Raw genomic sequence first — 1129184 nt, 5'->3', positions numbered from 1 at the left:
GTGGGCAGCTCCAGGCCAAGTGTGGATCTCTGTGTGAAGGGACACAGTGTATCTTTGCCTGATCTGAGCTTTCCCCCATGGTGCATGACCCTGATCGAAGGTCATTAAACCCACATCCACAGTGTTCTGAGCAGCTGCTCCCAGCGGAGTGTGGGCATCACCTTTATGGACATATGATAACTTCCCCAATATGACAAGCAGACTGGGCAGTCTGTGCTGGCCGTGGGAATCCATGACAGTTGTGCAATGTCAGGGAGGGATGCTTTACTTTCTACCAATTTGACACCAGCCAGATAATCAGTCTGTGATTTCAAGAGATGGTGTTTTCATGAGGACAGAGGATAGGCTACAATGATCCCTGCTGCTCCTTCAGAGGCATTGAGAGATGAATCACCTCCTATGACTCCTTTTCTGCCCACACTCGCTTTGGTTTACTCTGGCAGGAGAAGAACACCGACATTGATCCTGATGTCTACTGAGACCTTGCAGTGTGCCAGGGACTGTGACAAGCATTTTTTCTATGAATTATTTCACTGAATCCTCACCTTACCCCATGAGATGGGAACTGAGGCTCACTGAGGTTAGTAACTTATCTACAGATGCCCAGGAAGGAAGGGACAGAGATGGGGCTTGAACCCTAACCAGTATGGCTCCATAGGCCCTGCTCCCAACCCCTTCACAGCAAAGCCCCTCCAGTCCTTTCCCTTTGGCCTGTTGCAAGGACAATGATGGTCATCAGTATCATCCCTGGGAGAGAGTGACTTCTGAGGGTTTGACTGTTTGCATGTATAAGACACGAAACCATCTTAGCAAACCCCTCTCCCACCCCAACCCCTTGCTATCACTGCCATGTCAGCTAAGGGGAGACTATGTGGAATAATAGTAGCCATTTAGCCAAATTCCTCAAAGCACAGGCTTAGGTTATTAAATCCTCAACATATCCCTGTGGGGTAGGTGTCTGCTATGATCTGAACATTGTGTTCCCCCAAAATCCTCATGTTGAAACATAATCCTCATTGTGACAGTATAGAGGTAGGGCCTTTAGGAGGTGATTAATTAATGAGGGTGAAGACCTCATGAATAGGATTGACTCTCTTATAAAAGAGACTTGGGGAAGCTTGTTCACCCCTTCCTCCATGTGAGGACACATAGAAGGCATCATTTATGAGGAATGGGCCCTCACCCAACACCAAATCTGTTGGCACCTTGACCCTGGATTTCCCAGCGTCCAGAACGGTGAGCAATAAATTTCTGTTGTTTATAAATTACTCAGTCCAAGATATTTTATTATATCAGCCTGAATAGACTAACACAGTACAAGTGTTATCCTTATATTACTGATGAGGAAACTGAGACATCGAGAAAGTAACTTGACCAAGGTCAGCCACTAGTGAGATTTGAATCCAGGCAGGTTGACTCTAAAAAGTGTGCTCCTCCAGGAGTATGAGACCAGCCTGGGCAACACAGTGAGACCTCGTCACTACAGAAATAAATACAATAAAAATAAAACATGTGCTGTTAAATTCCATGCAACACTGCTGGAAATGCAATCCTCCTGGTGGGAAAGAGCAGTGCCTGTGTTGTAAAGCCTGAGTACTGGTCTGGGTAGACTCAGTTATGCTGCAGTAACAAAAGACCCCAGACCACATTGGCTTATTTCTTGCTCATGTGACACATCCATCACAGGTGAGCTGTGGCTGTGCTTATGCTCTTCACTCTGCGACCCAGCAGAGCAGAGCAGTCTCTGCCAGGAACATCATGTTTTGTGGTAGAGGGCAGGCAGACACGGCAATCAGAAGTGATACATGCTACTTTCATCCACATTTCATGGGCAAAACAAATTGCCTGGCTGCTCCTGAGTTCAATAGTGTGGGTAGTGGTGGTGGTATATACCCCACTCCACAGGGAGGGCCACCACAAGGCACAAGGACCAAGCTTATTCCAGCAGGAGTTGTATAAGCTTCCTCTTTGGAAGGGCAGCAAATATTTCGAACAATATGACAACCTACTATAGCCTGGGTTGGGATCTTTGTTCTGCCACTGAGTGGCTGTGTGATATGGGGAAAGTAGCTTGCCTTCTCTGAACCCCCATTCCATCTGTAAAATTTGGACAAAGTGCTAAGGTCTTTTTCATTCTTGACTTTCAATATAGGAGAAACAAAAAAGGAGATACGAAAACAGTTTCTATAGGAATTTGGGCATTCAGAGGGGATTAGAGTGCCCTATAAATGTAATTAAATGTTGTTGTTGTTGTTGTTGTTTTGAGATGTCACCCAGGCTGGAATGCAATGGTGCAATCTCGGCTCACTGCAACCTCCGCCTCCCAGGTTCAAGAGATTCTCCTGCCTCAGCCTGCTGAGTAGCTGGGATTACAGGTGTGCACCACCATGCCTGGCTAATTTTTGTATTTTTAGTGGAGATGGGGTTTTACCATGTTGGCCACGCTGGTCTTGAACTCTTGACCTCAAGTGATCCACCCACCTCGGCCTCCAAAGTGCTGGGATTACAGGCATCAGTCACTGCACCTGGCCTTGAAATTTTTATTCTCATTTATTTCAGTGCCCCAGCTTTGCTGTGCTCTGTTATCATCTGTCTTTTGGGTGATCATATGCTCAATGTTATGAATTAGGACCTTTTGAATAGTCTCTGTTAGATGCCAATAGAGAATGGAATAAGCCACTTACAAGCATTGTGGTTATAAATTAGTAACAAATTGCCTGTGACTTGTTTCATCAACACTTGTATCCTGAAGCTAATTTTGAGGCTACCTGGTCTAGAAAAAGTGTGGACAAATTAGCCCATAGGCCAAATCCAACCAGCCCACCTGTTTTTATAAATAAAATTTCATCAGAATGCAACCATGCTCATTTGTTAATGCATTACCTATGACAGCTTTCACATTCCAACAGCAGAGTGGAGTGATTGTGACCAAATGTATATCCTCAAAGCCCAAAATATTTACTATCTTGTTCCTTTACAGAGAAAGGTTGCTGTCTCCTGATTTGGGGCATTGGCATGGGATATGATTCATACGAGGGGGAAATCTGTTGGTTGTCGGGATGGGATCTGGAAGGCATACCCTCCCGTTGCCTGGTCTATCTGGGGAGTCAGCAGCCTTGTGTGAGCATGAAGGAAGCAAGACAGATGGACAGAGCACAGGGACTTGCTTACTGCACTGAGCTGCTGATATACCAACCCCGAAGTCACCCTACCTCTTGTCTTTTTTTTTTTAATTGTAGATTCAGGGGGTACGCATGCAGGTTTGTCACATGGGTATATTGTGTGATGCTGAGATTTGCACTCCTGGTGTGCCCATTACCCAAGTAGTGAAAACAGTACCCAATAGGCAGTTTTTCAACCCTTGTTCCCTTCCCATGTTTGGAGTCCCAAGTGTCTGTTGTTCCCATCTTTATGTCCATGTGCACCCAATGTTTAGCTCCCACTTACAAGAACATGTGATACTTGGTTTTGTTTCTGCGTTAATTCACTTAGAATGATGGCCTACAGCTGCATCCATGTTGCTGTAAAAGACATGATCTTATTCTTTTGTACAGCTCCTTCTTCTTGTCCTGTTATAGAGGATACATTTTCCTTGTTGTTTAATCCAACTCTAGTTGGTCTTGCTGTTACTTGCAGCCTAAAGTGTTGTAAACAACACAGAAGAGTCGTATTCTCCTCTTCCCTGGGAAGATGCTGATCCTCACCTGAGGAAAAAAGAATCCCAGTCCCCACCCTGCGAGTTACACCGTCTCCCTCCCACTCAGATGTGGCCCAAGTGAGCCAGTTCACATTCAAGCAGGGGGGAGTTTCCGATTCTCATCTGTTCCCCAAGCTTCACGCAAATTATAAATATTCCCCTTGCCTTCCCTCCCTACTGCCTAAGATCAGAAAGACCCAGAGAGAACTCACAGATTTTATTCTTGCTGTTCAAGTGAACAGATCTGAAATTGGCCCAGAATTGTTGGTAAAATATGAAATGTTCTTTGCTAAGAGCTGGAATCACTTTGGCCAGTACAGCATGACTTAAAATGAATTGGAAAACGCAGGAGGTCAGTTTGGGGTCAGATGGACGATCAAAGAAATCACTTTTCTTTTGGCCCTGTGTAGAAGGTCACTTCTGAGTGAGGCCAAATCAAGCATTAACGTCTTCAAATAAATGTCAGTTTCCATGGAGAGGCCCTGCCTAACTTCATGATGTGCACGTTCCTGGCTTCAGCTGAGAGCTTTCCCTCTGCTGAGACCAGCATTCAAGGACCAGACCAAGTCAGTTTCTATTGTTTTAGCACGAACCTGCCTCCTTCACCTCGCAAGAGCCACAATCAAAGAAGCCTCAGCTTGGTTTGTGGCAATTGTTCTGCACTGCTCTAAATAATTTTTTTTATTATGGTAAAATGGAAATAACATAACATTTACCATTTTAGCAATTTTAAGTGTATAGTTCAGTGGCATTAAGTACATTCACATTGCTGTGCAGCCATCACCATCATCCATCTCCAGATATTTTTCATTTTTCCAAACTGAAACTCTGTGCCCACTAAACTCCCCATTCCCCTGTCCCCCTAAAACCCTGCAGCCACTATTCTACTTTCTGTCTGCATGAGGTGCCTTATTTAAATGGAATCGTATAATATTTGTCCTTTTGTGTCTGGCTTATTTCAGTTAAGGTTCGTCCATGTTGCAGCGTGTATCAGAATTTAATTCCTTTTTAAGGCCATCCTAATAAGTATGAAGTGGTATTTCATTGTGGTTTTGATTTGCATTTCCCTAATGAGTTGTGTTGTGCATCTTTTCATGTGCTTATTGGCTTTGCATTTTTTAGAAAGAGAAATTGTGGTAGCCTATCTTGCAAGGTTCCTTTTTTAACATAGCCTTTTTTTTTTTTAAATGGAGTCTTGCTCTGTCACCCAGGCTGGAGTGCAGTGGCGCAATATCGGCTCACTGCCACCTCTGCCTCCCAGGTTCACGCTATTCTCCTGCCTTAGCCTCCCAAGTAGCTGGGATTACAGGTGCTCACCACCACACCCAGCTAATTTTTGTATTTTTAGTAGAGACAGAGTTTCACCATGTTGGCCAGGCTGGTCTTGAACTCCTGACCTCGAGTAATCTGCCCTGATCAGCCTCCCAAAGTGCTGGGATTACAGGCGTGAGCCACTGCGCCTGGCCAATACAGCATTCTCAAATGAATATTCTCACTATGTCAATGTGTACAGGAGCTCAGATACTATAATTATTAGCTATGGGCTAAGAACCTGGCATACATCACATCATTAAGGCTTTAAAACAGCTCATGAGGTAGGAATGACTTTTCTTGTTTGCTCAGAGAGATTGTGTCTTTTCCCAAGGTTACCCAGATGGCAGGGAGAGGAAACTGGACTTTTACCCCAGAGCTGGCTTTCCCAGTCCAATCTCTTCACTTCACACATTGGGAAAAGAAGGCCCAGAAAATCTAAAACTGGTCCAAGTTCATTCAAAGAGTGGTAGGGGGAGGATTGGGCTCCTGAATTCCAACTTAGTGCTATGTCCTTGCAGCCACATTGCATCAGACTGTTCTCCAGAGGGAAGTAAAAATCATAGCTCTTTTCCTCCGGGAAGCTCAACATGTTATTGGGGAAATGACTTAAAAGTACTGAAGTACACACAATAAAATACCAGTGGATGAAGTGTGATGTTATGTGGTGAGCTCATTCATTCATTCTTTCATTTATTTGTTCACTCATTCAGTATTTCACCTGATTTTTCACTCTTTTGATCCTTTCTTCTATTGAAAAAGGGAGGGGTGAACGAAGGCTGGAAGAAGTGAAAACAATTCTGTACATGACCAACAGTCCTTGTAGGGCAAGTATGAGCCATGAAGGTGATGAGACGGGAAGGTGTTGTTTCTGGTTGAGGAAAGCATTCAAACAAAGATTGGGAGTGAGGGTGAGCCTGGCTGGGGAGACAGCCAGCCACTGCCTAACTAGGGCTGAAGACTGCTTGGAAAATTTTCAGGTACTTCACTGTCTGCATCTTCAAACGGTTGGTGAACACCAAAGGCTTGGATACAACTAGTGAAGGGAGAACAGTTTGACGTAGATACAACTAGTGAAGGGAGAACAGTTTGACGTAGAAACAATTAGGTCAGGTGCTGGGGAAAAGCCCATTAGCAATAAAGGGAGTTTGGCCAAGGAAAAGTGGGGCCCCAGACAATCCCCCTGCACAGAGCCAACTATGTTATGGGGAGAGAAATGAGGTTGGTTCCACCACAGCACCCCTCCCAGGACAAGATGGGTGTCCTGAGGGCAGACACTGCCAGTGACACACAAGGGTCATGTGTGCCAGTCTGTAATGATGCATGCTGCCCTTGCCAGGGGAAGCTCTTCTCCAGGCATGAGGTGGAAAAGACGGGAGAGCCAAGTTCCCTCCAGCGCATCCATTTAAATTATTTGCCTCTTTGCTTCTGCAATTGGTAAATCAGAGATCATCTACATAGCAGAATCATTTAGGAAATGATGAGGCCACTCTGTACAGACAGTACATTTGGCTTGGCAACCAAAAGTGTTCTTTGGTAAGTGGTCATAACAGTGCCACACTAATCAAATTCCTCAGTTTTCTCTGATATGGGGATTTTAGAGCCAAGTGACCTCACTCTAAGCAAAGGCAGCATGTTAATATCTGGACTGACAACTGGAGGAAGGGGAAGTGTGACACAGAAAGAAAAGCATGAGCTCTGGGGTTCTAGTAAACACCATCAGTCAATACTCTGCCCAGAGTCCTGGCTGCTGGTGTGTTTCAGGGTGCTTTTGCTACCTGTAGTTGGTACCTTTAACTCTTCTTCCCAGGACTGCCTTGGGCTACTAGAATGAGAGTGTCCACACCCAAGGAAGGGCCAAAGGGGCTAGAAGTGTACCTTCCTCTGGGTGAGCTCTGAGCTGACAGGCCCAGCTCCCTCGTTTTGGGAAGATCCTAAAGTGTAACTTACACTCCAAGTTCCCCTGTGGATTCAGGCTGAAGTTAACCTCCATAGTACTTTGCCTGAAATCGTATCTTTCTTCCTCCTGTGTCACTTAGAAATTTTCCCTGAGAATATATGCTTGATGATATGGTTTGTCTGTGTTTCCACACAAATCTCATCTTGAATTGTAACTCCAACAATTCCCACCTGTTGTGGGAGGAACCCAGTGGCAGGTGATTGGATTATGGGAGCAGGTCTTTCCTGTGCTGTTTTCGTGATAGTGAATGAGTCTCATGAGATCTGATGGTTTTAAAAACGGGAGTTTCCCTGCACAAGCTCTGTCTTTGCCTGCTGCCATCCACGCAAGATGTGACTTGCTCCATCTTGCCTTCTGCCATGATTGTGAGGCCTCCCCAACTATGTGGAACTGTAAGTTTATTAAACCTCTTTTCTTCCCAGACTTGGGTATGCCTTTATCAGCAGCGTGAAAACAGACTAATATACTCGATACGTCAGAAGCATATAAATGCTTGTCCCAGAGTCAATCTTTAGGAAATCTGACCTAGCCCAGGGGGGTCAAAGAAATCTGAGCTCAAATTCAAACCCATCATTTGCAAGTTCCCATCTCCTCTTTGGGGACCACCACCAACTCTATTCTTAGTCTGGAACCTGGGTGGTTCAGATGACACTGACTCTACCAATGGTCCCCAGGTATGGGCCTGGGATCTAGACCAGGCAAATCAGAGGGTCACATATCAGGGGTGGTGTGAGAGGTTTGGGCTGGACACAAACCCAAGACATTAGCTAGAACTCTGGGGGGAAAATGTGAGCTCTTCTTGGATGGTGGGTACCTCAGATGCCATTTTTGACATCACGAGGAGAAATTCTGCCTGTGAATGAAGCCAACACAGAAGAAAGCAGAACAGCGGGGTGGAGAAGAAGCTACTGTGTGCTCAGTCATCCATCACCCTTGAGACAGCACAGTCCCTATGGGGGGATTCACTGCTGATTCCTGGTCGCCCCAGAGCTTCTGAACCCCCAGAACACCGAAGTATCTCCACTGTGCTAAACCCATGCTGTGTTGTGCTCTGAATGGAGTGAAGAACCTTCCCCAGAAGGTCCAGCCCCACCCATGGGGCCAGGCTGTGAACTACTTGCAATTTCACTGAGGATGTTTCCTGAGAAAACATAAAGCCATTTTTCTTTTAGCTGAAACACTATCTAGCTTGTTAGAGGTGACCGTGGCTATCTCTAGGTGGAAGATTTCAGAATGGAACTGAATTTCAGGACACCCAGCTGGTGTCCACTGCTGCAGAATTGTGTGTGGGGAAAACCACCACATATTTGGTCACAGAAGTCTATGTGTTGATTGTTGTAGTGTGACAGCAGATGAAAAATGGGTTGAGTTTTTCCACACTTAGTACCTTTATAAAAGAGGCCCAAGGGGGTGGATCACCTGAGGTCAGGACTTTGAGACCAGCCTGGCCAGCATGGCAAAACCCCATCTGTACTAAAAATACAAAAAAAAAAAAAAAAAATTAGCTGGGTGTGGCGGCGAGTGCCTATAATCCCAGCTACTCAGGAGGCTGAGGTAGGAGAATCACTTGAACCCTGGGGCAGAGGTTGCAGTGAGCTGAGATAGTGCCACTTCACTCCAGCCTGGGCAAAAGAGTGAAACTCTGTCTCAAAAAAAAAAAAAAAAAAAAAAAAAGAGGCCCAGGGAGCTTGTCTGCCCCTTCTGCCATGTGAGGTTATGTAGAAGGCACCATCTATGAGGAGTGGGCTCTCAGCAGACACCAAATCTGCTGGTGCCTTGCTGTTGGACTTCTCGGCCTCCAGAACTGTGAAATTACTCTGTATTATATTTCATTGTTATAGCAGCCTGGGTGGACTACAAGACAGCAAGGCATATAGGCAAGTTAAGTAACTCGCATTTTTAAAGTACCACACAATTTTTTCAGTGTGTTTACATCTTTAATCTCCTTTTATGATCACAACAGTTTCTTGAATTGGGATTATCATCCATTTGGAATTTTTTAAAAAATCTTAAAGCATAAAAAGTTGAAATAAATTGCCCATGGTCGAAAAGTGATGCTGTAGTCAGTGCTCATTCATAAAACCATAGACATTCAGAGTTGGAAGGAACTTTGAAACCATGAAGTTCTGACTGCTCAGGTCACTGGAGGATTGATGGGGTCTCAAAGGCAAGAGTGGTTTGCCTAAGAGCAACTTGAGCAAGTTGGGGTCTGGAGTCTTAATTTTCTCAGTTCTTTCATTCTACTGTGCTCCTCATAGTCTGTTACTCTCTGCCATTCTCTCTCTCTCTCTCTCTCTCTGTCTCTCTCTCTCTCACACACACACACAAACACACACACACACACACCAGGGACTACTCATCTCCACCTCACCTGTGACTCCCCACCCCAGGATGCTCTCCCTCTAAATTCAGACAGAGCAGCGGGGCCGTGCTAGCCTGGTCACCTCTAATAAGCTAGACAGTGTTTCAGCTCAAACCACAACAGCTTTATTTTCCCTCAGGTAGGGTCCTCAGTAGGCAGTGTTTCAGATTTCCCTGAAATTATATTAGAATAAAAGCCAAGGAGGGAGGCAAGCATCCCCAAGTGATGGCCAGGGCACCTCTGCCCTCCAGGGCTGCTGAGAGGCCTCCTGGCTACTCCTGCCCCTCATAAATTGGGAAGATCTGCAACGGGGAAGTAGAGGAAACAAGGGTGGAGTGCTTGATCAATCTGACAGCCAGCAGGCCCTGTACACTCTCATGAGTGCAGGGAAGACATGGTGCCTGCCTGGAAGGAGACTGCAGCCAAGGGGAGCTCATAAGAGGAGATGAGAAAGAGAAACCTACATGGATGCAAACTGTCACCTGCACTGGAGGAGTAAGGAGAAGGCCAATCTGCAGAGGCCATTCAAACTCCCACCACTCAGCCAAACCTCTCCCCTCCCGCTTCCAATAAGCTAACACGTGTGGACTGGTGCATATCCCCTGAGTGAAAGTCTACAGCACATGTAGAGTTAAGGAAGGCAATGGCATTGACATGCACTGTATTAATAGACCTAGGCAGAAAACAAATTTAAACAGCTTTCATAAATGAGTCCAAGCTGAGAACAGAAAGACCATGCCTAGGACACTAGTGTGTAGGAGAGGTGTCAGGCAGGGGTGAGAAGACATTGAAAAATGATTATCAAAAGCGGTTTGTATGAAGCCCCTGGTGACAGGAACCCCAGAGATGAGCTATCTGATTAAACCGAAACATGGAAACATGGCGGTAATTCCAGGAACTGGTATCACAGAAGAGAATGAGAAAGAGAGTGAAGGAAAATCTGAAATATCAAGAGTGAAGAGTACACTGCTACGTGATTGTGTTTTGCGACTGGGAGCAAAGTGAAGCCCCTGGGGGCAGAGTTCACTGGGAAGAGACCTAGGACATTGATGGATGCCATGTCAGGGAAACACTGCCCTATACTGTCTCCTGATGGTGACAGTACCTGTACTATGAAAAGAAGACCAGGATCAGTCAGATCTAGTGATGATTATCATTTCCAAGGAAAATGAACCTAACATAAGGTTTCCTAAGGACTCAGGCTTCACAATGTCCTGTGAATGAATTGGAGCCAGGGCAATGGGATCTCAGGCCTGACAGTATGGGTTGGTGGCTCTCCTTCAATGGTGCCCCTATTCCTCATCTAGTGAAGGAAAGTGGGGGAAATGATAGTCCTACCTGTAGCAGAGTCAGTGGTCTCACCAAACATTCCATCTACTTCTCCCCTCACCATTCCCAGCCCCTTTGCTCTTAGGGAAGGGATTTTTTGCAGTTATCTTGCAATTTTGGTTAACAGGCTTAAATGGAATTGACACATGTCAGCGAGGATGGATGTATGGAAGAGCCAGTGCAAAACCCTCTAGATGTCTCTTTCCTTGCTTTAGTCACAGAGGACATTTCAAATGGAAGAGCCTCCATCCATCATCCTGAGCTCCCAAATGAGTGTGTGAAGAATCCTCCCTTCTCCTCCCGACTCCTACCACTAGCTGATCTGAATAGAACAGCTAGTATGAGCAAAAAGTCAATTTCTGGCAGGTTAAATGAATGATAAATCATTGTTGGGTTGAGATTTTGTTACAGCAGCAGGGCCTAGCACATCTGTCTGGGAGGCAGGGTCATGGGTCCATGGTAATGATGCCGTGGAAGACGTTTATTGTACTGGGTGTTTTATTGTACTCCATTCCCCTCCTCAACCTCCACTTCAAACATAGCCCAGCCTCATCTGGGTTGGTGGTCCACCTCCCCGCCTCTGCAATGCCCCAGCACCCTATAGAACAGCATTTTGCAATTCTCCGCTGGCTTGTCTGTCTTCCCCATCATGCTGGAGCTTCTTGATGTCAAAGACTCACTGTAGTCCCAGTGCCTGCCAGAGGGCTTGGCTCATAGTAGTTACCAAAAAATTTGTGAAAAAAGTAAAGAAAAACGGGAAAAGTGAGCAGTCCAATCAGAAACAACTCAATATTTAATCACAGACCTAAGGAAACCTGGGTTCTATCTGGCTCCAGCTTCTGGGTGAGATGAGGAGGAAGGTGACTGAGGGGAGAGGCTACACAGGCAGGTGTCCAGGGGCCTCAAGAAAGTGCAGCCCAGCTGGGGAAAAATTAGCTGGGCCAGGAGAGGACTGACCTCTAAAAGCAAAAGGAGAAACAGCAATTCAGTGTGGTAAGGTCATGGAGGTCCCATGAGCTATTGACTTGGTTAAATCATTAGATAATTGGCTGTTGATGAGAAAATAACATCTCTTTTCCTCATGATTTCTAATTTATCCAAGAGCCTCTCTAGCTTTCTGGAATTTCTGTTAACACATTTAAGCATCTCAATGGTAAATTCCAAGTGTCACAGTTCTTATTAACATCTCCTCCAGGCTGAGACCTACAGCTGATCTTGTGTCTGGGAATCAACAAATACTCAGTGAACCCTTGTTATGGAACAGAGGCAGTGCTAGGAGCAAGGAAGGATGCAACAATACGACATAGCTCAGTCTACCAGGGAAACAGACATACACTGCACTGTCTCATGGCCCTGCAAGGTGGGAGTGAGATGCAGAACAAGCCCAGTTAACAGGCATTGGGGTGGTTCAGGAACTGGAGCCAGGCTGGGCTGGTGCTCACCCTGGAGGCTTAGGATAGGGGAGAGACAGAAGGGAGGAAAAGATTTTTCTTAAGGAGAGCAAGAGTCAATACCATGAAAGTCAATTTCTGTATTCAAATTCAAAGAGAAATTTTGTAGCCAAAAATGGGAGAACTACTGAAAAGTCAGAAGTCAACACAGAAGACTGGAGTAGACAGTGAGGAGCACAGATAAAAGGAGAGAGAAGATTCAAGACAGTCCCCCCATTTTTATTGGTCTTTAGCTGCACCTATTGTGAGTGGGTAGATTTGTTTAAAGGCTCAGGGTCTAGATGTACATCTCAGTAGTACTTTAAGCCATGACTCACAATACCCAATCCCACGGTGGTTTTGAGGTCAAGAAAGTCCAGTCCAGCAATCAAGAGTAATTTCAAAGCAAGCACTTCTGTCCTGGACTAATATTTTTCAAACACCAAGAAGGACACATATAGACCTCAGCCATTCTATTTTTTAAAGACAGGGTCTTGCTCAGTTGTCTGGGCTGGAGTGCAGTGTTGTGATCATAGCTCACTGCAGCCTCAAATTCCTGGGTTCAAGCAATCCTCCCACCTCAGCCTCCCCAGTAGCTGGAACTACATGCACACCACCACACCTGGCTAACATTTTTTATATTTTGTACAGGTGAGGTCTCACTATCTTGCTCAGGCTGGTCTCAAACTTTTGGCCTCAAGCAATCCTCCTGCCTTGGCCTCCCAAAACACTTGGATTACAGACATGAGTCATCATGCCCTGCCAATGTCAGCCATTCTGAACACACTCCCGTTTTCTCTCTCATCTATTTTGTTCTTGTGCCACTGTGGCTCTGAACTTATTTTTTCCCCCAACTGCCTTGAAAAACTTCATTTTCCAAGCCATACTCCCCAGGCCTTTTGCACTTTCTTCGCTCCTCCTTTCTCCAGATTCTGAGTATAAGCAGCTGGCCTGCCAAGCAGTGCCCTTCTCAGGGGGTAGAGGGCAGTCCCAGTCAGATTGCTTATTCATGGGTAGGAGATCAGGAAGGTCTTGGAACATTTATCTCTTAAACACTTTATCCCATCATGTATAGGACAAACCACCAAATGCCTAATATGTAGCCAGTGCCCAGAGGAAACCCACACACCTGTGTGTGGAGGTGCAGACAGCATTCCCTGAGTCCTCTATGAACCCTCACAGAGATGTTCTGAGCCAGTGCTGGGGGGTGTTCCAGAAAGAACATTCCATGTCCTTCTAGGGGCAAGATAAAGTCTCCTGGTCCATGCAGAAATTTAGAAGACATCTCCCTGTGTCTCTGTGATGTTCTGGACTCCTAATGTAGGGTTGACCCAATGTTCCATGGTTGGTTTCCCTCCTTGCTGCTTCAACATCCTTAGTCAACTTTATTAAATGCCTGTGCTTTGATGATAAGGCACACCTTAGATTTTCCAGCTACCAAATGATCCTATTTTATATCACTGCAGGCACTGAGTCACTTGAATACTTCTCAGTCCTGGAATCAATCCGGTTCGAGCCAAGTTGTTGAGAAAAAGTCTCCAGCCATTTTCCATTCATTTCGAATGTTGAATTTCCTAACATAATTGCCCAATCCTGGGGTGTCTCTGTCTCTCCGTCTTGCAGCTTGAGGAAATTGGTACCATTTCCTTACAGGTAGAAGCAGAGCAGGTGGGTTAATTCTTGCACGGGCAGCTATAGTATTATCTTTTTGTGAAGCATGAATCCACTCCGAATTAGTCTAATCCACACACTGCACTTGAAGTGTGAGAACAAGAATTCAAATCTGTAGCAGCAGATGAACGTATTCAATGCCCACATCAGCCACTTCCTCTGAGACTGTCTCTGAGAGGACTCCGCCCCTGGGGAGTCTCAACTCCAGGTGTTTCTGGGTGGCTGGATATTCCCACTCAACGTCTTTCTTGCTTCACACCGTGATCAGCCATGCCACCATGCTGTCCTTGACTTCTTCCCTCTTATGAACTCCATGACAGGTCTGCATCCTGCCCAGGGGCCAGAACGGAGCTTCCCTATGTGTGTCCTCCAGAACCCTAGTCCCTCCAGGTGAACTGTGAGAAAAGAGTTTCTCAGTCAAATAAATTTTGGAAAGGGCTTGGACTATAGCCCTTGCTTGGAAATTTACAACTTGACTGTGTCTTAGTTTGGGTTCCCCACGAGCATTTACTGAGACAAAGATTCCTGTTTCCTGGAAGGCGTGGGAATGAGATCAGGAAGGAAAGCAGGGGATAAAGGATGTTTTGTGGAGCCAGTTCCCATGGTGAATAGAAGCTTCATGCTGCAGGGTAACTTTGGCAGCCCTCAGAACAAGGGCCTCAGTGTCATCCCACCCAAAGGATTGTGTGGGAGAGCCGGGGTATTTACACACTGTTGTCAGTCTGTTTTCATGATGCTGATAAAGAGATACCTGAGACTGGGTAATTTATAAAGAAAAAGAGGTTTAATGGACTTACAGTTCCATGTGGCTGGGGAGGCCTCACAGTCTTGGCATAGGGGTGGCAAAAGGCGAAAGCCACATCTTATATGGCAGCAGGCAAGACAGAGAAGTTGTGCAGAGGAACTTACCTTTATAAAACCATCAGGTCTCATGAGACTTATGCACAATCATGAGAACAGCATGGGAAAGACTCACCCCAATGATTGAATTACCTCCCACTGGGTCCCTCCCACAACACGTGGGAATTATGGGAGCTACAATTCAAGATGAGATTTGGGTGGGGACACAGCTAAACCATATCACACACCAGCTCCAGTCTGTCTGTGGTTGAGGGCTGCTCCTGGAGAGTTTTGATTCCTTCACACTTCTTGTTGCCTGGGCAGACAAAGTGGGCTCCAAGGACCAGACAGGGCCCTCAGGTAAAGCAGTGCACGTGCTGACAGTGGCAGTGGGGCTGGTGGGTGCCAAAGTGGGAAGAGCCAGAGATGTGGGTGAACACTTAGTGTGACCACCAAAGCTTATTAACCCAGCATTTTCAAAGCTTATTTGACTTCAAAACTTTCTTTGTTCTTTTTCAAAGAACATCAATTCATATACTGTGACACTGTGACAAATTTTGGATAAACCTGGTTCAGATACTTAGCAGGCAGACACATAAAACCCAAAACTGAACGTGGTGCTTATGTTATAAGCAGGATAGAAGATAAAGAAGACACTTGAAAGATGGAGGAAAGTCTACAGGGCTTTGGCAGGCAGGGGCGCAGACCAGGTCTCCTCTTCCTGGAAGCCAGTGGACAGATTTGGCTCAGTGAAAGGAAGAAAATCTGTAATGACTGTGGCAGCCACCAATGGGATGGAGGGTCCTGAGCTTTCCAGTGGTGGAAGTGTTCTAGCAGCATCCGGGATTCTGTGTGTGTGCTTGGGGAAGGATTGGGGAGGGGACGTTTGATAGAAACCTACACGTTCTGGCTCTGAGATTGTGTGGCTTTAAGGTCTTCGTTTTGATTCTTCCTCCAGAGTTGAAGGGCAGGAGAGGGGGAAATCCAGGGTTATTTCTCTTGCAATCGCCAGGCTTACCTGGCATTTCCAGAATTCGCTGTCTCTCAGTTCCCCCTGGAGAGCTTCTGACATAATTTAGTTTCTGCTTGAAGGCTCCAGCTTCTGAACTTTGGACAAAAGATAAAAGATTCCCTTCAGCTCACAAACTAAATATTTCATTTACCCACCAGCAGAACTGGGCCCCCTACTATGCATTTGCCCATTGGCTGAAGGGAAACCTCTTTTTTTCAGAACTGAGGTGGGAAGAGGGCGAGGGAGAGGAGAGGCCCATGGTCCTGAAGTCTTTGCCTGATGTGGCAAAGGCCATCCTCTTCTTTTCTTCCTCTAACACAATATGAAAAGTCCCACAAGAAACACAGCCTGTGCTGAGATTCCCTGACTGTCTCAAGGCTCCAAATTGCCAAGGAGGCTTGCAATTCTTTTGGCTTTTAACTCAGAAAGTTGTGCTTTTCTGTTGATAAGAAATAATAGTTGTTTTTTGTTCAAAGAGTCAGAAAAATGAATTAGCCTCTGTGGTAGTGAAGATTTGGCTTAAATTAATCTTTCAAAGATGTGCAGAGAACATAAAAAAAATCCCAGATTAATAATGAAAAGAACGGAAGCAGTTGTCAGGGAATAAAAATGAAAGAAAACAAGCCACTGCAATCCCCACAATCTCAGCGTCATTCCCTTCCTGCTTTCTCTGTTATTCCAGACCCCAAAAGAACAGTCCTGGGTCTGCATCGTGGTTCCAGCACCCTTCTGCCTTCTGACACTTCCCAGGTAAGAAGTGCCCTTTCGAAGCTTAGTTCAGCCAAAGAGACATAATTCTGTGCTGGCTTCAGGGGAGATTAGGAAGTGGGAAAAGAGCTGTGCTTGTCAGCTACCTGTCTTCCCTCAGATCTATTTCCTGCATTCAATCTCCCTTTTTTAGAGTCAGGGTCTTGCTGTGTCACCCAGGCTGGAGTGCAGTGGCACAGACATAGCTTATTGTAGCCTCAAACTCCTGAGCTCAAGCAATCCTCTCACCCCAGCTTCCTGACTAGCTGGGACTACAGGTGCATGCTATCACGCTTGGCTATTTTTTTTGGTTTGTTTTTTGTTTTTGTAAAGACAGGACCTCACTGTGTTGCCCAATTTGTTTCAAACTCCTGACCTCAAGCAATCCTTCTGACTCAGCCTCCTAAAGTGCTGGGATTACAGGCATAAGCCACCTATCTGGCCTCATTCCCTGTATTCTCTATCTCACTTGGTGTCATAGGAAACCATATCTCCCAGACTCCCTTGCTCCTTGGGACCAAGTGGCGTCATGGAAAATCATACCTTCTTGGTGCTGACTGTTGTCTCTGGCAGTGACTGTGTCCCTTCCACAGCCTCTGCTTCCAAACAGCAGCAGTTTAATATGGGGAACTGGTGACACTGGTAGTGCAAGAACCAAGAAGTCAAGCAGAGGATAGGGACGAGAGCCAGTCCCTCCCTCCATTGCCCCAGGTTCTTTCCAGCAGCCCCTGCCATGGTTTTAGCTCCCCCCTGGAGGCCTGGCTCCTGGACTGTAATCCACTCCTTCCATTGTCCTTGCAGCTCATGGGTGATAGTGACTTCCTGCTCTTGCTAGTTTCTGGCTCTCCTCACTATCCTCTGCTTGACTTCTTGGCTCTTGCATTACCAGTGTCACCAGTTCCCCATATTAAACTGCTGCTGTTTGGAAGTCCTGAAATGGTTTCTGCTTTTCTGACTAAAACCCAATGAGTATAGCATTAGGGTGTGGACAAAAAATCCCTATTACCCTCCATTGGCCAATGAAATGAAAAGCTGGTTCCCTTAAGTAAGTGTGCTAAACAGAAGCCAGGCTGTGGGGAACAAGGATGTGGGTCCACACTGTGACCTGCAATAGCCACAGGGATCCTTAATGCCATGGCTCCCGCAAACCCAATCTCTCTCATGCCTGATGAGATTGTTACTATTACTTGCTATTATTATCCAATTTTACAAATATGGAAACTGAAGCCTCAAGAGGCAAGAGATCTTTAATTTCCAAAGATCAGTGTGGGGTTTGGGAACGGGCAGTTCAACTCCAGAGCTTTGCTCCTGAATACTGCACTACTCTGCCTCCTTGATATATTCTGAATGTTGCCCGAAAAATAAGCACTACCCAAGGCCCTCTGTTTCTGATCTGTTTAGGCCTATCCTAGTTTTTTCTGGCTTTAAATAAAAGTTAAGCTAAAGACGAAGAAAAAACAGGCTTAGTTTTTCCATCCTAAATATCATTTCACTTCTGTATTAGTCCATTCTCACATTGCTATAAAGAACTACCTGAGACTGGGTAATTTATAAAGAAAGGAGGTTTAATTGACTCACAGTTCCACAGGCTGTACAGGAAGCATGGCTGGGGAGGCCTCAGGAAACTTACAGTCATGGTGGAAGGGGAAGCAAGCACGTCTTCACATGACAGCAGGAGAGAGAGAGAGAGTGAAGATGGAGGTGCTACACACTTTCAAACAACCAGATCTCGTGAGAACTCACTCACTATCATGAGAACAGTAAGGGGGAAGTCTGTCCCCATGATTCAGTTACCTCCCACCAGGCCCCTCCTCCAACATGTGGGGATTACAATTTGACATGAAATCTCAGTGGAGACACAGAGCCAAACCATATTACCTTCTAGCCAAGATAATTCTAAATCAGACCTGCTATAAAATGAAACTGTCCCAGTCCTAAATGCTTGGGCTATACCTATGGTGACCTTTTATGGATAAAGATGCTCTCTCCAATCCTCCCCCTCTTTCACCATTTATATGAATACTCCAATGGCATTTGCAAGACTGAGTGAGGTTAGGGGTGAACCCCACTCACAGAATGAAGCAAAACTCCATGCTAAATGAGGGGATGGAGCCATGACTCTTGCCTCATTAGCAAATGAGTAAATGTCTCTAAATGTCTCTAAACAGCTGGCAACAATTATTGAATGAACTTCTGTCCTTCCCAAAACCTTTTAGGCCATAGACTAAAAGGCTGTGTCCCTACCCATTCCCTGGGAGCAATGCCTCGTTAAGAAAGGAACTTAGTTGTGTCCAAAAGTTTCTCACAATGACAAATTAACTAACTTTTTATAAACTGTGGCCTTGGGAATGAGGAGGAACTAGGTTATTCCCAGTGAGTCTGCTCCACTGATCCAGGAAGCCTGTTGTCTTGCAGAGTCCCATCTAGAGTGACTGGAAAGGCACAAGGCACCTCTCAGGGAAGAAAAGAATTTGCAAAAATCGAACCTGGGCTGATCTGATTTCTTTTTGGGGAACTGTTGTCCGGTGCTGAGACTAGAAATGCCAGAATTTGTTTCAGATTTTTATCGTCATCACCATAATCACTGTCAACATCAAGATTACCATCTTCAGCCCCAAACAATATTTATTAAGTCTACTGGGTTAGCCACCTTGTTCTGGTAGCCAAATACATTTGGGTAGTTAATTAGGAAATTTGGGCCCACATTTGGACTCAGGTCAATCAATCAAACATCCATCAAGCATTTTCTGGGTATCTGTGATGTGATAAATCACTGGCTCTAAGCCTGGCTGCACATTAGAATCATTTGGAAAGATTTAAAATATACCAATGCCTGGCTTCATTTCAGAATGATTAAATCTAAATCTCTGGTTTTGGGACCAGGCATTTGTATTTTTTATAAAGCTCCACTGGAGACTCTAATGTGCAGCCAGTGTTGAGAAGAGCTATAATAAGAAGTGTGCTAGGAACTACAGCGGGATTAAGAAAGAGTCCCATCACCTGACTTCCAGGCACTTACTGCCTAGCTAGGGAAATAACATGCAGTTAAATAGCAATGCATTGTACGTGTTAAATAACGAAATATGACAACAATTCAAGACACCCACAATTGAAATAAGACAACAATCTTTCAAAGTAGCAGATAACTGACAGAGAGAGAGAGAGAGAGAGATCACTGGACGAGTGGGAGAAACAAAAAAGTTCAGAAAGTGGGGAGATGAGAGTAGGTGAGGGTATTCAGGAGTGCTTTATGGAAGAATTGGAAATTGAGAACGGACCCAAAAGACAGTCAGAGAGCTGTTGGATCACTTCAAGCAGGAACAGTTTCAATCGTTCCAAAAGAGCAAATTATACTTGCTATTTTCTGGAAGCAGCAGATAGATCAAGAATGTATTAAATGGAGCATTAGGAAGAGCGAAGATAAAAAAGATGAGTTGTGGATATGCTTATTTTCCTGACTGTAGTCAGCATTTAACTATGTATTTGTATATTAAAACACTATGTTGTATACCTTAAATATGGATAACTATGTTTTAAAAGGTAGGTTGTCGGCTGGGTTGAAAATGTCCCTGACTGCCAGCTAAGCTGCTTGGCTTCTATCTTGGAGGAGGAGGTGTTGGTTTCTGAGCAGAGGAGGAAGAAGAGGCAGAAATTTTGTTCCTTCACTGGGGGTTTATATTTACAGTCAGCCCTCGGTATATGTGAGGGAAGGGTTCCAGAACCTCCACATATTCCAAAATCCATACTTACTCAAGTCCCTGCAGTTGGCCCTATAAAACCTGAGTTTACAAAAAGTACCCCCGCCTCCACAGCGGGTTTTGCATCCTGTGAATACTGTGTTTTGGTTGAAAAAAAAAACCTGCTTATAAATGAACTGTGCAGTTCAATCCCATGTTGTTCAAGGGTCAACCATATAACATAATGAAATATAGTATGGACTGGAGTGGACGGGAAGGGCCTGGGAAAAGAGAAGGCATCTAGAAGACTATCTGTTACCTTAGGAATGAGAACCTTGAATAAAACAGTGGCTGTGTAGAAAGGGGAAGATACAAGAGATGTTCTAGAAGAAGAGCTCCTGGCCTTCTTCTTCAGACTGAGTGGCTGATGCTATTAACCGAACAAGGAAGGGCAGCCAGCCTGGTATAGGGGAGGATCGAGGTTGGGGACAGCTGGCCTGAAGTTAAACCACGGCTTAGTCACCTGCTGATCCAATGAGCTTAGGCTCTCAGATTCAGTTTCGTCATCTGTACAATGGGACTTATAATATCTGCCTTGCACGCTAATTAGGAAGATTTGAAATAATATGATGCCTACCACAAGACCTTGCCCAGAGTAATAATAGCTCAGTTGATATTATTAATTAATTAATTAATTTATTTATTCATTTATTTTTTAGACAGGTTTTCACTCTGTCACCCAGGCTGGAGGGCAGTGGTGTGATTTCAGCTCACTGCAGCCTCCATCTCTCGGACTCAGGTATTCCTCCCACCTCAGCCTACTGAGTAGCTAGGACTACAGGTGTGTACCACCACACCTGGCTAACTTTTGTATTATTTTTTGTTTTAGGTAGGGCGGGTTCTCACTATGTTGCCCAGGCTGGTCTTGAACTGCTGGGCTCAAGAGATCCACCCGTTTCAGGCTCCAAATTGCTGGGATTACAGGCATGAGTCACAGTGCCTCTTGGGTATTATTTTTAGTATTCTTACGAAACACAGGAAAAGATGTTTGAAGGGAAAGAGGTTAGGTAATAAGCTGAGTTTTAAAAGGTGAAAGATTTATACCATCCGAAGAGAAACCAGAGTATTGAGTTGAGTTTTAGACATGTTATACTTCCTGGATATCTTAGGCAAAATGTCTAGTAGGCCAGAGGAAATACAGGCTCAGGATTAAAGTTAGAGCCTGAAATAAAGATGTCAGGACTGGGCACAGTGGCTCACATCTATAAAAGCCCAGCTACTCCGAAGGCTAAGGTGGGAGGATTGCTTGAGCCCAGGATTTTGAGACCAGCTTGGGCAACATAGTGAGACTCCAACTCTAAATTTAAAATAAAATAGAAGACCCGGCATAGTGGCTCATGCCTGTAATCCCAGCACATTGGGAGGCTGAGGCAGGTGGATCACTAGAGCTCAGGAGTTCGAGACCAGCATTGGCAACATGGCGAAACCTCATTTCTACTAAAAATACAAAAAAAAAAAAAAAAAAATTAGCCGGGCATGGTTGCACAGGCCTGTGGTCCCAGCTACTAGGGAGGCTGAGGTGGGAGGATTACTTGAGCCTAAGAGGCAGAGGTTGCAGTGAGCCAAGATTGTACCACGGCACTCCAGCCTGCGTGACACAGTGAGACTCTGCCTAAAAAAAAAAAAAAAAAAAAAAAAAAAAGGATTATAAAAGTTCTACTCTAAAGATCCTGTTTTATTATTTCAAAAATAAAATAAAATATATGTCAGGGTTATCTACATAGAGGTGAGAGCAGAAACTCAGGGAGGTAGATGATATTGCCCAGGGAAAACACATAGAGAAAGGAGAAAAGGAGTTCAAGAATGGGTTTGGGTTTGGTATCAGTCAGGACTCTGGTTATCAAAGTGACAGAACCCCAAATCAACCGGCTTTAGCCAAAAAAAAATAATAATAAAAATAAAAGTGGCGGGGAGGGAGAAATGTTTATTGATTCAAAATAACCAAAGGTACAGACGAAAGTATACATCATTTCATATATGATTATCTGGTGGAATCCAGGGGGTCAAAAGATGTCTTGAGGCCAGGCGCGGTGGCTCACGCCTGTAATCCCAGCACTTTGGGAGGCCGAGGCGGGCGGATCACGAGGTCAGGAGATCGAGACCACCCTGGCTAACACGGTGAAACCCCGTCTCTACTAAAAATACAAAAAATTAGCCGGGCGTGGTGGTGGGCGCCTGTAGTCCCAGCTACTCAGGAGGCTGAGGCAGGAGAATGGCGTGAACCCAGGAGGCGGAGCTTGCAGTGAGCCGAGATTGCGCCACTGCACTCCACCCTGGGTGACAGAGGGAGACTCCGTCTCAAAAAAAAAAAAAAAAAAAAAAGATGTCATGAATGCCATGAGGACTCTCCACTCTGCCTTCCCAGGATGGCTTAATTCTCAGGCACCTTCTCCCTGTGTTGCAGCAAAGATGGCCCCTGAGCTTCATTCTCTCAGTTTAGAAATCTCAGCAGAGGCCGAGCACGAGTGGCTTACGCCTATAATCCCAGCACTGTGGGAGTCCGAGGTGGGTGGATCACTTGAGACCAGGAGTTTGAGACCAGCCTGGCCAAACATGGTGAAACCCCTTCTCTACTAAAAATACAAAAATTAGCTGGGCGTTGTGGCACACACCTGTAATCTCAGCTACTCAGGAGGCTGAGGCGGAAGAATCCATTGAACCCGGGAGGTGGAGGCTGCAGTGAGCCAGGATCGTGCCACTGCCCTGGAGTCTGGGCGACAAAGCAAGACTCAGTCTCAAAAAAAAAAAAAAAAAAAAAGAAGAAAAGAAAAAGAAAAAGAAAAGAAATCTCAGCAAAAAGAGAACATGTCTTTCCCAGCAGGCCAAAGCCCTCCTCCTTCCTACAACTTTTTTTTTTTTTTGTAAATAAAGTTTTATTGGAACACGGCCATGCCCATTTGTTTATGTTCTGTCTATGGCTGCTTTAGAGCTGCAGCCACAGATCTGTAGTTACCATGGAGACCATATGGCCTGTAAAGTCTGAAATATTTACTATTTGGTCCTTCACAGAAACGTGTTGCCAACCCTGGCACTAGACTCTAAGGCCATAAGAGCAGAGACTTTTGTCTGTTAAATTCACGGTTGTATCCCCAGTGCTGGAAGAATGCCTGGTAGATTGTAGGCACTCAGTAGATACTCGTAGGATGAATGAAGGGGAAGTGAACACTGGTTTGGTATAAAGAGTGGTCCTAAACCAGAAACGGCGTCAACACTTTCAGGGGATTGGCTGGAAGGGCTCGACGAAGAGCCCAGGAGGAGAGGAGACTTGAGCAGAAGCCACGTCTCAGGAGCTCAGCAAGGACCGCAGCTCAGACAGGGTCCTGATCCCCACAGGACACCTGGAAAGAGGCTAGGGAATCTGGATGTGGAGAGGACTCCAGTGAGCTCCCCAAAAGCCGTTTCAGTGGACGCAGGCTACTGAAAGGTGAGGGGGTGGAAACAGCTAACGTGTGCCTCATTTTGGGACTTGGGTGAAGCAAATATTCATCAACCCGCATTAGATGGAAGGGGGACAGTCTTTTTTCACATTCAAGATTTTAGAAGTAAGGGCAGGCCATTACTGGAGGAGGCTCTGCTCTTAAAATGCCTGGGTCCCTTGGGATCTGGGCTTGAGTTAACCCGTGAGTGCCTGGACTACTCCTCCTGACATGTGTCCCTCAAACAGCTGAGAGGCACACAGCACAGAGCCCAATGTCACACATAAAAACACACACAATAACCAATAAATCATCTATGATGTCTGCATTGACTAACTCACATTTCCCTTTAGGAGCCAGAGCTTTGGGCTTTTCCCAGTGGGTTTAACATCTTCTGAGTCTTTGTAATAAGCCCTGGGGGAATTGCCCTGTATGCGAGCTACCATAATTTAAAACAGAAAGTATAAGGGCCGTATTTCCCACCCCCCCCCCTTTTTTTCCTTGCACTTAATTCAAAGTCCTCTCTGCCAACTTCATCAGAGTATATTAATTGATGTCAAAATCACCCAACTCCCTTTCAGTTGTATTTGAATCCATTTAAACATTTGCAGAGTCAATTAAAGGCAGGATCAAGAGTTAAACAGTTCTATTCTTAAGAGTCAATTCCCTCCCAGAGGAATTCTTAACGTGCTGTTTTTCTCTGTGTGAATCTGAAGTGAGTTCAGGTTGGTGAAGGAAGCACCCAGCAGTCTCAGCACTCACTAGACATCTACAAATCCATTTTCCCTTCCCTTCCAAATAGGCCTGGTGCTCCACTAGCCTTTGGTTCTGGGAAGTGAGATCATGGAGGGACTAGATTCCCTGCGGGGGAAAGCAGTCCGGGCATAAATCCATTACCTGGGCTTAGGTATACAAGGACTCCCTCTTGATGTTGTTTCAAATAAGCTTTTTTTTTGCATTTAGGTTTTTTTGAGAAAAGTTGTTTCAGCTGACATCCAAGCGTGGCATTTGAGGTTTTGTTAAGTCATTCCCTGGGAAGAGAGAAGATATTTAGCTGCTTCATAAAGGGCTCTCTCTCAAGGGTGCCATTATGATTTTCTCACCTTGGCTGGTGGCAGCTGCTTCTGGGGGTGTGATAGGAGCAGAGAGGTGAACCCCTGAGTGAGGCATCCCACCCCTCACTCTTTGACGGCTGATTCTTCTCGACAAAAATCGAGTCACAGCTGGGCCCTGGTTTCACGGGCACCCTGGACCAGAGGACTTGGGGGTGTGCAGAGAGCTCCTCCAGCTCCTACCAGCCCTTCTGTGCTCTCCCCACCCCAGGGGCCCGTTGACCGGCGTGTCTTGCCTCACCCCACACAATGTCAGTATATGCATACGCTTGTGTGCATTCGTGTGTGCTGAAAAACCAAGAGGCTAACCTTAGCCCCTAAGAAATAAAAATCAGATCCATGAAAGTGAGCGGGGAGGGCGGAGGTGGGGGATGCTTAAGGCTCCCGGTGAAGGGCTGGAGACATTTTCGGAACAGTCCTGAGTGTTCCAGCTTGTTGCCACTAGGGGCTGCTGTGGTTAGGCAGGAGTACCAAGAGCAGAGCTGTTTACAAAGAGGGAAAACGGAAAGATACAAAGCAGTGATTATTTCAGTTCATGAATAATTTTGTTATTTCAGAGGATTTGGTGAGTGCGCTTGGCCACTACCCTCATTTTGCAAGTATGTGACTTCTTTCTTACACAGTGGCCCTGCCAGGATGGCTTCATCAGAAAGTCCCCTCCGTTTGATCCGTAGACCTTGCATTGACAGGTGCAGGCTGCTAGGACGGGCACAGGCTGGGCTAGGCTCCCTGCTGCATCTCCTACACAGTTCCCAGGGAGAACAAGCGCTTGTCTCTGGAGAAGGCTTCCAAGGATGGATGGGTGTTGCATTCTCAGTTCCAAGTCTCCGGTAACAAAAGTGGAAGAGAACAAACTAGATTGAGGAGGCAAGGTATGATAGCACATTTCTCAGATTCTGTAATTCTCCATGAGACTAAGACCCAGATAAAGAACTGTCAGTGCTTCAATTTAATTCATCTCAGCACTTACTGAGCACCTACTATATGCAGGATATCTTACTCTGCTTCCACAGTACCTATATATACTCTCTTTGGAAGAGCTGGGTTAGAAATGTGGAGGGAGTGGTAGGGATAGGGCAGAGAGGCTTTTAGAATCAGGGTCCACAGGAGCTGGGAACATAAGAAAGGCCTGTAAATTGCATCTACTTAATTTATCAGGAAGTAGAAAATGAATGGGGGAAACAGTGAATTAAAGGGCAGGGTGCACGCTTTATTTCCTGTGGCTAAAAAAACAAGAAAACTAGAAAAATGAATCCCTGCTGAAGAGTGATTTCCTCCATCTTGCTAAAAGGTCATGGTGGCATTGTTACTCTCCTTATTATTTTTGTCATTCTTATCTTCAGCATTTTTTGCTAGTGTGAGGAATTGACCATGAAGGCCATGCATCATTGCTTATCAATTTAGCGCTTTTCAATCTGAAAAAAACAAAACAAAACAAAAGCCCATTCCTCCTTGATTGGAAATAGGCCTGAAATCAGCAGCATTAATAATAGGGTCTTCATGCCGCACCATTTTGGCCTGGACTCTGACACCCATAGTTTGGCGCTTCAGGCTCCAAGAGAGGATGTGCACGTTTTGTGAGGGCAGAATCCAGGCAGGACTTCTGCATTCACTGTCTGCAGCCTTCCCCCGGGAGTAGACAACGCTGGAAGAAAAACAAACAACTTGGAACCATCACCACTAGATTCTCCTCATGTGGCCAGGCAGCCCTGATCTGGGCAAGCTTTTGTGTCTTGCTCCCCAAAGATGGTAGAGGATTTCAGAACACAGAGTCAAAGTCAGGACCTGTCTGTCAAGCAATAGGAGAGTAGTCTGGGACATGCTTACTTGTCTCTGAAGCCCATGAATATGAGGAGACTTCTTTTTCTCTCTTTAACCTCCATAGTTCTCTAGTGATGGTGCAATAAACATTAGAGGAAATGGGTGGAATGAGTCTGGTTCATTATCTGGCACACAGTAGGTGCTCAACAAATATGATTCCCTACTCCTCGCTTCCCTGTGGACTTGCATTTCCCTAACCAGAAGCTGTCAGTTCAGTGAGCTCAAGACTGCTGCCCCGTGGCTCTGGCTCTCTGGCAAGGCCAGTGTAGTCAGCTCAAGGGGCTGGAGGGCAAATTTCTTGGGCTCTCCAGGGCCAGATGGGGGAGCAGCCTCATGAGGAATGTGAAAATCTGGAAGAAAAGCTGATAACCGGAGAAATAAACTGAATGGAGAGGCTGTGGGAGTATGAAAGACTTCATTTTGCTGAGAATAACAGCATGAGGCTTTAAGTGTCTTATGGATTCTGCATGAGTTATGTATTTTCTGCCTGTAAAGCATTTGACAGGTTTTAAATGCATCAAACTGAGCAGATTTGTTGTGAAATGCAGTAAACATATGCTGAGTATTTTAGTAGAATCACAGCCACCAGGAATGCTTTTTCTTCTTGTGTGAAAATACAAAGAGAAATACCTCCCCTTCTTTTGATCAGTTCCCAGCACAGAGATCTCTGGATTTACATAAATATAAAGATGAATTGTATGTCTGTGAAGGAGTTCAGGAAATGCCACCTCCAAATCTGATGCTTTGGTATTTCTGATTACTTTGAACTGAAGGCACTTGGGAAACAGAAGATTTGAGCTTTCTCTGAGCTCCCTTGATGCGCCTAAAGACTGATCCTCCAAAAGGAACTCAACTGTCATGAATCTTCTCCCTGGGAATCTTAGCAACCAGTGAAGATTAACTTGGACCACAGGAGATAAGATTGGAGGTTGGTGCCACACCCAGACTCTCACCTGCTCTTCTGAGGGCTGCTCTGAGACAACTTTTACTATCTGAGAGATCTCTTAGCTGCATAAAAGCACAACCTTTATTCAACACACATTTCTTCCTTTCACCCTCCCATGGCTTTTCTCCACCAACCCTTAGAAACCCCAAACCCCTATTCCTTTCTATAGCTCAGGATATTATATAAGCTTCAATCATCTGGCCCTCCTTCAACTCACATATGTCTGTGGGACTCTGTGCATCATATGTAATTGAATAAAGTTTTTGTCTTGTTAATCTGTCTTATGTCAATTTAATTAGCAGCCCCGCCAAGGAACCTAGAAGGGTGAAGGGAGCCATTTTCACTCTCCTACATCTGGAAATCACACCCTACCAGATTTCTCAACCTTGTCTGTTTTATGGAAGGCTCAGCACTTAGGGACTCTTAGAAATGGAAGCAACCCGAAATGATTATTGACGTGAAGGAGTGGTCCATGAACAGCAGCATCCACACTGCCTGCAAGCCCATTGGCAATGCAGAATCTCAGCTTCACTGCAGACCTACTGAATCAGAATCTGCCTTTCAACCAGATCTCCAGATAATTCAAGAGCATAATCAAGAATGAGAAGTGCTCTTGTCCTTCAGCTCTGACCTATCCCTCTCACTTCCCCTGAAAGACAGCCAGCTCTCCGAAACTTTCCTTCTCATCAGCTGTCACAGAGCTTTCTGAAGCAGTGTGTATTGTCAGCCCTCTCTTCTCCAAGCAAAAAAATTAACACACTCACTCAACAAATGTGTGTGGGGTGCTCGCTGTGTGTTATGTGTCCATGGGGAGGAGAGATACATGTGTGAGGACCCCCGCACTGTGGCCCATTCTCTCCGTTCTCCCGACTTCAGGTGTCTCAGCCAGTTCTTGGAATGACATGGCTTCCAGACCCCTTTGTCATTGTCCTTCAGCTCATCCATATTGTCAAAAATAATTCTTTAATATTATTTCATTCAAAAACATATTTGACTGAATAATTTTGAATGGATATTTGAATAAGTCCCCCTTAAAGTCTGGCACTCAAACAGGACCCTATATTTCCAAAGTTGCCTGAAAAAATGAGTAATTGAGGGGGACTTTTACTTTTGTGGTCTGGATAGAATAGCCTGGGTGTCTCAACTGTGAACACCATCTCTATCTCTAACTAACTATCTGTGGTGAATGGGGTGGGCATCTTCATCATGAAATGAGGCCCTTGGAGTGCATCACTAAGGTCCCTTGTGTTCCACATTTTATTCCTGATGCTGAAAGGAAGGAACAAGAAATGCTGCCACATTGCACTCCTCGGCCCCTCTGTCCTTCCTTTCCACCAGTTACCAAGCCCCCCATGTCAGGGACATCCCTCGGCCCTGGAGATTCAGCAGTGACATGAGCAAGGATGCAGATTCCATTCTAAAAAGAAAAGACTGAAAACAGAGGAACCCATAAGTAAGCATCTTGACCTGCAGCATTCTGGCCCACTCAGATGGAAACCACCTTTGCAAGAATTATAACAGTAAGAAAATTATGGCAGTAAAAGAGATATGATCTAACCCAGCCTCCATCTTGCCTTTCCCTTAATTATTGCTGGGCTTTTGGGCTGAGCTAACTTTGGAAGACATTTAGGTTATAGTTTAAATGATAATAGCCCTTCCCCCAAACTTGACTCCCTCTATAAAGCTAATGAAAGGCCATGGGGCTATGGGGGTGGAGAGGAGCCTGATTCTGCTAAGGTGCAGACATAGATTGCCAGCCATTCCTGCAGATAACACCACTATTGTAGATTGGCCTTTTGAGGTAGCTTGTCAGATTTTTTGAATGTCTGACACCTATGGCTCCAACCCGACCCACCGATCCCACTCCTGTGGCCCCACCCAGAAGCAATTCAGCATGCAGGAGGACAGCTTCCATTCCCCCTACCCCATATGATTTCATCTCTGACCCAGCCAATCAGCAGCAAGCACTCATTACCTGGCCACCCTCACCTCATCTCCCAAACTGCCTTTGAAAAACCCCTAACTATGGGCCTTCGGGGGGATTGATTTGAGTAATAACTCCATCTCCCACGTGGTATAACTGGCCTCCTGTCAATTAAACTCTTTCTTTACTGCAATGCCATGGTCTTTAATTGTGCAGTGAGCAGGAAGAACCTGTTGGGTGGTTACAAGATGGAGTGTTATTGGAAAGGGAATGAACCGGAGGCAAGTGAAACCACCTTTGCAAAATTATGACTGAGACAGTGAAAGAGATCTAATTTAACTGAATCCATCTTGCTTCTAACTGTCCTTGTTCATTCCTGGGAGTAGGCTGAACTAGCTTTGGGAGAAACTTAGCTTAGTTTATAGTTTAAACAAAGATGGTAACAGCCCTTTCCCAAAGCAGACCTCCTTCTTGCCTGGGGACTAGAGTGCCTTTGTAGGACTAACATTAGCCACAAGATTAGAAATTATGGTTTAGAAGTCATGCAACTGGAGGCTACAAGATTCTGACCCTCCCTAAACTGCTCCTAAGATCAGTGCTTGAGATATTTTACAGACCCTGCACTTGATGGATCAGCTGGCCCCACCCAGATCAATAAACTGGCTCATCTGATCTTGTGGCCTCCACCCAGGAACTGACTCAGCGTTAGAAGACAACTTCAACTCCCTATGATTTCATCTCTGACCAATCAGCCCTCCCGGTTCACTGGCTTTTCCCCACCCACCAAGTTATTCTTAAAAACTCTGCTCCCAGAAAGGTTGGAGAGACTTATTTGAGTAATAATAAAACTCCGGTCTCCCTGACAGCCGGCTCTGTGTGAATTACTCTCTCTGTATTGCACTTCCCCTGTCTTGATGAATTGGCTGTCTAGGCAGTAAGCAAAGTGAACCCCTTGGGCGGTTACAAAAGAGCAGGAGGTGAGACAGAAAAATAGGGTCTGGAGGCAGGGAGCATAAGGCCAACTCACACTTCAGCAATAACAGGAAATATCCTCTCCATAGAGCATACAGCAAGTAAATGACTTTGTAACTTGACTTCATCCTCTTCATTTACATAGGGCATACCCCAAGTTGAGGGTATCTAAACTCTCAAACATTCTGTAACAGAGCCTTTGAGCCCCTATACTCAGACCCGCTCCCACACTGTGGAGTGTACTTTCATTGTCAATAAATCCCTTCATTCCTTCCTTGCTTTGTTTGTACGTTTTGTCCAATTCTTTGTTCAGTACGCCAAGAACTGGACACCCTCCACCAGTAACAGAGGGAAGGATTTGCTTCTTCTCTTGCTGTGGCCCTACCCATTGTGCTTTTTCATCTCTGTTTTGTAAGCAGCCTTCTTAAGAAGGAGGGAATGAATAAAGTAAAATAAAAACTTTTTGGTTTCTACTAGACTCTTTCACTTACCACCAACTTCCACAATGAGCAACCGTGTTCCCTTTCTTCTGCTGTAAGAGTATTAGCAGTAGTGAATACAGGTCTGCAGCAACTCGGTTCTTGTCTCCTCAGAGGAAAGAATTTGTCTGTGGGGCATAAGGCAGAGGGACTGAGGCAAGTTTTAGAGCAGACATGAAAGTTTATTTAAAAAGATTTAGAGCAGGAAATAAAGGAAGTAAAGTACACTTGGAAGAGGGCCAAGCGGGTGACTTGAGAGATCAAGTGTGCGGTTTGACTTTTGACTTGGGATTTCATACACTGGCATGCTTTGGGGGTCTTGCATCTCTTGTCCTCTGATTCTTCCCTTGGAGCGGGCTGTCCACATGCACAGTGGCCTGCCAGCACTTGGGAGGGGCCACATGCACAGCATATTTACTGAAGTGCACATGCTCACTTGAGGCATCCTTCCCTTACCAGATGAGTGTTCCTAGAGGAAGGTCATATACCAGGTAATCTCCACCATCTGCCTCTTAATGCGCATGCTTGAGTCCACTCGCCCAACTCCTGAGATCTTATCAGGAAGCTGCTGATCATCAGCTTCAGGTGTTTTCCATCTATTGGGAGACTGCTTTTCCCTGATGCTGGCTGTGACTAATGATTATTTTAGAGAGACAGTTTAATAACTACCCGACCATCACCTGATGGTCAGCTGACATGCCTGGTAGAGGGGCTCCCTTCTGCCCTGCTTATGTCTTCCTAACTACCTACTCTAATAAAAAGAGTAACAGGTGGAGAGAAGCAGCATCAGGGAGGCAGCCACCCTCCACCTACAGAGGGAAAGTTTGACTCGGCAGCAGGAAAGAGCCCCTTGGAAGTGGGCTTCAAGGTGGGATTTACAGAGGCTTGCCTGCTGGGCTGCTCTGGTGAGCACTCTGGAAGCAAAGCTCTGCCATCAAGTGGAAGATGCACACTGATGGGCAGCCCCAGCAATGGACATTCTGCCCCCATATAGAGTCCAAGGGTGAAAGCTTCACGCTTAACTCTCAGACATTTCCCAGGCAGGTGCTTCCAAGCATCTCTTTGCCATAATAGCAGTGAGAATTGGAGGGTAGCCTTTCTACAGGGAGCCTGCCACTCTGCTGGTGCAGGGAAGTTTTTGCAGGAGGAAATGACATCTTGAATGAGCTTTGTGGTAGAGATGCATCTCTGGAATGTTCCTATATAAAGCCTGTGTCCCTAGGCAACCCCAGCTTAATGGAGCCTTTAGACCCAGGATCCTCCAGGCTTGGCCTTAGTCTGTTCCTGCTGCCATAGAAAAATACCACAGATGGAGTAATTCATAAATGATAAAAGTTTATTTCTTCATCCATCTCCAAAAGCTAGGAAGTCTGAAGCCAAGGTGCCGGCAGATTCAGTGCTCTCTCTGCTTCCTTGTTGCTGTGTTCTCCAGAGAGGATGAATGCTGTGTCCTCACTTGGCGGAAGGGACGGGATGACCAGCCAGCTCTCTGAAGCTTCTTTATAAAGGCATTAATCCCATTCACAACGATGGAGCCCTCATGCCTAATCATCTCCCACCATCACTTGGGATTTAAGTTCCAACGTGAATTTTGGATGGATGCATACATTAAAATCTTAGTAGCCACCAATCCACCATCCTGGAGGCTCCAAGAGCTTCTCATGTGATTCACTGATGACTGCTGTGCACCTGCCAAATTCAGGATCTGCTCACCTGTAGCTGCACGGCCCAGGGAGGAAGGGAGGATCTATTACTCTCTGCCCCCTTCCTAATTCCTTGGCTATCCATTAGGGCCTTAATGACTAAGTATGGGGCTGGAGCTTTGGAAAGATTATGAGTCTGCCAAGCCCCTTTGCATCAGTTAGGGTTCTGGGCTATGTGTGACAGAAAGCAACTTTAGTCTCTTTATATAATTGAAGATATAACAGGCAAGAGCTGTTCTACCACAAAAGAGGATGCCATGGCCCCTACAACCTGCACCATTGCTATGATGAATAACCATTTTCATTTTTGCTTTTAGCATTTCCTCAACATTCAAAGTCTGTGGGGAAGATACCTCTGCCAACTGTCCTGGGATGGGTTTGGCTCCCTTCATCTCTGCAGTAAAAGTGAACATCTAAAATTATTTTGCACCAAGATTACCCACAGTGGGGAGGGAAAGGAGGTAATTCCTCAGTGGGAAAGTGGAAGGCTATTAGGGAAAGGGATGGATGCCAGGTAACCAGAGATGATGGGGGGCCACTACCTAGCTGGCCCCAGCCTCCACCTTGCAAAAGGCAACCAAAGGAAGCACACAGTGGAAGGTGTCTAAACTCTCTAGTTTCATCTTGTTTGCCTTTTTTTCTTTTATTGTCTTTTGACTGTAATAGAGGCAGCATCACATTGAAAAATCCCCCTGGATTAGCAGGTACCACCAGCCCTGCATCTCCCAGCCTGGTGCCTTCTTCTATGAAATGGGGTGAGTCCTGTCAACTCCACAGAGTTGCTGAGAGGCTGAAGGAGGAAACAGGTGTGGACATTCTTGAAGAGCAAAGCACGTCCTGCAATTGAGAGATATGAAGCTTGCTCTGAATGGGCCAGCTGTGCCTGTTCACCAGCTTTTCATTTCCTCCCACCCTCACCGCCTTTTCATTTGCCTTGACTCTGATTTATTTGGTTAGTTTCACCCTGCTTTATTCCACAGAGGGTTTGGCTTTCAGGTGGCAGGATTTCCTTGTTAGTTCCCTGGCAGGCCTGTTTGTGCTCACTTCCTGGCCTCTGGGATTTCATGGGGGCTTTTGTCCTTCTCCTTTGCATTCTATGTGCAGCTGCTCCAAGAGCTGGGACGAATGTGGCGGTGACCTTCTGGTGGGCAGCCTTTTTCTGGCACCCATGAAGGACCAGTCCAGGGGATCCTTTTCCCCTGCGGAGTCAGTGCCCACCCTAACACATGGTCCCACTCTCCCTCCTCTTTTCTCTCCTTCCCTTTGTCCTCCTTCCCCTCCCCTTCCTCCTGTTCCTTTCCCTTCTCCTCTTCTTCCTCCTCTTTCTCCCCTTCCTCTCCCTCCTCCTGCTTCTCCTCCTTCTTTCCTCCTCCCTCCTCCCCTTTCTCTCTTCCCCCTACTCCTCCTCCATTCCCTCCCTCTCCACTCCCTTCTCCTGCTTCCCCTCCTCTTCCCTCTCTCTCCCCCTCCTCCACCTCCTTCTCCTCCTCCTAAATGCAGCTACATTTGGACCCCTGCAACCCAGCAGGCTAAGATGCTGGCAGCACCTCTGTCCTCTCTGGTCACAGGGGCTGGATGTTATGCACCTTCCCAATCTATTGCCTTCAAATACCATGTCCTTCCGATGTCACAGTAGCAGAGATTCTCCACAGGAGAGAACCATGGAAAAGCAACACTCCTGAGTCCTTTTGAAAAGATCACCCAACAACAAAATTCAGCCACTTAAAAGAGGAGTCCAGATAAAGAACTAATGGTGGAGAAACCACAGGAAAGGGGCAGATTCTGAGCATTGGAGCCACACAAATATCAACCAGGACTAAGTAAATTGGAAATTATAATCACAGACTAACTTGTGAATGTCATAAATCTTGAAAACTTAAAAAAACTAACAAAAATAGAGAGAGGTAGTGCTAATTTCCGTGTCTTCCATAGAATAAAATGTACAAATATTATTTTAAATTGATATACATAGCTAAAAATGTGACTTCAACCTTTTCCAGTTTTCATTGTCATGATCATATTATTTATTTTTATTTTTATTATTTTTTGAGACGACATTTTGCTCTGTTGCCCAGGCTGGAGTACAGTGGTGCCATCATGGCTCACTGCAGCCTTGACCTCCCAAGCTCAAGGGATCCTCCCATCTCAGCCTCCCGACTAGGTGGGACTACAGGCATGCACCACCATGTCTGGCTAATTTTATTGTATTTTGTAGAGACAGAGTTTCTCCATGTTGCTCAGGCAGGTCTCAAACTCCTGGGCTCAAGCAATCAATCCAAATCAGCCTCCCAAAGTGCTGGGATTACAGGCATGATCCACCATGCCCAGCTCATTAGCATTTTAAGCTAAGAGCGATCTTTTAGCAATTAATACCTCTGGTGGTTTAGAAAATTTTACTTGAAATTCATAAATATTTTCATTTTAATAACCATTTTTTTCCCTAAATTCAAGTAAAATTAAATAAAATTTATTTTTTAAAATAGTGTGCATCACCTACTTCAGAGAAATGTATTTTAGTTGATTCATCTGCCCTCCTATCTGTATATATGCAAAAGAGAAAGAGGTGTTTGGAGTGATATTCTTGCAACTTTTAAAGTAGTCACATTATTTAATGATATCTATTTCTGGGGGCTAGATTCAGGGTAACTTACTTTCTTCCTCATAGATTTGGCATTGCTTAAAATCTTTATAATAAACACAAACTGTTAAAAATATAATCATTACTCTCAAAAAAAGCATTCATCCAGTAGAAGAGAACTCTGGGTTAATTGGAAAATCTGCTATATGAATGAATAATTTAACATGGATTCTTAGGTAACATGCATAATTATTCATGTTTACGTAGATTATTTGAATATATCTAGAAATCCTGCTGACTTATAACTCAGACGCATATTTTTTAAGTTTAAAGATTTCCAATTTGGGAGTTCCTCCGTCTGCTAATGGATGGCGGTATCATTGTTACAGTGAGACATTTGGGGTTCACTGATTTGTGCTGGGGAGCAGAGCTGGGGATAAAGTTGGGGCAGAAGGGGTAAGAATGAAATCTCTGTGTTAAAAGCAAATGAATGTATTATGATCAGTGCTGCCAGAGTGCAGCATAAAGGAAATAGGCAATGAATTAATGATGTGGCGGAGCAACCGCACAGAAAGGTTCCTGTTAGAGTGACAGCAAGCCTAACATTGTGACTTAAGGCCCTGTTTTTATGCCACGACCACCTCCAGTCTGGGCTTGATATAGTGACAGCCCCATGCTTTAAGACTCTCGCTTGTTCAAGATATTTTTCCCCAGGTGGCAATTTCTCTGCTCTCAATTCAGGGAGAGTGAACGAAGAGCAAGTGGGTTTTGGGACAAGGCTAGGTCTGTGAAAGTCAGAGTGGTAATACACTGCTTTTCCTAATTCTCCGCCCTTACTAAGAAAAAACACTGGAGAAAATTGATAATGTGGTACCCTCTATAAAAGCAGGCGGTTTTAAATTTTAATTGATCTGGAAAAAATACATTTCTACAAATTTATGCCATCATTCTGCCCCAAGCCCAGACATTGCTGCCACCAAAGCGCTGATATTTAACCAGGGACTTTAGATTTAAGCTGTAAAGCAGGGAACAAATGATCCACATTCTCTGTCCATTCCTACTAAAACCATGGGAAACTTTTGAAATTGCTTGCCAGAAAAATATCAGGGAATGCATGTATATATAATTACCCATGGAGAAATGTGGGATATTATTTTGTGTGTATTTTAATACAAGTTATACTGTAAATAAGCATATAAATGCATATAAAAAGGTCTGTAAATTCTGCCTCATAACAATGGTGGCCTTAGGCAAAAGGAGGGGACCATGGTTAGGCCTAGGGAGGAAAGGGATCTTAGCAAAGAGACATTTGTGGTGTTCTCACCTCTATCCTTATCTCTCTCTCTTTTCCTTCCTTTTGTTCTTCTTTTTAAAAGACACATAGTCATACTTTACCTCCACAACTAAAAATTACTTTTAAAGATTTCAGCATAATACTCTGCAGAAAAATCTAATTAAGCCCAGTTATACACTTAATGATTGCCTAGTCAAATTGCTTCTTTGGTTGTTTTAAAAACTGATTTCTGCAGCGTAGCTATGTTTTGTGATGCAGCTGATCCCATATTGTCACTGGGAGGAATGTAAATGTCAAAGAGATGGTGTTTTGATCTGATACTTTTACCTGAATAAATATTACTTGCAGCTGAAAAAAGCAAAGATTCTGTTCATGAGTGGCACACAGCAGTCACTCAACAAAACGCTGAATGCATGAAATGGATGGATGGATGATGTTTGGTTGTTGGATGGATGGATGGATGGTAAATGGATGATAAATGATTGAATGGTGAATGAATGGATGGTGGATAAATGGATGTATGGTGGATCAATTGATGGATGATGGATGGTGAATGGATGGATGTATAGTGGATCAATGAATGGATGATGGGTGGATGATGAATAGATGGATGGATGGTGAATGGATGGATGGATGGATGATGAATGGATGGATGGATGATGGATGGTGAATGGATGGATGGATGATGGATGGTGAATGGATGGCTGGATGGATGGATGGTGAATGGGTGGATGGATGGATGTTGAATGGGTAGTTAGATGGATGGTGGATGGATGGATGGATGGATGGGGGATCAATGGAAAGATGGTGGAATCAATGGATAGATGGATGGATGGGTGGTGAATGGATGGCTGGATGGTGGATCAATGGATGAACTGGGATCAATGGATGGATGGTGGAATCAGTGGATAGATGGATGGATGAATGGATGGATGGATGGTGAATGGATTGATGGTAAATGGGTGGATGGATGATGGATCAATGGATGAATGGATGGATGATGAATGGATAGATGGATGGTGGAATTAATGGATAGATGGATGGATGGATGGATGGTGGGTCAATGGATGGATAGTGGATGAATGGATGAATTAATTTGGTGTGAGAGACAATTGCTGTTAGATTAAGGATTACCTTGAGCACAAGTTATATAAATTTTTTTAAAAAAAGAAAGTTGAAACTCATTCTTACTTACCTTTGGCCAATAGCTGGATTTGACATAGGCAATACTTCTTGCCTTTAGAAAATCAGCACAATGAGGAGTTGAACAAGATGATCATAGTCTAATACAAGCTGAAGCTAAGATTTTTAGGGGTGCAACAAGGGAGCAACAAACTGTTTTCTTCTTTCTCAACAAAATGAGGGGAAAACATACAAATAAACACTGAAATCATTTAGAATTGTAGTGGGATGATTACACAAGGCACAGGGAGAACAATGGTGCCCAGAGGGGCAGCAAAATGGTCAGGAAAACTGAATTCGCTGCATAAATATGCGTTGTTATTCCAAAAGGGACAGCGAAAGGAAACAGACAGTAACTGGCAGCCAGTCTGCTCTCCACCTCAAATATGATAATGGAACCAATAATCCCATAAAAAGAGGCAAGAGACTCATCTTCTCATGGGCACTCAGTGAAATGGGAATGGAGAGAGCCATTTTTGCTTGACTGGCGTGATGCCTTTTCCTCAATGACCACCTCTTGCTCCCTCGCCTTCCACTTCCCAGCTCAGGGTCACTGCCCTCTCCTCTTTACAGTGGTTGCTTATATTTTGGCAGCTTCAGATGTGGAGAAAAATAAAGACTGACTGTGTAATTTAAAACTTTCACCCTGTGTTTGCACCGCCAACACCCCTGTCCCAACAGACGGTCCCCATCCCACTACATGGGGACCCAGTCCTCACCCAGCTGACTGTTCACCTGCAGGTCTGGTGTCACCAAATCTGTGCACCTATTCATTTGCTTCAGGAACAATCATTATCTTGCCCTTTATTTTTCTGAGTTTTATATTTCTTCAGGGTTGCTATTCAGCTTGCAGTAATTATTCCAGTGGCAAAGCTGTGCCATCCTCTATTTTTTAGGAAATTGTTTGGTTTTTCTTGTTTCATGACTTCATGATTTTCCAGAGGCTACTTTACAATCACAATCTCTTCTTTGAGTTCTAGAAAGCTTTCAGCAGGCCTCTTGCCAAAAATCATCTCCTGCCTTATGCAGGAAAGAATCTCTCAGGCCACAGTGGGAAAAGCTTGGAGTTTTGTGGAGCCTGAGGCTTTCCAGGTGCCGCTGGGCATTAGCACAAAGGGAACGTCTGGAAATTAATGGGCACAGGAGAGAAATGGGTTTGCCTATTTCATACAACCATCTACAGAGGGCAGACTGAGGCTCTGGGTGGAAAGAAGGAAGGAGGAAGAAATGAAGCCCCTCTCGCTCCCTTCCCGATCTCTCCCCACACAAAGGCTGGCAGTGATTGACTTTTTACGTGTCATATATGCATCTCTGCTTAAAACACATGCTGTCAAATGTGTTTTTCTGCGCCTTGAAAAATTCTGTCAAATGCCATAAGCCATTCTGTCAAGAAAACTCTGTTTTTAATGACTGGATCCTTTGCCTTGGCTATTTTGTCTTCAAAGCATTAACCTTCACTGGCTGTTGGCCAAATGTGAAGGAGGAAACGGATGCTTTAGTTGGTCTTCCCAGTGATTGACTGTGCTATCTGGCAACACACTAAGCCGCAGGTCTCAAACTCAGATGCCTGTGGGGGCCAGGCAGGTGACATAAATGAGCAAAGCAGGCTGGATGGGAACTTTGGCAAAGTGGACTGTCGCTGTCCCACCTACAGGGGGATCCCAGTCCTCAGCACTGGCTGACAGTTGACCTGAAGGTCTGGTGTCGCTGAATCTGTGCACCTGTTCATTTGCTTCAGGAATAGTCATTATCTTGCCCTTTGTTTTTCTCTGAGTTTTCTATTTCTTCAGGGTGGCTGTTCAGCTTGCGGTAATTACTCCAGCGGCAAAGCTGTGCCATCCTCCATCTTTTAGGGAATTATTATTATTATTATTATTATTATTTAAATTTCATGACTTTAAAATGTGATTTGCTGGAGGCTACTTTATCTCCCCCTTCACAATAACTTATTTAAGGACAGGCACTAAGTGGTTAAACCCAGGCTGAACCAATCCTAATACTTCATCCTCCTGGCCATAGTGATTGATCCAGCCCCTGGGTGTGTGACCTGTTCAGTATTCTTTCCTGTTTTTCTCTTTCTTTTTGTTTGTTAATTGGAGCTTGGGAGCAAGAGCCTCATTTTCACTGTAAGGCTGGGAGGGTCAGCTAAGGAGTAGTTGGTGACCCTGACTTCAGCCTTCAGGAAGAAGCCAGCCTCAGGGTTCTGGGGCACACAAAGAGATCACAGATAAAGTCTTGAGGTCACTCAAGTTTCCAGCTTCAATAGTTTCGGAGGGACTCCCCGTTCTTTTCAAGGTTTGGAAACAAACTCCTCCTTTCTGCCTATTTTGAGTTGAGCTTCTGTTACTTGTGACTCAATAAAGCTTGACAGATGTGGACTCTGGAGCCAAACTAAAACTTGGGTTCAATCTGCATCTGACACTGGCTCACTGTGCAATCTTCAGAAGGTTCATTAGCCTTTCTGTCTCAGTGTCCTCATCTGTAAAGTGGTAACAATAATAGAACCTACCTAATATAGTTCAGATATTTGTCTCTACCCAAATTTCATGTTGAAATGTAATCCTCAATATTGGAGGTGGAGCCTGGTGGGAGGTGTTTGGATTATGGGGCCGGATTCCTCATGAAAGGCTTGGGCCATCCCTAGGTAATAAGTGAGCTCTGGCTCTGAATTCACACGTGATCTGGTGGTTTGAAAGTGTGTGGCATGGCTGGATGTGGTGGCGCACACCTACAATCCCAGCTACTCAGGAGGCTGAGACAGGATAATTGCTTGAATCCAGGAGGTGGAGTTTGCAGTGAGCAGAGATTACACCATTGGACTCCAGCCTGGGTGACAGAGTGAGACTCTGTCTAAAAAAAAAAAAAAAAAAAAGGTCCAGGCACGGTAGCTCACACCTGTAATCCCAGTACTTTAGGAGGCCTAGGCAGGTGGATCACCTGAGATCAGGAGTTTGAAACCAGCCTGGCCAACATGGTGAAACCCCGTCTCTACTAAAAATATAAAAATTAGCTGGACATGGTGGTGGGCACCTGTAATCCCAGCTACCCGGGAGGCTGAGGCAGGAGGCAGGAGAATCGTTTGAACCCGGGACGCAGAGGTTGCAGTGAGCTGGGATGGTGCCATTGCACTCTAGCCTGGGCAACAGACTGAGACTCCATCAAAAAAAAAAAAAAAAAAAAAGAAAAGAAAGTGTGTGGCACCTCTCTCCACTCTCTTGCTCCCGCTTGGCTATGTGACATGCTTGCTCCCCCTTCACCTTCTGCCATGATTGTAACTTTCCTGAAGCCTCCCCAGAAGCTGAGCAGATGCTAGCACCATGCTTCCTGTAAAGCCGCGGAACCACAAGCCAATTAAACCTCTTTTCTTTACAGATTACTCAGACTCAGGTATATCTTTATAGAAATGCAAGAACTGCCTAATACACTATCTTGTAAGGATGCGGTGAGGATTAAAAGAATCAATACATATAAAGCACACAAAACATGTATTGTCATCAAAGTGTGAGTGAGTGGCAAAAAATGATTACACACCCCAGAACAAGGGACCCAATCTGTCTGCGACTGAAGAGCCACTTCTGCTCAAAGACAATTTGAAACCTAAAAGGTAATTCCTCTTCTATCAGTTTTTCACCCTCAGAGAGGAATAGTAACTCCATATCAGAAAGATGTTTCTCTTTTTCTTTCCCAAAGAGAAAGAAAAAAGAACTTTATAAAATCAAATTCATGTTTCATCAAGAAATTAAAAGACAAAATTAGGCAGTCCAGAATGAGGTAGAATTCATCAGTATTCTGAGAGGGATAGAAAATTGAAGAGATAGTAGAGTCATTATAATACATTTAAACACCCACCACAAAGAGAAATTACTAATGGGTGAATGTAGGTATAATTTAATGCTTGCATTTTTGAGAAAAATCCAAAAATGACAGGTCTGTAATTTTGACTTCAGTAGAGGAGGTAATGGAAATACTGTTCAGGCTTGGAGAAGCAGAGTGCTATGAAAGTTATTACTTAATTAGAGATTGTAAGCACAGATTCAAACGAGGGAAGAATTTTCATTGTGTTTGCAGTAGGTTTGTTGGCATCGCAAAGAAATGAAGAGGCAGCCGGGAAGTGAGCTAACAACTTCTCCAAGTGGGACTACCTGAAATCCAGTTCAGGGTGAGAATCTAGGGCCCTGTGCCCAAGGAAACCTTCTCTGCAAGCGGCCTTTATCATCTAGCGCCCTTGGTGCTGGTCTCAGCAGAAACAATGACATCCTCAAAAATAGGAAGGAAAAGGACAAAACTGAGCAGTGATTTTCATGTTTTAGGAAATGAACTGAAAAGGAAGAGATTAAATGAATGTTGAAGGGACTGTAGTTTTGATAGGACAATCAGGATCTATTATTAAAGCATCAGGTTGAGGCTTCAGAGCCAGGAAGTAATGTTGCCCTTCCTGGGGGGTCTGTAGGAAGAGATGTCATGACCGTCCAGCAGACAATGCCAGAAACATTGGGGAGATGGTACACTTAGGATGGAATTTATGGCTATTTTGCCCACTGCCTCCACAACACAACACATCACTGTGAGTTATATTGACATTAACAATATAACTCAAACATGGGTTTTGGTTGTCACAGAAGGTTTTGACACTAAATCCCTCTAAAGAGAAATGAGGATTTCATGCAAAATTCATGATGTCTGGGAAGCCCTCTTCATTAAAATGGTGGAAAAAAGCATAGAAGGCTAGGAAGCGGCTGGTTGACATCACTATTTTTCCAAGAGTGGGCTTTCAAAAAGGGCTTTAAAAATGGTTATTTCCAGGCCAGACATTTTCTCACATTTTCTCTCAGAGGATTAGAAAAAGGGTGGCTCACCAGCCCCAAATTTTATTTCATTCACTCTTAGTTGAAAAGGGAAAGAAAATCACACATTGTGCACTCCATGGGTCAGTCTAATTGGCACCATGACAACCTGGTCTGTCCACAAACCATGGGATCCCGTGCCCAGAAGTATTTTTAGGTTGCCTCCAAGGACAGCAATCTTTTCCCTCTTTTATTATTATTTTTTAATGAATACATAATAATTGTACATATTTATGGGATAGAGTATGACATTTCAATACATGTATACAATGTGTAATGATCAAATCAAAGTAATCAGTATCTCTGTCACTTCAAACATTAATCTTTTTTTGTGTTTGGAGCATTCAAAATCTGCTCTTGTAGTTATTTGAAAGAAAACAATAAACTGTTGTTAACTATAGTCACACTACAACGCTGTGGAACACTAGAACTTATTTCTCCTATCTAGCTGTAATTTTGTATCTGTTAACCAATGTTTAGCTACACCTCTGCCACTTCCCAACCTCTGGTAACCAGTATTCTACTCTCTACTTTTATGACATCAACTTTTTTGGCTTCCGCATAGGAGTGAGAATATGCAGTATTTGTCTTTCCTGGTTTGTTTCACTTAACATAGTGAATAAAGGTTCACCTATGTTGCCATGAATGACAGGATTTCATTATTTTTATGGCTGAATAGTATTCCATTGTGTATATATACCACGTTATTCATTCACCTGTTGATGGGCACTTAGGTCGATTCTATATCTTGGCTACTGTCAACAGTGCTGTAACAAACATGGGAGTGCAGGGAACTCTTCGACGTACTGATTTCCTTTCCTTTGGATATACACCTAGCAATAGGATTGCTGGATCATATAGTAGTTCTATTTTTAGTGTGTGAGGACCCTCCATACCATTTTCCATAATGGCTGTGCTAACTAATTTACATTCCCACCAACACTGTGTAAGAGTTCCTTTTTGTCTGTATCCTCAGCAGCATTTGTTATTTCTTTGTCTTTTTGAGAATAGTCATTCTAATTGGGGTGAGATGATGTCTCATTGTGGGTTTGGTTTGCATTTACCTGATGATTAGTGATGTCAAGCATTTTTTAACACACCTGTTGGCCATTTGTATGTCTTCTTTTGATAGAAGTCTATTCAGCTCATTTGCCCGTTTTTAAATCAGATTATTTGTTTTTTCTGTTGAGTTGTTTGAGTTCTGGATTTTAATCCCTTGTCAGATGAATCATTTGTGAATATCATCTCCCATTCTACTGTTGTCGCTTCACACTGTTGATTGTTTTCTTTGCTGTGAAGAAGCTTTTTTAGTTTAATATAATCCCACTCATCTATTTTTTCTTTTGTTGCCTGTGCTTTTGAGGTCTTTTTCATAAGACCTTTGCCCAGACCAATGTCCTAGAACATTTTCCCTGTGTTTTCTTCTAGTTAGTTCATAGTTTGAAGTCTTACATTTAAGCTTAGTCCATTTTGATTTGCTTTTTGTATACAGTGAGAGAAAGGAGTCTATTTTCATTATTCTGCATCTAGATGTCCAGTTTTCCTAGTATCATTTATTGAAAAGACTGCCCTTTCCCCAGTGGATGTTCTTAGCACCCTTGTTGAAAATCAATTGGCTGTAAATACATGGATTTATTTCTGGGTTCTCTATTCTGCTCCATTGGTCTATGTGTGTGTTTTTATACCAATAGCATACTGTTTTGGTTACCATAGCTTTGGGGTGAATTTTGAAGTCAGGTAATGTGATGCCTCCAGCTTTGTTCTTTTTGCTCAGGATTGCTTTGGCTATTCAGGGTCTTTTGTGGTTCCATATGAATTTTAGGATTGTGTTTGCTATTTCTGTAAAGAATGTCATTGGTATTTTGATAAGGATTGCATTGAATCTGTAAATTGCTTTTGGTAGTATAATTATTTTCATAATATTTATTCTTGGAATTTATAAACATGGGATGTATTTTTTTTTTCTTTTTGCCAAGGACACCAATCTTAATTCAGGGAATAGTTGTGTCTCTTTTTAGTGTCTGAACGGTCATACCTTTGCATAGTTGTCCATTTAACTTTCAGGTTATGCCCACAGGAGGTGGCCTGGTGCAGAGAAGCAGAATTGTTTGAATCAGATGACGTGGATTCTTGTTTCAACTCTGGCTCTGATTCTGGTGACCTTAGGCAAGTCATTTTACCTCTCTAAGCCAGTTTCCTTTCCTGTAAACTTCAGGGGAATAAAGGGTGGTTGGCCTGTAATGTCTTTTTCAGCATTACAGTTCTATAAAGTAATTCCTTTCTATGGTAGAAAGAGAAGTTATATTGTGAATCATACAGAAGTATGTTCGGGAGAAAGCACATTTAATAATGAATGAAATGTGGACTAAGAAGGCCAGAGAGAGCCACGCCAGCACCAGGACTGCTGAAGACCAGGCAGCAGGGGTAGAACGTGGTTCTGGGGATCTTGGAGGCAGGGAAAGGAGTCTTGAAAAGCAAAGTGGCCAGAAAAAAAATCTAGAGAAAGAGGAGTAGAGTCAATGCAGACAGTATGTGAGTTCTACACCAAGCTCAGCCCTGAGTTTTGTTTTTCAAAGCCAAGTTTTAGATTTACCTCCTTGAAGTTTTTCCAGACAAGTCCCACCTAACAATATTCTAGACAGGTCGGGCTTCTCTCAGAAACTATCAGTGGCTCCTCATGGCCTGGAGAAGACTCTAAAATCCACATCTAGTTTCCAAAATTTGTTTACTACCTATCTTTCCAGATCCCTCTCTGACCTGCCTTTGTCAAGAGCTGAAGGCTTCATCCTTTCCAGACTGCTCCTGAACCTTCTCTCCTGTTTATTCTTTCTGTAAAGCCCTTGCTTCCCCTCTGCTGGGGGAAACATTGTCATTTATCAAGACTATTAGGCCTCATAGGATTTTCAGGAGCCTGTGACAATGTTTGGGACCTGCAGTGAAGGAGGTAGAAATAATCAACTCCAAAATATGAAAATTGCAGAATCCGAATAATAATATTTAAAAAACAAAATCATAAAAATGTTTTTGACAACAAAACATTTAGTTAATTTGGGCACTGGATGTATTTTAATATGATTACTATGTCTTGGGGTGGGGTCTTCAAAGGAAATAGTGCATGGGGCCTAGAGGTGTCTCATGTGAGAAGGTGCTTGCTGAGACTTAGCATTGAAGTCTCTCTTTCCATATTGCTTCTTTGTTTTGGGGCTGTATCTATCACAGCACTAATCTTACTCTGCCTTGTGTCAAAGTGGCCAGTGTCCACTGTTGCCTTCTCTGCTAGACCAGATGTGTCTTGAAGGCCAGAATCCTACTGTGTAGGGGTCCAAATTAGCAGCCCATAGGCCAATAGACAGGTGTTTCAAACAATAAGATTTCACCAAATGCCCAGGTTTCTGACTTCTTGTAAAAGTTCAGATGATCTGGCTCCACCAGTCATTCATGCTTTTGCACCGGGTAAGAGGTGACTGGACTTGAGTAGGCGGGGCACGCAGCCTCTCATTTGCCCAGCTTTCCTGTACTCACCTCAGTCATTTGTGTCAACATGAGTCTGAATCCTTCTGTCTTACACTTTTGGTGTAGATCCTCCTCCTCTTCATACCTAGCACAGTGTCTTGCAGAGTGCTTGTGCTTAACATGTATTTGTTGAGTAAATAGGGTTTGGAGCTTCATGTGCCTGGAATACATTGTCAGAATCAGACTTCAAGTTGCACAAAGCAAACTTTTAGCTATTTACTGATAACATGACTCTATTTTCCCTTTTCAGCTGGCTGAGGGAGAGAACCTAATGACAGGCTATGTGGCGTCTAATTGGATCATTTTACTGAAAATGATCACAAGAGTAGCAAATTATATCTGTATGATGGATCCTCAGCATTACCAAATTTTTTGTCAAATTTGCAGGCAAATTATTGTCTTAACTCCAAAATGATGTATCTGAAGATTTGTTAATGTGAGAGCGTCAGATGCGATGGAAATCCGTCATGAAACATAAACTGAAAGCAAGATGAATGTGTATCATCGAGTGCTTCCATTTTTCTTTTATCAAACAAAATTAGCCTTCCCCCATAAACTGATTAAAAAATATCCTTTACAAGATGAGAAATTCAGCTGAAAGGAGTGCTAGAGCAGCCTACATATTGTTGATCAGAGATCTGAGAGCTACCCTTTCAGAAAACCAACATTTCAAATTTGCCCCTGAGAACCAAGCTACAGAGGTCAGGTTTGAGAAACATGCTCAAAAACATGCTATGCTATAGTCTCAGCTGTGAAGTTTAAGGTGATATTTTCAGTGAAATCGCTAGTCTATGTCAATGTGAGTGAGTATCTCCACTTTCCAACCAGACCGTAAGCAGCATTTGAATATAAGCTGTCTCTCACCCTTCAGTCTGTTTTCACTTTCCTGCCATAGTGCCTTGTGCATAACTGGTGCCTAAATACTTAAAATTACTTGGTTGATAAACACACCCAACTAAATTGCCCTTAAATGCAACAAACCTTCTTGCAACCCTCTTAGGAAAGAGGGTTTGCTGCATTTAAGGGCAAATTAGAAAAGTAGCAAGCTCTGAAATATGGGAAGGCCACAGAAAAGTGAGTAGATTTATAAGGAGACCCTTTGTCATTAATAATTCATGCAGGGAGAAAAGTACAATTGGAAAAAACCTGCTCTCACTGCTATGGGTACATTTCTATAGTCATGCAATGGAAATACTGCCAGCTTGGTAATGAGAAATGGGATTTATACTTGGGCTGATTGCATCAGATCAAATGCAGTTGTTCCATTTAGAGATACAGTTTGACTTTTGGAATACTCAATTCAAGGAAATTATGAACTAGGATGTAATAGATACCTGCTATATCCTTATTTCAAAAATCAAGAACATACCCAGTATTGTCTTTTAAGCATGATATATGTTTCCACTCCCTGACCAAATAGTCATTGAAACCAATAGTCATTGAGGCCCAGATCAGTGAATGAACATGGCAGATTAGATTATTCTTCAAAAATGTTTCCTCTCACCTACATTATTTAATCAATCTTTATGGGAGGAATAAACTTCCCCACTCCTTGACTTTGGGCTGGGCCATGTAACTTGCTTTGGCCAATGATAGTGGATTCTTGAGGTATGTTTGAGTGGTGGGTATTACCTACTTGCACTCTGGCCATGATGTGAGAAGAATATGCCCTGGGTGGCCAATGACCCTTCAGTCTGGGGCCTGGGGTGAGACCTGTGAAGTGGGAGCGCCCTAGCGATGTGCACATATGTGAGTGGGCATATATTTAGGGGCAATTTGTTACACAGCAATAACTGACTGATACAGTGCCCTGCCCAAGGTCAAACAGCTAGTGGTGGGGTTGTTCTATGTGTACTGGATGACATGAAGGTTCCCAGCATCTCAATTCTCCATCTTACAGAGGGAGGAGGCACACATGGAACTGGGAAATACTGTCCTCAGGGACTCGGCCAGTGATTGGATAGAGACAGAGGCAGCTATGGATGTTGACTTTAGAATTCTATAACTGGACTTCCATCACACAACTATGCTCAGAAAGAGAGCCCACCTACACTGCTTTGAAAAATTCTATCATCAAAGATCTACATGAACAAACTAATTACAGACCCCAAAGCTCTCTTCCTCTCTCTCTCTCTCTGCCTAACCCTCCCTCTCCACCCATCTCCGCCCTCTCCCTCTCTGCTTCCCTTTCCCTATCCTTCATTTTAGATATGCAGGCAGTGTGGTACAATTGACTGAGCACTGGATAAAGTGTCGAGAACATGGTTCTGGTGCTGACTCTGCCACCATCCCTCTGAAACTTCAGCTAAGTTACTTCACCTCTCCGAGCTTCCTTTTTCTCACCAGTAAAACAGAGTTGATAATAACCTATCCCACAGAGGCATAAAGGGATTTATGAAAGAACAGTCCTCAAGTGCTCATGACAGTGTCTGGCTCAAGCATTGCCTCTGGGGAGAGGCAGATATCTCTTCCTTTCATAGCCTCCTGTAGCAGAAAAGGTTACATATTCTCCCCCTTTGCCAGGTAAAAATGTGCAGAGCCAGCAGATCCTAGCATCTTCCTGTCAAGAAAACCGGCATGTAGCAACCTTCCTGGCTGAGCAAAACAGGTTGCCAGGGTCCTGTATTTCTTCTCTAAGAGTCCTGTGTTCTTCTAAAGACTCTTGAGGTTATTTGTATTAGAAAAGTAGCACCATTTATTTTCCAATCTGGCACTTTGACTTCCCTACCTGTATCCCACATCAGGCCCTGCTAGGTTTTATTTCTGGAGCCTCAGTGAGGCTTCAACCTCCCAAATCACCTTCATTCAGCAAAAGTGTACCCTGCACAACTCTCACTCTATGCTTAGCCTGTGGAAGAGACAGAAGGGTCTCTGTCTTGTTCTCCAAGAACTCACGATCTTCCTGGGGAAAGGACTCCCAGTAGGAAATGCTCCTTTATTCAACAGGTGTTTATTGAGCATCTGCTACATGCCAGGCTCAATGCCAGTTCTGGGGCTTTTATAGCAAATGAAATGGATGGTTGTGGAGACATTCTGTCTGTAGCAGAGCTGTCCAATAGAAATATAATGTGAGTCACATATGTGATTTTAAGTTTTTGAGTAGCTATCTCTAAAAAGTAAAAACAAACAGGTGAAATTAATTTTAATGATATATTTTGTTTAACCCAATACATCCCAAATGTTATCATTTTAATACTAAAATGATAATCAAGTGATCAAGATTTTTATATTCCTTTTTCCCATTAACTCTTTGAAATCAGGTGTGTACTTTGCACTCACAGCATATCTCAATTCGACTGGCCACAGTGCAAGTGCTTAGCAGCCACATTTAGCCAGTGGCTACTACGTTGGACAGTATAAGTCTAGAGAAATAGGTGAGCCCTGGGAGTCAAGGTGCACCTGCCTGCAGAGAGGAATGACAAGGGTAGGAAGGGCAGCTGACACCAGCGAGGCACGAGGGGCAGCAGGCGGGGCCGGATATTGAAGATGGGAGCTTGAGAAAGATGGCAGAAGCACCAGCAGGTGAATCCCACCGCAGTTCCAGGAGTCAGCTCAGCCAGGCATCAGCCTGGCTGTATGGGGAGGCTGTATGGGGAGGCATCAGCCTGGGGAGTATGAGGAGGAGCGGTGCCGGGTGAACCAGAGGTGCTGGCGGGAGGCTGACATGAGAAATTCTCACTCTAGAATGGCACAAATTATCCCAGCCACAGAAGCATTCTGAAGGGAGAAAAAACTGCTGTGGGTTTCGCGAACTCAACATGGAGTTTGGCCTCTAAATATTGATTGATTCATTTATTTATTATGTACAAATATTTATTGAACAGCTACTGTGTGTACTATGTGAACAGGGACTATGAATACAGTAGTGGATGGAATGGTCCAGGTCCCTTTGCCATGGAAATCCCATTATACTGGGGGAAGGTAAACAATAAACGAGCAATAAATAAACAAGACTGTATCTAATTATGGTAAATGTATGATGTGGTGGAGGAGAAATGGCAAAATGACAGGCTTGGGAGGGTAGTGCACACAGTTTAGGTTGGGCGGTAAGCCAGGCTATATCCATTTACCCCTGCGGACTGACTCGTTGTTTCTTTTTTCTGCCTTGCCCTGTGTCCTAAAAGGTTGGCCTATGTGAAGTACACATTAGAGATTAAGGAGCCACGAGGACTGCGTGCCACAAGGTATCCTACGCTGGATCCTGGAAGAGGAAAAAAAAAAAAAAAAAAAGTCTGTAATTTAGTTACTAATATTGCATCAGTGTTGATTTCTTAGTTTTGATCTTTGTACTGTGGTTATGCAAGACGTTAATGTTAGGGGAGGTTGGACGAAGTGTAGGTAGAAACTCTGCTATCTTTGTAACTCATTAAGTCTAAAATTATTTCAAAATAAAAAGTTTTTAAAAGTGCATAAAATACATGTAAATTCACGTAACAGCAAGAAATTTTCATTTAAGCATATTCATAGGACAATATTACTAAATCACAGGAAAATTTTAATAGCATCGTTATTACACTACAGGATATGGTGTTTAAAATCCACTGTCCCAGCAAGATTGCTTTGGTGCAGAAATCAAACTAAGTACTTGCTCAGAGCTTCTCTTTCTGCCAACACACCTTTCAACACAGAGGCAGAGGGATGAATCCACCCACATACACCTTCCCCACTATATTTGCAGTGAGTTTCAGGAGCTCAAGTTTGGCCTCTCTGGGCCTCAGTGATTGCATCTGTAAAGTGGGAGATTGGACAGTGGGATCTTCAAGGCCCTCTGGATCTGAGATGCCCAATGCAGAGGGCAGATTTACTGGATGAGGATGATATCCCAAAGATACTGGGGCCCAGTGGAAACAGCTAGAAACCTTGTTCTGTTTATGGCGTTGGAGGATAGTTCTGGTGGGAGGCAATACTAACAACAACAACTCTGAGGATGCCAAGCACTTCTTGAACTCTTGCTGTGTGCTGGGCACTCCTCTAAGGACTTGCCATGTTTTAACTCACTGAATCCTCACCACAACTATCATCATCAGCCTCTTCATTTTATAGATGAGAATGCTGAGGCCCAGAGAGGTGAAGGGAGTTACCTGGGGTTCCATGGCCCATGAGCTGTATTGCTAGCCCTTGACCTCTGTGTTTTGCAAGGGGCACAGGTTGTCCTGTGCCTGGAAGAAGCAGGGATGGGGCTAGGACAAGATGATGGAGTCCAGGTGAGGGTTTCCCTCTCAGATTTGGGCAGAGCCTGCCTCCTATTGCAAAATGGGCACAGGGCATGTCAGCTGGTTTCTGCCTCCTCTGTATGCAGGGCCCCAGGGGCCTGAGTCCCAGCACTCAGAGGAAGGAGCACTTTAGCAACTTGCTCCCTCCAGGAGCAATTCTCTTCCAGTTGCTGGTCACGGGGAATCGGTCTCCATGTGGATTCTCTCCTGTCCTCTCCTGGTCTTCTCCCAGCCTGGCTGTTTATGGATGGTGTGTGCTCACATGTGCACACAGTTCATTCATTTTGTTTCCTCTATTGGTTTTACAAAAATTACAAACTGATAAATGCACATTGTAAAAATAATTCAAACAGCATAGAAATGTATAATGGATGAAGTGAAAACGCCACCCTCCTCCTTCCCCCATGCCTCTATGCCCTTCCTTGAATCTCATTCTGGGGTAGTCACTGCAAGCAGGCATTTTCTGAGAATGTGGCACCAAGAGTTTTTTACACCAAATATAGGCCCCTTGAGAACAAGGACTGTGTCTGTGTTGTTTGCTGTTGCATTCTTGGGAGAGGGCCTGGCATTAGTAGATGGCCAATCATGTTTATTGATGTTGAATGAATAAATGAATGATTTCTTATGAAACCTATTTTTTCCATGAAACAAAATAAACATTGTATGGCCCTGCTCCATATCAGAGCTTAGACCTAAGCTTCATTCTTTTTTGGGGACTGCCAAGCATTTCATAAATCAGACGTACCTTAACATATTTAACACTCTCCTTCTTAATAAATGCTTAATGTATTTAACACTCTCCTTCATTATAAATGCTTAATAAATGCATTATGTGGTGTTTTTATTACAAATGTGATGCAATGAGCCCTCATTTACATGTGTCTCAGAATGCACAAATGAGTACTTTAGTAAGGGAGATTTTCTGAGTCAGAAGGCACATACAGTTTAAATTTTGTCCTGGATATGTTAAAGGACCTTGTAGGAGCTGGACAGAGGGCATGGGGAGTGGCAGGGTTTTCGAGGCCACAACCCACCCCCAACCCCGGCCCCAATAGAGTTAAATGAACATCTTTCTGCTCAGGCTTGGGTTGGGGCTTATAAGGACAGCAAGTTTCTCCTTCAGCAAGTTTCTCCTTCAGGGCCGTAGCCAACAAAACCCACCTTGGCAGCCTGTAGGGGGCTAAGGGTCAAGATGAGGGTCTTTCTGTCTGTACTTTTGGAATTCCTTCTTGTAACTCTTACTCCAAGGACTTCTGATTTTCAAAATATCTTCACTTGCATTAGCTTCTCTGGATCTTACGATCCCGTGAGGCAGGCTGGAAAGATAAAATCTTCCCCTTTTTAGAGAAGTTAATGACAGCCCAAGGTCACACACTTGTCACACTCATCAGGAGGAGTAAAAGCAACTATTCTCAGTAAGTAGGGGGAAGACAATCAGTATTGAACCTAGAGAGACTTTTTAAGGGTGAAAATATCCTTAGGGTATGTAATATGTGTCTTGTCTTAGAAGGAAAAGAGAGTAAAACTTACCTGGTGTCAAAACTGCAATGTTATTTTGGCCCCCAAATGAGGGTCTCCAAACACCTGAAGATAGTGCCTGACTGGAGAAGAGATATCAGGACAGAGAAATGAGGCATCAGAGACACCAATAAGAAATGAAAGTCCTTTGATTCTTAGCTTGGAGCTTAGGACAGTTCAAGTATTGCCTCACCTAAAAAGACCACTGATGGTTTGAAATTTATTCAATTTTGTTCGGGTTGGTTCTCAATTCTGTTCAGTCTATTCATTTACTTGTACTGGTTGGAGGGTCTGATAACAAGATCAGCAGTCACAACAATAAAAATGCCTCCTGAAACGACACCATTTTTGACTGATGGCTCTTTGGAAAACCCTTCTCTCATTCCCCATCCAATAAGACTCATCAATCAACCCTAGGGTTTTACAGAAGTGGCCCACAAAGAGGCCCCCGCTCTTGTGCTGACCTGCTGGTTGGTAAGTCCAGAGCCACAACAGCTCTCTGGCCACCATGTACAGGAAAGCTCCCCGAGCATGAGGACGATGTGATGGAAAGCAGGTTGGGAGACAGAGAGAGCCTCTGAATCCAGCTGTTCCTGAAGCCAAACTATCCCTGGACTTTCCAGCTAAGAGAGTCAATGCATCCCTCTTTATGTTTAATCTAGTTTGGTGTCCACCACTGAAGGATTCCTCATTAAGAAATTGGATTTTCTTTAATAACAAAACAGATAAGAGGAGGATTTTTGAAACTAATTGAGGATGTCTTTAAAAAGGAAAGACTGAGACAGGAGGATTAGTTGAAGCCAGGAGTTTGGGACCAGCCTGGACAACATAGTGAGACCCTGTCTCTAAAAAACAAAATTTTTTTAAATTATCCAGGTGTGGTGGCATGCTCCTCTAGTCCCAGTTACTTGTGAGCAAAGAATGAATGAGCTCATTTATTCAAGTATTACATATAAGCCTTGGACTGATTTCTGCCTCAGTGAAATGTGGGGTTAGGAGATGCTCTCCAATTTTCTATCAGAAATAAAACATATACCTACTATGGGGGAATTTAAGTGGAATTTGTATACATGTGTAGAGTAGGTTCCCACTAAATGCTAGACACTATTGGTCTTGTTGGAATCAGGCAGGTCTGCGCATAGACCCAGACTTGGTCTGTAACGTACCTCTAGGTCACCTTACTCTTTGGATGCGTCTCTTATCTATGCTTCCCTGTGCATGTGTGCGTGACACACATTCACTTATCTATTCACTTGTTCATGCTCATTCAACAACACATTTGTGAGTATAGGCCATGCTCCAGGTCTCCCTTTTAGGATCTGGGAGTCCAGTGTAGGAAGTCTGAGAATTCAAGTTGCACTCTGTTCTGGTTATGTGAGTGTGAGTTTGATTAGATAGGTGCCAGGGATGTGCCCAGGTGGTCAGAGGAGGGCTGCGTTAGCCGCATGGGAAGCAAGGAAAACACTCTGTCGAGGCCATCACCATCTTTTCCCTGGACTGTTACATACCCCAGTCTTTCCCTTTCCAATCAATCCTCTGTGGTCCTACATTACTTTTCTGAGATGCAACTCTGAGCATTATTTATCCACATACCTTGTAAAGTGCCACATTGCCTCCAGGACAACACAGGCCTGCTAGCCTCTCCCTTCATGTTCCCTACTCTCTGAGCACACTGTGTGCTATGGTTTGAATGTGTCCCCTCCAAAATTCAGGTGTTGAAACTTAATTGCCAATGTAAAGATATTAAGAAGCAGAGCCCTTAAGAGGTGATTAGGTCATGATGATCTCCTCATGAATGAGATTAAGCCCCCTATAAAAGAGGCTTCATGCAGGCCTGGCTCTCTTGCCCTTCTGCTTTCTGCCATGTAAGGACATAGCACTCCTTCCCTCTGGAGTACACAGCAAGAAGGCCCTCACCAGATGCCAAATGCGGGTACCTTGGTCTTGGACTTCCCAGCCTCTAGAACAGTGAGAAATAATTTTTTTTCTTTTTTTTTTCTGTTGTTTATTTAAAACAAAAAAAGAATATTATACTGGGACACAAAATGTTAAGCATAAATAGAATAATAATTGTGTTTTTCTCTGATAATTTTTATGGGAGTATAATTTATTTATAGTAACATTTACAGATCTTAAGCATGTAGTTCAATGCAGGCACACCTCTATTGAGACAGAACAGTACCATCACCCAAGGGAGATCCTTTGTACCCCTTTCTAGTCAATGCCTCCTCATCTCCCACCTCAGTGATAACCACTGTTGTGATTTCTTTTACCGTACACTAGTTTTGTCTCTTCTAGAATTTGAAACCAATGCCCTGCTTTGTGTCTGGCTTTTTTCACTCAGCACAATGTTCTGAATCTCATCCACATGCATGCAAATAACACCTAACATTTTTGAATACTCCTGGTGCACCAGGCACAGTGTTCAAGTCACATATCTTTGTAATAATCCCATGGTGTGTTTTTAATATCCTCATTTTGTAGCTGAGGAAATGGAGACCTAGAGAAGCTAAGTCACTTGCTCAGAGTAGCATGGCTAATAAGTTAATCATCATGATTTTAGCTCAAGTGTCTGCCTCCAGAGCCTGAGGCCCGAAGGAACCTGTAGCTTCTGTCTCCTGCACTGGGCAGATCAAACACTGAGGCAAGTGAGATGTCATTAAACACCTCTCCCAAGTCTGTCCTCAGCTTCCACACACTCCTTCTCATTCTGTTTTTGCTCTCCTTGTACCTGGGCTAAAATCTCATCTTCTATTCTCCTCTTGAAGGTGTCACCTTCACCCACCCTCCACTCCATGGGCTCTGGGGAGAAAAAATAGAGTCCACAAGGGTACCATGCCTGCCCAGAGAGTTACTGCTCTGTCTCTGCTCTCTAAATGATGATTGTGTGCAAAGCCTGACCCATAAATATGGTTACATTTCTCGGCCTGTCTACAGAAAGAAAGATTATCTACAGCTATAAAAAAGGGTAGGGTGAAGTTAAAAAAAATACAACTGCCACCCAGATAACCCAAATTAAACAAAAGCCTTTTCCATCTCAGGTGACACCTGATTCAAAATGGAATGCTTTGGAGGGTGTGAAGCTGTTAGTCATGTCTTACAGATGAGTCCCAGAGCTACGTCCAGCTACACATGTAGCTGAGCCTATCAGATCCGGTCGACATTGGCTTTGAGGTCACTGGGTGGCCGGCATTACACAGAGTGATGAGGAATGGGGACAACTGCATCTGTTTAGAGTCTTCTGGGCTTCCTTCTACACCCAGTCCAGACCAAACTCCTTGAGATCAAGGCCAGGAGAGAACCATGTGGTTTCTTCAGGAAGCAGGTAGGGGTAGGGAGAGAACAGGCAGCTGCGGACAAATGAGAAGGGAGGGTAACAGGGTGGGACAACAGCTCCTATTTTGGCCATGAAGGACAGAGTGCATTTCCTGGCTGTGCCATCTCGAGAAAGTTGCTTAACCTCTCTGTGCCATCTTTTCCACCTCTGTAAAACAGGGATCATAATAGGACATATTGGATTGTTGTGAGAAATAACTGAGCTAATACCACATACTTAGCACAGTTTCTTGTGGATGATACATACTTAATCCATGTTTATTACGTTGCTGGGAACATTCTAGACTGGGAGTCTGTCAACATAGATTCTTATCTCGGATCAGACACTTACTTGCTGTGTGCCCCTGAGCAAGTGACTTTCCCTTCCTGGGTCTCAATTTTGTCCCTATCTAAGAAGCCAAAGAGCCATTCCAGCTCAGATATTGTCCTCTTTGTGCTTATTGGAAGGACAGCATTCAAGCAAGCTCTGCTGGCTCTCCTCCCTGCCCGCCCCACCACTGGAACCTGCCTGAAGGTGTCAGCAACCTCTTTGCATCTCAAGATGGAACCTGGAACAGCTCTGAGCCCAGTTCAGAAAAACCACCTTCTCCCAGATGGAAAACGCATCTGTTGGCTGCCTCCCTGAAGACGATGCTTTCAGTCAAATTGTCCAAATCCTTGCTCGGCCACTGACCAGGCACTTGACCTTGAGTTGGCTGCTTAACTTCTCTGAGCCCCAGATTCCTCTTCTGTAAAGTGGATGTGATAGTAACAGCTGTCTCATACAGTTGTTGGGAAGAGTAAATGTGTTTTTTCAATTAAAGAGTTTAGCACGGTGCCTGGCTCCAAATAATTACTCAACAAATGCTGGTCCTTTTTATATTACTATGATGACGACGATCATCGGGATTTTTGGTTCTTCCTTTCCAGTCCTGGGTCTCAGGTACAAGCAGCAACCATCTCACTCAATGAAAAACAGCCTCCTCCTTCACTGTTCCTGGGAGCCATTTGTTTTTGCTGCTCTCCACGTGGGCATGTGAGAGCACATGTACACACATTCATTCACACATGCACCCCCATGCATGCACACTCACACTCTCTGACAGTCTGGCTCCTAGGAGCACCTGGATTGTCTGTCCCGTGGGGTGAGGGCAGAGGCGAGGGCCTGGCATGCAGCTTCTGGCCTGAATGAACACAGTGATTTGCAGGTCAAACTGGCTATTTTTGCAGGTTCACCAATAATTTCGGCTGCTCAGTAAACACAGCCTGTGAGTCAGGAGTCAGGCAAGCTGTGCACCCAGAACTGTATTTAAGATAATCTTCGGACAGGAGTTGGCAGTCAGAAAATGAAGTGTATAATATTCGATTAGTGCATTACAAGCTTCCAGGTTTGCCTGGGCCATAGCAGTCTCTTCTGGAATTTGTTTTGCAACTTGCTGCCATCTACAAACAAACAGGCCTGGGACTCCCGCAACAAAAGAAAAATATTTTGTATGTGAGGATTTCTGAGGCCAAATATTTCCCACACACCCACCTCTCTCTCTGGTCTCTCTCCTCTCTCTTTCTCTTTCTTTCACACACACACACACACACACACACACACACACACAGCCTTGTGGTGGGGATAACAACCCCTTCCATCCATCCACCCTGGGTCTCCTCATCATGTCTCTCTTCATCTAGGATGCTTTCCTTGTTCTTGCTTTTTCCTGGGACACATCTTCCTCTCTCTTTGGGCGGGGCTTTATTTCTACCTCTGCTTTATTCAGCCTTGAGTTCCCAAATGACCACAATTTGGTGCACATACCACCTTCTATATTCTTTAAAGGCAACACAATCACAATAGCAACAGTAATAGTGATGACAATAACAATGCAGTGGCTGCTTTCTGTATGTCAAGCATGTGATGAGTGCCTCATAGGCATTATTTCACTGCACGTTCAAAGCAGTCTTTGGGGGCTGGGCCCTACACACATTATTCCCAACTGGCTAGTGAGGAACATCTGGATTAGAGAAGTGAAGAACTTGGCTGAAATCTCCATAGCAGTGACTGTTAATGTTGGAGCTTGGATCACGGGGGTCTGACCACAGAATCCAGATTCTTCCCTCCCGGGTCTCACTGTCTTAGGGAGTAACTGGTATTCTTTGACAGTGTGGTTTGAATCTAGACTTGTGACCCATGATGACTTGTGACCCATGAAATCATTTTAGCGGATCATGAGCACCTTAAAAATAGTCTACCCTCAACTATCATAGAAAACATCGAAGTGCATGGTTCACATGAAGGACAAGTATTATTTCAGAACACTTTTATTTAGTTTGACATATACACATGTGCGTGTACCTGTTTACAATGTAAAATGTATCTCCAAGTTTCGTCACAATCAAAAACAGTTTGAAAGTCTCTAGTCTACGGGGTCCCTCTGGAGAAAAACCCCTAGCTGTTTTGAGCTGAGGTTCTGCTGTCCCTCTTCCCTGACTTTTCTAATTATAATAATATTGATGGCAATGATGTCTCTTGGCTATGATGGATATAAAATGGCTTAGTATATTGTAAAATGTTGCCTGTAAGTAACTTCCTGGTTGATTTTTACTTTTGCTGAATGGTTTTGTTCACATACCTGGGGGTGGGGTGGTAGGAGTTAGTCATTCTGGGACCATCATTGCAGCTCCAGCGGAGTTTCCCATCTTACGGCTGCAGCCTGCCAGCCCTCAGGGTACCCCTTCCTCCAATTAGAAGCTCAGTGCCCAGAGGTTAGCAGCTAAGGCGACAGGGATGGAAAAGCTTTCAGTCCTTTGGGAAGTGTTTCCAGGAGGATTTAGCCCTGTCAGCCTTTCCCCAGACATCTGAGGGCTAACCAAGGCCTAAACACACCCGTGCCATTAGCTGGCTCTCAGCTTCTCACAGAGATCAGGGTAGGCATCTACAGGCTCTGTCCCCCAGGCCTGTGCTCCTCTGTCCTTTCACAGGCCAAAGAAAAGCTTGGGACTTGATTCCCAGGACAATCTGGGACTGCACCATCGGTGTCAAGAATAACAACCACTCTCTGGGTCTTCATGGAACCTTTCTTCTAAGTTCAAAGTAATTTCCTAGATGTTGGGCTCATTTCTTCCAAGGTCACCATGGAAGGTTTGGTTCTCCCTGCTGGTTCTTGATCTTGGGGTGGGGTGAAAGGATGCGAGTTTAGAATTACTTGCATGGAGTATGGATCTGCCTGCAATTTGGCTTCCCAAACCTTCCATCTGATTTCTGATTTCTCAACCCTGTTTTCATCATCACCTTCCTAAAGAGGCTTTGCAGACATTTTTCCCCTTTGCCTTCCACCTCTCCCTGCTCATGAAATGTTAATAGCGCAGCTCCACTGTATAGTCATTTATGGACTATATGTCTCTCTGTGCTTTATCCATAAAAAGGGTGATTTTCTTGCATTTACCCCCACTAACCAGGAGCCAATTTTTGCTCCCTTAGGGGTGCTTTTACCCAGCTCCTCATCTGCACACTAGTACAGAACAACAACGGCACCTCCTCTTGGGGTTACTGCAAGAACTAAAGCTCACACTTCAAGTGAAGTGCTTAGCACAGTGCTTGGCATAAACTAGCACTCATTCATTCTCACTATTGTTAATGATCATCATAACAGTTAACATCTACTGGGGGTAACTGTAGGATGGGATTTAGAGCTTTTCATCAATTTGGTGACTTGGTTCTCACAATAACCCTGTAAGGCAGAGACGATTATGATTATCATCATTTTACAGATAAGAAAATCGAGACACAAAGTTATCCAAAGTGACTTATGTGGTTTGGATCTGTGTCCCTGCCCAAATCTCATGTCAAATTGTAATCCCCAGTGTTGGAGGTTGGCCCTGATGGGAGGTGATTGGTTCATGGGGGTGGAGTTCTCATGAATAGGTTAGCACCATCCCCTCACTGCTGTTCTCAAGATAAAGAGAGAGTGAGTTATCACGAGATCTGGTTGTTTTAAAAGTGTGTGGCACCCTCCCCTGGCCCCTTGCTCCTGCTCCACCATGTAAGACACCTGGCTCCCTGTTGCTTGCTGCCATGATTGTAAGTTTCCTGAGGGCTCCCCAGAAGAAGATGCTGCCATGCTTCCTGCACAACCTGTGGAAGTGTAAGCCAACTTATAAAGAAACCTCACTTCTTTGTAAATCACCCAGTCTCAGGTATGTCTTTATAGTAATGTGAGAATGGACTCATACAGTGACACAGCCAGTTAGTGGCAAAGCCAGAATTCCAAACCAGGGAGTCAGGTTCCTGGGCTTATGCTCTTAACCGCAATGCTGTGTGTATTCGTAATGTGAGAACAATGTTAGCATAAACATCAGTATGAACACCTGAACCCTTTCAACAATGACAGGTGGCCTTGCTGGTCTTATGGCTTCCGATGCATTCTGGCCTATATGGTCATCTTAACACTTTGAAAATGAACTTTCTGATTCTTCCATCCCAGGCAGAGCTGCCAGAATTACTGGCAAGGGTCAAGTTATTGAGCTCTCTCTTCCCAGACTGGGGAAAGTATTTGGGTATCCCCAACAGCCGTTCCTCCTCTTCGGAGACAAGATGGCACGGAGCGTGGGCTGCTGCTGTGGAGATGCGTGTTGCTATGACGGTGGCTCATGCCTCCTTCCTACCCTCTCCAACGTGCTGACACAGGCAGTGGTTTCTATGGTAACAGGGCGAGTGGAGGGTCCATAAAGAAAGGACTCATGTGTTCTGACATGAGGGGAATTGAAATGAATCCTGGGCATTTGGAGGGCTACCCTGCCATATGTCAAAGAGAAATGGTCTCATCACTGCAGGAATAGTCCCAGCAAGTACAGTGTCTGAGACAACAGAGTTTCTTACCTTATTCTCCCCCAAAAGTTTGCCTTTTGTCTTTTTTTTTTTTTTTTTTTTGAAACAGGGCCTTGCTCTGTCACCCAAGTTGGAGTGCATTGGCCTGATCTTGGCTCACTGCAGCCTCGACCTCCTAGGCTCAGGTGATCCTTTCGCCTCAGCCTCCCAAGTAGCTGGGACTACAGGAGTACACCACCATGCCCAGCTAGTTATTTTCATATTTTTAGTAGAGATGGGGTTTCACCATGTTGCCCAAGCTGGTCTTGAATTCCTGGGCTCAAGCAATCTACTTGCCTTGGCCTCCCAAAGTGCTGGGATTACAGGCGTGAGCCACCACGCCCAGCCTGTCTTTTTTTTTTATTTTTATAAGGACAATTTAAGACTTCAAAAATTAAGATAAAGAGGTGGAAAACCATAGTGAGACTGAATTCTCAGGGGTGCATAAGTCAATTGCTATGCAGGCAATAGACCCACAAATAACTTTTGAATATGGCTCCAGGCATCTCAGAGAAGTTTCAAAGAATAAAGGTACTTACGTTCTGTCCTCTTTGAAGCTGCTCAATGCCCAGCCTCAGAAAACTCTTCCCATTGACTGACAGCCTCTGCCCTACAGGCTGTGGTGCCCCTTCAGAGCCCACGCCTTTCCTGCTGCCAGAAAGGCAGGGCGGATCCCCCCACCTCCCTGGGGCCATGGCTGGCTGCACCCTGGGATCCTGGCCCACATATCAACACTTACTCACTTTGCCCTTTGCGTGCTTTAAAAGTAACAGGAGGTGTGGGAGGAAAGCCAAGTTTGTGTCAACCCAGCATTCTAAGTGCAGGCTCAGCGGGGGAGACCATTTGGCGGTGGCAACTGTTTTGCATCTCCTCCTGGGTCAGCATGCAGGATAAGACATGGCACCAGCTAGCTAATGCTTATTGAGTGCTTACTATGTGCTAGACACATTTCTAAGCAATTGACATCAATGGCTCATTTAGTTTCCCAGACAACCTGATGAGATAGTGCAGTCCCCATTTTACAGATGACGAAACAGAGAGTTTGAGTAACTCACTCAAAGCCATACATTTAAGAAATAGAAGAGCTAGGATTCAAACCACACATCAAGGCCCTGGATTTGGGCAGTGGCCACGGGAAGAAATCAAACTAGTATACTCAAAAAAACCTGGGCAGAGAGTGAGCTTGCCACCGGAAGAGGTAGAAACCGTATTAAGATGCTTTCAGTGACAGAAATCCAGCTCAGGTATTCTTGAGGAACAACAGGAATGTGGGGACCCATAATTCGGAGATGCCCAAGGATATGTCCAGCCTCAAGCACAGCTGAATCCAGACCCTCAACCCCACCCTCTGCCCCCTCAGCTAAGCCCAGCCTAGGTTCTTCCTATTGTTGCATTCTCACACTCTCCCCACGCAGCAGGAGCTTCAGAATGACATCCTACTTAGCTTAGCCCCAGGAGAAAAAGAAGACCTATCTTCCATCATTCCAGCCAAGTCTTGGAGTTGATAATGTTGGCATGATTGGTCCAGTTTGGGTTCCATGTCAACTTCCAAACCAACCACTTAGTTGATCCTGTATCTCATGGGCAAAACCCAGGTCATGTGCCCAGCTTTGGAGTAATGGTGGAAGGAAGCAAAGCATTGGTAAGGGGGGCTCCCAGATGGAAATCAGGGTGCTATGAGTAGAGGAGGAAGAAATGGATCCTGGGTAGGCAAAATAAAGCAGCTCCCCTTAACTCTTGCTCTCCAGAATATACAGAGAAATGGTGAAGACCAGACAGTCATTAGCCAAATCCTGCACCTATCCCTTCTCCCCACTCGGAGGCCCGAGCCGTACAAGGCACTGAGATGAGCCAATCTCTCCTCTCTCCAAGGAGGGAGCAGCCAGCCAGTGGGAACCCTGCATAGCTGGTCTCTGGCACGCACTTCCCCACCTTTGCACTTCACAGGACACCCTCCTCTTTTGATGCCTGCTCTCTTCCCCACCTGCACTGGCACTGCCTCATTACTTTTGCTTTCTGTGTCTCTCATCCACCTCTTTTCACATGCACCTCACTCTGGCTCTTTCATTAGAGATGCTTAAAATCTTTCATCTTTCTTTTTCTGCCCATCCTTCTCCTGGTGTTTTCCCACCGTCATTAAAAATCAAAGTCTTGATTTCTCGATTGCCTTCTGAGGGGTTTTGTGGCCCAAGTCCAGGTACACAGGAGTCCAGAAGCTTTTCTTGATGGGTCTCTGAGCATTTTCAGGCATGTGCTTTAGGGAACTGAGATTCAGGGAGATTAAGCGTCTCTCTTTTGTGGTTTTATTGCTGAGGGAGCACAGCAGCTGCGTGATCTGTAATACCAAGTTTGTCTCTCTCCGCTCATCGACCCATTTCCTCCAGGCTCCGGACAAGCCATCCCTCAGTGTGAATTTACTTCATCCCTCATTGATCCTTTGTTTCTTTGAACTTCCAGACAATTTTATAGTTACTTTGGCTCCTGGGACCTGTCTCCTGCTGTGGCTCCTATGGTCCTAAAGTAATGGAAATTAAGGTACATTTATTTGGTTGGCAGAATCTTAGGAGATCTTATTGTCTACAGTTCCTCCACTGCAGGGTGATTAGAGTGTTCAGAAATAAAGCCGGCTCTGAAAGGCCACATGATAGGAGGGACTACTGGAGACTGAACGTTTGTACCTCACCCCTAAATTCATATGTTGGAGCAGAAACCCCAGGGTAATGGTGTTTGGAGGTAGGGCCTTTGGGAGGTTATTAGGTAATGATAAGTCCATGAGGGTTGTGCCCTCGTGATGACATTAGTTTATCTTATAAGAAAAGAAGACACAAGAGCTATCCCTTCACAAGTACACAGCAAGAAGGCTGCCATCTACAAGCCAGGAAGCAGGCCCTTGCCAAGCATGGGATGTGCCAGCATGCCAGAACCTTGATCTTGGACTTCCCAGCCTCCAGAACTATAAGAAATAAATTCCTGTCCTTCCAGCCACTCTGTCTATTCTATTCTATTTTGTTATGGAAGCCTAATATGGTTTGGCTCTGTGTCCTCACCCAAACATCATGTTGAATTTTAATCCCCACCTGTTGGGGAAGTGGCCTGATGGGAGGTGATTGAGTTATGGAGAAGGATTTCCCCCTTGCTGTTCTCCTGATGGAGTTCTCATGAGATCTAGTTGTTGGATAAGTGTGCAGTGCATCCCCCTTCTCTCTCTCCCTCTCTCCTACCACCATGTAAGACATGCCTTGCTTCCCCTTTGCCTTCTGCCATGATTGTAAGTTTCCTGAGACCTCCCCAGCCATGCAGAACTGTGAGACAATTAAATCTCTTTTACTTCTTTATAGCAACGTGAAAACGAACTAATACAAAGCCCCAACAGACTAAGACACGTACATTATCAACAAGAGCCAATTTTCTTCCTTTGTGCAGAGAGCTCAGGCTGTGACCAAACTTCCAAATCTGAAATTCTTGATTTCATGTACCAGCTAAGGGAGAAGCAAATTCTTCACCTTTCGCATATGAGCTAGTCATTAGCGCTGCTCACTAAAATTTTCCATTCTCCTGGTACGATGTAGGATTCTACTTCACTCCCCCCTTGCAGTTAGGGGTACACAGGTAGCACTCGTCAGCCAAGGGAATGTCTATGATCTCTTCTAGATGGAAGTTGTAAGAGCTGACACCAGCTGATGTGTGTGGCTGATCGTGTTTTCTCTTCCTTTTATTCCCTCTGCCACAAGATCCGGCTGCTCCATCAGCCTGGGTTCTGGGGTGAGGACACCTGAAGCAGAGCCCACCCCCACACGCACCTCACCTCTGCTCTTCCATGAGCCATGAATGCAATGCAAACCCCCCTCATTATAAACCACTGAGATTTGGAGTTGCTGTTATTGTATCATAACCCAGCATGTCCAGACCAATGGTCAAATCCTTTTAACAAGCAGGCCATAAGTGGATTGAGGCCTGGAGGAACATTTGTTCAATGGAGACTTCTCAACTCTATCAGCCCAGAAGATTCTCTTCTCCTCTACCCACCAACCCTTCATATGGCTCAGTCTTTATCTTTTAGGTCTCTGCTCAGATATCACCTTTTCCAGGGGACTTCCCTGATCAGAATGTGTTCAAAAGCTCCTCCTAATCACTTTATGCCTTCATCAGGTATAAATTTTAGGAATCTGGTGTAATCTTATTTATTTGCTTCCCTATCGTAATAAAAGCTCCTTGAGGCCAGGTGCAATTGCTCACGCCTGTAATCCTAATACTTTGGGAGGCCAAGGCAGGAGGATCACTTGAGTTTGAAACCAGTCTGGGCAACATAATGAGACCCTGCCCCTGGTAAAAAAATAAAAATAAAAAATTAGCTGAATGTGATGGCACATGCCCGTAATCCCAAGCTATTCAGGAGGCTAAGGTGGGAAGATGGCTTGAGCCCAGGAGTTCAAGCCTGCAGTGAGCTATGATTACACCACCGCACTCCAGCCTGGGTGACAGAACAACACCTTATCTCAAAAAATAAAATAAAATAAAATTTTAATTAATCCCCTTGAAAGCAGCGATGTCATCTTGTGCACCTCTATATCCTCAGTACTTAGAATCCTGCCTGGAAACTAGGACTTCAAAACAGTTTGTTGAATGAATGAGTAAGTGAATAGGAAAGAAGGCAACAAAGAAAATCCTTTATGTTGCTATGTTTCCATTCAGAGCCATTTTGGTTTGAGATGTATCATAGAAATTAATAGGGGTGGTAAATCTTCAAACTCCTCCCTTTTTCCAACTTGCTATTGATTCTATTTATTTTGATGTCAGACCTCAGTATAATTAGACTGTTATGTGTAAATGGCAGTTAATTGCCCCAGTTCCTCCCATCATCCCTTCTGAAAGTCTAGCCTGACCTCCAGTGGGCTCAGGATTTGCTTCACTGGGCAACTCCTAATCGCCATGGCCACAGCCTATGGCACTGTTTGGTGGTGAGTCATGTGTATATGGCCCTTAGACCTTCAGCCCTTTGAGGACAGGGACTGAATCTCTTAATTTACATTTTCAGGGACTTCCTCAGCTCCAATCCTATAGAAGGAGTTTTGGAGACGCTTGAGAGGGAATGAGCTGTCTTCTATTGTTTGTACCTATCTCCCTCCAGTCAGGGTTACTTTGCTTTCTTCTTGTCTTCCTTACGTCAAGCATGTAATAAACACTCAGTGACTGTTGCCTGCTTCCTTTTTCTTTGTCAGAGCCCACCATATTTGCCTTTCTCACTGCATGGAGAGGACAGAGCTTGCAGCTTGCTCGTCACTCCATGAGTGGAGTCCCAGGGCTTCTTAGAGAAAAAATTAAGCTGGGGACAAGGGTTACCACATATGGTTAATATCGTGACCTTATTTCCAAAATTTCTAAATCCCACAGTACAACACATTGTCTGATTAAAGATTTTGGTGTCATGTTCAGGTGCATGAAATAATTTAGGAGTTGAAGTTCAGATGCCCAATAAACACCAGCCAGATGAGTAAATGCAGGTATGGCAAGAACCAAGATGAGCTGCAAAATTAAAATTTTCTGTCTCATAAGCAAATGGCATCAAGAAAATCAATCATACCTGGAATGGAGTCTTTCATTTTCAAAAATAAAAATAAAAAAACTTCTGGAACATCAGAATATCCTTCAAATGAAATTGGAAGTAAACAGATTCTCTCCCTTGTTTTGAGATTTTGCTGTGAAGCCCTCAGAAATTCTCCTAAGAAGGCCAGAAAGATCATGGTCACTTGTTATATTGTAGTCAAATGCTCAATGCACACAAATGCATTCCATAGATGGGTGCCTGGGGGGCAGTAGCCATCCTGCATTAATGTTTTCCCCACAGCTGAGTGCCTTCATGCCCCACACAGTGCAGGCTTGTGGCTGCAGGAAGCTCTCTTTTCTGGCATACTCCCTGCTCTCACTGACCCAGCAAAGGAGAGAAAACAATAAATAAATACTGGTTACAAAGGTTGACATTCTATCAGAGAAGGATACAAGGTACAGTGAACGCCAAGAAGGACATGGTTAACTGCCTGATACAGTCAGGGACAGCTTTGAAAGGGATGTCTGAGCTGAGCCTTGAATGATGAACAGGAGAGGACATTCCAGGTAGTCCAGACATGACCGCAAAAACAGAGGAGTGTGGAATGGCATGGTGCCTTTTGGGGAATGGTAGGTGACTCAGCATTGCCAGGGAACAGGACATCTCCATGTTGCCATCAATCTGCTTTGCATCAGGTTTTTTTTGTTGTTGTTGCTGGTTGTTATTATTATTATTATTTTTTGACAGGATCTTGCTCTGTTGCCCAAGCTGGAGTGCAGTGGCACAAATATGACTCATTACAGCCTTGACCTCTTGGGTTCAAGTGGTCCTTCTGCCTCAGCTTCATGTGTAGCTGAGACCACAGGCATGTGCCACTATGACCAGCTAATTTTAGTTATTTGTAGAGATGGGGTCTCGCTTTGTTGCCAAGGTTGGTTTCAAACTTCTGGGCTCAAGCAGTCCTCCCACCTGGGCCTCCTAAACTGCTGGGATTATAGGCGTGAGCCACCATGCCTGGCCTTCATCAGTTTTTATAGTCTTCCCAACATATAACCACACATATGCACACACACAAACATGCACACACAAACACACTTGATGGCATTTACCTAAAATGCACTTTATTTGCTTCTGGTAGCCCATGAAGTCTGTTTAGAAGGCTTAGGACTCTTGTATAATGCACACACACAAGCCCGGCATCTGACCTCCCTCAGGGTCTAAGTTAGCACATCCATTCTGCCTGTTTAACCAAAGGAAGTAGACCTGGATCTTGGTTCAGAGAAATACCGGGAAAGTATCTTATATACAGCAGATATGTAATTCACTGAGTAACTTCTTTGGTTGGTTTTTTTGTTTGTTAAATTTAACAATCTGCTTTTCTCCAAATCTTTTTGTTATACCAAATACTGTAGCAACAGCAGCTGCCAATTGCATTGATCCCATCAAGTGTGTTTGTGTGTCCATGCTTGTGTGTGTGCATATGTGGGTGAGTATGTGTGCTTGGTGCAATCCTGGACCTTCCTAGCTACCTGAAAACCAAACGAGAGCTGACTCCTTCTTGGGACTAGTGATTGAAAGAACCACCATTGCATACGCTTAACCTGACCAATGAATGAATGATCAGGGCTCATTCTGGATGACAGCTTTACAGTTTGTCATATAAAATAAAACTCCCTAAAAAGGTTAGAATTGTCAGGGCTTGTGATAGTGATCTGTTTGTCTCTTTTGCTTCAAAATGACAGGGCCAGAATGCCTTTTCCCCAGCCGCATTCGGTAGGCTGGCTCCACACATACCTGAGCCACACAGATAACATTAGGAAATGTAAAGTGGGAAGAGGGCAGTGAGACTCCCACAAGCTGGCCACTGTCTTGGTTGGTGGGCACACTAGTTTTGCTGCAGTACTGTCATTTTGGTTAAAGTTAGTTGACATGGTTTGGAGCTGTGTCCCCACCAAATCTCATGTCAATTTGTAATCTCCAATGTTTGGATTGGAGCCTAATGGGTAGTGATTGGGTCATGGGGGTGGATTTCTCATGAATGGTTTAGCACCATGTCTTTGATGTTGTTCTCATGATAGTGTGTGAGCTGTCCTGAGATCTGGTTGTTTAAAAGTGTGTGGCACCTCCTCCCTCTTTTTCTCTTGCTCCTGCTCCTGCCATGTAACTCGTGCTTGCTCCCCTTTCACCTTCCACAATGACTGTAAGCTTCCTGAGGCCTCCCCAGAAGCCAAGCAGATGCCAGCATCATGCTTCTTATACAGCCTGTGGAACTGTAAGCCATTATATCTTTTTTGTATACATTACCCAGTCTCAGGAATTTCTTTATAGCAATGCAATAACAGACTAATATAGTAATAATGATTGCCTTATTTAAATATCAGGTGGTTACTTTTGTTTTCAGCAAACCCATGAGCAAAAAAGTAGACTGGTATATTCTGGAGAAAAAGAGGTTAGTCAAATACCAATATTGAAACCCAGCAGCAGCCCACAGACAGAGATGGTGCCATGACACCCGACTGCCTCCAACTCCATCTCTCACAGGATTCCTGCTGTGTTTTAAATACTTACCAATATGGCCAACCGGACTGCAAGAACTTTCAAAAAATGCATGTTCTAACTAAATTAGAGATTTCTTCCTTTGAAAGGCAACCAAGTGAGGTTCATTATCTGGTGATTAAACCATTATCACCTCTTATTCCCTAGAAAAGAGAGGTATCTGCAGAATGGAAAAGAGGTTTAGGAGGTCCATAGCTCACAGGGTGCCAGAGTGAGCTACAGGAAAGCTGCACCAAGGTGATCATGGCAGGGTGATGCCAATGGGATTTGACCTTATCTATTCCATAACTTTGTCCAAGTCCATTTCTAAAGAGTTTGTAAATATAGAATATATATTTCTGTCCATTTTTCTGAGCCTTAAACAACTTCTTTCAGAGCTATTGGCCATCTTGCAAAGGTGAATCACATTTTCTTGGAGGTAGTTACAGATAAACTCCAGTGCCTGTGTGTGTCTTTTGAAATAGAAGAAAAAGATACGAAAAGCGAGAGTAGAGTAGGGGCTCATCTGGACCCAAGCAACACCAAGTGGCAAGCACAGTTGACACCCAGTAGACAGTTGGCTCCAGCAGAGAGAGCTGGTGGTTTTACCATAGCCTTCCAATCAGGATATTCAGAAGGGAACTATTGTAATTTTTGTTTTTTTTTGAGACAAAATTCTGCTCTGTCACCCAGGCTGGACTGCAGTGGCGCAATCTCAGCTCACCGCAACCTCTGCCTCCCGGGTTCAAGCAATTCTCCTATCTCAGCCTCCTGAGTAGCTGGGATTACAGGCGCATGCTGCCACACCTGGCTCGTTTTTTGTATTTTAGTAGAGATGGGATTGCACTGTGTTGCCCAGGCTGGTCTCAAACTCCTGAGCTCATGCAAACCACCCACCTCAACCTCCCAAAGTACTAGGATTACAGGTGTGAGCCACTGCGCCCAGCCTGTAATTTTTTTTTCATGCTGCACAGTTTCGTGAATCTTGCCTTCCCTCAAAGTCCAGCAGCCAGCGTTCTCATGCTGGTGATTTATTTCAATTCTGTTTTTATTAGTAGCTTCTCATACTGGGTAAAATCAAATCATTTTGCTGCTGCTCAGAATGCGAATGTGAGGCACAGGCAGAGGAGCTGGCTTGTCAGGGCATTCTCACAGATAACCACATGCATATATTTAAAGCCAAAGGACTTTTAAAAATTTACACTTTGCACTTTAAAACGCCTTCTGCATTTAGCTTAGAAAAAGAAATATGTTTCAGCAGACTGGTCTCATGCCCTCCTCCCCATTGCTTCTTCCATGTCTTTTAAAACTCAAACTCACTTCCCCACAATATGTTATAAAAATCTCTTTCTATCCACCTCTTTTGGGGGATTTTCACCTCTACAAGTCAATTCCCTTTGAATGAATTTTGAAGATTTGTATATTTTTAATAGCATATTTGGAAAAGCAAAGGATTTGTCAGTTTGTGGATAAGAATATTATACACAAATTCAAAATATTTTGAGGTCTGGAGGACAAAGCTAGGCATTTGGTTTTGCGAGGTCTTTTCAACACAATTCAGCTCTTGAGTTTTCCTTATTGAAATCCTGTCTTTGTTCATTGCTTTGCCTCTGGCTCAGCAATTGGTGAAAAGCTCCCCAAAGCAGGAAGATGTGCTGTTCTATCGCCCTCATCGTCTTCATGCAGCCAACTTGCTGAGGAGTCTGCCGCTGGGGGAGAATGCATTGCATGGATCAGGACCAGATTGTGTTCATTAGAAGCCACTCCCCCCAATTTCAGCTACACAAAAGGATGTTAAAATTGAGCTGTGATTAAAGCCTTTCTCTTGCTGTTAGTGGGACTCATATCCAGACCAAAGACTTCCCTCCCACACATGTGCATCTGCTCAGTCACCTGCTAGTTATCTGAGCTGGTTGGCAGTGGAGCTGAGGACCCCACATTATTTATACATGACTTTGGAGGGAACTGAATGAGTCTGGTTCTGATGGAGCCAATTTATTTTCTGGGTTACTTGTTACAGCTTGGCCTAAGAGACTCCATGCTATTAAAATGAGGTCACACAAGGCAGGGACAACTAACAATGGAATCTACAAGGGCAAGGGAGAGTCAGACTGGAGTTAGACACAAAGCTGATGTCAGGCTCAGACGCAGAGCTGATGTCAAGAAAATAATTGGCAGTGAACTCGCAGCAAAGCTGACCCTTGATTCAGAGATTTGGGAGAGAGGTGTTTTTGTTTTGTTCTTCTTGGGAGCATTTTTAAAGTATTGGGGTAAAATACACATAACATAAAATGTACCTTCTTAACCATTTGTAAGTGTACAGTTCTGTGGTGTTAGGTGCATTCACACTGCTGTGCAACCAATCTCCAGAGCTCTTCTTGCAAAACTGAAATTCTGTCCCCATTAAACAGCAATTCCCCATTCCCCCTTCTCTAAACCCTGGCAACCACCCTCTACTTTCTGTCTTAGGATCATCATGTTAAGTGCCTGTGCTGTTAGGGCTCTTTGAGTCACAAGTAACAGAAGCACTGGAAACTGCAAAAGCAATAAAGGTTTAAGAGAATCCAAGGATTGGTTGAGTGGTCAGCCACAAGACAGGCAGCGACAGGCCTCAGGAACTAATGGAGCCCAGGCCTTAAATGCCATCAAACTCCCGCCCCATCCTGTGCCCCTGCTTCTTTCCACACATCAGCTCCACCTTCCCTCTGCAGACAGGTTTTCTCTACAAGGCAGAGAATGTGGCTGCCAGCAGTTTCTTTTTATTATTATTATTATTATTATTATACTTTAAGTTTTAGGGTACATGTGCACAATGTGCAGATTAGTTACATATGTATACATGTGCCATGCTGGTGTACTGCACCTATTAACTTGCCATTTAGCATTAGGTATATCTCCTAATGCTATCCCTTCCCCCTCCCCCCACCCCACAACAGTCCCCAGAGTGTGATGTTCCCCTTCCTGTGTCCATGTGTTCTCATTGTTCAATTCCCATCTATGAGTGAGAACATGCGGTATTTGGTTTTTTGTCCTTGCGATAGTTTACTGAGAATGATGATTTCCACTTTCATCCATGTCCCTACAAAGGACATGAACTCATCATTTTTTATGGCTGCATAGTATTCCATGGTGTATATGTGCCACATTTTCTTAATCCAGTCTATCATTGTTGGACATTTGGGTTGGTTCCAAGTCTTTGCTGTTGTGAATAGTGCCGCAATAAACATGCATGTGCATGTGTCTTTATAGCAGCATGATTTATAGTCCTTTGGGTATATATCCAGTAATGGGATGGCTGGGTCAAATGGTATTTCTAGTTCTAGATCCCTGAGGAATCGCCATACTGACTTCCACAATGGTTGAACTAGTTTACAGTCCCACCAACAGTGTAAAAGTGTTCCTATTTCTCCACATCCTCTCCAGCACCTGTTGTTTTCTGACTTTTTAATGATCGCCATTCTAACTGGTGTGAGATGGTATCTCATTGTGGTTTTGATTTGCATTTTTCTGATGGCCAGTGATGATGAGCATTTTTTCATGTGTCTGTTGGCTGCATAAATGTCTTCTTTTGAGAAGTGTCTGTTCATATCCTTCACCCACTTTTTGATGGGGTTGTTTTTTTCTTGTAAATTTGTTTGAGTTCATTGTAGATTCTGGATATTAGCCCTTTGTCGGATGAGTAGGTTGCGAAAATTTTCTCCCAATTTGTAGGTTGCCTGTTCACTCTGATAGTAGTTTCTTTTGCTGTGCAGAAGCTCTTTAGTTTAATTAGATCCCATTTGTCAATTTTGGCTTTTGTGGCCATTGCTTTTAGTGTTTTAGACATGAAGTCCTTGCCCATGCCTATGTCCTGAATGGTAATGCCTAGGTTTTCTTCTTGGGTTTTTATGGTTTTAAAGACGTTTAAGTCTTTAATCCATCTGGAATTAATTTTTGTATAAGGTGTAAGGAAGGGATCCAGTTTCAGCTTTCTCCATATGGCTAGCCAGTTTTCCCAGCACCATTTATTAAATAGGGAATCCTTTCCCCATTGCTTGTTTTTCTCAGGTTTGTCAAAGATCAGATAGTTGTAGATATGTGGCATTATTTCTGAGGGCTCTGTTCTGTTCCATTGATCTATATCTCTGTTTTGGTACCAGTACCATGCTGTTTTGGTTACTGTAGCCTTGTAGTTTCATATTAACTTCATCCACCAGAAAGACACTGGATTGACAAACTCTTTGGTTCCAACATAAATTCCTAGGGAAGGGGCTTACTGAGTCAAGTGGATCAGAAATGCATGCCTGGACCAATCAGCCATGACCAGGATGGTAGGGATGCTATAATTGGCCCAGCTTAAGTCAGGTGCCCACCTCTGGCCAAACAACTATGGCTAGGGGAGGGGCATAGAAGATAATGACTGATCCCATGGGAACAATCTGGGTAAAGGGAGGAGCTGAAGAAGTTTCCAGCAGAAACATCAATGGTGCTGGGAGGATGTAACAGAAGGCGTTCATTATCATGCTGCTGGGAATCAGAAAACAATATCCCAAAATGAAAGCCTCAGAAGCAAACATTTTTCTCATTCTCCTGCTTTCCTGTCTCTCAGTCCCATTTTCCCCCAAAGCTACCCATAGAAACTAGAATTCCTCTTCCTCAAGGCAAGTCATGGAAACCAGAACCCTTTTTCCCCAAAGCCAGCCAAAAAATATTAAAATAATATTAAAATATTACTCTAACTTTCCTTTGGCCTTTTCTGTGAAAAAAAAAAAAAAAAAAAAAAGGCTGGCTGGCACGGTGGCTCATGCCTGTAATCCCAGCACTTTGGGAGGCCGAGGTGGGCAGATCACCTGAGGTAAGGAGTTCGAGACCAGACTGGCCAACATGCAGAAACCCCATCTCTACAAAATACAAAAACTAACTGGGTGTGGTGGTGCACATCTGTAATCCCAACTACTTAGGAGGCTGAGGCAGGAGAATCACTTGAACCTGGGAGGCGGAGTTTGCAGTGAGCCGAGATTGCGCCACTGCACTCCAGCCTGGGCAACAGAGCAAGACTCTGTCTCAAAGAAAAAAAAAAAAGCTGGCCATAATGAAATGATTTGACCTACAGTCAAGCAAAGTAGGTCCATACCCAGAAGGATGGAATGCTGCTCAGAGCGGCCAAGAATACAAACAGACAAGACTTGCTGGGCTTCCCTGTTCAGTCTACTAGTGTTAGATCAGGCCATCTTTGTCCATTTGTATTTTCATATGGCTCTTAGTACTCTGTAGAACCTAATCATAAAAATGGACAATTTCCCCTGTATCTTTGGGTCATCATTCTGAAGGCTCCTGTGTCACATACAAGTATGATCAAGTACAATTGTATGCCTTTTCTCCTATTAACTTGCCTCTTATCAGTGATTTTTCAGCAAAACTTTAGAAGATGAAGTTTTTCCTTGGCCCCAACAGTTTCCTTCACTTCTTCTTCCTCCACCAGCTGTCCCTGTATTTCAAAGCCATTTATGCACTGATTAGCTCCCACTGCTTCATGGTGACAAGCCTTCTCCAGGAGGTACCGCCTTCTCCAGATCTTCCTTGCTAGCACAGGAGATGATGAGGTTGTCATCTGCATAGTGCCAGGCACGGTACACACATTTTCTCTCTCTTTCTTTCTCCCTCTCTCTCTCTCAATCTCTCTCTCTCTCTCTCCTTTCCCTTTTCCTTCCCTTCCTCTCTCTTGGTCTCTCTTTATTCCAACAAAAGATGACCTGCTAGGATCTTAAAATGTGCTTTTTATTCCCCAATGGTATTCTTGTACTTTCCAAAAAAGACCAAAACCTTCTAAAGGGTGGTTACCCCAAATTCACTACTCACGGTGGGATCGGAGGCATCTGGTCACCTAATCCCCCTTCCTGAGTCTGCCCAGCAGCACTTCCCTGTTGGAATGGCCTCTGAGCTGCTGGCAAGAAGACAAAGGGAAATTTTCTCCTCGTTCTTGTTATTATCCTAATTCCCTTGTTTTGTGACATTTAACAAGGCAGGCTCCATCTGCGTTTTTATATTGGTCAGATTATCCTTGTCTTTAAAGAACTGTCTCGGCATTTGGGCTGAGCAGATTTACAGGCAGGCAAACACTTCATCCCCACAGCATATTAGCTGAGGAGAACCACCAATTGCATCCTGGGAGGCCTCCATCCAAGGCCGGCCAAGGCCATAAATCTGCTGCAGCAGGGTCCCCACAAACATCCCCAGAGACACTTAGCACTCACCAGACTCCAGAGGCGGGTCAGAGGTCTCCATGGTGTCCACGTGAGAGCCCATTTAAAGTAATACCACTGGGCATGGGTGGTCCCTCATATGTTTTACAGACCCTTATCCGCAACTGAGAGTTTCCAAAGACATTTTCGAGGTCTGCTGCTCCGTCTGAGGCTATTGAAATGCCATTTGCAACTTTCAGCAAAGTCAGAAAAGGGATGTTTAAAGTGTGTATGTTATATTTCTGGCCATAAGTATTGCTTCAGACTTTTCTGCCTAAAAAGTAAGATGGAATCATATCATTTACAGTCAAGAAGTTTTCAATATGAACTAGGCTTGGGACTAGCCAGGGTGAAGCAAAAGTCATTTACTGAGTGCTTACTGCAGGCTCACAAAGCCTAAGACTGCTCAGAAAAGCTGAAGATGTGGTCCCCACCCTCAGGAGGCTCACAGTCACCACAGTGGAGCCATTAGTAAATAACCACTGTTTGTGTCTGCCCAATGTCCATTTTCCTTGATGCTGCTCACAGATGCCTGATGTCCTTCGGAGAACAGTTCCTGCTCCATTTTCAAATTATGCAGCTTATAATGAGCCCCTCTCTGAATTCCATAGATGGTCACACGACTCAGAGCTAACCAATCAGACTGTCCCATCCTTCTGATTGGCTCATAAATGGGCACATGATCCATGGCTGGCCAATCAAACTAATTTCTGGGTCTTTCCCTGGAACTATTGGGAAAGAGCCTTGGTCTTTCTGTTTTTTAGCTGGCAAGAGGGCAATCTGGGATAGCTGATTGTTATATGCTTCTCTGTTTTGCAGATGGGAGAACTAAGGCACAGAGAAGTTAAGTAACTCATCTAAGATTACAAAGTCAGCTGGAGGAAGAGCTGGGATTCAAATCCAGACAGCCTAGTTGCAGAATCCATGCTCTAGTGGATTCCCAGTGTTCCCAGAAGAACCTTAAAAATTGACTTTCCAGCCATAATGTGACTGGAGGTCAGATGTGTCTTGTTATACCCCCTCTCTTTTGCAGATGGAACAACTAACCAGCACTAATGTTAACACAGAGATCATAATACTAGCAGAACAGACTATTTGTGGTAATGAGAAACTTTCATACAATCCATCCACCCTCATTGCCAGCCAACAGGGACCTCTTCACACTTCTCAAAGTTCTTTCTTCCAGGAAGAGGCCCCTTCCAGAACAGTCTCTAAGATCCACCAGAAATGATGATCTCTGGATTTGGTGCATACCATAGGTTAGTAGTGTTAATTAAAAGAAAGAAAGAAAGAAAAAACATGCCTGTAATCCCAGCACTTTGGGAGGCTGAGGCGGATGGATCACCTGAGGTCAGGAGTTGGAGACCAGACTGGCCAATATGGCAAAACCCTGTCTCTCCTAAAAATACAAAAAATTAGCCAGGCGTGGTGGCAGGCGCCTGTAATCCCTGCTACTCAGGAGGCTGAGGCAGAAGAATAGCTTGAACCCAGAAGGCAGAGGTTGCAGTGAGCCGAGATAGTGCCATTGCACTCCAGCCCGGGCAACAATAATGAAACTCCAGTAGAAAAGGAGAGAAATAGACTTTATTTCTTATAAAGGGTTACAGCCTGCAAGGTGGCCATTCTGTAGGCTGGGAAGTGAGTCTTTGGCAAAGAGCCCACAGTCTGGCACTTCAAAGGAGGAGGGGTTGGGGTGGGATCTTTGTGCTGAAGAGGTTGATTAAACACACATATTCAACAGATTATGGGAGGAGCTATGAGTATTCATGAATATTCATAGTCCTGACACATGCATATTGAACAAGCATGCATGTAACATACGGCCCATGTTTGCTTTAGAGCAGAGACTTAACATTTAAATGTATTACAATTAGGTCTTGTATGTCAAAAGGTCTTTTCAGGACATGAAGGCACACAAGTGCACAATCTGTAAACCGGCCAGAACCAGTCCATGGTCAGTGGTCTTCTCATCTGGAGAAAGTGATGGAAATCAGCCTCTTGTCCAATGAAAGCTACAGTTATGGCTGGTTGAACAGGTCCTGGGGGTCAATCAGCATCTGATGGAGCTGCGAATTGTTTTAATATGGCTTATCTCAGGGCCAGCACTTATTTAGCTTTTAGAGAAAAAGAAAAACCTTGTATCAGTTAGAACATAGTTTATTCTTTAAGTTTAGGGGTGCATGACTTAACCCTTGCCTGCCAGAGCCTTAGGTCACATTTGTAATTTGCTACATTACCACAAAGAGTCTGTTCTGTCAGTCTTATGATCTCTGCGTTAATAATAATGTGGTCAGTTGTTCTGTCTGCAAAAGAGAGGGGGTGTAACAAGACACATCTGACCTCCAGTCATATTATGGCTAGAAAGTCAATTTTTAAGGTTCTTTTGGGGTCTCCTTGGCAAAAAGAGGGATTTGTTCAACCAATGGGGACTTAGGAATTTATTTTAGGTTTACAGAGCTTAAGGACCACAAAAAAAGCTAACAGCCCACCAGAGTGTCTAGAAGAAAAAATCTTAACCTGCCTTGGGTTCCTGGCCCCTGTAAGAACTGGATGAAAGCTATGGACCCACTATCCCCAAAAGTTTGTATATACTTGCAGGGTTATACATGACAAGGTTCTTATGATTTCAAGTGACAGAAACCCAATTCAAATCATCTTGCTCAAAAAGGGGAAAGTATTGGTTCACATAACTGTGGTAAGAGCAGAGATGCAGCCAGGTCCTACCAACAACTGGAACCAGGGACAAGGCCTTTCGTTTTTGCTTTTTTCCTCTGCCTCTTTTAACATGTGAGTTTCGTTCTCTCTGATCCATGATAAACAACATGGGTGAAATTGAGTCTCATTGCACATTGAAAAACCACATCTTCACCCCAGCTTCAGCTCAAAAATATCTGAGGAAGGGACTGTAATTGGTGTGAGTGTGGGCTCACACATGTGGCCATAGGAGCAGAGAACTGAGACCACAAATAGTTATCACCCAAGGAAGAAGGTGGGATCCTCAAAAGAAGACAGGATGTGAGGCAGGCAAAACAAAGATAATCTCAATAAACCCAGGTAGGACCCTGGGTCTAGAAGCTAGAACTGTTTCTTACAAAATAAAGTGAAAAACTGAAGATATTATATGACTAATTCAGAAAGACACTGACTTCACACTAAATTATTGGAATAGTTCAAGGGAAATGTTTTGACCACGATTATCCAGAATGTAGCCTCCAAACTTTTTTTTTCTTTGCTGTGAATTAGTAGCACAGCCCATATTCCTGTGACTTATCAAAGAAAAATTACTTTAGAAAACAAAAAGACCTCTCCCTCTCCCCCTCCCCCTCCCCCTCCCTCCTTCTTTCTTTGGTCTCCCTCGACTTCTTTCTCCGGTCTCCCTCGACTTCTTTCTTCGGTCTTCCTCTGTTGCTGAGGCTGGACTGTACTGCTGTGATCTCAGCTCGCTGCAACCTCCCAGCCTCGGGCTCCTGTGATTCTCCTGCCTCGGCCTGCCGAGTCCCTGGGATTGCAGGCGCGCGCCGCCAGGCCTGACTGGTTTTTGTATATTTGGTGGAGACGGGGTTTCGCAGTGTTGACCAGGCTGGTCTCCAGCTCCTGGCCTCGAACGATCTGCCCGCCTCGGCCTCCCGAGGTGCTGGGATTGCAGACGGAGTCTCGCTCACTCAATGTTCAATGTTGCCCAGGCTGGAGTGCAGTGGCGTGATCGTGGCTCGCTACAACCTCCACCTCCCAGCCACCTGCCTTGGCCTCCCAAAGTGCTAAGATTACAGCCTCTGCCCGGCGGCCACCCTGTCTAGGAAGTGAGGAGTGTCTCTGCCTGCCCGCCCATCGTCTGGGATGTGAGGAGCCCCTCTGCCTGGCCGCCCCGTCTGGGAAGTGAGGAGCGCCTCTGCCCGGCCACCATCCCGTATAGGAAGTGAGGAGAGTCTCTGCCTGGCTGCCCATCATCTGGGATGTGAGGAGCACCTCTGCTCGGCCGCCCCGTCTGGGAAGTGAGGAGCGCCTCTGCCCGGCCGCCCCGTCTGGGAAGTGAGGAGGCCTCTGCCCGGCCGCCCCATCTGGGAGGTGAGGAGCGCCTCTGCCCAGCTGCCACCCCGTCTGGGAGGAAGTGAGGAGTGCCTCTGCCTGGCCGCCCCATCTGGGAAGTGAGGAGCGCCTCTGCCCGGCCGCCCTGTCTAAGAGGTGAGGAGCGCCTCTGCCCAGCTGCCACCCCCACTGGGAGGAAGTGAGGAGCACCTCTACCTGGCCGCCCCGTCTGGGAAGTGAGGAGCACCTCTACCTGGCCGTCCCGTCTGGGAAGTGAGGAGCGCCTCTGCTCGGCCACCCCATCTGGGAAGTGAGGAGTGCCTCTGCCTGGCCACCACCACGTCTGGGAGGAAGTGAGGAGCGCCTCTGCCCAGCCGCCCCGTCTGGGAAGTGAGGAGCACCTCTACCTGGCCGTCCCCTCTGGGAAGTGAGGAGCGCCTCTGCCCCGCCGCCCTTCGTCTGGGAGGTGAGGAGCGCCTCTGCCCGGCCGCCCCATCTAGGACGTGAGCGCCTCTGCCTGGCTGCCCCGTCTGGGAGGTGAGGAGCGTCTCTGCCCACCCACCCCATCTGGGAAGTGAGGAGTGCCTCTGCCCGGCCGCCCATCGTCTGGGAAGTGAGGAGCTCCTCTGCCCGGCCGCCCATCGTCTGGGAAGTGAGGAGCTCCTCTGCCCGGCCGCCCCGTCTGGGATGCGAGGAGCGCCTCGACCCGGCCGCCCCGTCTGGGATGCGAGGAGCGCCTCTGCCCGGCCGCCCCGTCTGGGAGGAAGTGAGGAGCGCCTCTGCCCGGCCGCCCCGTCTGGGAGGTGAGGAGTGCCTCTGCCTGGCCGCCACCACGTCTGGGAGGAAGTGAGGAGCGCCTCTGCCCGGCCGCCCCTTCTGGGAGGTGAGGAGTGCCTCTGCCTGGCCGCCACCATATCTGGGAGGAAGTGAGGAGCGCCTCTGCCCGGCCACCCATCATCTGGGAAGTGAGGAGCTCCTCTGCCCGGCCACCCCCTCTGGCAAGTGAGGAGTGCCTCTGCCCGGCCGCCCCGTCTGGGAAGTGAGGAGCGCCTCTGCCTGGCCGCCCCATCTGGGAAGTGTACCCAACAGCTCTGAAGAGACAGCAATCAGCGAGAACAGGCCATGATGACGATGGCGAAAAGAAAAGGGGGAAATTTGGGGAAAAGAAAGAGAGATCAGATTGTTACTGTGTCTGTGTAGAAAGAAGTAGGCATAGGAGACTCCATTTTGTTCTGTACTAGGAGAAATTCTTCTGCCTTGGGATGCTGTTGATCTATGGCCTTGACCCCAGCCCCCTGCTCTCTGAAACATGTGCTGTGTCAACTCAGGGTTAAATGGATTAAGGGCGGTGCAAGATGTGCTTTGTTAAACAGATGCTTGAAGGCAGCACGCTCCTTAAGAGTCATCACCACTCCCTAATCTCAAGTACCCAGAGACACAAACACTGTGGAAGGCCACAGGGACCTCTGCCTAGGAAAACCAGAGACCTTTGTTCATGTGTTTATCTGCTGACCTTCCCTCCACTATTATCCTGTGACCCTGCCACATCCCCCTCTCTGAGAAACACCCAAGAATGATCAATAAATACTTAAAAAAAGAAAAAAAGAAAACAAAAAGAAGATATGGATGTATTTTTGGGAAATATAATGCTCTGCTAGCATGAAGTTTCTTCTGCTTCCAAATTTTAAAAGAGAAATAAAACACATTAGATCAGATTGATTTTGTTCAGGCTTTCTATAGCCAATATTAATTGGGTACAATTGTTCAGAAGTGCTCAATTGTTAGGAAGTGCCTTTCTAAAGACATCCCCAACTCCAATTTTAGCCCCTTTCAACCTGTCCTCTGCACAGATGCCTGGCTAGTTAGCCTAAAACACTACTACTTCATTATGATTCTTCATAAATTCGTGGTTTTCAAAACCACACTCGATGCGGATCCACCTTCCTAAACCAATCTCATCTCCAACTGCTCCATCTGGGATTGCTTCCTCAACTCTTAAAGCCTCATGCTCATCTTCATTTCCAGCATCCTCATCTCCTTTTAACTTACTCTAGACATCCTCCACTGTTGAAAGCTCCATTCCATTTTCACCTTTGTAGAGGACTACCAAGCATCACAGAACATGCCAGTCATTTACCTTTTGCTCTTGATTCATTGCCACCTTTCTTCTGTTCTGCTCCATATGCAGGGAGCTCATCTCTGCAAACTCCATTCCCAGGCACTCTTGTTAACTGGCTTCCAGACAGGTTCATCCATTAAGAGGTGAGATCCAGAAGACATCTCTGGAGTGGCATCTCTGAGGAGTGACTTCCCTCCTTTGTGGCCAACTCTATCTTCTGTGCTCTGGTAATAGCTTTTGCTGTCACTGATCTCTGGACTGCCTCACTAACCCTGTTTGGTTTCCCAGGCCTTCCAACATGGCCATATCTTTGTAATGAGTCCCCCAAAATAAATTCTCTTTATTTGGCTACCTGGTATGGCTTCATTATCCCTGGATGGACTCTGTTTGAAACTTAGGATCACCTCTCTAATCACTCTTTTCTCTGACCTCCCATAATAGATGTTATACAGATTCACTTGTTTCAATAATATTTGTTTACTTTTAAAAAAAGGTACAGTTTCTACTACTTCAAATAATGTAAAATAATGAACAATGGAAACAGTTTTCTTCTCATGCTAAATACCCAGTCCTGTTTAGAGTAAACTAGAGTTAATAATATCTTGTATGTCCTTCCAGTGATTTTTATATGCATGTCCATTGGTACATGTTTTTAACAATGGAACCATACCATACACATAGTTCTGCAACTTTCTATTTTCATTTAATAATATATTTTGTGGAGCATTTCTTAACTGTAGATATAGATCTACTTCAGCCTTTTTAATGGCCACTTGGAATCTCCTTGTATTGGGTACCATAGTTTGTTTAACCAGTCCTCTATGCATGTCATTATAAACCATCCCTGTACATGTTTTTGTATACACCAACAAATTCAGTAAATTTCTAGAAGAATTGCTAAGAAAAAAGATATGTACATTTTTTTTGCCAGACATGGCCAAATTGTCTTTAAAATAAGTTGTACTTTTTACATTCCACCAAGATTATTTGTAAGCACTGTTTACCTACAACCTTTACAAAAATGGGTATTATCAAAAGGTTTTATATTTGCCAATCTGGTAGGTGAAAAATTCTACCTCATCTCCAACCACTCAACTGGCGTTATCTGCTCAGTCCTCCAAAGCTTTATGCTTATTTTAATATGCATTTTCACTATCTACTATTGTGGTTATACAAGTTAACTTGTAGCTCTTATTAGTCTAACCACAATAGTAGATAGTGTATCAGAGCCTGTGCTAAGAGATGCTTTTCCTCCAAATTCAATAATCTTACAAGGAAGATATTTTCCTTGTTTTGTAGAGGAAGAAAATAGAGACTTAGAAAGGCCAAACTCCAGAAATTTGTTCAAGGCCTCACAACTGGGAGGTGGAGGAGCTGGAATCTATCACAGAAGTTTATCCCCTGAGGTTATGATCTTTCCACCACACTACATAATCTATTGAATTACAGTTAGAATGTTAATCTTCTATTTTCAATAAGGTTGTTATCTTCTTCAGCTTCTCAAAATGGGGACAATGTCTTATACTGTTTGGTAAATGAATAAAGTGACAAATACTCAATTAGAATCTGTTAATTGAATAGAATACTTGTCCTAAGATACTACTTACCCACAACAGTGTTTTGTAAATGGTGAAATACTTTATAAATTACCACTATTCGTCCTGGAAGTAAAGAGATGATATGATACTGTAAAAATATGTGATATGAAAAATATGTGATTACAAATAATATTTGTGAAAAAAAATTACCACTATTCTTCCCATGCCAGCAACTAGCACAGCACCTAGTACAATGCAGGAACTTAAAAAGTATTTGCTGAATGAATGAGTGAGTGACTTTTGGCCTGTGTTTAGAGAAGCTTTCCTGTTCTAAAGATGACCCATGAACTAGAAGAAAATTGAAAGATGCTCAGACCCCATTAAGTTCCAAATAGTTTATCCTGGAATCTTCAAAGCCATCCTTTATGGTAGTTCTTTGATGTTTCCCAATAACCAGGCAGAATTCACATTTAGAGTATAAGCTCAGCTCCTTCTAGGTAGTGTGGACAGGTGAAGGGCTAAAGGACATAGCCACATCACACAGATGGGAACCACAGTCCCCCAGCCCAGAGATCTGGATCCCTTCTGACGGGGCATCTATGGATTGGCTGGAGAAGCATGGCCTGTGCCATGACAGTAGGGGGAGCCTCACAATAACCCTAGAAGCCCATGTAAACAAGCCAGAAGTAATCCATCCATAGACTGACCTAAGTTAAAACAATATTTTCAGCCTCAGCCTCCACTCAAGATCAAGAATGTCATGAATTTCTACTATTCTACTGTATATTGCTATACCACGTGTACATTAATTGACTACTATAACACCTGTGTATTAATTGACTACTGGTCTTATTGATTCTCTCCTCAAACATTTTTTTTTTTGGTGGAGGGAGGGACTTACTTTGTTTTTCTTCCTCTGGTTTCTTAAGTTGAATACTGAGTAGTTTATTCTTAAAGTTTTCTAACTATAAAAACATTTAACGTTTGAATTTTTCTATGAATTAACTTTATTTAGTCAGCCAGTGCTTAATTGTTGAGCATCTATTATTTACCTTTAAAATACGATTATGAGAAAGACAAGTTTCTTACCCTGAAAGAGCTTCCATTCCAGAGGAAATGAGAGGAAGACAATAAACAGGTCTAATAAATGCAATGAGAAAAACGAAATAGGTAATGGGATTGAGAGTGACTTGGGAAACTGCTTTAGGCAGGTGATTCAACAAAGCTTTCTAAAGTAGACAACATTTATGTTGAATTATAAATGAAAGGAAACAGCCAGGCAACGGTTTATAGCTGCACTATCCAAAGTGGTAGCAACTAGATAACCAAATTGAATTGATTCAATTTTATACATTCAAATTAAAATTAAATTTAAAACTCAATTCCTCAGTTGTCATAGTCACATTTCAGGTGCTCTGCAGCCTCATGTGGCGAGGGGCTGCTGTATGGGATGTGCCTGGCATGGTATATTTCCATCCCCACAGGAAGTTCTGTTGGACAGCACTGGTCTGAAACAGAGGAAAGGTTAAGACAGGAACTGCCTTGGCACTCTGCTGGATGAAAAAAAGGTGGTGTGCTGAAGGGGAATGATAGAGGGGAGAGAGATAAGTGAGGAGGTTGGAGAGCCAGAGCGAGGTGGGAACAGGCCATAGCAGTCCTTAATCACTGTGGCTCTTTATGCTGATTGCTGTGGAAATCCACAAAGGTGTTTTACACAGGGAGGAAACGATTGTGATTCTACCTCCAAAAGATCATTCTGAAGGTGTTGAAACTAAGAGCTTATGTGTTATTAATCCCAAACAAGTTTTGATTTCAGTTACAATTTTCTCTTTGAACAAAAAAAGTTATTTTAAAGATAGTATTTTTAAAAAATTTCCAAGTGGGAATTTTTTGGCGGGGGCAGCAGGGTAAGGTTATAATTTCATTAATTTATGTTTTTACTGCTTTCTGGTCTGAAAATCAAAACGATTTCAGTTACAATTTTCTCTTTGAACAAAAAAATTATTTTAAAGATAGTATTTAAAAAAAATTTCCATGTGGGAATTTTTTGGGGGGGGCAGCAGGGGAAGGTTGTAATTTCATTAATTTATGTTTTTACTGCATTGTGGTCTGAAAACGTGGCCTAAAAAGTTTATGGTTTGAATAACTAAGGCTTTTGTTTAATTTTTATTTGTTTGTAATTGAGTAAAGGGCCAATTTTTATAAATGGCTTGTGGGTATCAGCAGAAAAGAAAAGCAAGAATGAGTATTCCCTATTTATAGGGTATCAGATATATTTCAAGGTTGTTAATTGTGTTACTCTTCTCATTTATATATTTTTAATGTTTTGTTTAATTGAGCTGTCAAATTTCAAAGGAGATGTACCAAAGTCTTCCAATACTAATATGATTCTGTCAAATTCTTCAGATATTACTAAACATTTCTGCTGCACATACCATCTTGATTAGTTGTTTGTTGCATAAAGATTCATATCTATTATTTTCTTCTCTGCACGTTATATTTTTTGCTAACAAATATTCTTCTGTTCCTGAAAGAAAATTATTCTTCTAGTCACAACACTTCTGACACCAAAGTAGGCACCCACAACACTTCTAACAGCAAAGGGGTGGGTTTTCTCCACACCAAGCAACTCTTTAACTCTCTGCAGACACCAAGTAGGTGTCCTACAGTTTAATTCAATTCCAACACTAACCACCCGGAATTAGTGTAGACCCAAAAGGTTAAGGGCTCAGTCCCACAAAACTGCCCTCATTCAGATACCAGTCGCAAGTCTGGGCCTCCTGTACTTCTGACCAACCAGTTATAAATCAGGAGGGCCCACAACCACTCCTCAGGTCTTCTGACCAACCAGTTATAAATCAGGAGGGCCCACAACCACTCCTCAGGTTTGATCATTTGCTAGAATGGCCCCCAGAACTCAGGAAGTCACTTTGCTTATGTTTTCCAGTTTATTATAAAGGATAAACTCAGGAAGTCACTTTGCTTATGTTTTCCAGTTTATTATAAAGGATACAACTCAGGAACAGCCAAATGGAAGAAATGCATGGGCAAGGTGTTGGGGGAGGAGAACGTGGACACCTTCTGGCACCTCCATGTGTTCGCTAATATGGAAGCTCATCCAATTTAATTGTTCAATAACTTTTTTAGAGTTTACTCTCCTCCACCTCTGTCCCCTTCCTGGAGGTGGGGATGCCCATCTTGAGACTATAAAGGGGCCCCATCCTAAGTCATCTCATTAGCATAAATTCTATGGTAATCAAAAGAGGTTCCTGCCAGGCATAGTGGCTCATGCCTGTAATCCCAGCACTTTGGGAAGTCAAGGGGGGTGGATAACCTGAGGTCAGGAGTTTGAGACCAGCCTGGCCAACATGGTGAAACTCCGCCTCTACTAAAAATATAAAAAATTAGCTGGACGTGGTGGCATGCGCCTGTAATCCCAGTTACTTGGGAGGCTGAGGCAGGAGAATACCTTGCATCTTGGAGGAGGATGTTGCAGTGAGCTGCGATTGTGCCACTGCACTACGGCATAGGCCAAAGAGTGACACTGATATCACTCAGGAAATTCTAAGGGTTTTAGGAGTTCCGTGCCAGGAACTGGGGACAAAGACCACATATATTTCTTGTTATACCATTGTATATGTTTAACCTTTCTTCTATAGGTAGATATTTGAATTGTTTTTAATTTTGCTATCTTCAACAATGTTCTTTATCCTAAACCTCTTTAGGCATATTACTCTCAACTCTGTTGTGTTGATGAAAAAAAAAAGAAAACATGAACCAATGTGTTTTAGGACACTATGAGATGTTTTTATTAGTCAGGACCCTAAGGAATAAGTGTGATGCTTTTTTAAGTTAAACTTTCTCCCTTGTTGACCCCCTTTATAGCTCTTGACACTTGGGAATCGATTTTACTACCATACTGTCAAAACTGGAGGTAACAAAATAAATTATGTTGAACAGCATCCTTTAAGTTAGAAATTTAATACTAGTGATAAATGTACAGAATGATTCACTAGATCACTAAGCGTGAAGTAAGAGTATTCAGAATAGAAGAAATCTTGCAGATGGTACAAAGACAACTTTGACATTTAATCCAACAGCATAAAACTGAATGAGATCAGAGGGACTTTGAAACTACAGTTCCATATGGCTGCTGTTATAGAAAATCACCAGGGACTGTTATCGAGTTTGTTGAATACTACTTATAATAAAAAATTATTATCATCTAAGGAAGGAAGAAAAATCATTGATTGCAAAGGTAGACGCTCCATTGCTGTAATTCAGATGAAATCACTGGCACATTTGTCATGCCACAGAGAATAGCATCTCCTGCCTTTTCCCAATGAATTATTAATGGGGGGTTGGAGATTATCTGATAAAAGGCTGACAGGGAACTACTTTGAGCAAAACAAGTGTCGTTGACACTCAGAGAAGCAGGTGCTAATGAATAAACATTGTGGTGGTAGAGTACAATGAGGCGTGGAGATGATTTGGACATGCAGTGTGTGTGGACTAATTTGAGTGACACAGCCTATTCTGGGTGAAGAAAAACAAAACAATTAGCCTTCAAAGAGGCTAATTCCTGCCAGGGAATCTATAAATATGATTTGTTTTGTGGTGATTCTTCCATTGAGATGCAACTCAGGCCAGCAAAAGATTCAAGGTGAGAATTGAACTGACTGTGAAGATATCTTCCACCCTTACATTCTGGGATGAAATTCAATTAGACTCTCCCCTTGGATCAGAACTCTCCATGGGTCTCCATGCTGAAAGCCTAGCATGCCTGTAGCACACCTATCAGGTAGGGGGAACAGTCCCAAAGAACTAATAGACAAACATGCACTGAAATTTAAAACTACCTTTGCAAAAATTGAGACAGAAAAATCTGACATAGGAAAATTGTGACAGTGAAAGAAATCTGACCTAACCAACTCCATCTTGCTTCTAACCTCTAAGCTGCCTTCGTTCATTCTGAGTGTAGATTGAGCTAAACAAAATTTAGTTTGTAGTATAACTTTGAAACAAAGATAATAACAGCCTTTTCTTAAAACAAACCCTCTCCTTGCTTGGGGTTCAGACCACCTTTCTAAAACCAACAAATTAGCCACAAGATTAGAAATTATGACTCAGGAGTCAGCCAGAGATCACAAGATTACTAGCCTCCCCAGTTGCTCCTATAGAAAACATCACTATTGTAAAACCCGAGATTGGTGTTTGAGGTGTTTTTCACTCATTGCATATTGATGGACCAATTGGTGCCACCCAGGCTGGTAAACTGGCTTATCTGGTCCTGTGGTCTCCTCACCCAGGAACTGACTCAGCACAAGAAGATAAGCTTTGACTCCCTGTGACTTCATGCGTGACTCAATCGCTCTCCATTCCCTAGCTCCCTGCCCACCAAACTATCTTAAAAAACCCTAGCCCCTGAATTTTCAAGGAGGCTAATTTGAGCCACAATAAACTCTTGTCCTTCCACTTAGCTGGCTCTGTGTTTATTAAACTCTTTCTCTATTGCAAAAACCTGCTGTTCTCAGTGTATTGGCTTTTCTGGGTGGCAGGCAAGATGAACCCACTAGGCGATTACAAATTCACTGGCCAACAACTTGTTCAATGTCCAATGCCTTAGGTGAGAAGATTTCTCTGACTTAGTGATATCCATGTCATTTCCTCCTTAGCAGATGTAAATTGCCTCTTTTTCTTGCAGAGCTGGGTTAGCAGTCACTTATTGGCAAGGCTTATGTGGTCACGACACACCTTTAAATTGTGAACTATCACAGTGCATGTACGACTCCAGCGCTAAGGCAGCCCCATCATCTTCCAGGGCTACAGTTCCCTATGTGTCAAGGATAGACAAGCTGGATGGACTGAAAGTTCTTGTAGCTTTTATACTCAACAATAATAAGAGGCTTCACATTGTATAAATCTATTTCCTCCTGAACTCTGAACATATGATTAACAAGCTCTTTTTCCTCTATCTACTCTCAATGTTGAAAAAGCTTGAGCTGCTTTGGTCGAAAAGCCTTAGATTTTGTACCAAATGTACAGTTAACTAGTTCTTTTCAGCAATGTTAACATTGTTACATTTCTAAACAAATAACAAAAACAGCATCCAAAGTAGCTGACCACCCACTTTCTCATATCTCATTTGATACTTATCAAACTCCCTTTGCCCTCATTTAATAAAGAAACCTATGTTCTAAAATGTATGTAATTTGTCTAAGATCATACAACCAACAAGTGGAGAAGCCAGAGTTTGAACCTATATTGGACTCCAAAGCCCAGTATTCCAATAATACCTTACTACTTATAAAGGGAGGTGGACTGTTGTAAAAACACTAATGGCTAACTTTTTTTATTGACAAATCATAGTTGTATACATTTACGGGATATAATGTGATGTTTTGATATATGCACATAATGTGGTATGATTACATTAAGTAAATTAACATATCCATCACTTTACTTACCTATCTTTTTTATGGTGAGACATTTGAGATGTACTGTCTTTGTTATTTTGAAATACATAATACATTATTATTGACTATGGTTACCCTGGTGTGCAATAAATCTCAAAAGCTATTCCTCCTGTCTATCTGAAACATTGTATTCTTTTGACAAGCAAATCCCCAATCCCTCTCTCCCAGTGCCCTCCCCTCAGCCTTTGGTAACCATCATTCTACTCTCCACTTCTATGAGTTCAACTTTATCAGATTCCTCGTATGAGATCATGCAGTATTTGTCTTTCAGTGCCTTGCTTGTTTCACTTAGCATAATGTCCTCCAGATTCATCCATGTTGTTGCAAATGACAAGATTTCCCCATTTTTAAAGGCTGAATGGTATTCTATGTATATATACCACATTTTCTTTATCTATTTATCCATTTATAGGCTCTTATATTGTTTCCATATCTTGGCTATTGTGTATAATGCTGCAATAAACATAGGAGTGCAGATAACTCATTGACATACCGACTCCTTTCATTTGGATGTATACTTAGTAGTGGGATTAGTGAATTATATGGTAGTTTTACCTTTGGGCTTTGAGGAACACCCACACCATTTTCCATAATGCTTGACATTCCTACAAACAACATATAAGAATTCCCTTTTCTCTACATCTTCTCCAACACTTATCTTTCATCTTTTTTATAAAAGTCATTCTAATAGGTATCACATTATATCTCATTGTAGTTATACTTTGCATTTTTCTGATGATTAGTGTTGGTGAGCATTTTTTTTCAGGTACCTATTGGTCATTTGTATGCCTTCTTTTGAAAAATATCTGTTCAAGTCCTTTGCCTATTTTTTAATCTGTTTGTTTTCTTGCTATTGAGTTATTTGAGTTCCTTACATATTTTGCATATTAATCCCTTGTCAGATGTGTGGCTTTTTTCCATCTCTGTGAAAAATGATGCGTTTTTTTCATCTGAGTTTTTTCAGATGAGTTTTTTTTATTTCTGTGAAAAATGACTTTAGTATTTTGATAGGAATTGCATTGAATCTATAGATCACTTTGGGTAGTTTGGACATTTTCACAATATTAATTCTTCTAATCCATGAACACAGATATCTTTTCATTTATTTGTGTCTTCTTCCATTTTTTTAAGCAGTGTTTTATAGTTTCAGTATGCAGATATTTTACCTCTTTGGTTGTATTTACACCTAAGTATTTAAATATTTTTGTTGTTATTATAAAGGGAATTGTGTTCTTAATTTTCTTTTCTGATAGTTCATTAGTACATATAATAGAAACACTACTGATTTTTATATGTTGATTTTGTACCCTGCAACTCTGCTAGATTTATCAGTTTGAATAGCTTTTTTTGGTGGAGTCTTTAGGGTTTTCTATGTATAAGATCATGTCATCAGCAAATATAGATAAGTTCCTTCTTTCCTATGCATATTCCTTTTGCTTCTTTCTCTTGTAATGGCTTTTATTAAGGAGTTTCTGTGTGCCAGAAACTGTGCTGAATCATAATGCATCTATTCCTTACCAAAATCTTGTTAGAAAAGTAGTAGTATTTCACAGAGGGAGAAGACACACTTGGAGAGCTAGAATCTCAGAGCTGAGGACGAAATGAGGTGCATCAGCTCCTAAAGTCCAATCACTGAGCCACTGAGCCATGCTGCCTCCCTCCCAAGGTGAAGAGAAAGGAGGTAGTGTTATCTACTCTCCAAAGCACCAGAAGGCATAGAGTTTTACATCAAATTATTCCCCAGAGAAAACTGGGTTTGCTCTCTCTCTGATAGCTTCCTAAAGCAATGCTGCTTTGGCACTGATGTTGAGAACAGAATGCTTCAGTCTGAGAATCCAAGGCTCAACACAAGCCTTGAGAACACAAGGTTCCAGCTTCTCTGACCCTGAAAACACAAGGCTGAAATGCCCACTTTGGACCACAGCCCTGTGACTTTCTTTTGTATACAACACACAGTTGAGTTCACCATATGTCAAGGGAAAAACAGAAAACATGATGGAGTTTGAGAAGTTCTAGAGAACATTAGAAATGGAAATACAAATTATTAAAGCTTACTGAAGAAGCCTGATATGTAAGAGACCTATTCAGTCTGGAATAAGGAAGGCTGTGAGGATAAATGATTGAGCTGGATGGGAAAGTTGCCCTGCTGACCAAATCCTGCTATAAGATTTAGGGGATCCCCCAATGCCTTGAAAAGTAGTCTCCTACAGTCTTGCAACTTTGGAGGCATGTGTCCTGTGTCTGCAATGCCCTATACGTCTCTTTCCCTATTTCTCAGTCATTTCCAGTCTCATTCATCAATGACTCAGGTATTTGGCTCAGGTCAGCCATCCTTTCCCAGGGCCAATCCTATCAGATTAATGGCTCAAAGCACTCTCTATCTGCCCATGAAATTCTATCTTTTAAGCTGGTTTTACTCAACAACCCTTCAGCACACTTCTCTCCAACCTCTTGGAGACCTCTGGCCATTGACCCCTTTTTTTCCTCCATCTCCAACATTCTACCCCCTTCTCATTTTTCTCCCTATTTTAGCTAGACCCAAAGGACAACAACTCATGCCTACATGTCCCTTCTCTTCTGCCCTTTCAAGCACCTACCCTGACTTCAACCCTGAATGACACTGATTACTTGCCCCCCTCCATGGCTGTATGTGGATTGCTAAGCACCACTGGAGAAAATTACACAAGTGGACTCATTGGTGCCACTAGAAATTCATGATCACCAGCCTTGACTGTCCAGGAAGCCTACCAAGTTTTCCCGGTCAATCCACATTTTTATTATTTTCCAATTTTTCTCATCTCCTTAAATCTTAGATTCCCTTACCTTCTCATTTATTATTTACCCTTGAGCCCAAATATGCAAATGTTCCTGAACTAACACTATAGCATCTGCTGCTTGGGCCCCACCCAGATCTTCTTTTCAGGTATGGTCACTCTTTCCCCAGCTGCTGCAGGAGTTGCCACCCTTCTCTGGAGGATTGTCCTTGGGTTATAGAAGCTGCCTTACTCAAAGATTGCAGGGAGGCTATGCACCCCACTCCACTTCCAGAAAGGCTGTCAATGGCCAGTTACAGACTGATGCAGGAATATAGAAATCAAGCCCGCTTGCTGCAAGGACAAACTCTGTGGAAGCAATTCACACTCCAGAACCTCTGAGGGATGAGGCTGAAGCTTGGTTTCTGAAGCTACACCTAGGCCTAACTTTTACCCTACTACATCCTGCTTCCCCACCCTTTCTTACACATTTTTCTTGAGAACACTTCTCAACAAATCACTTGCACAAAAATCCCCATATCAGGCTCTGCTTAGGGAACTTAACCTCAGATAACCACCTTCTTCTTTGCTCCTCCTTTCCTCCTGTGTTGAAGCTGAGTGATCTTATTCAAGGCCAATGCCTCCTCCTGTGCTTTGGGCCCCATGCTGTTGTGTCTTCCCAGGAACCTTGCACAATCAATAATCCTTATGTGTTTCCCCACTTGGCTCCATCCCATCAGGATTAAAATAAGCTCAAGCTTCTCCCATCTTAAAAAAACAAATCTTCCCTTAACCCTCTCTCCTTTCTAGCTACTGCCCTCTCTCCCTTCTCTTCCACAGCATGAGGTTGTTGAAGCTTTAAAGTAATTTCTTTTATGCTTACCTTTCCACTTCATATGCAGAACATAAAGAGTCCACACTGTGGAAGGATTAGAGATTTTGGAAGACCTCAAGATGTGGTGAGAAGGGAGCCCTTTGAGGACATGCCTGCCATTCTTACTGTTATTTTGAGCATTTCTGGCACCTGTGCTGGTGAATGTTGCCCTACGTGGAGCTGTTTACATGCACCTCCTCCATTTCCTCACCTCATGCTCTTTCCTCAACCCTCTCCGATCTGGTCTCCTCTTTTGCCACTTCTCTTCTGACCTCCGTGTTGCTAAATCCACTGGACATCTTTCAGTGCATGCCCCACTTGATTTTTCTCCTCCACTCTTTGCTGTGTTCACTCTTTTTGGCTTCTCTGTCTTTGTATCCCTCGTGCCTGCCTCGCTGCCCCTTTTTGGCTTCCCTTTCAGTTGCTCTACCTTTAACCACCCATTCAATGTTGCTATCTCTCATAGTTCTGTCTGGAAGCAGATTTTTTTTTCACTCTGCGCCTGCCCTAAGCAACCTTATGCATTTCTAAGGCTTTAATCACCACGTCGATGAAATGGATCCCTAAATATACAGCCCAAGTCTTTCTTCTGAACTCCAGACTCATGTATTCAACAGTCTTTGTCACATTTCCATGGGGATACTTCAAATATGCCTTAAACAGAATATGTCTAGAATTAAATTATATTTTTTTCTACCAAAACTGCTTCAGCTTCAATCTTGATAGCCTTAAGAAATTTTCATCACCACCCACATAATTTCTCGTCAATAATTTATGAGTCAGTTGTTATTTCTCTCCAACCTTGTATTCAATCAATCACCAAGTCCTAATAATTCAATGTCTTAAATATCTCTCAAATATATCTCCTTCCATTCATTCCCCAATGACGGTATGCTAGTTTAAGCCATCATTATTTCTTGTCTCGAGTATTTTAAAAATTTCTGTATCTATTGGGGGTTACTTGTAGGAAATGGAAATCACTTTACCTTTTAAGTCTAAAGGGATTTAATATGGGAAATAAGGAGCTTGCTTGCACAATCCTGGAAGAACTAGAAGGTTCTGGGCTAAGCTTCCTGGAATAACATCCAGAACAGCATCACAGAAAAGGCACAGCAGAGGAACTGCTACCCAGCAGAACAAGGCTTTTAAAAGCACAAGACAGATTATGAAATCCTCCTGAAAAATCACTGGTGGTTTCCCATTGCTTGTTTTTTCTTTTCTTTTTCCCTCTTTGTTTTGGTTGTTTGTTTGTTTGTTTAACATCTTTCTCTGTTGCCTAGGCTGGTGTGCAGTGGCATGATTATAACTCACTGTAGCCTCAAACTCCTGACCTCAAGCGATCCTCCGACCTTGGCCTCCCAAAGCACTGAGATTACAAGAGTGAGCCACTGCCCAACCTTCCCATTACATTTCAATTATAATCCAGATTCCTCATCATGGCCTATAGGTAGTGTTTATCACGTGCTTATGATGTACCAGGCACTGTGCTAAGTGATTTTTGTGGATTAACTCATTTGATCCTCAGAATAAACCTATGAGGCAGATAAATTATCCTAGTTTTTAGAGATGAGTCAATTATGATTTAGGAAGGTTAAGTAACATTCCCAAGGCCACCCACCCAGGAGGCAAGGCCATCAGACTTCCTGACTCATAGCCCGTGCATACTTAGCACACTGCTGTCCCACTGTCTCCATCAAGACAGACCCTGAGAATGTCTCCAGCCTCGCTTCTCATCGCTGCCTCCCTCACTCCCTATTCTCTGCCAATGCCAGCCACCCTCAGTCATAGATGTGCTCTGTCTTGCCTCCAAGCTTTTGCACTTAGCTTCTTCTTCTTCTTCTCTGGAACATTCTTCCACCTCTTTTTTCCCCAGCTCATGTCTGCTCATCCTTCAGGACAACTCAATCAAATTCCCCCTCCTCCAGGAAGCCTCTCTCCTGACCCCTTGGAAGTGGTAGAGTCTCCCAATTACCCCATCTAGGGGTAATTACCCCCACATCTACTCTCCTGCAGCACTTCACACACATGGAATTATACCCTAAATCATCTAGTAATTCTTTAATGTGTGCCCTCCCCATAAAGCTGCATGGTGGCAGCCACTGTGCCTGCTGGGTCCATCTCTCTCCTGGGGACCCAGAATTCTGCCTGCTACAAAATGGGCATCCAATAAATATTTGTCAAGCAACTCACTGATAAGGGGAAAGAAATTTAAATAACTCAATATCTAAAAGAAGGATAATAAAAATAAAAACATCTCAACAAAAAGCGTGGGCAAACTCCCTTTGAAGAAAGAAAGAGGAGTGATTAAGGGAAGGAAGGAAGGCCCACAAGACCTCAACCTCCTGAGTTCATTAGGTGCAGAATGCAGCGGAAGACAGAAGTGGGACTTCAGTGTGACCAGCTCCCTGTGCATAACTTTATTCTCACCCCATGCCCACCTTGAAGCAGGACTCAGATGTTTCACACTCAAGAATTAGACCGAAATCCACAATGGTGTGTCGTTAGATCCAAATACGCAGTGCTATATTTCCAGGAGGTTGGAAGTTTGTGTTTCACACTGTGTGGTCAAATTGTGGTAAATATATCTTTAAACATCACTGCTCTGTCCCCAAAGTCTTCTCTTGATGCCAGCCAATGGATCTCCTCTTTCTCCTCTGGAGTAGCCCTTCCACTCTGCAACCAAGACAGACCCAGCCTCCCTCCCACAGAGGCTGCCCATGTCTGTGTGTCCATCTTTCTCTCTTTGGATAAGGAGTATGTTTCACTCTTACCTTCTCCAGGGCACATCCTCACACTCAGTCCCTGCTCCATAACAAAGGCTTTTTGGGATCCACATCCCCTTGTCATCCAAAGACCAACAAGATGGCTGAACAGAAAGGAGTGCTTTATTGGCAATATCGATTTGCAAGCACAGAAGACAAAGTCTCCAGTGTGGACCAAAGGTGCACTCTCTTTGAAGAGGGGAATGCTGGATTAGGTTTTATGCCTTACAGGGCTGGTATCATATATATTCAGCAGGTTTAAAGGAAAAGCTATGCATATTTATGAGGGGAGCTGAGCGCATGTGGATTGGGTAAACATGTATGTAACATACATATCATACTCACTTTGGAGAGCATCAAAAGGAGACGGAATTTGGCTCTTTACATCAAAAGGTGAATTATAGGATGCAAAGACAGTTTGTGTGCAGTCTCTATAAGCTGCCAAAACTGGCCTAAAATCTGCAGTAGCTTCTCAGAAGAGAATATTTGGAAGGCTGGTCCTCTGTCCAGAGTTGTAGTGGCCTGATAGCTCCTATTTTAGTGAGTTTTGTAAGGGTGTAGTATTTCTTACAGTAGGAATTTAAAAATGTACCATGGCAGCTGGGCCCTGAACTCTCAACTCATAGATACCTTTGCTTCCTTAACCTTAGGGCCTATCTTAGTAGACAAAGGGGTGTCTATTTTGGTCTCTCAGATCACATCCAAGGAGGCAGGGTGGATTGTAAATATAGTAGAGATATTTGGGGGCATATTAAACCTGTGTAACTTTTGGTTTTAATAATATTTTCTTCCCAGCCGTTGTAGACTCTCACATCAAGAACCATGCCTGACAGACTCAGATCACAGTTTCCTCTAGGATGTAGACATAATATGCCCCCTTCTGCTCTTAATGCTGAGCTATAAATCTCAGTGCCCTGGGAAATAGACTAAGAGGCTTCCAGAGAAAAAGTATGAGATGAAACAGCCTTTCCGCCATACTGAAGCGTGGAAAGAAGTCAGATGACAATGTCAGACACGCATCGCCACGTTCTCCCTCATCTGGTAGACACTTTCCTGGGATTGGCAGAAGTATCCCGACAGGTAAAGGAGAGTCAAAGATCGTTGTGGAGCTGGGGGTTGGGCAGTAGCATGCTTCAGTGGGCACAGCCTGGGTAAAAACTACATTTACCTGGCCATATGCCAGGTGGCCCAGGGCAATGATGTGGCATCTCAGAGTGAAAAGTCAGATAGGAGGCTCTGTGGCAGCATTTCCGACTCCGTCAGGCCTGTATGTGGACTCCTGGGGGTCCAGAAGTTCCTACATGCTCCTGTGAAGACCACAAGTACAGAGAGGACTACTGGTGCTGTGGAGGCCTGGGTCAGGAGGAGGGGCCATCGGGGTGGGACCTTGGCTGGGTGTGATGGCTTATGCCTATAATCCCAACACTTTGGGAGGCTGAAGCGGGCGAATCACCTGAGGTCAGGAGTTCGAGACCAGCCTGGCCAACATGGTGGAACCCCATCTCTACTAAAAATACAAAAATTATCTGGGCGTGGTGGCGAGTGCCTGTAACCCCAGCTACTAAGGAGGCTGAGGCAAGAGAATTGCTTGAACCTGGGAGGCAGAGGTTGCAGTGAGCCGAGATTGTGCCACTGCACTCCAGCCTGGGCAACAGGAGCAAAACTCCATCTCAAAATAAAAGGTAGGACCTTGATGACCAGAGGCCATGGCAGTGGTACCCAAGCAAATGGCAGTTTAGCCATCAGACCAGCTGAGCCAGCCAACAGCAAAGATGGGAGGACAAGGATAGCATATGGACCAGGTGTTATGAGCCCCATGCCAGGAGGACTCAAAGCTTTTCCCATATCCAGAAGTAAGGCAGAAGGAGGAGGAAAGAATCAATGGCTTTGAACTGACCAAATATTTACTCCATAGAGACTTGCTGTTTAAATGCTAGAGTTGGTGAAACCATGATTTGGCAAGTTTAATGTGCATTGCCTGCCCCCTATCTCTTGCTCAGCAGAGATGGCTGAAGGCCTGTGAGGGTCTGGCAGCCCTGGAGCAAATGGAGATGCTCAGACAGACCCAGTCCTTCAGGAGCAAGGCACAAGTCATGGGTCTAAATCCCAGCATCTACATAGCCTCAACCAGGATTCCAAGGGAGGCCATGATGGAGCACAGCTCCTACCTTGACCTGAATGATCTGGCTGTTAATGAAACGTCATGCCCAAGATCTCCCAAGATTGTGGCTCCCTGTAGCTAGAAGGCTATTAAAAGAAAAATCCCAACTCTATTTTGAAATCTATATGATTATTTCTAGCAGTGAGCCCCCCATCCCAGGGGATCATGAGGAGGAAGGAGTCACTGCTATTTTCCATGGAGAACAAAGCCCACCAAAGACACCCAGTGGGCTGGGAGAAGAAGTATTTCACAAGGTCATCAGGCTACAGCCTGTCTGCACACAAATTAGAAGTGGCATTGAGTGAAGACAAAGAAAGACAGGGTGAAGACCCCAGTTATAGGCTTCATTTCAACGTGATTGCTGTGGTTTCTGGTTGTGGTCTTCAAAAGATTGTGCGTGGTGGTAGGCAAAACAGAGAAAGAGAGGAGCAGAGTTAGGAAGGGCTGAGCTGTTTAAATGCTATGGATGGTCTTACAAAGTGATTGTTGTCTCGAGGCCTAAATTCTGCTGATTCAATTGCTCTTATTTGGATTTTCAGATTATTCCTGACAAGATAATAAGTCTCTTTCAAAACATTAAATTGGATAAATCTCCCGGCTGGAGGTCTCTTGTTCAATTTAATTTTCTGCAGATATTCTATGAATCTAATGAGAAATCAAAATGAAAGGGCTTAATTGGAATTCCTCTAATTCCCCAACACGAGGTCTCGTGTTAAAGAATGTGGAAGTAGACATGCAGTAAGACGTTTTCTTCTCTCTCTCTCTCTCTCTCTTTCTTTTTCTCTCTCTGGGTTTAGCTGAGTCCCCTCCTGACCTTTAGATGATCCTGTTAAACTTACCAGTCTATAGAAGGCTGAGCATTAATTATAGAGCTTGATTTCTGCTTGTTTCTGTGGCCAATTTTAATACACTCCTCAGTTTTCTTTAGGTCTATTTAAGGCTGCATGTTGTGTCTTCAGCTGAGCTGTGTGGACATAGCAAATCAGATATCAGTTTTCAGAGCTGCTGTTCTGCAGAATGTGGAAGGCTGAGAACCGAGCTTGTAAAGTCCTGTGGGAATTGGTTTGCCAAAATTGACTGCTTCTATTCTTAGGAGCTTTCCCAGATTAGTGCCTTGGGCATCGTTTCCATCCATGTTAGGTAATAACCACTACCCTTTATTGAGCACTTACTATGTGCCAGGCACTTTGCCAAGCCTTTTACATGCCTGCTTTATTTAATCCATCTCCATGCAGCATCCCTGTGAGCCAGATGCTGTGATTATTCCCATTGTATAGAAGAGCAAGTCGGCTCACAGAGTACATGTCATTTATTCTAGGCTGCACCCTTAGTAAACAGTTTATGTACTGACTAATGAGAACTCTCATTCTCATTACTCCAAGAAGAAAACATCTAAGTTAACATGAAAATCACTTTTAATGAGGTCCCAGGAATGATATACCTTTAGTTAACAGAGCACAATCTTTGTCATACATCCACTAACATCCATCCATAGGAACGAACTCTTAATTGCTTTTCAGGACTTTGTAAAAGAGAAGGGGGGAGGGAGGGGTGCTCTTGTTTCCTCACCAAAGAAGCTGCTGTCACCCAGATTGAGAGAGAAATTGACGTGGCAGTAAGCAGCTTCATGTTCCCAGTATTGCAAGAGAAGGCAGAAGCATCACATTCGCTGTTCTTGGCAAAGATCCCACCTCATTAAAGAGGATATTGGTCACTTTAATGGTTTTGAGACAAATATGGAGAAAGTGCCTCACTAGAGAACCAAGTCAACCGACAAAAGAACACCTACCCCAGGCTTTACTTTCTCTCCTGCTTGCTACCTAGGCTGACAGCTCCACCTCCCAGAAGACAGATGCTCCTGTCGCCTGCTATTAATGGTCATTCCAGATTAATGGAACCAAGAGGGTAAAGACCAGCCAGCAACTGCTTTGAATGGGGATTTGAAGTGTGGAGTTTGCTCTTGCCCCATCACTTCTTGACTTTTATTACTGGCCATGATGACACTGCAAAAAAAAAAAAAAGAAAAAAGAAAAAATTCTGGCCAGGAGCCTCTCTTAGACTGGGTTTGCTCACAAAACTTTACTATAAATATAAGATGGTCTGTGCCCTTGCTTCTAAATTCACAAGGAAGAAGTGCAGCGAAGAAGGGCAGAGGAAGCTTACTTTGGCTTAATCAGCACAAAAACTTTCCAAATGAGAAAAACTGTCATTATTCTAGAAGGCAGTGTCCTCCTTATAAATGGGTAACTATGACCTGACAGAGCTCAGCCTCGGCATCTGGAGCTGTAAGAACAGAGCTCTCCCCAACACCTGTCTTCTATCCGCAGCTCTTTTCCTCTCCCGGGCTGCCCCGCACCCTCATTTTTGTCCTCCACTGGCATGGAAGGCATATGTGCAGATGAGTTAAGGGAAATCCCCTTTGAAAAGCTTGACGGCAGGGATTAGAATTTGAGCTCTTCAGTGGACAGAATAGTTTCTCCCAGTTTCCTATGTTATCCAAGAAGCAAACAGAGAACAAATAATTAAAATAGCAACATTACAGCAAGCAAGGATGGAGCTCAGAGGGAAGGTGCTGACACTCATGCCTGTGCTGTGATGCTGTGGGTTGGGGCTTGCTATCTCTGAGATCCAGACCATGGCTGAGTCAAACTCATTATGAACCATTTATTATTTATACTTCTGACTGATTTCCAAGAGACTTGAGGTGGCTTACACCAAAAACCAAGCCTACACTAAGCCTATAAAAACAAGATTCAAATGAAAAGAAATAGGCATTGAAAAAAAGCAAAACTGAAAATATTATTGCAGAAACCTGGACTACAATAACTAATAATTTTACTTTGAGCTTCCTGACATGCAAGGCAAAAAAGAACCATGACAAAGTACCTGCTTTCAACATCTGATTTTAAAAACACACCAAATTTATCAGGATGTAGGGACTACTTTGCTTTTCACTCTGTTCCACAGCTGAACATTATACCCCATGCAAAGGTCAGACAAAATGAGACCTTCCGGGATTTGTCAAGTAAACTCTTCAAAGCTCAAGGGAATCACAAATTCTTTCTCAAACAATGACATTCTTTGATCATTTCTCTTATGAGGGAAGATAGAGTATTTGTTCATTTCTTGACAAACTCACAGTAGGACTTTGAATGGAAGTTCATTTCATCAAAATGCCCCCTGCAGAAGCAGACAAAGTTTTCTGGTAGCAAAAGCTGAAGTTCACTTCTTCTGAGCCCCATGAAAAGAGATTAATTACTGTTTCTGAAGGACTGGTTACAGTGGGACATGATGGTATTCCAGAGAGCTTTGAGCTGGGAGCCAGAATCGCTTGTTCCAACTGAACAGCTAACATAACTAACTGTATGATATTGGGCAAGTCCCTTCTCCTCTCTGAGCTACACTTTCCCATTTGTATCATGACAGGGTTGAAATAGTTCAGTGGTTCTCAACTCTGGCGGCATTTTAGAATCAGCTGGGGGAGGTTTTTGTTTTTGTTTTTGTTTTTTTGAAGACAGGTCACCTAGGCTGGAGTGCAGTGATGAAATCACAGCTCACCGCAGCCTCAGCCTCCTGGCCTCAAGCCATCCTTCTGCTTCAGTCTCCCAAGTAGCTAGAGCTACAGGCACACGCCACCGTGCCTGGCTAATTCATATATTTTTAGTAGAGACAGAGTCTTGCCATGTTCCCCAGGCTGATCTCGATCTCCTGGGCTCAAGCGATCCTCCCTTCTCAGCCTCCCAAAGTGCTGGGATTACAGGCATGAGACACTGTGCCCAGCCTAGGGGGAGCTTTTAAACATACACATGCCTGGTCTCTTCTACAGAGAAATAACATGTAATTTCCTAGGGGTGGAGCCCAGGCATCAGTATTGTTAAAAACACCTTAAGAAATTGTCAAGTGCAGCCAGCACTGAGACAATGCTGAGACCGGATGCAATGATCTCTCAGACACCTCTCCAGATGCCTGCATCCACAGAGACATCCTTATTGTGAGGGACACCTGGGTTATGATTCCCATGGGCGTGGGGCTCTTTCCCACAGAGTCAGCTAGGTTAAAAAGAGCAAAGCAGAAAGGTCCTATAAATCATGCAAAATGAGCTGTCTGCTTATGCAGCTGCACGGCGGAAACGCCTCTGTGTACAGCATGTATTTTCCCTTCTTGATGAGAAGCAGCAGCCTCAAACGCAGAGCATGAGCTCCATCGTCGGTGACCTCAGCCCACCTCTCTGGCTGCCTCCTCTCCCCACATGGGCACTCTTACCTCACTTCACATGCCAGGTCCTCCCCATGGACATGCTGATGAGAAGCTGATACAGCTTGAGCTAAACCTCAAGGGCTGGCTGGCGAAATGTTACTAAAACACCAAATGGCTACTTCTGCCTTTATTTCAAGTAGACATAATTCAGCACCTATGTGGCAGAGGCTGGATTAGGCTTGCTGCCTCATTTTTAAATATTTTACTGCATTTGTGAAGCAGAGGGACGATCTGCCTTCCCCACTGACCACGACCCTGAAAAGAATAGCAGCATCATGCAAGGAAGAGATTTAGACGTAAACTTGATCCAGTGCTGCAGGGGCCCCTGTGGCTGTCCTTGAAGGATGGCCAAGGGACTCGGTGGAGCAGGTTGAGGACGGAGTCTACAAGGCAGTCCTCTCCAGGGAATGTGGTGGCAATGGCTTATCCAAGGACCTGGGGCCCAACTTGCATGGTTGAGCAGTAGGCCCATGCTCCAGCCCTTTACCATATCCCTCAAGTAATTTGATTGGACTGCATCTTAACATCTCAGTTAGGATGTCTTGGCCCTAGACTTTTTTCCTTTTTTCTTTTAAAGACATGGTCTCACTCTGTCACCCAGGCTGGAGTGCAGTGACACAATCACAACTCACTGCAGCCTCAAACTCCTGGGCTCAAGTGATCCTCCTGCCTCAGCATCCCAAGTAGCTGGGACTGCAGGCGTGTGCCACCATGCCTGGCTAATTATAATTTTATTTTTTGTAGAGATGCATTCTCACTACGTTGCCAGGCTGGTCACGAACTCCTGGCCTCAAGCAACCCTCCTGCCTTGGCTTCCCAAAGTGCTGGGATTACAGGCGTGAGCCACGGTGCCCAGCCAAGAATTCTACATTAATTTTAACTCCCTGGACCGTTTGAATAGAACATAATTGGTGTCCATATCATGATACTCTCACCTACTATACCTACCCTCTTCCTGCAAAAAACCAACTTTCTAGAAAACAGAACAAGTGCTATATCCAAAATATCTGACAGGAGTTCACCAACATAGAATAAACACTGAATTATTGAGAGGTTTGTGGTTCCACTGTGGAATATAAAGACACAACACCTTGACAAACTGAAAATAATATAACCAACAAAAAATCAGGAGGCGAGAGGAGGGACACAAAAACATAAACAGGATAAGGGACTCATCCACCATAGTTAGAGTCAAAATCCACTTCAGAAATTGAAATAGAGTTAACAACAGAAACAGAAAATAGAGTTAACAACAGCTTTAGAGTTAACAATTCAAAAGCTTTCCCAATATATTTTCTTGACCATAGAGAAATCCTTTTGGGATTTAATAATACTCGTGGTTTTTTTTCTTTCTGAGATGGAGTCTCACTCTGTCACCCAGGCTAGAGTGCAGTGGCACGATCTTGGCTCACTTGCACCCTCCATCTCCCAGGTTTGAGCGATTCTCCTGACTCAGCCTCCCAAGTAGCTGGGACTACAGGCTGTGCCACCACACCCAGCTAATTTTTGTATTTTTAGTAGAGATGGGGTTTCACCATGTTGGCCAGGCTGGGCTTGAACTCCTGACCTCAGGTGATCCGCCTGCCTTGGCCTCACAAAGTGCTGGGATTACAGGTGTGAGCCACAGCGCCAGGCCAGAATTTAATAATACTTGTAATAAGAAGTGTTTGATAGGAAATTTCTTCAGTTTCTCATCAGCTCTTTCCCATCTGTTGAATTCATACAGCTAAATTTAAATATATATTTTTTGAAGTATATATAGGGCAATTCTTTTTTTTTTTTTTGAGACAGGTTCTCATTCTGTCACCTAGACTGGAGTGCAGTGGCACAATCACAGCTCACTGCAGCCTTGACTGCTCTGGCTCAGGCAATCCTCACACCTCAGGCTCCCAAGTGGGTGGGACTACAGGCATGCACCACCACACCTGGCTACTATTTTTATATTTTTTGTAGAGATGGGGCCTTGCTATGTTGTCCAAGCTGGTCTCAAACTCCTGGACTCAAGCAATCCTCCTGCCTCGGCCTCCCAAAGTGCTGGGATTACAGGTGTGAGCCACCCGTGCCTGTCCTAATTCAATTCTTAAAAGAGTATTTCTGTCTTTTGCTCCATGTATACATTCATTCCAGATGTCTGGAAACATGTTTACAAACTGTTAATACTAGAGAGTGGAAGTTTAACTTGTTTCAAAATTTGTGTTTTTCTGCCTTGTTTGCATTTTTACCATGAGCATGTACTGTATTTATATAAAAAAATGAAACCATGACTCAAAACAAGTCCATGACTAGGGGTCCATGGATAGCTTCAAGATGAACTCTAAAATGATGTGCAATATTTTATATATTCATATGTGCACATTTTTTTTTCAGGAAAATGTGTCATATTTTCATCAAGTTATTAAAAATGTTCATGACTCCTGAGTGTAGTTCTCTGTCTTCTACATTTGTTTCCTTCTTTTTTTTTTTTTTTTTTTTTGAGATGGAGTTTTGCTCTGGCACCTAGGCTGGAGTGCAATGGCATGATCTTGGCTCACCGTAACCTCTGTCTCCCGGGTTCAAGTGATTCTCCTGCCTCAGCTTCCCAAGTAGCTGGGACTACAGGCATGTGCCACCACGCCCGGCTAATTTTATTTTGTATTTTTAGTAGAGACGGGGTTTCACTGTGTTAGCCAGGATGGTCTCGATCTCCTGATCTCGTGATCTGCCCGCCTCGGCCTCCCAAAGTGCTGGGATTACAGGCATGAGCCACTGCGCTCGGCCTCTACATTTCTTATACGTTCGGTTTTTAGGCTTCTAGCCAATAATACAGCTGCTCTTGACTATCATCTAAGTGTCTCGCACTGTACCAGGAACTTTACATGTATTGTCTTTTGGTCCTCAAGCAACCTTATAAGGTAGATATGATCATTCCCATGTTATGGAGAAATAAGGGTCATGAATGCTCAGTCACTTGCCCAAGGTCACACAGCAATCCGAGGTAGGGCCTGTGATCTAAACCCAGCTCTGCTTGTGTCTGAAGTGCACACTTGCCCTCCTACATTCTGCTTCCTCATCAGACAAATCACTGGAAGTCATTCATCTGTCATTATTTGAGGATCTGCAGTGTGCTGGCAGGGTCCCAGGAGCTGGAAACACATCTGTGAACATCAGACAACAATCATGCTCTTCTGGAGCTGATATTTGATCATTATAATTCTCTGAGGCAGGCAGGTATCAGTACCCTTACTTATTAGACCATCCACCTAAACTTTAGAGAAGTTAAAGATTTACCCAAGTTATGCAGCTATTGGGTTATGGAGTCAGAATATCAAACCTGATAAGACTCATCCTTAAGTTTAAAATATGCATTTATTTTTAAATCATGTTATACCTTAATAAAAATGGTGGAAGTGGTAGAATATAAAGTTAAAGATAAGTTCCATCCTTCATTGTCTCTAGCCTCACCTGACGAAGGCTGTTGGACATCCTGAAACAGGCTATGTTTTTCCTCACCTCTCTCACATTTTTCCTTTCAGGGCCCTTCTCTCCATTCAAATTGCCCTATTTTGTCACCCAGGATCCTCAACTTGCTCCCAATTGTTTAAACACAGCTGTCTGTCCTGCTGCCTCTTCTCCTACTCCCCAAAATACTACTTGGCACACTCTTTCTATGCAGTCGTTGATCACTGAATACCTAGAGGATGCTGGGCATGGTGGCAAGTGTAGGGAGGGACATTCAGAAAGAATAAGACACAGGCCGTCTCCCTCCAGGGGCCTGTATTTGCACTTTAAATTGAGATTTTTCAACCCAAAAAAGGCTCTAAGATCTAAAAATGCATCTCAAATAGTAGATTTTTCAGGTACTTTAAAAGATATTCCATTAGACCATTTGTTAATTATCCAGGAGCTTGCCAAAAATGCATATTCCCAGTCTCCCTCCTCAGATATTCTATACTCTATAGTTCTGGGGTTGGGGGCAGGAATCTGCACATTCAGCAAGTTTCCCAGGGTCCACGTACAACATTTTTTGAAAAGCATTGGTGTACTGGGGGAGATTGTATTGTGCACCCCCTCTAGGAATCCCAGTGTGATGGCCACACCCATGATACTTCTGTTGAGGAACTTATCACAATCGATTGCAGCTGTCTGTCTGTGTCTACCACCAGACAGTGGAACCCATTCCTATTCATCTTTGTAGCTCATGTCTCTGGCACATAGTGCCATACCAGAGACATGAGGTAAACATTTATCAGATGTATAAAGATGTGCACAACTCCACATTAGTCACACACACACACACACATCACTGTCATCATCACCATCATCATCATCATCGTCATTGTCATCTACTGTATTCACATGGAAAAAGCTGGTCCTAGCTCCGCCCCACTACACGGTGCCTGGCATGAATACCTGCTTTTGCAACATGCTAAGAAGGAAGGCTTCATAAAGCCATAGTTGACTTGACAGCTGGAGAAAAGTACAAAGGCATATTGCAAGAAGAGAGTTAAACTCTTGATTTATTCCCATGTCCATCTAGAATGAAACCTGCAATAATAAAACTGAGTGTTTTGGTGAGGATCACAGAGCAAGTTGTTCAGATCTAGGGATAGAACTACACATTTTTTTTACTTTCTATGAAGTTCTTATTGCTCTGATCAAATCTAAGAAATCCAAACCCAAACATCTGTGATCTCATGCCACTATCTTGTAGCACTTGTGGCACTAGTAAAAATATAATCATATATTTGTAAAATCTTATTTTTCCTATTGTAGATACAATAAATATAACTAGAATTTCTAATTCTTGATAGCAATGGATCATCTTGCAATCACTCCACTTTGGGAAGCCCTACATTATATCAGGGGTTCATAAATGCTTTTCTAGTTTGGGAGCCACAGGGAAGGAAGCCCAGCATCATATGCAGAAATAAAAATGGAAAGATTTAAAAGAGCGAGAGAGATGAGGGAGAAAAGCAAGAAGGAAGGGAGGGAGAGAGTGGAAGAAGGGAAAGAAAGAAGGAGCAAGAAGAAAAGAAAGGAAGAAAGGGAGAAGAAAAGAAGCAAAGAAGGAAGAGAGGTCTGAAGCCACAGATTTTTATTTGAAGCTAACTGCATTATATGCACAGGGGATCATTTCACAATAGTAACTCACAAACAACAAGCTTGGATTAGTCGAAGGCACACTAAGATCAGATTTGCTGTTTCCCACACTTTCCTCATTGCAATGTATAATTCAGTGAATTTGGTAGGACACAAAGTAAAAATGCTCCTCCTTCATGGCATCCCTAATGCTTCTTGAGAGCCCACGAATGCATTTATGGCCAATATCTCTGTAATCCTGGTGGCAGTGTTTTTCACGTTCAGCTTCCAGGCACTTGATTGAGACTCCAGCACAATGCATCCCTGATAATAAAACAGATAAGGTAGTTACTATGTTTAAATGGAGACAGCCCAATTGTGAATATGCCAGAATTTGCCGTAATAGAATTGAATAAGGAAAATACTATTGTGAACCCAGAAAATCTCCACAAGTGCTGAAACTGTTTATAACACATTGCTCTGTACTTCACATATTTTGAAAAAACTTTAAAGGTCACCTAGTTCAATCTCCAAGCTATAAATTAAATATTAAAAAAAAAAAAAAAAAAAAAAAAAAAAAAAGAAAAACAAAGTCACATTATCTTTTGAAAGGCCTCAGTTTCTTCACCTGTAAAATGAGAGGACTGAACAAGGTTTATTCCAGTTTCAACATCTCATAAGTCAGCAAGAATACCTAGGAGCAGTAATTAGTCATGGTCCCTCTGGTGCATGGTCAAGCATATTGAGTAAGGAATGAAAACTGTCTCTCTCTTATTTGCTTCAAATATTAACTTACAAATGCTAACTTTAACTTGAACTGTGTAATGGCAATCTGATTTAATCTGGAAATTATACCTAGATACATCTAGAAATAGAAACACTTCCACTTCTTTCAGGGATAACCTTTCATTTCTATGATTTTACCTGACCCCCTACCAAATGTGAAACCTCAGTAGAAGTGTCAAAAGGGTAGTAAAGTTTCTAAAGAAAAAAAAAGCAGGTTTTCTCAGACTTCCACAAATGCTAATTACTCATAATGACAAGTCATTACCCAAATCAATTTCTGGAAAGTCACAAGGACTTGACAGGTCAAAGCAGAAATGTCATCTCAGCCTCCAGTAAGAGACTCTGCCAAATTAACCTTCAGCATACCCACACACCCTTTTTCCAAAGAGAGGAAGCACAAATAGAAAGGAAGGTTCAGCTCCTTGGAGAGAGGAAACCGACTCAAGGTACACACATGGGAAGATGAGAGAGGCCACTGAGCTCCAGGAGCTAAGGGCTGGTATAAGGGCGTCCTCCAGCACAACTTAAGCTACATGACATAATTATGGCCTTTTGTGGGGACAGGACTCATGCAACAGACACAAATGCAGCTCTCTGAAATTCAGAAGTGGGGACATGGGAACATCTGAGCCCTTTGGGATAGGAAGAGGCTGAGACACTTGGCTGCCAATAGCACTGGATCTCATTAAAACAAATGCTGGTTCTAGACAGATTTCTATTAACAAATTTATTCATTATTTAATTTATGCATTTGAGCATGTATTTAGTCAACAAATGTTTTCTGAGTATCTACTTCTTGCCAACTACTATTCTAAGTTCTAGGAGTAAAGTGGTGAATGACTTGGGTAGTGCTTGACATCATCAGATTTCCAAAAGGAAAACAAACAGTAACTAAATAATCATTCAAATAAGAAAATATAATTAAGTTCCACACTTTATTGAATACACTAAAGAGAATGAATAGGGGAGAATGAGAGATTTGAACAGACTACTTGACTTAGTCAAGAGAGAGAACATAGATAAGAAGGCAGGATCTCCTAGTAGAGGGGCAGTAACAGGACTAAGAGAAAGGGATAGCAGCATTCCAGGTGGAAGGTACATTTTGTGCAAAGCTCTGAGGTGGGAATATAAGAGAAACAAGAAAGCGAGGACAGTGTGGTCGGAACAGAAAGCAAGTGTAAGGAGTAAGGAGGGCAGAGCCTGGAGTGGCAGGCAGCAGCCTCTGAATTACCAAGGCCAGGTAGGAACAGGAGAGAGGCAGAGGAAGAGGGTGGGAGGCAGCATGCTCTGAAATTCACAGGCCAAGGCTGGCACAGAGAACCAGATCCCTCGAATAAAGGAGGCTGCTTGAGGGCTGTAAGTACCTGAATAAATCATGGAGAACCTTGTAAGTGGAGGTAAAGAGTTTGGAATTTACCCCACATGCAACGGAAGGCCATCAAAGTATTTCAGTTGGAGGGCAATATGATCTGATTATTTTTTAAACATCACACTGGATATACATGGTAGAAATCAAAGGACAAAACCACACAACATGCAGCATCTCAGAAAGATGATGAATTTGAAAAGCAACCCCACAAGTCTACGTACTGTGAGATACCATCTTTATACAGCTCAAAAACAAGAAAACTAAGCAATACATTATTTGAGATAATAAAGTATTTCATTCGATAGATGGGATGAAAGAGTATTTGTAAAAGGGAACTATAAAGATGACATTCAGGATAGTGATTACCTCTGGGAAAAGAAAAGAGGGTGGGGTAGGGGACACAGAGATACTTAAGGTAGTTACTAGGTGCATGTTCTAGTCCTTAGGTTAGATGATGGGTTTTGGAGCATTCATTACATAAATTCATTAGGAGGCAACTGAAGTATTTCACTTGAAGACCAATATGATCTGATTATTTCTAAAAGATCACACTGGGTATAGATGGCAGAAATTTAAAAAAACAAGAAATATACAACAGTTCTATGTATCAATTATTATATTTAAGAAAAAATTACTCATTCTGCCTACTACGTGGAGAATGCATGAGTGGAATCAGTGAGACTAGTTAGGGGGCTGTTTCAGTTTCCTAGATGGAAGCTTCCATTTTACAGACTCCAGAAGGTCTGAGATAAGAGCCATAGCCCACCATCACAGTGGCACCATTCCGTGTAAAATAATGGGATCAGTACATTTTTATTTAATAAGATCATGAATTTTCAAGTAGAAAGAGTGGCTAGATATATTGAAACTCAAGACATAGGCTCATAATCGTTATTGAACTACCAACTCTATAGCAACCGCATGTTTACAAATCACCTTCACATTCATTATCTGTTTTTCTCCAACTATAGGACATTCATTCATCATGCAGGACGGAAAGTGTCTACTCCAAGTTCACACAGCAAGGTGAGGACTGAGCTGCAACTGGAATGCTCCAAGTTGGTGTACTGTTTCCAGGATATTTTGATGCCTTTCAAGCACCAAACATAAATGATTACCTTTAGTACTACCTCACCTCACCTCCCAAACCACTCTGTTTCAGCTCTATCATATTTTGGCAATTATCTTTCAAACTCTGTTGTCTGTATAGTTTGTTACACATGCACACACACATACAGAAATACACACATATATACATATATATATATTTAGCATACCTATTCTCTATAAAATTATCTAATTCTATATGCCCAGCCTCAACAATTTCATTTGTTCATTGAGGATGATATTTAGGCTTTTTCTTTTTTTTTTTTTTGCAACCCATAGTGTTGCAAAGGTAGTGGGCATGTTGAGGTACTACCACCTATCACCCCAGGGAATCCCCAAAATTGATTCAGTTACTCTAGTGACTAGGTGGGTTCTAATTTTCCTCATTGCTCCAGGCTGCATGCTCTGTTACAGATAAAGGCTTTCTTATACATGAGGGGACTGTTATTCAACAAAACTATTCAAAACAAACTTACCCTCCTGCTAGAACTTTCTAAATTATAATCCCTACACCAGACACAGTATAGTTGATGAGAAAATCATCCTCTGCATTCTGGGGCAGCAGTTTCCAATTCGCCGGATGCTAAGACATCTGATTTCTTTTTACAAAGGCCCTAGGTGCCTTCCCTACTCTTTTTAATTAAAATCCTGGATCCACCATTACACTCAAGTCCACCATCAAGAATATAAGAAATCTATTCCTGAGCAAGGGAGTAACTAAGATCAGGGTCTATCCTAGGTCTAGAAGCAGAGCCATCGAAATCAAGAAGTAGGATGCTGAGTATGTAGATGCAAGGATGAAGCAAGGTAAAAAACTGGAGACAATCAGGGCCTCAATGACCAAATCCAGGTAGGAGCTTAAGAGAGCAGTAGCAGGAAGTGTTAGGAAATCCTGTATTCCAAAGTTCACAAACTGAAACAGGAAAAAACACACAGAAGGCCAGTCTCTAGGAGAGATGAATCTTTCTGAGGACCTTAAACATCTAGTGGATTTGTTTTTCTAAGAATAAAAATGTTAATATCTATTAAGCATTACATTCCAGGTACCACTATAATCTATTTCATGCATAGTCTCATTTAATCTGCACAAAAATATGACTTTCCTTTTCTTCCATTTTGCAGATGAGGAAGCTGAGACTTAAGAGAATGAAATGACTTACCCCAGGTTACACAGCTACTGGGAAAGAGAAGAAACAGAGATAGAGAGAAGTTGGGCTGGATTTGAATCTAGACAGTCTCACGTGCAAGCTGTCATTTAGCCAACAATTGATATTACTGTCAGGTGTTCTGTGGCCTTCAACTCCCTCTAAGATTTCCTGACAACATACATCTGTATTATAAACATTTTAAACCAATATATATTGATTTGGCATTGACAATTGCACATGTTTATTCTCAGGGATGACTAGAACGAGTTCAGGATTGAGAACCACTGCTTTGGACTTGAAAAGACCCTGCAGATAAAGACATCAAGATGCTTCACCCTCGAGACCCCTTCGGAGGAGTCACTGTCTCCGTCGTAACTCTGCACAGTCCCTCCAGCAGCTGTTGGATGACTTCCATGCCCTGGAGTGTTAAAGGAGGAGAATGGGGGCAGAATTAGAAGATACAGAAGGACAAGTCGAAGCATCATAATTCTGATTTTAAAAAAATCAGGACACCATAAAAATTATATTTCTGAAGATTTATACTCCACTTAATGCCAGGAGGACTTTAGGTGGCTAAAAAAAAAATCTACTTGTAAAGCAAACAGGATTATTGGATTGTGAAATTGAGAGCCATAAAATTTAAAACAATTTCCTATGAAACTTCAACTTTTTTTTGAATTTCAAAGTAAAAGAGTCAGGCAGTATCAAGAAAATTTGAATCTCAAACGAAGAGGAAAGGAGCCAAAGTTTCCCTTTGCTGACAACTGAAAACCCATCATCAGTCCAGGGTGACTCAGGTTAAACACCTGCTCCGGGGCTGATGCCTGAACTTGCCCCTAATTCTTGCTGTATCAGGTTTGAGACTAAATCAGGCAACTCCTGTCTCCTACATTCCTCTCAGTGTCTGCAGGAGCCCTCTTTCTTTTTTTCCTAATGAAAGGCCGTTATAATGTCTCGCCCACTTTCGCCTCTTTGTGAACATGGCACCAGAACTTTGCATTTCACATGGTCTATAAGGTATCATCTTCTAATTTTTCCCCTTTTGTGTTAAATGTCTTTTTCCAGTTGAAAAGTAAGCTCTTTTAGTGTAAGGGCACTCTCTGATGCCACCCTTGCTTGTTCCATTCTCAAGTGAGCAGTAGCTTAGTGCAGTGACTATGATTTGAGTTTGATTTCTGAACCTCCGTGACACTGAACAGATTCCTTATCCATTTCTTCTGTGAAATAGGATTAAATAGGCAAAAAGTACTTAACCCAGTATCCAGCATATATTCATTCCTCAATAAGCCTTACTTAGCATTACCTTTTATTGACTGGAAGAAATGGCTTTAGGGCTTCATACACAGCTGAGGCACTCTAATGGATGATTTCCTCATTTTTGCCTCTCCAAGTTCCCAGTCCTCCCTTTTCAAGATTAGAAGCTGAACCCTTCTTGTAACCCCTCCCACCCCCATCACTACAGCTCCTCTCCATCTGATTCAAGTATCTATTACCATCTCATTGAGATGCCACTTAGACAAGGCCTTCAAATGTGGAGCTGCAGAAGGGGCTGGGTGTAGGCTGGGGTAGAGGACTGCCCATTAACATTCAATCCATAATAGAGACCATTATCTTGGCAGCAAAATACCCTAGCAGTAGCGATGTGAGGAAAGGGGGGTGGGTTACCAAAGCAACAGGGAGACAGGAGCTGCACTGTTTCTATGGCAACAGAAAGCAAGCACAAGCATTCTTCTAGTTGGAATGATGATTATTTAGGCTCTCACCAACAGCACCAGTGACTCATCAGGTGTATTGTGTTGCAAAGTGTGGATTAGTAAAGGGTTTCTCTTCAAATCCTGGCAAGAATGAAGCCCACAATAGAGATCCTGACTCTTCAAGCTGGAGCCTGGACTCCTTTATTAGGAATAAAGGGTCTCTCTTTGGCTACTGGCCAATTAATTACCTCCCTAATATCAGCAATTCTTATTTATGATCTGCAATCTCCACGAGTAGCCTGCTTGGACAAAACCCATTTATGGAAATCCAATTCATAAGGTACATAAATTAAGCAGTAGAGAAGCGCCCACGCAATTTTCCCTTTTCCCTCAATTTTAATTTTATCAAAGAAACATACTCGCATCATTAAAAAGTCAATTAGTGCTTAAAAGCTTATAACAAGAAACATCAATTCCCACACATATAACACCCCTCCCTCTCCCTGGTTCCTAGAGGCAACCACTTTCAGGAACTTTCGTTTTATATCTTCTATTTACCTCCATATTTTCAAATATCTCCACATTGCCTACAATTTCCTATTAAAGTGGGTAGATAAAGCTCTTCACACCTTGCCTCTTAAACTCAACCTCCTAATATGATTATGCACCATTTAGTCATGCACCACTAAATGACAGGGATACATTCTGAGAAATGAGTTGTTAGGTGATTTTGTCCCTGTGCAAACATCACAGAGTGCACTTACATAAACCCAAATAGTGAAACCTACCACACACCTAGGCTGTATGGTGTGGCCTATGGCTCTGAGGCTACAAACATGTATAGTATGCGACTATACTGAATACTGTGTATAGGCAATTGTAACACAATGGTGTTTGCGTATCTAAACATAACTAACCATAGAAAAGTTACAGTAAAAATATGGTATAAAAGATTAAAAATGGTACAGCTTGGTAGAGTACGTAGTATGAATGGAGCTTACAGGACTGGAAGTTGCTCTGGATGAGTCAGGGAGCTAGTGGTGAGTGAATGGGAAGGTCTAGAACATTACTGTACAATAATGTAGACTTCATAAACACTGTACACTTGGGCTACACTAAATTTATAAAAACTATTTCTCTTTCTTCAACAACAAATTAACCTTGACTTGACTATAACTTTTACACTTTATAAACTTTTAAACCATTTAAAACTTTCTGAGTCTTGCAATAACACTTAGCTCAAGACATAAACATATCGTACAGCTGTACAAAAAATTTTTTTTTTTACATCCTTATTCTATAACGTTTTTCCTATTTAAATATTTTTTAACTTTTTATTAAAAACTAAGACACAGACACACATGCTAGCCTAGGCCTTCACGGGTCAGAATCATCAAGATGTCACTAGGCTATAGGAATTTTTCAGCTCCAATATAACCTTATGGGACCACTGTCACGTATGCATGTGGCCCATTGTTGAGCAAGACATCATTATGCGACACATGACTGTGTATTGCAACTTTTGAATAAATCCTATTTATGGATTATGATGTTTTCATCATTAAGGACATGGAAATATTGGCTCACTGCTGAACCAATTAGGGAAACTCAGTAACATGATTTTACACAGGCTAGGGCTGGAGGCTTCCCCATTCAAGATGCAGACCTGCACCCAGTCCTCTGGGTCTGGTTTGGTACATGGCCCTCCTCTGCACTTGGTGTCCGCATATCCGGAAGCTCTCTGTTCAGTTTCTCTGAAGAATTCCCTCCCGCTTCTTGGCAATTAGATCAGAAGACTCTGGCCCTTACCCAGACCCACATCCCTCTCTTGCTTGCAGCCTGCATTTCCGGCTCACCTTCAGCCGTCGCTGGGGCCGTGGGTTCCCGAGCCTTTAATTAGGCACTTGGTTTGATCTTTCCTGCCACTGCACTCTTGTACAAGCGAGTTCTGAGTTACAGATATCTTCTGGTGTTGTCCAAAATGGAGTTGTGGTTCTGGTTCTTATGCTCTTGTTGTTTGGGGGTGACTTCCATAGAAGAGGGCAGAAACTTCTTTGCCATCATAAACCTGGGAGGTTTTCTTGAAGAAGTTGGCTGCCTGGAAGGTAATTTCCACTGGAGTGATTTTTGCAATGGAACCAAATTATATAAAAATACCTTCATAATTTTTAAATTACAGTACCTTACTTTAAATGTGTGACTATCTAAACCTGTCCAGAGAATGATTTGGTTTGGAAAAAAGTGGATGAAATGTGGGGTTTTTTTAAAAAAACCTTTTTGTTCTAGTATGTTATAAATCAAAGCTAGGCAATTTCACCTTTTGACTGAGGAAGATCACTTTTGAGACTCTATTCTAAGAAAAATAATTCAAGACAAGCACTAAATGAAATTGATCATTGCTCTGTTAAATATGATTGTGGAAAATGGAAATGATCTAAGTATCTAATGAAAAGAAAACTGATATGTGAATACAATGGAATGGTCTATTCAACATGGAAAATATGTCATTGTACTAAGTGAAAGAAGCTGAATGCAAAGTGGACTTCATGCTCTGGTTACAAGTGCATAAAATAGCCATTACAATCTTTGTGTTGCAAATTCTCCATCTGTAAAATGGGATAGTAAATTAATTACCTTATAGAATTGTCATGAGAATTAAAGGAAATAATGCCTCTAAAGTTATCAGCTTATGCCTGACACACAGTAAATGTATAATAAATGCTAGCTACTATTACTACTGCGATTACACAGTGCAATGGTATGTCTGTAAAGGTTGTGGGCTTATGTGTTCCAGTCTCATTTTTCTTGTTCTAGTATTACTTGTTCAATAAATAAAAATCAAGACACACACAAAAACCCTCCATAATAATAAAGAAACATGTATATTATAATGGCATGTTTGCAAGCATTTACATTCCCTGGCTCACTTGTTGGTTTAGAGCAATGGCTCTCAACATGGAGCCCAGGACCAGCAGCAACAGTGTCACCTGCAAAGTTGTTAGAAATGCAGATTCTCAGGCCCCACCCAAACCTCTGGATCAGAGACTCTGGGGTGGGATCCAGCAACCTGTGTTTTAACAAGCCCTCCAGGGAATTCTGTTTAGCCTGGGCTGCACTTTGGAATCATTTTAGGAGCTTAAAAAATAATAATGCCTGGCCCCACTCAGATCAATTAAATCAGACTCACCATGGATAGGGCTCAGGCATTGGTAATTTTATTTTATTTTATTTTATTTTTCTTGAGATGGGGGTCTTGCTCTGTCACCCAGGCTGCAGTGCAGTGATGCAATCTCAGCTCACTGTGGCCTCGACCTCCCGAGCACAAGGGATCCTCCCACCTCAGCCTCCTGAGTAGCTGGGACTGTAGATATGTTCCACTATACCCGCTAATTTTCATATTTTTTTGCAGAGACAGGGTTTCACCATGGTGCCCAGGCTGGTCTCAAACCCCTGGGCTCAAGTGATCCACCACCTTAGCCTCCCAAAGCACTGGGATTACAGGTGTGAGCCACCGCGCCGGGCCCAGGCATTGGTAATTTTAAAAAGGTGATTCTAATGCACAGCCCAAACTGAGAACCATTGATTGATAGAGAGAGAGATCACTATACAGAGAGGCCAAGTCAGATGGGAGGGGCAGATAGCCTTACACACAACCTTTTAACCCTGTTCCCCCATCCTTGGCTTCTGCAGGACTCTCTTTTCCTATTCTTAATTGATACCAAGACCAGAAGAGAAGAAGGGTGATTAGTAAGGCTCTTCCAAGCCTGCCAGACATGTGTTGATAGATCTTAAAGATCAAGTAGAAATAAAAATGAGGGAGGTCTGATGTGGTAATATGAGCCTGTAGAACATGGTTCTCCCTACATTTGAGAAAACTACTTTTTTCTCAAAAAAGGTCTTGGTGCGTTGGTCTGGGTGCAAAGCTCTGGGTGCATTGGCCCCAAGGAAAACATGGTATTTTCTCAGCAGCCAGACCAGAGACAATCCCCAATTCCCTCCATTTTCCGCTCATGACTCCCTCTCCCTTTGAGATTTGAGCTGTGTCCCATCAAAGAGTTTAAGGAATACCCTACAGGAGTAAGTTTTAGTTCTTGGCAAATTTTGTGCTTTCATCTTGGAGATTTGCCGACAAATTTCTATCAAGAAATGACAAAGAAATAAACACCCCTCGTTTTATTTTCCCTTCACTCCAATTTTCTCACTTGTTTGCTTTTATCCTGTTGAATCTTACATATTTGTATAATCCTCCTCAAATCCTGTTTTAGAATTCAGTGGGGTAAAATAAATAAGAAGCTATAAAAGCCAATCAGTCATATTCTACATTTGCTTTTTTTACGGAATCCTTCATTTATTCAATCAGTAAGCATTTATTCAGTTCATTTTAAGACATTTCTATTGAGAACTTCTAGGTGCACTGGGAAAGCTACAAAAGAAATCAAGCTATAATGCCTTTCCTTTCTTTAAGCAATTTATTTACCATTGTTGGTAGATAAGAGAGAAACACCTGAAACAAACAAAGAACAGTATGTGATAAATTACTGAGCTAAATACTATCAACTGTGACAGGAAACTGAGGTCTATAGAGTGCTTACTACAAATCAGGCGGTGGGCTAGATGTTTTCCATACATGGTCCCTCATGTTTTGGGTACGACCCTATAAGGTGGTAATTAGGGCAAGCCAGCTTCACCGGCCAGAGCCTGAGCTTTGGATTGTGCCTGGGCAATTTACTTAACCTGTGTCTCAAGAGTAAAATGAGGATAATAACCATCCTATCTCAATGAGCAGCCCTGAGTCGCAAGTTCACGTAAACCACATAGCACAGTGTTCAGTTTATCTCAATTACTTAACATGCTTTGGTGCCTGGCACATACAGGCTATTCATCATTGTCAGACAGCATTTTAATTCCACTTTAAAGATGAGAAAACTGAGGTTGAAAGAGAATGTTATGCTTTCATGGAACAGCTACTCTCCAAAACCTGTGTGCCTTCTGTTCTTTGTTTCTAAAATCAAGTGCCAAAATATTCAGCAGAGGTCCCAAGTGATTCACTATTTTGTTTGTATTATACAAACACTTTACAGACCCAAGGTTGAGCTCCACAAGGTCAGTTTGATTTGTCTCTTGATGTTTAATAAAGAGATATGTTGTAAGAAATAAGTTCCTCCCAGGCTAACAACCCTACTCAAGGCTCACACATGGCATGAAATCTAAGCCTCTGCAGGTCTCTTCACTGGGCCTTTGATGTTTTTCTCCTCTGGCTCAAGGCAAGCTTTCTTCCTGCCTTTGTGCCTTTTTCTCACTGAAACCTACCTGCCTCTCTCCTCTTCCTTCCATTCCTCCTCTTCCCCATCCTATACCCTCCCACATTCCAAGGCCCAACCCAAGCTCTCCTGTGGCTCCATCTCCTCCCTGCTTTCTCCTTTCTGCCTTCTCAGAGCCCATGCAGCCAGGCTCAGTGCTTGGAACAAGAACCAGCCTTTGCTCAATGTGCACAGCACCCACTGGTATTATCTATTGAATCCTCAAAACCACCTTGATAATTGTGGTTTTAGCGTCCTTACTTTACAGCTGAAGAAACTTAGGCTCAAAGGGGTTAAGAAATGTGTTAGAGGTCCCTCATCTTTTATAGAAACTGGAAGAGCTGACTATAAACCTAGCTCTCTAGCCTCATGCTGCAATCCATGCTGTTCATGCCTGGTAATCTTGGCCCTCCCACTAGACTACAAGTTCCTTGAATTCGGTGAGCACAGGAATGGGACTGTGTATAGAACTAAGCATTTAACAACTAACAGAGCAGTCCTCAGACCGAACTCTATGCCCTGGTAGAACTTTCCTTCCTATCACAGACCCAGATTGTGCAACTGAAGGAACCCCATTGGGCAGTAGACTGACACAGCAGGTGTTGCAAAGACATTCATGATAAAGAGCACAGACCTCAGTAGACCTCAGTGCCCCTCTTCAAATCAGACTTTCTGCGTAACTTGTCCCCTTTTCATTTGTTTCTATGCAAAATCCGAGGTCTTGTGGAGGCTTATCTTGTTCAATGCTTGAATGGCATGACTTCTGGACTTCTGGACTTCCATCTATTATTTATGCATTTAAAAATACCTATGGAACACCTTCTATGTGTATGATCACTGTGCTAGGTGCTGCAACGTGAGGAAAAAAAGAGATGCAGTCCCCACTGTCATGAAATACAGCCATGTAATCAAAGAATCCCACAATTCTACCACAAGAAGTACTGTGATCGAGAGGTACACAATGCCGAGAGCATTTACGAGAGGATGTGGCCTGTCCAGAAGGTAAGGGAAAGCCTGCCTTGAGGAAGTGATCATTGAGCAGAGACCTGAATGAAAGTAAACACTATCTTAGAAAAGGAAATGGTGGGCTGCACACCACAGCTCCTACCTGTGATCTCAACACTTCAGGAGGCTGAGGTGGGAGGATCGCTTGAGCCTAGGGGCTTGAGACCAGCTTGGGCAACATGGGGAGGCTCTGTCTCTACAAAAAATAAGAATAATTAACCAGGCACAATGGCACATGCCTATGGTTCCAGCTACTTGAGAGGCTGAAGTCGGAGGGTTGCATGGGCTCAGGAGGTGGAGGCTGCAGTGAGCTGTGATTGAGCCATTGTACTCCAGCCTGGGTGAGAGAGTGAGGTCCTGTCTAAAAAAAAAAAAAAAGGAAGTTGTGGAGAGAGCAGAGCAAAAGCCTTTTCGTGAAGGCCACAGAAACAGACACAGGTGAAGGGAAAGTGATGGGAGGTGCAGCCAGAGAGGCAGGAGGGGTCATACTGTGAATGGCCTTGTGGACATGTGAAAGATTTGGGTTCTTATTTTAAAATCAATTGGAAAACCCTCAAGGATTTTAGGCAGAGGGTAACATCATAAGACGTAAGTTTCAGAAAGCTTACATCATGGGAAATAGATGGGAGCCATGAACAAAGCAGACCAGGAGACTCAGCCAGAAAGCTGATGTGGGCCAGGATGCTGATGGGAGAGCTCAAACAAGTGGGCCAATGGGAGACATTCAAGGGATACAGTTGCCACGATTCGTGATGGACTGGATGGAACAGAATGGGAGAAAGACATGTCAGGGGAGATACCTCAGTGTGTCATTTGCAGCTTGGTGGATGGGGCTTCCATTCACGGAGATGGGAATATCCTGAAAGACGATGGCTTCTGAGGGAAACTCTTAAGTTCAGCTTTTATCAGGCTGAGTTTGAGGAAACTTTGATATATCCTTAAAGAAATGTCAGGAGGCAGCCAGGTGTATGGGTTTGGGATTCAAAGGACAGGCTTAGGCTTTTCTAACTTAAGGCTTATGAGGCATCTGCCTTTAGGGAGTAATTAAAGGAATGCTAATAGGGACTAGGACTAAGACTTGAGCTTCCTTAATTTTTTTTTTTTTTTTTTTTTTTGAGACAGAGTTTCGCTCTTGTTACTCAGGCTGGAGTGCAATGGCACAATCTCTGGCTCACCGCAACCTCTGTCTCCCGGGTTCAAGTGATTCTCCTGCCTCAGCCTCCCTAGTAGCTGGGATTACAGGCATGTGCCACCACACCTGGCTAATTTTGTATTTTCAGTAGAGACAGGGTTTCTCCAAGTTGGTCAGGGTGGTCTCGAATTTCCACCCTCAGGTGATTCGCCCGCCTCATCCTCCCAAAGTGCTGGGATTACAGGCATGAGCCACTGCGCCCGGCCAGAGCTTCCTCAATATTTAATGGCAAAGATGAACCTATAAAAAGACAGACATCATGGTCAGAGTGGTAAGAGGAAAGTCAGGACAGGACAGGGAGTGTTTTAAGCAGGATTTACAACATAGGGGTCATCTGGGCCCTAAGCTGAGCTTTGCAAGATAGTAATGCTAATAAAGCAATAGAAACATAATCTGTTGTCATCAGTGAATTTCATGGACATAAATGCCAGAAACCTCACATTGCAGCCCCCACCAAACACTCAAAACCTTGGTCTTGTTAATTGAGTTCAAGTCAAGCTGTTTGAAAAAAAAAGGTGGTCACTCATCCAACCTATTCTAGCATTCCAATTCAGCAGAAGAAAAAAGACAAAGGAATCTGAATTTGTTGATAATCTTTGATCTATGGGTCAAGATAAGAAAGAGTAATTATCTGCAGCTAAAATCAAATCTCTCTCTCATCCAAAGGTAGTGAATTCCCAGGTGGGTGCAATGTGCACCTAATGAAGAGTCCATCTGTTACAAGATGAATTGTGGCAAAGCTCTGAGAGCATCGCAGCAGCCTATGACAAGACCACTTTGTCCTTTCAAGCATGTTATAAAGACTTGGGAAAGGCTTCGTTTTGCACCTGACATTAAAGCACCATTAAAGGATTTTGAATACACACTCGAAGCCAGGCAATTCTGAGGATGGCAGGAGTCATGAACTCATCCCATTACTCTTAGTGAGACAGAAAGCATTAAAAAAAATGAAGAAGAACAAAGCTCTGTTTCAAGAACAGAAAAGCCCAGGAATGAAAGAGGAGGATTGTAACTGCATGTGGAATCTCAGCTTAAAATAGCACACAGTGTGCCTGACATCCTGTGAAGTAGCAATAGCTATGAGAGCATCTGTGCTCAAACACATTGTCACATGGATGTGAGGCTTGAGCCCTTTCTTCCAAAACTCGGGTGCAGGCAATTACCACCGCGCTGGGGTGGGCAGGGGCCTCTCTGTCAGCCACATTTCCTCTCTGGTATGTGCTGGGGGTCTGTAATTCACACCAAATTCACACAATGATTGGACCTAAGCATGCCTCTCACCTTTGGATAGCTAGTAGGTTCAACACCCATTGGTGAGGAAGAAGACAAAGGTTCTATGGTGGTGGTAGGGAGGGATAGGGAGGGACAGGTCTGTTGTTTCTCCATCATGAAGAATGATGCAATGGCTGCCACTTACTAAAGGTCTACTGTGGGCCATAGACTGTGCAAAACTCTTTGTAGAGGTAATCTCAAATCCTCATAAGAACTCTGAAAATTAGGTATTATTACCTCCATTTTACAGATAAGGAAACTGAGTCTGGGAGAGATTGTGAGTGCCCATGGTCACCCAACCGATAGCTGACCCAGCCAGGTGTGTCTGGCCCCAAAGTCCATCCTTCTTGGACCTTACCCAGGGTTCATACTTGGTTGTGGATGCAGAATGTGAGATAGGGAGGAGGTGTTAGAAACTCAGTGGAGGAGGCCCGACATGGTGGCTCACACCTGTAATCCCAGCACTTTGGGAGGCCAAGGTGGGTGGATCACAAGGTCAAGAGATTGAGACCATCCTGGCCAACATGGTAAAGCCCCATCTCTACTAAAAATACAAAAATTAGGCTGGGTATGGTGGCTCACACCTGTAATTCCAGCACTTTGGGAGGCCAAGGTGGGCGGATCATCTGGGGTCAGGAGTTCAAGACCATCCTGGCCAACATGGTGAAACCCTGTCTCTACTAAAAATACAAAAATTAGCTGGGCATGGTGGCGCATGCCTGTAATCCCAGCTACTTGGGAGGCTGAGGCAGGAGAATCGTTGGAACCCGGGAGACGGAGGTTGCAGTGAGCTGAGATTGTACCACTGCACTCCAGCCTGGGAGACAGAGCAAGACTCTTTCTCAAAAAATATATATATAATAATAATGCAAAAATTAGCTGGGCGTGGTGGTGCACACCTGTAGTCCCAGCTACTCGGGAGGCTGAGACAGGAAAATCGCTTGAACCCAGGAGGCAGAGGTTGCAGTGAGCCGAGATCATGCCACTGCACTCCAGCTTGGTGACAGAGCGAGACTCTGTCTCTGAAAAAAAACAAAAACAAAAACAAAAACAAAAACAAAAAAACTCAGTGGAGGGGACATGCAGCGTCCATTGTCCCTTTCAGGAGACTGCCCCTCCCCCACGGGGTTAAATCATGCTGGGATGGAAATCTGGGCACCTGCTCTTCCACTGGGGAAGCTATCAGAGTCCCCAGAAGCTCCTTCTGCCAGATCTTTCCTCTGCTCCCACAGACAGGAGTTTGGCTCCTGACCTAAGCTCAGCCGGCCAGGGTCTCTCTCCTGGGACACTGACCCCTGAGCAGAGAAACAAGGACAAAATAAATCATTGAGTTCATTCATTCTCACAGCAGAACCCACAAGAGAGTGCTGAGCACTTCCTGCCTTTTCCAAGCTCCATTCCTTAACCACTCCCCATCCAGTGAATTCTCTACTGTTTGTGACCAGTTTCTCTTGCTTACAGTTGAAGAACCCTAACTAAAATAACCCAGTATATAAAAGAGTTATGATACTTAATAAAACAAGGAGAAGGAACTTGGGAAAACATTTCAAAGACCATATAATGGGGGTAGGGGCCTAGAGGCCTTGGTGGAATCCACTGATGGCTGTGACCAACAGAACAGGGCAGACGGGACAATCGACTGGTTCTAGGAATTGCCCTTAGCTGACCTGGAATCTTCCAGTTTTTCCTTTTTGGAACACTTGTTGAGGAGATACCGCACTTAGGAACCCAGCCACCAAGCTATGAAAGCTCTAAGTTCCGTGAAGAGGCCACGGAAGGGTGGCCCAGCCAGTAGCCCCCACTGAGCCCAGCTGCCAGCCAACACCCACTGCCAGACTCGGAAGTGAGCCACCTTGGATGGCTGGCCTAGCCGAGCCTTCATCTGTCTGTGACCATGTGAGACCCTAAGCAAGAATCTCCGGGTCTACATGCAGAAGTGTGAGCCATAATAATAAATTGTTATTTTAAGATACTAAGTTTTGAAGTGATTTGTTACACAGTCGTAGATAACCAGAATAGACGGCCTCGAATGAGGATTGCTGGATAGAAGGAAAGGTGCTCTTACAATTTGATATTGTCAAATTCTCCTCCTTGAAGGCTATACCAATTCACATATCCACCAAGGGTAAATGACAGTAAAGATGGGATTTTTTAAAGCCAAGCTCCTTATATTTTTCATAGCTATGAGAAATCAAGGGCACTCATATATCACCTACTTACACTCATGATTTCAAAACTCTTGTCAAGGAAAAAGAATAGAGAAAAAGGTATTTGAAAAGAAGGGCAGGCTATTCAGGATTCTTTTTAACACCTTACAATATATCTTTGGCCTGTCACTCAATTTACTGGGCATCCTGGTGATAAATCATGCTAACATTTGTGATAAAGGTAACTAAGCAGCGGCTTCTAATTAAATTTCATTTGTACATCAAATATTTTCTGAGACACAACTCTGTGCAAAGCACGGAGGGACCATGGAGAAGACTGTGGCACGAATGGAGCAGAGTTTACGGTGTCTTATAAATATGTCAAGCCTCCTCCCTCTTTTCTGCAAAATTGGAGCAGCCAGCATTGCCTCCGCACCTTGATCCTGACGCTGGGCCAGCGCCTTGATCCTTGCTCTTACTGCATGTGGGTTTCTTTATTCACCAGCCTTTGTCTGTCTGAGAGGACTGACTGCCTCCAGTCCTGCTCGCTTTGGTTCCTAGCTCCCTAACAACATGACTTTACATAAAGTAGGTATTTTCGCGTTATTTGTTTTGGTTTTGCTTTTTTAGGGACAAGGTCTTACTTTGTCACCCAGGCTGGAGTGCAATGGCACAATCACGGCTCACTTCAGCCTTGAATTCTTGGACTCAAGCGATCCTCCCACCTCAACCTCCTGAGTAATTGGGACTACAGGTATATACCATCACACCTGGCTAGTTTTTTTTTTTTGTTTTAGAAATGGGATCACACTATGTTCCTTACCATTTTAACAAGCTGGTCTCGAACTCCTGGCTTCAAGCAAGCCTCCCACCTCAACCTTCAAAGTGCTGTGATTACAGATGTGAGCCACTGCACCCAACTGGGAAGTGGGGTTTTTACCCCTCCCTTCTTTACATCTGAAGAGACTTCCAGTATGGTCTCATTATCATTTTGTGTGTGTGTGCACGTGCGCGCGCGTGTGTGTATGTGTGTGTATTTATGTGTGTGATTTCCAGATGCTGAGACTTCTAGATATCTGGAAATTAAAGTAGTTGGGAAAAGAAAGAGCGTGAAGTCAGGGAGAGAAGAAGGTGAGTGAGGAAAAGAGAGATGCCTCCTGTATCAGAGAGTGGACAGTTCTTTCACTCCAGGCCAGGGACAGTGAAGGAGAGAAGTCCTTTTTGCACATAATAATAAGAATCTGGACTACAACAAAGATTCCTTGAACGAACACTAATCAGGCTCCTCTGAGCTCTCTTTTCAACCGGCCCTCAACCGCAAAGTCTTGTCTTGTACCTGACCCACCCATTCTTAGCAAAGAGTCCTGCTAAGTCGTCCCCTTACTCATCACCCTTGACATCTGATCAAGTTCTTCATCCCTCACCCTTGGTGTCTAAATCCTTGGCTTGCCTTTAGCGAGAATCCTATCAGGCCAGTGCTAGAGATCAAATGTGTGTGTCCTCTTGCCCCAAGTTATATGTGTCAGCCCTCATCCCCAGTGTGATGATATTTGGAGAAGGGCCTTTTGGGAAGTAATTAAGGTTAGATTAGGTCGTGAGGATATAGCCCTTGTGATGTAATTAATGGCCTTAAAAAAGAAAAAGAACTGACAAGATCTCTCTCTCACTCTCTCTCTCTTCATATGGACAAGAAAGGCCACATGAGGACACAGCAAAACAGCCACAAGCCAGGAGAGAAGCCCTCACCAGAACCTGCCCTTGCTGGCTTCCTGATGTCAGACTTCCAGCCTCCAGAACTGTGAGAAAATCAATGTCTGTTGTTTCAGCCATCCAGTCTATGGCATTTGTTATGGCAGTCCAAGCTAAGACAGTCAGTTTAGCAAGAAGTTCCTTGCCTTTGATGTCTCTCCTCAGTAATTTTCTATCCCCTGACCCCATCACCCTACTGCTTGGCTGTAAATCTCCACTTATCCTTGCTGTATTTGGAGCTGAGCTCAATCTCTGTCTCCTATTACGATACTTCTATTGCAACAGTCTTAAATAAATTCTTCCTTACCATTTTAACAAGCTTCTGAATGTATTTTTCTTTGGCTAACAAACATGAAGGGTCTCTTTGTCTCTTTGTACCTGGCAAAGTTTCATCCATCCTTAAGTTCCAACGTTACCTTGTTTTCCATCTTTCCTTGAGGACCCTGGCCTCCCTTAACAGCAGGAAAGGCTCTCATTTAGCCCCTGTCTCACTGCATCGTGGTTGGGGTTTTTACACGGCTGTCTCCTCTGTGGCAAACCCCTGGAGGCCAGACTGTGTCTGTCTTTGTGTCTGTCTTTGTGTCTCCAGCACCCAGCCCAGACCTCGCATGAGGAGAAGATCACTTCAGTCTGTCTAACTGCACTGCCTCACTGTAGAGTCAAGTCCTGTGCTCAAAGTGCAGACAGACCTTTCTGGGCTGGGGAAGTCAGTGAGGGCTTCATGGTGGATGGGAAGGGCTCAACAAAGCAAAGAACAGGAAGGAGAGCACCACTGGTTTGGGAGCAGCATAGTAAACAAATGGAGGACTGTGGCACAGTCATCACGTGGGGAAGTGGCTCATCAGGCATCATCCGGCGTCCAGAAACAGCTCAAGATTGGAGCAATTTATTGTATATAAATTATAACTTAATTAAAAATTAGGTTCTTATAAATTTATCTCCCGCAATGCAAGACATAGGAAACTTGGCAGGTTGTCAAGACAGACAGTACCAAGGACCTGGAATGTTAGCAAGATCCTGGACGGATGGCCTCTTACCTCTTGCTCTCTCCAAGCTCAACTTCTCTCATACCAGCTGCATTTGTTCCACACACACACACATAGTCCAGCCTGGATATCCCCAACTCACCCCCACAGCCCCACAGTTCATAACACCTTCCAGCCTAACTGCACAGTGGATCTGCAGCATCTCACAGAGACACTAGTTAGTAGCAGAGTTAGGCTGGAAGGTATTATGGTCCCATCAGCTATGCTATGGGAAGGGGGATGCCTAAGAGGATGTGAGGATCTACTTCCATGGTGGTGGAGAGAAGGAGGCCTAGGCTGACACATCCATGGATGCGTCAACAACAGGGCATGCTGTTGAACTTGTGATTGGGACCCTGTATTGAATCAGGACTGCAAATTTGAGCACCAACTGGGCTAGACAGGTAATTTAAATGAGTGACGAGCATAACAAACTGGCAAGTTCATCCTCTGCCCCAAAGGGGAGCACCTGGACCAGAATAGAGAGTTTGCATAAAAAGAATTAAAAAATAAGAGGAAAATTGTGTCCGGAATTGGTTCCTTCCGGTGGGTTCTTGGTCTCGCTGACTTCAAGAATGAGGCCACGGACCCTAGCGGTGAGTGTTACAGTTCTTAAAGATTGTATGTCCGGAGTTTGTTCCTTCAAATGTTCAGATGTGTCCGGAGTTTCTTCCTTCCAGTGGGTTCGTGGTCTCGCTTACTTCAGGAGTGAAGCCGCAGACCTTTGCAGTGAGTGTTAAAGCTCTTAAAGGTGGCGGGTCTGGAGTTGTTTGTTCCTCCCAGTGGGTTCGTGGTGTCACTGCCTTCAGGAGTGAAGCTGCAGACCTTCGCAGTGAGTATTACAGCTCATAAACGCAGTGCAGACCCAAAGAGTAAGCAGCAGAAAGATTCACTGTGAAGACCAAAAGTACAAACATTCCACACCTGGGAAGTGGACCAAAGTGGGTTGCCGCTGCTGGCTCGGGTGGCCAGCTTTTATTCCATGATTTGGCCCCCGCCCACATCCTGGTGTTTGGTCCATTTTACAGAGCAGTGAGTGATTGGTCGGTTTTTACAGAGTGCTGATTGGTGCGTTTACAAACCTTTAGCTAGATGCAGAGCGTTGATTGGTGCGTTTTTACAGAGTGCTGATTGGTGTGTTTACAAACCTTTAGCTAGACACAGAGCACTGATTGGTGTGTTTACAATCCTTTAGCTAGACAGAAAAGTTCTCCAAGTACCCACCTGACCCGGAAGCCCAGCCGGCTTCACCTCTCAAAATTATGTCCTTTGCAGCAACATGGATGGAGTTAGAGGTCATTATGCTAAGCAAATTCATGCAGGAGCAGAAAACCAAATACTGCATGTTCTTACTTGTAAGTGGGAACTAAACAATGAGCAAAGGGGAACAATAGACACTGGGGCCGACTTGAGGGTGGAGGGTGGAGGAGGGTGAGGGTCGAAAAACGACTTCTCAGGTACTATGCTCATTACTTGGATGATGAAATAATCTGCACCCCAAACCCCCACGACACACAATTTACCCATGTAACAAACCTGCATGTGTACCCCCGAACCTAAAAGAAGAGTTTGCAAAAAAATGAAATGAAATACAAACTAAAAATAAAATTAATTTGATTACAAAAAAAAAGAATTGGACCAACTGAAAGCCCCGCAGGGTAATGCACTTTAATACTGGGCTCCACGTTCCTCGGGGGGCGGTATCCTGTACCCCTCTTAGAAATGTCTTTCCAAGCATGAGGACCACAGAGAGCAAGCACAAAGCAATCCAGGGCTCAGCTGCAGAACGGCACTCCATGCACAGAAATGCAGTTATGAGCAGTATAATAGCCTGCCTCCTCTCATTACAGAGGCTACCCTTCCTCACACCCCAGAGGGGCAGAGGCCTTCACATCTCCTGACAGCATTGGCAGGTGCACGTTGAGATTTCCGGGCCTCCAGATGGGGCTGCACCAACCGGCCCTAATTGCCATTTTGAGAAGCGGAGCAGACCTGTCTCATCTGTAAGGGCCCATGCTGGAAGCGGGAGCCTCTGCGTGTGCCCCAGCTGTCTCTCCTGGTGATCAAGCATTACAACAGCACCCAGGAGAGGGCAGGAAGGTGCCGGGGTGAGCTGGCAAGGGCGAGTGTTCAGCAGTGAAGCTCAATCAGATTGCCTTTGTGTAGGTTACGCTCCGAACAGATCCTCTCTGGAGTTGGCTCTGGCAAGAAGCCAAGGAGTGAAGCGCTGTAGGGAGCTCGGGGCCCTGTTTGTCTGCACTTCATCTCTGAGTCTTCAGCACGCCTACTTCATTCTTTTTCCACCCAACAGAGCAGCCAGCCCTACTTTCCTGTCTACAAGGTAGCAGGAGGGACCACCAGTTCCCGGTTCAAATGGCCTCTGTTCCATCTCTTAGCTCTGTCTGTCTCTAGCAGGAAGTGACTAATCAACCCAGCTGGCATTGGCCACCATGGACTGGCAACCAACTGGCCTGTGGGGCATGGCCGCACCACAGGAACATGGCCCTTCTCACTGCACAGAAGAAGTTGGGGGCGGGGAGCGGCAGTTCTCAGAGAAGAGGTAATCGTGCAGTGACTGGGAGACAACCACCAGGCTGTCCTGTACGCCTCCCTGGTGTGGGTACTGAGTACATGAAATCCTACTCTCTAATGTCATCGGTGACTCCTTCGTGCTCTGTGCTCCCCAAGGTTAGTCATCACAAACCATCTTATTTATTTATTTATTTATTTATTTATTTATTGAGATGGAGTCTCACTCCGTTGCCCAGGCTGGAGTGCAGTGGCGCAATCACGGCTCACTGCAACCTCTGCCTCCTGGGTTCAAGCAATTCTCCTGCCTCAGCCTCCCGAGTAGCTGGGATTACAAGCGCGTGCCAGCACGCCTGGCTAATTTTTTTGTGTTTTTAGTAGAGATGGAGTTTCACCATGCTAGCCAGGCTGGTCTCAGACTCCTGACCTCAAATGATCCACCCACCTTGGCCTCCCAAAGTGCTGGGATTACAGGTGTGAGCCACCATGCCCTGCCCCACAAACCATCGTGACAATTCTCGCCATCTTTGAGTACCCTCTCCAGTTATTTACATAACTTTAAAAAATCAACACACATGTTTTATTTAAGTAAAATTTGGCCTTGGCCTAAGCAATAATAGTCATAAAGTATTTTTTTCTAGCCAAGATTATAATAAGGGCATGACATTGAATGAAAAGAGTTTGTCCATGACTTCCTAAAATGATTTCACATCCCCCAGTGATGTGAGTCCTGCACTTTGGGACCATTGTCCCTAGGAGGCCTCAGTAAAGAGGATATCAAAGGACAGTGGTCCTTGGAGCCAGACAGGACTCAGTTAAAATTTCCTTTCTGAGCTGTTCCATCTTTGGCAATTCACAAAACTCTGTAAGCCTCAGTTTTTGCATCTGTAAAGTGGGAATGAACAACGCTTACTTCAAAGGAGTGTTATGAGGATTAAATGGCATGGAGTTTGCAAAGTGCTGGGCACAGTGTAAAGGTTGCAGGGACTCGAAACCACAGATGCTTTCAAGGGTATGTAGAGTCTTCAAAGGATCACCATTGCTACCCACACATCTCAGAAATCATCCTGTACTCTTCAACGTGAACCAGGCTTCTGGGTGAAATCCCACCCTGCCCCTACCCAAAAAAAAAAAGCGCACAGGGATGGCAGCCCAGTGCGGTGGTTAAAGTGTTGGGAGTTGGCAGAGCCAAGTTTAAGTACTAGTTCTTCCATTTACTCACTGGGTGACCTTGGGAAAGTGGCTCAACTTCTCTGTGCTTCTGCTTCTTCATCTGTAAGAATAATGACAATAATGCCTACTTCCAAGAGGTTGTTGTGAGAATGAAAGGAGGGGAGCTGGCGTCCATGGCCTTTCATCTGCCTTTGTTCTAGGCCAGCAGAGTCATGACAACAGTCACCTGCCATTAGTCACCATGACTGCGACATTTGTTCATACCTTGACAAAAGCTACTATTTCAGGGATGTGACGAGCTGAGCCAGCTGCTGGAGAGGGACTCCATGGGAAAATGGGCTCAGCCATCAGCTTCATGAGCTCTGACAGTAATGTGTCTAGCAATGAAAACAGTCATCATTTTCCACAGCAAGAAGGGAAGGGGGAAAAAAGTATCTCCCAAACCTTTGTAAATGAGAAATAATTCATGCATGAAGAAAGTCATTCCAGAGTGATATTATTAAAATTCTGCCCTTTCCTGCTATTAGAAGAACAAAATAGGTAGAAGGAACTAGGGGAGGAGAACGGGGATTCTGCAGCTTCAAAACAAATAGGAAATGGCCTCTCTTTAAATGTTGACCCTAAGTCCTATCTCACTCAGGAGCAGACAGAAAGGAAAAGAGGAGGGGGAAGCAGTCACTAGGGAGCGGATGGGGAGCTGGATGGGGGCCCCTTTAAAGAATTTGTGATTGGGACCCTGCATTGAATCAGGACTGCAAATTTAAGCGCCAACTGGGCTAGGCAGGTAATTTAAATAAGTGAAGAGCATAACAAGCTGGCGAGTTCATGTTCTGCCCAAAAGTGGGCAGCTACTGCTTAATGCAGACAATGCCTCATGTTAGAACACAAGCCCTGAATTGCCAGATCCTCCAATCTTTCCAGAAAAAGCAAACATCTGGATTTTTATTTTCAGTTTCTTTTGAGTGCACCATTTAAATATTTTTTTTTCTTTTTTAGACAGGGTCTTGGTATATCACCCAGGCTGGAGTGCAGTGGTACAATCATAGCTCACTGCAGCCTCAACCTCCCAGGCTCAAGTGATCCTCCTATCTCAGCCTCATGAGTAGCTGGGACTACAGACATGTGCCACCATACCTGGATAATAATAATATTTTCTTATTTTTTTGGAGACGGAACCTCACTCTGAGGCCCAGGCTGGAGTGCAGTGGCGAGATATCAGCTCACTGCAACCTCTGCCTCCTGGGATCAAGTGATTCTTCTGCCTCAGCCTCCCAAGTATCTGGGACTACAGGCATGCGTTACCACACCTGGCTAATTTTTGTATTTTTAGTAAAGGCGGGGTTTCACCGTATTGGCCAGGCGGGTCTCAAACTCCTGACTTCATGATCGGCCTCCCAAAGTGCTGGGATTATAGGTGTGAGCCACTGTGCCTGGCTGTAAATATTTTTTGAACACTAAGCCAGCCAAACAACCAAACAAGCTCCCATACACCTGTGGGCCCCATTTGATCCAGCAGAAACCAGTTTCCATCTCTGTTTTAACCTTTCTGTCTTTGACCCACTATCCCCTCACTGAGATGTCCAGGCTATCCTGCTGGTGCGGAGTCACAGTGCGTGTCCCTGTCTTGGGGCTGACACACACAATACTGAAGGACACCTGCCCCTGTGTCGCTAAAGGAGGGAAAATTTACATCCACACCTGCCTACCAACCCTCTGGAACATTTTTTCCCTTAAAACCACTCAATTTTTTGAGAAGGAACATTTTTCAGCCTCAGATGTGTTTTCAGCCAGAATGTTCTCTTCGACACCAGCATAATCTGCTGTGACATAGCCTGTTTGCTTGACAAACGATGACACAGGGACTTGACAATTGGGATAGATTCCCGCCGCAGGCTCAGCCCACTGCTCCTAGAAGGGTCCTCCTGGGAGAGTGGGGAGGACTGGCCGCCTCTCCCACCCCTGGCTGGTTGCCTGACTCACAGCTCTCCCCAAGACGAAACCTTCAGCTTTCGGTTGTAAATCCAAGAGCTGTGTTTTTTGCTTGAGTCATTTACACATGCAATCCTGAGATGGCGGCAGCCACCCCAAAGGGTGATTTGTTTTGATGTCTGTATTTAGGGCTCGCATTAGAAGGCTTCTGGAGACATAAGCCTTGATATGAAATCCCTTCTGAGTAGATGACACATGGTACACAAACTGCTGCCTGGCTCAGCTATTTTTTTAATTGATAAAAATGGTATATATTTATGGTCTACAACATGATGTTTATATATATACACACACATACACATATTGTGGAAAGGCTAAATAAAGCTAATAACATGTATTACCTCACATACTTCTTTCTATGGTGAGAACACTTAAAACTACTCTCTTGGTAATTTTGAAATATGTAACACATTACTATTAACTGTGATCAACATGTTGTGTGAACAATCTCCTGCACTTATTCCTCCTGTCTAACTGAGATTTCAGCTCACTTTTTATGACTGAGTGGAGACTCAGGCATCTTATAGAATATAAATTATTTTTATCATTATCATTTTAGAGATGCAAGTCTCACTATGTTGCCTAGGCTGGTCTCGAACTCTTGGCCTCAAACAATCCTCCCACTTCAGTCTCCCAAGTAGCTGGGATTAGAGACATGAGACACTGCACCTGGCTTGTTGTAGAATATAAACTATCTCAGGGCCAAAATTGCCTCAGTAACTTAGCTGTAAAATGGGGATAATAACATATATTCTTGGGTCCTTACTGGGATTAACTGAGAAAAGGTGCATATCACATGTAGTTTTACAGGAGGAGATCAAACACTGGTTTCATTCTGGCTTTTTGTTGTTGTTGTTCTTTGTTCGTTTTTGTTTTTGTTTTTTGATTTTTGTTTTTTGAGACAGAGTCTCACTCTGTTGCCCAGGCTTGAGTGCAGTGGCAAAATCTCGGCTCATTGCAACCTCCGCCTCCCCGGGTCAAGCGATTATCCTGCCTCAGTCTCCCGAGTAGCTGGGATTACAGGTGTGTGCCACCATGCCCGGCTAATTTTTGTATTTTTTAGTAGAGACGGGGTTTTACCATGTTGACCAGAGGCTGGTCTCGAACTCCTAACCTCAGGTGACCCTCCTGCCTAGGCCTCCCAAAGTGCTGGGATTACAGACGTGAGCCACCACAGCCAGCTCTGTTTCTTATCTAGAAAATTTTAGCCCCAAATCAAGAGATCATTGGGGATATAAGAATTATATTGATTTAAACATTTTAAACTTTATTACCAGATTTTACAAAAACCTTTTCCTACCATCAGAAAATCTTGGATTTCTCTAACACCTGTCCTCACTAGGTCCCAAAGTGTCGTGTTGTTATTTCACTCACTTCATGTAGAAATGACTAATGACTGAGCATCTGCCCTTGAACGTGTGGTTTATCTCGTGGTTTTGCTTACCTGGGAAGGGGATAACTTATGCTCTGTCTAATGCATGGGGCTGGTGTAGAGAGAAGAGAGTGGTAACCTATGTGGGAGCCCCTTGAAGAACAGGAAAACCAATACAAAAACCCAAGATATCAGTCTGCTTGACTCGCCCGGTGCATTCGAGAGTGCCTGGGAGCCTCCCATCCTGGTGTGACTTGGGCCGTGCTCCTCAGAAGTGGAAGCAATGAAGCCCTACGAGCCTGCTCAGTAAGGAAACAGACAGGGCACTGAGGGGTGGGAGCACTGGCTCTAGGATGACACAGGCTGACAGGGTGAGCACTTTCACTCCCCTATCCCTTCACCCACCCTCAGTCCTTCTCTTTCACCAACGTCCCCACCCAGTCTCTCACAGATGCTGTTGGCTTCCCCTTCAAAATGGACCCTGCCTTGATCATCCTCCCCATCACTAGTCCAAGCCACCACCATGATCACAACAGCCTCCTCCCTGGCCCTGCTTTCCCCTTGCCCCGTTGCAGTTCACCCTCCACAAAACAATGAGAGTTATTTTTCACAGCCTATGTCAGCCTGGGGCCCCCTTTCACTCCACAAGCCCCCAGTGGCCTCCATCTCCCTGGGGGTAACAGCTAAGTCCTGCCATGGACCTGAAGGACCTACCCATGCTGACCCCTGACCCCCGGCTCCCACCCCATGCCCACTCATCCCAGCCACACAGGCCACCCAAGAACTTCACTTTCAGCCCTCAGCAGCCCTATGGGGAGGGGACTTCTCATCCCACAGGCAGGAAACATGGCTTGGAGAAGTCACTTGTATGAAGCCACACAATGAGGAGGTGATGGAGTCAGGATTTGAATCCAAGCATCCCTGCACAAACTGATCATATTTACTTTTATCCTGCTATCCATATTTTAATAAGCCACTTCAAATCCACTTTGGAGTAGGTGAGGAAAAGCGGAAGAAAGACAGGGGGAGGGCACAGTTTTGGGCTCAGGACCAGCTACATCTCTAGACCAAGATTCACTGGAGGCCAAACTATTAAGTTGGTAAAAATCAGTCTAAATATTGTAGGCTGGGTTTGTCTGATGCTGCAGGAATTTGCAGACACAAAGGAAGAAGGCATATTTCTACCAGCAGAGAAATCCTGCCTAACCATGCTAGCATTCGAGTTAACGGCACAGAAAATTTAGTTGAACCATCAGAAAATTGTTCTAATGTCCAGAGTTTCTGCTATTGTGCTGCTATTAACATGATGCTAATGAAATGTAATAAAATGTGGCTTGAAAAGGAAACCCATCTGCTCTGAAACTTCAATTAATATGATTAAGATATAGCTTTTACACAATCAACTTGCATCTGATGCACATTCTGTGCTTTATGGATTATTACAGCAGAGCTAATGCAGTCAAATAAAGTTAAGTTGTGCCCAATTAACATTTGCAGCCCCCTCTATAGCCCAGAGCTTTGCTGAGGAAGATGGAGCAGAAAGTCCTGGGACCTGACTCCGTCCCTGAGGGGCACATCATCTCTGCTCTGCCTTCCACAGGACAGAGCAGCACCAAGCCTCCCCCGTCCTCTCCTTCTCTCCACTCCACAGCACCCAGCAACATGGGTAAGGTGGGGAAGGGGCCATGACAATGGTCTTGTCCAAGAAAATGCAGTGTTCCAGGACTGAAAGAGGAGTGTCCACTCTGCTTTGAATAGAAGGGGCTGAAAGTCGGTTGGGACACTGCCTTCTTTTCCTTTCTTCCCTCAATATTCTATCATCAAATTCAACAGCTTTTGCTGAGCATCTACTATGTGCATGTCACCAGGGAAGAGGGAAAGAGATACAAAGAGAAAAAAAAGACAGCTCTCAGGAAACACGGGGAGGCTTCAAGAGCACAGATGAGGCTGGGTGTGGTGGCTCGTGTCTGTAATCTCAACACTCTGGGAGGCCAAGGCAGGAGGATCACTCAAGACCAAGAGTTTGAGGCCACCCTGAGCAACACAACAAGACCCCCACCTCTACAAAAAATAAAATAAATTAGCCAGTGTGGTGACATGTGCCTGTAGTCCCAGCTACTTCGGAGACTGAGGCAGGAGGATCTCCTGAGCCCAGGAGTCAGAGCTTGCAGTGAGCTAGGATAGTGCCACTGTACTCCAACCTGGGTGACAGAGTGACACAGTTTCTGAAGAAAAAGAAGAAGAAGAAGAAAGGAAGAAGAAGAAGAAGAAGAGGAAGAAGAAGAAAAGAAGAAGAGGAAGAGGAAGAGGAGGAGGAAGAAGAAGAAGAAGGAGGAGGAGGAGGAGGAGGAGAAGAAGAAGAAGGAGAAGAAGAAGAAACAAACAAAAAAAAGGGCCACTGTACAAAAATCTAATGTTGGTCTTCTGCCCTCAGAACAAAGCCCCTTCTCCCTGTCTCCAAATTGCAGCAGAGTTCAGCTAGGCATGGGCAAGGTAGCTGATGGAAGAAGCAAAGTGGGAAGGCTAGTCTTCTCTTCCTTCAGTGGTGCAGAAATCCAGAAGACTGTAATGGATTCTGCTCCAGGCTCATCCCACCCTCTCCATTTCACAGGCATGGCCAAAAGGGTAGTTTATACCTCTGACCATGGCAACTGGCTCAGGCACGTGTGCACGATCAGGTTGGACCAATAAGAATCAGGCCTAGGACTTGCTCTGGGAACTACTGGAAAAGAGGTGCTCTCTTTTCCCTCTGATTGTTCGGCTGGAAGGGGTTGGCCAGGAGCTGCTGGGGGTGTTTTCCATCATGATGGATCCTGCTGAGAAAGAAGCCGACAAAGGAAAGCCAGACCGAGCCTGGGGAAAAAGAGAGTTCTGAAGACATTATCTGAGCACCTGGATCCAGTTGTGCCTGAAGGTGGTCCATCCCTCAGTTGCCTGCTGGCTAGGCTTATGAATTCTCCCTTTGAAAGCTGGTTATAGGCCGGCTCATTGCAGTTCTGGCTGATACCAAGGCAGATGCCACAAGTACCAGAATTTTCAGGGCCCTGGAGCTGCTGGAGGAGCTTCCGCAGACTCCAGGGATGTTGCAGAATGGAGCTGAGGCCTCTCAGTGGCCAGTTTTCTGTTCTGGTCAGTGGGAACTAAGCAGAGGATGCAAACTCACACAGCCCACCCTCCTCCTCCTCACTCCCCCTCCCCCTACTCCTTCCTCTTCCCCAACTCTGTCCCACGGAAATTTCCCAATAACCTTCGAAACAATTGCAGGGATCTTTCTCCAGTTAACCCACACTCTCTGTTTCCATTTGTGCCTAGCCTCCACGCAAGTCACATTTTCAGGAAGCTCATAGCCTGTGAACCCCAAAGCAACACTAGCTGCTCTCCTTGGCTGACTTTTCTCCCAGCTCATGGCCTCGTGTTCAGGAGACATCTCAGGGTAGGAGAATGAGGCAAACATGATCCTACTCTACATATCAGAGGTGTTACCATCAGAGTTAGTAGAGGTGGTGCCTGAGGACCTTACCTGAGAGGCTGCATTCTAGGTTTCTAGCCCCTACAACTGCTTTTGATTTCACTTCCAAACCCACATTGATAGTTCTCAAAGCTGAGTTGAGCAGGAAGACACAGAAATGAAGAAGGAGGAGAGTTGATCAAGATTTTTAATATTGGGTAGGCCTGGAAACAAAGCCCAATCCTGTCTTACAACAGAATGGCCTTCTTCAGTTACCTAACTTCCCCGTGCATTAGTTTCCACCTTGGCAAAATGGTAATACTTTCTCTATAGGTTCATTGTGAGGACTCCATGAGCTAAGGTTGTGTATTGCTTATCTCAGGGTCTGACACATCCTAAGCTTTCTGTAAACCAGTCTGCTTATTCCAGGCACCAAGCTAGGAGTGTTGGCATGCTCTCATGCTTTCTCATTTAATAATCACAAAATCCCTGTGAGGCAGATGTTATTATTCTTACAGGCAAAGGCTATGTCAATCAGACTCTTGGTTGCAAAAAAAAAAAAAAAAAAAAGCAGAAATATTTGGTCTCTTAGGAAAAAAGGGAATGTAGTGAAAGGATATTGGAGGTTCAAAGAATCACCAGGAGGTCAGAGAAACAGGCTTGGGTGGGTCAGGCCACAAGACCTCTCTGGCCTATGCTTCCTTCCACCATGGGCAGGGAGCCAACTGCCAGATGGTCTCCCAGCTTTTCCCAGTCATCAAGGTCATAGAAGACAGAAGCTGATGGACTGAACTTACAGCACATTTCTGTCCCCTGGCTGGGATGGAGGATGGAGGGAAAGTGGAGGAAGGATTTGAGAGCCTCTGCTTCCATGGTAAGAGGTGGACATAAGCACTGTCCTTCTTCAAAAGTGTACAATGAGGTGTTTCCTGAATGGATATCAGAGTGATAATAGGATAAAGGGCATTTGATTCAGGACAGCCTAGAAGTCTAGAGGATCACTCGAAGGAATTAAACTTGGGGATGTTTAGTGACTTGCTCATTTAACAACAGCTCCCATTCACACACACCCATACACATTTGTAGCAGTCAAGGACAACTCGAAGTCTTGATTTCTGATCATCTTTTTTCCCACCCTTCTAGGACAAACTCATGCAAAGTGAGGGGAGGTGTGGTGAAAAGAGGTGCCAAAAGGGAAGTGAATAGGGTGCCCAGGTAAGCCTCACAGTTGTGCAGAGGGAAACCTGAGGCTCGTCAAATTGGCACGACTGATAGGGAGGCTATCTGGGATGGGATGGGAGCAGAGGGCATCTTCTCCAAACTGAGAAGGAGAAAGGAGAGAAATGCTGGGGGTGAAATGGGCATGTAGTGAGAAGCGAAGCACTCCTGGGGTTCCAGGTCTGGACAGGGAGTACATAGACACGCGTTCAGGGGCTAGAACGTTTGGACAGGCTGCCCTCAGGTGCTGAGTCAGTGCAGCCTGCAGCAGCAGCTCCTCAAAACACAGGAGCTCATAAATCACAGCTGACAAAGCAGGGGCTCTCTGCTGTGTACACCTTTTGTTTCAGGTGCAAATGGTCACTGGAATATGCATGTGGACTTTGTGTCGTTAGGAAACTACATATGCACAGTGGAGTAGTTACTGGGCCAGAGAGCTGAAGTTAACAAAGAAAGAGATGATTTCTGCCCCAACCCCTTTGGGCAACAGCACAGTTTCCCAAACTTAAACTATTAGAATACAAATTGTACTATTATTTCATAAAATTGTCCTTTTATTCAGATTCACTTTTTAATCCAAATAAATATATATCTTTTAAATTTTAGATTCAGGAGTCCATGTGCAGATGTACTTCATGGATGTATGGTATAATGCTAAGGCTTGGGCATTTATTGAACCCATCCCCCAAATAGTGAACACAGTACCCGATGGATCCCGATGGATAGTTTTTCAGCCCTTGCCCCACTTCCTCTCTCCCACCTTTTGGAATTCCCTGTGTCTATTGTCATCTTTATGTCCATATGTATTCAATGTTTAGCTCCCACTTATTAGTGAGAACATCCATTATTTGATTTTCTGTTTCCACATTAATTCACTTAGGATAATGGCCTCCAGATGCATCCGTGTTGCTGCAAAGAATGTGATTTTGTTCTTTTTTTTATAATTGCATACTATTCCATGGTATATATGTACCATATTTCCTTCATCCAATCCACCATTGATGGGTTCTTGGGTTGAATCCATGACTTTGCTACTATGAATAGTGCTGCAATAAACATATGAGTGCAGATGTCTTTTGGGTAGAAATATTTCTTTTCATTTGGGTATATAGCCAGTAATGGGATTGCCGGATTTAATGGTAGTTCTATTTTTAGCTCTTTGAGGAATCTCCAAACTGCTTTCCACAAGGGCTAAACTAATTTACATTCCCAACAATATATAAGAGTTCCCTTTTCTCAGCATCCTCACCAGCATCTGTTGTTTTTTGACTTTTTAATAATGGTCATTCTGATTGGTGTGAGATGGTTTCTCATTGCTTTGAATCTGTAGATTGCTTTTGACAGCATGGACATTTTAATGATACCGATTCAATACATGAGCATGGAATTTCTGTTGTCTGTGATTTCTTTCATCAGTGTTTTGTAGTTCTCCTTGTAGAGGTCATTCATCTCTTTAGATGAATTCTTAGGTACTTTTTGTATGTGGCTACTGTAAATGGGATCACATTCTTGACTTGGCTCTCAGCTTGAATGTTATTAATGTATAGAGATACTACTGATTTTTATACATTGATTTTGTATCCTGAAATGTTGCTGAAGTCGTTTTTCAGATCTAGGAGTCTTTTGGAGGAATCTTTGGAGTTTCTAGGTAAAGTCATATCATCAGCAAACAGATAATTTGACTTCCTCTTTTCCTATTTGGATGCTCTTTATTCCTTTCTCTTGCTTGATTGCTCTGGCGAGGACTTCCAGGGCTATGTGGAATATGAGTGGGGAGAGTGGGCATCCTTGTTTTGTTCTGGTTCTGAAGGAGAATAGCTTCAGCTTTTGCTTGTTCAGTATGATGTTGGCTGTGGGTTTGTCATAGATGACTCTTATTATTTTGAAGTATGTTCCTTTGATGCCTAGTTTATTGAGAATTTTTATAATGAATGGATGTTGAATTCTATTGAATACTTTTTCTGCATCCATGATATGATCATACTGTTTTTGTTTTTAATTCTGTTTATGTGGGAAATCCCATTTATTGATTTGCCTATGTTGAATCATGCAAATAAATATATTTTTAAAAATATTTTAGACTTTCCACTACTGATGTGGCATGTAAGGAACTTGGAAATTGACACTCTGCCCCAACAAGTCAAAATCTGAGCAAGCTGAAAAATCAACAACTCTTCTTAGATCCATAAGAGAAGTAAGGCCAGAGGGCAGACTGTTTCCCTCCACATTTGTAGAGACAGACAGGTAAATACAAACAATCAAAACTTCCTGGAGCAGAAACCCATGACCCGAAACCTCAGCAGAATCCAGTACTTGGATAGAAAAACCTGAACTGTAAATGAAAAATTGCTAGAGGCTCCTTGCGGACAAATCTGAAAGTTAAACCTCCAGGGGGACCTAGTCGTGCGGGGCCCTCACACTTGCATGTTTTACACCTCCAGCAGCAATATCAGTTTCTCACAGTGAATATTGGAGAAAAATCCTCTTGTGCTTCCAACAGAGGAAGGAGAAAATGAATCCTTCTGAAATATGCCAGAGCATTCTTCTTAACAAGACCTGTCCTTAGGAGAAACTAGTTTACCAGAATTTATACTTCTGGAATTTTATCCAAACCTAACTGACCTGGGGAAAGAAAAATACCCAACTCTAGCCTACTCTGGCCAGTGTGTCCTACCTAAGGGTGGAGTTAAGGGGGCCTGAGAAGCACTTGTGAAGCCTACCACCCAGGGGTACGAGCTCACCAACAGACTGATCGTAGGACTCAACTGTCCTAATCATAAGACTAGAGCATGCTTCCTATCCCCTACACCTTAACCATTACATTACTAAAGGCTTTGTTACTACAGTTCCTTTTACCCAGTACATCGTGTGCGGCTCTCAAAAAAAAAAATTATAGTCTGGGTGCAGTGGCTCATGCCTGTAATCCCAGCACTTTGGGAGGTTGAGGCAGGAGGGTTACTTGAGCTCAGGAGTTCAATACCAGCCTAGGAAACACAGTGAGACCCTGTCTCTACAAAAAATTAAAAAATTAGCCAGTCATTTTGGCACATGCCTATAGTCACAGCTACTCAGAGGCTAAAGTAGGAAGATTGCTTGAACCCAGGAGATCGAGGCTGCAGTCAGCAGTGATCATACCACTGCATTCCAGCCTGGGCAACAGAGCAAGAGCCTGTTTCTAAAAACAAATTACAAAGCATACAAAAAGGCAAAAAACAGTTTAAAGAGACAGAGCAAGCATCAGAACCAGATTCACATATGGCAGGAATGTTAGAATGAGCAGATTGGGAATTTAAAACAACTATGATTAATATGCTAAAGGCTCTAATGGACAAAGTAGACAGCATGTAAGAACAGATGGGCAATGTAAGCAGAGAGATGGAAATCCTAGGAAAGAATGAAAAAGTAATCAATCAACAGGATATAATAGACGTCTATAGACTACTTAATCCAACAGCAGCAGAATACACATTCTTCTAAAGCTCCCATGGAAAATTTACCAAGTTAGACCACATTTTGAACCATAAAACACACCCATGCACATTTAAAAGAATAGAAATCATACAGTGTCTACTCTCAGACCACAATGGAATTAAACTAGTAATCAACAGAAAGATAGCTGGAAAATCCCAAAATATTTGGAGATTTAAAAATGCATTTCTAACTAACACATTTGTAAAAGAAGAAATCTCAAGAGATATTTTTAAACATTTTGAATAAGACAAAAATAAAAATACAGCTTATCAAAATGTGTAGGATGCAGCAAAAGCAGTGCTTCAAGGGAAATTTATAGCACTAAATGCATATATTAGAAAAGAAGAAAGATCCAAAATTAATAATCTAAGCTTTCATGTGAGAAAATTAGAAAAAGAAGAGCAAATTAAATTCAAGTAAGCAGAATAAAAGAATTAATAAAAATTGTCTTTTGCGCAACATGGATAGAACTGGAGTCCATTATCCTAAGTGAACTAACTCAGAAGCAGAAAGTCAAATAGCACATGTTCTCACTTATAAATGGGAGCTAAACAATGGGTACACATGGATATAAGAATGAAAATAATAGACACTGGGGACTACAGGAGGGGATAAGGTGAAGGAGAGTGAGGGCTGAGAAACTGCTTATTGAAGACTGTGTTCAATATTTGGGTGATGGGTACACTGGAAGCCCAATCCCCACCATTGTGCAATATACCCATGTAAAGCGCATGCACGTGTCTCCCCTTAATCTAAATTTTTTAAATCAATAACACATTTAAAATATATATATAATCTACCTTTAATTCCATCAACTTCTAATACATGCCATAATAAACTGCCATTGAATTTCTACTTGAAAGTTACATTTTTAAAGATCTTGCTCATAAACAGGATTTTCCTTACTCAAATTCTATTCAGTCTCCATGTTACAATATACGAATATCTCTTCTTTTCTTCTAAAAAGATTAAAAAATATTGTCATATCTAAAAAAAGTAATGGATACATTCACTCACCTCCATGATATGTTTGTTTCAATTTAATAATGTAAAATATAATTTATAACGAAAAAGTAGTTCTGTGACAGTCTCAGATAACTGATAAAGTGCTATTGCATTGAGACTCACACTCTGGCAAATGGACTGAATTAGAGCATTGATACCTCACATTAGGATCAGAATGGAAGAAATCCGCTTTTTTGTGTCACAATATTTCAAAATTCAGATTTACATAAAATAAATGCACACAAATAGACTTCTGCTTTAAGCTATGTCAGCACAGTCACTGAGGAGCAATATCTAGAATTCTACCACCAAAGAGGTTTGTGGGATGTGGTTAGGTTTGCAAACTCCTCATGCAGCCTGTGTTGGTCAGTGTGACTTCTTGCTGCAAGAGCCAATTATATGTGGTATATAGTGAGAGTGTCTCTGATCCGTTCTTCCAAATTGCTTTCTTCCTTCCTGTCCGCACTTTTTTGGATGGCCTTTACTATTCATTACTTTATTGCCTATTTAGTAGTTTTCATCACATGTAAATAAACAATGTTCAAATAATTCATGGTACACATGGTCAACTCCCTCAACCTAAACTTCAACTTCATTTTCGTGCCAATAATCTTGTGGGTGCAAAGAACTGTTGTTTCAAATATTCAGTCTTTTCTGTGTCACAGAAAAATCACCTGAGGAATTTTCCAATGACTAAATAAACAAGCAATATATTCTTTCCAAGTTTTAAGCCATGTTTGTATATCAACGATACAATTTGACAAATAATACAAATATGAATTGACAAATAATATTAACAATAATATTGAATGAAGATTCAAGTGGTTTTTATCTTTTAAAGTTTGTTTTTTGTTGCATTGCTTCTGGCCAAGATGTCTCTATTGTAAAAACAAAAAATTAATGGTTATTTTCTTTCAAATATGCATAGTGTATTTTTCAACGTTAGTCCAACAGTTTCATATATTCACTGTTAACAAAAAAGATACTGGAATTTAGGATGTTTTGCATCTCAATAACAATAAAACTTATATTCAAAATAAGGGCATAAAAAATTAAAGCAGAAATCAATGAAATTGAAAACAGGAAATCAATAGAGAAAATCAAGAAAAAACAAAAGTTGTTTCTTTGAAAACATTAATTAAGTCCATAAGCCTCTAGCTAGGCTAAGAGAAATGGAGATTACATATATCTCTACTGTCAGAAGTGAAAGAGGAGACATCAGTACAGATCCTGTGGCCATTACATGGATAATAAAAAAGCTTTATGAATTACTCTATGCCCACAAATTTTATATCTTACATGAATGGACAAATTCTTTGAAATATATAATCTCCAAAAACTTACGAAAGAAGAAATAGACATTCTGAACAGGCGTATATCTACTGAAGAAATTAAACCATGAATTAATAACCTTCCAACTCTGAAAGCACCAGGCCCACATGAGTTCACTGGTGAGCTCTGACAAATATTTAAGAAAGAAATTATACCAATTCTCTACAATGTGTTGCCAAAACTTAGAAGCAATAAAGATGTCCTTCAGTAGGTGAATGGAAAAATAAACTGTGATATATTCAGACAATGGAATATTATTAAGGTCTAAAAAGAAATGAACTATCAAGCCATGAAAAGACATGAAGGAGATTTAAATGCATATTACTAAGTGAAAGAAGCCAATCTTATAATGCTACATACTGTATGATTCCAACTATATGATATTCTGGAAAAGGCAAAACTACAGAAATATGAAGGATCAGTTGCCAGGGGTTGAGGGTAGAGAGGGATAAATAGAGACAGGGAATTTTGAGAGCAATGAAATGACTCCATAAGAACTATAACGGTGAATACATGTTATTATACATTTGTTCAAACCCATGGAATGTACATGATAAGGAGTGAACCCTAATGTAAACCACGGATTTTGGGTGATAATGATGTATTAATGAAGGTTCATCAATTGTAACAAATGTACCACTCTGGTGCAGGACGTTGTTAATGGGGAGACTCTACATGTGCGGAGGCAGTGGGTATACTGAATATCTCCATACCTTCCTCTCAATTTTGCTGTGTATCTAAAACTGCTCTTAAAAAATAAAGTATATTTTTTAAAAAGAACAGCATATATTCTGTAAGTGAAAAATGAATGTTAGCTATTCATTTTTAGAACAGAAAGTAACTATAGCTTTCTTCCTTCCTTCTTTCCTCCTTCCATCCCTTCCTGCCCTCTTTTCTTCCTCTCTCCTTCCTTTCTTTCTGAAAAATTCAGTCCAAAAGCCATCACGTGGTCCCAAGCAAGGTAGGTCTGTGTGGGTTGTGAGGCAGCCCTATGTGAGGTGTCACAAGTGAAAGAAGAAGGGCATCCCTGCAGCATGGGATGAGATGTCAGAGTCAGTGCATGGGGGTGGTAGGCAGTAGTGGTAATGCCCCAATGCAAGGTGTTGAAGCTTGAGAAGAATGAAACACAGCCATGTATCGGGAAGGGGCAGTAACAGGAGGGACCATGGGGTACTCTAAGAGGGCAACCGTATAATCCAGTGTGGAGTGTTGGAGTCCCAGCTTGGTAAAGAGAACATCCATGGAGAGAGATGGCAGCAGTCTGACACGCAGGGTGTCAGGTCCAAGATGGGAGGGCAGTTGTGTGTGTTTAGGGGTGAGGGTAGCAGCAGCTGACAAGAAGTGTTGGAGCCTGAGCAGGGTGAGAAGCAAAAACACATGGGAATAGAGGAGCGATGGCCCAGTGTCAGGTGTCAGAGCCCAAGCACAGTGAGAAGGGCATCTGTGATTGAGGCCGCTATGGGGACTGGCCATGTATAGTGGAAAATGCTCCTAAAGTAAATTTATTGAAGCTTGTGATATTGTGAAATATATATTTGGTCTTCATCACCACTTCCTGTCATACAACTCCTAAACTCTCCAAAGTGCTGTTTTTTTTGTATGTTGATGTTAACTGATAGCTTCAAGTGGGGCTGGTCACTGGAATGACCAAGGCAGGATTAGAGAGTTGGGGCTTTTAGCCCCAACCACCAATTTCTGAGGAGGGAAGAGGGGAGGGGGGCTGAAGGTCAAGTTGATCACCAATGGCCAGTGGTTTAACCAATCATGCCTACATCATGAAGCCTCCATAGAAACCCAAGAAGACAGAGTTGGAGAGCTTCCAGAGAGCTGAACATGGGGAGGTTTCTGGAGGGTGGTGAACCCAGGAGGACATGGAATCTCCACACCCCTTCTCTCATGCCCCACTCTATACATCTCTTCATTAAATCCTTTTAATACACCAGTCAATGTAAGTGTTCCCCAGAGTTCTGTGAGCCACTCCAGCAAATTAATTGAACCCACAGAGGGGTTCAAGGGAACTGCAACTTGAAGCTGATTGGTCAGAAGTTCTGTAGGCCCAGACTTGTGATTGGTGTCTGAAGGAAGGGGGGCAGTCTTGGGGACTGAGCCCTCAGCCTGTGCTATCTGACACTATCACCAGGTAGATAGGGTCAGAATTGAATTGGAAGACACCCAGTTGGTGTCTACTGCAGAATTAACTGCTTGCTTGCTGGTGGGGAGAAATCCCCACATATTTGGGAGTCATAAAAGTTTTCTTTGTTGATTGTTGTTGTGCTGGTGTGAGAGCAGAGGAGAAACACAGTACGAGAGTTTTTCCGAAACAATGCTAATGGAAGCCAGGTTTCTCATGGTTGGAGAAGGAGTTAAGAATATGGAAAGAGAGAAATGAGAATGAAACCTGTGGCATTAGGTTGGAATCAGTATGAACTCATGATAGGCAGAGAGATAACTGGAATTAAAAATAAATATAGACGTTTATATGTATATGTATTTATAAGAGTGTGTGTGTGTGTGTGTGTGTGTGTGTGTGTGTGTGTGTGTGTGTGGGGAGAGAGAGAGAAAGAGCCAAAAGCCATGAGCACATTTAACATCCAGCTCTTACAATTTCTACATACCATTCTCCACTAAAAGTAACCAGGATTCTTTGGAGAAGTGGCAGGTATCAAGGCTGGAGCTGAAGAGCCTGGAGAATCTTGTGCCAGAAAGCAAGGAGTGCTCAGAGAATGATGGAAACCTGAGAGAAGGAGAAAAGACAGACCAGAAAGGCTCTCACTGGTCAAATCTGGGACAGTTTGAACATCAAAATAAATAATTACAGTATTAGATTATAACTAGTTGAATAAAATAAGAATCTATGAGTCCATATAGATATAAATAAATAAATGGAAGAAAGAGAAAGCTTTTTCTCCCAGCAGAAGGAATGACAGAATTAGAAATTCACTGTTTGGCAACTATCAGAGTAATGATTAATTCATCCAAAAAACATCAATGGATGCTAAAAGTAGTCCTTAAAATTTGAGGAGGAACAGGATATTTACATAGTATCAAAGTATCTCCCTATAAAATGCTTATAAATTACAAAGAATAAAAGAGTAGCTTTTTTATGGTGTAGAGACTTGACAGACACCACCTTAATCAAGTAATCAAAGTTAACATTAAAGTAATGGGACACATCGATGTTGTACGCCATTCCATATGATGCAATGGGAGGAACACAGCGTAACTTCTGTGACATTTTGCCAAAGATGCATTATCTTGGTCTAATCATGAAGAAATATCAGACAAATGCAAATTGTGGGACATTCTAAAAATAACTGTCCTGTGATCTTGACAAGTGTCAAGGTCATAAAAGTCAAAGAAAGAGAAACTCTTCCAAATTGAAGAAGACCAAAGAGATCTAACTAAATCTGGTGGTCCTGGGTTGGATTATTTTGCTATAAAGGACATGTGGTATAACTGGTGAAACTTGAATGGGGTCTGGGGCTTGGGGTAACTCATATTTTCATGATTGATTGTGGTTATGAAGAGAATGTTCGTGTTTGTAGAAATTACACACTCAACCATTCGGGGTGATGGGCATCATATCGCTTACCCGCCAATGGTCAAGAAAAATATTTTGTAAATTGCTTAAACTTTTCTGTAAACTTGAAGTTGTTTCAAAATAAAAAATAATTATCTTTAGTATGTAAAAAGAAATTCACTACAAAATAAATACAATAAAAAATAATGTTATGGCTGGGTGGGGTGGCTCATGCCTGTAATCCCAGCACTTTGAGAGGCCGAGGCTGGCAGATCACCTGAGATCAGGAGTTCAAGACCAGCCTGGTAAACATGGTGAAACCCCGTCTCTACTAAAAATACAAAAATTAGCCAGGTGTGGTGGTGGGTGTCTGTAATCCCAGCTACTCGGGAGGCTGAGGCAGGAGAATTGCTTGAACCCAGGAGGTGGAGGTTGCAGTGAGCCGAGATCACGCCACTGCACTCCAGCTTGGGCAACAGAGCAAGATTCTGTCTCAAAAAATAAAAAATTTAAAATAATAACTGTATTTAAATAGCTAGTTCTGTTGCCTACCAAGGGAAGGGCTGGGGGCTTGAGATCTATTTTCCCCTTGTTTTAAATAGAGATTAGCAAGTATTCAGTGTTCAGGACATTCTTACAACAAACTGAGAATTTCTTCTGTCATTGGAAGGGGGAAACAAATTTTTTAAAAAGAATAACTTTCTTATGATATGTCTTCATGTTTGTGTTTACCTAAAATCATTTCCTCTACCACTCATAGTGTTTGGCCCACGCTTTAGGAAACACTGGAAAGCAATTACCCAACTATATATTTAATAAATGGTTATGTGTGAGTAGATACATCAGGATAAACTGTTTCTCTAATATCCCATTAATTGCTTGTAACAGAAGAATGCAGGCAATGAGAACATTGTTAATTGAAAACCTCAACTTATCTCCATGCTTGATCCCATTTATCTCAAATTGTTTCACACTTGACCAATGTAATGTTTAGCCTCCTTCTCTTGATACTCAGTCTTTGAGGCCTAGAGTGTCCATGGAATGTGTTCTGAGCTCCAGACTCCAATATTCAGCTGCCTAATGGCACCTCAGTATGTACACCACACCAGCAACAAAGCTAAACATTTCCTCTCCTCCATCTCAACTCTCAAATATGCTCCTTTCCTGCCCACCCTGCCATGGTGAGTAGTGGCACCCTCATCTACCAGTTTCTCAAGCCAAGATTCTAGGCATCATTCCAGACCCCACCTGATCTCCTTTGTCGTCTCCTTCCTTCTAGATTCTCTCCATAACTGAGGCCTCTGGTGCATACACATTTCCCCACATCCACTACCCTCATTCCAGGCCAAGTTCCTAACTGGCCACTCCACTCCCACCACTTCCCCTGCCCCCTCCAATTCACTCTCCAAGCTGCAGCCAGAGTGATTTTTTTTTTTTAAGAAAATACAATTTTATAGCTCTCTTCCATAAAACCTTTCAAAGCTGTGCTGCCTAATGCAGTAGTCATTAGCCACGTGTGACTATTTAGATTTAAATTAATTAAAATGAGATAAAATTAAACATTCAGTTCCTCCATTGCACTAGCCACATTTCAAATGTTCAATAGTCATGCAGCTAATATAGGACAGCCCAGATGACAGAACACAGAAACTTTTCATAGGATACTGCTGCCTCAAAAGCTTCCCATTGCATTTGGATAAAGCCAAAATTCTTTCCGAGGTCTACAAGGCCATCCTGATTAAATCTGAGCTCCTTTTCCACCCTTCTTGTGTGCCTCTTCCTCCACCATCACCAACTCCAGGCACTCTGGGCTTCTTCTCATTTCCTCAAACAAACCAAGGTCTTTGCTCTCTCAGGGCCTGACTTAAGGTGCTCCCTCTGCCTTGAACATTTCCCCCATTCCCTGTCTCACTAACTCCCACTCACCTTTCAGACTTCAACTTAAACATCACTTCCCCCAAAAGGCCTTTCTTATCTCCCCAAACCAAATAATTAGACTATTATTATAATCTGTTTTTGCATCCTCTTTTTCTTCTTTTGTGTTATTTATTGTACCCACAATGGTGATATATTTATTTGGTGATGTTTAATATATATATCTCTAACACTGTTAGGAGAGAGACCCTAATTTTTTGTTCACCATTGTATCTCTGTTACCGAACCAAACTTGGATCCACTCACTCAGCACGCAGAAAAAGGAAAACACCAATAACAGGATTTGCAGTGAGAGAAATTGAGATGTTTATTGCAGGGTGCTAAGCAAGAAGTGGGCAGCTAACACTTATGATCTGAACTCCTCAATGGATTATAAGGGAGGGTTTTTAAAGGCAGAGTTACATTTTAGGAAAATAGAACTTACAGGCAAAATCATGAATCAATACAGGAAGATTATATATCGCTTTGGCCTGGAAAGGCAGGATATCTTGAAGCAGGGGCTTACAGCTCAGAGTGAGAGGTAAAGCTGGCTGGGCTTCTGGGTCGGTTGGGCCTTGGAGAACTCTTCTGTCTAGCTGAAGGATTGTAAACTCACCAATCAGCACTCTGTAAAAACGGACCGGTCAGCACTCTGCAAGATGGACCAATCAACACTCTGTAAAATGGACCAGTCAGCAGGACGTGGGTGGGGCCAAATAAGGGAATAAAAGCTGGCCACCTGGGTGAGCAGCGGCAACCCACTTAGGTTTCTTTCCATGATGTGGAAGCTTTGTTCTTCACAATAAATCTTGCTGCTGCTTATTCTTTGGGTCTACACTACCTTTATGACTGTAACACTTACCGTGAAGGTCTGCAGCTTCACTCCTGCAGTCAGCGAGACCAGGAACCCACCGGGCATGCCAGAAGCGTGCCACGTTTAAGAGCTGTAACACTCACTGCGAAAGTCTGCCGCTTCATTCCTGAAGTCAGCGAGACCATGAACCCACCGGGAGGAAGGAACAACTCTGCACGTGCCATCTTTGAGAGCTGTAACATTCACTGAGAAGGTCTGTGGCTTCACTCCTGAAGTCAGCAAGACCAAGAACCCACCAGAAAGAAGAAACTTGGGACACATCTGAACATCTGAAGGAACAAACTCCTGACACACCATCTTTAAGAACTGTAACACTCACTGCGAGGGTCCGCGGCGTCCTTCTTGAAGTCAGCAAGACCAAGAACCCACGGAAGGAACCAATTCCGGACACAAGAAGTAGATTTAGAGATTTTTTTTATTTACAATTGGTTAAGGAAGTAAGACTTTGTATAAAACCTTGAGGTAAGCAGAAAGGAATGTTAAGGTTTGGCCTGTGGGCATGACTCTCCAGGCCTCTCAAAAAGAAATTACAACAGAGGACAGTAGTCAGAATTAAGTACATTATTATTATTTTTGTTTAGTGGGTTCTTTATTTGCTTTTTAAATTGCTAGTTGGCCGGCTATCTAGGTGCTTAGAATTTGTGTTGAGGGGATCAGAGAGGAGCTCGACAGGCCCATAAGAGGGGTCCCTGTTCCATCTCATCTCTAGTGCCTAGCATAGTACCTGGCACATAAAATCCACTCAAAGATTATTTAACGAATGAAAAAAAGAGTGATTTTATAGCAATGTAATACTATAATCTACAGGCTTTTGCAGGAATTCGGCTGTGTGTGATGTGAGTAGCAGAAATCAGGAAAAAGTTTTCAACCGCATCTTTCTACTTCACCTCTTCTTAACTATGAGTCCCTGTCTTCAAGGCAAATATTTTCTATTGAGGCAGTCCAAGAAAAGGCATTTTCTCTATTCTCTTGACTTCATAATCCAGTATCAGTTCCTCATCTGTGAAATGGGAATACATTCTCACTGCCTCATGTCTGGAGCTGTACTAGCAGATCTCCTGAGAGCCATTCCTGTTCCAATATATAATAGTATGACCCTGTCTAGGGGAGGCTGGTTCCCCCGACTGGCAAATTTGAAACTTAAGTAGCCTACTACAGAGACTAATTGCACAGGAAATGTAATTCCCAGGTCATCAACTTCCTCCCTTCTCATGGTTCTGCTACTAGGCTGCCATTAACACTTAGCTTGAAAATGGCCTAATAGTATCAAGAAAGAAAAGAGAACAAGAAGAAACCAAATACCTGAAACACCCATAATCTGGATCATGTGCTATCAAAAAGGGATAGTTGATGTTGCTCACCAGAGAGCAGGCGTGAATTGGAGTCATTGCCACACAACCTGATGGGTAAAATTAGCCATCTTTCTTGCCACAAATCCCTCTCCACAGGAGGGAGAAGACTCATCGGTCTCCTACTTAGATTCATAAAACAGTAGAGCTGGAGGGGACATTAGCAGTTCTCATGTCCAAGCATGAATGTTTGCATTCGCAGAAGCGAGCCAGGCTCTCAGGACACCATCCCGGGTCTCCACACTTGCAGCTCAGGGCATTGCCACAGCACCAGGTAACAGGTGGTGAGAGCTGAGTTCATATTGTGTTTCTTTATTGCCTCCCAGACCCAAGGTTGCCCCATCAAGAGTGACAGGCTAGGTGTATGCAATCACGATGCTGTCATACAGGTGTCAGAAGGAAGCTTCCACCCACATTCACCCTGAGGGCCTGACATTTGAGTCTTGCTTTAGATCAAATCAGAGAGTCAGAGGTGCTCCATTTTTAAACCACGCACCTACATCAGGCCATGAGTCAGTAAGACCTCTCATACTCTAGGACTGATTCTTTCATTCCAAATGAGTGAGGGCACAGGATCCCCATTCAGTCACAAATTTCCTCCATCTTGACATATTTAATGCAGAGACCAAGTCCTTTCCTCTATGCCTTCAAGACTCTGTCTTGATCCAGGTCCCAGGGCAGGAAAGTGGCTCTCTTATATCACCATATCCATCCAACAGGAACTGGACAATTGCAATTCACCCAGTCTCCCACTTGCAGAAAGAATAGCTGACAAAAAGACATGTCATTCTTTTTCTGCCTCTCCTGGGTGAATCGACTTAGGCATTGGGGCTGGGGAAAGGAATAGCTGGAGTATGGGGAAATAAAACTTGGAATAACTTCCCTACTGAGATCTCATTCAGACTGCAAACAATACTGATACAGCACAGAAAATTATTAAAGTTCCAGAGTACCCAAAATATGGTTTGGAAATCATGAAAGGAGGACCACAGATCAGAGTTTCTAGAGGTGAAAAGTTACTGATGAACCATTCTCCTCTGTGTCCCCACACCCCTCTCTCTCTCATACACCTGAAGTTACTTTCACAGTACGCTAAAAACCTAGAAAATGGCTGCTCCAATGAAGAAATCTGAGCATTTTCTCAAAAGAAATACATTGGGATTAATGAGTTATTCAGAAGGAATAAGAAGATTAAATTAATGTGGCCAACACAAATTCTGTTCTACCTGCCAAGGTCATGAGTTATAAACAGACAAGTTGCATCCTTTATTCTGCTACATAAACAGTGGCTCCTCTTCGGATTTCCTGCTGTTGGCTTCTGAGAACCATTGCCTGGGCCACCAGCAGGGCTGCTAATTGGAGAGTTGAGCAGGTTTTCTCCTAAAAGTCAGGACAACATGGTGAAACTGGGCACGTTGCCGCGGCTCCCCTAGCATCCTTTTGGAAAGCTTGCTCTTCTTCGCATAAATGAAACTTGCAAGGCACAGTAGACAGAAGGCTGAAGGTCAAATGATAAATTCTGAGTGCTAAGACATGCTTTACTAACTCAACTTCCATGTCCCACTGTGCCTCTGCTTATACAAGGCAAAACTCTGGGGGTAAAGAGCAAAGATGCACAGACTCAGAGAGAGATGCAGATTGCGGTCAAGATTGAGGGAAAAGTGGTCACTGGCTGGGGACTAGTTACTATTGGTTGAACGTCTACAATGTGCCAGGTATAGATAGATGGAAAGGTAGATAGACGGATAAATATAGAGACAGAGATAGATAGAAGATGCATATAGACAGCTAAATATAGCTAGCTAGATATAGATAGATGGTAGATAATAGAGAGGGATAGCTAGATGATAGATAGTGATAGATGATAGATAAATGATAGAGATAGTAGAAAGATATAGATGATAGAGATGATTGATAGATGATAGATATTTCGTTTCACATATGATGTGTATAGATATGTGTGTATAGGCACATATGCTTGTATATGCATATAGATATATATATCTTTCCTTTACTGATGAGAAAATCAAAGCTCAGAAAAGTTGAGTAAGTGTATTGGTTTGTTCCCAAAACAACTTGAGACAAAGACTTGAGCACAGGTAGTTTATGTGGAGGTGACCCCAATAAGTGAGAAAGAGGGAGTGGGAAGAGTGATACAAAAGAAGGAAGAGTCAACACAAAACACATCATTGAGCTGACCATTGCTGTGGGCAGCTAGGCTCAATCCCACTGGATAGTCTCTAGGAAACAGTGTAGAATATGCTTCAGAATTGCCCCTTCAAAGGATGAGAAGTCAGGCATCAATCCCCTGCATTTCTGGGCTGCACCCGTGTGATACTGTAATTTACAATAAGAGATGTATACATATATTGGTCTTCTTCCATGATTCCTGACACAGAGCTTCCAGAATTCTCTCTTAAAACTTAAGAATTTCTGGCATAGGGAAAATGTTGAATTGTCTCCACTAAGGCTTGACATCTTCCCCAAAGCAAGGACCTGTGGGAATGGGCTACAGGACGGTTGCCTAGAAAGTCCAGGCTGTCCTGACACTGCTCATGCCCAAACCCAGAAAAATAACATGACAGAGCGCAAAGAGTATGAGACCTGGAGTTGGGCAGGTCACTCTAGCAGGTTTCTGTGGCCTGGCATCATTTCCACTCAGCCCACCTGTGATTTCAGCTGCAGTTATGGAGGAAAGTTCCATACACATGAACGTTTCCCTCAAAGGCCAGCTGAATCTTAACCTATCAGCTTCCCTGCCTCAGATCTTCTCCAAAGCTGGGGATCCTCTCTCAGCTCACATGCAGGTTACATGATAAAAAATCAAATCAATTACAGAGTAAGAAAAACATTTTTTCCTACTACTGTATACTGTGTACTACTGTATACTCTCAACACAACACTTCTGTGACCAGATGTGTGGGGCTTTTCCCTGACACTAACCAATTATCCAACACCAGCTGGATGACCTAGAATTCAGTTCAATTCTGATGCTGTCTACCTGGAGTTACAGTCAGATTCTACAGATTAAGGACCCAGTAACACAAGACTGTCCCTCACTTTGGATGCCAAATACCAGCCTGGGCCTCCTGGTTATAAATTGGGGTTCCCATGACTTCCTCCTTGGGTTCAATGATCATTTGCTAGAATAGCTCATAGAATTCAGAAAAACATTTCCTTATGTTTGCCAGTTTATTATAAAGAATATTACAGAGGATACAGATGAACAGCCAGATGAAGATATATATAGGGTACGGTATATAAGAAGGGTGAGAAGCTTCCATGCCTTCTCCAGGTGCCTTCTACATGTTCAGCAATGTGGAAGCTCACAGGACCCCACCATTCAGGGACTTTTATGGAGGTTGCATCACATTAGCATGATTGATCATTACCTCAGTCTCCAGCCCCTCTTCCTTTCCAGAGGATGGAGGATGGAGCTGAAAGTTCCAAGCTTCTATCATGGCTTGGTCTTTCTGGTGACCAGCCCTCAACCAGAGACCCACCAGGAGTCACCTCAGTATAACAAAATATGTTTCCATCACTCAGGAAATTCCAAGGGACTGGGAGCTCTATGTCAGGAACCAGAATGAAAGACCAAATACTAGAACAGAAGATGCACCTAGCACCCCTCTCTGCTTAGGAAATTGTAAGGTTTTAGGAACTCTGTGCCAGAAATCAAGGATGAAGAGATATAGACATGTAAAATATGTATAATATATGTTATATATGTAAAATATGTATACCATAGATAATACATGTATGCAATATATATACATTAATATTTATATACATATATGTATATGTAAAATATATATAACATATAATAAAATATATATTATATATATGTTGGTCACAATATAAGGTCTTTTGAGATACACTATGTGCACAAGTAATGAGCTATCTATAAGATGTTCCGTAAGCCCAGGGTGAATGACAGAAAGTCATAATGGGAATGTCTGCACCAGATGGTGAATTAGACTTAGATATTAAAGGAAATTCTAGGGCCCTCAACAGATTGAATGGTGCCCACCCACATTAGTGAGAGCAATATTCTTTACCCAGTCGACTGATATAAGTGCTAATCTCTTCCAGAAACAGCCTCAGACACACACCCAGAAATAACATTTTACCATCTCTCTGGGCATCCCTTAGTCCAGTTAAATTGACACAAAATTAACCATCTCAGTGGCTGAAAACAACCACCGCTTATTTAACACACAGTTCTGCAGGCTGACCATTTAAGGTGGGCTCAGCAGGATGGGTCTTCTGTCTTGAAGGTCACTCATGCAGGTCGTGCTTTGTTGGTTCATCTCTGCTCCATATTGTCTCTTATCCTCCAGCAGACTAGCCTGGGCTCATTCTCATGGAAGCTAGCAGGGTTCCAAAGACAGCGTGAAAGTCTGCAAGGTCTCCTGAGGCTTAGGCTTAGAATTGGCACAGTGTCACTTCTACCACATTCTGTTGCTTAAATCAAGTCCCAAGGCCAGCCCAGACTTAAGGAAGGGGAAAAGACATTGCCCACTGACCTTTTCATGAAAGAAGATGTAAATTCTTAATTTTAGAATTGACATGCATGATTATCTTGTGCAATTCCTTCATTTTATAAGGGAGGAAATGAGATTCAGAGTGAATGCTTAACTCATTCAAGATCACACAGCTTGTTAGTGGATATACCTGCTTCCCTCTAGTGAGCTGACCCAACCAGACCATATGGTAAAGTAATGAAACCAGTGAAACTACCCATCAAGGAGTGCAAGATGAGTCATTTGTGCTGAGAATAATGAAAATTTGTTTCATCTCCTTGCCTAGGGTAAGTCATGAAAAATTGCCCAGCCCACACTTCAAGCCACATTACTGCAATATTCCCTCAGTGAATCTATTCTTTATTGAGAATTAAATGATTTATAGCACAAAGCCCGTAATTACAGGCATCTTTTAAAGATCTCTTCAAGACAAATGGCACAGGTATTGAAATATTCTGCTATGAGCCAATTTGGGTTTTTCAAAACAGGAAAAGGACACAAGGGACAGAAATTTTTAGTAAAGTTGTCATTTTTAGTTAATATACCAAGAAGAATGTAGCAGTTCATTGCATGCAATTCATCATTGTTCTTTCGTATACATTTTGATGAGCTTTCTTAAATTCTCTTGGTAAATCACAAATATTATGGGCTTTTTATTAAAACTTGGGAGCAACTAAGCATAAAATGAAATATGACTAGTTTCCAACAAGCCTGGCATTACCATTAATAGGAACATTTCACCAATGCAGGTTGCACTTGTAGATTTTGCTGAGTTATATTTTTATACTTCACAGTTCTGATTTGGGATAAGGAAAAAAAACAAGCTACCCATTAGGCAGAGTACATAATTCATAACAAGAAACAACAAGGATCCTTAATATGTGCTATTCTCCAGAGACTACAGTCCTCAGCCACTGTCTGTACCTAACCTCAGGGCTGAAAAGGAGTGTGTAAGCAGTTTATTGAACATGTTTGCCTTTTGTTTACATTTAAATTTTACCTGGCACTTGAATTCTCGTGGTTAAAGATTAACACAATATAGACAAACTTGTGAGTGATGTCCACCTCCATATTTCCACCCCCAGCCACCTCCAGTGCCACTTACCTCTCAAGATGTCTTCATTTATGACACAGCATACAAAGGCTTTTTAAACTTTACATAAATGGCATTCTTTTCTACGTTTTTGCACTTAAATTCACTTTTTACATTTAATCATGTGTCTCAGAGATCTTTCCATATTGTCACATATAGATGCACATTTTTTAAAATGCTACATGGTATTTTGTAGTATAAAAGTATCATAATTTGACTCCCCTCTGTTGGTGGGCCTATCGATTATTTCTGATTTTTTTGTTATTACAACTAGTATTACAGTGAATATTCATGTGTGTCTGTGTGTGTGTATGTGTGTGTGTGTGTGAGATTGTGCTAATTCTTATTTCTAAAGTATAACTCCTAGAGATAGAATTGCTTAGTTAGGGAAATAGGCATGCTAAGTTTCAATAGGCTTTGTCCAATTGTGTTTCGAAAAGGCTGCACAAATCATGTTTTGTGTTCAATGCAGACCAGATGGGGTTTGGAAAGCCCTGGAGTCAGACAGATAGAGTTCATATTCAGCCTCCACCACTTCCTAAGTGATGACATAGGAAGTTATTCAAGCTATTTATGCCTCAATTTCCCCACTGCAAACATAGGACTAATGCATATGCTTAAAGAGTCTGGAGAGTTTTTAATGATAGTGAGTTTAAATGGAAGTGCCTGGTCTATGATGGGTTTTCCCAAAAGTAATAATCTAATGTTCAAACATTAGTACGAATTAAAATCCCCTGTTTGCAGCACAGATTCTAAGGCGCCATCCTCAGAGATGTGACTGGGGTGATCAGAAATACGGCCCTGAGTGTCACACTTTTTAACAAGTTTGCCAGAAGATTCTTTGAGAATCACCTCTTTACTAGGTAGGTCTCAAATCCACTGATGACTCCTTCCTCCTGAATGGAATCCTACTTAATGTAGACAAACAGACAACGTCCTACCCTTATTTCGAACTGTCTCTGTCCTTTGCAGTATAAGAGTTAGAGTGAACGAGAGAGGAGCAGGGATGGACATAGCTATGTATATAATTTGTTAACCAGCCCTTTGAACTCCATGGGCTTTGAGCTATTTTTTGCTTTGAGGCAGAAAAAATTTTACATAATAAGTTTATAACAATCATAATTGCTCTTGGAGAGAAATAGTCCTGTATTCAGCTGGAGGAAATGCCATATGTAATCAAACCTAAAATTCTAAGAAATAAAAATGCTGTCACTTATAATTGTAAGATGTCTTTTATTGTAAGTTGCATTCTAATTTCAGAGAAGTTAAAATGTGAGAAAGTCTGTCTTCGAATTGATGAAATACAGAAATTTTTTATAAGTTATTCGACATGCAAGGGGAAAACACAAAATCATGTCCAACTACAAAAAGATGATCACCAAGCCATCTTCTAAATGATGGAGTCTTGCTGCCTGGAGGTCATTTGGTTTGCTGAGCTCCCAGATGAGTTTAGGTATACAAAATGGGGTGAAAGGTAGGCAGAATTGCTATGCTTGATAGAGGATAGAGAATTATGAAGTCCTGGGTGGAATACCAGGAGGTGAAAGAGAAGTGAGGATTCTGAGTACTAGAGGAAAGGAGAGCAAGAACCTTAAACACATGCACTCTCATGAATGTGCACACTCACACACACATTCACCATGCACTTGCTCAAACACAGTCCCTGTGGAATATTCCTTAAATGTGAGAAGTGCAATGAAACCCCTTTCTCCTTTTCCTTACCGGATTTTCGTAAGGTTGCCATTGCTCATGTAAACCAAAAATAAAATCCTAAGCTCCCCAACTGATGAAAGGACACCCCTCTTGGCCAAAGGGCTCCCAGAGAAAACTGAAAAACTAAATTCCAGCCCAAGACAGGAAGGGAGGTCAGACACACTTCATTATACACCTGCCTTTTTTGGAGTTTAGGCACAACTGACTAGCATCAACATTAAAATAGAGATCATAAGGCTTACAAAACCCTCTTTGTGGCAGTTAGATACCAAATTCCAACCTGGCTTTGGTATAGCATCACATGATGGATAGCAGACCCTGAAGGAAATCAAAATATTTTATACCAAAATATATTTATTTGATATATTTTTAAATGGCTGTGCAAAGCCATCGTTTGTGGGGGAGAGATTAACTAGGAGTCTGACACCTTCTAAGGTCCAAAAAGAGACATTTACCATCTATTCTCTCTGAAGCTTATTACCTGGAGGCTTCATCTACATAGTAAGAAGCTTGACTTCCGCAACCTCCTTTGTCTTAGTTCGAGCATTTATTTCCATTGACTTCATCTTTAGACAAAGCTTAACTCTTTCAACCAATTGCTGATCAGAAAACCTTTGACTTAACCTATGACCTATAAGTCATGACACCCCCCACCCCACCCACTCCCCTACTTTACCCCCACCCCCACTCCCACTTCAAAATGATCTGCCTTTGCCAGCCAAACCAATCTATACCTTACAGGTATTGTTTTATTGTTTTGCCTGTATGTTCTGTGTCCCTAAAATGTGTAAAACCAAACTGTAACCTGACTGTCTCAGGCACACTTTCTCAAAACCTCATCAGATTGTTCCCCAGGCCATGGTCACTCATGCTGGCTCAGAGCAAACCCTTTAAATATTTGACAGAGTTTGTTTTTTTTTTCATCAACACTCATTACACTCTTTATGTGAGTGAGTTCTTTGGGGGTACTTAGGTTTTATTTCCACCTTGGTGGTAAGCAAAGGCAGAAATCTCAAGCTGGGGGAACTGAAGGATGAGGAAATGGTTGCCAACTGGTTCACAGTATCAGGTTTTAACCTAATTCATAAGGAAGGAAACTGCATAAGAAGAGCTAAGAGGCTCACCTGACATCATTCAATGCATCCTAACCCCAGCTACAGTGCAGATCCACTTGAGTTATCTCTGTTTCCAGATCTTGCACTCCTCCTAAAATCAAAGAGTTGACCTCTCAGTAGTCAACATCGAATATTTTGCTCATTAAAATTAGCTTTGGGTGAAAATTTTAGACTCCAAGAGACCCGGTACTCCTAGTGAGTTATTCTGCTGTCCATTTCTCTACTCAAGCAATATTATACAACCTCCAGTCACTGACAGTGTGGCTGCACTCCTCTGTGAGATTTGTCTCCCTTTTCCTGGCATGCCCAAAGAGCTATGCTACCCCTGAACATGGCAAAAAGGCATGTGTAGTCAGGGAAATAGAGTTTTGTTCACAGTGGAATATCTGCTACAAAGAAGGATAGCCGTGTTGAGCTCTCTTCTGACCTCTCTTGGAGGAGTTATGACGACTGGATATCTTTGAGTGGACATAGCATTATAATTTGGATGTGCTGCAACTCTTGGCACTCTGGATGCCCCCAATTTAAGACTCAAACTGTCTTTAATAGAAAGGACCAGATCCATAGGCACTGTTAAACTTGGTTCTCAGCAATCATCCCAAAGGAACAAAGCCATCAAGAAAACCTGTTCTGCTTTTGCAAATTAAATGGAATGCTTAATAGTTCACATGAGGAAAATACAAAACCTGTAAACAGCTCTTTCAGGTTTAACAAGCTGAGGACTTAGCTGAATGTTTTCTGCAACTTGACAATCAGAAGTGACATCTACACAATGGGGTGTCACTCTTAGCAGATCCATTCTTTCTCTGCTAATAAATGCAGGTGTCACTTGGAATCCACTTCTTATTTAATTTTCTGCAGCATAATGCAGAACCAAATCACTAGCACCCCAGCAAGCTTCTAACACGCTCCCACAGGATGAATAGAATCTCCAAAAGGACACACGCCTGTGCTGATTCCATTTTCTCACTGGGAAAACAGTAGAGGGAAAGAGACGAGTTGTGCATAGACAAGCATCTCTGGTGGGTCCATGCCTGTTTGGGGGTGTTTTGTTCAACTTTATTGAGGCATAATGCACATTCAAAAGATTGCACACATTTTAAGTGCCCAGATCAATAACTTTGACAAAGGTATACACCCACATAACCAACACAATCAAAATATAGGACATTAAGGTCACCTCAGAAATTTTCCTTTTGACTTTTTGCAGTTAACTCCTCTCCAACCCACAGCCCTGGAAAATCACTGATCTGTTTCTGTCACTGTATGTGAGAGTTCCCTTTTTTATAGTTTCATATAAATGAAACCATGTCACATATAATCTTTCATGTCTGCATTTTTCACTAAGCAAATGTCTGTGAAGTTCATCCATGTTGTGTGTATCAGTTTTTGTCCCTTTTTATGGCTTTGTATGTTCCATAACATGGATGAATTACACTTTGTTTATCCATTCATTGGGTGAGAGACATTTGGATTGTTTCCAGTTTGGTCTATTATAAATAAAGCTGCTATGAACATTTGTATACAACTATTCGTGAGGAAGTATATTTTCCTTTCTCTTGGGTAATAGTCTGAGACTGGAATTTCTGGGTCATGTTGTAAGTGCATGTTTAACTTTACAAAATTTGTCCATTTGCCAATGTGGTTGCACTACTTTATTGTTCTACAGTTCACCAACTCTTGGGATTTTTGTTATTTGTAGCACGTTCTGGTGGATGTAAGAGGTATCTTGCTGGAGTTTTAATTTGCATTTCCCTGAAGACTAATGATATTGAGCATCTTTTCATGTGATTTTTGGTCATTCCTATATAGTGTTTGTTCAAATAATTTGCCCAGTTTTTACACTTTTTATTGAGCTGTATCTCCTTCTTATTGAGTGTGTGTGTATATATATTTCTTATATATTGTGGATGCAACTCCTTTGCCAAGTATGCTTTATATATATTTTCCATATGTTTTCTCCCAGTCTGTGACTTGCCCTTTTAAATTCTTAGTGGTGTTTTTTTGTTGTATTGTTATTGCTGCTGTTGTTGTTGAGGGGCAGATTTTTTTTTTAAATTATACTTTAAGTTCTAGGCCACATGTGCACAACCTGCAGGTTTGTTACATATGTATACATGTACCATGTTGCTGTGCTGCACCCATTAACTCGTCATTTACATTAGGTATATATCCTAATGCTATCCCTCTCCCCTCCCCCCATCCCAAACAGGCCCTGGTGTGTGATGTTCCCCTTCCTGTGTCCAAGTGTTCTCATTGTTCAGTTCCCACCTATGGGTGAGAACATGCGGTGTTTGGTTTTTTGTCCTTGTGATAGTTTGCTGAGAATGATGGTTTCCAGCTTCATCAATGTCCCTACAAAGGACATGAACTCATACTTTTTTATGGCTGCATAGTATTCCATAGTGTATATGTGCCACACTTTCTTAATCCAGTCTATCATTGGTGGACATTTGGGTTGGTTCCAAGTCTTTGCTATTGTGAATAGTGCTGCAATAAACATATGTGTGCATGTGTCTTTATAGCAGCATGATTTAAAATCCTCTGGGTATATACCCAGTAATGGGATGGCTGGGTCAAATGGTATTTCTAGTTCTAGATCCTTGAGGAATCGCCACACTGTCTTCCACAATGATTGAACTAGTTTACAGTCCCACCAACAGTGTAAAAATGTTCCTATTTCTCCACATCCTCTCCAGCACCTGTTGTTTCCTGACTTTTTAATGATCGCCATTCTAACTGGTGTGATATGGTATCTCATTGTGGTTTTGATTTGCATTTCTCTGATGGCCAGTGATGATGAGCATTTTTTCATGTGTCTTTTGGCTGCATAAATGTCTTCTTTTGAGAAGTATCTGTTCATATCCTTTGCCCACTCTTTCATGGGGTTGGTTTTTTTTCTTGTAAATTTCTTTGAGTTCTTTGTAGATTCTGAATATTAGCCCTTTGTCAGATGAGTAGATTGCAAAAATTTTCTCCCATTCTGTAGGTTGCCTGTTCATGCTGATGGTTGTTTCTTTTGCAGTGCAGAAGCTCTTTAGTTTAATTAGATACCATTTGTCTATTTTAGCTTTTGTTGCCATTGCTTTTGGCGTTTTAGACATGAAGTCCTTGCCCATGCCTATGTCCTTAATGGTATTGCCTAGGTTTTCTTCTAGGGTTTTTATGGTTTCAGGTCTATCATTTAAGTCTTTAATCCACCTTGAATTAATTTTTGTGTAAAGTGTAAGGAAGGGATCCAGTTTCAGCTTTCTCCATATGGCTAGCCAATTTTCCCAGCACCATTTATTAAATAGGGAATCCTTTCCCCATTGCTTGTTTTTGTCAGGTTTGTCAAAGATCAGATGGTTGTAGATGTGTGGTATTATTTCTGAGGCCTCTGTTCTGTTCCATTGGTCTATATCTCTGTTTTGGAACCAGAACCATGCTGTTTTGGTTACTGTAGCCTTGTAGTATAGTTTGAAGTCAGGTAGCGTGATGCCTCCAGCTTTGTTCTTTTGGCTTAGGATTGACTTGGCAATGAGGGCTCTTTTCTGGTTCCATATGAACTTTAAAGTGGCTTTTCCCAATTCTGTGAAGAAATTCATTGGTAGCTTGATGGGGATGGCATTGAATCTATAAATTACCTTGGGCAGTATGGCCATTTTCACAATATTGATTCTTCCTATCCATGAGCATGGAATGTTCTTCCATTTGTTTGTGTCTTCTTTCATTTCGTTGAGCAGTGGTTTGTAGTTCTCCTTGAAGGAGTCCTTCACATCCCTTGTAAGTTGGATTCCTAGGTATTTTATTCTCTTTGAAGCCATTGTGAAGAGAATTTTACTCTTGATTTGGCTCTCTGTTTGTTTGTTTGTTATTGGTGTATAAGAATGCTTGTGATTTTTGCGCATTGATTTTGTATCCTGAGACTTTGCTGAAGTTGCTTATCATCTTAAGGAGATTTTGGGCTGAGATGATGGGGTTTTCTAGATATACAGTCATGTCATCTGCAAACAGGGACAATTTGACTTCCTCTTTTCCTAATTGAATGCCCTTTATTTCTTTCTCCTGCCTGATTGCCCTGGCCAGAACTTTCAGCACTATGTTGAATAGGAGTGGTGAGAGAGGGCATCCCTCTCTTGTGCCCGTTTTCAAAGGGAATGCTTCCAGTTTTTGCCCATTCAGTATGATATTGGCTGTGGGTTTGTCATAAATAGCTCGTATTATTTTGAGATATGTTCCATCAATACCTAATTTATTGAGAGTTTTTAGCATGAAGGGTTGTTAAATTTTGTCAAAGGCCTTTTCTGCATCCATTGAGATAATCAGGTGGTTTTTGTCTTTCGTTCTGTTTATATGCTGGATTACGTTTACTGATTTGCATATGTTGAACCAGGCTTGCATCCCAGGGATGAAGCCCACTTGATCATGGTTGATAAGCTTTTTGATGTGCTGCTGGATTTGGTTTGCCAGTATGTTATTGAGGGTTTTTGCATCGATGTTCATCAGGCATATTGGTCTAAAATTCTCTTTTTTTGTTGTGTCTCTGCCAGGCTTTGGTATCAGGATTATGCTGGCCCCATAAAGTGAGTCAGGGAGGATTCCCTCTTTTTCTATTGATTGGAATAGTTTCAGAAGGAATGGTACCAGCTCCTCCTTGTACCTCTGGTAGAATTTGGCTGTGAATCTGTCTGGTCCTGGACTTTTTTTGGTTGGTAAACTATTAATTATTGCCTCAATTTCAGAGCCTGTTATTGGTCTATTCAGAGATTCAACTTCTTCCTGGTTTAGTCTTGGGAGGGTGTATGTGTTGAGGAATTTATCCATTTCTTCTAGATTTTCTAGTTTATTTGCATAGAGGTGTTTATAGTATTCTCTGATGGTAGTTTGTATTTCTGTGGGATCGGTGGTGATATCCCCTTTATCATTTTTTATTGCATCTATTTGATTCTTCTCTCTTTTCTTCTTTATTAGTCTTGCTAGTGGTCTATCAATTTTGTTGATCTTTTCAAAAAACCAGCTCCTGGATTCTTTGATTTTTTTAAGGGTTTTTCATGTCTCTGTCTCCTTCAGTTCTGCTCTGATCTTAGTTATTTTTTGCCTTCTGCCAGTTTGGAATGTGCTTTCTCTTGCTTCTCTAGTTCTTTTAATTGTGATGTTAGGGTGTCAATTTTAGATCTTTCCTGCTTTCTCTTGTGGGCATTTAGTGCTATAAATTTCCCTCTACACAATTCTTTAAATGTGTCCCAGAGATTCTTGTCCATTGTGTCTTTTTTCTCATTGGTTTCAAAAAACATCTTTATTTCTGCCTTCATTTCGTTATTTACCCAGCAGTCATTCAGGAGCAGGTTCTTCAGTTTCCATGTAGTTGAGCGGTTTTGAGTGAGTTCTTAATCCTGAGTTCTAGTTTGATTGCACTGTGATCTGAGAGACAGTTTGTTATAATTTCTTTTCTTTTACTTTTGCTAAGGAGCGCTTTACTTCCAACTATGTGATCAGTTTTGGAATAAGTGTGATGTGGTGCTGAGAAGAATGTATATTCTGTTGATTTGGGGTGGAGAGTTCTGTAGATGTCTATTAGGTCTGCTTGATGTAGAGCTGAGTTAAATTCCTGGATATCCTTGTTAGCCTTCTGTCTCATTGTTCTGTCTAATGTTGACAGTGGGGTGTTAAATTCTCCCATTATTATTGTGTGGGAGTCTAAGTCTCTGTGTAGGTCTCTAAGGACTTGCTTTATGAATCCGTGTGCTCCTGTATTGGGTGCATATATATTTAGGATAGTTAGCTCTTCTTGTTGCATTGATTCCTTTACTGTTATGTAATGGCCTTCTCTCTTTTGATCTTTGTTGGTTTAAACCTGTTTTATCAGAGACTAGGATTGCAACCCCTGCCTTTTTTTGTTTTCTATTTGCTTGGTAAATCTTCCTCCATCCATTTATTTTGAGCCTATGTGTGTCTCTGCAGGTGAGATGGGTCTCCTGAATACAGCACACTGATGGGTCTTGACTCTTTATCCAATTTGCTAGTCTGTGTCTTTTAATTGGAGAATTTAGCCCATTTACATTTAAGGTTAATATTGTTATGTGTGAATTTGATCCTGTCATTATGATGTTAGCTGGTTATTTTGCTCATTAGTTGATGCAGTTTCTTCCTAGCATTGATGGTCTTTACAATTTGGCATGTTTTTGCAGTGGCTGGTACCAGTTGTTCCTTTCCATGTTTAGTGCTTCCTTCAGGAGCTCTTTTAGGGCAAACCTGGTGGTGACAAAATCTCTCAGCATTTGCTTGCTGTAAAGGATTTTATTTCTCCTTCACTTATGAAGCTTAGTTTGGCTGGATATGAAATTCTGGGTTGAAAATTCTTTTCTTTAAGAATGTTGAATATTGGCTCCACTCTCTTCTAGCTTGTAGAGTTTCTGCCGAGAGATCCTCTGTTAGTCTGATTGCTTCCTTTTGTGGGTAACCCGCCCTTTCTCTCTGGCTGCCCTTATCATTTTTTCCTTGATTTCAACTTTGGTGAATCTGACAATTTTGTGTCTTGGAGTTGCTCTTCTCAAGGAGTATCTTTGTGGCATTCTCTATATTTCCTGAATTTGAATGTTGGCCTGCCTTGCTATGTTGGGGAAGTTCTCCTGGATAATATCCTGCAGAGTGTTTTCCAACTTGGCTCCATTCTCCCCGTCACTTTCAGGTACACCAATCATACATACATTTGGTCTTTTCACATAGTCCCATATTTCTTGGAGGCTTTGTTCATTTCTTTTTACTCTTTTTTCTCTGAATTTCTCTTCTTGCTTCATTTCATTCATTTGATCTTCAGTCACTGATACCCTTTCTTCCAGTTGATCGAATCAGCTACTGAAGCTTGTGCATTCATCACATAGTTCTCGTGCCATGGTTTTCAGCTCCATCAGGTCATTTAAGGACTTCTCTACACTGGTTATTCTAGTTAGCCATTCGTCTAATCTTTTTTCAAGGTTTTTAGCTTCTTTGTGATGGATTCAAACTTCCTCCTTTAGCTCGGAGAAATTTGATTGTCTGAAGCCTTCTTCTCTCAACTCGTCAAAGCCATTCTCTGTCCAGCTTTGTTCCGTTGCTGGTGAGGAGCTGCGTTCCTTTGGAGGGGAAGAGGTGCTCTGATTTTTACAATTTTCAGCTTTTCTGCTCTGTTTTTTCCCCATCTTTGTGGTTTTATCTACCTTTGGTCTTTGATGATGGTGATGTACAGATGGGTTTTTGGTGTGGATGTCCTTGCTGTTTGTTAGTTTTCCTTCTAACAGTCAGGACCCTCAGCTGAAGGTCTGTTGGAGTTTGTTGGAGGTCCACTCCAGACCCTGTTTGCCTGGGTGTCAGCAGTGGAGGCTGCAGAACAGCGAATATTGCTGAACAGCAAATGTTGCTGCCTGATTGTTCCTCTGGAAGTTTCATGTCAGACAGGTACCCGGCCGTGTGAGGTGTCAGTCTGCCCCTACTTGGGGGTGCCTCCCAGTTAGGCTACTTGGGGGTCAGGGACCCACTTGAGGAGGCAGTCTGTCCATTCTCAGATCTCAAACTCCATGCTGGGAGAACCACTACTCTCTTCAAAGCTGTCAGACAGGGACATTTAAGTCTGCAGAGGTTTCTGCTGCCTATTGTTTGGCTATGCCCTGCCCCCGGAGGTGGTGTCTACAGAGGCAGGCAGGCCTCCTTGAGCTGTGGTGGGCTCCATCCAGTTTGAGCTTCCCGGCCACTTTGTTTACCTACTCAAGCCTCAGCAATGGCGGGGGCCCCTCCCCAAGCCTCGCTGCCGCCTTGCAGTTCAATCTCAGACTGCTGTGCTAGCACTGAGCTAGGGTCCATGGGCATGGGACCCTCCAAGCCAGGCGCGGGATATAATCTCCTGGTGGGCTGTTTGCTAAGACCATTGGAAAAGCGCAGTATTAGGGTGGGAGTGACCCGATTTTCCAGGTGCCATCTGTCACAGCTTTGCTTGGCTAGGAAAGGGAATTCCCTGACCCCTTGCACTTCCTGGGTGAGGTGATGCCTCGCCCTGCTTCAGCTCATGCTCGGTGCGCTACACCCACTGTCCTGCACTCACTGTCCAACAAGCCCCATTGAGATGAACCCAGTACCTCAGTTGGAAATGCAGAAATCTCCCATCTTGTGCATCACTCATGCTGGGAGCTATAGACTGGAGCTGTTCCTATTTGCCTTCTTGGAATTGCCCTTTTAATTGTGATGAAATCCAGTCTGTCAAGTTTTTAAAAACTTACTTTGTGTAAAAGCAGAGCATCTCCAAAAAACCTTTGTCTACCTCAATGTCATGAAGCTTTCTCTTATGTTTTCATGAAAAATCTTTATAATTTTATCTCTTCTGTTGAAGTCTATGATACATTTGTAATTCATTTTTGGTTATAGTGTAAAATATTGTTTTTTCCAGTTGTCCCAAATTTCAGCACAATTTTTGAAAAGACTGTACTTTTCTCATTGAATTTCCTTGACTTCTTTGTCAAAACTCAATTGACCATAGATGTGTAGGGTTTTTTCCTAGACTCTATTCTGTTTCACTGACATATATGTCTATCTTTATACTAATGTCACATTGTCTTAATCATTGCAACTTTATAGTGAGTATTCAAGTCACATAGTTGAGTCTTCCAACTTTGTTATTTAAAGAACGAAATTGAAAACTTATATTAATAAAACAACTAACAGTAGCATAGCAAATGTGAAACACTTAGGGATAAATTTGACAAAATATGTACAAGACTTGTACAATAAAAACTACAAAACATTTCTTAAATAAATCTAAGATCTAAAAATGAAGAGATATATAATGCTAATAAGATTGGAAGACTCAATATTTTAAAAATATAAGTTATCCCCAAGGTTGATGAGAGTTTTTTTTTTATCATAAATTGATGTTGAGTTTTATCAAATGCTTTTTACGCATCTGTTAAAATAACCTTGTAGTTGCCTTCCTTGGTTTAATTAACATAGTGAATTACAGTGATTGATTGTAGAATATAAAACCAGTCTTGCATTCCTGGGATAGCCACACCTTGTTATGAGGCATTATGTTTTAAAAATATTGCTGGATTGGGCTGGGCGTGGTGGCTCACGCCTGTAATCCCAGCATTTTGGGAGGCTGAGGCGGGCAGATCATGAGGTCAGGAGATCGAGACCATCCTGGCTAACACAGTGAAACCCCGTCTCTACTAAAAATACAAAAAATTAGCCAGGCAGGCGCCTGTAGTCCCAGGAGCTTGCAGTGAGCCAAGATTGTGCCACTGCACTCCAGCCTGGGCAACAGAGTGAGACTCCATCTCAAAAAAAAAAAATATTGCTGGATTGAACAGATACCCATGAAAGATAATATTGAAAAGCCAATAACTACATGAAAATATATGCAATATCATTAGTTATCAGGGAAATGCAAATTTAAGCCACAATGAAATAATTATTTCACTTCCATTGGAATGACTAATGAAGAATAAAAATATCAAACGTTGGCAAGGACATAGAGCAACTGGAATTTTCATGTGATGCTGGTAGGAGTATAAAAATGCTGGAAACCTTGAGAAACTCCAACAGTTTCTTATAAACTTAAACATGTACTTTCTATATAACCTGGCCATTCCTCTCCTAAGTATTTTTTCAAGAAAAATATATGGCACAAAAAGACTTGAACACAAATGTATACAGAAGCTTTATTAAAAATTGACAAAAGCTGTAAACAACCCAAATGTCCATCAACAGGTGAATTGATAAACAAATTGTGGTACATCCTCTGTACATACTCAGCCATATAAAGGAACAGGTCATGTTACACACAGCAACGTGGAGGAATCTCAGAGACATTAGGCTGAGGGAAAGAAAACATACACAAAACAATGTATGCTGTATTATTCCATTTATATGAAATTCTAAAGTAGGCAAAAATAATCAGAGGTGGTAAGCAGATAGTAGGATTTAGATAAGGGGAGATTGACTGGGAAGGTGTATGAGGAAGCTTTTGGAGAGATGGAAATGATGGAAATGTTCTATATCTTAATTAGGATGTTGGTTACATAAATGGTGGCATTTGTCAAAAGTCATTGACCTATAGACTTCATATGTGTGAATTTTATTGTATGTAATTATATCTCAATAATATTGACTTAAATTTGATGTATTAAATTTTGCAATTATCTATTTGTTTAGGTGAATGTCTTCCTCATTTGCCCTCAAGCTCCATGAGGTCAAGGACCATGTCTACTTCGCTCATCATTGAATTCCCAGTGCCTTCAAAGCACGGTATTTAGCAAATGGAAGGTACTCAGCAAATATCTGTTAAAGGAAGGAAAGAGGAGGAACTTACAATCATATTCAGAAATAAAAACATACACCCATAGAAAGTGAAGAAACAAAGCAGGGAATTAAATAACTGCTTGAACTGTTGAATTCACCAAGTAACACAGCAACAGTTCAGGGATAAGAGAAATAAATCTGTGTTCCAACGTCATTGAAGAAGGCACTTGGAAATAAGTGAGTTTTAAAAACTATAGAATTTAGAGGGGAAGAGTAGAAGAGAGATGGAATTTCTGGTAGAGAAAACTTCGTGAATAAAGGCATAGAAGTAAATGAGTGGTGAATGAGGTGCGAGGAGCTTTTCATCTTACTCCGAAGTATGCAAATGAAGAGAGTCATCCTGCAGCTCTAGCCCCATCCCTTAAATCCAGACCACTCTCATTCTCCACTACCCTGTGCCATGCAGCCCCCGGGCAGCTGCTGTGATGGAGCATCCCACCCAGGCTGAGAGCACCACGACTCCAACGTTCTCACCGGTGCTTGGCGAGGCCCTGGTGCTTAATGGAGGTCCCAGGCCTGGGGCGCGCCGCAAATGGGCTTCAAAGAGAGCATCACAGGTCTTCTCAGCACTGCGCTCACCAGAGACAGCAAATTACAAGTTGAAAATTCACTACATTTGTGGAAACCCTGAATTTATTTAGACAAAAGCAGATGGATAGGATGGATAATCTTGTTACATTTCAGCACACCACACTTTATTCAGAGGAAATGAAACAACGCATTACGCGTTCCTTTCTTTCCATCTGCTCTCCCTTCCCTAAGTTCAGGTTTATTATTAATATAATGAACTCATCCTGCCTCCCTTTCCATTCCATTAGCCCGTACTCCTAATTAAGTTTTGTTCACGTTGTCCTTTTCAGCGTCTCAGCAACTCTTTTTTCAACGTAGCTATTTTCCCCCAGACCTCAAATCATTTCTACAGATGAACTGCTGCCACCAGGAATATAAAATGTCTTCATCAAATTATAATTTTTCTCAAATGTTAAGAAATTATCTAGGCCCTTCTGTTCCCCCAAAGCAGATCTGACTTGAAGGACAGATTCTGCAGAGGATTAGAATCAACTCTTGACTTGGGTTTTTGGGAGGAGGAGGCAGGAGTCATCTTCCTCTGATTCCAAGCAGCTTCACCTTGGTTAGTTCACTATTAGCCAGATTATTCATTTTCCCACTGCCCTCCATCCACCACTGGTTTGTTTATTTCCTTTCCCAAAACAAATGTGATGAATGGGTACAGAAAGTGTCTGGAGAAAAACCCACTCTAAAATTAGCTGGGCATGGTGGTGAGCACCTTTAATCCCAGCTACTCAGGAAGCTGAAGCAGGAAAATCACTTGAACCTGGGAGGTGGAGGTTGCAGTGAGCCAAAATCGCACCACTGCACTCCAGCCTGGGCAACAGAGCTAGACTCTGCCAAAAAAGAAAAAAAAAAAAGAAAAAGAAAAACCCACTCAAAAAAAAAAAAAAAAGCCAGGGGTGGTGGTGGCTTACACCTATAATCCCAGGTGTGAGGCTGAGGCAGGAAGATCGCTTGAGCCTAGGAGTTCAAGGCCAGCCTGGGCAATATAGTGAGACCCCATCTCTAGAAACAAATAAATAAATAAAAGAAACAAACAAAAAGCCCAAGCCTCAGAGACAGTAAAGACAGAGAATATGATTGTCAAAAAAGTGCTGAGAGGGATTCAGTGAGTCAAAGACAAGTTACCAGCCCTCCCTAAACTCCAGTCCACGTTCAAACAGGTTGGAACTTGTAGCATTTCTGTTCATAACCACGGCAGCTGGGAAAGCAGATTGTGCATGTGGCATTGTTGTCAACTTCTCTGGCCTGAGGAGTCTGAGTGTAGCTACTGCAATCTCTACCCCAGGCATTTTCCAGACCCCTTGGCACTCTGGTCATTTTCCAGGCCCCAGGCAGGCATGACTCAATGCCAGTGTCCCTCAGGCCAACATTCCTTTAGGTCATGTATGTGCCTACCTGGGAGAGGGAATTCTTCCTGGAGTTCGAAAGAGTGTGCTCTGGAATCTTGACTCTTGCAGTCAAATCCCAGCTCTGCCTCCACCTACCAGGGCAGACTCGATCCAGTGAATTTGTGCCTCTGTTTCCTCACCTGTAAAACAGGGCTAAAGATGCAAACCTACTTCATGGAATTACTGCAAAGATTGATGTGAGAAAGTCTGACAAGCACTCAGCACAGGGCCTGGCACACGAGTGTGCAGAAAATATTGACTGTCTTTACTCATGGCAACTGCTGAGACTCTGATACTATTCAGGGAAAACTTCAGGTGTCCTGATTTGACCCCAGCTCATGCTGGCATACTTACTTCTGCACCCTAAGATCTAGGAAAGCCACATACAACTCAAGCCACAGTAGCTTACACCAGATATTAAGGAGATCGAAATGTCTCCCTTGGGTCAGTTCCATAGTCCACTCAACTGAGGAACTGTCATGCTGATGGAGGTTTTCAGGTAAATTTGAGTGTTATCATGATTCTTCTCCTGGACACCAAACAAACCACAAAGGAAGTTATTCTCGACTACCTTATTTCAACCCTCCTGGAGGTTATTCATGTTTTCAGTTAGAATTTCCTTCCTGTGGCATTGCACTGCTAATAACACCAGGTGAGGCTGGTGTTAAGCATGGGTCAAGGAAGTCTGCTATTGGTGTTTCGAAAATCAGCAAGTAAAATCCATCCACTGCCCTCCACAATGCTAGAACCCAGATCACAGGGAAGCTGACCTGGCCTCTGGCCTTTCACTCTAATTGACTCTGGCCCTCCCCATGGCTGACCCTTGAAATCACCAAGCTATGGCAACTCGGACATTGAAGCCCTGATTAATGAGCTTTTCTGGAGTGCTTTACCTGTTACCTGTTTTGTACCTTGAGCAAGACACCTCTCTGACCAGGTGCTGTCCTTCCTCAAAGCAGGGGCGGAGCAAGCTGCTCAGGTCAGCCCCTGAGGCTGATCCTGCATGCTCAGTGAATGGCAGAGTCACTTCTGCCTTTTTCACAGCCTTTGAAAGGTTCTGGAATGAACCCACATAAACCACTGCTTGCAGAACGGATGGGTGAGCTCTTTATGACTCTGCTCCTGGGCTCTTAGTAAGCGCACGTTTTCCCAAACTTAAATCTTCTAAATTGGAGTTGCCACCTTTAAAGGGTAAGCTGACCCAATGTCCTTGCTGGTCAAAGAAATTTTTTGCAAATGCAGAAAAATACTTAACACTTTCCTTTTCAGACACAGGATGAAAGAGGCCACAAATAGGTCAGAATATTGGCTTAAATCAAATCCAATTGTGGGAGCCGTTTGAATTTACTTTTATAGATAGAAAAACTGGAAAACATCAGTTCCTCCTACCTCCTCCTTCTGCCTATGTCTCTCACTCAGCCATTACATGGATGTGCTCTGGGGCCTCAGAATCTTCCAGGCAGACTGCCCTCCCCACTAAGCAGGCATGATCTGGACACACTGAAGCAGAAAGGCATGCCCCTTCAGAAAAGTCTGCTCCCAGTGCAGTGATTAAGGCAGGACAAAATGTCACTGCAGTGTTCCACCAGCACCTATGCCTGTCTGTCCCCAGGCTGTGCACCCACCCAGGCCAGCCTCATCACTTAGGTAACAGCAAATATGAGCATCGCTGGTTGCTGGGGGAGGTAGAAAGACAGTAAAAGAATACCTCTGACCTGGAAGACTGTGCTGTCTTGGGGGGATCCAGGATATAGTCCTAGAGAAACAACTTTAGGGCACTAAAGGCAAATAACATAAAATCTAGGGCTCTGGAGCCAGAGTCCCTGAGTTCAAATCCTGTCTGCATACTTGTATAACCTTAGAGAAACTGCATTCCTTCCCTGTCCCTAAAACCTCATAGGGTAGTTATAAGGAAAATTCTGAATATGAAAAGTATTCAGTACAGTCTTGATTTTTAAAACTCTTATTGAAAAACTCAACCATCTCACATTACTGCCTGCCAACAGCTTTCACTCCCAGAAGGAAGAAGACCCAACCTCCCTTCATAGGACTGCACAACCTCCCCCTGCCACCTTTATGGTCTTGGTTCCCCAACTCTCACCCTTGCTCACTCAGCCTCAGTCACGCTGGACTTCTGCTCAAACACAGAGGCCTTCCTCCCACCACAGCACCACCACTCTGTCTGCATCTCCATCCTGAGTGCTCTCACCGCCTCCCCAAGCCCCTCACCACTACCGCTGTTCTCTCGGCTTATTCCCTAACTCTATTCAATGCCGTCTTTTCCGTGACCATTTTTTCTAGAATAAAAATGTACCTTGCTTGCTGGTTTGGATGTGGAGAAAGGGAAACCCTTGTCCACTGTTGGTGGGAATGTAAATCAATATAGCCACTACAGGAAACAGTGTGGAGATTTCTTAAAAAAAAAAAGCTAAAAACAGAACTACCATACAATCCTACAGTCCTACCACTGTGTATCTATCCAAAGGAAAAAGAATTCAGCATATCAAAGGAATACCTGCACTCACATATTTATTTACTTTTTAATTTTTATTGATTTAATTATACTTTAAGTTCTAGGGTACGTGGGCACAACGTACAGGTTTGATACATAGGTATACATGTGCCATGTTGGTTTGCTGCACCCATCAACTCATAATTTACATTAGGTATTTCTTCTAATGCCATCCCTCCCCCAACACCCACCCCCCAACAGGCCCCAGTGTGTGATGTTCCCCGTCCTGTGTCTTAGTTATCTCATTGTTCAGTTCCCACCTATGAGTAAGAACATGCAGTGTTCGGTTTTCTGTCCTTGCAATAGTTTGCTCAGAATGATGGTTTCCAGCTTCATCCATGTCCCTACAAAGAACATGAATTCATCTATTTTTATGGCTGCATAGTATTCCATGGTGTATATGTGCCACATTTTCTTAATCCAGTCTATTATTGATGGACATTTGGGTTGGTTCCAAGTCTTTGCTATAGGGAATAGCACCACAATAAACATATGTGTGCATGTGTCTTTATAGTAACATGATTTGTAATCCTTTGGGTATATACCCAGTGATGGGATGGCTGGGTCAAATGGTATTTCTAGTTCTAGATCCCTGAGGAATTGCCACACCAACTTCCACAATGGTTGAACTAGTTTAGAGTCCCACCAATGGTGTAAAAGCATTCCTATTTCTCCACATCCTCTACAGCATCTGTTGTTTCCTGACTTTTTAATGATTGACATTCTAACTGGCATGAGATGGCATCTAATTGTGGTTTTGATTTGCATTTCTCTGATGACCAGTGATGATGAGCATTTTTTCATGTGTCTGTTGGCTGCATAGATGTCTTCTTTTGAGAAGTGTCTGTTCATATCCTTTGCCCACTTTTTGATGGGATTGTTTGTTTTTTTCCTTGTAAATTTGTTTGAGTTCTTTGTAGATTCTGGATATTAGCCCTTTGTCAGATGGGTAGATTGCAAAAATTTTCTCCCATTCTGTAGGTTGCCTGTTCACTCTGATGGTAGTTTCTTTTGCTGTGAAGAAGCTCTTTAGTTTAATTAGATTCCATTTATCTATTTTGGCTTTTGTTGCCATTGATCTTGGTGTTTGAGTCATGAAGTCCTTGCCCATGCCTATGTCCTGAATGGTATTGCCTAGCTTTTCTTCTGGGTTTTTATGGTTTTAGGTCTAACATGTAAGTCTTTAATCCATCTTGAATTAATTTTTATATAAGGTGTAAGGAAGGGATCCAGTTTCAGCTTTCTTCCTATGGCTAGCAAGCACCATTTATTAAATAGGAAATCCTAACCCCATTTCTTTTTTTTCTGTCAGGTTTGTCAAAGATCAGATTGTTTTAGATGTATGGTGTTATTTCTGAGGCCTCTGTTCTGTTCTATTGGTCTTTATATCTGTTTTGGTACCAGTACCATGCTGTTTTGGTTACTGTAGCCTTGTGGTATAGTTCGAAGTCAGATAATGCGATGCTTTGTTCTTTTTGCTTAGGATTGTCTTGGCTATGCAGGCTCTTTTTTGGTTCCATATGAACTTTAAAGTAGCTTTTTCCAATTCTTTGAAAAAAGTCACTGGTAGCTTGAATAGGATGGCATTGAAACTATAAATTACTTTGGGCAGTATGGCCATTTTCATGACATTGATTCTTCCTATCCATGAGCATGGAATGTTCTTCCATTTGTTTGTGTCCTCTTTTATTTCATTGAGCAGTGGTTTGTAGTTCTCCTTGAAGAGGTCCTTCACATCCCTTGTAAGTTGGATTCCTAGGTACTTTATTCTCTTTGTAGCAATTGTGAATGGAAGTTCACTCATGATTTGGCTCTGTGTTTATCTATTAATGGTGTATAAGAATGCTTGTGATTTTTGCACATTGATTTTGTATCCTGAGACTTTGCTGAAGTTGCTTATCTGCTTAGGGAGATATTGGGCTGAGACAATGGAGTTTTCTAAATATACAATCATGTTATCTGCAAACAGTGACAATTTGACTTCCTCTTTTCCTAACTGAATACCCTTTATTTCTTTCTGATTGCCTGATTGCCCTGGCCAGAACTTCCAACACTATGTTGAAAAGTAGTGGTGACAGAGAGCATCCTTGACTTGTGCCGGTTTTCAAAGGGAATGCTTCCAGTTTTTGCCCATTCAGTATTATGTTGGCTGTGGGTTTGTCATAAATAGCTCTTATTATTTTGAGATATGTTCCATCAATACCTATTTTATTGAGAGTTTTTAGCATGAAGGGCTGTTGAATTTTGTCAAAGGCCTTTTCTGCGTCTGTTGAGATAATCATGTGGTTTTTGTCTTTCGTTCTGTTTATGTGATGGATTGCGTTTATTGATTTGCATATGTTGAACCAGCCTTCCATCCCAGGGATGAAGCCAACTTGATCATGGTGGGTAAGCTTTTTGATGTGCTGCTGGATTCAGTTTGCCAGTATTTTATTGAGGATTTTTGCATAGATATTCATCAGGGATATTGGTCTAAAATTCTCCTTTTGTTGTGTCTCTGCCAGGCTTTGGTATCAGAATGATGCTGGTCTCATAAAATGAGTTAGGGAGGATTTCTCTTTTTCTATTGATTGGAATAGTTTCAGAAGGAATGGTACCAGCTCCTCTTTGTACCCCTGGTAGAATTCAGCTGTGGATCTGTCTGGTCCTGGACTTTTTTTGGTTGGTAAACTATTAATTATTGCCTCAATTTCAGAGCCTGTTATTGGTCTATTCAGAGATTCAACTTCTTCCTGGTTTAGTCTTGGGAGGGTGTATGTATCCAGGAATTTATCCATTTCTTCTAGATTTTCTAGTTTATTTGTGTAGAGGTGCTTATAGTATTCTCTGACGGTAGTTTGTATTTCTGTGGGATTGGTGGTGATATCCCCATTATCATTTTTTTTTTTTTTTTGAGATGGAGTCTCACTCTGTTGCCCAGTCTGGAGTGCAGTGGCGTGATCTTGGCTCACTGCAAACGCCACCTCCCGGGTTCACGCCATTCTTCTGCCTCAGCCTCCCGAGTAGCTGGGACTACAGGCACCCGCCACCACGCCTGGCTAATTTTTTGTATTTTTAGTAGAGACGGGGTTTCACCATGTTAGCCAGGATGGTCTCGATCTCCTGACCTCATGATCCGCCCACTTCAGCCTCCCAAAGTGCTGGGATTACAGGTGTGAGCCACCGTGCCCGGCCCTACCATTTTTTATTGCGTTTATTTGATTCTTTTCCCTTTTTTCTTTATTAGTATTGTTAGTGGTCTATCAATTTTGTTGATCTTTTCAAAAAACCAGCTCCTGGATTCATTGATTTTTTTGAAGGGTTTTTTGTGTCTCTGTCTCTTTCTGTTCTGCTCTGATCTTAGTTATTTTTTGCTTTCTACTAGCTTTTGAAAGTGTTTGCTCTTGCTTCTCTAGTTCTTTTAATTGTGATGTTAGGGTGTTGATTTTAGATCTTTCCTGCTTTCTCTTGTGGACATTTAGTGCTACAATTTCCCTCTACACACTGCTTTAAATGTGTCCCAGAGATTCTGGTATATTGTGTCTTTGTTCTCATTGGTTTCAAAGAACATCTTTATTTCTGCCTTCATTTCGTTATTTACCCAGTAGTTATTCAGAAGCAGGTTGTTCAGTTTCCATGTAGTTGTGCGGTTTTGAGTGAGTTTCTTAATCCGGAGTTCTAATTTGATTGCACTGTGGACTGAGAGACAGTTTGTTGTGATTTCTGTTCCTTTACATTTGCTGAGGAGTGTTTTACTTCCAATTATGTGGTCAATTTTAGAATAAGTGCGAAGTGGTGCTGAGAAATGTGTATATTCTGTTGATCTGGGGTGTACAGTTCTGTAGATGTCTATTAGGTCTGTTTGTTGCAGAGGTGAGTTCAGGTCCTGGATATCCTTGCTAACCTTCTGTCTCACTGATCTGTCCAATACTGATGTGGGGTGTTAAAGTCTCCCATTATTATTGTGTGGGTGTCTAAGTCTCTTTGTAGGTCTCTAAGGACTTGCTTTATGAATCTGGGTGCTCCTGTATTGGGTGCATATATATTTAGGATAGTTAGCTCTCCTTGTTGAATTGATCCCTTTACCATTATGTAATGGCCTTCTTTGTCTCTTTTGATCTTTGTTGGTTTAACATCTATTTTTTCAGAGACTAGGATTGCAACCCCTGCTTTTCTCTGCTTTCCATTTCCTTGGTAGATCTTCCTCCATCCCTTTATTTTGAGCCTATGTGTATCTCTGCACGTGAGATGGGTCTCTTGAATACAGCACAGTGATGAGTCTTGACTCTACCTTATTTGCCAGTGTGTCTTTTAATTGGGGCATTTAGCCCATTTACATTTAAGGTTAATACTGTTTTGTGTGAATTTGATTCTGTCATTATGATGTTCGCTGGTTATTTTGCCTGTTAATTGATGCAGTTTCTTCCTAGCATTGATGGTCTTTACAATTTGGCATGTTTTTGCAGTGGCTGGTACCGGTTGTTTCTTTCCATGTTTAGTGCTTCCTTCAGGAGCTCTTGTACAGCAGGCCTGGTGGTGACAAAATCTCTCAGCATTTACTTGTCTGTAAAGGATTTTATTTCTCCTTCACTTATGAAGCTTAGTTTGGCTGGATATGAAATTCTGGGTTGAAAATTCTTTTCTTTAAGAATGTTGAATATTGGCCCCCACTCTCTTCTGGCTTGTAGGATTTCTTCTGAGAGATCCACTGTTAGTCTGATGGGCTTTCCTTTGTGGGTAACTCGACCTTTCTCTCTGGCTGCCTTAACACTTTTTCCTTCATTTCAACCTTAGTGAATCTGACAATTACATGTCTTGGGGTTGCTCTTCTCGAGGAGTATCTTTGTAGTGTTCTCTGTATTTCCTGAATTTGAATGTTGACCTGCCTTGCTAGGTTGGGGAAGCTCTCTTGGATAATATCCTGCAGAGTGTTTTCCAACTTGGTTCCATTCTCCCCATCACTTTCAGGTACACCAATCAAACGTAGATTTGGTCTTTTCCCATAGTCCCATATTTCTTGGAGGCTTTGTTCTTTTCTTTTTACTCTTTTTTCTCCAACCTTGTCTTCTCGCTTTATTAATTTGATCTTCAATCGCTTATACCCTTTGTTCCACTTGATTGAATTGGCTATTGAAGCTTGTGCATGCATCACGTAGTTCTCATGCCAAGGTTTTCAGCTGCATCAGGTCATTTAAGGTCTTCTCTACACTGTTTATTCTAGTTAGCCATTCATCTGACCTTTTTTCAAGGTTTTTAGCTTCCTTGCAATGGGTTCGAACATGCTCCTTTAGCTCGGGGAAGTTTGTTATTACCAACCTTCTGAAGCCTACTTCTGTCAACTTGTCAAAGTCATTCTCTTTCCAGCTTTGTTCCATTGCTGGTGAGGAGCTGTGTTCCTTTGGAGGAGAAGAGGTGCTCTGATTTTTAGAATTTTCAGCTTTTCTGCTCTGGTTTCCCCTCATCTTTGTGTTTTTCTCTACCTTTGGTCTTTGATGTTGGTGACCTACCGATGGTGTTTTGGTGTAGATGACCTTTTTGTTGATGTTGATGCTATTCCTTTCTCTTTGTTAGTTTTCCTTCTAGCAATCAGGTCCCTCAGCTGCAGGTCTGTTGGAGTTTGCTGGAGTTCCACTCCAGGCCCTGTTTGCCTGGGTATCACCAGCAGAGGCTGCAGAACAGCAAATATCTCAGAACAGCAAATATTGCTGCCTGATCGATCTTTCCTCTGGAAGCTTCATCCCAGTGAGGTGGCCACCTATATGAAGTGTCTGTTTGCCCCTACTGGGAGGTGTCTCCCAGTTAGGCTACACAGGGGTCAGGGACCCACTTGAGGAGGCAGTCTGTCTGTTCTCAGTGTGCAAACACTGTGCTGGGAGAACCACTGCTCTCTTCAGAGCTGTCAGACAGAGATGTTTAAGTCTGCAGAAGTTGTCTGCTGCCTTTTGTTCAGCTATGCCCTGCCCACAGAGGTGGAGTCTAGAGGCAGTAGGCCTTGTGGGGCTGCGGTGGGCTCCACCCAGTTCGAGCTTCCCAGACACTTTATTTACCTACTCAAGCCTCAGCAATGGTGGACGCCCCTACCCCAGCCAGGCTGCCGCTTCACAGATCAATCTCAGACTGCTGCACTAGCAGTGAGCAGGACTCCATGGGCTTGGGACAAGCCGAGTCAGGCACAGGAGAGAATCACCTTGTATGCTGGTTGCTAAGACCTTGGGAAAAGCACAGTATTTGGGCAGGAGTGCCCCATTTTTCCAGGCAGTCTGTCACGGCTTCCCTTGGCTAGGAAAGGGAAATCCCCTGACTTGTTGTACTTCTCCAGTGAGGCGACGCCCCACCCTGCTTCAGCTAGCCCTCTGTGGGCTGCACCCACTGTCCAGCCAGTCCCAATGAGATGAACCAGGTACCTCAGTTGGAAATGCAGAAATCATCCATCTTCTGCATTGATCATGCTGGGAGCTGCAGATTGGAGCTGTTCCTATTCAGCCATCTTCCATTTTAGTGTCTGCACTCACGTATTTATTACAGCACTATTCACAATAGTAAAGCTGTGGAATCAATTTAAATATCCATCAGCAGAGAAATGAATAAAGAAAACCTGTTATACCTACACAATTAAATACAATTCATCCATAAAATAGAAGAAAATCATGTCATTTGCAGCAACATGAATAGAACTGGGGGTCATTATATTAAGTAACATAAGCCAGACACAGAATGACAAATTTTCATGTTCTAACTCACATGTGGGAGCTAAAAATGTTGATATCGTGGAGGTGAAAAGTAGAATAGTAGATACCAGAGGCTGGGAAAAATGTGGGGGGCAGAGGATATGAAGAGAGACTGGCCAATGGTTACAAACATACAGTTAGGCAGAAGTGCTAACTGGGCAACACAGTGAGACTTTGTCAAAAAACAAAACAAAACAAAACAAAAAACTATACTCCCTTCCCTCTCTTCAGAACACAAGTTGGCTTCTAGCCATATCTGTGTCTTCCAAATTGCAGTTCTTAAGACTCCAATAAACACCTTCTTATATTGGATTGCAGTCTGGTCTTTTACCTCTTTTGAGTTGACAATTACTATGTGGGAGGTGGCCCAGGTGCTCCTCTTCCTATTGCCCAGCCCCAATTATTTGCCTCTTGCTGACTAGATCTCATCTCAAGTACTCATAGACTTTTCCTTCTGCCCCAGGGTCTTCTCTAATGTCCTAGGATTCCACTACCTCTGAACCCACGTGTCACCCTTGAATGTGAGGTTAATGTTCCCAGAGGAAACCTGCAACCAATGGAGGTGTTGCGAAAGCCATTGCTTCTTCCCTCCATGCTTCAGGCAGACTGCCCTTCAAGGCCTTCTGCAGGCTTCCCCGGAGCAGTGGGATCCAGGCCCTAGGGCCCACAGCAGCAGCCTCAGTGTTGCATCCTTACAGAGGTTTCTTCTCATCCCTGTGTCCCTTTCCCCAGCCTCTCACATCTGCTCCCTGGGATCAATTCCCAGATAAAGCCCTTCCCCCACCAAGTCTTGCCTTAGGCTCTGCTTCTGGGGAAACACTGGATGCTGAGTTCCAGAGTGGTCTGAGGAAGTGGGGTCACAGAGCTGTGACCAGGGTGGATAAACGAAGAGGCTTCCTGGAGGAAGTGAGCTCTCAATTGCATTTCAGAGGAGAGATATGTGACTGGCCACTCAGAAAAGTCCTTCTGGGCTGTGATTCCTAAAGAGCAAAAAAGCTGAGTCCACAGTGACACGGTCTCACTGAGGGAAGACAGTGACAGTGGCCCCAGGTTTCTGGCTTCTTCATCCTCAGCTCTTCTTCAGAGAGACAGATTTATAAGAATGCTTCTGCCTTCCTAATGAAAATCTAGCCTTTGAAGTCTTATTAACTCTAATGGGGAAAAAATACCTCAATTTCATTTTTTCCGGAGGTAAGAGCAACGATATTAAATGATCTAATTTACCCATTTCGAATACCACTCTGGTAGCTAATGAAGATGCATCTGTGACATAATGTGTGGTTCACACACAGGGCGTTGCTACTCAGATGAACACTGTGCAGATGGTTTCGTACAATAGGAAAACATTTCATGCAAATTTAATTTTTGTGAATCAAATGCTGCTTTCTTCTGGACTCACACGATTGTTAGAGAATCATAGTTTCTGTCGGTCAGGGCCTTGGCAGACGGTTCCCCCATACTCTCCTCCCCACTGCCAGGTGGCCAATGGCCCATAGGTAAATAGGTGGACAAGGGAGGGCTCCTTGTGCTGGAGCCATGCAGCACAAGCTCTGGGCAAGCACAAGTTTTTAGTAGTGTGTAAATAATTGCTAAATGTATTAATAATCACAAATAGGCTACCTGCTCCACTGGTAGTATGTCATCACAACTGTCCTATGAGGTAGGCATATTATTATTTTCATTTTCATAACTGGGAAACCTAAGGCTGAGACCTTTCCAGGAGGAGGAATTAAAATCCAAACCTGAGTCCTATGATTCCAAAACCTATGTTTTTGCTACTATGTCATAGAGTTACACAAGCTTCACAAATGATATTATCTTTTATCTGCTTATACTGATAGACAGTAGTGCCCCTTTATCCGTGATTTCGCTTTCCACAGTAACCCATGCTCAGCCACAGTCCGAAAATATTAAATGGCAAATTTCAGAGGTAAACAATTCATCAGTTTCAAATTGCTCACTGTTCTGAGTAGCGTGATAAAATCTAGCACCATGCCACTCAGCCCCACCTGGGATAAGTACCATCCCTTTGTCCAGCATATCCACACCATATAAGTTACCCACCTTATACAATGTGATTGTCTGGGATATGTAGGGTTCAGTACTATCCTGTGCCCCAGATGATAATAATTGAAATTGACAGATTATTCCATTAAGTGTAATCTTCAAATTGAGGTTTTCAGGAATAGCATGCAAGAAGACAGTATGTTAAAGATTTATTGTGCTTATGAAGTATTTTTGTACAATTATTATTATTATTATTTGAGATAGAGTCTCACTCTGTCACCCAGGCTGGAATGCAGTGGCACAATCTCAGCTCACTGCAACCTCCACCTCCCAGGTTCAAGCTATTCTCCAGCCTCAGCCTCCCGAGTAGCTAGGATTACAGGAAAGTGCCAGCACGCCCCACTAATTTTCGTATTTTTTAGTGGAGACGGGGTTTCATCATGTTGGCCAGGCTGGTCTCAAACTCCTGACCCCAGGTGATCCACCCACGCCACACTGGCCTCCCAGAGCTCTGGGATTACAGGAGTGAGCCACCACGCCCGGCCTGTGCAATTATTCATCAGCTACCTTGGTAGTTCTAGCTGCGGTTTCAGGCATCCACTACTGAGGGTCTTGGAACGAATCCCCCAGGGAGAAGGGAGCACTGATGTATATAGTAGTGGCTGTGTTAGTTGATGCTCAGGGCATATTAAAATGGTAGAAAAATTTCTTCACTGAATTCTTCTATCTGACCTAGTGCCCATCACAAGTGAGATTTATGACCTATGTTCTCTATGCTCCTTTTCTTCCACTTATCCTGGAGACATGGTAGATTAAGATGGAAATAATGATATAGGCAGAATTTTGAGAGAAAAACTCATTCCACAAGAGCCGGGGGTTATGCCAAAAAGTTAACCCACTGGGGACAGTACCTTCTCAGAGAAAATCCATTATTCCAAGAGCAAGGCCCGAGGAATGATATGGCTTCTTGAACTCAGGCCCTGTGTATTTGGCCCTGCTTTAGACAAATTTGTCCTCATGAGCCATCAGCTGCCTTGGTGCTTCCAGCTTTCATGGCAGCATGGCACGTATTCCTCTCAAATTCATCATTTATCTAATAAATCCCAAATGAGCTCCATTTCAAATGTGAATACATGAGGTGAACAAATTAACGATGAAAAATTCATCTCTAAATATATTTATTTGTAATGATACATAAAGTCTGGTGTTTAAGAGAAACAATTCTCTAAGCAAAAAGGTACCCTTCACAATGTGAATTGTCGGAAGGCTAACTCCAAAGCAGAAGCAGCACAGTATTTTCCTGCATATTAAATGCACAATCAAAGAGCCATCTGCCCCAGATGATAATGATTGAAATCGACAGACAATTCCATTAAGTATAATCTTCAAATTGAGACTTTCAAGAACAGTATGCAAAAAGATGGTATGTGAAAGATTTATTATGCTTATGAACCATTTTTGTACGATTATTCAGAACAGACTGGGAGTAAATTATTTTATAAAATGTACTTGAAAATGTGTGTACATTTAGACCTTTAAAGCGTAATCATTTACTAAAGAGCTTCTAACAACCTGCCCTTTTATTTGGCATACAGTTTGTGTTTTAAAATGTCAGCTAAGTATTTCTTTGTTTAGGGATTTTTTTCAAGCATTTCTATAAGAAATGGAAAGCAAAATGTGACTGCGAATTCAGTAAAATTACATCCAGAGGGACAGTGAACTCTCTGGGTGTGCTGTCCCCATTTTATAAATGGTGCTCGATGAAACAATGAAGGAGGTTGGTGTATTTTAAATATGGATGAGAAATAAGTAAGACAGGCACTAACGTCTTTATAGATTATTTATGCTGCCCTAATCTTACGCTTTCAGAAACTTTTAGCCACACTCTTACACCATAATTCAAGCTAAACTTCATTATCTTTCATATCTGTTCTCCTAGCGATCTTTCTTATGCCTTTGTTTCTTCAAGCAATTCAGACACTTCGCATTACCTCCTTCACTCCCTCACTTTGATCTTGTAGGACTTCAGGGTAATGCAGCGTATTTCTCCTTCCTCTGAGAAGCCAGCCCTGGAATATTTGGATTTTATATGCACAATTATACCCTCGAATCTGGTCCACCTGCCTGTCTTCTCTTTTTGATAGCATGTTCTTTTTCATGGGGGAAGACCAAGGCAAAGGGGAGAGAAGGGCTACATGGTATTTCTGCTGTTATGGCCAAGAAACATTTCAGAGTCTCTTGTTCTCTGTCCCATCCCCCTCTCGTGAATTCTCAGGGAAAGGAGGAAGAGTTCTTACAAGTCTAGCTTTTGGCAAACCTTTTGGAGGTTTGCCACTGGCTACAAAATAAATTCTGCTAGAATGAAATATCAGCCTAACTAAGAGAGAATGAAGAGGTAAAGCGAATTAGGAGTTGTTGTACCATCAGAGACAGACATGAAGAAGGAGCCAGATTATTAATATTTTTTGTTTAATATTTAACAAACCAAGGCTCTACCCCTGCCAAAATTACTCCCCATGTGTAAATCCGGCCCAGATGGAATGAGAGGTTTCTTTTCCCCACTGCAACATCTGATTTTTATTATTCTCTTTGCCACTCTAGAAATTGTCATGCACTCCAAATTTACTCTCTTCTCTATCTATCCTAGTATACCAAAACTCATCCTGTCCTTTACTTTGCCCTTGAGTTAAATACATTTCCAGTTCTTGAATGAGTGAGTTCAAAGTATTTGCCACAGAGCTCACAAGTCTCCTGCTGTTTTCTCCTCCTTTGTCTAATGGTGACTTCAGATGCAGGGAAAGAACAGGGGTTTGTGACCAAATCAGAAAGCACTAATGAAAGCAATGCAGAGATCAGTTGGGGGAACTGAGGCCCAGAGAAAATGCAGCTGAGCCAAGGTCACATAGTCAGCATGCAGCAGATCTAGGGTCAGCCAATGTGAGGTGGAGATGCATGAACTCTGAGGGCTGGCTACCAGGAATCCCAGCCTGGTTCTACTACTTGCTAGCTGAGTATCCTCTTAGAGCCTCAGTTTTCCCGCCTATAAATTGCGGTTATTAATTGATACCTGTTGTGAGAATTCTGTGGGTAATATAGGAATAGTTCAACTAGTTATAGTTAGGCTCAATAACTGAGACCATGCACATTAAACTAACAAAAGACAGATTAGCAAGAGAAAAAGTATGTGGATTATATCGATATTAATATTTTTATGTTTATAGGTACCTCTCATAGAAAAGGAAGTGAAAATCCAAAGACGTAGTTAGGCCTGAGAGCTTACATACCATTTTAACAAAGAGTGATAAATGTGTGGAGAAGTGACCAGACAAAGGAAAAGAGTTTGGGTTTTTAGGGGTGGTAAATTCTGGAAAGGTCATTATACATGGAAAACTAATGGAAGAAAAGGATTATTTCAGTAAGGTTTGTTTGTGCAGATTCAAGTCAGTGCCATCTCCCATGATAAGAGTCTTCTATTTTTGGTATGGGAGAAATGAGGGGGACACCTTCACAAATGGAAATTTATGCCCTGCATGTAGGCAGAAAGGAGGATGATAGAGAGCTTTGTTTGCACCTGCTGTTTTTGAATTGCCTTCAGCTCAAAATAATCTTCATGCTTAAGTGGCATATTTGGGGGTTGCATACTCCGAACCCCTTTGCAGTGTTAATGATTATACTAACAGAGTGATTAATTACAGAGTGATTATTCACCCAATAAAAGAATCTCCTCTTTACCCAAATGTTGCTACTATGGAACTCAATTTTCCTTTTTACCACCCTAAGATTTAGTGTGCCCACTTACTATTCTGTCTATAAAATTTTTATTCTCCCTATTCAAATTTTAGAATAAATGTTAATGAAGCAATCTGACACTCCTTCTGCCCAAAGTGTTCTCAAAGACATTAAATAATATTCCCTGTTGCCCTTGGTGATTGGCCACATAACTAAGAATAAAAGGGAGGGGGCAGAGAAGGGTCAAAGAAGGAAGGAAAGGGAAAATGCACGTAGTAGGGAAGGAAGGGCACAGGAAGGTAGAGGAAAAGGAAAATAGTGCCCTGTATGATCAAACAGAATTCCCATCTGGATAGAACTTTTCAAAAACCATTTAATCCAACCCTTCTTATTACGTTTGGAGACACTGAGGCACAGACAGAGATGGGTCTCCATAGTGGCAGAGACAGGTTATGAACCCAGGATCCACTTTCTCAAATTTTCCTCTGCCTAGAATGACTTTCATTCTGAACCACTGTCCCAATACCACCCTCTGCCGAGTTAATGTCTATTAATTTTGAAATCTCAGCTCAAACATACTTTCTGGCAAGTCTTCCCTAACCTATCCCCTTCGTATCTGATCCAGGTTCCCCTAATGCACTCTCAGAGCACCTGCCAAGGTGTTTCTTCCCCAGTTCCCCATTCTCCACCCACCACCTCGGGCACATAATCGTCACTCCATAAACTCACGAGTCAATTAGTGAGGTGCAGGCACGAAGCATGTGCTCTATGTGGGATGCCTTTCACTACAGCAAAGAAACATCTCCATACAATTCATTCATAAAGCAAAGGACAGAAATAGCTTCCATTCATGCATCTTTCAATAGGGAGATTCACACAGGATTCATTAAAGGAAACTTTTAATTGTGACATTTACTCCTGCAGAGTCAATATAGCTCTTTCTCTCTAGTCAGCTCCTTCTTTCAAGGCAAGCCCTGCTAGAGAGGACAAGAACTAATAAGCAAATTCCATGAATTGTTCTAGTGCTTTATTTTTTTTCTAACTCTTGCTCTTATCACCCCAGACATACTTTATGTGGAACAAATTGATTAAAACATAAAGTGAGAATTCACTTTCTCTTAGGCTCTGCAGTGTGTCGTTATTGGGATGTAAAAAGATCCATGTGGCTTAACTAAATCCAAAAAAAATCCATCTCACACTGTCTTATCTTCAACTCTAAAGTTTAAGCTCCTTGCTGAGAAATGTGAAGCAAGAGAACTGACATTTATTGAGTTCCTACTATACTCCAAGCACTGGGCAAGGAAATCTTCATCATTTATTCATTCAGGAAATACTTGGGTACCAGGCACTGTTCTAGGAACTGGGGAGACAGCAATGGAAAAATAATAACTCCTGTTATCATGGAGTTTTGTTTTTGCTGTTTGTTTGTTTTTAAGACAGGGTCACCCATACTGGAGTGCAGTAGAGCAATCATGGATCACTGCAGCCTCAAACTCCTAGGCTCAAATGATCCTCCCATCTCAGCCTCCCGAGTAGCTGGGACTACAGGCACAATTACATGTCTTGCCCTTTTTTTTTTTTTCATAGAGATGAGGTTTCTTTATGGTGTCCAGACTGGTCTCAAAACACCTGTCCTCAAGTGATCCTCCCTCCTTGACCTCTCAAAGTGCTGGGATTACAGGTAAAAGCCACTGTGCCCAGCTTTCATCAGAGTTTTCAGACAGACAGGGAGCAAATAGACATATCACATAATGTCAGATAGGAATTATGGCTATGAAGAGAAAGAAAGTAGGTTAAAGAATTCGGAGTGATGGGAGATATTTCAGGCTGGAGGGCAGGAAAGAACTCTTGTGGAGATGCCCCTGGAGGAGAGACTTGATTAATGTGAGCAAAAGGCTTGGGATTATTGGAAGCAAAAGTGTTCCAGCCAGAGGAAGCAGCCAGCACAAAGGTCCTGAGGCAGGAAGATGCTTGGGAGGCTGGAGACGCAGGGAGGAGGCCAGCACACTGGGAGCACACAGAGCAAGGCAGCAAAAACCAGAGAGATGGACAGAGAGGCAGACAAAGGTCAGATCGTGTAGCAGCATAAAGAATTTCGAACTCTATTCCCAATTTCATAACAACCCTTTGGAGGATTTTGAGTGAGGGCATGCGGCGATCTGACTTTCTTTATACATGGTTGTGTCTTATTTAGTCTTCAAAACTATCTTATAAGATAAGCAGCATTAACCTCACTTTACAGATGTAGAAAGTTGGAATGAGGGAGATTAAGCATTTGTCTAAGTTTATGCTGCTGGTAAATGGTAGATTTGTAATTCCAATTTAAAGTGGTGTGATTCCAAACCCCAGGCTCTTCACATCACCCCATGCCATCTGAGGACAGGAACTGTGTCTTGCATGACCCTGAAACATGGTCACAGTACCCAGCACATGGCCACTGCCTGGTAAGTATTCTCTAAATGAATACATAAGACTCAACTCAAACTCTGCCACATTCCTGCAATGCCTGGGCATTTGGGTAATTGACATGGCAAATATGGAGAGTACTGGGATTTTTACAATCCAAAAGAGAGTGGTAAAGAATTAAGATGTTTTGATCTGTGCTCTATTTTGGGCAATACTCTTCCATGGAAAAACATAATTTTTTTTCAGTGATTCCATTTTTTACCCCACTTGATACATTATCTCTTCTACATAAAGAGTTCTGTGTGCACACACAAGTCAACGCTGAAACAGACAATCATCTTGCCCTTTCTAATAGTCCAAGGGTCTGTTGGAAATGACATGCACTACAATTTAGCTGAGTGTTGAGTTTGCTCCTAAAGGCTATTCACATCCATATATCATGTCAAGAAGAGTAAACGTGAATGGGATCCTATGCCTGTTCTCCTTCCTACGCTCAAGTAACCCACCATGTAGCAGCTCCTTTTTTTCACCCTTTCCCAGGGCTAAACTGAAAGACAGAAGACCATTTTCAGGTGAGTACCTATTATATACCCCTCTACTGACTCACAGTTCCCCCACTGAATACCCCAAGGCTACTCCCACACAGCCATTCATGCAATAAAGATGACTAAGGAAAGGAACTTGCATGTGCCAGCCTCTCCTCCCTGCTGAATGTGCCGGTGGGCAGAGCCTCAAGACTGCCCTGGCTCACAGGAGCCTCTCAGGTTCCTTGGGTGGAAGAGGCCCAGCACATTCTCACGCAAATATGAAATAGAAGAAAGGCACTGAAGGAAGCAAACCAGAGGTTCTAAGAGCTTTCCAGCCTGACCTCTTCTGGGGTGGAGGCACAGACGCTTCTCTGATGACTGGTGACAGAGGATGGGTGGACATTGAGGAGATGAAGAGGGGGAAAGGAGTAGCATTCTAGGCTCGGAGCTTTCTCGGGGCTCTGAAAAGCGCAGAATCAAAGGGTGCAGAAGGCTAGCGTGATGGGTCACAGGGTCAGGGAGGGGGCTGCGGGTGGGAGGCAGGGACTTTTAGGTTATGATCTTGACATCTCCTTTACGTCCCCAACACTCACGATACTGGGTGTTGACTCAGCCTCTGTAGGAGATATCACAATGAGTGAGTGAAAACAGGCTCAGGAAATCCTCAGAGCTGCCAGGGTGTCTAGACACAGGTATTCTATAATCCTGCCAGGAAAGTGGGTGGGAGAGGAATTTGCAAAGAAAACCATTAACATCACTTCCCCAGTGCGAGGAACTCCAGGTGAGGCTCTGGGGGAACCTGGCTATGTGCAGTCATTTACAGCCTGGGTCTCCTGGAGCCTATGAAATGAGAAGCAGTCATTAGCACAGCAAGCGGCCCTCATCCTTCCTTGTCGATAATAACACTGTCACCAGAGGATGGAAAATTACCCTGACGTCTCTATATCTCCAAATTGCACTTCAGAGACAGACTGCGTAAGGCAAACAGACCCTGAGTGAAAACCTCCTGGCTAGACTTCCAAGCCAAGGCCTAATAAATAACCCTGAAATATACAAAGTGATGGCAGCTTTGCTCTGTGGCTCGTGGCTTCTGCCCTGGGAAGGACCATGAATTTCAGGGCCTGACAGATGGGGTCAGAAAGTGGAGTCTGCCCGGTGGGTTGAGGATCTGCAAATTAACCCCATGGTGGTGGTTTCAGAACAAGTGTGCCTGCTCAGGCAAAGACTAACCTCTAAGAAAGGAACAGGCCCAGAGGTGAGGCCCCCTGGGCATGAAAGAATCAACCCCAGTCCACAAAGTCCAGAGACGACACATCCTGCCTGGAGGAGGGAGCCCTGTGCATCACAGGATCAAAGAAGCCAAACAGGATCTTTAGTGGTGACTGAAAATGCTCATGAAGAGAAAGGCTGCATGGCATTAAGTGAACCCCATTGAAAGGTGCAAAATTTTCATAGTCTGTATTTTTCTTCCTCTGTCAAAAACACCACGATTTGCCAAAGCACTTTAGCAATCATTTGTAAATTGGTCTGCCAGGGTCTCCATGAGAATGTTAAATGACAACAAGAAGAAATCAATATCTCATCGCTGACGTGGGGGTGGGGATTCAAGTGAAATACAAGATTCAAAGTACCGATAGAAGGATGCAAAGATGTTGATCTCCTGGGAAGAAAAATAGTTAAACAAATGGTGACAAATGCCAAGCTAGAGAGACTCATCTAAATAGCTAATGCAAATAAATCCAACATAGACAGCTATAGATGTTGAAGCTTTTTTTTAATTAGATTTCTTCAGGGACTACTGATAAGCATCACATCAAAAAAGATGATCAAGAATAAATTGGTTCTCACTTAAGCAATGGCTGCAAAAAAAACTGTGATGTGAAAATAAAGAAAATATCCCTAGTGTGAATAATTTAAAAATATAAACAACTTTGGAAATAGGAAATTTACAGAGTTTACTACAAAATCTGTATCCTAGAAGAGGTATTACATTTAGAGGTAGGAGGCTTCATATAGGAAACCAATAATTGTTAGCATTTATAGAGTATTAGTTATGTGCCAGGTACATAACTAATAAGTGACTTTTTGTAAGTAGGTGGGGTTTTTGTGAACACTCAGTGAGCTCTACGGAGTATGTACATTTATAATCCTTATTTTGTAGATGAGGAAATTATGGCATAGAGAGGTTAACTATCTTATCCAAGATCACACAGTAAATCAGATCTAGGATTCCTGTCTCAGTTCCAGAGTTGTTGGTATTTGACTCTACTCTTTATAGGTGTCTATCCATTTGGCTTAGGAGAAAGGGAGTTTAAGGAGGACTAGCAAAAGGTTCTCACTAGAACAAGAAAGAAATAGCTTGAGAGCTTTATCCAAATAAACTTTTTTTTCTGGGAAGAGAGAAGGTAGGTATCATTTTGGGTATGGCCATCACCAAGGCTGAGTTTTGTCTTTGTTTTTGTTTTTCCCTTGATGCCTTTTCAGAGGCTTTAAGGTTCTGGCTGGAACTTCAAAGAGAATCCTGGGTTTTCTCTAAATACAGTTATATTTAGCAAAATAAATAAATAAACATGAATTGGGGAACAAGAGTCAGAACAATCACTTTCACATGTTTATCTCAAGCTACTATAGGAAAAGAAAATTCAGCAAAGTACTCATTTGAAATATTTTAAAATAATTACACAGCAACAAGCCAGAAAGCCAAAACATTTTCTTCTTTTTCAAGATATTCTGACTTCTTTTGCATTTCTACCTCTTGGAATAACAAACCATCCTCTCTTTTTATTTCTTTTCTGTTTTGGAAAAGCTGCAAAAACACCTCTCAAACTCATGCAAATTATCAGTGTCCTGAAATATTTTCCTGAAACATTGCAAAGGCTGGTAATCAGATCTTTCAAGAATAAAACCGGGCTTTTTTTTTCTTTTTGGCTTCTGGTCTTAAACCACCAACATTTTCTTTTTCCTCCCAAATAAATATATGAATAGAATTCTCTTCCCAAACAACAAATGGATCATTTTCTTATTTTATTTTGGAAGGAAGATCTGGAGTCATTGTTGATGCTATTCAAGCCAACAGCGTCTACCAGTAAATGCCAATGGTCCTATTTTCTGTGCATTTGATAGCCACGTTGCTTATTTATGGCTTTTTTATTATCCAGACCTGCTTGGCTGTGGATGAAGGCATTAAGTCAATTAATTGTGTTTGGATGCTGCAGGACTTGTGTTTTGTGAGGCAGCAAAAGATTGCAAGCTTGATTCCGAGGAAAGAGTCTGAGAGAGGGAGAAAGAGGATTAGATGATTTTATGGGGAAGGCAGTGAAAGAGAGCCCACCGGCCAAGAGGCCCAGGTGTGAATTGAATGATGATGCAGAGAAGGCAAGGCGGCCAAAAGGAGCTGGCTCAGCTCAGTGGGTTTCTTCCTCCCAGCCAGCAGATCAGGTCTCCCTTATGAGATCACAGCACTCTCTTTCCTCCTCAGAGGTTTCTTTCTCTTTCTCTTCCCTTCTGTTTCCTTCACTATTCAGAAAGCCTTCTCCTTCACTCCTTCCCCTTTCTCTCACCTTCCCACCTCCCCTGTCTCTGTCTCCTTCTCTCCCATCTTCCTTTTGTCTTGGATGCTTTACAGGACTCACTCCCTTTGGCTGGCAGGGAATTGATATGCAAGCTTTTGTTCTTTCAAGCTGTTTTTCTTTCCGAGAGACAAAACACCTACCTTGTGTCATGTTCTCTTGTGTGTGACTAATGGTAACAGAACAGTTATGAGCTGTACATTTGTATTCTTAGAAAGCTTAAATTACTATGATTTTTAATATAACAATTGTATTAGCACAAATCGTTTGTTTCTAAAACATGACATGTGAAAGCAAATTAAATGGCTTAAATTATATATGTCCATTGACTACTAAACCATTAGAAAGTAGAGACTAGTAATTCTTAGTTCCAAAGGCTGCACGTATTCTGTTGCCCGAAAGCTTCTAAGATGACTGTCTTTGGCTTCTAAGAACAAAAGGGCATCTGGGTGGGAGGAAATGGCAGATACCAAGGCCAGTCATCTGCATCTGATTCCATTTCTAACATTCACTTTCTGTGCTGATTCTCTCTTGACATTTTGGATATAGCAATTAATATCAGTCATAAAATAAAAGGATTTAAAAACTATAGGTTTTCCCACAATTGAACTTTTACTGGGTGAATGAAAGAATGAATGGATGGTAAAGGGATAGATGAACAGGTGATAGATGGCTGGCTGGATGGTGAACAGAGGGATGAATGGTGGGTGAATGAAGAAATGGATAAGATGAATGGTGGATAGATGGATGAATGGATGGTGGATGTGAATAGTCTCTTGGAGTCAAACCAAATCATCTGAGGAACATCAGCAACAAGTTTGCTCGTTTGCAATTAAACGGGTGCCTGTTCTATGCAAGAGATCAAGGAAGTAGATGGATTTTTGTTTTAAAAATTTTTTTTTATCTCCATAGGTCATTGGGGAACAGGTGGTGTTTGGTTACATGAGTAAGTTGTTTAGTGGGGATTTGTGAGATTTTGGTGCACCTATCCTCCGAGCAGTATATACTGCACCCTATTTGTAGTCTTTTATCCCTCATCCCCTTCCCACCCTTTCTCCCTGAGTCCCCAAAGTCCACTGTGTCACTTTTATGCCTTTGCATCCTCATGGCTTAGCTCCCATTTGTTAGTGAGAACATATGATGTTTGGTTTTCCATTCCTGTGTTACTTCACTTAGAATAATAGTCTCCAGTCTCATCCAGGTCACTGTGAATGCCATTAATTCATTCCTTTTTATGGCTGAGTAGTATTCCATCATTCATATATATATATCTCACAGTTTCTTTCTCATTGATTGATGGGCATTTGGGTTGGTTCCAAGTTTTTGCAATTGCAAATTTTGCTGCTATAAACATGCATGTGCAAGTATCTTTTTCATATAATGGATTATTTTAAACAAGGTAGATGTTTTGAGGCAAAAAAGGAGAAGATGTTGTCCATGCCCTCAAAAAAGTTGCAATCTAATTTGGAAATAAGACAAAATAGAAATAACAATACACATTTGATTAAAAATTATATGGTACAGATTGTTCAAAGGAAACTCAGTTGGAAAAATATGGGGGTGGGAATTCCAAGTAAGAAATGGAGTATTCAGGGAAGGCCTCATGGAAGAGACCTCAACCAAGCAAGAGTTTAAAAGACAGATTACTTTTGAACAAGTGAGAAAGAGGGGCCATTCCTAGGGAGAAACAAATAAAATTTGGTGGCATCAAGTCATTTCTCTTTTACAGATAGTCTCCCATTGTTTGTTCAAGGGCTTTGAGGAAGAAACATCAAAATTTTGTCTTTTCTTCAGTTGTATGCTCTGCTGCTAACACAGTATCTTGCACAAATGAGGAGCTGAATTAATTCATAGTGAATGAGTGAGTTGAATGAGTAAATGGAGAGCTATAGCCAAAGTCTCTACTCAGACTATAGTCCCTCCTTGGGATTCTCGGCATGAAATGAAGCTCAACCACACTCTAGCATGGGTTGTATTGGATTAGATTTTTCCTGCACAAAGAGCCCTGATAGCAACTTAAAATATGGATTGGGAGTAAGTTGACAAAATACAACTTGTACTTTGGCAATAATGGAGATAAGCTGGTTTCTTCACATTTTTCTAAGAGGAACCCTTTCATAGTTGAAATGAAAAGAAAAGGACCAAAGGGGAAACCAGAGCCAAGCTTTGACACAATCTTAATTAAATAACTTTACTCGCAGCTTTTTAGAAAAATCAAATCTAATAATATTTTGCCCATCGATTGTTCTTCAAGAGGATAATAACAAATCACTCCACTGGCTTTAGCCTTGCAACCAGCAGTGCGCAGTAATTTAATTAGATGATGTGCCGTATCAGTAGTTTAGAGACTGCAGTAGTCTACTCTCTGAACTACATGGGAAGCTTGACTGGGAAGTGTTATGGCCTCTAAAGGTGAATGTCCTGGCCAACGGGTGGCTCGGGGAGTTTGCTAATGAGTTTTCTTTTCTTTTTTTTGAGACAAGGTCTTGCTATGTTTCCCAGGGTGGAGTGCAATGGCTCAATCATGGCTCACTTGCAACCTCCACCTCCTGGGCTCAAGAAATTCTCCTACCTCTATCTCCTGAGTAGTTGGGACTACACAGGCACATGTCACCATCCCTGGCTATTTTTTAAAAAAATTTTATAGAGATGGGGGTCTCACTATGTTGCCCAGGCTGGTCTCGAACTCCTAGACTCAAGCAATCTTCCCATCTCGGCCTCCCAAAGTGTTGGGATTATAAGCATGAGCCACTGTGCCCATTCTATCTATTTTAACAACCCCATCTCCTATTCTGACTCTCTTTATTCTCTATTCCCTTGCCATGCTTTATTTTTTTCCATTAGCATTTATTATTATACAACATAGCTATATAGTAGTTGTCAGTCATCTCCCATGAGAGTAAATGAGGTGAGAACCTTGTCACTTGTTAGTCGTACTCACTATGACTACTTTATCTTTGCCTGAGGCTAGAACAGTGCCAGGCACACAGAAGGCACTCAATATTTCTTTAAGAATGAGAAAATAAATTTATTGGGTTTTTGCTTTGCATATTTAGCCCTCAAAGAGCTAAGCTGAAAGCAAGAACTCCAACAAGACTTATTGTTTATTGAATACCCATTACGTGTGAGGCACTGTGTTAATCACCTTACATTTGTTAACTCGTCTAATCCTCATGACACTGTGAAGTAAATACTATTATTATCCCTTTTATAGGTGAGCAGAGTAATGAAGTCAGCCTGCTGGGACTTGGGTTGGCAGAGACAGATCCTGTATGAGGGCAATTATATTTAGGGCTATCCCCTTGGCAGCTTGTGTATGTTGAAAGTAAAGAAACCACTTGCATGATGATGATGACCTTGATGATGACGATGACCTTGATGATTACAACAACGATGATGATGACAATGGTGATGATGATGACATTGATGATGACAACAACGCTGATGACGACGATGATGACAACAATGATGATGATGAGCTGATATATGAAGTACTAACCATGTGCTGGGCAGTGCAGTGCAGTGCCCAGCACACAGTAAGTGCTGTGATATTTATTTAATCTGTACTGAAGCCTTAAAAAGTAGATGCTGATATTATCTTCAGATTATATATAAGGAAAATGAGCATGAGATAAGTTAAATAGCTTGTTTAAGGTCACACAGCTACCAAGTGTCACCGTCTGGCTCCAGGGCCATGTAGAAATGCAAATGCCATCAAAGCAAAAAAAGAAAAAGGAAAAAGGAAGTCCAAACAGAAGAGGATTCCAGAACTAGAGTCCACATCAACCTCGCGGATCCACAAGCTGGGACTCAGCAGATGCCCCCATCAGAGTGGAGTTATAAAGAATCCAGAAGCGAGGGCATTCTTTTTCCCTGAATAGAGTTATACAATATTTACAGAAAACTGCTCATTGAAGAGACCATTAAAAGTGGAATCTGTTACCAAAAAGGATTTTTATACCTAATAATCACTAGATAAGTGAAAAAATTCATGCTCCATGGAGCTAAAAACACTCTCCCTAGGGGATGGAAGAAGCCGTCTCTAAAATAATAAAGGACATGTTGGATAATCAGTATACTAAATAATTTACACAAAAAAACACAAAAGGGCCCAGTTCCTTGCACTTAACTGAAGGATTTTTGTTTTTGAATAAGGTTGTTTTACTTGCTTCTAGGTTATTTCTTTTTCCACTTCAACTGCCTCAAAAAGAGAACTTCAAAAGGAAAAGTTACTGGGAATGGAATTCAGTAATATTTAGGAAGAAGTGAAATTAAATATTATTTGATGCCACGATTCCTGGCTGGCCACACATAAGTTCCTGGCAGGGAGCTCACTTAGCTAAGCTTCAGGAAGCATATTCAATGGGTTCGTGAATTCTGCAAACACACCATCGTCACTCACTCACTCACTCTTACAATGTAGGTAGGACTCAAGGACAGGAGAGAAATAACCAAAGTCTGAGTTCTCTAGAAGCTCCCAGAGTAAAGACCAGAGGCTCCAGCTTTCCTATCACTTTTCTTCAGCCAACTAGAGTCTTAATAATTTAAACATTAATAGTTATTATTTGTTGAGCACTTTAATGAGCCAAGAACTATACTAAGTGCTTTCTGGTTATTATATTTTTTAAATTCTCACAATAAGCTCATAAGAGAGATGAAGGAATTAAGGCTAGAAAGGTGAGCAGCATTTACCCCAGCCTCCTAGCTAGTATGAGGTATGGCTGAGAGTTGAACTGTGGCAGATCTCACTCCAGAGCCTGTACTGTCAGCCACCCCACAGTAGTGGTTAAGAACACTTTTGGAGTAGCTTTGGCTCTAGACAGAGCTAAGTTCAATTCCTACCTCTAAACCTCACAGAATGAGGCCAGTTGAGAAATGGTTCCTCCAAATGAAAAGGTGGGCTCTTTGATCAGAAGAGGAAGTGGTGGGAGAAGAAACAGATTCAAACCAGCAGCTGTCATTTACATGTGCATGGATTTGTTTAGGAGGTCACTTTCCTCCTCACAGCTGGCAACGACATGATGGAATATTGACGGGTAGTCAAGGAACACTGTCCAGATGTGACTGCCTTCTGAGAACCTGGGAATTGAGAGATCATTTCAAGGTACAAGAACCCTGAAGACAAGCCACATGCAGTTCAGTGATGCCCAAGGCCACTTCTGCACTGGAAAGAGTGGTTTGTCACCTGTCGTCTCAAGTGTCAGCTGAAATGTCATCTCATAGGGCACTAGAATAGAAAATGCTAGGCAGGGCAAGGTCAGCTGCAAGGCCTTTTTTTGATTTTCCTTTTTGAAAGGAGTCCAGCGTACTGTCTTAAGTTGGGGTCCCCAGAAGCAAAACCTGAGGCAACTATTTAAGTGCAAGTTGCTTATTTGGTAGGTGATTCCAGGAAACCAGGAGGAAAGGGAAGCCAATACAGCATGTTCATGGGTAGGCTCTTGCTGGAGGCATTTAGGGTTCAACCCTACTCAGGACCTCCAGGGGACAATGTAGAGTGTGCCTCGGAGTCCAGGTACTTCTTCACCACCTCCCATCCATCACGTCTTGAGACTTGCTCCCAGGGGCAGCTCCCTGACGTTTCTGGTCCATCCTGTGGTTAGGCTGAGAATACTCAGGTGTCCAAAGAAACCTCCCAGGGAAAAAAGTAGAGGGAATTGCAGTCAGAAGCCACCTGGCTGGTGTGCATGGAGATTGGAGGTGCCAGGGGAGGAGGGCTAGGCACCAACAGTGCCTGCCATGGGTGCAGAAAACTGTTTCTCTACTGGGAGAAAGGTGATAGCCTCTGTGTCAGTGAGAAGCTGAAGAAGCTACTTGGCTTCAACCAATTGTTGGCCATGCGAGAATGTGGACCCATTATTTGAGAGAAAGTATAAATCTAAATTGTATTAGAAATCCCTAGATTTTCAAATGTCTTGGTAGCAAATTGAAAAATTTTAAAACATTGCAGGCTACACAAGCTCATGTGCTGGTCCCAGTTTGTAGCTTCTGATATAAGAGATCCTAATGCCATTACTCAGTGTTGGTAATGCACTTGTTCCTTTCTTGAAAGGGCCTTCCAGCTGCCACCTCAAAAGCCTTTCATCACATCCCAGGGAAGAACTCATTTTCTGAGTGAGGTTACTGCAGAGAACACATCTCAGAGTTGTCCCACCCAAGAGGTAGAATTCAAGGTGAAGGACTTTGCTGAAGGCATCACAGCTAGTTTGTGATACTAGGGTCTCCCAGCTGTCATCTTTTCTGATGATACACCTGATAGTTTTATGATGGTGCCACCTCTTTCAGGTGAGCCTTATCAGAAGTGGCTGCCTTAGATCAGGGCTTCTAGAGAGACAATGTTTTCCCCCTCTTTTCCCACCTACCATACAGAGATAGAAATTTCTCAAGGGTGAATAGCAGCCATTTGATCCTATTTCTCTAATAACTTTCACACTAGGAAATTCTGTTCTCAACAGCCTTTCAACAGCATCCTAAAATGTAGAGTTTAACGGTAGACATGAGAACAATAAAAATGACTGTGGCAATAAAAGTGATTCTCTAAACACCCACAGACCACCTTGCACCTCTTTAAACTTCCTGAGAGGTCATAATCAGGGAATGAGGACCAGACTCATTCATTCATTCAGCAGGTAATTACTAGTGCTGAATGCCGGGCATGGTTCTAGGTGCTGAGGGTGAACCAACAAGCTCCCTTCTCTCATTCACAAACAACTTCTTCAGGGGAACACGCACCCACATTGGAGAAGTTGAGAATGCAGCTCCAGCTTGACTTGAAAGAGCTGGGGCGCCTCCTTGACCAGATGAGGATAACGCTCCTGACCTGCCCACCTTACAGATGTGTGTTGAAGTCAGATGAGGCCACAGGTGTGGAAGGAGTTGGGAAACTGAAGGACTCTTCAAGTTAAGGCATGTTTATTACTTGCCTTGTCTGTCCCTTTGGCCTCTCCCGTGTGAAGGGGAACAATTGCGTCTTGGGATCACACAGGATTAAGTGGTTAGGTAATGTCTTCGGTGTTTACCCAGAAGGAGGAGATGCCTGCTTTATCAATCGTTAGACAAAAAGGACTCCTGTCCACAAAGATTCACTGTTTCACAGCAAATTAAGGTGTTTTGCCTTAAACATTAGTGCTGGGAGATCCAAATCAAAGCCTGCAGCCCTGTGTTTGGATGTTTCTTATAAAGGTGCACTCAATAAATATTCATGCTATTCAAAGGCATGAGGGCCAGAAAGGGTCACCTCAGCCATTCTCATTTTACCAGTGGGAAAATTGAGGTCCAAAGAGAGGAAGTGACTTGCCAGAGGCTGCTCATCGGATTAGGGCAGAACAGAAGGGGAAGCCAGGTTTTAGTCCAAAGCACTTTCCACAACAAATTCAAAAGTGACCTTCCATATGAATGGTCTAGTTTATTCAATACATTTGTGCTGAGCACCTTTGGATGAATTGTCCTTGGGTAAGTGCCTTAGACAAGTGCTTTATTCAAATAAATGTCCCGGGTGCTTTTGGGGTTTTTCTGACTCAGGAGCTCTGAAGTGGAGCCTAGGAACCTACGTATTATGTATTACAGCAAATGCCTCTGGGTTATTCTGGGAGCCAGGCAAGTTTATGGAATGCCAGCCTACATGGCTCAGGGCATGGTCTTAACCAAAGCTGGGCAGGACCATCTCAGAGCACACACTCCCAGGCTTCACCTCCAGCGACACTTCATCATTATTTCACTGCACAGCAAATCCTCACTTCACGTCGCCAATATGTTCTTGGATGCTGCAACTTTAAGCAAAACAATGTATAACGAAACCGATTTTACCATAGGCTAATTGATAGAAATAAGAGTTAAGATCCTATGTTTCTGGTCACAGAAACATCACCAAACCTCTAGAAAAAAACCAAAACACTTCTGATATTAAACACTGAAATAAATGTGAACTATCCATACATTAAGAAAGATTAATTAAAAACAAGCAAGATAATTATTTACCCAATTATTCCAGTTAAGGATTTCAGGAGCCCATCCCAGCAGCTCAGAGCACAAGGAAGGAACTGACCTGGCTAAAATGCCACCCCATGGCAAAGCACACACACCCGCACTCACTCCAGATGGGACAAGGAGACGCACCAGTGAGCCTCCCATGCACAGCTGGGATGTGGAAGGAAACCAGAGTATCTGGAAAAAATCACACAGGTATTGGAAGAACTTGCAGACTCCACACAAACAGTGGCCCCTGACGGGAATCAATTTCTTTTCCTCATCAACATTATAACAAAATGGCATTGAACAAAATGACATTATTTAAGGACCTGCTGTATTTCCAAAACCTTTCCTGGGTGAGCCTGATCCACACCATATGCTCAGGAAATTCTGGCCTCGTTGTTAATTAGATCACTGCCATAGAGGCAGGGACACACCTGGGCTCAAGTCCCAGCTCCCCAGTCACCAGCTGTGTCACCTGAGGTAAAGTTATTTACCCTCTTCAAAACACGGGGGATAATAGCAATAGAGCCCAACTCAGAGGGATGTTTTGAGGATTAAACGGCATGATATGTGTTGGGCCTTTCACACAGTGTCTGGTGTATGGACACCCAAAGAATGCTAGCTATTATTTTTATTTTATGTAGTCTGGGAAACCTATACTTATCTGATAGTTGAAGACTCCACATAAAGCTACAGCCTCATGAAGGTAAATAAGGTTGAAAGGGAGCATGTAACCAAAGGTTTTGTACTGGACAGAAAAAAAGTACAAAAACCTCATAAATCCGAGGCTGGGTATGGTGGCTCATGCCTGTCATCTCAGCACATTGGGAGGCTAAGGCAGGAGGATCACTTGAGCCCAGGAGTTCGAGACAAGCCTGGTCAACATAGTGAGATCCTGTATCTACAAAAAAAAATTGTTCAATGAGCTGGGTATGGTGGCACATCCCTGTAGTCCAGCTACTTGGGAGGCTGAGGTGGGAGGATCACTTGAGCCCAGGAGATTGAGGCTACAGTGAGCCATGATCGTGCCACTGTACTCTGACCTGAAAAAATCCTATAGATAGGGAGTTTCAATAATAAACGTTGACCAAAAAAAAGAATCTGTTCCACTAGGTGAAAACTTCACTCTTTTCCTCCACATCTAAACTCTGTCTTCCTATATATTCTCCCCAGCTAAGGGACAATTCCTAGCATGAGCATTTCAGTATAGGAAGAGCTTGGAATGACCTTTGCATTCAAGTACACATTGTGGATTTCTCAGAAAATCTCCAAATCTTTCAAGGTTACCCAAGCACACACTGTTGAACTGATGGAGATGTTCTGAATCAGGCCACTTTTTTTTTTTTTAGCACCTTCCCTGATGAGGGGTTACCATGAGCCATCCATTTTGTTGTTCTGCAAAGAAATTACCCCATTCCAGGGGATAAAACTGTTTCAAAGGAGCTAAGAAAATAAACACATTTTCTCTGCATTAAAGCCTCTGCCTTCTTTGAACTTCTCATTTTTAGAATATCTCCACTGATAAGGACAAACGTAATTTTCACCATCAGTGGATCTGAACAGACAATTACATTAAGGCAAATAAGACAGGGTGAGGCCAATGATGTGAATCACATTGTATGCATCTCATGTGCAAACAAAACTCTCAGATAACAATGAACACCCTTGAAAAGCAGTCAACATTTTTTTTTTGCATCTAATCAGGGCCCAATTTGCATAAACATTTCTTTACCTACCACCTTCACAAAATCAGTTACTAGCATTTGGAGATGTGGGAAGAGGGGAGAATTCAGTCAACATTTAAGACATTTTCCCTAAGGGAGCTGCTCAACTCTCTTAGGAAGGGCTTACAGGTGCCTGGCAGAAGCCATGCCCTCATTGCTGCAGCAGGGCAGGTTTACAAGGCACTCTCATGCACGTTCCCTGATTGGTCCTCACCACAATACTACAAGCTTGGAAATTCACATCGTTTCTTATCTTTATAACAAAGAGAAACCCAAGATTACAAGTGGTTTCATAGGAAGTGGCAGGACTGGGATTGAAGTCTTACTTTCCTCTGGAGAAGCCTAGGTTTGCCTCTGAAATCTCCATCCATTCAATGAGTATCAACCAATCCAGTAGATTTTCAATGGTCTGATGCTGCTCCTACTCCCAAGCACAGAGGGAGACACTGGTTTAGAACTCTGCAACGAAACAAAAACTTGGAAAGGGGCAGCAGGAACTGAGCTCAGCCCCGCTGAGATTACCATTTTTGCAAGTGGCGTTTGAGCCAGCCAAGTGCGGGAAGCAAAAGGTTAGGCTCACAGAATGAACTCCGTGTTGAGCTTTTGTGTGCAGGAGAAAGGGAAAGAAATGATATTCAGGAAAGGAGTATGAGGGAGACCATGGGGAGGGTAAGACAGGCCTGAAGGCACATGTAGAGAAAGGCAACAGCCTGCTATTTAAAGCCTCCCTAGTGCCTTGGCACCAAACAGAACAGACGTCCAGGCAGATGTGCCTCGGAAAGGAAGTTGGTGGCTCGTGGGGTATTATTTGCAGCCTTCAACAAGCATGGCACTCAACGTTTGATGAGGGCTTTGGGTGCTATCCAATGTGGGGGTGCACTGGTGTCACAAAGCTAAGTGAACTCTCCCAGCCCACCCTCCACTCCTCGGCCGTTGACTTGCTTCTGTCTCCCCCTAGCTGCTGATGTGGGTGGTGGAGGGCACTGATGCTACTTCTCTGTGTATGGGGACAAGCGTGGCACAAGAGGGAGGAAGGGATGAAGGTCGAGGTTTGCAGAATGGGTTTCTTTGGGTTTCTCCAGAGAAACAGAAATCCCATGAAAGGGTTCAGCCCTACGTTTTGCTAGTTTATGCATTGTTCCCAGGGGAAAAAAAGAGACAGAGAGAAAGAGAGAGAGAAGATGACAAAGGGCATTATTGGTGGGGAAAAACAGTTTGCAATCCATGACCTAGATATTTACTGGGGCTCCATCTAGCTCTGAGGCTCTAAGATTTTCCCCTTTCTACCAAAAATGGGCCTGCTTCATTTCTCTAGCCTAGTGTTTTCTTGCAGTGAGGTAAAATATCAGCAGGTATTTTATATGGTACTTGGAAAGCATTATTTTGACAGTTATGCATTTATTTTAAAGTATTGTCTCATGTTTATGGCAACTGATGCTGGATTTGCATTTATGATAGTAATACAAAATATCTTTTTAAAGTCAATTTATTTACACCTTTAAACAATGAGTTGCTTTCATTATTGAGTAATTATTAAGGAGTAGTATATGTCGAACATGGCAATGGCAAAAAGCATGGCATCTGATTCACAACAGTTTGGGTCCTGCTGTGCCAACCCAATTGGTGGAGTCAGCTAAGCACTGGCATAGAAGTCAGTGGAGTACCCAGCAGGACACCCAGACCCACCCAGTCTCATAGCAAGTCAATGGGAAACAATGGCTACTGCACAATAATTCACAATTGGCCATGCATGGCTCCCATCCCAGGGGCAAGGACAGGCTAAAGACACAAGATATAACAGGTGGTGGCAAAGCAAAGGCACTGCCCACAAAGGGCAGAGTTGGGGAAGACCCACGGTGGGGGGGAAGGGATAGGACCCTTTCTGAGTTTGTGTCCAACCTCTGCCCTCTAGCCTAGCTGGTCTATACCATCCTATATCCCTGCTGTTTACTTTCACCTCCTTATTTTTATGTTTCCCATGACTGAAATGGCCTCTGCTCTCCTGTGTATATTTCAGAATTCAAGTCCCACCTCCATAAAACCTTCCCTGAAACTCCAATAGCATAAATGTTCTGGCGCCTCCCTTTGGCAATTTCCATGCTCTGCCCCATATCGCTGCACCCTGCCTAGAGATGGCAGGAAATGCGCCCCATTGATGTGTGAGATGATTTAAGGGTGAGCTGACTCAGTCTTAAATAACATTAAATCGCAAAGTGAGAAAGTCACTCACTTCTGCTTCTGCTTCAGTGTGTCTGATGAAATCAAGAAGAAAGTCTCAGCTTGGGAGTAACACGTCTTTAACAACCACAACATTTGCTAATCTCCTCTTTTAACAAAGAGTTTTGGATGAGAACCCTCATCATGTAATAGTATTTGTCCAGAACTTAACATTATTTTGATATATATATATGTATTTTTTAATTAAAGCAAATTATTCTGGATTTTCTTTTGAAATGGTGATTTTTAAATCAATGTCTTTAAATAAAAATCTAGTCAACTGCAAGAAAACATTAGGCAGTAGCACATAATGCAGCTCCATGTAAGGAAAGGTGCTGTTGTGTGGACGTGGAAAACATTGGGTAGGTGTTATAGCAATGACTAACATTCGGAAAACATGGCAGCTTTTCTGTGGGTACAATTAATCTGTTCATCTCCACATGGCACAGATTGACTGAGATGCCAGGAGTGAGAGCCTGGCATCATCCTATCCTGGCTTGTTGACCCCATCCTCCATCAGCTAGACTCTGTCATCCATAGAATAACAAAAAACAAGCAATAAGCAAAAACACCAAATAGCAGCAACAACAACAACAAAACAGAGAAAAAAAACACACTGGAAGGGGACTGAAGACTCATAGAACCAAGAGGAAGTGTGAAACTAGGGCAACACAGCGACCTCTGAAGACCAAAAAGAGGGAGCATAGGAGTTTTCTGTGGGACGCACCCACCACTACCGTGAAAGAGCCCTGACTGACTATCCATTGGTGTGTTCAAAGTCTGTTGAGAGTGTTTGACTGGCTGAGCCCAAGTCACAAGCTGGTATGTTGCTACCAGGGGACAGAAGAGGAAAGCACAGCCCCTCAGCTCCCACAGCTAGTAGCCAGGCACTGCCTCCTCGCGAGACCACACTCAGTGGGGATTTCCTCTAACGAGGAGGGCTGGGTGGATGCTTAACAGCCCAAACATGACAAATGTTCACAAACACACACACACGCACACACACCTGCCTATGCTGCATTTCATCCCTGCTGCACTACCTAACATACCTCCCTCTCAGTTATCCTCTCTCTCTTGCAGGTATATTCAATGTCTCCCTCTGATATAGTTTGAATGTTTGTCCTCTCCAAATTTCATGTTGAAATGTGACTCCCAATGTTGGAGGTGGGGCCTGGCAGGAGGTGTTGGGGTCATAGGGGTGGATCCCTTATGAATGATTTGGTGCTGCCCTTGTGGTAATGAGTGAGTTCTTGCTCTATTAGTTCGTGTGAAAGTTGGTTGTTTAAAAGAGCCTGGCCTCTCTCTTGCTCCCTCTCTTGCCATGTGACATGCCTACTCCCCCAAGCCTTCCGCCATGAGTAAAAGCTTCCTGAAGCATCACCAGAAGCTGAGCAGATGATGGTTTTATGCTTGTACAGGCTGCAGAGCTGTGAGCCACATAAACCTCTTTATAAATTACCCAGTCTCAGGTATTCCTTCATAGCAACACAAAACAGACTAATGTACCCTCTTTACTTGCCTGTTCCCTTGAGCCTGTAAACACGTTTGAACCTCTCTTATCTCTAAAATCCCTCCTTTACCATACATTACTTATAACCTATTCCCTAAGAGTTGGAAAAGTGGTCTTCACTCACCACCTGTACTTCCTCACCACTCATTCACTGCCCAACCCACTGCAGTCTGACTTCTGACTCCCCAGCCCTGGCACTTCCCTGAAGCTGTATTTTCCAGGGTTAACAATGAACATCAAGTTATTCAATCCAAACAGTACTCTCCAGTCTTGAGGTCCTTTGGGTGTTGATCACTCCTTGTTTTCCTGAAACACTCTTCCACCTTGGCTCTGAGACCCCTCACATCCAATTTTTCATTCAGTAGATGTATATGGATCACCATGACTCACTAGAGCAGGCGCTGTGGTCATAACTGGAGATACCATAATAAGTAAGATGGCCAGGGTCCTGTCCTGAAGGCACTGAGAACCTAGTGGGAAGACAAGCAACTAGGCCAAGGCCATAAACCCTGACACTTAGAGGTGGTGCTCAGCGGTGGAGTAGGTTGGATTGTTGTCCCCAATTCTTCACTTCCTTCCTATGATGAAATTGCATGCCCATGACCTCTGCCTTGTGAATCTGTACTATGGAGTCTGCTTTCCTGCCCCTCTGACTTTGAGCTTGGCCAGGTTCCTTGCTTTGACCAACAGAATGTGAGCAGATGTGATAAAGCAGAGGCTTTCTATGTGCTTACAGCTAGGCTTGGCCTCTAGCACTTCCACCACCTGCAAAAATAAGAGCATGTCCTAGAATGAAAGCACGTCCTAGAATGAGAGACATGAGGAACAGACCTCATCAGCTGCAGCCTGCAGCAGAGCTGCCCCAGCTCGTGCCCCATGATGGGCAAAAAAATGAAATATTTGTTGTTGTGAGACACTGAGATTTGTCAGTTGTCTGTTATATTAGCATTATAGCAGAACCCTGACTTTTTGTGTGGGACTGCTGACCCTCTGAGAGCACAGAGGGTGGGATCTAGCCTTACAGGGGTTGATCTGAGAAGGAGGTGTTGATAGCTAAGCTGAGTCATGAAGGATGAGTAAGAGTTGGCTGAGAGAGTGGGATGGGGGGCAGAGGATTTTGGGTAGTTCCAATGGAAGAAGTAAATGCACTGAGATGAGAGAGGAGCCAGTAGGCTTGGAACAGACTCACTGTTCACTCTAGCTGGAGCGTGGAGTGCAGTACCTTGTTCCTCTGCTTCTCTGGGCCATCTCAGCACCTCCTATGGCTGTCTATCATCTTTGTGCTGACCTCCTGATTTTACAGCTCCAACTCAGACTTCTCTCAAGCTCCAGGATGCCATCTCAATGGGGCTCTCAAAGTCAATGGGGCTCTCAAAGTCAACATGTCAGCACGTCCAATGTTGACCTTCTTAGACCCCTTACACATGTTCTTACTGTGCTCATGATCTCAGTAACAACTCCTGCCCCCACCCTTGCCAGTGCCAAGGCCAGGAAGCTTGGCCTCCTCCTGGAGTTACTTAGTTCCCCGCTTAGCTCAATAGGTTCTGTCTAGTTTACCTCCTTACCTCCCACACTTGCTCCTGACTTTCCAACCCTCTTTCTACTGTGAATAGCCACAGTGTTAGTGGACATCTTGACCTTGTTCCTAATTTTATTGGAAATCCTCTGATATCACCAATAGTAGGATGCATGTTAGAGATTTCTAATGTATACATTTATCAAGCTGAGAATTTCCCTTCTATTCATAGCTAAGACATTTTTTAAATAAGGAGTAGGTGTTAATTTTATAAGTCATTATTTTCCTGAATTGATTGAAATAATCACATAGTGTTTATTTTTTAATGAGTTAATGAGATATCCTGAGCCATCATAAACCATACTTGGTGATGATGTAATATTCTTTCAATTCAATCCTTAATTTTGTAGAGGGACGGGTTCTGTTATCATTCTTGTGTTGATTTCTCCCAGTCAACATCTCCAACTCAGACTTTCTGCATTTATGTTCATGAGGGATATTGACATATCTCTTTCTTTGTAATATATAATATTACATGACATATTTTAGTAATATTATTAAAAACTCATACAATAGGTTAGAGCCTTTTAATCATTTTCTACAATCCAGAAATGGTATGTGTATGTGTAAATAGTAGGTAGATAATGTTTACAGTATGGAAATTATCCATTCCTTAAAGGCTTTATAGAACTCACTTATTAAATTACTGGATCTAGGGTTAATTTAATAAGTGAGTTCTATAAAACCATTAAGGAATGAATAATTTCTAGGGTTATATCTTTGATTGCCTCTTCAATTGCTTGCATGATTATTAGTCTTCTCAAATATTTTCCTAAACTCTAGTCAATTTGATTTTATCAATCAAATTTAATTAGTTTATTTTCTACTTTATTAACATACATTTTTATTAACTTTATTTAGCCTTTTTACTTTCTTTGGTTTATTTTGCTACCTTTTCTAGTTTTCTGTGTTGAAGATGAGCTCATTAATTTTCAATATGTCTTGCTTTTCATTGTATGCACTTAAAGCTGTATATTTTCCTCTGAGTACCACTTCGGCCACCTCCCATTGGTTTTGATTTGTGGTGCCTCTATGACATTTATTTAAAATGGCTTGTAACATCAATTTAGCTATCTTATATGGCAAGCCACTTCAAATTGTTTTTTGGCTCCATTTGGACATTTATGTCTTCCACATATACAGGTTGAGTAACCCTTATCCAAAATGCTTGGGACCAGAGTGTTGCGAATTTTTTATTTTTTCAGATTTTGGAATATTTGCATATACATAATGGGATATCTTGGGAATGGGACCCAAGTCTCAACATAAAATTCATTTATGTTCCATACACCTTACACACATAGCCTGAAGGTAATTTTATATAATATTTTTAATAATTTTGTGCGTGAAACAAAGTTTTGACTGTGACTCATCACATGAGGTCAGGTGTGGGATTTTCCACTTCTGGTATCATGTCAGTGCTAAAAAATTTTTAGATTTTGGGGCATTTTGGATTTCAGATTTTTTGATTAGGGATGCTCAATTTGTACAATAGACAAAATAGTTTGTTTCCTACTGTGGTTTTAATTGAGATTTTATAATTGAGAGTTTATAGTTTAATTGGAAAGAATTAATGAGATTTCCTAAGAATATAGTATATATCTCTACTTGTTTAGATATTCTTTTATGTCCACCAGCAAATTTTAGTATTGCTTTTACATAGGACTTTTGCATCTTATTAAGTTTGTTCTTGCTATTGTGAATGGAGCCTTTCCCCTTTATGTCTTCTAATTGGTTATTAATGATATATAGGATAACTAACAATTTGTACTTGTGACTTTCGTATTTTACTACATTATTAAACTCATCAGAATTAATAGTTATTTGGTTTATTCTCTTGGATTTTCTAGGTAGGTAATCAAATCACCTGCAAACTATTACATAAAATAGGTGCTCAATAAATACTTGTTGAATGTCTGTGCTTATCTTCCAGGAAGTGGAGACAATCTTGTACAATTTAGATGTCCTCTAAGAGCCTTGCCCTACAGAAATCTCTTAACACTCTACATTTTTTCAACGAAGTCTTTGTACCTTTGTGACTTATTTTACCACATCATATTAGCTATATTCTAGCCTTAAGTAATTTAGAAGAATCAGAACATAAACAATTCACACACAGCATTCTCACAAATATTAGGGCCTCAACAGCAGATACTTTCATATTTCTGAAAGGTCTTCCACATCAAATCTACGCTTCAAGAGTGGGAGTGGCACTCTCCTTCCACTTTGCAAAAGGACATTGAGGGAAAAATGCCCTGTCTTCCTCTTTAAAAGCACAGACTGACTTCTTGGCTCTACCAGCCCTTGCACACTCAGACTCTTCCTGCAGAGAATGAGAAGAGAAAAGAAATGCTAAAGCTTGCCTTGGTGGCAACACCTATCCAGGAGGACTTAAAAGATTCGAGAAAGGCAAACTATCCTCCCAGAAACAAATTTGCTTTTTCTATATTTGCTTTAAGCAATCCAAACTTTAAAAAATCAATGCGGTCTAGGGAGAAGAAAGGAGGCAGGAAAATGAGCCCTTTGAAAATTCCTCTAGAGAGCCAACTATAGCCTATTAATATTAACACACAGTACCTCTACCCTTGGATGCTTTTGGAAAGCCATGGCTGACTCTCGGGAGCCCCGCTGTGCACGGTTCTTTTGAGTGTTAGGAATAAAACCCACAGCCTCTGAGTCAGGCAGAAAAATGCCCATTTTCCTTTGTGCTCACACTTTCAGAGGAAGCTGCCTCGGGCAGAGAAAAGAAGAAGGAAAACGATGAGAATTCTTAACAACAGGCTGTTCCTTGGCAAGGAACATCCTTATTTAAGAATCTTGCAAAGTGAAGGATGAACAGAAGACAATGAAGTGAAACTCAAATCCATCTTGAAAAAGTATATCTTTCTGAGATAGACTCAATTACTGATCCTGCGTGGATGGTGACTTGCAACTGTTTGTACCTAAAGCAGCACAGTGAAAACAACAAAGAACCTCGGGTCTAAACAGAAAATGACTAGAGGGAAGGAAGACTTCACAAAATTAGAAGAAAGGGAAATAAATGCCTCAGCTATTCCCTTAGGTACATGAGGCTACTTACTGGAAATTCAGACTTGGCCTTGGACTTGAAATACTCACCAACAGGCTTCCTGAATGGGACCGGACTTACCAAGCAATGCCACGCTTGGCCCTACTGCTCCATATTGAGTCCCCTGAGCTGTGCTCCTTGTTTGCACATCCTTGTTTGCCATGATCTCCCATTCCCCATTAACTTGCTAACTTCTGCGAGTCTTCACAGTCAGCTGAGATGCCACTTCCTCCAAGGACCCTAATCTCCCAGCCCTTGTGTCTGTCTCTAGCGCAGCACCTATCACAGCAGATTCTAATTGTACATTCAGTGGTGTATCTTTTCCCGGTAGACTTCATGTCAGCTGGCATTGAATACTGCTCACCTGACACAGTGCCTGGTATAATACATGGCAAGAACTCAATAAATATTCATTGAATGAATGAATGAGCAAGGTATATAGACCAGCACAACATTCCCAGGGGCATTAAGTTACCCTCTTGCCCTAGGGCTGCATTTCTGTTTGAAATGAAAACATTTTCAAGGTTAAATATATTCTTGGAGCCACATTTAACTGGCTGGCTTCCCGAACACTAAATCATTTAGTTTCAGGAGGAAGAATATTTTCCCCTTGGCAAACATTTCTTAAAGAAAAGTGGATGAGGCAACTGTCAGAAGAAAATGAAGCATTGCTGTGAAGCTGCAGAGGTGTCTAAATACTGCCAAAGATGTCCCACGGCCTTGCCCACTCAGAGAATATCTATAAATATTTTCTGCAGTTAGCCTATTAAGACAAAATTATCTTGAAAACACTTTCTAAACATTAAGTCACAAGTGTTTGCTAATAATTGGTTGCCCTTCCTTCCTCTTCTTTCCAATACAATTGGATATGAAGGGTGCCCTTCATTTCATGACTCCATTTGAAATCTTTGCCCTTCCTTTTCATCTCTGATAAGGAAAGGCAAAATAGTTAAACTTCAGAGTTTGGTTAAAAGAATCTTTCACTCAAGTCAGGGGCTGCCATAATAAACTACCACAGACTGAGTGGCTTAAACAACAGAAATTTATTTTTTCACAGTTCTAGAGGCTGGAAGCCTGAGATCAAGGTGTGAACAGTGTTGGCTTCTGACACTTCTGTCCTTGGCTCTGTAGATAGCCACCTTCTCCCTGGGTCTTCACATAGTCCTGTCTCATACATGTCTGTGTCCAAATTTCCTTCTCTTATGAGGAACCAGTCGTGTTGGATTAGGAGCCACTCTAATGACTTTATTTTAACTTAACTACCTCTTTAAAGACCCTATCTTTAAATACAGTCACATTCTGAGATACCTGGGGTTAGGACTTCAACAGATGAATTTGGGGGGACAGCCCATGACAGCAGGGTACAGTTTATTTCCTCAGACATTTCTGGGCAGGAATGGAAGACACAGGATCACAGACTCATGGACAACTTTTTTTCCAGAGTAAAAAGCTATCATCTCTTGAAAACCCAAGAAAAATGAAACCTGTCCATTCAACATGGGATGATCTCTAGTGGGAAGTGCCAAGATGGGAAAAGCAGTGATTTGATTCTTCTTTGGCTTAAATGACCCCCTCCCCATCTGTGTAGAAATGAGATCACTATAGACTTTCTTGGACTTCTATTCTAGTTTCCCGACCTACCTTTTCATTTCCAAAGTACCTGGAGACCAAGGACAAGGGTGAGAGTCATCAGGGACTGATGAGGGTGGGTCCTTCCTGCCTTTCCCCAGGACTGGGACGCCCTTGTTGTGAGTGCATCACCTTCCTCAGGATTCAGGGCAAGGGTAGGAGGTTGTTCTTCTCTAAGGGAGAGAGAACAGGATGAAAAATGACTTTTGGATGTTGCAAACCACATCTGCCCTGACTTTGATTAAACATGCTGCTGACTGCTTTTAGTAGATAAGCAGTGTTTAATAAGATAGGCTAAACGTGCCATCACTCTTCACCTAGCCATAGAGATTTTTCTAGGCAGATGGGAACGCAGGCTGTCAGGAACATCACTTACCCTCATTTTGGCAACAGCAGGAAGACCTGGAAAGAAGTGTCAGAAGCGCCCGGGACAGGACCCTGCAGTGGACGCCTCTGGTTATTTCTTGTGCCCTGTCTCATTCCCCCCTTATTTTGCTCAGAACATTCTGATTTTCCTTTGGGGAAAATCCCTGATGTTCTTCCTACTGAGAAATTGCTGTGGTTCCTGTCCTTTCCAAAATCATTGGGGTTATTTATTTCCTCCTAATTACCTTTGATTCTGTGAAGTAATCATAGCTCCCACCCAGGCTTCTGTCTCCACCTCGACTCATATATCCAAAGACCTGCTTGACATCTCCACTTAAATATGTAGCAGGCACCCAAACTCGTAATGTAACCCCTGTTCTCTCTTGCAAACTTGTTGTAGCCACAGCCATCCCCATCAGCAGATGGCAACTCTGTTCTTGCAGTTACTTGGACAGAAACCTTGGAATCACCTGGCTCAGGCTTTCACGTTCTACATGCAACCTGCCAGGAAATTCTGTGGACTCTCTCTTCAAAATTGATTCAGGACCCAACTTCTCTCACCTCCCAGCCACCATCACCTCCTGCAGGATTTACCTCCTGGTTCCTCCATCACTTCCTACTGTCTGCTTCCCCCAGAAACCAGAGTGTATCTTCCAAAACAAAAATGAGAGCATGCCCGCCGGACACGGTGGCTCACGCCTGTAATCTCAGCACTTTGGGAGGCCAGGGCAGGTGGATCACTTGAGGTCAGGAGTTGGGGAACAGCATGGGCAATATGGTGAAACCCCGTCTCTACTAAAAATACGAAAATTTACCAGGTGTGGTGGTGCACACCTGTAATGCCAGCTACTCAGGAGGCTGAGGCAGGAGAATCACTTGAGCCTGGGAGGCAGAAGCTGCAGTGAGCTGAGATTGCGCCACTGCACTCCAGTGAGCCAAGATTGCACCACTGCACTCCAGCCTGGGTGACAGAGTGAGACTTGGTCTCAAAAAAGAAAATGAGAGCATGTCAGTCCTCCATTCAGACCCTGCAGGTGCCTCATTTGATTCAAAGTAAGATTGAAAGTGTCTGTCACAGCCCTCAGGGGCCCATGTTATATCAGGCCCCTTTCTGCCTCTCTGACCTGGTCTGTTGCCACTCTCCCAGTTCAATCTGCACCAGCACATTGGCCTTCTTACCGCTTCTAGAACACACCAGCATGTGTCTGCCTTCGGGAGCTCTGGCTGACAGCTCTTCACCCAGAGACCCCATGGCTAACCCCTCACCAACTCAGGTCTCCCCTTGCCTGGGTGGCTGTCCAACCACTCGAGCACTCCTAATACCTTTGCCTTTGCTCAGCTTTTGCTTTTCTTACATATCCCATAGCTTACAGTAATTCCCCACTTAACACTATCCATAGGTTCTTGGAAACTGCAACTTTTAAGCGAAATGACATATAATGAAACCATTTTTACCATAGGCTAATTGATATAAACAAGAGTGATGTTCTTACAGCGTATTTCTGGTCACAAAAACATCACCAGTCTCCTAAATAAGGACCCAAAACACTTCTGATATTAAATATTGAAATAAATGTGATCTATACATCCATTTAAGAATGATTAAGAAAAACAAATAAGATCATTATTTACCCAATTTTTAATTTTTTGATTACGGCTGCATAGGAGCCGTACATATTTATGGGGCACATGATGTTTTGATACAGGCATGCAATGCATACTGATCAGATCTGAGTAACTGGGGTATCCATTACCTCAGATGTTTACCATTTCTTGGTGTTAGGAACATCCCAAGCCCACTCCTTTACTTATTTTTAAATATACCATAAATTATTATTAACTATAGTTGCCCTTTTGTACTACCAAATACTAGATCCTATTCATTCTATTTACCCAATTTTTGGTGAATCAGTGAGTCCCAGTGGTCATAGTCATAGTGGGTTAAACCAGGGAATAAACATTTGCAAAGCAAATGTCTCAGGAGCACCGCCAGCCACCACAAAGTTCACAAATAATCACAAATATGGCAGGCTCACTGAACACATTTATGCCACATCATTTAGTGTCATGCATTTGTGGGATTATCATTGACCTTACACAATTTTTATTTTACAATAATTTGTATTCATTCATTCATTCATTTATTCATTTCCCAACTCACTTATTCCAGTTCAGAGTCGCAGGTGGCCAGAGCTCATCCCAGCAGCTCAGGGCACAAGGCAGGCACCCACTGTGGACAGGACACCATCCCATCGCAGGGCACACTCACCCCCACACACACTCATTTCGACTGCGGCCATTTAGACACGCCAGTGAACCCCATGTGCACAGCTTATGAATGTGGTAGGAAACAGAGTGCCCAGAGAAAACCCATGCAGAAATGGAAAGAATGTGGAAGACTCCACAAAGACAGGGGCCCCGGCCTGGAATTGATTTTTTTTTCTTATCAATGTTATAATTAAACTACATTATTTGAGGACCTGCTGTACTTGCTTTTTCTTTATTGTTTTCTGTCTGTCCACCCACACTTCCCCTTCCCCTCCCCCTTGCTGAACAAGAAACCAAGTTCTACATGCACAAGGATCTTTGTTTTGTTCTCTGAAGTATCTCAGCACCTGGAATTGTGCCTGGCACATATTAGGTGCTCAGTAAATGGTTGTTAAATGAAAAAAATAATAAAGCCCATATCCTTCCAATGAATCCCTCTTACTCAGTTTAGCTCGTGTGCTACCATTGCTTGAAAGCAAAGCCCCCGACTGAGAGAGTGCCCTTCTCAGCATACCATGACTCCAAAAGAGCCTGCTATACCTTTCTGCACTAAGAAAACGATCAAAATCAGACAGAAAAAGAAAAAATACAGACTTCCTGATTGTCTATACATAAATTCGGCTGGTCCTTTTGACCGCCTGTGTTAGTCAGTGTTCCCTAGAGGGACAGAACTAATAGGATATATATATGTGTATATCTATATATATGTAGATATATGTGTATATCTCTATATATGTAGATATATATATGTAGATATGTATATACACATATATATATCTAAATATATGTATATATCCGCATATATATATATCCGTATATATAAGGGAGTTTATCAAGTATTAACTTACATGATCACGAGGTCCCACAGTAGGCCATCTGCAGGCTTGAAGAGCAAGGAGAGCCAGTCAGAGTCCCAAAACTGAAGAACTTGGAGTCGATGTTCTAGGGCAGGAAGCATCCAGCACAGGAGAAAGATATCGGCTGGAGGCTAAGCCAGTCTCGCCTTTTCACGTTTTTCTGCCTGCTTTATATTCATTGGCAACTGATGAGATTGTACCCACCAGATTAAGGGTGGGTCTGCCTTCCCTAGCCCACTGACTCAAATATTAATCTCCTTTGGCAACACCCTCGCAGACACACCCAGGAACAATACTTTGCATCCTTCAATCTGATCAAGTTGATACTCAGTATTAACCATCGTGCAGCCCTTGTGGGTGGAAGTCAGTGGGAAAGTCGCTTGACCCAGGGCCAGGACACCCAGCTGTGCCTGCAGATCCTGCTGCTTCTGGAGGTGTGGCTTTGGGCATCACTAAGCCTCCCTGGACCTCAGTTTCTTCATCTGTAAAGCAGATCTAAAAATCCCTATGCCTCAGGGTTGTTGTGAAGATTAAATAAGATCCTGAACATCTGGGACTCTGAGGAGAGACCCCCCACTCCTTACAGTCAGAGCAGCTCTGCGTTGCAAGAAGGATTTGGACTCTGGGACAGGCAAACCAGTTCAAATCCCACCTTCACCACTTACTGCCATGCAGCCTCAGGCACATCACCTGGCCCCTCTGCGCCTCCATTGCCTGGTCTTTAAAAGGGGGATAATTAGCATAACCTGCATCCGAGGACAGTCATGGGGATTGCTGAGTCCATGCCTGTGTTTTATCCCAGTGCCTGGCACATGCAAAGTGCCCAATAATAATAATTTGTTGTTGCTATTGCAGGGGCTCAATAAATGTCATTTCCCTCCTCAGCTTTGGCACCTGAACCAGATCATTTATTTCTTTTTCTCTTTTGATGCCAATGATGACACATAACTTGCCCCAACAATGTAGCTCCCTGGGAAGATTTTGATGGGATAACAAAAATGTGTTTCTTGGGCTTTCTACAGCTACAGCCCTACGACTCCTGTCATGGAACTGTCAAAACAAGCCTGAAACATGCATGGGCTTTCTGCCAAGTCCTCTTGGAGAGGGAAAGATGTAGCATGCACTCTTTCCTTTCTCTCTGCACTGTCCCTACTCCCACCCACCCCAACTCTTCTGCAGCAACACACTGTGTCAGCCGTGCTTGAGTGGTTTGGTAAAACAGGGCTCATTTTAGCTCCCTTTGGCAGAACACAGGGTGGTGTGGAGATGGCCTGAGAGTAGAGGCACGTGAAAATGGTTCAGAAATGCCTGGGAGATGCCATCAGTTTGTACCAGGTGCTAGATGCTAGGGTTATGGCTGCTGTGCCCTCGTGGCTGACTTTGAGTCATGGCTTATGAAACTCTGCATGCTGATCAGGAATCAGAGCAACAAAGGACAGACAAGGACACCCATCTACCTTGAATCAGGTCCTTCCGAGTGATCTGAGATGCCAGGGGCAGCAGGTGGCTGCCAAACCTTATTGCCAAATTATCATAGCTCCTTTGCCATTTCTGGTTTTGATATGAATCTTGTAAAACAGAGACGCTCCTGCTTCCTAAGGTCTTGGAGTCAGGAACTTGTAAAAAAACAATTTCACTTCAAGCTTCCACAAATACACTGTTTCCCCTGCCTCTGCTTCCCTGTTGTGACCAGGAAGGCGGTACTATCATTCGGTTAACCCTCCACATGAGATAAATAGGACTCTTTTGAAAGCCACTGTATTCCATCCATAAATTATCAGCTGTACAGATGCAAACTTCTGGCTGACACAGAAATCACTCTTCCAAATCCCCACCACGTATAGGCATTTAGAAACAACTCATTGTACTTCACTGGTCCCCTGTTTCCCTTTAGAGAGGTTTATAGTGGTCAAGACTCTTGGGTACAGATGACAGAAACCCACCTGAAATTGACCTAAGCATGAAAGAAGACATACTATTCCCATGATAGAGACATTTGGGGGTAGTTCAGCTTTGGGCACAGCAGGATCCAAATGTCAAAAAAATATTTCCAGTCAGCTGCAGGGGCTCATGCCTATAATCCTAGCACTTTGGGAGGCCAACGTTGAAGGATGGCTTGAGCCATGGGTTTGAGAGCAGCCTGGGCAAGATGGCCAGATCCTGTCTCTACAAAAACTAAAAATAAATTAGCCAGTCACGGGTGGTGTGTGTCTGTAGTGCCAGCTACTCAGGAGGCACAGGTGGGAGAATGCCTTGAGCCCAGGCATTCCAGGTTGCAGTGAGCTATGATCTCACCACTGTACTCCAGTCTGGGCAACAAAGGGAGACCCCATCTCACTCTGTTGAGCTCACATTGTCCAGCTATATATATATCTACATATATAGCTATATATATATATCTACGTATATAGCTATATATATATATCTACGTATATAGCTATATATATATATCTACGTATATAGCTATATATATATATATCTACGTATATAGCTATATATATATCTACGTATATAGCTATATATATATATCTATGTATATAGCTATATATATATATCTATGTATATATATGGATTATATATATATGGATATATATATATATAGCTGGACATATATATATATAGATATATATATAACCATTTTATTACCTACATCTTACATCTTACCTACATCTTACCAGTTTAGCCTCCCCAGGAGAGTGAGGTTTGCTTTGCCAATATTTCCAGCAAAAATCTTAGCAAAGGATGGCCATGTCTCTGAGTGGCCCTACCCGTGTCTCATGCCTATCCAGGACCCAACCTCTGTGGCTAGAGGTATATAATAACACCCTCACACGAGCCCCATGTTAATAGCTGTTATTGACTACTATGTGCCAAGTCTTTAACGATATTATCGCTCATCTCACAACAAAATGAAAGATATCTATTTATTATCCCCATTTTTCAAGTGATGGAACAGGATTAGAGATGTTAAATAACTTGCCCAAGTTCACATCCCCCAAAGGGAGAAACTAAAATTTTGGCCCAGTTCTCCAGGACTCCCTATCAGAGTGCCAAAATGGCCCATCTCCCTGCAGCTGCAGAATAAATGAGCTGTCTCATAAAATGTGCATTCATTCCATAGACATTAATTAGGCACTGCTCTGTGCAGTCACAGGTTATGACTGGAAGATTCCTGGGGCATTTCAGCACTCCAGGCACTAGCTTCCTCAAGCCCCATATGGACCCCTTCTGGAAACTCACCTGGTAATAGTAGGACCCTGGTCTCTTGAGAGACACATGGCTCATCCAGTAATTCTGGGTAGTAGAACCTTTCCAAAGAGGAATAAGTCACCATTTGCAACTTCTGCCCTACCTGTTTGACTCACTCTCAAAAAGTCTACCATCTAGGTAAGATAAAAATAAAAAGGGGGTCACAGACCAAGTTTGCTTGGTCCCTATAATATTTTTTTCTGAATTGGATTTGTTGCCAATGCTGAAAAGACAAGACTTTTATTTCACATTCAAAGCCATGTTTCCGGTTTCTTCTAAATATATCAAATGTGGCAGCACTGAGGCCAGATTCTTACATGGCAAAGGTCAGTGGGAACTGACAAGAGGACTGGCTGCTGCTTTGGGGTGGGGTGTGTGCTCTCCAGTTTGCCCTAGTCCCCTTCATTCCTTATTGCCTTACACCAAGGCTGCCTTACTCATTGACTTTACCTGCTGAGTGAGCAGCACAAATGAAGTGTGAAACAGCACAAAGAAGAGGCAATGATCATGCAGAGAGATGAGCAATGAGTTCCCCTGGGTGGAGAAGGGGAAATGAGAAAGAGGCCCCAGCCTTAAAGGAGGAGTAGGGTTTTAAATATCAAAGTTTCTTCACATGTAGGGTGGATTATTATTGGTAGAGTGGAGCACTGTGGGGAAGGGATTTGCCAAGGTGAGCGATGAGCATGGGGAAAGCTACAGGCAGAACGTCCGCCTGGTGTTTGGGGAGCCCGGCCGGCAGAGGCAGTATGTCAGGAGGTCACATAATGGAGAACAGGCAAGATAAAAGACCAGCTGGACTGGATTCTGCAGCAGCCTCACCAGCCCACTGCGGCGTCCGAACACGCACACACACACACACAACCCCAACACACACAGGAGCTCATGGGTCAGAGGTGCACTAGTGCCCACTGGGCCCTGGGGACCTCCAAGTGGGCCTGGGGCTGGGAAGCTGTGCTCCAGACTCAGGCATACCTCATGCTCCCCATGAAAGTGATTGTATCCTCCACCAGCCTGGTGGGCATCTTGACCCATCCTGCAGGGGTCAGGGCCTCTCGCTGCTCCTCCCAGCATCTTTAACACCTGCCACCCTGGCTGCTCCTGAGCTAGCCTCCTCTCAGAACAGGGCGTGTCCCCAGCTGATTCTGGGTCCCAGGGTTCTGTGTTGCCCTCCTTGGGCTGGGGCCAGTGAGGTGCATGAAGGGAGGGCAGGGAAGAAACAACCATGTGCCCAGCACATCTGGTGCTTCCTCCAGCCCCACTTTGAAGGTTGACATCCTTATTCTGACTCTCCAAGGAAGAGCCTGAAGCTCACAGAGGTTGATGACTGACTGCGGACAAGGCCTCTCAGCATCCATTTCATCCTTTGTAGAATAAGGATCATGTACAAGTCTCCCCAGATTTTTGTGAAATTTAGAAATAGTGTGTAAAGTGCTGGCCTGGTGCCTTGTATGCATTCATTAGTTAAAAATAATTAGTGAGCATCTATTATACCCCAGGCATAGTGCTTGGCATTAAGTTACAACACTCAACAAGGCAGACTGTAGAGAGTTACCATCAGGGGTGTGTGTGTGTCTGTGTCTGTGTCGAAATTCTGTGTGTGTGTGTATGCTGGGGTCGTGTGTGTGTGTTGTATGTCTGTGTGCTGGGTATGTGTGTGTTGGAATTCTGTTTGTTGGGGTGTGCATGTGTGTTGTGTGTGTGTGCTGGGTGTGTGTGTGTTGAGATTGTGCTGGGCTTGTTTGTGTGTATGTTGGGATTCTGTATGGTGTATGTGGTGTGTGTTGGGATTTGTATGTGTGTTATGGTTGTGTGTGTGTGTTGGGTGTGTGTGGTGTGTGTGTGTTGGGTTTGTGTTGAGGTTGTGTGTGTTTTGGGGTGTGTGTGTCGAGATTGTGTGTGTTAGGGTTGTGTGTGCTGGATGTGTGTGTGTGCTGGAGGTGCGTGTGTGTTGGAGTTGTGTGTGTGTGTTGGGGCTGTGCATGTGTGTGCACTGGAGGCATGTGTACGTTAAGGTGGTGTGTGTGTGCTGAGTGTGTGTGTGTTGGGATTCTGTGTGTGTGTTGGGGGGTGCAGGTGTATTCGGGTTGTGTGTGTGTGTGTGCATTGGAGGGGTGTGTGTGTTGGGGTTGTGTGTGTGCGTTGGAGGTGTGTCTGTTGAGCTTGTGTGTGTGCGTTGGAGGTGCATGTGTTGGGGTTGTGTGTGTGTTGGGGTTGTGTGTGTGTGCATTGGAGGTGCGTGTGCTGGGGTTGTGTGTGTGTGTGTGTTGGGGTTGTGTGTGTGTGCATTGGAGGTGCGTGTGCTGGAGTTGTGTGTGTGTGTTGGGGTTGTGTGTGTGCGCATTGGAGGTGTGTGTGTGCGTTGGGGTTGTGTGTGTGCTTTGGAGGTGTGTGTGTGTGTGTGTGTGTTGGGGTTGTGTGTGTGTTGGAGGTGTGTGTGTGTGTGTGTTGGGGTTGTGTGTGTGTTGCAGGTGTGTGTGTTGGGGTTGTGTGTGTGTGTGCGTTTGTGTGCTGGGGTTGGGGAAGTGAAGAGAATAAGTGACCACATACCACACAATGGAAAGGTGGACGCCCTGGGGTTTTCGGGAGGATGGCAGCACATCCCAGGGATAATACTGGATTTGGGAGTTCCGGGAGGATATGCCATCTCCGTGTGTTTACAAAACAAAGAAATTCAGTGTGTCTGCACCAAGAACATGCCTTGGGGAGAGGAGAGAAAGGAGGACAAAGAAGAGCGTGGGTTTAGATGGGGCCAGGTCAGGTGGGACCTCACCCACCGCGCGAAGTGGGTTAGTTTTCATTCCGAGGGCCCTGGACAGCTGTGTGGGGGAGGAAATGAAGAGAGACGGGGGTTTCCATGCAGTAACCTCCCACCTGGTCCTTTGGCCCGCCACGGTTTATCTCAACTCTAGGCAAAGCAATCCTGTTGAAACGTCCAACAGATCACACCGCGCCTCTGCTCAGCACCCTTCAATGGCTCCCTGTTTACCTCTGCCTAAAAGCCGAAGTCCTCACAAGGCCCTGAGTGACCCGGCCATTACCTTCCTGCTCATTTCAGGCAACCCCACTCACCACCCCGCTAAATGAGATGACCCCAGCCACAGTGGCCTGGCTGTTCCTGGAATGACAGGCTTCCCACTTAGGGCTGAGATGGAACAGGGACCCCTCTTAGGGCCTGCTGCACCCCTCACCCCCACCCCCACTGCCCAAGTATGAAAATAAAGGAAAAATATTTAGTACCTTCACGAGAGAGTCCAGGCACCCAGCTAGCCCTGAGGAGTAAAGGAGCCACCTGAGAAGTGAGGAGAAATGCAGATAGATCCCCACCAAATGGATCCACTGGTACACAGACCTCAGACCAGGGGAAACCAAGACAAAGCTCTGACCACCTGTTCTTTGTTCTCAATTTCTTCCCGAGGGGCCTGGAGGAAGTCACGCCCACGGGTCAGATCTTACCATTCCTTTCTGCCGACCCCAAGATTTTAGAAAAACTTCACTTCCTTAACCAACCACAAATCAGAGTCTGAACCCACCTATGACCTTTTTAGCCCCATGACTTCACATATCCCACCTTTTTAGGCCACACCAATGTGTAACCCCCGTGTGCTGATTTATGATTTTACCTGTAACTTCTGCTTTCCTGAAATTTTTCCCTGCTTGAAAAAACCCTTGCATGCAAGCCATCAGGGAGGTCAGGTCTTAAGTGTGAGCTGCCTGATTCTCCTTGCTTGGCGTCCTGCAAATGAATGCCCCTCATTCTCTCACTGCAAACCCTGAGTGTGGACGTTTGGCTTTACTGCACCAGGTAGGAAGACTCCATTCAGCTCCACCCTGGCTGAGCCTCTAGAAGGAATGCTCTCTCTTCTTCCCTCGTCACCTTTACATCTTTGCTCAGATTTTACCTTCCCAGGGAGACTTACGATGACCACCTACTTTTTACTCAAAATTGCTCCCCACGGTACTCCTAATTCCCCCCTTTTTTGTATCTTGCTTTGCTTTTTCTATAACCCTTATCTCCTAACATATTGTCCATGCCCTCTGGCCAAAACCCACCAGTAACACAGACGCTGGGTTGTTTTTTTTTTTCCGGGGAGGTCGGTGGGGTGAGGTGGAGAGGACAGGGTCTCACTGTTGCAGTGAAGGAGATCACATACCAGGGGACCTGAGGGTGCCTCCCTCATTGCAGTCATTGCAGCATGCAGCAGCACCTGTGCTCCTGGTGGCCCTTGCCTGGAGAATATTGACAATCCTATGTACATTACTTGTTTGCTATGTTTTTCTTCTTGTCTTCCCTTCTAGCTTCATGGAGGTAAGGATGTTTTGACTGTTCTGTTAACTGATCCAAGGGCCTAGAGCTATAATCATAGTAGAAGCCCAATTTATGTCATTTACTGAGACAGGGAAGCCTGGAAAATGAGCAGGGTTTGCAGGCTGGGGCAGAATTAGGGAGGAATTGATAAGCTTGAGCTATTTCCAGTCACGGAATCATCGGTTCATCTTCCTATGTCAACCTCACCTACCACTCAGCAGTGATCATAGCCCTGCCCCCCCTCACTCCCCACCACAGGCATGCCTCAGCCCTCAGTGAGCCCCTTAGCAGCAGCATGTGCAGCACCATTAAAACACACCCCAGGTGCCGTTCTAAACACAGCTTGTCTTACCCGGTTGGCACTCCTGTGATTTTTAGAGATGAGGAAACTGGGCAGGGCATGGTGGTTCATACCTATAATCCTAGCATTTGGGGAGGTCCAGGAAGGAGGATCACTTGAGGCCAGGAGTTTGAGACCAGCCTGGGCAACATAGCAAGACCCTACTTTTCCAAAAAAAAGTTTTTAATGAAAAAAATATATTTTCAGAGGTGAGGAAACTGAGCATGAGAAGAATAAATAAGTTTTGAGCAGCCAAGCTGGAATTTGAATATAGATCGTCCAACCTCAGAGCCTAAACCTCTCAGAGCATTTCATGGCCATCAACTTAGATGCCAAGAAAGGAAGATGGGGTGAGGAGGTGCGGCAACACCAAGGCAAACTTGATTTGAGGTGTAGCAAGAGGAGATAGTTGTCTTTCTGTTAGGAGGAGGCTGTCTGCAGCAAACACTGCTCTGTGTCTCGTGGGAAACCCCACAGGCTGCCCAAAGCCCTCACAGATGCCCGGTCCCATTCAGGCCTGACTCGTCCCATTGAGTCAGAAGGGTCTGGTGCCTCTGACACGATGCATCAACTGGGGCATTCATAAAGATGAAAAAGGAGCCAAGCCCGGCCCTTTTCCCCTATCAAAGGAGAGCAGCGGAGATCTGAAAAACAGGGTGATTAACTCCACCAGACACTCGAGTTGCCATGGATACTACCGACAAGCATGACACCTCTTCTGCCCCTTGGTTCTGAGGCTGCTTGTGCTCTTCAGCCCTGGCAGAGAGAGTTTTTCTCCTCACTTCCCCAAAACTGGTTCTAAAAGCGCAAAAGGCATTTGAGGACTCAGAGCAGGGGAGAGCTCACTCCATCCCATGTCATCTTTTTCAAAACTACATTTTTCCGTCTCTGTTGCACATCATGTTAGCTGTATTCATGTTAATGGGAGTTGTGTGTGTGAGTACAGCTGTTCTAGAAAGTAGGTATCTACTCTACGACTTGTGATTAAATAACTTGGAGGTCTGAAGAGAGAGAACTAAGAGGCAAATTAAAGAGTTTTGTGTTTTTTTGTGGGGGGGGGCAGGGGAACAGGGTCTCACTCTGTCACCCCGGCTAGAGTGCAGTGGCGTGATCATAGCTCACTGCAGCCTCCAACTCCTGAGCTCAAGTGATTTTCCCACAGGCACGAGCAACTGTTCCCAGGTCCATGAACCCTTGTGTCTGTGAATATGTCTATTATAATGATTGTCACTGGTGATCTTGACAGCTATATTAAAATTACTGTTATTGGTAAAATGAAACCTAAACTTTGCCATTAAAGTGAAGTGCCCATATATGTCCAATCCAAGGACAGTGACTGATCTTTGTGTCCAGACTCAAGCTCTTACAAAAAACTGTGCCAGTCACTAACATTCTCAATAAACACTGATCAGATAATCTTATTTGAGAGCTGCTTTTAACGTTTCAAATACTCATCTCATTTGAGCTTTACAACTACATGAAATCAACAGTAAGTAACAACTGTCTAACCCAGGCCAAAATCAGTAATATGAATTATAATCATTTTTAAATGCTACAGTGGAAACATATTTGAAATGCACAATCCAAGGTAGATTAATGGAAGGACAGAGGGATGACAGGTGGAGACGTATGTGAACAAGAAGATACAGCAGAATGTCAATAGTAGAATGCCTAGGTTGGACAAATTTCAAAGGTCCTTTCATTCCCCCAATTTCTATGTTTTTATATTGATTTTCTAAGTATTTTTCAGATACTCTAAAATGAAGATAAGTTAACATCAGTCAGCTAAGATCAATTTAAGGTTAATCTCTGCGGCAACTCAGAACTGATCCGAAATTTATCAGTCAGGGGCTAGTGTATGCTGTGGTAGCAAACATTGCCAAAATCTTGGGGCTTAAAACTACAGAGGTTTATCTCTTGCTTACACGATATAGGAACCACAGATGAGCTGGGGGCTTTGTGCCTGCATCGCCATTGACACTGTCCTCTTTGTTGTTCTCTTCCAGGGCCCAGTGAACAGAGAGCCCCTGGACATTGCCGGAAGGAAAGGAGAGAGCCCAGCAAAGCACACAACGTATCAGGCTTTTCATGTGTCATTGGGTGAAAGGAAGTCACATGGGCCAAGAAGGGGAAGCAGGTGTCATCAGAGCAGTTCCACAGTCCTCTAGGCACAGTAACAGGCATGCTTTTCTGTCTTTCTCTCCTTTTAGATTGTAAGCTACCCAAAGTCCATCTCAGTGGGTTTATTTCCTTATATGCAAACTACCATATGACAGGTGTGCCGGACAATAACTCAGGTATACCTGAGAATGATCCTATAGTCCAAGAATGTTGGTTCTGAGCTCCGAACTAAGGAATCTGGGAGCTGCCAACCCAGAGGTTTACTCCTTATCTATGGAGCATAGCTGAACCCCTGGCCCATTTCTTGGAACAGGATGTGCCGGGAACCAAGGCCCTTTGTTTTGAGCTAGGTGGGTGTGGCCAGGTAGAGGTCGCCAGGCAGAGGCGGCCAGGTGGAGGTTGCTAAGCAAAGATTGCTATATTAACTGGGTGCTTTTTACAAACCATAGTCATTACCCCATTCATCCAGCCACTCCTGGACTCCCTGTATGCTTAAGTTCCCCAGTAAAACTTATGTCTTGCTCACTGTCTCTGGGTCTTTTCTTCAGCCTCTCAGACACGGTGCCCTCCCTGGGCTTGGACTCAGTGGGGGTACTACTCCACTACTACAATGCCCAAAAAATGCCCACCTCTCTTTCTGACACTCAGTAAACATCTGCCATTGGCAATGATTGAGCTTCTAACATCTTTACCCTATGAGGAAAAGCAGCTCTTTTCTATGTGTGATATCCTTACTTTGCTGGCTCAAGGATGGTGTTCAGGGTGTGTCTTAGAACCTGTGGCACAAAAGCCTGTTGTTGTTTTCTTTGCCTGGTGGAGATTTCAGGCTCAGCAGTAGGAGGGTCTCTCTTTCTGGAGGCTCCCAACCTGACGCTTTGTTATTGTGCCTCTGCAGCAGGGAGCAGGGAAATAGGGAATCACTTAAGGACCCTGGGGCTTCTGTGGAATTTCTGCAAGAGAGAGGTGATAATAAAGACTCAATGGAGTGGGACAATTGGGAGGGAGGTAGCTATTAGCAGTCTGAATAAAAGGGAAAAGGGGGCTTTAAAGAAACCCTAAGGCTTGTTTTTGAGACAAAGACCTCGTCTCCTCATTCCTGTGGCTCCCTAACCCCCTGTGTACCTCCCCTCCACAGATGTCTTTGAGTCTCTGTCTTGCAGTGATGTACGAGGCCAAGCTCCCTCCCCATAGGCCATCGAGCCAGATGATTCATGCTGAACAATCTAGTACATTCTAACACAGCCTTCTGTGAAAGGCAGCTTGGCTCCAAAGCTGCAAAATACAAAGCCTTTCACAGCAACAGCCAAACAGGTACATAAATGAATCAATACTCAAGCACTCAGCACATTCACGCATATTTACTATGGGAACACGCTGGACCAGGCCCAATACCTGGGCTCCTAACTGTGCTAGTCAATATCACTTGTCAATTAAAACCTAAAGGAGTTTTATCACTCCCCCTGACACCCCAGACTCCTGGCTCATAAAATGGATTTCAAGTCAGTGTAAATAGCTTGCTTTGCCCAGCAGCTGTGTTCCTGAAAAGTTTCTTGTAAATCAAATCCTCTTTTAAAATGCATGAAACTTTCCGCTTAAAAGGAATCCTGTGATTAATCCTTTTGTGAGGCAAAACATCTTCATGTAATATAAAAAATACTACTACCACCTCCCCCCATCTGGCTCTTCCTCCCCTTGCCACCTCGTGGTTGACACCTGCCCACCTCCACTCCATTCCATAGGTCAGCTCTAGGTACAAATACCATTTTTAAAGAGGAATCACGTTTTTGTGACTTGGAAGCAAACCAAAGACCCATCTTTTTAACATGTATCTTACAAATATCCTGGTTGAAAAGCCTGCAGAATATACATCACTTGTTTGCAGATACCACAATACACAATCACCAGAAATGCTGATGAGCTTGGCTATGAAAGAAATGAGCTGATGCTCTCTGAGAGGATGGCTCATCATCCCTTACTCAAAACAAAATCGAAGGCAGCATCTTGGAAAGCAGGTGGAGACACGATTAAGGACGCCTTTATTTCCCCTCCCCAGCTCACGCCACCGCTTCCTGCTAGCGAAGATTGAAAAGTAGATTGAATCATGGAAAATACCATTCTCCAAATGTCATTGGGAACATCAGTCTATACTTCTGCCTAAAAGTGAGACTAAAGACTAGCCCCATGTTTCTCCTTCTTCCAACATTTCAGATTTTCGCCATGCCTGTGAGCCACCTGTAGCATTACTTACTCGGTTTTAGTTAAATTGACTTCTTCTTACTTAGCCTTATGAGAACTGAGGGCCAAGGAAGAGCTTTCCCCTTGACCCTCTGAAGGTCTGCTGAAAAATCAACTCACAAAAGGCAGACAAATGTGTGTAATGTGTATTCACAGGAGCCTTGAGAATGATGATGCAATTCCCTGGTGAGGTTCCAAAGCTTGCATACCATCTCGAGGTTATAGAAAGAATGCATGCTCAGAGCATGGCCCAAAACAGGTTAGGTTGGTAGATCAAGTTTAGTGCCAAGGCAGGTTATGAGACGGGGAGAGGAAGGGGCCTGGTTACCAAAGGGGGTCTCGTTATGTAAAGTAAGCCTCTTAGGTGGCAGCCCTAAAGAGAATATATGGTAAATGTCCCTTTTCTGACATTTAAAGGGTCAGACTCTCAATCTCCCCTAGATCCAGGAAAGGCCTAGAAACGGAAGGCCTGGCTGCATCCATGGAGATTCTCTACAGATGCAAATTTCCCCCACAAAAGACAGCTTTGCAAGCCACTTCTGTCTGTTGGCTCTGTGGCAACCATTTCAAAATATGTCAAAGAAATAGATTTTGGAGTAAAATGTCTTTATTTCCTTCAAGAAGCAATGAGATCCATGAAATCGCAGGTTTGAGATGTAGTTATATCTTTTCTAGAACACGTTAATGTGAGCTTATAACTGAAACCACCTTTGGAAAAATTATAGCAGTGAGAAAATTATGACAGTGAATGAGATCTGATCTAACTCACTTCCATCTTGCCTTTAATCTCCAAACTGCCCTAATTATTCCTGGGCCTGGTCCAAGTTAACTTTGGGAGACATTTAGTTTATACTTCAAATGGTAATATCCCTTCCCCGAAACTCTACCACTTTTATAAAGCTAATGAAAGACCATCAGGAGGATGACAGGAGCCTGAATTTTGCTAACATGTAAAGGATTACCAGTCATTATGCTGGGGTTCACAAGATTTGCAACTTCCCCAATTATTCCTGCAGATAAATCACTCTTGTAGAACATAAGATTAGCCTCTTAAGATGTCTTTTCAGGTTTTTTCATTTCTGATGACAGATGGCTCCACCTGGACCTACCAAGGGATCCGGTGGTCCCACCCAGAAGCAGACTGAGCATGCAGGAGGATCACTTTCCACACCCCTATGATGGCATCCCCAACCAATCAACAGCACCCATTCCCTGGCCTGCCAAACTATCCTTGAAAAACTCTAGTCTCCACATTTTCAGGGAGACTGATTTGGGTAATAAAATTCCAGTCTCCCATTCAGCTGGCTCTTCTTGAATTAAACTCTTACTCTAATGCAATTCCCCCATCTTGATAAGTCAGCTCTGCCTGACCGGCAGGCAAAATTAACACATTGGGCGGTTACATAACTATTTAAAAATGGGTTCATCCAGGTGCTACCTAAAGTCATTCTGTGGGCTACTATTGATACACATACCACACTTTGCCAACACACTTTGAATGGACAAGGTAACCAAACATAATTGAGCCATGCTAGTCTTAATTCCCTTACCAGTGTTTGCCTACCTGCGCCTGCATTCACTCAACAAACATTGGTATCTACTATGTATGGGCATTGTACAAGGCATAAATGAGGAGAGAGGAGAGACTCTGTGCCTTTGAGAGCTTACGGTTTGGTGGAGGAGGCTGAAAGAGAGAGAGTTGTGATCTAGCATGTTGCACAGAGATCTGGAGGAGCACAGAAGAGACATGAGCTCTACTTCAGGAATAGGAACTTCAAAGACAGCACTTTGGCTGGGCTTAGAAGGGTGAACAAGATTCGCTCTGATAAGGGGAGCGAAGAGAAGACATTCCAAGAGAGAAAACAGCATTGTACAAAGGCTCAGAGGTATGTGACAGGAAGATGCAGGCAGAAAGGGTGGGTGCTCTGGCTGGCAGGAGAGGGAACAGTTTTTAAAAATCAAATGATGGGAGTCTTTGGTGTAGACTTGGTGATAATGTCCTCAAAGTTAATCCATATTGTTGCATGTAACAGACTTCATTCCTAAGAAGTCTGAATGATATTCTATTACAAGTTGTTATAGATTGAATTGTGCCCTCACCCAAGTGTAGAAGCCTTAATTAACCCCCAATATAACTACATTTGGAGATAGGGCCTTTAAAGAGGTAGGTAGTGTTACATGAAGTCATAAGTGTAGAGCCCTAATCTAATAGGACTGCTGTCTCTATAGGAAGAGGAAGAGACACCAGGGAGGCACTTACACAGAGAAGGGAGGAATGGGAAGACATGGCAGGAAGGCAGTCCCCTGCCAGCCACGGAGAGAGGCCTCAGATGACCCAACCCTGCCACACCTTGACCTTGGACTTGTAGCATCCGCAGCTGTAAGAGAATAAATTTCTGTTGTTTAAGACACCCAGTTTGTGATATTTGGTTATGGTAGCACTAACAAATTAATAAACATGTATATATGACATTTTGTGTATCCATTAATCTGTCAATGGACATTGGGATTGCTTCCACCTTGGGGCTATTGGGAATCATGCTACTATGAACATGGGTGTGCAAAGATCTCTTCAAGATCCTGCTTTCAATTCTTTTGGATATATATCCAGAAGTGGAATTGCTGAATCATATGGTAATTCTATTTTTAATTTTCTTGAGGAAGTTTCATACTGTTTTCCATAGCAGCTGTGCCATTTTACATTCCCAGCAGCAGTGCACAAGGGTTCCTATTTCTCCACATCCTCACTAACACTTGTTGTTTTCTGTGATTTCTTTTTTTTTTTAATAGCAGCCATTCTAATCGGTGTGAGGTGGTGTCGCATGGCAGTTTTTCTTTGCGTTTCCCTAATGACCAGTAATTCAGTGATATTGGGCATCGTTTCATGTGCTTATTGGCCATCTGTAAATCTTTGGAGATTCAATGTATATTCAAGTCCTTTGAACATTGCTGAATTGTGTTGTTTCCTTTTTTGTTGTTGAGTTTTAGGAGTTTACTATATATTATGGATATTAATCCATTATCAGTGTCTTCTTATATTAATAAGAAAAATAAAATGAAACAGTGGTAAAGTGTTGGGGCAGCAAAAATTTTGGGGGATGGTATGGAGAGATAATGGGCGATGTTTCTCAGAGCTGCTTTGAGTGGGATTAGGGGCAGGGTGGGAACCTAGAGTGGGAAAGATTAAGCTGAAGGAAGATTTTGTGGTAAGGGGTGATATTGTGGGGTTGTTAGAAGGAGCATTTGTCATATAAAATTATTGGTGATGGCCTGGATATGGTTTTGTATGAATTGAAAAACTAAACGGAATAAGAGAAGGAGAAAAACAGGTATTAAAGGAGTAAGAATTGGGAGGACCTAGGACATCCAATTAGAGAGTGCCTAAGGAAGTTCAGCATAGCCCTGCCAGTGAAGATTATTTATTTAAGAGTTAAGAGTGGCAGTTTGGGGATAGCACCAGGAGATATCAGCTGTGATGGCTTGGAGAAACAGTGTAAACCAGCAGTGTAAACAAGGGCAGGGCATTTATGAGTAGTTGAGAATGGTGAATAGGAATATGACTAGACAGAAGATAGTAGAGATGACAAGTTTTTTGGGGCACAGTCCAAATTGGTCTGGTGTCCAGAATGAGACTGGGACCTAATAAAAAGGAGGGTCTACACAGGAGCTCAAATGGGCTGTACCCTGTAGCATTCTGAGGACAGGCCCGAATTCTGAGCCTTAGAAACTGCTTGGGTGAGTTGACTAATAAAGGCTGGTCCATTATCAGACTGTATAGAGGTGGGAAGGCCAAACCAAGGAATTATATCTGACAGAAGGGAAGAAATGACCATGGTGGCCTTCTCAGACCCTGTGGGAAAGGCCTCTACCCATCCAGTGAAAGTGTCTACCCAGACCAAGAGGTATTTTAGTTTCCTGACTCAAGACATGTGAGTAAAGTCAATTTGCCAGTCCTGAGCAGGGGCAAATCCCTGAGTTTGATGTGTAGGGAAGGGTGGGGGGGCCTGAATAATCCCTGAGGAGTAGTAGAATAGCAGCTGGAACACTGAGAAGTGATTTCCTTAAGGATAGATTTCCATGATGGAAAGGAAATGAGAGCTTCTAAGAGGTGGGCTAGCAGCTTGTAACCTACATGGAAGAGGTTATGAAATGATGACAGGATAGAGTGGGCCTGTGAGGCTGGAAGGAGATATTTTCTGTGGTCTAAGAACCATTTGCCTTGTGTGGGAAGAGATTGATAGGTGGAAGTTTTGGTCGGGGAGTAGATGGGAGTGGCCAGATGAGAAGGAGAAAAACTGCCATGAGGGATAGAAGTTGGAATGCTAGCTGCTTTTTTAGCTAACTTATCAGCATAAGCATTGTCCTGAGCCATGGGATCTGATGCCTTTTGATGGCCTTTGCAACGAATGACTCCAGCTTCCTTTGGAAGTAAAGCGGTTTTGAGAAGCATTTTTATTAAAGAGGCATTAATGATGGAGGACCCTTGCGTAGTGAGGAAACCTCTTTCAGCCCATATAAGAGCATGACAGTGCAGGATATGGAAGGCATATTTAGAGTCAGTATAAATATTGACATGTAGTCCCTTTGCAAGAGTGAGGGCCTGAGTTAAGGCAATGAGTTCAGCTTGCTGAGAGATAGTGCAGGGGGCAGAGTGGTAGCCTCAATGATAGGTGTGGAAGATACTATAGCATAGCCTGCCTTTGCTGGTGAGTGGAGATTAGGCCTAGTGGAACTGCCATCAATAAACCAAGTGTGTTCAGGGTGAGGAACAGGAAAGAAGGAAATATGGGGAAATGGAGTGAATGTCAGGTGGATCAGAAAGATACAGTCTTGGTGGTCAGGTGTGGTATCAGGAATAATGTGGGAGGCTGGATTGAAGTCTGGGCCAGGAACAATGGTAATTGTGGGAGCTTAACAAAGAGTGAGTATAGCTGAAGGAGCCGGGGAGCAGAAAGTATATGCATCAGGTGGGAGGAAGAAAATAGATTTTGGAAGTTATGAGAAATGTACAGAGTGAGTTGAGCATAGTTTGTGATTTTGAGGGCCTCTAAAAGTATTAAAACAGTGGCAGCTGCTGCACACAGACATGAGGGCTAGGCTAAAAGAGTAAGGTCAAGTTGTTTGGACAGAAAGGCTATAGGGCATGGTCCCGGTCCTTGTGTAAGAATTGCAACCACACAGCCCTGCACTTCAGCTGTGTGTAATAAAAAAGGTTGGGATGAGTTAGGGAGATCTAGTGTGGGAGCAGCTTTTAGGGCTGTTTTTAAGGAACAGAAAGGGGAGTGGGGAAAGGATTTAGGATCTGTGGGGTCAGCTAGGTTTGCTTTTGTGAGTTTATATAATGGTTTAGTCAGGATGGTAAAACTAGGAATCCAAAGGCAGAAGTACCTAACCATGCCTAAGGAGGAAAGGAGTTGTTTTGTAGAAGGGATTTGGGTTTGGGAGATTAGCTGGACATGATCAGCAGAGAGAGCACTTGTGTTTTCATGAGAATTATGCCGAGATAGGTAACAGATGAGGAAGAAGTTTGGGCTTGACTGAAGTAATGGGGGCTGTCTGTGAAGCCTTGAGGCAGTACAGCCCAGGTAATTTGCTGAGCCTGATGGGTGTCAGGGTCAGTCCAAGTGAAAGTGAAGAGAGGCTGGGATGAAGGGTGCAAAGGAATAGTAAAGAAAGCATGTTTGAGATCCATAACAGAATAATGGGTTGTGGAGGGAGGTATTGAGGATAGGAGAGTATATGGGTTTGGCACTACAGGGTGGATCAGCAAAACAATTTGGTTGATAAGGCACAGATCCTGAACTAACCTGTAAGGCTTGTCTGGTTTTCGAACAGGTAAAATGGGGGAATTGTAAGGAGAGTTTATAGGCTTTAAAAGGCCATGCTGTAACAGGTGAGGGATAACAGGCTTTAATCCTTTTAAAGCATGCTGTGGGATGGAATATTGGCATTGAGCGGGGTAAGAGTGATTTCGTTTTAATGGGATGGTAAGGGGTGTATGATCAGTCACCAAGGAGAGAGTAGAGTTGTACTATACTTGTGGATTAAGGTGGGGAGATACAAGGGGAGGATGTGAAGCAGGCTTTGAACTGGGGAAAAGGGTGGCAGTGAGGTGTGGCTGTAGCCTTGGAATAGTCAGGGAAGCAGATAATTTAGTTAAAATGCCTAGACCTAATAAGGGAACTGGACAGGTTGGGATAACTGAAAAGGAGTGCATAAAAGAATATTGCCCAAGTTGGCATCACAGTTGGGGAGTTTTAAGGGGTTTAGAAGCCTGGCCATCAATACCCACAACAGTTATGGAGGCAAGGGAAACAGGCCCTTGAAAAGAAGGTAATGTGGAGTGGGTAGCCTCCATATTGATTAAGAAGGGGATGGACTTACCCTCCACTGTAAGAGTTACTTAAAGCTGGTGTCTGTAATGGTCCTGTAGGCATCCGAGGCAATCAGGCAGTGTCAGTCTTCAGCCGCTAAGCCGAGAAGATCTGGAAAGGAGTCAGTCACAGAGCCTTGGGCCAGAGTTCCAAGGGCTCTAGGAGTGGCTGCTGGGTGAGTTGGACAGTCCAATTTCCAGTGGGGTCCCACACAGATGGGACACAGCTTAGGAAGAATCCTGGGCTGTGGGCATTCCTTGGCCCAGTGGCCAGATTTCTGGCACTTGTGGAAAGCTCCTGGAGGAACACTTGGCCACTGTTGTTCAGGTGTTTGGAAGTTCTTGTGTGCTGGAGATGTGGCTGGGGTTTGTCTCACAGTGGAGGCAAGGAATTGCAACTCAGAAATACGTTGCTACTTGGCTGCCTTTACTCTATTACTATACACCTTGAAGGCAAGGTTACTTAAGCCCTGTTGTGGGGTTTGAGGGCCAGAATTTAATTTTTGGAGTTTTATTTAATGTTGGGAGCAGATTGGGTAACAAAATATATATTGAGAATAAGACGGCCTTTTGACCTTTTAGGGTCTAGGGCTGTAAAGTGACTCAGGGTTGCTGCCCAACAAGCCAGGAACTGGGCTGGGATTTTATATTTGATGAAAACGAGCCTAAACACCAACTGATTTGGGAGAGGTCAGATAAAGAAAAAGGAGCATTAACCTTGACTATGCCTTCAGATCCAGCCACCTTTTTAAGAGGAAATTGCTGGGCAGGTGGGGGAGGGTTAGTCACAGAATGAAACTGTGACCCAGACCGGGTGTGAGGAGAAGGGGTGATAAAAGGATTATAGGGTGGGGGAGCAGAGGCTGAGGAAAAATTTGGACCTAGCTTGGCCTGGTGATAAGCAGCCTGGGGAGGAGGGGAGAGGTCAGATGGTTCCATAGAAAAGGAAGATTCAAAAGAGGAAAGACTCAGCGATGTTTGGGCTTGGGACTGAGGGGACAGGCAGGAGAGAAAGAAGGAAGATTTGGGATGAGTTGCATGTGAACAGAGACTAGGGAGGGACCGATGTATAAAAGAATGCCTAGACATCAGGCATCTCAGACCATTTGCCCATTTTAAGACAAGAATTATTTAGATCTTGTAGGATGGAAAAATCCAAAGTGCCATTTTCTGGCTATTTGGAACCATTGTCAAGTTTGTACTGGGGTCAAGCAGTGTTGCAGAAAAAAATAAGATGCTTAGATTTTAGGTCAGGCAAGAGTTGAAGAGGTTTTAAGTTCTTGAGAACACAAGCTAAGGGAGAAGAAGGAGGAATGGAGGGTGGAAGGTTGCCCATAATGAAGGAGGCAAGCCCAGAGAGAAGAGTAGAGACATGAAGAGAAGGGGTTGGGGGTGCTTGCCCCCCAGGAAAGTGGAGAAGGGGTAGAGACATGAAGAGAAGGGGTTGGGGGTGCTTGCCCCCCAGGAAAGTGGAGAAGGGGTAGAGACATGGAGAGAAGGGGTCGAGACATGGAGAGAAGGGGTCATGGGGTGCTTGCCCCCCAGAAAAGTGGTACTTGCCACTAAGGGTGAAGGACCAAGGCAGGCGTCCCCACATGGTCAGACACCTCTGAAACATGGGTGAATAATCAGGCAGGCATCCCCACACGATTAAACACCAAAGGAAAACTGTCTTCCTGAGTCCGTGACTGGCACCAGAGTTTTGGGTCCATGGATAAAATGCGTCTCCTTTGTCTCTACCAGAAAAGGAAAGGAACTGAAATTAAGAAAAGGGAGAGATTGAAGTGTGGCACCAAGAGTGAAAGGAGAAAGAGGTTGAGGGATAGTGAGAGAGGTTGGAGAAGAGAGTAAAGAGAGGCCGCTTACTGGATTTAAAATTGGTGAGATGTTCCTTGGGCTGGTTGGTCTGAGGACCCAAGGTCGTAGGTGGATCTTTCTCATGGAGTAAAGAGCAGGAGGACAGGGAATTGATCTCCCAAGGGAGGTCCCCCGATCTGAGTCACGACCCAAATTTCACTTGATTTCACTCGCGTCCATGTGAAGAGACCACCAAACAGACTTTGTGTGAGCAAAAAGGCTGTTTATTTCACCTGGGTGCAGGTGGGCTGAGTCTGAAAGGAGTCAGTGAAGGGAGATAGGGGTAGGGCCATTTTATAAGATTTGGGTAGGTAAAGGAAAATTACAGTCAAATGGGGTTGTTTTCCTTCTGGCAGGGGTGGGGGTCACAAGGTGTTCAGTAGGGGAACTTTTGAGCTAGGATGAGCCAGAAGAAGGAATTTCACAAGATAATGTCATCAGTTAAGGCAGGGACAGGCTATTTTCACTTCTTTTGTGGTGGAATGTAATCAGTTAAGGCAGGAACCGGCCATCTGGATGTGTATGTGCAGGTCACATGGGATATGATGGCTTAGCTTGGGCTCAGAGGCCTGACAATCAGGTATATGATTTGCAAATATTTTCTCCCATTCTATTGGTTGATTTTTTACTCTGTTTATATTTTATTTTGATGCACAATTTTTAAAAACTTTCATGAAGCCTAATTTGTCTATTTTTTTCTTTCGTTACCTGTGCCTTTGAGGTCATTTCCAAGAAATCATGACCAGAACAAATGTAGTAAAGATTTTGTCCTATGTTTTCTTCTAAGAGTCTTATAGTTCTAAGTCTTATATTTAGATCTTTCATCCATTCTGAGTTAATGTTTGCGTATGGTGTTAGGTAAAGGTCCAACTTGATTCTTTTGTGTGTAGATAACCAGTTTTTTCAGCACAATTTGTTGAAAAGACTATTCCCCATTGAATGGTCTTAGCACCCTGAACATCATCTGGCCAGTTTGTTTCTGGGCTTTCTGTTTTATTATATTGGCTTATATGTCTGTCATTATGCCAGTACCACACTGTTTTGATTATTATTGTTTTTTTGAAACAGAGTCTCACTTTGCCACCTAGACTGGAGTGAGGTGGTACAATCATGGCTCACTGCATCCTCTACATCCCTGGGCTCAGGTGATACTCCTACCGCAGCCTCCTGAGTAGCAGGGACACAGGCACACACCACCATGCCCAGCTAATTCTTGTATTTTTTTTTTTTTTTGTAGAGACAGGATTTTGCCATGTTGCCCAGGCTAATCTGGAACTCTTGAGCTCAAGTGATCCTCACACCTCAGCCTCCCTGCTGGGATTATAGGTATGAGGCACCACACCTGGCCAATTACTATAATTTTTTAGTAAGTTTTGAAGCTAGGAAATATGAATCCTCTAGCTGTATTTTTTTTCTTAGGATTGTTATGGCTGTCCAGAATCCCTTGAAATTTCATGAAAATTTTAGAATATACTTTTCTATTTCTGAAAAAAAGTCATAGATTTTGATAGAGGTTTCATTGAATCTGTAGATTATCTGGAGTAGAGTAACATCTTAAAAATATTGTCTTCCAATCCTTGAACATATGATATATTTCCCTTTATTTATGTCTTCTTCCATTTCTTTCAACCATGTTTTATAGTTTATAATGTGTAAAACTTTCACCTCCTTTTAATTCCCAATTGTTTTTATGCTATTGTAAATAGAATTATTCTTGTAATTTCCTTTTCATATTGTTCATTGTTCACACATAGAAATGCAATGAATTTTGTGTATTGATTTTGTATCCTACTACTTTACTGAATTTGTTTATTAGTTCTAACAGGTTTTTTGTGGAATCTTTAAAGTTTTCTACATATAAGATATCATCTGTCGACAGAGATAATTTTACTCCTTCTTTTCCAGTTTGGATGACTTTTGTTTCTTTTTCTTGCCCATTGCTCTGGATAGAACTCCCAGAACTATATTGAACAGAAGTGGCAAAAGTGGGTATCCTAGCCTTGTTCCTGAACTTAGAGGAAAAGCTTTCACTTTTTTACCATTGAGTATCATGTTCACTGTGAATTTTTCATAAATGGCTTTTATTATGTTGAGGTAGTTTTCTTCTAATCTTAGTTTATTTCATGTATTTTATAGCTATTTTATGTTTTGTCTTTAAAATTCTATACAATAATTTAATTTCTCTGCAAGAATTTAAGGTAGATTTATGCACCAAAATTACAATGATACAGGTTTCTATATTTGTCCATATATTTACCTCTACTAGATAACTTTATATTTTCACATGTCTTCACCTTGCTGTCTAGTGTCCTTTCATTTCACCTTAGAAGACTCATTAGCATTTCTTGTAGGGCAGGTTTAGTGGTAATACACTTCCTCAGCTTTTGTTTATTGGGGAAAATCTTAATTTCTCCTTCATTTTTGAAGGACAGTTTTGCCATATCAATTATTCTTAGTCAACAAGTTTTTTCTCCTAGCAGTTTGAATCCCACTGCCTTCTGGTCTGTAAGGTTTCTGCTGAGAAATAACTTGATAATCCTATAGAGGCTCCCTTGTGCATTGTAAGCCAATTTTCTCTTGCTACTGCTTTCTTTGTGATTCACCTGTGGCAATTTAATTAGAATATGTCTCAGTGTGGGTCTCTCTCAACTTATCCTAGTTGGAATTTGTTGAGCTTCCTGAATTTGTTCTTTTCTTTTTTCTTTTTTGAGGTAGGGTCTCACTCTGTTACCTAGGTGGAGTGCAGGGGTGAAATCCTAGCTCACTGCAGCCTCAACCCCCTGGGCTCAAATGATCTTCCCAACTCAGCCTCCTAAGTAGCTGGGACCACAAGCATACACCACTATGCCTGGCTAATTTTTGTATTTTTTTGTAGAGATAGGGGTCTCACAATGTTCCCCAGGCTGGTCTCGAACTCCTGGGCTCAAGCAATCCACCAATCTCAGCCTGCCAAAGTGCTGGGATAACAAGGAATTGCATATCCATTTATTTCCTCAAATTTGGGAAGTTTTCAGCCATCTTTTTTTCAAATAAGTTTCTCCTCTTTTTCTCTCTTCTCCTTCTGGAACTCTCATAATGCCTGTATTGGTCCACTTGGTGGTGTCCCTTAACTCCCTTAGGTTCTCTTCACTTTTCTCCATTCTTTTGTGTTTTTTGTGATTTTTTTTTTTTTTTTTGGTCTTATGACTTGAAAATGTCAAATGACCTGTCCTCAAGTTCACTGATTTTTTCTTCTGCTCGACTAAGTCTGCTATTGAGCCCTTCTGGTGAACTTTTCAATTCAATTATTGTATTTTTCTACTCCAGAATTTGTGTTTAGTTCTTCTTCATAGTTTCTACCTCTTTGTTGATATTCCTAGTCTATCATACATCCTTTTCCTGATTTCTTCTCATTGTCTATGTTCTCTTTTATATGGCTGAACACCTTTAAAACCACTGACAGTTATTTTAAATGCTTTGTCAGATAATTCAGATATCTGAATGTCTTTAGTGTTCATTTCCAAATATTTATTTCATTCCTTTGATTGAGTCGTGTTTCCCTGTTTCTTTGTAAGTCTTGTGATCTTTTGTTGATATTTGGGGATTTGAATAAAAACCTGCCTCTCCCAGTCTTTATAGGCTGGCTTTGTGCAGAAAAAGACCTTTGCCAATGAGTCTGGCTAGAGGCTCTGAGACCTCTCAAACATTTTCTGGTCATATGTCTTCTTTGTACTTGTGAGTGTGCTTTTGTTCCAGTATATATGACTGCTTTTAACTGTCTTAACTTCCCTTACAAGCTTGACCCTGCTTCTTCTCAGGAGCTTTTGGTTTCCATTTCTATTATATTCCTGTGACATAATCTCTTGCTTCCCTAATGCCTGTCAGTGGAACTGCAGACTCCCTGCTGCTAACATGCTGCAGTGTTTGCCTCTATTTTCACTGTGGCCTCCAACCTGTTATCTAAACTATCCTTGGTATCTAAACTGCTGCCATTAGCACTCCAAGTTAGGAGAAACAGAAACCAGTCCCTCAAGCAGCCCCAAATAAGCCAGAATGTTGAATTCAAGTTCCACTCTTTTCTTCCTGTCCCAAGGGAGGAACCAGTAATTGGGAGGTTTCCTCCCAGTGGTGCTACACTGCACCGAGTGGGAAGAGAAGCTAGAGTGAGCAAAATGCCTTCAACTTTCCTTCAGTTTTCAGCTTTTTTTTTCTTGGTTGTGCATTTCCCTGGGTCCTGTAGCTTCCCAAATGGTTTCCAGAATACTCAGAAATGTATTTTCATCCATATATTGCTATTATTTCAGGATCTCTGTAAGGGAATAAGGATGTTGAGCTTCTTAGTCCACCATCTTGCTGATGTCACCCCTATCAGTTGATTTTTGACAGAGGTAAAAAGGTAATTCAATGAATAAATCATAGTTCTTTGATTGAATTATAGGCCAAATTGTAAAACCTAAAATTATGAAACTTCTACAAGAAATCCTAGAAGAAAATTTTTGTGACCTTGGTTATACAAAGATTTTTTTACATGTGATACCAAAAGCATGATCCATAAAAATTGTTTTGATAAACTGGGCTTTATCAAATTTAAAACTTCTGCTCTTTAAATAATTCTATTAAAAGGAAAAGATGTCTAAGATGGTAAATTTTATGTTGTATCTATTTTACCTTAAAAGAAAAATTGGGGAAACAGAAAAAGTCAAGCCATGGACTGGGAGAGTATAGATTAGACTGGAGTAATGTATCAATTTTAATTTCCTGAATTTTATGGTTGTATTGTGGTTACTGTGGTTACTAAATTATTTGAAGGTAATGGAGCATAATATTAGCAACTTACTCTTAAATGGTTCAAGAGAAAATAAGTCTTTGTATTGTTTTTACAGCTTTGCATAAGTTTCAGGTTGTTTCAAAAATGAAGTCTACTCTAACAATTTTAATACTTATTCAGATAAGTCTCAATGAAATTACAAATGTGAAATTATCAGAGCCCTTATCAGAGTAAACACAAGATGATGAGCATGAAATTGGCAAGACTTGGAGACTGTTTGGATGAGGGAGCAGTGATAGCAGATGGTGTCTAAGATGACACTAAATTTTGAGGCCTGGAAGATTGAGAAGATGTTGGTGCCTTATTAGAAAAAGAAGGGAAATATAAATGCATAAGTCAGGAAGAAGATTAGGGTTGAGGAACAAAAAGAATGAGTTTGTTATCATGGAAATATTGAGTTGATAGAGTAGTTCATAGTATGTTTAGATTCCAGGTCCCCATGAGCATTTGGATAATAAGAGCTGCTAGACGCATTGTGTGTTTGTGTGTATATGTGTGTTTGTGTATGTGTGTACAGGTATGCATGTATGTGTGTGTCTTTGGTCGGGGGAGCCAAGCAATGCTTGGCTTGGCTTGCTCTGGGTCCACTCCAATAACTATCTGAATGTGCCGCATCCCTACCATGAATTAGCCCTCTTACCAGTACCCTGGTTGTCCACACCAGTGAGGAGAATGAGCCTAAATATATAATTGATTATTCTTGGAAGATTGCCAAAAACAAAAGCCAGAAACCTCCCATGCTGTTTCCAGAGCATAATGTATTTTCAGCGCACACAAATCTCCGTTGCCAAATGGTCTGTCAATGGCCTGGATTGTTAAAGAGACTGAATGCATTTTGGTTGCACAGATGTGTCCTCTGATTACCTTATTATTTAATGCCCTCTATAAAAGTAACTTATGGCCTAAATACCTTATCTTGGCATTTGAGGTGCTCTCCAAACATAATTTTGTAGACCCCTTTCCTCTTGTCTCCCAACTAAGTCCTCACTCCAGACAGCTTGGTCTCCTTTTCATTGTCAAAGCTTGTCTTGCTGTCTACCACTTTAGAGACCTTACTCACCCTGTTCTGCCACTTGGAATCCCCACTGTGTGCTGGCAGAGCATCATGCTAGGCACTGTGGAGGCACTGAGCTGATTAAGACACAACTTCCATGCTCAAGGAACTTGCATTAACAATAGAAATACAAGGTGCTTACATGAGGGAAATGAAGATCTTTATGAAGTTAGACGTGGGAGAGGAATGGGTGTGTGCACCTCTAGATTGGATAGATGCTTGCTTTTCCAATTATGACTTGCAGTGAAACCAACCTGTCCCCAAATCATCCATTTACAACTGGCTTCTCCCACTTCCTGGAATGTATGCATCATGTTTTGCCATGCTCACTGTCTCTCATTCTTCAGGCCTAAATAAAAAATCTTTTCCTCAGACTGGCCTTTCCTGATGCATTCCTACCACAGTCTACAATATGGTGAGAAAGTCTAAACTCATACTTTCTTTTTTTGTTCTTATCAGGTAAAACACCAGGTGCACTATAAAGAAATGGGGGCAAAAACCAAAGAGTTTCAGAATCTCAGACCTGGAAAGGACCTTAGCCAGCCCAGCCTCTTGTGCAGCAGATGAGGAAACTGAGGTTCAGACAGGGAAAGTAGCTCACCAAACACCACACAGTTCATATGCTTTGGGTTGCAAGAATTAAAATCTCAATCCAAACAGGCTTACACCAAAAGGAATCTGTTAGTTCATATAATTGAACAGTCTAGAGGTATATCTAGCTTTACACCAGACTTGATCTGGGACCCCAATACTAAGATTTGGATTGAGTCAGTCTCTCTCTCTTGCCAGCCTCTCTTCTCTTCTCCTGACTTCTTCCTCCTCTTCCTTCTTCTTCCTCTCTCTCTCTCTCTGTCTGTCTCTCTTTCTCCCTCTGTCTTTCTCTCTTTCTCTCCCTCTGGATCTCCCATTGTAGAACCAAAATGGGCATTAAGGCATCCTACATGCTTCCTTGCTAGGACTCCATTTTCCTCAGCAACTCAATTGAAGCTCCAGAAGTTAGCCTCATTGGCCTGATTCACCTGCCCTGGGACATAGTACATCTCTGAACCCAACACTGTAGCCATTGGAATAAGATGTGCAGATTGGCTTAAGCAAAACAGGGCTTTGCCTTAGAACAGGAGGTAGGATCAGTTCACCAAAATCTCATGGCTGAGAAATGTTGGATGCTATTGTGAAAGGGAGAAGAGAATCAGTGCTGAGGATACAGTCCACAGAAGTTCACCTGAGAAAGTTACTGGCAAAGTCAGGGCTGAAGGTCAGGTCTCTAGGCTCTAGGTCAATGGTTTCATCACATTCTTGGAAAGGTTCAGTGCCAGCTAAGGCTCTGTCTTAGCAAGATGTAGCCAATAGAGCTTTGCATTCAAACAATTCTGTGATGACTCCAAAGTGGGAATGCTAAATTCATCATTCCTCAGGCAGGGAGGGAGAAATAACTCCAGGATCTGTGTCCAGATAGAGACAGGGTACAAGAAGAAAAGGGATGATTACTGGAACAAGCTGTAGATCCAAATCAGGAATTAGAAGTGGAGAACCTGAATAATAATTGTCCTCCATGTGCTGTCAATGGAATAGAATCTGCATAATTGATTTAATCTATACAAAGTGAGACAGGCCTTCTGGAAAGCTGCCCATGAACAGATCAGCAAGACCCATAATTGGCATATTAGATGAAAATAAAGTGAAGGCTAAAGATGGAATCCTTCCAACCTACAGTACTCAGAGCAAGGCAAACAGAGTCTGGCTGGTTGGAGTACAGCAGGAAGAAGGATGGCAGCTGTTAGTGATTCTGAGGCAGCCATAGTTTAGAGCTGGCTTCTTCAGGAATTCTTATCTGTGTGTTGTGTATAAAATGAAGCTCACACACAATACACTCTATTCCCAATAATGTATCATTTAAGATGTGCTTGTTTCTTGGTTTAACCACACAAAAATATTTCATCTGCTAATCCCCTTAGAGTCCTCCTAGTACTGTAACAATAACCACCCCTTGGCACATAATACTGTCACCAAATAAGCAGGAACGACTCATGAGTATTTTGACGATTTCACTTCCATATTTCTTCAGTGTTCTCCTGGAGAGAAGGGCTAGAGAGACACAGGACAGTTCTATCCCACAAGGATCCTATTGTGGCACATATTTAATAAGAAAGAAAATTCACATTTCTTGGCAACTTGCTCCATAATCTAGTCCTGGCCCATCTTCTAAATTCAACCTCTCATGTGTCCTGTTCAGTTCCCATCACAACAAACATCTAGCAAAGAGTTTTCCCATATAACCCCCATGCTTGTTTAATGTGTTACCTTACACAAGTAGTATCCTTTGCTTTACCACACATCTATGGGCTAGACTCAGATGGCGGCCTCCAGTTTTGACTGCCAGATTAAAATACCGCCTTCTTGGTTAACCCTTCTTTGATTCTCAACAAGAAAAAAATGACTGCTCTCTCCTTTAGACACCACATCATTTTGCTTATTTCCCCCTTAGACCATTCATTGCAAGCCTTGTATTGCCATGATTTGTGCATTCATCTTATCTTTCACATGGATCTCTGGATTTCCAAGGCAGATGCCACAGGTGATTTATGTCTTCAGTCCTAGCTTAGCTGGATTTATCAAAGAAAATGCATAGGGCAGGAACTGTGTATTTTGCTAATGGTGGCATCTTGAGCAAGTGTAGTCAGATATCTCATGGAGGTTTTGAGGGCAAGAAAATGGGGAGAGTCCCTGGTTTCATTCTCTGATGAGACTCCCTGAAACCTTCCTTTCATTGCCTCAGTCCTAAGTCTTTCACTGTGGAGCTATTTGTCATCCTCAGCCCAGAGAAACCTTCACTCATTGAGTTACTGTCACCCTGGGCAGTTACTAACCCATGAAGCAATTTCAGGCCAATATTCTTGATGGTACCAATTATCTGTAAAACCATTTGTGAGGTGACATCCAGCCAGTAACATGCCCTGGGGTGGGATGTTTCCAGGAAAGTTGTCTAGATTACAAAAATAGACTCTTAGGCCACCAGTCACAGAATTAGATTCTGGTACCAACGACCATTTTATTTTTATTTTGGATTTTTTTCCCGCTGTGCTGCCACTACCATCTTATGCTGGGACTCCAGCTACCCAAACTGCCCTACCCCTGTGCAAGGTGACAGTGAATCTTCCACTAAGAATATGGGTTCTGGAGTTAAGATGCAAGGTTTGGAACTGGTTCCTTTCATTGAGAGATCTTGAGCAAGTCATTTGACCTCTCTGAGTCTCCATCAATTTATCTGCAAAGCAATGAAAGCAATTGTGTCTATCAATAGGATTGTTTTGAAAATTAAGTTACCATGCAAAGAAAGCTCCTGGCATATAATAGCACTAAAAAATGCTAGCTACTATTTTATTGACTTCAATATCATTATTAGCAGAATTTCTAGTGATAAAATTCCCAGCTTAACATCTAAAGAGAGCCATAAAACAGATTCTTGACCACCCTCTTTCCTGGAGCTAAAACTCTCAAGATATCAAGACCCCTCTTCTGCCTGCAGAAATATCTGTTTTCACGCATCTTTGATAGAATGTACCTCATCCTTTTGTCAATCTGCAAGAACAAGAGCTAGAACCACCAGCTGGAAAATATGAGGATACTGGTGTCAACTTAATGTAACAGAACTTTTCTCACAGACAGGGCTGTCCAATCATGAGATAGGCTGCCCTGGAGGTAGTGAATACCCAAGCATAGGAGATATCTAGGTAAAAACTGGACAAACCCTTGTTGGAAATATTGTGAAATAACCCAGATATCATATCCAGGGATTGAACTAGAAGAACTTTGAGGACTTGACCAACCATAGAATTCAATACTATAGTTATCTTTTCTTTTTTTATTCCTAGCATTTCCTTACAGAAAAATGGTTTGATAACATCAAAAATTAGCCAAAACAGCTACTACAGCTGGAAGTCTGCTATGTGGAGCATGGCATTTGCAAAGCAAAGATCCTGAAACTATGTTTTTTGAATAGTGGAAAAGAATTTCTAGTACACATGCTACCAACACCTACAAAACTCATACTTGAGAAGTCAAAGAAAGCTCTACTTGGTAAGCTATTATTTTAAAAAGGCATTCACTGAATTGCTTAGCTATGTGCACCTTGAATTGAATTGAGTTCAGGAACAAAATGTATCAAAATATGTCTGCCTTCTAGATTTTTAATCTGTTACACCTTCTGGCATTGAATTATGTCCTTTATCTTCTGGGAAGAATAAAATCTCTCATCCTAATCAAAGAGTACTTATTAGATGTCATAAGTATAATACAGAATTTAGTTTTTGTCATGGGAGATTCTAACACCCTTGGAATTTCTTGAGCCATAGGTGTCATTGTTATGCTAATAAGGTTACTCATAGTAGGCCCTTAAATAGCTTGAGGATGGGAACTGGTCACCAGAAAGACCAACAAGGTGATTAAAGTATTGGGATTTTGGCCAGATCAACCTCCAGGATGAGAACAGGGGCTGGAAATTGAGTTCAATCACATGGCCAGTGATTTAATCAAGTGTATCTGTGTAATGAGACTCCAATAAAAACTCTGGATAACAAAGCTCAGTGTAGCTTCTTGGTTGGTAAACACACTGAAGTGCCAGGAAAGTCACAAGCCTTACTCCCTGGAAATAGGGTGTGGAAGCTCTGTGTTCAAGACCTTCCCTTCCCTATGTGCATACTTTAAAATAAATTTGTATTCATAAGTATATTGCCTTCCTAAGTTCTGTGAGTCGTTCTAGTGAACTATCAAAACAGAGAGGGTGGTGGGGACCCCTAAACTTACAGCCAGTTCATCAGAAGTGCAGCCTGAAAACCCCCAGGGTGTTGTTGATATCTGAAGTCAGCACAGTCTTGTGGAGAACTGAGCCCTTAAATCTCTAGAGTTGAACATTAATTCTGGGTGGCTAGAGTCAGAAGTAAATTGTAGGATACCAAGTTGTGGTTGAAATAGAATGGATGCCATAACAGAAAGTTATTACACTGGATAGGTTATGTCTTGGCTTTCCCTTCTATGAAAGTTTGGACCACAAAATATTGACAAGGATGAGGGGAAACCAGGTTTACAGACTAAGAACATAAGTCTTAGGAGGTAATATAAGGAACCAGATGGGAAGAAACTGGGCCAGTGGAGGACACTGCGGAGCATGTAAGTTCTTTACTCCACAGGCAGCACAAGTAGGTCTGGTGTTGGAAATTTAGGAAAGGGTGGGACTATGGGCCAAAAGGAGTGCTTGTTGTAAGTTTTCATTTAATTCTCCTACAAATTTATGATAGTCATCATCACTTTCTCTTTACAGATGAGAAAAATGAAACCCAAAGAGGTTGAGTAATAGGAAAAAGCCTGTACATGTCAGAGTCAAGATTCTTAACCCACATCTATTTGATTTTAAGCCCCTTGGAACATTTCATGCTGCCCTTCCCTGTAAGGGGGACTGGCAATGTCTCAGCACCATGGTCACAATGGGAAGCCTCTGAACAAGAGATTGGAACACAGTCACTCAGCCAAGACTAGGGAGCAGTCTTTCAGTGGTAGGAGAGGGGAGAGGACAGGGGAGGAGAGGGGAAGGTTTTTGTGAGAAACTGAAGCATATGGCAAATCTATAATGACTGAGATTCACGTATGAAAACATAATACCATAAACGGAGTAGAGGGAGGAACCAGTCACAGAATCAAAGTAGAAAAGAGGCAGAGTCACACCAGCAGCATCTCAGTAGCCTGAGTGCTGAGCAAACTTGCTTTCCCCTCTTAGAGGTCAGAATCAATCCCAAAACCCCAGCTGTATGGCTGGAACTCTGTAAAGACAGGGATTGGTGAAATAATGGAGTCATTGTTCTAAAAGGAGCAGCTAACATAAGTACAACAGGCAGTAAGTGCTTGCATTATGATGAAGCCTAAATCCAGCTGGATTTATAAGGAATCAAAACTCTTTTTAAAACTCAGCATAGGCCCCCCAAAAATATATTCATCGTGTACCAGCATGTCATTCCAGGACAAGTGAAAAGTATAATATTCATTTAGGGAAAATAGGAAAAATGGGCGAGCTGGTTTCTTCCATCAGAAGGTGTTACAAGGCAGATACAGACCAGTTTTTTTCTTAATTCACATAAGAATGAAATGTACTGACATCAAAATAGGAAGAATTGTTTGAGTGTCAAGGAAATTAAGAGGAATGAAAGCCGAATGAAAGCTGTGTCAAGAAGACCATAGATGGGTCTACCATTCTTTTGATTATTAACATTTCAGGGGTTTTATCAAGTTCTAACATCATGTTATCCAGTTTTTCAAGCACTATCACATGAAAGGCTGTAAATAGACTTTTTATTTATCTAAATTGAAATTAAAGGTAAGTAACCCCTATCCTTTTAAATTATGTTGCATATTTAGGGTTTCACAAAATTTGAATCCACATATTCATCTGCTTAATAAAAGTTAATAAAGCAACTGACTTACTAGATGACCCTCCAGCCCTGTGATTCTTAACTTTATTTTCAAACTTGTAAACTTTTTTAGTGTGATGTATATCACATATACAGAATGGTACACTATTCAGATTTTCTAATTCTTCTTGTGTCATTTTTAGTAAGTTACATTTTAAAGAAAATTTCCTATTTTATCCATTAATGTTTTATGTCTGTAGGATTTGAAGTGATGCCTGCTTTGTTCATATCTGACATTGGTTATTTGGGTATTCCCTCTTTTTTTTAATCAGCCTCAAGAGAGATATCAAATATTGTTAATCTCCCTAATAATTTAATATTTCATCAATTCTTCTCTTGGAGTTAGTATTTCCTTTCTTCTAATTTCTTCACGTTTGACTTCACATTCTTGTTCCAGCTTCATAGAATAGATGCTTAGTTCATTGATAACAGCCCTTCTTCTTTTTAAATATGCATTTAAAATTATAATTTTTCCTCTAGGCATAGCTTTAGTTACATTCCACAAGAAAGTTTTGAATATATATATATATATATATTTTTTTTTTTCTGAGACAGTCTCACTTTGTCACCCAGGCTGGAGTGCAGTGGCACAATCTCTGTTCACTGCAGCCTCCACGTCCCAGGTTCAACCAATTCTTGTGCCTCAGTAGCTGGGGTTACAGGTATGCGCCACCACGCCTGGCTAATTTTCTATTTTTAGTAGAGATGGGGTTTTGCCATGTTCACCAGGCTGGTCTCAAACTCCTGGCCTCAAATGATCTGCCCACCTTGGCCTCCCAAAGTGCTGGAATAACAGGCATGAACCACCACACTTTTTAAAGGGTCATTAATGCAAGTGAATAACTGAAAATGGTAAAATATTACAAATGATTTGTGTATGATTGAAAAGAATAAATATTTTGCAGTTTTTGTAGTCTTTTAATCTTTATAAAACACAGGTTATTCAAATATTGTATATTCTTACTGGTTTTTTGCCCGCCTTTTCAAGCAGTTGCAGAAGGAAAGATACTTTTAAATCCCCATTATGATTACAGATTTTCCTTTATTATTCTAGCTTTGTCATAATTTACTTTATACATTTTGAGGCTATGTTTTTAGGAGCATACAAATTTGGAACTGTGGTATTTTTCTGGTGATTTGAAAATATTATTATTTTGAGATATAACTCTACTGCTTTTACTATGTCTTATTGTATACTTTTTTTTAAGTGTCTGCTCTAGGAATTATAATAAACATACATCTGATCCTCATTATTTATGAATTTTGTATTTGTGAATTCCCCTACTAACTAAAATTTGTTAACCACAGAGTCAATATTTGTGGCAGGCACTTTTGCAGTCCTTTGCAGACAAGCACAGAATGGTGACAAGTTTGAGTCACTCAATGTGCACATTCTCAGCTGAAGTTGAACCAGGTGACAGTCACTTCCTTGTTTCAGCTTTCATAATGTAGCCAACTGTCCTTTTCATGGTCTACTTAGTGCCACATTTTTTACACTTTTATGCTTTCTTTTTTGTAAATTCAATGTTTAAAATGGCCTCCAATCCTGAAGTGCTGTCTTGTGTCCTTAAGCACAAGAATATTGTGCTGTGCCAAATGGAATTTCTAGTTCTAGATCCCTGAGGAATCGCCACACTGACTTCCACAAGGGTTGAACTAGTTTACAGTCCCACCAACAGGGTAAAAGTGTTCCTATTTCTCCACATCCTCTCCAGCACCTGTTGTTTCCTGACTTTTTAATGATTTGACCCAGCCATCCCATTACTGGGTATATACCCAAAGGACTATAAATTATGCTGCTATAAAGACACATGCACACGTATGTTTATTGCGGCACTATTCACAATAGCAAAGACTTGGAACCAACCCAAATGTCCAACAATGATAGACTGGATTAAGAAAATGTGGCACGTGTACACCATGGAATACTATGCAGCCATAAAAAATGATGAGTTCATGTCCTTTGTAGGGACATGGATGAAATTGGAAATCATCATTCTCAGTAAACTATCGCAAGAACAAAAAACCAAACACCGCATATTCTCACTCATAGGTGGGAATTGAACAATGAGAACACATGGACACAGGAAGAGGAACATCACACTTTGGGGACTGTTGTGGGGTGGAGGGAGGGGGGAGGGATAGCACTGGGAGATATACCTAATGCTAGATGACGAGTTGGTGGGTGCAGTGCACCAGCATGGCACATGTATACATGTGTAACTAACCTGCACATTGTGCACATGTACCATAAAACCTAAAGTATAATAATAATAAATAAATAAATAAATAGCAAAAAAAAAAAAAGAATATTGTGCTGTGCCTTACAAAGAAAAGATGTGTGTTAGATCAGCTTTGCTCAGGAACAAGTTGAAGTGCTGTTGGCTGTGAGTTCAATGTCAATGAATCAACAAAATATATTAAATAAGGCACCTTTAAACAGAAACATACATAAAGCAAGTTTACGTATTGGTCAGTTGCTAAAAATTTTGTGACCAAAGGCTTACAGGGACCTAACCCTGGGAGCAATAGTTTAATATTTGCTAATTCAATGCTCGTGGAGATTTTATAGAACAAAACTACTATAAGTAACAAGAATCAACTGAACTTAAATTTTCACAGTCTACTTAGAATTAGTATTTATCACTTCATTTGGAATGCCAAAACTTTACCACCATACAGATCCCTTTACCCTTCCCTCTTTATCCTGCAATTATCATATGTAGTATATCAATGTATATTGAAAATTCTACTGGACAATTTTTTTTTTTTTTTTTTTTTTTTTTTTTTTTTTTTTTTTTACAGAGTTTCACTCTTGTTGCCCAGGCAGGAGTGCAATGGGCCGGTCTCAGCTCACTGCAGCCTCCACCTCCTGGGTTCAAGTGATTCTCCTGTCTCAGCCTCCCAAGTAGCTGAGATTACAGGCACCCACCACCACATCTGGCTAATTTTTGTATTTTTAGTAGAGATAAGGTTTCACCATATTGGCCAGGCTGGTCTCAAACTCCTGACCTCAGGCGATCTGCCCACCTTGGCCTCCCAAAGTACTGGGATTACAGGCATGAGCCACCATGCCCGGCCTTACAATTTTTACTTTCAACCATCATTCATATCTTGACTTAAAAACTTAAAGGGAGAAAACAGTCTATTACATTTGCCAACAAGGCATTTCTGTTGTTCTTCCTTTAACCTTGAATTTCTTTCTAGTATCATTTTTCTTCCACTTGACAAACATAAACTTATTTTTACATATCTTTTAAAGCAGGTATGCTGGCAGTGAATTATCATAATTTTCCTTCACCCAAAGGTGAATAAATCTTTATTCAAGAAAGATGTTTTCACTGGATACAGAATTCTGGATCTTTGAGCACTTAAAAAATATTGTTCCACTGCTTTATGGCCTCCATGGTTTCCAATGAGAAATCTAAAGTTATTCAACTTACTTATGTCTGTCTTTCTCTGGCTGCTTTCACAATTTTTTCATCTTTGGATTTTAGCAGTCTAATTATGATGTGTTTGTGTGTATATTTCTTTGAGTTTGTCCTGTCTGAGGTTTGCTGAGGTTCTTGAATCTGTAACTTTATATCTTTTACCAAATTTGGGAAGTTGTCAACATAAAATATGTTTCTTCAAACATATTTTATTCACATTTCCTCTTCTGCTTTTTAGAAACTCCAGTGATGTAAGTGTTAGACCTTTTGATATTATCTCATGGGTAATTTTATTTTTTAATCTTTTTCTCCTCTGTCTTTCAGATTGGGTGTTCTCTATTTATCTATCTTCAAGTTCACTTACTCTTTCCTTTGTAATCTCCATTCTGCTACTGAGGATATTAAGTTAATGTTTTATTTCAGTATTTACATTTATATTCTAAATAGTTCTAAAACTTCCATTTGGCTCTTTTTGTTTTATAGCTGTGTTTCTTTCCTGAAACTTTTTATTTGTTTCAAGATCATTCAAGCTTACTTCTTGGAGCATGGTTTTAATAGCCACTTTACAGACTATGTCTAATAATTCTGCCATTGGAATCATCTTGGAGAGGGTATCTGTGGTCTTTCTTCTTGCATGGTGTTTTACTTTTTCTGGTATTTTGTATGTTGAATAATTTCAGGTTGTATACCGAACATTTTGAATATTGTGTTGAGACTCCCAGTCCTATTTAAATCCTATGGAGAATACTTATTTGTTTGTTTATTTATGTTTAGGAGGCAATAGACCCAGTTAGGATCAGCCACAAGTTTTTATCAACTGTAGTTCTAATGTCAGTTCTGTTTTTAAATTATTTGCAATACTATTCAGACATATGCTGTGTGTGTCACCCACACCTAGGCCTGCTGGAGACTAGGGTGGTGGTCTACCCCTATAGTTCAGTTCTCAAAATCATTAGCATGCTGTTTACAATCAGCATGTGCTGCTTAGGGATTGAACCCATGGGTTCATCCATAACCTCATGGAATCCTTTTCTCAAGCTTCCCCCTCTCCACAATCTGATCTCTACACTCTCTCCTGGGGGCTCCTTTCCTGTCCTCTGGCTAGAAACCCTGGGCTTTAGTCTCCTTAAAGTGCTGTGCACTTCCCACCATTGGGTCCACCTCAGAGGCCAAGTGGTTTAAGTCTAGACAGAGAAAAAAGCAATGACGATCTCCCCAGTTCTTCAGACAGCAGTTATAGCCAGAGAGAAGGATTTATGTTCCTTAGAATTTTAGGTGCTGGCCTGGCCACTGCTGCCATCATTGCCACAGGGAACTTTCAGGAATGATGAGAGAAATAAAAAATACAAACAAATTTCCCACACCTTCTCTGCTGTCTCTGTCTGCTAAGGGCTCCTCTGCCTACTTCTCTGACTAGAAAGGGGTTCCCTTGAAGCTAGCTAGCTTGCTTGCTTGCTTTGGGGATAGGATCCTGCTCTGTCTAACCAGGCTGGAGTGCAGTAGCATGAGCTTGGCTCACTGCAATCTCCACCTTCTCGGCTCAAGCAATCCTCCTACTTCAGCCTCTCGAGTAGCTGGGACTACAGGTGTGTACCACCATGGCTGGCTGTTTTTAAAATTTTATTTGGTAGAGACGGGGTCCCACTATGTTACCCGGGTGGGTCTTGAACTCCGGAACTAAAGTGATCCACCCACCTCAGCCTCCCAAATTGCTGGGATTACAGACATGAGCTACTGCACACAGCCTAAGGTTTTTTTTTTTTTTCCCACATTTAGTGAGCTGTTCCAGGATTCTCTTGCTTTTGAGCTAACACTAGAATATATAGATGAGGAAATGGCAGGGACTTCACTGCCACATCAGCCATATTTCAAGTTCAGATTTTCTCCCCAGTCTCCCTGATCCCCATTTACTTTTCAGTCCTTAGATAGTTGCCCCACATATTCTGTTCAAGACTTTTAGTTGCATTCAGTGGGAAAAACAGAATAGCATGTGCTTAGTCCACCTTAATTGGAATTGAAAGTAGTTTGTGTATTTCTAAATTTTATAGAAATTGTATCAGACTATATTATTCACAACATAATATTTCATCTAATTCTGTATTATCACATAGATATGAATAATACAAACATAGAAACTGCTGTATCTGGTCCCCTATTGATGAATATTTAGTTTGCTTCCAGATTTTTACCGTTGCAAGCAATGTTGTAAAGAACATCCTTGTACATGTTTCCTTATCCACGTGTGAGAGTTTCTCCAGGACATATACTTAGAGGTGTGATTGTTGAGTAGAAAGGTATATCCTGTGTTCTACCAAATTGCTTTCTAAAGTAGTTGTATCAATTTACACTTCTGGAAATGGTTTAGCATTCCTCACTCCTTTCCTACATCCTTGCAAGCAAATAGTGTTATCAGATTTTTAAAAACAAATGTTTCACTTTGATGGGTGTGAAATGGCATTGTATGATTGTTTTATTTTTCACTTCTCTTTGAAATTATCTTCTGACCTCGTAAATACATATACACTCTAAAAGTAACACATGCTATTACAGAAATATAGAAAAATTGGGAAAATAGAAAAGTATAAAGAAGATTGTTTTAAAAATCCAATAACCAAAAAAACTCCAGGTATTACCTTAGAATAGGAGGACAGGTAATTAGAACCGGGCATGGTTGTTGAAGGGGATTGAGCGTTAGTGTAATATTTTAATTTTTTATATAAAAATGTACTCATATATTTTATATAATTAAACATTAACTTTAAAACGAATGAGCTTCTTGTTGGGCTATGTCTTTCCATTGTATACATTGTATATTTATATGTTATATTGTTACATAGACATGAGTAATCTATATTTGCAACTTAAAATCTTGATTTTTAAATTAATTATGACATAAAGATTTCTTTATAGAAGAAAACTTTGTGAGCATCTTTAATGATTGCACAAAGTCCCATCTACTATAATTCACTAAATTGTTCACCCCTTATGGGCACTGGAGTTAGTTTCAGTTTTTCCTCCTTGGATGGAAAAATAACACTTCAAGGAACATCCATGCCAACATTCTGGATTGTTTTTGAAAGATAAATTCCTGGAAGAGTAATCAGCGAATTGAAGGATACAAATGTTGTTAAGACTCTTGATATGTTCTACCTTATTGTTCTTCAGAAATATTGGGTCATTTCTAGCAATTCCATTATTGAGTATATATTCAAAAGAAAAAAAAAATCGTTCAACCAAAAAAGACACGTGCGCTCATGTGTTCACCACAACAGTCTTCACAATAGCAAAGTCATGGAATCAACCTAGGTGCCCATCAATGGCGGACTGTATAAAGAAAATGTGGTACATATACACCATGGAATACCACACAGCCATAAAAAGAAGGAAATCATGTCGTTTGCAGCAACATAGATGGAGCTGGAGGCCATTATCCCAAGCAATTTAATGCAGCAACAGAAAATCAAATACCACATGTTCTCACTTATCAGTGGAAGCTAAACATTTGATACTCATGGACATAAAAATGGCAAAAACAGACACTGGAGACTAGTAAAGGGAGGAGAGAGTGGGGGCAAGGGTTGAATAACCATCTATTGGCTACTAGGCTCAATACCTGGGTGATGGGATCAATCGTACTTCTAACCTCAATATTAAGCAATTTACCCATGTAACAAACCTGCACATGTACCCCCTGAATCTAAAAGTTGAATGTATATTTTTTTAAAAAAAGAAGTATTAGGTCATTTCAACCAATAATACATGAGAGCACTTTGTCAGCATTTGAAAGTTTTGTATTTTAACAATTCTCTAATTTCTATTTCATGTTGCTCAGAGAGGAATTCTAAAAAATGTCATTTAATTTGTCTAAAATATAGTACACTAAAGAGAGAGAGAGAGAGAGAGAGTATGGTAGGAGGGAGGGGAAGAAAAAGAGAATGCATTGTACTCCCAACTAAAATATCACAGTGGGCAATCACTGAGTGAATCAGATTTCAGGAAAGACAAAGAGAACAAAATTAATTTCCTCCTTAACAGAAAACTCTGTTTTCCAACTACTTTTTGTAGCAGCAGTCATGTCACTTCTCTTACTTTTAGGACCACCTTCTAAGCCCAGCCACAAGTAGGTAAGACAAAAAATTCCACTGGTAATTCCACTGGGACTTAGTCCACTTGCTCCATCCTGCAGGTGGAGGAAACTGGGAAGCCCAGTCTTGCCCAGCAGCATTCATCCCTGCCCAAAACAACACAGAATGCTCATTTCATTTTACTTTGAGGCATTTTAGATCCCGTGGGAAATGCTATTAAGTCATTGAATTGAAAACAGCATTTTATACTGTATATAAAGAAACAGCTTTTTGCCCACAGTAAACACACTTACAGGTTCTCTTTGCAACATTCAAATTATACAAAAATCAAACACACACAAAATGTAGTCACATAAACCAATTCATAATGCTAGAAGCTAGTATTAAACATTGAACATAGACTTACTTCGCAAAGATGAAAATAATTTGAGTTTACTACAGCATTATTTCTAATTTTTCTCTATGAATATTTTGTTATTGTGAAAAGAGCATAGGATTATTTTTATCATTTTTTTTTACTTAATTTTTTTAAGAGACAGGGTCTTGCTTGCCCTGTCACCCAGGCTGGAGTGCAGTGGCATGATCATACTTCACTGCAGCCTCAAACTCCTGGGCTCAGCATCCCTCCCACTTCAGCCTCCAGAGTAACTGGAACTACAGGTGCATACTACGACACTTGGCTAATTTTTTTTTTTTTTTTTTTGAGACGGAGTTTCACTCTTGTTGCCCAGGCAGGAGTGCAATGGCACAACCTTGGCTCACTGCAACCTCCGCCTTCTAGGTTCAAGCGATTCTCCTGCCTCAGACTCCCAAGTAGCTGGGATTACAGGCATGCACCACCACGCCCAGCTAATTTTGTATTTTTAGTAGAGACGGGGTTTCTCCATGTTGGTCAGGTTGGTCTCGAACTCCTGACTTCATGTGATCTGCCTGCCTCAGCCTCCCAAAGTGCTGGGATTACAGGCATGAGCCACTGCACCTGGCCCACACTTGGCTAATTTTTATCTTTTTTGTAGAGATGTGGTCTTGGGTTCGAGGCCCAGGCTGCTTTCTAACTCCTGGCCTCAAGCAATCTTTCTGCCTCAGTCTCCCAAAGGACTAGGATGACAGGCGTGAGCCTCTATGCCTGGCCTGATTTTTCACTTAACTTTTTAATATATGAAGTTTACCTGCTATTCATCACCCTCCATAATACTATTTTTAATAGCTGTGGAATAAACCATAATTTACCACTTGTCTTTAGTCACCTGGAGAGTTATCAAATATCAGGCCCTGTGCTAACCTCATTTAACCCACGTAATGTTCTTATAAGGCAGGTTCTATTATCATCCCCATTTGACAGATGAAACTGTTGCACGAAGTCTGGTATCTTATCTCGTGGATGAAAAAAGAAATCACGATCTAAACAGTGATCCCTGATTGCTAACTGAGATTTTCATAGAAACTGAGAGTCCAAATAATCTCTGTTTTAAAACTTCAGTTACCTTGTTTTAGCTGAGCTGGTGTCCATTTCTGTGGAAACAGATGTAGCAGCAGAGGAGTGAAAATTGGCTTTGGTGAGCGTCAGAAACAATTGCTGCCTGAAAGCAGGACTGTCGCTTCCTAAATCACACCTGCCCAGCCTGAGACATAAGGTACATGGCTGGAGTTTGTAGATTATTGGCTTTGGAAAGTAAAAAGGAGAGTTCTGCCAAATTTGATGCTTAATTCCTCAGCTAAGTCTCACTAGTCAGTCTAAATAATTCAGGCAAAATTAGGGTGTTTTTTTTTAACCCAGAGTTTGCAGAAACTCTGTCTAGTTGTCTCCAACATTTTTTAGATAATTGCCAAATATTCTATCTCATTCACAAGGAAAAAGCTTGTTTTCACCAAAAAGAAATTACTGTCATTGAGTGACTATTCACTCTGTGCATAGCAATATAGGGTAATAATTTTATAATTACAATCTCACTCCTTAAGAAATTGTCACATATAACTTCAAGCACAAATAGTTTAAAGTTTTAGCATGGAAATTTTGAAACATCTACTAAACTAGATAGAATAAGGCAGAGTCGGAAAATTTTGTCCCATGGGCTAAATCTGGCCTGCCACCTGTTTTTGTAAATAAAGTTTTAGTGGAATGCAGCCACATTTATCCATTTACATATTGTCTATGGCTGCTTTCACGCTGCAATGGCAGAGCTGAATAGTTCTGACAGAGACCATATGGCCTGCAAAGCCTAAAATATTTACTATCTGGCCCTTTAACAAATAGTGTACTGACCACTGATCTAATGAACACCTATAGACCCATCAGTCAGCTTCAGCTCATTAGAAGCATACATTTGCAGATGAACTTGACTGTTTGAAGTCTTTCTTAGTGCCCCTTGTAAGCCATTCAATTATTTATACAACATAAATATCAACAGTTAAAAATTGTTGCAAGTACAGGTACAATAACCAAATCAAGAAAATGTTTAGATAACAACATGGGATTGCTGTGATTTCTTCTTCCCTCTCTCGATGTATGTCACTCTGGAGTTGGGTACTATAGAAAAAGAGAGTAGAACAAAACCCAAGGCTGAGAAAGTGAAAAGGTGCTTCAGAGAGGTGGGTGGCAGTGTAGGAGTGAAGGAAGAGCCGACAAGGAAATCCACAGAATCCTCTCCCCTTAACCCCAAGCTCCAGGAATCTGCCCAGCACACACCCCCAGCACTGATTCCAAGATTTTCTTACACCATAACTTATTTGGGGCACATCCAGACTGTGTGATATGTACAAAAGGACATGGGCCAATGGAGACCTCAGCTCTGCCCTTCGCTTGCTCTGCAGTATAGAGCAGCTCATTCACCGGCTCTGGCCAATAAGTCCGCAGAAGCCTCAAGTTTGCCCTGAAATACAAGGGCACAATCCTTGTCTTATCACAGGATTCTTCAGATCAAATGCATATATGCATAGATGTGTTTCTTCAGAACACTGTAGTTCACACTCACACTGTAGTTCATAGTGTGGTAGATCTGAGAAATCATGTGGCGGGACCACCCAATTAACACTCAAGAATTTGGAGTGATGACATCACTATCATCACAAAAATGCAAATTAAAACCACAATGAGATACCATCTCACACCAGTCAGGGTAGCTATCATTAAAAAGTGAAAAATAACAAATGTTGGCAAGGCCATGGAGAAAAGGGAAAGTTTATAAACTTTTGGTGAGAATGTAAATTAATTCAACCCCATGAAAAATAGTATGGAGGATTTCTCAACGAACAAAAAATGGAACTATCATTAAACTCAGCAGTCAAACTACTTGGTATCTACCCAAAGGAAAGGAAATCACTCTATCAAAAAGACATCCATATTCATATGTTTATCATCACACTGTTCACAATAGAAAAGTCATGGAATCAACCTAAGTACCCATCAACAGTGTATTGGATAAAGAAAATGTGGTCCAGCTACACCATGGAATAGTATGCAGCCATAAAAAAGAACAAAATCATGTCCTCTACAGCAACGTGGATGCAGCTGGAGGTCATTATCCTGAGTAAATTAATGTGGAAACAGAAAATCAAGTACCACGTGTTCTCACTTGTAAGTGGGAGCTCAACAATGGGTACACATGGCCATAAAGATGGAAACAATAGACACTGAGGACTCTGAAATGAGGGACAGGGGGAAGGAGTCAAGGTTTGAAAAACTACCTATTGGGTACTATATTCACTGTCTGAGTGGTGGGTTCAATAGAAGCCCAAACCCCAGCATTATACCATACACCTGTGCAACACATCTGCACATGGACCCCCTGGATCTAAAATTAAAAATAGTCTAGGCACAGTGGTTCATGTCTGTAATCCCAGCACTTTGAGAAGCTGAGGTGGGTGGATCATTTGAAGTCAGGAGTTCAAGACCAGCCTGGCCAACAAGGCAAAACCCTGTCTATAATAAAAAAAAAACAAAACAAACAAACAAACAAAAAAAAAACCACACACACATACACAAAAATTAGCCGGGCACAGTGGCTCATGCCTGTAATCCCAGCACTGTGGGAGGCTGAGGCGGGCAGATCACTTGAGGTCCGGAGTTCAAGATCAGCCTGACCAACATGGTGAAACCCTGTCTCTTCTAAAAATACAAAAAATTAGCCAGGTGTAGTGGCACTTACCTGTAGCACCAGCTACTCGGGAGGCTGAAGCAGGAGAATCGCTTGAACCAGGAAGGCAGAGGTTGCAGTGAACCGAGATCATGCCATTGCATGCCAGCCTGGGCAACAGAGACTCTGTCTAAAAAGAAATAATAATAAAAATTAAATAAATGACATTAAAAAAATGAATTTGGAGCAAAACAAATCAACAACAATAACAACAAAGGGGAGAAGTTCTTCCTTTGTCTTCCCCACATCTTGTAATATTTTTCAATGTGCTTTCAGATTTACCCATTTATTTTATCCTCAGAACCCACTTTGAGGTATGTAGGCAATTTATCTGAATCTGCCTTTCATAGATGAGGAGCTCAAAGCACTGAGAGGGAAACACCATTTCTAAAGGTCATCTGGGGTCAGGATAGTGCTGAAAGCCAGATGGGGAATCCAAGCAATCTGACTTCCACTTCAGATTCTAATGCGTGCCACCTCTGTCTCCTTAAGCAAATTTCTTAACCCCATTTTACGTCTTTTTTTCTCCTTTGTAAAAAGTGGATAACACCTAACAGGTATTTAACAAATTTTTTCCATAACATAGTATCCTAGAGAGAAAAAAAGAAGCTCAACATGATTTTTTAAAACTTGTCTGGAGTGCCCTGTGGGGTGAAGCCAAGATGGCCGAATAGGAACAGCTCCAGTCTACAGCTCCCAGCATGAGCAATGCAGAAGACAGGTGATTTCTGCATTTCCAACTGAGGTACCAGGTTTATCTCACTGGGTAGAGCTGGACAGTGGGTGCAGCACACTGTGCATGAGCCAAAGCAGGGTGAGGCATTGCCTCACCCAGGAAGCACAAGGGGTCAGGGAATTCCCTTTCCTAGTCAAAGAAAGGGGTGACAGACAGCACATGGAAAATCAGGTCACTCCCACCCTAATACTGAGCTTTTCCAATGGGCTTAACAAACAGCAATCCAGGAGATTATATCCTGCACCTGGCTCAGAGGGTCCTACACCCACGGAGACTCACTCATTGCTATCACAGCAGTCTGAGATCAAACTGCATGGTGGCAGCAAGGCTGGGGGAGGGGCGCCCACCACTGCCGAGGCTTGAGTAGTAAACAAAGCAGCCAGGAAGCTCGAACTGGGTGGAGCCCACCACAGCTCAAGGAGCCCTGCCTGCCTCTGTAGGCTCCACTTCTTGGGGCAGGGCACAGACAAACAAAAGGCAGCAGTAACCTCTGCAGACTTCAATATCCCTGTCTGACAGCTTTGAAGAGAGTAGTGGTTCTCCCAGCAAGCAGCTTGAGATCTGAGAACAGGCAGACTGCCTCCTCAAGTGGGTCCCTGACCCCCGAGTAGCCTAACTGGGAGGCACCTCCTATTAGGGGCAGACTGACACCTCACATAGCCAGGTACTCCCCTGAGATAAAACTTCCAGAGGAATGATCGGGCAGCAGCATTTGTGGTTCACCAATATCTGCTGTACTGCAGCCACTGCTGCTGATACCCAGGCAAACAGGATCTGGAGTGCACCTCAAGCAAACTCCAACAGACCTGCAGCTGACAGTCCTGACTGTTAGAAGGAAAACGAACAAACAGAAAGGACATCCACACCAAAAATCCATCTGTACATCACCATCATCAAAGACCAAAGGTAGATAAAACCACAAAGATGGGGAAAAAACAGAGTAGAAAAACTGAAAACTCTAAAAATCAGAGGAACGCAGCTCCTCACCAGCAACGGAACAAAGCTGGATGGAGAATGACTTTGACGAGTTGAGAGAAGAAGGCTTCAGAAGATCAAACTACTCTGAGCTAAAGGAGGAAGTTTGAACCAATGGCAAAGAAGATAAAAACCTTGGAAAAAAATTAGGCAAATGGCTAACTAGAATAACCAATGCAGAGAAGTCCTTAAAGGACCTGATGGAGCTAAAAGCCACAGCACAAGAACTACATGATGAATGCACAAGCCTCAGTAGCTGATGCAATCAACTGGAAGAAAGGGTATCAGCAATGGAAGATGAAACAAATGAAATGAAGAGAGAAGAGAAGTTTAGAGAAAAAAGAATAAAAAGAAATGAACAAAGCCTCCAAGAAATATGGGACTATGTGAAAAGATCAAATCTATGTCTGACTGGTGTACCTGAAAGTGACGGGGAGAATGGAACCAAGTTGCAAAACACTCTGCAGGATATCATCCAGGAGAACTTCCCCAATCTAGCAAGGCAGGCCAACATTCAAATTCAGGAAATACAGAGAATTCCACAAAGCTACTCCCCGAGAAGAGCAACTCCAAGACACATAATTGTCAGATTCACCAAAGTTGAAATGAAGGAAAAAATGTTAAGGGCAGCCAGAGACAAAGGTCGGGTTACCCACAAAGGGAAGCCCATCAGACTAACAGCTGATCTCTCGGCAGAAACTCTACAAGCCAGAAGAGAGTGGGGGCCAATATTCAACATGCTTAAAGAAAAGAATTTTCAACCCAGAATTTCATATCCAGCCAAACTAAGCTTCATAAGTGAAGGAGAAATAAGATACTTTACAGACGAGCAAATGCTGAGAGATTTTGTCACTACCAGGCCGGCCTTACAAGAGCTCCTGAAGGAAGCACTAAACATGGAAAGGAACAGCCACTACCAGCCACTGCAAAAACAAGCCAAATTGTAAGACCATCAAGGCTAGGAAGAAACTGCATCAACTAACGAGCAAAATAACCAGCTAACATCATAATGACAGGATCAAATTCACACATAACAATATTAACCTTAAATGTAAATGGGCTAAATGCTCCAACTAAAAGACACAGACTGGCAAATTGGATAAAGAGTCAAGACCCATCAGTGTGCTCTATTCAGGAAACCCATCTCATGTGCAGAGACACACATAGGCTCAAAATAAAGGGATGGAGGAAGATCTACCAAGCAAATGGAAAACAAAAAAAGGCAGGGGTTGCAATCCTAGTCTCTGATAAAACAGACTTTAAACCAACAAAGATCAAAAGAGACAAAGAGGACCATTACATAATGGTAAAGGGATCAATTCAACTAGAAGATCTAACTATCCTAAATATATATGCACCCAATACAGGAGCACCCAGATTCATAAAGCAAGTCCTGAGTGACCTACAAAGAGACTTAGACTCCCACACAATAACAATGGGAGACTTTAACACCCCACTGTCAATATTAGACAGATCAATGAGACAGAAAGTTAACAAGGATATCCAGGAATTGAACTCAGGTCTGCACCAAGCGGACCTAATAGACAGGTACAGAACTCTCCACCCCAAATCAAGAGAATATACATTTTTTTCAGCACCAAACCACACCTATTCTAAAATTGACCACATAGTTGGAAGTAAAGCACTCCTCAGCAAATGTAAAAGAACAGAAATTATAACAAACTGTCTCTCAGACCACAGTGCAATAAAATTAGAACTCAGGATTAAGAAACTCACTCAAAACTGCTCAACTACATGGAAATTGAACAACCTGCTCCTGAATGAATACTGGGTACATAACGAAATGAAGGCAGAAATAAAGATGTTCTTTGAAACCAATGAGAACAAAGACACAAAATACCAGAATCTCTGGGACACATTTAAAGCAGTGTGTAGAGGGAAATTTATAGCACTAAATGCCCACAAGAGAAAGCAGGAAAGATCTAAAATTGACACCCTAACATCACAATTAAAAGAAGTAGAGAAGCAAGAGCAAACACATTCAAAAGCTAGTAGAAGGCAAGAAATAACTAAGATCAGAGCAGAACTGAAAGAAATAGAGACATAAAAAATCCTTCAAAAAGTCAATGAATCCAGGAACTGGCTTTTTGAAAAGATCAACAAAATTGATAGACCACTAGCAAGACTCATAAAGAAGAAAAGGAGAAGAATCAAATAGACACAATAAAAAATGACAAAGGGGATATCACCACCAATCCCACAGAAATACAAACTACCATCAGAGAATACTATAAACACCTCTACCCAAATAAACTAGAAAATCTAGAAGAAATAGATAAATTCCTCGACATATACACCCTCCCAAGACTAAACCAGGAAGAAGTTGAATCTCTGAATAGACCAATAACAGGCTCTGACATTGAGGCAATAATTAATAGCTTACCAACCAAAAAATGTCCAGGACCAGATGGATTCACAGCCGAATTCTACCAGAGGTACAAAGAGGAGCTGGTACCATTCCTTCTGAAACTATTCCAATCAATAGAAAAAGAGGGAATCCTCCCTAACTCATTTTATGAGGCCAGCATCATCCTGAAACCAAAGCCTGGCAGAGATACAACAAAAAAAGAGAATTTTAGACCAATATCCTTGATGAACATTGATGCAAAAATCCTCAATAAAATACTGGCAAACCGAATCCAGCAACACATCAAAAAGCTTATCCACCATGATCAAGTGGGCTTCATCCCTGGGGTGCAAGGCTGGTTCAACATAAGAAAATCAATCAACGTAATCCAGCATATAAACAGAACCAAAGACAAAAACCACATGATTATCTCAATAGATGCAGAAAAGGCCTTTGACAAAATTTAACAACCCTTCATGCTAAAAACTCTCAATAAATTAGGTATTGATGGAACATATCTCAAAATAATAAGAGCTATCTATGACAAATCCACAGCCAATATCATACTGAATGGGCAAAAACTGGAAGCATTCCCTTTGAAAACGGGCACAAGACAGGGATGCCCTCTCTCACCACTCCTATTCAACATAGTGTTGGAAGTTCAGGCCAGGGCAATCAGGCAGGAGAAGGAAATAAAGGGCCTTCAATTAGGAAAAGAGGAAGTCAAATTGTCCCTGTTTGCAGATGACATGATTGTATATCTAGAAAACCCCATTGCCTCAGCCCAAAATCTCCTGAAGCGATAAGCAACTTCAGCAAAGTCTCAGGATATAAAATCAATGTGCAAAAATCACAAGCATTCTTATACACCAATAACAGACAAACAGAGAGCCAAATCATGAGTGAACTCCCATTCACAATGGCTTCAAAGAGAATAAAATACCTAGGAATCCAACTTACAAGGGGTGTGAAGGACCTCTTCAAGGAGAACTATAAACCACTGCTCAATGAAATAAAAGAGGATACAAACAAATGGAAGAACATTCCATGCTCATAGGTAGGAAGAATCAATATCATGAAAATGGCCATACTGCCCAAAGTAATTTATAGATTCAATGCCATCCCCATCAAGCTACCAATGACTTTCTTCACAGAATTGGAAAAAACTACTTTAACGTTTATATGGAACCAAAAAGAACCCGCATTGCCAAATCAATCGTAAGCCAAAAGAACAAAGCTGGAGGCATCACGCTACCTGACTTCAAACTATACTATAAGGCTACAGTAACCAAAACAGCATGGTACTGGTACCAAAACAGAGATATAGACCAATGGAACAGAACAGAGCCCTCAGAAATAATGCCACATATCTACAACTATCTGATCTTTGACAAACCTGACCAAAAAAATAAATGGGGAAAGGATTCTCTATTTAATAAATGGTGCTGGGAAAACTGGCTAGCCATATGGAGAAAGCTGAAACTGGATCCCTTCCTTACACCTTATACAAAAATTATTTCAAGATGGATTAAAGACTTACATGTTAGACCTAAAACCATAAAAACCCTAGAAGAAAACCTAGGCAATACCATTAACAACATAGGCATTGGCAAGGACTTCATGTCTAAAACACCAAAAGCAATGGCAACAAAAGCCAAAATTGACAAATGAGATCTATTTAAACTAAAGAGCTTCTGCACAGCGAAAGAAACCACCATCAGAGTGAAAAGGCAACCTACAGAATGGGAGAAAATTTTTGCAACCTACTTATCTGACAAAGGGCTAATATCCAGAATCTACAATGAACTCAAACAAATTTACAAGAAAAAAACAAACAACCCCATCAAAAAGTAGACAAAGGATATGAACAGACACTTCTCAAAAGAAGACATTTATGCAGCCAAAAAACACATGAAAAAATGCTCATCATCACTGGCCATCAGAGAAATGCAAATCAAAACCACAATGAGATACCATCTCACACCAGTGAGAATGGAGATCATTAAAAAGTCAGGAAACAACAGGTGCTGGAGAGGATGTGGAGAAATAGGAACAGTTTTACACTGTTGGTGGGACTGTAAACTAGTTCAACCATTGTGGAAGTCAGTGTGGCGATTCCTCAGGGATCTAGAACTAGAAATACCATTTGACCCAGCCATCCCATTACTGGGTATATACCCAAAGGATTATAAATCATGCTACTATAAAGACACATGCACATGTATGTTTATTGAGGCACTATTCACAATAGCAAAGACTTGGAACCAACCCAATGTCCAACAATGATAGACTGGATTAAGAAAATGTGGCACATATACATCATGGAATACTATGCAGCCATAAAAAATGAAGAGTTCATGTCCTTTGTAGGGACATGGATAAAGCTGGAAACCATCATTCTCAGCAAACTATCGCAAGGACAAAAAACCAAACACCGCATGTTCTCCCTCATAGGTGGGAACTGAACAATGAGAACACACAGACACAGGAAGGGGAACATCACACACCAGGACCTGTTGAGGGGTGGGGGGAGGGGGGATGGATAGCATTAGGAAATATACCTAATGCTAAATGACGAGTTAATGGGTGCAGCACACCAACATGGCACATGTATATATATGTAACAAACCTGCACATTGTGCACATGTACCCTAAAACTTAAAGTATAATAATAATAAAAATTTTTTAAAAAAGAAAATATGTGTAAGGCATAGAAGAAGAAAACTATATAACTACTTAAATATACTCCAGAAAACCAACATAAATGGGTAAATATACCATGTTAACGAATTGAAAAACTCAAGATGTCAATTTACAAAAATAGAAAATACAGGTACAGTGAAAAAAAAAAAACTTGTCTGGGGCTTCTATAAGCGAGGTATGTAGGGTTAAGAGAAGCAGTGTCCTGCCCCAACTCTGGGTAAGTATTAGATGTAGATGATCATTCCAAATGGCAGAGAAGGATAGATGCCTGTCGCTGTAGAGAATGCCCGCCATTTACTGGCTCTCATCTCAGACACACTTTCCAAAGCGGCAGCTCTAAATGATCAAACAAAGCAGCAACAGCTTTTAGTCTTGACGTTCAGAAACTTAATCTTCACCAGAAACTTGAGTGAGATGATTTTGGGGCTTAGTGAACAAAGTGACATCTCCATCCAAAAGTCACTAAGGCATCAGGAATACAAGGGTGTTCATGCTTACAGGCTGCTGACAATTGCACCTCCCCAGCCATAGGGCTGCCCTTTGGGGAAGGGGAGATTCTGCAGATTCTGTTGTGAAGACACGCAGTGCAAGCAGAAGCTGTGGCACAAAACTACAGGGCTGCAGGCTGGCACAGAATCGGCTAAACACGCGAACCATCACATTCTCTTCCTTCCGCCTGCTCAGAGTCACACCTCTGCATCCCGTTTGCCAGAGTGAGATTTTCTCCCTGTCAGTCTATTCTCCTAGCATTCATCTGTCCTGTCAACACACCATAAATTGTTTATAATGCATCGCTCCAGAACAGCACTGAAGTCATGAGAATAAATAGATCCTGATAGACATATTGCTACCCACTGAGATTGAACCGTTGAAGAGCTCATGCATATTTAGGAGGTGTTGACTTGCTTCTCACCTCAACAGGCATTTGGGAAATTTTGCCGTAAATGTTCACAAGTGGGGGGTCTGATGTTGAAGGAGCTATGGAGAAGCAACAAAATGAAAGAGTTGGGAGCGGGGCACTTTCTAAGCTCTATCACTAACTGGAGTGGTTGGCTGTGAGTTTCTTCGCAAGTTTCTTACACTCTCTGGGTTTTAATTTGCTTATCTGAAAAGTATCTCAAAGGTCTCTCTAAGGTTTGAAATTCTGATTCTGAAGGAAACAGGTGTTTTCCACACATCCCTTCTGTCCTCTTGCTCTCACCTGTCTCAGGGCCTTGAGTCACTTGTTCGGCCCCAGCCAGCACTGTGATGAGCAGCTCAGCCCAACTCAACCTCAGCCTCACAGGCACATGACCCGACACTGGTTTGCCTTGGGCCTGCAGCACCCACCACTAGCTTCTTACCCCGGGACACCCTCATTTGACACTGAGGCATGAACACCCAGGCTACAAAGTACTAGGCCATTCATGCCCTGTAGGTCAAAGGTTAGGCCAATGAGAGATGGGTATCTGGCAGAAACTCTCTTCCCTTACTCAATCAGATGGACTACACTAAGGATTATCTTTTTATTTGGTCTTGAAGAAGATGGCCCCATGCAATAGAGCAACCAGTTACCCTTACCAAGTAGTGGCCAACTTATCACAGCTCTCCCTCCTTCTCTGGCTCACTCCCCTTGTCCCTGGGATTTTACTCCCTAATAAAGAGGTAACACATGAGCTTTGCCTCAGGCCTTGCTTTCTGTGGATACTAAGCTAAGACATTGGGAAGACCCATGAATCAGATCAGACAATGTGACAATTAATTTATAGTCCAATAGAAACACCCAGAGTCCTATGTTGGGTTTGTGATGACTGTTGGGCATTTATTTGGGGCATTATCATTGAAAATTCACTTTTGTCTGTCTGTCTGTCTATCTATCTATCTATCTATCTATCTAGAGAAAGAGATAAAATTCCTTTTCAAAAATGATCTTAGTGGCCAGGCACAGTGAGTCACGCCTGTAATCCCAATCCTTTGGGAGGCCAAAGGGGTAGGATCATTTGAAGCCAGGAGTTCAAGACTAGCCTGGGCAACACAGCAAAACCCCTGTCTCTGCAATGTTTTTTAATAAATTAGATGAGTACATTTGTGTGCACCTGTAATTCTAACTACTCAGGACACTGAGGTGGGAGGATCACCTGAGCCCAGGAGTTCAAGGCTGCAGTGAGCTTTCATCCTGCCACTGCACTCCACTCTGGATGACAGGGCAAGACTCTGTCTCTAAAAACAAAACAAAACAAACAATCTTCCATCTTTAAGTGAAACAAGAGGAAGATAAGACACGGACCTTCCTATGACTGAGATATCTAAGATAACCAACGTTCTTTCTTCCACGGCTGCCTTGCTTGACTTGAAGCCAAGAAGGCATCAGCCTCACCCCCATCTCCCAAAGGCTTTGACTATCGTCACCATCACCACTCCCTGCCACCATATCTGGGATTTTGATACCGGGTTTCTTCAGAAAATAATTTGACAAGAAATTTTTATGCGTTTCTACATAGCCTCACTGGAGAATAAAGGGTCCTGGTCATGAAAGAAAACACAAGTTCCAAGAATGGAAAACAAAATTCTAAGGTTTTATACAGAATAGTCTCACTTCTCTATACTTTGGGTTATTCTCTCAGGCCCTGGAGATGCTCCTCAAATGTGCATCCTATCATGTATGGATTCTCCGGAGCTACCGCTGCCATCTACGCAGCATGCTTCCCCTGTCCCTACTGTCACCTTCTTCTGGTCACAAACATTTTTCCCTGCACAGGGCAGACTATATGACCCAGGCTGGACCAATCAAGTACCTTTCCCTACTCCTCAAGCCAGCAACAGTTCTGGGGTGATAGGGGTACTTGACCCAATCTAGGTCACTCACAGAATTTCATTGTTGTTTTTCTTAACAGAACTAACATGAAAGACACTCCTTTTCCTTTGACAAAAGCTACAGAAATGAGATCCCAAAGTTTCCAGCAGCAGTGATCACAGCCACACAGAGAAGACATGTCTGCTGTACAAGAGAATGAAGCCAAGACAAGGAGAAAACCAAGGATGAGAGATGAATAGGGACATATAGATCCTTGGTGTCATCAAGTTGCCAGTCTGGTCTCTGAGCTTCACACAGTCCTGCAGCTCATTTTTGTTCTCTGAGATACCACAGTAACTTACCAATAAATTCCCATCTTTGCTTAAGCTGCCTGGAATTGGGTTTCTGTCACTTGCAATCAAAAGTATCCTGGTTAATATAGATGTGTATAAAATGCAAAGCTCTCACTCAGGTAAGCCTTGCTAGTTTTTTCCCTCTGGGCACAAGAATAAATTTGATGTAGAGAGAAAGCAGGACCTTGCAGCTACCTTTGCACTGGTTAGTTAAGTTGGATTTATGGATCATCCTTGGACACTGATCCATCCATCACTTCTTTTTTCATGCTATAGAGAGGTTTTATTTAGATATCTGCATAAACCAGAATAAAAAAACCTTAGCTTAAAATGACAAAGAAGAGTCAACAAAGCCAGTTTGCTCTGCTTGCTAATGTTAAATTTCATTCATGTGTATAGCAGATGGAGAAGGAACCAAGATGTTTAAATTTGTTTTTTGCCTGATTCAGACACACTGTCAGGTAGGTAGAAAGCCTAGGTTTATTCTTTGGATGGAGGCTTTTCAGCATGGACTTTTGTGATCATTTATTTTAATATATTTCAGAGGCACAGTTAGTTAATCATGCAGTATGGAATACCTAATTGCAGTCAATAATTACATGGGAAGCTACAGTGTGGAAAATAAAGAGTTACCAAAATAACACATTGTTTCTGACAAAATAAGAAGAAAGTATGGTTCTGGCTCCAGCAGGAACATCTGCCTGCCATGCACTGCCCACTCACCTGGGCAGCTCTAACCCCGTGCCCATGAATGTGAAATATCCCAAGATACCCGGAGGAGCTGACTCTTGTAGCTAGGACATGTCTTTCTCTGAAACAAATTATGTGGGCTCCTTTCTTGCTTGAAAAGAGCTGTGTTTTAAAAATCAATTCTCAGGCACCTGTCATTCTAGCTTTTGAAACGTCTTCTTCAAAGGTGTAGATGCTTCAGGATGGGGCCTCACAGCTCTACACCTGATGTGTCAGTTATCCAGCTCCAGCAGACCTGCTAGCCATGTGCTCTTGACCCCTGTAGGAGCCCATTCACTCCAATAAACAGCAGGAAATAAAATCCCTTTGCATTTGTGTAGCATTATCTGCGTCTCAAAGTCCTTCCATGTTAAACTTGACTTTCACCTATTAGGTTTATAAGGCAGGGATTATCATCACCATTTGATGGAGAAAAAAAAACTGTGGATCATGAAAAGCTGCAAGATGAGTCAGCTAACTTATACAGATAGTATGACCTCCCTGTTACTCTACACATAGACACACACACATACACACACACACACACACACACACACGAGAGGTGTCAATTAGTAGTTATTATCTGCCACCTGATTATTTACCCTGGAGATGTGAGACCACTCCTAGTCCTTCCTTACCTTGACCATGGTTACTCCATCACTGGATTAAAAAATTTAACTGTATTAATAATCAAAGTATGGATCAGTGACCCCCTTCCTTCCTGCAATCATCAGCCAATTTTGAGTAACTGTGTGTCAATCCTCACGACTTCACAAGAAGAAAAAACTCATAATGTTATCAGTCTACCTCAAGGCTCAGGATTCTTTTGTTTTAATTTATTTCCAACTTTTATTTTAAGTTCAGGGGTACACGTGCAGGATGTGCAGGTTTGTTACATAAGTAAATGTGTGCTATGGTGGTTTGCTGCACAGACCATCCCATCACCTAGGTATTAAGCCCAGTGTCCACTAGTTATTCTTCCTGATCCTCTCCCTCCTCTTACCCTCCCCCAGCCTCCGACAGGCCCCAGTGTGTGTTGTTCCACACCCACCCCCACAATCTGTCCATGTGTTCTCATCATTTAGCTTCCACTTACAAGTAAGAACATGCAGTATTTAGTTTTCTATTCTTGCTTTAGTTTGCTGAGGATAATGGCCTCCAGCTCCATCCATGTCCCTGCAAAGGACATGATCTCATTCCTTTCCATGGCTGCATAGCATTCCATGGTGTATATGTACCACATTTTCTTTATCCAGCCTATCATTGATGGGCATTTAGGTTGATTCCATATCTTTGCTATTGTGAATAGTGCTGCAATAAACATACATATGCATATGTCTTTATAATGGAAAGCTTTATATTCCTTTGGGTATATACACAATGATAGGATTGCTGGGTCTAATGGCATTTCTGCCTTTAGGTCTTTGAGGAATTGCCACACTGTCTTTCACAGTGGTTGAACTAATTTACATTCCCACCAACAGTGTAAAAGCATTCCTTTTTCTCCACAACCTCACCAGCCATCTGTTGTTTTTTTTGACTTTTTAATAACAGCCATTCTGACTTGTGTGAGATGGTATCTCACTGTGGTTTGGATTTGCATTTTTCTAATGATCAGTAATGTTGAACTTTTTTTCATATGTTTCTTGGCCACATAAATGTCTTCTTTTGAGAAGTGTCTGTTCATGTCCTTTGCCCACTTTGTAATGGGGTTGTTTGTTTCTTGTAAATTTGCTTAAGTTTCTTATAGATGCTGGATATTAGACCTTTGTCAGATGCATAGATTGCAGAAATTTTCTCCCATTCTGTAGGTTGTCTGTTTATTCTGTTGATAGTTTCTTTTGCTGTCCAGAAGCTCTTTAGCTTAATTAGATCCTATTTGTCTATTTTTGCTCTTGTTGCAATTGCTTTTGGCGTCTTGTCACAAAATCTTTGCCTGTGCCTATGTCCTGAATGGTATTGCTTAGGTTTTCTTCTAGGGTTTTTATAGTTTTGGGTTTTACATTTAAGTCTTTAAGTCATCTTGAGTCGATTTTTGTACAAGGTGCAAGGAAGGAGTCCACCAGTTTCAATTTTCTGCATATGGCTAGGCAGTTTCCCCAGCACCATTTATTAAATAGGGAATCCTTTCCCACATTGCTTGTTTTTGTAAGGTTTGTCAAAGATCAGATGGCTGTAGGTGTGCAATCTTATTTCTGGGTTCTCTATTTTATTCCATGGGTCTTTATTCCTGTTCTTGTACCAGTACCATGTTGTTTTGGTTACTGTAGCCCTGTAATATAATTTGAAGTTGGGTAGCATGATGCCTCCAGCTTTGGTTTGCTTATGTGTGTGTGTGTGTGTGTGTGTGTGTATGTGTGTGTTTTCTCTCAGAATTTCTTTTGGCTGGCCAGGCATGTGGTGGTGCATGCTTGTAGTCCCAGCTACCTGGGGAGGCTGAGGCAGGAGAATCACTTGAACCCAGGAGGCAGAGGTTGCAGTGAGCCAATATCAGACCTCTCCACTCCAGCCTGGGTGATAGAGGGAGACTCCATCTCAAAAATAAATAAATAAAAATAAAGAATTGCCTTTGGCCATTCAGGCTTTTTTGGTTCCATATGAATTTTAAAATAGATTTTTCTAATTGTGTGAAGAATGTCAATGGTAGTTTTATGGGAATAGCATGGAATCTATAAAATGCATTGGGCAGTATTGCCATTTTCATGATATTGATTCTTCCTATCCATGAGCATGGAATGTTTTTCCATTTGTTTGTGTCCTCTCTCATTTCCTTGAGCAGTGGTTTGTAGTTCTCCTTGAAGAGGTCCTTCACTTCCCTTGTTAGCTGTATTCCTTGGTATTTTATTCTTTTTGTGGCAATTGTGAATGGGAGTTCATTTGTGATTTGGCTTTTGGCTTGCCTGTTGTTGATGTATAGGAATGCTAGTGATTTTTGCACATTGATTTTGTATCCAAGCCTCAGGATTCTTAACATGGGTGTGTCAATTGACAAAAAATTAAAGCACCAACAAAGACCTTTAGAAAATCCCTCAAAAAAGTGGTACAGAGATAGAGGGAATATGGGCAGGGCACTAGATGGTCATTGAAATAAGCAATTTTCTTCAATCATTATTAAAAGAACATGAGCACAATATTACAAAAAAATTCTATAAAAATATCACCAAAAAATTGCAAAGATGCCTCTTTCACAAAACATTTCAAGTCATTGCAGGTGAATCTTACCAAGGAGAAACCTAAGGCAGTGATGTCAGTGGAAGGCCAGCATCTAAGGTGAGGGAGAAACATGCCCTGATAATGTCTTGATGCATCTTTGCGATTTTGTACAATGTGAAATGTCACCATGCAGAAAGCACCAGAGAAGTGGTGATCAGGTCACCCTCACCTGCTATGATGAGGAGGCCTGGTGTCCACTGTGAGTCTATAGTAGATCTGCCACAAAAGGTCACTGGGGAGCTGTGACAAACTGAAGCCTGAATTCATCAGACAGTGAGTCAGTGAGAGGAGCTATCCCTGCTCAGAATTCTGTGACTTTTAAGCCAGCTGCTTATTGTTCCAGGTACTTAGAGATCATTTCTGGGAGCTGCTTACTAACTTGCTAACCTCAGAGAAAAGAGAAGAGTGGTTCTGAATAATTTGTGAAGAACATGGATAAACAGTTTTCAGAGCATAGAAGACTGTTTAAAAATGAGAGAGATAGAGATAAGTAGAGAGAGAAAAAAAAGAGAGAGCTGCCTCTATTTTCTTTCTGTTTTTGGCCTCACATTGTGTATATTCAGGTCATCAAAGTCAGTGTTTCAAGCAACTCATGTTGAGAAGTGTGAAGACCACGCATAGATGAAGTAGGTGGGCACCCACACTGTGATTTAAGGGGTGGGCAGTCTCCAGATCCTAATATAGCTCCTCCCAAGCTTGATGGAGCACATTAAATAGAGATTGCCTCAGGTTCCTCTATTTAAATGCAAATAACTCTGGAAAAGATAATACATTATGAGAGTCATTAAACAGAAGTGTGATTGGCTTATCAGATAATTTTCCCACTAGACCCCTGAGAGAACCTTGTTCAAGGCTCACCTTGGCTTATGCAATAGTTTGTGATCTTGGCCAAATCCATTAGCCTCAATGTGTTTCCATTCCCTGTTGTACAGACACGATGGTTTACCCCATCTGCCTCTCAAAACACTTGTAAGAATTGAATGAGGTGATACATTGGTAACAAAGCAACACAGACATTATGGCGGCATCTGAAGGAGAAGAATCCTGAAAGGTGAGAATCATGTTACACCCTAAGGACCAGTCTTGGACACCTATTTATTTTCATATCAGATGTCCCTTGGGAGTTCAAGGAAACAGCATTGAATTTACAGTTAGAAGATCTGGATTTTAAAACTCTTAAACAGGAAAATAGGAGATTATGAGAAGGAAGTTACAAAATATTTAAACGACAAAAAAAAAAAAAATGCTTGAAAAAATCCAACCTCACCTGTAAGAAAGGCAAATTAAAACACTGAGATGCCTTTTCACCCATAAAATGAAGAAATGTTTTTAAATAATAATACTCAGTGTGTATGAGTGTAGAGAAAAATGGGCTGCTGGTGGGAGTGCAAATTGGGCTATTTAGCAACTTGGATCAAAGGCCTTAAATTGTGTGACCCAGCAGTTCTAATTCTAAGAGTTATCTTGAAGAAATAAATAAGAACACGCATAAACATTTAGCTACAAGAGTTTTCATTACAGTATCGCTTATTGCAAAGACAATAGAAATGATCTAAATGTCCAACAAAAAAATGGCCATAAATCATGGTATAAATCCACAATTATATACTCTTCCTATGTTGAAGTGTTGAAGAACTATGTTTATTAACACAGGGAAAAGTACCTAATAACTTTCTCAGTGAAAAACTTGTTGTAAATAACATAAACGAAGAGTGATGTCAGCAAGATGGCCCTTTGCATTCATCCCCCCTACAAGACATCCAAAGCAATGAATAAACAACTTTATTTTGATGAAAATAACTAAAGGAGAGTGCCAAAGTACAGCAAAGGAGTAGCAGATATCTTGTAGCAGATGCACACCCAGGAAGGCAGTATAGCAAATGGAAGGAAACACCTCTGCTATCCTATTCCCCAGTCAGGACCAGTTGGAACCTGAGGGGAAAAGGTAAGCAAAAGGAACCCAGCATCCCCCATCACCACCCTGGTCACAGTCTTCACCATTGATGACTCCTGTAGTCCTCACAGGTGCCAAGCCCAGCTAAAGGAGCTGTCTGGAGTCCACATAGCTGTGCTTCTCCCAGAGAAGTAACTAATGGTGTTCTCCTCCCTTCCTGGCCCACGTGGCTACTGCTCTGCACCATCCTGGAACCAGAACCATTGCTGGAGTGTGCTCTGCTCCAGGGGCAAGTAGCTATTACACCCTTCCATTTCAGAGGGTTTGTCACCACTGAACACCCCTGCCTGGTGGCTCACCATATACAAGCCAAGCCAGACAGCTGTGCCCTTCCCCTCCCAGTCACTGCTGCACCCTGCCCTTTTGACACCTGTGCTGAAACAGCACCCAACCCCTAGCAAAACAGTGCCTTTGCCTCCCACGGCAGTCACATCCCTTGGCATCAGAGCTGAAATAGTGCCATGCTTCATGAATTTATCAGTGTCTTGGTTGAGGTGAGTAGCTGCACCTCTCAAAGCTGGGCCATTGTGGCACTCTGTGTCCCAGGGAAACAGAGCACTAACTGAGCTGGGACACCTCACCCTCCAGGCCAAGCAACGATAGTACCCTGATTCCCTAGAACTGGACTAGCCCCCAGGGTCTGAGCTGTTGAGGCACCCCACCTCCTTGGGTAGTGGAGTCATTGCTGTACTGTCCCCTGCCCCTCAGGACCCAGGCTACAGCCATGCCACAGCAGTCTTGGATTCTTACTGCCACTGCACTTAGCCTCACAGAGCCTGAGATACTGCTGTGTCCCACCATCCCAGGGTCCAGAGCCACCACTATGTGATGCCTCATCCCCCAAGGCCTGAGTTTCCACTGTGCCCTACTGACTCTGATTCCTGAATTGCTGCTATGCCTTGCTCCCTGGAGCCAGAAACTCTGGAGCACCTTTTCTTCCCCAGAGCTGGGTTAGAGTCATAGCTACAACCTAGCTCCTTAAGTCCAAGTGGCTGGAGTGTGCCCCAGAGTCACAGACTCTGTGTTCTGTGATCAGTCTGCATCTACTCATGCCTGAGACAGTGACCTTACACCTGAAGTACCAGACACCATAGTAGAGTGGTGAGACCCTGAGTCTAGAACCTCCACTCTAGAGCTGCTCTGGGCACCTGCACCCTGGACCCCAGAACCACTATGGCTGACTATGAGCCATAACTGAACTGACACCATAGGGGATCCCTTCAGCCATAAAATCCTGCAATCTAGGCCACTGAGCCACCCACAGTCATCACCAAAATTGATCTCAGCTGAAGAACCTGTACAGAAGCTATGCCACTGCATTCGCTCAGAAACAGATCCACTACACCCTTCCCAACTGTCACCCTAGACCCATCAGCAGGTGAAATTATTTCCTCATGAGAGTTTTCTCTATAAAGTCTAGAATATGTAACAGCTCCGCCAGATGTGCAGACATTAATGCAGGAATATAGAAAACATGAAAAAGCAAGGACATATGATACCACCAAAGGTACACAATAATTATCCAATAATTGACCCACCTTCCAAAAAATGAAAATTTACAAATTGCTTGAAAAAGAACTCAACATAATGATCTTAAGGAAATGCACTGAAATACAAAAGAATACAGTAGACAATTCAATAAAATCAGAAAAAAATTCATGACCTAAGCAAGAAATTCAACAAAGACTTTGACATCATAAAAAGAACCAAATATAAATCTTGGAGCAGAAGAATTCAATGAATGAAATAGAAATAAAATTGGCAGCTTCAACAACAGATAGATTAAGAACAAGAAACAATCTCTGAACCTGAAGACACGTCTTTTGAAATAATCCAGTCAGAGGAAAAAAAAAAAGAATGAAAAAGAGTGAAGAAAACATACAGGATCTATGCAACAGTATAAAGCAAACAAATAGTGATATTATGGAAGAGATAAGAGATAGAGAAAGGCACAGAAAGCTTATTTAATGAAATAATTACTGCAAACTACAAAGTCTTGGGAGAGATATGGACATTCATATGCATAAAGCTCAAAGGTTGGGAACAGATTCAACCCAAAGAGGTCCTCACTGAGGTACATTATAATCAAAATGTCAAAAGTCAAAGACAAAGAGAATTTTAAAGCAACAAGAGCAAAGTGTCAAGTGACACAAGATAATCCCAGTTAGACTATCAATGACTTTCTTAGCAGAAACCTTGTAGGCCAGGAGAGAATGGGATGGTATAGTGAAATCCTGAAAATAAAAAAGACTGTTAGCTGAGAATACTATACCCAGCAAAGCTGTTCTTCAGAAATGAAAGAAAACTAAAGTTTTTCCCAGACAAGCAAAAAGAGAGAAAATTTATTACCACTAAACCTGCCCTATAAGAAATTCTTAAGGGAAGGAATTCTTCAACTAGAAATGAAAGGACAATACTATCATGAAAACATATAAAACTATAAAACTCATTGGTAAAGGTAAATTCGTTGTCAAATTCAGAATACTTCATTACTTTAATGGTGGCGTGTAAATCTTTCAAATCTGTAGTGTAAAAGTTAAAAATCAAAATGGTAAAAGAATAACTATGGCTACAATAAGTGGCTAAGGAATACACAATATAAAAAGATGTAAATTGTAACAATAAAAATATAAATTTTGAGGCAGAGGTAAAAATCTAGAGTATTTTTATGTGACTGCAGTTAAGTTGTTTTCAGCTTAAATAGTCTATTACAACTACAAGAAGTTTTATGTAAGCCCCATGGTCACCACAAAGCATAAACTACAGCAGATACACAAACAAGAAAGAGAAAGGAATTAAAACTTAGCACTATAAGAAAATCACCAAATCACAAAGGTAGACAAAAAGAGAGGAAGAAAAGAACAAAGAAGCTACAAAACAACCATAAGACAACAAAATAGCAGGTATAAATTTTTACCTATCAATAATAACCTTAAATGTAAATTGTTTAAACTCTTAAGACATAAAGTGGCTGCATAGATTTTTTTTTAAAGATCCAATCATATGCTGCATACAAGAGACCCATTTCAGCTTTAAGGACAAACATAGGCTAAAAGTGAAGAGATGCAGATATTCCACGCAAATAATAACCAAAAGAGAGCAAGGGTAGCTATACTTAATATCAGGTAAAATAGATTGCAAGTCAAAACTACTACTAGAAATAAAGAAGGTCATTATTTAATGATAGAGGAGTCAATTATTCAGGAGCACAGAAAAATTAGAAATATGTATGCACCCAATATGAAAGCACCCAAATAAATAAAGCAAAATTAATGACATGAAGGCATAAATAGAATGCAATAATAGTAGGAAACTTTAATATCCCTCTTTCAACAATGAATAGATCAACAAACAGAAAATTAATGAGAAAATACTGGACTTGAACTGCACTTTAGACCAAATGGACCTAACAAACATATATATCATTTTCTACCTAATACCAGCAAAATACATATTCTGTAGTGCACATGAAATGTTTTCCAGGATAGACCATATATAGGACACATGACAAGTCTAAACATGTTCACAAGGATTAACATTATATCTACTATTGTTTCTGATCACAACAGTATGAAACTAGAAATTAATAACAGGAGAAATCTTGGAAATTTTGCAAATATGTGTAAATTAAACAATATCCTTCTGAACAACAAATGGGTCAAAGAATAAATCAAAATGAAAAAAAAATCTTGAGACAAATGAAAATAGAAACACAATACACCAAAAACCTATAAGATTCAGCAAAATCAATTTTTTTTTTTCCTTAGAGGGGGTCTTACTCTGTAACTCGGGCTGGAGTGTGGTGATGTGATCATGATTCACTGATGGATCACTGCAGCCACAACTTCCTGGGTTCAAGTGATCCTCCTGCCTCAGCCCCCTGAGTAACAAGGACTAAAGGCATGTGCCACCACACCCAGCTAATTTTTCAATTTTTTTAGAGAGGGTATCTTGCAATGTTGTCCAGGCTAGTCTCACACTCCTGGCCTTAAGTGAGCCTCCTACCTTAGGCTCCCAAAGTGTTGGGTTTACAGGCATGAGCCACTGTGCCTGGCCAGTAAAAGCATTCTAAGTGGGAACTTTAGAAAAATAAATGCCTCCACTAAAAAGAAAGATTCCAAATGAATAGTCTAACACTGTATCTCAAGGAAATAAAAAAAAAAGACAAAAAAAATAAACTAGCTAGTAGAAAGAAGAAAATAATAAAGATCAGAAGAGAATAAATCAAATAGAGAACAGAAAACCCATAGGAAAAAAATAATAAAAGCAGGAGTTGGTTTTTTGGAAAAATAAACAAAATTCAGCCAGGTGCGGTGGCTCTTGCCTGTAATCTCAGCATTTTGGGAGGCTGAGGTGGGTGCACCATGGCATCGGGAGATCGAGACCAGCCTGGCTAACACAGTGAAACCCCATCTCTACTTTAAATACAGAAAATTAGCCAGGTGTGGTGGCACATGCCTGTAATACTAGCTACTCAGGATGCTGAGGAAGGAGAATCACTTGAACCTGGGAGGCGGAGGTTGCAGTGAGCCAAGATTGCACCACTGCACTCCAGCCTGGGTGACAGAGTGAGACTCTGTCTCTAAATAAATAAATAAATGGAAAACTTCTAGAAGCTAGACTGACTAAAAGAGAGAGAAGACTCAAATCAATAACAAATGAAAGTGGAGACATTACAACACTCAATAAATAAAAAGGATCGTAAGTGACTATTATGAACAATTATATGCCAATAAATTGGATAACCTTGAGAAATGGATAAATTCCTGGGAAATTATAACTTACTGAGATTGAGTTAGGAAGAAACAGAAAACCAGAACAGACTAGTAACAATAAAGAAAAGCCCAGGACCAGACGGCTTCTGATATGGTTTGGCTCTGTGTCCCCACCCAAATATCATGTTGAATTGTAATCCTCAATGTTGGAGGAGAAACCTGGTGGGAGGTGATTTAATCATGGGAGAGAACTTCCCCCTTGATGTTCTTCTGATAGAGTTCTCCCCAGATCTGCTTGTTTAAAAGTGTGTAGCACCACTCCTGCCCTCCTGTCATCAAGTGAAGATGTGCTTGCTTTCCTTTCACCTTCTGCCATGACTTTATGTTTCCTGAGGCTTTCCCAAAAGTGGAAACCTGTACAGCCCACAGAACCATGAGCCAATTAAACCTCTTTTTTAAAAAAATAAATTACCCAGTTTCAGATAGTTCTTTATAGCAGTGTGAGAATAAACTGACACACACAAAAAAACTGGTACCAAGAGTGGGGTATTGCTATAAAGATACCTAAAAATGTGGAAACAACATTGGAACTGGGTAATGGGCAGAGGTTGTAACAGTTTGGAGGGCTCAAAAGAAGACAGGAAGATGAGGGAAAGTTTGGAACTTCCTAGAGACTTGTTAAATAGTTGTGTCCAAAATGCTGATAATGATATGGACACACTGAGGTCTCAGATGGAGATGAGAAACTTTTTGGGAACTGGGGTAAAGGTCACTCTTGCTATGCCTTAGTGAAGAGACAACCAGCTTTAGGCCCCTGCTCTAGAGATCTGTGGAACGTTGAACATGAAAGTGATGATTTAGGGTATCCAGCAGAAGAAATCTCTAAGCAGAAAAACATTCAAGATTTGACCTGGCTGCTTCTAAAAGCCTACACTCATCTGCATAAACAAAGAAATAACCTGAAATTGGAATTTATATTTAAAAGGGAAGCAGAGCATAAAAATTTGGAAAGTGTGCAGCCTGATCATGTGGTAGAAAAGAAAAACTCATTTTCTAAGGAGGAAATCAAGAAGGTTGCAGAAATTTGCATAACCGGGGCTGAAAGTTAATAGCCAAGACAATGGGGAAAGTGCCTTCAGAGACCTTAGCTGCAGCCCCTCCCACCACAGGCCTGAAGACCTAGGAGGGAGAAATGGTTTTGTGGGTAATGCCTAGGGTCCTGCTGCTCTGTGCAGCCTCAGGACATGACATCCTGAATCCCAGACACTCCAGCTGCAGCCATGGCTAAGAGGGCCCAGATACACCTCAGGCCACTGCTCCAAAGCGTGTAATCAGCAAGCCTTGGTGGCTTCCATGTGGTGTTAAGCCTGTGGGTGCACAGAGGGCAGAAGTTGAGGCTTGGGAGCCTCCACCTACATTTCAGAGGATGTATAGAAATGCTTGGATGTCCAGGCAGAAGTCTGCTGTAGGGGCAGAGCCCTCCTGGAAAACCTCTACTAGGGCAGTGCAGAGGGGAAATGTGGGGTTGGAGCCCCCATGCAAAGGTCCCATTGGAGCACTGCCTAGTGGAGCTGTGAGAAGAGGGCCACCGTCCTCCAGACCCCAGAATGGTAGATCCACTGACAGCTTGTACCATGTGCCTGGAAAAGCCACAGGCACTCATCACCAACCTGTAAAAGCAGCCACAGGGGCTATACCCTGTAGAGCCATGGAGCCAGAGCTTCCCAAGGTCTTGGGAGCCCACCCCTTGTGTCAGTGTGGCCTGGATGTAAGACATGGAGTCAAAAGAAGAATATTTTGGGGCTTTAAGATGTAATGACTGCTGGGTTTTGGACTTGCATGGATCCTGTAGCCCCTGGGTTTGGCCAATTTCTTTTTTTTTTTAATTGTATTATTATTATACTTTAAGTTTTAGGGTACACGTGCAAGATGTGCAGGTTTGTAAAATATGTATACATGTGCCATGCTGGTATGCTGCACCAATTAACTCGTCATTTAGCATTAGGTATATCTCCTAATGCTATCCCTCCCCTCTCCCCCACCCCACAACCATCCCCAGTGTGTGATGTTCCCCTTCCTGTGTCCATGTGTTCTCATTGTTCAATTCCCACCTATGAGTGAGAACATGTGGTGTTTGGTTTTTTGTCCTTGCAATAGTTTGCTGAGGATGATGGTTTCCAGCTTCATCCATGTCCCTACAAAGGACACAGACTCTTCATTTTTTATGGCTGCATAGTATTCCATGGTGTATATGTGCCACATTTTCTTAATCCAGTCTATCATTGTTGGACATTTAGGTTGGTTCCAAGTCTTTGCTATTGTGAATAATGTCACTATAAACATACATGTGCATGTGTCTTTATAGCAGCACGATTTATAATCCTTTGGGTATATACCCAGCAATGGGATGGCTGGGTCAAATGGTATTTCTAGTTCTAGATCCCTGAGGAATCGCCACACTGACTTCCACAATGGTTGAACTAGTTTACAGTCCCACCAACAGTGTAAAAGTGTTCCTATTTCTCCACATCCTCTCCAGCACCTGTTGTTTCCTGACTTTTTAATGATCGCCATTCTAACTGGTGTGAGATGGTATCTCATTGTGGTTTTGATTTGCATTTCTCTGATGGCCAGTGATGATGAGCATTTTTTCATGTGTTTTTTGGCTGCACAAAGGTATTCTTTTGAGAAGTGTCTGTTCATATCCTTTGTCCACTTTTTGATGGGTTTGTTTGTTTTTTTCTTGTAAATTTGTTTGAGTTCATTGTAGATTCTGGATATTAGCCCTTTGTCAGATGAGTAGGTTGCAAAAATTTTCTCCCATTCTGTAGGTTGCCTTTTCACTCTGATGGTGGTTTCTTTTGCAGTGCAGAAGCTCTTTAGTTTAATTAGATCCCATTTGTCAATTTTGGCTTTTGTTGCCATTGCTTTTGGTGTTTTAGACATGAAGTTCTTGCCCAAGCCTATGTCCTTAATGGTATTACCTAGGTTTTCTTCTAGGGTTTTTATGGTTTTAGTTCTAACATTTAAGTCTTTAATCCATCTTGAATTAATTTTTGTATAAAGTGTAAGGAAGGGATCCAGTTTCAGCTTTCTGCATATGGCTAGCCAGTTTTCCCAGCACCATTTATTAAATAGGGAATCCTTTCCCCATTTATTGCTTTTGTCAGGTTTGTCAAAGATCAGATAGTTGTAGATATGTAGCATTATTTCTGAGGGCTCTGTTCTGTTCCGTTGGTCTATATCTCTGTTTTGGTACCAGTATCATGCTGTTTTGGTTACTGTAGCCTTGTAGTATAGTTTGAAGTCAGGTAGCGTGATGCCTCCAGCTTTGTTCTTTTGGCTTAGTATTGACTTGGTGATGTGGGCTCTTTTTTGGTTTTAGAATGGGAGAATTTACCCAATGTCTGTAGCCCATTGTATCTTGGAAGGAGCTAATTTGTTTTTTATTTTGCAGGCTCATAGGAGGAAGGAACTTGCCTTCTCTCAGATGAGACTTTGGACCTTCGACTTTTGAGTTAATGTTGGAATGAGTCAAGACTTTGGGAAACTGTTTGGAAGGCATGATTGTGTTTTGACATGTGAGAAGGACATGAGATTTGGGAAAAGGCAGGGGCAGAATGATATGGTTTGCCTCTGTGTCCCCCACCCAAATCTCATGTAGAATTGTATTCCTCAATGTTAGAGGAGGGGCTTGGTGGGAGGTGACTGAATCATGGTGGGAGACTTTCCCCTTGCTGCTCTTGTGATAGAATTCTCTTGAAATCTCTTTGTTTAAAAGCATGTCGTACCTCCCCTTATCTCTCCTGCTGCCATATGAAGATGTGCTTGCTTCCCCTTCACCTTCCACCATGATTGTATGTTTCCTGAGGCCTCCCCAGTAGCAGAAGCCTGTATAGCCCACAGAACCATGAGCTGATTAAACCTCCTTTTTTTAAAAAAAAAACAGTTTTAGGTAGTTCTTTATAGCAGTGTGAGAATGAACTAATACAGCTTCACAGCTGAATCTACCAAATATCTAAAGAAGAATTATTATCAATACTAATTAAAGTCTTGCAAAAAAGAAATAGAGCTAGAGAGAATACTTCCAAACACATTTTACAAGGCAAGTTCATCTTGATACCTAAGCTGGACAAAGGTATTACAAGAAAATAAAACTACAGGCCAATATCTCTGAGATAACTACAGGCCAATATCTCTGATGAATATTGATGCCAAAATCCTCAGTAAAATATTAGCAAACTGAATTCAACCACATGACAATAAGATTTTACATCACAACTAAGTGGGATAAATCTCTAGCATGCAACGCTGGTTTAACATATGCAAATCAATCAATGTAATACATCACATTAACAGAATGAAAAATAAAAACTTTGATCATCTCAACTGATGCAGAAAAAACATTTGACAAAGTCCAGCATCCTTTCTTGATAAAAACTCTTAACAGCTTAGGTATAGAAGGAAAGTCCTTCAACAGAATAGAGGTGTTTTATTAAAAACCTACAGCTAACATCAAAATCAACAGGGAACAACTGAAAGTGTTTTCGCTGAGATTCAGTACAAGGCAGAGATGCCCACTCCCACCATTTCTATTCAACATAGAACTGGAAGTACTAGCAAGAGCAATCAGACAAGAAAAAAAAAAAAAGACACCCAAATCAGAACAAAAGAAGTAAAATTATCTCTATTTGCAGATGACATGGTCTTATACGTAGAAAGCCCCAGATATTTTACAAAACTACTGTTATAACTAATAAGTTAATTCAGTAAAGTTGCAGGGTACAAAATCAAACTGTATACATCAGTAACATTTCTATACACAAATAATAACCTAGCTAAAAAGAAATCAAGAAAATAATCCCATTTATGATAGCATCAAAAAAGATAAGAATAAATTTAATCAAGGAGGTGAAAGATATGTACACTGAAAACTCTAAAATCTTGATTAAAATGAAGGGTATCCCACACTCGTGGATTGAAAGAATTAATGTTGTTAAAGTTTCCATACTACCCAAAGCAATATACAGATTTAATGCAAACCTTATTAAAATTCCGTCATTCTCTATAGAAATAGACAAAAACATTCTAAAATTCAAATAGAATAACAGAAAACCATGAATAGCCAAAGCAATTCTGAGAAAGAAAAACAAAGCTGGAGACAACACACTTCCTGGCTTAAAATTATATTACAAAGCTACAGCAACTTAAACAGTATGGTACTGGCACAAAAACAGAAACATAGACTAATGGAACAGAATAGAGAACCCAGAAATAAGTCCAAACATATATGGTCCACTAATTTTTGACAAGGGCACCAAAAGGACACAATGGGGAAAGGATAGTCTCTTCAATAAATGGTGCTGGGAAAATTTGATTTCCACATGCAAAATAACAAAATTGGACCCTTATCATATACCACTAACAAAAATTAACTCAAAGTGGATAAAAGACCTAAATGCAACACCTGAATCTATAAAACTCCTAAAAGAGAGCATAAGGGGAAAGCTCTTTGATGTTGTTCTTGGAAATGATTTTTGGGGTATCACACCAAAGCTCAGGCTGCAAAAGGAAAAACAAATAAATGAGACTACATCAAACTAAAAAGATTCTCCACAGTGAAGGAAGCAATCAACAAAATGAAAATGAAACCTATGAACTGGAAAAAAAATTTGCCAACCACATATCTGATAAGGGGTTAATGTCCAAAATTTAGTAAGAATTCTTACAACTCAATAGCAGTAAAAGAAATAATCAAATTAAAAAATAAACAAAGGACCTAAACAGACATTTCTCCAAAGAAGACATAAAAATGACCAACAGGTATATGAAAAGGTGCTCAGCATCACTAATCATCAGGTAAATTAAAAACACCATGAGATATTACCTCACACCCATTAGGATGGTTATTCTCAAAAAGGCAAGAAACAACAAATATTGGTGAGAGTGGAGGAAAAGGGGACCCTAGTACACTGTTGATAGAAATGCAGATTTGCACAGCCATTATGGAAAAAAGTATGGAAGTTCCTAAGGAAATTAAAATTAGAACTACCATATGGCTCAGCAATTTATCTTCTGGCCGTATACCCAAATGAGATGAAATCACCACCTCATTAAGATATCTGCAGTCTCATGTTCATTAAAGTGTTGTTCACAGTAGCCACGATATGAAAAACCTAAGTGTTCATCAATGAATGAATGGATAAAGAAAATGTGAGATATAAGTAAAAATAAACACTCACACATATACACACACAGTGCATATAGACAAACAATACAATATTATTCAGCCTCATAAAAAGAGATCCTGCCATTCACCACAACATGAATGGGCTTGGAAGATATCATGCTAAGTAAAATAAGCCAGACACGGAAGAAAAATATTGCATGATCTCACTTATGTGAGGAATCTTTTTAAAAGTCAAATATATAAAGATTGAGAATAAAACTGTGGTTTCCAAAAGCTGGTAGCAGGGAGGAAATGGGAAAATGTAAGTTGAAGGATACAAAGTAGCAGACATGTAGGATGAACAAGTCTAGAGAGCTAATGTACAACATGAAGACTATGGTTTATAAAATTGTACTGTATTTAGAAAAAATAAAAGGCTGATATAACAACTAAAAAGACAATATATGCAGTATTATATCATGTATCTTCTATTAATCTATCTATCTATCTCTATCAAGGGATGTTTACCAAAATGTTAGTAGTTCTCTATGGGTATGGGGCCATATTTTCATTTTATTTTTTGCTATCTGCATTTCTGAAAAATTCCTACAATTAACTTTGCTTGCATATATTAAACATATTTGTTTTATGAGACATCCATCGAAATGAGAGAAATTCCGATAAGAGTAGAGATTTTTAGATTCAAGCCAAGGAATTTTAATCCATAATGTGAGGGGAAAGGGAACTACCTTCCCTACATAGTCTAGAGAACTCTCAGGAAAAAAGCATAAGGTATGTGTGAAAAGATTTTGAAACCCATAAATTTTTCTGTAGTGTGAAAGAAGTGGAAAACCACAGAAATGTTATTTCCATTCAGGTACTCGTGGAAAGAAAATTTGTTTCAGCACCACGGACAGCAAGACAGCCCCATTGCTATGACCAGGGGCTGGGAAAGGTAGTGGGGGTGGGAGGTGGGTTGTCATGGGAGTGAGGAATGGTTAAGGGTACAAAAAATAGAAAGAATGAATAAGATCTATTATTTAATAGTACAACAATGTGACTATAGTCACTAGTAATTACATAGTTTAAAATAACTAAAATAGTATAATTGGATTGTTTATAACACAAAGGATAAATGTTCAAGATAGATACCCCACTTACCCTGATATGATTATTATGCATTGTATGCCTGTATCAAAATAGCTCATGTACCCCATAAATATATACACCTACTATGTATCCACAGAAATTTAAAAATTTTTTAAAGGAAGAAAGGCAAACAACGTTTTAAACCAGCTTTTACATGTGTCAGTTAACTCAAGAACTTATTTCGTTAAAATGGCTGCAGAGTGATTAGTCAATCCAATTAATTACTAAAATTCTCCTTTCCTCCCTCCATAAATATCTGCTCCTTTTACCTCTGGTGAAAATAGGGGACAGCCAGTACTGTTTTGCTATTGCCCAGTGCTGTCCATGCACATAGTTCACTGGAAGCTTCACAATCAGAGAGGAGAGGACACATGCAAGGAACTTTATCCTTTCAACAGCAGCAGAACTACCCTTCCTGCATCCTCAAACTCTAAATCCTCACCAAAATGTAGTTCCTTGCTTCACATGTACCTGACATAATAAAGGGCTCTAAAGCACAATGCAGCCACTGGCATTGTACAACCTCCCACCCATTGAACCTCTCCCTCTGCCCCCTGCCAAGCATTTTGCAGGCAACAGCCACCCACATAGATCAGCTCCCAGACTCCAATCACAGCTCCAGGTCAGCAATAAGGTTCAGAACCAGAGGCAAGAGGGGGCAAGCACATCTAGAGATGGGGAGAAGGAACCGGATGCCTCCAGAGATGTTTTCTGACCTCTAAAGCCCTTTTCTCCTCCATTCTACTCCTACAAAAACCTGAATTTCACCTTCAAAGACATTCATTCATTTTTCAGAAATATAATAAGGAAAATAGCGCCTGGCACTATTCTGGGCATGCAGGATACAGGCAGTGAACAAGGCAGATAAGGTCCCTGCAATCAGGGAATTTACATCCTGATGGAAGAGACAGACAACACACAAATAAATGAGACAGCGATAAATACCATAAAGAAATTAGAAAAGGACCATAAGGAGAAAGAGTGACTGGGTATTGGGTGGAGGTGGGCACCTTTGGATTGGGCAAAAAAGGAAAGCTTATCTAAGGAGACTTGAAAAATTAGAAGGCAGACACGAAAAATATCTGAGGGAGGAGTATTACAGGCAGAGAGATCAGTGAGTTGTAGAGGGTTTGAGTTGTGAATGAGCTCAGTGTTTTCAGGGAACCAGAAAGTTTAGAATCAAGGTGCAAGTGGGATGACATAGGACCAGGGAGTTGGGCAGAGTCCAGATCATATGGGGCCTTGCAGGCCATGGTACAGAACTTGGTACATGCTTCTGTGTACAGTAAGAGGCCAACTGGGAGATTTTAAAGCAGGAAATGACATGACTTTTTGTATATTTCTAAAAGATCCCTCAGGCTGTTGAGTGTACATTTTTTAGTAACTTAAAACTCTACTTTTCCAGGTTCCCATTTAAAATGCAAACACCCTCATGAAGGTAGCATTTTAATAAAAGTCTATTGATCATACCCTCTTTTCCCATTCTCATTACAGTCCAGGAAGGGTGAAATCACTGGATGTCTGACTGGGGGCTCTGAATGCAGGCATAAGTGTTTCAAACAGCAAGAACATACATATATCTAAGACCAAACAAAACTGACAAGAGGAGGTCTTGAAAACAGATTCTCCAGCAGGACAAGAAGGAGAATTGCAAACTGTGGAATCAACCAGTGCTAAATTCAAAATCTGGTCCCCTAGCTCCCCTGCCTACTAACAGTGGGGCCTTAGGTAAATTCCATTCCTAGAGAGTTGGTTACAAAAGCACATGGAATAAGCATTACTTGGAAATGTACTGAAATTCATCTCAGTTATCCCCGTGAATTCCTGAATTGGCTACCACACTATCGAAGCACATTAGGATTTAATTCAATATCATAACAACCAAATGTTTACAATATGCCCAGAACTATGCTAGGTGCTGGTGTTTCAAAGATGAATCAGTCACCAATAATACCCAAATGCTGTTATGCACACTATTTTTCTCAGAAAGTGATAAAATTTTGGAAACAGACTTTGGCAAAGAAACCTTCTTAAGTTAAAAATAACAGGCAGGATAGTTATTCCACCCACCCCAGTTTTCAAGCATTTTTAAATGTCTGTGTGACTCTCCACCAGTATAAAAGAATGTTGCTTTTTGGAATATCTTCTCATTCTGAATTAATTAGCAAGGTGAGTTGGAATCCATATCTAATTCTTAGGCGATTTGGCAAGATGGCAGTAGCTCTGCGGTGTAAACTGTTTACCAACGAAGCTAATGCCTGTTCGTTTGATCTGATGTGTGGCATGCTATTCAATTGCTCCAAGGGAGGGGAGGAGAGGGGATTTCTCCTAATAGTCAATCTTACCCATGATTGCAATGTCTGCATGCCAAATGAATTCACAAATACTAAAAAACAATTCTATGAAACAATCAGTTGTGGAACACACAGAAAATCTGCCATGACATGAATAGGATATGGGTGAAGGAGCAGAACTATAGAGACTGCTGGAGAGAAGGGACCCTGTTGTATTGGGGCTCAAAAATGAGGACAAAGTCCCAGGCAGGATTGGAAAAAAATGGACTAAAGTTCATTCTAAAGAGAAAAGAGAGGAAGGAGGGTCTCATTTTCTAACAGCTTTCCAAAGTTTCCTCCCACAAATTCTATCATCGTTCCAATGCAACACCATAGCCACACACATCCTCAAAGCAAGGAAGGATGTTGTTGAAAGGGGCCATTCAAGGGCACATACCACAGTGTTTGGATGTTTGACCATCTCAGCCTTTGCTGTCCAAATAAACAATTGGCATTCCAACCCATGAATTAAAAATCTCAAATATACTTTATAGCCAGCTCCCTCAAACCACAGCCTATCACCCAGCTGATACAGACAGGCCTTCATCCCTCAAAGTCGACTCACTGGGAATAAAAATATGTCTGGTCAAAATTATTTTTCCTTTAAAATTGGAGTATTCTAAGAAGTTTTAAAAGGTTTTTTCCCTAACAATTTAGCTAATAGAGAGGGGGACCAAAATATCAAAGTTGTCTATACCTTCCTAGTTCAATGCCAATTTGTTTTAATTTCAAACCTCTATATGATGAAATATCATGTAACTCAAGTAAGTAAATAAGTGACACCTTAGCAATCATTACAAAAACAAAAACAAGAAAACATTTACTCAGGTCTTAAGATGAGGAGGTGGGATCATTGGTCAGTAACATTGGGACCAATAACAAAATGATGAAAAAAAAAAACTTCAAAAACCTGGGGAGTGAATGTTGGTAGCTGTGTATAAGGAAGCACTTTCCAATGTAGTAAAAGGATTGGAATAGAAACATAAACGCTTGCAACATCATTTGTCTTAGGTCAGTTATCTGGGAAACAGACTGAGATGGAGATTTTCATGCCAGAAGTTTATTAAAGAGTGACTTAGGAATTAGCACCTGTTTGGGAGTGAAGAAAGTAGAAATGGGTAAGGGGAAAAGGTGAACTTTGTTGCAGAAACAAAAAAGCCTCAACTGATCCCATGTGGAGCTCTGGTGCTAGAGTTACCCTTAGTTGCCCAGCCTGGAGGCAAGCAGGCTGGACCTTTGCATCCCTCATTGGCCAGTCCAGTCATTGACCTCAGGAAGGGGCATGAACTTAGATGAGGCGGCTTTCTTGGGCTGAGGGCAAGTCCTATAAAGCTACTCAACCAAGAGCGGTTGGTTGCCACCCTCCCTGCAGCTAAGGGAACAGATGCCTCAAACCTAAAGCAGATCTGAGCATCAAGTCACCACATTTTCTGTGGTGCCAGGGGTATGCCTGGTTGGTCCAGGATGCAAGTCCACCCTCACCGAATGCCCTCAAACCTTCGACATTTCCATCCTGCCTTCTGCCATTGGAATAGGTTCTCTTCCAACAGCACTCTCCATTCACTGGCTTGGCTCTACCTGTCATCCAAACTGAGTCTACACACACTTTGGTCTGCACTCTTATTTCCATTGAGGAGGGAAAAACATGTTCTGGTGCACACAGACTCTCTGCTTTTCCTCTTTCCTCCATTCTAATGGCACTCACGGGGCTCCCAATGTTCTTGGCACTGCACTCAGCCTGGGATTTGCAAGATGAATAGGACACCAGCCCTGTCCCTGCAGAACTCACAATCTGTTATTACAGGAAACAGTGAAGACAAATTTCAAAGCAATGTGGTAAGAGCAATGATAAATGTCATGAACAAAATATTTTTGAGAAGCTAAAGGAAGGAATGACCAACCTCTGCTTTGAGAACATTAGAGAAAGCTTTCTTCTGGAAGAGATGTTTGACCTTGACTTTGAAAAGTGAGTGGAGAGCTGTGGGATGGGGAGCTGGAGAGTGGATGTGCTAGGCCCGGTATGTGCAAAGATGCAGGGTAGGGGCTAGAGTCATTTAGGTTAGGGTTTGGGGAACTATAAAGTGTGGCATGGCTTGGGTATAGGGTATGAAGAGCCCGTTGTGTCAAGCTAATGAGTTTGGATTTTATTCTGTAAGAAACAGAAAGCTAAGCTAATGGAAATTTTCAAGTCAAGGGTGACATAATCAGACTTATTTATTATTAAAATATTTAACAGAATTGTGAAAGAAGAAGGAGAATGAAGGGGAATTTCCAAAAAGGAGATCAGACAAGAGGCACGAAACATTTTGTTATTAAATATTCCAAATTTAGAGAATGTACTGAATATCTGGTTCATATAATAGATTCAATAAATCCTACCCTTTTGGGATATTTGCTTCAGATATTCTAAAAATAAGAAATAAAAGCATACAGACACTGTTGAAGGCCTTATTGTGTCTCTTCCTTGATACTTCCCCTTCCTTCTCACTCCATACCCCCTGGGACAGGAGACAGGAGATACAGCCTGTGAGAGGAGGCTCTGGAAATAATTGAGAAGTGAGAAAATAAGGGATGGCTTAAAGCAATGGCAATTAGAAAGAAGGTGAGAGAACAGATTCAAGGGGCTTTCCAGGGTATAACTATAAAATTTGAGGGGAATAGATTAAATGAAGGAAAAGAGGAGGAGAGAAATGGATTACAATTCAGTCAGTGATACTGTTAAGGAAACTTAAAAATGGGTGTGGTCTTCAGAATACTACACAGCCACAAAAAAAAAAAAAGAATAAAATCATGCCCTTTGCAGCAACATGCATGGAGCTGGAGGCCATTATCTTAAGTGAATTAATGCAGGAAGAGAAATCCAAATACTACATGCTCTCACTTATAAGTGGAGCTAAACACTGAGTATCCATGGACACAAAGAAGGAGAAACAGACTCCAAGGCCTATTTGGGGGTGGAGGGTGGGAGGAGGCTGAGGATAGAAAAACTACCTATAGGGTATTATGCTGAGTATTGGGGTAATAAAACGATCTGTATACCAAATCCCCACTCCATGCAATTTATCCACATAACAAACCTGCACTTGTACCCCTTGAACCTAAACTAAAAGTTGGAAAGAAAGAAAGAATCAGTGTGGCAAAGCAAGTTTGGATAAAACAATAAAGTTTGACTTGCATAGTTCTGGAGCTCCTTGAGATGTCGGGGCTAGAGTGACCCTCTTGACGTTCACATGTGGATGATGCGCTGAACTTTGGTCTCCTACACCCTCTGCCTTCTTGTTTCTAATTTTTGTCTTTATTGTAAACAGTATATACATGGAGCTTCTGAGAGAACTGATTGCCAGATCAGAATTACAGAGCTACGAGGAGGGGAGCATTTGGCATCCAGAATTTGAACATACCAAGGATGCGCGGGAATTCCTCTCATAGCTCCCTCTTGCCAGAATCAACTATTATCATTTTGACAAACATTTGCTAATCTGATAGGCAAAGAATTGCTTCCCTTACTGTTGTTTAAATTTGCATGTCTTTGATTATACTGGAAGCTGAACATGTTTCCATATGCTTGTTTACTGCTTTGCATTTCTTATTTTGTGAATCATCTGTTCATGTCCTTTGCCCATTTATCTAGTTAGGTTTAAATGTTTTCATCATCAGTTTTAAGAGTCCTTTATATAACAAAGCTATTAACCCAATGTCATGTGGCTGCAAATATTTTTTCCTCTGTGTTTGCCTTTTCATATGAGGTTGGGTTTCATTTTTCTTTTACATGCATATATTTTTCATACTTACGCTTCTGCTTAAAATCTTTCTGCATTCAATTCCTGAGCATGGTATGCAAGGCCCTTCAAGGAACAGCTCCTTCAACCTCTGTTCTGTCTGTTCATCCCACAAAATGCATGGTCTAGTTGTTCTCCTCCCACATAAACGCAAAAAGTCCTCCCATACTTCTAAGATGTAACACATCTTCCCGGGAGTCCTTCCTGCCCTCATTCACCAAAATAATTTCCAGTCCTTCCGGATGCATGGCAAGTCAGTGTGATGGAGGAATTCCGTGCATGGGGTCCGGGTGAGAACTGCTGGCCTGGACTCCCAGCTCTTTGGCTTACTAGCTGCATTTGCCAGTTGACCTAAACTATCCAAGCCTCCATTTCCTTACATATTAAATGAGAAAAAAAAAAGCAGTGGTTCCTCAAAACATGAACCACAGAGTTACCATACAACCCAGAAATTTCACTCTTCAGCACAGTCTCAGGAGAGCCGAAAACCTACTGCCATGGACTGAACGTCTCTGCCCCCAACTCAAAATTCATATGTTGAAAATTAACCCCCAAAGTAATTGTATTAGTGGCCTTTGGGAGGTGATCAGGTCATGACTGGGATTAGTGCTCTTTAAAAAGAGTCCCTAGAGAGCCTATCTAGCCCCTACTGTCATGTGAAGACACAGTAAGAAGGGGCCTTCTATGAACCAGGAAACAGACCCTCATCAGGCACTGAATCAGCTTGCACCTTGCTCTTGGAATTCCACCTCCAGAACTGTAACAAATAAATTTTCCTTCGTTGAAGCCCCCAGTTTGTCATGCTTTGTTATAGCCACTCAGGAGACTCATACAATCACCAAAAGGCTGTTGAATGCCTGCTCAGAATGAACACTCAGGAGAAAAGCAGCCCTAAGTGATGGATCAAGGAAAAGATGAATGTGGAGACAGCCCAGCCTATGGGCCTCCCCATCTATTCCTCTCCTCTCACCTCCTGTCCTTCTTTACCACACCTGCGACCTCTCCAGCTGCAGCAATATTTATCAGGCGTTGTTTAAACAAAAAGGAGAGCTGGTTCTAGGAAGAGGAGGGAAAAATAAGATGGAACCAATCCAGAGGCCAGAACCAGTGTCCTGGCTTATAATTCAGAGCAGCCTCCTCCCTCTCCCACCCCCAGGGTGACCTTATCCTGTAAATTAATCCCATGAATGGTTTAAGACACAGGCACTGAATTAAATGTGGCTCATTTTCTATTGCAAATTCTCCTTACTGACTTAGTTGCTTTATATGCCTGAAATTATTTTATTTTTAGTTAACACATTTTTTAAAAAACAGAATGAAATGCAAATCCTTTCAGAGCTTGTCCGACTCCTGTAAAGCTTAACTACATAAAATTTTCAATGTATTATTTATATCCAGATACGCTGCAGCTGAATTTCACATGTGAATGTTCAGAATTCCAAGTTCCTCAATTGAAAACTTAAAAAAAAAAAAAATCTCTCTTCATCACCACTGGCTTTCTCCCCTCTTTTATGAAAGAGTCTGTTAATATGTTACAACATGGCCCTCTTGCACACCTTGAAAGGAGATCCAAGTCTTGTTCCCTTCTTGGTCCAGCCTTGTGACCTTGTGATGTCACATGATTTCAACAACATGAAGTGAAAGCAGGTGACTGTTCCATGCTCCGTGGAACTCCGGGTTCTAAGAATTTACACGGGGGTTGTAGAACATTCTGGTAGGAAGGGGCCTGGAAGCTCCGTCCTTCCCCCTGCAGCATCGGGGGTATCCCTGCAGGCCCCAGGAATTCCGGTCTCTGGAGGCAGTTTCCTCCTCAAAGCAGGAATATGAGATAAGTGAGCTGGGCTCACAAGTGGGCTGCCTCTCTGGGGAGCTTGTCACTGTGCTGGCAATGACTCAGGGAACATTTCCTGGAGGAGGTGGGTTGCAGGAGCAAGAAGCCACCAGAGAACTTGCCAGAAGAATGAATGAAGAAAGCCAAGGAACCCCAAGCTCTCAGAGCCTAAGGAGAGGAGACTTTGTCCCTGGAAAGTAGGAAGACCAAGGGGATAGAGGCCAGGTGCAGGGGGAGCCCCCGAGGTCATTGTAGCCTCTGCCAAGTGCAGGGCACCCCGAGAGGCACATTCAACTGCATGTATGTGGCTAGCTGGGCGCACAGGGGGTACCTGTGCACTGAGAACCACACCAGGAGACTGTTCCCAACAAAAGGGTGAAGTCCTAGGCATCTCCCCGAGGACTGTAGGGTGGGTGGGAGAGGGCTAGAAAGAGACCTTCCTGAATCCTCAAAGATCATGGGTAAGGAGGGAGTGAAAAGACCCCCTAAGTACAAACACTACCCTAATAATGGTAACACTGAGATAACAACTAGTGTCTCTTAAGCACTTAATATGTCAAGCAACAAAGTCAGCAGCTCACATTTATCTCACTAATCTTCACCTGATTCCCAGGATGTAGATAAGATTACCTCGTATTCCAGATGAGAACCCAGAGGCACAGAAGAATTAAATAATTTGCCCAAGACAATACAGCTAGGAAATTTCCCAACAGGGAGCTGTTCCTAAAGGATCAGAGAGAACTTGAGTTTTCAGGCTTTTGGAAATCCGTGGAGCTTCTTGCTGTTGGTACCTCCTGCCTGAGCCCTCCTGAATAAGTGTTTGGGGGTCCGTCCTGGGAAACCAGAAGTAGGGAGCTAGGGTGGTGCTACCCCCAGGCAGGTGGGGGGAAGAGAGGAAACCCTGAGGGCACAGTGAGGGTGGGGAAGTGCTGGAGAGAAGACGGACACCGACCAGAAGGAAGGGGTCCACTGAGAAGCCTCACCACAACACCTCCTACCTTCCATAAAATAGCAGGAAACATTGCTTGGGAATTTGGGGATTGGATCAGCCCAGGTTCTTGGCAGCGACCAACAAAAACACAGGGAGTCTGTTGAATGCATCAGGACCCTGGAATCTGGGGAAAAGGCAGGAAACCATGACATCTGGATGTTGAGCAAGGCCTGGGGAAGTGCTGCCCCTCCGCGCGCTTGAGCAGCCACTCCAGACGCCTGAGCAGGGGCCTCCAAATGTCCCCTCTGTGTGTGCAGTCCCCGCTCAGAGCCTAACCTCCAAGAAATCCTGTTCCACTGCCGGTTCCCAGCAAACCAGAGGTGGGGAGAGGAAAGAGGGCTCTCTCTGCCCCAGTTCCTGCATTGGGAGCAGGACTGAAACAGGCTTCTCTTACCTAAGGTGGCAAACACTGGGAGAGAGAAAACTCCCTGAAGGAATCTGGTGCTGCTGGGAAGGGAGATGAATTTTGGGCAGGCAAATGTGAGAGATGCACACTTGGGTGTTGGTGCAAATGAGCCTGAGACAGGAGAGTCTGAGGAGGAGAAGCCCATCCTCCCTGGCCCCCTCTGCAGAGGAAACCCACGTCCAAGTGCCCAGAGCATCCTACTAGTGCTCAGAGCCTCTGGGGCAGCAGCAAGTCCCTCCACCCAGGGCACTGTTGTGAGTCCAGATGTGAAAGGTTGGAGGGAAGGGAGGCAACGACCAGTGAGACTCTAGTCTGAGGAAGTGGCTGGCAGGTCAGAAAGGACCCAAAGGTCTGGACTGGACTTCCAGCAAACTCCAACATACCTGCAGCTGAGAGACCTGACTGTTAGAAGGAAAAATAACAAACAGAAAGGAATAGCATCAACATTGACAAAAAGGACATCTACACCAAAACCCCATCTATAGGTTACCAACATCAAAGACCAAAGGTAGATAAAAATCGCAAAGATGGAGAGAAACCACAGCCGAAAAACTGAAAATTCCAAAAATTGGAGCGCATCTTCTCCTCCAGAGGATCGCAACTCCTCACCAGCAATGGAACAGAGCTGGACGGAGAATGACTTTGACAAGTTGACAGAAGTAGGCTTCAGAAGGTAGGTAATAACAAACTCTGAGCTAAAGGAGCATGTTCAAATCCATCATAAGGAAGCTAAAAACCTTGAAAAAAGGTTAGATGAATGGCTAACTAGAAGAAACAGTGTAGAGAAGACCTTAAATGACTTGATGGAGCTGAAAACCATGGCATGAGAACATCGTGACCCATGCACAAGCTTCAATGCTGATTTAATCAAGTGGAACAAAGGGTATCTGTGATCGAAGATCAAATTAATGAAATAAATTGAGAAGACAAAGTTAGAGAAAAAAGAGTGAAAAGAAATGAACAAAGCCTCCAAGAAATGTGAAACTCTGTGAAAAGATGAAATCTACGTCTGATTGGTGTACCTGAAAGTGATGGGGAGAATGGAACCAAATTGGAAAACACTCTTCAGGATATTATCCAGGAGAACTTCCCCAACCTAGCAAGGCAGGCCAACATTCAAATTCATGAAATACAGAGAACACCACAAAGATAATCCTCAAGTAGAGCAACCCCAAGACACATAATTGTCAGATTCTCCAAGGTTGAAATGAAGGAAAAAATGTTAAGGGCAGCCAGAGAGAAAGGTTGGGTTACTCACAAAGGGAAGTCCATCAGACTAACAGCAGATATCTTGGCAGAAACCATACAAGCCAGAAGAGAGTGGGGACCAATATTCAACATTCTTAAGGAAAATAATTTTCAACCCAGAATCTCATATCCAGCCAAACTAAGCTTCATAAGTGAAGGAGAAATAAAATCCTTTACAGACAAGCAAATGCTGAGAGATTTTGTCACCACCAGGCTGGCCTTACAAGAGCTCCTGAAAGAAGCACTAAATATGGAAAGAAATAAGTGGTACCAGCCACGGCAAAAACATGCCAAATGGTAAAGAACATCGAGGCTATGAAGAAACTGCATCAATTAATGGGCAAAATAGCCAGCTAACATCATAATGACAGGATCAAATTCACACATAACAATATTAACCTTAAATGTTAATGGGCCAAATGCTGCAATTAAAAGACACAGACTGGCAAATTGGATAAAGAGTCAAGATCCATCAGTGTGCTGTACTCAGGAGACCTATCTCCCGTGCAAAGATGCACATAGGCTCAAAATAAGGGATGGAGGAAGATCTACCAAGCAAATGGCAAGCAAAAAAAAAAAAAAAAAAAAAGCAGGGGTTGCAATCCTAGTCTCTGATAAAACAGACTTTAAACCAACAAAGATCAAAAGAGACAAAGAAGCCCATTACATAATAGTAAAGGGATCAATTCAACAAGAAGAGCTAACTATCCTAAATATATATGGACCCAATACAGGAGCACCTAGATTCATAAAGCAAGACCTTAGAGACTTACAAAGAGACTTAGACTCCCACACAATAATAATGGGAGATTTTAACAGCCCACTGCCAATATTAGAGAGATCAATGAGACAGAAGGTTAACAAGGTTATCTAGGACATGAACTCAGCACCAAGCAGACCTAATAGACATCTACAGAACTCTCCACCCCAAATCAACAGAATATACATTCTTCTCAGCACCTCATTGCACTTATTCTAAAATTGACCAGATAATTGGAAGTAAAACACTACTTAGCAAAGGTAAAAGAACAGAAATCACAACAAATTGTCTCTCAGACCACAGTACAATCAAATTAGAACTCAGGATTAAGAAACTCACTCAAAACCACACAACTACACGGAAACTGAAGAACCTGCTCCTGAATGACTACTAGGTAATTAATGAAATGAAGGCAGAAATAAAGATGTTCTTTGAAACCAATGAGAACAAAGACACAATGTACAAGAATCTCTGGGACACATTTAAAGCAGTGTGTAGAGAAAATTTATAGCACTAAATGCCCACAAGAGAAAGCAGGAAAGATCTAAAATCAACACCCTAACATCACAATTAAAAGAAGTAGAGAAGCAAGAGCAAACAAATTCAAAAGCTAGCAGAAGGCAAGAAATAACTAAGATCAGAACAGAACTGAAAGAGATAGAGACACAAAAAACCCTTCAAAAAATCAAAGAATCCAGGAGCTGGTTTTTTGAAAAGATCAACAAAATTGATAGACCACTAGCAAGTCTAATAAAGAAGAAAAGAGAGAAGAATCAAATAGACACAATAAAAAATGATAAAGGGGATATCACCACCGATCCCACAAAAATACAAACTACCATCAGAGAAATACTATAAAAACCTCTATGCAAATAAACCAGAAAATCTAGAAGAAATGGATAAATTCCTCGACACATACACCCTCCCAAGATAAAACCAGGAAGAAGTTGAACCTCTGAATAGATGAATTAAAGGCTCTGAAATTGAGGTAATAATTAATAGCCTACCAACCAAAAAAAGTTCAGGACCAGATGGATAGATGGATTCAGAGCTGAATTCAACCAGTGGTACAAGGAGGATCTGGTACCATTTCTTCTGAAGCTATTCCAATCAATAGAAAAAGAGGGAATTCTCCCTAACTCATTTTATGAGGCCAACATCATCCTGTTACCAAAGCCTGGCAGAGACACAACAAAAAAAAGAATTTTAGACCAATATCCCCGATTAACATCGATGCAAAAATCCTCAGTAAAATACTGGCAAACTGAATCCAGCAGCACATCAAACAGCTTATCCACGACGATCAAGTCGCCTTCATACTTGGGATGCGAGGCTGATTCTTCATATGCAAATCAATAAACGTAATACATCACATAAACAGAACCAATGACAAAAACCACATGATTATCTCAATAGATGCAGAAAAGGCCGTCAACAAAATTTAACAGCCCTTCATGCTAAAAATTCACAATGAACTAGATATTGATGGAATGTATCTCAAAATAATAAGAGATATTTATGACAAACCCACAGCCAATATCATACTGAATGGACAAAAACTGGAAGCATTCCCTTTGAAAACCAGCACAAGTCAAGGATGCCCTCTGTCACCACTCCTTTTTAACATAGTGTTGAAAATTCTGGCCAGGGCAATCAGGCAAGAGAAAGAAATAAATGGTATTCGATTAGGAAAAGAGGAGGTCAAATTTCCTCTGTTTGCAGATGACATGATTGTATATTTAGAAAACCCCATCGTCTGAGCCCAAAATCTCCTTAAGCTGATAAGCAATTCCAGCAAAGTCTCAGGATACAAAACCAATGTGCAAAAATCACAAGCATTCTTATACAACAATAACAGACAAACAGAGAGCCAAATCATGAGTGAACTCCCATTCACAATTGCTACAAAGAGAATAAAATACCTAAGAATCCAACTTACAAGGGATGTGAGGATCTCTTCAAGGAGAATTACAAACCACTGCTCAATGAAATAAAAGAGGACACAAACAAATAGAAGAACATTGCATTTTCATGAATAGGAAGAATCAATATGAAAATGGTCATATGGCCCAAGGTAATTTATTGATTCAATGCCATCCCCATCAAGCTACCAATGACTTTCTTCAGAGAATTGGAAAAAACTACTTTAAAGTTCATATGGAACCAAAAAAGAGCCTGCATTGCCAAGACAATCCTAAGCAAAAAGAACAAAGCTGGAGGCATCACATTACCTGACTTCAAACTATACTACAAGGCTACAGTAACCAAAACAGCATGGTACTGGTACCAAAACAGAGATATAGATCAATGGAACAGAACAGAGCCGTCAGAAATAATGCCACATATCTACAACCATCTGATCTTTGACAAACCTGAGAAAAACAAGAAATGGGGAAAGGATTCCCTATTTAATAAATGGTGCTGGGAAAACTGGCTAGCCATATGTAGAAAGCTGAAACTGGATCCCTTCCTTACACCTTATACAAAAATCAATTCAAGATGGATTAAAGACTTAAATGTTAGACCTAAAACCATAAAAACCCTAGAAGAAAACCTAGGCAATACCATTCAGGACATAGGCATGGGCAAGGACTTCATGTCTAAAACACCAAAAGCAATGGCAACAAAAGCCAAAATTGACAAATGGGATCTAATTAAACTAAAGAGCTTCTGCACAGCAAAGGAAACTACCATCAGAGTGAACAGGCAACCTACAAAATGGGAGAAAATTTTCGCAACCTACTCATCTGACAAAGGGCTAATATCCAGAATCTACAATGAACTCCAACAAATTTACAAGAAAAAAACAAACAACCCCATCAAAAAGTGGGCGAAGGACATGAACAGACACTTCTCAAAAGAAGACATTTATGCAGCCAAAAAACACATGAAAAAATGCTCACCATCACTGGCCATCAGAGAAATGCAAATCAAAACCACAATGAGATACCATCTCACACCAGTTAGAATGGCGATCATTAAAAAGTCAGGAAACAACAGGTGCTGGAGAGGATGTGGAGAAATAGGAACACTTTTACACTGTTGGTGGGACTGTAAACTAGTTCAACCCTTGTGGAAGTCAGTGTGGCGATTCCTCAGGGATCTAGAACTAGAAATTCCATTTGACCCAGCCATCCCATTACTGGGTATATACCCAAAGGACTATAAATCATGCTGCTATAAAGACACATGCACACGTATGTTTATTGCGGCATTATTCACAATAGCAAAGACTTGGAACCAACCCAAATGTCCAACAATGATAGACTGGATTAAGAAAATGTGGCACATATACACCATGGAATACTATGCAGCCATAAAAAATGATGAGTTCATGTCCTTTGTAGGGACATGGAGGAAACTGGAAATCATCATTCTCAGTAAACTATCACAAGAACAAAAAACCAAACACCGCATATTCTCACTCATAGGTGGGAATTGAACAATGAGAACACATGGACACAGGAAGGGGAACATCACACTTCGGGGACTGTTGTGGGTTGGGGGGAGGGGGGAGGGATAGCATTGGGAGATATACCTAATGCTAGATGACGAGTTGGTGGGTGCAGCGCACCAGCATGGCACATGTCTACATATGTAACTTACCTGCACATTGGGCACATGTACCATAAAACCTAAAGTATAATAATAATAATAATAATAATAAAAGAAAAAAACAACAAAAAAAAAACAAAAAAACAACATGGTACTGGTACCAAAACAGATATATAGACCAATGGAACTTAGAACAGAAGCCTCAGAAATAACACCACACATGCACAGCCATCTGATCTTTGACAAACCTAAAACAAGCAATGGGGAAAGGATTCCCTATTTAATAAATGGTGCTGGGAAAACTGGCTAGCCATACGCAGAAAGCTGAAACTGGATCCCTTCTTTACACCTTATACAAAAATTAATTCAAGATGGATTAAAGACTTAAATGTTAGACTAACACCATAAAAACCCTAGGAGAAAACCTGGGCAATACCATTCAGGACATAGGCATGGGCAAGGACTTCATGACTAAAACACCAAAAGCAATGGCAACAAAAGCCAAAATAGATAAATGGAATCTAATTAAACTAAAGAGCTTCTACACAGCAAAAGAAACCACCATCAGAGAGAACAGGCAACCTACAGAATGAGAGAAAATTTTTGCAATCTATGCATCTGTCAAAGGGCTAATATCCAGAATCTACAAATAACTCAAACAAATTTACAAGAAAAAAAAACAAACAACCCCATCAAAAAGTGGGCAAAGGATATGAACAGACACTTCTCAAAAGAAGGCATCTATGCAGCCAACAGACACACAAAAAAATGCTCGTCATCACTGGTCATCAGAGAAATGCAAATTGAAACCACAATGAGATACCATCCCACGCCAGTGAGAATGGTGATCATTAAAAAGTCAGGAAACAACAGATGTTGGAGAGGATGTGGAGAAATAGGAATGCTTTTACACTGTTGGTGGGAGGGTAAATTAATTCAACCATTGTGGAAGACAGTGTGATGATTCCTCAAGGATCTAGAACTAGAAATATCATTTGACCCAGCAATCCCATTACTGGGCATATACCCAAAGGATTATAAATCATGCTGCTATAAAGACACATGCACACATATGTTTATTGTGGCGCTATTCACAATAGCAAAGATTTGGAACCAACCCAAATGTCCACTGATGATAGACTGGATTAAGAAAATGTGGCATATATACACCATGGAATACTATGCAACCATAAAAAAGGATGAATTCATGTCCTTTGCAGGGACATGGATGAAGCTGGAAACCATCATTCTCAGCAAACTATCGCAAGGACAGAAAATCAAACACCACATGTTCTCACTCATAGGTGGGAACTGAACAGTGAGATCACTTGGACACAGGGCAGGGAACATCACACAGTGGGTCCTGTCAGGGGGGTAGGGGGCTAGGAGAGGGATAGCGTAAGGAGAAATAATACCTAATGTAAATGACGAGTTGATGGGTACAGCAAACAAACATGGCACATGTATACTTATGTATCAAAACTGCATGTTGTGTTCATGTACCCTAGAACTTAAAGCATAATATAAAAAAAATTTTTTTAAAAAAAGAAAGGACCAAAGGAAGGTTCACCATGGTGAAGTGAATGCACCTACTCCTGGGGAACAGGGAAGTAAAAAGAAACAAGCAAACCACCCATTAAAGAGAAACCATTCAGCTGCACCAGGCAGGGTGCCAGGCGTGGAGAGGCATCAGCAGAGAGGAGAAGCAGCACTCCCCCAGGAGCCACAGGGAGAGTCCCTCCCCACTTCCTCTATTTGCACATCTTTCTGTCCCACCTGGGGAAGCTGCTGATGCTTTTCTAAAGCTTGTTGCATGGCTGTTTTCACTTCCATTTGACTGCCCTTTGCCTTAGGTTTTCTTTCTCTCTCCAAGGCTGTTGGATTTAGAAGGAGGGGGAGGATGGCTCTGGACAGTCAGACACTGAGGGTGGTTGGAGGTGGACAGGGACAGAGGCCATGGACAGTGGGTGGGATAGAAGAGCTGCCAGAGTCTGGAGACCTGGCCTCTCTTCCCAGCCATACCACCTCTCCACCTCCCAACCCTGGGCACCCGGCTGCCTCTAGCCCTAAAGGCACCTTTGTGCAAAACAGAAAAAGCTACCCCTTCCTCCAGGCAGATACAAGCTGTGGATGGTTTGGAAAATCTAGCACAAGCTGTATTTCAGCTCAACTCATGCCCCTCCTAGGTTCCTCATACAGTGAAAAACCTGTACAACTTCCTGTGGCAGTTCTGTCCAAATTACATAACCTCTGTGCCTCTGTTTCCCCATCTGCAAAAATAGGGACTAATATCAGCTGCCCAGCTTGAATTGCATATATGTATTCTTTTACTTTTTTATTGTGAAATATATCATACAAACAGAAAAGTGGAGGAAACGATGTACAATGTCCCAGGGCTGTTTGAGAAGAATAAAACAATGTCAGAGAAGGGACCATGGGAGTTAATGGTGCTGAGTTAACCTAACTGGTCATTGAGTCAGAGCCCGTGGTCTTCCCACCTTCAGAGGAGGTCTAGGCTGAGTATCTGCTCCCGTTCTGAACTGAGTGCCTTCTGGGGACTCAAAGTCAGGGGACTCCTGTAGCTTCCTGGCTAGGCCACAGTGGGGGCTTAGAGCTGAACTACAGCACTGGTCCAAGCAAGTGGGGGTTGGGAAGGGGAGGACAGGGTGTCTGGGAGGGTGAGGGCAGCAGTGAGGAGACAGACCCCTTCCTCCTGCCGGCACTGCTTCCTGTTGTGTGGTGCTGGGTTAAGGGCAGCAGCAGAGACACTGTAGGAGTTGGCTGGCAGCTTGCCCTGTCCTCCTCCCTGCTTCACAGCCAAGGATGACTCTCCTGAGGAGGTGGAGCCTGAGTCACTTGCCAATTCAAACATTCAGCGTCTCTCAGTACAACAGATGAGAACTTCCTGACAGAGTCGGATTGACCTGACCCACTGCCTCGAAGCTGTATGACCTGGGGCACACCACCTTACCTCTCTGAGCCCCAGTGTTTATATCTGCCAACAGGAGTAATAGGACCTGTCTCATAGGATTGTGTCAGTTTTACCTGAGATAAGCAGCCAACAGACTCCAGCTATGGTTATGATTGCAAGGGACTAGAACTCAGTGAGCCCAGAACTAGATTGCAAGGGACTGTGATTGCAAGGGACTAGAACTCAGTGGCTGGGCTCACTGCTTTCCCTGACCTCACTATGTTTCCTAATGGAAGCTCACCATCCTGCTCCTTTGAGAGGAAGCGACTCAAAGAACTTTTTCCTCCTGGTCACAAGGGTGATTTTTAATGAGAATCTTCAACAGCTTGAGAAGTTATGTAGGCATGTGCTGAGCAAAGTCAGTTGATCCTGGCCTCTTGGAAGAACCCCTTGCCCTACTGACACTGAATATGGTTGGGAAGAGCCTTGTCTCTTAGGAATGTTTTTGTTTTTTTTCTGTTTTGTTTTGTTTTTGCAGAAGTCAATCTCTTTCCAGGTCCTTGGGAAAAATGTGTCAAAGACTATAGGGCTGCTGCCCCCAATATTCAACTCAGCTTGCATCTTGCCTGCTCTACATGGGCTGTGTCAGCCCCTCCTTTTAAGCATAGAGGCACAGGGCCTTGGGTATGACAGCTACAAGGTGTTATTCATGGATAGCCATGACTGAGTGGGCTCCACTCCAGAGAAGTGGAGCATTGAAGAGAATCCCCCACTTCCAGCCTGCTAAGGGGGATTAGAGAGCATTTAGATGAAGGGGTTCATATACCTCTTGACATGGGCTCATCTGTGGGTGGACCTAGAGCATTTCTAAAATCCCTGAGATTACTTACAAAATTTTACCTATGTGTAATATGTCAGTGACTTTAGGAAGAGACTGGAGAGTGTGCATTGGTTTTTAAGAGTGTAGAAGTTATGTGGTCACTTGGAATCAAAGGCCTACTGAAATCAACTGTTAGGTGGACAGAATGGCTGATGAGATGCATCATTATGGGCTTATGAAGAATGCAGAATGCAAGGTATTTCTCACAGTATTAGAAAATTTAAAGGAAAAAAGTTATAGGCTCTGAGTTATACATCTTAGGCTCAAGGCACAATAGGAGAACTAGGGAGTTTTTATAACTGCTACAAATGAGTCTTATTTTTTATATCCACAGGGTAGATATAAGCAAAAATGAGAATCAAAATCTGATCCTTATAGGATCAGCTTATAGCTGCTGAATTCTTAAAACCATTTATGATGCTTTGAGTACAAATTAGGGCATTAGATCGGTAAAAAATTGTACCTTGAGAATTAAATTGATAATATTTGGCAGGAGTTAGTTGACTCTGAGTATTCTAAATTCCCAAATCCCACTGATGATCCTCTTGCAGTGGAAATGGCCATTCCTACTCTATCTGAAGAGTGTGATGCTTCCTCTGTTGAAGAGCCCACAATTACCTCACCTGAGGTGGTTACATTGCAAAGGAACATTAATTCTCCTCATATCTCATACTCAACATCTCCCATTGCCTTTAGGCTGCACTCCAGACTCTAGAGTCAGATCAAACTCAAAGTCAAACCCATAAGGGGAAGGGCGTAACACTAAAACTAATTGCAAAATTTGCAGATTCATCAGTAAAAATGGGAAATGTATTAAATGGATTCTGAAAGCACTGTGCACAGGAGGCAGAAGCAGTTGTAGTTCCATCTGCATCCATCAATGTGAATGCACTTACTAGAATCTCTGGATTCAGTGTGCTGGAGACAGCTATGGTTCTAACTGTGGCTTATTTGGTTGAGTGAGACTGGACTAAATGGTGAGTTACACTGAATGTAGTGTAAATGCCAAAAATTCCTTGGTACAATATAGGAGAAGAAATTCACAGACATAGGAGGATGGGAGTGTTGGAAGGGATTTATTATGCTAAATGAGATTTAGAGGAAGCTATTTATTTGTTTGAACTGAGCTCTTGCACCAGGCCCAACAAACCAAACCAAACCAAACTGAAGTTACTCTTGCTGAAGTTCCATACCAGCAAGCTGAAATTAAGCTGTTAATCTAACTTTCCAAGAAATCAGGAGAGAGAGAGAATAACCAAATCTCCAAACAGGCCAGTTTAAGCCAGCATGATTTTAAAAAGTTCTTTCTGCTTTACAAGAAAAGTAACTTTGAAACAACCAACCCACTTTTTGTTCTGTTTCTGCTTTCCTCAGCCCTTTTCTGTCTATAAAACCAACCTCCTTTGCTTGGCTCAATGGAACATTCATTTTGTTTTATGAGTTGTTGCCTTATTCTAGAATTGCAGATAAAAACCAATTAAGATCTTTAAACTGAATTTGTTGTAATTTTGTCTTTTGACAATCTTGTGTGACCTGCTCACCCAGCCCTTAACAATATGTTTCCAGAGGGCTCCAGAGACACTTCCTTCACTGGGGCATTGAGAGTTACATTATATTTCCACATGCCCAATTCGTTGAATCAGTCTCAATTCCTCTTTCTCTCCCATCCCAGATGGAACCCATAAGCAAATCACAGTGATTTTCTCTTCAAAATACATCCATAATCCAAGTGAGGTAGGAAGAGGGCTGACACCGGATCAAATTGAGGACTAGTTAAGACAGGGTCAAGATGAAAGCATCTTTCCATAAGACACCCCACCAGTGTTCCATGTCAGTTTACCATTGCCGTGGCACCACCTAAGGTTTACCGCCCCTTTCCATGGCAACACAAGAAGTTACTGCCCCTTTTCTAGAAATTTCTGAATACCCCATCCCTTAATTTGCATAGAATTAAAAGTGGTTATAAATGTGACTGCAGAACTGCCCCTGAGCTGCTGCTCTGGGCACATTGCCTTATGGGGTAGCCCTGCTCTGCAAGAAGCGGGACCTCTGCTGTGGCCATACACTGCCACTTCAATAACAGCTGCTACCACCACCACCTCACCCTTGAATTATTTCCTGGGTGAAGCCAAGAACTCTCCCTGGCTAAGCCCCAAATTTGGAGCTTGCCTGCATTGCATCACAAGTATGTCTTATCATGACTGCTTCTGTCTCTCCCAGTTACTTACATTAGGTGGCTGATTCTTCTGCTATTGGTCCCCTTCCTACTACCCTCCACACAACAGTCATGGTGATTCTGTGTTTTGTCTCTTTTCCAATAACCAGTTCTCTAGTTCTCTGATACCAACTGAGTTTCCTATAATTCAATTCATTTCTGACACTAACTACCCAGAGTTAGCACAGATCTCCACAAGTTAAGGGTTCTACAAGTCCCACAAGACTGCCTCTACTTCAGGACCCAGCCACAAATGGGATCCCCAGGCTACCTGCACTTCTCCCTGGCCAACTACAAATTCAAGAGTTCCCATGACTGCTCTCTCTCCTTCAGTTTGATAATTCACTAGAGTGATTCACAGAACTAAGGAAAGTGCTATTCTTACCATTACAGTTTTGTTACAAAGGCTACAAGTCAGGAACAGCCAAAGGGAAGAGATGCACAGGTGAAGGCATTGGAAGATTGAGGGTGGGATGTGCAGAATTTCTGTGCCTTCTCCAGGCAGTTGAACTTCCCAGCACATCAATATGTTCATCCAGCTGGAAGCTCCCGTACTCTAGTAGTTTCAGAGTTTTAATGGAGCTTTTATTCCGTAGGCAGGTTTAATTAAATCATTGGCCATTGGAGAATTAACTCCATCTCCAATCCCACTCCTCTCCCTAGAGCTAGAGGTAAGTCTGGAAGTTCTAACCCTCTAAGCAAGGGTTGGTTATTCTGGTGACCAGCCCCACCCTGAAACTCTCTAGGGCTTTCCCACCTTTTGAATCATCTTGTTTACATATAAAAGACACTCCTATCACTCAGCAAATTCCAAAGGTTTTAGGAATTCTGTGCCAGAAACTGGAGATGAAGACCACATGTATTTTTTATATCACCTTCTGCTAAACCACAAGCCATAGTATGTCACAACTCTGTTCAAAATCCTCATTTCCTTCAGAGTGAAAGCCAAGGTTCCTACAATGACCCATAAAACAATACATTCTGGTCCCCCTGCCCTTCCCATAACTAACTCCCTTCCAGCCACAAAGGCCTCAAATAATCTAGGCAGGTTCCCACTACAGGCTCTGCACAGTTGCTATTTCCTCTAACCAGGCACTCTGCCCCCAGAAACCAAGATGGCTCCTTTCCTCTCTCCTTTTCTCAGAGATCAACTGAGTTGTAAGGCCTTATCTGACCTCCCTATTTAAATTGTGACTCTCTTCTAAGACTCTGTTGTTTTATTTTCCTCCAAATCACATATCACCAACTTGCATACTACGTGTTCTGTTTTATTATCTGATTCCCCCCACAAAAATGGGTCTTCTTCTTCTTGTAGTTTTTTTTTTTTAATGTTTTGTTGCTATAATATAGTAGTATATATTTTAGGGGTATGTGTGCTATTTTGATACCTTATACAATGTGTAATAATCAAATTAGTATCATTGGGATATACATCACCTCAAACATTTATCTTTTTTTGTGTTGTAAATGTTAGATTCTTCTCAATGAATTCACTTTATATTCTAGTGAATACTACAACTTATTTCTTCTATCTAACTGTATATTTTTACCCCTTAATCTATTTATCTTCATACCTCCCTTTCCTTTTCCATTCCCAGCCTTTGGTGACCACTATTCTATCCTTTCCTTCCATGACATCCACCTTCTAACCTCTCCCATATGAGTAAAACACATGATGTTTGTCTTTCTGTGCCTGGCTTATTTCACTTACCATAATGACCTCCAGTTCCATCTATGTTGCTTTAAATTATAAGATTTCATTTTTTTCATGCTCAAATAATATTCCATTCTGTGTATGTACATTTTCTTTATCCATTTATTCATTAAGGGACACTTAGATTGATTCCTTATCTTGGGTATTGTGAATAATGAGGCAATAAATATGGGTGTGAAGATATTGCTTTCAGATACTGATTGCCTTTCTTTTGGTTATATACTCAGCAGTGGAATTGCTGGATCATACAGTAGTTTTATTTTTAGTTTTTTTAGGAACCTCCATACTTTTCCCATAATTGTGTACTACTTTCCTCCCCAACAGTGTATGCATGTTCCCTTTCCCCACATCCCCACCAGCATTTGTTATTTTTTGTCTTTTTGATAATAGTCATTCTAACTAAGTGAGATGGCATCTCATTGTGGTTTCAATTTGCTTCCCCTGATGATTAGTGATGTTGGCCATTTTTCATATATCTACTGGCCATTTGTATTTCTTGTTTTGAGAAATGTCAATTCAGGTGTTTAATCCATTTTTAAAATCAGATTGTTTGTTTTTTGGTATTGAGTTGTTTGAGTTTCCTTTATATTCTAGATATTAATCCCTTGTTGGATGAAGAGTTTGCAAATATTTTCCCTCATTCTTCAGGTTATCCCTTTACTTCTTTTACCATTTCCTTTGCTGTGCAGCAGCTTTTTGGCTTGGTGTAATCCCATTTGTATATTTTTGACTTTGTTGCCTGTGCTTTTGAGGTCTTACTCAAAATCTCTTTGCCCAGATCAATGTCCTGTAGTGTTTCCCCAGTGTTTTCTTTTAGTGGTTTCATAGTTTCAGGTCTTACATTTAAGTCTTTAATCCATTTTGAGTTGATTCTTCTTTGTGGTAAAAGATGGAGATCCAGTTTCATTCTTCTGCATACAGATATCCAGTTTTCTCAGCATTATTTATTAGAGATTATCCTTTCTCCCAATGTGTGTTCTTGATGTCTTTGTCAAAAATAGGTTGCCCTAAGTGTATGGATTTATTTCTGGGTTCTCTAGTCTGTTCCAATGGTCTATGGGTCTGTTTTTGTACCAGTACATGCTGTTTTGGTTACTATAGATTTATGGTATAATTTCAAGTCAGATAGTGTGATACCTCCAGCTTTGTTTATTTTATATCCTATAGCTTGTAGAATTCCTTAATCAGTTCTAGTAGTTTTTGGGTGGAGTCTTTAGGTTTTTCTAAATATAAGATTGTTTCATCTGTAAACAAGTACAATTTGACTTCATTCCAGTTTGGATGTCCTTTACTTTTTTTAAATCTTGTCTAATTACTCTAGCTAGGACTTTCAGTACAATGTTGAATAAAACTGATGAAAGTAGGCATTCTTGTCTTGTTCCAGATCTTAGTGGAAAGGCTTTCAATTTTTCCCCATTCAGTATGATATTAACGGTGGATTTGTCATACATGGTCCTTATCAAGTTGAAGTATGTTTCTTCACCAATTTTTTGAGAGTTTTTTTCATTAAGTGATGTTCAATTTTATTGAATGCTTTTTAAATATCTATTGAAATAGGGGGAAGGGCGTCCTCCATTGCTGAGGCTTGAGTAGCTCACAGTGTAAACAAAGAGGCCTGGAAGCACAAACTGGGCGGAGCCCATCCCAGCTCAGCAAGGCCTACTGCCACTATAGATTCCACCTCTGAGGGCAGGGCATAGTAGGACAAAAGGCAACAGACCGCTTCTGCAGACAAACTTCCCTGTCTGACAGCACTGAAGAGAGCAGTGGTTCTCTCAGCACAGCATTCCAGCTCCAAGAATGGACAGACTGCCTCCTCAAGCAGGCCCCTGACCCCCATGTGGCCTGACTGGGGAACACCTCCCAGTACGGGCTGACAGACAACTGAAACAGGTGAGTGCCCCTCCGGGATGAAGCTTCCAGAGGAAGGATCAGACAGCAATACTAGCTGTTCTGCAGCCTCCGCAGGTGATACTTAGGCAAACAGCGTCTGGGGTGGACCTCCAGCAAACTCCAACAGACCTGCAGCTGAGGGACCTGACTGTTAGAAGGAAAACTAACAAACAGAAAGGAATAGCACCAACATCAACAAAAAGGACATCCACACCAAAACCCCATCTGTAGGTCAGCAACATGAAAGAACAAAAGTAGATAAAACCACAAAGATGGGAAGAAACCAGAGCAGAAAAGCTGAAAATTCCAAAAAACAGAGTGTCACTTCTCCTTCAAAGGATTGCAGCTCCTCACCAACAAGAGAACGAAACAGGATGGAGAGTGACTTTGATGAGTTGACAGAAGTAGGCTTCAGAAGGTCGGTAATAACAAACTTCTCCAAACTAAAGGAGGATGGTTGAACCCATTGCAATGAAGCGAAAAAGTTTGAAAAAAAGGTCAGATGAATGGCTAACTAGAATAAACAGTGTAGAGAAGATCTTAAACAACATGATGGAGCTGAAAACCATGGCACGAGAACTTCATGATGCATGCACAACCTTCAATAGCTGATTCAATAAAGTGGAAGAAAGGATATCAGTGATTGAAGATCATATTAATGAAATAAAGCAAGAAGATGAGATTAAAGAAAAAAGAGTGAAAAGAAACGAACAAAGCCTCCAAGAAATATGGGACTATGTGAAAAGACCAAATATACATTTGATTGGTATACTGGAAAGTGACGGGGAGAATGGAACACAGTGTAGAAAACACTATTCAGGATATTATCCAGGAGAACTTCCCCAACCTAGCAAGGCAAGCCAACATTCAAATTCAGGAAATACAGAGAACACCACAAAGATGCTCCTCGAGTAGAGCAAACCCAAGACACGTAATTGTTAGATTCACAAAGGTTGAAATGAAGGAAAAAATGTTAAGAGCAGCCAGAGAGAAAGGTCGGGTTACCCACAAAGGGAAGCCCATCAGACTGACAGCAGATCTCTTGGCAGAAACCACACAAGCCAGAAGAAAGCAGGGGCTAATATTCAACAGTCTTAAAGAAAAGAATTTTCAACTCAGAATTTCATATCCAGCCAAACTAAGCTTCATAAATGAAGGAGAAATAAAATTCTTTACAGAGAAGCAAATGCTGAGAGATTTTGTCACCACCAGGCTGGCCTTACAAGAACTCCTGAAGGAAGTGCTAAACATGGAAAGGAACAACCAGTACCAGCCACTGCAAAAACATGCCAAATGGTAAAGAATATCCATGCTATGAAGAAACTGCACCAACTAACAGGCAAAATAACCAGCTAACATCATAATGACAGGATCAAATTCACACATAACAATATTAACCTTAAATGTAAAAGGGCTAAATGCCCCAATTAAAAGACACAGAATGGCAAATTGGATAAAGAGTCAAGACTCATCAGTATGCTATATTCAGGAGACCCATCTCACATGCAAACACGCGCATAGGCTCAAAATAAAGCAATGGAGGAAGATCTACCAAGCAAATGGAAAGCAAAAACAATAACAACAACAACAAAAAAAAAAACCAGGGGTTGCGATTCTAGTCTCTGATAAAACAGACTTTAAACCAACAAAGATCAAAAAAGACAAGGAGAACACTACATAATGGTAAAGGGATCAATTCAACAAGAAGAGCTAACTATCCTACATATATATGCACCCAATACAGGAGCACCCACATTCATAAAGCAAGTCCTTAGAGACCTACAAAGAGACTTAGACTCCCAGACAGTAATAATGAGAGATTTTAACACCCCACTGTCAATATTAGAGAGATCAAGGAGACAGAAGGTTAACAAGGATATCCAGGACTTGAACTCAGCTCTGGACCAAGAAGGTCTAAAAGATATCTACAGAACTCTACACCCCAAATCAACAGGATATACATTCTCAGCACCACATCACACTTATTCTAAGATTGACCACATAGTTGGAAGTAAAGGACGCCTCAGCAAATGTGAAAGAACAGAAATCACAACAAAATGTCTCTCAGACCACATTGCAATCAAATTAGAACTCAGGATTAAGAAATTCACTCAAAATCACCCAACTACATGGAAATTGAGGAACCTGCTCCTGAATGACTACCAGGTACATAACGAAATGAAGGCAGAAATAAAGGTGTTCTTTGAAACCAGTGAGAACAAAGACACAATGTACAAGGATCTCTGGGACAATTTAAAGCAGTGTGTAGAGGAAAATTTGTAGCACTAAATGCCCACAAGAAAAAGCAGGAAAGATCTAAAATTGACACCCTAACATCACAATTAAAAGAACTAGAGAAGCAAGAGCAAACACATTCAAAAGCTAGCAGAAGGCAAGAAATAACTAAGATCAGAGCAGAAATGAAAGAGACAGAGACACAAAAAACCCTTCAAAAAATCATTGAATCCAGGAGCTGGTTTTTTGAAAAGATCAACAAAATGGATAGACTGCTAGCAAGACTAATAAAGAAGAAAAGAAAGAAGAATCAAATAGATGCAACAAAAAATGATAAAGGGGATATCACCATCAATCCCACAGAAATACAAACTGCCATCAGAGAATACTATAAACACCTCTGCACAAATAAACTAGAAAATCTAGAAGAAATGGATAAATTCCTGGACACATACACCCTCCCAAGACTGAACCAGGAAGAAGTTGAATCTCTGAATAGACCAGTAACAGGCTCTGAAATTGAGGCAATAATTAATAGCCAACCAACCAAAAAAAGTCCAGGACCAGACGGATTCACAGCCAAATTCTACCAGAGGTAAAAAGAGGAGATGGTACCATTCCTTCTGAAACTATTTCAATCAATAGAAAAAGAGCGAATCCTCCCTAACTCTTTTTATGAGGCTAGCATCATCCTGATACCAAAGCCCGGAGGAGACACAATAAAAAAAGGGAATTTTAGACCAATATCCCTGATGAATATCGATGTGAAAATCCTCAATAAAATACTGGCAAACTGAATCCAGCAGCACATCAAAAAGCTTATCCACCATGATCAAGTCACCTTCATCCTTGGGATGTAAGGCTGGTTCAATATATGCAAATCAATCAAAGTAATCCATCACATAAACAGAACCAATGACAAAAATCACATGATTATCTCAATAGATGCAGAAAAGGCCTTTGACAAAATTCAACAGTGCTTCATGCTAAAAACTCTCAATAAACTAGGTATTGATGGAAAGTATCCCAAAATAATAAGAGCTATTTATGACAAACCCACAACCAATATCATACTGAATGGACAAAAACTGGAAGCATTACCTTTGAAAAACAGCACAAGACAAGGATGCCCTCTGTCACAACTCCTATTCAAAATAGTGTTGGAAGTTCTGGCCAGGGCAATCAGGCAAGAGAAACAAATAAAGCATATTCAATTAGGGAAAGAGGAAATCAAATTGTCCGTTTGCAGACGACATGATTGTATATTTAGAAAGCCCCCTCGTCTCAGCCCATAATCTCCTTAAGCTGATAAGCAATTCCAGCAAAGTCTCAGGATACAAAATCAATGTGCAAAAATCACAAGCATTCCTATACACCAATAATAGACACACCAAGAGCCAAATCATGAGTGGACCCTTGTTCACAATTACTACAAAGACAGTAAAATACCTAGGAATCCAACTTACAAGGGATGTGAAGGACCTCTTCAAGGAGAATTACAAACCACTGCTCAACAAAATAAAAGATCACACAAACAAACTGAAGAACATGCCATTCTCGTGGATAGGAAGAGTCAATGTCATGAAAATGGCCATACTGCCCAAAGTATTTTATAGATTCAGTGCTATCCCCATCAAGCTACCACTGACTTTCTTCACAGAATTGGAAAAAACTACTTTAAAGTTCATATGAATCCAAAAAAGAGCCCGCATAGGCAAGACAATCCTAAGCAAAAAGAACAAAGCTGGAGGCATCATGCTACCTGACTTCAAACTACACTACAAGGCTACAGTAACCAAAAGAGCATGATACTGGCACCAAAACAGAGATATAGACCAATGGAACAGAACAGGAATAACAGAAATAACACCACACATCTACAACCATCTGACCTTTGACAAAACTGACAAAAACAAGAAATGGGGAAATGATTCCCTATTTAATAAATGGTGCTGGGAAAACTGGCTAGCCATATGTAGAAAGCTGAAACTGGATCGCTTCCTTACACCATATATAAAAATTAGCTCAAGATGGATTAAAGACTTAAAAGTAAGTCTTAACACCATAAAGACCCTAGAAAAAACCCTAGGCAATACCATTCAGGACATAGGCATGGGCAAAGACTTCATGACAAAACATCAAAAGCAATGGCAACAAAAGCCAAAATAGACAATTGGAATCTAATTAAACTAAAGAGCTTCTCCACAGCAAATAAACTGTCGTCTGAGTGAACAGGCAACTTACAGAATGGGAGAAAATTTTTGCAATCTACCCATCTGACAGAGGGCTAATATCCAGAATCTACAAATAACTTAAACAAACTTACAATTTAAAAAAACACCATCAAAAAGTGGGCAAAGGGTATGAACAGACACTTCTGAAAAGAAGACATTTATGTAGCCAACAGACATGTGAAAAAATGCTCATCATCACTGGTCAACAGAGAAATGCAAATCGAAACCACCATGAGATACCATCCCATGCCAGTGAGAATGGCGATCATTGAAAAGTCGGGAAACAAGAGTTGTTGGAGAGGATGTGGAGAAATAGGAACGCTTTTACACTGTTGGTGGGAGAGTAAACTAGTTCAACCATTGTGGAAGACAGTGGGGTGATTCCTCAAGGATCTAGTACTAGAAATACCATTTGACCCAGCGATCCCATTACTGGATGTATACCCAAAGGGTTAGGTTGATCGTTTCAAAAAACCAGCTCCTGGATTCATTGATTTTTTTTTGAAGGGCTTTTTGTGTCTCCATCTCCTTCAGTTCTGCTCTGATCTTAGTTATTTCTTGCCTTCTGCTAGCTTTTGAATTTGTTTGCTCTTGCTTCTCTACTTCTTTTAATTGTGATGTTAGGGTGTCAATTTTAGATCTTTCCCACTTTTTCTTGTGGGCATTTAGTGCTATAAATTTTCCTCTACACACTGCTTTAAATTGTCCCAGAGATTCTTGTACATTGTGTCTTTGTTCTCACTGGTTTCAAAGAACATCTTTATTTCTGCCTTCATTTCGTTATGTACCCGGTAGTCATTCAGGAGCAGGTTCTTCAGTTTCCATGTAGTTGTGTGGTTTCTATTGAGTTTCTTAATCCTGAGTTCTAATTTGATTGCAATGTGGTCTGAGAGACAGTATGTTGTGATTTCTGTTCTTTTACATTTGCTGAGGAGAGCTTTACTTCCAACTATATGGTCAATTTTGGAATAAGTGTGATGTGGTGCTGAGAAGAATGTACATTCTGTTGATTTGGGGTGTAGAGTTCTGTAGATGTCTATTAGGCCTGCTTGGTGCAGAGCTGAGTTCAAGTCCTGGATATCCTTGTTAACCTTCTGTCTCATTGATCTGTCTAATATTGACAGTGAGATGTTAAAAATCTCCCATGATTATCATGTGGGAGTCTAAGTCTCTTTGTAGGTCTCTAAGGACTTGCTTTATGAATCTGGGTCCTCCTGTGTTGGGTGTATACATATTTAGTATAGTTAGCTCTTCTTGTTGAACTGATCCCTTTACCATTATATAATGGCTTTCTTTGTCTCTTTTGATCTTTGTTGGTTTGAAGTCTGTTTTTTTGGAGACTAGGATTGCAACCCCTGCTTTTTTTTTTTTTTTTTTTTTTTTTTTTTGCTTTCCATTTGCTTGGTAGATCTTCTTCCATCCCTTTATTTTGAGCCTATTTGTGTCTCTGTACATGAGATGGTTCTCCTGAATACAGCACACTGATGGGTCTTGACTCTTTATCCAATTTGCCAGTCTGTGTCTTTTAATTGGGGCATTTAGCCCATTTACATTTAAGGTTAATATTATTTGTGTGAATTTTATCTTGTCATTATGATGTTAGCTGGTTATTTTGCCCATTAGTTGATGCAGTTTCTTCATGGCATCAATGTTCTTTACCGTTTGGCATGTTTTTGCAGCAGCTGGTACCAGTTGTTCCTTTCCATGTTTAGTGCTTACTCCAGGAGCTCTTGTAAGGCCAACTTAGTAGTGACAAAATCTCTCAGCATTTGCTTGTCTGTAAAGGATTTTATTCCTCCTTCACTTATGAAGCTTAGTTTAGCTGGATATGAAATTCTGGGTTGAAAATTCTTTTCTTTAACACTGTTGAATATTAGCCCCTGCTTTCTTCTGGCTTGTGTGGTTTCTGCCAAGAGATCTGCTGTCAGTCTGGTGGGCTTCCCTTTGTGGGTAACCCGACCTTTCTCTCTGGCTGCCCTTAACATTTTTTCCTTCATTTCAACCTTTGTGAATCAGACAATTACGTGTCTTGGGGTTGCTCTACTTGAGGAGTATCTTTGTGGTGTTCTTTGTATTTCCTGAATTTGAATGTTGGCCTGCCTTGCTAGGTTGGGGAAGTTCTCCTGGATAATATCCTGAAGAGTGTTTTCCAACTTGGTTCCATTCTCCCGGTCACTTTCAGGTACACCAATCAAACATAGATTTGGTCTTTTCACAGTCCCATGTTTCTTGGAGGCTTTGTTCGTTTCTTTTTATTCTTTTATCTCTAACCTAGTCTTCTCACTTTATTTCACTAATTTGATCTTCAATTACTGATACCCTTTGTTCCACTTGATCGAATCAGCTATTGAAGGTTGTGCATGCATCACGAAGTTCTCATGCCATGGTTTTCAGCTCCATCAGGTCATTTAAGATCTTCTCTACACTGTTTATTCTAGTTAGCCATTCATCTAACCTTATTTCAAGGTTTTTAGCTTCATTGCAATGGGTTCAAATGTCCTCCTTTAGCTCGGAGAAGTTTGTTGTTACCGACCTTCTGAAGCCTACTTCTGTCAACTCATGAAAATCATTCTCCATCAAGCTTTGTTCCATTGCTGATGAAGAACTGTGATCCTTTGGAGGAGAAGAGGCACTCTGGTTTTCAGAATTTTCAGCTTTTCTACTCTGGTTTCACCTTATCTTTGTGGTTTTATCTACCTTTGCTCTTTGATATTGGTGACCTACAGATGGGGTTTTGGTATGGATGTCCTTATTGTTGATGTTTATACTATTCCTTTCTGTTTGTTAGTTTTCCTTCTAACAATCAGGTCCCTCAGCTGCAGGTCTGTTGGAGGTTTCTAGAGGTCTACTCCAAACCCTGTTTGCCTGGGTATCACCAGCAGAGGCTCAGTTGGAAATGCAGAAATCACCGATCTTCTGCGTCAATCACGCTGGGAGCTGCAGACTGGAGCTGTTCATATTTGGCCATCTTGGAACGTAACCTGGTTGTTTTCCCAGTTTAAATATGATATCCCTACATGTAGACACTTTTGATATAGGCCCTACCTAAGCTTCCTGGACCTGTGGTTTGGCATATCTGTCATTAATTTTTGAAAATTCTCAACCATTATTGCTTCAAATAGTTCTGTTGTTTTCTCCTCATTCTGGAATTCACATTACATATATGTTATGTCTTTTGTTATTGCCCCACGGTTCCCGGATATTCTGCTTCCTTTTTTTATTCTTTATTTTCTTTGTATTTCAGTTTGAGGAGTTTTCTAGTGATGTATCTTTTTTTCCCTTACTTCTGCTTGTTTTGGATTTATTTTGCTCTTTTTTAAATTTAGGCTTCTGAAATGAGAGCTTAGATTATTTGTTTTAGACTTTTCCTCTTTTCTAATGGCACTTTGTACTACAAATTTAGCTTTCAGCATGTTTTTAGCTTTGTGATATAAAGTTTTATATGTTATATTTTCATTTCCATTTAGTTTGGTGTATTTTTTATTTATCTAAGAACTTCATCTTTGATGTGTGAGTTATTTAGAAATATATTGTTTAGTTGTCAAATGCCTGACAATTTTTCTGTTATATTTATCTTACTGATTTCTAGTTTGATTCTATTGTGGTTAGAAAATATGTTCTTTGGCTATTATATAAAAATCAACAATAACAAATGCTGGAAAAGTTGTGGCAAAAAGGGAACACTTATATACTGTTGGTGGGAGTGTAAGTTAGTTTAACCACTGTGGAAAGAAGTATGGCAACTCCTTAAAGACCTAAAAGCAGAACTACCATTCAACCCAACAATCCTATTACTGGATATATATCCAGAGGAATATAAAGCATTCCACCATAAGACACATGCACAGAAATGTTCACTGCAGCACTGTTCACAATAGCAAAGACATGGAATCAACTTAAATGCCTATCAAAGACAGACTGGATAAAGAAAATGTGGTACATATACACCATAATTATGCAGCCATAAAAAGACGAGATCATGTTTTTTGCAGGAAAATGGATGGAGCTGCAGGCCATCATCCTAAGCAAACAAAGAAACCAAATACCACATATTCTCACTTATATGTGGGAGCTAAATGATAAAAACTTATAAACACAAAAAAGGAAGCAATAGATACTGGGGTCTACTTGAGTGGGGATGGAAGGAGGGAGAAGAACAGAAAAGATAACTATTAGGTATTGAGCTTAATACCTGGGTGATGTAATAATATGTACACCAAACCCCTGTAACACATGTTTATCTGTGTAACAAGCCTTCACATGTACCCCAAAACCTAAAATAAAAATTAAAAAATACACATTCTGTATGATTTTAATTTTATAATTTTTGTTGGCATTTGTTCTATGGTTCAGGACATGGACTATCTTGGAATATACTCCACAGGCACTTGAAAATAATGTGTATTCTGCTGTTATGGGTAGAATCTGCTATAAATTAGATCCTGTTGGTTGATGGTTTTGTTCAGTTCTTTTATAACTTGCTGCTTTTCTGTCTAGTTGTCCTATTGTGGATGTGTGTATTTCTCCTTTTAGTTCTATCAGTTTCTGCTGCATATCTTTTTCAGCTGCATTATTTTATGCATATGGCTTTAGAATTGCAATGTTTTGTTGGTGGATTGGCCCTTTTATCATTATATAATGCCTCTCTCTGTCACCGATAATTTTATTTGCTCTGAATTCTACTTTGTATGATATTAATACAGCCACATCAGGCTGGGCCCAGTGGCTCACGCCTGTAATCCCAGCACTTTGGGAGGCCAAGGCAGGCAGATCACAAGGTCAGGAGATCAAGACCATCCTGGCTAACATGGTGAAACCCCATCTCTACTAAAAATACAAAAAATTAGCCAGGCGTGGTGGTGGGAGCCTGTAGTCCCAGCTACTCGGGAGGCTGATGCAGGAGAATGGCGTGAACCTGCGAGGCGGAGCTTGCAGTGAGCCGAAATTGCGCTGCTGCACTCCAGCCTGGGTGACAGAGCTAGATGCTGTCTCAAAAAAAAAAAAAAAATTACATCCACATTGGCTTTCTTTTGATTAATGCTTACATGGTATATATTTTCCATCATTTTACTTCTAATTTACCTGTGTTGTTACATTTGAAATGAGTTTCTAATAGATTTTGTATACTTAGGTCATGTTTTTTATTCACTCTGCAGATTTATCTTTTACTTGGAGTAGATATACACTATTTATATTCAACATAATTGTTTATATGTTAGGGCTTAACTCTGTGTATTTACCTTTCATTTGCTTTTTTGTTTGTTCTCTCCATTCTGTTTTCTTTTGCATTCTTTCCTGTGGGTTACAGGAATTTTTTTGAGAATTCCATTTTGATTTATCTATGGTGATCTTCAGTGTATCTCTTACTATAGCTTCTTTAATGGTTATTCTAGGTATTATGTTGTGTGTGTGTGTACACACACACACACATATATGTACGTGTATATATATATACACTAGAGTCATTGTTTTACTAGCTTGCATGGCATACAGAAATCTCACCTTTCTTTAGTTTCTTTCACCCTCCCGTATTTATAATATAATTGTCTTAAATATTTTCTGTATATATATTTAGAATTCAAGAGGATAGCAAAGTGTATTGCCTTAGCCATATTTTTCCTTACCATGTCCCTTCTTCTTTCCTGATGTTTCTAGATTTCTACTTTTATAATTTCCTTTCTGTTTAGAGAATATCCTTTAGCCATTCTTTGAGGATAGGTCTACTGGCAACAAATTTACTTAGGTTTACCTTGTCTGAGAATATCATGATTTCCCCTTCATGTTTGAAAAATATTTTCACTGGGTATAGGATTATTGGTTGACAGTTTTGTTTTCTCTCAGCACCTGAAAAATATTGTGCCACTTCCTTCTGACATTCATTATTTCTTTCAGAAAAATGCTGTTGTTCTAATTTTTTCCTAATAGTGAAAGTGTCATTTTTCTTTTGAATTTCAAGATTTTTTTTCTTTGGTTCTCAGAAGTTTAATCATGGTGCATCTTGGAATGAATTGTGAAGGTCTATCTTATTTGGGATCTGTAGGTTTATATCTCTTGACAAATTTGGGGACATTTTCAGTCATTATTCTTCAAATACTTTTTCAGCTATACTCTTTTTTTCCTCCTTCTGAGACTCCAATGCCACAAATATTAGATCTTTTGTGATAGTCTTATAAGTCCTGAAATCCTGTTCAGGTTTTTAATTCTGTTTTCTCTCTGTTGTTTGGATTAATTTCTATTGTACTCTTTTCACTTATTCTCTCCTCTGTTTTCTTCATCTGATGTTGGTCTCATCCACTGGGGGTTTTTCTAGTCATTGTGTTTTTCAGTTCTAAAATTGCATTTGGTTGGTTTTTATGTTTTCTATTTATTTGCTGAGACTTTTTATTTTTTTCACTTATCACAAGCATATTCATAATTGCCCATGGAAGTATTTTTATCATGGCTGCTGTAAAATCTTTGTCAGATAATTCTAAAATGTCTGTCATCTGGTATTAATATGTACTAATTATCTTTTTTACTCAGTTTGAGCTCTTTCTGGTTCTTTTTATTTTGATTAGTAATTTTCAATTGAAAATTTGACATTTTCATATTATGTAATGAAACTCAAGATATCCTTTTAAATTTCTTTAAGCTGTATTTTTCTGACACTACTCTGGAAGGGGAAGTAGGGGGGCTGCCCTGTTACTACTGGATGGGAGTAAAAGTTCAGGTTTCTCACTCAGCCTCCACTGACTCCTGCGTGTTGAGAGTTCTTTGTTATTGCTTAGCAGGACTGTGATTTTCAGTTCCTCACATGGTCTCCACTGACACTAGTGGGGGTGGCCTCATTATCACTAAGCTATAGTAAAGGTCTTGACTCCTCTAGTTTTGATTTAACACCTAACCAATGGGGAGAGGATGACTACCTCATAACTGCTGAATGTGATGTAAGCTCAGGTACTCCACATAATCTTTGCTGATACACAAAGCATACAGTCCTAGCTCCCTGCTTGTCTTCCCCTGACACCACCTTTTTGGGGTGGTATTGGGTTTCTTTCCACAGCCACACAAGGGTGAAAGTCTAAGATTCCATTTGCCCCATGATGGCATGGCCGGGTGGGGCAGGGGTGGTGCATGGAAGGACGGAGACCACAGATGTTTTTCATGGTGTTTGGCTGAAGTGAAGAGATCATTGCCTGAATATTTTTTTCTTTTGAAAAACTTGTTTTTTCTGATAATTTAATAAACCAATTAAATGTTTTAAATTTCTTTTTCTTTTCATATTCAAGGGTGGGTTTGTTACATAGATATATTGCATGATGCTAAGGTTTGGGCTTCAATTAAACCGATTATGCATATAGTGGCCACAGTACCAAATAGGTAGTTTTTCAACCCTTGCCCTACTTCCTCCCTCTTTTGGAGTCCCCAGTGTCTATTATTCCCATCTTTGTGTCTGTGTATACCCAATATTTACCTCCTACTTATAAGTGAAAACATGTGATACCTGGTTTTTTGTTTCTGTGTTTTGTTTTTTGTTTCTTTATCCAATCTTGGATAAAGAAAATGTGGTACATGCAAACCATGGAATATTACACAGTCATAAAAAGGAATGAAATCATGCCCTTTGCAGCAACATGGATGCCGCTGGAGGCCATTATCTTAAGTGAATTAACACATAAACAAAAAACCAAATACCACATGTTTTGGGGCATCTAAGTTGATTCTATGTCTTTACTATTGTGAATAGTGCTGGGATGAACATACAAGTTCAGGTGTCTTTTTGATAGAACAATGTATTTTCTTTAGAATATATACCCAGTAATGAGATTGCTGAGTCTAATGGTAATTCTATTTTTAGTTCTTTGAGAAATCTCCAAATTGCTTTCCACAGGAGCTGAACTAATTCACAGTCCTACCAAAAATGTCTGAGTGTTCCCTTTTCTCCACAACTTTGCCAACATCTGTTCTTTTTTGAATTTTTAATAATAGCCATTCTGACTGGTGTGAGATGGTATCTCAATGTGGTTTTGATTTGCATTTCTCTGATGATTTGTGATATTGAGCAGTTTTTTATACGTTTGTTGGTCACTTGTACATCTTCTTTTGAGAAGTGTCTGTTCAGTCTGTTCATGTCCTTTGCCCTCTTTTTAATGGGGTTGTTTGTTTTTACTTATCAATTTGTTTAAATTCCTTATAGATTCTGAATTTTTCCCTTGTCAGATGCATAGTGTGCAAATATTTTCTCCCATTTTGTAAGCTGTCTGTTTCTTTTCTTTTCTTTTTTTTCTTTTCTTTTTTTTTTTTTTGAGACAGAGTCTTGCTCTGTCACCAGGCTGGAGTGCAGTGGCACAATCTCAGCTCACTGCAACCTCCACCTCCCAGGTTCAAGCGATTATCCTGCCTCAGCCTCCCAAGTAGCTGGGGACTACAGGTGCATGGCACCATACTATACAGAAGTTCTTTAGTTTAATTAGGTCCCAACCGTCAATATTTGTTTTTGTTGCATTTGCTTTTGAGTACTGAGTTATAAATTCTTTGCTTGGTTGTCTACATATTTTCTATCTTCATAGGCTACCCCTTTCCTAGACCTTTATTGAGGCTTTTGTTGGTTTGTTTGTTTGCACTTATTATTATTTATAGGTTGTCAGCTTCTTCAGCTCCAAGTCTAGGATGTATCCGGCCAAAAGGATGCCCAGAGTGCTCATCATCATGATGTTCATCAGGCCCAGAGTTCCCTAGCAGGCCTCCCTGATTCTCTTCATGTTTCTTTGTCTTCTTGTACTTATTTTATATATAATGTCATGGATTTTAATTGTACTTAGAAAGAGGAATAGTGGGCCGGGAGCAGTGGCTCATGCTTATAATCCCAGCACTTTGGGAGGCTGAGGCAGCTGGATCACCTGAGATCAGGAGTTGGAGACCAGCCTGACCAACATGGAGAAATCCCATCTCCACTAAAAAAAAAAAAAAATACAAAATTAGCCAGCCATGGTGGCACATGCCTGTAACCCCAGCTACTCAGGAGGCTGAGGTAGGAGAATCGCTTGAACCCAGGAGGCGGAGGTTGCAGTGAGACAAGATAGCGCCATTGTATTCCAGCCTGGGCAAAAAGAGTGAAACTCTGTCTCAAAAAAAAGAAAGAAAGAAAGAAAAAGAAAGAAAGAAAGAGAAAGAAAGAAAGAAAGAAAGAAAGAAAGAAAGAAAGAAAGGAAGAATGGAAGAAAGGAAGGAATAGAGAAAAGTACACTTACTCCATCTTCCCAGATATGGAAGAACCACTTTTGCATTTGTCTTATTGAGTTCTATGTATAAAAAGCTTTTGACAGAATCTAACATCTAGTTATATTTAACTAGCTGTTTTATGACTTTTATGACTATAAGTCCTTTTTTAATATTTTTATTACAGTTTTTTTCTTTCAGTCTGTGGTCTTTTTTTAAGAGTGTCTTTTTTTTGGATAAAAATAACTTCTATTCTTTTTAAATGTTAGTTTGCATCTGAATGAAAGGTGTGATCCAGAGAGTATAACATCACTGGTTAAGCAGCACATCTCTGATGTCAAATTGACAGCACAAAGTGAAGAAAAAGTTGTATACATTTTGCCTTTGGAAAGGACAAACAAATTTCCAGGTAACAAAATGTAAAGATGACAGAATGATTTGGGAATGGTGTTGTTAACAATAACAGTGGTGATAAGAATGATGGCTAGCTTTTTTTTTTTATTACTATACTTTATGTTCTAGTGTACAAGTGCACAACGTACAGGTTTCTTACATATGTATACATGTGCCATGTTGGTGTCCTGCACCCATTAACTCATCATTTACATTGGGTATATCTCCTAATGCTTTCCCTTCCCCCTCCCCCCACTCTTCAACAGGCACCGGTGTGTGATGTTCCCCTTCCTGTGTCCAAGTGTTCTCATTGTTCAATTCCCACCTATGAGTGAGAACATGCAGTGTCTGGTTTTTTGTCCTTGCGATAGTTTGCTCAGAATGATGGTTTCCAGCTTCATTCATGTCCCTACAAAGGACATGAACTCATCCTTTTTTATGGCTGCATAGTATTCCATGGTGTATATGTGCCACATTTTCTTAATCCAGTCAATCATTGATGGACATTTGGGTTGGTTCCAAGTCTTTGCTATTGTGAATAGTGCCACAATAAACATACGTGTGCATGTGTCTTTATAGTGGCATGATTTATAATCCTTTGGGTATATACCCAGTAATGGGATGGCTGGGTCAAATGGTATTTCTAGTTCTAGATCCTTAAAGAATCACCACATGGTCTTCCACAATGGTTGAACTAGTTTACAGTCCCACGAACAGTGTAAAAGTGCTCCTATTTCTCCACATCCTCTCCAGCACCTGTTGTTTCCTGACTTTTTAATGGTCGCCATTCTCACTGGTGTGAGATGGCATCTCATTGTGGTTTTGATTTGCATAACTCTGATGGCCAGTGATGATAAGCATTTTTTCATATGTCTTTGGCTGCATAAATGTCTTCTTTTGAGAAGTGTCTGTTCATATCCTTTGCCCACTTTTTGATGGGGTTGTTTGATTTTTTCTTGTAAATTTGTTTGAGTTCATTGTAGATTCTGGATATTAGCCCTTGTCAGATGAGTAGATTGCAAAAATTTTCTCCCATTCTGTAGGTTGCCTGTTCACTCTGATGGTAGTTTCTTTTGCTGTGCAGAAGCTCTTTAGTTTAATTAGATCCCATTTGTCAATTTTGGCTTTTGTTGCCATTGCTTTTGGTGTTTTAGACATGAAGTCCTTGCCCATGCCTGTGTCCTGAATGGTATTGCCTAGGTTTTCTTTTCGGGTTTTTATGGTTTTAGGAAGTTCTGGCCAGGGCAATCAGGCAAGAGAAAGAAATAAAGGGTATCCAATTAGTGAAAAGAGGAAGTCAAATTGTCCCTGTTTGCAGATGACATGATTGTATATTTAGAAAACCCCATCATTTCAGCCCAAAATCTCCTTAAGCTGATAAGCAACTTCAGCAAAGTCTCAGGATACAAAATCAATGTGCAAAAATCACAAGCATTCTTATACACCAATAACAGACAAACAGAGAGCCAAATCATGAGTGAACTCCCATTCACAATGGCTTCAAAGAGAATAAAATACCTAGGAATCCAATTTACAAGGGATGTGAAGGACCTCTTCAAGGAGAACTACAAACCACTGCTCAATGAAATAAAAGAGGATACTAACAAATGGAAGAACATTCCATGCTCATGGATAGGAAGAATCAATATTGTGAAAATGGCCATACTGCCCAAAGTAATTTATAGATTCAATGCCATCCCCATCAAGCTACCAATGATTTTCTTCACAGAATTGGAAAAAACTACCTTAAAGTTCATATGGAACCAAAAAAGAGCCCGCATTGCCAAGATAATCCTAAGCCAAAAGAATAAAGCTGGAGGCATCACACTACCTGACTTCAAACTATACTACAAGGCTACAGTAACCAAAACAGCATGGTACTGGTACCAAAACAGAGATATAGACCAATGGAACAGAACAGAGCCCTCAGAAATAATACCATACATCTACAACCATCTGATCTTTGACAAACCTGACAAAAACAAGCAATGGGGAAAGGATTCCCTATTTAATAAATGGTGCTGGGAAAACTGGCTAGCCATATGGAGAAAGCTGAAACTGGATCCCTTCCTTATGCCTTATACAAAAATTAATTCAAGATAGTTAAAGACTTAAATGTTAGATCTAAAGAGTGTCTTTTGAAAAGTAAATGAATGGGTTTAATTGTGATGAAATAGAATTTATAATTTGGTGTGCTTTTTGTGTCATATTTAAGAAATCTCCCCAAATCCAAGGTAACTAAAATTTGGGTCAGTGTTTTCAAGGTTTTAACATTGTAGGTTTTACATGTAGATCTATCACTTTCTTGTACTATAAACCATTGCTATGTATTTGTATATGCCATGAAGTGAGGGTCAAGGATCTCCCCCACCCATGAAGATACTCCATTCTTCAAGCACAATTTGTCAAATATTAAATGGCCATATGTCTATGGATCTATTTCTGGACTCTATTCTGTTCCACTATTCTATACATCTGTCTTTAGACAAGTGTCACATTATTTGATTCTTGCAGCTTTATAATAGGTCTGGAAATAGGTAGGAAAGTCTTCTCACTTTGTTCTTTTTCTTCAAAATAATTTTGGTTACTTTATGTCCTTTGTATTTTAACATAAATTTAAAATCAGTTTGTCAATTTCAACAAAAAAATGCCTGTAGATTTTGATTGTATTGACTATATACACCAATTTGGGAAGAAATAATGTCCTAATAATATTGAGTCTTCCAGTGCATGGGTGTGGACCCCATTTCTTTCTGTTGGCAATGTTTTGTAGTTTTCAGAGCACAGGTCTTCATATCCTTTGTCAATTTTGTCCCTAGGTGTTTTCATATATTTTGAGGTTATGGTAAGTGGTATCTTTTTTTTTTTTTTTTTTTTTGAGATGGAGGCTTGCTCTGTCACCCAGGCTGGAGTGCAGTGGCATGATCTTGGTTCACTGCAACCTCCACCTCCTGGGTTCAAGCAATTCTCCTGCCTCAGCCTCTGGAGTAGCTGGGATTACAGGCATGCACCACCATGCCTGGCTAATTTTTGTATTTTTAGTATAGATGGGGTTTCACCATGTTGAACAGGCTGGCCTCGAACTCCCGAACTCAAGTGATCCACCCGCCTCGGCCTCCCAAAATGCTAGGATTAGCTGCGTGAACCACCACGCCCAGCCAATATTTGTTTTTAAATTTAAATTGTGATAGTTTATTGTAAACATATAAAAACAAAGTGTATTTTTTCCATATTGATCTTGTACTCTGCAACTTTGCTAAACTCATTTATTTGTTCTAATAGATATTTGTAGATTTTTAGGATTATCTGCATAGATGATTACATCATATGCCAATAAAGACAGTTTACTTACTCCTTTTCAATCTTTTTTTTTTTTTTCTTTCTTCTTGTGCTGGCTTAGACCTCCAATAAAATGTTCAACTGAAGTGGTGAGGATAGACATTCTTGTTTTGTTCTGTATTGCATGGAGAAAGTATGCAGTTTTTCACCATTAAATATGTTATTAGTTGTATGTGGGGTTTTTTTTGTAGTTGTCCTTTGCAAGTTTGCTAGAGGTTATCATTTTTATTATAACTAGATGTTAGATTTTGTCAAATGCTTTTTACACATTTGCTGAAATGATCATGTCATATGTTTTCTTTTTTCTGTTAATAAGATGTTAATAAGGTGAATTACAGTTTGATTTTCAAATATTTAATGAGCTTTTCATTTCTTACATAAGAATTTTTTTCTGTATCTATTGAGATTTTTTCACTTCTAATTTTTTAATATAGTGAATTGCATTGATTTTCTTTTTTAAATTTGTATATATTCATGGGGTACTAGTGCCATTTTGTTACATTCATATATTGCATTGTGGTGAGGTCAGCGCCTTCAGGGCATCCATCACTGGAGCAATACACATTGTGCCCACCAAGCAACTCCATCTTTGCCTACCTCCCACTCACTCCCATCCCTCCGAGTCCCCACTGCTCATCATTCCACACTCAACTTCCATGTGTACATGTCACTTAGCCCCCACTTAGGAGTGACAACACGTGGTATTTGTGTGTCTGAGTTGTTTCACTTAAGATAATGGTCTCCAGGCCAAGGCAGGCAAATCACCTGAGCTTGGGAGTTCGAGACCATCCCGACCAACACGGCAAAACCCCGTCTCTACTAAAAGTACAAAAATTAGCTGGGTGTGGTGCTGGACACCTGTAATCCCAGCTACTTGGGAGGCTGAGGCAGGAGAATCACTTGAATCCGGGAGGCGGAGGTTGTAGTGAGCCAAGATTGCACCACTACACTCCAGCCTGGGTAACAGAGTGAGACTCCATCTCAAAAAAAAGAAAAAGATAATGGCCTCCAGTTCCATCTTTGTTGCTTCAAAAGATGTTACTTCAGAACACACTTATTTTTGAAAAGAGACTTAGAAGTTATCCTTTGTGGGCAGGGGATTAAGATAAAGTCCACTCATAAAATGAGATCTTCCTTTTTCAATTAGAATGATGCCATCCAGGAGTCACAGAAGACAGGTGGCAGCACTTAAAGACCTGAAGCAAACTGGGCACAGTTTCTGTAATTGGCAGCAGAGCCCAAGTGGTAATTAGAAATATGCAAAATAACATTTGATGGAAGTTATTTAATCATTGGGCTCTCTAAGATCAAAACAATGGGTAACTCTATGGTCCTACCTGCTCTGTGTGATTGATCATGCTGTGGGTCTAGCAAATAGGACTCATTTGAGTCATTATTTAAAAAGAATCACAGTCCCTTACTCAATTCCAAGGCCTGAGTCAATTCATAGACCCAGAGCCCCTGGAACAAAGGGAAAACCAGGTAAACATTGAGTAAGAATAGTAAGATAACACAAATGTATACTGAGAATCTTCTTCCTTGCCATGGCCAAGAGGACTAGAGACCAGAGTAACTGATAATTAAGAAAATGAAAATACCAGAAAATACTAGTGAGTAAGCACTAGTTCCTGGGAAATTCTAGAGTGCACTATGATCCACTTGTCAAAGTGTGGACTTAGAAAATTTTCTTCCCATCTCTGTAACTTCGGACTTTGTTAATTTAGAGGTTTTAGAATTCAAGAGGAAAATACTTCTAGCAGGGGGTTGCAGCAGCACTTCCATTAAGCTGAAAATAGAAAATTCCGGCTGATCATTTTGACCTCTTCATGCTACTGGAAAACAACCAAAAAATTATTGCGTTGATTGAAGTAATTGATTCTAACGTTCAAGAGGAAATAGGGGTGTTGTTACAATAACAAGAACAAGAAGGAATATTTCTGGAACCAGAAGGTCTTTGAGAGAAACTCCTGGCCAGTATTGCACTGGGAACAGTCTTAGTGGGAATGTAAATCCAGATGTAAAAAGAGGTTTCATGATCCTTTTCCTACCTCCCCAAAAGCTATTAAGGAGTGAGTACATGGCCTAAGCCTAACTGATTGGAAAATCTCTTCTTTCTTTTTTTCTTTCTTTCTTTCTCTTTCTTTCTCTCTTTCTTTCATTCTCTTTCTTTCTTCTTTTTCTTTATTTCTCTCTCTCTTCTTTCTTTTTCTTTCTTCTTTTTCTTTCTCTCTCTCTTTCTCTGTCTCTCTCATCTTTTAGTCAAAGGTGATAGGATGAAAGAAATGGTTGGAGCTCAGACATTCTAGCTGGCTACGCCGCAGAGAAAACCACTAGCTGCCCACTAATACCCATGCTCCCATCTCCCATAGTAAGCAAATCTTCATCAACATTGGACAATACATTTCAGATAATTAGGAGAAAAAGAAATAGACATATTTGTTCTTACAGCCACTAACTTGGAGGGTTTCTCTTACAATCCTAATACATACTGTAATGGTCAATTAACTTCTATCTTGATCTTAGACCTTAGTGTCCAATCTTTGTACCAATTCAGTGATTTCTATAATAAGTATGGTAATTACCATTGTAATTACCCTTGGGTAAATGAATACCACAGTCTTCAGCCATTGCATTAGCTGAAAGGAAATTAGTTGACAGTCCTCTGAAAACAATGCTCTGTCATAGGGGATGCAAGTGTGGCAGAGATTACTGGTTGTTGCCAAATCTGTTTTGTCCTTCTCTTGTAATAATAGATCCCCCACATTTGCAGAATACATGGCTATTCAGCATTCCTTGAAACAAGGTATATGACTAAGTCCTGGCCAATGGAATGTAAGCAGAAGTGATTTGTGCAGCTTTCCAATTGTGCTCTTAAAAGACAGGAGAACACCCTCTCCTTACTCTGTCTGGAAAATAAATACAGTATGTGATGTGCTGTACTAGTGTATCAGGGTGGCACAGCAGAGATGCAAAAAATATGTATATATATATTATATGCACATAAACACACACAGCCTGACACCATGGACTGCTATGAGAGAGAAAAACTTCTATCTTACTTAAAACACTTTTTGGGGTGGCAGTGGAGGGGGTCTCATTAGAACCAATGTCCTAATTGATACACACGTGTTCTCAGCATAAAACGGAGATGTTGAAAGGGACACTCAAATGTGCGGATTAGGTGTCAGGAGAAGGGCTCTGGCTTCCCCAGGGCCGCTTACTTGCTAGGTGAGTTGGGCAAGTCCATTCCCTTCTCTGGATCTCAACTCCCCCATTGGTAAATGCAGCCCCTGACAGCCTGAACAGCCAAGACTAAGATGAGAACATGCCATGCCAAACATAACAATGAAAAAGAAAGTATAGGCACACTATAGGCACAAGCAAGTCCTGCCAAAGGCGAACAAATCCTCAGAAAACATCTTTTGAAATGCATGTAGTCGGGGCAACTCCACGCCTTTTTATTTATTTATTTATTTATTTATTTATTTATTTATTTATTTTGCTTGGTGTTATTCTCCAAGATATTTGTGTTTTTGAATAAATCTTGCACATTCAGTGCCAAACTTCCATCTGCCTCCTCCTGCTGAGAAGTCATAATGCCATGTTTATGACACCAGCCTCTGTTTCCATGGGGATGATTGTATCAATGTAATTCCAGCATTATGACTTCTGGGTACGTTTGAGAAGATGGGTGAAAGCAATGAAAAATTTTCAAGTGTAGACATTTATTGTGATCCTGATAACTCACAGGAATGATACTGCTGAAAATAGAGACTAGGAATCAGACAGATGTCCACTAAAGGCTGAGGTCATTTTTTTCTGATGGCTAAAAAGGATGTTTAACCCCTAAGTCCTTCCTTCTTGAAATCTTTGGTCTGCTTTATTTTAAATGTTTTGTTTTAGTTTTTAATATGACATAATTTGCATTAGGCATCTGTAAGGCTTTTGTCTGCTCATTGCCTAAATCTTTCATCTGGATGGGGACTGCATTAAGCTCATCCTGAAAAATGGCCTCTATTATTTAAATCCATTATTCAAATTCAATTTTTCTAAGAAGCTATCACTCCTATTCCATCTGCAAATATGAAAACTTAAATGTAAAGGTCCCTCTTCAAATTTTCCACAGGAAAAAAACATGTCATCCATTTAAATGCATGCTTCAGGCACTGCACATTCTGTAAGAAGGCAATTTTAAACAACCTATTTCTTTTTAATATCAAAATCGAGATTTTAAAAAATTTTGCTGATTACAAAAGTAATTCATATTTACCATGAAAAAGAAAATCAAACACTGAAGAATTTGAAGTAGAAAGTAGCTACCCAAAATTCTATCCAAAATTGCTATAACCCACAGAAACATTGTTTTATCTCTATATTTTTCTAAATGTTTAAATATTAAAATCATGACTATTTACACAAATTGAATCATATGATTCTGTGGCAGACAATTTTCCAAAGATGGTCACAACAATATCCCTCATCCTGCATGCTTTTCTGCAAGTTCCTTGCCACTCTCCCATCAAGAAATGTTACTTTGCCACCTCCCTGAATCTCAGCAGGACTTTGGATTGCTTCAATCAATAGAATAGAGCTGATACAATGTTATACTAATTCTGTGTATAGCCTTTAACTGGCCTGGCAACTTCCACTTCCTGCTTTTCGGAAGGTAGACATGTTAAGAAGTAGGACTACCCTGAGACCATCATGCTAAGAAGAACTGGAAGATGAGATTCCTTGTTGAGAAGTAAAGAAATCAAAGGGCACCCAGGCACTAGACATGCTTTTCAAACGCAGATTTGTTTGTTGTGTGGTTGGTTTGTTGCTTGACTCTACTCTTACCTACATACATATCAACACACACAACATGTAAGACTTGTAAGTGAAGAAGCCATCTTGGAAGCAGATCCTTCTCTCCCAGCTGACCCGGCTGACTGTAACACAAACCACCCAACCAAGCCCTTCTTGAATGCTGATCTATTAAACCAGAAGCAGAAAAAAAGAGTTACTTTAAGCCCTTAAGTTCTGGCATTGTTTGTACCATTAACATTTAAATAACCAAAACACATGGTTGGAGCACTTTTTATTTTAAAACAAATTAAATTCATCTCACCTATTTTAGTAGCTCTCATAGTATTCTATCATGTACATTTACCCTATGTTAACTCAGCTTCAACAGATGTACTTTTAGACTATTTTCCATTTTTATTATGCTGTAGCAAATATTTCTTTACATTTATCTGTATCTATCTGATTGTTTTCAAAAATAAATTCTTCTAAGTCATATTATTGGGCCATATGAGAATTCAAATATTACATTTTGATGTCTTCAGCCTGATTATATTTCAGAAATGTACAAATTTATTCTCACACCAGGAGCATGTAAGAGTTTCTCTCTCCCACACTTTCATCATCACTGGATTTTATCAATCTTTATAATTTTAGCCAATCTGCTGACATATACATAGTTTCATTTTTATTGTTCACTTCTTATATTTGGTAAGTTGCTTACTTATCAAGTATAAACCATTTCAAAATCATTTTAAAGCTTAGTTTCTTATATAAATAAATAATTTTATAAATGTATGTGCAGCATATAGATAGTATATCGTATATATTGTATATATAATTGCTACTCACCAGTATTTCCATTCCTTCTTCCCCTCTAGAGGACCACAAGAGGAACAGATTTCCCTGACTCCTCGAGCTTATCTATGACCACGTGCTTTGATTTGGGGGTTGGGGGGTCAGGGGAACAAGTTAATATGCATCAATTCCAGATGAAAATCTTTAATTGCTGGTAAATAATTCTTTATGTTCTCTCTTCCCTGGCTGCAGTCATCCTAAAAACATGTGTGGACAGAAAGAGTCCATAAGACTTAAATGTCCTGGAAGGTGAAGTCAAACCATTGAGAAAATTACTTGGAGAGTCTTCCGGAGGCTGAGACTTCACGTGAGCAAGAAATAAATGCTTGTTACATTAATGCATTGTGATATTGGATTGTTTTAGAATAAGAATACTCTAACCTACCCTGACTGATATATATACGTATGTTCCTAGATACACCTTTCAAATGCAGACTTGGTTGGTTGGTTGGTTTTTAAGTTGCTTGACTCTACCCTTACCTACACATATATCAACACACATGACATAGGTCATCTTAGTAGAAGGGTTTCAAAATCTGATATGTATCTTTCTATATTTTTCCTTTATACTCATAATACTATACAAATATTCATAGGAATGTGTGCATGTAAAGTGGGATCCTAGTCTTCGTTTTACGAAAAGAAAGTAGACTATTTTACACCTGTCTCTGTATCTCTCTGTATTTCTTACTCAGTAAGTGGTAGCCATCTTACAGCTCTAATTCACTCATTTACTGATTGCCAAGCAGAATGCCGTATGCATGATGCAGTAGACTTTATTCAACCAGTATTCCCCCACTATGGACATCCACTTTGATCTAGCTTTGTGGCATTAAAAACAACGCTGCAATAAACATTTTAGTGCATTAATACATCCATTAATACATCTACTTTTACGTCATTGTGGTTTTTTTGTTTTGTTTTGTTTTGTTTTTTTGGCAGAGTCTGGCACTGTCAGCCAAGCTGGAGTGCAGTGGCATGATCATGGCCCGCTGCAACCTCCACCTCCCATCTCAGCCTCCCAAGTAGCTGGGACTATGGGCACATGCCACCATGCCTGGCTAGTTTTTGTATTTTTTGTAGAGACGGAGTCTCCCTATGTTGCCCAAGCTGGTCTCAAACTCCTGGGCTCCAGTGATCCGCCCTCCTCAACCTCCCAAAGTGGTGGGATTATAGGCATGGGCCACCATGCCCAGCCATCTGCTTTTATTTCTATTGGCATTCTCAGGAGAGGCCTGGTAAGGTTAAAGGATACGTGTGTTTTTGCTTTTCATACATGCCACAAAATTACTTTAGCCAAAGGCTATGACACTGCACATTTCCACCAGGAATATGAGAGTATTATATTCTTATATCCCTAAGAGCATTAAGTGTTGTAGCTCTTTCCAATGAATTTAAACTGAAATCTCACTGCTCTTTAAATTGCCATTCTCTTGGCTACCAGTGAATTTAAGCATCTTTTTCTACATCCGCGGCCATTAAAACTTGCTCTTCTGTGACTTTTTGTTAGCCTGTTTTTCTAACAATGTTGTGTTTTTCTTGTCAGTTTGGAGAAGCAGTTTGAATAGTATAGACAACTTACCCCTATCTGACATTTGCATTACACTATTTTTTCTTGATCTATGTGTCTATTGATTTTAATTGCTTCTTTAGCCACACAAAGGTCATTATCTACTTTTTTTTCTTTTTCTTTTTTCTTTTTTTTTTTTTTTTTAAGAGATAGGAACCTCACTCTGTTGCCCAGGCTGGAGTGCGGTGGCACAATCACAGCTCACTGCAGCCTCAAACTTTTGGGCTCAAACTGTCCTCCCAAGTAACTGGGATCACAGGCACATGCCACCACACCAGCCATTATCATTTCTCTTATAGCATCTAAGTTTCTTGCCCTTGTTAAGAAACTCACAATGCCTATGTTACAAGATTTACAAGATTTTCTTAAAAGAGTTTTTGTTTGTTTGGTCAGTTTTGTTTTTTACACTTGAGCATTTTAATCCTAAGAAACCTATTTTAAAATTAAGATATTATTTATATAAAATAAAATGCACCTATTTTAAGTGTAGAGTTTGATGGCTGTGGTAACTGTATGAGATCGAGTAATCACAGTCAAGAGTTAAAGCAGTTCCCCCACCATGTTTTCCTCTGGCCCCTGCACCTCCACCCCCTTCCAGGAAATCACTGGCCTGCTTTCCATTATGATAGCTTTGTCTTTTTCTGGAATTTTGTATAAATGGAATCACTCAGTATAGACTTATGTTTGATTTTTTTCACTTAGCATAATGATGTTTTTGAAATTCATCCATGATTTTGAGTACATTAATCTTTTGTTACTTCTTATTACATACCAACTAAACACAGTATAGAGAAATCACAATTTGTTTATTCACCAGTTTTTGTCTATTATAAATTATCAGCTATAAATATTTATGTACGTGTCTCTGTGAACATGCATTTATTTCTCTTGGGCAACTACCTAGGAATGGAACTTCTGGGTCATATGGTAAGGGTGTGTCATGAAGTTCAAGATACTACCATATCTTGTTTTCCAAAGTGACTGCACTATTTTGCATTTTAGCCAGCAATGAGTGAGACTTACAATTGTTCTACATCCTCATCAACACTTGGTATTGTCAGTATTTTTCAGTTGAGCCATTCTAGCAGGTGAGTCATGGTAGTTTTTAATAAGCTCTGATGACTAGTGATGTTGAATCTTTTCACATGCTTATCAGCCATGCACATATCTTCATTTGTAAAATGTCTGTTCACAAATTTGGTCCTTGTTTTACAAAACCTTCTTCCCCCTCCTTTTTCTTGGGAGGTGGGGACAAAGTCTTGCTCTATCACCCAGGCTGGAGTGCAGTGGCATAATCTCAGCTCACTGCAACTTCTTGTGCCTCAGCCTCCTGAGTAGCTGGGATTACAGGCGTGCACCACCACACCTGGCTAATTTTTGTATTTTTAGTAGAGACAGTGTTTCACCATGTTGGCCAGGCCAGTCTCGAACTCCTGACCTCAGGTGATCCGCCCGCCTTGGCCTCCCAAAGTGCTGGGATTACAGGCATGGGCCATGGTGCCTGGCCTATGAATATCTTTATGCCAATCTTGATTGCTATAGATTTATAGTAGGTCATAAAATCAGATAGTTTAGGTCTTCTAAATTGATTCCTATTTTTCAGATTATATTAGCTAAGTTCTTTTTATGTAAATTTTTAAATCTACTTGTAAATTTCTTCCAAAAGCCTATTGGTTTTTACTGTTCTCAGAGCCAGGAGCATCCCAGATGCAGAGTCCAGAACTAGGGGGATGTGGTACTGAGGAAGCCCAGAGCGGATGGAATAACAAGGAAGGGATTTGCCTTCCTGCTTGAAGCAGCTAATGAATCTGACAAAGCATATCACAGAAAGTGTCTCAAGACACTGGACATCAGGTAAAGATGAACAAGGATCCCTGAGAGATGGGATACAAATTAGATGAGCCCTACCTTTGAGGTGCTCTCCTAACTATGGCCTGGAGAGCATTTCCACACACAGCACACGGACAGGCAACCCAGGAGGAGCACAAGAGTCTCCCTAAGCTGAACTAGGATGGGGCATGGAGGGCCCTGGGGCTGAGGCTGCTAGAATTCACAAGACAAGATACTGAAGAGAAGAGAGCTGCAAAGAAATAGAACTCCAGAGATCTACAAAAGTTTCAATACTCCAGCGTGTGCATGTGAGAAAACTATCAAAAGGATTAGAGGGAAAAATCCCTACACGGGGTGGGAATAGTGCCTGTTCATACCATCTGGAGTGGAAAATCTTCGTAATTACAGGGATTGGTAGAATATTCAAAAGTCTTGCCTCACAGTGGAGAAAATTTTACCCTAGACTAAACGTTGCTCTGCTCTCTCCTTACAAAGCTTAAAGGAAGACCCAACAGGATGAATTTGTTTCCAAGTCACTTAACTGCATCCTAGAATGAACTCAAGTATATTTATAGGAATACAATAATGTACAGCCCTCAACAAGAGAAATTTCACGAAGCTTGGCACACATTCAAGAATAACGAGGCATGCAAAGAAGTAGGACACATGCAACCATAATACAGAGAAAAGCCAATCAAACAGACCCAGTAATGACACTGATGATGGAGTTAGTAGACAAAGCCATTAAAACAGTCATTATAACTGCGTTCCATATGTTTGAGAAACTTGAACATGATAAGTAGAGACATGGAAGGTAAGAAAACACTCAAATTGAACTATTTTTTCCCCTCTTCTTTTGTTCATCTTTGTTGTCATTTTATTTCTCATTCTGTCTTCAAATCCATTTACCTTTCTTCTGTCATAGCCATTTGGATTTTCATTTCATTCAGTGAATTTATTTTTATTTCAGAGATTGTATTTTTCTAGAATTTTAAAATTCTAGAATTTTTATTTCTGTTTATCTGCTGAGAGTTCTTTTTCTATGCTGAGATTTTCATTGACAATATGTTTTGTTTTACTTCACTGAGAATACTTAGAAGAGTTACAGTCTCTTGAGAATATGTTCTATTTTCTTAGTTCTATGTATGTTAATGTTGGATTATATCCTAGATATTATGAATGTTAAGTGAAAATTTTTGATTCTATTATTTGTTCTAAGTGTTTTTTCCTTTGCTTTAGCAGATAATTTTGTTGCCTGGGCTTAACCTTCAGACTCTGCTTCCTGAACAGTGTCAGTGGCTGTAACCTCAGTTTAGATCCTTCATCTTTAACTGAGCTGCTTTGAGTCTTCTACATAGGTGTGGTTTCAGAGTCGGTCAGACTGGGTACACAGAACAGCCCCCACCACCACAATTCTCTTCAGTGTTCATAGTAGTCCAGCTTCAATTTTCTGGTTCCCCAGGCCAGAAAGAAGGGAGGTTTGTCCACATGCACCCCAACAGCTGCTGTGTGCACTATATGGAGCCACAGACATGGGACCTTTCCTGGGCAACTTCTCATCTCCCCTCTCCAAGTAGGTGGACACTTCACATTGGTGTCTGTCTGCTTCTCTTCCTCTCCCACACTTTCAGGCAATTACTTTTGTATTATGTCCAGGTTTAATATTTGCTTCCCCATAAGAGGGAGGGTGGGTGAGTTACTCAGTATGGCCTTGGTCCATCATAACTGGAACCTGGACCGGGGAGAAATGTATTTTTGGAAAGAGTATTAGATGAGAGTCAGTAAGCTGGATGGCAAAATGTTCTAACACATTTATTACGTAACTTCTTTTTTCCCCATGGAGTTAACCAGTTTTGTCATATGTTAAATTCTCAAGTACTGATACTTATTTTGAAGTCTCTTTCCTATTTTCCTGATCTGTTTATTCCAACCCAACTATAACATTGATTTTAAAACAGTGACTTCCTGGTATAATCTTAAAAGGTGAATTTTCCATCATGGTTAGTCTTCATAGCTTTCTAGCTTATTCCTAGGTACTTTTTTTTAATACATATTCTAGGATTATTCATCTAGATTTTAAAAATATTTCTAGTAGTAATTGGAATTACATAAGGTTTACATATTTACTTAGAAAAAACTGATACTTAAAATAAGTCATTCCCTTCAAGAACAAGTTTCTTGGGGAGACCTTCCTATTATCAATATAATTTTCTAGTTATTTTCAGATGGTCCTGTGCCTTTAAAATAATGTAAATTTTATTCTAAATACTATATAACCTGTCTTTTATAAATAATGCTTTCATATTTTTATGTACTGATTTTTAGGGTAATGTAATTCATTTTTTTTATTATTCATATCCAGCCATCTTTCTAAAATTTGCTAGCTTTTTTAAAAACAATTTAAAAAATCCTCATAACCCAACCTTTGAATTTTCTGAGTTTATAGATAACCATTAGCAAAACATAGCTATAACTCTTTGTTTTCCCAATATTTTACCACTTTTATTTCATGCTTTGCATTGTTGCCATTTTTACAGACTTAGTACTAAATACTGACCACACTATACATCCCTTATCAATTGTCAGATTAATCAAAATGAGTTTATTTGCTGTTCATTTTTGCTGTTGGAATTTTAGATTATGATTTATTTTCATAATTCAAGTAGTTTCTTTTTATTGCATAGCTACTGAATTTTATTAAATATTTCTGTATCTGTTAATATAATATGACTTTCTCCTTTACTGCATTATTATAATGGATTACACTGATAGATTACAATATTGACCTTGCATTCCTTGAATAAATCATATTTAGTTATTATTTTTATACATAAATTCTGCAAGTATTAGCAAATAGAGTTTAGCAATGCTTCTATATTCATAAGGAATATTGGTTTAAATAAATTTTATACAAGAATTATCACAAATTGGTGTTCAAATTATGCTGGTTTCATAACGTGAATGCATGAGGTTTGCATTTTCCATGGCCTGAAATATCTAAATAACATGGGAATGATCTATTCTTTAAAGAATAAATTCATCTTGAGAATGGTACCAATTATAGAACTTGAATCAACTTTGAGGTTTTCCTATGGCCATTAGTTTATTCAAGTTTTCCAATTTCTGAGTAAAATTTAGTGATTTTTATTTTGCTGGGAGCTATTTCCTTTGGGTGTTAAATCTGGATAACATAGAGTTGCACACAGTATTATTTTGTAATTTTTAAAATGGTTATAGTCTCTTGTGCCTTCCAAATCTTGCCTATTTTTGTCCTCTTTTTCTTGCCTTAATTAAGCTTGCAAGTGTTTTCTGCTTTATTGGTTTTTGTCAAAGAAACTATTTTTTGGATTTATCTTTTCCTTTTTCTGTTTCATTATTTCAACTTTTATCTCTATTAATTCCCTCTTCTTACTTAGTTTATTCCATTCCTTCTTCTAACTTTATGTAAAGAATATTTTGCTCCTTTAATATTTTTGTCTTTCTTTTTTTAAAAATGAAGGCATTTAAAGCTCTAGATTTTGGAGTTCAGCTTTTGATGGGTTCTTTTATTTTGTCTGTGATTTTTTAAAAAAATTCTTATCTACTTCAACGGTTTTCTAAAAATATGCTTTTACTTTCCAAATAAAATTTTTCTTTATTATTGTTTTATTATTTACTGCTAATTTTATTGCATTATTGGAACTGCCAAGTAAAAAGGGGTCCCTGGAGAATCTCCCACCCGTCTGAGCACTAAGAGGATGGGGTGGAGCCTCGGGAAGTTTGTGCTTTGCAGGAGGGAGAATCCTGGCCTCTCCTGTTCCTGGGTGGTGACCTGAGATTCATTTGCTGAGGTGGAGAGCCTGTTAGGAGGACTCCATCTCACTTTGCTAAGTTGTTTTTCCTTGTTCTTTTTCACCCAATAAATTCCACTCCTCACCCTTCTGTGTGTCCACGAGCCTAATCTTTCCTGGTTGTGTGACAAGAACCCAGTTTTTTCTACAACATTATAATCAGAGAATGGTCAGAAAATTTTAAGGTTTTCTTCATGGTCAAGACCATTTTTTAAACATGTATTCAGACATAGAAAAAAACTCCTTTTGTATTCAAATGATGCAAAGTTCTACATACAATTATCATATCAAGTTTGAGTGTGACCAAATTCCTTTTCAAATGATTTTTTTTTTTAATTTTGCTCAAAGGTACACTGGAACCAACTGGAAGAGCACTAAATGGTCAAAGCTGGAACATTTTGAGCAACAAAATAAATAAATTAGTACAGAGTGATAGCCTAATGTGTAAAATAAATAACCACAAATTCATTCTGATATAAATAAATGATTGAATAAATAAATGATTGGGGGAAAACAGATAAATCTCCCTGGAGAATTCCAAATAATCTACATAGCAATTCTAGCCTTGAGTATATATGGAAACTAACTACCCACCTCTTCAGTGTGGGCTGTGCCTAGTGACTTCCTTCCACAAAGTATAGAACAGACGGGGGAAGGATGGAGAGCAACTTTACAGTGGAGAAACATGACAGATGCTACTTTGTCCAGGTGATCAGGGTTAGCATCTGCATGATAACTCATGCTAATAGTATGTCCCCTTGATATAATGTACTGGGAGTGGCACTTTACCTCTGCAGTACTCTCACAAAAACTCCAGTCTAATCATGAGAAAAATATCAGACAAATATCACTGGAGGCGCCCTGCAAACTATCTGACTAGTACTCAAAACTGTCAAGGTTGACACATCAGCAAAAATGTCAGAATAAGGACCTGCCGAAGCTCTCTCTCCATAAATGCAACTTTTAAAACTGGCAAAAATCGTCATCAGTCAACTCTTTCAAAACCCTGGAAATTAATGTCAGGCTTGCAGCAACTTTGAAAGCATTTAGCCAAAATTAAGAACAAACAAACAAAAACTCTGAATCTCAGTAAGAATAGCAAGCTTTGTGGCATTTTAGCTTCTTATTTCCATTCCCCATTCCACAGCACTGGGGAAGCCTTGAAAAATAACAGCCTGCACTCCTGGTATAAGAAGGGGCAGAATGCACTTATAAGTGAGAGCTGAGTGATGAGGACACATGGACACATTAGGGGCACAACACACACTGGAGCCTGTCTGAGGGGAGGGGATGGGGGTAGGGAGAGCATCAGGAAGAATAGCTAATGGATGCTGCTCTTAATACCTGGGCGATGGGATGATCTGTGCAGCAAACCACCATGGCACATGTTTACCTATGTACAAACCTGCATATCCCACACGTGTAACCCTGAACTTAAAATAAAAGTTGAAGAAAAAAAGAAACAAGGAGAAGAATGGGGCTGGAACTCTTTCTCAAGGCCTCAGTACCAAAGAGAAGTCATTATTTGACCATTCTAGTAGATTCTTGGAAGACCCCACTCAAAGGTTTGTCTTTATTTGACTTCACTAGAATTATCCCAGTGCTAGAAGTTTCTCTCTGGAAGACATTTGTCAAACATTTTAAAATCTTGGCTACTTCAGGCAATGGATAACAGTTGGGGCAAACAATAAACTAATCCACAGCTTAAAAGGAAATGCAGGCCGGGTGCGGTGGCTCATGCCTGTAATCTCAGCACTTTGGGAGGCCGAGACGGGTGGATCACGAGGTCAGGAGATCGAGACCATCCTGGCTAACACGGTGAAACCCCATCTCTACTAAAAATACAAAAAAAAATTAGCTGGGCATGGTGGTGGGCGCCTGTAGTCCCAGCTACTGGTGAGGCTGAGGCAGGAGAATGGCAAGAACCCAGGAGGCAGAGCTTGCAGTGAGCTGAGATCACGCCACTGCACTCCAGCCTGGGCGACAGAGCAAGACTCTGTCTCAAAAAAAAAAAAAAAAAAAAAAAGGAAAGGCTGAGGAATGAGATTTCCATAGATTCCAAAAGACCATGGACTAGACATGGAGCTGTGCACATGCTCAGGAAAGACCTGAGACTTGAGGCGCTAAGCTCTCAAAGCAGAATGATTTTGAGGCTTTGTGAAAGCAGAAAGTGAAAGCTGAGGCAGAGTTGTAAATTGCTTTGCTGAGTTTTGAAGCTGTGCTTCAACATGCACTCAGAGCCCATTGGCAAATACACAGAGATTTATTGGCTCCAGGCATTTAAGGTAATGTCTGTCTAATCAGCTGACCACTAAGCTAATCAAGTAGAGACTTCAATGTTCACATATGAAAAAGATAGACTTTAGAGGATTCATTCAGAAGTCACTAAATAGATAATATAAACTACAACAAGCAGCACCAGCAAACCCTGGGTAATAGAGAGAATCTGATTTCCAGAGTTACCATATATATTATTTGAAATGTCCAATTTTCAACAAAAAATTATGAGATGCACAAAAGAAGCTATGATCCATACACAGGAATCAAACGAAAATTGTCTCTGAGGAAATCCAGACACTGGACTTACTACACCAGCAATTTTAAATATGTTCAAAAAGTAAAACAAACAAACAAAACATCCTGTCTAAAGAGCAAAAGGAATCAGAAGAGCAATGTGTCACCAAAGAGAAAATATCAATAAAGGGATAGTAATTATAAAAAGGAACCAAGTAAAAAAGTTGGAGTTAGAAGTGTAACTGAAATGAAAAAGTCACTAGATGGGCACAATATAGGATGTAATGCAGATGTAAGCAGGCAGAAGAAAGAATCAGTAAATGTGAAAATAGCTCAATTAATATTATTCATTCTGAGGAATAGAAAGAAAAAAGAATGTAGAAAAATGAACAGAGCCTCAAAGACCTATGAAATCCTGTCAAGCACACCAACACAAGCATAATGAGAGTCGCAGACAGAGAGAGGGGGAGAGGAAGAAGGAGAAGAGGGGATGAGCAAGGGCAGAAAAATATTTGAATAATGAGTGAAAACTTTCCAAATTTAATGAAAGACATTGAATCTACACATCTAAGAAGCTCAATGACCTCTACATAGTATAAACTCAGAGATCCACATCTAGACACACCTTAAATGGTCAAAAGACAAAGAGGGAATATTGAAAGCAACAAGAGAAAAGTGACACTTAACAAATGAGGAATCCTCAATAAGATTAATAGCTGATTTCTTATCAGAAGCCTTGGATATTAGCAGGCAATGCAATGACATATTGAAAATGCTAAAGACAAAAACTATTAAACAAAAATTCTATATCCAGAAAAACTCTTTCGAAAAATGAAGGGGAATTCTAGGATAAACAAAAACTGAGATAATTCATTACTAGTAGATCTGCTCTACAAGAAATACTGAAGAAAGTCCTTCAGGCTGGAATGAAAGGACATAGGACAGTAACTCAAATCCACATGAAGAAATAAAGCATATCAGTAAAGTTAACCACATAGTTAAATATAAATGACATTTTAAATGTATTTTTTGTTTGTAACTCCATTTTTTTCCTGTCTGATTTAAAAGACAACTGCATAAGGCAATGATTATAAACCTGAGTTGATGGGTACAAAGTGTATAAAGATGTAATTTTGGACAAAAACATAAAGAAAAAGGGAAAAGAGATACTTAGGAGCAAAGTCTGTATACATTATTGAAAATAAGTTGGTATTAAGCTGAATTCTCTTGTTATAAATTAAGATTTTAATGGTAATTTTCAGGGCAACCACCAAGACAAAACTCAAAAATCTATAGTAAAAGAAGTGATCATGGAATTTAAATGATTCACTGAAAATATCTAGCACAAAAGAAGGAGGTAATGAAGGAAATGAGAACCAAAAAATACATGGAATATAGAATACAAGTAGTAAAATGGCAGACATAAATCCTACCTTATCAGTAACTACATTAACTGTACATGGATTAAATGCTTCAATTAAAGATACAGATTGGCTGAATGGATTTTTAAAATATGATTCAACTATATGCTACCTGCAAGAGACTCATTTTACATTCAAAGATGAATAGGTTGAAAGTAAAATGTAAAGAAAGCTAGACCATGAAAACAGCAACAAAAAGAGAGCTGGAGTTGCCATACCAATATGAGACAAAATATTCCTTAAGACAATATTATTACTAGAGACAAATTGTAACAACTTATTTAGGAGTGTATTATTTACTTTCCAAATATTTGTGAATTTTTCAAATTTCCTTCTGTTATTGATTTATAATTTCACTCCATTGTGATCAGAAAACATACTTTGTATGATTTCAATTATTTTAAGTCTACTGAGACTTATTTTATGGCCTAACATGTATTCTATCCTGGTAAATGCTCTATACACACTTGCAAAGTATATGTATTCTGCTGTCATTGAGTGGAGGGCTGTATAAATATGTATGTATGTATGTATGTATGTATGTATGTATGTTAGGTCTGGTTGGTCTATAATGGTGTTCAAGTTTTATATTTCCTTTTTTATCTTTTACTTAGTTGTTCTATCCATTATTGAAAATGGAGTATTGGAACTCCAATAATTCTGCCATTGATGGGAGAAATAGCAGATGGAAGGAAATAATAAACATTAAAGTGAAACTATATTAAGAGTGGAAAAAATAAAAATCAATGAAACCAAAAGCCAGTTATATGGAAAAATCAACAAAATTGAAAACTTTGATCTAGACTGACAGAGAAAAAGAGAGTAAAATTACTAAATCAGCAATGAAAGAGAGGACATTACTATCAACCTTACGAAACCAAAATAATTATAAGGGGATACTATCAACAAATGTATATCAACAAACTATATAACTTAGGGGAAGTTTGTCTTAGAGACAAACTACCAAAACTGACTCAAAAAGAAATAGAAAATCAGAATAGACCTATAATAAATAAAGAGATTGAGTTGGTAACCAACCAGAAAGTAAAGCCCAGAACCAGGTGGCTTCCTTGGTGAATTCTACAAAACATTTAAATACATGAATTCACACCAATTCTTCACACAGTCTTTCAAAAAAAATAGAAGAGAGAGGCCAGGAACAGTGGTTTACACTGTAATCCAGTGCTTTGGGAAGCCAAGGCAGAATTGCTTGAGGTCAGGAGTTAAAGACCAGCCTGGACAACATCGTGAGACCCTGTCTCTACAAAAAATTTAAAAATTAGCCAGATGTGGTAGCAAGCACCTGTAGTCCCAGCTGCTCAGTTGGCTGAGGCAGAAAGACCACTGGAGCCCAAGGATTTGAGCCTACAGTGAGCTATGATTGTGCCACCGCACTACAGTCTACATGACAGGGCAAGACCCTGTCTCTCTAAAAAAAAAAAAAAAAAAAAAAAAAGGAAGGAAGATTCATTATCCTAATACCAAAACAAGACAAAGACATCACAAGAAAAGGAAATTACATGGAAATGGATGCAGATGTCCTCAAAAAAGTACTAGGAAACCAAATCCAGTAGCATATAAAAAGGATTATAAATCCTGACCAACTGGAATTTATCCCAGGAATCCAAGGTCAGCTCAATATCTGAAAATTAATCAACGTAATACATTTCATCAATAGAATAATAAACAAAAACCAAATGATTACCTCAATAAATGCTGAAAACCACTTGACAAAATCCAGCACCCTTTCACAACAAACTAGTTTTAGGGCTCAGAAAATGCTACCCCAAAGTGAAGGCCTCAGAGCAAGCCTCAGAAGTAAGGTTTCTCTCTGACCTTCTGCCCTCCTGTCTCTCACCCCTCTTTCTCTCCAGCAAGCCATAGAAACTAGAATTCCTCTTTCTCAAAGTGGATCATAGAACCCTTTTTCCCAGAAGCTAGTTGTAAAACATGAAAACATTACTCTAATCTTCCCTCCACCTTTCTGTGTAAAAGCTGGCCATAAAGAAATTATCTAACCTACCTTGTTTGATAGTAGATCATAAGACCCCCATTCCAGAAAGGGATGCCTCATACCTGAGAAGAATTAATGCTGTATAGAGAGAGTCCAAGAAGAATCTGAACAGACAGGCCTTGCTGGGTTTCCCCACCTCAATCTACTAGCATTAAATCAGAGCCTTGATGTTCAATCATATTTCTATACTGCTGTTCTTTCTTTATCAAATCTAAGCATAAAAATGGGTAGTTTTCCCTGTATCTTTGGGTCTTTATTCTAAAGCCTCTAGTGTTATATAAAACTATAATTAAATAAGTCTGTTATGCTTTTCTCTTTTTAACCTGTCTTTTGTTATAGGAGTGTTGGCTGTGACCCTTATGATGTCGGGGGAAAGGGATAATCTTTTTGCCCCTAGACTAGGAATACAAGGGCTCTTACTTAACCTGATGAAGGGCATCTGGAAACCCACAGCTTACATAATACTTAAAGGCAAAAGACTGAGTGCTTTCCCCCAAATCAGAAATAAGACATGGATGCCCACTCTCACCACTTCTATTCAATATCGTAGTGGAGGTTCAAACCAGGTGACTGGTCAAGAAAAAGAAACAAAGGACTTCCAGACTGGAAAGGAAGAAGTAAAATGATTTCTATTCATGGATGACATGATCTTAGAGAAAACTCTAAAGCATCCACAAAAAACTATTAGCACTAATAAACGAGTTCAGCAGGGGTGCAGGATACAAGATCAAAATGCAAAAATGATTGTGTTTCTCTACTCTTTCTTTTTCTTTTCTTTTTTTCTTTTTTTTTTTTTGACACAGAGTCTCACTCTATTGCCTAGGCCAGAGTGCAGTGGTACAATCTTAGCTCACTGCAACCACCACCTTCTGGGTTCAAGTGATTATCCTGCCTCAGCTTCCCAAGCAGCTGAGATTACAGGTGTGCACAACTACACCCAGCTAATTTTTTCTTTTTTTTTTAAGTAGAGATGGGGTTTTGCCATGTTGGCCGGGCTGGTCTCAAAATCCCGACCTCAGGTGATCCAACCACCTCAGGCTCCCAAAGTGTTGGGATTACAGGCGTGAGATACCACACCTGGCCTATACTCTTCCAATGAGAAATTCAAAAATGAAATTAAGAAAAGCAATTCCATTTACAATAGCATAAAAAAGAATAAAATACTTTGAAATAAATCAAACAAAAGAAATGCAAGATTTGCACACTGAAAACTATAAAACATAGTGAAAGAAATTAACCTAATTATTCCTAATAATCAAAAAGTGAAAATCATCCAAATGTCTATCAACTGATGAATGGATAAACAAAATATAGTTTATATACATATACACATTAGAATGTTATTCAGCCATAAAAAGGATTGAAGTATGATACCTGCTATACTGTGAATGTGTCTTGAAACCATTATGCTAAGTGAAAAAATCCAGTTACAAAAGGCCACATATCATATTATTCAATGTATTTAAAATATCCAGATTAGGCAACTCTATAGATATGGAAAGTAAATTAGTTGTTGCCTAAGGCTGAGAGGATGAGGTGACTGGAGGGTGATAAAGGGTACAGGGTTTCTTTCTAGGGTGATTTAAATGTTTTTAAATTGATTGTGATGATTATTTCACAACTCTGTGAATACTAAAAAACATTGAACTGTACACTTCAAATGGATGAATTATATGGCATGTGAATCATATCTCAATAAAGATGTTACCAAAAAATAAACAACTGTCACAGTCATCAAAAACAAGGAAAGTCTGAGAAACTGTCACAGCTAAGAGGAGACTGAGGACACTTGATGACTTACTATAATGAGGGATCCTGATGGGATCATGCAATAGAAAAATTAAGGAAATGTGAATAAAGTATGTATTTACTTAATAATAATATATCAACATTGGCTTCTTAATCACAATAAATGTACCATCCTATTGTTAAGACGTTAACAAGAGCAGAAACCGCCTATGGGGTCTATGTACTATCTTTGCAATTTTTCTTTCATCTAAAACTATGCTAAAATTACAGTTTATTTATTTATTTAGAGACAGAGTCTCACTCTGTCACCCAGGCTGTATAGTAGTGGCACAATCTCGGCTCATTGCAACCTCTGCCTCCCAGGTTCAAGCGATTCTCCTGCCTCAGCTTCCTGAATTGCTGGGACTCCAGGCGTGCGCCACCACACTCAGCTAATTTTTGTACTTTTAGTAGAGACGGGGTTTCACCATGTTGGCCAGGCTGGTCTCAAACTCCTGACATCAAGTGATCCACCTGCCTTGGCCTCCCAAAGTGCTGGGATTACAGGTGTGAGCCACCATGCCCGGCCAAGTTTATTTTTAAAAAGACATCTTTGCAATTTTGAAAGAGTGCTTGAGAAGTCCTTTTAATTACATTGTATCAATTCTCCCTTGCTTTACATATTTAGTTGCTATTGTTTTTGGTGCACACAGATTTGACTTATTCACACACCATAGCTTTTATCGGTAGCTTTTTATGTTGTTCAGTGCTCTTTCCCCTAAATCCCATGTTAATTTTAATAAGGCTATTTTAGCAGCCCCATGGCACACATGGTTTCTGCGTGGCCACAGTGAAGTGGCATCTTTGGTACTCTTACTCACCTTCTGTCCTCATCATAGACTACTTCGGAGTCTCCACCACTTTAAGACTTTGGGAATTTTTTTGCTTCACCTGTGTCCCCACCTCCCAGTTCATAAATTTGCTGAATACTTATTAGAATCCCCCACATCCCTTCTATTTCAAGGATTTTTGCCTTTGCTCGCTCGTGTTTCATGACAGCAACCTTTCCACATCCATCCATAGTGCTTTTGTTATTTGCCTCATTTTTCTGGTTTCCTGCAACTTGAGTTGCGGGGGGCAGTTAGTGATTTCTTAACTATTTTCTTCAGATGGAGCATGTGGGTGACATACACCAACGTTTGCATAAAGAGAATATTTTTAGATCCTTTTTTAACATTTTATATCCATTTTTAAACCCTTCACTACTTCAGAAATCAAAGGAATCCTGAAGTTTATGAACAATTGAAGAAGGCGTTAATGAAGAGAGATCGCGATTCAAACTGTCTCTCCATCCCTTGATTTCTGCAGAAGGGTGGGAAGATCTGTTTCCAGTCTGGGAAAGGTGGAGGTTTTTCTCTTCCTTGAAAGACTCAGAAATCTCCAGGAGTGGTCTGAGTGCAGTGGCTCACGCCTGTAATCCCAGCACTTTGGGAGGCTGAGGTGGGCGGATCACCTGAGGTCAGGAGTTTGAGACTAGCCTGGCTAACATGACAAAACCCTGTCTCTACTAAAAATACAAAAATTAGCTGGGTGTGATGGCACACACGTGTCATCCCAGCTACTCAGGAGGCTGAGGTAGAATTGCTTGAACCTGGGAGGCAGAGGTTGCAGTGACTAGAGATTGCACCACTGCACTCCAGCCTGGGCAACAGAGTGAGACTCAGTCACAAAAATTAAAAAAGAAATCTCCAGGAGTGAAGACAGAAACTGAAGGAGCAGCCAGAAAGTATTTAATGCAAATGTCAATACAGTCAGCCTAAGCAGAGGCCAGCTCAGCCCATTGGAAAGGGAGTTGAGAGTAAATAGAGCAGAGGCTCTGGGAATGGAGCCAGCCAAGCCAGCCCAGGTGATAAGAGGTAGACAGTCCTTTTTTGCTCTCACCTCAGAGCCCTCACCATGCAAGGCCTGGTTTTTCAAATAGCCTTCCTTACAGATAAAAGCCATGCCTCAGTACAAATGAATTCTTGCTCTGATACCACTCAGATGTATTTTAAAGCATTGTTCCAACAGACTGATTTCACAGTAAAAGAGAGGAAGGGCGGGGTGAGAGAAAGGAGCCCAGAAGTTTCCTTGTCTGTCTCTATATGAATCTGCCAGGCCTTTGTAACAATCACACTTAACTTGAGAGTATCTGGAAGAACAGGCCATTTTTCGTTTTCCAGAAAGAATGGCCAGCACCTATAGATTTAATAGATCCAGAGAAAGACTAAACATAACATTTAGGATCTCTGACAAGTTTAACTGAAGATTGCACCCCAGGACAAGTGGGATGAGTTACTTTGCTATTTCCTCCTATATATGATATAATTTTTAGTATAATCACATTTTCTCAGATCTCAAGGAAGAGCCCTAGGGGATATTTTTAATTACAAGGTAGACTTAGCATTTGGCCCTATGTATTATGAAACATCTTTGCCAACGTCAGATAGTTGAGTCCTAGGACCAGATGGGAGCATTCGTACAGGCTTATACAAGGCACTTCAGTTTCTTATCCTCAAATCTGCTCTCACCTCATCGTCTGAATGTACAACATCTGTGGCTTTGTTCTCCCTCGCCCTTTCTGATGGGAAGCTGTATAATTCGATCCGTTGTACATTAAAGGTGTTTCGTTAGGATGATCATTTAAAATACACACACACAAAGGCACACTCCAGGGTGCCACATATTAAACACTTTATCTTTTCTTTTAAAACAATCAGAGCTAAATGTTTTTACAGATAATCCCAGAGTTCATTATAGGGGAGTAAGTGCACACTCTTATAAACCATTCTTTCTCAATAACCTGGCTTATGAATATCTTCCTCTGCTCTCTTCCCATTTTCACATTTAACCCAGTTTCCTACCTTTTGAAATTCAGCAGAATCTTCTCTGTCTTGTGTAGCCTTGGCTGTGTTCTCCTGACCTCAGATCCAGAGATGATTCCTGTGGGTTATCTACCTAATGCCACCCACAACATGAAAGCCGGCCTGTAGCTGACTGTCAGGAGCTGCTGCCTTCACGTGATTATCATGCTCTGCATGTCTTTTGGAAAGGAAAAAAAATCAGTGAAGCACTGCTGGTCTTGCTGCATCTTCAGGATTATTATTATTATTATCATTATTGAGAAATAGTTGACTCTGCAATTGGACAGATTCTCCTTCAAAAGGCAAAGATGCCATAGGAGCAAAGGAGTCGAGATACCTTGTTGTCTATCCCCTGCCTCTGGGATGGGCTGGGGCCATTCTAGAATTTCAGCACATTCATTCTCTCCACATAGGATGGCTCGATGTTTATGCTTAATTGCAATAAGTCTCCTTAGCATAACAGAAGCTTCGCTGGACATCCTCCAGTTCTCCCAGTTAACAGCGGTGTCCCTCCTCCTCTACCAGGCTGAGCCATTATAACCTCTTCCTCAGGAATATGGATTGGGAATGTATAGCAAGGCCCCTGGTATGTAAATGCAGGTACTGCTGGTGGCTGTGTTTTCTACCGTGTGGACTGGAGAATGAGGAAGCAAAGACACAGGAGAAGGAGAATGGACAGAGAGGAGTGAGATGAAAGCAAAGAAAGGGTCCCCCTTGCTGACAGCCAGGCCCCTCCCTGGTCCCATTCTTCCCTGAAAACCTTGCTGCATCACGGGTCCGTGAGTACCGTTCTATGCTTACAATTCTCCCTCACTTATTTTTTGTTTTTGTTTTTTGAGACAGGGTCTCACTCTGTCATCCAGGTTGGAGTGCAATGGTGCAATCTCAGCTCATTGCAACCTCTACCTGCCAGATTCAAGCGATTCTCCTGCCTCAGCATCCAGAGTAGCTGGGACTACAGGCATGCACCACCACACCCAGCTAATTTTTTGTAGTTTTAGTAGAGACGGGGTTTCACTGTGTTGGTCAGGCTGGTCTCAAACTCCTGACCTCAAGTGATACGCCTGCCTTGGCCTCCCAAAGTGCTGGGATTAAGGTGTGAGCCACCGCACCCAGCCTCTCCCTTATTTACTTTTTCCCTTAAAACAGCTCAAGTAAGCTTCTGATATAACCAAAAGCTTCCTTACTGATAAACACATGTAACTTTTAAAGAATTGTTATTCTTTCTCTTCTCCTTTTGCCTCTTCCACTTTATTATCTGGTGTTTTGCCTTCGTGGTTTTGCTGTGGACGCACATGTACACTTGTGCGTTCTAAGTCGACTTGCCAGTCCATATGGAAAAAATGAAAGACAGATTCATCCTACTCATAAACAAATGCAGGGAAAGGCATTTCAGAGCCTGCCCTGGTGAGTCACCTGCACCCCCTCCTGTGGGGCAGTCACTCTTTAGCACAAGTCTGTGTGGAAAGGCAGAGCTGGGGATTTTAGGCGCTTTCATTTTTTTTTCAAGAGAAACCAGAAATAATCATTTTTATGAGAAATCTCTTAATTTTGAATTGTCGACTCAAATTATGTTTATGCAGTAGACCAGCCCCCTCCCCCCGGCAAAAAAAGTTTGCAGGCTGCTTGAGCTCTCTACTTTGCATCCTGTTAGTCATACTGTGGTCTGAGGACCCACAGCATCAGCAGCACTCAGGAACTTACCAAAAATGCAGAATCTCAGGCCTACCCCAGACAGGATGAGTCAGAATCTGTATTTTAACAGGGTCCCCAGGTCATTTGTTGGCACATTAAAGATGGAGAAATCCTGGCTTAGTTCACTAGTTCCTAAATTTGGCTGCATATTAAAACTGCCCAAGGAACTTAAAAAAAAATAGTAATACCTGAATTCCACTCCCAGGGATTTTGTTTTAATTAGTCTGGAATGTAGCCTGGGCATAAAAAAATAAAAAACTCCCTGGGTGATGTTAACAAGTAGCAAATGTAAATGTAAAGAACTGCTGGTCTACCACAGGACCCAACACCACTTCCTACTGCCTCCCAGGTACTGTCCAACAGTTCACTCAGACCTTATCCGCCTTGGCTCCTGAATTGGCAGCTCCAGGTCTGGAGTCTCAAGACTTTCACAGGAGATGCAAGTTGTAGCTCCACAAATATTGCCAGAAGATAATTTTGGGAGAGGAGTGGGGAAGAGCGTTTCGATTTTTTTTAATTTAATGATCCTAAATTAGAAGACAGGACTTTCTCAAATGCCACAAAGAAATAGTGAGTATGAACATCTTAGAAAAATAACTATTATAGTCAAAAGTACTCAATTGCACAGTACAAAGATTCCAAACACACAGGATTTAAACCTGTATCTTAAACGATCTTAGGCTTCTGAAAATCCCAGTTCTTTGAACATGTGGCCAAATAAGACGGGAGAGAATAACAACAGCAAAATAACCAAGGTTGAACCCTGAGAGAAAGGATGCTTAAAATTAGAGTGCAGGAAAAACATCTTCTTTTACATTCTGACCCCTCGTCTCACCACTCTGATCATTGCTTCTTTAACACATTCCAGTGGCTAAAACAAGCTTTTGTTTGTATCTGAGTGTCTGTATAAAATTCTTCCAGTGTGATAAACTGCAAACAAAAACCAAACCCCCAATTTTTTATCCCCCCTGTATCAATGCCCTGTGCAATGTGATCTGTGGCTCCTCCCCTCATGAGGTAGAGTCTTTCACCCCATCCTTTGAATCTGGGCTTCCTGTAGCCAATAGAATGTGTGGAAACTGTGCTCCCAGTCCTGAACCTAAGCTTCAAGAGACCTTGCATGCTGCTGCTCTCTCTCCTGAAGCACCAGTACTGCAAAGTGAGCAAGCTGGATTCTCTGGATTTGGAGAAGACTCAAGGCCCTCCTAGACCTCTCAACAGCCAGTCAACCCCCAGCAGTTGAGAAAGCCCTGCCAATATCGGCAGTCACCTGCCTAACCCACAGCTGACCAAAAATGCATGAGCAAGCCCAGTCAAGGCCAGAGGAATTACCCAGCTGGCCCACAGCATAGTGAGTTAAGTAAATACTTCGTTGGTTACATAGCAATAGCTAACAGACATACCCAGCTTAGAGAATTTCAATTTAAACATTAATGTTCTAAAGAAATGGAGTTCAAAGAAATAACTGGAAAATAGTTAAGCAAAACTCGGGAACACTAAGGAAAGAATAAGCTTCTTTTGTCAATTGTGTTCCTCCATTGAGTCATCTAGGGACTGCTGTGTTACTTTGCTAAGTCAAGGAGCTGAGCAAAATTGAGGCCAGCTGGTTGGAGGTGGTGCATATTGAGAGGATGTCCCTGGGCACCAGCATCTGACAATGACTTCCTATCCACTTCCTAATTCCACCTCCACTACTGCTCCTTTTATATTTTCATCTACATTATTGAGCATTGTAATTTGAAGACCAAATTTAAATATGAACAATGTTCATGTCCTGAATAACGTCACGTTTATGGATTCCTTAGATAATTCTTATGACTGAGTACGATTTCCAAAAAGATAAAAACATCACATGTCCTAGGGCTTTCTGCAAACTTCCTAAGAAAACAGAACTGTTTCATAAGAAACTGCTTTCAATATTCTTGTTAGAAAATCAGTTTAAAATTTAGCTCAAATGGCAAAAGAAAAAAAAGTCAGCATTTATAAGATACCATATGTATCACAGACTCAGTCTTCTCCCTCCTCTAACAAATTAGAAGTAGTGTTCAATCCTTGGGCAGTAGGCAGCTTTGTAGACGAGAGAATTATTCTGCTTGTAGCTCCCTATGACACAGGATTAAGGCTGGATTTCTGCAAACTTCTCCTTGCCTTCATAGCTGACTTGATTTGCCAAGAAGTGAACAGAATCAGCCACATAATCCTATTCTAGGGCCATTCATAGTTTCTGAAGAAGGCCGGTGGCTGCCCCAGATCATGGGATAGCCCCAAGATGAACAATATTTGTATTGAGAAGCCAGATCTACTTTCAGGAGGTAAATAGAAGACTCACTTCCAGGTAAATACAAGATTAATGAAGGAAATTGCATTTTTCTCTTAATAGTGAGATTGGCAAGCTAAGCACATGGCATATTTATGGATCTCTGTCCTGGGCATTATGAAGAATAAAGAAGCCATCTCCCACGCAGTGACTGCTCTCAAGGAGTTCACAATCTGGTTAAGGAGACATGATGTTCATATCCAAGAATGAGGCATGTAGATCAATACTTCCAAGAGGTGTCATTCAGATGGTAAATGGCACCTGAGTGACCAGAGTTAGAAGACACAAGACTATGCTGTGAGCTGGATAAGTCATGGAAGGCCATGGGAAAAAATCAAGAAATCAATGGCAAGGTTGAGCATGCTGTTTATTAACTACTCCTCTAGAAGTATGTCCTGGCTGGCTGACTCGTTCATACACACACACACACACACACGCAATGATAATGCTGTATTTGTCCCATCAAACCACCCGTCTACTGAGAGTCTCAGGGTAGGTCGCTATTGTCATTTCTTCACATTATCTTGTGCTAGACACCACCTAGGACAGGTAAGCTCCTAGAGAAGGAAATGGTCCCAGGTGTTACCAGTGAGACGAGAGCAACCCAGGCATGTGAATCAGGAGCACACAACAAAGCATCTTTTGATACGTCCTTGTGAATAGCAATTCTTAGAAAGCTTTCCATCGGGCACCATCTGGATGCATAACTACCATTATGACAAAATAGCACTTGCTTCCACTCCAGCCATGCTTATATCATTGGCTCATAAAACTCCCAAGTTTTATGAGCCTTTATTTATTTCATTTATTTTTTTTTTAGGCAGAGTCTCACTCTGTTGCCAGGCTGGAGTGCAGTGGTACGATCTCGGCTCACTGCAATCTCCACCTCCCATGTTCATGCAATTCCCCTGCCTCAGCCTACTGAGTGGCTGGACTACAGGTGCCCGCCACCACACCCAGCTAATTTTTTGTATTTTAGTAGAGACACAGTTTCACCATGTTGGCCAGGATAGTCTCGATCTTCTGACCTCATGATCTGCCTGCCTCAGCCTCCCAAAGTGCTGGGATTACAGGCGTGAGCCACCGCACCCAGCCAAGCCTTTATTTTTAAAAATTAAGAAAAACTTTATCTTTACACAGTTGGTTTTCAATACGATCGTAGCACATTTTCCAAAATGCCAAGTAATCTCAAAGTAATTTACATCTGAGCTAGGAATATGTCAGATTTTCAGGATATTTCTCTTCCTACTTCCTAAATTGTGCTCTGACGAATCTAGTAGTAAAATTAGTTAAGTATTCAACTAGGCACAAACTGCATGATTAGAGAGGATAGCTGTGAGAGCTGGAAGGAAACCAGCCTGATTTAAAATTTATCAAGAGATGATTTAATTCCACACAATGAGCATTTCCTGCACTGTGAGGGAACTGGTCATCATTATTCATTAAGACACAACCCACATGCAGTTAGATTAAGGGATGATCATTTGGGGACCTCACTAGTTTTTCCATACAAATTTGACCCCATAGTCCTAGCAGCACAGACCAACCTATAGATGGCAATTTTACCTTGTGGGTCATTAAAACAAGCCTCTCCTTCTAGTTTTATCCAGCAGACACTGCCTAGCCATGCTACAATCAACCTGAAATGTGCTGCACGTTGCATCTTGCTGCCTTAATTAAAGTACACCAATCATCCAATTACACTGCGTGATTTCTCAAGCCTCTCTTAAAACAAGCCCCATGAAAGCCAGGAGGAAAAATCCAACTGAAGAAGGAAGCCCCAGGATTTCAATAGGTTCTAACCACAAAGGCTTCAATTTGTTCCTAGGTGTATAACAAGGAGAAATGAAACAAGATTCTTAATCTCCTGCATGGCCTTCAACAGGAAGGAAACACAGCTCAGCTGAAGGAGGTAAACACGAAGCTGCTCACCCAGCTTCATGCTACGCTACGTCTGGCCTCTCCAGTTGTTTCTCTCCCTCTAGGCTGACCAAGCTGGATGGCCTCACCTTGACTGCTAACACATAAATCTTTGCAAGGAAACAGTTCACTTAACTGACTATATCATCTACTAGCAAAGTCATTCTTTACATTTGATAAAGTGACCTACAAAAGGGATCTTTTGCAGAATGAGTGCAACAAAAATGTCTCTTTACAAATAAAAGCCAAGTGTCCATGTATAGACTTATATTGATAAATGTAACCAAGACTTTCTGACACAACACAAATCACTCAGTACCCATGATCTCATTTAATCTCAATCGTCCTACATGGGGAACTTGACATTCAGAGTGAGTAAATAATGTGCTTACAGACAGACAGGAGGTAAGCAGCAGAATAAGACAATGTTGTTGGACAATTTGAGAAAACAAGGCCAGATTCCATCCACTTCTTCTCAGAGGACTGTGAGACATGGTTGGGAGCATGGACTCCAGCAGCAGATCAACTTGGGTTTGAATTCTGTGTTTATTGCTTTCTAGCTCCATGGCCTTGACAAAGCTATTGAACTTCCCCTCAGCCTCAGCTTCTTCATCTCTAAGATGGAAAAACTCCCCTCTATCTTAAAAGATTGCAACGAGGATGAGATGCAGTAAGAATGCATGTGCAGTATCTGACATGACGAGCATATTCAATCGATGCTGGCTATTATTATTTATGGAACAATTGTCCTTGGTTTCATCTCCTTTCAGTCTCTTACTGAAGTAGCTTGAGAGCTTTAGGTAAAACAACTTCCAACAGATGGATCTAAGAAGCAACTGGAGATCATTTGCCACGATGGTGATGAAGCATTAATTAAGTTGGAATTACCACCCAAACTCAACCAGGCAGGAGAGATCCAGGAGGAAATCCAGTCTATTGGTTTCTCAGCAGAAGAAGAGCTCTGCTTATGGTAAGACTAGAGCTGGAGGCAGAGGGATGTGGAGTTGAGTGGAGGTGGGGAGCCCTTATCACCTGTGGCTTTCACTTTGGTTAAGACTGCGTTCTTTTTTTTTTGAGATGGAGTTTCACTCTTGTTGCCCAGGCTAGAGTGCAGTGGTGCAATCTAGGCTCACTGCAACCAACGCCTGCCAGATTCAAGCGATTCTCCTGCCTCAGCCTCTCCTGAGACTACCTGTGGGCACGTGCCCCAATGCCCGGCTAATTTTTTTGGTATTTTTAGTAGAGACAGGTTTTTGCTATGTTGGCCAGGCTGGTCTCAAACTCCTGACCTCAAGTGATCCGCCCACCTCAGCCTCCCAAAGTGCTAGGATTACAGGCGTGAGCCACTGCGTCCGGCCTAAGACTACATTCTTTGCACTACACCCTTGACCAAGATGAATCTTGAACACAGAGTGCTGCAAGAGACTCCATTTCAATCCACTGGCTCCCAGGGCCAGCCATCTGCCTTATCCAATTGGGAAGCAGAGATGAAATTAAATTGCTGCGGCATCTCTCCCCCACTCCTGAGAAACCAGTGAAGGATGGCAGACTGGCTGGCTACGGCCATTTAGAAAGCAGACCATTCTGTGTTAATGAGGCAGAAACCAGCCAGACTGCAAAGCCTGGAAAGATGCATCTTTTCTGTGTTCTTGTAGCAGGACCTTGGGGAAAGACAATATCCTACAGCAAAGTGCATGGAAGGAACCAGTATCTTGTTAGTACAGTGACATCTCTATCCGTTCAAAGTTTCCCAAACCAGAAAGGGCATGAAAAACTTTTCAAAGAGTTAGAAGAGTAACCAAAAATAAGATAAAAGAATTATATATGAGCCCACTGCCCAAACTTCAAAGCAGCACAGTTCACCCACAGCATGGAGATGAAAGGAGTTGGATTGGATCTGAGAGCCGTCATGAAAGACATAGGTGGACCAGAAGCCAAGGAAGCATCCAGTCCCATCCAGAGGCACCATGGGGAGGGGAGGGAGAAGAGGCTGAGGATGCTCTTTCTCCCAAGGCAATGCTTCCCCAGTGTTTCTTGTCGTTGTTCTGCATTCTATGTTCTATGTTGACATAGGTGAAAGACAACAAAGAGCCTGAATGTGAAAGAAAGACCACAAGATACAGCATTCTTTTCACAAGAAATGCAGAGAAACAGCCCGGAGGTGACCTGTGCTTGCTGCAGCCCATTCCCCAAACAGTGGGCCAGGGACCTCTGTCATAATCATGCTTGCAACTCAGCGATGTATTTCATCACCCGGTAGTGGGGCTGCTGCCAATTCCACTTCTACGAAATGTTGCAGAGTAGAGACATTTTACAGGAAGAATGTTGTCAGAGTGCTGTTCATCTCCACCGAGGCACAGACAAGAATAAATAAACCCAGGCTTGGAAAGTGGGGGTTGGTTATGGTCTCACCCTCTTTCTCCATCCCTTTTGAGTGAGACCACCATGGCTTGGGAGAGTTAACCAATTTCTGTAAGGTTTCGCAGCCAAGGTCAGAAATAGGACTAGGACTAGAATCTATACAGATTTAGAGGAACAAAACTCTTCATCGTTAGGAAGTTAAACCCAGGAGTGTGACTGAATGGATGGGAAATGAAAAACAGGATTGATTTTCTTACCATTGTGACAGCTCACAAGAATCTTTCAAAATCCTTCCCAGGCCTAAGAGGCTACAAACCATGAAAACAACAACAATGAAAAGGAAAAGCCAGGAGTTGGGTGGCATGTGGGCAGGAGATACTGGAGGATGCAAGGCAGGCAGATCATCGAGGAAGACCGCTGGGCTGAAATTTTACCACAGTTTGGCCTCAAGCAGAGAAATGAGAGCTTCCAATACACAAGGCGCCCTTCTGGTTGCTGCTGAGCACATAGAGATGAAGAAGCACCCGCCAGAGGGCAGGGAGAGGAATAATGCTGCAGTGTCAGACACAGATCTGACAGAGTCACTTTCATGTACGTTTCCTCATAGTGAGCCCCTGAGCTAAGTATTGTTTTCTCTATTTTACAGAGAGAAACATCAAACCGTGACAGAAAAAGAGTCAGTGTGATGTATTTGCGCATTCTTTTCCTGTCTCTCTATGTAAGAATTTAGGCGGAAATAGGTAAATACATAGAGAAACTAGGATGTGTTCATGAAAACTGATGTTTCAACAAATCTAAAGACAGTAATATGAGAAAATGAAAGAAGCTCTCTGGTGTCTGCAGCCTCGCCATATCCTCACGCACAAGGATGTGTCTCCTCGAAAGCGCCCTTGCTCTGCAGCTGAACCAGAGGCTGCCTGACCCTCTCCACCGCAGGGAGTGAGGCAGAGCATCACTGTGAGGCTTCCCTGAGGCACAGGTTAAGACAGGTGGACATTCTTCTGTAAACAGTGGAGAAGTCACAAAAGGTTTCTGAACAGAAGAAGAATCTGATTGGATATGATGCTTATAAGGGAGCTGGACTGTGAAGACAAAACTCAGGTTTGAAAAGCTGGTGGGAAGATGTGGAGCAGTCAAGATGAGAGGTAGCAAAGAGAGGTGCTGAAAGTGGAAAAAGAAACAGGGCCCTACCTTTAGACAGCCTGCAGGGTGAATCCACGTAGATGTGGTCATGTGGTACGGTACCATTAGGCCAATGCATGCATTTAGCAAGACTCTTCTAGAGATGATGGCTTCAAGCCAAAGGGCTATTATGGGGGGAAGTGTACCATAGCTTCCCACTGGGGAAGTAGGTACTGGGGAAGGGTGTCTTTCTGGGAGGGAAGACACTGGAGCCTCTCAAATCCTGGCAAAGCGACTCCTGCTTTCCTTAGCTTCCCATCACCAGAGAGCACCTTTCTCAACCACATCAACCAGATAAGAAATGAAAAGACAGGGTTTTTTTTTGTTCTGTTCCATCATTGGTGTCCTTGTCTCTTTCCCTTGTGCCCATGTTCTAACCCAGAAGTGTTGTTCTACCAAAGCCACCTTGCTGGTTCCCTGAAAAGCAGGCAAAATCCTGTCTTGCTCCTGAGAGACTATTAGAAAAGCACTTTGATGATTACCTTTTGTTAATGTGCAGAATAGATTTTTAAATCGTCAGTTCTATTACCCAGCCCTATCCCTGGGCTTCCTGCAGAGCTGACCCCGTGCCCTGCTTTCTTCATCTATCACAAACATAAAAACTCTTTAAAGATCCATTACCTCCTCCTGCACCCCCCATTATCATAACCTTCATTCTAGCTGTCAAGAGACCTTGCTACAGAAAAGAATGCTATAATTCAGCATTAGCTTACCAGAAAACACTGGTGGGAGTTGAAATCACAAGCAGGCAGAGAATAAAGTAGAATCAAAATTCATCATGAAGCCATTTTCACCTCCCACTCTCCTCTCTAACCAAGACAATAACCCTTGTTTGTGAGGAGCATAAAGATTTGCTCCTGTGTATCTTAGGAAGAACATTGTGATGGTTAGCCCCTGTTATTTTTTTTAAGTGTCAGGATTCTCACTCCTGCCCTGGAAAAGAGCCATATGTTTTAGAAATGCTCTGATCTCTTATCCACAATCAGCAGGGGAAAAAAATGTGTAATTTAGCTAACTTTCAGCAGACGATATTTGGACTGGATTCCAAAAGCAGATGACATGGGTAACTGGCAATTCTCTGCCACTGAGGACCATGACAAATGTTGCAGAAGGGCTTGGCCAACGCTTCGGCAAGAAGTCCTTTGGAAGCCCTCAGGTGCCTGCCTGCGCCCTGATTGGGAGATGGGGAAAACAGCTTTTGGAGTAGGCTGCTGGCTTCAGGCACCTAGCGATTGGATGACAGCAGTTTTAAAGGTAGAGAGCTAACTCTACTAATGTGGCCAAGTCATCTTAATTAAAGGCAGAATCACTTTATTAAAAAGAAATGGCGTTTGAGTTCGGAAATCCAGTCTAAGTTGCCACCATGAATTGAAAAGGATGGAGGGCACTGGCTGATGATGCAGCAAAAGGCACATGGGATTTTCAGTTGCCTTTTTTTTTTTTTCCGTTTTTGAGATAGAGTCTCATTTTGTTGCCTAGGCTGGAGTGCAGTGGTGCGATCTCAGCTGACCACACTCCTGGGCTCAAGCGATTCTCCTACTTCAGACTCCCAAGCAGCTGGGATTACAGGCTGCACCACCACACCTGGTTATTTTTTGTATTTTTAGTAGAGATGGGGTTTTGCCATGTTGGCCAAGCTGGTCTTGAACTCCTGACCTCAAATGATCCGCCTGCCCCAGCCTCACAAAGTGCTGGGATTACAGGCATAAGCCACCACAGCCTAGTTGCCTTTTCTTAAAGCTAGTCTTAGATCAAAGGCCAAGTGGCTAACTAGGGCCAGGGGTGGTGGTCTGCTGAGAACTAGTGACTCTGGGACTTGGCTTAGATACTGCACAAACCCCCATGAGCTTTTTACCAGGAGCTGTCCCTCTTTGTTCCCAACCCCTCAGAGTCCCTTAAACTCTTATTCCCCATACCAAGGCATTCATGTTGACCCTTCCACCCCTTGCACACTTAAAAACCTCCAGTGTTTTCCCACTGTACTTAGATCAAAACCCAAACTTCTAGCCAAGTCCTGCAGGGTTCATAGCTAGCTCCTGCCCCACCCTTGAAACACATCTACCCAGTCCCTTCTGTTCACTCCAGTTCAGCAACTCTGGACTTCTTTCTATGAACACAACAGACTTGCTCCTGCCTGGGACCCTTGCAATTATAAAACTTTCTCTTCCTGGATGGCTCTTCGCTCAGAGCATGGCTGATTCCTTGCTATAATTCAGCTCAGATGTTACCTGTTCATGAAGCTTTTCTGACCCACCCTGTATCAATATCCCTCACTCCTTCTTTAACTTTCTAACCACTACTCTGCTATTTTTCTTTGTCAGCCATCTCCAACATTACTGTGTATCTTCACTGTTTATTATTCTGTTTCTCCACACTAGAATATAAGCTCCTTGAGAACAGAGACCTTGCATGTCTTGGCCACTACTAAATCCCTAACAAGTGCTCAATCGATATTTTTGAATGAATGAATGAATGAACCAGTCAATCTGTTAGGAGAATCACTGCCACAAATAATTGAAAATTCAGAAGCAAGTCTTTAAAAATCTTGCAGCAATCAAGCAAGTCCATGTGATGCCAGTCTGGTTATACTGTAGAGAGAATTCCGCATGCGTTTGGATGGGAGCCACCACTGAAGCTCCAGCCAGCCCTGTGCTCCTGGCTGGCACTTGACAGAAGTAATTTGTAGGAACTCGCTTTATAGCCAAAATCAGGAGTTCTAGTTTTTGCTCCCCAGAGCCATTGACATGCACTTATGGGTATTTTTACCCAGAGATGCATCCCGCAGCCGGCCCATTAATATCTTACATAAACAAGCAGCAAGGAGCATCAGTTGAAAGTCTTTAAAATAATGTCTCAAGCAGTCTGTGCACAGGCAGTAATCTCAAAGCCAGAGTGATGCCTCTACTTGGGAAGAGGGGTCTGCCATAAAAAAGAGGCTGGAATTGAACCCTCCTTCTGAAGTCCACTTACCTACCCTCTCTTCTTACACATCTATTTAAATGTTGTCCACACGCACACCCAGGGAACACAAAAATAAGGCAATTTTTCCAGTTACCATGCTCACTGGAGCATATTTTGCTTCATCTTGAGTCATCGATCTGGAAAGGAAAGTAGAATGAGATGAAACCAAATGGGGCCAAACACATCGATCAAGTTTGGTTCCCTTTAGAGCCATTCTAAATAAATAAAGGTGAGTGCTTTGTAGAAAGAAGAAGATATGGACAGGCTGAACTCTCCCCTATAGCATTTACTTTCCCTAGAAATTGTAGGCCATAACTCTGTGGAGTGAGTTGTGCACAGAGCTTTAAATGTTCCCTCGGTATGAGGACTGTGACACGTGGAAGCATTTGGCTGTATCTGTAGGTTTGGAGCTGGCCATGTGATGGAAGAGGAAGGCTTTGGGAAGGGAAACCAGGCAACAGCTCCAGGGCTCTGATGGGCTTGGAGCCTCTAGATTCAGGTCACTGCTTTCAGCATGACAGAGGTCTCAGGGCATTTCCATAAAAAGCATTAAAATAGTAGGGTGTAACACATTTAAAGCCGATCTTTCTCAAATCTAAGAAACACAAAACATTGACAAAGCCACACCCACTCAGAAGGGCAGCCTTGTCATTTACTCACCTTCACCACCACTCAACCAATATTTAAGCACATACCTCATACGAGTCACCATGTTGTATGCTAGGTATCAATGCTAAGCAAAACAGACAAGTTCCCTGCCTCTTCTAGAGCTTTCGTTCAAATGTAGGCCTGTCTTTTTTTTCTTTTTAAGACAGTTTTATGGAGATATAATTCACATACCACACAACTCACCCACTGGAAGTATACAATTCAAGGCTTTCAGTATTTTCACAGAGTTGTTCAACCATTACCATAATCAATTCTAGAATATTTTCATTATCCTAAAAGGTAATGTGTCCGGAATTGGTGGGTTCTTGGTCTCACTGACTTCAAGAATGAAGCCGCGGACCCTGGTGGTGAGTGTTACAGCTCTTAAGGTGGCGCGTCTGGAGTTTGTTCCTTCTGATGTTCGGATATGTTCGGAGTTTCTTCCTTCTGGTGGGTTCGTAGTCTTGCTGGCTCAGGAGTGAAGCTGCAGACCTTCACGGTGAGTGTTACAGCTCTTAAGGCAGTGTGTCTGGAGTTGTTCGTTCCTCCCGGTGGGCTTGTGGTCTCGCTGGGTTCAGGAGTGAAGCTGCAGATCTTTGCGGTGAGTGTTACAGCTCATAAAAGCAGCGTGGACCCAAAGAGTGAGCAGTAGCAAGATTTATTGCGAAGAGCGAAAGAACAAAGCTTCCACAGTGTGGAAGGGGACCTGAGCAGGTTGCCAATGTTGGCTCGGGCAGCCTGCTTTTATTCTCTTATCTGGCCCCACCCACAACCTGCTGATTGGTAGAGCCTAGTGGCCTGTTTTGACAGGGCGCTGATTGGTGCGTTTACAATCCCTGAGCTAGATACAAAGGTTCTCTGCATCCCCATCAGATTAGTTAGATACAGAGTTTCCACACACAGGTTCTCCAAGGCCCCACCAGAGCAGCTAGATACAGTGTCGATTGGTGCATTCACAAACCTTGAGCTAAACACAGGGTGCTGATTGGTGTGTTTACAATCCTTGAGCTAGATACAGAGTGCCAATTGGTGTGTTTACAATCCCTGAGCTAGACATAAAGGTTCTCCAAGGCCCCACCAGAGCAGCTAGATACAGAGTGTCGATTGGTGCACTCACAAACCTTGAGCTAAACACAAGGTGCTGATTGGTGTGTTCACAAACCTTGAGCTAGATACAGAGTGCCGATTGGTGTGTTTACAATCCCTGAGCTAGACATAAAGGTTCTCCAAGGCCCCACCAGAGCAGCTAGATACAGAGTGTCGATTGGTGCACTCACAAACCTTGAGCTAAACACAGGGTGCTGATTGGTGTGTTTACAAACCTTGAGCTAGATACAGAGTGCTCATTGGTGTGTTTACAATCCCTGAGCTAGACATAAAGGTTCTCCAAGGCCCCACCAGAGCAGCTAGATACAGAGTGTCGCTTGGTGTACTCATAAACCCTGAGCTAGACACAGAGTGCTGATTGGTGTGTTTACAATCCCTGAGCTAGACATAAAGACTCTCCACGTCCTCACCAGACTCAGGAGCCCAGCTGGCTTCACCTAGTGGATCCTGCACCTGGGCTGCAGGTGGAGCTGCCTGCCACTCCCCCACCCTGCGCTCGCACTCCTCAGCCCTTGGGTGGTCGATGGGACTGGGCACTGTGGAGCAGGGGGCGGCGCTCGTTGGGGAGGCTCCGGCTGCACAGGAACCCACAGAGGCGGGGGAAGGCTCAGGCATGGCGGGCTGCAGTCCCGAGGCCTGCCCCGCGGGAAGGCAGCTAAGGAGAAATCCAGCACAGCGCCAGTGGGCTGGCACTACTGGGGGACCCAGTACACCCTCCGCAGCCGCTGGCCCGGGTGCTAAGTCCTTCATTGCCGGAGGCCAGCAGGGCCGGCCAGCTGCTCCGAGTGCGGGCCCGCCAAGCTCACGCCCACCAGGAACTCCAGCTGGCCCGCAAGCGCCGCACGCAACCCTGGTTCCCGCTCGCGCCTCTCCCTCCACACCTCCCTGCAAGCTGAGGGAGTGGGCTTCGGCCTTGGCCAGCCCAGAAAGGGGCTCCCACAGTGCAGCGGTGGGCTGAAGGGCTCCTCAAGTGCCGCCAAAGTGGTAGCCCAGGCAGAGGAGGCGCCGAGAGTGAGCGAGGGCTGTGAGGACTGCCAGCACGCCTCACCTCTCAGTAACACATGGTTTTAAGGAACTAATCACTTAATTATTGAGTTGCAATCATGATTATTCCTTCTACTTCCCTGAAAGAATAAAGCATGTATCATGAAGAGGCCTCTGGTCTTGGGGTTTCGATAAGGCTCTCAACAAAGTGACATTTGCACTGAGAGCCGATGGCGGAGTAGGAGAAAGCCAGTCAAAAGGAGCGAAGTGAACAAGAGGAGGTAGCAAAAAACACAGGTGTAAATTAGGCTTTGTGGTGGATCTATGGAACTGAGAAAAGGACATTGAATTTTATTTTAGAGCAATGGGTTTTCAATTGTTTAAAGAGTTTTAAGTTTTCCTGTCTACTCCCATCCTCCATGTCCAGATTTTCATTTCAAAAAAATATCTCCCGCCGATGGTGAGAGAACAGATTGGAGGGAGGCAAGCATGAAGGCAGGAAGATCAGTCAGGAGCCCATCACAGAAGTCCAGCGAGGAGATGAGAGTGGCCTGGATCAGGACAGTGGAAATGGGGGCAGTGAGTTCATTCAAGATTTATTAGGAACAGAACTGAAAGACCTTGGCAATTGATTCATTGGGAGGAGTGATGACTTCTAAATTTGATGCCTCTACCGCTGGGTATATGGGTTACAGAAGGAAAACTGGAAGAAAAGTAAGATTTTTGAAGTTGGCAGAAAAATCATTACGGTTTGTGAGTTTGTGACCAAGCAATTAATGGGTTCGCTGTCCAATGCACAGAGGCCAATACCATGGCACTGGCTTTTGAGAAAAGAAAAGTTTTATTGTGAGTCAACCAGCAAGGAGACAGGAGGAAATGCTCAAATCTGTCTCCCCAACCTGGGGTTTTGGTTGGGTTTTATAAGTGTAGTTTAATGAGGTGTGATCTGATTAGACCTCGCAATGAGGTGATGTTGGGAAGAATGATCTGACTGGATTCTGCCATGGGGTGACTCTAGAGCTCGATCTGATTGGATCCTAGATCCTGCCATGTGGTGTCCGCTTCTTAATTCTGTCCCCACTCCTTCACCCAAGCACTTAGGTTCCCGCTTTGGCTGCACATTTGGTTCATCTGGGCATGCTCAGGTTATATGACCTCAACCTGGAGATCCATGGCAAATGAAAAACAACTCACAGCTTTGTCACAAAAAGCCAAGCCAGATTGGTCTGGTGTGGTTACAGGCTCAACATTGGATATATTGACTGAGCTATGAGGTAGGTAGTTCAATATGACTCTGATATCAGAGGTGAGATCTGGGCTGAAGAAATAAATGTAAGAGTCATTGTTGCACATTGGCCATTGATGTTCTGCAAGTAGGTGAGGCCACCCAGGGAGAGACGACAAAGCAGAGAAGGGGCCTCAGGCCAGGCCAAGGGAAGCTCCAACATGTCAATGGTAAATGGAAGAGGTTGCATTGGTAAACAGGCTGAGGGAGAGCTGCCAAGGAGGAGGAGGTCAACCAGGAGCATGTGATGACCTGGAGCCAAGGGAAGATGGTACTTTAAATGGGGAGAGGCTATTTGTTTAAAAGTTGCTGAGAGATGAAGGCTAAGAGAATGTCCTTTGAACTTGACGACATGAAAATTATTGGTGCCCTTAGCAAGAGTCATTTCAGTGACAGAGCAGTTGGTGGAAGAATGAAGAGAACATGTGCAGACAACTCTTCTGAGAACTGTGGCTGCACATGGGAGGAGGAAGATGGCCTGGATGGAGGGCCACGTGGAATGAGGGAGAAAGGGTTATTTTAAGATGGGGGCGATATAAGCAAACTGTAATGCTGATAGAAAGGATCCAGTGAAAAAGCGGGTAAAAGAGATGACTGTTGGATGAGGTGCTTGAGATGGGGGAGTGGGGCTGAGACCCCAGCATATCCACAGGAACTGGCATTAGTTGGAAGGGAAACTTGCTTTTGCCTGGTGGGTCCTAGAGCAACAAACCTTGGTTTCACTACAGCCAGCACTGAACCCGGGCCACACTGGAGGCAGAGATGTTCTCCAGAAGCCTCACTGGACATCATCTGCTACTCACCTACTCGCCATGCCACTGGGGGTGGGATGAAAGGTCTTCTCTTTGCCCCTCACCAAACACAACTCCCTCTTTCTCTCTTGCATTAAACACATGTTTTGACAGCAGGACATCAGAGGTATCCAGGAACCTCATGGATGGAGAACCTATATCTACCTCCTGCCTCCTTGCACAGCTGAGACTTCAATTTATGCCTCACATATCAAAATACCCTTTCTCGATGCCCCCTGCTCCTCAGAGTTCAGATTTCTATCCTTCACCTCCTCGGGATAGAAATAAATGGCCACACCCCATGGTGTGTCAGAAGTATCATATCCCTCCAGAGAGGCAATGTCACCCCAAGACATCATTTCCCCAAACGCGGCAAGACCGGCCTTGAAAGGGATTGTGGCAACAGAAGAAAGTGGCTGCCGCCTGACTCCGCGCCCCACTTCTGGTTCATGGGGTTCATAAAGCTTCAAGCCTGAGCTGTGAGGGGGGCCACTCCCTGTCACTTCCACCTGCACCCACCACTGGGCACACTTTTGGCCCAGCCCTGGCCACAGAGGTCAAGTGCATTGGCCTTCCGTGCAGCTGCACCATGGTCAGGCAGGGGCAAGAACTGAGCTAGACATTGGGCCACAGGTTTAGGAGGAAGGGAACCACCTGGGCCCCAGAGCAGGAACCCAGTAGTTGTGAGGACACAGGGAATGATGCCTGTGAAGGGTCCTTGAACAGGGAACTACTGTGGTGAATTATTGTAATTGTTATTTTGGAAATTTTTTCTGCATTCTCCTTTTTTAAAAAAGTTATTGTGGGTACAGAGTAGGCATATATATATTTATATATATATAATGGGGTACATGAGATAGTGGTGTGTGCCTGTAGACCCAGCTACTTGGGTGGCTGAGGCAGGAGAATGGCTTGAGCCCAGGAAGTCAAGGCTGCATGATAATGCCACTGCACTCCAGCCTGGGTGACAGAGTAAGACCTTGTCTCAAAATAATAATAATAACAATAATAATAGGCTGGGTGCCATGACTCACACCTGTAATCCCAGCACTTTGGGAGGCTAAGGCAGGCGGATCACCTGAACTCAGGAGTTCAAAACCCGCCTGGCCAACATGGTGAAACCCCGTCTCTACTAAAAATACAAAAATTAGCCAGGCATGGTGGTGGGCACCTGGAATCCCAGCTACTTGGGAGGCTGAGGCAGGAGAATTGCTTGAACCCGGGAGGCAGAGGTTGCAGTGAGCCGAGATTGCATCCTTGTACTCCAACCTGGGTGACAAGAACGAAACTCGGTCTCAAAATAATAATAATAATATTAATAATAACAACAACAATAGGTATTATTCATTCTCTCTAACTATATTTTTGTACCTGTCAAGTGAAGTATTAACATTGGGAGGATTTGGCAGAGATTCCTGTGTGGGAGGGCTGAGGTCAGCCCCAAGGCCCATGCAATCACTCTCCTTCATGCCAACATGGACATATTAAAGTCAGGCTCCCACATGTACATCAATGCAGTGTCTGTTAAAAGATTCAAAAATGGTCAAGCTTCATTCTTCCGCAGCGTGTGATAGGATAACCACCCTGCAGACCTGCTGTCTTATGGCAAGTAAACTTCGATAATTATATACCATATATTAAAGTGTTATAATACTTTTCAGGGTCCTTTCTCATTTATGATCCTAATTTTAGACTCTGATTAGGGTCACTCCTGGTTCCTCTGCTTCTGATGAGGAGAGGGAGCCGAGAGATTTAAGGAAGAGCACCTTTCCTCCAGTTGATGGGAAAGCGCGAAGAGGGAAGCCGGCCGTTTGCTTCACCTCACACTCTGCACTCCTGCTCTGGGCCTCTTCTCAGTTAACAGAAAAACCAAACTCTATACGGTGTTTTAAAGAGGTTGATTCTGACCAATAGGAGTGACCATGGCTCAGGGAAATACAGTCTCAAAGAGTCCTGAGGAAGTGAACCCCATGCGATTGGATTACAGTTCAGTTTTATAATGAGGGAGGCAGGAGTTACAGGCAGAGACATACTTCAGCACTGGGAACCAACACACTGGTTTGGCCCAAAAAGGTGGAATATCTTGAAGCAGGGGCTTAGCGGTTATAAGTGGATTCAGAGATTACTTGATTAAAAGTGTAAGGCTGTTTCTAAAACTTGGAGTCAGCAGAAAGGAATGTTTTAAATTAAGATAAGGATGCTATGTAGCAATATTGAGGGCCTGCAGGTATGACTTAACCCTTGCCTTGCATGGCCTTAGATCTTGTCTATAATTTGGTATCTTATTGTCACAAAGAGTCCATTTTGCTAGTCTTATGATCTCTATTTTAACACTAATGCTGGTCAGCTGGGTATTAAAAGGGAGAGGGGATAATGAGGTATGTCCAGCCTCCCTCCCCATCATTGCTGTGAACCTCTTTTTTTTTTTTTTTGCAACGGAGTCTTGCTCTGTCACCCGGGCTGGAGTGCAGTGGTGCAATCTCAGCTCACTGCAACCTTGGCCTCCCTGGTTCAAGCGATTCTCCTGCCTCAGCCTCCTGAGTAGCTGGGATTACAGATATGTGCCACCACGCCCAGCTAATTTTGGTATTTTTAGTAGACATGGGGTTTCACCATGTTGGCCAGGCTGGTCTCGAACTCCTGACCTCAGGTGATCTGCCTGCCTTGGCCTCCCAAAGCACTGGGATTACAGGCATGAACCACCATGCCCGGCCCAGGAACTCCATTTTTAAGTTTTTTTCTGGGGTTCCCTTGGCCTAGGGAGGGTTTGTTCCATCATTAAGGGGCTTAGGATTTTAGTTTTAGTTGACAAATCCCAGGAAGCTTTCACAGTACAATGTATTTAATCAAAGAGCTGTGACTAAGCTCTATCAAGGATATAAGGGGCCAAGTCAAAGGAAGAAGGAATTGTTTTGGGATCATCCTCCACCTCCACAGCAGAGAAAATTAATGGCACAGTCCTTGATGCATTTGAGAGAACCACTTAGCTAACTGCTGATTCTGCTAGTTCAGGTTATTTACTTACCCACTCAACATAAGTTGAAAAATCACCTGTATTATTAATTTGCGTAAAACCTTCCAGCTTCAGAATGTGACTCAAGCTATTTTTACAAAGCAAAGTTGGAATTCTAAGCTTTTTGCTTACAAATTACTAAAGTCATTCATCACCTGTTCACATAAACGCCAGGCTTAGAATTTTTTTTAACCTTCCATATTTCAGATAAGATCAACATGCACAGGTTTACTGAATTGCTCTAATTCTGATTTGCACACTCATAAAACTACCAAAACAGCCTTTAGTCACTTTCCTGTTTTCAGCCAATCAGATAATTCTATCTCCCTTTAGGCAAATCCCCATTCATAATAGATATTTATTGTCCAGTCTTTTTTTTTTTTTTAATCAATTAGCAAGCATTTATTTAGCCTCTACGACACGTTCAGCTCTGTAGTGGGCACTGGGTGAAGACACCGAACTTATTTAGCCTTTATTGGATGCTGGGCCTCAGAAGGCTTCTACTTCAGCTAAAGAAAGTGCTGACCTTCTGAATCATTAATTCACCAGGGAATCGTCTGTGGTCTATAATTGTATGGAGTTACATGGAATCCCTGAATTCAAAGATAAAACCCAGTAGAAACTCTAGAGTTATGGAAGACAAGAGGAAACAAGAAAGGAAGGACTGAATAAGACAGAAGGAGAAGTGCATTTCAGACAAGGGGACCCCCCAGAGTGTGTTTGTTTTGAAGGCTGTGAATGGCTGGGACTGACTCATAGAGGCAGAAAATAGGGAGCCAGTGAAGGTTTATGAGTGAGGTGATTATAGATATTCAATTCTGCTGCAGTGGATAGAAGGTTTTCCTGACAGAACCCTGACTCAATTGTCAATGAGAGCTGTTCTAGTAGGCAGCTCCCTCGTGTAGGGAACAGATAGTGAGACTCGAGTCCTACAAATGGATGGGCAGAAGACATAGTACTTATCGGTGGGATAGATCCCCTTAGCAACAGGAAGTTACCTGCTCATCCTCTCAGTGGAAGAACCCAGGAACAAAGGAACCCGCAAGAATATTTGGGGTATGGGAGAAAAAGGGAAGGGGCACATTCATTCCCAACAGTATTGATGTGAGCAGTCCCACCGTTTGATCACACGTTCCTTAAAGGATTCTAAACTCGCCAGGATAGCATCATTATTTTCTAATGCAGCAAGAAAAATATCAGGACAACCCAATCTAGGTCACTGTTTTTTTTAGTGGGGCCCAGGGAGGATGGGGACTGGGTGGTGGACTCTAAGGTAAAAATAAAATGTGCCCTCCCCTATGGAAGATGTGCTCCTCCAGGCGCAGGTCTGAGTTGTTAGGGACTAAACCTCTGGGTTCAAAAGAACCATCTTGCATGAGTACAACCCTGGAAATGCCAGGGCCTGCGTGTAGTCTCTGCCGCCCACCTCCCCTGACCCCTCTGCGGTGCCCCTCAGGGGTTTCACTCCATGTGGGTCCTCACCAGGATCAGGGCAGGGCACAGCCTGGGAAGAAGCCCCTGTCTCTCCTCCTAATCATGGCATACAAACTGCATGGTTTCAACCAAATCCAGGTTTTTCTTTAGAAACCATGGATCTTAAAAGGTGTTGAGTCCTGGACAGGAAGAGATGTTTACAAGCCCTTCTGTATTTGTCAGTCAAAGGTGCCATGCCCATGGGAAGCAATGACCCGAGAGACGACTCCCCCAACCAAATCTCTGGAATTCTGAGAGCCATCCTGAACTGAGCTCAAGAGCTCCATTAAGGGTGCGGAGGGAAGATGCAATGGAGCAGAGGCAGAGGCAACAGAAATAGAAGAAAGTTTCCATTTTTAGAACAGGGGGGCTCTCAGGCAGGGCACGGTGGCTCACGCCTGTAATCCCAGCACTTCGGGAGGCTGAGGTGGGCGGATCACCTGAGCTCAGCGGTTCCGGACCAGCCTGGCCAACATGGTGACCCCATCTCTACTAAAAATACAAAAATTACCCTCGCATGGTGGCGCACGCCTGTAGTCCCAGCTACTTGGGAGGCTGAGGCACGAGAATCACTTGAACCCAAGAGGCAGAGGTGGCAGTGAGCTGAGATCACACCACTGCACTCCAGCCTGGGAGACAGAGCAAGACTCTGTCTCAAAAAAAAAAAAAAAAAAAAAAAAAAAAAATGAAGAACAGGGGGACTGACTCTCCCTCCACTGAGGACACCACTTCAGACTTGCTTTTTCTTAGCCATTGTTGTTGTTGACTAAAGACAAAAATTAAGCTTTTAAAGAATTAAAATTAGTTTTATTCAGAAGTCTTAATGAGGACAACAGGCTGAGACCTAGGGCCCAGAGCAGATGGGTCAGATTGCTCCAAAGCAGTTTCAGCCACAGCTTATATGCAAGTGGCGGGGGTTAAGTATGTGCAAAATCATGTCAAAGTTTGGATGTGAGAGTACATCTGGTTCTAGATGACTACCCTTTCAGACGTTATCTTATGTGCAGGCAAAGGCAAAGGATCAGGTCATTTATCTTTTCAAGGATGTAGTGACTCAGGGACAGACGTGGGTGGCCGCGGGCTCCGTCCTGCCTTGTCCTCAAGGCATTGTTCCAGAGGACTGCATTTCATCACAGTGAGGGGTTCAAGCAGAAATGAGCAAACGTGGCTTTTTATGTTTGCTATCTTGTCTCACAATTGTCATTTAAAAAAAGAATACAGAAGTTAAAAAATAAACCAAAAGGAGCTGGTTTAAAAGGTAAGGCAGATTAGTGCAGGGAGTTGAGAGCCCAGATCTGGAATCCTGCAGAACTTGGCTCTAACCCCCACCCTGCCACAGGCCTGTTTAAAAACCTCTTAGCTACTCAGCTTTGTCATTTCTCAAACAGAAGCAGCAACAGTTCCTTCCTCACAGAAATGGTGTCAGGGCTAAATGAAATCAATCACAAAAAGCGTTTAGCAAAGATGGAGCCAAAACTCCTGATGGACACTGGGCCAGGTGTCCCAGGGAGTGGGTGGCCGGGCCCTGCGCAGGATCTGACAGACACTGGGGTTAGTGTCCTGGGCAGTGGGTAGCCAGGCTCCGGGCAGGGTCTCATGGACTCTGGGGCGGGTGTCCCGGGCAGTGGGTGGCCAGGCTATGGGCAGGGTCTGACAGACACTGGGGTGGGTTTCCAGGCAGTTTGTGGCCAGGCTCAGGGCAGGGTCTGACGGACACTGGGGTGGGCGTCCCGGGCAATCGGTGGCTGAGCTCTGGGCAGGGTCCCATGGGATGTGTCTGGCTCCCTGGCTTTTCAATTTCTTCCTGGGGCTGCAGGCATCCATTCCTCTGAACTGAAAGCTGAGTCCTAAACCGCATTATCTCTTTGTCTCATTTGTTGTTTACGATGACAGCGAGACAGGCAAGTGAGCAGTCCCCACTCCCTGTTGGGGAACTTTCTCCTGGTTTGAGCCAGATATCAAGTGAGTGGTTACTGAGAAACGAAGCCACTGGGTCCCGGGAGTGGGAGCAGAAAGGAGACGTCAGATTCCGAAGACAGAAGACAACAATAGGACTTGGCAATTGATGAAGAAGGATATTAAGTATGAGTGCAGGCTCTGGGATAATGGGGAGGCCATAGAGAAGAGACCTTAAATCCAGAATGGAGAACGTCTATATTGGGAGGAAATAGCAAGTTCTACAAAATTTGGATAAGGGGTTTGATGAAAGATAGTAGGACAGATAAGTGGAAGTTTCTGGTGGTTAAATAGCAATACAGGATCCATATCTATTCATATCTAGATGCATGTGTCTATACATCAAGATGTGTGTGTGTAGGAGTTATCAGCATAGAAGTGAAATTTAAGGCAAGGGAATGAGAAGCTCTTCGAAAGACAGACACAAGGGAGTGAAACACTTAAAGGAAAGGGGATGCAGTTACAGAAATGGAAGATGAACTGATAAAAAGGTAGAGGTGGAGGGGAGCTTTGCAAAAATCCAGCCCAATTCACTCACTTAAAGGATAAGGAGACTGCGGTTCAGAGAGCATCAGTGATTTGCCGAACAGTCGACCATGTCCAGAAAAAGGGAGATATGGGGCCTGAACCCGTATTCTCAGACTCTCAGAGAATTCTCAGACTCTGTCCTTTCCCACTGGAGACCTGGACATGGCTACTTGCAAGTGAAAGTTAATTAATGTTGATCATCAGGATGAAATTGGTGATCGTGAAGGTCTAAATTGGCATAAAATAAACTTATGGGTCAAGAAATTGTGAATACTAAAAATGTGAATACACCTTTTCCTTTCACATAGGTCAATAAACAAACACACACACATAAAAGCAAAACAAGAAAGAAATCTTTTTTTTTTTTTTTTTGAGACGGAGTCTCGGTCTGTCGCCCAGGCTGGAGTGCAGTGGTGCAATCTCGGCTCACTGCAAGCTCCGCCTCCCAGGTTCATGCCATTCTCCTGCCTCAGCCTCCCAAGTAGCTGGGACTACAGACGCCCGCCACCACACCCGGCTAATTTTTGTATTTTTAGTAGAGATGGGGTTTCAACATGTTAGCCAGGATGGTCTAAATCTCCTGACCTCGTGATCCACCAGCCTTGGCCTCCCAGAGTGCTGGGATTACAGGCGTGAGCCACGACGCCCGGCCAGAAATCTTAAAACTAAACAGAATCTTGTTAATTGAGGGCAGACTAATGATTTCAATGGCTGGAGAATCATTCCGCTATTTTTTTTTTTTTTTTTGGAAAAGGAAGTTGCAGGAAAAAATCAGATTCGAAGCATCTCCTTTCTGCCTGGATTCATCCTGCTGTTTTCAACCCAGAGTCTTGTAGGAATTTGTCCAGAAGGGAAACGATCGTGCTGCCACACTTCTAGGTCATGAGCTGTGCTTTCATAATTTGCAATGTCTCTATCAAAAAACAATTGAATCTGAAGAACCAGAAACACGTCTTGCATGAAAGGTTCCTGATTACAGCTCCCACTTTCAGCCTCAGAAAACAAACACTTCTCTAAATGATCCCAACCCTTCTGAACCCATCATCTTTACTGGTGGCTCAGCTGGCATTTGAGCCAAAATTGCCACTTAAACCTGCCCCATTTAGTTCACTGTACTGATTGCATAAGATGGGACCGTTAATTACCTACCTTGCATTCTGTTTCTCCTCCACCATGGTAGGTGGACACCTGACAGTGGGCAACTGATGTTATCGAGTTTCTTCACTTTCATTTTATGGTGGGATCTCAAAGGGAATGAAATACACTCATGCTGGGAATGTCTGGGCTTATTTAGTAGCTCTTAGTGCTTTCCACAAGATGGAATTGGGGCTTGCTTTTTCTGTCAGATATGCCTCAGGTAATCTTGTTGCAAGAAAGGATTAAGCCAGGTTTCAGAATAAATACACTTCTCTCAGAGCCGCAAGGTTGCCATCTTCCTCATTTAGGGAAGCTGCTCCCCGTTGCCCCCATTCTGTTGTCCACAAGATACCGTACCTGTCACAGAGGAGCCAAGGCTATGGTAAACCGGGGCACAAGCCTGGTGACAGCGGGTCACTCCAGCCCTACCCCGGGCTTCTCAGCTCTTGGAAAACAGATGAGCCTGGTTCTTCATGAAGCACCTTTGAGGCAGTCATGTCACAAGTTTGAGAATTTTCTAATGTTGCTATGTATCATTTAAATTTAAAATTTAAAATGTCTTCTACATCTGTGATGACTTCCTCTTTTGAGCTCTAATTTGGTGACTTGGAATCTGACTGTTGAGTCATTTACTACTTGTGAGACCTTGGGCAAAATGCTTAAACCCCGTGCCTCAGTTTCCTCATATGCAAAATGAGAATAATAGTTCTTACCTTATAAAGTAGAGCTGATATACATAGGGCACTAAGCACAGCACGTAGTATATTAGGTGTTCAAAGCTATTATTAGTCTCCATCATTAATTAGGCTGACTGGGGGTATAGCTATCTAAGAGTTTCTTCAAAAAACAGTTTTTGGGGACTAGTTAATAATAATGTCTACTTGAAAATTACTAAAGGAATAGACCTTAAATGTTCTCACCATTAAAAAATGTGAGGTGATAGATATGTTAATTAGCTCAATTCATTTCACATTGTACATCATAAATAGATATAACTTTTGTCAATTACACCTTAATAAAGCTGGGGGGAACCCAGATCTTGGATATATTCTGTTTTCCTGTTATCAAATTGTTTCACTTTATCATTTTCATTCTTGTGCTTATGTTTACTTTGTCATAATTTTAAAAGTTTTTTTGAAATTAACATTTAGTCAATTTATTTCCATTCTGTCTTATTTAGTAGGACATTTAAAGCTGTGGATTTTTTCTCTGAATATGGTTTTAGCCATCTTATATATAGAAATTCGATCATAGTCTAGATATTCTGAAATTTTAGTTTTAGTTTCAATCTAGAAAGGAATTTCAAAATTTCCAAAAGGTTGGGTTTTGTTTTTTTCTATTTTGGATATTAAACTGTAGATTTTTTTTCTTTTGTTTGACATAAGAGAATGCAATCTGTACTATTTCTAATTTTGCAATGCTGGAGGCTTTCTTTGGCACCCAAAATATGATCAGTTTCAAGAAATGTCTCAGGGGCAATAGAAGATACAATCTGTTTGAATATGGAATTAAATGGAATCTTTGTTTGGATATGGAATTAAATATTTATATATTAATATGTAATGATAATTACATATTATTCCCATCCTCTATATCACTATTTATATTCATGGATTTTATTTGTTATAGGTGTTAAATTATCTCTGATTATGTTTTTGTTTCTCTTTGGATTTGCAGGTACTTGTATGTGTGTGTGTGTATATATTTAATTAATGTATTTATTTATTTGAGAGACAGGGTCTCTCTCTGCCACTCAAGCTAGAGTGCAGCAGTGCGATCATGGCTCACTGCAGCCTCAAACTCCTGGGCTCAGGTTATCCTCTTGCCTCAACTTCCCTAGTTGCTGAGACTACAAGCTCAAGCCACTGCACCTGCCCACTTTATATATTTTGATACTTATACTTTGTAAACTGCTAGAACAAGTAGAACCTTGCCTCCTTGCCCCCAAGTAAATATAATAGTTTACGTTTTCCATTTCCTATTTTAGATCGAGTTAAACAAATCTTTGAATTCTTTCCATCCAGATAACTGGGATACATTTTCTACTTTCTGCTAGAACCCTGGCTCAATTGTCAATGAGAGCTGATCTTGTAGGCAGAGTGGGTGTGGAGAAAAGAGAGACAGCCTCACAGGAAGCTGGGCTGAAGCCTTGTGGCCATCTTCAATGCCATCACCTTGGTCATTGTCATTCCAACCTACGAGGAAAGGGACAAGCACAGAGGGCAGGCAGGAAGGTTTATGGGCCAGGCCTGGGGTGGCACTCACCTCTGCTCACATTCCATTGAAATCCCAAGCAAATGCAGGGTGTATCTGAACGGCTATATACTTACCTATAATTTTGGGTCATGCAAGGGCAGAATAGGTTTTGGTGGACAGCTAGCAGTTTCTGCCAGAATGCTGTTTTGTGTTGTATAGAGATTTAGGCCATTTACATTCTTGTTACAGATGCACACTTTTTTTTTTTACCTTTAATTCAACGCTGTCTGATATTAAAGTGGAGAATCCCAGTTATATTGGATCTGGAGACTGTCATTTCTCTATTTTTTTATCTTGAGCTATATGGTCAATTTTCTGATGCATTCTCACCCCTGCCACCCTTCTGATAATTTACAATTATTTAAAAATTTAATTTTTTTTTTTTTTAGAGGCAGAGTCTTGCTATGTTGCCCAGGCTGGCCTTGAACTCCTCCTGGGCTCAAGTGATCCTCCCACCTCTGCCTCCCAAGTAGTTAGGACTACAGGCACATACCATTCCACCTGGCCACTTTTGTATTTTAAAAGATAAACTTTAAAAACTTTTAATATTTTGATTAACTTTAAAAAACGAAGTGAATATTGACTTCTTGCTGTGAAAGACAAGGAAGTTAGCTCACTTACACTGGCCGCTCAAGCCCCTACTGAGTTGTCAACAAGCTCTAGGATTTTTGTCCCAGCCCATTAGTTATATTATTTTAAATTGTGAAACTTGTTTTTCATTCTTACATTCTTTGCTGTAACTGTAAATCTCATTATTAATTTTAAATTTTAATGGAGTCATAGTTCATAGTTTTGTTTGTTTGTTTTGTTTTGTTTTTGAGACAGGGTCTCACTCTGTGGCCCAGGCTGGAGTGTAGTGGTGCTGTCACAGCCCTCTGCAGCCTTGAACTCCTGGGCTCAGGCAATCCTCCTGCCTCAGCCTCCCTGGTAGCTGGGACTATAACTGGGACTACAGGCACCTACCACCACACCTAGCTAATTTTTAAATGTTTATTTTGTAGAGACGGAGTTTCGCCATGTTGCCCGGGCTGGTCTTGAACTCCTGGACTCAAGTGGTCTGCCTGCCTCAGACTCCCAAAGTGCTGAGATTACAGGTATGAGCCACTGCGCCCAGTCCATAATTACTTCTTATGTTTTGTGTCTTCTTGGTTACTATACTCTTCACACCAATTCTCTTGGTTGACTGGATTTCATCAAATATTATTTTCAAGAGAGGCTTGCAGGTGTTATATGATTCCTGAGTCCTTGCATATTTTAAGAATTCTTCATTTGCCTTTATAAGTATTTGGGGAAAAAAAATCTCAGGTCACATTGTACAACATTGAATTGATGTGGAGAAATTGAGTGATAGATGACTTTTTTTGGCATAAACTTCTCCAAGTAAATTCTCCCAATATATGTTTCAATGTTGCTCATTCTGTATTAAATTTTTCTGAAACATGATGTGTTCTCCTGATCTGCAGATTTAGTTATTTAGGGAAAACATCATTTATTTGAATTTTTTTCTGTGCCAGTCTCGTGTCCTTCTCTACCTACCAGTTTTCTTTATGTTGGATCAAACTTGTCTACCCCCATCTCTATTTTTTTTTCCACCTGATCAAATATTCCCTTATCAGAGGCCTTCCCACAACCCCAGGAAATCTAATAACCTTTGTCACTCTTTCCTCCTCATCCTCCCTTATTTTCTTCCACAGCATTTATCATCAGTACATACCACCTATGTCCTCACCCCAGTGAGAACATAGCTCCACAAGGACAGGGGATTGTCTTTTTTTTTCTTTTAACCCTGTGCCAGAACAGTGTCAGGTGCATATAGATGATGCTCAATAAGCACTTGATTGAATTATCTCAAGGGTTCTGTGTGTTGGCAACTCAATTTTTAGCTGTGTGTATTTTGTTCTTTGCTGTTTCTAATTTATGAAACTCATTTCCTTAGCTCTAAGTTTCCTTTCTATTTTATTGTAGTGTCTTATTTTGTCTTTGACTTGTTTTTTCATTGATCCTTTTTCTCTTTAATTTCTTTTAGACTATAGGGCATTTGATGTGGAGGATGTTCTATTTCCTAGAGTAAATTTTCTTTCAGAATGGGTTCTATATCTATCTTTTTAATTCTGTAGTATTATTTACATTGTTTACAGGCATAAGGCTGGGTATGGTGGTTCACACCTAATCCCAGCACTTTGGGAAGCCAAGGTGGGCAGACCGCCTGAGGCCAGGAGTAAGAGACCAGCCTGGGCAACATAGTGAGACCCTGTCTCTACAAAAAATAATTGATGGGCAGTTTCTCTGCATCTTTCTCATGGCTGCACAGCAGCCTTGTGGGTCCCCAGTTACAGTGTGCGTGGTCTTTGAAACTCTCCCACCCAACCTGAACTCTTTGGTCTTCTCCAAGCTGCTTCCAGCTGAGTCCCTTCCTCTTAGACAATAAGACACAAGTCAGGAATATGCAGTCCTCAGAAGACAGAGAACTCAAAGAGAAAAAGTACCAGCACAAGAACCAACCGAGCAGAGGGGAAAGGGACTGACAGACAGCCCTGCCCTAAGTTCCCCACTCCCATGAGGAGGAAAGCCCCAAAGCCATCTGTTTCCCCCACTTTTCCTCCCTGGCTAGGAGAGGAGGAGCAACTTCTGGAGAGATGGGAGTGAAGGAGGTGGGATTTATCCCTGAAGCTAAGCATTTCTGTCACAAGTGAAAAAGTTTACCCTGTTTGGCAGAACCACCCACATTGGAAGATGCTGTCCTTGGAAACAGGATATGCCCTGGACTAGGCAGAGTGAATTCTGTCCAGTTTTAAACAACATTACAGAAAAAAATAAGAAGAGGGGACAGTCAACTCCAATCACCACTCCTCATAAGCCTCACCCTCTCAGCTAACAAGAACCAGGTCAGGACCAGCTCCCAGACCGCCTGCCATCGGAGACAATGAGTTCTGGGGAGCCTTGCTCCTCATCTGCCTCCCTCCCAGACAGAGTCAGAATGCCACTCCCAACAGCTTTCCCTTCCTTGGGGAGCAGGACTGAGACAGTCATGAGGTCAGTGCACCGCACAAGGGAGCCAATGAGAATGCAGCTGGGGGCTGAAATCCAGTTTACTCTGAGCCATGTGTCCTGGTGTGGGGTTGCATCTGCTCAGAGAAAGGGCCTTTCTCTGTACAAAGGTGCCACTCACTCACACACAGCGCTGAGCGTGGGAGCTGGCAGTAGCCCTGCTATATGATGCCGGATGATGGTATGTGTGGTGGGGCAGGAGCTTCCACCTTGGAGAAACACTTTCTGAATTTTCCCCTAAGTGCCGACTCAACAGGCATCCGATTCCCTCCAAATGCATTTGGTTTTTCACAAATTAACTAACCTTGTCCTTGCCCATGCACAGCTTCTAGGAAGCCAAAGTATAGGAGCCAAATCCTAATTCTAGTAGGTCTTTTGTCCGCTGCTGCTTTTCAGAGTTTATGGTGCGAGGCTGTACTACCCGCTTCCTTTGTTTGAATGCTGCCGGTAAGGTTTTGCTGGTCCATTCTGCCTCAGTTTTCATTCATGTTTTTAGTTTCTGAGATGGGGGACTTTTATTATATGGCTGCATACTGCTATATGCTACTTTCAACCTGTCCTTGATTTAAATGTGGTCTTTCTGTGCTGCTATAACTGTTGCCACATTGTGAAGTGTGGATATGCACTTTCATATGCCATCTATTTAATATACATGCTCATAAAGGCTTAAAGCATCTGCATCTACTTTTTTTTTTTTTAAGAGACAAGAGTCTTGCTCTTTCACCGAGGTTAGAGTGCAATAGTGTGACCCTAGCTCACTACAGCCTCCAACTCCTGGACTCAAGCAATCCTCCTGCCTCAGCCTCCTGAGTGGCTGGAACTACAGGAGTGAGCCACCACACCTGGCCCTGAATTTACTGTTTAAGAGTTTTGGTGAAAAGCTAAATGTATTCAGGTGTCCAATAAATGTTATTTGGTGTGAATAAGGCACCACAGGCTTATAACATATTGAAGAGGACATCAAGTTGATCCCACATTCTGATTTTTTAAATAATTTAAATTCTGGGATACAAGTGCAGGATGTGCAGGCTTGTTACATAGGTAAACTTGTGCCATGGTGATTTGCTGCACCTATCAACCCATCACCTAGGTATTAAGCACCACATGCATTAGCTATTTATCCTGATGCTCTCCCTCCTCCCCACCCCTCTGACAGGCCCCAGTATGTGTTGTTCCCCTCCCTGTGTCCATGTGTTCTCATTGTTCAGCTCCCACTTATAAGTGAGAACATGCGGTATTTGGTTTTCTGTTCCTGCGTTAGTTTGCTGAGGATAATGGCTTCCAGCTCCATCCATGTCCCTGCAAAGGACGTGATGTTGTTTTTATGGCTGCACAGTATTCTGTAGTGTATATGTACCACATTTTCTTTATCCAGTCTATCATTGATGGGCATTTGGTTGATTCCATGTCGTTGCTATTGCAAATAGTAGTGCAATGAATATAGGTGTGCATGTATCTTTATAATAGAATGATTTATATTTCTTTGGGTATATACCCAGTAATGGGATTGCTGGGTCAAATGGTATTTCTGGTTCTAGATCTTTGAGGAATCACATTGTCTTCCACAATGGCTGAACTAATTTACACTCCCACCAACAGTGCATAAGGGTTCCCTTTTCTTGATAATCTTGCCAGCATCTGTTTTTTCTTGACTTTTTAATAATCGTCATTCCGACTGGTGTGAGATGGTTATCTCATTGTGGTTTTGATTTGCATTTCTCTAATGATCAGTGATGTTGAGCTTTTTTTTATACGTTTATTGGCCGCACAAATGTCTTCTTTTGAGAAGTATCTGTTCATGTCCTTCGCCCCCTCCCCCACCTTTTTTTTTTTTTGAGACAGAGTCTTGCTCTGTCGCCCAGGCTGGAATGCAGTGGCACAATCTCGGCTCACTGCAAGCTCTGCCTCCTGGGTTCATGCCATTCTCCTGCCTCAGCCTCCCCAGTAGCTGGGACTACAGGCGCCCGCCACCACGCCTGGTTAATTTTTTGTATTTTTTAGTAGAGACAGGGTTTCACTGTTAGCCAGGATGGTCTCGATCTCCTGACCTCGTGATCTGCCCGCCTTGGCCTCCCAAAGTGCTGGGATTACAGGCGTGAGCCACCGTACCCAGCCCCTTTGCCCCCCTTTTAATGGGGTTGTTTTTACTTGTAAATTTGTTTAAATTCCTTGTAGCTTCTGGATATTAGACCTTTGTCAGATGGATAGATTGCAAAAGTTTTCTCCTATTCTGGCTGTCTGTTCATTCTGATGATAGTTTCTTTTGCTGTGCAGGAGCTCTTTAGTTTAATTATATCCCATTTGTCAATTTCTGCTTTTGCTGCAATTGCTTCTGATGTTTTGATCATGAAATCTTTGCCCATGCTTATGTCCTGTATGGCATTGCCTAGATTTTCTTCTAGAGTTGTTATAGTTTTGGGTTTTACATTTAAGTATTTAATCCATCTTGATTTAATTTTTGTGTAAGATGCAAGGAAGAGGTCCAATTTCAGTTTTCTGTATATGGCTAGCCAGTTTCCCCAGCACCATTTATTAAATAGGGAATCCTTTCCCCATTGCTTGTTTTTATCAGGTTTGTTGAAGATCAGATGGTTGTAGATGTGCAGTCTTACTTCTGAGATCTCTATTCTGTTCCATTGGTCTATGTGTCTGTTTTTGTACCAGGACCATACTGTTTTGGTTACTGTAGACTTGTAGTATAGTTTGAAGTCAGGTAGTGTGATGCCTCCAGTTTTGTTCTTTTTGCTTAGGATTGTCTTGGCTATATGTGCTCTTTTTTGGTTCCATATGAATTTTAAAGTAGGTTTTTTCTGATTCTATGAAGAATGTCAATGATAGTTTAATGGGAATAGCATTGAATCTATAAATTACTTTGGGCAGTATGGCCATTTTCACAATATTGATTCTTCCTATCCATGAGCATGGAATGTTCTTCCATTTGTTTCTTTCCTCTCTTATTTCCTTGAGCAGTGGTTTGTAGTTCTCCTTGAAAAGGTCCTTCACTCCCCTTGTTAGCTGTATTCCTAGATATTTTATTCTCTTTGTAGCAATTGTGAATGGGAGTTCATTCATGATTTGGCCCTCTGCTTGTCTATTGTTGGTGTATAGGAATGCCTGTGATTTCTGCACATTGATTTTGTATCCTGAGACTTTGTTGAAGTTGCTTATCAGCTTAAGAAGCTTTTGGAATGAGATGACGATGAGGTTTTCTAGATATAGGCTCATGTCATCTGCAGACACAGTCTGACTTCCTCTCTTCCTATATGAATACCCTTTATTTCTTTCTCTTGCCTGATTGCCCTGGCCAGAACTTCCAATATTATGTTGAATAGGAGTGGTGAGAGACAGCATCCTTGTCTAGTGCCAGTTTTCAATGGGAATGCTTCCAGCTTTTGCTCATTCAGTATGATATTGGCTGTGGGTTTGTCATAAATGCCTCTTATTTTTTGAATATATTCCATCAATACCTAGTTTATCAAGAGTTTTTAGCATGAAGGGGTGTTGAATTTTATCGAAGGCCTTTTCTGCATCTATTGAGATAATCATGTGGTTTTCGTCATTGGTTGTTTCCCCATTTTGATTTTTAAAAATTGAAATATGATGTTTTCAGGCTTAAAAAACATAGCAAAAAATCTGGAAAACATCCTGTTTCTTAAAATGATGCTCTGAAAATGTAGTTGAACTTGATATTCAGTCAGGAGTTTCCAACAGACGTTGCTTGTACAATAAACTTACGCAGTGAATCTGCCATTGTGATAGAGGAGGCTTTAAATCAGATTTAAATCTTGTCATGCCTAAATAAATGTGCTAATATTTTCTGTCGGTCTCTAGTGCAGCTGTTAAAACATTTGGGCTCTGTAGACCAAATGAGACTTCTAAATTTCATATGAGTTCTGTGTTCTAATTCTTATTATTTTTTGCTTTTCTAATTAGAAAACAGGCATTGGCTTTTGTAAAGGTGAATATCAAGATTTACTGATTCTAAATATAACTTTCAGAACAATAAATTTTGAATCTCAAAGCACAAAGTCAATACATGTCACAGATTCTGAATGCTTTCACTAGTAGCACAGGAAAACTTCAGAATTTTGCATATGTAACATTTAAGCAGGAAGCTAACACTCAGAAAACACATTTGCAAGTAATGTTTGATTTCAACTAGGATAGCAGTTTTCTGGTAACTTTGCTCAGCTAATCAGATTTTTAAAAAAAATTCTTAAAACTACAACACAGTTGACTTTCCTACAAATTTCGGCAAACAAAAATTTTAAGTCTTTTTTTCCCTTTCTTTAATTTCCAGTTTCCCCAGTTATGAAGTGTCAGTTCTCAATTCCCTCTCCATGGACTTCATGCTTAAGTTTTTTTCAGGCATAAGTTTTACAAATTAGCTTCACCCTTCACGACTATCTTTTCATAAACTCTCTTAACATATTGAGTCAAGTAGTTTAATTCTATTCTTTGTCAACCCCCCTCCTTAGTTCTTTAGCGTCCAACTGTGTCTCATTCATCTCAATTTTGCCAACTAATATCCATACAATTTCTTATGCAAGATCTCGGCACTGTACCTCAATGTTATGAGAAATGTGACTGACAGCAGATTTTTCCATGTGCTCACACATCCATTCATTTGATATCAATTGACTCAATACTGAAGCCACTCACCCTTTCTTACATCCTTTCAAAACTCTACAAATAAGCTGCATTTTTTATGTGACAAATCTATCTTCTCAGGTGAAACTCCAGTAAGATTGATCAGAAAAACAACTCTCTTTGGGGCAAGGGCTCAAACTCATGGGCCTTTTTTTTTTTCTATTTAGGAAAGAAATAAATACAATTTAAATGTTTAATCTACTTTCTACTTTTATTAAAGTTTAAGTAAACTGGGCAACTAAATGTGTATAATGGTAGGTACCATAGATTCTCTTCCATTCTACCTCTAAATCAATTAAATGAAAACACTCGGGAGTTTGAAGCTCAATCTTGTGAACCTAGGAACAAAGAATGTCCAGATACGTTCATTAATTCAGAAATAAAATTTAATGACTCTTAATGTTGTTTTTACTAGTAGAAAGCAGGTTAACAGTCCTTAAATTTAACATATTTATTTTTCTTTCTTTTTTTTTTTTTTTTTTGAGATGGAGTCTCGCTCTGTCACCCAGGCTGGTGTGCAGTGGCAGGATTTCAGCTCACTGCAACCTCCGTCTCCTGGTTCAAGCAATTCTCATGCCTCAGCCTCCTCAGTAGCTGGGTTTAAAGGCATGCACCATCATGCCTGGCTAATTTTTGTATTTTTAGTGGAGACAGGGTTTTCACCATGCTGGCTGGGCTGGTCTTGAACTCCTGACCTCAAGTGATCCACCTGCCTCAGCCTCCCAAAGTGGTGAGATTTCAGGTGTGAGCTACTGTGCTGAGCCTAAATTTAACATATTTTTGAACAATCATAGACATGTCCTATTTTTAGTAGGAGCTCAAAGAAAATGTTTGATAAGGTACAGATTTATTATATTTTAGTCCAACCCCTATATTTAGCAAATACAAAACCACAGTCATGTTTACAATGTAAAAACTGTAGAATAGCTCTGTATACTAAAATATTATTAATAATGCAGTTTTTGAGAACCAAAATATCAGCTGGCTGACTTTGCTTTTATGATGTATATTAACATCTTTTAGCATGACAATACCACTAGGAGAAGTTCACCATTCTTTCAACATCTTTTGATTTCCAGTATGCATTACTAGTTGGCAAATTTATTTTAATGGCAGTATGGTAAGAATTCAGTCCAAAGAGCAAAGATTCATTTTGATGAACTATTTGATCATAAAACATGCAGTGGCAAATTTTCAATTCATAAACTATTTTTATCACTCAGTGAGGATTACTATTGTAGTTGGCATAATCATGAGAACTTTTTCCTGCTTGATTAAAAGCATTTACCATTACCCTTAGATTGGCTATGACATGCAAGAGGTCCATAACCCTGCCAAGGATGTGGCATTCACCTCCCCAGCATGCTCAGTTCGTGTATTAATGGCTGCCTTGATTAAGCTTGAACATGACACACAACACACTTCAGAACATGTGTCTCAACAGAGCTTCCTACACCTTCCCCACTAGCTAATCAGACACGGGTCATCATTGTTTGGCTTGACTTCTCCTTCCAGCAGCAGATTCATCACTGCCTTTGTCAAATAGCTGCATGTTCCTCTTTTTCCCAGGGGAGGAGTGTTGTAAAAGGAAGTCATGTCATCCTACAAAGGAAAACAGTAAGCAAGGCATTTGATCTGTTTGTAAAGAGTTGACAGGTAAAATCAGTGTCAGCTTAGGGGGAAAAATAAATTCACATAAAGATTTCCTTATGGAAAATATGAGATTCCCGAGCTTTTCTTTCATTTTCCTGAGGTGTATATAAAACAAGGACAGATATTTTTGGTATTCTCTCCTTTGTTGATAATTTTTATTTACTTAGAGAACCTCTTTACAGTTGAACACAAAATATTAAACAGAGAACCTGGAAGGGCCTATATTAGGCAGTACACAGCACCAACGTAGCCTGTCACTGCATTCTATTGTCCCCAGAATTTAATTTTATAGCCTTCTGGAGTCTATGCCTCCTCTCTGATAAAACATTTTTATGCTAACCATATAAAGGAAATTTATCTTTTTCTAGATCTCTTTTTTGTCAGAACTTCACAGCTGAACTGCCTAGTAATTAACTAAAAAGTAACATTAATTCCTGGAAAAAGGCAGACTGCCCCTCAAGTATCCTATTTTGCACCTGTGAATCTGTTTTATAAAGTAAATGAAAAGAGATTAGGGATATTTTAAAGAATTGAGACAATGAAAAAATTCTCAAAAAAAAAAAAAAAAAGCTGTGTACTTACTTGTTTTTCAGTTTCCTTTAGCTGACTCTGATCTTTTTGAAATTCATTAAATGCTTCTTTGACCAGTCTGTCTAGATCTACTTTGTCTTGAAATTCTAGCTCGGGGTTTCTTTCCAGTACAATGGATACAACCATAAGTAACTAGAAGAGACAGACATTGAAAGCCAACTATATGAACCATAATAGTGACATGTTTTCACCCTTTGATCAGATGGATGGGTGATCCAAAGGATATTCTATATGATGAGAGGCTCAGGGATCACCTATCGAAGGAATCTTCCTAATTTTGCAAGTTATTTGCATAAATTCTGTTTGGAAAGTGCACCTTTTTTTTTCATTGTGTGTATCCCTAGAAATGTTTTTTAGTCAGTTAAATAAAACCGTTAACTTAGAAAAATGACTTTCCTAACCCATCGTGTACATAATACATGATACCCTATTCACCCAAAGTGTCTGAACTCTTTCTGGGCCTTTGGGTGTCGATCCTTGCTGGCAAGACACCAAAACACTGTCTGTGGAGAGAGGGGTCAGGGACCAAAGCCAGAGAAGCCAGGTAGGTTCAATGGAGACTCTGGACCTAGGTTCAGGATCAAACGACCTGGAGCCCAGGACTCAAATGAGTATAAGTCTGTGATGCCACAGTAGTTTCTCAAGGGATGGCCATGTTTTAAAAAATATGTTTAACTCTGACCCCTGTGACAAAAGTCCTATTTGGTCTGTATGAACCATCTTAGTTTAATGAATCACTCTATTGCTTGGCCATCACATACACCTATCCTAAGTGGTAATGTTCATTTTAGATGCTAAATTCCTATAAGCAAAAATAGTATCTGCATATGCAATAATTGGTAAAGGCTCTCTGATGATGTTTATGGCTCCTAATTTGTATACTGAACAGGAAACACGCCTCATAGTTCCCAATTTTGGATTCTTATTGACTGTATTTTATCTCGATGCTTTGAAAACAGAACCTGAAAGAACCAAAGGAAACACAGTAAAATCCAGGGGTCACAATGTGGGAAACCTTAGGGCAGGCCTTTAGCCATGAGAATATGAAGTTTTGCTGTAGGTCTAAAGGAAAATGTCTTCTGCAAAGGGAATGACCTCACTGTGGTCAACAAGAAGGATCTCTATGTCCACTGTATGTCCCAGATGCTGGGTACTAGACATGGAAGGCATTCACCTGTCTAATAACCCCATCTTTTCGCGACCCAGTCTGCCTCATGCTGTGAAAATGATTGGCTGATACTATTCCACATCCTGGGACATCAAAGAGGAGGCTAAATCGACTCAGCTCTGACTGCAGCTCCAGACATGCTAGATTTTAGGAGGTGCCATGTCCAGGTTGGCAGTCACACAGAGCTTCTGTAGCAATAAGACATATTATCTACCCTTAAGAAACACAAAAGTCGGATGGATACATTCCCGTGGAAAGAGACAAAGTGCGGATGAGCTAAATATTAAACTCATCAATTGGTGGCTTCTCTATGTATTTGGGGTGATGTTTAACATGACAAAAGGGCATATGTGTTCTGTTAATTTTACAGGTAACTTTATACAGGGCAGTGATACAGCATGCAATGACATGTCTTCTCTGCACATAGAGATGTCTAGAAAGATGTCCCTCAAAATATTAACAGCAATGATCTCTTGCTAGTGAGTGTGGGGGAAACTCATATTCTTTTCTATAATTTTCTAAACTGCTGAAACTTTCTACAATAGTTGTGCTTATTTCTGTGAATAGAAAAAAAAAGAAAAGAAAGTGAATAGAAAAAGGTCACTTCCTGTACTTTTATGATGTGGCTGATACACTTGATGCTGAGGGGTGATTGTGTGGCTGAAAAGCAGGGGTCGGTTCTCCCTTCCTGGAGGAGCCTGAGGTGTCTGAATTGCTCGTGTGCCTTGCCTTGGGTCAGGGGTGGCCATCTTCTTGAGGACTCGGCTGGGAGAGATCAAGGTTCCGGAAAGAATAGGGTTCTGGGTCTCACAGGAGAGATCAGGGTACCAGAAAGAATAGGATTCTGGGTCTCATAGGCAGTTTCCCTTATACTAGTTTTCACGGAGCAGAGAGAAGGCATTTCTTCAGCAATCTTCCCTTCTTACTACTCACCTCTACAACGATCTGTCTGTACTGTGGCTGGTCAATATTTCCCAACGTGTCTTCAACAAGGAGAGAGAAATTCATCTCATACATGGTCATATCTGACAGGGTTGGTTGCTGAAAAAAATAACTCCACACTAACATGCTGAACCGTTATGCTCTGGTTCTCATTTAATAGAAGAATTTCATTTTCTAATCATTAATAGTTTTCAGTTTTTATAAAACCTTGGAGAACATTTTCAGCTACACAACTGGATTTTATATATGTCAAACTACTAAAGCCAACCAGCTGACTATTGTGATAAATTAAACCTCCCATTTTTAGTAGTTACCTTCACTATATTAATGTTTTTGAGAAAAAGGACTATATTAGAAGGCCACTTCAATACACAAAAGGAATAGCCAAACACTGAGACAACAAATAGTGTACATATTGCTTTCAGAAGTTACACGAGAAGTTATGCTTGCTGTTAGGCTCCCGCACGGAAGTCACCTGCTATTGAATTTACATCATTTCTGTGGCAGGTCCTTTCTGAGCTGGCAGCATAAAAATGCATACAAACAAGCAAAAACAATATTATGTACAGAACCGGGAAGGAAACAGGAAAAAAGCGAAGCTAAAAGAATTTCCTCTACTCTGCCCTTTATCTTTCATTTAAAACAAGAATATTATGTAGTTTTCCATTCATTTTTTCACAATCCAAATGAAAGCAGAAAATAAACTAAAATTCAAATCCAAATCTGGGCATGGGGAATATTCCTCAGAGGATGGAAGGGAAGGCTCTGAACATTAGGCTTGTATGGTGGAAAGCACATGGGGTGACTAGATCATTACCAGAGAGGCAGAAATGATGAGACATACTTGTTTTCACCTCAATGATAGTTTACAGTGAACTCAATCAGGTTCAGAACCATGTCTATCTACTTACCACTCAAAATGGGACCCAATGTCCTCTTTCAATCAAGTGACAGCAAAGTTGTTCAGCCTGTATAATAATGCCTTAGTCCTATATTCAATAGATATTCAATACAACTAACTACTGTATTTCATAGTCAATATAATCCAACATATTATTAATGTTTACAGGTAGGACCTAATTTGGGGAAAATAAAGCCTCATTGCTAAACACAGTTATAATTGGCTAGATCTCTAGCAACGGGCTTAATGGGGTTACAGAAGGAAAGGAAGACCCTTTCTTGGTTTCACATTAATTTTTTCTTAATATATCTCATTAAAAAAGTCAACCTAGCTACTGTGCAACTACAGAAGAGATACCAAGCTTACCTTATTTCCCACTCTTCTGAAAGGACTTAGGGTAAGTAGTGTAGCAGAGAAGTTAAGAGAAAAGGCTCAGCAGCTACACTGCCAGGGGTCACACCCTGGGGCAGCTACTTACTAGATGTGTGACCTTGAGGAAATCATTTATCTGTGTTTCAGTGTCCTCTTCTGTCAAACTGGAATACTAATAACAAAGCATCTGCCTCAAAAAATTGTCTAACGGATTAAATGAGCACTTAGAAAAGTGCTTGGTGCATAAAAATATTTAACATGTATTTATTGTCATTATTGTTATTTTTAGCAAAGAGAGGATATTAGCAAAGCAAGGATACTACATGTTAAGTGGCCCAGGCTGCCAGACAATTAAATGAAAATCTGGTTAAGTATTAGTGGGGGCTGAGAAAGAAGCTAACAAGTGGTTGTGAGTGTGCACTGCCCAGGTAGGCAGACAGGAGGCCTTGCCAGAGGGTTTGAACTCCAGCAATGAGGCGCTGCTCTCTGCTCTCAAGAGATGGTGCTGCTCCTGAACAGTAATCATAGGGCACCCAGGAGAGGGCTGGGCCCTGCACTGACAGTCAAATAAAACTACTTGCAGTCTGTGAACAGTATAAATACTTTTTAAAAGTTTTTATGCATTTTTTTGAATAAGTAATATATTCACAGCATTCAGACTTTGAAAGGTTTAAAAGGGTTCCAGGGAAGAGCCCACACCATCCTCCCAGTCACACAGTTCCTTTTACCAAAGACTAAGAAAAGAATACTACCAATTTCCTATGGGTCCTCATAGAGACACTCTTAGGTAGATACAAGCAAAATGAGTGTGGGTCTGTGCCTTTGAGAATACTTTATTTGTATAAAGAGCTACATCAAAATTTATTTGGTTGAGATTCAACACTAAAAACAATTACAGTACTCTATTTCCAAAAGGCTAATCCTTCTCTTTTGTGTATAAGTAGAATGACTTAGATGCCAGGATTAAATAATCACATCAAAGAAGCAGGCCAGTGTATATCACATGGGAAACCATCAGAAGGAGAGGGCACTAACTCACTTGGACCACAGGTAAGGTACACCTGGAGTGAAGTAAGTGATTGTCGGTCCAATGACCTAAAAAGTTACTGCATTTTTCACATTCAACACAATTCCTAAGTGGTGACTTCCTCATCCACAGCACTACTAGGCCCCGTTGTTTCTTGGGTCTGCTCTGGTTCTGTCTTTCCAACGCATGCTTTACTGTTTGTGAGGCCCCCCAGCACTGACCCACCACCACTTGGGGTAGTGAATGAAGGGGTACCCACGCTTAAAGTAAAGCCAATATAGGAAACTCTAAGCTGGTAAGTAAACAAAGGAATGACAGCTTGCTCAGCAAGAAGTTTGGCTACGTGGTTTTTAAAAAGGGAATATCCTCAAAATATCTAAAATATGACAATACCAACAATTTTTTTTTATTAAATATGACTTCCAGCAATATATCCATTTGGTGAAGTGAGCCTTTTCTGCCTACAGGGACACCAAACTTGAAAAATAAAAGTAACTCAGATTGGGGAAAAAAATTTTCAGTCCAATTGATTAGACGTCTTATTTTCTAGTATTTCATTCCTTCTTTGAAAATACTCTTAGAACGCTGAAAAGGAGAAAAGTTATTTGCAGTGCAAGAGGAAAGGATTCACTATCCTTTGCGAAGTCTCCTTTCTTTATGTGAACATGGTGGGGCTTTACCTGAGGCAAATGCTTCCCAGCAACAATGATCCCATTGGGCGTGCGTTCCAGAATCTGCCACACTCGGTCATAGAACCCGGTGGGAGTTCTATTCAAAGACCCATCGATCTGACGCCTGTTCAGCCAACATCTGTAACAAAAGGCAAATGTCTCAGAGTTGAAGAACAAGCTTGTTCTGGTAGACAGCAGGGCTTTCAATATGAACTAATTGTTCCGATAGGGTAAGCAATAAAAGCCAAAGCCCATCAATGATGCATATCTCCGTGTGTTACAAAGGCTAGTAAATATTTCATAATGAAAACAGGGCTGGCAGGACAGGAGGAAGTCTCCAAGATTCTAAAAAATTTAACAGACAAAATGTTATTCTGTAAGTAAGCTATGAATTGCTTACTACATGCTCAAATGATTTTCAAGAATACAAAGCAGCTCTCTTTAAAAACGCAGCAGCTGTGAATTTCATAATAACTTGATGTTGTTTTCACATATAATAAAATGTAAGCTCCATGAATGCATGGAAATCACATAATTTGATCACTCCTATACACCTCTCCCAGAAAGGTGCTTAGTAAACACTTAAAAAGTGAATGAATAAATGATGTTCAAAAAAGCATTTTATATAGAATAAAATTACCTTATTTTAAACCTTATAGAAGTTTGCTATTTAAACATAGCTAAAGTTCTCTTGCTAAAAAAAGATATAAAATCTTACATTATAATAACAGAATGTAGTGATACACCAAAATTTTAGATCTTTTATTTTCATGGATTAAGCATTTAAGTATTAAATCTTAAAGATATAATACATCATTCACAAACTGCTAAAAATATTCTTGCAAAAGCTGAAGAAAGGATGGATACATTTATTTATTTATTTATTTATTTGACAAGGTCTTGCTGTGTCACCCAGGTGGAGTGCCATGGCTCGATCATAGCTCACTGCAACCTCTAACTCCTGGGCTCAAGCGATCCTCCCACCTCAGCCTTTCCGGTGGCTAAGATTACAGGCATGCACCACCATGTCTGGTTAATTTTTAAATTTTTTGTTGAGATGGGGTCTGGCTATGTTGTCCAGGCTGGTCTTGAGCTCCTGGCCTCAAGTAATCCTCCTGCCTTGGCCTCCCAAAGTGCTGGGATTATAGGCATGAACCACGGCACACAGCCCAGATACACGTTTTTTACACTTAGTATTTTAAAAGACAGCAGAGTGAAATGTATACTCAATTACAAGGGAAATATGTCATGACCAACACTATTTCTAGGTATGACAATAGCTATGTAGGATACAGTAAACAGAAAAAGACATTTTTGCTCTGGAGAAAGAGGACCAATGAAAATTTATCACTACATAGGTAAGAGGGGCATCTATTTTTGGATACATAAAATTTCTTTTAATAGGCACAGGCTTGCATTGCTGGGTTTAGTGTTTCACCAAAGTGACAAAGCTCAAACGTCTAAGGGTTCCTTGGTGATGTTTTACTTTAGATAACTGGATACCCCACTGCCTGCATTTTATTTTCCCCTCATTCCCTTTGTTTGGCAATTAAAAAATATGTTTTTGGAGTTATATGAAGTTATGATTAATACTTTAAAAAGGAGATATTTGGTGGGACAACAGAAAAAGTAGAGACGTGAGAATACTCATAATGGAGGTAGAAAATTATTTTGAAAGATCCTTTATTTTTTGTCTTTTCATTTTGAAAAATTTCAGACTTACAGAAAAGTCATGAATATAAACCATAAAGTTCCTGTATACTCTTTACGTAACTTCCCTTTTCCTTTTTTTTTTTTTTTTTTTTTTTGGGACAGGGTCTCCCTCTATCACTGAGGCTGGAGTGCAGTGGTGCGATCTCGACTCTGCAGCCTCAACTTACTGGGTTCAGGTGATCCTCCCACATCGGCCTCCTGAGTAGCTGGAACTACAGGCATGTGCCGCCATACCCAGCTAATTTTTGTGTTTTTTGTAGAGATGGGGTCTTGCCATGTTGCCCAGCCTGGTCTCAAACTCCTGGGCTCAAGCAATCTGCCTGCTTCAGCCTCCCAAATTGTTGGGATCACAGGTGTGAGCCATCGTGCCTGGCCTTCCTCTACTCTTGTTATCTTACACAACCATAGTAGAAAACTAGGGAGTAAACAATGACACAATACTATTAATTAATCTATGGATCTAATTCAAATTTTGTCAATTTTACCACTAATATTCTTGTTTTGATCCAGAATCCAATCCACAATTGGTGTTTAGTTTCCATGTCTCCTGAGGCTCCTCTAGCAGTTTCTTGGTTGTCCTTTATCTTTCATAACTTTGACACTTTAGAAATGTCAGTTATTTTGTAAGATGTACCTCAATTTGGGTTGGTCTGATGTTTCCTGATGAATAGATTGAGATTAATGCATTTTTGGCAAGAGTATCTAGAAGTGATGTTGTGCACTTTTCTTATTTATTTACTTATTTTTATAGAGATGGGGTCTCAGAATGTTGCCCAGGCTAGTCTCAAACTCGTGGGCTTAAAGGACCCTCCTGCTCCAGCCTCCCAAAGTGCTAGGATCACAAGCTTGAGCCACCATGCCCGGCCCATCATGCCCTTTTCAATGCATCATATCAGGGGATACATGATGTTGATGTGTCTTATTACTGGCGATGTTCATCTTAATCTTTTGGTTAAGGTAGAGTCAGCTGGGTTTCTCCACTGTAAAATCACTATTTTTTCCTTTACAATTTAAGCATCTTGAGTGGAAACACATTGGAATGATGAAACTCTCCATTTTTCATCATACTTCCATGCAATGACAGTTTTTGCCGGCAACAATGATAACTATTGTATTTGTCTATTTTTGTCATCCTATCTACATTTATAATTGGAACTCTATTATAAGAAAGGTCTCTTCACTCCCATTTGTCTATTTATATTAGCATAGACTCATGGGTATGTAAGAATGTTTCTTTCCATTTTCCTTTGGGATTTTGGTTGTCTGTCCCTCAATTTTTAAGAATTCTTGGTTATAAGCTCTTTGTGGCATATGTTTTGTTGCAGTTTCTCAGTTATCTTTTGACATTGGTTGTCTACTTTTTGCCATACAAAGTGTTGTTTTTAATTTTCATATAGTCTTATTAACTTTTTATTTTGTTGTCCTTGGGTTGAGCCATTATTAGAAGGTCTTTCCCACACTAGGGGTAAAAAGGAATTTAACCATGTCTTCTTGTTTTCTATTATTTCATTTTTACATTTAGATTTCTAATCTATTTGGAGTGTATTCTTATGTGTGGTATAAACTACAGGTGTGATTATATCTTTTTGCAAATGGCTATCCAGTTGTCTCATCACTATTTAAAAAGTCCATCCTTGGCCTTTGTCACACATTAAATTTCCATATATACTTGGAGGTCTATTTCTGGACTTTCTATTCTGTTCAACTCTTCTATTTGTCTGTTGTGCACCAATATCACACTGTTTTAATTACAGAGGCTTTATAGTATGTTTTAATGTCTAGCAGGGCAAGTCCTTCTTTTATGTTTTTCTGATATGTTTGTTTTTCCATGTGAAGTTTTGTATTAACTTGTCTTAACCTCATAAAAACAGCTAGTTGAAATGTTATTGGAATTAAATTATATTTACAACTGACATCTTTATAACATGAATGTTCCTATTTAAGAACAAGGATGCCTTTCCATTTATTCAAATTTACTTTTGTGGAAGACAGCTTTTGTAAAAGGCCTAGGCAGATTTTTCTAGGCATATAACTATACCACTTTGGTAAATGCCAGGCACAAAAGTACTCAATAAATACTTTCCTAAATACTTACATTAAAGCTATTTCTGTAATAAAAAATTCTTCAAGTCAACACGATCCACAAGTATTTGTTTTGTTCTTAGTGTAAGCTTAGCACAAGTCTAGGAAAGGGTTTAGCACTGAAGTCTATTTAGGGAGACAAAGTCACAGGCAACATATTTAAATGTTACCAAACCCAATCCTATCTGCCAAAATGCTGGGAGGAGATGGTGAGTGCCACAAAGGTTCAGAAAGGAAACTGACTTCAGAAAGTGGTATGAGGTGTTACATTTTGCACAGAATAATAAAAATGAAGAAATGCTTGTAAACTATACTGGAAAAAAAGCATAAATTCAAATCAATGCAAAATAATAATTGAAGAGACATTTTGATTGGTCTTTCTGTTTACCCTTTCCATCTAGTGGGGTGGCCTCTGATACTCTGTTGAATTTTATTTCTTATCAATATCTTATCAATTTCATAGATATATCAAGCTAAAAATTATGATGTTATTGTAAATCCAGAGTATCATGTAGGTAACAAGGGGCCCTCATTACCTTCCATTCTGTTGAGGTTGCAGAATATCCAGCAGAAGCTGTTTAACTTCACTAGGTGATAGCTGATACAAGTCTAAGGCTGGCTTGTCTCCGCCACGGATCTGAAGTTCATACTCCATGGCATGGATGATCCACCTGAAGCAAAACAGGGGAAGCATGAATCAATAACTCTTGAAATAAAATCACCTTCTGCTTCTCTCAGTAATGCCCTTAATAGCACTGACCCATTCAAAGGAGAATGAAGAAGAGGCCATTTGAGTTTCCTGAACCGTTGATACAATTACTTTCATCAAGATTATGTGACATGATCAGACTCTTAAAAATGAGGCCTGCCCTTGCACAGGTGGTGAGCTTGTACAACATTAAAATAGGTAAGTACTTAGGTTCTTAGCAAGTGAGACTTTACCCATCCATTGTGGTATTACTCTGTACATAAACAGCTGCCACACTGTATTTTCTTAACACTAGATACATGCCAAAAAAAAAAAAAAAAAAGGAAAGAGAGCTAGAGAGAAACAATGCATTTCAAGAAATAGGCTGAGATATGCTATTATGTAAATGTTCCTTTCTCTGAAATCTCAAGCTTTTTGTTTTAAACCAATTTCCTTTACTTTGTAGTCATTCCTTTGGGGTGAGAGGAGACAGACAAGTACCTGTCTTTGAAATCTAAGGACACAATTAGTTATAACTTAGTTATAGTTGTACATTAAAGATGTACTTTAACCAATAGGTTGCAGAAGAGCCAAAATATTTAATTATTTTATGTGTAAATAATTTTTTGAGGAGGTTTTAAAAAGCATTTTTGTAGATTCATCTCATTTCTTTCATTTACTATATTCTGAGGACAGAATTCAGATAAACTAGTTATGAAAACCAAAGAAAACTCTGGAAATAATACTGTGCCTTAGGGAATGAGAAATTTACACACCATTAGGAAAAGCCAGGGAATTAGTTTACACAGCAGATTCCTATGCTTCATCCTTAAATCCTTCAGTGAACCCTGCACAAAGAGAGGCAGTGCAACTGAGCATCTGGAAAGAATGCATCTTTATTCACCCATGCTGCCTTTCTCCCCCATGCCTTCTCTTTCTCTTGATACACTTCCTTGAAAGGCAACCTACAAGGATATTGCAGGTACAGAGATGAAAATGTTAGGGTAGATGTATTCAAAAGATTGAAGTCCTTCTTTCTGCCAACGCTGGTTTGCAAAACAAGTGATGCATCCTCATGGGATGACTAATGTCTCTCAATGTAGAGAACAGTAAGAAAAAATGCTAAGCCTTACCAGTTGATCCAGAGAGGGTGTCAACCAGGCCTGATGGGCCAGGCCATAAGCCACAGGGTAACATGTATCAAGTTCTATGACAGTTCTAATCTCCATTGCCCTGAGCTCAGACAACTCTCAGCTCTTCCTACCTTCTCCCCTATTGTTTGTTGTTGCCATTTCTGGAAGTTGGGAGTTTAGTCTAGGGTAACACTGAGATGGATTATAAGGGCATGAGAGATACACAAGGATGAAACATACTAATTTTTAGAAATCAAAACTATTGTTGTTGATACTATGGAATGAATATTTAATAGCTGCTCATTGGTAAGAGCAATAAAGATGAAGTATTTACAAACAACAAATGCCTGAAAGCTTCCTGTTATATACAACAAACAGAACATGTAACAGAATTAAGATTTACTATTTATATTTCTCTTGTCAGTCGAAAAGAAAAACTGGACTACACCTATGTTACTGGCAAAGACTAGGCTTTCTCTACATGGTCCTCATTCTTATTGACTGTATTTAGCAAAAATGTTACACAAGCATAAAAGTAACAAGAACATAGTTCTTTTGGATGCTTTGATGCTAAGCTGCTTATGAAATTAGCTATTATAGCAACATTTTAGTTACAATAAACTACTCAGTGGGCCTCTTCTTTAAAATAAAAAGTTATATTTTTATTTTATAGACCAGGCATAGAATTGTCTTCTATTTATTTTATTCATTTCTTTACTTAGATTTAAAACTTACATTTGAGGCAGCTTAGAATAACAGAAGGAATACTGAATTAAAAATCGAAAGACCTGCCTGTTGGTCTCCTCAATAAGTCAATGGAATGAAAAGGAAAGTGGGAGTTCCTGTTGTAGATGAAGTGATTTAAGAGACATAACCACTAATACCATGAGTCTTGTTTTATGTCATGATTCAAAAACAGACCAACTGTAAAAAGTCATTTTGGGGATAACCCAGAGAAATTTAAATAAGAATTGAGTATCTGGTGATATTAAAAAAAATTACTGCTAATTTTTGTGGGTATGATAATGGTATTGGGATTATTGAGATAATGTCCTTTTTTAGAGCTATATACTCACTAAAATACTCACAGGTAAAAGTTAAATGTCTGGGATTTGCTTCATAATATACTATAGCAAAATAAAAGATAAAGCAAATATAGCAAATACAAATAGCTAAGCACTGCTTATACCCACTAAATAATGAGTATATGGGAATGTACCAAATAAGTCATTATACACTTAAAATTTTTCATAATGAAAAGCAAAGACAGACTTAAATACCAATTCTGTCACTTATCAACTGTGCCCCATTGGCAGATTATTTTTCAAGGGAATACTATTGCTCATTGAACTTACTTTATGAAATTATTTTGAGGAACAAATAATGTCTATAAAAAGGCTCTGAAATGTTAATGAGTCATAAAAATGTTAGTAAATTATTGTTATGTGACTTCTTAAACTCAGTTTAGAGGAAGGTAATGCAAATTTTTAATTCAAGTCTTGGAGTTACTTAAGCAAGTGTCACAGTCAATTAACTTCAGGAAGTATCTTCTAAAATAAATAACATTTTTATTTTTAAAAGGCTTACTTTTTAAAGTCTGCCACTAACTTGAGTTATTAAAACTAAACATAGTTTATCACATTTATGTTTTGAAATCCTTAGTATCACGCACAAAGATAGCTGGAGACCTTAATGTTTTCCCTTAGACTTCCTTCTATTTACAAAATCTCAGCAGTTTTGTGAGCAAATTATTCACAACATTGTTCTCAAAAATCATCAAAGAAAGAAGGTTTTTCACTCATTCAAGCACAAATAAATACAATCTGTCATATTATTAAAATACATTTATTGGCCGGGTACGGTGGCTCATGCCGGTAATCCCAGCACTCTGAGAGGCTGAGGCGGCGGATCACGAGGTCAGGAGATTGAGACCATCCTGGCGAACACAGTGAAACCCTGTCTCCACTAAAAATACAAAAAATCAGCCAGGTGTGGTGGCAGGCGCCTGTAGTCCCAGCTACTCAGGAGGCTGAAGCAGGAGAATGGTGTGAACCCAGGAGGCAGACCTTGCAGTGAGCCGAGATCACGCCACTGCACTCCAGCCTGGGCAACAGAGTGAGACTGTCTCAAAAAAAAAAAGAAAAAGAAAAAAAACCACATTTATTCATTAAAATTGTTGGTCAAACTAATCTTTTTATACCTTGGAATTCTTCAAATAAAAACAGCAAAACAGCCTTAGACATAAACTATAAAACTATTAATAGCTGTCAGAAATCTACAGAAAGTAAATTACCAAGGAGTAACACAGTTAAGAATATCAAAGACATTTTATCCATTTGTAGGACTACTAATAAAAGAGGACATAGGAAAATCAGGCTAATTATCCCTCATTCCCAATGACAAGGCCATAAAATCTGATTTGATCATTTTAGTACAAAAGCATTTTTTTTTTGAGGAGGAGTCTCGCCCTGTCACCCACGCTGGAGTGCAATGGCGTGATCTTGGCTCACCGCAACCTCCGGCTCCCAGGTTAAAGTGATTCTCCTGCCTAAATCTCCTGAGTAGCTGGGATTACAGGCATGCGCCACCACGCCCGGCTAATTTTTGTATTTTTAGTACAGACGAGGTTTCACCATGTTGGACAGGCCGGTCTTGAACTCCTAACCTCGTGATCCGCCCACCTCGGCCTCCCAAAGTGCTGGGATTACAGGCATAAGCCACTGTGCCTGGCCAGTACAAAAGCATTTAAACACAAAATAGGGAAAGGAAAAGATGGACGGAAGGAAGGAGGAAGGAAGGAAGGAAGGAAGGAAGAAAATGTGGAAGGTCAAAATAATGAAGGTTATGGATGGCCCAGAGCCTTATACATTCAGTCTGTGTAAGAGCCAGAGATGCTCTGCTCGCCAATAAGCAAATGAGAAAGTGGTAGATACACACAACTGATCAAATCAACCTTCATATATATCCAGGTTTGACTTGAGGACAATGAATTCTTTGGGACTGCTGGAAAAGTGCAAAAGGGAATGTTAGTATTCTTCAGACAGTTCTGGGAATAAGCTTATCCTTTTAAAAACACTTTTTTTTTTTTTTTTTTTTGAGGCGGAGTCTCGCTCTGTTGCCCAGGCTGGAGCGCCGGAGTGTAATGGCATGAACTTGGCTCACTGCAAGCTCTGCCTCCCAGGCTCACGCCATTCTCCTGCCTCAGCTTCCCGAGTAGCTGGGACTACAGGCACCCACCACTACGCCCAGCTAATTTTTTGTATTTTTTAGTAGAGACGGGGTTTCACTGTGTTAGCCAGGATGGGCTTGATCTCCTGACCTCGTGATCCGCCTACCTTGGCCTCCCAGAGTGCTGGGATTATAGGCGTGAGCCACCGCGCCCGGCCTAAAAACACTCTTGTTTGGAGGTTAGTAAGGATACAGTGTGTATATTGGCATGTTTCTTTCCGATATGCCCCAATTAAGAAGTATAATAAGAAATAAAGTACATGGAAATCTGACAGCAGTGGTAAACCAGAACACCTGAAATTTTCTTTTTTTCTTTCTTGAGACATGGTCTTACTTGTCGCCCAGGGTGGAGTGCAGCTGTGTGATCTTGGCTTACTGCAGTGTCCACCTCCTAGACTCAAGCAATCCTCCCACCTCAGCCTCCCAAGTAACTGGGACTACAGGCAGGCACTGCTACACCCAGCTAATTTTTAATTTTTTTGTAGAGAAGGGGTTTTGCCATGTTGCCCAACTGGTCTCAAACTCCTGGGCTCAAGTGATTCATCCACCTTGGCCCCTCAAAGTGCTGGGATTACAGGTATGAGCCACTGCACCTGACCAGCTGAAATTTTCTGGAAAAAAAAAAAGCCATAAAGAATAGAACTGATCGTTTGAAAAAAAAAATTTTTTTTAAATAATCATTTTAAGATTTCAAGATAATACAAGGATCTGCTAAGTTTGCTGTTAAACAAATGATTGGAGTTGGAGCCAAGATGGCCGAATAGGAACAGCTTCAGTCTACAGCTCCCAGCGTGAGCGATGCAGAAGACGGGTGATTTCTGCATTTCCATCTGAGGTACCGGGTTCATCTCCCTAGGGAGTGCCAGACAGTGGGTGCAGGACAGTGGGTGCAGTGCACTGTGCACGAGCCGAAGCAGGGCGAGGCATTGCCTCACTCGAGAAGTGCAAGGGGTCAGGGAGTTCCCTTGCCTAGTCAAAGAAAGGGGTGACAGACAGCACCTGGAAAATCGGGTCACTCCCACCCTAATACTGCGCTTTTCCAACGGGCTTAAAAAACGGCACACCAGATTATATCTCACACCTGGCTCGGAGGGTCCTATGCCCACGGAGTCTCGCTGATTGCTAGCACAGCAGTCTGAGATCAAACTGCAAGGTGGCAGCGAGCCTGGGAGAGGAGTGCCTGCCATTGCCCAGGCTTGATTAGGTAAACAAAGCAGCCGGGAAGCTCCAACTGGGTGGAGCCCACCACAGCTCAAGGAGGCCTGCCTGCCTCTGTAAGCTCCACCTCTGGGGGCAGGGCACAGACAAATAAAAAGACAGCAGTAACCTCTGCAGACTTAAATGTCCCTGTCTGACAGCTTTGAAGAGAGTAGTGGTTCTCCCAGCATGCAGGTGGAGATCTGAGAACAGGCAGACTGCCTCCTCAAGTGGGTCCTTGACCCCTGAGCAGCCTAACTGGGAGGCACCCCCCATTAGGGGCAGACTGACACCTCCCACGGCCGGGTACTCCTCTGAGACAAAACTTCCAGAGGAACGATCAGGCAGCAGCATTTGCAGTTCACCAAGATCTGCTGTTCTACAGCCTCCGCTGTTCTGCAGCTACCGCTACTGATACCCAGGCAAACAGGGTCTGGAGTGGACCTCTAGCAAACTCCAACAGACGTGCAGCTGAGGGTCCTGTCTGTTAGAAGGAAAACTAACAAACAGAAAGGACATCCACACCAAAAACTCTTCTGTACATCACCATCATCAAAGACCAAAAGTAGATAAAACCACAAAGATGGGGAAAAAACAGAGCAGAAAAACTGGAAACTAAAAAGCAGAGCACCTCTCCTCCTCCAAAGGAATGCAGCTCCTCACCACCAACGAAACAAAGCTGGACGGAGAATGACTTTGACGAGCTGAGAGAAGAAGGCTTCAGATGATCAAACTACTCTGAGCTACAGGAGGAAATTCAAACCAACGGCAAAGAAGTTAAAAACTGTGAAAAAAAATTAGACAAATGGATAACTAGAATAACCAACACAGAGAAGTCCTTAAAGGAGCTGATGGAGCTGAAAGCCAAGGCTCGAGAACTATGTGAAGAATGCAGAAGCCTCAGGAGCCAATGCGATCAACTGGAAGAAAGGGTATCACTGATGGAAGATGAAATGAATGAAATGAAGCGAGAAGGGAAGTTCAGAGAAAAAAGAATACAAAGAAACGAACAAAGCCTCCGAGAAATATGGGACTATGTGAAAAGACCAAATCTATGTCTGATTGGTGTACCTGAAAGTGACGGGGAGAATGGAACCAAGTTGGAAAACACTCTGCAGGATATTATCCAGGAGAACTTCCCTAATCTAGCAAGGCAGGCCAACATTCAGATTCAGGAAATACAGAGAACGCCACAAAGCTACTGCTCGAGAAGAGCAACTCCAAGACACATAATTGTCAGATTCACCAAAGTTGAAATGAAGGAAAAAATGTTAAGGGCAGCCAGAGACAAAGGTCGGGTTACCCACAAAGGGAAGGCCATCAGACTAACAGCGGATCTCTCGGCAGAAACTCTACAAGCCAAAAGAGAGTGGGGGCCAATATTCAACATTCTTAAAGAAAAGAATTTTCAACCCAGAATTTCATATCCAGCCAAATTAAGCTTCATAAGTGAAGGAGAAATAAAATCCTTTACAGACAAGCAAATGCTGAGAGATTTTGTCACCACCAGGCCTGCCCTAAAAGAGCTCCTGAAGGAAGCGCTAAACATGGAAAGGAACAACTGGTACCAGCCACTGCAAAAACATGCCAAAATGTAAAAGACCATCAAGGCTAGGAAGAAACTGCATCAACTAACGAGCAAAATAACCAGCTAACATCATAATGACAGGACCAAATACACACATAACAATATTAACTTTAAATGTAAATGGGCTAAATGCTCCAGTTAAAAGACACAGACTGGCAAATTGGATAAAGAGTCAAGACCCATCAGTGTGCTGTATTCAGGAAACCCATCTCACAGGCAGAGACACACATAGGCTCAAAATAAAGGGATGGAGGAAGATCTACCAAGCAAATGGAAAACAAAAAAAGGCAGGGGTTGCAATCCTAGTCTCGGATAAAACAGACTTTAAACCAACAAAGATCAAAAGAGACAAAGAACGCCATTACATAATGGTAAAGGGATCAATTCAACAAGAAGAGCTACCTATCCTAAATATATATGCACCCAATACAGAAGCACCCAGATTCATAAAGCAAGTCCTTAGTGACCTACAAAGAGACTTAGACACCCACACAATAATAATGGGAGACTTTAACACCCCACTGTCAACATTAGACAGATCAACGAGACAGAAAGTTAACAAGGATACCCAGGAATTGAACTCAGCTCTGCACCAAGCAGACCTAATAGACATCTACAGAACTCTCCACCCCAAATCAAGAGAATATACATTTTATTCAGCACCACACCACACCTATTCCAAAATTGACCACACAGTTGGAAGTAAAGCACGCCTCAGCAAATGTAAAACAACAGAAATTATAACAAACTGTTTCTCAGACCACAGTGCAACCAAACTAGAACTCAGGACTAAGAAACTCACTCAAAACCACACAACTACATGGAAACTGAACAACCTGCTCCTGAATGACTACTGGGTACATAACAAAATGAAGGCAGAAATAAAGATGTTCTTTGAAACCAACGAGAACAAAGACACAACATACCAGAATCTCTGGGACACATTCAAAGCAGTGTGTAGAGGGAAATTTATAGCACTAAATGCCCACAAGAGAAAGCAGAAAAGATCCAAAATTGACACCCTAACATCACAATTAAAAGAACTAGAAAAGCAAGAGCAAACACATTCAAAAGCTAGCAGAAGGCAAGAAATAACTAAAACCAGTGCAGAACTGAAGGAAATAGAGACACAAAAAACCCTTCAAAAAATTAATGAATCCAGGAGCTGGTTTTTTGAAAAGATCAACAAAATTGATAGACCGCTAGTAAGACTAATAAAGAAGAAAAGAGAGAAGAATCAAATAGATGCAATAAAAAATGACAAAGGGGATATCATCACCGATCCAACAGAAATACAAACTACCATCAGAGAATACTACAAACACCTCTATGCAAATAAACTAGAAAATCAATAAGAAATGGATAAATTCCTCCACACATAGACTCTCCCAAGACTAAACCAGGAAGAAGCTGAATCTCTGAATAGACCAATAACAGGCTCTGAAATTGTGGCAATAATCAATAGCTTACCAACCAAAAAACGTCCAGGACCAGATGGATTCACAGCCGAATTCTACCAGAGGTACAAGGAGGAGCTGGTACCATTCCTTCTGAAACTATTTCAATCAATAGAAAAAGAGGGAATCCTCCCTAACTCATTTTATGAGGCCAACATCATCCTGATACCAAAGCCTGGCAGAGACACAACAAAAAAAGAGAATTTTAGACCAATATCCTTGATGAACATTGATGCAAAAATCCTCAATAAAATACTGGCAAACCGAATCCAGCGGCACATCAAAAAGGTTATCCACCATGATCAAGTGGGCTTCATCCCTGGGATGCAAGGCTGGTTCAACATATGCAAATCAATAAATGTAATCCAGCATATAAACAGAACCAAAGACAAAAACCTCATGATTATCTCAATAGATGCAGAAAAGGCCTTTGACAAAATTCAACAACCTTCATGCTAAAAACTCTCAATAAATTAGGTATTGATGGGATGTATCTCAAAATAATAAGAGCTATCTATGACAAACCCACAGCCAATATCATACTGAATGGACAAAAACTGGAAGCATTCCCTTTGAAAACGGGCACAAGACAGGGATCCCCTCTCTCACCACTCCTATTCAATATAGTGTTGGAAGTTCTGGCCAGGGCAATTAGGCAGGAGAAGGCAATAATAAAAGGTATTCAATTAGGAAAAGAAGAAGACAAATTGTCCCTGTTTGCAGATGACATGATTGTATATCTAGAAAACCCCATCGTCTCAGCCTAAAATCTCCTTAAGCTGATAAGCAACTTCAGCAAAGTCTCAGGATACAAAATCAATGTACAAAAATCACAAGCATTCTTATACACCAGTAACAGACAAACAGAGAGCCAAATCATGAGTGAACTCCCATTCACAATGGCTTCAAAGAGAATAAAATATCTAGGAATCCAACTTACAAGGGATGTGAAGGACCTCTTCAAGGAGAACTACAAACCACTGCTCAAGGAAATAAAAGAGGATACAAACAAATGGAAGAAGATTCCATGCTCATGGGTAGGAAGAATCAATATTGTGAAAATGGCCATACTGCCCAAGGTAATTTATAGATTCAATGACATCCCCATCAAGCTACCAATGACTTTCTTCACAGAATTGGAAAAAACTACTTTAAAGTTCATATGGAACCAAAAAAGAGCCCGCATCGCCAAGTCAATCCTAAGCCAAAAGAACAAAGCTGGAGGCATCACGCTACCTGACTTCAAACTATACTACAAGGCTACAGTAACCAAAACAGCATGGTACTGGTACCAAAACAGAGACATAGACCAATGGAACAGAACAGAGCCCTCAGAAATAATACCACACATCTACAACCATCTGATCTTTGACAAACCTGACAAAAACAAGCAATGGGGAAAGGATTCCCTATTTAATAAATGGTGCTGGGAAAACTGGCTAGCCATATGGAGAAAGCTGAAACTGGATCCCTTCCTTACACCTTATACAAAAATTTATTCAAGATGGATTAAAGACTTACATGTTAGACCTAAAACCATTAAAACCCTAGAAGAAAACCTAGGCAATACCATTAAGGACATAAGCATGGGCAAGGACTTCATGTCTAAAACACCAAAAGCAACGGTAACAAAAGCCAAAATTGACAAATGGGATCTCATTAAACTAAAGAGCTTCTGCACAGCAAAAGAAACTACCATCAGAGTGAACAGGCAACCTACAAAATGGGAGAAAATTTTCGCAACCTACTCATCTGACAAAGGGCTAATATCCAGAATCTACAATGAACTCAAACAAATTTACAAGAAAAAAACAAACAACCCCATCAAAAAGTGGGTGAAGGATATGAACAGACACTTCTCAAAAGAAGACATTTATGCAGCCGAAAAACAGATGAAATAATGCTCATCATCACTGGGGTTCAGAGAAATGCAAATCAAATCCACAATGAGATACCATCTCACACCAGTTAGAATGGCGATCATTAAAAAGTCAGGAAACAACAGGTGCTGGAGAGGATGTGGAGAAATAGGAACACTTTTACACTGTTGGTGGGACTGTAAACTAGTTCAACCATTGTGGAAGTCGGTGTGGCGATTCCTCAGGGATCTAGAACTAGAAATACCATTTGACCCAGCCATCCCATTACTGGGTATATACCCAAAGGATTATAAATCATGCTGCTATAAAGACACATGCACACGTATGTTTATTGCAACACTATTCACAATAGCAAAGACTTGGAACCAACCCAAATGTGCAACAACGATAGACTGGATTAAGAAAATGTGGCACATATACACTGTGGAATACTATGCAGCCATAAAAAATGAAGAGTTTGTGTCCTTTGTAGGGACATGGATGAAACTGGAAACCATAATTCTCAGGAAACTATCTCAAGGACAAAAAACCAAACACTGCATGTTCTCACTCATAGGTGGGAACTGAACAATGAGAACACATGGACACAGGAAGGGGAACATCACACTCCAGAGACTGTTGTGGGGTCGGGGGAGGGGGGAGGGATAGCATTAGGAGATATACCTAATGCTAAATGACGAGTTAATGGGTGCAGCACACCAACATGGCACATGTATACATATGTAACAAACCTGCACATTGTGCACATGTACCCTAAAACTTAAAATGTAATAATAATAACAATAAAAAAACAAAAAAACAAAAAAAAAATGATTAGATGATTTTGTGCATTTAACTAAGCCATATGCTATGGACTGAATTCTTTCTCCCCCTCCAAATTCATATGTTGAAGCCCTAACTCCAGTGTGATGGTATCTGGAGATGGGGTATTTGGGAGGTAATTAGGTTTAGATGAGGTCATGAGGTTGGGGCCCTTATGCTGGGATTAGTACCCTTATAAGAAGATACACCAGAGAGCTCTCTCTCTCCATCAGAGGACACAGGACACAGAAGGCAGCCATCTGCAAGCCAGTTGGAGAGCCCTCACCAGAAACCAAATCGGGAGGGACTCTGACCTTGGCCTTTCCAGCCTGCAGATTGTGACAAAATAAATTTCTGTGTTTAAGCCATTCCATCTATGGCATTTTGTTATGGAAGCCAGAGCTGACACACCAAATGACAGACGATGGGAAAGTTGCAAGAAGGGACTTTTTTTGCTTGATTCATATTAATATGGAGAGGAGTACAATTTGATGAGGCAAACTGAGCTATCTGTTTGGTGACTGAAGGATGTGGATTCACTCTATCACTGATCCAATCACAATAGAATAGAGGTTGGGGAGCTTCATCATCTTACCTCCTTACCTCATATCAAATGTCAAAAGCAAAGACCTCGGAATGAGTATCAGAACCGTGCTAATGAACTTGGTGCTGTAATTATTTCCTCTTTCCTTTAATGTACAAGCAATGTTATAGTCTGCTATCTGTGACAACAATGGCTCTCTCTAAGCTTCGAATGTGTGATCCACAGATACAGTTTTGGGCATCAGAGGACAAGGTACGTCTGGATCATAATTGCTTACAGAGGATGCCCTAGCAGTATGAAAAGCAGAGATGAAAAAGGCTTGATAACATATATCCTCTGGGGTTATCTCTAAGTAAAGCTTGACTGACAGACCTGCAGCAGAAAGCAGTTGATTGGAGGTCTTTACAGTAATGGGCCTGTCAGGAACTTGATCTATTTCAACAGGAAAGCTGGAGCACAAATCAATAATGAGACAGCAAATCAAATCATTATCAGATCAGAATACCATTCCCGTGAGCAGGTTAATTTTGTTCACTGGAGTGCCTGATAGCAGTAAAGTTGAAGAAATTGCATTGGCAAGATTAACCTTGGAAAAAAGAGAAAAGAGACACGGTGCTATTGGCTTAAAAGCAATTGAAGTAGTGAGTAATGTAAATAAATAAAATTTAAAAAAACACTAAGAGTAGTTAAACCTGAGATAAAAGTATACTCAGTGCAAGGGAATTCTGGTTAAGATGTACCATGATTAAGGCAAATGTTTTTATTTCTTATGTCCATTCAGCCTAGTGAATGCTGGCATCCAAGAAGAATATGGTATCAAAACATGACCAATCAATCAATCTCTTTAATCATAATTAACATTTAAAGGAGAGAAACAATAGCAAAAAGCCAAGTAAGAATGAGTCTGATGTGCTTATTGTACCATAAGGCAGTAAAAAAAGAATACATTCTATAAATCTCTTCCCTTTCTTTTAAAATTGTGCTACAACCACAATACACAAAGGACTAACTCAGAATCAGTTACATGTTCAACAATTTATAGGAAATTTGACATTCAAAGACTCTATAAATGAATAATTTGCTCACCAATTTTAAGCAAACTAAAAACCTTCCAGGGACTAATTCAAGGTAAAATTTGTAAAGAAACATACTGAGTATTTATTTGCTGCTGCTAATAACAAATATGCAAGGGGCCCATTCACTTAAAGGGGTTGAGGCCTTAGTATAATTTATTGAGGATGAAGTCTAATAAAAACATAGAAGACACAAAAGTATCTTTTTACTCTTCAGAGGGGCACTATCACAAGCCCCACAGACAGGATGACAGTTATCTGAAGTTGTCTGATATCCCTAGGGGAGAAACAGCATTCCCAAGCCTTTATTACTGTGGTGAATGAGTGCTGTGGGCATAGGTCTGAAGGGATTTTAGGGTGTTTGCCACAGGTGTCGTGAGTGTCTACCAGGTGACGGAAAGGTGACACCATGTTAGATGGCAAGAGATCATCCCAATGGGATTCTGAGATGGAGTTTCCATATGAGATGCTTTGGGATCATTCCACTGGGCCTACAGGGGACTCAACCATGGCTGAAAGGGCCCCCTCCTCCAAGGTGAACTTCTCTTGTGAGAGCATACGGCCTTTCAAACCTAGGACCAGAAGACAAGAGTGAGTGAGACAGAAACAGACAGAGAGAGAGAGAGAGGGAGAGTGTGTGTGTGTGTGTGTGTGTGTGTATGTGTGTGTGTGTTGGGAGAAGAGGGAGGTTCCTCCTACGGCACCTTGAGATTTGTGGTGTGTAAAAAGCACTCCCCAGATGGAGCTGTTCTCCAAATGTCATGGGGAGAAGACCTCAAATTATCAAATACCACAGTGATAATGCTGAAGCTTTGCCCTTGCAAAACATCTTCACATTTTTTACCCAGAATCACCACATCCAATGAGGACACCAAAGCAGGGATAGCCCCACTGTTACTGACCAGGGTAAGAGGGGTGGAAGAGGGAGGGGTTGGGGAGCATGAACTCTGCATCACTCACACTAGTTCCAAATCCTGGTTCTTGGCCCGTGACCTTGGGAAAGTTATCTAATTTTGCAGAATTTCAAGCAGCTTGTGTGTAAACTTACAGAGTTTTTGTTGACGACTATCTGAGATAACCCAAAGGGTAAGCACCTAGAAAATGGGCCCTCAGCAAACATTAGATCTCTTCCTCTGAACATAAGAAACGGGAACTCATTTGCCTGAGATAGTCACTTAAGTTACTGGCAGAAACAGGAATAAAATTCAAGGCTTTCCACTTGTAACTCTCAAACTGGTGTTATCCAGAGAGCTGAATTCAGTGGCAGGGGTGGTTTTGCCTTAGGGGAGGTGGAAGATTTTCCGTAGAGGAGTTACGTGGCAACTGTCTACCATTTGTCCTTATCCCAGTGTCTCTATCTTTGCTGGTTCCAGTAAACAGCGCCAAGGGCTCACTGCATATTCACTAGCTCACACATTTTGGACTGGCTGTTAACTTCGAACAATGACATCTGCCCTGGACCTACAAAGAAGGGTTTAGTCTTCAGGAAAATATTATTTCCTCTGCAAATACTGACCTTGAAAGTATGACAAAATATAATTTCGAATTATTCTTATGCTTTCCCTCCTAAACCAATGTTGATGCAGCAACAGGCAGGCAGGTTTATATTTCAGAAAGCTTTTTTTGTGTGGTTAACATAATGAGGCTCTGTATTTGCCAGAGGTAACCTAGAATATTACAAGGAAGTGAAAAGTCTGCTCTAGACTTTTCTGAACTTTTCATAGCATCTTAATATTAGGTTAGTGCAAAAGCAATTGTGGTTTCAGCCACTACTTTCAATGGCAAAAACCACAATTACTTTTACACCAACACAATATATCTACTGTAGTATACAAGCGGCCAACTTAGAATCATCCCATTTTCTCTGTCTTGTGATGAATAAAGGTGCAAAATCTCATTTATTTGGTCTGTTAACTTGTACCTACTCAAGTTCCTTACACTGTAAAATGCTAAACAGTACTGATCCTAGATTGGAGGCCTGGCAGACAAAAGACCAAAAAAAAAAAAAAAGAAAAAGTCTGGCATCTGGCACATCATAGTTACTACGTGAACTTGAATACAATATGGATCATAAATTGAAATCATGTATGAGAGATCATAAAGGCCATAAAGTTTTAGAAATAAACACTAAAGCCTGTTTCTGTGAGATAATGGCAATAGTACACAGAAGCAAAAACATGCAGAAAGTACTTAAGACTGAAGAATAAGAACACTGGAGTCAGGCAGACCTGGGTGTAAATCCCAGTTCTTCCACTTACTGACAAAGACAGCCCATGTACACTCTCCAAATCTCAATTTCTTTGCTGTAAAATGGTGGTTCTAGTGCCTACTTCAAAGTTGTTGTAGGGATTAAATCAGATAACATATGTGAAGAATTTTTATTCTTCTTCTATTATTCATTGCTTAGCATATAACGGATATTCAATGAATAATATTTGTGGCTATAGTGATGGAGGAAGAGAAGGAGGATGGTTTACTAGAGTGATCTTTTGAGTGCAATGATCACATGTTATTTAAACTTGTCTCCTCTTAGATCGTTACTGGAAACACTGCTAAGAGATGTACGATTGTAAGGCAACCTGTCCTATACTCTGATATGATTAACTACACCATTCCATTAATAACTCCGTGGAGAAAAGTGCTACATCCTGATATCTTCTGTATATATGACTGGACTTTCATAAAAACAAGGCCCTGTTTAACTTGGTCATTTCCTGAAGGACACGATTTAATTAAATCTTCTTTTATACTTAATTCCAATATCATGTGGCACAAAGCCAAGTATGTTTACCAAAATTAAGAGCCATTTACTTCTCTAAGAGTACAGAGACATGCTTTCTTTTTGCTTTTCCTAAATTCCACATTACTAGCTCAAATCAAACCACCTGACTCTGCTTATATACCATATGTTAAACAATCCAATATTTATTGAGTATCTCTGATGAAAGAGACTATAAGACAGACGGGAAGTAATACAAGATCTAGTTCCTATCCTTAGCAGAAGGAAATTTCTTAAATAAATCACTCCTTAATTAAAAAAAAATACCAGATTGCTCCCCAACTGAAATTGTCCCAGCGGTTAGAACTGATCTTGTGAGACCCACATAAGAGTGAAATGTACATCGTAAGTCAGGCAGGGACACTATTAATATTCGCAATGAGAATATAATGCCACAATTCCCGAATGAGTTTCAGGACGGTGAATAATTAAGGTTTCATAGCAAATTTCTTTATGAATCAGTTGACTGTTAAATACTAAGTCACATGCTGCCACCTGACATGTTTACTTTGGGTAACACAGTATAAGGAAAAATGGTATGTCATTTCTCATGGAAAGCATCGAACATACAGAGTAGCAGATATAAAAACAGAAAGAATGCTATTTTTAGAATAAATACCCATTCCCATGAATAGAAAGAAGCATCAGGTTAGAGTTGAATTCAAGAAAGGGAATTACATGAGATTTGTAGAGGACCTAAATTAGCTTAAAATGCTGAATAAGCAGTAAAGGAAAAACTACTATAGACTGAAAAACACAGCAGTGTAAAATCTTGGGAAACTGTTTACCTTCACTCTAAGGCTTTGTTGAAACCTCTGCAAGGATGGCTGTCACTTGAAAAGGCTCCCTGAACACTTATTACACTTATTTCAAACAATGTGCTTTGGAAGACTTATAACCTATACTTCTCGGTCTGTCTCAGATCAATGCCTGAGTCTGTGACAATAGAGTACTTTTATACCATGTACAGAGATGGAGAATCACATTTCTTTTCATTTAGAGTTAACTCACATGAAAGAACCATTTCTCTATCCTTATATGGAGTCAAGAGGTTGGAGTTGAAAATATCAGGGCAAACAGACTGAACAAATCAGGATATAACTCAAAGTTCTTATAACTGATTCAAAATAGCTCCGAATCTTTGAAAGAAACTATTTTAAGGGATAAGAGTGAAGGTCAAATTCTATGCAGGTAATTTACTTTCAATCAAAAGAAAGAAGAGATAAAGATAAGGAAATTTGACTGAAATATACTGTAGTTGAAATCAGGCAAATCACTTAAAAATAATAAGCTAAAGTAATTTTTAAAATAATACTGAAAAATGTATCTTAGAAAGTAGAAACCTCCTAGAGAAAGTAACTGACACCAATTTGATATATGTTTTTCAGATACTTTTGCACACATACATTACACAGATATATGTATGGTATTATTATTGTTCTTTTATAAAAAGTGGAACAATACACTGCATCTTTTTTTACATTTATCTAGGACATTCATAAATGTCGGTATATAGGACTTTATCTTGTTCACTGTACGTAGCACAGCATTTTTTATATGGCTAAAAACCAATTTATTCAAACTATGTCCTACTAATGAACATCTACTATTTCGGATAATGCTGAAAGGAAGACTGCAGCAAAATATATCTTTATGGTACTTGTGTGAATACTGTGAACTCCTTGGATGAGAACTGATGAATTACGATGTATGCAGATATTGCCAAATAGGCAATGCGTTTTTCACATGTGATTTTGAAGGAAAAAAATGGGTAATAATGTTTTTAAAAAAGTACGTCACATTTACATGTAAAACTAGTGGAATGAAAAGGAGCTCAACCCAACAATAAACAGAAAAGGAAAAAAGTTATAAGAAAGCATGGTAAATATAAAGTATAAAATGTAGAAATAGGTCAAAATGTAAAAGAAAGAAAACAAATATGAAATATATATTTCTATTAAAAGACAACATTATGTATATAGTTAATACTACTGTACTGTATATTTAAAAATGGTTAAGATGGTAAATTTCATGTTACATGCTTCTTATAAGATGCTCTCAGTATATTAATAAATACAGCATAGTGCTGAATATAAAAACATAAATAATACATACAAAATTATAAAAGAACATTGAATGCAAAAAGGATGGAAGACAATATAGCAAGCTAATAATGACAGATGGAGAAAGGTATGGCAATAATATTTGATAAACATAATTCAATTGTTTTTTATGCATGGTAACAGTACCATGTTTATGCTTTGAAAAAGTTCTTATGTTTTTGAGATACAAATTTAAGTAGTTACAGATTAGAAGATATGGATTTGCCTTTCAAAACTGACAGGGTACTGTGGGGGCAGGTGGGTAGTAGATGGGGATATGGGTGAAGTAAGACGGACCAGATGATAATATTGTTGAGGCTGGCTGATAGTATGGGCACATAAGTCTGTATTATACTAGTCTCTGTATTTTTGTAAATGTTTGAAGTTTAAAAAAAAAGTTGAAAAGTAATCAATGACATGAAGATACACTGGTAAAAGTTATGAAGAGACATGGACAAAACCAAAGTTTTAAACTACATAAAGCAGCCAGGTGAGCTGGCTCACACCTGTAATCCCAGTACTTTGGGAGGCTGAGGCAGGCAGATCACTAATAGTAAAGAGTTCAAGACCAGCTTGGCCAACATGGTGAAACCATGTCTCTACTAAAAATACAAAAATTAGCTGGGTGTGGTGGCGCATGCTTGTAATCCCAGCTACTTGGGAGGCTGAGGTGGGAGGATTGCTTGAACCCAGGAGGCAGCAGTTGCAGTGAGCTGAGATCGCACCACTGCACTCTAGCCTGTGTGATAGGAATGAGACTCCATCTCAAAAAACAAAAAACAACCACATAAAGCAAAACTGATACAAATAAAAATGCAAGGAGAAATTGATACAACCACAATTATAATGAGAAATTAAGAGTTTTATCAGCAATGATCAAATACAGATAGCAAAGATATTAAAATTCCAATTTTACAGTTAGCAAGCTACATATACTTATTTCACACTCATACACATACGTGTATGTTTGCCCTCAACAGAGAATGCATATTCTTTTCAAACACTTGAGAAACACCCTCCAAAGTTGGCCACCTGTTAGATTGCACTATAAGCTCAGATATCATTGGGCTCTTTTACAATCAGGACATACTCACATGATACTTATACAATAAAAAATGTATTTAAAAAAGAAACATTTATACTTCCTTAGCTTGTCATAGACTTTTAAAACATATCTCATTTCATTTTCATATAAAACAAAGAAACTGGTATTAAAGTGAGGCTAGAGAGGTTCAGTCATTTATCCAAGGTTACTGAGACGACAATGGCAGTTGGAACTTGGAACTCAGTTCTGCTGAATTCCAGAGCCTGGTTAATTTTTCCTACACCATGCTGCCTCATAAAATTCTTGATTACGAATATTCAAGATCGTCACAGCCTTATTTTGATTTCTTCTCCAAGAACAACAATATTAAAAATCAATAAGTATATTTTGGTAGAAAATGGGTATAGAATATTCTTAAAAGGACCAAATTTTTATCTGAACATGTCCTTCTGACAGTTTTACTGAAAATCATTCTTCTCTTAAGGCCTATCCATTTTATTTCTAGGAATTTTTGCAAGTACTGTGCTTAGCATTTTACACGACACAGCTGTTGAAATTTCTGGGGTTTGATTTTACCAGACAAAGGAGTTACTTCACTATGTCTAACTCGGGTGTGAAATAAACCTTAAGGATTCTTTCAGCCTAGTGGCATGTATTTTTCATACCCCCAGATATTGCCTGCATGGCTTAGAGGACAGGTGCTCTTTGCTGAATACTCACCAGACACCAGGAACATTGCTTCACTTAGAGAGGCCGGGTTTGTTAGAGGACAACTTGAACAATTCTCTTTATGCAAATGCAAAGGACTTCACTCACCCAATTCGTATTTTCAGCATGCCACTGAATAACTCAGGGTTATTGGAGATGATCCAGCCAATATGGATGACCAGTTCTTGCTGAATGACCGCTTCCCTCTCATCATGGGTGTTACACTTATAATAGATGATGTTTTGAATCACTCTTGGAGACAAAGGATTAGAGATAACTTCTTCTTCATGCCCAAAGGCACCCAGAGTTACCTATGAGTGGCAGAATTTTATTGTAAAATTCTCCTAGCTACTAAAAGATAAAAATTAAAAAAATTCAAGGCTCAGAATGACTGGCAGGCTGAAATTACTCTATATAAGCTAGGGAATTAGGTAGAATAACTGTTCCTGGTATTTATTAAAATGGGTTTCAAAGCGTGACTCCCACTGGAATTCATGATGGTTCACAGTCTAGTCTAAAATATAAGGGCAGGTGAGGGTTCCAGTTAGGGGAGTGGAGGTGAGTGGATGAAAGCAGGGAAGGAATATAAATAACTATTAAGTTAAAATTACTCTGAATGACTTCAGTACTAGAAACTCCCCAGAGAAACCAGAGTAGGTTGAAGAGTTTCACTTTACTGCAGTCTACACAGTTTGGTATTTGAGAGATAAACTTTTTGATTCTTTTATAGTTTCTCAGGCAGATCCTTTTGCCTCAGCAACACTATAACGTTTCAAAGGCAGGTATGAGGCCACCCAGTTCCTGTGTAGCCCTCATTTTTCTGGGCATAATGCAAGGTGCCTGGTGAGGGTTAAAATACGTGGTGACAGATCTCTCACCTGTGGAGGGGAAGGAACAGGCTGCCCACAGCCTGGGACAGGAGACAGCACAGAGTGAAATGGCCAAAAAAACTCCAGGCAGAATGCTGCTGAAGCTGGCAAGGGGAATAAGCTGGTCTCTCTCTCTCCTCTATACCTGGTATTCTTCTCCCAGGGGACTCTGCAGGATGCCCTTCTCCCTGAGTACCCCTTTCCATCTCTTTTCCATGTACAGTGTACAATTATAAAAGGCAGGAAAAAAGAATAGCATATCAAAGGCCACAGAGATGAGGGGAGAGAGCAGAACATGGAGTCTATTGCCTCAATTTTGTAATGGAGTGAAAACTGTGAACTGCTGGTTTATTGTATCACAAGTGGCACGAACCAGTTAGTCTGAGTGTGAATACTTTTATTAAAATGTCAGTGTGTAAAGAAGAAAACAAACAGAAGGCACATCATTGCCTCTGGAAGCAATGATGACTAAGCCATGATTTCATTCCACAGAGCTTGAGGTGATCCAAATGTGCTTGGTAGAAACAATATTACTTCAGTGCTTAGGGCAGCATTTGAAAAACACACGAGTAAAAATTCTGAATGCTCCCTTCTCATTTATTTTTTGTAAAGAGGTAAGATGCAGTCAGAGAATGGACTTCATGCCTCTGGTAATGAAGCTGAGCTACTGGACTCCGAGTCTCGCCCAGCTCTGTAAGTGACTGTTACCTGGGAGACACGCTAGTGTGATGAGCAATGGTCCAGGCACAACCTTAGGGCAGGCTCTGAGGCTTCCAGGATGTAGGAGCAGGATCTCAGGACCACAGGCTGCAAGCCCCCTTTAGATATTGTGTAGATTGGACAGGACCAACCCTAACCCACCCTTTCTCCCAGTGTCAGGTGCTGATGACCTTGAAGATCTCCAAAAGCTTCTGAATGTTCATATGCAGAGTTAACTCTCTTTTCAGATATGCTACAAGGATCTAAAATCCAAGAAAAAATATCTTCTCAAAGCCTGTTTAACTTTCTTTCAGAGGTGGCTTGGTTCAGGGTAAAAACACAAGACTCTAGCTGGAGGTGAGAATTCTTGTGAGAAAAGGCACTAGATAAGTTACTTTCTGTATTTTGGTCTGTTTTAGCCAACAAACAGGGATAAAAATTCTACCTCTCAATAATTTGGAGAAAATAACATATATGAAGTGATTTAACTTTTTCTTAGGAGTTTTTGTATTTTTTCTTTTTAATTTCTTTAAACGACAGGGTATTGCTCTGTTGCCCAGGCTGGAGTGTATGATCACAGCTCACTACAGCCTCAAACTCTTGGGCTCAAGCAATCCTCCTACCTCAGCTTCCCAAGGCACTGAAACCAAAGGCATGTGACACCAGGCCCAACGATATTTTTATTTTATTTTATTTTATTTTTGCAGAGATAGGGTCTCGCTATGTGCTCAGGCTGGTCTCGAATTCCTGGCCTCAAGTGATCCTCCCGCCTTGGCCCCCAAAGTGTTTGGATTACAGGTGTGAGCCACCATGCCCAGCAGGAATCTTTTATTAGTACAATTATTTTTAATTATTAAATATTACAGGAAAAAATAAATAGCTTATTATTCTAACATTTCAAAAGCTAAATGTAAGGATGAATAATTTTAATCTTAATGAATTAAGAGCCCTGAAATATGACCAATGGGTTGATTCCATTGAAGAGTGTTAAAGTACATCATATTACTAAAGATTATTATATCCCCAGATTAACTCTCAGGAAAACACAATAAAGCACATATATTCCCAGAGAAGAGACAGAGAGTAAGTGGACAGGTTTTCATTCTAATCAAAGCATGATTCAGCCAGGTAAATTAGAGCTTATAGAAAACAAAACAGAAAATGAGCAGCCACACCCCACATGCACAGGCTCAATTCAACAAACATTCACCAAGTGCTTTTTTCCAAGCAAGGCCCCATGCTGGGCACACTGGGACGTGTACTGGACAAGACCCAGACTCTGACCCCTGGGGGCTCACAGCCTACCATGAGGTGAGAGACACACATTCAAATGAACTGGGACCCAGGGCAGATTGTAGGAATTGTCACAGACCTATTGTGAGAATCCAGAGAGAGAGACCACTGCTAACTGGAGATGGCTCCGTGAGGAGGAGGTGACAGAGTTGGCCCTGGTGAATGGGGAGGAGCTGGGGTTAGAGATGGCCTGGGGCAGAGGATCTGGGGAGCAGCACTGGCATGCAGAGACCCTGGCTGGGCATGAACACCATGCTTTCTAAGGGGGGAGATCTCATGTGGAGCAGAAGGGAAGATGTGCCCTTCGCTGTTCACCTACCTCTGCTCTGCCTATCCGAAACCTGTCTGGAGTACTTCAGTAGTTATTGGTCCATTTTCTACATTAGCATCTGCATTGATCTCAACACAGGAGTTGAAGATTATAGCTCTAAGGTGCAGCAGGAAAGGGGAAGGCCCATTTAATAACTTTCTGACTAGATTTTGCTTGGGGAAGGAGACTTTCATAGAAATGCCTGAGCCCTTATAAATCTGATTGTAAGAGGCCTATGACATTGAGGCTTGCCAGACTTAAAATTAAGGGTCCTAGCCAGAAATCTTTGCAACTGGGACCAAATAAGTGTCTGAAAAGCAAATACTTACCTGTTTGCCCTGCACTAAAACATTAGTAATGGATGGGGCCAGGCTGTCCACTACTTTACTTAAAAGACTTGCTGCACGGCGTACAACCGACCTGGGGGCAAAGAAGAGAGCAGGCCAGATGTTCACAAATCTAAAAGATGAGGAATGCATGGAGCCCTGATTGGGTAGTCTTTAAAATATACACGGTGGAATCCTCACATCATCATTTGGAGGAAACACTGCCCAGGACATTGAACCTAACAGCTGAAATTTCCCAGACTGCAGGACCATTCAGAATTAGGGAGGGATCCCTCCACCTCATCCCTGCCACCAAGCTGTGACAAATATATTATTGATGATACTATCAATATAAAAAGCAAAAAAAGAAAACCTAATTATTATTTTGATTAGGGAGGGAGGGTGTATAGGAGGGATTAAGAGGGTATTCTGATTTTGCATTAACAAGTTCATTACTAAATCTGTCACTAGTACATGTGACCTATTTCCATAACCACTTTAAATCATGTTTCTTTTGGTGTCTAGATAACCAAATCTCTGGATTAGAGGATTCACTTAGTACTGAATTTTAGAAAGTGCTACAATGAAATACCAGTATTTCTTTTTACTGATAAAGCCATAATGTTGGGGGAAGGAATTCACACTGCTATTTTTATATTACTGAAAAAGTCTTAGAACCTAGGGAGAACAGATTTTTTTTTTAAAGTACAGCACATGCAATACATAAGACAATTTTTTTCCCTCAAAAGTAAAAATTCACGTGGAACTTTTAGATAGAGAAATAAAAATGTAGGTTTGAGACTGGCTGCAATCTTCATGTATTTCAGGATATCCACAGAAGCTGACTTATAAAAAGCATTTATATTCCTTAATTTCAACATAGATGACTAAAAGAAAATTAAGTCAATAACTAATAAAGTTAGTGAAACAAACACTTCCTACTTCTAGAGAAGCTTTCACCCACACACTATAAGACCAAAAGACATGTTTAACCTTCAGAGTGCAAATAAGCCCACACATTTCAAGCAGCTTGGGTTTTCAAATTCTGTGCATGTTACCTGTTTCCCATGTACCAGAAAAGTAGTAATGTGTGGGGCTATAGAGGAAGAAAATTTCTGGGTAAATGCAGCCCCGTAGCGCACCGCCAACCTGGGTGTGTCAGTGGAAAGCCATAAAAGGGAAAATAGAGTAAATAAAACTTCCAGGAGTTCTTCCAAACATAACAGTCAGCATTCTAAATGTTTGCTAGTTAATGATTTATCTGAAATGCATAAAGTGTAATACATAAAGCAAGAACAGATGTGCTTAATCAAAAATAAGACTACAGACCACACTTGAAACTTACTGGCTAAGAAAGTTTACCAGAACTATCACTTATTGGCTCGATGTCTTACTGTACTGAGAATTTACAGTGAAAATTTGAAAGATTTAACTATAGGATTATTACATTATTTCTTCTGAGGAGGAATGGCATATTTATTATAAAAATAGAATTGAAAAATTCTAAGAGATTGTTTTGTTTAATCCCCTTATTTTAGGGATTAGAAACCTGAGGCTCACTGAGGTTAAGGGAGTTTCTTATGACATTCTTGAGACTTTTTTTTTTAAAGTGGATAACGTATCATTAAAAAAATGTGTGCATGTGTATATCTATCTATACATACACTCTGACTTTCAAAATTTGTTAAGATTCTGCTAGTAAAACTGTTAGAATTACATCAAAATGCAGAGGGCCATGCATTTAGGCATTCCTACTCCACTGCGAATTTAAACAATTTTATTTATTTAAACTTTCCTACTTCTTTTTTTTTTCAATCTCTGGGAACAGATTACCTCTGTAGAACAAATTGGTTATTTTTCATGAAGCAACTACAATCACTGGGATTCATTCAACTTAAGTGACAAGAGAATAGCCTTCTAAGTATATTATTTTTGCTTATGATTAGATGAATCACTGATCTCTTTTCATGGCCTTCTATAATAGCAGAACAGGTTTCCTAAATTAAAAAACAGAACTTAAAGCACCTTGCTGGGGCAGAGGAGGTGTACAGCAGGAAAGAAACCTTAGCATACCATTCCAGCGAATACTCTTCAGGTTCAATCCCTACAGTGTCTTTGTTCTCAGAATTTTGGTGGAGGCGGTGGGGGGAGAGACATGCTACATAGGCACATTCTTAGAAAGTGCTGTAACCTTGGAGGTTAAAAGTAAAAATTAGGATGAATAACTATCTTTAATATTGGTCCATTTTCTTTAGGCTATCGAATATGACAACACAAAAATAAAACATAACAACAAGGACACTAATACAAACCAAAGTTTTTGGCTGCCAGCTCTTCTATAGACTCTCTCAATGTGATCAGAAACGGTACCTAGATGTTGGATAATAGAGTCTTTGTTGAACAAAGCTTTTAATTAAATGCACAACATTTATTCCTCTTAAAAGTACTCATTTTCACTGTGCTTCACTACAGTTGATACATCGATCCATTAATGTTCTGAACTGACATATTTAAATATGTAACTCAAATATATAGAGTGTGACTATCCCCAGCACTTGATAGTATTTAGTCTGAGTATGTAATATTGGTATTTTATTTCTCGAAATTCAACTGTTTTCCTAATTAATATGCAATCTAAACTTTCAACAAATACAAATGCTATTTTAACTTACGGTAGAAAAGAAGAAAAGAGAATATAGTAAAATAATTAGCAATTGAACAAATACTGTAGACTCTAATATATATGAGTTTTCATTTATTTGTTCAATAAACCTTTACTGAGGCCTTGTTATGTACATGGGGCTATGATCATTCCAACATATGCTACTGCTCAAAAGACACCAGTGGGTTTCATTATTTGGCCACTGATTTTGCCCGTAAAATCACAATGTGACAGGAAAGAGCGCCAAAAAGAAAACAAAGATAAAAAACAAGATCTTTAACATTTTACTCTAAAATTTTTACAGCCTTTTAACAAATTGGATAAAATTATATTCAGATTCTGTAGATGCATATGATTTTCAATGTTTCACATAAGGTTTTATAGATTTAAAACATTTAATGAATATTATTCTCAAATTTATAAAAATGGTTTAAAAAATCATTCCCTTAGCATTTTCATGATAAACTATTTTATATAAATTTTCTTTTATTTAAAAGCACTAAAACTTTTAAATTAAAAAAACAGCCATTCTGAATTCTAGGTTTCTAATGAAATGTTTGATTTTTTAAAATCCTACTGTTTTAGATAAAGTGCAAATTTCAATGAATGTCCTAAATATAACTGAGATTCTGCTTATAGTTTTAAGACTAATTAGAAACATGCAAGATTCTGTTTGAAATTTGCTAAAAGTTCCTCTGCGTTTAACAAGCTAAGAAATTGAAAACTATTCAATTCACATCTATAATACTCAAGAAGATTATCTCTTAGCTATAATAAGGCAAAAACCAAGTAGATCTCATTTGAATAAATAACTATGTTCGGTTAATTGCCAGAACTATATGTATTATTAATTCCACTGCTGTTTTTCAGTTCTAACCATATCAACACACACCTCTTAACAGAGTATTTTCAAATAAGCCAAACATTTTTGAATAGCTAGACATTAAGTACTTGAGCTGTGTTCTGTATTATTCTGTATTATAAAATGTCAGAAGTGGACCATGGTGGAGAACTTAAAGATTCCTTACAGTGGTGACTCCACATGCAAGTGTGAATCTGGGGGATAACTGGTTTTCATCCTTAATGCAGAGTGGATATAGACATGATTACAAATGAATTTATTTTTATTAGCCATCTTCAGAGCACAATTCTATTAAATGCCATGTTCCATTTCAAATAGCTGCTGCAGACCATGAGAGAGCTAATTTTTATAGACATAACAATCAATGTTATTCTTGAAAAATTAGAGAAGATAAAACTGGAAACAGAAACTGTCAATAAACAACTATGGAATTCATCAGAGGTTAACAGTCACAGGCACAATCCAAGCTCCAATACTTTTCAGACAATCAGAGAAACAATCAAGCATCACTGCATGAAAGCCAGTTAGGGGTTCATACATACATCAGTCTCCTCCACTCTAGGGGGTATGAATGAACGTTTTCCATTCAAAAGTGAAAAAGAAGGTTTAATGAAAGGGGAAATAACTTGTAACATTTTAGTGGATAGCTTATGCATTTTTGATATATGTTCAAGGCTAGAGAGGTCCTCTTAAAATGTTCTCCTAGACATGCACGCTTACCTTCCTTTGTGATGAAGTTGGGGCCTTCTCTTTTGAGCAGTATACCCAGCAGGATGGCTTGGCTAGCCAGACAACTGCAATCCTGAAAATATAAATCACGGTAAGGAACTGGAATGAAATGGGTACAGCAGTCACCACAGAGGGTAACTAATCACAAAACCACAAGATGCAGAGAAGAAATACTTTACTATGTAACTGAGGAAAGATAAAATGTCATTGATATAATATCAAGCATAAGATGACATTATACGATTCATATTTATCTTAGATATCTTAGAGATAGAGGGTAGACAAGTGACAAGCTGGCTTCCTGGGGTGGTAGAATTTAATAATTAAATTTGCCAGAAAACAAGATAAGTAATGAACAGAAAATATTTTATCTACAAGCATTAATATTGATTTTGCCACTCTCTGAGAGACTTGGCCAGGTCATTTAACCACTCCCTTCTTGATTCTTCTTATTGGTAAATGGGAGACCATGTTGCTAGCAAACTGTTGTGAAGCGATGGATGATAGGAGGAGGCTTGTTTAGAGTGTTTATTACATATTAGGGCACTGTGCTATAAGCACAGTGAAAGGATTGCTTTACTCAGTGACAGGACTGACCTAAAGCAAGTATTAGACCTAAACACTGGGGCAGGGGACAAGATGGGGACAGAAAGGGAGAAAGAGGGCACTGAAAGGGAAATCTGGAGAACCCAAAGGTAACTATCATTGACTTCTTTAATGGCTCATACCATACTTGTATATCCAAGACAAACATATTCACCTGCACTTCTTAAGCATTTTTAAAGATATCCATGCAGATGTTAGACCAAGAGAACAATTTCTCATGATTGCCCTGGGGGTAGACAAGTCATCCACCTCCAGATTAATTGGTACCTTCACTGACAGGACAAAAAGACATATGGTCTGATTCTGGGAGCTTCTGCTCCAGCAACCTCACTTAGGGCCATGTGGGAACTGCATCTGTCTCACATTCAGTTTTTGAAGAATTTCGTGGGTGGGTTTGTCCTTCCATTCACTAATGTTGACATCCGGCTGCTGTCCCAGTTCAGGAGCACTAGGGGTGCTGCTTTGCCGTTTGACTTTTGAATGTTTGGGAGGTTCTAGTTCCTCAAAACTCTTAAATTCTGGAAGCCTAAAAATTAAAAGAAAAGGTTTCATATTTTCTGCTTTTCTAATGTAATTTCAAAAAACCCAAAAATGCAATAACCCAAAGGGACTTACTCTTCTGTGTCACTGATTCGTAGGAAATCAAGTTGTTCTACTACAGCTCCAGATATTAGTGTCTGAAACGTGATTGAAAAAGATTAGAAACTCTTAGATACATCAAGCCATACTCTTATGGCCTGTGTGCATACCTTTCTGTAATTAAGTAATACTTCAAAAAATTGCTTAAAAATATATACAGTTCTGAAGCAATTCTTAAATGAACATTCTAAAATCACACAGGTTTCTACACACACAAAAAATCCCTAAAATAGAATATACACATCAAGTTACAAGTTTATGAGTCATTATAAATAGGTCAACATGAGATGGACTCTCTGTTCTTAGAATTGCAGGCATTTACTTTTAATCTGGAATTAAAATAATTCAGTAACCATTAAAATGTTAAAAAAAATAACATTTCTGACTGGGTGCAGTGGCTCATGCCTGTAATCCCAGCACTTTGGGGTGCCAAGGCGGGTGGATCACGAGGTCAAGAGATCAAGACTATCTTGGCTGTCCTGGTGAAACCCCATCTCTACTAAAAATACAAAAATTAGCTGGGTGTGGTGGCATGCGCCTGTAGTCCCAGCTACTCGGGAGGCTGAGGCAGAAGAATCACTTGAACCTGGAAGGTGGAGGTTGCAGTGAGCCAAGATTGCACCACTGTACTCTGGCCTGGCAACAGAGTGAGACTCCATCTCAAAAAATAAATAAATAAATAAATAAATAAAACAAAATAAAATACAATAAAATATCCAAATTAGAAAAAGCATAAAATACTAAAATTGCTTTGGGAAAAGATGTGAAATTGCACTGTGGATTCTGCTACTGTAATGTATTTCTAGGCCATCCAATGATAGGATAACGACAAGTCTCCATTTTTTTCAGGAACATGAAGGTATTGGTTATCCAGGCTAATGCTTCTCTGCATTCTGGCATATGGCTACCCATATTTGGCCATTTTATTTTCCATTAGTTTCTGATTATAGGTTGAACAAACTAAATGAACTTAAACACTGTTTGTGTTTGTCAGTGGTTCATGGTGAACAGTATGAACAGTATAAATGAACGATAAACCTACAATGATTTTTAGCATTATGTGTCACTTCTAATTATCCGATGAACTGTCAGAGAAAATTGAGAAATGTACTCATAAAAAGCAAGCCATAAATTATTACTTAAAAGTAAGGCAAGACTTATTACATATTTATAAAATATTTATAACATATATTATTTTCTCTATTTTCTCACTGTTCATCTCAAATGTGAAGAAACAGGACACAGGGAATGTTGCTTTTGTTGGCTAACTACCCAGAGTAGTAGTGCCTTCTCCTCTAGCGGAAACTCATAAACAAAGTAGATCAACAAATGCCCATTTACAGATGGCAGGATGGACATATTAATAGCAATCATAATAAAGCTTCCTTGAGTTTGAGTGAGAAAGGCCAAATATGCAGTTGATCTACACATTTTTACTAGCCTGGCTATAGTCAGGTCACTCTTGAACAGTAAGTTCCCTAAGAGCAGGGTCTGTGCCTAGGCAGGTTCATTGAATGATATTTCCTAATATGTAGGCTAGCATGTATACATCTTGCTCTTTAGTTAAATAATTTGTTAGACAAATATTTATTGAAGGCCTACTAGGTACTATGTTAGGTATTGAGGATACAGCATGAACAAAATACATAACATTCTTGCCTTCTTGAAACTGTTCTTATAGGTATGTGTAGGGGACAGACAATAAAAAAGCTACACACACACACACACACACACACACACACACACACACACACACAGTCATGCATTGCTTAATGACCAAGATACATTCTGAGAAATGCATCATTAGGCAATCTCGTTGTTGTGTGAACACCCATAGAGTGTACTTACACAAACCTAGGTGGCATAGCCCACTAAGCACTAAGCTATATGGCACAGCCTATTGCTCTTAGGCTACAAACATGTACTGAATACTGTAGGCAACTGTAATACGATGGTATTTGTGTATCTAAAGATAGAAACGGTACAGTAAAAATACAGTATTAAAATCTTATGAGACCTCCATTGTATACGTGGTCCATCATTGACTAAAACGCATATGACTCTGTGTATACAATAATTATTATAATATATATTAATGCTACATATATGTATTTATTATGTCAGATGGTGATAAGTGCAAAGTAGAAATAAGAAAGGTAGGGGATGGGGAGTACCAGGGCAGGGGAGTAGGATGAGGGTTGTTAGCCATTTCATATAGGTGATCAGAAAGGATTTCTCTAATAAAGTAACATGTAATCAGAAACTGAAGAAAGGACTATAGTCAATGATATGGATCTGAAGGAAGAGTGTACAGGGCTGGGAGTGGCAAGTGCAAAGGTCCTGAGGCAGGAGCATGCTTAGTGTCTTTGAGAGCAGCAAGGAGGAAAGTGTGGTTGAAACAGAGTAGATGGGGCAGCTGGTAGGAGATGAAATCAGAGATGCAGGTCCAGACCATGGAGAGCACATAGACCATTTGAAGAACTTTGATTTCCACTTTGTGTGAGAGAGGAAGTCATTGGAGGCTTATGATAAATGACCTAATCTGTCTATGACCAGGTAGAGCATGAACAGACTGTCTTATTAGTTGGAATTTAGGAGATGACTGGAAACCTAGGTGAGGGATAATGGTAGCTTGGACCATGATAATAGCACTGAAGGTGATGGGAAGTGGTTAGATTCTGGATACAATCTGAGGATAGAGACAACAGGATTTAATAATAAATTGTAACACAGGGTATGAGAGAAAGAGTGAGTCAAGAATTACTTAATTCTTAAAGCTGATAGCTAATGCTGAAACAGAAAAAAATTCTATTTAATAATTTCCATTTTATTAGCCTACTCACCCTTATATTCTAATTCAGCCCATAAAATAAATGTTTACTCTGAGTTAATAGACAAATGCTAAATTCCATTAATAATCTATAGGGCTTTTGATTAAAAAAAATTCAGTCGGTTGTAGAAGCGCCTATATTAGTATTGGAAAAAGCATACTTAACAACAAATTTGCTAGGCATTAGTATTCTATTTCTGATGGTAATTAAATAATATTGTATGTGTCAAATGCAATATAATATTTAAAACACTCAATTATATCCCACCGGGTCCTTTCCAACAGACCATCCTACCTAAGATTGCATTCCTTCCCATCACTCTCCCAACCTACCTTTGTTTTCTGTTAGGTTTTCCCTTTAGAATTTAAGTCCCATATGGTCAAAAACCCTGTGTATCATATTCACCACTACATCCCTAGTGCCTACAGTCGGAGCACAATAAATATTTGTTGAATCAATGAGCCAATATTTAAATATTTCCCACAGGTAACAGTAGTGAGGAGAGTACTCTGGGGATGCAGAGATGAGTGAACCTTGAGCTGAAAAAGATTACAAACCACAGAGCGAGGCAGGCAGAAGAAACCAGCTAAACATAAAATGAAAGAAGAGCTATAGCAAATATTCAAGCAAAATGTCATAGAAGGACAATGAAAGGAGAAATTAATTCCAGTCCCCGAGGCTTCACTAAAGAGGAAACATTCCCCTAAGCTGTAAAATTAAAGTATGACATAGAAACAAAAAAAGAAAAAGGCAACTCTAAAATACCATCATAGCATGAGGGGAAAAAACTCCAATTACATTTAGAGATTTGGAAACCAAGTATATTTGGGGCATGGAAAGCATGGCTAGCAACAAACTGCATGGAGAGATGTCCTGGGTAATGGGGCTGGGAGAGAAGGCTGGGATCCTAGTAATGAATGAAACTGTGGATCAGGGGATAAGGAAATTTGAAAGGATCTGAAATAAAACCCAAGAGGAGCATATAGATGCCATTTTCATTTATTATATTAGTAAAAAAAAAAAATGAAGGCTGGAGTGTGGGGGGAATGAGGAACTGTTGTTTATGAGCATAGAGTTTGAGTTCTGCAAGATGAAAACAGTTCTAGAGATTGTTTGCACAACAAGGTGAATGTAGTTAACACCACTAAACTGGACACTTAAAAATGATTAACATGGCAAATTTTATGTTATGTATGTTTCACCACAATTTTTAGAGATGGCAAAGTACATATTTAAATTCAGAAGATCTTCAAAGATATTGTTGACATTTTGGGTTACTGATGACTGTAAGTCTAGAACAGTTATGTACTTACATTTTGCTTTTGATAAATATTTTTAATTTAAATAAAAGAAGGAAAAAGTAAAAACACAAATGGTGAACTTCCATTTACATTTTTTTAAAAATGCAAAACTCAGCCAGGCGCAGTGGCTCACGCCTGTAATCCCTGCACTTGGGGAGGCTGAGGCGGGTGGATCATGAGGTCAGGAGATCGAGACCATGCTGGCTAAAACGGTGAAACCCCATCTCTACTAAAAATACGAAAAATTACCCTGGCGTGGTGGCACGTGCCTGTAGTCCCAGCTACTCGGTAGGCTGAGGGAGGAGAATCGCTTGAACCTGGGAGGTGGAGGTTGCAGTGAGCCAAGATCGTGCCACCGCACTCCAGCCTGGGCGACAGAGTGAGACTCAGTCTCAATTAAAAAAAAAAAAAAAAAAGAAAGTAAAACTCTTTGAATCATGACAAAACTACTGACCTCTTTCTCCTATAATTTCTGAAACACAACTAAAAATGGGAAAATGAGATAGGTAGTGAAGTAGACATTAAACTCTGCTGCTGAAAAGAAAGTGATGAAAGTTCAGGTGCTTGAGTATAAAAAGTAGTGAACTAGGAATAGGAAACCATGAATTCTATTCCCTTCTGCAGTAACTAGTCTTAGGACTACAGACAGTTACTGTCCTACAAAGAGCTCTAGCTCTGTTTGTAAAATGAGAAGATTAGATGAAATATCTTAAGGTCTTGACCAACTTGAGCTTTGTGTATAAGGATATATAAGCAAAAAGTTTCCCAATTTCAGATGACGCAGGATTAAAAAGGATATCATTCTAACTTTAAAACTCTATGCTGTGCTTGACATTAAAATAAAACAAAAAGAAAAGGAGAAACTTTCAATTTGACTTGAGAGAAAATCACCACACTTTTCACTGTCTTTGTAATTTGTCTATGACTCTTCAAATAAAATGAAAACTCTCCACAGCATGGCAGAACATTAAACTTTAAAGTAAAATTATTTTCAACTCAAAGTCATCACAAAACTAAGAATTTGTTAACATCAGAGGCTAAAACTGATAGCTTATGATATGCCCAAAGTAAAAGCTTGAAAGTATTTTGATTTCTTCTTAAAATAAACATCTTTTAAAATTAAGTCATTTAATCCACTTGAAATGTATTTTGGTGTACGATGTGAGGTGATACTCTAACTTCCTTAATTTTTCCCAAAGTATATATTAAATAATCTATACATCCACCATTAATTCATTGTTTCCTTGATTACATATTATTTTAAGTTCCTGTGTGTATACTGGGGTGTTTTTCAGAGTTACCTATCCTCTGCCATCAATTATATTGAATAAGTACTACATTGTTTCACTGACTTCTCAATTTTGGTGACTGAATTTTTCATTTAGAATTCCTATTTGATTCTTTTTAAATGTACTATCAAAGTTTCTAATAAAATCTTCCAACTTGTTATCTAATTTTTTTCTTTAATTAATTAATTTATTTTTTTATTATACTTTAAGTTTTTGGGGTACATGTGCACAACGTGCAGGGTTTGTTACATATGTATACATGTGCCATGTTGGTGTGCTGCACCCATTAACTCGTCATTTAGCATTAGGTATATCTCCTAATGCTATCCCTGCCCCCTCCCCCCACCACACAACAGGCCCTGGTGTGTGATGTTCCCCACCTTGTGTCCAAGTATTCTCATTGTTCAATTTGCACCTATGAGTGAGAACATGTGGTGTTTCATTTTCTGTCCTTGCGATAGTTTGCTGAGAATGATGGTTTCCAGCTTCATCCATGTCCCTACAAAGGACATGAACTCATCCTTTTTTATGGCTGCATAGTATTCCATGGTGTATATGTGCCACATTTTCTTAATCCAGTCTATCATTGTTGGACATTTGGGTTGGTTCCAAGTCTTTGCTATTGTGAATAGTGTTGCAACAAACATACGTGTGCATGTGTCTTTATAGCAGCATGATTTATAATCCTTTGGGTATATACCTGGTAATGGTATGGCTGGGTCAAATGGTATTTCTAGTTCTAGATCCCTGAGGAATCGCCACACTGACTTCCACAATGGCTGAACTAGTTTACAGTCCCACCAACAGTGTAAAAGTGTTCCTATTTCTCCACATCCTCTCCAGCACCTGTTGTTTCCTGACTTTTTAATGATCGCCATTTTAACTGGTGTGAGATGGTATCTCATTGTGGTTTTGATTTGCATTTCTCTGATGGCCAGTTAAGCATATTGATCGTAGTTATTCTGAAGTCTATGTCTGATAACTCTAATATCTGAACCAATGTAGGTGGCTCTCTGTTGTTTGATCACTCCTGGCATGCCTGATAATTTTGAATGAAAGACAGACACTGTACATATTTGTAGAAATACTTTGAGGTTCTGGATAATGTTATCTACTACTCTTTGTGAGGAGTGAACTATTTTTGATTCCCTTTTAGTCAAAGGTATAGCTTTTCAAGAGGGTCATCTGGAAGTCTGAAGTATTTACTGAAATCCCTCTTCCCTGGTGGGCCCTGAACTCTAATTTTTGTCCTTAACCATATGAAATTGCCGAAAGCTCTACTCCACTGAAATTACAATGATTATAATAAACTAATAGACTAATTTAGGAGGTACTCACATTTTTGTAATAGTCTTTTCATCCAAGAATATGGTATAGCCCATCATTTATTCAAATCTTATATTTCTCTTCAAAATTATCTAGGTCTTTTTTTTCCATATAGGCCCACATATTTCTTAAAAGGAATAGAAAAATGCCTAGGTACATCCTGGAATGGGAGGGACACTTAAGCATAAAATCAAAAGTAGATTTCTGGTTAATATGACCAAGACATATCTTTAACTCCTATTTTTCCTAAAATCCCAAAAATGATAGTGGAAAAAAATATTTAAGGTATAAACCCACTAAGGTATAAATCCATTAGGACAAAGCGAACAGGAAAGAGCCTCAGGACCCTGAGACCCAGACACTGCTGGGATTCACAGACACTCCACATAGGAAGACTGGGTCCAAAAGTTCCTTTCCATTCCCTAAACACTTAGGGTGTTACTATCTGCTTCCAGCTCCCTGATTTTTGAGAGACAAAAGGCTTTTTCTCTGGTTAAAGACACTGCACTCAAGAGTATAAGGCACAGTGGAGAGCAGGAGACACAAAGATTAAACAGTGGATTTGGCTGGAGACTGCATACTTCACAGTGGGATCCCTGGTTCCCTTCCTCCACCCTGCTTTCGGGACACGGAAACAAAGTTTATGTCCTTTGGTCATGAGGTTAGAGATGTACTTTCTGGGTAGAGTGAAAAGCCTTAGAGAAAAGAATTTCAAATATTGGCATCTGAGGCTTTCTACAACAAAAAGGAGCTTTTGCCATCAGATCACCTTATAAGTGAATTCATCAAGAATCTTTCTCCTACACACAGGAAGAAACATAAAAAAAAAAAAGCTCAATATCACTAAGCATCAGAGAAATGCAAATCAAAGCCACAATGAGGTTGGGTGCAGTGGCTTATGCCTGTAATCCTAGCACTTTGGGAGGCCGAGGCAGGAGGATCACTTGAGCCCAGGAGTTTGAGAACAGCCTGGGCAACATAGCAAGATGCTGTCTCTACAAAAAACTAAAAAATTAGTTGGGCATGGCGGCAGGTACCTGTAGTCCCAGCTACTTGGGAGACTGAGGTGGGAGGATCCCTTGAGCTTGGGTGGTTGAGGGAGCAGTGAGCTGTGTACTCTACTGCACTCCAGCCTGGGGGACAGAGTGAGACCCTGTCTCTCAAACAAACAAAAGAAATAAACAACAACAACAACAACAAAAACAACCCACAACAAGATACCATCTCACACCAGTCAGAATGGCTAGTATTAAAAGTCAAAAAACAATAGATGCTGGTGAGGCTGTAGAGAAAAAGGAATGTTTATACACTGTTTGGTGGGAATGTCAATTAGTTTAGCCACTGTGGAAAACAGTTTGGAGATTTCTCAGAGAACTTAAAACAGAACTACCATTCAACCCAGCAATCCTATTATTGGGTATGTATTAGAAAAAAAAAAAAAAAAGACCACTAGAGCGGGAAGGAGGGCAAGAATGAGAAACTATTGGGAACTGTGCTTAGAACCTAGATGATGGGACCACTCACACCCCAAATCTCAGCATCATGCATATACCCAGGTATATGTATCCCCCTGAATCAAAAATAAAAGCTGAAATAGTAAGAAAAGAAAAAAATAATCTTTGTACCCAAGCACACAGCTTCCTATGAACGTTTTACTCCTTCACTTTTAAAAATGAATAAATAGTTAAAGAATACCGGATATCTGACAAATGCCTCCAACATGAAAGACTGAGGGAAAAAACCCCGAAAGAGATAATACAGAGGAAAGGAAAATTGAAGAAAAAAAAGAAAACCTCTAGTTGATATCCTCAGAAAAGATAAAATACGACATCCATGAAACATCCATAGGACAGAATACTAAGAAAAATGAAAATTTAAAACATGATAGCCAACATGCAAAACTCAATAGAAGAATTGCAAGATAAAAATCAAAGAAATTGCCCCAGGAGGCATTACAAAAAGACAAAGCAACAGAAAATAAAGGAAAAAAGACAAATGCCTAGGTAAAAATCAAGTATGCAAAACACAATCACCAGTGAATGAGTATATAAACATGCCATTTATAATACTATGTAGGTCTTTCTTTATAAACTTTCCTCTGTCTTATTTAACACTGAGCACCTACTATGTGAAAGACCCCATGGAATAATCACTATTATTTTACAGAAATAAAGTATATAAGCCTATATAATAGACCGCAGCCTTAGTAGTTTAAGTTAAAGGTCACAAAAGCATGGTGAAGAATAGAAGTATATTTATGGTCTGCATGATTTTGTAGAGCTGCCCTTAAAGTCTGGTAAGACCTCAAAGCCCAGTGACCTTGAAAGAAGGAAGGATAGTCCAGGCAAAGAAAATGGTGTGAGCAGAGGCACAGAACCCCACAAAATTCAAGACACAGTAATTATTGTATTGGCTGAAGCACAAAGAGTGTTTAGTAGGAGAGAACTGTGGACAGAGAGGCTGTTATGACCAGCAGTGAACCAAAGAATATTTCTGTAATTTAGGAGCTATGAAGATAATGCTGTGAAGTTCTGAATGGAACAAGGTTTATTCCCAGGTTGGATGTTAGTATAGAGCAGGGAAAAGAGTACTGGACCAACAGTCAGCCAACTTGCCCCTAAAAGCCCAAGGTTATAAAGCAGGTCACTACACCACTATGGACCTAGCTTTTAGAGACGAGCTACTGAAGTCTAAAATTCTGCACAGGAAATTGCTGCAAGTGTTCAAGCATCTGACTTGGTGGGATCAGATAAACTGGAAAAGTGACAATAGGAATAGGAAGATAGGTAGAGAATAAAACCTTAAGTCAAAACCCTTAAATAGACCATATATTAAGAAACATAGCTGTATTGTAGATTAACTGTCCTGAAAATAGATGCATACTGAAAATCAGAAGGTTACCTGTAGACGATCCACATGAACTTTGACTCCTCCAATTATTCCTTTTTTAAGGGCTGCCAGCATATCTAATATGGGGTTGAACCGGCTACCCCTAAAAAAAATAAATAAACAAAATGTACAGATTAACAACAGAACGGTAAATTAATAATCTAATACTAAGTGCCCCTTATATATACAAAGTATTCCACCACATACTAAGAAGGATACAAAAACATCCAAGGAGGCCTTTCTTCCCAAGGGCTCACTGCGTTCATGGCAGTGAAGACACACGCACCTTACTTCTTTTATCAACCTACCTTATATTGTCTTCCCGGATGAGAACAAGGAAAAGTGGACGTCCATGCATTTTCCAATATTGTTTAATGAATTGCAGTGCATTCTGTCAAACAGAATGAGGTAGGATGTAATGGCACAGTATCCAAGATGAACATGATGCTCAACCATGAGTGCCAAAGAGCCAACGAAATTCTTATGTAGCAAGACAGTTCACAATCCAACCCTGAATAACTTAGACTACTTAGGGGTAGAAGTACTCTAGCAGGTTCTCTGGGTACACGCAAGTTATGCTGAACACCACTTTGAGTTCAATGATTTCAAACTTTATTCTTAAAAGTAATCACATTACATTTGTTTTAATGTTTTTCCCCCTCTTTTTTTAAATTTTAATCTATTTATTTGTTTATTTATTTAGAGACTGCCAAGACTGGTCTAGAACTCCTGGGCTCAAGTGATCCACCTGCCTCAGCCTCCCAAAGTGCTGGGATTACAGGTATGAGCCAATGCGCTTGGCCTCCTTTTTTAAAAAAGCCTACAAAATACAGTTCAAGAATGGCCTCAGGGGGAACAATCATGCCAGCCGTCCAGAAGATTAACTCACTTCATATTACTAGGGATTTATATTACAGCAGGTAGAGGAGACTGGACTGAATTTATACAGACCATTAGCAATGTAGAGGGAGTTCTTTATTTGACTAAATATCTATTTATCTATCTGTCAATCAATCAGTCATCTCAAAGACTTACATATAATTATCATCATCACATCAAAAACTTACATAATACTTCACCATATGCCAGGCACTATTCTTAGTACTTTACATATATTAATTCTTTTAATCTTCAGAACACCCTTTAACTATTATTCAGTTTTACAGATGGGAAAACAAGGCACAGAGGAGTTAAGTAACTTGCCCAAAAACACACAGCTGGCAAGTGGCAGAGCCAAAATTTTAACGAATGCAGTCTGGCTCCAGATTTCACGCTCTAAATCATGATTCTAACCTTCTCTGCTCTGTCAGTAGAAAAGGGAGTGAAGATTTTAACTCATGGAGTTATGAGTTAGTTGAGTTTTTACTGGATATTTTTCATAAATAAAATTATTTTGCTAATTTACCTTTTGTTCAAAAAGACATAAACTGTCATATGAACATATTTTTCAAAATAGGTCCCCCTGTTTTTCTGAATTGTATCTTTTCATTTCATTTGTATAAAGGCACAAGGAGCAGTCATACAACTGTATATAAGACAGAGGTCATCTATTATGCCATTGCTGCAAGCAATTTACACTCTCCAAAGCTATGCAGGTGGTTTTACTGTCATGCTTTACACTGTGTTAACCCAATGTCACAGATACCTGGGAGTACTCAATATAGTAACATATGATAAAATCAGTGGAAACAAAGTCATTCCATTTTTAAGAAAGGTGTTCTGAAGCTACCTTTATGTCATCTATCAGCAGAAAAACATCCTGAGACATGTAGAAATCACTTAGGTCGAAAATAATCGGGTAACAAACCACGGTCTTTCCTAGAATGCGATAAATCTGTAAGGGAAAAAGTTTTAAAACAAATAACTAAAGAACATACCAAAGGCAAAGATGCAGTGCTGTAAGTCTCAATAAAAATAAAAACTGATGTCTAATTCTGAATAAGCACATAAATTAATAGCTTGTGACATCCACATAATATTTAAAAATTTTAAAGTTTCTTGATTGAATCAGTATACTAATAAACTTAAAGCGGTCTACCTCTAATATGATGGAAAAGTCTGTGAGTAAATATTGTTATAATTAGATATTTTACAAAGCTTAGAAATAATATATTTAGCAGTGAGGTGCTCCTTCATATTTATAAGACTTCCATGATATGATGCAAAATAAGTAATGTTCACTAGCAGAAAATAATACTTCAGATAAGTAGTCTGAGTACATAATGAAAATGAAAAAGGATGCATAGCAGGTCAAACACCATTTCAGTATGTGGTATTAGAATCCAAAAACTACTTTTTGAGGACATTTCATGAGTACCTTTGATGTACCGAGGCAGCCAATGGGCCTATCTGGCCTTCCAGAAAGTCCTAACTTTTCATTGATACCCAGCTGGAAATAAGCCTGTAAGACACAAGTTTGTAAATTAGAGTCAGGTAAGAATCCATGTCACTTTCTCACCCCTGAGTATTGCCCTGTTAGTTTTTTATCTTTCCAGAGAGAAAGAAGCTAGGGAACCCTAATCCAAAAACTTGTAGGAAGACAAGCTAGCCAAAGATGTCAACTTAGATTTTGGATTACTGAGAGATTTGAGAGCAAAACTTTTGCAGATCTATTAGCAACATTCTTAAATTTGATATTGTTCCTACACTGCTATAAATGAACAACTTGCATGGTTCTGATTCGTAAAAGAACACAAAGAGGCTAATGCTTCCTGTATCATTAAAAAAATCTAGTTGTTTAACATTTTAAAAACTAGGGCCATAATCTCCTACTAAATTTCCACCTTCAACTATTTCCCACCAAAATGAAAATGGCTTCATTGATTTTTTCTGATTATATACATTTTATGAAATATTCAAACCATGTACTCAAAGTGAATGTTCCTGTTTATTTTCACAATCCCTTTTGCAACAACTATTTCTCTGGTATACGCTAAAAGGGGTATAGTTCATTGTATGATCCCTAAGGGGCACCAAGATAGGGTTAAAGACTCTTAAAAGTACATCAATAAATATATACTCATACACAGGTCAATATGTGTGTATATTTACATAAATGGGTTCATATAACACATATTCCGTGTCCCATTTTTTAAACTTAATATTGTAGTATTCCAGTTTCAAGATGTTAAAATGGGCTGGGCGTGGTGGCTCACGCCTGTAATCCCAGCACTTTGGGAGGCCGAGGCGGGCAGATCAGGAGGTCAGGAGATCGAGACCACCCTGACTAACACGGTGAAACCCCGTCTCTACTAAAAATACAAAAAGTTAGCCAGGCGTGGTGGCGGGTGCCTGTAGTCCCAGCTACTAGGGAGGCTGAGAAAGGAAAATGGCATGAACCCAGGAGGCGGAGCTTGCAGTGAGCCATGATCGTGCCACTGCACTCCAGCCTGGGCGACAGAGCGAGACTCCGGTCTCAAAAAAAAAAAAAAAAGATGTTAAAATGAGTCTATGCATTTTCTGTACATTTCAATGTTGAAATGATTGAAGAAATATTAAAACTGAAGGGGAAAGCTGGGCGCAGTGGCTCATGCCTGTAATCCCAGCACTTTGGGAGGCTGAGGCAGGTGGATCACCTGAGGTCAGGAGTTCAAGACCAGCCTGGCCGACATGGTGAAACCCTGTCTCTATTAATAATACAAAAATTAGCCAGGTGTGGTGACACATGCCTGTAATCCTAGCTACTCGGGAGGCTGAGGCAGGAGAATTGCTTGAACCCAGGAGGCAGAGGTTGCAGTGAACCAAGATGGCGCCATTGCACTCCAGTCTGGGCAACAACAGAGAAACTACATTTCAAAAATAAATAAATAAATAAATACAAACTGAGGGGGAAAGTCTGCAGAAGTATTACAAAATAGGGAAGGGTGCCACAGTGGAGCAGAAACTTCTAGAATGTCTATAAGGTTAAAAACAGTCTTGGAATGAATTAGGAGTTAATCAATGTCAGAGCTGAGCACTTAATCTAATCAAGAAGCCCCTTTACCTTTTTAAACTCCTATCTCCTGATAAAGATAGCTCCCAATTTTTTGTTATTTTAAAAATAATTCAATAAACATCTTTGGACAGTGTGTTATTATATCTGCAGGATAATTTCCTAGACTTGCTGGATCAAACAGAATACATTCTCTTTGAAATATAATGTGAGGTTAGTCACCCTCTAGAAATAATGTACCAATTTACATTGGTATTAACTGTGTACAGGCCTTGCCACTTTCTTGGGTCAAAATAATATTTCATTTTACTTTTAAACTACTATATTAAAATATTTTGTGGTTCAGCATTTTCTAATATATTTAATGACTCTTTGTATGTTCTGTAACTTTTTTCATTTGTTCCCTTTTCTATGGGGAATTTGGCATTCTTTTTTATTTCAAGAAATCTTGGTATATTAAGAGTATTGCCCCTTAAATCAAATACTTTGCCCAGTTTTCTCCTTTTCAGTGTTGTTATGAAATGTGAGAATGACTGCACAGTAGATGGAATCTCATTTCAACATGTGGTATTTCAATATAAACATTTTTCTACTAGGAAATTTCACAAGCACCTTTGATATGCCAGGCTGTTTGCTATATTTAGTTATACCGTATTTGTCAATCATTTCCTCAATGGCTTTTTGGCACTGGTATCATTCTAAAAATGGACTTCCTTTCCCAACAGCTAAAACATATTCTCTTATTTTTTTATTCTAGTGCTTTTATATTTAAATAATTTTAAAAGTTTTCAATTTTTGATCTGTCTGCAATTTATTTTTACATTTAATGACAGAAATACATATAACCTATATTTTCCTAAATGGAAAATCAAACCAACTATCTCTACACAATCTACTGATTGTGATTTGGACCGATTTCAAATAACAACTTCATTGTATACAAAATTAATGGTGTTGCCAGAGCTCTCTGTTCACTGACATAGTGCACACATCTATGTGAGAGTTGGGTTTGTATCTCTTTCTCCTTTCGAATTGTACATTCCTGTAGAACAGCAGCCCAAGTTGGCACTGTGCCTAGTATGTAGCTGGTGCTCAGGAAATACTTGATAGATGAATGAGGGAGCAACTGAATGTTCTCCTGAGCCACACCTGCTGTGAATATTGATTCTGGAATAGCAGTGGTTTTAGACAAAGTCAACTGGCCAGAAACAGTGCTTTATAAGCATTATTTTGCATAGCTGCACTGAAACCATAGCACATAACACTAGATGCAGCCCCCTTTCCCTCATATATTAATAGTTTCAAATTTTCAGAAATAAATGTATGGTAAAATGTGTTGATCTAGGTGGGTTTCCTTTAAATACTACTCTTTATTACAGTAAAAGGATTCTCCTTAACTTTCTGAACCATGGTATGGCAGGTCTGTGACAATTTATTTAGTGTTCCCCACATTCCAGGGTGCATATAACACTGCCCCCATGTTGTACACGTTCATACCATTTAGTGCACCGAAAGACACAGTAGTGACCAAACTACCTGGAAATACAGAAGTACTTCATACTAGGTCTGTACCATAGAGCAGAACTCTGTATTCAGATCCCCATGAAGCAAATCACACTACAGTCATCACATCATGAATATTAACCACATGCTGTGTAAAAGCCCTGCTCTCAGCTGTCTGCCCTCACATCCTCTTCAGTGGGCTGAGGGAGGGAGTGGCTTCTCAGAAGAAAGGGAGCAACCGCTCGCATAAGAACATGTGCATCAGCTAAGATTTGAGGGAACACCTTTACTTTTAAAAGGCAGACTTATAAGGAGCAGAATACTAGGCAATATATCTTAGTATATATCCAAAGAGTAGCTACTTAGGAACACAGAGGCTACAGCTACAACCAAAAAACAATCTTCCATCTCAACACATGCACAGGAAGGTTGGCTTTTGCTCACAAGTCTGTCTTTTCAGCCACACTACAACAAAATTGCAAGTCATTTGTTAACACCATTTTTAAAACAAGATATAAAATAAGCCAGGAACTGCTGTAAGTCTTTACTTGCTCTGTAACAGAATGCCTTCTACTGCCTCTGATTCACAAGCACTTTGTATGAACATCTATTGTAACAGTTATCAAAGTGAACTGTAATTCACTGTTTTTTCCTGTCAAACCAGTAAACTCAGAGGTCATTGAGAACAGGGACAAAGTCATTTCATATGAGTGTCCTACACAGTGCTCTGCATATAGCATGTGTTTATTGCTGAATGAATGAATACCACATTCAAGTCATTTGCTCACCATGTTAGCCTTTTAAATCTTGACTGCATGTTGTCTGGTAGGATATAAACTCACCTACTATTAAAATAAGTTGCTAACATTAATTAGACTAGAAAAAACAGATTTGGGTTAATTTGTTTTAAGACTATGTTTATCAAAGAATAAGCTTTGTTGGCGTTCTCTAGAGCTTTCAGGAGAGCATAAAAGTGTATTAGCAGCCGACAGCCTGCAGCTGAATACTAAGAGCACAGCGTGAGAGCCTTAGATTTTGGCATCCTTCTCTCTCCCTCCACGTTGCCTCCGAACCTTGCCTCGTACCATTATGTACATCTGGGCGTGAGTTTAAATTGTTACCTACTCTAGGGATCCTTGTATTTTCAGCTTTATCTCTTGGCAGGGTGGTGGTGGTTAAATTTATTGGAGAAGGTGTTAGCTGGTGCTCTTGGTGACCTGACACCCAGGTTCTGGCTTGTGTTGCCTAATGTCAAGATCCAGCCCTGATACTGGAGTCCTGCATTTTCCCATGTAACATGTACCTCTCTTCTCTAAGCCTTCATTTTTCTGTTATAGCAACAAGACTTTGACTACAACCATTTATATTTAACCTAATAAACTTAATCATGTCCATTTGAGATACACTGTTATAAAGACTTCTACTAAACACTGAGCAGTTTGTTCTTATGTTGTCTTTAACAATTACTAAATAAAAATGGCAGTTTATAAATAAGTAGTGGGTAGGAGTCAACAATGTCCTGTCTCTAACAAGCAAGAATATTCACAAGCACAGGCAATAATGGATCCATCTGCAGAGCACTGCGTGCAAAAGGCCTCAAATGTCACCTTTTAATTCCATCCCAAATAGGCATGGAACTACATCAATGATAAATACAGATGTTACTTTTACTTTATAATTGCTTTGAGACCCAGCAAACCAAAGGGGTTGAAATTACTTCAGACACCAAACAGTAAGGCAAGAGAAAAAAAGGAAAGTAGTGAATATCAAAAATATTTAGGTATGAGTAGGTTTTTTTTTAAACAAACCTTCTCACATCTAAGTATTTTTTGATAATCAAAGACGAAAAAATCAAAGATAAAAAGATGAAAAAACCAAATAAAAATGTAAGAATACATTTTGATAAAGGAGGAAAAAAATCAAATCAAAATACAAGAATAATTTTATTCCTATTAAAATTAAGACTAACTTGTTATTTAACTGCTCAGCCTAGGTTAGTAATAGAGTTTAGAAAGAAGTAGGAATCAACAAGACCTATAAACATAATGTACACACACATGCACACACACACATATACAGTGCAAAGTTTTTTTTAGTAACAATGTCCATTGAAGTGGACTTCTCAGTTTAATTAGAAGCTTTTGGATTACTGGTCCTATATCAGAATCAGATTTTAACTGTGTGACTTGTCTGTAAACTAAGTCCAACCATCAAGCTCTAGTACCTCTACAAAGTAAGGAAAGTAAAAGGCAGAATCACTTACTTTCACAAGCTCCTGCTGAGGCCATATCTGAATGGGTTCTACTTGTTGAGGAGTTTGAGTTTGAATACCATATGTGTTCAGAAAAACTTGAAGTCTAAAGAGCATAGGGATAAAAAGAGACATTTTTAGACAATGCATTTACAGTTTAGGAAGCAGTGAAGGAGGAGGATAAAAGGGAACATGTTAACTTGGAGGGCATTATTAATTTGTTAGTATTAGCAATTGGCCATCTGCACTAGACTTCAGAGGCCCTTATGGATCCTCCATGAAGCATCAGATGGAAACATTAGGGGCTGACAGGGAGGGTAAGCACTGATTTTTGGTAATCCCCATGTGTTTGCATGAATTTCTCAAAACTACAACCCAGGCAACACTGGCACTGGTCACAGTCTTTAATATTCACCTCAACTAAAACAAAATTATTTTTAAACACGAAAAGAATATGCTGGCCATTTAAAGTGACATTAATGATATCCTTGAAAGCCTTTAAAGGAGTTTCTGAAGTTATTCTCTTCTACCATAATCAATATTGTAAACATAAAGCAATCATTTCCCCTCCCCTCCCCACAAAAAAACACACCACCCACTTGGATTTCATACCTTTGGCTTTCTGCTATAAGTGCCACATGAACTACCAAGTCATTTTCCAGTGGGCCCTGTAATGCAGAATAAGGGAGGGGGAAAACATTTTAAAAGATCTGGTCATCATCAGCTACAATGAGAATCAAGGACAATATTAACCATCTCTAAGCAGTTCATTAAAATGATGGACACCAGCTGGTTCTCAGCGGCCACCTTTCTTTCCTTGCTCGCCACTGTCTACTAATCAATTTGATGGTATAGACAGAGTAATGGAACACAAAGGAATGGAAAGCCATAAACCTCATCACTACCACAGGGGCTAGCCTCTCAGGGCTATTTTGAATGATGCATAAGAGCAGTTTGGGGACCGAGAGTCATTTTCCATCATTTAACTCTAAAGGGAAGAGGAGGAACTAAAAATAAAAACCCAATTTATGTGTTCTCTGTAAAAAAAATGATAGTTAAAATTGTTCATTTGACATCTTAAACCACATAGAAGGTTATTCCCTTTCTTGTTAGCCAGTTTTCCTTTGGCACCTTATACATCAAAATAACTTTATTCTAATATATAATTCTTATAACAGAGCATGAACTACCCAGTTGACTATGTAATTAACATTATGTTCATTAAATGCAAGCTGTTGGACTTAATAGTTCTAATCAAAGACAGTGTTGGATATTTGCTACTCATTTTTTGTGTGATAAAGATTCACTATAACATGTATTATACATTGTTAAATTGAACCCATTTGAAACCTGTATATAATTAACAGAGAACATTAAGAAGCACCAATAAATTACAGTATTAGGGAGCTCTGAAAATACTGATCAAACATAACTCTTTTATAGTAATTGATCCAACAGTCCCAATAATATGCTGTAAAATATTTGATTTATCATCAATCAGTTCCCCTCTATGGTATTCAATATGCCACTGAAACACCAGCATACATATATCAGCAGTAAATACCATACAATCAAAGGGATGGTTCCCAGAATCATCACACTTTCATGTGATTTAAATGAATGTGTAAGAGAAAATGTGATTTAACAATCCAATAAAAACAAATACCCATTTAAAATGTTATAAATTCTGTTTTTACTTGATAAAGACCTCACAATTAAATGTTTCTCAAAAGGGTGAGAAAAAACTTGTTTTCAAATCCTCATCAAGATTTCTAACAACAAATGAAAAAATTAAGCCCTATTTCTCTTGGATGAGATCTAGTATTTATTGCTTTAAAAGGACGAGTAACCTTAGAACAGGCCATTATGTACAATCTTCAGGACAGTTGTGGGATTCTTAAACAAAAAGCAAATGAAAATATACAGAATACAGATGATATTTCAATAACAATAAATAAGGCAGCTTATAGATTGTAATTGGCAAACTGGAATCTTCTTTTTCAATCATAGGCCTGTTTAGGATATTGTTTCCACTTGTATGACAGAGTACTCAGATCTAAAATGGCCTCTATACATGTTGAATCATACTGAGCACCTAGTTAGGGGACTATTAGATGGCTGAAGAGCTCTTTTGTCATAAAAACTAAGCATTTCAGATAGTCTGGTTCACAAACCATCTACCACAACGAGCTTGGACTTACAACTCCAGCCCAAGTGGGACCTTTTGCCCCATTCACCATTGAGAGAAAGAATTCAGCACGGGCAGCCCCACTCCTAAAACTCTCTTCCTTTCACTGCCAAAGTTGAAACCATCTGTTCTCTTTTTACCATTTTCTTCAAACCACCACCACTGATTTGTTTGTTTGTTTATTTCAGACAGGTTTTCACCCTATTGCCCAGGCTGGAGTGTAGTGGTGTGATCACGGCTCACTGCAGCCTAGACCTCCTGGGCTCAGGTGATCCTCCCACCTCAGCCTCCCAAGTAGCTGGGACTACAGGTGCACACCACCACACCTGGCTAATTTTTATATTTTTTTGTAAAGACAGGTTTCACCATGTTGCCAAGGCTGGTCTTGAACTCCTGGGCTCAAGCGATCTGCCCACACTGGCCTCCCAAAGTGTTGAGATTACAGGTGTGAGCCACTACATCCAGCAAACCACCACCATTGTTGTCCAAAACCCATTAAGTCTCTCTGTTAATTTCCTAATAGTAACTAATACCTTCTTTTCTGAATGGCATTTTTCCTAATAATATTGTAATAATTTCTGCTTACAGGTTACAGACAAACACACACACACACGTATATACACATACTCAAGCCCTGTGTGGTACTAGTAATCTCCATTTTACAGGCATTTGTTGACTCATTCATCTGATCAAGAGGACACTAATCCACAAGACTCCATGTTAGAATATGAATATGACCCAATGTCCCTCCTTGAGGAGTTCAGTCTACTAGGAGAGATGGATAACAGATAAGTTTTCACACGTGTGTTTCTTATCACGTAAAAGTATTTTACTGGTATCTTTCTTTGGCAGATCTACCTCATTAAAAAAAAGTGACTGAAGGACATGATATTCTGTGGATATACCATACTTTATTTTTAAAATGTTTATGTTGATGGATATTTAAGTGGTTTCCAATTTTTCATTTCTGCAGAGAATATAATAATTGTCCTTATCTCAGAGAACTACTGAAGATTTAGGGAGAGAACAAAGTGCTAAGCACAGTATTTCACATAAAAACACTCAATAAAGGACGTTAATTTTTGCTGCAGTTGCACATTTGCTAATTGTTATCTTCACACCTATCCTTGAACAGCTGCTCCCCTCTTCCTTGTCTAGATTTGCTATAATGCCTATGTTGCCCTAGATCCCATTGGCTTCCACCATTCTAAGACATTTGGATTATCTGTCATCCTATTTTTTTATATGGCTAGTTCTTCCCCAAATGATTCTGAACATCTTTTTAAAGACATCCTCAGGTGACTTAACAACTTCTTTAATGCTATGGTCTCAATGTGTATGTTCCTCCTGAAATTCAGGTTGAAATTTTAACCCCCAAGGTGATGGTACTGGCAGGGGATAAGGGGCTGGGGAATGGAGAGGGGTGCTTTGGGAGGTAATTAGGTTATGAGGGCGGAACCCTCATGAGCAGGATTGGTATCCCCATAAAAGAGGCCCTGCACCCTTTCCATCATGTGAGGATACAGGGAGAAGGCACCTTTTATGAACCAGAGAGAAGGCACACACCAGACATTCTACCAGCACCTTGGTCTTGGATCACCCAGCTTTTAGAACTGCGAGAAATAAATTTCTGATGTTGATATGCCACCCAGTTTATGGTATTATAGCAACCTGAACAAACTAAGACACTTAGCTACTACCCATTTTTTTCCTTTCATTTCTCAAATATAAGATTATAACTATGTCCTTACCTTTCTTGCCTCTGTACTTGTGCCCTCTACAATCTATCCTGCCCTGTCTTTGGAGATACATAATCCTAACACAAGTCTATGGTCACATATTCATTCTATTCATTCTCTCTTTCTCAAATCTCATCCACTCTAGTAGATTTAAGCTATTATCTCTAAGTGTCATGGGATCCTTGGGGTGTTGCTTTGCCAGCCAGAAACCTCTGTGGCCAGTGGAGCCTTTTACCTGAATATTGCCCACACCTACTGGGCTTGTTCCACCCACTTGGCCTGGTAGGCTGTGCTCAGCTTGCACTATCAGCCTGGATCCCACACTTGCCAAGGGTGAGCCAGGTGTTGGGTGGGGGGGGGGCGCATGTTTCAGCCTTGTTTGTGTTACAGCTCTTTCAGTCCTGCCATTTGGTGAGTCCCAAGTTCTTGTCCCATGTCCAGAAGAATGAGGTACACAGACAACTGGAGGGTGAGCAAGGCGGAGAGGAGCTTTATTGAGTAACATAATAGCTCTCAGGAGACCCAAAGTGGGTAGCTACTTTTTGCAGGCAGGTCATTCCGATGAGTGTCCAGCTCTCAGCTGAGAAGAGACCCGCAGTGGGAGCTCCTTTCTGCAGGCAGCTCATCCCAATGAGTCAAGGAGACCTGAAGACCTGAAGTGGGTAACTTTCCTGCAGCTGGTAGTCTCTACGTCTGTCCAAGTCTGGCTGAGTCCGGCGGTTTTTATGGGCTCAGAAGGGAGGAAACACATGCTGATTGGTCCATGGGTGGCCACGGGTGGGCCCAGAAAAAGCACAGGTTCTCACTCTGGGCTGCAGACTCCACCCAGGGGTGGCAGCCCGGCCCCCAGGCTTCAGGTCATCCCTAGTTTGAAGGTGGGGTTTCACCAGGGACCCGCCCAGGAGCCTGTTTTCCTCCTGCCATCATCAACGTGCTGTCCATGGTGCCCAGGCTGTTTGTGCCAAGGGATACCTGCAGGCCCACGACAAGCTGCCCTTAGCCCCACCGGCCTCCCTCCTGTGCTCATCGGCGCTCAAAGCCCAGAGGGGGCTGAGGAAGCAGGGGGACGGCATGTCAACACTGCCCTGAGCCTGCACACACCCAGCTGTGTTGCATCAGCACCCAGGCTCAGTCACAACTTTGTCCTGTACTGCTGCAGGTGCTGGGAGTGGGGAGAGGCCAGGGAATGGGAGCAGGCACTTCTGAACCTGTTGGGGCCAGGGGCTTCCCAGGCCCCCACGAGTGCAGTGATGCCTGGGTTTGGAGCTGCGGCTGGGCAGCTGCAGCTGCACCTGAGAGCATGGGGCTCCTGCCCCACCAACTCAGTAGGGAGTGGGGCTCCTGCCTCCTCCTGGCCCCCTCTGGCTCCATGGAGTGTGCAGCCCTGGCCACACTTCCCCTGCTGCAGCTGGTGTCCCCACAGTGGCTGCTCTAGACAGTTTGCCGCTGTTATTATAAGCAGATGCTTCCATGTTTATATTTCTAGTCTTGACCTTTCTCTTAAGTTCTAGTTCCCACATTTTAAACTGTTTTCTGGACATTTTCTCTTGGCTATTTCCAAAGTTAACAGATTTAAAACTCAACTCCTCATCATCAACCCCACCTCCATCCCAAACAGGTTCTTATTCTTTAATCCTCATTTAATGGGTCACTCTAGCTCAGAACCTCAGAATCATCTTTGATGCCTTTTACGTAACCTCCATATGCAATTAGTCACCAGAATCCTGTTAGTCCTTCCTTCACATAGTATCTTGAATGTTGTTTTCTTTGCATTTCTATAGCAATATTCAGGATTTAAAAGTAGCAACAACAGTGAACACTTTATATAACTATACTCCACATGCCAGGAACTGTGCTTTATCAAATTATTATCCCATTTTACAGGTTTAAAAATGAGGCACAGAGAGTTTAAGCAATTTATCCAAGGACACAGACCTAGTGGAGCTAGAATTCAGACCCAGGCAGTCTGGCTGCAGATTCTGTGCTCATAATCACTCACTTACCCTGCCTCTCAAAGAGAAGAAAGCAGGCAGACTTTAGATTGAAAGATCTACCTACAAGTCCTATCTTGTCACTTCCTCCAGCAATGATCCTGCTCATCTGATAGGTGCCTTAGATTACTGTGGACAAAACTGACCTGATCTCCATCCTTAAATCTACTGACTCTCAAAGCATTCCTTATCTCTGTAAGGCCCCATATTATGAGCTCATTTGCTCTGGCCAAAAAATGTGTAAGTCATCCTAAATTCCTTTTTCCTTCAAACCCCATAACCAATAACAGCTAAAAAACCAAAACAAAACAATGACAAAAACTGAGAACACTTATTGAGAATCAGGTGGCTATATTAAATTATATACTCTTAAACACCCCTATTAGGTAGGTTACTATAATTATTCTCATATACTGATGAGAAAACTGAGGCAAAGAGTGGTTAAAAAACTTATCCAACATCATACAGCTAATACATAAAGCTATTAAGTGGCAACATAGAGATTCAAACATGTGCAATCCAATCTACTTATCCATTATAGTATACGGTATGCCTCTGTGATGTGCTGCTAATTCACCAAGAAGTCGTATTGGCTCTACCTCCAAAATATGTCTCAAACACACCACTTCTCTCCTTCTCCACTGCTAATACTACTCTACTTAAAGTAACCATGATCTTTTACTTGGTTAAGTAACTGGTCTACCTACCTCAGTCTTAAACCCCATCCCACCCATTCACAGCAGTCCATCCTGAAAACAGTAATTAAAAAGCGTAAATCAGATCATCTCACTACTATTCCACCCCACCCACACATGCACATTCTTATGAACACCCTGCCTAAAACTCTCCAGTAACTTCCTGTAGAATGATAACAAAACTGCTTATCAGGCCCAAGAGGCCCTCCGTGATCTAGCTCTGGCATGCTTGCCTCTGCTTTCGTATTCTCCCTTCTCTTCTTCACCATGTTTTAGCCACCCTGGGTCCTCTCTGTCCCTTGAACATGCCAACTATATTCCCATCAAATGCACTGGTTACAGCTGTCTGGTGTGTTTTCTCCTCCAGGTTGCAGAATGAATGCTCTCTGGTCATGCAGGTCTCAACCATCATCCCTGCCACATAGGCCTCCTCTCTCCACCATGGCCAAAGTTGTTCTCCTCAGGCATCTCCAACCCCAGTCTACCACTTTACCTTATTTTGTCTGCTTCATAGTACCTGTCCGATAGAGAAATTATATCATTTATTGTTATTCATTCCCTTCAGAAAGTAACTCCCTGAGGGCAGGGAACTTGATCTAGCTGGTCTACTGCCACCTCCCCACACATAGAACATAGTAGGCATCCTTACTATTTGATGAATGACTGCCCAGGCAAGTTTCTCAATTCTTTGCTTATCTGTAAAATGGGAAAAATATTTACAGTGCCTACCACAAAAGGAGAGGATCAAACAAAAGAGGGCATGTAAAATATTTGCAAACTTTGATCTGTTACACAATGATATTTATACTATTATCTGCTGTGTGACTCACTATGTCACTTAACCTCAATAAGTTGCAGTTTCCTCATCTATAAATTGAGAATAATAAAAATATCTATTTCCTAGGGTTATGAGAATAATACATAATATATAAGCATTTAACACTGGCATATAGTAAGTGTCCAAAAAAAATTAGCCATCTATCAATGCCAGCAACACAACCACAACCCTGGGTCACTGCAATAGGCTTCCTCAGCTTTCTGCTCCACACCTGCCTTTGCCCATTGTCTGCGCTTTATGGTCAGGTTCATTTTCTTGTATCAATGATTTGCACAAAGGAGGTGGTCAAAAAATATTTCTTGAATGCATGAAAAAAGGAGACAGAAAAGAGTTAGTAAACAGATATAGTTATGCAATATTTAGGATATTACCTCTCTACCCCAAAACTAATGTTTCCCAAATAAAGCCCAAACTTCTCGAGGACTTTTACAGCTCAGGGACTACCTGCTGTTCCTTGTTGGTCTCCCATCTGTTTTAGAGTACTCCACTAAAAAACAGTTCACTTATGTCCATCTCATGTTTCTGTCCACTGTCCCTTTACTTTTGGACTGCTCTCTCCATTCCTTTATATATCCAGATCCTGACTCGCTCTTTTAACCTAGTCTCCTCCCAAACTACCCCAAACATCAGGGTATCCAAATATCTTTTGTCCCTACTAGGAACAGCTGGCACTGCCTGTATGAGACACTTGGCACGAGTCTTGGACCACCCATGCCATGCCTTTGGAAGGGTTATTTAGCTTTTAGAATGTGTATATGAGTGGTCTGTGAAACTACAGGGGCCCCTCATGCTTACTTTTCTCACTTAGGATGTAGGCAATACCTTGCACTAAAAGAAAAGCAATTGTTATTCATTTGATGGTCTGGAGGAGGAACTTTTTTTTTTTTTAGTATTGCTGGTTACATTTATTAGCAATACACAAATCTTCCCTTGAGCATACCCAACAAATATTTGCAAATATAAACAACGATATTTTTAACAAAAGAAAATAATCAGTAAAATGTACACATTTACATACACTATAAAAGAGTGTACATGTCAGAGTAACAATATGGTTTAGGACCAAAACCCTGTAGTTAGAAATATTCTCATTCAAAATTTTCATTTCTATAAAGTCAGACTGTATTTTTCTAACATTTTTTCATTGTAATAAAAACCCCAGATAACCCAAATTTAACATCTTAACCATTTTTAAGTGTACGGTGGAAGAGGAACTTTTATAGCATAACTTCCCTATAAGCTGGGCACTAACTATATTAATATTGCAACTAATCATGCTCAAAATTTAAAACTATGGTAATTAAGACACTGCATGTCTATATGTCTAGATTCTAGTTTTTAAATTACTCAAATCAGGTCAAAGTAGTAAAGCCAGGATATTTGCAGCTGGGGGCTATAAATAAAACAGTGTAATACAACTTTCAAAGGGCACACAGAGAAAACTTAATGTGAATATGCCCTAATAGTGTTTCTTTTCTTTGTTCTTTTTTTCTAATTTAATTTTTTCAATAGATAATTCATTCATAAGGTTCAAAAATTTAAAAATTATGAAAAAGTTTTTGGTGACATGTCATTCCCATTTGGGGCCTTCATCCCCACAGTTTCCCTCCATCTAACAACCAATCACTGCTATGATTATTTATGCCTTGCTCTAGCGTTTCCTCATGCCTACAACAGCAAATGCAAATATATATTCTTATTTTCTTACATTTCTACACAAAAGTTACTCTCAGCACCTTTTTCTAGTTCATAATTGTATATCATGGAACTCTTTTCATATATTAACACATAGAACACGTCCTCATTTTCACTCTACCTGCTTGGTATTCCGTTTTGTAGATGTACCATATGTATTAATGTCATCTTTACACCTTTTTAATCAATTAAGGCTAGTCAACCTTTTACACTGAAATCTCTGGAAATGGTTATGGTTACATAGTGGCACCATTAAACATCAGGTTTTAATTCTGCTTATAAAAGTAGAATAAGCACTCAAACTAAATCATTCAGAGTCATGGCTACCACTGGATTATGTGGGTAACTGGAGGACTATTATAAGAAAAGATCAGTAGGTTTGGGTTTGGGGAGGCGGTAGTGAGAAGTGTCTGAGTCTTTTCTAGGAGGGTGACACAGAAAGAAGCATAGATGTCCATTTACAACATGTGGAAATACATGACAGCTTGTTGATAAGAGTTATCTCATGGGATTGCTGGGTCAAATGGTGTTGCTGATTCTAGATCCTTGAGGAATCACCACACTGACTTCCTCTATGGTTGAACTAATTGTGGCACTGTTCACAATAGCAACCAACCCAAATGCCCATCAATGATGGACTGGATAAAGAAAATGTGGCACATATACACCATGGAATACTATACAGCCGCAAAAAAGGACGAGTTCATGTCCCTTGCAGGGACATGGATAAAGCTGGAAACCATCATTCTCAGCAAACTAACAGAAGAACAGAAAACCAAACACTGCATGTTTTCGTTCATAAGTGGGAGGTGAACAATGAGAACAAATGGACACAGGGAGGGGAACATCACACACTGGGGCCTGTCGGAGGGTGGGAGGCTAGCGGGGGGACAGCATTGGGAGAAATACCTAATGTAGATGACGAGTTGATAGGTGCAGCAAACCACCATGGCACATGCCTACCAATGTAACAAACCTGCATATTCTGCACATGTACCCCAAAACTTAAAGTACAATAAAAAAAGAGTTATCTCATTATGTTCTTGCTTACATTTGTGTTGTAGTCTAGTTTGGAATGTTAAGGAATTAATACATCTTGACAGCTTGCTATGTGCCACATGTTATTCAAGAGCTTTTTTGAGTATTCTCACAAGAACTCCCATTTTAAAGATGAGGAAACTGAGGTGAAGAGCAGTTTAATAATTTGTCAAAGGTTACACATCTAGTCAGTGATAGTTTAACCTGACTGCACGTATGTCCAGGTCTGAAGTCAATATGGCACATGTCATAGTACGTATTTCACAGATTATGTGCTGCTTGCTATAGTAGGCAGAGATCTCTAGAGAAACAGGAGAGAGAGAGAGGAAGGAAGAAGAAGAAAGAGATTTATCATATGGATTGGCTCACACAATTACGGAGGCAGGCAAGTCTCAGGATATGCAGGTGAGCTGGCAGGTGAGCTACCACGCCTGGCTAATTTTTTGTATTTTTAGTAGAGACGGGGTTTCACCGTGTTAGCCAGGATGGTCTCAATCTCCTGACCTCGTGATCCACCCGCCTCGACCTCCCAAAGTGCTGGGATTACAGGCGTGAGCCACCGCGCCCAGCCAGTAGTTTTATTTTTAATATGCCCTATATTGCACAAAATAATCTACTGTGTCTGGCTTACATAGGTCTTTTATTGAAAGAAAGGCAAGGGAGGAGGGAGAGAAGGAAAGAAAAAGGAGCCAACAAATAAATGCGTCCTCCAGGCTGGTCTTGCTCAAGGGCAGTGTATTTGAAACATTCTATGCCTCTACTTTGGGGGCCTTATAGAACACTCATTTATGCTCATTAGACTTCATCAGTAGGTCCTGCCAACATCCAGCATTTTTTCATTACACTCATTTTTCAGCAAAACCTCATTAGCTGAAGAAATCAGGCAGATGCTTTATACATCTCAATTCCAACTGGAAACACTGCACCCCCAGTATTTTTCCCATAGGAGCCAAGTAACAGGCTACAGTCGTTTGAACACAGCCATGTCCTGACTGAGACACACTGGCATCTTGTTCTGACATTTCCAACCAAGCCAAAGCAGCAACATGTGAAAATTAATAGGAAAGCAGAGGAAAGTTAAGTAGAAATATCAGAGGAATAACAATATCAAGCATGGTTAAAAAGCTAAACTTGGCTCAAGAGTCAACTTGGCCTGGGAGAAAATGGTCCTTTAGGCTCTGTGTATTTATATATTGGATTAGTGATTATATAAGCTTTCTATTTAAGAGGAAAACAAATGAATTTTTAAAAGTATTCCCAGACCTCAAACACATTGTTTCAAATGCCCAAATGAATAAATCAGGCAATGCTTTTTGACAGCAGTTCTTTCAATGACTGCGATTATAGTGGAAGAGAATACCGAACGCTTTGGCACAATGAATTGATTGGTAAAACTGTTTGACCCCTTTCTAAGTACTTGCTGTAACTGGTGTTTCTATATTTTTATCTTAAGGAAATGACAGTGCTAACAGTCTTGCATACTGTGTAGAAACAATGCCAAAATGGCCACATGAACCCAGGTGGAGAAACTTTGACCTACGGTGTTCTCATAGCTTTAATCATGACAAAGGGGAAGAACAAATGACGAGAAGCCCATAGAAACACAACAGGAAAGATCAACATCAGGAAAGATGAGTAAGATGAGGGTGAAACAGAGGAGGAAGAGGCAGAAAGGGGAGAACAGATTCCAAGAATCCAGTCATTTAACTCTCAGGTTTTTTGGTCATTTAGAAACACCTCAGGTGGTGGGTTACAAGCAAAGAAAGGTCCCTAGTGGTAAACCATAAGAAACCAGGTTTTAGAATCATGGGGAAAAAAGAAGCAAGTCCAGTAAACCAATGTGTTTTTAATTTTTCTCCTTCGGATGCTTGTACCAACGGGATCTGTTCCCTGGGATTTCAGTTGAAAATGTCAAAGATGGGAGGGGGCCAATTCTATCATTTGGCTGTAGGAGGGGTCTATGAGAGAGAATAGTGGCAGGACTCCATTTTAGCCAGAGCAGCACAACTATTTTATATGCTGAAATTCTACTTCAGATTTTGTCTGAAAATTGGCTTTCCTTGATAAAATCAGTAATCCACTTGATGGATGAGAAGACTGAGGCCCAGAGAGGGGAAATAGCCCAGGTCCCTTTACAAGTTAGTGGCAGACCCAGAAGCAGAATCTCTGTTTCTGAACTGACTTGTTCTAGAGTTCTCTTCGCTAAGTCAGACTGCTGCATCTTACTGGCTGTACCATAAACTTTTCAGTTCACTAGGGAATTGCCAAGTGCACCATTCCACTTAGGAGTGGAAATGAATGCAAAGGCCATATGTGCAGTTATTACAGTGTGAAAGCCACCTAAGAAGAGAGGCCTTGGAGGGGAAGGGCATGAAAACCTGCTCTACTTCCCTCTTTGGCACTTGATGCTCATCTAAATGACAAAAAGACTGGGCTGGAAAGACAATGCAAGGGCCAACTTGAGGCAAGATTTATCATCACTGGGTCAAACCCAACAACTACAGAGGCACCCAGCAGGCTCTAGAATCCAACAAGCCTTTAGCACCACAGAGCCATCTTCACTGAGTTGAGGCCAAACTGTTTCTAGTGCGGATTCACACAGGGGACCCAACTGCAGAGGAGATACTCTACTATCACTCTTTGCAAGTAAACCTAAGGGTTTTCTATATCAATGAGATAATTCAACAGTTTTGTACACTAGAAAGGTTTCTGCTAGCGAGAAACCTTTGAGAGTTTGCTGAGTTTTTCATGCATCCAGACTTAGTAAGCACTAGGATGGCAGAAAGATGAATGAAACATTTTCTCTATTCTTTATGAACTCACCATATAAGAGAGAAGACAACTACATATGGACTTCAATAGGATATTAAATACGATGCTCTTAATGGGTACTTTGAGGGCAAGACAGGGAGCATCCAACTTAGCCTCAGGGAATTGACAAGGACTTTATAGAAAAGGTATCTGAGCTGGTCTCAAAGATAAAAACTTGCCATTAATGAATTGATTCAGCTAATAGTTATCATTTGCTATGTGTCATTAAGACAATAAAGTCCTCTAATTAAACTTACATTTCAGTGAGAAAGATGATTAAATTTATATAAATAAACATAATAAAAGTAAAGGGTAATATATTAGAGTGACTGAAGACAGAGGCTACTTTAGATTGATGGTCAGAAAGTAACTCTCTTAAAGGGTGTCATTAAATCTGAGACTTAGAGACAAAAAGGAGTGTGCTAACGTCTGGTAATAGGCACTTCAGGCAGAAGGAAGAGTGTGCAAAGGCCCTGAGGAGGAGATAGCCTGAAGTGCTGGAGAAACTGAGAGGAGACCAGTGTGTCTGGAGCATAATAGGCAAGCAAAAGAGTGACAAGAGATAAGGGTGGAGAGAGCTAAGGCTCCACAGGGCCCTACAGGCAACAAGGCATTTGGCTTTCATCTAAGTGGAATGAAAAGCTACTTAAAAGGGTCTCAAACAAGGAAAAGACTCAATATAATCTACATTTCTACAACAATAGTAATAAACACATATATGGTACTTATATGGGCCAGGCCCTGCCTAAGCACTTTACATACATATTAACTCACACGATGGTGGCTCTCTTGCTGCCATATAGAGATGACTTGCACAGGGCAGAGTAGACATATGGAGATTAGTTGGAGCCTGCAGTTGAGAGATAATGGTGACCTGGACTATAGTGAAGTGAAGAGGCGGGAAGAGGGAGCTAGTGAAAATATTTGGGGACTATTTAGAAAACAGAATTCTGATAGGACTGTATTTAGAAGAGAAGAGGTGAGGCAGGCAGACAGGAATCAAAGATTACTTCTATGCTTTTACAGAGTTTAAAGGAGGAAGGAGTGTTCAATTGTGTTGAATGTCTTTGAAGTCAAATAGACTGGCATCTGAAAAGAGATCATTGGAGTTATCAATTAGGAGGAGATTAACAACCCGTTGCATGTGGTTTTTGTAGAGTGACAGTGTAAGAAGCCAGACTGTGCATTACAAGGAGTGACTGAGAACTGAGGACATGAAGATGGTGCAAGCATTTTTCTAAGCTGTCTGAAAGGGAAGGAAAGAAGGGAAGTAAGACAGGCCCTTGAGAGAGGTAAATAGCTGCGGAGCACTTAAATACAGTCAGGGAAAGAAGTAAGTAGAGAGAAAGGTACAAAATATAGAGGAAAGACTGAATATCAATTGAAACAGCCAAAGGTAGAGGGAAAAAAGCTGGGTGAGTTAATGCCTGGGGATAGAGGTTTTTCTTAGTCTTCTGGGATTCAGAGGAAGAGTTCCAATTGTAATTAGAGGCAATGATCTTGGCATGTACTAGAACCCATTAGTCTAGTTTTAATTTTACTTTTATAAACCCTTCTGAGAAATTAAAGCTCCATCTCCCACTTTGCACAATTTTGACTTAAGTACAAGGAAGGGCTCATGTTCTGCTACATAGGGTTATTCATTCTTCTTTGCCATATTAAATTCATCTTCTTGGGCTGAATTTATAGTTTCTTCTGATTAATGATATGATTAGGAGCCATAATCAGTGTCCAGCTACCTGACCATGTTACAGTGTCCCTTTCAATTCATCTTCATAAACCAGTTGGTTCTACAAACCACAGGCTCCCATAAAAGATGTTTTTAAATAAGGTTGGGGAAACAATAAAGATGCTCACAGAAATAAATGAGGAGAACATTAAAATACAAATATTTGCTCAAAACTCATGAAGATTCATAAAGTTTATGAAAATTATTCATGAAAATATACAAAAATTATATGAATTATATGAATATGTAGCCTTCATTGAGCTTCTAAAAATCATTTTCAAAAGGCAGGTTTCTTAGGCATTATATTCTGATATTTCTAATTCAATACCATTCTTAAGAAGTACAGGATACAACAGAATAATGTAATCTGAGAAGAAGAAATAAGCAATTAAGCTGTATCTATCACAAATCAAAACTGTCAGGCTGGGCGAGGTGGCTCACGCCTGTAATCCCAGTACTTTGGAAGGCCAAGGCAGGTGGATCACTTGAGATCAGGAGTTCGAGACCACCCTGGTCAACCTGGTGAAACTCCATCTGTATTAAAAATACAAAAACAAATTAACCAGGCATGGTGGCCGGTCCCTGTAATCTCAGCTACTCAGGAAGCTGAGGCAGGAGAATCACATGAACCCGGGAGGCAGAGATTCCAGTGAGCCAAGATTGCGCCATTGTGCTTCAGCCTGGGCAACAAGAGCAATTCCGTCTCAAGAAAAAAAAAAAAAAATCAAAACTGTCAATATATGGAGCTAATTTTTTAATGGAACAACAACAACAAAAAAAAACCAAGTTCAAAAGCCATTAAAACAATGGCTTCTGTCTATACAGTGATAGTCTTAATCATACAAAGGGATAAAAGAAATCTAACAGGTTAAATGCTAAACATTCAATTTCTTTCTAAGTTGAATACAGCCTAAAAAATATAACCAAAATGTCGAAAATATAATGTTTTCCTCCAGACTTTTTAGGATTTTTTCTCATCTCTTCAATGAGAAAGAAATATTACTTATATAATAAATTATTGAAATAAAAAACAGCAATAATATTTATTTAGCTTGCATAATGTGTCAGACATTTGGTTAAGAGGTTTACATAAACTATCATTCAATCATAAACACAATCCTGAGTTAGGGATCATTATTCCCATTTAAAATATGACAAAAGTGGGGCTTAGAGACTAATTCAATTGTCAAAGGTCACACACTTAATAAGTGGAAGAGACAGGTTTTATAGCTAGGCCTGTATGAGATGCAAAGCCACTATACTATATTACTTCCCTAAAAACAAAAATTTATTACACATATATGCAGGGTTCTTTGATCTTTAAGAAAGTAATTCATGCAAAATTCTATGCATTTGTATTTTTAGAGGAGAAAGCATGAAACTCCCACTTCCTCATTAATGTGAAAAATGAGAGACCAAGTATACTATATGTTTTTAGCTGAGATCTATATAAATATGTACATGATTTAGCAAACAAGTACTGACTTTCATCCTCAATTTGGAAACTTGCAGCACAGAAAATAAGCTCTTATGACTAAAAAGCATTCCTTTCATATTGGCCTTTTCTCCAAAGACTGTCAAAGTAGATCAATACATTTTAATTGGCATATTAAATGGGCTAGTCTACTTCACAGATTCAAAGCTTGGGTATCACTGCATGCGAAACTGAATTCTCTCAAGGGTGTGTCAATACACATGATCTGCTCTATCATAATAATTCTGCCATTAATGTAAAATATTGCCTCAAGTAGCTGACCAAAAATACTTGTATTTTATTCACCTGCATGAAGGCAAAAATACATGGAACTCTCCAAGGACCTCATGAGAGAAAAATCATTCCTCAAGAAAGTAGAGGCTCCCAGAGCCCAATCCTTTGGTTGAGAAGGGGGCAACTTGTCAGGATATAGATTATTAAATAAGGTGGGGCTAGAAGGCATTAATTGATAGGTTTTCTTCAAAGATCACTAGACCTTTAAAACTGTGAATAGATTCAAAACAGGAAAAAAAGTGAAGTAGGTAAATTTCAGGTTAAGTTCACAAATTTATTCATATTTATGAATAACTGAGATTTCTTTCCTCAGAGAAAAATGTCAGAAATATAGATTCATTAAAACAATACTAGATCATAATAATCCTTGTATGTCTTTATTCTGGACCATAAATCTTGCTTTCTTACTTCTATTTTTCCTTCTTTTAAATTTTAGCCATGAGTATAAGAAGTTTCCATCCTGTAGATGAAATATTTCATTATACATCATGCCTATTATTGAAACTTTTAATTTTAATAGGTTAAGTGGGTTAATTAGAATGATGTTATTAAATGTGTTTAAGCTCATTTTTTTTGACTTCCAATTCAAGTTTTCTCAGTTCTGGATTTTTTTTTATCAAGGCATTGAATTTTAATTGGCTCAGGTATAAATACCAACTGATAAGAGACTCTTCATTACCCTTCAAGACGGCAGACAGAATTACCTGAGGAGAAACTCTGTGCAGCTGTGGCATATTCAGGCTAGGCTCTCTCAGAAGCATCTTTGATGCCTTGACTATTTTATTCTGTTTTACTATGATAATCATAAGAACTTCTATTCAGTACTCAAATTCACTCCCATGCTTGGGTTTTTGGTCTCACACACTTTATTTCTTTGCTAAGCTAGTGAAGTTGTTGTTATTTTTTAATCTTTTAAGTAGAAATTATGTCTCAAACTGGTTAAACTATTTGAGAGCATTAGAACACACTGAGCCAGATAAAACTGAGCCACATGCATAATTTCCTTAAATCACCTTAAATATCCTTAAATCTTTTTAAAGACTAATAAATCTTTAAAAACTGAATAGATTTAGAACAAAACTTAAAAAAGGGAAATCGCTACAAGTCCATATTGTAGGAGTGCTATATAATGTATCTACTAAATTAGGAGGGGTTTACAACCTTTCTTGGATTGCAGTAAACTCAACTTCCTGAGCAGATGGTCTTCCACCATATTATTGCTCTTTAACTCCCTACAGTCTGGCTTCTGGGCACACTACTCCACTAAAGTCACTTAAAGGTTACCAATAACCTAGATTATGGAAGCCAGCAACAGAAGCGCTGGAAGGGGATTTACGAATTAAACCCAGCCAAATAATTTTACATATTAGAGAACCACACTCCAGAGATGCTAGGAGTCCTTCCCCAGATTATACTGCAGTGAATCACACAAGGTCTAAAGAACTAGTACCTGAATTTCTGCCAGTGCTTTGCTGCTCCTCCCAGCCAATGAGGTAGTCAGCCTTCCTGAACCAAGAAATCAAAATTCTTTACACTTTACACCGTTTTAACCTTCTTGCTAGATTACACTGTCCTGCCCTTCCTAGAACATCCTTATTTTTTTATTTTTTATTTTTTTGAGACAGAGTCTCACTCTGTTGCCCAGGCTGGACTGCAGTGGCACAATCTTGGCTCACTGCAACCTCTGCCTCCTAGGTTCAAGCAACTCTCCTGCCTCAGCCTCCCAAGTAGCTGGGACTACAGGTGCGCACCACCACACCTGGCTAATTTTTGTATTTTTGGTAGAGACGGGGTTTCACCATGTTGGCCAGGCTGGTCTTGAACTCCCGACCTCGTGATCCACCCGCCTCGGCCTCCCCAAGTGCTGGAATTACAGGCATGAGCCACCGTGCCCGGCCAGAACATCTCTTTACTCCACCATCTGCATCACCTATACTGTGGGAAAGAATGAAGCCTGGAGCCTGGCCTTCCAAGAATTGTCTGCTCCTATAGGTTAATTTCCACCATGAACCATGTTCAACAGAATACAATCTTGCATCTTTTATTTATATTAACTACTGGGCACCTCAATTAATTGTCATGTCTGCATTGGAACTATCAAAATACAAGTAACAACAACTGCTAAGCCCAAGGTTGGATTCAGAAGCATGCAGTGTGCCTCCTGTGTTCTTAACCATTTTGCTAGGCAGAACATCCAACAATATGAAACCTTTCCTACTTGTACTCTTGAATATTGGAATAGCATTTTCATATCAGAATATGTTTTTCTATAATTCTTCCTTTGATACTAGAATGGCTTGTTTATGTAAAAATTCTGCTGCAACCAACAACATCTATTTTGAGAAAAAACATCAATTTTTCTTAAATTGGTTTAAAAAACAAAATGAAGGGAGAAAAAAGCAATTCCTGGCTGGCTATTGCCTGTTAAATATAATAGTTTCAGACAATATTCCAAAAACATTTAAAAAGGTATTAGGTGTATTTTCCTATTTAACCAGGAATCTTCTGTATTCTAATTAGTATAATATACATGTAAAAAGTCCATTTGCTATAGAACTCCAGAAACCCAAACCCTAGTTACTATAAATAGATGTTCTCTAAGGGTCACCTTATACCTAGTGGACAACTGTAATGCAAAATACAATAAATCAATAAAATGCATATGGCCAGCTGCTTGCAGTTTCTGCTGCAACCAGAGCTCTCACAAGTTTGAATGAGCTGCAAAGGCTGGAAACAAACACTCTTGAAGAAACCATTATCTCACATTAGCATGGCAGAGGCGCTGCAGTATGAACAACAAAGGTATCATTCGTAGATAATCAGTGGGCACCAGAATTACCTAGGCAACAGAAGATGATGGGCCCTTTAACAGGAACAAGTTAGGGTGAATGGGGAGAGGGAGTAAACACCTCCTGAAAGGGTTTTCCTTTGGATAAGGAAGAAGAAAATCCCTACTAAAATTACTGTTATAGATTTGTGGACTTGGTTTCATCCTAGCATAACAGGGAAGAAGAAAGAAGGAAATAATTAACATGATGATATAATGAATCCCAGCATACATTTTGTACTGATGGGGCATCTCTGTGTTTAATTTTTCAGATCACTTTCACAGAACTCTCAGCATCCTAAGGCACAGGTGCAACTGTGTTCCTATGATGTGATATTCAGCCAGGCTGTTCAAGAACAAGCTATTTCTCCTGTTAACTCCTTCATACCATTACAAAAATCACCGCTGCCAAATGCTTGACATTCCCTCCTTCCTTTCATTCTTCAGTTAACACCTTCATATTGGTTCTGTCACTTGACAACTGTGTGACCTTGGAGAGATTACTAAACCTCTCTGAGACTCACGTTGTCTACCTGTAAAATGGATATAATATTTGTCTCAGAAAAAAATGTTAAAATCAGATATAATGCGGGTAAAAGTGGCATGTACAGTGCCTATAAACAAAAGAAACACAATCAATAGTAGTTATTGTATCTATCACTTCTATTATCTGGTCCTGTCAAATACCAAACTAGGCTAAGAGAAGGCAAGAGTAAGACACATTCTCTACTCTCAGGAACTCTTTGAGGAAGCCAGGCATGTAAACCAACAACTGCAATAGTGACAAGTGTTGTAACACAAAGTATGCAAAAGAAATCAGTCTTAATGGCACAGCTTCTAAACACATGACTTGTTTTCCGGGAGTAATTTATAGGATGGGATAATATGGTGTTTTGTATAATTTATTTTCCCCAAATCAAATGTGACATAGAAAAGTGGGGGTAGAGAAGCAGACACTGTTACCCTGTTTATAAGAATAAAGGACGGTCCAATGAACAGTTTGGGGTAAATTTTCTTTCAAATATGACTTTCTCAGACAATATAAATAAGCCTGGTGTTTAATTTACTTGGTTTGTATCTATTTGGGGACATCACAACTATTTAGTAAATATCCACTCTATTCATATATACCACAGTGTTCGGTTTATTCCCTAAGATCTGAAGAAACATTGAGTATAGAAGGAGAAAAAGACACTCAACAGAAATAATGAGGAAAGACTCGAGCACAGGAGGTGAGGCCTGGGCTCCTAGTTTCAGAGAGCAGAGTGCACATATGCTCTCAGTTCTCATCTCTCTTTAGACCCCAGAGAAAAGACCAGCTACAGATTTAAAATAAACAAAAAAGACTAAACCAGAGCAATGAAAAAAGAAAGAAGGTCATGAGACAACAAGGTATTTAAACACATTTCTAGTGTAAAAGATGGCAAATAAAAATGCATTAATGAATAAAGCAGAGCAGAGAAAACCTGCATAAAACAAACGATACCACTTAGAGTATCACCAAAGTGCTGCAGCAGGTATGGGAGCTGACTCACCAACTAGAAGGGCCCCAGAGGGGCACTGGGTTTGCAAGCACAATGCAGTAAAGGTGGGAAAAGCAGAAGTGAATAGAAGGACTGATTAAAGGCCACAATGGCCAGCCCCATGTACCACACAGGGAACCACAGTCAGCAATAAAGCAGGGCTTTTCTGCAAATATACAGAACAAGCTGGCTGGTATGAGTTAAGGCTTCCACTGCAAACAACAGATTCTTAAAGCCTTTCATGTTCTGGCATCTGGCAAGGGTGATAAGAGTCTTCTTTGTTCCCAACCAGATCCCTGACTCATCAATAAAGTTAGCCAGGAGACAAAACTCCCATCACATCTCCCTCACCTCTGGATGGGATGGTGGGGGTAGCAGACTACTACTTAATACACTGAGAATAATCAGCCCACTTATCACACTAATATATGATTGAATGATGAGAAATACCAGGTATGTGACAAAATAACCAGTGGGAAGAAAGAAAAACACCATATTAATGAAACACACAAACATTAGTATGGAAATTATGCTTAGTGAAATAAGCCACACGCAGAAAGACAAATATGGCATGATTCCACTTATATGAGGTAACTAGAATAGTCAAATTCATACACACAAAAAGTAGAATAGAGATTACCAGGGGCTGGAGGGAGGAGAGAAAGAGGGTCACTGCTTAATGGGTACAGAAGTTTTGTTGAGGACGATAAAAAAGGTTTTCATATACATAGAGGCAATAGCTACAATGATACATTGTAAATGTACTTATTGGCACTGACTTGTACACTTATGAATGACTGAAATGATATACATCATTTTATATGTAAATATATAAAAAATATATATTTATATTATATATAAATATATATTTTATATACATTATATTATATAAATATATTTATATTACATAATATATACTTATATATAATGTATATTTATACATTATATATTCTTGGGAATAGGCCCCCAAATCTGGCCATAAACTGGCCCCAAAACTGGACATAAACAAAATCTCTGCAGCACTGTGACATGCTCGTGATGGCCTTGATGCCCACACTGGAAGGTTGTTGGTTTACTGGAATGAGGGCAAGGAACATCTGGCCCACCCAGGGCAGAAAACCGCTGAAGGTGTTCTTAAACCACAAACAATAGCACAAGTGATCTGTGCCTTAAGGACATGTTCATGCTGCAGATAACTAGCCAGACCCATCCCTTTATTTCAGCCCATCCCTTTAAATCTTATGACTGGCTTGCTGTCAATCAATATGTGGGTAAATCTCTGTTCAAGGCTCTCAGCTCTGAAGGCTGTGAGATCCCTGATTTCCCACTCCACACTCTATATTTCTGTGTGTGTGTCTTTAATTCCTCTAGCGCCGCTGGGTTAGGGTCTCCACAGCCGAGCTGGTCTGGGCAATATACAATATTTATACATAAAATATTATATATTAATATATATTTTATATTTATATATTATAAATATATATTTATATTTACATATAAATATATAAAATATATATTAATTGATATATTATATATCATATATATTTTACTTTATTTAAAAAAAGAAAAAGTTTACTGTGGAGAATCAACAAATGGTGACAACTGGATAACCACATACAAAGAATGAAGCTGGCTCTATACCTCACACCATATATAAAATTAACTCAGAATGGATCACAGGTCTAAGTATACGAGCTAAAACTATAAAACTAAAACACAAACACAAATCTTCATGACCTTGGATTAGGCAATGGTTTCTTAGACATGACACCATAAGCACAAAAAACTAAAGGAAAAAAATAGATAAATGAGGCTTCTTCAAAATTAGAAACTTCCATGCTTCAAATGACACCAAGAAAAACTGGAATGATAATCCACAGAATGGGAGAAAATATTTGCAATCATATAAAGGTCTCAGAATATATAAAGAACTGTTACAATACAATAATAAAAAGAAACAAATCAATTAAAAAATGGCCACAGTATCTGAATAGTTCCAAATGTTCTAAAATTAGTTCTGGTAAATATACTAAAAACCATTTCATTGTATGCTTTAAATTAGTGAATTGTATGGGATGCAAATTATGCTTCAATAAAGCTGCTATTAAAAATAAATGCTCAATAAATGATAGTCATTATTGTTTAAAAAATTACTCTGAAGAAAAAAGATGAGTAAAGGAACAGAATAAATCTTTTTTACTTGTAGAAAGACTTATGAACATACATTATCCACTATAAAAACTGGAAGTAGGAACAAGATGGCCTAGACAGATAACTATTAAAGGATTCTGAAAGCTGGAAAGAAAGCAGACTGGACTGGCCAGAGGCCTCAGCACTTGAAGAATGGCAATGCAGTGAGACTCTTGAGACTACACATATGCACTTGCAGGAGTCTGTAGCCTGAAATAACCAATAGGCATAGAAAAAAAGAAAAATCTGTTTTCTCTCACCAGAGGACAGTGAAATGGAAAGCACAACAGAGACCAAGTGGGGAGCTCTAATCTCAGCTCTTCAACTGAGGTACCAGTTGGCCAATCTGTCTTTAGCAGCAACTTCAAAGTCCTGGTAAGCCAACCCAACCTCTGCTTCACAACCACAGTGCTGATGGGCCAACATATTTGCAGCATCAACAAAGAAGCCCCAGAGAGCTTTCCTGACTCCATAGTGTTCTACTACTCAGGTACCCTTGGGCAGTCCAATTCACCTGTAGAGGGTTCAAAGCAATGACAGGTCTACTCGACCCTTGCTCCACACCAGGGGCAACAGCAATTAGGCTGATCCTCCCATGTCAGCTGAGCCTGGTGGCTTCTGGCCCTCTACCCAGTGGCATAAGGAGACTTAGGACAAGAAGAAATGGGGCATTACCTGTAGAGGAACACAAATTTGAACTGACAGGGAATTTCTCATTTGAAGCTACGGAAGCCAGAGGAAGTGGCACAATATTTCTTAGTGCTGAAGTAAAACAATTGTTAACTAGGAATCCTATACCCAACGTAACTACCCTTCAGGAATGAAGGTGAAATAAAGATATTCTCAGACAAAAGAAAACTAAGAAATTTGTTGCTAGCAGACCTACCCATAAATAATGTCTAAAGGAAGGTGTCCAAACAGAAAGAAAATGATAACAGAAGAAGGCTGGGACATTCAGAAAGGAAAGAACATGAAATGGTAAAAACTGAGGTCAGCACAATAGACTATCCGTCATCCCATGAACTTCTTTAATCAAAGTTTATGGTTGAAGCAAAAATTTTCACACAATTTGATGTGCTGCTCAATGAAGACAGAGGAAATATTTTAAAAATTGTGTTTAAGAAATGAAGAAGGTAAGGGAAACTAATGGAAGAAGTAAGGTTTCTATAATTCACTTAAAGTGGCAAAATGATACCACTGCACTTTTGATAACTTATGTATGTATACAGTAATTCCTAGAACAACCAACTAACGAAAACTTAAAAAGTGATATATGAAAAAACATTATAAATGAACATTATGAATAATTAAAGTGGAATTCTAAGAAATGTTCGAATAAGCTGTAGGATGTTCGTTAATGTGTGAATGGTTAAACAAAGGTACCACCATACCATGGTGTACAAATCAGCAATAAAAAGAAACAAACTATGTGATATGGTGTGGATCTATGTCTCCACCCAAATTTCATGTCTAGTTGTAATCTCCAGTGTTGAAGGTAGGGACTGGTGGGATGTGATTGGATCATGGAGGTGGAGTTCTCATGAATGGTTTAGCACCATCCCCCTTTGGTACTGCATAGTGAGTGAGTTCTCATAAGATCTGGTTGTTTAAAAGTGTGTAGGCCCTCCCCCTCACTCTCCTGCTCCCGCTTTGCCTTCCTCCATGAGTAAAACCTCCCTGAGGCCTCCCCAGAAGCCTGGAAGCATGGAAGCTGCTATGCTTCCTGTACAGCCTGCAGAACCATGAGCCAATTAAACCTCTTTTCTTTACAAATTACCCAGTCTCAGGTATTTCTTTATAGCAGTTGAGAATGGACTAATACACTGTTGATACATGCAACAACTTGGATGAATCTCATGGAAATTATGTTGAGTGAAAAAAGCCAATCCCAAAAGGTTAGGTACAGTTCAATTTTTATAACATTCCTAAAATGACAAAATTATAAAATAAAGAACAGATTAGTAGTTGCAACGGGTTAAGAACTGGGGTGAAGGAAGTGGGTATGATTATAAAGGAATAACACAAGGAAGCCTTATGGTGATATGGGATGGTACAATTAAGTATTTTGATTGTGACGGTGGTTACACAAAATTACACAAAATTTTAATAAAATGTAATTAATGTAAAAGATAGCCAAAAATAAAGAAACAGAAAACATTTGAGAAAAAGTAAAAGACTCACAAGATGATAAGAGTGTTTTGCATGCCTGAGGCCTTGGGCCACAGTGTACCAGTTTGTCCAGAGAGTTGGCACTAACAATGTGATTTATGATGAACATCTGGTTTTTCCCTGTGGGGCTGGTGCTTAAACAATTGAGATGCTACATGCCTACATAACTGACCTTTAGTAAAAACTATACACAACGAAGCTTGAGCAAGCTTCGCTGGTTGGCAACACTATGCATGTGTTGACCCATCCTCACTAGGGTAATTAAGTGCATCTCATTTGACTCCTCTGGAAGAAGACACTTGGAAGCCTGTGCTGAGGTTCCTCAGGACTTGCCCCATGTGCCTTTTCCCTTCGCTGATTTTATTCTGTATCCTTTCACAGTAATCAACCCTAAGTCTAAGGGTAACAGCTTCTGAGTTCTGTGAGTCCTCTAGTGAATTACAGTGGCTGAGGGTAGTCATGGGATCCCTGACATACCTTCTTTCGGGAACAAGCACTTCTACCATTTTCAGAAACTGCTTGGACTTTACTATTCCCTATTTACTTTCCTAATTTGTGGTAGGGTTTAAAGCACCTAGTGAATTCCCACAGATCAGTTAGTTACAAAATCTGTCCTGGTCAATCATGACTAAGTGGCTACTGACACCAACATTTCAAACAGAGGGCTGCACATCTGGGGACATGTCTGACCCCTCTATTTCATCAGTCCACTTCACCCAGCCCCGGGAACAGACATGGGCATGCCACGTCTTGCCTACTGCTTAAAATGGCTGAGAAAGTGGCAAGGCAGCTTCAGTATTTTATATACCACCACAACCAAGCTGCCAACCACGTGGGGACATATCCACTCCCAGTAGTTTTCTGTTGCAAATCTCCCCATCACCTCCCTCTCAGAAACTGTATACAACACTGCACAGAGGTAATCTGCCATGTGGCTACAGGAGAGGAGCATTTCTCTTAGCTAGGATGTGGCTCCACTTGGGAGGCATGACACAGATAATTCAGTAGCAGCAGTACAAAGTAATTTTGACATAAAACATACCTGTAGAGTGAATTCTCTTTAAAATTCACTCTCCGTCACTCATCTCCTGATAAGCTTTCTTGAGCAGGAGAGAAAGAGTTGCAAGTAGTATATTGTACACCAAAATTTACACATAACCCACAGCCATCATTATATGTGTCAAGCATGAAACAACTGTTTAAACTGATGATTTTGTTAGCCATATGCCTATGAAATGCTTTGATGTTCTCTGGCTCCTGTCTGCACACCTCAAATCGGTGACCTATTAATTTATTTTCTAAGAAAAGGCTTTGAGGTTTCATCGCTCTAGAGAAGTGGGTCACACATGTGAAATACTATTTAAGTGATACACATTAGTCTTAAAATGGTTCAGTCATAGCACTGGTAATATGAAGCTGGATGAATTCTCTATTTTGCCATGTCTTCAAGTAAAATGGTGTATTTTAAATCGGTACAGACTGTACACTTGCACTGTACCTACAAACACTTGTTTTGTTGACACGATACATTCTGAATCCATAGCTACTAAATGCAAAAATTTAAAAACTATTCCTTCCCCAACACGTCGCCAAGTGCTGAGAACAACTCTGCCAATTGTACCAACACGAGCGGTAACTAAGATAAAGGCCAAATACCCCCTTACATAAAGAGCTAACAGGCCAGTGAGAAATTTTCATCACATATTAACACAGGAATTTTATGTTCTTGAGAAAACCATAGCATTTATTTACAAGTCTCTCAAATAGCTTCTTATCCATAAACAACTCAGAGTCATTTCATGTTTTGTTGAAGACAAGCAAAAGAGTCAGAGAAACAGTGCAATAGAATCTAACGGGGCCATTGGCTCTCTCTTTCTCTTATTAAAACAAACACTTATTGCTCTGTGTGTGTGTGTGTGTGTGTGTGTGTGTGTGTGTGTAATACACATTTTTTTTAAAAATATAAGGAACATTTCCATTTATAAGCCTATCTTCTGTAAGCATTGATACCAATCTTATTAAATGCATGTTAACTGCTTAGAATCCCAGGCACACATGCAGGTACATTCCGTTTCTCTTCAGACAGTTTCCACAATCCACAACATTCTAACAGTCCTCATTACTGGTTTCACTTAATACTTGAGGGTTTGCTCAAGTCAATATCAATCTTGCTGATCCTACACACACTTATTTTGTTGACACAACACAGTCTGAATCCATAGCTACTAAATGTAAAAATTTTAAAACTATTCCTTCCCCAACACGTCACCAAGTCGCTGTTGCTGTAACAACTGTCAGTCACGCAGCCCTGTCATGGAGCCACAGTGCAGGAGAGACATCAAGCACAGGCCTTTTGGGGGATCCCCCTCCCTTCAATCATTGGTCCTCCTGCCACCCAGATGCACTGCTTCTTCTCAAAGACACTTGACACCTTAAACTCAACATTCTGAAGATGGAAATGTTTACCTGCAAGGCACTTTGTTGGATCCATCTGAAACCTACTTCCTCATTAACAAATAGCCCTTTACCACAAGTAAATCTTAACTAACCAGAAGAGGGAGAAAGCTTTCCTTCAGAAGGAACAACAAAAACCTATTCAGAACAAAAATTTCCTCTTCAATTAAGCTTAAATGTCTCTGGACGAGTCTAAATCAAGAAATACAATAATTCTTTACCTGATTGGAAAACCTCATGCTCACGTTACGTTGATCCTTTAGTGGGACATAGCGCTGGACAGGATCAATGTCTTTAGGACTGATTAGTTCATCAGCTGAAAAAAAGAAGGGGAATGACGTTATCAAAAATGCATTTGCATAACACTATAAAACAACTAGACTTTTAGAAAATACTCCAACAAGAGAAGAATATACATTTTTCTCAGTGTGCATGAAACATCCTCCAACAGGATATACCACATACTAGGCCATAAAATAAGCCTCAATATATAGAAAAGGACTGAAATCATAAAAAGTATATTGTCTGACCACAAGGGAATGGAATTAGGCATCAATAACAGAAAGAAATATTATAAATTCACACATACGTGGAAATGAAAACATACTACTAAATAACTAATGGGTCAAATAATAAACCAAAAGGGAAATGAGAAAATATATTCTAATATACTTTCTGATGAGATGAATGAAAGACAAACACCAAAATCAATGGGATGTGGGTAAAACAATGCTCAGAGAAAAAATTATAGCTATAAATTCCTATATTAAACAGAAGAAAAATCTCAAATCAATAACCTATTTTTCCACCTTAAGACAGTGGATGAGACGGCTGGGCACGGTGGGTCATGCCTGTAATCCCAGCACTTTGGGAGGCCGAGGTGGGTGGATCACAAGGTCAGGAGTTTGAGACCAGCCTGGCCAACATGGTAAAACTCCATCTCTACTAAAAATACAAAAAAAAAAAAAAATTAGCTGGGCATAGTGGTATGCGCCTGTAATCCCAGCTACTCAGGAGGCTGAGGCAGGAGAATTGCTTGAACCCAGGAGGCGGAAGTTGCAGTGAGCCGAGATTGTGCCACTGTACTCCAGCCTGGGCAAAAGAGAGAGACTCCATCTCAAAAAAAAAAAAAAAAAAAAAAAGACAGTGGATGAAAAAGAGCAAACTAAATCAAAAGCAACAGAACGAAGGAAATAATAAAGATTAGAGTGGAAATTAATGAAACAGTACAGAAAAACAATACAGAATCAAGGAAATGAAAAGTAGTTTCTTAAAAAGCTCAATAAAACTTGCAAACCTTTAGCTAGATTGACCAAGAAAAGAAGAAAGAAGACTCAAATTACTAAATCAAGAATTCAAGAAAGAAACATTACTACAGAACTAAAGGATTATAAGAGAATAATATCAACAAATACATGCCATCAAATTAGATAACCTAGATGAAATGGATGAATTATTCCCGGAAAGACACAAACTACCAAAACTGACTCAAGAAGGAATAGAAAATCTAAACAGATTTGTAAAAAGTACACACATGCATCCACACATAGTTCAGGACTAGATGGTGTCACTGGTGAATTCTACCAAGCAGTTAAAGAAAAATTAAAACCAATCTTTCACAAACTGTGCTCCCCCACCCACAAAAAAAGAGGGAACACCTCCCAACTCATTCTAAGAGGTCAGTATTATTCTAATACCAAAATCAAAGTATCACAAGAAAATTACAAAGCAAAATCTGTATGAATATAGACACAAAAATCCTCAACAAAATACTAGCAAACCAAATCTAGTAACATAAAGAAGGGATTACACATCATAACCAAGTAGAATCTATCCCACAAATGCAAGGATGGCTTAACATCACAAAGTTAATTACTAATAGACCATATCAACGAAATAAAGGAGAAAACACTATATGATCACTTCAACAGACTGAGAAAAAGCATTTGACAAAATTCAACGTCCTTGAATAAAAAGCATTCAACAAAGTAGGAACAGAAGAAAATGTATTCAACCTAATATAGGGCATCTATGAAAAAGCTACAGCTAATATCACACTCAATGGTAAAAGACTGAATGCTTTTCCCCCAAAGATCAGGAATAAGACAAGGATGTCCACTCTCACCACTTCTATTCAACATTGAACTGGAGGTTCCAGCCAGGGAAATTGGGAAAGAAAAAGAATAAAAAGTATCAGATTGGAAACGACAAAGGCTATGGTAATTAATAATGTGGTATTAGCATAAGGATAGAGACAGAAATAGAATACAGAGTCCAAAAATAAACCCTTGCATATATAGTCTACTGATTTTTGACAGGGTGCCAAAACTATTCAGTAGGGAGAGAAAGGATTTTTCTTTGTTTTGTTTTGAGACAGAGTCTTGCTCTGTTGCCCACGTGGAGTACAGTGGCACAATCTCAACTTACTGCAACTTTCACCTCCCAAGTTCAAGCAATTCTGGTGCCTCAGTCTCCTGAGTAGCTGGGATTACAGGCATTTACCACCATGCCTGGTTAATTTTTGTGTTTTTTGTAGAGACAAGGTTTTGCCATGTTGGCCAGGCTGGTCTCAAACTCTTGGCCTCAAACCTCAGCCTCCCAAAGTGTTGGGATTACAGGCGTGAGCCACCATGCCCAGCCAAAAAAAGTTTTTTTATTGACAAATAGTGCTGAGACAATTGGATATTCAAATGCAAAAGAATGAAGCTGGACCTTTTTCTCACACCATATATAAAATCAACTCAAAATAGATCAAAGAGTTAAAAATGTAAGAGTTAAAACTATAAAACTGTTAGAAGAAAATATAGAAGTAAGTCTTTGTGACTGATTTAGACAAAACTATGGCATCATAACGAAAGTGATAAAAGCAGTAAAGAGATAAATTGGATTTCATCAAAATTATAACTTTTTTGTGCCACAAAAGATCCATCAAGAAAGTGAAATAACAGCCCAAAGAATGGTGAGAAAACATTCACAAATCAGATATCTTGTAAGGGATTTAAACCTAGAAGATACAAAGAACTCATAACAACATAATAATAAAAACAAAAAAATCCAATTAAAAAATAGCCACAGTGTCTATATAGGCTTTTCTCCAAAGGAGATATACAAATTACCAATAAGCACATGAAAAAATGCACAACATTAGTCATTTGGGAAATGCTAATCAAAACCACAATGAGGTATTACTTCATATCCATTAGGAAGGCTACAATTAAAAAAAGAAAATAGGTAAGAACAAGTGTTGGCAAAGATGTAGAGAAACAGAAACCCTCAAATAGTGTTGATGGGAAAGCAAAATGATACAGCAGCTTTGGAAAACAGTCTGGAAGTTGCTCAAAATGTTAAACGTAAGACTTAGCATAGACCCAGCAATTACATGCCTAGGTATACACCCAAGAGAAATTAAAAATATGTCAAACAATAATTTTATATAAAGTTTATAGCAGCATTATTCATAATAGCTAAGAAGTGCAAACAACCCAAATGTTCATCTCCTGATGAATGGGTAAATAAAATGTAATGTATACATACAATGGAATATTGTTCTGCCATAAAAAAGGAATGAATTGCTGAAACATGCTACAACATGGATAAACCTTGAAAATATTATGTTAAGTGAAAGAAGCCAGACACAAAGGTCCATTATCAGTTTCGAGTTATATAAAAGGTCCCAAATAGGCAAATCTATAGAATTAGAGAGTAGGCTAGCCATTGCCTAGTGCTGGGTGAGAGGGTGAAGTGATGAGAAGGAAATGAGGAGTGACTACTACTGGGCATGAGGTTTTTTGGCAGGGAGATGATGAAAACATTGTAAAACTGCAGTGATGGTTGCACAACTCTATAAATATACCAAAAATCACTGAATTGCAAACTTTAAATAGGTAAAATATATGGTATGTAAATCACATCTCAATAAAGCTATTTTAAAAATAATAGGAAAGAAGTCAGATTTCTTTCAGAAAAATCAGAAAAATAATAGGAAGGAAATCAGTTTGTTAAGAAATAATGTTTCCTGATACAAAATTCTAAAAGAGATTTCTGAGAAGGGGCGTTTTTTTATGGGGCACTGACCAACATGAAGGCAACGTCCTCAATTGCCGTTGCACTGTAAAAATGGAAGCCCTTTTAACATGGTAGTTCCTTATGGCAACTTTTGATAAAATCCTAGGATATAACAAGGATGGAAATTTAGAGTGAGAGGCAGTGGGGAGGAAGGCACTAAGTCTGTGGTTCTCTGCTGTCTTCTGCTGTAACACACTTGAAGGATACCCATCAGCACCGGAGGCTCACTCACTACAGCAGGATTTCTCCATGGGCCTGGAAGAGAATATGCAGGGGAGAGGTGGTGGTGGTAGGAAAATCCCCTGAAATGCAATTCTGCAAAACCTCCTTGGAGTGCAAGTTGTCAGTTATCTACACAAATTTACAGTGAGCATATTTTCCAACCCAGCAAGTCTGTATCTGTAAAGTTATCTTAGTTATGCTCACACATGTGCAAATTAATTGAACAAAAACAAAAACAAAAATCCAACTTCTAAAGTGAGTCGGCACACTTCTTCATTTTTACTGCATGTAAGCTATAAAACATGTTTATTTCATCCTTGATCTTTGGCTCTACACTGATCACTTAAAAACAATACTATGCTGAGTTTTGTATAAATGTACCCATGTATAATATTTACTAAAAAGATTACAGTTCATTTTCCATAGCTTTTTATAAATTGCTTTTAGGTAATGAATATGACAGAGCAAGGAATCAACGGTTATAAATTTCTTTGCAGCTTTAGGAATACTTCTATACTAGATTTCTATCCTGGGGTACCTTCCAGGCACATCTGCATTGTTATTTGAGACAAAATCACCAAAGGATTTTAGTAACTCTTGGAAGATCTTTTCAATAATAATTAAAGTAGTATTAACAGTAGAATAAGAAGAAGAAGGAGGAAGAGCAGCAGCAGAGTCTACCAGAGCCACTGCTGCCTCTGCAGCAGCAGCAATACCTACACAGTTATTAAGCTCCAGGCATTGTTTTAAGTATTTCACATATATTCATTCATTAATCCTCACAACAACCTTATCATTTTACCGATGATGAACCAGAGCAACCTGAGTGTTTAGGCAACTTCCTGGTGGCTGGCATACAGCAAAGCTGAGACACAGTCAGTCGACTCCCAGAGTCTGAGCTCTTAATCACATACTAATCTTGCCCTTTAAGAACACTGACATTCTACACAACATAGGTGAAAATAATACCAGAAGGAGGATGAAATAAAAAAAAAGATTTAGACATGTTATATTTTTCCTAGGACTAAATCAGGTTGCACATTACAAATGTTCTCCTTTCTCTCTGAAAAAAAAAAAATATACTTTTTCAAAATTTAAACCAAACCAATAAAAGCAGATATCAACATATAACTTTAATGTACTAATTTCAGTTTAGCTCATGATACAGGGTTGATTAGTACACTGATATTCTAGATAGGCAGAAAATTATTTCCCTATCTCAATTGTATGATCACCGAGATGTGAAAAAATTTCTAAAACCAACAAGTTTTCACTGTCATGCTATAGAAATTAAATTCTATCTTTATTACAGTATTTTGTTATCTATAAATAGTGACAGATAAATTAAGAAACCTTACATCCTTGTAAAGCATAAATGCTAATCTATTAAAATTGGTAAGAATTGAATGGTTAACCAAGTCTTCCAAAAGCTTATTTCTTTGCATTTCCTTTGTATTTCTCTCTTTGTGCCACACTTCTTTATCTAGCTTGATGTTCCCACTTACACCACGTGCTCATGTATAACCTCATAGACTGGATGCTTCTTATACATGATGCCCAGTACCTAGCACAGCCGCCAGCACCTAGTAGGCACTCAATACACTGACTAAGCAGAATAATAAATTAGTGGGTTAGCAAATACAGAAACACTAACTGCCATAATCATTACTTTAATTTCCATAATGGTAAATGTGAGAAATATCATTAAAAGGTCAAGTTTATGGGCACATTTTTTTCCCCACTGCATTCATTTTTATCATTCAGGAGGCAAAAATAGAGGTCTTTATCGTGCCAATTCAATGAAACTGATTTTCTGGTGAAGAGTGACAATCCTGAAAGAACTTATATCCAACAAACTACAGAATATTTCAAATGAAAATAAAAGAACGAGGGTAAGAGATCAATGGCTTGCTACATTTACAGTACAGCACCACACCTCCAAGATAATCAAGAATTTCTATAAAATGGAGATATCTGTCTTTAAATCCTTAGAAAAGAGGAATTAAGTTAATTAATTTTTTTTCACAGAAGGTTTATAAAATATACCCTGGGCTTACCCCAAGCAAAAATTGTCCAGTGTAAAAAGAAAATATTAAGAAAAATCTGTTTCTTTAATGAAATAATAATTTAAAGAAAATTTAACAGAGTAAGTATTTTTTATCATGACACAAAAATTACATAGGACATACTAAAATAGGCTCAGCAGATATTTACAGGGTAAAATTATGTTCTTCAAAGCCTAGCTGATTCTCAGCTGTGGTGGCACATATTAGTAACACATGTATTATGAAACGAGCTATTTGGAGAAAAAGAAAATGCAGATCCTTAACCTCATATTACACCAGAAAATTCCAAATGTGTGTGTATGTGTGTGTGTGTGTGTGTGTGTGTGTGTGTGTGTATACGCATTTTACTCAACTGATTAACAAGGATGGACTTTCTAAAATTAAATGGTAAATTCCACAGCAAAAACTAAATAGGAAAACACTGGTAGATCTGAGTGTGTAAAGATTTTAACTTCTGCTCATGAAAATATAGCAAAAGCAAAATTTAAAGGCAAACAAACTAGGAAAATATCAGAGAGGTTTTATACACTTAATATATAAAACATTCATGTAGACTGATAAGAAAAACCATAAAACCAAGATTAAATGGACAAAAAAAATTACTAGACAATTCACAGAAGAGTGACTAAGAAATATGTTTCTAATAGAATATAAATGAAAACAAGACTCGATTTATTATCTTATTAGGTTAGCAATGTTTTTATTTTTAATAGGAATATTTAATACCACAGAGGTTACAGGTGACACAAGCACCCTGTAGACTCCTGAATAAATCAATAAACTCTGCTAGTCATGAGCTCTGTAACCTTGGGTGAGTTGTTAAACTCTTATGGGCCTTAGTTTCCTCACCTATGCCACATACTACCCATCTCAGAGAGATGTTAGGAGGATTACTTAGGATGATGTTTGTAAAAGGCAGAGCACAGAATGTGATATATTTTAAGGCAGGTATTATATTAGTGTTTCTGAAAATCTGTGTGACAACATGTACGAAAAGCCCTCTCAGACTCTATTACTACTCTCATATTCAACTTTACTAATATATGTAAGGATGAGAATAATTTCTATGCAAATTTTCTAGCACTTGTACTAATTCAATAAAAACATTTTAGCTTTAAGAAAGTCAGTTATTGGCCAAGCGTGGTGGCTCATGCCTGTAATCCCAGCACTTTGGGAGGCCAAGGCGGGCAGATTGCCTGAGCTCAGGAGTTTGAGACCAGCCTGGGCAACATGGTGAAACCCCGCTTCTAATAAAAATACAAAAAATTAGCCAGGCGTGGTGGCGAGCACCTGTAGCCCCAGCTACTCAGGAGGCTGAGGCAGGAGGATTGCTTGAACCTTGGAGGCAGAGGTTGCAGTGAGCCGAGATAGTGCCACTGCACTCCAGCCTGGGCGACACAGCGAGACTCCATCTCCAAAAAAAAAAAAAAGAAAGTCAGTTATTTATACATAAAGCTAAAGAAAGTCTTCCCAGGTGAAGCCTTTAAAGTAATACTACATGTGCTTCCCGATGTTTATAATGCCTGCTGCACAGAAATCCCACTTTAAGTCACTAGCCATCACATGGGTAACATGAGAAAGATAATGAAAATATTCTTGAAGTTTCCTGAAGTGCAACAACTGGGAAATCTCTTAGCAACCAACATGTAAAAATATACTGTACACTCTTATCTATTCATTTTATCTTGAACTGAGCAGTAAGAAAACCACGTGCTATCCTGAAGAGTCAACTGCATTTGAAGACAACAGACCAAAGAAAATCAAGACCTCAGTTTCTTATGTCCTTATATACACTAGGGGACACTTGATGAATGATTTTAAGTTTAAAAAGCATTAGATTTCCAGGTTTACTCAGTAGCTTTTATATTTGAGATCAATTGGGCAAGAAATGTCATGAATAAAATCAAATGCAAAGGGACTTATTTTTGTTACATACACTGGAATTAGGAGGTAGTGTGTCAGAATAATTAGGTTGCCCTTAGAGAGAGAGAGACAGACAGAGAGAAGTATTTCCTATAATCCTATAACTCTTGCTAGTGAGCTACTGGATATCCACGGTCACTATCAAAGAGTAGGCCTCTATAAAAAAAAAGCAGAGATCAACAAGTAGATGAATGGTAAAGTAGGAACAGACAGTGGAAGAACCATTTAAACATGTATTTGTCCCATAGTAAATGCTTTATGTGTATTTCCTTACCAGCTAATCCTTATAACATAAAAATAAAGAAATCAATGCTCATGGAAGTTAAGAAAACTCAGATCACACAGGTAGTAAGTGACAGATTTTACATTCAAACCCTGGACTGTCTGATTCCTAAGCTCATGATCCGCAAACTCTTGACCTTTCACTACAGCACAAGAAAAATGTAAGAAAAGAAAAAAAAAAAAAAGGAAGAGAAGCTAGGGAGGGAGAAAGTAGAAGAAAAAGATGATAATGTCAGAGAAATAATCTGTATCCCCATGGTTACAAGTTTGCTGGGTGTTAATAATCATTTAAAATATAATTTCTACAGGAAAATAAATTGGCTTCCAAACAATCACTTACCAAAGAACTTTGGGAACCCAAGAAATTAAGTTGGGAACTTCGTATATACATAACACTTTGGATATTTTAAAGTACTTCTATATCTATTTTATCACTTTAAAAGTAGCTTGTTAGTGTTCCAAGGAAATTAAATAATACCCATCCCCAAAAGAAAAAGATCCTGCCAGGCATGGTGATCTGTGGCCGTAGTCCCAGCTCCTCAGGAAGCTGAGGTAGGAGGATCATCACTTGAGCCCAGGAGTTTGGGGCTCCATTGAGCTATGATCGTACCACTGCACTCCAGCCTAGGTGACAGAGTGAAACTCTCTTGTCTCTTAAAAAAAATTCTGTTGTGCGATTCAAGCAAATTTTCATTAACCTGAGTATTCTGGGAGTTTGTGTATATTGGAGAGAAAGTTGTAGTTAACTAAAATTGCTTAATATTCAAGTTTACCAGAGAATATATCTTGTTTTAACCATTAATGTTTATTAATGTTTTCAAAATATCCACCCTAAAAAATTATTGTATTCACCTGCCTTAAATTATACAGTACGTAAAGTTCTAATCTTAATGAGCCGGGATAATGTAGTAGTACCTGAATGAAGATCATCTCTATGAATGTCTGATGTACACGATAAGAAAAGTAAGTTGCATATATGGAAAAGACAAGCTGAAGTCTAGAAGTCAGATTTTTTTTTTTTTTTTTTTTGAGATGGAGTCTTGCTCTGTCACCCAGGCTGGAGTGCAGTGGCATGATCTTGGCTCACTGCAACCTCCGCCTCCCAGGTTCAAGCGATTCTCCTGCCTCAGCCTCCTGAGTAATTGGGACTACAGGTGCGTGCCATCATGGCTGGCTAATTTTTTGTATTTTTAGTAGAGATGGGGTCTCACTGTGTTAGCCAGGATGGTCTTGATCTCCTGACCTCATGATCCGCCTGCCTCGGCCTTCCAAAGTGCTGGGATTACAGGCATGAGCCACCACACCTGGCCCTAGAAGTCAGATTTTTAAAAGCTGATATGTTAGTATCTCTTTTTAGGACATATTGAATAAGAACATATATTAAAGTTATATAATGGCCTTTATAATGGTTATCTAATGGTTTTAGAGTAATGTTATCGTTAACTTTATATTTCTTTAGTTTTCTGAATCTCAAAAAAAATTTCAATTCAAATATCAAGATTTTCAAGCAATTTTTTGAGACAGGGTCTCACTCTATCACCCAGGCTAGAGTGCAGTGGTGCAATCATGGCTCACCACAACCTTGACCTCCAGGGCTCAGGTGATCCTCTGGCCTTAGCCTCCTGAGTAGCTGGGACTACAGCCATGCACCACCATGGCTGGCAGGCAGAGCTCAGGAGTTCGAGACCAGCCTGGGTAACATGGTAAAACCCCGTCTCTACTAAAAATACAAAAAAATTAGCCGGGCGTGGCGGCATGCACCTGTAGTCCCATCTACTAGGGAGGCGAGTTGCGAACTCCCGGGCTCAAGCCTGCCTCAGCCTCCCCAAATGCTGGGACACAGGCGTGAGCCACTGCACCCAGCCTCAAGTGATTTTTAATGCAATAAATACAATCACGTAATGATGCATAAAGATGTCCCATAAGATTACAATACTGTATCTTCACATATAGACATCTTCACGTATAAACATTTTCTATGTTTAAATATGTTAGGTACACAGATACTTACCATTGTGTTACAATTGTCCACAGTACTCAGTATAGTAACATGTTCTACAAGTTTGTAGTCTAGGAGCAATAGGCTATATCATATAGGCTAGGTACATTGTTGGCTAAAAATCACCTAATGACACAATTCTCAGAATGTAGCCCTACCATTAAGCAATGAATGACTGTACTTTTAAGGTTATTTATTTTTGCAAATAGCTCAAAAAGGTTCTCTGCTTTCTTTAGACTGGTCTTACATGAATGGTTTCTAAACTTTCAAATTTGAATAACAGTTGAAGGTATAGCTAATGATCATTTTATTCTAAGACACGTCAAATATATCTTAAGATATGTCTTACGGGGTTTAAAGTGTACATGTTTATAATATATTTACCAGCTATATAGAAAATATTGATTTTCTAAAAGTATAAATTTTATAAGAGAAAAGGAAATACTGTGAATAATTAACTTATTTTTTAAAAGCACAGTGGGGAGTTCAGGCCTTGGTTCAGGAAATAGCATACTGTGTCTTTTCTTTAACAATTGAATAGAAGTCACAGAGTTTTGTTATATAATTATTTACTTAGGCATACACAAAGCAAAATATTATTAGACTTCACTGAGACACAAACTGGCCTGAATTAAAGTCATATACTATATTTTTAAAGATTCACTTATATTATTTTCATGTAAAAATAGTAACCACAATTAGCTGCCCACAAAATGTTGTCAAGCAGAGATCCAACTGAGGCTCCTTTAATGAATAAAGACTTTTTAAGTAAATTTGTATCTGAAATCTTAATGAAAATCCATGGAAGTCTGATGGTTCTTAGGGCTAGTATACAATAGTTAAGAGCAACTAAATGATTCAATCTTCTGAGACGTTATTCGTCTTAACCAGTGGGTTGTTAACCAGATGACACAAAGCTAGGCTAGACTACTAATAAATATGCAATATTTCTTTTTTTCAACTGGAGATATGTATGTGGTTTCATAGTATGCAACATACCTTCTGCATGTTCTCACTGCCTTTTCAGAAGATCAGCAGGGAAAAGAGAACCTGACTTTCTTTAATGGCAGCCCTGCAGTATTTATTCTTCTTTTTGGTCATGAAACAGAAATGGAGGCATGACCTGTACTACTTCTGCTCACTGTGGTCTTAATATGAGAAAACACTATCTTCACTCAAGACCTGTCTACATTCAACACATTTATTATGGAAAGTTCAATGCTTTTTTACTGATACTATTGTCAATCTTTTTCTTTTTTTAAAGCTCAATTTGCTTATGTAGGGTGTAGTCAATTCCACCTTCTCAATTCACTAGGCTTGTCAATTTTATCTAGAGGCTTTGCTCAAACAACATTCTTTCTAGTTGTACTAAACCCAGGCTGGATATACGGCAAAAAGCAGGATAAAGAAGGTTTTAGTTTCATATCCAGATCCCTGGTGCCAGTTTTTAGCCTCAGAATCACAGAAAAAAATTCCTCATTCTCATTTGTAATTTCCAAATGTAGTACATAAAAACCTATAATTCTAATGTTAAAATTAGAATTTTAACATTAAAATTATAAGTTAACTAGTACTCTACTAAAATATGTTTTACTTAACTGTATCAACAAAGCTTCTTTGTAATTATGCTAGTGAGTCAGAAATAACATTCTAACCAGAGATAACCTTCCCAACTTGGGTTGATTCTAAGAAAACTATTTCATGTGTCGATCGAATCGTTGGCGCTGTCATGGCAGGTGTGCTGAGGAAGACCACTGGCCTTGTGGGATTGGCTGTGTGCAATACTCCACACGAGAGGCTAAGAATATTGTACACAAAGATTCTTGATGTTCTTGAGGAAATCCCTAAAAATGCAGCATATAGAAAGTATACAGAACAGATTACAAATGAGAAGCTGGCTATGGTTAAAGCGGAACCAGATGTTAAAAAATTAGAAGGCCAACTTCAAGGCAGTCAATTAGAAGAGGTGATTCTTCAGGCTGAACATGAAAATCTGGCAAGAAAAATGAGGGAGTGGAAACCATGGGAGCCATTAGTAGAAGAGCCTCCTGCCAATCAGTGGAAATGGCCAATATAATTATTAAGTGACTTTGGTGTGTTGATGGGAAACTGATGTAATTAAATATTCTGCTATATTAAGGGCGTGTTCATATTACTGACATTTTATAATCAAGAAAAGTGATATAGAAAATATGTAGGAGAGTGTTAAAATTGGTGATTATGGTAATATGGTCATGTGAATCCATTTTTGATTTATAAAGTATTCACACAAGTTATTTCAAAGATGATATTTCTATGAACAGAGAGGTCACGGGAAGATTTGAAAATTATTAAAGAAAAATTCCTACAAATCTTCAATGCAGAGACCATAATCAAAAAGTAAAGTTTCTTTAGTAGTATGTTCAATACATCATTTAATTTTTTAAGTTATCCTGAAGAAGAAAAGGTCCTTAACTATTATAGTCTAAACAAATTTATAGATCACTGTTTGAAGTAAATAATACGAGTGAATATTTTCAAATGTGATAAAATAGCACAAGTGGCTGGTGATAAAATCTGAAATTATGGTTAACCTCAGCTGTGCTCTTATATATGTAAAGTAAAATTTAAATATATAATTATAGGTTGATTACAAAATCCATAATGTCATTTTATTTTAGTCATTATTTGAATTATACCATTTACTCTATTTTCTTATAGTTTTAATTTTCTTATATTTTGTTGTTACTGTATTATATTTGAAAACCTTCAAATTAGAATACATTGTACAGTTGAAGAAATTGACTTGGTACTTAAAAGAAAGATTTCCCATTGCACAGAGGTTATTGGAGAAACTTTTCCTTTTGTTGCATTTGTGGAAGTTAGTTTTCTGGCCTGTGGCCTTTAATTTTCTTAATCAACCTAATTACATCAGGATAGAGGTAGAGTTTCTGTAAAAGAGACATTAAGAGTTCCTGAAATTTATATCTGGCATACGGATAGGCTTATATTCAAAACATCTTAGTCATACGACTATAAATTAAAAGTGGAATCACTTAAAAAAAAAAAAAAAGAAAACTATTTCATGTGTCTTTCCCCCCACTTAGGAAATTCTAAAAGCAAAGCCTATAAATAATATCAACACCTTGTCAAAAAGCTGTCCCTTTAAAGGAGGAAGAAAATGTTTCTTCATGTTCTTAAATTAGCATTAGGTATATATGGAGACCCAGAAAATATGGTTAGGAAAGGAGCAAACTGAAAACAGCGTTAACTTAGTTTTCACTTATTTGGTTAGCTTCTGCCTGTTCTTACATATCATTTTATGTAAAGCTCAAATTGGAAACCTGTCCTGTGAAATATTCTTCCCTAATGGAATATTTTTTTAAAAACCGAAGATGATTACTCTTATGGCACATATTTATTAGCATTTATGCAGTAATGCTAGAAACAACAAAAATCATAACAGTATTTTATACAGTAGGCAGTTCTTTTAGTGCAGGTACAGTATTTACAGTTAGCCTATTTCATAATATTTTGTAATAAAGGAATTCTGACTCTAAAGTGATAGCCTTTTTGATGTAAATGCTTAACAACATTTAAAATTTGAACAAGGAATGTTGCAGGAAGATGCATAATGCTTTTTCTGTGTTTATCAAATTTGTCTTCATTTCAAAGTGTCCAAGAGTGCTATAATTCAGCTCAAGTTGTAGGAGAAGATGAAAAATAATTCTTCAAAGAACAATGAATAATCGTCCTATTAAACCTCCAACTAAAATTGCCAATATGTATTTATTGGAAAGAAAAGAACTTTGAGATGACCAATACATTTTGCCAAGTGGTCTACTAAAAGGTATGACCAAGCATGACTGTTACTGTTTTCTTAAGTCAGAATTTTTAATATATCATATAAAAGTAACTCAAAGTTTCTATAATCTTCTGCAGGAAACCTACATAGTAAGCCAAATGCAGCCCCCTAAATGATCACAAATGGTACCCATACCTATTTCACTTTCTTTCCAGAAACTGCCCATCACTATTCAGTGAAATAGATATATTAATATACCACTAGATACTAAGAAACTCCCTAAAGACCTCTTAAGACCATGAAACACCACCCAAATCCAACATAAACACCAGCAAAGGCATATTTATTTCTAATAGCTTAATAACAAGGAAAAAAATACCATTCCCAATCTTCTCCACTTACCCAGGAGTTTTGCGATGATATAAAGTGCTTGTCCCCAAAGAAACAGTTTTCCATCACGGCCACAGTTGCTAGGAAATCGTTTTTGACTACCAGGGTTATTTTTTTCATATTCTACAAAGTCAGCTGGCACATAATAGTACTTTGGTACAACAGGATATCCTATGGAGTTTAAAAATAAGTATTTAAAATATAACAAATCTGTATTAGTCCATTCTCATGCTACTAATAAAGATATACCCAAGACTGGGTAATTTATAAAGGAAAGAGTTTTAATGGCCTCACAGTTCCACATGGCTAGGGAGGCCTCACAATCATGGTGGAAGGCGAAGGAAGAGCAAAGGTATGTTTTACATGGTGGCAGGCAAGAGGGCTTATGCATTTACAAAACCATCAGATCTCCTGAGACTTATTCACCACTATGAGAACAGTATGGGGGAACCGCCCCCATGATTCAATTATCTCCACCCGGCCCCACCCTTGACACATGGGAATTACTATAATTCAAGCTGAGCTTTGGGTGGGGATACAGCCAAACCATATCAAAATTAGTGTCTTTCCCAAAATTTCCCTTCAAGACACTGTAATGATTAGAAAGCAGGGAGAGAGAATTCTTATACAGGAGGCAACAGATTTGATAAGCTATAGAAAGCTGGATATTGTGGTTCCTTTCAGATATTGCCAGTGAAAATCATGGAGAAAAAAATTGACTTAAAACACTAATTCAACAGCAGATTGTTATGCTTTGGCTAACAATGAGTACATAATCTCCCTCAACAACATTTAATTTTAATACCTTTAAATGAATCAACAAATACACAGTATGCAAATATTTCTAGCCATAGAGGAAGCTATTTTTAATAGGATTATTCTGTAGAAGCTTCACAAATGAGATACTGTGTAATCTTAAATGAAGAATTATAACTCTGAGCCATTGCTAGAGCAAAGAAATCCCCATTTAAACATTAAGCCCATTATCTACCATTCAACATCACTGAAGAGAAAAAGCCACCCCCCCCCGTGACCATTTAAAAATGGATTGGTAGGAACTAAAATTATTATTTAAGAGTAGAATCTTTGTGGATGATATAATGGGAAAATAATCAACAATCTATGTAGGATGCTACAGGAGACTTTTTGCAATATTAGCCCACAGTAAACTTAATTTTTCTAATGAAATTGCACAGATTTCCCTAAAATTTTGCTTCCTTACATATCAGACAATCAACAATATTTGTGTCTAAAATCAGTAAGAAGGTCTATGATATACAGATAATACTTTGAACATCACTCTCTGAACACGATGAAGCCTGAAGTGAGGTACGTTAAACTACTACACCTCAATGCATCAATGATCTAATACTAAATATTAAAAGATCTGCTTCAAAGGATTTCAAATATTACATGCATTACAAAATTTAATACATTATTTCTCACATTGGACAAGTGATTATTTGTAGCATAAAGACAAAGATAACTTTTAAAAATTAATATTCACTTTGAAATCAATGTTTATCCATAAACATTTCACAACTTTTAACATTACAAGCATGTTAGTGAGCATATAATATTAACTATTTACTCTGAGATATCTGTGGAAAACCCCAAAGAATATCACAAATTTCATGTGAGATAGGAATGGGGCTCAGTGCTGTGATTGTCAATACTTTAAAGCCCCAAAGACATCTAGAACATCTCATTTGGAATTCCTTTGAAAATTGGTTTCCCAGTTATACAGAAAATTCAGTTATGTTTTTTGAGGGTGCCTGCTGGTGTTTGACTGGAACCAATATACCCTTACTCCTAAGACTGGGCCTTCTGACCATTTCTAAAATATTAAATCCATCCTCAAAGGATGATGTTTTAGCACCATGGCAGATGTTCAAAATACAATGCTAAGGACCCTAGAAAAAACTCCAAAGAGGGGGCCAGAATATTCTCGGCAATTCTAGTGCCTTTAGACAAGAGCAGAACCTCTCCAGGCAGCCCTCCGCAGGTGGGTCACTCACCTGACTATAGCATTTTTGGTGACCTGGATAAAAACTAGTCACTTTCTATACAGAGTAATGGAGTTACATAGTAAATAACAGATGGAGGAACTCAGTCCACCTGACAAAACTATTTTGGAATGACTATAGCCATGTCCACCTAGATTCATCTCCATCTTTGTCTTGCTTAATCTTCTTTCTGATTTCATATCAGGGATCATTCTTTTTTTCAATTTAATATAAATTATTGTTTTTTTACAAAGGACTCATACATTTCAAATAAACATTCAGGAAATGTTGGTAGGAAGAATTTCTTAAAAAAACAACTATACCTTCTGTGGTCTGATGAAGTACTGGAATCAAAAGATCCTGATATTCCTGTACTTGCTTAGGATTGCCTCTAAAAACTCCTAAAATATAAAATATAAAATCCAATAGCAGTTGAGATTAATAAGGATCTCAAAAATTTTACCTTAGAAAAAATATATTAGCCCAGTTACAATTATTTTGGTAATTTTCTAGGCAAATGGTAAAATTAAAGTGGAAAAAAAATAACGCAAATCTGTGTGATATTTTTCCAAGAAATTGGTTTTAGAAAGTCATGTTAGCATTTAGAATTAAAAACTGAATTTTAATTGAATTTTCCCTATTCCTAAGTATAAATGTTACAGACATTCACATTATCATGGATTACAATATTAATGATTTCTACTAATAAAAATTTTTCTTTGTAAATATGAATAATATATATACTATCATTTTTTAAATGCTTCCAAGTGTTTTTTTAATTCTTTAAATGATTTAGCATTCACTCAGAAAGCAAAAGAGTAGTATATACAAATGCAGGGCAATTAACATCACTGAAGTGCAGTCTATTTTTCTAGCTGAAAAGAGTCATAATTCATTTCTGCTCTTCTTTAAACCACTTAAATCCTACAGCTTAAATTTCAGGAAAAAGCTTGCTTAAATATCAGGAAAAAGCTTACTTACCATCAATCATCATATAAAGGAAAAATATGGGAAATTCACATTCAATGCCATCAAATAGCTAAAACAGAAAATAAAACATTAAATTTTACACTAACAATTAAATTATTATTATTATTTTGAGACAAGATCTCACTCTGTGGCCCAGGCTGGAGTGCAGTGGCACAATCACAGCTCTCTGCAGCCTTGCCCTCCTGGGCTCAAGGGATCCTTTTTCCTGCCTCAGCCTCCCAAGTGGGAGGGCTGGGACTATAGACGCAAACCACTATTACCTGGCTATCTCTCTCTGTCTCTCTTTCTTTCTTTCTTTTTTCTCAGAGATGTGGTCTCCTCCCTGTGTTGCCCAGGCTGGTCAAACCCCTGGCCTCAAGAGATCCTCTTATCTTGGCCTCCCAAAGTGCTGGGATTACAGGCATTACAGGCATGAACCACTGTGCCCAGCCACTAACAATTAAATTAGAAGAACTATAGTTGGGCGATATGTCAAAGATTTGTTTATAGCAATAAAGTTGAACTGATTTTGTAAGCAGTTTCCTTGTTCTTTTTTTAAAAAAAAATTTCCTCAGGTCTTATTATTCAAAAGCTCACTCATTCAGTCCATCAAACTGCAGTCCTTCAATAAATATTTACTGAATACTTACTAATGCCTGGAACCAACTAGACAGAGAGCTACTAAGACAAAAGACAGAGAACTTCCCTCAGAGGCTCACAGCCTAATAGGGAGGCCAGCATGTAAATAAACAACTACTATGCAGTAGGAAATATCTACACATGGTATGTCAGCCTCATAGGGAGTGGAACACCTGAGTCTGCCTTGGAATCAGGGAATGTTTACAGGAAAGGAGATGTTTCAGCTAACGCTGGATGGACTTCACTGGGGAGATGAGCTAAGGTAACTCAAGGCAAAGGAAATAACAGTTACAAACCACAGATGCACAGAATCACAAAGTATGTTAAAGAATCTACCAGCAATTCAGTATTTCTGGAATAAGCAAGGACAAAGTAGTGAAAACTGAAACCCAACAGATGGGCCAGGCCAGCCAGATCAGGAAGGGCCTTGCAGGTCATGCTAAGTGGCTAACACTTTGGTCTGGAAATAAAAGAGAACCACAGGTGAATACTCAGCAGGATCAGATTTACTCATTATATTTACTTGCTAGACTGAGCAGCTGGTAATACTGAAGAGAGTTGTAGGGCAAAAAAGAGGACCAGCTGGAATTCTGCTGGAGGAAAATCCAAAGAGAAAAGATGACAACCTAAACTGAGGTTTCTCAACTTCGGCACTACTGACATTGTGGCCAAATAATTCTTTGTTGTTGGGCTGTCCTTTGTGGTGCAGGAATGTTTAGTAGCATCCCTAGTATCTACCTTCCAGATGTCAGTAGTACCTACTATATTGTGATAACCCAAAATGTCTCCTGGAGGGCAAAATCACCCCAGATCCACTAGCCTAAAGCAGGGAGTAACAGAGAGGAAAAAACAGAATTTTAGGATTTTTAGGAGGCTAAATCTGCCAGCCTTGGTGATTGACAAAGGTAGATGGGTGAGAAGGAAGTGCCTAGAATGACTCTCAGGTATAGGGCTTGGGCACAGGAGTGGAAGCTGAATACAGGCAAACTGTAAGACATCTAAGCGAGGATGTCCACAAGGCAGCTGCATACAGGGGGTGGGCACTTGAGGAGAGGTATGAGTTAGGGATGGAGATCTGTGGTTAATAGCTACAGCTGAAGCTAAGAGTTCACAACCAGAATGAAGAGAGCTAGGGCTGTGGACGGACCCTAGGAGAAGAGCAATGTTTAAGAGGGGGCAGAAGAAGAGGAACCTGCAAAGGAGACTAAGAAGTAAGTGAGAGAAGTGGAGAATAAAGAATGGGGTCACAGCCAACGGAGAATGTTCCAACAAACAAGACTCAAATGCCAAGAAGTTCTGTGAAATGAGATCAGAAAACCATCCACTCTGACTCAGTAATGTAAATGGATTGAAGCCAGCACAGCTACTGGGGAGTGCTCAGAAGTAAGCCAGTTTATAAGGGGAAAGAGTAAGCAGGATGTAAACAAGGAGACACCAAGCAGAGGCCATGCTTTTCAGATGTGTGGCACCAAGAGAAAGAGGATGGAGGTGGACAGGGAAAGGGCTGAGGAAGGGTTTCATTTGGTTTCTTAATGATAAATATCAATGTGCTTAATGAGGAAAAAAGCTAATTTAAGTTGGGGAAACAAGACAGAGAAGTAGAAATGGGGAAGATGAGGAGAAAAAAGAAAGAGAAATAGATATCCTTCTATCACAGAAGAAAACAAGTGAGGGTGTTAAGAAAGTAAAAGAGAACAGGATGGGGTATACACAGGATAGGTTAGGCTTAGAAAGAACAGAGAGCTCCTTCTGTAAGGCAAGAGAGATGGAGGTAAGTATGGATGAAGGAAAGACACAGTGGAGGAGGCCATGCTGAAATGAAAGGCTATCAAGTAGAAAATAAAAAGGAAAGTCTGCGAACTTGAGTACAAACAGGAAAAAGCTGGAAAAGCTTTCATGGGGAGCTCCTGGCAGAGTCAGATAGCAGGACTGACAAGAAGTGACAGCAATGATGAGGCTGAACCAAGACAGATCTCCTGACTGTGGGGCAGCTCCTACCCACAGTTCTGTGGCTTTCCTTGGTGGTGCTCAGCAGAAGGTGCAGAAAGCTTGCTGGACAGATCAAAAGTTGGAAGTGTGCAAGGTGGTAGTTAGTTGCAGGTGGTCCAATTCAAATGTAAGTGCTGTAAATATTGGCACAGAAAATGTATTAAATAGGAAAGAAACATTTGAAGGTGTTTAAGAGATAAATGGATCTTTTGGCCCAACCTAACAGATTGTAACACTGCCAACACTGCTGAAAATTTCAAAAGTGCACACAATAAAATGGTTTCCAAGTGATAGTCAACTGTGAAATTAAATAAAGCTGGGTGTGGTGGTGTATGCCTGTAGTCCAAGCTACTTGGGAGGCTGAGGCAGGAGAATCACTTGAGCCCTGGAGTTCCAGTCCAGCCTGGGCAACATAGGGGGATCTGGTCTCTATTTAAAAAAAAACAAAAAAAGAAGTTAAATAAAATGATAAATAGCTTGTCTAGTTTTTCTGCAAAAGTGTATGTTAAATTTTAAAATAGTATGTTAATTGCCAAAAAACTTAAAAGGTATAACGTTGCCTACACATTTTCTACATACAGATTCCTAGGGACCTTACCTACCTTCAGTGAGTGAGCCAATTATGCCCATGCACACAAAATACCTTTCAGCCGGGCACAGTGGCTCATGCTTGTAATCCCAGCACTTTGGGAGGCCTAGGAGGGCAGATCACTTGGTCAGGAGTTCAAGACCAGCCTGGCCAACATGGTGAAACCCCATCTCTACTAACACAAAAAAATTAGCTGGGCTGGGCATTGTGGCATGTGCCTGTAATCCCAGCTACTCAGGAGGCTGAGGCAGGAGAATTGCTTGAACCCAGGAGGTGGAGGTTACAGTGAGCTGAGATCATGCCACTGCTCTCCAGCCTGGGCAACAGAGCAAGACTCCATCTCAAAAGGAAAGAAACAAAAAAACAAAATACCTTTCAAAACACTACATTAAAGCAAAATCCTCAGCAATGTGCATGACTTCTTACTTTTTTGGGGTGCTATTTTCTAGATGGCTTAAAAGCAGCTAGTATAAAACTACATATAGTGGTATGTGTGTTTTGAAATACAAAACATTTTAAAACTAAATATTTAGAGGACTATATTTTAAAAGAAAGTGTCTAAATGAAACAGATAAAGGAAGATGGAATGGCCTATCAGTTTTAATGAAAGAATTTGCTTAATAGATTGAAAGGAATATTACAAACAGATATTTAATATTATATAAGACAAATAGTATGGATCAGGCAAGCATAGGACTGAAAATGCAATAGAAAAATTATTCACCCAATAAATCAACATGGCCCATTATCAGTAAACACCTCACTGGTAATAAGAGCTAACACTTACTGAGCATTCACTACGTGCCAAGCACTATTCTAAGCACTTTTATGTAAGTTATTTAATCGTCATAAGAACCTCATGATATAGGTACTATTATTATTTTACCAATGAAAAAAATTAAACACAGAGAGAGATTAATTAACTGGCCCAGGGCCACATAGCTAGTAAGTAGCAGAGCCAGAATTCAAACCCAATGGTCAGTCTCCTGAATCTGTGCTTTTGATTGCTCTGATATGCGATTACCATGGAATATTTTTTAATACCTTAATTTCAGCTGGCTTGTAGTAGCATCTGTTGGGATCTTCCAATGATGTTCTATACCCATCTCTCAAGAAACGTTTAAATCCATATTTTCCTTTTAATTTTCTAACCACTTTATCAAGTGTCTGGCTAAACAGAACTTCATCATCCAGGGCAAATGCAGGATAACTGATGCAGGGGAGCAGGGCAGCATCTGTGTTCTGGAGGCAATGAGAAAGAGAGACTGTGAGTGTCCACAGCGATGTGATCAACACAACCCAAGGAGAATGATAGAGATGAAAAGCCAGTGAGGTTATGCAGTCAAAAGTGAGCACGCTCTGCTCCCAGGATCAGACAGATGTTTCTATGGCATGTTCCAGGAAACCTTACAGAGGAGATAAAACTTTATTTGTTGATAGTATTTTCAAGATTCAATGGGCTCAAACATCAAAATATTAATTAAAATGGTGCACAGAAATTTAATAGTTGTCACAACTTAGTCTTTCACAACAATTTGCTTATAATAATGAAAAAGAGGAAACAACCTAAATGTCCAACAATTAGTTGAGTAAATTAGCAACTATTAAAATTTACATTGTAGAAATCTGTTTACTGGTATGGGACAATATCCATTCACAGAGCTAGGTTATCAATCAATATAAAAAGTACTCTTATAGCTTTGTAAAATAAAAATATTATATATGTCTAAAAATAAGTGAAAACATATATACCCAAATGTTGTCAAGATTGTATTAGAGTAGCGGCATGAGTGGGTGTTATATTATTTGCTTATTTGGGGAGCTTTTTCTTTTTAATGATAATCTTACATTACTTACACAAAAGAGTTGTTTTGAATAACTAATTATTCCACTTTGGGTGTTTTCTAAATAACAGAACCACAAATAGTCCCTAGAAAATTCTGCAATCAGGTAGGATAAGCATACAAAAGTTCATCAGGCAAGGGGGAAAAGTGAATTGAATGAGAGAACAGAAATAAGGAATGGAAGGTTATTTTATCCAAAAGATATATACACTATGAAAAATATTTTTCTAATATACCATGGCAAAAAAATAATTCACCTTGGCCTAATGTTGCTACTCCCCCAGAAGAAAAGTCTATTTTTCTATTCTCCTGCAAAAGATTCAAAGGCCAAAGCAGCCGTGTCCACAACTCTTGTCCAGTTCCTAAGACCTCCCCAGGCCAGAGGAGTAAGGGGCAATATCTACCATGTCTTCTTATCCCTTCTGGACGACCACTAACATTTTAGAGTACTTTATTGGAAATTAAGATAAAACTACATGGAAATCATAAACAACAGTTCATGTTAAATTTATCATTATTAAATGTCTCACATGTGATCTTGATTCTCTGGGTAACAGCGAGCACAAAGTTTGCCTGTTGCGATTGTGAGCATCTAGATCCACAAATATAACTGACCACGAACAGCCCTGGAAAGAGAAAAAGAAAAACATTTCCTAAATTAAGAAAAAAGACTTGTAGAACTTTGGCATTTTGACTGTGAAAACTTCACAAAAATACTGACATTGACTGCATCTTGAGTGTGGAGTTCCAGAAGATTTAAATTTTGTTTGTACTTTCAATATTTCTCAAATATCTTGCAATAAACATTAATTTTATAATCATAAAAATGTTATTTTCATGTTTTCCCTGACTTTCTTATAAATCAAAATGTACTGATTACAAGATAGCCAATATATTAGTGACATTTATTTTAATGGAAATACAATTAGTTTAGCTAACATGAAAAAGAATGAGAATGCAGATTCATAAAATCTGAGTTGTACATTCCTCATAAATACTGACTATATGATCAAACTAAACAAATTTAGATACAATCTAGATGAATGTAAAAGAATACTGGATTATGAAGACAGGAGAATCTCAAATAACAATAAAGCAACTAATCTTGACTAATATTCACCACAACAGGCACTATGCTTTATGTGTCACATGGATTGTCTCATTTAATATCCATATGTAGATATTGTTTTCCCCATTTTACTGAAAAGGACGTTAAGACTTACTTTAACAGAGCAAAGGTTCAAAATCAAGTCTCTGACACAGAGGCCCATTCTTTGAACACTATATTATACAATTCCCCCATATATGTATATTTTATACAATTCCCCCATATATATATATGCACACACACATATATATATTTCAAGTAAGAAAAAAAAGCTTGAATAAAACAAATATGTGTAACAGAAAATGTTAATCTATCTGCTAACCAGGTTAAAACTAGTGCATTCCATATTCAACAGCTTTACTGGGGAGCTAAATATTTGAAATCACATAGAACTGGATGGGAATAAGGAGAATACTCAGAAAAATACATGGGGAAAGGGAAAAGAGAATTATAAATTTCATGTTACTTTAATACTATTTTCTGAATCTCATCCCAATTCTCACCAACTTCACAGATGCATTCAAACTGAAACAAAAATATCTCCAACAAATCACCTAGACTGAACTTCAAAATCTAGCAGCACCAGACCCCATACCCAGATGTCAGATTCACTAGAGGTATTTTTTTCCTAGTAGCCCATTTTTGTACATGAAAATTAGCTCATAAAATAGAATGATTTCTCATTCAGAATATCATTTTAAAATCTTTTTAAAATCTGACAAGTAAATTAATAAATGAACAGTGATTCGGTGAGGCGGTCTCTCAACCACCAGATGAATGGTAAATTGTCCTTTCTATAACTCCAGAGTTCCAACCTCCCATCTCTACTGGTTCATGCAGCAGCTGCCGTTGGCAAGGTACTGTGCACTCTGCTTTGAGGAAAACAAACAAGATCAAATTTGACCTGTGCTCTCAAGGAGCTGACCCAGGCAACAGTCCTGAACAACATTATTAAGAAAACAAAAAGGCAGCACATTGCAACACATGACTTAGTTTCACCAAAGTTAGTGGTTTAAGGGGGAGAAGAAAATTATAAAACAAGTCCCCAGGGAAGTTGGGGCACTTCATAGAGAAGGTGAGGACCATAGCTAGGCTCTGAATTTTGGTGAAATGGGAGCGAGTAGGGTAGTTAGAACAAAACAGCAGAGAAATAAATGGATATAATATGTTAGGAACCTATGAATACACAAAAAATAGGAGCTATAATTTATCTTTAGGCCAAGAATTAATAAAGTTAATTGCATACCAAACTATCTGCCTGGAATTAAATTTTCAAAAGATACAATCTAAGTAGGATAATTTATAAATAATGAAGTGAAATGGCAAATTTGGCAATTTTCTATGTTACTTGATTAATGTAAACAGCCAACTTCTATTTTCTGGCCGCAAATAAATGGCTTATTTGTCTAAATTCATCAAAGTATTTATTCAGCTCTCAATTTTTCTCTGCCAACCTAAGAAATATGCCCAAAGGGAAAAATAATCTCATAATGTTACCATATTTTAACACCGAGACTAAAGGGTGATTAACTATATTGTTTGGCTGTCTTCTCACAAAAATATCCCATGCTTTAGGCATTACGGTCCAGATTTCCAGGAGGGTAAAATCTCCCAAGGTCATGGGCAGCTATTCCCAATCCAAAAGCAAGTCTTTTTAAGAGTCAACAAGGAGAACCCACACATGGAATTAATTATCACCTACTTTAAATCATCAGACACATTAATTTAAGGCCTGTAAATTTCAAAGGAAGCTAGATGTCTGCACTGCTTTGAACACTTTGCATAACATGAGCAATTTCTCTAGTCATTACCTTTTAGATTCTGGCCTCGGCTCATTTGTCAGTATCTTGATTTCCCCAATTAAGGACAGGAATATGAAAGGATGTTTTATATGTATATGTCACTTCAGAGTATCTGATTAGCTTTGGATATTTTATTTTCATCTTCCATTTCCTGAAAACATTATAATTCTGCCATAATATCCTGACTCCACCTAAAGAGCTTATTTTAAGACTGACAGCTCAAACTTTACTCCCTAACCAAGTTTCTATAATGGTTTTAGTCTAGTAAATGCACTGGGACTGGAAGATGATTCTGAAACCTGACCACTGTCATGGGGACTTGAGTTCCAGTGGTGAGGAAGGGTTGCACTGCACTTCCCTTAATCCCATGACCAGAACAACCACTTTTGAGATAGTCCCTAAGGCCAAGGGTACCAACTGTATAAACATAAGACTTTGCTGATCTCACTGGTCTCAATTCAAAAGAAAACAATTTAAAGACTGTCTGATCTTTCTTTTCTTCATTAATCACTTCTCGGAGCCTGAGCTAAGGGACTTGCTGCCCTCATCTAGACTCAAAAAATAAAACAAGGTACAACTGGTCATTGGATCTACCTATCATACATGATCTTCACATTCTTATTCTGGAACAAAACCACACTGCAAAACTATGGTCAGGAGATTTTCTCCCCTAGTTCAGTTATGAGGCTGTCACTGAGCTCTGTAGCAGAGCCTGGAGAAATGTATTCTTCCAGAAATTTACTGATGGGAATTTCCCTTCTGCACCAAGGCTGTGGTGGCAATAGATGTGTAAATAGCCAGCTTTTGCCTACTGACCCAACAGCTCTTTCCAGCAGCCCCTCTCACAACCCAAGCTTCTTTGTCCTCATGCACATACTGTGAAAGGAATTCTCAAACTACAGAGAAAGATAAATTTGAACATGAATTTTCAGGGTCTCAAAAGAGCAGAGCTGAGACTCGAACCCAGGAATCACAAAACTGTTGCTTACTATGATTATGACATTTGATGAAAATAAATTCTGATAGACTAAAATATTACTGTTTAAATATTATCAAACATTATTTAAATAATATTTAAATGTATTTGTCATGAAATTTATACAGAATATATTTGAGATCATGATGAAATATGTGATTCCCATATTGAGGATTATATATGTTTCTAAATGTAGCTCTGCCCCAAATTGGTTTTTATTGTAAACAAATCATTAAGGAAACTAGGCCTTTTTATCACATTTTATTCTCAATGTCCCAAAGAAAAATAAATTTGGAAAATAGTTTCAGAAAAAGACTTAAAGTGTTTTTTTTTCCCTTGAATAATAAGGAAAGTTATTATTGGAAAAAAAGGAGGAAGTATAGGAACGCATAATAATCATAACCAAAGCGAAAAACTTTACCACCCAACAACTGCCCATAAAAATAAAATTAACATTTGTTTTATCTCATATGCTGAAGCCAGGGGCAAAAGGCAAGCCTTTCACACTATTTGTGAAATGGATACCTCTTTCAGCAGCTCAATAATTATTAAGCAAAAAACAGCTTAAGAGTTTCCAAAGAAAATGCACAGCTCCCAATTCTAAAAGTAGAAAGTGTCCAACAGCTGAAATTTCCCGTACCAACAAGTTGATCTTCTATTAATAGATTCATTATGGAGTGGCATTGGTTTAATTCCTAGTTTTGCCCCTGTGTGGTGTGATCTGAGAAACACTACCTCAATCTTCCAATCATTCATTTTGAGAGAGGGGCTCTACTATCTCTCTTGAGTTGCCATCAAGAGGGAATGTACTTTTTGAAAGTTCTAAATTAATTTAATTAAAGACACACAATCAGGTCTTCCAAAACCTTATACCAATGGCCTTTAGGAATAACTGTGAATATCAATATGATCTGAAATCCCCCAAGTCTTGAGGTGGTTTCTATGGATTTTCATTTGAATAAAAGCATTTCTTTATGTCAATTCTTTTCCCAGCAACTGACTTTTAATTAGATTACAGCTCTTTTAAGTATATACAATGACATTATAAAATGATTAAACACTAAAAAGATCACATGCACTTTTAAATGTGCTACTGTTTAGCAGGTACATTATTAATTTAACTGCTGTAGAGGAGGGAATAGTAACATTTTCAAAGTCATATTTCTGCAATTCTCCACATCAGAAAAAAGAGACGAAAGAGAATTTGTAAAACTAGGACACTGACACTACCTTGTAAAAATGGAAGATGACGGGACTTTACTGGCAACATGTGATATTCTTGTGGCTAAAGAAATAAGACATGGCCCGGCGTGGTGGCTCACGGCTGTAATCCCAGCACTTTGGGAGGCCAAGGCGGGCGGATCACCTGAGGTAAGGAGTTCAAGATCAGCCTGGCCAACATGATGAAACCCCACCTCTATTAAAAATCCAAAAATTAGCCGGGTGTGGTGGCACATGCCTGTACTCCCAGCTACTTGGGAGGCTGAGGCAGGAGAATCGCTTGAACCCAGGAGGTGGAGGTTGCAGTGAGCCAAGATCGCGCCACTGCACTCCAGCCTGGGTGATAGAGCAAGAAGCTGTCTCAAAAAAAAAAAAAAAAAAAGAAGATATTATCTGTCCATATTTCTATCTGAAACAATCTGTCCATATTTCTATCTGAAACAATCAAGTAGTAGTCAATTCAGCAAATATTTGGTGCATAGCTCCATTGGAAATAGATGTGACCTGAACAAGGCCAAAACTTAACTCGGCTTAGAGCAGTTGTTCTCACCCTTGATTGTATATTAGAATTCCTGAGGAGTTCCAAAAAATCTCAATGCCAAGGCCTCCCCCTACACCAATTAAATCAGAATCCCTGGAAGTAGAGCTCATATATGAGTATTTTTTTTAATTCCTCAAATAATTCCAATGCGTAGTCAAGATTGAGAAACTGGCTGAGGAACAATATCAGCAATACAGTTATAACTCAGAATCCAAATGCAGAGTAAAGTAATTTCGTGATTTTAGAATTATAGCTGAGCAATTTATGAAAGCTTCCTGGGAAAAATCGAGCACTGAAAGATCGGTAGAGTTAGGAAATGTAGCTTGTATGTATGTGTGTGAGTATACACGCAATTGGAAGGGGTGCATACAGGTATGTAAGCAACATACACTAAGACTCAGGTACTTCAAAGGAGATGACACTATTGCAAAAAAGAGCTGGCTACTACCATATAACAGCCAACCAAGAGACACTCAGCTCCATTCAGCTCAGTATTTGGTATGTCACAGAAGCCAGGTTAGCAAGACCTGTACCTTTCCAGACTGCTGATAACATCAGCTCTGGTTTAATCCATGCCTCCTCTCAGTCTCCTTGATATATGCTCTAGAAAGCTTTCAGTTCTTTCTCATTTCCCTTCCTTTGTATTACTATTATTTCATAAATAATAGCAACAGGAGTCAGCCATGCATAGTGTCTCATGCCTGTAATCCCAGCACTTTGGGAGGCTGAGGTGGGTGGATCACCTGAGGTCAGGAGTTAGAGACCAGCCTGGCCAACATGGTGAAACCCCGTCTCAACTAAAAATACAAAAATTAGCCGGGTGTGGTGGCAGTCGCCTGTAATCCCAGCTACTCGGGGGGCCGAGGCAGAAGAATTGCTTGAACCCGGGAGGCGGAGGTCGCAGTGAGCCGAGATCGCGCCATCGCACTCCAGCCTGGGGGACAAGAGCGAGACCTTTGTCTCAAAAAAATAAAATTAAAAAAAAATAGCAACAAGAGATGGCATTTATTAAAAGTTTAATCTCTGCAAAGCACTATGCTAACTAACTTTTATTTGCATGAAAACCTCCTGAGTTAGGTCCTATTATCATTATCTTTATTTTTTTAGACAAGGAAGCTGAGGCTTAGTTAAATAGCCAAACTCACTGGTGGAATTGAGTACAGAGCATGCAGTGATCCTGTCTCCTAACCCCTAATATAATGCCATTCTTTAAAGTCATTTTATCCTCCTACTCCTGTCTGTCTATCCATCCATCCATCCATCCATCCATCCATCCATCCATCCATCCATCCATCCATCCAGGAATATGAAAATGGGTGATCCAGAGTGTGTGGTAATTCCTCATGACCTTCATATAGACAGAGCCCATCCATCCTCCAGAGGGAGTTGGGATGAGAAGAGTGCTTGTGTACGTAAGGTGGAGAAGAGAGGTAGCTGCATTAATATACTACAATTAAAAACATTCTTAAATTCAAGACTTGAGTAAATAGTATTATAATTGCCATAACAAAAACCATGTCATTTTTTTTTTGCACAACTGTGTAACCTCCTAAAATGTCTCTTTACTGACTTAGCATTTCAGTAGCTTAGGATTAATTATAATATCAGTCAGAAACTTCACTTTACCTCACCATCTTAGGAATCTTTATAAAAACTGCTAAAGAAAATTGGCCTACTTCTTGATCCAAAGTAGTAACCTCTATTCCTACATTTTATTCCTTTCCACTGACAACTCAATCCATGGTCACTTGATTAGATTCTTTCAGTACAAAAACTGGTTAAAGATCTAATGAAAATTTAAGACGACCTTCAGGGTTTCTTTTTCATCCCCAAAGATAATGAGATTTTAGACATTTGATTATAGCCAGTTGAAGGTGAAGCTAGGATCAAAACTCCCAATTATCTGGCTAAACACATCACACAAATTCTCTTCTACATGAGATATACATTGAAATACATTAAATTGAAACCAACATGAAAACTGACATAAAAAAATATATATACAATGCCAAATATATTAAAAAATGTGAAACTCTCTGCAAAATGAGTAATAGACTTGAGGGAAAAGTCACTGAACCAACGAAATCAGAATTCTTTATCAAAAAAATTTTTCTTTCTTTTTTTTTTTTTTTAAAGAAATTAAGCAATGGTCTTTAGTTAGAAAACTAAAATTTAACTGGCAAATCATTTTCAAAGGAAAAGTTCAAGCATGAGCTTCTACATAAATTTTGGACATTCTCTGATTATAAGGAAATGACTTTGTTAATGAAAAGCCAAATTAATTAAATGTGCAATTCAAATAATCAAAGATTCTGGGGGTCTTATTTTTTACCTGGTTGCCAAAAAGGTTGAATCCATTAATTGCTTCTAGAGCTGCTTTTGCTAAGCCAACAGAGCTAAAAGAGAAAAGGAAATACTTTATTACTCTAATGTATGTGGCTACAAAATCAGAACAATTATCTGATGAATATTCACAAGCAAATCTCTTTATTAACATTTATAACAACTTCTGTAAGAAGAAGAATGTCTAAGAGACCTCATTCTGACATTTCACTATTTTAATTTTTCTTTTTTATAGTTAGTGATCACCTGGGAAAAATATTTCTAGGTTCACCTTGATCTAAACTAATGGTCATACTATTGATGGGAGTAGTTTTAATTCCAGAATCATTTTTACTCACTAACTCAAGAAAAAAAGATGAACTTTAGAGGAAGGTATATTATGATGATAAGTGCAGTAATTAGCAGGTTGGGCATCATTAGTTCAGATCAATGTAACAGAGCTTTTCTGACATCAAATCTGAGTCTTAAGAAAGATCTTGCATTATTCACAATAGCAAAGACTTGGAACCAACCCAAATGTCCTACAATGATAGACTGGATTAAGAAAATGTGGCACATATACACCATGGAATACTATGCAGCCATAAAAAATGATGAGTTCACGTCCTTTGTAGGGACATGGATGAAATTGGAAATCATCATTCTCAGTAAACTATCGCAAGAACAAAAAACCAAACACCGCATATTCTCACTCATAGGTGGGAATTGAACAATGAGAACACATGGACACAGGAAGGGGAACATCACACTCTGGGGACTGTTGTGGGGTGGGGGGAGGGGGGAGGGATAGCATTGGGAGATATACCTAATGCTAGATGACGAGTTGGTGGGTGCAGCGCACCAGCATGGCACATGTATACATATGTAACTTACCTGCACATTGCGCACATGTACCATAAAACCTAAAGTATAATAATAATAATAATAATAATAATAATAAAAGAAAAAAAAAAGAAAAATCATAAAAAAAAAATAAATAAAATAAAATAAAATTGAAAAAAAAAAAAAAAGAAAGATCTTGCATATCATACAACTATCAGAGTGTGGCTTAAGGTATCTTTCAAACACTCTTGCCTAAGATCCAAAAAATAGGCATTATTTTATGCTCACAGAACAACTGATCACCTTATCTCTCATTTTTTGCTATATTCTTCCCTTTATAATAAAATGAATACTATTTCCCTTAGTGTCTTAACTCTTTTGGCCTCTCAAATGCCATATACTATAGTGCTGGAAAATGGGAAAACCCATTTCATTAAAAATATGATACCATCTTTTAAGTATACACATTTAAATATTTTATATCTAATACCCAGTTTAATTATTACAAATTTTTATTTGTTTTACTCAAAGCAACTGTATTTGCCATTAATATCATTTAAAGCTAATGATCTGTCATCTATTCAGCATTTCTTTGAAACAGATTATCATACTATGGTCCCCAGAGCAGCACCTTCAGTATTACCTGGGAACTTGTTAGAAATGCTAGTTCTCATTTCTTCTTGGGAGTAGGGCTCCATAATCAGTGTTAAAAAGCCTTCCAGGTGTTTGAATGCACTTTAAGTTTGAGAGCTACTGTTCTAAGCTATTCATGTCATCATCATCTACATCCTATAAGTTGTTTCATAACCTGTTTTTAAGAAATCATCACTTTTATTGCAGGACAATAAATAGATCAGACACTTATTTTAAAGATACATGGATGGGAAGACGGAGTAGACATAATTTTCCCTAGTCTTCTCACTAAGTACTACCAAGAAGCTTGGACATTACATATAAAACAAACATAAAAAGACTTAGAAACATGGGTAGAAGGTAGTCTAGCTATGAACTTCAGGACTCTATGAACGACACTATGGTAAGTGCCCTGGGTTTCCTTTTTGCCTTATTTATACCAGTCTCAAAGTCAAAGGAGCCAACCACTGAGAAATGCCAGCGCATGCATACAAAAAATCCCCAACAAAAGCCTGTCTCTCTAGCCAAAGGACAGGAAAAGAGCAGCCTAGCAAAAATAAAACTTTTAGACAATAACCACTCAGAAAAAACTTTACCCTACCCCCATCCATTCCAGCAAAGGCTGAGTAGAAACCTAGACTTCTACATTCATGAGTCTATCATGAGGCACAATGCTCAACTCCCAACTCTCTTAGTCATGGTGGTGTCAGAAAACTACAAAGAAGAAGTCAACACTTTCATTTCCAATAGGTGATAAGAAACCACTTCATCACCAATCAAGAGGTCACACCTTTTCTCCTGCCCTATAAATGGAGGCCAAATGAGAACCAGTAATGAAGCACTCCTATATTTCCCAGCCAAGGAGGTATTAGTGGAGGCCTACTGGGGAGCTGGATGTCAACAAAAATAATGGCCTTATATTCCTACCTGGCAGTAATGAGGTGATGTGCCCTCACCCCTTCTTCTACCAGAGTGGTATAAAAAAATACAGCTAAAACAGAAAGTTAAAATAAGATCTAGGGTCTTATACTATTATGCCCAAAATACCTATATGTCAATCAAAAAACACTCCTCATACCTGGAACCTGAAAGATCTCAAACCAAATGAAAAAAATACAATCAATTGCTCAATGCTAACATTGAGAAGAAAGAGTTGTTAGAATTATCTGACAAAGATTTTAAAGCAGCCATGATAAAAATGCTTCAATAAGCAATTACGAACATGCTTGAAACAACTCAAAAAACCAGAAATCCTTAAGAAACAGAAAGTATCCGCAAAGTTTTTAAAATTGAGAAATATAATAGTGTAAATAAAAAGTTCAGTAGATAGGCTCAACAGCAGAATGATGAGGACAGAGGAAAGAATAACCAAACTGGAAGACAGAACAACAGAAATTATCCAATTTGATCAAAACAAAGAAAATAGAATGGAAAAAAATGATTAGGGCCTCAGGGATTTGTCGGATCATAACAAAGTATCTAACATTCATGTCACCTGAGTTCCTAAAGGAGAGCGACAGAGGGCAAAGCAGAAAATTCCCACTTAGCAAGACCCATAAACCTACAGATTCAAGAAGCTGAGTGAAACACAAACAGAATAAATTTTAAAATGTCCATGCTAAGACACATCATAACTTCTGAAAATTAAAGACAAAGAAAAAAATCTTGACAGTAGCCAGAGATAACACATTACCTATAGGGGAAAAATAATTAGAATGACAATGGATTGTTTATTAGAAACCATGAAGGCTAGGATGTGGCACAAGAGTTTCCAGTGATTGAAAGAAAAAAACTACCCACTCAGAAAGTTATACCAGTAAATACATCACTTAGCAGTCAAGAAGAAACCAAGACAATCTCACATGAAGGAAAATAAGAGATTCTATCACCAGCAGACCTACTCTGAAAGAACGGCTAAACTCCATTCTCTAAACAGAAAGGTAATTTTTTAAAAAGAGGAAAAAACATATATCAGAACACCAAAAAGAAACAAAAAATATGGTAAGCATAAATATGGGTAAATACAATACATGTTTCTTCTCCTCTTTAATTTTGACAGTTGAAGCAAAAATTATAACACTGTCTGATATGATTCTAAATGTGTATGGAGGAAATATTTAAGATAACTATTATAAATTCAGAATGGTGATAAGACATAAATGAAAGTAAGTTTTCTATACTTCATTTGAACTAATAAAATGATGACATCACTACACTGAAGTGTTACCTACAGCAATCACTAAAAAACTATACAAAATGATACAATCAAAACCACTATTGATAAATCAAAAAGAGATTTTAAAAAAATCTTTAAGTACCCACAGGAAGGTAGGAAAAATAAAACAGAAAAATGAAAAATAGAATAAACAAACAAAAAAATCAATAAAATGGCATCAGCTAAGTTAAGAAAAGGTGGAAAACAGTTAAAAATAACATTAAAAAAGACATAAATAAAAAAGAAAATGGCAGACTTAAGCCCAAACATATGACAAATTAATTAAATTTAAAAGCATGAAATATACCAACTGAAAGAAAGAGATTTGCAGGGTTAAAATATGGCTCACCTATGTACTGTCTATAAAAAAGTACCCTCAAATATAACAATATAGACACGCTGAAAGTTAAAGGATGGAAAAAGATATATCACACAATCAAAATAACGCAGGAGTGACTATATTAATAATAGATAAAGGAGACTTCAGAGCAAAGAAAATTATTAGAGACAGAGAAGGATATTATAATACATAATAAAAAAGGTCAATCTACCAAGAAGACATAGCAATCCTAAATGTGTATGCACCAAACAGAGTTGCAAAATGTGTGAAATAAAACTGATAGAACTGAAAGAATAGACAAAACCACAGTTACGGTTGGATACTTGCACACTTTTCTCCTTTTCTCTCAACAATTGGTAGAACAACTAGACAGAAAACCAGCAAGGATAGAGAGGAACTAAATGAGCATTGACGTTCAAAATCCATAAAAACACATTTGCAAACAATATTCAGCAGTATGTAAGCTGAATTATCACCACGACTAAGTAGGGTTTACTCCAGGGAAACAAGGCCAGTTCAATAATAAAAACCCAATTAATATAATTACCATGTTAACTGGCTAAAGCAAAACAAAATAACATGGTCATATCAACTGATGCAGAAAATGCATCGAACAAAATTCAACATCCATTTATGACAAAACTCTCAGAAAACTAGGAATAGAGGGAAATTCCACAATTTTTTTAATGATGTGTCTTTCTTTTAATCTATAAAAATTTAAGAGGCACAATTGCAGTTTTGTTACATGGAAACAGTGCATAGTGATGAAGTCTGGGGTTTTTTTGTTGTTGTAGTTTTGTTTTGTCTTGTTTTCTGAGACAGAGTTTCGCTCTTGTTGCCCAGGCTGGAGTGCAATGGCGCGATCTCGGCTCACCACAACCTCCCGGGTTCAAGTGATTCTCCTGCCTCAGCCTCCTGAGTAGCTGGGATTACAGGCATGCACCACCACACCCGGCTGATTTTGTATTTTTAGTAGAGACAGGGTTTCTTCATGTTGATCAGGCTGGTCTTGAACTCCCAACCTCAGGTGATCCGCCTGTCTCGGCCTCCCAAAGTGCTGGGATTACAGGCATTAGCCACCACGTCAGGCCTGGGCTTTTAGTGTAACCATTGCCTGAATAATGTACATTGTATCTATTAAGTAATTTCTTATCCTTCAAACTCTTCCCACCCTTCCACCCTCTCCAGGCTCCAATGTCTATCATTCCACACTCTATGTCCATGTGTACACATTATTTAGCTCCCACTTTTAAATGAGAATATGTAGTATTTGACTTTCTCTTTCTGAGTTAGTTTAGTTTTACTAAAGATAATAGCCTCTAGCGTCATCCATGTTGCTATAAAAGATGTGATTTCATTCATTTTATGGCTGAACAGTATTTCTTTGTGTACATATACACATTTTCTTTACCCAATCATCTGTTGATGAATATGTAGGTTGCTTCATATCTTTGCAATTGTGAATTATGCTGCAATAAACATATGAGTACAGGTATCTTTTTGATATAATAATTTCCTTTCTTTTGGGTAGATATCCAGTAGTGGGATTACTGGATTGAAAGGTAGTGCTATTTTAAGTTATTCGAGACACCTCCATCCTGTTTTCCATAGAGGTGGTGCTAATTTACATTCCCACCAACAATGTATCAGTGTTCCCTTTTCTCCAAACCCTTCCAATATGTTAGTTTTTGACTTTTTAATAACAGCCATTCTGACTGGTGTAACAATATATCATTGTGGTTTTAATTTGCATTTCTCTGATGATTAGTGATGTTGAGCATTCTTTCACATGCTTGTTGGCCATTTGTATAAATTCTGCAATTTGATTTACAAAACTTCTACAGCTAACTCTACCTGATGGTGAAAGAAAAACTGAATGCTCCCTCTCAAAACAAAAATGTCTGCTCTCGCCATGACTAACATAGTACTGGAAGTTCTACGTGGTAAAATAGGGCAAGAAAAGGAAATAAAAAGAATATAGCTTAGAAAGGTAGAAATGAAACTGTCTCTTTGCAGATGACATATGCTATGATTTGAATGTGGTTTGTTTGATCCTGCCAAGTCTCATGTTGAAATCTGATCCCCAGTGTTGGAGGTGGGGCAGGGTGGGAGGTGTCAGGATCCTGGAGGCAGATCCCTCATGAATGGATTGGTGTCATTCCCATGGGATTGAGTGAGTTCTTAGTCTGAGTTCCCGTGAGAACTGGTTGTTGAAAAGAACCTGGCACCCACTATTCCCTCTCTTGTCATGTGATTTCTATACTCCGGCTCCACTTAGCCTTCTGTCCTGAGCTTCTTGTATATACAGCCTGCAAAACTGTGAGCCAAATAAACCTTTTTTCTTTATAGACTACCCAGGCTCCAGATTGGAGGCTTTGTTAGCATGCCTCACCCACTTGGAAAGAGCAAAATAACGTGCAGACATTTATGCTGTAAACTTTTATCCAAGAAGAAACACGGAAACTCAACAGAAAAAATGAAAGAAACTTCAGACACTTTGAAAGCTGTGGGTGGCAACCTACATGGTGAGTCAGGTGAAAATCTGTCTCCAGGGTGTGAAAGGGGGGAGACTGCCTCCGTGATAACACACTCACACTGGGGAGCTGGGCAATCCATGCCACAGAGGAATGTCTCAACCCTACCAAGCACTGGTGCTGATTTGATGAGCCACAAGGAGCATATGAGAAGTGATGGCTCATGCCTGTAATCCCAGAACTTTGGGAGGCTGAAGGGGGTGGATTACCTGAGGTCAAGAGTTCAAGACCAGCCTGGTCAACATGGCGAAACCCTGTCTCTACTAAAAATACAAAAATTAGCTGGGTGTGGTGGTGCATGCCTGTAATCTCAGCTACTCAGGAGGCTGAGGCAGGAGAATCGCTTGGACTCAGGAGGTGGAGGTTGCAGTGAGCCAAGATCACACCACTACAATCCAGCTTGGGCAACAGAGCAAGACTCCACATATAAAAGAAAAAAAAATTGTTTTGCGCGCACTCCCACACCCTAGCAGGGATGGAGGGAAGCCATTGCTGATCCTACTTCATAAGGGACCTCGCAGAATTCTGCCAGGTAACTCAGACAGTGGTCACAGGTTGGAAGAAGCTGCCAACTAAAATAAGCAATCTAATCTACTGCGGGTATAAACCCCATTGATCAGAAATAAGAGGTGAGCAGGAAGCAGGCTTTTGCCACAGAGGCAGGTGCTGGGAGCCCCTGCTTTGCAGGCAAACTGGGAGGGGTGTGGCCTGGAAGCCTTGGTCTTTGTCTTGGGCAGGAAGACTTACAACCGGGGGCAGTTTTGCATGCTGAGGGCAGACTGCCTAGGAGCCAGGTGTTGCCAGAAGTCTGTGAGTGTGAGACCCAATGTGTTAAGAAAGTGAGAGCTGGGTGGGTCTCACTGCTGCCTGTTACCCCTCTCCCCTCCCTGAGGATTCTTTTATGCCACAGAGGCAGTTCTGCTCCTCCGTGGAGCATTACCCCAGTGGCCAGGAAACTGCCCTCGGATCACCACTGGGGTTACAGCCTGAGACCACACCTGGTGAGCCAGAGTGAGGACTTGCCTGATCCAGGCCCCACAGGCTATGCCCCTAGCCTAACACCACAGACAGGGACTTTAGGGAGTTCCATGACCCTGCCCATTGCCTGGGATATGAGTGTTTCCCCAGGGTAACATAAACCAAGTATAAATCCCCAAGGCCACCACTGCAGCTGGCTCTCTCCTGCTAGTGCCACTTCACTGTGAATCCTACTGCTCCTCTGAATTTGTCTATCCTGTGCAGCTGTCTCAAGCCAGTCTGGTACTGGGGGCTGTTTACAAGGGATCTAGTGATGAGAAGACACAAGGGTTGAAGGTACTTGAGCAGAACAAACTTCTGCAATGGGTACGCATCCAGTATGGCGCCCACTACTACAGCTTAGGACCAGGCAGAAAGGGAAGGGACCATGGCCTCAACAAGTCCCTAAATTGTAGTTGGAGGTCAACTGACACAGCCCTCTACAATGTCTGCTAACATAATAACACGGTGCTCAGGAAGGAGAAAACTTTTGCATGACCTCAGCTAACACTATTACTCACACCACTCAGGCTGCTCAGGAGGCCTTGGGCCTGTTCATGTACCCAGTACATTACTACTACATCTGACAATTGAGAAAGCCACTGCACTAAGGCTACTTACAACCAATGAAATCTTACAGAGTCCATGCTACTCCCCTACTGCCACCATCAGAGTTGGTGCTTGAACCTGCCCTTATGAGATGAGAGGACAGGTCAGCCTTGCCCAGCTCCACCCAACATCACCCACCTCTGGAGCTAAGAGTGGGGACCAAACCATTACACATCCCGCAGACCTGCCCATAGCCTGAAGCACTAAAGAGCTTCTCCAGATGGTTGACTACAGATGCTAGTAACCAATTCACCTCAGAAGAAAGAAACAAAATCACAAATAAATAGTCACATCCCAAATAGAGTGTTACAGGGAGAGGGCTGGAGTCCATTGGAGAATTCACTGGAAGAATCCACAACAGGCACACAAAAGAAAGTAACAAGAAGCTGCAAGAGTATCAAACCCTGAGAGACTTAGTATTCTGTGGAAAGGGTATTCTCTAGCCTTCGACTGCTGGTATCCAAACTCAAGGAGAGCTTCGCTGCCCTCATGAGTCCAAATGCTGGAGTGGGCTGCAATCTGGGGACTTCTTGGGTCCTTGCTCACACAAAGTCCCCTCCCTTTCCCTCTGGTCCTGAGCTGTAGTAGCAGGCAACATACTGGGTGTGCACCCATTGTGATCATTTGTTTTGCTTGAGGACCTTCAGCCCTTGTGTCTTCCCCATGACTATATCCCTTGCCGAGATTCTCCAGCACAGGCCTGGATTGTGGCAGTCTCTGAGGCGGCTAAACCTAGATAAGCAGCCAGATTCACAGTAGTCTGGCCCGCACAGATCACCATTCCCATGGGAACGGGGAGTGCGCCACACAAAGGGAACACCCCTTGGGACAAAAGAAACCAAAGTATGAACCTTGAGTACCACAACTTCCTGCCTGTGGGAAGTTTCTTTCAGCAGAGGAACAGGTGCAGTACTGGGCTCCGTGGGGAAAGACTAAGGTTCTACCCTAGCAGTGGAGGAGCCCCGGTGCTTGTGAAGGGGCTTCTCTCCCTCTTGTTCAACAACGCAGATACAGCTGGGGCTTCTCCCACAGGAGCTCAGTGAGAGTAGACCTACGGAGGACCTTTCTCAAGCACTTTGGGGTGACTGCATCGCCTTGGGAGGAGTGCCCTCTGGGCTCAGGCTTTCATAAGAGATAGAGTTCCACTGTCTCTGGATATGGAATGTCAGTGTTCCTGCAGATGGACAGAGGTGCTTGTCTGATCTAAATATCCAGAATATAGGGATGTGGGGGGGTGGACGACAGGGAGGTTGCTTTCCTGCTGGCCTGGTAGAGAAGCTGAGGTGGCTCCCTCCCCTCCCACAGTGAAGACCTCAGTGCATTTCACTGGGAGCCCCTCACCCCCAGCTGCCTCTGTCAAGGCTGAGACTTTTGTCCACCACTGGGGTACTGCATATACCCACCACCTGCTTCAGCTGCAGCTGGTTTTCACCCATGGGCGCCTCCTACTGGCCTAAAGGCTGAACTATTCTACCCTAGTGAAAAAAAGACTTGGGGAGGAGAGTAGTGCATACTACTGGGGAACAAGATAAGCTTCCTGAGACCTCTGCCACTCTGGCCCCACAGGAGACAGTGAACCTTCCCACACACTAAGTACACTGCTACTAAAACTAGCGCCTGAGAAAGCCATCACACACAGATTCTCTATAACCAAGAAACTCAACAGAGACTTTGCCACTGAAAGCACCCAGAGCTGAAGCTAGGTGATTACAAATTAAAGTCACATCCTTAACGGAGGAAAAAAAAAGAACCCAGTCAAATCAAAAGTAAATTCAATAATAATAAGAAGAAATAGTTTATCCAGATGGGAAGAAACCAGAAAAATTCTGGCAATATGAAAAAACAGTTTTATTTACAATACCACCCCCTCCCCAATACATACTAACTCTCCAGCAAGGGATCCAAAACAAAATTAAATCTTTGAAATACCAGATAAAGAAGTCAAAATATTCATTATAAAGTTACTCAATGAGATCCAAGAGAAAGTTAAAAACCAATATAAAGAAATAAAAAAATACAGGATATGAATGAAATTTTCTAGAGAGGTCGATATTAAAAAAAAAAAAACAACAGAACTTCTGGAAGTGAAGGACTCATTTAGGGAGTTACAAAATGTAGTGGAAATTTTTAACAACAGACTAGATCAAGTAGAAGAAAGAATTTCAGAGTCTGAAGGCAAGGCTTTTAAATTAAACCAGTCAGACAAAAATTAAGAAAAAAGAATACAAAGAAACAAACAAAATCTCCAAGAAACACGGGACCATGTAAATTAAAACATCCAAATCTAAGAATCAAAGATGTTCCTCAGGGAGAAGAAAAAGCAAAAAGTTTAGAAAACCTACTTCAAGGAATAATTGAGAAAAACTTTCCTAATCTTGCTAGAGATTTAGACATCCAAATACCAGAAGCTCAAAAAACTCCTGGGAGATTCACTGAAAAAAGGAGCTCACGAAGGCATATGGTCATCAGGCTATCTAAAGCCAATGCAAAGGCAAGAATTCTAAGAGCAGTGCAGTGAGATAAAAGCATCAAATAAATGATAAAGGAAAAACTATCAGACTAACTTCTCAGCTGAAATCTTGTGAGGCAGAAGGGATTCAGGTCCTATCTTTAGTCTCCTCAAACAGAAGAACTGTCAGACAAGAATTCTACATAGAGCCAAACTAAGTTTAAGAAATGAAGGCAAAATAAAGACTTTCAAAGAAAAGCAAATGCTGAGGGAATCCGTCACCAGTAGGCCAGCTCTATAAGAAATGCTCAATGGAGTTCTAAACATCTAAATGAAAGGGCTAGGCCAGGCATGGTGGCTCATGCCTGTAATATCAGCACTTTGGGAGGCCAAGGCAGGTGGATCACTTGAGGTCAGAAGTTCAAGACCAGCCTGGTCAACATGGGTGAAACATCGTCTTTACTAAAAATACAGAAATTAGCCGGGCATGGTGGCGTGCACCTGTAAGTCCCAGCTACTTGGGAGGCTGAGGTAGGAGGATCACTTAAGCCTGGGAGGCAGAGGTTGTAGTGAGCCAAGATCATGCCACTGCACTCCAGCTTGGGTGACAGACTGACTCCATCCCAACAAATAAATACATATATAGACACATACATAAATGAAAGGGCTTATAACAATAACACAATAAAGAAAACAAAGCAACTAGGTAACAATCAATATGATGACTGCAAGAGTAGCTCCATATCAATACTATTTTTGAATGTAAATGGTGTAATGCCCCACTTAAAAGATACAGATTGGCTGAATGGATTTTAAAAAACACAGACCAAACATCTGCTGCCTTCAAGAGACCCACCTAACCCATATAAAGATTCTTGTAGAGTCAAGGAAAGATATGGAAAAAAATATATTACACATGAATGGAAACCAAAAGAGAGCAGGAGTAGCTATTTTATATGAGAAAAAAAAGACTTTAAATAAAAAGACAAAGAAAGTCATTATATTATAACAGAACAATTCAACAAGAACATATGATAATTCTGAATACATATGCAGCTAACACTGGAGCACCCATAGTCATCAAACAAATTCTGCTAGACCTAAGAAGAGAGGTAGACAGCAAGACAATAATAGCAGGAGACTTCAACACTTCATTGACAGCACTACATAGATCACTGAGGTAGAATGTCAACAAAGAAACACTGGACATAAACTGGACTCTAGAACAAATGGACCTAACAGACATTCACAGAACATTCTACCTGAAAACTGCAGGGTATACATTCTCATCAGCACATGGAACATTTTCCAAGATAGACCATATAACAGGACACAACACAAATCTCAATAAATTTAAAAAATTAAAATCATACCAAGTATCTTCTTAGACTATAGCAGAATAAAACTAGAAATTAATTCTAAGGGGAACTCTCAAAACTATACAAATACATGAAAATTAAACCATATGCTCCTGAATGATTTTTGAGTCAACAATAAAATCAAGATGAAATTTTTAAAAATTTTGAAATGAATAATAACAGTGACACAAGTTACCCAAATTCCTGGGATGCAGCAAAAGCAGCGCTATGAGAAAAGTTTGTAATGCTAAATGCCTTCATCAAAAAGACAGAAAGATCAAAGAATGGCAACATAATGTCACACCTCAAGAAACCAGAGAAAAAACAAACCAAACCCAAAGCTAGCAGAAGAAAAACAACAGAGATCAGAGTAGAACTAAATGAAATTGAAACCAAAAGACAATACAAAGGATCAATGAAACAACAGGTTGGTTCTTTGAAAACATAAACAAAAATGACAGACCACTAGCTAATCAAGAAAAGAAGAGAGAAGATTCAAACAAGCTGAATCAGAAATGAAAATGCAGACATTATAACTGATACTGCAGAAATACAAAAGATCATGCAAGACTACTATGAACACTTCTATGTGCACAAGCTAGAAAATCTACAGGAAATGGATAGATTCCTAGAAACACACAACCTCCTAAGCTTGACTCAAAAAGATAAAGAAATCTTGAGCTGATCAGTAATAAGGAGTGAAATTGAATCAGTAACAAAACATCTCCCAACAAGATAAAGACTAGGATCAGACATATTCACAGCTGAATTCTACCAGACATTTCAAAGAACTGGTACCAATCCTAGTAAAACTATTCCAAAAGACAGAGCAAGAGGGACTCCTCCCTCACTCATTCTACAAAGTCGGTATCACCCTGATACCAAAGCAAGGAAAGGACATAACAACAACAAAAAAGAACTACAGACCAACATTCCTAATAAATACAGATGCAAAAAGCCTCAATAAAATACTAGCAAACTGAATCCAACAGCATGTTGAAAAGATAATTCAACCTGATCAACTGGGCTTCATTTCAGGGATACAAGGATGGTTCAACAAATGCAAGTCAATAAATTGATTCATCACAGAAACAGAATTAAAAACAGAAACCATATGATTATTTTAAAAGATGCAGAAAAAGCATTCGATAAAATCCAGCATCCCTTCATGATAAAAACCCTGAACAAACTAGACACAGAAGAAATATACCTTAAAATTACAAAAGCCAAAATAAGACAAATCCACAGCCAACATCATATTGAATAGGGAGAAGGTGAAAGCCTTTCCCCTAAGAACTAGAACAAGACAAGAATGCCTGCTTTCATCACTTCTATTCAACATAGCACTGGAAGTCCTAGCCAGAGCAATCAGGCAAAAGAAAGAAATAAAGGGCATGTAAATTGAAAAAGAGGAAGTCAAACTATCTCTGTTTATATCTCTGATTTTATACCTAGAAAACTCTAAAGACTCCTCTAAAAGACTCCCAGATTTTATAAATTCAGTAATGTCTCAGGTTACAAAATCAAAGTACACAAATCCACAGCACTGCTATGTATCAATAACAAACAAGCTGAGAATCAAATCAATAACTCAATCCCATTTACAACAGTTGCGAAGAAAAAAAAAGAACTACACAACAGTGACGAAAGAAATCAAAGATGACACAAATGGAAAAACATGCCATGCTCAGGGATTGGAAGAATCAATATTGTGAAACTGACAATACTGCCCAAAGCAATCTATAGATTCAATGCAACTCCTATCAAAATACTAAGGTCATTTTTTCACAGATTTAGAAAAAAACAATCCTAAGGTTCATATGCAACCAAAAACCATCCTGAATAGTCAAAGTAATCCAAAGCAAAAAGAAGAAATCTGGAGACATCACATCACCTGACTTAAAATTATACTACAAGGCTATAGTAACTAAAACAGTGCAAAAATAGACACACAAAGCCTCTCCCAACATGGCGGCCTCAACAATACCAGTTTCCAGCGTGACCCATTATTGACCTTCAAGAACTAAGCAAAAAAGAATAAGAAGGGGAAGACTATCTCCCTAACAGACTTTCTGGCTAAGGATGTGGGGACTGGTGGAGGAAGCACCTATGTTTCCAAACCAGTCAGCTGGGCTGATGAAACAGATGACCTGGAAGGAGATACTTCAACAACTTGGAACAGTAATGATGAAGATGTGTATAAAGCACCTCCAATTGACCGTTCCATCCTTCCCACTGCTCCAGGGGCTGCTTGGGAACCCAATATCGACTGGAGCCATCTTCCCAAATTGTCACCCTACATTGCTTTTCTAGGGAACCTACCCTATGATGTGACAGAACAGTGCATTAAGGAATTCTTTAGAAGACTAAATATCAGTGCAGTGCGTTTACCACATGAACCCAGCAATCCAGAGAAGTTGAAAGGTTTTGGTTATGCTGAATTTGAGGACCTGGATTCCCTGTTCAGTGCCCTGAGTCTCAATGAAGAATCTCTAGGTAACAGGAGAACTCAAGTGGACGTTGCTGATCAAGCATAGGATAAAGACAGGAATGATCGTTCTTCTGGCTGTGATAGAAATTGGGATTATGACAAAACAGATACAGACTGGAGGGCTCGTCCTGCCACAGACAGCTTTGATGACTACTCACCTAGAAGAGGTGATGATAGCTTTGGAGACAAGTATCGAGATAGTTATGATTCAGACTGGTATTGTGATGAGTATTGGGATGGCCCACGCAGGGATATGGATTGATATGGCGGCTGGGATTGCTATGATGACCAAGGCAGCAGAGACTATGATAGAGGCTATGATTTCCAGATAGGCAATGGCAGAAAAGCATTTGGCAGTGGGTACCACAGGGATGATGTCTACAGAGGAGGTGGGGACTGTGATGAAGACTGATCCAACAGACGGGATGATAGGTCGTAGAGCTCCAGAGATGATTACTCTTGGGATGATTATAGGCGTGATGATAGAGGTCCTCCCCAAAGACCCAAACTGAATCTAAAGCCTCAGAGTACTCCTAAGGAAGATGATTCCTCTGCTAGTACCTCCCAGTCCAGTCGAGCTGCTTCTATCTTTGGAGGGACAAAGCTCATTGACACAGCTGCTAGAGAAAGAGAAGTAGAACAGCTACAGAAGGAACAAGAGAAGTTGCAGCGTCAGCTGGATGAGCCAAAACTAGAACGATGTCCTCGGGAGAGACACCCAAGCTGGCAAAGTGAAGAAACTCAGGAACAGGAATGGTCGAGGACAGGAAGTGAGTCATCACAGACCGGGACCTCTGCCACATCTGGCAGAAATGCACGAAGGAGAGTGAGAAGTCTCTAGAAAATGAAACACTCAATAAAGAGGAAGACTGTCACTCTCCAACTTCTGAAACTCCCAAACCTGATCAGCCCCTAAAGGTAATGCCAGCCCCTCCACCAAAGGAGAATGCTTGGGTGAAGTGAAGTTCTAACCTTCCTGCTCTATCACAGAGCTCAGATACAGAGCAGCAATCCCTACAAGCGGTGGGGGAAAAGTAGCTCCAGCTCAACCATCTGAGGAAGGACCAGCAAGGAAAGATGAAAATAAAGTAGATGGGATGAATGTACCCAAAGGCCAAACTGGGAACTCTAGCCATGGTCCAGGAGACAGAGGGAACAAAGACCACTGGACAGAGTCAGATAGGAAAGATGGCAAAAAGGATCAAGAGTCCAGATCTGCACCTGAGCCAAAGAAACCCGAGGAAACTCTAGCTTCCAAGTTCGGTTCTGCAAGCGAGTATGCTGCTGTCTCCGTTGATGGTGAAAATGAAAATGAGGGAGAAGATTACACCGAATAGACCTCGACATCCTGTGCTTTCTCCTACTTTCTCTGCACCCTGGAACATTCGAGAGCAAATCAAACCTCTATCCAGACAAGACAAAATAAAGCTCACCATCTCCTGGAAAGAAAAAAAAAAAAAAAAAAAAAGACACACAGACCAATGGAACAGAATAAACAGCCCAGAAATAAGCCAAATACCTAAAACCAACTCATCTTTAGCAAAGCACATAAAAACACACACTGGGGAAAGAACACTCCATTCAATAAATGGTGCTGGGAAAATTGAACAACAACATGCAAAGAATGAAACTGGATTCCTATCTTTCACTATATACAAAAATTAACTCAAGATGGATTAAAGACGTAAGTCTAAAACCTGAAACCATAAAAATTCTAGAAGAAAACCTGGAAAAACTCTTCTGGACATTGGCCTAGGCAAAGAACTTATGACTAAGACCCCAAAAGCAAATGTAACAAAAACTTGTAAATGACATGTAACTGAACTACCAGTGGATCCAGCAATCCCACTACAGGGTATCTACAGAGTCCATAAGGAACGCAAGCAAATCAGCAAGAAAGGAAAAATCCCATTAAAAAGTGGGCAAATGACAAGAACAGACATTTCTCAAAAGATATACAAATGGCCAACCAACATGAAAAAAATGCCACTAATGTCAGTAATCATCAGGGAAATGCATATTAAAACCACAGTGAGATACCACCTTACCCCAGCCAGAATTACCGTTATTAAAAAGTCAAAAAACAACAGATGTTGGTGTGGATGCAGTGAAAAGGGAACATTTATACACTATTGATGGGAATGAAAGTTAGTATGATATTTATGAAAGACAGTATGGAAATTTCTCCAAGAACTAAAAGTAGATCTACCATCCAATCCAGCAATCCCACTACTGGGTATCTACCAAAGGAAAAAAAGTCATCATATAAAAAAGATACCTGCATGTCTATTTTTATCACAGCATAATTCAAAATTATAAAGACATGGAATCAACTTAAGTGCCTATCAACCCATAAGTGGATTAAAAAAAAATGTGACATACACACACACACACACACACACCATGGATTGCTACTCAGCCAAAAAAAAAAAAAAAAAAAAAGAATGAAATAATGTCTTTTGCAGCAATGTGGATGCAATTGGGGGCCTTATCCTAGGTGAAGTATCTCAGGAATGAAAAACCAAATGCCACATCTTCTCCCTTGCAAGTGGGAGCTAAATGAAGGGTACACAAAGGCATACAGAATGGTATAGGGGACACTGGAGACTCAGAAGATGGGAGGGTGAGAGGGGGCTGAGGGATAAATAATTACCTACTGAGTACGATGTACATTATTTGGGTGATGGGTACCCTTAACGTCCAGACTTCCTCAGTATAAAATTCATCCATGTAACCAAAAACCATTTGTATCCCTAAATAGAAATACAATTTAAAAAAGAAAAAGAAAAACAGAAAGTAGGGTCCAAATATTAAGAAAGAATGTTAAACCTACTCTGTGCTCTAGAAATGGAACAACAAAGTCTGAATGACAGCACATCTTTTTACAGCATGGTTTCCTGAATATTTTAAGCCCACTGGTAAGACCTGATGCTCAGAAAAAAATGATTCCCTTGAAAATATTACTACTTATTGACAATATACCTGGTCATCCAAGAGCTCTAATGGAGATGCACAAGGAGATTTAATGTTTTCATTTCTACTAACACAACATTCATTCTGCAGTCCATGGATCAAGGATTAATTTTACTTTCAAGTTTTATTATTTAAGAAATGTCTTGCAAGGCAACAGCTGCCATAGATAGTGATTCTTCTGACGGATTTGAGCAAAGTAAATTGAAAATCAGGGAAGGACTCGCCATTCTAGATGCCACTAAGAACATTCAAGATTCATGAGAGAAGTCAAAATATCAATATTAACAGGAGTTTGGAAGAAGCTGATTCCAAATGTCATGGATAAGTGTGAGGAGTTCAAGACTTCAATGGAAGAAGAGTGAGCAGATGTGGTGGAAATAGCAAAAGAACTAGAATTAGAAGTGGACCATAAAATGAGACTAAATTCCTGTAAACTCATGATAAAACTTGAATGGACGAGGAATTGATTCTTACGGATGAGCAAAGAAAGTGGTTCTTGAGATGAAATTTACTCCTGGTAAACAGCTGTGAATATTATTGAGTTGACAACAAAGGATTTAGAATACTTCTCATACTTAGCTGATAAAGCAGTGGCAGGGTTTGGGAGGACTGAGTCCGATTTTGAGAGAAGTTCTAATGTGGGTATAATGCTATCAAACAGCATCATGTGTTACAGAGAAATCTATTGTGAAAGGAAGAGTCCTTCAATGTGGCAAACTTCACTGTTGTCTTATTTTGAGAAATTGTCACAGCCATTCCAATCTTCAGCAACCACCAGCCTGATCAGTCAGCAGCCATCAAGACCGGGGCAAGACCTTCCATCAGCAAGAAGTTTACAACTCACTGAAGGTTCCGATGACTGTTAGCATTTTTAAGCAATAATGTATTTTTAACTAAGGCAAAGTCCTTTTTCCAAGATGGACACCCACAATGACAAAACCACATCACTGGAGGGTGCTGATCCCACCCTGCTGATTCTCAACTCAAAAGAGGCTGGAGGAGGCAGAAGCTGCATCTCTTTTTGTTCAGCGATTTGTTGCTTTTGTCTACCAGTGCAGGAAATCCTTTAAGATAAAAAATAAAATACTGCTGAACAACCTGTGGACAGCTAGCTATGTGGACAAAGTGGGGAATGGCCACATCTCTACTGGGAGGTCCTTTCTCTTGGGCTGGCCCATGGCGAACTTCGTGGCCACATTTTGGGCTCTGAAGATTACCAGCTGTGGGTCACTTCTGGCATGAAAAAGGCCCCACGTCCACTCATTGGGCACAAGCATTCTTACAGAATTAAAATGAGCCATCCTCAAGCCATTATGCTCCTGCCACAGGGATAGGGAACTCCATCTCTCCTTCCATCTTTCAGGAGCCCTTCTTTTGGCAGGGGTCTAACACTTGCCAGGACAACCTGTGCATGACTCTACCAGCCTTAAAGCTAGGTCAGCTCTTCAGCTCTTTGGAGCTTCTCTCACAGATGTTTGTGAGAATGACAACATACCCACCCCTCTCTGGATATGCCTTTTTAAAAAGCAACCAAAAAGGGCCACTCAACAGAAGGTATCTTCAGAAAACTGGCAAATATAAAATCATATCGAGCCCTAAAGGAGAAACTAAATTCTGGAGATAAAGTGAACTCGGACAATTTGAGTCCATTCTTCTGGAAACATCATTCTTAAATGAAAGAATATCCAAGGAACTATATTTTCATCCAATCTCTATGATGAATGCCTTGGTGTATTCATCAAGGGAATGAAGAGGAGAAAATAATTGCTATCCAGAGGCTTTTAGACCAGCTGCCAAAAGCCAATGTTGTTCTCTTGAGATACCTTTTTGGAGTGTACACATTGAACATTCCTCATCCAATCAGATAAAAGCTTATAATTTATCAGCATGTATAGCCCCAAGCATTCTTCAGCTGTCCACTTCCTGCAGCTCAAAACTAGAAAATGCATTCACAAAAAGTCCAGTGTGATGACTCTGATTTTAAAAAAGAGAATTCACAAAAAAGGTTTCTCTTGTACAATTTCTCATTGAAAACTGCCTCATGAGATTTGGAAAAGACATTACTTCCCTCTTTCGGAAGAACTCAGAGTTGTGATAATAGCCAGAAGACTTCAGTGAAAACAGAGCAACCTCTTTAATCCAAGCCAGTGAGAGTCATGGTGGTTTACAAGAAAATCACAACTGTAGAATGATGCCCAGGCCCATCTGGAATGGGTCCACCCAGCTACCTGCCCACTGTTTTTTAAGTCACTGAAGAGTCAAATCTCCATAGTCATATTTCACTCTTCCTTTTCTTTCATTTCCTAAAGTATTCCACTGAGAACAATTTTCCCAAAATGTTTGCAGAATTTTGCTGAATTTGGATTAAATCCTCAGGTTCTTTCCAAAAATAAGTAAATTTCTTGGCAAAAGAATGAACATGTGGCACCTTAAACTAAGACAACCACCATGGATCATGTTTTTAAATCACTTGTTTTTAGTTGAACACCGAATGAGCACCTTCCAACATCCCAGCTCATCCCATTTTCCTTTTCCTTATACCATACATAAATATTTGCAAAAATATTCCCACAAAATATATCTTCTATCTGTCCATCCCTATCATATCGTATTATTACTTTTCAATTGATATAAAATAAATATATATTTTTTTGGAGTAAAAAAGAATTCTATACTTTTAACTCTTACATATAGGTCTTTGATCTATTTCATATTAATTTTTGTATATGGTGTGAAATAGGGGTCCAGATTCATTCCTCTGCATGTGGACATCCAGCTGTCCCAGCACTATTTGTTGACAACTATCCTTTCACCCTGAATTGTCTTTGCACATTCGTGAAAATCGATTGATTACAGATGTGTGGGTTTATTTCTGTACTCTTAATTCTGTTTCACCGATCTCCTTGTCCTTATGCCAGAACCACACTTTTATTTATTGTAGCTTTGTAGTAAGTTTTGAAATTGAAAAGTGTGAGTCCAATTTTGTTCTTTTTCGAGGTTGTTTTGGCTAGTCTGTTTCCTTAACCTTTCCATGTGCATTTTAGAATCAGCTCATCAATTTCTGCAAAGATAGTTGGATTTTTTACATAGATTACATAAACATAGGATGTCTTTCCATTTATTTAGGTCTCCTTTAATATCTCTCAACATTTCTTTGTAGTTTTCAATATACAAGTACAAGAACCTATACAAGTCTCACACTTCTTTTGTGAATCCCCTCTACTTTTAAGATGAGGAAACAAGCCCAGAGCGGCTTTAAAATCCATTCTTACTTCTGCTCTTTGGTGAAAACTTTGTACCCTACTAGAATCTATGCTGACCATTTTACCCTGATTTTTCAAGAATAATTGAGCCAATAATCTGGATTTAAGATGCTATCCTAATGAATCTAATCTGCAGCCTAGCATATCACTGCTAGTGAAGGTTCCCTGCTAGTGAAGGAAGTACTTGCTTCCACAGGTTAAACAAATTTCATGACAATTCATATGGTACTGTTAGCACACTAATAGCAGCAAGCTCTTTGCAGGTCCAAAATTGTTTTAGAGAGAAATAACAAGGGCTGGAACCTAAAGGAATAAAATCCAAGTGAAAGACCTGTGGTGGTTTAAAGCATGTCTGAAATTCTTTGACACTCCTCCCCATCAAGAGATGGAGTCTAATATCCCCTGCTAGAATATGGGCTGGCCTCAATGACTCTAACAAATAGGATGTGGTAGAATTTACACTGTATGACTTCTGAGCCTAGGTCATAGACAGGAAAACAGCTCCCACCTCTCTGCCTGGGATTCTGGGCCTTGGAACCCAGCCACCATGCTGTGAGGGAGCCCATATGGAAAAACATCACATAGGCCTTCCAGTGGAAAGGTCCTGCCAAGGTCTTAGTCAACACTCAGCTACCTGAGTGACAAAGCCTTCAAGATAAGCCTAGCCCCAGTCACAATGATGACAAACACATTAGAGACCCTGAGCACAAACTGCCTAGCTTAACCCAGTCTACCATCTTAACAATAAATAATAATGTAAGACAATAATAATAAAAGATTGTTGTTGTTTTTATGCCTCTAAGTTTGGGTTTATTTGCAACAATAGGTAACTGGAAAAAAGCCTAAGTCAGATTGCAAACTGTACCATGTACCCAGAACAAATACGCCAATTACAATTTTGCATACTGTAAAATAGTAACCAAATTACGGTAGTATCTGAACAAGAATTTTAGAGCCTTAGACCCTAAGGGTTAGAAAAGCCTCTTGGGGTTGTATATTTGGACTGTTTGGGTAAAAACATTCATTGTTAACTTGCTTTCTTCCTTAAGCATGTGTTCCCGATGACCCAGGAGCTCCCTTAGGCCCCAATGCACAAAAACTTACATTCAGTTAACCCAGTAATACCATAAAACTTCCTCCTAGAGTGTGAGGTACATATTTTATTAAATATTTACAGTATTTTGAAATGTCAAGAGAAAATAACTTATTCAAAAGGCGAATACATATGAAATTCAGTACTTAGAAAAACAATGTAGCCAGCCCAAGGTTCTGTCTTTAATGGTACAAAAAAACAGCTATGGGATGAATTTGGAAATTGTCATCTAAATGTGGCATTTTAAAAGAAACAAGGCTGGGCATGGTGGCTCATGCCTGTAATCCCAGCACTTTGGGAGGCCAAGGTGGGAAAGATCACTTGAGGTCAGGAGCTCAAGACCAGCCTGGCCAACATGGCGAAACCCTGTATCTACTACAAATACAAAAATTATCCAGGCTTGGTAGCACATGCCTGTAATCCCAGCTACTAGAGAGGCTGAGGCAGGAGACTTGCCTGAACCCGGGAGCAGAGGTTGCAGTGATCCAAGATCGCACCACTGCACTCCAGCCAGAGCAACAGAGCGAGACTCTGTCTCAAAAAAACAAAAACAAACAAAAAACAGAAACAAATACTGTATCTGAACTAGAGTAAAATTCACAAATATGTTAATTTATTATCCACTAGTTATTCAAATCTCTGGCAACAGCAAGCTATTTAGAAACCCAAACACAATCATAACATGATCTTACGTTTTAATGGCAATTTCTATTGTTGGCAATATATATTGTTGTAAGAAATTTAAAATATTTTAATGGTACAAGACACTCTCAGGAAGCTAAATTATTCTATTATTAGCTATTGAACATATTAATAGTAGATGACTAATATCAATAGAACGTTTACTGATTTGATTATTGCAAGATGGTACCTTAACATCTTTATTCTAATATTCACTGAAGAGAGCTAAAATAAAGCAACATTTGTTTGGGGGATAGTGATTTGTTGCATAAATCAAAGCTTTTATAGAAAAGATAGGTCTGTCTATTTAATTTCACACCTACCATGGAATTCACAAAAGTAACTGGCAGGCATGAGAACTAAATTCACAATCTTCTGCTCATTAACACTGTTTTAAATCCCTGAGCTACTAATCATATTTCCTAGAAGAACAAGGACTTCACAGTACTAAGGTTTCAAAAAATATTCGTGAATTGTTCAGTATGGCAAAGATACATAAAATGAAGCAGAATGGTTGGACAGTAGCTTCTATCATAGTTCGATGATGAAAATATCAAAAATGACTTAAGAAGACTAAGTAGTTACTCTAAGTAATAAGCACCATATGGAATAAAAGGGTCACTGAAAGCCTCTTAAACTGAGTAAAGTGATGCTATGATTGTTATTTATCTGGTATTTTAGTGATGGTTTTATTAGAAAAGTGAAGAGAATAGAACATAAAACCACTTTAAAAAGCTAAAAGTCAGGAGTCTGGCAAGACGGCCAAATAGGAACAGCTCTGGTCTGCAGCTCCCAGCAAGACCAATGCAGAAGGCAGGTGATTTCTGCATTTCCAACTGAGGTATCCGGCTCATCTCACTGGGACTGGTTAGATAGTGGGTGCAGCCCACAGAGAGTGAGCTGAAGCAGGGTGGGGCGTCGCCTCTCCCAGGAAATGCAAGGCTTCAGGGAACTCCCTCCCCTAGCCAAAGGAAGCAGTGAGGGACTCTGCTGTGAGGAACGGTACACTCTGGCCCAGCTACACTTTTCCCACAGTCTTCACAATGCACAGACCAGGAGATTCCCTTAGGTGCCTACACCACCAGGGCCCTGGGTTTCAAGCACAAAACTGGGTGGCCATTTGGGAAGACACCGAGCTAGCTGCAGGAGATTTTTTTCATACCCCAGTGGCACCTGGAACGCCAGGGAGACAGAACCGTTCACTCCCCTGGAAAGGGGGCTGAAGCCAGGGCACCAAGTGGTCTAGCTCAGCAGATCCCACCCCCATAGAGCCCAGCAAGCTAAGATCCACTGGCTTGAAATTCTCGTTGCCAGCACAGCAGTCTGAAGTTGACCTGGGACGCTCCAGCTTGGTGGGGAAAGGGGCGTTCACCATTACTGAGGCTTGAGTAGGTGGTTTTCCCCTCACAGTGTAAACAAAGTCATGGGGAAGTTCCAACTGGGCGGAGCCCACTGCAGCTCAGCAAAGCTGCTGTAGCCAGACTGCCTCTCTAGATTCCTCCTCTCTGGGTAGGGCATCTCTGAAAAAAAGGCAGCAGCCACAGTCAGGGGCTTATACATAAAACTTCCATCTCCCTGGGACAGGGGGAAGGGGCAGCTGTGGGCGCAGCTTCAGCAGACTTAAAGGTCCCTTCTTGCCAGCTGTGAAGAGAGCAGTGGAATTCGAGTCTGCTAAGGGTCAGACTGCCTCCTCAAGTGGGTTCCTGACACCTGTGTCTCCTGACTGGGAGACATTTCCCAGCAGGGGCCGACAGACATCTCATACAGGAGAGATCCAGCTGGCATCTGGCGGGTGCTCCTCTGGGACAAAGCTTCCAGAGGAAGAAACAGGTGGCAATCTTTGCCGTTCTGCAGCCTCCGCTGGTGATACCCAGGCAAACAGGGTCTGGAGTGGACCTCCAGCAAAGTCCAGAAGACCTGTGGCAGACGGCCGTGACTGTTAGAAGCAAAACTAATAAACAGAAAGGAATAGCATCAATATCTTAACAAAAAGGATGTCCACTCAGAGACCCCATCCGAAGGTCACCAACATCAAAGACTAAAGGTAGATAAATCCACGAACAGGGGGAGAAACCAGTGCAAAAAGGCTGAAAATTCCAAAAACCATTAGCCTCTTCTCCTCCAAAGGATCACAACTCCTTGCCAGCAAGGGAACAAAACTGGATGGAGAATGAGTTTGATGAACTGACAGAAGTAGGCTTCAGAATGTGGGTAATAACAAACTCCTCTGAGCTAAAGGAGCATGTTCTAACCAAATGCAAGGAAGCTAACAACTTTGAAAACAGGTTAGATGAATTGCTAACTAGAATAACCGGCTTAGAGAAGAACATAAATGACCTGACGAAACTGAAAAACACAGCACGAGAACTTCATGACACATACACAAGTATCAAGAGCTGACTCGATCAAGCGGAAGAAAGGATATCAGAGATTGAAGATCAACTTAATGAAATAAAGCGAGAAGACAAGATTAGAGAAAAAATAATGAAAATGAATGAACAAAGCCTCCAAAAAATACAGGACTATGTGGAAAGACCAAACCTATGTTTGGTTGGTGTACCTGAAAGTGATGGGGAGAACGGAACCAGGCTGGAAAACACTCTTCGAGATATTATCCAGGAGAACTTCCCCAACCTAGCAAGACTGACCAAATTCAAATTCAGGAAATACAAAGAACACCACAAAGATACTCCTTGAGAAGAACAACCCCAAGACACATAATTGTCAGACTCACCAAGGTTGAAATGAAGGAAAAAATGTTAAGGGCAGCCAGAGAGAAAGGTTGGGTTACCCACAAAGGGAAGCCCATCAGACTAACAGCAGATCTCTGCAGAAACCCTACACACCAGAAGAGAGTGGGGACCAATATTCAACATTCTTTGTTTTTTGGTGTGTGTGTGTGTGTGTGTGTGTGTGTTTTGAGATGGGGTCTTTGTCACAGTGACACAATCTCGGCTCACTGCAAACTCTGCCTCTTGATTTCAATGGGTTCAAGCAATTCTCTGCCTCAGCCTCCCGAATTGCTGGGATTACAGGCACCCGCCACCACACCCGGCTAATTTTTGTATCTTTAGTAGAGACAAGATATCACCATCTTGGCCAGGCTGGTCTCGAACTCCTAACCTTGTGATCCACCTGCCTTGACTTCCCAAAGTGCTGGGATTACAGGTGTGAGCCACCACGGCCTCAACATTCTTAAAGAAAAGAATTTTAAACTCAGAATTTCATATCCAGCCAAACTAAGCTTCATAAGCAAAGGAGAAATAAAATCCTTTACAGACAAGCAAATTCTGAGAGATTTTGTCACCACCAGGCCTGCCTTACAAGAGCTCCTCAAGGAATCACTAAATATGGAAAGGAAAAACCAATACCAGCCACTGCAAAAACATGCCAAATGGTAAACACCATCGACACTATGAAGAAACTGCATGAAGTAACGGGCAAAACAACCAGCTAACATCATAATGACAGGATCCAATTCTCACATACCAATATTAACCTTACATGTAAATGGGCTAAATGCCCCAATTAGAAAACAGAGACTGGAAAACTGGATAAAGAGTAAAGACCCATCAGTTGCTGTATTCAGGAGATCCATCTCATGTGTAAAGACACATAGGCTCAAAATGAAGGGATGGAGGAGTATTTACCAAGCAAATGGAAAGAAAAAAAAAAAGCAGGGGTTGCAATCCTAGTCTCTGATAAAACAGACTTTAAATCAACAAAGATCAAGAGAGACAAAGAACGCCATTACATAATGGTAAAGGGATCAATGCAACAAGAAGAGCTAACTATCCTACTATATCTATATGTGCACCCAATACAGGAGCACCCAGATTCATAAAGCAAGTCCTTAGAGACCTACAAAGAGACTTACACTCCCACACAATAATAGTGGAAGACTTTAACACCCGACTGTCAATATTAGACAGATAACGAGACAGAAAATTAACAAGGATATTCAGGACTTGAACTTAGCTCTGGACCAAGTGGACCTATAGACATCTACAAAACCCTCCCCCTCAAATCAACAGAATATACATTCTTCTCAGCACCACATCGCACTTATTCTAAAACTGACCACATAATTGGAAGTAAAATACTCCTCAGCAAATGTAAAAGAATGGAAATCATAACAAACTGTCTCTCAAACCACAGTGCAATCAAATTAGAACTCAGGATTAAGAAACTCACTCAAAACCACAAAACTACATGGAAACTGAACAACCTGCTCCTGAATGACTGCTGGTTAAATAACGAAATGAAGGCAGAAATAAATAAGTTCTTTGAAACTAACGAGAACAAAGACACAATGTACCAGAATCTCTGGGACACAGCTAAAGCAGTGTTTAGAGGAAAATTTATAGCACTAAATGCCCACAGGAGAAAGTGGGAAAGATCTAAAATCGACACCCTAACATCACAATTAAAAGAACTAGAGAAGCAAGAGCAAACAAATTCAAAAGCTAGCAGAAGGCAAGAAATAACTAAGATCAGAGCAGAACTGAAGGAGATAGAGACACAAAAAACCCTTCAAAAAAATCAAGGAATCCAAGAGCTGGTTTTTCGAAAAGATTAACAAAATAGACCACTACCAAGACTAATAAAGAAGAAAAGAGAGAAGAATCAAATAGACACAATAAAAAATGATAAAGGAGATATCATCACTGACCTCACAGAAATAGAAATTACCATCAGAGAATACTATAAACACCTCTACGCAAATAAACTAGAAAATATAGAAGAAATGGATAAATTCCTGGACACATACACCCTCCCAAGACTAAACCAGGAAGAAGTCGAATCCCTGAATAGACTGATAACAAGTTCTGAAATTGAGGTAGTAATTAATAGCCTACCAATCAAAAAAAGCCCAGGGCCAGATGGATTCACACCTGAATTCTACCAGAGGTACAAAGTGGAGCTGGTACCATTCCTTCTGAAAGTATTCCAAACAACAGAAAAGAGGGACTCCTCCCTAACTCACTTTATGAGGCCAGGATCATCCTGGTAACAGCCAATAACCAATAAAAGCCTACCAACCAACAAAAGCCCAGGACAAAATGGATTCACAGCTTAGAAGGGATGTACTCAGTGTGGCAAGGAAAGGAAGAGCCAGTCACTTCAGCTGAGGCCCTAGTGAGCACCAAGGCAACACTCAGATTACGCTCTGTTCTCTCTCTGACTCCTGGTACAGATGACTGTATAGCACAGAGAAAGGAGAGTGGCAGAGAAAGTGTCAGACTACAGAGGGAAGTGTAAGTACTTACGGCAAGTATTACTATGTATTAATTCAAGCTGTCTGAAATTATGAGAACAGCTTCAGGATATAACAAGGATACTGCACTAAGCAGTAAAGAATAGATCCAATTAATCCCAAATAGTTCTGGGGTATCCTATAGCAGAGACAGACTAAGAGGTGTGACTTGATCCCAGGCTAGTAGCAGCTCTACATTCCACTACACAGGCCTAAGCACAGAAAGATACTGGCCGCCCACTACCACAGCCATCACTACCTCCGTGAGCACATGGAGTTCAATTCTCTCGCAGTTTCAAAAAGTATCCTCTGGACATCAGAGGTGATAGATTCAAAACAGGCTTGTGAAGACCTGACCTTGGAAAATTTCAAATAAAAAATTAAGGTTAAAGTTCTTTTGGGGAATTTTAAAGTGTTATACCATGGACAAGTAGAACATCAATGTCAAATAAAGTATAAAATCCATCATCCAAACTTAAACGACAAACTTCATCTCTCATCCATTTGAACAAAATCGGCCTACTACAATTAACATTAATTTTGCATGCAAACGACGGCAAAAAAAAATCACATAATGATTTTTCAAGCCTTCAAATAAAAACCTTAATGAATCAATTTAAAGACTGGCACCTCAGTTATAGGAATACAAGTTGGAGCCTGTTTTGTCACCAGGGACCTTCTGACATCCTCACTTTCTAGCGTCAGTAGTAACTTTTATTTAAGGTTCTTTCTGAGTTTACTACAGTTTAGCATTTTTTTTTTCTTTCTTTTTGTGATAGAGTCTCATTCTGTCACCCAGGCTGGAGTGCAGTGGCATGATCTGGGCTCACTGCAACCTCCACTTCCCAGGTTCAAGAGATTCTCCTGCCCCAGCTTCCCGAGTAGCTGGGATTACAGACGCATGCCACCATGCCAGGCTAATTTTTGTATTTTTTTTAAGTAGAGACAGGGTGTCACCATGTTGGTCAGGTCAGTCTCAAACCCCCAGTGTCAGGTGATCTGCCCACCTCAGCCTCCCAAAGTGTTGGATTACAGGTGTGAGCCACTGCACCTGGCCTACTACAGTTTCTATAAACAGAAAAACTTCTAGTCCAAATATTTCACGCTGAAAATATGGCAACGGGGTCAGACTGACATATATTAAAGGCTTATTAAAAAACAATGAAGATATCTGATAATCATATGTACTGAAAAGGTAAATTTTAAAAATCATCTTATCTAATCAGATCAAATTTCTTATAATTTGAGTGATAATCTAGAATGTTGAGAACTTAATTTGGATGAGGGCCGAATTATAACATCATCTATCTAATTTTAGTACTTGCCAGAATCTGTTTAATGTCTGAAATGAGCTTTACCACAAATTATTCCTCTACTTCACTGACTTTTTCATTGATTGATACTATTCTGGTCTATACTGTAAAAATTCCTCACATGAATCACAAAACCTATAGAAAAAGGTTTCCATGTTAGTTAAGGATTAATCTGAAAGTCCTTTTAATTTAAATATTTTTTATTTTTTATTAAAATGTTCTTAAATGTGTAAGTACACTAGCATTCTAGTTCTTATGCTAGGCATTCAAATCCTTTATATATACTATCACAACAATGACAACAACTATTATAACAATGACAAAGTAGAAATTATTATCTTTATTTTACAGATGAGAAAACTGAATCATAAAAAGGTCACATAACTTGCTGAGTGTTACACAGCTAGTGATCTGCAGCTGGTTTTGGGTTTACTAAATATCTTATGTCAACTTATTTTTGTGTGTGTGATTAATCTATCACAAAATAGAGAACACTTTGGATTCCTCTTAACCAGTGTTTTCTAGAGTGTTTCTTTTTTTCTTTTTTTTTTTTGAGACGGAGTCGTGCTCTGTCACCCAGGCTGGAGTGCAGTGGCACGATCTTGGTTCACTGCAACCTCTGCCTCCTGGGTTCAAGCCATTCTCCTGCCTCAGCCTCCCCAGTTGCTGGGATTACAGGCACACACCACCATGCCCAGCTACTTTTTGTATTTTTAGTAAAGACGGGGTTTCACCATGTTGGCCACGCTGGTCTTAAACTCCTGGCCTCGTGATCTGCCCACCTTGGCCTCCCAAAGTGCTGGGATTACAGGTGTGAGCCACCATGCCCAGCCTCTAGGCTGTTTCTTTACTTCATTTAAGTCCCAATAATCCAAACTGACAGTGATAACTTTTAGCTTAAATTCTTACATCTTTTAGTGCAACGCGGATAGGACTTATTGAACTATATTATTTTGTTATTAAAATATGATCTTCTAGGCATAAAACTAGGATTTAGGAAAGGTACAATCAGTCACTAAAGCTATTTCCTTAACGCTAAGGATTAAAAGAAATTCATAAACTACTAACATCAGTTATCAGCTATTGTTGCTTATTCAAACGCACTAAACCACAACTCAAGATGTTGATCACAGACCTTACTGATGACAATGAATGTTAAGTTTTACGTGAACAGTGTAAGCATCCGTGGTCAGGATAAAAATCAGCACTATAATATCAAAGGAAATTTTATATTCAGTGCATATAAAACTGGTGTTTGAAAATTTTAACGTACTTGACATTTCAAATGAGGTAATTTCAAAGAGGAAAAAGAAAATGACTTGGTTGAGCAGAAAGGCCAAGCTATGGATTAATGATGAAGGCTGATATGCACGTACTGACACCTTGGGAGGTTGGGAAAGACACCTACTTCTTTCTTGCATCTGTTTATGGGCATTGAGGATGGGCTCTTTTGTGTTACTTTTAAGTGACTTCCATATGCATCATAGGTAGAAAACAATTGCTGCAAATTAACATATGAATCACAGTTCCAATCTAATGCTTCAGTATTTCTTCATATTCAAATTCCATACATTTAATTTAAAAAAAAAAACCTCAGAAATCAGCAAATTACCTCGAATGTAGCTCTGTGCTGCCATTATTATATTTGCTTCCTCTTTCCCAGACACCAAAGTCAGGCACACGGTAAACTCTTTCCACACAAAATACAAGGTTTTGAATAAAAGAGACCTAAAAGAGAAAGAAATGAAACATAAGGACATACTCAATAATAGGACATAGGCTGGGTACGGTGGCTCACACCTGTAATCCCAGCACTTTGGGAGGCTGAGGGGAGGGATTACCTGAGGTTGGGAGTTTGAGACCAGCATGACCAACATGCAGAAACCCGTCTCTACTAAAAAATACAAAAATTAGGGATCCGTTCCAAGATGGCCGAATACGAACAGCTCCGGTCTGCAGCTCCCAGCATGATCAATGCAGAAGACGGGTGATTTCTGCATTTCCAACTGAGATACCCAGTTCACCTCATTGGGAATGGTCGGACAGTGGATGCAGCCCATAGAAGGCGAGCTGAAGCACGGTGGGGCATCGCTTCACCCAGGAAGCTCAAGGGCTCAGGGGATTTCCCTTTCCTAGCCAAGGGAAGCTGTGACAGACTATACCGGAAAAATTGGGACACTGTCACCTAAATACTGCACTTTTCCAGTGGTCTTAGCAAACGGCACACCAGGAGATTTTATCCTGCACCTTGCTCAGCAGGTCCCATGGCCATGGAGCCTTGCTCACTGCTAGAACAGCAGTTCGAGATCGAACTGCAAGGCAGCAAGCCTGGCTGGGGGAGGGGAGTCCACCATTGTGGAGGCTTGAGTAGGTAAACAAAGTGGCCAGGAAGCTACAGGTAGAGCCCACCACAGCTCAAGGAGGACCCCTGCTTCTGTAGACTCCACTTGTAGGGACACGGCATAGGTGAAAAAACGGCAGCTGAAACTTCTGCAGACTTAAACATCCCGGTCCAACAGCTCTGAAGAGGGCAGTGGTTCCCCCAGCACAGTGTTTGCCCTCTAAGAACAGACAGACTGCCTCCTCAAGTGGGTCCCTGACCCCCATGTAGCGTAACTCGGAGACACATCCCAGTAGGGACTGACTGACACCTCATACAGCTGGGTGTCCCTCTGAGTCAAAGCTTCCAGAGGAAGGTTCAGGCAGCAGTATTTGTTGTTCTGCAATATTTGCTGTTCTGCAGCCTCCACTGGTGATACCCAGGGAAACAGGGTCTGGAGTGGACCTCCAGCAAACTCCAACAGACCTGCAGCTGAGGGGCCTGTTAGAAGGAAAACTAACAAACAGAAACGAATAGCATCAACATCAACAAAAAGGACATCCACACCAAAACCCGATCTGTAGGTCACCATCATCAAAGACCAAAGGTAGGTAAAGCCACAAAGACAGGGAGAAACCAGAGCAGAAAAGCTGAAAGTTCTAAAAACAGGAGTGCCCCTTCTCCTCCAAAAGATCACAGCTCCTCACCAGCAACGGAAAAAAGCTGGATGGAGAATGACTTTCACAAGTTCAAAGAAGTAGGCTTCAGAAAGTTGGTAATAACAAACTTATCCGAGCTAAAGGAGGATGTTAGAACCCATTGCAAGGCAGCTAAAAACTTTGAAAAAAGATTATATGAATGGCTAACTAGAATAAACAGTGTAGAGAAGACCTTAACTTACCTGATGGAGCTGAAAACCATGGCACAAGAACTACATGACACAGGCACAAGCTTCAGTAGCCAATTTGATCAAGTGGAAGAAAGGGTATCAGTGACTGAAGATCAAATGAATGAAATGAAGTGAGAAGAGACGTTTAGAGAAAAAAGGGTAAAAAGAAATTAACAAGGCCTCCAAGAAATATGGCACTATGTGAAAAGACCAAATATACATTTGATTCGTGTACTTGAAAGGCATACAGAGAACGGAACCAAGTGGAAAACACGCTTCAGGATATTATCCAGGAGAACTTCCCCAACCTAGCAAGGGAGGCCAACATTAAAATTCAGGAAATATAGAGAACACCACAAAGATACTCCTCGAAAAGAGCAACCCCAAGACACATAATTGTCAAATTCACCAAGGTTGAAATGAAGGAAAAAATGTTAAGGGCAGCCAGAGAGAAAGGTCGGGTTACCCACAAAGGGAAGCCCATCAGACTAACAGCAGATCTCTCGGCAGAAACCATACAAGCCAGAAGAGAGTGGGGGCCAATATTCACCTTTCGTAAAGAAAAGAATTTTCAACCCAGAATTTCATATCCAGCCAAACTAAGTTTCATAAGTGAAGGAGAAATAAAATCCTTTACAAACAAGCAAATGCTGAGAGATTTTATCACCACCACGCCTGCCTTACAAGAGCTCCTGAAGGAAGCAATAAACATGGAAAGGAACAACCAGTACAAGCCACTCCAAAAACATGCCAGATGGTAAAGACCATCGATGCTAGGAAGAAACTGCATCAATTAATGGGCAAAATCACCAGCGAGCATCATAACGACAGGATCAAATTCACATACAACAATATTAACCTTAAATGTAAATGGGCTAAATGCCCCAATGAAAAGACACAGACTGGAAAATTGGATAAAGAGTCAAGACCCATCAGTATGCTGTACTCAGGAGACCCATCTCATGCGCAGAGACGCACATAGGCTCAAAATAAAGGGATGGAGGAAGGTCTACCAAGTAAATGGAAAACAAAAAAAAGCAGGGGTTGCAATCCTAGTCTCTGATAAAACAGACTTTAAACCAACAAAGATCAAAAGAGACAAAGGCGGCGATTACATAATGGTAAAGGGAACAATTCAACAAGAACAGCTAACTATCCTAAATATATGTGCACCCAATACAGGAGCACCCAGATTCATAAAGCAAGTCCTTAGAGACCTACAAAGAGACTTAGACTCCCACACAATAATAATGGGAGACTTTAACACCCCACTGTCAATATTAAACAGATCAACAAGACAGAAGGGTAACAAGGATATCCAGGACTTGAATTCAGCTCTGGAACAATCGCATGTAATAGACATCTACAGAACTCTACACCCCAAATCAACAGAATATACATTCTTCTCAGCAACACATCGCACTTATTCCAAAATTGACCACATATGTGGAAGTAAAGCACTCCTCAGCAAATGCAAAAGAACAGCAATCACAACAACTGTCTCTCAGACCACAGTGCCATCAACTTACAACTCAGGATTAACAAACTCACTCAAAACCACACAACTACATGGAAACTGAAGAACATGCTCCTGAATGACTGCTGGGTAAATAACGAAATGAAGGCAGAAATAAAGATGTTCTTTGAAACCAATGAGAACAAAGACACAACATACCAGCATCTCTGGGACACAATTAAAGCAGTATGTAGAGGGAAATTTATAGCACTAAATGCCTATCGGAGAAAGTGGGAAAGATCCAAAATCGACACCCTAACATCACAATTAAAAGAACTAGAAAAGCAAGAGCAAACACATTCAAAAGCTAGCAGAAGGCAAGAAATAACTAAGATCAGAGCAGAACTAAAGGACATAGAAAAACAAAAAGCCCTTCAAAAAATCAATGAATCCAGGAGCCGGTTTTTTGAAAAGATCAACAAAATTGATAGACAACTAGCAAGACTAATAAAGAAGAAAAGAGAGAAGAATCAAATAGATGTAATAAAAAATGATAAAGGGGATATCACCACCGATCCCACAGAAATACAAACTACCATCAGAGAATACTACAAACACCTCTATGCAAATAAAGTAGAAAATCTAGAAGAAATGGATAAATTCCTGGAGACCTACAGCCTCCCATGACTAAACCAGGAAGAAGTTGAATAGCTGAATGGACCAATAATAGGCTCTGAAATTGAGGCAATAATTAACAGCCTACCAACCAAAAAAAGTCCAGGACCAGACGGATTCACAGCCGAATTGTACCAGAGGTACAAGGAGGAGATGGTACCATTCCTTCTGAAACTATTCCAATCAATAGAGAAAGAGGGAATCCTCCCTAACTCATTTTATGAGGCCAGCATCATCCTGATACTAAAGCCTGGCAGACACAACAAAAAAAAAAAGAGAATTTTAGACCAATATCCCTGATGAACATTGATGCACAAATCCTCAATAAAATACTAGCAAACTGAATCCAGCAGCACATCAAAAAGCTTATCCACCATGATCAAGTTGGCGTCATCCCTGGGATGCAAGGCTGGTTCAACATATGAAAATCATTAAACGTATCCATCACATAAACAGAACCAAAGACAAAAACCACATGATTATCTCAATACATGCAGAAAAGGCCTTCAGCAAAATTCCAACAGCCCTTCATGCTAAAAACTCTCAATAAACTAGGTATTGATGGAATGTATCTCAAAATAATAAGAGCTGTTTATGACAAACCCACAGCCAATATCATACTGAATGGGCAAAAACTGGAAGCATTCCCTTTGAAAACTGGCACAAGACAGGGATGCCCTCTCTCACCACTCCTATCCAACATACTGTTGGAAGTTCTGGCCAGGGCAAATAGGCAAGAGAAAGAAATAAAGGATATTCAATTAGGAAAAGAGGAAGTCAAATTCTCCCTGTTTGCAGATGACATGATTGTATATTTAGAAAACCCCATCGTCTCAGCCCAAAATCTCCTTAAGCTGATAAGCAACTTCAGCAAAGTCTCAGGATACAAAATCAATGTGCAAAAATAACAAGCATTCTTATACACCAATAACAGACAAACAGAGAGCCAAATCATGAGCAAACTTCCATTCACAATTTCTACAAAGAGAATAAAATACCTAGGAATCCAACTTACAAGGGATGTGAAGGACCTCTTTAAGGAAAACTACAAACCACTGCTCAATGAAATAAAAGAGGACACAAACAAATGGAAGAACATTCCATGCTCATGGATAGGAAGAATCAATATTGTGAAAATGGCCATACTGCCCAAGGTAATTTATAGATTCAATGCCATCCCCATCAAGCTACCAATGACTTTCTTCACAGAATTGGAAAAAACTACTTTAAAGTTCATAGGGAACCAAAAAAGAGCCTGCATTGCCAAGAGAATCCTAAGCCAAAAGAACAAAGCTGGAGGCATCATGCTACCTGACTTCAAACTATACTATAAGGCTACAATAACCAAAACAGCATGGTACTGGTACCAAAACAGAGATATACAACAGTGGAACAAAACAGAGCCCTCAGAAATAATACCACACATCTACAAGTATCTGATCTTTGACAAACCTTACAAAAAGAAGAAATGGAGAAAGGATTCCCTATTTAATAAATGGTGCTGGGAAAACTGGCTAGCCATATGTAGAAAGCTGAAACTGGATCCCTTCCTTACACTTTATACAAAAATTAATTCAAGGTGGATTAAAGACTTAAATGTTAGACCTGAAACCATAAAAACCCTAGAAGAAAACCTAGGCAATACCATTCAGGACATAGGCATGGGCAAGGACTTAATGACTAAAACACCAAAAGCAATGGTAACAAAAGCCAAAATAGACAAATGGTATCTAATTAAACTAAAGAGTTTCTGCACAGCAAAAGAAACTACCATCAGAGTGAACAGGCAACTTACAGAATGGGAGAAAAATTTTGCAATCTACCCATCTGACAAAGGGCTAATATCCAGAATCTACAAAGAACTTAAATTTACAAGAAAAAATCAAACAACGCCATCAAGAAGTGGGCAAAGGATATGAACAGACACTTTTCAAAAGAAGACACTTATGCAGCCAACAGACATTAAAAAAATGCTCATCATCACTGGTCGTCAGAGAAATGTAAATCAAAGCCACAATGAGATATCACCTCACACCAGTTAGAATGGCGATCATTAAAAAGTCAGGAAACAATAGATGCTGGAGAGGATGTGCAGAAATAGGAACACTTTTACACTGTTGATGGGAGTGTAAACTAGTTCAACCATTGTGGAAGACCATGTGGTGATTCCTCAAGGATCTAGAACTAGAAATACCATTTGACCCAGCCATCCCATTACTGGGTATATTCCCAAAGGATTGTAAATCATGCTACTATAAAGACACATGCAGACACATGTTTATTGCAGCACTATTCACAATAGCAAAGACTTGGAACCAACCCAAATGTCCAACAATGATAGACTGGATTAAGAAAATGTGGCACATATACACCATGGAATACTATGCAGCCATAAAAAAGAATGAGTTCATGTCCGTTGAAGGGACATGGATGAAGCTGGAAACCATCATTCTCAGCAAACTATTGCAAAGACAGAAAACGAAACACCACATGTTCTCACTCATAGGTGCGAATTGAACAATGAGAACACTTGGACACAGGGTGGGGAACATCACGCACAGGGGCCTGTCGTGTGGTGGTGTGATGGGGGAGGGGTAGCATTAGGAGAAATACCTAATGTAAATGACGAGTTAATGGGTACAGCAAACCAACACGGTACATGTATACATATGTGACAAACTTGCACGTTGTGCACATGTACCCTAGAACTTAAAGTATAATAAAAAAAATATAAAAATTAGCCAGGTGTGGTGATGTATGCCTGTAATCCCAGCTACTTGGGAGGCTGAAGCAGGAGAATCGCTTGAACACAGGAGGCAGAGGTTGTGGTGAGCCAAGATTGCCCCATTGCCACTCCAGCCTGGGCAACAAGAGTGAAACTCTATCTCCACAAAAAAAAAAAAAAACCCAACAGGACATTTAGATACTAAAGAGAATAATTAGATACCATTTGAAATCCAAATACATACTTGTCTCCCAACACATTTTTAATATGCTGAAATATGTGTGATTATTTAACGGGAGAACCCGTCCCCAGTATTTTATCAGGGCCCCTGTCCCCAATATTTCAACATAGGTTCTTTTATTTTCCCTAAGTGTTGGCCAGTCTGAGAAATAAAGACAAAGAGTACAAAGAGAGGAATTTTACAGCTGGGCCGCCCGGGGTGACATCACATATCGGTAGGACCATGATGCCCACTTGAGCCACAAAACCAGCAAGTTTTATTAAGGATTTCAAAAGGGGAGGTGGTGCAAGAACAGGGAGTAGGTCACAAGATCACATGCTTCAAAGGGCAAAAAGGAGAACAAAGATCACATGCTTCTGAGGAAACAGGACAAAAGGCAAAACAGAACTACTGATAAGGGTCTATGTTCAGTTGTGCACGTATTGTCTTGATAAACATTTTAAACAACAGAAAACAGGGTTCAAGAGCAGAGAACCGGTCTGACCTCAAATTTACCAGGGCGGGGTTTTTTCCCCACCCTAATAAACCTGAGGGTACTGCGGGAGACCAGGGCGTATTTCAGTCCTTATCTCAACCCCATAAGACAGACACTCCCAGAGTAGCCGTTTATAGACCTTCTCCAAGGAATGCAATTCTTTTCCTAGGGTCTTAATATTAATATTCTTTGCTAGGAAAAGAATTTAGTGATATCTCTCCTACTTGCACGTCCGTTTATAGGCTCTCTGCAAGAAGAAAAATAAGGCTTTTTTTGCCCGACCCTGCAGGCAGTCAGACCTTACCGGTGTCTTCCCTTGTTCCCTAAAAATCACTGTTATTCTGTTCTTTTTCAAGGTGCACTGATTTCACATTGTTCAAACGCACGTTTTACAATCAACTTGTAGAGTTAACGCAATCATCACAGTGGTCCTGATGTGACGTACGTCCTCAGCTTACAAAGAGAACAGGATTAAGAGATTAAAATAAAGACTGGTGTAAGAAATTATGGAAGTATTATTTGGGAAGTGATAAATGCCCATGAAATCTTCACAATTTATGTTCCTCTGCGGTGGCTCCAGCCGGTCCCTCCGTTCGGGGTCCCTGACTTCCCGCAACAATTATTACATTACTATGAATACTATTATATATTTTTTCTAATATTAAGCTCACTTAAGCTTAGAGTCTGATATACAGTATAGAAATAAAATTTAAATCTTCTCAATGCTCCAATGGAATGTATCCAATAGATACATTCTTCAACAATGTATCTATTATTGTTTACAAGGACTATACATCTTAAGCACTAAGACAAGTATAAAACATTGTTTTTATACTAGATATAATATGTGTAATCTGAAATGTCCATATGAAATGTTAAATAAGTCTAAAACTTTAGATATTAAAAAAAAAAGTACTTATCTGTTCTGTAAAGTGCCAGTTCCATGTTGGGTCAACCTTAAGTTCTGAGTCTATTCATTATCCTGAAATCCAATCTTCCTCCTGCCTTTTGTATAGCTACAGGTACGTTGTTATAAACTCAAAGCTCACAGGTGGAAGTGGGCTCCAACTAAAGGGCCAGGAGTCAGAGCTTCCATGTAAAGATTTCAGACATGTGACAAAATTTATACTCTCAAAAGAAACTATGGAAAACAAAGATTATGGTGAATTCTTAGTTAATAACATTCCTTTATTTTAATGAGGACAATTTCTTATGTGGGCTACAGGTTCTGATTACAGGGTTTGAAATGTAGTCATCATGTTAGGTTCAATATGGCAAACTGAATACATGCATCTGCCTACCCTTCAACACAAAACCCTCCTGAAGTGGCAATACACATGTCTCACCTTCATCCTACACACACATAATTAATATAATGTATATACTTTTAAGAAGGAAACAATAACACAGAAAGCCAAGGTGAGATTCCATCAGTAGACCAGAAACTTTTAGAAACTACAGGAAGCAAGAAAGTACATGGGAGGGAACTGGTGGAGAAATCAATCAGAGGAAACCACAGCCTCTCAAAATGGTGCTTCCTTGTTTTCTAGGGCCTCCAGGAAATCTCTAAGCTCAGAGTCAACAAACACAGAGATAAAGAGTTGATCAGGGATAAGTCTACCCAGGTTATCTCATGAAGGATGAATGGCTGGGGCACCTGAATCCATGATGTTTACATTCTCCTCCCCAACAGAGACATTTGCCCTCAGGGGCAAGAACAACTCCCTCATTTCAGTGAAGGAAAGAGCAAGCAGGGTGTTAAGGCCTCACAGAAATAGAAGAGAGTGTGAGTTATTTCTAGATTTCTCCAAAACATGCACCTATTCCAGAACCTCTTCACCCAGGAGTAGAACAGTACATCCCACAGTAAACTTTTTTAAATTTTGAATATTGATCAATGTCCCCTTCAGCTTACCCAACTCGGGCTACCTTGCCTATATACCTTAAGGGAAACCTTCCTGTGTAAACAACCTGCTCACTTTCATGATGTTAGCTATTTCATGGTCTTCAAAGTTATTTCGATTTTATAATACAACAGAAAATACTTGATAGTTTTTCAGGTCTCTAAGTTTAAAGCTTTGTGGCTGGGTGCAGTGTCTCATGCCTACAATCCTAGCACTTTGGGAGATTGAGGCAGCCAGTTCACTTGAGCCCAGAAGTTCAAGACCAGCCTAGGCAACATAGCAAGACACTGTCTGTACAAAAAAATTTAAAAATTAGCTGGGCATGGTAACATATGCTTGTGGTCCCAGCTGCTCGGGAGGCTGAGGTGGGAAGATTGCTTGAGCCTGGGAGGCTGAGGACAGTGAGCTGTGATCATGCCACTGCACTCCAGCCTGGATGACAGAGAGAGACCTTGTCTCAACTTAAAAAAAAGAGAGAGAGAGATTTGCCATGTATGTTTACAATGCCTGCTTACAATTCAGTGATTTTTCCATTCTAATCCTGAATACATATAACCTGTACCTTTGCTTTGAAATATTTCCACTTGAATTCCCCATTAAACAATATGTTCTAAACCCTTCCACCTAGAAGCACTTTTCAATTCTGCTTTTTTCCCCATCAGACCACTCTTTTCCAGGCTCTCAGTCTAGAAATCTTGAGATCAACTTTGACTACTGTTCAATAAAATTTATATGAGGACACTGATTTGGACTGAGCTCCTGCAGTAGGCCCAAGAGACCAGAACAAACCAGAATGGAGTCACTTATGCTAGGTGACACATAGTCAAACTGAACATTGAAAGGGGCCAGTTTTCTGAAGAAAAACAAACAAACAAACAAAAACAGGAGATTCACAGCAGCCAATCAGAAGGGGCCCAGTTTCCCTGAGCTGGCATGATAAAGAAGTCCTTTCTATTTTAACCCTAAAAGGAAAGTAACTTTGAAACAACCAATCAGCTTTTTGTTCCCTGTTTCTGCTTTCTTCAACCCTTTTCCGCCTATGAAGCCAACCTCTTAAGCATAACTCATTGGAGAGCCTTTGCTAGATCTTTGGAAGAAACACCACTGATTCATGAGTCACTAATAAAAGTCAATTAGATCTTTTGAATTGTTGCAATTTTGTCTTTTGACACTACTATGTTTCCTTTTAACCCCATATTCATTCACAGGAAGCCTGCTATTTCTCACATTGCTTCTTTAATCAAAAAAGTTTTGTGAATCCTGACAGAGCATTACAATTCTCATATTTGACATTCAAACCCTCTATATAATCTTCCCACCCTGTCCCCACAGAACTCTATTTATTCCACAATCCTCCGACAGGAACCTGGGTTCTAATTGGGCTGGATGGCCATTAGTCTTGCTCATTTCCAAATGAAAACACTTTTCTATGAATCTTCCTTCAGCCCCCGCTCAAAACTTTTCTTAGTAAAGTCTCTAATTTCTCCTAACTCTCACTATACTTAGAGCCAAGACCACAGCTCCTAATTTTTGTTCCATGTGTGTTTTTTTTTTCTCACCTCTAATTAGTACACAGGTCTACCATCTCTTATTTGCAATTCTAAAATGCCAGAAGTCCTGAAATCCAATTGTTTTTTCTTAACTCATTTGTCAGCAAAACCCAGAACTGAGATGAGATTAGCTGTCTTATGTTCCTCACTTTGTGTGAATATGTATATGTCTTACTGCAAAAATATTAATGTGCAGATTCTGCCCTAAGCCATGCTGGGGTTATTATATAATAAAAGGTATCAAAACAGTATTACTGTTATTTAAATCCAGCAAGTTTTGAAATCTAAAACATATTTGGTTCTAAATGTTTTTTCACATAAGAAACTGTGGTCCTGTATAACTTCTCTGAGCTCAGAAATGTAAACTTCTTGTAGTTCTCACACAAATAATACTATGATTTAGTAAGAACTGGCCTCTTGAGAAAGTATAACATTGCTAGAATATAAAAATAAAGATCAGCCGGGCGCGGTGGCTCATGCCTGTAATCCCAACACTTTGGGAGGCTGAGGTGGGCAGATCACCTGAGGTTGGAAGTTCGAGACCAGCCTGACCAACATGGAGAAACTTTGTCTCTACTAAAAATACAAAATTAGCTGGGTGTGATGGCGCATGACTGTAATCCCAGCTACTAGGGAGGCTGAGGCAGGAGAATCACTTGAACCCGGGAGGCGGAGGTTGCTGTGGACCGAGATTGCACCACTGTACTCCAGCCTGGGCAACAAGAGTGAAACTCCATCTCTAAATAAATAAATAAATATCATAACCATTTCCATGGTCAGGGTATTCTGTGTATTATTTTCAATCCTGACTCTAGTTTATATACTCAATGTTGTTAGCCCATTGTTCCATCTTCATACCAATTTCTAATTTCTGTTACCTTGCTTTGAAAGCATGTACCTTTGATATCCACTTCTGCAAAAAGTATGTAGAGAAAAATTTCTAATTGGAAAGAGCTAGAATAGTCAGATCCAAACGTCGTCTGTGGTATTTTCAGTATGTTTTAAGAGTATCATTAAAACAATAATGCAAATATCTGAAATACTTTCAAAACAGAGTTAAATGAAATACAACAATAACATTTGAGATTGAATTAGAGTAATACTGTACTAAAAATCAAAATCTTAATGGACTTTATAAAATTTAAGTGTGTGTGCTAAGAAACAAGTTAGAGATTGAGCAGGACTTATATTGTATAAAATACAGTTTTAGTTCACCGCAACGCCAAAAGCAAACAATTATTTAACTCTCTCTCCATATGTTACTAAAAGCAATCAGTATTACAAATCGGTATAACCAAACTGTACAGTAACTCCTTAATTCTGAGGGATAGGCTCCTAAAAACATCTATGGTAATACAATTTGTTAACAAGAAATTTATTATGGAGAAATTAGATAAGGAGATACTGAGTTTATAAATGACCACTGAATGTTCACTAAAGTAAAACAATTCAGACCAAGCACAAATGCTAAGTTTAAAGGAAGTTTTTGTTGTACATGTTAAATTAGTAATACTGGGTACTATACAAATGATTTCCATTTACTGTTCCTTTACCACTAGAAACATTTCAGGATTTCTCTGCCCCAAGTTTCAAAAAGATATTTGTCAGTTAATTTGTCTTAATGAAGATAAGTGCTGATTAAAAGGTTTTCTCCCCTGTGTCTTGTACAGTTAAATGCTTAAGGTTTTTATGATTTCACACACTCTTTAGTGTAACTGAGCCCTACCTGCAGTGAGTAGCTGCTCAGGAACAACAAAGCTTTGCGTAATCTTAATTTATTTCAAAAACTCTCTCCCTGATACCCAAAGTGAAGTAATGTTAGTCCTCCTTGTATTTCACTGTCATTTCTCCTTAGCTTATTTCTTCCTCACTCATTCCTCACTTCTTAGACCTCAATAAATTTTATGTTATTTTGTCACATGTCCCTCAATTTCGATTTGTCTAATACTTTCCCATGAATGGACAGAAGTAATGCATTTTTGGCAAGAATATCACAGAAATAATGTTGTGACTTTCTTAAAGCACCATAGCACAGGATTCATGATGTCAATGTATCTTCTTGCTGGTGGTAACAGCCATGATCACTTAGTTACAGTAGTTCCTACTTTATAATGTTATCATCTTTCCCTTGGTAGTTAATAAATATCTTGAGGGAAATGCTTTGGAACTATGTATAAATCCAGTTTCTCCTGATAATTTTATGCACTAATTTCAGCATTTATCAGTGGATCTTGTTTACAGTAATTATCACTAGTTCTTGCCTAAAGGTTATTTTCTATTTCCCTCTTTATTTCTACATTTATGAATTAAAATCCTACCATAACAGTTTTTTAATGCAACAGTGCTGCAATGAAATTTTAGTATGTCTCTAGGAAAGAGCTTCCCAATCATTTTGACATCATGGTACATATAGAAATATTATTTCTATACATACATTGAAGTAACTGGACAAGACTCCTGGCAGCCAGAGGTTATCGGCCAGTGAGGTATGGCTGAGTCCAGGCCCCACCAACACCTTTAGGATGAAGACTCATTACCATGGCAAATCTGTAACCTGTCTGTGGTACCCTAGTAAGAAAGCTCTAATCTAGTGATGGCAGCGGTGGGCCATCTGGAGTGGCTGCTGTTATCACGCCAGCTGCAACAGGTAGGTACACCCGGGCTGCATGCTCTGTGGGGTCGGCGGGAGCCAGGAACAAGAGGGAGTCTCACCCCTTCCGAGCTTGGGTGGGAGCTCCCCGGATGCCACTGCAGCCACCCAAGCCACAGCTGAAGACCAGGGTATCTCTGTACTCTTGGGGCCCGGAAGAAGCGGGGAGCCCCACCATCCTGGGTGCAGCTGCAGCCGCCCAAGTTGTGGCTGCAGACCCAGGCCTCCTGCTCCACAGAGCAGGCAGGAGCCCCACCCTCCCTGGTGCAGCTGCAGCTGCCCAAGTTGTGGCTGTGGACCCAGGTCTCTCTGTGCTCTTGGGGGGCCAAGAGCAGGCAGGAGCCCTGCACCTCTGGCACAGCTGCGGCCGCCCAAACTGTGGCTGCACACCCAGGCATCTCTATACTCTTGGGGGCCCAAGAAACTCCCTCCCTGCCCTCGCAAGCTTGGAAGTACCTGCTCCTGATGCTTGGCTTCTCCCTGCTGTCAGTACCCACTATGATCTTGGAGCAAAGTCAGGGTTGAGTCCAGATGCTATAACAGCCCAGCCAGGTGTGCACATGCTCAGGGCAGTGCAAACATGCCAGCTCCTTACAGCCTTGGCCCCCTCCAGACTCTGGGCATTGAGGAGCACCTAAGGGAAGCCAAGGCAGGGCTGAGGGCGGCCTGGCGCTGGCCTGCAGGCTCTCTTGGCATCTACAGCCTAGGTGCCATGAACGGGCAGGAGGCAGACAGGTTCCTGGGCAGAAGGGGGCAGGTCCCTGGTGAGGCCCCACTTTCAGGCCAGGGAGGGCCTGAAGGCTGGCGACTGGACTGCCAGTCCTGTGGACTGGAGTGGGAACGTGTGGTGCCTTTTTTGAGCCTGCCTATGGACCAATGGGCATGCACTTCCTCACCCCTGAGGCCCATAAAAGCCCCAGGCTCAGCCAGAGCTGAGCAGGCATCGGGATGACTAGCTGCAGAGAGCAGCTACCCACTCCAAGGCATCCTCTCTGCTAAGAACTGCAGATGTCAGGACAACCAGGTGCAGAGAGGAGCAACCCACTCCAGAAACTCCTCTCTGCTGAGAGCTGCAGAGACGATGGGATGACCTGCTTGCAGAGGGGAGCTTCCCACTCCATGGTTTCCTCCCTGCTAGGAGCTGAACATTTATCAGGATAACCTGGCTGCAGAAAGAAGCTACCCAACGCAGGTCTCCTCTAAATTGTTCCACTGCTCAAAAAAGCTCTTCTTCATTTTGCTCACCCTCCACTTAACTGCATACCTCACTCTTCCCAATCACAGGACAAGAACATGGGACCCATAAAATGGTGAGGCTAAAAGAGCTGTAACACAAATAGGGCTGAAACGTGCCCCTTGCCTGCCACATTGTGGCCCTTTGGGGTGCCCAGACATGGGAGCTCCCTGAGCCAGGGCTGACTCCCTCTCTGGGGTCCTGTAGTTCCTGGCATCTCCAAGCTTCCGGGTGCCACCGCATTTCCCAGTGCCAGCTGTGGAAGCTGCTTACAGTGCACCTGGTCCAGCTGCAGCCTCACAGAGAGCTGGCACCCATGCCAACACCTGGAGCTGCCCACCCCGTTGCAGCAGCCAGCTTGTCTGACTGTGCAGTGTCCAGACCCTACACTTGCTCATACACCCCTCACCACTCCACATCTGGCTCATCCTTGGCAGGCATGGGATCCAGCCTGGTAGCATGAGCCAAGTGGAATAAGCCCAGTGGACTGAAGCAAAACTTTGGCAAAGGTGCCACTGGCCACAGAGGTTTCTGGCCAGAAAAGCAACACCCCAAGGAACCCATAACACTAGGGTATCATCTAAAAGCTGAACTGGTGAATTGTACACCAAGTGCACCTTCAATTTTACTAGATATTGTCAAATTGCTCTCCAAAGTAGTTATAAGAACTTATGCCCACCTCAAGAGGGCAGAGAATTATCAATGCTTTGTATCCTTCACTGATAAGTAGGGTTATCTAACTCTTGTTACACAAGTCTGATGCATGTGAAGTGGCATATAATCGGGGTTTAAATTTGAATTTCCCTAATTAGGGGCCCTAATTTCCTGTTTTTTAAATTGATAAGTAATAGTTCTTTATTCTAGATACATATCTTGTGTCAGATACATGTGTTACAAATGTCTTCTCTCAAGTCTTGGCTTTTCTTTTCACCTTGTTTATTGTTGTTTTTTGATGAGCAGATTGTTACTTTAATGGATCAAATTGATTTTATGTGTGTATGCATTTTATACTTTTATGTCTTACTGAAGAAAGCCTCCCTTCCCTGAAATCAGAAACATATACTCTCCTAAAGTTTCCTCTCCAGTAGTAGTTCTCAGATTGTGATACAGGAAAATTAAGAGACCATGAATTTAAAACTATTTTGCCTCTCATTGTCTCACAAACGTAACATGAGTTTTCTAGTGGCTACATTATACATGTAATATTGCAATACATTGATGGCAAAAGTGGGTAGAGAATCCAAGTGTCTTCTATTAAGCCAAAATTTAGAGATTTCCAAAAATGTAGAGCAATGCTATTATTTTCACTCAATTATTTTTATTTTGGAAAAGTTATTTTTATTAAAAATATAGTATTTATGTCAGCCTGTAATGGATTATTTTAAAATTAATAAAATAAATACACTTAATTTATCTTTTACTTTCTAATATAATAGCTATCAAGAGATGTAAACACACACAAAACAAATATAAGCATATAAGGTCAAACAAAAGCTCTACGGGGTTCTCAAAATTTTAAGAATATAAAGGACCTCGAGATCAAAAAGTTTGAACACCCTTGCTCTAAAATTATAACCTTTGTGCCTTTCACAGTTCACACCTGGGAACTGATTATCACATAAAAAGTGGCTTCCAATATCTTTTATAAAAATAATGGAAACCTATTTATTGATGAGGTCACCCTATGGCTCTGGAAAGCCTACGCTTTCATAAATCTAACTCCACATATGTATGTGTGTGCGGGGGGTGGGCAGGTGTATATAAGTCATTTCTGGGCCCTCAATTCTGTTCCACCGACAATATGTCTAGCACCATACCAATATCACATTGTTGAACTTCCATGGGTGTATGGGGTTTATATCAGGTAAAGTAAGTCTCCCTTCATATTTTTTCTTCTCCAAAATCGCCTTGTGTATTTTACAGTTTATTCTTCTAAATAAATTTTAGGATGAGTTTGTCAAATTCCATTAAAATTCTGTTGAGACATCTATGGAAATTTTGTTGAGTTTAGAGATTAATAATATAGCAAGAATCAATATCTTTACATTATTAAGCATTCTTGTGTATTGACATTATTTATGCTAATATTTATTTAGATCTTCATTTTATGATCCAAGTTTTATAATTTTGTCCATCTGCTATTAGGTTCTTTCCCAAGTACTTTAGAGTATAATATTTACTTTACATTAGACCAATTTTCTAACTAGTTATTGCTGCTCTATAGATAAAATTATTGCTCTCCATATGTTGATCATGTATCCAGCTTTACAACTATATTTTTAATGACTTTTAGTAGTTTATCTAAGAATTCATTTCAATTTACTAGAAATTCATTTTAATTCACTAGAAATGCAAACTTGTTCATTTCTGCCATTGTCATCCACACCTATTACTTCTTGCCTTATTGCTTTGGCTAGGTCACCTGTACAATGTTAAACAGGAGTTTATTGGCCAGGCGCAGTGGCTTTCCCCTGTAATCATAGCACTTTGGGAGGCTGAGGCAGGAGGATCACTTGAGGCCAGGAGTTCAAAAACAGTCTGGGCAAAACCCATCTCTACTGGGTTGGCGAAACCCCATCTCTACTAAAAATACAAAAATTAGTTGCGCATGGTGGCACATGCCTGTAATCCCAGCTACTTAAGTGGCTGAGACATGAGAATTACTTGAACCCAGGAGGCAGAGGTTGCAGTAAGCCGAGATCATGCCACTGCAATCTAGCTTGGGTGACAGAGCAAGACTCTGTCTGGAAAAAAAAAAAAAAGGAGTTTATATAATCAGTATCTCCTTTTCTTGTCCCTCAAACTAAAGGGTCTGATTCTAATGTGATATCTGCTGTAGATTTTTGGTAGATGTATTTTATTAGACTAAGAAAATTCCACTTTATTAGAATGCTTTTCATGAATAGGTGATGAATTCTTTGCCAAATATGTTTTCTGCGCCTATTGAAATGGTTATATGGTTTTTCTTTCTTCCTTAATTTGCTAATGTGATGAGTTACACTAATAGATGTTCTCATTTTAAATCATCCTTGCATTTCTAAGATTAAACACTACCTGGTCCTGGCACATGATGCTAAGTGACCACCAATATCTAGTCTCTCTTCCTTTCTTGATAATAAAACCCTGATTTTTAACTTCATAAGGCTCCACAGCAGCAGGAATGGTTGTGTGACCAAGTTCTGGCCAATGAGATAACACAGATGTCATGGGACCAAGCTTCTAGAAACTTAAAAAATATGTATGTTTTTTATGCTGGGTGTGGTGGCTCACGCCTGTAATCCCAGCACTTTGGGAAGCCAAGGTGGGCGGATCACGAGGTCAGGAGATTGAGACCATCCTGGCCAACAAGGTGAAACCCTGTCTCTACTAAAATACAAAAAGTTAGCCAGATGTGGTAGCACGTGCCTGTAGTCCCACCTACTCTGGAGGCTGAGGCAGGGGAATTGCTTGAACCCAGAAGGCGGAGATTGCAGTGAGCCAATATCACACCATTGTACTCTAGCCTGGCAACAGAGCAAGACTCTGTCTCCAAAAAAAAAAAAAAAAAAAATTATTTTTTAAAGATTTTTGTAGCAATGAGTTCTTGCTTTATTGCCAAGGCTGGTCTCAAATTTGTGGCTTCAAGTGACCCTCCCACCTCAGCCTCCCAAAGAGTTGGGATTAGAGACGTGAGCCACTGCACCTGGCCTAGAAACTTCTTTAAAGCCTCTTCTTTTTTGATTCTTACAAACAAGTGTAGACATGATACCTAGAGGAATACCACCTATATTATGATTATTGGATAAATGTCTCATGCCAAATACAGCAGAGGGATAGAAAAGGAATCCATATCCTTGATGACTGTTAAAGCCTACGAAAACACTTCCAATCCCCAGAGTTTTTGGTGTATAAAATAAATCCTGGCCAGGCATGGTTGCTCAAGCCTGTAATCCCAGCATTTGGGAGGCTGAGGTGGGTGGATCATGAGATCAAGAGTTCAAGATCACCTTGGCCAAGATGGTGAAACCCCGTCTCTACGAAAAACACAAAAATTACCCGGTGCAGTGGCAGGTGCCTGTAATCCCAGTTACTCGGGAGGCTGAGGCAGAAGAATCACTTGAACCTGGGCGGCAGAGGTTGCAGTGAACTGAGATCGCGCCACTGCACTCCAGCCTGGGAGACAGAGTGAGACTCCGTCAAAAGAAAAAAAAAAGAAAAAATCCTTTATTTATTGAAACCACTGTTCGATGGGTTTTCTTTTATTTGTAACCAAGTGAAACTTTACATGATACCTTATCCATGACTCATTTACATTCTCATTCTCCATGTTTCCAAAAGAATACACACACAAAAAAATATTGAGCCTGGTTTAAAATTTGAATTTTTCATACTAACCTCATCAACTTTCATAAAATTATACCAATCCCATAAAATTTATCGAGGAGCTTTTCCTATTTTATAAGGCAGGAGTTATATCTTCCTTTAAGCTTTGATAAAATGTGCCTATTAACTAGCTAGAGGGCTATTCTCTTTTTGGAGAAGATGAAGAGAAAAAGGAAGATTTCTGAAAAATGATTTACTTTCTTCAAAGGCTACTGATTATGCATTCCTAGGAAGGTGAAATTGGTTCTCAAGAGAGCAAGGGGCAAAAGAAATCTTAGCTATTACAATAAGGTCTGGCCCTTCAAAGCTCAATTCTATCCAACAAAATCTTACTCTTTAGTATTTAATTTCTCACATTAGGGAGAATTTAAATTAAATAGTTTTCCCTTCCTTGGAGGCAACAAAAATAACAACAATAAAAAGCTTAAGAACTGTTTTAAGTCTATTTCATTATTCTATTTCTTTCTAAGTCACTTACAGTAACTATTTCTTTGCTAGGGCTGCCATATAAAATACCATAGTCCGGGTGGCTTAAGTAACAGAAATTTCTCTTTCCACAGTTCTGACAGTGGGAAGTCTAAGACCAAGGTGTTGGCAGGTCTGGTTTCTCCTGAGGCCTTGCTCTTTGGCTAGCAGAAGGCCATCCTCCTGCTGCTTTGTCCTCATGTGGCCTTTCCTTTGTGCACACACACCCCTGGTATCCCTTTCTACATCAAAATTTACTTCCCTCATGAGGACACCAGTCAGACTGGATTAGGTTTCACCCAAGGGCCTCATTTTAATTTACCTCTTTAAAGACCCTACCTTTAAAACACTATGTTTATATCTCCAAATAGTCACATTCTGAGGTAGCAGGGGCTAGAGCTCCAATGTATGAATTTTGAGGGGACATAATTCAACCCAAAACAGTAAATTATGGTGTTTCTAGAACACATTCCATTTGGAAAGTTTTAAAATTTATTGCCGTGCACTTTCTTATAGCAGATTCCTGTTTTCTCTTTTAATCTCTACTTATTTACAGTTATGTTCTCCTTTTCATTGTGAATATTGTTTCTCTGTTTAACTCTTCCTTATTTGCTTGGTAAATTTTTTAAGAGGTCAGTTTATATTGTTAATCTTTTTTAAAAAATAAAGCTGTTGGTTTTGAGAGTCTCTATCTTACCTTTATATTTGATACCATTATTCCTGTATTTATCTTTATTATTTTCTTCCTTCTACTTGCTTTGTGTTTACTAAGGCATACTTTTCCTAACATTTAAAATCTAATATTTAACTTATCACTTTTTCATCATAACTCTTTTCTACTATCTGCATGTGATATAGTTTGGATGTGTGTCCCCTCTAATCTCATGTTGAATTGTAATTCCCAGTGTTGGAGTTGGGGCCTGGTTAGAGGCAAGTAACTCACGGAGGCAGATTTCTTATAAATGGTTTAGCACCATCCCCTTAGTGCTTTCCTCGAGATAGTGGGTGAGTTCTTATGAGATCTGGTGGTTTAAGAGTGTGGCACCTCCCTCCCCACTCTCTCTTGCTCCTGCTCTGGCCATGTGACTTGCCTTCTCCTGTTTTGTCTTCTGCCTTGATGAAAAGCTCCCTGAGGCCTCTCAGAAGCTGAGCTGATGCCAGTGCTATGCTTATGGAGCCTGCAGACCTGTGAGCCAATTAAACCTTTTTTCTTTACAAATCACCCAGTCTCAGGTATTTCTTTATAGCAACGCAAGAACGGCCTAATACAACATTCAAGGCTAAAAACTGCTCACCAATAACACTTCCGCTATACGCTACAAGTATTGATATGATGTGTTTTCATTTTTGTTCCATGGTATTTCTCAATTTCTATTTTCATTTTTTCTTGAAAAACCATACAATAAAAGCTATTTTTTTTTTCTTTTTGCTTTTTTGTTTAAGAGATGGAATCTTGCTCTGTCACTCGGGCTAGAGTTCAGTGGTGTCCTGATAGTTCACTACAGCCTTGAAGTCTTGACGATGGGGGCTGGTTGGGAGAGAAACCAGCTATATGATTAGAGGATTGAAACTTTCAGTCCCAACTCTCAACCTCCAGGAAGGGGACAGGAACTGAAGGTTGAGCTTATCAGCAACGGTGAATAATTTTTTTTTTTTTTTTGGAAGACTCTCACTCTGTTGCCCAGGCTGGAGTGCAATGGCATGATCTCGGCTGACTGCAAACTCTGCCTCTCGGATTCAAGCAATTCTCCCTGCCTCAGCCTCGCGAGCAGCTGGGATTACAGGTGCCCGCCACCATGCCCAGATAATTTTTGCATTTTTAGTAGAGACAGGGTTTCACCATGTTGGCCAGGCTGGTCTTGAACTCCTGACCTCAGATATCCATCCCCCTTGGCCTCCCAAAGTGCTGGGATTATAGGCGTGAGCCACCGCACCCAGATGGCCTAGTCATTTTTTTTTTTTAACCCAATTTTGAGGCCCTGGTTAGAGGCTGGATAGTTCTTCTTGAGTAGCAGATCTATACCCCAACCACTTCCCGGATTAGCTCTCACACTGGACCATTATGTATCTACCCTAACTGCCCCAGGGCCAGCTATCCTACAAAGTGAGAAAACCCCTATACAGGAGCCACAAAAAGTACTCAAATTAGCTAATCCACAGGGAGCCCAAGAAACCTAGCTAACCCTCCCCTCCTCATCATGCTTTTATAAACTGTTCCCTACTCTTGAAGCTTGCTGTTCACCCGGCCTCTGGTACAACTCCCTGTGTGGCCCTACATGGGGGCTTTCTCTCACTCACAGCTATAAATAACAAACAGAGTGCATTTCATCTAAAGATGAATAATGAAGAGTTGGGCATTTCACTTAAGATGAACAAAGATTTGTGCTTTTCATCATTGCGTTGTTTTCGGCTAGCAAAAAAAAACCTTAAAGCTCATAAAACACACGTTGGTGGGGCAGATTAATGGACTAATGCCGTAAGGTCATTTAGGGACCCAAGTTCCTTCCATCTCTTGTTCCCTAGGAGTTTTTTTAGGCAGGGGAGAAAAGAGTTATTTTTATGTATTTTGTACAAGATGTGTTTTGTTCAATTCAGATTCACAGTCATCATCTCTTCGAATAGTGCTTTTCCCCAATTCTCTCCATTTTGAAATAGATTTACCTTATTTCATATATTTTTTCCTATTTATACATCTGTTAACACTGATAGAAAGTAGTTATCTTTTTAATGCTCTGGCATTATTGAAGAAAAAGCCACCCCTTTCCTAAAATAGTGATCATTTGTGGGTAAAAACTCCAGACATATTAAAATCAAAGAATAAATCTTTTCTCAGCTAAACTGTACCTGCCTCCTGCTCAAAGTATTAAAATAGTTTGTCCTTGGGGAATTCTCCCTCTCCTGCAGGTGACAAGTGAACCATATGCAATACTAAAGAACTTTCATCCAAAGATTTCAAGATTTTAGGGAAAAAATGGATAATTTATGTCATTATAATAAAAATTCTACTGAAAAATCACAAACTTTGCCTGATTCAGAATACTAAAGCCAACTAAAAAGTAATAGCCACTTTTCAATACCACTAGATAACAAATAATATAACTTGATTTAAAAATTCCCATAAAAGAATTTTTAAAAAAATTTTAAAAGATTTTTAAAAATCTTAAGTGAGTCAAGTAGAACTTTCATGATACAGTAAAAAGAAAAATATTAAAGTGTTCCCTTTTAAGACTTCCCAGTCAGGCAACATGGGGATACTGAATGAAGGAATTTCAGAACTGGAAAAAATATCCTCAAAGAATGTTATTAGCAGATCAAACAAATGAATACTAAGGTTAGCCCCTAATCTTATTATCAGTAGCTTCATTCCCATGGTGGCTGAGAATATGTGGTCAATAGTAACTGATTCAAAATACACAGATACTGCAAAGAAATGACTAAGGAACAATAAAAAAAATAGATAACTTAAGAAATAGATAACTCAGGAAAAACGAAGAAATATCTCGGAAATGCAGAAACATCTCAGTGACTACATCTCACAGTGCTCATCCAGAACAAATACAGAATAAATTAATCTAACATTTCATAATGAAGTATACTTTGAAGGGCCAAGTTAAAAGATAAATTTCAGTTATTCATAATGACAAGCTTTAATAAACATGAAAACTTTAAATTTATTCAATTAACGGCCATATTACCTAACAAAAACTTCCTGATTCCTGTCCATTTGCATTATGAAAATTTAGTTCAGTATATTGTAAGTGACAGGTAAAGAAAGCAAACAACCACATGCAGTAAATGAGGTAGCCATTGGCTACACGTGAATACTGAGCAGTTGCCACACAGCTGAGCAAAAATGACATGAACTTTCAGCGTAAAACATATTCCAGATTTTGAAGATTTAGCAAAAACTAAAGAATGTGCACTATTTCCTTGACAATCTTTTATACTTATTATATGTTGAAACATTATTATACTGCATTAAATAAAATGTTATTAAAAATAATTTCGGCCAGGCACCATGGCTCACGCCTGTAATCTCAGCACTTTGGGAGGCCGAGGTGGGCAGATCACGAGCTCAGGAGATCGAGACCATCCTGGCTAACACGGTAAAACTCCATCTCTACTAAAAATACAAAAAATTAGCCAGGCCTGGTGGCGGGTGCCTGTAGTCCCAGCTACTCAGGAGGCTGAGGCAGGAGAATGGTGTGAACCTGGGAGGCAGAGCTTGCAGTGAGCCGAGATCTCGCAACTGCACTCCAGTCTGGGCGACAGAGCAAGACTCCACCTCAAAAAAATAATAATAATTTCATCTTCTCTTGGGCCAGGTGTGGTGGCTCATGCGTGTAATCCCAGCACTTTGGGAGGCTGAGGCAGGCAGATGGCTTGAGCTCAGGAGTTTAAGACAAGCCTAGGCAACATAGTGAAACCCCATCTCTACCAAAAAAAAAATACAGAAATTAGCCAACCCCGCTAGCACGCACTTGTACTCCCAGCTACTTGAGAGGCTGAGGCACGAGAATCGACTTGAGCCCAGCAGGCAGGGGTTGCAGTGAGCCGGTATCAAGCCACTGCACTCCCACCTGGGTGACACAGCAAGACCCTGTCTCAAAAAAAAAAAATTATAATAATGATTTCATCTTTTCTTTAATGTGGCTACTAGATATTACACTCATAGTCCACATTATATTTCTATTAAACAGCACAACTATAAGAAGCTGGAAAAGAAATACAGACTTTCCCAGCTTTCTAGTTCAACTGGAGATGGCCTTATAACAGCACAGTCCAATAAGGCATGAGCGGAGGACTGCTACAGACTTTGGATAAGTCTAATAAAAATGGCTACTTCTGATGAAAAGTAGCTAATACTCTTCTTTTATTAACTTTCTTGTTAGCATTTTTTAGAGCAGCCATTTTGAGGTCATAAAGAAAAGGAAAACTAACCAACTAACCAGTTAGCTATCTCCAGGCTTCTCATTAGGTGAGAAAGACAAGCACCTTTTCATTTAAGCCACTGTAGTCATTCCGAACAGACATGTGATGAGTTAATCTAACATTTCATAATGAAGTATAATTTAGAAGGGCCAGTTTGAAAAATAAATTTCAGTCATTCATATGATAAGCTTTATTAAATATGTTAACTTTGAACTTTATTCAGTAAGCCATGTATCCAACAAAAATTACAAAAACATTTCTACATAAATACTTGAGAGTTTAACTTTAGTTCAAAAAAATCAAAGACACTAATTCAGACATAAGTATAAATTCACTGCCCAATTGTAAAATCAATGGAGTGACAGAAATCTCAAAGTAATAGCTGAATTCTAAGAACTTCATAAAAATACTATGCAAAAATGGGTACAAATATCCGGCAGCAAATAGATGATGACAGCATTACTTTTACAATAGAAACATACTGCAGTAAGCCTAAATGTACTAGCAAAGGCCTGGCATACAACAGGGGTTCACTAAATATTTTGAGAATAAATGAACCAGAGGGATTTGGTTGTGTATTTCTTTTCTTTTCTTTTTCTTGAGACAGAGTCTCACTCTGTCACCCAGGCTAGAGTGCAGTGGCACGATCTCGGCTCACTGCAATCTCCACCTCTCAGCTTCAAGCGATTCTCCTGCCTCAGTCTCCTGAGTAGCTGGGATTACAGGCACGCACCACCACTCCCGGGTAATTTTTGTATTTTTAGTAGATACAGGGTTTCACTATGTTGGCCAGTCTGGTCTCGAACTCCTGACCTCAGGTGATCCACCAGCCTCAGCCTCAGCCTCTCAAAGTGCTGGGATTACAGGCGTGAGCCACCCCGCCCAGCCTGGTTGTATATTTCTGACACATGTTACAGAATGTCAGGCAGCCATTAAAAGTGTTGTATATAGATGTTTAAATGTAGCAAAATGTATGCAGCATATTAAAGTTTTTTTTTTTAAGGCAGTTAAAAAATACATTAGGACTCCAGGGTTAATTGATCTTATAAAATGACTGAACTGCAGGATAAAAGGGTTTTCTTTGGCAGTAGGGGAGGGTACAAATATAAAGTTACATAAACAATAATTACTAAAAAACAAACGGAATCCAAATCACGGAATAGCAGAGGAAAGGTCTCAGGAAATCCAATTGTTCACACAAGCAGTAAGAATATTGACAAAAATCATCAAATTTTTTCAGAACTCTGGAAATTAAACAAGAGCATACAACGATCCGAGCATTAAATCAAGAAAAATGGCTGAAATCTCAGTAAGTAGAGTGAGCTTTGGGGTATGTGAAATTGCTCTATTCTCAACCCTTCTCCCCAACTCTGTAGTAGGTTTATATATCAACAGCCACAAAATCATAGTACACATGAAAAACCAGCAGACTAGCAACAACATGAAGGAGGAACAGAACAGCTTTAGAACTCCCCCAAACCACCATCTTAGTAAACTGTTACTATTTGAATGTCTGACAGCTCCTTGAACACAGGCATTCAGAGCTTTTCTTTAAATGACCTCAGAGCTCACACAGATGCAAGTGGCCTTTCTTCTAGGCATATAAAGGAAATAATCAGTTGCAACCGTTTAACACTGCACCTGCCTAAAACAAATTTTCTTAAAACTGGGGGATGAAGTGTCCACGGGGGCCACTGAAAATCTCCAACATATTCCTGGAAAGTCAGAAAGCTATGCACACACATAGGTGTGGGCCTATAGTAAGTAAAGACCTGAGATAATACTCCCACACCTCTGGCTGAAATGGATGCTCTACAAAAGCAGGAAGTGAAAGCTCAAGTAGAATTGGGCACTTCCTATGAGAGCTTTCAAGTTACGCCTAACACACACAGTGAGAACCTCTGCAAAGGCGAGGAGACTGATTCGTTCAAAGCATTTAAGTAAATTTCAATCATTAACTGACCAGTAAGCTAACTCAGCAAAGACCTCAATGGCCACCTATGACAAAGAATACATAATTCACAGAAAATTTTCAGGAAAGATGCTAAACAAACAGGCAACTCCACAAATATAAACATCAACACCACCACACTTTGAAGTAGGGAGACTTGATTTCTGGAATTAATATATTATTCTAAATGTCCAGTTTTAACGAAGAAAGATGACACATGCAAAGAAACAAGAAATTGTGGTCTGTATACCTGAAAAATGAAATTAATAGACACTGTCCCTGATAAAGTCCAAACACTGGACTTACTAGACAAAGACTTTAAATCAAATATTCTAAATATGTTCAAAGGGCTGAAGGAAATCATGTACAAAGAACAAAAGGAACTCCTGAGAAAGATGTCACACCAAATAGACAAAATCAATAGAGATAGAAATTACCAAAAAAAAAAAAAAAAAAAAAAATTGAGTTGAAAAGGGCAATAATGTGAATACCCATGTTCAATAATGTACAGAGATCATACAAGGATGTTTTCCCACCATCATGGAATGAAATTATAAATCAGTAACAGAAAGAAATTTAAAAATTCACAAATATGTGAAAATTAAAAACTGTACTATTAAATAAACAATGGGTCAAAGAAAAACTCACAAGAGAAATCAAAAAACACATTGAGATGAACGAATAAAAAACCACAGAATATCAAAACTAATGGCATGCAGATAAGTAGAGGGAAATTTATAATTGAAAATGCGTCTATTTTAAAAAGAAGAATGATCTCAAGTCAGTAATTTAATCTTTCAGCACAAGAAACTAGAAAAAATAAAAGAAAAATGAACCTAAACCAACCAGAAGGAAAAAAATAATAGACTAAAAAAATAAATAAAATAGAGAAGAGAAAAATAATTTTAAAAATAAATAAAACCAAAAATTGATTTTTTGAAAAGGCTTAACAAAAATCAAACCTTTAGCTAGGCTGACCAAGAAAAAAAGGGATAAGACTCAAACTAGTAAAGGAAGGATGAAATAAGGGACATTAACATCAATCTTAGGGAAATAAAGAGGACTTAAATAGGATACTATGAACTAATATGTGCCAACAAATTAGATAATTAGATAATCTAGATTAAATAGACAAATTCCTGGAGAAACACAAACTACTAAAACTGACTGAGGAAGAAATAGAAAATCTGAAGAGAAATGGTGATCAAAAACATTTCCATAAAGAAAATCCCAGACCCAGCAAGCTTTACTGATAAAATCTACCAAACATTTAAAAAATTAATACCAATCCTTCAAAAAATAGAAGAGGAAACATTTCCTAACCCATCCTAGGAGTCCATTATTGGCCCTGGTACCAACACCAGACAAAGGTATCTCATTCACATATATAAACCAACAAAACACAGAATAGATATATGGCAATATCCATCATGACTATTAATGTAAAAATACTCAACAAAGTATCAGCAAATGAATGCAGTGACATTTAAAAAGGATTATACATCATGACCAAGTAGGATTTATTCCAGATATTTTAGGTAGGTTCAAAATAAGAAAATCAATAGATGAAGTAGTATATATTAATTAAATAAAAAACAAAAATCACATAATCATCTCAACAGATATAGAAAAAAATATTAAAAATCTAACAACTTTTCATGGTGAAAGCACTCAAGAAAGAAGGAATAGAAGGAAACTTTCTCAATCTGATGAAGGGCATCTCCAAAAAAACCCACAGGTAACATTTTTCTTTTCTTTTCTTTTCTTTTCTTTTCTGAGACGTAGTTTTGCTCTTGTTTCCCAGGCTGGAGTGCAATGGCATGATCTCAGCTTACCACAACCTCTGCCTCCCGGGTTCAAGCAATTCTCCTGTCTCAGCCTCTCCAGTAGCTGGGATTATAGGTGTACGCCACCATGCCAAGCTAATTTTTGTATTTTTAGTAGAGACAGGGTTTCATCACATTGGTCAGGCTAGTCTTGAACTCCTGACCTCATATGATCCACCTGCCTCGGCTTCCCAAAGTGCTGGGATTACAGGGGTGAGCCACCGCACCCAGCCCACAGGTAACATTTAATGGTGAAAGATTAAAAGGTTTCGCCCTAAAATCAGGAACAAGACAAGGATGTCCACGCGCAGCCCTTATTTTCAAGATTGTATTGGAGCATCTATCCAGGGAAATTAGTTAAGAAAAAGATTTAAAAGCCATCCATATTGGATATGAAGAAGTAAACTATTACTATATGCAAATGACATAATATTCTACATAGAAAACCTAAAGAATTCATAAAAACGATTAAAGCTTAAACACGAGTTCAAGATTGCAGAACACAAGATCAATTTATAAAAATCAAATGAATTTCTATATGATAGCAATGAACATTCTGATAATAAAATTAAGAAGCTCAATTTAACCTAGTATACAAAATAAAATATGCAGAAAGAATTTAAAAGAATGAAAGAATAATGTATTAAAAACTACAAAACCACATTAGAAGAAATTTTAAAAGACCTACGACACCTAAAGCACAAGCAACAACAACAAAAAATTAGATAAATGGGACTTAATCAAAATAAATAAAAAGCTTTGAGCTTCAAATGATATCAAGAAAATGAAAACACAACCCATTCTCTGTTTTCCCCACAATAATATGGACGGCATGATGTTACAGACTAATCTCTTTTTTCATTTTTATATTCTCACTGTTTGGCCCATTACAGAAACTCAATAAATGTTTATCAGATAGTTGTATAATCCATGCAAGGATGCATGAACAAATAGAAACAACTAAACATGAATAAACCTGTAAGCCTTAGGCCTCTTTGGCTGCCTTTGAAGCTTGAATATGATGTTGCCACATGACATATATGTCACTCATATCTGTACAGGTTAAACAGAGATCTAAAACACTCACTGTCAGCATAGAAAATGAACTCTTGAGTCAGACTACTTGGTTTAAATCCAAGCCCTGCCACGTACTACATGTGCGACCTTGATAAGCCACTTAGTGGCTCTCTGCATTATTTTGGTCATTTGTAAAATGAAGATAGTAACTGTACCTACCTGATAGAGTTGCTGTAAGGATTAAATAAGTTTTTATATATGCAAAGCACTTTGAACAGTGACAGCACATAAGTTCTATATAATGTTAGTCATTATTACTATTGCTACATATAATTTTAGAAACAAGTACAGTGTTATCTTTCTATTTTTAGAGGAAAAACCATCCATAAATAGTTTTGAGCAACTTACTTATTTCTCTGTGTAAACTGATGACAAGCAGGAGCTAAGAATACCTTATAATGCCTCTAAGATTACTTATAGAAAAGATTTATTCCAACTTTTGAGATAGAAACCCCTCAAGTTCAGCCTGATAACCATCTCATAGCAAAAGGTAGAATCTAGGACACAAAGTTTCCATACAATAAATAAAAGCCAGAAAAAAAATTTAATATTTTAAAGAGAAAACATGTACACAACAACTTAGTAAACAGTAATAGAAAATAATAGAATAAAATACCTATCTTTAAAATAAAAGTCTTAGTACACAAGGAAAAAAAAATCTCACCTTAAAAAATCTCTCTAACGAAGTTCAACTAAAAACTACTGGCTCCCGATCATACATAACTCCTAGTATCTAAGCCCTTGTGTAAATCCGGCCTACACTGAATAGGGATGACTTGTGTAATAAATAGGATACTGTATAAATGTGACTTCTGAGGCTAGGTCATAAAAAGTACTGTATTTTTTATCTTGTTTTCTTGGATCACTTGCTCTGGAGGAAACCACCTGCTATGTCATGAGGACACTCAAAGCAGCTCAGTTGGAAAGGTCTCTTGCTAATAACAGCTGGGGAGAAACTGAGGCTTCCTGCCAACAGCCATATGACTGAGCCATCTCAGAAGTGGGTCTTCCAGTCTCAGTAAACTCTTCAGATGAGTGCAGAGCCAGCTGACATCTTAAGTGCAGCTTCATAAGAGACTCCAAGCCAGCACCACCCAACTTAGCTGCTCCCATATTTCCTGACCCATGGGCTGTGAAATAATAAATGTTTAATCTTTTAAACTAAGTTCTGAGGTAGTTTGTTACACAGCAAAAGATGACTAATACAATAAGAGAGAAATTCCATGTGTCATCCAATCTGAAACATGACATACTTGAAAAGAGCTGCTAGGTCATATGGTAGAAAACATCTTTGCAAAAAAAAGTAAATGACACATGAGTTCATAAAGGGGACTTTCACAGGTCTTATGTTGAACAAGCACCTACAGTTTTGTGCACAATTTTTATTATAAGGCTTGCAACCTAAATGTGCTTTTAACAACTTCGATAAGAGACATAAAAAAGAATCTCAAACACAAAACAAAATTTCACTGTTATACAAATTTGAGGGGGTACTTTGACTTTAAATGAAGTAAGTTTCTCTGGACCCACTTCTAAATGATTTCTTTCTTATTTCTATGAATCTACTTTTAGAATATTTATTAATGGAGAATGTCATGAAATGAGACACGGAACGCCACGTAGCAGTTCATTACTTTGCCCCCCTCCAACAGATGTAAATAAGTCTCTATCAGAAGGACTGATTTAGGTAAATTTATATTTAGGTCTAAGTTTAACATATATGATGAGTTTCTCTCTAGATAAAGAAAGCAAACGGCAGTACAAGGGCAGAACTACAGAACTTTGTCTTTTTCAAAGTTTTTATTTTTAATAAAAAATGAGTATGACCAATGTACACAGCAAGACTATTATAGACACTAGGAAATACTGATACCAAGGAAACATGGTACGCCTGTGTAGGCAATGAAAGATGTTAGAAAATTAGCATACATTACTGTGCCTGCCCTTAGGAAATACATTCTGCAGTAAAGTTCATCACCACAAACATGGCCACTTAGTAGGTTCACTGCCCCTTTGTAAAGGTGCACATGACCCTTAAGACCATGGCCCTCTCCCAAAGGAACTACAGTATAGATACAAATTTTATAAAAACAATAGAACCAGTAAAGATATAATGAGCTGCAAAAGAAAGGCTTATCAAAAACCCCAAAGTCCAGACAATGCAGTACCTATATTCCATTATGTATGTATGTATATGTGTGTGTGTATATGTGTGTGTGCACATATGTATATCTCCAAACTCTGAATTCTTCACTCCTAAGAAAAAGAAGCGTTATGGCAAATTTTAAATTTTATAGTAAATAGAGAAGGAAATAAACGGTAATCCCACTGACATCCTGGGTCCTTAGATTGTCTTAACATGTGAGTGTAACTAGGAACTGAAGATGTGGTAGGGTTATGAACTAGCCAAACCAGAACCTAAGATACAGTTAAAAAAGAAAAGGTTTCCAAGTCATACCACTTTTCAAAGAATTGAATCCTCTGAGATCTTTAGATAAAAAGAATTTCATTAACTGATTCTATGCAGGTCCATTTACTGCCTCTCCATATGATCCAACACATTATATAGAATCTCAAGGAAAAAGATGGTGAGCAGAAATGACATGTTTTATTACTCTAGGATTTTTAAGTGTACATATTGAAGGCTATTGATAATTAGTTACATAAAAACTTCACATATAGTAAATAAAAACCATAAGGCCAAGAAAAACCACAAATAAGAAATTTTTTTTAAAAAAGCAGTTTAAGAAGGTAAGGAAATATCCAAAAATTTTAAAGCTTATATAAGCCATATAAAACCAAATGGAATGGCTAAAGTAAATATAATATTCATGAAAAATGGCAGTTGACAAATAAAAATACAAAATGAATTATGACATATATTGAGAAAGCAAAAAGTAAAATTTTTACAATTAAAAATAAATTACTGAACAAGGCCAGGTGCGGTGGCTGTCAGATGTAATCCCAGTACTTTAGGAGACTGAGGTGGGCTAATTGCTTGAGCCCAGGAGTTCGAGAACAGCCTGGGCAACATGGTAAACCCATCTCTACAAAAAATACAAAAGAAATTAGCCGGGCATAGTGGTGTGCATCTGCAGTCCCAGCTACTGAGGAGTCTGAGGTGGGAGAATCACCTGAGCCCAGGAAGTTGAGGCTGCAATGAGCTGAAACGGCGTTACTGCACTCCAGCCTGGGCAGACAGAGTGATACACTGTCTCAAAAAAAAAAAAAAAAAAAAATTACTGAACAAAACAAAGCCACTTGTAAGCAATATTAGTTGCCACTAATTGTAAACGGTTATCATAAGATGTTCCACAGGGATCTAGGATATTTCTCCCAGTGCTTTGGAGATGTTATGGGTGGAAAAAAATGAGAAGCTAAGTGGGCTGGTTCTGGAAGGCCTCCTCTCCTCAGTCAGAGTCATGCCTCTTTTATTTGTTTTATATTTTGGCATGCTCTTTAAGATTGGTCTAAAACAGGAGTTTCCCAGCTCCTCTCCCTTCTTTGTTTTATATTTTAGCATGCTCCTTAAAATTGGACTAAAACAGGAGTTTCCCAGCTCCTCCCTGACCCCAAATGCTTGAATAATCCCACTTCACAATATTATAAACACTAACAACTATTTGGATGAAATGAAACCATAGAATTCTTTGACAAATCAAATAGAAGTAACCATACTGGGTATTATTAATTTCTTACGACCATAATTTCTTCTTCATTATTTATCTTCACTTCTAAATAGAATTTATTTATTGTATGAGACTATAAACTCACACACCATAAGTGTGTATAAGAATATAAACTACTAGAGGGCAGGGCTACATGCACCTATTTTGTAGTACCCTCAGTACGGTCCAGTGACAATTTTGGTGTTAAGTGTCTGATGTAATTGTTCTCCCTTGCATGGATCACAGGAGAGGAATAGCAACAAACATATATAGTACATCTACCCTTTCACAGAGTTCTCACTGCATGTACCAAATAATAAAAGCTTTTTTGCTCCCACTGTGGCACATTTCAAAGTACATCAGCGCATGTGCCTGTGTGTTTGTTCAAGCAATAATGCCTGTGAAAGAAATGCTTCTCATCTTTGGGATATGAATTCCTTACAATTTTCCTAATAAGAATAAGTACATGGTATTTGTCTTTTGAAAAACATGAAGAACCCTACTGAGATCCTACAAATAAAAATAATATAACAGGATAAAAGTTTCTCTTTACTTTTCAAAGGGTGAGTTACGAAATGCAACGATGTAAAACAAAAAAAAGAGGCCAGGCATGGTGGCTCACGCCTGTAATCCCAGCACTTTGGGAGACCGAGGTGGGCAGATCACAAGGTCAGGAGATCGAAACTGCCTTGGCCAACGTGGTGAAACCGCGTCTCTACTAAAATACAAAAAATTAGCCAGGTGGTGTGGCGCGTGCCTGTAATCCCAGATACTTTGGAGGCTGAGGCAGGGGAATCACTTGAACCTGGGAGGCGGAGGTTGCAGTGGGCTGAGATCATACCACTGCACTCCAGCCCCGTGACAGAGCAAGACTCCGTCTCAAAAAAAAAAAAAAAAGACAATAATTGAGAAAATCTGCAAATGTTATTTTTGCTTTCATTGTTACTAAAATTTTTTAAAAGTTACATGTTTTTTTTTAGATTACCTGAAATAGAGTCTTCACGGGAGTAAAGTTTTACAACCTGTTACACATTGTGTTCATTTTAAAAGTGCAATGCATTGAAGATACAAAGACTTTTTCATTCAACAACCAACATCTACTATCTGATTATATAAATGTAACAGGAATACATTTTTCATAAACTAAAAATAAGTTGTGAAAACCAAAAAAAAAAAAAATAGATATTTTCAGAGGTGAAATTTAGTAGTAGAAAATTTGGGGAAATCATACCTCATCAGTGTTGTAGATAATCTGGAGTCCTGAGGAAATCATTTCCACAAGGTAAAGGAGATAGAGTGACACTGCATTTATCTGCAACAAACAGAAACATTAAAAGGTTAAAGGAAACAACCAAAACAAGTTATAAAATTAATTAATTAAGGCTAAAATTACAAGTCATTTGCTCTAATAGTGTCATAAAACTATTTCCTTTCCTACTGTGAAATAAAGGTATTGTGAATTTAGTTCATAATAAAAATCCCAGCTTTGCATGTAAAATTCTAAATTCTCAAATTCATTGTAATGGATAACACTGGATTAGGGAAACGGCTTCAAATAAAACTGTTAACAACTGTTTCTACATCACTTGTTTTCTTTACATGGCAAAAAGAACTTTGAAAAAAACAGGAATATATCATTTGTTTTTTAAGATTTATTTTCAAGCTTTGGGTCTAAAGTACTTCTACTCTACTTTGGAATAGTTTTGCCCCACAGGCAGTATGAAATGCCAATCCATCTCAAATACATGGAAATGAAAAAAGATATTTGGTAATCAAGACACTATGATGATGCCAGTACCCCATAAACAATAGGCAGTGCATCTTGAAAACAGTCTTATATTCAACGAATACAGAATTTCTGTAAACAACTGCAGGAACATATTAATGTTAATGGTACAACATAATTTAAAACATGTTTATGAACAAATTAGTTTTATGAACAAAGGAGGTATTATTTTAGTGTATTAAAAATAGATATTTTATGATCTAAACAAAAAAATACTAATATCACTTTAACAAAAAAGGATATTCACAGAATCCTGAATGGGATGTGTGAATTGTCTCAGGTAAAGAAGCAGGAAACGTACGTGCCACAACAGGCACAACCCTTGTGTGGTTCATTTTAGGTGTCAATTTGACTGGATAAAGGGATACCTAGAAAGCTGGCAAAGCATTATTTCTGGGTACATCTGTGAGGATGTTTCCGGAGGAAGCTGGGATGTGAGTTGGCTGGCTGAGTGGGGAAGAGCTGTTCTCAAGGTCGGCAGGTGCCACCCAATTGACTGGGGGCCACCCAGATGGAACAAAAAGGCAGAGGAAGGGTGAATTCTTGCTCTCATACACTCTTCTTCTCCTGCCTTTGGACATCAGAACTCCAGGTTATCCAGCTTTAGGCTCCAGGGCTTCCATCAGTGGCTCACTGGGCTTTTGGGCCTTCATCCTCCAACAGAGAGTTACGCCACTGGCTTGTATGGTTCTGAGGCTTTCAGATGTGGACTAAGCCACATTAGTGGCATCCTTGCTTTTGCAGCTTGCAGATGGCCTCTCATGGTACTTCTCAGCCTCCATAATTGTATGGGTCAATTCCTCTAACCTCTCCTTCCCTCCCTTCCTCTCTCTCTCTGTCCCTCTCTCCTCTCCTCATCCTATTAGTTCTGTCCCTTTGGAGAATCCTGACCAATACACCTTGAAAACACAATGCTAAATTTAAAACGCCAGTCACAAAAAGATCATTTATTGTATATGAAATGCCAAGAGTAGGCAAATCCACAGGGACAGAAAGACTAGTTGCTGCCTAGAGCTGGGGGGCTTTGGAGAATATAGGGAATACAAAGTTTCTTTTTGCAGCCTAATGGGTATAATGTTTCTTTCTGGGGTGATGACAATGTTCTAAAATTTATAGTGATAAAATGGTTGAGAAATTCTGAATATACTAAAAACCATCAAATTATATACTTTAAATAGGTGAATTACATGTTATGTGAATTATATCTCAATAAAACTGTTATTAAATAAATTTTTTAAAAGGCAGTGAAAAACTTTCAGCCAGGAAACTGTAAGCCTGAGTTAAAAACAAAGAGAAAGCAAGATGTAATTTTGTTCCCATAGAATTCTAACATAGATTATTTCCCTCTGACAGCCCCAGTGGCTATGTCTCCGATGACTCTCCTCCAGCCCAACTAAGTAATAGATGGAAAACTGGGGCAGAAAATTATTGGTGCCCTGGAGGCTTTGGGCAGAGGAGCCCAGGGCCTGGCACTGCTGGTGGCCCTCTCAGGAACCAGGCTGATTCTGGGTGTCTCCTGACTTCCTGGCACTCAAGAGTCCACTGGATATCAGGGTCTTTTCAAGGTCCAAGTGGGCCACACAGGAAGATGCAGTATTCTGGTTTTAGGTTTTTTAGACTTACACTAACATTTTAGTGACTCTTCTTAAAACATGGTTGCATGGTGAGAAGGGTTTCATCCCACTGCCAGGCTCCCCTAGATGTTCTCTTACATTGACACTAGCCTGTCAAAAATGACTTCAAAGAAATTTCATTCCTATGGGCAGCCTATTACAGGGAACACCTATAAGAGCTCTCTGCTCTGACTTGTGGGATGCTTCTGTAAGAAAATGTCAGTACATGGCAAGTTGTAAAGGGACTGCCACATAACAGGTCGACCAAAATTTATTTAAGGCCAACTATGTGCCAGGCACTGAGCTGAATCTGGGATACAAAGATAAATAAGCTATTACCTTCTGAAAACCCTACTTCTGATAGCAAACACATTTATCAAACGAAAAGGCACATAAAATCTGATTAAAGGTTAAGGTCGAGAAACTACATATTCATATAACACTAACTCTCCAAGGAGCTGTTTACAAATAAGTACAAGAGTTTTTCTTGCATATAAATGAGAGCACCACACTTTCTGTGTTTAGAGAAGACATACTAAAGTAAGACATTTCAGATCTCTAAAGTGAGAGGGACTATAAAAAGGAGATACTCTTAATTTAGTAAGGAATATATGAATAGTAAGTATTCTGTCCCAAAGACAGAGAACCAAATGATGAGCAGAAAATCGATTAAACATAAATAGAATATATTTGTATCCCAGAAACAACAGACTGTCCAGCTAAAAAACAATACACCGATGTGAGAGGGGAATAAACTGAAAAAATATATATAAAACCTCCAGTGTGTTCTAAGCATAGGTATAAAATTTAATATATTGTATAAGACAAAATTTATGGACTTCAGAAATACCTTTTGGAATTACATTTCAGTGGCATGTTTTTAGCTTTACTGAAGGATGATACATTAAGAAATGAACTGCTGTGTAACAAAACTGATTTGCTATTACACCACTGTGAACTGTCTTTTTTCCCCTAGTTCCTAAATGTTGAAATTCTTCTAAATTTGATAACATGTAAAAACTTTTGTCACTGAAAGAACTGTAGGCTTCCTTCTTTTGCACATAAATAATTTTATAATCTATCCATTTACCCTTTTTGCTTGAAGACCAAGAATTCACTCAGATTTCATGTTCAATTGCCGCAATTAACTCAGCCCTGGTGGCTGCCATTTCACTTTCTTCTCTGTTTCAGGGTTGATTCTCTACTTCTATTTTAAACAATTTATAGAATCTAATTTGGAAATTATTTTTAAACAGCCTCAAATCTTCTATGACAGGGCTCCCCCACCCCTGGGCCACAGACTGCTATGGGTCCACGTCCTGTTTGGAATGGGGCCTCACAGCAGGAGGTGAGCAGCAGTGAGCAAGCATTACGCCTGAGCTCTGCCTCCTCTCAAATCAGCAGTGGCATTAGATTCTCAGAGGAGTGCAAACCCTATTGTGAGCCGCACATGCGAGGGATCCAGGTTGTGCTCTCCTTATGAGAATCTAATGCCTGATGATCTGAGATGGAACAGTTTCATCCCAAAACCATCCAGCCCCTACCCCATCCGTGGAAAATTTGTTTTCCACAAAACTAGTCCCTGGTGCCAAAAAGGTTGGGGATCACTGTTCTATGCTATAGAATATAAGGAGAATAAAATTTATAATCTCTTTTTACCTGAAGATGACCATATTCCTCATAGGAGAGCAACTCATCTCCTGTATGCACATTGAAAACAGAGTGAAGACATGTTGTTGGGCGTGGATCCTGCTTAAACTGCTGGACCTAGAATGAAATATAAAATTAAACAACATTAGTAATTCATAAACTTATCCAAGACTATAGATTAAAAGCTATTTTTCATGAAACTTTTTAATGAACAAAGCTAAGGCAGAGGACCGAACAAAGCAGAAATGTTACCTTTTCTCAAGAAAAAATACAAAAAGTTCATAACTACTAACTTGATAGAGTTAACGTGATTCTCAATTGATATTTCACATGCACAGCAACTCAGGTATAGTATGGAGCAGGTTAATGTAGTAGCAATGGCTTTTGCAATGTTTTGCATCTTATTTTGTTTTAGAGTAAAATTCTGCTTTACATTGTGAGACAGGATTTCAGTGATTGTATTCCACTGCACTGTTATTTGGAAATGCCTACATGACACTCATAATGAAAAAGGACCACAGGCCAATTCTAGTTCAGTAAGTGTTCAAACTTCAAATACAATTTCTTTCTCTAAGGGTCGCAAATTTTAATGTATGCTACTGTTAACATGCTTTCATTTCCCCTTCCATATATATTGTACTCTCATTACTAAGGCACCAACTCTAAGAGAATATAGGCCACACCATTATTTATTAGCTAGACATAAAATTTTACCATTTTAGAATAAGTAAATACCTAAATAATCCAACAGAAAAACTCTGGGGACCAAAAAATCCACCCATTTCTTTAGGGCCTGTTCAATTCAACATGGCAAACATTTACTGATGCCAATTACGTGACAAGTACTGTGCTAATTCCTGGAAGTCTGAGATAAGTAAGAACAAAAAAAATGAAATGAAAGATATATAGCTCTAGGTAAATGCAATAATTTACTTCTCTTTTAGAGAGAAATAAGTGACGATAATACCTAAGTGGTTGCAATCTTGCCTTGTTTCAATTCACTACGAAACTATATAGAACCATCTTTTCTTCTCCATCTTTAAAAATTCTTCTTCTCCTTAAAATACTATCTTAAAAAAGTCTTTTTATACTTTTTGAACCCTCACCAAAATTCCTTCCTCTGGACTCCCACATCAATGTAGTTGTCACTCAATTATTTTTCCTGTTTTATACTTTTACTAGTTGTGTGTATCTCCCTGTGAAATTATATAATACACATTTGGTCTACCTTCCTAGTTCTGGGCACATGGCTCCAAGAACCCTTCAAATTTCCTGAGCAACAGGGGCAAAAAGAATGTCTTTTGTTCATATAAGTCCCTTTCAACCATACCTGAGTTTTTGCTAATAATGTGACTCTTGATAGGTCCCTAGATAGCTTCAAGATGGGGGACTGATTGTCAGAGGAACCAACCAAGTGATCAGAGGGTTGGAACTTTCAGCTCCTCACTCCCACTCCTTACTTCAGGGGACATGTGGAAAGGAAAAGCTGGCGATTGAGTCAATCACCAATAGCCAGTGATTTAATCAATCATGCCTACATAACATGGTTGCTATAAAAACCCTAGATGATGATGTCTGGAGGGCTTCTGGGTCAGTGAACACATCTGCATGCCAAGAGGATAATCCACCCCAGATACCACGGGGACAGATGATCCTGTGCTCAGGACCTTCTGCACCTTCTACCACTTCATCTGGTGTTTGTTTATATCCTTTAAAACAAACTGGTAATAGTAAGTAAAGTGTCTCCCAAGTTCTGTGAGCTATTATAACAAAGTATTGACACCAAGGAATTATTGTAGCCAAGTCAGAGAGAATTGTGGGTAGCCTGGGGATCTACTACTTACTATTGGTGTCTGAAGCTGGGGGTAGTCTTATGGGACTGAGTCTGAACCTATAAGATCTGTTTTAACTCCAGGTCGTTATTGGAAGAATTACAACAAACTGTATATACCCAGTTGGTGTCTCAAATTCGAGAACTGCTTGGTATGGAAAATCCATACATTTGGTGTCAGAAGTGTTGTGAGTGGAGAAACAGTATTGCTGTAGAGTCCCAGTATCTTATAAGCTTCTAGAAACTATGCTGTCCAACATGGTAGCCACTAGCTACATGTGACTAATTAAATTAAATTACAATTAATTATATTAAATTAAATAAAAAATTAAGCTCTTCAGTCACAATGGCCACATTTCATGAAATCAATAGCCACATGTCACTAGTGGGTACTGTATTGCTCAAGAGTAACATGGAACATTTGTATGCTCATAAAAAGTTCTATTGGGCAATATCGTTCTAGAGGGAGGTTACATCTTTCACGTCTCCAAGTGCCCTACACAAACAAATACAGCCCTCCTTATGATTAAAGAACCTAATCAGCAAAATAAAAGTCTGAACCTATCAGTATGTAATCAGGACCTAGAGAATGGGTACAGTTAGGAATGTAAGTTCTCTATTGATAAAGTGAGAAAGCCATCTGGTGTTAATTCAGAGAAGATGACTATCCCTTCTCAATATCTGAAACTGCTGGCAGTAATCTGAACCTACACAAATAGAAATCAATGTGGTCACTCTTTTTGCACTATTATCTTGAAGTCCTGAATATTATTCTGAGCTCCTACATAAAAAATAGGTAAAATAGAAGCAAAACACATTTTAACCACTTGATACAGATCTAAAAGGATAAGGTTTTATCAGTTTAATAAAGTGCCTCCTGCAGTTGACAAGGTGGTGCTTGTCATTTGTCTTCAAGACATGCAAGAACCCAGCAGGACAATTTATATTCAATCACTATGTCAGGGGAAAAGCAACTACTAAATGATTAAAGTTGCTCAAATGGGAGATTACATAAGTAAATTTTGAGTTTTAAAGCCATTAAAAGACAAGTAATTTAAAATTTCAGAAAAAAATAAGGTCCAAAGTATAAGCTTTGAAGATTAATGGGGCATGCTGTATGTCAATTACAAACAAAAAGTTCTCTTGAAAGCAGTCAAAAACAAGAGGATGCTAATTAGTATTTTATATGATTCTGGTATCTGGCAAGTAAAAATAAAGATAATAATTAAAGCAAAAGTTTCTAGACTAAAATAAATCTAGAATAATGCCTCTTCCACTTGTATTTTGCTTAGATTTTTCCTGAAAACTTTTATTATTGTGAATAAACAGTTTATCATTTGGGAAGAGGTAATTGAGTGTTTTGTCATCCATTTCTAACTTATAGCCTTAAAACATGCATTTAGAGAAAAAAATCTTCTCATACGGGAATCCTGGAAAAATAAATTTTATAAAAGTTAATGATTTCTCATTAATTAGAAACTAGCATTTAAAAAAATTTTTCAGTAGATAGATACAGCAACATTTATAGCCTATTATAAAGCAAATGTCTGCCCTCCAAACTAATTGCAGATTGAATCAACTCTGAAAAACTCTGAATGCCTCTCTGTAAGCAGAATTATAAAAGACAGTAAATAAGAGAATAGGTATCTGCACACTGAGAGATAAAACATAGCTGACACTAATAAGCAGGCATTAAGATAAGTGTCCAGACAATAAAACCCAGAAAACAGACTGCTCTAAATTCTTTAAATAAATCAAGAATAAGTCTTTGTATTCACTCAAATTCATAATCAACTTAAAATATCTCTTTTAGCTAGTATTTTTAGAAAATACATCAGGAAGCATGTTTTATGATGAGAAATCAATAGAAGTGGAGAAAGGAGACTTTCTAGGTCATGATTTTACTTCAAAAGACAACATGAGGCTAGAGGTCAAACAGTGAATGAACACTACAAATGAGCTTTGCTTTAGTTTCAAGGGAAGACCAACACAGAAATATTTCACATTTTAAGATACGTTTATATTTCCTCTTGCAACAGTATTGTAAAGGAAACAGCCAAGACTGGAGGAAAAGAATGGCAAGCAGCAATAAGATGTGAAGGTATGGTGAGAGGCTTTGAGCTGGGTGCATGCTTCAATCTCCCTGAGTCAGTCCCTCACACTCATATGCACTAGAATAATATACTCCTTACAATTCATATTTACATTAATGGTATATATCATAGCTACATAGGAAAGAAATGACAATCCCTTGTAATTTAAAGAATGTAAGATAGCTTAACTGGGCCAGACATGGTGGCTCATGCCTGTAATCCTAGCACTTTGGGAGGCCGAGGTGGAAGGATTCCTTGAGCCCAGGAGTTCGAGACCAGCTTCGGCAATATAGTGAGACCCTGTCTCTATTTTTAAAATTAAAAAACAAAAACAACCTTAGGTCACACTCAAACTGTATCAAAAGAAAACATATTACAATTGTGATGACTGGTTAATAAGGTTGAGTAAGAAATGCCATTATAAAGTCAAAACGCCTTTGTAAAGTCAAATCTCAGTAGAAAAGGCCACTAACAATTGGCTAATGGCCAGGTGCTAATGGTCTACATCATAGCTACATAGGAAAAAAAATGATAATCCTTTATAATTTAAGGAATTTAAAATAGCTTAAGTTGGCCGGGCATGGTGGCTCACGCCTGTAACCCTTGCACTTTGGGAGGCTTAGGTGGAAGGACTGCTTGAGCCCAGGAGTTCAAGACCAGCTTGGGGAAACATGGAGAAACCCTGTCTCTACAAAAAATACAAAAATTAGCTGGGTGTGTTGGTGCACGCCTGTAGCCCCAGCTACTTGGGAGGCTGAGGTGGGAGGGTTGATTGAGACTGGGAGGTCAAGGCTGCAGTGAGCTGTGATTACACCACTGCATTCCAGTCTGGGTGACCCAGAGAGACCCTGTCTCAAAAAACCAGCCAAAGAACAATAAAAAAACCAACTGGCTAACTGTGCCACAAGGAAAAAACCTTAATCCAAGCTTGTCAACCCGCAGAGCATGACAGCTTTGAAGGCAGTCAAGCACAAACTCGTAAACTTTCTTAAAACATTATGAGATTTGTTTTGCAATTTTTTTTTCTTTTTTTAGCTCATCAGCTACGGTTGGTGTTAGTGTATTTTATGTGTGGCTCGAGACAATTCTTCTCCTTCCCATATGGCCCAGGGAAGCCAAAAGATTGGAAACCCCTGCCTTAAACTAATACATTATTAGACGTCCTTCTGATAATTCTACTTTGTCGGCTTGTTTGGCAAACCCATGAAAGTCATGAGTTTGATTTTCACAATGTGCCCTAGAGAGAAAAGTTGAATTCATAAAGACATTATGGATTGATACAAATGAAATAAACAATAACATCTCACACTTAGGAAAAAATTAACTTTAATCACAATTATTTCAACATAACATATGACATACTAGTTTAATTCCAGTATGTCAATCTGTGACATACTACTTTATTTCAAGCATCTGAAAAACCTTTGCAATATTGATTTGTACAGTCAAATCTCAGCAGACAAATTAAAGGTTTTTCATATGTCTCTATTATCAGCTTATGAATAAATATACTTTTTCTCTATAACATTTTCTTGTTGCCATATTCTGGTAGCAGAAGATTAATGATTTTTTTTTATTTTGACTTGAATTACAGGCCTGAAGAAGATGATTTGTTATCACTCTTTTTATTATTTTTTTCTTTCTTTTCTTTTTCTTTTTTTTTTTTTTTTTTTGAGGTGGAGTCTCACTCTGTTGCCCAGGCTGGTCTCGAACTCCTGACCTCATTACCTGCCTGCCTCAGCCTCCCAAAGTGTTGGGATTACAGGCGTGAGCCACCATGCCCAGCTTATTATTTTCTCTTTCTTTTTTTTTTTTTTTTTTTGAGACAGAGTTTCCCCTCTGTTGCCCATGCTGGGAAGCAATGGAGTGATCTCAGCTCACTGCAACCTCTCCCTCCCAGGTTCAAGTGATTCTTGTGCCTCAGCCTACTGAGCAGCTGGGACTATGGGTGCGCACCACCAAATCTGGCTAATTTTTGTATTTTTGGTAGAGACGGAGTTTCACCATGTTGGCCAGGCTGCTCTCGAATTCCTGGCCTCAAGCGATCCACCCGTCTCAGCCTCTCAAAGTGCTGCGATTTTAGGCATGAGCCACCGTGCCTGGCCTATTATTTTCAAGTGCAAATTAAAACAATATGTTTGTATGATAAAAAATATACAAAATATTAAGTGATCAAAACTGCCTGCAAAGTTACTTGTGTGCATCTCTGCTAAAATACAGAAGTTGGAAATGCATCTGAAACACAGGGTCTAGAAGGGAAAGAGAATACTACTAATGATAACGACACAAATATTTACTGTATGTTCACCTGGTACCAGCCCTTGTGCTATGTGCTCTTTCTCATCCAAGTACTGACCAGGACTGACCCTACTTAGCTTCTGGGATCAGACGAGATAGGGCATTCAGGGTGGTATGGGGGCAGACTCCATGTTCTCTATACATTCTCTGCCCTTCCCCACCCCCACCCATTCTGACTTCCGTGGCCGCCTTCCTCCTGTATCAACCAACACCTTTTCTGGGGTCTGATGAGTGTGTGGGCATTGGGCACCTTAATCCGGCATTTGGTTCATCCCGCAGAGCCAGATCTGCTTACCAGAAGCGGCCCACTAGGCACTCACATTCCACACCCGGCTCCACACGCCAGCAAGCCGGCCTTCTTACCCAACTGAAGTGTGAGAGTAGGTGGAGATCCTTTGGGTCCTAAACCCTCCAATCATTCACTTTACAGATGAAACCATGTGGGGTGGGTTTTGGAAGAGTGCCAGCCATCCTGAGGGACACCTTGGAGGGAACTAGCCACCAGATGGTTCCATCAGTCTTTCGCCCCTATACCCAGGTTGGATGACCGATTGATTTACACGTCAGGACTGCTAGGAACTTCCACTAGTTTCCTCCGGCTTTGCCCTGACCAGGCACAGTTCACCATCTTTCAGGTCCTAACACGTGCCCTGGTGCTCCACCTCTGGGGCACCGCCCTGGGTGAGATGGGCCAGTGGTGCGCCCTCAGGGGACTGGAGAGGCCTCGGGATCCCACCTCAGCCAGTGAGTGCACCGGCCTTCACCTTCACTGCGCCAAGGCGGCTTTCTTGCAAAACACTGACTCACACACATGTGTTATTTCTTAATCCTTACAAAACCTAATAAGGGCAGTATTACTGGTATCCATATTTAACAGATGAAAAAAACGGAGGCACATGGAAATTAAATAATTTGTCCAACATCACACAGCTGGAAACAGACTAGAAACCAGTACATTCATTTATGCAGATTGTCCCGAAAAGAGTTAATATAGTAGGCCTGAGACTGCTAACCACAGAAAGAACTGTTTCTAAGGTTGCCCCTTGGCTGATATGTGGACACTCAGATCATGAAAGGGTTTTCCACTGTTCCCTCACAAGAGTGGCTAAACCTAAATGTAAACCTAAAGTGTTTACATTAACAATGTGGTTGATACTACACACCTGGTTTCCTTCTGGATGTCTGGAACTTTGTGAGTGCTAGACAGAGGATACCCACGTGACCAACCACTAATAAAAACCTTGAGCAATAAAAACCTCAAGCTTCTATTGAACTTCCCTGATAGACATTTTACACATGTTACAATTAGTCACAATCAGTTGCTGGGGGAATGAAGTGCATCTGTGTGACCCCACTGGGGAGGACTCCTAGGTGCTGGCATCTGGCTTCCTCCAGACTGTGTTCCATGCACCTTGACCCTTTGCTGATTATACTTTGTCTCCTCTCATGTAATAAACCATAGCCACAACTATGACTATCTACTGAGTCATGTGAGTCCTCCTAATGAAGCATCAAACCTGTGGGTGGTCTTAGGGACCCATATGCATTGATGTACACGTATGGGCACTTACTATATTAGGACCTGGGATCACAGAGATGTAGGTAAGTAAGGGAATAGCCATTATATTTGTATAGAGCTTTATAGTTTTTTAAATGTTGTTATGTATATTATTTTCTTTAATTTCCACATAACCCTGTAAAGCTGTTTTCTTTTTTTTCTTTTTGTTTTTTGAGACAGAGACTTGCTCTGTCACCAGGCTGGAGTGCATTGGCACGATCTCAGCTCACTGCAACCTCCGCCTCCCAGGTTCAAGCGATTCTCCTGCCTCAGCCTCCCGAGTAGCTGAGACTACAGGTGCACACCACCACGCCTGGCTAATTTTTGTATTTTTAATAGAGACGGGGTTTCACCATGTTGGCCAGGATGGCCTTGATCTCTTGACCTCGTGATCTGCCCAGTTCGGCCTCCCAAAGTGCTGGGATTACAGGCATGAGCCACCGTGCCTGGCCTGTAAAGCTGTTTTCTAAGCCTATAATTCCTAGCCTCTTTGTATGTAAATGAATGAAGTGTTACATTTTTAAACTAAAGTTCACTTAAGCCAGAGCAATTCACATGTCCAAAAGTAATTCTGACAAGGATATTCTTTAATAAAATATTGGTTAGAATTATCGATATTGTGAGGTTCCTGAGAAACTGGGTCTTTATCAAGCAACATCAGATGCAAAACACAAATCCAAGTCTAAATAACAATTCTCAATCACCTCTTGTTTAAGGTGTTCCTTCAATCTCAGGATTTCAAACCCTGGGCTAGAATGGCAAAGGCTGTTAACCTATCTAGGCCGCCCTAGGATGTGGCTTTCCCTTTGAAAAGTACATTCTTCTTCAGAAGAAGCCATTGCAATACTAGTTAAATTAATCCTTCAGAATGATGGGAGAATTCCCGTCCACACCACAGTGTTTTACCTTATCGGCCTGACGCATATAGCAGTAGAGAATTCCTCTCATGCATTTTATAGCTGAGTGCTCCAGCTCATGGGTCCTTCCCTTGTCATCATCAATGCGCCTGGGTGAGAGAGATAACTCATGAAACAAATTGGAAATGCATTTGAAAAGGAAGCAGAGCTTTTGATAATTAAGTATTTAACTATCTGGCTAATCCTGTGTTCTGGTGACGTCTACCAATTCTGTCACAGTGAAACTCCATTTTCCCAGCAAAAGTAGAAATGCTGCAATGAAAAAAAAATCCTACGATGAAACTTAGGCAGATTTTTCCTTCTTTCAAGGAAGTAAGCCAACTTCTTTTAAAAATAGTATACAATATTTCTACAGTGATTTGGCTGAAACTTTAAAGAATATTTCTATTGGAAAAAAATCCACCAACAGATTGTTTTAAATTCACTGTTATGAAATAAAGCCAATTTTTATTACCCATCCCTGTAGGTTATGCAATGGCCACTTGGATTTAAGTAGCAGCCACAAGTTAAGGTAGGCACTGCCTTTCTTTGCTCTGCAGTGTGTTCAATACCGTCAGAGCAGGCATTTAGTCATAGTCATGGATGCCTTCAACTAAACACACATCCAGGATGACACATGATGTATTTTGGCATAAAGCTTTATATTCTTTGGTTTTAATTTAAAATCAATTGAGCATATTTTACATCTCTTGCTTTTAAAAATAAAGAACAGCTAAAATCTAACTATTAAACTAGGTTAAGATGTTCCTTCTGTCCACAAGTTGCCTTTTATTATAGATCAGTAACTTTCCAAAGGTGGATAAGAGTCACCCACTACGAAAAAATAAAAGTGATTTATTCATTGTTTCACTTAATCTTAACTAAAAATATCTGGTAATCATTCTCACATGATTAAAAAGTATCACTTCTCTCCTTAAAAAGTATATTATAATTACCTCCCAGTTAAATCATAGATTGCATATACCATTCACTATTGGGAAGAATGATTATTATTTTGACATAGTATGGTGAATGTCAGTAAAAAGTAAGTTATTCATCATTAGCATATCATACCTTCTTTTTCATGCTGGCATTGCACAAAAATTGGCATGAATTTGCTCTATACAGTACTTTTCCCCTTGAGGTCAGACACAAGTGTTTTAATAGAGGCATATTCTACATAGATAGTGTGCCTGCAAAATAAGGACTTTAAAGTCTCTATCTGATGTTAGAAGCATTCTGGGAAAAGGTTAATATCTGACTTTTGTCCATATGCTGCCTGTACTCTTGTATTTGTTAAAGCAATTTTCCTATAAACATTTTATTTAGAAAAATTTCAAATCTACAAAAAAGTTAAAAGGATGCTATAATGAATAAGCCTTTTGGTCATCACTTAGATTCACCATTTTAACATTAGCTTGCATTCTCTATAATATTTTCTTCATTGTTTGAAAGTAAGCTACGAACATCATGACCCTTCACTCCTACACACTTCAGAAGTATCTCTAGAAAACAAGGAGATTTGCCTACATAACCATAATACCATTATTATACCTAAAAAATTTAATACTGATACTATATGATCTAATACATAGTCTTGGCTCAAATATTGAAGTGTCCCAAAAACATACTTTACAGTATTTTTAAATGCATGATCCAATTAAGGATCATGTATTGCATTTGGCTGTTATGTTTCTTTAGTCTCTTTTAATCTAGCCATCCTCATACCTATTTCCTAGTCATCTGTAATACTGACATTTTTAAAGAGTCCAGGCAAGTTGTCTTATCAACAGCCACAATCCAGCTTTGTCCGATTTTTTGTTCATATGTAGACTCATGTTAGATAACTTGGTAAGATGTTAGCACAAGGTGTATTTCCCATTGTGTCAAATCAGGAACGGCAGTTAACATCAGTCTGTCTCATTATTGGCTTCACCATTTGGTGAAGGTGCTACTGATGCTCCCTGTACTCCTAAGATCAGTACCAGTTTTACATTTAATAAAGCCATATTGTCCTTACCTAGAATATGTAAGGAAATGCTTTTAGTGATGTCAGCATTCAAGTGTGCTAAAGAAGACTACTGCATATTGTCTCAGTGTTTGATTTTCTTTTTAAAACCCAACACATCAGTAATTTCAAACAGATAAATTGTGTTCATGTGGAAGATACAATTTTTAAATCAGAAACATAACTATGGATCACTTTCAGAAAATTAATATTCAGAAAGTTAATCTTACTGATCTTAATTATGGTTAAAATGTATTACAACTATGTGTTAGCATCCACATTCAGTGCTTTCTACATATAATGAAATAAATAAAGGAGAAATTTTGTATTGTCAAACTATTTCTTTCTTTTTTTTTTTTACTTCATACAATTATTTCACTTACGACCAGACTTAATAAGAGATACTTCGCTGAAGTGCAGTGATAAAACCAGAAACTGGGTAGGGGAAAAGAATTCTGACCCTGGCTCTATCATTAATGAGTTGCATCATTTTGAACAAATTTGTTAAGCACTTGGGGCTCTAATTTTATTATCTGCAAAATTTAGTCATCATCAGTTCTCTCCATGATTGAAACCAATCAACACAATGAGAGTGGGTAGGTAGTTCATTCTACCAATGACTAAAAATGATGATTTACAAACCTAGAGACAAGAAGTTTTGGTCACAAAGTCATAAAATCTTAGAACTGGTCTGATACAAGCTCTTAGAAAAATGAAACGGTTTAGGCCGGGCATGGTGGTTCACACCTGTAATCCCAGCACTTTGGGAGGCCGAGGCTGGCAGATCACTTGAGGTCAGGATTTCGAGACCAGCCTGGCCAACAGAAACCCCATCTCTATCAAAAATACAAAAATTAGCCAGGCGTGGTAGTGCATGCCTGTAATCCCAGCTAGTAGGGAGGCTGAGGCAGGAGAATTGCTTGAACCCAGGGGGCAGAGGTTGCAGTGAGCCAAGGTCATGCCACTGCACTGCAGCCTGGGTAACCTCATCTCAAAATAAAACAAGAAAAAGAAAAAGAAAATGAAAAGGTTTAGAGGCCTAAAAAGGGATGTCAGCAGTCATAAGTTGCACAGTGAGTCAGCAGCAGAGTCAAAAGATAGCGGCTCAATTAGTCTTGGTCCTACAAAACCCTATTATCCACTCTCAAAGTTACTAGGAGAACACACACCAGCTCACCTGTATGCAAGAGCCAAAGCCCAGGCCCCAGCAGCGCAGTATAGGCTGTCCTGGATCTTGGCCTTCTGGTCACTACCACATGTTTTAGTGGGAAAGAGACCGGTAGTTGGACTTTGATACAGCAGCAATGTTGACTTGACTGCAATTGAGGACAAGACAAAGAATGAACTGTACAGCCAGTGACTTTCCTTGGGCTAAATGGTTTAATCTTCTTTGGTTTCCTCATCCCACTTCTGACGATTTTGTTTCTAAACTTGCTATAGTACAACACTTCTGAAGATGTGGAAACAACTTCATGTCACTCCAGCCTTAGTGGGAATCCACCCTACATAAAGAAATCTTTCCAGTTTTAGGAAAGGACTCAGCTAATTAGGACTTAAAAAGCCTTTAGCACATCTCCAGTAATGTCAATGTGTGTTAGAAATCTTATTAGGATAACATCAGGTACAGAGGGAAAAAGAGATCAAGCAAAAGACTAAGTATAATATTTTTAAAAAATCAGTTCAACAGGTAAACTTAAAGCAAAGGCACAAGAAAGAGTAGCATACATTTAGTAAATCACAAAGCCACCTCAACTGCTACAGTAAATGACCAACAATGTAGGAAGGGCGAGGGGAAGATCACAGAACAGGCTGGAATCCTGTGTTTCACTGATGATTAAATTGTGCCTGGTCTTCACAGGAGTGTACAGTATTCATTTTACTTTATTGTACAGGTTAGGAAAATGTTTCACATTTTAAAACTGAATTCCATCCATATATAACATGAACACAGCAGCAAGTAAATAATTTTTTATGAACATTTTACTTAAATAAGTCTGAAATTAATGTTTATTATCTTTTATAAACGAGCTCTAAAATAGGAAAACACACACACTAAAATTACATTTATTAAAAGCTATTTTATTGCTATCTAACTACAAATGGATGGGTAATGCTTTTCCTAAAATGCATTACATTAACCTTATCTAGATTGGCAACTACCCTTTTGTTTTGAGACAGGGTCTCGCTCTATAACCCAGGCTGGAATGCAGTTGCATGATCATAAGCTCACTGCAGCCTCTAACCCCTGGGCTTCAGTGATCCTCCCAACTTAGACTCCTAAGTAGCTGGGTCTACAGGCAATCGCCACCATGCCAGGCTAATTTTTAAACTTTTTGTAGAGATGGAGGGCTTGTTATGTTGCCCAGGCTGGTCTCAAACTCTTGGGTTCAAGCAATCCTACCAACCTGGTCTCCCAAAGGGCTAGGATTACAGGCATGAGAGATCACACCCAGCCATGTTATCTACTTTTTAGGATAGTTTTTCAAAGGTCGAAAACATTCTGTTCTGGAGCTGGGATTACAGGAGTGCACCACCACACATGGCTGATTTTTGTATTTTTAGTAGAGACGGGGTTTCTCCATGTTGGTCAGGCTGGTCTCAAACTCCTGACCTTGTGATCCACCCGCCTCAGCCTCCCAAAGTGCTGGGATTACAGGCGTGAGCCACCGTGCCTGGCCTCTAAATTGATCTTATCATAATCATTTCTTTCAGAAAACCAGGGTATTTATTATTTTTCCCAGTGTAAAAAATTAGTCCAAGAGTCCAAAACACACAATTGACACAAAAAAATATAGTTAGTTCTCTTTAGCTAGTTATTGCCAAAAAGATAATAAAACGGGCAACTTAATGCAAGCAAGAATCTTGACCAAAAGAAGTAAGATTGAAGTTTTATATGAAGTTGAAATAGACAAAAAAATCCATCATCTTAGGGGGAAAGAAATCAAATTTTATGTTTTCTGCCATCCTAGTACAAGCAAATGGCATAAATTGTAAACTGACAAAAAGATTAATATGCATTCTAATATATGGTCTGACAAACAAAGAGGAGGCCCTTATACACATATCTGAAAGTTGCTTACTCACATTGAAAAACAAAATTTGCAAGGCTGGTCCTGGAAAAACAAAATAAAACAAACAAAACACCAGGGCCCTGATAGTAATAATACTAACTTGTGATTATCTCTTGTACCTCAATGAATTAGAAATGGATATAAAAAGTTTAGGACTATCTGGGAACCATGTTTAGGTAAATGAGCAAATTAATACTTACGTGAAATATTTGTGTATTAATCAAGAAACATCCTCAAGGTCTCAAATCTGGTAATGTTTAGGAAGATTAAAAAAACACACAAGATATTGGTGACAGTTTTGAAATTCTTCAAGGGCCAGATATGATCTGCCAGATTCCTTGTATAGTCCTGGTATTGACATACAATTGGAATACACAGCTACTCAAGCACTGAAAGTACCCCAACATCCCAATGACAGAACAACATCATCCACATAATGTACATGATTTAACTAGGGCAAGGGGAATACTAATCGCAGATACCTAAGGACACGTTTTCCTCAGGTTTTGCTCACCAATTCTGTAATAATGGTCCAACTTATCCCAGAGAGTTTCATTATCAGGTCTTGGAAGATTAATGCTTTTAAGAGGTTCATAAACTGAGCCTAAAAGAAAAAATAAAAACCCATCAAATTCAGTCATTTTCACAAAGATAAACAAAGAAAAACTCTAAACAAATGAAGAAGCAGTGCTTAATCTAACTTCCATTATTTTATGTGAAGTACCATACTTTACTACTTGTAAACCTTCTTGCTGGGGGAACAAGAGGGGGGATAAAGTACCTTTGAAAATAAATACAGAAGAACTTGAAATGTCATGGGATATTCCCACCCTTACCTCCAGCACTCAATCCAACTAACTGATGTGTACATGGTCCAAACAACTAAGTGTCACTAATACTCATGTGGTAGTCATTTGTCAATAGATTCTAGTTATTAAGAAATATGTCTAATTATGTGACCATAAATCCAAACTTCATTCCTTATGCTAATGTTTCATTACACAATTTTTTCTCAAATAATCATACCCCAAACCCTCAAGGAAAGAAGATAATGTTCACATACTCCAAAGCCATCCACTCCACGAATATTCAGCTAGGTTTCATGCTGAAATTCCTAATCCTCTACTTTCTCCCAGGGAGATGATATTCTTGCCTTATTATCTGGACTATAAGCAGATCATTTCTACTTCTCAGCCTTGAAAACTACTCAAAGGTGTTAGCAGAGTCAGCTGCTCAAAACTACAAAATACACGATAATCATGATAATTTGCCACAAAATGGATATAGAAAATTGTTCACTTGACTAGTGCACTTTCTCAACTGCTAACTGAAAGACAGACATCTGAACCTTCAGCCATCAGACTATGTACTGTCTCTCATTCTTGTTAAAAGCACTCAGAAATTATAAACATCTCAAGGTCACAATTAATCTACCTCTGGATTCAGGTAATGTATACCATATAGCCTAAGAACATAGCACAAAAATGAACCTATAATTTACCTACTTGGGGAAATCACATTGGCATAGATTAAGATTCTGTTTTTAAAGAAAATTAAAGCCTTTATACTCATAAAATTGCTATGTCCAACACGCTAGTTTAAAGCCAAGGTTTTGGGAAGCCTTTATGTTTAGGCAGATAGTAACATTAAGAAGAACGTAAAGAAAGAGCATATACATTCAGGCAACAGTCTCATTATCTTTTGTTGAAAAGACAGACTAAGTACTGTCTCTCATTCTTGTTAAAAGCACTCAGAAATTAAAAACAACTCAAGGTCACAATTAATCCATCTCTGGATTCAGGTAATATATACCATACAGTCTAAGAACATAGCACAAAAATGAACCTATAATTTACCTAGTGGCAGAAATCACATTGGCATGGATTAAGATTCTGTTTTTAAAGAAAATTAAAGCCTTTATGCTCATAAAATTGCTATGTCCAACATCCTAGTTTAAAGCCAAGGTTTTGGGAAGCCTTTATGTTTAGGTAGATAGTAACATTAAGAAGAACGTAAAGAAAGGGCCTATACATTCAGGCAACATTCTCATTATCTTCTGCTGAAAAGATAGGTAATTTGTAGATAAGACTTGCTCTGAGCGAAAAGAAGATTTTCTTACAAGAGTATTCACAATGGCACCAACAGGAATGGGTCCATAGTGAGGAAAGGAGAGACCTATCAACAGACAGAGCATCAGTACTCCTTTCCTGCTTCAAAGGAAAGGACCCAGCCACCCCTCCAGTCATGCCCTTGCCTTCCTGTATTCAGCTAGCTCCAGGCAGGTATAAGTATATGGGTAGCTTGGCAATCAGAAAGGAATAATATGCCACTGCTAGAGCATGAGGTAATAAGCTCTAGGAGTCTATACACTCCCAGTGAAGCTCATTCACTATGAAAGAAAATAAATTAGGTACAAATAATCATAATTTATAAATTGTGCATATGTATATATAAAAATTAAAGGGGAAACCTTCACTGAGGTGGAAGAATTGTGGGTGAGTAACATTTCTGTTTTTATTTAGATCTCTATTAGTAGAGGTAGTATTTTGCTTTACATACAAAAAATAAATCACCAGGAGTTGAGTATATAATTCCATTAAAATTAAATGATACATGAGCATATGGATATAGAATATGCAAACTGAAATCAACCTGCATTACAATGGTAGGTGAATTGATTTTGAGAGATTGTTTTAATGATATTTATACCAAGATTTTAGATTTAAAAATATTTATTTTTAAAAGTGCTAGGATATTTAAGAACTAAGGGACTATAGTGATTCTGTCATCTAATTTTTCTTTAAAAAAAAAAGAGTGTTATTAGAGGCAACAATAAATAAACAAAAGGAAAATCAGACCTCTCAAGAAAATAAGTACCTATTTAGTAAGAGGAAAAATAGATGTTCAAACCATAGCAAAAAAGGGTAAAAGTAAAATCATCTAAATTATACATTCAAAGAACGCCCATGATAAGCCAAGAACAGCTTGGTTAGATAAATGTTATTATTTTAGTGATCACCATTGTATTGTTCCTAAAGTAACTACATAAAATTAAACAAGGGGGAGGAGCCAAGATGGCTGAATAGGAACAGCTCCAGTCTACAGCTCCCAGCGTGATCGACACAGAAGACGGGTGATTTCTGCATTTCCATCTGAGATACCCTGTTCATCTCACTAGGGAGTGCCAGACAGTGGGCGCAGGTCAGTGGGTGAGTGCACTGTGCGCCAGCCGAAGCAGGGGCGTGGCATTGCCTCACTCAGAAGTGCAAGGGGTCAGGGAGTTCCCTTTTCAGGGGTGACAGACAGCACCTGGAAAATTGGGCCACTCCCACCCGAATACTGTGCTTTTCCGACGGGCTTAGGAAACGGTGCCCCAGGAGAGTATAGCCCGCACCTGGCTCAGAGGGTCCTACGCCCACGGAGTCTCGCTGATTGCTAGCACAGCAGTCTGAGATCAAACAGCAAGTCAGCAGCGAGGCTGGGGGCGGGGCGCCCGCCATTGCCCAGGCTCGCTTAGGTAAACAAAGCAACTGGGAAGCTTGAACTGGGTGGAGCCCACCACAGCTCAAGGAGGCCTGCCTGCCTCTGTAGGCTCCACCTCTGGGGGCAGGGCACAGACAAACAAAAAGACAGCAGTAACCTCTGCAGACATAAATGTCCCTTGTCTGACAGCTTTGAGGAGAGCAGTGGTTCTCCCAGCACGCAGCTGGAGATCTGAGAACGGGCAGACTGCCTCCTCAAGTGGGTCCCTGACCCCTGACACCCGAGCAGCCTAACTGGGAGGCACCCCCCAGCAGGGGCAGACTGACACCTCACACGGCCTGCCAGGTACTCCAACGGACCTGCAGCTGAGGGGCCTGTCTGTTAGAAGGAAAACTAACAGAAAGGACATCCACACCAAAAACCCATCTGTACATCACCATCATCAAAGACCAAAAGTAGATAAAACCACAAAGATGGGGAAAAAACAGAGCAGAAAAACTGGAAACTCTAAAAAGCAGAGTACCTCTCCTCCTCCAAAGGAACGCAGTTCCTCACCAGCAACGGAACAAAGCTGGACAGAGAATGACTTTGACGAGCTGAGAGAAGAAGGCTTCAGACGATCAAATTACTCTGAGCTACGGGAGGATATTCAAACCAAAGGCAAAGAAGTTGAAAACTTTGAAAAAAATTTAGAAGAATGTAAAACTAGAATAACCAATACAGAGAAGTGCTTAAAGGAGCTGATGGAGCTGAAAACCAAAGCTCGAGAACTACGTGAAGAATGCAGAAGCCTCAGGAGCCGATGCGATCAAATGGAAGAAAGGGTATCAGCCCTGGAAGACGAAATGAATGAAATGAAGCGAGAAGGGAAGTTTAGAGAAAAAAGATTAAAAAGAAACGAGCAAAGCCTCCAAGAAATGTGGGACTATGTGAAAAGACCAAATCTACGTCTGATTGGTGTACCTGAAAGTGATGGGGAGAATGGAAACAAGTTGGAAAACACTCTTCAGGATATTATCCAGGAGAACTTCCCCAATCTAGCAAGGCAGGCCAACATTCAGATTCAGGAAATACAGAGAACGCCACAAAGATACTCCTCGAGAAGAGCAACTCCAAGACACATAATTGTCAGATTCACCAAAGTTGAAATGAAGGAAAAAATGTTAAGGGCAGCCAGAGAGAAAGGTCGGGTTACCCTCAAAGGGAAGCCCATCAGACTAACAGCGGATCTCTCGGCAGAAACTCTACAAGCCAAAACAGAGTGGGGGCCAATATTCAACATTCTTAAAGAAAAGAATTTTCAACCCAGAATTTCATATCCAGCCAAACTAAGCTTCATAAGTGAAGGAGAAATAAAATACTTTACAGACAAGCAAATGCTGAGAGATTTTGTCACCAGGAGGCCTGCCCTAAAAGAGCTCCTGAAGGAAGCGCTAAACATGGAAAGGCACAACCGGTACCAGCTACTGCAAAATCATACCAAAATGTAAAGACCATCGAGACTAGGAAGAGACTGCATCAACTAACGAGCAAAATAACCAGCTAACATCATAATGACAGGATCAAATTCACACATAACAATATTAACTTTAAATGTAAATGGACTAAATGCTCCAATTAAAAGACACAGACTGGCAAATTGGATAAAGACTCAAGACCCATCAGTGTGCTGTATTCAGGAAACCCATCTCACGTGCAGAGACACACATAGGCTCAAAATAAAAGGATGGAGGAAGATCTACCAAGCAAATGGAAAACAAAAAAAGGCAGGGGTTGCAATCCTAGTCTCTGATAAAACAGACTTTAAACCAACAAAGATCAAAAGAGACAAAGAAGGCCATTACATAATGGAAAAGGGATCAATTCAACAAGAAGAACTAACTATCCTAAATATATATGCACCCAATACAGGAGCACCCAGATTCATAAAGCAAGTCCTGAGTGACCTACAAAGAGACTTAGACTCCCACACATTAATAATGGGAGACTTTAACACCCCACTGTCAATATTAGACAGATCAACGAGACAGAAAGTCAACAAGGATACCCAGGAATTGAACTCAGCTCTGCACCAAGCAGACCTAATAGACATCTACAGAACTCTCCACCCCAAATCAACAGAATATACATTTTTTTCAGCACCACACCACACCTATTCCAAAATTGACCACATACTTGGAAGTAAAGCTCTCCTCAGTAAATGTAAAAGAACAGAAATTATAACAAACTGTCTCTCAGATCACAGTGCAATCAAGCTAGAACTCAGGATTAAGAATCTCACTCAAAACCACTCAACTACATGGAAACTGAACAACCTGCTCCTGAATGACTACTGGGTACATAACAAAATGAAGGCAGAAATAAAGATGTTCTTTGAAACCAACGAGAACAAAGACACAACATACCAGAATCTCTGGGATGCATTCAAAGCAGTGTGTAGAGGGAAATTCATAGCACTAAATGCCCACAAGAGAAAGCAGGAGAGATCCAAAATTGACACCCTAACATCACAATTAAAAGAACTAGGAAAGCAAGAGCAAACACATTCAAAAGCTAGCAGAAGGCAAGAAATAACTAAAATCAGAGCAGAACTGAAGGAAATAGAGACACAAAAAACCCTTCAAAAAATTAATGAATCCAGGAGCTGGTTTTTTGAAAGGATCAACAAAATTGATAGACCGCTAGCAAGATTAATAAAGAAAAAAAGAGAGAAGAATCAAGTAGATGCAATAAAAAATGATAAAGGGGATATCACCACCGATCCCACAGAAATACAAACTACCATCAGAGAATATTACAAACACCTCTACGCAAATAAAGTAGAAAATCTAGAAGAAATGGATAAATTCCTCAACACATACACCCTCCCAAGACTAAACCAGGAAGAAGTTGAATCTCTGAATAGACCAATAACAGGAGCTGAAAATGTGGCAATAATCAATACCTTATCAACCAAAAAAAGTCCAGGACCAGATGGGTTCACAGCCGAATTCTACCAGAGGTACAAGGAGGAGCTGGTACCATTCCTTCTGAAACTATTCCAATCAATAGAAAAAGAGGGAATCCTCCCTAACTCATTTTATGAGGCCAGCATCATCCTGATACCAAAGTCTGGCAGAGACACAACAAAAAAAGAGAATTTTAGACCAATATCCTTGATGAACATTGATGCAAAAATCCTCAATAAAATACTGGCAAACAGAATCCAGCAGCACATCAAAAAGCTTATCCAACATGATCAAGTGGGCTTCATCCCTGGGATGCAAGGCTGGTTCAATATACGCAAATCAATAAACGTAATCCAGCATATAAACAGAACCAAAGACAAAAACCACATGATTATCTCAATAGATGCAGAAAAGGCCTTTGACAAAATTCAACAACCCTTCATGCTAAAAATTCTCAATAAATTAGGTATTGATGGGACGTATCTCAAAATAATAACAGCTATCTATGACAAACCCACAGCCAATATCATACTGAATGGGCAAAAACTGGAAGCATTCCCTTTGAAAACTGGCACAAGACAGGGATGCCCTCTCTCACCACTCCTATTCAACATACTGTTGGAAGTTCTGGCCAGGGCAATTAGGCAGGAGAAGGAAATCAAGGGTATTCAATTAGGAAAAGAGGAAGTCAAATTGTCCCTGTTTGCAGATGACATGATAGTATATCTAGAAAACACCATCGTCTCAGCCCAAAATCTCCTTAAGCTGATAAGCAACTTCAGCAAAGTTTCAGGATACAAAATCAATGTACAAAAATCACAAGCATTCTTATACATCAATAACAGACAAACAGAGAGTCAAATCATGAGTGAACTCCCATTCACAGTGGCTTCAAAGAGAATAAAATACCTAGGAATCCAACTTACAAGGGATGTGAAGGACCTCTTCAAGGAGAACTACAAACCACTGCTCAAGGAAATAAAAGAGGATACAAACAAATGGAAGAACATTCCATGCTCATGGGTAGGAAGAATCAATATTGTGAAAATGGCCATCCTTCCCAAGGTAATTTACAGATTGAATGCCATCCCCATCAAGCTACCAATGACTTTCTTCACAGAATTGGAAAAAACTACTTTAAAGTTCATATGGAACCAAAAAAGAGCCCGCATCGCCAAGTCGATCCTAAGCCAAAAGAACAAAGCTGGAGGCATCACACTACGTGACTTCAAACTATACTACAAGGCTACAGTAACCAAAACAGCATGGTACTGGTACCAAAACAGAGATATAGATCAATGGAACAGAATAGAGCCCTCAGAAATAATGCCACATATCTACAACTATCTGATCTTTGACAAACCTGACAAAAACAAGCAATGGGGAAAGGATTCCCTATTTAATAAATGGTGCTGGGAAAACCGGCTAGCCATATGTAGAAAGCTGAAACTGGATCCCTTCCTTACACCTTATACAAAAATCAATTCAAGATGGATTAAAGACTTAAATGTTAGACCTAAAACCATAAAAACCCTAGAAGAAAACCTAGGCATTACCATTCAGGACATAGGCATGGGCAAGGACTTCATGTCTAAAACACCAAAAGCAATGGCAACAAAAGCCAAAATTGACAAATGGGATCTAATTAAACTAAAGAGCTTCTGCACAGCAAAGGAAACAACCATCAGCATGAACAGGCAACCTACAGAATGGGAGAAAATTTTCGCAACCTACTCATCTGACAAAGGGCTAATATCCAGAATCTACAATGAACTCAAAGAAATTTACATGAAAAAAACAAACAACCCCATCAAAAGTGGGTGAAGGACATGAACAGACACTTCTCAAAAGAAGACATTTATGCAGCCAAAAAACACGTGAAAAAATGCTCACCATCACTGGCCATCAGAGAAATGCAAATCAAAACCACAATGAGATACCATCTCACACCAGTTAGAATGGCAATCATTAAAAAGTCAGGAAAGAACAGGTGCTGGAGAGGATGTGGAGAAATAGGAACACTTTTACACTGTTGGTGGGACTGCAAACTAGTTCAACCCTTGTGAAAGTCAATGTGGCGATTCCTCAGGGATCTAGAACCAGAAATTCCATTCGACCCAGCCATCCCATTACTGGGTATATACCCAAAGGACTATAAATCATGCTGCTATAAAGACACATGCACACGTATGTTTATTGCGGCATTATTCACAATAGCAAAGACTTGGAACCAACCCAAATGTCCAACAATGATAGACTGAATTAAGAAAATGTGGCACATGTACACCATGGAATACTATGCAGCCATAAAAAATGATGAGTTCATGTCCTTTGTAGGGACATGGATGAAATTGGAAATCATCATTCTCAGTAAACTATCGCAAGAACAAAAAACCAAACACCACATATTCTCACTCATAGGTGGGAACTGAACAATGAGAACACATGGACACAGGAAGGGGAACATCACACTTCGGGGACTGTTGTGGGGTGGGGGGAGGGGGGAGGGATAGCATTGGGAGATATACCTAATGCTAGATGATGAGTTAGTGGGTGCAGCGCACCAGCATGGCACATGTATACATATGTAACTTACCTGCACATTGCGCACATGTACCATAAAACCTAAAGTATAATAATAATAATAATAATAATAATAATAATAATAAAATTAAACAAGGATGTTCTACACAATTTATGGTAAACAATACCACAAATCTAAGTCAAAGGAAAAGTAATCAATGTTAACATTTTAAACAAAAATAGGACATCTAGAAAGCATCAATGCCAGTAAAAATGGAGAGAGCAATTAATAGAGCATGAACTCCCAAAGCAAATTAAAGAGCTACAAAATAACAGAAAATTCTACTAAATGTTCCAATTGAAATGAAATTGTAAAATGTTAATTTTTCTTTTCCATGCTTTTCCCATTCGAATTATGTCTACACGCAAACATCACAAAGTAAAATAAAACTTATCAGTGATAGGAGAAAAATAGCTCAGAGCAGACTGAGCTAGGTGAGGTATGCAAAACTTATCAGGCTCAGGAAGACAAGAGTATGGGACTTCAATCACACTTTCCTTCCTATGCACCCACACCCAAGGACCATGTTTACAGGCATTTTTGTTCCTGACTAGCTGCGTTACCCATTATCTTCCAGTTCCTGGAATTTGTGATACAAAGAACAATATACAGCTAATCAATAGCTTTTGTTATATTAATATAAGTTATTGGAAACACAACTTAGAAGCTGCCTCTTTCCTTTAAAATCCACCTGTAACTGATGCTAATCAGAAGATATATTCAGGGCAGCTTCTATCTATGCTTCCACATAGATTTAGGCTTGAATAAATTCTATAATGAATCACATTTTCGGAATCTAGTTATTTAAGGTTAACATTTTGGCACCCTAAACAAGATTGGAAGTGGACCTCCAGAGAGCCCCACCACTTTACCAGCAATCGGCACCTTGGTACCAATGCGATAAGTCCTCCTTCACCCAACCTTGCCAAAGTCAGCAGGAATCTCTGCTAAGGCCCCTGTTGGGATCTGAATCCTCCTGGCTTGATTGAGGATTAAGACTTTATTCAATTTGTACATATTCTTAACTAGTTGAGGTTGGAAGTGAAGCTCTATAAAAGGTAAGAGTTTCATTTGTTATTCTCTAGAGATCTGTTGACCTCGGATTTGTGACTTTCATTTTTCTCTGAAGTTAAGGTTTTATTTTGAACTACTAGTTGGAGTTTTTCAACCTTTTCTGTAGTTTAAACTTTGGTCCTTGAAAAGAGGAAGTGAATCTTTGAGGCTTAAGTGAAAAACATGTAATTTTAAAAACTGGTTAAATTCTGAAGCTTGGTTCAATTGACAAATCTAAAATGTTCTTGAATGACCAAAATAATAAAAGGCGCTCATGAGTCCCACTAGGTTTCTGGTCATTCAGGAAGGAAAACGAAAATTGTGGACAACTATCTCTAAAACCTAGACTTTGTCCTTACAGGGTGACCCACTTTTAGAAACACCAGCTGGATTTATATTTAATGCTTATGGTGCCTCTTCATGCTAACATTTAGAAAACTAGTCACACATAACTAAAGATGACCCCAAATTACAATGGTCGAAATAGTGTACTTTTAAAATACCTCAACTAGTTTATCTGTACTCTCAATTTTAAAAAGCTAGCTCTAAAATAAAACAACTAGGAGAGCTATTTTCAATGATACTTAGAAGTTTCTAAAAGAGGTTCTGACAAAGTTATTTCTTTGCAAAAGGAAAATGTAAAATTTTATAAAGTGACTTTTAAAATGAAAAATGCTGCTGAAATTGTTCCTCTTCCTCTTTCTGTTTATTCTTTATTCTAACTGCTCTTCCCTTCCCCCCCTCCTGCTCCTGGTGTACTGGCCTCATTTCAGGAATGAGACAGCAAGTATAAAGAGGTCCCCAGAGAACTTCCAACTGGCCTGCACACTGGGAGGAGTGTGCAACGGGGTGGGGCCTCGGGAAGTGCGCACTGTTTGCCAGAGGGAGGAGCCTGATCTCCCCTGTTCCAGGGTGGTACCTAGGATTCAATCTATGAGGCGGAAGCCAGCTAGCAGGACTTTCGCTTTGCTGAGACTCTCTGTTTCCCTTTGTTTTCCTTTTTGCCCGATAAATTTTTCTTCCCCTTTAAAGTGCCTGCAAGCCTAATCTCTCATGGTTGTGTGACAAGGACCCCATTTTTAGGCGAACTAAGGAGAAAGTCCTACAACAGTTTAGCACCCAACGTGGGGCTTAAGGGTGAGTGAGATGCAAACCAAATCTATTTTTATCTCATTTTTAAGCCTTTTCATCCTCAGACTTCTGAGGGCAAGGGAAACCATGCCCCGACCCCCATCACTCCCAGGTGTTGAGAAGGTCAGCCTCAGTCTCCATGGCATTTTCCTTTCTTTTTTGTGACAGAAGGGCGAGCAGCGGCTCCCGCCACCCTCCCCTCCCTGCCAAGGCTGGGGTGCGTGAACCAAGGGTGCCCAACAGCAGGCAGCTCTCCCTGCCATGCATCCATAGAGCCTTCCGCTCCCCCAGCCAGAAGGTCCCACTCCCTTGAACAGCAATGAAGTCTTTCTCACTGGTGGAGGAATCCATTTGCATAAAAATAAGAGGTTCCTCTTTAGGCATTTTAAACTGGTTTTTCTCCACCAGATCAGGAGTTGACTTTTAAATTAGCTTTTTTTTCCTTTTAGAAGACATTTTAACTAGGCTAGGAATGATAAGGATCACTGTTTATATTCTCAGTAGAGCTTTAATTGTGAAAAAGGATTTGTGAGGCTGGTCTTAATCTGTAGCCAATCTAGTGTACTTTGTGCATCTTTCCATAGCAAACTTTGCAGCAGGCCTCCATCCTGTTTTACATCTTTGGGAGCAAGGCCTGCAACCACGTGGCAATGTTTTGTTCTAGCCTCACCATTTTACAATGGCAGCCAGGAGTTCAATCCTGCCTTAGGAAATTAGTTCTTTCTAGTTTGATATCTGCATGACCTTTGCCATTTTTTGATTCCCTGCCCCTCCACAAACTGCCTTGGATTTTCCTTTCTCTGAGCCTTTAGTAAAGTTTGAAAGCCAGAAATATCAGCCGTTTGGCCTGGCTAAAGTCAGGTATTAAGAAATTTTAAAAGGACCTTATTAAAGAGTGCTATGGCTAAAAGTCAGTTTAATTAAAAGCAGATATTCAAGCTCCAACAGCCTGGGACTCCTTGGGAAAAACATGGGGCGCCAGATATCCCATTTTGCAAAAAACCTCTGTTTTCCTCATGAAACCCCAGGAACTAGAAGTGGATAAATCCCTCTCAGAATTTAGGGTTCTGTTCGTTTTGCATTGTGTTATCTGGCATTTTTGACTTTTGGGAGTATCAGAAATTACTTCACATTATGAGAGAAACATAAAGACTGGCAAATGAAAGGTCTTGCAACTACTGAATCTTCTTCTGTCTGCCTGCCTGTGTAGCTATATATGTGTTGAGTGTGATGTCTATAAAAAGACCTCTAAGTAATTGGCCTAAAGCAAGAAAAGTGCTTGGATGAAATATTTTTTAAAGGGAAGATAAAAGCTATGGTACCTTTTAGTTCACGTGACTTTAATGTTTGAGAAATAACAACAGCCTTAAAGATTATTAGTAAAATGCAGATGTCACCAAAGTGTAAATAGGAGGACTAAATTATGCAGGTTAGATACTAGGCTCACTAAATGTTTTAAGGTTACAAACTGCCTTTTGGGTTTTAAGAACTATTTGACTTGCTTGCTCCACAACTGGTAAGGCAATTGACATATAGACATAGTTCTATATCTCTGTAAGGGACATATAGTTCCTTACAGACATATAGAATTAACCACACCCTTAATTATGCTGGAAGGAGTCAATTATGCTAGCTGTATCTGGCACACAATTAAAACAACTTGCCAGGATTTACATTAAAGTTCAAATTGCTAGGAGGTACCATTAAAACACATAATTGAAACCACTGGAAATAGATTTACATGCCAGGTGTATAAGAACAGTAAAATGTGTTTTTAACGAAAGATCATTAGAAGATAGGAAAATGTAAAGTATTGGCTAGGGCTAAAGAATTGTTTTGAATTAGATAAGGTAAAGCTGAAGGTTCAAACAAGTGGCAGAAGGATCATCGAAATGATTCTTGCAGAAGAGGCTTTCTGTGTGAACATGTTGACTAGGTTCCAGGGGTTATTATGTGGTTTCTCTGAGGGTTGAGCATTGGAATGAAAGCACAACAGGGTACTCTTGGGGCACTGATCTGCCCTTTGGCAAAATTTGGAAAGGGTTATAAAAGGTTTTGCTTCATTAAAATTTCTGAGTCAAATAATTTATGGTAATCTGGAAATCAATTTCATAAAATCAAGTGTTTTAATCCTCTAACATATTTAACAGGCTTCCCAAAATCAAACTTGAGCCTCAAAATTGCCTTTCCTGACACCTGGCTTTTGGGAGGCTTTAGAGGGCCCCTGGAACCTCCAGAAAAGAGGTAAACAGGATCATTTGACATGTTTAGTTACATGGGATTGCCAAAATGATGTTCAATCTTCTTTAGGTTATATTTTGGTGAATAATACTAATATTTGTTCCAAAACTGTATGGAATTTCTAAAATTCTAATGTCTAAGTATATGTTAGCAAACATAAGGTTAAGCTATTATAAACCACAGAGATCACCAAACTTCTTTGTCAATTATGGTTCTAACTCTAACTACCCTGGACATTTTGCTATTCACAGATAATTGTTGTCTTCTTTTAATTCTTTTCAAAGATGGTTTATAGTAAGTGATAGAACTTTGACAGGTGCTCTCAAATACAGGTTTCTGATAACTTTGTAGATTGTAACATTGGAATAAAGAAAAAATGTACAGGACTCATGAAGAGCTGAAATGTTCACGAATATCAAGAAATCAAGAACTAAATGGACTGAACTCAGAAAGCTGAAGCAATTATTTTTGACTTTTGCTTGAAATATTGCTGATCCTTGTTTTGTTTTTCTGTGTGAAGTAAACTTATTTTAAACTATTTACAGCCTTTAATAATTGAGTAAGGTATATTCCTGTGAACAAAATTTGGAGCATGTTTGTTTCTCTCTGCCTGATTCCTTGCAAACTTGGAAACTATCTGTGAGTATTCTTAACTTATGGCAATACAGTTGTTTGCATCAGTGCAATAAGAATCCATTTTTCTTTTGCAGCAGGACACAACTGGAGAAACTGGTTGTTTTACGAAGATTTCACTGGAAGGGTATGCTTCCCTTTAAAGAGTCGAGCTCAACTTGCATAGCTAATAAAAGCCCCATGGTAAAAACTGGCCTCATACCATTGCCTCCGCAGTTCTTGTACAGTGCTCCTGACCTGTGGTCGGTAAAGAATGTCACTTTCTAACAGGCCTACAAACTCCAAGTTTATCTTGGGACCTTAAGAGGAGAGGGTTACCCAACTCACAGGGTATTTGAGGATACAAACCCATGGCTGGGCTCAGCTTTAAAAGGTCTTATCTGAGATTCCTTGTGGAACAGAGTTCCATCAAAACCAATCTAAAAAGCCTATGTAGAAATAGTTATTCTTGCTGTACTTTATGCAAATAGTCAGGACAAGTATAAGACTAAAGTCTATGTTGCAAACAACTCCATCCTATCATGATTTGTCTCGTTTTGTTTTTTAGCAAAAATGAGTACTGGAGGAAGAGAAATTATATTTCAAAACATATCATACATTTGTCATTAAATTCTAAACTCATTGGAGTTCTCCTCACGAGGTCAGGAGATTGACACCATCCTGGCTAACATGGTGAAACCCCATCTCTACTAAAAATACAAAAAATTAGCCAGCCGTGGTGGCATGCACCTGTAGTCCCAGATACTCAGGAGGCTAAGGCAGGAGACTAGCTTGAACCCGGGAGGTGGAGGTCACAGTGAGCGAAGACTGCACCACTGCACTCCAGTCTGGGCAGCAGAGCGAGACTCCGTCTAAAAAAAATACAAATACAAATAAAAACACAGCCATACTACTCAAAGCAATTTACAAATTCAATGATACCCCTATCAAACTACCATTGACATTTTACATATAATTAGAAAAAAAATTTTTTTAATTCATGTGGAACCAAAAGAGAGGCAATAGCCAAAGCAATCCTAAGAAAAGAACAAAGCTTCACACTACCTGATTTCAAACACACCACAAGGCAGCTATGGTAACCAAAACAGCATGGTACTGGTATAAAAACAGACACATAGACCAATGGAACAGGCTAGAGAAACCAGAAATAAAGCTGCACACCTACAACCACCTGATCTTTGACAACACTGAAGAAAACAAGCATTGGGGAAATGACTCCCTATTCAATAAATGGTACTGGGATAATTGGCTAGTCATATGCAGAAGATTGAAACTGGATCCCTTTCTTTTACCATGTATAAAAATCAGCTCATAGTGGATTAAAGACTTAAATGTAAAATCTAAAGCCATAAAAACCCTAGAAGAAAAGCTAGGAAATACCAATCTGGACATACGCCATGGCAAAGATTTATAACAAAGAATCCAAATGCAATTGCAACAAAAACAAAAACAAAAATTGACAATTGGGACCTAATTAAACTAAAGAGCTTCTTCACAGCAAAAGAAACTAACAATAGAGCAAACAGACAATCTAGAGAATGGGAAAAAAAATTTGCAAACTGTGCATCCAACAAAGGTCTAATATCTAGAATCTGTAAGCAATTTAAACAAATTAATAAGCAAAAACTAAACAACCCTATTAAAAAATGGGCAAAGGACATGAACAGACACTTCTCCAAAGAAGAGATACATGCAGCCAACAAGCATACAAATAAATGCTGAACCTGACAAATTATTAGAGAAATGCAATTCAGAACCACAATGAGATATCATCTCACACCAGTGAGAAGGGTTATTATTAAAAAGTCAAAAAAATAACAGATGCTGGCAAACCTGCCAGCAGTGTATAAAGGGAACATTTATACACTGCTGGTGGGAATATAAATTATTTCAGTCACTGTCGAAAACAGTTTGGAGATGTCTCAAAGAACTTAAAACAGAACTATCATTCGATCCAGCAATCCCATCACTGAGTATATACTCAAAGGAACATAAATCATTCTACCATAAAGACACATGCATGTGTATGTTCACTGCAGCACTATTCACAATAGCAGGGTCATGGACTCAACCCAGGAGCCTATCTACATTGGATTCATTCAAAAGATGGTACCTATATACCATGAAATACCATGCAGCCATAAAAAAATGGAATCACGTCCTTTGTAGCAACATGGATGGAGCTGGAGGCTGTTATTCTAAGCAAATTAATGCAAAGACAGATAACTAAATACCACATATGCTTGTTTATAAGTGAAAGTTAAACACTGAATACCTGTGGACACAAAGAAGGGAACAATAGACACGGAGACCTCTTTGAGGGTGGAAGGGTAGGAGGAGGGTGAAGACTGAAAAACCACCTATTGGGTACTATGCTCATTACCTGGGTGATGAAATAATCTATACACTAAACCCCTGCAACACACAATTTACCCATGTAACAAATCTGCACATGTACTCCCTCAACCTAAAATAAAAGGTGGAAAGAAAAATATATATATATATATGTATAAACTCTAGTACCTAATAATATAACATTTGGCCTATGTATGTTTTCTCACAGACCTAATATTTTAAGGCACGATTTCAAACCTATCACAGGCATATGATGTTTACAAATAGCTTAGATAATAGAGCTTTATGGATAGTTGCATTAATGTCTGCAAAAATCCTCATTGCCTGAAGCAATATATTGATTTAAAAAACATTTTATGTAGCACTCCCTACTGCATACTGATACTGGAAGTTAAAAATATTATACAAACAACATACTTTCAGATTTCTTTGGGTTTTGGGCTCTAGCAGAAAAGTACACCAAATCTGTGAAAATAGAATCTTACCCCAGGGAAGGAATCAGTCAGTGTTTACCATCTGTGTTTCATTAATGATTCTCTAATTTTGGGAACTGAGCAACTTGAGGTTTACCAGTTCTAATTTCCAACTTCAGATTCTTCTCCTGCCTTAGCTAATTGTGACTAGATAATCTTCCAGTTATGGGACATGTAAAGAGTAGTAATTTTTCAGAATCAGGAATAAATCCCTGAAAGCCTGAGGTATACAATTTTTGAAGACTGTGTTGCAGAAGTTAACAAACTAAGAAATATGTACAAAGAAGCAGTGAATAATCCAAATCCCTAGGCTAAGATGTTCCCCAAAAAGATAATCAAGAACTAAGCATAATCCGAAGATCTTTTATCATAGAGGGTCAAAGAGTCCCATAGTTCCATGAGGTTTGTATATTCCGGGTACTCATACATGCACACAGGAGGGTGAGGAGGGCAGGAAGGTTGCAGACGGGGTAGGCATGGGAAAGCAGAGGAAAGAGGCTTGTATATGAACATACAGTCTATCAGCAAACTACATCTGTGGCTTATTAAGTAAATTATTAAGACATTAATATTTGAGCTGCTGAGACAGCAAGCATTCCCATAGAACAATAGTCTATATGTTTGTCCTATGACTCATCTATACAAGATACAATATATTTTCAAGCACTTTTGAAATTTAAATTACATCATCTTCAGGCAATAATTTCTTCTTCTTAAAATTCCGATTTATTCCTTCACTGATACAAACTAGTGAAAGGACAAGTCACCCAATACATTCTCAACTTTGGATCTCTAACGCTGGCACATAGGAGGTTCTCGGTAAATATTTATGAACTGAACTGAGTGATCCACATTATCGGGGAGGCCTTCTTTAATTCCCACAGCAGTTAATTGTTCAATCTTCTGCAACCTTAATCACTGCTTGTTTATCAAAAGTCATCACAATACATTTTATTTTCACCATTTGATTAATGTGTTATTTTCCGTACTACATTGGAAGACGATCAATTACAGGAACAATATCTAGTACATGGTAGGTGACAGTAAATGTTTAGTAGGAAGGAAGAAAAAGGAGAGAAGCTGACAAAATATGTTTCAGGAAACTTTTTTTTCTTTTTACTATTTTTTTTTTTTTTTTAAGCTTGTGTCAACCACTGACTTTCAACAGAAAGTGGTGAGGGACCAGGCACAGTGGCTCACGCCTATAATCCCAGCACTCTGGGAGGCCAAGGCAGGAGGATCATTTGAGCCCAGGAGTTCCAGATCAGCCTTGGCAACATGGCGAAACCCCATCTGTACAAAAAAACTTAAAAATCAGCCAGGTGTGCTGGTACACTCCTGTAGTCCTAGCTACTCAGGAGGCTAAGGTGGGAGGATCGCTTGAGCCCAGGAGGCAGAGGTTGCAGTGAGCAAAGATCACGCACCTGGACTCCAGCCTGGCATCAGAGTGAGACCTTATCTCTAGATAAATAAATATGAACCAACCAAAGAAAGCAGTGAAGTTGCTCTGCTATGTATGAAGTCCTGACCCAGAAGCAGTGTTCAGGAAACTTTTGATGACCAGTTTACAAATTTATTCTCACAGGCTACCCTATCTCCTGCTACTGTCCCATCCACATTCTCTGATTTAATAATGTAGTTCCACCTCCTGAGCAAGATTTCCATGATTAGAGAAATTGGAAAATTTGTCTTCTTCACTTTAGAATGGATGCATCTTAACTTCTATAGTTAAAAAGATTTGAATATACTACACATAGATTCAGCACTGTGAGCATCTTCAAGATGACTGATATCTCTTTGAGAACAAAAGAAACAAAACTTAAATCATGATTTATTTTCTGCACAGTTCCACCATACATGGAAATTTAAAATATTATGGAATAAATGTGCTCTCAATAGAGGAATAAATAAATAAATTATGACACCTTCATTCAATGAAGTATCTTAAGACAGTTTAAGGAATAAGGTAGTTCTATATGTATTATGAAAGACTAAATACAGTGTGGAAAAGTAATGTTACAGAAGAAAAGATGTTTAGCATGATCCTAGGTGTTGCAAAGCTAAGCAACAATAACTATATATGTATAACGTTTGAAATGTACATGCATATATAGATAACTAAGTACTTTAAAATGCCTAGAAGGATACACACCACATTGTTAAAAATGATTACCCCTACGGAAAGGAGTGTGATTTTTATTCTTTATAGTTCTGATTGTAAAAATACTATATGAAAATATTATATGCATTTACTACTTGTGCAATTTTTTAAATGGAAAAAGGAAATTTGAATGCCTAACTACTTATGCATTGCACAAGATAGTTTATATACATTATTCCATCCCATCATCCTGACAAAGCTGTGAGACTGGTATCACAGCTTTGTCATACCACATGGAGGCACAGAGAAGTTATTAAATGGCAGTCTGAATTTGAAAACAGGGCTCTGTGAAGACAAACTGTACATGTGCACTTTTCCTTATACCATGAAACCTCACAAAAAAAAATGCTTCACTGAGAAGCATTGAGTCTTTAATCCTTGCTTTCACTTTCTGCTTTAAACAGGAGATTGCTCCAAAATTATTTGTATATGCATACATACATACATACACACTTTTATTTAACAACTCCTATTTATTATTATACTTCATTTGAACCCTCAAGATTTCGAGTCTACGTTTCTCCATGATGGATAGCAAGGTGGGTAAGAAACATATTTCTCATGTAAAATATGAAATGGCAAATATGAAATAATATAACTTCATAAAAAGGAGGCAAAATTTGCCTATTCAACTTATCCAAATAAGATGTGAAAAGGCCATTCCACCATTCCCATTTTATTTTTAATAAAAAGGTATTAAGTTCTTCCAGTGACCTTTAGAGAAGGAGCATGGCCTATAAAATCTATTTCAGGATATTAAACCTGGTTGATGTTTCATGTGTTGACCTTATGAATGGCAATCACTCAATTAGATATTTCATTTGCCCTTCTTATTTATACTACCTTCCCCATAATATACTATGATTTTGTATGATTTCTGTGAGGTCAGAGCTGTATTCTGACAATTCTAATTTTTCTATAAAGTTTTTGGAACTCCTTTTTAGGAAACAAATGCATTTTCATTCTTTAGTGAATAAGGTTAAACCCAATGTTAAATCAAGTAAAAGAGAGAAACTGCCTTCCCCTACCCCAGCCCTCAGAGTATCAACAAAATGCTGGAGGGGAGAATGTCTTCATAGCTAAAAGGTCATGGAAGGTCTTCATAGCTAAAAGGTCAAGGAAACAACAAGCATTTTGAAAACAGGAAGAACTGGGCTGCAATCACAGCTGTATCACTTTGTAACTTTCAAGACCTGGGCTCTCTCTGAGCTACGTCTTCTCATCTGAAAAGTGGAGAAAATTATATAACCTCACAGGGATGTTGTGAGGCTTAAGTGAAATATTTTAAATAAAGCAACACACAGTGCATATTAAATACGAATTGTCTTCTCTTCTTTGCCTTAAATTTTGTCATCTACTTCAGCACTTAGGACAGGACTGGGGCACAAAGTGGGAAACCAACGATTTCTGGATTAATTGGCTTTGTCAGGTTAATGTCAGAATCCTCTTGATCAATGCAAGAATGGATGACCCACATAATGATTTTTAAATCAGCAAATTAATCAGTAATTTTTAAGAAACAGAAAAAGACAACTAAGTGAAATAATGTGAAGTTAAAGCAGCCTTGGGCTGCAACAGGTAGTTTAGTGATTATGAGCAGGAGCTGCAGAAAACCAAGATTACCACTTTTTCTAACCATGACAGAGGGAAGAGCATTAATTGTGTCAGATGAGGGATAAAAGCGCCAATAAAATATGACCCTGTGCTACACAGGAGTGATGCTAATAAGTCTTCAAGAAAAATTTTATAACCAAAATGAATGATCATTTCTGAAGCATGATTATTCAGAGCTAACCTTAATTTCACCAAAAGTCACTAACAACCGTCATGCCTAACTAAAGCTAGTTGTCAAACATCCCAGAAAACCAAGCTGTCTCTGTGGGAGACAAAGCAAACTCAAGACCCTTGGAAGAGGAATCAAATATCTCATAAAGAAGTATAGAATGAGTATGAAGTTGTCACACCCACACTATAATGAAGACATCAAAATGTAAATTAATCTACTTACTAATAAATACATTTAAAATTACAGAACTGGAAAGCTATAATAGGCATTCTTTAAGTTCTAATTCATCATTCAATATGCTATTCAGACCATCTAGTTTGGCTTAAAATTTTTTTCATGTCTATTCTAAGTGTAGCTTAACTTTACCGTATTTTTATGGACTATTAGTTTTTTATGTAATACGAAACTGAAAGAATGTGACTATGGGTGAACATTACATCTATTAAAATTTTGTAGTACTTTAATTTGCATTATAATTTAGTTATAAGAATTTTATTGTAGCAAAAAATTGAAATGAAAACTGGAGTTATGACAATGGATATTTAAGGTACTCAGCTTATACTACAGCAAATGAAACTAAACTACTTCTGTAACATGAAACTACAATGGAAATCAGCCTTGAACTTGTCAGTTTTTTGTAGTTAGTTTGAAGACTGCTTGCTGTTTCCTCTACTTGTCAAAGAAAATTATATTTCTTGAAGCACCTACCACTATTTTTATGGTCATTCCATAATATTGTTGAATCTTCCAAGGATACCTAGGAAAAAAAGAACTTCTAAAGCCAGTGTTTAACACTATTGTTCTCTTTTAAATGCCAAGCTGCATGAAATATGAAAGAGGCTGGAAGGAACCCAATCCCACCAGCACCAGCAAGAGCCTCCACAAAGACCTTTAAGCAATTAGCACATCAGTTTCTCAAAGATACACATGTGGAAAAATAAACTGGACTCGGGTGGAAATCAGCTTAACTTCTAGTGCTAACCAGTTATACCTCTCATTTCCATCCAACTGGTTAGGCAACTCTCTGAAAATGGAGGCAGTCATTACATCCTGAAGCAGAGCTCCCTACTGAAAGGAGAACTACATGATCCTCAGGATACAGAAGGGATCACCAATTACTGTAGTCATGTATGATAAACAGATGAGACAGGAGATGTATATATATATATATATATATACTCATTTCCAAGAGCAACAGTTGGAAATTTTAACGTTTATAGGAATGTACAGCAATGGCCTCAACATGGAACCCTGAAGTGGGTTCAGATGAGTAAAAGGATCTGGGCCAGGTAAATCCAGGCCAGAAGTCAGAACCTGGAGTACACCAGCAAACTGACAGAAGCAGAGTGCCATACCAGTGAAAGGAAGCTGCAAAAACAGCCATGGATCACACCCAGGAACTGTGGGGTTATGCCCAGTGGGAATCAGGGATGCAGATAATGACATATTTATTCAAAGACTAAGTTCGAGTTTGGAATATGAGGATGCTTAATTCAGAGCCCAAGATCTGCAATCTGAATTAGAAGACAAAGAAGAGATGAGGATGGCACAAAGGACTGCTGCTCAACAAATATGATGCTGTAGATAGACTTCTGCTCTTCAAAGTGCAGGCCATCCACAGGCAGCAAGGGCCTCACCTGGGAGCTTGTTAGAATAGCAGTTCCTCAGGCCCTATCCCAAACCTGCTGAATTGGATCTGCATTTAATTAGATCCAAGGCTCTACAATGATAGTACTACTATCTTGAAAAAAAAAAAAAAAATGAGAGAGAAGAGGGGAGGGAAGAAGAGAGGGTGTGAGATGTTGAAGATGCCAGAGATCAAAATTAGACAGCAGCTTTGTCTTAGGAAAATCTAGCTCTACAATCCCTAGAAAGTAAGATCGTGAACCAACTAAAACAGCTTAAATATCAAAACTAACATCTTGTTCATCAAAGCTTGCTTTAAGATCTTTGCATCACCGTACTGACAAATCCAAAGCTATTATCTCATCAGCTCAACTCTCACAATCACAACCAGTTCTCCATCTTGTAAGATCTACCTTGAAATCATCCAGCCTCAGCCCTAAAACCGTATAAGTACTTTCCCTTAACTCCTCTGACAGTCAATGATTGAGTGCCATAATATTTTGAAGCAGAAAAAAATATTAACAAGTATCTAGTCTAAGTCTCTTATTTCATGGAAGAAATTCACAACTTGCTCAAGGATGCAGAGCTTGTTAAGCATAAAACCAACACCAAAAACAAGATCTCCAGACTCTATTCAGGGATCTGATATTTTTAAAATACATTCATTATTTTGGTCTGTTTGTTCTGGACAAGGTCATTTCTTTATGCTACTGTAATTCACCAGTGTACCCAGAACACCATGCTTAGTGGGTGCTGGTCAATATGCAACATGCCAGAATGAATACAAACACATAAATTTAATTTTAACCAAAGAGCTCAAAAAGGTTAAGAATAATATAATTATAGTATGATTATCAGCATCCTAATAAGAACTAACAATATCAGAACATTTACCACAAGCAAAGTACTGTGTTGAGAGCTATTTACATACGATTTCATTTAATCCTCACAATAACTCTCCTAATAATAATGGTACTATTATTATCGTTCTAAATATTTTTTTTTAAATGGGGTTTAGTAACTTAACCAAGGTCACACTGGTAGCAAGTGGAAGACCTAGGATTTAAACACTGAAATATGCTTTGTTTCTTTTTTTCAGGTAAAGCAAAAAAAAAAAATTTTCACAGCAATATATAACCTGCTTCCAAGGTAACATTTAAATCAGAAATACTGCTTTAATGACAATTTTCCCCAAAATATGAAGGGGTTTCTAAGCAATTCTGGTATTGATCGCTGCACTCTGTCCATGTCAGCCATGTAAATGAACCATTTCAGCTGTCATGTTACTTGACACATCTGTCCTTTACCTAGATTTCACTTCTTTCTATTTCCATTTCAATACCATATTAGTTGAAGACAACTGCAGTTCACAAGAATAAAAATAACTCTCATCTTGTAAATTAAATACATGATAATTGCTAGACTCTGCTTTAAAGAGGTCTAAGGTAAAAACATAGATTTTTTTCTCTAGTGCATTATTTAGCATTATGTTCAAGACTTTTCCAGAAATAGATGTTATATCACTTCTTATTCTGAAACTTACTCTAGATGGCAAGATTTAGGAAGCTTTTCTCTATTTTATTTAAAAGTATATAATTTTCTCTTTCTTTACCATATTCCTGAAATTTAAATGGTTAAGTTCAAATTCCTCAGTATCTTAGGTAAAGTTTACACTATGACACACAAGTCCTATTAAATAGCACTGACTCACCCTATGCATGAAGGAATAAACATGCTACTGGTGACTTACATTTGGATTACAATGTAGATGAATAATCTATGTGATTTCTTCCATTTTCTCTTCAGGGAAAGAAAAAATCAGTACACAGAGCCAGCTCAAAGTTTGTATACAAGGGGTAAAAGCAGTCAGACCCATGTAGTTTGGCCTTGGAGATGCTGTCCACAGTTTAACAGAAAAATCAAAAGTGCCCTCACCACGTCATAAAGCTATTATAAACCTAGGTCAGTATTTTGTTTTATTTATTACACTTATTTTATGAGTCTGAATTTTGAAACTTTTTGGACTTGACCAGTAGAAGACTTTTTTTTACTACGAAAATATGTTCTTATTCAAAATGTGCAGGAAAATAAATAAACTGAATTTTATTCACCAAGTAAAAAGGTTAAATTATTAGACAACACATAGTGCTGGAAAGTTCATTCTGAACCAAAATTGTACTAATTCCTCTAACATGATTAATTAATTCATTCAACTTGTATTCTTATTCAACATTGAGTCCCCAGCACCAAGCCTTGTATCAGGGGCTATACAAAGCTGCAACAAATCTTGTCTGTGACCTGAAGGATTTCATAGCCTAGTAAAGAAGAAAGATACATAATTATCTAATAGCAATGCAGTGACATCAGAGCTAAAAGAAGCCTGTATAAAATGTCATGGGAACCAGTAGAGCAATTAATCGAAACCTGAAATGCAGAGAAGGGAGTTGTCAGAAAATATGTAAAAACAAGAGATCACTAGAGCAGAATAAAAGATTATGGAGTGCACCAAGCTTACAGAGAAAGGCTATTTAATACAGAGGGAACTTCATGATAAAGGTGCAGAAGCCAGAAAAGAGAGTGACCCACTCGGGAACTGCCAGGTACATTAATAACATTGCAGCAGGGAATGTGAGGAAGACAGGAGGCTGGACAGGTATCCAGAAGTCTAATAGGGAGGATGCTGAACAGCAGATTCCAGGTTTGCATTTTATTCTTCAGATACCGAAGAGCCACTGGGGCATCATATGATCCAAACTCTAGAAGATATATCTGTTGGCAGAGCAAAGGACTGCTAGACAGGGAGTAAGCCCTAGGCATAAAAGTCTAGTTTGGGTCAAAACAATCATTCTAGGGCCTTGAATTAAGACAGTGACACCAGTAATGCACAAGGGAGGAAATATTCAAGAAATATTTAAATAGTAGAATTTAAAAAACTAAGAAGGACTTAAATTTGGTATAGGTCTTAGGTATAAGTATCAATATAATGAGAATGAGATACAGCAGAAGAAAGAGTGCATTGATAAATTCTAACACTCAAATAGTGTTTTTATTTCTTCAAATTATAATAACTAAAACCTTACATCCTGATAGATATTTTTATCCTTGAGGTCATTGAACAAATGATTATTACCAAAGCTACAAGCCTATTAAGAATTGGGATAAAGTGGGTATAACAAACTAATTGAGCTTTACTGTGTATTTCCATGAAAAAAATATAACCAAACAAGAGGATCTCTGAATGGGTACAGAGAGAAATTCATATAAAAAGATTCCACAAAACTAAAATAGTTTCCCTCAGAAATACGTAAGTTAAGAAAACATGCTTTTATTTTAAAAACCTCTATATTAAAGATATTTATCATGAAAACTACTTTACCAGTGGACTACATAAAATCTGCTTAACACAAATGAAAGTTAAGGCCTTACATTTTAAAAATCAAGGCTCACTCATATAATCCCAGCACTTTGAGAGGCTGAGAAGAAAGGATTGCTTGAGGACACGAGCTTGAGACCGGCTTGGGCAACACAGCAAGATCCTGTCTCTCAAAAAAGGAAAAAAAAATTAGCTGGGCATGGTGGCACATGCCTGTAGTCCCAGTTACTCAGGAGGCTGAGGCAAGAAGATCACTTGAGCCCAGAAGTTCAAGGCTGCAATGAGCTATGACTGCACGACTGCATTCCAGCCTGGGAGATCAAGGAAGATCCTGACTCTAAAAATAAAATAAACATGTTTATATAAGCTGCAGTTAAAAGGGGCTCAATTTGAACAGGAAAACTGTCAAAGCAGGAATAACATCAACAGAAATGATTAACACTCTCTATCAATGCTTACCACAATACCAAATAAAGCTGCTTAATTAAGATTATTTTTTAAATAATTATTTTAAAAATAAGACGTATTTTTAAACGTTGTTTGGAAGCATGAGAATTTGCTAAGAGAAATGTCACCAAATGGGGCATGGTTCTATTTCCTACATTTAGCAAAGCCTTATGATGCACAGTGTATTTTCTCTAGAGTTCCATCCGGGTTTCTCACTACAAATTTCCAGATGAAGTTCCCTAATCAAATCTATAGCAAGAAGTTGGCCAAAGCCTAAGAGTGATGCCCACTTTGGAATCATTTAGCCATAGAATGTTCCGTTACTCAAAACTTATTAAATGTATTGTTTTTGCTTAAGGACAGAGGAAGTAATAAGGCTGCCTCTATTAAGACATCGAGATCTGTGATCAAGTTCCCGAGATAGAAAAAGAAAGAAAAAGCATGCTATAACTTGAGATGTCCCAACTTCCATCTTCAAAATATATCAGCAAACACTTATATCAAAACATTTAAAATCAAAGATCACAGTAAATTTAAAGGTTTAGTCTCTTGTCCTTAATTTTTGAAGAGTTAGACTTGCATGACTCCCATTTAGTTACAAAGATGGAAATTAATGACAAAACTTATTTAGCAGGCAGGGAAAAAAAGATGAGACTGAAATCATCCTAAATCAGAAGTCATTAAAAGTTTGGATGTGAATTATAAAAAGTTAACAATAAGTTGTCCTGTAAGCAGAAAACCCCATGAAAGAAATAGTCCAGGCGCAGTGGCTCACACCTGTAATCCCAGCACTCTGGGAGGCCAAGGCAGGAGGATCACCTGAAGTCAGGAGTTCAAGACCAGCCTGGCCAAAATGGTGAAACCCTGCCCGTACTAAAAATACAAAATTGGCCGGGCGTGGTGGTGCATGCCTGTAATTCCAGCTACTTGGGAGGCTGAGGCAGGAGAATCGCTTGAACCTGGGAGGTGGAGGTTGCAGTGAGGTGAGATTGCGTCATTGTACCCTAGCCTAGGCAACAAGAGCAAAACTCCATCTCAAAAAAAAAAAAAAACAAGAAATTAGTCCACTGAATGAAGTCACAACAAGCTAATTCTTTTTGACTTATTGTTGATTTATAACTAATCAATCATCAGATATTTACAAGTGAGCCGAGAAAGTTAATGCAACCAAAGTTAATATACAAAGTAAATGTACCAGATTTTTTTTTAGTATACAGAAAATTATTCACTGGTTCAACTACTGGAGGAAGACAGAAATATAATAAAGAATACAAGTTAAGCACCTGATGAGTATATTTTCAAAACATACCAGGAAGCTAAAATATGTATGAAGAGGAACTATCCACAGCTCAATAGCCCAATCCCAGACTCTGTGTCTGTCCTTCCTAGTCTCCATCCACAGCTTTAACAATAAGACTTGATCTATAATCCAAATAACAGCATAAGTGTTCATCTCTATGGCTAGTGCCTATTTCAGTCCTGAGCTACAAGACTTGAATCTTAAATTGCCAAAAAGGAGGGCCATGTAAATACTGTGAGGCTATTGATAACAAAGGGAGTAAAACAATAAACTTTTAAAGATTTTATATGACAAATGAGAAATCAATGATATATATTTTGGAAAAAGAGCACATATGACATATAACATATCAGAACCTATAAAAATGACAAACTTCAATTATTACACAAGATTCTCAAATGTTGACCAAAGGGTACAAAGTTTCAGTTAGATAGAAGGCAAAAGCTTCAGTGACCTACTGCATAGAATGGTGGCTATAATCATAAAGCGTTATATATTTCAAAATTGCTAAAAGAGTAAACTTTAAATGTTTTCATTACGAAAAAAATAGTAAGTATGTGAGGGGCCAGATTTGTTAATTAGCCTGATTTAATTATCCAACACTGTAAGCATATACCAAAACATTATATGGTACCCTGTAAATATATACAATTACTATTCGTCAATTAAAAATAACTTAAAAAAAATTCTCATTAAGGCTGTTGGAAATCACTTAATGTTTAGGTACCACATCTGTTCATCTACACAAACCAACATCCTCAAGAAAATTTGTGAAATATGAACTGAAAGAGAAGAAAGCTATAAACCCAGTAAGTTAAATATAAAGAATAATTCTTTTTTAACGGACTAATAATCATGTGATTGTTGGTAAAATAAACTAATAAAGTCTATAAGAAAAAGGTAACAAATAATAAAATAAAAAACAGCAACAATTGTTTCATCTTTTAAAAACCATTTCTAATCAAGGCAACCAAGGCCTAATGTGAAAAAGAAAATGAGAGCAAGTATGAATGTATTCAAAATACATCATAGAGGCCAGGTGCAGTGGCTCATGCCTATAATCCCAGCACTTTGGGAGGCAGAGTTGGGAGGAGTGCTTGAGCCTGGGAGTTCCAGACCAGCCTGGGCAAAATAGTGAGGACTTGTCTCTACCAAAAAAAAAAAAAAAAATTAGCCAGGTGTGGTAGTGCACACCTATAGGCCCAGCAGAAGGGAATGCTTGAGCACAGGAGACCGAGGCTGCAGTGAACTGTGATAGTGCCACTGTACTCCACTCCAGCCTGGGTGAAAGAGCAAGACCCTGTCGCAAAAACAAAAACAAACAAACAAAAAAACACACATCCTAGAAGCTACAATGAACCATCAGAAAGCATTTTCAAAACTAAATACATAATATATGCAGTTACAATTTTCTTTTACTTGTTTTCTTTTTATTTATTTTTGAGACAGGGTCTCACTCTGTCACCCAGGCTGGAGTGCAGTGGTGCGACCTCATTGCAGCCTCAACCTTTCGGGCTCAAGCTACCCCTCCTGCCACAACCTCCAACCAGCCATTCCAGGCACCACAACACCTGGCTAATTTTTGTTGTTTTTTTTTTGAGACGGAGTCTCGCCCTGTCGCCCAGGCTGGAGTGCAGTGGCATGATCTTGGCTCACTGCAAGCTCTGCCTCCCGGGTTCACGCCATTCTCCTGCCTCGGCCTCCCGAGTAGTTGGGATTACAGGCGCCCACCACCATGCCTGGCTAACTTTTTTGTATTTTTAGTAGAGACGAGGTTTCACAGTGTTAGCTAGGATGGTCTTGATCTCCTGATCTCGTCCTGATCTCCTGATCCGCCCGTCTCGGCTTCCCAAAGTGCTGGGATTACAGGCGTGAGCCACCGCACCCGGCCTAATTTTTGTATTTTTTGTAGAGATAGTTTCGTCATGTTGCACATGCTAGTCTCAAACTGGGCTCAAGCAGTCCACCTGCCTTGGCCTTTTGAAGTGCTAGGATTACAGGCATGAGCCACCGCAATGGGCAGTTGTTTTCTAATCAGGGATTTGAAAATAGATGTGTCCCAAAACCATAAGACATGTCCTAATTGCATATCTTTTCTAAAAGTCCATTATCTTTTCAGAGGTAAATTAAATGTCTAAATGCATCCTTCTGCCTGAATCAAGCAAAGAATCAAGGACCCTGTGTAGCTTTGCAGACTATTCCTCAGAATAGAAGGGTCAATATGCCATTTTAAAATGTGAAAACAGAATAGCATAATGATATAAAACTAACTGTATCTAAGATTTTACTATATACATACACACATGTATTTCACACATATACTTTTTATTTTTTGAGACGGAGTCTCTCTCTGTCACCCAGGCTGGAGTGCAGTGGTGCAATCTCAGCTCAATGCAAGCTCCGCCTCCTGGGTTCACGCCATTCTCCTGCCTCAGCCTCGCGAGTAGCTGGGACTATAGGTGCCCGCCACCACGCCCGGCTAATTTTTTTGTATTTTTAGTAGAGAGGAGGTTTCACCATGTTAGCCAGGATGGTCTCGATCTCCTGACCTCGTCACACATATACATTTTATATTTGTATATATGCACCTTAATTAATTATGCATTAGAACCTACCTACCATTTATACCTCTGACTCAATAAACTCACTTTCTAAAGTTAGTTTATTCTCCGTTTAACAGGAAATGGGCCACAGGAATATTCTTCCAAAAGTGAGTTTATTGAGTCAGAGATATGTAGATTCTAATGCATAATCAAGGTGGCCACATCTTCTGAATCCAGAATGATGATATACTCAATATCTGTGCCTTCACAGCCATTCACTATCAAACATAGATTGAGTGGCCCTATGCACCCAGCATGGTGCCAGGTGTTAAACATAGAGCTATATGACACACAGCTTCTGCCATGAGGTTGCTCCCTGCCTTTTTGTCACCTTTCAGTCTATTTTTACATAACAGACAGAGAATCATCATAAAATACTAATCCAGCCTTACAACTCCACTGCTTCAAATTTTCACATTCCTTCCATTTATAATAAAATTCAAATATCTTCAAGGCTCCCAAGGCCCTGCCCATCTCAGCCCTTCCTCTCACCCATTCCTGTCATTCACAATGCTTTACCCATAATGGCCTTTTCAGTACGCTTTAAATACCCAGCTCTATCTAGCCCCAGGATCCTCAGCCTAGAGCCCTCCTTACCCCAACTTCTCCACTGACTCCTATTTCTAGGAGTTAAATATCACTTCCAGAGAGGCTTTCCTTGAAGTCCCTACTTCAACCCTGCAGGAGATAGAGAGCTGATGAGTGGTGTTAAGCAACCACTTAAGGGTTAGTTCATTTTAGAAAAATCACCCAGGCAACAATAGTGTGCATTGACTAGGGTGATAGTACAAGGAGAGGTTATGGCTCTAGTAGCAAAGTTCAGTAGGAAACAACTGGAGGAGTCCAGGAGAGAGACAGAGTGAATGTATACAAAAGCACTGGTCACCTTGAGCTCTGCATAAATTCCATCAGGCTATTAGCTCTCTCAACCAGTATTATTTATTACAAACTTCCTGCATCAGAGAGGTCCAATAAACATCAGTTAATTAGAAATGAATGAAAGAAGAAGAGTAAACATCAAGAAGACATCAATAGTAACCACTGTTGTTTATTTATGGAGTACTAGGCACTATAGTTGAAGAAGAGAAGGAAGGCAGCAGTGGCTAGGAGAATAGGGTCTGCCAGAGTTTGGGTGACTTTAAGTAAGTTACTTTACTTCCCTGTGCTTTGAGTTTTTCAAAAGGGGATAGTAATAATACCTACAAAAGAGGATGTTGGGAACAGGCCCCCAAAATATGGCCATAAACTAGCCCCAAAACTGGCCATAAACAAAATCTCTGCAGCACTATGATATGTTCATGATGGCCATAACGCCCACGCTGGAAGGTTGTGGGTTTAAGGAATGAGGGCAAGGAACACCTGGCCCGCCCAGGGCAGAAAACCGCTTAAGGGCATTCTTAAGCCACAAACAATACCATGAGCGATCTGTGCCTTAAGGACATGTTCCTGCTGCAGTTAACTAGCCCAACCCATTCCTTTAATTCGGCCCATCCCTTGTTTCCCATAAGGGATACTTTTAGTTAATTTAATATCTATAGAAACAATGCTAATGACTGGCTTGCTGTGAATAAATACGTGGGTAAATCTCTGTTAGAGGCTCTCAGCTCTGAAGGCTGTGAGACCCCTGATTTCCCACTTCACACCTCTGTATTTCTGTGTGTGTGTCTTTAATTCCTCTAGCGCCGCTGGGTTAGGGTCTCCCCAACCGAACTGGTCTATGCAAGAGGATTTCTGTGAGATTTAAATGTAAAGCACTACTTGTAACACATTAAGTACTCAATAAAGATTAGCTGCTTAAAAAGTTGTCACTGCTGTCATCATAGCATGAAAAATCATTATTATCATTAGTACTACTACTACCACCACTAGGTACTTCCTAGACATCACTTCATCTTCACAAAAAAACTATTATCTCCATTCCATAGTATGGAAAATTAAGTGCAAAACATTAGACACAATTTGTTTGGTTTTAGGGGGAAAAACATTTTGTTTATTTATTTCTAATAATTTCAAATTTTGTTTTAGATTTAGGGGTACATGTGCAAGTTTGTTACCTGGGTATATTATGTGATGCTGAGGTTTGGGGTGTGAACGATCCCATCATTCAGGCAGTGAATAAAGAACCCAACAGTTAGTTTTTCAACCCCTTCCCTGTCCCTCTCCCTCACTCTCCCCTCTAGCAGTCCCCAGTTTCTACTGTTGCCATGTTTATGTCCATGAGTACCCAATGTTTAGCTCCCACTTACGAGAACATGCAGTAGTATTTGGTTTTCTGTTCTTGTGTTAATTCACTTAGGATAATGGCCTCCAGCTGTATTCATGTTGCTGCAAAGGACATGATTTAATTCTTTCCACAGCTGTGAATTATTCCCTGTGGAATAAAGAAAATGTGGAATAAAGAAAAATTCCACATTTTCTTTATCCAACCCACTGTTATTGGGCACCTAGGTTGATTCCATGTCTTTGCTATTGAGTTCACACAGTTTGTAAGTATCAGTACTAGTATTTGAACCTAGTTGTATGAGTCTAACATCTATATAATAACCACATTATGACACTGTCTCTCAAAAGAAGCAGGACAGTCTCCAGTGTGATAGATACTATATGATTTACTGAACTTTTTTTATGTTCCAGGCACTCTTCTGGACTCTAGGGATACAGCTATGAAGAAAACAAGTAAGTCTCTGCTTTTATATAGCTTATATTCTAGTGGATGAAGATGAACAGGAAAACTAAGAAGGGGGAAAAAATTACCTAATAATAAGGACACTACAGAGAATTAAAATTAAGAGTGATGTGTCTGGGAGCTACTTAGATTGGGTGGGCAGAAAAAGCCTTTCTAAGGAGGCTACATTTAAGATGAGAACCTAAAACTCAACCAGAAGGAACAAGCTGCCCAAACAGCAGTATAGAGAGCTTTCCAGGCAGATAAAATAGCTATTACAGAGAGCCTAAAAAGCTATACTACAGAGCCTAAAGTGCAAATTAGATTGCATCTCATGGACCCAAAGATAGCAGTGGAGAAGAAGAGGAGAATTCTGTGAAGAGGTCAGAGGGGCAGGCAAAAGCCATGTCACCTGGGACTTTGTCATTCAAAGGAAGGAAATGTATAATTTATTTTTATTTATTTATTTATTTTATTTTTTGAGACACAGTTTCGATCTTGTTGCCCAGGCTGGAGTGCAATGGCATGATCTCAGCTCACTGCAACCTCTACCTCCTGGGTTCAAGTGATTCTTCTGCCTCAGCTTCCCGAGTAGCTGAGATTACAGGTGCATGCCACCATACCTGGCTAATTTTTTGTATTATTAGTAGAGACAGGGTTTCACCATGTTGGCCAGGCTGATCTCGAACTTCTAACCTCGGGTAACCCACCCACCTCAGCCTCCCACAGTGCTGGGATTATAGGCGTGAGCCTGGGAATGTAGATTTTATGCTAAGTAATGACAGATAGAATGGGAGGGCTTTAAGTGGGAAAGTGACATGAGCTGACTTACATTTCTTAAAGACCCATCTCACTGCTGGGCAGAGAACAGACTGTAGCGAGATAAGAATGAGGAGACAGGAAATCAGGCTATTTCTGTAGTGTAGACCAGAGATAAAAGTGGCTTGGACTAGGGAGGTAGGAGTACAGCTGGAGAAAAACAGATTTGATATGTGTTTTAGCGGTGGAGTAGAAAGATTTTACAGATTAACTGAATAAAAAGGTTGAAGGAAAGAGAGGAATAACCTTTTTAGCTTGAGTAGCTGGAAGAATAATGGTTTAGTTTAATGAAATGAAGTATATTTAAGGAGGAACATGATTGGGATAAGAATAAGAGTAGAAAATAAGAGTTCTGTTTTGTTCCGGTTACATTTGAAATGCCCATCATATAACCATTTGGAAATGTGCATAGATACCTGGATCAGAATCATGAATTCTAGGGAGTTCCTCTTACTCTTTCTCTCATTTCACAAAAGACTGAAGATAAAATAGCACAAGGAAAATAGCTTTTAGAATGCACAATGTGAGTACTGGTGATAATCTAAAGCAGTGAGACAAGCTGTTGTGCTCTTCATGAAACCACTTCATTTATGAAATGTGAAGCATCATTTTTGCTGAGCATAATGACACAGCCTGAGGGTCAATGAGATTCATGCCAAGGGGGTTAAGTCATACGATATGGCCTCTATTTCCTAAATCTTGTAAGATTACAGGGCAGGTCCTAGTAAGAGGTCAGAGGTCCAAGTAGGATACAATTAAGGAGTGCTTCTGAGAATTCCATGCTACATGAAGGGAGCCCAGTGCATATCTGAGACAAAAATATCTTTTAAGTATACATAAAATAACAACTGCTCTACCTGCAATCTAATAGGAGTTTCCATGGAAACTACCAGAAACAATTTCTTTAGAGTTACAGTGATTACTGACAAAAATAAGATGGACATAGAGTAAAATAAAAGCTAAATTTACAAAATGAAATGGACCATATTAAATAGCACAGCTCTATTAATATTAAATTCTGAGTAATCTGATTCAAGCTAGTTGTATTTAAGCATGACAGATTTTCTTAAAATGGCTATTTTGAGGGTAGATACCAAAATGAGAGAGATAAGAAATCATATTTGTTGTATATAAGTCATTAGTCTTTAATACACATCAGCAATATTGTAAAAGACACATATTTTTAGGAAAGATAACTAAAATTTATTGAGCAGTTACTAAATATCAGGTGTTTTGCATATAACATCTTGTTTGATCGTCACAATAATCTCTCCAGGTAGGTTTTATTAACATCATTTTTACAAAGCAAGAAGCAGAATCTCAAAAAGATATAGCTTCCTCAGGATCAAATAGGTAGTAAACAACAGAGCCTGAATCAGACCCAGGTGTAGGTGAACACCAAATGTACACCCTTTCATTAGGCTCTTAAAGGAGGCCACAACCCCCAAGAGTTCAGGAGACTCAGGCCTATGTTCTCTTCCAATCACAAGAATCTTTTTGATTAGTTGACGGTTAGATTAGTTAACTGAAAACAAGGCTGCTATATAAATTCCTTAAAAAAACAATATCAGGCATACACAATTGAAAGTTTTGTTTTGCCCAGAATATACAATAAAATTTTAACAGGTACTGATTTGCCCATCAAATTAAATTAACAAAAGAAAGTTAATCAAAGAACATAAAGAGAAACAAGTAAATGAAAAGACTCAAGTCCTATGTTGAAGCTCACTTATCAGCTGGCTGATAAACTTAGGGAGCCAAGGTAGATAAGCTCATGAGCCATTATAAAAAGGAATAATCTCTTAAATTATCTTTGTCATTTAAGAATAAAAGCAAAAATGCCAAGCCGTTTCCTACCTCATCACAATATGCTATAACCATTATTCCAAGTAATTGAACTGTATTGCCAAGGTGATTGCTACAGCTGACCAACTATGCTAACTTAATATAACTGTAGTGGCCACATGAGAAACGGAAGGAATCTAAGGTATTGAATACTACATTCGTTCTCTAATAATTATTTAATTTATTTTGGCTGTTTAATTTCTTTATAAATTCTTGGTTTTGTACATTTGACTCCAAGGGTCTTTAAAGAAAAACCTGAATATCTAGATCCCTCTTTCAGTTTAAGCAGTCAAAACAAACTTCAACCACAGCAAATACTAGTACATTAGTAGTGACAGCACAACTCAAGTATGCACACACAGAAATACAGGATTCACACTAAATTCCATAAAGAGGAGAAACAAAGAAAAAACAAAAAGCAGAAACATATCTAGAAGGAATATGAAGGGTTAAAATACATAAAACAATGCAGGTACATTGAAAATAAATTTTTCAAAATCAAGATACTACTGGCTTTCACTTTTGGCAATACTGGATAGTTTCTGGCCAAAGTACCAATGAAAAGCTCAGCTGTGAAGCAACGATGTGCTTTAAAATAATTGTCAAATGAAATCGCACAATAAAACATATGCCTATAAAGATAATGTCCAAAGAACTACAATAGGGGAAAGCAAATCATTTCCAATATAAATGGAGTATTTCTAAATAAGTAAGAAATTATAAATGCAAACCACTCAGAGTACTTAAATGCAAACACGACAGGCCACATTCAAAACACAATGCAAAGTTAAGCCTAACACCAGCAGGTATGGTACTTATTATTTTAACAAATACAAATTTTAAGTGTGTCTTTATAGTTTTACTAAGTTTTGGTTAGATGAACTCCCAAAAAAGTGTCAACATTGAAAGTAATGTATAAAGAATCATTCTTCAAAATGGATTATAACACTAAAGTTTGATATTTTTCTAGTCTGTTTCTTGGTGCATTCTATTTCAATTTGATGATACAGTACAGGAAAAGCATCTTGTATATGCCTTCAAACACTCTATGTAATGTTAAAGCACAGTTCTTGGGTTTAGAAATTTTCAGGACTGTTGACGCATAAAAGCTATCTTTAAACATTCTATTTCCCCATTACTACTGAATGACTCTGCTAATGCTTAAAACCACTTTCCTTCTTAGTAAAAAAGCCAAGATGGAAAACAGAGCTCGGTGCTTATAAGGAAAGAAAACAGAGTCTAGAGATATATGTCCTCCTGTTCTTTTAGTTCAAAGATAAAATCAGAAATCAATTGGCATTGTTATTATATAATATTTTGTCATTTAGCAGATGACACCTAGAGATAGAAATCATTTTAGTTCCTTAAAGAGTTTTTGTTTTCTCCTGTTTGATTCTTCCTTAAGCTATTTCTTATTTATTTTCTTTAAGATTTTCCTCCTCTATCTTGCCAGAACAGGACTTGAAATATAAATGAAAATGAAGAGGGAGAAACACTTCTGAAAGGCTATGGTGAAGCCAAGGAGTTTTCACTGTGTTTGGGGGTACTCATCTCACATTTGCCTGTTCATGAGTCCTGAGGCTTGAAATATTCTGCTTAAGAGGCATTACAGAAAAGGTAGCCTCTTACCAGCAGGCTTCTCCGAGTTTTCCAGTACATAATAGGTTTTAAATGGCCCAAGTTAGGCCACAACTACAGAAAAGGGCTATAAATGCCTCAGTTTTCATTTCAGCTATGTGGCCACCTAACTAAATGTGTGTCTTGTTCCGTAAAGTGACACCGAATACATCCAAAGGCCTGGTTGCTAATGGGAATGCATAGGTAATCATGTCTGGGTCCATAAATCACCCAGAAATTGTTTTCAAAATCCTGTGCACACGTCTGAAGAGCAATTCCATAGCTTTCATTCAGCTCTCAAAGGGGTGCATCAACACAACGGTCAAAGAGCCATTGTGCCAAAATCTGTTCCAGCCTTTACACCAGGATGCCACAGGATAAAGGCCAAAGCACATGGCCTTAAAATATTCCCTGGGGCAAGTCGCTTCCTGTCTGTGAAAATGTATATATTAATAACCTGCTTCACAGTAAGCTGATGAAGAATAGATAAGTGGGATGTTGACCAAAAATTCCTAATTTGTAGAAGTTACTTCCATTGTGGCAAGAAGACAAAAATCATTTAAGAAATATGCTATGTGCACATTTGACAATGGGAGCTCCCAGACACTAAGGAACTGCCTCTGCTCAAACAGCTTGCAAACACCAGGGCAGGCACTCCACTCTCAGTCCTTTTCACATCCCACATGAGAAGAACACAATAGGCCACATTCAAAACACAATGCAAAGTTAAACAAAACACCAGCCGGGTACTCAGGCCTGGGCCCACCAAAGAAGAAATAAACACATAATGATATCTTATAGAGAAATCAACCTTCAGAAACAAAGGTATTTAAAATTACCAAGTGACCCTTTTGGGGTCTACAACACTTACCAGACCTTAAGAAAGCGGAAGACGGAGAGACGACTGCATCAGGTGAGCAGGCCATTTCAAATTGTTGGCTCTAATCATAAGCGTCTCAGGCTAAGCTATGGCAATTTTAAAACTGTTTAGTAAAGGTTAGAAGCAATCAGTGTTACATTAATTGAAAGCAGTGTGAGCAGTTATTAACATGATGCAGTATGCAACAAAGGCAGCAACTGAGGATCGTTATAATTTTATTTTCTCTTTTATGACTTGAAAATGTGATTTTCTTTGCTTTGATAAATTACACTTGCTCATATGGATGAGGCAGAAACTATATAATATCCACTGATTAAACATTACATAAAAGTAGTATCCTCTAGTGTGCAGCGAAGTAATTATGCTACTATGTAACAATGCTCAGGACTCTGTAGGGAGGACTCTACTGGAGTCAGGTTAGTCAAGTTTCTAACAAAGCTCCATTTATATATTCTTCTAAAAGTAACAAACAGAATCAAGTTGATTGCTTTTAATGACACAGGAAGTTATTAACTCGAGTTATTAGCTTTATCCTCTGTACTTCATATACTTATAAGAATCTGAAACCTCAAATTTAACTATTAATTTGGAGGAATGACTTCAAGTGGTATCTCTTTTTACTACTATGATGTAAACATACAGGAACATTCAACATTGATACCATGCACTTTGCACATAAAAGTGGATTTAAATAACTGCACTCAACAACAGTTAACACTAGAATTTTTTTTCTCAGCTAAGAAAAGAGAAGTAAGATTTTCAAAGCTTACTGTTATGACATGCATTTCAGAGGAAACAAAGACTGACGAAGAAAATAAACTCTATGAGCTTATGAAAGTTAAAGAGAAATGTTGCAAAAATATATGTTGGGGGCAGTACTCAGGTCCCTGTAAGAAAACTCCAGTTACTCTCTTTGTTCAGACATAACCAATCCAATAACACTTTTTATATCCAGATAGCCACATCATTAGTAGCCAACTCAGTATTTCTATATCACACAAAAACAATTTAAGAAAAAGTGTGAAACAAATACATGTGACTATTCCAAGTCACTTTATTGATTCTTAGTAGTACTAAGGACTACTTTTTGAAAAAATTATCTCATACTTCATAGATGGTAATTTTGCTATAACCCTAAGTATATAAAGCTGAACTTTTTGTAAGGTATAAAAAACAGAGTGTTGGGTGTATGATTTCTGAAATTAGATTTTCAGAAATTAGATTTACTTTCTCCAAAAAAAAAAAAAAAAAAAAAAAAGTCAGTGTGCACAACAGACAACTAAGAACTTCACAAATGGGAAAAGCCCAAAACGTAAGGAGGACATATTAGGTGAGAAAATAATTTCTTTTTTTTTTTGAGACGGAGTCTCGCTCTGTCGCTCTGGCTGGAGTGCAGTGGTGCGACCTCCACTCACTGCAGCCTCTGCCTCCCAGGTTCAAGCAATTCTCCTGCCTCAGACTCCCGAGTAGCTGGGGTTACAGGTGCCCGCCACCACGCCCAGGTAATTTTTGTATTTTTAGTAGAGATGGGGTTTTACCAGGTTGGCCAGGCTGGTCTCGAACTCCTGACCTCAGGTGATCCGCCCGCCTCAGCCTCCCAAAGTGCTAGGATTACAGGCGTGAGCCACCGCGCCCGTCCGAAAATAATTTCTTAATATCAATGCAAGTGCAAAGTTAATTTTCCTAGCTAACACCTTTCACACCCGCCTCCCAATAATGACATAGTTCGTCAATTCTTTAAAAGGGAAGCTCCTTAGCTGAAAACCTGCATTCCGCCTTTCACCTTTCCTGTTTAAGTGCATGCCTTTTGTTCAAGATTATATCCAGCCAACCAGGAATACGGGAAGTTTTAATAACGCCACAAGTCATGACGTTGCAATTTGAACAAGTCAGTTCGGGACACCTGGAACTGTTAAAACTGCCTGCAAGGCACCTTCTGACCTCTATGCTTTTGGGTTTGGAAACCACACAACCTGGATCCACTTACGAGCCCTTTTCTTTCTGAGCCCTAACTATACTCTTCAAGATCTGAGGCCCAGTCTCCTTCAGTTTCTGCTAGACAGATGACAGGTCTACTGCTTAGAATCTGTGGGGAATGTAAAAGGGATATAAGACATAAGGCAAGGAGCCCAGACGCCGGCTTTCTGCAGCCAGATCGTAGTTACATCTGACTTGGTCTGATTAAGCTACCTGACTTTTGCAGAGAACATTCACAGGGAGGACACATTCCCTTTCCCAGGAATGTGCCGCCGCCTGATTTTTAAGTTAAGAAGACTCTAAGGGAAGTCCGGACCGCTGCCTACTTTCCGAGTGGGGATCACAAGCGGAATAGAGTCGGGGGCACACACAGAGTGGAGCTGGCTCTGCTACCTAATTTTTAGAGGTGGAGGAAGATATCAGAAACAAGGCCAGGGCCGCCACCTGCTTTCTAAGGGGGAACTCGGGGCACAGGTTCATTCCCAGGGCCCCCACCTGCCTCCCGCCAAGGCGCTTGAGGGGAAGCACCACCCAAGGTACTCGGGTGGGGGGCGGCGCCCCAGCCAGCCAAACCTGAGCGCTTGGTCCGAGCTCTTCGCTCCAAGACCTTCCAGCTCACTTCTGCCGTGAGCCCCGCCGCCCCCGCCATCGCGCTCCGGTCGCCGCCTTGGCCACCGCCCGCGGGGCCTCCTGTCAGCAATGCCGGGCTACGCCCCCCGCACGACACTGTCGGGAGGCGCGCCTGCCGGAAGTGAGCGTGAGGGCGGCTTTCACCCTAGCTCCACTGCCTTTTTAGCGTCGGAAGGGCAGCCCTAGTGGGAGAGAGAAAAAGGAGTCGGCAGCGGCTCTTACGCGTCCCGGGGCTGCGCGCCACTCTCTCGGCCGGTAACGCGGTGCTTTGCGGCTGCCGTCAAGCGCGGCGTTGGGCCGGCGGGCGGGGGCCGAGGGGCTGCCATGGCGGCGGCGGGCCGGCTGCCGAGCTCCTGGGCGCTCTTGTCGCCGCTCCTCGCGGGGCTTACACTACTGGGAGTCGGGCCGGTCCCAGCGCGGGCGCTGCACAACGTCACGGCCGAGCTCTTTGGGGCCGAGGCCTGGGGCACCCTTGCGGCTTTCGGGGACCTCAACTCCGACAAGCAGACGGACCTCTTCGTGCTGCGGGAAAGTCAGTGCTTGCCGGGCCCTCCCTCTGTTCGCTGTCCGTGTGCCCCTCCCGGTGTTCCCCAAACCCATTGCCCAATGGCCGGTCCTTCTGCATTTCCTGGCCCTTCTCTCCCAGCCCTGTGGCCTTCCCTTTAGCATTCTTAACAGCTTGTTCTTTTGCACCACCCTTTCCAACCCGAGGTTCTGACCCAGCTACCCTACAGTTTGACCTACCCCTAAAAGCCCTGACAGCACCCCAGTTTTGTTCCTAAGAAGTCTGCGGCCTTCACTCAGTCACCTTACCTCCTCCTCCCCATGGAATCACTTGTCTTCCAAAGTGCTTCCTGATTCCTAGGAATCTTTGTAGCTTGCCTCAACGTTCGCTCCCAAGGCCCACTCATTCCTATTTTGCTTCAGTCTTCCTTCCCCGTTGATGAACAGGAAAAGGTGCAACTTGACAATCTCTTCTCATAGGGGGTTTCTCCTTGCCTCCCCACCTACCTAATTCGCCCACCCCTCTCTTTGTCAAGGCCACAGCTTTCTATGAAGCGAATGTACCCTTCCAAGGGCCTAAACACTAAACAGGTCACACAAGCATTTTGCAGGGACCACTGATAAACCCAGTGCCCCCTTGGGAAAGCAGTCTCAAACTACAGAAATTTCTCTCTTGAGCTGCCTGTTCTTTCGTGTACTCCTTCCTCACCTTGGTCATCACCTTAGTGTTCCAAATGTCTACTTTCTTTGCTAACTTGTTCTTGGAAATTCTTTGCTTTGACCATCGTTAAACTAACTTTTTTGTAAATCTTGATGCTGACAGTGGGCATTAGGGGGTCTTAGCGTTCTAGAGTACCTACAGAAGCAGGTGCTGCTTAAAGATCAATGCTGTGAAGGAAGGAAGAAAGAGCTACTCAGAGCTTGCCTGACGGGATCCTGAACCAGACTTCTTGGAGCCCTTGCCGGGATGCAGGAGCCTCTTACAGACCCTGAATATTTTCCCAGTCTTTTTGACTCATTTTGCAGTGTACTGCCAAACCTGTTGCTGCTGTGTCCAAACTGGATACAGAGAGTAGCCTTGACTTTAAAGATGGCCTGTGTTTGGTTAAACAATTCCAAAAGTCTGTCTCAATGAGTGCTAATTGAGCGCCAAGAATGTGTCAGCCTCTGGAGGATGGCCCCATAGGAGGAGGGTCTTGGAGGATTCAGCATTTTCTGCTCACATGCTTAATTATGTCCTTGTCAGATATCTACAGTGGGAGTCCCTGCATCCTTGGTGTGATGCATCTGTGTAATGAACCAAACAGCCTTACAAGGGACAGCATTGCTAGATTCGGGGAAGACAAGTCTTGACATGTAGTATAGTTATAAGGCGTCTTCTTTATATGGTTCTTTTAAGTCAACCAATCTGACTCCTTGCAGAATCCACTGGCTTCAGTTTCTCTTAATCAGCTCTTGAAAAGCTCTTGAACAGCTTTTTCCCCTGTTCATCCTTTCTATTCCTCTGCTACTTTGAACATTGAACTTGTGATATAATGTTAGGCATCTCCATTGGACTAGTGGGACTATGCTTGAGAGGGCAGATGAACTGGAGTAGAATAAAAGTTTTCTTGTTGAGAAGAACTGGAGTAGAATAAAAGTTTTCTTGTTGAGAACAGTGCCCAGAAACCTTGTAACCACTGATTAGATATCTTACCAACAAACATTTTTCTAATATCATATATTTGTTTTCTTTAGGAAGTGACTTAATCGTCTTTTTGGCAGACCAGAATGCACCCTATTTTAAACCCAAAGTAAAGGTATCTTTCAGGTAAGTACAAATATGATTATTTTGATAAAACTTTAGTCATTAATGTAATAATGGGTATGCAGTAGCTGATTGGATTGTCTTTAAAGTCAGCCTTACCTATAGTGTTGAGACGCAAAACCACTATTTGCGAGGTATGAGTAGCAAGTGATTTTTTGGAAAAATAGTGAAAATACCAAAGTTTAAAAATGACTTTAAAGAAATAAATTTGAGTGGATCCAGGTTTGTTTCTATATAAACACCCTTTATTTCCTTGCAAGCTCATATCCCTTCTTCAGTGTGTCTCATTCTGTGCCTCATCTTGAGGGAGCAGTCACTCACAGTAGTCTCATTGTATTAACCATGTGTTGTGTTTTGTGGAAGAGGGGCCTATTTTGCAGTGGGGAAAAAGTCAGTGTTCTAATTTTTTTGTGTAATTGACTGATAGATGGTGAGTTTTTAAGGTTGACTTGGAAGGAATTCAAGTTTAATTATCTGAATTTTTTAAATGTTCAGGTAATAGTTATTTTTCTTTTCTGTGGTTGGCATTGCATGAAACAGTGACCACCCCCACACCTCTACCTCCATGATAGTGACCCAACACAGTTTTGAAACTACATTCATTTGAAACTACAAACTACATTTGAAGCAAGCATTTGTGGCTGTCTGAATTCAAGCAAGAAGAGATGGGTCAGTGCAGGCCAAAGGGGCAGCTTCCAGAGTCATGGAACTTGAGCTTGACCTTAGTATAAGTAAAAAGGTGAAGATGTTCAACTTGGAAATTCAACTTTGGGGACAGAGCATTTATAAGAGATAAAAGTAAGAACAGCATGTTATGAAGAGGAGGTAGAAAGATCTGCCTGACAAAAGTGGAAGGTACACTTTGGAGAGTTAAGGACTAAGAACATGAGATAAGAAGGGCAGACTGGGAGCCTTCAGATATAAAAAAGAGTTTGAATGCAGTCCCATTAGAAGAGGGGAATCATCAGGTCCTTGCGCAAAGGAGAGATGATGAAAACAGTATTTTAAATTGATTTACTGGTAAACTATATGCAGAATGAATTGGTTTGTAGAAGATTAAAGACTACTTAGGAAACTGTATTTAAAAAGTCCTTGTGTGGGCTGATTAGTTCTCAGACTCTACAGTATTTTGAGTAAACTCAAACTTATGTTAAAAAAAAAAAATGGCCTTGAACTAGAACTTTGAGGGGAAAGTTATAAATGGATAAACAGGAACTTATTTCCCTTGAGAAGTGTTTTTGGGTAGTGAATGTCAGCATGCTTGGAGTGGGGGAGAAACAAGTTGATGAGTGTATATGAGAAGTGAACTAACTGCATAGAGGTGATTTTTTTTTTTCTGATTAGAAATTAAGGAAATTTAAAAGATGTAAACGGCATGTGTTCTGATAAGTTAAAACAAATATCCCAGTTAATTTTTTTATTAATGCAATATACTTCCAAATTTAGAAACTCTTGTTTGTGTTATAATTTAAAATATTTTTCAAAGTAAAAATAACTATTCTTCACCCTTATTCTCCCCCACACCCCTGTTTCTCTCTCAGATGCAACCACTTTTAAAACCTGTAGCTGATTCTTCTAGTGTTTATTACCATATTTTAAAATAAAATTTTACACTAATTTCTTGAATTATCATTTTTAAATATTCATTTCTTGTTTTTTAACTAACATAAATAATTTATCTACATTGTCCCAGTGTAATTAAATCATAATTTGTTGTTAAATTAGTAATCATTGTTTACCTTTTAACCATGTAGTGTCTATGTACTTCAGAACCAAGTAATGTACAGTATTTCTTTTCTTTTTTTTTTTTTTTTTGAGACAGAGTCTCACTCTGTTGCCCAGGCTGGAGTGCCTTGGCATCATCTCAGCTCACTGCAACCTTTGCCTCCCAGGTTCAAGCGATTCTCCCACCTCAGTCTCCCAAGTAGCTGGGATTACAGGTGCCTGCCACCATGCCTGGCTAATTTTTTGTATTTTTAGTAGAGATGGGATTTCACCATGTTGGCCAGGCTGGTGTCGAACTCCCGAACTCAGGTGATCCACCTGCCTCGGCCTCCCAAAGTGCTGGGACTGTATTTCATTTTTTGTGCAGCTTGCCCTACTGGACTAAATTATTGCTTTTTAAAAAATAGATTGCATAGTTTTCTATGTACATACCCTTAATTTCTTTGCAGATATTCCATCATGTCTGCCATATACCTATCATGCATTTTTGTTTTTCCCATTGGATCCTCTACATTCCTATCCAGTCTGGATTCATTCTCCAGGCCTTTTGTAGACTTACTATATGGGGAATTTCCCCATTTAAAAAAAGAAATTTCCTCATTTACTTCACGGGGGTGTGTCCTTCCGGAAATTTCTGAGAAAGGATGCCTGATAAGTCCTGTCATGTCCAAAAAGTTTTTCTACCCACTTCTTTTTTTTTTTTTTTTTTTTTTTAAGAGACAGAGTCTCGCTCTGTCTCCCAGGCTGGAGTGCAGTGGCACAAGCTCAGCTCACTGGAACCTCCACCTCCCTGGTTCTAGCAATTCTCCTGCCTCAGCCTCCTGAGTAGCTGGGACTACAGGTGCACAACGCCACGCCCAGCGAATTTTTTAGTATTTTAGTAGAAACAGGGTTTCACCGTGTTGCCCGGGCTGGTGTCAAACTCCTGAGCTCAGGCAATCCACCTGCCTTGGCCTCCCAAAGTGCTAGGATTACAGGCATGAGCCACCGCGCCTGGCATCTACCCACTCTTAAAAGTTTAGTTAGCTTATTGTGTTCTAGCTTCATGGGTTGCAGTTTTAAAATTCAATCCTATTCTTTCTCCTAATCTTTTAAATGTAAATTTTTTTAATTTTGGAAGGTATGAGAGTCTCTTCTTTTTCCATTTTGTTCTGATTTCATGATGATGTGCCTTGGTATAGATTTGTTTTTCTTTTTTGATAAAGACAGGGTCTTTCTCTGTCACCCAGGTGACAAAGGAGTGCAGTCACATGATCATAGCTCACTGTAGGCACATAATCCTGGGCTCAAGCTGTCCTCCCACCTTCGCCTCCCAAAGTGCTGCAATTACAGGAATGATTATTCTTTACTTATTATGCTAGGCATTATGTGGGCCCTTTCAAGCTAGAGGCCTCTATCCTTGGGGGCTTTTTGAAATACTCTGACATTATTAAATATTTCTTTGAAAAATTTTTTTGTTTGTCTCTTTTAGGAATTTCTATCAGTTAATTATTAGTCTGCCTGGGTTCATCCTTTATTCCTTTATTTTATCTGTTTCTTATTTTTATCGTTTAGTTTTGTTTTATTTTCCTTTGCAGGAGGTTTTCTCAACTTTCTCTTTTAAATTCCAAGTCCTTTTTTTTTTTTTTTTTTTGGTAGGGGATGGAGTCTTGCTCTGTTGCCCAGGCTAGATAGTGTGCAATGGTCCAATCTCGGCTCACTGCAATCTCCACCTCCTGGGTTCAAGCGATTCTCCTGCCTCAACCTCCCGAGTAGCTGGGATTAGAGATGCACACCACCACGCCTGGCTTCTTTTTGTATTTTTAATAGTGACAGGGTTTTACAACCCTACTGTTGGCCAGGCTGGTCTCAAATTCCTGACCTCAAGTGATCCGCCCACCTCCACCTCCACCTCCCAAAGTGCTGGGATTACAGGCGTGAACCACTGCGCCCAGCCAGGTGTCACATTTTTAATTTCCGAGGTTTTTCTTTTGTTTTCTTACTGATGTTGTCTTTTAGCATACTGTTGTTGGTTTTTTTTTTTTATAGACAGACTTTTTTCTCAAGTGTAATTTTGAAGTTTTCTTTTGTTGCATTAGCTCTGTTTTCTTCAGGTTCCTTATTGCTATTTGTTTTAGCTCTCTTTAATAGTCAAAGTTTTCTTCAGAAGGCAGGTATCTACTCATATTTTCAAGTAAGGTGCAAAAGAAACAATTGGAAATGCATTGCCTAGTGGGACTTGTCTACTATCTTTTGCCCTGCATGTATGTTCTTGACAGACTAACGTTCTAGAAATAGGGTAGAGCTGTGGGCAAGGGTTAAATTGTTCCTTTTGTAGACTTTTGGTTAATTCTTGTGTCTAGCTTAAGGCCAAAACCTTGCCCATTACTGTAATTTAAATCCTTAATTCCTGAGACTTTCCAGAAATACACCACTTGGTTCTTACCTTGCTGAGTGAGAGGGAGAAAGAACTACCACTGATGCATTAAGAAAGTAATTATCTATAGTCTAATTGGAAATTTGCTGTCTTGCTATTTGATCTGAGTAGAATTAAATATAAAATGAATTTAAGGCCTAATATTTGCTTGGGTCTCTCAGACAAGACTGCAGGATGTTAAGTTTTCAAGATTCATATAAATTTAGAATTTTTTTTAATAAAAATATATCAATACCTATGAAAAGGAAAAAATAAAAATATACATATAAAGTTAGATATATATGTTTGGATGCTATATTGATTGCCAAGTTTGGTTAAAAAAAAATTCTATTCTTAATTTACTAGCTTTCAGAAATAAAATGATTTTTTAATTTTTACTATAAATTTTGAATTTATGTTAAAATCCAAACTAAATATTTTATAAATAATATCTTTTAATTGAAAACATCCCAGTGATAATGCTTACTTCTTTAGCAATTATGAGCCTCCATTTGTTAGAAACACCATCCGAATGTCTTGGTGTCCTTGACAAAGGAACTATATAGAAGGGCTATACTAGCCATTGCTTGAACATAATAAACACGTTTTCTCTCGACATATTTCAGATTTGTCTTGTTTCTTGAGACTATTCTGCATTCATTCTGAACTCTTTTTTAGACCAAAAAGGTCTAAATACATGAGGGATGAAAAGATAGGAAAGAGAAGGCAATCAGTTCTGTTAAGTTTGAAGTTTTTCATTGAAAATATTTTTGTATGGTAGAAATACAGAATTGTCCTTTTCCATTACAACTTGTCTGATATTTGTAAATGCTTGTTTCTTTTAGGAATCACAGTGCATTGATAACAAGTGTAGTCCCTGGGGATTATGATGGAGATTCTCAAATGGATGTCCTTCTCACATATCTTCCCAAAAATTATGCCAAGAGTGAATTAGGAGCTGTTATCTTCTGGGGACAAAATCAAACATTAGGTGAATTTATTTTAAAAATTTTTAATATTTATCATTGAATATGAAGGTAAATGTAACAAAATATTGTTCTGAAATCAGTTCAAAAATACTGTTCTTGGGTGTCAATAATTGTAAAACCTTTTTTCAAAGTTTATTTCCTGATTTTTCGTTTTCAGCCCTGAACTGGGCAGGGATCACTTCTACTGACAAACTTCACTCTTACTAGCTTAAAGAGGACAGAGATTTATTAAAGGGTTTTAATGGCTCACAGAATCATTGAGATGGCTAAAGAATAAACTCTAGGTTGAGCTTTCAGGAGCAATCCCAATATCATCAAAAAAGCTACTGCCTCTTTCCCCTATCAGAAGTGGCTAGTTACACAACTGCTGCCAGAATGATGCTGTGCCTGCATTGATTCTCACTAGCAAAATGAATGCTGCACCTGGTCTCTTGATACTCCCAAATTCAGTGAGCAGACACAGTTGGAAATAGCAGAGAAACAGCCTTTACCTCATTCATGCCTTTAAGACTCACAGTGTATCTGATTGGCAAGGCTTAACTTTTATTCAGCATCTCAGATGCAACGATATCTGGAAAATGCTATTTTTGGTTTCTAGTCTCCTCAGCACAGGAAAGCACAAAAAAGTTGAAGTATGGTTTGAGAGTCAGTCTACCATACCTAGTCATAAATCATCAAGCCTTGTCTGAAAAGCCAATTAGTTATACCTAAATAGGCAACTTTGTTCATGGAGCCAAATTTCAGTCATGTTTTCTGCACCATTTGGGAATGTAAACAGTAATATCAATACATTATATTCATTAAGTCAATAAATATTTACAGAGGGAGTACCGTGTACAAAGCTTGTATATAAGCATGTACATTTTAGAACCAGGAAGTTTTGCATATGTGGCCTTCTTTACACCAAAACCTTGTTAATTGTCAGCCTCTCTAGCACTAAATTGTGTAAAGACAAAGACTCAGCTAGCGAATATTTAGATGCGTACCTCAAAAGGAAGTTATTGTAATGCTAGTCTTCACTGTAGAATGTACTCTCCCAATATTTTGTCTTTGCAAGCTTGATGTTCATTTGAACTAGATCTATAGTATTTCATTAATGATAATAGTTGGAATAAATCAGAGATAAATCTAGAAAAGACTAGAAGAATATTTTTTCCTACGTGTAGATATCAAAAGTAATATAGAATACCTGCTAATTCATATATATATATCTTTTTTGCAGATCCTAACAATATGACCATACTCAATAGGACTTTTCAAGATGAGCCACTAATTATGGAGTAAGTATGTGCTTGCTTCCTTTGAAACGATTTTAAACTTAAACATAAAATAAAATCTTCACATAGGAAACTACTTTGCTTAGTAATAAAAACACTAAATTCACTCAGAGGCCTGTACCTTTGATTATATTGTATTTATTTGCCATCAAATAGGACAAAGAAAAATGAAATTTATTATTTTGGAAAGTAGAAGAGATTTGCGTTTTTGTTTCAGTAGCTTCAAATGTGTCCATTATGGATCTATGCTGTCATTACTGAAAGAATTAAGATACCTGTTTTTGAGTAAAACTGTTATATTTGATATGTAGGATACAGTTTCCTCTAGAAATTTAGAAAGATTCCTATATTAAGGAGAAATTTTTGTTCTTTTTATAATATAACTCCTGCTTTGTGTTATCATTTATATTCTCACTGTAGACTCATGTACCAGGATAATTGATTTAAATAATTGATGTAAATTTGGATTTGCAGATTTCTGACAGCGTATTTTGGTAGAGGTCGAGATCATTCCTGGGACTAGAGCAAAGTTTGGCCACATTGTTGTTTCCAATACTGCCTTTCTTACAGTTGTTAAAATCATACCCATACAGCAGTGGGTCAGTGGCCATTAGAAGTCTGAACTGTAAATCCATGGATTAATCTTCTTAACGGTGCCCCACTAGATTTCTTTCATAGTTGTGTATTTTTTCATCGTTGTTAAAATATTCGATGGCCAGTATGAAGTTTTATACCAACTAGGATTATTTTTCTGGGTTATTTCTCTTAAGCCCATCTAAGTAAACAAGTTGGCTTAGGATTCTGAAGTAAGTTTCTAGGAATTAGTGCCATATCCTTATCATTCAAGGATACTCTAGATAATGCAAAGATTACAGACATACCCAAAATCTCACAAAATGAATTTATTTCTTGCTCTTACTATATGTCCAGTGTGGGTCAACAACAGGCTCTGCTCTGTGCTGTTGCTTAGAGTCAGGCCATCAGAGACCCCACTGTCTTTGTAGCTAGTCCATCTGAATCACAATGCCTTCTCATTGCCATGGCAAGCCTGGAGAGGGCTGGAGGGGCTGGTAACAGAAATTATACACTTTGGCCTAAAAGTGACACATGTCACTTGTGCTGACATTGGACTTACTACTTATCACTAGATACTGGTGAGCATTGTAATGTCTACCACACTTTCCAAAAGTTACTGTTTCTTTTAAAGCTAAATTAGAAGTAAGAATTTAAAGAAATAGCTGCTTATTGTTTTAATTTTTTTTCAGTTTCAATGGTGATCTAATTCCTGATATTTTTGGTATCACAAATGAATCCAACCAGCCACAGATACTATTAGGAGGGTGAGTAAATATGATTATAACTATGTAATTAATCATATACATTGCTGCTACTTTAACCATTGGAGAAAAAATAGCTTATTGGAAATCCTTGTTTTTAAAGATTTTTAAGTGGGCATTTGGTTAATATATATAAGCTTTCTCAAATAGTTTGGATTTGGCCAGCACCTGCTTTCCAAGGGCCAGCTTACTCCTTTTATCTCTTTGAAAATTAGAGATTGAAACTTTACAGGTCCCCATTTAAATATTGGTTCATTAAATGTTTTTGAAATGGATAGATTTCACGTAAATAGGGAGGAAACCTGCAGTCTTGAGTGGATCCTCCCTACCTTAGTCATGTTAGCTGCTAGACTTTAATTGATAAGATTTGTTTCTGTCATTTGTTCAGTGAGCAATCAATAATGGTCTAGTAATATAAGCACTCCTCTAAGCTCTGGAAACTTGTCAGTGAATACATTATTCTTCACCAGTATTCTTAGGGAAAAGTGCCTGGAATCTTGCAATTCCAAGATATCCATTGTAATTACTCTGAATTTAAATAGAACTTGTCTCATAGCACAAGAATTCATGATAGCAAGATACTTTTCATAAGATACCTTCAACCTGGTTAATTTTTTTTCTGTATCTGATAAGGTAAAGTTTAGTTCAAGAGTACAGAACACATTTATTTACTTTTTTGTCTTTCTGAAAGTACGAAGGACCACCCTTATCAATCTGTCTTTCCCAGCTACTTGGAACTCTAGTGACTTTTCTCTGTGTTTTATAGAAGTAGTTTGTTTTTATGATTCATTTTTGAAATGTGATTTATAGGTATGCAGAGGAGTAAATTGTGAAAATTTTTAAGGTATTCTGAAGAGACATTTTAACTTTAACATTTCCTATTACTTTTTCTATGCTATGGCCATACCATCCTGAACGCGCCCAATCTCTTCTGATCTCAGAAGCTAACCAAGGTCAGACCTGGTTAGTGCTTGGATGGGAGATCCCCTATTACTTTTTCTGTAGGTTTTTAATAAAGAATATGGGCGCTTTGATGCTAGTAATAGTGAACTTTGAAATAATTATTGTGAATCCTGAATGAGAAACCTGTTTTTTCTCCAAACTTTGAAAAATATCTTGAAGAGAGTCTTGCTTTAGAGACAAATTGGAAGGAGATCCTGATTTGCTTTTGTGGCCGTATCCAAGAGGAATTGAGTGCAGGTAGGGTGCAGGGAAAACACAGTCCACTCCCCACCACCACTCTACTCCTTCCACAGCAAATGGGGACTGCTCAGAAAACCCTGTCCTTTCTTTTCCTCTCTTCAAAGGCAGACATGTGATTGAGGATGTGATGGTGACTTCCGGCCTGTTTTATTTTGTGGTAACTTCACTTTAGTCAGGGAAATAATTGGAATATCTTTAATCTGATGTAGTTTGACCTTTAGAAATTGAAAGTGAAACAGCTATTGTTGATAATTCACAAAGTATCAATAAAACTTCTATTACCTGTACAGATTTTTTACTTAATCTGCGAGAAAACTATTTAGAATATTATGGAATAGTGCCATAGCTTCTTTATTTGTTCTTAATTCTGTTTTAGATTTTTTTTCTCTGCTTCATGAACAAGTTCGGATTTTAAAACATTATGCCTGAAGACATGTCTAACTTTATTTTTTATATGTTATATTCTGGTCCAATATACTAGAGTAATAATACTCTGGTATTTTAGGATATCTGTCATTTGAACCTCAGTTACAAATTAAACAATAGTAGCTAACCATATCTAAGTGATAAGTTTGCATCTAAGATTTGTCTTGATGCCAGTTTGAAGATATATAAGCTGACAGAAATTTGCATTGTTTAGAATGACTGTAGTCTAACAATATCATGCTTCAGACAACAGAAAGCTGAATATGCCCCTGTGGCAGCAAACATCAATATGTTACTAAAATATGAAAAATACATTTAAGCCATGTCAGTTTTATAAACAGATAAGATACATACATAGGTGCATAAGTGAAAAAGTCGTCAGCATTGACATTTTGGGCTATTCACGTGACCTTGATTGGCAGCCTACTCTTATTTATCAAGAAATCTACCTTTTACAACTTAAATATTATGCTTTATGGATATGCCAAACCCAAGATTATCTTTAATTGAATTTGACCAGCGCTTTGGTTTGGGAAGCACGCAATGATATTTAAATTCAGTGTGAAATGCTTCTGTAGAATTATAGCAGAAAGCCCTTGCTATAACCTGGCTTAGTGCAGATATGCAAATCTGAGATAGCACAACCAGTTTGGCTGGACTGAAGGTGCAGATGATCAGTCTAAACAGCAGTGGTGATAAGCAGAAGAATTCCTTATAATTGGTACAGTGGGGTTATCTAACAGGGACAGGAAGGGCACTCACTGCATCTAATGAGGTTCAGGAGATAATTGAAGTGTGTTAAATAGTCAAAGGTGAGACTTCAGTTTGAGCTTCAACTTCACTTATAATGACTTGAAATAATGTAATAATGTGCCATATTACTTAGAAATAACACCTAGCTATTAAGTGTCACTGCAGCTTCTGCAGTGATGTGATGTTATTGTTAATGAGCATTTTCTATAAGAGGACATTGGAAACTGATGTTGCATACTCATTCAGAATATTGTTTTTAATGTTGAAGTGAAAACACTTGTACCTGTAATTTTAGTCAAAACCAAATATAATGTTGGTCTGTTAAAATTTTCTGACTCACGTACTGAGTTCAAATACATTCTGGGTCAGGCCCAAATTGTATACTTGGAGATATTAATGTAGGTATGTGACAGATACATACTTTGCCGTACACTGTTTACATCACAAGTGATCGCATGAAAATATTGAATGTAGTATAAGTAGCACTGAAAGCAATCATTTTTAACTATCGTGTGGGTAGATTTTGCCCCTCCATTATCAAAAAAACTGTATTCTCTATTTAAATGTAGTCAGCTACTATCAATCCAGAAGAAATAAATCTCCATTTTTCCATTTAGCCTTTCATATTTTCTCACATTTAAACCAATGACTGATTTATTAAATCACCCTTCAGTTTTACTGTTGATTTTGTTTGTTTGCTGATACATTACAGAAAATATTATAAATATTTGTTTTAATGAAGTGTGATATTGTATCACTTAAATCTATTGTTCAGTAAGAATATGAAAATTATAATGAGGTTTATAACACAAAATAAAACCAAATAATACTCAAGGCAGCTTTTGACTTTGTAATCAGCATTAATACCCATAACAAAAAAAGATAACTTTGAGATCATTTATATTTTCTTCAGATGCCCCTGGCAGCACCCTCCCTCTCATCCCATACAACATTCATATTTTTAATACTGTTGTTAAAAGGAATCTATTAAAATCTGAGAGATCAGGTATTTTTTTCTAATCAGTATTTCCATGGAAACATTACATCAGTTTTCTAACTTTTCTCTTTTCCTAAAGGAACGGTGCTATTAGAGATACATTAATTTCTTTTCCCAGTGTTTCTCACCCTAACCTTTTTCTTTTCAAAGTTAAACTGCAGAAATGTGAAAAACTTTTAGCAGATGACTTATATGGTGGTTATTTCAAGTGGCATGTTCATTTCTTAAGGGTCTATAATTTTATTTCCTATAGTCCCACCAGATGTGATGGAGGGATCAATTAAATTACCTCAGATTTTTGCTTGAACCTGGGAGGCAGAGGTTGCAGTGAGCCAAGATCACACCACTGCACTTCAGCCTGGGTGACAGCAGAGTGAAACTCTGTCTCAAAGTAAATAAATAAATAAATAATAAATAAAAATTTAAAAGTTAATTACCTCAGATTTCCTGGTGACTTATACTGCTTTATTTTATGTTCTGATTGGTAGTATTATATTTAAGTGAAATTGTTTCTAAGTAAATGGTTTTAAGATGTTATCAAAATTTACTCACCTTGCTTTTAGTTAAATCTTAATAATTTTTAGATGTATATTTGTAATTCAGAAAGATCATCTTCTTTTGAGAAAAGTATAGTGTTACAGTTTCTGTGCAAAAAAAATTGATAGTAACATTTCCTTTTATTGGAATATATTAAAACTTTGTTTCCTTGTTTTGGGAGAAACCATTTTGCTTTATTTCATTACTGTTAATACCTGTGTATGTATTAAAACTAGTATAGGCTAGGGGCAGTGACTCATGCCTTTAATCCCAACACTTTGGGAGGATGAGACAAGAGGATCACCTGAGCCCAGAAGTTCAAGACCAGCCTGGGCAACACAGGGAGACCCCATCTCTACATACAAGAAAAAAGAAAAAATTAATCGAGCATGATAGTGCACTCCTCTGGTCCCTGCTTGGGAGGCTAAGGTGAGAAGATTGTTGATCCAGGAAGGTTAAGGCTGCAGTGAGCCGTGATTGCACCACTGCACTGTAGCCTGGGCAACAGAGTGAGACCCTATCTCAAAAAAAAAAAAAAAAGAAAAAACTGGCATAGTTAAAAAAGCCATGTACATAGCAGGCTTTGAGTAAGATTAGTATCTATTACCATTTCAATTTAGGGTGAGATGAATCAGAATCATAATTTCTGAAAATATAGATTAAGTCCTCTTTCATTAGATTCTAGTTGCATTTTTTCAAAGTGTATACACTGTTGAAAATGCCTTACAAATACTTGATTTTTATCAGTCTGGAAGCCTAAGCTCTGAGTTCCAGTTCCTGAGTGAGTTTCACGGTAGTCCTGACTGCAGGTGTGCATTCAACCGTGGGACGCTTGCTTCTTTTCAGACTGCCTGTTCTTCCACTGTATTTGCCTGTCTTAGTAGTCAGTGCTGTCTCTTAGGTGTGCTCTTACTGTTGCACCCCCTAGGAAAGTGGAAACATTGGGGCAAAGTATAATAAAAACATGACTGAAAGAAATCTTCATATTTCCTCTTATGTAAGAAATCTTCGTATTTTCTCTTATGTACCTTAGACATTATTGCTGAGAGGTCCTTAAGATTTATCCAGAACCGCACCTTTGAGTTCTCATTGAAGCCCAGAGTGAGTGATTCATGAGGAATTTACCGGGGTGACTTTGTTCTCTAGTGAAGCTTTTCCCAGTCTTCTCCTGTGTATCTTGCAGGGGAGGCACACCACGGAATTGTACAACTTATCTGTCGCTTTGGAGGCTCAGAGTTGGACAGGGAAATAAGAGAACAAAGAGTATCTCAAACAAGCTTGTTGTTGTTTCATTAAATGTTAATTAAGTAAGTCTTGGGTTGGCACTTAACATCAGTTGCCTCTTTTTTTTTCTTTCTTACAACAGATAGCTTGTGTGGCTAACAGTGACTGAAGAGTCTAATTCAAAGATTAAGTGACTACCACAGGCTCACAAATATGTAAATAAATGCTAAATCTGGGAATTGAATCTGGATCTTCCAAGTTCTAAAGGCTGTGCTTTTGCCTTCATTCTTGTACCATCGTTATTATAGTCACAGGGGGCCTTTGGTGGTGCTCCTTCATATGGCCTCCTCCTCTCTCTGCATGGCTAGCTTGGATGGACTTCATTGTAGCATAATGGCTGCTTTTCAAAAGCATTCCATGAAACGTAGTCAGAAACTGCATGTCTCTTAAGACCCAATCCTGGAAGTTAAACAAGTGTCATTTCTTCTATATTCTATTGGTCAAAATAGGTCATGGGACTAGCTAAGATTAAGTGGAGTTAGTAGATTATAGACTCTACCTCCTGATATAGGCACGGCAAAGTTGAATGCAAAAGAGCATGTGAGATGGGAAATAATGTGACCATCTTTGAAAACACAATATGGTAGCCTGTGTTTGTTTACTTTATCATAAGTAAAGACTTGCAAAGGAATATGGAAATACAGATCATTTTAAACATGTCAGCTTCTAAAATCTCAGGCTTCATAGGTGTTCTTAGCTAAAATTGATGTGCCTGAGAGTGTACCTGTTTCAATATAACTTTCTCCTTCACATGAGAATGCTGTCTTCCTTACATTTCCTAAATCTTACTAATGGTGATTTGCTGGGGTGTGAAAACCCATAGATATCAAACGCAGGGGAAATTTTTTTTTTTTTTGAGAAGGAGTCTCACTCTCCCAAAGTGCTGGGATTACAGGCATGAGCCACCGCGCCCGGCCTAGGGAATCTCTTATGATTAACTAAGATATCTCAAACTAATAGAACTTCCAGTTTTTCTTTTTTTTTTTTTTTTTTTAAATGTACATTTCTCTTAACATGAAGCTTGCATGCAAAAGCAGACATCATGGTCCACGTTGATGTATTCTGAATTCGGATGCACTGGAGTGGGGTTGTGGTAGCATGACAGTTTTTGTTTTAATGACTTTGCCATTTCATTACGTGAGTATTGTCAAAAAATCCATTATTGTTGAGAGAGACCCTTGGGAGAGCAAAGAAAAGAGAGCATCCATAAGAAAAACCAAATTCCAAAAAGCAGATCTTACAGCTGTTCTTAGCACTGTATCCCAGGACACATCATTAATTGGAAAGAAGGTAACTTTCATGCCAAAGTGATTTTGGACAGTGACAATGATTGTTGCAGATGTGACTGGAATATTCTCTAGGACCATCAAATTCGTAGATAAAGCTTTTGCATAATTTATTTTATATTTGGCATCTTTTTCTATAATGTAGCATATTTTATAAAATCATATCAAGAAAATTCCATTTAAAGTCAAGCATCTTATTTTATCTTCTGAAATTTTATTTTTACTATTTTCTGTATCCTGTTAATGTAATAATACTATCGCCTAATAAATAAATTTACATGTTGGCTTCCGAGCCAAATAGTTTTTTACAGTATGTATTTTTTTCTTTTATTAAATTCATAGGAAAAGTTTGTCATGTTTAAGAAAATGAGAAAGACATGGTGTTATTTCTTTTTTTAATACACTAAGTACTCCAAAAGCCGGACCCCAGAGTTGACTATGCACATACATTTACTGAAGAACTGTTACATCTTTTATCATTTCTTGTAACATAAATTATTTTAGCTGCATTATATTGCATTGCTGTAAGTTAATTAATGAGAAATAGCATGTTGCTTTACAATCTTATTTTTATAACCTATTTTATAAAAGTAGATAAATCAATTTTATCTGATGTACATTATTGTAATCTTGACTGCTTTTAACAATGTGTCCGACAATATACATTGAGTCATTTCTCAGCAGTTTTCATAATATTCCTTGAAACACATATTAGCACATTTATTTGGATTGAAAATAAAAAACAAGGTCACACTCTTTATGGCAGGAAATAACTTTCATTTGGAAACAGCTTTTATAGTAAGGACTGGCTTTGCGAATTGGGTTATATGGCAGATATTTTCTGTAAATTGAATGAACTAGATCAGCAGTTCTAAATTTGTTTTTGCTTTTTCCTTACATTTTATTTTTTTTTAAATTATTATTATACTATAAGTTTTAGGGTACATGTGCACAACGTGCAGGTTTGTTACATATGTATACATGTGCCATGTTGGTGTGCTGCACCCATTAACTCGTCATTTAGCATTAGGTATATCTCCTAATGATATCGCTCCCCCCTACCCCCACCCCCCAACAGTCCCCGGTGTGTGATGTTGCCCTTCCTATGTCCATGTGTTCTCTTTCTTCAATTCCCAACTATGAGTGAGAACATGCGGTGTTTGGTTTTTTGTCCTTGCGATAGTTTGCTGAGAATGATGGTTTCCAGCTTCATCCATGTCCCTACAAAGGACATGAACTCATCATTTTTTATGGCTGCATAGTATTCCATGGTGTATATGTGCCACATTTTCTTAATCCACTCTATCATTGTTGGCCATTTGGGTTGGTTCCAAGTCTTTGCTATTGTGAATAGTGTCGCAATAAACATACGTGTGCATGTGTCTTTATAGCAGCATGATTTATAATCCTTTGCGTATATACCCAGTAATGGGATGGCTGGGTCAAATGGTATTTCTAGTTCTAGATCCCTGAGGAATTGCCACACCAACTTCCACAATGGTTGAACTAGTTTACAGTCCCACCAACAATGTAAAAGTGTTCCTATTTCTCCACATCTCTCCAGCACCTGTTGTTTCCTGACTTTTTAATGATCGCCATTTTAACTGGTGTGAGATGGTATCTCATTGTGGTTTTGATTTGCATGTCTCTGATGGCCAGTGATGATGAGCATTTTTTCGTCTGTTTTTTGGCTGCATAAATGTCTTCTTTTGAGAAGTGTCTGTTCATATCCTTCACCCACTTTTGGATGGGGTTGTTTGTTTTTTTCTTGTAAATTTGTTTGAGTTCATTGTAGGTTCTGGATATTAGCCCTTTGTCAGATGAGTAGGTTGCAAAAATTTTCTCCCATTCTGTAGGTTGCCTGTTCACTCTGATGGTGGTTTCTTTTGCTGTGCAGAAGCTCTTTAGTTTAATTAGATCCCATTTCTCAATTTTAGCTTTTGTTGCCATTGCTTTTGGTGTTATAGACATGAAGTCCTTGACCATGCCTATGTCCTGAATGGTAATGCCTAGGTTTTCTTCTGTGGTTTTTATGGTTTAGGTCTAACATGTAAGTCTTTAATCCATCTTGAATTAATTTTTGTATAAGGTGTAAGGAAGGGATCCAGTTTCAGCTTTCTGCATATGGCTAGCCAGTTTTCCCAGCACCATTTATTAAATAGGGAATCCTTTCCCCTTTGCTTGTTTTTGTAAGGTTTGTCAAAGATCAGATAGTTGTAGATATGCGGCATTATTTCTGAGGGCTCTGTTCTGTTCCATTGGTCTATATCTCTGTTTTGGTACCAGTACCATGCTGTTTTGGTTACTGTAGCCTTGTAGTATAGTTTGAATTCAGGTAGCGTGATGCCTCCGGCTTTGTTCTTTTGGCTTAGGATTGACTTGGCAATGCGGGCTCTTTTTTGATTCCATATGAACTTTAAAGTGGCTTTTCCCAATTCTGTGAAGAAATTCAGTGGTAGCTTGATGGGGATGGCATTGAATCTATAAATTACCTTGGGCAGTATGGCCATTTTCACAATATTGATTCTTCCTACCCATGAGCATGGAATGGTCTTCCATTTGTTTGTATCCTCTTTTATTTCATTGAGCAGTGGTTTGTAGATCTCCTTGAAAAGGTCCTTCACATCCCTTGTAAGTTGGATTCCTAGGTATTTTATTCTCTTTGAAGCCATTGTGAATGGGAGTTCACTCATGATTTGGCTCTCTGTTTGTCTGTTATTGATGTATAAGAATGCTTGTGATTTTTGCACATTGATTTTGTATCCTGAGACTTTCCTGAAGTTGCTTATCAGCTTAAGGAGATTTTGGGCTGAGACGATGGTGTTTTCTAGATATACAATCATGTCATCTGCAAACAGGGAGAATTTGACTCCCTCTTTTCCTAATTGAATGCCCTTTATTTCCTTCTCCTGCCTGATTGCCCTTGCCAGAACTTCCAACACTATGTTGAATAGGAGTGGTGAGAGAGGGCATCCCTGTCTTGTGCCAGTTTTCAAAGGGAATGCTTCCAGTTTTTGTCCATTCAGTATGATATTGGCTGTGGGTTTGTCATAGATAGCTCTTATTATTTTGAGATACGTCCCATCAATACCTAATTTATTGAGAGTTTTTAGCATGAAGCGTTGTTGAATTTTGTCAAAGGCCTTTTCTGCATCTATTGAGATAATCATGTGGTTTTTGTCTTTGGTTCTGTTTATATGCTGGTTTAGGTTTATTGATTTTCATATGTTGAACCAGCCTTGCATCCCAGGGATGAAGCCCACTTGATCATCGTGGATAAGCTTTTTGATGTGTTGCTGGATTCGGTTTGCCAGTATTTTATTGAGGATTTTTGCATCAATGTTCATCAAGGATATTGGTCTAAAATTCTCTTTTTTTGTTGTGTCTCTGCCAGGCTTTGGTATCAGGATGATGCTGGCCTCTTAAAATGAGTTAGGGAGGATTCCCTATTTTTCTGTTGATTTGAATAGTTTCAGAAGTAATGGTACCAGCTCCTCCTTGTACCTCTGGTAGAATTTGGCTGTGAATCCACCTGGTCCTGGACTTTTTTTGGTTGGTAAGGTATTAATTATTGCCTCAATTTCAGAGCGTGTTATTGGTCTATTCAGAGATTCAACTTCTTCCTGGTTTAGTCTTGGGAGAGTCTATGTGTCGAGGAATTTATCCATTTCTTCTAGATTTTCTAGTTTATTTGCGTAAAGGTGTTTGTAGTATTCTCTGATGGTAGTTTGTATTTCTGTGGGATCGGTGGTGATATCCCCTTTATCATTTTTTATTGTGTCTATTTGATTCTTCTCTCTTTTCTTCTTTATTAGTCTTGCTAGCAGTCTATCAATTTTGTTGATCTTTTCAAAAACCAGCTCCTGGATTCACTGATTGTTTGAAGGGTTTTTTGTGTCTCTATCTCCTTCAGTTCTGCTCTGATCTTAGTTATTTCTTGCCTTCTGCTAGCTTTTGAATGTGTTTGCTCTTCCTTCTCTAGTTCTTTTAATTGTGATGTTAGGGTGTCAATTTTAAATCTTTCCTGCTTTCTCTTGTGGGCGTTTAGTGCTATAAATTTCCCTCTACACACTGCTTTGAATGTGTCCCAGAGATTCTGGTATGTTGTGTCTTTGTTCTCATTGGTTTCAAAGAATGTCTTTATTTCTGCCTTCATTTTGTTATGTACCCAGTAGTCATTCAGGAGCAGGTCGTTCAGTTTCCATGTAGTTGAGCGGTTTTGAGTGAGTTTCTTAATCCTGAGTTCTAGTTTGATTGCACTGTGGTCTGAGAAACAGTTTGTTATAATTTCTGTTCTTTTACATTTGCTGAGGAGTGCTTTACTTCTAACTATGTGGTCAATATTGGAATAGGTGTGGTGTGGTGCTGAAAATATATATTCTGTTGATTTGGGGCAGAGAGTTCTGTAGATGTCTATTAGGTCCGCTTGGTGCAGAGCTGAGTTCAATTCCTGGATATCCTTGTTAACTTTCTGTCTCGTTGATCTGTCTAATGTTGACAGTGGGGTGTTAAAGTCTCCCATTATTATTGTGTGGGAGTCTAAGTCTCTTTGTAGGTCACTAATGACTTGCTTTATGAATCTGGGTGCTTCTGTATTGGGTGCATATATATCTAGGATAGTTAGTTCTTCTAGTTGAATTGATCCTTTTACCATTAAGTAATGGTGTTCTTTGTCTCTTTTGATGTTTGTTGGTTTAAAGTTTGTTTTATCCGAGACTAGGATTGTAACCCCTGCCTTTTTTTGTTTTCCATTTGCTTGGTAGATCTTTCTCCATCCCTTTATTTTGAGCCTATATGTGTCTCTGCCTGTGAGATGGGTTTCCTGAATACAGCACACTGATGGGTCTTGACTCTTTATCCTATTTTCCAGTCTGTGCCTTTTAATTGGAGCATTTAGCCCATTTACATTTAAGGTTAGTATTGTTATGTGTGAATTTGATCCTGTCATTATGATGTTAGCTGGTTATTTTGCTTGTTAGTTGATGCAGTTTCTTCCTAGCCTTGACGGTCTTTACGATTTGGCTTGTTTTTTCAGTGGCTGATACCGGTTGTTCCTTTCCATGTTTATTGCTTCCTTCAGGAGCTCTTTTAGGGCAGGCCTGGTGGTGACAAAATCTCTCAGCATTTGCTTGTCTGTAAAGGATTTTATTTCTCCTTCACTTATGAAGCTTAGTTTGGCTGGATTTGAAATTCTGGGTTGAAAATTCTTTTCTTTAAGAATGTTGAATATTGGCCCCCACTCTCTTCTGGCTTGTTGAGTTTCTGCCAAGAGATCAACTGTTAGTCTGATGGGCTTCCCTTTGTGGGTAACCCGACCTTTGTCTCTGGCTGCCCTTAACATTTTTTCCTTCATTTCAACTTTGGTGAATCTGACAATTACGTGTCTTGGAGTTGCTCTTCTCAAGGAGTATCTTTTTGGAGTTCTCTGTATTTCCTGAATCTGAATGTTGGCCTGCCTTGCTAGATTGGGGAAGTTCTCTTGGATAATATCCTGCAGAATGTTTTCCAACTTGGTTCCATTCTCCCCGTCACTTTCAGGTACTCCAATTAGACGTAGATTTGATCTTTTCACATAGTCCCATATTTCTTGGAGGCTTTGTTCGTTTCTTTTTATTCTTTTTTCTCTAAACTTCTCTTCACTCTTCATTTCATTCATTTTGTCTTCCATCGCTGATACCCTTTCTTCCAGTTCATCACATCGGTTACTGAGGCTTGTGCATTCGTCACGTAGTTCTCATGCCGTGGTTTTCAGCTCCATCAGGTCCTTTAAGGACTTCTCTGCCTTGGTTATTCTAGTTATCCATTCGTCTAATTCTTTTTCAAAGTTTTTAACTTGTTTGCCATTGGTTCGAACTTCCTCCTTTAGCTCGGAGTAGTTTGATCTTCTGAAGCCTTCCTCTCTCAACTCGTCAAAGTCAGTCTCTGTCCAGCTTTGTTCCATTGCTGATGAGGAGCTGCGTTCCTTTGGAGGAGGAGAGGCACTCTGATTTTTAGAGTTTCTGGTTTTTCTGTTCTGTTTTTTCCCCATCTTTGTTGTTTTATCTACCTTTGGTCATTGATGATGGTGACGTACAGATGGGTTTTTGGTGTGGATGTCCTTTCTGTTTGTTAGTTTTCCTTCTAACAGTCAGGACCTTCAGCTGCAGATCTGTTGGAGTTTACTGGAGGTCCACTCCAGAGCCTGTTTGCCTGGGTATCAGCAGCGGTGGCTGCAAAACAGCGGATATCGGTGAGCCACAAATGCTGTTGCCTGATCGTTCCTCTGAAGCTTTGTCTCAGAGGAATACCTGGCCGTGTGAGGTGTCAGACCGCCCCTACTGTGGGGTGCCTCCCAGTTAGGCTACTTGGGAGTCAGGGACCCACTTGAGGAGGCAGTTTGCCCGTTCTCAGATCTCAAGCTGCGTGCCTGGAAAACCACTACTCTCTTCAAAGCTGTCAGACAGGGACATTTAAGTCTGCAGAGGTTATTGCTGTCTTTTGTTTGTCTGTGCCTGCCCCCAGAGGTGGAGCCTACAGAGGCAGGCAGGCCTCCTTGAGCTGTGGTGGCCTCCACCCAGTTCGAGCTTCCAGGCCGCTTTGTTTATCTACTCAAGCCTCAGCAATGGTGGGCACCCCTACCCCAGCCGCACTGTGGCCTTACAGTTTGATCTCAGACTGCTGTGCTAGCAGTGATCGAGGCTCCATGGGCATAGGACCCTCCGAGCCAGGTGCAGGATATAATTTCCTGGTGTGCGGTTTGTTAAGCCCATTGGAAAAGCGCAGTATTATGGTGGGAGTGACCCGATTTTCCAGGTGCCGTCTGTCACCCCTTTCTTTGACTAGGAAAAGGAATTCCCTGACCCCTTGCGCTTCCTGGTTGAGGTGATGCCTCACCCTGCTTTAGCTCACACACGGTGCGCTGCACCCACTGTCCTGCACCCGCTGTCCGGCACTCGCCAGTGAGATGATCCCGGTACCTCAGTTGGAAATGCAAAAATCACCCATCTTCTGCGTCGCTCACGCTGGGAGCTGTAGGCTGGAGCTGTTCCTATTCAGCCATCTTGGCTCCACCCCCAACTCCTTACATTTTATTATGCAACATTTCAAACATATAGAAAGGTAGCTGAATGAGACAGTGAATATGCTTCTAATAGAATGTACCTGTCACCCAGCTTTAGCACTTACCAGCTCATACCCAGTTATTTTTTCATCCACAACTTTTCTTCCATTTTCCTTTTTTTACACCTTGGACATTTTGAATCTATAAATATTTCAACATACATCCTTAAGAGATAAGGCATTTTTTTTCTTTTTTTTCTTTTTTTTTTTTTTCAGGAGATGGGGTCTCACTGTGTCACCTAGGCTGAAGTGCAGTGGTACGATCATAGCTCACTGCAGCTTTGAGCTCCTGGCCTCAAGCAGTCCTCCTGCCTCAGCCTCCTGGGTAGCCGGGACTATGGATGCATGCCACTATGCCTGACTAATTTTTTAAAATTGTTGTTGGAGATAGGATCTCACTATATTGCTCAGGCTGGTCTTGAACCGCTAGGCTCAAGTAATCCTCCCACCTCAGCCTCCTGAGTAGCTGGGATTACAGCTGCCAGCCACTGTGCCCAGCTAAAGATTTGTTTTCAAAAACACATAATCACAACATGTTCATCACAGCTAAAAAACTAAGAATAGTTTCTTAATATTACATTCCCAGGAATATTTTGATCAAAATATATTAAAGCATACAAAAATGTTGAAATATTTTATTAAACCGTATATTATTGGCAAAGATACAATAAGAAGATTTCTCAAACCCTTTAATAGCCTACTTTTACTTGATTAAATGAGTTGCCTCTAAATGAAGAGTAATTGGTATAGCTAAGTTATTTTTTTAATAGTGCTTATAGTTATTTGATAAACATTTATAATGCCTTTGGTTTGCTTCTCAAAAATTGAGAAGCAAATGAGTCTAATGAATTGATTATGTATCCTTTTACAACTCAAGGTCTTTCTAGCTGCTTACTTTGAACAGCTTGAAGGAAGAAGACCTAATGGATGGAGCACTGAAAGTTATTTTTGTTGATAAGTAACTGTGATTTTCTATATTTGACTACAGAGGGGTTCAAAAAACTGAGAATCCTTGCTGTAATAAACCTCCTTTCATTCTAATCTACCTTTTCATATGAGCAAGATTTCTTAGCATTTACATCTATGAAAATGAGAAGTAAGAATAGACTGTATGCCTGGATACTGTCTCATTCTAGCAAGAATGCATATTATTTTGAGGATAAATAAACTAATATATTTTAAAGCTTTGTTCATCACTCTTAAAAATGCATTTCCAATAAAATTTTACCTTTGGTTTAATTATCAAACTAATAATATGTATTTTGATCAATTGTATGCTGACAGTTTAAATACTTCAACTTCAAGGAGAGTTTTTTTAAACGCTGAGATCCATGAGCAAAACCAATTAAATGCAAACTTTATTTTTTTTAACTTTTCTTTTTTTTTTTAAATTTTATTATTATTATACTTTAAGTTTTAGGGTACATGTGCACAACGTGCAGGTTAGTTACATATGTATACAAACTTTATTTTATATGGTAGTTCATAGATGTAATTTTTGTTTGGAGAATTATCCCAGAACCATCACTAAAAAGACTCCACATATAAAATCATTTTACATCATGATAAAGTTTTCTGAGAAAAATGGAATGAAAGTACAAATTCAAGGATAAAACGGAAAGATGTACAATTTCTGAATATTCAAGAAGACCTTTATGTGGTTTTTTTTTGTTTTGTTTTGGAATTCTTTTGTGGATGATGGGGGATGGATGACAATTCAATTATATTTATATTCCACTGGATGCATTTTTAAAGTAATCATTTTATTTTAAAATTTCAATAATTATAATAGATTCAAATATGACCTATTTTGCAGCTATTTGTGCTGATGAAAACGTTTAGATTGTTTTCTTAGAAATTATTTAATGTGTTAGCTGGTATATAGTTTTTCAAAATTCAGAATTCTTTCAAAGCATATCTGGGCAAAGATGTTTGAAGACCACAGGACTAAAGAACTAGGCAGCCTGGAGAAGTGGATTCTTCTTCATGCCGGAACCATCTCCTAGTAACTGCTTTTACCTGGATATCTTAAATAATGATAATTCAATATAAGCTGATCATTCAAAAGTGGGTGGATTAGCAGTCATACAAAGAACAGTTACCACAGGCAACCAAAAGCTACAGTTGACATTAATTACATTTAAATTCATTCTTTGACAAATTCATCCTTTGAGATTAAGGATGATGATGCCCACAAATTAGAAAACTTTGACGTAATTTTGTTTCTTGTGCGGGAAAAGCTAGTAATTGGAATTTTCTAGAGGTCAAGAAATGTCAATGAATACACTCAGCGTGGCTTAGAATGGCCCACTTTTTCCTCTGTTTCTCTTTTTTTGTAATCAGAGTAGTTTTTATTTGTGACCTTAGCCTTCAAATGGAGTTGGGCACATATATGAAAAGATTAAACTTTATGTGAGTTCAGTTGCTTGAAAAATATGGTATCTGCTTTTTATTGCTGAAAAACTATAATTTGTACAAAGAGCAACTTTTTTTCTTTAGCTTTTAAGTTCAGGGACACATGTGCAGGATGTGCACATTTGTTACACAGGTAAATGTGTACCATGGTGGTTTGCTGCACGGATCATCTCATCACCTAGGTATTAAGCTCGGCATCCCTTACCTATTCTTCCTGATGCTCTCCCTCCAAGACCCTGCCTCTGAAAGGCCCAAGTTTGTGCTGTTCCCCCCACCCCATGTGTCCATGTGTTCTCATCATTCACCTCCGACTTATAAGTGAGAACATGCAGTGTTTGGTTTTCTGTTCCTGTGTCAGTTTGCTGAGGATAATGGCTTCCAACTACATTCATGTCCCTGCAAAAGACATGATCTCATTCTTTTTATGGCTGCATCATATTCCATGGTGTATACATGTACCACGTTTTCTTTATCCTATCATTGACAAGGGTTTAGGTTGATTCCATGTCTTTGCTATCGTGCATAGTGCTGCAAGGAACATATGTGTGCATGGATCTGTATAATAGAATGATTTATATTCCTTTGTGTGTATACCGAGTAATGGGATTGGTAGATCAAATGGTATTTCTGCCTCTCGGTCTTTGAGGAATCACCACAGTGTCTTCTACAATGATTGAACTAACTTACACTCCCACCAACAGTGTAAAAGTGTTCCTTTTTCTCCACAACCTTGCCAGAATCTGTTGTTTTTTGACTTTTTATTAATCACCATTCTGACAGGCATGAGATGGTATCTCATTGTGGTTTTGATTTGCATTTCTCTAATGATCAGTGATGTTGAGCTTTTTTTCCATGCTTTTGGCCACACGAATGTCTTCTTTTGAGAAGTATCTGTTCACGTTCTTTGCCCACTTTTGAATGGGTTTTTTTAACTTGTAAATTTGTTTAAGTTCTATAGACTCTGGGATAGATTGCAAACATTTTATCCCATTCTGTAGGCTGTCAGTTCACTCTGATGATAGTTTCTTTCACTGTGCAGAAACTCTTTAGTTTAATAGACCCCTTTTGTCAATTTTTACTTTTCTTGTAATGCTGTTGGCATTTTCATCATGAAATATTTGCCTATGCCTGTGTCCTGAGTGGTATTGCCTAGATTTTTCTTCTAGGATGTTTATAGTTTAGGTTTTATATTTTAAGTCTTTAATCTATCTCAAGTTAATTTTTGTATATGGTGTAAGGAAGGGGTCTACTTTCCATTTTCTGAATATGGCTAGCCAATTCCAAAGAGCAACTTCAACGGTAGAAGGATTAATGAATATTATTTTCAACTATAAACCTATTAATACTTTAGTTCTTATTGACAACTATATATATGTATATATATATTCAGTTTTTATTCACTTTAGTTCTTATTGACAACTATATGTGTGTGTGTGTATATATATATATATATTCAGTTTTTATTCATCTTAAAATGCACCACAAAAAGAAACAACTGTTCTTTCATTTTCTGTACATCTTTGGTAAATATCAGAACAGTAAATAGACACTGTATAAAATAAACTCTTAAGGATCAGCTGCTGCCCTTTAAGAGGTGTAACTGTAAAATAGCAAAGCATAGGCAATAAGTATAAAACTTAAGATACTGTGAAGAACTTAAGTGTTGATTTTAAATGTTCAAAACGGCAAGATTGCAATTAATATATTGTTAGGAGTGGCAAATTCATATTTGTTAGGAGCCAGGAAGGAAACCAGAGTGATTGAAGCAATTTGGGAAAATTAACACTTGGGTTGTCTTTAGATGCTAGCTCTGTCTAAACAAAGCCAGTTGGTTGCCAGACCTTCTGATATTTCTGATATTTCCAGAGAAGCTGGAAATCCAGACTTTTATATGAAATCAGATTTTCTTTTTAAGTTATAGCAATGAATTCAAGATTCTTAAAGGAGTATATGGGCCCCAAAAAACACATCTTTATGCTCAATTTGGCTGATGGTCTGTCCCTTTATGACTTCTGATTTATCACGTTTCTAGAGTCTTGATTTGAAATAAACATTTGGTTTATTAGCTCCTAGGAAAAAATGTCACAAGGTAGTTGAGTTTTTCCAAAATTCTAGCTATAATTTATTTCAGAGTAAGCCTACTAAAAATTTTATAAGGAATGAGATCAATAACTGCTCAGGTTAGAGACAGAGCCACATGATCAACCTCATTGAGCTTTACTCTATAAAAGTCTGTGTTTTTAATCTTTCTTGGCCTATAACATGAATTTGATGGCAACATTAGGAAAGTTTTCTGAAATTACCTTGGGTTAAACTTGTCAGAGAATCTTTAACCCGAGTCTGATTATTTTGTTAGTAATTTAAAATACTTTAATGCTTAGAAATTATTGAACTGATGAATAAATGGTCTATCTTAAAAATAAGTTAATCAGGCATTATTAAATTGGATATAAGTGAAACTATTTTAAAGATTTCTAACCTTGTATATGGTGAAAGAATAATCAAATCAGTTGCTTGGCGTGAATTACCTTACAACATATGCTAAATGCAATTTCTCAATTCATTTTAATATTTTCTTATTACCATGACTTTATATTATAGAGCTCAGGTTAAAATAATGAAATTAGTTTGTATGAATACTGCTTGGTTTTGATTTTACTGTCTTATTTAGGTTAAAGTGTGTTTAGGCCCTGCTTGTGCTAAAATATATGTAGAAGGCTATTGGAAAGAGGTTGCTCTTTGTAGAACACATTTTGTGTAGAGAAAATTTTCTCGTGATGAATGCTTATTCTTTTTCCCAGATTCCACCTGCCAAGAACAAATTAGTCCATTGTGTCTTTCTGATTTCCAAAGACATCAAAACCAAATTCACAATTATAAACCTTGTTTGCTATCCAGTCAGTTGGATACTGCGTTGACAATTAAGTTGGACTTAAATAGCCTTAAATTGCTCTATGGAGATGACATATCTGTGATTTCATATTGGACTGGAACGTATTACTATGAAAACGGTAGTGAATTCTAACTGCAGTAGAGAAGAATAGGAAATGCTGCTTGAGACTGAGGTTCAGTCTAGCCAGCATTCGCTGACATTTCATGGGAGCCAGGTCCTGGTTAGGCATTGTGGATACACATATTGATGAGTCAAGGTTTCTGGGGAAGCTTTACAGCATCAAAGAGAAAGTTCCTAAAGTAACTTTAATGCAAACCAAAATGCTATTAGGAAGGAAAAGTGTGGCAGGAAAACAGTAAGAGAAGAGAGAAGATCTTTTGGAGAAAGCTGATTTGAGTAGAGCCTTGGTAAATGGGGGTATTCTCACCTAGTGAGAAATTATAGGGGAATGACTTTATTTAAACTTGCTCTTTCTTCTATAGTTGATAGAGGTACTACCAGTGTTACCTTCTGGTTTTGATATTTATACTGTGGTTATATAAGATGTTAATATTAATGGAAACTGAATGAGAGATAAATGGAAACTTTGTGCTATGGGCTTTTCTTAGTAAGATAAAATTCACATAACATAAAACGTTAAATTTATCATAGAATCCCTAGTTGTATAACTGATAAAGTGTACAATTTAGTATCATTTAGTACATTTACAATTTTGCACAACCATCAGCTCTATGTGGATCCCACACCATTTTATCACTGCAAAGGGAACCCTGTATCCACTAAGCCAGCAGTCCCCAACCTTTTTGGCACCAGGGACCAGTGTCGTGGAAGACAGTTTTTCCATGGACAGGGTCGGAGGCCAGGTGGTGGGGGTGGTTTCGGGATAAAATTGTTCCACCTCAGATCATCAGGCATTAGATTCTCATAAGGAGCACACAACCTAGATCCCTTGAATGTGCATTTCACAATAGGGTTTGCAGTCCTTTGAGAATCCAATGCCACCGCTGATCTGACAGGCGACGGAGCTCATGAGGTAATGCTCACTTGCCTGCCACTCACCTCCTGCTGTGTGGCCTGGTTCCTAAAAGGCCATGGACCTGTAGTGGTCCACAGCCCACGGATTAGGGAACCCTGCATTAAACAATCACTCCCTTTTGTCTCTCAGCACCTGACAACCACAAATTGATTTCTGTCTCTATAGATTTAACTATTATGAATATTTCACATAAATGGAATTCTCCAGTACATAACCTTTTGTTTCTGCCTTTTTTCACATAGTATGTTTTTAAGGATCATCCATTTTGTACTAGTCTGTATTGTATTAGTAATTTAGTTGTTTTTATGGCTTAATAATAGTCCATTGTATAGATATATGACATTTTGTTTATCCATTTATCCACTGATGGGAATTTGTGTTATTTCCACTTACGGGCTATTGTGAATAGCACTGCTAAGAGCATTTATTTTTCAAGTATTTGTTTGTTTACTTATTTTTAATTATCTTGGATATATAGCTGAGTGTAGAAATGCAGGATCATATGGTAATTCTGTGTTTAACTTTTTGAAGAACTGCCAAACTGTTTTCCAGAGATCCTTTTAGTTCTTTCATCCATTCTGAGTTAAATTTTGTATGTAGTGTGAAGTAGGGACTTCAATTTATTCTTCTGCATGGTCCAAAACTTTAGAATTAATATTTGCAAAAGAGAATCATTATTATTTTCCACAATATTAGAAAACCTTCTATGACATTAATCATTTATTTTCTGATTCATTTAAAAAAGATTAAAGATAATAAATATGACTGCTAAAACTATAAAACTCTTAGAAGAAAACAGGCAAATTTTCATGGCCTTGCATTAGGAAATGGATTCTTTGATATGGTACCAAAAGAACAAGCAAGAAATGAAAAATTGATATATTGGACTTAATCAAAATTAAGAACTTGTACTATCAAGAAAGTAAAAAGATGTCCAGGCATGGTGGCTCATGCCTGTAATCCCAACACTTTGGGAGGCCGAGGCGGGTGAATTGCCTGAGCTCCAGAGTTCGAGACCAGTCTGGCCAACATGGTGAAACCCCGTCTCCACTAAAAAAAAAAAAATACAAAAAATTACCCAGGCATGGTGGTACACACCTATAATCCCAGCTACTTGGGTGGCTAAGGCAGGAGAATCGCTTGAACCTTGGAGGCGGAAATTACAGTGAGCAGAAATCGCACCACTGCACTACAACCTGGGTGACAGAGTGAGACTCTGTCTCAAAAAAAAAAAAAAAGAAAGAAAAGTAAAAGGACAACCCACAGCCTAGGAGACTAGTCATATACTAGATAAAGGCCTAATGCCCAGATTATATAAAGAACTCTTAAAACACACCTACAGGGACAGAGGGTAATGGTCTTATAATCCCAGCCCTTTGAGAGGCCAAGGAGGGAAGATCCCTTTAAGCCAGGAGTTGAAGACCAGCCTGGGCAAAAAGGCAAGACCCCTGTATCTAAAAATAAATGGATGGATGGTTGAATGGATCGATGGATGGATAGCAGCAAAGCAATACATAACATACATAACACAATTTAAGAATGGAAAAATAATTTGAGTAGACATTTCTCCAGAGAATATATACGGATGGCCAGTAACCACAGCAAACATGTTCAGCATCATTAGCTATCAGGAAAATACAAATCAAACTGCAATGAAATACTGTATCACACCCTCTAGGATAGCTGTAATAAAATAAATGGACAAGAATAAGACAGGATTTGGAGATACTGGAATTCTCCTACATTGCTGGGTACAAATATAAGATGGTGAAGTGGAAAACAGTTCAACAATTCCTCAAAAAGTTAAACATATATTCCTCTATGACCCAACAATTCCACTCCTAGGTATATACCAAAAAGAATTAAAGACATATGTCCACATAAGAACTTGTACATGAATGTTTGTAGCAGCCAAAAAGTGGAAACAAGCCAAATCTTCAGATGAATGGATAAGCAAAATGTAAACCCATACAATGGAATATTATTCCACCATAGAAAGAACTGAGGCACTGATACATGTTTCAACGTGGATGAACTTGAAAACATTATTCTAACTGAAAGAAGCCAAACACAGAAGACCATATATTGTATGATTTCATTTATGTGAAATGTCCTGAATAGAGACAGAATGCAGATTTGTGGTTGCCAATAAGGGGAAATAGAGTACACAATTTCTTTTTTGGTGTGATGAAAATGCTTTGGAGTTATATAGTAGTGATGATTGTACACTGTGAACATACTGAAAACCACTCACTGCACTTTAAGAGAATGAATTGTATGTTGAATATATCAATAAAAATAAATAAATTTTAAGTGTTTTTCATGCAGAGATTTTTATTTTAAAATAATGCTCATTTGATGTTTACCTTAAGAAAAGTATTTTTATCTTATTTTTTAGGAATTTATCATGGCATCCAGCATTGACCACTACAAGTAAAATGCGAATTCCACATTCTCATGCATTTATTGATCTGACTGAAGATTTTACAGCAGGTGAGTTGCACATAAATCTGGAATTGTTTTGAGTTGCCAAAGAAGTATGGGATTTTATTTACTGTACACTTTGTATTTAATTGCTAATGAAGTAAATGTTGAAATTAATGTTTAAAGGATGTTAGAAAGTCAGTGATTTGGAAACATGGAAAAAGTACTGACTGTAATAAATAAGTCTTTAGCTATTGTTGTTTTTGTTGTTCATTAATAACTGCCTCAGAATTTGAATTCTCTACTTTTTATGAATTCATGATAATTTCAGCACACGTTGCCTGCTGTTTTTTTACCTTTTTTATTAAAAATTTTTTAAATAATATGTGCTACAAGTTGTACAATAAGAAAAATCTTTAGCTTATTTACAAGAATAATTTCACAGGCTTTTAAAACTTATCATGGAAAATTTTAAACAGAAAATTGGACAGAATATTATAATATATGCACATTTAACCATCACCTAGCTTCAACAATTATTGTATGGCCCAATCTTGTTTCCCCTGTAAATGAACCTACAAGTTCCTCCTATCCAAGATAATTTTAAATTAAATCCCAAACATATAATTTCATTTTTAAATATTTCCATCTGTATCTCAAATTGCAAGGACTTTTTTATTTAAAACTGCCAGATCATTTTGAAACCTAAAAAAATTACACAATAATTTCTTTTTTTGAGAGGGTCTCACTCTGTTCCGCAGGCTGGAGCACAGTGGTACATGCGATCACAGCTGATTGCAACCTCTGCCTCCCAGGCTCAAGCTATCCTCCCACCTCAGCCTTGAGAGCATCTAGGACTACAGGCATGTGCCATTAAGCCTGGCTAATTTTTGTATTTTTTGTAGAGACAGAGATTCCCCATGTTGCCTAGACTGGTCTTGAACTCCTTGGCTCAAGCAATCCACCCACGTTGGCTTCCCAAAACGGTGGGATTACCAGCATGAGCCACCACACCCAATCAACAACAATTTCTTAATGTCATTGACTATCTAGTCATTATTCAAAATGCCCAGATTTTCTCCTACATGTTTTTATCAAATCAGGAAGTTAAGGTTCATGCAGAAGTAGAGAAACCATCTGTGCTGTACACATCTGTGCTGTACAGTTGTGTGGATTTTTCAGATTGTATCCCAATGGAGTTAACATGTTACATGTTACTATGTTCCTAGAATCAGAATTCTTTTTTTTGGAGACAGAGTCTTGCTCTGTCACCTAGGCTGTAGTGCAGTGGTGCGATCTCTGCTCACTGCAACCTCTGCCTCCCAAGTAGCTAGGACTACAAGCGCATGCTGCCACGCCCAGCTAATTTTTTTGTATTTTAGTAGAGACGGGGTTTCACCATGTTGGCCAGGCTGGTCTCGAACTCCAGAGCTCAGGCAATTCACCCACCTTGGACTCCCAAAGGGCTGGGATTACAGACATGAACCATCGCACCCAGCCACAGAATCAGAATTCTTTTGTGGGTGGTGGGAGTGGGAATATCAAGAATATTTTCTAGGTGTTGCTGTATGTTTCAGTTCATTAGGTGATGCAGTTTAAGTTCTCTCTCTTCTATGATATTAAAATTGATCAGTAGGTTCAATTTTCCTCAGCATAGATCATCTATTATAGTATTCTCTAATGGTTAGGAGGTATGAATGATTATTGTCAGGCCCATTATTTCAACAGGAGTTGCAAAATTGTGACACACTAAATCTATCACTCTACTGCAGGTATAATTAGCTAAATTTTCTGTTAAAAAAAGGAACTGCCATCCTGAGTTCTTCAGTCACTTGCAGTACAGTTGAGACAGGCAAGATAAATACTTGATTTCCCCACCCCCGCCCCCGCTTCCCACCATTTTTTGTGAGCATCCAAACACTTAACAGTCTGATTTTACAGTTACATTTTTATATAATGTACTAATTGCAAATGAGTAAAGCAGGCCTAGTGGCTGTGAGATGTAATAAAACTTATTTTCTTTAAAAGTATTCCATGATGCAAAACCTAATTTTCATTGAGAAACAGGTAGAAAATAATATTGCGTAATTTAAACCTTTAATTCTGGATTGATTATGACTTTTGCTACAACATTTTCATTATTAATATACAATTTTCAAAGTTAAAAATATTTAGTGCCCAAATACACTGTGGATTTTACTGACTTAAAACCACAAATTTAACCTTTTATCTAGTAAATTTTTTATGAATCTAAGATTCTAGGTACTTGAATATGCTTTGTATGTTTTGGTTGGGAGGAGGGGGAGAATTTAAGAAAAGAAAACAGATTATTTTTAGTGTGGTTTATCTGGTATGCCAAATCACATGAAAACCTCAATAATAAGGTGTTGACTACATTGCAATGGAAGTTGTCTTAGAAACTTGCTTTTCGAGATGAGAACATTCTATACTTATAGGTTCATTTTTTTAATCTTATTTTTGTTATACACACACATCCAAACTTTTGTTTCTTACAATTCCTTTTTAGGAAAAATCTATCTTAATGAAGTTTTAGAAATGTACTTTTAGTTCAATAGTATGAGACTTCCTTAAACAATACTGACTTTGCATTTAAGTAAGCCGCCACCAGGGCTGCTGCTACCCATCTGCACAAGCAAAGTGAATGAAGAAGAATAAGTCTTTCCTAGACATGCAAAAGCTGAGGGAATTCATTACCACTGGAATGGCCCTACATGAAATTAAGTGAGTACCACATTTGGAAGCATAAAGACAGTATCTACCATCATGAGATCACACAAAGTATAAAACTCACTGGTAGCTCAGACACACAAATAAAAAAGAGAAAGGACTCAAATGTTACCAGTAAATGTTAGCAGTACAGAAAACCACCATATCTCATTGATAAACAGTAAGAGATAAAGAAAGGACAAAGGATGCGTATGCAAAACAACCAGAAAACGATTCATAAAATGAAAGGAATAGGCCAGGTGCAGTGACTCACTCCTGTAATCCCATCATTTTGAAAGACTGAGGCAAGCAGATTACTTGAGCTTAGGAGTTTGAGACCAATCTACACAACATGGTGAAACCTTGTCTCTATCAAAAATAAAAATTAGCCAGGCGTGGTGGCACACGCCTGTGATCCCAGCTACTCAAGAAGCTGAGGTAGGAGAATCACTTGATCCTGGGAGGCAGAGGTTGCAGTGAGCTGAGATCATGCCACTGCACTTCAGCCTGGGTAGCAGAGTGCAGACCTTGTCTGGAAAAAAAAAAAAAAAAAAGGAGAGTCGCTTCCAAGATGGCCGAATAGGAACACCTCTGGTCTGCAGCTCCCGGTGAGATCAACGCAGAAGACGGGTGATTTGTGCATTTCCAACTGAGGTACCTGGTTCATCGCATTGGGACTGGTTGGACAGTGGGTGCAGCCCAAGGAGGGCAAGCTGAAGCAGGGTGGGGTGTCGCCTTACCCAGGAAGTGCAGGGGGTCAGGGAATTTCCTTTCCTAGCCAAGGGAAGCCGTGACAGACTGTACCTGGAGAAACAGTTACACTCCTGACCAAATACTGTGCTTTTCCCACGGTCTTAGCAACCAGCAGACCAGAAGATACCCTCCCGTGCCTGGCTCAGTGGGTCCCACACCCACGGAGTGTTGCTCACTGCTAGCGCAGCAGTCTGAGATCAACCTGCGATGCTGCAGCTTGACAGGGAGAAGAGCGTCCGCCTTTGCTGTGGCTTGAGTAGCTTACAGTGCAAACAAAGCAGCCTGGAAGCTCGAACTGGGAGGAGCTCACTACAGCTCAGCAAGGACTACTGCCACTAGATTCTACCACTGGGGGCAGGGCATAGCAGAACAAAAGGCGGCAGACAGCTTCTGCAGACCTAAACATCCCTGTCTGACAGCTCTGAAGAGAGCAGTGGTTCTCTCAGCATGGTGTTCGAGCTCCGAGAACGGACAGACTGCCTCCTCAAGTGGGTCCCTGACCTCCATGTAGCCTGACTAGGAGACACCTCCCAGCAGGAGCCGACAGTCACCTCAAACAGGCAGGTGCCTCTCTGGGACAAAGCTTCTAGAGGAAGGATCAGGCAGCAATATTTGCTGTTCTGCAGCCTTCACTGTTGATACCCAGGCAAACAGGGTCTGGAGTGGACCTCCAGCAAACTCCAACAGACCTGCAGCTGAGGGGTCTGACTGTTAGAAGGAAAACTAACAAACAGAAAGGAATAGCATCAACATGAACAAAAAGGACATCCACACCAAAACCCAATCTGTAAGTCACCAACATCAAAGACCAAAGGTAGATAAAACCATAAAGATTGGGAGAAACCAGAGCAGAAAAGCTGAAAATTCCAAAAACCAGAGCACCTCTTCTCCTCCAAAGGATTGCAGCTCCTCACCAGCAAGAGAACAAAATTGGATGAAGAATGAGTTTGACGAGTTGACAGAAGTAGGCTTCAGAAGGTCGTTAATAGCAAACTTCTCCAAGCTAAAGGAGCATGTTCTAACCCATCGCAGGGAAGCTAAAAACCTTGAAAAAAGGTTAGGCGAATGGCTAACTAGAATAAACAGTGTAAAGAAGACCTTAAATGACTTGATGGAGCTGCAAAACCATGGCATGAGAACTTTGTGACACATGCACAAGCTTCAATAGCTGATTCGATCAAGTGGAACAAAGGGTATCTGTGATCGAAGATCAAATTAATGAAATAAAGTGAGAAGACAATGTTAGAGAAAAAAGAGTAAAGAGAAATGATCAAAGCCTCCAAGAAATATGGGACTATGTGAAAAGACCAAATCTACATTTGATTGGTATACCTGAAAGTGATAGGGAGAATGGAACTAAGTTGGAAAACACTCTTCAGGATATTATCCAGGAGAACTTCCCCAACCTGGCAAGGCAGGCCAACATTCAAATTCAAGAAATACAGAGAATACCACAAAGATACTCCTCGAGAAGAGCAACCCCAAGACGCGTAATTGTCAGATTCACCAAGGTTGAAATGAAGGAAAAAATGTTAAGGGCAACCAGAGAGAAAGGTCAGGTTACCCACAAAGGGAAGGCCATCAGACTAACGGCAGATCTCTCAGCAGAAAACCTACAAGCCAGAAGAGAGTGCAGGCCAGTATTCAACATTCTTAAAGAATTTTCAACCCAGAATCTCATATCCAGCCAAACTAAGCTTCATAAGTGGAGGAGAAATAAAATCCTTTACAGACAAGCAAATGCTGAGAGATTTCTTCACCACCAGGCCTGCCTTACAGGATCTCCTAAAGGAAGCACTAAACGTGGAAAGGAACAACCAGTACAAGCCACTGCAAAAACATGCCAAATGGTAAAGAACATCAATGCTAGGAAGAAACTGCATCAATTAACGGGCAAAATAACCACCGAGCATCATAATGACAGGATCAAATTCAGACATAACAATATCAATCTTAAATGTAAATGAGCTAAATGCCCCAATTTAAAGACACAGACTGGCAAATTGAATAGAGTCAAGACCCACTGATGTGCTGTATTCAGGAGACCTGTCTCATGGGCAAAGATGCACATAGGCTTAAAATAAAGGGATGGAGGAAGATCACCTAGCAAATGGAAAGCAAAAAAAAAAAAGCAAGGATTGCAGTCCTGGTCTCTGATAAAACAGACTTTAAACCAACAAAGATCAAAAGAGACAAAGAAGGCCACTACATAATGGTAAAGGGATCAATTCAACAAGAAGAGCTAACTATCCTAAATATATATGCACCAATACAGGAACACCCAGATTCATAAAGCAAGTCCTTAGTGACCTACAAAGAGACTTAGACTCCCACACAGTAATAATGGGAGACTTTAATACCCCACTGTCAATATCAGACAGATCAACAAGACAGAAGGTTAACAAGGATATCCAGGACTTGAACTCAGCTCTGCACCAAGCGGACCTAATAGACATCTACAGAACTCTCCAACCCAAATCAACAGAATATACATTCTTCTCAGCCCCACATCACACTTATTCTAAAATTGACCACATAATTGGAAGTAAAGCACTCCCACAGAAATACAAACTACCATCAGAGAATACTATAAACACATCTATGCAAAAAAAAACTAGAAAATCTAGAAGAAGTGGATAAATTCCTGGACACATACACCCTCCCAAGACTAAACCAGGAAGAGGTTGAATGTCTGAATAGACCAATAATAGGCTCTGAAATTGAGGCAATAATTAATAGCCTACCAACCAAAAAAAGTCCAGGACTAGACGGACTCACAGCTGAATTCTACCAGAGGTACAAAGAGGAACTGGTACCATTTTTTCTGAAACTATTTCAATCAATAGAGGTAATCCTCCCTAACTCATTTTATGAGGCCAGCATCATCCCGATACCAAAGCCTGGCAGAGACATAACAAAAAAAGAGAATTTTAGGCCAATATCCCTGATGAATATCGATGTGAAAATTCTCAATAAAATACTGGCAAACCATCTCATGCCAGTTAGAATGTTGATCATTAAAAAGTCAGGAAACAACAGATGCTGGAGAGGTTGTGGAGAAATAGGAACACTTTTACACTGTTGGTGTGAGTGTAAGTTAGTTCAACCATTGTGGAAGACAGTGTGGCGATTCCTCAAGGATCTAGAACTAGAAATACCATTTGACCCAGCAATCCCATTACTGGGTATATACCCAAAGATTATAAATCATGCTACTATAAAGACACATGCACACGTATGTTTATTGTGGCACTGTTCACAATAGCAAAGACTTGGAACCAACCCAGATATCCATCAATGATAGACTGGGTTAAGAAAATGTGGCATATATACACCATGAAATACTGTGCATCCATAAAAAAGGATGAGTTCATGTCCTTTGCAGGGACATGGATGAAGCTGGAAATCATCATTCTAAGCAAACTGTCACAAGGACAGAATACCAAACACCACATGTTCTCACTCATAGGTGGAAGTGGAACAATGAGAACACATGGACAGGGGGTGGGGAACATCACACACCAGACCCTGTCGAGGGGTGGGGAACTGTGGGAGGTATAGCATTAGGAGAAATACCTAATGTAAATGATGAGTTGATGGGTGCAGCCAACCAACATGGCACATGTATACCTATGTAACAAACCTGCACGTTGTGCACATGTACCCTAGAACTTAAAGTATAATTTTAAAAAAAAGGAATAATTAATCACCTATCAAATATAACCTTGATTGTAAATGGCTTAAATTTTCCACTTAAAAATATAGACTGGCTAGTCCGGGCATGGTGGCTCACCCCTGTAATCCCAGCACTTTGGGAGGCTAAGGCGGGCGGATCATGAGGTCAGGAGATCAAGACCATCCTTGCCAACATTCTGAAACTCTGTCTCTACTAAAATACAGAAAGTTAGCTGGGTATGTTGGTACGCGCCTGTAGTCCCAGCTACTCAGGAGGCTGAGGCAGGAGAATCACCTGAACTCTGGAGGCGGAGGTTGAGTGACCCAGGATCGCGCCACTGCTCTCCAGCCTGGTGACAGAACGAGACTCCATCTCAAAAAAAAAATATATATATATATGTGTGTGTGTGTGTGCGCGCGTGTGTGTGTACATATATATATGTACATATATACACACACACATACGTTTTTAGACTGGCTAACTGGATTCTTTTAAATGACCTACCTAACTTTATGCTGCCTACACAACACTCACTTCACCTGTAACAACATGTATAGACTGAAAGCTAAGGGGTGAAAAGAGATATTCCGTGAAAACAGAAACCAAAAATGAGCAAGAGTTCTTATACTTATATTCGATGAAAGGTAATTGAACAAAAAGGAGACATATAAGGTCTTTATATAATAATGAGAACAATTCAGCAAGATAATGTAATCTTAATATATACGCATCTAACAGTGGCGCACCCAGATACATAAAGAAAATATTATTATATCTAAAGGCAGAGATAGACTCTGTCTTAATCCATTTGTGTTGCTATGAAGTAGTACCTGAAGCTGTGTAATTTGTAATGGAAAGAGGTTTATTTGGCTCACAAATCTTCATGCTTTACAAGAAACATGGTGCCAGCATTTGCTTCTGGTAAAAGGCTCAGACTGCTTCCACTTGTGGTGGAAGGAGAAAGGGAGCTGATTTGCACAGAGATCATGTAGCAAAAGAAAGGACACGAGAGAGAGAGGGAAGTACCAGTCTCTTTTTAACAGCCAGATCTCGAGGATATTTTTATGGAAATTAACACAGAACTCAGTCATTACCGTGAGGATAGCAGCAAGACATTCATAAGGGATCTGCCCCCATGATCCTCACACTTCCTCTTAGGCCCACCTCCAACACTGTGAATCAGATGTCAACATGCTTTCTAAACTATAGTAGACTCCATCCAATACATTAATAGTTCAGCACTTCAACATCACACTCTCACTGTTGCACAGATCATCTAGACAGTCAATAAAGAAACATTGGATAGAAACTGTACATTAGACCAAATAGGCCTAACAGACATTTACAAAACGTTTTATCCCACAGCTACAGAATACATATTTTTCTCATCAGAATATTATTACTTTTCCAGGAGAGACCAGATGTTAGGCCACATAAAAAAAATCAGCTAATTTTTAAAAATTGGCATCATATCAAGCATCTTCTCATGTCACAATGGAATACAACTAGAAATCAATGACAAGAGGATCTTTGGAAACTGTACAAGTACATGGAAATAAAACAACACGCTCTTGATCAACCATTTACTCAATAAATTAAGGCAGGGCATGGTGGCTCATGCCTGTAATCTCAGCACTTTGTGATTGAGCTGCAGTGAGCTATGATTGCACCATTGTATTGCAGCCTGGGCAGCAAAGCAAAAGCTGGTCTCCAAAAAAAAAAAAAAAAAAAGATAAAAAAAGGTGAAAGAGTCTGCCCAATAAGACCTGAAGTAGGGCGGGTGTCGTGGCTCACACTTATAATCCCAGCACTTTGCGAGGCCGGGGTGATCAGATCACTTGTGTTCAGGAGTTTGAGACCAGCCTCATCAACATAGTGAAACCTCATCTCTACTAAAAATATAAAAATTAGCCGGGCGTGACTGTGGCACCTGTAATCTCAGGTACTTGGGAGGCTGAGGCAGGAGAATTGCTTGAACCTGGGAGGCAGAGGTTGCAGTGAGCTTTGTGCCACCACACTCCAGTCTGGGTGACAGAGTGAGACTCCATCTCAAAAAAAAAAAAAAGACCTGAAGTAAGGCCGTGAAAGTGCAAGGGAACAGGTGCAATGGCTCACACCTATAATCCTAGCAGTTTGAGAGTCCAAGTTGGGTGGATCGCTTGAAGTCAGGAGTTCAAGACCAGCCTGGGCAACATGGCAAAACCCTGTCTTTACAAAAAAGTACTAAAAAATTAGCTGGACTTGGTGGCATGCTCTTACAGTCCCAGCTGCTTGGGAGGCTGAGATGGGAGGATTGCTTGAGCTCAGGAGGTTGAGGCTGCAGTGAGCAATGATTATGCCACTGCACTTTAGCCTGAGTGACAGAGTGAGACCCTGTCTCAAAAAAAAAATTAACAAGGCAGTCCCTTGAGGCCAGGTGGTCAAAGCCACAATACACTATGATTGCAGCTGTGAATAGCAACTGCGCTCCACCTTGGACAACATAGACAGACTGTCTCTAAAACCAAACAAAAAAACTTAGCAAGCCAAATCCAAGAACACATCAAAAAGATAATACAACATGAACTAGTGAGATTTATCTCAGAAATACAAGGATGGTTCAACATATGCATATTAGTAGATTAAAAATAGGTATCTCATGCTCATGGATCATAAGAATTATTATCATTATATGACCATATTTCCAAAAGCAATCTACAAATTCAGTGTAATCTCTATCAAAATAACAATGGCATTCTTCACAGAAATAGGAAAAACAATCCTAAAATTTTTATGAAACAACAAAATATACTGAGTAGTCATAACAATACTGAGCAAAAAGAACAATTCTGGAAGCATCACACTGCCTGAGTTTAAAATGTGCTACAGACATATACTACAAAGTTATAGTAACCAAAACAACATAGAACTAGTATAAAAACAAACACAAACACAAAGACCAGTGGAACAGAATAGAGAACCCAGAAATAATTCCACAGCCAGCTGAATTTTGAGAAAGGCACCGAGATTATACATCATGGAATAGAAACTTTCTTTAATAAATAGTGCTGGGAAAACTGTACATCAGTATGAAAAAGAATGAAATTAGTCCCCCCACCATGATATACAAAAAATTAACTCAAAATGAATGACCCAAAACTATAAAATTACTAGAAGAAAACATAAGGGAAACACTTCAGGATATTGGTCTAGGCAATGATTTTATGGCTAGGAGTTCAAAAGCTCAAAAACAAACAAAAAAAAACAAAGTTTCAAAAACAAAAAAAAGATAAATGGGACTATGTTACGCTAAAAAGCTTCTGCACCTCAAAGGAAACAGCAGAGTAAGAGGCAACCTGTATAATGAGAGAAAATATTTGGAAACTGTTCATTAGACAAGGGACAAATATCCATAATATACAATGAACTCAAAGAATTCAACAGTAAGAAAGCAAATAATCCTATTGAAAAGAGGGCAAAGGATCTGAGTAGACATTTCTCAAGAAAAGATATACAAATGGCCAATAGGTTTATGAAAAAATGCTCAACATCTCTAATCATCAGTGAAATTTAAACTACAGTGAAATACCATCTCATTGTTATTCAAATGGCTGTTATCAAAAAGACCAAAAAAAAAAATCTCAAACAAATCCTGCTGAGGATGCAGAGAAATGAGAAGACTTATACATTGTTTGAAATGTAAATTAGTACAGCTATTATGGAAAACAGTATGAATGTTTCACACAAAAACTAAAAATGAAACTACCATACCATCCAGCAATCCCACCAATGGGTATTTATCCCAGGGAAAGGAAATCAGTATATTGAAGGGATATCTGTACCCCCATGATTATTGCAATAGTACTCAAAATAGGCAATATATGGAGTCAACCTGAGGGTCCTTCAGCTAATGAATGGAAAAAGTATGGCATATATACACAATGGAATCATATTCTGCCATAAAAAAAGAATGAAAGCCTGTTATTTGCATCAACATGTGTATTGAGATCATTATGTTAAGTGAATTGAGCCATGTACAGAAAGTCAAATATCACAAGTTCTCATTCATATATGGGAGCTAAAAGAGTTTATCTCATAGAGATAGTCAATAATAGTTACCAGAAGCAAAGTGTAGAGTGGGAGATGAAAAAAGGGTGGTTAATGGGTATAAATATACAGTTAGAAGAAATAAGTTCTAACATTCAATAGCACATTAGGGTGACTATAGTTAACAACAGTATATTCTGTATTTCAAAGTAGCTAGAAGAGAAGAATTGAAGTGTTCCTGACACACAGAAATAAATATTCAAGATGATAGATGTCCTAAATATCCTAGTTTGATCATTATATATTATACACATATCAGAGGCATTTGCTTAATCTGTTGTATAAAATGTATAGAAATTATCTTTGATGAGTGATCTTTCAGAAATTATATCAGGAAGTTTTAAAATGTTAATTATTATAGTTGTGTTATATAGAACCCTGTTTCTGCTTTTGAAATCATTTCAGCAAACATTCAGAGTACCTGCCTCATGCAAAGGCCTCTCTGCTATTCATTGTATGAGATATAAAGACGACAAGAAGTGCCATCAGCCATCAAAAACAATTTAGTTTACTGGGAGTAGCTGACAAGTCTAGCCATTATATGTGGCAGAATGAAATAAGTGCATATTAGTTACGAACTACTATGTAGCAATAACAGAGGTAATACTAGGCAGTAGTCCCACTATCTTGGGACTGTCATGTCCTACAAATTTAGCTAAGAATTTGGTCAATTTTTTTAAAATGGTATATAGTTCTCATTGTCCAGTATATATTCATTCCTTAGAACACTGTGTTAGTCCTTTTGTGTTGACATAAAGAAGTACCTGAGACTGGATAATTTATAAAGAACGGGTTTATTGTGGCTCATGGTTCTCCATGCTTCTTCTGAGGAAGCCTCAGGAGGCTTCCACCAATGTTGAAAGGCAGAGGGAGAGCAAGCACGTCATATTGTGAGACAGGAACCGAGAGAGAGGGGGGAATGCCAGGCTCCTTTAAACAATCAGCTCTTGAATGAACTCAGAACCATGGGGAGGGCACCAAACCATTCATGAGGGGTCCACTCCCATTACCCAGATAGATACCTCCCACTAGGGCCTACCTCCAACATTGGAGCTCAGATTTTAACATGAGATTTGGAGGGGACAAACATCTAAACTATATCAGACATACAAAACTTTTGCAAACAATAAGCTTTAGCTGAAATTCTTAATATAAAGAGAACTTCCTGTTGAAGAAAAAACAAGTAATATATATGAATTCTCAGTTTTTTCTTTTTAAATATTTTTACTTCTTAATTTTTTTAAATAGTCAAATCTATATGACTTCCAATGATTTATCCACTATATGATTATAACAATTTTTTTAACATCTCTTTTTTTTGAAGTTATGTATGTTGTTTCTGTTTTTTTAAATTTTTATTTTATTTTTATTCCTCTGGTGCCTGATTTTGTGGACATTGCTCATAATCTCACGAAGAGTTTCTGCATATAAAATAAATGGTTAAACAAGTATAAAGGTGTTTTTTTGTTTTGTTTTGTTTTGTTTTTGAGACACAGTTTCGCTCTTGTTGCCCAGGCTGGAGTGCAGTGGTGCGATCTGGGCTCATTGCAACCTCTCCTTCCTGGGTTCAAGGGATTCTCCTGCCTCAGCCCCCTGAGTAGCTGGGATTACAGGCGCCCACCACCATGCCCAGCTAATTTTTGTGTTTTTAGTAGAGACGTGGTTTCACCATGTTGGCCAAGCAGGGCTCGAACTCCCAATCTCAGGTGATCCGCCCACCTCAGCCTCCCAAAATGCTGGGATTATAGGCAGGAGCCACCGCGCACGGCAAGATTTTTAAAGAGGTGAAACACTTATCTTGCCCTGAAGAAAGGCTCATGAGAGTGCTTATTTCTCTCATTTTTGCCAACACTAGGTATTACCTTTTTTGAATTATCATTGGATGATTGGATCCAATCATTGATGATTGGAAAAAATGGTATTTCATTATGATTTTGATATGTATGTCTTACATTATTGAAATGGAATTCCTTTTTCATATGTGAAAATCATTTCGGTTTTTTCTATTACTGATTTTTAGCTTTTCCTAAATTCTCTGCTTTGCAAATTCTGTTATTCTGACAACCAAGGCATTTATATACAACCACAGGCAATTCCGATTCATCTCTGCTACAGCTTTCCAAATAGTCTCAAGGACTGAAGTTCTTTAATACCACATTCTTTATAGTAACCTGATCATGTCATTCTGATCGTCTTTCTTCGATAATCCACTTTAAGAAAATAAATTCTGGCTTTTAGTAACCCCACTCTTCCATGCATAGCAGAAATGGCCATCTGTTACCTAAAGTCGACTCTGTTATATTCCTTTGTTCTTGCAAAAGAAACTCAACCTAATCTTTTCACCTCATTTTATAACTAAAGAATAAGCATCTGCATTGAGGAAACAATGACAAAATATCAGCATCCAGGTTCTTGTCCAACAATGGAATATATGTATCATAAAGACAGCTAAGAATGAAGATTTTTATGGTTGAAACACTGCAGACACATGGGAACATTAATATCCCTTGATATTCTTGATTTGAAGAATTTGATTTTAGGCAACAGTGTATTTGAGGCAATGGATGGGATATTCATGCAGGCAACCAGTTTCAATTTGTCCCTAGAGCCTGAAAAACAGATCAAGGTCAGAGCCTAAAAAGTCTAGGGTTCTTCCAAATTGTTGAAGCCATGAAAATGGCTGAGCATCAATAAGGTGAACTTATAGTGGTAAAAACAGAAGGCTGTGAACTCAATATTTATTTTATTTTATTTTATTTTGAATTATTTAAAAGTAGTATAATTAAGGTAAGAAATTAAAACAGTTCAAAAGTATATAAAGGAGAGGCAACTACTATCTTCATTTTCTTCTTCCTGAAGTGTTCTTTGCAGATACATGCACATTTTCCTTTTTTATCCAAATGGAATTGTGTATAGAATTGTGATTCTTTCTTAATTCAGATATATTAGTATATTGACACATATGGATTGACCTGGGTTTTTGTTGTTGTTGTTGTTTTTGTTTGTTTTTTGTTTTACGACAGAGTCTCACTCAGTCACCCAGGCTTGAGTGCAGTGTCGGGAGCTCAGCTCACTGAAACCTCTGCCTCCCAGGTTCAGGCAATTCTCTTGCCTCAGCCTCCCTAGTAGCTGGAATTACAGGCATGCATCACCACACCCAGCTAATTTTTTTTGTATTTTTAGTAGATACAGGGTTTCACCGTGTTGGCCAGGCTGGTCTTGAACTCCTGACCTCAAGTGATCTGCCCACTTCTGCCCCCCCAGAACTGGGATTAAAAAAAAAAATAGATCCGTGGTATTATTCCATTACATACAGATTGCAAAATTCAGTTAAACATTCATCTCTTGGTGGGCATTTGTGTATTTCTTTTGTTTGTTTGTTTGTTTGCAGCATTGCTCTGTTAAATCTTTTTATAAATACATCTCGGCCGGGCGCAGTGGCTCACGCCTGTAATCCCAAGACTTTGGGAGGCCAAGGCAGGTGGATCAACTGAGGTCAGGAGTTCGAGACCAGCCTGGCCAACATGGTGAAACGCTGACTCTACTAAAAATACAAAAATTAGCCGGGCATGGGGGCAGGTGCCTGTAATCCCAGCTACTCGGGAGGCTGAGGCAGGAGAATCACTTGAACCCGGGAGGTGGAGGTTGCAGTGAGCCAAGATCGCACCATCACACTCTAGCCTGGGGAATGAGAGTGAGAATAAGTACATCTCTATGTTCTTGTGCAATCCTAGGAGTATTAGACAGTCCCTGCATGTTACAGTTTTATTTTTTTGCAAATCAAATGATATTGTATTTGATTTTAGAGTTGCTTTATTGTGTCTGTGGGCTATGTACTACAGTGTTTTTTTCAGACAAAGTGTTGCTCTGTTGCCCAGGCTAGAGTGCAGTGGCACCATCTCAGCTCACTGCAGCTTCAACTTTCTGGGTTCAAGTGATCCTCCCACTTCAGCCTGCCAAGTAGATGGGATTACAGGTGTGTACCATCAACACCAGGCTAATTTTTAAACGTTTTATAGAGACAGGATTTCTCCGTGTTGCCCAGGCAAGTCTCAAACTCCTGGGCTCAAGTGATCTGTCCACCTTGGCCTCCCAAAGTGCTAGGATTACAGGTGTGATCCATTTGACCTGGCCTTAAGTGTTCTTTCATTTCTATATTTAGCACTCCCTTAAAGACCTCTTGTAAGGCTGGCATAGTGGGAATGAATTCCCTTAACATTTGCTTGTCTGAAAAGGATTTTGTTTCTCCTTAGCTTAGAAGAAGTTTTGTTTGGCAGAATATCAAATTCTTGGTTGGTTCTGCTCTTTAATTATCCTGAAAATAGGCCCCCAGTCTCTTCTTGCTTGTAGGTTTCTGCTGAGAGGTCCGCTGCTAGCTTGATGGGGTTTCCTTTGTATGTGACCTGACCCTTCTCTCTAGCTGCTTTTTTCTTTCATGTTGGCCTTGGAGATTCTGATAACTATGTGTCTTGCAGATGGTCATCTTGTATAGTATCTCACAGGAATTATCTGAATATCTTAAATTTGCCTGTCAACCTCTATATCCAGATTAGGGGAAATCTTATGGACTGCATCCTCAAATATGCTTTCCAAGTTGCTTACAGCCTCCTACTGGCTCAGGAATGGCAATGTGTTGTAGGTTTTGTTTCTTTATAAAAGCACATGTTTCTCAGAGGTTTTGTTCATTTTTTAAAATTCTTTTGTCTTTATTTTTGTCTAGCAGAGTTGATTTGAAGGACCAGTCTTCATGCTCTGAGAGTCTTTCCTCAGTTTGTTCTATTCTGTTTTTAATTCTTCCAACTGTTTCTTGTCATTTCTGTAGTGAATTCTTCTTTTTCTTTTTTTTTTTTTTTTTTTTTTTTTGAGACAGAGTCTTGCTCTGTCACCCAGGAGGGAGTGCAGTGGCGCAAATCTTGGCTCACTGCAACCTCCACCTCCTTGGGTTCAAGTCATTCTCATGCCTCAGCCACCCAAGTAGCTGGGACCACAGGCACACACCACCATAATATCCTGCTATTTTTTTACTTTTTTTTTTTTTTAATCTTCAGTGGAGACAGGGTTTTGCCATGTTGGCCAGGCTGGTCTTGAACTCCTGACCTCAAGTGAGCCACCATGCCCAGCCTTTGTAGTGAATTTTTTAAATTGAGAAATTCAGTTTGTTTTTTTCTTAAAATGACTATGTCGTCTTTCAACTCTTGGATTCCTTAGATTGGGTTTCAGTTTTCTCCTGGATCTCATTTAGCTTTTTTGGCCATCCAGATTCTGAATTCTGTGACTGTCATTTCAGCCATTTCAATCTGGTTAAGAAATGTTGCTGGGGATCTAGTGCGGTTGTTTGGAGGTAAGGAGACACTCTGACTGAATTACCAGAGTTCTGTGCTGATTCTTACTCATCTGAGAGGGCTGGTATTCCTTTATCTTTTTGAATTTGCTGTTGTTTGGATGGTGTTTTTTGTTTTTATATTCTGTATTTCCCTTGAGGGTTTGACTGTGGTTTAAGTTGAATATTGGCTTTGTTTCTGGGTTATTTCTGAGGTTCAAAGCTCTGTACAGGATCTTTATTTGTGGCTAGATTTCTGCATTGGGTTTCACAGTCAATGTATGCTGGAAGAATTTTTTTTGGTGGTGTAATATAGGTTGGTATGCAGTAGATGGCACTTAAAAGTAGTGTGTAGCAGGTAAACTTACTCAGCAGTACGCCTCTTTTGTGTGTGACTACATTTGCAAGAGCACTCTGTGACTGGGGAGACTAGGGTGGCAATGATGACCTCCTTGCCAGACCTGTTCCCAGGCCATATGGGAGCCACCTCCAATCATTAGGACTGCACCCATCTTTCCTTGGTTCCAGTGGGGGTCCTGGCGGGCTATACCTCCCCTTCCCTTAGTGGTTGTCCGAGTCAAAGTTTGGTCACTATGAGACCAGCATTCAGAGTCCTGCTGGTCGTGCATCTTTGCTTGGCAGAGTCAGAGCAGGTTGTAGGGTATGTCTGCAAGTGGTCTGTTCACGCAGTAGGTCAAGGGCAGGGAACCTCTGGGCAGGGCGGTATTGCCCTGAGTGTGCAGCTGGTATGGCGCCCACAGCCCAAGGTTTTGTCACTCAGCAAGGCAGTTTTTGGGACCACCCAGCACACCCTCCCTCCACCAGTCTCCTTCTGGTGGCCTCCCCGGTATCTGCCCCAACCAGCTAGTTTTGTCTTCCAAGCCTCCTACCCCCAAATCGCTGGGGTTGTGTTGTAGTTGTAGGACTACCTCAGTCACAGGCTGTGGCTGGCATATGGGCCACACCCTTCCTGGCCCATACCTGTGGAAGGAGGCATGCCCAGTTCCCATGCCAGTCCATAAATCTGTGTCTCATTTTTCTCAGTGTTCTGAGAGTGGGGGCTCCTCCTCCATTCAAGTGCCAGCCACAGATCTCAGCTTGGCACTCCTGAGCTGTGTGCTCTCACCTGGGGCCTGAACCTGCAGCTTTGTCCACTGTCCGCGGGTCACCGGAAGGCCTGCAGGTAGGGCTGGCAGCAAAGCACTTGGACTGCTCAGCAGAGGTTGTGCTGTGGGCATGCTGTGGTGGGAGCGGCCAGGCAGGGGCCTTGGGAGAGGCTGGCGGGTGGGAGGGGGGCAAACAAACATACCCTGGTCCCACAGGACAGACAGCCCTGCTCTTTCCCTGGCCCTGGTTAGAGCTACCCAGAAGAAGATGGAGAGCCTTGGGGAATGGGTCCCCATTGCTGTGTTTTGCCACAGATGCCCTGCACTCAAAACCCCTCAACCTCTGCACAGGCTCAATCTCTGTCTCTGCCTACTCTCCAGGTAGATTGCCTGCCAATTCCAATGTCTGTGGGGGTTGTGGGGTGTCTTGTAGCCAAGATCCCAGAGGTTCGTGGTGAGAGTGGGCTGTGCCACAGTTCCTTCACTCACATCTTCCTTAGGAGCTGTTTAGGTCCAGGAACTCGTCAAGGTGCTCAGTAAGGCCAGGCAAGGGTCCCAACTTCCTCCCACTTCAGACCTGTTGTCTGCGTCACCTCTCTGCCAACTCTCAGTGTTTTCTCTCAAAAGATCTGTTCAAAATATATTGATTTACTCAATATTTTAGTCTTTCTCAGTGGGAGAGGCGCTTCCTGGCTGTGTCTAGTCAGCCGTCTTGTGCTGAATCATTCTATATCTTATTTTGATTACCATTTCCTGAATTATATAATTAATATTAAATAGCTTTTCGTATACTAACTGGCCGTTTACAATTATTTTGCTTGGAATTGCTTATTTACTACATACTTTGCCCATTTTTCTGTTAGAGTGTTTTCTTTTTTTAGAGACAGGGTCTCTGTCACCCAGGCTGGAATGCAGGGGCACCATCACAGCTCACAGGAGCCTCAACCTCCTGGGCTCAAGTAATCCTCCCACCTCAGCCTTCTGAGTAGCTGGGACTACTGGTGCATGCCACCATGCCTGGCTAATTTTTCTTTTTATTTTGTAGTAGAGACGAGGACTCACTATGTTGGCCAGGCTTGTCTTGAACTCCTAAGCTCAAACGATCCTCTTGCCTTGGCCTCCCAGAGTGCTGGGATTATAGGCATGAGCCACTACATCCACCTAAGTTTTTTTCTTGTCTTTTAATAATGTTTATTTCTAAAAGTGCTTTGTGTCTTAAGGAAATTAATCCTGCTTTTTGATATATGCTCTACATATCTCCAGCTTGTTGTAAAACTTTTTACTTTGCGTGAGAGGTTTTTTTGGCTATATAGAATTGTTAAATATTTACTAATCAAATTCATCTTTTCTGTCGTGATATCTGTGTTTTGTGTCATGCTTGGAAAGTGCCATTTGTATGTAAGATTTTTTAAAACAAGTTTTAAAATATTTTTTTGTGGGGTCAGGTGCAGTGGCTCACGCCTGTAATCCCAGAATTTTGGGAGGCCGAGGCGGGTGGATCACAAGGTCAGGAGATCGAGACCGTTCTGGCCAACATGGTGAAACTCCATCTCTACAAAAAAAATACAAAAATTAGCTAGGTGTGGTGGTGCGCGCCTGTAATCCCAGCTACTCGGGAGGCTGAGGCAGGAGAATTGCTTGAACCTGGGAGGTGGAGGTTGCAGTGAGCTGAGATCGTGCCACTGCATGCCAGCCTGGGGGACAGAGCGAGACTCTGTCTCAAAAAAAAAAAAAAAAATATATATATATATATATATATATATATATATGTATAGTGTGTATGTGTGTTGTTATGTATTTGCATTTAAATCTATGATCCAGTTGGATTTTTTTGTTGGTATTTTGGTTATATCTTTAGATATTCATCTCTCTGTTTTGATGACCCTGAGGATTCCTTATTTAGCAGCACAGATCTAATTTTTCCATAGTTTTTCTCTCGAGGGACTCAAAAACTTCAATGCGGAAGTCAAAAGCTGAATTTTGGCTCTTTTTGCAGTCCTGTTATGATAAACCTAATTTTCCCCTAGGCCACAAGCCCTTTGAGAGGATCCAGGAGGTCAAAATAATTTTTCATATAATACATAAAAAATTGTTTGCTTTTTTCGCTCTTTTTCTTTCACAAGTGTATATTAGCATTTTCGAGAGACTTCATAACATTTAATGACTTCGTTACTCTGACACATTACGTATATGTGTATGTATTCATATGTTTTAAAAATGTCTTTTAATTTTTAATATGGTAAAAATCAACAGGTATGGATCACATAAACAAAAGCTCTCTGAGGTCCTCAATAATTTCTAAAAGTATAAAGAGGTCCTAAAACTAAAAGGCTTGCAAACTCCTGCCCTACGTAGTTACCTTTGGCTGACTGGGATCACTGTCCCAAATAATGAGAAAGAATAATCTAATATCTTCAATATAGACATATATCAAGTCAAGATAAGATCTCAGCTGTGACAAGTCACATAAATTAGAACTGTCTCTCTGAGCACCATGCCTGTTTTTGCTTTCTTTTTCTTTTTTTTTTTTTTTTTTTTTGGAAAATAGTTATCATGGTTCTGACTATGGCCCTGAGGTAAAGGAATTAGAGTCTGGTCTATTGATGAGATATTAAATATATAGTCCTCAACCCCAGGGACTCTTTACCTTTTTCTTTATTAGATCATTTGTCTACTTCTTATAAAACTGGAAAGATATCACTTTACATGCCCTTTAGCCTCACATTTATTGGTCAAGCCAAGCATATGTTTTACTTCTAGAACTTGTAAGCTCATACTCAGAATGCCTGCTTAGGAACTTCTTTGTGCAGAGTGGATGGGACCTGTTGGACATTTAAAAGGGCAAGTGTTATATCATTGGCCAAGGGAAACATAACCTGAAAATTTCTTTAATATCACACATACTTTTCATTCATTCATTCATCAAATTCAAAATTATTTGCTGAGACTTTACTCTTCCAAGCATTGTGCTAGGAACCAAAGACGAAAAACAAGATCACCAGACTCAAATAATACTAAAGCATAAACCTCAAGGAAGTGGTTATAGCCTGGCATCACTGTATTCATTCTGTATTGAAAATTTTAAACTTGATTTTTAAAGACACTGATTTGCGTTTTAAAATGCAGTGGAATTTCAGCTCCAGATGTACAGTAATACCCTGAGTGTCAGTTGTTTGTAGTATATTTAGTGGAGCTATACAGGAGTCTTATTTTTCTTTCTTTGCACACTCTTGGTGATCTCATGGCTTTAATAAGCACCATCTACTGGGTCATAACCCTGCGTACTAATAACATATGTCCAAGCTAGACGTCCCACTATGCTCCAAAGCCGCATATCAGCTGCCTACTAGCCATGTCCACTTTTATGTCCATGTCTGATAGACAGTTCAGACTATTTTTCCCAAAATGAATCCCTGATCTTTCCTCCTAAACCACCTCAACCCTTAAGCTTCCCGTCTCACTAAATGGCAGTCCCGTCCTTCCAATTCTGTCAAAACGTTGAGTTGGCTGGGCGCAGTGGCTCACTCCTGTAATCCCAACACGTTCGGAGGCCAAGGCAGGCGGATCACATGAGACCAGGAGTTCTAGACCAGCCTGGCCAACATGGCAAAACCCCATTTCTACTAAAAATACAAAAAGAAAAATTAGCCAGGCGTGTCTGTAATCCCAGTTACTAGGGAGCTGAGGCACGAGATCACTTGAACCCAGGAGGCAGATGTTGCAGTGAGCCGAGATCACGCCACTGCACTCCAGCCTGAGTGACAGAGCAAGACTCTGTCTCAAAACATAAAAAACATTGGAGTCATCCTTGCCGCCTCTTTCTGTCACACCCAACATCAAGTCTGCAAGGAAATCCTGCTCATTCTTCCTTTGAAATATTTCCACAACTTGTTCACTTCTTACCACCTCCACTATAACCTCCTGGTTCAAGTCACCATCATTTCTCACCTGGATTATTTCAGTTACTGGTTTCCTTGCTTCCACCCTTGTCTCCCATTATCCGTTATAAATGTAAATGACTCTTCCCAAAATCTTCCAGTGGCTTCTTCATTACATTTGGATAAATAGCCAAAGTCCTTAAAACAGCCTACTAGGCCACACATACTCAGCCCACCATTATCTCACGACCTTCCATTCTGTTTTCCCACTTGATGCCTTGAGCTAGCCACACCGGCCTCCTTATTGTTTCTTAAATACAAGACAAGGTCCAACCTTAGGACTTGGGTTGAATAACCATTTTCTCTGCCTAGAATATTATTCCTGCGGATATCCAGATCACCTCCCTTAAGTTATTTCTCTAAATATACTTTACCTCCTTCACGTCTTTATTTAAATGTTATGTTCCTTCTCAGTGAGGGTTGCTGTATTCAAAATCACAACTTTCAAACACTCTTCTTTGCCCTTACCCTTCATTAGTTTTTCTTCAAAGCCCTTTCACCTGCTAAAATACTATATACTTAATATTTTTATTGCTTCTTGCCATACTAGAATGTGAACTCCATGAGGGCATAGATTTTTGTTTCTTCAGTTCACTGTCGTTTCTCCAGTGCCCAGAACAGTGCCTGCCACCAAATAGGGACTTGACAGATACCTGTTGAATAGCCACATTTTTGGGGGGAAAAGAGAACCTTAAGGACAGCTAGCATATTTTTAAGTACTCAAACTGTCCCTAATTGGTAGGCCGTTTTCAGCTAAAGATTTAACAACTAACAAAAGGAGCCCTTGATGAAATTGGCGTTAGGTTGCAGAAGTTCAAACATACACTATTGAATGAGCTTCCTTTTAAAAACCCCAGAAGATTTTCAGAAATATATACAATGCTTAGAAACTTTGGCTGTGGGAATTTTATCTGAGCAGACATAGAAAATAACAGACACATTTTTCAAAAATTTTGTTTCTTTTTCTAAAAATACAAATTAAACCACCCCAACCTTAAGATATCATAAGGTTATCATATAAATCGCTTCTAAATGCATCATTTGAACTGATTCAAATTCTGTTCTAAAAAATAGTTGATCTTTATCAGCAAAGATGAAGAGACCTGTTTACTAAAAACTGCAGTTGTTTCTGATATTATCATTATGTTCTCTGATAAGGAAGGGGCACCAGAGAGACAAAAGTAATGGAAAATGTTTTATTTCAAGTATGCTGTAACTTCTCTATGTGTACACACATATATTCCTGGACTAAACACTTCTGAGAGAAACTTCACAGAAATATTCTGTTGTAGCTATATTACATCTGCTTATTTCATAATTATAAGTATCTATTATTAGAACCAGGACTTAATCCAGGAAAGTACCCCCGTTATTCATCCCCCCAAAAAGTCAGAGCATCAAACCTGCAACAAATGTTTAGTCTTTATCTGAAATACAGTCATGAATAAATGAGAATAATAACTACCATTTGTTGAGCATTTAGATGAGGCTAGCACTGTTCTAAGCACTGTATATGTATTTGCTTTTTCATCCTCACAATCACCTTACAGAGTAAGTTCTGTTATTAACCCCAGTACACATATTGTAAAACTGACATACAGAGGTTCAGCAGCTTCTCCATGGAGCCCAAGGGCCTTTCTGCCTCTAAACTTTCATTTGATATAAAATAAATGTTAACATAAAATTTTTTTAACCATTAAATGCACATGTACGTTTTCATTGGCTCAAACAAAGAAGAAAAGAAGTTATGAAAGATATTTTTAAGACAACTAGGAAAATATGGATATATATTGCCCACAAAAATAAAATGTTCTATTCATAAACAGCCTAAAACCTAATTTTAAACTCCCTAGGTGGTCACCTGGTTAAGAATGGAGTAATACATGCTCACTTTAAATACTCAGACGTAACAGACATATGGTGCAGAAAGCAAAAGTTTCATATTAACTGAAACTCTAGATATTAATATAGCTACTGCTTTGGTCTGTGTATACCAGATTGATCTTCTATGCGTATTCTCTACATACAAGAAAATATATGAGGTTTTTGTTTTATGGAGTTTTTTTAAATGATGTAGGGAGTATATCGAAATATAAAACCACTCTTCATCAGATGATGTCATTACAATAAAATGAAAGGAAAGCCACAAATTGGGAGACGATATTTGTGACATATATTATATGACCAGCCATGAATTGAGTTCCAAAGTGGAGAACTCCTATAAATCAAGAAAATAAGATAAACTACTAGAAAAAAATGGGAAAAAAAATAAATGGGCAAATCAAAAATAGGAAAGGCCAATAAACATATGTGTTTAACATCTATAGAAATCAGAGAAATTAAGTTAAAACCACAAGATAACATTTTACATTTGTGACATTTGCAGAAAGTATTAACTGGAAAGACTGCTTTGATTACAAGTGAACAAAATTAAAGAACTAAAGCTTAAATACATTAACATGGATGAGTCACAGAAACAATGTTGAGCAAAAAAAAATTTCAGAAGAGTAATAACATTTAGGTAAAGTTCAAACTCATGCAAAACTAAATACTATGTATATGTGCACATGTGTGTGCATACATGTATGTGTCATAAACTGTAGAGAAGAAGGGAAATAATAAAAAGAAAGTAACCTTTGTAGAGGAGGAAGAAAAAAGATTTATCAGAGACATACTAGATTTGAGTGGCAAAGGGGCTACCTATTTGTTAAGGGAATAGAGTATTTATTAGTCTTTATATCTCTAATATGTTGTTTAGCTTATATGAGTTATTTCACATTTTTAAATGGTTACCAATAAAAGGAGCCATATACTATTTTGTAACTTCATTTTTCACTAAATTTCTTAGAAGTCATTCCATGCCAGTACTTAGATGTACCTTATTTATATCATAGCTGAATTATACTCTCTTATGTGTTATGTATATTTCTTTTAACTTATCAAGTCTTGCCATTAAAGGCAGATTGGAAAGGCTCCCAGTAATAAGTGCACTTACCATAATCTGGTCTGTGAAGGGACTGTCTGTGTTCTTGAGGATTTTTCATATTGTTTCTAGAGCACTAGCCCCCAACCCTTTTGGCACCAGAGAATGGTTTCTTGGTAGACTGTTTTTCCACAGACGAGGCCTAGATTCAAGGATATTACATTTATTGTGCACTTTATTACTATTATTATTATTACATTGTAATATGTAATGAAATAATTATACAACTTACCATAATGTAGAATCAATGGGAACCGTGAGCTTGTTTTCCTGCAACTAGATGGTCCCATCCGAGGGTGATGCCATGCGGCTCAGTTCCTAACCATTTCTGGTCCATGGCCTGGGGGTTAGGGACCCCTGACCTAGAGAAACCACCTAGAGTAAGCGTTTCTGTCTCTCCCTCTGTGTGTGTGTGTGTGTGTGTGTGTGTGTGTGTGTGTGTGTGTACGTGTACCAAGAGAGATCAAAATCAACTTTTTTCCCTGAACTGTCTAAAAGTGAGTGTTAAACATCTTAACACTTCACCTATAAAATTCTTGCACGTGCATCTCTGAAGAGTAAGGATTTTCTCCTGTACAACTACAGTGCCATTAGCACATCTAAGACAATTAATGGTAATTGCATAATGTCATCTAATAACCAACATATATTCATATTTTCCCAGTTGTCTTAAAAATATCTTTCACAACTTTTCTTCTCTATTTAGGAGCCAATGAAAACATACATGTGCATTTAGTGGTTATTTCTCCATAGTCTCTTTTAATGTAGCTAAAGCGTCACCCCCCAACCTCCTTTTTTTAAAAAAAAAAAAATGAAAATGACTTTTTGAAGAGTCCAGGACACTTGTATTATAGAATTGGCCCATATGGGCCAATTATAATATAATACAGTGGACCCTAGAACGGCCCACATTCTGGCTTTATCTGGTTGCTTCCACACAGTGTTTAACTTTTGAGTCCTTACTTACAGTTTAAAAAAAAAAAAAAGGTAAGAAAGCTTGGTATTGTTGGCTTGGTGTAATTAAGTGAGTGAACCAATTATTTTGTGTGTTAATGAGGAAAGGGAGGGGGCAAATTCTATAAATACTGCAAATATGATCTTTTTAAAAAAATTTATCAAGTACAATGAGTGCTTATTACATTACTATAATTTTGCAGACAGCAGTTTGTTGACCGTAAACATTTATAGACCCTCTTTGTGATCTTTTAAAAAGCAGTAAATTTATACTGTTATTTTTCTTCTTATAATAGTGCAGTGTATTAGTTATTTCATAGAAATAACACTGGAATTTCTATGGTTCTTGCTTCGGTTCAGATAGTTTGTAGTTGTTGCATGAAGTATGATTCTTTCCCCATGTATTTAAAAGAATTATATTTCAGCACACAAGATAATAATGTTGTACATTTATTCTTTGGTCCTATGCAAAGATATTTGACACACATTTATATTATATAATTTTAGAAATAAAAAACATAGTTTCCTTATGTGCATGATTAATTTGGTCATTTAAATCACTGACCAGCAGATCGAGTCTATAAAAGCTGTTGAGATAGACAGAATCGTTTTTAGTCAACTGGGCATTTGATACCAAATGGAAATAGTTCTCAGATATTTGTCATCCCAGAGGGATAAGTGAGCATGAACCCCATGTGCACTGGCTCGGGCAGCCAGAGCTGGGATGCTGTGGGGAGCAATGGTTGTGACATCCAAACAGGGCACAGTTTAGGTTCTCCCCACAGCCTTGATTTTGGGCAAGTCCCTTTTGAGACTGTCTCATTTGTAAAAGTGGGGATAATATCATGTAACTTGATGCAGTGGCTTTAAAATGTTTCTGACAGAACTATAATAAGAATTTATTTTATATCACAAACCTGTACACACAGTTACACCATGCACTTTTGCAGATATATACTTATAGACATATAAACATTTTTGTATAACAATGCTTATTTATACTGTGGTACAAGTGAATTTTTAGATGTTGATAAAATTTATTTCATGACCTTCTAAAGGATAATCATCCTCAGTTTGAAAACACTATATAAAGATTCGGTGAGTTTCAGATTCTGCTACAAAAATGATGCTGCCATTTTGAGTTTCAGATTCTGCTACAAAAATGATGCTGCCATTTTGGTTATTCAGTCACCAGATATTTATGCACGGTTGTCATGTGCCTATATGAACAAAACTAGATGTCTCTACCCTGTGGAGTTTGCAGCCTCTTGGGGATGAGAAAATAAACGAGAAAATATGTCATCATGAAGAATATTCTGAGTTGTGAAAAAACACATAAGGTGCTCTGTGAAAGGATACCAAGGAAGATCGGCTTTAGAGTAGACATGGGATGGGGAGTAGTGGGAGTCAGCTGATGCCAGAACGAAAAAAAACCAAAGGAACCAGAGCAAGAATAGGGGAGAGAGTCAGTGGGATGCTGGTGACCAGACAAGCTTGAGAAGTGTGCTTTAAGTCATGACTCCAGAGGTCTCTGATTTTTTTTTTTTTTTAATGAATCTGTTATAATCAAACACATAAAGAGTGCTTTGCACAGATAATTTTCAAAATTGATTTTAATATTTATCTGTTCCATTTAATAGTTACCTGCATTGTCCATCACCTCCACCTTGTTTCAGACACCCAGTCCCATGGACACACCTAGTCCTTACCTCCCAGAACTTTTCACAGCCTCCTGCCCTTCTGGCTCTTAATTAACCTCTAGGTAGCATCTGACACTTCCTACTTTTGTGTCCCTTTTTCTTTTCAATGTCCCATAAGTGTGGGTAAAGCTCAGGATTTTGTACTCAGCCCTTTTCCTTTTTTATGTAAAACACTCTCCTTGAGTACTTCATTGACTTGGCCACTTCCACAGCCTCTATCAGTTACATTAGTTATGCCACCAGCTCCCAAATTTATATATCCTATTGTAGACCTCTCACGGATTTCACCCCATATCCCACAGATATTTCAACACATTATCTTTCCTTAAAACCTCTTCATTCTGCTGTTTCCTATCCTAGTGGGTGACACCATCTTCACAGTTGTCATTTCCAAGAGTCACTCTTGACTCCTCTCTTTCTCACACCTCACATCCAGTCAGTTCCCAGATCTTCCTGATTCCCCCTCCTAAAAACTTTTTGAAACCATCAACTTCTGTGCATTCCATTACAGCTACTCTGGATTCGGCTGCAAGTACCTCCTGCTTACTTTATCATGACAGTTGCCAGACTGGTCTTACAGCCACCAGTCTCCTTCCCTTCCTGTTCAATCTCCAGATGGCCAACATCCTAACATCTAAATTAAAGATGAGATCTTATCACACCCTTTCTTAAAATCTCTGTGTGGCACCTTATAACCAACAGAAAGAATAGCATGCTTTTTGTCATGGTGCAAAAGGCCTTTTCTGGTCTGGTCCCTGCCAAGTGCTCTAGCCGTAGCTCTCTTGAACCCCCATCTCTTCCTTTGTGCTCCTGCCACATGGAGCTTACATGCTGTTTCCTCTGCCCCAGATCTTCCCCTACCTCTTTGCTTCCCCTACCTCCTTTCGCTGAACTGACTTTTACATACCTTTCAGGTCTCAACTGACACCTCTTTTTTCTGGGAAGCCCCCAGAATACAATGACCATTATTCTGTGTACTTGCTTATTTACTTCTTTGTTCCCTAGTAGAATGTCAGCTCTTGGGGAAGGTGACTCTGTCTTCCCTGTTAACTGGTTTTGCTCCAACTCCTGACACAATGCTGGTGTCTAGTGATATGTGTGTGTGTGTGTGTGTGTGTGTGTAAAGTGACTCTCTTCCCTATTGACTGGTTTTGCTCCAAGTCCTGACACAATGCTGGTGTCTAGTGGTGTGTGTGTGTGTGTGTGTGTGTGTGTGTGTGTCTGTCACCCAGCCTGGAGTACAGTGGTATGTTCATAGCTCACTATAGCCTCGAACTCCTGAACTCAAGCAGTCCCCCCAACCTTGGCCTCCCAAAGCACTGGAATTACAGGCCTGAGCCACTGCACCTGGTCTCTAGTAGTACATATTTGAATGAGTGAAGGAAGGAAAGTACAAGCAAGCCAATTGCAAAGGAAGACAGTGGAGCCTCATGGTTAAGAATGCAGGCTCTGGGGTCAGGTGGATCTGGGTGCCAATCCTGGTTCTACCACTGACCAGCTGGGCAAATTTAACCTCATCTGTAGAAATGGGGCTGTTAGTAGTTCCTGCCTTGCAAGGTGAGGAATCGAATGAGAGAACACATGCAAAGTATCCAGTACAGTATCTGGAGCATAATCAGTGTATCATAAAGGTTAGCTGTGATTTCCTTCCATTCTGACCTATAAACAAATAGAATCTAGAAGCCTTCCAATTATCACTGTATTGTTTTTTACAATAAAAGCATACATATGTAGAGAAATAAATGACCCCACTGACAGAGATTGCCTAAGATATAAGGCATGTTATTATATATGGCCTTCAGCCCCTGAAAATATTAGAAAAAGGTAACTGACTTCCCACTTGGATAAAAATACAATTATCTTATGGGACAAAATCTTCACTCATTATAGGGGACCATCAGACTACATTAAATTAAAAATATGCTTTATAAGTGTATTCTGCATGAAATGAAAGGGAGAATTTATTGTAGCCGATAACAGATGGGAAAGAATGTGAGCTTTCTGAACTTTCTTTTTTTTTTTTTTGAGACGGAGTCTCACTCTGTCGCCCAGGCTGGAGTGCAGTGGTGTGATCTCGGCTCACTGCAAGCTCTGCCTTCTGGGTTCACGCCATTCTCCTGCCTCAGCCTCCTGAGTAGCTGGGACTACAGGCACCCGCCAACACGCCCGGCTAATTGTTTGTATTTTTAGTAGAGACGGGGTTTCACTGTGTTAGCCAGGATGGTCTCGATCTCCTGACCTTATGATCCGCCCGCCTCAGCCTCCCAAAGTGCTGGGATTACAGGCGTAAGCCACTGCACCTGGCCACTTTCTTAACTTTCTGTGATGGAAACCACTGTCTACAAAGGTGTGTCTCCTAAAGTGTTCTTTCTTAAAGAAGGAAAATAAAATGTAGCTCTCAGTAAAAATTCGCTTAGTAGAATCCCTCCATTTGCCTTTATCTCATTTTTGCTGAATTTATTATCTATTAGTAGATGATACCAGTTAATTTATTTACACTTTGGTAACATTTCTTATTCTCTGCAATCTCTCTGAGTGCCTCTAGCCCTCTTTTTGGTCTGTAAAGAGAGGGATGTACTCTCATCTCCTTCCTGATAATAGAAGATTCTTCCCATTGTAGGATTTATCTAGCTTGATCCATGCATGTGGGTTGAAGAATTGGGCTTCTCTCTCTAATAAATGTTCCCTGAAATATTGTCTGGTGAATAAGCCTTCCCAAAGTATAAACAAAGTGCCATTGAAATAGTATTAGGTCTTTAACGTCACTAGGGCTTCATTTGGTACACTAGAGAAGGAATAAGTGACTTTTTGGTATTGTGATATTCTGAACAGAAAACCTGCCAGCAGATTAAATTCTTTACCTGACAGAAAAGATCTGATTCATTTTGGGACATTATTGCCTTGCTGACCTTGTTTGGTGTCTAATTTATTTTCAGAGAGAAGAACAGGAAAGGAAACTTAAATCAAGTTTAATATTTTCTTTTTAGAAACAGATTGCCTTGCTTTTTATAAATTACCATCATCACTGAAAGTAATGCTGACTGAAGTGATCCAAACAAACTTACAGAGCAGCTAAAAACTGGTAGAAATCTAGGAGCTTAAGTTGTTAGTAATGATTTCCTTCTTGAAGAGGAGGGTTAAAATAATTGAAGAATAGTGAGCCATGTTTTAGCTTTAGTGAATATTTCCAAAATCTAGCAGTATGGTTTATGCTCACTTTTTTAGGAGGGATCCAGATACTTCTTGATTCAGGCCTTCTTTTTTGTTTTTCTGCCTCATGCTTCCTGCCACTTCTTTTGTTCATCAGCGCCTGTAAATAGACACTGGGGATGAAGACAGAGGAAATTAAAGTTTTTCATATTTTCTCTGTTGTTAGCAGTTGAAGGAGGTGTGTGACAGGCTGTTAAAAGCCATGCAGCTTAAAGTCTGAATTTCAGGCTAGCCTACTGTGTGTGTGGTCAAATGTGGGACATGATGTGTCTCATCCAGGGCTTGACTGCTCTAATAAGGAGATGAGCCATTAATAAAGCATTAAAGAATGATTAAAGACATACTTGAGGGTGCTTGTAAACTGAAAAGATAAATTATTGATAAGGCTCCAAGTGTATATAAAGCCTCCAACTCAGTGATATTGTAACATTGATTTGCTCAAAGACCTTCAGTGGCTCCTCTTCATCCTCTAAGGTAGAGGCTGGTTCCCTTGCCTGCCTACAGTGTGATCCTCTCTTCCTTTCTAGCTTTCTCTCCTGGTTCCCTGCTGGCAACCTATGCTTAAGCCAAACTCTCCTTTTCCCAGTTTCCTCTAGTTTTCCTCATTGCCTTGCCTTTGCTGCTTTGTCCACCTCAGGGTTTCTTAATCGTGGCACTGTTGACACTTTGAGCAGGATCCTTGTTTGTTGTGGGGAGCTGCCATATGCATTGTAGGATGTTTAGTTTAGCACCATACCTGGCTTCTACCATCTGAATACCTGTAGCAACCAAAAATGTCTTTAGACATTGTCCAGTGTCTCCTAAAAGGCAAAATAGTCCCTGGTTGAGAATCATTGTTCTACCTAGTAAGCTGTCAACCTGTCTACATCATACTTGTCTTTCTTTCAAGCTTTATCTCAAATGCTATTTCCTTTAAGATTTGTTACTGTTTTCTCTTTGCTTACTTACCTTGTTAGCCACTGTTGCCCATGCCCAGTAAGAGTGACCATTCCCTTGAGCTCTGTCTCCTAACTTATCCATCCCTGACCCCTGTGCTCCCTCCCCAACACTTCCACTCTGTCTTCTGGAACACCAGCTCTACCATCAGCTCTCATCTGCAGTCTTGCTTCCTTTCAGAAAGTTCCTTTCACAGTTGTGGAAGCATCCCCCGTAGCTGCCTCTAATGGAATATGCCACATGCCTCATATTTTGGTGTTTAGAGATCAGCAACTTTAATCCCCAGTACCACTTTCAAATTATTTCTCCCCGAAATATCTGCAAATCTAGTTCACTGGAGACATAACATCTTCTGGACAGTTGTCTAACTCTTGTCATCATTTTAGGTGATTTCAGTGCCTGCAGAAATGAGTCAGCCCAGCACCAGGACCTCCCCACCTCAGCCAGCTCAGTTCGTTCCCCGCACCTTGTAGGTACCAGAAAATATACCATCTCCAAAACCACCAGTCACATAGCCACTCTCCTACTACCACCCCTTATCCCTCTAGGTTACATGCTTAAGTGCCCTCCCTGCAACACTTTTTGGATCTCACTGGGGCCTGCAGTCCGCTGATCCTGCTACTTTATATCCACTCATCCCCCATCCAGCCTCCATTTCCCTCCTATCCATGGTAAATTATTACTAACCCTCTCTTGCAAATATGCTTGGCTTCTCTCATTCTCTCACATTCAGACACCCTAATTCTAGGTAAACCCAGCCACCTTCCTTCTTTCTCTTTCTCTCTTTCTCTCTCTCTCTCTCTCTCTCTCACACACACACACACACACACACACACACACAATAATTATTAGGTTAGGAGACTGTCCAATCTCAGTCTCACATTCTAAATTCAAGTCCTCATTGTGTTCTTTCTCATAGTTCCTGAACTTTTTCTTCATTTCTTCATTTCTATCACAGTTTGAATTTGAAGTTCCCTTTCTCATCTTCATGTATGGCCGGTGTTCTGTCTTGCTCCTTTCTTCTGCTCTTCTCCTCCTCTCCCCCTCTATTTCCTCCCTCCCTTTTGCTCCCATTGGAGAAGCAAGCAATGCATACATTTTAGCAACAGCTAACAGCTGTACCTGCTCCATTTTGGCATTTAACAATGTATTTGCTCTGAGTTGCAGCAGATTAACTTTTCTTCAGAGGCAAATGTAGACTCATCTCTCCTTCTCCTGACCACCCACCACACTATACTTAAGAAAATGGAAAGGGATAGGTTAGTGTTTTCTGCTACTATCACGTAGACTAAAGTGAAGGAATATCCTTTGGATAACAGATTAGATGTAAATTGGGTCTTCAGATACCTAAAACATTAGGCAGGCTTTTACCAAGAGACTGATATGACATTTAGTAGCAGATCGTGTTACATGGTTTGATATTTCTTCACACCTGCTTTCTGAATATAGATGTGTTCTTAATTTGATATCTAGGATTACATACTGCTGACGATAGACATGAGGCAATAACATTGTATTTTCTGCATAAATGCATGAAAGTTTTTGAAACTTCACTTTTTTGACATTTTGAAATTGTATATTTTCATTATTAAGAGAACTCTAGAAGAGAAACTCCATTTAAAAACAGTATATGGTGCCAGTAAATACTCAGCTCTTACTATAAAGTGAGAACACATTTTTTAAATAACAAAATAGAAATACTGTTTTGCTTTTATTATACAGTGTTTCCCATCTATTAATTTATCCCCAACAGTGATTCTTAGTCACCTAAGGGGATTGCTTTCAATCATAATTGACAGATTTGTTCTGACATTTTAACTTTTACTAGTTATTTCTTCATGGGTTTAGACTGTAATATAGATTTTTGAATCAAGCTTTTTGCCTGGGCATGAAACATGATTTAGACAGTGTGACCTGCCAGATCTTTTAATCAGAATGACAATTTACGGCATCCCTAAGCAGCATATATTATGCCAATGAACATAAATGATCATGGTGTCTCATTGATATTTTCATTTTCTATTTTTATTTTTATCTAATTAGACTCTTTAAAGAGCTGTATATATTGTGGAGCAAAATGTCATCATAATTTTAATATACGATATAATGAATATATGGTAAATAGCTTTAAATTGTTTGAATTCTTATCTAATTAGGTTGAAGATGAACTAAGTCTATTTCTATCCAATATAGTTAGTTTACTGTGAACTAAAGTCTATTAATACTAAATATTCTAGACCACTGATGTGTTTAAGAAGGAAATAAAATTAGCATTCAGCTTCAATAAGCCATGTAAAAAATGTTTTGTCCAAGATGTTCACATTTCTCTTAGTAGAAACTGTCCATAATCATAATGGACTCTTCATATTGTATATTGGCATGAAAAACAAAAAATATCTGAAAAGTATTAGTTAGCTGCACCACTCCTATCTATCTCCCAATACCAACAGAACTAATTTTTTTCATAAATGGTCTTTTGAAAACTAGCTGAAGTCATGGAGTAACATGAAACTTTAGTTTTTAATTACTGGAGATCTCATTTCACCCTTAGCACTCAGGATCTCAGATATCATTCGTAGGAATCGGGTGCTTATTACTTGAGAATGTTTTTGGTATACATTTTTAGAAATACAAGTTAATAAAATATGGGATAAAATGAACTGAAATTATGTAGAATGACCTGTTACAAATTGAGAGATTTATAGAGAGATGTGTCTTTTTTTTTCCACTTAGGTTTTTGGAAGCACCTTAGTTATAGTGCTTCTGGCGAGTAATGAAAACTTGGCCTTTCTGCTCTAGGAAAACATAGTCCACATGACACAGTACTTTTGTCAGAATTCTCAAAGACAGTGTGTGTTTGTGTTTTTGTGGCCTTTACCTAAAGAGAAATAGAATTTTGTTTCTGAAAAAGCTTTAAAAAGTGAAAATAGTGTATGTCGATGAGTCATGAGCGATTATCAAACAAATCTACCAGGAGGGCAAAGTGAGCTAAGGTTGAGGGTACTTTTTAACACCTTAAAATTGCTCAGCTGACTTAAAAGTATATAATATTTTCTCATTGATTTAGTAATTCTGATCAGTATGCTAAATGTACACACACACACTTTTTCTTAAAAGCAGCACAGACTATATCTTCCAGATGGCTTTGATAAATCTAGGTTTAAATTTTTCTGTCCTCTTGGGCCACAGTGAATCTTTTGTGAACATTAAAAATATGATGCAATGGGTTCTCTTACAAAAACATGAAGAGTCTGTACTAAATAAGTTCTTAAATCCTGCTGCTCTGGAGTATATCTTTCCCATTGCTCACAAGCATTTCTAGCATTATCCTGAAATTAATGCCAATTCCAGCGTACAGATCAAAGTATTTTAAAAAGTTGAGCTATCCTTTAGGATGAGTCATAACCTATTCTGTTGACCAAATTTTAATTCACATGAAGAGACTTAAAACATACGTTTTAAATGACACTGATGTGTTAGTGTGTTATGTTTGCCTATAGGCAACCCCTTAATCTCCAAAACATGTAACAGCCAAATGTTTGATGAAGTCTATTGTAATTACATGGTCTTGTATTTAGTGACTTAACTTTGTCACTGTAGAAAAACCAAAAAAAATTTCTTTTTTTTTTTTTTCTTTTAGACAGAGTTTTGCTCTGTTGCCCAGGCTGGAGTGCAGTGGGGTGATCATGGCTCACTGCAACCTCCACCTCCTGAGTTCAAGTGATTCTCATGCCTCAGCCTCCCTAGTAGCTGGAAGTACAAGCCCTTGCCACCATGCCCAGCTAATTTTTATATTTTTAGTAGAGACGATGTTTTGCCATGTTCGCCAGTCTGGTCTCGAACTCCTGGCCTCAAGTGATTCTCCCACCTCGGCCTCCCAAAGTGCTGGGATTACAGGCGTGAGTCACCACACTCGGCTGCCACTGCTCATTCTTGAAGGATCTTTCCAATCTACCAAGGACCTTCTCCTTAACACCTAGGAGTTCAATACCAGTATAGCCCCTTGGATAGTGTATGGTGCACTGCCTCATAGCATCACACTGCTACTTATCTAATTATGCTAAAGGAATACAGGCTCAGGCACCCTAGAGTACAGTGTAGTCAGAAAAGGAGCAGACACATTAAGGGGTGTTGTTGGCTCTTGTTAGAGGGCCAGGAAACTCTGGGGACCGTGTCACCTTCCCTATCTCTTCCTAAGCATCTAAGTTCTAGTTGCCCTAAAATGGCAGTGCTACCTCTTTTCTAGCTCTGCATCTCTTAATATTTGTTTCTCCTCCCTCTACTAGCTGGTCAAATTTATCTGTCTTTCTCCATTTAGAATTCTGGTCCAACAAATAGTTATTATCCATCTTTGGACATAGCTTCTCATGCTTGGCCTCTTCTTTAGTTACCTGCCAGTTGTGGAGGGGTGGCCTTGGATTAAGACACCTGTGAGCTAGTCAGTACTTTTCTGATCAAAAACCTGTGGCTGGGTGATTTTTCTATTATTTACATTTAGGTTGTTAAGTATTTTGTCCCAGAGGGCTCTGTAAATTTTGTGAGACCAGTGTCAGGTATTGTTCCTTACTGTATGTGATAGCACCTCAAAGAAGCTAAGATTTATTAAGCCCCTTACAACAGAGCACTGTGTTAGACAGTCTCCGTACATTATTTCATTTCACCCTTTTCCGATTCATGCGTGAAATCAACTTACTATAAATGGTGATATTATACCCACTTTCTTGATAAATTAATTAAGAAGTAGAGAAAACAAAGGCCCATAAGTCACATAGCTAATGACTGGCACAGCTGACTCTGATTCCCAAACCTGTGTTCTTTGCAGTCTGTACCATAATGTGTAAAACTCAAGTCCTTACAATGGATCACAGGGTTCTGCACAGCCTGACACCTCACATTTCAGACCTGATCTCCTCCTCTCCTGCCCCATTTCCCTGTGCCAGCCACACAGACCTCCATGGCCTATGTTCCTGAGACACACTGTCACCTCCAGCCTTTACACGGCTGAGGCCCAGCAGGACGCTCTTCCCCCAGATATCCACAGGGCTCACTTCCTCATCTCCTTCACATCTATTTGTTTTGTGGTTTTTGTGGGCGTTTGTTGTTTTGGGGGTTTTTTGTAGAGACAGAGTCGCTTTATGTTGCCTGGTGCTGATCTCAAACTCCTGGGCTCAAACGATCCTCCCTTCTCAGCTTCCCAAAGCACTGGGATTACAGGCATTAGCCACCGCACCCAGCCTCCTTCAGATCTTTACTCAATATCACTTTATAAGTTTGCTTTCATTAAATTCCAAACACCCCTCCCACATGGACACTTCTTATCTTTATTTTTCTCTTTAATATGACCTATTTTACTTACTTATATGTAAAAATAAAGGAGCAAAAGTTTCTGCCAAGAAATACTCTTGTATTTCCAGTTAGAACAGTACTTGGCGTATATTAAGCACCCAATAAATATTCCTTGAAAAATGGGCGAAAGGATAGGTGTATATGTCTATGCGTATATGTCCCAATAATGAAATAATTCCTAGGATATTAATGCATCAGAGGTAATATAACTTAATTCTGATTCCCATATGAGAGTGTCAGAGTGGGCAGAAAATAATTTAATAACCAAATCCTTCAGTAATCTAACAAGATGCATCACATATATATTTCTAATATTTATCCTGACTTTCAAAAAGGATCTTCAGAAGCCTTTCACGTAGGTCACATAACAGAATTATACTTAGTGTTTTTATTACTGTTTCTGAAAGAATTTGAAAGAACTTTAAACGCTATGTATGCTGCAAAATACGGCCAAAAAATTTAAAATGTCTCAGAGATGATCTGAAAGATCCCAAGAGTTGTTAGGCCCAGGGCATTAAATACGACCTAAACATTTAAGCAACATTAAAAATTTGTGCACTGAATTTTACTGTGAGCAAATTGGTAGCTAAGACAAAAAAGGAAAGTTATTTGAATGTCTCATAGAAGAAAGTACCCACATTCATCTACAGAGATACGTTTACTTGGAACTTCAATTCTGTGAAAATATAGGTGTCTTTATATAGACTATCTTCAACTGTAGGATTATAAAACAGAAACTTTGCTCAAATGTATACTGCATATAAGTGCCTTGTATAGTAGTCGAGGACATAATATTAAATTATAACTAAGTCAACACATTTCCCTGAGTAACCTGATCTGAAGTTCTCTGCCATGTCCCTTTCCCACCTTTGTGCCTCTGCTTATGGGTTCTCTGTGCACCTGTATGTGTCCAGATAGTCCCTGTGCTTCAAAGCCTGATGAAACTTTCTTAATGCCCCCCAGCTGCTAAGATTCTCTACAGGCTTGGGATTCCCATGGACTTTATTTGTCTCTTCCTAAATGATATTTTTCACTTCAACTTTATATAAAAATTATATAAAATTGAATTACAAGTATTTGAAATAGTTGTCTAATCACTCAAACTAGATTTTTCTTTAAGTATAATGTATTATATGCAGTTATATTTATTAAATATTTGTTAAGAGAGCAAATGAGCCTATTCCAGTATTGGATTTTTAAAGTAATATCTTGTACAGTTCAGGCAAAATATTTCTGTTAATAAACATTATTGGCTGGGCACGGTCACTCACTCCTGTAATCCCAGCACTTTGAGAGGCCGAGGTGGGCGGATCACCTGAGGTGAGGAGTTTGAGACCAGCCTGGCCAACATGGTGAAACCCCATCTCTACTAAAAATAAAAAAATTAGCCAGGCGTGGTGGCGGGTGCCCTGTAGTCCCAGCTACTCGGGAGGCTGAGGCAAGAGAATCGCTTGAACCTGGGAGGTGGAGGTTGCAGTGAACCGAGATCGCGCCACTGCACTCCAGCCTGGGTGACAGAGTAAGACTCTATCTCAAAAAATTAAATAAATAAATAAATAAATAAATAATAAAAAATAAGAATTATTGTATCTGGTTTTATTTCATTCTGAAGTTATGTCAGTTTATGTAAGGTTATTTGCAGCATTCATCTGTTTTTTCCCCTTGATTTCACATACAGAACTCATTACCAAATAAAGAGCAAAGACTTAAAAACCTCACAACAAACTTTCAGCTAATGATGCTTCCTTAGGAATTCTCTGTCACAATGACTGGTGATGTCAGCCTGTGCCATGCCTATGTCAGATTCAGTCCTGATCCTCAGTGATTATCACCTTTATCTAAGTGTATATAACTGTCCATCTGGTGAACTGAATGGATGAGCTCCAGTCTTAACAGATTGAAAAGGAATGCTTCTCCATACACATCTCATGCTGCTTTTCTTTCCACATGGAAGTTCATGGACCTGAAAATGGCTTATTTTAAGCTTCGTACCCAAACTAAAATCTTTGCATTTGGTAGGCACTTTTTATCCAATCTGACAAGCTCTGTCTTTTGGTGAACTTGTTTAATCCACTGACAAGTTATTAATGTTCTTATTGCAACAGTTGAGTTTACATCTGCCTTCTGTTTACTATGCCTCAGTCCTTCTTTGGCATATTCCTACGTTACTGCTTTCTTTTGCTTTCGGTGAATGTTCTCTATTCTAACATCTTAATTCCTTTAATTCCTTTATTAAAGTTATTCCTTTAATAACTTTTTTAACTTTTTATTTTGATTAGTGGTTGCTATAAGGCTTACTACATATATCTTAACTCATCAGAATCTACTTCAGATATGTACTAACTTAACTGCAGTGAGACATGGAAGTGTCACTTGTTTATAGCTCTATTCTCTTTCTCCCTTATTGTAATACATATTACATCTATATATGTTACAAACCCATCATACTTTGTTATAATTATTACTTTATATAACTTTATGTCTCTTAAAGAAGCTTAGAGAAGACAGTAGAGCAGATATTATTTACAATGTTTGTTATATTAACCTTCTTAGTTACTGTTTCTGGTTCTCTTCCTTTATTCCTGTGAATTCAAGTTACCATCTGGTGTCATTTTCTTGGTCTATTGCAGTTTTGCTCCCACTCACCTTCTTAGTGGTGTTGCTGGCAAATATATTACATTTCTATATATTATGGGCCTAGTGATACAATTATATACATATTGTTTTATTACAGTTGCATTTTTAAATCAGTTAAGAAAGGAGAATGAATATATATTTAAACTGTCTTTTATAACTACATAATTCCTTTACTAATTGCACCGTTTTTTCCTGTGGATTTGAATTACTATCAGGGGTCATTTGCTTTCATCCTGAGCAACTTTAGTATTTTTTATAAGGCTGTTGTGGGACAGTCCGACCGAAAAAGGTTCAGGAGAGTTTATTGAATTAAGGTGATCACCGGCTCAGCCAGACATGTCCACAAAGTCTGAGCCCTGAAAAAGGGCTTTTGCTAGTTTTAGACATCTTAAGGTGGGAGCTACATGAGGCGGGAAGCGAGTTACAGAAGCAAGGAACAAAGGCAGCATTACAACATTCCTTGTATCTTGAGGGAAACATGTCTTGCAACCTAAACTTACCAGTCTTGTGATCCTGCAGCCCGTACAGGATGGGCCTGTAATAAACTTTGAGGAATGTGGAGTTGGGGAGTATAGATAAGGTCCACTGTCCATCTCAGAGAGAGGACAGGCTGTTAATATTCTCTTTTAACTTGAATGTAAGACAGGGTCATACTTTGCAGCAACTTTAAGAGGATTTTAAAATTTCTGTTACTACTACTATTAGGTTATAGTTGATTTCATTCATTCCTTCTTCAAGGTGAGTCTGCTGGCAGTGAATTATCTGAGTTTTTCATTATCTAAAAATGTCTTTATTTCCTCTTAAATTTTAAAATTAGTTTTCCTGAATATAGGACTTTTGGTTGACAGGAGCTTTTTTCTTCCATCATTTGGAGTATGTCATCCCACTGCCTTCTGGCCTTCATTGTTTCTGATGAGAAGTCACCCATTAAACTTATTGGGATTCTCTTCTACATGATGAATAGTTTTTCCCTTGCTTCTTTCAAAAATTTTCTTTTTCTTTGGTTTTCAGCATTTTTGCTGTGATTTATCTATCTTGGTCTCGATCTCTTTGCATTTATTCTGCTTCACATTTATTGAGCTTCTTAGATGTGAATATTAATGTTTTTCATCAAATTTAGGAAGGTTTTAGCCATTATTTCTTCAAATTTTTCTTTGTCTTCTCTCTCTCTCACTTCTACTGGAGAACGTCCATTACATATATCTTGGTGTACTTAATTGTGCCCCACATTTCTTCGAGGTTCATTTTTTCCTTATCCTTTTTTCTCTCTGTTTTTCAGGCTGCTTAATCTATCATGAAGTTTGCTAATTCTTCTGGCAGTTCAAAGCTAACGTTGAGCCCCTCAAGTGAATTTTTTATTTCAGTATATTTACTTTCAGTTCCATAATTTCCATTTGGTTTTTTATCATTTCTGTCTACGGATATTTTATATCACACTTCACTTCTTTAAGCATAATTTCCTTTAGTTTTTTTTAACATATTTGTAGTGGCTGCTTTAAAGTTTTTGTCTGAAATTTACGTCTGGTCCCTCTCACAGCACTGTCTGTTGCCAGGTTTTTGGTTTTCTGTTTTCTTGTATATGGATTATACTTTCCTGTTTCTTTATGGGTCTCAAATTTTTTATTGGACATTTAGGTAATTGTTATGGTCATTCCACAGAAAAAGCATGCACAGTCTTCCCTCCAAAATTTGGCTCAGAAGCCAAGAAGGTATGAGAAGGTTTATTAATCACATAAAGAGGCTTCGTGGGAACAGCAAGGCAGGCCTTCCAAACTGGTCTGAAAATAGTTTGAGAGATCAAGGACAGGAGACTGCCTTGGAAGGTTATTTGTGTGCTGTTTGGAGGTGGGGCCTGGGTGAGGTCCCTATGCATGAGCAGGGCTTGAGGGGCATGAACCTCCCACCAACACCAAAGGAGGCTGGCATTTTTACCAGCTTGCCCAGATATAGGGCACAAGAGGAAAAGGGAGGGGTAAGATTTAAAAGCTGTCAACAGACAAATATTAAAAAATGGAGCCAGATTCTTTTCCACAATAATATACTGTAGCAACTTTGGATACTGCCTTCCACTCCCCAAAGCTTGTTATTGTTGTTTGCTTGCTTATTTGTTTAGTGACTGGTTAGACTATTTCAGTGAAGATTATTTTCCCTGTAGTGTGAAGCCTTTGATGTTGCTCCTCAGAGGCTACAGCTTTGGAGACGTACCTTGTCATCCTGGTATGACAGTGGTTTTAGCAGGGCTCTCTTTGTCTCTTTCTGGATCACACTCAGCTGTTAGACTTCAGTAATTGCCAGCTGATTGCTCTATTTTTGACAATACCGTGGGTCATTAATTGCTCCATGGTCTGATATAATTAAGTTTGGATTCCTTTGCAGGTTTGTTCTGTAGGTTGGTAGTGTAGGTTTGTCCAGACTTCAGGAAGGTTATTTGTAGTTCTTCGTTCCCTAGTGCTCTCTGTTAAGCCCTGGTCTGTGATTTAGTTTGATTCTTTCATGAGGCCTTCTCTCTATTGCTTTCCATCAAACCTCCATTTGTTTTGAATATACCCTTAGGCTTGAACTTCCCCACACTCTGTTTTAAATATTAGGGGACTGCTTTGTAGCTGCCTGTTACAGCCTGACGCTTCTCCTGGGCAAAATCCCTGAGCATGGCTCCAGAGGTGAGAGTGAGAACAGTGACACACTTTCCCCTGAGAGGCATCCCTGCTTTAGGAACAGAACACTGCATTGGAGTGGTAGCTTCTGATCTTTGCTTCTCTTTCTGGCATTGAACCAAAGGCCTACAAAAGGGGTGGTGTGTGAGTCGCTAGGCCCCCGCTATTCTTAGTGTGCTGCATGAGAGATAGATCCTCCACCTTTGTGAGTAGGGGCTGAGTTGAAGAAGGGGTGTCCCCGGCCTCTTGGCCTCACACTCTTGGAATTTAGCCTCTACGACATATAGCAGGAGGAGATGAGAAATGGTGGCCTGCCCCGCAAGAAGTTACCACAGTCCTTGACTAGTAGCTGGGTGGAGGGGGAGCCCTGTGTTTTTGGCTGCAGCTTCCTGAAGCAGAGTTTCCTTCACACTGAGCTAGGAGGAGGAGAGAAAGAGCAGGTAGTGGTTCAAAAGTCACAGGCTCTTGCTCTTCTTGTCTGATTTTAGTATATTTTCTTGAATAAATGTTTCTTCATTTGTTATATGCTCTCAGAACGATTTCCAGAGACTGTAAATTTTTTTTAAATAATTTCCCCCAGTTATGCTTGTTTTACTGGAGAGCAGGTCTGTAGGGCTCACACTGTCATTCCAGAAGGGAATTTTTACAATTGGTAGGCATTTGCTGACCTAAAACTCATCAATCCTAATGCCAGATAACAGATGGTTTTTTGTTTAAGTCAATGGCCTTGAATTTTGTTCACTGTTTTGGCTGTGGCTTTTTTAGGATGAAGGTTTTATCATGTATGCTCCAAAGAAATATTCTGCCATGTTATAGATTAGTCTATAAATTAAATATGATCAATTTACAAAACAGCATTAGAATTTTCCTGTCTAGCTTAACAGCCTTTCCTTGTTTTTAGTGCAGTGTTTTAAGTCTTCAGTTTTAGAAGCTCAAAGTTTTGGTTCTCATGTAAGGCCTTTTGACATTAAAAAAGAAAGGTTGAAGTCTTCTCATTGAAGTGAGCACTCAGCATGACCTATAACTAGCATTCTGCTATTACAACAGGCAGAGAAAACTGAGGAAAAAGAAGGTTCATTAGAAGTTCTTAGTCACTGTAAGGTTTACTCTTTGCTGCATTAGAATGATTGAAGATAGACTTTCAGAGTTAACATTGTTTTAAAATTATTTCATGTAGCTTTTGAAAGGAAGCCTCAATATTTTTAATATACATTTCATTTTCATGTTTAATCACTATCATACTTGTTTCTGCTTCAAGAGAATTTTTTATAGTTTCACATGTTAAGTTTAGGGACTACTTTAATCTAATGCCATATGCTGGGGAAATTATTTACTTCTCAGAATTACCAACTTCAGATTATGTACAACTGGAATGCACATAAGAGCAATTTTTATAATTGTTAAGTGTATTTAGTGTGTATTTTACATTAATAAACTCTAATTTTTTTGAACTAACTAGAGGCCATGAGTATGCCTCATTATTTTAATAAATTACTTTAACCTGAAGTTTCTTAATAATCTGATTATTTGATTTTAACTTATTTCAAACATACAAACCTTTATAAACACAATGTCACGTGTTGGTAATGTTAGCATTTCACTAATGTGAATATAATAACTTCTTAAAATGAATTGCACAGTTTCTGACCAGTGCAAATGTCACTTCCTCAGTGAAGCCCTCCTCAAATTCGTCCAACAAGAGAGTACCTCTGCCAGCTCTGTTCCAATAGTATGTATTCATAATTCTAGCAGAGCCATTACCACATAGTATTTGTCAATTTCCACATCTGCCTCCTCAAGGAAGGAGTAGAGAGAACTAGTAGAGACAGTAACCTCACCATGTTGGCCAGGCTGGTCTCGAACTCCTGACCTCAGGTGATCCCCCCCCCCACCTTGACCTCCCAAAGTGCTGGGATTACAGGCGTGAGCCACCATGCCCCGCCATCATCTGTGTTTATCTCTCCAATACCTAGTTGAGTGCCACACAGTCAGAGGTATTTAAAAGATGTTTGAATCAGTTGGTGGATATGACGTGGAAAAAAAATTTGATGATCATTCTTTCACATCATTTTATAGGCAAGTAAGTGAAGTCCAGAAAGGTAACATTTTGCTTTACTTTTTCCAAGTTATCAGACTGTATTACTTCAGGCATTTTATCACTACAGTGCTCTAGATTCAGGAAAAATATTCCCTTCCAGTATGTTCCAGAAATAATGTGTGGAAACCTTAGAGACAGGTTATTTCATTAAGACCAGGGTTAGTCTAGCAGAAAATGCCTCTCTGGTGTGTAGAAAGTGAACTAAGAATAGTTAAAAAAAGAAGACAGTACACAAATCAGGTTTCCAGACTAGATGGAGCATAAGTGCCTGCTGTTAGAGGTTTGATTTTCAGTTACAATGAATTTAAATCATTTTAAATAACTAATTTTGTATTTTTAACCATCCTTCCCTTGGATTTACAAGAGAAATAAACTGCTAACCTTAGCTGACCACCTGTATCATGTTTTGCAGTTCAGTCTGAGTTAGCAGTTATTAGAGAGACCAGCAACTTCTACTCATAACTCTTGGAGCATTATCACCTTGATTGAATTGTGCCACTTAAGAAATAAATCAGTTTGAAGTTGAAGTTGATTTTAAATGTCTGGCCACAATTTTTGTGAATAAAATTAAGAGTTTTTTTCTAACACATACCCCATGACTAGGAGTCCATCATGTAGTGAAAATTTAGAGTTCTGTCAAAAATGTTTCTCTCAGGAGACAGAAATGTATTAAAAAATATAATTTTTGGAAGTCCTTTAACATCAGCATAAACTGACAGTCTTTTTTCTTTTCTTTTCTTTTCTTTTCTTTTCTTTTGAGATGGAGTTTTGCTCTCGTTGCCCAGGTTGGAGTGCAATGGCACGATCTTGGCTCACTGCAACCTCCGCCTCCTGGATTCAAGCAATTCTCCTGCCTCAGCCTCCCGAGTAGCTGGGATTACAGGCATGCGCCACCATGCCCAGCTAATTGTTTGTATTTAGTAGAGACGGGATTTCACCATGTTGGTCAGCTGGTCTCGAACTCCTGACCTCAGGTGATCCACCCGCCTTGGCCTCCCAAAGTGTTGGGATTACAGGCGTGTGCCACCACGCCCGGCCCAGTCTTTTCATTTGGAGGAAATAAATGCTCAGAAATCCAACATGCCATGTTTCAGCTGCTAAAAAAACCATTTTTGGATAGTAGTGCTTGTATAGGCAGCTATTGAGCAACTAGAAAGTGTAACATCTTTGTAAATCTATAATGAGGCACAGGTGGACAAGATAAGAAAGCATCAGGATTTTGGAATGAAAGTGATGAATGAAAGTTAAGTAACCTTAGTGCATAAACCAAATTATTGCAGACTGATTTCATTGCCCTAAGAAAACGCATCAGGGCAAATATAATTCTAAAATTTATATTTTAAAACCTTCATTTAAGTTAATTTACATAAATGAAAGTTGATGGGAAATCAGAAAATCTTAGCAACTATTGATGCCAGGGTCCTGTTCTCCAGTTATTTCCATCATTAAGTATTATCTCTGTTGACTTCTTTACCTTCTGGAACATAGAGGACTTTTTGAGAAAGGGGAGAGTCTTATGTTTGAAGTTTGTATTAATGTCTGTTAACCCATATAAACATTCCAGTATTGAAAATATTAAAGCTACAAAATCTCCCTGAAATTCCTTAAGGTCCTGACCTCACAAGGGTAGAGGAAATATGTGACTTCACTTGATACATATATTTAACACCAGAATTCAAAATATTGCTAAGTCTTTGGGGACCATTAACTTACCACAATTGTCTTGATTACATTTCTCCTAACAATTCAACATACAGGTTATGAAAAATAAATTCCTCTGATAAAAGTGTAGTAATTGGAAAATTTTTACTCCTAATTTGTTAATAACCCTCATCAAGTAAAAATTATAATCCCCTTAGACATTCCATTTCAGTGCGGTTAACAGGTTCCTATCATTATTTGCTGCCAGCAGCCTGTTACTTGGAATTTATTGGTTTTGCCTCAAATTTTTAGTTTATATACAATCTGAAATAAATAAAGCCAGTGATTTCCACCACTCACCCCCACCCCCCAACTTCTGATAATGATTTGACTGACGAGGGAAGACAGGGTAGGAATGTGTTCATTGTTACCATTAGTGGTTTCAGCCTTGTGTGCCTGGATTCCAGAGTGTGGTGTGTGCGTCTCTCTGTATCTTGTTGTGTACCTTCTTGAATTAGAGATCATCAGAGCTGTCTGCTAACTATGGTGAATCTTCATTTTGGACCCCATGTTTCAGAAAATAAAGAGAAAGAAAGTCTAGATAGAAGATAATGAACTCAAAAGTTGAAATTTTAAAATGATTCTTGGAAATGTAGACTTGTGAATGGGGAACAATTCAAGCACATTTCTCATATCATCTTACTAAATTAGTGCATCTTTATAAAATATGATCTGGCAGAATTATTTGATATAGGAAATAGGGTTGATCTTCTGCAAACAAAAATATAACTAATGCAGTCATCTCTATCAGAGGTTTCAAACCAATACTCCTGAGCAAAATCAGCCTGGAGACATGTTTTGAGTTTTTTTGACCCATGCTGTGTTTCAGATATTTTGAATTAAGTTTCAGTATTTCAAAAGTATGATTTTTCATATTAAAAATCATATTTCTGTAACAATTGTCTGGAGCTAATTAATTCTGTCCCTCTGGTCAGTGATGATCTCTTTTGCTTCATCCAGTTCCCTCACTTGCTACTGTCTCTTTTATCCTGAGATGCTTATTCAGTTTGTATGCCCTTGCCTTTTTACTATTTGATCATCCTGTTTGTACCAGGCCCTCTTAACTTATTTAAGTTAAGGCCTTATGCCTTACAGCATTTCAATTGATGACCTCTGAGCTACAGAATGCAATTAAACTGCTGCTTCAAAGAGTGAGAGCTGGCATGACCTGGTTTGTCTTAGTGATTTCAGCAGTCATATGGCCTTCAGTATAGTTTTTAATGAATAAGTGGAGGAAAAGGTGTTTTATTTTAAAGATATTTTTATTATTCTACATTGTTATGCTGCCCTTCCACTAATATAACTGGGCCTAAGAGAAACTGGATAGTACTATAGAACAGATATAAACATGAGCTTGGCATGGCCTCCTAGCTTGAGCATAGAAACAGTATAAGTTATGATACTGCTTTGAGCCATTCTTTGTGGAAATGTCTCCAGACATTTCAGCTTACAGAAAATACTACGAATGTTTTATTAACTATGTTTTTCTAAAATAACCCATAATATTACTCCTTTGTGAATAGTAACTATTATTATCCAAGGAGAATTTCTTCATGCAGGAACTCAAAATAATATTATGAATAGTTTTTTTTTAATTTCCATTGGAATATTTTTCTTAAAACTTGAGACATCACACTGAAGGATATAGTGCCTGAAATCACAATTTTCAACATCTTCTTTTACACCATAGTATATCAAAAGGATATTACATGCTCATGATTAATCATTAAGCTTTGTTTTGAGTTTGAGTTTTTCTAACATGATTTAGTTCATTTAGACTTCCAATTTAAGTTTCTAAAACTCCTGAGGCTTCCTTTTAATGCCAACTTTAACCAGAGAGCTCTTCATTTGAAAGGAAGGCTAAGCTGCAGTTGACGAAGATTAAAATGCAGTAGCTTACTCCTTTCAAGCTATGAATGGAGATAATTGAAGCATAAATTTAATGTTTTTGTACACACTTGTCTATGTCTCTGTAGTTTCTGAGGAAGAAACTGCATGTGCATTGAATATTTTCACTATTTTACTTGTTAAATGAATCTAATGAAAAAGAACTTAATTGAGTTTGGAGTTTACATCCTGAATTTTTCATGAAATCATGATGTGATCTTTTGTTACGGAGTATTTGTTCAAGTGAATACTAGTGATATCAGCTATCATTATGTTGTTTCTATTAGCATTTTTAAACTTAGTTTTTAAAACAGGAAAGACAAACCCATATCCAAAATATATATGGTTCCTGTAAATGAATTGCTGCCACTTCCAGGGTGAAAGGGGTCCAATGTAGTCGCCAAGCCACCAACTGTTTATTCCAAACCACAACTCACCCACTCTCCCTATACCAACTCTGTTCTTCCATCCCCCACCCTGCCTTGATCAAACACATGCAGAACTTAGTCTCATGCACACTCTCCTGGCTCCTGCCAGTACGTGTCCACTAGGTCCTTGACTTAATTCAGAGTGCAGTCCCTTACCTGTTCATCACATTCCTGGCTAAGTTTACACTGTAATTTAACCTTACTTTTTGGCCTAGTGTCCAGGAGATAAGGTGGGCAGAGCATAGGAATGGGGGTGTGACTCACATAATGAGGGCAGGTACTTCTCCGTCATCATCATCAAACAGGAAAGAACACTAGCCATTAACAGCAAAGAGTGGGCTACTTTTACAGACTAGGAAGTTTTGCGTGAATCTGAGGACTCAAAAGTTTCTGCTTCATCAACCTAGATGTTCCCTTTCCATGGATCATGTATTTTGTTTCCAACCTATGGCTCTAACCTTAGCATAGCAGAGGTGCTATGGTTGAGAATTTAACCTTCTTGGGTTCTCTTCTTCTGCTCTTACTGGTCAAAGTCCTCCTTGCCCTTTTGGTGCAGGATGTGAGAACCTCTTTTTTTTTTTTGGCTGCCCAAGAGACCCTCTTCCTTTCACATTTAGCTTTTAATTTCTGATCAATCATGTTCAGCCTTTGTATCTGTCTTGTACTGCCTCAATTGAGCTTAGCAATAGCTGTCTAATTACCCTGTCCTTAGCATTAGTGTTTGCCTCATATTTCTCAAAAAAAAAAAAAAACACAAAATATCACACCCCCACTAGTGTATTTATTTCCACCAGAATACTATCGCAAGACAGCAGCAGTAAAAGATAAGTGGGGGAAAAGGTGTTTTATTTGGGGGCTGTCTCTGCCTTATCCCCAGTGAAGGAACCCATATTGCCTTCCCCATGATAGGTGATCCAACTACAGAATCTCATCTCTTTTTTTTTTTTTTTTTTTTGAGATGGAGTCTCGCCCTTGTCACCCAAGCTGGGGTACAGTGGCGCCGTCTCGGCTCACTGCAACCTCCACCTCCCAGGTTCAAGCAATTCTGCATCAGCCTCCTGAGTAGCTGGGATTACAGGTGCACACCACTACGCCTGGCTAATTTTTGTCTTTTTAGTAGAGACGGGGTTTCACCATGTTGGCCAAGCTGGTCTTAAACTCCTGACGTCAGGTGATCTGCCCACCTCGGCCTCTCAAAGTGCAGGCATTACTGGTGTGAGCCACCGTGCCCAGTCCAGAATCTCATCTTAGTGTCTGTTTTCTCAGATCACTTTTGGTATCAACTATTGTTGGTTGGGTTTCCTGGGAAGCAGACTTTCAGACTGAGATTCAAGGGCATGAAGTTTCATTTTATAGTCAAAACCAGTGGATGGCATGAGACAGAAACAGTTGGGCTGCAATTCAGTGTCAGTAAAAGCCTCAAGTGACCCCTGGGGAGCTCTGAATGTGGAATGGCCCTGTAGAGTTGTCCTGAGTTGTGGTGAGTGGGTCCAGCCGTTATACCTCCAAATTGACGATTGATTGGATGCAGGCTAGTCCAGAAAGGGATGCAACCTTCTGAAAGGTAGCTCCTTTTCAGCCAAAGTTGTTCCAAAGAGGGCTTAACCACTTAGGATTGTCTACCAGCAATATTTCTAGAAGCTGAGAGAATAAATCCTTAATTCCCAAAAGGGCATCTGGTGGCATGTCACATCCATGACAGTTTCTGGAGTGCATTTCCTTAATTTTATTTTATGAATTACTCTTAGCCATGTGAGAGGGTGAGAACTTTATTGCTTCGTTGATTAAAAATTTTCTTTAGGAGTTTCTTCATTCCCGTTTCATTCAAAGTCTGAGGCATGATTCTTTATATTTAACTACTAATAATTAATTTTCTCTATTTTTGTTTCTCCGTGTAATGAATCATTTATTTTTTCTATGGCCCCTTTACATAATTGAATAGTAAAACGATTTTTTTTTTAATCTATTTTACAAGATACTTCCAGTCCCTCAACTAGCTTTACTACTTTTCAAAGTTTTAATAAATAGCTAGCAAAGCCATGGAAATAGAATCAGCATTGTGTGTTATAGTTCCTAAATTCTTTAAATATGCATGAAAGAAGAGGGCAGAATTTTCACCTTCTATGCAAATATAGATTGTGACTAATAGAACACCAGTGGAAAAAAATTTTTGAATTGATTTTCAAGGAGTGGTGATAAATTGCTGGTAGTTACACCACTCCCTCTAACTATCCCCCTTAGCCATATCTTAACCATATGTGGTCACAGAGTCATTCTTCTAATCCCATGACGGTAACTGCCTTATCAAGACACCAGACCTTTGATTTCTTGTTGAAAACATGTCTCCACATTTATTCTATTTTCAAATGGGTTAAGAGTTTCAAAAGTTGGATATTTTCAGTTTGAACAAATTCACCTGTAATGTAGTAGCATGCTTGCCCCTTTTCTCGGTTTTACTTCTTTCAAATAGGTCAGAACTTGCACTCATGCCTCCCTTAGTGATTCTTAGAACTCTCTTTGGCTGTTAATCCCTAATCACTTTCTTACGCTGATTATTCCCATTTTCAGATGCTATAAAATTGTAACACCTTTTAAACATACTTAGTACAGTAGTCACTGTGATTATTTTTAATGAAACACTTTAATGTAGACCCTTCTTTTCCCAAGACTTTCCATTTAAAGACATAATAGAGCAATTATTTTTAGACATCCAAGCAAATTTGCAAGAACTACAATATACATATACAATATAGCATGTCATCCCTAATTATCCAACAATCATTTGAACATGTGATATTTCCTAGCTCATAGAAACAGCAGGGATAAAAAAAATCCGTTAGGCATTATTCCTGCCCTCAGGGAGCTTTGGACAGACAGATGTGAAGCCAGAATACCATGGTAGGTTGTAATCACTGCCGTGACGGAGGTGGCACAGGAGAATAACAGCAGAGGGAAAGCTATGTCTAGGGAGAGGAAGGAACTCTAGAAGGAAGAGGACATTTCAGCCAATTTTGAAGAATCCATTCACCAGGTGGCTGTGAGGTGGAAAGGTACTACAGAGACAAGGAATGACATGTACAGAGGCAATCAGAGGTCAAAAAACATGATAAAATCTGGTGACTACTTTGCTCTGTGTGAACACAGTCTTCTTGTGAGGGAGTAGCACAGAATCGCGGCTGGAAAGGTAGGTAAGGTAGCCTTCACATAACAGCTGAGGGATTTGCCCTTCATCTTGGAAGAAAAGGAATGACATCAAATGACTTTGGAAGTAACACGTCATTGGGAGTACATGAGTAACAGTAAACAAATGACGTTCGTAGAGGACTACATTTGTATATCCACAGGCAAAGCATTTTCCTTGTTGTGGAAATAAATACAGAGCTATTTGATACATGGACAAAAGAATGGTTCCACTTGGAATGAGGAGTTTTGAGTTCAACTAATTATAAAAATAAATTCCTTAGCTGGGTGATTCCATGAAAATCTTTATTATTACAATTATTAGATAAATTAGCTTCATCAAATTCATATGACACCCTTACGGAAAACACATTAAAATGTGAATGATAGTTTTCTAAGCATATCTAATGTAGGAAGGAAAAAAAAACTTTTTTTTTCAGTAGTTATGGCCTTCACATCACTCTGAATTTTTTTTTTTTTTAATTTTTATTTTTTTGGTGAGACGGAGTCTCCCTCTGTCGCCAGGCTGGAGATCAGAATCTCGGCTCACTGCAACCTCCGTCCGCCTCCTGGGTTCAAGTGATTCTTCTGCCTCCGCCTCCCAAGTAGCTGGGACTACAGGCGCACGCCATCACACCCAGCTAATTTTTGTGTTTTTAGTAGAGATGGGGTTTCACCATGTTGGCCAGGATGGTCTTGATCTCCCACCTCGGCTTCCCAAAGTGCTGGGATTGTAGGCGTGAGCCAAAGCGCCCTGCCAGTAATTTGTTTTTTGAAGCATATAACAGTAATGTTATTTTAATATTCCTATAAGCCACCTCATTGTTTTAATACCTTATATATTCACTAAGTAAAATTGCCATGATGCAAACATAATAAATGCTGCTACTAGAATAGATTTGTTTGCAGTAATAGACCTTTACAATAATAGGATGTTTCATTTGACTGTGAACCTTTTTTTTTTCCCAAAGGAATTTTATTAAAATTATTGTACTTTTCAATAAAACAACCATTCGTTAGCTGGAATTTATGAAGACAATTCTATTACTGAAAATTTGAAACATAATTTATTGTTCATTTAACATGAGTGCAAAAACTTTTGGGTGGTGAAATACTGTTATTTAAAATAATGCTGAAAACTATGATATATAGGTAAGTGTAGCTTGCTTTCAGGGTGAGAAAGCAAATGTGATTGCGATCAGAATATCTGTTTTAAAAAATATAGTACACTTTGGAATAAAAAAGATTAAAAGGCACATGATTTAGAAAAAGTGCGACACATAACTATTCTTGGAAATAAGGAATGTTCTTGAAGGACTAATACCAAATATCCTCGTTAAATACATTTCCTTTAATGCAGGGTCATCTGCTCTTTTTTTGATGGGATGAAACTTGTTAAAATATAATTTAAAATATGTTTAAGTAGAATTGTATTAATTCTTTTAATGTATTGCATTTTTTTTCTGTTTTTAAATGTACACATCAGTAAGACTACAAAACTTTACGTTTTTATTATTTTTCCTTCTAGATTTATTCCTGACGACATTGAATGCCACCACTAGTACCTTCCAGTTTGAGATATGGGAAAATTTGGTAAGAAATCTTTTCCTTGAAGCATTTTAAAATGGTGGCTTTCAGTAAAAGCACACAATTTTAGAAAATAAAATGAAAATAATCACTTGGTTGATTTCAACAATAAATAGAAAACTTTAAGAGCCTTTGGTTGCATTGCTGCATTCAAACTACTGAATATTGCTGAAGGAAGTGATTCATTCAGCATCAGTTACTCTTCAGGTTTTTAGGCATGACTGCCAATTAAACCAATCAGGCTGCCCTAATGTGCATGTTAACAGGACCCCTACTATGCTGTCAGCTGTTGAGAGAGTTACTGTCATTTAATTTGTCAGCATGATGGTTTATGAAAAAAACTATTTTTAAAAGACTAATTTTTCCCCTTTGCCTTTAGGCTTATATAAAGGAATAAGACAACAAACACCAAACTTACTGCCAGGTTGACTAGGATTAAGAAATCTTTCCCAATAGGGTTTTTTTTTTTAATTGTAAGTAGAAGATTCCCAAACCAATGTCATGATTTTGTTTTACTTTTAGCTGGATGTGAGTTATATGATGGATTAATTAATGAAGAATAAACCACCTGAAATTTTAAAGTTAAATTTCAGGCTACATAGTAGAAGACAGGAGTTGAGACCAGACAAAACTGGCCATCACAGTGACATTCGTGAAGTATTGGCCAAGTATCGAACCCCACTTTCCACACACAGAAAATGGGCGTAAGAGCCTCTGCTTCACAGGATCTTTATGAAGATCAAATGAAACAGTTTGTGTAACATGCCTGACATGCAGTAGGCATTTATCGAATTTTAATTTTAGGTCTGTTGATTTCCCATCTGCAACTCCTGATTGTATTTTATTCAATCCAAATTAAACCCATAACCTTTTATAAATTTTATTAAAATGCTGATAAAAAATAAGCAGATTTTTGAAATGTAAAGCACAAACTTATGGAAAGAGACTCAGACTCATTATCGGCCATCCCTCATAATACGGTAAGTGATGCTGGTCATGACTCAGATCTTGTCATGGAAGGAAACTACGATGGGGGGTTGCTTTGTTTAGATGAAATCAGAGCTTCCAACTACTTCTAAGCTCAGCAATTTGATTCTTTTTTTTTTTTTTTAAATGGGGCAAGGGGAAGTAAGACGTCTAAATCAAAAAAGACTTATTTAATGTACTACTTTTTTTAAAAAGTAGTTATATTTGTTTTTCTGATAATAGAAATATGGTTGCTATATTTTTATGACTGCCATACATTAAGTCCCCGCTGCTGGGGGAAGTTTGTTTGCAGGTGGCCTTTCATTGCTACCACAAGTGAATCTTGTAGTATTAGAAAATGAGAGGTGTATTTGATTAACTTGTATCTGAGGGTCGGGAGAAGCCTCATTATAAATAAGTAGAATATCTATAGAACATAATGAAACACCCTTAAGTATCTGAGGTTCTTTCAGTCTAGGCTGATTTAAGCTTAATGGAGTGAAGCAACTCAATAGGAGAAGATTCTTGATGAATAAAATAGATTTTGACTGGGTCTTTTGGTATTGTTTTCTTTAAAGAAAACTAATAAATTCACTGTTAGAAAATGGGAACTAAGGGTTTTTCTTCTTATAAAGTGGCTGGATCAGTAACTTTTAAAGAAAAAAGTATTTTTAAACTCTTGTTAAAGATGATAAGGCAGATTTTCTTCGAGAGTGCTCCACAGTGGGGTTTTGCAGTAGTGGGAAGAGATTGGACTCACTTCCAAATACAAGGAAAATCAGGATGTTATAACCAGTGAGCATCATTGGATGGGGATCAGTGGAAGGGAAATTACTTGGGCAGGGTAGTGGTTGGGATAAGTTAAGCAGAGTTCTCGGAGGAGCCTAACCAAAGTTTGGCCAAGGAGATAATCTTTCTCAGTTTCCACAGTAACAATAGTTAATCATTAGTAGATTCAGAATTAACTAGGATAGGTAAAGTTTGGTTTTCATAAAATGAATGATCATTTTCAATTAGAGATTGGACAGAGACTTTACAGTCACATACTAATTTGCCAAAGAAACCTCAAAACCTATAAAACCACATTAGTCAGTAGAAGAATGAAAGCTCAACAAATCTTCTTACGTATCAGTTGCATGTACAGCCCCATGGTAGTGCTCTGGCAGATACAGAAGTGAATAGGGCTTGTAGGCTAGGAGCTGGGATGTGAGTATGGATGATGCTGGCTGGTATGATGAGATATACATTATGCTACAGGAATTCAAAGAGCAGTTGCTTCTGTCAGGTTCCAGAATTATCAGTGAAGGCCTCAAGAAAGATGTGGTATTTAGGCCAGGAGTGGTGGCTCACACCTGTAATCCCATCACTTTGGGAGGCTGAGGCGGCTAGATCACCTGAGGTCAGGAGTTCAAGACCAGCCTTGCCAACATGGTGAAACCCCGTCTCTACTAAAAATACAAAATTAGCCTGGTATAGTGGTGCACGCCTGTAGTCCCAGCTATTCAGAGGCTGAGGCAAGAGAATCACTTGATCCCAGGAGGTGGAGGTTGCAGTGAGCCGAGATTGCACCACTGCACTCCAGCCTGGGCGACAAGAGCAAAACTTCTCAAAAGGAAAAAAAAGAAAAAAAAAGATGTAGTATTCAACATGGCTAGTATGAATTAAAGGATTTTAGTGATTTGGAAGTGAGAAAGAAAGAGGAAAAGGCAGGCAAGGAATTGCACAGGAGACACAGGACACATCCAGATGGTATAAAGTGGCTGATTTAGGCCAGAACATAAAAGAGATATTGAAATGTAAGACTAGAAAAATTGGTTTATACAAGATCAGCAAGAGCTTTGATCTCCAAACTAAGTAATTTGATCTCTTAAAAATCTACTGAGAATCTATTGTTTTAGGACTGAGAGTGAGATGAATAGAACCTTCATTATTACAATTAAATTGGCCACTGTATATCAGATAGGTTAGCATGCAACATCTGGAGGTAGGGAGATTAAAGTTTATAGTAAATTTAGGAGGAATGTATAATAACCTGGGAAAGAGATGAATGATTAAAGAAAGAAGTGTTGGAAATAGACGAGAAGGGTTAGATATGAGAATATAGGATGACCATTAACACAGTGCTTACTTGTGTTTTCTTCTGGTGAGCAATAAGAGAAATAGAGGCCAGGCACAGTAGCTCACACCTGTAATCCCAGTACTTTGGGAGGCTGAGGCAGGCAGATCATTGGAGGCTGGGAGTTTAAGACCAGGCTGGCCAGCTGGTGAAACCCCATCTCTACTAAAAATACAAAAATTAGCTAGGTGTGGTGGCACATGCCTGTAGTCCCAGCTACTTGGGAGGCTGAGGCAGAAGAATCGCTTGAACCCGGGAGGCAGAGGTTGCAGTGAGATCATGCCACTGCACTCCAGCCTGGGAAACAGAGCAAGACTCCATCTCAAAAAAATAAAAAATAAAAATAAAAAAAGAGAGAAATAGAAAAGACAAAAGAAGTAACTAATTTTGGGCAGGAAAAAAATTATTTTAGAGTAGAGATATGTCTCCCAACTACTCAGGAGGCTGAGGCAGGAGGATTGCTTGAGCCGAAGAGTTTGAGGCTGCGGTGAGCTATGATTGCACCACTGCACTCCAGCCTGAGCGACAGAGCAAGACCTCATCTCTATATTAAAATTTTTTTTAAAAAAGCAAAAAAACAGAGACATGTCAAGGAAGTGGTTAGAAATGTAGGAACAGAACTCAAGGAAGAAAGTAGGTAAGTGTCGTGGAGGAAGAGTGAAGAATGGCAAAACCAGAGACCATCCTGGCTAACATGGTGAAACCCTGTCTCTACTAAAAATGCAAAAAATTAACCGGGTGTGGTGGCGGGCGCCTGTAGTCCCAGCTGCTGGGGGGCTGAGGCAGGAGAATGGCATGAACCCGGGAGGCGGAGCTTGCAGTGAGCCAAGATCACACCACTGTACTCCAGCCTGGGTGAAAGAGTGAGACTCCGTCTCAAAAAAAAAAAAAAAAAAAAAAAGAATGGCAAAACCAGATCCTTGGACACCCTTTTGTCAGAATTTTTCAGCCTTACACGTCACCATTTTGAGCCAGATAATTCTTTCTGTGAAGAACTGTCTTGTTCATTGTCAGTTGTTCAGCAGTGTCCCTGACCTCTTCTCACTAGTTCATAGTAACCACCTCCCAGTTGTGACAATCAAAAATGTCTTCAGACATTGCCAGATGTTCTCAGGGGACTAAAATTGCCTCAGTTGAGAACCACTGCTTTACATAAATAAAGATAGGGGCATGCAGTTGTCATTACATACTGCTTCATGGTCAGTTTTTAGCTTTATAAATATGGCAGTTTTAACATTAAATATTAAACATGAAAGCCAAAGCATTGGTAGTCATCCATGAAAGGCTACTTGCTACCACATGACACATTTGGTTGGAATTCAAGTAGAAAATGGCAGAAAGTCTCCTTGTCAACAGGTGTGGGTTAACTGCTTCAGTGGTTTTGGTAGTTGTGGTAGCAGTAGTAACAGCATTACTACTAGTGTTCCTACTACTATTACTAACATTAAATGCATGCTGTGTGCTAGGCACTATACTGAGCATTTTATATGGATTATCTCCTTAATCCTCACAAAATCCTTGTAAAAATACATTTTTTAATAAGTCAAGGAATGCTTAGAGAAGGACTAACTTATTCCTGCCTCATGACTAGCAAACAGTGGAACTGAGAGTTGAGCTAAGAAATCTGTTTCTAAACCTTCTACCCTTAAGTCATTGAAATTAGTACACAATAATTCCAAAAACCAACTCAGAAAAGAAAAGGTAAAGAGATGACTGCAACAGAGCCCCTAGTGAGTTCTTTGAATTTTGGATTGCAGGGAAACAGGACAGATTGGTAAGAACATCACAGTAAAAAATGCTGCAGTCAAAGGATCCAAAATTGCAGCTAACTAGGAATAATTTCTAGTGTTCCATAGCACTGCAGTTGACAGGATGACTGCGGTTAACAATAATATATAGTTTCAAATAGCTAAAATTGACACAGGATTTTTTCAGTGCCACTTCACCAGCTAGAGACCTCTACCACTGGTGGGGCCTCTGCTCAAGTTTCACTTACAACCACTGGGCTGGCTCTGCCCTCTCGACCCGGCAGGCTGTGTTTGGCTCGTGCTACCAGTCCTAATCTCACACCCACTGTGGGCAAGCCAGGCACTGCGTGATGAGGGGTGTATAAGCAAGCGAGTGCAGGGCAGCTGCTCCAGGCACCAACTCCATGCAAGGCTGAGGCTCAACCAGGCATACTACAAGCAGCTTCTGACTTAGGCACCAGAGTTTGGACAACGGGAGCACAGTGGCACCTAAAAACTTGGAGACACCAGCAACTGCAGGGCCCTAAAGGGGGTGTTACAGTGGACAACCAGAGATTTAGCAAGGTGGAGAAGAGTTTTATTAAGCAACAGAATAGCTCTCAGTGGACAGGGGACCTGAAGTGGGCAGCCCCTACCTGAAAGCAGGGAATCACCACGTGTGGCTGAGTCTGGGGTTTTTATGGGCTCAGAATGAGGGAGTGCATGTGGATTGGTCCATGGCTGTCTGGGAAAAGCACCATTTTATTGTCTAAGAGGCATCGAGGAAGTTCTCACTCTGGTCGGGGACTTTACCCGGAACTGGCTGCTTGGTTTCAGGCTTTAGTTTTTCTTCGGTTTGAAGGTCGGGTTTCACCAGGGACCCATCCCTATCTGCCTAGGAATTTGTCTGCCTCCTGCCGCTATTAGAAGGAGGATATTAAGGCCAGGCGCGGTAGCTAACGCCTGTAATCCCAGCACTGTGGGAGGCCAAGGCGGGCGGATCACGAGGTCAGGAGATTAAGACCATCCTGGCTAACACGGTGAAACCCCGTCCCTACTAAAAACACAAAAAAATTAGCTGGGAGTGGTGGCAAGTGTGTGTAGTCCCAGCTACTCAGGAGGCTGAAGCAGGAGAATGGCGTGAACCGGGAAGTGGAGTTGCAGTGAGCCAAGATCGCACCACTGCGCTCCAGCCTGGGCGACACAGCAAGACTCCATCTCAAAAAAAAAAAAAAAAAGAAGGAGGATATTGAATATTCTGAATAGGAAGAAATGATAAATGTTTGAGATGATGGATATGCTAAAAACCCTGATCCAATCACTATACATTACAAGTATCACAACATCACTGTGTGCCCCATGAGTATGTATAATTATTATTTATCAGTTTTTAAAAAATTGTACAGTGTTAAAAAAAGTAGTATTGTTTGTTTCATAGCAAAATTACTCTCATACTAAAGAACATAATTATACAAATAGGTGGAGATTCCAATCCAAAAGTAAAAAAGAGAGTCAGACCGTGGAGTAAATGAGTACCAAATGGCATCCTGTGAAAAAAGTACTTGCAGATCATAAGCACGGGACTGCTATTATGACAGTACCATATAGGTGCCTGATACATTGCATTTTGCAGAACACTGTTATCTTTCATTCCATTTGACCTCTCCAGAACCCTGCAAGTAGACAGTACATTTAATCCCTTCTAACAACTGAAGAACTGAAGCCTAGAACAGTGAGTGGCTGTCCCAAAGTGACATAACTTTTCAGTGAAAAAGGACTGGAACTCACCTCACCTTACTCCAATTCTAGTGTTCTTTGCACCAGACTGTTCTCCCAGAATATGTTCAAAATGAAAAACAGTATTGATCATGTTTCTCCTCCCTCATTAATAGCTACCAAGCAGCTTCATCTTTGAAAATGAGTGTCGTTATGCTGCACTTTAAAATGTATTATCTATTGAGATAAAATATATTGATGACGCAGTTTATTAAATCATTTCATTACATATTAAATATGTAAGTAATCTGAATGGAAATGAAGTTATATATGTTTATACTGCTAAGCAAAGAACAAGTGATGATAATAATGGAAAAGTTGTCTAATAAAGTGTTGTCTTTTCCCCCAACTCTGTCACATGTATAATGTGTTCTGCTTACTCTCACTATGGCCAGAATGTATTCTTTTCCTCCAGCAATTGGAAGTGGGCATTGCTCTTGTATTGATGCTCAGTGTGAAAGTGGCATCTTAGAAGACATGGAAGGCTGTTACTTCAATATTTCTTGATGGAGACAAATCATGAGGTTATATCTATATATTTCTAGATATATTTACCAAAATTCATAGACCTTCAGTGGGGTAATTTGTTCACTTCAGTTAGTATATTGAGTTGATATTCAGCTTTATCTCATAGAAGGCTGATACATTTTAAGAGAGATTTTTCCATTCATTCATGAAACATTCTATCCACTCTACACAATGCTGAATGCTGTGATTTTTTTTTTTTTTTTTTGAGATGGAGTCTTGCTCTGTCACCCAGGCTGGAGTACAGTGACTCAGTCTTGGCTCACTTGCTCGCTCCACCTCCCAGGTTCATGTGATTCTCCTGCCTCAGCCTCCCTAGTAGCTGGGATTACAGCTGTGCACTACCATACCCAGCTAATTTTTTTTGTATTTTTAGTAGAGATGGGGTTTAATCATCTTAGCCAGGCTGGTCTCGATCTCCTAACCTCAAGTGATCTGCCTGCCTCGGCCTTCCAAAGTGCTGGGATTGCAGGTGTGAGCCACCATGCCCAGACAATGCTGTGATCTTTTTTTTTTTTTTTTTTTTTGAGACGGAGTCTCGCTCTGTCACCCAGGCTGGAGTGCAGTGGTGCGATCTCGGCTTACTGCAAGCTCCGCCTCGTGGGTTCACACCATTCTTCTGCCTCAGCCTCCTGAGTATCTGAGACTACATGATACCCACCAACATGCCCGGCTAATTTTTTGTATTTTTAGTAGAGACGGGGTTTCACTGTGTTAGCCAGGATGGTCTTGATCTCCTGACCTTGTGATCCACCTGCCTTGGCCTCCCAAAGTGCTGGGATTACAGGCGTGAGCCACCACGCCAGGCCAATGCTGTGATCTTTCTAAAATGTAAAAGCACTTGACACTTCAGCTAGGGATTTGGCAATTTTGACACATCTCTAGTGCAATTTCAGGTTCTAGGTAAGACTGGAGGGAAAGCCTAAGGCTTAATACCCTTAATAAATAAGATGTCTATAGAAAATCATTGAAAAATACATCAGATGCTTTAATAATGGGAGGGGAAACATGTTTCTGCACAGGGACAATGGAGTGTTAAAGTGGTTGGAACATTGCTTGTCACATGAAAAATCTTATTTCCTTACTCATGGTCCTCAAGCATTTGGGTTTTGTGCTTTCGTTATAGCAGTGCATTTCTCTGTAAAGATCAACAGTGATTTCTTAAGAAACCAAATTGCAGATTGTGATATTATGAAATACAAATTTGACGTTAGTCCCCATTTCCTAACATAGAACTTCTGAAAGACCTAGAATCTCCAAAGGGATGTCTTTTTGTATGCTAATGAGTTGATTGGTGGATGGCAACCCCAAAATAACTTCAGAATGTGGCTGGTCACCAGAATGACCAAGACATGATTAGAGGATTGGGACTTTTAGCCCTTCCCCACAACCTCCAGGAATGGGGGAGAGTCTGAAGGTTAAAGTAATCACCAATGGCCAGCGGTTTAACCAATCATGCCTACATAATGAAGCCATCATAAAAACCTAAAAGAACTAGGTTCTGAGAGCTTCATGATAGCTGAACAGGTGGAAGTTCCTGGAGGGTGGAGTGCCCAGAGAGGGCATGGAAGCTCTGTGACCCTTCCGTACCTTGCCCTACTCATCTCTTCATCTGTATCCTTTGTAATATCCTCTATAATAACTCAGTAAACATGTTTCCCAGAGTTCTGCAAGCCACTCCAGCTGTGAATCCAAAGAGGGGGTGGTGTGAGTCCCAACTTGAAGCTGGTCGGGCAGAAATACTGGAGGTCCAAACTTCAGACTGGTGTCTAGGGTAATTTGAGGGACTGAGCCCTCAACCTGTGGAATTAGAGGACAGCCAGGTGGTATCCACTGCAGAAATGATTGCTTGTTTATGGTGAGGAGAGGTCCCCCACGTTTAGTCACAGAAGTCTTATGTCTGTTGATTCTTGTGTGAGAGCATAAGGGAGAAAACCAGTGCTCGTTTATTCACTCAGACAGATCTACAGTATCCTTAGAGCAGCAAAGAAGGAAAAACTCATTTTAAAGTATACAGATATCCTTTATACAGTATGTAGGAATCAGAGTCAGTATCTCAAACAGAAAATAGAGAGGTCAGTGATAAGAACTCTGTACAAATCTGAGAGCTCAGAATTTCAAATTCATTGTTTTGATTTCTTTTTCTTGTGTAATAATCTAAAATTATAGAAAGGAAAGGCAATAATTTAAAGAAATGCGTATCCTTTTTGGTAATCAGATGTGTGCTGTTTTTGTTTGGAAAGAGTGAGTGAAACAAAGGATCACTGATAAGCTCTCCTTTTCTGTTTAGCTTAGGCACCTCTGCTTCTCAGTCAGCACGTGGCTGCTGTTGTAATCCTTTGCTTCCCTTCTCATTGATACATAAACTTGAGTTGATGGATTGGTCCTTTAAGGATCAATGAAATTCTCCTCTCATTTCAATATCTTTTCTTAATTGTTCCCAACAGAATCTTCTTCCCTTAAAATCTGCAAAACATGTCTTTGTACTTATACTAATTATGTGTTACCATCAGAAATCCTATTTTTCTGACTTATATTCTATCTCCCAACTGAACTGTAAGCTCTTTGAGGGTAGGAACTAGTTTTATAATTCTTTATATTTCCAAAGCCTTCCACAGTACTTGAAATTATTACTCTCTGAAATTATGGTGATGATTTGGTAAAAGATGCCAGAATCGACAGCAAGGAAAGCATACCAGATTCATATTTTCTTCCTCAACTCACAGGAGTTTCCTTTGCTTCAAAATAAAAGTGAAACAGGAGATTGGAATAATTTTTGTGCAATACAACAAAATACTGAAGTTATTTATTTTCCCCGTTCAGTTAGAATGCTTTGTTTTACACTTAACAAATGAGCAGATTAAGATGGTCTAATTCAAAGTTTTCTTCATTTAACAGGATGGAAACTTCTCTGTCAGTACTATATTGGAAAAACCTCAAAATATGATGGTGGTTGGACAGTCAGCATTTGCAGACTTTGGTAAGATTTGGTAAAAAAAAAAAAAAAAAAAGGCTTTTGCCTTTCCAATTCTCTCCCTCTTTCTGATCTATTTATATTAATTCCCCATAGCAGGAAATAACTCCAGGGTCTTCAGAGCTATTATAGCTTCAAAAGATGCCTATTCCATAATAGTATTGTACGTGACATGTCAATTCCTTAATGAAATAAGGAGAAATTTATGATGTGTTTAAAAAATAGTTTGATACTGTTTGCAGAAGTAATATGCAAAACAAGAAAATCTACTGAGACTTTTTCTAGAGAATACCAGGTATTAGGTATTAATTACCGTAAATTCTTCATGTATATCCAACATATGGAACAAATAGAAGTGAAGGAGTTAATCTGACCTCTTAAAACCAACACTAAAAGGCGTTTTTATTTACAACTTAATTTTAAAGCAGAGTAATGTCTATTATGAATTACCCAAAAGAGGACATATGAATTTCTGTTTTCCATAAGATTCTGCACAATCAAGTTCACATTGGTCAGGAACTTCCAAAGCATATGTGGCTCTTTTTATCATTTGTCAGAGTAATTGTATTAGATGGGAAAGTGGTCTGCCCCACCTAAAAGCTGTTCAGTGCTCGTTCCCATCCCACTGATCCTTCATTATGCCAATAAACCACAGTAGGCTTTCCTCAAAATGTAGATGAGACATCACCATGTTCAGATACCTCAGCTTCCTCATATATAAAATGGGAATGACAGTAATATCCACCTCTAAAGGCTATTATGAATAGCACAATGTAAATAAAGCACAGTAACAGGCTTATAGCAAGAGCACAAGAAGTTAGAGTTTGAGCTGGGTACAGTGGCTCTCGCCTGTAGCCCGAGCTGCTTGGTAGGACTGTTTGAGCTCAGTAGTTTAAGTCCATCCTGGGCAACATAGTGGAACCTCATCTCAAATTGTAGTTTGAGTCTATTCATTGGACTTACCTGTTTTTTGTTCTTGTTGCCTCTGCTGCTCTGTATGCAGCTGACTAAATCAAGTCACTGTTCAGTGTCATATGAATGTATCCTGACACAGCTAAACCCAGAGGTTTGATAATGTCATATCATGGAAATTTTAACATGAATCTCTATGTTGTCCTGTATTTTAGTTATATTGAATATTAACTTTAAGTAAATTTCTGTTGCCTTTACAGTTTTTCATGCCAATAGTCAAGTGATAGAACACTTGACGTTATTTTTTGGAATTTGCTGGCTAATTTGATTAGCTAGATTAATAACAGCTCTATCTGCAAGTGTCTGTTTAGGAAAAAAGTGTATATGTACTATATAATTCTCAGGAAGTACAGAGATCTCTTTGACTCCCTTAAGCCGTGGTTAAAAACTCCAAATTAAAGTTATATCTTTTATGATCATGTGTTTTATATCATAAAATGCCTTACTTTTAACAAAATTATTAGTAGCTTTACTTTGAGGATTTTTTACGATTTTGCTAAACATAAACATTTGCATGTTAGTGTTTTTAAGATGTGCAGATTATAAGATACAGTCAAATTAAGAAACATAACTATTGCTCCCTGTTTTTAATAGCTTTGGGTAGTTCATCAGTAAACTTTTTAAATAGTACACTTTTAATAAATATCACACATTGGCTTTTTAAAAGTTCATGTATTTTTAGTTGAATATTGGCAAAAAAGACTGCTGGGTCCAAAAATATGAATATTAACATATCAAAAATACGCATTTTTCCTGTGAAAAGTGTACATTTGAGTATGTTTGTGAATTGCATCCAGCCCTCCATCTTCCTTTCCACCTACTTCCTTTGAACCCAAACAAGAGAAGTGACTGACAGTCAGGAAGTCAGCATGATTCCAGAAATTTACCATTCAGTTGATAAAGAGTGCACATGCTTAAATAAATGATGTAAGTGACAAGAAGTCTATACCAAAGAGAAGTGTTTAAATGGCTCCCAGCTCACTTGTCCAAAAAAAAAAGAGAAGACTAGAAAGGAACAGAGCCAAAGGGTAATAATGGTTTTGTTAAAGTAGGAAAATAGATTATCTTATTCCCTATTTTCCAAATTTTGTTATGTGGCTAGAATAATATGTTAATTTAATAGCGAAAAAGTAAATTATAGAGAAGTAGTAGTCAACAACGGCAAGAAATAAACCAAAGTATATACTTACTGCCCAGTAAAAAAAGTGTTATTTTTATCATAGAACTTTTGAGTTCTTGTAAAATTGATACTATTTTCTGAGTGGCATGAACGACTCATTTAGAAAAGGTCGTGTATGGCTGGGTGTGGTGGTTTTTACCTGTAGTCTCAGCTGCTTGGGGCTGAGGTAGGAGAATTGCTTGCGCACAGGAGGTCAAGGCTGCAGTGAGCTGTGGTCAAGCCACTGCACTCTAGCCTAGGCAACACAAGTGAGACCTCATCTCTAAAAAAAAATTTTTTTAAAGAATGAAAGAAGAGGTTGTGTAGTTTCACAGGGTCTTTAATACCAAATAAAATGCAAAAGTTAGACCTCTGAAAAAAATTAAACTTCTATTATGCTTTAAATATTGTGCTGAATACTATGTAAGAAAACTGATTTTAAAGGTAACATCCTTTTCTTTAGGAATTTTATAGCCTGCTGCAATGGTTCACACCTGTAATGCCAACACTTTGGGAGGCTGAGGCAGGAGGATCACTTGAGCTCAGGAGTTTGAGACCAGCCTGGGCAACATGATGAAACCTCATCTCTACCAAAAATACAAAAAAATTAGCTGGACATGGTGGCACAAGCCTATGGTCCAGGCTACTCAGGAGACTGATGTGGGAGGATCACTTGAGCCTGGGAGGCAGAGGTTGCAGTGAACAGGGATCGTGCCACTGCACTCCAACCTAGGTGGACAGAGTGAGACCCCCTCTCAAAAAATAAATAAATAAAAAAGAAAGAAAGAAATTTATAGTCCAGTTGGAAAGACAGAATATGAATATGTTAAAAAAAAATACAAGAGTAAAGCAGCAAGTAACTGCCACAATATAAGACAAACCAAACTGCATTTCATTGTTGATTATGAAATTAATGCCATGGAAAAAGTGCTAATAAGTCTTGTGGAAACATAGATTATCCTAAGCTGAGAAAGGGTACAAAAGCCTCATGGAAGTGGTGAGATTTTGTACTGGACTTTGGCTAAAAATATGTGGAGATATAAAAATGGTTTGGTTAGTGACTAGTGAATAAACCACTTTGGGTTGAATCGACAGTTTCTGTAAAAATATAGAAGCATAATAAATGGCCTGGGAACCCATTGGATTACCAAATGAATAACAGATGAACAAATGTTGATTTTATTCTGTAGAAGTGATGGGAAATAGTAGAACAATTTCGAACATCTCTTTGTTAATAATACTTTTTTTTATTAACTTCAGAAAGTAAAGTTGAACAAAATCTTCTGGTCTGGTGGGATATGCATAATGTAATGCTTCTTGAGCATGCAGTAGGAGTTCAGAGGAAGATTATTAGAACCTCTGAGGTGCCTGAGATTTTGATGTTAAAAGAGAGGCAGATTTAAACAGTCTTAAAATGCAGTATTTTCTAAAGGTGGAAACCACTCAGGAGACAGGTCAGGGCATGAGGTGGTGAGAGCCAGAGCTGAACTACATCAGTATGTGGAGGGAATCAGTAAATTCGCTGACTGGTTTGACATAGAGAGAGTAAAAAGTAAAAAATTGATTCTGAATTACCTAAAGAAGGGCGATACTATTCACAAAGATAGGTAAATCAGGAGAGAGAGCTGGATTGGGTACTGAGACACTTTAAAGTTATCACATTGATCGTGCTGTAAAGACAACAAAGCCATCACATTTAGCAGACCTAAGATGAGGGAAAAAGCCAAGGCAGGTGTGAGAGCCCTTTAAGAGGGAAGAGGTCAAGACTGAGATGATGAGCCCTCCAAACAAGAAGGTGTAAAATGGAGATTGACAGAGGGCTAAGGAGGGAGAAAAATGGGTGCTAAAAGGTGGTCAGAAACCATCGGCAGATACTAAAATATAATGCAAAAGAAAACCAAGAAAAGAGCTTTGGATTTTCATTTTAGCAGGGTATTAGTGGCCCAAAAGTTATCATTTGCAGAATTCTTAGAGCAGTCCCTGAGTCATAGAAATTACCCAATAAATACTTGCTGCTACTGGTAAGAGTCAGATGAGGTTCTGGGCCCTGGTCTCATATTTGGAACATCTGCAACCCGTAAATGTCTCTCATAGCTAAGAAATAATCAAGGAAGGTGTATCTTCTAGAAGACATGTTTTCTGTCTTGCCCTACTATATCATCCTTTAAACTGGATTTTAATCTTGAATCTCTTTCTACGTAGGCTCTGCATATCAAATTCTAGAATTCCTATAAATAAGGTGTTATCTCTTATTAAATTATATAGAAAAAAAGTCAATAGAAATTAGAGAAAATGGGTATCAATTTTGTATGTAATATTAGATGTAGTGGAAATCAATAAACCTATAAAACTGAAGGGAAAACAGAAACCTTATACAGAATGTCAGCATTTTTTATAGATTGAATTATTGTAAATGTCATATAAATTTATTTATAAATTATACAGATCTCATGCTAACTGCTGTGTATCACATCTTCAGAAGGAGATCACACTTTCTTCAAGTAAAGGGAGAATACTGGGCATGATGAATTGGGCCTTGGAATTTTCAGTCAGATCTAAAAAATCCTATAAAAAATAAAGGAACTAATGCAAATGGAAACTGTCATTTGTGAAAGTTATAAACATACTAGAAAATCTTGAACAACTTAAAGATAGTGTCATTGATGGTTAACCCCAAATATGATTCAATTGAGTACACCCAGTACCTAGTAATCAATGACATTTAGTAAAGTAAAGGAGAAAGGCAGGGACACCCCACATTAAAGTTGTTTTGTGAAGCCTTATAATATTTGGTAAAGATTCAGATGTTAATTCTAAACCATCATGGAGCTGATTTCAAAGCATTTATAACAATTATGCTCCCTTTGTTTTATGGCTAGGTGTATTCAGTAACCATCTGACAAATTAAAATTGTTTCTTGTTCATGTTTGATCTGGAAAGTAAATCAGATGAGCCGTGTGTGGAAATGTAAATTTTATATTTAGTCTGAATGCTAATTGGTAATTGAATGTTCATATTCTCTCTCACAAAAGAATTTTAAAAATCAAATGCCTTCAAATAAACAGGTGATGATTATATTATAAAAGAAGCTAGAAAGCAGAAAGTTCTGGGTGCTATGCTTTCTGTACTTGGTCTTATGTAAATCATTTAAGATTGGCTTTTGGTCCACAGTCTTACATTAATGGCACACTTGTTTGTTTGTATCTTATAGTTGAAAATTGGCTGCTCTTTTGTTAAGTAGCCCCTTTTTCATTAAAAAGGGACATTGAACACTAGTCAAAAATCAATAAAACAGAAAAATGTTTGAAGTTGCAGATATTCTCTCTTAAGTGTACTAATGTACCATATCACTGTCATTGGCAGTCAGAAATTATCAAGTAAATACAAATATAGAGTACATTAATATGTATAATATGGGCAAATTAGATGTAAGTGCTGCATTATAATACTTTGATATTCTTCGAATTGTATGGTACATAGGGTTCAGTCAAATAGTTCAGTCTGTTTATTCTTTAAAATTGTGGAGCAATTCGTTTTTCTTCCATTTAGTTTCCTGTCTGTTTTATAATGAAATATTTCTATTGTGTACAAGGCGTTGGTTAATGAATTCAAAAAATCGTTTTAGAGTTCCTACTATTTGGACTGGCTGTGTATTATATGCTTGGCATATAGCCAAGCCTCAGGCATACAAAAACCCTGTTCTCATGAAGTTTAAATTCTGTTGAGGGAAGAAAGACAAAAACAATTAAATTAATCAGGAATTATTAGAAAGTGGTAAGAGCTCTGAGGGAATTAAACGAAAGGCTATAATAGGAAATGAGAAGGGCTATTTTAAGTAGCTCGTTGGAGGTTACATCTGATCTGAGACTTGAGTGAAGTTGTAGAAGGTTTTTGGGGAAAATGCTCCATACAGACGGAACACATAAGTGAAGATTCTAAGGCAAAAATAAGCTTGATGTTCAAGGAACAAAAAGAAGGCTGGCACTTGGCCAGGTCTTGTAGTGCTTTGTGGACAAAGGTAACAAGGAGTTTGGATTTTATTCTAAATGTAACTGGAAACTTCAAGGAGACTAGTTAAGAGGGAAAAGCTATGGTGACTTGGACCAGGGAAGCCACCAGGAAATGGATAGAAGTAGTCTTATTTAGGACTTATTGGAGACAAAGTTGACAGGAAATGCTGATGGATTAGATGTTGAGGGGAAGAGAAAAAGAAGATTGATTTCTAGATTTTTGGTTTGAACAAATCAGCGCCATTTGATGAGGTAGGAAAGGAGTAGGAAGAGGAAGTCTGGAGTTCTGTTAATTGATAGTTCTGTTTGAGACATGTTAAGTTTGAGATGTCTATTAGAAGACAAAATGAAATACAAATGGGAGATACAAGCTCTGGAGAGACACAGAGTTGGATATTACCATGTCCTTGTTTAACTGCCATTTAGAAGACAGATAATGGATAAATGAAGGAGCACATGTCCAAAGCATCCTGCCTTTGTTTCTAACATTATAAATGCACCTGTGCTCCAGTCACATTGCCTCCTTGGTGTTCTGCAAATTGTCCCTCCTGAGGCCTTTGCCCTTGCTTATCCCTCTGCGTGATATTCCTCATGACTCACCCCCATACCACCTTCTGGTTTTGCCACATCACCCTCTCCTGGCGGCCTTCCCTGACCACTCTATTTAAAACTGTAAACCCTACCCCCAGCACTTCTGCCCTGCTTTCCTGCTTTATTTTTCTCCATTGCAGACTATTGCTGACACGGTATTCATTCTGCTCATGTGCCCTCACCAGAACTCCATTGGTGTATTTTGTACACCATTATATCTCTCAAGCCTATAGCAGTGCCAGTCACATTATAAATACTAATGAATAATATTAAATGAATTATTTAATTAAATGAAAAATATTCAATTGGATATTAACTATTCAGTATTAACATTGAAAATGTTTAAATATTATAAATGGTTTTTAAGAATTAAGCTCAAGTTTAGGAAATCTTAAGACCTTCAACTATAATCCTAAACCAGAACTTCTGAGATTCGTTCATATGATAAAGATTGACATATCATTACTTTTGCTTATTTTGATTAAAGTTAAGTGATTAAAAATTTTTCTTAATCTAAAATGCATGGGTGCTGATTTCAGTAGGAGACATCCTGGATCCTTATAAGTTGTTAATTCTTAGTCTTCCTATTTACATTTTCTAATTCATGAATTCTGACCAGTAGATAACAACATACATTATCTACAGTATTTACTGTTATTTAGCATTTAAATAGACAACTGTATTTGCACAGCTTCTTAATATCCTTTTGTTTTTTTATAGTGCCAGTTCTGTTTCCATGTATTCGAAGTCATCATAATCAGTTTAAACAGTTCTCCCTCTAACCTGCGGGACCTTTGTCTCCCTCAGCCTGCTCCGCTCCTATCCCATCAAAAAAGGACAATGCTATTAGAAATTTTTGGTAAAACAAATATTTTATGTGCACTTATTGCCACAAAGCACCCAAAGTGGTGAGGTGTTCTTAGAGTACTCTTCTAATATTTGCAATACTCTTTCAAACAAATAATAAACCCAGGTCATTAGTATTTCCTTTTCATTCCATGTCTGTGATGATTGCAGTGCAATAGTTACCACAGCAAAAGTGATTAGTTCCTGAGTTTCTACCTTGTAGCAAAGACTTCTCTGAGGCATCTATCTTGGTGAGTCATGGATGCCAGATGTGATTCTGATAAATATTTTGAATGCTTTTTGATTGGAAATCATAATTTATATAAAAATTATAAAATGGCTGCTTCAGAGTCTTGACTTTATACGTATTCAACATCTAAAGCAGACTAGGCTATATTAGTTTCTTTTAAGGTATACAAATATGAGGAAAAACTAGGACTCTATATCCCTGGAGCCATTTTGTACAGGTTTGCATATAATAAATTCTTACCTTTCTAGGTAAGAGTGTTTTTTTCCTAAATATACCTCTGACATATTGTATTCTCAAGACTGTACTGTGCATTGCATTTAATTTTTTTTTTTTTTTTTTGAGATGGAGTCTTGCTCTGTCACCTAGGCTGGAGTGCGGTGGCATGATCTCAGCTCACTGAAAGCTCCGCCTCCCGGGTTCACGCCATTCTCTTGCCTCAGCCTCCCAGGTCGCTGGGACTACAGGTGCCCGCCACCACGCCCGGCTAATTGTTTTGTATTTTTAGTGGAGACGGGGTTTCACCATGTTAGCCAGGTTGGTCTCGATCTCCTGACCTCGCAGTCCGCCTGCCTTGACCTCCCAAAGTGCTGGGATTACAGGCGTGAGCCACTACGCCCAGCCACATTTAATTTTTTTAATGATGAATGGTATTATGAATGTATACTCAGCCTTTTCAATATTAAATTTAACATACTTAAAAATGCTATGAGATAATGTTGTATTTTACATTATTATATTGCTATTTTGTAATTTAATAGCTGGTATGTTTAATACTTTCTAATATAACCCACAAATTAATTGGAATATTTGTCACTCTAAGCCTACCCTAGTTAATATAATTGATCTATGATAAATGGAGCACCCCATGAAACTGTTCTGTTAACTATGCATAGCTCTTTTTTTTTTTTTTTTTTTGCAACAATACTATGGAAGTGATTATTGCAGATAACTTGGCTATTGTTAGACCTTACAAATACATATACCTAGGAAGGACCAAAAGATGGTGAGATTTATTTCTCTATGATGCATTACGCCTGAGAGGAATTCCCTGCCATGAGTCAGAGTGGCATAGAAGTTCATTATGAGGAGCCTAATGCCACTCCTAGGCAGAAAATATCCTGCCCAATTTTCAAACACGTCTGACTTCCATTTCAACCCCATATTTTCCCCTCTGTAACTCCTCATTTTCACTCTGTGTAAATGCCCCATTCATTAATAAGTCATAGTTGTGCTTCTTGGATGTAGGCATGTACACAGCTTTTCTGTGCTTAACCTTAACCTAATGAAGAGCTGAATAATGAATTGATGTGTTAAATGAATGGTGGATGATGGATGGATAGTGACTGAATGGTTGAAAGTGCCCTTTACTACTTATCACTTATTCACAGCAATCCATTCCCTCCGACTCTCTCACAAAGCAATCCTATTTTCCTATTCTGTTCCCCAGTAGCAAGACAGTTCCCTTTTAGTCCTTGTTACACACAGACAAGTGGACATTCTCTGTATTTAACTTGCCCCTGCCTATCATCACATCACCCTGTGTAACCAATATATGTTGAATTTAATCAAGAGAAAGCTTTCAAGTTTTTGTTAATCAGTGACATTGAAAGGATTTACAAGTTTTGTATATTGCACATGTCTCTTTGCTTCTTTTTCATAATGCTCAAAAATAGTTATTTTTGGCAGAAACTATTTTATAGAAAATATTTTACATTTATCTCAAGTAATCTTTCCAAACCTTTCTGAGGTGAACAATATTATTTAGCCACATTATAGAATGTGGTAATAGGGGTTCAGAGAAGTTAAGAAACTTGACCAAGGGCACATAGCTAGGGAGGGAGTGGCAGAGCTGGGACATGATCTTTGGCTCTGTCTCACAAGCTGTATCCTTAAACACCGTACACTCCTTCTTCATCTGCATTAGTTTAGATTTTAAAATATGTTATCATGTTCAATAATGGTCACCAACAGTGACCTACTAGTATATGCTGTTTGCTTTTAGAACCATGTGTTTTGATAGTGAATCTTCTCCATCTGCTCCCTGTGTTTTTCACATATTATTTTTAGAATTTTTATACTCTTTGACCACTCTCCCAAGTCATCCATCTCCAAAATATGATTATGTATATCTATAATTCTAGAATATATAATGTTTATGGATTCCAGAAAAAAACCCAAGCAATAGTGATTTTGATATAAAATTTATTAAAAATTGATTTCTGTTCAAATAAAACAAGCTTTCAGAATATAAATTTTTGTAGGTTTTCGTAAATTTTTAGTTAACATGTAATAATTATACATATTTGTGGGATACAATGTGATGTTTCAATACATGTATACATTGTGTAATGATCAAATCAGAGTAATTAGCAAATCTATCACCTCAAACATCGTTTCTTTGTGGTGAGAACATTAAAAATAATCTCTTTTAGCTATTATGAAATAGACAATACATCACAGTTACTTGTAGTCACCCTACTGTGCAATAGAACACCAGAAAGTATTCTGCCAGTCTTAACTGTAGCTTTGTGCCCTTTGACTAAGCTCTCTCCATATCCTCTCCCCAGCCTCTGATAATCACTATTCTCTCTACTTCTATGAGATCTACTTTTTTTAGATTCCACATATGAGTGAATTCATATGGTATTTATTTTCTGTGTCTAGCTTATATTTCACTTGACAGAATGACCTCCAGGTTCATCCATGTTGTCGTAAATGACAGGACTACATTCCTTTTCATGTCTGAACAATATATCATTGTATATAGATACCAAATTTTTTTAATCCATTCATACATTTGATGGATTCAGGTTGTTTCCTTATCTTGGCTATTGTGAATAGTGCTATAATAAACATAGGGATATAGATATCTCTTAAAATACTGATTTCATTTCTTTTAGCTATATACCCAGTAGTAGGATTGCTGAATCATATGATAGTTCTATTCGTAATTTTTTTTTAGGAAACTCCATACTGTTTTACATAATGGCTGTACTAATTTACATTCCCACCAACAATATGTCAGGGTTCCCTGTTCTCCACTTCTTCACCAACACTTGCTATCGTTTTTCATAATAGCCATTCTAACTAGAGTGAGGTGATATCTCGTTGTCATTTTGATTTGCATTTTCTGATGATTCATGATGTTGAGCATTTTTTCATATACTTATTGGCCATTTCTGTGTTGCATTTAGAGAAATGTCCATTCAGGTCTTTTGCCCATTTTTAATCAGAATTTTTTTTGATATTGAATTCTTTGGGTTCCTCATGAATTCTTATATTAACACTCTGTCAGGTGTATAGGTTGCAAATATCTTTTTCCATTTTTTAGGTTGTCTCATCACTCTTACTTGTCTCCTTTGATGTGCAGAAGCTTTTTAGTTTGCTGTAATCTCATTTGCCTACTTTTGCTTTTGTTGCCTGTGCTTTTGAGGTCTTATCTAAAAAAATCCTTGACAAGACCAATGTCATGAAGTATTTCCCCATGTATTTTCTGAGTAGTTTCAGAGTTCTGAGTCTTACCTTTAAGGCTTTAACCTATTTTGAGTTGATTTTTTTTAAATATGATGAGAAATGGGCGTTGACTTTCATTCTTCTGCATGTAGAAATCCAGTTTTCCCAACACCATTTATTGAAGAGACTGTCCTTTCCCCAGTGTGTGTTCTTGGTACCTTTGTCAAAGATCAGTTGGCTGTAGATGCATGGATTTATATCTGTATTCATATTCTGTTCTATTGGTCTATGTTTCTGTTTTTATGCCAGTATCATGCTGTATTGATTACCATAGCTTTGTAGTATGTTTTAAAGTGAGGTATTACGGTGCCCCCAGCTTTGTTCTTTTTGCTTAAGATTGCTTTGGCTGTTCAAAGTCTGTTGTGGTTCCACACAAACTTTAGGATTTTTTTCTCTACTATTGTCAAGAATGTCATTGGTATTTTGATAGGGATTACAGTGAATCTGTAGATTGCTTTGGGTAGTGTGGTCATTTTAACCATATACCTTTGCTTATATTTATGAATTCTTGCGATTCATGAACACAGGGTATCTTTTCATTATTTGTATCTGATTCAATTTCTTTCAACAATTTTCTAGTTTTGTTATAAAGATCTTTCACCTGCTTAGGTTTAATCTCAGTATCTTATTTTTTTGTAACTATTGTAAGTGGGATTTTTTTCTTGATTTCTTTTTCAGATAGTTTATTATTATGTATAGAAAAGCTACTGATTTTTGCATGTTGATTTGTATCCTGCACCTTTACTGAATTCATTTATTAATTCTAAAAGGTTTTTTTTTGGTGGAGTCTAGGGTTATATAAGATAATGTCATCTGCAAACAAGAACTGTTTGACTGCCTTCTTTCCAATTTGAATATCTTTTAATGTCTGTCTTTCACATAATTGCTCTGGCTAAAATTTCCAAAATTTTTTTAATAGAAGTGGTGAAACTGAGCATCCTTCTCTTCTTCCATATCTTAGGGGAAAAGCTTTCTTTCAACTTTTTCCTTTTCAATTGATGTTAGCTATAGGTTTGTCATATATGGTTTTTATAGTGATGAGATACATACCTGCTATACCTAATTTCTTGAGAGGTTTTTATCACAAAGGGATACTGAATTCTGTCAAATGACTTTTCTTCATCTATTATTGTCAGTCTCATTTATTGATTTGTGTATATTGAACCATTTTTATGCCTCTGGGATGAATACCACTTGATCGTGGTGATTCTTTTTTTTTTAATTTTTTTTTTGTTATACTTTAAGTTCTAGGGTACATGTGCACAATGTGCAGGTTTGTTACATATGTATACATGTGCCATCTTGGTGTGCTGCACCCATTAACTCATCATTTACATTAGGTGTATCTACTAATGCTATCCCTCCCCCATCACCCTACCCAACAAAAGGCCCCGGTGTGTGATATTCCCCTTCCTGTGTCCAAGTGTTCTCATTGTTCAATTCCCACCTATGAGTGAGAACATGCGGTGTTTGGTTTTAAGTCCTTGCAATAGTTTGCTGAGAATGATGGTTTCCAGCTTCATCCATGTCCCTACAAAGGACATGAACTCATCATTTTTTATGGCTGCATAGCATTCCATGGTGTATATGTGCCACATTTTCTTAATCCAGTCTGTCATTGTTGGACATTTCGGTTGGTTCCAAGTCTTTGCTATTGTGAATAGTGTCGCAATAAACATACGTGTGCATGTGTCTTTATAGCAGCATGATTTATATTCCTTTGGGTATATACCCAGTAATGGGATGGCTGGGTCAAATGGTATTTCTAGTTCTAGATCCCTGAGGAATCGCCACACCGACTTCCACAATGGTTGAACTAGTTTACAGTCCCACCAACAGTGTAAAAGTGTTCCTATTTCTCCACATCCTCTCCAGCACCTGTTGTTTCCTGACTTTTTAATGATCGCCATTCTAACTGGTGTGAGATGGTATCTCATTGTGGTTTTGATTTGCATTTCTCTGATGGCCAGTGATGATGAGCATTTTTTCATGTGTCTTTTAGCTGCATAAATGTCTTCTTTTGAGAAGTGTCTGTTCATATCCTTTGCCCACTTTTGGATGGGGTTGTTTGTTTTTTTCTTGTAAATTTGTTTGAGTTCATTGTAGATTCTGGATATTAGCCCTTTGTCAGATGAGTAGATTGCAAAAATTTTCTCCCATTTTATAGGTTTCCTGTTCACTCTCATGGCAGTTTCTTTTGCTGTGCAGAACCTCTTTAGTTTAATTAGATCCCATTTGTCAATTTTGGCTTTTGTTGCCATTGCTTTTGGTATTTGGGACATGAAGTCCTTGCCCATGCCTGTGTCCTGAATGGTATTGCCTAGGTTTTTTCTAGGGTTTTTATGGTTTTAGGTCTAACATTTAAGTCTTTAATCCATCTTGAATTAATTTTTGTATAAGGTGTAAGGAAGGGATCCAGTTTCAGCTTTCTACATATGGCTAGCCAGTTTTCCCAGCATTATTTGTTAAATACAGAATCCTTTCCCCATTTCTTTTTTGTCAGGTTTATCAAATATCAGATAGTTGTAGATGTGTGGTATTATTTCTGAGGGGTCTGTTTTGTTCCATTGGTCTATATCTCTGTTTTGGTACCAGTACCATGCTGTTTTGGTTACTGTAGCCTTGTAGTATAGTTTGAAGTCAGGTAGCGTGATGCCTCCACCTTTCTTCTTTTGGCTTAGGATTAACTTGGCAAAGTGGGCTCTTTTTTGGTTCCATATGAACTTTAAAGTAGTTTTTTCCAATTCTGTGAAGAAAGTCATTGGTAGCTTGATGGGGATGGCATTGAATCTATAAATTACCCTGGGGAGAATGGCCATTTTCACGATATTGATTCTTCCTATCCATGAGCATGGAATGTTCTTCCATTTGTTCGTGTCCTCTTTTATTTCATTGAGCAGTGGTTTGTAGTTCTCCTTGAAGAGGTCCTTCACATCCCTTGTAAGTTGGATTCCTAGGTATTTTATTCTCTTTGAAGCCATTGTGAATGGGAGTTCACTCATGATTTGGCTGTTTGTCTGTTATTGGTGTATAAGAATGCTTGTGATTTTTGCACATTGATTTTGTATCATGAGACTTTGCTGAAGTTGCTTATCAGCTTAAGGAGATTTTAGGTTGAGATGATGGGGTTTTCTAGATATACAATCATGTCATCTGCAAACAGGGACAATTTGACTTCCTCTTTTCCTAATTGAATACCCTTTATTTCTTTCTCCTGCCTGATTGACCTGGCCAGAACTTCCAACACTATGTTGAATATTAGTGGTGACAGAGGGCATCCCTGTCTTGTACCAGTTTTCAAAGGGGAATGCTTCCAGTTTTTGTCCATTCAGTATGATATTGGCTGTGATTTTGTCATACATAGCTCTTATTATTTTGAGATACATCCCATCAATACCTAGTTTATTGAGAGTTTTTAGCATGAAGGGTTGTTGTATTTTGTCAAAGGCCTTTTCTGCATCTATTGAGATAATCATGTGGGTTTTGTCTTTGGTTCTGTTTATATGCTGGGTTACGTTTATTGATTTTCATATGTTGAACCAGCCTTCCATCCCAGGCATGAAGCCCGCTTGATCATGGTGGATAAGCTTTTTGATGTGCTGCTGGATTTGGTTTCCCAGTATTTTATTGAGGATTTTTGCATCAATGCTCATCAGGGATATTGGTCTAAAATTCTCTTTTTTTTGTTGTCTTTGGTATCAGGATGATGCTGGCCTCATAAAATGATTTAGGGAGGATTCCCTCTTTTTCTATTGATTGGAATAGTTTCAGAAGGAATAGTACCAGCTCCTCCTTGTACCTCAGGTAGAATTCGGCTGTGAATCCATCTGGTCCTGGACTGTTATTGGTTGGTAAGCTATGAATTATTGCCTCAATTTCAGAGCCTGTTATTGGTCTATTCAGAGAATCAACTTCTTCCTGGTTTAGTCTTGGGAGGGTGTATGTGTCGAGGAATTTATCCATTTCTACTAGATTTTCTTGTTTATTTGCATAGAGGTGTTTGTAGTATTCTCTGATGGTAGTTTGTATTTCTGTGGGATCGGTGGTGATATCCCCTTTATCATTTTTTATTGTGTCTGTTTGATTCTTCTCTCTTTTCTTCTTTATTAGTCTTGCTAGCAGTCTACCAATTTTGTTGATCTTTTCAAAAAACTAGCTCCCAGATTCATTGATTTTTTTGAAGGGTTTTTTTGTCTCTATCTTCTTCAGTTCTGCTCTGATCTTAGTTATTTCTTGCCTTCTACTAGCTTTTGAATGTGTTTGCTCTTCCTTCTCTAGTTCTTTTAAATGTGATGTTAATTGTGAATTTTAGATCTTTCCTGCTTTCTCTTGTGGGCATTTAGTGCTATAAATTTCCCTCTACACACTGCTTTGAATGTGTCCCAGAGATTCTGGTATGGTGTGTCTTTGTTCTCATTGGTTTCAAAGAACATCTTTATTTCTGCCTTCATTTCGTGATTTACCTACCTAGTAGTCATTCAGGAGCAGGTTGTTCAGTTTCCATGTAGTTGAGTGGTTTTGAGTGAATTTCTTAATCCTGAGTTCTAGTTTGATTGCACTGTGGTCTGAGAGACAGTTTGTTATGATTTCTGTTCTTTTACATTTGCTGAGGAGTGCTTTACTTCCAACTATGTGGTCAATTTTGGAATAGGTGTGGTGTGGTGCTGAGAAGAATGTATATTCTGTTGATTTGGGGTGGAGAGTTCTGTAGATGTCTGTTAGGTCTGCTTGGTCCAGAGCTGAATTCCATTCCTGGATATCCTTGTTAACTTTGTGTCTCATTGATCTGTCTGACATTGACAATGGGGTGTTAAAGTCTCCCATTATTATTGTGTGGGAGTCTAAGTCTCTGTGTAGATCCCTAAGGACTTGCTTTATGAGTCTGGGTGCTCCTGTATTGGGTGCATATATATTTAGGATAGTTAGCTCTTCTTGTTGAATTGATCCCTTTACCATTATGTAATGGCCTTCTTTGTCTCTTTTGATCTTTGTTGGTTTAAAGTCTGTTTTATCAGAGACTAGGATTGCAACCCCTGCCTTTTTTTGTTTTCCATTTGCTTGGTAGATCTTCCTCCATCCCTTTATTTTGAGCCTATTTGTGTCTCTGCACGTGAGATGGGTTTCCTGAATACAGCACACTGATGGGTCTGACTCTTTACCCAATTGGCCAGTCTGTGTCTTTTAATTGGAGCATTTAGCCCATTTACATTTAATGTAAATATTGTTATATGCGAATTTGATCCTGTCATTATCATGTTAGCTGGTTATTTTGCTCGTTAGTTGATGCAGTTTCTTCCTAGCATCAGTGGTCTTTACAACTGGGCATGTTTTTGCAGTGACTGGTACCGGTTGTTCCTTTCCATGTTTATTGCTTCCTTCAGGAGCTCTTTTAGGGCAGGCCTGGTGGTGACAAAATCTCTCAGCATTTGCTTGTCTGTGAAGGATTTTATTTCTCCTTCATTTATGAAGCTTAGTTTGGCTGGATATGAAGTTCTGGGTTAAAAATTATTTTCTCTAAGAATGTTGAATATTGGCCCCCACTCTCTTCTGGCTTGTAGAGTTTCTGCTGAGAGATCAGCTGTTAGTCTGATGGGCTTCCCTTTGTGGGTAACCCAACCTTTTCATCTGGCTGCCCTTAACATTTTTTCCTTCATTTCAGCTTTGGTGAATCTGACAATTATGTGTCTTGGAGTTTCTCTTCTCAAGGAGTATCTTTGTGGTGTTCTCTGTATTTCCTGAATTTGAATGTTGGCCTGCCTTGCTAGGTTGGGGAAGTTCTCCTGGATAATATCCTGCAGAGTGTTTTCCAACCTGGTTCCATTCTCCCTATCACTTTCAGGTACACCAATCAGACGTAGATTTGGTCTTTTCCCATAGTCCCATATTTCTTGGAGGCTTTGTTCGTTTCTTTTTATTCTTTTTTCTCTAAACGTCTCTTCTCACTTCATTTCATTCATTTGATCTTCCATCACTGATACCTTTTCTTCTAGTTGATTGAATAGGCTACTGAAGCTTGTGCATTTGTCACATAGTTCTCCTGCCATGGTTTTCAGCTCCATCAGGTCCTTTAAGGACTTCTCTGCATTGGTTATTCTAGTTAGCCATTCGTCTAATCTTTTTTCAAGGTTTTTAACTTCTTTGCGATGGGTTCAAACTTCCTCCTTTAGCTCAGAGAAGTTTGATCATCTGAAGCCTTCTTCTCTCAACTCATCAAAGTCATTCTCCATCCAGCTTTGTTCCATTGCTGGTGAGGAGCTGCATTCCTTTGGAGGAGGAGAGGCACTCTGATTTTTAGAATTTTCAGTTTTTCTGTTCTGTTGTTTCCCCATCTTTGTGGTTTTATCTACCTTTTGTCTTTGATGATGGTGACGTACAGATGGAGTTTTGGTGTGGATGTCCTTTCTGTTTGTTAGTTTTCCCTTTAACAGTCAGGACCCTCAGCTGCAGGTCTGTTGGAGTTTGTTGGAGGTCCACTCCAGACCCTGTTTGCCTGGGTATCAGCAGTGGAGGCTGCAGAACAGCGAATATTGCTGAACAGCAAATGTTGCTGTCTGATCGTTCATCTGGAGGTTTCGTCTCAGAGGGGTACCCGGCCGTGTGAGGTGTCAGTCTGCCCCTACTTTGGGGTGCCTCCCAGATAGGCTACTTGGGGTTCAGGGACCCACTTGAGGAGGAAGTCTGTCTGTTCTCAGATCTCAAACTCTGTCCTGAGAGAACCACTACTCTCTTCAAAGCTGTCAGACAGGAACAGTTAAGTCTGCAGAGGTTTCTGCTGCCTTTTGTTCGGCTATGCCCTGCCTACAGAGGTGGAGTCTACAGAGGCAGGCAGGCCTCCTTGAGCTGTGGTGGGCTCCACCCATTTCAAGCTTTGCGGCCGCTTTGTTTACTTACTCAATCCTCAGCAATGGCGAGCGCCCCTCCCGCAGCCCTGCTGCTGCCTTGCAGTTCGATCTCAGACTGCTATGCTAGCAATAAGCGAGGCTCCATGGGCGTGGGACCCTCCCAGCCAGGCACAGGATATAATCTCCTGGTGTGCCGTTTGCTAAGACCATTGGAAAAGTGCGGTATTAGGGTGGGAGTGGCCCGATTTTCCAGGTGCCGTCTGTCACAGCTTTGCTTGGCTATGAAGGGGAATTCCCTGACCCCTTGCACTTCCCGGGTGAGGCAATGCCTCGCCCTGCTTCGGCTCACGCTCAGTGCACTGCACCCACTCTCTTGCACCCACTGTCCGACAAGCCCCAGTGAGATGAACTCGGTACCTCAGTTGGAAATGCAGAAATCACCCGTCTTCTGTGTTGCTCACGCTGGGAGCTGTAGGCTGCAGCTGTTCCTATTCCGCCATCTTGGAACCGCCCCAATCGTGGTGAATCTTTAATGTGTTGTTGAATTTGGTTTGCCAGTGTTTTGTTGAGGAATTTTTGATCTATGTTTATCAGGGACATTGGCCTGTAGTTTTGTTGTTGTTGTTGTGTCCTTGGCTGGTTTTGATATCAGAGTAATTTTATTCTTGTAGAATAAGTTTGTAAGAATTCCCTCCTCTCCAGTTTTCTGGAATACTCTGAGAATTGGTATTAGTTCTTCTTTACATGGTTTCGTAGAATTCAGCAGTGAAGCCATCAAGTCCTGGGCTTTTCTTTGATATGAGACTTTATTACTGATTCAATCTCATTACTCATTATTGGCCTGTTTAAATTTTCTGTATTTCTTCAAGAGTCAATCTTGGTAGGTTGTGTATATCCAGAAATTTATCAGTGTCTTCTAGATTTTCCAGTTTGTTCACATATAGTTGTTCATAATAATCTCTTATGTTCCTTTGTATTTCAGTACTATCAGTTATAATGCCTGCTTCTTCACTGATTTTAAGTATTCTCTTTTTTTCTTAGTCTAGTTAACAGTTTGTAGATTTTGCTTATCTTTTCAGAAAACTAACTCTTCCCTTTATTGATCTTTTGTCTTTTCTGATATACATGTTTATTGCTCTAGTCATCCCTCTGACTACTGCTTCTGCTGTAACCCATGTGTTTTGATATGTTGTATTTCATTTTCATTTGTCTGTAGAAATGTTTTAACTACTTCATTGACCATTGGTTCTTCAGGAGCATGTTGTTTAATACCCATGTATTTATATAATTTTCCAAGTTCCTCCCATATCAGTGAGTATTTTTATACAGTTGTGGTTGGAAACAATACCTGATACAATTTCAGTTGTTTAAAATTTATTAAGACTTGTTTTGCGGCCTACCATATGGAGGAGGGAATTCTTCCAAACTCATTCTGTAAGACCAGAATTACTCTGATATCGAAACCAACTGACACATCTTGGAGAATGTTCCATGTGTACCAGCAAAGTATGTGTATTCTGCTGCCATTGGATGGAAAGTTCTGTATATATCTGTTAGGTATATTTTGTTCTAAGTGAAGTTCAATTCTAGTAGTTCCTTATTAATGTTGAAAGTGGGATACTGAAGTCCCCTAGTAGTATTGTATTACTATTTATTTCTCTATTCGTGCCCATTAGTATTTGCTGTATATATTTAGGTGCTCCGAAGTTGGGTGCGTATATGGTCATATTCCACATTGTGCCATTTTGGTCAACCATGGACCACATATACAGTGGTGGTCCCATGAAATTATAGTACCATTTCTTTGCTGTACCTTTTCTATGTTTACATATCTTCAGACACACAAATACTCATCATTATGTTACAAATTGCCTGCAGCAACCTTGTCCAACCTGCAGCCCATGGGCTGCATGTGGCCCAGGACAGCTTTAAATACAGCTCAACACAAATTTGTAAACTTTCTTAAAACATGAGTTTTTTGGCTGGGCGCAGTGGCTGACACCTGTAATTCCAGCACTTTGGGAGGCCAAGGTGGGCGGATCTCTTGAGGTCAGGAGTTCAAGACCAGCCTGGCCAACATGGTGAAACCCCGTCTCTACAAAAAATACAAAATAGCCGGGCATGGTGGTACGCATCTGTAATCCCAGCTACTCAGGAGGCTGAGGCAGGAGAGTTGCTTGAACCCAGGAGGCAGAGGTTGCAGTGAGCCGAGATGGTGCCACTGCACTCCAGCCTGGGCGACAGAGTGAGACTCTGTCTCAAAAAAAAAAAAAAAAAATTGAGTTTTTTTGCAATTTTTTTTTTTTAGCTCATCAGCTATCATTAGTGTTAGTGTATTTCATGTGTAGCCCAAGACCATTTTTCTTCTTCCATTGTGGCCCAGGGAAGCCAAAAGATTGGATACCTCTGAGTTAGATGACTTACTGATTCCTTTTTTGGTCCTGCCTTACCTACTGTTTTAGCCCTTGCTAAACACTGTGGTAATTATTTGTTTACTTGTTTTTTCCCCTACTTACCTGGGAGTTCCTTGAAGACAGAGACCATAACTTTTCATATTTCTATTTCCAGTGTTTAGAATAGTGGCTGGCTAAGTGTCCATCAACAGATGAATGGATAAGAAAATGTGGTACTTATACACAATGGAGTACTATTCAATCATAAAAAAGAATGAGATCCTGTCATTTGCAACAGCATGTATAGCACTGGAAGTCATTATGTTAAGTGAAATAAGCCAGGCACAGAAAGACAAACATCCCATGTTCTCACTTATATGTGGGATCTAAAACTGAAAACAATTGAAAGGCACATAGACAGTAGAAAGATGGTTATCAGAGGCTGAGAAGGGTAATGAGGGGTGTGGGGGAGGTGGGGATGGTTAATGCCTGTACCAAATATTTCAGGTAACCCATTTATACACCTACTATGTACCCACAAACATTAAAACTTAAATAAAATAAAAATAGAATGGTGGATGACACATAGTAACCCTTAATAAATGTTTACTGAATAATTCCTTTGGAAAAAACTCTGTTAAATAAATTATTTTAAGTTTTTAACAGTTTTATTGTAGTAAAATTTACGTATCATAAAAGTCTTCCGTTTTAAGTGTAGAGTTCAGTGAGTTTTAATAAACTATGAGACAGTTATATAAGCATAACAACAATCTCAGTTTTGGAATACTTCCATTAACCCAGAAAGTTCCCTCCTGCCCACATATAGTCAGTCTCCACTCCTACCACAGTCCCAGATGACTACTAATCTACTTTTTAAAAAATCTGGTTAAAATATGTACAACATAAAATTTGCCATTTTAACCATTTTTAAATGTATTAATTCAGTGGCATTAATTACATTCACACTGTTGTGCAATATTAACCACTATGTATTTTCAGAACTTTTTCTATCCCTCTAAGTAGAAACTCAATAACCGTTAAGCAATAATTCCTCATTCTGATAACCTCTAATCTACTTTCTGTCTCAATGAATTTGCCTATTCTAGGTATTTCATCTAAGTGGAATCCTACAATATTTGCCCTTTTGTGTCTGACTTATTTCACCTAGCATAATGTTTCTGCAGTTCATCCGTGTTCTGTCCGGTATCAGAACTTCATTTCCATTTTGATTATCTGTTTATGTGTTGATGAACTCACGAGTTGTTTTTACCTTTTACCTATTGTGAATAATGCTGTAGTCTATATGAATCCCTGCTTTCACTTATTTTTAGTAGGAAGGAAATTGCTGAGATGTAAGGTCATTATATGTTTACCTTTCTGAGGAACTAAAAACTATTTCTATAGCCATTTTACATTCCTGCCAGCAGTGCGGAAGGGTTCCAGTTTCTCCACATCATCACTAACATGTGTTATTTTTCTTTTTAAAAAAATTATTAGAGCCTTCCTGGTAGATGTGAAGTGGTTTTTCATTGTGGCTTTCATTTGTGTTTCTCTAATGACTGATGTTGATCTTCTGTTTATGTTCTTATTGGCCATTTTTATATCTTCTTTGGATAATTGTTAATTCAAGTTCTTTGCCTATTTTTTAACTGGGTGGTTTGTCTTTTTATTATTGAATTTTTCAAGTTATTTATATATTCTACATATTAAATCCTTTATATGCATATTTAAACATATCTATGTAAACAGATGTGATAGGAAAATATTTTCTCCCATTCTGTGAGTTGTCTTTTCACTAAGGGTTTTATGATTTCAGCACTTAAATGGAGATTGTTAGAATCTGTTTTAAGGTAGTTTTTGTACATGGTATGAGTACAAAAGGATGCTGGGTCCTTTTTCATGTGGAAATCCAGTTCTAATATCTGCTGAGGAGACTATTCTTTCTCCAGTGAGTGGACTGGGTACCCTTGTCAGGTGGCCATACATGTATGTGTTTATTTCTATACTGTAAATTATATTCCATTGGTCTGTGTCTGTTCTTATGCCAATACTATATTGTTTTAATTACTGTAGTTTTTACTAAGTTTTAAGGTTCAGAAGTGTGTCTTCCAACTGTATTCTTCTACTTCAGAATTGTTTTCATTATTCAAGGCTCCTGCAATTCCACATGAATTTGAGAGTCTTCTTTTCCATTTCTGCTAAAAAGGCTGTTGAAATTTTGAGTGTGATTGCATTGAAAGTGATGGCTTTGAGTAGTATTGACAAATTAACAATATTTGGTTAGTTCCAGCCTGTGAATACAGACTGTCTTTCCATTTATTTACGTCTTTAATTTGAATTTTCAGGAATGTTATATAGTTTACAAGCATTTCAACTCTTAGGTTAAATTTACTCCTAGGTGTTTTGTTCTTGTAGATATTATTGTAAATGAAGTTGCTTGCTAAATTTTTGGGGGATTGTTCATTGGTGGTTTATAGAAACAAAACTGATTTTTTCTTGTGTATTGATCACAAGATCAACCTGCAACTTTGCTGAATACATTTATTTTAATTCTGTTAGCTTTCTTGTGGATTCTTTGGGATTTTCTCAATATAGCATCATGTCATCTCTAAATAGAGATAGTTTTATTTCTTTCTTTGCAATTTTTATACCATTTATCTCTTTCCCTGTCTAATTGCTCTGGCTAGAATTTTCAGTATGTTGAATAGTAGTGCTTAAAGTGGGCATCCTTAACTTCCTGAACTTAGGGGGAATATTTTTAGTTTTTCACCATTGAGTATATTAGCTGTGGGTTCTTTATAAATTCATGTTCAGAAAATTTCACTCTACTTCCATTTTTCTGAGAGATATGAAAGTGTGTTGAATTTGTCATGTGCCTTTTATGTGTCACTTGAGATGATCATGTAGGTCTTTTTCCTTCGTTCCATTACTGTGATGTATTACATTGATCAATTTTATGTTGAATCACCCTTGCATTTCTGAGATAAATCCCACTTGGTTATGGTGTATAACCATTTTAATATGCTGAGGGTTTTTTTGCATCTATTGCTCAGTAATTTTCCTTTGATGTCATTATCTGACTTTGATATCAGAGTAATGCTGCCTTCATAAAACGAGTTGGGAAGTATTTCTTCCTCTTCTTTTTCTGGAAGAATTTGAGAAGGTTTGATGCTAATTCTTCTTTAAATGGTTGGTGGTATTCAACAGAGAAGCCATCTGGTTGGACTTTTCTTGGGAAATTTTTGATTCATGGTTCAATCTCTTGTTATAGGTCTGATGAGAATGTTAATTTCTTCTTGAGTCAGTTTAGGTAATTTGAGTATTTTTAGGAACTTGTTCATTTCATCTGAGTTATCTGATTTGTTGTCACACAATTGCTAATATTTTTATAATGCATTTTATTTCTCAAAAGTCAACAATAATGTACCCACTTTCATTTTTTACTTTAGTTATGTACATCTCTCTTTTTGTCAATCTAGATAAAAGTTCATCCGTTTTTTAAATCTTTTCTAATAGTCTGTCTATCCTGTTTTCTTTATCTTTCTGCAGTTCTATTGTTTTCTTTCCTCATCTTTGCTCTTTGGACTTGTTCTTTTTCTGATTTCTCAAGGTGTTCTTGATTTGAGATCTTTTTTCTTCTAAAGTTATGAATTCCCCCCAAGTACTGCCTTTGTGGATCCTGTAAATATGGGTATGGGTATGTTATATTTTTATTTTCATTTGTCTCTTAAGTATTTTCTTTCCCCCCCCCCCCCCCAGTGGCGCAGTCCTAGCTCACTGCACCTCCAACTCCTGGGCTCAAGGGATCATCCCACCTCAGCCTCCAGAGTAGCTAGGATTACAAGTGTGCACCACACCTGGCTAATTTTATTATTATTATTATTTTTTTTTTTTTTTTTTACAGATGGGGTCTTGCTTTGTTTGTTGCCCAGTCTGGTCTCAAACTCCTGGCCCCAAGCAATCCTCTTGCCTCAGCCTATTGAAGTACTGGGATTATAGGCCTAAGCTACCATGCCTGGCTTTTAAGTACTTTCTCATTTCCCTAGTGATTCTTCTTTGACCCATTGGTTGTTTAGAGTGTGTTAATTTTCATGTATTCGTGAATTTTCTTGTTTCTCTTCTGCTATTGCTTTTTTGCTTCATTCCATTGTGATTAGAGAATATGCTTCTTATATTTTGAGGCTATGTTTTTAGGTGTATGTATGATTACAGTTGTTATATCTTCTTGGTGAATTGTCCTTTTAGTCATTATATAATGTTCTTATTTGTCTCTCATAACAATTTTTGACTTAAACTTTTGTCTATATGAATATAACCTCTCCGGCACTGTTGCCCATTCTTTCACTTTCAACCTATTTGTGTTTTTCAATGTAGAGTCTCTTATAGACAACATATAGTTGGACCATGTTTTTTTAAAATTCATTCTGCCAATCTCCTTTTTGATTTGGGTGTTTATGTACACTTAAGGTGATTAACTGATAAGGAAGGTTTTGCTTCTGCCATTTTCCTATTTGTTTTCTATATGTCTTTTCACTTTTTTTTCTTTCGTTTCCTCCTCCTTTTATATTTAGTTGATTTGTAGTGAATGCTTTTGATTCTTTTCTTATTTCTTTTTGCACATATTCTATATTTTTGTGTTTGTGGTTACCATGGGTATTACATTTAACAACTAAAGTTGTAGCCTTCTAATTTGAATTGAAACCAGCTTAATGTAATACCACACAAAAACTCTGCTACTATATAGCTCTTTTATTCCTGTTTACGTTATTGATGTCCCAGAATATATCTTTATATAATTTGTGCTCAATTCATAATTTTTATGCATTTGTCTTTTAAATCATATAGCAAATAAAAAGTTGTGTTACAGATAAATAATACAATAATGCTGGCTTTTATACTTGCCCAGGTATATGCTTTTACCAATAATCTTTTTTCTTTATATGGCTTCTTAGCATTTCTCATATAGCAGGTCTGATAGTGGAAAAAACAATTCCCTCTGCCTTTGTTTATCTGGGAATATCTTACATTTCTTCTTTGTTCTTGAAGGAAAGTTTTACATTATGTAAAATTTTGGGTTTACTGTTTTTCTTCGAGTGCTTTAAATACATCATCCCACTGCCTACTGGCCTCTATTGTTTCTGATGGACTGTTAATCTGAGTATCCCTTTTTCATGATGAATTGGTTTTTGTTTCTTTTTTCTGTTCTCAAAATTTTCTTTCTCTTTGGCTTTAATAGTTTGGCTGTGTGTCTTAGTGTGGGTCTCTCTGAGAGTACTGTATGTGGACTTGTTTGAGCTTCTTGGATTTGTAGATTCATGTTTTTTCTCAAATTTCTAAAGGTTTTTGGCCATGATTTCTTCAAGTGTTCTCTTTGTTCTCTTTTCTGGCAGTTTTATAATGCATATGGTGATCCACTTGATGGTGTCCCTTGGGTCCCTTGTGCTTTATTTATTTTTCTTCATCGTTTTTTCTTTGTGCTCCTCACACTTGATGTCATTTGTCCTATTTTCAAGTTCACTGTTTCTTGTGCGTGTTCAAATCTGCTGTTGAGGCCCCCCATTTCTAGAGAACTTTATATTTCAGTTATACATTTCAGCTCCAGAATATCTGTTTGGTTCATTTATAATCTCCTTATTGATATTCTCATTTTGTTCATAAATCATTTTCCTGATTTCTATTAGTTACTTGCCTATATTTTCTTTAGCCCTTTGAACATATTTAAGATAGTTGTTTTGAAGTATTTGTCTAGGAATATACATTATTACATTCATTATAGAGAACAGTTTGGAGGTTCCTCAGGAAACTAAATATAGAGCTACCATGTGGATCCTGCAATCCCACTGCTAGGTATATGCCCAAAAGAAAGGAAATCAGTATGTCACAGAGATATCTGCATTCCCATGTTTATTTTAGCACTCTTCACAATAGCCAAGATATGGAAGTCCATTAACAGATGAATGGATAAAGAAAATATGGTACATCTACGTAACTGAGCACTATTCAGGCATAAGAAAGAATGAGATTACATCATTTGCAACAACGTGGAGGGAACTGAAGGTCATTCTGTTAAATGAAAGAAGCCAGGCACAGAAAGACAAACTTGGCATGTTCTCACTTATTTATGGGATCTGAAAATTAAAACAATTGTGAACTTATGGAAATCATAGAAGGATGGTTACCAGAGTCTGGAAAGAATAGTAGTAGGGAAGTGGCGATGGTTAATGGGTACAAAAACAAATAGAAGGAATGAATAAGACCTAGTATTTGTTAGTGCAGCATTGTGACTATAGTCCATAATAATTTAATTGTACATTTTAAAATAGAAGAGTAGAATTGGATTGTTTGTACACAAAGGACAAATGCGTGAGGTAATGGAGAGACCCCATTTACCCTGATGTGATTATTACACATTGTATGTCTGTATCAAAATACGTCATGTAACCCATGAATGTATATACCTTCTATGTACCCACAAAAATTAAAAATTAAAAAAAAAAAAAAAAGTAAAGTTTTTGTCTGGTAAGTCATGCCTAGGCTTCTTCCAGGATTTTTTCTGTTGGTTAATTTTGTTTCTTTGAATAGGCTATAATTTTTTTGTTCTTTGTATGCCTTGTGATTTTTTTGCTGTAAACTGAACATTTAGATATTATAATGTAACTCTGGAAATCAGATTCTCACCCACTCCCATCGTTTGCTAGGGGTTTTTTTCTTTGTTTATAATGCCATTTGTTTTTTTGTTTGTTTGGTTTTGAGGAGTTTTGCTCTTGTTGCTCAGGCTGGAGTGCAGTGGCGTGATCTCAGCTCACTGTAACCTCCACCTCCTGGGTTCAAGCAATTTTCCTGCCTCAGCCTCCCAAGTAGCTGGGATTACACACGCCTGCCACCACGCCTGGCTAATTTTTTTTATTTTTAGTAGAGACAGGGTTTCACCATGTTGGCCAGGCAGTTCTCGAACTCCTGACCTCAGGTGATCCACCCACCTCGGCCTTCCAAAGTGCTGGGATTACAGGCGTGGGCCACCGTGCCTGGCCTATAGTGCCGTTTGTTTAGTAATTTTCCAAACTATTTTTTTCAAAGACTGTATTCCTTGTCATGTATGTCACTGAAATTTCTGTTCCTTCAGTTCGTGTTCATCTAATGTTTTGACAGAGATTTCCTTGAATAGCAGGAACTAAAAACAAACAAACATGAAACCAAGAAATAAATAAAACAAACAGCAATCATATTTCCCAGTCTTTGCAGACTGGCTCTGTGCTAGGGCACTTCTACAGCACTTGCACTGGGGCTCGCACAGAGTCTAGGGAACAGCCCAGGTGAAAACTCAGGGTCTTCTCAGGTCCCTTTCTGAGCACACATCTTGCCCTGGCAATGCATGTGGTTTTCTAAACACCACCATACCTCTCCCCGCAACCCTCCCCCACTGCATCTCACCATACACGAGTGTTTTTTTGCCTTCTGTCGCAATTGCGATTTTATTGGTTGTGTTGAAGATCACTACACAGACATTTCAGTTTGTTCACAATCCTTAACGTATGTACCAAAAATCTAAAAAGCCATGCATTGTGATTCTTTTTTTATTTTTATTTTATGAGACAGAGTCTCGTTCCGTCATCCAGGCTGGAGTGCAGTGACACAACCTTGGCTCACTGCAACCTCCACCTCCCGGTTTCAGGTGATTCTCCTGCTTCAGCCTCCCCAGTACCTGGGATTATAGACTCCCGCCGCCACGCCCAGCTAAATTTTGTATTTTTAGTAGAGATGGGGTTTTGCCACATTGGCCAGGCTGGTCTTGAACTTCTGACCTCATGATCTGCCTGCCTCGGCCTCCCAAAGTGCTGGGATTACAGGCATGAGCCACCGCGCCTGGCTGTGATTCTTTTTTAAAGTTATTCCACTGACCTTCCAGCTGAAAGTTTGGAGTCAAAATTTCCACAAGAGGATATCAAGTACCTATATCTTCAGCGTTCATCAGCTGTCCTAATTTCTTTCTTTTTTTTTTTCTTTTTTTTTTTTTTGAGACAGAGTTCGCTCCTGTCGCCCAGGTTGGAGTGCAATGGCACCATCTCAGCTCACTGCAACCCCCGCCTCCCTGTGATTCTCCTGCCTCAGCCTCCCGAGTAGCTGGGATTACAGGTGCCCACCACCACACCTGACTGATTTTTGTATTTTTAGTAGAGACAGGGTTTCACCATGTTGGCCAGGTTGGTCTTGAACTCCTGACCTCAGGTGATCCGCCCACCTCGGCCTCCCAAAGTGCTAGGTTTACTGGCGTGAGCCACTGCACCCAGCTGTCTTAATAGGTTTTATAAAAGCATGTATGTTTAATTTTTATCAGGTCAGGTTTATCCAATTTTGCTTTTAGTATCATGTTTCTCATGTCATATCTAAGAATTCTTTGCTTAATAACCTAAGGACAGAAAAATCTTTTCCTGTTTTCTTCTATAAGCTTTCTGATTTTAGCTCTGTAAGTCTATGAGTCATTTTGCATTAATTTTAAATAAATTATTGATAGTTACCAAAAAAATTTTTCTCATCTCAGAACACTATAAGAATATTTTCTAATTATAGTATTGGCATGTATAGAGAGTAATATCATAAAATGGGACCTGTCTGAAAAATTAGACTAATGTTGACTGATGATTATTTGCTATAGCTCAGGGTGGGGAAGGAGCTGCAGGAATTTCTTGTTTGTCAGAGTTGAAATTATATAGACCCAAAAGTCAGTGTTATAATCCAGCTGACAGTTCTCCACCTATATAAAACTGTGTAATTTGCCTTGACAGAGGACTTCAACCAAGCAGTGAATCATTGACCAAAAACAAAATGAAACAAAATCTCAGAAATCACTTGCTCTAGGAATTTTTTGAGGTTCACTGCTCCTATATTTAAGTGTTTGTTTAATATAGAATAAAATGTATTTTCTTTTTTCTTTTTTTTTTTTTTCTTTTTTAAGACAGGGCTCGCTCTGTCACCCAGTTTGGAGTGCAGTAGTGAGATCACAGCTCACTGCAGCCTCAACCTCCCCAGGTCAAGCAATCCTCTCACCTCAGCCTCCCAAGCATTTGGGACTACAGGCACACACCACCACACCCAGCTAACTTTCTTTGGCCATGTTGCCCGGGCTGGTCTTGAACTCCTGGGCTCAAGCAATCCACCTACTTCAGCCTCCCAAAGTGCTGGGATTACAGATGTGAACCACTGCACCCAGCCTGAACTATATTCATGTATTGAGAGGTTCTTTGAATGAGAGTAACATTCATGGATTTCATTGTACTTAGCAAAATCAATGATTAATAAAATAGAACATGATTAAAAGCCTTTTCACATACTAACACTATTATTTCACAACTTTCTTACTGGTAGGCCAAAATACCAATATGGTAAATGGTGTGCCAGATGATATTGTGGGTATCTAAATTGAAAAGGCACTATTTCATATAAAATGAAGTCATGTAAATGTGGTATCACAGTTCATTGAATTTTAAAATCTCAGTTCAAACCATTATATTTTTCAATATTTAATATTGCTTAGTAAAGACCCAGTCTGTGATGAAGACTGTTTTCCTGCTTGAAGAGCAAGGTAAAAAGAGCAGTTCCTTAAAGCACAAAGCGGGTCTTATGTCCACTCTGCTTCTTTTGTGGATTAGAAAACTGACCATAGGGAAGTACGGTAACATACCTCTAGTCCTAAAGCCAAACAGTTCTTGGTATGAATCCCAGCTCTACTGCTTACTAACTTCATGAACTTATAAAAGTTATGTGGCCATTTTATATTATGGTTAATACAGTGCTTATATACTTCATTAAAAGAAAAATTTTATAACGAATGCTTGCTTTTCTTATTTCTAAACTAATCAACTCAAAATAAGGCAAAAAGTCATATTTAAGGGCATATTCTCCAGTATTGGCCATTTACCTTCAATCCAGAGAAAAACCATGTTTTTCAGCTGCTTGCTAGGTCTCTAATTCTGGATGAACCTTTGACAAACACTTTTCAGTTTCAGGAAGAGAAGAGACATCCTTGGATAATGAACTTAGGCAGACTTGAGTTAAAATTCCACTTTTGCCTGCCATGTATTGGCTTTTTCCCTGGGTGATTAATATTACCAAGCATCAATGTCCTCATCTGTAAATTAAAGATAATACTATGGTGCTTCATAGTTTTTGTCAGAATTAAATATTAATATAGTACATATAAAATAACCTCTACTAGGACTTAGTAGATATTCAGGAATTATCAGTTTCCTTCTTCCATCCCAGGACATACCCTTCATGTGTATAGGAATAGAAAAAAAAAATAAGAACAACAGCTTTGGGCATTGTATATTTATTAAAATTGAGACAATTGCATGTGTAGGTGTTTTTCTCCCTTTCGGTGATTAATTCAGTGCTTATGAACACAATTAAAGTATGTTTATAAATATGATAGTAAATGATGTTTCAATTATTTCATAGATGAATAACCTCTTAAATTGCTCTAGTACCTTTGAATAAACTGCTGCTGTAATGCAGAAGTTAGTTGGAAAGCCTGACGTGAAAATCCTGATGTTGTTCAGTGACTTATGCCTAACAAATTGAATAATTACCTGGTTCTGGGCCGTTCCTAAATAGAGCTTGCATGGGTTGAAGGACCCCATGACTGTAGTCAAGTCTTGCCTCTCCCTGTCTGTCTGATCCCAGACAAATGGCTTAACCTTTCTGGGCCTCCATTTTCTCATCTATAAAATGACGGAGATAAAGGACATAATTTCTATGGCCTTTTATAGTTCTAACATATGTGATTTGAAATCAGTGAGAAATAAGTCAAAGCTGATTGTTATATTCTATTGACTGATTATTTAAATTAAAAGGATTGATCATTAGGAAAATATGAACAAAATATGTAAATGAAACACCAAGTTACAGGGATCTTTACACATGTTAATAGTTAGAACATTTTACTTTTAGTGGCCGTGAAGTGCTTGTAGAGGTAAAAGCTGCTATAGAATTCCTTGTGCACCTTGCTTTTGAACATAGCAGCTTCATAATATTTGATTCCCTATTTTTCCCTTGAAAGGATGGATAATAAAGATTTTAATCTTGAAAATGAAAATTCTGTGAAATCCATGGAATATCATTGTTAGCAGCTGTTTATTTCATCCACCTCTACCCTTCTGGCAAAAAGTTCACAGCTACTTGTGACACAAGGATTTAGTCAGAGTGAGAAAACCGCAACACTGATTCAGACATTCATACATAAGAGTCTTTTATTGAAAGAACAAAATGAGCTTCTTAAAGACAAGGTGCTTTGACCTAAGAATTTGATGTCCTAATAACATTTGGGGTATTTGAGAAGATTACGTATTTAGCTGTTTCATAGGTGATCAAAAATACCTGCAAGTGGAAATTATAGTTACAGCTTTGAAGGGAATTAAAGATGTTTATCTTCTGAGTAAAAGTACTAATTAGCTCATAGACTGTACAACAAAAATTACTAACAACACCTCAAATACTTTTCTCATGAAAATTTCAAAATTAGCATGACGAGACTGTTCTTTTATTTTTCAAAAGACTATTTCAAGTTAGTCTACTTATTTCTGAAACTTCTTCTTTTACTTTTAAACTAACCCATGTTTATTTAGAATATTGTGGGTTATAAAAGGATCTGAAAGGTAAATCTCACAAAGATACATATTTCAATGAAAGAAGAATATAAGCAGAAGTTAGGATAACCTTTTTTCACAGTTTTTATCAACGTTCACTTTAATGGAGCCATTTTCTTTGGGTTTTTGTTTTGTTTTATTTAATGGTTAATTTTAGTTTAGATTCAGAGGGTCCATGTGCAGATTTGTTGCATGGGCATGTTTGCATGATGCTGAGATCTGGGCTTCTATTGATCCTGTTACCCAAATAGTGAACACAGTACCCCGTAGGAAGTTTTTCAGCCCTTGCCCTCTTCCCTCTGTCCCTCCCTTCCTCCTTCCTTTTGAAGTCCCCAGTGTCTGTTTCTATCTTTATGTCCATGGGTATCCAGGGTTTAGCTCCCACTTGTAAATGAGAACATGCAGTATTTGGCTGTTTCTGTGTTAATTCACTTAGGATAATGGCCTCCAGCTGCATTTACGCTGCTTCAGAGGACATGATTTTGTTCATTTTTATGGCTACATAGTATTCCATTGGTACCACATTTTCTTTATCCAGTCCACCGTTGATGGGCACCTAGATTGTTTCCATGTCTTTGCTATTGTGAACAGTGCTGTGATGAACATACAAGTACAGATGTCTTTTTGGTAGAACAATTTATTTTCCTTTGAGTATATACACATTAATGGGATTACTGGGTCGAATGGTAGTTCTCTTTTAAGTTCTTTGAGAAATCTCCAAGCTACTTTCCACAGTGGCTGAATTAATTTACATTTCCACCAACAGTGTGTGCTAAGTATTCCCTTTTCTCTACAGCCTTGCCAGCATCTGTTATTTTTTGACTTCTTAATAGCCATTCTGACTGGTGTGAGGTGGTATCTCATTGTGGTTTTGATTTGCATTTCTCTGATGATTAGTGATATTGAGCATTTTTTCATGTTTGTTGGCTGCTCGTCTGTCTTCTTTTGAGAAGTATCTGTTCATGTTCTTTGCCCAGTTTTTAATGGTGTTATTTTTGTTTTTGTTGATTTGCTTAAGTTCCTTATAGATTGTGGATATTAGTCCCTTTTAGAATGCATAGTTTGCAAATATTTTCTCCCATTCTATAGGTTGTCTTTTTACTCTGTTGATAGTTTGGGTTTTTTGTTTTTTGGGTTTGTTTATTTGTTTGTTGGCTATGCAGAAGCTCTTTAATTTCATTAGATTCAACTTGTCAATTTTTATTTTTGTTTCACTTGCTTTTGAGGACTTAGTCATAAATTCTTTTCCTAGGCACATGTCCCAGAGAGTATTTCCTAGGTTTTGTTCTAGGATTTTTTAGGTTGAGGTCTTACATTTATGTCTTTAGTCCATCTTCAGTTATTTTTTATATAAGGTATGAGGTAGGGGTCCAGTTTCATTCTTCTGCATATGGTTAGCCAGTTTTCCCAGCACCATTTATTGAATAGAGAGTCCTTTTTCCCTTGCTTATTTTTCTCAATTTTGTCAAAGATCATTTTTTTATAGGTGTGCAGCTTTATTTCTGGGCTCTCTATTCTGTTTCACTGGCATGCCTGTCTATTTTTTACCAGTACCAGGCATTTTCAGCCCTCTTTAAAGGTCACACTTTCATTTATGCTCTCCAGAAGAAACTAAGAATCTGTAATCCATCCCTGCCCAAATGTTGACATTTGGCTTATGTAAAAGCAACTGTCTTTGATATTGTAGTGTCACCATTTGACACTTTTGAGTGTCTGTTATTCTAACAATTACTACCACATATTTAGCTCTTATGTGCCAAGAACTATGCAAAGGGCAGTAGACGAGAATATGGGCTCTGGACGCAGGCTGCCTGAGTTTGTATTCTCATTCTGCCTCTTACTAAATCTGTGTTCATGGGCAAGGTACTTAACCTCTTATACTTCCATTTCTTCTTTTGTTAAATGGAGGTCATAATACAATTTGAGTTATTATGAAGATTAAAGGAGATAATACATGTATAAAACTCATAACTGTTTTGCACATAGTAAACACTCAGTGACTGCGTATTAGTGTCATCATTGTCATCATCATCATTTAATCTTTACAATAAAACATTGGGATAGTATGCATTTTACAGATAAAGAAACTGAGGCTTAGAAATCATAAATAACTTTCCCAAGGCCACACTACTAGCAAGTGATAGCTGAGATTTGACCTCAAGTCCTTATGATGAACTTAAGCCCATGCTCCTAAACTAGACTGTGGCCTTAGTGGAAGTGGACTGCTGGTAGCATTTTAGAATGTCATACATGGAATCTAGCCTTCTCATTTTGTGGATAGAAAAACTGAATTGACTGAGCACCCTAGTAACACACAGTCCTGAAAGCAGTAACTTTCCCATTGTCCTTTCTGCTGCCCCCAAGCATGACTTCTTTTCTTAAGAATTCTTTATAATAGCTTTAATCATTTGCATTTTGATTCTCATCTTCTGCCCAAATATAAAATCCTAGATTGTTAGGATTAAATGAAAGCTTTTGTGTTTAAAGATTTCATTTTAAAATAATATTACTTTACCATCATTTTATGCTGCTTTATTCTAATCATAATAAGAAGGAACCGTTGTTTAGTCCTTGCTGCCTTAAGCGTGGATTTTTCTATTTAAATACATTTCTGTTCTTTTGATCTTAGGCTTTATTTTGAATGCAACATCGTACTGACGAAGAGACTAGCAGCCACCTTTGCCTACCTTGTATCGTGGGTGTGAATAAATGTATAAAGCAAAAAATAGGATTTTATTTCAGTTTCTTGCTTCTTTTTAGAATTCAGATTATGGGTTTGAGTTAGCTAGTAGTTTGTCATAATAGGTTAGTTTATTAGTAAAATGAGAGACTATTGACAGAAAAAAGTTTAATCTCTTTCATTTAAATGTGCTAATCTTAAAATGATTACCCAACGGAATTTATTTTCTGTCATATTGAGAGCACTCAGAAGTAAATAGACAAAAGAATTAATAGCCCTTAAGTATCACTCTGCTTGGTAGAAAATAAGAATGTTTAAGCTAATTAGTTATATAACAAGGATATACCAAGTATTTTTCTTCTGTTTCAACACCGTATGTAGGAAATGTGTCTAAATTTCCTTCTTCTCAACTATCACATTTACTCCAAATTTTAAGTTATATATGGTTTGTTTTTTTTATTATTATTATACTTTAAGTTTTAGGGTACATGTGCACAATGTGCAGGTTTGTTACATATGTATACATGTGCCATGTTGGTGTGCTGCACCCATTAACTCGTCATTTAGCATTAGGTATATCTCCTAATGCTATTGCTCCCCCTCCCCCCACCCCACAACCGTCCCCAGTGTGTGATGTTCCCCTTCTTGTGTCCATGTGTTCTCATTGTTCAATTCCCACCTATGAGTGAGAACATGCAGCATTTGGCTTTTTGTCCTTGCGATAGTTTGCTGAGAATGATGGTTTCCAGCTTCATCCATGTCCCTACAAAGGACATGAACTCATCATTTTTTATGGCTGCATAGTATTCCATGGTGTATATGTGCCACATTTTCTTAATCCAGTCTATCATTGTTGGACATTTGGGTTGGTTCCAAGTCTTTGCTATTGTGAATAGTGCTGCAATAAACGTACGTGTGCATGTGTCTTTATAGCAGCATGATTTATAATCCTTTGGGTATATACCCAGTAATGGGATGGCTAGGTCAAATGGTATTTCCAGTTCTAGATCCCTGAGGAATCGCCACACCGACTTCCACAAGGGTTGAACTAGTTTACAGTCCCACCAACAGTGTAAAAGTATTCCTGTTTCTCCACATCCTCTCCAGCACCTGTTGTTTCCTGACTTTTTAATGATCGCCATTCTAACTGGTGTGAGATGGTATCTCATTGCGGTTTTGATTTCCATTTCTCTGATGGCCAGTGATGATGAGCATTTTTTCATGTGTCTGTTAGCTGCATAAATGTCTTCTTTTGAGAAGTGTCTGTTCATATCCTTCGCCCACTTTTGGATGGAGTTGTTTGTTTTTTTCTTGTAAATTTGTTTGAGTTCATTGTAGATTCTGGATATTAGCCCTTTGTCAGATGAGTAGGTTGCAAAAATTTTCTCCCATTCTGTAGGTTGCCTGTTCACTCTGATGGTAGTTTCTTTTGCTGTGCAGAAGCTCTTTAGTTTAATTAGATCTCATTTGTCAATTTTGGCTTTTGTTGCCATTGCTTTTGGTGTTTTAGACATGAAGTCCTTGCCCATGCCTATGTCCTGAATGGTATTGCCTGGGTTTTCTTTTAGGGTTTTTATGGTTTTAGGTCTAACATTTAAGTCTTTAATCCATCTTGAATTAATTTTTGTATAAGGTGTAAGGAAGGGATCCAGTTTCAGCTTTCTCCATATGGCTAGCCAGTTTTCCCAGCACCATTTATTAAATAGGAAATCCTTTCCCCATTGCTTGTTTTTGTCAGGTTTGTCAAAGATCAGATAGCTGTAGATATGCGGCATTATTTCTGAGGGCTCTGTTCTGTTCCATTGGTCTATATCTCTGTTTTGGTACCAGTACCATGCTGTTTTGGTTACTGTAGCCTTATAGTATAGTTTGAAGTCAGGTAGCATGATGCCTCCACCTTTCTTCTTTTGGCTTAGGATTGTCTTGGCAATGCGGGCTCTTTTTTGGTTCCATATGAACTTTAAAGTAGCTTTTTCCAATTCTGTGAAGACAGTCATTGGTAGCTTGATGGGGATGGCATTGAATCTATAAATTACCTTGGGCAGTATGGCCATTTTCACGATATTGATTCTTCCTACCCATGAGCATGGAATGTTCTTCCATTTGTTTGTATCCTCTTTTATTTCCTTGAGCAGTGGTTTGTAGTTCTCCTTGAAGAGGTCCTTCATGTCCCTTGTAAGTTGGATTCCTAGGTATTTTATTCTCTTTGAGGCCATTGTGAATGGGAGTTCACTCATGATTTGGCTCTCTGTTTGTCTGTTATTGGTGTATAAGAATGCTTGTTATTTTTGCACATTGATTTTGTATCCTGAGACTTTGCTGAAGTTGTTTATCAGTTTAAGGAGATTTTAGGCTGAGACGATGGGGTTTTCTACATGTACAATCATGTCATCTGCAGACAGGGACAATTTGACTACCTCTTTTCCTAATTGAATGCCCTTTATTTCTTTCTCCTGCCTGATTGCCCTGGCCAGAACTTCCAACAGTATGTTGAATAGGAGTGGTGAGAGAGGGCATCCCTGTCTTGTGCCAGTTTTCAAAGGGAATGCTTCCAGTTTTTGTCCATTCAGTATGATATTGGCTGTGGGTTTGTCATAGATAGCTCTTATTATTTTGAGATACATCCCATCAATACCTAATTTATTGAGAGTTTTTAGCATGAAGGGTTGTTGTATTTTGTCAAAGGCCTTTTCTGCATCTATTGAGATAATCATGTGATTTTTGTCTTTGGTTCTGTTTATATGCTGGATTAGGTTTATTGATTTTCATATGTTGAACCAGCCTTGCATCCCAGGCATGAAGCCCACTTGATCATGGTGGATAAGCTTTTTGATGTGCTGCTGGATTTGGTTTGCCAGTATTTTATTGAGGATTTGTGTGTCAATGTTCATCAAGGATATTGGTCTAAAATTCTCTTTTTTTGTTGTGTCTCTGCCAGGCTTTGGTATCAGGGTGATGCTGGCCTCATAAAATGAGTTAGGGAGGATTCTCTCTTTTTCTATTGATTGGAATAGTTTCAGAAGGAATGGTACCAGCTCCTCCTTGTACCTCAGGTAGAATTCGGCTGTGAATCCATCTGGTCCTGGACTGTTATTGGTTGGTAAGCTATGAATTATTGCCTCAATTTCAGAGCCTGTTATTGGTCTATTCAGAGAATCAACTTCTTCCTGGTTTAGTCTTGGGAGGGTGTGTGTGTCGAGGAATTTATCCATTTCTACTAGATTTTCTAGTTTATTTGCATAGAGGTGTTTGTAGTATTCTCTGATGGTAGTTTGTATTTCTGTGGGATCAGTGGTGATATCCCCTTTATCATTTTTTATTGTGTCTATTTGATTCTTCTCTCTTTTCTTCTTTATTAGTCTTGCTAGCAGTCTACCAATTTTGTTGATCTTTTCAAAAAACTAGCTCCTGGATTCAATGATTTTTTTGAAGGGTTTTTTTGTCTCTATCTTCTTCAGTTCTGCTCTGATCTTAGTTATTTCTTGCCTTCTACTAGCTTTTGAATGTGTTTGCTCTTCCTTCTCTAGTTCTTTTAAATGTGATGTTAATTGTGAATTTTAGATCTTTCCTGCTTTCTCTTGTGGGCATTTAGTGCTATAAATTTCCCTCTACACACTGCTTTGAATGTGTCCCAAAGATTCTGGTATGGTGTGTCTTTGTTCTCATTGGTTTCAAAGAACATCTTTATTTCTACCTTCATTTCGTGATTTACCTACCGAGTAGTCATTCAGGAGCAGGCTGTTCAGTTTCCATGGAGTTGAGTGGTTTTGAGTGAGTTTCTTAATCCTGAGTTCTAGTTTGATTGCACTGTGGTCTGAGAGACAGTTTGTTATGATTTCTGTTCTTTTACATTTGCTAAGGAGTGCTTTACTTCCAAGTATGTGGTCAATTTTGGAATAGGTGTGGTGTGGTGCTGAGAAGAATGTATATTCTGTTGATTTGGGGTGGAGAGTTCTGTAGATGTCTGTTAGGTCTGCTTGGTGCAGAGCTGAGTTCAATTCCTGGATATCCTTGTTAACTTTCTGTCTCGTTGATCTGTCTAATGTTGACAGTGGGGTGTTAAAGTCTCCCATCATTATTGTGTGGGAGTCTAAGTCTCTTTGTAGGTCACTAAGGACTTGCTTTATGAATCTGGGTGCTCCTGTATTGGGTGCATATATATTTAGGATAGTTAGCTCTTCTTGTTGAATTGATCCCTTTACCATTAAGTAATGGTGTTCTCTCTTTTGATCTTTGTTGGTTTAAAGTCTGTTTTATCCGAGACTAGGATTGCAACCCCTGCCTTTTTTTGTTTTCCATTTGCTTGGTAGATCTTCCTCCATCCCTTTATTTTGAGCCTATGTGTGTCTCTGCACATGAGATGGGTTTCCTGAATACAGCACACTGATGGGTCTTGACTCTTTAGCCTATTTTCCAGTCTGTGCCTTTTAATTGGAGCATTTAGCCCATTTACATTTAAGGTTAATATTGTTATGTGTGAATTCGATCCTGTCATTATGATATTAGCTGGTTATTTTGCTCGTTAGTTGATGCAGTTTCTTCCTAGCCTTGATGGTCTTTACCATTGGGCATGTTTTTGCAGTGGCTGGTACCGGTTGTTCCTTTCCATGTTTATTGCTTCCTTCAGGAGCTCTTTTAGGGCAGGCCTGGTGGTGACAAAATCTCTCAGCATTTGCTCGTCTGTAAAGGATTTTATTTCTCCTTCACTTATGAAGCTTAGTTTGGCTGGATATGAAATTCTGGGTTGAAAATTCTTTTCTTTAAGAATGTTGAATATTAGCCCCCACTCTCTTCTAGCTTGTAGATTTTTAAAGATATACCCCAAAATTTTAAAGTACTATTGATAGAAATATTTCTCTTCATTTGTATGACGTATGAACATTATAGAAAAATTATACTGTATCTGTGCATAGTAAATATACACATATTTATTTTTGGTAAGAAAAGCTGAAATGATTATAATTTCATAGCACATTTAATACTTCATATAAAACAATAGCCATAGAGTTTTAGGGTTTAATCATAAGAATTTTAAGAATAATCTAGTCCCATCTTCCTCTCCCTGTTCTCTTCCAGACTTCAGAAAGTAAAATAAGGCTGTTGCCATGTAGAATGTTTAGGAAACATTTCCACCGTCATCATGGTGACTGGGCTGTAATTGGGTATACTGAGACCCAATCTCAGTCCACCCCATTTCTACTCCAACTCACTGAGATAGTCAGCTTTTACCTTGATTCACATATTGGAGAGAAGAGGAGAATCTCAGAGCAGGAAAAAGAATAGGTCATGACTTTGCTTTATAAAATTCTGAGTTAGGAAAAAAAATCATCAAGGTATAATAATTGTGTTACTCCATTGTTGCTTATAAAAGAATTTCTGAAACTGGGTAATTTATAAAGAAAAGAAATTTATTTCTTACAGTTATGTAATCTGAGAAGTCCAAAGTCAAGCAGCCACATCTGATAATAGCTTTCCTCCTGGTGGGGACTCTGCAGAATCCCAGGGCAGCACAGAGAATCAAATTACTAGGGGGCCAAGCCTGCTAATGTGCTAGCTCAGGCCTCTCTTCCTTTTCTTATGGCACTTTATCATCTTCTTCCCAAATATAAAATTCTGTGGTTCTCCTCCCATGATAACCCATGTTCTTTGCCATGATCACCCATGAATTCATTAACATATCAACTAATTAACTCATGAATAAGTTAATCCGTTCATGTGGGGAGAACCCTCCTGACCCAGTCACCTCTTGAAGGCCACGCCTCTCTATAGCGCCTCATTAGGGATTAAATTTCAACATGAGTTTTGGAGGGGAGAAATATTTAAATCATAACAGTAGTGAAAGAATTGGTATACTCAGCAAAACAGAAAAGCATCACTAGATAAGTATCCATGAGATATTATTGAAGCCTGGCAATTATTTGGGAATTTAAATAACAAATAAAAGTATTTATATCAATCAGCACAATAAATAGAATGGTTTATGCCAGACCTTGGCAAGAGAAAAACAATCATCCTGAATGTCCTTTCTGATGGCCAAGTAGTCACAAAGCTTAAGTTTATATTAAATACAATGTGATGACTATAGTTAATAACAATATATACTTGGAAATTGATAAGAGAGTAGATTTTAAGTGCTCTGAACACACAGAAAAAATGTTAAATATGTAAGTAAATACATGTGCTAATTAGCTAGTTTTAGCTGTTCCACAATGTATTAATATTTCTTTTGTGTGTGTGTGTCAGACAGTCTCACTGTATCGCCCAGGCTGGAGTGCAGTGGCATGATCTCAGCTCACTGCAACCTCCATCTCCTGGGTTCAAGCAATTCTCCTGCCTCAAGTAGCTGGGATTACAGGTGCCCGCCACCATGCCTGGCTAACTTTTTGTATTTTTAGTAGAGATGGGGTTTTGCCATGTTGGTCAGGCTGGTCTCAAACTCCTGACCTCAGGTGATCCACCTGCCTTGGTGTCCCAAAGTGCTGGGATTACAGGTTTGAGCCACCGTGCCTGGCCTGTATTCATATTTCAAAACATCACGTTGTAGATTCTAAATTTATAAAGTTTTTGTCAATTAAAAATTAATAATTTTTTTTACAAAAACTTATATTAAAGCTAGTTTAGTTAACTTTCTGTATCCTTGGTACCATGTCACGCTTTCCAGCATTACTATGTCTGACAGTGATTGGCAGCATCTTAAAGAAGTATAGCTTTTCTTTTCTGATCATGTTCAGATTCTTTAATAGTATATATTGCTTATTTTTAAAGTTCCACTAAGGCACTAGTACTTTGTAGACTTCTCTTCAATAACGTAGGTACATTAATTCTGTATATGTGCAGAACTTTAAAATCAACCTGTATGCTATTTAACATCTGAAGCAGAATAAGTAAACCCGTGTACATATTCATAATTCTTTCATTTATGCCATTTAAAAATTAATATTTTGAAGAAATTGTTTATCCCTTCCACATAGTAATGTAGATGATACGATCTTCTTTTTTTTCTTTTTTTCCGTTTATATTAGCACTTGTTTCACATTGTCATAATTTGGTTTATGAGCATTTTAAAAATAAAGAATTGTAAATATGTTCATGCATGGCATATATTTTTATTCTATTCAATTATTTTAAAATTCTTAATTTTATTCCCTAAAAGTATCTAACCTGGTTTATATAATAATTGTTGTTTCCTATGATATCAAAGGTGTAACATTGTGTGTGTTTGTAAAAGATAGAGTCTTGCTGTGTTGCCCAGGCTAGAGTGCAGTGCCCATCTACAGGCACAGTCATAGTACTCTGCAGCCTCCAACTCCTGGGGTCAAGTAGTCCTCCTGCTTTGGCCTCTCAAGTAGCTGGAACTAACATGTACCACCATGACGCACTCTGTATTTTTCTGAGAATAATTTCTCTTATGTTAATGATGTGTTCTGAAAAATATAAAGTTATATTCTTCACTGTTTTCAAAAGTAAAAAGGAAATGGATTTTTAAAAATTTTAGCCTGTATTTCCAGCTTTATATTAATAATGAATCACAAAAGAAAATGTCATTTTATATGTAAATACATTATCTGTCATATATCCCTTATCTCTTGACAAGTATAATGAGAAAGCCATTATTTCTGTCTATATTCAGAGTCCGTTTTAGCAAGAAGTGCAGTTTCAGAGATTCTGTATAGAAATCTTTCAGCCCTGGGTCTCACATATTAAAAGCCTTGAATTCTATTTAAAACCTTCTGCCATTAATTAGTCATGTGATTTGTGGTATTTATAGCTCATCTATGCTACAGTCATCCATGAGTAGATTTTCCAGATGGTGGAAGAAGGCATTTTGACTTGTTCCCTGTGTGAGCTGTCGTGCCATGTTCTACTCTGTAATCAGAAATCACTGATTTATTTTTGTTTTTGAACTCAGAGTTCCAGATTGTAGATAGAAATATTTAGCCATTCCATTTACAATTTTTTTTTGCCATCTATGGAGCAACATTTGTCAAATTCTAAATTGTTAGTTTCATTTTTCATGACCAAGTGTTTTAGTATTTCCACTGACAACTTTGCAGTGGGTTTTTGAAGTGAGAACCCTGAAGAAAAAGTACTTCTGTCCTTCCAGGAGTTAATGCATTTTTTTACTCTTTTACTCTTTTTTACTCTAATGCCTTTTTTACTCTTTTGCCTAGGCAGAGCATACCACTGTATTAAATCCACAGAATACCACAGAATACCACAGTGATAGGGCTAGATAGGGATAATGTACTCCTTTATGTTTGTTTCCTGCTTTAAGGTTTTTTTTCCAAATTCTTTCTTCCACATTTAATCCTTACAGTGATCACATATGGTAGCTAAGTTATGTTCCTTTTAATCATTTTATAGATAAAAGACAAAGCGAAAGAGATTTAGTTTATTTTCTGAAAAGTATATATCATTCAATAATTGGTGTGGAACAGCTAACCAGATATCCATCTGTAAAAAGTGCAGTACAACTCACAATTGTATATCAAAATAAATTTCAGGTTAATCTAAGACTTAAAAGTAACTCCAAAGTACTAGAACAAAACAGGGTGTGGGTGGGGGAAACAGAGTTATATGTGTGTACTGGAAATGCCGTTATAAAATATAAGCAAAACATGGAAGCCATAAAGCAAAATATTAATAAATCACAGATAAAAGAATAATTTTCTTAATTTTGAAAGGGCTGCCACAAAGTGGCAGGTAAAAGACCAACAACATTATTCATTAGAAAACAAAAATTAAAACCACAGTGAGATACCATTTTCACTTATCAGACTGGCAAAAAGTTAAAACATTTGATAATTGAGGTATTGGTGTAACCTCTCTTGTAGTGATTCTGAATGTGTGATCCAAAATATGGGACTCTGCCAGGCGTGGTGGCACACGCCCATAATCCTGGGTACTTGGGAAGCTAAGGCAGGAGAATGGCTTGAACGCAGGAGGCGAAAGTTGCAGTGAGCGGAGATGGCACCACTGCACTCCAGCCTGGGTGACAGAGTGAGATTCCATCTCAAAAAAAATATGTATATATATTTGTGCCTCTGGAGGGGCGGCTCCCTGAACCTCTTTCAAGGATTACACAAGGTGAAAATTATTTTTACACTAATACTAAGATATTGTTTGACTTTTTCACCTGTTGACATTTACAAGGACAAAGCAAAGCAATGGTGGATAAAGCTGCTTCCAGTGTAGCACAAATCAAAGTACTAGCACCAAACTTCACTAGTATTCATTGTGGTCCTCATCACCATATATTCACAATTTTAAAATGAAGGAGGGGGAGGAAGGGAACAAGAAACATGGTCAGTTTCACTTAGTAATTCTTTCGATGAATCTGCAAAAAAACAATAATTTTAATAAGTCTCAACCCTTGAGTATACATCTTTATAATAGTCTGTGTTGGAAAATATGCATAAAACACATCTGCATACCAAGTATGTTGGTTGTGTTGATGAAAAGCACTGGTGAGATTAAGTTGCAAGCTAAACTAGCTACTTCTTAAAATACCATTTCTTAGTTGAAAGAACAACTTGACAGACAAACTACTGTTATTCCAGCTTCGGTAGTTGATGGACATTTTCTCTAAAATAAACAAAGTGAGCTTGTCACATCAAGAAAACAACTGACAGGATTCGGTACCAGTGATAAAATTTGAGCTTTCAAGCAAAAATTTTAATTTTGGAAAACTTCTATCTGCAGTGAGCTGACAGCTTCCCAACATCTAAAGACTTTTGTGATGAGATTGTAGTGATATCAACAAATGTGAATTTTTGATATGGTATAATGAAGTGTATCAACATTTAGAAGGTCCACATAACTAATATTTTTCAAATGATCAATGTGTGATTTCACAAAGTCATGCATTTTACATGAATGCATAGATGGATATGAAGCATTCATTCAAAGTGCAAGATAAACCAATGGTTTTAATTAACAGAGTAGGGAAAATTCATTGATATGGCTTTAGATTCCTCATTGCAAATAACTGTTAAAAAAATTACTTGTTGAGTTTGACGATAGATGGGATAATACCCAGAGTTGTCTGAAAAGGCTATTTTAATACTTCTACCAACTGCATTTTTTCGTATTTGTCAACCAAAACAACATATTACAACAGATTACATATAAAATCAGTGTTAAAATATAATTTTATTTTAAAGCCAGGCAATTCTACTCTTTTTTCAAAAACTTTTTGTTTTGTAAAAGTTATTTTTCATGAAATTGTTATTTGTGTTTACATGTAATATATTTATGGTTATTTTAACTTAATAAAAATATTGAACTATTTCTGTCTTAATTTTTAATACAGTAAATAGGCATAGATATAAGTCACATAAACAAAGCTCTTTGGGGTCTTCAGTTTTTCAGAGTATTTAAAAGTTTGAGAACTATTCTTCTATGGAGCGTAAAATATAAATTTTAATTTAATGTAACAATTGAAAATTTTCATTTTAGGAATTTATACTACAGATATAATCTCACAAAGGTGAGAGTATACAAAATTATTCATGGTTGGATTGTTTGGATTATCAAAAGATTGGAAACAACCCAGCATTTGCATATCAATAGAGAATCCGTTACTGAGATACCTTCATACAAAGTAATAGTATATTATCTATATGACACAAATACAGATTTACCATTATGAAACCATCTCAAAGATTATTAAGTCAGAAATTTAGGATGCTAGAAAATGTGTGGAGTACACTACTATTTGTGCAAAATTATATGTAGTATATGTATTTGCATAGATTGTCTTGGAAGGATAGACAAGAAACTGCTATGGTGGTTGCCACTGGAGGGGAGCCAGGGGATGGAGTAAAATGACTTTTTTTTTTTGGTTTCTTAAGATTGCATGCCTGATTACTCATTATTAGCAGCTAAGCTAGATTAAAAATGCAAATCTAACTGTTCTTAATTTTATCTTCTTTCCATTATGTTAAAATCTCCACATACTGTTACCAAGTGGAAAGACATTCACAGAAAACAGTTTATTTATGTAGTGGTATGTGTTTTATTACTGTAGTGAGCTGACGTGCCTAAAAGACATGAGATTATGTAGAAGATGTCCTGGAGTCCCAAGAGGCTGGAGCAGTGTTCAAAAGGAAGGGATACAGAGAGTCCTAAAGGGGTAATATAATTTGATTAGCAAGAAAAGAAGTTTATTCTAAATGAAGAAACATGATCAAGACATGTAGAAGTCTTGATGCCCACTAGAAGTAGGATGCCCATTGCACCCCCTGGCATCAATGGGGGACCAGTGTAGATTCCTGAGAGCAAGTGTCCCCATCCAGTCAGCTGGAGGACTTAGGAACATACAAGGTGCTGGGCCCCACCTCCTGAGATTGTGATTTGTTAGATCTGGGCAGGAGCCTAAGAATTCTCATGTCCAACAACTTCCCAGCCGATTCAGAGGCTGCAGAACCACTGCGTTAGAGAAATTGTGGTTAACAGAGTTGGAAAGGTAATCTGGGGCCAGAACAATGAGTTCTAATTTGCTTAAACAATTCCACAGGTCAGTTAACTTCATTAGACTGAAAATATTAAGAATGTTTAAGAGAATAAGTGATATATGTGAACTTTTTTATGTGTATCTTTTATTGTTCTCTGCTTAATTAAAAACAAAAATTATATATAAAAATTCATTGTAATCCATTTTTATGACAAGAACAATAACACTTTAGTTTTGCTTTTAAAATTAAAAATTTTCTCTAAATCAGTTTTAGTTTCTCTAAATCAGTTTTAAACCCTTAATTCTATTTCAATAAAGTATTTATATGTTTTAGAGAAGAATTTCATTTGTAATTTGGCTAAAGTTATCATCAAAGGGAAGTTAGCATGTGTTTGTTAGTTTAGGATGATCAGTCCTGAAAAAGGCTGATTTTTACACTGGTTTTTGTAAATATAAGTAAATCAAAATGCTCTTCCATCTGTTGCAGTTTCTCTTGAGTTTTTGAGAAAGAAGTTTGGCCTTCAAGAAAACTTGAGATACGTATTTACTGAAGTCCCAAAGAAAAGACAATCCAAAGTTATAAATTCCTGGTTCTTCTTTAAATACTGTGCCAAGTTCACAGGCTAGCATCTCCATCAGCATGCCCTTCTTTGTAATCTACTCACAAAGAGAGATTATTTCTCTGAGAATTTGCTTAAAGTAATTCTAGCTCCTAGCCTTGTGCCTCTGATTTTTCCCATGTTAAAAGTACTTTCTTCCCCAGGCATAATAATATATTAAAACATAAAATATTCCTGTAGTGTGAGATTTAAAAGATATGCAAATTAAAGACAAAGAAAGGCTATGGAAACATTCCAAATGAAAGGAGGCTATTAAGTAACAGCTTTATACAATTTCTAGTCCTACACTGTATCCTGTGCTGCAGGGACAAAAATGCTGTACGGGACAAGAGGTCAGTGGACAAAATTGAAATATAGATAGCACATTGGATAAATGCATTGTTTGTGTGTAAACTGTGAATTGTTAACTGTATTGTAGTTATATAAGAGAATATCCCTACTCCTAGGGAATGCACACTGATACATTTAGGAACAAAGGACCTTAATGTATGTACTTATATACATAGTTCAGAAAAAAATTTATTTCAAAGAGGGAAAGAACACAAATGATTTTGTAAAAGGGGTAAAATGTTAACAATAGGAAAATGTGGTTAAAGGCTTAACAGATGTTTCTTGTACTATTTCTGTTATTGCAACTTTAAGTATAAATTACTACCAAATAAAAAAGCTTTTAAGAAAGTACAAAAAACTGAAATATGTAAATTTAAAAGCTTCTCTCTTTTAAAAGAGCAAATTTCCTTCAAAATTATACTCTCGAAATTGTACTCTCAAAAAGCATTTCTGTCATTTCACCTAAATATTTTTTAAAAATAAGGCCAGAGGCAGTGGCTCATGCCTGTAATCCCAGCACTTTAGGAGGCCAAGGCAGGCGGATCTCTTGAGGCCAGGATTTTGAGACCAGCCTGGCCAACATGGCGAAACCCGGACTCTTCTGAATATACAAAAATTAGCCGGGCATGGTGGCACATGCCTGTAGTCCCAGCTACTCAGTAGGCTGAGGCAAGAGAATTGCTTGAGCCCAGGAGCGGGAGGTTGCAGTGAGCTGAGATCATGCCACTGCACTCCAGCCTGAGTGGCAGAGCAAGACTCTGCCTCAAAAAAAAATAAATAATAAATTATATATATATATAGCATTTAGAATAGCACAAGAAACACATTTTGTGATTGAGTTTAGTTTTCTGTGACCGTATCTATAAAATACTACTGATAATTTATACTAAAATGCATGATTATGCTGTTATCACGAGTTAGATATATGTTTACTAGGTAGTTGTTAGAGCACTTGAAAAAATACCAGCCAATTCATTGTCAAAAGAGTCATGAGATATATGAAACTACTTGGAAGAAAGAGAAACTAGGGGAGAAGTAAAGTATGCATAAGATTCTAATATGAGCATTTTGTCATTGGGGTAAAAATAAAGGGAAAAGCCATGGTAATGCTCTTCAAATTGTTCTCCCATTAATTTACAGTAGAATGATTTGGTTTTAATGAAGTCTATGTTATCACTCGAGCCAGTTTGTAAATCACATTTTTGTATTAGTTCTTTCTTACTTGGCTAGCTCTCAAACTTTTTTTTTTTTTAAGCCATGATATATGTTTATCTCCTTGGAAAACCTTCTCCTTTTCAAGTATTCCTGCCTAGAATTACATCTTTATCTCTCAACCTATTTAATTCTCAGTAGTCCAAATCTATATGTTGCCAAATTACAGATGTTCTCTACATGTTTTATTATTAATTCAACTATTGTATTTAATGTTGCACTCCTCTAAGGCAGGGTTTATCATCATGAATGTTATTAATCATGAGGATCCTAAGTAATCAAATCATGAAATTAAATGAAAGAAATTCATTTTTTACTTTGTTATGCATTTTTAATTTTCCATGCTGAAGTCAGTTTCCATTGGCTAGATTTTAATTCCACTCAGCCTAAAATTCTTTTTTTTTCTTTTGAATACATTATTGGAGACTTGATAGGCTTTTGATAATTACATAGCTCTCAATATGTAAGTATGCTTCACTAAATATACAGTGAAGCATACTTCTGTATTAATAATCCTTTTATTTTCTTCCAGGTGTATATACTACCTCAGGCACAAGTTAAATAATATAATAAACAATAGCAATAAATCAGTGATTAAAGCAATACAAAATCAGCCCCCAAATTAAAAAACTAAGTGACTGTGCATTGTGAATGTCCACATAAAGAGACTTAACTCTGGGACATCAAAATTACTGTAAACCCCATCAGGTAGCGGTGACATTAGATGGGAGAGAGCACTAGAGGAGCTGACACCTCAGTAATGTCAGTAACTTACTAACTTCCTCCATAACCTCACCTCTGTAGGCCTTAGCAGAATACTGTGCAGCTTTGCAAAAAACAGTCACTCGGAAAGGATATCTATATTCCTTTCATTTGCTTTTTCATTGATAAAAATTTATTGGTGCTTTTAAGAAGCCAGAGTGTTGAGAGCTTTATAGCTCTTGGATCCAAGTTCATCCAGAATAAAGGCTCTTACGTATGTATAAAGATAAGAGTCTCACATTTAAAATACTCTGTATAATAATGGACTACTGTTGATATGCTTATTTTTCTCTTCTATAGCAGCAGTGATAATTACGTAAATAAGTCAAAGCTACATTTTAAAAAATTGATGGTTTTAACATAACAGGCTGAAATGGGGTCTCTTACCAACACTATACATTTTCCTTTTTATAATTTCAACTTTTATTTTAAATTCAAGGAGTCCATGTGTAGGTTTGTTACATAGGTTGGGGTATGACTGATCCCATCACCCAGATAGCATAGGACCCAATAGTTTTTCAGCCCTTGCCCCCCTCCCTCCTATAGAAATACTTAACCACACAGAAGTGTGCAATTTAGAACAAGACACAGTCCAGATAATCAGTTGCAAGGGCCAGAGTAATTTTTTAAATAAAATCATATTCATTTTGAAGCCATGTGTCAAATTCTTCTGTTTTATCCAGATTGATGTAGACTTTGAACAAATAGTAAATTTAATATACCATACAAGAACACTTTATTTTGTGACTATTAATGGACTCTTGAAGTTTCTTTTGGCAGATGGAGATGGACACATGGATCATTTACTGCCAGGCTGTGAAGATAAAAATTGCCAAAAGAGTACCATCTACTTAGTGAGATCTGGGACGAAGCAGGTATATCAAGTTGTTTTTTAATGTAAACTTTTTTTTAATGTGCTTGGAAAAAAATCTTCTAAGGTTAGAAAAGATATCTGTAGAATCAGAACAGAGGGAACCCCAAAATTAAGTTACCGACTTCCTCATTTTAACTTAATGAAATGCATTTAAATATATTATTTTTTAATTTGTTGAGGGAAAAGCATTGTTATAATTATTTCTAGTGAAGAAAACCCATTCTGGATACTATAATTAAATGATCTTTTAGCTTTTTATATGCCAGGAATATGGCAAAACACTATAATAAAAGGTTACGTAGAAGAACGTTGTATCTATTTTCGAAACTGATCTTGTTTTTATTTGTGTTAACTAAACCTATTTTATTATCTCATGCTGACTTTTACCTGTAGCTTGTAGGTAAGCAATTTAGAATCTGACAGTCACAGTGGAGGATTAATATGGGAATGATAGGTTATAACAATCATATTAGAATTAATGTTTCTTTTGGAGGGTAATAAATGATAGAATAACGTATTGACTTTTATAGCCCTTATGGAAAAGGAGCATCATATTTTATGTGAAAACAAATCTTCACACAGTCAGCATTCTAAAAGCATTTAACTGGCCGGTCTGAGTACAGTGGTGTTAAGTGAACACAGCCAGTTACAGATTTCCTTGTTTCTTCTCCACCCGCAAAGCTTCACTTTACTAGCCTTAAAAATAAAATAAATGAAAGCATTTAACGGTTATACTTGTAAGTTTTATCTTGAACTTTTTTTAAGGTTTTGAATCACTTAAAACTTTAGGTCAAGTAATACTTAATCATTGGTTCATAATTATTAGTAATCCTAGTAATTATTGCCTATCGACAGACTACTGTAAGAATATTTTCAAATTATATAGTCATCTCTCTCTGGGAAGATAAATGTCACAGTTCTTTGGTGACTATTATCAGTGTCATATTGATACTGAAAAATCTTTTTACTTTTTAGGCCTTAATAGATTTACCTTAACAGGAATACTTTATTCAATGTGATTTATCCTCATTAATAACCTGTCAGCCTCTTCAGAAATTTGTGATAACGTGGCATTTTGTGAAATTCTCATCTGCTGAAATAAAACCCAACAATTTTTTAAAAACCAAGTGAAACCATTGAAACATTTTAATGATATATAAAATAATACTGTTTTGCTTAAAGATTGAAAAATTATTAAAGATGCATACCAATTTTTTTTAAAAACTCATTTTCTGTAAATATGTCTTTACCAAGTTTCCTTTTTCCCTGGTAAATTATACTTTCTTTGGAAAATACATAAATTGTTGGAGATACCCTGTTTATTCACCCCTTTTCAAGAAACCGTCTTTAATATAATTTGACTTGCAGCCGTATAAATGAGTCACCTGCTTAGAAGGAAAGGAAAGGAATCTCTAAGCATGTTTGGTCTCCTGCCATCTCAAGTCAGCTGTGCCTGCTTCTGCTCGGACATCTTCAGGTTATGTGCCAGCATTCATACGCAGCAAATTGTGGGCACAACTATAACCTTAATGGCATGATTTCCACTCTTCAGATTTCTAGTTATTAAAAAGTGAAGATTTATGTTATCTAAAGAGAAAGGGATTTCCAAAGCTCATTTTCAAATGAGCTTTCTGTTCTCTTTCTGTTCTCTTCATGGCCATTAATATAGAAATAAAGGAATTTACTAAAAATGTAGCTTCCGGCCTTTTTAGTGACAGAGCTCATTCTTCTTGGCTGAGAAGTGCCCTGTCAGTTACTGATAAAGCCTGTCAGGCCTGGTGTTGTTTGGAAAGCCTCAGGAGCTGCTCAGCTGGAAGGTAATGACTGAGGTCATCTGCATGTGTAAGAGGCACAGCAGCAGAATGAACAACGGGGTCTCTGTCATGTTCTAACTTTCCTCCTAAGTTGGTCCTCCCGAAAGCACATCAGTATTAGATGATATTACAGCTTGCTCTAGTTTTTTTTAAATATTCATTTGAGTGTTTCTATGTGACACAGTTTTAAATTATGTAATCTGACTGGATGTGTATTAATATCAGTTCAATCCTAAGATTCGTGTGATATTGTGAAAAACTTTCTAAGGCTTTCTGTGCCAGTTCAGACAAAAATGACTAGGATAAATTCTAAGGGAAAGTACTTTTTTTTTCCCAGAGTGTCACCTATTCATCAGAGTAAATTATGATACCCTACCATATTGTAGAGATAAAGAAGTTAAGTAAAATAATGCTTATCTTGAAAACTTAATTGATCGTTTGTTTTGCAAATTATAAATTTTTTTATAAAATAACTATAAAGTCTGATCTTTTTCTCTTAATCCATAGTGGGTTCCAGTCCTACAAGATTTCAGCAATAAGGGCACACTCTGGGGCTTTGTGCCATTTGTGGATGAACAGCAACCAACTGAAATACCAATTCCAATTACCCTTCATATTGGAGACTACAATATGGATGGCTATCCAGACGCTCTGGTCATACTAAAGAACACATCTGGAAGGTAAGGAAATTAAATCAAGTGAGAAATATTTGTAAACTATATGAGAAATATTTGCAAACCATGGTACTTTGCAACTGAATAGTACCTAAATATGTTATAATCTCTTAAATAAGGAACATGATGAGCTCAGTTCCTGTTTTTTAATTTGGTCCCTGCACTTCTCACAACTGCTTAGTTGTTTTTTTTTTTTTTTTCACAGATTATCTGTAAAACAAAAATGAACATTCATTCTAAAGTAAAAAGTTATATTTCACTCAATAAAACATAATCTTTAAAAGGTCAAAAGTTGTTATAGGCAAATGACCCAATTATATTTTGAGACCAAAGACACTGGTGGTTAAGAACTGACTCTAGGCTTTGATCTCAGTCCTACCACTTACCATCTGTGTGACCTTAGTCATATTACTCGAACTCTTCATGTGTGAAATAAGTGTAATAATTGTACCTCTGTCATGGAGTTATAGTAAAGATTAAATAAGGTAAAAATAAATGAACCACTTAGAAAGATACTCTTGGCATACTGATTTTACATTTAGTAAATGTTGTTACTTGTTGTTGCTTGTTTTGTAATGACGCTGGAAATTCCACCATGACTATTGATACTTTTTGTATATGTCAACTGTGAGTACATTTATTGCATTAGCAGTGACTTCTAATGCTGCAATTACTTTAATTTTTGAAATAGAAGTACCAGTAGATAAACCAATATAGTTAAACTCATAATTAGCTTGAATCCTGACAGATGCCATAAATATGACTATTCCTAAATTTTAATACCTTATCATTTTATTCATCTCACAATTAATTATATTCCTCAGCCCTTATTCTTTCTTTCCTTTTACATTATTTTTCTGAGCATTAATTTATTTGTTGATGCTCGAATTACTAATGATTCAGCTCCATATTTAGAACCAGGCTCATGATACAAAACAACTTCTCCAGAAAAAGTCAGACCTATTACTGCTTTTAACTCCAAACAGTGTTGTCCTGAAATCTGATATTTAGAGAAATATTTATCATTAGTGAGTGTCCCTAAACTATTTACAGAAAAGTATGGAGAGTCTGTACGTTAACTTTCCTAAGCATGTCAGTTTGAAATTATAATGTCTCTGCATCGTGTTTGTAGAGTTTTCCAAGGACATGATCAGGGTGCTCTGTTATGCAGAGTTTAATGTATACTTGTAACCTATGTGTGTGAAACAGATCTGATATAGCCAAAACAAACTCCTGAATGGAACGTGAGTGTTATTCCTTTTAAAAGCATAGTGGCACATAAAAACGAAGAACTGTAAAATTACTTTATTTTAGACATTGGCTCTATTCAGAAGAATAAGAAATTACATTTTAAATTCATTTAATCCTGTGATTACTCATCCTTAGAATATCTAAATAATTTATATTTTACTATAAAAGTTCTTTATCTACAGTGTTTTTGTTAACAATTCCTTTGCCATTCAGCAATACAGATGGTATCAACTGCTAACTCAGCAGTGAACACTTTAGCTCTGCAGGAAAAATAAGTACTAAAGGCAGTTGTACTTTTTTATGAAAGTCTTAATACCATTATAAAAGCAGTTGTGTAAAACTCAGTTATTTCTTTTCTGTTCTTTTAAGATGGATGAGAATTAAAAGATAGATTTCAGTTCATCTCAGTGTTCATTCCATCACAGTTGAGAAGTAGCCCTAACTTTAAATTAAATATAAATATTATTTAGAGTTGCTGTTACATTTCTGTAGGAAAATTTGACAAATCATATGAAAATTAATGTTCTAGACCTTGTTAGATCATTTTCTAAAATTCGAAGACAGATTGTGATTTCCTAGTAATAAGTAAATGTTTGATTAACACTGGTACTATAGAAGTTATGTTAATAGGCCGGGCGCGGTGGCTCACGCCTGTAATCCCAGCACTTTGGGAGGCCAAGGCAGGCAGATCACGAGGTCAAGAGATCGAGGAGACCATCCTGGCCAACATGGTGAAACCCCATCTCTATTAAACATATAAAAATTAGCTGGGCGTGGTGGCGGGCGCCTGTAGTCCCAGCTACTTGGGAGGCTGAGGCAGGAGAATCGCTTGAACCCAGGAGGCAGAGGTTGCAGTGAGCCAAGATCACACCATTGCACTCTAGCCTGGGCGACAGAGCAAGACGCCATGTCAAAAAAAAAAAAAAAGAAGTTATGTTAATAATGTATCATTATGTCAAGCACATAGAGTGAATATTTCTTCCTTCTTTTGAGAATTTAATCTAGTGACTGTGTTTAAGAGTGTGACTCGTAGTCTTCATTCTGAATATTCCTATCACCTTTGTATGATACAGTCAAAATATTGACGTATTTAAGAAGAGTTTTATTGTTACTAATATATTGCAAGTCACAGATGAAACTGGATAGCAAAACCTGAGCTTCCACTGGGCTCTTATCGGAGTTCCAAGCCTAGAAGTAGCTAAAAATACAAAAAGTTTTTGGCAGCAAAGAAGCACACTCAGAAGTCTGAGTATTAGCCATGAGAACATCCCAAGCCTATTAAATGGCAAGTAAATCTGTAAATGGCCAAATGTAATATATTGCCTGTTAGTTAATACTGGGAAGAAAATGGCTTTTGTTTATAAAGTAATTTTAGTTTGTATTACTTTACCATCATTTTTCATGGGCTGGATATTATCTTTATTTTACAAATATGAAAATAGTTTGAGATAAATCAGATAACTTATCCAATATCATGCATCCTAATTCAATTATAATCTGCATTTTCATTAGCATCCTCAGCTTTATACAATAATTTAGCTTTACATTAATGACCCTGACTCATCATTGAAAGGTTACATTATGTTGCAGATGTTCTACTTTTTCAAAAGGCATGGAGGTTGATAGTACAAAGGCCTACATCTGTGGAAACATTTCTAGCCACTATTCTTTTTCACATTCTCTATGAAGTAGAGATGCCGGTGAGGCTGCAGAGAAAAGGGAACACTTATACACTGTTAGTGGGAATCTAGATTAGTCGAGCCACTGTGGAAAGCAGTTTGGAGATTTTTCCAAGAACTTAGAACTGCCATTCAACCCAGCAATCCCATTACTGGGTATATACCCAAAGGAAAATAAACTGTTTTACCGAAAAGACACATGCACACGTATGTTCATTGCAGCACTATTCACAATAGCAGAGATGTGGAATCAATGTAGGTGCCCATCAATAGTGGATTGGATTTTTTAAAATATGATATAAATACATTATGGATACCATGCAGCCATGAAAAATAACAAAATCATGCACTTCATAGAAACATGGATGCAGCTAGAGGCCATTTTCCTAAGCGAATTAACACAGGCACAGAAAATCAAACACTGCATGTTCTCACTAATAAGTGGGAGCTAAACAGTGCATACTCATGGACATAAAAATTCCAACAGTAGACACTGGGAACTACTAGAGAGGGAAGAGAGGAAGGAGATCAAGAGTTGAAAAACTAACAATTGGGTACTGTGCTCAGTACCTGGGTGATGGGATCAGTCACACCCCAAAACTCAGTACCATGCAGTATACCCATGTAATAAATTTGCACATGTACCCTGTGAATCTAAAATAAAAGTTGAAATTATAAATGTTAAAAGAAGAAAGAAATATTGTCCTGGATGTAAACTCATTCTGTGTCATTATTGAAGAAGACCTCATATTGCTATGTTGGCTAGCCTTCACTCAACCAACTCCAACTTCATTAGTTGGAATTTGTAAAGATCAAAAAACTTTCTTTCAATAATATTGCCTATTCATCTGCTATAATGAATCCCATACTAAAATTCTTAGTCCCATAATAAAATGGAAAAAGAACTCCACTAATTAGTTCTGAGGGAAGAAACCTTTGTAGACAGTGAGAGTTAATTCTACCATTAATTCCAGTGGAGATATATTAAAAGATATATTACACATTATTTATCAGCAATCAATTTTTAATTAAAGTATTTGTAAATACCCTTACACACTAAATTTATAGGTATAAAGTTGTATTCCTTTATAATTTTTAAATTTTCTTTAAGTCTTTAGATACGACTCCTTCATGTTTTTAGTATTATTTGCCTTTTTAATTTCTTTCATCAGACTTGATAAAAACTTCTTTCTCCGTTTTTTGTTTTGTTTTTTTTTTTGAGATGGAGTCTTGCTCTGTCACCCAGGCTGGAGTGCAGTGGCACGATCTCCACACACTGCAAGCTCCGCCTCCCGGGTTCACGCCATTCTCCTGCCTCAGCCTGCCCAGTAGCTGAGACTACAGGCGCCCGCCACCACGCCCGGCTAATTTTTTGTATTTTTAGTAGAGACGGGGTTTCACCGTGTTAGCCAGGATGGTCTTGATCTCCTGACCTTGTGATCCACCCGCCTAGGCCTCCCAAACTGCTGGGATTACAGGCGTGAGCCACCGCGCCCGTCCTCTTTCTCCGTTTCATTATTTCAGTCATGTCTGTTTTTGTTAGTATTGTAGAGGTTCAAAGAATCACCTTTATTTTCAGTAAGACGAATTTATTCTATGAATATTTTCTTTATGTTTATTTTTACATTTTTTCCTGTTTTGCTTTCTTCAAGTTTATTTTTATTTTTTATTTTTTACATTATTTCATTGAATACTAAACTAATAGATGTTTACTCTTGTTTTCTATTAAGTGCTTTTAAGACTAAATATTGTGAGCTTGACTTCAGGTCATGTATTTTGATAATAAGTGGTTTCATTGTACTTTTTTATTTAAAATTTTGCATATACACAGAATTATTTAGAAAGGTATTTTAAAGGGTTCACATAAATATGTTTGGGAAGTTGTTTTTATGGTGGTTTTTTGGATTTTAGTCTATCTCTTCATTTTTTATGCTTTTAATATGGCATTACAAATATAAATGTGGCTTGTGCAATACTTTTAGAAACTTGTTGAAATGTTTCTGGTAGTTTAATAGCTCAATCAATGGTTATCTGAAATATCATTCCAGTTAATTATATTATTTAAATCTTTATTTTTATCTTCTTTTCTGCCTTTTGTTGGATTATTCAACATTTTCTTCCTTTTATAGTTCCTATGGTGGTTAACATATTAAAATTTTTATTTTTGTCATTGTGGTTATTAAATATTAATACCTATACTTAAATTTTACCTTTAGTGAACTACTGGAGTTAATATGTAAGGCAAGTATCTTAGGACACTTCTAGTTCTCTCTCTCCCCACCCCAATTACTTCTCGTTCAGTGGTATTATCAATTGATGGAATGATTTTCACATTTTGTTGCTACAGTTATTTACACTTAGCTACAGGGTTTACTGATTTCTCTGATCACCATTGAATATTATATCTTTCGTTCTTTCTTCAGTTTCCATTTTTCTGGACACATTATCAAGTAATTCTATCTGGGACAGCCTCTTTCTGAAACTTTACATGTCTGAAATTTTCTTTATTTTCCCCCAGCCTGAATTGCTAACTTGGCGGAGTATAGGATTCTAGATTCAAAATTATTTTACTTCATATCCTTAAAAACACTTCACCATTAAATTCTGATATTCACTTTTGCTAGTCAAGTCTGGTGATAATCTGATTGTTCATTGCAGGTAACCTCTTATGTTCTTTCTAAGATACTGGATTTGTACTTTATCCATAGTAGTTTGAAATGTTACCATGTGGAGTTGAATTGTGACTCTTGTAAATTTCTATTTGTTATTTTTGTCTTCTGTTTCATTCTCTTAGGTTTTTTTTTCTTTGTTAATTTGTTTCTAAAGCTCATATTAGAACACATGAGGGAAGTTGTAGGTCTGCCCTCCTTGTCTCTCTCCCAATACCGTCACATTTTTTAACTTGTATCTTTTGTGCTGTGTTCTGGAAAAATGTCTTTGTTCAGCTCAATAACTACCCTGATTATAGAAGTGAACAAGACAGAAATGAAATTTACTCACTACAAAGTACTAGTCACCACTGTGAAAGCAACCCAGAAAATATTACTTACTGACAGTGGGTCAGAAGTATCATTTTCCAAGCAGTTTATATGTATAAGACAGCACATCATTAATTACAGAGAGAGAGTAGTAAGTGATATGTGAGTGTATATACTTGTCTTTCCAGACAAATTATGTTGGTAAATTTCATTACTTATACACTAGTGGTACCAAGATAAATTTCATCATTTTCCATATGTCCGTGAAGTGCACTGAGTACACTTCTAAATTTGTTTTTACATAAAATTATACTATGATAAGTAAAGTAAGCTTTTTAGCTGTTGAATCATCAACATATACAGTTAACTTTTGTATTTCATAGGGCAGTGCTGGGAAAGGAGAATGCCATTCTGAGATAATATACTTAAATCCATTTTATTTAATATCAATCAACTTTTTTACAAGAATAGTGGCCACAAAGTTTTATGACTCCTAAGGAATAGTAGCAGTCCTCTTCAAAAGAAGAGTGATATGGAAGATTTTGCACTTTTTTTTGGTAAATCTTAGCCATCTGTATGACTCAGACTAGTGGTTATCGTGTGTGGAATCACCAGGATGACAAGATGGAAAATCCCTCTCCTAATAGTCTGTGAATAGGACAAGACTTAGGTTCAGGCCTCTCTTGTTATATATATACTTTCAGTCGCATATATTAATAAAAGGAGAAGTAAAACACAAATGGAGAAACAAATGTACAGACAACATTTATGCTCAAAGGAATTCAGGTCAGCGTGCATTGTGAAACACGCACTACGTCATCTCTCACATACAGTTAACTGAAAAGTTTATTGTTAAATGCACCTTTGGATAAGAGAATTAAATAAAGATCATGTACTTTGGATCTCAGTTGAAATGCCAGTGCTGCCACTTATACTTCTGTTTCCTTTCGTCACTTACTTGACCTGTCTATGTATCTGTAAATTTATAAAATGAAGGTGGTTATACCTACCCTGAAAGTTCCTTGTGAAGATTGAAATACCATTCCTTTCCCTTTCCCTCTTAAGCTTAACTAAGAAACCTATAATTAAGCTAGACTGGCACAACATGAGCGATGACTTTAATTCCAAGAGATCTGTGACAGCTAAGTAACCTCCTACCAACTGTAGACTACACAGATTATTGATACGGAAAGAACTGATGGCTATTTAATTTCTGTTCTTTTTCTACAACTATAAATCCCAAAGGGTTGTTTATTTATGTTTCAGAACATTTAAAACATGTAAGTTAAAATGTATCAATCTAAGAATTTTTTTTTTCCAAATCCCAGTGACTTAGTCCGATCAGACTAATTTAAGTAAAGGTAGAATCAGTTGAAAACTTGCAATGGAAAATTATTAACAGGCCAGGTGTGGTGGCTCAAGTCTGTAATCCTAGCACTTTCAGAGGCCAAGGTGAGAGGATCACTTGAGCCCAGAAGTTCAACACCAGCCCGGGCAACATAGGGGGACCCCATCTCTACAAAAAATAAAATGAAATAAATTAGCCAGGCATGGTGGCAGGCACCTGTGTTCCTAGGGACTCAGGAGACCTGAGCAGGAGGATCGCCTGAGCCTAGGAATTGAAGGCTGCAGTGAGCTATAATTACACCACTGCATCCCAGCCTGGGTGACAGAGTCAGACCTTGTCTCTAAGGAAATAAAAGGACAAAGAAAATGGCTAACACTAAAAGAGAGAGTTAAAAGGTTTCAGCAGGAAGTGTATTTCTGTAGATTTCCGGAAGTAACTTAAAATGTCCAAATCTTTCTGGATCCTCACTTTACAACCTTTACCCCCTAAGGCTGATAGATTAACTGCTATATTGGGTAACTGTTTTCAATGTTGTGTATGTGAGTTTTTAAAACACATAATAAGTCTTTGGTAGCAAGATACATCTCTTTACATAAGCCCATCACCTTTTCTCACTTTCTTCATGAGCAAAGGCAGAAATAAAGAATATATACTATACAGAAAGAATGTAAAAGGAAAATATAAATCAGCATTATTGTCTTTTTTTTTTGAGACGGAGTCTCACTCTGTCGTCCAGGCTGGAGTGCAGTGGTGCGATCTCGGCTCACTGCAAGCTCCGCCTCCTGGGTTCATGCCATTCTCCTGCCTCAGCCTCCCGAGTACCTGGGACTACAGGCGCCCGCCACCATTCCCGGCTAATCTTTTGTATTTTTAGTAGAGACGGGGTTTCACCGTGTTAGCCAGGATGGTCTTGATCTCCTGACCTCGTGATCCACCTGCCTCAGCCTCCCAAAGTGCTGTGATTACAGGTGTGAGCTACCGCGCCCAGCCTATCGTCTATTTTTCTTCATATATTTGTCACTAAATCTAAATAGAATATCAAGACCTCGTCTCTGTTTTTGCAGAGAAGAAGCTTAGTTCAGAGTGATCTAAGTGTTTTCTTCATAGCAATGTGCAAACATAGCAAATGTAAGTCAGGTAACAAGGCAATGTGGCACAGTGGCATGAGAATTAGATTTGATATAAAAAGATTTGCTTTAAAGGCCTGGCTTAGCGTCATAATTTCTGCATCTGTGAAATGAAGCATATACTTCTGGTGCATTATGGAGAAATTGTCAAAATAAGAGTGTAAATGAGAGAGGAAAGTACGGGGTGTTCCATTAAATTAGGCTTTATTTGTCTTTAATTTCTTGGTAACAGCTTTTTAATCCCACAAAGTAAGTTTTTACAATGTTTAAATTGTCTGTGTCTAGTGATTGCAGCATTAAGATCTTGGACATAGGGCTGAAGGGCTCCTCAAGTGCCGCCAAAGTGGGAGCCCAGGCAGAGGAGGCGCCGAGAGCGAGCGAGGGCTGTGAGGACTGCCAGCACGCTGTCACCTTTCAATAGTATGATCATTTAAATATACTATGTATTAGTCATTAACATTGCTAAAAAAAAATACCAAAAATGTCATACCTAAAGAAGAGGTCTTTTCCTCAGCAGGACTTCTTTTAACTGAAGTATTTGGGAGCAGTGTTTATGACTTATTTTAAAAGACAAATTTCTCTAGTCTTTTAAATATGAATACAAACTTTGACTATTAAAAATGACTGGTAACCCTTCTGTTAATAGAAAAAAAAGCAAGTACAAGTTCTTCGAGAGCAGGAGTCTTAAAGAACCAGAATAATTCTCTCTCTGTTTTAGTAGCAGGTACTTATTTTTTCTTGTGCTTCTTTTCAAATTTACTACACCATAGCACTGCTTTTATAATCAGAAACCTCAGAAACATAAAGATTTTTTTTTTTGAAGACTCATTGGGGAAACCAGACAAGGTCACATCTATATGGTTGGCTGCCTCTTCAGTATCTGGCATCCATGAGAAAATACCTAATGAAGTGAGTTAGTGGGCCAAGTCTTGAGTTTATCCAGTGCTATAGTCTAACAATAAAAAACCTGGTTGATTTTGATCAACCAATAAAATGAGTCCTGTTAAACAAAATTTTAAGTAGGATTTTTGAATAGGTTGTTGGAAATAAGCACCAGATATAGATGAAATCATTTTATAATTGATACTCTGTCAAATCAGGCATTCCCTATATTATTATCATTTGTCAGTCATGAAATATTTAGCTAGAAAAAATTGGAAATAGCTGGGCACGATGGCTCACACCTGTAATCCCAGGACTTTGGGAGGCTGAGGTGGATGGATCACTTGAGGTCAGGAGTTCAAGACCAGCCTGGCCAACATGGTGATCCCTTGTCTCTACTAAAAATGCAAAAATTAGCCAGCATGGTGGCAGGTGCCTGTAGTCCCACCTACTCAGGAGGCTGAGGCAGGAGAATTGCTGGAACCTGGAAGACGGAGGTTGCAGTGAGCTGAACCGTGCCATTGCACTCCAGCCTGGGTGACAGAGTGAGACTCCATCTCAAAAAAGAAAAAAGAAAAGTAAAAGAAAAATTGGAAATACTGCCAGTTTGAAATAGAATTCATGTTTGCTCTAAATCAACAGAGACTCAATAAGGCACTTGCAGGTTTGACCTTTTATATTATAATACATTAATTTACACTTTCTCTAGTTTTTAGTCCCTTGTCTGTCAGTGAAAATCTTCACCAAGAATCATCTTGAACTCTTTGTTCCTGTGGGAAGGAGGATTGTCTAATGGTGGTTGTTTTGTTCACTGATCTGTGTGTTTTATTCTCATTTGTCTTTTAGTAAATCTCTCTAGTCATGAATGTTATTTACTTTTATTAAGGCACATAGATTTCTGTGTTTCAATACTTTTTAAAAATTATACTCGTGGGCTTTTAGGGGTGAAAGGAAATATAAAATCACATAGTCTACTTATTTATGAATTAATTAGGGCACAGAGAACTTAAGTGATTTATCTAAGATCACTCACTTAGTAGTAGAATTGAGTGGATCACTCACTTAGTAGTAGAATTGAGTGGATCACTCACTTAGTAGTAGAATTGAGTGGATCACTCAATTAGAAGTAAATGCAGTTCATTGCATAATCTTTTTTACTGTGCTATGTATTTATTCAATAATTTGTCTATACTTACAAAGGAGCATTTTGCTAGAATCTGAAAATAAATAACTGAAATTCGGTACTCGCTACCAGCACTAACATTCTGTATTCAGAATTCCATCAAGTGTTTCAAGATGTCTTTTTTATATTAAACTGTTTAAGCCATCTGCCTTCTATTTTAATGTATATTATAAGAATCATTAAAGCCAAATTTATTGTTAAAATCTTGGAGATGCATAGACAGCAGCCCTTCAGCTGTGAGTTTTTGCCTCCATGGCTATCCAAACACATCATTTTACCACCAAGTAACAGTCACTGGAATTCAGAACTGTCACTCTAGGAAAGGTGGAATAGTCTCCAGTTCCTCCAGGTCTTTCTTTGCCCAGGGACCTTATACTTCTTCCATTACCTGCTGCCCTCAGGGGTGTGAAGAACTGGACCTTCTCTCAGCCATTCATGTCGGAGGTCTCCAACACACGCTTGTGACCAAGTGGTAGGGATGGCTGACTAGAAGCATTTCAAGCACACCTCATACTTCAAAGAGCAAAATAGCATGTAGACTATTACACTTCGAATACATTTTCCAAGAGGGAACATGAGGAAGTCAACAGAAAAGCAACAAGAAAAAAATAGGAAGCAGAAGGAAAACAGGAAGCCTATTTGACCAGGGTGGGCCAGGAACTGGGAGTGATTCCCCAATACGGGAAAAGGTAAATGAGACTCTTTCTGCAGTCCACTTTCCCACTGGGGAATCATACAATCCAGACCATAGGAGAGTACCATATCCCTCTCAAGTCCTGAATCTAACTTAGGGAGTAGCCAGGAGACTCTCAGAAGGAACTACTCCAGGGAAGGAACATCCCATGCCCTTTCTGAAACATAAGTGGCCACCATAAGACACCACTCTTGATCCTACCTTTTAGCAGACTATGCACAGTCCCGGGAACCAGGCCAGAACTGATAAGCAAGTGTGGCATTGGCTCCAGCCAAGGTTATGGGATTCGGGAACCTCCCCATCCTGGAATTGGGCTGGGAAGAGTTTCACCTGGGAGCCACAGTTTTATGGCCTGGGGCTATATTGCAGTCCAAAGACAAACAGCTTGTGATTTGGCTGGCTGCCTCAGCTCGATGCCAGTGGCAGGCCATAGGATGGTATCCCACTAGGTTGAGAGCATGAGAGCAAGGCAGGTCTCACTACCACCTGCTACGCTATGGAACCTGAGCCACCCCACTTTCCCCATGCTGGTTAGTTGGAACAGAAAGAGTTTGCTCCACTTCTCCCTGAACTATTGCTCCAGTGGCTTGAGAACTGTCCTCCAACCCCCATCAGGGCTGGCACTTGTACTGGCCATTAGGAGGACCAGGTATAAGCCTGCCCATCTCAGCCCCACCCTGCTTTCTCCTCTACCCAACACCATCAGCTTTCCCCCCTATTTCCCACCTTGGAAGCAAAGTACAGGACTGAGACCGCTGAGAATTCCATGGCCCAACCCATTGCCTGGGAGAAACCAAGTACATCTGCAGGTTAACAAAGGTCAAGCCTTAACTCTAATACCACCACTGCAGCTGGCTCTCACCTGGAAGCACTGCCTACTGGCCAGGATATCAATCTGCACAACCACTACAAAGTCTGATGCAGTTTCATCCTAGAAGTAAATAGCATTGCAGCCTAAAAGGAAACAGCATTGTCTAACCTAACCGAATATTCTGAATGTCGGACAAAGGCAAGTAAAGGTAACAGATCCCATTCCTGCCTGTCAAAGCCATGGTGCTGGTACCGCCCTTCACTCCCCAAGTGGAGACCTCAGCACATTTCACCAGAGGCCTGAGGACTCCCCCACCACCCCTCTCAGGGCTGGTGTGTACATCTGCCATGGGGGGCCTGAGTGCAGGGTTCCCCAATCTGGCTTTACTCAGTTTTACCACCCCATCCTAGAGAGAAGGTGACTCAAGCCCTTGAGCACTCCAGGGCCCATCCCACCACCTGGGACACTGAAAGCGCTTCTACAGGTGTTAACAAAGATCACATATAAACCCTACTGCTATCATGGCAGCCTGCTCTAACTGGCATGTACCACCTACTGACCAGGCCAGCCTCCAAAACACAAGGCAAATCTGCTGAAAAAGATGCACAGCACTCAGGAAGGATACAGGCTTCATGTGACCTCTGCATCCACCATCTCCCATGCCACCCTGGCTTCTCAGTATTCTGAAGTGGCTTCTTCATCCACCCAGTACACCACTACTACAACTGCCATTTTATAAAGCCACCACATTAAAGCTATTTATAGCCAGTATTATACAGAGTGTTTGCTACCGAACATACCCAGAAGCAAAGACAAACAGCCCTACGTAACATCATAGTCACATCCTGAAGAGAAAAAAAAAAATTCCCCCCAAAGAAAGTAAATTCAAAAGCAAGAAGAAGTAACTGTTTTCTCATATGCAAAGAAATCAGTGTAATAATGCTGAAGTATTTAATAGCAAAGGGTTATGGCATCCCCAAAGAAACAGTAATTCTCTGGTAATAGATCCTAACCAAAAAGAAATAATCAAAATACCTATTTAAATTATTGATTGTAAAGAATCTCATGGAAATAAAAAGACGAATCTGAAAACCAGTACTGATGAATCAACAAATTAATTTTGAATACGAATGACAAGTGTACCAGCGAGATGGATATCATTATTTCTAAAAAAGCCAGAACTGCTAGAAAATGAAAAATTATTGAAGGAATTAAACAAGACAGTTGAAAGCTTCAGCAAGAGACTAGAGCAAGCAAAGGAAAGAATCTCACTGCTTGAAACAAATCTTTTAAATTAACAGAGTCAGACAAAAAGAAAAAAATGAACAAAGACTTCAATATGTACTACATAATAATGATTACACTTATGAATCCTTGGTATTTCCAAGAGAGAAGAAAAAGCAACAAGACTGGAAAACCTATTTAAGGAAATACAACGTTAAAATTTCCCTAGTCTTGCAAAAGATTTACACATTCAAATATAAGAGGCCCAGCAAATACCAGAAAAGCGCATTGCAAGACATAGTTCACCAAGAAATATAGTCGTCAAACTGTATAAAGTCAACATGTAGGAAAAAATCTGATGTCTAGTTGCCTGTAAGAGAAACCTTATCAGAGTAGCAGTGGACTTCTCAGTGTGAGACTTAACAAGCCAGAATGGATTGAGAGCCTTTTTTCTGAGTTCTTAAAGAGAGAAAAAAAAAAAGCAAACTGTCAGTCAGGAATTTTATATCCTGGTAGAATAAGCTTGATAAATGAAGTTGAAATAAAGTCTTTGCCACAAAAGCAAACATCAAGGGAAGTAGTCACAAATAGACTGGACCTACAAGAAATACTCAAAGGAATTCTAAACATGGAAACAAAAGGTTAGTACTTACCATCACAAAAGTGCAGGAAAGTATAAAATATTAACCTTGAATGTAAATGACATGAATATTCCACTTAAAAGATATAAATTGGTGGAATGGGTTTTTATTTTTTTTAATTAATTTATTTATTTATTTATTATTATTATACTTTAGGTTTTAAGGTACATGTGCACAATGTGCAGGTTAATTATATATGTATACATGTGCCATGCTGGTGCGCTGCACCCACTAACTCGTCATCTAGCATTAGGTATATCTCCCAGTGCTATCCCTCCCCCCTTCCCCTACCCCACAACAGTCCCCAGAGTATGATGTTCCCCTTCCTGTGTCCATGTGTTCTCATTGTTCAGTTCCCACCTATGAGTGAGAATATGCGGTGTTTGGTTTTTTGTTCTTGCGATAGTTTACTGAGAATGATGATTTCCAATTTCATCCATGTCCCTACAAAAGACATGAACTCATCATTTTTTATGGCTGCATAGTATTCCATGGTGTATATGTGCCACATTTTCTTAATCCAGTCTATCATTGTTGGACATTTGGGTTGGTTCCAAGTCTTTGCTATTGTGAATAATGCTGCAATAAACATACGTGTGCATGTGTCTTTATAGCAGCATGATTTATAGTCCTTTGGGTATATACCCAGTAATGGGATGGCTGGGTCAAATGGAATTTCTAGTTCTAGATCCCTGAGGAATCGCCACACTGACTTCCACAAGGGTTGAACTAGTTTACAGTCCCACCAACAGTGTAAAAGTGTTCCTATTTCTCCACATCCTCTCCAGCACCTGTTGTTTCCTGACTTTTTAATGATCGCCATTCTAACTGGTGTGAGATGGTATCTCATTGTGGTTTTGATTTACATTTCTCTGATGGCCAGTGATGGTGAGCATTTTTTCATGTGTTTTCTTTTGCTGCATAAATGTCTTCTTTTGAGAAATGTCTGTTCATGTCCTTTGCCCACTTTTTGATGGGGTTGTTTGTTTTTTTCTTGTAAATTTGTTGGAGTTCATTGTAGATTCTGGATATTAGCCCTTTGTCAGATGAGTAGGTTGCGAAAATTTTCTCCCATTTTGTAGGTTGCCTGTTCACTCTGATGGTAGTTTCTGTTGCTGTGCAGAAGCTCTTTAGTTTAATTAGATCCCATTTGTCAATTTTGGCTTTTGTTGCCATTGCTTTTGGTGTTTTAGACACGAAGTCCTTGCCCATGCCTATGTCCTGAATGGTGATGCCTAGGTTTTCTTCTAGGGTTTTTATGGTTTTAGGTCTAACGTTTAAGTCTTTAATCCATCTTGAATTGATTTTTGTATAAGGTGTAAGGAAGGGATCCAGTTTCAGCTTTCTACATATGGCTAGCCAGTTTTCCCAGCACCATTTATTAAATAGGGAATCCTTCCTCCATTGCTTGTTTTTCTCAGGTTTATCAAAGATCAGATAGTTGTAGATATGTGGCATTATTTCTGAGGACTCTGTTTTGTTCCATTGATCTATATCTCTGTTTTGGTACCAGTACCATGCTGTTTTGGTTACTGTAGCCTTGTAGTATAGTTTGAAGTCAGGTAGTGTGATGCCTCCAGCTTTGTTCTTTTGGCTTAGGATTGACTTGGCAATGCGGGCTCTTTTTTGGTTCCATATGAAGTTTGAAGTAGTTTTTTCCAATTCTGTGAAGACAGTCATTGGTAGCTTGATGGGGATGGCATCAAATCTGTAAATTACCTTGGGCAGTATGGCCATTTTCACAATATTGATTCTTCCTACCCATGAGCATGGAATGGTCTTCCATTTGTTTGTATCCTCTTTTATTTCCTTGAGCAGTGGTTTGTAGTTCTCCTTGAAGAGGTCCTTCATGTCCCTTGTAAGTTGGATTCCTAGGTATTTTATTCTCTTTGAAGCCATTGTGAATGGGAGTTCACTCATGATTTGGCTCTCTGTTTGTCTGTTCTTGGTGTATAAGAATGCTTGTGATTTTTGTACATTGATTTTGTATCCTGAGACTTTGCTGAAGTTGCTTATCAGCTTAAGGAGATTTTGGGCTGAGACGATGGGGTTTTCTAGATATACAGTCATGTCGTCTGCAAACAGGGACAATTTGACTTCCTCTTTTCCTAATTGAATACCCTTTATTTCCTTCTCCTGCCTAATTGCCCTGGCCAGAACTTCTAACACTATGTTGAATAGGAGTGGTGAGAGAGGGCATCCCTGTCTTGTGCCAGTTTTCAAAGGGAATGCTTCCAGTTTTTGTCCATTCAGTATGATATTGGCTGTGGGTTTGTCATAGATAGCTCTTATTATTTAGAGATACGTCCCATCAGTACCTAATTTATTGAGAGTTTTTAGCATGAAGGGTTGTTTAATTTTGTCAAAGGCCTTTTCTGCATCTATTGAGATAATCATGAGGTTTTTGTCTTTGGTTCTGTTTATATGCTGGATTACATTTTTGATTTGCGTGTATTGAACCAGCCTTGCATCCCAGAGATGAAGCCCACTTGATCATGGTGGATAAGCTTTTTGATGTGCTGCTGGATTCTGTTTGCCAGTATTTTATTGAGGATTTTTGCATCAATGTTCATCAAGGATATTGGTCTAAAATTCTCTTTTTTGTTGTGTCTCTGCCCGGCTTTGGTATCAGGATGATGCTGGCCTCATAAAATGAGTTAGGGAGGATTCCCTCTTTTTCTATTGATTGGAATAGTTTCAGAAGGAATGGTACCAGTTCCTCCTTGTACCTCTGGTAGAATTCGGCTGTGAATCCATCTGGTCCTGGACTCTTTTTGGTTGATAAGGTATTGATTATTGCCACAATTTCAGCTCCTGTCATTGGTCTATTCAGAGATTCAACTTCTTCCTGGTTTAGTCTTGGGAGAGTCTATGTGTCGAGGAATTTATCCATTTCTTCTAGATTTTCTAGTTTATTTGCGTAGAGATGTTTGTAGTATTCTCTGATGGTAGTTTGTATTTCTGTGGGATCGGTGGTGATATCCCCTTTATCATTTTTTATTGCATCTATTTGATTCTTCTCTCTTTTTTTCTTTATTAATCTTGCTAGCAGTCTATCAATTTTGTTGATCCTTTCAAAAAACCAGCTCCTGGATTCATTAATTTTTTGAAGGGTTTTTTGTTTCTCTATTTCCTTCAGTTCTGCTCTGATTTTAGCTATTTCTTGCCTTCTACTAGCTTTTGAATGTGTTTGCTCTTGCTTTCCTAGTTCTTTTAATTGTGATGTTAGGGTGTCAATTTTGGATCTCTCCTGCTTTCTCTTGTGGGCATTTAGTGCTATGAATTTCCCTCTACACACTGCTTTGAATGCATCCCAGAGATTCTGGTATGTTGTGTCTTGGTTCTCGTTGGTTTCAAAGAACGTCTTTATTTCTGCCTTCATTTCATTATGTACCCAGTAGTCATTCAGGAGCAGGTTGTTCAGTTTCCATGTAGTTGAGTGGTTTTGAGTGAGATTCTTAATCCTGAGTTCTAGCTTGATTGCACTGTGATCTGAGAGACAGTTTGTTATAATTTCTGTTCTTTTACATTTACTGAGGAGAGCTTTACTTCCAAGTATGTGGTCAATTTTGGAATAGGTGTGGTGTGGTGCTGAAAAAAATGTATATTCTGTTGATTTGGGGTGGAGAGTTCTGTAGATGTCTATTAGGTCTGCTTGGTGCAGAGCTGAGTTCAATTCCTGGATATCCTTGTTGACTTTCTGTCTCGTTGATCTGTCTAATATTGACAGTGGGGTGTTAAAGTCTCCCATTATTAATGTGTGGGAGTCTAAGTCTCTTTGTAGGTCACTCAGGACTTGCTTTATGAATCTGGGTGCTCCTGTATTGGGTGCATATATATTTAGGATAGTTAGTTCTTCTTGTTGAATTGATCCCTTTACCATTATGTAATGGCCTTCTTTGTCTCTTTTGATCTTTGTTGGTTTAAAGTCTGTTTTATCAGAGACTAGGATTGCAACCCCTGCCTTTTTTTGTTTTCCATTTGCTTGGTAGATCTTCCTCCATCCTTTTATTTTGAGCCTATGTGTGTCTCTGCACGTGCGATGGGTTTCCTGAATACAGCACACTGATGGGTCTTGACTCTTTATCCAATTTGCCAGTCTGTGTCTTTTAATTGAAGCATTTAGTCCATTTACATTTAAAGTTAATATTGTTATATGTGAATTTGACCCTGTCATTATGATGTTAGCTGGTTATTTTGCTCGTTAGTTGATGCAGTCTCTTCCTAGTCTCGATGGTCTTTACATTTTGGCATGATTTTGCAGCGGCTGGTACCGGTTGTGCCTTTCCATGTTTAGCGCTCCTTCAGGAGCTCTTTTAGGGCAGGCCTGGTGGTGACGTAATCTCTCAGCATTTGCTTGTCTGTAAAGGATTTTATTTCTCCTTCACTTATGAAGCTTAGTTTGGCTGGATATGAAATTCTGGTTTGAAAATTCTTTTCTTTAAGAATGTTGAATATTGGCCCCCACTCTCTTCTGGCTTGTAGAGTTTCTGCCGAGAGATCCGCTGTTAGTCTGATGGGCTTCCCTTTGAGGGTAACCCGACCTTTCTCTCTGGCTGCCCTTAACATTTTTTCCTTCATTTCAACTTTGGTGAATCTGACAATTATGTGTCTTGGAGTTGCTCTTCTCGAGGAGTATCTTTGTGGCGTTCTCTGTATTTCCTGAATCTGAATGTTGGCCTGCCTTGCTAGATTGGGGAAGTTCTCCTGGATAATATCTTGCAGAGTGTTTTCCAACTTGGTTCCATTCTCCCTGTCACTTTCAGGTACACCAATCAGACGTAGATTTGGTCTTTTCACATAGTCCCATATGTCTTGGAGGCTTTGCTCATTTCTTTTTATTCTTTTTTCTCTAAATTTCTCTTCTCGCTTCATTTCATTCATTTCATCTTCCAATGCTGATACCCTTTCTTCCATTTGATCGCATCGGCTCCTGAGGCTTCTGCATTCTTCACGTAGTTCTTGAGCCTTGGTTTTCAGCTCCATCAGCTCCTTTAAGCACTTCTCTGTATTGGTTATTCTAGTTTTACATTCTTCTAAATTTTTTTCAAAGTTTTCAACTTCTTTGCCTTTGGTTTGAATATCCTCCCGTAGCTCGCAGTAATTTGATCGTCTGAAGCCTTCTTCTCTCAGCTCGTCAAAGTCATTCTCTGTCCAGCTTTGATCCGTTGCTGGTGAGGAACTGCGTTCCTTTGGAGGAGGAGAGGCACTCTGCTTTTTAGAGTTTCCAGTTTTTCTGCTCTATTTTTTACCCATCTTTGTGGTTTTATCTACTTTTGGTCTTTGATGATGGTGATGTACAGATGGGTTTTTGGTGTGGATGTCCTTTCTGTTTGTTAGTTTTCCTTCTAACAGACAGGACCCTCAGCTGCAGGTCTGTTGGAGTACCCGGCTGGCTGTGTGAGGTGTCAGTCTGCCCCTGCTGGGGGGTGCCTCCCAGTTAGGCTGCTCGGGGGTCAGGGGTCAGGGACCCACTTGAGGAGGCAGTCTGCCCGTTCTCAGATCTCCAGCTGCGTGCTGGGAGAACCACTGCTCTCTTCAAAGCTGTCAGACAGGGACATGTAAGTCTGCAGAGGTTACTGCTGTCTTTTTGTTTGTCTGTGCCCTGCCCCCAGAGGTGGAGCCTACAGAGGCAGGCAGGCCTCCTTGAGCTATGGTGGGCTCCACCCAGTTCGAGCTTCCCAGCTGCTTTGTTTACAAACTAAGCAAGCCTGGGCAATGGCGGGCGCACCTCCCCCAGCCTCGCTGCCGCCTTGCAGTTTGATCTCAGACTGCTGTGCTAGCAATCAGCGAGACTCTGTGGGTGTAGGACCCTCTGAGCCAAGTGCGGGATACAATCTCCTGGTGCGCCGTTTTTTAAGCCCGTCGGAAAAGCGCAGTATTCAGGTGGGAGTGACCTGATTTTCCACTTGCCATCTGTCACCTCTTTCTTTCACTAGGAAAGGGAACTCCCTGACCCCTTGCACTTCCCGAGTGAGGCAATGCCTCACCCTTCTTTGGCTCGTGCATGGTGCGCGCACCCACTGACCTGCGCCCACTGTCTGGCACTCCCTAGTGAGATGAACCCGGTACCTCAGATGGAAATGCAGAAATCACCCGTCTTCTGCGTCCCTCACGCTGGGAGCTGTAGACTGGAGCTGTTCCTATTCGGCCATCTTGGCTCCTCCGATCGGAATGGGTTTTTAAAAATCAGCCATCTACATGCTGCTTATAAGAAATCCACTCAGCTGGTAAAGACACTTACAGACTGTGGGTAAAGGAGTTGGAAAAAGATTTTCCTCACATGAATGGAAACCAAAAGCAAGCAGGAGTAACTATATTCATATCAGATAGAACATACTTTAAATCAAAAACAGTAAAAAAGAAAACAAAGGATGTCATTTTATAATGAGAAAGGAATCAAGTCAACAAGAGAACAATCCTAATATATATACACCCAGCATCAGAGCACCCAGATTCATAAAACAAATATTACTACACCTAAAAACAAAGATAGACAATAATGCAATAATAGTGGTGAGCTTCAACATGCCACTCACAGCAACTGACAGAACATTGAGACAGAAAAACCACAAACACTAGACTTAAATTGGACTCTAGACCAAATGGATTTAATAGACACATGTAGAACATTCTAACCATATAATTCTTCTCATCAGAACATGGAACATTCTCCAAAATAGACCATATGTTACCACAAAGCAAGTCTCAAAAATTTTTTAAAAATCAAACTCATGTCAAGTATCTTTTCAGATCACAGCAGAATAAAACTAGAAATCAATACCAACAGAAATTCTCAAAACTATATAAATAGCCGGGCGCGGTGGCCCACGCCTGTAATCCCAGCACTTTGGGAGACCGAGGCCAGCAGATCGCCTGAGGTCAGGAGTTTGAGACCAGCCTGACCAACATGGCGAAACCCCATCTCTACTAAAAATACAAAAATTAACGGGGCGTGATGGTGTGTACCTGTAATCCCAGCTACTCAGGAGGCTGAGGCAGGAGAATTGCTTGAATCTGGGAGGTGGAAGTTTCAGTGAGCCGAGATTGTGCCACTGCACTCCAGCCTGGGCGACAGAGCCAGACTCCATCTCAAAAAAACAAAACAAGAAACTATATAAATAGACAGAATTGACAACACACTCCTGAACAGTCTTTGGATCAACAGTGAAATTAAAAAGGAAATTAAAATTTTTTTGAACAGAATGAAAATGGAAACAATATATTAAAACCTCTGAGATATAGGAAAAGCAGTGCTAAGAGGGAAGTTTATAGTGTTAAATGCCTACATTAAAAAAAAAAAAAAAAAAGGCTGTACTTGGTGGTTCATCTCTGTAGTCTCAGCACCTTTGGGCAGCTGAGGCAGGAGGATCCCTTGAGCCCAGGAGTTCAGGACCAGCCTGGCCAACATAGTGAGACCTACCTCTACAAACAATTTAAAAATAAAATAAAATAATATAAAAAACAAAAAAAAACTTAGCCGGGACATGGTGATGCATGCCTGTAGACTCAGCTACCTGGGAGGCTAAGGTGGGAAGATTGCTTGAGCTCAGAAGGTCTAGGCTGCAATAAGTCACAATTGTGCCACTTGCATTTCAGCCTGGGCAACAGAGTGAGACCCTGCCTCCAAAACAAAGGTAATTAACAAACTAACATCAAACCTGAAGGAACTAGAAACACATGAACAAACCAAACCCAAAGCTAGCAGAGGAAAAGAAATAATAAAAATTAAAGCAGAACTAAATAAAATTGAGACCAAAGAAATACAAAGAATCAACACAACAAAAAGTTGGTTGTTTGAAAAAGTGAACAAAATTGATAAACCACTGCCTCTAATAACCAAGAAACAGAAGATTCAGATAAATACAATCAGAAATGAAAAAGAAGACATTACAACTGATAGAACGTAAATATGAAAGATCATCAGAGAATACTATGAACAACTCTATGCTCACAAACTAGAAAACCTAGGGGAAATGGATAAATTCCTGGAAACATAACCTCTCAAGATAGGAAGAAATATAAATGTTGAACAGATCAATAATGAGTGGTGAGATTAAATCAGTATAAAAACATCTCCCCAAAACAACAACAAAAGAGCTGCATGACCATGTGGATTGACAATCAAATTCTCCCAAATGTACAAAGAAGTACTGGTACCAATTCTACTGAAACTGTTCCAAAAAATCAAGGAGAAGGGAATCTTCCCTAACTCATTGTATGAAACTGTTATCACCCTGATACCAAAGTTAGACAAGTACACAACAAAAAGAGAAAATCTGGTGAACATACATGCAAAAATCCTCAACATAATACTAGCAAATCGAACCAACAGCACAGCAAGATTTATTCCAGAGATGCAAAGATGGTTCAACATATGCAAATTAATAAATGCGATTCAACACATAAACAGTATTAAAAACCGTATGATCATCTCAGTAAATGCAGAAAAAGCATTTGATGAAATTCATCTCTTCATGATAAAAATCATCAAAACCTAGGCATAGTGAGCATACCACAAAATAATAAAATCCATATACAACAAACCCACAATCAACATCATACTGAATGTGGAAACATTGAAAGCTCTTCCCCTAAGAATTGGAACAATACACATATACCCACTTTCACCACTCCTATTCTACATAATACTGGACGTCCTAACCAGAGAAATCAGACAATAGAAAGATATGAAAACCATGCAAATTGGAAAAGAGAAAGTCAAACTATCTGTATTCACTAAAGATATGGTCTGATACCTAGAAAAATCCTCAAGACCTCTCCAGAAAACTCTTAGATTTGATAAACAAATCTAGTATAGTTGCAAGATGCAAAATCAACATACAAAACTCTGTTGCATTTCTATACACCAATACAAATCAAGCCAAAAAACAAATCAAGAAGGCAGTTTCATTTACACTGACTACAAAAGACAAAATAAAATACTTAGGAATATATTTCACTAATGAGTTGAAAGATCTCTACAAGGAAAACTACAAAACTTTGATGAAAGAAATTGTAGATGGCACAAAAAGATGGAAAAACATCCCATGGTCCTGGAGCAGGAGAATCAATGTCATTAAAATGACCATAATGCCCAAAGCAATATATAGATTCAGTGCAATTCCTATGAAAATGCCAATGTCAGTTTTCACAGAATTAGAAAAAAATCCTAAAATTTATGTAGAACAAAAGAAGAGCCCAATGACCAAAGCACTCCTGAGCAAAAACAAACCTGGAGTCATCATATTATCTAATCTCAAATTATGATACAAGGCTATAGTAACCAAAACATAGTACTGGTATTAAGTAAAATAGACACATAGATCAATGAGACAGAATATGGAAACCAGAAATAAAGCCAAAAGCCTACAGTTAACTGATCTTTGTCAAGACAAAAACAATCCCTAAGGACAATCTTTTCAGTAAATGCTGCTGGGAAAATGGGACAGCCATATACAGAATAATGAAAACTAGACCCCTGTGTCCCACCATATATAAAAACTACCTCAACATGGATCAAGAACTGAAATGTAAGATCTGGAATAATAAAAATACTGGAAGAAATCCTGGAGAGAAAACTCTTCTGGCCACCAGGCAGCTAATTCATGACTAAGGCCTCAAAAGCATAATCAACAATGACAAAAATAGACATATGGGACTTAATTGAACTAAAAAGCTTCTGCACAGCAAAAGAAATAATCAACAGGGTGAACAGACCAGCTGGCAAAATGGGAGAAAATATTTTTAAACTACAGATCTGATTAATGATTAAGGACTTATATTAAGAATTTATAAATAACTCAAACAATCCAACAACAACCAAAAAAAAACAAATACAAGTAACCCCATTTAAAAGTGGGCAAAGGACTCAAGTAGACATTTTTCAAAAGAAGACATATAGATGGCCAAGAAGCACATAAAAAAATGTACATTACCAACCCTCAGAAATACGCAAATCTAAACCACAATGAGACATCATCCTACACCAGTCAGAATGGCTATTGCCAAAAACTCTATAATAATAGATTTTGGCAAGGATACAGAATTAAGGGAACTCTTATATGCTGTTGGTATGAATGTTTATTAGTACACCTGTATGGAAATCAGTTTGGAGACTTCACAAAGAACTAAAAATAAACTACCATTCGATGCAGCAGTCCCACTACTGGATATCTACTCAATAGAAAATAAATCATTATACCAAAACAATACCGGCACTTATATATTTATTGTAGCAGTATTCATACTAGCAAAGATATGTAATCAACCTAAGTTCATAAACAGATGACTGCATACAGAAAATATATATATCACATTAATATATCATATTTATATATGATATATATATCATTTGTATATGATATATATTTATATATCATGCTTGTATATGATATATATTATATATGTATATACATATATACACATATACACATATGTATGTATATCTGTATTTGTATATATGATATATGTCATATATAGAGAGAGCATGGAATACTACTCAACCATAAAAAAGAATGAAGTCATGTCTTTTGCACCAACAAGGGTGGAATTGGAGGCCATTATCTTAATTTAAACAATTCAGAAACAAAGTCAGGTTTCTAATGCACAGAATGGACATAGATGGTAAAATAATAGTCACTGAAGACTTGGAAGGGAAGGAGGGTGAGGGGGGTTGAGGGATAAGAAGTTACTTAATGGGTTCAATGTACACTATTCAAGTGATCATTACACTAATGTCCCAGACTTTACCACTGTGCAACATACCCATGTAAAAAAAACTGCACTTTTGTAGCCTTGAGTATTCATGAGTAAATAAAAGAGAGAAAAGTCTGCACAGAGCCTATACTACTACACTCATCCATAAGCAAAATCACCACACTATTCCCAACTGGCACAATAAAATGAAACTCTAAAGTCTTTTTCTAGAACAGGCACACTAGGAAATTTGGAATCACTGATTATTTCATCAAATACAGAGACATCAATATAGGGACACAGAAAAACACACTAAAAAGCAAGGAAAGGCTGGGCACGGTGGCTCACACCTGTAATCCCAGCACTTTGGAAAGCCGAGGCGGGTGGATCACGAGGTCAGGAGTTCTAGACCAGCCTGGTCAACATGATGAAACCCCATCTCTACTAAAAATACAAAACTTAGCTGGGTGTGGTGGCGGGCGCCTGTAATCCCAGCAACTTGGGAGGCTGAAGCAGGAGAATCTCTTGAAACCAGAAGGTGGAGGTTGCAGTGAGCCGAGATCGCGCCACTGCACTCCAGCCTAGACGAAAGAGCGAAACTCTGTCTCAAAAAAAAAAAAAAAGCAAGGAAAAATGACATCATGAATGCCATATCATATCTCTAATAATGTATCCCAATGTAAAAGAAATCAACAGTTACCAGAAAAGGAATTCAAAATAATGATATTACGGAAACTCAGTGTGACAAAAGAAAATACATGTAGACAATTCAACAGTCTCATAAAAACAATACAAGACTTAGATAAGAAATTCACAAAGGGGTACAAATCATAAAAAATAAAAATAAAAACCACACAGAAATCCTGCAGCTTAATTACTCAGTGAATGAAATAAAAAATAAAATAGCTGCAGTAGCAGACTTCATCAGACTTAAGAAAGAACCTCTAAATATGTAGATCTATCATTTCAAATTACCCAGTCAGAGATAAAAAGAAATAAGAATGCAAAAGAGTGAGAGAAATCCTACAAAACTTAAGGTACATCAATAGGCACACAAATGGTAATCTTATGGGAATTCCAGAAGGTGAAGAGAAGGAAAATTACATAGAACATCTGGTTAATGAAATAGTAGATGAACACTTTCCATGTCAGTGGAGAGAGATGGATGTTTCAATTCTGGAATCTCAAAGGTCTCCAAAGAGAATCAACCGCAAATGGTCCTCCCCAAGGCATATTGTAATTAAATGGTCAAATGTCAGAGACAGAAAAAAAATTTAAAAACAGCAAGAGAATGAGGAGAAAAAGAAAAAAAGAACAGCAAGAGAAAATTGTCAAGTCACATACCAAGGAATCCCAATTAGAATAACAGATTTCTTGCAGAAACCTTACAGGCTATGAGTGAGTGGGATGATGTATTCAAAGTGCTGAAAGAAAAAATAATTGTTTTACATGATATGACTGAGAATACTGTAACTGTAAAAACCAAAGAATACTATAACCACCAAAGCTATAGTTCAGCAGAGAGAGAAATAATGTCTTTCCCAGAAAAAAATCTGAGGGAATTTATTACTACTAGATCAGCCTTACAAGAAATAGTCAAGGTAGTCCTAGATCTAGCAGCCACAGGACAATATTCACCATCATGAAAACATGAGAAAGATAATAGAACAGATATTAAAAGAAAACAGAGACAAGAATTAAACCTTGTCACTGCAAAAAAACTGCAAAACCACATTAATAAACAAGATTGGAATAAAGAAACAAAGTATATACAGAAAAAACAGAAAACATTCAGCAAAGTGACAGGAGTAAGTCTTCACCTATCAGTAATAACCTTGAATGTACCTGCATTAAATTTCCCACTTAAAAGATACAGACTGACTGAATGGATTTAAAAACAAATATGGCCCATCTATACCTACTACAAGATACTCACTTTACCTGTAAATACACATATAGACTGCAAGTGAAGAGATGGTAAAAGATGTTCCACACAAACAAGCCAATTGAGCTGGTATCGCTACATTTATTTATAAAAAACAGACTTTTTAAAAACTCTAAAAACAGACAAAGTAATTATTATATAATGATTGAGGAACAGATCCAGCAACAGGATATAATAATTCTAAACGTAAACACACTCAATACCAGAGCACTCCGATATATAAAGCAAATATTCTTAGATCTAAAGGGAAAGGTAGACTTCAATACAATAATAGACGGAGACGTCAGTAACCACTCTTAGCATTAGATAGATCATCTGGACATAAAACCAACAAAAACATTGCTTTCAGATTGTCCTTTAGACCACATGGACCTCACAGACATTTACAGAACATTTTATCCAACAGCTAGAGAACGCACATTCTTTCCATCAGCACTCTCCAGGGTAAGACCACATGGCAGACCACAAAACAAGTCTCAACAAATTTTTTTAAATTAAAATTATATTAAATATCTTTTCTGACCACAGTGCAAAAAAACTAGAAATCTGTAACCAAAGAAACTTTTGAAATTGTACAAATATATGGAAATTAAACAATATGCTCCTGAATGACCAATGGGTCAATAAAGAGATTAAGAAGGTATCTTACATGGGTTTTGAAGCAAATGAAGATAGGAGAACAGCATACCGAAACCTGTGGGATACAGCAAAAGCTGATCAACACCAGCATCAAAAAACTAGAAAGATTTTAAATAAACCACCTAACAATGCATGTCAAAAATAGAAAATCATGAAGAAACCATACCCCAAGTTAGTTGGAGGAATGAAACAATAAAGATCAGAGCAGAAATTTTACAAATTGAGACTACAAAACAACAGGATGAATGAAGCAAAAAGTTGGTTTTTGAAAAGACTGACATAAATTTACCAATAGCTAGACTCATCTAGGTAAAAAAAAAAAGAGGAAAGGCCCAAATAAATAAAATCAAAAAGGAAAGGGAGACATTAAAATTGATATCACAGAAATACAAGGAGCATTAGAGACTATTACAAACAACTATATGCCAACAAATTAGAAAATCTAGTGTAAATGGATGAATTCCTGTGCACATACAATCCACCAAGATTGAACCAAGAAGAAACAGAATACCTGAACAGACCGATTAGAAGTAATGAGATTTAATCCTGAGTAAAATGTCTCCCATTAAAGAAAAGCCCAGGAGCCAGTAGCTTCAGTACTGAATTCTATAAAACATTAAATGAAGAACTAATATCAGTTCTTAAGGTATTTCAAAAAATTTAAGAGGTGGAAATTCTTGCATACTCATTATACAAGGTCACCATTACCCTGATACCAAAACAAAACAAGGATGCAACAGAAAAAGAATAGTACAGTTTAATATGTCAGGTTAGTTGAGATGCAGAAATCCTGAGCTAAATACTCACAAACTGAATTCAGCAGCACATTAGAAAGATCATTTACCATGTTCAAAGTGAATTTATCCCAGGAATATAAGGATGGCTAAACTATACAATTAAGTAAATGTGATACACCACATTAACAAAATGAAAGACAAAAACTATTTGGTCATGTCAATAAATATCGAAAGAGGATGTGATAAAATTCAGCATCCTTCGTCGTAAAAACTCTCAATAATTTAGGTACAGAAGGAATATACCTCAACATAGTAAAGGATATATATGACAAACCCACAGCCAACATTATACTACACGAGGAAAACTTGAAAGCTTTTCCTGTAAGATTTCGAACGAGACAAGGATACCCATTTTACTTCACCTTTTTTAAGAGTCTCGCTCTGTTACCCAGGCTGGAGTGCAGTGGTGCGATCTCAACTCTCTTCAACCTCCACTTCTTGGGTTCAAGCGATTCTCGTGCCTCAGCCCCAAGTAGCTGGGACTACAGGTGTGCACCACCACGCTGGCTAGTTTTTGTGTTTCTGGTAGAGACGGGGTTTCACCATGTTAACCAGGCTGGTCTCGAACTCCTGAGCTCAAGTGATCTTCCTACCTTGGCCTTTGGTCTAAGCGACAGAGCAAGACTTTGTCTCAAAAAAAAAAAAAAGAAAACCAAAAGTAAATGCTGTTGAAGATGCAGAGAATAGGAAACTCTTATACATTGATGGTGGGAAAGTAAATTAGTACAGCCATTATGGAAAACAGTGTGGAGGTTGCTCAAAAAATATAAAAAATAGAACTATCATACCTGCCATACGTTCCAGCAGTCCTGCTACTGAGTATCCCAAGGAAAGGAAATCAAAAGGATACCTGTACCCCCATGTTTATTGCAGCTCTGTTCACAATAACCAAGATATTAAATGAACCTAACTATTCATCAAGAGGTGAATTGATTTTTGCAATATGGTATATAAACACAATGGAAAATATTTAGCCATTAAGAGTGGAAATGTTGTCATTCATAACAGCATGATGAGCTTGGAGGACTTTATATTAAGTGAAATAATCCAAGTGTAGAAAGGTGAATAACCACATTTTCATTCATGTGGAAGCTAAAATAGTTTATCTCAGAAGTAGAGAGTAGAATAGTTGTTACTTCAGATAGAGGTTATTGTGGAATAGCTGAATGCCAAGGGTTGGTTAACAGACTCTTTCTCAAAAAAATAAAAATAAAAATGTACAGCAGAACCATTTCTCCTTGTCTACAGGGATGCAGCTAGGAAGACTTCCTGGAGAAAGTAATGTCAGCAGTTGAAGTTCTTATGTGTGGATAACACTGTATAAGGCAGAAGATAATTGAGTAAATTGAGACATGTATTCTTGCCATTCTTTCTAACAGAAGAGGTTAATGCTCACTTTTCACCTTAAACTGTGAATAGACATTTTTCCAAAGAAGATATGCATAGGACAAAAAGGCACATAAAAATTTGCTTAACATCATTAGTCATTCGTGAAATTCAAAACAAAACCACAATTAGACACCACTTCGTACTCACTAGGATGGCCAGAATCAAAAACTGAGACAACCCTGGTATGGTGGAACACACCTGTAATCACAGCACTTTGGGAGGCTGAGGTGAGAGAATCGCTTGAGCCCAGGATTTCAAGACCAGCCTGGATAACACAGTGAGGCCCTGTCTCTACAAAAAAATTTTTATAATAGCCAGACATAGTGGCAGGTGCCTGTGGTCCCAGCTACTCAGGAGGTTAAGGCAGGAGGATCGCTTGAGCCCAGGAGGTCAAGGCTGCAGTGAGCTGTGTTTGTGCCACTGCACTCCTGCCTGGGTGACAGAGCAAGCCCCTGCCTCAGAAAGAAAAAAAAAATAGAGCATTTGGGCTTGGAGCAGCTGGGCTTGGTGGCTCATGCTTGTAATCCCCCTTTGGGAGGCCAGGGCATGAGAATCACTTAAAGCCAAGAGTTCAAGACCAGTCCGGACAATAGAGCAAGATCCCCACCTCTAATTTAAGAAAAAATTATATGTAAATATATATATATAAAAATAGAGAACATTTCTGTTAACACAACGTTATTCTGGACAGCGTTTCTCTGTATGGTGTACAGAGTTAGAATGGTCTTTGGGTCTAGTTGCAGCATCATTTCTTAACCAAGTGTTCTTGCGTTAGCTCTGATACATCTGATCTTCAGCTTTATCTTACAAATGCAGTTAGCAATTGATGTAGGTCTCGCTTGCCTCAGAAAGCGAAACTTTTGAACAAATTTATTATCTCAACATTGCTTGAATGTGAACTACCTGAGAGGAAGTTGTGATTAAGAGAAAGAATATAGATTTTGTAAGTTTACCACATATTAAATGTGAGATGTTAAGTGAGTTTTTTAACCTCTCTCAGCCTTGCCTATCTCATGAATACAACAGGGATAGTAATCCATACCTCATAAGACTGGAGGAATTAAACTGTATAATGTATCAAAGCTCAGTACCTAGCACATAGTATATAAGTAGTGTGGTGCTACCCAGATCTCTCTTTAGGACTTAAGGACCTATTTCCTGGGCTGCTGAGAAGGCTGCCATCTGACAGCCATTTGCTATTAACACTCTCTAGCAATTATCTTTTTTTTTTTTTTTTTTTTTTGAGGTAGGGTTTCACTCTTGTCGCCCAGGCTGGAGTGCAATGGTATGATCTTGGCTCACCACAACCTCCGCCTCCCGGGTTCAAGTGATTCTCCTGCCTCAGCCTCCCAAGTAGGTGTGATTACAGGTACCCGCCACCATGCCCAGCTAATTTTTGTATTTTTAGTAGAGAGGGGGTTTCACCATGTTGGCCAGGATGGTCTAGAACTCCTGACCTCAGGTGATCTACCCACCTCGGCTTCCCAAAGTGTTGGGATTACAGGTGTGAGCCACCGCGCCCAGCCTCTGGCAATTATCTTTAACAAAGAAGGCCACTTTTTCCAGTGGTATGCCTCCTTTATCATATCATATAATTGATGGGGCAGTTAAAGTCCCAGCCCCTGCACCCATAATGGAGGACAATTTGGAATGGCCATCCCAACTTCAGAGCTTCCTGTGGGGTAGATTGAGGCCTTTGTTAAGACTGCATCACAGTCCAAATTCTCCCTCTACCTATGTAGAGTTCAACGTAATAAATTTACTGCTGTCCTGTTTCCATCTCAGATCTTCTTCCCAGGGAACCCAACTTGCCCCAAGCAATGATGTTACTTCCATCTCCCTATACTGAGCCCCTTCCCTCTGTAGTCTGCCATGTGGAGGAGTCAGGAAAGGCTTTTGGGAGAAGGTGGTACTTACACTGAGTGTCAAAGGAATTACAAATAATTTAGCAGTGGGTAAGTGTAGGGGTGAGTTTCAGGGAGAGCAACACTTGCCAAGGCACAGATGATCAGAGGCAGAGGGTACATGAAGGAATTATAAGCAATATTATTATAACTCGTGTTTACAAAATTCTTTGAATTGACTACTACTGTTTTCTACAGCTCTTATGTAATATAATTGTGTAGGAAAAACTCTCTCTGCCTATGTTTTTCCTCTACTCTCACACAATAGTTACTAACACAGAAGACTTGGGTGACCATATGTGTGGGGTTTTTGTCCCCACACACAAAGCAGCGGACACCAGCTGGGTGTCCTCTAATTCAGTTACAACACTCCTGGAGATAGTGTCAGATCCAACAGGTTAAGGGCTCAATCCCCAAGACCACTGCCACATACACACTAGTTGCAAGCCCAGGCCTCTGAAATTTCTGTCCAACCAGCGTCAGGTTGGGGTTCCCATGACCCCCTCCTTTGGTATGAGTTAATTTGCTGGAGTGGCTCACAGAACTCAGAGAAACACTTACTTATATTGACAGGTTTATTATAAAAGATATAGATGAAGAGAGGCATAGGGTGAGGTACGGGGCAGGGGCTCAGAGCTTCTAAGCCCTCCCTGGGCACAACCCCCTCCAGCAATCTCCACTTATTCAGCTCGGATGCTTACTGAACCCTTTCCTTTTGGGTTTTTATGGAAGCTTCATTGCATCATCATTCTTCCCCCAGGGTATAGGGTGGGACTCTCTCATGGGAGTGTCTTAAGACCCAGGATGAGAAAGGAACATTAGCGTGAACGGAGAGCAGGAGGTCAGAGGCCTGCCTCTGAGGCCTAACACACCCAACATTATAACAAAAGACTGTAACGAGGGCTATGGGAGTTTTGAGCCAGGAACAGTGGAAGAAAACTAATATATATAACACCACAATAATAACAATAATACTTGACATGTGTAGATTAATTTTGATGTTGTTCTATGTAAGTTTCTATAACGTGATAGCTTCAATATTTTTAAATGTTTTCATTCCTTCAGAATAAATATTACACCATAAATTCTAATTAAATATATGTGTGATTCAAGAAAATTATACAAGCCTTGGGTTTTCATCTACAAACTTAAGAATACTTATTTGAGGACCTTTTGTTTTTTGAAGATTCAGCAACAGTTATTCTTCCATGAATTATGCCAAGCACATGAATTTTTTTAAAGATGCATTTCAAAAATAGCACATTCATTCTTCTCTTGACTCTCTAAGGAGCACAGAAAACAATTTTAATGGGGGTGGTTGTGGGGAAGGTGAGCATAGTTGACTTGCCCCATTATGCATTAATCTGACAGGTAGCTAAAGAATGTAATGAAATAGCTGTTTGGATTGTATTTATTGTGTTTATAGATGTATTAAAACATCTATCACTGTTTAGATGATGGCTACACTGTATATTATAACTGCAAAACAGGATAAATTAAACTGAGTTTCATCTATCAACATTAAAACACTTGTGAGTGTGAGGAACGCGTTTTGTAAGGCTACTATATAATGAACACAATATCTATTTAAATAAGTTGCATATCTTCTTGACTAGAGAAATATGTTATATCTTATTGGTGCTCTTTTTTTCCTAGAATTTTTGTGTACTTTTATTCTGCTTCATTAATGTTTTTATAAATGTATAATTGTTTAACACCTTTGTGGAGGTAAATACACATACCATAAAATTCACATGTTGAAAGTGTACAATCTAATGGCTTTTGGTATATCCACAGAGGTGTGCATCCATTGCCACAGTCAGTTTTAAAACATTTTTATTACCCCAAAAAGAAAACCTCACACTTCTAAGCCATCACCTCCCAAGCCATAGACAGCCACAAATCCATTTTCTGTCTCTACAGATTTGCCTATTGTAGTCATTTGACTAAAATTGAATCATTATAATACATGATCCTTCATAATTGGCTTCTTTCACTTAGCATAGTGTTTTCAAGATTTACCCTTAATATCAGATATATGAGTTCTTCATGTCTTTTTATTGCCAAGTAATTTTCCACAGCATGGATATACCACATTTTATTTATCCATTCGTGAGCTTCAAATGTTGACTGACACAATATTGTAGAAAGGTACTAAGAGTGAACCTGGTTTGTGTATTAGTTTCCTATTGCCCTAGTAACAAATTGCCACAAATATAGTGTCTTTCAGGAAAACACGGATTTATTATATTCTGAAGTCAGAAGTCTGAAATAAGTTTCACTGGGCTAAAGTCAAAGTGTTAGCACCACTTGTTCTTCTGGAGGCTTAGGGGAGAACTTGTTTCCCTGCCTTTTCCAGCTTCTTAAGAATACCAGCATTCTTTGACTCATGGCCCCATCCTCTGTCTTCAAATTTCACATTGTAGCATATTGGTTTTAGTCAGAAATCTGCAGAGAAACAAAACCAATATAATGGATAGAGACAGGATTTATTATAAGGAGCTGGCATGGTATTGCTATAAAAATAGACACACAGATCAATGGAACACAATAGAGAACCCAGAAACAAACCCACATACCTTCAACCAACTAATATTCAACAAAGTTGACAAAAATACACAATGGGGAGAGGACAGTCTCTTCAAAGAATAATGCTGGGAAAATTGGCTAGCCATATGCAGAAAAATTAAACTGGACCCCTGTCTCTCACCATATACAAAAATTAACTCAAGGTGGATTAAAATCTTAAATGTAAGACCTGAAACTATAAAAATCCTGGAAGAAAACCTAGGAAAAACTCTTCTAGACATTGGCCTAGGGAAACTTTATGAATAAGTCCTCAAAAGCAAACACAATAAAAACAAAAATAGATACATGGAACTCAATTAAACTAAAAGGCTTCTCTACATAGCAAAATAAATAATGAACAGAGTAGCAGACAGCTTACAGAATGGGAGAAAATATTTGCAAACTGAACATCTGACAAAGGGTTAATATCCAGAATCTACAAGGAATTCAACTCAGCAAGAAAAAAAAGCAACCCCATTAAAAACTGGGCAAAGGACATGAACAAACATTTTTCAGACAAAGACATACAAGTGACTGATAAACATGAAAAAATATTCAACATTACTAGTCATCAGAGAAATAATAATTAAAACCACAATGAAATATACTATCTTTCACCAGTCAGAATGGCTGTTAAGAAGTCAAAAAACAACATGTTGGCGAGGATGTGGAGAAAAGGGGCCACTTATATGCTGTCATTGGGAATGAAAATTAATACAACCTCTGTGGAAAACAGTATGGAGATTCCTCAAAGAACTAAAAATAGAATTACCATTTGATGTAGCAATCCTACTACTGGGTACTTAACCAAAGGCAAAGAAATCATTATACCAAAAGGATACCTGTACTCATATGTTTTTTGCAGCACTATTCACAGTAGCAAAGCTATGGAATCAACCTAAGTTCCCCATCAACAGATGATTGGATAAAAAAATATATATATCGTACACATATACACCATGGAATATGACTCATCTATAAAAAAGAATAAAATCGTGTCTTTTGCAGCAACATGGCTGGAACTGTCTTAAGTGAAACAACTCAGAAACAAAGTCAAATACTGCATGTTCTCACTTGTGAATACAGGCTAAATAATACATACACATGGACATAGAGGATGGAATAATAGTGAAGACTCGCAAGGCTGAGGGGGTGTAAGGGATGAGAAATTACTTAATGGGTACAGTAGTATATATTGTACCAATGAAGTAATTTCTCATCCCTCATACCCGCTCAGCCTCATGGGTACAATATATAGTACTGTACTGTACATGGGTACAATATATCCTATTGTACCCATGAGGCTGAGGGGATGTGAGGGATGAGAAATTATTACATTGTATAACTATTAACTATGTATACAAATAGTATATATTGTACCCATGAAGCTGAGGGTATGTGAGGGATGAGAAATTACTTAATGGGTACAGTATATACTATTGTATACTAAAAGCCCAGACTTCATCACTACATAATTTGTCCATGTAACAAAACTGCACTTGTAGCCCTTAAATCTATAAAAATAAATAAATAGTAAAAACAGAAAAATAACAAAGGCAAATCAAAAGCTGGTTTTTGGAAAATATCAACAACATCTTTAAACCTCTAACAAGACTGACAAAAAAAAAAAGAGAAGATTGTTAGTTTTTAAACAATAACAAAAATGAAACAGAAGATTTTACTACAGATGTTCAGATGCTTAAAGGATTAGTGTTGTTGCAATGAACAACCCTCCATGCATAAATTGACAACTTTGACTTAATTTATCAATTCCTTGAAAACCACACACTATCAAAATTCATTCAAAGTGAAATAGATCATAGGAACCATTGTGTAACTATTAAAGAGATTAAAACTTTTCCCACAACCCTTCTGAAAAAGAAATCTCCAGGCCCAGATAGTTTCACTAACAAATTCTACCAAACCTTTAAATAATTCCAATTCTACATAAGCTCTTCCAGAAAATAGAAGACTAAGGGACACTTCTCAATTCAACTAAATTTAAGAGGCTGATGTTAACCTTAATGCCAAACCAGGCAAAAACAGTACAAAAAAAGAAAACTACAGACTAATACTTCATGAACAGAGATGAAAAATTACCCAACAACAAATTAGCACATTGAATCTCTGATTCTCCAGTACCAATTGTGTGCCCAGTGATCCAAGCCGCTGACACCAAATTCCCAGAGTTAGCGTGCAACTCTACATTTGTTAAGGATTCTGTTCCACAAGACTGCCTTGACTTCATATCCCGATCTCAAGCTCCAGTCCCCAGGATACCCAAATTTCTTTCCAACTTGGCTACAAATTCAGGAATCCTCATTCCTCCCCATGTTCAATAATGTGCTAGTAAGACTCACCAAACTCTGGAAAATGCTATACATTCTATTGTAGTTTATTCTAAAAGAAGCAAGTGAACAGCGAAATGAAGAGGTACATTAGGGTAAGGTCACGAGGGTCACAAGCATGGCCTTTTTTGTCCCCATGGAGTTAGAGTGTCCCACCCTCACAACTGGATGTAGTCACCAAATCCTGTCATTTAGAGGTTTTTAGGGAGGCTTCATTACATAGGCATGATTGATTCAGTCATTGGCCATTGGTCATTGGACTCAAGCTGCTCATCCTCTCTTTTCTGGGACGATTAGGGGGTGAGACTGAAAGTTCCAACTCTCTGATCAAAAATTGTTGTTTCTGGTGGAAGGCCTCATCCTGAAGCTATCTAAGGGCCTTACAGGAGTCATCTCATTAGCATAAACTCAGATAATTGGAAGGGCCTGTTATGAGTAACAAAAGATGCTCCTATTGCTCAGGAAATTCCATTTAGGAGCTCCATGCCAGGAACTAGGGACCAAGACCAAATATATATTTCCCATTATACCAAAGAATCCCAGCAATATATCAAAAATAATATACCACAACCAAGTGGGCTTTATTCCAGGGATGTACGATTATTTAATATTTAAAAATCATTTTATTCCTCCATTTAGTATTTTAAATAAAGGAAAAAGTATATCAATTCATGTAGAAAAATCATTTAACAAAATTCAATGCATTCATGATAAAACCTCTCAGAAATATGGAAATACAAGGGAACTTCATCAACTTGATAAAGAACTATAAAAAATCTACAACCAACCTTATAATTAATGGTGAAAGTAAAAGTAATGCTTTTCTCTAATAGTGAGAATAAGGCAAGTTTGTGTTCTCTCTCTACTCCCATTGAACCTAGTACTGGAAGTCTTACCCAGTGCAGTAAAGCAAGAATATGAAATAAAAGACATACAAATTGTAAGGGAGGAAGTCAGACTTCTCCTATTGAGGTGACATGATTGTTGGTGTAGAAAATTTGAAAGAATTGGGGGAAAAAAACTCATGTAACTATTAAGTGAATTTAAGATAGTTGCAGGATATAAGATCAATACACAAGAATCACTCTTATTTCTATATATTAGCAATGAACAACTAGAAATAGAAATCAATACAATCCAATTTAAAGCAGCATTAAGAAACAAAATACTTAAGTATAAATGAAACATATTAAGTATCTATATGTCATTAACTCCAAAATGCTGATGAAAGAAATCAAAGAAGACCATTGGTGAGACATACCATATTCAGGCACTGGAAGACTCAACATCCAAAAATATCATTTCTCTCAATATATAGAGTTAATTGTCATTCCTATCAAAATCACAGTAGAGTTTTTTTGTAGATACAGACAAATTGATTCTATAATTTATATGAAAAGACAAAGGAACCAAAATAGCTAAATCAGTTTTGAAAAAGAAGATAAAATTAGAGAAATCACACTCCCTAAGTTAAGGATTTTACTATATAGCTACAATAATCAAGACAGTGTGGTATTGGCAATGCAGCAGACACATAGATCAGTGGAATAACTTAGACTGCCAAACAAGTACAGCTTACTGGTACAGCTAACTGGTGTTTAAGAGAAGTGTAGTCGTGGTTCAATGGAGAAAAGATAGTCTTTATAACAGATGGTATTGGAAAAACTGGGCATCCCTAGCAGGGAAAAAAAAACCTTGACTAAATATCGTATCTTACACAAAAACTAACTCAAAATAGATTACAAGCTTAAATGTAAAACATAAAACGATGAAACCTTTAGAAGACATAGAAAGTCTTTGTGACCTAGATTGAGTTAGTTGAAGAGCTCTTAGGCATGACACCAGAAACACAGTCAACAAAAGAAAACGGCTGATAAGTTGACCTTTATCAAAATTTAGACCTTTACTTCTACAAAAGACATTGCAAAGAGGATGAAAAAACAAGCCACAGACTAGGAGAAATAATAATTGCAAATCTCATTCACAAAGGATTTGTATTCACAATATGTAAAAAACTCTAAACTCAAAAAGAAAAAACAAACAGGAAGATTCAGAATGTAACTTGGTTCCTAATTTTTTATGAAGGTTAAACTTTGAATGCAGAAGAAATGTAAGAATTTCAAGTCTTTCGTAAGTATTCACCATTGCTTAAGTTATTCCCTTATCATAAATTGTACATAGCTGTGCTGTCAGTGAGTAATATTTAGGTTGACATAATTCCTATTAGCTGATAATAATCATTTCCACTCCAGTTGCTGAGTTATTTTCCCTTCACATATGGTAAGTCTCTCCCTTCCTCCCCATTGCCACTACTGGCTTTTCCTTAGAGTAACAGCATTAGGAATTCAAAAATATCACTTTCACAACTTTTTTTTCTATACAGAAATATTTTTTATCAAAGCTGTATGTGACAGATCTGTCACAGAATAGCAGTGAAATTGCTGGTCCAGGCAGGAATAGAAAGAGCAGAAACAAGTCGGCCTGCCTCGCATGCTTTCTCATCTCTCTTGCATACTGCCTGGACCATGGACACTTGTGCATAATGCTCTACCATCTGAAATGTGGAGCGAGGTAGCAGCAGCCGCCCCTTCTGTTCCTGCCCCAGAGTGACTCAGCCCTAGTCCCAATGCCTGGAAAGAAACTCCATTTGTAAATGCCCTCTTCCAATCACCTTTCAAATCACCACCACTCTGAGAAATCTTCACTTTTGGTCCCATTTGTTCAGATTATTCCGATACAACTGAGACCCCTGTGACTTGTGTTCTCCTCGACCCCACCACTATTCTTTATGTCTGTTCTGTTTACATGAAAACATGTTAAACACTGACACTTCTATACACAGAATCTCCATTTGTAATCTCCGTTAAGTAAGACTGCTTTAAATAAAGACTGGAAGCAGACCTCAAGACCTATGAACAGATATAAACTGAATCTCTCCTTTAGACAATAGGCGTATGAGGGAACACAGGTAGATATGTGAATAATTGGTTTAACGTTGAAACAAATTTCTTCTGCCTTATATTTTATATATAATTTTGTGATATACTTTAAAGGTTATCTGTTTGCCCAAGATATTTGTTCTGATTATGGGCAATTCTGAGCTTGAACTGGGACATAAGCTTGTCTCTCCCAAATATAACAGCTGAAATAAGTGTATGTGCTAGCATATCACACACAGCCATCTCCTTACAGAATAAGAAATTTAGTAGCATATTCTTCAAAACACAGTTGTGTTGTTGTAGTGTGTATTTTTTGTGTGTACATACTACTTCTTCAAAATGCACTGTGTAGTTTACACTAAAGCACATCTGAGTTCAGAATAGCCACATTTCAGTTCCTTAGTAGCCAAACGTGAATAGTTGGTACTATATTGCATGTTAAAATGGTCATATCTAATTTTCTTTTGAAGCTTCAAGGTACTGTGTTCACTGCCATATTGTAAATATATTCTTATACAGTTGACCACTGAAAAGTACCAGTTTGAACTGTGCTGGTGCACTTATGTGGAATTTTTTCAATAAATACAGTCAGCTCTCCTTACCTGCGGATTCCGCATCCACTACCAAACGCAGATGGAAAATACAGTATTCGTGGGATGCAAACCCTTGTACATATTTCCTGTGGTATCGGACCCCAAAGGGCTGACTATGGACTTCAGTATGTGTGGATTTGGGTATGGGTACTGGGGGCTGGTCCTGGAACCAATCTCCTGTATATACCTAGGGACAATTGTATTCAATTTTTACAATTTGAGAAATTAAAATGCATGGATTATATTTCCAATAAAACAAGCAAACTGATTTTAAGATAATATAATGTTTTTGATGATCTATTATAGCTCAGTTAAAATTATAATCTAGTACATTTTTACATGTAATTGCGTATAAGCTGCCACAATATTAATGATAACTCAGTGGTATTCAGTAGGTTCTTTTCATGTGACAAAACAAAATGGGAGAGAATAGGGATAATTATAGCTAGCTTAATGTTACATATGTGCACAGAATGAATACACGTTATTTTGTATGCAATCTCAGCTTTTCTCGATCTTACTTAGGTAATAATGATCTATCTTGTAGTCATAAAGACATTTTCCTGTATTTTATCATAAAAGTTTTAGAATTTTACTTTTCATATGTAGGCTTTTAATGTACCTAAACTTTATTTTTGTGTATTGCATCAAAAGAACCTAGTTTAATTCATTTCTCTTGGATAACCAGTTGTCCCCATGCTTAATGAGTAGTGTATTTTTCCTTACTGACTTGTAATGCCACGTTTGTGTGTATCCAGTTTCTCTGTGTGTGTGGTCCTATTTCTGTGCCTTCTATTTTGGTGCCTTACCTTGATTATCAGTCTCTGTACTGATTCCACATAGTATTAATCATTCTAGCTCTACATTAATGTTTGATATCTGATAGGGAAATACCTTCCCATGTAATTGTGTCTTCAGAATTGTCTTGACTATTCTTGTCTCTTTGTCCCTTCACATGAATTTAGAATTAATTTTTCTTATTTAAAGATTAATTTCTGAGGAACTATTTGTGATGTTGAATCTTCCATTCCATAACATCTGTTCACATTGTCTTTACATTTCCCCTGGTAATGTTTTGCCATTATCTTCATAAAACTCCTACACAGCTTTTGCTAGATTATTTTTTAAAACTTAGAGATTTCATTGTTATTGAATGAGTTTTTTTTTCCTATTACTTTTCTAATGATTATTATTGAAATTTAAGGAGGCTATTGATTTTGGTATTGATGTGGTATATTCATCAATCTGACTTTATTCTCTTATTCTAATAATTGGCATATTCTCTTGGATTTCCCATATAGATAATTATTTCATTTGAAAATAAAAATGATCTCTTGCTATATAAGTATTGTATCTCTTCTTTCTTTTTTGGTCTTATTGCATTGGCCAGGACCTTCATTACAATGTTGAGTAGTCATGGTGTTATTTGGTATCATTGACTTGTTCATGACCATACATTCTTTTTATTCAGAAGAGTTTATTTTGTAATATGTAACAGAACCATGTATGACTTAATAGAATGTAAATATAGTGCAGTATTTTTTATTTTATTTATACTTCTAATCACAGATTGTAGCAATTTAGGAAGTATAAATTTTAAAAGCTTAAAAATCACCCAGAGATGATCACTGTTTGCATTTTGATATGTGGCAGAATTACAAATTAGGTTTTAAAGTCAGTCTAAAAATGGCAAAATTACTCTTTAAAATCCATTAAATCACTCACAAGTTAAAATATAGATATATGGATTTGTGTCATCTTCCCTATACATATACAGTAATATATATTGTAAGATAAAATGGAGAAGATTACATATGAAAACACAATTCTCTAGCCTTTTTACTATACCTCTACAGTTGGTGAAAAACAGATTATATATTGATCTCCTACAGCATGCCAAGCATGCAGTTGGATTCAGAACGTTGAATCTATGTGGATTAACTCCAGCATGTACGTGATTTTTATCTTACTAGCTTGAGAAGCTATGCTTGTGTGATGCAACTCTCTCATATAAAATGTACTGTATTTTATATAGCTATATTTTATAAATACCTATTATTGTGTATTTACTTGATAGCATTATTATTTAGCCCCATAAGTGACATTTCACAAACAGTGCCCTGTATAATACAAAAACAGCAGTTGAAGAAATATAATAACAAGGGAGAGGACTGGGATTCTCAAATCCAAAGAAAATATATTATTCCAGGTCCTTTCAGGAAGTAGACATTCAATGTCAACTAAACAGAGTAGAATAACAGGTTCATACATGTCAGGTACATGTGGAAATTTAGCAAAAGATTTATGAACATGAACCCAAGCAGAGGAAACTATTAAAAATAACAGACATGTGATATGTAAAATTCACCAGATAAAATCCCTGGTTGTGTTAGCCACACTTTAAAAATTCTATTGTTCATAAGTCTTAGAAATTCCTTCCCTCCCCTTCTTCCCGTAGTGAACAGAGTTTGAATTATATTTCCATTCTTTACATACTACAGAGTTTGAAATAGAATTCTAAAGAGTGAAGGAGCAATCATGGACTTTCTGAAAGGCTTTTTCATTATGGCTAGGGTATTTAAGCAAACTTACTCAGATTTTGTTCCACAAAACATCTATTGGACTCATGGCCTTTCCCACTGTAGTTCGTCTCTCTACGTCTTCAACAGCTTGTTAGCAGAGTATCCTTATATAGAAGTGAGAGTTTATTAGTGGTATTTTCTACAAATTTTCATTATCATAGGTATTCTATTGTTTGGCAGTTTTAAAGCTACCATTATAATAAGAAGAGAGAATTTCATCTCATAGCATGTGAAGCTTAAATCTTCAATTGGGTCACTTGGGGTCACCCAAGGCCAACAGTGACCTGAAAAGGAAAAAAGTTTTCAGTTTTTTATACTAGAAGGGCTAATTGTGTTACAGCTGTTCTTTCTTTCAGCCCAAGTTTTAGTTAATTGTCTAAATGTTCTGTTCTCTGCTTAGCAAAGGATTTAATAGCTGATTTTGTATACGTTCCTGATTTAATCTTACTTTAATACACTTTCATTGATAGGATAAATGCCCCTTCTTAAGGTGTGCAATTCTGTTAACTCAGCATGTTGTCAAACTTTTCTCAAGATGATAAGATTGAATCTTAAATTTGGTTAGTTTTTTTTTTTTTTCTTTTTATGAGATGGAGTCCTTCTGTCCCCCAGGCTGGAGTGCAATGGCGTGATCTTGGCTGACCGCAACCTCCACCTCCCAGGTTCAAGCGATTCTCCTGCCTCAGCCTCCCGAGTAGTTGGGAGTACAGGCACCCACCACCACACCCGGCTAATTTTTGTATTTTTAGTAGAGATGGGGTTTCACCATGTTGGTCAAGCTGGTGTTGAACTCCTGACCTCAAGCAGCCCACCTGCCTCGGTCTCCCAAAGTACTGGGATTACAGGCGTGAGCCACCATGCCCAGCCGATTAATTCTTATGTCTCATAGTTATTAAAGTACCTGGATTTCTTACCTTTTATGAGCTAATGAATATTTGTAGAAACCCTGGAGGAGGAGTTTGCAGTGAGCCAAGATTGCACCACTGCACTCCAGCCTGGGCAACAGAGTGAGACTCCATCTCTAAATAAATAAATAAACAAACAAACAAACTAATACATGCTTTTGAATATAGGTAAATTAAAACATGACAAAATATTTTCTACTCACCTATTTGACAGAAACTTTTCAGCAGTCACAGTGTTATATTCCATTAGGTTTCCCTTTCAGTTGGCCTCCCTCTACAAAAGATGCTCACTTCCTTTTTTCATTCAGGTAACATGTGCTTTCTCCCCCACTGAGTCACATATCCTAGACACTGACTGGGGATAAATGGATTGCATTTGCCCAGAGATAAAGTGAACTTTATTGTGAATATCAATTAATTGCCTTTGACTATTTCTTGTTGTCAGCAGCATATGTTGCAAAACACTTCAATAATATTTAGTATTTCAAAGTGAAAGTTTTATATCAGCTTAGCTAAGCATTCTGCACTTACCGATAGTAGGCAGCATGGGTTTCAGAGCATCATTTTTTTAACGTTTAATTTTTAGAGGATTCCTAATAGACTTATTTGTGTTTCTTCTTAATTTGTTTTTCTTCTCCATGTAGAACTGGCTTTCCTAAGGTTTATACAGTAAGACAGACGTATCCCCACATTGAAGCTCTTTTCATTTGAGTCTAGGCTGATAATGAAATTGGGGAATTAAGGAAGAGAGTTAAAGACAGTCTGGAAGAGGAGAACTCACTGAATATAGAAATGACTAAAATGGACATGAGCTCTAAGGGCAGCCAAGGAGAAAAATCAGACTTTGAGTTAAATGATCCATAAGCTACCTCTCAATGAGAAGTAAGACAGTTGCTCACAGCACATTAACAACCTAGAATAACCCAAACCTCATCAAGTGGTAGTATATTGAGTAACACCACCAATTTTATAGCCTTTGAAGATAAATTAAAACCAGCCTCAAAAAATTGCATACTAGATATACAAATATTGGCATATTCAGAGAAGCAACATTTAATATGTACATTTTACACATTCTGTCACTTAAACATTTACCATGGGTTTTTTAAATAGGTTGAAATGTTCTGCAGTTAACTTTTGTATTAACCGCTTTGTTGAGATATAATTCATACACCATACAATTCACCCATTTACTGTATACAATTTAGTGGCTTTTAAAAGTGTATTCAGGCTAGGGGCAATGGCTCACGCCTGTAATCCCAGCACTTTGGGAGGCTGAGGCAGGCAGATCACTTGAGGTCAGGAGTTCAAGACCAGCCTGGCCAACATGGTGAAACCCCGTCTCTACTAAAAATGCAAAAATTAGCCGGGCATGGTGGCGCATGCCTGTAATCCCAGCTACTCAGGAGGCTGAGGCAGGAGAATCACTTGTACCTGGGAGGCAGAGATTGCAGTGAACCGAGATCACACCACTGTACTCCAGCCTGGGCAACAGAGCTGGACTTCAATTTAAAAAAAAGTGTATTCATATTGTTGTGCATCCATCATCACAAGCAATTTTAGGACATTTTATTACCCTAAAAAGAAGCCCCATTCACCTTAGCTGTTACTCTCCAATTCCCCTATGACTTCATCCACTGCCACCAGGCCTAGGAAACCACTAATCTTCTTTCTGTCTCTATAGCTTTCTGTCTCTGTAGCTTTCTGTCTCTATAGTTGGACCTGTTCTGAACATCTTGTATATGCATTTATACAATATGTGGTACTTTATGACTGGTTTATTTGACTTGGTATAATGTTTTCAAGATTTTTCTATGTCGTAGTGTGTAGCAGTATTCCTTTCTTTCTGTTGTCAACAGACCATTATATGGTTATACTACGTTACATTATTCATCCTTCAGTTGATGGACACATGGGTTTTTTGCACTTTTTGGCTATTATGAATACTGCTGTGAACATTCATATGCAAGTTTTTATGTAGACATGTTTTCATTTCTCTTGAGATATACCTAGGAGTAGAATATTCTTTAGAGATGGAACTCTGGTTTTTGTTGTTTGTTTGTTTGTTTGTTTGTTTGTTTTTGAGACGGAATCTCGCTCTGTCGCCAGGCTGGAGTGCAGTGGTGCGATCTCAGTTCACTGCAAGCTCCACCTCCTGGGTTCACGCCATTCTCCTGCCTCAGCCTCCCGAGTAGCTGGGACTACAGGCGCCCGCCACCACGCCCAGCTAATTGTTTTGTATTTTTAGTAGAGACGGGGTTTCACCATGTTAGCCAGATGGTCTCGATCTCCTGACCTCGTGATCCGCCCACCTCGGCCTCCCAAAGTGCTGGGATCACAGGCGTGAGCCACCGCCCCGGCCAGAACTCTGTTTTTAACTGAGGAACCACCAGACTGTATTTCAAAGCAGGTTTGCCATTTTATATTCCCATCTACATTATACAAGTAGTCTCGTTTTTCTATATCCTCACCAACCTCTGTTACCTGTCTTTTTTATTTTAGCCATCCTGGTGGGTGTGAAGTGTTATTTAATTGTGGTTTTGATTTGCAGTTGTCTAATGGCTAATGATGTTGAGCTTTCTTCATGTACTTGTTGGCCATTTGTATCTCTTCCTTGGAAAACTATTCAGATTCTTTGCTTTTTTAATAATTGAATTATTTGTCTTTTTGCTATTGAGTTGTAAAATTTCTTTAATACATTCTAGATACAAGTCCCCTATTAAATATGAGATTTCAAAAATTTTCTCCCTTTCTATGTGTTGTCATCTTACTTTCTTGACAGTATTTGAAGCACAAACTTGATGATGTCAAGTTTATTTTTGTTATTGTTATTTGTGCTTTTATCATGAGAGTTTCTTGTATTTTTAATAGCTTAATTGGGGTTTAATTGGCAGAGTAAATTACTTATCTTTAAAGGTTGTAAGTTGATATGTTTTGGTATACAAATACATCTATAAAAATATCACCACAATCAAGATAATGAACATATCCATCACTCACAAAAGTTTCCTCTTAACCCTGTGTAATCAGCACTTCCCCATCCCACAGGAAACCACTGATCTGCTTTCTGTCACTGTAGATTAGATTGCATTTTCTAATATTTTATATTAATGGAATCACACAATATCTGTTCCTTTATGTCTGGGTTTTCTTACGCTGCATAATATATTGAGATTTATCCGTGGTTTTACATGTATCTTTAGCTCTTTGCTTATTATTCCTGAGGAATATTCCATTGTATGGATGCATCACAATTTGCTTATATCCATTTACATGTTGATGAGCAATTAGATCTATATCAGGTCTGAATGCTACAAATAGTCAGCTGTGAACATTCATGTGCAAATTATTGTCTGAACATATGCTTTCCTTTGTAAATACCAAGGAATGGAGTAGCTATGTCTTTTGAAACGTGCATGTTTAACTTTTTAAGAAGATGCCAGACATGCCAGTTTCTCCACATTTTCTCCAAAATTGGTATGGTTGGTCTTTTTAATTTTATCTGTTCTGTTTGTAGTAGATGTTCTTGTAGTTTTAATTTTAGTTTATTTAATAAATTAGGATATTTGTTTTCTTGTTATTGAATATTGAAAGTTTTTTATATATTCTGGGTACAAGTCCTTTGTTATTGGATATGTCATTTGCAAATATTTTCTTGCAGATCTCTAGCTTATCTTTTCATTTTCTGAACAATGTCTTTCAAAGGGGAGAAGTACCTAGTTTTGGGAAAGTACCGTATTTCAATTTTTTTTATAGATATGGTTTTAGTGTCGTAACTAAGAAATCATTACCTAACACAATGTTTTGCCCTAGAAATTGAAGAGGTCTGGATTTTACAATTTGGTCCGTGATCCATTATATCCGAGTTCCGAGTTCCTTTTTTGTAAATTGTCCCAGCACCATTTATTGAAAATACTTTCTTTTTCCACTCAATTGCCTTTGATCCATGATGAAAATCAGTTGATAGTATATGTTTGGGTATATTTCTTCATTCTCTTTTCTGTTCCCATGATCTGTTGTCCATCTTTGTGGCAGTACCACACTTGATTACTATTGTTTAAAATGAGTAGTCAATTCAGATAGTATATGCCCTCTTTCTTTTCCAGAGTTATTTTGGCTGTTCTAGTTTCTTTGTATTTCCTATAAATTTTAGGGTCAGTTTGTCAGTTTCTGCAAAAGAAATAAAAATAAAAAGTCTGCTGAGAATTTTATCGGGATTACAATGAAACTATAGGTCAATTTGGGGATAAATGACATCTTAACAATATTGCATCCTCTGACTATGAATGTAGTGCATATATAGCTTTTTTATTTCAGATGTTTAATTTTTTAACAGTGTTTCTAGTTTTCAATGTACAGGTCTTATGCATCTTTTGTCAGATTTATACCTAAGTAGTTTATATTTTTGATGCTATTATGCCTGGTACTTTTTATTTTTTTAAGTGTTTTTGTTTGTTTGTTTGTTTGTTTTTTAATAGAGACAAGGTCTTTCTATGTTGCCCAGGCTGGTCTCAAACTCCTGGGCTCAAGCAATCCTCCTGTCTTGGCCTCCCAAAGTGCTAGGATTACATGTAGGTGTGTGACCCACTGCACCCAGCCAGTATTTTTAATTTCAGTTTCCATTGTTCTTGACTATTGTATTTATATCTGCCACCTAGCCAAACTTAATAGTTCTAGTAATTTTTTCATAGATTTCATATGATTTTTCTAAGTACATGGCCATATAACTTGCAAATAAAGACAGTTTTACCTCTTTCTTTCCAATCCAGATGTCTTTTATTTTTCTTTCCTTTTACAATGGCTAGAACCTGTATATTCATTGCTGAGTGGAAGTGGTGAGAGCAGGCATTCTTGCCTTGTAAGAACAGGGACCTTAGGAGGACAGCATTCAGTCTTCCACCATTAGTATGATGTTCACTGTAGGTCTTCTGTAGATGCCCTTTACAGTGTTGAGAATTTTTCTTCTTTTCCTAGTTTGCTGAGAGTTTAGATCAGAAATGGGTTTTGGATTTTGTCAGGTCCTTTTTCTGCCTTTTATTAGATGATTGTATTATTTTCCTTTTTTCGTTTGTTAAACTAATGAATTACACTGATTTATTTTTGAATATTAAAGGAACTTTGCATTCCTGCAATAAATTCAACTTGGTCATGATTTTAGTATTTATAATATTCCTACAGTGTTCACTTTGCAAGATGCTGTGTTCAGTGAAACATGCTCATATCAGAAATATGTCCTCTCTGTGTGATTGGCCTGGTAATCACAGAGCAGAGACATGGTTCAAAAAATGCACACGTTTCAATGAACACTGAACTATGCAAATCAAGATCTGACTGTATTATTGAATTTGATTGGCTAGAATTTTGTTTTAAAACATTGCATCTATCCTCATGAAGAATATTGGTCTGTAGTTTTCTTATGATGTCTTTCATTTGGGTGTTTAACACTGGTTTCACAGGATGAGTTGAGAAGTATGTGTTTCTCATCTATTTTCTAAAAAGAGTTTTTGTAGTACGTGTATTATTTCTTCTCTCAATATTTGGTAGAATTTATCAGTGAAGCCATTTCTGTCTGGAGTTTTCTTTTTTGGAGACTGTTACGCTGCAATTTCAATTTATCTCTTCTTGAGTAAGCTTTGGTGTTTTGTGACTTCCAGGGAATTCGTCCATTTCATCTAACTTATCGATTGTATTGGCACAATGTTTTTTATAACATTCCCTTATCATCCTTTTAAAATCCCTAAAATTTGTAGTGATGTTAACTCTGTCATTTCTGATATTGGTCCTTTTTACCTTTTCTGCTTTTTATTTTTTTAATGGCCATTCTGAGTGAAGGCTTATCAATTTTTTTGTTTTTTGCAAGAAACCAGCTTTTGTTTTCATTGATTTTTCTCTATTTTTTTCCTGTTTTCTATGTCACTGATTTTCTCCGCTATTATTTACTTTTTTCTCCTTAATTTACATTTTATTTGCTCTTCTATTTTTGGCTTTTAAGAAAGTAACTGAGGTCATTTGTTTGAGGCTTTTCTTCTTTTCTACTATAGGTGTTTAATGATATAAATAGTCCTTTAAATACTACTGTAGTGACATACAACAAATCTTGATGGCTTCATTTTTATGCAGCTCAAAGTACTTTCGAATTTTTCTTTGTACTCATGGTTTATTTAGTAGTGTTTTATTTTCAGTTTTAAAATATTTGGAAATTTTTGAAATAACTGTTATTGCTTTCCCATTTAATTCCGTTATGATCAGAGAAAATATTTTGTATGACTTAAATTATTTTATATTTATTGAGACTTGTTTCAGGATCCAGAATATGCTCTATCTTGATAAATATTTCATGTTACTTCAAAAGATTGTATATTCTGGTGTTGCTGGGTTGTGGTCAATAAACGTCTATCAAGTGAAATTGGTTATTATTGTTTGAGTCTTCTTTATCCTCGTTGATTTTATGTCTTTTTAATTTATCAGTTATTAAAAGAGACATATTGGAAACCGTGACTATAGTTGTGAACTTGTCTGTTTCTTCCACAGTTCTTCCAGTTTTTGTTTCATGTTATTTGAAGTTATGTTATTAGGCCTATAAACATTTAGGATGTTCTCTAAACATGCTAAATGACTATAAACATATAGTCAGTTCTCTAGAACTGACTCTTTTATATGAAATGACTCTCTTTGTTCTGGTGATATTCTTTGTTCTGAAGTGTACCTTCTCTCTTATTAATATTTTCACTCCAGCTTTCTTTTTATTTGCCTTAACTTGCTATATCTTTTTTTAACCTATGTAAATAGTTTTGTTGAGACATAATCACTTGCCATACAATTCACCCATTTAAAGTATACAGTTCAATGGTTTTTAGAATATGCATAGAGTTATGTAACCATCACCTTCAAGTTTAGAGCATTTTCATTAACCCCGAATGAAACTCTTACCCCTTAGCAGTCATTCCCGCTTTCCTCCAATTCCTTCAGCCCCAGCTAATTACTAGTCTACTTTCCATCACTATAGATTTTCCTATTCTGAACATTCCATATAAGTGGAATATATGTTGTCCTTTATGACTGGCTTCTTTCACTTAGCATGTTTTTAAGGTTCAGCCATGTCTTTGTATAATAGATTCCTTTTTTGGCCAAATAGAATTTTGTTACATAGATATACCACATTTTGTTTATCCGTTCATCAATTGATAGATATTTGGATAGTTTCTACCTTTTGACCCCTTTAAATACTACTACTATGAACATTTTTCCATATAGGTTTTTGTGTAGCCATGTTTTCATTTTCCTTGGAATATATCTAGGAATAAAATCCTGGGTCAAATTTTAACTCTATGTTTAATCTTTTGAGTAACTGCTAGACTGTTTTTCAAAGCTGCTGTACCATTTTACGTGTCTCCCAACAGTGTATGAGCTTCCAATTACTCCACATTTTCTTGAACACTAGTTATTATCTATCTTTTTCTAAAAATTATAGCTGTCTGGCTGGGTGCAGTGGCTCACACCTGTAATCCCAGTTCTTTGGGAGGCCGAGGTGGGCAGATACTTGAAGTCAGGAGTTCAAGACCAGCCTGGCCAACATGGTGAAACTCCATCTCTACTAAAAGTACAAAAATTAGCCGGGCATGGTGGCAGGTGCCTATAATTCCAGCTACTCCAGAGGCTGAGGCAGGAGAATGATTTGAACCCGGGAGGCAGAGGTTGCAGTGAGCCAAGATTGTGCCACTGTACTCAGGCTGGGCAACAGAGCGAGACTCCATTACAAAAAAACAAAAACAAACAGACAAAAAAATTATACCTGTTGTACTGGATGTGAAGTGTTGTCTCATTGTGGTTTTGATTTGGAGTTCTCTGATGGCTAATTTTGTTGAACATCTTTTCATGTGCATATTGGCCGTTCGTATATCCTCCTTGAAAAATTGTCTGTTCAGCTACTTAGTTCATTTTTTAAATTAGGTTGTCTTTTGTTATTAAATTGTGAGAGTTTCTTGTATATTCCATATACAAGTCTTTTTCAGATATAATTTGCAAACATGTTCTCCCATTTTGTGGGTTGTCTTTTTGCCTTCCTTGGGGTGATCTATCTTTTATCATTGCTTTTACATCTTACCTATTTGTATCTTTATATTGGAGGCAATATATAGTTGAGTCTTCATTTTTTAATCCAGTCTCACAATGTATGGCTTGTAGTTTGTGTGTTTAGACCCTTTATATTTCATGTCAGTATTGATATTGTTAAAATCTACTTTCTTGTTTTTGTCCTCTTTCTAAAGGTTTTCATTTAAATTAAGTGAGTATTTTTATGATTCTATTTTATCTTTTTGTTGATTTATTCATTATAAATCTTATTTTAGTGAATATTGTAGGGTTTATACATCTTTAACTTATCCTAGTCTATCTTCAAACAGTATTATAGCACTTCACATATAGTTTCAGAACCTTTATGATAGTATATTTATATTTCTCCTCTTCTGGTTTTGGTGCTATTTTTATCACACATTTTACATCTGCTACCTTATTAACACTATACTATGTTGATTTTTGTTTGTTTAGACAGTTGATTCTCCTTAAATAAATTTAAATAATAAGAAAAAGACTTTTCTGTTTGCCTACATGTTTGCCATTTTCAGTGTTCGCTGTTTTGTGTAGATCTAGAGTGTCATCTGGTGTCATTTTCCATCTGCCTGATAGACTTCCTTTAACATTTCTTATACTGCTATAAAGAAAACTATAGACATAAATGACTACATAAATATTAAAAACCTTTTAGTGAAGGGTACCGTAAACAAAATTTTAAAAAAATAAAAGGCTGGGAAGTATTTACAACATTTCAGATAATAATAACAGCAGTACATAATAATAATAATAATAATAATAATAACAGCAGTTATTACATGTGTACTGTGCTATACCAGGCACTATACTGAACACTTTACAATGTATTTTCTCATTCAATCCTTAGAACAGCCATTTGAAGGTAATGTACTATTATGACTTCCATCTTACAAACAAGGATATGAGACTAACAGATAAGTGGCTAAAGTCTCTAACAATAAGAGATCTAAAAATCAATGAGAATATAATTTTAATTGGCAGTTCTGCAGAAAAATGTGAATGGCTTATAAACATAAATGTAATACTCAGCTGCTGTCATCATCAGAAGAATGAAATTATTTTTAAGCTCTTCAACTGTCAAGAGTAAGAAGCAATGTTACTAATACTGGCAAGATATGAAAAGACACTCATACATTGTTGGAAATATAAGTTGGTATAGCTTTTCAGAGACCATTTAGCTTTAACTGTTGACATTTAAAATATCCATATCCTTTGACCAGATGACTGTCATCTGGAATTTCTCGTACAAGTTCCCAAAGAAAAATTTTCTCTCTCTCTCTGTGTGTGTGTGTGTGTGTGTGTGTGTGTGTGTGTGTAATAGAGAACAGTTGGCGATAACCTGACCATCAATAGCATAGTGTTAAAATGAATGATGGCTTAGCCATATAATGGAATAACCATTGGAAAAACATGAGACTGTGTAGAAACAGGCAATTTGATAGGCTACTAATGGGAGACTTAAATTGGTACACCTTCTCATGGGGGAAGTTTTCAGTATAGGGATCAAAAGTCTTCAGTCAGACTATATCCCATTCCCCTTTGTGTATTCTATATAATGTAGTGGAAAAAAAATATTATAGAAAAATATATGTATCAGAACCCAATTAGGTTTTTTTTTTTAAGGATATATGTATTTACATATTTATATGTGCCTAGAAGAAAGCTTAGAAAGATGCATACCAAATTATTAACATTGATTATTCCTGGAAAGGAAGGATTTTGACTTTTTAAATCTCTCTATTGAATGTTATGATCGCTTTTGTAATCATTTTGAATAAAAAAATTTTTAAGATATATTAGTTATAATTGCCAAGAACACATAGAGAAATTGACTAAAAAAGAAGCAAGACTCTGTCCCCAGTGGTTTCTAAACCAAATGGGTCAAGGTTCTTCCTCCTTTGGCTTAAATCAAATTTTATTTTTAAAGGCAAGATGCTGGGTTCTACTTGTAGAGCTCTGTAGAATTTTAAAGAACTGAACTATTACGAACCTCATGTTTCACAATACAGGACCAAAGTAGCTAGGGAGCTCTAAGACATTTATAATCTTTACCAACTGATATCAAAAATTAAGAATGACATTTTATTTATTCATTTATGTATGTATGTATGTATGTATGTATGTATGTATTCATTCATTCATTCATTCAGGTAAAGTAGTAAGTAGAGTACCTTAACATCCAAGAAAGTAAAATAGCCACCTCTGTAGCAGCTCGTTAAGGACTGGTAACATATAGAGGTCAGTGTTCCAGAGCTTTAAAAAAAAGTATTGATACAGTTGAAGACTCCTCCACTAGAGATAAGATGGAGCACTGTATCCATATTACCAATGACAGTCACCCAGGAAATGCAAACAGCCACATCACCCTCCCTCCTGGGGTAGATCCATCATACTTGTCATGAAGATCAACTGCATTGTCACTGGAGACTTGGATCCAGCCATCCTCCTGCACATGGTAGAGGTTAGCAGCACCTCCTGAGTAGGCATCTATGCAGGTGGCTTGGTGGATGGCTTGGTAGCTTACCTCATGGGCCAGATCACAGGCCTGCTCTATTTCCAGGTTATAGGAATAGCCCTGATTCATAACCCCATAAGCATACACAGAGCCAGAACCTACAGAGAAGGTGTTCCCCGAGATCTGATTCCCATCAGTGTCCATGTGTCAGAGGCCAGGGCCTCTCCTATCCCAGCCACAGATCATGTTGCCCATGGACAGCCCCATGCCTTTGTACTGATACAATATGTTGGCAAGCAGCTTGGAGGCAGCTATTACAGGGATGCATTGCTTATTTCAAAGCTCATACATTTGACTTTGCCGAGCCAACAGCCATTCTCAGAAGCTACAGTTCCCTGTGGCCCTAGCCATGATGGCTTCGGGTAGGGGTTGATCTCTGTCACCTTCTTTACCTTCTGGAGGCAATGTAAGCACCCACTGTAGCCCTATAGTCTGCTGCAACTATGACTCCATGCCAGAACTTGAAGACCAGGGTGGTGATTCCATGAAGCATTTTGATTCCCCGCTCCTCTGAGACTCCCCAGCTGGGCATGGCCAGGCTCAGCCCATCAGTGGGACTCCCTGGACCCAGATCCAGCAGATCTGTATAAACAGTGAGTCCAGAAAACCTGCACTGGTTCACAGCAGCCTCTCCAACTAGCTGACGAGTTCCATGTCTAGTGTGGGCAAAAGAAGGAATAACATTTTAAATTGCATGACTACAAAAGGGTTTTTGTTGTAAGTTGTATATTTGAAATTGTGACCAGACTTATAATAATGAAATATGCGCAGTAGTTTTGCAAAGGGAAATAAGGATGCATGCTCACTCAAATGTTGACCATATGATGCATAGATTATAGAATATTGTAGAAAGTCCGCTTTTATCACATGTTCTCATGTTTTAATACAATCTTCTAATAACAGAGTGTGCTACATCTCTGCGAAATATCTAGAAAAATTCTTTAGCTAAAAGGGTAGGATGGGTAAGTTACCAGGAAAAATTTTTATAAATTAGAATTTTAAAATTCATTGTTAGACAGGAGACAAAGAAGAAATCATTTATTCTTTCTAGTGGACAAATACTGTTCTATAATAGGTTGTGAACAAAGTCACCTGAGAGTTTTCCAAGTAAATGTTATGGTCTGAAAGATTTTTTTCATTTGTTAAAGAATTGTTCTGCTAAACTATTTGTTTTGGAATTTTTCATCTGGAAAAATAGTTTGAAGCCAATCATATATTTACTAGACATCATGCAAATTTAATATTTGGTACATTGGTTTCTATTCTGTGTTAAACACTTAGAAATTTTGCTTTCTTATAATCTAACTCACTCAGAGCCACAGTAATATTTTTATATGAACAAAAGAAATCTCTATTTACTGATTTATTTAAAGTAATTATTAGAGGGCAGACATGGTGTCTCACACCTATTATCCCAGCACTTTGGGAAGCCAAGGCAGGAAGATCACTTGAGCTCAGGAGTTTGAGATTAGCCTAAGCAACATGGCAAAACCCCGTCTCTACAAGAAATACAAAAATTAACTGGGCATGATGGCACACACCTGTAGTCCAGCTACTCCAGAGGCTAAGGTGGCAGGGTCACTTGAGCCCAGGAGGCAGAGAGGTTGCAGTGAGGTGAGATTGCACCACTGCACTCCAGCTGGGTGACAGAGTGAGACTGTCTCAAGAAAAAATGAAAAGTAATTATTATTAGAGAAAAATTAAACAATAATAAAATTTAAGCCCTATCATCTATTATTTTCTATATGCATAGAGAAAAGTGAAAGAATATACATATTTTGGGAAAATGCCTAGGAGCTATTACATAAAATAACACTTTACAAAGTTACTTCTATATCTAAAGAAAATATTTTTACATGTCATTGTATTGCATTCTATAGTAAAAACGAAGATAATATAAACAGTTTCATTGAGTACTAACTGGATGCCAGGAGTTGTTCTAAGTAACTTTCCTTGCAGTGTTTGATTTCATGTTAACAACCTATGCTGTAAGTACTCTTATTATACAGCTTACAAATGAGGATCTGAGTCTTAGAGGTTAAATAACTCACTCAAGGCCACAGAGCTGCTAAATAACAGAGCCAGGATTTGAATCTAGGTAATCTAGCTCCAGAATCTAAGCTCATAAATACTTTGCCTCTAGAGTGGGATTCAAGAGGGAAGACTTCATGGCTATGCAACGTATGATGCTTCTGTTATCTGAGAGATGCTTGGCAATATCTGCCCTACCACCTATGAGAGCAGCTGAAATTCTGTTGTAATAGACTCATTGCTTTGAATTTATGAGACTTTCTAGTTAAAATGCAGATATTCATTGAAAAGTAATACACATCTAAACAGATAATGACAGTGTGCAGGAACTGAGGGTCAATGACTATAGAGTAGTAAATGAGGAAGAAGGGATGGACTTGGAAACTCCATAGAAAAGGAGAGAAGCCAGCAACCAACTAGCCTACAGAATCAGAGGATTTTTGCCAAAGGTTGAAAAGGGATAGCCAACAATTTTTTAATGACAGTACTATAAACAAAAAATGTGGAGATTTTTTCGTATAATTTCACTGTGTACCGTTTACCGTCTCCTTTTAATCTAGGAAATACTACAGAGCCGATGCCACAGTGTTGATGTTTATATTAACGAAATGCCTTTCCTTTGGCGCACAGCAACCAGCAGGCCTTTTTACTGGAGAACGTCCCTTGTAATAATGCAAGCTGTGAAGAGGCGCATCGAATGTTTAAAGTCTACTGGGAGCTGACAGACCTAAATCAAATTAAGGATGCCATGGTTGCCACCTTCTTTGACATTTACGAAGATGTGAGTTCAGAGCTGCGCTGTGTGTTTGAAGTTTAATTGCCATTCACCTTGTCACACTTTAGCTTCATTCCATTTGACCAGAAAATGTGGACAACATAACAAAAAGCAAATGAGTTAATTAAGGAAAGCCCCTTTTAATGTTAAATGACAGATGAAACAAATCTATTGACAACATTGGCTGATCAGTACAGTCAAATATTAAAACTCTTTTACCTCATTTTGGGCATATTTGGATTAAACCACTAAAGCATCATGCTCTAAGACTGGCAGATCTGAATGTTCAACAGTAGACAAAATTACAGCCAACAGGCGGGGCGCGGTGGCTCATGCCTGTAATCCCAGCACTTTGGGAGGCCGAGGCGGGCGGATCATGAGGTCAGGAGATCGATACTATCCTAGCTAACACAGAGAAACCCCGTCTCTACTAAAAATACAAAAATTAGGCGGGCGTGGCGGCGTGTGCCTTAGTCCCAGCAGCTGGGGAGGCTGAGGCAGGAGAATGGCGTGAACCCGGGAGGTGGAGCTTGCAGTGAGCCGAGATTGCACCACTGCGCTCCAGCCTGGGCAACAGAGCGAGACTCTGTCTCAAAAACACACAAAAAAAAATTACAGCCAACAAATAACAGACCCTTGAATCTGCACAAGATCACAGAAGAATGAGTTTAGTGCTCACTTTTATCTTTGTGAACCAGAGTAGCGTCTATTTCCACAGATTCTTGTGACTCTGACTTTGGTTGCCAGGTGACCTTGTGAAAGGCTTTAAGGTTCCAGTTTTCCCCTTTCTAAGGTGAAATGCCAGTTTACTGCTCTGAAAAATAATAAATTCTGAAAAAAGCAATGTTAAATTCCTTTTACAGAATTAATGTATACAGAATTAATGTATCACAGTATATCCTTGTAAGATAATTTTAAAAAGTTAAGTGCCCAATAGGACATTTATGTCCCCATTTACCCCGTTTTTTATTTTATTTTGTTTTTTATAAGAGACTTATTCTCAATTATATGAATTATTCAGGTCCTTGTTTTCCCGTTTCTCGTGCAATCAAATCTTGTGTTATTTCACTTTTCATTAGCAGATTCTAACCATAAAAGTAATTGACAGAAATATCACAAGGGGACAAAGCAAGAGAATTGACTACAAATCCATTTTTAATTTCTGTACATCAAAAATATAATGAATGAAATTTAAAATTGTTTTAAAACTGGGAAATAAATTTTCTATGGAAGAGTCAAATAGTTAATATTCATAATATAAAAGGGCTTATACAAACTGATATCATCAAAAATACTCTGCAAAAATGGAACATAGTTTACTACAAAAACCCAAGTTGCTGACATATTTAAAAATATGATAAATGATCAACTTCATGAAAAGAATCAGAGGAATATCAATTTAAATAAGCATACATTTCTTTCCTTCGACAAAATTAGCAAAGCTCCCTCCTTTTTGAAAGCAAATGATAAAATGCTGTGGTGGCAAGGGCAGATGAAAAGGTACTCCCCCTGATGGTTGGAAAGGGTCTGGCAAGTCCACATCATGGGCCTTTGAAACTTCATGCAAATTTGACTGGAAGGAAACATACCAAAATGCTAATCATTATCTCCAGAGACTAAAATTCCAGATGTTTTTTATTTTATTTATATTTTACTATTGAAACTTGTGTGTATATGCTACATATTTTTAATAGCGATTTTATTTTAAACATGAGGATGAATAAATAAGGCTACATTTACTTTATAAACAATATGCCATGCATTTTAATGGTCATTTTTTTTTAGTTGGTCTAATAGTTTGTTCTGACCGTTTTTGTTTGTTTTTTTCCAGGGAATCTTGGACATTATAGTGCTAAGTAAAGGATATACAAAGAATGATTTTGCCATCCATACACTAAAAAATAACTTTGAAGCAGATGCTTATTTTGTTAAAGTTATTGGTGAGTAAAGTACTAACATTTAATTTTGTTCTCTTTCTCTTCCCCTCTCTCCACATATTCCAAAGAGCAAGGACATGTTCCGATGTACAACCCTCTAGATCAGATCAACCAGTACAGCACCATCCTGTCTATATACATAGACCCCATTCAGATTTCACCAGCTGTCCCAACAATATTCTTTTTTCTTTCTGGCCCAGGATTCTGTCCAGAAATATCTATTGCATTTAATTGTCCCATATTTTCAGACTTCTTCAATCTGGACCAGTTCCTCAGTCTTTTCTTATTTTTCATGTCCTTATCAGTTTTAAAGAATCCAGGCTTTGCATTCTGTGAGATAGCACTGTTTCCTCATTACCCAACTTAGGTCATGAATTATTTGCAGAAATTCCACTGCAAGGAGTTGCAGAATTGATGCTGTGCATTTCTCAGTGCTTCACATCAGGAAGCACATGATATTGACCTGTCCTACCACCATGACGTTAACCTTGCTCACCTGCTCACCTTGATGATCACCAAGTTTCTCTACCCTAAACTCACTGTTTTCCCCTTTGTAATTCATTAGTGTTTTGGGGGGCAATATTCTGATATTACATTAATAGCCTTTTCTTTATGAAACTTTTGCCTAGCACCCTTAGAGTACATTGACAACTGCCTAAATCAACCTTTTACATTTGTCAAATAGTGATTCTCTGTTTCCATCAATTGACATTCTACTGTTCATCTTGTACACCCGTTGTCCCAAGCCTGGAATCAGACATTTCTCCAAGGAATCAGACATTTCTCTCTTTTAGTAGAGAACAGTATTTCAAAACCACATTCCGAAATGGTTGCCCAGTGTGCTCGTTGCTACTGGGTTGTCATTTCTTCCAGGCTCTCTCAGTGGACACAGCTAGGAGAATACAGGTATGGATTCACATATGTACACACAAGTGTACACATTTGTAACTATTTTTACATCTATTTACATTTGTATAAGCTAACTATAAAACCATGAATTCATTGCAGTAATTTCATTTTTCATCCAAATGGAGCACTTCAGGGTTCCTTCTCATTTCATCTGTTTTTGTAGATATCTCTTCCAGCAGTGAGAAATGTGACTTCTGTTTTCCTCATTGTGTTACTTATTTGTTCATTGTAACCAGTTTCCACCCATGCTAGTAGTATCCTCCACCTGACCCCCATGTTTGTCATAAAGACCCTGTACATGTTTTGTTAAGTGTATGCCTAAGTATTTTATTTTCTTTAAGATGGCTGTAGAGGATATTGTATTTTTAAGTTTTGCTTCCACATATTTTAGTGTATGGAAATGAAATTTATTTTTGTGTGTTGATCTTGTATACAGTGACCTTGCTTGACTCACTAACTGGTTCTAGGAGGGTTTTTTGAAGATTCCTTGGGATTTTCTACATAGACAACTTTGTCTTCTGCAAAGAGAGATAATTTTCTTTCTAATCCCTATGTCTTTTATTTTTCTTGTGCTGGCTAGAATTTTCATTTACTATGTTGAATAAGTGGTGAGAGTGGACATACTTGTCTTGTTTCCAGTGTTAAGGGGAAAACATTTTGGCTTTCACCATTAAGTGCTATATTAGCTATAGAGTTTTTTGGTAGGTGCTTTGTATCATATTAAAGAGGTTCTCCCTATTCCTACTTTGCTGAGAGTTCTGTCCTGAACTGGTGTTAGAGGTGACTGTTTTTGCATTACTATTGTGATAGCCAACACCAAGAGACACATATTGATTTGTTTGACAAAAAAAGGCACATGTACTTTATAGAAATATTTATTACAGTTTTGAAACAAGCATAAATAGCTGAACACAGAAAAGCAACAGAATAACGTATTAGTGTTGAGATTTATTTTGAGAGATGAAACTGATATAACATGCATCCTTCCTTTCTAAACAGCAAATTCAGTCTTATTTGAGCTAAGAGTTTCACCTATCTTCATTATTACTGCAGCCATAAAATACTGATACATGAGTCTAATCATTTCTATACTTTTTATTATCCGTGTCCTCTCTTTTGCCATTTTCAAGAAAGTATTATTTGGCTATTTTAAAGCTAAAAAAATTTAAACATACTGTTTATTTGGTATGATGTTAATTTTGGAGTTGAAGTACATTTCTTATCTCTGTCCTTCTTCAACTGGACACCTCTAGATAAGAAGGCAAGAAATTCTTAAAACTTTTGCTAACCTAATTGTGTATATAATTAGAATAACCGAGTTAAGTTAATTGAAACAAAGAGATATTGGAGTAAGAGTTTGGGATTTGATTCCTTAGGGGTAAACTACTAAATCCAGGACAGTCATTTGACTGCTGCAGATTTGGGTTCCCAGGGGAACCAAACAGAAGTCACATAATTTCTAGGATGAAAACATCTCAAAAAAAAATCAGTCCTCCCAGCACTTTGGGAGGCTGAGGCAGGCAGAGCACTTGAAGTCAGGAGTTGAAGACCAGACCAGCCAACATGGTGAAATCCCTATCTCTATAAAAAATACGAAATTTAGTTGGGCATGGTGACGCGTGACTGTAGTCCTACCTACTCAGGAGGCTGAGGCTGGAGCCTGGGAGGCGGAGGTTGCAGTAAGTCAAGGTGGCATCACTGCACTCCAGCCTGGGCTATAGAGCAAGGCTCTGTCTCAAAAAAAAATAAAAAAATAAAATAAAATAAAATCAGTTATTTTACCTTTGCTCACGAGCATCATTCTTCTTGGTGAAAAGCAGCGTATTTTTAGTCTTCATTTATTTTAATATCACATTTAATCTCTCCTTCTCCGTCCATTTCAGAATACTTGGCAAGCACTCTGAAATCTAGGCTTATTTATTTGTGTCATTCACATTAACATCTCTCTTACTCCTAGTATGCTTTAATGATCTAAGCAACTTAAGAGCAGCCTCTGTCTTATTTGTCTTTGATTGCTGGGTGCCTAACACAGGGCCTGGTACATAGGAGACATTCAATAAATTTATGTCAAATAAATGTCCAGCTATCTTTTGAGGCATGGATTGGCTATCTTGATTAACAGTGTTCCCTTCTTCTCTAGTACCTAAGCAACACTTGATGCCTCTGACTCATCTGTGTCTCTAAGAAGCATTCTACCAAAATAGGTGAAACTCCAATTCAAAGTCAGATTTCCACCTTGACCTGTTTGTTGATATTAGGGACACAACTAAGTCAGTCGTTCATTTCTTGAAAAGATTGAAATGCCTTTCCTGGTTTAACTTCTCAAGTCTACCCATCTTTTGCAGATTCTGTGTGACTAGAAACTCTAATTTACATAATTTCTCCGGCTTACACCAAAAATGCACAGAAAGAGTAACACTCGATGAGTAACAGTGAGTTTTTCCTCTCATTATTTTAATGGGCTCCTGTAAAACTAACCGTTTTGCTCCAACTTATCATAAGTGTGATTTGCTTCAAAAATATACATTAAATTTAAATTAATAATTCTCTTTCAAAATATTGTTTTCTTTCTGTTTAATGAGATAACTGTGGGATTTTTCCTTCTTTCATTTGAATTTTGCCAGTGTACTTCAGTAAACTTTTTTGAGACAGAATCTCACTCTGTTGCCCAGACTGGAGTGCAGTGGCACGATCTTGGCTCACTGCACCCTCTGCCTCCCAGGTTGAAGCGATTCTCATGCCTCAGCTTCCCGAGTAGCTGGGATTACAGACATGTGCTGCCATGCCTCGCTAATTTTTTGTATTTTTAGTAGAGACAAGTTTTTGCCATGTTGGCCAGGCTGGAGCCAATGTACTTTAAAGGAACTATTTTCTCAAGTCTGAAGCTTAAAAAAAAAAAACATAGATTTATTACTTAGTTCATCTGAATGTGGTATGTGCATGTGCATACCTGGACAGATTAAAGATTAATTCTTTCTAGGACAGATGTTACGCAGTAAGTACTAAGGAAAATTTCAAGTGCAAGAGATATTAATCTGTATATTGTTAGAACAAATCAAGTTCTCCCTGTGCTCAGCAAGTTCTTTTATTCAAGCCTTGAAACTACTTTTATACTAAAACTTCTGTTTTATACTCTTACAATAGAATGTGATTGAACTGTCTATACTTGTGAGTTTTGCTGACTAGCATGAGGGCCTGCGACTCCACTGCTTTCCATGCTCAAGTCTGCAAGTTCTTCCCTCGCACAGAGGTCCCCAGCCAGGTAGAATGGATGGGAATCAGAGCATAGGGTTTTTGTAACATTGATAAGATATTCCAATTCCCAGTTGTAATAATAATAATAATATGCTAAAGAAAGTAGGCAGTTCTCAGGGTGAGGCAAAAGAAGGTCTGACTTTTTTAATACTGATCATTTAGAAATTATCCACGTGGGAAAATGTATGCATATAATTTAGGGTCTCAAGTTCTTCCTTGGCATTTATTAATTTACATTTTTTTAAATTACAAAAACAAGATCTTAGAGATGGGGAAAATCTCAAAAGGCATCTTGCCCAAGTCTAACCTAATGCAGTATCTTAGCTTCTGCTTGAATGCTTTGTACTAAAGGAGACCTCACCTCCTCATAATGCAACACAGACTTCTTTTATGAATCAGTTTAGTTGTTCGAAAACTCAAGTCAAAATGTGCATATTTAGTTAGTTCTGTCCATTGATACTCATGTCTGGTGTATAGTAGGCCCTTTATAGGTATCTGTTGAATTTTTAAAAAATTGTTCCAATAAAATTACTCTAGTTTTTATTGTTAAAACACACCGTAACGCAGGAGTACCAAACCCCAGGCCGCAGACCAGTACTAGTCTGAGACCTATTAGGAACCAGGCCGCACAACAGGAGGTGAACGGCCAGAAGGCGAGCAAAACTTCCCCTGTATTTACAGCCGCACCCCATCACTGGCATTACCGCCTGAGCTCTGCCTCCTGTCAGATCAGCAGTAGCATTAGATTCTCACAGGAGCACGACGCCTATTGTGAACTGCACATGTGAGGGATCTAGGTTGTGTGCTCCTTATGAGAATCTAACTAATGCCTGATAATCTGAGGTGGAACAATCCTGAAACCATCCCCCATCTAACCCCCATCCGTGAAAAAATTGTCCTTCTTCTGCAAAACCCATCCGTGGTGCCAGAAAGGTTGGGGACCACTGCTCTAACTTATAATCATAATAACAGAATACTCAGAACACATCATGGTCCTGCTCAGGAAAATGTAGCCTTTACATCATTAAATAGTGAGACAGTAAACTACCTGACAGTGAAATGACATGTCTGAGTCCTTCTTTAAAGTAATCCAGGGATGTGGAAGCTGGGTATACATGAAACGAGGTTGGCCATGTGTTGTTGACAGTTTTTGAAATTGTGAGAAATGTGTGTGAGGTTCATTCTGCTATTCTTTTCAGTGTTATATATGTTTATACTTTTGTTTGAAATGTTCTGTGGTAAAAAGTTAAAACAGAAAACCGAAGAGAGTGTTGAGAATCTCTAATCTGAAGAGTTTAAGAATCCCTGGCCTTCAACTTCCCAGCCTAAATCAGGACAAGTCACCCTGCAGTCTCAATAACACTATCCTGAGGAGAGGATTCTCCACACATCTCCAAGCCGAGACCCATAGATAGCCAATTTGGTGCAGGAGGTTTTAGTTTTAGAAAACAGGATAACTTTGCATTAAAGATATTAACATAAATATTAATAATGTAATTTACAGAAAGGTCACAGGAAATGAGATCCCAATTTAAAGCAATCATTTGGAAGAAAAATAACCTTCTAGTTGTTTTGAGATGCCCTTCCACTCTTTCCTTTGATTATCGGTTGTTTGCCTTAAGTCAGTTACTAGTACGTAATTAGCCTTCACAGCCATCGGCAATGTCCACAGCTGATTTTGCTCTTCAATTATTCTGTTACTCTAATCTCAAACCAGCCTATACTAAATGCCACTGTTTTTCAGTTAAGGAAATTGGGGATACTTAAGCTTTTATATGTGGCCATGGCAATGTAAACTGCCCTTCTGCCTCTCTTACACACAGCACAGCAGATCCACAGCACTTACATGAAGACGGGGACCTTGCGTATTACAGAATTGTGGGGTCCCCTCTCCCCTGAATCAAGACTAGTTACCAGCTCTCATCTTTTATTGTTATTCCTGTCAGATACACTTGGAGGTTCTGAATCTTAATTCTAGTCTAGAACTTAACTCATTTCTAACAAACCTGGATGAACCCTGTTTCCCCTAGGACTTTTAAAATTGTAACAGTATCTTCACCTTTGTTTACCAAACAAGATGAGACCTTTCCTTTGGGAAAGCTTTCTTTTTTCTTTTTTCTCCAAAAGCAGATACTTAATGGGAAAGCTTTTATTCCCCTTGCCTGTCTCTGGGTTTTGTTGAAATAATATGGAAGTTTAATTTCTGGATGATTAATTTTGTTTTACTTTTTGTGCCTTCTGTTTTATAAATCCTTTCTTAATAATTCACAACCATATTATCAGTAATTAAACAAATTTTACCAGCTTTATTGCCACCTTTTTTCTTATATACCACATTTTCCCCTATTTCTTTTGGTGAAGTATTTTCTCAAGTTATTTTCAGAAAAATTGTACTTAGGTTAATACATTTTCTGAGTACTGGTATGTCTTAAAATATCTTTCTCTTGTTCTTACTGTTAACACTAAGTTCGCTATTATAGAATTTTATAAACAATGCTCTATTTTCTTCTTGCATATAGCATAGTCCCCACTTATCCACAGTTTCACTTTCTGTGGTTTTAGTTACCCATAGTCAACTGTATTCTGAAAAGATGTGAGTACAGTGTAAGAAAATATTTTCAGAGTGGAAAACCACATTCACATAACTTTTATTATAGTTTATTGTTACAATTGTTCTATTATATTATTAGTTTATTGTTGTTAGTCTCTTACTATGCCCAATTTGTAAATTAAACTTTATCATAGGTATGTACATATAGGAAAAAACAGCATATTTAGGATTCAGTGCTCTGCACAGTTTCAGGCACCCACTGGTGTTCTTGGAACATGTCCCCTTGGATAAGTGGGGGCTACTGTAATATGCTCATCTTTGAAATTCCCTCCTGTTCCTGTGCATGTTCTGTTTAGTTGGGGGCCATTTATATGATTATTCCTGTTAGTCTTCCTTCTCTTAAGCTGTTGCTTTTCTTCTTGTGCATGAGGAGTTTTCTCTGCTTACATTTCTTAAAAGAATCAGTGTTGGTGGGTATTGCGGGCGGGGTGGGTCACTATATACTTCTGCTCATCAGACAATTGCCACTGCTTCCTTTTTCCTTTCCCCTTTGGGGCTCACAAGCTGGGAGCCCACCAGGGGTAGAAGCTATATTTGAGCAAAGTGGTGGCTTGAGGGCTCTCAGGAGAGCTGAAGTGATGCCTTAGAGTTGAACTCCAACTGCCTTCTCTGTGAAAGTCACTAGCAAGAGACACAAGAGCCCTGACTTACTCCTGTGGCCTCAACCGAGGGTGTCGACAGGCTGAGTCTGAACACATTTGTGCTTTCCAGTGGGAAGTAATGAGAGGATGTTACAGGGAGGAACTCACTGCTTTGCTGAGCTTTTTTGTGTTGTTTCATCCTCTATGCTAAAAAGTTTGTGTTTTGGGCAACACTGTGAAGTTATATAGGGTACTGACTAGAAGCACCAGCAAATCCCCCACTTTACTTAGCTAGCAAGAACTGCCAAGTAACAAATGCAGCTTTTCCTGTCACAAGCCTGGAGCCTGCTTTCCAGAGACCCTCCGTTCCCGTTTTTTCCTCAGCCCTGGCATGTTTCCCCTCTCGGCTGCCGCAGCTCTGAGCTGAAAAGTTTCCCAGTGAGCTGCTGGGGGGTCCACCCCCGTTGCCCCAGTAGCTCTCTGACCTGCTCAACACTAATTAGCTCTTTCTCAATCTTATTCACCTATTCAGTATCCTTTAAGAATTTCTCAAGATATCTGTCATTTATTATTTTTGAACATTGCAGTGACATTTAGGGAATTAAGGAAGGTAAATAATACGTTTTGTTTTTGAAATTGTCTCCTAGAAGTTAGTTCAAACATACTGACCTGGAACCAATATGTTTTCTGTTTTTTAATTCCTTGTTTAACATTTTTTAATTTAAGGGGTACAATATGATATTTTAGTATATGTATACCTTGTGAAATTATTAAATCAGACAAATTAACATATCCATCATGTCACATACTTATCTTTTTTTATTCGATATGTTCTTAAAGATCAAACTGCTCCTGACTAGCAAAAATTTTAACAAATTTATATGTGTATGAAATATATGTATATATATTTATATAGGTATAAATTACATAACTACCATATTTGATATTTAATATGTTTGTAAACATAAAGAACAAGATTAAAATTACTTCAAAAAACATATGTTTCTGTATTTTTTTACAAAGAGCATATGATTTTACAATTTAATAAAATAAATAATGAAAGATAGGTAATCAATAACAGACAAAAAAATCTTCCATAGAATATCTAAAATAATGTCTTCTAAATGACAAGAATGTCTGGAAGCAGGTACTTGATTTTACACTGTGCTCAAAGCTTGAGTAATTTTTAAAGAGGTGATAATGTTTTTGTGTTCATATGTCTTAAAGAAACAAAGCTTAAAGACATTTTCGGAGAAGGAATATGAATAGTCACTGAGAATCCAGACAGGAATTTTTTTACTTTAAACACAACTAAAACCATTATACAGTATTGACCTTTACAGCTTTGGCTATTTAACTCATCCTTCTCCCAACCTGCACGTTGGCTTAGTGTTACAGTATTTATGCACGATTATTGCCATATTTGGGTTTTGGTTTTGACATTTGTGTGAAATAGCTAATATAAACTGAATCACAATGCTAGAAGCCAAATTTTTATACTTTAAATATCTTTAAGAATACATGGACTATAACATACAGTATGGTTTAACATGAAATGATGAAATCCTAAGCATTATCATGTTAAAAGAAACTTACAAATTGCACATCCCATTGTCCATGTTTTAAACTACAAATTAAATCTCCTAATAACCAGTATTTCACATAGCTCATCAAGTGTTTTAATTACTGCTTTTTATTTAATTGTGAATAGGCTGTTTTCATATTTTTTTAATCTTTAAAAACAAATTTGGTTTTAAAAATCCCTAGGAGTATTAGAAATTACTTTCTGGAACAGCTCATTTAAAAGGGTATTACACAATGTTATAATAATCCTGTGTAGAATTTTTGTAATTTCTTTTTCTTTTTTGAGACAGTCTCACTTTATCACCCAGGCTAGAGTGCAGTGGCATGATCTTGGCTCACTGCAACCTCTGCCTCCTGTGTTCAAGCAATTCTCCTGCCTCAGCCTCCCAAGTAGCTGGGATTACAGGAATACACCACCACACTCAGCTAATTTTTGTATTTTTAGTAGAGATGGGGTTTCACTATGTTAGCTAGGCTGGTCTCAAACTCCTAACTTCAAGTGATCCGCGCACTTTGGCCTCCCAAAGTGGTGGGATTACAGGCATAAGCCACTGTGCCCAGCCCATAATATGATTACAAATAATATGTAATTACAAAAGCTTATGAAATGATTAAAAATTCTTAAACTTCTAGAGTTAGCCAAAATTAGCTAGTGAAAAAACATTCAGTTACACTTGAACTAAGCAACACAGAGAGACACTTAAAAATCAAACAAAAACAGTTCTTGCCTTCAAGAAGCTCACAGGGGCAAAGAACACAAATAGTAGAAGGCTAGAATTGCATACGGGTGTCTGTCCTGTTAAATTTCCCTTTTCCATAATGGGCCCTTATGTATTTTAGCATACCTTCCCAGTTATTATACTTACTTAAAAAAATAAGTTTCATTTCACCCATAAACCTATATTTTTATATCAGTAATACAACTGTCCCACTTTTAAAATATGGGCTTTTGCTGTAATCTTAGTAAATTCAGCCTTGGAGCATTTAATAGTGTTTTTTTTAACCTAACTGAAGCACAGGTGATGAAATTTTTATTCTGATATCACTGGGGAAATTACATATTTGCACTCATTTAATAGACTACTTTAAATAATTTTGACTTGTTCATAAGCTTGACATTGTGGAGTTTTTAAATTATAATTGCAGGGTGACATTAGTAGAATCACCATCAGTCTATCCTTTTACTTTTTTGATTATGCCAGAGAACTTTAACACATTATTTCTTTTTTTTATTGGTAAGGTTTTGGTTTAGTATTTATTTAGTTATGTTTTCTGATTACAAAAATAAGAGAGCCTATTGTAAAACATCTGGAAAGTCAGGAAAAGTATTTTAGAAAAGCTGTGCTCTTTGCCACTTAGTAGATATAACCACCATGAGCAGTGAGCATTCTCTGCCTGCTTCTGCTGGTCCCTGAAGTTTCAGGCACACCAAAAGAAGCTGCAGCAATGAAAGCTGATACCTCTAAATCCTGAAATCCAGAATGATAGAATCTATAGTTTGTTTTATAAACAAAACAGTAATAGCTAACATTTATTGTTTATCATGTGCCTTCTGCTTTACACGATTGCTTCCTATAATAGTATCCTATATTTAAGTTTTAGATGAAAATACGTGAGTATGTATGTAATGTTACATATGCTGTAAGGAAAAAGAGAACGCAGAAAATTAGCTTACACAATAGCAAGTTCCATTTCTCGTTCTGCTCTGCATTTCTGACATCGAGAGGATGCATCATCCGTGATCCAGCCTCGTTCATTCAGACCCAGACTATTCAAGGCTCTGTTCTCTAGATAATTTTGTCACGTGAGCAAACTTACACAAAGAGCCCTTTAAACCCAGGCTACTTCCCTCTGAGCTAGGGTGAGTATTAAGCACCTGAAACTACCAGATAACAATATAGATCCCAGTTTGGAATCAAAGAATTACGAAATAATTTATAAGGTTTATAAAAACTCCAGTTTAGAGGTTTTTATAAACCTTAGAAATTATTTCATCCAACTCTCTTACTTTAAATGTTTTTGTAAAACCATAAAAGAGAGAGCAGTGAAGTGATTTGCCCATGATCACATCTTTCATTAGCTAACACAGCAAGATGTGGCCCTACTTGAGATTTTCTGTGCCAAATGAATAGGAAGCTTGAAAGGAGTGGCACTTACGGCCTTGAGCCAGCATTGGTGTCAGATATTTGCCTTGAGGTTTACCCTTACACTCTGTTGTGTTTTCCAGCAGTATTTAAATCAGTTCTGCCTTTTATGAAGAATTTACATCTAATTGTAATAAACTGTGATTGAAACCATATTCCTGATGAGTCTGTCCCTTTAATATATTGAGCAATAAGAGGGGAAAAAATGAGAATAAAAATTTTCTTTATATGGTCTGTAAATTTCAAGAAACCTAATGTTTTTCAGACATTTTCAAATTTCATTAACTCAAGAGGGGAAGAAGATAGTAAGTATGAGAGTGGGTATCCTCTTCTTTTCTTATAAGAAAACTAGGCCACGCGTGGTGGCTCACACCTGGAATCCCAGCAGTTTGGGAGGTCAAGGCAGGCGAATCACTTGAGGCTCCAAGTTCGAGACCAGCCTGGTCAACATGGTGAAACCCCATCACTACTAAAAATACACGTGTGGTGTCAGGCGCCTGTAATCCCAGCTACTTGGGAGGCTGAGGCACGAAAATCACTTGAACCCTACCAGGAGGTAGAGGTTGCAGTGTGCCAAGATGATGCCACTGCATTTCAGCGTGGGCAACAGAGTCAGACTCTGTCTCAAAAAAGAAAACTAAATGGTGGGTCACAGAGGATTTGAGTGGTAAAACCAAAGCTAAAAGTAAAATTTCATCCTTCTGTAGCACTCCTTAACAAAAGCAGTATCATTACTGAATGTAGCTAAAGACATATTTTCCTACCTTACATCAAACATACATATATCAAACATAGCTAGTAGAGCCCAGAAGCCACGCAGTCTGAGTCAGCCTCACCTGCTGCATAGCCATATAGATGTCACTGGGAAAAGATCAAGTTGTTCTGTAGGTAAAATAATTTCTGAGTGGACACATTAACTTTTATAATATTATGTTGAGAGTTCAGAATTCCTAATTAAACAATATTATGAACCAGCATGATAATTAATCAAGGGTTAGTATTGTTTCTCCTTGAATCTGTGGTTGCAAAAACCAAGGAAATGCATACTCTATTTGTATTATGTAGACACCCCTTTTTATAACACATATCTATGGCAAATATGTATCATATTTTTTCATGTTTAATACCTAGTTTGACTTTATTGTATAAAATTTCTTAGTGGAGAAAAGATGTGGCAAAGTTAAGGTTACACTTAAGTCTTATCATGTGATCCTAACGTTATAATGTGAAACTTCAAATTTGACAGGAGGTCTTGTGAAAAAACAAAAACAGATGCAAGAACCAAGTTTTTAGCTTATTATACACAAAATGGAAGAAACTATTACATGATTTTTGAATTGTATTAGGTGATTAATACTAATGTGATTATGTGATATATTAGTAAATACTCTAGACTATGCTAACCAAGACACAGACATTTTATCTTATATAGAAAATAACCCAATAGTTCATCGATTTCTCATCTCCTGTCATAGTAGGATAATGTGTTCTTTAAATGAGTTAGTTTCTTGTTGCTTGTTGAAAGCAGTGGCCACATAGTCTTGCAAAAGAGTTCCATTCACCTTGTGACCGTGAGTATGGTCCGAATCTTCAGTTCTTCAGTTTCCTCTTCATTTAAAAAAAAAAAAAGGAGGAGGCGGGGGACAATTAGAATTACTTCACAGTCTTGATATGAAGATTAAGGAAGAACATTTGTAAAATAAAATTCATGTGTTCACAGCTTGGCACTTACCAGAAGATCAATAAATGGTCTTTTTAGATGTTTGATAGTCTTTTCTGGAGAATAGTTTCATTGTGTATATCAAAAGCTTTCAGATTGAACCCAGAAATTCTGTTTTATACATTTATTCCAAGGAAATTGTCAGAGATGTGCCAAAGATCTATGTATAAATGTACCAGGTCCATAAAGCTGATCTTGCCAATGGTGTTTTTAGGAGGAAAAAAAATTGGGGTACGAGGAGGGGAAGAACCTAAACATCCTAATAAAAAGAAGGGGTAAATACATACACACACACACACACACACACACACACAATGGAATACCATGCAATTATGGGTTGAAGTAATAAGTGTGGGGGAATTACACAATAGTATGTAGTATGATTTCATCTACATAATTTTTTTTTTTTGAGACGGAGTTTTGTTCTTGTTGCCCATGCTGGAATGCAATGGCATGATCTCAGCTCACTGCAACCTCCACCTCCTGGGTTCAAGCGATTCTCCTGTGTCAGCCTCCCTAGTAGCTGGTATTACAGGCACACACCACCATGCCTGGCTAATTTTTTTGTATTTTTAGTAGAGACGGGGTTTCACCATGTTGGCGAGGCTGGTCTTGAACTCCTGACCTTAGGTGATCCACCTGCCTCAGCCTCCCAAAGTGCTGGGATTACAGGCGTGAGCCACCGCACCTGGCCTAAAAAAGTTTTTTTAAAAGGAAGTATGTATGTGTATTAGTCTGCCCAGGCTTCCATAACAAAATACCACAGGCTGAGTGTCTTAACAGAAATTTATTTCTCACAGTTTTAGAAGCTGGGAAGTTAAAGATCAAAGCGCTGGGAAGCTAGATTCACTCCGAGCAGCCTCACCTCCTGGTTTCTAGGTGGCTGCCATCTCAGTGTGCTCTCACATGTTCTCTTCATGTGCTTGTAGAAAGAAACAGCAAGCTCACTTATTAGGAGACACTGATCCTCTCCCTGTGACCTCATTTAACCTTAATTGCTTCCTTAGAGGCCCTGTCTCCAAGAACAGCCACATTGGGGGTTAGGGCTTCAACATATGAATTTGAGGGAGGGGGTACTCATTCAGTCCATAACATACAGAGGGATAAATACACACACACACACACACACACACACACACACACACACACACGATGGAATACCATGCAATTATGCATAATTATGCATAAGAGACAGAACAAAACCAAACTTTGTTCCGTCTACTCTCACACAGTCACACAGAATATTCACACAGAATATTTTATCTCTGGTCACCAAAATATGTAGGGATTCTGCCTTCCCCCTCCATAAACCAACCAATCAATCAATTCTGACACTATCTACCTAGAGATAGTCTGTCAGATCCCACAGGTTGAGGGCTCAGCCCCACAGGATTGCCCCACATTGCAGATGCCAATCACAAGTCCCAGGTCAGGACTTGTACTTCTGACTAACTGGCCATGAATCAGGGTTCCCATGACCCCCTCCTCGGGTTTGATTTGCTAGAGCAGCCCACAGAACTCAAGGAAACACTTTACTTACGTTTACCTGCTTATTATAAAAGGTATTACAAAGGATACAGGCAAACATCCAGATGGAAGAGATGCATAAGGCCCTGTTTTTGAACATGATGTAAATGAAATCATACAGGATGTGCTCTTGGCGCCTGGCTTCTTTTGCTCAACACTATGTTTGAGATTCATCCAACACATTTATTTATTTAGAGACGGAGTCTCCCTTTATCACCCAGGCTGGAGTCCAGTAGTGCAATCTCGGCTCACTGCAACTTCCGCCTCCCAGATTCAAGCAATTCTCCTGCCCCAGCCTCCCGAGTAGCTAGGATTACAGGCACCTGCCACCACTCCCGGCTACTTTTTGTATTTTTAGTACAAAAGGAGTTTCACCATGTTGGCCAGGCTGGTCTCGAATTCCTAATCCACCCACCTTGGCCTCCCATAGTGCTGGATTACAGGAGTGAGCCACTATGCCCAGCCCAACACATACTTTTAAATGGAACTTTATGAAACATATTTGCATGCATCTTGGTTTTTTTACCTTAACAAAGTATAAGCCCCCTTTCAAGTCAGAACTTACAGGCCTCCCTCATTTTTCTGATACCTCCATATCATTCCATAATGTTATATATATTCCACAAGTTATTTCATTTTTTATCTCTTAGTGGATATCTGGTTTCCAGTATTTGATAGACATGAATTGAAGAGACTGTGTTTTTAATGTTAATCAATAATAACAAATTATCTTCCCTGAAAGTTGTAGGGATTTATATTTTCACCAGCATATGACACTATCTAGTTTACCACATACTCATCTGAGAGTTCTTAATTTTTATTTCACTAATGAATTTGTTTTTAAAATAAGTAATGCAGATGGTCTATTAAAAACTACAAGAGTATATGATAAAAGTAGGTCTCCCTTTTACTCATCTCCCATTGATACAATTCTCTTCCCAGAGACAACCTCTTTGTATCTAAGATATTTTATGCATATACCTATATATATGTATAATCTAGAATATATTCAGTAGTTAAAGAAGCAATTTAAACTTCTTTAACTACTGAATAGTATCATATAGTATGGTTACAACATAATTTAATGAGTTCCTTATTCACATATATCATGTGGTTTTCAATCTCTTATTATGAATAGTGCTGTAATGAATATCCTGTAGGATAAATTATTAAAAATGGAATTGTTAAAGAATACATATATTTTTTTAAATAAACATTTTATTGAAATATAACATATAGAAAAGTATACATAAGTACACAGGTCTGTAAATTTTAACACAGTAAACGTACCCATGCAATTACACCCAGATCAAGAAACAAATACTACCAACATCCAAAATGTGCCCTCCAGCCCCCTTATTAGTTACTAACCCAGTTCACCTAAAGTAATTGCTATTGTAATTTCCAATACCACAGATTAATTCTCCCTGGTTTTGAACTTTATATTGTATTTTTTAACAGATGTCCCTTCACAGAAATTGTATAATTTTCTACTTCCACCTACAGTATATATATGAAAATGCTCTTTTCCTAACACCTTCACCAACACAAGGGGTTATTAAACTTTTTGATCTTTGCCAGTTAGGTGAAAAATATGTCCTATTTTTATTTCATATTGTTCTTATAATGAATGAAGTTCAGCATTTTTTCATATATTTAAGAGGCATTTGTATCTTTATTTCTATCTATAGTCCTTGTCCTTTCTTATTTTCTAATTGATTTATAAATGTACTGTAGTATGTATTAAAGAGCCCTTTGTGATAATATATTTATTATTTTCCTTACAGGCAATTTTATCATGCTTTTCTTTTTCACATATCTCTTGGGAATAAAATAGGTTTTTTCCTAACTAGTGCAGTTGAGTGTCTTTCTCAGTGTTTTTTGATTATTTGCATTTTCTCTTCCAGATATTGCTTCTTGAAATCCTTTGTTTTCTATTGGATTATTTTCTAACTGATATCTAGAAGTTCTTTTTATATTAGCAATAGTATCTCTTTCTACTGTTATATTACAAAAAGTTCACCCCCTTTGTCACTAGTCTTTTAAAGTTTTATGGTATCTTTCTTATTTTGTAACAGCTTTATTGAGATGTAATTCACATACCATATCATGACCCATTTGAAGTATACAATTTAATGGCTTTAGCATATTCTCAGAGTTGTGCAACCATCACGTCAGTCATTTGAGAATATAGTCATCACCACAGAAAGAAACTCTGTACCTACTGTCTGTCACTCTTTTCTTTTTTTTTTTTTTTTTGAGATGGAGTCTTGCTCTGTCACCCAGGCTGGAGTGCAGTGGCGCGATCTCAGCTCACTGCAAGCTCTGCCTCCCAGGTTCACGCCATTCTCCTGCCTCAGCCTCCCAAGTAGCTGGGACTACAGGTGCCCACCACCACGCCCGGCTAATTTTTTGTATTTTTAGTAGAGACAGGGTTTCACTGTGTTAGCCAGGATGGTCTCGATCTCCTGACCTCGTGATCTGCCTGCCTTGGCCTCCAAAAGTGCTGGGATTACAGGCCTGAGCCACCGCGCCCGGCCTTGTCTGTCACTCTTAGACCCCCATCATCCCGGAGCTCCAGGCAACCACTCATCTACTTTATGTATCCATCAATTTGCCTATTCTGGACATTTCATATAAATGGGGTCATATAATATGTGGTCATGTGTGACTGGCTTCTTACACTTAGCATAATGTTTTCAAGATTCATCCATGTTGTAATATGCATCAGTACTTTATTCCTTTTAATTGCCAAATGATATTCTGTTGCATGTATATTCCAGATTTTGTTTATCCAGTCATCATTTGATGGACATTTGGATGGTTTCCACCTTTTGGCTATTATGAATAATACTGCTATGAACACTGATGTACACGTTTCTGTTTGGATATATGTTTTTTTGTTTTTCTTGGAATATAGCTGGAAATGAATTACTGGGTCAAAGGAGAACTTTATGTTCAGCCTTTTAAGGAATTGCCAGATTGTTTTCCAAAGCAGCTGCACCATTCCACATTTCCATCAGAAATGTATGAGAGTTCCAGTTTCTTCACATCTTCAACAATATTTGTTATTCTTGGACTGTTTTATTATAACCATCTTAGTGTGTATAAAATGTTAACTCATTATGGATTTTTTTTTTTACCATCTTAACCATTTTTTAAATTGTGGTAAAAACGTGTCACATAAAATTTGCCATCTTAACCATTTTTAAGGTATAGTTCAGTGGAGTTACGTATATTTGCATTGTTGTGAAACACATCTCCAGAACTTTTTCTTCTTGTAAAACTGAAACTCTATACCCATTAAACAGCTCCCTTTTTTCCCTTTTCCCTACTCACCACTAAGCACTATTCTACTTTGTCTCTGTGAATTTGACTACTTTAGATAACTCATTAAATGAAATTATACAATAAATGACTGCTTATTTATCCTAACATAATGTCTTCAGGGTTCATCCATATTGTAATATGTGACAAGATTTCCTTCCTTTTTAAGGCTGAATAATATTCCATTTTATGTATTTACCATATTTTATTCATTCGTCTGTCAGTGGACATTTGGCTTGCTTCCACCTCTTGGCTGTTGTGACTAATGCTGCCATGAACATGGGCATGCATCTCATAATGATTCTGCTGTATATTTTTCTGATGGTTAATGATGTTGCGCATCTTTTCATGAGCTCAGTGGCCATCTGTATATCTTCTTTGGAGAAATACCTATTCAGATCCTTTTCCTATTTGTCAACTGGGTTGTCTTTTTATTGTTCAAGTTTAAGAGTTCTTTTATTATTATGTCTTTCTCAAATATACATTTTACATAGGGAGGTAAACTCTAACTTTATTTTTTTCCAAGTAACCAATTATCCAGCACCATTTATTGAATAATCCATCTTTTTTTTTTTTTTTTTTTTTTTTTTTTTTTTCTCAGACAGGATCTCCCTCTGTCACAAGGCTGGAATGTAGTAGCATGATCTCAGATCACTGCAGCCTCTGCTTCCCAGCTCAAGTGATCCTTCTCCCTCAGCCTCCTGAGTAGCTGAGACCACAGACGTGTGTCACCACATCTGGCTAATTTTTTTTTTTTTTTTCCAGTAGAGACAGGGTTTCTCCATGTTGTCCAGGCTGGTCTCAAACTCCTGAGCTTAAGCAATCCACCCACCTCAGCTTCCCAAAGTGCTGGGATTACAGGCGTGAGCCACTGTGCCTAGCCTGAATAAGCCATCATTTTTCCTCCTTTAACAAGTATTTATTGAGCAAATACGTTGGATGAGACCCTGAGAAAATAAGGACAGAATGATGCAGAGGTAACATCTGCGTGCAAAGACATATGTGTGCATCAGTAACTGCGGGTCAGCAAGATAATGGTTTAAATGAAGGCTTATGCAAATCATTTTGGAACAGTTGGAAAAGAAGTACCAATATCTACCTAAATTTTAGGGAAGAAGATAAAAGGAGAGTGAGAAGTTAGGGTTTTCATAATAAAAGAGTGAGAACCAGGCACTGTGCTGGGGTAGGAAATTTAAACATTGAAAACTGCTTGCAAGTGTAAAATATTTATTTCACTGTTTCCTCAAGTTGTATTTAATGTAAATATTCTATAGTAAATGAACAGGTATTCTCTTTTGTGATGAAATATATCATGCTTATTTCTTGGTGCCTTTTACATTACATACTCTGTATCTTAGTCCATTTAGGCTGCTATTAATATCAAAAAAATACCTGGCCAGACCCAGTGGCTCACACCTGTAATCCCAGCACTTTGGGAGGCCGAGGCAGGCGGATCACAAGGTCAAGAGATTGAGACCATCCTGGCCAGCATGGTGAAACCCTGTCTCTACTAAAAATACAAAAATCAGCTAGGCATGGTGGTGTGCGCCTGTAGTCCCAGCTACTAGGGAGGCTGAGGCAGGAGAATCACTTGAACCCAGGAAGCGGAGGTTGCAGTGAGCCAAGATCGTGCCACTGTACTCCAGCCTGGTGACAGAGCAAGAGACTGTCTCAAAAAGGAAAAAAAAAAAAAAACACCTTAGGGTAATTTATAAACAACAGAAATTTATTGCTCGCAGTTCTTGAGGCTGGGAAGTCCAAGGTCAAGGCACTGGCAAATTCAGTGTCTGGTAAGGTCTCACCTCTACTTCAAAAATGGCACCATGTTGCCACATGGCAGAAGGGGTCAAAAGAAATTACTGGAGCCTCTTTTGTCAAGGCATTAATCCCATTCATGAGGATGGAGCCATCATGACTTACTGTCTTCACAAAGGCCCCACCTCTTAACACTGTCACATTGGTTATTAGGTTCCAAGATTTGAATTTGGGGGGATAGCAACATTCAAATCATTATACCCTGCCTAAGTGAAACATTTATATTAGAATGATTGTCATTCCATAGTCATGTAATACAAACAAACAAAAGAAACCATTTTCTTCTGGATATATTTTAATCTACAAACAAATATTCATAATTAAGAAAATAATTTGTGCCTACTGAGAACTATCAGCTCTCTTTCTTTATAACATACAGCATTTTTAAATAATAGCATATAATGTCTGCTTTCTTATCAAAGGTATCACTTCACCAAAAGTGGTAGAAATATGGTTTTATTTCAGAACTCATATTATTTAGATAAAGATTGTTCAGATATTTTAACCTCTTTTTGCTGGTTATAGAATAAATGTATCATGAAGTTATTTTGTATATTTGTTGTAGACTCATCAATTATTTTACAGTTATGCTCTCTATATTAGTTATCAAAGGTACCCAAAATCTTTGACCCAGAATTACATAAATGAAAAAAGTCTAGTTTGAGATATAAAGTACTGAATGTAGATGTTTTTCTTAGTATACATTTTAGTTGGTTCTCATTTGGCACCCCTCTGTCAGAATCTAAGTCATCCTTAGATTTAGCTAACTAATTGGAAAATAGAACCAACAGGTTCTATTTTAGGTATGGTATGATATAATCATAATTTATCTCACCTATATAGTTCACAAAATAATAGCATCTTGACAGTTTAATAAAGGTTTCTGAAATATTGGTATAAAGTGAACAACAGAATTTAATTTGCTCAGATCTAAAGAAATTGAATTGGTTTCTGCTTGTGATTATGAATCAATAGAGTATATTAATGGATCTTAGGGAGAAAATTAGAGTTCACTTTAAATATAAACTTATGATAGTAATAATTGCCTGTTGTTTATTTTTCCACAGTTCTTAGTGGTCTGTGTTCTAATGACTGTCCTCGTAAGATAACAGTAAGTAAATTTAAATCTGTTATAAATGTGTCTATGAAAATTCTATGTATAAGTAGACACACACAAAATAGTTGTTATAGATTATAATCAAATATCATTACTATCTGGCAGTGATTAAAGAATCCTTCATTACTCAAGAAAACTGTGCTGAAAGTAAAGTACCTTTCCTAAAAAAATGTCTTACCTGAAGGGTCGTCTTTATGAAGCCTTTTCTGATATCCTTAGAGGAATGACCACCCCTCCAATTATTTTAAGACATTTTGGCATTTATAATATTTCATTACACTTGTGTAGATTAGATGCCTCTCCACACGAGACTGTAACCCCCTGAAGTCAAGAACCATGTCATCTTGTGTACCTAGTATAGGTCACAGAGCCAAGCATATAGTAGGCAATTAGTGACTTTTTTGTGTGTAGTCTTACTATTGACTTGCTGTCTAATAGAATGTTTCAGTGAAATAACAAATGTGAAAATAATTAGTTTTTGACAGAACCAATTCATGTAAACTGTAATAAGAATATTGTATTTGAAAGCATGCATGTGTTTGTGTGTGTGTACAGGGAACTGTTTGGGGTCTTTGTAGTAATCCTTGTTTCATAAGAAATTAGCCCCTATTTAAAGACAAGGAAACTGAGACTCAGAGAAGTTAAATTATCCAAAGTCATGGAGCTGTTAAATAGTGGAACTGCAATACAAACTAGGTGTTCTCATTATTGTCTCATTTTCTTACATTGTCATTAAACATTACATTGACAATATTTTATGTATAGTTCGGAAACTTCCCATATTTAAGAAGTGTAGAAACAGACCCTGACACAGGGATATAATCTAGACTCAAACTGGGGGCAACACCTCTGAAGTAGTGAAGAAAGCAGCAGTGGCAGAAGGAGAAGATGCATGGGGAGCTCTGGAGCTAGCATGATCCTTCAAATGTGGCCCGAACTGAGCCAGAGGGGCCCGGCTTTTGAACTCTTGCATCAATCACACATCACATCCAGACAGGCCGCCAGGAAAGTGTTAACGTTTGTATGAGGCAGCTCCCTTTGGCTAAGAACAATCTCCAGGTAGGAACCCTGCTGTGAGCTGTTAGCAGCCAACACAGGCCAGCTCAGGGAATAAGTGTGTAGGTCCTGAAGAGACGATCTGGATGAGGTGTCACCACAGTCACTGCAGCATGCATGTGAATGTTTGGTCCAACCCATATACTTTTATATCACTGTAAAACTGTGGATGGGATTCATCAGCCTAAAGATTAACTTAGTTATTCAGGTATTATCTACCCACTTTGTGAAACATTCAGACCTACATTTCTCCCTCTAACTAACCATATCTCCATTCTGTGGCTCTTTGATTATTACATTGTCATGTAATAACTTTAAAAAGTTATATTTGAAACCACTGATTTTACTTACAAGTTCTAGGTGAAAGTTTGATAGTAAGGGCTGTATAGCCAAGGCAGGTGCCACTTTTTTTTTTTTTTTTTTTTTGAGACAGAGTCTCACTGCGTCCCCCAGGCTGGAGTGCAATGGCGAGATCTCGGCTCACTGCAAGCTCTGCCTCCCGGGCTCACGCCATTCTCCTGCCTCAGCCTCCCGAGTAGCTGGGACTACAGGTGCCTGCCACCATGCCCGGCTAATTTTTTGTATTTTTAGTAGAGATGAGGTTTTACTGTGTTGGCCAGGATGGTCTCGATCTCCTGACCTCGTGATCCGCCCACCTCGGCCTCCCAAAGTGCTGGAATTACAGGCATGAGCCTCCACGCCTGGCCAGGCAGGTGACAACTTCTAAGATTCATAAGGCTTCCTGTTTGCTTATCTTAAAATATTAAGCCACTTCTATCTTACAGTGAACAGAATCCTTGGGAAAGTCACGTAAGTAAAGTCCAACATGCAGAGCTGCCTTTATAATGATTACCGTTACCACCCAGCACCTTTGGGCTTTTCTGCAGATAATGTATCTGCCTCCCATTCATTCATTTATGACTTTTTTTGAAATTAAGATCCTGTTGAGCTGCCCTTCACACATATCATTTTCCTTCTCTCTGATATTTTACTGATATCATAGATCACAATTTTATCAGCATGTAAACAAATGCACAGTGTACTTACCCAGTATCACAAATGTCAAATGTATGCCCACTTGCGTAATTATTTACTTCTTGAAAAAGTGGTTCTTCTTCATATTCCTTTGACATCAGATCATAGTAAAAAGTGTTATATTGGATGTGACCCAGTGTGAGACTGAGAGAGAAAATATACATCCCATATAGTATTCTTTACCACTTGAGTTAATTCATGAGTTGAATAGCTCTTCTGCTGGTTATGTGTTCTGTCACACCTGATAGGCAGACTATCAGGTGTATAGAAAGAGGAAAAAATTACTCAGCTCATGAACTGATCCCACCCATATTCCTTCATCTCCATTTTGAAAACTTCAGAGTGTTTTATTCATATTCAGTTTTAGCTATTCCCTCCCATGGCCATAACCCGGACCTTATCTACCAGAATGGTTTCACTTCTGAAACCCTAATTTCATTTATCCAACTCTGACCACAGCCTATTTTCCAGCCCTCCCACTCTGTTACTCTAATTATACCTGTTCCACTTTAAAACCATTAGTCTGTTGACCTGTATCAGCCCAGTATTGTCTTTGCCCACCTCCTTATTTAGTTACCACACACCAACATTACTTCTGCCAGTACCTTTAACTCCTATAAAGCACTGACTTTCCAGTGTACCTGCCTGGGAAAATTTCAACCCTGGGTTAGTCCAGCTATCTCTTATTCCCTCCTATGCATAATATACTGGGCATTTCTGAAGAAAAACCTGTAGCTCTGCATATTGGCACTACCCCTCTGTATTAGTCCGTTCTCATGCTGCTATGAAGAAATACCCATGACTGGGTAATTTTATAAAGAAAAGAGGTTTAATTGACTCACAGTTCTGCATGGCTGGGGAGGATTCAGGAAACTTACAATCATGGTAGAAGGCACCTCTTCACAGGGCAGCAGGAGAGAGAATGAGTGCCAGCAGGGGAAATGCCAGATGCTTATAAAACCATCAGATCTCCTGAGAACTCACTATCACTAGAACACCATGGGGGAAACCGCTCCTGTGATTCACTTACCTCCCACCAGGTCCCTCCCATGACATGTGGGGATTATGGGGATTACAATTCAAGGTGAGATTTGGGTGGGGACACAGCCAAACCATATCACCCTAATTCATGGGTCTTCAACCTCAAATGAGCTTTTTTTTTTTATTATATCACAGTTTTATATGGAATCCAAGTCATATTTTCTTCCATTTCTTTTTTCTGGCTTCTTTCAAGATTTTCTCTTTGTTTTTTATTTTTTGCAGTTCGAATATCATATGCTTGGGTATAGATTTTTTCAATATTTATCCTGCTTGGTGTTCTCTGAGCTTCCTGGTTCTGTGGCTTGAGGTCTGTCATGAATTTTAGAAATTGCTCAATCATTATTACTTCAAATATTTATTCTTTTGCCTTTCTCTCTTTCTTCTTGTGTTCCTACTATGTGTATTTATACCTTTGGCATCTTCAAGCTTAACTGATTCTTTCTTAGGTCATGTTCAATCTACCAATGAGTCCATCAAGGCATTCTTCATTTGTTACAGTTTTTTTATTTCTATTTCATTTTGATTCTTAGTTTCCTTCTCTCTACTTACATTAACCATCTGTTCTTGTATGTTGTCTACTTTTTTCCATTAGCACCCTTAGCGTGTTAATCATAGTTATTTTAAATTCCTGGTCTGATAATTCCAAAATGTCTGCTATATATAAGTCTTGTTTTGATGCTTCCTTTGTCTCTTCGGACTTTTTGTTTTGTTTTGTCTTTTGCCTTTCAGCATGCCCTGTAATTTTTTATTGAAAGCTGGATATGATGTATTAAGTAAAGGAAACTAAGGTAGACAGACCTTTACTGTGGAAGTTTTAAGGTTGATCTAACTAGGAATTAGGCTGTATATACTGTTTGCAGTAGCTGTTGTGTTGGAGGCAATTATTTCCTCTACTGTCCTTGTTTTTGTCTCCTCTGGTGTGTCGGTTTCCCTACAGACTCCTTCTTAAATGAAAGATAATGCTTACAGTGCTTTGGGCTGTAATTCTCTGTTATACAGGAGCCCAGTTGATGAAGTACTGGGATAGGAAAAGTGTTCTGTCATCTTGTCATTAGGTCTCACTCTTTTAGTGAACCTGTGTCCCTGGGCTGTGACCTTCACAAGTGCTTCTCAGCTTCCCTGTCTTCTTGGGTGAGACAGGAGGATGAGAGGGAGCTGAAGTTGAGTATTTCCCTTTCCCCATGTCAGTTAGGCTTTTGTAAACCCAAGTCAGTTAAGCTCTAGTAAAAGTTTTCTTTGAAGGCAGGCTGTTAGGGAGAACAGAGAGCTCTGGGCATATTTCAGAATGGTTACCTTCTCATGCTACTGCTGGAAACATGAAGGTATTTTTCTCTAGTCTTCACAGTGAGAATCTGGTGGAATTCCTAGAGGTAAAACTCACAAAAGTGTAAGTGTGAGGGTTCCCCCCTGCCCTGAACCTTTGGAGTTTTGAACACTCAAGCTAGTCTACACTGAGCCTCCAGCAGTTTTTCAGTTAAGTCTTCCTACCTGTATTGGCTCCATCTTTGATCTTCTGCTCTTGGGCTTCTGCTTCTTGTAAGCTATGACTCTGTTCCCACCTGTCTGTCTCTCCATTTTGCAAAGTAGCAGTTTGTCCTGTGACCTTAGTTCTCTGAAAGATCTAAGAAAAGTTGCTGATTTTCTGTTTCTTTGCTTTTTTCTTATTATGAGAACTAGAGTGACAACATTAAACAACTTTACATGTCAGACCAGAAACTGGAAGCTCTCCTTGCATTTTTATTGGTTTTGCTTTATTTGAAGTTTGTTTTTGTCCATTTTACTTCATGGCTTTTATCGGTGTATCCTGTGTGTCATTTATTGCTCTTTATCTTTATTTTTTTAACTTTTTAAAAATTTGTAAACATCTATGAAAGTATAAATTAGTATAATAAAACTCCTTGGCTGGGCACAGTGGTTTATGCTTGTAATCCCAGCACTTTGGGAGGTCGAGGCAGGAGGATCACTTGAGCCCAGGAGTTTGAGACCAGCCTGGGCAACATGCTGAAACCCCATCTCTACAAAAAATACAAAAATTACCTGGGTGTGGTGGTGTGCACCTGTACCCGAGCTACCCGGGAGGCTGAGGTGGAGAATCACCTGAGCCTGGGGAGGTAGAGGCTGCAGTGAGCCATGATCACACCACTGCACTGCAGCCTAGGCAACAGAATGAGACTGTCACAAAAGAAAAAAGAAAAAAATAACAAGAACAAATACATAAAATTCTTGTGCCCATACCCAACTTCAAAAATATCATTATATGCCCAATTTTATTTCACCCATACCACCACCTACTACCCATCCCACCCACTCCTCCCTCTAGAGTGTTTTAAGGCTAATCCATCATCTCTAAATACTTCAGTGTGTTGTAAATACACATTTTACTTACTATACCAGAAGTTCTCTTTCTTCATAAGAACTATTTAATACTCTTTCTACTTTCCCAGTTTCCAGTTCTCAGTAGTTAACCTTCCCTCCTACTTCAAAAAAGAAAATAATCCATAAAATGCAAATCTCTTCAACTATCTACAGTAATTTTGGAGAAGTTATTTCACTTCTGTTAAGCCTCATTCTCCATGTCTGTAAAACTAACCTATGTAAGTTTCCTATCACTGCTGTAACAAATTAACATAAACTTAGTGGCTTAACACAACACAGATTTATTCTCTTACAGTTCTAGAGGTTGGAAGCCTGAACCGTGTTTCACTGAACTAAAATCAAGTTGTCAGCAAGCCTACCTTCCTTTTTGGAGGCTTTGGGGAGAATCCATCCCCTTACCTTTTCCAGCTTCTTGAGGCTGCATATCTTCCTTGGCTCATGGCCCTTTCCTCCATACCCAAAGCCAGCAGTGTTGCGTCTTCAAATCACTGGCACTAACGCATACTGCCTTCCTCTTTCTCCTATGGGGAGCTTTGTGATTACGTTAGCCCCACCTGGATATTGCAAGATACTCTACCCATCTTGAGATCTTTAATGACATCTGCCAAGTCCTCTTTGGCAGTATATTCAGCAGGCTCTGGAAATTAGGACATGAACATCTTTGGAGTACCATTATTCTGCCTATCACATTACCTTAAGGTTATTGTTAAAATTAGAGGAATTAATGTAGATAGACCATAGTAGGCCCTAATACACAATAAACACTCAAAAAGTTTAGCTGCTATTATTTGTCAATGTTATTGTTTATACCCCTGCCTCTATAACATCTCTGTATTGGTAGGGATAGTAAGTTCCAAATATTTTGAGAAATGTTGGTGTTCCATTTGTGTTTCAGGTACGACTAGAGGTATACTAGGCTTCTTGACTTTTTCTTACTGTGTAAATCTTTTTAAACATCACAAATTTATGAAATATGGATATAGTAAATATCAGTATTATTAGTGAGTGCTACCATAAATATCTGGGAATCAAAAGAGTATTTATATTCCTGTTTTCTGATTTTTTTTTCCTTCGAATATCCAATTAATTTTTGAAATCTTTTATTCTCAGTATAATGCATATTCTGGCCTTTCACTATGTCAGTGGAGATAATGGCGTTTTTCTCTGTGACTTGGTAATTCTTTTCACCAAAGCCTAGTGACTTTTTCCACTTTGTGGATTATGAATCTAGAAGCAGGCAGATAAGTACTTTTCCCCTTGGAGAACAGACGGTTTAAAAGTAGTCTTTGACTTCCCCATATACAAAAAGACTCTGTGCACATTCCTTTCAAAGAGCTCCATGGAGGCAAAAAACAGTATCTTTTTTTCTTGCCAGTATATCCTGGAACCTATCAGAGGGGCTGGTGCTTAATAATTTGTCAGTTGGGCTGGGCGCGGTGGCTCACGCCTGTAATCCCAACACTTTGGGAGGCTGAGGCAGGCAGATCACGAGGTCAGGAGATCAAGACCATCCTGGCTAACACGGTGAAACCCCGTCTCTACTAAAAATACAAAAAATTAGCCGGACATGGTGTCGGGCGCCTGTAGTCCCAGCTACTCGGGAGGCTGAGGCAGGAGAATGGCGTGAACCCGGGAGGTGGAGCTTGCAGTGAGCCGAGATCTGGCCACTGCACTCCAGCCTGGGCGACAGAGCGAGACTCCGTCTCAAAAATATTAATAATAATAACAATTTGTCAGTTGACCTCTGCAGCACTAAACATAATCCCTTCCTCCACAGCCATTCTCATTGCTTTTCCTCTTGACTGAAAATCAGCGCGCCAGCTGTGCTGTGGGTCACACCTGCCTCCTCTCCAGGAACCTTATGGGCCTTGTTCCACTGTTTATTTGGTCTATGTATCTGACCTCCACTTGTCTGCTGGTGTCTTTCCTTCAGCAGTTAAGGATGCCTAAGTCTCTTATCTGTACATGTATACATATGTACCTTCTGAAACCCACATCTCCTCCAGCTACTACCCATCTCTTTTCTTTTCTCAGCCAAACTCCTTGAGTTGCCTGCATTTGGATCTCTCAAATTCCTCACTTCAGTATCCTTAACCCACTGTTATCGTTTAGCCTTTGAGCTTATGCCGCTGCAGCTGCATGTGATACTGCCAACACTTACAGGAACACTCCCTTTTGTCAGCTGCCTTCCTGCTCTTTCTTCCCAGCTCTTCTCCTACCTCTCTGGCCATTCTTCCAGGTTTCTTTATGAACTTCTCTTCTGCCTATCTTTTAAATGTTGGTGATTTTCAGGTTCCATCCTAGGTTCTCTTCTCACTATATATACAATAGTCCCCCCTTATCCACAAAGATGCATTCCAAGATCCCCAGTGGATGCCTGCAACCTCGGATAGTACTGACCCCTATGCACCTTGTTTTTCCTACACGTACATACCTATGATAAAGCTTAGTTCAGAAATTAGGCACAGTAAGAGATTAACAACAACAATAACTGATAATAAAATAGAACAGTTATAACAATATACTGTAATAAAAGTTATGTGAATATTTATCTCTCAAAATACATTATGGTATTGTACAATGAGTAACTGAAACCACAGGACACGAAACCGCACATGAGCGGCAACTACTCTGAACTCTTTACGTGATCTCAACCACTTTCCTGAACATCAGACCTTTGTATCTAAGTCCCTTACAAGGAAGGACCCTGAAATGTAATGTTCCCCACCCCCCAAAACCCAGTCCTCTTCCTATGTTCCCTGACTCACTTTTTCCTTTCCCTTGTCTCCCAAATCTAGATTATCATCTTTCCCCACAACTGTCCCTTCTCTCTGTCCTGTTACTTTATTTCAGGACTTTTTTTTTTTTTTTTTTTTTGCCTGACTGCTGCAGTTATCTAAGCTATCCTTCAAAAACATACTACAACAGTGATCTTTCTAAAACACAAACCTTCAGTGGCTACCCTTTACCTTTGAGAGATGATCTAAATCTAGCTTCCTGAGATAGAGCCCTGGTTTACCCCTTCAGCCTTATCTCTTGCAGTTTTTCCTCACGCCCTCCCACAACTCTATAATCAGATCTCTGAACCGCTGTGTTCTGTCACCTCTGTCACCTCCTGCTCCTGCACCTGCCTCTGTAACAAAGCCTTCTCTTCTTCACCTTCTCCTAGTTTGCTCTGTGTGACCTTCAGGTTGGCACTCAGACAATATTTCCTCCGAGAAAGCGTTCCCTGGCTTCCCTTTGACATAGAATTGAATGCACCTTCTGTTGTTTCTTAGCACCCTATGCCTAGTCCTACTACTGTCACTTATTATAGTTTAAAGTGGGCGAGTATCTGTGTTAAGTCCCTTCAGGATTGTGTCTTATTGATTATTCAGTCTTTACTCCCCAGCACAATGCCTGACACATAGTTACATAACAAATATTTGAGATATGAATAAATGAGCTTTCTCTAGAATTTGGTTTGCTTTTTAATGGGCCATCATTGATAAGTTTACCATCACATCTCTCACCCCAATAGCATATTCACTGTTAAGTATAAAAACTTGAAAAATAAATTACAAGCTATTTACAAGAGAAATGCATTCTGGAAAAGCTCTGATGCAAAGGAAAAACATTCCCTATTAATGCTCACAGAAATACCTCCTAATGAAACACAATTGTTTCCATTGTTACAACAATTAATTTTTAATATATGCAACAGAACAAGGTGACTTTAACTTTTTAATCTTTTCAATCAGAAGGGGTCTCAGGCTTTTACCTATTCTATTTAGGAACATTCATACAGGCCAAGTACATTTATCTTTGGGTCAGACGCCATGGCTTACACCTGTAATCCCAGCACTTTGGGAGGCTGAGTCAGAAGACTGCCTGAGCCCAGGAGTTCGAGACTTGTCTGACTAGCCTGGGCAACATAGTGAGATCCTGTCTCTACAGAATAAAAATGTTTTACATTAGTTGCATGTGGTGGCACATGCCTGTAATCCCAGGTACTCAGGAGGCTGAGGTGGGAGGATCGCCTGAGCACAAGTCAAGGCCGTAGTGGGCTGTGATCGCGCCACTGGGCTCCAGCCTGGGCAACAGGGTGAGACCTTGTCTTAAAAAAAAAAAAAAAAAAAAACCTTCTTATCTTTATTTTGGTGAAGTGAATGATTTGACTTGGTACTGTTTTACCATGCTTTAAAGTATAGCAGGCATTACTTCAACCACTATTTATTGATTATAACTGATTTATTTGACATTCCTTAAAATATTACTCACTCCTTAATTCTGTTTGCCTTTCTTTTGTCACACCTGACAGTGGTAATATCATGCTTCCTGTACCAAAGACAGAAAAACGATGATACGGATATTTTCTGCATTTAATATGCCTTTTTAAAGTCCTTTACTTACCTTAGTCAAAGGGAAAATATCTTGCAGTTTTCATAGGAAAATAACCAAAATTAAAGGAAATAATGTTTTATTTAATGTCTTAAAGAAATGAGCAAGAAACAATATAAAAATTTCAGTATTAAACTAAATTGGGCATTACACCTAACGTTAATGAAGATAAAGACAAATGCCAGTGAGTGTTCACTTAAAAATAAACAGGATTTTTAAAAATTACCCTTGAGAAAACTTAAGTCCATTCTATAAGTCAGCTATTTTTCTAATATTTTAGAATCATGAATTTATATCGTATAGTATCTATTGATTATACCTAATACAATATCTTTTATATGTTTTTCCATGTTTATTTCATCATCCAGAGCCAATGATTTGAAGTATTTTTTGCACTCCATTGTAGGAGCCCAAGACCTTGAAACAAACCCTAGGTAATCATAATTGACACTAACATAGAAACCACCATTCGGCTTACTAAAAAAGTCTCTAAAGAAAACAGAGGTATTCCAACCCCAATTTTATAAGACAACAGGCACACAAGAGATCAGGTTAGTTAGAAAGAATCTATATGATACAACACCTAAACTGCATTACATCAGTGTGACACATCCTAGAATGAGAAAAAGGGTGCCAATGATAGTCTTTTTTTACTGATAGTATGAAAAATTGAACCATCACTAATATGTCTAAATTTAACTTCCCTGAATTCTTTCAAACAAGCATCAGATGTGACATTTAAAAGGACGCCCTAATATAACCCAAGTATGTAAAAGGTATGAAAGATACAGCAATACTCCTTGTACCTTTATTGTATAGAAGAAACACAAAGTAAAAATTATTCCAGATCTCTTGGCATTTTCTATGAGCATAACTATTTTTAGTATATTTTGTACTAAACATTCATGTGGAGGTAAGTGGCAGTATTTTAGAAGAAAAAAATGAAGTTTAATGCTATGACATATGGGATAAGAAACCAAAAGACCTATAGGCCCAGGTATCAGTTGTATCATTTCAGTTGGGAAAGGAAATTGGGAATTGAATTGTTCATTATACAGATGGTGTAGAAGAGCAATTCTCAAACTTCTTGGTCTATGGACCCCAAAGAGCTTTTCTTTATGTTAGATGTATCTACTAACATTACTTTATTTGAAATTAAAACTGAAATAATTTTCAATGATACTGTTTTTAAAAGACAACCCATTATATTAACATAACCAATTTTATTTTTTTTAAAACTATATTTTTCATATTAAAATATTAGGGAAAGAGAGGCATTGCTTTATGTTATTACAAATCTCTTTAATGCTTAGTGTAATAGAAGATAGCATATTCCCTTATCTCCTTTTACATTCAGATTTTTGTGGTATGTTGCCTTGGTTGAAATAGATGAAAAAAATTCAGCCTCACATAACTATGTAGTAGAAAAGGGAGTGTTTTAATAGAAACCATCATTCTCAGCATTCTCGCAAGGACAAAAAACCAGACACCGCATGTTCTCACTCGTAGGTGGGAAGTGAACAGTGAGAACACATGGACACAGGAAGGGGAACATCACACACTGGGCACTGTTGTGGGGTGGGGGGAGGGGGGAGGGATAGCATTAGGTGATATACCTAATGCTAAATGATGAGTTAATGGGTGCAGCACACCAACATGGCACATATATACATATGTAACAAACCTGCACGTTGTGCACATGTACCCTAAAACTTAAAGTATAATAATAATAAAAAAAGAAAAATGAAAAAAATATATATATCCTGTTCAGATAATTGATATATGCCAAAAGTCATCAAATGACGGTTTCTTAACGTTGATTGCAATGTGGATTTTGAAACTTCATCAATGAGTTTTTCCTACTTTGTTATGTTACTCATTGGTATTTATTTATTAAAACGTTGTTTAATTTCCACATATTTCCTTCTGATGTTGATTTCTAATTCTATTGCAATCAGAGAATATCATTTGTATAATTTCAATACTTTTATATCTGCTAAAGCTTGTTTTATGGTCTAGCATACCATAAAACATAAAGCTTGTTTTATGTTCTCCAGGTCCCTCCTGGAGAACATTCCATGTGTGTTTGAGAAGAATATGTACTCTGCTGGAGTTGGATGCAGTGTTCTCTACATGTCTGTTAGGTCTAGTTGGTTTACAGTGTTGTCCACATCTTCTTTTTTCCTGTTGATCTTCTATCTAGTTTTTCTATCCATTACTAAAACTGGTATACTGAAGTTTTCAACTATTATTGTTGAATTATCTGTTTCTCCCTCAAATTCTTTGGGGCTATGCTGGTTAGGTGCATATATGCTTATAATTATTATGTTTTCTTGATGGATTGACCCTTTTGTCATTATACAATGTCTTTTATTGTGTCTAGAAACAATTTGTGTTAAGTGTATTTGATCTGATATTAGCATAGCCATTCCAGTTCTCATTTGATTTCTTTTTCCATGATATAACTTTTACTTTCCATGCTTTTACTTTCAGCCTATCTGTTGTCTATGAATCTAACATGTGTCTTCTGTAGGTGGCACATAGTTGGTTATATTGTTCTATCCATTTGGTTAATCTTTGCCTTTTTGATAGGAGCATTTAACTCATTTATATTAAATGAAATTAGTGATAAGGCAGATTATGGCTGTCATTTTTTTGTTTTCTATATGTCATATTTTCTTGGTTCCTCAATTCCACCATTACTGCATCCTTTTATACTATGCATTTTCTAGGATATGATTTTAATTCTTTTGTTGTTTCTTTCACTCTATTTTTATATTTCATTTTATTTATTTATTATTTATTTATTTATTTTGAGATGGAGTCTCACTCTGTTGCCCAGGCTGGAGTGCAGTGGCGTGACCTAGGCTCACTGCAACCTCCGCCTCCCGGGCTCAAGTGATTCTCCTGCTTCAGCCTCCTGAGTAGCTGGGACTACAGGCATGCGCCACCACACCCAGTTAATTTTTGTATTTTTGGTAGAGACTGCACCCGGCCTCACTCTATTTTTAAAAAGTTATTTTGGGCCGGGCACGGTGGCTCATGCCTGTAATCCCAGCACTTTGGTTGGGAGGCAGAGGCAGGCAGATCACGAGGTCAGGAGTTGGAGACCAGCCTGGCCAATATGGTGAAATCCCGTCTCTACCAAAAATACAAAAAAAATTAGCTGGGCATGGTCGCACGCACCTGTAGTCTCAGCTACTCGGGAGGCTGAGGCAGAAGACTTGCTTGAACCCAGGAGGTGGAGGTTCCTGTGAGCCCAGATTGCGCCACTGCACTCCAGCCTGGGTGACAAAATGAGACTCAGTCTCACAAAAAAAAAAAAAAAAAAAAAAAAAAGTTATTTTGTTAGTAGTTGCTCTCAGGATTACAATTAACATCGTAACTTAGAAACAATCTAGTTCATATTAATTCCAGCTTAATTTTAGTAGCTTATAAAAACTTTGCTCTAACATATCTCAGTTTATTTACTCCTCCTCAATTTGTATTATTATTGTCATACAAATTACATCTTCAAGCATTATGAGACCAACAAGATGGTTTTATAATTATTGTTTCAAACAATAGTCTTTTATATCAGGTAAGAGAAAAGAGCTACAAACAAAAATATATTTATACCATATTTACCTACAGTTCCTTTTTTTTTTTTCCAACTTCATCTTTGCAGAATACTTAGAGTTACCTTTAACAGTACTCTTTATTTATTTGTGTGGATTCAAATTACTGTCTAGTGTCCTTTCAGATCAGCCAGAATTCCCTTTAATATTTCCTGCAAGTCAGGTGTGCTAATAACAAGTTCTTTCTGGTTTTATCTGGCAATATGTTAATTTCCCCCTAATTTTTGAAGGATATTTTTGATGGATTTTAGACTTCTTGGCTGACAGTCTTTTTCTTTTCACACTTTGAATTTATCATCCTATTGCCTTCTAGCCTCCTGGGTTTCTGATGAGAATTGAGCTGTTAATCTTTCTGAGGATACCTTGTCCGTGATGAATTGCTTGTCTCTTGCTGCTTTCAACATTCAATCTTTGGCTTTCAAAATGTTAACTATGATATGATAGGTAGGGTTTGACTGTGATGTATCTTCATGTGGATCTCTTTGAGTTTACCCTACTTGGTGTTCATTGAGCTTTTTGGGTGTACAGGTTAATGTTGCATTAAATTTAGATAGTTTTAGCCATTATTGCTTCACATATTTCTACCTCTTTCCTCTCTTCTGGGACCCATTATTGTTGGTATTCTTAATGGTGCTCCATATGTCTCAGAGGCTCTGTTCATTTTTTTTATTCCCTTTTTTCTGTCCTTCAAATTACATAATATGAATTGACATATCTTCAATTTTGCTGATTATTTCTTTGCCAGTTTAAATCTCCCACTGAGCCTTGCTAGTTAATTTTTCATTTCAGTTATTGTACTGTAGAATTTCAGTTTTGTTCTATTTTGTGATTTCTCTTTATTGATACTGTGGTGAGACACTGTTCTCATAATTTTCTTCAGTTATTTAGACATGATTTCTTTTCCTTTAATTCTTTGAAGAATCTTTTCTTTTTTGACAAGGTCTCACTCTGTTGCCCAGGCTAGAGTGCAGTGGTGCAGTCATGGCTCACTACAGCCTCAACCTCCCAGGCTCAAGCAATCCTCCCACCTCAGCCTCCTGAATTGCTGGGACCACAGGCACTTGCCACCACGCTCAGCTAATTTTTTTAACTTTTCATGGAGACAAGGCCTCCCCATATTGCCCAGACTGGTGAACATGTTTATTATAGCAGATTTAAAGTCTTTGCCTAGTAAATCTAACATCTCTGCTTCCTTGGAGGCAGTTTATTTTGACTGTTTTTTTTCCCCAATGTATGAGCCATACTGTTTCTTTGCATGTCATAATTTTTTTTATTGAAAACTGGACATTTTTAACTATATGTCAACTCTAGAAATCTTCCCAGATTTCTCCCATTGCCTGGGTTTGTGGTTTTTGCTCTTATTGCTGTTTGTTCAGTAACTTTCCCAGACTAATACTGTAAAGTCTTCATTCTTTGTTGTGTGTGGCCACTGAAGTTGCCACTCAGCTTAATGGCCAGCTGTGATGGCCAGAGATTTCCTTAAAAGAGAGGTTTTAAGACTGGCCCTTCTCCAGTCTTTCTGGGGCATGAACATAGTGCTGCATATGTTCATGGACTTCTAGATTCCCAGGAATAAGTCAGAGCTTTTCAGAGTCCCCTATGAATATCTCATTTCCATTTTTCCTTTTAAGATTTGGTCAACTTCTCATTAACCCCAGCTGATAATCACTGCCTCGGGCAGCTGCAATGTTAAACAATTGCTGATGATTATTTTCAAGAAACTTTACAGTGATGGAGCTTGTTCACACAGAGCAAGCTCTCAGTCCATTAAAAAAAGACAAACCCTGAGAATAGAGCTTTTCAGGGAGCTTCCGGAAAGGTCATATAGTGACATTTCTCTGGGAATGGATCTTTGGGGAGCTCTAAACCTGTTCTGCCCCCTCCAGTACCTGGTAGGCTTTTCGTTTTCATAGCTACCCTAGTTGCAAAGCTGTTGGTTTTCAAGGCTACTTCAGAGCTGGGGAGAGAGACATGGAAATAGAGCAATTTAAAACACAACAGAGGTAATTATTCTTACCAAAATTCAGCTATTTTTCTTAAATGAATGCTCCTTGGATTCTTGCAAAGTTCTGAAAAAGTTGATTTCAACAGCTTTCTGCCAGTATTCTCATTGCTTTTATTGAGAAGCAGATTTTTTTGAGGTCCTTACCATTCCAGAAGTGATTCTACACTACTCTGTTACACTAAAATATATTGGTCTACCTTGCACTTTAGATGGATCTTTTACCCATGAATCATTTTGTACTATCATGCATTGGTCATTTTGGAAATTTTGGTTTACTGAGTTATGCACATCTTCCTCATGTTAACACATTTTATTGTATGATATTTTTAAATAACATTTGTTAATATTACCACTGATTGCCTCAGAACAGTTTCTTAAGTATTGGGAAGATATCAGGCTCACAGTGGCAGATACAAGTTTTTCAAAATTACAATATTCACTTAGAAGCTCAAATTTTATCATTAGCAACAAATACTGTCATTTGTTTTTCTGAAAGTGACAGAGTCACTTTGTCCATTTTCAAGAAAAACGTTAGCTAAATACCCAAGTCGTTGTTTGATGCCACTGCTGATTACCCACGTCTTTGCTTTTGCTCTATTAGTACAAATGTTAACATAGTGTAAAATGCAAATGATGTCTTAGTATTATTATGAAAATAGTTTTTACCTAATGTGACCTTCTGAAGGTATTTTGGGACCCCCAGGGGTTTCTTGCAACACGCTTTGAGAACCACTGTGTAGAGGAACTGGATCAGGATTTCTAGACCTTGTCTTCAAATATCAGAATGACTGGCCCATGATGATAGGTGAGCTTCAGCTTTAGGACTCATATCAGACACATGCTGACCTGATTTTTTTTAACTGAATACGGGTAGGAAAGAAAACAATGCTTTTCCTTGCCCATCTGCAAAATAAGAATGTAGAGACAACATTTTGCTAATTCTCTCATGAAAGTAGTGTGTAGTACAAAGCGTAATATTCATCTTTCCACATAAAAATGTTTCTTAAGTTTATTTTGCATATTTGTGTGATTTCTTCATGAATCATTTATTCAATTAGTAATGTCTTATGAGTAATTCCATCCTTATAGCAACCTATTTTCTCATAGCCATTGGAAGCATATGGACTTCTAAAGATCTTAAAATATCAGTCAGGCAATTGTCATGTTGATGAAATCATATTACTTCTTATCATCCTGGAGAAAAATCATTTTTAAAGCATGAGTAGCCTATCTAAATGTCATTATTAACTTTTCTGTACTTTTCTGGGAAGATCGGTAGAATTTTGATGCTGTGAAAAATATTCAAAAGAATGTAAAGCATTTCTTAAACATTTTGTCATCTTAGGATGTCCATTGCAATCCTCGGTTTCTTTATGTTCTATTTAATTAGCCTTGGTTTCTAAAGAGAAGGAGTATATCATTTTATTCAAGGTTTGAGGAATGTTCCAGAAATAGGAAACAAGTTAGAGATAGACGTCACCATTGTAACTGAGGCACTGTCAATCCATCAGAATTTTCTTAAATGAAAAATAATGTATTCTCTAAATGTGCAGGAGTTTAAATGTGGTGGAACTAATCATCAGTATTTTTTATTCTATTGTAATTATTGTGGATGGATTTTATTTATGTTGATATTTTAGTGGGAAAATGTAAACCATGTCCAATCCCTCCCTGAAGGGAAAAAGCAATGCTACATTCAACAGAATATTTGATCTTAGAAATACCCAGTTAAAATAACGAACTAAATAAATGCAACTATTAAATCATTTAAAGTTTTAAGAATTTTCTACTAATCAGGTTTTCTTTTTGTTTGTTTATTATTTTTTAACACTAAGATCCTAGGAAACAACAGGTTTTCTTTTGATGTGCTGTTTATGGAAGGGGTCTCTAGGTAACTGTCATCTGTGTAAGAATTTTTTGCTTTGAAAGAGATTTGCCTGAAACTTCCAATAATTCACTTATTTTCCAAGCCTTAACTATTTTTTTTTCTATTGCAGCCCTTTGGAGTGAATCAACCTGGACCTTATATCATGTATACAACTGTAGATGCGAATGGGTATCTGAAAAATGGATCAGGTAAGACCAGATATAATGTCCATAATGTATAAAAGCTTCTTCAGTCAATATATTGGCAAGGTCAACTGGTGGAAAAAATTATGTTTTCACACTCCTTAATAACATCTTCACTTTTATTATACTTAGTCTTTCCATAGACTTACATTGGTAGATTATAAAAGGTTCTTATGACAAAAAATGTTTCCTTTCAATTCTTCATATATCCCTATTATGATGGAGCCAACTCATTATCCTTATTTTTTAGTTGAAGTAGCAGAGAGATTGGGTGAAATTACTTGTGTTATCTTGGTCAGAAAATGAAGTGCAAATTAATTAATTAAGTTCATCTTAGAAGACGTATAAATTAAGAATCCAATTAATACTATAATATAAACTACTCCTAGTTTTTTTGTATGTGTAGAATAGAAGCTGTAATATGTAGAGAGGGTTTTTTGATATATTATTACAAAGAAAAAATCTGGTTATACATTTAAATAAATAATAAAGGAAAATGCAATTAAGACAAAAAAATCAGATTGAGCAAAGGATGTCTGCTTTTAACAGATGGCTGACTGACTGAGGTTAGATCCAAATTACAGTAAATACAACTGTGATAATTTCAGTTATCTAAATAAGAAAAGGAATCTGAATATGCTTCTTTTAAGATGCCTAGAGTTTTAACCATGAAGAAGTATAAGCGGAGTTGCTGTCATTCCTCTATTTTTTTGGCCAAAAAAAAAAAGGAAGAACTCATTATATGGACATTGCCATGTTATGTAATGGTCTTACTAAATCAAATATACCCCAGAGTGAGTTTACTTTTTTAGCTAATTGCACACATTTAAGAGTCTCAGTTGTACTGCTTGCTTCAGCACAGAAACATTCCATATAACAAAATTTTTTTAAAAATTCAAGGAGAAATTGACAAACACAATTATACTTTATTTATTTATTTATTTATTTGAGATAGAGTCTCACTCTGTTGCCCCGGCTGGACCGCAGTGGCGCGATCTTGGCTCACTGCAAGTTCTGCCTCCCGGGTTCCCGCCATTCTCCTGCCTCAGCCTCCCGAGCAACTGGGACCACAGGCACCCGCCACTACACCCGGCTAATTTTTTATATTTTTAGTAGAGACGGGGTTTCACCTGTGTTAGCCAGAATAATCTCGATCTCCTGACCTCATGATCAGTCCGCCTCGGCCTCCCAAAGTGCTGGGATTACAGGCATGAGCCACTGCACCTGGCCACAATTATACTTTAATATACCACTGTCAGTCACAGCAGTTCAAGATAAATAAGGATATAGATAATTTGAACAAATGACTTCTTTATGTTTTTAATTCATGTACATATTAAACCTTTACAAAAAAGGCTCTGGGACCAGCTGGTTTTCTCAGTTAATTCTTTTAGACTTTGAAGATGCAGATAATTTCAGTGCTAGGTAAGATGTTCCAGAATATAGGATGACAAGATGAAGTTACTTATTGCATTTCATGAACCTAGTATAACTCGGGCAGAGCCAGCATACTCAAAACCAAAAACTAAGTTCACTGGTGGGATATCAATGAAAATCCTATCTAAAACCTAACAACTTAAATTTGTCTGTATTTTTAAAGAATTGCTTACTTAACATAATCAAGTAGATGATTATCTAAGGAATGCACTGATGGCTTAAAATGGGAAAATCTCTTAATTGTTACAGCAATGCCTCAGTTTTTAAAATACTTTCTTTTTCTTTTTTTTTCATATAATGATACATTGTTTACATCTCTCCATGTCTGTTCATACAGATAATCCTGATTTCTTTGGGGGCTATTTTGTATAAAGATACAATAGCTACTCTAGCCAATCCTCTATTTTTTGTTTTACTATAATACAACAATACAACAGTAAACATCTATTTGCATATATTTTTGTGCAGTTAAATGAATAATTCAGGCCAAGTGCTCATGCCTGTAATCCCACCACTTTGGGAGACCAAGGCGGGTGGTTCACTTGAGGTCAGGAGTTCAAGACCAGCCTGGCCAACATGACAAAGCCCCATTTCCACTAAAAATACAAAAGCTGCGCGTGGTGGTAGTCGCCTGTAATTCCAGCTACTCAGGAGGCTGAGGCATGAGAATCACTTGGACCTGGGAGGTAGAGGTTGCAGTGAGCCGAGATCACACCACTGCACTCCAACCTTGGTGAAGGAGTAAGACTGTCTCGAAAAAAATAAATAAATAAATAATAAAATAATAAAATAATTATCACTTCATAGAAAAAAAGTTAATAAAAAATTAACATTTATCTGAGGAACACAATTTCAAGAGATTCACTTTCCACTTTGTACATTTCTATAACTGTTGACTAGTTTTCAGTTCTTTTTCATTGTTTAAAAAAGTTGCGCTGGGTGCAGTGGCCCATGCCTGTAATCCCAGCACTTTCGGAGGCCAAGGTGGGCAGATCACCTGAGGTCAGGAGTTTGAGACCAGCCTGGCCAAAATGGTGAAACCCTGTCTCTACTGAAAATACAAAAAAAAGAAATTAGCCAGGTGTGGTGGCACATGCCTGTAGTCCCAGCTACTTTGGGAGGCTGGGGCAGGAGACTCATTGAACCCGGAGGCAGCCCTTGCAGTGAGCTGAGGGCATTGCACTCCAGCTGGGTGACAAGAGCAAAACTCCGTCTCAAAAAAAAAAAAAATGTGATTGTTGATTCAGTCAACAAAATTTTCACCAAACTTTTACTGCAAACTAGACATTGGCACCTAGTATTGAACTCCATTCAGTAATATTCACTACCCATTACTATTTTTTTAAGTGAATGGAACAATATTTACTTAGCATGATTTTTAAAAATCTACCCCAAAACAGTAATGGAACATTAGATTTATTGTTATTATATCTAATATTTACCTGTCTCTAGATTGGAGTAGAAATTGGGAGGGAATTTGTAGGCATAAAAGGAAATGAAAAAATATCTAAGGTAAAAATAAATGCAGTTGAGTGCATAAATGAAATGAATGCATAAATTTTCATGACAGAACACCATAAACAAAAATAAAAAGCCCTCACAAACTTGAAAAAAATCTAAATGTCTATAAATAGAGATATAATAAATTATCCCATTTTATAATATTCTCCAGCCTACAAAATATTTTAAGGTAACTTTTGATGTTTATAATAGTTGGAGGAAGACATATCTGCATGTAAAATCCAAATTGTATGTGCGTTATTTTAAGTGTGTCTGTGTGTAGGAAAAATATCTAAACAAAATGACACATAAAATGTTACCACAATTATCTCTTGGTCATGGGAATGCAAATTGTATGTGATTTTTAAGTGTGTCTGTATGTAGGACAAATACATAAACAAAATAACGTATGTTACTATGATTATCTCTTGGTTTTTGGATTTTATATATTTCTTTGCATTTTTGTTTACCAAATATATATTGCTTTTTAATTTAAGAAAAAGCTTTTAAAATATTTCAAACATATGCTGTATTCCGTGCATAAAAATGTATTCTAAGCAAGGAAGTAGCACTTAATTTAATTGACTGAGGGAGTGACATCATGAAACCCTGCCCCAAATTTTAAAGGATGAAAATTCCCAGTTTAAATGTTAAGCATTTTGAACTCCAAAGAAACATTACTGGGTTAAACCGTACCTTCCATCCCATCCTACCCCATCAGTGGAGAATGTTCCACTGTAGGAAGAGGATGACTACATTTATGTATTTCGGAAACTACAGACTTGGTTTTCTCCTAGAGCAGCTGAGAGTCACTCACTACACATTGGCGGGTCATAAAATTAATGTAGTAGCTTTTAGAGTATTTTACTTCATAGAATAAAAGAGAACAGTAGAAAACAATCTGCTGATCAGAGTACATCCCAGATAGTAAAGTATTGTTTCATGAAATTTTTATTTAGTTGTGTGTGTGTGTGTGTGTGTGTGCGTTTTCACACTGGGTAATAACATAGGATGTAGTTTTTATTGTGGACTGTGATCAGAAAAGTTTGAAAACCACTGCCAGAGAGAGATAACAACAACATAAATTAATATTATTCAATAAAGGCCTGGCCCAACTATCCTGTTGCTTACAGATAGATTATCATTCTTACCCATTACGGTGCAGTCTTACTCCATTTCCTAGCAAAACCTGAATGGCCAAACATTATTAGAGAGTTACATTACAGAGGAGTCATTAATTTTCTAAATAATAGTTCCTGTAACAGATTTAAAAAATAAAAATAAAGTACATTTATTATGAACTTTTTAGGAGCTTAAACTCCTCTGGTTTTGAATCTAGGATTTTGTTACTACTCTTTAAATTAGCCAGGGATCTGCAATGGGCATCCAAATTGCCTAAACAATATTTGATAAGAACTTAATAGAATGGAGTACATTGGCAAAATTTTGTAGACTAGTGAATTGTTGGTCATTTATGAATAATAACATTATTAGACCAAGAATTGCTTTTCTACCCCATAAATTATTTGGCCATACTGTTTAAATCCAGAGCAAAATCATTTTCCTTTTTCCTCTGTGGTTACTATTTGTTAATATATCTGAGAAAAACATAAGTAACCTTTGCCTTCTGTGTACCCTTAGTGTATGCAAGAAGTGATGTTAAGCAATCACATGCTGTGATGTAGGGAAAAAAATAAGTCTTCTACGACACACACTCATTCAACACAGAACACATCTGTGACCAGATGTGTAGGGTTTTACCCCACATCAACCTGTTCTCCAACACAAGCTAGGTATCTCATAATTTAATTCAATTCTGACACTTTCTGGAGGCAGACTCATATCCCACAGTTAAGGGCTCAGTCTCACAAGATTTTCCTCACTTTGGATGCCAATCACAAGTCCAGGCATCCAGTATTTCTGATGGAGAGTCTATAAATTGGCATTTCCCGTGACTCACTCCTTCATCAAGTTCAGTCATTTGCTGGAATGGCTCACAGAACTCAGGGAAACACTTACTTACATGTACTGGCTTATTATAAAAGATATTATGAAGGATACAGATCAACAGCCACATGAAGAAATACATAAGGCAAGGTTCAGAAGGGTCCTGAGCACAAGTCTTGTGGAACTTGGGGTGCACCACACTCCCAGCTCATGGATGTATTCAGTCACCCAGAACCTCTCCAAATCCTATCCTTTTGGGATTTATAGAAGCGTCATTGTGGAGGCATTATTGATTAAATTACTGGCCATTAGTAATCAGCTCAACCTTCAGCCCCTCTCCCCTCCCGTGACATAGCAATTCTAATTGCATCAAAAAACAGAGCTGCAAAATGTATGAAGCCAAAATTGAACTGAAAGGCGAATAGACAAATCTACATTTATAGTTGGAGACCTCAATATCTCTCTCTCAAGATTTGGCAAACAGCTGGAAAATCAGCAAGGATACAGAACTCAGCAATATCATCAACCAACAGGATCTAGTAGACATTTATAGGATAATCTGCCCAACAACAGCAATACATTCTTTTCAAATGCCCATGGAACATATACTAAAATAGACTGAGTTCTGGGCAATTAAAAAAATTTTAATTTAAAAACCTCAAAAAATTTAAACAAGTGAAACCATAGAGAGTATTCTCCAACCACAATGAAATTAAAATAGAAATCAACAACAGAAATATAGTAAAATCTCTAAACACTTGAAACTTAAACATCATATTTCTAAATAATCCAGAGGTCAAAGAGAAATTTTCAAGGGAAATTTTTAAAATACATTGAGCTGAATGAAAAGAAAAATACAACATATCAAAAACTTGGGGACACAGCCAAAGCAGTGCTGAGAGGAAAATTATAACAATGCATGTGTATAACAGAAAAGAGTAAGTCTCAAATTAATAACTAAGCACCCACCTCAACAACCTATGAATAGAAAAGCAAATCTAAAGTAAACAAGAGGAAGGAAATAAATAAGAGCAGAAGTTATTGAAATTCAAAACAGAAAACAAAAGATAAAATCAGTTAAACAGGAAATAAATAAAATTGACAAATCTGTACCAGGACTGACAAAAAAAAAGAGAGAGCAGACATAAATTGCCGGTGTCAGGAATGAATCAGATGACTCACTGTGGACCCTGAAGATATCAAAAGGATAATAAGGGAATAATATGCACATACATTGGACATCTTAGAAGAAATGGACAAACTGCTTGAAAAACACAAACTATCACAAATTATCCAATATAAAATATATCATTTGAATAATCTTAAAATTACTAAGGAAATTGGGTTCATAATTTTAAAACTTGCAAAAAAGAAATAGGTAGACCCAAGTGGTAAGAATTATACCACACATTTAAAATACAGTTAACTGGTAGAGTGCGATGGCTCATGCCTGTAATCCCAGCACTTTGGGAGTCCAAGGCGAGAGGATCACTTGGGTTCAGGAGTTTGAGATCAACCCAGGCAATATAGTGAGATCCTGTGTCTACAAAAAAATTTTTTTAAATAAGCCAGATGTAGTGGCATGTGCCCATAGTCCCAGCGATTCAGAAGGCTGAAGTGGGAGGATCACTTGAGCCCTGGAGGTCGAGGTTACAGTGAGCCACAATTGCACCACTGCACTCTAACCTGGGTGACGAAGCAAGACCCCGTCTCAAAAAAGTAAAATAGAGTTAACTTCAAATTCTGTACAATCTCCTTTAGAAAAAAAAGGAACATTTTCCGGTTTGTGGGTTTACCCTGATACCAAAACCAGACAAAGACAGTACAAAATCCCTGTAGACAGATAGTCCTCATGAATATAAATACAAAAATCATGAAAAACATATTAGTGGGACAAATATAGTAGCTCATGCCTGCAATCCCAGCACTTTGGGAGGCCGACATGGGAGAATCACTTGAGCCTAGGAATTTGAGACCAGCCTGGGATACACAGTAAGACCCCTTCTCTACCAAAAAAGAAAGAAGAAAAAAAATTAGTGAGTAGAACACATACAGCATTATATAGAAAGAATTATACACCATGACCAAGTGGGGGTTATGCCAGGGACACAATGCCAGTTCAAGATTCAAAAATCTATTAGTGTAGCACACCACATTGACAGAGTAAAGAAGAAAAGAAACCACATGGTCATATTAACTGATGCCAAAAAAGCACTGAAGTTTAAACTATTCATGATAAAAACTGTCATAAAAATAGGAATAGAGAATAACTTCCTGAATTTGATAAAGAATGTTTACAAGAAACCTTCAGCTAAATTTATGCTTAATGATAAAAGACTGAATGATCTGCGTCGAAGATTAGGAACTAAGCAAGGATATCTCCTCTAACCACTCTAATTGTAAATTCACTGGAATAAGGCAAGAAAAGGAAGCAAAAGGCAACCAAGTTGAAAGGAAAGAAGTAAAACCATCACTATTTCCAGATGACATAATCGTATACATAGATGACCTCCAGGAATAAAAAACACACACTCAGCAAAAACTGCTGCAACCAAGAAGTACATGCAGCAAGGTTGCAGGATACAAGAACGCAAAAATCAGTTGTATGTCTGTACATTATCAATGGATACATAGACACCAAAATTAAAAATACATTTCTATTCACAATCACTCAAAAAATGTGAAATACTTAAGTATAAATTTAACAAAACATATAGAGGACTTATATGTTGAAAACTACACAATGCCAGTGAGAGAAATCAGTGGTCTAAATAAATGAAGAGATACGCAAGGTTCATAGATTGGGAGATTTAACAGAGAGAGATATCAGTTTTCCATAAATTGCCTTGCAGGTTTAACACAATTCCTTTCCACATCCCCGGAAGGATATTTTGTAGATATAGACAATTTCATTAGAAAATATATGTGGAAAGACCAAGGAGCTATTAAGTTACTGAAAAAGTAATTGTGCTTTTTGTCATTTTTTAATGGCAAAACCACAATTACTTTTGCACCAAACTAATAGAACTGAAACAATTGGAAAAAGAAGAATAAAATAGGTGGAATTCGTCTATGTAATTTCAAGACTTATTTTATAGCTGCAGTAATCAAGACTGTATGGTATTGGCAGAAGTACAGACACATTGATTATGAAATGGAAGACAGAACCCAGAAATAAGCCCATACAAACATGCCTACCTCATTTTTGACAAAGGTGCAAAAAGCAATAAAGGAAAGATAGGTTTTTCACAAAGTTACAAAAATTAATTCAAAGTGGATCATGGACATAAATGTAAAATATGAAACTACAGATCTTCTAACAAGAATCATGAGGATATTTTCTAGATTTAAGGCTTGGCAAAGAGTCCTTAGACTTTACACCAAAAGCAAGATCCATTAAAGGAAATATTTATAAGACTTCATCAAAACTTAAAAAATTTTGCTCTGTGAAAGACCCTGATAAAGAGGATGAAAAGACAATCTACAGCCTGCAAGAAAAATATTTGCAAATCACATATCTGACAAAGGTTCAATATCTATAATATATAAAGAACTCTTCACACTGTCAAATTAAAACATGGACAAGAGACATGAAGAGACATTTCACTGAAGAAGATACATAGGTAGCAATTAGCACATGAAAAGATGTTAACAGTATTTAATTAGGGAAATGCACATTAAAACCACAATGGGCTATACTATACACCTATCGGAATGGCTAAAAATATAAAGTGACAACATCAAATGCTAATGAGGATGCAGAGACAGTGGATCACTTATATATTGCTTGTGTGAATGTGAAATGTTTTAGTCACCCTGGAAAATGTTGGTAGTTCTTAAAAAACTAGACGTGCAACTACTGTATGACCCAGCAATTGCAGTCCCAGGCATTTATCCCAGAGAGATGAAAAGTTAAATGTTCACTCAAAAATCTACACGTGAGTGTTTATACCAGCTGTTTGCATAATAGCCCTAAACTAGAAGCAACCCAGGAATCCTCCTGTGGCTTATTAAAATCTTTGGTACATCCATGCCATGAAACACTACTCAGCAATGAAAAGGAACAAACTATTTTTCACAGAACAACCCAGATGAATCTCCAGAGGATTACACTGAGAAAAAGCCTATCCCAGAAGTTTATATACTATACAATTCTATTTGTATAACATTTCTGAAGTGAAAAAAAGTTATAGAAATGAAGAACAAATTAGAGTTAGGGATTTAGGAGTAGGTGTGGGTGACAGGGAAATAGTTGTAGCTATGAAAAGACAGTATGAGGGATCCTTGTGGTGATGGAAATGTTCAGGACTTCACTGTCTCAGAATCAGTATTTTACTGGCTTTGATAATATGCTCTCATTTTGTAAGATGTTACCATGGGTGAAAACTGAATAAAGGGTACATGGGATCTTTGCATTATTTCTATATCTGCATGTAAATCTAAAATTATCTCGAAATAAAAAGTTTAATGTAAAAATCACTGTAAGATCTGTGGTGGTAAAAATAGTATCTGTAACTATTTGCAGCCTAAAATACCATTGTATATTTTGTAAAGGTTCCATAGAGTAACAGTATGTTATGCTTCTTTGCTTTTATTGGAATTATATCAATACTATGGTAATATTGGTTATATAATGATCAGTAGTTCTGATCAGATAGATAATATTAAGTGAATACTTGGGATATGATTTATTTCACAGTTACAATGATGAATTAAAGTAGGAAACATTTTAGTAAATATAGTTTGGTAGACAAAATATATTCCAATTTCAAATCTATAAAAGAAACATGTAAAAGAGTTTTAGTAATAAAGTAGGTGGGAACCACTTCGTTAGATTTCACTGAACTTTGGCTGTCTTGATTTTTAATACTTTTCTCATGGCTCAATTTTTAATTCTCAATTTTTTCAATCTTCCTTATATTTTCCCCCTTCTTATTCTAAGTTGGATGACAATGATACACATTTAAAGTATTTGAGTAATTGTGAGGAAGGATATTTTTTAAATCTCTCTTGTCTCTCAATTCCCAGATACCCTCACTTCCCTCCTCTCCCCTCCCTGCATTGTACTCATGGAAGGAAGATGGGTTGACCATCTGACTTCCTCAGTCAAAAGGTTTTACTCTTACAAATGTGATAACCCTGATTTTAGAAACCTAATAACAAACACAGAGAAGTCGGTTATCTCTAACGGTATCCCACTTACGTAGGATGAGAAGTGATTCCAGATAATATGATCAACTTTTTCTGAAATTACTTTCTCCTGTGTTTTTCAAACAGGAGAAACATGGAGTCACACTAGAAGTTTTATTGATTACCACCAAAACTTCTTACGGTTGCCAACAGAAAATATTAATATTTGACTTCTAAGATAAAAGCGATACAATTAAAGTAAAGGACTGGTGCCCATCAATGTTAACCACCTGATGTCAGGTCCTTTCGTTTGTTCTAGAAGTACAGCTCCAGGTTGTAGAAGATACAGTGCCTCATACTAGTCTCATAGCTGGAAAGATATATAAGGCTTAAAGACTCTGGGAATAAATAATAGCTTACACTTAATGAGTACTTTTAATGTGCCAAACACCTTAAAGTTCTTATACATGGATTAGCTTTTTTAAGTCTCACAAAGGCCAATAATGTAGTTCATTATTGTCGTCCTCACTTTAGAGCTGAAGAATCTGATTCATACAGAAGTTAAGGACTTGCCCAGAGTCACACAGCTAGTATGAGGCAGAGCCTGGATTTGAACCCTGGCAGCCTGACTCCAGGCTCTCTAGTCTTAGCCATCTTTTATAATAAATGATAATATGACCTCATATTTATAAATGATTTTAAAGGTAGTGGAATAAGGTTTCTGGAGTCAGCACTCCTGATTTCAAGTCTTGGCTTTTCCAGTCTCCTGCTGTGTTACCTTGGGCAAATTATTTAACCTCCCCAAACTACAGTTTTCTTACTGTAAAATGATGACAGTAATTATGAGATAATGCATACTAAGGGCTTATACAATGCCTGGTACATAGTAATTATTCAATAAATTCATCTAGTAAACATTTATTGAATGATTTCACTCTGTCTGGTACAGTTCTTGGCTGAGTAAGTATATATTGTTGAACAAACCAGATAATGTTGTTGCTCTCAAGGCAGTTACATTCTGTGGAAGGGGCGGGTGGGTGGGGAGAGAGAAAATGGGAAAATACCAGGTAGTGAGTTAACGTCCTGTGGCCCCCAGGGCCCTGCAAGTTCTAGATCTCTGTTCTCCCTCTGACGGCATCTACTTCTACTCTCCCGCCTTCTTAACTCTGCATCTGTTATACGGGCCCCTTTGCTGCCCTGCATTCACCAAGCTCATCCTCTCTCCCTGGGACACCCTGTCTTTGGATATCCTCATGGCTTACCTGCTTCATGTCTTTGTTCAACTGTCAGCTCACTGAGCACTTCCCTAATCACTTTTTTGAAAACCACAACACTCCCCACTCCTCACTGTTCCCCTTCTGTACTTCATCTTGTGCCAAAGCGCTTGCCACCTTCTAATTATTTTATTGTGTGGTACCTCCATTAGAATATAAGAGAGCAGGCCGGGCGCGGTGGCTCACACCTGTAATCCCAGCACTTTGGGAGGCTGAGATGGGCAGATCACAAGGTCAGGTGATCAAGACCATCCTGGCTAACACGGTGAAACCCCATCTCTACTAAAAATACAAAAAAATTAAACGGGCGTGGTGGCAGGCGCCTGTAGTCCCAGCTACTCGGGAGGGTGAGGCAGGAGAATGGCATGAACCTGGGAGGCGGAGCTTGCAGTGAGCTGAGATTGCGCCACTGCACTCCAGCCTGGGCAACAGAGCGAGACTCCGTCTCAAAAAATAAAAATAAAAAAAAAATAAGAGAGCAAGGATCTTTGTCTTATTCACTTCTGTATTCCCAGCACCTAGAGAAATACTATCATAATACTGAATAAATATTTGTTGAATAATTGAGTGAACGAATAAAAGCAAAAAGAGGTCCATGTAATAGAGAGTGGTTTGAGTGCTACTTTAAGTTGGTTGATCAGGGAGGGCCTCTCTTGGGTAGAAAACTTAGGAGTTGAGTTGTGACTGTTGGGATGTCAGTCAGGTGAAGTATAGGAAGCATTCAGGCACAAGATGCCAGCAGCTCACACTAACATGGTAGCAGTGATGGAGAGAAATGGGCAGGCTAGGGATGTGTTAGGGAGATGGCATCAACTGCACTTCTTCATGGACTAATATGGAATGGGTGAAAAAAGGGAAATCAAGAGTGAAATCTGAGGAAGAACCTTGAAAACCTGCTAAATGAAAGAAGCCACAAACAAAAGGCCATTTTTGTGGGATTATTCCATTTATAGGAAGTGCCTAGAATAAGCAGATCCATAGAGACAGAAAGTAGATTCTGGTTCCCAGGGGCTGGTAGGTGAGAGTAATGGGATGACTGCTGATAGATATGGAGTTTCATATTGAGGTCGATGAGAATGTTCTGGAATTCGATAGTGGTCAGGTTTGCACAACTCTGAGAACATACTAACAAACTGCTGAATTGTATACATTAAAGGTACATTTTATGGCATGTGAATTATATCTCAATAAGAATAAATCACAGGATATGAGGGCTTGAGCCATAGGTAGCAGGGTAGCTGTCTCTTACTGAGAAAGATGACTGGTGAGGAGCAGTTTAGATGGGGATGGGGGAGGTAATCATGTGTTCTTTGGATCCAGCTGGAGAGATCAAGTTGGTATTATAGCTTAGATAGTAAATATTAACTATTATTATCAAATATTTAATGCCTGGCCAGGCGTGGTGGATCACACCTGTGTTCCCAGCACTTTGGGAGGCCGAGGTGGGTGGATCACTTGAGGTCAAGAGTTTGAGACCATCCAGACCAACACGGTGAAACCCCGTCTCCACTAAAAATACAAAAATTAGTCAGGCGTGGTGGCAGGCGCCTGTAGTCGCAGCTACTCAGGGGGCTGAGGCAGGAGAGTAGCATGAATCCAGGAGGTAGAGGTTGCAGTGAGCCAAGATCATGCCACTGCACTCCAGCCTGGGCAACAAAGTTAGACTAGATAGATAGATAGATAGATAGATAGATAGATAGATAGATAGATAGATAGATAGATAGATGATAGATAGATAGATAGATAGATAGATAGATAGATAGATAGACAGACAGATAGATAGATTTAATTCCAGCTGGGGAAATTAACAAACAACTATGACTCTGATTAATTAAACTGAATTGCACACTGGTTGATGATACGATAGGAGTGGATGTTCAATCTCTGTGTGTGTTCCTAGGATGAAGTCTGTTGGAGTATGGAGTTCTCACTGGTTGCTCCAATCCTGAAAGCCTGGTTACTTCCTGTAGTTAGATAACTTCTTTCACAGAAAATTTCTGCAGAAGGCTAGAAGCTCATACCTTTATTAGAATAATCACATAGCGTAGAAAACCTTGATCAATAAAAATGATCCTTTTCTCCTCTCCCAGGCCGATTATGCAGGAAATGAGGAGTTTTTACCCCCTAATTTACTTTTTCTCATCCCGATTCAGAAATACACTGACTTGCATTGAGTGCAGTAAGGATCTGAGTCTGAAAATTTGTACGAATTGTCTTTGGACTAGTGGTTCTCAATCGGGGTGATTTTGACTCACGGGAGACATTTGACAGTGTCTGCAGGCATTTTTGATTGTCACAACTGGGAGGGTGCTACTGGCATCTAGTGGATAGAGGCCAGGAGGCTGCTAAGTAAACTATAACAGATAGAACAGCTCCCTGAACAAAAAATTATCCATCCCAAAATGTCAACAGTGCTGACTTGAGAAATCCTGATATAGACTATAAAACTCACAAATATCATAAAACTTTATAAACTTATGAATATTCAGCTATGATTCCAAACTTCTATGGATATTTGGAAATCCTTCCCACCTTCCTATGTAAATAGTAGTAGTATTTGCCAGGCATCGTGTGGCACTGTAAACAGACAGATGAATTAGGAAAAGATTTGGAGAGGCAGGAGATGTACATCTGATGGTCCTGGGACCTGTCTTTTGATAGTTTAGCAAAGTGCTGGCTCAGCACATGAGTTTAGAGAATACAACAGCCTAATAATTGAAGCTTAGTTCCCGACACTCCTCCTTTCTAACAAAGACAGGTTTCTCAACCAGGAAGCTCTCATGTCTTTTAGATATTCCCAGTCTTCTTCCAATGTCCATATAAAATTTAAAATGCCACAAAGACTGGGGCACTTGAGTATTTTCCATGGTGCATCCTGCTGCAGTTGATGCATGCACCTTAATAATACAGGATGGTGAGGGGAAAGGGACCCAGGCATTCAGCTACTGCTCTGCCTGTCAGTGGTTCATTAAACCTTATTTTACTTTTAATACCACCTGGTACAAATGATGTGTGTATGCATACCTCCTTAGCATAACAGTCAGACAAGAAATAGTTAAAAGAGCTATAATAGAAATATAAACAAATGTTTTAAAAACCAAAAGCTAACAAAATACGAAAGCATTTCTATTAGCTGAAATGCTGAATTTATTATCTTTAGAAGCAGTTTAGGAAGAAAAGAGAATATGATGTGTATCTTAGAAATACTCTAAGCTTATAAAGTCAGCTAGTTTTAAGGTACCTATTGGAGTCACTGAGGGAAGGAATGACTCACAGAAATTCAAACTTTGAAATCATAAAGTAGTTGTTTTGAAATTTTTGTTATGGAAGCTGGTTACTAAGGGTGAATCTTCGGCAGGGTTGATATAGGTGTGGTTGACAAGATTTGGCTATAACAAGTGGGCTGTCAGATGCCATGGAAAGATTTTACTGGGGATAAAAATGCTAATAATATATGTATTGGACAAAATTACATTTTTATATGGGACCATGGACAGTTTTTCTTAGTATCACCCCCATATTTGGCAGGGGTGGGGACTTTTCATTTTTGTTTTAAATTGTGGTGAAATACAAATAAACATAAAATATATCATCTTAACCATTTTTAAGTATACAATTCAGTAGTACTAAGTGTATTCACATTGTGTGCAACCATCACCATCATTACTCTCCAGAGCACTTCACCTTGCAGACTTGAAACTCTGTACCCATTAAACACTAACTCCCCATTTCCCTCCTGCTCCAGCCCATGGCATGTACCATTCTACCTTCAGTCTCTATGAATCTGAGTACTCTAGGTCAGGGGTCCCCATCCCCCAGGCCACAGACCAGTACCAATCCATGGCCTGTTAGGAACCGCGTCACATAGCAGGAGGTGAGCAGCAGGTGAGCAAGCAACGCTTCATCTGTATTTACAGCTGCTCCCCATCAATCGCATTATAGCCTGAGCTCTGCCTCCTGTCAGATCAGCCGCTGCATTAGATTCTCGCAGGACCATGAACCCTATTGTGAACTGTTCGTGTGAGGGATCTGGGCTGCACACTCCCTATGAGAATCTATGCCTGATGATCTGTCACTGTCTCCCATCACCCCCAGATGGGACTGTCTAGTTGCAGGAAGACAAGCTCAGGGCTCCCACTGATTCTACATTATGGTGAGTTGTATAATTCATTACATATTACAATGTAATAATAATAGAAATAAAGTCCATAATAAATGTAATGTGCTTGAATCATCCCAAAACCATCCCAGCCATCCCCTGGTCCATAGAAAAATCGTCTTCCACAAAACCAGTTCCTGGTGCCTAAAAATTTGAGGACTGCTGCTCTAGGTACCAAATGTAATTGGAATCACACGGTATTTGTCTTTTTGTGACTGGTTTATTTCACTTAGCATAAAGTCCTTGAGGTGCATCAGTGTAGCATGTTTCAGAATTTTCTTCCTTTAAGGCTGAATAATATTTCATTTTAGATATATTCCACATTTTTTCTATTCATTCCCCCAGTTCATGGACACTTGGGTTGCTTCCTCCTTTTGGCTATTGTAATCCTGCTATAAACATGGGTGTACAAATATCACTTGGACACCCTGCTTTCAGTTCTTTGGGGTATATACCCAAAAGCAGACTTGCTGCATCATATGATACTTCTGTGTAATTTTTGAAGGAACCACCATACCATTTTCCATGGTGGGTCTACACACCATTTTATATTCCACCAACAGTACACAGGGTGCAGTTTTCTACATTCTTGCCAACACTTAGTTATTTTTACTTTTTGGTAGCCATTCTGTTGGGTGTGAGGTGGGATCCCATTGTAGTTTTGATTTGCATTTTCCTAATATTGCACGTATTGTATTTGCTTATTGGCCATTTATTTGTATATCTGTTTTGGAAAAATATCTATTCAAGACCTAGGCCCATTTTTTTCTGTTTTGTTGTTGTTGAGCACACCCAGATGTTTTAAGATTCCTGCTTGAAGCAATACCTGTTATCTAAGTGCTTTCCCATTATGTTTCTTTTTTTTTTTTTTAAGTTACACCTGCACAGCAGCCTTTCAAATAATTACACATTCACAAGGTAGAATATGGAAAGAATTAACGCTAGGACAACATTAAAGAATACTGATTAGTGTGTATCAGTGAAGGAACAGCAGACATTTAAAAAATTATGAGAAGGGGTTTTGACGTTTTATCTATGCCATCTTTGTTTCTAATATTTAGTTTTCTAATCTGAAAACCAATCCTGAGTTTATCAATGTTGTGGCGTAATTTTCTTTCGACGTTAAATTATTCAGACCACTGGTTTCTCCTTTCCTAAACTACTTGAGTGTATTAAATGGTACCTTGCTAGGTGAAAGAGATAATTACCTCTTAATAATAAATAGCCATCTCATCTCAACTTTAATTCAGATATCACTAAAAGAAATTATTAAGTATTTATTAATTAAAGAATCAATGTCTACTATTATCTAGTTCAACATAAAAGAATAACAATAGCCTCATATAAACATGTGACAGAGAGTACTATTTACTTCTTAGCCTTCAGCCTATGAGTTAGCCCTGCATGTTCTGATCTGGGACTATAAGTAACACTGTTATGTCTGCTTTGTATGGTAAAACTGTTGGTACTGTGTATTACTGAAAACCTTTGAAAAGGAGTTCTGCTTACATGGAAAAGGTTTAAACATACTAAATGTCAGATACACAGTCAAGATGATAAATTTAATAGGAAAATCTATTTATATATGGTATTGTGCCAGACCCCTTGATGAGGATACAAAGATAAACAATACAAGGTCAGCCCTTTTGCTAAAGGGCTAGTGAGATTACTGCTAAGATTTGTATAAAACTTTAGACCACTGTCAGAAAAGATTATAACATGATTAATTATAAGATAACATATATAGAGTGCCCATGTGAAATAAGTTTCTTTTTTTGCTGAGAACTTGATTGAAGTAGGAATTCATGGGTCCTCAATTCATCCCACCACACTGGTTAGCTCCTTATTCATGTTGTCTTACAATCAAGAAACTGTGAGAATAAGGATTTGATACAAATATAAATTCAGTAAGATATTTTTAGTTCTAAATAAGGGCAAAATAAAAATTTTCTCCTAGCTGGGCGCAGTGGCTCACACCTGTAATCCCAGCACTTTGGGAGGCCGAGGCAGGTGGATCATGAGGTCAGGAGATCTAGACCATCCTGGCTAACACGGTGAAACCTGTCTGTAATAAAAATACAAAAAATTAGCCAGGCGTGTTGGTGGGCACCTGTAGTCCCAGGCTACTCGGGAGGCTGAGGCAGGAGAAATGTGTGAGCCCGGGAGGTGGAGCTTGCAGTGAGCCAAGATCTCGCCACTGCACTCCAGCCTGGGCAACAGAGCAAGACTCCGTCTCAAAAAAAAAAAAAAAAAATCTCCTAAATATAAATTCAGATTCTCTTTCTTCTCAAGAAGTTTCATTAATTTTAGAAAAGATGATATAATTATTCTGAAAATAAGTGTTTGGGTCCCACTATCAGGTATATAGTACAGCTGTCATTAAATCTGTAGAGAACAAATATTCTCCTTATTGGCAGTGGTTGTCAAACTTTGTTGTTTTTAAAAATCCTGATTTCCATTGTTATTATCCAGTAGGACTTTTAAAACATATTATTGGGAAAATGAGCCAGGAATTTAGTAAATTGGTGATGTATTACAGCTTTCTCTTTGATGCATATATCGTTTGTTTAGTACATTTTTGGCTTCGATTAGAATAATGATTCTCAGACATCAGCATACATCAAATCACCTAGAGAGTTAATTAAAACACACCTTTCCGGGCCCCACCACCAAAGTTTCAGCTGAGTAGGTCTGCTATGGGGCCACAGAATTTTCATTTCTAATAACGTCCCAGGGGCTCCTTCAGGAGTCCAAGGAGCCTGAGAAATCTTAGATAAGGACGTTTTACAACTATAATTATACACAAAGTTTGAAGTATACATATTATATTTTCTCTTTTTTCTCTGGTTTAAAGCTTAATAGGTATTTAGGAGCCACTGACCTAAATGACCTAGAAGTAATTCAGCTTCTCCATATCCCCATAATTGAAAGTTTTTCTCAAGTGTAATGACATCTAAAAATATAATGTAGGAAATAAACTTCTGTTGTTGTTACTAATCATTGTCATCATCACTTTTGTTAATATCTGTTCAAGGCATATCATTTTCCTGGGGTAAAGAGAGCTATCAAATTATTTCTAATTTTTAATCCCTACTATGTAGAAATGTACAAATGAATAATTAGCAGTGGCCCCTCTGAATTTGAAATGCCATTTTAATTTTTTGTGTGGTAAATTTCGTGAAACTATCAAGTATAGTCATGCATAGCTTAATAGGGAGAGTAAGTTTTGCAAAATGCATTGTTAAGCTATTTCACCTGCAAACATCATAGATTGTACTTACACAAACCTGGATGGTATAGCCTACTTCACACCTAGACTAGATGGTATAGCCCAGGGGTCCCCAACCACCTGGACCGTATGGGTCCCTGGCCTGGTAGGAAAGGGGCCACACAGCAGGAGGTGAACAGCAGGCAAACAAGCAAAGCTTCATCTGTATTTACAGCTGCACCCCATCACTCACATTATGGCCTGAGCTCCACCTCCTGTCAGATCGGTGGCGGCGTAAGATTCTGATAGGAGTGCAAACCCTATTGTGAACTGCGCAGCACTGCCAGGGATCTAGGTTGTGCACTCCTTATGAGAATCTAATGCCTGATGATCTGTCACTGTCTCCCCCAGATGGGACCACCTAGTTGTAGGAAAACAAGCTCAGGGCTCCCACGATTCTACATTATGGTGAGTTGTATAATTATTTCATTATATATTACAGTGTAGTAACAATAGAAATAAAATGCAAAATAAATATAATGTGCTTGAATCATGCCAAAACCATCCCCCACCCCCAGTCCATGGGGTCCATGGAAAAATTGTCTTCCATAAAACCAGTTCCTGGTGCCAAAAAGGTTGGGGACTGCTGCTATAGCCTATTATTACACCTAGGCTACAAACCTGTACAGCATGTTACTGTACTGAATCCTGTAGGCAGTTGTAACACAGTGGTAAGTATTTGTGTATGTAAAGATACCTAAACATAGAAAAGGTACAGTGAAAATAGGGTATAAAAGATTTTTAAATGTTACCACACTTACCATGAATGTGGCTTGTACAACTAGAAGTTAACTCTGGGGTGAGTCTTGAGTGAATGTGAAGTCCTAGGACATTACTGTGCGCTATTGTGTATTTTATACACACTGCATGCTTAACCTACACTAAATTTGTTTTTTTGTTTTGTTTTGTTTTGGTTTGGTTTGGGTTGGGTTTTTTTTGGAGTCTCGCTTTGTTGCCCAGGCTGGAGTGCAGTGGTGTGATCTTGGGTCACTGCAACCTCTGCCTCCCAGGTTCAAGCAATTCTCCTGCCTCAGCTTCCAAGTAACTGGGATTATGGGCCATGATGCCCGGGTAATTTTTGTATTTTTAATAGAGATAGGGTTTCACCATGTTGCCCAGGCTGGTCTTGAACTCCTGGCCTCAAGTGATCCACCTGTCTCAGCCTCCCAAAGTGCTGGGATTACAGGTGTGAGCCACTGTGTCCAGCCTACACTAAATTTGTTTTAAAAAATATTTTTCTTCAATAATAAATTAACCTTAGCTTACTGTAACTTATTTACCTTGTTCACTTTTAATTTTTTTAGTTTTTTAACCCTTTTGTAATAGCTTAAAACACAAAGACATTGTTCAATTGTACAAAAATATTTTTTAAATTTTTTATTTTTACTTTTTAAACCTTTTGTTAAAAACTAAGACACAAACACCCACATTAGCTTAGGCCTGCACTGAGTCAGGATCACCAACATCACTGTCTTCCACCTCCACATCTTGTTCCACTAGAAGGTCTTCAGGGGCAATAACACCCTTGGAGCTGTACATCTCCTATGATGACAATACCTTCTTCTGGAATACCTACTGAATGGCCTGCCTGAGGCTGTTTTACAGTGAACTTTTTGTTTTTAAAAGTAGATGGAGTACACCCTAAAAGAATGATTAAAAGTACAGTATACTAAATACAGAAATCAGTAATATCATTTATCACTATCAAGTATTATGTACTGTACATAATTGTATGTGCTATACTTGTATACACCTGGCAACACAGTAGTTTTGTTTACCCCTGCATCACCACAAACACGTGAGTAATGCCTTACACTATGACATCATGACAGCTAAGATGGCACTAGGCCATAGGAATTTTTCAGTTCCATTATAATTTTATGGGACCACCATCTTTTATGTGGTCCATTGTTGACTGAAATGTCGTTACACAGTGCATAATGGTAATTTGATGTGGCATTCTAATACACTGGCAAAGCTGGGAACTAATATTTGAGCTCAAGTTACTCATCCTATAATTGTTTCAAGTAAACGTATAGAAAAGATTAGACAGTTTTGTGGTTGATGGCTGAATAATTTTGCTATTTTCTTTATAAGATTTGATTGCAACAGAACCAATATTTTGTTTTCTTAAAGTTCAATCCATAATAACAGTCTGATTCCACTACCTACCACAATGTAATCTCTGAGCCCTATAAAAAGAAATTATACTACAGAGCTTATCATATCTCAGCATTCCCTAATTTGAAATACAAAATCAATGGGGCAAACATACTGAAGTAAAGTCAGAGAAAATCATTTTGTCATGTAGTTCTCATGATGAAGAAACGAAAAAGATCCCCTCACGTTTCTGGCAGGCGTGAGAAACAGTAACGATTTTGAAATGTGGCCAAGGCTCTCTCCATCTCTAGGGAACAGACTTTACTCAGGCCAAGGCACTTGCCTGGCTCCAAGCCTGCAGCCTTCCTGTCTCACCCAAGTGGGTGTTGTGCAACTCAGACCAGGGATGTAGAGCTACCAAAAGACTGTTGATGAAAAAGCCAAACTCTGTCAACTATTTAAAGAGGTTTATTGTGAGCCAATGTGAGTGACCATGGCCCGGGGAACATTCTCAGGATGTCCTGAGCAATTGTGGCAAGGTGGTCAGGTTACAGTTAGATTTTATACATTTTAGGGAGACAGAAGTTATAGGTAAATACATAAAGCAATACATATAAGATATACATTGATTTGGCCTGGAAAGGCAAGACATCTTGAAGGGTAGGGGCTTACAGGTCACAGGTGGATTCAAAGACTTTGTGATTGGTAGTTGGTTGAAAGAGTTAAGCTAAAAACTTAGTAGAAAGAAAGGCTTGAGTTAAGAGAAGGGGGATTGTGGAGGCCAGGGTTCTTTTTATGTGGATAAACCTCTAGGTAACAGGCTTCAGAGACTAGAAGGTAAATAACTGTTTTCAGCCCTTAAAATATGTCAGACTCTTAATCTCTCCTAGATCTGAGAAAAGCCTAGCTGCATAAATGGAGGTTCTCTGCAGATGTAACATTTCCTCCACAAAAGACAGCTTTGCATGGCCATTTCAAAATATGTTAAAGAAATAAATCAATATTTTGGAGTAAAGTACTTTTATTTCCTTCAGGGCTTGCTATCTGTCACGTGATGCTATACCAGAGTCAGGCTGGAATCTGGTAACTTTTTGCCAGAGAGTGTTTTGTCAGCCTTAGGATCTCTAAATTTTGTTGTTGTTGTTGTTGTCGTTTTGTTTTGTTTTGTTTTTTGAGACGGAGTCTCACTCTGTCACCTAGGCTGGAGTACAGTGGCACGATCTCGGCTCACTGCAACCTCTGCCTGCTGGGTTAAAGCGATTCTCCTACCTCAGCTTCCCAAGTAGTTGGGATTAATTTTTGTTTTTTTAGTAGAGATGTGGTTTCACCAGTTGGCCAGGCTGCTCTTGAACTCCTGACCTCAAGTGATCCACCTGCCTCAGCCTCCCAAAGTGCTGGTATTACAGGCATGGGCCATGGCGCCTGGCCAGGATCCCTATTTTAATGTTAATGCTGATCAGTTGTGCCTAAACTCCAAAAGGAAGGGAGTACAGCAAAGCGTGGGCAACCTCCCTTCCAGTCTTGAATGGGAATTCAGTTTTCAGGTTTCCTGTGGCCCGGGGGGGCTCAGTTCAGTTGGTTGCGGGCCTTGGGATTTTATTTTTGGTTTTCAAGACTATTATTCTAAAATCATAAAATTTTAGAATGCTTCCCCCCACCTCAGCACTTTACCACCACACCCCAGGGCGCAATATAATAGTGGAGCATTGTAAGTAAACAAACTGCAAGAGCAGATGATAAGGAAGTTAGAGTATCAGAAGGAGAAGAGAGAACAGAGCAAAAGAAATAGGTGAAGTAATTAATAGCCAAGAATTTTCTAAAAGTAATGACACACCAAACCACAGGTTTGGAATGCTCAGACCACACCATGCAGGATAAATACCAAAAAAAAACACAAAACTACACTTATGCATATCATTGTCAGACTGCAAAAAAGCAAAGACAAAGAAAAATCTTGAAATAAGCCAGAGGAAAAAATACCTGTAGCAGAACAAGATTAGAATTACAGCCACCTTCTTCTCAGAAAGCATGCAAGTAAAAAGAAAATGCAGTGAAATATTTAAAGTGTTGTAATGCCAAAAGAAAAAAACACCAACCTACAATACTGTATCCAGCAAAATTATCTTTTTAAAGTGAGGGAGAAATACACTCATAAGCGGGAGTTGAACATTGAGAACACATGGACACAGAGAGGGGAACAGCACACACTAGGGCCTGTTGGGGGGTGTGGGGTGAGGGGAGGGAACTTAGAAGACAGGTCAATAGGTCCAGCAGACCACCATGGCACACGTATACCTATGTAACAAACCTGCACATTCTGCACATGTATCCCATTTTGTTTTGTTTTTTAGAAGAAATAACAACAACAACAAAAAGAAAGTGAGGGAGAAATAAAGGCTATCAGACAAAAATTGAGGAAATTGATTAAGAAATGAGGAAATTGATCAAGAAATGTTAAAATAAGTTATTCAAGGAGAAGGAATATGATAAGTCAGAAACTTGTATCTACATAAGGAAGGAAGAACATTAGAGAAGGAATACCTGGATATAAAATAAGGTCTTTTATTTTTCTTATTCTTAATTGAGTTAAAAAAAACTTTGTTTAAAGTAATAATAGTAGCAGTGTACTAGGTGATTGTGGTATATGGATAAATGACATGAGAGACAGGAATGCCATAGAGATGGGAAGAGAAAATTGGGAGTACTGTTATTTACTGCAACTGGTTCTTTCCTGGAAATGACAATCAAGGGTCTCCTTTCTACCAGTTTTCTTCCAGTGAAACAATAATGGGCTATAAAACTTTAATAACCTATGTCTTCAAAATTGAGTGATTTTGTAGCACCACCGCCCCCCCAACATACAAACACAACCACACATTTACAAAGAACTAAAGAAGAGAGGAGGTTAAATAAGGGTAAGGGGTAGGAAAAATAAAATAAAAAGAAACTTATAAGGACAAATCTATAAAATAAGTAGGAGCAAGTGAAAAAAAGATGAAAGCAAGAGAATAAATAGAAATTGTTAAGAGAGTCATAGAGAATGGACAAGTGAAAAGTTCAAGAGCATCAGAATCATTTGTAAAGTGTGTGTTAGCTGTGGAGGTGTGGGGGATGGTGCACATATACAGCAAACTCCACAGTGGGTTACTCTATGAAGATTTTTTATTATTATTCAAAAATTTATTTAGGGGAGTCGGGGGCAAGGGGAGGGAAAGCATTAGAACAAATACCTAATGAATGCGGGGCTTGAAACCTAGATGATGGGTTGATAGGTGCAGCAAACCACCATGGCACATGTATACCTATGTAACAAACCTGCACATTCTGCACATGTATCCCGGAACTTAAAGTTTTAAATATATATCTATATTAAGTAGAAAAAGTATTTTTGAACATCTACCAAATACAAGCTGTAATCCCAGGCACATTGAGGAGAAGTGTGAAATATATTCATTGTCCTAAAGAGTCTATAATTTATTTGCAGCAAGAAATAAGAAAAAAAAACTAGAGAACAAGATGAGCCGCTAATGAAAGATTTCTCAGAAGGGTGTTTATAAGTGACTGACTTCACTATTCATTAGCCCTTTCTTCTATAAACTTAGGTGTGCAGAATGGAGTCTTATGAAAGAAGTAGGATTCCATATTCTACAAGACGTCCTAGAAATCTGATACCCTTGACCTTGTTTGCTGGATAACTGTGCATGATACTTTGCCAGGTGCTGTGAATATGAAAATATACTTAGATGAGGTTACCATCATCAAGAACTTTATATATTAGGAGCCAGACATATACATTTGAAAATACTCTCATAAATAGTCATTACAAAGCAATAAGTGCAATAGAGTTCAAAGAAAGACCATTATTGACTGAATTGATCAGGTAACACTTCGTCAAGGAAGTCTTCATTTGAAGGATTGGTATGCATGGACCAGAAAAAGTGAGTAAGAAGAAATGCAGATGTAGCATTAGCAAAGTCAACATAATGGGAAATGTAACTTTATTAGGAGAACACACACAAAAATAATTTAACAATCAAAAAAGAAAAATCTTGTTCTGGTTTTTTAACGCTATAGTAGACACAAAAACTATAACATCTTTAAATGTTTTCTCTTTATTTCTTAACTTCATTGAGGAAAAACTCATATTCTAGACAGATAGTCCCATTGGTTTCACTTAGTTGCTCTAGAATTTCTGAATAACTTGGTAAATAGCCTGGAATTTTATTTTTTAATTGTTCTTTACACAAAACATTTATTTTTCACTACAGTTTAGTGAACAGTTTACTAACCATTATAATAATACATTTAACTTAATTATGTATATTCACCAAAAGTAGTAATTGAGATTAATCCTCCTTTATTTCAAGATTTTACTTTATTTGTATTTATTTATTTGAGACAAGGTCTCACTCTGTCACCAAGGCTAGAGTGCAGTGGTGTGATTTTAACTGACTGCAGCCTCAACCTCCTGGGCTCAAGAGATCCTCCCACTGCAGCCTCCCTAGTAGCTGGGACTACAGGTGTGCACCAACACACCCAGCTTATTTTTTATTTTTTGTAGAGGTGAGGTTTCACCATGTTGCCCAGGCTGGCCTTGAACTCTTGGGCTCAAAATATAGCCTTGGCCTCCCAAAGTGCTACATTTTACATTTTAAAGATGTCAATAAAAAATCTAAAATAGGCCTTTTGAATGTAGCTGTTGTTGAAACAGAAGAAACGAAAATTTTTTAATAAAATAAAATAGGCCTGGTTGCCCATTTTTTGAAATATACTTAAATGTAAAGGATAGATAAGAAAGAACAAAAGAATGAATGAAGAGTGAAAAATCTTTTAACCTCTGCAGGCCTAGATCTGAAAAAAAAAAAAAAATTTTAAATAAAATTAGAATAAAATTTTACAAAATATTTTAACCACTGTAGTTTTGAGATTTTGTGGTTTCCCATCCAACATGTAAAGAGGTTGGAAGTTGTACTCTTATCCTCACCAAAAAAAAAAAGAACAAACTGAAAATCAACAACTCTTCTTAGATCCATCAAAGAGTGAAGACACAGGACAGACCACTGCCCCCAAAACTAGAACAGGCAAATACAGAGAATCACAGATTACTGAGTAAAAGCCACAGCTAGAGCCAGCAACTGGTAGGAACACTTCAAGGGTGATTGACTAATTGCTAAAGACTGAGAATGAGACTCGTTTAAAACATTAAAAACTCCTGGAGGCCCAGCCTTAGAGTACCTATCAAGTTCTCAGGGTCAAAAGCTGAGGGGAAAATGCCCTTATGTTTCTGTGTGTGTAGAGGGAAGAGAGTAAACATTTTAAAAAACAAACAAACAAACTTCCAGAGTTACTGCTCTCCTTAACAAAGGCCTGTCCTCAAGGGAAACTATTTTACCAACACCTAACCAAGTTGGGTTTTACCAGAGTCTAACTGACATGTGAGAGAAGTGAAATACCCAACTCCAGCCCCCTTTAGCCTATCTCACCTAAGGGGGCAGGTGGGTGGCTGGGGGAACAAGACTAACAGTTAAAGGACCATTAAACACTTACCCTCCCCCGACGCCTTGCCATCACATTAATCAGTCTGCTATATAATAATAGGGATTATAGTTGAGCAAAGCTCAGGCCCTATTTCAGAAGGAATCTCTAGTGTTTCATAATGAGAGGATGAAGAAGTCAATAACAATAAATAAAAGGAGTCTCTAGGGAAACCCAAATACTACAGAGGAAACAAAAATAAGCATTAGATGATGTTTTCGTCTCTGACATCTACAGCTGCAACTACCAGCAAAGGCAGCCTAACTCATAGCTAGATAAACGTAAAGCCTCACACCAAATGCCTACTTACCTTGTTCCTTTTATGCAATGCATCATGTACAGCTTTCAACAACAAATTACAAGCCACACTAAAAGGCAAAACAAAGAAAAGCCACACAGTCTGAATGGATAAAGCAAGTAGAAGAACTAGACTCAGTTATGGCAAAGACTGTCAAATTATAGAGACAGAGAATTTAAAATAATTGTGAGCTAGGTGTGGTGGCTCACACCTGTAATCCAGCACTTTGGGATGCCAAGACAGGCGGATTGCTTGAGCCCAGGGGTTTGAGACTGAGCTGGGCAACATGAGGCAACCCCATCACTACAGAAATATAAAAATTAGCCAGACATGATGGCACTTGCCTGTATTCTCAGCTACACAGGAGGCTGAGGTGGGCCTAAAGCCCAGGATATTGAGGCTGTAGTGAGCCAAGATCACACCACTGCACTCCAGCCTGGATGACAGACCAAGACCCTGTCTTAAATAAATAAATAAAGGCCAGGCACGGTGGCTCACGCCTGTAATCCCAGTACTTGGGGAGGCCAAAGTGACCTCTGGCCTCACCTGAGGTCAGAAGTTTGAGACCATCCTGGCCAACATGGTGAAACCTTGTCTCTACTAAAAACACAAAAAAATTAGCTGGGTATGGTGGTGTGTGCCTGTAATCCCAGCTACTTGGGAGGCTGAGGCAGGAGAATCACTTGAACCCAGGAGTTGGAGGTTGCAGTGAGCCTGTGATTAATATGCTAAGAGCTCTGATGGAAAAATGCTGGAAATAAAAAACACTGTAATACAGGCATGTCCAATCTTTTGCCTTCCCTGGGCCAAATTGGAAGAAGAATTGTCTTGGGCCACACATAAAATACACTAACACTAATGATAGCTGATGAACTAAAAATTTAAAAAAAAAAAAAAATCTCACGATGTTTTAAGAAAGTTTATGAATTTGTGTTGGGCCACATTCAAAGCCACCCTGGGCCACATGTGGCCTGCGGGCAGTGGGTTGGACAAGTGGCTTGCTGTAAATAGGAATGAAGAATGCCTTTGATGGGCTTAGACATGGCCGAGGAAAGAATTAGTGACCTTGAAGATATGTCAACTGAAACTCCCCAAACTGAAAAGTGAGGAGAAAAAAGAAAAATACAGTTTACCTTAATGAACATTCAGGTATAAAATGCTACACTAATGGCCCCCAATAATTCATGCCTGCCCAGTATTCATACCATTATTAGCCCCAACCCACACTGACTTTGGCCAAGGAGACATCAGCGAACATAACCCAAGCAGAACCCTGATAGCCCTTATACTGTGGGACTTGCCCTCTTGGAGTGTGGCCCTGAGATAGCATATGAAAAAAGCCAGGCTAGTCTCCTTCAGGATGAAAGACCATGAAGAGGCAGGCCAGCGCAGTCATCCCACCGAACCCCAACCCCAGGTAACACCAGCTGAGTGCAGCCGCATGAATAACTTAGTCAAAACCAGCAGAAACTGCCCAGTCAACCCACGGAATCATGAGAAATAAAATGATTCTAGTTCTAAGCCAGTAAATTTTAGGTTAATTTGTTACACAACAATAATTGCAAGAAAGAATGTAGTATTCTGCTTTGCTTCATGAGCCAAATATAAGCGAATTTACAAAGATGGAAGTATTGACACGGATAAAGACATATGTTCAGGCAGCTCAGGCATGAGTGGATAGGAAAGGGATAGAAATGTAGAGAAGCAGAAGGTGACAGTTTAAGAGTTTAAAAGAATATGCATGCTGACAGTCACAACTTTAATAATGTCCTCTAGGAAGAAGGTACACATGAAAGAACTGACTTTGCTAAAGGAAAAATTTGAAGGTGTTTTTGTGTTTTATGTCTATTGATAGCTAGTAATTGCCTCTAGGTCTCTCCAATTTGAGTAACATGTATGTAATAATAGCTACCTAGTCTAATAAACATTTATTTTAAAATCACATGTTTCAGTAAAAATAACCTATCTTGCAATTTCGGACTAAAAAAACTCTTCTCACCTTTTGTTTTAAAGTAGTTAAGTGTCTTTTATCCATGTACCAGAACTAAACAGTTTTGCTCCCTTGACTTTTTTTTTTCTTCCTACTAAAAAAAGGCCCCTTATAAGTGAAATGACCATTGTTTTCCCTCTCAGAGAGGTACAGATCTCCAACATGGAAAATTAAGTGCACTAAGTCATAAGTCAAGCTTTCCCATTTAGCTCATTTTTACAACATTGTTCACTTTGGAACCTGAGGGATTTTTTTTTTTAATCAAGAGGATGACAGCTGAAACATAATTGCACATAACCTCAGAAAAGTTTACCACCCTAATGCAACTCAAAAGGAACACCTACCATTAAATTGGAACTCCACAAGCAATAACACCTAATGCAGTTTGGTTTTATGGGAGCTATGTGGATTTCTTTTATGGTTTCCCTTTGCATTATTTTTCACATGCATTTGCAATGGCTTTTTACCATTCCTTCATTAGAAGCTTTTGTGAATTAAGGTTAGAAAAGCAATTAACAAAATCAAACTGCTCAGTTCTTCAAAAAATTAAACACAGAGTTAGCATATGACTCAAAATTCCATTCCTAGGTATATTCCCAAGAGAACAGAAAACATGTCCACATAAAAACTTGTACATGAATGTCCATAGAAGCATTATTCATAATCCCCCAAAAAGTGGAAGCAGATGAAATGCCCATGAACTGATGAATGGATACACCACAGATATGGTATATTCATACAGTGGAATATTATTTAGTCACAAAAACATGAAACGTGCAACAATATGATGAACCATGCTAAACTATTCTAAGTGAATACAGCCAGACACAAAAGGCCACATATTGTCCAACTTCATTTATATGAAAGTTCCAGAATAGGCAACTTCGTAGAGGTAGAAAGGACAGTAGTGGTTACCAGGGGCTGGAGGGAGGAAGAAATGGGAAGTAACTGCTCTTGGGTGTGGGGTTTGTTTTTGTGGTAATTAAAATATTCTGGAATTGGTGTCAGTTGCACAGCCTTGTCAGTGTACTAAAACCACTGAATTGTACACTTTAAACTGGTGGGTTTTGTGGTATGTGAATTATATATCAATTTAACACAAAAAAAGAGACATAAAAACTACTCACATTCTAAATTTATAACTGGGAAGTAGGCTGACAGAGCTTGAACCAGGGTTCCAATTTCTTCATTTATTCCAAAAAAGAAATTAGAAGAAACTTCATTAAAAACTGTTTATGGGGCTGGGTGTGGTGGCTCACACCTGTAATCCCAGCACTTTAGGAGGCTGAGGCAGGTGGATCACTGAGGTCGGGAGTTCAAGACCAGCTTGGCCAACATGGCAAAACCCTGCCTCTACTAAAAATACAAAAATTAGCTGGGCATGGTGGCACACACTTGTAATCCCAGCTACTTGGGAGGCTGAGGCAGGAGCATCGCTTCAACCCAGGAGGTGGAGGTTGCAGTGAGCCAAGATAGCGCCACTGCACTGCTTTGTAGTTTACAAAGCACTTTTATAAAACATTAGAAGTTAAGTACTATTATGTGGTAATTTCCTCACCGAATCCATGCAGTAGATGATACTGTTTGCTATAGTTATTCTAATTCTACAAATGAGGAAACATTCCATTATATTTTCGTTTTTGTACCTTTAAGCATCTCCAGGTCAAGGTTTGTCTCTCTTTCATCTGTGTAAAAGGCATACAGTGTACATTCACTAAATGTTTAGATGAATGAATACACAAACTAAGGCTCAAGGGGGTCAAGGGATTACTAAAGATCAAATAAATCAGTGTTAAAGTACATACCTTTGGCATTCAGATCCCATGTGTTTCCCATAATACCATATTTACAAGTCTCCTGTGTTCCCTACACATTTGTTCGAGCCCCATTAGGTAAGCTGATACCATGTTATTATTCAAAGCCCAAATAGATGGCTTCCACAGTAATCATTGACATGGCATATTATGAGACTTCAAGGAAAACTAAAGTTAAACAACTGCACAAATTTATTTACTCCCAAACCTTCAGTTTATTATAGCAGACATCTACTAAGTGCCTACTGTGTGCCAGCCACTATGCTGTATTCCCCGGGAATACAGCATGAAAATGAGTAATTACCTAGACTGGAAGTACCTAAGCACCTCTTTTAATGAAACTTCTTTCTGTCTACCACATATTTCATCACTCCATCCTATCAGCTGTCTATAAACTGAGTTCAGATATAATTCAAAATATGCCAAAGGAGTAACAGTCAGTCAGTGGATTCCTTTATTCACAATCATAACTCAACTTTCAGGAAAAGAGGACAACCGTCGTTTTAAGAAGTTTTCTATAAACAGTGATGATCCTAACTTCTAAAAATCTAAGAACTCAGCATTTGAGCATGGAGCCTCACAAATTCCCCATATACTATTCACTTAGGGTAATTTAAGATCTTTCTTTCTGGAGCCACATTCTAGAGATCCTAGTACAACCACATACTTTTAAAAGGTATTAACCACTTCTCTCATGGATTATGGCTTTTGGTGAAGACAGCTTATTTCTTTTTTTTTTAATAAAAACAACTTTATTAAGGTATATTTTACATATCAAAAAATTATTCATCTTAAGTGTACAATTCAATGATTTTTAGTGACTTTACTCAGTGCAACCATTACTGTAAATCAGCTTTAGAACATTTCAATCCCCTCACAATAAAATCCCTCTTGATCTTTTTTTTTATATACTTTAAGTTCTAGGGTACATGGGCACAACATGCAGGTTTGTTACATATGTATACATGTGCCATGTTGGTGTGCTGCATAGTATTCCATGGTGTATATGTGCCACATTTTCTTAATCCAGTCTATCATTGATGGACTTTTGGGTTGGTTCCAAGTCTTTGCTATTGTGAATAATGCCGCAATAAACATACGTGTGCATGTGTCTTTATAGCTTTATATGATTTATAATCCTTTGGGTATATACCCAGTAATGGGATGGCTGGGTCAAATGGTATTTCTAGTTCTAGATCTTTGAGGAATCGCCACACTGTCTTCCACAATGGTTGAACTAGTTTACAGTCCCACCAACAGTGTAAAAGTGTTCCTATTTCTCCACATCCTCTCCAGCACCTGTTGTTTCCTGACTTTTTAATGATCGCCATTCTAACTGGTATGAAATGGTATCTCATTGTGGTTTTGATTTGCATTTCTTTGATGACCAGTGATATGAGCATTTTTTCATGTGTCTGTTGGCTGCATAAATGTCTTCTTTTGAGAAGTGTCTGTTCATATCCTTCGCCTACTTTTTGATGGGGTTGTTTGATTTTTTCTTGTAAATTTGTTTAAGTTCTTTGTAGATTCTAGATATTAGCCCTTTGTCAGATGGGTAGATTGTAAAAATTTTCTCCCATTCTATAGGTTGCCTTTTCACTCTGATGGTAGTTTCTTTTGCTGTGAAGAAGCTCTTTAGTTTAATTAGATCCCATTTGTCAATTTTGGCTTTTGTTGCCATTGCTTTTGGTGTTTTAGACATGAAGTCCTTGCCCATAGCTATGTCCTGAATGGTATTACCTAGGTTTTCTTCTAGGGTTTTTATGGTTTTAGGTCTAACATTTAAGTCTTTAATCCATCTTGAATTAATTTTTGTATAAGGTGTAAGGAAGGGATCCAGTTTCAGCTTTCTACATATGGCTAGCCAGTTTTCCCAGCACCATTTATTAAATAGGGAATCCTTTCCCCATTTCTTGTTTTTGTCAGGTTTGTCAAAGATCAGATGGTTGTAGATGTGTGGTATTATTTCTTGTCTTTATGCTGAGCACTAAGTAGGACTGTTTAAAAGCCAGGAGCATTTATATAGTGACACTAAAGTAACACAGGTCTTGGATTTGTAATTTTGTCACAAAATCCACTCACATTGGAAACTAGATTTTCCCAAAGTCCAAGTAAAATGGTGTGCCTTAGTTGTACAGGCTGGGAGAAGATTTTACCCTCAGGCAGGGCCCAGCTGCTATGTTCTTTTTTCTGTGTGGGTAACCATCCATTTAATTAAAGTCAGTGAATTTTAAAACAGTAAAATAAGAGGATAAGCTGTATGATTTAACAAGTGTCTTAAATGTCAAGTGACTATAGCCTAAAACATCTCCAAATTTTAAAATTAAATGTTAATATCTTTATTCTCAGTCATAATATCTTTTGGCGTCTTTTTACATTCAAAATCTATTTTGTCCTTTTTTGTTTTCACTTCTGAATTCTGGGTGTCAAATTATAATATGATATTGTACAATTAAGTTTATCCTGTTAACAATAAATAGTCTCTTAGCAATTACTGTACTCTATATATAGGAATTAGTTATCCAAATAGCTAGCTAAGTACTTCAGCAATTAGTTTAAATGTTAAAAATCATCACTGCTGTAATACATTTCATCACTTGCTTTCTTTGGCCAATATTCTAGCCTAGTTGCTAATTTTTATTTAAAAGGTGGTCCCTGGGATATTACTGGAAATTAGTATAACAACTATGATCTTCTGTTATCCAGAATATTCAGGGCATTGGGTTCTCAGATCAAAACAAATATTTAAATAAGAAGTCATTAAAATCACCTTATATTTTTTAATTGATGTCTTATAGAATTACAATATGAATATGCGGCATCTAACATACATATTCTTTTCTAAAAGTTTACATGTCAGTTGTTTGATACATGGAACACTTTTTTTGTACATATTTAAACATATCAAGGAAAAATCGCATTATCAGAGTAGACCATGAACTCCAATTTAATTGCTAGCCTTTTTTCTCACTAGACCATCTGATTTGATATATGTTTATAATGAGTCTCATCACATTAAATAACATGAATTATTACCCCAAGTTGGCATTTAGAAACAAGGGAGCATGATAATTGTATAGCTGGGAAGATTTTAATAGATATATCAGCCTGGTGATGTGGCTCACACCTGTAATCCCTGCTACTCAGGAGGCTGAGGTGGGAGGATCACTTGTAGCCCAGAGCTCGAAACCAGCTTGGGGAAGATAGTGAGACCCCTTCCCTTAAAAATTTTAAAAAATAAAAATAAATTAGCCAGATATGATGTCATGTGCCTATACTCCCAGCTACTCTGGAGGATGAGGTGAGAGGATCACTTGAGCCTAGGAGTTCAAGGCTGCAGTAAGCTATGGTGTGATCGTAGGCACTCCAGCCTGGGTAATAGAGCAAGACCCCATCTCTGTTTAAAAAAAAAAAAGAAGAAGAAGAAGATGTATGAGAAACCCTATTAGCAATGCAATTAGACTAGCAGCAAAGGAAAGCAAGTAATAGTGTATTTTTTAATTGTTAATTTTATCACTTATCAAAAAAGGCTTGAACCATTGACTTTAATAGAATACTGATTACTCTGATAATTTTGAGATGAGAAAACAAACATATCAATACTTGGAACACAGTCTCTTTCTCCATCCCATTCTGCTACCAGAAAGAAGAATAACATATCAGTCACCTAATGGGCAAAGAACACATTGATTAGGAAATAGCTGTCACTTATAGTTGAAAGACTCAAGGCAGATGTGACAATATAACAAATGTATGATTCTTTTAGGCAGCTAGAAAATTAGAAACAGGCCATTAAAATGTACATGCTAGTTAGTAAGAGGAAATGCCACTGGCCAAATCATTTGTAGGTTAGAGTCCCTATGTAATGACATATGTTTAATATTAAAGCTATCTGTGAATATATTTTTCTTTCAAAGTCTTCGCTTCACTCTTCTTAAATTCTGCCATTCCTGTTATTATCCAGCTTGCCATTCTCCAAATTACATATCTTCCTCACAAAAAAAATTGTCTTTTATCTGATACTCTTACTCATATTTTCTTATTAAAAATATAATTTAACAGTCACACCAGGTGGAACAAAAACATGGTGTTTCTCTTAGAATTCCCCTGTGAGTAATGAGAACAGTCCTGAAATTTTTACTCTGCCAAGTGTAACCCTTTGAACTATCTGGAATGAGCCAGAGAACTTCAGCTTAGTAGTGCAGGTCACAGGGTAGTCCATAGCCACAGTGTCTTTTTCATAATCTTACCCTGCAGGGATATAACTGGATTAAACTCTTCCTGAGCAAATTGGCGTCCCTCATTAAAGATCAACAAGAGTAACCAGGCTCATTCCCCAGAGAACTGCATCAACAGCCCAACTTTAGGTCTACAATAGGAAACTCCCAAAGCTCAAGGTGTGCTCAGTGAGCTTAGACACACCAATGAAGCATAGCCTGGACTTGTAAACATTAGCCGGGCACAGTGGCACACATCTGTACTCCCAGCTACTCAGGAGGCTGAGGCAGAAGAATCCCTTGAGTTCTAGGCTGCGGTGATCTACAGTCACGTCTGTGACTAACCACTGCACTCCTACCTGAGCCACATAGCAAGACTGCATCATAAAAAATTGCCACAAAAGTCAACACATGCCATGGTAGCTGGAACCTTTGACTGGGTATACAATGTCCCCGATTCCCAGAACATGTATCATAAGACCCCACAAATAGGATAGAGAGGCAAGGAGTAACAGGAGCAACTGGCACTGGAGAGGTTGCTCCTTGTCATTAGAAGTCCTTTTCATAGAGCAGTAAGACAAATACTGCCCTTCTTTTTCTTCTGAAGACAAAATCTTGGATGATGATAAAGGCTAAAGGGCATGGGATTTGGAATTAGGCTGCTGAAATTAAATCCCAGCTCTATGTAATGAAATAATATTAAAGCTATCTGTGAATACATTTTTCTTTCAAAGTCTTAGCTTCACTTTTCTTGTTTATTTAATTAAAATTAAAATAATTTAAATTTAAATTATTAAATAATTTATGTATTAATATAATTAATTTAATTAAAATTAAAATTTAAGTTTTAAATTTTCTTGAATTTCCTCATGATAGAGATAATAATATTATCTATCCTCATACAATTATTGTTAAGAATAGTTGAAATAGTACACAAGAAGTACTTGGCACAGATTTTGGCACATTATAATCATTCAAAACCTGTCAAATCTTTTATTATTTCTTACAGAAAATATTCTAATTTTTATCCTTTATTCTCTTTTGGTGTTGTTTGTCTCCATTTTAATTAATGTCAATATAGTATTGTTTCAGATACCATGATTATCAGATAAGATGACAGACTGTTTCAGATATTGTTACTATCAATTTGAGATTAACAACTTCTTGGAACAATTTTCTCTTCGAGTTACACAAAATATTGATTATCTGAATGTGTCCTTTTATCTTATATCTTATTTTCATCGAGATACCATTTTTCCTTGACTCAGGGCAGTGCCAGTAGAGTTGTAGGTATTACCGTTAGATGAAAATTCCTTGTGGTTTAAAACGTTTCAGAGAGGCCGGGCGCGGTGGCTCATGCCTGTAATCCCAGCACTTTGGGAGGCGGAGGCGGATGGATCACCTGAGGTCAGGAATTCGAGACCAGCCTGGCCAACATGGTGAAACCCTGTCTCTACTAAAAATACAAAATTAGCCGGACATGGTGGTGTACGCCTCTAATCCCTGCTGCTCAGGAGGTTGAGGCAGGAGAATTGCTTGAACCTGGGAGGCGGAGGCTGCAGTAAGCCAAGATCGTACCACTGCACTCCAGCCTGGGCAAGACAGAGCAAGACTCTATCTAAAAAAAATAAAAACCTTTCAGAGAACTAGAATTCAGTGTTATGTTGACTCAGAGAAAAACACATACACGCACACACACTTATGTTCACATACCACGAAAGGTAGTTTTCAGTGACTTTTTTCTTCAGCTAGTGAGTCTTCCCCTTTTACTCTTCCTACCTGTTATATCAGCATGTATATATTATTTAAGTTCTATTTTTGACAAATAGATGTCAGAGCTAGAGTATTCTAGCGCTAGAATCTAATACTTAATATCTAGTATTTGTAGACAGCAAAGTTGGCTTCAATATCTTGCCTAAAAATAGAATGCATGGGAATTATTACAATGTAATTTATCTCCTATACTGCGTTGTTAATTAATTCAGGATCCTAAATTACAACATAACCTGAATGACATTAATCAAAGTTGCATGTCAGTATAGTATTCTCATGGAGAATAAGAACAAAGCAACCTTGAAAACTTTTTTTGTTTTTGTTTTTTGTTTTGTTTTGTTTTTTGAGACAGTTTCGCTCTTGTTGTCCAGGCTGGAATGCAGTGGCACAATCTCAGCTCACTACAACCTCCACCTCCCCGGTTCAAGTGATTCTCCTGCCTCACCCTCCCAAGTAGCTGGGATTACAGGCATGTGCCACCATGCCCACCTAATTTTGTATTTTTAGTAGAGGTGGCGTTTCACCATGTTGGTCAGGCTGGTCTCGAACTCCTGACTTCAAGTGATCCACCCACCTCAGCCTCCCAAAGTGCTGGGATTATAGACGTGAGCCACCGCACCCAGCGAAAACTGTTATTTTTTAAAAATTACATAAATAACATGTACTTGAAGTATATTGGAAAATCAGACTATAATGCAAGCCTGGACAAAAGTACACAGGCATTTGAATCTGGTGGTTGGAGTGTCTGATATCACCAATGCCTTTAATGTATTTATTATAAAATATTAAAAACATCACAGATACTTTACCTTTGGGTAGACAATCGTGATGTGCTAACATTTATGTGGTATAAATTGATGTAGTATTTTTTGTTGTCTAATACCATATTTCAGCTAAAATATGTTACAAGTGTTAGGTCTGACACATTTGGAGGATTAAATTTTCTTTAAATTATTTATTAATTTAACAAAAATATATTGAGTGGCTAATATATGCCAGGCCTGTTCTAGGCTCTTAGAATATAGAAGTGAATAAAACAGACTCAAATCTCAGCCCTCATAGAGACTGCATTCTAGTGGGGGAAGACAAGACAATAGGCATACTAAGTAAGTTATTTAATACTGTCTAGTGTTAGGCAGTGTTAAGTACTGTGGGTGGGAGGAAGAGGGAATAAAGCAGAGTAAAAGGGATTGGGATTGCTGGGCAAGAGGGTCTTCGATTGTATGTAGGATTATCAGAGCAAGCCTCTCTGAGAACATATCATTTGAACAAGGATTTGAAGGAGGTAAGGGAGTTAGACATGTAGTTATCTTTGGAAGGCTATTCCAGGCAAAGAAGACAGGCAGTGCAAAGGCCTTAATATATCAGAATTTCCAAGGAACAGTGAAGAGGCCAGTAAGTTGCAGCAGAATGAAAGAGGGAGGTTACAGAGTAGAAAATGAAGACACAGTTAAATGGGAGGTGGAGAGTGTACACTAAGTAGAACATAGGACAAGATTGTATTCTGAGTGAAACTGCAGACTAGGAGGAACAACAGTTAAGGGAAGGAAACCAACTAGAAGCTATTAAAATACTTCAGTTTAGGAACATACCTATTTGGGGTAAATAATAAGAATAATTCAGGCAAAAGGTGGTGGTGGCTTGGACCAAGGTGATAGCAGTGGAAATAGAAATGAGTGTCTAGAGTTTGTATATATTTTAAATTGTGGATATTTATTCAATTTCTTGGCAGATTGAATATAGGGTATAAGAAAAAGAGAGGCCTGTAACTATAACTATAGGGTTACTGGCATGACTAAGTGGAAAGTTGGAATGGCCATAACTGAGATGGAGCAGGTAGGGGGAATAAAATCAGGGATTATGGGGTTTTTTGTTGTTGTTGTTTTGTTTTGAAATGGTGTCTCACTCTGTTGGCCAGGCTAGAGTGCAGTGGCACGATCATGGCTCACTGCAACCTGCGCCTCCCAGGTTCAAGAGATTTTCCTGCCACAGCCCCCTGAGTAGTTGGGACTACAGGCATGCACCACCACGCCTGGCTGATTTTTTTGTACCTTTTAGTAGAGACAGGGTTTTGCCGTGTTGGCCAGGCTGGTCTCAAACTCCTGACCTCAGGTGATCCACCCGCCTCAGCCTCCCAAAGTGCTGGGATTACAGGTGTGAGCCACCACACCCAGGCCCGGGGATTATGTTTTGAATATATTAACTTGGTAATATGTGTTAGACATGAAAATATTGATGTTTAGCATTTAGTTTGATATGAGAGCCTAGAGTTCAGAGATTGGCAGTCTATGCTGGAATTATACATTTGGGAGTGTTGAGGACTAACCTAAGTCAAGTTAGTTATATATAAGTCTTAGGTTCTTTTGTCAATAACTGTAGTCATCGAAGAATGTAGTTACCAAACATTGGTAACTACTTTCCTTACTACCAGTAAACATAAAAGAAAATCTCTAACCAAATTCTGTGCAAATAAAGACATTAATGAAATAAACATTCATTAGCAAGCAGATACAAAACTATTCATATGTTTTATATACTCTCTGAGTATTTAGGTAATCCAGCCACTACTTTGCATGAATGGTTAACTTAAGGAAGATAAGACATATATCAGCAAAACTAAAAAACATCTTGAGATAACTAAAAACAAAACACAAACAAAACCAAACATATTGGATGAGGCAAAAGCAGTACTCAGAGGGACTTTATGGCTGTAAATGCAATGTTAAAAAAAAAAAGATCTCAAATCAGCAACCTAATTTTATACCATAAGGAACTTGAAAAGAAGACCAAACTAAACTCAAAGCCAGCAGGAGGATGGAAATAATAAAGATTTCAGCAGAGATAAATGAAATAGAGAAAAACAATAATCACAGAAATCAAAAGTTGGTTCTTTGAAAAGATCAACAAAATTGACAATCTATTAGCTAGACTGAGTGTTTAAAAAAAAGGGAAAAGGCAAATAACTAAAATCAGAAATGAACAATGGGACTTTGCTACTGACCTTATAGAAATTAAAAGGATTGATAGTACTATAAACAACTGCATATCAACAGATTAGACAACTAGGCCAGGCACAATGGCTCACACCTGTAATCCCAACACTTTGAGAGGCCAAGGCGTGAAGAATGCTTGAGGCCAGGAGTTTGAGATCAGCCTAGGCAACACAGTGAGTCCTTGTCTCTACCAAAAAATTTAAAAATTAGCCAGGTGTGGTGGCATGCACCCGTAGTCCTAGCTACTCAGGAGGCTTAAGCCCAGGAGTTCAAGGCTGCAGTGAGCCATGATTGTGCCACTGCACTCCAGCCTGTGTGGTAGAGCAAGACCCTGTCTCAAAAAAAAAAAAAAAAAAAAAAAAAGGCACAGTGGCTCATGCCTGTAATCCCAGCACTTTGGGAGGCTGAGGTGGGCAGATCACCTGAGGTCAGGAGTTTGAGACTACCCTGGCCAACATGACGAAGCACCATGTCTACTAAAAATACAAAAATTAGCTGGGTGTGGTGGTGCATGCCTATAATCCCAGCTACTTGGGAGGCTGAAGAGGAGAATCACTTGAACCCAGGAGGCAGAGGTTGCAGTGAGCTGAGATCATACCACTGCATTCCAGCCTGGGTGACAGAGTGAGTCTCCATCTCAAAAAAAAGATAATCTAGATGAATCAAAGATGTGCCTGTAATCCCAGCACTTTGGGAGGCTGAGGCAGGCAGATCCCTGAGGTCAGGAGTTTGAGATCGGCCTGGCCAACATAGTGAAACCCCGTCTCTACTAAAAATACAAAAATTAGCTGGGTGTGGTGATGCATGCCTGTAATCCCAGCTACTTGGGGGACTGAGACAGGAGAATCACTTGAACACAGGAGGTAAAGGTTGCAGTGAGCCAAGATCACACCATTGCACTCCAGCCTGGACAACAGAGCAAGACTGTCTCAAAAAAAAAAAAAAAAAAGTTTCCTAGAAATACACACAATACAAAACTGACCCAAGAGGAAATAGACAATGTCAACCTACCTGTAACAAGTAAAGAGATTGAATCAGTAATTGAAAACCTCCTGAAAAAGAAAACTCAAGGATCAGATGGCTGCACTGATGAAATTCTACCAACAATTTAAAGGAAAATTTCATCACTGTTACTGAAACTCTTACAAAAACTAGAAGAGCAAATACTCCCTAGCACATTCTGTGAGGCCAGCATTACTCTCATACCAAACCCAGACAAAGATACCACAAGAGAGCTACAGACCAGTATCCCATAAGAATATTGATACAAAAATCTTCAACAAAATACTACCAAGCAAATCCAACAGCACATTAAAAGGATTTATACATTATGACCAAATGGGATTTGTCCCAGGAATGCAAGGATTGTTCAACTTAAGACAGTCAATCAATGTAATACATGGCATTAATAGAACTAAGGGAAAAATAATACATGATCATTTCAATAGATATTAAAAACAATTTGACAAAACTCAGCATCCTTTTATAATTAAAACACTTAGCAAACTAGGAATAGAAGGGAACTTCCTTAACATCACAAAGGGCATTTATAAGAAAAATCACAGCTAATATCATCCTGTATGATGAAAAGGTGAAAGCATTTCTTCTAAGATCAGGAAGAAGATGAGGATGCCCACTTTCACTCCTGCTATTCAACTTTTTACTGGAATTCCTACACTTAGCAATTCGGCCAGAAAAAGAAATAAAAATCTTCTAAATTAGGAAGACGCAAAATGATTTCTATTTGCAGGTCACATGATTCTCTATACAGAAAATATCATATAACTCACAGAAAAAAATACTGCAGCTAATTAACAAATTCAGCAAAGTTATAGGGAACAAGATCAACACCCAAAAATCAGTTGTTTCCATATACCAGCAAAGAAATTTTTAAAAAAGAAAAAAAAATAGTTCAGTTTGCAACATTTAGAAGAGTAAAGCACCTAGGAATATATTTAACCAAAAAATCGAAAGATTTATCCACTGAAAACTAAAAAACATTCCTGAGAGAAATTAAAGAAAATCTAATAAATGGAAAGACATCCCATATTCATGGATTGGAAAACTTTAAGATAGCAATATTCCCCAAAAGAATCTACAAATTCAAGTGGTCTGTTTGCAGAAATAAAAAGCCAACCTTCAAATTGATACAGAACTGTAAGGGGCCTCAAAAAGCCAAAACAGTATTGAAAAACAAAAGCAAAGCTGAGAGGACTTATACTTTCCAAATTCAAAACTTCCTACAAAGCTACAGTAATCAACAAGCATAGTGCTGGCATAAAGATAGACATATAAACCTATGGAATAGAATTGAGAGACCATAAATAAATCCAAACATCTATGGCAAATTAATTTTTGACAGGAGTACCAAGACCATTCAATGGAGAAAGAAGAGTACCTTCAACAAATCATACTAGAACATTTGTCTAATGACATGCAAAAAAAAATGAAGTGGGACTCCATATAAAATAATTAACTCATATATAATAAACTCATGGATCAAGGACCTCAATGTAAGGGATAAGATTACAAAATTCTTAGAAGCAAACATAGAAGTAGATCTGCATTTCCTCAGATTTGACAATGGATTGTTAGATTTGACACCAAAAGCACTAGTAACAAAATTTAAAAATGGATTAGATTCTGCAAAAATGTAAAGCTTTTTTGCATTAAAAAACATTTTCAGCCAGGTGCAGCGGCTCATGCCTGTAATCCCAGAACTTTGGGAGGCCACAGCATAAGGCTTGCTTGAGCCCAGGAATTTGAGACCAGCATGGGCAATATAGTGAGACCTTGTCTCTAAAAAAAAAAACAACTTTTAATTAGCCAGAGGCAGTGGCACAGGCCTGTGCTCCCAAGCTACTCAGGAAGCTTAGCTGGGATCACTGGAGCCCAGGAGATCGAGGCTGCAATGAGCCATGATTGTGCCGCTGCACTCCAGCCTGGGTGACAGAGCAAGAGCCTGTCTCCAAAGAAAAGAAAAGTTTTTCTTCTTTTCAACAAACTGAAAAGGGAGAAAATATTTGCAATTCTTATCTCTGATAAAGTTCTAGTATCCAGAGTATAAAAAGAATGTTTACAATTCAACAACAAAAACACAAACAGCCCAATTATAAAATTGACAAAGGACTAGACATTTCTCCAAAGAATTCCAAAGTGGCCAATAAGCACAGAAAAAGATGTCCTACATAATTGATCATGAAGGAAATGCAAATCAAAACCAGACTGAGTAACCACTTCAGAACCACTAAGATGGTTTTAATTAAAAAGACTGAAAATGACATGTCAGCAAGGCTGTGAAAAATAGGAACCCTCATACATTGCTGGTGGGAATGTAAAATGGTGCAGCTGCTGTGAAAAACAATATGGCAATTCCTCAAAAAAATTAAACCTAGAATCACCATATGATCCAGGATTTCTAATATATACTCAAAAGAACTGAAAGCAGGGTCTCAGAGAGGTATTTGTACATCCATGTTCATAGCAGCACTACTACTAATAGCCAAAAGGTAGAAACAACCCAAATGGCCATCAATAGCTGGATGGATAAACGAATCAAAGTATATACATAAAATGGAATATTATTTTTCCATAAAAAGAGACGAAGTACTTTTCATGCGCGTCCCTGTGAAAAGACCACCAAACAGGCTTTGTGTGAGCAATAAAGCTTTTAATCACTTGGGTGCAGGCGGGCTTAGTCCAAAAAGAGAGTCAGCAAAGGGAGATAGGGGTGGGGCCGTTTTATAAGATTTGGGTAGGTAAAGGAAAATTACAGTCAAAGGGGGTTTGTTCTCTGGCAGGCAGGAGTGGGGGTCGCAAGGTGCTCAGTGGGGGAGCTTTTTGAGCCAGGATGAGTCAGGAAAAAGACTTTCACAAGGTAATGTCATCACTTAAGGCAAGGACTGGCCATTTTCACTTTTGTGGTGGAATATCACCAGTTAAGGCAAGGACCGGCCATTTACACTTCTTTTGTGGTGGAATGTCATCAGTTAAGGCGGGGCAGGGCATATTCACTTCTTTTGTGATTCTTCAGTTACTTCAGGCCATTTGGGCATATATGTGCAAGTCACAGGGGATGCAATGGCTTGGGTTGGGCTCAGAGGCCTGACAGTACTGATACTTACTACAACTTATATGACCCTTGAAAACATTATGCTAAGTGAAAGAAGCCAGACACACTTGGTCACATGTGTGGTACGTTCTATATGAGGTATCTAGAGTAGACAAATCCATAGAGAATGAAAGCAGATTAGAAGTTACTGGGGGAAAAGAGAAAGGGGGAGTAATTACTTAACTGGTACAGGGTGTTGTTATAGGGTGATGAAAAAGTTTGCAAACGAGAGAGAATTGATAGTTGCACAACATTGCAAATACACTAAAGGCCATTTGATTCTACACTCTAAAGTAGTTAATTGTATGCTATGTGAATTTCAGCTCAATTAGAAAATAAGAATGGACTGAAATGGATGCTTTCACTGAAAGCTAATGGAAATATAAAGTGATGCAACCTCTCTTTAGGAAACAAGGTTTCTATATTCAAGAATAAGTTTTAAACTTACTACTCTTTGATCCAGTATTCTGTATCTAGGAATGAAAGAAACTAATGTGGGTGCAAACAAATATTGATTTGCAGAGATGTTCACTAAAGCATTCTTTTTTTAATAGTGAAGGATTAGGAAAATTCCTTTATCTCCAACAATATGGAATTAATGTTTACATAAGATATTATATAGGCAGGAAAATTATATTTTTGTAATATCTGTGTAGATATCACTTTAGAAAAATAATTTTAGAAGTATACATAATAATACATGTCTTTTATGCTGTGTTTCCTTTGGCTTTCTCTTAATGGGATTTTGGTGTTTCCATCATTTTTCTCTCTGCTTATTTATTTTTCAAGAATTTTCATGATGACTAAATACTCATAAATAATACTGAGTGAAAATAATACTAAACTATGCTAAAATGTGTTTATGCACGTGCTTGCCTTGGAGAAAAAAGTATGTGACTAAAAGTATGCTAAAATGTAATAATGATTATCTCTTCATTTTAAGTTGTTGGATAATTTTACTTAGATTATTCTCCTTATACTTTTAAGCTTGCTTATTGCATAGGCAATTTTAATAGTATAAACAGGAAAACAGAAGCCTAGTTTGATGTCATGTAAACAAAATAAGTCTTTTAACATAAGGGGTTGTGGAGACCAAGGTTTTATCATGAAGATGAAGTCTCCAGGTAGTAGGCTTCAGAGACAGTACATTGTAAATGCTTCTTAGACTTAAAGAGTCAGACAGTAGATTGTAAATGCTTCTTCTCAGACTTAAAGAGTCTGTTCTATCAGTCTTAAGGGCTTTGTATTGATGTTAATGCTGGTCAGCTGTGCCTGAATTCCAAAAGAAAGGAGAGTATAATGAGGCATATCTGACCCTCACTTCCAGTCATGGCCTGAACTACTTTTTCAGATTAACTTCTGAATGCCTGAGGGGAGGGTCCATCAGTTAGAATTTTATTTTTGGTTTACTTCTGTTAAGTCAGTCTTTGCTAGTAGTGTCATGAAATCAGCTTGTGTTTAATTTTGGGTTTGTTTGTTTGTTTGTTTTTGAGACAAGGTCTCACTCTGTCTCCCAGGCTAGAGTGCAGTGGTACAATCACAGCTCACTACAGCCTCAACCTCCCTGGGCTCAGATGATTCTCCCACGTCAACTCCCAGGTAACTGGGACTACAGGCACATGCCACCATGCCTGGCTAATTTTTGTATTTTTTGTAGAGGTGGGGTTTCACCACATTGCCCAGGCTGGTCTCAAAAGTCCTGAGCTCAAGCAATCTACCTGCCTTGGCCTCCCAAAGTGCTGGGATTACAGGCATAAATGGCCTGTGTTTAATTTTTAATTCAACTCTGTAAGAATAAATTTTATCTTAATAAAGATAGCTAACATTATTATTTACTATGTGAGATACTCTACTTTTAAACATTATCTTTCAATCAGCTCAATTCCACAAGGTGGACTAATTCTGCAGCCCATGCTGTTCACTATACTGTTTTCCAGTTTCATACACATTGTTAATGCCTATCCTTAAATTCATGTTCCTTTTCATTATACCTTACTGTTTCCAACTTAAGAACTATACAATCAGATAAATATACTTTCCAGTGATTGCATATTTTTGGATTAACATTAGTGATGTGTAGCAGAGTCCCCTTGAATATTAAAATATTTATATATTAATTAACTTTGTCATTTAAATGTTAAGTTTAAGCATGTAGAAAAATACCTAGAAAATACATATATTCTATAAAAGTGAATTACAATAGGGAAAGATTGACTATTGGAATGGCAGTGTGAGGACCACATGAACTTGCTCTCCCAGAGCCCCCAAAAAGAACGACAACAAAAATACTGGCCAACCATATAATATCCACCATTTCAGAAATCTGGAAATTAACCAAAGCCACAGAATGGACTGAGTATTGTCTATTCTAAAGAAAACTACTGATCCTTGATAAGACACCGAATCTATGGCATTTTTATCTTGGAGCTATTCCCATCCTGCCCCCCTTCTCAACTGAGTAGTGCAGTAGCCATGGAAAGCCAGCAGATTCACAGCCAATGGATATGACCGACCTGCTTGGAGCTGCATGAAAATCTTCATCCCTATTACTATCAACATTTTGTCTGAACTAGCAGCTCCCTGGAAAATCTTCATTCTCAGCATCTTGGCTATTTCATTTGACTAGGGCATTACCAAAAACAACAGTAATCTGCTGGCAACATCTCAGCTACCTAAGCCTGTGATTAAAGGTGGAGGAAACAAGATCCTGGTCAAAATATAAGAGGAATTCTTAGAAAACTGGAAAACATAGGCAGCTTTAAAAAGCTACAACATATTCTTGGGGATCTAGAAGACTTTGCAAATTCCTAGAAAGGAAAACACCTCATTCAAATACTCAGCTCCCTTCTGCTTCACCATGAAGCCCTGCATAAGCAGGAAATGAAAACTAAGGCTGTCCTTTTCTGAACTTTAAGGCATGCCTTCGCACACAAATCACTCTGACAAAGGGTGGAAGATATACAGGCAAGAGATTTAGGGAAATCTTACAACAAATCACTGGCTGACCACTAAATAATACTGACCCAGATATGCCAAGTAGGAAGCCAGATGTAGAATAAAAACTTTAAAAATAAAAATTAAAAAGACCTTGGGGCAACCACTGCAGGGAATACAGAATCCACAGAATTCACTACATAAAAAAAAAAAGTCACTAAACAAATAAACAGTAAGAAAAACAACAAACCCTTGGGTGGGGTTAAGCGATACCAGAGCTATCAATATTATCTTAAAAGTCCAGTTTTCAATAAAAATTATAAGACATACAAAGAAACAGGAAAGTAGGCTAATACACATTTCTTTAAAAAAATAAAAAGACAACAGAAAATGTGCCTACAGGGCCAGATGCTTTACTTAATTGGTGTGTGTGTGTGTGTGTGTGTGTGTGTGCGTGTGTGTGTGCGTGTGTGTGTGTAGTTGAGCTTCTTTCACATGTTTATTGACCATTTTCATGGCTAATAACTATTAGTCATTTGGGAAATGCAAGTAAAAACCACAATGAGATACCACTTCATAACCATGAGCATGGCTATAATAAAAAAGACATAACAAAAAGTGTTATTGAGGATGTGGAAAAATTTGCACTATTATCCATTGCTGGTGGGAACATAAAATGGTGCAGGTACTTTGGAAACAGTTCGGTAGTTCCTAATGATGTTAAACACTTAGCTACATAATCAAGAGAAAGGAAAACAAGAGTGAATACAAAAATAAACCTGTATATGAATGTTCACAGCAGTATTATTCATAGTAACCAAAAATGGAAATGACTGAAATGTCCATCAATCAATGAAATTAATTGATGAAACAAAATGTATATATAACAAAGTGGAGTATTATTTGGCAAGTAACAGTAATAAAGTACGGAAACATGCTACCATATAGATGAACCTTGAAAACGTGCTAAGTGAAAGAAGCCAGTCACAAAAGACACATTGTATGATTGTATTTATATGAAATCTTCAGAATAGGCAAATCTATTGAGTCAGAAAGCAGATTAGTGATTACATACAGCTGGAAGTGTGCAGGTTGGAAGCAGACATGACTTCTAATGTGTATGGAGTTTCTTTCTCAAGTGACAAAAATGTTCTAAGATTAGATTGTGGTGATGGCTGAACAATTCTTTGAATATACTCAAAACCACTTAACTGTATACTTTAAACGGGTGATGTGTATGGTATGTGAATTATATCTCAGTAACGCTGTTTTCTTTAAAAAGTGAATCATTGGCTGAGCACGGTGGCTCACGCCTGTAATCCCAGCATTTTGAGAGCCTGAGGCAGGGGGATCACTTGAGCCCAGGAGTTCAAGGCCGGGCAACATAGTAAGACTCCGTCTCCACAAATATTTAAAAATTAGCCAAGCCTGGTGGCACATGCCTGTGGGTCTCAGCTACTTGGGAGGCTCGGAAGGAGGACAGCTTGGGCCTGAGAGGTCAAGGCTCAGTGCAGTGCTACTGCATTGCAGCCTAGGTGACAGAGTGAGACCATGTCTCAAAAAAAGAAAAAAGTGAATCATTAATATTAGTGACCTGTATGTTTCATTTCACATTTTGAAACATGATACATTCCAGTACCTAAATTTTTAACATTTTATCATTTTAATATTTGATGGGAGCAATGTTTCCAGAGATGTTTTTAATGTTTTTTTAATTGAATAACTCTAGCTGGCCAACTCAGCCAATCTGCACATTTAGCTCTCCAACTACCATACAACGTGCTTGGTTTAGGTCGGAGCGCAAATTTTCTTGACCATCTCTATGTTGGTATTCCTCGTCCATCTGGAGAAAAAGTGAGTAAAAATTCATTTTGTTTACAATTAATCTATGTTTTAATATTCACTATTTAAGTATTTAAATTGAATAATTTGAACCTAATTGAATTTGAATTCAAATAAATCAAATATTTTTATTCCCTTTAAAGAATAAAGAAAAATTTATTGGTAGTGACCTAAGCTTATCTTACATAGAGCACATCATGATTTTAAGATACCGTGTAGTTTTTCCCTCTCCTCTCCCATAAATGTCACCTATCCCTCTATCCTGCTTTTTCATCCTAACATTTTTCACCACCTAACATGTACATAAATATTTTAGTAACATAAATAATATGATTATACATATGTGTATTATTTATATAATATGTATAATCATATTATTTTACTTGCTTTGTTTATTGTCAGTCTCAACTTGAATTTTAGCTCCAAGCAGCATTTGTACATAGCCCTTTGAACAGTGCCTGCTACGTAAGTGTCTAATAAATATTTGTTGAATGAAGGAATTCATAAAACACAAATATAATCTTTCCCGAAAAGATGAGAAAATTTTCCAACAGATGGCACAAAAGCCTTATTTTTGGCTTAATATTGGTAAACATAGCTTAATCCATACCTAGAATTTGAATTTCTCAAAGTAGCTAGATTTTTCCTTATTTATTTAGAATAATAATTGTGTTTTTTAAATGTGCTGAATGTTAAATGTTCTTAAATTCTTCTTCCAGTCTATACGAAAACAAGAGTGGACTGCAATCATTCCAAATTCCCAGCTAATTGTCATTCCATACCCTCACAATGTCCCTCGAAGGTAATGTACTTGCTTGAACTGATTTGGTAAAGACACTGCTAACTCTGAATTATAGATACAGTGATGTCTTTTAAACTGTCTCATATTCCTGCTGTGTTCCCATGAGTGCCCATCCCTTAATTTGCTTATGGCAAACTTTAAATGACTAAACATACTTACATAAAAGATCCCAGACATTTTTCATGAAGAACAAATTCAATCCTATTAGAAAAACAGTAGGTTAACTAATTAGGGATTTATACATATTCTGCTTAAATAAACTGCTCTTCAGTTTACTAGTTATAAATTCAAACTTTTAGGATACTAAATCTTTGTATAAAGCACTAATCTTTTAAATAAATCATTTGAGAAGTAGTATATATCCCACAGTGGTTGGGCACAAATTTTGGAGTTAAATAGATGTAGGCTAAAACAATTCAGCTCCATTGCTGACTGACTGCAAGACTAGGAGCCAGTCCTTTGTCCTCTCCAAGACTCACTTTCTGCATCTGAGGGTGAAATATACTTAACACTGTGCCAAGCATGTGGTAAGCGAATGGTAGGTATTTTTATCCTTATTAACAAAATACATTCATTTCATAATACAGCATTTAACTTTAAATCCTTAAATTATCTTTGTTCATTTTTATTTAAATTCCTAGATTGATTCTATTCTTTTTAAATTAGGCGATAAAAGTATTCACTAACATTTAAATTTCATAGGGAAAAATATGCTAGACAAATATCAATATGAGAAAATAACCAAAGAGAAATGGTGAATTTATCTATGAATATGTAACCAGTGGGGTCCCCTGCTTGTTACATTCCCTCTGAAAATACCAGCTTCCTCATTCTTTATTAAACATCTCGATCGAATGTACTGATTGCCAAAACCAGCTTATGCCATCTCATGAGCTGACTCTGTGCATCTCTATTCAGTGAAGTCACACTGAAATCAGTTATGGTGGGAGAATCTACTCCATGAAAATTGGCAAGTACCATAAACAAGGCTTCCCCAACCCCTGTCTACCTCAGAGCCAGCTTGCCAGCATACCAGCAGATGCATTTTATGGTAGATTAATGGGCTTTAGAACCAAACTGCTTAAGAAAATAAGCTTTATCGCAGCCTTATGCTTGGAATAAGATGACATCATTGAAACAGTTATAGTCCTGGTTCAGATGTTTTTGAATGAGCCTGTATTGTGTGTTTGTGTTAGTTTTCTATAGATGAAATTTACAGTAAAACTAGAAAATCTGGACCATGAGTAGGAAACTATATAAAGTACGGTACTTCTATACAGCTCAGTAGCATGACTTTTTTTCACTGCCACGGACATAGAACAGTCTCTTAAGATGGAGTGGTAAGCAAAAAACAATAACAACAACAACAAACAAAAGAAGCAACAGCGAAATGTAGAAGAGTATGTATAATAAGTAGCCATTGTGATTTAAAAAGAAGCCATCTACACATACATGTTCATACATGTATAAAATATCTCTGAAAGGATATGCAGGAAACTGGTAAGAGTGACTGCCTCTGAGGAGAAAACTGAGGATTGACTTTTGTCTTTTTTTTTTTTTTACCAAAACACTTACATTCCTGATTTGCTAAAAATCTATTTTAAAATTAGAACTACCAAAAACATCTCATAAAATAACTGTTTTCTTAAGTATGAGTACAACACTAAGAGTAGCTTTCAACTAATTAACAGTATTTGTTTTCTTAAGGTTTACTTACTCTTCTGAATTTCCAGAAAATTATACCATAGCTTTTTTCCATAATCTCAACATTTTTCATGTTTCTCTTACTCTTTCCAAAGAAATGTTCTTTTCAAATTTATGTACATAATAAAAACCAAATTGATTTTAGTTTTTGAGGTGTATTTTGAGGTTACTGACTAGAAGCTAACTTATGGATCAATAAATTTTAATTATCCCAGAATAAATCAATAGCTACTTGCTATTTACCAGAAGTCTTACCTTTATTAAACTTTTAAAATAAAAATATAGCCATTACCTATTTCTAGGGAGAACAAAAAGTTATGTGTATATAACAACATGCAGAGTTGGTGATACAGTCCTTAGTTTTAGGCTTTCAGGGTGTGCAAATGCTATATTACATGGACTGTTTCAGAAGGAAAGAACTAGTTCTATTTACTAAAGACCTCTAGTCTGTATATTGCCATCAACAGTGAGGGACTAAAGATGATTTTGTAAGTGATCTGAACCTAAAAGTCATTGTAGTAATGTAAACATTCCAACATGATACAAAAATTATAGAAGATTTGCACAAGCCATCAACATTTATGTTGTAGTTGGTCATATTATATATGTGACACAGGTCAAAAATAAGATGATACAGAAGACTTCTAGGATCATGTGACTACCTTGCTTTAGAGTTCAGGTTTTCAAATTAAGCAGGTAAATCAAGATGTAAAAAAGATGTCTATGACTGTCCAAAGTACCCTTGGATATGTTTACCTAAAAATAATTCTCATAGGATCAAACTTGGAAAATGAAAAATATTGAAATATCTCATCAAAAATTCTATTTCAGTTGTCTAGGTAAAATATAAACCGCAGAATCATCAATATTCTCAGCACTATCTGATTTTTAATTGCTTTTGTTTTATTTGTAATGGACTGATGAATGAATGGTTTAATGAATACACTGACAGTTTAATTAATAAGCTTTGCTTATTAATTTTGCTTTGGGGTCTCAATATAACTTTGTTACTTTTAAGTAAAATTTGTAATTTTAATTTGTTCTGTTTTTATCTACAGTTGGAGTGCCAAACTGTATCTTACACCAAGTAACATTGTTCTGCTTACTGCTATAGCTCTCATCGGTGTCTGTGTTTTCATCTTGGCAATAATTGGCATTTTACATTGGCAGGAAAAGGTTTGTTCATTTAAATGAAGCATTAACTTTGGTTAATTTATTCTAGTAATACATACATTGCTCTTTAAAAACACTATATTTATTTTAAACTTTTTTCATATGACTAGAATTTCATCATTTTTCAAGTTCTGTTCAAAGCATCATTTTATTGATGATAATTTCTTTTATCCCTGGAAGTTACTAATGTCTCCTATCAATTCATACAAATCACAAGAGATGTCTACTTTAAAAGTTTGATGCAGTACAGTAGTAATAAAGTGATCATCCAGAAATCAAAAGGCATTTAGAAACAATTTCATAATGACCTGAAAAATAATAATGATTTTTAAAAATGAACGTGTGTTCAGTATCTACTGATAAAGCCATGGACATTCTTTGGCTAGGATTATCAGCTATCTCTTTGAAAAGAATTAGAGTAAAAAGAGGTTAAATTATTTTCTTGAGGTTTAGGTGGAAGGTAACAACTAAAGCAATAAACAGCCAGGCACAGTGGCTCATGCCTGTAATCCCAGCACTTTGGGAGGCCAAGGTGGACAGATTGCTGGAGCTCAGGAGTTCGAGACCATCCTGGGCAACATGGTGAAACCTCGTCTCTACAAAATACACAAAAATTAGCCGGGCACCATGATGCAAGCCTGTAATCTCAGCTACTCAGGAGGCTGAGGTGGGAGAATCACCTGAACCCAGAAAGTTGAGGGTACAGTGAGCTGTGATTGCACCACTTCACTCCAGCCTGAGCAAAAGGAGTGAGACCCTGTCTCAAAAAAGAAAAAAGCCATAAACATCTTTTTCATCTATTAAGTATTCTTTGCATTAAACTGATTTCTGTTCTTTAGTATAATACTCTAAATAATAATTGAAAACAAAACTCCCAAATATGTAAAAGATTTTTATGCAATGTTTATGTGAAGAAAAAAGAGGCTATCACTGTAAATTAGCAGTTTAGATATATGTGAAAAATCTAGTTTCTATTTGTATATGGGTTCCAATCAATGCCCTCAAAAAAGGGCTTCTTTGTGGCCCCAAAGAAAGGTGTTTTTCTTTTTTTGCACCTACACTCCGGATTGACATGCCATCATAATAATATTTTGCTAGAATTACCGTCTTTGTTCTTTTAACGTATGAAAAAGAGAACATATTAGTTGTTCTATAAATGCTCATAGGTTTGTCACTTTTAAAAAATCACTCCTTTACATATCAAAAACAGTAACATGAAGTTACATATTCAATTAACCTTAAGATTGAACTTAAGAGTAAGATCAAGGACAACCATACATACTTTGTCCGGAAGTATCAGAATATCATCTGAAAGATTCCATAGTTCTTGACCTGTGAAGCAAAGGAAATTAATTTCATTAATTCCTCAGTAGATCTGATTACAGCATAAACATTGTGTGCTTATAACAATAATTATGCAGTGGCCAAAAATTAAAGTTTTAAGTACAAGTATATATTTGACCATGTATATACTGTATCTCCTGTAGCACTGTGGTATCTCAAAGAGGCAGAACCTCTTTAACCACTTTTTCACTTAAGCAGGCTGGCCCCTTCAACCATTTTCTCAATGCAGGCTTTCCCCAGTGTCTGCCCCGGCCCTCTTCTTTCCACACTTTGCCTGCCAATTTCATCTAAAATCATGGCTTCAGATATCCCCAGCTCTCATCTCTAAAGGTCCTTCCCCATTTCCAACTGCCACCATGATAGCTCAACCTAGATGACTTACAGCACCTCAAAACCAGCATTCTAAAGCTTCATCTCTCTTACTTAACCTACAAGATTTCATCACTTGCCTATGGACTCTGCCTCTGTAAGAAGTTCTACAGCTGACTCCACTTCTACATTCCTACTGCACTGCTTAACCCAGCCCCTTCTTACGTCCTACTTGGTGTCTTTCTTTCCGTTCTCTCCCCTTTCCATTCTCTCCCCTTTCCATTCCATTTAGCACACTGCTGCCAGTGATTCATTCTGTTTAGCCTTCATCATGTCATTCCCCTACTGAAAAAGCTCTAGTGAATATCCATTGCCTTTTATGTATAAAATCCTTGGCCTGGCCTGCATATGACTTCCATGTGACTCCACAGTCTTATTTTTTACCAGTTCCTTTCACATATCCGTGCTCCTTCCAGCCTTCTCATGATTGTTCATGTTGTAACCCCAGCTTGGAGTGAATACCACTCTCCCCATTTCCATGTTTTCAAATGCTTTCCATGTCTTTTCAAAGCTTTCTCTTCCCTCAACCGGATCAAGAAGTAGTCTCTTAGACTTGCTAACATTTTTCACTTTTTATCTTGAACTACAGTTATACAATATGTTTTGCATTTGTCTTTTTGGAGAACAAGATACAAAACTGAGGTTTTTTTAATATTAAAATACCAAACACAGTATTGGTATTGGGAATATTGGAAGCAAAGGGCCAATGAATATCTGCTAAATTGACAAGTTAATGAAAAAATAATTAGTACATTAGTACTCTGTCACCCAGGCTGGAGTGCAGTGGTGCAATCTTGACTCACTGCGACTTCCACTCCTGGGTTCAAGCGATTCTCCTGCCTTAGCCTCCCAAGAAGCTGGGATTTTTTTTACAGGTGCCCACCACCACACCCAGCTAATTTTTGTATTTTTTTGGTAGAGACGGGGTCTCACCATGTTGGCCAGGCTGGTCTCGAATTCCTCACCTCAAGTTATCTGCCCTCCTTGGCCTCCCAAAATGCTGGGATTACAGGCATGAGCCACCACCACACCCAGCCATTAGATTTGTTTGTTAACATCAGTGTTAAAAATGAGAGAAAAATGCAATCATTGATTCATCCTTATAGAATCTAATGCTTATTCCTATTTTCAAGTAGATAATAAATGATAAGAAGCTAAGTATTTAAGGACCCTAAGTATTTAATGTGCCTTAAGTATTCAAGTATTTATTGTTTTTAAAATAGCTACTATAAACTACAAAAATACTAGGATTATTGAATTATGAAATCATATCTATTATCTGCTAATTGCTGGAGACTTTTAAAAATGAATCACTGTGTATTTCAGAAATGAGTCTTTTCATAACATTTTTCTACCATTTACAAACGAGTCTAAAATTCTTTTTCAGAAAGCAGATGATAGAGAAAAACGACAAGAAGCCCACCGGTTTCATTTTGATGCTATGTGACTTGCCTTTAATATTACATAATGGAATGGCTGTTCACTTGATTAGTTGAAACACAAATTCTGGCTTAAAAAAAATAGGGGAGATTAAATATTATTTATAAATGATGTATTCCATGGTAATTATTGGAAAGTATTCAAATAAATATGGTTTGAATATGTCACAAGGTCTTTTTTTTAAAGCACTTTGTATATAAAAATTTGGGTTCTCTATTCCGTAGTGCTGTACATTTTTGTTCCTTTGTGGAATGTGTTGCATGTACTCCAGTGTTTGTGTATTTATAACCTTATTAGTGTCATGATGATGGAAAAAGATATGTGTAAATAAAAATAATTAAATGAGCAGGAATTTTTGTGTCCACTTGACTTGGTCTTGCTTCTTATTCTGATGATGCAAATTATACTTTTGTGAATATATCACGGAGTCATTATGCATTCAGCTTCATCACAGCAGGTCAAGGGTCTCACTGATGGCATACAATATAGTGATCGGGTACTCTGACTTGGTAGCACAGTAAGACTTGCCTTAAACTCCTAATTCCACCACTTACAAAGTCATTGTTTGAACTTAGCTCTTGTTTAACCTCTGTAAGCCTCAGTTTTCTTGTTTATTCAGTGGGGCTAATAATACTCACTTGAGTTATTGTAAACATTAAATGGGATGATGTATGTGAAGTGCTTAGCTTGGTGCCTCGCACAAAGTGGTCAATATGTGGTAGTTGTCATTATTAATATTTTAGATGATCTTATTAGACTTACACATCTAATTATAGAAATATACAGACTTGATAGAATTTTATTTTCAGGCATGAAGAAATATTCTTTGGAAAAGCTAAATTTTTGGTGATTGACATAGAGATTTACTTGCTCATATTAACTAAAAATTATAGTACTCTCCAAGAATTAATGTGTCCTAAAAATTTTCCTCCGAAAATTTATCCTTATCATGTGATAATGAAGAACATTTGATTTCTTGAAAGGAAACTGCTGTAGGCAGCATCTGGGAATGCAAATCTTCAATCACATTTCTATTCTCAAACGCTTGGAGAAGTCTATAATTTACATTCAGACTTCAATGCAAATTTTGTATTGTGAACTTCACATTTCCAAAAAGTTACTTTAAAAAGACTTTAAGACTGAGAAAAAAAGTTTATCAATGCTAGTAATTTTCTAATATGCATATGGACATGTGATGCCTATAAAACACAAAAATTTCTCTGAAAACAATTTTGTTCTTATTTTTTTCTTTACAGTTCACTGAGATTGGCATGTGTTTTTACTTTGTATCTAAGCATGTTAACATGTCTTCTTAATAAATATTCCTTATTGAAACAAAGTATTTCAGTGAGTTTTTAAATAATTATTTTAGAGCATGAAGAGACCTTAGAGCTTATGAAAGCATTTATCTGGACTGGAAGACCAGGGTAAGGTGACTTGCCCACTGCTTCTCTGTGGGTCAGGGGCAAGATAGGATTCTCCTGACTGTAATACTCAGTTAAATTCACTAGTTATCAACCCACAGCACTGTCCCAGGCACTATGTGACACTTTCTCAAAGATAATTGGGATCATTATTGATATAGTCTGAGTCTTCAAACTCATGTGAGTCAGAGTTTACAAGACAAATAAAATGTTAATGACAATTAAAACTACAATCAGTGATATTAATACTGCTTCTGTATTTCCAAATGCAACTTTAATATCATTTATTAAGGGACAGCAAGTAAAAAATGTATCACAACATTGAGAATCACTAACAAAAACCTTGGTTTTGATTTTGAATATTGCAGTGGAAAGAGAACAAGGCTTTGAAGTCAGACCAGTCTGGATTCAGGGCCCAACTCTCTGATTTCATGACTCTGAATCAGTCACTTCTTTGAACTTTGGTTTCTTCATCTGTAAAACAAAGGTAATGAGTGATACCTACCTTCAAGGACTGCTCTGAGTCTGAAATGGCAGTTTGTACATAGAAGATGCTTGATAAGTGCTGTTTTTCTTCCTTCCCATTTCCCATGACAGTGACAAACTAACAGTTATTTTCTGAGATTTCTTTCCCACTGACTATATGTTAGTGTTATCCATCTTTGGGGAGCTAGGAAGAGTAATTAAGAATTCATAATCATTTTGAAGATACTGTAAATATGTTAATACACCATTTATTTGAACTAGCTCTTTACATTTCCCCATCCTTGCAAGTAGCTAGAACACCTCATAAAAAGAAACAAAAACTTAAATCGTGTCCAGCAGACCTCAATGGTATACCTGGGATTGATCTAGGATACTTAAGGGCTTACTCCTCAGGATAAAGGTGAATTAAAACCAGCCCTTGTGATTACCTGCACCTGACCAGTTATTTTAAAAGGCTAATTAAATAGATAGTAGATTAGGGAGTGCTTTTGATCCACAACTGTACAAGGGAAAGGAAGGAAACAAAATTAGGCAGAAAAATCGAACTGTGATGCATTCTCAATGGAATGCCTCATACAACCCTACATCGAGTTCTGAGATAGGATGACCTTTCCTATCTCCTAACCTGTCCCAAGTTAGAATATGAAGGCTGGGCCTTTACATTCCCACATTCATCAGTTATAGGGCACAGGCTGCCCCAAAGGCCTCTAACAAGAAAAGGAAAACTGGTACAAATAACCAGTATCAAAAATGAAAAGGGTATAACTACAGATAATCTATTTATTAAAACTAGGAAGACTGAGAATAACTTTATACCAATGTGCCGAGACCAGCTCAGTCGGGGAGACCCTAACCCAGCGGCGCTAAAGGAACTAAAGACACACACAGAAATATAGAGGTGTGAAGTGGGAAATCAGGGGTCTCACAGCCTTCAGAGCTGAGAGCCCCAACAGAGATTTATCCACGTATTTATTAACAGCAAGCCAGTCATTAGCATTGTTTCTATAGATACTAGATTAACTAAAAGTATCCCTTATGGGAAACGGGATTAACTAAAAGTCTCCCTTATGGGAAACAAAGGGATGGGTTTGGCTAGTTATCTGCAGCAGGAACATGTCCTGAAGGCACAGATCGCTCATGCTATTGTTTGTGGTTTAAGAACGCCTTTAAGCAGTTTTCCTCCCTGAGTGGGCCAGTTGTTTCTTGCCTACATTCTGGTAAACCCACAGCCTACCAGTGTGGGCGTTATGGCCATCATGAACATGTCACAGTGCTGCAGAGATTTTGTTTATGGCCAGTTTTGGGGCCAGTATATGGGCAGATTTTGGGGGGCCTGTTCCCAACACCAATGTATCTGAAAGTTTATACAAAATGGACCAATTCCTAGGAAAATATCACCAAAACATACTCAAAAAGAAATAAAACCCTAAATATTCCTTCTGGTGGATGCTGTGGTGTAGTGTCCAGATCCGGCATCAAGAATAAAGGACTTATTATCCTAATTTCTGGGAGTGTCATCACTGTTCATCTGCCAGCCTCATCTGGAGAGCAGACTCACCCAAGATCAGTCCCCTCTTCTTAACATAAAAATCCTAAGTGTTCATAAACTAAAAAGTAAAAACCGACAGACCTGTAAGGAGAAACAGACAAACTAACGATTTAAGTGGGAGACATCAACACTTTTCTACAGTAACTGAAGGAAAAAGTAGGCAGGAAATCAGAAAGCTTAGAGCTGACCTGAAAAGCACTCAGTCAATCTAACCTAATGTATATTTACACAACACTCTAACCAACAGCAGCAAAATAGTCTTTTTCAGAGCACATGGAACACTTACCAAGATAGACCATATTCTGGGCCATAAAACAAGTCCTACCAAATCTAAAAGAATAGAAATCATACAAAGTAGATTATCAGACTATAATAGAATTGAACTAGGGAGATCCATGGAAAATACCCAGATATTTTAAATAACCATAGGGTCAAAGAGGAAGTCTCAAAGGAAATTTTAAAATATTTTGAGCCAAATGAAAAATACAACATAACAAAATTTGTAGGAGGTAGTCAGTGCTGGGGGGTGGTATTTATAACATTAAGTGCACATATTAACAAAGAAGAAAGGTGATGAAAGAAACCAAGGAAGACTTCAATGGAAAGACAGTGTGTTCATGGATTAGGAGATGCCAATACTCCCCAAAGTGATCTGTACATTTCACACCATCCCTATCAAAATCCTAGCAGTGTGTTTTTGTGGACATGGACAGGATTTTGTGCAACTTATATGAAAGAGAAAATAAACTACACTAGTTTCAAACAATGTTGAAAAAGAAGACAAAGTTGAAGAAACCAAACTATGTGACTTTAAAACTTATAAAGCTTGAGTAATAAAGATAGTGTGGTATTGACAAAGAGAGACACATAGACCAATGGAATAAAATTGAGTCCAGGAATAAACACACAAATATAGACATTTGATGTTTGACAAAGATGTAAAAGTTACTAAGTGGAAGACAGTCTTTTCAACAAATAGTGTCAGAACAATTGTTCATCTGTATTTGCCATAAATACGAAGGGCAAAGGAGAAAAAAAGAACCTTGATCTAAACCTCACACCTTACACAAAAACTAACTCAAAGTGGGTCATAAATTTAAATATAAAATGTAAAACTATAAAACTTTAAAAGAACACATAGAATGTCTTCATAGACTAGGGGTAAGCAGAGTTCTTAGAAATGACACCAAAGTTATGATTCTTTTTAAAAACTGATAAATGTGACTTCATCTAAATTAAAAATGTTTGCTTTGACAAAGACACTTCCAAGAGAATGGACAAGCTATATATGCAAAGACAAAAAAATTTTTTTTTGAGATGGAGTCTTGCTCTGTCACCCAGGCTGGAGTGCAGTGGTGTGATCTCAGCTCACTGCAGCCTCCGCCTCCCAGGTTCAAGCAATTCTCCTGCCTCAGCCTCCCAAGTAGCTGGGACTACAGGTGTGCAACACCACGCCTGGCTAATTTTTGTGTTTTTAGTAGAGATGGGGTTTCACCATGTTGGTCAGGTTGGTCTCGAACTGCTGACCTCAAGTGATCCACCCGCTTCAGCCTCCTAAAGGGCTGGGATTATAGGCATAAGCCACCGTGCCCAGCCAAGAAAATATTTTCAAATCACATATCCAACAACAGACTTGTATCCTGAATCTATAAAGAACTCTCAAAACTCAACAATACAAAAACTCAAGATGACACCTAAGGAAGCTCCTGCCTCTCCCAAAGCTGAAACCAAAGCAAAAGCTTTGAAGGCCAAGAAGGCAGTGCTGGAAAGCATCCACAGCCACACACAAAAAGGAGTATCTGCACTTCACCCACCTTCCAGCACCCCAAAACACTACAGCTCTAGAGACAACCCAGATGTCGTCAGAAGAGTGCCCCCAGGAGAAATGAGCTTGACCACTCTGCCTGATTCCCCCTGACCATTGAGTGTGCCATGAAGAAGACAGAAGATAACGACACACTTGAGGTCACTGTGGATGGCAAAGCCAACAAGCACCAGAGCAAACAGGATGTGGGGAAGCTCTGTAACACTGATGTGGCCTGATCAATCAGGCCCAATGGAGAGAAGGCATGTGTTTGACTGGCTCCTGCTTATGATGCTTTAGATGTTGCCAACAAAATTGGAATCATCTAAACTGAGTCCAGCTGGCTAATTCTAAATAGACATCGTTTCACCAGTAAAAATAAAAAACAATTTGAGTGGGCAATAATTTGAGGATACTTCACTAAAGAGGATATATGGGTAGCAAACAAGCATATGAAAAGATGTTCAACCGGATAAGCCATTAGGGAAATGAATACTAAAACTATGAAGAGATACCACTACATAGCTATCATGAATAAAGAATGCTTTCATGGACAAAACAAAGAATACTGACAATTCAAAGTGCTAATGTGGATGAGGAAAAACTAGAATTTTCATATATTGCTGGTGGGGATGCAAAATAGGAAAGACACTCTAGAGAACAGTTTGGCACTTTATAAAATCAATTGCATTTTTATATGCCAGCATGAACAATTATAAAATGGGATTTAAAAACAGGTAACATTTATAACAGCATCAAAAAAGTCAAGTACCTAGGAATCAATGTAACACAAGATGCAGCATACATCTCTGTCTGGTAAATTATAAAACTTTTCTGAGAAACACTAAGGAAATTTTCAATAAATGCACATCTGTACCACGTTAATGGACAGGAAGACTCAAAATTGTAAAGATGTCAAAGCCCTCCCAACTCCACTCATCCCAACGGGGTGTTGTGTTGCTGAGCTTGCTAAGAGGTTTCTAAAATGTACACGGAAATATAAAAGACCAAGAACAGCCAAGAAATCTTGAAAAAGAATAAGGACCTGCTCTACCAGGTAACAAAATAATAAAGTTAGGGTGATTAGGCCAGGCATGGTGGCTCACACCTGTAATCCCAGCACTTTGGGAGGCCGAGGCGGGTGGATCATCTGAGTTCGAGACCAGCCTGGCCAACATGGTGAAACCCTGTCTCCACTAACAATACAAAAATTAGCCGGGCATCATGGCGCAAGCCTGTAATCCCAAGTACTCGGGAGGCTTGAGGCAGGAGAATTGCTTGAACCCAAGAGGCAGAGGTTGCAGTGAGCCAAATCATGCCATTGCACTCCAGCCTGGACAACAAGAGTGAAACTCTGTCTCAAAAAAAAAAAAAAAAAAAAGTTAGGGTGATTAACAGAGTGTGGTATTGGTGAAGAGATAGACAGACCAATGGAACATATTAGGGAGTGCAGAGAAAGACTCATACACATGGAAGTTTGATTCAGGAAGGAGGTAACACCACAGAGCAGAGGAATATGAACGGCCTTTTAACAATAAGCTGAGACAATTCATTAACTAAAAGATAACTGCACTCCCATCACACAGAAAAATCAATTCCAGGTGGATTGAAGGTGAAATGTGAATGCAAATTTATAAGCTTCTAGTACTTAATTTAATAACTTCATGATACTAGAGTGAGGGTGGGTTTCCTATTCAAGTCATTAAAAAAACACTATAAAGGAAATTTCTGATATATTGAAGTGTATTAAAATTAGTAACTCTGTCCACAAGAACTATACGAAGTTCGAAAGTGTGAAGAGATAAGTCACCAAATGAAAGAAGATATTTTCAACAAATAAAAATGACTGTATTCAAAATCTAGAAATCCTACAAAATTATTTAGAAAGAAAAAGACAGCTCAATAAAAAATTGAGCAAAATGATTGACAGAAAGTATTAACTACTGACCATAACCAAATGTTGGTATGGATGTGGTGCAACAAAAGTCTGATACACTCTTAGTGGGACATAAGTTTAAAAAAAAAAAAAAGTAAAAGCAGTGGTTGGTTTTATTTGGAGTAGAAGATATGCATACTCTAAATCTACATATCACGTCTACTCTTAAGAAATTCTCACACATGTGCACCAGGCTATAGGTATAAAAATATTCATAGCAACTATGTTCATAATGGCCAAAATCTAGAAACTGCCTAAATATCCATCTACATGGATTTCTATACAATGAAATACTATACAGCCGTGACATTTCATGAACTACACTTGCACACACCACATGGATTAATCTCACAAAGTTAAGCCAAAAAGCAAAACACAAAAGCATACACACATCATGATCCACTCATACATATAAAGTTCAAAAACAAGAAAAAAACTATATTGTTTAAGGATATATTTATTTAAAAAACTACAAAGAAAAGGTAGGAAATAACAAAAGTCGGAATAGTGATAAACTCTAGGGAATTGGGAGATTATGGCCAGGCAAAGGCATATGGAGGACTTTAGTATGTAAGTGATGTTTCATTTCTTGATTTGGGTAGTATTTTCATGACCCTTCACTTTATTAAACTGTACATACATATTTGTTTAAGGTGCTTTTCTAAGTATGGATTATATTTCACAATTTTAAAAAAAATCTTATAAAACTTTCCCAAAGATCCCTTTGTAGATCATATATCTAAAAACAGAAGTTTCATTACAAGTCTTAGATTACATATTTTATGGCACAAAATAGATTTAATAGTACAGTAATTTAGATATACCTTTCTCACAAATATAAGAATTAAATAACACTGACATATAGTTGAATAGATGCATTCCAGTCATGTTTGTTTTAAACAGCGTAAGAATATAAGCCAGCACAGATATTCACAGTCCATTAAGCCCTTGAGTTGAATTTATAAGAAATTTTTATTATTTAACAAACATTACCAAATAACTGTATCAAGAATTTACACTTATGGTTTCATACTGCACCAATAAACTAGCATTTGTTTCAGCTTTTAGTAAATAGTTTTTTGGAGGGGGGGATGTTGATTTTAATGAAAGAACACCAGGTTAGAAAGTAAGTAGGTTTAAGCAAACACATCTCTTTTCAACATGGGATTTTGGTTTTAAAGAAAAAAAAGATGCCATATATGTTAGTAACTTTATTCTAAGAAATATACAGTCATATGTCACTTAACGATAGACATACATTCTAAGAAATGCGTCACTGTGCAAACTTCATAGAGTGTCCTTACACAAACCTAGATGGTGTAGCCTATTACACACCTAGGCTCTACAGTTTATTGTATTATTCCTATGCTACAAACCTGTACAGCAAGTGACTGTACTGAATAGTGTAGGCAATTACTGCCTACACACAATGGTAGGTATTTGAATATCTAATGATATCTAAACATAGAAAGGGCACAGTAAAAATATGGTATTATAATCTTATGGGACCACAGTTGTGTATGTGGTCCATCATCCACCAAAAGGTCATTATGCAGCACATGACTAAAATAAGGGCATTTCTTAGTTTTTCACAATCAAAGGAAAGTAACTAATGACCAGAAATTTTCTTGACAATTTGAAATTTTCCTGGTAAAGATGAAATATTTTATATTAATAGGAAGCAATATTTCTTAAAAGCGTTCTTTGTTTAAAATTATGCTAACCAGAAATTTAGAAGTTTAGGGGACAGTGTTACTGAAAGAACTCTTTGACTCCCTGACAGCTCTTCTTCAATATCAATAACACAGGAATGATTGTGGCTCATGCATTTTATGGGCTGAACTGTGTTTCCCACAAATTCACATGTCGAAGCCCTATCCCTCTATATAACTTTTTGGAGACAGGGCCTTTAAGGAAATAGTTAAGGTTAAATGAGGTCAGAAGGGTTGGACCCTAATCCAATAGGACTGGTGTCCTTATTAGAAGAGGAAGAGACAAGGGGTGCGCACAGAAAGAGTAAAAGGCCGCTGAAGACACAGTGAGAACGTGACAGTCCGCAAGCCAGGAGAGAGGCCTCAGCAGAAACTAGCCTCTAGAACTGTGAGAAAACACATTTCTACACTATAAGCCACCCAGTCTATAGCTACACTGTAATTCTGCCATGGCAGCCTGAGCAGACTAACAGAATGCACTTTTTAAAAATTACAATTTTCCTCTTTTCCTTCCCTAAAAAAAACCCTACAGTTGTGTAATAAACACTGAAATCTTCATATACTGAGAACCCACCTGATTGTTTTTCACTAAATGTCACCATTGCTATAGCCATATTTGCACCCTATAAAGATCCATATTATATTTTACTACAAATAGAGTTTCTGCACATAAAAGTTTGGTTCTTTTTAAATTCCTCTACCTTCCTTAGTTATAATCTCTGTATTGGCTGGTTCAGCCTGCCACAACAAAATACCGTAGACTGGGTAGCTGAAACAACAGACATACTTCCTCACAGTTCTGGAGGCTAAAGTCCTAGATCAAGGCAGGAGCCAATTCAGTTTGTGATGAGGATGCTCTTCCTGGCTTGCAGATGACTGCCTTCTTGCTGTGTCCTCACATGGCCTTTCCTGGTGCCTGTGCATGAAGAGACAGCAGGCTCTCTGATATCTCTTCCCATCAGGACACTATTTCTTTCAGATCAGGGACCCACCCATACGGCCTCATTTAACCTTAATCACTTCCCTCGAGGCCCTCCTCTTCAAATACAGCCACACTGTAGGTTAGGGCTTCAACATATGAACTAGGAGGGGACACAGACAGTAAGTAACAATCTCCAAATGCAACAACCTGCTTTCCTTGGCTGTCATGTAATAAAATGTTAACACTCCCAAACAATAGCAAAACAGAGACACAACAAAAATTTGTTAAGTGTATAAACATTGACAATAAAATGCTTCCTTTTAAAAAATGGTTCATTCAGCCGGGCGTGGTGGCTCACACCCGTAATCCCAGCACTTTGGGAGGCCGAGGCGGGCAGATTACCTGAGGTCGGGAGTTCGAGATCAGCCTGACCAACATGGTGAAACCCCGTTTCTCCTAAAAATACAAAAAAAAAAAATTAGCTGGACATAGTGGCAGGCGCCTGTAATCCCAGCTACTCAGGAAGCTGAGGCAGGAGAATCACTTGAACCCGGGAGGCAGAGGTTGCAGTGAGCCATTGCACTCCAGCCTGGGTGACAGAGTGAGACTCCGTCTCAAAAAAAAAACAAAAAACAAGGTTCATTCTAGTAACAAGTAAATGCCATGCAATACCATTCAAGTACTACATGGGACTTGGTCAGAGAAAACCCAATTCAAACTATACGAATGATTGTGAGGAGTTGGAGAGCGTGAATGGATGCCTGGGAGACTGGCAGGATGCAAGGAAAGCCGAGTCCTCAGTCACCTGGAAACTGCCAGGTAATCTGGGAACAGACTGGGTGCTACTGGGTGATCTTCCACGAAAATAATAATTCAAATACAGAACGCCCAAGTGAGAGACATGAAAACGCTTCCCTTTTGATTTGGCCACACAGTAGTCTCAGCTTTTGATATGTAGTCACAGGCTTTTGATATGGCCACACAGTAGTCTCAGCTATGATCTGTGCTTTCCTACATTCCTTGAAAAATCGACTGCAGACGATTCCACCAGCACATCTAAAAGACAGGTGTCTTAAAAGGGAGCCACAAAATGAACATTCCCAATTGGAATCTACTCCCAAGCCAACATTCTAGAGGAAAAAAGACTTTGTAGGTTTAATCAAAATAATACAAGTAAGAGCTTCTAAAGTAAACGTAGAAGTATTACAGATCTACTTTTGGAATTCTTGTGGTTGCTCTAATCTCTCCTTTTATTACAACCTCAACTGCCAGATGAATCTTCCCAGAACTCCATTACTGCACTATTAAAAGTAATCATTTACCTAACTAGCATTTGAGCACCTATCTCCATAATCAAAGCCCACCATGTCCAACCTCTTCTTTAATACCAAACACAACACTTGCCCCACGTTCCAGGCTCATCCTGCTCCCCGCCTGCTGAGCTCTTCTTCTGCCTCCTCTCCTCTCGCCACCCCAAGCATTTCCATGGTTTGTGTGTCACCTCCTTCAGGAAGCCTTCTCTGATGACATCACACACACATTTTTCCTTCAGTCAACAACTTCTCTTAATTTGAGAGCCCCTTATTTGAGAGCCCCTTCCTCTCAAATTTTTTTGGTTCACTGTTGTCTGTAACTTATACTTAATATTGTCTTCTTACTGTCCTATTCTACTAATATGCTACATTATTATTATTATTATTATTATTATTATTATTAGAGACGGAGTCTCGCTGTTGCCCAGGCTGGAGTGCAGTTCAAGGGATTCTCCTGCCTCAGCCTCCCTAGTAGCTGGGACTACAGGTGCATGCCACCACGCCCAGCTAATTTTTGTATTTTTAGTAGAGATGGGGTTTCACCATGTCGGCCAGGCTGGTCTCAAACCTCTGACCTCAGGTGACCCGCCTGCCTCAGCCTCCCAAAGTGCTGGGATTACATGCGTGAGCCACCTTTTTATATCCGTGGGAAAAAGTTCTTAAATGTTTTATTTCCTAATTGGTTCTCGTGTGCCATCTTAACTGTAGTAGGTGGTTACCTTTAGGAACCCAAACTTACCCATCTTTTATGCCCCCATTCATAGCACATGGCAAAGGGTGAAACACCTCGATATTAACTGGTGTTAAATATGTTTTTCCTTTGTAAATCCCATGAATTATTTATGCTTTTGTGCCTTTCTTGAAGGAATACAAAGAGAGAAGAGCTTAACACCTGAAAAATTTTTCAGTTGCCTGACATTGTCTTTAGCTACAATTGGTTAGACAAACATTTATAGAGTTCCTACTACACGCAGAGACGCATAAATATTCTATTATGGTAAGGCCTTGATCACGGTTGTTATCTCCAGCACCAATCATTGTCTTCTGCACATAATTAACACCCAATACGTATGTGTGGAGTGAAAAAAATGAATGCAGTCGGCCTGCCCGCAAGCAGCTGATATTTTAATAGTGTGAGGGTGAGGGAGATATAAAGGACGAACAAATAAATAAATGAGGAAGGTCATATCAGTGTGATAACCGCTATGGAGAAAATAAAGCAGGATCATGAATACCACCAACAGCCAGGCAGTTGTTGGCAGACCTGGAGACTCCCATCAACCAGCGTAGTGGTTAGCTGCTAGGAGGGCTGCCTCGGGGGAGGTGCACAGCCCTGCCGCTCATTCGCTACGTGACTCTGGACGAAGGGTTTCACCTTTCTGGCCTCGACTTTCCAATCCCCTAAAACCTACTTCATGAGGGGGAGTCTGAGGAGTTGGTACTGAAGTGCCTGTCAACCTGGCGGGCGCTAGGGAAATGCCGGCAGCGCCGCGCGTCGGGAACTCACCGGCGCGAAGGGCACGGAGAGCCTCGGGCTCCCTCTGCCGATGTCCGCGCTTCCCTGCCCGGGGTCGAGCAAGGCTGAGCTGGGCAAAGTTTTGACCTTGAATGGAGGTCTGGGGGACCAGGGGCCGGCGCCCCTCTCTGTCTGCTAGGGCTGGCGGAGACCGGGTAGGCGGGCGAGGGTGCGGGGCCGAGGTGGGCGGCGCTTCCCGGGCGCCTCCGTCAGACGGGAGGCCTCGAGGGCTCGGCCAACCGCCCCGGGCGCCCTGCGCGGCGGCTGGGCACGGGCCGGTCACTGCCCCGGCGCCGGCCTCTCGGACGAGGCCGCCGTGCAGCCACGGCGAGAGGCGCCCTCACGACCCCCGCGCCCAGCCGGCCCCCAATCCTAACGGCAGCCACGGGGGTAGCCACGCCGTCCCACGGCGCGAGGCCGCGGCGGGCGCGCGAGGCGCGGGGCGGCGCGGGGCGGCGCGGGGCGGGGCGGGGCGGGCACATGCGCACAGGCGGCGCAGCCGGCACGCGGCGCTCGCGCTCCCTGCTTAAATGAGCCTGGGCGCCCCGCGCTTGCCACTTCAGTGGATCCCGCGCTGGGGCCGCGGGCGAAGCTGCCCGCCGTTCCCGCGCCGCGCGCCCACACTCCTCGGCCCTCGGGCGGTCGATGGGACGGGGCGCCGCGGAGCAGGAGGCAGCGCCCGTCGGGGTGCTCGGGCCGCGCGGGAGCCCACTGGGGGGCTCGGGCATGGCGGGCCGCAGGACCTGAGCTCTGCCCCGCGGGGAGGCAGCTGCTGGCCGGCGATGGGGACGGAGTGGGGCCGCCGCCGCCGCCGCGCCGGGCCGTGAGCGCCTCGCCGCCGCCGCCGCCGCCGCCGCTACCTCAGCCCCTCGCGAAGCGCCGGGCAGCTCGGGAACATGGCCCTGGAGCGGCTCTGCTCGGTCCTCAAAGGTAAGGACCGGCGCTGGGGCCGCGGACGGCGCCCCCTGCGGGCCGAGACTGGCGCGCCGCCCTGCCCGCGCCCCTGCGTCCCTTACCCGCGCCCGGGACCCGACGCGCCTCTTTGTCTGGCCGGGCTCGCGGCTACTCGTGGCGGACCGCGGTGCGCGCACCCTGCCCGGCCCCACCGGCTCTCCGGGCGCGCCGCCTCCCACCCCTGCGAGTCCGGCCGACGTTCGCGGGGCGCGTGTGGGAAGGGGGATCGGGTCGGGAAGGCGGCCAGGAGGCCCCTGGGCCCAGCAGGGCCCTCCGGGCTGCGCCCTCGCGCCGCTTCCGTAGAATTACGCGCATCCCTTTGCAAAGTTGTGAGATTCCTGTCGTGGAGCGAAGGCCGGTCTTTCTCCAGATGTGATGGCAAAAAGTAATTCCACGAGAACAATAAAAGCCGCGGCCGTGACGTCGTGCAGCGGTTTTTGAATAGCCTCGCGGCGCCTGCACCTCGCGGCGGGGAACGGGGCCTGCCGGGCCGGCCGGGTCCCACCTGCTGCGGCCGCGGAGGCTGCGGCACCACTGCGGGCTCCGGGGGCGGCGCGCGGGCGCCGCGGACCCGGCTCGTCCCGGTCCCCGGGGAGCGCTGCTGCTCGGGCTGAGCTCGGGCGCTTCCCGGGACGCGGCGCTCCCCGGAACCGCGCTCCTCGCGCTCCGCCAGAGGTCTCAGAATTCCCCGCCGCTGGTGTTCGGTTCTTACTAATTTGTTGTACTGGGAATTAAAACAGTTGGCTTGCCAAGAGCACAGAGCTCTAAAATACACTCCACCCGCTTTGCATTTCCCAGGAGGTGGTAATTTAGATGAAAATTTTTATACATAGATAATTAGGATTGGGATACAAAGTTGCTCCTGAAACTCGGACTGAGTAAATCGTCTTTTCAATTTCCAGAGGGAAAACAGCACCACCACTCAGTAAAGGACTTCCCTTTTCCCCACTGCTGATTTAAATTGAAAGCTGACATGTTTGTAATGTCGTAACATGTTCTTTTTTTTTAAATTTTGAGGGTACAGCTGAGGCATTGTTAACGGTGTCATGTATAACTCAGCACTGTATCTTAATATTTACAGAGTGACGTTTTTCCTGCTCCCTAACACTTTTTTCAAATTTGTCTTATTAGAAAGTTCAGTGTAATTTTGCTTTTGATTTTAATTGGACACATTGTCTACTCTCCACATTTTCCTAAATTCGTAATTGAGATTTCAGTAATTCGAAACGTTTAACTACCCCACTGTAAACGTATCTACAGCTTGTACTAAGGTAACCTAGGACTTTCTAGCTGATGAATATTTCACAAACCGTAAATCCGTAGTGATTCCTTTATTACAATTGAAAACAACTCTGAAATTCATCCTGTAGTTTTCATATCTCTAACTCCTAGTTTTTACAGTCATTCCTGGGAGAGGAATGTTTTTACTCTTTCGTGATAAACCGTATGCACACTAGGATTTCTGATCGTGCTGCTTATCTGAATTTTCTGCCGTTGTCGGATTGCGCCCTCACTACGGTAAGGTTGTCAGCATGCTACTGACCGTGCATCCGAGAGCACCCCCGGATGAAGTCGCGTAGATCTGTCACACTGCTTTACCTGCAGAACTTGATAAAATCGAGCTGGATAGGGTAGGGGGGCTGGTAGAGCCTTCTCCAATGGTGAAGGGATTTGCAGCGTTTCTGCCTTCGCCTTTCCCGTGGGTGCACACTGCCCTCTCTGGCCATCGTGGTGAAGCGTTGAGTGTTGCACCTTTCAGGAAAGGATTCTGGTGATGGCAGAGCTACGGTGAAAACAATATAGTGTCTGGCTTTTCTTTTTTCAGTGTTAAGTCAGCCTACACTATTTTTACATGCTGGAGTATTTTTAAAGCTCAAGCTGAATTATTGTTGTTGTTGCTGCTGTTGGTGGTGGTGGCTTCCTAGAGAGAAAGCAAGTTATTTTTAAAGTCTTCTGTGGTATTAACTTGTAAATGTCGAGAACTGGTCTGGAAAGATTCAAGAAATTGTTAACAGTAGTTGATTCTAATACGGAAATCTAGGGGATTGAAAGACAAGAATGAAGGGAAGACTGGTTTCACTGCACACCTATTTGTATCACTTGATTTTGTGTGTGTGTGTTTTTTTGTTTGTTTGTTTGGTTTTTTTGTTTTTTTTTTTTACCAAACGCATGTATAATTTATTTAAAAATCAGTATTTTAATTTTAAAAAGTTGCCTTTTAAAAAGATACTGGCCTTTCCCATTACCAACTACTCATTGTGTGCCCCAAGGCATGAAGAAGTTTTCCTTTTATCCTATAAAGTGAATTGCTTCAACATCAAAGAGGTGCTTATCTGAAGCAGCTATTTAACATTTACATAATTGTGGATATTACCCACGGAAGCCTTGTTTGAAATATTATGGTCAGTTTCTACTAAAATAAATCAGCCATAATGAGTGTGTGAGATTTTAAGTAGAAAGTAATTTTAGTTCTTTAAGATGCCGCTGATTATTCTTGTTTTACTTTCAGCTATTAAGACAAAAGAATAACCTTGCTAGGCTTTTAAACCTTTCCTATGTTGTTGAAACTAAAAAATTCACTTTTAACTGTGATCCCTCTAGGCCTCACAGAATTTGAGTTAATCTTCTGTCAAGGCTAACTAAGCATTATAGTCTCATGAAAATATTACATGAGGATTATAAATCCATTTTTTGTTCTTATTCTGCACACTTGCTTCAGGAGAATCTATTCAACTCAGCAATATTTCAAGCTGTAGAAACTGGTTAAATTTGTAATGTAACAGCAGAAATATTCCTTGGCACTGTATTTAAAAATCTTGTCTGAGACGGTCCAAGTATTAACTCGTTTTTCATTCTTACATTTCACCCAGGACTATAAACTAGTTATACAGAAATAAGTGTGGTACTGAAAAACTTGTCCTTTAATACTAAAGCCTTGTTAAAAATCAACTTTTTGGCTTTTCCTTCCAGGGGTTGGGAAAAACTGTTTTAACACTGTCAATTGAAAAGTCTTATTAAATAATGGTTTTGTTGTAGTAAATCCTCAACGGCAATCTGGTTTACCTTTCATTTTGAAATTAAAATCGCTATTTAGGAAAAACCCTGCATGACAAAACAAGTTGAAATCAAAGCCATTTTCAGTCCTTTTTAGAAAGGATAGAAAAATGATAGACTAGAAATAAAGTTCATATCTGAAATTTTAAAACAATAGACTACCTCCTTCTCTTGAGGTACCACCCATCCAGCACAATCTCCTATCATTTTTCAACTTACGCTCCTGTGGAATAATTATTTATACTTAGAAATACGTCTCCCTGAGGCACTGGAGATTGAAATTATTATGATCTTTGGGTTGGAAAGGAGCATCTTAAGAGGTGGTCTAATCTAGTGGTTTCCAAACTTTAGGGGAACTTTTGTGAGGAAGCACTTGAAAAAAAAAAAAAAAAAAAAGGACAACAGAACAGAGTTGCTGTGATTGGTGGGAGGTCTTGCCCTCTCAGTCACCTCAAACACCGGGGTGGCTCCAAGAACTGACACTTCAACGGGTTTCTTATATTGCTTCCAAAATTACAGGGTATACTAATCTGAAAGTTCAATCCTTTCTAATCAAAATGACATTAAGACATGTTGGTTTAAATATGCCTGGAGTAACACTGGAAATTACAGCACTAGAAGATACCAAGTAGTCTTTCAAATATGACCTGATCATGTTAGAAGGTGATGGTAGTCACTGTGCAGTCAGGAGGACTGATGTGTAATTAAAATAGAGCTTACAAAAGCGCCATCTCAGATCAGCTCTACTAAGGAGGAGTTTGTCACATTCTGCAGGAAAGAGAAAGCACTTCTGCTATAGAGTTACTCTTTCTTACTAAAGTGATTGGCATGTCATTAGCATATGTAGGCTGGAGTGATCCCAAAGTTCACCATCCATCTTTGTTCTTAACTAGTAAAGTATGATTGAGTTTGATTAAATTTGGGTACTTTTTTTGTTCTTTGGAACATAGTTTATCAAAAACAAGTGACTGCCATGTCAAATAGTATGTGGACTCTAATTGAACTCTGTTCTGCTGTCATTATAAGAAATGGTAATGAGCAGAGAGACCAGGTAGGTGGTTCTAGCATCTTGTGTTGGATTTTAAAAGCTTTATGTTTACCACTGAGTTGCTTAACACAGGAAGACGTAGAAAGAGACACACTTAATTACTAACAAAGGTAAATTGAGCCAGCTTGAGGAAAATAACAGTGATGGCAGGGTATCTCAGGAGGGTAGGGGGGAATCTCAGTTCTTTTCCCATGCCTGATTTGTGCTCACATTTTAAAAAGCAAGGTCACGTGTGGCTACTGTTTGTTCATCCAAGATGTGTGCCTGTCAGTTACTGTGCTATGTGTTTGCGGTTACAAAGAAGATGCACTGGAGTCACGCTCAGTCACCCCCATGTGTTCATCATGTCTGTATTGAATACTGTTGAGGCCAGACAGTCTTTTAGGCCGTGGAGATGCATCAGTGAATCAGACAGACAAAGCCCTTCTCTCTAGTAAGAAGAGACAGACAACCAACAAGCCTTAAAATACCAGGTAATATAATAATGAAATAAAGCAAAATGAAGGAGAAAATGTAGCGCTTATTTAGAAATTAGGAAAGCTTCACAAGACCTGAACAACAGGAAGGAATCAGCCAAAGAGATTCTAGGCCGAAGGCACAGCTGGTCCCCAAGGCAAGAATTAGCTTGATGTGTTTTAAGTGATGGGAAGAAGGCCTGTGTTCTAGTAGAGAGTGCTCGGAAGGCCAGAGAGACACGCGAGCTCCAGGTCACATAGGACCTCCGAAGTCAGAGTAAGGGGCACAGATTTGTTCTAACTATAATGCGACTCTACTGGAAGATTTTAAGCAAGGCTGTGATGTGATCTGATTTGTATTTTGAAAAGATCACTGGCTGCTGTGTACATAATACACTATAGGGACTGTGGTAGAAACTTCCAGTTGTCTAGAAATGTCCATTTAACTATTTGTCAGTAATTCTCTGAATTTAACTGAGCACACAGTTCCCCAAAATGAAGACTATTTCCCAGTTTCCTGTTGGTTTAGGTGACCATGTGACTAAGTCTAGCCAGTTAGATAACAAGTAGAAAATGATGTGTGCAACTTAGGGGAATTGTTGTTTTTGTTGTTTAAACTTCTATTTTGAAATCATTGTAGATTATGGGCAAGCATTTTTGTTTTGTTTTGTTTGAGATGGAGTCTTGCTCTGTCACCCAGGCTGGAGTGCAGTGGCATGATCTTGGCGCACCACAACCTCTGCCTCCCAGGTTCAAGTGATTCTCCTGCCTCAGCCTCCCAAGTAGCTGGGACTACAGGCACGTGCCACCATGCCCGGCTAATTTTTGTATTTTTAGTAGAGACGGGGTTTCACCATATTGGTCAGGCTGGTCTTGAACTCCTGACCTCATGATCCTCCCACCTTAGCCTCGCAAAGTGCTGGAATTACAGGCGTGAGTCACCGCGCCTGGCCCTGGCAAGTGTTTTTAGAGAGAGGGAGAATGCCCTTTATCAAGTCATCATTCTTGATAACTAGAATGCAGACATGGGAGCTATAATGAAGATAGAATAGCTGGCACTCCAGCCTCATACTGGAGCATAGGGTGACCTTGGAAATGAGCCTCTCACAGCTGGGTAATGAGACAGAAGGAACCCAGGTCCTGGTATTGATAGAGCCTTCACTCTGACGCTTGACTCCCTGTGTCCAGCTTATTCGCATGACAGAGCAATGTATTTCTATCTTGTTTTAAACTGTTAGTTTAGGTATTTCTGTTACTCGTGCCAAACCTAATGCCAACATAGAAGTGTGCAAAATCAGTATAAGAACAAAAAAATTAAAAAACAGATGGAGAGCTGTTGAATGATCAGAAGTGAAAAGTCTGAATGCTGTCAAGTGAAATTAATCTGGAAAGGGTTCCTGGAGAAAGCAGGTTTTAGAAAATGTACTTTCATGGAAGCAAAGAGGTCCAAGGTCCCTGGCAAGTGCAGATGTTCAGAAACAAGACGTATTTGTTGGAGCCCTTATAAGAATAGATAGTAGAGCATTCACCTCAAGTTCAACGTTTCCAAAATTGACTCAACTCCTTTTTGCCCACCCCTACCCTGCCACCACCAAAGGAGGGAAAAGGCCACCTCTCGCTGTTGCTTTCAGTCATCTGCCACGCTCCTGTTGCAGTGGTTCTCACAGTGTCGTCCCAGCTCCAGCAGCTTCTGCATCCCTAGAGAATTTGTTAAAAGGCAGATTCTCAAGCCCTGCCTCAGACCCACTGGATCAGAGTCTCTGAAAGTACTCCCATCTGTGAGTTAATAAACCGAAGGTGATTATGATGCACATTAAAGTTTGAGGACCACGGTCACAGTGATTCAGTTCCCACACCTGGAAGTAGAAATGCTGGTGGGATTTGCACATTTTTGAGCCTTAATATATTCTACCAGATTAACCTCCAAAAAGTTGTGCCAGTTTACAATCCAATGGCATTATATGAGTATGTCAGTTTCCTATAGCCTGACCAACACTAGAATCTGTACATGTATATATGTATGTATGTTTGTAAGGCTGAATTTTTGGGTTTTGGCACATTTTTGTGATGGTCTAATCTTTTTTCCCCCATTTATTATTAGATTTTATTTGTGTGTCTATTGTTAGTAAATGAAGGTGCTCTTCACCCCAAAATATATACATAATTCACCTTTTTTTCCCCAATCTGGTATTTATTTTTTGTTTTTAGCTTGAAGGCGAGATCTATTTTTATTTCAAAGAATTAATATGTTATCCCAGAACCATTTATTAAATCCATCCTTTCACCAAGGATTTCAAATACCATGTATATCATAATAAATTCTTGGGGCTGGGTGTGGTGACTCATGCCTGTAATCTCAGCACTTTGGGAGGCTGAGGCAGGCAGATCACTTGAGGCCAGGAGTTTGAGACCAGCCTGGCCAACACAGTGAAACCCTGTCCCTACTAAAATAGAAAAAATGAGCTGGCCGTGGTGGCGCATGCCTGTAGTCCCAGCTACTCAGGAAGCTGAGGTACAAGAATTGCTTGAACCCAGAGGCAGAGGTTAAGTGAGCCAAAATCACGCCACTGCACTCCAGCCTAGGCGACAGAGTGAGACTCTGTCTCAATCAATCAATAAATAAAAATTAATTCTTGGATATATATATCTATCTCTGAGCTTTTAATTTTTTTCCATTTTCTTATCTATAAGGTGCTGGAGAATAAGGACCTTGTCTGTTTGGTTCATTGCCAACAGGAAGTGACTCACTACCTGTTAGACAGTGGGTTGCTGCATGTATTTAACAGATCATCCGTTTCTTCCTATGTCATTGCTACATTTTTTAATTACTGTAGCTTTACAATAAATATATCATATGTTGTTTTATTTTATGTGATTTCTAAATTTTCTTTGGCCAATATAACAAAGTCTTCAAGATGAGCATCAGAAACATTTTGTTAAGTCCAGAAACAGGACCCACTAAGAGTTTTATTAAAATATTAAATGTATGGCCTATTGGAAAGACTTATTATCTTTGCAGCATTATTTTACTACTCAGAAACATGTTACTGCTCTGTTTTATTCAGTGTATTTATTGTTTATTTATTTTAGTTTTACTTTCTTAATAGGTGTAATAATTTTTCAAATAATTCTCTTGAGGTTTTTAGGTTTTCAATAACATTGAAATCTATAAATAATAATTTTGTCTTCTTTCTAGTATTTATTGCATTCACTAGAATTGCCACTATTAAGTAATAGTGAAAAGAATAAATTTGACTTTTTTTTTTTTTTTTTTTTTTTTTTTTTTACAGTAGAAAGTAGGCCTTAAAACTGGAAGGCCTAGGAACAGGATTGTCTGCTTAGAGCTAAAATGACAGTGATTCAGGGTAAAAAGAGGAGGAATAAAGGGAGTGGCTTTGAGGATTGTTTAACAGCCTGAATAGCACCTATCTTTTATTATCTGAGTGACTTCATTTTAGGTCAGATCTGTACACAGGTTATTGTGAGACTAAATTCAACTCTAGAACCAGGAGTAACGTCATAAATGGTGGACATTACCTTTCTCAAGCATTAAATCACAAGCAGTTCTCTGTACAATCAAATTGCATGGTTAAAGAGTTTAGAATTATTTTTGTGTAGATTTCTGCCTTATAGAATTAGTGCCTTCCTATATACATTATCATTGAATTCAAAGTGTGAGGTATTCCTGTATTTGAGATATTATTGATCCTTTTGGTAAGAGGGAACAGTGGCACCTAGATTGGGAATAAAGACAGAACAAAGAACCACAGAACTGCTTCATGTGCTAAATAATTGCAGGGTTTAGCATTAATGGAATTTGTTTTAATATCTCAGCCTGATTATAACTCAAGCAGCGTACAAAGACCTTGTTATACAACTCAGGAAACTGTTTATAATGATACAGAATTTAGAATGGATTAATAGTCACAACTGTATTACCAAAAACTGTATCAGTAAATTTTTCTATCCCTAATTGCTGTGCAGATTCGCCATATTCTTTATACGTCGTTTTTATATTTAGTGGCACAGCTCATTTGGTCAATTGAGTTGTGAATAGCTAGTACTTACTTGAGAAAAAAAGAAAACCGTGCAGCCCTCTAAATAAAGTTGAAAAGAATATAATAGGCTATTTGGCCTTGCAACTTTATCTTCAGTACGATTGTTCTACCTTACTTGTGTATTCTGTGCAAATTTCATAAAGCAGTTATTTTATACAGGCACTTTTTTATTGGTCATTGTATACCATAATTGTGGGGGCACAGTTCATCCCTTTGCCATAGTTGCCGTTGCTGTCTTGTCTTCAGTTTATTGACCTCTTTCATGCCCTGTCTGCTGGCTTTGTGTGATTATTTGCTTATAGATGGATTTGTAAATGTCAAACTGGTAAATAGTTACACCTGTGATTAAGGAGGAACGGTATACTGAGCACGAAATATTGACCAGTGGCGTATGATCTGAATGATATGCCTGGGGAGATAGTGTCTTCTAATGAGATAAATTGATACAAATGGTTGGGTTATTTGCTGAATTATCAAATACCTACTATTACCTGACTTTTCTTTTTGATCATAAATCTTCTGTTTTAAAAAAATGTTTCAAAACTCCATTCTTCTAATCAGATCCAGTGTAAAGATGTGAAGAGTTCAAGATCTCAGCATAACGTGAGATCTTCAACACTACCATCAACCAAAGAAAGGGAAGGGGGAAATTAACGTTATTGAGAAAAGACAGAGGAGACACAGAGGTCAGCAAAGATGCAAGAAACCAAGGATGAAGAGGTCAAAGAATTAGATTTTAAGATACTAACTGAATAACAAGAGCTACCTCTTAACCGTTTCTACGTTGGTGACTTTGATAGTAGACACCCAGTACGTGCTGTTGAGTGAACAGTGGTAACTATCTACCAACCACTTGCACTAGCAGACTCCAGTGCCTCCACCTCCCTCACCCCTCACGTCCTGTAAGTTGCACTTGACTCTACACCTGAACCATGTCATTAGTTTCTCCGCCTTTCCCTTTCCACGGCCACCACTCTGCTTCAAAGATGGTAATGCAAACATGATCACCTTTCCTTCCTAATGATCTTCTCTCTTCTCATTAAAAGTATAGACTCCACACAACCATTAGGATTGTTGGTCTAAAACACAGAAGTAATAATGCCGTACACTTGTTTAAAAACCTACAAGGGCTTCTCATTATAGTTAGAAGTCCACACTTTTTAGCATGCCATTCAAAACTTGTTACAATCAGATCTCACCCAACTTTTCTCTAACCTACTATACCGCTGTAGCCTTCCACTTGCCAACCACACTGTATTACTCAGAGTTCCCTAAAACCTGCTGTAGGTTAGAACTCATGCCTCCATGTTTTTATGTTATGTTATGTTATGTTATATTATGTTTGTTATGTTATGTTATGTGTTATGTGTTATGTTATGTGTTATGTTATGTGATGTTATGTTATGTTATGTTATTGAGGCATGGTTTCACTCTTTCGCCCAGGCAGTAGTGCAGTGGCATGATCATGGCTCACTGCAGCTTCTTAACTCCTGGGCATTAGTGATCCTCCTGCCTCAGCCTCCCAAGTGGCTGGGACTACAGGCACATGCCACCATGCCTGGCTAATTTTTTTTTTTCTTTCCGTAGAGACAGGGCCTCTGGAACTCCTGGGCTCAAGCAATCCTCTCGCCTCGGCCTCCAAAGGTGTTGGGATTTGCAGGCATGAGCCACCAGCGCCCTGCCCTCCAAGTTCTTATTTAAGCTGTTTCTTTCTCCTTTTCCTGGACTCAAGGACTATAAGGTCCAACCAGAATATGCCTTCTTTTTTGGGAGTTTTCCTCATTCTATTTCCCTTAGCCCCCAGCAGAATGGACCTTCTGCTTCCATTATGCCTTCTGCATATCTCCTGTTAAACTCCGTTTCACCTTGTATTGTAGATTCAACAATACATTGATTCCTTGTGGATGCTGGTTTGTCCTAATATCCATCATTTATTTAGCAGAATGCCTGGCACATAAAAGTACTATACACATTATCTCATTTAATCTTCACAGCCACCAATGAGGTTGACCTATTTATACGTCATCTCCATTTTACAAATAAGTAAACTGAGCTGAAAAGGCCTCACAGCTGGTAGAAGGCAAAACTTGAACCCTAGCCCAAATTCATGAAACTCCTTAAGTCCACACTCTTAACCATTTTGCTCGATTTCTCTCTCCACACCTGTGCATCCTTGGTGCCCGCTCTTCAGTGGATACTCTGTAAGTGCCTATTCACTGAATGAATAACTCCAGTTCACGCAGTAGTTCAGGACAGGCTGGCAGTGTGGTTTCCATTGAAAGGGAGAGTGCAACATCCATAAAAATGTTTCTTTAAATCTTCAAACCACATACACAAAACAATTCAATATGTTGTTGATTGGGTCTCAGAAATGTTCAACATAGAAAAAAGCTTCAGTGTTAAATACGGCTAGCCTTTGTAGCATAGAGCACAGCGTAGTACTGCACAATGATAAGACAGTTTGAATTGATTTCTAGGAGACTGCTGCCCCCTTACTTCTGTCTTGATTATGAATGTTCTCAGAAAACAGATATAATCTAATTGAACTTTCACTGCCATAGCACATTGCAGAGCCAGCTATACTGCATGTAAACTTTGAGATGGACTACAGTAAATAGAGGAATAGTTAGGATGAGCAAGGTCTGTTGCAAAAAACAAGTATTTTTTTTTTTAAACAAAAAAACCTATTAAGTTGAAAAATGCTTTCAGTGCCATGTATTATTAAATGCTTATAAATGAGTACAAAACTACTTGTGTTTTCTTGGGTTATCTTAAGGGTTAGGTAGCAAATCAGAGTATAACATTTAATGCTTAAAGATCTTGAGAGTGAATTTTGAGTAATAAATAGTGATTTTAGTTCATCTTTTTTTGTCATCCAATTTTCTTTATTGACTTAGTAAAATGTAGTATAGATTCAATTTCATAACTTTTCTTCTCTGTTATTTCTCTAGTGTTGTTAATAACAGTACTGGTAGTGGAAGGGATTGCCGTGGCCCAAAAAACCCAAGGTAAAGTACTTACATTGGTGACTTACTGCATGTTTAAGACAATGGACTGGCTTATTTGAAAGGATTGCAGCTGTTGGGTACTATTTCCATAATCCCTTTGGGGTGTTCCAGTGACCTAAGGCTTTCTGTCAACCCATCAGCCTCAGTTTAACTGGGTTTAGCTGCAGTTAACTAGAGTAAATTGTCAGCATAAAGTCTTGCCCTGATAAATTTTTTAAATTGACATGACTAGTAGCTCCTAGCATACTGTGGATTATGTCCAAAAATTAAATGAGATTTATCACTAAGCAAAAATAAAAGTCCCTTTTTCTAATTTAAACAAATGAAACACTTCAGTTAATATCTTATTCAAAGTCCTTTGGTCCTGTTCTTTTGTCTTGATTTATGATTGATGATTAGCTAGTGTGATTTTTTTTTAGCCAGATTTTTATGTCTGAATTTAGTACATTTCCAGTGTAACCTTGTTTGTTTTTTATTTTCATCTAAGTAATACATACACATGATAAAAATCAAAGCATTCCTAAAAAGTTAATTAGGAAAAATGAGTTCCCCATCTTGCCGTACTTAACTTCCTGCTCCATGGAAATAATCACTCTTAGCTGATTCTTTTGGTATTTCCCTTCCTTTCTCTAAATAACATGCTGTATTGCTACTTCTTGGTTATTTCAGTTTTAGAAATTAGATAATGATTTTTCACCGTGGAAGATGAGAATTTAGCTCTTTCGCGCACCTACCGTCCACACCATCCATATATGAGTGTTCTCGTACCTTGCATTTGTACCACCCTTTCAACACAGTTCTGTCGTAATTCTGGTTAACTCAGTATTCAGGATTTACATTAAGTCACTCATTCAGCTGAATTTTGTCTTTAGGAAATTTTCTTTTTTTTTTTCTGTTTTAATTTTTAAAATTCCCTTTCCTCCATTTTCTCTCTTTTGCCTTTTCAGGAATTCTATTATTTTACTTAGTTATGGCCCTCTTGGTTTTTGTTTTTGGCTCTTCTGTTTTCCATCTTTTTGCTCCACATTCTCTGAGACTTCCTCAACTTTACCTCTAAACCAGGAGTTAGAACACTTTTTCTGTAAAGGGTCAGATCGTAAGTATTTAAGGTGCTGTAGGTCCTACAGTCTCTGAAGCAACTCTTCGAATTTCTCAACTCTTCTGTCCTGGAACAAAAGCACACAAATGATGGGGATGGGTATATTCCAGTAAAACTTTATTTACAGCAGGCTCCAGGTCATGTTTGGCCCAGGGTCATAGTTTGCTGAACTCTGTTCTAAATGTTCTGCTGATTTTTTCATCTCTTCTGTTTTTGGAAGCTTTTTTGGTTCTGTTTTCTGAATATAATATTCTGTTTGTACACTATCTTTGTTTTTGTCTTATGGATTTACTTGCTTTTCTTTCTCAGGATATTAAATGATTGTTTTGTGGTGGTGGTGGTTTTTAAATATTTTTCTTGCATAGTCTTTATCTCCTCAGAGTTGCTTTTCTCCAGTTTTGGGTTTTTTTATTATTTATTTATTTATTTATTTATATTAGAGATTTTCCTCCAATGTCTGGTGATCCTTGAGGGCTCATATTTTAAGAGGGGCACTAAAAACTGATCGTTAACTGTCTGCAGGTGTGGGCAAGGATCAGTTACTGGCTTTCACTGTTGACAGATCTGACATTGGGGAACTCCCGCATCTGCAGCAAGCCTTTCCTAGGGGCTGTTTGGATTCCCAGAGAAGAATCTTTTCTTTTCCTGCTTAAAGCCTCAATATCTGACCAGGAGGCCTTTGTGGGAGTTAAGCAGGAAACGAAGGCTAGGACATGTGCTAACATTCACTCATCTCCCTGTTTTCATTCTCAGCTGTGCCTGGTGCCCCTAGTCTAGTAACCCTGTTGTTTTACCTTCTCCAAAGAAATCACCTTTAGTGTTCTGATGTGGTTGTAGAGCTGCTAGATTTGTGGAGGAGGAAATGGTACTGAAAATCCAACTCATTCTAAACAGACTTTTAACTAGCCTCATGTTTTTAAAAAGCCCAATTTCACTCACCATCCCCCACCCCACTTCCTGGTACTGCCAGTTGTTACTGCTATATCTACCCCTCTCTGTTTAAGAGTTTATACCCTTTTAAAAATCCTTTTATTGTTGTTTAAGTGGAGTTTGAGGAAGGAGCAGAGCTACGTGCATGTGTTTAGTCTACAATCTTCAACTAAAATCCCTCTGTAACCTTTGAATCTTCTTTCACTGTTGTGTTAAACTAAGTATGAGGGCCCCATATCAGAGATCAACTCCTGGGATGCCTTTATTTTTAGGTTAGAACTGAATTGTATTGCATCTTACTGACTTAGCAGATTCCACCATACAGCTTTGCCCTTTGTTAAGTGCCTATAAGCCCTTTATTTCCCTGTTCTCTTATACGGCAAACTTGTCCTCTCCCAGCAAGTTTTCCCTCCCTCTCTTTCACTTCTGTACTCAATTTATTGTGCTAAATTTGACAGTGGTTCTTACAAAATTTTATATATGTAGCATAGAGTGAGCAATTGTTTGGAAAGTGGTGGGGGAAAGAAAAGAATGATTCTCTTTTGCTGTAATGAGTGTTTTGAATGCAATTTTCCCCTAAGATGGACAAAATATTGGAATCAAGCATATTCCTGCAACCCAGTGTGGCATTTGGGTTCGAACCAGCAATGGAGGTCATTTTGCTTCACCAAATTATCCTGACTCATATCCACCAAACAAGGAGTGTATCTACATTTTGGAAGGTATTTGACCAATTTCTTTTATTGGATGAATTTTTACTTTATTGTAAAACTAAATATGTTGGTAAAATGACCTATGTAAACCAGTTTGAATGAAATTTAAACATGTATTTGAATTAAACTATAGTAATGATAAGTATTTCTGCATATTGCATACATTAACAAGATACTAGCAGAAATGTTAGGGAATGTTTGAACCTCCCAAAGTATAATTCAACTAGGTACATTAGTATATATGAAAAACTTCTTTCTCTGATAAGAAACTTAAACTTACTGGCATCCCTTATAAGGCTTAATTCAAATTTATGTCCACATAAGTGAGTTCTTTTCATTTCTTCTGTTTATTTTTCTGTGCATTGTGGTACGTTGTATCTTGAACTATTAGCTTCTTGACTCTTCAGTTTGAATCACTCAAAAATATTTAATTTAGTAGATAGCATATGCCAAAGGAAAAGATTACTGTAGTTCTACAGAGTAGCATTATTTTTAATGTAAGATGCAACATTTATCATGACTTGTATAGCAATTCTCACTAAGACCTTTGTCTGTGAAGCAGTTAGCAGAACGGTTGTTCTGCTTTTCTCATTTGTGTCAATACATTTATATTCTTTCTTGTTTGTGTTGTCCTGATTTGCTTACTCTTATTTTCTAGCTGCTCCACGTCAAAGAATAGAGTTGACCTTTGATGAACATTATTATATAGAACCATCATTTGAGTGTCGGTTTGATCACTTGGAAGTTCGAGATGGGCCATTTGGTTTCTCTCCTCTTATAGATCGTTACTGTGGTGTGAAAAGCCCTCCATTAATTAGATCAACAGGGAGATTCATGTGGATTAAGTTTAGTTCTGATGAAGAGCTTGAAGGACTGGGATTTCGAGCAAAATATTCATTTATTCCAGGTAAAGAATAAGTTATCTTTTAAGTGGTTGGGCATCTCACTCTAACTCTGATTTTAGAATCTTAAGGTTAGAAAAGAGATTAATTTGGTCAAGTTAATCAAATCAAGATTTTAAACAAATTAGCAAAGTCAAAGGGAAATTAGTCCATGAACAAATAAGAAGTTAATAGAAATTGGACATAGAAACGTATCACTTGAATTTTGAAGCATATCAGAGATGGTGCCACATTTTCTTAGATTTTTTTCTGTCTTATAGCACATGCTCAGGCTAACATTTAAAATATATTTAAAAATAAATAGTTTTAAAAATAATTCAAATTGTCTTGTTTTTAGTATTCCTACAAAAATTGTTTTGTATGATTTTTCTCATTTAACTGTTAGAATTAACCACTCAACTGAATAAATACTCTAGAATATATTGAGCAATAGAAAGAATACTGTTCTGCACTTGGATGTCAAAGATCTGGGTTTGAATTCTTTCTCTGCCTCCTAATAGCTGTAAGACGATTAAGCACAGAATTATGTTTGAGATTGGTCATTAGTAAAATGGGAATGCCTGCTGTATTAGTTTACTGATGCTGCCATAACTAATTACCTCAAATTTGGCCACTTCAAACAGCAGAAACTGATTTTCTCGCAGTTGGCGAGACCAGAAGTCCAAAATTGAGCAGGGCCTCACTCCCTCTAGGAACCTGGGGGAGAATCCAGTCTTTGCTCCTTCCAGCCTCCAGTGGGTGCCCCAGCATTGCTGAGCTGTGGCTGCATCACTTCAGTCTCAGCCTCCCTCTTCACAGCTCTTTCTACTCTTTTCAAGATCCTTAACCTAATGGCATCTTTTGTCTTGTAATATTTACTCTTTTAAAAAACTATATATGTGTGTGTGTGTGTGTGTGTGTATGTGCACCCTACTACTCACAGGTTATGGGGATTCCAGTGTGTGTATATTGGGGGGCTACTGTACCATCAGCCTGCTCCACCATGTTACCTGCCCCACAGTAGGTGAGAACACTCTGAGAACTGTAAAGCCCCGTCCAGTATGGCGTGTACATATCCCTAAAGCAGAAACACAGAGATGTGCAAGTTATTGTTCCTGTCTTCACCAAGCTTACACACTAACAAGATGAAAAAATAACAGTAAAACAACTGTATGATCTTTTTGCTTTTATTTATTTTTCATGCAAGAAATTTAATTGGAAAAAATTAAAACATTGAAATGAAAAGAAAATATCCATAATCCTTCCACCCTGTATATAAGATCAGTGTCAACAATTTGGTGTATATCCCTTCCAATGTTTTTCTGTGTCTGTTTCTTTTGTTTGTTGTACAAGATTGGGATTATGGTACACATATAACTTTATTATCTGCTTTTTTGCCTGAAAAACATAAACAACCTTTTTTTCCCTGTCAGTACTCATGTAGGAAATTTTAAGCTTTGCTTCAGTGTTTATCTGCTCTTTTTAAAATTTTTTTTCTATATTCTCCATAGCCAACCAAGTATTTATTTGCACAATGCCAGAATGATATTTCCAAAAAGTAAAATTTGTCTAATAGACTTTATTTTTTAGAACAGTTTTAGGTTCACAGCAAAGGAAGTAGAGTTACCATAAGCCTCCTGCCTCCCTTTCCATCAGCATCTTGCACGAGAGTGGTGCATTTGTTACTAATGATGAGCCAACATCCATGCATCATTATCACCCAAAGCCTATAGCTGACATTAGGGTTCACTCGCAGTACAGTGTGCTCTGTGGGTTTTGACAAATGCGTGATGACATGTATCCGCCCTTATAGAACCATACAGAACAGTCCCACTGCCCTAACAGTCCCCCGTGCTCTGCCTGTTCATCCCTCCCTTTCCCCAAACCACTGGCAATCGCTGATCTCTTCAGTATCTCCCTAGTCTTGCTATTTCCAGAATGCCATGTAACTGGAATCATACAGTATGGAGCCTTTTCCAGTTAGCAATTTGCATATAAGTTTCTTCCATGTCTTTTTGTGGCTTGATAGCTCATTTTTCACACCAAATAATACTTCATTGTCTAGATGTACCATGGTTTGTGTATCCATTCTGCTGAAGGACATCTTGGTTGCTTCCACATTTTAGCAATTATGAATAAAGCTGCTATTCATGTGCAGGTTTTTGTGTGGACATGAGTTAATTCATTTGAGTAAATTCTAATACATGCCACAACATGGATGAACCTTGAAACATTATGCTAAGTGAGATAAGCCAGACGCAAAAGCACAAATATGACTCCATTTATATAAGGTATCTAAAGTAGTAACATTCATAGAAACAGAAAGTGGAATGGTTATCAGGGTATTGTGGGGGAAGGGGGAAGGGGAGTTAATGTTTAATGGGTGTAGACTTTCAGCTTGGGGTGATTAAAAATTCTGAAAATAAAAAAATGGTGATGGTTGTACAACATTGTAAATGTGCTTAATGCCACTGAATTGTAAACTTAAAAATGGTGGAGCCAGGCGTGTGGTGCACACGTGTCATTCCAGCTACTCGGGAGACTGAGGCTGGAGGATTGCTTGAGCCTAGAAGTTCGAAGTTACAGTGAGCTATGATCACACCACTGCACTCCAGCCTGGATAACAGAGCAACACCCTGTCTTAAAAAAGATCAATATTATGAGTTTTATGTTATGTATAATTTACCACAATTAAAAAGTAGTAGCAGCCAGGTGTGGTGGCTTACACCTGTAATCCCAGCACTTTGGGAGGCTGAGGTGGGTGGATCACATGAGGTCAGGAGTTTGAGACCAGCCTGGCCAACATGGCAAAACCCCGTCTCTACTAAAAATACAACAATTAGCTGGGCGTGGTGGTGCATGTCTGTAATCCCACCCATTCAGGAGGCTGAGGCAGGAGAATTGCTTGAACCTGGGAGGTAGAGGTTGCAGACAGCCAATATTACACCACCGTACTCCAGCCTGGGCAACAGAGCAAGAATCTGTCAAAAAAAAAAAAAAAAAAAAACTAGTACCTAGTAAGCTGTTTTTTCACAGTGGCAGGGAAAAGAAAGATACACAGGATATCCTGCCTTGTGAAATAGTCCACAGGAGTTTGAGAACCAATAGTTTATATCAAAATGACTGATTGGATTAAATTTGTCAGGTATTTTATTTTTATTAACTAAATCAACTAACTGAAGTAATTGAAACATTAGTGTCATGAAGACACTGTTAGAATAGATGGTGGCTGCATATAAGTTTAGACTACTTGACAGAAAAAGACATCCAAAGAATACTCTTATTTGAATAATGTTTTTAAATATTTAAAGACAGTCAGCCAACTTCATATGTAAAGATACTTACTTTGGAGTCAAGTAGCTCTTTTTCCTCTATTCATGTTATAGATCATGAGAGCAACTTTAAATGGCCTATAGTTAAAATATAGACAAAGTGTAATAAAATGCTTAGGATTTCTAGAGTTTATCCCCTTTCATTTGCATTTTATAGTGCTTCACAGTTTTGATAGACATTATATTTAATTTTGTGCTAATGACAGTAATGTCAGGATTATGTAATATTTTATTTTACAGATGAGGAAACTGAGTCAAATTAAGTGATTTTCTTAGTTCATAGAATGGCAAATCCAGGACTAGTCCTGGATTGCATTTCACTAGGCAATACTTCCTACTCTATCATGTTGCCTTTATAATGTGGATGAGGTCACATTGGAGAAAAGCCTTATTAAAAAAAATGTGAATGAAGAGTCCACAATTTTATCACTAAAAGAGAAAACCAACACATGTCAAAATAAATAGGCAATGCATAATTAGCTAAATATGTCTCTGTCTGATGTTATTTCAAGTCATGTTAATAAAATAAATTTTGTCTAGGAAGTGGTAAATCTGGAAGAAACCTATTAACAATGGTGAGAAGTTCATATTTTTTTAATGAAATTCTCTACCGAGGGAGAGGCTCTTAATGGGTTGTTAGTTCCTGGACGTAACTGGGATAATTATGGACATTTTAATGCAATAATGACAATATCCTAGATTTCTGGAATATTTATGAAATAGTTCTGATTAATCTGTCAGACAGTTCCTGTGATTCCACTCCGCCATGCTATTTAAGATTTAAATTTCTCTTTGACATTTCTCTGCAAAAGAGCAGAAGTGTCTATTGTCCTCTTTCAGCAAGGATGAGTTTTGTTTATAAAGTTAAAAAAAACAGTTGCTGAGATATATTCTACATAAGCTAATAATTTTTTTCCACTTTTTAAAATATGTAATTTGATAGCTTTCTAAAGTATCTGGAATTAAAGACAATAGTTTTAACAGGAATTGAGTCTCTAGTTGTACACAATTAAATTGCGTATTGAAATAGATTTTCCAGGCCGAGTGCGGTGGCTCACGCCTGTAATCCCACCACTTTGGGAGGCCGAGGCAGGCAGATCACAAGGTCGGGAGTTTGAGACCAGCCTGACCAACATAGTGAAACCCTGTCTCTACTAAAAATATAAAAAATTAGCTGAGTGTGGTGGCAGACACCTGTAATCCCAACTACTTGGGAGGCTGAGGCAGGAGAATTGCTTGAACCCGGGAAGCAGAGGTTGCAGTGAGCGGAGATTGCGCCACTCTACTCCTGCCTGGGCAACAGTGTGAAACTCCACCTCAAAAATAAACAAAAATAAAGAAATAGATTTTCCAGAAATCTGAGACATTTTAGACTACCCAGCAATTTTTTTTATTCTGGCAGTTGGGTATATACAAAGGTTCTATCTGAACTTTAAAATAATTTTTTAAAGATACCTGTGTTTATAATTTCTAAAACTTTATTTTTATTGTGGTAAAAATTATACATAACAAATTTACCCTTTAACCTTTTTTTTTTTTTTTTTTTAAGACTCATTTTCTCACCTAGGCTGAAGGGCAATAACGCTATCTCTGCTGTCTGCAGCCTCAACCTCCTGGGCTCAAAAGATCCTCCCAGGTCAGCTTCCCAAGTAGCTGGGCCTACAGGCATGAGCCACCATGCCCAGCTCTCTTTAACCATTTTTAAGTATGTAATTCAGTGGCGTTAAGTACATTCACAGTATTACGAAACCATCACCACCATCCATTTAAGCCGAAGTTTAGAAGACAAATTTTAATATGTTTCAGCATAAAGGAACTTCATTCCTTTTTAAGGCCAAATAATATTCTGGTATATTGTATATGTGATGTTCTGTTTACCTGTTCAGCTCTGACAGTTGATGTGAGTTTGCAAGTAGCATAAATAAATTATTCATTATGGAATCAAAAATATAAACGTGATTAAATAAATGTCGATCCTGTAAGTGAGCTCCTAAATGACCAATGATATGTAGTTTTCACCAATGAAAGCTTCTCTTACCTTGCTATGAAATGGAACGTTAGATGTAATGTAAGACATCGAGGCTTAAAGTAACTATCTCAGTACCAATGACTTTCTTCTTTTTTCTGTTACAGATCCAGACTTTACTTACCTAGGAGGTATTTTAAATCCCATTCCAGGTTTAGTATATTACCACTTGTTCCTCTTGGCATTTTTTATCAGTCTTATGTTCCTTTGAACACCTTTCATGTATTCCTTCCAGATTGTCAGTTCGAGCTCTCAGGAGCTGATGGAATAGTGCGCTCTAGTCAGGTAGAACAAGAGGAGAAAACAAAACCAGGCCAAGCCGTTGATTGCATCTGGACCATTAAAGCCACTCCAAAAGCTAAGGTATTATTATGTATTGAGTCGCTTCAGAGAAGAACATCATGATAAGGCATGATTTGCAAAATGTGTAATTTTGGTTTGTGTAAATATTTATTGACTACATAAACTGATATTGCAACTTTTTAAAATGTATTTTATTTCACTTACTTTATTGGCACCTACTAAGATCCCAGCATTATTATAGTTAAATAAACTGGAATTCCTGAAATTCTTCAGGAATATTACCTATAAAGATTCTCAATTATAAAAGATTAAGATTCTTAAGACCTGTCAGTTCCCAATTGGTGAGGGTGCATATTGATCAGTATGATTATAGATTCATTAACATCTTTATGAGGAAGAAAATAGGCTACAAGAGGTGAAAGTGTGTTCTCAAAAGTTACAGAGTTGGTCGTAGCAATCTAAAAACGAAAACCCAAATGTGTTGAGTCTGTTCTTACCCTGCTGTCCTCTGCTACTCATGAGGTGCTTTTATTGGAAAGAACTGCAGAGAAGGATGTTTTTAAATAACTCTGACAGATTGAGATTGGATACTTTTGCATTTAATGTATACTTCTAGGAATATCAACAGAGTTAAAATTATATTTAATGCGTATTATGTAAAAAGAGGGAAAAGAGGAGAGAGTGAGGGTGGGAAAACATGCCTCTCAAGAATCATGAAAATCAGATTTAAAGACTGGGTAATATGATAGATAAGGTAACCTGAAAACCCATCTGCTAGAAGACACGTGGAAACATTGGGTAAAATGTGACAAATAATTCTTTTAAAAGCATATGTGTAAGCTCTAGGAAGGAGAAAAAGAGGGTAATGCTTATGGATGAGAAATGAAGAGAGAGAACTGTAAATTAATAAACTGAAATTGATGTTACAAATGCCCCTGGCTGACTTTCATAACCTGTTACTGCACAGGGGTAGACATACTGGGAGCTTCCTTTTAATTCCCATACTGAGAAAAGAAGAGTCCTGGGGTTCGCATGGCCTTTGTGAGACTCCCATGAAGCTGGAGCCCTCAAAGGGAGACAACTCACATGAAAGCATAGATTAGAAAAAATGTTTCACTACCACATGCTGATGACAAAGAAGCTTGTTTTTCTGGGTTTGGGCTCAGGGTGGGGTTGGAGGTGAGGCTGGGGTCCCCCCTAGCTTTATACTTAGAAACCCTGCCTTTATTAGGGTTTGAGAAATGAATTTACATTCCCTGCTCAACCCAGGAGTCACGAAGTTCAAAAACTAACAGAATGGTTCTGGGTGCATTAAACCTTTGAGTCACCTGGCAAAAATAAATCTAAAAGTCACTAAGAAAGCTGCAAGGTTGGCATGGATAAAACACTGCTGCAGGTCAGCTCACAGTCCGCAGATTGTAAAACCCCTATGCCCACAGCCCACCATGGGTACCAGTTCACCGACATAACAAACAGGAAGGAGTTCCTTAGATCCCCAAGAACTTGAGTGTTTCACATATCCTACAAGAAGGAAACAGAGATGAGAAAGAAAAATGACCACGTCCATTTTTAAAATAACCAAGTAGGAGGTCTATAAGTTAAAAGTACGGCTATTAAAAGATGTATCTGAGGAAATTACCCACAGTGTATCGCTGGAAGAGGTGGCAGTTTATTGGAATTTTCCATAACTGATACTCTGTAGTGTGTAAGTCTGATGCCCGGATGTTCACGCACACATGTGACGTGCGGAGCACATTGCCTATCCGATGTGAAAAGGAAAAAAAAGAAAAAAAATTTCAAGAACTGATGAAAAGCATGACACAGGGTGACTCCCAAGCAGGAAATAAAAATTTAAGTGACACTGACATTGTACCCCACAGACAAGGAGAAAAGTTTTTAAACAATAGAGAAAATAGTCTACAAAAGGATGCTATTAAGATTGACACCAGAATTATCAATAGCAAAATAGAAGCCTGAAGACAATAGAATAATGTCTTCATAGTGTTAAGAGTGTTCATTGTCATTTAAGAATGAAGGCAGTGGCAGGGATGTAGGGATGATTAATGGGTACAAAAGTGTAATTAGATAGAATTAATATCTGGTATTTGATAGCACAACACAGTGACTACAGTCAATAATTTATTGTACAGTTTAAAATAACAGAGCATAATTGGGTTATTTGTAACACATGATAAATGCTTGAGATGATGGATCCCCCATTTATCCTAATGTAATTATTATGCACTATATACCTATATCATGATAGCTCATGTACCCTATAAATACATACATCTATATACATCATGTACCCTATAAATACATACAAAGTAATCCCAGCACTTTGGGAGGCCGAGGCAGGCGGATCACCAGGTCAGGAGATCGAGACCATCCTGGCTAACATGATGAAACCCCGTCTCTACTAAAAGTACAAAAAATTAGCCGGGCGTGGTATCGGGCGCCTGTAGTCCCAGCTACTCAGGAGGCTGAGGCAGGAGAATGGCGTGAACCCAGGAGGCGGAACTTGCAGTGAGCCGAGATCACTCCAGTGCACTCCAGCCTGGGCAACAGTGCAAGACTCCATCTCAAAAAAAAAAAAAGAAAAAAAGACATAAATAATATTAGAAATGGAAAAGTTATAAATCAACTACAGCAAGCATTTAAAACTATTATGAAACAAACTAAGCAGAAAGTAGACCTGCCGAACAAAAGAGGAAACTGTTTCTTTAATAAATAAATGACAATGGGGGAAAAAGAAAAAACAAGAACCTATAGATTAAAAGAGATATAAGAGTCAAGTGAACTTACTGATTCAAACTATAAATGGAGGGAACTGATGACAGTTAGAAGTTTGAACACTGGTATTTAATATTAAGTTATTTATTTGTTTGGTTTGATAATAGGATAAAGGTTATTTTTTAAGTGGCTTTAGTGATACAGAAATGTCTACAGATGCAATGATTTAATGTCTGAGATTTGTCTCTAGTATGTAAGAGGTAGAAGTGAGGAGAGACAGATAAAATAAGATTGGCTAGGTTATAATTGTTGAAGTCGGAAGCTGGGTACACAGATATTTTTGTCCGTTTTTGCATATTTGAAATTTTAATAAATGTTTCAGACTATCATAAGAGAATATTTTAAATAATGATTTGTCGGTAGATTTGTAAAGGGTATAAATGGTGATGTTTGGAGAGTATGTAGGGAATCCCTGCTTTTTTCTGTCTTAATCAGAACTCACAACAGGTTGGGAGAATAAAATTCTAAGGAAAACTTGTCTTTCTGGCCAGAGGAACTAGATAGAGGAGACCATGTTGTCATCTGGAGAATATGAAGAAGTCTTGGAGAGGAGAGAACTAGAGCAGGGAAGCACTAATGCAGGCTTTCTTTCTGAGGTGCCTGTGTGTGGAACAGATCCAGGGAAATGTGGCAGCAGTGTTGGGAACCATGTTACAGTATAAACCACCTCTAAGTCCCTGAGCGTGTCACACGCTGGGCAAGCCTACCCAGCACAGCAGAGTCTTTGAACATTGGGACGACCACCCAAACAAAGAGAGACAGAATTTGCAGTCTGAACGCAACTTAGTTGATTGTCTGCAGAACCAAAACAAATAACAAAAAACGACATCCTCCAGGGATTTTTTTAACAGGATCCAAGTCACACAGCATAATATTTAAAATGTCCAAGATACAATGAAAAATTACCTACAGAGAACTAGGAAAATCTGGTTAATTTTTAATGAAAGGCAACCAATAGATCCCAACCCTAACCCAAATATTAAGAACTATCCAAAAATCTTTTTTTAATTAAAAAAAATGTTTTTAATAGAAATGGGGTCTCACAATGTTGCCTAGGCTGGTTTCAAACTCCTGAGCTCAAGTGATCCTCCTGCCTCAGCCTTCCAAAGTGCTAGGATTCCAGGTGTTAGCCACCATGCCCAGCCAGAATTATCAAAAATTCTAAAGCAGTGATAGAACCATGCTTCATGAGATAGCAGTAAACACTCTCAAAGAGTAGGAAAATAGGACTCAGCAGAGAAATAAACTAATTTTTTAAGTGAAAAATTTAGAACTAAAAGAAAAATCTGAATTTTTAACAGATAATCACTGTATGAGCTCAATAGGAAAATGGAGAAAATAGAAAGTCACTGAACTTGAATCAGTAGAAATTATCCAATCTGAAGTACAGAGGGGAAAAGATTGAAAACAAAGTAATTGAAAACTGTCTATGGGACAGTTTCAAAGGGCCTAACATTTGTGTTATTTAAGTCCTAGCAGGAGAAGAGATTGGCACAGAATAAATATTTGAAGAAAAAATTGCTAAAAAGTCCCAAACTTGAAGGACATATATCTACAGATTTAAGGAGCTCAGTGAACACCAAATAGGATAAACAAAAACAAAAAGCAATACCTGCACACATCAAAATCAAATTACTTGAAATCAAAGATTGAGATCTTGAGGTCTACCAGAGAAAAATGATGCATCTTGTATAAGGGAGTAGTGATTTGAAAGACTATTTTTTCTCTTTAGAAATGATGGAAGCCAAAGGTAGTGGATCAGAATCTTCACAAGCTGGGATAGGCAGTAAGGGGAACTGTGATGCAAAACTTCTTTCAAGAATGATAAAAGTAAGAGAATTTATCACCTATGCACTTGCTATAAAGGAAGTTATTTAGATAAAATAAATGATACTAGAAAAAAATCATGAAACTTCATGAATAAAGGGAAACGAATGGTAAATATCTGGGTAAATTTCAACCATTTTACCAGTATCAGGAATGAAAGAGAGAATGTCACTACAGACCCTACCAATATTAAAAGGAGTAAGAAGATATAGGGAACAGCTCTATGCCAGAAAATCAGATGACTTTGATGAAATGGGTAAATCTCTTAAAAGCTACACTGCTGCCCAAACATATCCCAGTAGAAATACACAACCCAAATCATCCTATGCTTATTCAAAAAATGAATTCATAAACAACTTCTAACAAAGAAAACTCTAGGCCTAGATGGGTTTGCTGGCAAATTGTACCAAACATTCAAGGAAGATACAATGCCAATTCTTTAGTATCATCCAGGAAATGAAAGAGCAGGGAACATGTCTAAACTTACTTTGTAAGATTTAAGCATTACCCTGATACCAACGGACAAAGAGACATTATAAGGAAACTATTGATCAGTATTCGTCAAGAAAATAGATGCAAAAATTTCAATAAAATATTAGCAAATCTAATTCAGCAATATAAAAAAATACATAATAGTAAAGCGTGGTTTATCTCAGGAATGCAAGTCTGGTTCAACATTTGAAAAATCAATGTAATTCACCATAAGGACTAAAGAATACTATGATTGTCTCCATTTGTTAAAATTCAACACCCATTCATGATAAAAATCTCAGAAACATGGGAACAGATGAGACTTCCATAACCTGAAGAAAGGTATCTACAAAAACCTACCAGCTAAACCAGGCACAATGGCATGCACCCATAGTTCTAGCTGTTAAGGAGGCTGATACAAGAGGATTGAGAATCACTTGAGCTCAGGAGTTCAAGGCCAGCCTGGACATCATAGTAAGATCCTGTCTCTTAGAAAACAAACAAACAAAAACAGAAAACCCTACAGCTGACACCATACTTAATGGTGAAAACCTGAATTTCCTCTTCAAAATCAGTAGCAAGCTAAGTCCTATTCAATGTTATACTAGAAGTTGTAGCCAGTACAAAAAAGCATATACAGATTGAAAAAAGAAGAAATCAATCTTTTTGAAGATATCGTTGTCTATATAAAAATTTCCCTAACATCTAAAAAGCTCCTGGAACAAAAATATCAGGTTAGCAAGGTTGCAGGATGGAAGACCAGTATACAAAAATCAATTGCAGGTCAGGCACTGTGGCTCCTGCCTGTAATCCCAACATTTTGGGAGGCCAAGGCAGGCGGATTGCTTGAACTCAGGAGTTCAAGACCAGCCTGGGCAACCTGAAGAAACCCAGCCTCTACAAAAAAAAAATATATATGTATAAATTAGCCGGGCATGGTGGCTGCACCTGTAGTCCCAGCTACCTGGGAGGCTGAGGCAGGAGGATCACTTCAGCCAAGGAGGTGGAGGCTGCAGTGAGCCAAGAGCACACCACTGCACTCCAGCCTGGACAACAAACTGAGACCCTGTCTCAAGAAAAAAAAAATCAATTGAATTTTTATATACTAGCAATGAAAACTGGAGTTCAAAATTAAGAAAACAGTACCATTTAAAATATTACTCCACCAAAAGAAAATGTGTAGTATCTGTAAACTGAAAACTTAAAAGACCATAATGAAAATATTCAGAGATGACCTAAGTAAATAGATATACTGTGTCAATATATTGATAGTCCCAGTAGGGCTAAAATGTCAGTTCTTATGAAAATGATCTACACAGATGAATACAATTTCAATCAAAGTCACAGCTATATTTTTTGTAAAGATTGACAAACTGATTCTAGAACATAATGGAAAAGCAAGGGATTATAAAAGCCAAAATTATTCTGAAAAAGAACAAACATGGAAGACTCATGACCTGATTTCAAGACTTACTTTGAAGCTTCAGTAACCAAGACTGTGGTACTGACAAAGGACAGACACACAGCTCAATGGAACAGGATAGTCCAGAGATTAGATTTATGCAAATATGATTCATTGATTTTTTGACATTCAAAGGAAATTGAGTGGAGAAAGGATAGTCTAACAGATGGTGCTGGAACAATTGAACCTCCATATTCAAAGAAAAAAAAAATGAACCCTCACCTGTTGGGTGTAGGTGTTGCCTCACCTACATCCAACACTGTATTTAAAAATTAACTCAAAATAAATCATGGACATAGATGTAAAATTACAAAACATTTAGAGGAGAATATATGAAAAGAATCTTACTGGGTTAGACAGAGTTTTTAGATGCAACACCAAAAGAGTATCCATAAAAGAAAAATTTAGGCTGGGTGCGGTGGCTCACATCTGTAATCCCAGCACTTTGGGAGGCTGAGGCGGGCGGATCTCGAGGTCGGGAAATTGAGACCATCCTGGCTAACACGGTAAAACCCCATCTCTACTAAAAATACAAAAAATTAGTTGGGCATGGTGGCGGGCGCCTGTAGTCCCAGCTACTCGGGAGGCTGAGGCAGGAGACTGGCGTGAACCCGGGAGGCAGAGCTTGCAGTGAGCTGAGATCATGCCACTGCACTCCAGCCTGGGCAACAGAGCGAGACTCCGTCTCAAAAAAAAAAAAAGAAAAAGAAATTTATAAATTGGACTAATGAAAAAGCTTTTCTCTGTGAAAGACACTGTTGAGTGGAAAAAAAAAAAAAAAAAAAAAAAAAGCCTGTGACTGGGAGAAAAACAATCACCTATGAAAAGATATCTTTCATCCAGAACTCAAAACTCAACAATAAGAACAAAACCCAATTATAAAACAGATTTTAACAGATATTTCACCACAGAAGATTTAATCATTACAAAAATGCAAATTAAAACCACAATGAGATGGCACTATTCTCCGTTAGAATAACTGTAATTTAGAAAAATCACTAAGTGCTGGGAACTATGTAGAGCAGCTGAAACTCTGATACAGTCCTAGTAGGAGTGCAAAATGATAGAGCCGCTCTGGGAAACAGGTTGGTGGTTTCCTGTAAAGTAACTGTGTGACTCAGCCGTCTCTTCTGGATGGGTACCCGGGAGAAATGAAAGCTTATGTTCATGGAAAAAAACCTATATGTAAATGTTCATAACAACTTTATCTGTAATAACCAAAAACTAGAAATGTTTCAAGTGTTCTTTAGCTTTTAAAAGAATAGGCCAGGTGCGATGGTTCACGCCTATAATCCCAGCACTTTGGGAGGCTGAGGCAGGAGGATCACTTGAGGTCAGGAGTTCAAGAGTAGCTTGACCAACATGGTGAAACCTCATCTCTACTAAAAATACAAAAAAGTAGCCGGTCCTGGTGGCAGGTGCCTGTAATCCCAGCTACTTGGGAGGCTGAGGCAGGAGAATTGCTTGAACCCTTGAGGCAGAGGTTGCAGTGAGCCAAGATCGTACTACTGCACTCCAGCCTGGGCGACAAGAGCGAAAACTGCATCTCAAAAAAAAAAAAAAAAAGAATAAACTGTGGTACATCCATATAGTAAGATCTATTCAACAATAAAAAGGGATAAACTGTAGCTACATGCAGTAACCCCATATGCATCATGCTAAATAAAATGAGCTAGACTCGATACATGCTGTGTGATTTCATTTATATGAAATTCTGGAAAAAGTGAACTGTAGGACAAAGAACAGATCATTGCCTACCAGCGATGAAGACTGGAGATGGATTTTGACTGCACAGTGACAGCACAAGAGAATTTGAGTGGGTTGTGGAACTGTTCTTGAAGTGTCAGCAAGGACTGAGTAATGGATTGAGTAGAGCAAGCAGACTCAAAGAATTTGCTTTAGAAGTATAAATTGTCTCGTTAGAATTCAACTGTAAAGAGAAAAAATATATAAATTGGTACAACCACTTTGGAGAGCTATTTCGGATGTGCTCTGGTAAAGCTGAAAATGGTCACATGCTACTACACAAGTATACTTCTAGATTTATACCCAAAGGAAATTGTCATACCTGTGCATAATGAGAAGACAACAATGTTTACAGCAGTATTAGCTAATTATAAAAGTAGAAGCAAGCTAAATGCCCAATAGGAGAATGGATACACAGTGATTTATTTCTATAATTGGTATGAGGTTTTAAAGTATGCGGAACAATACAACATTTTTATAGATACATAAGTATGAAAATATTAAGTATACATTAAATAAGTGAAATTAAACAATATTTATTAGATCTCCTTATTCTTCATTGAAGTATTCCATGAAGAGATAATTCCATATTCACAAATTTTTTAGGAGCATTACCTGGAATATTGACTGTAAAAGAATGTTGTATTGCTTTTAATAAAAGTAAATCAGTTAAACTTAAAAAAATTATACAGTTGACATGGGAATTGGATCAAATTTTAAAATTTAAATGTTTAAATGTGTAAATAGACCGGGCGCAGTGGCTCACGCTTGTAAACCCAGCACTTCGGGAGTCTGAGGCAGGCGGATCACTTGAGGTCAAGAGTTTGAGACCAGCCTGGGCAACATAGCGAAACCCCGTCTCTACTAAAAATACAAAAAATTAGCCAGGTGTGGTGGTGCACACCTGTAGTCCCAACTACTCAGGAGGCTGAGGCACAAGAATCTCTTGAATCGGGGGTGGAGGCTGCAATGAGAGCCGCGATCACGCGACTGAACTCCAGCCTAGGAGACAGAGTGAGATTCTGTCTAAAAAAAGAAAACAAACAAACAAAAAAATGTAAATAGATGATTTTATTTAAGAAATCTAAATTAAATGTTAAAGGTCACCGTTACCCTTGAATACTAAATGTGAGAAACTAGTTAATGGGTGATGTTTAAGAAAAATATCCATTTATAAATATAAAAAAGAAGCCAGTCATGGTGGCCCATGCCTGCAGTCCCAGCACTTTGGGAGGCCGAGGAGGAAGGATCACTTGAGCCTGGCAGTTCAAGACCAGCCTAGACAACATGGCAAGACCCTGTCTCTATTTTTAAAATTAAAAATATATTTTAAAAATAAATATACAAAAGAAGACATCGGTGTTTAATAAGAGTATACAAATAGTGTTTTAGTCCACTTTTATCAGTGGCCTTTTCATGATAGTAACTTTCTGGGGATTTCATTTCTGTTGGGGTCTTCAGGGGCTCCAATAAATAGCATCCCTTTTCCCTGCTGGAGTGCTGAACCAATTGAGAAATAAAAGTGTCAGTGTAGGGAGTCGGAAAAGCCTCTTTACCACAGTGAAGGCTAGGATAGAGAGAGCAATGCGGAGAGATCATCTAATTAGTGTTGGCAACTCCTTACCCACCAGTTCTACCTCTCACCTAAGTCTAGAACAGCCGGTTCCACTCCAGGGAAAGTTTGCATCTGCAGAGCAGACCGGCACTCCCACTTCCTATGAGGGGAGGGAAAAAGAAACCAAACTCCCACCATCCAGGTAACTTGCCCTGCCTCCCTGGGTAGGATATAGGGATAGGGTAAGAGGTCACTTACTTGATAAAAGATGTAAGTAAAAGATCCCTTCTCATGCAATTTGGAGTAAAAGAAAAGTAGTTTATGCCCTTCTCCCAACATTACAATTTGTCAGATTCACGTTATGAATATTTCCCAAAAATTTGTTGAACTAAACAATTCAATATTTAGCTGTATTTACAGTAGAAAAGTGCTATGATCTTGTTATTATTTATCTTTAACTCTTGATGTTTTTTAAAAAATATGTCTTTGAAGAGCATTTACTATAGCCTTATATAATACCTTATTTATTTGGATTAAAAGAAAAGCAGAGAATAAATATAAATACTTCAAAGAAAAGCAGAGAGTAAATATAAATACTTCAGACAGCTTGATTATTTTACTGATACTTCTACCAAGTCATAATTTTACAAGCCTAGTCATTTTCTCATTGCCTGCCATGAGCAAGAATTATACTGGATGAAAATGAGCCAGTGACCTTCCATTGGAAGACGTCACAGTCTAGTGGAAGAGGGAAGTCATTACAGCATTAGTGCTTGCTACCAGAGTGTGAGTGGAGGGTTTGGGTTATATAAGTGATGGAAAACTAATGAGAACCGTTGATATATTTAAGAAAACATATTGCTTCTTTGTTAAAATACATGCATGAAGACTTTGTAAAGTTTTGAACGGGAAATCCTGTTTCATTACCAATTTTCCACCATTCTCACGGAAGTGGTGAACCAGTTATTTCAAATAAACCAAAATTATTTAGTCAAAATGTAATTCTTTAAGCTGTATTTTGTAAGTTGTTCTCTCTTAGTTTTATGCCATCAAGGTGTTTGGTGGGGTGGGGGGGAATATATGACATGACATTTTTGTTTTATTAATCCCTTTGAATTAAAGGGTAGGTGTGGCATACTGCTCCCTCAGAGATAATAGCTAGGAAGTGAATACTCATTAAATCTCTTGAATGGCAATTCAAAGGTAATCTTTATTCACTCACTCAAATTTTATTTTAATCGTAGAGTCACATATGAGAAACTAGAGCCCAAACAGGGAACACTGTGTGAGTATGTAAAGCACTTCATGCAATGAGAAGGACGCACATTTAGAGTCAGATCAACCTGGGTTTAATCCTTGCCACCAAATAACAGATTCATCTCTGCCCACAAAAAAACATGATACCTACTTCATTAGGCACTTCTGGAGATTAATGCTTAAAATCTAAATGCACAATGTAAGAGAAATCGCCAAACAAGAATGGGTCAAGAGTGCTTAGGAAATAACTTAGAACCATTTAGCTATAAAATTTGAATGGGGGATGCTAATAGAACTTCCTTTGATAGTACAGTTGATGTCTGCCTGTCTGAAAATGCAGGCATTGTTAAGAGGTGAAATAAAGCAACCATGTAGAACAGTAAGATATTGTGTAAATAAATAATAGGACATCCGGGAATAGGTATGGCTAAGAGTATAGATAAAAACATTTGTATACGTTACAGCTAAAGTAGGATGTGTATATCTTACAATTGAACACAGGTTTTTTTAATGTGCAGAAAAACTGAAAAGACTCACCAATTAATCACATGCATTGTTGGAATAATAGAAATATGAGTGATTATTTTATTTTCTCTCCTGTCCAGTACCATGAGATTGCTTTTATAATGAGAAACATGTGAGATAGTTATGCCTTGTGAGCAAAAAGTTTCTACTCTTTATAGACAAAACACAAAGTAAGTTCCTTAATGCTTGGTTCCATTATTAAGACAACCAAAGAAACAGATCATTAATCTTAGTTCCTCTAACTATTTAGGCATCAGCCATTTATCTATTACAGTTTTCTGTCAGCTGTCATTCGGTGTACCATGTTGTCTGTGGAAAATAGAAATAGAAAAATTCAAATTAATGTATCTTTTTAAAAGCAGTGTTTTTGTGTTAATATTACAGATTTATTTGAGGTTCCTAGATTATCAAATGGAGCACTCAAATGAATGCAAGAGAAACTTCGTTGCAGTCTATGATGGAAGCAGTTCTATTGAAAACCTGAAGGCCAAGTTTTGCAGCACTGTGGCCAATGATGTAATGCTTAAAACAGGAATTGGAGTGATTCGAATGTGGGCAGATGAAGGTAGTCGGCTTAGCAGGTTTCGAATGCTCTTTACTTCCTTTGTGGAGCGTAAGTAAATAATTCCTATAGTATTGAGATCTTTTACATATTTTTCACTCATTCACAGTACACTCAGCATTTACTTTTTAACAATATTTATTTTAGGATGTATTTTTTTTGTTTTACTACAGCTCTTTTTAATGCAAGAATATTATTTAAATTTAAAATGTTTTAAATTTTATTTAATTTTTAGAGGTGGGGTCTTGATTTGTTGCCCAGGCTGGCCTTAAACTCCTGGGCTCAGGCGATCCTCTGCTTCACCCTCCCAAGTAGCTGAGACTACAGGCACATGGCACTATACCAGGCAGCATTTACTTTTGACAAAAATGTGTAAGTCACAAGGTAGAAGCAACTATATCTTGGTCCCTGTTCTTTTGGAATGGACTGGTATGGGTGAAAAAAACCATGTTAACATAATCAATTGGAACATTCATTATAAAGGTGTAAACAAATGGTAGAGATTGCAGACAGGGAAGACTTATACTTTCTCTCAAGATTTTCTAACTTATTAGTAGTATTAATTTAGTTTGGTGAATAGTTACGAATCCAGGAAACTATGGTCATCAAAGATTTAGATACGCCATAGATCTTTTTCTTTTTAAATAACTTTAAACTTACAGAACATTGTAAAAATGATAGATTCCCTATGTGCCGTTCACTCAGATTCCCCTAATGCCAACATCTCTCAAAGCCAGAGTAAAACTGAAAATTAACACAGATACGATATTATTAACTAAGCTATAGACTGGATTCCAGTATCTCTAGTTTTGCCATGAATGTCCTTTTATGATCCAGTTTCCCACATTGCTTTTAGTTGTCAAGTATCCTTAGCCTTCTCCATCTATGACAGTTACTCTGTCTGCGTCTTTCCTCGGCACATTGTCAAGAGTACTAGCTAGCCAGTTTACTAGAATGTCCATCAGTTTGGGTTTGTCTAATGTTTCTTAGGGATTCCATTGAGGCTGTGTATTTCTGTCAGGAATACCACAGAAACTATGTTGTGCCCTTCTAACTACATCACGTCAGTGAAGCAGGGGCACATGGTATCATTTTGTCTTATTGCTGGTGATGTTAACTTTGATCACTTCATTAAGGTGCTGTCTGCCAGTTTTCTTCACTAAAAAGTTACTATGTTTTCCTTTCTAATTAATAAGTCTCTTTGAGACTATGCCGATATCTTCTCACCCACTAATTTTAGCATCCATTGTTGGCTTCTGCTTGTAACAGTTACTACTGTAGAGTTTACCTAATCATGATTTTCTATTTCCATCATACCTTCTGTATACTTTAATTAGCATTCTGCTGTGAGAAAAACTATCCCTTTTTCCTCACTTATTCAGTTATTAATAATTACATCAGTATCGGCTCATGGATATTTTATTTTATTCTATTGTTATAATATTAATAATATTATTATTATGACCGGGCATCATGGCTCATGCCTGTAATCCCAGCACTTTGGGAGGCTGAGGCGGCCGATCACTTGAGGTCAGGAGTTCGAGACCAGCCTGGGCAACATGGTGAAACCCTCGTCTCTACTAAAAATACAAAAATTAGCTGGGCATGGTGGCAGGTGCCTATAGTCCCAGCTACTCAGGAGGCTGAGGTGGGAAAATCACCTGAGCCCAGGAGGTCAAGGCTGCAGTGAGCTAAGATCACACCACTGCACTCCAGCCTGGGTGACCAGAGTGAGACTGTCTCAAAAAAAAACTATTATTTTTCTATGATACTAACATTATTTTGTTGCTCAAAGCCTGAGATTTCCAAGGAGCCCTTTCTTCATCTTAAACAGTGAGAAACCTAATTATCTGAAATGGATTAATTTGTTTAATTCTAATATACACAAAAAGTAACTTCACAATTGCTAATCCATATCCCTTTGAGAAATTTCCTAACAAAATACCTTATGTACAGTTCTTTTTGTGTTTAACTTTACTGTCAAGATACTGTTTTCCAGTTACTCAGGCTAGTGGTTTATATTTCATTTTGTGCCCCCCCATCATGGTTTCTGTACATTGTTTTTATGTGGGGGTTCTGGAAACATAATTGTTCCTAGAGAGCCCACATCCCAAGAGGGACACTTGGAAGTGTCCTTGCCTCCTTCATTCTCTGCCTTCCATTTCTTCCCTCTATCTGGATTTCTTTTTGCACAAATGAGCAGATACATGTGTATTTTCTTATGTGCCATTTTTTCTTACGTGAAGGACAGCATTATTCTTCTACACTTTATGTTTTTAACTTTAAAGTATATCCTGGTCAGGTGCAGTGGCTCACACCTGTAATCCCAGCTCTTTGGGAGGCCAAGGTCGGCAGATCACTTGAGGTCAGGAGTTTGAGACCAGCCTGGGCAACGTGGCAAAACCCCATCTCTACTAAAGATACAAAAATTAGTGGGGCATGGTAGCACGCGCCTATAATTCCATCTACTGGGGAGGGTGAGGCATGAAAATTGCTTGAAACTGGGAGGTGGAGGTTGCAGTGAGCTGAGATCCGGCCACTGCGCTCTCCAGCCTGTGTGACAGAGTGAGACCCTGTCTCAAAAAAAAAAAAAAAAAAAAAAAAAAATTATATCCTGGAAACCATTCCATATCAATTCATAGAGCACATTTTTATTTTATAGCTGCATAGTAGAGCATTGTATATACCAACTTTATTTTATCTTCTACTTATGGTGGGCATATAGGTTATTCCCAATATTTGCAGTTATAAACAAGCTACAGTGAATAATGTTATGCGTATGTCTTTTTGTATTGTTGGAGACATATCATCAGCATAAATTCCTAGAAGTGGGATTGTTTGGTATAAAAAGTTGTGTAATTTGCTTAGATATTGCCAAAAACCCTTCCAGGAGGGTTGTAGCTTTTTTTTTCAACTGTGGCAAAATATACATGGCATAAAATTTACCCTCAGTCACTTTTAAATGTACAAATCAGTGGCATTAAGTACATGCACATTGTTGTGCAACCATCACCACTGTCTTTAGAGCATTTTTATTATCCCAAACTGAAACTCTATACCCATGAAACAGTTCCTTCCCATTTTTCTCTCTCCCTACCCTGGTAACCTCTATTCTACTTTCTGTCTCTATGAATTTCCATATTCTAGGTAACTCATAGTAGAATCATATAATATTTGTCCTTTTATGTCTGGCTTATTTCACTTAGCATAATGATTTCAAGGTTCATCCATGAAATCTTTTCATGGTTCATCCATGTGATCATATGTATCAGAATTTTATTCTTTTTTAAGGCTAAATAATATTCCATAAGTAAATGCCACATTTTCTTTATACATTCATTCATCTGTTGATGGATGTTTGATTGTTTCTACCTTTGGGCTATGATGAATACGCTGCTGTGTAGAATTGCTGAATCATATGGGAAATCTGTGTTTAAGATTTTGAGGAACCAGCAAACTTTTCCACAGCGGCTGCACCGTTTTACACACCGACCAGCAGTGCACAGAGGGTTCCAGTTTCTCCACATCTTCACCAGTACCTGTTATTTTTCATATTTTTGGATAATAGCCATCCTAATATGTGTAAAGTAACATCTCATTGTGGTTTTGATTTGCCTAATGATTAGTAATGTTGAGCATTTTCCCATGGGCTTCTTGACTATTCATACATCTTCTTTGCAGAAAGGTCTCTTCACATCCTTTGCCCGCTTTTGAATTTTTTTTTAAGTTGTAGACGTTCTCTGCATATTCTAGATATTAATCCCTTATTGTGTATGTGATTAGCAGACTTTTTTGCATTCTGTTTGTTGTCTTTTCACTCCCTTGATATAGTGTCGTTTCAGGTACAAAAGTTTTTAATTTTAATGAAGCCCAATTTAATGTGGTTTTTTTTGTTGTTGTTTTTGGTGTGATATCCAAGAAATCATTGTCAAAACCATTGTCATGAAGCTTTTCTCATATGTTTTCTTCTGAGAGTTTTATAGTTTTAGCTCTTGTAATACATTTAGGTCTTTGATGTATTTGGAGTTAATTTTTGTATATAGTGTAAGTTAAGGCTCCAACTTCATTCTTTTTCATGTGGATATCCAGCTTTCCTAGGATCATTTTTTGAAAACAGTGTCCTTTCCCATTGAATGGTCTTGGCACTCCTGTCAAAAATCAATTAGATCTGGGCACAGTGGCATACACCTGTAGTCCCAGCTATACAGGAGGCTGAGGCAGGAGGATTGCTTGAGTCCAGGAGTTTGAGACCAGCCTGGGCAGGAGTTCAAGACCAGCCTGGTCAACATAGCAAAACCCCATCTCTATTTTTCTTTAAAGAAGTAAAAAAAAAAAAAAAAAAAAAGACCGGGCACAGTGGCTCATGCCTGTTATCCGAGCACTTTGGGAGGCCAAGGTGGGTGGAACACCTGAGGTCAGGAGTTTGAGACCAGCCTGGCCAACATGACGAAACCCCATCTCTACTAAAAATACAATATTTAGCCAGGCGTGGTGGCGCACGCCTGTAATCCTAGCTTCTTGGGAGGCTGAGGCAGAACAGTCGCTTGAACCTGGGAGGCAGAGGTCACAGTGAGCCAAGATCATGCCACTGCACTCCATCCTGGGCAACAGAGCTAGACTCTGTCAAAAATATATGTATATATATTATGTGAAGATTTATTTCTGGTCCCTCAATTTCATTGGTCTATGTGTCTGTTGTTATGCCAGTAGCAACTGTTTTGATTACTGTAGATATGTAGTAGGTTTTGAAATCAGGAAGTATGAGTCCTCTAACTTTTTTCTTGTTTTTCAAAACTGGATTGGCTATTCATGGTTCATTGAGATTTCATGAACTTTAGGATGACTTTTTCTATTTCTGCAGAAACACTGTTGGGATTTTGATAGGGATCATTTTAAATCTGTGGGTCACTTTGAGTATTATTGTCATCTTAACTGTATGAAGTCTTCCCATTCATGAACACAGGATGTATATTCCCATTGATTTTTCATCTGTAATTCATTCAGCAATGTTTTGTAGTTTTCAGCATACAAATGTTTTGCCCCCTTGGTTAAATTTATTCCTAATATTTTATTCTTTTTAATGCTGTTATATTGGAATTATTTTCTTAATTTCCTTTTCTAATTGTTAATTGGCAGTGTTTAGAAATGCAACGGATTTGTGTATATGGGTTTTGCATCCTGCAACTTTGTTGACTTAGTTTATTAGCTCTAACGGGGTGTGGGTGGGTGGGTGGGTGTGATCTTTAGGGTTTTCTGCATATAAGATTGTGTTGTCTGTGAACAGAGAAAATCTTATATCTTCCTTTCCAATTTGGATACCTTTTATTTCCTTTTCTTGCCTAATTGCTCTAACCAGAACTTCCAGTATGTATTCAATAGAAGTGAAATTGGGTATCTGTCTTATTCATGATCTTAGTGGAGCTCTGTCCTTCACTACTGATTATGATGTTAGCTCTGCGTTTTTCATATATAGCCTTTGTCATGTGAAGGAAATTTTTTTTCTATTCATAGTTAATTGAATGTTCTTATCATGAAAGGCTGTTGAATTTTGTCAAATGCTTTTTTAAAAATTCATTGAGCTCATCATGTAGTTTTTTTCCCTTACTGTAAATATGATGTATTAAATTGGTGGACTTTTGTATATTGAACCACTCATGCATTCTGGGAATAAATCCCACTTGTTCTTGGTGTATAATCATTTTATATGTTGCTGAATTCTGAAGTAGTAATTTTCTTGAGGATTTTTATATTAATATTCATAAGGGATACTGGTCTTTAGGTTTTTTTGTGTATCTTTTTCTAGCTTTGGTATCTTTTTCTAGCTTTGGTAATTCTGGCCTCATAGAATGAGTAACTAGTTCTGGCCTCATAGAATGAGTAACTAGTGTTTGTTCTTCAACTTTTTCAAAGAGTTTGAGGATTAGTGTTAATTTTTTTTTATTATTACAATACTTGAAGTTCTGGGACACATGTGCAGAACGTGCAGGTTTGTTACGTATACACCTGCCATGCTGGTTTGCTGCATCCATCAACCCATCATCTACATTTCTCCTAATACTATCCCTCCTCTAGACCCCCACCCCTCAACAGGCCCCAGTGTGTGATGTTCCCTCCCCTCCCTGTGCCCACGTGTTCTTATAGTTCAGCTCCCACTTATGAGTGAGAACATGCAGTGTTTGGTTTTCTTTTCCTGTTTTAGTTTGCTGAGAATGATGGTTTCCAGCTTCACCCATGTCCCTGCAAAAGACATGAACTCATCCTTTTTTATGGCTGCATAGTATTCCATGGTATATGTGTGCCACATTTTCTTTATCCAATCTATCATTGATGAGCATTTGGGTTGGTTCCAAGTCTTTGCCATTATGAATAGTGCTGCAATAAACATATGTGTGCATGTGCCTTTATAGCAGCATGATTTGTAATCCTTTGGATATATATCCAGTAATGAGATTGCTGGGTCAAATGGTATTTCTGGCTCTAGATCCTTGAGGAGTCTCCATACTCTTCTACGATGGTTGAACTAATTTACACCCCCACCAACAGTATAAAAGAGCTCCTGTTTATCCATATCCTCTCCAGCATCTGTTGTTTTCTGACTTTTTAGTGATAGCCATTCTAAATGGCGTGAGATGGTAGCTCATTGTGGTTTTGATTTGCATTTCTCTAATGACCAGTGATGATGAGCTTTTTTTCATATCTTTCTTGGCTGCATAAATGTCTTCTTTTGAGAAGTGTATGTTCATATCCTTCACCTGCTTTTTGATGGGGTTGGGTTTTTTTTTCTTGTAAATTTAAGTTCCTTATAGATTCTAGATATTAGGCCTTTGTCGGATGGATAGATTGCAAAAATTTTCTCCAATTCTGTAGGTTGCATGTTCACTGTGATAATGGTTTCTTTTGCTGTGCAGAAGCTCTTTAGTTTAGTTAGATCCATTTGTCAATTTTGGCTTTTGTTGCCATTGCTTTTGGTGTTTTAGTCATGAAGTCTTTGCCCATGCCTATCTCCTGAATGGTATTGCCTAGGTTTTCTTCTAGGGTTTTTATGGTTTTAGGTCTTATGTTTAAGTCTTTAGTCCATCTTGAGTTACTTTTTGTATAAGGTCCAGTTTCTGGAAGGGGTCCAGTTTCAATTTTCTGCATATGGCTAGCCAGATTTCCCAATACCATTTATTAAATAGGAAATCCTTTCCCCATTGCTTGTTTTCGTCAGATCTGTCAAAGATCAGATGGTTGTAGATATGTGATGTTGTTTCTGAGGCCTCTGTTCTGTTCCATTGGTCTATGTATCTGTTTTGATACCAGTACCTTGCTGTTTTGGTTACTGTACCCTTGTAGTATAGTTTGAAGTAAGGAAGCATGATGCCTCCAGCGTTGTTCTTTTTGCTTGGGATTGTCTTGGCTATACAGGCTCCTTTTTGGTTCCATACGAAATTTAAACTAGTTTTTTCTAATTCTGTGAAGAAAGTCAAATGGTAGCTTGATGGGGATAGCATTGAATCTATAAATTACTTTGGGCAGTATGGCCATTTTTACGATATTGATTCTTCCTATCCATGAGCATGGAATGTTTTTACATTTGTTTGTGTCCTCTCTTATTTCCTTGAGCAGTGGTTTGTAGTTCTCCTTGAAGTGATCCTTCACATCCCTTGTAAGTAGTATTTGTATGTATTTTATTCTCTTTGTAGCAATTGTGAATGGGAGTTCACTCATGATTTGGCTCTCTGTTTGTCTGTTATTGGTGTATAGGAATGCTTGTGATTTTTGCACATTGATTTTGTATCCTGAGACTTTGCTGAAGTTGCTTATCAGCTTTAAGGAGATTTTGGGCTGAGACAATGGGGTTTTCTAAATATACAATCATGTCATCTGCAAACAGAGATAATTTAACTTCCGGTCTTCCTGTTTGAATACCCTGTATTTCTTTATCTTTCCTAATTGCCCTGGCCAGAACCTCCAATACTATGTTGAGTAGGAGTGTTGAGAGAGGGCATCCTTGTCTTGTGCCAGTTTTCAAAGGGAATGCTTCCAGCTTTTGTCCATTCAGTATGATATTGGCTGTGGGTTTGTCATAAATTGCTCTAATTATTTTGAGATACGTTTCATCAATACCTGGTTTATTGAGAGTTTTTAGCATGAAGGGGTGTTGAATTTTATAGAAGGCCTTTTCTGCATCTATTGAGATAATAATGTATTTTTTCTCATTGGGTCTGTTTATGTGATTTGCCTATGTTGAACCAGCCTTGCATCCGAGGGATGAAGCTGACTTGATTGTGGTAAATAAGCTTTTTGATGTGCTGCTGGATTTAGTTTGCTAGTATTTTATTGAGGATTTTCACATCAATGTTCATCAGGGATTTTGGCCTGAAATTTTCTTGTTTGTTGTGTCTCTGCCAGGTTTTGTTACCAGGATGATGCTGGCCTCATAAAGTGAGTTAGAGAGAAGTCCCTCTTTTCTGTTGTTTGGAATACTTTCAGAAGGAATGGTACCAGCTCCACTTTGTACCTCTGGTAGAATTCGGGTGTGAGTCCATCTGGTCCTGGGCTTTTTTTGGTTGGTAGGCTATTAATTACTGCCTCAATTTCAGAACTTGTTATCGGTCTGTTCAGGGATTCAACTTCTTCCTGGTTTAGTCTTGGGAGGGTGTATGTGTCCAGGAATTTAGATTTTCTAGTTTATTTGCGTAGAGGTGTTTATAGTATTCTCTGATGGTAATTTCTGTTTCTGTGGGATCAGTGATGATATCTCCTTTATCATTTTTTATTGTGTCTATTTGATTCTTCTCTCTTTTCTTCTGTATTAGTCTGACTAGCGGTCTATTTTGTTAGTCTTTTCAAAAAACCAGTTCCTGGACTCATTGCTTTTGTTTTTTTGTGTCTCTGTCTCCTTCAGTTCTGCTCTGATCTTAGTTATTTTGTCTTCTGCTAACTTTTGAATTTGTTTGCTCTTGCTTCTCTAGTTCTTTTAATTGTGATGTTAGGGTGTCGATTTTAGATCTTTCCCACCTTCTCCTGTGGGCATTTAGTGCTATAAATTTCCCTCTAAACACTGCTTTAGCTGTGTCCCAGAGATTCTGGTATGTTGTGTCTGTTCTCATTGGTTTCAAATAACTTATTTATTTCTGCCTTAATTTATTTACCCCATAGTCATTCAGGAGCAGGTTGTTCAGTTTCCATGTAGTTGTGTGGTTTTGAGTGAGTTTCTTAATCCTGAGTTCTAATTTGATTGCACTGTGGTCTGAGAGACTGTTTGTTATGATTTCTGTTCTTTTGCATTTGCTAAGGAGTGTTTTACTTCCAATTATGTGGTCAATTTTAGAATGAGTGTGATGTGGTGCTGAGAAGAATGTATATTCTGTTGATTTGGGTTGAAGAGTTCTGTAGATGTCTATTAGGTCTGCTTGGTCCAGAGCTGAGTTCAAGTCCTGACTATCCTTGTTAATTTTCTGTCTCATTATCTGTCTAATATTGACAATGAGTTGTTAAAGTCTTTCACTGTTATTGCATGGGAGTCTAAGTCTCTTTATAGGTCTCTAAGAACTTGCTTTATGAATCTGGGTGCTCCTGTATTGGGTGCATATATATATTTAGGATAGTTAGCTCTTGTTGCATTGATCCCTTTACCATTATGTAATGCCCTTCTTTGTCTTTTTTGATCATTGTTAGTTTAAAGTCTGTTTTATCAGAGACTAGGATTGCAACCTCTGCTTTTTTTTTTTCTTGCCATTTGCTTGGTAAATATTCCTCCATCTGTTTATTTTGAGCCTATGTATGTCTTTGCACATGAGGTGGATCTCCTAAATGCAGCACACTGATGGGTCTTGACTCTTTATCCAATTTGCCAGTCTGTGTCTTTTAATTGGGGGCATTTAGCCCATTTACATCTAAGGTTAATATTGTTATCTGTGAATTTGATCCTGTCATTATGATGGTAGCTGGTTATTTTGCCCATTAGTTGTTGCAGTTTCTTCATAGTGTCAATGGTCTTTAAAATTTGGTATGTTTTTGCAGTGGCTGGTACTGGTTTTTCCTTTCCGTATTTAGTGCTTTCTTCAGGAGCTCTTGTAAGGCAGGCCTGGTGGTGACAGAGTCTCTCAGCATTTGCTTGTCTGTAAAGGATTTTATTTCTCCTTCACTTAACGAAGCTTAGTTTGGCTGGATATGAAATTCTGGGTTGAAAATTCTTTTAAGAATGTTGAGGCTGGGTGCGGTGGCTCACACGCCTGTAATCCCAGCACTTTGGGAGGCCGAGGCAGGTGGATCACGAGGTCAGGAGTTCAAGACCAGCCTGGCCAAGATGTTGAAACCCCATCTCTACTAAAAATACAAAAATTACCCAGGTGTGGTGGCAGGCGCCTGTAATCCCAGCTACTCGTGAGGCTGAGAGAATTGCTTGAACCCATTGAACCCAGGAGGCAGAGGTTGCAGTGAGCCGAGATTCTGACAGAGTGAGACTCCGTCACATACACAAAAAAAGAATGTTGAATATTGGTCCCCACTCTCCTGTGGCTTGTAGGGTTTCTGCAGAGAGATCCGCTGTTAGTCTGATGGGCTTCCCTTTGTGGGTAACCTGATCTTTTCTCTCTGACTGCCCTTAACATTTTTTCCTTCATTTCAACCTTAGTGAGTCTCATGATTATGTGTCTTGGGGTTGCTCTTCTCGAGGAGTACTTTGTGGTGTTCTCTGTATTTCCTGAATTTGAATGTTGGCCTATCTTGCTAGGTTGGGGAAGTTCTCTTGGATAATATCCTGAAGAGTGTTTTCCAACTTGGTTCCATTCTCCCTGTCACTTTGAGGTACACCAGTCAAACGTAGGTTTGGTCTTTTCACGTAGTCCCATATTTCTTGGAGACTTTGTTCGTTCCTTTTCATTCTTTTTTCTCTAATTTTGTCTTCCCACTTTATTTCATTAAACTGATCTTCAGTCTCTGATGTCCTTTCTTCTGCTTGATCCATTCAGCTATTGATACTTACATATGCTTCACGAAGTTCTCATGCTGTGTTTTTCAGCTCCATCGGGTCATTTATGTTCTTCTCTAAACTGGTTGTTCTAGTTAGCAATTCCTCTAACCTTTTTTCAACGTTCTTAGCTTCCTTGCATTGGGTTAGAACATGCTCCTTTAGCTCGGAGAAGTTTGTTATTACCCACCTTCTGAAGCCTACTTCTGTCAATTCATCAAACTCATTCTCCATCCAGTTTTGTTCCCTTGCTGGCAAGGGGTTGTGATCCTTTGGAGGAGAAGAGGAGTTCTGGTTTTTGGAATTTTCAGCCTTTTTGCAGTGTTTTTTCCTTATCTTCATGGATTTATCTACCTTTGGTCTTTGATGTTGGTGACGTTTGGATGTGGTATATGTGTGGACGCCCATTTTATTGATGTTGATGCTATCCCTTTCTGTTTGTTAGTTTTCCTTCTAACAGTCAGGCCTCTCTGCAGCAGGTCTGCTGGAGTTTGCTGGAGGTCCACTCCAGACCCTGTTTGCCTGTGTATCACCAGTGAAGGCTGCAGAATAGCAAAGATTGCTACCTTTTCCTTTCTCTGGAAGCTCCGTCCCAGAAGGGCACCCACCAGATGCCAGCTGGAGCTCTCCTGTGCGAGGTGTCTGTCAACCCCTTCTGTGAGGTATCTCCCAGTCAGGAGGCATGGGGGTCAGGGACCCACTTGAGGAGGCAGTGTGTCCCTTAGCAGAGTCCGAGTGCTGTGCTGGGAGGTCTGCTGCTCTCTTCAGAGCCGGCAGGCAGGAACGTTTAAGTCTGCTGAAGCTGCACCCACAGCCGCCCATTCCCCCAGGTGCTCTGTCCCAGGGAGATGGGAGTTTTATCTATAAGCCCCTGACTGGGGCTGCTGCCTTTCTTTCAGAGATGCCCTGCCCAGAGAGGAGGAATCTAGAGAGGCAGTCTGGCTACAGCAGCTTTGCTGAGCTGCGGTGGGCTCTGCCCAGTTCAGACTTCCCAGTGGCTTTGTTTACACTGTGAGGGGAAAATCACCTACTCAAGCCTCAGTCATGGCAGATGCCCCTCCCCCTACCAAGCTGGAGCGTCCCAGGTCAACTTCAGACTGCTGTGCTGGCAGTGAGAATTTCTAGCCAGTGCATCTTCGTCTGAAGGGCCCCGTGGGGGTGGGATCTGCTGAACTAGACCACTTGGCTCCCTGGCTTCAGCCCCCTTTCCAGAGGAATGAACAGTTCTGTCTCGCTGGCGTTCCAGGCACCACTAGGGTATGAAAAAAAACTTCTGCAGGTAGCTCAGTGTCTGCCCAAATGGCCACCAGTTTTATGCTTGAAACCCAGGTCCCTGGTGGTGTAGGCACCCGAGGGAATCTCCTGGTCTGCGGGTTGTGAAGACCATGGGAAAAGTGTAGTATCTGGGCCGGAATGCACCGTCCCTCATGGCTTCCCTTGGCTAGGGGAGGGAGTTCCCCGACCCCTTGAGCTTCCCAAGTGAGGTGACCCTCCACCCTGCTCCTACTCGTCCTCCGTGGGCTGTACCCACTGTCTAACCAGTCCCAGTGAAATGAGCCGGGTACCTCAGTTAGAAATGCAGAAATCACCTGCGTTCTGCCTTGATCTCATGGGGAGCTGCAGACTGGAGCTGTTCCTATTCAGCCATCTTGCCCAGGAATCAACCGATTGGTGTTAATTCTTTACATGTTTAGTAGAATTCACCAGTGAAGCCATGTGATCCAGAGCCTTTCTTTGTTGAGAAGTTCTGGATTCTTTTTTTAATCTCCTTGCTAGTTTTAGGCCTATTCTGATTTTCTTTGGCTTCTTTATGCGGTTTTGATTGTGTGTTTCTAGGAATTTGTCCATTTCCTCTAGGTTGTCAGTTTGTTGGCATACAGTTGTTCTTAGTATTCGCTTATGATTCTTTTTATATACGTAAGATCTGTAGTAATGTCTCCAGTTGCATTTCTGATTTTAATAATTTGAGATTTTTGTTCTTAATAATTCTAGCCAAAGGTTTGTCAGTCTTGTTGATTTGTTCAAAGAACCAAGTTTTGGGTTTTTGCTCTTTTTCTGTTTTCTATTTTTTTTATTGTCACTCTGATCTTTATTATTTTGTTACTTCTGCTAGCTTTGGATTTAGTTTGTCTTCTTTCTCTAGTTCTTTAAGGTATAAAGTTAAGCTGTTGATCTAAGTTGTTTCTTCTTTTTTAACGTAGGCATAGGCATTTACAGGTGTAAATTTCCCTTTTACTGCTGCTTTTACTACTCCCCATAAGTTTTGGCATGTTTTGGGTTTCATTTGCTCAAGGTATCTTATAATTTCCTGTGGATTTCTTTTTTGAAATCACAGCTTTAAAAGTTGTGTAAGAGTGTGTAGTTTAATTTACACAGACTTGTGAATTTTTTCATTTTCCTTCAGTTGTTGATATCTAGTTTCATTCCATTTTGATTTGAAAATAAATTTTATATTTCAGTCGTTTAAAATATATCAAGACTTGCTTTGTGGCTGAACATACGTAGTCTATTCTAGAGACTGTCTGATGCGTAATTGAGAAAAATGTGTATTCTGTTATTGGGTGGAATTTTCTGTATATGTTAGGTGCATTTGGTCTATAGTGGTGTTCAGGTCCTTTATTTTCTTATTGATGTTCTGCCTGGTCATTCTATCCTTTATTGAATGTGGGGTGTTGAAGTCTCCAATTACTATTATACAAGTGTCTACTTCTCCCATCAGTTCTGTCAATGTTCATTTCGTATATTTTAGGGCTCCTTTGTTTTTAGTCCATATATGTTTATAATTGTTATATCTTGTGGGTGAATTGACCCTTTTATCAATATACCATGTCCTTTTTTATCCAAGACTAGTCTTGCCACCCCCCAACTGTCTTTTAGCAACTATTTGCATGAAATATCTTTGCCCATCCTTTTACTTTCAACTTTTTTATATCTTTAAAGTGAGTGTCCTATAGGCAGCATATAATTGGATCTTGTTTTTTCCCATCAATTCTGCAATCTCTTCTTTTGATTGGAGAGTTTATTTATGTTTAATTGCTGATGAGGAAGGTTCTGTCACTTTGCTACTTGTTTTCTGTGTGTCTATAGCTTTGTTGTCTCTTCCTCCATTACTGCCTTCTTTTCTTTAATTGATTTTTTTTTGTAGTGACAAGTTTTGATTCCCTTTGCATTTCCTTTTGTGTATATTTTATAGATATGTTCTTGTGGTTACCATGGAGATTGTGTTTTTATGAACTGCTTAAGTTTTTAAAAGTTATCTTCACTATTTGGTAAGCATGTGGGAAGTTTTTCTTATTAAAGGTTGTAGCTCATACACAGACAACCACCACAACTTAAAAGTGGAGAAATTTTGAAGACAGATTTTAGGATTCTTCTTTGGGTTCCTAGGCCAGGCACAGCGGCTCATACATGTAATTCCAGCTTTTGTGAGGCGAGGTGGGTGGATCGCTTGAGCTCAGGAGTTTGAGACCAGCCTGCCTAGCCAACATGGTGAAACCCCATCTCTACTAAAAATACAAAAATTAGCTGGGCGTGGTGGTATGCGCCACTCAGGAGACTGAGATGGGAGGATCACTTGAGCCCAGGAGGCAGAGGTTGGAGTGTGCTAATATTGCACCACTGCACTCCAGCCTGGGTGACAGAGCAAGACACCATCTCAAAAAATAAATGGCTGGGCGCGGTGGCTCATGCTTGTAATCCCAGCACTTTGGGAGTCCAAGGCGGGCTGATCATGAGGTCAAGGAGATTGAGACCATCCTGGCTAACACAGTGAAACCCTGTCTCTACTAAAAATACAAAAACTTAGCCAGGCATGGTGGCGGGAGCCTGTAGTCCCAGCTACTCGGTAGGCTGAGGCAGGAGAATGGCGTGAACCCGAGAGGCGGAGCTTGCAGTGAGCCAAGGTTGCGCCACTGCACTCCAGCCTGGGTGACAGAGCGAGACTCCGTCTCTAAATAAATAAATAAATAAATAAATAAATAAATAAATAAATAAAACCTTCCTTTAGGTTCCTGAAAAATCAAGTGAATAAATTCCCACCAGGAAAAACTGTTTCTGCTATATTTCTTTGCTTTTCTATCTCCTTAAACTCCTCAGCCAGTTAGCTAAGGATTTTAAAAAAAAATCGAAGTGATATATCAGTACTTCCTAATTTTTTTTTATTTTGCGTATCATAAGTGCAGATCATATTACCAGTAGCTTTGGCAAAATCTACTTTCCAAAATACCATCATTTTTTTACTTAAATTTGAATGGCCCTTAACTTTAATCTACATTTGGGCAGGGCTAGTTAGCCTCTCCCAACTGTCTGTTTCCTCAGATTCATCTCCTGTATGAAGAAAAATACCATTTTAAGACACATATGAACTGCCCAGATATAGTTGAGTTTGTATGTTCACATCACATATATTTTAAAATTATAAGTGGTATATCTTATCTATTGTCATGAAAAGAAACAAATATTTTAGCCTTTATATCCTGACTGATGAATATGGTGTAATGGTAAGCTGTATGATTTGTGCAAATACAGAGTTTGTAAATACAAAAGTGTAACAATAAGATATCAGATATTTTTGACAAATTTGAAAATTAATAGTTTTTCTCAATCTTGTAATTTCAAAGCATTATATTATTCCATGGATTCTGTATTAAAATCATGACTGTTTATGACCATATACAGGCTTTCTTATAGCTGAACTCTTCTATCTAGAATTTTAAAGGTCTTCATGAGATGCCAAATGGTCAATTGGGTTATGAAGCCAATTTGGTCAACCAGCCTTCCTACCTGCTTTCCATGCATTTCTTTGGCATTTGTCATGTGAGGTACTGTGTTTGATGCTAGGAAGATACAAACATGCATGGAACAGTACCTGCCCTAAAGGGTTTTCCAGTCAGTTAGGTAAGGTGACATACACAAATAGTGACAGTGTAGGATTGACCGTGACAAAGACCCTTTGAGACATAAAACAAAGTGTTCTCCTGTTAAAAATCCAAGTTCCTTCAAACAGGCAGCATCAATTACGGAGGAGGTGGTCTTTGAGTGCAGGTCCTTTGAGTGTGTCCTTGAGAGTAGATATATTTTGAAGGTAGAAATGTTCATTGAGGCTGTTATTTTAGACAGAAGCAATAATGAGCAAAGCATTGAAGCAGAGCTAAGGTGGGCCACAAGAAGTGTGGTAGAGGGAGTGGCAGAGAAAGAAGGCAGGAAAGGTAGATTAAAACTAGATGAAGCCCTTTGAAAAAAATCAAAGGGAAAATGTAGACTCATCTTACAGGCATCGGAGAGTTGGCACTATAAAGTAACATCTTTAGCGCTGTGCATGGATATGAGTTAAGAGTTTACTTCCATAGTCACAGCGGGAAGCCATGGAGGTCTGAACCTAAGCAGGGGCAGTGAGGACAAAGAAGAGTGGGAAATGGAATCTACAGGATTCAATGACCCGTTCAATGAAGGCTAAAAGAATGAGTCAGTCACCTACAATTTTGAGTCTGACTGACTTGGAAAATGAAAACTGAACAGACAAGATGGGGAAAGTGTCATGTTTTGGACATGGTGAGCTCCTTGGGCAGCTGGAAATGTAGGGAGCTCACGGTGGCATTTGCTGAGAGTGAACTTTGCTGCTGCCGCTTCCTTCACCAGGGAGAGAACCTGAGCATGTTTCTAAAACCTTTTAAATTTGAGAACTTTTCAAACTTAAAAAACTATACAGAGGCTATTTCACTATGTCAAATAACTATAAATCAGTGCTTTATACAAAGATGTAGCTAACAAGAAAGGCTTTTAGCCTCCTTATTTTTCCCTCGGTTTCTGTGCACCCGTGCTGTCCAGTCCAGTGTCCGCCAGCCACCTGCAGCCTCTGAGCACTTGTAACATGGCCCGTCTAAACCGACATGTGCTATCATTATAAAAATGCCTCCCAGATGTCAGAGGCTTGGTATGAAATAAAGAATGTAAAGTATCCCTCTAACAGTATTTTATGCTATATGTTAAAATGAGAATGTTTTGGAAATTGTTTCAGGGCTTCCAACAGCATCCCCATGTTAGGTGCCTTGCTGGAAGGACTCTAGAACCCAGCATTTATTTGTACTGCACTCACAGCTGGGATGGATGACAACAAAAGGGAGCTGCCAGGGAGAGGCTGCCAGGGTCTGGACCGATCCTTGCACAGGTCCACATACCGCGTCCTTTCCATGAGGGGCATTCTGAGTATGCCTGTTTCTCCAACAACAGCAAATGGGCATGGGCTGGACACAGTGGCTTACGCCTGTAATCCCAGCTCTTTGGGAGGCCAGGGTGGGAGGATTGCCTGAGACCAGCCTGGGCAACATAATGGGACAACATCTCTACAAAAAAAAAAAAAAACGAAAACAGTTTTAAATGAGTTGGGCATGGTGGTGCACACCTGTGGTTCCAGCTACTCTGGAGGCTGAGACAGGAGGATCACTTGAGCCCAGGAGGTTGAGGCTGCAGTGAGCTGTGAATCATGCCACTGCATTCCAGCCTGGGCAACAGAGCGAGACTCTGTCTCCAAAAAAAAATAAAAATGCAGTAGCACATATGCAGTGTTTCTGCCCAGAGAAGCCCATTAGAGACTCAGCACCCAAGTTTCTTATCAGGGTCTGGTCACATAGGAACCCTCTGCTTTGCATATATCAAAATTTCAGACTCTCAGCAGGAAAGCAAGTATTTGGCATAAATGACATCTTTTATGCAAAGTCTAGGTACAATGAAGTACCCTTATCTGTTAGGGAATGGATGGCACCCAAGGGCCAGTCTTGCATGCAGAACCTTTCAAAGGTAGCACCCTCAGGCCTGCTATAATGTTAACTCTTTCTGCACAAATATGTTGGGTTAAATTATATAAGTCAAATTAATTCCACCAATTTCTTTTTTACTTTTTAATGTGGCTACTTGCTCACATTTTTTACTCACATATTTATTTTGGGCAGCACTGGTCTATATCCATGATGAGAAATTCTTCTCTAATGTGTTTTAGTTAAGTTATTTTCTCTATATACACTAATTTTTTTTTGTTAATACAAATCTGATAATTAAACAGGTGAAAAGCTTCCCTCAAGTGATATCTTTATATTAACTAATCACCAAATGTAAGAAGAAGTTTAAATTGTAAGGCTGCAATAGATTTAACTTCATATCCCAAATTTAGCTTTATTACCCAAGAACAAGAAGAAAGCCGCCCATTCGGAAAAATTGTGTGTGATTAAAATAAGGGATTTAACAGAATTTTTTAAAAACAAGAGCCAGCTTGAAAAACCTCCATTTGGAAAGCAAATTTCAGAGCTCCAGTTAGTAAATTTTTTCATGCTTATCATTAATTCAAATTATTGAACTATTTCTTTTGTTCTCCTCTAAGCTGTGATTTGTAGTTGTTACGATTTCACCCATGGAAACAATTAGTATTTCAGAAGAGGTTTATATAAATGGGCTAATTCTGCGTGAGAGATTCAGTTCATGCCTACCCATTGTACATTGCAGATATAACTGAAATAGAATAATTTTGCTAAAATGGATGATACAGAATAGCAATCAGGATATATTTGGCTTCTTCCCAGGCACTGAATACTAATATATACCTCACTCTTTAAGAAAGAAACGGTTTTAGGAAAATAATTTCTAGGACTAGAACTGTGAAAGCAACAGCAGATATTTTTGTTAGAATAAACCCGCAATATGATTTTCGGTGACACACTGCCTGCAGGCCCCCTGCAGGCTTTGCTGAAGGACAGCCATCCTTCAGCATCATAGCCACATCTCATTGAAATTGGCGGGGGGGGGGACACAAAATCGCAGCCCTTCCCTTCCTTTCCACACCATGACCCAGCAGTGAGGAACGGCAGTAGGTAGAGAGTTCTCAGGCTATAAGTGGAGTTCATAACTGGCACTATTTTTGCTGTCTTTTATTTATATAAAGACTTGTAGTTCAATCATTTTATTATTTGACTTGAAGCATACCATTAAAATCCCATATCAATAACTGATGCTTGATTGTTATTTCCACTAGCCATGCTTAACCAGTGAAAAGCCATAAAGGTTAATGTAGGTGTAATTATTAATATAACTCACATTTCAATGAAACAAAAGCTGACAGTATCAGTGCTGTTTTCTAATTACTTTGAATAATATGGAGAGCAGCTGTAAAGAATTTATAATAAAAACTGAAGACATTTTCCTCTCACTGCTCAATCAGTGATGAACATGGAGTGGTAAACCTGTCTTTAAGGCCATCTTTGACGTTATAAAGAGCCATCAAAGCGGGGGGTCACATAATGTTATGTAGATAAACCTTAAAAACCAATGGTAATTTTATTCATGAAATCCGAATGCCAAGGATCCACAGTGCTGTTTATTACCTTATTCAGCCTGTCTCGAAAATGGCTTATCTTTCGTACATCCCCTTTTTGTGAACTAGATAAAATAGGTAGTAGAATTAGAACATAATATACAATTATATTGTATGTAATAGAATTACTGTGTGGTATATAAATAAACTCCAGTTTGTAGAAATGAGGAAATCAAAAATGCTATATGTTTCTCTTGGCCGTTTTTAAATATTTTTCAGTGCCCCGATTTGTATGATACAGCTTTATGTTATCTATGACAAACCCAAGTAAGTGCACTAGCTAATTTTGTAGCTAATTTGTAAAGTGAATAAAACACCACCATACACTCCCCAGCCCTCAATATGATGGCATGTTTGTGTAACTGCTACCTGTTGTCTTTCCGATGAGCCTTGGAACCATCAGTGTTATCTAAGAACCATGAAGTAATTATTTCCGTGGTTTTAGTGATACCATTTTGATAGGTTAGCAGTCTCTGGATAAATTACTTGTTAGATATATACATCATTTGAACTTAAATCTAAAACAGAAGTATCATGATTGAGACCACTGATTGCATAGTCTCATCAAATTTTGGAACCAGAAGTCTGAGATACACTGTATTCCATCCCCTTCATTTTAAAAGAGGAAACCGAGGCCCAAGGAGGTTAAATACCTTAGAATGTGGATTAACTGGTAATAGAAACCATTTTTATTGATTACTAGCCCATTGTTTTTTTCTGCTTTCTGCTGCATGGTGCTGTTTCCCAAGTTCCTTCACAGTTCTTAGCTATTGTGGACTCTTCAGTCATGTCAGCCACCAAGGGATTGTCATACTTGAACTGCAGCGGCTGAGTACTCCACAGGTGAACAAGCTTAACAGTTTAGTGTGAAGACTGTTGAACTGTATGTAGAGAAAGAAGTCTAAACTCAACTGCAGGTTGGCTTACAGTGAGGAGCGGGAAGGGATAAACGAACCCTAGTTCATAATGACTATAGATTTTTAACCTGTTGTACTGAAACTTGGGTGAATAATACCGTTTAGGGCATTCTGCTTAAAGAGAGATTATGATCATACTCTTAATAGCAAAGCAATTTTGGATATTCACTGTGGACCTACATTTGTCAGATTATGTTTTGGAGTTATCTAGGTACCTAATAAATGCCTGTTTTTCCAGCCCATGTTCACAGCCCATTGAGAAATAGACAAAGTGGGTAAGGCAGATGAATGAAAAAATGTCAGTTTTATTACTGATAATGTAGTGCAATTGGAGAATGTGGTCAGATATTCCAGACTTCCTATGACTGCACGCTAAAGAGTCTTCTCTTTGGAGGGGAAAAAAATAATGCTTATGGCTGTTTTTAAAATTACGTTTATTATATATTTATTAAGAGAAAGATAATATTTAGAAAAAAATCTCATTAGTCAAGTAAAATTTTACTCTATCTTGAAAAACCTTCTGAAAACAATATAAAAAATATTTGAGATATGTCAGTATAACATAGAGCAATATTCGATTCTCCCTCCTTGGTGTAGCAAATATTTTCTGAAAATCAAAAGTACAGAATCTTTTGGGCAGGAAATACATTTTGTCCAATTATAATTTTAGAAGTCAAAATTGTTAAGGTTTTTGGACCAGGCACAGTGGCTCACGCCTATAATCCCAACACTTTGGGAGGCTGAGGCAGGCAGATCACTTAAGGTCAGGAGTTCGAGACCAGCCTGGCCAACATGGTTAAACCCTGTCTCCACTAAAAATACACAAATTAGCTGGGCATGGTGACACGTGCCTGTAGTCCCAGCTACTCGGGGAGGCTGAGGCAGGAGAATTGCTTGAACCTGGGAGGCAGAGGTTGCAGTGAGCTGCGATCATGCCACTGCACTCCAGCCTGGGCAACAGAGACTCCATCTCCAAAAAAAAGAAAAAAAAAATTGCTAAGGTTTTTGGGCTTCTATCGTACTGAATGGGAAAATAATAAGCTGCCTCACTTCTTGACTTTCATATGTTTTGTTTGTTTCTTTACACTGAAATACTTAATACTACTCTATTGGAATTCTGCCTCCAAGCCAGGAGTTTATTTCCTCACAGAAGTAAGCACACTGACTAATAATCATCCATTCTAACAAAGGTTTACATACACAAGGGGAGGTGCCAAGTAGAGGAGTATGTGGAGTGTGATAGGAACACACAGGAGCGACTGGCTACCCCAGAGAAGCAAGGGGATTTTCACAGATGGTAACATTTGAGATGATACTGAAAGATGAGTAGGTGGCCGCCACAAAGAGAAAGAAGGAGCCATTCCAGGCTGAAAGAACAACTTATACAAGTAGGAAATTACATGGTATATATTCCATATACCTTTAGTGTCCTTAAGAAAATTTTTTTGAATCCAGAAGAGTGGATTTTTTTATTATGGGTAAAATATGCGTAACAAAATATATTATTTTAGCCATTTTAAGTATACAGTTCAGTAGCATTAAGTACATTCACATTATTGTGCAACCATTACCACTATCCATATTCAGAAAGTTTTTGTCTTCCCAAACTGAAACTCTGTACCCATTAAACATCATCTCCCCATTCCTCCCTCTTTTTGGACCCTGGTAACCTCTATTCTACTTTCTGTATCTATGAATTTGCCTCTTCTAGGCACCTCAATAAGTGGAATCATACAATATTTCTCATACAATAATTAATATGTAATTATAGGGCTTGGCACGGTGGCTCACACCTGTAATCCCAGCACTTTGGGAGGCCGAGGCAGGCAGATCACGGGGTCAGGAGTTCAAGACCAGCCTGGCCAACATAGTGAAAACCCGTCTCTGCTGAAAATACAAAAATTAGCCAGGCATGGCTCGTGCCTCTAGTCCCAGCTACTCGGGAGGCTGACACAGGAGGATCACTTGAACCCAGGAGGTGGAGGTTGCAGTGAGCCAAGATCACACCACTGCACTCCAGCCTGGCGACAGAGCGAGACTCCATCTCAAAGAAAAAAAAAATTTAATTATAAATAATTATGCTAAGTGAAATATGTGGCTTTGTCCGTGGTGTATGCATCATAATTTCATTTCTTTTTATGACCGAATCACATTCCATTGTCTTGTGGATGCTACATTGTTTATCCATCCACCCATCAATGGGCATTTTGTTTGTTCCCACCTTCTGGCTGTTGTGCATAATGCTGCTGTGAACATTGGTATGTGAGTAACTGAGTTCCTGGTTTCAGTTCTTTGGAGTAGGTAGCTAAAAGTAAAATTGCTGGATCATAAGGTAATTCTATCTTTAACTTTTTGAGGAGCCTCCAGATAATTTGCCACAATGACTGCACCGTTTTACATTCTCACCCTCAGTACAGAAGGGTTCCAGTGTCTCCACATCCTTGCCAACATTGTCTTTCAAAGTTTTGAAAAAAAAAATCTACCAGACTCTATACTGGTTCCATAAGAACCATTGAAAATACATTCATTATCATTACATTAAAAGTGACCTTTTGGGGCCTAGCATAAGAAAAAGTTTGAATGAGCCAGCATCAGAGAATATTGACGTTTGTCTTATTGTTTGAATAGTACAGAATTTATTCATGGAAAGGCCTTTGCGGTAAGAAAGTACTCTTATAAAGTCAGATTTGTAATGTATGAAATAAATCAAAATCAGGTGGTATGCCTGCTCTTCGCAACACTGTTTTCTCTTCCTGCAGCTCCCTGCACAAGCAGCACTTTCTTTTGCCATAGCAACATGTGCATCAATAATTCTTTAGTCTGTAATGGTGTCCAAAATTGTGCATACCCTTGGGATGAAAATCATTGTAAAGGTGAGTTTGATGTAAAGGCCAACCTTTTTGAGAAAAGAGTGGCTATTGCCCTTCATTAAGAACTTAAAATGTTATTTTCTACAACAGTGCTTAGCATAGCTGCTTTTTTTTGTTGTTTGAGACGGAGTCCTGCTCTGTCGCCCAGGCTGGAGTACAGTGGCACAATCTCAGCTCACTGCAAGCTCTGCCTCCCAGGTTCACGCCATTCTCCTGCCTTAGCCTCCCAAGTAGCTGGGACTACAGGTGCCTGCCACCACGCCCAGCTAATTTTTTGGTATTTTTAGTAGAGACGGGGTTTCACTGTGTTAGCCAGGATGGTCTCCATCTCCTGACCTTGTGATCCACCCGCCTCGGCCTCCCAAAGTGCTGGGATTACAGGCATGAGCCACCGCGCCTGGCCTAGCATAGCTGCTTTGACAGAAATGGAAACATATAAATGTTCTTTTAAATGGATCATAGACCTGGGATGTGGTGAAAAGCATAATCTAAACAAAAGCATTTTTTGTCTACAAACTGTTAAGTTCTAAAACATATTGTGGCCAGGCGCAGTGGTTTACACCTGTAATCCCAGCACTTTGGGAGGCTGAGGCAGGCGGATCACCTGAGGTCAGGAGTTTGAGACCAACCTGGCTAACATGGTGAAACCCCGTTTCTACTAAAAACACAAAAAAATTAGCTAGGCGTGGTGGCACATGCCTTTAATCCCAGCTACTCGGGAGGCTGAGGCAGGAGAATCGCTTGAACTTGGCAGGCGGAGGTTGCAGTATGCCGAGATCGCACCATTGCACTCCAGCTTGGACAACAAAAGTGAAAAACTCTGTCTCATCCAAAAAAAAAAAAAAGTATATCGTGGTATGCCTTGCCCTTATTTTGTTACTGTTGTTGAAGTTTGTCATTTGTATTGTAAACATACCTTATTTAGTTGTCAAAATAATTTAGAGGTTAGCCTGAAGTATGTGGAAACACTATTTAATAAAAATCAACTTGCAGATTCCATCTTACAACACAAAAACAGAAACATTCTATGAACTGCTTTTTTTATTTTATAACATTTCCTATGCTGTATTCCCAGTGTGTACTCATTGAAAGATAAATGCAGCTTGTGGTAATGGTTGAATGTCTGCAAGCTGGTTGTCAGATCACTGTGTAAGAACTAAAGGTGATCTTCCTTTTATCCTGTAAGACAGCAGTCCCCAACCTTTTTGGCATCAAGGACTGGTTTCATGGAAGACAATTTTTTCACAGAACAGGGGTGGGGCAGGGGGGTTGGTTTCAGGATGATTTAAGCACGTTACATTTATTGGGCACTTTATTATTATTACATTGTAATATATAATGAAATAATCATACAAGTCACCATAACACAGAATCAGTGGGAGCCCTGAGCTTGTTTTCCTTCAACTAGACAGTCCCATCTGGGGGTGATGAGAGACAGTGACAGATCATCAGGCATTAGATTCTCCTAAGGAGCTCACAGCCTGTATCCCTCACATGCACTTGGTCTTCTGTCGTACTGAATGGGAAAATAATAAGCTGCCTCACTTCTTGACTTTCATATGTTTTGTTTGTTTCTTTACACTGAAGTACTTAATACTACTCTATTGGACTTCTGCCTCCAAGCCAGGAGTTTATTTCCTAACAGAAGTAAGCACACTGACTAATAATAATCCGTTATTATTATCCATAATAGGGCTCCTGCTCCTGTGAGAATCTAATGCCACTGCTGATCTGACAGGAGGCAGTGCTGCGGGTAATGCGAGTGATGGGGAGCAGCAGCAAATACAGATGCAGCTTCACTCGCTCACTCGCAGCTCACCTCCTGCAGTGAGACCCAGGGGTCGAGGAACCCTGCTGAAAGAGTTCAATAAATACCTTACTGTGGAAAGGGGATCTAATCTGATATGGCTGTCGTAAATACTTGACATGAAGTGTTTTCAGTTAATCATTCAAAAACAGTAGGTCATGATAATATACTGGATGGGTTAGTCTGATGATGTTAGTTTGCTCTCCCTGGGGTCATCAGTAGATGTGGGTACACCTGAACACAGCAGTTGGTCAAACCTACCATAAAGCAGAAAGCTAAACTTGATAGAACAAGAGTATTTATTTGGCGTAGTCTATATTTGTGTATTTGATTTGATTTGCAGAATGTATGCATTTATGTGTCTTCTGAAGAAAGAGACCAAGAACTTTATCTTCTGTAATCTATCTATCAGTACTGCGATTGGTAACTTTAACCAGAAATTATAATAGGGTTGTTTTATTTGTTTAAAAACCTACTTGTAAATTGCATTGTCTGTAGTATATTTGGCCCAAGTATTCTGTTTTACCTAAAAATACCTTACTGATTTGTACCAGGATTCATATTAATGTATTTTGAAAACTTAACGTTTCTCATTTTCTTTCTACAGAAAAGAAAAAAGCAGGAGTATTTGAACAAATCACTAAGACTCATGGGACAATTATTGGCGTTACTTCAGGGATTGTCTTGGTCCTTCTCATTATTTCTATTTTAGTACAAGTGAAACAGCCTCGAAAAAAGGTCATGGCTTGCAAAACTGCTTTTAATAAAACCGGGTTCCAAGAAGTGTTTGATCCTCCTCATTATGAACTGTTTTCACTAAGGGACAAAGAGATTTCTGCAGACCTGGCAGACTTGTCGGAAGAATTGGACAACTACCAGAAGATGCGGCGCTCCTCCACCGCCTCCCGCTGCATTCACGACCACCACTGTGGGTCGCAGGCCTCCAGCGTCAAACAAAGCAGGACCAACCTCAGTTCCATGGAACTTCCTTTCCGAAATGACTTTGCACAACCACAGCCAATGAAAACATTTAATAGCACCTTCAAGAAAAGTAGTTACACTTTCAAACAGGGACATGAGTGCCCTGAGCAGGCCCTGGAAGACCGAGTAATGGAGGAGATTCCCTGTGAAATTTATGTCAGGGGGCGAGAAGATTCTGCACAAGCATCCATATCCATTGACTTCTAATATTCTGCTAACGGTGATGTGAATTCTTAAGTGTGTACGTACGCAGCCTCCAGGGCACCATACTGTTTCCAGCAACCAACCCTTTTCTCCCATCACAACTACGAAGACCTTGATTTACCATTAACCTATTGTATGGTGATGTTTTTATTCTCTCAGGCAGTCTATATATGTTAAACCAATCAAGGAACTTACTCTATTCAGTGGAAACAATAATCATCTTTATTGCTTGGTGTCATTTATAGGAAGCACTGCCAGTTAAAGAGCATTGGAAGAGGTGGTTGGATGGAGCCAGGCTCAGGCTGCCTATTCGTTTTAGCAACAAGAAGACTGCTCTTGACTGATACAGCTCTGTCAATATTTTGATGCCACAATAAACTTTAAGATTTTTCTTTACATTTATTTTTCCTTTCTCTAAATTTAATTTGTTTTGTAAGCCTATAATTTTACCATTTCATTTTCTTACATAAATACAAGTGGTTAATGTACCACATACTTCAATATAGGCATTTGTTCTTGAATGTGTCAAAATACAGCTAGTTACTGTGCCAATTAAGACCCAGTTGTATTTCATCCATCTGTTTCTTCTTGGCTAATCTCTGTACTTCTGCCTTTTAATTACTGGGCCCTTATTCCTTATTTTCTGTGAGAAATAATAGATGATACGATTTATTACCTTTCAATTGTATTTTTCTCAGTTATACTAGAAAATTGCATAATCCTGGGATATATGTACCATTGCCAGCTATGACTAAAACTTTAAAAAAGATAAAAATTTCTAGCAAGCCTTTGAAGTTTACTAAGTATAGTCACATTCAGTGACAGCCCATTCATTCCAGTAAACAGAGTCATTTCATTCACTTTGGGAGAGGCCTATAATTACATTTATTTGCAGTGTTTCTCTTCGCTAGATTGTTACATAGCTCCCATTCTATTGGTTTTGCTTACCCCATATGGTAACCAAGGTTAGATGCCAGTTAAAATTCCTTAGAAATTGAATGAGCCTTGAGATTGCTTCTTACCTGGGACACGACATTTTTCTAGCTCTTATCAAGAATAACAACTTCCACTTTTTTTTAAACTGCACTTTTGACTTTTTTTATGGTATATAAACAATAATTTATAAACAATATAAAAGCTCATTGTGTTTTTTAGACTTTTGATATTATTTGATACTGTACAAACTTTATTAAATCAAGATGAAAGACCTACAGGACAGATTCCTTTCGGTGTTCACATCAGCGGCTTTGTATGCAAATATGCTGTGTTGGTCCTGGACGCTATAACTTATTGTAAAGACCTTGGTAATGTGAACATAAGCTCTTTCCTTTTGTTACTGTATTTAGTTTGTGATAAATTTTTCACTGTGTGATATTTATGCTCTAAATCACTACACAAATCCCATATTAAAATATACATTGTACCTGACCCTTTAATCATGTTATTTATGCCACCAAGGTTGTGGATCTTAAGGTATGTATGGAAAGGAACTCATTTATCAAATTGTAAGTAATACAGACATGTCATTTAAAAGAGGTAAATTCTTGTTTTCTATATTTTGGTAGTAAATTCTCAATGAAATCAGTTGAAGTTTCACTGGATTTCATTAACTTTTAAATATTACATATACATGTTTTCTCAGATTAGTGAAAATTGTGACCTTAAATATGATACACATGCACTGCCTCAGAATGCTTTCTTATATCAAAATTTTTGTTTTTTAAAAAAGTAGATAATATTTAGGAGACAGAAAAACCTATACATAATGTATTCATGATTTAAATTTTTTTAAGTCAGCATAGTTTCTTTTAAAAATACAACATGGAAACATGAAAAGACTTGATGCATATAATATTCAATGAACTAATACCAGAGACAGCTAAGTTTTTTCAGTAGTTATGCTGAATAAGCATTTTAGTAGGTAACTTAGCTAACATTTGAACAGCATAATAAATACTTAATATAACAACTATGATCTTACTCATGATGATAAAAGGAAGTTAGCATATTTTCTGTGTAAAATTATATTCATTTTTTAAAATAGCTGTTAACCTATATTTAATCTTTAGATTATAATAACATAATACAGTATGCTAAACTATATAGTCATTTGTAACTATATTTTTGTTTTTGAAATTTGATTTCTATTTATAAGGTCTTGAAGAGGCCTACAAAATACAGAGCCTTTAAAGAAGATATAACAGTAAAATAGAACAGAAGTACACAGTTTTATACGAGTCAACGTAGCAAGTAACGTTTAGACAGTAAGTTTGGTTCTGAATTTTCTGGCTGCTGAAACAGTTTTTGCTTTTCACAGTAGAAAAACTTATGTGCAGAGGCTGATTTCCTCTTGAACTACAGCATGAGGGTCTGTATATAGGAACATTTCTTCAGAATGTAAAAAAGATGCAAAATGCAGACAGAGGTTATAATTGTGCGTCTTAACCCAGTGAAGGCACAACTTAATGTCATCTAGGAATACTGGTTTGGGGTCAGTCTGTATTTTCAGGGATACAACTAAAGAACCAGATGAACAATAGCTAAGCCAGCCTTAGCCTGTCACATGTTATACACCTTCATTGAATCATAGATGGGCATTAGATCTCATTTATTTCTTAAACTTGTCTATGCTTTTGGAAGAGGTGAGAATGGAACTAATAAATCTTAGGCATTATTGCCAGAATAATGCTAATTGCTGTATATATAGCCTTTAATCTTTGAGATCAGTGAGAAAACTTTACAGATTGCTTACTAAAATGAAGGCCATAAAATTTAATAAAAGAAGACATGAAATTTAGCCATCTTGTGGAATTCATTACACAGTATTAACTGTCACGCAGGGTACCCCACACAGTGTCCCAGTGTTAAACACAAAATGCAAATCTGGAGGGGGTAAATATCTTCAATTCAGAAACAGCATTAAGTATACCTGTATAATACTATCACCATTATCTTCCATCTGCAATTCACCATATCATCCCCCAAGTGCCCACAGATCTATTGCAGGAAACCTCCTAATCCCAACATCTAAAGCATGTAGGAATATTCCTTTTGTGTGTGGGGAGAGCTTCAATCTAAATGCTTAACAAAAGGCAAAGAATGTTCACATTTCACATCACAAAAGAGATTTCAAAGACTCCTTTAACCCGACAGCACTTATGTCAGTGTCTCTGTCATGTTTCATAGAATTGTTAGACTTTAAAAGAACCTCCTGAAAGTCTGCCTCTGAACATTTGTATGGTTCTGCCAATGTCTGATGAGAAGAATGCTTCCCTGTTTCAGGAGTGTGTTCACTGATGAGGGGGGACGGGAGAAGCCTGGTTATGATTTCAGGAATAATTCTCAAAGGAGATTATACTCTTATTGCAAAATGGGATCTGCTATATATTGTTCATGTCACTTCATTGCAAGTATTAAAAATAATATGCCTTGAATCACACTGATTAGACCCAGAAGGATCATTGAGTTTTTGGTGGTTTTAAAGATCCAAGAAAGACTATCTGGCCCAAGTGTATTAATGAGAAGACTGAAGCCCACAGAAGTGAAGTCAGCACCAGTGTCTCAAGAACCCCAGTACTCTTTTTTTTTTTTTTTTTTTTTTTTTTTTTTGAGACGGAGTCTCGCTCTGTTGCCCAGGCTAGAGTGCAGTGGCACAATCTCGGCTCACTGCAAGCTCCGCCTCCCGGGTTCACGCCATTCTCCTGCCTCAGCCTCCCAAGTAGCTGGGACTACAGGCGCCTGACACCATGCCCGGCTAATTTTTTGTGTTTTTAGTAGAGACGGGGTTTCACCATGTTAGCAAGGATGGTCTCAATCTCCTGACCTCGTGATCCACCCGCCTCAGCCTCCCAAAGTGCTGGGTTTACAGGCGTGAGCCACCGCGCCCGGCCTTCTGTTTTTGTTTTTGTTTTTCTGTTTTTTGAGACACAGTCTCGCTCTGTCACCCAAGCTGGAGTGCAGTGGCGTGATCTCCGCTCACTGCAAGCTCTGCCTCCCGGGTTCACGCCATTCTCCTGTCTCAGCCTCCCAAGTAGCTGGGACTACAGGTGCCCGCCACACTCCCGGCTAATTTTTTGTATTTTTAGTAGAGACAGGGTTTCACCATGTTAGCCAGGATGGTCTCAATCTCCTGACCTCGTGATCCACCCGCCTCGGCCTCCCAAAGTGCTGGGATTACAGGAGTGAGCCACTGCACCCAGCCCAGCTGTAGGTTTTAAAAGTCAAGCACTTCTGTTTAGCAGCCCAGATGTTCCATGTAAGCTTGTCAATCATTCTGAATTGAAATGTAATTTATTCTGTAATTTTTTCAATGCATTATATTTCCCCTTTTCTGTAAATGTATGTAACACTGTGTTCTACAGTTTTGCTGCCATGATTCCTTGGCACCGTGAATTCTTACTAAGCAATGTTTGTTAACAGTATACAGGCTTGATACTAGGCAGGAAGAGCTCCTGTGTTCTTGCTTTTCTGATCTTTTTTAAATCTAGAGGAGACGTGTATTCTAGAAATTAAACATTTGTGTGCCATATCTCTTGACTTTCGGAGAATGATTGGAGTTCGAGTTACTATAAATAACAAGATTATCTTGGATATCTTTTTTAGTTTTCTGCAAAATCACTTATGTTTTATATACCTCTGCTAATAATTCAAAACTCTGAATTTGCTTTACTTTAACTTTTTAAAAATGTATTTTTGCAATTGGTTTAATGACTACAAAAGCCTAAAAAGCTAATGACTACGGTGCATGTTTAGTATGCACTGTCTAGTGTAAGTTTTTTAAAAGCAGTAGATTTTCATTAGAGATGAACTTCCAGGCCATATGAGAATATGCTTAATCCTAGATTTGGCATTTTTACAGAAAAGAATTTTGACTCTTGAACTAGAATTAAAAACTTGTTCTGATTTCCTTGCTTGCCTCAATTTCTAAAGTCTACAAGTGGCAAAGAATTTAGATCACTTATACCAACAGAATCTGTATTTCCTTCCAGGGCAAAGTTGGCATTTCCTATCCACTAGCTTCCAAAATACAATGATCCTAGTTATGATAAAGGCAACCTTATTTTATTACACTTAGAATCATTTTATGTTTTCAAATTCATTAATCTTCAAGTGAAGATGAACTAAAGAAAAAAATGCGTTTTGTCCCACGTTGCCTGCAAGTTCCAGTCTGCTGCATCTGGTCACTGAAGAGGCAGTGAGGACTGTCACAGAGTGGGCTGGAGAGCAAAGATGTCCTTTCGGGGTGCACAGTGCACCAGCCATAACACAGCTTAGAAACATGGATGAGTATACCTCAAGACAGGTGAACACGGAGTGGGGAGCGAAAGAAGGCAGAAACTCCTGAGTTTCACAAGCATCAGGCACAGATCAGGGCACAAAGGAAGAAGAAAGAAGGTAGTTACCACTGGTCTGTCTCTGTAAATTGTTACAGAGCAATTTTACTTTGTGTTATTTAGGATCAAGAAACAAGTGTTATTTAAAAGTCCTCTTACCCTCCAACCTTTGTCATACTCCACAATATCTGATGCCATTTAGGCCTCTGAGCCAGTACACATTTTATTGAAACTTTTTTTCTTTTGAGGCAGTCTTGCTTTGTAACCCAGGTTGGAGTGCAGTGGCGCAATCTCAGCTCACTGCAGCCTCAACCTCTTGGGCTCAGGAGATCTTCCCACCTTAGCCTGCCTAGTAGCTGAGACTACAGGCACACACCACCACACCTGGCTAATTTTTTAAAATTATTTTTGTAAAGACAGGGTTTGGCCATGTTGCCAGGCTGGTCTGGAACTCCTGAGCTCAAGCAGTCTGCCCGCCTAGGCCTCCCAAAATGTTGGGATTACAGGAGTGAGCCACTGCTCCTGACCCAGCTGATTTTTTTTTTTTTTATTAAGAAATGGAGTCTCACTATGTTACCCAGGCTGGTCTCAAACTCCTGGGCTCAAGCAATCCTGCCTTGGCCTCCCAAAGAGCTGGGATTACAAGCGTGTTGAAACATTTGGAGTAGTTGTTGATGCTAAAAGAATTTTCATCAGAAATCTAGGTATTCAGCCATGCTTTCCAAATCTTGCTTTATTTTTCCATTAATAATATTGGTCCTATTAAGTGGTGGTGTAGAGAAGTATTCACAAATTTCAAACCAAAAAATTATGTGAATAGTAGGGGAGTTCTTTCTGCATCCTTGAGTTATTTTATTTTATCACTGTTGTGTGTACACCTCATAAGAAAATTCCACTCTGAGAATGAGCACAAGGAACAGATAGGAAATGTGTAGCTGGTGATGATGCGTAGCCCTGCGCCCTTCAAATCCATGTGTGCAGGCAGTCACTTCCTCAGTCATTAGCTTTTCATCTGAAACAACAAAGCTAGTGGTAGGCAGCTTCTGAGATGGTCCCCAGTGAAGCCTACCTGCTGGTGTGCACTCTTGTATAACCTCCTATCCTTGGGTGTGAGCTGGACTTAGTGACCTGCTTCTAAGGAGTAGAACATGGGGGAAGGGAGAGAGCACACCTGAGGTTTGGTGGCAGAAAGGCTCTGGCTTCTGTCTCCTTGCCCACTCTTACTTTCATGCTTTCCTGCTCAGAAGGTGAGGTATTCTTTGGAAAGGCCCATGTGACAAGAAGCAGAACTTCCCAGCCGACAGCTAACATGGAACTGAGGCCCTCATTCCAACAGCCTCCAACTGAATCCTGCCAACAAGACATGAGTTTGAAAGGGGATCCACCCCAGTGGAACTCTTGAGATGACTGCAGCCAACACCTTGATTGAAGCCTTGTGAGAGACAAACCAAGATGTTTGTTTAAGTGCTAAATGTGGGGATAATTTTTATGCAGTTACAGACAACTAATACAAAGCTAGAAAAAGAAAAAGGCATAATACAAATTTCAGCATCTTAATGAGTCTGCCAGCATCTGAAGAACTGAAATAAGGAGAACTGGTCTTCCTCCCGCATGAGCACCTGTCAGCTATCTTAGTCTTACCTTAAATAAAAACACTTAACCAAATACATTATCTCTCTCAAGGACAGCAAAAGATATTGAAATTTGATGATTCTGTATTTGAATTGTAAATCAGATTACAGTTAAACTCTAACTCTTGAATACCATCCCTTTTAAGTCACCAAATCTCCTTTGAGTAAGATGAAATTATCTAAAAATGAATAAAGGATAAAATTCTTACTCTGATTCTATATTCTTTCATATTTCCAATCATGTAATATTAACATTGGGTTTCCTAGAAGCCATGGCTAATTTACAACTCTATCATTGAGAAGATTCTTGGGACAACTGATTTACAAAAAAACACAACAAAAAGGCAGGTGTGTCACTGAGAAAGAAAAGCCTTTTGTGTCCAGAACACATCCTACCCTCAAGATGAAAAGTATAGCCAAAGCAGTTCTATACAGAAATTTTTCTATTATGATAAAAAATATATACATAAATAAGATTTCCTGGAAGAGAATGCTCTTTTTTGCTTTGCTTTGGCCAAAATGATTAAAAGACCAAGTCAGGAAAGTTTTTCTTTCTGAATTGTTTTTGATAGCTGACTGACAGCCACAGCTACCTGCTATAAAAGATAAAATTATGTCTTTAACTGTATCAGTGCATAAATTTTTCCTTTGAATTTGAAGGAAGCTGCTATTGCTAACATTGTTTTGCCCTGTGGGTATAGTTATGGCCTAAGTCCTTTTCTGTTTTTTGTTTTTTGTTTTTGAAAAGGAGTATTCACTCTGTCGCCCAGGCTGGAGTGCAGTGGCGTGATCTCGGCTCACTGCAAGCTCCGCCTCCCGGGTTCACGCCATTCTCCTGCCTCAGCCTCCCGAGTAGCTGGGACTACAGGTGCCCGCCACCACCCCCGGCTTTTTTTTCTGTATTTTTTAGTAGAGACGGGGTTTCACCGTGTTAGCCAGGATGGCCTCAATCTCCTGACCTCGTGATCCACCCGCCTCGGCCTCCCAAAGTGCTGGGATTACAGGCGTGAGCCACCACGCCCGGCCTAGCCTAAGTCCTTTTCTAATATGAATCTATCAGCTCTTTGCCACTATAAATAGTATGGTGCCTGTTACTTTGGAAGCACCTCCTTGTACTCCAAACTCTGCAAGAGAGGCACCAAATGAGCCTCTGTTTTCCCCATCCTGCCATTTTTAATGGCTAGATGGCAGTCTCTGCTTCTGGAAGGACCTCACTGAGCTGCTCTTCTGCAGGGGTGGGAGAAGGGCCTGCCTTTCCGCAGGAGCCCTGTGGGTGTTCTCTCCATCATTTAAAAATAAGCACTCCCCACACGCCATACACTGTTCCTGTCCTGCTGTTACTGCCTCCATTTTTTTTTTTTTTTTTTTTTTTTTGAGGCAGAGTCTCTGTCACCCAGCCTGGAGTGCAGTGGTGTGATCTCATTCACTGAAACCTTCGCCTCCTGGTTCAAGCAATTCTCCTGCCTCAGCCTCTAAGTAGCTGGAATATTTACGTGCCCGCCACCACGCCCAGCTAATCTTTATTAGAGACGGGGTTTTGCCATGTTGGCCAGGCTGGTCTCGAACTTCTGACCTCAGGCAACTGACCCGCCTCAGCCTCCCAAAGTGCTGGGATCACAGCTGTGAGCCATCATGCCTGGCCACTGCCTCATTTCTTGGCTTTTCCCCATTACCCACAAATAACTCACAGATTTTTTTTTTTTATGGAATCTCCTTTTGTCACCCAGGCTGGAGTGTAATGGTGCAATCTCAGCTCACTATAACCTCCACCTTCCGGGTTCAAGCTATTCTTGTGCTTCAGCTTTCCAAGTAGCTGGGATTACAGGCATGTGCCACCACACCCAGCTAATTTTTGCATTTTTAGTAGAGACGGGGTTTTGCCGTGTTGCCCAGGCTGGTCTCAAACTCCTGACCTCAGGTGAACTACCCACCTCAGCCTCCCAAAGTGCTGGGATTACAGGCGCGAGCCACTATGCCCAGCCAGAAACTGCCTTTATCCAAAGCCATGTCTTAAAGCATGTGCCGGGCAATGCTTCTATTTTAAGCTGGCATTCTCACCTCTTCGCCCTGAAAAAAAACAGCTTGCTTCTCTTCACCTCATCAGGTAGGCAAAGAAAGTGATTGCACACTGTTTTTAATTGCAGGTTTACATAAACCCACAATTCGAGGGCATTGATTTGTTGGACTGTAATCTACACTTTAACACACTGAGCTGCATTTAGGTAGCATGCCAGATGTGTAAAGTTGGGATTTAATGACATTTCAGTAGCAGCCCCAGAATTTAGTACAGTACTACTGTCGAATACTAATGTTCCACTAGCAAGAAAACAGAAACAGCTTCTTTATCAGTTACCTTTTTGTCCCTTTCTTGAAGATGGAGAAACTGAAAGCAATTAACTTTCTTGGAAACTTCATCTGATAAAGAAACTCCAATCAAGAGCATCCACCATAGTTGTGGCTATGTTCATGCCACTTTAGCAATCAACCAAAGATTAATTTTTAACACTTTGAAATATTATGCTGCCCATTTATGAAGTTGGAGATTTTCCTGATGACTTTATCAAGCATTTTTACTTTCTGAAAGTGATTATGTACATGAAAAGTACTGCAAAGTCACCATGTGTTATTTCTGCTTTTCCATTTATTTTTAAATAGCAGAGGAGAAAATCTAACTTTTGAAAAAACACATATTCTTATCCTAAAGGATAGGGTTTCTCAAGCTCAGCACTGCTGATGTTTTGGACTGGGTAACTCCTCGCAGTGGGAGGGCCAGCCTGTGTACTGCAAGGGGCAGCAGACCACCCCCAGCAGTGATGAGCAAAACTGTCCCCAGACATGGCCAGTGTCTCCTCTGAGAAGGTGATACAGGGATGGAGAGGGGCAAAGTCAAGCCCAGTTGAGAACCACTGCTATAGAAAACAAAACTACACTAAAAACTGTTGAATTCTACTTTAAAGAAATATTTCAAACTTATGAAAGGGTTTGGAGAACAATGAGCACCAACATACCTGGACCCTGCTAAAGAAGTTATGTCTGTAAACACAATTACACCCCACTGTGGTCCTCTCCTGGCTTCACTTTCCCCCAGAGATCCTGACCATGGTGGTGATCGTTCCCCTGCGGGTATTAGTTAGAAGTTAACTGCTGTTTCTCTAACACTTGTGGCTGATCTTCAGAGTTTCTCATGCATATATCAAATCTACAATTGCTATTTCTACCCTTTTTCTGAACAAAACAAGAACCATACAATGCCTGAGCCGTATTCACCCCTCTTCCATCTTATGTTATTTTCATTTAGTATTTTAGTTACTTGTTTTTTATATTTCCCCAAAATGGCCAATTTTTTTTAATCTTTATGTTCCTTTATTGGAACAAGATTCCTGATCGGTATACAGTGATGTATTTACTAAACAGAGACCTGTGCAGAAATTACATACTATCCATCTAGATGCGTTGTTACACTTTTGCCTATTGATGGAATCGTTCCATTTATCAAGTTTTATACATCAAAAAGCTTGTGAATTTCACCAGACTGCCCGTTAATTCGCCTCTGAAAAAAGTGGCATTTAATTTCAGCTATTATATTTTACAGCATTAAAAAGCTTATGCATTAGGGTACTTCTCTGCACAATGGCATTAAGCAGACAGAGCTGAGTCCATTATCCCACCCCAATGTTTTTGTGTTTATGGTAAATACTCAGATTTTTCTCTATGTTTATCTGCTCATTTTCTCATCATACTTTATTGCATTCCAGACCTTACATCTGGGATCACTTTCCATCTGCCTTCCTTTAAAAATTATTTATTGACACTACTGGGTGATCTGTTCAGTTTTTGCTTTTCGGAAAATCCCTGTTTCCTCCTTCTTGTATGATACTTTATCTGGGTATGAAAGACTGCATTGACAGTTCCTTTCCCACAGTGCTTATTTCATGATCATGATCATGACTTCTTTTATAAACCTAAGTTCCCGTATCTTTAATCTGTCTTTTCCCACTTAACTGATTCCACAATATTGTTTAGCCATTTCACTGCAATATGTCTACATGTGTATTTATTTTTATATTTTTCTTGTGATTCCATATGCTTCTTCAGTCTAAAGGTAAGTATCATTCTGGAAAATTCTTTCATGTTTCTTAACTTTCAGTATTTCCATGTCTTCATATTTTCATTGTGATACACATTTTCTCTTAGCCACGTCTCATCTTCTGTATAACTGCCCAATGAGTACTTAACGAGTACTTAATGTGAATGATTATATTGTTTATTTCCAGAAATCCTATTTAGTCCCTTTAATTTTTTTTTTTTTTTAAGAGACGGAGTTTTGCCATGTTGCCCAGGCTGGTCTCGAACTCCTGAGCTCAAACGATCCACCCACCTTGGCCTCCCAAACTAGGATTACAGACATGAGCCACTGCACCTGGCCTAGTTCTTTTAAAAATTTGCCTGCTCTTTTTCTATGGTTTCTTTTCCTGTGTTTTTCTTTCTCTTTAACGAATTTAACCTTTTTTTTTTTTTTTTTTTTTTTTTTTTGAGACAGGATCTTGCTGTGTTCCCCAGGCTGGAGTGCAGTGGCACCATCACAGCTCACTACAGCCTTGATCTCCCAGGCTTAAGTGATCCTCCCACCGTAGCCTCCCAAGTAGCTGGGGTTACGGGCACATGCCACCATGCCCAGCTATTTTTTGCATTTTTTGTAGAGACAGAGTTTCATCATCTTGCCCAGGCTAGTCTCGAACTCCTGACAGGTGACTTGCCCACCCCAGCCTCCCAAAGTGCTGGGATTACAGGCGTGAGCCACTGGGGTGCCCGGCCGATTTCCTTTTTTTTTTTTTTTTTTTTTTTTTTTTGAGACAGAGTCTCGCTCTGTCACCGGGCTGGAGTGCAGTGGTGCGATCTTGGCTCACTGCAACCTCTGCCTCCCAGGTTCAAGCGATTCTCCTGCCTCAGCCTCCTGAGTAGCTGGGACTACAGGCACATGCCACCACGCCCAGCTAATTTTTGTATTTTCAGTAGAGACGGGTTTTCACTATGTTGGCCAAGATGGTCTCAATCTCTTGACCTCATGATCCACCCGCCTCAGCCTCCCCAAGTGCTGGGATTACAGGCGTGAGCCACTGCACCCAGCCCGATTTCCTTCTTTTTTAATGCTCAGTAGTATCCTATTATATGTAATGGGATACTGTTATCCCATGGGGGTATGCATATATACACACACACACATTTTCTTTATCCTTCCTTCCACGGATGGTCACGTAGGTAAATTCTGTATCTTGGCTATTGTGAATAGTGCTATGCAGTAAACATGGGAGTGCAGATATCTCTTCAACATATTGATTTCGTTTCCTCTGGAAAATACCCAGGGTGGGATTGCTGAATCATATAGTAGATCCGCTTTTAATTTTCGGAGAAACCTCCGTGCTGTTTTCCATAATTGCTGTACTAATTTACATTCCCACCTACAGTGTGCAGGGTTTTCCTTTAATGGCTATTCTAACAGGTGTGAAGTGATATCTCATTGTGCTTTTAATTTGCATTTATCTGATGATTCGTTATTTTGGGCAATTTTTCATGTGCCTGTTGCATTTGTATGTCTTCTTTTGAGGGATGTCTGTTTAAATTATTTGTCCTGAAATCTTTTTTATATGGTTTATTTTTGTCAAATCAAGAAGCAATCAAGGAGCCTCTTGTTCTTCCAGAAGGTCATTTCAACAGTATGAGAGAGATACCATCAAGAGCTTCAGTTTGATCTCACATCCTCCTGGGGCCCACAACTCCTGCCAACCCCCTGGAGCTCTAGAAAGACCCCCCCAGAGAATTGGCTGCACGTCACCATTGACTTTTTGTTCAGATGTGATGGGTTGACTAGTTTGTGGTGAAGTTACATAGTACAATTTTTATCTGCAAATGCTAAGAGATAAGCCCAAAAAGAGCCTGTGTGGGCACTGGCACATTTATGTGAATATTCAAAACCATCCTCTTTCCAATTTTAAAAAAAACCACGAGTGACAGTAGTTAAAGCAGTAAAGACAGATTTTATTCAGGAACTGTTGCAGTTGGGGAAAGAGCCCTCAGTGTGGAACTGGGCTCATTTCCGAATACAGCATGGACAAGTAGGGACGGTGGCCAGGAGCAGGGTGGGGGCAGCAGGTGGAAAATTACGGAGAGTACGTGAGGGGTGCAGAGGGATTCTGGTTCATCAGATATAACAGGATTCTCCCCAAAGGCAGGTTACAGTGGGCAGGCATTACCTGGGGGTGAGGGGTGGGAGAAGAATTCGAGCCAATATCGAGGGTGATTAGATACTGAGGTTGGGGATGGGGGTCCTCCACATTGACTTATGAAGATTTCTGCTACAGCTGGGTGACGGAGGCCTGAACAAGGACAGACTCCAAGGTTGAGGCCTAGAAGGCCGGAGGAATCTGACGTTTAGTTAAGGAGTCTTTGTCACCACCAACAGCAGGATACGCGTTCCTCTCAAGGGCACACAGGATGTGCTCCAGGCTGGAACACACGTTAGGACCCAGAACAAGTATTCACAAATTTAAGACGTTTAAAATCATACAAAATATGTTTTCTAAACCACAATGGAATGAAACTAGAAATCAATAGCAGAAGGAAAACCTGAAAATGCACAGATATGTGGAAATTAACACTCTTAACCAGTGGGTCAAAGAAGAAATTACAAGGGACATTGGAAAGTATCTTGAAATGGAAACTGAAAATGAAAACACATCCCAAAACTTATGTGAAGTAGTAAAAGCAGTGCTCAGAGGGAGGTTTATAGTAGTAAACACATTTTAAAAATAAAGATCTCTAGGCCAGGTGCAGTGTCTCACACCTGTAATCCCAGCACTTTGGGAGGCCAAGGCAGTTGGATCACTTGAGACCAGGAGTTCAAGACCAGTCTGGCCAACATGGTGAAACCCTGTCTCTACTAAAAATAGAAAAATTAGCCAGGCGTGGTGGTGCATGCCTGTAATCCCAGCTACTCAGGAGGCTGAGGCACATGAATTGCTTGAACCCAGAAGGCAGAGGTTGCAGTGGGCCAAGATCACACCACCGTACTCCAGCCTGGACAACAAAGCGAGACCCTCTCCAAAAATTAAAAAGATTTAAAAAAAAAAAAAAGATCTTGAACCAGCTACCCAACTTCACCTTCACACCGAAACAAACTGGGAAGAGAAGAACAAGCTAACCCCAAAGTTAGAAGGAAGGAAATATAAATATGATCAAATAATATTATAAATAATAAAAATTAGAGCAAAGATAAACTAAGTAGAGACTAGAGAAACATCATCTTTTATTTCTTCTTATGCATTGTATGAAGAGAAAACCCAAAGTGGGTCACAGCTCTCAGTCTTTGTAACCTAGAAGTACATACTGCGGAGTAAGTTTCTTCCAGTTCAGTTTCCTTACATTGATGATAAAACTCTTGACATGCCCCAGCATCCATTAAACTGCCCTGAGACCCTCATTCCCTATTTTTCTATACTTTTTTTTTAAGAGACAGGGTCCCACTCTGTCGCCCAGGCTGGAGTGCAGTGTTGCGATCATAGCTCGCTGCAACCTCCAACTCCTGGGCTTCAGAGATCCCGCCACCTCAGCCTCCCGAGTAGCTGGGATTAAAACCCTGAATCACTGCCTGGCCTTCTGTGATGTTCCTAAATGAAATCTAGGGATACACTGTTCTTGCCCCCAACTAATGTGTCGTCCATTGGGGACTCAAAGAAATAAAAGAGCACATGAGAAACAACAAATGCTGGATTGACTGACTAGGAAGGAATCAAGCAGGGAGGCCCTGCAGCGCTTCCAGCGCTTTTCTGAAGGAGGAGAGGGACCAGCTGAGGAGGAGGTGAGCAGACTTCCTAACAACCGTAAGACTCAGATTGCAGGGGGCGTTCCTCAGGTGCACAACAAATTGAGAACTGTGGGCTAAAATGAAGGTTTTGCTGAAAGAAAGAAAGAAGGAACCCATTGTGCCTCTGACTAAATGTAACCAGCCCCTTTCCTGCACCTCTAGCATATACCTGGTGTCCCACTCACCCAGGTTTTTTTTTTTTTTTTAAAGGAGAAGCAGCCTGTGATGCTAAAGGAAGTAGAACACAGATGACTATTGAGGTTGTTCAGAATCGCCTGTGTACTTTCACGCACATCCAGACTCCTGGATCTGACGCCGTTACACCTTTCCATCTTAATGAGTTGGAGATGAAAGGGAATAGAACAAGCTCCAAGGAAACCAGAAGAGATGAAAGGACCTCAGTTTCTTCAAATAACTCCAAAGACTTGAGAGACTCAGATTCCACTTGATGGAAAAAATGCCACAGCTCATGTCAGCAGTGGGAATGCAGCTGCAGAGAGCCCTGAAAAGAAATCGATGAGCCCGAGCCGTACAATATTGGGGCTCCCTTGATCTTGGTCAGTATGCCCTTGGGGATAATGTTTCTTCTCATTCAAGACAGAATGGACAAAACTACAATCACCTTCCCTCCTTTAAAACAAAGCCTTTGTGTTAGTCAAGACTCATTGACTTGAAAATAATAAAAATAAAACCTAACACAACTCAGTTTTTTGGCGTTTTTATTTCTATTTCTTATTTTTATTTTTATTTTTTAGAGGTGGGTCTCACTCTGTCATCCAGGCTGGAGTGCCATGGCATGATTATAGCTCACTACAGCCTCAGTCTCTTGGACTCAGCCACACCTGGCTGGTGATCGGTGGGAGTGTGTCTCTAGGCTGCCCAGCTCACCATGAGGTTTGTTCTCTGTGTGACCACATCCCAGCGCTCTCCCTTGCCCATAGTTTATGGCCCAAACCATGGTTGCCTGGTGTCACCTCCCAGCCTGCACCTGACTGTGGCTCACTGTCGCTCATTTTCCCTCTGGCTATGGCCATGGGCCTGTACGTGAGGCTGCTTCCCTTCTGAACAGATTTCTGGCTTCCTTCTTCAACTGTGGCTTGAACTTTTATTCTGTTATTCATTCCACAAATATTGCCAGGGCATTACCAACTGCCAAGTATAAAGGGTCCGTGTTGAACAAGGTAGACCTGGTCCCTGTTCATGTGAACTTAGGTGCCCTTAGAGAAGGTTGTTAAGCAATTAGAATACATGAGACCAGGCGCGGTGGCTCATGCCTGTAATCCCAGCACTTTGGGAGGCCGAGGTGGGACAATTGCTTGAGCCCAGGTGTTTGAGACCAGCCTAGGCAACATAGGGAGACCTCCATCTCTGCTAAAAATTTAAAAATTTAGCGGGGCGCGGTGGCGCATGCCTGTAGTCCCAGCTACTCGGGAAGCTGAGGTAGAAGGATCACTTAAGCCCAGGAGTTTGAGGTTGCTGTGAGCCATGATTGCAGCACTGCACTCCAACCTGGGCAACAGAGTGAGACTCCACCTCTAAAAATAAGTAAATAAATAATAATAATTAAAATAAAATAAAAATCTGATGAGTGATAGGAATTAGAAGGGCCTGCAAGAGCACATGGCAAGACCCTAAACCAGTCTAGTGCTCAGAGAAGGGCTCTGTGAACACCAGATAGTTTGAAAAACAAATGATGAGTTCAAAGCGGGCTGTGTTGTATGTGCAGGACCTGGAGACATCCAGGTGAGTGTCTCGTGCTTTGGATTGTGTGGCCTGCTGCTTCTCGGGGCAAGCACTCTCCCACCCAGACCCAACCCAGTGCCCAGGGACCCAGCCAACACAGGCCTGAAAGGCCCCATGCTCTCCAAGTTCAACTTGAACATGATGCTGACACATCCAGGTTTGTCATCAAAATGTCCCAGGCCAGCAAAAGAGATGAAAGGGAGCTAAAAAGATGCTCTGTGTGAAACAAGAGCTGCTTCTGGGAAGCCGATAATTACACACTGTGCTTATCATGCTGAGTTGTCAAAAAAGCTTTCTTCTAAACACCAAGCAATTAAGAAGGGGGCAGCAAATATTTGCTGATTGATTGATGATGGTTCCCAGGGATGGGCCACAAAAACAAGAGTTCTAACTGAGGCAGGCATAACAAGCAGCGTGGGGTCAAAGAAAGGGGTGAGAAGCAGAGACGAGGGGGGCGGCACTGGTGGGGGGTCCTGGCACATGAGCTCAGCATAGCGAGGTTCCCACCTCTGTCCCCTCCCCTGGCTGGCTTTTACATCTCCTTGCCACCAGTCTCACTCCTCCTCCTCTCTCCCTCTCCTCCTCCAGCCTTTGCTCCTCTTAATGACAGTTCTGATTCTCCGGGCTCCCTGGAAGAGCCCCTCCCAGACCCAGCTCTGGGCCTCCCTAAGCCCTTCCCTTAAGGGTGGTGCCACCCCCAGGCTCACCAGAGCCCTCTAGGTGGGCCTCAGCCACGGGTTGGGGACTGAGAAAGTGCTGAAGTTTCCCACAGTTCTGGAGTTCACACTACGAGTATTTGAATGTAATATCCCCTGTAAACCAAGGATTGCAGAGAAAGCTTTCTCAGACTGAAATACATGTGGTAAGAGGGAAATGATTTTTTTCAAGTTCACAGAAAGATCAAAACTGATTATGGCTAATAACACACAAGAGGAATGGAAAAAGCCGGGCGTCGGGGGTGCATGCCTGTATCCCAGCTACTCGGGAGGCTGAGGCAGGAGGATCGCTTGAGCCAGGAGATCAAAGCCAGCCTAGGCAACATAAACCATGACTCTTTAAAAAAAAAAAAAAAAAAAAAAAAAAGATTTTTAAAAAAATCTTCGTTCTAGAGGCATTAAAAAAAGGGTTTAAAAAATTTCAACTATAGGCTGGACACAGTGGCTCACGCCTGTAATCCCAGCAATTTGGGAGGCCGAGTTGGGTGGATTGCTTGAGGTCAGGAGTTCAAGACTAGCCTAGCCAACATGGTGAAACTCCGTCTCTACTAAAAATACAAAAATTAGCCAGGCATGGTGGCACACGCCTGTAATCCCAGCTACTCAGGAGACTGAGGCAAGAGAATTACTTGAACCCAGGAGGCGGAGGTGGCAGTGAGCCGAGATCATGCCACTGTACTCCAGCCTGGGCAACAGAGCAAGACTGTCTCAAAAAGGAAAAACAAAAAATTCAACTATAGTTATAACTCAGAGCTATACCCATACACTTTCCCCACACCAGCAGAACTGGAAATTGAAAATTGCATGTGACTGTGGCCATAGACAAGCTCTGGGCACCCTGAGCCTTGGACTAACCCAGCACCTTCCACCAGGAGGCCAACCTCAGCCGTTCCCTGCTGTGGATTTACCCATCAAGCCAGTGCCAATTCGGTCTGAGGCTGGAACAGCCAATGGAGAAAGTGACTTTATTGGGATTTTCACCTCACACGTTGGGAGGAGCAGAGACGTCGGCCCCTGCTCCAGGATACTGCCCTCCTGGATCAAAAGGAGGCCACCTTTTCCTGCACCATAGGCCTTTATTAATTATTTTAATAATCTTTCACTACCAAAGCAATATATGTGAATTTTAGAAAACAGGAAAATACTGATGATCCCCAAATAAAAGTAACACATTTCCAACCACTCAGAGATTACCACTATAGCTCCTTCGTCTACATCCTTCCAGATTTTTCTGTGTATTAATATATATGTGTATTGTTTTTACTAAAATGAGGTCACACCATACATATTGATTTTTTTCCTTTCAACTTTCATTGTGAAAATGTCAAACCTACAATAAATTGAAAAAAAGGGTTCCATTCATGAATTGGTGCCATTTTGCCACGGTCGTCTTGTCTGTCTCCCTAATGTCTATATAGATTTCTCTATATCTATGTCCAGACATAGCGAGACCCATATAGATAGAGTAATACATAGAGAGAGATTAACCATTTGAGACTAAGTTGCATACATCATGACCCTTCCCCCTAAATACCTCAGCGTGTATCTCCTGAGAACAAGGATGTCCACCTACACCACACACAATTATCACATCCAAGAAATTTAGGCCGGGCATGTGGCCCACGCCTGTAATCCCAGCACTTCAGGAGGCCAAGGCAGGATGATTGCTTGATCCCAGGAGTTTGAGACCAAATTCGGCAACATAATGAGACCTCATCTCTATGAAAAAGTTTTTTAATTAGCTGGGCATGGTGGTGCACACCTGCAGTCCCAGCTACTTGGGAGGCTGAGGCAGGAGAATCCCTTGAGCCCAAGAGGTTGAGGCAGCAGTGAGCTATGATCACACCACTGCACTCCAGCCTAGGTGACAGAGTGAGACTCTGTCTCAAAACAAAAAACAAAAAACAAAAAAAAACAAAAAAACATATTTCACACTGATACAATATTATTAACTAATACACAGTTGATATTCAGTGTCCCTTAATTGCCTAATCCTTACCTCCTAATCCTGTCCCTTACAGTTGGCAATAAAGGTTGGGTTATTCAGGAGTTCACACCAAGATGGATTGGGAGTACAAAATGTTTGTTTGTTTGTTTGTTTTTGAGATGGAGTCTGGCTTTGCTGCCCAGGCTGGAGTGCAGTGGCGCCATCTCAGCTCACTGCAAGCTCCGCCTCATAAGGCATCTGTGCCTGGGAAAGGAAGCAGGACTGAGCAGAGGAAGAACTGCCACACGGGCCTGACACAGCCTCAGTCCACCTGACGGGGAAGCTCTGGAGTGAGAATTGCCCATCACATTGTCCTATATGGAGCCAGAAGGGCCTTGATGGCCCCTCCTGAATCAGTATGCATGGGGCTGACCTTGGGCAAGGTAGCTCTCCAGCCAAAGCAGATCCTGAAGAGCAAACAGCAGGGGCTGTCTGCTGGCCACATTCTCAGCAGGAGGCAGCCCATTGTGGGGCTATCTGGGTGGCACACCTCCATATCTTCTGGATCCAATCGAGGGTCACATGTTACATTAAGTCATCACGTCCCTTCAGTCTCCTTTAAATTATAACATTTCTGTCTTAGTCCATTTGGATTGCTATAACAAAAATACCATAAACTGAGTGGCTCATAAACAACAGAACTGTATGTCTCCCAGTTCTAGAGGCTGGGAAGTCCAAGATCAAGGCACCAGCAGATTCAGTACCTGGTGAGGGCCTCTTCCTGGTTCATAGATGGCTGTCTTTTCACTATGTCTTCACATGGTGTAAGGGGTGGAGGATCTCTCTGGGGCCTCTTGTTTAAGGGCAGTGATACGGTTTGTCTCTGTGTCCCCACCCAAATCTCATCTCAAATTGTAATCCCATGTGTCAAGGGAGAGACCTGGTTGGAGGTGATTGGATCATCAGGGCGGTTTCCTCCATGCTGTGCAGGTGAGTTCTCATGAGGGCCGATGGTTTTAAAGTGTGGCACTTCCCCATTGCTTGCTCTCTCTCCTCTGCTGCCATGTAAGACATGCCCTGCTTCCCCTTCACTTTCCCCCATGATTGTAAGTTTCCTGAGGCCTCCCCAGCCATGTGGAACTGTAAGTCAAACCTCTTTTCTTTATAAATTACCCAGTCTCAGGTATTTACAGCAGTGTGGAAACGGACTAATACAGACACTAATCCCATTCATAAAGACGTCCCTCTTGTGACCTAATTACCTACCGAAGTTCCCACCTCCAAATACCCTACAGTGGGGATTAGGTTTCAACATGTTAATTTGGGGTACAGCAACACTCTGTCTATGGCAATTTCCCCTGCCTTTTTATCCTTTATGAGATTAACATGTTTGAATGGCCCAGGCAGTTGTTTTGCAGAACATCCTCCTTTTGGATTTGTCTGATAACATGGAGCTTCCTAACTCACTTTGTTCAGTCCACAGTCTCCCTTCCATTTTAATACACGTTCCTGCCATGTAATACCTAGATGACAGTCAGACTTTCCTGATTACAGCCACTTCATCCACACCACTGTCCAATCCAGTACCATAGACTGCACCTGGTGGCTAACTTCCCTCTCTGTCTTTTAGTCCAGCATGGTGTTCCTTTTATGAGATGAAACGTGGAGAGGCTGGGCCACTTGTCTTGCAGGGCACCCCATGTTCTGGTTGCTTCCATGTGGTGTCATTTAGTTGGACCCCCTACTTGATTAATTCAAGTTACACATTTTTGGCTAGGCTGCATCACAGGTGAATCACACACGATGTGCTCTGTGAGCCTTGAAATATGAGTCTTTTACTGGGCTTCAAATGCTCACTGCTCCCTCTCCTAGCTCCACCATTTACCAGTTTCATAGGGAGGAGTGCACCTATTCCTATCACCGCATTCCCCAGCAGGGGGGTGTCAGAGGTGAGCTGGAGGCTTAGGTGGGATGAGGGGTGGAAGGCAGTGAGGAAAGCCAGGGAGCCAGGAGATTTGCATTCTCATCCTGACTCTGTCCTCACCTTTCTATGTGACTTTAAGTAAGCCCCTTGACCGCTTGTCCCTAAAACACAAATAGAACGTTTCTTGCCCTGCCTACATTGGAGGCAGTGAACGGGATCCCATAGAGCGTAGGCGTGGAAGCACTTTCCAAACCAGAGCACATCAGGAGTAAGGGACGCTTCCCACCAGGAGGTCAGGGCAGGGGCCAGATCATCCTCGTGGCATGATTAGAGCTCGGTGAATCGTGTGGCTTTACAAGCTGCACATGATTCCCTTCCTAACATTCGGGACTTTCACTGTGCCAAGCAGATCCGCATCTCCTTCAGTCCTACCAGTGACCCCGGGTGTAGGAGGCCAACTCTCAGAGAAGGTCACACCCAGCCTGCTTCTGCCACACTTGCTAAGCCCGACCTCCCCTCAGGAACGGGCACGAGCTCGAGAGGCAGAAGTAAAAGGATTCAGATCCCTTGATTGAGCTCCAGGAACCAGGACTGGAAGCTGCCTCTGGCAGGGTGGCCGGGATTTGAGGTCAGCTCAGGCCAGCTTGGGTTGGATGCGGCTTCCCAGGGGTGGAGGGAGCAGCTCACACGTGCCAAGGATCCCACACAGCCTGGAAGCAGTCACTTCCCAGCTGCTGGACCTTGGGGAAGGAGGCCCAGAGAGTAGCCCAGGGAGGGTGCAGCAGGTGGTGACTGTTTATGGACTGGGTGTTAAATGGCTGCAGAACATGGCAGCTTCAGGCCTCAGGGCCCAGGGAAAAGTTCGTTCCTGCTTCTACCCAGAGTTTTAGGTGGTGGAGAGGCTTGAAATGGGGAGTTACTGGCGTCGCTTAACCAGGCCTTCTGGGGGGTAAATATTGTGAATATTACTCCTGCCTGGAATAGCCCTTCTAGGGTTTCCAACTAGAGGCACCTGGCCTGGTCAGACTTCCTCATTCAGCCAGTGTAATGGTGGTGTTGCTTTCAGATGGGCTTGAATGTGTTAAGCGCTCTCCAGTTTGCCACAAGCACTACCACTCCCTACTGTCTCAGTTTAGTCCTGTGATCAGTTTTATTGCTGCCAGATTGTAGTACCCACTCTGCCCCTGGAAGAATTGAGGTTGCGAGCTCACAAGCAGGCGGTCCCCATTGCAACTCCTGCCTCTTTGGCCAGCAGCAGCCATGATCAGCCATTGTGAAAACTGAGACTGTGGTCCCAATAGGGGCCACCTGCCAAGCCTAAGTGCCTCTCCACCATAGTGCTGATCCCAGGACTTCAGATTGATCCTTGAGGCCAAATGTAGATTCCTTTGGGAAAGGAGATGGCCATATTACCTCACTAACAGCTTAGCACCAATTGGTTAATAAAATACCAGGGAAGAGAAAGAGAGGAAATTGGCATCTATTAAGAGTTTGCTCTGTGCTAAGTCCGGGATATACCATCCCACTTAGCCTCCCAACACCACTGTAAGACAGATGGTATACCCATTGTACAGATTGGAAAACCAAGGTTAGCTTCCCTTAAATTGCACAGACAGTAGAGCACAGCCAGTTTTTGAACCCGGATCTGAACGTGAGGCTGTGCTTCTTCCTCTACCCACACCATGTCACCACAAGCACGTTCTGTGTGCCAGGCACAGGACTGGGCACAGTCTGTCCTTGCCCAGCTCCCAGTCTGGCAAAGAGGACTTTGTTTGTGCACTCCGCCCTCATCCCTCTCCCAAAGCTCAAGCCAAGTTTCCAAAGAATGGCAGCTGCCACTAGGGGGATGGGAGGTTTTAGGTGAAATGCAACATGAATTGCTTTGTTTCAATAGTTATATATTTAATATAAAATTGGGAGGCCGAGGCAGGGGGACCACAAGGTCAGGAGATCGAGACCATCCTGGCCAACATGGTGAAACCCTGTCTTTACTAAAATACAGAAATTAGCTGAGTGTGGTGGCATGTGCCTGGTGTAATAGCTGGCATAATTAGCTGGTGTAATCCCAGCTACTCGGGAGGCTGAGGCAGGAGGATTGCCTGAAACAGAGAGTCAGAGGTTGCAGTGAGCCAAGATCACACCATTGCACTCCAGCCTGGGCAACAAGAGCAAAACTCCGTCTCAAAAAAAAATACAGTGAGTTCATCAAATACATGATTTCACAGACTGTGATAATTGTGATATAATAAGAAGTATATATTTTGGGTTTTGTCTCCAGCACCTAGCCAGAACTCCTAAAACCCGTGTAATTTCCTGAGTGGTAGGGATGCTAGATATATCTTTTGGTCTTATACAGTTAGCCCTCCATATCCATGGGTCCCGCATCCATGGATTCAACCAATCTCTGATTGAAAATATCCAGAATAAAAATGGGCTAGGTGTGGGTGTGGTGGCCCACACCTGTAATGCCAGCACTTTGGGAGGCCAAGGTGGGAGGATTCCTTAAGCCTAGGAGTTTGAGACCAGCCCGGGCAACATAGGGAGACCTCATTTCTATAAGAACTAAAGAAATTGGCTAGGTATGTTGGCACATGCCTGTAGTCCCAGCTACTTGGGAGGATGAGGTGGGAGGATCCATTAAGCCCAGGAGGTCGAGGCTGTACTGAGCTGAGATCATACCACTGCACTCCAGCCTGGGTGACAGAGCAAGACCCTGCCTCAAAAACAAACAAACAACAAAAAAAGGATGGTTGCATCTGTACTGAACACTGTAACACCGTATAGACCTTTGTTATTATTCCCTAAACAACACAGTATAACAACTATTTGCTTGTATTAGGTATAACTGATCTAAAGATTGTTTAAAGTATATGGGAAAATGTACATAGGTTATATGCAAATTCTACACCATTTTACATCAGGGAATGTAGCATCCATAGATTTTGGTTATGGGGGAGGGGAATCATCTGGAACCAATTCCCCATGAACACAGAAGGACAACTGTATTTGTCTTTGACTCTGGTTCCTGACACAGAGCTTCTAATCTCTTGGAACTTCCTGGGTGGTAGGAACATCTTTTGTTCTAACAAGATGACTCTGGGTTGGTGCCAGGATGGGGCTGATCACCAGAGCCATGATTACAGGCTTGGAACCTTGAACCTCACCCTCATCCTCTGAGTAGGGGAGAGGCTGGAGAGTGAGTTAAAAATCAATCATGCCTACGTGATGAAGCCTCCATAAAAAGCCCTGAGCTGCAGGGTTTGGAGAGCTTCCAGGGTGGTGAACACATCCACATGCTGGGGAGGGCGGCACCCCCCAGTTCCATGGGGACAGACATTCCCGAGCGCAGGACCCTTCCAGACCTCACCCTATGTGCATCTTCATCCGGATGTTCATCTGTATCTGTTGTAATATCTTTTTTTTTTCTTGAGACAGGGTCTCATTCTTTCACCCAGGCTGCAGTGCAGTGTCATGATCATGGCTCACTGCAGCCTCAGCCTCCCCAGGCTCAGATGATCCTCCCACCTAAGCCTCCCAAGTAGCTGAGACTACAGGCGCATGCCAACACGTCTGGCTAATTTTTGTATTTTTTGTAGAGATAGGGTTTCACCATGTTGCCCAGGCTGGTCTCCAACTCTTGGGCTCAAGCAATCCACCCACCTCAGCCTCCCAAAGTGCTGGGATTACAGGCGTGAGCCACCATGCCCAGCCAGTTGTAATATCCTTTATAATAAGCTAGTAATCATGCTTCTCTGAGTTCTGTGAACCATTCTGGCAAATGATTGAATCTAAGGAGGGGGTTTTGGGAACCTCTTATTTACAGCCAAGTGGGACAGAAGCGTGGGTAACCTGGGGACCCACCACCTGCAGTTGGTGTCTGACATGGGAAATGGTCTTATGGAATAATGCAGCAGCCCTCCGCCTGTGGGAGTTGGGTTGAGTTACAGGATGCCCAGTTGGTATCTGCAGAGAATTGGAAAATTGCTTAGTGTGGAAAAACCCACATATTTGGTGTCAGAAGTTCTGTTTGAGCTGTGGAAGAGAATTGGAATTTTCCCTGCACACAGACATTGCTTCAGATGAGGCTACAGTAGTTGGCCATACGAGGCCTGAGTAAACCCCAGGAGACAGAAGAGGACATTGCTCTGTGGGACCTACTGGGCCACGGTAGTCCTACTGGGCATGAGCTCATGCCATCTCCTCTGCCAACCTTCCTGCCCTCCGCAGGGGCTGCTGAAAACAAGACTTCCAGCTGGCCTTCTTCAAGTCCACAACGTTTCTGACTCATTCCTGGTCAAACCTGGTGGCCTCATCCTCACCCCCAGGCCTGTTTCCCAGCCACTGTCTCAGGTCAGTGGATGAGGCTCGGGAAGGAGGCCAGGGTCTTTGGGACACCTTCAGTGTCCAGGAAAATGCAGGCTTTAAAAGGAAGTCACCAAGAGATCCCCATTCCCTGTGCTGGGAACCCCATTTGGCAAATACACACAGACACACACATGCACACAGACACATACAGAGACACGCACAGACACACACAGATACACACACAGACACACATAGAGACACACAGACACTCTCACACAGAGACACACACAGACACACACACACGGATACACACACAGACACAAACAGACACACACACACCCTCTCAGACACACAGACACACACCCTTACACACAGAGACACACACAGACACACACACACATATGGATACACACAGACACACACACCCCCCTCTCACACAGACACACACCCTCACACAGAGACACACACAGACACACACACACCCTCTCACACAAATACACACAACACAACCTTACACACAGAGAGACACACACAGATACACAGACACACAGACACACCCTCACACATACAGACACAAACAGATACACACACAGATACACACATATACACCCAGCCCCTACCATCGTCACCTTCTCAGAAACTACAATACAATGAGGGCAGCATTCTGGGAATTAGGGGAATTAGACCCTTGGAAACGGAAATAACTGTAAGTGATTGAGAGCAATTTTCCTGACAAGAACTCATGAGAGGCAGAGATTTCAGTTAATTCAAAGAAGAAAGCGAGGTCTTCTCTGGGCTGGGGCATCACTGCCAAAGCACCCCCAGTGGCCCCCAAACAATGAGATTTCCAAACCCCATTGCAGATGCTTCCTTTCCTGAAGAAAGTGAGTTGGGCTCCCAAGGAGTGTGGCAGAGGCTAAGGAGGGAGAAGAATGAAAGAAAGACAGTTACTCCTCCAACTTGAATGAGTGAAAATAAAAATCAAAAAAAGAAAGAGGCAGAGAAAGCTGCTCCTTAAAAAGTCAGCTTCCAGGAGAGGCCAAGTAATAAGAAGAGCTGACATTTAGGGGGCAATTGCCCCCAAGCGCCAGCCCCTGTTCTTTTTTTTTTTTTTTTTTTTTTTTTTGAGACGTAGTCTTGCTCTGTTGCCAGGCTGCAGTGGAGTGGCGTGATCTCGGCTCACTGCAACCTCCGCCTCCCAGGTTCAAGCGATTCCCCTGCCTCAGCCTCCCAAATAGCTGGGATTACAGGCGCGTGCCACCACGCCTGGCTAATTTTTTGTATTTTAGTAGAGAAGGGCTTTCACCATGTTGGCCAGGATGGTCCCGATCTCCTGACCTCGTGATCCGCCCGCCTCTGCCTCCCAAAGTGCTGGAATTACAGGCGTGAGCCACCGCTCCTGGCTGCCAACGCCAGCCCCTATTCTAAGCCCCGTACAATGACCCTGTAGGAAAGGTTCTGGCATTTTCCATCCCCATTTTACAGACAAAGGAACTGAGGCTCAGATGGGGCTCAATTACTTGCCCTAAGTCCCCCAGTGAGAGAGAAACTTCTACTGTACTGAATTTTGGAAGCTCTAACAAAGACTTAAGCATGCCCACTTCGCTGGAAGCGCACCATTAGGAACTGAGCCAAAAATTCCACTAAAAGGCAAATTATTGACTCCATTTTCAGCCCTTAAGACCTCTAGGCTGAGGATAGGAAGGGCACAAAAGCCAGTGCGACCCGCCTTACCTGGAGATTCTGATGGCAGCAGGAAGGCGGAGCGGTGGGCTGCACACTCCATGGAGCCGGTGGGAGCCCCACCCCTTCTGAGCTGAGGCAGTAGCTCCCTGGGTGCCGCTGCAGCTGCCCAAACCGCGGCTGCAGACCCAGACCTCCTGCTCTATGAAGCAGGCAAAAGCCCCGCCCTCCGGGGCAGGGTTACAGCCGCCCAAACTGCGGCTGTGGATCCGAGACTCACTGTGCTCTTGAAGGGGGCCCGGGAGCAGGCAGGATCTGCCCTTGCGGGTGCAGCCGCAATCCCCCAAACTGTGGCTGCAGACCTGGGCCTCCCGCTTCACAGAGCAGGCCGGAGCCGGGGACAAGCGGGAGTCCTGCCCCTTCCGGGTTGGTGGGACGGGAGCTCCCGGACGCAGCTGCGGCCACCCTCCCAGGCGCAGGCCCCGGTCATCTCTGCAGCCTGCATCCTTAAGGTGGCTGAGGAAGACCGCCCAGCCTCCTGTCCCTGCTCCTGCTGCCTGGCTTCTCTCCTCTCCTGGCACCCACTCCGATACTGGAGCAGGGCTTGGGGCCGAGCCCCACGGGTCATGAATGGCAGCGGGAGGCAGACAGATTCCTGGGTGGAAGCGGGGGACCCCAGTAAGGCCCCACCTTCAGGCCAGAGAGGGCCTGAAGGCTGGGGGCTGGGCTTCCAGTCCTGCGGACCTGAGTGCAGACTCATGGTGCCTCTTCCAGGCCCACCCATGGCCACCCATGGACCAATCGGCATGCACTTCCTCCCCTCTTTAGCGCCATAAAAGCCCTGGGTTCAGCCAGAGCAAGAAAGAGGATGGCCAGAGCTGGGCAGAGAAGGTGAAGGACGGAGAGAGGACAGGAAGACCAGCTACAGAGAGAGGCTATCCTTTCTGCTCAGAGCTTCAGAGACCTGCAGACACGTGGGAACAACCTGCCTCCTGAAGAGGAGCTACCCTTTCCAGGGCCTCCTCTCTGCTGAGAGCTGAACTGAAGGGGCGACCTGCCTACAGAGATGAGCTACCCGCTGCAGATCTCCCGAGCTGTTCTAACACTAAATAAAGCTTCTCTTTGTCTTCTTCATCCTTCACTTGTCTGAGTACCTCATTTAGAACTCAGGTGAAGGCCCACAGGCCACAGAGGTTTCCAGGAAGAATATCAACATCCTCCTCAAAGATCCCTTAACAATGTCAGTAATCTTGGGGCCTCCCTTTCCCCAGAAGGGACAGCCGGAGAATGGAAGACACCCAAAGGGAAGGAGAGCCAAAGCCCTCGCACCCCAGAATACCACAGCGGTGGTCCCAGCAGCATCACTGGCGTCTGCTCCCCACCAGGCCTGGCCATGGCTTCCTTGGTAGCCTGCGTCCTTGCAAGCAAACGATCTGCCTGCAGTACACAGAAAGGAAGCCCCAATGAGCGAGGGCATGGCTTTCCTTCCCTCCCAACCGGTTAGGAAGGCCAGGAGAGACGTGTACTGTTCACCTCCGTGTTCCTTGTGCCAACAGAGAGTGTGTTTTGAAGTGAATTAAGGTGCCCTCGAAGACTAGAAAACGGGGGGGATGGGCATAGTGGCTCGCACCTGTAATCTTAAGGTTTTGGGAGGCCGAGGCAGGAGGATTGCTTGAGCCCAGAAGTTTGAGACCAGCCTGGGTGACATGGTAAAACCCCATGGCTACAAAAAATATATATATAAATTAGCTAGGCATGGAGGCGCATTCCTGTAGTCCCAGCTACCTGGGAAGCTGAGGCAGGATGATTGCTTGAGCCCAAGAGGTCGAGGCCATGTGGCTATGATCATGCCATTGCACTTTAGACTGGGCGACAGAGCAAAACCCCACCTCAAAAAAATTAAAGAAAAGAAAAAGAAAACAGAGAGAAAGGTCTCTTTATGAGAGTTAAACTATAAAATCAGCTCAGGGCAAAGCAGAACCATGCGCTGTCATACTAGAGAAACAGCAAGGCCAACCAGGACCTATTATGAAAACAAAAACATGTCTAAAGATGGCATGTGTTCCAGCCAGGCGTGGTGGCTCGTGCCTGTAATCCCAGTACTTTGGGAGGCCAAGGCAAATGGATCACCTGAGGTCAAGAGTTTGAGACCAGCCTGGCCAACATGGTGAAACCCTGTCACTGCTAAAAATACGAAAAACTTAGTGGTGCATGGTGGTACACAGCTGTAATCCAAGCTACTCGGGAGGCTGAGGCAGGAGAATTGCTTGAAACCAGGAGGTGGAGGTTGCAGTGAGCCGAGATCGTGGCCACTGCACTCCAGCCTGGGCAACGCAGCAAGAGTCTGTCTCAAAAAAATAAATAAATAAAAATAAAGGCAGCATGTGTCTGTGAGAAGGGGGTGGCCAGCTCTGCAAGCAGACAAGAGGGGAACCAGCACCAGAGACAGACCAGAACAGTGTCCAGCAGAGCAAGTGACCCTGCCTCAGTTCATTAAAAAAAGAAATGCTTGACCTCATGGGTTCCGGAGGAAGGCAGGGCCACACTGGGAGAAGACCACCACTTCCCAGTGCACAAGTCACTGGAATCCCTAACCAACCTCCGTCACGTGTGCCCACCATGAACCCAGGCCTGCCATGTCATTGGCCAGCAAGGAAAGAGGGCTGGTCAGGCCATATAGATCTCTGGTCTACCCGGCAGTATTCATCTTCATGGGTGATCTCTCGGTGAGTACATATCCTGCCTCTGTCTCTGAGGGTTCTGGAGGTGTGCATTGGCCTTCCTGAGTCTGAGATGCTGACCAGGTAGAGACTGTGAGCCTGGGGCTGAGGGTTGGACCAAGGACTGTGGTGAACCCACCAGGGGAAAAACTGCTATCTGGATTCAGCCTCTCCCCTCAGTGTCTGCGTGCACTTTCCACCAGAAACTTCTACACAAAGCGGGTGCTGGGTATTGGATGGATAAGTGGACAGACAGACACACAGGCAAACAGAAGTGTTACTGCAAGTTGAAGCCTGCTGTCTGTCCCCTAAAGCTGAGCCTTTTCCACCGTGTGTGCCTTCTCTTCAGCCTTTTCCCCTCTCCCTGCTAGGACTGGCTCGAGGCCAGGACCTGGGGCTGCTCACAAAGTTCTTGCTGGCCGTTTTGTATTTTTTTTTTACTAGAGACAGTGTCTTGCTATGTCGCCCAGAGTGCAATGGCTCAATCACAGCTCACTATAGCCTCCAACTCCTGGGCTCAAGCGATCTTCCCACCTCACCCTCCAGAGTAGCTGGGATGACAGGCATGTGCTGTCCCACAACTGGCTAACTTTTTTTTTTTTGAGACGGAGTCTCCTCTGTTGCCCAGGTTGGAGTGCAGTGGCGCGATCTCCACTCACTGCAAGCTGCGCCTCCCAGGTTCACGCCATTCCCCTGCCTCAGCCTCCCAAGTAGCTGAGACTACAGGCACCCACCACCACGCCCGACTAATTTTTTGTAGTTTTAATAGAGACGGGGTTTCACCACGTTAGCCAGGATGGTCTCGATCTCCTGACCTCGTGATCTGCCGGCCTAGGCCTCCCAAAGTACTGAGATTACAGGCGTGAGCCACCGCACCTGGCCAACATTTTTATGTTTTGTGGAGATGGGTTCTTGCTACATTGCCCAGACTGGTCTTGGACTCCTGGGTCCAAGCGATTCTCCCACCTCGGCCTCCCAAAATGTTGGGATTACAGGTGTAAGCCACCGTGCCCAGCCTCTTGCTGACCATTTGAGCTGGAGTCCAGGAGCAGGGACAGATGCAGTAAGCTTCATACAGTGGGGAAAGAGTCCCTGTTCTCACTGGGGAGGGTCCTGGCCTTACCCCTTTCCAGCTGTAGTACTTACCACTTAGAAGGGGATAGAAGGCGGGGAGTGGTGGCTGACACATATAATCCCAGAACTTTGGGAGGCCGAGGCAGGCAGATCACGAGGTCAGGAGATCGAGACCATCCTGGCTACCGCAGTGAAACCCCGTCTCTACTAAAAATACAAAAAATTAGCCGGGTGTGGTGACGGGTGCCTGTAGTCCCAGCTACTCGGGAGGCTGAGGCAGGAGAATGGCATGAACCCGGGAGGCAGAGGTTGTGGTGAGCCGAGATCACGCCACTGCACTCCAACCTGGACAACAGAGTGAGACTCCATCTCAAAAAAAAAAAAAAAAAAGGATAGAGTCGGGGACAAATTTCCCAGGGCAGTGTCCAACTGAAGGCCACATTCCACCGGCCACCCTTTTCTGGTGCTGTCTGTGGCTTCGTGACACCAGGAGATACACGTTTTATAGAAGATGATTTGTTGTTTGTTTTAGAAACAGTGTGAAGTCTCCACCAAGCTCTGGGTATCAGCTGGTCACATGTCGAGGAGAGGCACACAGTGCGGGCCACTCCTACCCATGGCAGTTCTCAGCATGTGCCTCGATGACCTCCACCCAGAGAAAAGCCCGGCCCAGGACCAGACAGCAGAAAATAAAACTGTTCAGTGCATGCTCCAGGGGCCTGCCCATCATGGAGTTCCGGGCCCTTCCTCATCCTCCTTCATCGTTCATGGGACTGCTCTTGCAGGGCAGAAGGAGCTGGGCCTTTGGAGTTCAGAGACCTCGGTTCGAGCCCAAGCCAGGGCTGTTGGGTGCAGTTGTTTGCCTTGTGCCCCACGTCTGTCCGGCAGGGTTCAGCTGCCAGCCATGCACCTGCAGGGCTGGGTTTCCCCGAAGGTGCCAGATGGGCTACTGGGGGCCCATCAAGGCCCTGCCGTGACTCGCCTGTGTGAGTTTGGGAAAGTCATGGCATCTTCAAGCCTTGGTTTTCTCGTCTGTCACCTAGGAGTATGGTGATATTTGTTCCACCCTCCTTGCAGGTGTGTATGTGGTTCAGCCACATGTAAGACTTGTGAACCACAGAGACCTTGGCCTGTGTACAGAAGGCACGACTCCCAGGCTGTCCTCGTGGTTGCGGCCTAAGCTCTCCACATGTCAGAGCCTGCTCCTGGCCTTCTCCTGGGACCTGGCCGTCCTCTAGGACCCTTTCCCCCTTTGTCATCTGCTCCTCCTTCATCCAGTTATTTTGCCTTCAAACCTCTTCTCAGTTGCTGATAAATTTTCTTTATTGATTTTTAAAACCATTATTGTAAAGATAACCAACGGTCCTGATTTGAACAAAAAGTGAAGAGGTCTTGGAGGCAGAAGAGGAAAAGGAGAGGTTTCCCTTCCTATCAGCCACATCCTCCAGATGGCAGCTGGGGCCTCTCCACCCTGCATCTTCAGCCCCGCATCCTAGAAGCCAGCTCCTTGTACTCCCGAACAGCCCAGGACTCGACACACAGACCTGCCCAAGTGCCCACACTGCCCCACTCACAGAAATGAGCTTGCATGTACACCCTTAAGCAAGCAACGTCAACCTCACTGAAATGTTCATAGGGAAGGAAAGAGTTCACAGCGCACACCCCTCAGCAAATAACATCCACCCTGTCCCTTGGTCATCTGTGGGCAGCAAGGTCAATCCCCCCACCTGCTGGGGGAGGGAGGGAGGCTGCCACCCACATCCCACTTCCAAAGGACTGGTTTAGGGGTGGAGTGAGGTGGGGGCTCCCATCTGGTGGTGCCTTCCAGAGAAGGAGCTGACTGGGGTGAGTTGACAGGTTTTTCTGATGTGTCAATAAATCACAAATCACTGCCTGAATCATCAGAACCAACTGTCACTTTATAAATTCCCATCCACAGAAACCCATTGCCCCTTCCCCAGTGCATTCCCTTCCTAAGGCAGCTGCCAAACATAAAGCCCTGGTTCTGGGCATCCCACATGCCTCTGCGAGTCTTTGGCAGCTCGAGTGGGTGCTGGGGTGGGCGCGGGGGAGAGAGTGCAGTGCTTTCTGGGTCTTTAGAGGAGATCAGCCAGTGGCCAGGAGGTCTGGCTTCTGGTCCCAGCTGAGTCCTGACTTACAGTGGGACCTTCGGTGAATCCCTTTCCCTCTGTTGGCCTGCTGCCTCTAACCATCATTTACTGAGCTCACTGAGCACTGCAATTGACTTGTAATATGTCTTTGGGTCCTAACAATCATTCCATAAGGTAGTTACTCGCTATTATTGTTGTCTTTTTCTGTGATGGATTTAGAAGCCTCAAACATGCAGGGGTTGAAGAACGCGCCTAAAGGTCCTAAGGCTGGCAGTGGGCAGAGCCGTGGTGTGAGCCCAGGTGGTCCAACCACAGCCCTGCATGCGCAGCTGCCCACGCGCTGGGCTGGGGGATTCTTTGGCGCAGTGGGAGCCTGTTACCTTTCTGCAAGGGATTTGGGGGATGGAGAGGAGACACAAATCATGGAAAGCACTCTTTGGATTCCTGATCACTCAGGGAGGCCCTCGGGGTGAGTGGGGAGAAGGCAGGGGATGTCTCCACCCTGATTCCTGGAGTGAGAGCCTCCAGGGATTCCAAGTCCTGCCCAGGGCAAAGGCCAGGGGCCACTTCATGGACACCTTTGCCTCTCGAACCCCTCCAACCACAAGGTGGCCATGGACTCCTCTCCCTCAAAAAAATCAAGGCCCCACATGGCTGGCTCAGCCAGTCCTGCCCAGAACACAGAGGTGGCATGAATAAGCCCTGTGCCACACTGATGCTGTGATTTGGGGGTTCAGAGAGGATGTAGTCTCAGTACTATTTGCCCTTAACTGGGGTTCCTCTGCAGCGGGCATTGAGAACCAGGGGCCTTCCCTGGCTGCCGCAATCCCTGCAGAGACCCACAAGGAGAAGAGTTCCGGGAAGCCCTGGAAGCCTTGGTGGAAAGGGGACAAGACTCCAGTCCCTGCCACGTCATGCTTCCCAGGGACCCCAGCCAAGGTCCTAGGTTACAACTTATGGTTTCAAGAGACAGAAACCTGAATCCAACCAACTCAAGTAAAGGGGGCTTATTCAGAGGACACCGGGGCTGGTCACCACTGGGGTGCCTCAGGGACAACTGGAATAAAGGACTGAAACACCACAGGATGCTGCCTGTCCCTGCGCTCCCCATCTCTGAAGCTGCCTTCCTTCTGCTGCCTGGCCTCCTCTGCAGGGGAAGAGCAGGGCTGCCATGGCTCCAGCCATCGCCTGAGGGATATTGCCTCCCTTGCCTTAGCACCAGCCTAACGCGTCCCAGACAGAGGCTGTGGTTGGCCAAACAGAGATCAGTAGCCCATTCCTGGCCCAATCAGCTTTGGCAAGGGGACAAGGCCATGTGTCCGAAGCAGACCCTCCAGGCTTACCTGCGTCCAGATCAATCCCAGAGAAGGAGACACTCTGGGGACCAGGAAGCCACTCCAACTGGGGTCTGTTGGAGCCTCTCTGAGCCTTCATTTCCTCACCAGTGAATTGAAGTGATATTTGGCCAGCTCAGTGGCTCATGACTATAACCCAGCGCTCTGGGGAGCAGAGGAAGGAGGATTGCTTGAGGCCAGAGTTTGAGACAAGCCTGGCAACATAGTGAGATTCCATCTCCACAAAAATACGAAAAATAATTAGCTGGGCATGTGGTGCCGCCTGTAGTCCCAGCTACTCAGGAGGTTGCGGTGCAAGAATCGCTTGAACCCAGGAGTTTGAGGCTGCAGTGAGCCTTGATTGCACCACTGCGCTCCAGCCTGGGTGACAGAGCAAGACACTGTCTCAAAACAAGACAAAACAAAACAAAAAGGTGATAGGTACCTTCTTCATGGGCGATTATGAGTTCCTGATGAGGTGGTGCATGCATAAAGAGTGTTTGGTGGTTGAAAGGACTTGACAAAGATTAGCTTTGATTATTGCAGCTGTTGATGGTGTTGCTAATAGAAGGATTTGCTCTGCCAAGGACTCCAGCAAAGACTGAGGTTCCTGCTATGCAGACTGTGGGTAGAGCCTTAGTGCTCCCGAGCCCTGCTTCTCCCATGGTCCCCCAATGGCCTCCTGAGTGGGCCACAGCCCTGAGCTCAGCGGGCACCAGGACCCTCCCCAGGCTGGCTGAAGAGGCGGCTTCCGGAACAGCCTCCTCCCCAGCTGGGAACACCTCCCCAGATCTCAGTTCCCTTGTCTATCAGATGGAGGACATCAGACCTGCTTTCCTCTTCTGCAGTGGTGAGGAACAAGCAGGAAGACATGAGTGGAAGGAAAAACTGATGTGTCTTATTAGCAGTTTATTGTTGTTATTAATTATCATCTCCAGAAAACTGCTGGGATTACAAGCCTGTGTTTCCTCACATCTGTCTAAAGGCCATTACCACAAGGGGAGCCAGCAGACTTAATTTGTGAATGCTAGCTACTAAATTATGCAAAACCAGATCCGCTAATGAATTTCTCCCATGGTGGCTGCTGGTGCTGAGGAGTTTGCAGGTACACTTCTTGGAGAGAGGGGTGGAAAGGGGCCTGGGTATTCACTGTTCCACCTCCACACTCAGAATCCACCTGCCTTTACCCACCCCTGGGACAAAGGCTGCCTAAAATGTGAATTCCCAGCCGGGAGAGGCATCAAGATGGCTGAATAGATTATTTGGTCATTCAAAGTGGTTTTTGGTTTTTTTCAGTTTGAATAGACTCAAATAGCTTGTCTTAGAAGGAAGAAAAAGGCTGCTGTTGACTTGAATGTAAGCCTGCAAATGACTTCTCTTTCTCTCTCTCTGCTCTATTTCCGATAGCTATTTATAGATTAGAGGCCTGTCATTGCAAATTAGGGACATTTTCTTCCTCCCCCATCCTCCACTACTCCGGCTCCAGCTCCTTGAGGGCGGTGGTCACTGGGCAAGCCCAGGATGAGCACTGTGCAGCGGGCAGCCTGTGCACATCCCCTTCTGAAGACAGCTGCCCCCTGCTTCCACTCCTGACTGTGAGCTCCTCTAGGAGAGGGGCTGGGTCCGCGTGTCCAGGACCAGGCTGAGGCTGGACACAGGGTAGGCCTCATCACATCTGTGAGATGGGTGCTTCAAGGACAACTCAGAAACCTGCCCTGACTTATCAAGGCCAGAGAAGGTGATTCATCAGAAGGCTCCAGGCAGCTCACAGATGAAAAAGTGGGCTGCGTGGACTTTCCCAGCCTGGAGGAGGGCAGGAGTCAGGCCAGCCTGGAAACCTGGCGGCAGGAGCAGGACTTTCAGGGCCCAAATCCTCTCCAGGTGTTCTATGCCCAGTGGTTCAAATCCCGCAGGGCCACACTCACTGTGTAATCTCAGACACATTTCTTAACCTCTCGGGGATTGATTTATCCTGTGTAATCGGGATCACAAAGCCTTCCTCCCCATCTCCCCATACCCAGGTGTGAGCCTGCTACAGTCATGCTGTTCTTTGAAAAAAAAAATTTTTTTTGAGACAGAGTGTTGCTCTGTCACCCAGGCTGGAGTGCAGTGGCGCGCTCTCAGCTCACTGCAACCTCTGCCTCCCAGGTTCAAGTGAGACTCATGCCTCAACCTCCCGACTAGCTGGGATCACAGGCATGTGCCACCACACCCCGCTAATTTTTGTATTTTTATTAGAGACAGGGTTTCACCATGCTGGCCAGGCTGGTCTCAAACACCTGACCTCAAGTGATCCGCGATCTGCCCGCCTTGGCCTCCCAAAATCCTGGGATTACATGCGTGAGCCACTGCTCCCGGCCTGTTCTGGAAATTTAAATGAAACTAGCAGGGACCTCAGATCCCTTGTCAATAGAAATCCGATATCCCTGTGCCCCAAGATTTCTGCGAATCCTTGGAGATTACACCCAGCCACACTCAAATTTTTTTTTTGCATTTCTGTTGAGCAACTAGATGATCCAGGCCAACCACAGTGGTTCATGCCTGTAACCCCAGCACTTTGCGATGCCAAGGCAGGTGAATCATTTGAGCCTAGGAGTTCAAGACCAGCCTGAGCAACATGGCGAAACACCTTCTCTACAAAAAGTACAAAACTTAGCTAGGCATGCTGGCATGCACCTGCAGTCACAGCTACTAGGGAGGCTGAGGTAGGAGGATCACCAGAACCTGGGGAGGTCGAGGCTGCAGTGAGCTGTGATCATGCCACTGCACTCCAGCAGACAGAGTGGGTGACAGAGTGAAGTCCTGAGGGGAAAAAAAGAAAGACAGAGAGAGAGAGAAAGAAAGAGGTGGGGAGACAGAGAGAAAGAGAGAGATAAAAGAGGTAGGGGAGAGAGATAGAGAAAGAAGAGAAGAAGGAGAGGAGAGGACAGGAGGGGAGGGGAGAGGAGGGGAGGTGGGGAGGGGAGGGGAGAGGAAAGGGAAATTTACTTCCTAAATGGGCACCCTTCTTTAGAAGTGCCAACCACTAAAATAACAATTTTTTCACGCTCAGTAAATGCAGATCAGATAAGTGCTTTGAAAACCACAAAGTACGGCCAGCATAGGAAGGTTATTAAACCCGTTCCTCTTAGTCCCATTACGGACAGCACTTCCTGGAAGGCAACTAAATGCTCTCTGCTCCAGCATTGTTGGCCTTGTAAGAGAACAGGAGCCTGTGGAATTTTCTGAAACAATCCTTTCAGGCTCCAAAGAACCCACTCCCATTATCTTGAATTAAATCCATTCCAACCATCGCCTTCCACTTTTTAAATTTTTGTTGGAAAATAATTTACATACAGAAAATTACATCATTAACATTCACACTCGGTTCAAGACGCAGAGCACACTGAGCTCCCAGAAACTTCCCTTCCAGTCACTGTCTCCAAAGCTGACCTCTAACGGCCGACATGTGTGCCTGCTTCTGTATCTGTGAATGGAGTCCTACCATAGATGCTTTGCGCTCAGCTTCTCCCACCCCACAAGATATCTGCAGGATTCAATCACATGGTTGTATGTAGTTTAGATAATCATTCTCATTGTTTCATCATAGTCTCTCCTGTGGAAATAAATGTTTTTCATCTACTGTTGATGAGCATTTGGGTAGTTTCCAGTCTGGCTATCATGACTAGCACTGCCTTGGACATTCTAGTCCATGTTTTTTTGGCACACATAGGCCTGTGTTTCTGTTGGGTATCTGCCTAGGAGTACAATTTTTGGTTCATAGGGTAGTTGTGTATTCTTTTTTTTTTTTTTTTTTTTTTTTTTTTTGAGACAGAATCTTGCTTTGTCACCCAGGCTCACTGCAGTCTTGAAATCATGGGCCTTGAAATAATGGGCATCAGTGATCCTCTCCTCTTAGCCTCCTAAGTAGCTGGAACCACAGGTGTGTGCTAACATGCCTGGCTAATTTTTTTTTTTTTTTTTTTTTTTTTTTGTAGAGATGATGTCTCACTATGCTGCCCAGGCTGGTCTCAAACTCCTGAGCTAAAGCAATCCTTCTGTGTTGGCCTCCCAAAGTGCTGGGATTACAGATGTGAGTCACTGAGCCTGGCTGTGTTAATCTTTAATAGAACAAGTGCCAAATGGTTTTCATCCCATCTTTTCTTTCTTTTATGTTTTATTTATTTATTTTTGAGACAGGGTCTTGTTCTGTTGCCCAGCCTGAAGTGCAGTGGTACAATCATGACTCACTGCAGCCTCAGCCTCCTAGGATCAACTGATCCTCCCATCTCAGTCTCCCAAGTAGCTGAGATTACAAGTGCACATCAGCATGTCTGGCTAATTTTTGTAATTTTTTTTGTAGAAACAGGGTTTCACTATGTTGTCCAGACTAGTCTCGAACTCCTGGCCTCAATCCTTCCTGGCCTCAGCCTCCCAAAGTGCTGGGATTATAGGTGTGAGCCACCGTGCCCGGCCCGGCTTTACCCTTTCTTTTGAGCATCTACTCTCAGATCACCTTCTGCAGGGAAGCGATGTTAAGTGGCTTGTTCCAGGCCACATGCTCAGCAGTGGTAGAGCTCAGATTTGAGCTTATGCAGGCTCCCTCTCAGAGTCTGACTCTTAATTGCCAGGCTACACTGCCTCCCTGTTTCTGAAAAGAGTCTAATGTACCATATAAAGTTGTGTGCAGTGTAAACCTCCTGAAAAGGAGTCCTGAGCTTAGGGCTCCTTACGGGTTGTGTGGAATATGTTATTTTTATTTATTTATTTATTTATTTATTTATTTATTTTTGAGACAGTGTCTCGCTCTGTCTCCCAGGCTGAAGTGCAGTGGCGCCATCTCGGCTCACTGCAACCTCTGCCTCCCAGGTTCAAGTGATTCTCGTGCCTCAGCCTCCTGAGTAGCTGGGATTACAGGCACGTACCACCACACCCAGCTAATTTTAGTATTTTTAGTAGAGACAGGGTTTCGCCATGCTGCCCAGGCTGGTCTCAACTCCTGGAGCAATCTATCTGCCTTGGCCTCCCAAAGTGCTGGGATTACAGGCCTGAGCCGCCGTGCCCAGCCGGGGAGCAGAATATTTTATAATGGGCAGTGGGCACATCTGCTTTTCGCTCTAGGAGGAAACACTAACACTCACCTCTAAGGTTGTTTGTTGTACAAACATCCTAGAAAGATCACCTAGAACCAAGGCAGCTTCTGCTCACGAGATGTGCAGACATGTGAGGCCCATGGAGGATTGTCTCCTAACAGCTGCCCCAGCCTGGACTTTGGGCTGCGGCCACATCTAACATCTGCTGCCTCCATCACCAGCAGAGATGCCGCGGCTGCCTACAGAGCCAGAGGGAAGGGAGACTGTCGTGCCATCTGGAAGCAGCCCATGAGCAGCTATGGGGCCAATCGCCACCAGGCCTGTGGGCCCTGGAAAGACTATGGGCTTTGGCAGGGCGCGGTGGCTCATGCCTGTAATCCCAGCACTTCAGGAGGCCAAGGGCGGATCACCTGAGGTCAGAAGTTCAAGACCAGCTTGGCCAACATGGCGAAACCCCATCTCTACTAAAAATACAAAAATTAGCTGGGTGTGGTGGCACATGCCTGTAATCCCAGCTACTTGGGAGGCTGAGGCAGAAGAATTGCTTGAACCCAGGAGGTGGAGGTTGCAGTGAACAGAGATCGCACCACTGCACTCCGGCCTGGGCAACAGAGAGAGACCCTGTCTCAAAAAAAAAAAAAAAAAAAAAAAAGACTGTGGGTTCTGAGGGCACCAGCTGCTCCCGTCCAGGGCCACACCCAGGCCTCCAGGAAACAGCCATTGTCCCCTCTGCCCTCTGCCTCCCCCTTAGGTATCCTCTGCCTCCCCCTTAGGTATCCTCTGCCTCTTCTGGACCTTCTCTTTCTCGCTTTATTCTCTCTTCATTGCTTTGCCTTTCCTGCTGGCTTTTTGGAGATCTCTCTCGCTCTCCCTTCCTCTCTCGATGATTTTATCTCTGGGGCTGTATACAAACTTTAGAAAACAAACTAAACACATGCACACCACGCATGTGAGAAAAGAAGAAAGCGAGGCTCACCCACAATCCCCCCCCACCCAGAAATAACCACAGTGAACATTTTGGTCAGCATCTCCCCAAAGGTTTCTTTCTTTTTTTTTTTTTTTTGAGATGGAGTCTCGCTGTCACCTGGGCTGGAAAGCTGTGGCGCAATCTTGGCTCACTGCAAGCTCCACCTCCTGGGTTCACGCCATTCTCCTGCCTCAGCTTCCTGAGTAGCTGGGACTACAGGCGCCCACCACCACGCCCGGCTAATTTTTTGTATTTTTAGTACAGACAGGGTTTCATCGTGTTGATCAGGATGGTCTCAATCTCCTGACCTCGTGATCCGCCCACCTCGGCCTCCCAAAGTGTTGGGATTACAAGCGTGAGCCACTGCACCCAGCCCAAAAGTTTCTCTATAGACATAGCCACATATGTCACATATCCACACATATCAACATACTCACCACAAAACTGGGATCCCAAGTAGACAGAGCTCACGCTTCCTGAGCTACTCCAGAGAAGAGGAGGCCTGTGAAGGCCACAGGGCTGGGGAAGACTTTCTTCCCCTTGAGAAAGAAAATGAGAGAGAACTTGGGACCACAGCTAGCTGCATGGAGCCTTGATCTTCCAGGACACCAAACCAGCCTGTGTCCCCTCTCCCAGCCCATCCCTGCCAGCAGAGTCAGGGGTACGAGTGAGTCAGGGAGAAGGCTTAGCTGTGAGGGTCCTCGGGATAGCGACGGAGGCAGGACCACATCTGCTCCCCTCAGCCTTGAGCAGGCTTCCAGGAGGAGGCAAGACCTCCATGCACATGGCGGGGTCTCCATGGATTGTGGAGCAGAGGACTGACGAGAGCGGGGGTGGAGGGGTGGAGGGATACATGTCTGTATGAGTGTGACCACACACTCACACAGACCTCCATCTTCAGTCCAGCAACCACTGAGGGAGGGAGTGGTCCTGCCACAGCCGCACAGCCACTTTTTTTTTTTTTTTTTGAGACGGAGTCTTGCTCTGTCGCCCAGGCTAGAGTGCAGTGGCACAGTCTCAGCTCACTGCAACCTCGCTCTCCCGAGTTCAAGCAATTCTTATGCCTCAGCCTCCCGAGTAGCTGGGACTACAGGTGTGTACCACACCAGCTAATTTTTGTATTTTTTGGTAGAGATGGGGTTTTACTATGTTGGCCAGGCTAGTCTCAAACTCCTGACCTCAAGTGATCCACTCACCTCAGCCTCCCAAAGTGCTGGGATTACAGGTGTGTGCCAAGGCACCCAGTCTTAATTTTTGTATTTTTAGTAGAGATGGGGTTTCATCATGTTGGCCAAGCTGGTCTCGAACTCCTGTCCTCAAGTGATCTGCCCGCCTCAGCCTCCCAAAGTGCTGGGATTACAGGTGTGAGCCCCCATGCCCAGCCCCCTTTCCTTGGACTCAAACCTACCCCAACTCCCATTCTTGGATGTGCCTTAATCCTCAATCCCACCCCAGGTTGAGCTGGGAGGGCAGCCTGAGGCTGGAGTGGCTGGGAAGGATTCACAGGTTTGGTGGGAAACATTTAGGTGGTCTATAAATTTTCACTATTACAAATAATGCGCTTCCAAGGTTTTTATTGTTTTATTTTACTTTACTTTTAGAGACAGGGTCTTGCTCTGTCACCCAGGCTGGAGTGCAGTGGTGCAATCATAGCTCACTGCAGCCTTGAACTATTGGGCTCAAGCCAACCTCCCACCTCAGCCTCTTGAACAGCTAGGACTATAGGTGCACACCACCATGCCGGGCTAATATTTTTTTAAATTTTTTGTAGAGACGGGGGTCTAACTGTGTTGCCCAGGCTGGTCTCAAATTTCTGGACTCAAGTGATCCCTCTGCCTCAGCCTCCCAAAGTGCTGGGATTACAGGCATGAGCCACTGTGCCCAGCCTCCAAGATTTTTAGAGCACCATACTTGTTACAAGAAATTCAGACAATAACCAAGTTCATAGAATTACATCAGAAATTCTCCCTCAACCCACCCCGACTTCAGTTCCACTCTCCACAGAAAAGTGACCACTGAAAATAGGTTAGCATCCTCTTAGAGTTATTCTTGGACATAGACAAAAACATGAGCCCATATGAAATTGTGTTTTTTTATCACACACAGATACTTCTTTTTCTCACTCACTCAACAAGCCTTCATGGGCCTTTTCCAAGCCAGTGCGTAGACAGCAGCCTCATCAATATGAAGGTTTGCTCAGAGAGGAGAAGCAAGTCAGCCTAAGACATTTTGGCCTTTCCACAAACACTTGCAAACACCTGCAGTGCTGGGCAGGCTCTGGAGGCAGAGAGACCTGGGCTCAGAGCCCACCTCCACGCTCCACAGCCATGTGACCTTGAGGTCACCCTCCTGCCTGAGTACCTGCCTTGGGTGCTATTGTGAAGGTGAAGTAATAATCTGTATGGGAGGCTTGGCAGAGCACCCAGCTCAGAGAGGGCCCTAAATGATGGACACTGTGACTGTTACCTCCAAAATGAGCCAGCCGCAAGGATAGCTGCATAGCCTTCCATGGGCCACCACATTTTCACCCTGCTGAAGAACACGGAGCTTGTTTCCAGTTTTCACCGTTCGCTCTTTTATTCAAACAAACAAGGTCACTTCCTCCTGCTATGTTTTTCAACTCACTACATTTGAAGCATTTGTTGGGAAAGAAGCCGTATTGACCCCCACACTACTAAGCCACCTTGGGCAGTGCTCGGTGTCTCTGAATCTTGCTTCCTGTCTGTAAAATGGAGGAAAATTAAATTAATCCTGTCTCTGCACCTGGCCAAGGTTGCCTGGAGGACAAATTAGAAAGTGGCTGTAAAAATGCTTTGCAAAATCTGAAGCAGTGTAGACACATGAGGGAATGTTATGTGGACAGGACTATGGCCCCGCTAGATTCTGTCCTCTTGGGAGGGCAGACACTGGGGACTCGGTAATACTTGCCGAATAATGAATGAATCTTCTCATCTGAAAAGTAAGGAAATTAAAGGCCCGGCATCTCTGGAATGTTTAACAAGGGAAGAGGAGAAGGAGGAAAGGCAGAGCCCACCCTGACTGTGTTCCTCTTGTCTTTTCTCCTCCCACCCTTCTTCTTTCCTTCCTTTCTTTTATTCAACACATATTCTCTCCCCTGGTTTTTTGTTTTGTTTTGTTTTGTTTTGTTTTGTTTTGTTTTGTTTGAGACAGGGTCTCGCTCTGTTGCCCAGGCTGGAGTGCAGTGGAACCATCTCAGCTTAGTGCAACCTCTGCCTTCTGGATCTGCGTCAAGCGATCCTCCCTCCTCAGCCTCAAGAGTAGTTGGGACCATGAGCAGGCACCACCACACCCAGGTAATTGTTTTGATTTTTAGTGGAGAAGGGAGGGTCTCACTATGTTGCCCAGGCTGTTCTCAAACTCCTGAGCTCAAGTAATCCCTCCATCTTGGCCTCCCGAAGTGCTGGGATTACAGGAGTGAGCCACCTCCCCTGCTTTTTAAGGGGAGGAAAGAGAGGGCAACAGCTCCTCATTTTGCACACCTCACGGTTTACAAACACAGTCACGTGATGAGTGGATTTTCTCATTGGACCACTGAGGTACACTCACCTGTAGTTCCAGCACTTCGGAGGCTGAAGCGGGAGGATGGCTTTAGCCCAGGAGTTCAGGACCAGCCTGAGTAACATAGTGAGACCTCGTCCCTATATAAATTTAATTTTATATATGTACATATTTTTAAATAGTAATGAAGTATGTCCCAAATACTTCATGGTACATACTTACACCAAAAATTTTTTTGGCCGGGCGCAGTGGCTCACGCCTGTAATCCCTATATTTTGGGAGGCTGAGACGGATGGATCACTTGAGGTCAGGAGTTCAAGACCAGCCTGGCCAACATGGCGAAACCCTGTCTCTACTAAAAACACAAAAATTAACTGGATGTGGTGGTGCACGCCTGTAATCCCAGCTACTCGGGAGGCTGAGGCAGGACTTGAACCCGGGAGGCGGAGTTTGCAGTTAGCCAAGATTGCGCCACTGCACTCCAGCCTGGGGGGCAGAGCAAGACTCCGTTTCAAAAATAAAATAAATAAATAAATAAATTCATTGTCTATTTGAAATTTGAATTTCACTTTGACATCCTCTTTTTTGGCGGGTGGGACAGTCTCACTCTGTCCTCAAGCTGTAGTGCAGTAGCACGATCTGGGTTCACAGCAGCCTCAAACTCCTGGACTCAAAACGATCTTCCCGCTGAGGGAAAATGTACTCCCATTTGACAGACGTCGAAACTGAGGCCTGGAAGAAGTTATGCAATCTCTCCGAGTCACGCAGTACATCTGAAATCCTGCGAGTCCTTCGCCAACTTTCTCTGTCTCTCTGCCGTCCTGTCCCCTCTAGACCAACCACCAGTTAATACTCTGAATGTCTGGAAGGACAGGGCTCTGAGTGCCTCCCTTCCTCGGTAGCCGTGCACTCTCTCTCCGACCAGCTATCTGTCACGGTCTCGTGAGAGGAGCCGGGTGGGAACCGCCGCGTCCCCGCTCCCCGCCCTCCCTCCCTTGCTTCCTGGACGCCGCTGGGAGTCGGGCCTCGCGGTGGGTGGCACGATCGAGACCCCTCTCACCAGAAACACGCGGCCCGTGCTCGCGTGGGGCTTTGGTGGAGACCCTCGGCGCCAAGGCGGGGGCTTGTCCGCGGTTTTCCCTCATCCTCCCTCCCCGCGGGGAGCTCGGCCCTCCTCCTACGGCGGGGAAGTCATTTCCCGAACCCGCGCGCCCTCTGGCGGCCTGAGCCGGGGCCGAGACCGGGCTGTGTTAACTTCGCCCGTGAGCGCCCTGCCTGGGGACCGCGCGCTGCGGGGCAGCTTCCTATCTTTGCCCCGGAGGGACACAGCTCGCCTGGGCGCAGCACCCGGGTGCGGTCCTCCCGGCCTCCCCGGCGCCCTCCCGCGGGGGCCTCCCAGCCACCGCCTCCGGAGCCTCCCGCCTGCCTGTGTTCCCGGCCGCGTGGCGCCTCCCACCGTGGAACGGGGCAGCTGCGGGACGTGTTCCTCTCCCCACTGGACTCAAATTCTTCCAGGGGAGATCCCGCCAGAGGCGCATCCCCGGAGCCTCATCCCCAGAGAAGAGTCTGGCACGGGGCCGCCTTCGCTGTGGGCTCTCGGCCACTTCTGAAGAAGGTGCAAGTGAACCGCAGATAAACCAGCGAAGGCGCCACCCGAGGGCCTGGCGTGCGGAGGGAGTCCCCCCTAAGGGCTGCTGAGGGGTTGCCTCGAGAAATACAGGGCGACCCACCCAAATCTGAATTTCAGATGGACAGCAAGTACTTTTTTTTTAGTGTAAGTATGTCCCGGCCGGGCGCGGTGGTGCACGCCTGTGGTCCCAGCACTTTGGAGGCCAAGGCGGGAGGATTGCTTGAGCCCAGGAGTCTCAGGACCAGCCTGGGCAACATGGTGAGACCTCATCTCTATGGAAATTTAATTTTACATATGTATATATTTCTAAATAGTAATGAAGTATGTCCCAAATACTGCGTGGTACATACTTACACTAAATTTTTTCTATTGTTTATCTGAAATTTGAATTTAACTGACAGCCTCCTTTTTTTTTCATACGGGGTCTCACTCTGTCACCAGGCTGTGGTGCAGTGGCACTATCTTGGCTCACTGCAGACTCAAACTCCTGAGCTCAAACGATCCTCCCACCTCAGCCTCCTGAGTAGCTGGGACTACAGGCATGCACCACCACGAAACTGGCTAATATTTTTATTTCTTGTAGAAACAAGGTCTTGTTATGTTGCCCAGGCTGGCTTCAAACTCCTGGGCTCGAGTGATCCTCCCACCTTGGCCTCCCACAGTGCTGGGATTACAGGGATGAGCCACCACTCGCAGACCTCTATTTTTATTTGCTAAATCTGACAACTCTAGCTGGGTGGAGTCATGGCCATAAAAAACCCATCTGAGCAAAATGGGGCTAGGGGAATGAAGGAATAGATAGAGGTCCTCAGAGAGACTGGGACAGGGCAGGAGGGCTGAGTCTAAATCCAATTTAGGCCAGGGAGAAGAGAACAGTAATGCAAACTTCACGTTTTTACATGGAACTTACAGCCACGTCATCTAGGGATGGTGAAAACAAGGAAAACTGCCTGTTCCTTAAGCTTCTGCTAAAATGTTGCTTTCTCCAGCCTCTCCAACGATTGTATCTGCAGGACACACCCAGCATGTGGAAGATTTCCTCCAAATTAATCACCCCAACCCCACCCTTAAGCACAGAAATTGGGACACTTTCCCCCACGACACCTAGAGGGCATCAATACTTGGTGTGAAATGAATTGATTCGAGAGAAAAAGCTGTGACCCAGGTGGAGCCTGCTTGTGCTGCTTTCCAGCCACATAACTTTAGGCAGGTTCTGCAACCTCTCCATGCTTCAGTTTCCTCATCACTAAGGTGGGAATAATAACTGAGCATACCTTATAAGGTGGTTAATAGATGTATCTGAAACAATGGCTGGCTCATAGTAAATGCTGCATAAATGTGAGCCCTTACCTTTATTATTATTGCTTAAACAGCGCTTACTGCAATAGATATCTCCACTAATTTTTCTCCTGGAATTCCTGCATTTTAGTTCTTTCCCACATTTGGTGGCACCTGTAACAATTATAAGACTTCCTGGGGGGATTTGTTTCCCTTCCTTGAGCAAAGATGCGGGCTCTGAGAGTGATGTGATAATGGCATTTCCTTGGTGAAACAATCTCTTGGTCTCACTTCCCCGTGACCACTGCTGTGCATCTATGTCCCTAGCAATATTCGAACTCACTTATAATGATTTCTGGTCATTGCACTGTACAAGAGTTTGATGGCTACTAGGCCTCTTAATTTGACCGAAAAACATTTGAAGCATGAAGCCACGTGAGACAATCAGTGCCAGCACCATCACGAAATATCCTTTTATTTGAAACCGATTTGGAGTGTCATTTTTTATATTATGGATGATCCATCTTCAGATTCCAAGTTCTCGGCATCTGCGTTCTCCTGCACCAGGAGTGAGAGAACAGCAGCAGGCCTGCCCCGGACCCTGGCAGCCAGGGAGGCGCCAACCCCAGGAATCAGATTCTCAGGACATGCCAGGCACACCTGACACTTGGTTTCTTCACCAGCATCGTTTCACCTGCTGTTGACAGCAAGGCATTAGCACAAAAGGAAATTCCTGCTGAAAGTCCCAGGGCTGCCATCAGCCAGCACACCCAAACACCATAGATAGTATTGGCTGCTTTTGGTTGGTGTTCATGCCAAATTTGATGTTCAAATTGAAAATCACCCCTGAGCAAAACAGCCATGAAATTATAATAAATAATAATCTCTCAGTCTGTGCCTTGCCATGCCAAAAGAGCTGGATTTGAAAGTTGTTTTTGTTTTTGTTTTCGAGATAGCCTTGCTCTGTTGCCCAGGCTGGAGTGCAGTGGTGTGATCTCAGCACACTGCAGCTTCGACCTCCCGGGTTCAAGAGCTCCTCCCACTTCAGCCTCCTCAGTAGCTGGGATCACAGGTGCATGCCACCATGCTCGACTAATTTTTGTATATTTTTGTAGAGAGGGGGTTTCACTATGTTGCACAGGCTGGTCTCGAACTCCTGGGCTCAAAGGATCTACCTGCGTCAGCCTCCTAAAGAACAGGGATTATAGGCATGAGCCTATAAAACAACCCGGCCAAAAAGTTTTTTAAAAGGCTGGGTGCAGTGGCTCATGCCTGTAATAAAAGAAAAAGAAAAAAGAAAAAAGCTTTTAGCAAGCCAGGTGTATAATTTTCCACAATGCCAAAGAGAACATATTCATCTGCATTTTTTCCACTTTCCATATAAATGCTTTAGAATAATATCGATTCACAATCCATTTTTTTTTTCAGATTACTTCAACCTGCCCACACCAAAGCTTAGGAGATAATTGATATGTGTACATTCTTTTTAAGCACAAAAGAAAGTAAAAAGACTGTGTGCCATGGCTCATGTCTGTAATCTCAACATTTTCGGAGGCTGAGGTGGGAGGATTCCTTGAGGTCAGGATTCAAGACCAGCCTGGGCAACATAGCAAGACCCCATCTCTACAAAACTTTTAAAAAGCTGGGCCTGGTGGTGTGTGGCTGTAGTCCCAGCTACTCGGGAGGCAGAGAGAGGAGGACTGCTTGAGCCCAGGCATTGGAGGCTACAGTGAGCCATGATCACACCACTGTACTGCAGCCTGGGCAGCAAAGCAAGAGACTGTTTCAAAAAAGAAAAGAAGAAGAAGGAGAAGGAGAAGAAAAAGAACGAGAGAGAGAGAGAAAGAAAAGAAAGTAGAAAGATTCTGCCCAATAAGATCTGAAGTACAACCATGAAGTGCAAGAGGCCAGGCATGTTAGCTCATGCCCGAAATCCCAGCACTTTGGGAGAAGGAGGAGGCGGGCAGATAGCTTAAGCTCAGGAGTTCCAGACCAGCCTGGACAACATGGCAAAACCCCATCTCTACAAAAAATGCAAGAAACTTACCCAGGCCTGGTGGTGAGTACCTATAGTCCCAGCTACTCAAGAAGCTAAGGGAGGAGGACCACTTGAACCCAGGAAGTCAAGGCTGCAGTGAGCCGAGATCATGCCACTGCACTCCAGCCTGGGCGACAGAGCAAGACTTTATCTAAAAAAAAAAGAAAAGAAAAGAAGAAAAAGAAAGTGCAAGATTGACTCACAGCCTGAGTCTGTCCTGCTTCCCCTGTGGTGGGCCCACAGTTCCCTTCACTGTCTCAGGAGTCCCCTAGGAAGATTTCTTTCTCTCAAAGCCAGAGGCCACATGATTCCTTTGACCTTCATTTTAGTGAAAAAGAACAACACTGGGAGCCGTTGCTGGGCTGAGGAGCCCAGGGCTGCCTGGGCCTGGCAGGTCCAATTCATTTATCCTGCTCTTTGTTTGGAAACTCAGATTGACCTTAATGATGGGAAATAGGGTGGCTTCTAGGAGCATCTCTGGATGTTAATGGAGGCTGGGCACCCTTTCTTTAAGTAGATATTGAAATATGCAAGAACACCTAAGTCATCTGGATACCCACTTACTAAGCTACTGTAACTGCTCCTGGTAATTAGACACTAAAACTCCAGCCATTGCACTTGTCTCCATTAGAGGGGGAAATTCATTGTTTTAATCACCACCAGTAAACTTAGAGTTTGATTTCCACAGAAAGACCCATGAAACAGAAACTGGAGATAAGGACGGAAAAACAATTTCAATGTTTGTACACATATTTTAGAACATCTGTCTCCCACTCCTTCTGCCTCTACCCCAGCTGGGGGCCATGTGTGTGGAGGGAGGCGGTGGGAGGTCAGCCTGACCGTGATGGGTTTTAGGCCATCTGCTCTCTGCTCCTACCAAGGCCAGGACGGACTGGGGGCAGCGCTGAACCAGAGGTCATTTATAGGAGAAGCCTGGGGAATGGATGGCTCCAGCCTCCCTTCTACCTGATGGTTCAAACCCAGAGGCCTGAAGGGGCGAAGTGTCCACCTCACCTGCCAGGCTGCTGGTAGCCTCTTTCTGCTTTGTTTGTTTGTTTATTTATTTATTTATTTTTGAGACAGAGTTTCTCCCTTGTTGCCCAGGCTGGAGTGCAATGGCGTGATCTCAGCTCACTGCAACCTCCAGGTTCAAGCCATTCTCCTGCCTCGGCCTCCTGAGTAGCTGGGATTACAGGCATGCGCCACCATGCCTGGCTAATTTTTGTATTTTTAGTAGAGACGGGGTTTCTCCATGTTGGTCAGGCTGGTCTCAAACTCCCGACCTCAGGTGATCTGCCCACCTCTGCCTCCCAAAGTGCTGGGATTACAGGCGTGAGCCACCGTGCCAGGCCCAGCCTCTGGATTTATGACTGTCCATGGATCAAGATCCTTGGACTTTCAATGATACAAGACAATGCGTTACGGATTCCTCATCTTCCAGATGTGCCTGGCTGCTGTTATGATGGGTGTGCTTTTATTCACTGGATTCACAAGATGTCTTAGATGTAAGTATGTACTGATCAGTGTCAGCAGAATGTTAATGAGCCATTATATACTCATGCTTTAGAATGTCTTGGTCAGATAAAAACTTTGCCAATATAGCACTGGCAAAGGAATTCTAAAGATTTTATGCTGATCAAATATTAAATAGTTTGAGGGATCTTGTGTTGAGCAAATGTAGTCAGTGGTCCTCTGTGAGTCAATATAAGGAAAATAAGGAAACTCTGTGGACAAAGTCTTTGAGATCTAAGCCACCCTAAAGGTGAGGAGTCAGAGGGTTTCTTTTTTTCTTTTTCTTTTTTCTTTTTTTTTGATGTAGTCTCACTCTATTGCCCTGGCTGGAGTACGGTGGCATGATCTTGGCTCACTGCAACCTTTGACTCCCTGGTTCAAGTGATTCTCCTGCCTCAGCCTCCCAGGTAGCTGGGACTACAGGTGCACAACACCATGCCCGGCTAATTTTTGTATTTTTAGTAGAGACAGGGTTTTGCTATGTTGGCCAGGCTGGTCTCGAACTGCTGACCTTTTCCCTGAGCCTGAGACCCAAAACTGCATCTGCCATCTTGACATCTCCATGTGGACGAGCCCAGCTCAACACGTTCAAACCAAACTCAGGCGCTTCCCCTACCTGCCCCTCCGGATTACCCCTCCGGTGCTCCCTGTCTCAAGGAAGGATTCCCCAACCTTCCAGTGCAAAACCCAGAAACCTACAGTCACCTACCTGTGTCTGTTTTGAGACACTTCCCTCACCCTCAGGCTCTATAGCAGATGCTGCTGGTGCCTGACCCACATACCACAGGACTGACCTTGTCCATGGCATTGGCACATGCCTAACCACCAGGATCTGTACAAGGAAGACAGGAAAAGCCATTCTTCCTAGGCAAGGCAGACTGGAGGTGCCAGGAAGTTAGAACTCTCCAGGAACAGCCTTTGGCCGGTGACTGATGGCTCCCTCATCCGTCTGAAGTGTATGTTTCATTCCTTTCACTGAATTTCCCTGTGTGTATATTTTTAAAATTCCATTTAAAATCTTAAACTAGGCTGGGTGCAGTGGCTCATGCTTGTAATCCTAGCACTTTGGAAGGCCAAGGCAGGTGGATCACTTGAGTTTAGGAGTTCGACACCAGCCTAGCCAACGTGGTGAAACCCTATCTCTACTAAAAATACAAGAAAATAGCTGGGCATGGTGGTGCACACCTGTAATCCCAGCTACTTTGGAGGCTGAGGCAGAATTGCTTGAACCCGGGAGGCAGAGGTGGCAGCGAGCCGAGTTAGCATGACTGTACTCCAGCCTGGGTGACAGAGTGAGACTCTGTCTCAAAAGAAAATTTAAAATAAATAAAAGTAAAATAAAAAGTTAAATTAAAAATGGGGCTGGGCACTGTGGCTCACACCTGTAATCCCAGCACTTTGGGAGGCCGAGGCAGGCAGATCATGAGGTCAAGAGATCGAGACCATCCTGGCCAACATGGTGAAACTCCGTCTCTACTAAAAATACAAAAATTAGCTGGGCCTGATGGCATACGCCTGTAGTCCCAGCTACTCCGGAGGCTGAGATGGGAGGATTGCTTGAGCCCAGGAGTTTGAGATCAGCCTGGGTCACATAGTGAAACCCCGTCTCTATAAAAACATACAGAAATCAGTTGGGCCTGGTGGCACATGCCTTGGTCCCAGCTACTCGGGAAGCTGAGGTGGGAGGATCACCTGAGCCCGGGAGGTGAAGGTTGCAGTGAGCTGAGATTGCACCACTGCACTCCAGCCTAGGTGACAGAGCAAGGTGACTCTGTCTCAAAAAAAAAAAAAAAGTGCCTGGCACAAAGCAAACACTAAATACATAAAAGCTATTATGGAGGGAATAATGCTCTTCCTTCCAAGCGTCCAGTACAGTTGTCAATCCAGGAAGCTCAGCCATTTTAACCTGTGCCTCCAAATGCCCCTGATTTCCCTTAGTTTCTGATCGCTGAAGAAGATCCAGGCCAGCCAGGAGCTGTCTGGGGGACACCGCCTACAGGCAATCCCCTCACCCAATTATAGTGAGAAGCCAGTGAGCCTTGGAGATATTGAGGCTTACAAGCACAAAGCATGATTATCACATGTTGGGGGGACCCAGGGCAAGAGATGTCCCTCAAGTGAATTGGAAGCCCCAAGGCCTACACCAGGCTGCTCAACTGGTTCCATCCACCTACTGTTGGCTTTTTTTTTTTTTTTTTTTTGGAGACGAAGTCTTGCTCTGTCGCCCAGGCTGGAGTGCAGTGACACGATCTCGGCTCACTGCAGCCTCTGCCTCCTGGGTTCAAGCGATTCTCCTGCCTCAGCCTCCTGAGTAGCTGGGATTACAGGCGCCCACCACCTCACCCAGCTAGTTTTTATATTTTTAGTAGAGACAGGGTTTCACCATGCTGGCCAGGCTGGTCTTGAACTGCTGACCTCAAGTGATCTGCCTGCCTCGGCCTCCCCAAGTGCTGGGATTACAGGCCTGAGCCACCATGCCTGGCCTGCTGTTGGCTTTTGAGTGGGTGGACACACATTTAATTAGGTTCAATTGGAGGTTATCAGAAAGAACCAGGATGTCAAACACTTCCTCTCTGAGATTCAGCCAGTGGCCGGACCTGCTATGTGGCGATCTGATTATGGTTTACTTGGGCATCATGTCCACAAAAATCCCAAAGGGCGGTGGCGTCAGTGGCATCATTTGCTGGAGCAAAGCATCCTTGGTGCCAACCCTTTGAGACACTTGACATGTGCTGTGTCATCAACTCACTCCAAAGTTACTCTTCTTAAAGGTTCTGAAGCTCAGAACAGTCAAGACAGTTGCTCAAGGTCACACAGGCAGGATTGAAAACCAGATCTGTCTGGCCTAAATTCTTTCTCCAAGGTCCCATCCAGTGACCTGAATCCCAAACTCAGGGTTCCTGGACCCTATCCTCCCACTCTTCATTCAGTACATCTGGGGACGGGCCTGAGAATTTGTGTTTTAAAAGTTTCCTGAGGAACTCTGAAGATCAGCTACATTAGGGAAGCCATTGTTTCCCTAAATCCAAACAAAATGGCCCTATGAGGCTGTTTGTGGCCTTGGCCCAATTTAACCACTGGCTTTATACAATAGGCTAACAAGTAAGTGTCTAACTCATAAATCATGCCTGATATTATTTCAAATCAAGCCTTTTGGCACCTCAATATATAAAGTCCTTTATTTACTGACGAAATCTCTCTATTCTAAAAGAGTACTTATTCCATGACTACGAACACTGCAGACCCCTTCAGCCCTGTGCGCTTCTCACACTATAACCTTCTAGAGGCAGAAATTGAGCCCCATCATCTCACCCTGCACAGAAAGACATTTAATATGTTTCTTACCCCAGCACACGTGACTTGATAGGAAAAGGCACTTTCCTAGTCAACCTCCAATTTTATAGCAGCAATTTTGGTTCCTGGAGTTCTGCAGGTTCCTTTCTGGCAGGAAGATTAGACCAAGAGCTGCATTAAAGGTACAGTTATGTGCCCTCCAAGGCACTAATAGACTGGAATCATGTCTTTCTAGAGCAGAGCTCTAGAGCTTTCTAGAGCTTTCTAGAGCAGAACTATCTCTACAGTCAGAACTGTGAGTCTCAACCAATTCAGGAGACAAGTTGCTACTTATGAAAAGCAGACTCATTGAGCTTATAAATGAATTTTTTATGGACTTCTTGCCCAGCTTCTGTTTCCAGCACTGAAGCATGCTAGATGACGCTTCTAACAAATGCCTTTCCCGATTCAGAAACTGAGCTTTAGATAAGAACCACTTTTACTAAGCCAAAGAGTCTATCTAAACAGTAGCTTACTTCATAAGGACTGTGTTTCTCTCTATTAAAACACTATAACCCTGTTGTGTTCGACTATCACTCACGGAAAGCCTTAAGGAGCAATAACTTAGTGGCAAAAGTAAATGTTTAAATACTCTGTAAAAGAAAATATATAGTTATATAGCCATACTTAAACATTTAAAAATAAATGGCTGGCTCTCTTGTTGAGGCTCTTTCCTGCAGAGTTGGCCAGAAAACATATATTTTTTTAAGACTTGCAGGGTTTTTTTTGTTTTGCTTTTTTTTTTTTAGACAGAGTCACACTCTGTCACCCAGGCTGGCGTGCAGTGGCATGATCTCGGCTCTTTGCAATCTCTGCCTCCTGGATTCAAGCGATTCTCGTGCCTCAGCCTCCCAAGTAGCTGGAATTACAGGCACCCACCACCACGCCTGGGTAATTTTTGTATTTTTAGTAGAGATGGGGTTTCACCATGTTGGCCAGGCTGGTCTTGAACTCCTGACCTCAGGCAATCTACCCGCCTCGGCCTCCCAAAGTGCTGGGATTACAGATGTGAGCCACTATGCCTGGCCAGAATTTATTTTTAAATCTGGAAAAGGCAGATAAAATATCAGCAGTATAAATGATGCCAAAACAATTGAATAAAGAGTAGAACTTTCCATGAATTAACTCATCTACACCATGTTAAGAAACCTGTCTGGGTTGGGCATGATGGCTCATTCCTATAGTCCCAGCACTTTAGGAGGCTGAGCTGGGAGAATTGCTTGAGACCAGTAGTTCAAGACCACCCTGGGCAACGTAGCAAGACTCCCTCTATGAAAATTTGAAAACAGCCAGGCATGACTGAGGTGGGAGGATCCCTTGAGCCCAGGAGTTCCAGGCTGCAGCGACCTATGATCGTACCATGGCACTCCAGCCTGGGTGACGAGAGCAAGACCTTAACTTAAAAAAAGAAAAAGGCTGACTGGGTGCAGTGGCTCATGCCTGTAATCCCAGCACTTTGGAAGGCCAAGGCAGGTGGATCACCTGAGGTCAGGAGTAGGAGACCAGCCTGGTAAACATGATGAAACCCTGTCTCTACTAAAAATACCAAAAAAAAAAAAAAAATTAGCTGTATGTGGTGGCATGCTTGTAGTCCTAGCTACTTGGCAGGCCGAGGCAGGAGAATCACTTGAACCCAGGAGGCAGAGGTTGCAGTGAGCCAAGATTGTGCTGCTGTCCTCCAGCCTGGGCAACAAAGCGAGATGCCATCTCAAAAAAAAATTTTTTTTTTTAAAGAAAGAGGTTGGCCATGGTGGCTCATGCCTGTAATCCCCGCACTTTGGGAGGCCAAGGTGGGCAGATCACTTGAGATCAGGAGTTCAAGACCCGCCTGGCCAACATGGTGAAACCCCGTCTCTACTAAAAATACAAAAATTAACCAGGGGTTGTGGCAGGTGCGTGTAATCCCAGCTACTCGGGAGGCTGAGTCAGGAGAATTGCTTGAACATGGGAGGCAGAGGTTGCCTTGAGCCCAGATGGCACCACTGTGCTCCAGGCTGGTCAACAGAGAGAGAAGAAAGAGAGAGAGAAAGAAAGAGAGAAAAGAAAGAAAAGGAAGGGAGGGAGGGAAGGAAAGAAGGAAGGAAGGAAGGAAGGAAGGAAGGAAGGAAGGAAGGAAGGAAGGCTGTTTGACCCTTTTCCACTGAATTGTGATTTGCCTGACTGGCATCAAGACAATGAGTGTATCAAGTTTGGTTAGTGCAATTGACTTAATCCTTGCTCATCTGGCCCTGGTTGAGTAACATGTGGGGTGTGGAATTGATGTCTTGCTCATCTCCACACCTTTTACTGAGCCCCTACTCCAGGCCCAGGCCTCTGCTGGCCCCAGGGGCCAAAGATGCTCAGGGTCACTGTTGGAGCATTTAGCCCCTGTGGCCTTTCAGTCCATACAGATACTGTATGGATATAAACCAATCACACACTGAGGAAGAGGCACAACTGAGTTTGGGGTGGGGACAGGCAGAAAGGTTTGACAGGAGGAGACTTTGCAGCCGTGTGTTGTAGGATGAACAGGAGAACAAGTGGCAGGTCATACTGTCTCCAGGTATTGAGTTGACCAGCTAATTGCTGCACAGCCCTTCACTACATGCTGTGTGGCCTGTGTGGTGTGGCGTTCTCTCTGCTTGCAAAAGTCATCTCCTCTTGAGAAAAGTGTTTCTGGCAGAAGAGTTCTCCAGCACACATCCGTTTACACTTTCCGTTTCTCCGTTTCAGTGTTTGCTTTTGTTAACCCGGTGGACCGGTCCGTGAAGCCTGTTGGTGGCAGTGGTGACCGGGAGCGCCTCTCTCCCTCCTCATTAGGATGATCCACCTATTGTCAACTATAGCTCCTTGCGGGAAGCTATCATGTGAGCTTGGATATGTCACTCCACCGAGTACTCATTTTCAGCTCCTTTACTCCTTCCTCCCGTGTGAATCCACCACCTTTCAATCTAGTGTCCCGTGCAGACCAGGAGGAGAACACATGCAGTGGACCACCAAGCCCTTGGGGGCAGGGACTGTGGGGAATGCTCCAAGATAGAAAGAGTTTCAGTGGCCTGAGTCCTCATCCAGGCCTGTGGAGAGCAATGACCTGTTTTGTCAAGGCTGCTCGAAGGTGTTCTCAAAGCCTTCCAGATAGCACCATTTGTGTACTGTGGGCCCCACTTGAACACTCAATTTATTAAAATCTGAATTGACAAAACAAATACCTCAAGGGTGCACCAAATTTTATGCCTTCTACTCAGCATTCAGAGTGCTTCTTCAATCGGAGATTCCTGTGTTGCAGCAAACCTGACTATTCTTTTTCCATAGGGTCATTCTTCACAGTGTTCAATTATCTCAAATTCTCAAGGGCACTCATCCTTTTGATGCTGTGTCTGCTGATCCCCTCTGATGGTAGGTCCATTTCTCATATGAGTGCATCTTTCTCATGTGTGTGTGTGTATGTGCGTGTGTGTGTGTATGTGTGTGCGTGTGTGTATGCACCTGTGCGCGTGCGCGGGTGTGTGCATGCGTGTGTGTGTGTGTGTGCATGTGTGGGCACAAGCATGTGTCCCGTGAGCTCTGGCATGTGGAAATGGCCCCATAGAGCAGCTCTAGGTTTGCCTTTGCTCAGGACCCCAGTATTTCACCACACTATGATTCATTTTCATGTTCATTTATTGGCTCCTTATGGCCACAGCAAGCAGGAAGAGTCCATTTGGATTCCACATCCTTGTGTGGTACAGGTTTGGGGGTTCAGAGTCTCAAGGAAGCTTTTTTTCTTTTCCCACCCAGAGCCATGGCAAAATTAACTCCTGTGCTTGGGTAGGAAGGCAATGTTTTTCAGTCCCCTGGACACAGTGGTCCCGCCATTCCAGGCCTCAGATTTTAGCAGAGGCCAGTTACAGCTCCCCACCATTGGCACGCTGGAGGCTGGGTCTCCTATCCCACCATGGCTAATAAGCCATCTGGGCCGATATCTAGGCCACTATCTCCCTAAGCCATCATGGCACCAGCTCGCATGGGTACCACTCTGGTGCAAGCTGCCCTTCATGGCTGGTACCTGGAAATTCTCTTCTTTATGGCTTGGCCATGGATTTGAATTTTTAAATATATATAATTTTTTTTAAGACAGGGTCTTGCTTTGTCTCCCAAGCTAGAGTGCTTTGTCTCCCAAGTAGCCCAATCTCGGCTCACTGCAACCTCTGCCTCAGCCTCCCAAGTAGCTGGGATTACAGGTGCATGCCACCACACCTGGCTAATTTTTGTATTTTTACTAGAGACAGGGTTTCACCATATTAGCCAGGCTAGTCTTAACTTCTGACCTCAAGTGATCCGCCTACCTCAGCCACCCAAAGTGCTGGGATTACAGGCGTGAGCCACCATGCCTGGCCTAAAAAATATATTTTTAAATTTATTATTGGCAGGAAGAGGGGGATCCACATTAGTTCATTGTATCATCTTCTGAAACCCATAGTCATTATTTTTTTTAAGTAGTATAAATTAAGACCAAAAAAAATTTAGAGTAGGCCATAAAAACCTGTGTAATTGGCTGGGCGCAGTGGCTCACACCTGTAATCTCAGCACTTTGGGAGGCCAAGGTGGGTGGATCAAAAGGTCAGGAGTTCGAGACCAGCCTGGCCAAAATGGTGAAACCCCATCTCTACTAAACATACAAAAATTGGCTGAGTGTGGTGGCACAAGCCTGTAATCCCAGCTACTCAGGAGGCTGAGGCAGGAGAATTGCTTGAACCTGGAAAGTGGAGGTTGCAGTGAGCTGAGATTGCACCACTGCACTCCAGCCTGGGCAACAGAGCAAGACTGTCCAAAAAAAATCATGTAATTGTTACATGGAGCTTCCTGACAGCCAAAGGGAAATGAGATATATACAAGGTTCTTTTTCTCTCTCTCTCTCACACACACACACACACACACACATACACAAAAGAAGAAAATATTGTCAAGTATAAGAAAAACTTACTTTTTACCTTAGTACAATTTTTTTTTTGAGACAGGGTCTCACTCTGTTGCCCAGGAGTACAGTGGTACGAGCACAGCTCAGTGCAGCCTTGACCTCCCGGCTCCAACAATCCTCCTGCCTCAGCATCCCAAGTAGCTGGGACCACAGGCACCTGCTACCATACCCAGCTAATTTTTCACATTTTTTGTAGAGATAGGATCTCCCTATGTTTTTCGGGCTGGTCGTGAACTGCTGGGCTCATGCAATCCTCCTGCCTCAGCCTCCCAAAGTGCTGGAGTTACAGGAGTGAACCTCCCATGCCCTGCCCTACCTTAATAAAATTAAACCCTGATCTTCCAGTATTGGAAATAGAGGGAGAATCTCTAGGTGGGGAGGAGTAGACAGCTCCTGTTATTCTAAATGTGTGTATAATGTTTACATTTTTTCTTAATATAAAATTAATAGATGCTAGTTGTAGAAAATATGACAACTCCATATAACCAAAAAGAAACTAAAACTCTTGGTTACTTGATGTTCAATAAACCATAACCTTGGTCATGCATCTGCGGAATACTTAGAATCGATACGCAGAATCATGACTCTGAGGTGTCTCCTGAATCCTCAAAGAAAGACGAAGCTTGCTAAGGAGGCAGAGTGAGTGGACTCCGACATCAGGCTGCTCGGCCACTTGCTGCATAACACCAGGCACATTAACCTCTCTGTATCTCAGTTTCCTCATCTGTATCTCAAACTGGAATAATAACAGTACCTACTTGAAAGATTGCAAAGATTATATGAGTGAATAAATATAAATTCTGGGCACATAATAGGTGCTATATAAAGGTCTGCTATTTTCATAGAAATCATTTTAGGCCAGGTGTGGCAGTTCATGCCTGTAATCCCAGCACTTTGGGAGGTCAAGGCGGGCAGATCACAAGGTCAGGAGACCGAGACGGTGAAACCCCGTCTCTACTAAAAATACAAAAACAAAATTAGCAGGGTGTGGCAGCAGGTGCCTGTAGTCCCAGCTACTCGGGAGGCTGAGGTGAGAGAATGGCGTGAACCTGGGAGGTGGAGCTTGCAGTGAGCCAAGATCGCACCACTGCACTCCAGCCTGGGCAACAGAGTGAGACCCTATCTCAAAAAAAAAAAAAAAGAGAGAAAGAAAAAATATCATATCCCACCAATACCCTTGGAGGCATTTCCTCTGCATTTAGTGCCTGGAATGCATTCCGATTTTCCAAGGCTCCTTCCGCAGCTCTTGTCATTCATGTCCTTTTCTAAAAGGCATTTTCTCCATGCGCAAATTTCTTTTAGCGCAAATTTTTGCTCTATGCTTATTCTCTGAAGAAAGATACCAACAGTGCCACCATTTGGAAGGAGTTTTAATTTATCACTGGATTAAAAATAATCTCTCTACTGTCTGTATTTATTTGATATAAGCTGCCAAAACTTACCTATGGAGTCTCATGCTTCCATTTTTATAACAAAAGAAGTATAAACCAGAAAATCTAAAATAAAAGTCACAACCTGACAACCCACAGGCCAAATTCGGCACATAGGTTTATTTTAGTAAGTCCCATATAACTTAAAAAAACAATCAAACAATTTTACATGAAAATTTGGATTTCTATATTCTCTTGAAACAGCAGTTCTGGCAACCCGAGGCTCACATTCCCGTATGGCTACAACTAGCTGGACCTGAAAAGAACGTTCCTCATCGAGCTGACTTATGGGCCCTCCAGAACACCACAGTCCTCTTCCATCCAAATTGTACAACATCCAGCTTGCCCCGCACGTGCCTCTCTGCAGTGCATCGAATTTCCCAGTCCTGATCTAGAATATCAAATACCTTCTTGGTCTAAATGATTTCCTTCAAAATGTCATAAAAAGAAAAAGAATATCACTAATGACATGAAGCAAAATGAACCTTGTACAAACCTTATATAAAACAAGCTTAACGCCATTACTTTACACCTTTCTACAATAAAATAATAATTTTTAAAATTTTTTTGTAGAGATGGGAGTCTCACCATGTTGCCCAGGCTGCTCTGGAACTCCTGGCCTCAAGCAATCCATCTCCCTTGGCCTCCCAAAGTGCTGGGATTACAGGTGTGAGCCACCACATCTGGCCCAACACCATCTTATTATAAGTGTTCTACTTTTGAAATGATACTCTCGAAGCTGTCAGCCAAAATTTGGGGTTCTTGATACAACACTACTCAGGGCAAGAAACAAAGTCACTTTCCAACCAGTCCCTGTGGTCCCAGTCTTATGAAGTCTTAGCAACTTTTTTTTTTTTTGAACAATCTTTCTCTGTCACCCAGCCTGGAGTGCAGTGATGCAATCTCGGCTCACTGCAACCTCTGCCTCCCATGCTCAAGCAATTCTCCTGTCTCAGCCTCCTGAGTAGCTGGGACTACAGGCGTGTGCCAAGACGCCCAGCTAATTTTTGTATTTTAAGTAGAGACGGGGTCTGGCCATGTCGATCAGGCTGGTCTCGAACTCCTGGCCTCAAGTGATCCACCCACCCAGCCTCTTAGCAACTTTAAATTACATGCTTGGTGTTTTCCTAAATTTGAGGTGTAATGGTGGTTAGAAAACATTAGTTCTCAGATGATGAAGCATGATCAATTGTGTTGAAAGAGGGAAACAGATGAGTGCCTTTACTGCCTCCTTCACCATAGTGACAGCACAGCTAGAGAGATGTGAAATTTTGCTGCAAAAATGACAGAGCCTGCTCCAGGCAGAGTGGCACAAACACAACTGAGAGCGCACTCCTGCATTCCGACCACAGGCGGCACCTGAGCATGTCGTAGTCGTCCACATCCCAACTGCTCAGGCTATGTTGGACACTGACTTTCTAACATCTGTGCCTTAAGCAAAACTGTACATTTTCGCTTCTTTCCTAAAAACTTCGTCTGTAATAACACTAGACAGCAAAAAAAGGACCTAATTTTTTTCAGCCTAATAGAATGTATATCCCACTTTAGTCCGTATTTATTATAATAAAATTGTTTTTGTTTTAAGTATTTCTAAATTATCCCCTATCCCCCACATCTTACAGCCCTAAATCAAAAGCTATACTCACTATGTCTTGGACTCATGATCTTTTATATCCATCTGTCTATGGTTAGTGGGAGTTGGTAGAGAAGTATCTGGAAAGTGGGGTCAGAGGCAGGAAATCACAAAGGCCAGTTGTCCAGCAGGGAGAGAGGACCAGTGTGAGCCTGGGTGACACAGGCACCTCCCACGCCCTACCTGAAACTACTCTATCTCCTGAGACCAAAAGCTTGATCCAGGCCGCCTTCTGGACCTGGTGGCTCTGCCTCCCGCCTGGGCCATCTGAGCTGCCCTCCTTAGGGCTTCTCTTCTCAGGACAGACAAAGAACAGAATCTATGCCCTCTGCTTCAGGCTTGCCAAAACCCTGCGCCTTCTAACCTTATGACATGGGACAGAAAGAAGATCAAACTTTAGGACACAGAGCCCTCAGGAAAATTAAATGCACACCAGGTAGCGCATTTCTACTAGATTATTCTTTACTGTTTTTGTTTTGTTTTGTTTTGTTTGTTTGTTTGTTTGTTTTTGAAAACGGAGTCTCACTGTGTCTCCCAGGCTGGAGTTCAGTGGCGTGATCTCGGCTCACTGCAACCTCTGCCTCCCGGGTTCAAGTGATTCTTGTGCCTCAGCCTCCTAAGTAGCTGGAACTATGGGTCATGCCACCACACCCAGCAAATTTTTTTGTATTTTTAGTAGAGATGGGATTTCACCATGTTGGCCAGGCTGGTCTCCAACTCCTGACGTCAGGTGATCCACCTGCCTCAGCCTCCCAAAGTGCTGGGATAACAGCTGTAAGCCACTACGTCCAGCCTAGATTATTCTTTACATGAAGTCACAGGAAGGGCTGATTGCTATGGGACCAGATACAGGTGAAGGAGAAAACCAGCCGGGCAGTTCCCAGAACTAAGACCAAAAGAAATGCGAAGAGAATAATAACGCTGTAGTAGAAGAAGGTCCACCTTTGCCCTTCCCTACCCCCTGCCTGCATTTATCCCACACAAAAGCAAAAGAGGCCTTGATTGAGGGGCTGGCAGACTGGGTGGGGCAAGAAAAGAGAAGAGAGGGAAAGTGATGAATGTGGATAATGGGAACCAGCGCTTTCCCATAGACAGTGTGGAAGAAAACACGTTGCAAGCAAAGGATCTGAGAGCATAGGAGGCCTGTATTCTCCTGTGTGGGAAAGTTGCAAAACCCCAGAAAGGAAATGAACACACAGGCGTCTAGGGGGATGTGGTCACAGAGGGTGACAGTTACTTCCTAAGCCTGTGCACAGCAATGGAGGCCGCAGAAGAATAGCCCTGACCCTATTCACGACAGCATGGACCAGTCCACCGGACCTGACCAGGCAGACGTGGATGGATGGTTGTGTGGACACCTGGTAGGCAACATAGAGGACAAATCCCAACTTCCTGGTATTACGGAAGAATGCCACATTTCCACAACCTTAGTCAACTGGGGGTCCTGGGTAGAAGTTAAATTGGGTTATAGGCCAGGCATGGTGGCTCATGCCTGTAATCCTAGCACTTTGGGAGGCAGAGGCTGGCCAATCACCTGAGGTCAGGAGTTTGAGACCAACTTCACAAACATGGTGAAACCTCATCTCTACTAAAAAAATACAAAACTTAGCTGGGCGTGGTGGTCTGTCCCTGTAATCCTAGTGATCCAGGAGGCTGAGGCTGCAGAACTGCTGGAACCCAGGAGGCGGAGGCTGCAGTGAGCCGAGATTGCACCACTGCATTCCAGCCTGGGCAACAGAGCAAGACTCCGTCTCAAAAAATAAATAAATAAATAGGCTATAGAACAATAGAAAATGCTCTATTTCTTGAAAACCTCAGCTGTATATCCACCACAAAGTAGAAATTGGTCTAGTTTTGGGCAAGAATGACAGCACTGTGAATTTTAAGTCATAAAACATTCCCTGCCACACACACCATGGTCAGTGTGTCTGAATAATGCATGGTATTGTATTACTTATTGGGAATGAGTGGTTTATTTTATGATCTAAATTGTATTTATTTATTTATTTATTATTATTATTATTATACTTTAGGTTTTAGGGTACATGTGCGCAACGTGCAGGTTAGTTACATATGTATACATGTGCCATGCTGGTGCGCTGCACCCACTAACTCGTCATCTAGCATTAGGTATATCTCCCAATGCTATCCCTCCCCCCTCCCCCCACCCCACAACAGTCCCCAGAGTGTGATGTTCCCCTTCCTGTGTCCATGTGTTCTCATTGTTCAGTTCCCACCTATGAGTGAGAATAATCGGTGTTTGGTTTTTTGTTCTTGCGATAGTTTACTGAGAATGATGATTTCCAATTTCATCCATGTCCCTACAAAGGACATGAACTCATCATTTTTTAATGCTGCATAGTATTCCATGGTGTATATGTGCCACATTTTCTTAATCCAGTCTATCATTGTTGGACATTTGGGTTGGTTCCAAGTCTTTGCTATTGTGAATAATGCCACAATAAACGTACGTGTGCATGTGTCTTTATAGCAGCATGATTTATAGTCCTTTGGGTATATATCCAGTAATGGGATGGCTGGGTCAAATGGTATTTCTAGTTCTAGATCCCTGAGGAATCGCCACACTGACTTCCACAATGGTTGAACTAGTTTACAGTCCCACCAACAGTGTAAAAGTGTTCCTATTTCTCCACATCCTCTCCAGCACCTGTTGTTTCCTGACTTTTTAATGATTGCCATTCTAACTGGTGTGAGATGGTGTCTCATTGTGGTTTTGATTTGCATTTCTCTGATGGCCAGTGAGGGTGAGCATTTTTTTCATGTGTTTTTTGGCTGCATAAATGTCTTCTTTTGAGAAGTGTCTGTTCATGTCCTTCACCCACTTTTTGATGGGGTTGTTTGTTTTTTTCTTGTAAATTTGTTTGAGTTCATTGTAGATTCTGGATATTAGCCCTTTGTCAGATGAGTAGGTTGTGAAAATTTTCTCCCATTTTGTAGGTTGCCTGTTCACTCTGATGGTAGTTTCCTTTGCTGTGCAGAAGCTCTTGAGTTTAATTAGATCCCATTTGTCAATTTTGGCTTTTGTTGCCATTGCTTTTGGTGTTTTAGACATGAAGTCCTTGCCCATGCCTATGTCCTGAATGGTAATGCCTAGGTTTTCTTCTAGGGTTTTTATGGTTTTAGGTCTAACGTTTAAGTCTTTAATCCATCTTGAATTGATTTTTGTATAAGGTGTAAGGAAGGGATCCAGTTTCAGCTTTCTACATATGGCTAGCCAGTTTTCCCAGCACCATTTATTAAATAGGGAATCCTTTCCCCATTGCTTGTTTTTCTCAGGTTTGTCAAAGATCAGATGGTTGTAGATATGTGGCATTATTTCTGAGGGCTCTGTTCTGTTCCATTGATCTATATCTCTGTTTTGGTACCAGTACCATGCTGTTTTGGTTACTGTAGCCTTGTAGTATAGTTTGAATTCAGGTAGCGTGATGCCTCCGGCTTTGTTCTTTTGGCTTAGGATTGACTTGGCGATGCGGGCTCTTTTTTGGCTCCATATGAACTTTAAAGTAGTTTTTTCCAATTCTGTGAAGAAAGTCATTGGTAGCTTGATGGGGATGGCATTGAATCTGTAAATTACCTTGGGCAGTATGGCCATTTTCATGATATTGATTCTTCCTACCCATGAGCATAGAATGGTCTTCCATTTGTTTGTATCCTCTTTTATTTCCTTGAGCAGTGGTTTGTAGTTCTCCTTGAAGAGGTCCTTCACGTCCCTTGTAAGTTGGATTCCTAGGTATTTTATTCTCTTTGAAGCAATTGTGAATGGGAGTTCACTCATGATTTGGCTCTGTTTGTCTGTTGTTGATGTATAAGAATGCTTGTGATTTTTGTACATTGATTTTGTATCCTGAGACTTTGCTGAAGTTGCTTATCAGCTTAAGGAGATTTGGGCTGAGACAATGGGGTTTTCTAGATATACAATCATGTCATCTGCAAACAGGGACAATTTGACTTCTTCCTCTTTTCCTAATTGAATACCCATTATTTCCATCTCCTGCCTAATTGCCCTGGCCAGAACTTCCAACACTATGTTGAATAGGAGTGGTGAGAGAGGGCATCCCTGTCTTGTGCCAGTTTTCAAAGGGAATGCTTCCAGTTTTTGCCCATTCAGTATGATATTGGCTGTGTATGATCTAAATTTTAAACCCTTTAATATGCCTCCCAAGGGATCATCTGATTTGGAAAAAGAAAAAGAAAATCTGAAGAATGAATAAGACTACAGAAAAAATACAAAGAGTTTTATTGGATTTTTTCTAATATGAACTCTGCATTGGCCAAAGAAGGTAAAATAATAAGCCCGTCTGTTTTGGGGTACAATTTTTATTAAAGTTTGGTGAAAATGGAAAGATGTACGTTGCATGCCCCTATTTGTATACAGAATGGGGATATATACGCATAGAAAATACCTGAGATGATGTCTAAGAGATAATTATTAACAGAAATTGCTTCCTGGTGGAGGGGACTAAGGATGCAGAGTGGAGGAGAAATCATTTTCTGCTTATGCATGTATTACTTTAATTTTAAAAGCAACATCAGCAATTAGCCAAAGAAAAAGCCAAGGTCATCTGTAGGTCAAAACTATCAGGAAAGTAGGCTGAGGAAGCAAATGAGCAAAGAGTAGGATAAAGGAGGATGCCAGAACTGCGGGCATGCAGCTCCTACAGTTTTGGTTCCAGATTCCCGGTGATGTGTCTTAGTCCATTTTGGCTGCTACAACAAAATACCATCAACTGATGTCTTCTAAATGACAGAAATGTATTGTTCCTATTTCTGGAGGCTGGGAAGTCCAAGATAAGACACGAGCAGATCTGGTGTTTGGCAAGGGCCTGTTTCTGATTCATTGATGATAACTTTTTGCTGTGTTTGAATGAGCTCCCTCGGGCCAATTGTATGAGAGTACTGATCACCTTTCAAGAGGCCCATCTCCCAACATCACCGTGGGGGTTAGAGCTTCAACCTGTGAATTTGGGGAGGACACAAAGTTTCCAACCATAGTATGGTGTTTTCTAGTCTTGGATCCCAGAGTTCAAACCTTGTAAATCCTATAACAAAACATTATTTTTTTCCCATTTTTATCAAAAATAGAGATTTATTAGGTCAATGTGCCATAATGGCATAAAGCACTACACCATTTGACAGGGCATCCTTTCAAAAGTGAAAAGCAGTGTATGATTATATAGCTTCCCCACTAATCCTTGTTACCAACAGCTACTTAATCTAATCCTGAAGATGGAGTACAATATTCTTTCTGCAACGCACTGAATACTCACTTCAATTTATTGTATTTTTTCTAAATGTACCTCTCTTCCTTCTGGCAGCAGGGACATTTCATTAGCAAATAAATGGGGTCTTGTGCCCTTCTGACAGTCTCACACCTCCCCAACAATCCCAGACCCTGGGTCTGGCCAGGGACAGGCCAACTCCAGGGTTCTCTGCCAAGGGAAGTCCTGGAAAGGCTCTGCGCTCAAGACAAGCCCCTAGGCCACCCCGAGGGAGAGGGATCGTTCCAGGATAAGGGAAAAACAAAAAGAAATTGAACATGGCTGAGGTCGGTGGTTCACACCTGTAAGCCCAGCACTCTGGGAGGCCAAGATGGGCAGATCGCTTGAGCCCTGGAGTTCAAGACCAGCCTGGGTTTCACATGGTGAAACCCCATCTCTATTAAAAATACAAAAATTAGTCCGGCGTGGTGGCAGACCCGTGTAATCCCAGCTACTCAGGGGGCTAGGTGGGAGAATCGCTTGAACCCGGGAAGTGAAGGCTGCAGTGAGCCCAGATGGCGCCACTGCACTCCAGCCTGGGAGACCCTGTCTCTTCCGGGGCAGGAAGTTCCTTCGCTGCCAGGGTTCGGATGCCGCAATAGCCTGCTCTCCCTGTTTCAGGATGCGCTTCTGCACCATCTGCTCCATGCACTCGGCCAGTTCCTGGGCCAGAGGCAGCGCGTGGGCCTCAGCGCTTGGGGGACCTTCCTCTGGCGCGGGTTTCTCTGGGGTCTTCTGGCCTCCTTTAGCCACAGAGGCCCTGTTGAGGTTTTCTCCTTATTCTCCTGGCTCCTGCCCAGGGGGTGCGCTCTGGAGGCGGTGTCGCTGCACGTGGGCTGCCCTGAGCAGAGACAGACCCTGGGAGGATCCAGGCACGGAGAGCCGGGGTCTGCGGGACGCGCGGGCGGGACCCAGGCCTGGGGCCGCGGGTGCCAACCGGGGAGGGTGTCCTGGGGCCTGGAGAAAGGGAGGTAGCCAGAGGGCCACGCTTCTTCTCCACGCCGCTCACCGCCGTGAGCCGCGGTCCAACAAAACCTTTACACGAGTAGGCTCAAGGGATCTCTGCTCCTTACCATCCAAAGAGCCCTAACTAAAGTCCTCGATCTTTTGAGAAGGAAGGCTGACTTGAAAACGAGATGTCTCAACCAGCACTTCCAGCTCACCAGCTTTCCGTATTAGCAATAGGAAGAATTGGATTCATTTTTTACTCTGTGTTTTTCGCCCTTTATGGCTGGGATGCAAAGCTACCTCTCGCCTGCCTTCCCTTGGCCACAATTCTAACAGACGGGCTGAATTCTGTATCATGTGGCTTATAAGCTCTGTTCTGGCAGATCTGTATAGTTGCTAATATGATGGTGCATTTTACTTATTAATATATTTCAGGGTCTGGTAATTTGTTTTATGTAAAGGGCCAGCTAGTAAATATTTTAGGCTTTGCAAGCCTTTGGGCTCTGTCACAACTACTCAACTCTGCTGTTGTGCTGTGTAAACAACCACAAACAATACTAAATGAATAGGCATGGCCGTGTTCCAATAAAACTTTATTTACAAAAACAGGCAGAAAGCTGGATTTGGCCCACAGACTGTAGTTTGCTGATCTCTGATATATTTTATTGTAAACAAAATAAAAAGCACCCACAGGGAGAGCAAGAATCGAATTCCCAAGAGGACAGTGTATATTGTCAATGGCTAAATGTGGGCTTTGGAAGATTAAGTTTTCTCAAACCTATGTTCCAGCTGGGCATGATGGCTCACATCAGTAACCCCAGCACTTTGGGAGGCCAAGGCAGGAGGATCACTTGAGCCCAGGAGTTTGAGACCAGCCTGGGAAACATAGGGAAACCCCGTGTCTACAAAAAACACAAAAGAGTTAGATCGGCATGGTGGCATTTGCCTGTAGTCCCAGCTGCTCAGGGGGCTGAGGTGGGAGGATCACGTGAGCCTGGGATATAGAGGTTGCCATGAACCGTGATTGTGCCACTGCACTCCAGCCTAGGCAATAGAGTGAGACCCTGTCTCAACAACAACAATAAATAAATAAATAGGAAATAAGAAAACTCTCCCAGTCATTGCTATGGTTTGAATATCTGTTCCCTCCAAAACTCATGTTGAAACATAATCTCCAATAATTTGGCAGTACTGACGGGGGGGCCTTTAAGAGGTGACTGGGTCATGAGGGCCCTGCCTGTGTGAGTGGATTAATCCATTACTGGATTAATGGATGAATGGGTTATCATGGGAACTGGTGGCGTTATAAGAAGAGTAAGACAGAACTGAGCAAGCACACTCAGCCCCACACCCTGTGATGCCCTGCGCCACCTTGGGACTCTGCAGAGAGTCCTCACTAGCAAGAAGGCCCTCACCAGATGCAACCCCTTGGCCTTAGACTTCTCAGCCTCCATAACTACAAGAAAAACATTCCTTTTCTTCCTAGATTTCCCAGTTTTGGGTATTCTAAAATAGAAAATAGACTAAGATGATCATTGAAACACTTAAATATATAGAAAGATTTCTTTTTTGAACAAGAAGAACATATTTATACAGACAATTTGGGATGTATGTATCTTGTTTCTAGGTCAGCAATAGTGGGTGGATTATTTGCATCTGATTAGTCCTAGAACATTTTACTCTCTCCTTTTCTAGTCATTCTTCTCCTTCAGTGTTCTCACTCTATGTCATTTTGGTGTTCCACTTGAGTCTCACAGACTATTTGATATTTCCTCTAATTAGCATTTCTTCCATGGCTTCTCAGAGTTGTTACATGTCATTCCGCTATTTTTTTAAATAATAATTTGTTTTAAAGAGATGAGATCTCACTGTATTGCCCAGGCTGGTCTTGAACTCCTGGGCTCAAGCTATCCTCCTGCCTCGGCCTCCCAGAATGCTGGGATTACAGGTGTGAGCCAATGTGTCCAGCTTTATTCTACTATGTTTGTACTTCTTACTTTTAAGTATTTGATAAAGTAATAACATCTCAGAATATATAACTCTTACAAATGCTTAGGTAAACTGTATTAATAAGAGTCAACACTTATTAAGCATCAGAAATTTTTTTAAGGGATTTACCTGCATTGACTTACAATTAGTAATTCTACAAGGTAGGTACCTACCACTCCCTCATTTCACAAATGGAGGAACCAAGACATGAAGAGGTTAGGTCACATGGCTTGTAAATCATGCTCAGCCCTGAACTCCTGCAGCCTCCGCCAGGGCCATTCCACTGTGCCATGCTATATTGCAGAAGGCAGATGCTAAGATGGCCCCCAAATTCCCACCCACTGTTGTACACAGCCTGAGTGTGAGTGGGCTTACGAATATAATGAGATATCACAATAATGATTATGTTTCTTTATACAGAAAGAGGGGTTTTGCAGATATGATTAAGGTCCCTGATCAGTTGACTTTGAGTTAATTTAAAAAAACTATCTTAGGTGGATCTGACCTAATCAGTTGAGCCCTTAAAAGGCCTGAGTCCTTTTGGAAGTCAGAGATTTAAAGTGTGAGAAGAGGCCACATTGCAAATATAACAATGATCTCTAGGAGCTGGGAGTGGTCCCTAGTCAACAGCTATCAAAACCATTGGGGCCTTAGTCCTACAATTGCAAGGATATTAGTTCTGACAACCTGAGGGAAACCAGGAGTGGATCTTTCCCTAGTGGAGCCTCCAGATGAAGGCTGCTGGCTGACACCTTGATGGCAAGGTGAGACCCTGAGCAAACACCCCAGCTACACTGCGCCCAGACCTCAGACCTATAAGAATTAGCTGATGGCCAGGCACGGTGGCTTATGCCTGTAATCCCAGCACTTCGGGAGCCAAGGTGGGTGGATCACCTGACATCAAGAGTTTGAGACAGCCTGACCAAAAATTAGCTGGGCGTGGTGGTGGGTGCCTGTAATCCCAGCTACTCGGGAGGCTGAGGCAGGAGAATTGCTTGAACTGGGGAGGTGAATGTTGCAGTGAGCAAAGATTGCGCCACTGCACTCCAGCCTGAGTGACAGAGTGAGACTCAGTCTCAAAAAAAGAAAAATAGGCCAGGTGTGGTGGCTCACACCTGTAATCCCAGCACTTTGGGAGGCCAAGACAGATGGATCACCTGAGGTTAGGAGTTCGAGACCAGCCTGACCAACATGGTGAAATCCCATCTCTACTAAAAATACAAAAATTAGTCAGGCATGGTGGTGGGCGCCTGTAATCCCAGCTGCTTGGGAGGCTGAGGCAGGAGAATCCCTTGAACCCAGGAGGCGGGAGTTGCAGTGAGCCTCGATCATGCCATTGCACTCCAGCCTGGGTGGCAAGAGCAAAACTCCATCTCAAAAATAAATAAATAAAATAAAATAAAAATAAATAAATATTAAATAAAAAAAATTTTAAAGGGATATCCTGAAATATGCATACTTTTTTTTTAGACAGTCACTGGGGGATGGGCATAGAAAGCCATATGTTAGTTGAAGGTCTTAGTGGGTAGTAACACCTGTGAAGTGGAGGAAGCAGGAAAGAGAAGGGGGACTGGCACTGTGGCTCACTCCTGTAATCCCAGCATTTCAAGAGGCCAAGGTGGGTGGATCACTTGAGGTTAGGAGTTCAAGACCAGCCTGGCCAACATGATGAAACTCTGTCTCTACAAAACATACAAAAATTAGCCAGGTGTGGTGGTGGGTGCCTGTAGTCCCAGCTACTCGGGAGGCTGAGGCAGGAGAATTGCTTGAACCCAGGAAGTGGAGGCTGCGGTGATCCGAGATCATGCCACTGCACTCCAGCTTAGGTGACAGAGCAAGGCTCTGTCTCAAAACAAAAACAAAAACAAAACAAAACAAAAAAACGGAGAAGGAGAAGAGGATAGCTAAGAAATGCAGAGGTGCAGTTATTAGTTTCAGGATCAACAGTTGCAAAACAACATGAATGGGTTTTATGGGCTCACCGCATGCTTGAAATTATCCTGGGTGGGCCTGATCTAATCAGGTGAGCCCTTAAAAGGGACTAGACATGCCCAGCTGAACTTGGAGAAATCCACACACACCTTTGTACACAGAGATGTCGCTAACTGATTTCACAGTTGAGCACCCATTGTAGGTCCAGAAAATCCTGCTGAATTCACTCCCTCAGCACACAGCTGGGTTCTTCTCTGCATCTGTTTGTTATCACTTGATCCCTTGGAAATGTCCCTGTTGCCTCCCTGCTTTTTTTCTTTTACTCTGTTTTATCCATCAAACACACAGTAGATATTTATCAATTAATTACAAGAAAGTGAAACTGACCAGAAACATTAAAAAAAGCTTCAAGGAAATGCCTTTGTGTTAAGTCAGACAGGAGTTCCCTGCCCTGACTGCCTTATCACTTTACATTTCCAGACATTCTTTTATTGTTATTTTTATTATTTTATTATTTTTTATATTTTATATTTTATTTTTATTTTATTTTTTCTTTTCTTTTATTTTTATTTTCATTTTTGAGACAGGGTCTCACTCTGTCACCCAGGCTGGAGTGCAGTGGTGTAATCCGGCTCACTGCAACCTCTGCCTCCTGGATTCAAGTGATTCTCTTGCCTCAGCCTCCCCAGTAGCTGGGAATATTACAGGTGCGTGCCACCATGCCTGGCTAATTTTTTGTATTTTTAGTAGATACAGGGTTTCACCATGTTGGCCAGGCTGGTCTTGAACTCTTGACCTCAAGCGATCTGCCCACCTCAGCCTCCCAAAGTGCTGGGATTTTCCTAAGAGTCCTCCAAATTAAAACATATACCAAGGTAGCACAAATGAAAGCAAAACTCATGTCTTGACAGCTTCTCTACCTTTTTTTTTTTTTTTTTTTTTTTGTGACAGGGGTTCTCACTCTGTTGCCCAGGCTGGTCTGGAACCCCTGGGCTCAAGCAATTCTCCTACTTCGGCCTCCCAAAGTGCTGGGATTACAGGTGCAAGTCACTGCACCCAGCCTAGCTTCTCTACTTTGGCCAATTAAATCAACTTTCATTGGCTTGTAATGCACCATGGGATCTCAGGTTCACTCTACCAGCATCCCTGAAATTCACAATTGTGTAAGCAAGACACCAAAGTCAAAAACCATTAAAGGGAAAGATAAAAAGATCTGACTGCAAAAAATGTCTGAACATGAAAAAAAAACTAAGAGGCCAGCAATAAACTGAGAAAAGAATTGGATATATAAGACAAAGCGTTAATATATTTAATTATATATAAACACTCATAAATCTGTATGAAAACATAAACAACCAAATAGAAAAGTGGGCAAAAGACATGGATAAGCAATTTAAAAATAGCTAATAGACTTGATAAACTTTTTTTTTTTTAAGAGAGGGTCTGGCTCTGTCACCCAGGCTAGAGTACAGTGGCTTGATCACAGCTCACTGCAGCCTCAAACCCCTGGGCTCAAGAGATCTTCCTGCCTCAATGTCATGAGTAGCTGGGACTACAAACACGCGCCACCATGTCTGTCTAATTTTTTCTTACTTTTTGTAGAGACAGGGTCTCACTATGTTGTCCAGGCTGGTCTTGAACTCCTGGGCTCAAGCGACCTGCCTGCTCAGCCTCCCAAAGTGCTGGGATTACAGGTGTGAGCCACCGTGCCTCACCTGTTTCCTCACTTTTAAAAAATAGTGGGGTATGTTTCATTGTATGGATACCCCATTATTTATTTAACAAATCCCTATTGCATCTGTGTCTATTTTGCTAGTATAATTAGTGCTGCTGTATACATGATTTTACTTAAATATTTGTGCACATACATGGTTATTTTCTCAGGATACATTTCTAGTTATGTCTCTAAGTGCTGGGATATGTTTTTTGTTTCTTGTTTTTTTGAGACAGAGTCTCACTCTGTCACCCAGGCTGGAGTGCAGTGGCTGGATCTCGGCTCACTGCAACCTCCACCTCCTGGGATCAAGCGATTCTCCTGCCTCAGCCTCCTGAGTAGCTGGGATTATAGGCATGCACCACTACATCTCGCTAATTTTTTGTATTTTTAGTAGAGATGGGGTTTCACCATGTCGGCCAGGCTGGTTTTGAACTCCTGACCTCAAGTGATCTGCCTGTCATGGCCTCCCAAAGTACTAGGATTACAGGCGTGAGCCACCGCGCCCAACAGGTTATGTTTTTTATTTAATTTTATTTATTTATTTATTTATGAGACAGGGTCTCACTCTGTCACCCAGAATGGAGTTCAGTGGCATGATCTCTGCTCACTGCAACCTTCACCTCCCAGGTTCAAGCAATTCTCCTGCCTCAGCCTCCTGAGTAGCTGGGACTACAGGCGCATACCAGTATGCCCAGCTAATTTTGGTATTTTTAGTAGAGATGGGGTTTCCTAGGGGTATGTTTTAACTTAAAAAAAATAGGTGTCGGCCAGACACAGTGGCTCACGCCTGTAATCCCAGCACTTTGGGAAGCTGAGGCAGGCGGATCACATGAGCCCAGGATTTTGAGATCAGCCTGGGCAACTTGGCGAGACCCTGTCTCTACAAAAATACAAAAACACACACACACACACACACACACACACACAAAAGGTGGTGCATGCCTGTGTTTCCAGCTACTCAGGTGGCTGAGGTGGGAGGATCACTTGAGCCCAGGAAGTGGAGGTTGCCGTGAGTTGTGATCTGCACTCCAGCCTGGGTGACAGAGCAAGAACCTGTCTCAAAAAAAAAAAAAAAAAAAAAAAAGAAGAAGAAGAAACACATTACGTTCTGATACAAGGAGCACTTCAAAATATATTGTTAAGTGCAGAACAAGATGTGGTATTTACCTTTCGTGCAAAAAAAGAAAAAAATCAGAATACATATGTTTATATTTTCTGGCATATCCATAAAGAAACTCAAAAGGAATGCAGTGTATTGGAAGTGGGGTGGAGCAGGGAGCTAGAGTGAGAAAGTGATGTCTCACTGTGTACCTTTACAAATATTTTACATTCTGAAGAATGTAAATGTATTAACTATTCAAAATAATAGAATTATATTCATACCAAAAAAATTCATTATATATAAAGTAAAAATTCAGGTTATAAAGTACAAATGCAAGAGTATGACAATGTAATTTATTTTTGTTTTTAAAAAACCTATCTGGGCCGGGTGTGGTGGCTCACGCCTGTAATCACAGCACTTTGGGAGGCTGAGGTGGGCAGATCACCTGAGGTCACGAGTTTGAGACCAGCCTGGCCAACATGGCGAAACCCTGTCTCTACTAAAAATACAAAAATTAGCCGGGCATGGTGGTGGCAGATGACTGTAATCCTAGCTTCTCGGGAGGTTGAGGCAGGAGAATCGCTTGAACCTGGGAGACGGAGTTTGCAGTGAGCCGAGATCATGCCATTGCACTCCAGCCTGGGGACAAGAGCGAGATTTCGTCTCAAAAAAAAAAAAAACCTATCTGTACTTTCCAATTTTTCTATAATGAATCAGTATGGCTTATATAAAACAATAACTTTCTGCCTGTAGTCCCAGCTACTTTGGGAGCTGAGGTGGGATGATCACTTGAGCCCAGGAGTTTGAGGCTGCAGTGAGCCATGATTGTATCACTGCACTCCAGCCTGGGCAACAGAGTGAGACCCTGTCTCAAAAAATAAAATAAAATAAATAATAAAACAATAACTTTAAAAATACGTGTGTGTATATGTGTATATAGCTAAATATAGATAGATATTAGTTTGGTACAAAAGTAATTGTGATTTTTGCCAATTACTTCTGTCCGCCAGAATTCATACATTGAGACTTACTGGCCAATGTGATGGTATTGAGAGGTGGGGCCTCAGGAGATGACTAAGTCATGAGGATGAAGCCCTCAGGGATGGATTAGGGTTCCTATAAAAGGGTGAGGGCAGGTGTTCACTCTCTTCTGCCCTGAAACTATGTAAGAACACAGCATCTGTGCCGTTTTCTTTGCCTTCCAATCTCTTTTACCACATGAGGGAGGATGCAGCAAGAAGGCCTTCAACAGACACCACATGCCAGTGCCTTGGACTTCCCAGCCTCCAGATCTGTAAGAAATAAACTTCTGTTCTTTATACATTACCTGGTCCGTGGTGTTTGTTATAGCCGCCCAAACGGATTCAGACACTGACTTTCCTTCTCCTTGCAGGAGGCCTCACTATCAGGCCAAAAGATTCCTTGAGAATGAACTCTATGTAAAGGAAGCAGGATGAGGGTGCTGGAGGATGCAGAGGGGGACCCAGTAGGGGTGTGACCAAAGGTTGTCAGCACCAGCGACTTCCCCAGAGCTGCTCTTTCCTGTTGCAGAGGCTGACAATTCTATGGAAGCACAAGGCGTGCCTACAAAGCAGTGTAACACAAATGCACTTCAACAAACAACTTAAACATACCAATTACTAATTATCTTCCTCTCTTACTTAACCACAGCAGTCATTTTAGGACAATCACTTAATGCTAACAACGTTCTCCTTTTATAAAACAATCTGAAAGTGCCAATTTTAGATTCTTGAGAGCATATCACTTTATTTAAATTTTATTTTAAATATCTTTAGTGGTGATAAGTCTTTTTTTTTTGAGATGGATTCTCATTCTGTTGCCAAGGATAGAGTGCCATGGTGTGATTTCAGCTTACTACAACCTCTGTCTCCCGGGTTCAAGTGATTCTCCCACCTTAGCCTCCCCAGTAGCTGAGGTTACAGGCGCCCACCACCATGCCTGGCTGATTTTTGTATTTTTATAGAGATAGGTTTTCACCATGTTGGCCAGGCTGGTCTTGAACTCCTGACCTCAAATGATCCCACCCACCTCGGCCTCCCAAAGTCCTGGGTTACAGGCTTGAGCCACCCTACCCGGCCAAGTCTCTCTTTTTTTGAGGCAGGGTCTCTCTCTGTCACCCAGGCTGAAGTACAGTGGCACAATCATGGTTCAGTGCAGCCTCAACCTTCTAGGCTCAAGTGATTTTCCTGCCTTAGCCTCCCAAGTAGCTAGGACTATAGGCGTATGCCACCACTGCACCTGGCTAATTTTTTTTTTTTTTTTTGAGGTAGAGTCTTACTCTGTTGCTCAGGCTGGAGTGCAGTGATGCAATCTCGGCTCACTGCAACCTCCACCTCCCAGGTCAAGCGCTTCTCATGCCTCAGCCTCCCAAGTAGCTGGGACTACAGGCAGGCACAGCCAAGCCTAAGTTTTGTGTTTTTAGTAAAGACGGAGTTTCACCTTGTGGGCCAGGCTGGTCTTGAACTCCTGACCTCAAGTGATCCGCCTGCCTTGGCCTCCCAAAGTGCTGGGATTACAGGCATGTGCCACCGTGCCCAGCCAAATTTTTTTTTTTTTTTTTTTTTGAGACAGAGTCACATTCTGCTGCTCAGGCTGGGGTGCAGTGGTGCAATCTCAGCTCACTGAAGCCTTGCCCTCCTGGGCTCAAGTGATCCTCCCACCTCAGACTCCCAAGGATCTGGGACTACAGGTACGTGCCACCACATCTGGTTAATTTTTTTTTTTTTTTTTTTTTGTAGTTTTTTGTAGAGACAGGATTTCCCCATATTGCCCAGGCTGGTCTCAAACTCCTAGGCTCAAGCGATCTACCTGCCTTGGCCTCCCAAAGTGCTGGGATTACAGGCATGAGCCACCATGCCCAGGCCTGGCTAATTTTTTTTTTTCTTTTTTTGGTAGAGATGGGTTCTCACTGTGTTGCCCAGGCTAGTCTTGAACTCCTGGACACAAGCCACTTTCCCAACTTGGCCTCCCAAGGTGCTGAGATGACAGGCATTAGCCATCTCATCCACCTGATAAATCTTTTTTTTTTTTGAGATGCAGTCTCGTTCTGTCTCCCAGGCTGGAATGCAGTGGCACAGTCTCAGCTCACTGCAAGCTCCAAATCCCGGACTCACGCCATTCTTCTGCCTCAGCCTCCTGAGTAGCTAGGACTACAGGCGCCCACCACCACGCCCAGCTAATTTTTTGTGTTTTTTTTTTTTAGTAGGGATGGGGTTTCACCGTGTTAGCCAAATGGTCTCGATCTCCTGACCTCGTGATTTGCCCACCTCGGCCTCCCAAAGTGCTGGGATTACAGGTGTGAGCCACCGCACCCAGCCTCCAGCTGATAAATCTTTATCCTTGGATGAGAGAGTTAATTGAAAGGGTTCTTCCTCCCTCCCTCCCTCTCTCTCTCTCTGTCTTTCTTTCTTTCTTTCTCCTTTCTTTTTTTTCTTTCTTCTTTCCTTCTTTCTTTCAAGATGGGGTCTTGCTATGTTGCCCAGGCTGGTCTTGAACTCCTAGGTTCAAGAGATCCCACTAACTTGGCCTCCCAAAGTGCCAAGATTACAGGCATGAGCCACCATGCTCAGCCAAGAGTTAATTTTTTGCAGAAAACAAAATGTATTCCAGGACAAGACTGGGGTATACAGTGGTATACCAGTTATCTATTGTGGCTACCCCAAACAACAGCCATAGCTAGTGCATGATTCTGTGGATTGGCAATTCAGGCTGGGCTGAGCTGAGTGGTCCTTCTGGTCTTGTCCAGGGTCACCCATAAATCTGCAGCTAATAATCATGGCAGTTAGCCTGAGGGCAGGTCTGATTGACATGCCTAACAATTGACTCAACTTTTGATTGAGATGACATGGGTGACAAGGCCATGTGTCTCTTATTATTTAGTAGGCTAGCCTGGACTTGTTCATATGGCAGCTCAGCAGGTTCCAAATAAGAAAGTAGGCTGGGTGCAGTGGCTCACGCCTTTAATCCCAGCACTTTAGGAGGCCAAGGCGGGCAGATCACCTGAGGTGAGGAGTTTGAGACCAGCCTGGCCAATATGGTGAAACCCTGTCTTTACTAAAAATACAAAAATTAGTTGGGCATGCTGGCATGTGCCTCTAATCCTAGATACTGGGGAGACTGAGGCAGGAGAATTGCTTAAACCTGGGAGGCGAAGGTTGCAGTGAGCCAAGATCATGCCACTGTACTCCAGCCTGGGCAACAAAGTGAGACTCCATCTCAAAATAAAAAAAAAAAAAAGAAAAGAAAAGAAAGAAAACGAAAGTAGAAGCATGCCAGGGCTTCTTAAGGGCTACACATGGAACTGGAACATCACTCTGCCATATCTTATTGGCCAAAGCAACACAGAAGACCAGCCCAGATTCAAGGGATAAAAAAACAGAACCCACATTTTGATGGGAGGAACTGCAAAGTCACATTGCAAAGGGGGATGAAGATAGGAAAGGATGGAGAATTTTGGTTATGTTTACAATCTGAAATAAATATAACTGAGCCAATCAATACTATTTTGGATTTTTTTAAAACCTGAGTCTAAAGTCTGATTTTCATGGATAGTTATCCGTGGCCTCTTGAGGACATTTTGAAACAGTACACAAATACCTTTTTAAGTAAAAACAACATCAGCACCACTGAAACAAATGCACATTCCCCCACCCCCCACACACCCACACCACCCAGATGACCAGTCTGGAGGCCAGCACTCATCCAGGGTCTATGTTCTGGTGTGCTTGCTTAAAAACATTATGTTTTCAGCACCATAAGACATGGCAAACTTTTTTAAAGAAAAAAAACAAAGCATTTATTTTTTATTTTTCTGAGACAGAGTCTCACTCCGTCACCCAGTCTGGAGTGCAGTGGCACGATCTCGGCTCATTGCAACCTCTGCCTCCCGGGTTCAAGCCATTCTCCGGCCTCAGCTTCCTGCGTAGCTGGGACTATAGGCTCACACCACCATGCCCAGCAGCTAATATTTGTATTTTTAGTAGAGATGGGGTTTCACCATGTTGACCAGGCTGGGCTTGAACTCCTGTCCTCAAGTGCTCCACCTGCCTTGGCCTCCTAAAGTGCTGGGATTACAGGTGTGAGTCACTGTGCCTGGCCTACTTTTATAATTTTATATACACAGTTTTTTGTTGTTGGTTCAGACAAGATCTGACTCTGTCATCCAGGGCTAGACCTCCTGGGTTCAAGTGATCCTCCTTCTTCAGCCTCCCAAGTAGCTGGGACTACAGGTGTGTGCCACCACACCTGCTAATTTTTCTGATTTTTAGTAAAGATGAGGTCTCACTATGTTGCCAGGCTGGCCTTGAACTCCTGAGCTCAAGCTCAGCCTACCAAAATGCTAGGATTACAGGCATGAGCCACTGTGCCCAGGCCATAGTTTATATATGTGTGTGTATATATACACATATATATATACATATTATTTATTTATTTATTTATTTATTTATTTATTTATTTTGAGACAGAGTCTTGCTCTGTCGTCCAGGCTGGAGTGCAGTACAATGATCATAGCTCACTTCAGTCTCCTGGGCTCAAGGAATCCTCCCACCTCAGCCTCTCAAGTACATAGGATTACAGGCATGCGCCACCACACTTTAACTGATACATTCTTATAGACCGACTTTCATTTTGACAAACATTGCTAAACCAATTTTTTTTTTTTTGAAACAGAATCTTCCTCTGCCCCCAAGGCTGGAGTGCAGTAGCACAATCTTGGCTCACTGCAACCTCCGTCTCCCGGGTTCAAGTGATTCTTGTGCCTCAGCCTCCTGAGTGGCTGGGATTACAGGCACCCGCCACTACGGCCGGCTAAGATTTTAGTAGAGACCGATTTTCACCATGTTGGCCAGGCTGGTTTTGAACTCGTGACCTCAAGTGATCTGCCTGCCTCAACCTCCCAAAGTGCTAGGATTACATGCTAAGCCTATTTTTAAATAATCTCTTTAGTGTATCTGAGTTGGCTATATTGCCACAATAATTCAACTTCAGACTTGCAACCAACATCCAGAATCACCAGACTCATATGGGTCACATTCTGGAGCTTATGGAATCCAGAGGATGTTTCATGCAAATAACATGCATCAAACCCAGCTAGTGAACTTTTAAAAGCCTTTCAAAATACTTTAATAGTGGAGGTGCATATGGCAAAACACATGCAATCGCCTGAACGTCTGTGTCCCACCCAAACTCATATGTTGAAACTTAATCACCAATGCAATAGTATTAGGAGGTGGGGCCTTTGGGAGGTGATGAGGTCATAAAGGCTCTGCCCTTATTAATGGGATTCATGCCCTTTTATAAAAGAGGTTTGAGAACTATTTGTTCCTTCCATTATGCGAGAACACATAAAAGGCACCATCTAGGAGAAACTAGCCCTCACCAGACACCAAATCTGCCAGTACCTTGACCTTGGACTTCCCAGCCTCTAGGACTGAGAGTACATTTCTATTGTTTATAAATTATCCAGTCTATGACTGGGCATGGTGGCTCATGCCTGCAATCCCAGCTTTTTGGGAGGCCGAGGCAGGTGGATCATCTGAGGTCAGGAGCTCGAGACCAGCCTGGTCAATGTGGCGAAACCCCATCTCTACTAAAAACACACGCACACAAAATTAGCCAGGCATGGTAGTGCACACCTGTAGTCCCAGCTACTCGGGAGGCTGAGGCAGGAGAATCTCTTGAACCCGGGAGGTGAGGTTGCAGTGAGCCGAGATCGGGCCACTGCACTCCAGCCTGGGTGGCAGAGCAAGACTCTGTCTCAAAAAAAATAAAAATAAAAAATAAATTACCCAGTCTAAAGTATCTTGTTATAGCAACCCAAACAGACTAAGACAATATAGATGTAATATAAAGAATATAATGCCTTTAACAGACAAAATTATATTTGTGTGCACAAGCATTCTTGTGTATGTGGAGAAAGGTCAGAAAGATACACAACAAACTGCTGAAAGTAGTTATCTCAGGAATTAGTCACAGTGTGATAAGAAGCTGGAGGCAGAGGCCAGGGATTGGGGAAAAGGGAACTTCCACTTTTATGATTATTTATTTATTTATTTGAGACAAGGTCTCATTCTGTCATTGAGGTTGGAGTATAGTTGTGCAATCTCAGCTCACCACATCCTTGACTTCCCAGGCTCGGGTGATTCTCCCCTCCCAAGTAGCTGGGACTACAGGCGTGCACCACCACACCTAGCTAATTTTTTGTATTTCTTATAGAGACGAGATCTCACCATGTTGCCCAGGCTGGTCTCGAACTCCTGGACTCAAGTGATCCTCCTCCCTCAGCCTCCCAAAGTGCTGGGATTACAGGTGTGAGCCACTGCACCCAGCCAGAGCTCTAAAAATTTTGTGCTATTTGAATTATTTACAACAATACTATAATTTATAATATTTGTGTATTATTTGTTAAAAGTCAAAAAATATAAATAATGTTCATCGTTTACAATCCTTTGAATCAAAACAGTCTTCTAATGTCTACTCTAATTTCCTAGTCTGGAAATGCATCCGTTTCTTCCACATAGGTCCTGAACTGAAGCCAGGGTCATGCAGATTTGTGATATTTTTATGTTGCTTGTTTTATTTTTTAAGAAAGAGTCTGACTTTACTTTTTGTGTTTGGCTGCTGCTATCTTTTAAGGTTTTCCCCTCCTACCCCACATCTGAGCAAGCTAAGAAAGCAGGTGCTCCCTCCCTTGGTTCAAACACCACAGGGAGACACCCTGGCCCCACTCCATAACCATTAGAAAAACCCCAAGCTCCCCTCCTGCCTCTGATCTCTCAGGTCATTTGCAGACCATCTTGGGAAGCCTGCCCTGTTCTCTCCAGAAACACTTACTATGGGAGAAATAAAATGTTCATACCCTCTTGGGGTGTGTGTGAGTGTGTGTGTGTGTGTGTGTGCACGTGATGTCATCAGTCATAATATCCGAAACAAATTTAGGGTAGGGGTCCATTCTGCCTTTTTGAAATTGCCACAACATGTTTTAAGGCCAATTTTCCTATACATCTAAAAGAAAAAACAAACTTGTGTTTCCTCTCTATTCTACTACCATTCTCAACACTTTCAGAATTTCAATTCCAATACCAGTTGTGTGCTGGTTTTCCCATCCCAACCAGTTCCCCAATTCTCTGGACACAGGTGACCGAGGATACAATTATGACCCCAACTACCTGCACTTAGCAGATCCCATGGGGTAAGGGCTCAGTCCCACAAGACTGCCCTCACTTACAACATCAGTTCCCAGTTACCCACACTTCCGTCCAATTTGGCTACAAATCAGAGATTCCCAACAACCCCTCCTCGAGTTTTATCACTTGCTATGATGACATGATCATAGCTCACTGGAGCCTCCTGGGCTCAAGTGATCGTCCCAACTCAGCCTCCCGAGTAGCTGGGACTACAGGTACCTGCTACCATACCCAGTTAATTTTTTGTAGACATGGCATCTCACTTTGTTGCCCAGGCTGGTCTCGAACTCCTGGCCTCAAGCGATGCACCCACCTCTGCCTCCCAAAGTGCTGGGATTACAGGTGTGAGCCAGTGACCCCAGCTGACAGACGTATGTAATGTTTACTGGTTCATTATAAAGGATATGATAAAGGACACAGAGGACCAGCCAGCTGAAGAGGTACAGGGGACGAGGTCTAGAAGGGTCCGGGGTGCAGGAGCTTCTGTCCCGGTGGAGTTGCTACGCACCACCTTCCCAGAACTTGGATGTGTTCACTGACAAGGAACTCTCTAAACCCTGTTTTACTCTTTGAGACTGGCTTCTGTCCATACATAAAAACAGCATGTCTTTACTTTCATAATGCATTTTGGATTCACTCATGCTGTGTCAGTAGTTGTTGTTTTATTGTTGAGCAGTATTCTATAGTATGGTTGTGCCATAGTCAGTTTAACCATTCATCTGTTAAAGTCCTTTGGGGTATTTATGGAGGCTTCATTCCATAGGCATGATTGATTAAATCACTGGCCATTGGTGGTCAACTTTCATCCCCCTCCCCTCTACAGAGATGGGGGATGCTGAAAGTTCCCACACCCTAATCACATGGTTGGTTCCCTGAACACCAGCCCCAGTGTTGAGGCTCTTCAGGAACTTCAGGCCACCAGTCATCTCATTAGCATACAAAGGCACTTCTCACTTTAGAGATTCCAAGGGTTTTAGGAGCTGTGTGCCAGGAAAGGTGGGCAGAGACCAAATATTTGTTCCTTATTATGTCACACACCAATTGCAGGTTTTTTTAAGAAAGACATATAGGCCAGGTGCGGTGGCCCATGTCTGTAATCCCAGCACTTTGGGAGGCCAAGGTGGGAAGATCACTTGAGGTCAGGAGTTCAAGACCAGACCAGGAGTTCAAGACCAACATGGTGAAACCCCGTCTCTACTAAAAAATTACAAAAATTAGCTGGGCATGGTAGCGGGTGCCTGTAATCCCAGCTACTCAGGAGGCTGAGGCAGGAGAATCACTTGAACCCAGAGGCAGAGGTTGCAGTGAGCCGAGATCGCACCATTGCACTCCAGCCTGGGTGACAGAGTGAGACTCTTGTCTCAAAAAAAAAAAAAATTGACATGTACTATAATTGATTCCTTTGGTGTACAGTTCTATACATTCCAAAGCAGGCATAGATTCATGTCAGCACAATAGCAATCGAGATGTGGAAAGGTCCATCACCCCCCAAATTCCCTCAGGCTGCCCCTTTGTAGCCAAACCCTCCCCACCATCTAACCACTGGCAAACACTGATCCGCCCTTCATCCCTATACTGTTGCCTTTCCAGAATAACATATAAATGGAATTATGCAGTATTTAACCCTTTGAGACTGGCTTTCAGTAAACAGCATGTTTTTACTTTCATAATGCATTTCCGAATCACTCACACTGTGTGTGTCAGCAGGTTGTTTTTATTGTTGAGCAGTATTCTATTATATGGTTGTGCCGCAGTTTGCTTATTCATTCATCTGTTAAAGGACATGGGGATTATTTCCAGTTTTGAGCAGTTATGTTAGAAACGCTTGTATTTGCTGTTTAAACAATAAACTTTTTTAAAGAGATCGGAGTCTCACTATGTTGCCCAGGCTAATCTCAAACTCCTAACCTTGAGCAATCCTCTTGCCTTGACCTCCCGAAGTGCTTTGGGATTCCAGGTGTGAGCCACAGTACCCAGCCATAAGATATCAACTTCTATAAGCACCTGTGTTACCAGTTGAGGGTGTCCAGGTTCTTGGCGTTTTGAAGAAAGAATTGGACAAAACATATAAACAAAGCAAGGAAATAATAAAGCAACAAAAGCAGAGACTTATTGAAAATAAAAGCACACTCCACAGGGTGGGAGCAGCCCGAGCAAGCGGCTCAAGGGCCCAGTTACAGAGTTTTCTGAGGTTTAAATACCCTCTACAGGTTTCCATTGGTTACTATGTAAATGAAGAAGATGAAGTTACAAAGTCATTTACTCTGTGCCTGCCCTATTTAAATGAAGAGGATTTAAATGAAGAGGAAGCCATTATCCAAAGGGTTTGTACCATTCTGCACTTTCACCAGCAATGTATGAGAGTTCTCGTTGGACCATATCCTTGCCAGCACTTGGTTTTGTCACTCTTTTTATTTTATTTCATTTCATTTTTGAGACTGGGTCTTACTCTGTCACCCAGGCTGGAATGCAGTGGCATGACCACAGCTCACTGCAGCCTCAACCTCCTAGGCTCAAGTGATCCTCCCACCTCAGCTTCCTGAGCAGCTGGGACTACAAGTACACCCACCAGGCCTGGCTAATTTTTGTATTTTTAGTAGAGACAGGGTCACGCTGTGTTGCCCAGCCTGGTCTCAAACTCCTGGACTCAAGCAATCCTCCTGCCTCAGCCTCTCAAAGTGCTAGGATTACAGGTGTGAGCCACTGTCCCTGGCCAAGGTGTTGTCACTCTTTTACCTTCTTTGTTTTGGGGGATTTCTTGGGAGACGGTTTTGGTTTTGGTGTGTACTGGTATCTCATTGTGGTTTTAACTTGTATTTTTCTATTTTTTTCTTTCTTTTTTTTTTTTTAAGACAGGATATCATTCTGTTGCCCAGGCTGGAGTGCAGTGGTGTAATCAAGGCATATTGCAGCCTTGACTTCAGCCTCAGGTGATCCTCCCACCTCAGTCTCTCAAGTAGCTGGGATTACAGGGGTACATCACCACACTTGACTTTTTTTTTTTTTTTTTTTTTTGTACAGACAGGGTTTCGCCATTTTGCCCAGGCTGGTCTCCAACCCTTGGGCTCAAGTGATTCACTTGCTTTGGCCTCCCAAAGTGCTAGTGATGGCAGTAGCTGCTGCCATCATGCTGGCTGCAGCAGGAAGGCATAGCTGGGGCTGCACACTCCATGGAGCCTGTGGGTGCCCCACCCCTTCTAAGGTGTAGTGGGAGCTCCCTGGGTGCGGCTGCAGCCACCCCCATACGGAGGCTGCAGACCCAGGCCTCCTGCTGTACTGAGCAGGCAGGAATCCCACACTCCTGGGTAGGACTACAGCCACCCAAACTATGGCTGTGGATCCGAGCCTCCCTGTGCTCTTGGAGGGGGCCAGGAGCACGCAGGGTCTACCCTCCTTTGTGCAGCTGCAATGCCTGACCCTCGGCTGCAGACCTGTGCCTCCCACTCCACAGAGCAGGCAGGAGCCGGGGAAAAGCAGGAATCCCCCCCACTTCCACGTTGGTGGGCGGGAGTTCCCAGGGTGTAGCTGCGGCCACCCTCCCAGCTGCAGGACAGGGGAGTCTCTGCAGCCTGCACCCTCGGGCTGGGAAGGCCCCCCACCCGCTTCTCTGCAGGTTTGCGCTGCTTCCACTGCCTGGTCCCTTTCCTTTTCGGTACCTGCTCTGATCAGGGAGTTGAGTTGGGTTGGAGCCCTGAATAGCAGCGGCAGGCCTGGGTGAAGGGGGTGGATCCCAGGTAAGGCCCCATCTTCAGACTAGGGAGGGCCTGAAGGTTGGGGGCTGGGCTGCCAGTCCAGCTGACCAGAGTGGGGACTCGGGGTGCCTCTTCTGGGCCCGCCCATGGCCACCCATGGACCAATCAGCATGCACTTCCTCCCCTCTGAGGTCCATAAAAGCCCTGGGCTCAGCCAAGAGCAGGGCAGAGAAGGGCCAACAGAGGAAGAGGAAGGAGAGGAGTACCCTATCTGCTGAGAGCTGTAGAGCAGACCTGCCGTCAGAGAGTAGCCACTCTCTCCAGCGCCTGCTACAGAGAGGAGCTACTCTCTCTGCTGAGAGCTGCAGAGATGACCTGCCAATAGAGAGGAGCCACTCTTTCCAGGGTCCTCTCTCCGCTGAGAGCTGCATTGAGACAACCACTTGCAGAGAGGAGCTACCCTCTCCAGGGCCTCCTCCCTGCTGAGAACTGAACACTCCACAGATGATCTACCTGCAGAGAGGAGCTGTATACACTGTGGGTCTCCTCTGAGCTGTTATAAGTTCATCTTCATCTTGTTCACTCTTCACTTGTCTGTGTACCTCATTCTTTCTGGAAACCTGACCACCAAAGCCAAAATCAACACCCTAAATTGACACCCCAAAGATCCTGAAACACTGGATATGAGGCATGAGCCATCAAGCCGAGTCTTGTATCTCTCTAATGACAAAGGATGTAAGCATCTTTTTATGCACTTATTTGGACATCTGTATACTCTCTCTGGTTAAGGATCTGTTCAAATTTCTTACCCATTTTTAATTGGGTTATTTGTGTTCTTATTTGTTAATTAGAGGTTTCTATATATTTGGATGCAAGTTCTCCAGAGATTTTGCCTTTTGAAATGGGAAGAAATCTAAAGTCAAGAGCTTTGGGAAAGGGATGGTAGTTCCAAATAAATCTGCATTTTTTCTGATGAGGCTTAAAAAAATTATGACTCCATAATCATAGATCAAAAGAACCTGTTATAATACAGGTATTAGAAAGCAATGATTAAATCTGAACTGTAAGCTTCCAGCATTACCGTATACAGTATAGATTATCATATACAGTAGATTACAGTATAATTACCAGTACACACTATCTACTGTATACAGTACATTACAATATAATCTATACTGAGCATAGAAAGATCCATTATGACCTTTTTACTATAACTTAAGTGATCAAATGTGCATTCTACTTTGACATATATGCTTGAAGACTTTCAAATAAAAGACCACATTTTTTAAAAAGAAAATAAATATAGGCCAGGTGCAGTGGCTCACGCCTGTAATCCCAGCACTTTGGGAGGCCGAGGTGGGCAGATCACCTAAGGTCAGGAGTTCAAAACTAGCCTGGCCCCATGGTGAAACCCCATCTTTACCAAAAATACAGAATTAATCAGGCGTGGTGTGCACCTGTAATCCCAGCTACTCAGGAGGCTGAGACAGGAGAATTGTTGAACCTAGGAGGCAGAGGTTGCAGTGAGCCGAGACTGCGCCACCACACTCCAGCCTGGGCGACAGAGAGAGACTCTGTCTCAAATAAATAAATAAATAGAAATCATTATTGAATTATAATATGTATTTTAAAAGCATAAGAAAAAGAAAAAATAAAAAGCACAGAAGCATATGTTTCTGAGCAGAACCCTATTATCACTTGCAGTGTGTGTCTGTGTTTAAACATTAAAAACCTTTCTGTTTTGCAAACAAGGATTTTTAAATAAACTGACATATGGAAAATTCTTGGGAACATAATATATTCAAAAAACTTCATTTATTCAGCAAACATGTATTCAGTGTCTACTCTGTGTCAGGTACTTTGCTAGGAAATAGAGAAATAAAGACAAAAGCCACAACCCTACTCATAAGGAGCCTGAAGTTGCACATATTCCAGTGTGGGAAGTGCTAAGCTGCACAAGACATTGAACAGGGCATGCTGCTTTGCACTACCTTTTTCCAGGGAGTCTTACATTTTTGCTTTACATATACGAACAGTGTTTCAATACAACATACTGAGTATGTTTGCAGATACAACTCAATATCAACCGTACATGCATTTGCCCACACTGGTCCTCACCCTTCAACTCCTTTCTTTCACAACAGATCTATAAGCTGTTATGTTCTATGTTGCATTCAGAATACATCCAGAATCCAGCCACTGCTAAATATGTTGTACCAGTACCACCCTGGATATCTCTTGCCTGGATGATTGTAGTAGCTTCCTAACTTCTACACTTACTGCTCTTCCATCTATTCTCAATGCAGCAGTCAGAGAATCCTTTGAAAATATCTATCCCATCACATTACTTCACTGCTCAAAATCCTCCAATGTCTTCCCATCTCACCCTGGGTAAAAGACAAAGTCTGTACAATGCACAGAAAGCTCTACATGGCCGGGCGCGATGGCTCACACTTCCTAGCACTTTGGGAGGCTGAGGCGGGCAGATCACTTGAAGTCAGGACTTCAAGACCAGCCTGGCCAACTTGGCGAAAACTCATTTCCACTAAAAATACAAAAAATTAGTTGGGTGTGGTGGCACGCACCTGTAGTCCTAGCTACTGGGGAGGCTGAGGCAGGATAATCACTTAAGCCATGGAGGTAGAGGTTGCAGGGAGCCCAGATCATGCCATTGAACTCCAGCCAGAGTAACAGAGTGAGACTCTGTCTCAAGTAAAATAAAAAGAAAGCTCTACATGACCTACCTTAACTTACCTTTCTGTCCTTGCCTCCTGCTCTACTTACAAGAAGCCTGCTTCTGCCTCAGTGTCTGTTCACCTGTTGTTCCTTCCGCTCAGACTGGCATGCTCTTCCCCCAGATATTTTATAGCTCCCTCCTTCACTTCCTCCAGGACTTTACTCAAATATCACCATCTTAGAGAGACCTCTGGCCACCATATCTAAAATTTCAATAGCATGCATAAACTTGTATATCCCTCCCCCAATATTTCCTTTTCTTCTTTCCTGATATTTTTCCCCTTAGCATTGATCACTATCTCACTTATTATATATTTATTGTTTACCAGTAAACTCCATGAAGGCAGAGATCAAATATAGATGTGTGTCACTGATGTTTCCACCAAGTGCCTAAAACTATATAAATATTTAACTTAATAAATTTCGTAGGCTGGGCGAGGTGGCTCACACTTGTAATCCCAGCACTCTGGGAAGCCGAGGCGGGCGGACTGCCTGAGCTTAGGAGTTCAAGACCACCCCTGGCAACATGGTGAAACCCCATCTCTACTAAAATACAAGAAATTAGCCGGGCAGTTGCCTGTAATCCCAGCTATTCGGGAGGCTGAGGCAGGAGAATCACTTGAACCCAGGAGACGGAAGTTGCAGTGAGCCGAGATCGTGCCACTGCACTCCAGCTTGGGCGACAAAGTGAGACTCTGTCTAAAAATAAATAAATAAATAAATTTGTGGAATGAACAAATGGATGAACAAGAAAATACTTTATACAAGGAATTCATTTATTCCATCCATAGATATTTACTGACTGCTTATTATGTACAAAGCACTTTTTAAAGGAGAGGAAATAAGAGAGAAATAGTTTGCACTTCCAAGAAACTTACAGAAAAGTGAGAATGAATCTTTAAATAATTTTCACACTCAAAAAATTTACTGCACAACAGGACATAAAAACCTAAGTTCTTTAGCCAGGCATGGTGGTACATGCCTGTAGTCCTAGCTACTCGAGGGGCTGAGGCAGGAAGATCACTTGAGTCCAGGTGTTCGAGGTTGCAGTGAGTTATGACTGTGCCACTGCATGCCAGCCTGGGTGACGGAGCTAAGACTGTCTTCTTTTTTTTTTTTTTTTGAGACGGAGTCTCGCTCTGTCGCCCAGGCTGGAGTGCAGTGGCGCGATCTCGGCTCACTGCAAGCTCTGCCTCCCGGGTTCACGCCATTCTCCTGCCTCAGCCTCCCGAGTACCTGGGACTACAGGCGCCCGCCACCATGCCCGGCTACAATTTTTGTATTTTTAGTAGAGACGGGGTTTCACTGTGTTAGCCAGGATGGTCTCGATCTCCTGACCTCATGATCCGCCCGCCTTGGCCTCCCAAAGTGCTGGGATTACAGGCATGAGCCACTGCGCCCAGCCAAGACTGTCTCAAAAAAAAAAAAAAAACAAAAAAAAACCTAAATTCTGCACAAATCTATACACCCTTACAGACCATCTTAAAACCTAACAATTATAGTATTGTTTATCACACATCTCTAAAGAGCAATGAAATCTTATTAGTGGTAAACCACACTCACTTCTCAATGTCTATCCAAATCTGGAATCCAATTGCTGTAAAACACTGGCAGTGTTGAAAGCTACCTTCACTGTGCATGGGGCTTGGAGGAAGGAGACCATGCCTATTCTACAGTGCCTGGCAAAAAGGGAATTTATTATTGTATAATAAATGTGAGTTGTTGACTCGCTCAGCAAAGGAGAAGAGCCACAACATGTGGCCTTCCCCAGAGTGGCATTTAAAAGAGTAGTCACAACTAATATTTAGAACTTCATTAGTCCTGCTGAGAAGAGAGATACAAAAACTCAGGAATTCTTGCAGAAGTTAAGGCATGCAGCTTCACTTAAGGCCACCATTAAATAATGGCTTTCTAGATAAGGAGGGCTATTCATTCCTCTTAGTCAGTCCACTAATCTGGCAGGAAAAGAGTATGTAAATGGCTTAGCTTTAGTTTGCTGAAAGAAAATTTCAGAATGCGATCTTTTTCCCAAGGAGAGACAGATTTACACTACAATCATTTCACTGTACTTCATCCCTTATGGAGATCTTTTTTTTTTTTCTTTTTAGACAGGGTCTCACTTTGTCAACCAGGCTAGAGTGCAGTGGCATTACATCTCACTGCGGCCTTGACCTCCCAGGCTCATGTGATGCTCCCACCTCAGCCTCCCGAATAGCTGGGAGTACAGGCGTGTACCATCATGCCTGGCTAATTTTTTGTATTTTTTGAAGAGACAGGGTTTCACTGTGTTGCCCAGGCTGGTCTTGAACTCCTGGACTCAAGTGATCTGCACACTTTAGCATCCCAAAGTGCTGGGATTACAGGTGTGGGTCACCACGCCCAGCTGAGATCTGTCTAAAGACTATTTTACTGTGCTTTCTTTCAGAAGAAAATAGGGCTTCCATTGCCAAGGCCAACAGTCTGGATTTCTGTGTATTTTTCCAGTTGGACCTGAGTAGCTTGTTTCTTTAGTAGGGAAAATCTGCCAGCCAAGTTCACAGCTAACCACAGCTAAAGTAATGTCTCCATTACTTTGACCTAGAAACTGTAATTCAATGCTACTGTTCTTACGATTTCGAGGTATCTTTCCCTGAATCATAGAAGAAAGTTAATGACTTCGAGCTCAAATGGCAAGTACTGATGCTGATGGCTACTGACTAGATAGTCCACTGGGAGCTCTTTAGTTCTGCAATAATTTGAAATTAATTCCTTCTTTTCTAAATAAAATTCAAAATTTTTTTATTAAAGCAACTTTCTTTAAAAATTAAATTATTAAAAATAAATTCAGAATTTGATTCAGCTTTGTAGAAGGCCCCAATGCATTAGACCCTGTTTTCTAAAAGCTGGGAGATAAAGACTAACTTCTAAGGGATTTTCATCTCTGGCACAGATACATATCTTAATTACCAGATAGCAAGCTAAGTGCCTAGCAATAAAGTACGGGTTAAATAAACCATGGTACATCTTCACAACGCATGTTGCTATTTTCTTAAGTGAATAACAATAAAAAAAAGAATGAGAATGAGGAAAATTTATATGTACTGATATGAAAAGATTTTCAAGATTCATTAAGTGAACGAATCCAGAACAGAACAGTATATATGCTACTTTTGTATTAGGGATAAGAATATAAATGTTAAGGCCGAGCACTGTGGCTCACACTGGTAATCCCAGCACTTTGGGAGGCCGAGGCAGGCAGATCACCTGAGGTCGGAAGTTCGAAACTAGCCTGGCCAACATGGTGAAACCCCGTCTCTACTAAAAATACAAAAATTAGCTGGTCGTGGTAGCAGGCACCTGTAATCCCAGCTATTCAGGAGTCCGAGGCAGGAAAATCGCTTGAACCCAGGAGGCAAAGGTTACAGAGAGCTGAGATTGTGCCACTGCACTCCAGCCTAGGCAACAGAGCGAGACTCCATCCCCGCCCCCTTCCCCAAAAAAAGAAACAATGGAAGGATAAGTAAGAACTATGCAAGAACTATAAGGGTTAGGGTGAGGTCAACAGGGGTGGAGAAGACAGGGGTGGGATCAAGATTTCTCTTTGTATAATTTTTATATAGTTTAGACTTTTGAATCATATAAATGAATTAAATAATTTTAAAAATCTTAATTTCCTTTGAAAGCAAGATGTCTGGATTCATATGCTCATAGGTCTAGGAAATATTCAAGGTGAGATAAAACTATGAAAAATAAGTTGATCTTGAAAGTCATTTAATGGCATTTTTCTAATGTAGATTAAATCAAGGTATTTTGTTTGCTTTCCTTCTCCATTTAACTGATAAATCCTTCAGATCCAGAAATTTAGAGAGAAAACATTGGGACAAGACTAGATTAGAACTGGAAAAATATCTGATATATTTTAATATAATTAAAGGTTTATAATAAATCATCCTTGGGGTTTGTGCAGCCAGATCACACTAGATTTGAAACTGTTTCAAAGCAATATTGGCTGGTACTATCACAAGTTATAGTCCTTATAGACTGGGTCCAAAATTATCACAAGCCTGAAAATCTTGCTCCACGCCCTCTGGAATTCACTGTCTATCAAAATCCTAAAAGCCTTAATTTCTCTGTTCAAGTGGAAACCTACAGCCTTCTCAAATTGTAACCCTAATTCACCCTTCAGAGAATTTGGGTGATTTCAACCAGTCCCCAGACCTTGAATGCCACCCTAGAGTAAGTGCTGCAAAACCTATCTCCCAGCCCTGACCTCTTCCCTGAGCTCCAAGTGATTAGGTCCAATTCCTTAATCTACATCTCTACTTAGATATCTAAATTTCAAATTTAACTCTGCCAACACAGAATTTTTTTTTTTTTTTTTTTTGAGACAGGGTCTTGCTGTTACCCAGGCTGGAGTGCAGTGGTGCCATCGTGGCTCACTGCAGCCTCAACCTCCTGGGCTCAAGCAATCCTCCCACCTCAGCCTCCCCAGTAGCTGGGACTATAGGCGTGTACCACTACATCCACTAATTTTTTATTTTTTGTTGATATGGAGTCTCCCTATGTTGGCCAGGCTGGTCTCAAACTCCTGGTCGCAAGTGATCCTCCCACCTCGGCCTCCCAAAGTGTTGGTATTACAGGCACCTGGCCCCAAAATAGAATTCTTGATTCACACAACCACCAAATCTGCTCCTCCTCCAATCTTTTTCAACTCTATAAATGACTCTACCACTGGCTTGGTGCCTCAAGTGAAAAATCTGGAAGTCATCTTGATTTTTCTCCTTTCCAACACCCACATCAAATCCATCAGCAAGTCCTATAGGATCAAGACCCATAATCTATTAATAGTACCACATTCTCACTAAAATCCCACTGTCAAACATTATCATCTCTTCCCTTCACACTCCCAAAAGTACTTGCTCTCATTCTCACCAATGGCCTCCACTTTGCTAAATCCAATCCTGATGTAGTTGAAGGACTGCTGGAGTCACGGTATTAGAGGGAGTGGAAAGATAAGAGGTAGAGGTCAGAGAATGAGATTAAGGAGGGTTTGACAATGACAAAGTTATATGATCATGGAAGTGAATAACTGAGGAGTATAGGACAAGATCACTGGATATGAGTTGAAGGAACAGGGAGGTAAGGGTGTTGGAAGGACCATTTACATATACACTGAAAAAGCCAAGAATTAAGACAGGAATGGAGTTGGACAGACAGTGAGCCAGAAACCAGTATTTTTGAGAAAGCAGGAGTGACTTTGGGGGAGCTGATAAATTGACAATGCAACAAGAGATAGTAGGTGGTATATTCTAGTGACCTGAGAGTAAAAGCTATACGTTTTTAGGAATGTGAGAGGGTGAAATATCTGGAAACAGCAATAAGGATCAGGTATCTCATCTCCAGGCTTTAGTAGACTTCCAAAATATAGTCCAAATCCATCTATTCCTCCTCATTTTCACATTTGCTATCCTAGTCTAAGCTGTTTATCTTCATCTGTCTCTCTTGTCTTCATCTGGACCCCTGTAATTGAGCTTCCTAATTGTTTCCTTGATGGTTGATTTACCAACATTTTATTTTGTGTCTCTTTGATACTGTGATTTGTTTTAACCCAATAAAGTTCACTAAGGAAAAAGTGCCTGATACAAAAAAACTGAACTCCAGATTGTGACTACCTTCACAACTAATTCAGAAGTGAAGGAGCTTTCTGTATTCCATTCTTTTTTTCTCTTTCTTAGCTATGATAGCTTTCCTTTTTTTCTGATTAAGCAATATTGAGACCTCTTAGTGTTACAGCTAGGAGAAAGATTTGGCACTTAAAATGTCACTGCAGATTTGGATGATTGTTCTAATGCTTAAAGCATGGAAATTTTATTAAGCAAGTTTATTCTGACTTTTTTTTTTTTTTTTTGAGACAGGGTCTCACTCTGTCACCCAGGCTGGAGTACGGTGGCACGATCTCGGCTCAGTGTAACCTTCACCTCTCAGGTTCAAGTGATTCTTATACCTCAGTCTCCTGAGTAGCTGGGATTACAGGTGCGCACCACCAAACCCGGCTGATTTTTGTATTTTTAGTAGAGACAGGGTTTCTCCATGTTGACTACATTGGTCTTGAATTCCTGGCCTCAAGTGATCTGCCTGCCTCAGCCTCCCAAAGTGCTGGGATTACAGGCATGAGTCACCATGCCCAGACTATTCTGACTTTAAAACAAATATTTTAGGCAGGGCACGGTGGCTCACACCTGTAATCCCAGCACTTTGGGAGGCCAAGGCGGGTGGATCACCTGAGGTCAGGAGTTTGAGACCAGCCTGACCAACATGGAGAAACCCCGTCTCTACTAAAAACACAAAATTAGCAGGGCGTGGTGGCACATGCCTGCAACCCCAGCTACTCGGGAGACTGAGGCAGGAGAACTGCTTGAACCCGGGAGGCAGAGGTTGCAGTGAGCCGAGATCGAGCCATTGCACTCCAGCCTGAGCAACAAGAGTGAAATTCCGTCTCAAAAAAATAAATAAATATTTTAAAGACTGTATGTCAGAACAAAATCATGTTTCCTTCATGTGCAAAATTTTTTTTTCAAAAATGTTCAAATATAGGATAACCTCAGACTATTTTAAAAAATACAATGCCCTCACCCTACCTCAGATCAATTCAGTCACGATTTCTGGGAGGAGAGACCCAGAAAATAGCACTTTTTAAAAGCTCCCCTAGGGGTTCTGATGAGCAGTCAGTGAACTGTCCTAGGTCTTACTTCTTTATACACTGGCAATATGTTGAGGGGATTATCAAATTTTTATCTCCAATTTGAACATATGCCCCTTTCAACTCTATTCTTACAAGCCCAGCTGCTTGGCTGGGTGCAGTGACTGTAATCCCAACACTTTGGGAGGCCGAGGTAGGAGGACTGCTTGAGCCCAGGAGTTTGAGGCTGCGGTGAGCTATGATTGCACCATTGTTCTCCAGCCAGGGCAATGGAAAAAAAAATCAAACTGCTTAATATTTATCCAATAACAAGTGTTGGCAAGGATGTGGACAAAAGCAAACCCTTGCACACTGTTGGTAGGAATGTAAATTAGTACAGCCACTATGGAGAACAGCATGAATGTTCCTCAAAAAACTAAAAACAGAACTACCATAAGACCTAGCAATCCCACTTCTGAGCGTATATCCAAAAGAACTGAAATCAGTATGTCAATGAGATGTCTGCACTCCTATGTTCACTGAAGCATTATTCAGAATAGCCAAGACATGGAACCAACCTAAGTGTCCATCAATGGATGAATGGAAAAGAAAATGTGACACACACACACACACACACACACACACACACAAACACAAATGGAATATTATTCAGTTAATAAGAGGGAAATTCTGCCTTGTTGAGATGTAGTCTTGCTCTGTTGCCCAGGCTGGAGTGCAGTGATGCAATCACAGCTCACTCAACCTCTGCCTCCCAGGTTCAAGTGATTCTCCTGCCTCAGCCTACCAAGTAGCTGGGTTCACAGGCACGTGCCACCACAACCGGATAATTTTTTTGTTTTGTTTTGTTTTTCCTGAGATGGAGTCTTGCTCTGTCACCCAGACTGGAGTGCAGTGGCGCGATCTCGGCTCACTGCAACCTCCGCCTCCCAGGTTCAAGCGATTCTCCTGTCTCAGCCTCCCAAGTAGCTGGGATTACAGAAGTGTGCCACCACGCCCAGCTAATTTTTGTATTTTTAGTAGAGACAAGGTTTCACCATGTTGGCCAGGCTGGTCACAAACTCCTGACTTCAGGTGATCCACATGCCTGGGCCTCCCAAAGTGCTGGGATTAGAGGCCTGAGCCACTACGCCCAGCCTAATTTTTTTATTTTTAGTAGAGATGGGGTTTCACTGTGTTGGCCAGGCTGGTCTTGAACTCCTGACCTCAGGTGATCGGCCCCCTTGGCCTCCCAAAGTGCCGGGATTACAGGCATGAGCCACCACACCCGGACAAAAAAGAGGGAAATTTGGTCATTTGTAACAAAAGAATTGAACCTGGAGAACATTATGCTAAGTGAAATAAGCCAGGCACAGAAAGAAATACCACATGATCTTGCTTACATATGGGATCTAAAAATCTTATGGAAGTATAGTTGTGGTTATCAGAGGCTGTGAGGAGAGGAGGAATGAGGAGATATTGACCAAAGTGTACACTTTCAGTTTGACAGGAAGATAATGTTTTAAGATCTGTTGTGCAACATGGTAACCGTAGTCAACAATAATGTATTGTATATTTTAAAATCACTAAAAGAACAGATTTTAAATGTTCTCACCACAAAAAAAAATAAGTATGTAAGGTGATGGATATGTCAGTTTGGTATAATCATTCCACAATGTATATTATACACATATTAAAACATTGGACCGGGCACAGTGGCTCACACCTGTATCCCAGGACTTTGGGAGGCCAAAGTGGGCGAATCACCTGAGGTCAGGAGTTCAAGACCAGCCTGGCCAACATGGTGAAACCCCATCTCTACTAAAAAAAATTACAAAAATCAGCCAGGCATGGTGGCAGGTGCCTGTAATCCCCACTACTCGGGAGGCTGAGGCAGGAGAATCGCTTGAGCCCGGGAGGTGGAGGTTGCAGTGAGCTGAGATCACACCATTCTACTCCAGCCTGGGCGACAAGAGCAAAACTCTGTCTCAAAAAAAAAAAAAAAAAAAAAAAAAAAAAAAAAAAAACCTGTACGAGTTTGAGACCAGCCTGGGCAACAGGCTGTCTCTACAAAAAACAAAAATATTAGCCAAGTGTGTGATGGCATACACCTGTAGTCCCAGCTACTCAGGAGGTTGAGGTGGGAGGACTGCTTGAGCTAAGGAGTTTGAGGCTGCAGTGAGCTTTGATCTTGCCACTGTACTCCAGCCTGAGTGATACAGTGAGACCTTGTCTCAAAAATAAATTTAATTTAAAAAATATATCCTTGAATGTTAATAAATTAACATGTACTTTTATTTTCACCCTGCCCTCATTTCTGCCCAACATCTAATTCTCAGTTCAAAGGTGAAAATACATGCAGAAGCCGATTCCTTGCCAACTTAACATCTTCTATCTTGGCCCAAGTCACCTCTCACGTAGGTTTTATTACAATAGGTTCTCAACACAGCTAACAGAATGATGTGTTTAAAATGCACTTATGTCTCTTCTCTAATCAAAATCCTTTAATAGCATAGCCAGGAGTGGTGGCTAACACATGTAATCCCAGTATTTTGTGGGGCTGAAGCAGGCAGATCGCTTTGAGCTTAGGAGTTCCCAGACCAGCCTGGGCAACATGGCAAAACCCTGTCTCTACAAAAAATACAAAATTTAGCCAGGCATTGGTGGCACATGCCTATAGTCCCAGCTACTCAGGAGGCTGAGGCTGGAGAATCACTTGAGCCCGGGAAGTGGAGGGTGCAATGAGCGGAGATGGCGCCATTGCACTCCAATCTGGGTGACAGAGCAAGACTCTATCTCAAAAAAAAAAAAATCAAAATCCTTTAACTGCTTCCCGGCTCACTCAGAGCAAACATCAAAGTCTTTATAGTGGACCTGATTGAGTCCCCGACAACCTCTCTGATGTGAGCTCTTTCCAAGATCTCCCTACCTTGCTGCTACCCAGCCATACTGGCCTCCTTCCTCTAACAAACCAGGCATGCTCTGCCTTAAGGCCTTTGCAGGCCCACGGCCTCGGCAATTCTTTTCTCACATATCCTCATGGCCCTGCTTCTTCTAGATCCCTGTTCAAAGGTCACCTTCCTCAAACACCTTAAATAAAAATGGTTCCCAACCCCAATACTCTCTTTTTCTCCACAGCACACACTACCATCTGATACGCTATGTATTTACTCATTTACTGCCTGCCTTCCCCACTAGATGTACATTCTGTAAAGGCAGCGATTTTGTTTCGTTTATGGCTGTCCCCTATCCTACCAAACAGTGCCTGCCACATAGGAGGGTCTACAACACACATTTGTTGAATGAATGAATCTATAGATAAGTGGAAAAAACTCAGATTCTCGCACTCAACAATTAACACAGAAGACTCCTGTGACCAAATATGTGGGGATTTCTCCCCACCAACAAGCAAGCAATCAATTATACAGTAGATGCCAGGTAGGTGACCTCCAACTCAATTCTGACACTATCTACTCAGTAGCATCAGATCCCACAGGTTGAGGACTCAGTCCCCTCACTTCTGATACCAATAGCAAGCCCCAGGTTGTTTCACCTGTGTCTCTGACCAGCTGAAATTAGGGTTCCCATGAACCCTTCCTTGGGTTTGATTAATTTTGCTACAGTGGCTCACAGGACTCTGGGAAACACATTTACCAATTTATTATAAGGAATGTTACAAGGGATATAGATGGAGGGATGCACAGAGCAAGGTATGAGGGAAGGGGCTTGGAGCTTTTATGCCCAGGTGCCCCACCCTCCAGGAACCTCCACATGTTCAGCTATCCAGGAACTCCAACTCTGTCTTCTTGGGCCTTTTATGGAGACTTTACTGGACAGGCATAATTGACAACCACGTAAAAATGTGACTGGACAAAAAGGTATGATCTAATATTGACAGACTGAGTGGGGAAACCCAGCAAGGCCTGTCTGCTTAGATTCCTCATGGCCTCTCTGTGCAGCACTCCCTTCTTGAGGATACGGAACAGGACCCCTTCAGAAATGGAAGTCTCATGACCTACAATCAGACAAGATAGGTCAGAGAATTACTTCTCATAATTAAAAATATATATTTTTAAAGACAGGGTCTCACTCTGTCACCCAGGATGGAGGGCAGTGGCACAATCATAGTTCACTGTAACTTTGAAATCTTGAGCTCAAGTGATTCTCCCACCTGAGCCTCTCGAATAGCTAGGATGACAGGTGCACAACACCCAGCTAATTTTTTCTTTCTTCTTTTTTTTAGAGATAAGATTTTGCGGGCCGGGCACAGTGGCTCACACCTGTAATCCCAGCACTTTGGGAGGCCGAGGCGGGCAGATCACTTGAAGTCAGGAGTTCGAGACCAGCCTGGCCAACATGGTGAAACCCCATCTCTACTAGAAATACAAAAGTTTGCCCAGCATGGTGGCAAACACCTGTAGTTCCAGCTACTCGGGAGGCTGAGGCAGGAAAATCACTTGAACCTGGGAGGCAGAGATTGCAGTAAGCCAAGATCGTGCCACTGCACTCCAGCCTGGGTGACAGAGTGAGATTCTGTCTCAAAACAAAAACAAAAACAAAAAAACAACTCGCTATGTTGCCCAGGCTGTTCTCAAATTATCCTACCACCTCGGCCTCTTGAAGTGCTGGGATTACAGGTATGAGCCACCACTCCCCAGCCCCAGCTAATTTAAAAAAAATTTTGTAGAGATGGGTCTTGCTATGTTGTCCAGGCTAACTGAAATTTTTTTTTTTTTGAGACAGAGTCTCACTCTGTTGCCCAAGCTGGAGTGCAGTGGTACGATCTCCGCTCACTGCAAGCTCGGCCTCCCGGGTTCATGCCATTCTCCTGCCCCAGCCTCCCAAGTAGCTGGGACTATAGGTGCCCACCACCACACCCAGCTAATTTTTTGTATTTCTAGTAGAGACGGGGTTTCACCATGTTAGCCAGGATGGTCTCGATCTCCTGACCTCGTGATCCACCCACCTCGGCCTCCCAAAGTGCTGGGATTACAGGCATAAGCCACCGTGCCTGGCCTTTATGTATATTATGTATATATTATATATATATTACAGTGGTAATATGAGGTGTGTGTGTGTGTGTGTGTATATACACATATATGTGGAGAACATATATAATTCATATTCATATCTCATATTATCACAATAGACATATCTTCTCCACTATTTTTCCCACACTAATTGTTAGATGGCCAAGTTTATTGGGTCAATTTCTCTGCTTACTATACCATTGCAATTATATAAGCAAACTGAACCTTTGGAAAATGCTAATTAATAAGGCAGGGTTTGACACAACTGCGTTTGAAAGGCCAGCAGTGGGGCTAGAAATACCACATACAACTGTGCTGCCCCATCACTGAATAATCTACTTTAAGCACTGAAAGAAATTCAGAGATTATTCAGTGATCCAAGTCCCATAATTTTTTCTTTCCAGAGTACCAACAATCATCAAATTACATGTCCTGACACTCTCATAACAAGAACCATCAGTACCTTCTTCTGTATTCCCCCAAAATATTTTAACCTGCATCACTTACTCTATACATTCAAACCTAGTTAAAGCAGAAAGCAAAACTACTTTCTGAACTGCCTGAATGATATATCTGGAGTTGTCTAAGTAATGGATTACACAGTTCCCAATTACTTGTGAACAGTATCAATGGTCTTCAAAAATACTACAGTTCCTATACCCCCCATCCCAGTCCATATCCACCTCCTCTCCACCCCAACCCCTCATAGTTACACAAGTATACTAAATCAAAGCAAAGGAATTGAACACCAATATAAGCCTGGCAGAAATCTGAAATCACTGCCACCTCAAACTTTAGATCACTGCAGCGCTCAGGTGTACTGTGACTCAGCATTTTACAGTGCCTGAGACATGAAATGAGATAAAGGTCCTTTTTGCTTCATAGCATTGGCTAAATATGAAGCCAAAATAAATATGCTACCTCAAAACAGTTAGTGGCTGAAACATTTCAGTGCTCACGCTGACACAGGTTTATCTCAGTCTGTGATCCTTGGGAGGAGAGCCTGTGTCAGTTTAAGCACACAAAGTTCTTCTGAAATAACTCAAGCTATAAAATTAGCAAATTATGCTGACTACAATTAATACTCAGAAATGGAGAAAACATTGCAAAGAAATGAAAATGAAATTCAAAAATAGTTACTGTGGTTACTGGTCTAGTCAGATAAAAAAAAAAAATAACAAGAACAAAAGAGGGAATTTACCCAGCTACTCTTCATTACAATATCAGCAGCTAAAATGGCATCCAGAGAGAATTTTTTCCTCTTGCAAAAAAAAAAAAAAAAAAACTGAGTAAAACTGAAACAAATAGGAAACTCCAGCCCTTTTAAACTGTTCATGGGCAGAAGGAAAATAAGATAAAACAATATGAAACAAATAAGATAAATTAATATGAAGGTTGCAATAAAGACAGATTTTCAGTTCATATTCTCACGTGGAGCAGCAACTAACAGAGAAATGAGACGAGAAAAATGATAACTGACAAGCAAGGAGATCTGGGAAGATGAGGTCATGAAAAGGGATGGAGGGGCATTCCCCATAGGTAATGGAGGAAGTCAGGGAATCCCAGTAGAAAAGCCAGAAATTTAAATGAGTAAAGACAATGTAAGCAAATGGGCCAAAAACAATAGTTAATACTTAATTTCTTTTAGCTTCTAAGTAATTTTTTAAATCTTAATTATTTATTATTATTTTGAGACAGGGTCTCACTGTGTCACCCAGGCTGGAGTGCAGTGTTGTGATCTCGGCTCACTGCAACCCCCACCTCCTGGGCTCAGGGGATTCTCCCACCTCAGCCTCCCGAGTAGCTGGGACTACAGGCGTGTGCAACCACCCCCAGCTAATTTTTGTATTTTTAATAGAGACAGGGTCTTGCCATGTTGGCCAGGCTGGTCTCGAACTCCTGACCTCAAGTGATCCGTCCGCCTCAGCCTCCCAAAGTTCTGGGATTACAGGCCACTATGCCCAGCCCTAAGTAATAGAAATGTATTAACTCTTTTAAACCAATGATATAAAAAAAAATAAGCCCCATCTTACACCTGAGGAAACAACCTCAGAAAAGTTAAGTAACTTGCTGAAGGTCACATTGTTCCTAAATGGCAGAGTCAGACTACCAACCCACACAGTCTAACCTCACCATAACTTTACACCGTCTCTTATGAACATCTCAAAATGTGAAAAGTAGAGACTTGGATTTCACAGCCGTGCATGAGGATGACGTCAGCATTTACACGGCAATGGTGGTTGGCAGAGGCAGTGGCTCAGGCCTGCAATCCCAGCACTTTGGGAGGCCAAGGTGGGTGGATGATTTGAGATCAGGAGTTTCAGACTAGCCTGGTCAACATGGTGAAGCTCCACCTCTACTAAAAATACAAAAATTAGCCGGGCATGGTGGTGGGCGCCTGTAATCCCAGCTACTCGAGAGGCTGAGGTGGGAGAATCACTTGAACCCGGGAGGTGGAGGTTACAGTGAGCTGAGATCGCGCCACTGCACTCCAGCCTGAGCGACAGAACGAGATGCTGTTTCAAAAAAAAAAAAAAAAAGAGTTCGAGATCCTACCACATTTTTTGTACCACAAAAGGTACAAACGAAGGGTGGTGGGAACTCGAATGAGATAGCAGTGTTCACCAGTGTCCAATAAAGGAAGACTTCACAGAGGGAGCAGGATTTCAGATGGGATTTGAGGAAAAGGGTTTAAGGACTATTAATGACTTATCACTGATTACTCTTAGGGTTTTCAGGCTAAATTTCAGAGTCCTTGTCATGGCATTCAGGCCCTCCACAACTAGGTCAAAGGGAACGCCAAGGAAGAAACATTATCCTGAGTGAGATGCTTATGCTGAAGCCTTTGCTATCAGTTCAGGTTCCAAGGGATCAGAAAATCTTTTCTGTCTCCATAAACCGTAAATGGGTTGAAGGCAGGCACTTTTGTAACACTCCTCTCCCCCGACCAGGCCTCTGTACATCATAGCACTTGGTAGATGCACAGCATACACTTTCTGAGCGAAACTAAAACGAATGTAAATCAAGTCACCTGGTGGCCAGACTTGCCTTACACCATCTAAACCTCTGGTGTTAGCTAATTTTAAAGCTATCAAGTAAGAGGCTTAAACACGTGGTCGATGCAACATGTGGACCTTGGTTTGGACCCGGATGCCACAAACCAATTGTAAAAGGACATGAGATCTTTTGAAAAACCTAAATATGGACTGGGAATTAGATTAAGGAATTGTTAATTTCATTAGATGAGATTACATCGTTATGCCTTTAAAAGTTGTATCTTAGATATTAAATATATACACAGGGTATTTATGAATGAAACGGTTTCCCTTAAAACACTAGAAATGTATGGGGGAGCGAATGAAACAGGTAAAATGTAGCTAACTGCACTATGGGGAGTAATATACTGCTTTTGCTGAATGTTTCAGAATTCTCATAATATAAAACACAACATACACACAGACACTCCCCCCCAGTTTTTTTCATCGTAAGCCCCGAGGGAGCCAGACCCAGAGGGTCCACCGACGTCCCGGATTCTAATAATGACCTCTGCGCGCCAAGCGGGCCTCCTGCGGGAGCCGGGGCCCATTTTCTTTCGAAGCTAACGAAGCTGCTGCGCAGGCCTGTTAATTCCCTCAGCACCCAGTGCGAGGTTAAACACGCGACCTCGCAACCATGGCTTTTGAGAGGAAGCTGAATTCCTGGGGTGCGCCGTGCAGAGTTCTTCATTTCCTACGTTGGCCCTGCCCAGCCGCCTGGACCTGGAGAAAAGAGCACCTGGCCCACTCTTCACTACTTCGACCCCAGTGGCCGCGCCTCGGGCGCTCAGGGGCGGGCTCCGCACAGCGACGTCACGGCGCACCGTGCGCTGGGTCAAAGTTCAGCCCCGCCCCCGCTTCCCCCTCGCTGTCTCCCTCGGCCTGTGCCGCCGCCGACGCCGCTTGTGGGCCCGACTCCGCTCCGTCTGCTCCGCCACCTTCTTCCCGAGCACTGCCCGGCCGGCCGCCATGGCTAACGTGGCTGACACGAAGCTGTACGACATCCTGGGCGTCCCGCCCGGCGCCAGCGAGAACGAGCTGAAGAAGGTATCCGGGAGCGGGCCGGGCGGGTGTGAGGGGCGCGGGGCCTGCGCGGCCAGGGATATCTTCCTCAGCCAGGCCGCGCTACTGGGCTGCCCGCGAGCCGGCGCCGGCCGTGACTGGCCCGGGCTGGGAATTGGCGGCGGCGGCGGGACCGGCCTTGCCGCGAGCCGCGCACTCCGGCCTCGGCTGACCTTGGGCCGCCGGCCCCGCCTGCCCGCAGATGCAGCAAATAAAACTCACTCCTGCGCAAACACGATGGGAACCCTTCCTTCCTCCCTCCTCTGGCGAGCGCCGGGGGCCGGTATCCCCCGGGAGGCAGCAGCTCTCCCGGTCCTCCGCGTCGAGGTCACCACCCCGGAAAAACAGGTTGGACCGAGGTGCTCAGCGCATCCCGGCCCCGGGAGAGAAGCTGTCCGCCCCGCGGCCGTCGGCCCCGGGTCTGGTTCTCCGCGGGGAGGAACGGCGGGGAGGTTGAGGCCGACCCCACAGAGCGCCTCGGGCAGATGGAGTTGTTTCCTGGGTTCCGCGGCCGCCGGCTGCGGGAGCTCCTCCCTCTCTTCCTCCCTCGCCCATTGACCCGGAGGTAGCTGGGTCTGTGTTAGGATGCATTGTTCTTTGGGCAGGTAATGCTAATGTCCTGTACCTGCTTAGGAATAAGCCGGGGTCCCAGCCAAACGCCTGAGTGTACAGTAAACATAAATAGAAGGCCTTATTATCGCTGTTTGCAATGCAGCGATATCTTTCATCTCAGGATTTCAAAGCACACGAGGCATTTAAGCCCCACAGCATCCTCACCAGGCTAAGAGCATCCGGATTTGTAAGCCGAGAAAAACGAGAATGCTCCTTAGGCAGTGAGAAGAGTACAGTGGACTTCCTGTTACCTTACCGGAAATGCTAGTCTGTATTATATAATTCACGAGCCTCCGTGAATGAAGATTTAAGTGCTGTAGGACCCAAACACCTCGTTGAGAGTGTGTGTAACTTCTCTACCACCGAAGTTGCCACCACGACCCCGGTTAACCACCACGTGCAAATAAAACACCTAAAGATGCTACCTAGGACCACCTTTACTTTTTCATGATGTTACAGTTAGAAGGAAGGCATGAGCCATCGGGAGCAGGAATTGTGACTTTAGCTTGATTTATAGTAATGTTTTGCAGTCCGTAAAGCTTAACAGTCATTTATCTCGAATTTATTAGGGTCGTCTTGGTCTGGTTACTTGGCCATCAAAGACACTTGACAATAGGGAAAATATGGATAATGTTTCAACGTTTTGTTTTTCCCTGTGGCATTGCTTCATTGTTTTATCTGGTTTTCACATCACTGTAACCTGTTTTCAAGTATAGCTACTGTCTACTTGGTTATATTACATTAGTAAACAGTATCGCAAGAAAGTGCCAAAGAATCCCTACGAATAGAAAATATTTTTGGAAGGTTATAACTCTAGAACATTACTTCTCAGAAAAGTGGATATTAAGTTATTACAAAACTTTAAACTGGTGTTTAGTTATAACCTTTTTTGTTTTTATCCATTTTCAAAGGCATACAGAAAGTTAGCCAAGGAATATCATCCTGATAAGAATCCAAATGCAGGAGACAAAGTAAGTTATTTGCAACTTTTTTATTCCGGGGGTTTTAGCTTTAACTTAAATTGCCCTCCTTGAAAAAAAGGAATGTTGCAGGAAAAAAATCCAGCTATGCCCACACAGCCACATTTTCATAATGTCAAGAGTATTTTAGTTTTAGAATAAGAGTACTACCATTCTGAGGAGTGGTGGGTGGTAAATAGAACCAGAATCAAGTCAAAGGTAACTTGTCCCTTTTTTTAGAATTAAATGGATTCTGGATTCCTGTAGCTTCTCCCCACTCTTCTACTTGAAAATGCAATTATTTTTATTTTTACCTTTTCTTTATAGTTTAAAGAAATAAGTTTTGCATATGAAGTACTATCAAATCCTGAGAAGCGTGAGTTATATGACAGATACGGAGAGCAAGGTCTTCGGGAAGGCAGCGGCGGAGGTGGTGGCATGGATGATATTTTCTCTCACATTTTTGGTGGGGGATTGTTCGGCTTCATGGGCAATCAGAGTAGAAGTCGAAATGGCAGAAGAAGAGGAGAGGACATGATGCATCCACTCAAGTGAATATCTTGTTTTGTTGTTTTAAAAAATTAAGTACTTTTTGTCAAGTGGGATAATGACTCAGTAGAAGAAAAAAAACTCATAGAATGTTCTGTCCTTCATTAGAAAAACTTCCATTTGCCTTGTCTTCTTTTGGTGACTAAATTGAATTTGATTATCTGAATGTTTCTGTTTCACTGTAGCTCTTAAAAGGACAGTCGATATTTTTTAATGAGAGGAAGGTGGTTTTATACGGTTCTGAGGCTGCTTGTTATTATAGGACTCACAATTTCAAGCGTGAAGATCATTTTCTCTCTTTTTTTTTGAGACCGAGTTTTGCTCTTGTTGTCCAGGCTGGAGTGCAGTGGCACAATCTCAGCTCACTGCAACTTCTGCCTCCTGGGTTCAAGCGATTCTCCTGCCTCAGCTTCCCGAGTAGCTGGGATTACAGGCATGTGCCACCACACCCATCTAATTTTGTATTTTTAGAAGAGATGGGGTTTCTCCATGTTGGTCATGCTGGTCTCGAACTCCCAACCTCAGGTGATCTGCCTGCCTCGGCCTCCCAAAGTGCTGGGATTACAGGCGTGAGCCACCGTGCCCGACCTTTTTTTTTTTTTTTTGAAATGGAGTCTCACTCTGTTGCCCAGGTTGGAGTGCAGTGGCACCATCTAGGCTCACTGCATCCTCCTCCTCTCAGGTTCAAGCAGTTCTCCTGCCTCAGCCTCCCAAGTAGCTGGGATTGCAGGCACCCGCCACCATGCCCGGCTAGTTTTTGTATTTTTTAGTAGAGACAGGGTTTCACCATGTTGGCCAAGCTGGTCTTGAACTCAAGTGATCTTCCTGCCTCATCCTCCCAAAGTGCTGAGATTACAGGCATAAGCCACTGCGCCCAGCCTATTTTCTTTGAATATATGAATCTTCCAAGTTACCTTTTATTTAAAAACTAAAAATGAGTGACTGTCTGCCTACTTTGTGTACATGTTAGAGTCACTCATTACTTGATCCTCAGTGTGAACTCTTCTAAGTTGGTTTCCATGGAGCTTGCTGGCTTCCAGCCTGACCTTAACCTGCCAACACATGAATGGTGCCTGACCTTGGTCTTAGACTGTGAATCCACAAGCCCTCTCCAGTATGAAAATAGCTGTTTCACTTTGCAAAATCTGGGAGGTCTTTTTTCCCATTCTTTTTTTCATGGGCCGATAAATGATTTTATTAGCAAATGTCAGTGGCTGAAGTTCAGGTACTTATTTAAAATATTTCATAATATCCTAGTTTATACACTTAAGTAAATTAGAGGAAGTCATGTTATCTGTTAACTTGAGTCTCATTGAATCCTTAAATTGGTTTTTTAAAAGAATTTACCCTTAGAAATTAACATTTGGATACCATTCCAATGGTAATATTTGTGCAGTGCAGGTTAATTGGTTTGTATTTTTCTTTAATATAGAAATGGTCTAAAAAGAAAATAGGATCGAAAGAGTGCTCTCTGTACTTTATAGTTCTTCATGTTTAAAAAAAAGTTATGCTGTATAGTGAAACAGTTTTCTGCTGTTTTAACATTTCAAATTTTCCTGTTATTACAAATACTATGTTTATAATACTGTATTCTATGATTTATTTACCTTTTATATAGGGTATTGCCAGGTTTTTTTTCTGTAATAGATACTGCTGCTATGACTATCTTTATGTAGAGCTTTGTTTCTCCTTGGCAGAGATTCCCAGGCAGGCATGAGTGTTTTGAGGCTGATAAATACAACTAAATTGCCTTGCAGAGGGATTGTGCCAGTTTAGGCCCCACTAGTGGAGAGTGCCAGCCTTGCCAAACCATTACCTGCATTTTTCCTTCCTTGGCCTTCTATGTTGAAATGTGTTTTTTTTTCTGGCTTAGGATACTGGTTGTGCATACCAATTGTAATTTAATACGTAGGGGAAGAAAGCCGATTTTCTTTAAATGATTTGTTAGGAGAGTATACAAGATGCAACAAGTGTTTTTGTCTAAGCTTAACTGTTGATAGGTCATTATTTGACAGTGTTGTTGGTAATGTTTTGTCCATACGTGTGGTATTCTTATCCTGCCTACAACAGTTTTAAGTTTCTGAGAATAACAATTTTAAGAAAGTTTGAATATCACAAAATAGTATAGGTGCTTTGTAAAATACTTTAAACTATTTTTTTGTTCCTCTAACTCCCAGGATTTTAAAGTAAATCATTACGTGATGACCATTCCTAATCTGAAATCTGAAATGCTCCAAAATATGAAACTTTTTGAGCACCATCATGATGCCACAAGTAGAAAACTCCATACATAAGTACTTGTCTCACTCTGTCCCCCAGGCTGGAGTGCAGTGGTGCGATCTCACCTCACTGCAGCCTCAATCTCCAGGGCTTAAGCAATTCCCCTGCCTCAGCCTCCTGGGTAGCTGGGACTTCAGACATGCCACTACACCTGGCTATTTATTTATTTATTTATTTATTTTGGTAAAGATGAGGTCTCTCTAAGTTTCTCAGGCTGGTCTTGAACTCTGGGCTCAAGCAATCCTCCCTCCTCAGTCTCCCGAAGTGCTGGGATTATAGGCATGAGTCACTGCACCTGGCATGAAAAACTATTCTTTCCCTCCTTTCTGTCATACTATAGGTAGGGCCACTTTTATTTTTTTTAAGACATGTGCCATCTAAGTGACTCCCTTAAGCCGAAATATAACTTTGTAGCCTTTCTAAATTGTCCATGGAGGAAACCGGGACTCTGGAGCCAGACACCTATGTGATCTTGGGCAAGTTACTTGACTGTTCTGTGCCTCAGTTTTATCACATAAAATGGGAATAATAATTGTACCTCTTCTGAAGGGTTTTTATTAGGAGTTAGGTGGAGGGCTTATGCCTCAGAACAGAAGGTTGTGATGTTTGAGTTTGCGAAGTCATCAGCTTTATCAGAAATTCCACCACGGCAAATTGTTGGCCTGATGCTATAGGCTCTGGCTTTGGGTATCTCATATATACTGTCTGTAGTCATAAAATATTTCTGTTAATTTGAGCCATAAATTAAACCTCAGTTTAATTGATTTAATGTGAGATTATGAGGTGTTTTTGGATTCTGTTTTAAAAGTTGATAACGAATTTGCTGTATCAGCTGTTGCTTATATCTTGTATTTGAGAAAATGTGGCAAAATTTGATTGAAGCTGATTCTTTTCTTTCCAGAGTATCTTTAGAAGATCTGTATAATGGCAAGACAACCAAACTACAACTTAGCAAGAATGTACTCTGTAGTGCATGCAGTGGGTAAGTGTGTTCTCTGGTTTATTGGGTACATTTTGTCTGTTCTTTAAGTATCACACTGAATGTCTGTACCACGTAAAAATTGTTATAAGTTAAAACTTACGGCCAGGTGCAGTGGCTTACACCTGTAATCCCAGCACTTTGGGAGGCCAAGGCGGGTGGATCACCTGAGGTAGGATAATCGCTTGAACCCGGGAGGTGAAGGTTGCAGTGAACCAAGATTGCGCCACTGCACTCCAGCCTGGGTGACAGAGTGAGACTCCATCTCAATAAATAAATCTTAGTGGAACGTTTTCTGATACTTCTGGAAGGCAATTTAAATACAAGTTATTGGGGTTGAAGATGAAGGTAAAAGCACAATTTCTGTGTGTCATAGCTTATTGGAGTGGTCTGTGGACAAAAACCTAATGCATAACTTGTGCTTGCTTTAGCCAAGGTGGAAAGTCTGGAGCTGTCCAGAAGTGTAGTGCTTGTCGAGGTCGAGGTGTGCGCATCATGATCAGACAGCTGGCTCCAGGGATGGTACAACAGATGCAGTCTGTGTGCTCTGATTGTAATGGAGAAGGTATGTGTGCCAGTACTTCTCTGCTTTTATGTTGGAATGGATTGAGAATGCAGCTATTGGAGAGGTTTACAATTTTTTATTTCAAACGGTATTTGTATACATCTTATTAAAGAAAAAGGCCGGATGCGTTAGCTCATTCCTATAATTCCAGCACTTTGGGAGACAGAGGTGGATTGCTTGAGCCCAGGAGTTCGAGGCCAGCTTGGGCAATATAGGGAGACCTCATTACTATAGGAAAAAAAGTGTAGAAAAATATGTAATGAGGGGCTCAGGGCATGTCTGTGGTCCCAGCTGCCTGGGAGGCTGAGGCGGGAGGATTGCTTGAGCCCAGGAGTTCGAGGGAGCAGTGAGCCATGATCATACCAGTGCACTCCAGCCAGGGTGACAGAACAAGACCCTGTTGCAAAAAATAAAAGATAAAAGTGTGAAAGTAATTACTCCATTATGCCTAAGCCCAGTGAACATAGAGAAACAGTAGATTTGTATTGTGTTAGTGAAATGTGACTCTTTTTAATTCCGAAAAGAGGAGCAAGGTGATTATTTGTCCTTTTGCTATTTCCTTCTTTATCAAATATAACCTTTTATTTACTCTTTGTAGGAATGACCACCATAGGAGGACTATCTCCTTTATCACATAGAACCTTTTAAACTACAAAGGGACAAATAATCAAATAATAAATAACTAAACAAGTAATTGTTTAGTTATTCTGATAAGTGGAAGAGTTCACTGTAACCTTTAGTTAGCTTTTCAGAATTGAGATTGAAGCTGTCCTCACAGAAGTAAATAATTTAATCTTTGTGGGCCAAATAGTTTTTGTCACAGCTACTCATCTCTGACCTTTTAGTGCTTTTATAGCCACAGACACATGGGTATGGCTGTGTTCTGATTAAAATTTTAATTATAAAAACACACAGCTCCTCCCACCCCTGCCATTCTAGAGCAGTGCTATCCAATAGAATTTTTTTCTGTGGTGATGGAAATGTTCTGTATCTGCAGTGTCCAGTACAGTAGCCATTAATCACCTGTGACTACTGCATACTTCACATGTGGCTAGTGTGACTGGGGAACTATTTTAAATTTGAATTAATTTAAACATAAGTAGCTACAGGTAGATAGTGGCTACCATATTAGACAGTATAGTTCAATAGCATCCTTTTCCAAATTACTGTCGGAAGTGATGAGATAATTATGAGAAGTTACATACGATATTTCCTTCCTGCAGAGTCTTGGCATTTTACTTTATTTTTTAAAATTATTACTATTTTTGGAGATAGGGTCTTGCTGTCGCCTGGGCTGGAGTGCAATGGCGCACTCTCGGCTCACCGCAGCCTCCACCGCCCACGCTTAAGCAATCCTTCCACCTCAGCCCCTCACCCCACAATTAGCTGAGACCACAGGTGCTTGCCACCACGCCTGGCTGATTTTTGTATTTCTTGTAGAGATGGGGTTTTGCCACGTTGCCCAGGCTGGTCTCGAACTCCTGGGTTCAAGTAATTATGCGCCAGCCTCCCAAAGGGCTGGGATTACAGGTGTTAGCCACCACTCTTGGCCTCCTTTTATTTTATTAAAATTGCTAACTCCCACTATCAAGAAATCAGAGTTAACTGAAATCTTTCTCATATACCATTACATTTTTCTTTTTTCTTTTTTAGTGAGACAGAGTCTTGCTGTGTTGCTCAGGCTAGAGTGCAGTTGCGTGATCTCAGCTCACCACAGCCTCTGCCTCCCTGGTTCAAGTGATTCTGCTGCCTCAGCCTCCTGAGTAGCTGGGATTACAGGTGCCTGCCACCACGCCCGGCTGATTTTTGTATTTTCAGTGGAGACAGGGTTTCGCCATGTTGGCTAGGCTGGTCTCAAACTCCTGACCTCAGGCGATCTTCCCGTCTTCGCCTCCCAAAGGCCTGGGATTACAGGTGTGAGCCATCATGCCCTGCCACCATTACCATTTTGAAGAACGTGTTTTGCAGAACATACTTTGCAAAAGTACTGTTACAGAAACAGTCCCTAAATAATCAGTTATACACATCTTTCTAAGCTTTCAAATGTGCCAGTAATTAGCCATTAGAAAGTGACGCAGTTTTTTCACACTATACTATGTATAATCACGGTTTTGCTTTTTAATACCATACTTAGAAAAGCTGTGTTGCCCTAAACATGGTATGGATACATTACATTCTGAAATAGTGGGAAGCTGAGTCCTTCAGGCAATCTGCAGTAGTAAGATGTAAGTTTTTGTTATTCAGAATAGTGCTTTTTTTTGTTTTGTTTTGAGACATGGCCTCACACTGTCACCCAGACTGGGGTGCAGTGGCATGATTATAACTAACTGCAGCCTTGAACTCCAGCAGTCCTCCCTCCTCAGCCTCCCCAGTAGCCAGGATTACAGGTGTGCACTACCACGCTGGCTAACTTTTTTTATTTGTAGTAGAGGCAAGGTCTCACTGTGTTGCTAGGCTGGTCTCAGATCCTGAGCTCAAGTGATCCTACCACCCTGACCTTGCAAAATGCTGGGATTGCAGGCTTGAGCCACTGTGCTTGGCCTCAGAATGCTGCTTTGAATAAAAATTTAGGTAGCAATTAAAAGAAGTTCAGAAAGTATATTTAAAGAATAAGTGTATTAAGAGTACAGTATAGTACTCTTGCTGAAAGTTTCAATGACTTATCTTTCCAGGAGAGGTAATTAATGAAAAAGACCGCTGTAAAAAATGTGAAGGGAAGAAGGTGATTAAAGAAGTCAAGATTCTTGAAGTCCACGTAGACAAAGGCATGAAACATGGACAGAGAATTACATTCACTGGGGAAGCAGACCAGGCCCCAGGAGTGGAACCCGGAGACATTGTTCTTTTGCTACAGGAGAAAGAACATGAGGTGATTTTCGTTTTTTACGTTTTTTTGTATTTTGTTTTATTCAGAAGTACTTCTTGCTTGTGAGAAATAGGTTAGATCCGTTTGGAGTCCCTGGAGCAACACTGAACATTGGTGAAGTTAAGGGCATCATGGCGAGTTCCTAAGACGGGCTTGTGTAAGAAAGACTAACAAGGCAGGTGCAGTTAGAAGCACTGTAAGAGTCAGTTTTAGTCCTGGCTTGGTTTCCCCCCGCCCAACCCCCCGCCCAAGATGGAGTTTCACTCTTGTTGCCCAAGCTGGAGTGCAATGGCATGATCTTGGCTCACTACAACCTCTGCCTCCCGAGTTCAAGTGATTCTCCTGCCTCAGCCTCCCGAGTAGTTGGGACTACAGGCATGCTTCATCACTCCTGGCTAATTTTTATTTTTAGTAGAGACAGGCTTTCTCCATGTTGGTCAGGCTGGTCTTGAGCTCCCGACCTCAGGTGATCCACTTGCCTCAGCCTCCCAAAGTGCTGGGATTAAAAGCGGGAGCCACTGCACCTGACGTTGGTCTTTTTTTTATTTTTTGTGACGGAGTCTTGCTCTGTTACCCAGGCTGGAGTGCAGTGGCACGATCTTGGCTCACTGCAGCCTCCGCCTCCCAAGTTCAAGTGATTCTCCTCTAGCCTGGTCATTGACTAACAGTTTAACCGTAGGTAATCTTACTGTCTCAGTTTCTTTGTTTATGAAAATAAGGGAATTTGGTGTTGGACCAGTTGGTCTAAGGCAGCCTGTTTTTTCACTGTGAAACTGCTGCTCTGTTGGTTTGGTTTTTACTTATTGGGTAGCCAAGTGAGCTATACTTGAAAGGGTTCTGGGATTTTCACAAAAAAAAATTTTTTTTTAGAAGTTTCTGAAGAATGTGGTCACTAGTGTATGTTTTGGGGGGCTTTTGTTTTTGAGCTGGTCTTGCTCTGTCGCCCTGGCTGGAGTACAGTGGTGTGATCTGGGATCACTGCAACCTTCACCCCTCGGCCCAAGCAATCTCCCATCTCAGCCTCCTAAGTAGCTGGGACAACTGGTGCACCATCATGCCCATCTGTTTTTTTTGTTTGTTTGTTTTTTGGGGTTTTTTTTTTTTTGTATTTTTAGTAGAGACAGGGTCTTGCCATATTGCCCAGGCTGGTCTTGAACTTCTGAGCTCAAGCGATCCTCCTGTCTCGACCTCCCGAAGTGCTGGGATTACAGTTGTGAGCCACAGTGCCCAGCCTAGTGTATGTTATTTTGATTTTAACATTGCACTTGTATATTTTTAATGTCCATATTGTATACTGTAGACCTTGCTCAAAGAATATATCTGGAACTATTCATGAAACACCCCTCCAGTAATCACCTAAATTCTTGAATGTTAGAAGCACTTGATAGGACTCTAGCTTTGTACTTGATCACATTTACTCATGTGTTCCTCTGAAAGTCATTACATCACAGGTTAACCACCTTTTTAGTTTGCCCTAAAATTTTCTCCTATGCATAAGCCCAATGAACACAGAGAAATAGTAAATTTGTATTATGTTCAGTGAAAGGTTATTCTTTTTAATTCTAAAAAGGTGGGCAAGCTGATTATTTATCTGTTTATAATTTAAAGGTTATATTTGATAAAGAAGGAGATCATCCTTCTGTGGTGCTCATTTCTTCAAATAGAGTAAATTTTAAAAATCACTTTAAGAATCCAATAGAGAACAACAAAGCCATATTGAGATGCAGGTTTTAGGAATTTGATTGTAATCCCTCACAAGGTCAGACTTGATCTCCTGGACAATCAGGGCGTGCTAGTCAGCTTTCATGACTCAGCAAAGCTACAAATTATGTATTTTGGCTTTTTGTGGAAATTGCCAACCCTACAAATAGCAAACGTCTCCTAGGTTGTCAAAAAGTAAGAGTAGTTTTTAGAATTCTGCCTTTGGGTCTTGTAGGATGAAATATTTACAAGATTTGCTATTTGTTAACATTTTAGCTACTTCCTTATTCATTCAGTCTTGCTGCTGTGCACACCACCATACCAGGAATATGAGGGAGAAAGCTAGCAAGACAGCTAAATAATTGGAAATTCTGCTTGGAGGTTAGACTGTGTTGTAAAATGGTACAGACAGTGCCTGGGCATTTTCATTGATAGAATCCTTGGAGTAGTTTGGGGTTCATTGTCAAATGATGTCTGGCAGTGCAGCAGCATGATAGGAAGTGAAGAAGGAATGCTTATTTGCAGAGGAAAGAGGATTTTTTTTGGTTTGAGGCATGTCAAACTGTTGGTAAAACCTTTTTTTATCCCTAAGTTTAGTTTTTAATGTTGCTGCATAATTAAATTGGGTTTTTAAAAGTAGATCATTGGATTTGGAGGCAAAGGACTTAAGGTCTGGGCCCCGTTTACTAGCTTTGGCTTCCCTGGACTTTTTGGATATTAAAGAGTCAAATGAGATTATGAATAAGCTTCTTTCTTGGGGCCTGTGGGGAGGTGTTGGGAAGTAACTCATCTCTGAAAATTGTTGGCAGCAGTGGAATTGGCATGGAATTTTCAACAGAAGGCAGATGTAACTAGTTGTCTAAAGTAGAAAATAGAAGGTGGTAAAGGTTAGAATGGAAGTTTGTCTCGTTCCTTCTTGGGAGTGCTGTATCATCTATCGTCATCATGTTGCCATGTCACTTGTCAGTGTGCCTGTTTGTGTGTCTTGGTGGTCTGGTTACCATAGTGCATTTGTACAGCATCAAACCACAGAACCTGGTGATGTTAATCACGCCTCTATAACCTGTGCTTTTGTTATTCAGAAATTATGACTTTTAAGTGTTTTCTGGTCTAGTGCTTGGTGGTCCCTCCTCATTAATCTTGTTTTTCAGAAACTCTGGCATTCTTGGTTGTTTATTCTGTTTAAACTTTTAACATCAAATTGTTTAGCTTCCCCCCTCCACTGCAACAACCATCCTGATAATCATTTTTTATTGAAATCACTTTCAGTTGAACTCTCCTGTACAAGAACATGATGCGTATCTCTTCCTGTTCCTTATTCTTTATTTATTTATTTATTTATTTTATTTTTTTATTTTTTTTTTGAGACAGTCTCTCCGTGTCGCCCAGACTGGAGTGCAGTGGTGCAATTGTATTTTTAGTAGAGACAGGGTTTCACCATGTTGGCCAGGCTGGTCTCAAACTCCTGACCTCAAGTGATCTGCCTACCTCGGCCTCCCAAAGTGCTAGGATTATAGGTGTGAGCCACCATGCCCTGCCCCACTTTTTATTTTTATTTTATTTTTTTTGAGATGGAGTCTCACTCTGTCACCCAGGCTAGAGTGCAGTGGCGCAATCTCTGTTCACTGCAACCTTCACCTCCCGGGTTCAAGCGATTCTCCTGCCTCAGCCTCCCAAGTAGCTGGGACTACAGGCTCATGCCACCATACCCAGCTAGTTTTTGTATTTTTAGTAGAGACAGAATTTCGCCATGTTGACCAGGACCTCAGGTGATCCACCTGCCTCAGCCTCCCAAAGTGCTGGGATTATAGGCATGAGCCACTGCATGCGTCCTAAAGTAATATGACTTTAACAAAGGATGTTTGGTAAGATGGTTCTTAGAACACTGGCATTTTACAGTATACTTAGCATTTTATTTTAAATTTATTATTATTATTTTTAAGAGACAGGAGGTCCTTGTCACCCAGGCTGGAGTGCAGTGGCTGGATCATTAATGAGGAGGGACTGCAACTGCAGGCTCCAACTCCTGGGCTCAAGGGATCGTCCTGCCTCAACTAGCCAATTTTATGTTTTAATTTTTTGTCTCCGTATGTTGCTGTTTTGAACTGGCCTTCCAAAGCTCTGACCCTATATTTAGCTTTTTAAAAATTTTTTTATTTTTTTCTTATTAAGATGGAGTCTCGCTTGTCGCCCAGGCTGGAGTGCAGTGGCGTGATCTTGGTTCACTGCAGCCTCTGCCTCCCAGGTTCAAGTGATTCTCCTGCTGCAGCCTCCTAAGTAGCTGAGACTACAGGTGCGCACCACCGCACCTGGCTAATTTTTGTATTTTTAGTAGAGATGGGGTTTCATCATATTGGCCAGGCTGGTCTTGAACTCCTGACCTTGTGATCCGCCTGCCTTGGCCTCCCAAAGTGCCGGGATTACAGGTGTGAGCCACTGCGCCTGGCCTACTTAGCATTTTTAATGCGTTGAAAAATCCTGCATTAAAGAAATTATTGGTCCCGTTGTGAGGAACATTTGAATAAATGTGCATAGATAACATACCTTCTTGGATTTCAAACTTTAGCACACACAAGAATTGCCTGGAGGGCTTGTTAGGACTACAGATGCTGGGTCCTGCCTGCCTTGTTTCTGGCAGGAATGGAAGTGGGGCCCGAGAATATGTGTTCCTAACAAGTTTCCTGAAGCTGCTGGTCCAGAACCACACTTAGAGAATCATTGGTTAAGGTAATGGTTTAACTTTGTTTAATGGGTAAATTTAGGAGAGTAACATAGGAAAAGAACCTGTCTACCAGATTTTCTATAAGTGAACCAGCCAGGATTGTTCTTTACAAGAAGAGTGACCATTGTAAAATCTAAGCAAAAATTGCAGGTTGGGCATGTGAAATTGGTTGTGTTTTTCCTACACATTGAAGGCTCAGAAACGTTCTTTGTGCTTATTCTCAATACCTTTTGCATTACCTAGTCCATGGGCTTATAGTGTAATATTGAATGAGCCAGTTTTGCATTTTAGTGAGATGTGAGACTTGTTGGTATGTGTGTGAAGCACGGAATTGAGCAAAGCAATTGACTTTGCTGGCTGGGTGTTACGGGTTGAGGTTTTTTATGTTGATCTTGGACCCTCCCCCCTTCCCTGTTACATGTCTGGGGAGCACTCCAGGATGAGCCTGTTCTATAGAAGCCCTCTGGGCATTCTATACCTTTTTCACCAGAGGCAGTCTGAAAGTGGGCAATAATTGCAGAATATACCTGGCACTGTTTTGGGGGCCTCAGTTCTGTTGCTCTTATATATGCCATTGTTTACCAGTTCCAATACACCTTCCTCATGGAAGTTTCTCACATACTACTTGGGAATAGCTAGCTTTCCTAATGCAGTTTAGGGCACTAGGGACAGTGGCACTTTGGATTTGCAGTGAGTGGTAGAAATGAGGTTTTGAAATTAAGTCAAGGAACATAATGCTGCAGGGTGTAGCTCCATAATTTTTAAGAAAATGTATTTCTTTTGTGCTTTATTTATAGGTATTTCAGAGAGATGGGAATGATTTGCACATGACATATAAAATAGGACTTGTTGAAGCTCTATGTGGATTTCAGTTCACATTTAAGCACCTCGATGGACGTCAGATTGTGGTGAAATACCCCCCTGGCAAAGTAATTGAACCAGGTAAGTCTTGATTTTGTCCGATTCTGGTTTTCAAGTATTCTTACAATTTGTAATTTTTTTATACTGCATAACTCTAAAAAAATTGAACATCTCTTTTGGGTAAAATTATTAATCATTTCCTGTTAAATAATAGGATGTGTTCGTGTAGTTCGAGGTGAAGGGATGCCGCAGTATCGTAATCCCTTTGAAAAAGGTGATCTTTACATAAAGTTTGATGTGCAGTTTCCTGAAAACAACTGGATCAACCCAGACAAGCTTTCTGTAAGTGTTCTTTAAATTAAACAACAGTTGACTTCCACGTTTGGGGTTTGGTTTTTGGTTTTTTAGATAGGGTCTCTGTCGCCCTATCTAAAAGGCTGGGGTGCAGTGGTGTGATCGTGGCTCACTGCAGCCTCGACCTCCTGGGCTCAAGCAAGCCTCTCACCTCAGCCCCCAAGGAGCTGGGGCTACAGGTGTGTGCTGCCATGCCTGGCTAATTTAAAAAAAATTTTTTTGAAACACAGTCTCACTGTGTCACCCAAGCTGGAGTGCAGTGGTGCAGTCTCGGCTCACTGTACCCCCCGCCTCCCAGGTTCAAGTGATTCTCATGCCTTAGCCACCCAAGTAGCTGGGATTACAGGCATGAGCCACGATGCCTGGTAAGTTTTTTGTTGTTGTTGTTTTTTGAGACGGAGTCTTGCTCTGTTGCCCAGGCTTGAGTGCAGTGGCGCAATCTCAGCTCACTGCAAGCTCCACCTCCCGGGTTCATGCCATTCTCCTGCCTCAGCCTCCCAAGTAGTTGGGACTATAGGCACCCGCCACCACGCCCCGCTAATTTTTTGTATTTTTAGTTAGAGACAGGGTTTCACCATGTTAGCCATGTTAGATGGATGGCCTCGATCTCCTGACCTCGTGATCCACCTGCCTCGGCCTCCCAAAGTGCTGGGATTATAGGCGTGAGCCACTGCACCCAGCCAAGTTTCTTCTTTAAGAGAGTCTCGCTCTGTTGCCCAGGCTGGCGTGCAGTGGCATGATCATGGCTTGCTACAGGTGTGCACCACCACACCGGCTAATGCTTTTTAAAACTTTTTATAGAGATGGAGTCTTGCTTTGTTGTCCAGACTGGTCTCAAGCAATCTTCCTGCCTCCCGAAGTTCTGGGATTGCAGTCGTGAGCCACTGCACCCAACCAACTTCAAGTTTCTCAATAGTCATGTTACTTTCAATTTTAAAGTATATTTGTGTGATTGGTAGGCTTTCCTAGTTGTTAGGAAATGGGGTATTGCTGGTGTAAATGTTGATGGGGCCAAGCAGGGAATTGTAGAGGAGTAAAGTAGACCCGGTGTGGGTGGTGGTGAGGAGTAGCACTCCCTGGAGAGAGCAGATTCCTCATCTGCAGAGGGCAGGACCACTACCCCCTTCTCGTCAGCTGGTGTCCGGCACGTGCCGGATGCAGGAAGGCGTGTCTCCTGTAGAAACTTTCTAATGTTTAAGTATTGGCAGATAATGACCTCTTTTTTTGGTTCTTAAAGCAATAGATGGGTTGCACAAAAGATGTCTGCAGATTTGGCCTGTGAGTGATGAGTTTGTGATCTCTTACTTAGAGTTCAAAGTCCAGTCCACATTCCTTTTTTTTTTAACTTTTTTGTTTTTGAGATGGAGTCTTGCTCTGTCACCCAGGCTGGAGTGCAGTGGCACAATCTCAGCTTACTGCAACCTCCCCCTCCCGGGTTCAAGCGATTCTCCTGCCTCAGCCTTCCGACTAGCTAGGATTACAGGTACCCACCACCATGCCCGGCTAATTTTTTGTATTTTTAGTAGAGACGAGGCTTCACCATGTTGTCCAGGCTGGTCTCATCTCCTGACCTCACTGCCCGCCCGCCTCAGCCTCCCAAAGTGCTGGGTGGGATTATAAGCATGAACCACCACACCCAGCCCCTTTTTTAACTCTTAGACACTGGATTCTATGTATCAAAAGGAAAGTTGATGAAAATGTTACAACCAACCTGGTTTTTGTTTGTTTTAATAAAGGAACTAGAAGATCTTCTGCCATCTAGACCGGAAGTTCCTAACATAATTGGAGAAACAGAGGAGGTGGAGCTTCAGGAATTTGATAGCACTCGAGGCTCAGGAGGTGGTCAGAGGCGTGAAGCCTATAATGATAGCTCTGATGAAGAAAGCAGCAGCCATCATGGACCTGGAGTGCAGTGTGCCCATCAGTAAACTCTGCAAACAAATTGCACAGGTGGATTTTCTTTCCACATTTGCCTGATTTGTTCTCAGCAATCCAGCTGGAGTGTCTTATCAATCCAGATGAACTGAGGGACATCTGTTGGTCTATGTATAACTTTTAAAATTGGTATAGTATCTACAGAGTGTATAATTTAAACTAACCACAAAGCTTTACATCTTCATTTCGACTGTTCCATAGCAGAATAAAGCACTTGAAAGGAAACAAGACTCCCTTTCACACATGGATTATTATAAGTTTCAATCCTGGTATCTGTGCTTGATTTTTATCAGTTTTGTGTAGATTTTTATGTTTCATATTTTAAATTTAAATCCCACATTGTAAAGTTTGTACAATTTGTCCTGAAGCTTTGTGTTTGGCTGCACCTGCATAAGCTGCTACAAATAGAATAAAGAATTTCATAGCCTGTATCTATCATTTAGATGCATGGAAAAAAATGGGCTTTGCACACAATGGGTTTGGAGCTGACTGGGAACAATGGAAAAAATTACATTAGCTGTGGTTGTAAAGTTATTTTGTTTTTGGTTTTGTTTTTTTTTTTCTTTTTTTTTTCTTTTTTTTTTTTTTTTTTTTTACCATCTTGTGAAAGGTTTCTGAAACTCGATAATAAAAAGCGGTTGGTGTAAATTATTCTTTTGTGTCACATTTTTAGAAGGAAAAACATAAAGAATGTATCCTTAGTACTGGTTCTTAAACAGCCCATAAAAACCCATTGGCCTGAAGCTTGTATCTCAGGCCTGTGCCCATCTTATAGTCTTGGAAGGCAAAAGGCTGGTAGAGACAGTCTTCAGTGGCTTCAGTGATGCTCTGTAGAGGCCAGGGTGTCTTGAGTGCTGTAACTCCCGAGCACTGGGTTAGCCTGACTTCTGTATCTCCCTACCACCACCCCCTTAAAAAAATAAGGTAACAGCAAATCTATAGTAAAACCATGTGTGCACAGAACGTGTTCAAATCCTCTGTTTTCATTAAATGTAAAAGTAAAAGATGCTGTCTCCATTAAGTTGAATATTTGGAATTGGAGAAGCCATTGATTATTATTTTGAGTTTCTATAATGTTTTATAGAAAAGTAAGATGCTTATTCAGAATTTAAGAATGAAGCCAACTGAAATATGCATTGTAGTTATTTATATTTCAAACTAAAGAAAATAAGCAAAAAAAAAAAAAAAAGGCTGGTTTGAGAAAAATCAGGTAAAATTGATGAAAAGGATGATGTGTTTCTCCTTCCATCATCTGGTATTTGCCATTTCACTCTCAGTAGGTATTTTTAGAACACACTTATTTGAGGGAAGAGACATCAGATGCACAATTTTACATTTATAAAGGAACAAATGGGGAAAACTGAAAACTAAAAATTTTAAATGTATTAAATGCCATCCCTGAGCCTAAATCTAGTATTTGTAGTTTATTTCTAGGTCTGCTAGAACCTGAAAACCTGAATGAAAAAAGGCGTGCTGACACTAATCAAGTCCTGTGAGGTTTAAATTATTGACCTATCCACTCTACCTCCATTGTACAAAAAATGTTTTACAACAAGCCTGGGCAAGATTCAACAGCATAGTAGTTTTGTATCCAAGTTTACTTCCCCACAACCACTTTAAACATAAGAAATGTGGTGGCAATACAAAGTTTGTAGCCTTTCCAATAAAGGTTTATAAAACAGTTGTTCAGTGTAGTCTGTCTTTCATTTCTACCCAGGTGTTTTGACTGTAGGCAAGAAAACTATTGGAAGAGAGTTTCTGTTAAGGTGTGTTATTTCACTTGCTCTCCTTGCTCTAGTTTGTAAAGCACCTGTCTAGGGAACCACCCATACAGTGTCACCAGCACAGATAATTTTTTGTAACAGCTTTATTCAAGATATGATTTACATACCATAAAATTTACCACTTTAAAAAATTTGCCACAATTCAGTTGATTTCAGTATATTCAGCCATCTCCACTAATTTCAGAACATTTTCATCAAAGAAGAAACTCTCTATCCATTAAGTCACTTTCTGTTCCATTCTCTCCTCAACTCCTGGTGTAATCACTAATGGCTAATTCTGCTTCTAAATATTTGCCTATTTTGGACATTTTGTATAAATGAGATCAAAATACATGGCCTTTAGTGGTGCATTCATTTAGCGTAATGTTTTCAGGGTTTATCCTTGTCGGCAGCATGGATCAGCACAGTAACAGCAGGGACCTATTCTGAGAAGTGCATGGTTAGGCGGTTTCATCATGCAAACAGAGTGCACTTGCATGAACCTAAGTGGTGTAGCCGACTACACCTGTATGGTGTAGTGTATTGTTCCTAGACACCTGTACAGCTTGTTAACATAGGCAGTTGTAACACAATGGTAAGTAAACAGTTTTGTTTACCATTTGGTACAGTAAAAGTACCTTATATGAGAAAAGGGCCTGGCATGGTGGCTCACACCTATAATCCCAACACTTTGGCAGGTCGAGGTGCATGGATCACCTGAGGTCAGGAGTTCAAGACCAGCCTGGCCAACATGGCGAAGCCCTATCTCTACTAAAAATACAAAAATTTGCCGGGTGTGGTGGCATGTGCCTGTAATCCCAGCTACTCGGAGGCTGAGGCCAGAGAATCACTTGAACCCCGGAGGCAGAGGTTGCAGTGAGCCGAGATCACGCCACTGTACTCCAGCCTGGGCAACAGAGTGAGATTCCGTCTCAAAAGAAAAAAAAATAAAAAATGGTACACTTGGATAAGGCTCTTACCATGAATAGAGCTGGCAGGACTGGAAGTCCTGATTCGGTTGAGTCAGTGAGTGAATGTGAAGGCCTAGGCCATTACTGTAGAGATTGTAAGCACTGTACACTTAGGATACACTACATTTGTAAAACCTTTTCCTAAAATAATAATTGAGGCCGGGCATGGTAGCTCGTGCCTGTAATCCTAGCACTTTGGGAGGCCCAGGCAGAAGGACAGCTTGAGCCCAAGAGTTCAAGACCAGCCTGGGAAACACAGAGATCCCATCTCATAATTTTTTTTTTTTTTTGAGATGGAGTCTTGCTCTGTTGCCCAGGCTTGAGGCAGTGGCGCAATCCCAGCTCACTGCAACCTCCACCTCCCAGGTTCAAATGATTCTCCTGCCTCAGCCTCCCAAGTAGCTGGGACTACAGGCACGTGCCACCACGCCCGGCTAATTTTTGTATTTTTTAGTAGAGATGGGGTTTCACCGTGTTAGCTAGCATGGCCTTGATCTACTGACCTCAGGTTATCTGCCTGCCTTGGCCTCTCAAAATGCTGGGATTACAGGCATGAGCCACTGTGCTCGGCCATCAAAAGTCTTGTAATTAATCTTCAGTTACAAAAGATTTGGTAAAATTAGGAAGCCCACATCACCTGGCACAGACTTCTAGGGAACATTTTAAGTATGGTTGGTTATTTTTAATTTCCAAAAGTTCAGTTAAATCTCTTTTCAAAGTGAACCAATAGCCAGTGCCACTGTGAGTCAAGCTAAACACGTTAGAAAACCTGACTTCTGCTGGGCGCAGTGGCTCACGCCTGTAATCCCAGCACTTTGGGAGGACAAGGCAGGCGGATCACGAGGACAGGAGATCGAGACCATCCTGGCTAACACAGTGAAACCTTGTCTCTACTAAAAATACAAAAAATTAGCCGGGCATGGTGGCATGCGCCCGTGGTCCCAGCTACTTGGGAGGCTGAGGCAGGAGAAGCTTGAACCCAGGAGGCGGAGTTTGTGGTGAGCCGAGATTGCGCCCCTGCACTCCAGCCTGGGCAACAGAGCGAGACTTTGTCCCAAGAAAAGAAAAAAGAAAACCTGACTTCCCAGCTATAGGAAGAAAAGAACCTGAGAAAGCTTATACCAGCGGTGGGTTGAGAATCTTCAGTGATGAAGCTTACCATTCTATGTGTGAATAGGTATCCCCTTCCATACCTACAAATAGTATACAAATTATTTTTTTCTGTTAGGAAGGCAATGCATGATCATTAAAAAAGCATAGAACTATCGACTTTAAAAAATGAATCTCCCCCCAATCCAAATCACATGCTCATGAGACTATCAACACAAAGTTGGTTTTTTGTTTTTGTTTTTGTTTTGTTTCATTTTGTTTTTTTCTTGAGACAGTCTCCCTCTGTCCCCCAGGCTGGAGTGCAGTGGTGCCATCTTGGCTCACTGCAACCTCTGCCTTCTGGGTCCAAGCGATTCTCCTGCCTCAGCCTCCTGAGTCGCTGGGACTACAGGCATGCGCCGCCACGGCTGGCTAGATTTTTGTGTTTTTGTAGAGACAGGTTTTCACTATGTTGGCCAGGCTGGTCTTTAATTCCTGACCTCGAGTGATCTTCCCGCCTTGGCCTCCCAAAGTGCTGGATTACAGGTGTGAGCCACCATGCCCGGCCTCGGTCTTTTTTTTTTTTTTTTTTAAATACATATAGAACTAAATTTTCCAACCTGTTTCCAGATGCAATCACTTTTACCAATTTCTCATGTGTGTGTATGCAAAAATGGGATAAAATAACTTATTTTTACAACTTTTGGTCTTATTATTCTTTTGGCATATTTGCTTACTAATAACATAAAGATCTATTTTTAATGATTTTAAAGTTCTGTTGTTTGAATGAACCATTTCCTACCTATTGATAGATGTTCAAATTGTTTCCAGTTATTACAAACAATGCTGTGGATAACAGCTTCATACATATGTCTTAGTGCATTTGTACACAATGCTTCAAACCAGATTACAAAGTTAAGCTTCTAGTGCATAGAACGCTGGCATATAGTAGAACCTAAATAAATATTTATGAATGAAGGAAGTGCTTCTTGACCTCTTGAACCAAATCTAAGATCTGGAAGATCTGAAATAATGATCTAAATCCCTGCAAAGGAGCTCTAGAAAAAACAATACATCCCTGTTAGCACATGAGGATTAGAGGACAGAACCAAAATATATTTTACAAGAATATAGTGCAACACGGTTGGGCACTGATTTCTTAACTTCTTCACCACAAGGACCTCATGCAGGAATATTTTGCTTGGCAAACAAGTAGTGATTACCTACATTTTTACTTTTTTTTTTTTCTTTTAATGGAGACAGGGTCTCATGCTCACCGGACTGGAGTGCAGTGACACAAACAAAGCTTATTGCAGCCTGGACCTCCTGGGCTCCGGTGATCCCCCTGCCTCAGCCTCCTGTGTCACTGTGACCACAGGTACGTGCTGCCATGCCCGGCTAATGTTTTTACCTATTTAGGCACAATTTTAAGTCCTGAAAGCTATGATGTGACTCACAGCAAAATCAAGCCTATAAAATGGGGAGCTATGTTTAAAAGGGGATCTACTTAATTTTAGAGAACGCAAGATTCAGTGAAGGAGAATGCCTGTATAGACACCTCCTGAAAAAATACAGGTATTCTTGTAGAGAAACATCCACCCGAAGACAGCCCAGTACCAAGCTTTATGTGCTAATCCTGATGTCATTGGGAAGCTGGGTTCCCCTGTTGGCAACTGATTCCAGCTGGACTCATCTACAGTGTTCTGGCCTTGCCCAGGCATCTAAAGCTCGATTCCAAAGAGCTCACTGGGAGAGTTGAGCTGTTCCCTCTGAAGGTATAGCCTGTCCCTAGCCCCAAGCCCTCCTGATTCCCAGGCTTTCCAAACAAGCCTGTTAATGTGGGTAGCAGTGGCATGACAGAACGACA

At 40.1% G+C, this 1129184-nt stretch overlaps 5 protein-coding genes, 4 long non-coding RNA genes and 2 pseudogenes across 24 annotated transcripts; 6 read left to right on the top strand and 5 right to left on the bottom strand.

Moving 5' to 3' along the window:
• Positions 1 to 106780: 106780 nt before the first annotated feature.
• Positions 106781 to 113184, bottom strand: LOC129050957 (uncharacterized). The gene is made up of 3 exons (XR_008514894.2): positions 112820 to 113184; positions 111852 to 111934; positions 106781 to 107430 (listed from the first exon to the last, which is right to left on the bottom strand). It is a non-coding gene; the product is annotated as an uncharacterized LOC129050957 (long non-coding RNA).
• A 78262-nt stretch (positions 113185 to 191446) lies between these two features.
• On the top strand, positions 191447 to 227988 carry LOC112129423 (uncharacterized). Its single transcript, XR_002911832.2, has 2 exons — positions 191447 to 192136; positions 227351 to 227988. It is a non-coding gene; the product is annotated as an uncharacterized LOC112129423 (long non-coding RNA).
• A 162795-nt stretch (positions 227989 to 390783) lies between these two features.
• Positions 390784 to 629521, bottom strand: PHKB (phosphorylase kinase regulatory subunit beta). Of its 11 annotated transcripts, none has more exons than XM_024233087.3 (32): positions 629313 to 629429; positions 626754 to 626843; positions 589254 to 589343; positions 586846 to 586984; positions 583671 to 583770; positions 574994 to 575101; positions 571167 to 571247; positions 537148 to 537263; positions 506477 to 506540; positions 499027 to 499122; positions 497697 to 497894; positions 493448 to 493505; positions 492790 to 492867; positions 490473 to 490631; positions 475951 to 476045; positions 448687 to 448742; positions 448087 to 448180; positions 442707 to 442790; positions 442119 to 442223; positions 440698 to 440780; positions 440402 to 440492; positions 430730 to 430791; positions 430478 to 430640; positions 429500 to 429581; positions 427568 to 427625; positions 425259 to 425349; positions 421867 to 422069; positions 402072 to 402206; positions 397750 to 397879; positions 394761 to 394868; positions 392651 to 392791; positions 390784 to 392017 (listed from the first exon to the last, which is right to left on the bottom strand). In XM_024233087.3, exons 2-32 carry the CDS (start codon positions 626806 to 626808, stop codon positions 391880 to 391882), a joined length of 3261 nt encoding a protein of 1086 aa, XP_024088855.1. In that variant the 5' UTR covers positions 626809 to 626843; positions 629313 to 629429; the 3' UTR covers positions 390784 to 391879.
• Positions 488007 to 488451, top strand: LOC100459464 (NADH dehydrogenase [ubiquinone] 1 alpha subcomplex subunit 5-like). Its single transcript, XM_003778615.4, has one exon. The coding sequence runs from the start codon at positions 488016 to 488018 to the stop codon at positions 488361 to 488363; it is 348 nt and encodes a 115-aa protein (XP_003778663.1). The 5' UTR covers positions 488007 to 488015; the 3' UTR covers positions 488364 to 488451.
• Positions 512974 to 522517, top strand: LOC103892664 (eukaryotic translation initiation factor 4B-like; annotated as a pseudogene).
• Positions 629522 to 629675: 154 nt separating the features above from the next.
• Positions 629676 to 930531, top strand: ITFG1 (integrin alpha FG-GAP repeat containing 1). The gene is given in 18 exon segments (NM_001132452.2): positions 629676 to 629901; positions 631611 to 631683; positions 636646 to 636791; positions 638012 to 638069; positions 639332 to 639406; positions 661730 to 661824; positions 714604 to 714668; positions 724671 to 724752; positions 774804 to 774898; positions 777219 to 777391; positions 833796 to 833946; positions 835772 to 835880; positions 856418 to 856461; positions 873975 to 874053; positions 922257 to 922381; positions 923089 to 923171; positions 925934 to 926051; positions 929149 to 930531. Coding segments are annotated over 18 exon segments (1839 nt in total). The 5' UTR covers positions 629676 to 629693; the 3' UTR covers positions 929209 to 930531.
• On the bottom strand, positions 810736 to 819889 carry LOC129050774 (uncharacterized). Its single transcript, XR_008514539.1, has 3 exons — positions 819616 to 819889; positions 817033 to 817210; positions 810736 to 811023 (listed from the first exon to the last, which is right to left on the bottom strand). It is a non-coding gene; the product is annotated as an uncharacterized LOC129050774 (long non-coding RNA).
• Positions 830955 to 831681, bottom strand: LOC103892663 (proteasome subunit beta type-5-like; annotated as a pseudogene).
• On the bottom strand, positions 904077 to 942294 carry LOC103892662 (uncharacterized). Its single transcript, XR_010137760.1, has 4 exons — positions 941855 to 942294; positions 927331 to 927380; positions 923331 to 923372; positions 904077 to 907896 (listed from the first exon to the last, which is right to left on the bottom strand). It is a non-coding gene; the product is annotated as an uncharacterized LOC103892662 (long non-coding RNA).
• Positions 942295 to 942653: 359 nt separating this feature from the next.
• Positions 942654 to 1002413, top strand: NETO2 (neuropilin and tolloid like 2). 6 transcript variants are annotated; one of them, XM_024234008.3, is made up of 9 exons: positions 942654 to 942793; positions 954384 to 954440; positions 957051 to 957191; positions 957964 to 958089; positions 963529 to 963573; positions 963657 to 963784; positions 975745 to 975973; positions 998915 to 999028; positions 1001440 to 1002413. In XM_024234008.3, the coding sequence occupies exons 1-9, from the start codon at positions 942760 to 942762 to the stop codon at positions 1002018 to 1002020; spliced, it is 1455 nt and encodes a 484-aa protein (XP_024089776.1). In that variant the 5' UTR covers positions 942654 to 942759; the 3' UTR covers positions 1002021 to 1002413. The 6 variants fall into 6 exon arrangements, with proteins under 6 accessions (XP_024089776.1, XP_024089774.1, XP_024089773.1 ...); XM_024234006.3 differs by having other exon boundaries at positions 957841 to 958089; positions 963529 to 963552; XM_024234005.3 differs by having other exon boundaries at positions 957841 to 958089.
• Positions 1002414 to 1106894: 104481 nt separating this feature from the next.
• Positions 1106895 to 1123925, top strand: DNAJA2 (DnaJ heat shock protein family (Hsp40) member A2). Its single transcript, XM_009250690.4, has 9 exons — positions 1106895 to 1107096; positions 1108635 to 1108694; positions 1109010 to 1109233; positions 1112413 to 1112493; positions 1112922 to 1113055; positions 1115728 to 1115924; positions 1121142 to 1121286; positions 1121420 to 1121547; positions 1123296 to 1123925. The coding sequence occupies exons 1-9, from the start codon at positions 1107019 to 1107021 to the stop codon at positions 1123485 to 1123487; spliced, it is 1239 nt and encodes a 412-aa protein (XP_009248965.2). The 5' UTR covers positions 1106895 to 1107018; the 3' UTR covers positions 1123488 to 1123925.
• Positions 1123926 to 1129184: the final 5259 nt, after the last annotated feature.

This window comes from Pongo abelii, chromosome 18, assembly GCF_028885655.2.
Source record: "Pongo abelii isolate AG06213 chromosome 18, NHGRI_mPonAbe1-v2.0_pri, whole genome shotgun sequence".
NCBI lineage: Eukaryota > Metazoa > Chordata > Mammalia > Primates > Hominidae > Pongo > Pongo abelii.
The sequence above is the reverse complement of the archived record's forward strand: the minus strand, read 5'-3'. Positions and strand labels throughout refer to the sequence as shown.

Excerpts from the sequence above, each read along its gene's own strand:
- LOC100459464 (XM_003778615.4), top strand. The coding sequence starts at position 488,016 with ATGGCAGGTGTGCTGAGGAAGACCACTGGCCTTGTGGGATTGGCTGTG.
- PHKB (XM_054533204.2), bottom strand. The coding sequence starts at position 629,388 with ATGGCGGGGGCGGCGGGGCTCACGGCAGAAGTGAGCTGGAAGGTCTTG. Across the intron at positions 499,123-506,476 it reads TCAACCTTTTTGGCAACCAG|GGCTGTTCGTGGTCAGTTAT; the intron begins GTAAAAAATAAG and ends TTCTCTTTCCAG. Across the intron at positions 497,895-499,026 it reads CCAGAGAATCAAGATCACAT|AACACAGATGCTGCCCTGCT; the intron begins GTGAGACATTTA and ends CATTGCCTCCAG.
- NETO2 (XM_024234005.3), top strand. The coding sequence starts at position 942,760 with ATGGCCCTGGAGCGGCTCTGCTCGGTCCTCAAAG. Across the intron at positions 958,090-963,528 it reads AAAATATTCATTTATTCCAG|ATCCAGACTTTACTTACCTA; the intron begins GTAAAGAATAAG and ends TTTCTGTTACAG. Across the intron at positions 963,574-963,656 it reads TATTTTAAATCCCATTCCAG|ATTGTCAGTTCGAGCTCTCA; the intron begins GTTTAGTATATT and ends TATTCCTTCCAG.
- DNAJA2 (XM_009250690.4), top strand. The coding sequence starts at position 1,107,019 with ATGGCTAACGTGGCTGACACGAAGCTGTACGACATCCTGGGCGTCCCG. Across the intron at positions 1,113,056-1,115,727 it reads CTCTGATTGTAATGGAGAAG|GAGAGGTAATTAATGAAAAA; the intron begins GTATGTGTGCCA and ends TTATCTTTCCAG. Across the intron at positions 1,121,287-1,121,419 it reads TGGCAAAGTAATTGAACCAG|GATGTGTTCGTGTAGTTCGA; the intron begins GTAAGTCTTGAT and ends GTTAAATAATAG.